The sequence below is a fragment of the Heterocephalus glaber genome, unplaced genomic scaffold, assembly GCF_053883595.1.
Source record: "Heterocephalus glaber isolate CG9 unplaced genomic scaffold, H.glaber_assembly_v1.0 deba00001606, whole genome shotgun sequence".
NCBI classification, from domain to species: domain Eukaryota; kingdom Metazoa; phylum Chordata; class Mammalia; order Rodentia; family Bathyergidae; genus Heterocephalus; species Heterocephalus glaber.
In genome coordinates, this window is record NW_028258377.1 from 30,149,303 (window position 1) to 31,201,121 (window position 1,051,819).

Genomic DNA, 1,051,819 nt, shown 5'->3' on the forward strand with positions numbered 1-1,051,819 from the left:
GTAACATATGTCATTATATGTCTGTTCTGATTATAGATATATAGTTTTGGTTTTAGTTTGTATTTCCCCAATAGCTAATGATGTTGAACACCTTTTTATGTGCTTATTGGCAATTTGCACATACTGTTTTATGGCTAAATGTCTATCCATATTCTCTGTCCAATTTTATTTGTCTTTTTATCCTTGAGTTGTAAAAGTTCTTTAAATGTTCTGAATAGGAGACAATTACAACAAATATGATTTGCAAATACAGTATTTTCTTCTGTTCTTTAATAATAATTGGTGTTGATACAAAAGTATTGAAATTTTGAAAATATTTTTATCACTACATGCTTGCAGTATAAGAGGTTTACATTCATCTTAGGGAGTAGGTAAGTACCATAATTTGATTCTTTTTATTTCACTTGATTGCTCTGGCTAATGTTTGTAGTACTACATTGAACAGGAGTGCTGATAGTGGACATCTTTGTCTTGTTCCTGATTTTAGAGGGAAAGCTTTCAGATTTTTTCCCTTTTAATATGATGTTATATGTCAGTTTGTCATGAATGGCTTTTTATCAGATTGAGGTAAAGTTCTTTTATGCCTATTTTCTTCAGGGATTTTATCATGAATGAGTGTTGGATTTGTCAAAACGTTTTCTGCAGCTATTGCTAGGATCATGTAGCTTTTGTCCTTGATACTATTTATGTGGTGTACTACATTTGTTGATTTGTATATATTTAACAATTCTTGCATCCCTGGAATGAAACCCACTTGGATATAATGTATGATCCTTTTGATGATTCGTTGAATTCTATTTGCCAGTATCTTACTGAGGATTTTTCCATCTGTGTTCATTAAGCAGATTGGCCTGTACTTTTCCTTTTTAGTTGGATCTTTGCTTTTGGGATCAGAGTGATGCTAGCTTCCAGAAATGAGTTTGGAAGCACTCCTTCCCTTTGAGTTTCATTAAAAAGTATGGGACGTATTGATCTTATAAAGATCTTGTAGGATTCAGCAGTGAACCCATCAGGTCTTAGTAGGTTTTTGTAAATTATTGCATCAGTTTCATTTCCTGTTATTGAATTGTTCAGAATTTTTATGTATTCTTGGCCTAGTTTTGGTAATTCATATAAGTCTAAGAATTTGTCCATTTCTTTGAGGTTTTTCAATTTTTTTAAGTATAATTTTTCATAGTAGTTATTATTTTCTGTATTTGAGTGGTGTTTGTTGTGATTTAACCTTTCTATTTCTAATTGGACTGATGTGTGAGTCTTTATTCTTTTGGTAAATTTGGCTAAGGGTTTATTTATTTTGTTTATTCTTTCAAAGAACCAGCTCTTTGATTTGTTGATTCTTTGTATTCTTTTAGTCTCAATTTCATTAATTTCTACTACGGTTTCTATGATTTTCCTCCTTAAAGTAGTTTTGGGTTTGGATTGTTGTTTTTCAAGTATTTTATGGTTCATCATTTGGTTATTTATTTGAGCTTGCTGTTGAGGAGTTGAAATCATTTATATTGAGAGTTATTGAAAGGTATTGATTTATTCTTATCATTGTATTATTTTTTTCTTAATGACTCCTTTTTATTTTTTTATTTTTTTTATTAAATTCTTTTATTGGTACATTGTAGGTATACAACACAATTACATTTCTCATTGGGAATTGTACCTTTACATAATGCATCTTGGTTCTTATTTTTTCCCCATTCCTGGCCCACCCTTCACCTCCCCTACCCTTCCCTAATTACAAAGACTTTATTTCCATTTTTTCCATTTCTCAGCATTTTTCCTTTCCCTTCTTTCCTTTCCCCTTCCCCTCACACTACCTCTACCCCTTTGGACCTTTTCTTCCTATTTTGCATTATTGGTTATTCATTCTAATCATTGGTACATTTTAGGTATACAATATAATGACATTCATCATTGGAAATTTGCACCATTACATAGTCTCTCTTGGTTCTCATTTTTCACCCTTGCCCAGCCCTCCCTTCAACCCCTCCATTCCTCCCTATTTACAAAGATTTTGTTCCTATTTTTTCCATTTTCTCATATTAATCCCATTCCCTTCTATCTTTTCCCCTAGCCCTCCCACTTCCTTCCCCTTTGCCCCTTTTCTTCTTATTTCACATTACCTATTATACATTTAGTCCTTATTTACACTTTCAGTTTCTCATACCAGAGAAACTATTCAGTATTTATACATGTGTGTCCTATTTATTTCACTTAAGAGTATCACTTCAATGTGCATCCACTTAGCTATAAATGTCTCTAATTTCTAATTTTTTATGGCTGAGTAGTACTCCATTTTATTAAAAAACCCCACATTTTCTTTATCCAGTCTCCAGTTGATGGGCATTTGGGCTGTTTCCAAGTTTTAGCTATTACAAACTGCACAGCTATGAACATGGGTGCACATATATCACTGTGGTATGATTCTTTTAATTCTTTGGGGAAGATCCCCAGCAGTGGAATAACAGGATCAAATGGGACTTCCAGTCCTAGTTCTTTGAGGTATCGCCATACTGATTTCCACAGTGGTTGCACCAGTCTACACTCCTACCAGCAGTGGAGCAGGGTTCCTCTTTCCCCACAGTCCCGCTAGCATTTGTTATTGGTTGATTTCATGATAGCAGTCATTTTTTCTGGAGTGAGGTGGAATCTCAGGTTGTTTTCATTTGTATCTCTCAAATGACCAGTGATGTTGAACATTTTTTCATGCATTTATTTGCTATTTCTACTTCTTTGTGTGAGAAATGTCTGTTCATTTCAGATGCCCATTTTTGGATTGGGTCTTTAAATTTGGGAGGTCTGATCTTTTTAAGTTCTTTATAGATTCGAGATAGTAGACCTTTGTCTGAGGAAAAGCAGGTGAAGATTTTTTCCCACATTGTGGGTTGTATCTTCACACTGCTGGTGGTTTCTCTTGCTGTGCAGAAGCCTTTTAATAAGAAGAGATCCCACTTGGTGATTGTTTGTGCTAGTTCACGAGCAACTGAGGTTCTGTTCATAAAATCTTTTCCTAAACCAATGTCTTCAAGAGTTCTATCTAACCTCTCTTCCAACTGGTTCAGAGTTTCTATTTTAATATTTAGATCTTTAATCCATTTTGATTTTAGTTTAGTGCATGGTGAGAGATATAGGTCTAGTTTTAATCTTTGGCAAGTTGAAGCCCAGTTTTTCCAGCACCATTTATTAAAGAGGCTATCTTTCCTCCAGTGAGGGTGTTTGGCTCCTTTATTGAAGATGAGATGGCTGAGTGTGTCTGTCGTTGTTTCTGCATCTTCTAATCTGTTCCACTGGTCCTCAGGTCTGTTTCTTTGCCAGTACCATGCTGTTTTTATCACAGTAGCTTTGTAGTATAGTTGCAGGTTGGGGATTGTGATACCCCCTGCCATGTCTCTGTTACCTAGAATTGCTTTTGCTATTCTGGGTCTCTTCTTGTTCCAAATGAATTTTTGGATTGTTTTCTCAAGGTCCATGAAGTATGCTGCTGGGATCTCAATTGGAATTGCATTAAATCTATATAGCAGTTTTGGAAGTATGGCCATTTTCACTATATTAATCCTTCCTACCCAGGAGCAGGGGATGTCTGTCCATTTTCTGATATCATCTTCAATCTCTCTTTTCAGAGTGCCATAGTTTTCAGAGAAGAGGTCTTTGATTTCTTTTGTTAGGATGATTCCTAGGTATTTCAGTTTTTTGGATGCTATTGTGAAAGGAATTATTTGCGCTATTTCTCTCTCAGTGAGTCTGTCATTCATGTAAAGGAAAGCTATTGATTTTTGTGTGTTGACCTTGTAACCAGCTACTTGACTGAATTTGGTTATTAAGTCTAGAAGACTTTTGGTGGAGTTCTTGGGGTCTTCTATATAGAGTATCATGTCATCTGCAAATAATGACAATTTGACTTCTTCATTTCCTATCTTTATTCCTTTTATTTCTTTCTCTTGTCTAATTGCCGTGGCTAACGTTTCCAGAACTATATTGAACAAAAGTGGTGATAGTGGACATCCTTGTCTTGTTCCTGATTTTAGTGTGAAGGATTTCAGTTTTTGACCATTTAGTATGATATTGGCTGTTGGTTTTTCATAGATGGCTTGTATCAGTTTGAATTAGAGACTGTCTATTCCAATTTTTTGTAGGGTTGCTATCATAAATGCATGTTGGATTTTGTCAAATACTTTTTCTGTGTCTATGGAGATAATCATATGGTTTTTGTCCTTGGCTCCATTGATATAGTGTATTACATTGATTGATGTGCATATATTGAACCATCCCTGCGTCCCTGGGACCACTTGATCAGGGTGTATGATCTTCTTGATGATCTTCTTCATTCTATTTGCCAGGATCTTATTAAGGATTTTTGCATCTATGTTCATTGGTGAGATTGGCCTATAGTTCCCTTTTTCAGTTGGGTCTTTCTCTGCTTTGGGGATCAAGGTGATGCTTGCTTCCAGGAATGAATTTGGGAGTATTGCTTCCCTTTCAATTTCATTGAAGAGTTTAAACAGTAGTGGCAGTAGTTCCTCTCTAAATGTCTTGTAGAATTCAGCAGTGAAGCCATCAGGGCCCAGGCTTTTCTTAGTTGATAAGTTTTTAATTATATTTTCAATTTCATTGATTGATATTGGGTTGTTCCGAATTTTTAGGTCTTCTTCGTTCAACTTTGGTAATTCATATGTATCTAGGAATCTGTCCATTTCTTCTGTGTTGTCCATCTTATTGGCGTATAGGTTCTGGAAGTAGGTATTGATGATCCTCTGGATTTCTGCTGGGTCTGTTGTAATTTCACCCTTTTCATTCCTAATTGCATGGATTTGGGCCTTTTCTTTCCTTTTTCTGACAAGGTTGGCTAAAGGTTTGTCAATTTTGTTGATTCTTTCAAAGAACCAACTCTTGGCTTCATTGATTTTTTTGTATCATTCTCTTAGTCTCCATTGCATTGATTTCTCCCCTGATCTTTATAATTTCCTCCCTTGTATGAGCTTTGGGGTTGTCCTGCTCTTCTTTTTCTAGAAGCTTGAGGTTCAGCATCAGGTTGTTTCATTGGGCTCCTTCTGTTTTCCTAATATGCATATTCACTGCTATGAATTTCCCTTGTAAGACTGCTTTCATTGTGTCCCACAGATTCTGATGTGTTGTATTGTCATTGTCATTTAATTGAAGGAACTGTCTGATTTCTTCTTTAATTTCCTCTGTGACCCATTGGTTATTCAGAAGTGTGTTGTTCAATTTCCACGTGTTTATGAAATTTTTCCAGTTTCTTTTGTTATGGATCTCCAATTTCATTGCACTATGGTCTGGTAATATACAGGGGATAACTTCAATTCCTTTGCACTTACTTAAATATGTTCTATGTGTGAGTATGTGGTCTATTTTGGAGAATGACCCATGTGCAGCTGAGAAGAATGTGTATTCTGATTTTGTGGGTGGAAGACTCTGTAAACATCTGTTAAGTTCATTTGTTCAAGAGTTCAATTGCATTCTAGTAGTTCATTACTTATTTTTTGTCTAGTTGATCTATCTGTGACAGTGGGGGGTTGAGGCCTCCCACTACAATTGTATTAGTGCATATATGACTTTTCATGTGCATTAGTATTTGTTTTATATAGTTGGGTGCACTAGTGTTTGGTGCATAGATATTTATGATTGTCATCTCTTTCTCTTGGATTCTTCCCTTTACAAGGATGTAGTGTCCTTCTTCATCTCTCTTAATCAGTGTTGGTTTGAAATTTACTTGATCTGCAAAGAGGATAGCTACTCCTGCTTTTTTTTGGGTTCCTGTCACATGGAGTATTGTTTTCCACCCTTTAACTTTCAGTCTATGAGTTTCCTTTTGAATTAAGTGTGTTTCTTGTATGCAGCATATTGTTGGATTTTGCTTCTTGACCCATTCTGCCAGTCTATTTCTTTTGATTGGTGAATTGAGACCATTAACGTTGATGGTTATAACTGAAACGTATTGACTTGTCATTGCCATGACTTTTTCTTTTTGTTGGGTTCTCCCCCTTTCCATTTAATTTCTTGTCATGCCAGATGGGTTCATTCTGCTTTGCTTCCTGGGGTTGTGATCCTCAATGTCTGTTCCTAGAATATTGTGTAAAATTCTTTGGAGTGCTGGTTTGGTATTCACGAAGTTCCTAAGGTACTCTTTATCATGAAAGTGTCTTTTTTCTCCATCAGCTTTGAAAGATAGTTTTGCAGGATACATCAATCTGGGTTGGAGGCTGTTTTCTTTTAGGGCTTGGAATATGTCACTCCAAGCTCTTCTTGCCTTGATGGTTTGTGTTGAGAAGTCTGCTGTGATTCTGATGGGTTTTCCTTTGTATGTGATTTGTTTCTTTTCTCTAACTGCTTGTAGAACTTTGTTCTTCTGTTGAGTTTCTGGAATCTTAACAATTATATGCCTATGTGTAGATTATTTTTGATCAAGGCTATTTGGAGTCCTATCTGCCTCACTTATCTTTATGTCAAGCTCTTTTCCCCTGCTTGGGAAGTTTTCTGCCATTATTTCTGTGAAGAGATTTTTTATGTCATCTGCACTCTCTCCTGTTTCTTCATTGACTCCAATCAGTCTTATGTTATTCTTCTTTGCATCATCTAGCAGCTGCTAGATTGATTTCTCATATTCCCTTATAGTTTTGAGGCAATTTTTCATTTCCTGGTCACTAATTGCAATCTTATCTTCTATATCTGAAATTCTGTTCTCACATTGGCTCATTCTGCTGTGTAGACTTTCAGTGGAGTTTTTCATGTCCTGGAAATCAATTTGCATCTGTTTTATGGATTCCATTTGTTTCCTATGTTGGGATTCCATCATGTTCCTCAGCTCTTCTCTAGATTTATTAATCATGTCTTTCACTAGGGGCACAATTTCTCCTGTTATCTGAGAAATTATTTCTGATTTCATTTTTTCCAGATCCCCTTTTGTTGCCAGTTCAATGGGTCTAGGTGGTTGAGTATCAGAGTGTTCCATCTCATTTCCCTTTGGGGTTGCTGTAGGTGATCTGGAAGTCTGGTTTTGAGACTTATATACGTGTTTTCTCATTTCGACTGGGGCGGGGGGCTGTTAGCGCCTGCAAGGATTACCTTCTGTGAGCTGGGAGAGGTGGGACAGGGGCTGGGAGCAGTGGTAGGGATGGTGGCCCAAAAGCCCTTTCCTGTGGGCTGGGAGCAGCCCGAGGGATGGTGGCCGGGAAGCCCCTTCCTCTGGACCAGGAGCAGTGGGATGGCGGCTCAGAAGCCCCTACCTTGGGCCGGGAGCGGTGGGAGGGATGGTGGCCTGGAAGTCCCTTCCTCTGGGCCAGGAGCAGCAGGACAGAAGGTGGCCCAAAAGCCCTTTCCTCTGGGCTGGGTGCAGCGGGGATGACTCCCTTTTAATTTAACTATTTCCTTTGCTTGATCTATTCATCCATCTGAATTTTGGCTTTGTTCTCTTTGTTGCCACTATCTAGGATATTCTTTTTTTCTTTTTTTTTTTTTGCTTAAATTCTTTTATTGGTACATTTTAGGTATATAATATTTATCATTTATCATTGGGTACTTTTACCTGTACATGATGTATCTTGGTTCTTATTTGTTCCCCATTCCTTGTCCTCCCTTCACCCCCTCCACCCTTCCCTATTTACAAAGACTTTGTTTCCTTTATTCCTTTTCTCATAATTTTTCCTTTCCCTTTCCTTTCCCCTTTCCCTCCTACTTCTCCTGCCCCTTTGGACCTTTTCTTCCTATTTCAAATTATCAATTATTCATTCTAATCATTTTAGTCCTTATTTACACTTTCAGTTTCTCACACCAGAGAAACTATTTGGTATTTACACATGTGTATCCTATTGATTTCACTTAAGAGTATGGCCTATATATGCATTCATTCAGCTATAAGTGTCTCTAGTTTCTCGTTCTTTATGGCTGAGTAGTACTCCATTTTATACATATAAAACAAACACATCTTCTTTATCCAGTTTTCAGCTGATGGGCACTTGGGCTGTTTCCAACCTTTAGCTATTACAAACTGTTCCGCTATAAACATGGATGCCCATATATCACTGCAGTATGATCCTTTTAATTCTTTTGGGAAGATACCCAGCAGGGGGATAGCTGGATCAAATGGACCTCTAGTCCTAGTTCTTTGAGGTATCTCCATACTGATTTCCATAGTGGTTGCACCAGTCTTCACTCCCACCAACAATGGAGAAGGGTTCCTTTCTCCCTACACCCCCGCCAGCATTTGTTATTGGTTGATTTCTTAATAGCAGCCATTCTTTCTGGGGTGAGGTGGAATCTCAGTGTTGTTTCCTCTGCATCTCTCAAATGACCCATGATGTTGAACATTTTTTCTTATGTTTGTTTGCTGCTTTTACTTTTTTGTCTGAGAAATGTCTGTTCATTTCAGATGCCCATTTTTGAATTGGGTCTTTAAATTTGGAGGGGAGGTTCTGATTTTTTTAAGTTCTTTATATATTCTAGATAGTGGTCTTTTTTCTGAGGTACAGCTGCTAACAATTTTTTCCCACATTGTAGGTTGTCTGTTAGCTCTGTTGGTGGTTTCTCTTGCAGTGCAGAAGGTTTTTAATAAGATGCGATCCCAGTTGTTGATTCTTTGAGCTAGTTTCCATGCTACTGAGGTTTTGTTCATAAAGTCTTTTCCTATGCCAATGTCTTCAAGAGTTTTACCTAACTTATCTTCCAGCAAGTTCAGTGTTTCTGTCTGTTTTAATATTTAGATCTTTGATCCACTTTGATCTTAGTTTAGTGCATGGTGATAATATGGGTCTAGTTTTTATGTTTGGCAAGTTGAAATCCAGTTTTTCCAACACCATTTATTAAAGAGTCTATCTTTCCTCCAGGGAGGGTGGTTGGGTCCTTTGTCAAAGATGAGGTGGCTGAGTTTGTCTGGAGTTCTTTCTGCATCTTCTAATCTATTGCACTGATCCTTGGGTCTGTTTCTTTGCCAGTACCATGCTGTTTTTATCACAGTAGCTTTGTAGTATAGTTTCAAGTTGGGGATTGTGATACCCTCAGCCATGTCTCTGTTGCCTAGAATTGCTTTTGCTATTCTAGGTCTCTTCTTGTTCCAAATGAATTTTTGGATTGCTTTCTCTAGTTCTGTGAAGTATATTGTTGGAATTTCAATTGGCATGGCATTAAATCTATATAGTAGTTTTGGAAGTATGGCCATTTTCACTATATTGGTTCTTCCTACCCAAGAACAAGGGATGTCTTTCCATTTTCTTATATCCTCTTTGATCTCTTTTTCTCAGTGCTATAGTTTTCAGTATAGAGTTCTTTTGCTTCCTTTGTTAGAGTGATTCCTAGATATTTCATTTTTTTGGTTGCTATTGTAAAAGGCATTGTCTCCCTAATTTCTCTCTCAGTGAGTCTGTTATTTGTGTACAAGAAAGCTATTGTTTTTTGAGAGCTGACTTTGTATCCAGCTACTCTACTGAATCTGTCAATTAAGTTATCTAGGATATTCTCAAGGTTTTTAGGTGTTTTTTGTTTTTGTTTTTGTTTTAGGATTGCTGGTTTGATGTGCATGTATCTCTTACAGAGTTCTAAATTGTGGAATGTCCTTATAGCTCCATCTATTTTGAAAGAAAGTTTTGCAGGATATATTAGTCTGTATTGAGAATTGTTTATTTTTAGGACTAGAAATACTTTACTTCAGGCTCTTTGGCCTTTAAATTTGTCTTGAGAATTCCACTGTAATTCTAATGGGTTTACTTTTAAAAATAATTTATTACTTTTCCCTGACAGCTTTTAAGATTCTGTCTTTTTGTTGGATATTGACCAAGATGTGTTTTGTATAGCTTCTTTTTTTCATCATAGTTGTTTGGTATTTTGTAAACCTCACTTACATTGAAGTTGAAGTCTTTTCCTCAGACTTGGAAAGTTTTCTATTATGATTTCTGTAAACAAACTTTTTATTCCATGTGAGCTGTGTCCTAATTTCTAATTCCAATTAGCCTTAGGTTGGTCTTAGCATCATCTAGTAGCTGTTGGATGAATTATTCTTGTTCATTTATCATTTTAAAGGCTTCTCTGAGTAACTTGTCATGATTTACCATTTTGTCTTAGATTTCAGAAACCCTATCTTCACATTGGTCATTTGTGTAACTTACGAATTTTGTATAGTTTATTTACAGTATTTCTTACACTTTTTCATGAAGTCTGTATCTTTGCTAAATTTGTCATTCATGGTTTGAACTGTTTTTTTGGTCAGCTCTTCCAGTGCTTTGTTTTTCTCATATCCACATTAGACAGTTTGTGTGATAATTTCATTATCTTTTGGGTCATGTCTTCTTTGAAATTGCCAGGTTTCTTTACCTCCTCTTTAATCATCTCATAAAGCTCTGCTACTTGATGTTTGCTTTCTTCTCCATGGGTGCCCCCTGGATCATCTGCCTTGGTAGAGTTATGAGACCTTGGGAGCCTTCATTGCCTTGTTTTTCCTTATATATATTTCGTGCTGTGGGTTCAAGTGAAGTAGAGTGAGGAGAGATTATAGTTCATATGAAGATATTTCTATTTAGAGTCTACCTTCCAGTGATCTGTTTGTGATTTTATTTGTACAGAGATACCAGTAGTTTTCACCCCTTCAGCTATTGAATTTAAATGGCTTGAACCTGGTCACCATATTTTCAGTGAATCTTCTTTGAGCCTCTCCAACATGATATTTCCTCTAGTCAGCCACGTTGGAATTTCCAAAAAGTTCTGAATTTTGAATTCATATTTGTCTATTTTATTTTCTTCGGTTGCTTGTGTTTTGGGTGTCATATCTTAGGAGCCTTGCTTAATCTAAGGTAAAAAGATTTATATCTATGTTTTTCTCTTAAAAGTTCTGTAGTTTTAGCTTTTAGATTTAGGTCTATCTGCTACAAATTAATTTTTTAATAGGAGGTGAAGTAGGGGTACACATTCCTTTTTATTTGAATCGATGTGGAAACTGTTCTTTTCCACCTTTATTTGTCTTTGTATCCATATAAAATCAATTGATTGCTAATGTGAGAATTTGTTTTTATACTCTAAATTCTATTCCTTTATTCTCTTGTCTCTCCTTTGAGGAGTATTACATAGTCTCAGTTACTGTTAATTTGCGTTTCAAAATAAAAGCAAATGATTTGCATCATGAATGCAAATTGTGAATCTAATTTTATTCTTTATTTCAAGACTGTTTGACTATCCTGGACTCCTTGCATTTCCACATGAATTTTCAGATCGGCTTTTCTCAACTTTTTCAAAATGGACAAAATTTTCACAGGGGCTGTGTTGAATTCAAACAAATTTAAAGAATAGTGGCATCTTAAAAATATTAACTTTTCAACTGGGCAAGAGAGGGAGGTTTCCCAAGTTCTAGCCCCGCCTGGGCAACTTAGTGACTTAGCAAGATCGTATCTCCAAATAAAAATTTAAAAAAGTGTTTTGGGGATGTATCTCTGTGTCTGAAGGTCCTGGCCCTAGCTGATACCATAATTTTTTTTTAACTTTTCCAAAATATGAACATGATATGTCTTTTCATTTATTTAGATCTGTAACTTTTTCCCACAGTGTTATGCCCTTTTTAATGTAGAAGTCTTTTACCTCTTAGGTAAAATGTTTGCTTAACTATTTTATTTTTGATGCTATTGTAAATGAAATTGTTTTCTTAATTTTAATTTTTAGACTTTTGAATTTTGATGCATAGAAATACAATTGAGTTTTGTGTAATAATCTTGTAGCATTGTAAACTTGTTGATAGCTATCCTCCTCATTTTTTCCCAAGAATACCTCATCTACAGTTTAAACAGGAACTCAATTATAGATAAGATTTGTGTCTGCCATTTTAGTATTGCTCCCTTCCTCTCTCTCTCTCTCTCTGCCTCTGTCACTATCTCCTCTACATTTTCCATTTCCTAATTACTATCTGATGTTAAGAATACATTTCTCATGGATCTTTTAAATTCTTGATTTCTTTCATTGTATTTTAAAGTTTTATTTTTAGTAGTTTCCCTGGGGATTATAATTAACATTCTAATTTATAAAAATCAACTTTTGTTTAATAGAAATTTTTGATAGTATGTAAAATGTTGTTCTAATGCTCAATTACTTCTCTCCATTGTGTTGTTATTATTACATAAATTTAATATTTATACCTGTGCACTCCCAAATATAAATTTTATTTTAATGTTATTTCTTTGTGAAGTCTTTTAAATCATACAGATATAAATAAAAATTAATTTATAATGTATTAATATTTATTGGTATAACTATCTTTACCAGTGACACTTATTTTGTTGTGTGGGTAAAAGTTACTAAGATGTTTTCATTTCAGTCTGAAGGAATATCTTTGTGCAGTAAGTCTGCTATTAATGCATTCTCCCAGATTTTATTTATGTTGTAATGTCATTTCTCCCTCAACTTTGAAACATGATTTTGCTGGATATGGAATTTTAAATTGACAATCTTTCTCTTTCATGATCTTTTAATATATGCCATTGTCTTCTGGCCTCCACAGTTTCTGGCAAAAAAATCCACTGTTAATCTTACTGAAACTTCTTTGCATAGAATGAGTTGTTTCTCTTTTTCTAATTTAAAATTCTGTCATTGTCTTGGTCTTTGTATAGTTTAACTGTAATGTATTTGGGGTCTTGATGAGAATCTGTTGATGCATGATCTGGAAAGGTATATTTTCTTTCTTATACTGTTGGAGCCTGTTGAGCTTCTTGTATATACAGATTGACATTTTTCATCCAAATTTGAACATTTTGGGGCTATAATTGCTTCAAACATTCTTTCTGACACTGTATAAGTCTGTATTTTTTTACTAATAAAACATTACCACAGACTTGGTAAATTATTGTCTTAGTCAGCTTTTCAGTCTCTGAGACACAATACCTGGCACCTGACACTTAAAGGAGAAGTTTATTTTGGCACATGATTACAGACTCCAAGATAGAAACAGGATGGCAGAAAGGCATAATGTAGGAAAAGGTGATCAAACCATAGTATCCAAGAAGGAGAGAGAAGTGAAGAGCCAAGGAGGAAGATATACTTTTTCAGATCACACCCTCTTTGACTTTCCCCTTCTGACCCAGCTCTACCTACTGAAGGCACATTCAACTATGAACTCATCAGTGGATTAACTCACCACTGAGGATAGCACCTCATGATCCAATCATCTTTCAAAAGCCCCACTTTTGAACATATGAGCCTTTGGGGGGTCTATTCTAGGTCTAAAATGTTATAGTTGTTTTTTAAAAAGATGTTTATTTTGGTTCATACTTCTATTCCAAGGTCAAGGTGCCATATCTGGTAATATTTATTTTAGTCAAATTCTGAGTTAATGCAGCAAATGAAAGGCTAAAGTTAAAGGGGTATATGATCTCTCTCTCTCTCTGTCTCTCTGTCTCTCTGTCTGTCTCTCTCTCTCTCCCTGTCTCACCTAGTCAAGCCTCCAGTATCCAATCATGGGGGCTCAAGCCTTACAATCTTACTGAAACCTAATCATCTTTCAAAATCTCCACCACTAAATATCATATTTAGATTAATTTTGGAGCTAGGGATTTAGCTCAGTGTTTCTTCCACCTGCGTCACAAGCACAAGGTCCCAAATTCAATCCCTGGTACTAAAAAAAAGAAAAGAAAAGATTAAATTTTCACTCACTTAGTAGCTAATAATAGGGATTAACCTCCAATAAGAATTTTTGAGAACACATACCATGTTCAAACCATGGTTGCTATTTTCTGTCTTTTCTTTCCTGTGGAATTCCAACTCACATTTTTTATTTGTTTGGTATATTTGATGATGTCCCATCATTTTCTGACAGTCTGCTTATTTTTTCTTATTACATTTCCTTTCTGCTCCTCAGACAAGATGATCTGAGTTGAACTGTATTAAAATTCACTAATTCTTTCTTTTATCTGCCCAAATCAAATGTTAAGCTTCCTATCCAATTTTTCATTTCAGGTATTATACTTTCCACTCTAGCATTCATATTGCATTATTTTCATTAACTTCTATCTCTGTACTGATGCTCTCTATTGGTGACACTGTTCTCATGCTTTATTTTAGTTATTTTGTGGCACCTTTCCTTCTTTAGGACATGTATAAAATATTTGAGTTAAAGTCTGCATAGTAAATCCAACACCTGAGTTTTTTCATGCAAAGTTTCTACTGACTCTCTTCTATCTACAAATGGGCCATGCTTTCTTGTTTGTTAACATGTCCCATAATTTTTGGCTGAGGATTTGACATTTCATTTCACTGTGGTGCTGGAGATCAAATTCAGGGCCTTGCACAAGCTAGGCAAGTTGCCTACCACTAAATTACACCCCCAGTCTTGAAAACTTGACATTCAAAATAATGCAATGAGCCAACTTTGAAAACTGAATTCTTGTTCCTACTCAGGGTTATTGTTATTGTTGTTAGTTTAATGACTTTTCTTAACTAATTTGATAAAGTCATCATTGTGGACCACTACTTATGTCACTGCTCAGATAGCTTAGTGTTGGGCTGATAATTGGATACATATTTTCTTAAACAGAATAAAGGCAATTCTACGTATGTGTTGGGCATGCCTTCAACAGCCAGACAGCAGCTGAAAGAGCTGCCTTAATTTTCATTTCCTGTTTTGTATAAATCCTCAAGGTCAGTCTAAGTCTAGAACTTAGATCTTACCATAAAATGTAAAGATATCCCATATTCATGGATCAAAAGAATCCATATCATTAAGATGATTATACTACTCAAACCAATCTGTAGATTCAATGCAATTCCCATCAAAATACCAGTGACTTTCTTCATGGAAATAGAAAAAGCAAACCTAAGATTCATTTGGAACTACTAAAGACCTAGAATTGTTAAAGCATTCCTGAGAAAAACCAAAGAATAATACTGTAGGCATCACATCACAATACTTGACTTCAAAACATACTACAAAGCTATAGTAACTAAATTAGCATGACATACTGTCATTTAAAAAAATAGATCAATGAAACAGAATATGAAACGCAGAAATTATTCCACATTCATACAACTGAGTGATTTTTTAATAAAATGATTCTGAGAATATTTAGTGGATAAAAGACGGTCTTCTCAACTAATAATGCTAAAAAAATTGAATATGTATATGCAAAAGAGTGAAACTGGATTTGTGCTTCTCATTGTATACAAAAATGAACTCAAAAAGAGTCAGACTTAAATATTAACTGTGCAATTATAAGAAAATATAGGGGAGACATTTTAAGACATTGGTGCTTAAGACACAGGCAACTAAAGTAATAGACAAATGGCATTATATCAAGCTAAAAAGTTTCTTCACAGCAATGGAAATAACAGAATTAAGAGACAACCTATAGAATTGGTGAAAATATTTGAAAAGCATTCAACAAATGATTTCTAGTCTGAATATAAGAAACTCAAAAAGCTGAACACCAACATAAACAGACATTAAAAACCAACAATCCAATTTAAAAACTGGCCAATGAACCAAAAAGTCACTTCTCAAGGGAAGGCATGCAAATGGCCAAAAATGCTCAATTTCAGTAATCATCAGAGAAATGCAAATCAAAATCACAAAGAAGTATCATTTTACTCCGCCAGTCTCAAAAAGTTGAAAAATAAATGCTGGTAAAGATGTGGACAAAAGGAAATTTTTATACAGAGTGGTTAAGAATGTAAAGTTATGAAGCCATTATGGAAAAACGTATGGAAATTCCTGAAAAAACTAAAACTAGAACTATCACATGATCCAGCAATTTTACTACTTGGTATAATTCCAAAGTAGGTGAAATTATTATAGCAAAAAGAGACTTGTATTCCTATGTTTATTGCAGCAACATTCACAGTCGCTAAAATATGAAATCAACCCAGATGCACTTAGGTGGATAAACAGAAAAAGAAAATGTGGTATATTTACACTATGGGATACTATTCAGCCATAAAAAGAATGAAAGCTTGTCATTTGCAGCTACACAGGTGGTCATTACACTATGTATAACAAGCCAAACACAGAAAAGTAACTCCCACATGTTTTCACTCACTTATGGAAACTGACAAGTCAAACTTATAGAGAAATGAAACACAGTAATGGTCACTAGAGACAGAGAAGCTCATGAAGGGGACAGAAAGAATTCAATAAGAGACAACAAAACAGAATGGATAAATTTTCTGGTTCTTCTTAGGCACAGCAGGGTAACTATTGCTTAAAACAATCTGACATGTATCATGATGATTAGAAAAGAAGAGAATGAAATTTCCAACAATTAATTGTGATTAATTGTTGAAGACATAGAAATACTTATCGCTTTGATTTGATTAGTGCACCTTGTATACATGCACTGAATTATCCCATTATCATGTACAAATATTATGCCTCAACAACAATAGAATAGCACCAAAAAGAATGTGGGTCCTTTGCTAATGTCTCAGGAACATATACAAAATCCTACTAATGCACACAGCCTTTAACCTTTTCGAAGCTTTTATGGACATCTCATTCTCCAGATTTTCTTTTCAAGCTTTGTGTTTCATCTATTGTTTGCCCCAACTGTTATTTGCCTCTTCAGGGGGTCATAAGGTTAAACGATTTCATCTAGTCAGACCTTGATGTTTGTCTACTTAGAAATTTGTCAAATTATGTACTTGATGCATTTTGACAAGAAAATTTGTCCCATAATTGTCATTTGTTTTGTACTTGATGTGCAATACTTGTCTGTGTTGATTACTTTGTGACTCACATTACGTTTTCCAGCTAGAAAAGTTTGTTTGGTACTCATTGTTATTCGTACTTGTTGCACCTCCTGGCACCAATTCACAACAAATCTGTTTTCAACAAATGTCCCTAGGTAAAGGACTCTTCACATGGTGAGTATTTGGTCATGTTAAACAAAGACAGCTTTCTAAATAAGGTCTTCTAAGGAATCTAAGTAAAGGTAATTCTCTGGGAATGTGGGTTGGAAGAGGCCCAAAAGGCCTAACCTGCTATGTCCTTCTTGGAGGAGCTTCCCTCAAGTGCAGGAAGGATGCCCCTTTTAGTGGCTGATTTTCATGAATAAAGTTGTTTTTTTTTTTTGCATACTTGACTGTCAAATCACTGGTGTGCATAGTATTTGTGTCATTTGCCTTCTTCCATCTCCAAGATTATCTGAAAACAATAGCCAGGATTACACCAACTTGAAGAATAATGTTCAGTCTCCAGAAGGATTGTTTTGTTACTTCTGTCAACAGAGTATGTGGAAATATGGAGCTCCATTTTTCAAGTGAGCAATGGAAATAGAACTAACAGGCAGTCTCAAATTTACTCATATGAAAACAATAACACATTCTGTGACTCGGAGGTCTGAAGGTTTATGTTGGCACCAGTTGGAATGCTAATGTGCAAAGAATCTGGTCTTTCCTCTCAACACTAACAGACACCAGTCATTTCCTGCTGATTGGTTTTAACCTAACAAGCATTTTCTTGAGCCCAAAAGAATATTTCATTTTACAGTATTTAGATTATGTTGATTACTCACTTATGAGCCATAAGTTGGCCAATGAAGAACAGATTGCTTCAACTTGTTATTTTAGAAAACCTCTCCACCCACTCATTGCCATTACCACCATCACCACCCAAGATTAATACTCATAAAGAGAACAAGATATCGTGTGAAAAAGGATCTAGAGTTTTCTTAAATACCTCATGTACTTTGAGCATCTGAGATCCCTTAGGGCACATGATGAAGACTACAAAGACTACAGACATCCTCTCCTGTGTAACTGGCCGTTCATTTTGGGGCTTTGAGTTCTCTAAAGCTTATTTATAAGTGAAAATCCCCTCTGTATGGCAGATCTTTGTTCTAATGCCACTGGTATCTTGGCCTTATGTGTTGTAGAATGTTATCTCATGGAGAAACTCTGAACTGTTCAACAACTAATGTTAAATTTTGTTTAGTTTTCATGATTTGGTATGTACAGATGAAACTGGCCCATCATTTACGGAAGATTATCGTAAATCATGTGAGCAGATCCCTACAGGTGAGCAGATTTCTACTGTATGTAACCTGGACCAAACTGTGGTGCGAAGAATGTTACAAAATGACATTGGTTCTTTGGTATATGAGAGACTGCTACTTTTCAAAGAGCTTTGAAAATAGCTATCTCTTTATTTCATAGTAGTATGTAAAAAGATATTAAAATAGATATTAGGAAATAGGAAAGCAAAAAATAAGCAACTTGTGGATTATTGTATCAGTGTAAAGTTATAACTGAGAAACATTTAAGTTTTCATTTTTATGTACTGTCAAACATGGAACTATGGTTGCTTACAAATATAGCTGTTTCCTTGTAGTTAACTTTCTTCAGTTTAACCTAGATTGCAGACTACCACTTAAGGGGCAGATCATGTAATGGGTAGCAGGCTAGGCTAGGTGAGATTCTTGAGTTTATCATGCCATGAGGAGCCATGAGGAGCAAAACATACAACTGATGTCTTCATATACTAGGACTGATTTTGGTAGTAAAAAGAGCTCTGTCAATGCAGACCAAGGTGCATGTTCCACTGGCGTAGAGAGTAAATGAGGAAGGTGGCAGGGAAGGAGTCAGGAGAAGCCTCTGGGAGGAGACCAGTGATCAGGCTCTTGTAGGAAAAGTAGAAGGTCCAGCATTGTAAGAAAAAAATAACAAGATTTTCAAAGGCATTAAGAAGCATAGTATATAGGGGTCACTGTGAACTCTGTGAACTATGCCACTCACTGTGATATGATATGTAATTAGGGAGAGAGGATAATGGGCCCACAGATGTTATTAGAATGGCTGGTCTACAGAGGGTTTGTGTTCCTTGAAAAATGAGTCTTTTCCAAGAAGCCATGAGGAAGTTATGTGAACAGGGTAGTGAAGTGATCAGGCTGTGCTTTAGGTGGAAGACTTTGGCTGCAGCCAGGGGGTTGGATTCAAGGTAGAAGTAGAAAAAGGAGTGGGGGTGTTGTATTTGTTCAGTGAAAGGTAGTAAAGGCGAGTGTTTTGGAAGAGGTGGTTACAGCAAAGAGAAAAGGACTGGATCAAACAAAATATCTAAGAAAGAACAATTAGCACTTAGTGGTTGACCAGATCTTATGATGAAGGAGAGGAAGAGAAAGAGTAGAAAAATGTGGAACCATGAACTAAAAGCGATTATATGAGAGAAGGAACGCTGATACAGCATGCAGAGGATGCTGCACTGAGTATGAGGTACAGAGGGAGACATTTGGTAAGTTTCTGAGAATGGACTAAGGATGAGAATGAAAACTAAGTGAGTGAGAAATCTCCTGGTGGAAATGTATAGAAAATTAGAATACTTGACATTTTTGAATTATAAACTTTTAGAATGATGTGACATGAAAGATAAACCTGCTTTGAAGGAAAAGTGCCCACAAATGCACACACATGTGCACACACACATACCTACAAATACATTTATTTATCATTTCAGGGGTCATAGAATTTGGCACAAATCTTTTATGAAAAGCAAGAGCAGCACCCTATGGCAGGAGGTAGGGGGTATTAGATAATTGTTTCTGGCTTATAAATCAAGCAAGCTTCATCTTCTGTAGATGGTCCTGGAGAATTCATGTGATCTTGAAATAGGTAGAAAAAAATAAAGCAAGCTTGGCAATCACCAGTATTTCCTCAGTTATGGGATTGACTGTAGTTCTAGAAAAATGAGAACCTCTAACTGGGAAAAACTGCCTCTCTCTTCCTCCATTAGTCTAATTTTCCTGCCTTCCCATCACACTGCTGCTAGATCAGCTCAGTGTACACAGATGTGCAGTGACAAATCCATCCTCCAAATATGGGGAATGATCAGATGCTTTCTAAATTCTTGCCTAATATGTGGTTGATATAGAATAATTTTTCCAAGGAACTTTCATACCCTATAGTTCTACTACTTCTATAACATGCCCATCAATTTCAGGTCTTGCACTTTATGGGGGGCAGGTGCTGAGTCAAAGAAAATATAATGTGTCTAAGATAACAGAGTAATTCTGGATTTACCTTTGATTAATGGTTGACCCACTTTCTACTTACAGGTCCATGTTACTTTAAATCCAAAGATCCTTTGAAAACATGTTCAAACAGCATTAAAGTGAAGTATATTTTATTATTTTTTATTAAAATTTTGGATAGATAACACATAGCCTTATCATTAGCATAACAATGTGTAGTTTCAATATAAAAACTAAGAGATCAAGTTTCTTGGAGCTTGTTTTTAATCTTCTTTGCTATTTTTGTTGGCTTCTATTTCTTTTGTTTTATGAAGATAAGCTGTTTTAAATGTATATTAACAGCCCTAAAAATACACCAGGATAAGGAAAGGACTAAATTTATCAAACATCTACTGTAAACTAAAAATACTCTATGTATAATTTCTTTAATATTTACAGGAATATTAGTTTTTGAGAAAAAAAAATCAGAGAGAAATGTCAATGTCATCAAAACAGCCCGAATAATTCAGCAGCGATGTCATTATTGACCACTTATCTTGTGCAGGCTTTGGGGTAACTGCTTTCTAATCATTGACATATTAACACTCACTGCCTCACCCTAGGATACAAGTTTTTACTACTGGCCATGGAGATAAGGGAAATAATTCCCAATGGTCTTGCCCAAAGTCACATGGCTTTCTGGTGGTAGCCTTGGAATCCAAAGACAGAGCTTAAAGGATTACTGGTGCATTTGTGCATTTGTGTGGGGTGGTCAAGGACACATGAGTATGTGTTCTCAGACCCATCCTAAATCCAAAGGGGGCAAAAGTTATAAATCATGGAAATCATCCATCATCTCTCTACCGCTCTTTGACTTTTAGCACACATTATTGACATGCTATAGACTTAAATGTGATCTTGAATTAGATGTTATCTTTTTTTGGCATCAGTTATAATTTGGAGAAAGTCACTCACATTCTGTCATTCCAGAGGCTCCCATACTAAGAGCCAGCATGTGGGAGATGGAAGAACAGAAATTGGAGGTATGTGAGAATTTGGAGAAAAAAACCTTCCAGACATGGAAGTACTGTCGCCTTAACAAGCTGAATAAAGCATATCATGTTCCTTTTTCGCTCTCAAACTGCCAATAGCTCCTGTTGCCCAAGGAAATGAGATCCAGGTCAGTATTTGACCCACTGTCTCTTCTGACATTCTTTAATTTCTGTTCAATGTCTCCCTCTACCTATGAATGGGTTGTTCTGTCACACAATATTTTTAGAAAGCCTCTGAAATGGACTTACTCTTTGAAGGCTTTTACCTATGCTGTTCCCTCTGCCCGACATGAAAACTTGTATAGCTCACCTGGAGGGAACTGACTGCTTTTTCTTGTGCTACAATAGCATTTGCCATGCCAGCTCTAGAGCAACTTCCCTTCTGTCTAATAGTTCTTTATGTGTCTTTCTGTTATTCTTGTCTGAATCTGTAAGTCTGGCACATTGCCTGGCATCCAAGAGGAGCTAAATAGATATTCATTAAAGGAATAAATAATACTGTGTTAACCAGACACTTGTAATAGGCTTTACACAGAATCCAGGCTAAAGTAGAATAATTCTAATATTAGTTTCTATGATCTTCAACTTAATTTCATGAGATAGACTGAAAATAATTAGATTTGTGTATATAAGCTTCACCTGTTTATAAAGTGCCTTCTCTGTGGTAAGTTTTGTTCAAGGGCTCTCACACCAGTGAAGATGATGGATTCACTCTAGACTTTGATTATTTATATTTTGGTTGAAGAAAATGTCAGACAAATCAACAAAACAGGATATTCTTAGATTAAGAGAGATATGTGAAAAAAGTGAAGTAGAGTAGAAAGACAAACCATGGTGCTAAGGACAGAATTGTTTCACTTGAAAATCTTCATGTTGAAATTTTAATATGGTAGTGTTTGGAAATAGGGCCATTGGGAAGTGATTAGATTGAGATGATGTCCTTAGGTTGGGTACTCTTGATAGGATTAGCAACCTTAAAAGAAGAGATACCAAGAGCATGTTCATTCTTAATCTCCAACCCTCTACACATATACATACAAAAGGTGACACAATGATTGGCATCTGCAAGAAAGGAAGAGGGCATTCACCAGAACCTGACTATGATATCAGATCTCCATTTTCTAAGTAGGTGATAATATACAATTTTATTGTGTAATTCACATAGCCTGTGGTATTTTGTTATTCCAGTCCATGATGATTAAATACATAACTTGGAGCTGCCATTTTGGACTAGATGGTTGAGCAGGGTGCTCTGAAAAGCTGATATTTAAGTGAAGATTTGAATGTTGAGAAAAAGACAAATGAAAATCTGGGAAAACAGAACAAATGTTTGAGTAATACGGGTGTGTAGGAATGCTGTCTCTTTGCAAGATTTTGACACAATAAAAAGTGGACATCAATTTCTCCTCAGTTCTTATGCCACAAGAATCGACTAGTAATGCCTCATGTTTAGGAACTCAGTGATCTTGACCATCACTTTCTTTGTCTTTGGAACCATTCGTGTGGCCCCATTCTTCTCTGAAAGCCATCTGGGTTTGAGATTTTCCTCATTTCCTTTCACATTAAAACTTGCCTTTCATGAGTCTCATTTCCTCCATACCTGATACCTACTGATATACTTAAAGGACATAAATTATTCCTCCCAGATAACAGCTGCATATCACAGGGATCTACTAGAGGCAATTTACTTCCAGTGAATGGCAGATATGATGGGAATTCAGGCACTATGAGGGCTACTGAGAGGGAACTTCAGAGTAAACAGGTCTATAGTACCCAAATTACACAGCATAGCAAATTACACTTTTCCTTTCAGAGTTGGCTTTTCCTATATACAGAGGTTATGGACTTCCTGGAATATATTCCAAACTGACACACACACAAAAAATAAATATTCTATTTTAATTCCAAACATGCTGAATAAAGGATCTAGGTTGTGATTCAGGGCAAATATTGACTGTAGTTGCAGGAAACACTAGCCCAGTACATTTATTTAAGCTCTAAGTTGAGTAATTCCTTGTTAAAGGTTTTTAGATTAGAATTTGAGTTTTAAATGTTGAATCACACAAAGGAATTGTTGAAACCTTTTTAAGCAGCTAAAAATCTAGTTCCCAATTCACAAGAAAATTTGGCCAAGGAAGATTTTAAATAGAGTGGTGTCACTAGTCAGAGTTGATGAAATGCAGGCATAGAGATGGTACTGATCAAAAAGAAAATTAGAATAAATGAATATTAAAATATTTAAATCTATAATAATGTGTTCAAAACAGAGTCCTGAAGAACATTATCACGGGAAGTGAGAAACCAGTGTTAAGTCACTTACAGTCTTTTCTGAGCAACCTTCCTCCCTCCATTTCAACTCAGGCTAATATTAGCTTTAAGTGTAATAGAGTAATTTTAACTGTACTGTACACAAATTACTCTAGTTCTTTCTCTGACAAGATTTAGTTATAATCCTTTTGGTAGACATTTAGCAATTGCTACAATGCTGGAAAAAGAAAAAGAATGAAGCATTTAGAAATAACATGTAGTCAGGAAGCCAGTAGATTATATTTATCCAGAGGGTGGAGATGAACATTCTCTTTTTAAGTTAGCTAGGTTGAGTGGCTATCATCCAATAAGTCCTAAAAAAAAATGAGAGAGACTGCCATTTCTGAAATGCACTAATCACTCCAGATCTAGTAGAGCATAATGTTCTGCAATATAGCACCATCTCATAGATCTTTGATTTGTACTAATTAATTACCTGAAGAATAAGCTTCTAGTACTAACCAAAGTGTGCACACACCACACATGCACACCCACAAACATATGCTTCTTTGAGTACTGAAGGTCAAATTAATTTCTGCAATACAGTATAGAGCAACCATATACTTTTAATGCTCAAAAAATGACCACTATCCAGGTTTTCTGTATAGAAAAATAGAGAGGTAGTAATTATCTGGAGGTTTCTGTGAAGATTAGATGAGGAAGTCCATATAAAGCACTCAATGCAGTGCTTGCTGCCTGTAGAGATTGGTAGATGATAGGTGTTATTATTACCATTAATACTGATAACCACAAGGTAAATAAAAGCTCCACATTTGAACAAGAATGCCAGATCTCAAAGCCCTTCATAAACATTTTTATATTTCAACCTTAAAATCACTTGGTGTGATAGGAAGACAAATACCCTCATTAGTGCTCATGGGGAGGTTAGACTCAGTAAGAATAAGCTTTTTGTTTAAGATCATATAGCTAGAAACACTACCTAGGCCTCCTATATCCTAGTGGCCCACATAACATATCTTTATTGCTCTTAATCTTAAAAACTGAGACCTGTTTCATTCATGCAATAAATATTTATTAATATTCCACATTATATTAGAGACATCTCTTTATACAGAGGGCACAGCGAAAAGCAAGACAGACAAAATTCTTGTGGGCAAAAGCTTCTTTATTTGTGGGATTTGGGGGCTAGAGGGTAGAGACATAGAATAATAATAAGAAGAAAGTTATTAGTATTGTGGACTTACCTGTATTCTCTCCCATATTCATAAGTTGAATACCTAAACACCAGCAACTTTATTTGGAGATAGCACTTTTAAAGAGGTGATTACGTTAATGGGTATATTAGGGTGGCCTTTAGGCCAGTCCAGTTGATATCCTTATAATAAAAGGAAGTTTGGATATAGGGAGAAACAGCAACTTTGCTAGTACAGAAAAAAACCCATGCGAGTACATAGTGAGAAGCTGACCATCAACAAGCCAAAGAGGGAACCCTTCAGGAGAAACCAAGTCAGTCGGCTGATACCTTGACCTTAGATGTCCAGCCTTCCAGAACTGAGAAAATAAATTTCTATCATTTAAGCCATCTGGTCTGTTTTGTTATGGAAATTCTAGAAAACTAGCACACCTGGTAAGAGAAGGTGATAACTGGGAAAATGCCAAGGCTGATCAGGTGTGTGGGGAACATGTGGACATATCCAATAGAGTGATCAGTATAGGTCCCATTGGAAAAAGAAAACTTGAGTCAAGTCTTGAAGGAATTAAGGGAAAAAGGAATTAAGGGAATATAGGGAATTAGTGATAAAGACATTTGGGGAAAGGGCTTTCAGTAGAAGGTACACTCCTCCAAAGTGGGAGTGTGCCAGGCTTGTTGAGGAACAACCACTGAGAAGAATGTGGCTGGAGGATAATGAGCAGGGGATGCAGCAGGGAAAGTCAAAGAGGAAGCAGGAGGGACTGGCTAGAAATCCTTGTAGGCCATTGTCAGAGCCACGATTTCTTCTGTGCATCAAATGGAGAAACATTTCTGGGTTCTGAACAAAATGACATGGCCCAACAGGTTTTAAGAGAGTTGTGTTGGCTTCTGTAATAAGAATAAAAGAATATTGCAAATAATTCAGGCAATAGATGCCAACATATTCAAACTAGGGTGCTTGGTATGTTGCTGGTCATAAACACATTCTGAATCTGTTGTGAAGGTGAAGCCAACAAGATTCCCTGGTTGACTGGACATGGAATATGAGAGAATGAGTAGGAGAATGACTCCAGGGTAGGTGGTGTGAGTGAATAAAAGGATGCATTGCCACCAGCTGACACAGAGAAAGGTACAAGTAGATTTAAAGAGGAAAAGAATTTATCAGAAATACAAATGGATATGTTAAATCAACAGTCTACTATTGGAGTTTGATATGGGAATAAAACACTATGTGCTGTGCTAGAAATATAAGAGTCAGTGTCATTAGGGATAAGATGAAAAGAAAAACTGTGGCTTAAAGGACTCCCACATGAAGAAATCAGGAAGAAGAGGAAGAGTCAGTAAAGGAGGTTTCAGAGGAACAATGTCATCTATTTTTTCCCAGGATAACCATAGAAGAGACTGTTTTTAGGAGAAAAAGTTTGATTGACTCTGTCAGATGTTTCAGGAAGTTAAATGCTACATTGACCTTTTTTAGCATGGAAATCACGGGTGACCTGAAAAGAGAAATTTCCTTGTGTTCTTACGGGAGATAGGCTGGCAGGAGTGGAAGAAAGAAATTAAAGACAATGAATAGAATTAACTTCTTCGAGGAGCTGTGCTGCAAAGGGGAGCACTGTGAAAGGAGGCAGACCTGGTAGGGGGAGTGAGAGTTGAGAGAAGATTCAACATGTTCTTGAAAAATCTATCAAGAGATAATGGGGAAAATATCTGGATTTTTATGTTTCCATCCAGTAGAGAAGGGGAAATGGATAAAAAAAAGAAAACAACTGAGGGCACACAATTAAGGAAGAGAATGGGGAGGGTATCTCAGGATCCATACTGACTTTCACTGAAAAAGAGCAGCACTTGTTCAGGCTCCCGTGCACCAGATTAGGTTGCACTGGGAGCTTCTGGTTGTTTCCATTTCTCGGTGAAGGATGGAACAGGCTAAGGACAGTGAGGAAATGTTGAGGGTTTGGAGTTAGAGAAGGTAGGATAGGGTAATGTATTTGTACCACAAATCAGATGGCTTAAACAGCCAAAATGTATTGTCTAACAGTTTCAGGAGCTAGAAGTTTGAATGCAGATGTTGGCAGAGTTGGTCCTTCAAGGGCAGTGAGGAAAGTTCTGTTCCACGCCTCTCCAGCTTCTAGTGGTTGGCTAGCAATTTTTGTCATTCCTTGGCTTGAAGAAGCATTTCCCCAATCTCTGCTTTCCTCCTTGCAATTCATTCTTCCTGTGTGTATCCAAATTTCTCCATTTTATAAAGACACCAATAGATTGGGACTCACTCTAGTGACCTTTGTTAATTATAACCATAATAACCCTTCCAAAAAAGGTCATATTCTGAGAGTTAGGACTTCAACATATTAATATGTTGGACACAATTCAAACTGTAACAAGTGATTAAGAAGAAAAGAATAGGCCAGAAGATGAATGTGCTTATTTGGCAGCAAAAGTAGCCACATGACACATTGTCATAATCTCAAAATAAGTCTATTCAGCCTGGAGAGACATTTTCTTCACCAACTTCGAGGTGAATGGTGGGAGTATACAGTAAAAAAGAAAAGGATTTTAATCAAACTTGTGGTTTAACCAAAGCAAAGGATTCAATCATGTGTATTAATTGCTGATTTAATTGAGGTCCATCAAGGAATTGAAGCTGAGAAGGGAAGGAAGAGAGGACTTGAAGTTGGAAGAGTTAGAAAAAGTTTTAGGAGCAATGGATTGGAATTGTGGTATGGTAGAAAGATGGTTGCATATGATACTTGAGGAAGAAAGCTGGAGAATTAGATTACAATAAGAAGAGTGAGGAATGGAACTGAGTGAAGTTGAAATAATATAGTGCTTAGTCATTGTCTATTACAATGTTTAACATGCTGAGGATTTAGCTCAGTGGTTTTGCTGCCTGCTGCGCAAGTGCAAGGACCCAAGTTCAATCCCCGGTACCAAAAAAGAAAAAGAGTCTACAATGTTTAACATATGACAAAAGTAAGAGTGGCAGAGCTTGGGTAGTAGACTGGAAAACACTGGAGAAACAGCCCACAGTATTGATAATTCACTGCTTTGGAAGGGCAATCTATGCACATATTGAAATTATAAAGTTTTCATTCATTCAAATATTTATGTTCCACCTATTATGTCCTCATTAGATGAGGGCTATATTGAGGACAAGGCTCATAAAACCAAGTAAGAGAGCCACTGTTAAACCCAGCTGTCCCAATCAGAGTCAGAATTTAGAAGATGACTTTAGACTGGCCTCTGCCTGTACTTAGGGAAATAGAAATCAGGAAAGGAAAAACAACTTAGAAGTTAACTTTGAAACTTCTTTCATACACAAATAAGCAACTAATCCAGAGCAAAATTAAAAAAAAAAAACAACTCATACTCTAAACATCTTTCATTGCCTGATTAAAAAATTATTATTATTATTTGGCCTCCTCAGTAACTTACATTCATTGTGTTGATATGTGTGTTTCCTGGGGATTCTACACACTCCAAAATGTGAAGAGTAAGCAAAAATAGTGCTTCTGCTTAAACCCTTCACAGTTTATAGCCACATTTACATAACATTAAATAAGTCAACAAAGGCATCATTAGCTCCCATTAAAATATGAGTGAAGAAATTTAAATGAACAAGACAGGCTAATTGGTAAGTAATGTTGTGTATCAAAAATTATGACTGTAAGATACCCCAGTTAATGAGAAGCCCACAATCATGTGTACTATATATTTAAAAATTAGATGAAGGTGAATAAAAGTTAACAGAAAAAATTTTCCCTTTCATGGATGCTATTTTATCTGTTTTGCAAGTGAAAAACTATTAAGGATTACATTAGTCATCCACCTTGACAAAAGGTCTCCTTTATAATTTATATAGTTTTTATATTCTCCTTTGATGGTAAACAGAGAAGCCACAGCCAGAGTCGAGGGCAAGGATGGAACTCTTGAATAATACTGGTAAGGAAGTCCTTCTTTCATCTCAGGCTTTGGTTGTGAGACAACCTCTCTCCTTTCCTTTCCTCTATGAAAGCCGAGGATCAACTCTTGCCAAGTGTGTTCTTCAAGTCAGCAATGTGGTCACTCACTGCATGGCAGTGATAGTGATTCCTAATGTCTTCTGCCTATCAGAGTCATTTGGGGTACAACTAAAAACTGTTGGGGTCCTCTTCTCATCAACCAAATCAGTATCTTGGGAGGGGCCCCAGGCATCTGCATTTTAGAAAATCTTTTCTGTTATTTTAAAGGGCAGCCGAAGTTGTAAGGACAGTCCTACCTCTCTAGTTAATAAAATAACAGCTGGCATTACTGGGTAACTACTGTGTGCTAGGCTGTCTAATAGGAACTTAGGGCGTCTGATTTTTAATTTTCTGTAATTGCAAACATTGCTATTTTCAGAGTCTATGTAGAAAAATAATACCACATTCAAAGGACTATCTGTTAATGGTGGTATTTCAGACAATGAGGTTAAAAAGTACAAAGTATTTGGTAGGAGATTGTCTTGGTTATTTTCTTGTTGCTGGGGCAAAATACCCATCATCCCCAAGTTAAAGGAGGAGAGGTTTATTTTAATTTTTTATTTTTTTTGACTAACAGTTTGTAAAGGTTTCAGTCTATAGTTGGCTGGTTCCAAGGCAGGGTGGAATGACATGCAGGAAACAAGAGAGGGAACAAGGAAAAGCAAGGGATTTCTACCCTTCAGGTCACACCCACAGTGGCCCAGCTCTTCCCACCAGGCTTCACCTCCCAACATCACACTCAGCTACAAAGCCTTCAGTGGACTGATCCAGTGATGAGTATCACACCCATGAGCCAGTTACCTCTCAAAAGCCCCACCTATGAAAACATGAGACTTTAGGGGGACATCTAGATATAAACCATAAGAGAGAAAATACAAAGGGACATCTCTCTGGTATCCTTCAGGTGATTCTGAAATGCCTGCAGGTTGAACTGGTTTCAAACCATGTTATTTCAGCACTTTATGGGTAGTGTGTCCAGCGCAGAAACTGCCTTGGCTTTGTTGTGCATTACAGGTTTCTCTCTCTCTCTCTCTCTCTCTCTCTCTCTCTCTCTCTCTCTCTCTCTCTCTCTCTCTCTCTCTCTCTCTCTCTCTCTCCCTCCCTCTCTCCATTCATGAAAGTGCTTGTGTGTGTTGAAAGAAGTTATGGTTTTGAAGCTTTTCTAGCTAGAAACACTAATAAATCTTTGAAAGATGACTTTATATATTTTTCCTTCTAGCAAAGTCTACAATAATTGATAAAAGAGCTGCAGCTTTCTAATAAAACTTTGAGAATGGCCAAAGAAAAGCTGCTTCCTAGGCTGTCTCCACTGCCCTTCTATCTCACCCAAAATCTGAGTTGCCCAGGTCCTCAGAGTCTCCATAATTGGGACTGTCTGTAAGGAAAACAAAAGTACTATATTAGGCAAATCAATGCCATGAAATGCTCATGGTAAAAAGAAATCTTCTTGGTGTATCTAAACTCTCAGAAGACAGGGATTAATTTAGTAAATTTTAAAGAGTTTCAGCAATGTGTCTGACCGGAAGTGGGAAGAAGGCTTCATTATGTTGTTGGAGCTCTCCTTCCTGTTCTAGGAAGATGCACTCCTGGGCTGAACACCAGTAGAGTCTTTCGTGTTTGCACTCTTAAGTCATGATGATTTCTGGGGCTCCAAGTTACAAATATTCTACCCCAAAATTTATCTGAATGTGACCTTTTCCTAAGGGTTTCCTTGCTTGGGATGGACTTCTTCCAGGGATACTACCTTTTTCTTCCTTTATTTAAACTGCTCCAGAAATTCTAAATCCTTATAGAGACTTTTGTTTATTCATTTGGTCAATCCACACAATACTGAGTGAAAATTCCTCCATTTTATATACCAAGCAAGGTACTGGGAATGTAGTAGTGAGCAAAAAAGTCGTTGTCTTTGTTCTGGTGCTCTTAGGTCCCCTGAGGAAAGGGAATATTGTATAGTAGAGTAGACTATCACTTTCTGGAAATTTTGAAAATGATTACAGTAAAACATCCAGGAAATATTGTGAGTATATAAGAGAAGGCTTCATCCAGTCTGTGAAGTATGATAGAGTTTAGGAAAAGGTCCTTGAATATGAATTGGGCATAGCTGGGTGAAAAGAAGTGAGAGCATCTACAGCAGTGGTAACAGCCAGTGCAAAGACCCCGACAGGGAAGACACTACAATTGCTGTGAATTGAGAATAAAGAAGGAGAGTATTGTGGCTGGAATAGAATGAGTCAGAATGAGAGTCAAAACTGACAGCTAGGAAGGGCCATGTGCAAGAAGTGTGTATTTTATTATAATTACCTTGGGAAATTTTTAAAGATATTCTTGCAAGCAAGCAGTTGACATACTCAAATATGCATTTTTAAAAAATTCACGCTGGCTCAGTGTAGAAGATTGGAAACAATTAATGGCAAAATCTCGAAGGACTACTTTGGAGACTGCTGCAGGTATCCATTAATACAAATGGTGACCTAAGGCATGCTGGTGCTGTGGAGATTAGGGGAAGTGTCTGAGATAGTAGCAGCCCACTCACCCTGGCAAGTTCTTGTTTACAGTGTCCACTTGTTGGTGGGATTCCCAACACACTGACTCACAACAAAGATCTTACTAATAAACAAACAAAAATTTAGCATGCCTAGGAATAGTATATGGCCTGAAAGACCAAGAGTAAAGATTATCTTACATTAGCCAGCTGTACTTTGGAATAACACACAGGCCTCTGTGAAGCATTTCATGGTTTATTAAACAAAATTCTGTTTGCAACTGACAAGTTAGAAAAATAAACATCCATGTTTTTTTTCACTTTATATTTCCTTGGTTTGTGCAGAGACTCACACACAGTCCAAGTCTTAGGGCTTCCCTTGGAGACCCGTTAGGCAGGCCCAAATCTCCACTTTTGAATGACCCGAGGAAATCAGGCACAGGTTACCATCAAGCCCTGTGACAATGGGAATCGGGAGACAATTTTTGTTTCCATCACCAGAGAAATTATTTAAGCCAGTTACCAGCCTTTTAATGTGTGTGCTGTTCTAGGTGCCAACCTCTGGGGCCCTTTGCCCTTCCCAAAGTGAGAGAATGGCATGAATGATCTGTGGGAAGAAGAGCTTTACAGTTTCTGAGAAATAATACTCTTCTACTGTTAACCTAGAATCTCAGTTGGGTTGTGTGTACGTGTGTGTGTGTGTGGGGGGGTTACATTTGTGTGTGTTAGAATGATTTATTTGCCTTAATTCTATTTGGGTCTCTGGTTTCAGAGAAGACAAAAACTTTAAGCATGCATTAAAATGATTTGGAGGACTTCTGTAAATATAAAGTGCTGTGCTCTAGCTCCAGAGTTTCCAAGTCAGGAAGAGAGTCGGGCCTGAGAGTTGTGCATTTCTAACCAGTTTCCAGTTGATGCTGAGGCTGCCATTCTGGGGACATCACTGGTTGAAGTGATGCAGACCCTGATGAATTATATTTAATGAATCAACAAATGCCTCCGTGCATGGCCTTGTCATTTCCTCCAGGCCTGTGACTATCCAATCCCGTTAGCATAGAGTTCTCTTGCAGCTTTCCTTGCCTCCAAAGCTAAACTCTTTTGGAGTCCATGGAATTACCTGTACTCTCTCCACCACAAGTTTACCTGTTTTGAGGCAGACATTCTCAGTCTTCTTGGTGTGGGACTTGGCACATTGTCAGGGTTAATTTAAGCAAAATCATCAAAGCTTAGTAAATGAGTGAATGGATAAATGAATGCTTCAGGATGAATTTCTGACCAGGACATCATAGTCGGATCTAGAATATTCACCTGGAGCTGAATTGTATTTCTTTTGACTCTATTACTTAATATAATAAGGGCCTCCTAATATGTGCTTTGCTTTATACTGGTAAAGCATTATCTCTTGCAGGGAAAGATTTTAAAATCCAATTATAGAAAAGAAAACAGTCAAATACTAAATTACCATATGAGAATAACCTTTATTGTTGATTGACATATCTAAAATCACTAAGCATTGTAGCTTTCTGGAAGAAAAGGTCATTGTGGCTTTGTGTGTATTAGGTAAGCCTTTGATCTGATGTATGTGTGGAATTATTGGAATCATTCAGTTATCCATTTACTCAACTTCTTATTAAACAACTACAATGGGCTAGCCATAGGTGAATCTAACATTTGTTAGAAAACTTGGAGTTTATTCGGTGTCATCTTTTTCCTGACACTAGAATCCCCTCAAAACTTCCTCACTGATGGCTTTCCAGCAACTGCTTGGACACTTAGTAATGGAAGTCTCATTAACTCATGTGAAAGCCAATCTGAATCACTGCTGTTGGAAATGAGCTATCTGTCCCTAAAGTTGCTATTTGCCCAATTTTGACTCCTTCAGCTAACTTCTATTCCCAATAGTCCTATTAGATAAGGGCAGTGGGTGTCTCACACTGAGGTAGAACATGGACACAGTTTCTGGACGACCCAGCTTTGATTCCCTGTTCTCAAATAGGAGACCTCAGGAAGTTGTTAAACTTTCCTGTCATCCTTTCCTTCTCTGTAAAATGGGGATAATATTAGGCTTCCAAAAATTTTGAGGAGAGTGAACAAATTTACTACATCCAACAAATTTAGAAGAAGGTGTGGCATATAATTAATGGTCAGTAATATTAATTGCTGTTTTTAATCTTATAACTATTCTTTATAAAATGTTATCTTCTCCTATAAGTATCCAACTAAACATCCTTATGTTGGACAGCCATGGTACTACTCAGCTTTGGCTGCTCTCATCCCCTGGACTTTTACAGCTTATTAGGACCCCTCTTACTACAGTGCTCAGAATATAGCCCAACAATAGGGGTTGTTTGTCTAGCACAGGATGGAGAAAGATGATCATGCCTAGTGTTCTGAATTTGGTGTGATGAAAGGTGTAGTATTAAAAAAATAAAAATATATATTTAGCACCTATTAGACAGGGATTATGCATGACTCTTTAAATATCATTTCTCACTCTATGGCAGTTAAGTGAGATAGGTGTAGAGGCTCACACAGGAACATCTCACTAAACGTATCATCCAAGATCCAAAGGGATCTGCCAGCTTCCAAGATGCGTCTCTTGTCATTCTCCATGCTGCTTCATTGTGACTAGGAAATTTCCAAGAAACCACAGGGCCCCTAACTTTAGCAGTAAGGGCCAAATTCAAAAATAGGTTGCAAGACCTGCCGCATTATGTGGGACAAGTATTTTGACAAAAGCTTTATTTATTCATTGCTGAAATATCCATTCTCAATCTAATTTTCTTCCCTATCTCTTGGGTTTGGCAAACATAATACTCTTGGGCAGAGAATAATAATGCCCAGAAACCACTAACTGTGTTGCATTTCAAACCCTAAAAAGATGAGAAAACATCGGGCCGGGGATTTAGCTCAGTAGTTTCGCCGCCTGCTGCGCAAGCGCAAGGACCTGAGTTCGATCCCCAGTACCAAAAAAAAAATGAGAAAACATCAAAAGAATGAAGCAATAGGGTGTTATCTCCTCATGCCAAACAGTTACTATGGATCCATATTATAAGTGTTCCTCTTATCACTGAATAGTTCATAATAATAATGATAACCACGGACTGGCACTGAATGTCATGAGCAGGGACTCGCAGTGGATGGGCAACAGCAGCAGCTGTCATGCAGCAAGCATTCCCTCCATGCAAGTCCTCTGCCAAAGACTGCGTGGTCATTCTCCCATACACCTTGTACTAACCCAGTGAGTCTTTTCCTGAATGAGGAAAAGGATCCAGGCTAGTTCCATGGCTCATCTCCTCTGGGGTTTAAGTTCCAGGGTGTTTGCTTCCTTTTGTAGTTACAGTCCTATTTGGAGCACTTTCTAAACATTACACATTTTGCTCCGATTAGATGTCTAGGGAGACCTTCCTTCCACACGTACATGCCACACTAGCACCATGATGAAGAGAGAGGTAAATTACTAGTAAACACAACTTCATATTCACAGAAGGAATTTACTGTAACAAAGCAGTATCATGCATATCAGGTGATGAAATTCATACAATGTCCCTGTGAGGTGTTGTTGTCATACATATTTTATAAGTGGGAACCTGAGGGTGAGAACAGTTAGAGGTTTGCCCCAGGTCCCTAAGCACCAAGCTGGATCTTTCTGACTTTGGCTCCCCAGTCTTGGTATCTTGCTTTCTTGGCCTTTAATTTAAAATAAAAATATAAGGAAAGCCAAAACATCCTAAAAGGAAATATAAATAAGCAATGGGAAAAAACATAAAACTACCCAAATCCCCCATTTCAAGACAACCTCAACCAACATTTTGGTATTGTCCCTTTCAAACTTTTCAATTTCAAAATATATGCATACATGCATGCATACTTTTTTAAAAGAAAGGAGTATTAATACATATTAATTCAGGGCCTGTTTTTATTTCCTTCACGGTCCAATTATGCATTTATTTCCATATTGGCCTTTACCATGCTCCATACATAATCATTCTTAGAAGCCCATTCTATCCCATAATTCCAGTCTCTAAAAGTTAAACAAGTGGGCCTTAGTCTTCCATTTTGCGCTCTATCTCCAAGGCCATTCAGAGAGTGTTGGGCTAAATAAAATAAAAACAAAAGAAAAAGAAAAAAACTTCTCAGTAGTCTTAGCCAGACTGGTAACAGTAAATCTCCACTTCCCTCCTCTCACTGCCCCAAATTCCACCTGAATGCAAGCAAGACAGCCTAAGTAATACAGCTCCAGTCTGGAATGGATTATGAATGCAGAGAAGCATCTTAAACTCAGGCCAACCCAGGAAACCACAAAGGGTCTCCTATTGCCTTCTTTGGGGTAGGGTTTTGTACTTAGTAAAACAAAGAAGAGGCTAACATTACCTGTATTCTGACCACTCTGATAAGGGCAAGGTCTGCAATCTTAATTAATCCCCCCAAGCCTTTGTAGTGGGCAGCGAGAAGATCCCTTCTGCTGACTCAGACTCTACTCAGGAGAGAAAATGCACCCAGCCATTGATGGAAGACCTTTCCCAAGCTCTCCTCTTACCAGGCATTGTCACAGTTTAACAAGATAACTTTGCGTGTACATCCAGGTCCCCCTTGCTGCCCTAGGAGAGCATATTTCATCAGAATACAAAACACTTACTGTACAGGTTTGTCATTCTCTGCCAGATCAGATGAAGTTTTCTCTTTAAAAAACAAAGAAAATAAGAAACTGAGAAAAATAGTGGTGGAGAAAGAAGAGATTTATGGGGTTAAGTATAGACGGGGAATGTTCTAAGAGAATTAGCTATGGATACTTGTCTGGTGCTGTGTGTGGACTTTCATTTTAGGCATCATATTCATTTATTTCTATCCTTCTTCATGTGGATGAGAGAGAATTTCCAAGCAAAACACCCTCTCTGATTTGAATCCATGGCAGCCATCAAAGATATACAGCAGGACTGCTGAAGGCAACCGAGGGCTGATAGAATCTTAATAGCTCTGGGAACTACTCCTGCCTCTTCTTGGAGCCCCATTAATAGTATAGTTGGGAACACCAAATAATGCTGATTTTCTTTCCTACAACTGCTATTTTGGCTCTATTGCCATCTTCAAACTCTATTTCCTGTGGCAATTATTATGCTTTCTTTATTTCCAATGTCAGCTTATTTTCAAAGAAAAAAACCCCTTCATATAACACAGCTAAAGGACCCAAAATAGAACAATTTGTTATATTAAGCAAATGCTTATTTACATAATTGTGACTCTCATTTCTATATTAGCACAGCAGCAAAACCAACAGGCTCAATTCAGAAAAGCAGGACATGGTATACAAGACCTTATGTCTCTCTGGGGAAGAGCTAGGAAGAAGTCAACAGTAAACAACCTTTCCCTCTGAAGCCAATGTCCAAATGAAAGTTGGGAATTTTCCCTGTATATCACGGCCCCTTACCTTATTGTTTCAGGGAAAATTTTGACATGTTTTGTTGATTACATTCTATTCTCGCATTATATTTAAGATAAATTTTGGGGGACTGAGGGTATAGATCAATGGTAGAGGACCTTCTTAGTATGCAGGAGGTGCTGGGGTCAATCTCTAGTCACCTCCCTGCCAAATGTTTTATAAAGTTAAAAATTAACTACAAAATAAGAACTTTTTGTATTCTTGGAAAATGGGTCTCCAAAACATCCTCAATTTATTCCAAGAGAGATCAACTACCTCTCTTAATAATTTCTAAAAAAAAGGAGGTAAATCCAAAGATTATATTATTGGTTAGAGGAACTCTTGCTCATGATATTTGTGAGCATTGTTGCTACACAGAATTGTGGAGGAGTTAAGCTTATGCTAGGTTCCTTGAAATGGGAATCATGGTAAAGTATCTCTAAAAATGATGTCTAAAGGTACGCATATCAACTTACGTGAACTTGAATAGCTTTCATATCTAAAATGTACAAAACATTTATTATAGATCAACTCAATGTATAGTCACTTATAATATTATGAGGAGTTCTATTTTTCTGTATAGCAAAAGTTTTCCAAAATCTCATGCTAGTGAACCTATGAACTATCACACTGTCTAAACTGAGAACCAATGTTTTCTCAATTCAAGAATCTCTTTTAAATCTAGCTTCATAGTCATTTAAAGGAAAATATCTAATACCTGAAGCAACTCTGGAATTTGGTCTTTTCAAGACTCAAGCACCCAGTAAGTAATTTGAAGAGCTTAGTTGCTTAAAACATGAGCTGCGCAGTCAGGTCTGGGAGAAAAAAATTCCAGCTCTGTTACTGAGAGCTGTGTGACTTGGGGCATGCAACCTGACCTGGAGGAGCATCACTTTCCTTACTTGTAAAAGAGAGATCAGAAACATGTCTGACACCCAGAGTTCCCTTGATTCTATAAAAAAGAGATAAAGTATATGAAATGCTAAGCAACATGCCCGGCACAGGGTGTCAACCAAAGCTGTTGGTTATCCCTCATTGACATGTGTGCTACTTTGCAAAAAGATTTACTTCTTAGCTCTATGTTTGGGAAGGAGGCATGGGAAATAAATTCAGAGACTGGGTTAATGAAGGGAGCCACTGGGTAAGGGGTGGAAGGAGTTGGCAATGGATACATAAATCCATTTTAATTGCCATTTGAAACTAGAATTTTGACCTCCCCAAAGTGGCAGCATGATCTTTTGTCACCAGAGCCTCCATTAGTCAAAAGTGGGACTTGAAAGTAGGGTAGTTTGTTTCAAATTATCCACTAGCACACTAAAGGGATCCTTTTCTCCTCTGGAATCTTCTGCTAAGCTTACAGAGTTTATGGTTCCCATAATGCATATGTACAGTATCTATTTCATTTAACTTGCTATTAACACTTCCAGTTTCACTTACTGCAACACAGCTGGAAGAAAAGAATTGAAATCCACCATCTATGGTAGAATTGGAGTGTAGGTATTAGCAGTTTTATTTGAAAACCCACCCTACTTTCCCTTATCTTGTGTCGTGCTATAAATTCCATTCAATACACAATTTTCAAACATAGCTTTATGCCATAAATGGTTACTATGCTTTTTTCAGCAAGCCTTTTCTTTTTTTTTTATTAAATTTATTGGTACATTTTAGGTATACAATACAGTTACATTCATCATTGGGATCTTGTACCTTTACATTATATATCTTGGTTCTTATTTTTTTTCCCATTGCCCTGCCCACCCTTCCCTATTTACAAAGACTTTGTTTCCATTTTTTCCTTTTCTCATGTTTTTTTCTTTTCCTTTCTTTCCTTTCTCCTACCCCTCCCACTTCCCCTGCTCCTTTAGAACTTTTTTTCCTATTTCAATTATCAAGTATACATTTTGATCCTTATTTACACTTTCAGTTTCTCACACCAGAGAAACTATTTGGTATTTACACATGTGTGTTCTATTTATTTCACTTAAGAGTATGGCCTCAATATGCATCCATTTAGCTATAAATGTCTCTAGTTTCTCCTTCTTTATGGTTGAGTAGTACTCCATTTTATAAAAAAAACCCCACATCTTCTTTATCCAGTCTCCAGTTGATGGGCAATTGGGCTGTTTCCAAGTTTTAGCTATTACAAACTGTGCTGTCAGAAAGACATTTCTTACACTGGTTTTGCTCCACCCTAGCATTACAAAGAGCATAAAGACTTTTGCAAAAAGATGCCAAATAAACAACCATTTTTAAATATCCCCCCATATATATAAATCAAAATTTAAGTGTTAAAAACTTTTAAACTTCAAGCAATGAAATAGTTCACAATTTCTTCTAGTTTTGGAGTTTATGGTACTAGAACTTTCTGTAACCAACAAATGAAGAAGAATCCATCTGAGCTAGTTCAAAAAAAAGGTGGAGATTTAGTTTGAGGCCTTATGGGAACTAGAAATAGAAAACTGCTCATCTGTGATGCATCTTTGCCTTCCATATTTCTTTTTCTTGGAACATATCACTGTATCTTCTTGCTGTGAAACTGATCAAAGTTCTCACTTCTCTAAGCATTTTGGCTGTCTGTGCTAATTCCTCAGCTTGCATCTGGCTGTAAAAGGCTTCTCCTTCCCTATTTCAGTGTGGCTTTTCAGTTAGAAAGCTGACACTGTCTGATTCCAGGGGTTGGGTCTCTTATTTCAGGTGTTTTAGAGAAAGAGAGAATTGGCTTAGTTACCCCCTAATCTTTGACCTACCTCCCATGTCTCATAAGTCCACCCCTTTTCCAATCAGCTGTAATGAGCAGGGGAGACACGGTCCTAAACTGATGACCCAGATCCAACTCTTACAATTGTGTCTGTCTTAATGAAGCCATCGAATCAAATTTCTCATTTCTTCTTTCCAGAAAAAGTACCCCCATGAGTTAGATCTCTGGTACCACAAAAAAGTACCACCAAACAGGCGATGCAACCTTTCAAAACTGAAACTATGTTTACAAAATTAAAACTAAAATTACATGATATGTCTTCAGAAGGCTTGTGTATCAAATGTATTTAAAAAGCTCCTCTTTCCCAATTTTTACTCATCTCAAAATTTTTTAAATGTCAATGTATATTGGTTTCTTTGGTCTGTTCTTTTGTCAAAGCATACCCATAGTGAAATCACTGCAACAGTAATACAGTATATTATTCTACATGACTGGAAATTTTTACTTGAATCTAATTTTATTTTATACGTGCAAAGATTTTTGGACAGGATAATGAATAAAAACTTATACAACAGTGTAAGCACTCTTACAGAATAAGAACTGCCAATACACACAATATCCTATTGTCTAGCATTAATTCTGAATATTGTTCCCAAAATAATATTTTCAGGACTCTCTCTCTGAGAAGTCAAAACCATTTTGTAGATCTTTCAATGTATAGCTAACTGCCTAGGGCTATATCGAGATCATTGTTTTTTAGGACAAAGCCTTTCATTCTATAACTTTCTCCTCCCCTGGCAAGGAAGGGGTAGGGGCTAAAATGGAGTGGAATGCAAAACCTATTTTGAAATGTATGAGAGTTGGATACTCCCAAAATTCCAACAAGATTACACACACAAAGAAATCTCATCTGGTAAATATTACATTTTGTTTTTGTCTTTGGTTTAGTTTTTACACAACTTGACAGTTTGTGGTACTGTGCCACATTTTGGAGCTAAGGTTTACAAACATCTGGCTCATGAGCAGCATTCCATTCCCCACAGCCCCCAGTGTCTCTGGGATAAAGTGTTTGCAACATACCAACTGAGGTGGAAAACAAGAATTTTCCTAGAGAACAATGGGGGCAAGCGAGGCATTATGCTTTATTGTGCTCCTCTGGAGACTGGGCCTTGAACAATTAACCCACTTGCTGATACCCGATGAACTTTAGGGGGTTGGAGAGTCTTAGACCCCTTCACTGAGTGGTCAGTTGGTTGGATCCTTTTAAGTTGTTGGCAAAATAAAAATTTTCTCAATAAAGCATCATAACAATGAAGTAATATAAATTCTTCAGTCATTTCAATGGAATATTTAAAAACCCATCTTGCTCTAGACTCTGTCTATCTAAGAATAAGTTTTCTTTCTTATACTTTCCATTGATGAACAGATAACAAGACCTTCATATTAATTAAAACATGTGCAATAATGCCTGGTACTTAGTAAAAGCTACTAAATTTTTGCTTGCATCATTATTATCTTCAGGTTGCTGAACAATGTAGTGTATGTAGAACAAAGTTATATTTGAATAGTCAGGATTTGATATTTAATTATGCTAATTGATATATCATATCTCTATCCTTTTTTTGGCTATCTTTCTTCCCCTATTTAAATGCTGTGTTAGGATATTAGTATATCATATAACTGTTTTTTAATAAAAATATCTACATTAAGAATTGCTAATTTGTATTGCTACCTTACATCTCTGCCTCCTAAGAAACAAAGCCATTCCAAAAGAGTTGCCATCTTTCCCTGGGGAAGATGTTTCACCATGTCTCCAGAGCTCTTGAAGATATTAATGTGGGATAGGGAATGGGGAAAAACCCATAGATTCTTAGGAGGATCTGTTTAGTCCCTGCAGCTATGTTCAAACTTTTATGTGTGTACAGAAATACATTTTCCTAAGGAGATGGCCTATAGTTCCCACCAGATCTTCAAAGGTAGTCATAAAATATAAAGGCTAATACCTATTTATATTACAGAGAGTAAAGATAGCCAGAGAAAGGAGGCATTCTTTGTAGAATTGTAAAGGAAGTACTCTCTCTTGTGTAAGTGTTCCATTTTCACAACTCTCTAGCAACTAAGTAATCTTTCTCTATTTCCCAAGAAAACTTAATCTCGGATCCCCAGTTTCCTCTGAAAAGGCACACAAAAGAAAACATCTATGAAGGGTTTCCTTTTGGAGGGTGAAATCTTCCACTAATTGAATAAAACTAGGGAACCCATTAGTTGGCTTATATGGTATCTTTGTACAAATAACCTGGCCTGGTATCACTAGTATGCAGCTAGGCACACATCTGGTGCAGAGTAAGATATCAGAAGCATGGCCCTGGAGTAGGGCAGAAAGGGGGAACAAATTCTCTCTCTGCTTCTGGAAGAAGAAAGGGGAGCCTTGGGTATATTACTTAATAGTCCAAAGTCTTCATTTTAAAAGATGGACATAGTTCTAGTGCTTTCCTCATAAGGCAATTATCAAAATTAAATAAGAAAATATAAACAAGGGCATGGTATGGTATCTGGTATACACTAGGAACTTAGTACGTTTTAGCTATAAGTGATTCATTGCATCCTCATAATACATCTATTTGATAGAGAGTAGCTATCCAATCTTGCAGACAAGGAGATTAATATTAGGAGGGGGAAAGAACATGACTGCAACCATTTGGCCTAAAGGTGACAGAGATGATCCCTTTGTGTTACAAAGGAAGTTTCTCTAGCATCTCTGATCTAAGGGGAGGGCAATTGGGATGGTATGCGGGAATAATAGTGATCCATTGATAATAATGGATAAAGGAAAACAACTAATATTAATCTCAGTGTTCATATGTTTAAGAAAAAGCTAAGTATAAAAAATCTTAATTGACTTAAAAATAATATCAAATTTATAATAATATAAATTAGACTTTGAAGTGGCTAAATTACTGATGCAATTTACAGAAGTGGAGGAAGATAGAACTACTATTTCCAGAATGAATTTAGAGTAGGAATACTATCAAGGGAAAAGGTTACATATATGAGTTTCAGATATAAGACATGGAATGTGTATATATATATATGTGTGTATACATATATATTTTAATTCCTTCTAGAGTTTTAATATAACTTGTAAACACATCCTTGCTACAACTGTTAGAGATCTGGTTATGGGACTTCCGGTAACTCAGAGAATTAGTTCCTTCCAGAGAATGTTAGTACTCTATATAAAACCCAAATACTACCCCTAAGGAGGAAACCATTGCTGATGATTCTGATGACCAGACGTTTATCAAAGGAATTTAGATCTTACTAGACACATTGGCAACACAAGGTAAAAACTATATGAAAAGAAAAGAAATAATATGCCTCATTTTAACTAAACATTCCCCTTGATAAATCCTTCAAATCTCCATAAAGTACCATCTGGCACTAGTTTCAATGCTATGAAATATTACCCATGGATGATAGTATTTCCAGCCCATCTTACCATTATTTTCTTACAAAACATCTTTTTCTTTCTTCTTCCAGTGTTATGTCATGCAGCTTTAAGTTCTGGTGCTGAAAAATCAAAGAAAGTAGAACAGCTCTTGATTTCCCCATATCACTTGCCTTTGCTGCTCAATATTCCCAAAGGAAGGTATTTATACTTAATAGAGGGGTAAGGTCCATATAGGGAAGCCTGGTTATACCAATGATAAGACTGGAGAAACAATGCCATAAATATTGAGAGGTTGCAAGCAGAGAGATGACTTTTCCACTGAGGGTCCCAAAGGGACATGTCCCATGGAACTCATCTATCCTGAGAAAAACCATGGCCATCACACTTAGTTGGAGTACTTTTATTTTCATTTTATGAGAGTAAACTTTCTCTTTTTTTCAATAATTCCCTCTCTTCTCCCTGAACATGAACATCTATTTTTGGTGTCTCCGTATCACTAGAAGATTCTATGAATCTATCAAGTTATTTCTGATATTTTAACATCAATTGGTGATTACTTATTCCCATTAAGAGATGTGATATTTAGAATCTAATACAGGGTTTACCAAAATAAGTCACTTTATCACCTTGGAGGAAGTCAGAGTTGATATTCCAAAGTAGGAGATACCATGTAACATAAAAAAGGTCTATACTGTCCCCATTTCTAATGGTACCATTGTGATCCAAGCTACCTTCATCTTTTGCTTTGATCATTAAAATGGCCACTTAAGCAGCTTCATCATATATATATATTTTTGGAACCTCTCTAATACATTTTTAAAGGTGCAACCAGAGTAGTTCTTTCAAGCACAAATCAAACCCAGACTCCCATCTGTTAAGTGAATTTCCATTATCAAATGGACAAAGACAAAAACTTTAACATGACTTGAAAGACCATTATAGCTTCTCTCTATTCTTTCCTAGTCTGGCATTGCCTCCACCTATGCAATCTCTGTATGTGTGCTTTTTCCTGTCTGAGATGTTTATCTCCACGGTTACCTAGCTAACACTTACAGAAGAACACAGATAAATGCACAAGTTCAGGCTGGCTCTTCTTTTATTATGCTCTCATACTCTTTTCCTGTATTGACTATTTATATAGTGCCTAGTGTTTGCCTTAGTTTGTAATTACTGTATACAACAATTAGCATAGTTATTTTGTGACCCTCTCTTACTAGGCTCTAACCAAGGGCTTTAAACAGTTTGCTTATTATTATTTCCTCAGGGCTTGTTCACCGTCAAATATACAGGAGTAATACTAACAACAGTCATTGTTTACCAGTTCTAAGCAAGTTAGATGTTACCTCTTCATTTTCACAATAATCTATGAGGGAAGTATTATTAACCTTTTACTAAAGGAGAAACTGAGACACAAAGAAGTTAATAAGCTGCCCCAAAGTTCCACAGCTAATAAGTGAGATATTTAGGTTTCGAAGCTAGGTAATTTGGTTTCAGAGTTTGTGCTCGGAGTCACTGCACCAATCTATGTTTTGAGTAGTAACAGGTGCCCTAGTCATAGTAAATAATAAGTATTTGTTAATTCAATAATGAATAATGAATAGACTGTTGCTAGAATGACTCACTAGGGGACTTATAATTTGTTCAGGATTGGAAAAAAGTCCGTGAAATGGCAACTTTAATGGTGAATAAGACCAGAATCATCTGGCAAACTTATGTGGCAGTGAATACCAAAGAAGCAGCTCCCATGAACTGTGCTTCTCACACTGGAAGCTGCCTTGTCTATCTTGCTGCTTGGAAATGCTAGCTGGCAACATTCCTGTTCCTGACTAAGCAAGAGCAAGTTTAAATATAGATGAGGGCTCTAAAAATGCTGCCGTTGAGGTTGTAACAGGTGACGGTATACATTTTTTTTGTAGCTAAGCACATTGAAAAGCCTTTGAAAGTTGAGCCTGAGCCATGACTACTCCTGAGTGTTTATCCCCAAGAGCTTTTAATGTGATGCTGGGGACCACTGTCATTTACTGAAGGATTTGTCTATTTGCTATGAATGTCAGGAGACTGATAACTTGTCTATTTACCATGAATGTCAAGAGACTGACATTCATAAAGATGAACAAATACCTTTTACCTACAGAGGCTGTGCCTTCAAGGAGGTCATTTGGGGCTGATGGCAAGTGAGTAACATAGGAGAAATTCTAGGGGGATTCTTTTGTCTCCGGAGAACGAGGAAAATGGCAAAACAGATTTTGCTGACCTCCTAAAAGGATTTAACATTTGGAGAGTTACTTGCTCAACATTTAGTCAACAATATGGACAGAGAACATTTACACAGACCGGAGCAAAGCATAGGTTGTCAGGAAGGATAAACAAGGAGAAGATGGAGGACCTGTCTTTCTATAGCTGATACTTTAGTTTGGAAGGTCAGGATCTCACTACCTGAGCAATACTTCCAAAGCAACTAACACATCAGAGCAAATGAAGAGTATTCAAACTGAATAAGGCAGTGTAAAAAGGAGAAGGATCAAATTTCACTGGGATCAGTTTTGATATCCACTGACCACTGTTTGTGCTATGTAAGAGACTGATGATAGAAACGCAGCATGATTTCTCTGTTTTTTAAGGAGCTTAAACATTTTATAATTGCAAGATTTACTAGTTAGATCAAGTTTCTGCCTTCAGCGATCTTGTATTTTAGAGAAAGTTAAGCACAGAAACAGATAAACAAGTAACATAAACAGGAACTTCGGATTGTGATAAGCTGATGCAGAGGATGAGAACAAGCCCTTGACTGTGAGGAAGCATGGTCTACTAAAGATGATCAGGAACGAGATTCTTCCCTGGGCAGTGGCCCAGTGGTGAGACAGGCAAGGCAAGGCGAGCCAGGCAAGGGTAAGAATCTCTAGGAGAACCACGTTTTTCAAGAGGAAAGTAGGTGCAAAGCCCCTAAGGTGAGAGTAAGCACAATGCATTCAATAAAAAGGAAAGCCACCAAACAAGTGGTTGGGAAGCATAGGAGAAGGAGTTGAGAACTGTGGATAGGTAATCGGAGGACAAACCAAATATAGTCATGTAGAACATTGTAAGAATTCTACATAGGACTCCATTAGAGAGTTGTACGAAAAGAAGATAATCTTTCAACTTCTTCATAGAATATGGGCTGTGGAGGGCATGGTAGAACTAAGGAGACCACCAAAGTGGCTATTTGCCTCTGTCTAGGGGAAAAGTGGTGGTGACATGACTGAAATGGAGGAAGTGGAGATGGTGAGAAGCAGTATAATCTTGGAATATATTTTAGGCATAGAGTTGATGTTTGCTGATGGAGTGGCTGTGTGCTCATAAAAAGAGAGGAATCAAGGATAATTCCCAAGTTTTTGACTTAGGCAACAGCATGAATTAAGTCCCACTTTCTAAGACTGGGAATATAGGAAAGGCACAGACTGGGTATGCGAGAAATTGATTTCTGTCTAATTCAACTTCTACATGGAATGCATATTTTCCATAAACTTTAATATATTTTTCATAAACTTTAATTTTTAAGGATATCAAATGCTTTAGTAGGAAATATGGCTGGAATAAACATGTGGTTCTGGTTCTAATAAGTAAATGGAAATAATGACTTCTTATGTCCTTGAATGGCACCATGGTACTTTCCAAGGATTTTTAATAAAATTTTATCAGGTGTGTTTTTTATATTGATACTGCTTTAATTGTCGAGGAAGATGAGAAGTTGGTGATTTGAATAATACATGGAGAAGGCCAAAAGCAATTTCTTTTTTACTTTATATAGTGATTTTCAATGTGTGATCCCCTAACGAAGAGCAATAGAATCACCCAAAACATAGAAATGAAGATGATCAGGCCCCATACAAGGAATACTGAATCAGGAACTCTGGGGTGGGACCTGGAAGTTGGTGTTTTAACAAGTCCTGCAGGTAATTTTGATGCACATTATAGTTTGAGAATCACTGATCTATAATATCAACATGTTTGTTCACTAAGGAAAGAATGAGTATAGGACCTTAAAACAGATTAATAAAATGCAAGACCCATGATTTCCAAAAACTCTGAAGGAAATATAGCTATTACAATTAAAATAGAAATCAAGAGGCCAGGGGAATAAGAAATGTTGCAAGATTTTCCTTCTAAAGCCAAGGGTGCAATTTCTCCAAATGCAAGATTGAAGCAAATCGAAAGTCAAATTGTAAAATATGAAATATAATTAAGGGAAGTTGGCTTCTACAAATAGTGTAACTAAATCTATTCAAAACAAAGCTCTGATAATTGGCAGCTGGCACTGAAGTCAACAGAAGATGCCTGGTGAGAGCTTCCCACCAACCAATGTCCTGGTTAAAAATTATATATAATATGCTCCTATATAAACTTGTTATTGAGAAGCGTGAGAATATCAGCTTGGGCATAGTTCTTGCATCTTCCCCCAAGAAAGCTGGGCAGCACTGTAGAGCTGAGATGTTTTCCTAAGAGACTATTGGGATAGAGGGAGAAAACCCTTAGTCTTAACCCTTGCCTCACTTTTCCCACATAATAGCTGGCACCACAGGCTGAAGAAGGAGCCAGAAACTTGACACCACCCTGACCTTCTGGGTCCTGAAAGCACTTGCACTCAAATGGGGAGATCAGGTCAATATTCTTAAACCTCTCAAAGGCAAACCACTTGAAATCATTAAGGTACCATGGTAGTAAAGCACAAAATTAATTCTTGGTTAACATAGACAAAAAAGAGAGAATTTATTATGAGACTGTAGAAATATCAAAGGCAGAAACTGATTGGTTCTCAGGGTGTAATTAGCACTAGAAAGGTGAAAAGAACTCTCCATTTCTCTCTTACTGCCAACTTTATCTGTGAGCCTGTTCATTTTTCACTCCATCCATATCTCTGGAATAGATGGACACATTTGTCTACCACCTAGTTTCACTCTGTAAGTGACATCCACAATGTAGCCTCCTGCAGTCAAATAGTCTGGTTCTGTTCTTACTTGGCTCTAGTTACTGATTTGTTGGAAAGAACTCTGGCTGATCATGTTTGTGTCATGTCAGTTTTGGTCCACTCTGTTATGAGTGGTGAGGGTACAGTTACCAGTTTCAGAAATGGCAGCTAGATACCATGTCTCTGGAAGGGAAAGAGAGCAGACGGTTCACAGAATAATTCGGTAATAGATGGCTTTGTGATGGGCAATATACCTCAAGATGACTACTATAGAAAAAGTAAATCAGCAAAGATAAATCAGTTGGTTGCTTCTATCAAAGAACTCTCAAGAAAAGAGTGGTTAGTGGAACTAACCCGGAGAGGCTGAATGGAGGAGGAGTCAGTAACATCTTTTATTGCAATGGTTCCTAACATAACAGTGTATTGAGCTGAAGGGAGAAGCAAATAAACCTATCAAAAGTTGAAATCATTGAGCTAACTGAACTAATAAACAAGTAGCATCATACAAACTCTATATGGAAAATAATAAATCTTTGGAAACTACTGCAATGCAACCCAAGAATACACAAAAACATTATTTGTTTGAATATTATAGCCAGAACTACACAATTCATTCCAAGTAGCATTTTTTTACTTCAGTATTTAATATTCTTGAAGGATAAAACTCCTAACAAATATAACAGGAGAGCTGTTATCATAGAGACGTTCTTATTGAGGAAAAAAGGCTTTTATTCTGTCCTGATAAAACCAAGATTTTTGATAGATTGGTGGAATACAATGTAAACATATATCATAACCAGCCTGTCCCAAAAATGATATTACAAAACAGTACCTTGAAATTAGGTTATGAACTAATCCCCCCTTCAAGGTTAAGCCAAAATAAATCATTGGCCTGTGGACACATAAAAGTGGGGGCATGCTCCAACATAGCCTCCTTTGACTCTCTAACAAGCCCCAAGATTCCTAACTACAAATCTATCATGTTAAGGCTGATAAAAGAAAATCATCTGTATGGAATGATAAAATTAGACTATTATAATTCAATTTTACCTGAGTCTTGACTACCTTCTTAGTTTTTAATAATCTCAAACCAGAGCTGTAAAGCAATAGGATACAGCTCTGGTAAGTTTTGATGAAAGGGAAGCAAAGAGAAAATGTTCAAGACAGAGGTGAGGATCCCACTGGAGGGGCATCGCAATGGATGAAATCCATGGAGGACCCAGAAGCTAGAATTTAAAGACTTTGTGGACTTGAAAAGAACATAGAGTAGAGAATTAAATAGCTCAACTACTTTACAAAAGTGTAGGGCTCATTCTACTGTGCATTGGCTCATTAAAGAAATGTATTCCTCGATTACTAATTGAGCATGACTGTACATGTAACAAAAACTCAGCTTCATGCCTGATAGTACCACTTTTCCTTATTGAAAATAACCCAACTAGTCTAAGCCTGAACAATAAATCAAACAAGAGGCATATTTTTAGAATTTCATTGCTATTGAGGATGCTCTGAACTTGCAGTAACTCATCAGTTAAATGTGTAGTAGCCCTCAGGTACTGGTTTATTTTGGATCTTGGGCTTGGTTTTTGTTGAGGAAACTTGCCTTGAATCCTAGCTATTGAGATCAAATCTGCAGGGATAAAGAAGCCAACTTCCTTCTTTCTCTCTTTCTGATTGAAGTGAATTTTGTGAACATGGTGGTGGAGGGGGTGTGTGTGTGTGTGTGTGTGTGTGTGTGTGTGTGTAGGAGTGCAGATCATGAAGGCTCGAGAAACTTAACAGCAGCCTCCAATGTTCTTCTTGCTTGTTGGCCAGAACACTGTGACTCCGATTACCATGGTTGGGGAATTGAAATCCTGACATGAGCAATTAAATTCTGTATTTATATTCCTAGCAATTTCATCTTGTCATTTGTGGTTTTCTTCAAATTACAAAACAATTAAATGAAGAATTTGGCAAAAAAATTGAACCAGATGCAAGGTTCTTGTTCCCTCCCCTCCCCCACTCCCTTTTATAGCCGGAAAAAGAATGTAATTTAAGTCTTCCCAGCTCTTCATCTGTGGAACAGCTGAACAGGCATCTTGAAGGAGAAAGTGTCTCTTTCACTAAAGACTGTGATGTAGTGTTTTATCTGCGGCGTTGAAGAGGAAAGTCCTTGAAGTACAGAGTTCCCTAAGAGAAATAAAGCACACACATACTTCAGCCACAGCATTTACTACCCTAACACTGCAATTTAGTAAACAAAAGATGTAAAAAGTGTCATTCTGGTCTATCTTTTGATAGATACACATATGAGAGGTTCTTTTAAAATCTAATGGAGCAGAAAGCTAATTTTTTTAAAATTATATTTCATTGGTACAATTTAGGTATATAATACAACGACATTCATCATTGGAAATTTGCACCTTTACATAGTCTCTCTTGGTTCTTATTTTCCCCCTTCCCCTGCCCTCCTTTCAACCCCTCCATCCTTCCCTATTTACAAAGACTTTGTTTCTATTTTTTCATTTTCTCATATTAATTCCATTCCCTTCTTTGCCTTCCCTCACCCCTCCCACTTCCCCTTCCTCTTTGCCCCTTCCTATTTCACACTATTATACCATTTAGTCCTTATTTACACTTTCAGTTTCTCACACTAGAGAAACTATTCGGTATTTACACATGTGTGTCCTGTTTATTTCACTTAAGAGTATCAACTCAATGTGCATTCATTTAGCTATAAATGTCTCTAATTTCTCATTTTTTATGGCTGAGTAGTACTCCATTTTATTAAAAAACCACATTTTCTTTATCCATTCTCCAGTTGGTGGGCATTTGGGCTGCTTCCAAGTTTTAGCTATTACAAATTGTGCTGCTAAGAACATGAGTGCACATATATCACTGTGGTATGATTCTTTTAATTCTTTGGGGAAGATACCCAGCAGGGAAATAGCTGGGTCAAATGGGTCTTCCAGTCCTAGTTCTTTGAGGTATCTCCATACTGATTTCCACAGTGATTGCACTATTCTACACTCCCACCAGCAGTGGAGCAGCGTTCCTCTTTCCCCACAGCCCTACCAGCATTTGTTATTGGTTGATTTCATGATAGCAGCCATTCTTTCTGGAGTGAGGTGGAATCTCAGCGTTGTTTTCACTTGCATCTCTCGAATGACCAGTGATGTTAAATACTGTTTCATATGTTTATTTGCTATTTCTACTTCTTTGTGTGAGAAATGTCTGTTCATTTCAGATGCCCATTTTTGGATTGGGTCTTTAAATTTGGGAGGTCTAATTTTTTTAAGTTCTTTATGGATTTGAGATAGTAGACCTTTGTCTGAGGAACATCAGGTAAAGATTTTTTCCCCACATTGTGGGTTGTATCTTCACACTGTTGGTGGTTTGCTTGCTGTGCAGAAGCTTTTTAATAAGAAGAGATCCCACTTGTTGATTGTTTGTGCTAGTTCATGGGCAACCAAGGTATTGTTTATAAAATCTTTTCCTGCACCAATGTCTTCAAGAGTTCTACCGAACCTCTTTTCCAGGTGATTCAGCATTTCTATTTTAATATTTAGATCTTTAATCCATTTTGATTTTAGTTTAGTGCATGGTGAGAGATATAGGTGTAGTTTTAATCTTTGGCAAGTTGAAGCCCAATTTTTCCAGCACCATTTATTAAAGAGGCTATCTTTCCTCCAGTGAGGGTGTTTGGCTCCTTTATCGAAGATGAGATATCTGAGTGTGTTTGGAGTTGTTTCTGCATCTTCTAATCTGTTCCACTGGTCCTCAGGTCTGTTTCTTTGCCAGTACCATGCTATTTTTATCACAGTAGCTTTGTAGTACAGTTTCAAGTTGAGGATTGTGATACCCCCTGCCATGTCTCTGTTACCTAGCTAGGAATCTGTCCGTTTCTTCTGTGTTTTCTATCTTATTGGCATATAGGTTCTGGATGTAGGTATTGATGATCCTCTGGATTTCTATTGGGTCTGTTGTAATTTCACCCTTTTCATTCCTAATTGCATGGATTTGGGCCTTTTCTTTCCTTTTTCTGATAAGGTTGGCTAAGGGTTTGTCAATTTTGTTGATTCTTTCGAAGAACCATCTCTTGGCTTCATTAATTTTTTGTATCATTCTCTTATTCTCTATTGCATTGATTTCTCCTCTGATCTTCATAATTTCCTTCCTTGTATGAGCTTTGGGTTTCTCCTGCTCTTCTTTTCCTAGAAGTTTAAGGTTCAGCATCAGGTTAATTGGGCTCATTCTGTTTTCCTAATATGCATATTCACTGCTATGAATTTCCCTCATAAGATGCTTTCATTGTGTCCCATAGATTCCAATATGTTGTATTGTCATTGTCATTTAATTGTAGGAACTGTCTGATTTCTTCTTTAATTTCCTCTGTGACCCATTGGTTATTCAGAAGTGTGCTGTTCAATTCCCATGTGTTATGATGTTTTTGCGGGTTTTTTTGCTATGGATCTCCAATTTCATTGCACTATGGTCTGATAATATACAGGGGATAACTTCAATTCCTTTGCACTTACTTAAACATGTTCTATGAGCGAGTATGTGGTCTATTTTGGAGAACAACCCATGTGCAGCTGTATTCTGTGTACTCTGATTTTGTGGTGTGGAAGACTCTGTAAACATCTGTTAAGTTCATTTGTTCAAAAGTTCAATTGAGTTCTAGTATTTCATTACTTATTTTTTGTCAAGTTGATCTATCTATTTGTGACACTGGGGTATTGAGGTCCCCCACTATTGTATTAGTGCATATATGACTTTTCAAGTCTGTTAGTATTTCTTTTATATAGTTGGGCGCACTAGTGTTTGGTGCATAGATATTTCATTGTCATCTCTTCCTGTTAGATTATTTCCTTTACAATGATGTAGTGTCCTTCTTTGTCTCTCTTAATCAGTGTTGGTTTGAAATCCACTTGGTCTACAAAGAGGATAGTGACTCCTGCTTTTTTTTGGGTTCCTGTCACATGGAGTATTGTTTTCCACCCTTTAACTTTCAATCTATGAGTTTCTTTTTGAATTAAGTGTGTTTCTTGTATGCAGCATATTGTTGGATTTTGCTTCTTGGCCCGTTCTGCCATTCTATTTCTTTTGATTGCTGAATTGAGACCATTAACATTAATGGTTATAACTCATATGTATTGACTTATCATTGTCATGACTTTTTCTTTCTGTTGGAGTCTCCCCCTTTGCATTTAATTTCTTGTTGTTCCCACCGGATTCATTCTGCTGTGCTTTCTGGGGTTGTGATCCTCACTGTCTGTTCCTAGGATATTGTCTAAAATTTTTTTGGTGTGGTAGTTTGTTATTCATGAAGTTCCTAAGGTGCTCTTTGTCATGAAAGTATCTTATTTCTCCATCCATTTTGAAAGATAGTTTTGCAGGGTACATCAATCTGGGTTGGAGGCTGTTTTCCTTTAGGGCTTGGAATATGTCACTCCAAGCTCTTCTTGCCTTGAGGGTTTGCGTTGAGAAGTCTGCTGTAATTCTGATGGGTTGAAAGCTAATTCTTAAACATAAATTAATCTGTAATATCTGAACTGGTCTAATACATACCAAATCATATTATCCTTTTTTTTTTTTTGTACCAGGAATCGAACTTGGGACCTTGTGCTTACAAGGCAGGCGCCGGAACCACTGAGCTAAATCCCCAGCTCCCAAATCATATTATCCTATCCATTTTGTTGAAAGCTCAGGATTTTAATTTTCATCTACAGCCGAGAAATGGATAAAATCTAGTTCATTTTATATATCTCTCATTCTCTGACCATTTCATCAAAATTTGGAGAACTTATTTTCCTTAGATTTAGATTTGTCACCTATAGATTTAGATTTTATTTATTTATTTAGATTTTATTTATTTAGGTTATTTATTTTTATTTATTTATTTATTTTTATTTATTTATTTAGATTTATTTATTTATTTAGATTTGTCACCTATAAGCTCATTATACCTTCGTAAATTCTTTTATTTTGTAATTCTAGCAAGATACCTGATAAACAGTCCCAGAACATTTCTACAGAACTTTGCAGGGCAAACCTCATGCCATTTGGGAGTAGAATATCTTCAATTAGGTACTTGGGGCAATTTTAAAGAATATATATATATATATATATTTACAGAAAGTTTGGCTGTGAGCATCTAAAAGTGAAACCCAAAACTCACATTATGTTTTATTCTGAAAGAGGTGACAGAGCCTCTGCATGGTGCTTTCCTATGCTAAATCATACAGAGAAAGAACTTTTCCATTTTTCCCGACCTGTAACTTAATATCAGGAAAAAGGCTATTAGGTGAAGTAAATGCAGTTTGCTTGAATAGCTTCATTTTTGTCACCTTCCACACCACAGCCACCACCACCACTTTGCTCCAAATGCACACACTGATTTAAGACAAAGAAAAGTAACTTTCTAAATCTTGCATCTCTTTTGCTTCTCCTTCTATACAATAATGTGTGGTAAAGAAAGCATAGTATTAGGTACATCAGTACTAAATACTGACTGTGAAACTTAATCTGTTAATGGGATGGGATCTAGTTATTTTCTCTGTACGAAAAGCTCTCATCTTTAAGAAGGTGGAGAAATACAGTCACTTCAGTTATGGGGCTATTGTGAGATGATATATAAGCCTGAATGGGGCAGATCTCAGCAGAAGGTAAGCACTGACTGAGTGCTGTTTGTCTTTGTTCATATTTGCATTCACACTAGTGAAAGTCCCACCACTTCTGATGACTTCTTTATATTTACTCTCTCTTCTCTTTTGTGTTCAGCACCTACATAGTCCCTAGAGTTTTAATTACTGTTTTTGTATTTATGTTTTATTTGCTTTCCCTAGATTGAATGAGCCTTATTTTTTAAAAACTATATTTTTTTCTAAAAAACATAATATATGCTCCAAATTAAAAATTTAGCAAATTCAGAAAAGAAAATAAAAATTATCTGTAGTCTTACACCTAGATGATTACATTTTGATGTATATCTTTTCATGTTTTAATTGTTTGTTTGTTTGTTTGTTATATATGACTACTTTACCTTAATAGCCATGACGGTTATGGCCAAAACACATACAGGTTTGGGACTAGAAATAGTCTAGGGTAAAATATTTACAGTAAGAAGACAACAGATAAGATTATCACTACAATTACCATGATGCTGTGAATCTGTGGCACAATATAGGTACCGCTTAAAAAGGGGGAAAATGGGATTCAAAGACAAGCATCACCATTGCCCCGTGTCTGACATTGTTGGAGTTGCAGGAACATGTGCTCTTATAGAAGGAGAGCTCTTTCCCTGGAATGTGAGGAAAACAACTCAAGTTCTGTAACTGTCATCCCTTACAACCAAGTCAGCATTTGCAATGGTCAAACTTGATGTGTTTTTCTTGGCATGGCCAAACAAAACTTTTGTCATCCACAGGGCAGACATCCACCAAATTAGAAACATGGACAGGCAATTTTTCTGATGTTTTGGTTTCAACAGTACTGATCTGTAATTATTTCTCCAAACAAAAAGAAAGTGTTTGACAGAGGCATTTAAAGACCTAAAACAACTTTCTTATAGGAAACACATGCTTTATCTCCAAATTAAAACACACCATTATGCTAATATGAGGACACTCGCAGTGGAATTTGCTAGTAGTTTGGGGGGTGAGGTGGGGGTGGTGATCAGAAGGTAAGAGACAACTGACTTTTGTTAGCTGTCCTGAACAGATGCCAAGGGAGCCAACTGCAGCAAATGTGTCCTTGAAATGACCCTGTTATACACACAGAGGAAGCATCTTTGTGCTTTTCACTGGACTGTGCAAAGTCAAGTTTTTGAAAACACAATGAAAATGAATTTCTGGTTTCTATTAGTGCCTTCTCACCTAGTCCCTGAACTGGATAGTACAACTCTAAATAGTCTGAAGGTAAATAGGTTTGTGTACAGATCTAGGAGCGCTTCTGTCTTCTGTAACTTTAGTGTACCTCCTGCTGTAAGAACATTGATGCAATTATCCATGTGAGCTGTCTCTCAGAAGCAAAAATTTGTCTTCTCTTTCATTTTCTCTCCATTTTCAAAATCCATCACAAACTCACCATTAAAATAATTAAAAATTCACTCTAATGGGCATTGCATGGGAGATGCTTATATTTGGAAATGAAATGTTTATAAAGCACCGTGGTTGTCAGGAGGATATATTTTTCTTCTTGTTTTACCTTTATTTTTTATTAGTACATAATTGTCATACATATTTTACATTCAACATGGGGAATTTGTACCAGTACATAATATATCTTAATTCTTCTTTTTCAGGAGAACACTTTTACAATGGGATATTTTTAAGACTTGGTAGCCACAAAGCTTGAAAAAATAAACCAATGAGTTCCACAATGTCTCAGGACACCTCTAAATGGCTGCACACTTAAGGAAGGGGTGACTTTGTTTATGTGGCAGCAGTGAGTAGTTGGTGACACAAACAGGGAAGTAGAGGGAGGAATGTTTTGCCCAAGTCACATTCTTGCTTACTTTTAAATAACAGTTAAGATGGACACTGTCAATATGTTTTCTGCCTATCATTAACTTGTACCATTTTCTATCTACCTCTAAATCTTACTTGACTCCATTCCAAGACCTTTTGCTCCAGGGCTTACTGTCTCATCCTGGATAACATCCCCAAGATTACCAGGGATCCAGAACTGGTTTGTTTTTTGAATATGTGTTTGGTTTTCTTCTTGTTTATTAAAGGGAACAATCCCTGCCCCCAGTAGCTTTTCCTTTGTTAGTTCACAGAAAAAATTCAGGTTTCACTTCTACAAGCATCATTTTCACATGATTCAGACAAACATAAAGCACGTTGTAGCCCTGTTTTAGATTGTAAATCCCATTAGGAAGAGACCTTAGTTTAACTTTTTTTTTTCTGGTGCTGGGGATCAAACTCAGGACCTTGCGCTTGCCAGGCAGGCACGGCACCACTGAGCTAAATCCCCAGCCCTTTTGAACTTCTTATCAAGTATCACTGCCTCAGTGAATTAATTAGAAATCAGAAAATTAGAAAAATTAATCATTTCCTCTTCTGATGTTTCTCATATATTCTGTTTTTCTACTTTCATTTAATTTTACCCTGCTCAAAATGGTAGGTCAGTAAACCTTATCTATTTATGATTTTATTTGCATACGTTTATAATAATTTTACTTAAGTTGAAGTGCTGACCATAAATAACCCAACCCAAAACAAAACAAAGTCCTAACATCCCATGTTAAAGCCTGTGTCCCGCATTTCTGTATTTTCATTCTGAAAGCACAGGACCAGGAGTTTTTCTGTCACCAACTTTTTGTGATCACTGAGCTATGTCATGATGATTTGCATACATGGCCAATTCCCTCCCTTATGGTACTTCCTCAGGGCAAAGACTGTGGCCCAAAATATTTAGTGCATGATTATTGAAGATCAGGACTCCAAATGGACCACTAAGTTTGAATTTTAAAAATAAAGGAATCCAACAACATCAATTTACTGGCTAACATGTGATCTGAGAATTAATGGAGAGGTTATGGTCCTGATCAACAGCAGACAGAAGCAGACTTCTAGAACAGTGTTTCTCAACCAGGAATGATCTTATACCTCAGGAGGCCTGTGGGGTTTTGGGATTTCACAACTGAGGGAGCACTAAGTAGCATCAGCTGAAAAAAAGCACAGATACTATTATACATCTTACACTACATAGAATAACCCTCATAAAAGAATTCCCCAGGAAGGGACTTCTGGGCTGCCATCTGTCCTGCCGATATGGCCCAGAGGAAGGGGCTTCTGGGCTGCTGTCCCACCACTACCAGCTCAGAGGAGGTGAGCCACGTGGGTGCCAACAGCATCCCCCTCACACCAGGTTGAAATGAGAAGACACATAAATAAGTCTCAAAACCAGACTTCCAGTTCACTACAGAAACCTCAAAGGGAAATGAGATGGAACACTCTGATACTCGACCACCTGGACTCCCTGAACTGGCAACAAAAGAGGATTTGGAAAAAACGAAATCAGAAATAATTTATCAGATAACAGCAGAGATTGTGTTCATAGTGCAAGACATGATAAATAAATCTAGAGAGGAGCTGAGGAACATGATGGAATTCCAACATAGGAAACAAATGGAATCCATAAAATAGATGCAAATAGATTTCCAGGAGATCAAACACTCCACTGAAAGTCGACACAGCAGAATGAGCCAATGTGAGGACAGAATTTCAGATATAGAAGATAAGATTGCAATTAGTGACCAAGAAAATAAAAATTGCTTCAAAATTGTAAGGGATCATGAGAAATCAATCCAGCAGCTGCTAGATGATGCAAAGAATAACGTAAGACTAACTGGAGTCAAAGAAGAAATAAGAGAGAGTGCAGATGACATAAAAAAAAACTCTTCACAGACATGATGGCAGAAAACTTTCCAAGCAGGGGAAAAGAACTTGACATACAGATAAGTGAGACATATGGGAATCCAAATAGACTTGATCAAAAATAATCTACACATAGGCATATAATTGTTAAGATTCCAGAAACTTAACAGAAGAACAAAGTTCTACAAGCAGTTAGAGAAAAGAAACAAATCACACACAAAGGAAAGCCCATCAGAATCACAGCAGACTTCTCAACGCAAACCCTCAAGGCAAGAAGAGCTTGGAGTGACATATTCCAAGCCCTAAAGGAAAACAGCCTCCAACCCAGATTGATGTACCCTGCAAAACTATCTTTCAAAATGGATGGAGAAATAAGATACTTTCATGACAAAGAGCACCTTAGGAATTTCATGAATAACAAACTACCACACCAAAAAAATTTAGACAATATCCTAAGAACAGACAATGAGGATCACAACCCCAGGAAGCACAACAGAATGAATCTGGTGGGAACAACAAGAAATTAAATGCAAAGGGGGAGAATCCAACAGAAGGAAAAAGTCATGACAATGATAAGTCAATACATATGAGTTATAACCATTAATGTTAATGGTCTCAATTCAGCAATCAAAAGAAATAGAATGGCAGAACGGGCCAAGAAGCAAAATCCAACAATATGCTGCATACAAGAAACACACTTAATTCAAAAAGAAACTCATAGATTGAAAGTTAAAGCGTGGAAAACAACACTCCATGTGATGGAGACCCAAAAAAAAAGCAGGAGTCGCTATCCTCTTTGTAGACCAAGTGGATTTCAGACCAACACTGATTAAGAGAGACAAAGAAGGACATTACATCCTTGTAAAGGAAACAATCCAAAAGGAAGACATGACAATCATAAATATCTATGCACCAAACACTAGTGCACCCAACTATATAAAAGAAATACTAACAGACATGCAAAGTCATATATGCATTAATACAATAGTAATGGGGGACCTCAATACCCCACTGTCACAAACAGATAGATCAACTTGACAAAAAATAAGTAATGAAATACTACAACTCAATCAAACTCTTGAACAAATGAACTTAACAGATGTTTACAGAGTGTTCCACCACACAAAATCAGAATATACATTCTTCTCAGCTGCACATGGGTCGTTCTCCAAAATAGACCATATACTTGCTCATAGAACATGTTTAAGTAAGTGCAAAGGAATTGAAGTTATCCCCTGTATATTATCAGACCATAGTGTGATGAAATTGGAGATCCATAGCAAAAGAAACCACAAAAGCATCATAAACACATGGAAATTGAACAACACACTTCTGAATAACCAATGGGTCACAGAGGAAATTAAAGAAGAAATCAGACAGTTCCTTCAATTAAATGACAATGAATGTACTACATATTGGAATTTTGGGGACACAATGAAAGCATCTTATGAGGGAAATTCATAGCAGTGAATACTCATATTAGGGAAACAGAATGAGCCCAATTAAACTTGATGCTGAACCTCAAGTTTGTAGGAAAAGAAGAGCAGGAGAAACCCAAAGCTCATACAAGGGAAGAAATTATAAAGATCAGAGCAGAAATCAATGCAATGGAGACTAAGAGAAAAATACAAAAAATTAATGAAGCCAAGAGTTGGTTCTGCGAAACAATCAATAAAATTGACAAACCCTTAGCCAACCTTATCAGAAAAAGGAAAGAAAAGGCCCAAATCCATACAATTAGGAATGAAAAGGGTGAAATTACAACAGACTCAGCAGAAATACAGAGGATCATCAATACCTACATCCAGAACCTATATGCCAATAAGATAAAAAACACAGAAGAAATGGACAGATTCCTAGATACATATGAATTACCAAAGTTGAACGAAGAAGACCTAAAAATTCTAAACAACCCAATATCAATCAATGAAATTGAAAATGTAATTAAAAACTTTCCAACTAAGAAAAGCCCAGGTCCTGATGGCTTCACTGCTGAATTCTACAAGACATTTAGGGAGGAGCTACTGCCACTACTGTTTATACTCTTCAATGAAATTGAAAGGGAAGCAATACTCCCAAATTCATTCTTGGAAGCAAGCATCTCCTTGATCCCCAAAGCAGAGAATGACACAACTGAAAAAGAGAACTATAGGCCAATCTCACTAATGAACATAGATGCAAAAGTCCTTAATAAGATCCTGGCAAATAGAACGCAGAAGATCATCAAGAAGATCATATACCTTGATCAAGTGGGATTCATCCCAGGGATGGAGGGATGGTTAAGCATACACAAATCAATCAGTGTAATATATCATATCAATAGAGTCAAAGACAAAAACCATATAATTATCTCCATAGATGCAGAAAAAGCATTTGACAAAATCCAACATGCATTTATGATAAAAACTCTACAAAAAATTAGAATAGACAGTCTCTACCTCAATCTGATAAAAGCCATCTATGCAAAACCAACAACCAATATCATACTAAATGGTCAAAAACTGAAATCCTTTACACTAAAATCAGGAACAAAACAGAGATGTCCACTATCACTACTCTTGTTCAATATAGTTTTGGAAACATTAGCCATGGCAATTAGACAAGAGAAAGAAATAAAAGGAATTAAGATAGGAAATGAAGAAGTCAAATTGTCATTATTTGCAGATGATATGATACTCTATATAGAAGACCTCAAGAATGCCACCAAAAGTCTTCTAGACTTAATAAACAAATTTAGTAGAGTTGCTGGATACAAGGTCAATGCACAAAAATCAATAGCTTTCCTCTACACGAATGACAGTCTCACTGAGAGAGAAATAGGGCAAATAATTCCTTTCACAATTGCATCCAAAAAAAAGAAATACCTAGGAATCAACCAAACAATTGAAATCAAAGAAATTTTCCCTGAAAACTATAGCACTCTGAAAAGAGAGATTGAAGATGATATCAGAAAATGGAAAGACATCCCTTGCTCCTGGGTAGGAAGGATCAACATAGTGAAAATGGCCATACTTCCAAAACTGCTATATAGATTCAATGCAATCCCAATTGAAATCCCAGCAGCATACTTCACACACCTTGAGAAAACAATCCAAAAATTCATTTGGAACAAGAAGAGACCTAGAATAGCAAAAGCAATTGTCGGTAACAGAGACATGGTAGGGGGTATCACAATCCCCAACCTGCAACTATACTACAAAGCTACTGTGATAGAAACAACATGGTACTGGCAAAGAAACAGACCTGAGGACCAGTGGAACAGATTAGAAGATGCAGAAACAACTTCAAACACACTCAGCCATCTCATCTTCGATAAAGGAGCCAAACACTCTCACTGGAGGAAAGATAGCCTCTTTAATAAATGGTGCTGGAAAAATTGGGTTTCAACTTGCCAAAGATTAAAACTAGACCTATATCTCTCACCATGCACTAAACTAAAATCTAAATGGATTAAGGATCTAAATATTAAATTAGAAACTCTGAATCACCTGGAAAAGAGGTTCGGTAGAACTCTTGAAGACATTGGTGTAGGAAAAGATTTTATGAACAAAATCTCAGTTGCCTATGAACTAGCACAAACAATCAACAAGTGGTATCTCTTCTTATTAAAAAGCTTTGGCACAGCAAGAGAAACCACCAGCAGTATGAAGAGACAATCCACAATGTGGGAAAAAATTTTTATCTGCTGTTCCTCAGACAAAGGTCTACTATCTCAAATCTATAAGAAACTTAAAAAAATCAGACCTACCAAATGTAAAGACCCAATCCAAAAATGGGCATCTGAAATGAACAGACATTTCTCACACAAAGAAGTAGAAATAGCAAATAAACATATGAAAAAGTGTTTAACATTACTGGTCATTCAAGAGATCCAAGTGAAAACAATGCTGAGATTCCACCTCACTCCAGAAAGAATGGCTGCTATCATGAAATCAACCAATAGCAAATGCTGCCGGGGCTGTGGAGAAAGAGGAACCCTGCTCCACTGCTGGTGGGAGTGTAGAATAGTGCAATCACTGTGGAAATCAGTATGGAGATATCTCAAAGAACTAGGACTGGAAGACCCATTTGACCCAGCTATTTCCCTGCTGGGTATCTTCCCCAAAGAATTAAAAGAATCATACCACAGTGATATATGCGCAACCCATGTTCATAGCAGCAAAATTTGTAATTACTAAAACTTGGAAGCAGCCCAAATGCCCATCAACTGGAGACTGGATAAAGAAAATGTGGTTTTTTAAAATAAAATGGAGTACTACTCAGCCATAAAAAATGAGAAATTAGAGACATTTATAGCTAAATGGATGCACATTGAGGTGATACTCTTAAGTGAAATAAATAGGACACACATGAATAAATACCGAATAGTTTCTCTGGTGTGAGAAACTGAAAGTGTAAATAAGGACTAAATGTACAATAGGTAATGCGAAATAGGAAGAAAAGGGGCAAAGGGGAAGGAAGTGGGAGGGCTAGGGGAAAGGATAGAAGGGAATGGGATTAATATGAGAAAATGGAAAAAATAGGAACAAAATCTTTGTAAATAAGGAGGAATGGAGGGGTTGAAGGGAGGGCTGGGCAAGGGTGAAAAATAAGAACCAAGAGAGACTATGTAATGGTGCAAATTTCCAATTATAAATGTCATTATATTGTATACCTAAAATGTACCAATGGTTAAAATGAGTAATTGATAATGCAAAATAGGAAGAAAAGGTCTAAAGGTGTAGAGGAAGTGGGAAGAGTAGTGGAAAGGAAAGAAAGGAAAGGAAAAATAATGAGAAAAGGAAAAAAAGGAAACAAAGTCTTTATAAATAGGGAAGGGTGGAGGAGGTGAAGGGTGGGTCAGGAATGGGGAAAAAATAAGAACCAAGATACATCATGTAAAGGTACAAGTTCCCAATGAGAAATGTAAATATTTTGTATATCTTAAATGTACCAACAAAAGAATTTAATGAAAAAATAAATAAAAAAGAGTTCCCTGAGCCAAAATGCCAGAGTACCAAGGCTGAGAAACCCTTCTCTAGAGTATTAAGTGGATTAGGTGGGGGTTGGGGGTAGAGATAGAGCTAAAAGAAAATAATAATACAATAAGGTGTCTCTGGGTTTCATAAAGAACCACAAAAGCCCCTAAATAGCCAATGAAATTCTGAACATAGACAACAAAATTAGAGGCACCACAATAACTGACTTCAAAATATACAACAAAGCTCTAGTCACCAAAACAAGTATAAAACAGACACATAGACGAATGGAACAGAATGAAAAACCCCAAAGCAAATACACATATAAATGGAAAAATGACTTTCAACAAATGCACCAAGAACATACGTTGGATAAAGAACAATCTCTTTGATAATGATGCTGGGAAAAATAGATTTCCATATGTATAAGAATAATACTTGATTCTTACTTCTCAGCACAAATAAGTCATGAAAGTATGAAAATACTAGAAGAAAAAAAAGACTTAAGAATTTGGTATGGGCAAAGATTTTTTTGGATAAGACCTTAAAAACACAGGGGGGAAAAGCAAAAATAAACAATAGGATTAAGTCAAACCAAAAATCTTCTGCAAACTGTTCATCTCACAAGATATTAATATTCAGGGTACATAAGGAACACAAAAGCAAAAACAAACAACTCACAGATAATGTACTTTAAAAATTTGGCAAGTGATCTAAATAGATATTTCTCAAAAGAAGACATACGAATGGCCAATAAGTACATGAAAAATACTCAACATTACTAATCAACAAGTAAACACAAATTAATATTAAGATGGAATATCATCCCATCCTAGTTGAAATGACTATTATCAAGAAGATGAAACATAATGCTGGAGAGGTTTCGGAGAAAAGAGAACTCTTAGATATTATACTCCACTCTTGGGAGGATAAATCAGTGCAGCCATTATTGAAAACAGTGTAGAGGTCCTTCAGAAAACCAAAAATAGAACATATGATCCAGCAATTCCATCACTGGGTATATATCCATAGGAAAAGAAATTAGTATGTTGAAGATATATCTTTATTCCCATATTTATTGCAGCAGTATTCACACCAGCCAAGATATAGAAGCAACCTAAATGTCCAATAAGAGACACACGAACAAAGAAAATGTGGCATGAATATATATTAGAATATTACCTGGCCATAAAAGATTGAAATCTAGTCATTTTCACCAACATCATTGAGCCTTTAGTACATTGTGTTAAGTGAGATAAGCCAAGCACAGAAAGACAAATACTATGTTTTGTCCCTCACATGTGGAAAATATGAGTTCCTTCCACAAGTTGTTCTCATAGATATAGAGAGTGGAATAATGATTCCAGAGACAGGGAAGTACAGGAATCTGGGGAGAAGTTGATTACTGGATACAGAATACAGTCAAGAGGAATAAATTCTAGCATTCTGTAGCACAGAAGGGTGACTCTAGTTAATAATTTATTGTATATTTCTTTTTAAAATTTATATATATATTTATTGGTACATTTTTGGTATAAAATACATTTACATTTATCATTGGGTGTTTGTACCAGAACATGATGTATCTTAGTTTTTATTTTTTCTCCCATTACCTGCTCACCCTTTACCCCCTCCACCCTTCTCTATTTACACACAATTTGATTCCATTTTTTTTCTTTCTCATAATTTTTTCTTTCCCTTCTTCCCTTTCCCCTTCCCCTGCCACCATCTCCTAACCCTTGGACGTTTTCCTATTTCAAATTATCAATTATTCATTTTAATCATTTTCATCCTTATTTACACTTTCAATTTCTCACACTAGAGAAACTATTCGGTATTGGCACATGTGTGTCCTATTTATTTCACTTAAGAGTATGGCCTTAATATGCATCCATTTAGCTATAAATGTCTCTAGTTTCTCGTTCTTTATGGCTGAGTAGTACTCCATTTTATAGAAAAACCATACCTTCTTTATCCAGTTTCCAGTCGATGGGCACTTGGGCTGTTTCCTAGCTTTAGCTATTACAAACTGTGCTGCTATAAACATAGGTGCACATATATCATTGTGGTATGATTCTTTTAATTCTTTGGGGAAGATTCCCAGTAGGGGAATAGCTGGGTCAAATGGGACCTGTAGTCCCAGTTCTTTGAGGTATCTCCATACTGATTTCCACAGTGGTTGCACCAATCTATATTTCCACCAATAATGGAGAAGGGTTCCTTTCTCTCCACACCACTGCCAGCATTTGTTATTGGTTGATTTCTTGATAGAAGCCAATCTTTGTGGGGTGAGGTGGAATCTCAGTGTTGTTTTCATCTGCATCCCTCGAATGACCAGTGATGTTGAACATTTTTTCATGTATTTAATTGCTGTTTTTACTTCTTTGTCTGAGAAATGTCTGTTCATTTCAGATGCCCATTTTTGAACTGGGTCTTTGAATTTGAGAGGTCTGATTTTTTTTAGTTCTTTGTATATTCTCAACAGTAGACCTTTGTCTGGGGTGCAGCTGCTAAATATTTCTTCCCACATTGTGGGTTGTCTCTTCATACTGCTGGTAGTTTCTCTTGCAGTGCAGAAGCTTTTTAATAGGATGAGATCCCAGTTGTTGATTCTTTGTGCTAGTTCCTGTGCTATTGAGGTTTTGTTCATACAGTCTTTTCCTATGCCAATGTCATCAAGAGTTCTACCTAACTTATCTTCCAGCAAGTTTAGTGTTTCTGGCTTAATATTTAGACCTTTAATCCACTTTGATCTTTGTTTAGTGCGTGGTGATAGGTATGGGTCTAGTTTTAATCTTTGGCAGGTTGAAATCCAATTTTTCCAACACCATTTATTAAATAGGCTATCTTTCCTCCAGTGAGGGTGCTTGGCACTTTTGTCAAAGATGAGGTGGCTGAGTATGTCTGGAGTTGTTTCTGCATCTTCTAATCTGTTCCACTGATCTTCAGGTCTGTTTCTTTGCCAGTACCATGCTGTTTTTATCACAGTAGCTTTGTAGTATAGTTTCAAGTTGGGGATTGTGATACCCCCAGCCATGTCTCTGTTACCTAGAATTGCTTAGAATTACTTTTGCTATTCTAGGTTTCTTCTGCTTCCAAATGAATTTTTGGATTATTTTCTCTAGTTCTGTGAAGTATATTGTTGGCATTTCAATTGGCATTGCATTGAATCTATATGGTAGTTTTGGAAGTATGACCATTTTCACTATATTGGTCCTTCCTACCCAGGAACAAGGGATATCTTTCCATTTTCTTATATCCTCTTCAATCTCCTTTTTCAGAGAGCTGTAGTTTTTGGTGTAGAGGTCTTTTGCTTCCATTGTTAGTTTGATTCCTTGATATTTCATTTTTTTAGATGCTATTGCAAAAGGAATTATTTCTCAAATTTCTCTCTCAATGGGTCTGCTATTTGCATATAAGAAGACTATTGTTTTTTGAGTGATGACCTTGTATCCAGCTACTCTACTGAATCTGTCAATTAGGTCTAGCAGACTTTTGACTGAGTTTTTTGGATCTTCTATATAAAGTATCATATCATCAGCAAATAATGACAGTTTAACTTCTTCCTTTCCTATCTTTATTCCTTTTATTTCTTTCTCTTTTCTAATTTCTATGGCTAATTTTTCCAGAACAATAGTGAATAGGAGTGGTGATAGTGGGCATCCTTGTCTTGTTCCTGATTTTAGCGTGAGAGTTTTCAGTTTTTGACCATTTAGTATGATGTTGGCTGTTGGTTTTTCATAGATAGCCTTAATCAGTTTGAGATAAAGCCCTTCTATTCCAATTTTCTGTAGCGTTTTTTCATGAATGGGTGTTGGATTTTGTCAAATGCTTTTTCTGCATCTATTGAGATGATCATGTGGTTTTTGTCTTTGACTCTGTTAATATAGTGTATTACATTTATTGATTTATGGATGTTGACCCATCCTTGCATCCCTGGGATAAATCCAACTTGGTCAGGATGTATGATCTTCTTGATGACCCTCTGTATTCTGTTTGCCAGTACCTTGTTGAGGATTTTTGTATCTATGTTCATTAGGGATATTGGTCTGTAGTCCTCTTTTTGGGTTGGGTCTTTCCCTGGTTTGGGGATCAAAGTAACACTTGCTTCCAGGAATGAATTTGGAAGCCTTGTTTCCCTTTCAATTTCCTTGATGAGTTTAAAGAGTAATGGCAATAGTTCTTCTTTAAATGGCTTGTAGAATTCAGTAGTGAAGCCATCAGGACCTGGGCTTTTCTTTGTTGGTAAGTTTTTTATTTCATTTTCAATTTCACTCATTGTTATTGGGGTGTTTAGAATTTCTATATCTTCTTCATTTAATTTTGGCAATTCATATGTATCTAGGAATCTGTCCATTTCTTCTGTGTTTTCCATTTTATTAGAGTACAGGTTCTCAAAGTAGGTATTGATGATTCTCTGAATTTCTGCTGGATTTGTTGTGGCTTCACCTTTTTCATTCTTAATTGCATGGATTTGAGCCTTTTCTTTCCTTTTTTTGATAAGGTTGCCTAAAGGTTTATTGATTTTATTTATTCTTTCAAAAGACCAACTCTTTGATTCATTGATTTTTTTTATCATTCTCTTAGTCTCCATTGCATTGATTTCTTCTCGGATCTTTATAATTTCCTTTCTTGTATGAGCGTGGGGTTTGTTATGCTCTTCTTTTTCTAGGAGCTTGAGGTTCTCCATTAGGTTATTTAACTGCGTTCTCTTTGTTGTCCTAATATGGGCATTCACTGCTATGAATTTCCCACATAGAACTGCTTTCATTGTGTCCCACAGATTCCTGTATATTGTACTGGCATTATCATTTACTTGTAGAAACTGTCTAATTTCTTCTTTAATTTCCTCTGTCTCCCATTGGTTGTTCAGGAGGGTGTTGTTCAATTTCCATGTTTTTGTGGGAGTTTTGTGGTTTCTTATGTTATTGATCTCCAATTGTATTGCACTATGGTCTGGTAATATACAGGGGATAATTTTGATTCTTTTACATTTTCTTAGATATGTCCTATGAGCTAGCATGTGATCTATTTTGGAGAATGACCCATGTGCAGCTGAAAAGAATGTGTATTCTGATTTTGTGGGGTGGAACACTCTGTAAACATCTATTAAGTACATTTGTTCAATAGCTTGGTTCAGTTCTAGAATTTCCCTGTTAACTTTTTGTCTAGATGATCTGTCTATTTGTTATAGAGGTGTGTTGAGGTCCCCCACTACAATTGCATTAGTGCTTATTTGGTTTTTCATGTCCATTAATGTTTGTTTTGTATAGTTGGGGGCATTTGTATTTGGTGCATATATATTTAGGATTGTCATCTCTTCCTCTTGGATTGTTCCTTTCACAAGGATGTAGTGACCATCTTTGTCTCTCTTAATTAGTTTTGGTTTGAAATCTACTTTGTCTGCAAATAAGATTGCTACGCCTACTTTCTTCTGGTTTCCTGTGGCATGGAGAGCTGTTTTCCATCCTTTTACTTTCAGTCTATGGATTTCCTTTTGAGTTAGGTGTGTTTCTTGTATACAGCATATTGCTGGATTTTGCTTCTTAATCCATTCTGTCAGTCTATTTCTTTTGATTGGTGAATTGAGACCATTAACATTGATAGTTATAAATGAGAGATACTGACTAATCCTTGTCATGATGTTTTACTCTTGTTAGCTCTTTTATTTCTTACTTTCCCCCCTTTCGCTTTAGTGTCTTACTTTGCATGGTGCCTTCTCTCTGCTGGGCCTTATGGAGTTGTGACCTTCCTTGTCTTTTTCTAGAATATTGCTTAAAATTGTTTGGAGTGCTGGTTTGGTGCTCATGAAGTTTCTCAGGTGTTCTTTGTCATGAAAGTATCTAATTTCCCCATCGATTTTGAAAGATAATTTTGCCAGATACAACAGTCTAGGTTGGAAGTTATTTTCTTTTAGGGCTTGAAATACTTCACTCCAGGCTCTCCTTGATTTTAGGGTTTGTGTTGAGAAGTCTGCCATGATTCTGATGGGCTTTCCTTTGCAGGTGATTTGTTTCTTTTCTCTCACTGCCTATAGAATTTTGTTCTTCTGTTGGGTTTCTGGGATCTTGACTATTATATGTCTAGGTGTAGATTTTTTTTGGTCATGGCTGGCTGGAGTTCTATATGCCTCACTTGTCTGTACATCCAATTCTCCACCTCTGTCTGAGAAGTTTTCTACTATTACTTCTGTGAACAGGTTTTTTTTATGTCAATTGTACTTTCTCCTGTTTTTTCATGGACTCCTATGAATCTTATGTTATTCTTCTTTGCATCATCTAGCAGCTGTTGGATTGATTTCTCATAGTCCCTTATTATCTTTAAGAAATCTCTGTTTTCATGGTCCTTAACTGCAATCCTGTCTTCTATATCTGATATTTTGTCTTCAGATTCTGTTAGTCTGCTCTGCATGCTCTCAATGGAGTTTTTAATCTCTTGAATATCTGTTTAAATCTGTTTTATGGATTCCATTTCTTTCTTATGTTGGGCCTCATGGCTTCCAGGAAGCATGTTTTTGATCTCATCTATTTTCTTATCTTTTTCTGCTCTAGACCTTCTAATCATGTCTTTCATTCTGCTCCCCATGTCTGTATTTATCTGGGAGATTATTTCTGCTTTGAATTCTTCTATAGCCTCATGCATCTGCTTTGTTACTTCCTGTGCTACCAGTTCAGGGTGTCCAAGTGGTGGCTTGTCAGACTTTTCCACCTCATTTCCCCCAGAATTTCCTTTTTGTGGCATGGAAGCCTGTGTTTGTGCCTTCCTTAAGTGTCTTCTCATTTTTGCTTTTGGTACTGTCCTTGGTTTAATTCCTGGGTTGATATTTCAAAATTGCTTAATGTAGGTATCTTTATTGCTTGTGTTTAGTACCCTTGTGGAATGATTGCTTTTCAGAGTTGTCTTCTAGATATAGCTTGTGTTTGGCTATTTTATTTTCCTTATACCAGGTAGGAAAATGACTCTGAGGCTATTTTATTTTCCTTATACCAGGAAGGAAAACTAATTGGATCAATCACAGCATATTAGCCCAAAAGACATAGTCAGCAATACCATAGCATCAAGCACAGCTTAGAAAATGACAATTTGTGGTAGTTATTAATCTATCAATTTTAACTATGTGAATTAAATTAAAACTGAGGACCAACCTAACATAAGTTTATAATGAATAAGCTCTTCAATATAGCATCTTTCCCCTTCAGGGTGGGGAGTTAAAAGGAGTTGGGGAGGGAGGGACAGGTAGAAAGAACAGGTAAGATTAGCAGTGAGGCCCGAAGACAGAAAGATCACACAAACTCTAAGAAGTTGTTAAAGGCAAGACAAAATGGCAGAATGAAAGAGAAAAGATGTGAATAGAATCACCTAACAGCAACAGGGAGGCTAGATACCAAATTTACTTACCTTTAAACCTAATGATAATCAAGAGAAGGAAAAAGAGAAGAAAAACACAATAAGGGAGAAATCCGAATTCAGTGCAGAAAGGAACAAATGGGGAGATGAGCAATGTGGGACAGCAAGAGAATGAGTGAGAGAGAGGGAAAAAAAGATAAAAGAAAGAAAAGTAAAACTTTGAAGAGTAGAGAGAAAGTAAAAATTAAGAATTGAAAATAGGAGAAAAAAATTTTTTTTCTTTTTTGCAAATAGCACTAGAAATTATGGGCCTCCTTCAGGGTATGTCTCTGCTGTCACAGTAGGCAACGTAGGAATCCATGTGCATATAAGAGTCAATGAGTCTCAGCAAGCCAGCAGCAGACCAAGTACAGTGGTGTGATGTGCCTTTATTGTAGAGATTCTCTTTACTTTTCTGCTGAGCTTCAGTTTTCATTGAGGAGCCTGAGAAGCCCTCTTTCTGTTACTAACTTCTGCTCTATCTTGCGGTGCTCAGGACAAGGGTCTTTATCATCTCCTGTGTCTCTGTAGTGTGGGACCAGGTAGTAGAAAAGCCAGAAGGCCATGGGCGCACGGGGGCGGGGCGTCGAGCAATGGGCCTTGAAAGGCACCCACGCGGCTAAGCAGACCTCACCATGGCGTGGGCGGGCCCCTATTGTATATTTCAAAATCACTACAACAGAGCACATTGAATGGTCCTAGCACAAAGAAATGATAATATTTTAGGTGACGGATATGCTAATTACCCTAATTTGATCATTATACATTGTATACATGAATTGAAACATCACACAGAAATATCCACAAATATGTAAAATTATTATGTGTCGCTAAAAATATAAATTAAAAATGATGGATCGTAAATGGACCAAAAGAGAGCAGTCCAAATGTGCAAATATTTCATGGCATGCTTTAGTCTAAGTACTCAAACCCAGAGGATGAGTTGGCTCCTACATCATACCTCAATCCTCTAGAATATGGCTCTTCATTTTTGTCTTGAGAACTCAGTTTCCTCATAAATAAGAAGGGAAGGATGACAGCATAAATCTTGTGGCAGTAGTTTATATCTTAAAAATGTATTCAGTAAGGAACAATTGCACATTTTTTTCAATATTGGTGACTAAACTGGAGCCTGCATCTAGTTCACGGCGATAAACATAGTAAGTGTGATCTCTATCGCCACAGAGTTATAGCTTAGAAGAAGAGGAGCTTCACCTGCATGTACAGCCTATAATGCTATATTCAACAAATATTTACTAAGCACCTACAACTGAATAGTACTGTTATGCAATGGATATATAAACCATTTTGTTGTTAACACTGATTAATTAAAACAATTTTCAGTCTTTTAAAACCTTGCACTGAGTGAGTCTGATATCCAAGTAACTAAGCGGAATGGACCCAAAAAGATCTATTAGGGCTGCATCTATTCTTGTAATGGTCTTGCACTTTTACTTGAATAAAAGTCTAAGTGAGAGACATCATGCTGGACATCTAAGGTACTCACTTGTGTTGTTGAACTCCCCATCACTGGGATCCATCCATAAACCAAGCTAACTTTAGGCCAGTGGTGGTGAACCTATGGTACATGTGCTGCAGAGGGCTGTTTGTATCAATGAAAGCTCTAAAAGATTCGCCATCATTGCTCTAGGCTATCAAACCCTTGGGTTGGTTCTTGTAATAGTTTGTTTTCTGTTATTATGACAAATAGCTGATGCTGAAACAAAAGAGGTTTATTTAGCTCACAGTTTTAGAGGGTGAAGTCCCAAACTGGGCTGCTGTGTTAGTTTATCATCTAGTGAGGTCCCTACTGGGTACATTATCTGATGGACAGCATCATGAAGGAAATACATGTGTGAGAGAGATCATATGATGAGAAGAAAGCCAGGGGTGGGGGCCAATCTCGTTCTGCTATAACAATCCATTCTCTTGGGATCTGACAGGTCTCCTGAAACTATGTTACTTCCTTCCAAGCACTTCCAAAGACCTCTCATTAGGCCTTCTCTATTAAAGATCCCACCACCTCTCAAATTGCAACACAGGAAACCAAGCTTCCAGCCCACAAACCTTTCAGGGACACATTCAACCCATATGCCAACCATAGCAGTGCTGATGAAACCAATAGCAAGCCTCTGTAACACAGGATCTGATAAACATACATGTTACAAAGTCATGATATTCCTTTGAATATTCAGTGTTGAATATATCAGTTCCATGAATCCAATTTGCTCAGTCAATATTACTGACATCCTCAGCCATTTAGCTCTGGCAGAAGGGTGTCTCTCCCTGATCACTGAGACATAATAGAGATTCATTTCCCCTCTGAAAGAAAGCTTTACCAAGAGAAAAGGGAAAGAGAATAATTTTTGTCACCTCTGAGGTACAACCATTGTATTTCTCTAAAAAAAGCAATCATTTTTAGACATTACAATGGCATGCACAGGGCACTGGATAGCGTTTGTTTTAATCATTGTGCTTTGTCAATTCCACACCAGATTGAATTCATTCTTCTCTAGAAATTCTCACCAAATTGCATTTGATTTTTCCTATGAAATGACATTTGGCTGCACAAATATGCTTGACCCTATAGAAGGACAGAGTGAAAAGCAACAGTATTTTGGTGACACAAACCCAGATCAGATGAGAAATATCAGAAGTTTTCAAATGCCCTGTGCTCTCCCCAAGAAAAATTCAAAAGGTCTAATTCTTTCCCACTTGGGGTCTGTCCATTCCCAGATCAGATCTGAGGGAAAAAATGCAAGACTTTATTTTAAATTATATTTGGCTTTAAAAACCCACTGTGTTTTTAATTCTGAAAATGAACAAAAGTGTGACTATCTGAAAAGAAAGAAAAAGGCCCTTTCTAAATCCTGCTATAATCTGTAGTTGTTTTATTATTACTATGAACACCTACCTATTATACCATTAGACATGATGTATGATTCAGATAGCCTACTTTACTGCAAGGGAATTTGTAGTGTAAAAGAAGCAAATATTGATGTAGATCTAACTGAAGTTCAAAATGTTTCAGATACTGTATAAGATGTTTAGTGATATAAAACTATTCTATTAATGGTAGATATAGTTTTTAATGTTAGAAGATCCATAACTTTTATTGATAACATATATTTTAAGACAAAATATAAAATTAAAACTCAATAGTCATTTAATCGATTTAATCAATGGCTACTAAGTAAAAAATGAATTTCTAGTTTTTACAGTAAGTTCTAACGCTTTCTAACGTTTTATTTTTCCCACCCACAAAACATGATCACTTTCCAGAAACAACATTTCCAAGTAAGGGAGGCAACACTTTGATGAAACAAACCTGAAAAATTAAAAGTGTGAAAACTGTAGAATTAAACTGATCATTCTTTTTGTAGCATTATGAAAAATATTATAGGATTATGAAAATGATATGACAATTCCTGCTTAAGTCATGAGATTACTTAGGTTTTGTTTTGTTTTTCTTTCACTGAAGGCAAGATTCCAGGGGAAAAAAAGTAAGATTATAGACTAAGACCATTCATTTATACTTACTTTAAAAATGAACATGAAAATAATTAAATTAAGTATTTTGTTTCACCTACATTGAGTTCATTGTATTATCACACCATCTAACAGACATTAAGAACTTTCTTTTGAGTAAGGCCTTCTAGTACAAGACTAGTAAAGAATTGACCTCTAAGGAAGGAATCTGATGTTTCATCCTTGTACATTGCTTTTCTTTCAACACTAATATTGGAATAACATGTAGAGATGTTTCTCACCGTAATTTAATAAGGGCACATTTTTAATTGTGTAAAAAGCATCAGAGTAGTAACTGAAAATAGAATATCCCTAAGATGCAAGGGGCTATATCACATCAAATGACAGTTGCTTATTTGTGACATCAATTTATTTTTCACTTTGCAATTACATAAAAATAGCAATAACATGGCAAGTGAGATGATGCAATTGATCTCCATGCTGAATTATTCATTTGATTTCAGTTGTTGACTTTACAACAGACATTTCCCAATGTACAGTGCATAAATCATGATGAGTCTTTTTGCCAAAACCACTCAAAGAACCTATAGTATGCTTTTTACATCCATTTATGCATAAAGCCTGGAATTCCTAGTATCCCTTTAGTAAGGTACAAAGTGATAGCATATATCACATGCTCAAGGGTGGAGCTCCAGCAAATGGACTGCAGGAATTGATATTCTCTTCTGGGGAAGGTCAGTGGAAAAGATGATTGACCGAGATTACTGGGTGGGGCTGGATGGAAGTGGGAAGACCAGAGGTGAGATGGACAACAGTTGGGTGAGATGGCTCTGCAGCTGGGTCCAGATGAACTGCTGCACGCATTTTTCTTTCTGGAGGCCTGAGGCCTGCTGTGTGCCACACTGGTGAACAAGGTCTGGAATGAAGTTTCACAGACCAAGGAATTGTGGAGGAGTCTGTGTCTGAGTCATTGGTCCTTCTGCAAAGCCTCCTGGATGGTCCTGGGCACACAAACATGTAAACAGTACTATCTCTGCCAATCTGAGCTGTAGTTCCGAGTGGCATTTGGGCAACCCATGAAGGACTTCATCTGCAAAGCAATTGCTGGACATAGAGATACAAGGAGGGGACTGTAGTAGCTACGCCCACTCTGTTCATGCACTCCCTGGGATACATAGAGCAGCTGGCCTACATTTCAACCAACGAGTACTGGTTCAATGGAAGGGATAAGTCTGTGACTTGTACTGTGTCCTCAGACTGTACTGTGCATGCCTGGGATTTGCATGAGGGCACAGAGATCTGGTCCAGACCTTGGCAGCCTGTTCCTCTGAAAAATTTGGTGACTTATCCTCAGCTGCAACTTTTTGTCACCATAGACAACCAAGGATTGATCAAAATGTGGAAAGCAGAGACTGGATGGGAATTGGCCTCCTTTTGCTTACCAACCTCCACTTCTGCAGTGGAGCCCTGTTACCGTCCAGAGGACCCCTTCCTGCTGTGGATTTACCCACATGGAAAGTGACAGCACAAACATTGTTGGAGTGGAAGCCAGAAGCAATGGAACAAGCATTCTGAGGTCATATTGCTTCAAAATTCAGCATGTCTAAAGATTATCCCAGTTGGAGCAACAGCATTTGATTGAGCTGATCCACCAGCATGAGACTGAGGCAGCCCTGGAGTTCGCCCAGACACAGCTGGGACAGCAGGGAGAGGAAAGCAGAGTGCCTCACAGAGATGGAGCACACACTGGCCCTGCTGGCCCTTGACAGCCCCGAGGAGCCACCCTTTGGAGACCTTCTCCACATGATGCAGAGGCAAAAGGTGTGGAGTGAAGTTAACCAAGCTCTTTTTCAGGTCCAGAAACAAGTCCACATCAGACTCTTCCTGTGAGTCAGTGGAACAGCAAGTGTGCCTGCACCTGAGCCCGGAGCCTCCAGGCACGTGCTATCAATTCCACCTGACCTCCCTGCAGACATGGATCCAAGCCCCTGCCTGTCCTGGAGCACCTGCCAAAGCACTGTCAGTCATCTTCACATCAACAACTCTCAACATGCTCTGAGGCAGAAGAGTGACTCATCCAAGATGTCCAAGTCCTGATCCCCAGAATCTGTGAATATGTTGCCTTACATGGGAAAGGAAGATTAAGGTTACAGATAGAATCAGTGTTGCTGATCGGCTGACTTTAAAATAGGATTATATTGAATTATCCTGGTGGGCACACTGTATAATCACAAAAATTTAAAACCAGCCTGGGAAAAATAGCAAGACACACACACACACAAAATTAGAAGAGAAGAAGATGTGAAAAAACAGAGGGAAAAGTGATGTGATTATTTTGAAGATAGAAGTGGCCATGAGTGGGCAGGAAAAGTAAAGATGGAGATTCACCCCTAAAGTCTCCAAAAAAAGGAACATGGTTTGACTGACTCATGGATTTTATCCCAGAAGGGCTCTGTAAGGTGTCTGATCAGCAGAGCTGTAAGATGGAGCATTTCCTGGCTTCTCTGAGGGGAAACCTTATGTCTTCCCTTTTTTGAGCTTCCTAGCAGCATGTTATTGGGGGTTTTTTCCTCTTTTTTATGTGTAGCACTTTGGATTGAACCCAGGACCTTCTCACTGAGCTACATTCTCATGTCTTTTTATTTTTTTATTTTGAGACAGAGTCTCACTAAGTTCATATATTGCCCTGGCTGGACTCCAATTTGTGATTCTCCTGCCTCACCTTCTAGAGTGCTAGAATAATGGTATATGTCTGCATGCCTGTTTTTGGCAGTGCATTGTAACTGTCATGAGAGTAAAGTTACTGTGTTATTGACCCCTATGCCTAGTATGCTGTCTCACCAAAGCCAGCCTCCAGAAAACACTTGAGAATTTACTGCACTCATGCTATAAGCAGTTGTCCTGCTGTATGGTCTTCTCATTGTGGGTCAGAGTTCTAGTTAATGAAAACCTGTGAAAGAAAGGATTTTGGAGGTCTACACATAGAACCTGTAATTCTTTTCTTCAGAGGCAAAGGAATTAGAAAAGATGAAACACATTGTGAGCATCTCCCCTGGCATAGAAACCCATCTGGTGTTGATATAGATCACCAAGTAATCCAAATAAGGGAAATATTATAACTCTCAACCTGCTAGGCTCAACTTCATGTTCTCTAAAATTGAAGAATGAGTTCTAGGAACAATGGAGTTTGAGAGTAGGAAAAACTTATTGAGAGAAAGATAGCTTTTGTTTAACAGATAGCAGGGGGGCTGGAAAGTGAGTTGCCCACCCACTCCACTTCTCAAAGCTCCTTTATGGGGGCAAAGCCACAAGGTGAGGTGGGTACAAAGTGGGACAAAACTATAAGATCCAATGTAATATCATAAGGTAGGAATGAGGTGGGACAAACCATGAGCAGCCAATAAGATTACGAGCACAGTCACCCAGGTGACATTGATTAGCTGAGGATCCAGGGGGAAGCTAGTTACCTAGCAAGAGTACATGGATATTCTGGAAGGAATGGACTACCTAGGGATGTCTTGGTCCCCAATTAAGGTGACTGATGTCTGTTTAGAATATCAATCCCTGCTATTCATCTCTAGGGGAAGTATGTGGGTGTAGTAGTTTCTTTTTAATGTTAAACTTTAGTGAATGTGCCTCAGTTGTTTTCTGTGCTGAGGACCCAGCCCTGCCCAACTATCTTATGATATTTTCTAATTTAGTTGTCTGCAGTAGTGTGATGCTGACGATGTCTGGGTGTCTTGAGGTTCTCAGGGGCAAAACTCATGAGAATCCCATCTATGCTGCCAGTTTGCTTAGTGGTTCCACCTCCCCTGGGAAGGACCTGTCAAAGAGTAGCTGCTGGGGCTTCTAAAAAGGGTGTGTGAAGTGTCTGTGTGAGGTCTCTGTGCCCTGTTTCTGGGGACAACCCCAAGTGAGGTCTCCGTGGGGACTACAGAGTTTCCAGGTGTGCTCTGTGGAGTCTCCTGGGAGCTTCTGTGTGAGGTCTCCATGGGAGGACTCTGTGGGGTGGGAGAGCTCTGTATGGGCTCTGACCTGTGTGGGAGATCTCTCTGTCAGGTCTCTGAAGGAAGCCAGTTGTGAAAGCTCTGTACTGAGTTTCTGTGGGGTGGCACAGAGCCCTGTGAGAAGTCCGTGTGCAGGCTGTGTGGAAGGTGTGGGGTCGGAGGGCAATGGGAAGACTGTCCTGTGAGGTCTCTGACAGAGGTTCCTGCTTTTGAGCTCTATGGAGCAATGTGACATCTCTGCTCGAGCCCTGTGGGAGTCTCTACTAAGGGCTGAGTTAGGGCTCTGTGGAAAGTGCAAGCATGGTGTCTGTGGGAGGGCTCTGCAACATGTCTGTGGGAGGTCTGTGCAGTCTGGAGGTTCTCTGTGAGGTTTCTGCAATGACTGAGAACAACCTGAAGAATCTCTGGGGTCTCTGGGGAGTGGGGAGTCTCTGTGTGCTGACTGACTGGGAGGTCTCTGTGCTCGACAAGAGGACTCTTTGGGGGAGGGTCTCTGTCCTGTTCCCCTTGTCTAGATAATCTTTGCTTACTGTAGGACGCTCTGCCCTAGGATTGAGGCCCCTGGGGCTGTGCCTGTGGCTGCCCAGTGTGCCACACACCACAGGAAGCGCTCTCTGGAGAAGTGGCTGCTCCTCTCCTTGCCTCTTGAGCCCCTCTACTTTTCCACAAGGACCAGGTCCCACAGGAAGGGAAACATGTGCTAGAAGCTGAGAGTTCTCCTCCTGGACCGGCCCTGCCCCCAGGGATTTGGACAGGTCACTTCCAGCCTCCTTGTGGCACAAACCCTGTGTGACTGCCTCTTCCCCTGTGGGCTCTGGGCTAAGCAAGGGCTGGGAGCCAGGCAAGATTTGCTGTGTGACCCCAGGGCAGGCTCTGGACCCTTCTGAGTCCCTCCTCTCCTCTAGGGACAGCCTTGGGGCTGCATACATATGTACAGGTCACCAGACTTTGGGTCACATCTCAGGTTCCCTTGTCCTATCTTCTCCACATTGTCAGTTCATCCTTTCTGCAAGAGGTGAGCATATATACAAGGTACCCAATGTATTGATAAGAAATCAATCTTTGATTGATTACGTGCTCTGCTCCCTCTCATATGTGGCCCCATGTGGGAGCTGAAAGTGGCTTCTCTGGGTCTGGGATCTGGAGCAGGTAGGGCCCTGTGGTGTGGCCAGGGTGAGCCACTTGGCCCCTAATGTCACCTCCTGTCTGCTGGTAGATGGCAGCAGGACATTGGGAGCACCCCATTCCCTGCACCATTCACAGTGTCCTTGTGCCACTCTGCTTCCTGCCTGGCTCCAGCCTTTTCAATTCTCCTCCCATGTCCCCATCCCCAGTGGCTGACCATCACTTACCATGCAGGCACAGCCATGCTCCCTCCACCCAGAACCACTAACTGGAGTCACAAGATGGACCAGGATAAATGAGCCATAAGCAGGACCATTTCTTCACCCATCAGCAGGGCTCCCCTGACCACCACCAGCTACGACCACCCCCCAAGCTGGATTTTCTGTCCTCACTGCTGCCCTAGTGTGAGGAGGGCCAAGGCCCTGGGATGGGAGCTCTGAACTTTCCATCAACACTGAACCCAGAAGGGCCCTCTCCGTCCAGGCCTTTGCCAGGGAGAGGAGGGGCTTCCCAGGGGTGGACATCATCTGTCCCCCACCGGGAGATCAAGGGCAAGATTTCTCCCACTTCTGAACTCAGGGCCCAGCATCCTCACATGCAGACTGCCACCCATTTTGGGACCAGTGGATCTGCATGGCTCTGACCCTTGTGGAAACTGTGGGGGAATTTTCAGCCTAAAGTGTCCCTGTGCCTCTGGTCCTACCACTGCCTTAATGTAGGGGAGCAATGGAAAGATGGGTTGGACCCGATCCCAGGGGTGGGGGGTCATCATTGATTTTCCATGGCTTGTTTTTAGGGATTTTGTTTGTGTAATGGTGGAAGTGGCGATCAGTGCAGGAACTAAGGGTGAAGGTTGGCTTGCACCCCTCTGTCACCTCCACCACACTGCTCCCTTCTAGACCCCAGAGCCCACACCAAGCACAGAGCACACAGAAGCCATTTCTCTTAGGAGGAAACATAAGTGTTTTGGGGTACAGTAAATATCTTGGATGCATAATGAGAAAAATCATTTTCCTTTACATCACTAATATTTTTCTTGGACATGTGTTTTCCTACTAAGAAAGACTGGAGAGAAATTTCTCTGTTGTCCAGTGAAGACACCTCCCTAAAAAGGACCATGCCTTGGGCAATAACGTTGTTGGCCTGGTGCCCTGGACACTGTTGGGCCACACTGGGAGGGCCTGACTGGGGACACAGCCTTGATGGGGAAGGAGGGGTGGGGATGCCTCTGGCCCTGCTGCTCACTGTTGAGCTGTCCAGTTTTCAAGGACTCTTGGGCACGGGTGTGCCTCTCCCTGGTAGGACAGCTGTGGCACTTGTGGGTGGCTGCATGTCCTGGCTTTCTCCTGTGCTCTGAGGAGCAGGGAACCTGGGAGATTGGGGCGTGACCTTCTTCTTCTTTGTGCTGATTGAACTTGAAGGCACAAAGTTCGTGCTTAAGCATTATTGTGGCTTCTACCATCTGCCCAAGTGCTGTCATGAGCCGCTGAGTCTCATCCGTGTTGTGGTCCACACGAGGTCTGTTTTTGGCTGGTCTCTGACTCTGGGCCTTGGCAGGTGCAGGCTTGCCTTTTTTCTGGGTGTCTTCCTGCCCTTTGATTTCTTTCTTAGGTAAAACCCACTGTAGACATTTCTTCATGCTTCTTTGGAAGTAGCCTTCTGAGGGGACTGGTTTCTTTTGTGGGAGCTGAAGGTGTTTACTCTCTAAGGTGTCTTCTATTCCCCCATCCTGGATGGGCTCAGAGGTCTCCAAGTCTCCCAACCTGTCTTCATGTTTTTCTGAGCTGGGGCTCCTACCAACCTCATGCTTGTCAGCAGGGACAGATGTCTTGCTTTGGCTCTTCGGTGAGTGCTGAAGTTTCTGGATCTGGGGCTTCTGCTGCCCCAGGCTGCTCCCTCTGTCTGCCATTAGATCACCAAACAGTTGTGGAGCTGGCATGTCCCCTAGAGGCATGCTGTGATGGTGCCACTGGGACTCTGGAGATGCCAAACGGTGTGAAGCACAGAGAGTGTCAGTGGGACAGTCTGGAAGGTGGACACCTGTGACACAGACTTGACAATGGCTCACTGACTTGGTTTCCTCTCCGTGCTGAAACTTGCTCCCAGTGTATGCCCAAAGGCCTGGCTCTCCTGCATCTTGGGTGACACACGTTCCAGGAACCATGGGGACTTCTGGGCTGCCTCTGCCAACCCTTTGGGTGGTCCTGCTCTCACGGGTTCTGCCCATGAGGCTGGATGTGAGTTGCTGTGAAGGCCCCGCACTGTCCTGTCTAGTGAGGGGGCCCTCTGAGGACCACCGGCCATCACCAAGAGGGATCCCTGCCAGGGCCCTCTTGGTCTCCTTACATGAAATAGAGGAGACAAGGAGACTGCCCAGTGTGTGGACAGACTGCCTGACTGTCGCCTCCTCTCCCGGACATCCCTGAGGTGGTTTTCCCAGGAACTTGGCCTCATCCTCCACTGTCAAGTCAGCCCAGGACACATTGCCAGAGGAGGAGGGACGGGCACACTGTGGAAAGGGTGAGGGCGCAGCCTTTGTAGACTTAAAGGCATTTACGGCCTTGAGGAGCTTGAGGGGGAGGCCCCACCTGTGCCTCACCCTACGCCTTGTACTCTGCATCTCCAGGTCCTGCTGAGTGTGTGGATTGGAGAAAAACTTCTGGATAGTGCTCACAAGGGTTCCCTGACTCCTGGAGGATGCTGGAGTTCTGGTTCCCATGTGGGTGTGAGACGTGGCAACGACACCATTGACAACGAGCCAGGACCGGCGCACTCTCAGAGGGATCAGCCCCTCATGGATCTGCGCCACCTTCACATCCAAATGTGCTTTCAGCACGGCTTCTAGACGTGTCTTATCTCTGCTTCCAAATGAGTCATTTCTTGTGTCACTGTCTATGGGCCACATCAGGTTTCTCTCTGACTCCTCAGAGGTCGCCCCCAGAACCTTCCCTGGGGAGCTTCCTAGGGCCCTGGAGAGATCTTTGGGGCCCTTGCCTAGAATATGCCCTGAAATCTTGCGTGAGTCTCTCCTTAGCTGTAACCTCACCTTCTTCACATCCTCGCTGGGTTTGCCTGTAGACACAGACGAATGTGAGAGCCCGGGTTTGTCCTTTACCTGAGGTGAATGAGCTAAGTCACACTGAGGCTGTGTGAGTTCTGGAGACTCCTGGATCCTGCAGGGCAGGTCTCGCTGGTGTCGAACGTGCCACTTTTGAATGTGTTGCTCTTTTTTTCCCCAGAGCTCAGAGCTGATTGGAAAACTCTCACAAAGGATGGCAGCAGCACCCTTGCTTTGGCAAAGGTTGGGAGAGGAGGGACAGTAACCCTCCTGAGGGCTTCGGACTGCTGAGGGAATAGCCCGTCCATGTTCTAGGTGTTTCTTCGACAAGGGGCTTCCTGAGTGTTGAGTTTCAGTTGCAATGAGTGACTGTGGGTTATGGGATGTAGAACAGGATACTCCACAGCCCCTACTGAAGGGCAGGGAGGGTGCTAACAGGATCGGGGGAGAGGATTGTGGGTGGGTCTGAGTCTGGGCCTGACCCAGAGCTGGGGGCTGGGGTTGGGGTGGGGATCGGGGCTCCAGACAGGATGGATCCTGGGCCTGGGAATGCAGCGGGAACATTTGATCTGGCACATGAACTGGGCAAACATGTGAGGTTCTGTTGAATAAGAAGGTGGGAAGGTGTGGAATGGGAGGGTTCTGAGAGATCCCGGCAGCAGCTGTTATGGATTCACTGTGCAGAGAGGGCAGACCCCAGAAAAGCTGGATCCATTTCTGCCCAAAGTGGGCCCCTAGGATCTTGGGACATGAGGGTTGCTGAGGACTGAGCTGCTGTTCTGGCTTCTCGTTTGTGTCCCAGCAGGGAGGTGGGGTTGTGGCACGATCGGGGGGACATGGTGGGGGAAGGGAAAGTGGCTGGGGTGCAAGTCTTCCCAGGGGAATCAGGGGCTCTGGGGACTGAGAAGCAGTGAGGGGTGTGGGTGAACGCACAAAATCGGAGGAGGTTGTTGATGGGCCTGGGGATGGAGAGGAGGGCAGAGGAGGAAGGTGTGGAGTGAGAGGAGAGGGGGCCGCCTCTACCAGGGACAGGGCAGCAGGGTCTGCTTTCTCCCCATCGGGCTGTGGGGCTGTGACAGGTGCTCTGGTACCTGCATCAGCAGGGTAGTGTTGGTATGCAGGATGTTGAGAGCATCCTTGGCCAGGGAGCAGCCTCTGCAAGCTGTAATAGGAGTTGTAACTGTAGCTGGGGGCTGGGGTGAGCTCAGTTGGGCCCTGGCCCTTCCACTGCCCCATACCCCAAGTCTATAGTTTTTCCTGCTATTCCTCGCCCCAGGGTCTTAACATCCCCCACTCCCACTCCCGGGATCTCCCCCTCCCAGCTTAGAGCAATGCTACTTGGTGACATCACAGGCCTTAGAAGGAAGAAATGGGAAAGTTCTTTACCTTTTCAGAAGGGGAATTATCTTCTTATTCAATTTCTGGTAAATCTGGTAGTCTGAAAAAGGTGGGCAGTGGGAAACTGGATTATAAAGGATGAAGGGTAAGGAAGGGATTGGGATTTTACAGGATGCTGAAGGGAATGTCCCCTGAGAGGACACCATTGGAGGTCTGACTCCAGAGCCCAAGCATCAGTGTCCAATGTCCTCTGGCCCTGACGGACAGTGGTTGCATGGTACACAGATGGGCAGCGCTTTGTCAGTACAAAGTGCTTCCACATCCTTCAACATCCATGGTTTCCACAACTGTGCTGTGCTGGATGTATGGGGTCATCTCACAAAGGAATCAGCCTCTGCCAATTGTAACAGCTGGGCCTCAGTTGGATCTGGGTGTTCCACTTCCAAACCCAGGCTGTACTGCTCCTCTGCTGCCTGCACTGCCCCTACTGCACAAAACCCTTCCTTGTCCCAGCACAGCTTCATTCTGAGCAGGGAGCCTGAGAAGGATCCCCCTGCTGATTGCAGTTCCAGGAGCCCCTCTCTGGAGCTGGCATCCTTGGAGCCCTGGCACTGGTCCCTGAGGGATAAGCAAGGTCATGTTAGTTCCAGGACTACAGGACTGAAAGGTGTAGCCTTACGTAGGAGAGCAGCTGTCCTCTTCCTTCTGCTTTTCTTCCCCTTCATTTGCACTGGATGCTAAGAAAGAAGGAAAATAGTGAGAGACCCAGGCCCAACTCTCCTGTCTCTCAGACAGGCTGCAGACATTCAGTATTCATGAATATTATGCTACTCCACAGTGAATTAATGAGACTGTGTTTTTTCTTTCCTTTTACTTACTTTTTAAATTACAGTACTTTTTTCTGTCCTTGTAGAAACACACAGGAACTTTCTAACATGAGATTCCCCCATAAGGGGATCCCCTGCTCAAAAGATGAACCCATTTCTACAGCTGCATCTCAGCTGCTAGAGACCAGAGGCAGCTGCAGTGTGGGATTGAGTTGGACTCTCAGGCCCTCAGCATAGCCCTTGGTTCAGCCCAGCACAGAGGAAATCCTGGGCCTAGAAGTGTCGGCCAAATGTGTCAGAACAGAACAGTTTGGTGCTATAGCCAAGTGCCACAGCTCTGAGGCACACCTACCAAAATTTGAAGACTCAAGAATCCAATGGTCACTCAAACAGGTGGAGAAAAACTTTTATTACACCAGCAGGCTCAGAGGAGATCATTCTCGAAGTATGAGCGCTTGACTAGAAACAGGAGCCTCCTTATATAGGGGTCTACTAGGTAGGAGAGCATGTTCACTGAAGCAGGTGGGGCAGAGTTACAGAACATTCATGAGAGGGGTGGGGCTAATGGAACATTCCTGAGGGGTGGGGCTAATGGAACATTCCTGAGGTCACAAAGTTCAAACAGTTACAGAGCATTTTCTTACATTGGGCAGGAGCAACTGTTACATTTTTGGAACAAAAAATTTGGGGTGGGGGGGAAACATGGAGGTAAGGCAAGGGCCTGTCTTATTATATAGTTATTGCTCTATCACCATGAGATGGGTACAATGAACCAGTGCTCAGGGCCTGGCCCTCGCAAAAGTCTCCACCTTTCAGGAATCCAGTTCTTGTTCCACCCAATAATCATATTCTCTTTTACTCTGGCACCTCTAGCAAACCACATAGAGGTCCTCGCAAGGCACCAGACCAATGTCCTGGTGCCCACTTCCCCTGCCCTGCCCTGTCTGTCCCACAGGAAGGATATTGTGTTCTTTTCTGAGTTTTCCCTCTCAGCAGTCTGTCTACTTCACTCAGAAAAGTGGAAATTGTGGTAAAAGGAGAATCATTCTCTGCTGGATCTGGGCTCAGAGTTTCTTACCTTTCTGATGTTTCTGTTTTTTGTCCATGGGTGTAAGGTTGGTTCACCCTGGAGCCAGGGCAGTAACCAAAGGAAAAGCCCCAGTCCACACACAATGGTGAAGATCATATCCATTGCATAGGCAGCGGAGCTGGGCCACAGCCATATGGCACTAAGGCTTTTCAGAGGAATGAGAAGATTCTCCATTATCTGAATCACAGTGCTGCTCTCAGGCAAATGAGCACTGAGAGTTCTCTCTGGGGGTAGGGAGGAGGGCCCAGGCCTGCATCACAGAGCTGTGTTCTCCTCATCACAAAGGGCTCCTGGGTGGGGGAGGGGCAAGGAGAAGAGGCTCAGCCACAGCCCCGCCCCTCCCCAGGCTCCAGGACAGTGGGTGCTACACCCTCCTGGGCCTTCTGGACCCCTCCTTCTGCCTCCACCTGCCCAACCTGTCAGAGACAGATCATAGCTTATTTTCTATTTGTTCCTCCTGGAACACAGGTATTACCTGGGTTTTTTATCCAATTCAGATCCTGGCTGGTGCTAAAACTTCAATGATACTTTTATAAGTGGATGACATAATTCTTAAGCTGCGCAAAGTGGTCTTAAGGATCACTATATGCATGCACACACAGATACATATAATCCCTATATCCTTTCACAAACCAATCTAGTATTTTTCACAAAACAATATAGTATTTTCAGTTCCATTGTTTTCTCATTAGTATCAGGAAAAGACCAAACAAAACTACAATGAGATACTATTTCACCCTAGTTAAAATACCTATGATTATTTTTTTTAAAAATGCTAGCAAGGATGTGGAGAATGGGAAACTCATACAGCATTGATGGGAATGTGAATAGTACAGCCATTGTGGAGAGCAACATGGAGGTTCCTTATAAAACTAAAAATAGGTCTACCATGTGATCCAGGTATCCCACTTCTGGGAATATATCCAAAGGAGATGCAGTCAGCACGCCAAAGGGACATTTGTGTGCCTGTGTTTATCCAGCACTACCCACAATATCTAAGATGTTAAATCAACCTAGGTGCTCATCAACTGATGAATGGAAAAAGTGAGGAATACATACACTATTCAGGTATAAAGCAGAATGAGACCCTGTTGTTTGCAGCAAGGATGGAGCTGGGGTTATTTTGTTATGTGAAATATGGCAGATGTAGAAAGACAAGTACTAATTGTTCTCTTGTATGGAAGCTTAAGAAAAGTGAACTTGAATGTGATTGTTGGAGGTTGAGAAGGGGTAGGAAGCATCTGCAAACTTCATGTGTGTTAAGGGGTTAATATCCAAAATACATTAATAACTTCCACAGTTCCAAAAGATCCAAATAGACACTTGTCTAAAAAGATATGGCATGGTCAATAAGTACATAGAAAAATGCTCAATATCATCAGTCATCAGGGAGATGCATATCAAAAGCACAATGAGTTATCATCTCATACCTGTTAGGGTGGCTGTTATTAAAAAGCCAAAGATAACAAATGTTGGCAAAGTTGTTGAGAAAAGAGAAACTTAGTACATCGTTGATGTGAATGTAAATTGGTGTGCCAATTGGGGAAAGTGATATGGAGGCTTCCCAAAAGTTCAAATTGAGGGCCAGGGATTTAGCTCAGTGGTTCTGCCACCTGTCTCACAAGTGCAAGGTCCTGAGTTCGATCCCCAGTACCAAAAAAAAAATTAAAATTGAACTGTCATGAGGTCCAGCAATCCAATTTCTGAGTATATATCCTAACAGTTAAGATCAATATTTTGAAGAGATATTTGCATTTCTGTAGACAAGATATATAACCTAAATGTCTGTGGGCAGATGAATGGTTAAATGAAATGTAATAGATAATGGATTTTCATTCATCCCTATAAAAGAAAAAAACACTTTCATTTAGGAAAATGTGGATGAACCTAGAGGATATTATGCTAAGTAAAATAGGCCAGACTCAGAATTACTGCACAATCTAATAGAATAGAATGGTACTACCAGGGACCGGTAGTTTGTCAAAGAGTACAAACTTTCAGTTATGAGTAATTCTTGAGATCGAATTTAGAGCATGGTGACTGAGGTCAATAATGTATTCAAAATTCTAAATTTACTCAGAGTCGTTCTCAAGTGCTCTCACCAGATACTCAAAAGGTAACTAGGTGACGTGATGAATATGTTAGCTTGATTATGATAATTATTTCACAATGTATACTTAAAATATCACTCTGCACATCTTAAATATATATAATTTTTATTTGTTGATGACCATCATAAAGTCTGCAAAAAGTCTTTCATGTTGTCTTGAGTCAATTTCTTTTTTTGTGAAAATAAATTTAGTGCATACTGAAAAAAAAAAAAAGAAAAGATGATTGATCACACAAATGCAACATTTTGTTTTCCAGATTTACCACGTACTTACATTCAGAATACCAAAATGTCAGAGAGGTAAAAAATGATCCTGATGTAGAGTGGAACAGCTGGAATATAAATCCTAACCTGAACATGATTGCTGGAACAGTCTCCACTATGAACCAGAATGGACTTGCTGCCTTCTTGCAAATGCATGAATGTAAAGGGTACATGGTCATGGAGGAATTCTGTCATTTTCCAGGATAAGTCAAGCCTTGCTATATGACCTCAGGGCACCTGTATCTCCTCCAGAGCATGTTCTACCATGATATTTAATTTGAGTATTAATACTAGCTTTTTGGTCATTGTTTTCCCTGCACTAAGCATCTCTGTACCTCTACTTCCTAATCCCCTTGCTTAATTATAGGTTTATAGAAGGAAGTAGATAAAATATGTTTATGTAATATGAAAAAACAATTCTCATCATTCGGCTACAACTCTGTTGGACAGCAGAATGCTCTTCATAGATGATAAGGTATTTGTTAACCTTTAAACCAATGTGCTTAGGAAATGTCAAATGAAGAACCATCATCTCATCCTCTGTCTTTTTCTAATCTTTTCACACCTTGCTGGTTTGATAAAAATGCTAAATTAACTTACACAAATTTTTCCCAGGGAAGAAGCTACCATTTCCCAAGGAATCCTACTGATAGGAATACTACTTAAAGAAAAGGAATATGAATTATGCTGTGCAGATACAGCGGACCGTCAAGTTATGACCAGCCTGACATATGAACAATTTGGATTATGACTGGAATTTTAGTTTTAACTTACAAACAAAGTCTTGATTTATAACCCATGTGCCAGCTGCTTGTGCTTCCAGATTGTCTCAGATACAGATTTAACCTTTAAAGAGCTCTGGAAGGAACATTACAACATCCTTTCCTGCATGGGGTTCACTGAGAAATCCTGGGCCAATGTCTCTCTAAGGACACTGAGATCTGCCTGTATACAGGAGAGAGACTTTGAAGGCTATGTAGAGGAGCCTGAGCCTTCAATTGACCAACTTGAGTTACAACCAGCCCTTGGGAAGGAACTGAGTTCATAAGTCAAGGTTCCACTGTATAATATTTTAAGAAAAAAATTTTAAAAGAAAATAATGCCGTATTTTCAGTCTGAGCTCCCTTATTCACCCAAGTACTAAGTACAGTTGCTTGGGGGTGGTAGCATAATAGGTGATTTTTAATTTTTTTTCATTATTTTCCAAATGAACTTAAAAATAAGAATTTCTTAATTTTTGGAAGCAGAGAAAAAAAATGTTTAAAGATGTATTTCCAGACAAAAGAACTATACTATTGCAAAGTTGGCAATAATTAGGCAAGGAATTTGCTAAATAATGATTTAACCATTATCTATTCAAATAAATATTTGTGAATTTCTGCTAAGTGCACAGAGCAACATGATCAGTTACAAAGTCACTATAGAAAGCTCAGGTGTCTATAAATTTCTATCATTTGTTTTGATAATGAATCTTAATATCATTCATCTGCTGCCTTCCTTATAATCACACTAAGGATGTGGCACATAATAGGCAGTTAATAAATGTTTATTGGGATGCTGTACCAGTGAGTAAGTGTCTCTAACAGAAAAGCAGAGTTCAGAGAGGTTAAATTACTCAAAAATGTGTTATAACTTTTAGTATATCATCAGATATTGTCCAGTCCCTTTCTCTGTGTGTCCAAATCTTCCCAGGCCCTAATTCATGGAAACTCTTGATTTTCTATGGAGAACCGGGCAGACATATGAATCAGACCTTCTTTGTTGGATGCAACAAATGTATTCCCCAGCCTGTGCCGCCTTGACTCATGGGCAAACACTGGGCTTCACACACAGGGCAGACCAAAGGAGAAGGCTGCCAAGGGCTTTGCTGGTGCCAAGGCCTGGGACTTGGCATGCTGAGGCATCTGTTTTGGTTGTGAATTCAGGGTGAGTGATTCCTGCTGAAAATATTGTGAATAATTCTAGCAATGACACTGCATGCTGTTGCCATGGTCTTTCTACTCCTTGGGTCTTGTTTCTAGCCACAGATGATTAGCAATAAACACTAATCAGTAAGCTGGTCAGAAACATAATGCCAACACCAGGTCTGCCAAAAGCACACTAATCAGATACTGGGCACTGATTTTAATTAGGCCAGGACTTTTGTGTTTAAAGTTGGTATAGGGGAAAGTGGTGGAGGATTACAACAAAGGAAGCAACAACAACCAACTGATCCTTTGGCACCATGTACATCATCAATCTTTCTTATTCCCCATGCTTATAAAGTCTTAGAAAGTGTGTGCTATACTATTTTTTGCCATATATATGTGTGTGTGCGCATGTGCACGTGTGTGTGTGTGTGCATGTGTATGTGATAAAGGCTGGATCTCCTAGGAAGCTCAAATTGTGGTCTTGCTTCCTCCTGTTTGGTGGTCTGAACACACACCTAATGGAGAACTCTCAGACACATTCCCCATCTTCCCCAAGCATCAGGAGGGGAATCCATCCTTTTGAATTACTATCACTGGTGGGAAGGATGATAGTGTTTACACCTAGCTCCATCTCAGGTCATTTTATAAGAGGATCATTAAAATGAGAAGCTTTAGCTTTTTGCCTTTTAATCCTATTGTATTCAGGTTAGAATATTACTTCCATTTAATCTTTTATGTCATAATATTTAACAACAAAACCCACTGCATATTAACTTGATCTACATTTTGGCCATATTTTATCAGGAGAGGCATATAACTTCAACATTCCAGTTTATAATTCTTCTGCTGGAGAAAGGGCAATATCATAATCAACATCCTCATCCTCATCTTCAATATTGAGTTCTTACTACATTCCAGGTACTGGACTAAATAATTTGTACATACTATTTAATTTTTATAAAAGTTCTGTTAGGTAGATAGTATCATTACTTACATTTTGCAGATGAGGAAATGCTAACAAAGGTTAAATAATTTGTTCCAAGTCACACAGCATATGAAAGGTTGAATTAGATGCCATTTCAATTTTGATCCAGAGTTTATATTCTTAAATCTAAGATTGAATTAGAAGCTTAATATATTATAGCATTTTAAAGAAAAAGTGTCCTTAAATTTCACCTGTTCCTAAGGATCTTAACATAAGTGGCATATTAAACTCACAGGAGAAACTTTTAAAAAGCAAGTTTCCTAGTTTTAATTAACTCAGTATCTTAGGAACAAGTTATGTTTCTCATTGAAGCTGGGATTAAGGATTTGGCCCCCAAATTTCATCAAATACAGTATCACTTGGATTGCCTTTGATAAATACTATAGTTTTATTGAGATGTAATTCATATACCACACAGTACATCCATTTAAAAGATACAATTTGGTGGTATCTAATGTAATCTCAGAATTGTGCACTCATCAAACACAATAAATTAAAAATTTCCAATCCTCGAAAAAAGGAATGCCATCTCTGCATTTCCAGTCATTTTCAGTCTTTACATTATCAGTCATTCTGTATTTATCCCATATTCCATAGGTCTAGGCAACTACGAATGCCCTTTTGATCTCTACAGATTGCCTGTACTTGATATTTAATGCAAATATAATCACATAATATGTGTCCATTGTGATCGACTGGTTTCATTTAATGTTTCCATTGTTTCTCTGTCTTATGGTATGTACTTTGTGTCTTTTATAGCTGAATGATATTTTTTATAAAAATTATAATAGCTTTAATGATTTATAAATTCAGCATCTTTTGACAAAAAATGTACAATTTGTTAAGTTTTGACATAGCTTGACAATGTTGATGACTGAATAATCTTCTATTACATGGATATACCACATTTTATTTATCTTGCATTACTTTTTATTCCTTTTTTATTTGGATCTTCTTTTATTGGTATATATTTGTGATACATAATAATTACATTTGTCTTGGGGAATTGGTACATATGCATATTACATTTTAGTGATATTCACTTTCCTTTACCTCCCTACCATCTCCTCTTCCTCCTTCCCCAGATCCCCTTCCTAGCTTCACAAAGTCTACCTCCCTGTTTTTTTCATCTTTTATTTTGGTCTGTAAATTATTCATATTTTGGGTTGTAAGAGAACACATGTGATATTTAAACTGATGTTTTTCATTTAGCATAATGGTTTCAAGATCTATTCATTTTCCTATGAATAACACAAATTTATCCTTCTTTGTTGCTGGCTCCTACTCCATTAACACATTTTCTTTTTCCATCCATCAGTTGATTGGCATAGAGGCCACTTCCATAATTCAGATATTATGAGTTGTATTGCTATAAACATGGGTAAGCATGTTTCATTGTAATATGATGTCCTTAACTCTTAGGAAGATATCCAAAAGAAGTATAGCTGGGTCAGAGGGAATTTCTGTTTTTAGTTTTTTGAGGAATCACCACACTGATTTCTGTAGTGTTTTTAATATTTTACATTCCCACCAAGAATGTAGAAAGTTTCCCTACAACCTCATAATTATTTGCTATTTTTCAAGTTCTTGATAATACTCATTCTTACTGGAATAAGATGGAATCTCAGTGTTGTTTTGACTTGCATTTCTCTAATGGTTAAAGATGATTAACATTTTTTCATGGACTCATTGGCCATTTGCACTTCTTTTGAGAAATGTCTATTCATTTCAATTCCCCATTTTAAAAAATTGAGTCTTTTATTTTGAAGAAAATCTACTTTTTAAAAGTTCTTTATATATTCTAGATATTAGTCCTCTGAGGAATACCAATAAAATTGTTTCCCCAGCCTATAGTTGTCTCTTCACTTTGTTGGTTGTTTCCTTTGCTGTGCAGAAGCTTTTTAGTTTGATATAATCCCATTTGTTGATTTTGGGGATTATTTATTGTGTAATTGGGATTCTGTACAGAAAGTCCTAGCTTATCCTGTGACTTCAAGGGTCTTAATAATTTTATCTTCCAGCAGATTCAATGTTTCTCTTTGTAGGTCTTTGATCCATTCTGATTTGATTTTACTACAGGGTGAAACATATGTATCAAGATTAATTCTGCATATGGATAATCAGTTATCCCCATACTATTCCTTAAAGAGGCTATCTTTTCTGCAGCATATATTTCTGGCCCCTTTGTCAAAAATCAGACAGTGGAAGGTATTGGGGTCATTTTTGCATCCTTAATTCTATAATTCTATTACATTCATGAATATGTCTATTTTTGTGCTAGAACCATGTTGTCTTTATCACCATGACTTTGTAGTACAACTGATTTGAAATCTGAACTGGAAAAGTTTCCTGTTTTGCTCTTTCTGCTCAGAATTGCTTTAGGTATTCTGGGTCTCTTCTGGTTCCATATAAATTTTAGGATTGTTTTTTCCAGTTCTATGAAGAATACTGTTGATATTTTGATTGGAGTTATATTAAATCTCTACATTTTGGGAAAGATGGCTATTATGACAATAACGATTCTACCTATCCAAGAATAGGGTGTATCTTTTCATTTTCTAAGGTTATTTTCAATCTTTGAGTGCTATGGTTTTTGTTATAGAAGTTATAGAAGTCTTTCACTTCCTTGGCTAGGTCAATTTCTATCCATACGAATTATTTTGAACCTATTATGAACGGGATTGTTTTCCTGATTTGTTTCTTAGTGAATTCATTGTTGGAAACAGTATTGATTTTTGTTTATTGATTTTGTATCCTGCCACTTTGTTGAATTTGTGTATTAGTTTTAAGAGTATTTTGGTAAATATTTTTGGGTCTTATGTGTAAAGTATCATGGCATCTTTAAATAAAGGTAGTCTGATTTCTTTCTTTCCTATATCCTCTATGTATCCCTTTTATTTCTTTCTCTTACCTGATTGTTCTGGCTAAACTAATGAGTACGATACAGAACAGGAGTGCTTACAGCGGACAGCCTTTGTCTTGTTCCTTATTTTAGATTAAACACTTTCAGTTTTTACCCAGGTAGTATGCTCCTGGCAGTGGATTTGTCAAAAATTGCTTTTATTATTTTGAGTATAAAAGTATCCTTTCATACTTATTTTCATTAGGTTTTTTTTTTTTTAGAATCATGAATGTATGTTGGATTTGCCAAAGGCTTTTTCTGCAGCTATTGAGATGATGTGATATTTTATATCCTTGTTTCTGTTGATGTAATGTATTACATATATTGATTTATGTATTTTGAACCATTGTAACATCCATAGGATGAAGCTGGCTTGATCGTGATGTACAGTCTTTTTAATGATTTGTTGCATTCTGTTTGCTAGTATCTTCTTAAAGATTTTTGCATTTATGTTCATAAACGAAATTGGGCTATAGCTTTTTTTATTTCTATACTATTTTTTTGAATCCTTATCTTTGTCTAGTTTGGGTATCAGCATATCAGTTTCTTCAAGGAATGAGTTTAATAAGGGTTCTTCTTTTTCCATTTCATGAAAAAGGTTTTTTTTCTTAAATTCTTTTATTGATACATTTTAGGTATACAATACATTTACATTTATCATTGGGAACTTGTACCTGTACATGAAGTATCTTGGTTCTTATTTTTTCCCCATTGCCTGTCCTCCCTTCACCCCCTCCACCCTTCCCTATTTACAAAGACTTTGTTTCCATTTTTTCCTCTTCTCATAATTTTTCTTTTCCCTTCTTTCCTTTCCCCTTCCCCTCCCACTTCCCCTACCCATTTGGACCTTTTCTTCCTATTTCAATTATCAATTATTCATTTTAATCATTTTAATCCTTATTTACACTTTCAGTTTCTCACACCAGAGAAACTATTTGGTTATTTACACGTGTGTCCTGTAGATTTCACTTAAGAGTATGGCCTTAATATGCATCCATTTAGCTATAAATGTCTCTAGTTTTTCATCCTTTATACCTGAGTAGAACTCCGTTTTATTAAAAAAAAAACCCTACATCTTCTTTATCCAGTTAATGGGCACTTGGGCTGTTTCCAAGCTTTAGCTATTATGAACTGTGCCAGTATAAATATGGGTGCACATATATCGCTGTGGTATAATTCTTTTGGAAAGATACGCAGCAGGGGACTAGCTGGTTCAAATGGGACCTCTAGCCCTAGTTCTTTGAGGTATCTCCATACTGATTTCCACAGTGGTTGCACCAGTCTGCACTCCCACCAACAATGGAGAAGGGCTCCTTTCTCCCCACACCCCGGCCAGCATTTGTTACAGGTTGATTTCTTGTTAGCAACCATTCTTTCTCAGGTGAGGTGGAATATCAGTGTTGTTTTTATCTGCATCTCTCCAATGGCCATTGAGGTTGAACATTTTTTCATGTTTATTTGCTGCTTTTACTTCTTTGTCTGGGAAATGTTGGTTCATTTCAGATGTTCATTTTTGAATTGGGTCTTTAAATTTGAGGGGTCTGATTTTTTTCAGTTCTTTATATATTCTAGATAGCAGTCCTTTGTCTGAGGTACAGCTGCTAAAATATTTTCCCACATTGTAGGTTGTCTCTTAGCTCTGTTGGTGATTTCTCTTGTAGTGCAGAAGCTTTTTAATAAGATGAGATCCCACTTGTTGATTCTTTGTGCTAGTTCCTGTGCTACTGAGGTTTTGTTCATAAAGTCTTTTCCTAGGCCAATGTCTTCAAGAGTTCTACCTAACTTATCTTCCAGCAAATTTTGTGTTTCTGTTTTAATATTTAGATCTTTAATCCACTTCGATCTTAGTTTTGTGCATGGTGATAGATATGGGTTTAGTTTTAATCTTTGGCAGGTTGAAATCCAATTTTTCCAACACCATTTATTAAATAGGCTATCTTTCCTCCAGTGAGGGTGGTTGGCTCCTTTGTCAAAGATGTGGTGGGTGAGTGTGTCTGGAGTTGTTTCTGCATCTTCTAATCTATTCCACTCGTCCTCAGGTCTGTTTCTTTGCCAGTACCATGCTGTTTTTATCACAGTAGCTTTGTAGTATAGTTTCAAGTTGGGGATTGTGATACCCCCAGCCATGTCTCTGTTGCTTAGAATTGCTTTAGCTATTCTAGGTCTCTTATGGTTCCAAATGAATTTTTGGATTGTTTTCTCTAGTTCTGTGAAGTATATTGTTGGAATTTCAATCGGCATTGTATTAAATCTATATAGCAGTTTTGGAAGTATGGCCATTTTCACTATATTGTCTCTTCCTACCCAGGAACAAGGGATGTCTTTCCATTTTCTTATATCCTCTTCGATCTCTTTTTTCAGGGTGCTGTAGCTTTCAGTGTAGAGGTCTTTTGCTTCCTTTGTTAGATTGATTCCTAGATATTTCATTTTTTGGGATGCTATTGAAAAGGAATTATTTCCCTAATTTCTCTCACAGTGAGTTTGTTATTTGTGTACAAGAAGGCTATTGTTTTTTGAGTGTTGCCCTTGTATCCAGCTACTCTACTGAACTTGTCAATTAAGTCTAGAAGTCTTTTGGCAGAGTGTTTTGGGTCTTTATGTAGAGTATCATATCATCAGCAAATAATGACTGTTTAACTTCTTCCTTTCCTATCTTTATTCCTTTTATTTCTTTCTCTTTTCTAATTGCTGTGGCTAATGTTTCCAGAACTATATTGAACCTGAGTGGTGATAGTGGGCATACTTGTCTTGTTCCTGAATCACTGCCCTCTGATTGACTTGTGTCTTTTCTAGTGCTCTAATCCCTGGAGACTCTCTCCAGTGAATATCGCACCCATGGGAATCCATGTCTAGTGGGAAGAGAGTGAACACAGGTAGACACTTGGTGGTGGCTGTTCAGATGGACAGTGAAAGCAGCAACCTGGCTACTGCTGCTGTATTCAGCTTCCTCCTCCTCAGAGGGTTAGATACTTTTCCAAGATAGTGTGTTCACTAGACCGGAGCTTTAAGGAATGTCTGGATTGAGAGGCAACCCTGCTTTTATCTCTATCTACTGAAACTCATCTAGCCAACTTCTCCTTCAAGTTGCCTTCCTGTGTCTGGTTTTGTTTTGTTTTTGTTCATCTGTGTTTCTAAGTACCTGTTGGTCCTAGTGAGCATCTTCCAAGAGTCTCATGAGTGATGCTAGATCTAATCTACCATGATGGAGGAAAAAATTGCACTATTTTTTGAAAATATGAATTCTTTGGACCTACTTTATAAGAATCTTTAGGATTGGAAACAGATATTCCAGTTATGACTCAAGTTCAGGATTACTAAATTTACATTCACCCACTTAACACATATTTGCCTGTACTTAAATATTTTGCTTGAATTATCTCACCTGAAAAAATTACTTGTGTTTGTTGACTATTCCATCTGTAGCCAGTACTGTCTGCCTTGAGTCTACTTTTTTATTTTTTAGTTCTTTATTTTTTGCTAAGAAAATAAAGATCATTCTTCTGGTGGTCTTGGTTTCCCTTATGGAATCATATACATAGTATCAGTATTCTCTATCAGATCTTTAAGACAATTCTGAGTATGATTTAAAGTCTTTTATTCTCCATAATGAGATGATTTTCAGTTTTTAAAAAATTTGCCTCTTTGCATTCAAGTTGAGCTATAGGGCTTCTAAAACATGGTAGTATAAACTAATTATAGTCTTCTGAATCTTATCCATTTTGAGTATGACCCTTATAGAATGAGTACCACCAAGTATACAAGATCTCCAAATAAGAGACTGATCAGTAAAGTGCTAGTGTTGCATCACATGTCAATAAACAGAGGTCAGCAATAAAATCAACTCAAATCCTTAAAGATTCACAGAGGGCATAACAGAAAGAAAAGTATATTTGTGTTTAAAACATGTTGGAATATTCTTTCCTCATTCATGACATCTCATATCCTGCACTCTAATAACCTTCATCTCCCCAAGACTCTTGCCTACTGTCAACTCCCAATCAAGTACTTAGCTGTGTGGGGAAGGGAAGAGCCTCACTGTTCACTCACTAATCTTTCTATTCACCTGTTTTTCCTGTTCTACTTTGACTGAAACTCATTCCTTTCCATACCTGACCTTCATTCCTAGTACTTCTATTTTTCCACTCTTCTTCACTGCATTGTTGAAACATCAAAAAAGCTTTAACTGGTAAACTTGCTGTTCTCCTTAGAGAGCAGAGTGTGGAGACTTTGAGGATGCAAAAACAGAATGCTTTTCCATGAGTAAAGGGTATAGAGGGTTGTAAACAAATACTGCTTTGCTCCTGTCACACCAATATGAGAAGTTTGATGTAAGTTCAAATACATTAGGACATATCAATCTCAGAATCTTTGAAGTTCCAGGTTGTCCAGTTTTTAGATTGCACTCAGTGTCTAGTGCATCTAATGATATTCAAGGACTTTGCTCTTTTCCAGATTCTAAAATGGTTTCATTTCCATCTGAGATGGTTTTATTTCAAGTTCATTTGAAAATGATTTTTCTTTAGGGTAATGGTCATACCGTACAAGGCCCATCCTAATGGTAGAAACTTCTAATGGCAGAGTAGTGTGCCTCTAAGACAAATACTTAAAAGAAATCCCTGAATACATATTGAAGAAAAGCTAAATCCCTCTAGGAACTATGCAGTATAAAAGCATTTGAATTTTGCCTGAAAAACGTATTTGTTGCAATAAAGAGGGAAAAACATGCTTCATTGTCTGTGGGGGGCCTTGCCCCCCCGCTAGAACTCTTGAGTGCCTTTTACGGACATATCCGGGCCTGCTGCAAATCTACCCGGCAACAAGGAAGTAGCCCCAGTACCCTCCTCTTGCTCCTCCCCTCTAGCCCTATGGTATATATGTTGTAGCAGCTTCCGCAATAAACGAGACTTGATCAGAAACCTGTCTTGTCTCCATCTCTCGTGTCCCCTGTCCTTTCTCATTCTCACCCCCCCTCTAGGGTCTCCGTTGACTTACCCGCGGGCCGGGACAATTGTCTTACACAAATCCTAAGCCTGCCAGAGCTCTGTGAATCATGTTTTTTAACTAGTTGATCATTAATCTACGAGTTGCTACCTGAAATTTTTCAGGGCTTCTCAAAGTAAGTGTTTGTAGTACCTTATAAAGCCCTTGGCATCCTGAATATCCTCTGTGTGTAAGGTACACAGTTTAGATGGTGACTGTTATATAGTTGACTATTAGCCTTTGAATCTTCAAGTCATTAATAATGCATGCTAAATTGGAGCTACTCTTATCCTTATTTTTGACAAATAAGCAGATAACTAATGTGACTTCTTACTGAGAAGGCAAAGTTGATTCAGACAAGCTCCAAATGGCTGCTTCAATTTTAAGGCAAACAGACTTCTATGATTGTATGAGTTAATGCAAAACACACTTGAGTATACTCAATAATACTGCCACAGGACTTGTGGAGGGGCCACTGCAGAAGAAAGATTTTCAACAGTAAAATAGGGTGTAAAAAACCAGGTTGTACACCAAAACTTCTTTTGGTAAACACAAAGTTAAACTCTTTACCTGCATTATCTCATTAATCCTTAAAACAAATTTATTAGGAGAATAAATCAGTATATTTCTTAATCCTGATTTAATCACTTATTTACTGAAGTTGAGCATATTAACTTTCCTGTGCCTCTTTTTCCTCACCTGTAAAATGGACATAGTAATAACATCTACTTGAAAGCTCCTTGTTCATTCTTAATGTATCAGTTCCTGGGTACCTCTAGTGAGAGCAGATAACACATAACAAGTGCTCAGTTATTACTTCAGTCTGGATTTGGGAAGGAAGCAGTCAGCGAAGAGAGTTCAGGAATGACATGACCAAAAGCAAGAAAAAAGAGCATTGTGCGTGTGAGAGAGAAGTATCTGAGAAAGTAATCCTAGGGAATGATGAGAGGTGGGATTTAATGGGATAACATAGGAACAGAGTAAAATGGGCTTAGCAGATTTGGTAGCACAATAAGAAAGTGAATGAATAGTTTTTAAAACTCTTAGGTTTTTAAATCAGAAAGCAAGATTATAGGACTTTGAATAAGAGACTAGGGCGAAGGCTTTCCAGCCAGTGATCACTAGGAATTAAGCTGCTGTTAAACAAGGTGGATTTGTTACTGTGGCAGAGAGGGAGAATGGGAGAATGTACACAGGGGGAACCACAAGGTGTCTCAGTGGGAAGGTATTAGAAAGGACTTCTTAAAGGGTCTGGACTTTGGTTAGTTGAATTTAGGGTTGAACCAGTTTACGCTGGATTAGGTAATGTCAGACAGTGGGCACCATTCTGTAATTGACTTTTGCAATAAATCTTATCTAGAAGGAGGGAAGATTTGAAGCTAAAGCTGTAAAAGGTGAAAAGGCAGCTTTTACTCATATTGGCTAAGAGAGTAGGATGGTTGGTATTTCTGTCGTTTGCACAGGGACCTATTTTTGTCCTTAGATAATCATATGAAGTGACCTTTTGTTGTTATTGTTGTTGTTTTGGTCTCACTTCATCATGGTCACAGAGTAGCTTTATCTGGTGATGTTTGGTGAGATTATGTCCAACAGGAGACACTATGTCCTTGCTTTGAGTTTCAGGTCAGCTCCTAACAACACCGAGGCCTCTTTATATGTGTCAGACCAATTCTCAGATGTCAGAGACTGCTTTCTCCTCTCTTAGTGGGGATGAGAAAAATACTTTAGGAAAATTCACTGGTGTATAATAAAAACTGAGAAGCAGAGAATCTTAAAGGCAAAAGACACTAGTTAAGTCATTGTGGCGGAGGTGGGCTGCATTATCCATGCATCATTGCATAAAAGCTCAAAATTACTCCATAAGGTAGATTCTATTATCATTCCTACTTTTTGTTCCCTTAAATTCTTTTATCGGTACATTTCAGGTAAACAATACATTTACATTTATCATTAGGTGCTTGTACCTGTACATGATGAATCTTGGTCCCCCCCCCATTACCTGTGTGCCCTTCACCCCCTCCACCCTTCCCTATTTACATAGACTTTGTTTCCACTTTTTCTTTTCTTATAATTTTTCCTTTCCCTCCTTTCCTTTCCCCTTCCCCTCCCACTATCATTCCTATTTTATAGGTGGCAATGCAGGGCTTAGAGAGGCCAGCTGAATAGCTGTAGTTCACAGCTAATAAGTGGAGCAGTGATTCAACTCCACGTCTGTCAGACTGTATCTAACCAAGAATATTAGGGAGATTCTGGAGCCAGAGGCCCATGGAAAAAAACAAACAAGCAAACAAACAAAAAACAACAAAAAGTATCAACTCTGTGTGTTGTTAAGGGTTGCTTGGTGAATTTTCCCAAGAATATGTGAGTTTTATCCCCAGAGATCCTTATTTGGAGGGTCTGTCTAGGAACTGAGCATCAGTATGTGTTAAACACCTCAGGTTCTTCTAATGTGCAACAGATTTGGGGATTAGTATAGTAGGAGAAATGATCTAATCTCTGTCTGGAGTTAACAATGGCAATAAGTAACCTGTTTCCCAATGTGGAATCGAGAATTGTGCTATTTTCCCATTTGATGGATTCTCTCATAAAAAGGAATTTTAAGAAAGACAAACATGCAGCCCGTTTTCCTTTAGAAGGCAAGCCAGCATTCAATATCCTCGATCTCCCTGAGCACCATGGTAGGCAAAAATAGCTAGGAAGACAAACACAGACTTCCTTAATTTTGTTGTTAAATGGTGAAACAAATGAGCCGCCTCTAAGAGCTTGATTTCTTGTGAAGGAATGTGTTCAAACACAGTGCGTCTTTTCTCTTTCTCCTAGTCCTTGTGTCAAAACACAAAAGGTATTAGGCAGTTTACCTAATCCTTGCATCCAAGTAACTAGGGATAAAAATGCACTTGGGGATCTGAATTTCATCCGTAAGTGGTTTATGAGGGTAAGAGGACCTCAACAAGCAGTAGAAAAACTTATGGGAAACCAAACATAATTATAACAAAATAAAATGAAGGTGGAAATGCCTTCATTAAAATTCTTAATTCTTAAAGTCACTCTCTCAAAATAGATATTTCTCAACTTGAATGATAATCAGTTTGATGGGCACTACAAAATTACAATACAAAAACACACAAGTTTGAAGTTGTGAAGCAATAAAAGGCAATGAGTATGAGTGAGGCTTGGAAAGTTAGGTTAACCTTTAAATAGTAGGTGTGTCTTACTCATATGCAAAGACAGGAACTGAGCACAGCATGGGGCTGCCATTGTGATGAGGGAGGCTAAGGCTGGACAGAAGGAACTGAAAAGAATCACATCCTCATTCAGTGGATACATGCATGTCTCTTTTCTCAGAAAAAAAAAAAACAACTTTCCATAGATATAGCCTTTTGGTAAACCTAAGTGTTGGCCCTAAAACTGTGATCAACTAGCTAAAGAGACAATGATCTAACATAGGACAGGTATTAGTGATATAGGATGATATAAGTAACTCCAAATGATATAATGAAAATATTGTAACTCCTAACCTGTTAGATGTCTGATATGCTGAGTTCATGTTCTCTAAAATCGAAGAATGAATTCTAGGAACATCGGAGGTTAAGAGTAGGAAATATTTATTGAGGGAAATCTTCTGTCTAAGAGAGACAGAAGGAAACACCCAGAAAGTGGGTTGCTCTTGAGCCCACTTCTCAAAGGAGTTTTATAGGGCAAAATCACTAAGGAGATACAAAATCATGAGGTAGGTGGGCATAAAGTGGGACAAAACTATGGTCAACTAATAAGATTACAAGTATAGTCACTTAGGTAATATTGATGCGGTGGGGAAGCAAGTCATGTAGCAAGTGTGCATGCAGATATCAAGGATCTTTCCTGGAAGGGATGGGTTAAGGTCTTGATCTCCCACCCAAGTGATTGATGCTTGTTTAGGACATTAATCATTATTGTTTATCCCTGAGAAAGTAAGTGGAGTCATTTCATCTTTGTCTTGAAGCCTGGCCTTCAACAAATTCGCCTCCTTCCACAGTTGTAATGTGTTCTTATCTTATGCACTGACTTCTTTGAGGAACTATCCCCATCTGACTGCCTATAATATTTCTACCTAACTTAGTGGTCTATAATATTACAATGTGTTAGACACTACCACTTGCAGCACTTGAGATGTTTTTGAAGAATTCATGGGTGAATTTTAAATTTCTGAATAGTTTCCTATTTATCTGAATGTACTGTAAAAAAAATTTACACTTAGAAACACTCCTGACAAATACTGTTACTTAAAATGAGAGTATTTAAATAAAGGTGGAAATTACATAATAAAAAATGTCAAGAAAGGCGACTGAAGTTTGGAGAACCCTAACATAGGAGTTAGAATAGGTGGTTTAAGCTACTATTTCTTGTCTGATTTGCTGAGTTCTTTTGGGAAGGTCACTTATCCTGCCTGAGCTTCATTTACCCTACATGAGGCATAAGGTAGCCTGCTGAACTCTTGGAAACCAGGCAAGATTTACAACCAGACCTTGACCAGCAAGCTGGAAAGATAACTTCCACAGGAACAGATATCTGAGAATAAGTTGTTGTTCTTTATAAAGCACTGAAGATAAATAATGTTCTGTGAAAGTACATTCACATAAATTAATTGGGCGCTTTGTGATTGCTCATCATTAAAAGTCTAAAAGAGTTTAAGACTGATTCATTAATATGGGGTAGAGTGGGAAGATACATATCCCTTAAACACTTCACATTATGTCCCTCTTTTATTTATCATGTACAGTCTCTATAATGGGAGTTCCTGTTGCAGATAAATGTATATAAATATGGGGGAGATCATTCTCTAAAGCAAGACATTTTGGGCCAGTAGAGCAGCAAAACATATTGGCTATGAAAACCAAGATTTGGGTTTGGATTTCTGTTTCTCATTTGATAATTATAATATGGTAGGGAAATGAAATAATAATAGGAAGACTCAGTTGTTCTATTTGTAAAATGTAGTTGGTAATAGCTACCTCATGACACATTCCTTTTCTAAATTGTGAGCAGATACTGTATTTGGTTTTGCTCATCATGGTAGGACCTCTGAAGGAATGAATGAGAGGCTGTATGGTTAAAACTAGGTAATTTCTGATGCACAGATCTTGATACACGTTTATGGTGGCAGGTGTTAATGCTTATTGTGGATTTCTGTTTTGGTAACTCCTAACCCCGTGGCAGCTAGAGCAAAGCATGTGTGCTAAGTCTAAGTCACCACTGTGCCCTATGTCCACCTGTGGTCATAATGATTGTCTCAGAGATGGACCCTTGACCCCATCAGAGCAATGAGACTTCGGCTAGAAGTTCTGAAAAGAGATCATTGTTTTTCCTTTCTAAGAAATTATTCAGAGAGAATGTGGGGATCTGGGTGTACAGCAGCAATTCTTTGAGCTTGTGGAGTCTAATAAAGAAAACAGTGCTCAGAGACAGGCCACTGGGAAATAGAGGGAGCAGAATACTAGTCACATCATTTGAGTCTTGGATCAAGCAGTAGGCAAATTTATATCTAATTAGTCTGTTATTTACATAAGCCTTATCAGAAGCTTGTTGTTTCATTTGATTTATTGCATATGGCAAAGAGTTAAGTCAGTTGCAAGAGAAAAAGTCCCAATACAATAATAGTATTGCTGCCATCATCATTAATGAAATACAAAAATTGGGATCAAATGTCTGAAGTTCAACAATTTAATGATTTTAGTTTTTCTTGAGCAAAATTTAAGGGAGATTTCAAATTTCTTCCACTGAAGACAGAATATAATCCTTCTTGGGTGGTTAATATTGGCTCTTTCCTGACAATTTGAAAGTTAAGGGCTGATTAATCTACGTGTTTAGAAAAGGAAGCACTTATAGTATGCTTTTCTTTCAAATCTCATGCAATATCCTGCCTTTCTGACAGTAATAGTTCAGCTACTTTTTTCTCTGGCCATGATTGCAACACATCACTGTAATTTTCTCCATCTCAATTTATCTGAGTGGGACCGCCTCCTTAAATCACAGACAAATTAATCTTGAAAGTAACATCTGGATCCACAATTAAATTCATTTGCACAACAGATACTGACCATTACCAGTCATACACACATGGTATGATTTGAGTTAGTCAACTGTTACCTTGGGCATGAAGTCTGAGGCATCAAGAAAATAGACAACACTAAATTTTCCCTCTTTTCACTAGAGAGGCATGGGTACAGATAATTCTCTGTGATCTAGGAACTTGGGAACTATTTTCATGATCTCCATCTAGATCTCCAGAAAGGCTGGTAGAAAGTTGCCTTGAAACTCATTTGCAATAATTATATAATACAGCCAATGATTATGGAACTGTAAAATCACTCACCAAGTATTTAATGAGTTTTTTTTAAAAAGAATTCACAATGTTCTAGGCACATAAAAATGGAGAAGAAAGAACAATGAGCAAGATGTGATTCCTGCCTTCAAGGACCTTGTAGTAGAAGAGAGTAATGCTCAGTGTTGGAAAGTCCAACTGAACCACACAACAGTTCCTGACAAAAATTTAAAGAGCGACTCTACAACAATTAAACTTGTGGGTTCTGAAATCATCAGGTATGATTTTGAGACCTGGCTCTGCCACTTGCTTGGGCAATACATTTAAAGGTTCTTCAACATGAATTTTGCTCTGTGTTAGCAGTAACTATCAAATGCACATGGTTACTCTAGGTAAATTAAATTAGCTCACACACAGAAAGCACTTAGTCTCATGCTTGGTACAACCTGAACATTCTATGAATTTTAGGTTTTATGATTTTTAAGGACATTCCGCATTATAAGTAGTTGAGAGCCTTAGGCAGTAGGATTAAAAAGGGCAAAATAATATGTACTTGAAGTAAATAGACTGTACCAAATTCAGGGTACTTCAAAACAAACTCCAGGAAAGATTTGTCAATTCCAAAATATTGGTATCTATTAGAAAAGCATAATGCTCTAGCTAAGTTCTATCAGACACATCTTGAATAATATACTCATAAGCAAAATACATAGAAGGATTAAAGACAGTTTTTATCCACTAAAGAAACATTTCTAGTGACTTCCTTGGTGTTTCAGGTATCATGCACAGAGAAAACAGGAAATAAAACTATCAATAGTAGGCCTGAGGTTGTCAGAATTATGCTGTATTCATCAGAGTTTTTAAAAACTAGTAGTAAAAATAATAGAATTATTAGGCAGTCACTATATACTAAGCCCATTTCTTAGCTTCTGGTATATGTTGATAAATAATTACAGTATTTCTGGAGTTTGTTTTGAAGCACCCTACATTACTTTTGATGCCATATGCAAATGTGTGCTATGACCCATATTTGGGAGCCACTGGTCCAAATCAGACTAAAGGGAACAGGGGTGAGTTAAACTCTGTCTTTTGCAAATCTCATCACCTTCACTCAGCTTCCTCCTTTGGAACTATACTCCATTCTGCTGTCATTCTTCATAATCAGTAGTAAAATAGAATGGATATATCAAGTCTTCTTTGAGGATGTGGCCACAAAGAGTAAGCAGGAAACACAATTCAAAGAGGTAGAATAGTTTTCCTAGCAAAAATCTCAAAATGTGATAAGGAATCCCTTCCAGAATACTGAACGATTTTAAACTTAGGGGACACCCTATGGACCTCTTGTGATCATGGCCCTCATCCTAAATTCTCTCCAGGGAAACCTATCATTGGTACTATCCTTGTTCTTTTGAAACAAGACATGTTTGGAAGGGATTTAAACCATGTGTACCTCAGCTACCCCAGTATTTATTTTATGGCCACACTTCAGTGAGACACAAATGAGCAACCCAGTGCAAGAAGCCCTTACCTCATTTCTTAATGCTCTCTTTTGTGCCCTACTTTACATTATTCTAAGGCTCTTGTTTTGTTTTAATTTTAGCACTTTTTTAAACCATGTTTGTAGTACATAATGATTACAATTATTGTGGGGAGTTTGTACATATATTAATACATCTTCCCTTCCTTCCATCTTTCTTTTTTTTCATCCCCTATCCTTCCCTTCCCTCCCTGTTCCTTCCAACTATTGGTCGCCTTTCCATTTGAGAAACTAAAATATAGATAAATATAGATATATTTATCTAGTATGTATATATTAGATAAAGAGGAAGTAGAGAGATTTTCTTGGGTGGGAGAAGAAGAGATGGTGGTAGGGGGGAGAGAAGGGAGAGAAAGCAAATGGAAAAAAATGATGAAAATGGAGCTTTTGCAAATGGGAAGAGTTTTTTATTTCTAAGAGTTTAATATTTATCTATTTAAATGAGAAGACTGTGTAACTCACCAGAGATCATGCTTTTATAATTTTAATCACAAAGCATCATGACAATTGAAAGCCATACATGTTTCATTTTCCTAAAACTGTGATCTCCTGCTACCCAAAAATTAAAAAATAATTTATTTAATACAATATTAGAGGAAGCTGTGACACATAGATTTGTCCTAGGGGTTACCCTTCTCTAGGCTTCAGTAGTTAGGAGCGTCTCAGTGACCAATCTGTCCTACATAAACACTGACAACCTGAAAGATAAAGAGAACTAAACTTCAAAGAAACAAAATAATTTTCCATGTTGTCCTTAAATCTTTGATAGGAATCCTATGAAAACTAGATAATATTCATTTAATGAGCATTTGCCTATTTAACTGTTCACAGAATGATGCCAGGCATAGGGAGAATTCCAAAAAATGGAGCATATAATTCATTTCCTGAAAGTATGTGTACTTTAATTGGAAAAAAGAGACAGACAGTGCTCATTAGGCAGGTAAGTTTCAAAGCAAGCTGCTTATAGTTAAGCAACAATTAGGTAATAGAGATAAATCAGAGGAGGAAGATAGTCATTTGGGCTTGAGTGAAGAGGACAGTGCCTGTCTAAAAGGTAAAACATGTTGGGTTTGGAAAAAAACAAAGGCAAGAGAAGGACTCTCCTCTAGAGAACTGTCACCAAAAAAGCTCTGAGTCAGGAATGAACTTTTACAAACAGTGCTAGATTATCAAGTAATTTTTTAATGCACTCATTACTGTCATTAGAACTATGCAAAATATCTGGAAGACTTAGGTGGGGGAAGCAGAAAAGGGCCATTTTGCTCATTTTATAGACACAGCTAAGATGCTACATGAGTCTTGTGGAGTCCCATGCTAAATTAAGCACACTGGTACTAGCTTGAAAAGTATAGAAGGGGACAGACCTCTTCCTTCTTCTTTGAAAGTCCTTGGACACACCATGGATGGACAGGGTCCCTTAGACATCTCTGGACTGCTTACAGGTCTCCACCTGCCATCCTATCTAATCATGGAACTTTTGTTTGTTCATGGAGGTGCAAGCTGGACCTGTGGGTCATCTCCTAGGAGGATCTGCTTCAGGGCAATGGCTGAGGTCATAATTCCAACTTCATAATCACCAGTACTGTGATCTTGGACCTGCTCTTTAGCATTGCTGAGCCCCAATTTCCACATTTGTTCCAGAAAGGCACAAAGTTATAAGATTTGCATGATTTCTCCTGGCTTTAAGACTCATACTCTCTAAAATAATCATGCTAGGGCCAGAGCAGCATCAGATGCTATATGGAAAGAGAAGATGACTCCAGAGCCTGAAAGGATTTGGGAAGGTTTGTTAATAAAGGAGGTGAAGCTGAAGGCCTGGAGGGTCCAGACAAAAGCCCATGGGGGAGGGAAGGCAGTGCATCACAGAGATACAGTACTGTGAGGAAGGCTTCCTGTGAGATCAGTGTAAGCAGATAAAGAGAGGTATGAGCAGAAGAGAGACAATCAAAACTTTCAAAAGAGAGAGTTTCATCTTGACCATGAAGTGTTTCTATTCAATGAAATGATTATTATTTTCCTTTTAATTGAGCTCAGTGGCCAAGGGTAATTCTGCCCCTGAGGAGACATTTGACAATGTCTGGAGATGTTTTTCATTTTCATAACCAGTTAAGATGGTGGGAATTGGATGGCAGGCGGGATTGCTATTGAGGTTTGGAGTTGCTACAATTCACAAGGTCTCCTCCCACAAAAGATTTAATGGCCCGAAGTGTTATTAGTGCCTAGACTGAACAACCCTAAATTAGCAGCTGGGCCCCTATGCTATTTTCAGATTAATTTAGAAGCAGCAGATATATGTTGCTATGCCATGTACAGTTCTAAGCACTTTGAGTGCCACAACAACTTGTTTTTTCTTTTTAAAATAGATTTTATATTTTCTAGAACAATTTTAACTTCATAGCAAAATTGAGTGAAGGTACAGAGATTTCCCGTATACCTCCAGTCCCCACATACTTACAGGATCTCCTACTATCTGTGCTTACTTTTATTAGCTTCTTTTTATCTGTAAGAAATGGAGGCTTACAGATACTCATATACTCAGCTAGGAAGGTATGGTCCTCCAGTTTAGATCCTGAGTCCGAAGAATTGAAAAGTCAAAGCTCTTGGGAATTACCCAGTTCTTTCCCCAGACCTGCTACCTCCCCTGTTGAGTTAATGTGTCAGCTCTGTTGTGAGAACACAGGGCCTGAATGAGCTGGGGTCATGTCTGCTCCTAAGGATACATGGCTCTTTAATTCAGAACCCCTCACTGACTTCGACTTCAGACTGTCTCTAGTATGTTATAGGATGAACTGAGAAGAAGCTAAAGTGTTGGAATTAAATGCAAGTCTACATGAAATTGTCCTTCTCTAAGCATTTAAATGCTCTTGTAGCTTTTCTTCTTTCCAGAGGAGTCCTAGGTATCAGCTGATAGGAGAGGTGAACCATGAAAAATGCTGAGTTTCAGTCAAAGTAATTCCATTAGGGGCAGAAATGACTTGTGAAACATGAGGAAGGGAAATTATTTGCAGCATACCAACAGCTGGGCCCAAATGACATCACTCTCCAAAATCAAAGGAAATGAGCTAATCAGATATGCATAAAGGCCCTTTTTGTTTGCTTGCTTAGAAAGTTATGGTTTGCTTTCAAGCTAGAGGTGAAAAAAATTTATCTGTTTGAAAATATTTTGGCCCTGATTTTTTGCTTCTTTGAATTGTTTTCAGTTACTGCAGCAGATGTGAAGATGAAATGCTTAAAATGGTCTCAGTTCACTGAATATTAGAAACAATTATTGCATGTTTTATTTTCACTGTACATGTGAACGTTCCCAGCCCCACACATTCATGCTCAAAGTGACAACAGCAGCAGAACAAAGTTATCCACTGGTTTTTAAACATTGCATCCCTTCACATTTTGACCTTTCTTTTCTGTTTCATAGCAAGTGCATCCACCTCTACGATTGAGAAGATGAATATTCAATTAAGAGTTGATGATTATGGGTGAAACAGAATTAAATAGTATTAATTTTAAAAAGCTAAAGTTGAGGAGTTCAATGTTACCCACTTGTTCAGTGCAAAGCAAGAATATCCAACTATTTCCAGAGAATAGAGGCAAGAGATGGTTCCAAATGGGCCTCAGGTTTGGGAACACTGGGACAGGCAGGAAAAGAATTCCAGGGCCAGAAGTTTTTAGAGTCTAGTGAGCTCCATCATTTACTTCTCCTGGCATCTTATTACTGCTGAACTGGGCAAACAAGTCAGGATTTTGGTGTTTCATTCAGTCGATCCAGCTCAGTCCTCACTGAAGAATTAACTGGAGACTCTTCAAGAGGAGAAGTGTCAGCACTAAGCCCCAGAAGAGATGAGATGCAGTAAGAAGCAGCAATGTTTCAAGTTATACAGTAGATAAGGCCTGGGAGGAAGGCTCAGGAAGCAGTGTCCCATTACTTGTGAAGTATGCTGTTCCACTGAAGTCATCTAAAAACCAGATGCCAAATACCAGTCCAAATACCAGAACTCCATTTGCAACCATGTGATTATTATTATTGTAGTAAGAACATCAAACATGTGATCTCCCCTTTGCATACAATTTTAAGTGCACAATACAGTATTGTTAACTATAGAGACAATGCTGTACAGATTTCTCAAATGTACTCATCTTGTGTTACTGAAACTTCATGCCCAGTGAACAGCAACTCCTCATTTTCGTCTCTTCCAGGCCCTGTACACACCATTCTACTCTCTGATACCTCATGTAAGTGGAGCCATACAGTATTTATCCTTCTGTGACTAGCTGCTGTGGTTTAAATGTTTCCTCCAAAATTCATGTTGAAATTTAATTTCCATCATGGTGGTATTAAAAGGAAAGGCCTGTTGAGAAGAGATTAAATTATGGTGTTCTCATGAGCAGATCAGTGCCTTATAAAAGGGCTGGAGGGAACCAACTTAGGCCCGTTTGGCCCTGGTGTCTTCTGTCATGTGATGGCACAGAATTTTAAGTTTCCATCTTGGCAGCCCTTGCCAGAATCCAAACCTACTAGCACCTTCTCTTGGACTTCCCAGCCTACAGACTGTAAGCAATAAATTTCTATTGTTTATAAATCACCTAATTCTGAGTACCATGTTGCAGAAGCATAAGTGGACTAAGTGGCTTATTTCACTTTTTAGCATAATTATTTTAAACAATTAATTAATTATTTTATTAGTACATCTTTGTAGTACATGATGTTTACATTCATTGTGGGGCCATCTTTAATGGTGCCCGTGTAGACACCCTAAAGTTCTAGAGCCCAGGAGGCAGATATGCTCTGGTCTACCTCAAAGGCTCAGGGCTGGGAATGGGGTGAGGCCCAGATGGGTGGGGCTTCCCTGAACTCCCTTATCTGAGCCTCTGAGTAAGTCACTCCTAGGGAAAGGGAGATATTATGTCACACTTATCAGAAAACAACTACACAGACCCTTCTATCCTCTCCATTAGGAATGTTTCCTATGGAAAAAGGAAAACAAATTTCTTTATAAAACAATTTTTTTGAAATGTCCTATAGGTGTTTTTTGCTCCATAATTCAATAACAAAATGTAAACAACCTGACTAAAAATTGGCCAACGGACTTGCATAGATATTTGTCCAGGCATATGAATGGTGAATTAGTACATGAAAAGATGTGCAACATCTCCAAATACAAACTATGAGGACACGTCACCTCTTCTATTGGATGGTTCCTATTAAAAAACTCACATAATAACAAGTGTTGGTAAGGAAGTGGAAAACTGGAATCATTGTGCCCTGTTGGTCAGATTGCAAAACAGCATAGCTACTGTGGAAAAGGATGATAGGTCCTAAAAAGTAAAAAGTAAAACTACCATATGATCCGGCAGCTCCAGGTATGAAGGTCTGGATACAGATAGATAGATAGATAGATAGATAGATAGATAGATAGATAGATATAGATAGATATAGATAGATACAGATACAGATATAGATACAGCAATATATCCCCCAAATAACTGAAAACAAGTTCTGGAGGGGTTGGTTATACATGCAGTTCATAGCAATAGCATTATTTATAACAGCTAGAATGTGGAAGCAACTTGTTTTAGTTACTTTTCTCATGCTGAGTTAAAATACCCAAGACCCAGAGTTAAAGGAGGAAAGGTTTATTTCTGCTCACAGTTCATAGAGGTTTCAGTCTATAGTCAGCTGGCTCCAAGCCAGGATGGCATGGCAGAGGGGCATTGTAGAGGAGAAACAGTTCATGGCAGACAGAAGGCAGTGAAGCTACAGCAGCAAACAACCCTGCATTTATATTTCATCCATGTTATCTGCCCTTTGGGTGGTGCCCCAACACCCAGGGTGGGGCACCCTTAATCCTAGCATCACACACCCTAGATCCAACCACCTCTGAAAAATCCCACCTATGACCATATGAGGCTTTGGAGGAACATCTAAATATAAGCCATAACATTCCACACCTAGCCCCCCAAAGATGCATGCACAACCCTTTATGCAAAAGGCATTTAGCCCATCTCTAAGAGTTGCTAAAGTCCTCATAAAAACAGACCCAAGTATCAGTGGAACAGATTAGAAGATGCAGAAACAACTCCAAACACACTCAGCCACTTTATCTTTGACAAAGATAAACACCTTCACTGGAAGAAAGACAGCCTCTTTAATAAATGGTGCTGGAAAAACTGGCTTTCCATATGCCAAAGATTAAAACTAGATCCATATATCTCAGCATGCACTAAACTAAAATCAAAATGGATTAAAGTGTTAAAACAGAAACACTAAATCTTCTAGAAGATAGAATAGGTAGTACTCTTGAAGATATAGGTGTAGACACAATCTTTATGAACAAAACTCCAATCATGCGGGAAATATCACAAAGAATTGACAACTGGAATTTCATCTTATTAAAAAGCTTTTGCACAGAAAAGAAATCATCAACAGAGTAAAGAAACAACCCATAGAGTGGGAAAATTTTTTCCAGCTATTCCTCAGGCAAAAGATTAATATCTAGAATACATAAAGAGCTCTAAACAATCAGACCCCCAAATTTAAAGTCCCAATCCAAAAATGGACATCTGCAAAAAATAGACACTTCTCAGATGAAGAAGTAGAAATGGCAAATAAATATATGAAACAATGTTCAATATCACTGGTCATTTGAGAAATGCAACTTAAAGCAACACTAAGATACCATCTTACTTCAGGAATGTTGGCTATTATTAAGAAATTAACCATTAACAAATGCTGGTGGAGCTGTGAGGGTAAAGGGACACTTCTCCACTGTTTGTGAGTGTGTAGACTGGTACAGCCACTGTGGAAATCACTGTGGAGATTCCTCAAAAATCTGAAACTAGAGGTTCCATTTGAGCCAACTATTCCCATTCTTGGTATCTTCCCAAAAGAATATAAAGCATCATATCACAGTGGTATATGCACACCTGTGTTACTAGCAGCACAGTCTGTAATAGCTAAATCTTGGAAACAGCCCAAATGGCCATCAACTGATGAGTGGATAAAGTTTTTTTTTATACAATGGGTTACTACTCTGCCATAAAAAGCATAAATTTGAGATATTTCTAGGTAAATGAATGTACTTGAGACCATACACTTAACTGAAATAAATTGGACACAAATGTTTAAATGTTGCTTTGTTTTTCTGCTGTGAGAAACTGAAAGAGTAAATAAGGACAAAAATGTATAATAGATATTGGGAAATAGGAAGAAAATGTTTAAATGGGAAAGGGAACTGGGGGGTGGGGAAGGAAGGGAAAAGAAAAAAAGAGAAGAGAAGGAAAAATGCAAACACAGCTTTTGTAAACAAGCGGGGGAAGGAGGTTGAAGGGAGGGAAGGGGACTGGGGAAAAAAGAAGAATCAAGATATATTACGTACAGGTACAAATTCCCTATGATAAAAGTGATCATCATGTATATCTAAAATATACCAATAAAATTACTTTTAAGAAAGAGAGTTGCCAAAGTCCTAACAGTTTCAGCATTGATGAACAATCCCAATCTAAAGTCTCTTCTGAGATTTAATTCAAACTCTTAGCTGCAAGCCCCTGTACAAATGAAAATAAAGTTAAACCCTTCCAACAGACAATGGCATAAGACATTTCCATTCCAAAAGGTACAAATGGAAGATAGAAAGAAAGGGGAACAAAGCAAAGCCAAAATCCACCAAAATCTAGTAGTTCCATGTCTAGCATCTAGTGTAATCTGTGGCAAGTTGTGAACTCCAAAGGCCTAGGATGCCTCAGCCCCTATGGCACATCTGCTGGCTGTAGATTCCATGGGTTTTTTCTTTGACCAGTTTTGCTCACTCCTTGTGATTTTCCTGAGATGACCCATGGTCTTGGCTTCTCTCACCTTCTGGGGTCTCCACTGCACCTTCAGTTTCACACTCATAGCTTTGCACGCTTCCCTGTCAGGGGCACACTGCCTGGCATCCCAGGCCTTCTTTTGAAAGCTGGGTGGAAGCCTTCCCACAACTCTTGCATTCTGCATGTACCTAAAACCAGCACTATGTAGCACCAGTCTGCTGCCAGCTGGAGCAGTGGCCAGGATTCCTTCTCTCTTGGCTATAGGGGTCAATTGCCTGGATTGCTGAGCACTAGGAACCAAATACTGAAGAAAAATTTCCCTGGGCCACCGCCATTCTGGAACATGGTGCTCTGGGGCTTTCTTCCCAAAGCAATGTCTTTCACCTTTGCAATGTCAAGGCCAGAGTCCTGCTGGTTCTTGTGATGTCCTCAGGCCATCTTCTCTATTGTCCTGTTCCTTCTCAGCAACCATGTTTTCCTCTATTTCATCTTTGGAGTCCACAACTTTACTGGAGCTTACTTTCTGGACAAACTCACGATGTCTTAAATCATTTTTCTGGGTTCTTTGCTCTGGATTCTCAACATAAATCTAAAAGCTCTCCATAGTAGCCAAACCACTGCCTCAACATTAGACTTCCTTGAAATTTCTTTTGCAAGATTAATTAGTTTACTGCCTTTAGTCTCAGTTCAGGCAAATCCTCTGGACATGAGCAAAATGCAGACAAATTTTCTACCAAAGTGTAACATACATGATCTGGAATCCGACAGCTAATGCAGTCTTTCTTCCTAGCAGAAACCTCTTGGGCCTGTCTTTACCAGCAGCATTTCTATCAGCATTCTGATCTTCTGATCTCTGACCAGAATCTTCCATCAAGTATAGCTTAAAGCATTCCAGGGCTGATTTTTAGCCACCATCTCCAAACCTTTACAAATTCTTCCCACAAGCCAGTTCCAAAGGCTTCTGAACCACATGGTCAGATACAATCAAAGCAATGACCTCACTTCTCTGGTACCAAAATCTGTCTTAGTTACTTTTCACATTGCCACGACAAAATACCTGACACCCAAAGTTAAAGGAGGAAAGGTTTATTTCAGCCCATAGTTCATAAAAGTTTCAGTCCATAGTCAGCTGGCTCCAAGCCAGGGTGATATGGCAGATGGGCATTGCAGAGGAGAAACAATTCATGGCTGGCAGAAGGCAGCAAAGCAGTGAAGCAGCAGTGGCAACTAAACCGCCCTTATGTTTCATTCAGGCTATCGGTTCTTTGGGTGGTGCCACCCATACCCAGGATAGGACACCTTTAATCCCAGCTTCAAACTTAATCCCAGCATCATACACTTAATCCAAGGATCACACACCCTATATCCATCCACCTCTGAAAAACCCTACCTATGACCACATGAGGGTTTGGGGGAACATCTAGATACAAGACATAAAACAACTCAAATATCTATTGATGAAGATTTAATACACTAATATTTATACAATGGAATAATATAGTCTTTAAAAAGAAGGAAATTCTGATGTTACAACATAGATCAACCTTGAGGATTTTATGCTAAGTGAAATAAGCTAGTTAAAAATGGCAAATATTGCATTTTTCTACTTACATAAGGTATGTAAAATAGACAAATTCATAGGGACAGAAAGTAAAATAGTGATCATTAGGAACCAAGGAAAAGGAGAATAGGGAGCTATTGTTTCAGTTTAGTTAGATAAAGTGTTCTGGAGATAGATGATTGTGCATTTACTTAGTATTACTGAACTATACACTTAAAGTAGCATATACATTTTATATGTGTCTTGGAAAAACCAAAATAAAAAGTCTTTATTATGGGGTATTGCTTTGGAGGTAGCAACTACCTATGTGATTAAAAAAACTGATAGTAAAAACATTGTTGCAAACTATTGAGTGTTGATGATGTTTTAAAAGCTATATACACATCTCCTTTGACCTTCACCCCAACCCCATAGGATATGCTTAATGTTCCTTTATCTCAGATGAGGAAACTGAGATTGAGAAAGGGCAAATATCTTTTCCATCATCACTGTGTTAGTTAGCTTTGTTACTACTGTAAATAAATACTTGAGATAACTTTATTTTTATAGAGAAAGGGTTTATTTTAGCTCACAGTTTCAGGAGATCTGAGACTGACTATAAGTGCCTGACTCCTCATTCCCCTATGCTTCCCAGAGTGGGGCATGGTTTGGCCAAGGGCTGTGAGACCCCCACCCCCTGCAATGGGCTTGGGTAACTTGTTTCAGTGTCCTCACTGGTTATTTAGCAGCCCCTCTCCTCCTTATGCTTTGATGGAGGTACAGCTTTGTTATCAGTTCTAACACCTGTCCCCACCTCTCACCACTCCAGAAGCTGCTACTGCTTCTTTAAAGAAGGAGGAGCACCCTAATGTGGCTAAGACTGGAGGGAGGAGATCCAGCCCATTGTTAATGTCCCCAACCTCTCCAAACCCCAGTAAACTTCAATAAACACAGCTAGCCCTCCTGAGGATTACCAGGTTTCAGCTCCAGCATTTTTCATGGAAACACGACACTGTCAATCAAATATCTTGTGTCCCCAACATTTTCTCTTACCTACGCCATGACAGCTGTGGCTGTCCTGGATGCCCTGCACCCACCTGAACTACTCACAGGCTTGCATCTGCTATATAAGCAACAGCCCCGGCCTATTTCTCAGATAAGTCTCAGAAGATTCCTTCTGGTGTACTGATCCTCATATTCTGTCACACAAGTCCTATTAAAATAAGGTTTTGTACCCATGGTCCTGTAAATCTGCTTGTGCTTTATTGCTTGGGTGTATGACTCAGAAGGTCCTATAAATCTGCTCAGAAATTTTATCCTGAGGCGTATGGACACAGTGGTCACTTTAAAAGAATGAGCAATGAACGTTGTGGGCTGGTAGCCCTGAAGAACTCCAGACCAACAGCCAACTAAGATCAATGACAAAGACCAGCAAACAGCATTGTCAGTCAATAGCACGCAGCGGTAACCAGTGCTGATTGGTGGCATCAGGGCTGTAGCAGTGCAGACCTTTGCCAATTCATGATTTCTATCTGAACCAAGCCAAAGAACCCTCAAATGATTGGTAACAATGCCAGTCCCTGATGGGCTGGCCTCTTTTATTTGGGACAATGGCAAGGCAGCACATAATGGCAGGTGCATGTGGTAGAGCCAAAACTGCTCCCTTCATGGTGGGAAGTAAAAGAAAGGAAGAAGAGTGGATCACAGTTCCACAACCCCTTTTGAAAGGATGCCCTCAATGTCTTAAGATCTCTCAAATTCAGAAAACAAAAAAATATTGTTCAGGAAACCAGAAAAAATATAGTTCAGAAAACAAAAAATAACCTAAAAGTCACATGTAATCTACTTGCACTTCTCAAAGCAAAGGGCTGCTTGTACCCAACCCCACAGCCTAGTCATGAGGGTGGGACTGGCTCTAGGACACCTGGTAGAAATCTCTGTTGTGCCACTTATCACGGGGTGACTTTGAACAAGTTACTTAATATGAGTAAAATAAGGATAATTACAGCATAGAAATACCTCATGTTGCAAAGATTAAGATGAAGAGAAGTACAAGAAGGGTGCTTTTAAAAGTGCCTGGGATATGACCAATTGTAAATAAATTTCAACTCAAAAAATGTTAACATCTCATTGTCTCTCATACTTTGAAAGAAGCCCAACATTTCTCTTAACTCTAACCCAAAGTTCTCCCTCTGGTTATTTGAGTCTTCCTTGCTTGTTGCTTCTATATCTTCAAAAAACATAAGAAGCCAGGAGTGGTGGCATATGCCTGTAAACTTTGCAGCTTGGGAGGCGAGCCAAGAGTATTACAAATTCAAGGCCAGCAATACCCTGTTTCAAATTAAAAAATAAAGAGGGGGTGGAGATGGCGCTCAGTGAGAAGGCCCTGGGTTCAACCCCCTGTCTACACACACACACACACACACACACACACACACACACACACAGTCACAAGAAAAGCACAAGGTGCCAGGAAGAAACTAAGTAACTGAGTGACTAGAATTGAGTAACTAGAACTCTGAGAGTGAGAAGATGTCTAGGAAAATCACTTTTTTCATACACATAAGGCATTTTTATCAAGCCACAAGTTCAAAATAGTGATTAAGAAAAGGAGTTTTGGAGTCAAAACCCTGTGGGTTTGCATCTTTGCTTTGCTGGGGCCATAGCAAGTTCCAAAAGTGACAGAATCTCAGTTTCCTTTTCTGTAATTTGCAGATAGTGATACTGTTCTTATTGGTTATAGTGAGGCTTTCTCCCCAACTGGGAGAAACTGATATTATGTTTCTCTAGTTCTACAAAACTAAGAAGCAAAATGGGAGGAGGACATCATGGTAGAGACTCACAAGCCCTGTCTCAGGCTACTAGGAAAGCTGCTTTGAGTTTTGTTCCTTATAATACTGCAGCCTCTATGACTACAATCTGTTACCTATTGCTTGGCCAGAATTAAAACATTCTGTCTCATTGCAGTGGGACTACCCTTCTTAGTTGTGCCTATGAAGTACAGAAAAAAAAAGCCTAGTTCACCATGTTGTCGCTCTGTGAACATAAGAAAATCCATTCTGAGGGCTCTGTTAGCAGAGGACAGGGAATGAGGTTGGGCTTAGAAGTTTAGTGGAAGGAGGAGGTGTGGGTCCCCAGGCTCCCAGCAGCAGGCCGTCTTCCAGGTCTAATTACTACACATTCCTGTGATCTATCGTCATCAAGCCATGATGCAAACGCCTTGGTACTATGGGTGGAGGGTAGTTGGAGTATCTATGAAAGACACACAAAACATATGCTGACCCCTTCAAACCTATGATCATATTCTAAGTGGAGCCAAACTAAATGAAATCAAGGTCTCTGTCCAGCATTCAAGAGCCAGTGAAAATAGGAACTCAGTGTTTCTCTAAATACACAGAGTATATTACCTTAGTCATAAAATTGGGGACTTTCAAATCTAATTTGTTCAGCCCTAGTGCTGTTGAAGGCTGGGCAGGGTTCCAAAGGAAATCACCTCCACGCAAACAGAGATTAGCAGCTCTCCACTGGAGACATATGGGAATGATTCCCTATAATCTCCAGTAATTGTGGCTGCATTACATTCAAATCCTGTTTTCAATTTTCTTAAACTTCTAGGCTGATTGTGTTATTAAATCATGCTGGCTGATGTGTTTAATAAGGACCTATTAAATGTTTATAAAATTAGGGAAATAAATATGGGCTTTTAGTTAGATTGCCCAATGGATCTGGTAACCTATTGTTAAAATTACAGCTCTGCTGCTAAAACTGCTTCTCCTGACTACATACATAGGCTGGTACTTACTCTTAAACATTATCCCAACATTCATGCAGAGCCGTTTATTCTAACACTCCATTTGCTAAAGAATCTGTCCCCACCCCTAGCCAATAAAGAAAGAAATACATTCAAAAACTAACTAGCTATAAGATGTAGTGCTTTGGCTGACAAGAAATGTCACCTCTGTTTCCAAGGAAATAGTGATAACTCCAATTTCTAAAGAAGACCCAGAGAGACCAGTTTTGTTGTTATTGTTGAAGGTTTCATCTGGCTTAATTTCAAACTGGAAATTGCACTAAGTTCTCCAAGGCCTTCAGTAGGAAGGTATGATCTGCCTGCAGAGATGGAACAAAAACTTGGCTAGGATTTATATAGGATGGAGAGATAATGAATACAATCCATTCTTCAACAGAAGAGCTTACTTAGGATTTGCTTATCTACTGAATTTTAGTGATCATGGGTGGTTTGGGAAGTATAAAACTTTTCTGTCATGGCTAAGGTGAGTTCAGTAGACTTTGCCTTACTCGTTTTGAAAGCAAACCTAGAAATACCCGTGGAAAGGATTCAGACATGGATGGTTAGTGCCATCTCAAAACGGAAGAGTCATGGTGCCCATGAGCATTCTTCAGCCACTTGTTCTGGGAAAGCTGTTTCCTCCTCCAATGAGCCTTCTTTGCCTTACTTCTGAAATGGAGATATTGCCCGTGATGATAACCAGGGGTTATGAAGATTAAAGAAGATGATAAAGTATGTCAACTACGGGGTTTGGCACAGGGTAAGAGTTCCAAAGTGGTTGCTGAAAAATTGAGAAGTGAAGAAGGAGAGGCCACAGTCTAAAGCAGTCATCTTTTCTAAAGTGCTAAAAACAATGATGAACTAAGGAAATAATAAATATTAATGCAATATTAACTGGCGGAGAATGCTCCTCAATGTGGAGTTGAACAAAGTACCACATGATTCTCATCCAAAGCAATTTGCTAACACAGACACAAAACCATAACTTCAGTCCTCCCTGCCAAAACATGCTCAGCCACCTGGCCTTAAACCACAGTTTCCTACACCACGACCACAGCTCTAGTAATTCTGTTATCTTTAGGGCAAATGAAAACCCCACTTTCTTGGACGAATTAACCTTTGAGTTTCCCCTAAGGAAGGGGAGGACAATTAAACAATATTTCTGGCACTTAAAAAAAAGGCCAACAAACCACATCATTATCTTGGAATAAACACACCCCCTTAAAATATTTCTAACAAGTGTATACTGGTCCCAACCCTCCCACTCACCTACTGCCCCCACCTCAGATGCAGAATATTGTAAAGCAGGGGGAGTAGCTGGCCTGGTTCACATTAGGGACTCTGAAAAGTTGGAGGAGAATTGCATATAAGGTTAATATTTGGCAGAACCTTGTAAATGACCTGACTGTTATTTTATATTGGCTACAGCCTTCAAATCATTGCCACTGGCCAGAAATGCCCCATGTCTGGCCAGGTAGTTACACCCAGCAGTGCCACAAACTTGCTCCACATAGGACGTACTTTCCTTGGGTGTTTGTGTGTGTGTGTGTTTTCTGTGTGTGTATGCACAGGCCCCTGCTCATGCCCAGCTAAAATACAGCAGAAACCCAGCACAGCAATTATTTTTAAGGATTTTTTTTTGGTCTGCCCTCAGGGGACTTTCTCCCAGTTTAATTGTCTGAGGGGATTGTTTCCTTGTGGGATTTTATTTCAAAACATTCCTGTTAAAATTTCTCTCTGAGGAGGAAAGAAAAAGAGCATGTATTTTTAAAAAATCTCCTTAAACACACAAACCCAAAAATCACATAAAAATTCACCAAACTGTGTATCCTGAAATTAATAGAGGTGTTTCGTGATGCATAGATTTTTAAATTATTTGTCTAAAGATATGTCTAGAATTGATTATATTAAAGGTGTATAAATCTTGGGCTCCCTTCCCCCACTCCTGGGCCTTGGAAATGAATTCAAGCAAACCAACTGAATTTTAAGTTAAGACAAACAGGGTGAGAGATCATTTGTCTCCAGTTATACATGAAATGGCTTATAATAGCGGATGCTGAGTTCATGAAGTATATGTTCGACCCCCTTTGATATAAATTCCATCATCAGCTCACAAAGAAATTGTATTTATGCATAAGACAGTGCTCTCTAACATGAACTCCTATAAATTATGAAAACAGAAAATCCAAATTTATAAGATGCCATTTCTGGATTTATTTTTAATGCTCTCTCCCACACATTACCAAACAAATACCACATTAGCAGAGCATGAAAGGCTTTTTACTGGCATAAGCTACGGCCATGAAACTCACAGCACAGGCTAGGCTGGCGTTTAAGTGCAGATGAAGAAGAAAAGAGAAAGTGTGAGTGGAGCCAGGGCTGGGGGGTGCCTGGGAGGTCCACAGCCCTGTTGTTTTCCTTCCTGTAGATTAGCTGGTCAATTTCCTTGGAAAGGAAGCACATTTCTTGACCCATTAATTATATTAAACACAGGTAATTATTTGTATTTACTAAGTAATATAAATGTGTGTTTTCCCTTCCAAACTCGACACAGGATAAGATTTAATTCTCTCTCTCTCTCTCTCTCTCTCTCTCTCTCTCTCTCTCTGTCTCTCTCTGTCTCTCACTAAGTCATTCAGTAATTCAGGTGTTTTTCCATTCATTCACTCAACAATATTTATAGACTACTTAAAATATGTCAACTCTTCAACTAAGGAACTGAGGACACAGAATCTAATAAGGTGGGTAATAGAGGGTGAGGTGAGAGATACAGTAGTTAGGATGTTTTGTCTGCCCACATTATATATGAAGAAGTTAATAATAATAACATTTATAATACAGTGGACCCTCAAGTTATGACTGGATTGACATATGAACAACTTGAGTCATGACTGGAATTTTAGTTTTAACTTACAAACAAAGTCTTGAGTTCTAACCTGTGTGCTGGTCGCTTGTGCTTCCAGATGGTCTCAGATACAGATTTAACCCTTAAAGAGTCCTGGAAGGAACATTACAGCATCCTTCCTGCGTGGGGTTCACCAAGAAATCCTGGGCCAATGTCTCTCTAAGGACACTGAGATCTGTGTACAGGAGAGAGACTTTGAAGGCTGTGTAGAGAAGCCTGATCCTAATTGACCAATTTGACTTACAACCAGCCCTTGGGAACTGAGTTCGTAAGTCAAGGGTCCACTGTATTGGCTAACATTTATCAGCTGCTTATTGGATGCTAAGCACTATTCTGGATTTTCACATGTTAAACATTTTCTCACTTCCCTATGAGGGTACATAATATTTATTTATTTTAACCATGAGAAAACTGAAATTACCGACAAATTCTGATAGCTAGTAAGTAGTAAACAATTGATCATATGTCTTCAGGGCCAGTATATGTGATCACTCTGTTGAAAGGAGTAAGTTTCCCTAATTAATCAATCATCAGTTCCCCAGCTCTGCCCTTCACTGACGGTGTGACCTTGGGCAAGTTAACCATGAGTGCTTTCATTTTCACATCCATAAAGTGGGTGAGATAATACCGGTAGTTCCTGCTTCGAATCCCAGTGGTGAAGATGTAAGCAAAAGTTACTCATGTGCAGTACCTGGAGCAGAGTTTGGCATGGGATGTGCTCAGGGTATGCTCTTATTAATTATTATTATCATTACTGCCTAAGTCTTTCTCTCCTCTTTCTTTCTCTCTCCATTCAACAGATACATTAAGATATCAGAGTATAATTCTCTTACAGAACCTTGTTTGTGGAAGGACCAATTTAAACACAATTTTCAACTAGCAGAGATACCAAGAAGGACCTTAGATTATGAAAGTTGGCCACTAATGCTCCAAGTCAAACCAACAGAACATTCAATAAAAGCTAATCTTCAGCACTTGCTGTTTTAAGTTTGGAGAGTGAGGGAGGAGGCAGATGCTGTGGAAATCTCTAAGGCTTCACTCTACACCAAGTCCACACATGTGGCTCTGCTCCACACACTATCACATTCCCACTTATTTGTCTCTTCAAGAAAGACATGAGGCAGTGCCTCTGATATATTCAGACTTTTTGGGGGTGTTCATATTTTTTATAAACTCAAAGACAAAGAGGGCAGAAAGAAATACCAAGATGTATAAAAACATTCAAAGGGCAACAACTTAGTGATAGCTCATTCTGCCCCAAAATGCGTACAGCAACCTCACTTAAACCCACACCTTTTAGATTTCTGATCTCTTGTCTCAGGTTATGCTCTTGGTGGCGGGAAAGTAGCAGGGGAAAAAATTAACAAAAGGATATATGGGAGCAGGGATGCAGCCCATGAGCTCTTTTTATTTTATAGCTCCATCTTTGGCAACAAAACCAGGAATAAAACCAGTTACTGCCCAGGCCCAGGGCCTCACTGACAAAGAACTCTTTCAAGCAAGTTTCTGGTATTTTCTGATTCTGTGGAAAGAGGCTGTACCAGTCCACTCAGGCTGCTATAGGAAAGCATCATAATCTAGATGGCTTAAGCAACAAGCATTTACTTACAGTTCTAGAGACAGTTGGGAAGTGCAAGATCAAGAAGGTGGCACATTCAGTTCCTGGTAAAGAACTGGCTTGAAATGCCCGTGCCCCCCCCCCCTCCGCCCAGGTCCTTATGTGTGTAGGGGGGTATCCTGCTCTCTCTCTCTGTTCTAGTAAGGATACCAGTCCCATTATAGAGAGCTCCCTGCATGGCCTCATCCAAATCTAATCATTTCCCCAAAGCCCCATCTCCAAATAAGATCACACTGGGGGACAGAACTTCAACATGAAATAGAAATGGACTCGGCTTCCCTTCAAATCTCATAAAGGACTCCAAAACAACAAGAAAAGCTGTCAGTTGTTTCCAGCCAAAAGTAACCCTAACAGTACAATATATCTTTCCAGTTAGACCATGATTCCCTGGGAATAATTTTACCTGTCGCCTCTCAGGGAGATTTATAATGCCTGGAGACATTGTTTGGTTGTCAGAATTGGGAGCCTCTTGAGGGTAGAGGCCGAGGATGCTCCAAAACATCCAACAGTGAAATCTAGTGGTGGCGGAACCCACAACAAAAAATTAAATGACCCAATATGCACTAGCCAAGGCAAATAGATCCTGAGTTAGGCTGGAAACTCCACGTGAGTAGGTTTTATTCAGCTTTATGTCCTGACAACCACCAAAAGAAGGGCTCAGTGTGTTGAAGAGAAAAACAAACAAACAAACAAACAAATGGCAAATTAGTAGCTGTCCTAGATTCCCACTACTTTAACAGCAAAGACACCAATAGATTGTTATTTCTTCTTGCTTTTGACTTTGTCCTGGCCATCATGGCTTCTAATACTTGCTTATGCATGAATCAGAAACTTAATGCATCCTTATCAAATCAAGAAATTCAGGGTAAAATCCTGACTCTACATAATACCACAGAGCCCTAAATGATCTGGCCTCTCCTTAACTCTTTAGCCTTCTCTGTTACTACTTTTCCCCTCCTCTTTCTTGATTTATTTTTTTTTTCTTGCTTTATTTTAACTATGCTTCTATTCCCTCTGCCGGAATGCTCTTGCCCACTCTGCTTTTCAGATAGCCAAAGAGATACTCTCTTCCTGCAGGTCTTTGCTGCAATGACATCTTTTCAATTATACTTACCCTAACCATCCTATATATAAATGTACACCTGCCACCCTGTCCTTGTCATTCCTGAGCTTCACATTGCTCTTTATCCCTGGTAGCACTGAACATTTTCCAGCATGCTACAGAATTTATTAACGCATTGTAGTTATTGTTTACAATCCGTCTTTCCCTACTAGAGTAGTGTTTGTTTATTTTGTTCATGATGTGTATCAAAGCCTAGAATGGTGTCTGACACACAGTAGGTGGTCAGTAACATTTGTTAAATAAATAAAGAACTGAATCAACTCCAACTCCAAAACATTGGAAATACTGAAAAAAGGCAAATAGTTTCCCCAAAACACATTTTTGGATGTGGTGCTGGGGATTAAGCCCCACACCTTTGTACTGATCTATATCCCTAGCCCCTTTTTTTATTTTTCATTTTGAGACAAGGTATCACTAAGTTTCTAAGTTTCCCATATTGGGCCCAAACTTGCAATCCTCCTGCCTCAGCTTCTCAGAGTGCTGGGATGACAGGCATGTGCCTCCATGCCTAGCTCCCAAAAAAGACTTTCTAAAATTTACAAAATGACAAAATCATAGCGGTGCAACAGGCACAGAGGACATCTGGGTGCTTGTCAATGTTTGGAGTTGATGCTGGAAGCAAAGCACTTAACTTGCCAAATGCATCCTCTGGAAGCTTCTTGTGTACCAGACAGGGACTCGGGAACTCCAAAAATAGCCTCTATTTCTCACAATTTGGTGAAGAAATTATTAGTAACCAAATTTTACAAACAAGGTAACTGGGACTCTGAGATTAAATGGCTTTTTGTGGGGCAACAGAGCTGGAACATAACAGAGTAGGAGAGTGAAATAACTTTTCCTGGTTCCAAGGATCATGACCCTGAGCCCTGCTTGGAGAGGCTTTGAGCCTGGCCTAGTGGGACAGTTTTCAGTTTTCATCAGTATCCTGCACCCAGTAGTCTCAAGGAGATGGAGAATTTGTAGATTAACAGGAAAGAAGGAAGCAAAATGACATCACCACACAGAAGACCTCTCTAAACCACCACTTAGTTTTCTGACTGCTTAATCATTATATAATAATGTATGGCATATATGTAACAGTTTTATATTTACCACCTGATTACACCTTGCTACAGTCCAGTGCATTACCTTTTCCAGATTTGTCTCTCTTTTATGGGTGAGGAAACAGAAGCATGAAATCAATGTAGTGACCTGTGTCCATGTGGCTAGAAGTGGAATTCAGTGTTCTTTCTGTTACTGTACCCTGTTGCTCAATATAAAGCAGAAGAGCCACTCATAAATAAATAACATATGTGAGATGTTTATATGTATATATATATGCATACATGTTTGTATGTTTTGCATGTATGAACATAAGTATGTACATGTGTCCATGCTCCAAATGCTAGCTAGTCTCAAAAGTATCACTCTGCTGACTGCCCCAGCCATTGACTTCTCTGCATGTTCCAGGCACATCTGGAATTCAGGAACAGACAGGAGCAATCTGAGAAACGCCCTGAACAAGATGTGAGTCAGGACATCTGATCTCTAGACTTGATCTTTCCATTTTCCTCACTTAGCATGAGAGGAAACTTCATGTGATCTCTAAAGCAGAATGGCTGATCTTAATGGGAGGCACAGGGCCTTTTCACAAGCTCTTCTCTCCCTACACCAGTGTGTTATTTCCTTTGGCTAGTTTGTTCTTCACTTCTTTGCTTGAACTTTCCTTCCTCGGAAGCACTCTCCTTGCACAGAGCCCTGTACTTTCTATGGATTGCATTTAGCACAGGAATTTAAAAGTTTTTTAATTTGCATATTGTTTGCTTAAAGTCTGTGACTCCTGCTAAGTGATCACTTTCACTGAAGGAGAAATTCCTGTTTTCTCCTCACTGTCATGGGCTCAAGGCTAAGCTCTGAGGCATCCATGGTGTGCTTCCATTCTGCCTGAAATGAATGAAAGCAGAACAGAACTGGACTGAACCTCAGTTTCTACTTACAAGAATTTGTGTGCCAAGTGGCCCTGCCTAAAGGTCAGTATATCAGCTGCTGCTCTCTCACCATAGTAACATTTCAGTGCTTGATGTAGACTAGAAAAATACATATGTAAGCTTTTTGTGAATATGTTACTTAAAAAGCAAACCACTAGGAGCTCTTCAATCCACCACAGTCTTACTTTTCTCCTATACTTCTGCTGTATAAGATGTGGCCAAAAGCTCCTGAAATGATTTTTAAAAATCAAGAATGCTTATCCAGATGAGTTCAGTGTGATTGTACTTTGTAATGTTTCTTGGGAGTGTCTGTTTGCAAAGCCTCTTTAGCTAACCACATAGGAAACTTCATCTTGTGACCTTATGATTTCACCCTGTTTTAAACCAAAGTGTTCTACCCAGCTTGGCCTCTTCCTTTTTTCATCATACTTAATGCCACATGATTCATTTTGAAAGTTAAATCTGCACTGAAAGCATGAAGATTGGCTGTAATCAGTGCTACTCAAGATATCCTTGGGACTTGAATGTCATGGTAAGGGTAGTCTAAACATGACCACTTTGAACATGGTAGTGTTTATAGTCTAGTCATAATTCAAAATTTTTTAAAGTTAGATAATTAGGAACAGTTTTTATATAACTGTTCTTTTAGTATTTGATGTGAACCTCTTGATCTTACTCATGGTAAATGCATCAGTAAATAATGCCATTTATTGATATATTCTTTTAGCCCACAGGGCTGTACTGTCAGAAGGGTAGAGATCCTGTCTTTCTTAATGACTGTTGTGTCCCCCAAAACAAACACAGTTGCCTAGAGGTGACACAATATGGTAGCAACACATACTAGTTTTCCCAAGACAGTTTCCATATTCTCTGGGTTGTCTTCATGTAATTTTTGATAGCATCTCCTTTTACTCTTGAAAATGTCCTAATTTTGGTGATAAATTATATAACAACAAATGTTTTCACTGCATCATGGGTGACATCATGGATGAATGACTACATAAATAAGACACACATATATCACCATCTGTGTGATAAGCTGATAAACTGACTTTAAAAACAAGACAAAAAAGTCCTGATTTTTAGCATTTGCTGATTTCTGCAAAGTAACAACTCCTACTGTGGCCAGTCATAAGCTGTCAAGGTCACATCAAAGAATGAGGGACTAGAAGAGTTGCATGGCTGGCACAAGCTGGCTGTACCATATCACTGTCCCAGGAGACTGGTTATACATGCGTGAAACACTAAATTGAAAATGGTCATGTGGTTTGTTCTGGGTTTGATTAACTAATAAGACATAAGCGCAGCTGGTATGACATAGATACCAACATCAAAGGGAAACTGGTCTAATCACTGCAAACATGGATGGGAAATGGGCAATAGAGCTAACTGAAGCATCACTGCCTTGGTCCTACAGGAATCAAAGCCACCATCTTAATCTAACCCATCCTGAGCACTCACTGATGTCAAACTTACAAATCTGGTCAAAGGTAGGGAAAGCAAGATAGCACTGTGACTCCCAGGTCCTCACAGCAATCTTTTGGTGTTTCCTGGAATTCCAAGCAGGGGTAGACTAGTTATGCCTTGTGTGTGGTATGTTCTCACAAAGCTGTGAGTACATCACAAAGCAGCACAGATCCATGCTGGGAACTCCTGTTGGCCTGCCCTACTGGAGAACATCCCACAGTTTCTCTGTAACCTTGAGGGGAAGTGAACTGTAGAAGAGTTAGACAACATAAGCTAAAAGTATTCTCAAACTTTGTTTGACTTAGGTAGGAAAAAAAAACTTTTTAAAGATAAAATAAAACATTCTTCCAGGCCATCAAGATCATGATTCTTAGAAGATGTGGGCAAATTTTCAGTTCCATCAAGTAACAGATAGTTTATCTTTGGACAAACACATTACCAGTAGTTAAAGAAAAATAAGGACAAATCAAAACTTTTCCTTGGCATCTGGAAGGGTGTTTGGAAGGAGCTGCTGCTTGGATGCTGGGATGCATCCCATTTTCTCTGCAGAGAACAACGACCCAGCAGGAAACATTTCTGAAGCTTGTCAAGCTCCTTAGATAGTAGATTCCTGAAGTCTGAGGCTTCACACAATGGTTAGGACATACGTAGTAGGAGGAAGAAGCTGGAAAAGGCCTAATAGATAATCAGATTGTCTGTCACCTACATTGTGTGATTTAAAGGCATCAAGAATTCCATCACAGATCAGGCCTGATTTCATAGGTGTGCAATCTGTTCAGCTGCCCAGGGCCCACTAGTCGGTTTAATTCCCTGCAGTTACCATTTTGAAATTCTTAGCAACTTTTCAACAAGGAGCTCAGAATTTATTTTGTGCATCAAGCCTTACAAATTAGTTGTGCCTTTCTAAAGAAATATTAAAGGAGTTGGGGTTACAATTTTTTCAAACTTTGTGTGTATGCTGGAGATCCAAAATGTATCATGAGATACTAAGAGGTAAAGAAGTACACATTATGCTAATTAGAAAGGATTATAAGTTCCTTTGTCAGCAAAGATACATTTATCTAGACAACTAAGCCATCATAACTAATCAAAAGGCATAGTTGAGAGGAGGTAACTGTGGGGCATGGGAAAAGTGGGGCAGTACCTGAAAGATGTCTAGAATAGTGAGTAGTTTGTGAAGGAAAGCTCAAAATAGAAAATAGAGAGGCAAAGACCAGTTTCCCAAATTGGCAAATGTTATTACCACATTCCTGCTCATGATTCCTGCATTTGTCTCCTTCCATTTCTCCTTTCTTTCTCACCTCCCTCCCTTTACTCCTTCATATAATCATTCAATAAACCTTTATGGGAGACAATGAAAAGTGTAATAAGAGAAATAGTGATTAAGTACTCTGAGCATTCAGAAGAGGGTGACATCCCTCCTAGCTGATGTGAAGATACATTTGGAAGAGTGGGCATTGTATCTGGTCCCTGAGAGATGGGAGTCACTTGGATACAAGGTGATAGAAAGGTTTTCTAAGGAGAGAAGACAGTGGGAACAAAGGCATGAAATGAGAAAGCCTGGGGGTGATTATAAAGAACAGTGCCTAGTTTTGTTCGTCTGGAGCACAGGGTTCATGACGAAGAGCAGTGGGAGGTAGAGCTTTCATTTCTCCCTCTATTGATTCTTTTCCTAAATATTTCAGATGAACAGAAGCCACAGTTTAGAGAAGGGGCACTTAGCTAAGTAACTGGTCCTTGGAGATTGGTCTTATCTCTCCCTTATGCTGTGACATATCATAATTCCCCATTTGGAGACTGTGTCAGTCTGGCTAGGCTCAGTCATATTGTGCTAATAAACAACCTCCAAATTTCAGTGGCTTAAAATGTTAACAAAGGTTTATTTATTGTTCATGCTATCTGCCCACAGCAGATCAGCTAGGGACTCTGCTTTGCTCTATGCTGTCTGCGGTTAGGGTCTTAGGCTAAAAATGTCTGCCACTTAGATCTTTGCTGGTTGCCTTGGGAGGTGGAAAGAAAAAGAGCAAATCATTCACTGTCTCTTAAAGGCTGTTGTCCAAAGGGAGGCCAGATTACCTCTATTCACATTTCATTGCCAATTCAAATCTTTTGATCATACCCAAGAACTGGGAAGATGAGATGTAATCTTACCACACACCTAGCAGAAGAAATGCTGGAAATATTTGATGAATGATACTAATGAACATCATAGAGAATTTCAAGGTGATTTCTTTTAAGATACCTGTATTGATTCATTTTTCCCTTGCTATAATGAAATATCTGAGGATGGACAATTTGTAAGGCCAAAAAGGCTTACTTAGGTCATATTTCTTGAGGATCAAGAGCAAAGTGCCAGTTTCTGCTCAGCTCTGGTGAGGGTTTAATGGCAGAAGACATCACAAAGGCAGGGAGTACAATATGCGTAACAGGAAGTCAGAGAGTTGGAAGGGGACAGCTTTGCTCTATTTGCAACAACCTGCTCTCACAGGAGCTAACTCTCTTTGTGAGGCTGGCATTAATCCCTTCTGAGGGCCATGTTCTTGATGACCTAACTGAGACTTGCTAGCCCCACTTCTTAGAGGTTCCACCACCTCTTAATACTCCCACAGCGGGGACACATGGACCCTGTGAGTATGTATGGAAACAATATCCAAACGGTAGCAATACCAACTCAACTTTTTTAGTCTGTGAGTAATATGATTTGATAAGTAGTATTTTGTAGTTTCATATTTTAGTGCTTTGCCAATTTAAATTGACAATCAAATTTATTTATATACTGTATTTGAATGGAAATTTAAAAATCAGTTTACTTGGAAAACTTACTACCATCTAAAAATATTCAGAGTATTTGGGTAAAATAGGCATTCTCACCCTTCAGCCCGCCTTTATTTTTCACCACTTTGCCGTGATGTCTAGCATCTGAAGCATATGACCAAGTATCACTTGTATAGTACCCTCCAATTTCCTTTAGTTTAGGGATGCATTATCGCTTTTTCCTCCTTTGCTTAGAACAGGCATCACTAATCAATTATGGTTTCTTTTACACCAATCCCAATTTGAATCTTTCTCAACAGTGTCCCAGCTAGCTGCTACCCATTGATTAGAGCTTTAAATAAGATATAACCAATTTGTAACAGAAAAAAATCTAAAACCCACACTACTTCCTAAGAAATCAATAACATAAATAGGAAAGACTTTTCTTTCACTTATACACTGATTTGTTGATTCCATCTTTTAATCAACAAGTATTTACTGAGTGCCTACCACATATCAAGTTCTGTTGTTGGCCTCGATGAGCATGAGAAGCATAGGCCCTTCCTCAGTGGAACCAACAGTCTGGTATTGGTAAGCATGTCATGTCAGTGAGTGTGTATGCAAGCTTGGGAGCAAGGGACAGAAAGAAGTACACCATGTTACAAGATAAGCTAGAGAAAATGAAAGTCGGAAAAAAATAGATTTGGAAGGTCCAGAGAAGAAGCCGAGAGCCTCAGCACTCCATAGGGGAAAGCCAGAGAGAAAAAAAGAAAAGCCTCCAGCTTCAGTAACAAAAATCTGCCTTTATCACCCCAAAGATCAAAATCATTTGATTATCACTAAATATTTGCTAAGGCTTGATAAGTAATCCTTTCTAGAGGTAACTGTTTTTACAGATTCATTCATGCATCCATTCATTTATTCATTAGCTTATTCCCTAATTCAGTTAATTATTTACCAAGCACTTACTATGCATCAGATAATGGAGCCTAAATACAAGTAATAAAAAATCATACTTTCAAAGAATTATGCAGGAGATTAGGGTCTGAGCAGGGACAGTGTAGTTTGAGAGGAAAATAATTAAAAGACAGAGCAGTAATCGAGGCAACAGTGCCACAAAGGAAGGGGTGATCATCTTTGGCTGCATAGGGAAAGCTGTGCAAAGAGTGGAAGAAAGTGAGTAGAATTTTCTGTACGGAAGAGAAAGCCAAGGGCCAGTCAAACAGAACGGGGTCCCACAAAGCAGAGAACAACATAGGGGAATGATCTGGGGACCTTAACAGTAATTAAAAAGCTTTGAAATGTTAAGGCAAGAAGATGAGATTGGGAAGATTTGTAAAGACTAAAGCCATGAAAATAAATGATGTATCCATGGTTAGGATGAAGTTTTAGGGACGATCTGGAGGAGTGAGAGAAACCATTAGGAGCATGAGGTTCTGTTCACACCACTGAAATTACAGCACCTGGAAGCTACCCACTTTGACTCCAATTGAGTGCACCATACTAACTGTGCACTGGCCTTTCTTGTTCTGCTCATGGGTCCAGGCTTCCTCCCCACTGTACAGTCCTTTGTACGAAATATAGCAGAACATGACCTTTCCAAGAGAACAAGTATGTACTTCCAGAAAAAAGACTACCTTGAAGGGTATTCTCTCAATTGGTGGTATGAAAAGTTTTACCTTTCAATCTGAGCCAATAGACCTCCACAGCATCAGAACACCTGTGTCTTCAAGACTGTTGATGGTTAGAAGCCCACAGTTGTAAGATGTAGAACTTCACCTCTTTATCACTGTGATGATCATGTTGGGCTTGACCTTGAGCAGCGTTAGCTTTGTCTTCTGAAGACTCATCATGCAATGGATGCCAAAGGCTTATTCTTTATTCATATGCTACTGGGTGTTTCTAAGAACAGAGATCCCCTTGAACAAACTCAGGCAGCAAAGGGAGTTTGTTGTAGGAATGCTGTTTATAGCAGATTCATACTCAATCTGCCCCTCTCTTTGAAGATTGGTTTTTTTGTTTGCGAGTTCATGCACATGGTGAAGCCATGTTACACGCTCACTACACCATTCTGTATTCCTTGGCATGCAGAAAGGTGACATTTCCCTTCCTTTCCTTAAGTTTTCTTTGATCTATCTAATTTAATTTTGGACAACGAGATGCAAATGGAAGTGACACAAGGCCTGGTCCTTAAAATCACGCCTCATGAGCCACTCTGCCTCTTGCCATGAAAACTTGGTTCCTGTATTCATTCCTATAAGCATGAGTGAGAAACACACTTTTACAGTGTATTTTACAGTGCTCAGCCCCTGAGAGTTGGCGCGTTTCTATTGTGGTACACAGTGCTAATTTCTCTAATGCTACTTTTTCCTTTATTCAAGAAACCAGCCCCGCTGAGACCTTAATTTCAGTTCTACTCTTCTAAAAGACTGATTTTGGTCGATCTTCCATTAACTGAAGCCAGAAAAAAGGTCACATTGTAAAACTATGGTTTCCTTCTCAGGAAGTATGTAGACTGAGAGGGTTAGGGAGCCCGTTCTTGGAAAACAGAAGATTCATTGTACATAGGGTGGGCCTGACAAACAACTGGATAGATATCTCTGCTTAGAATCTTTCCAATATGTTTATGACAGGTTTAGCCAAGAAATCTATGCTGAGCATCTTTTGAAGGCCCTAAACTTCACTCTGCCAACACTGGTCTCTGCAGCTTTTCCGTTAGCCCTGAGGAATCAGTGAAGTTCAAAAAGACCACTCCTTACAGAGGCCCTTTTAAGCACTCCAGGACCTCTGTTGTGATTCCCAAGGAAGCTTCCAGCTCAGAAGGGCCAAACTGGGAATCAAATCACAGAGCTGCAAATCATTTTCCATCAGCATCTGAACAGCTGTGAGATGTTAATGAATTTGACTCAGCACCACCCAGGAGCTGGATTTTGTGGACAAAAAGTAAAAAGCTTCCAAGTCTGTGTCACAGCTGGTCACTCCCTCTGTTCCTCATACAGAAGGTTTTTCTGGGGGAGGATGAAGACTTGCCACCATGCTGTCCTTATCCACTTAATCCATGCGGATTTTCCCAATCCCCATGCATCTCTTCAATGTTGCTCTTTAAAGGAACACTTTGGAACATGGAACCTTGCTTTAAGGAAGCCAATGAAACCTTCTTTAGGAGAACAAGGACAAGGGGGAGTCTGATGGGAACCCACGGGAGATGGATGGTTGACAAAATCCTTGCTATTTCTACAATTAAAATAGCACATCCAGACTCCATCACCATGGCCAACCTTCTTGGGCTTCCTGGGCCACTGCGAGAATCTCTTGACTTATCTCCCAATTTTTATCCTTGCTAGCATTCTCAGCTTAAATTATCTATTTAAAATTCAAGTACAAGTCTCCATTGACTAATCCTTTTCCAAAACTGAGAATAAAGCCAGTACTTTATTGTGGTCATGAGGGTGCTGACCCTTGCTTACTTTCCATCTGCATCTTATTCCAGTGTCTTTCACCTGCCACCCTAGCCTCACTGGTTTCCCTTCAGCTGCCCACAATCACGAAAGGCTTTTCCTCTGTCAGCCTGCAGCACGTGTTGTGTTTCATCTTGAAGCCAGGTCCTCTTTCCTCACTCTTTTCCACGTGCTTTACTATGACCTCATCAGAGAGCTTTTCCCCGACTACTCTATTTAAAAAGAAGCTGCTTCCTTATACTCCATTGTCCTTTATCTCATTTACCCTGTATGTGCTCAAGAATTCATGTCACTTTTTTTTTTTTACCACTTGAACCTCATGCTAGATTATAGATGCCATAAAGACAAGAAAGGGCAAGAGCAAGACTGTTTCCTTTGCTGATGAATTGTCTAGTGCCCAGCATAGTTCTTGGAGCTCAAAAATATTTGTTGATTGAATTAAGTTTGACCTTAGCATTGAGACCTCGGGCAAGTGGCTTCCTTTCTGAGTCTCCATTTTCTTGTTTGTTGGGGGTAAGATTGGCATGTCCCACTTAGACTTGGTAGAAGAATGAAACCATAAAGGAGAGAATTCTCAGCTGGTGCCTGGCATGTAGCAAGTGCTTGGAATTATTACCTATTTTATTAGCCATTGTATTAATGGTGTTATTATTATTATTTTGCTCCATTTAGGCATGACCCCATATCCTTACTGCAGAAGAGTACACAAGCCTTTCTTATGGTGTATGTCTGTGCGTTTGTTCAGTTTTAAAATTTTTTTTAAATCATAGTGGTACATAACCCCAGCCTTCTGTTCTATTCATTTTATACAGACAGCATTTTACCACAAAGAGCGGCTGCTGTTTCTCTAACGGCAGTCACACACTTAATGCTTCAATTTCCACATTTTATTTTATATGTAATTTAAAGCCCATGGTGCCTTAATTGTAAAATAGGCCTTATTAAAATAATAGCTTGAAAACCAGTGGGGCTCCCTGTGCCGAGCAATGAGGGTTTTTAGCTTAACGGCTGTTTACTAGGATTTAAAAAGAGACACAACCCAAATAAAGCTGTAAAGACATTTCCAGCGTGAGTGATGAGCCAAGGACCAGCTGATAATTAAGCTCCCCCAGCCCCACACAATTTTTTTTTCTTTTGGTGCTGTCTGGAGCATTCCTTAGAAATCCAAAGCATACTCTTTACTGCTTTTATGATTGATGAGGCGGTGAGGATACTTCAGTACGAGTAAGCAACGCAGTGCTTTGATTAATGATGCTGGTGGGACTCCCAGAAGACCAAAGAGAATAACACTGCTATCAGGAAAGCAGCCGAAGCTGCTGAGAGGGATGGCAGCTCCCAGCATCTTGTGACTGTGGAGCCATCGGCGGGTCGGGCCTTTAATTCAGCCCTAACCCAACCTCTCCTCCTGAAAGGCCAGAAGCCAGTGATGGAGGGACTGAATGGCATTATTTTCCATTGAATTTATAAAACCAGCACTGGCCACACTTAGATTCCCTGGAAATCTCAAAGAATGAAATGCATACGATCAGGAGTCTCAGACACTAGCGTAGTAATGATGGGTTTTTCCAATGTGATTTTTTTCTTAGGCAGTAACAGTCAGATAAAGAGATTTTATAGGATAAGAAAAATAATGGCTTCTGTACATGGAGCACTGACCTTACATAGACTTACATTAAATCTTCATAATAACCATAGTAGATGTTAATATTCTTCTTACTTTTTGGCTAAGGAAACCCAGACTCAGAAAGACTCTGCACACTGAGCCTCAAAGCCCGGACTCAAGCTCACAGGGGCCCAAATGCCTAAGCCAGTGCTCTCGGCCCCCTAGCAATCCTAAGCTTCCAAAAAGTGCCACAGGACTTATGGGAAGATGTCCAACCAGGTTTCAGACACCTGGCTTTGAAAATGTCTTGCCTGTGTTGTGGAACCTTGGGTGAGGTGTTTACTCCTGCATCTCAGTTTCCTTAAATATGAAAAACAATGTGCCCTGCCTTCTTCACAAAGCTTTTGTGAGGATCAAAAATATTCACGTTTAAAAACATTCTTCACAAAATAAAAAGCCCAGTGGACTGACTATTCATTCTAGCAAAACTATCAACTCAATTCATATAGAAAAACATTTCTAAGGCAAACCAGTGCTGGAGTAGCCAAGCAAATTAAGATTCCTGGTTGCAGAGAAACCCAATAGCATTTCTAGCTTGATTGTGTGGCTTGGGGTAAGCCACATAACCTCTCTGAACCTTACTCTTCTGCCCTGCAAAATCAGCTAATATGTGTCTCTCCACACTGCTATGAGAATTCCATGACAGTCCCACCACAGTGCAGCTTTAAGCACTGCATGGCACCTGTGCCCCGAGTGTCAGCTCCCCAGATCATGCCTTTCATTTCTGTCCCTTCCCAATACAGCCCACTCCTCATTACCCACTTGGGCAGAACTGTGTCTGCCTTTCCCATCCTCTTTCTGGACCTTTGTGGCATTATAGACTGAAAAAGGAAATATGAGTCAAAGAGTGCCCTGAGGCTCGAACACTGTGGCTTTGAAAGTCAATACGCCTGTCACCTATCCATAGCAGGACTCAGTCTCTCCAGGGAGCGCCCATGGCGTGTGGCTGAGCTTTGCAAGCCTTGCACAGAAGAGCTTGGTGGGCAGCAAGTGCTGCCCAGAGGAAGGGCTGTATAACTGTCAGGCCCGGCACTTGCAATGTGCCCGGTGAATGGGGGATTTGAGCACAAGGCGACCTGGACTGACTGCCCTGCGCTTCTAGCCCATACAGTGGCTGGAAACAGCAGCCCTGGCCTTTTACAAAGTGTTTTCACATCCTGGGGTGAGGGTGATGGGAAATACCAGGTACACACACCTTGGACCAACCCTTCAGAATGTAAAACTAGGCAAGCCTGGGTCGGAATTATGGCTTTGCAATTGCTGAATTCAATAAACTTGCCCAAGATCTTTAATTTTTCAACTCTCTATTAAGAAGCAGCTTAGTATAAGTGGCTCAGAAGGCAGCTTTGGTGTCAAAATCCTATGTTCAGATTCAGGCTGTGATGCGTTCTAGCCCTGTATTCTCAGATAGCTTACTCGTTACTGTACCTGAAACATGAGAGTGAGGATGAAATAAAATTAAAAATACATGTAATGTCTATGTAGCAAACACCAAACATGTTAGCCATTGTACTTGATAGGATAGACCAAGCTATGCTCCAGTGAAAATAAACCTTGCCATTCAGTGAATTAGCACAATAAATATTTGTTTCTCACTCATGAAAGAGGAAAGATTTCTCCTCCATCAGACAACTATGGGATTCGGGATCTTTCTGTCTTCTGATATTACCGTATCAACCCACCTGTGGCATTCAAGTTGACCAAGAAAGAGGAAAAGAAGGGTGAAGAAGGGACCATGCTTTTCTTTGCCTCGGCACAAGGAGTATCACGGCACTCTTGCTCACAGCCCATCAGTCTGAGGTAATGCGGGGGGGGGGGGGGGGTGCGGGAGCTGTTGCTACTGAAAACTAGGCAAATTGCCTAGATCGTACATGTTATAAAAGCGTGACGATATGTATGGAGTGCTTAGCATTATGCCAGACATGGTGGCTGATACCTATGATGGTATCAGTGCTTGGGCTCAGTGCCTGCCTCACCTGATTCAGCGTAAGTCTGACTTGGATGAAGTCACTGGTTTTCCAGACAATGGACTGTAATAGGTCCCATGTTCTCTTGTTCCCTTAAAGATAGCCATGTTTGTCTCTCACCATTATCAAGGTTTTCCTACCTTTCTATGCACCTTTTCCCTCTTCTAGAACCAACAGGTGACCTCACCCCACACCCGCTTATTAATGCTCCTTACTCCAGAGCTCCACCAGATAAGAGTTGGAAGGTTACATGATAATTTATGATGGTGGAGTACTCTCACAATATCTAAAGTACACAGCTTTGACTAAGTGCCACTCTATTCCAAAACACATACCAGGGATTGATGTTAACAGTAACTGTGCAGGTCAATCAGTCTTAGCTTGATTTTGGATATTAAACAAAAACTCAGAGAGGTGAAGGGACTGCCTGGAATGAGTCAGGTGCAGAACCAACTCAGATGATTCCCATGGAGGGATTTTCCTACTCTCCTCTCAAGGCCTGTACAGTTGACTTTTGTTCTCTGTAAGTCATGACACATTGTGAGCCTCTCCTAAGCCTTGTTTGTCTCTTTTCCTCAAATACTTAAACCAGACATTAATTCAAGCTAACTCCTTATAGAAGATAATGGCCCAACATATTACTCCTGCATGGGACTTTCAGAGGCTGAAGATGTACTGTCCTATCCAAGAGTCTGCTAACCACTCACAGCACATCCCAAACATCCAAGCAGCCACTGTAGATGCCATTTTGAGCCAAATATTTTCAGAACTGTATTCAAATCACACCATGTAAGTCACAGATTTCCATCCCAACAAAAAGGCTGATCTTTCTGGCTTCGGTGGGAGTCTCCAAAAAGTAAAGAATCAAATTGAGTTCCTTGAACTCAGGAATATTATACTTTAAATGGGGGGTCCAGGAATAATACACACATAAAAAGGCATCAAATGGATTGCCCCAAACAAATAATATTTTTTTGTTCTGTGTAGCTCACGTTCACTGAATACAGATTTCAATGTCAACTATTATAGAAGTACAGGTTTATCATACCTAACCAAAAATTCAAAATCCAGAATTCCCAAATCTTAAACTTTTTGAGCACTTACATGATACTCCAAGTTGAAAATTCCACACCTGACCTTAGATGATGGATTGCAGTAAAAGTACTGTATAAAATCACCTTCGGCCTACATGTGTAAGTTGTATATGAAACATGTTAGTTTTTGTGTGCTTAGACTTGTGTTGCATTTTCAAGGTATCTTATTATGGATTCATAAAACTCAGAAATCTGAAACACTTCTCCTGGTAAACATTTTGGATAAGAAATGGGGCTGGGGATTTAGCTCAGTGTCACCACACCTGCCTCACAAGCAGAAGGTCCTGAGTTCAATCCCTGGTACCAAAATAAAATAAAATAAAATAAATACTCTATCTGTGTTATCTTTCATCCTTACAACCACCAGGTGATATCAGGATCATTAGGACTTCAGAGGAGGAGGGTGAGGCTCTGGGAAGTCACAGTGATTAGTACAAACCCTGCAAATGACAGAGTCAAAATCTGAACTAACTCCAAAATTCATCACATCTCACACTGCCATGCAACAATAGGATGCCAGAGAAGGGGTTGGCCATGAAAATACCCAAGAGGAATATCTCACGGAGTTTCCCTGTGTCTCCATACATGGATATGTCGCCTCAGAGGCTAATGGAGAGACAGGATATGGGTGAAGACAGCCAGGCAGGGTTCTAGGGTCCCAGCTTGCCTATACTAGATAATTCACTTTTGTGCTTTCTACACTGGATTTTATCATAAATAATTTATTTAAAAACTGTATTCCATTGCTAACCAAGACAGAAAGAGAGTTTAAAAAAGAAAAAGAAAGGAAAAGAGAAGCCAAAATTCTGTTTTAGTATAATGGTTTCATTGTAGGATGATATTAAGGCCCAGGGGGTGAACTTAATTGTCCTGTGATCATGCAAAGAGTTATAGGTGGCGGATTGTGGTCTACAGTAAGCCTTGGGAACATATTTTGCAATAGGCAAGATAGTAAATATTTTGGACTTTGTGAGCCATGCATGCTCTGTCACAAATACTCAACTCTGCTATCACGACGGGAAAGCAGGAGCAGAAAATATTTAAACAAATGAGCATGGCTGTGTTCCAATATACTTTATTTACGAAACAGGCCGTACAGAAAAAAAGCTTCTTTAAAGACAGATGATTTCCTAGTCCTGTTACTTTCTTAAGTTGAAGAACAATGGAAAATCAAAGTTGGAAAGGACAAGAGGATTTTTATAAAACAAAGTGTGGGTAAACAAGACATTATAGATGTTAGCATGATAAGGGCAGAGTTTTAGTATGGGAGATGAAGAAGAATCATAGAAAAGTGATTTTCAGAGAGGACCCTGCCCTGATAATGACATTAATGTGCTTCACCTGAGGAGTGTGACTAACTTGACTCTGCACCTGTGGTCTAAAAATAAATTAATGTATTTTGCAAATAATTAGAGATGAGAGTTGCACAAAGTTATGAATGTACTAATTGCTACTGGTTTTTATACTTTCAATTGGTTAAGTTTATATGTGAGTTTCCTTTTAATAAATTTTTTAAATGTAACAATAATTCAGTTCAATTGAAAAACATGAAAATAAATGGTTCTTTTTAAATGTTGGTGATCTTTCAACTTGCTTCTTGCTTTGGATCCCAGAACTGCTGAAGTTTCCCTTAGTTGGTGAGCAAATCATCTGCACTGCCAGGTGGCAGTGTAGTATGATTATTTTTTCTGCTTCGATATTACACAGGTCTGTACTTGATTCCTGGCTTCTTTGGACCTGAGTTTCCCCACCAATAAAATGCAGGTCATCATATATATGATTTAGGATTGATGTATCTACTCAAGGAGATTCGTATATAACTTGTCTTAATCTGCTTAAACTGCTCTAACAAAATGCAATAATCTGGGAGGTTTAAAGAATGGATATTTACTTCTCACAGGTCTGAAGTTTGAGAAGTCCCAGATCAACAGGGTGACAGATTGGGTTCCTGATGGGGGCCTACTTTCTACTTTCCAGTTGGCTATCTTCTTGCTGTACACTAACATGGCTTTTCCTTGGTGTGTGTATGTGAGGAAAGCGAGATAAAGACCCCTGTCTTTCTCTTCCAATAAGAACATGGACCTCATCATGCAGGTTCCACTTTCATGACCTAATATAAATCAAACTGCCTCCTGAAGACCCTACCTTCAAATACCATCACACTGGGGGCCCTGGCTTCAACACATGCATTTTAAGAGGACACAAACATTTCATCCCATAACAAACATTTAATGTCTAGGATATGTTCATAAATATAACCTTTAATATCTTCATTTGTGAAAAGACTATGGCTTTTATTCCTTTACCTATTTATTCATTCATTTTCATCAGCTGCTACTATGTTCTAGGCAGCACAACTATATTTCTTTTCAATTGCTTTGTAACAAATCACCTTAAATATTTAGTAATTTAAAACAACAAATATTTACTATTTCACAAATCCTATAGGTCAGGGATTCAAAGAATTAGCTGGGTGGTTTTGGTTTAGGATTCCTGATAAGATTAATATTAAAACGTGGACTAGGACTGCAGTCAGCTGAAGGTCTGACTGGTGGACCTGCTTCCAAGGTGCTTCATTCACATGGTTGTTGGCAAGAGAGCTCAGCTCCTTGCCTAGTGGACAGCATCCTCATGAGGCCACTACTGGCCTCCATCCAGAGCAAGTGCTGGGAGAGAGAGTGCAGACCCATTCCCAAAGTTAAATACTGTCACTTCCACCGTATTCTCTTTGTTAAAAATACATTCCCATGTCAAAGGAATGCTATTAAATAAGAGTATGAAGTGGAATCATCAGAGCCAGTTTTGAAGATTAGTTACCATTGCACCTCAGCATGAGTTCTGGGGACACAGTAATGACTACAGGGCCACCTATCTCAGAGTCTAGCAGGAGACAGACATCAAATCATTATGTTCATAAAAATATAACAACTGTTCAGGATAAGACAATAAAGGAAAAAAACATAGGTTGTGAGAGGCACGTAACTGAGGGACTTGAAAGAATACAAAAGACAAGAAAACATTTTTAACAAAGTCATAATTTAGTTAAGACTTGAGGGATGAGTGTTGGTTAATATTAGGTCAAAAATATGTGATTGTCTCAAAATATTAAAAGATAGAGTTTCCATATCAACTCATAATTCTAAGACTAGGTATATATCCAAATGAAAACATATATCAACACAAAAACTTGTACGTGAATGTCCATAGCAGCACTGTTCATAATAGCCACAAAGTGGAAGCAATTCAGAAGTCTGCCAATTTATGAATGAATACATAAAATGTGCTATATTCATGTAATGGAATATTACCCAGTGATCAAGAAGAACAAAATAGCGATAACATGGTCAAATAGGGGTGAGCCCCAAAAATATTATAAGTAAAAGAAGTCAGACACTTAAGATGAATATTGTATAATCCCATCTGTATGAAATGCTCAGGACAGGAATCAGAAAAGAAAGAGAACTCCGTTAGTGATTGCCTAGGCCTGGGGTGGACAGAAGTTGGGGGAGACAAGAAGTGACTGCTAATGGGTGAAGGGTTTCTTTTTGAGGTGATAAAATTGTTCTGAAGTAGGTGTTGGTGATGTTTGCACAACTCTGTGAGTATCTACAGACCATTAAATTGTATGCTCCAAATGGGTGAATTGTGTGGCATGTGAATTATTTCTCAATAAAGAGGATGAAGGAAGGTGATAGTTGGAAAAGCACTGCAGCACAGGGAAGAACTTGAAGTGGAAGAGTAAAAGGAGTGTGGAAGAAATGGAAAGAAGGTCAGCGTGCCTGAGGCACAGAAATGGAGCCACCAGGCAGCCTGAGATGAAGCAGGGACCAGACCCTATGGCCTCAGCGCCCCAGTGCTGGCCTTTATCGTTAGGGCTCTAGGAAATCACTGAAGCCTTTTAAGCTGGGATTTGCTGATCATATTTGACTTTTAAGATCGAATGTAAGTGCCCGATTTATTACAACTAATATTTATATTATGAGTTGATTAACAGAGTACTGGAAACCTTATTGTTTAAAAATCACTTTCCCTCTGAGTAGTACAGGCCATGGAGTTTGGGGATAGTGCTAGAACCCTGTGTTGCTGGGAGTGGCAAGCTTAGTTTCATGTGCCTTTCCTCTACCATCTCCACTCTTGAATGGCTGCATATTGCTCCATGGGGGACAAGATGGGCATGGCCACCCTCATGTGCTGACCTCAAGTTTCCACTGTGCAGAGTCCTTGAGACTCTGGGCTTCACTGAACTCTTTATCCTTCTCCAGATGGCAAAGTGAAGGAAATATCTGGTAAAATGTTAACTCCACCTCATTTAATGCAACTTACATAGGTGTGGTATAGTTGAGGCCTCTATAGGAAAAGCTGATTTCAAGTTCTGGCACAATGATTAGCTGATTCACAAAAGACGTATGTCTCTGTTTCTTCCCTGCACATCTGTCCTGTCTGCTTTTAATTTGGAAGCACCAGTTTTAATTTAGCGGCAGGACTGTAAACTCTGTTTCTGTGAACACAGAATGACATACTGTGGAACAGAGGCCGCTGGCCAAGATCTGACTCTTGAGTAATTGATGGCTAGTGACTAGCTGTGAAATGCTCTGATGTGAGCATTTTCCAAGGCAAATACCATGTTGTATCAACTGGTTTGCAAGCAATTCTTGCCGGGTTACTGGCCATCTAAATACAGGCCCTGTCTTGAACCACAGGCCCTAGAGTCCAAAGGAAGCCTTTGGTTCATTCACTCTGTTCTCTCACTTCATCTGCAGGCTGTGGTTCAAATGGATTTCTTCATCTTTGGAAGTTGACCATATCAGGAAGGAGACTTCAGGGTTAGAGGTTGTTTTGTTCTGGTGAAAAGGACACTCTTTTCATCACATTTAAAAAGCAATTTTTAAGAATCTCACTCATACCCAATTTTTTGTGTGTGAGAGGGAGGAAGAACAGGCCTGGAATTACATCATCCCTGTGGTTTAAGAAATCTTTTTCACAATATGTAGACTGTTTTTGGGTCTGGGATTTTGGGAGAAAGGGGAAAGGGAGAAGGACTGAGATATAAGACAGAAAAATAAGGGAGAAAGAATAAATAAACAAAAGGAATGAAGTGGACAAAACCTTCACATTTGAACCTTCTACGTACAGAGAGAGGAGGTACCCATGATACTTTTCAAATTGATAAATTATATTTAAATCCATCTGTTTTGGATCACCTTTGAATTCCTATCCCTGATCACTGATACATAGCACAAAGGTTTGAATACCTAATTTGAAATACTTCAATGAGGAAATGAGTAATTCTTGAGTACTTACTATGTTTCCAGCACTGCTGTGGGTCACAGGGGCTGGGAAATATAACTCATGGAATTTATGGGGAGCCTGGTACAGAGCACTAGCAGGGGGCACAGGTCTTGCAACTACCTAATTCTGGATCTGGGTTTCAGTCCTGGCGCTGCCCCTTACTAGTTGCTTGACCTCAGGGAAAATTATTTAATCTGCCTGATTTTCAGTTTCCTTAAATTGAACTGTAGACAAAACCAGAGCCCATCTCATGTGGCTGGTGGAGGATTGAGGTGAAGGGTAAAACGTGTTTACTTTTAGAAAAGTGCCTGAAACATACAAAATGTGTGGTATTGGTGGCTATTGAATTGTTTGGAAGTGGCACATGGCTACCTTATGCAACAATTCTTGCCATGAATCTTGCCCCAGATGTCCTTGAACTACCACCTTCATTATACATAGAATTGGTTGCCAGTTCCTTCCTCAAGCCATCATGAGGCCAACATGACCCACTCCTGTTGGTTTTACTTAAGTGTGAAGAGACTCATTGTCCTGAAACTAATGTGGGTTTTGTGAAAAATCGTCTCTCCATGGAGGACAGGGGCACTCAACTCCAGCGCAAACAAGCAAACATCCCAGATGGTTTGCATAGTATTTTAGTTTTTGCCAAACATGTTTTCTCCTAATTTAAAAATCCCTGCATATTTTAAGTGAAATATAAACCACATGTTCCTGGTCAAACAAATACTGGGGACGGAAGTAAGGAAAGCAGAGGGGAGAATCCTAACACTGGCTTGTAGAGAGATAGCAACAAGTGAGGGGTGTGGACTACATGTTTCCTCGGACCAGGAGGAGAGGACTTGAACTCTCCTGACTCCCCACTTCCACCCCATAAGCACTCAACCACCCCACGTTTACGGGGGCCCGCTCCACACTGTACTAAGCACTGTGCCAGGCACCAGGCCTTTATGATGATTCCTGTACTGAACAAATTAGGCTAGGGGTCAACTAAGGCCATGGTAAGGCTCAGATAGTAGTAAATGTTTTGGGATGAGTGGTCTCTACTGCAATTAGTCAACAATACGCCTGCATGAAAGCAACCATTGATTATAAGAAACAAAGACAACGACACCAAACTTGGCCCATGGACCACAGTTTGTTGATCTCTAGATTAGAACATAGCAAAAAAGGGTCGGGGATTTAGCTCAGTGGCACTGCTCCTGTCTCACAAGCACAAGGTCCTGAGTTCAATCCCCAGTACCAAAACACATAGCAAGAAAGCTAACAGCACCTCAGGTAAACACTCAGAGAGTAGATAACCAGTGATAGCAATGAAGAGGATGGCCCTGACTAAGCATATACAGTATAGGATTTCAGTGGCAAGAGGCAGAGAGGGTTTGTAGCAATACTTTCAGGAAGAAGTTAGTTCAAATCTCCGTCACATCATTTATTAGCTGTGTGACATAAGACAAGTTACTGAATCTCTTCCAGCTTCAGCTTGTTCATCTCTCAAAGGGGTACAATATAACATTATAATAATATTATTAATGAACATTAGTAACTGGCATCATTTCATTTCAGGATTATATGAGATACTGCATAATAGTTTCATGGAATTTCTGGCATCCAATATACAGCTCATGTTCAGAGTGAATAAAAGTATAGATTTGGGTCCTGCATTTGAAGCCTGCTCTTCTGCTCAATAGTCTAAATGAAGAGACAGCAAATTCTTTCCATAAAAGACTGATGGCAAATATTTTAGGCTTGGTAAGCCACGTGTAGTATCTGACACATTTTTTAAAATGTACGGCCATTTAAAAATGAAAAAAAAGTCATTGTATCATTTTTAGTTTATAAGCAGTACAGAACCATAGTTTGCTGACCTCTGCTGTGTTCAATTGAAATAGAATGCAAGGAACATGTTCAGGCACATTCATAATTAAAAATTGTCTAGCAGAATTTTAAGAAATTAGAAAAACGAAAAATAAATTACAAGTAAAGTTAATTCTAATAGCTTATTTTGTGCAATGTGACATATTGAAAATATTAACATGTCAGTAATTAATATTAAAATGTGTTCATAGACTATTTTGCTTTATTTTTATCTTTTTATACTAAGCTTTTGCATTCCTGTGTGAATTTGACACAGTGCTGCTCAGATACTCAAAGCCATGTGTGGCTGGGGGGCTCCCATGTTGGATAGGGCAGCTCTAGAACTCAGTAATTCTCTCTAAAATGAGCATAACCATAGAACTCACCTGTTAGAATCTTTGGGATGATTTAATGAGATAATACAAATAAGGAGCTGGCACACTATCCTGGCCCAGAGAGCTTGTTAAGTACCAGCAGCATTACTAGTTAGAATAATCATGAATTGTGATAATGATTATTAAGAGGGTGGGAAAGAAAGACAGTCTGTATCTCTTTCTTACTTCTGGATAGGAATTCTCAGTCCTGATGTCAGAGACCTTTCTCAAGACCCCATCTATATCACTTCTCCTAGGGTCCCCAAAAGATTCTGGTTGCTCCTCAGAAATCAGAGCTTTCCTGCAATCCAGGATGTGGGTAAAAGAGGCTTTGTAATGAAATGTGGAGTTTAAGGAATGGAGCACAGCCCACACCCTATCTAGATCGCTATGAGGTCAGCACAGACTAGTCTTCTGAGCACTAGGGTAGCGCTCCAGGAGACTCTCTCGAGCTCACGTATGGAGGATGAGTATGTGTGTGTCTCCCTTCTAGCTGGTGGCATTTCTTATTCAATTACTCTTCTTTTCTCTTCTCTTCTCTTCTTTTAGTTTCTTTTCTTTCTTCTTCTTTTTTCCCCTGTGAGTATTTTCTGCCACTTTGAAGAAGGTTTTTATGGGGAGGTCTCTGAGAAAGTTGGGGTTTCTTCTATTACAGTAAGAGAGCTGGGTTGCTCCCTGAACCCAGAAAAGCTGAACTTGGCTTAACATCCTCATCTGACCTCATCTCTTAGTCAAATCCAGGGCAACCCAGTTTGTGCTTCTCCTGTTCGGATGTAGGACTGCCTCTTACCTAGGTTTCTAGGAAAAGGCAAATCAGATGGATGGGCAGAATGTTTTTAGACTGAAAATGGAAAAAAATTATTTGTGCTTGAAGTGGTCCCATACAACTCCCTTAAAGAGTTGGTTTGCAAACTTAGTAACTCTACTTGAGGGCATGAATGACATCATTCACTCAGCAAACCTGGTTTTCTGCAAAATATCCCTCCCAGCACTTTAAAAAACAAGGTCGTTGGAATCTGTATCAGCTGTGTGACTTTGGACTAATTACTTAACCTCACTGAGCCTCAGTTTCCTCATTTTAAAATGAGGATAACCACATACTGTATGGGTAAGGGTAAATCAGCTCCTCTTGCTTATGGAAAAATTTTAATTAGCTCAGAACCTGGCATATAATAAACACAAACAAATGGTAATTATTACACTCTTTGCTTGACTGAGATAGCTGACTAGTGTGACCAAAGTCCTTTCTTGCAGTGCTTTGTCTCAGGCTCCATCTTGTACCTAGCATGTTTTGGAACATGATTACACCTAAGGTCCAAGATACTGTCCCTGTGTGGATACAGGTTCACTGGGCCAAAGTGCTTGGCCATCTAGGTTGAGTGGAGACCCATAACAGTGTTTAGTTGTGAAGAATCAGAATAAAACAAATGCATCCTCCTTGGCACATGACTTTATTAATAGAACTGCAGAGCTCTCAAGTAAACTAGTAGGTCTCTGAGAGTCATATTGGCATGTTGGGGTACCTGCCTGCTGAGAAATGGCATGGCACTTGTGCATCTGTCATGGTACTAACTCTAGAACATGAGAGCATTTCCAAGCCTTTGTGAGATTCTTGGTTACTATTATTTGAAATTGAACTGCTTGGGGAAAGGAATTAAACCATACATTTGGTCTAATCTTGATGCAAAGAATTGCATATGATTTCTCTGAGTATAAATCTGATCTTATCCATCCTGGGAGAGATTATTCTCTTGCTCTCCAAAAAGAGCAGTGTAGTGGTACAATTATAGTTCCTTTCATTACTATTATAATTTTGGAAGTAAAAACTATTAAACTGATATATTATCTTCCATGAAAGTAAGACTTTTACAAAGGAAACCTATGCATTTTCAAATCTATAGGAAGTCAAACTTGAATTGACAAGCATTTTAATAGAATCTGAGAAATGCAGAACTCTTCTTACTCCTATCTACCTCTAAAATGTCCTCCATATATTCCAAAGATCAGCAAATTTACTTTGCAAAAGTAATTCTTTTAGGCTTGCAGGCTACAGGTTCCCTGACTGTCTGACTTTGTAACTATGGTGCCAAAGCAATCTTAGATGATATGTAAACTAATGAACATGGTTTCATTAAAATAAAACTTTATCTACAAAAATCATCCATACAGATTTGGACAGTGGGGCTATAATTGGTTTAGACTAAGAAACAAAGAGGCAAAATAATAAAATCTTTATAATCTCTAAACAATGTTTTCTATCATCGTTATATAAGTTAAACCTCTACTAATGATGCTGGGAGACTATTGAGCCAGGAGTTAAAAGAGTGAGGTAGTATTTCATTTTTTCGGCTTACAAATATGAATAGTTTCAGTCTCTAAGAATGAAAGAAATAGAGAAGGCATATAATTAAACTGAATAAAAGGAGAAAATGGTGTTTATTTATTCAATTAACTCACTCACTTTATGTCTGGCATTTCAGACATAAAAAATATAGTTTCAGTCACGAGTGACCCAATTATACAAGAAGTTGTTGTTTTTCTTTTGTTTCATTTGTTTAAAGATGTCCCTAATACTTCTAAAAATCAGAACATGACAAAAAATTCCTTGTCTTCGTTAGGTGAAAAACATAATAGCAGCTCTGATGCTGGCTTTTCATACAGAGAGCCCTGAAGTATACATGGGAATAATTAAAACCAAAAAATTAAAAATAATAAAAAACTGGTTATATTAGTGTTGTAACTGGGCATTGACTCCATATGACATAATTGGCGCTTGCCTCCAAGATTCATCTGATTCCAGCATTCTAAAGCCCTTTCATAACAGCAATGAACATCTGCTCAAGAGAGGAGCCCTACACCCAGGCAAGAATAGTACAGAAGGGCGTTTTCCTTAAGGCACCATAATATGTTATTAAAGTGTCACACACCTACATTTGTGGCAGTAATTATATAAGCATAGGCTAGATAACTGCAAGAACAAAGATATGCCAACTTTAAAAAAGCAACCCCAAGAGGAACATGAAATCTGGTTAACTTTTCCAGGGTTGGAATTGAGCATATTTGAAAGGAATGAAGATGATTCTAGTAATGTTTTTATTATTATTTCTTCCCCTTATTCTTCAAGACTTCCCTGTTTCAAGCAAGGGTTATTTATTAACAAGTGTAAATAGTTATTTGGGGATTTTATTCACCAAAACATTGTATGGAAAAAAATAGGCTTCCAAGCTGCTTGAATGTCATCATGTGCTTTCTTCACTTAGGCTAAATGGAGCTCATCCATAAATTTCAAAAACAGTATTTTAAAAACCCACCAACAAATTTTCTGTAACTCTTGTTCTGACAGAACTGTTTGATGAGATTTGTCTACTGCCTTTCCGAGAGAGAGAGAGAGAGAGAGAGAGAGAGAGAGAGAGGCAGAGACAGAGATAGAATAGAAAACTGGTGAGAAAAACTAAACTCACAGGGGATTTGCTTGCCCACAATTTCTTCAAAATTGTAAGTTTTCATGGATTCATGTGGTCTCTTGAGGATAAAGCAAGATGTATTTCATCACAGTGTTGAAGACAACTCTGAATGAAGTTGATATACTACTAATGTGTTTCTTTTGGAGGTTAATGGAACAAGCTGGACCCTTGGGGAGGGGTCTCTCTCTTTAGCCCAGTCAATTTTTTAACATTAAAAATCGTAGAAGATTTAAGTGAGATTCCAGAGCCTAGATTCTCTCCGGGAATGGATTTATCAGTTTATCAGTGGAAGTTAAAATGGCAGCTGAAATTTCCAATTTTCTCCCTTTATTTGTGGTGTTTAGGATGGTGAGGGGTAACCCACAGCAACATAAAAAAGTGTCAGCTATTTCAAAGACGAACATGTCATGTCTTAGCTAAGACCTGCATATTTTATAGGATAGTTCATGTATTCCCACACTTTAATCATACACATATCATGTTCACAGTTTTTGTCAAATTTGTGTATCACTTGGCTCTTGTTTACTGGTTATTTTTCTTTCAAGTAACTTTTTGTCCACATAGATACATTTGTACAGATGTACAATAGATGTGAAATATAAACTTTATATTACTGCTATTGGAAAAGCATTTCACTTGTCTGCCATGAAGGAGTTTCTCACAAAATGACTTGAGCAGGAAACACCAAGCTGTGCTCTAAAATCTAGTTCAATACATTTACGTGGTCCGTACTCTATCACAGGCTTGCTCTCCTTTTAAGGCAAGGGAGACTGGTGAGTGTGAAGGAGGTGCTGAGGGTCAGCTAGCCAAAGAAAGACTTGCTCCTTGGAGGAATGAGAAAGAGAGACTGCGAACTAAAGAAGGAATAACTTTCTTAATAAGGAGTTCAACACAGATGAATGTCCACTTTGGAGAGTGAACCTCTGGAAACTGCAGGGTGTCTATGATCATTGCAGCAATTTAGGAGGCCAGTCTGCTAGCAGTTTCATGCTTTTTTAATAGCTTCTTAGATTTCAAAAAGTGCTTCTACATACAATGTTCCTTTTGGTCTTTATGAAAACTTTGCAATGTAGAGGAGATGATGGGACCATGATTTTTACTTTTATTCTGCTCGAACTGGAAGCAAAAAAATAAGGTTATTTTCAGCTCGTGTAGCAAGTTTATGAGAAAGCTCTTTCTAGAATTTATTTTTTCCTCTATTTTAAGATATACATTGAAGCTTATTATTTTACATATTTTCCTTTTTAAAAAGAAATTCCTTCCCCTTCAAATAAGAAAAATATTTAAAAATTAAGTTCACTTCTTTATGATTCAACAGTTTTCTGTGTTCATCAATGTGGAGAGTATACTTACCCACCAAATGCTTCCCATTTCAGTCTTTACACAGAAATGGGAATAGAAATGAGTAGCTACAATGAAATCGGGGACAGCAGCCTTTAAGCCCTCTGACTCCTTGAGCCCAAAGGTTTTTAAATGCAACATTTATAAAAGGTAGTATTTTTAATCTAGGCAGCTATTGTCCCTTCTGAGAAGGGTTGAAAGGTATGGGTCTTTGGTACACAGCATATATTGCAAGACAATCATCTGGTTGCAGAGCAGGATTTCATGAAAGTCCCTGAAGTCGCTAAGCTTTGATTCACATTATGTCCCTAGTGCAACTAGGATTTAACCCTTTGGAAGCTGACTAGTTTTATTTACCAGAAAAACAAATTGATCACCAACCAATTTGGTTATGTTGTATTACTGAAATATTTCTGCCGAACAAAATAACCATTCCTAGTTATGATGACGGCAGAATTGGAGTGCTTACAGAGCAGGGGAGATGAACCATTAACTTGATCAGCTGTATAAACAAAGTTTCTGACCAGTGGAAAATGTTAGCCAATATCCAAGGCAAGGGAAGGACTTTAGATGAAAAATCAGAGAAGTGGCTAATGGAATACAGCATGTCGCCAGACCCAGAAGAGAAAACAGGCGGAAAGCTCCTTCCCTTGGGTGTTTAAGGATCAGGAGAGGAGTTTGAGTTTGATGTGGCATCCAGATGAAACACAATGGAAGCTACACATCAGAGTAAGGCGTATTCCTATTTGCATGGACTGTTTCTAAAATTGTGTTGATTTGGAGCCTGAGTCATTAAGTTAGAGAGACCTGTGATTCATGCTGGAGCCATATCAGATTTAATAGAGAAAGTACAGGGTGTAATAAATATGTAAAAAACAACTTTCTGAATTCTGTTATTTTAGAGATACAGTATTAAGAAATGGTGAAGGCTTAAATAGTTCTAAAAATGATATTCACATTGTATACACCAATCTAATTTAGTTGAGAAATTCTACACCATGACTCTATGAAAGGCTATGCACAATACTGAACTGAGCCCTATTATAACCAAAAATCAGGCCTATTAAACTACAATTTAGCTTATATGTGGGAAAATATATACATATACGAATTACTTATGGATATAACTGCAAGTTTTTAGCTCTGACTCCTTCATATCACACAATATGGTCACATGGTAGTCATTTAATGAATGATACGGTGGATTGTGTGTTGACTGAAAAAATTTTCCTCAGCCCTCTTACTTATAGCATCAAACTGTGAGAGAGACTATATGTAAGTACTGGCCTTGTAGCAACTGTGAAGATGGTCCTGACAGGGAAGTTAATACAGTAAGTCACTTCAAATGTAGCATGTGCATTAGCCTGGGGACTACATGGCACTGTATTATTTAAATTGAAAATTGTGCATTCTATTCTGCAAGTAAATTATAATTTAAAGAATATCTATTATTTCTTCAGAGTAGTCAATATGGAGAAACATTTCTTAACTAAAAAATTAAATTAAAATATTTCTGACCATCAATAGTGTGTTCCACATTATGGCGGCAATTCTTCCAAATATCTCTCTACCTTATCTCCTTACAAGCATTTTCACTGATACAGTAAGTGTAGCTTTTTTGGTCTCCTCTCTACTCTTGTTCTTTATTATACAATTTAAATTAGCTGATTCTTTAATTTTGCTAAGTAGATTCTCACAACAAAAAAAGATTCCAGAAGCTAACAGCGAGAGATGATGTTTCCCATTCAGAAAAAAAAAAAAAAAAAAACAAGTAGGGAAGAGGCAAAATTATGTGTTCTCATGCACAAATGATTTTTGCCCTTGTAATACAAATAAATATGCCTAATTGCATCCTGGGGATTTCTTGGATCCAAAACAACATCTATAGCCACACATGCTGAAACTTCAGGAAGTCATAGTTCCAGCAAGGCATGACAAGCATACATATGCATATCATTGTCACTGAGTCGCAACTTCCTGTTTAATACAGGAAGTTGTAGAGCTAGGCAGACCAGCAAAAAAGCCTAGAGGAAATCCATAGTAATAAGGGCTGCCTCTGTACCACAAAACCCTTTCTTGAGCCCACCAAAAAGTTTGCATCTCTGAGAGTTCAGGCTAAGTAGGAATCCTTTTAGCAGATGCTTTCTCATTCCAAGTTAATCTTATCTTGCAGGTGAACTTTCAGCACATTCACTCTGGCTAATTCCCTAGCACTAACAAAAACCCCAAAGTACAAAAATTAGTAGCATTATTGCTGTAGAAGACTTAAACATCATTACTCTTCATTTTAAAGTTTTAGGTGAAAATAGCTGCTGCTATACCATCCTAGAGACTGATGAAACAAAGCAAACTACAACATTAGTTTGGCTTCCCCTGACTCTCATTTTCCTTTGACAATAAATCTGGGTCCAACCAAAGCCTGCTGTGACTGACTTAGTATTAAACTCTGGCTGGAAGAAGATGATGCCAATATATCTAGAATCAGTTTCTTTAAGAACAGGGGTGATTTTGTTCCCCAGGGATTATTTGGCAATATCTGGAGACATTTTTGGTTCTCACTCCTGGGAGGGAATGCTACTGGCATCTAGTGGGTGGAAAACAAGAATGCTTGCCCATTTATCTGACAATGCAGAGGACAGACTCCTGTGACAAAAATATTATTCAGTACAAAATGTCAATAATGACAGTGTGTTGAGAAATCGTGCTTTAAATTATCAATAACTAGGGCTAGGGATTTAGCTCAGTAGTTTTGCCACCTGCTGCACAAGCACAAGGACCAGAGTTCGATCCCTGGTACCAAAAAAAAAAAAAAAAAAAACAAATAAATAAATAAAATATAAATAACTTTATATATATATATTCTTTGAGCTTTGAATATAGCTATGAATGCTTTATGGGCAGAAATACCTTTCATTCTCAGTTAATATAGAGGGGTCACTTCTAATAAGAACATTCCTAAGTTTACAAATTAATCAGTCAATCACAATTTTTCTCATCTACTATTTGTGTCTGAAATTTCTACTAGTAATCTCTTCCTTCAAATAGGAAACTCTTCACAAAATTCCAATCGGTCATTCATTTATTTACATACATAATGTATTTACTAATTACTTACTATGTGTTGTCAGTGCTACTTTCACAGGTTATTTGCCTGTTCCCAGCTTGCCCCTTTTCCCAGAGTACTCATTGACCATTATTAAGTCAGCAAGTCTGCAGTGAAGCAACTTGAAGCATTCTCTGTAGAGTTGTCCCTATGAGAAGCAGCTTGATTGCAAATATATACCTGTAACATGGTCAATCTATTCTTCTAATTAGTATTGTCAGTTGACCTGGGCAGAAGAATCTTGCCCTGGGCAGTGAACCTCAGAAAGTGGCCCCAAGACCTTTTCTACAGGACTATAGCAAAGTGTATCATTGTAGCCTGTGGCATGTCTCGTTTCAGAACACACTGTGGGTTACAAGGAGCCTGAAATTTTTTATCCAAATTACTGTCCTTACCTCCAGAGCCTGAATAGACTGTTGCCCAAGTGTGTTCTCTGGTGGGTGACATGTGCACAGAACTATGTGTCACAAGGCCTAAGCAAGAGCGGTTGTTGGAGCACTGAGCTGAGTTATGGCTGTGTCTAGGTATCCCTGCAAAGCCTCATGAGGTCACAGATGGGACTTTTTCAAAGGTGGCTGAATCTAGAGTGCGTGATGCTGGGATTAAGGGTGTGGGATTACTAAATCAGTCACTGATAGATTTGGCATAGTTCTGGGTATAATTAAGGCTGCTCCACCCTGGGTGGATAAAATACCAGGGACAGAAAGAGGGCTAGCTAGGGACAGAAAGTAGTCATTGGTCACTTGCTTGGTTTTGCTGTCTTCTGCCTGCCACGAACTGTTTCTCCTCTCCAATATCCCTCTGCCATGTCACTCTACTTTGGAGAGTGAACTACAGACTGAAACCGCTATGAACTGTGAGCAGAAATAAACCTTTGCTTCTTTAACTTTGAGTGTTGGGTATTTTGTCTTGCCAACAAGAGAAAAGCAACTAAGACATGCTGAAACTAGAGTATGAATGGTATGCCTGAGGGCTCTCACAAGCAGATGAGCTGGCTGCTGAAGAGAAGGGAAGATGACTGGGACCAGTGCTGCAAGTCAACACTCCCACTTTTCCAAGATCTGATGCAGATTCCATGGGGTCCAAGAATTCCACATTCGAAAGCAGCCTTATAGAACACGATGAAGGTTATCACCGGAAGTGAAAGTACTTGATTCAGTGGTAATGTGGAGTTTTGACTTCAGTATTTGGATATATGATATTTGCATCTCTTATTTTTAAGCTTTCCTCAAGTCAAGGGCAGACTTGGGGAGAGTGTCACTGTTTCTTTTTCTCTGTGCAGAGATTTGGAGAATACCTCAGGATTCAGGGCACACTTTTTCCAAGTGGAATCACACCAATGCTCCAGGAACTTTAGTTTGAGCTGCTCTCCAACGGTACTGCTGGACTTTGGGGGTCCGCATCTTATGTGGGCCCCTTGTTAAATCAGCCCACCTTAAACTTGCCTGCATATTTGTGTGATGGAGCAACAGAAGAAAAAATAGAAAGTTATGTTTTCATAATTAGTTTTCTGAGTCAGGGATAACAGAAAGAATAATTAGAGAACAGGGAAAATAGAGACTGGGAAAGGAGAGAAGTTCAGAGAAAAAATGCTACTTTGGGGAAAGAGGTGGCCTGAGTAATGTGACAGAATTGGTCGCCTAATGAAAGGGAGGAGAAAATCAGAGAGAGGGTCTTGGAAGAGGGTTGGGTGCTAAGATAAATAGTAAGGGAAAAGAGGGAAGAAGGTAAGGAAGAAGGGAGGGAAGAAGGGAGGGGAGAGAGGAAGTGGGGAAGGAAAGAAGAAATAAGGTAGGAAGGAAAGATCAATCAATATCCACCCCCCACCCATTTTGCTCATTGTTTCAGAGGGCTGCAAAAGTAATTGGACCAGTGAACTTTTTGTTCCATTCAATAGCAATTTTGAACTTGGGTAAGTTTCTTAAAGTTGCATCAGAGAAACAGAATACTCCCCCTTTGCCCAAATCCATCTTGAGGTTTTGAAAACAGGAAAGAGCATAGAAGAATGCTTTGCTTGTACTCTATATGGCAAAGGCCTTTAAGTTGTCTTTCAGTTCTCCCTTCTCTGGAGGAAGTGCTGACTTGGTTTCAAGGAGAGGGTCCTGAGCAGTGATTCCCACCCACAGACTGTGCTCTCCCTCACTCAGATGGGGGTCTTGATTCAAGCAACAGGGGAAGAGAGGAAGGAGAGAGGGCCTGCATTTCAAATGAACAAGGACCGATTTTCAAAATACTCAGGGACCTTTTCCCTAGCAACAAGCTCAGCCCAGAAGGCTGGTGGTCCCTGACTATTGGAACAGTCTCTAATTACAGACACTTAGGGGACTTACTCACACTTAGCCCCCAGCTCCCACTGAAGTGAGTGAGAGCCAGCTCCACAGTCTGCCAAACACACTGGCTAGATGGGGCTGCCTGTGTGATTAATCGCCTTTGTTTCCTCATGAAGGGAGGGGACCTGCTGATAATCACAGCAGTAGGGGGGAGGTCAGGACTCAAAGTGGAGGTTTCTGCACCTCCCTCCAGTCCAGGGTGCCTCAAAAAAGGCTTCTGTGCTTAAGCTCAAACAAAGGTATGTTTCCAAGAAAAAAATTATACAGCTCAGAAAGTTAGTCATTAATGTAATGGTCTGAATCTACAATGAGAAAAAGATTGAAGCTGACATGATTTTTGTCTTTGATATTATAGCTTATGAAGTTGAGAAGTAATTACGTATGTTAATATTACACTCGTTCGATATTCAGTGAATTTTTTTATGACTCTTTCTTAATTAATCTTTCCTTCTTCTCCTCTCTGTTCACAGCACAGGGAAATACTCATGTAATGGATCAGGGTAATTTGAAAAGAACAGAGTTAGGAATCAGGGAAACATGGATTTGGATTCAGACTGATGCTTGACTTTAGGTATTTAGTAAGTAAACAATAAAAATGGTCACAAGGAGCATGAGGCTATTGATCTGTGGTAGACCAGTTGGCTAGTATACAAAAAAGACCTTGGGTTTAACCTTTAGCACTATAAAAATAATAGTGATAATAACCAATGCCTATTAAAAATGTAGTAGGCACTATGTGAAGATTTCATCCACATTATCATATTGAATCCTCATCAAAGCTCTGTGACATGCAAAGTATTGTTACATCCATTTTAGAGCCAAGGAAACTGAGGTTCTCAGTGTAGATCCTGAGTTCCTTGGCCTTGGGCTGCTTCGACATAGCAGACTGGCCCCCAAGGCCACTGTTGCCTTTTACCTTCGTGCTTTGAAGCCTGCAGTAATAATGGAGGACATGGTGCATAGGGGGAGGTGGGAATAACAATTTTACTGCCCACAAATCATACCACTTTCTCTATCACCCACCTTACCTGTTGTCAGTGTAGGGCCCTGGTTCTTTACCTGTAACCCCCAAAGACTAAGTAACCAAAAGAATCAGAAAAGCAATAACAAAACTTTCTGCTCTCCCTACCTCAACAGAATCCAGTAATCCTAGAGTGCTGGAGAGAATTACAAAAGCAAAGAAGCCACAGCAGAGCCACTGCCCTTCAGCTTAAAATACAAAAGCTCTAGTGAGATGTCCAGTGCCAATCACAAAAGCTGGCACCACTGTCCTCATCTGTGAATTCCCCAGCAAACCTGTGCTCTGAGATGCAGACTGCTGGATCACTGCATTCCTGGAGGATCTCTGAGTGGCTGCCCTGGCTATTTGATAATAATAATAGAGTTATGAAGATTGAAATAAGATTATATGCATGTATTTATACAATTCTCAGTGCATGGTCCACAGAATATTAATATTAACGTTACGGCCATTGTTGTTACAGAGTTTTCAAATCTTTAAATTTTTTATTAGTACACGTTTGCAATGCATAATGATTACACTCCTCATGGGGAGTTAGTTCATGTACATAATGCATCTTAATTCTTTCTTTTATGCCCTAAAGACTGAATAAATAGAGAAGAGGAAGAAGAACTTTCGGCGAGACAGACTTAAAGCATTTGTTGTAGGATAACTATGGTAATGATGGATTTATTTATTTAATTATTTTATCTTTTCATCCCTAGCAATTATTTATTGAATATCTATTATGCTCCAGACACTGTGTTAAGCCCTGAGCTGGGTGTTAACACAACAAAGAGTTCTGTACTACAGAGCTTACAACATCATAGTAGACAGGTATTAAATAAATTCAACAGGCAAATTAATCTATAATTATAAATTGTGGCTGATCTGCATTATGAGGGAAAATAACTTGATTTCATGAGAAAAAATTAACCAGAGAGCAAACTATAATTGGTAGGTGCTTAAACAGTTTAAAGATGAGACCCTGACCAGGTGGCTTATGAGCTAAAACCCAGAAGGCAATCAGGAGTCAGCAAGGAAATGAATTAGGGAGAGAGAGGCTGATTTCTTTATATCACCTTTTAGTGTTTAATTGCAAACTGCAAAAAGCACTGTGCAAAGGGAGTTCCCATCAGATGTCCACACAACCCATTGCCAGTTCTCACTGAGTGGGCTCGGCACTGGAGAATGTTGGTCTGTATTTGGTACTGGCTTTTTTTCCATTAAGTTCATTGGTACATTTTAGGTATATAGTATAATCATATTTGACCTTGGGAATTTATACCTATACATGATATATCTTGGTTCTTGTTTTTTCCCCATTCCCTTTCCCTCCCTTCCACCCCTCCACCCCTCCACCCCTCCCTATTTACAAAAATTTTGTTTCTGTTTTTTCCTTCTTTTCTCATATTTTCCCCCCTTCTTTCCTTCCCCCCAACTTCCCTTTCCCCATTGGTTCTTTCCTTCCTATTTTACATTATCTATTAGACATTTTTGGTTCTCATTTATACTTTCAGTTTCTCACACCAGAGAAAATATTCCTTATTTATACATTAAAAAATCAGACACCCCCAAATTTTAAAAAACAATCCAAAAATGGGCATCTGAAGTGAACAGACATTTCTCAGAAGAAGTAGAAACAGCAAACAAACATATTTGTTTTTTGGTTTTATTTGGCACCGGGGAGCGAACTCGGGTCCTTGCGCTTGTGCAGCAGGCAGTGAAACCACTGAGCTAAATCCCTGGCCCGAACAAATATATTAAAAAATGTTCAACATCATTGGTCATTTCAGAAATACAAATGAAAACAATGCTGAGATTCCACCTCACTCCAGAAAGAATGGCTGATATCAAGAGATCAACCAATAACAAATGCTGGCAGCACTGTTGGGAGAAAGGAACCCTTTTCCACTGTTGGTGGGAGTACAGACTGGTGCAACCACTGTAGAAATCAGTGTGGAGATACCTCAGAGAACTAGGATTACAGGTCCCATTTAACTCAGCTATTCCCCTGCTAGATAACTTCCCAAAAGAATTAAAAGCATCATAACACAATGATATATGTGGACCCATGTTTATAGGGGTAGAGTTTGTAATAACTAAATCTTGGAAACACCCCAAATGCCCATCAACTGATGACTGCATAAAGAAGATGTGGTTTTTCTATAAAATGGAGTACTACTCAGCCATACAGAATGATAAACTAGAGACATTTATAGCTAAATGGATGGACCTTGAGGCCATAATACTTAAGTGAAATAAATAAATTGATACTGACATTTAATTGCCAGTGATGACCAGAAAGGCCCCTTACCTCTTTTCAATGGCTAATGAGTGATAAGCAGCCATTTATGTAAATAAAGAAGCCAAAAAGTTAAAGAAGTGTTTTTGATAGATTCTCAAATTTGTCTATAATCATCATTTTCCTAATTGTTTGAAATTCTGAATTTTCTTTATAAATAATTTGAAGCCTCTCTCTCTCTCTCTCTCTCTCTCTCTCTCTCTCTCGGAAAACACTTCAAAGGATTATAAAACTTCAAAATCCTTACAGTCAGAGAGGAAATGGTGAGAGGCTAAGTGACACAATGTCATGTGAACAGACAAGAAAGTTGTGATGGAGGGCAGAGTGGTGCGGCAAGGCTGTCTTTCTCTGACAGAAGTGGGTGTAGGGGAGCTCAATTGGGGGACCCAGAGATTGTGAGAAATGTCAAGGTCCCAAACAGCAACGAGCCTCAATCTTTACATTTGCTGTACTGAAGCTCATCTTCCCCCCTCCTCCTCCTCCTCTGCCTCTTCTTCCTCCTCTTTCTTCTTCCCGTTTTCATTGTGCAAGTAATACCCAAATTCATTTGTGTTTTAAAAACAATCCCGGAATACTTAGTATAAAATGTTAAACCATGTCTCATCCTACTCCATGTTCATCATTCCTGCTTGTCACCTGAGAGAACCATAGTTCTGTGCATTTATATTTCTACATATAAAGCTGGGTCATTGTATCAACAGACTGCACATTTGAAGATTCAACCAACTATGGAGGGAAACTATTTTTAGAAACTGCGTCAGTGTTGAACATACGTCTTCCCTGTATTATTCTTCCCTCAATACCGCAAAATAACTAATTATGTACCATTGACATATCTTAGGTATTCTACATACTCTAAAGATGATTTAAAGTGCACCGGAGGATGTGCATAGGTTATATGCAAATATTATGGCATTTTATACAAGGATTTAAGCATCTGAGCAATGTTCGTATCAGAGGTGGGTCCTGGGAACAACCCCCATGTGTACCAAAATACATACACATGCATGCTACAGATAGAAACTTAACCTTTCCAGTCAGCATGTCTTGGAGAGTTTACCTCCAAGAACATAGAAATGTATCACATGAATAGACATCTAGACCATAGTGATGAGTGGCATCCTAAGATGAGGCTGGGCAGACAAAAGCAGAGCCAGCAGGTGAAGGCAGGGCTTTGCCAGTACAAGACAAGAATTCCCGTAGTTCACCTTGTTTGCATCTTTATTAGTCCAAGTAATATTAGAAAAGCAAAAGCTCCATTTTATTCAGCTAGCTTAGATAAAAATGCTAAAATCTTTGCATATATCATTCTTTAAATATTTACAATAATAAACTATCATTATTCCCATTTTATAGATCTGAAACTGAGACTCACTTCAACAATTTAGGAATTTCCTGGAGGTCACGAAGCTAGAAAATGATGGAGTCATTCGTTGTACTCAGGTTAGAGCCCTTCACCAACATCCTCCTTCTCTAGGAGCATATGCAGGTCACAGAAGCTATTGAAAAAGCTATGACTCTTCATTTTGATCCCCAAAGACTATTTCATACCCATCCAAAGCCACCACCTAACTGTTTTATTCCCTTGCCAAGTGTCCCACAGTCCTATGAATCCTGTAAACAGTCTCCACACAGCCATCCCTATGGCCCTCTATCCTCGTAACTCCACCGGGAGATGCCCAGGTGGCTAGCAAGCACCGGGCGGGCTGCTTCCGGGCTGAGAAAGGGGAGTGGAGAGGAGGTGGTGGCGGTCAGCGTGTGCTGAGGAGGTAACAAGCTTGCCAAATGAGGTTACTGGAAACTGCCCTCATTAGAATACGGTAATTGGTTCCCGCAGGGCACTGGAAGGGAGTGCACAGAGGAGACAGAGGAGCTGCTGAAGGGGAGTGCACTGCATAGATTTTGTTCTCTCCTTTTTTAGCATTTTTCCTCCAGGAAAGAGCCTTAACCAGCCTGGGCTCACAATAGAGCTGGCAAAGGCAGCCTTGGTGTAGGGCAGAGCTGGAGTCTTCTATGATCTGCTTCAACCTTTCATCCCTCCACTCTGTTTCTGTCTCAAAACTCTTTTCTCTCCTTGCCATCAAGAGCCTGGGGTCCTGTGCCAAAGTCATACAACTCTACTGGAGGAATAACAAGCAGCAAAGCAATGACACATCACCCCCAGAGGAGAGATGACCATATGCCATCTGCACATAAAGCTGGACATGGCCCTCAAAGCACTGACTCTATGCTATGGTGGTCAGATTCATAAAGGTAAAGGAAGAAGGGGAGCCAACTCCCTCTCTCTCTGCGTTGAATTGTTTTGCTGAACAGCCATATCATTCACAGTCAACAAAAATATGACCTCCTGATACCACATTCAGTACTTCTTGTATCCCCTACCTTGCCTTTCTGAAAAACTTCTTGGAATGATTATGAATGTTATGTTCTTCCTTTCCTAGGGACTAGTAATATTCTGCATGTTGCTCTGTTGGTTTTATCAATAGTAAATTTACTGAGCCACACACTTTAGTACACATTGTGCATTTTGTACCTCAGTTTTAGGAAGAAAAAAAAATCCACTTGTCCATTGTCAAAAACAGTTGGCTGTCAACATTTTATCTATAGGTCAATATTTTCCTTGAGGTTCTCTTTGTTGATAATAACCTGGTCTTCCTAACAAAATCTTGTACTTTATTCAGGGCTGGGGCAATCCTTTATAACAGAAAGAATAGGAGTCAAGTGTGGTGATGCTTGCCTGTAATTCCAGCTACTCCGGAGGCTGAGGCAGAAGCAAGGACAGCCTGAGCAACTTAGTAAGACTGTCTCAAAAAAAGGAAGTGGGTGAAGGATGCAGCTTACTGATAGCTGTACTTGCTTATCATATGCAAAGACCCAGGTTTGACCCCCAGTGAGGGAAGGGGAGGAAGAGAGAGAAAGAGGCGGGGGGGGGGGGGGTTGCAATTAAGACAACAAAGGGAAACTGAAGATTTCAGGCACCCTGAAGACTCCAGGTCCTTCTCCCTGAGATCTTCTAAAGCAGTTTATCAGAAATGTTTATATAGAAATACTGCCTCATTGTATTGGCTTCCCCTCTACACCTAGAACTCAATAGTTTTCAACTGAAAACAGATCAGGCAAGTGAGAGGGACTTGCTGAAGCTCACATTCTGTTGCTTTTTGGCAAATCTGTCTCAAGTCCTTACATGTATGCTATCATTTCATTTCAGCCTAGTTTGGGCTGAAACTTCTGTTCATGCACACAGAATGGGCTACTGCAGGTGGACTATGAAATCCTGCAATGCTGAACCATGGCTTCATATTGTTTTCATTCCTCTTATGAGTACATAGGTCAGTGTCTTTTATTGAATAGGCTTCCATACTATTGAAATAAATGTTTGGAGGGAGAAAAAGGGACTCTCAAAGACAGGTGGTAGTGATAATGGGGAATGATATGTCATTAGTTGGATTAAATAGATTCCTTCTGTGTTGCCCCATCCAAGTTGTGAATATTTGCTCAGCAGTACATTGTGCCAAATATCTTTTAAAAACTGGTTTGACTGAAAATTAACCCCAGGCCACATGGAAAGTAAGAGGTAGTCTGGTTTGGCTCAGACAGGTAGTCATTTCCTTAGTCGGACTTCTCTTCTGCTTGACATGAGGAATGATAAAAGAGAAATAATGGGGAAAGAAGGAAGGGAAAAGAAAGGAGATGAGGAATAAAGGAAGGGCCTTACAAAAACAAAAAAGTAGGAGATTAATGGAAAAAGAATACTTAATAAAGGCCTCTTGGGCTCTCACTCTGTCTTTTTTTTTTTCAGGCTGCTGTATTAAATTAAAGTCATACGTAGGTTTCAAAGGAAATCACATTTCTGCAGTCTGGTGAGCCCACCTGACAATGCACGCTAACAGAATTGTAAATGTAAAGGGTGATGCTTGTCAGTGCCTGACAGTTCTAAATGGCCTTTTAGTTCAGTACGCAGAGCTGTCATAAAAAAACATAAAAATGCATATGCAGACAGCTGAAACTGCTATGCACATCATTATCTGCAAATGGTATAAGTATCCTGAACAAAAGGCCTTCCAGTTTAAGGACATGCATAAGACATTTCTCTGCCTCCAGCTTTAAAACAAAGTGCTGTCAAGAAAACAAGATTCCCAGTGCCAGAACTGAGGTTTTTCTGTCAATCAGTGAGGTGCTACATTTGTACATATTTTTCTGACCCTGCATATGAGAAGAGCATTCTTAACAGATGTGTATTTAACTTCTGGCAGCTGCATCTGTTTCTTCTACATTTCCCTTCTTATTTCTTTATCACTGTTCTAACAGACCACTGCAGAAAGGCGTACGACTGTGTATTTATTCATTTCACCCTGTCTTTACTTTTTCCCTCTGCTTTCCTCTGTTTCCTTTTCCTTTTAAAGCACTTTTGTTTTCTTTCTTTTTTTTCTTTGTAATTAAGGAAGGCCAAAGGAGGCCAGGTTTGGGCGTATGGTGATCAAATTGGTGGAGGTGTTTGTCATTCCTTCTCTGAGCAGGGATATTGTTTGCCCTCTAAGATTGAAAGTTCCTTGAGGGCAAAGGCAATTTTTATAATATAATAGTTCTGAAACCTAGTTGCACATCAGAATCACATAAAGAACTTGTAAAATTCTCATTTCCTAGAATTCTCAAGAACGAGACCTGAATTAGAGTCTCTTGGGTTGGGCCAGGATATTTGCACCTTTAAACCAACATTCTACTGGTTATAATTTTTTTCATTCATTCAAGCATGCAACAGAAAACATTTCTCAGACATTTTCTTTGTGGCAGTCATTGTTCTAAGGATAGGGCATGCAGATATGAAGCAAAAAGCTAAATTTCCCAACTTAAAATAGATCATATTCTATTGCATGAGACAAACCAATAAACATATACAAATGCATAAATGTTATTGTTACAGAAAATGACAAATATGTGGGAAATAATCTGAGTAATGGAGTAAAGAATAATAATACTCAGAGTAGCAAGTTCATGGGTGGCAGTCAGGAAAGAGCTCACTGAGGGGATGTTTAATACAAGCTGCAAATGATGATATACAAGTTATGAGATGATCCAAGAAGATCATTGTCTCCTTTTATTCTTTGAACAGAATATAAAGTACTATCATAAAGTAATGAATGAAGGAAGAGATGCTTAGAGAATTAGTGACCTGCCACAAGTTAAAGATAATTATTTTTTACAAGCTGTTATGGCTTCTATCTAGATGTCCCCTCAAAGCCTCATATGGTCATAGGTGGGGCTTTTCAGAGGTGGCTGGATCTAGGGTGTGTGATCCTGGGATTAAGGATGTGATGCTGGGAATAAGGGTGTCCCACCCTGGGTGTGAGTGCTAAGCACCTGAAGGACAGGTAGTCTGGATGGAATATAAGGGACAGAAAGAAGGCTTGCTGAGGCTGTTACCTCCGTTGCTGCTGCTTTGCTGCCTTCTGCTTGCCATGGACTGTTTCTCTTCTGCAGTGCCCCTCTGCTGTCCCTTGGAGCTAACTGACTATGGACTGAAATCTCTACAAACTATGATTCAAAATAAACCTTTTCTCCTTCCACATTGAGTGTTTTGCATTTTGTCTCAGCAATGAGAAAAGTAAACAAGACAGTAGCCAAACACTCACTTATATCTTGTACTCGGCAAAATCCAAGAGAGTCAATTCCAAATTTCACTTTTGTTACCATACCAATCCAAAGCCTGCCAAAAAAGTACAATCTTTCTTCTGTTATCTAAGATACAAACGATATCTGTCCAATGATTAATCTATTCATCAATCTAATATATATGAATGACATAATACAAGTCTTGTGTAGAAAACTCTGTACCAATTTCCCTAATCTACCTCAATTTGAACTATATTACTTCTGAAGTTTAAGAATTTAGACCAAAAAAATTGATTTGCATTCAGGTTGCATATGTGGAAAATCCTAAATAATACTCTAAGCTTCTTAGGCCCCAGGCCATCTTTTACAATTTCATAGTATTTGGCCCACTAATACATTCTTCTATCCCTTTCACAAGTTTTTGACTCTTGGCTTGAAGCTCTGAAACCTCCAGATAAATTGCAAAGAGACATAATGACCTTTAATTATTATTTTCTCCCAATAACCAGTGATCATACTACAATGGGAGATTAACTGGAGCACAGGCCTTAAAAAACAATATAACCAATCAGCTGCATATATAAGCCCTAGAGTCAGAGAGATTAGTATCCTTTATACTAGCTGTGACAATAGATAAACCATGAAGCCTTGGTTCATTCAAGTTAAAAATGGCAATAACATGAGAGAGGTACTGTAAAGTTTTAAATGAGATGAAGCATGTATGATGCTTAGTACAGTGTCTGACATATAATACATACTTAGTAGATGCTATCTATTGTTTTTATCATAACTATTACTTTTTATTGCACTGTTAGGGTAGGAGACCACCATGTGACAAAGTGGATCAGTCACTAGACTCTGTTTCCCTTACCTTGAAATACATAAAAAGTACAGTCCCCTCTCACATCCAGTATGCCCAGTTACCCTTTGGGACTCATCATTTTTATACTATACTTTCCTACTGTATTTTCTTCTAATAGAAATCACATCTTCTAGCTATTATATAAAAAAATAATGCTTTCCTGTTCCATCTCTTGGGGCTTCATTCTTGCTAAGAGCAATTGCTTTTTTTTGAATGTACAATTTTGTTGCTATGGAAAATATATTGTGATTAATGAGACCTCATGACCAAGGTTACTTGAGACAGGGTTGGACTGGTTAGCATCATGTCCTTACTTTTTATAGGGCCGAAGTTGGCTAGAGCAAGAACTGCATTATCAACCATATTAGGAACTCTTGGAGGGGATGTAATTTTAAAAGGGACTCTTTTGTTGAGGGAATTGTAGAAATTTACAAATGAGGTGACCTCAGAGTTCTGATGAGATAGAATATACAGTATGGATAATTGTAAAAAGAGGAAAAAAAACTAACAATATAAATAGAGATTTATGAAGTTTACCATACAAGTAGCATGGCTTTGTATACAAAATTTACATAATTGGAGCACCCCACTCCCATCAATGCTGACACGTGCCTGGGCCCCACACTGACCCAGGAGGACCCAGGGACCATGTGTCTCACTCTCAGACCCTGGGTTCTCCACAACACAAGGCAACAGAGGTGACAACCAACAGACTGACCTGATTGAGAAAGAGGACAACACCCAGGAGGAGAATTTCACTTCAGAAATAATACCCTACCACAGAGACCAGGTGAGAGATAGCCATAGGAGTTAGGCTTGGAGAGGGGGACAGTAAATAGGGATCTCCTGGGATCACCTGGGAAGCTTGGGCTCAGGCCAGAAAAATCTTGGGGCCTATATTTTGTTATGGGAGGCCCGGTTAAGTGGGAGTAATAGAGGAAGCAATCCTGAAGAAGAAGGCATTTGACATAGTGGTATATTCGGGTTCTGGCACTGCTGCCTACACCAGAGGAAACTACTATAGGTCAGTGTAAGAGTGCCCTAATTGTATTCACATAAATCATAGTCCTCTTTGTTTTGGTTAATGTCTACTCATGAGTGGTTCCTAGGGTTTGTCAATATGCAGTTGAAATTTGATGTCATCGTTGTTGCTGAATTCACCATTATAGCCGAGATAACAGAGTAATGGATGGCAATGGGTTTTATCTTTATGCCAATGCTTGAAGGAACTGGTGCTTATAAACAATACTGTGGCTCACTTCCAAATAATGGGGACCTGGGACTAAGAATTTGCAAACCCTAGCATACACAACACAAAAAAGAAAAGAACAGAAACACGCAAAGGCAAGACAAGAAACTGCCTCTCAAAACTCCCAACTCCCCCAAATCTGGTTCAGGGTCCATTGAGGGGAAAAAAACAATAAACTACAAATAGGTCTGAAAGGGTAACAGTGGAGATAAAATGCTTCAATTCAGTATATGTGCTGAATTCAGTATATGTGTAGAATTCAGTATATGTGCTGCCAAAGTGAGCATGGTACTTGGAAAATTTAAAGTCCATAGATCTTGTCAGATAATGATCCTAATGAAACAAATGATCAGGGAGTTTAGAAAAGTCACTAATAAACAGCTAGTGGGGCTAAAGAAAGAGGTGTAAAACATGACTGCCCAGGACAGAAAAGAATGAGGTCCATAAGAAATGTCCAAATAGAAATCCATGAGATCAAAAACATGATTAAAATTATGGGTGACAGAAGTAAGCAATGTGAACACAGAGTGTCAGACCTGGAGGACAGGGCTGAAGTCAATGATCAATTAATGAAACTTTAAAAATAATAAGAGATTGTGAAAAATGAATCCAATAGCTCCTAGATGACTCAGAGTAATCTGAGTAATTGGAATTAGCAAAAATAAGAAGACTTCACAAAGGGAATAAAAAACTTATTTATACAAGTTGTAGCAGAACACTTTCCAGACAATGGAAAACAAATTTAACATACAGACAAATGAAGCATATAGAACCCAAATAGCCACAATAAAAAAAAACACTCCATACCACATGATAATTAAAAGACCAGATACAACACAAGAACAGAATTTTAAAGGCTATTAGAAATAATCAATGAGTCACCTATGGATGAAAACTGACCAGAATTACAATAGATTTCTCAACACAAACCTTAAAGATAAGGAGAGTGTGGAATGACAGAAAACAACTTTCAACCTCAGATTATCTTTCAAAATTGATGGAGAAATAAGATACTTCCGTGGTAAAGAAAACCTAAAGAAATTCATGACTATCAAACCAATACTCAAAAAAATTCTCAAGGATATCCTAGAAGGAGACAATGAAGTTGTCTTAGTTTTCTTGTTGTTGAGTTAAAATACCAGACACCCAAAGGATGGAAAGGTTTATTTCAGTTTGCATTTTGTAGAATTTTCAGTCCATAGTCAGTTGCCTCCAAAACAGGATGGCATGGCACAGGGGCATCACAGAGGAGAAACATCTAGGGAAGGCAGCAGCAAAGCAGCAAGCAACAGAAGCAGCAGACTTGCCTTCTCTCTCTCTGTTTATAGTCCATTCAGACTGTAAGCCTATTAATTGGTGTCACCCATACCCAAATTGGGGCTTCATTAAACATTCCCTTAATCCCAGCATCACACTTTAATCCACATTCATGCACTCTGATTCAGCCACCTTGAAACTTCCATCTATGACTGGATGAGGCTTTCGGGGGACATCTAGATACAAGCCATAAGAGAAGCTAGCAGTGCTAAAACGTCCAATAAAATGAACACATCAAGTAGGGATAGCAATTAAGTAGAAGGGAAAGAAACCAAAACAGCAACAGAAAATTAATACAATGACATGAATAAGTCATTACCTATCAATTATAACTATCAATGTAAATGAGCTCAATGCACCAATCAAAAGACACAAATGAGCAGAATTCAAGAATGGTATGCTGTATGCAAGAAACAGAGTTAGCACAAAAAGAAATTCATACATTAAAAATTAAAGGATGGAAAACAATATTCCATGCAATGGGAACCCAAAAACAAGGAGTGGCTATCCCATTTTCAGACAAAGTGATTTCAAGGCAAAGCTGATCAAAAGAGGCAAAGAAGGCCATTACATATTGGTTATCAGAATTATCCAACAGGAAGAGATAACAATTATAAACAGGTATGCACCAAACTATGGTGCATCCAACTTTGTAATACAACTCTAGTGGACATAAAAGATCAGGTAAACATCAATACAATTAGAGTGGGGGATCTCAACACTCTGACATCAAAAATAGATCAACTAAACAAAATATCACCAAAGAGATATCAGAGTTGAACTAAAGCTTTAAACAAATGGACTCAATAGACATATGCAGTTTTCTTCCTAACAATAGAATACAGATTCTTTTTGGCCACATGTAGTATTTTCTCCAAAATAGACCACATAGCAGCTAAGAAAGCATGCCTAAGTGAACGCAAAAGAATGGAAATTTCACCATGCATATTATCAGGTCACAGTGCAATGAAACTAGAAATCAATAGCAAAAGAAACCACAGAAACTACTCAAACACATGTAAATTAAATAACACACTCTTGAATAATCAATGGGTCATAGAGGAAATTAAGGAAGAAATAAGACAGTCCTTAGAGTTAAATGATAATGCCAGTACAACATATCAGAACATATGAGACACAATGAAGGCAGTCCTACAATGAAATATATAGCAGTTAATGCCTACATCAGAAAAATAGAATGAGCTCAAATGAATAACCTAATGATGGATCTGAAGGTCTTAAAAAACAAGAACAATCTAAACCCAGAGTTTGTACAAGGAAGGAAATTATAAAGACCAGAGCAAAAATTAATGAAATGGAGACGAAATAAACAATAAAAAGAATCAATGAATTGAAGACCTGGGTTTTTGAAAAAATAAACAAAATAGACAATCTCAGCCAATCTTACCAAAAAAAGGAAAGAAAAGACACAAATCAATGCAATTAGAAATGAAAAAAGTAAAATCATGATGGAAACTTCCCAAATCCAGAAAATTATTAGCAACACCTATGTACCAAACACTTGGAGAAAGAAGAAATGGAGAGATTTCTAGATACATATGAATTATTAAAACTGAACCAAGAAGACTTAAAAATCTTGAACAATCCAATAATAGGAAATGAAATTGAAGTAATAATTGAAAAAAATAAAAACTACCAGCTAAGAAAACTCTAGGTCCTGATGGATTCACAGCTGAATTCTATAAGAACTTCAGGGAAGATCTAACACCAGTACTCCTCAAACATTTTAATGAATCATTCTTGGAAGCTAACACTACCCTGTTCCCAAAACCAGACGAGAATCCGACAAAAAAGAGAGCTATAAGCCAATTTCTCTAATGAACATAGGTTCAAAATCCTTAACAAGATACTGGCAAACATAATTTGATAAATTATCGAAAAGATTATACACCATGACGAGGTAAGCTTCATCCCAAGGATGCAAGGATGATTTAATACATGCAAATTAATAAATGTAATTCATCATACAAACAGAAGTAAAAACAAAAGTCACATGTCCATCTCAATAGATGCAGAAAAATCTTCTGATAGAATCCAACATCCATTCATGATAAAAACCCTGAAAAAATATGTACAGAAGACCTTTATCTCAACATGATAAAAGCCATTTATCACAAACCTATTGCTAACATCATTACTAAATGGGGGGAAAATGAAATGCTTCCCTCTAAAATTAGGAACAAAGCAAGAATGTCCATTATTGCCACTTTTGTTCAACACAGTTCTCAAAGCAGCCAGAGAAATCAGGCAAGAGATGGAAATAAAAGGGATATGTATAGCAAAGGATGAAGTAAAAATATCATTATCTGCATATGACATGCTCCTTTACTTACAAGATCCCCAAAAACTTCACCAAAAGATTCCTAGAATTGGTAACCAAATTCATCAGTGTGGCAGGATACAAAATAAACACACAAAAATCAATAGCATTCCTATACTCTAATTATGAACTCACTGAAAAAGAAATTAGAAAAACAATACTATTCACAGTAGCATCAAAAAAAATTGAACACCTAGACATTAACCTAACTAAGGAAGTGAAAGTTCCCTACAATGAATATTACATCACTGTGTAAAAGGAAATCAAGGAAGACATCAGAAAATGGAAAGCTATCCTCTATTCCTAAATATGTAGAACCAAAATAATCAAAATGTACTTCTAAAACTGATATACAGATTTAATGTAATTCCAATGAAAATACCAACAACATTTCTCACAGAGATGGAGAAAACAATCCTAAAATTTTTATGGAATCAGAATAGGCCCAGAATAACAAAAGTAATTCTGGATCACAAAAGCAAAGCAGGTGGCAGCACAATCTTTGACTTGAAGTTATACTATAAAGCTACAATGAATGAAACAGCATAGTACTGGCACAAAAACAGGCATGTGGATCAATGGAAAAGAATAGAAGGAGGCAAAACCAACCCCAGGTACGTTTAGCTATTTAATTTTTGACAAGGGAGCCAGAAGCCTACACTAGAGAAAAGATAGCTGAGAAAACTGAACATCCACACACAGAAGTCTGAGTCTAGATTTATATATTTCACAAAATACTAAACTAAAATATAAATGTATCAAAGATCTAAGTATTAAAATGGAAACAATCTGCTGGAAGATAAAATAAGTACAACTCTTGAAGGCACAGGTGTAGGCAAGGACTTTCCCAATGGCACAAGAAATAAACCAAGAATCAACAAATGGCACCATATCAAATTTAAAAACCACTATACAAGAAAAGAAATAACCTCCAGAGTGAACAGACAATCTACAGAATGGAAAAAAATTTTTCCCAGCCATTCTTTAGATAACTAACATCAAGAATATTAAAGAACTCAAAAAAATTCGATGGCTCCAATAAAAGACTCAATCAAAAAGAAGCAATTGAATTGAATAGACACTTCTCAGAGGAAGTGCAAATGGCCAATAAATACATGAAAAAATGTTCATCATCGCTGGTCATCAAAGATATGCACAGTAAAACTACACTGAGATACTATCTTACCTCAGAAAATATGGCTATCATCAAAAAAGTCTAATAATAACAAATGCTGGTGAGGATAGGGGGAAAAACGTTTTTACATTTTACATTGTTAGTGGGAACATAAACTAGTACAACTACTGTGGAAATCGGTGTGGAGATTCCTCAAAAAACTAAAAGCAGAAATTCCATTTGACCCAGCTATTACTCTTCTAGGTATCTTAGCCCCAAAATTAAAATCATTATATAACAGGCATACATGAATACTCATGTTTATCTCCCATACAGCTTTCCTCTTTTCCCAGTCACACAACTGGCTTTAATCTGTAATGCCTGCTGAAATATCTGCTGTAAGCCATAGGACAGTTGTGTAGTACCTGTCCTTGCTGGCTTCATGCAGAGGAAAGCATGAGAAGCCTCATACCTTCCACCTTCCCTTAGACCTCTACTTTTTAATTTTAAAAATTAATTTTATTATTAAAATTCTTACATTTACTTTCTGATAAATCAACTTTTTATAATAGCATATCACTAATCTCCTCAGGTTTTTCTTTATCTGAAAATTTTAAAAGTATACGTTCATGTTTATACATGATAAAACTCAGTGAAACTAAGCTAAAGGTAGAACCAAGTGAGTGCCCTGCCAGGAAAGACCTTCCTGTGAGTTACCCAAGATAATTTCCACCTGAATAGTGTTGGAGTGTCTGAAGTGATTATGCATGCTGTGCTTCACAATTGGTGTAGGCATAGTGACTCCCCCAAAGCAAGACGAACTTTAATTTCATGATCATTGAATCATTCAAAGGCATTAATTATTCAACAAGTTTAAAATCTATCAGAATTAGTATTTGCACCCCCCAGTTTTCTAGAAGGACATTCTGGCAAAATATTTCCTAGAATTCAGATCAACTTTATGCCCTCAATATCTCTCAACATAAATGTTTTGCTTAAAGGAAATAGATCGGTGTTGTCTACTTCATTCTTAGTGAACCCATGTTCGCTCTTAGAAATCGCCACATTCTTTGCTCAGGCTCAAAAGATTCTTTAGTCAATTAGTCTATCTTGCAATTTTGGGCAAGTATAGTTAAAATTAAATTCCTCTCTATAGTTCCCAGAATTTGTTGTTATAAAATCATAAAACTGTTTATTTGCCTCCAGAATTCTGGCATGGATTGCCTTCCTGAAACAATCTCAAAAATTACAAACAGCTTTACTTAGCAACATAATATGGGATCCATAGTCACACTCACACACACGTGTTGTTACTCACCCCGCTTCTCCTTTTCCTAGAAGCGTGGAGAGAAATAAATTTCTCTCCTAACACAGAAATCTTCGGCTCTTCTGTCGTTTTCCTTTCCACTCATTAATCTGACATGGTTCCCTTCCTTTTCCTCTGCTTGTCCCAAATGTGAGCCTGAAGACAGGTCTTCCTATTTACCAACTCTTTGCTTCCAGATGCACTCCACTATATGGCCAGCCCTATCTGCTTTTGAAACAGAGTATGAAATCCAGAGGTAAGGATTTCTGTGCAGAGGCCTGAGTTCTGGCCTTGCCTTTGGTATTAAATGTTCTGCTTTCACCCTGGGGTGTTTACTGAACAATTTCTGTTACCGCTCACTTAAAAATTAGAGCGTCTTCAGTCAAGGATGGTAACAGAGGCCTGTAATCCTACCACTCATAGAGGCTAAGGCAGGAGAATTGCAAGTTCAAGGCCAGCCTAGGAAATTTAGTGAGCACCAAAGGGCAGGGGAGGGGGGTGTGTACTGAGGATGAAGCTCAGTGCAAATGCCATTGGCCCAATCCTCTGTACTGAAATAAAATAATAAAGTAAGAGTCCTTTCCATTTTCTCCATTGATTTCTCAGGAAGGCTGAGAAAAACCAACAGAAAAAAATGTGGGGTTTTTTTATTGGAAATTTGCACCTTTACATAATCTCTTCTGATTCTTCTTTTTCCCCCATTCCCCTGCCTTCCCTTCAAACCCTCCATCCCTCCCTATTTACAAAGACTTTGTTTCCATTTTCATATTTTCTCATATTAATTCCATTCCCTTCTTTCCTTTCCCCTACCCCTCCTGCTTCCCCTTCCCCTTTGCACCTTTTCTTCCTATTTCAGATTATCTATTATAATTTATAGTCTTCATTTACACTTTCAGTTTCTCACATTAGAGAAACTATTTGGTATTTTCATATGTGTGTCCTATTTATTTCACTTAAGAGTATCGCCTCAATTAGCATCCATTTATCAATAAATGCGTCTAATTTCTCATTTTTGATGGTTGAGTAGTACTCCATTTTATTAAAAAACCACATTATCTTTATCCATTCTCCAGTTGATGGGCAATTGAGCTGCTTCCAAGTTTGGGTTATTACAAACTGCTATGAACATGGGTGCACATATATCACTGTGGTATGATTCTTTTAATTCTCTGGGGAAGATACCCAGCAGGGGAATAGCTGGGTCAAATGGGACTTCTAGTCCTAGTTTTTTGAGGTCTCTCCATACTGATTTCCACAATGGTTGCACCAGTCAACACTCCCACCAGGGGCAGAGCAGGGTTCCTCTTTCCCCACAGCCCCACGAGCATTTGTTATTGGTTGATTTCATGATAGCAGCCATTCTTTCTGGGGTGAGGTGGAATTTCAGCATTGTTTTCATTTGTATCTCTATAATGACCAGTGATGTTGAACATTTTTTCATCTGTTTCTTTGCTGTTTCTACTTCTTTGTCTGAGAAATGTCAATTCATTTCAGATGCCCATTTTTGGATTGGTTCTTTAAATTTGAGAGGTCTGATTTTTTTAAGTTCTTTATAGATTCAAGATAGTAGACCTTTGTCTGAGGAAAAGCAGGTGAAAATTTTTTCCCACATTGTGGGCTGTCTCTTCACACTGTTGATAGTTTCTTTTGCTGTGCAGAAGCTTTTTAATAGGAAGAGATCCCACTTGTTGATTGTTTGTGCTACTTCATGAGCAACTGAGGTTTTGTTCATAAAATCTTTTCCTACACCAATGCCTTTAAGAGTTCTACCTAACCTCTGTTCCAACTGGATCAGCATTTCTATTTTAATATTTAGATCTTTAATCCATTTCAATTTTAGTTTAGTGCATGGTGAGAGATATAGATCTAGTTTTAATCTTTGGCAAGTTGAAAGCCAATTTTTCCAGCACCATTTATTAAAGAGGCTATCTTTCCTCCAGTGAGGGTGTCTGGCTCCTTTGTCAAAGATGAGGTGGCTGGGTGTGTCTGGAGTTGTTTCTGCATCTTCTAATCTGTTCCACTGGTCCTCAGGTCTGTTTCTTTGTCAGTGCCATGTGGTTTTAATCACAGTAGCTTTGTAGTATAGTTTCAAGTTGGGGATTGTTATACCCCCTGCCATGTCTCTGTTGCCTAGAATTTCTTTCACTATTCTGGGTCTCTTCTTGTTCAAAATGAGTTTTTGGATTGTTTTCTCAAGGTCTGTGAAGTACGCTGCTGGAATTTCAATTGGGATTGCACTGAATCTATATAGAGCTTTTGGAAGTATGGCCATTTTCACTATGTTGATTCTTCCTAGCAAGGAGCAAGGGATGACTTTCCATTTTCTGATATCATCTTCAATCTCTCTTTTCAGAGTGCTATAGTTTTCAGAGAAGAGGTCTTTTATGTTTTCTGTTAGGTTGATTCCTAGGTATTTCAGATTTTGGATGCTATTGTGAAAGGAATTGTTTGCCCTATTTCTCTCTCATTGAATCTGTTGTTCATGTAGAGGAAAGCTATTGAGTTTTGTGTGTTGACCTTGTATCCAGCTACTCTACTGAATTTGGTTATTAAGTCTAGAAGACGTTTGGTGGAGTTCTTGGGGTCTTCTATATAGAGTATCATGTCATCTGCAAATAATGACAATTTGACTTCTTCATTTCCTATCTTTATTCTTTTATTTCTTTCTCTTCTCTAATTGCTGTGGTTAATGTTTCCAAAACTATATTGAACAGGAGTGGTGAGAGTGGACATCCTTGTCTTGTTCCTGATTTTAGTGTGAAGGATTTCAGTTTTTGACCATTTAGTATGATATTGGCTGTTGGTTTTGCATAGATGGCTTTTATCACATTGAGGTAGAGACAGCCTATTCCAATTTTTTGTCGGGTTTTTATTATAAATGTGTGTTGGATTTCTTTGAATGCTTTTTCTGCATATATCAAGATGATCATATGATTTTTGTCCTTGGCTCCATTGATATAGTGTATTCCATTGATTGATTTGTGTATGTTGAACCATCTTTGCATTCCTGGGATGAATCCCACTTGGTCAGGGAGTATGATCTTCTTGATGATCTTCTGCATTCTATTTGCCAGGATCTTATTAAGGATTTTTGCATCTATGTTCATTAGTGAGATTGGCCTATAGTTCTCTTTTTCAGTTGGGTGTTTCTCTGCTTTGGCGATCAAGGTGGTGCTTTCTTCCAGGAATGAATTAGGAAATATTCCTTCCCTTTCAATTTCATTGAAGAGTTTAAACAGTAGTGGCAGTAGTTTCTCTTTAAATGTCTTATAGAATTCAGCAGTGAAGCCATCAGGACCCGAAAGCAAGTTAGCAAGTTTTTAATTATATTTTCAATTTCATTGATTGATATTGGGTCATTTAGAATTTTTAGGTCTTCGTTCAACTTTGGTAACTCATACTTATAAGGAATCTGTCCATTCTTCTGTGTTTTCCATCTGATTAGTGTACACATTCTCAAAGCAGGTATTGACGATGCTCTGGATTTCTGCTGGGTCTGTTGTAATTTCATTTGTTTCATTCCTAATTTCATGGATTTTTGCCTTTTCTTTCCTTTTTCTGATAAGGTTGGCTAAGGGTTTATCAATTTTTTTATTCCTTTGACAAACCAACTGTTGGCTTCATTGATTTTTTTCTATCGTTCTCTTAGTCTCCATTGATTTCTGCCCTGATCTTTATAATTTCCTCCCTTGTATGAGCTTTGGGTTTGTCCTACTCTTCTTTTACTAGAAGCTTGAGGTTCAGCACCAGGTTGTTTAATTGGGCTCGCTCTGTTTTCCTAATATGAGTATTCACTGCTATGAAATTCCCTCATAAGACTGCTTTCAATATATCCCATAGATTGTGATATGTTGTGTTGTCATTGTCACTTAATTGCAGGAACCGTCTGATTTCTTCTTTAATTTTCTCTGTGACCCATTGTTATTCAGAAGTGCGTTGTTCAATTTCCATGTGTTTATGAAATTCTTGCGGATTCTTTTGGTATTGATCTCTAATTTCATTGCACTATGGTCTGATAATATACAGGGGATAACTTCAATTCCTTTGAACTTATTTAAACATGTTTTATGAGCAAGTATGTGGTCCATTTTGGAGAATGACCTGTGTGCAATTGAAAAGCATGTGTACTTTGATTTTGTGGGGTGGAAAACTCTGTAAACATCTGTTACTTCATTTGTTCAAGAGTTCGTTTGATTGCTAATTTATTAATCATGTCTTGCACTATGGGCACAATTTCTGCTGTTATCTGAGAAATTATTTCTGATTTCATTTTTTCCAGATCCTCTTTTGTTGCCAGTTCAGGGAGTCCAGGTGGTTGAGTATCAGATTGTTCCTTCTTGTTTCCCTTTGGGGTTTCTTTGGGTGATCTAGAATTCTGGTTTTGAGACTTGTTACATGTCTTCTCATTTCAAGGGGTGAATGCAGTGCTGTTGGTGCCCTAGGGGCTCACCTCCTCGGCACTCCATGGGGCTCTGCTTTTCTGGGCTGGGGGCAGTGGTATGGTGTCCCAAAAGACTCCTGTGGGGGTTTTTTTATATGTAAGTTTGAAAAATTGAACCTCAGTGTTCAATAGCTCTTCCTCACATGTAGTCCTGTGTATTCTCAGCATTGAATACTGAATAAATGGGAAAATAATCCAAAGTTATAAGAAAATGGCTCACAATGTGTTCTCTTTCTAGGCAACACATAGTGATCTTTGACCATCATAGAAGTTATATTCCTGAAAATTGTGAGGATTGATAAATCCATGTTTATCAACATCAAGGTGTTCTATTAAGGAGGAGATTGGAGGTAAGTGGCATTCCAAACATATATAGATATATATTAAAATGTTTAAATATATAGTTTCAAAACACCATTATACTTTTAAAAGTTTCCAGAAAGCATCTACTTCTAGACCACATTAATATGTTTAAAATATCAACTTCCAATATCATCGTTCATAAATGTTTCAGAAATTTTGTTTGTTTGTTTCTTGAGACAGGGTCTCACTATGTAGTTGGGGTTGACCTTGAACTCACTATGCAGCCCAGGGTGGCCTCAAACTCATGGTGATCCTCCCACTTCAGTCTTCCTAGTCCTGTGATTGTAGGCGTGTGCCACTATGCCTGGCTAGGAAATATTTTTTCCACTTCTAAAGTAAATTCTTCTTTTAATTTTCTATTGTACAACATTTAGACTTTCTCAAATCAAGGTTACAGGTTGTAAGCCTGTCTGCTGAATTTGGCCCAAAATATAGTTTTTCTTACACACTATTTAAAAATATTTAAATTTGAATATCTTTGGTCAAGGCACTTTGTTTTCTAATTGCTGCAATCCATAACATTCTCATTCATCTAGCTCTGCTTACTTATGGTTATCAACATAAGAGAGCACAGCTCTTAGCATCAGAAACCCTAGATCCAGTTCCACAACGACATAAGTTAGAAATAAATGTTGTCCCAGCTTTCATGTATGGTGGCACTATGATCTTCATCTTATTCCTTCTTTCCAGACCCCAGTTTTTCTGTATAATAATGGGATTCTTCTCATAATATTACAGGATTTATGAGAAGGTCATGTAAAATAATGTATATGAATTCAATTTATAATTGTAAAGTGTATCTCATATTATAAAACAGCAAGTCCGGGCTGGTCCAACACATCCCTCTCATTATATACACTTATGCAGATACCCTGCATTGCTACTACCATCTGCCACCCGAACTTTGTGAGTTGAAGAAAGGTAGAAAACAAAGGATCATTCACCTTAGTACCTAGTGTCTGATATGGATTCTGTTTATATAGGACTGTCTACAATTTTTCATGCTAAAAATTATTCTGCACAGTTGCTTAATGGGATTTTTTATCTTCCCTTTAATCATATCTAGGACTTCTCACCATTCCCCCATTAAGGTTCCCATTTGTCTCTTTGATCATTCTCCTGGTACTTATTTGTATGCAGAGCTGTATATCACATATACTCTGTTTCTGAGCTAGTTGATAGCAATTGAGGCCAAATGTACCAAGTAGTCAAATAAAAACTGGAAAGCTCATGTTATTTCAATTACATAAAACACACATACATGTATATTCCAAGGGCATAAAATAGATATAACAAATAGGCATATAACAACAACATAATGGCATATTCATGGCTATGTTGGAGGCACCTTCAGTAGAACAATGGAATTGTGCTTTTTTGGTCAGAGCAGTGTCTGCAAAGTTCCCCTTCTCTGAGTGATTCTAATGGGTAACTAGTAAGGAGAACACCAGAGTAGAAACAATTATCTCATATATAACTGAGTACTTGCAGTATAGTGCAATGAAAATTCTTTTTAATATAGGCAGTCTGTTCTGGAATGACAAGTGTTAATAATATACTCTTTTAAAACTCCACCGCTAGGAATCAGTTTTAAAGAAATACAATCCTAATGTACAAAGACGGGTTTAAGGTGACACCACAAGTAATAGTGCCCAATTGGGAAGAACCCAAATACTCAGCAAAGAGGAGCAGTTAAAAGTAAAAAAAAAAAAAGCACAGCCAGTATAATGAAACATTACCTAGCTCTAAAAATAATAAGTGAAGTCATGGAATTCACTCTGACATAAAAATAAAAGAAGACAAGACACATTTATTTTTAAATGAAAAAACAAGCTATAGGCTAATATGTATGAGAGACACATTTTTGTAACAAACTTTCAACCTATAATACAAACTGTAGATTCCCAAAAAGTGGTTCTTAAATACATAGTAAAAATTCTAAACCCACAAACATAAAGCTCTTTACTGATTACTTTTAGGAATAAGATGAGAGAGGAGAAAGGGCATTTCTATTTTTCATTTTTATATTAGTCTTTAATATTTAAGGGCTTATAGACAGAATATATTGTTTGTAATTTTTTGAAAGAGAGGTAAAATGTTTGCCAGTCACACTCTCTCCTCTCACACACGTGCCTTCTATCCCAAATGTTAATCTGGCTGTTATAAAAAAGAAAATGATGGAAGCCTTACTGGCTGAATTTCTTTGCAGATCAAAACCATTCTGCATCTTTTCCATTCAGCATTCCACTAAAATGCACCACAGCCAAGTCCAGTGTGTGGGAAAGTGTGTCTTCATATGTGTGTGGAGCCAGTTGTAGTTACAAAAGCCCCTCCCTTTGGTAACAGTTTAACACCCACACATACCCTCAGGAAGGTCAAAAGGGAACAGCAAGAGTGAAAAGGAAAAAAATCCAACAACATGGTCTTAAAAATGTGAACAGCATTCCCACTTCCAAAATTCTTTTCCCTCACACGAAAAACGACATCATGCATGATCCCCTGAGTTCCTGATGGATTTAATAAAGTGAGTGGTCATACTACCCATAGAAAAAGTGGGAAACTGACAGCATAATTTTTAGCAAAAATGAGGCCCTGTGCTGGGAATAACACTGTATTTTCCAGCATAAATGTAAAAGTCATCATGATTAAGTCTGTGGCTTTTTCATTATTTATACAAAGGCCTTGTGTCCATCTTGAAATCTTAGAATCCTAAGAGAAGAACAATCATGGAATTTCCACCTTTGTGGAAAACCAGCACATCCTCAGACAATTAAAAAAAATTCCATTCACAAAAGAGAAAGTAGGTAATTTCCTATTTGAAGTTTCAACTTGAATGTTCAGTAAACTTGAGTAGTAAAGTAAAAAAAAACAACACCTAACAATCAATATGCTTTAAGTGTTTAGAGTGAAAGAAACAAGCTTTCATGACAATATTTAGGAGATATTTCTGAATGTGTGATGGCATAATGCTTTTTGTTCGCTGGTTTTGATCAGTCTTTCTCTGAAGGAAAGAATGAATCAGTAAAATATGATCTAGTCTTATAAAATATACAGTGTAGTTTTGGAATTCTTAATAACTGAGATTGTAATAGGACCTTTACTATCAAACCTATGCAATCTCAGGCATGGTTCTAAAACTTTCTGTGTCATCATATTATGACTTGCTAAAACATGAAAAAAAAATCTTGCATCTCTGCTAAGTCTGTGATGAGGATAAACGAAAGGGGATACAATAAAATATTTTAAAAGTTAAGGGACCACATATGATAAGGAAATAATTCACAACAGGGCAGGCCTTTGTTGCCAAGCCCCAGCCCCCATGTTTTTGCCATAGGATACTCTTAAGCAATGTAACTTTTTGTGCTACACGATGTTTCTACCTAAGGTTTCAAGAGTGTTCGGTTAACTCTGCCCATCTGCTTCAATGAGCATGCTCTCCCAGAAGATGGGCCCACTCCATTACCCTGAAGATCTCTATATAAGACTGCTTGCATTGCTGTTCAGAGCTCAGACTTCAGAGTACAAACTCCTGTGAGTCTACCAGCATAATAAAGAATCCCTCCACCTCTCCAAGTGCTGCTCAACTTCTCTGCCACCAGAGACCTTCAGATAGCCATAACACTTTGGCTGTAGTGCTGAGCTGAGCTGTACCACTTTGCTGTAACATGTATACAGATAGGATAGTGTAGAAAGAAATGATACCAAATAAAATTGAATTAGCTTGTGTAACTTCCACCAGCTTGTATCTTTATCTGTGAAAGGGTATTATTAATTAATAATAATTAACCAATAATTAATGAAATAAATACTGTGTCCCCCCCCATCCCAGCAGTCACTGTATGAGCTACTGGGAAAGATGGTTGTTCCACTCATCCTACTTACAGGAATATTGTGGCCTTCAATGAAAGAAGACCCAATAAATAAATAAGCAAAATAAAGGCAAGATGCTAGGAAACAAGAGGGTAGACTTTTTGGAGATGAGAAAGAGAGTTGTGGGAGGGGAAAGGGACTGAAGGAATTGAAAATGGTCAAGATATATTATATGCATGTACTAATACCCCAAAGTGAACATAACTATTATGGGAAACATTTTTTAATGGAGACCCCTGTAATGGATCCTAATCTCCTGCTCAGTGCTATGATCATGGTGACAAGAAAGACATAGAGACAGAATTAAAGAGACAGATACAGGGAGCCAGGATGACCAGTGCATAAGCAGTCAGAGGTCTGAACAAGCAAAGGCCCTGAACACCCAGACCCATTGATATTTATTAGTGACATCATAGTTAGATTGAGGTAAAGGGGCTATGTGGAGGGACTGTATGTAATTGCTATGGATATGCTGTTAATGCCAGCAAGGCTTGTGCAGGAAGAGACAAAGTATTCTTGAATTAGGAACAGAACAGACAAAATATAGGTTGTGGTTAATAATTAACCTTGCCTTTTTATTAAAGAAGGTTTTAACTTTGGGAATGGAATTTGGGTGTGAGTCACTCTGACTTTGGCATGTAGGCTTCAGCCAGACTCATTTCTGTAAACAAGCCAATTACTGGGTTAACTCTTTATAGCCTGCACTGCTTACAGCCTGCACTGGGCATAATCAGTGGGGTTGTCTTGCACAATTTTTATTTCATAAAATAAAATAAAGGAAGATGCATCAAATACTCTGGAAGTGTTACACATGGGAATGTTATGAACATTTTTTCAATAATAAATAGTAAATTCAATTATTAGCTACTTTATTAAAAGCAACAAACCAAATTCTACCCTATGGAAGATTAATGTCTAATATGGCTGCTGAATATAGTAGTAGTTATGATTGTTATTTTTAAATAAATGACATAAATATAACAGGAGAGTTGACAACCCAGCCTTCCAAGCCACTCTAGAGAACTTTTGGTTTAGGAAGGGTTCTCCTAGGAGCCTGGACTGGGTGGTCTAATGCTACTGCAGAGGTGCGTACCAACCCACCAGCACCTAGTACATGCAACAATGTTTACTGAGCACTTATTTTGTGCCAGATGCTGTAATATGCTCTGTCATGTAATATATTCTCCAAGAAAACACATATGTGTGGTTTTTGTTCACATGGAATTTAAACCATCATACATTAACTAGCTTTCTGAGTGGCGGGAGAGACAGAAGTAACTTGATTTGTAACATTTGGCAATTTTGATAACAGATTTGAAAAACTCCTTAACTCTTGATATTTATAAACTGATATGAGCCAGCCATGGCATGCTATGGGAAATCAAAGTATGTTAACTAAATTCCTATTTGGCCTACAAAATGCCAACATTTGTTAGATTCTGTTGAATAGTCACAAAATGTTTTTGAGTGTGTTACTGGGATTTGAACACAGGGCCTCTTTACCACTGAATTATATCCCCAGTCCTTAAATTTTTTTTTTAATTTAAAAACAGGGTCTTCTTAAACTGCCTCCGTGGAACTCAAATCTATAATCTTCCTGTCTCAACCTCCCTCAGTGCTGAGATTACAGGTGTGAATCTCTGCATCCAGTTCACAAAGTTGATTTTAGACTTAAACCTTTGTCTGAAAGCCCTTCTGGGTTTTCCAAAAGCCCACATGGCAATATCCCTGATGAATCCAGACTGGCTCCTTATCCTGCAATCAAGTGCCCAACTGGAGTAAAGAGTTCTCTAGGATGCTGAAATACTATCTTATGAAAGAAAGTCTTAGGGCTCAGGTATAAAACAAAACAAAAATATTCACATGACTCAAGCTCATGGCCTGATTTCTAAATAAACAAAAATAAAAGAAAGAAAAGAACAAAGCAAAGAAAAACACCACATGGTTAAGAAATAACTAATGTCAGAGCAGGAAAGGAAAAAAACAAACCACGTCAAAAGAGAGAACTCTGTCCATTAAATTCTTCATGTTGTAAACAGTTCTCACTGTGTAAAACACAGGCTATTTCAAAGGAACAAACTCCATATGAATTTCAAAGGGCCCAAAGGTCCTTACACAAGTAAAAAGTTATTTGCTCTTACACAAAACATTCCAAACAAAAGAACATGCTTCATTCAACTTTGCTTAACACAAAGTGCAACTGACAAGTATTTGTGAAGAATCTACATACTCAAGATAGTACCCTGGAGAGGTGTAATATACATTCCCCACCTTCTGAAAGCTTGCAGTCTGGTTTCACTGATCTTATATACTTCCTGAAGGGCAGCTTAAGTGAGCATAATTAGGCATGCCCAGACTAGTGGTTTTCAAGTAACATGGTAGGGGAAGCCTAGTGAATTCCAACCCCTCCAGGATGTTATCTAAGCCATCCACTATCGGTTCTATCTATATTCCCTCTGAATCCCTTTACTATATTGTTCACCACAGTCACATTTAATATCTCTCAGTTCTCCATGAAAGGATGTTGTTTCTTCTCTATAGCTTCATCAACCCTGTTCTTTCTTTCTGGAACAAGCCCAGTTACACACCATTCTTCCTGCTCCCATCACCTGCATATGGCTACATTGGACTTATACATTAGATCTCAATCTAAATATTGTTTCTTTGTGTGTGGGGGGTGTTGTATCACATCTCATGATCATTTTCTTTTCATTCACTTGCCTGTTTTTAGTCTTATTCTGTAAGTCTTGTGAGAGCTCATTTATAACATACAGAGTGATAATTTACATTGCATTTCTTTTTTCTTAAATTCTTTTATTGGTACATTTTAGGTATACAACACAATTACATTTCTCATTGGGAACTTGTACCTTTACATGATGCATCTTGGTTCTTATTTTTTCCCCATTCCTAGCCCTCCCTTCACCCCCTCCACCCTTCCCTATTTACAAAGACTTTATTTCCATTTCTCAGCATTTTTCCTTTCCCTTCTTTTCTTTCCCCTGCCCCTCCAACTACCCCAACTACTTTGGATATTTTCTTCCTATTTTGCATTATCAATTATTCATTCTAATCATTGGTACATTTTAGGTATACAATATAATGACATTCATCATTGGAAATTTGCACCTTTACATAGTCTCCCTTGCCCAGCCCTCCCTTCAACCCCTCGATTCCTCCCTATTTACAAAGATTTTGTTCCTATTTTTTCCATTTTCTCATATTAATCCCATTCCCTTCTATTTTTTCCCCTAGCCCTCCCACTTCCTTCCCCTTTGCCCCTTTTCTTCTTATTTTGCATTACCTATTATACATTTAGTCCTTATTTACACTTTCAGTTTCTCACACCAGAGAAACTATTCAGTATTTATACGTGTGTCCTATTTATTTCACTTAAGAGTATCACCTCAATGTGCATCCACTTAGCTATAAATGTCTCTAATTTTTCATTTTTTTATGGCTGAGTAGTACTCCATTTTATTAAAAAAAACACATTTTCTTTATCCAGTCTCCAGTTGATGGGCATTTGGGCTGTTTCCAAGTTTTAGCTATTACAAACTGTTCTGCTATGAACATGGGAGCACATATATCACTGTGGTATGATTCTTTTAATTCTTTGGGGAAGATCCCCTGCAGTGGAATAGCGGGGTCAAATGGGACTTCCGGTCCTAGTTCTTTGAGGTATCTCCATACTGATTTCCACAGTGGTTGTACCAGTTGACACTCCCACCAGCAGTGGAGCAGGGTTTCTCTTTCCCCACAGCCCCACCAGCATTTGTTAGTGGTTGATTTCATGATAGCAGCCATTCTTTCTGGTGTGAGGTGTAATCTCAGTGTGGCTTTCATTTGCATCTCTCGAATGATCAGTGATGTTGAACATTTTTTCACATATTTATTTGCTATTTCTACTTCCTTGTCTGAGAAATGTCTGTTCATTTCAGATGCCCATTTTGGATTGGGTCTTTAAATTTGGGAGGTCTGATCTTTTTAAGTTCTTTATGGATTCTAGATAGTAGACCTTTGTCTGAGGAAGAGCAGGTGAAGATTTTTTCCCACATTGTGGGTTGTATCTTCACATTGCTGGTGGTTTCGCTTGCTGTGCAGAAGCTTTTACGGGCAACTGAGGTTTTGTTCATAAAATCTCTTCCTACACCGATGTCCTCAAGAGTTCTACCTAACCTCTGTTAAGACTGGTTCAGCATTTCTATTTTAATATTTAGATGTTTAATCCATTTAGATTTTAGTTTAGTGCATGGTGAGAGATATAGTTCTCGTTTTAATCTTTGGCAAGTTGAAACCCAATTTTTCCAGCACCATTTATTAAAGAGGCTATCTTTCCTCCAGTGAGGGTGTTTGACTCCTTTATTGAAGATGAGATGGCTGAATGTGTCTGGAGTTGTTTCTGCATCTTCTAATCTGTTCCACTGGTCCTCAGGTCTGTTTCTTTGCCAGTACCATGCTGTTTTTATCACAGTAGCTTTGTAGTAGAGTTGCAGTTGGGGATTGTGATACCCTCTGCCATGTCTCTGTTACCTAGAATTGCTTTTACTATTCTGGGTCTCTTCTTGTTCCAAGTGAACTTTTGGATTGTTTTCTCAAGGTCCATGAAGTATGCTGCTGGGATCTCAGTTGGAATTGCATTGAATCTATATAGCAGTTTTGGAAGTATGGCCATTTTCACCATATTAATCCTTCCTACCCAGGAGCAGGGGATGTCTGGCCATTTTCTGATAACATCTTCAATCTCTCTTTTCAGAGTGCCATAGTTTTCAGAGAAGAGGTCTTTGATTTCTTTTATTAGGTTGATTCCTAAGTATTTCAGTTTTTTGGATGCTATTGTGAAAGGAATTGTTTGCCCTATTTCTCTCTCAGTGAGTCTGTCATTCATGTAAAGGAAAGCTATTGATTTTTGTGTGTTGACCTTGTAACCAGCTACTTGACTGAATTTGGTTATTAAGTCTAGAAGACGTTTGGTGGAGTTCTTGAGGTCTTCTATATAGAGTATCATGTCATCTGCAAATAATGACAGTTTGACTTCTTCATTTCCTATCTTTATTCCTTTTATTTCTTTCTCTTGTCTAATTGCCATGGCAAATGTTTCCAAAACTATATTGAACAAGAGTGGTGATAGTGGACATCCTTGTCTTGTTCCTGATTTTAGTGTGAAGGATTTCAGTTTTTGACCATTTAGTATGATATTGCCTGTTGGTTTTTCATAGATGGCTTCTATCAGTTTGAGGTAGAGACCATCTATTCCAATTTTTTGTAGGGTTTTTATCATAAATGCATGTTGGATTTTGTCAAATCCTTTTTCTGCATCTATGGAGATAATCATATGGTTTTTGTCCTTGGCTCCATTGATATAGTGTATTTCATTGATTGATTTGCGTATATTGAACCATCCCTGCATCCCTGGGATGAATCCCACTTGATCAGGGTGTATGATCTTCTTGATGATCTTCTGCATTCTATTTGCCAGGATCTTATTAAGGATTTTTGCATCTATGTTCATTAGTGAGATTGGCCTATAGTTCTCCTTTTCAGTTGGGTCTTTCTCTGCTTTGGGGATCAAGGTGATGCTTGCTTCCAGGAATGAATTTGGGAGTATTGCTTCCCTTTCAATTTCATTGAAGAGTTTAAACAGTAGTGGCAGTAGTTCCTCTCTAAATGTCTTGTAGAATTCAGCAGTGAAGCCATCAGGGCCCGGGCTTTTCTTAGTTGTTAAGTTTTTAATTACATTTTCAATTTCATTGGTTGATATTAGGTTGTTTAGAATTTTTAGGTCTTCTTCATTCAACTTTAGTAATTCATATGTATCTAGGAATCTGTCCATTTCTTCTGTGTTTTCCATCTTACTGGCATATAGGTTTTGGAAGTAGGTATTAATTATCCTGTGGATTTCTGCTGGGTCTGTTGTAATTTCACCCTTTTCATTCCTAATTGCATGGATTTGGGCCTTTTCTTTCCTTTTCCTGATAAGGTTGGCTAAGGGTTTGTCAATTTTGTTGATTCTTTTGAAGAATCAACTCTTGGCTTCATTGATTTTTTTGTATCATTCTCTTAGTCTCCATTGCATTGATTTCTCCTCTGATCGTTATAATTTCCTCCCTTGTATGAGCTTTGGGGTTGTCCTGCTTTTCTTTTTCTAAAAGCTTGAGGTTCAGCATCAGGTTGTTTAATTGGGCTCATTCTGTTTTCCTAATATGCGTATTCACTGCTATGAATTTCCCTCATAAGACTGCTTTCATTGTGTCCCATAGATTCCAGTATGTTGTATTGTCATTTTCATTTAATTGAAGGAACTATCTGATTCCTTCTTTAATTTCCTCTGTGACCCATTGGTTATTCAGAAGTGTGTTGTTCAATTTCCATGTGTTTATGAAATGTTTTGCTATGGATCTCCAATTTCATCGCACTCTGGTCTGATAATATACAGGGGATAACTTCAATTCCTTTGCACTTACTTAGACATGTTCTATGTGTGAGTATGTGGTCTATTTTGGAGAATGACCCATGTGCAGCTGAGAAGAATGTGTATTCTGATTTTGTGGGGTGGAAGACTCTGTAAACATCTGTTAAGTTCATTTGTTCAAGAGTTCAATTGAGTTCTAGTATTTCATTACTTATTTTTTATCTAGTTGATCTATCTATTTGTGACATGGGGTGTTGAGGTCCCCCACTACAATTGTATTAGTGCATATATGACTTTTCATGTGCATTAGTATTTGTTTTATATAGTTGGGTGCACTAGTGTTTGGTGCATAGATATTTATGATTGTCATCTCTTCCTCTTGGATTGTTCCCTTTACAAGGATGTAGTGTCCTTCTTTGTCTCTCTTAATCAGTGTTGGTTTGAAATCTACTTGATCTGCAAAGAGGATAGCTACTCCTGCTTTTTTGTGTGTGTTCCTGTCACATGGAGTATTGTTTTCCACCCTTTAACTTTCAGTCTATGAGTTTCTTTTTGAATTAAGTGTGTTTCTTGTATGCAGCATATTGTTGGAGTTTGCTTCTTGACCCATTCTGCCAGTCTATTTCTTTTGATTGGTGAATTGAGACCATTAACGTTGATGGTTATAACTGAAACATATTGAGTTATCATTGTCATGACTTTTTCTTTTTGTCGGACTCTCCCCCTTTACATTTAATTTCTTGTTGTGCCAGATGGGTTCATTCTGCTTTGCTTCCTGGGGTTGTGATCCTCAATGTCTGTTCCTAGGATATTGTGTAAAATTCTTTGGAGTGTTGGTTTGGTATTCATGAAGTTCCTAAGGTGCTGTTTGACAGGAAAGTATCTTATTTCTCCATCAATTTTGAAAGATAGTTTTGCAGGGTTACATCAATCTGGGTTGGAGGCTGTTTTCTTTTAGAGCTTGGAATATGTCACTCCAAGCTCTTCTTGTCTTGACGGTTTGTGTTGAGAAATCTGCTGTGATTCTGATGGGCTTTCCTTTGCATGTGATTTGTTTCTTTTCTCTAACTGCTTGTAGAACTTTGTTCTTCTGTTGAGTTTCTGGAATCTTAACAATTATATGCCTATGTGTAGATTTTTTTTTTGATCAAGGCTATTTGGAATTCTATATGTCTCACTTATCTGTATGTCAAGTTTTTTTCCCTTGCTTGGGAAGCTCTCTTCCATTACTTCTGCAAAGAGTTTTTTTATGTCATCTGAACTCTCTCCTGTTTCTTCATTGACTCAGATCAGTCTTATGTTATTCTTCTTTGCATCACCTAGCAGCTGCTGGATTGATTTCTCATGGTCCCTTACAATTTTGAAACAATTTTTCTTTTCCTGGTCATTAATTGCAATCTTATTTTCTATATCTGAAATTCTGTCCTTACATTGGCTCATTCTGCTGTGTAGACTTTCAGTGGAGTTTTTCATGTCCTGGAAATCTATTTGCATCTGTTTTATGGATTCCATTTGTTTCCTATGTTGGGATTCCATCATGTTCCTCAGCTCTTCTCTAGATTTATTAATCATGTCTTGCACTAGGGGCACAATTTCTCCTGTTATCTGAGAAATTATTTCTGATTTCATTTTTTCCAGATGCCCTTTTGTTGCCAGTTCAGTGGGTCCAGGTGGTTGAGTATCAGAGTGTTCCATCTCATTTCCCTTTGGGGTTGCTGTAGGTGATCTGGAAGTATGGTTTGGAGATTTATTTACGTGTTTTCTCATTTTGACTTGGGGGCGGGGGGGGAGGTGGTGCTGTTGACATCTGTGTGGCTCACCTCCTCTGAGCTGGGAGAGGTGGGCCAAGGGCCAGGAGCAGTGGTAGGGATGGTGCCCCAAAAGCTCCTTCCTCTGGACTGGGAGCGGCGGCACATTTGGCAGCCCAGAAGCCTCTTCCTCTGGACCAGGAGCAGTGGGATGGTGGCTCAGAAGCCCCTACCTGTGGGCAGGAATACTTTAAATGCCAAGAACTTGATTAGCTCCAGTACAGTGGTCTGGTGGTCCGGTGTCCTCTGCGTCTTTGTAATGTGGAACCAGGTGGCTGTACAGAGAAGAGGCCAAAGGAGCAGGGGGTGGGGGGCAATGGATTGCTGCCAGGGCGCGGGCTGATTCAGTGTTTTCAGCGTGACTCTACATTGCATTATTTAACACTAATGACAATCTAATGAGGCAGTCCTTTCATTATTATCATTTTGCAGAAAAGTACATTGTGGGTCAAAGAGTTAAATAATTAGTCTGTGACATTTCTAAGGTATTGATCAAGATATTTTGTTGCAGAAAACAGAATCTGTTCCAGCTGGCTAAAGCTGGAAATATTAATTAAGAGATATTATATGGGGACTGTGGATTTAGCTCAGTGGTTCTGCCTGCAAGATCCCGATTTCGATCTCCAGTACCAAAAAAATAAAAAACAAAAACAAAACAAAACAAAACAAAACAAAAAGAGAGATATTATGTGGTTTACAGAAGCTCCCAGATGACCAGACGACTGGATTGGGGTACTATATAGCCAATGTACAGAGGAGAAAGGCCCATGAATTGGCCAATTGTCCATGAGTCAGGACCCCTGATACTAGAAATGATTCTACACCTGTCTCAGGAGGTTAGAAATCTCCTTCACAATGAAGATCTTCCCTTTCTGCCCATAGCCATCACCTCAAAATGCTCACCACTGTCTCCAGTCTTGCATAGACACTCCAACTGCAAAGGACTCCACACAATACAATTTTTAGCTCTCAGCCTCTGTAACAGAAATGCCCCACTAGCTGAGCACTGGCACAGGCTCTGAGTGCACTGTCTTATGGTAACAGCTGTTTGCTTGACCCAGACTGTGGACAAACCAGGATTTAATCCTCAATTTCAAAGACCAAGATAATAATAACAGGTTCTGGAGTCAGTTTGTAAGGATTCAAATCCCAACTTACTTGCGGTATGACTTTGGTTAATTTACCTAAACCAAGTATCTCAATTGCCTGATCTGTGAAATGGAGATATCCCTGTCTATCTGATAGGGTTATTGAGATAATCAAATGAGATAATCTTACTTGAAGTGTGTGGCCACAATCAGTGCCAAACAGGCTATTAGTTGTTGATTTTATAATTGTTGCCACAGTATACTTATCTCTATTATTGTTACTTTATGCTGCTGCCTCTCTGAAGAACAATATCCTAAAAAGACAAATTGCATGTAAAATAAAAATGCTAGAGGTGCTCATCTGCACTGCACATCCATGGGGCCATGAGCTCCCTGCTCTTGGTGGAGTGGAGAGTTCCTGTTAGAGTTGTGGGCGATGAGACTACAGATGGATGCAGAGCTGCCTTACACTGAAAGCTTTGAATTCCCTGGGAGACGGGCTCAATTGGGCCCTGGCAGAGACCTGCCTTGGGGGTGGCAGTCACAGAACTATTCCCAGCTGCTGTGCTTCACATCCTCACCCTAACACAAAAGGACAGGATGAGTGACACCTCAAACAACTTTGGAGAGTCTAACAACAATTTTCAACTTCAAACAGGCCACACATAAAAGTTGAAGACTTTTGCTACAAACTCAACCACTGGGAAATCACTGCCTGGCTGACATTAATTCCCCAGTCACTGTGAAGCCGTTATTGAAAATGCAACTTTTTTATTCCAAGTCCTTTAACATTTCAATCTAGGGCATGGGCAACGCGGAGCAAATCCAGGTCAGGTCCTCCTTTAATCCCCAAACTGAGTATCAGTGTTAACTCCACAAGGAATTAAGGCCCAGAGGTGAGGCAGGGGGAGAGAAAGATTGAGAGGAAATTACTTAGAGCCTATTAGAATTTTCTTTACAGAAAATCTAATACAGAAAAATATAATTTGAATCACTATTACTATTGTTGGTACTACTTTTTTTTTCTTTTTAATTTTTAACCCTACGTTACATGCATTTGGCATTCTGGCATCTATAAAGCTGACCCTTATGTGTTATCTTTTGATATCATTTGCTCTGTGTTGACTGGACAAGTTAAATCTCAGGGTGATGAAGTTAAGAATAATGGGAACCTTTGAGATCATTTTAAATTTCTTATAGGATGAGCGCTCTCAGGAGGTGTTGATCACAGCATCACTGCAGGGCAATGCCAAAATTTGGAACAGCCTCCAGGTCACAAGACATGTGGACTGAAAAATGGGAAAGACTCACTGAATTTCAGTTATTGCACTGGTACATGACATTGGGGTCTAGGGTCAAGGCAAAACCTTGATTTTAGAAAAGCTTTTGGAGTAGTGGGAAAATAATCGGCTACTTAGGTAATTATAAGGCAATGAAGAACAGATGAGATACAGTTAAATACAAATTAAGATAGAAATATTCCTGCTCAAGGTTTCAGACTGACTCATTTTCAAGGGGACACACTGAAGAACATTTTTAGTGTTTTGAGATAAATAGGATGCAGACCTCTTAGTTTTAAAACTTTATATAAAGTAGAAAAATACAAAGGAAAAAGTTGATTTATGCTGATTCAACTACTCAGAGATAAAAACAATGTTCAAATCCAAAGCAATTCTTCCAGATATCTCTCTACAGCCACTGGCCTTGCAGAGCTCTAAGTATGGATACAACCATAGATACAGACACTCACATTGGCAAGCACATGGTGATTTGTAAACCTGTTTATTTCATAATATAAAATGGACAAATTTCCATATCTAGAAAACTAGGATTATGACATCATTTTAAAAACTGAAGACTATTTTACTCTATGGATGTATGTTTTTATCCCAGTACCAGGGATCCAACCCAGAGCCTCACTCATACTAAACAAGTGCTCTATCATTGAGCTACATCTCTACCCGCTAGCCATTTTACTCTTTAGATGGTCATACAGGTGGCTTGCAGTTCTTTGTCATGATAAACAGTATAAACAATGATCCATCCTTCTGTGTACATCTTGTATAATTAAGTGAATGTTCCTTTAGGATATTTCTCTGGATAACTCATACAGATGATCTGATGCAATTTGCCCAACTGCCTGAGGGATAACTTTTCAAACCAGAGGCTCCAGATATCTGGTTGTGGGGGAATCCTTCCTGCTTTAAACTCACTGTTATTCTCCAGAACTGAGGGGGGGCCATAAGGGAGGAAACATGTCTGAAAATATTTTTTATATACATTATCTTGTGTCAATTACATATCCTTCTTGAGAAGTTGGGGTCATCCTGTCTTCTAGTTACGTGAGGACTGGGAAGCTCAGAAACCAGGCACCTTTCTCAAGGAAAGGGAGCAGTTCAAGCCTTTATATTTGAATATTCACGGATTTACATTCCTTTGTCCTACACCTATTAACAACCTTTCAGATCCAGCACTGAGGATGGGTATAGTGCCAGCTCACCCTCTACAAATGTCAGCACCTACTTGGGGCACCCAGATTGGCCTTTCTTTCCCTCACTGGGTTAGTTTATGTGAGTTTAGGTCCAAGATCTTAAAATAGGAAACATCAGCCAGAAGCTGTGAGGGGAAGCCAGCCAAGGTGTGTGTTTGCTAGAAATAAAACTGGTGGGCCCTTTGGAGCCAGGAGGAATGGACTCAGGGACATTTCCTCACCATCTGTTTCAGCCTCCAATGTGTCTTGATGAATGGTTTTCCCTTATAACCCATTAGTCACCTCATCTCTCTCCCAGCTCTGGTCCTTGAAATATGGTTCTCTTGTTTGAATAGTAATGACTAAGTGTGTTGGAACCTACTTAAAGACATTCTAAAAGCATTAAATCGGGAACATGCAATTCAGCAATGTACCTATTGCCAAACTATAGCAAAAGTTGAAGTGGTTAAAACAATTTAATGTATGAAACATGCATTCAGGAAGGTAGAGAGAAAAAGTAAGCTTTTCCAGCACAACATCAGCCCGGTGGTTGATATTTCAGAAGAAGTGGTTGGAGGCCACTGCCAAAAGAAAGTGAAATAATTGATGAAGACCCAAAGGAAAATGCCCTTGATCTTGAAGTTATTACTTCATTTCATGAAAAACCTTAGAAGTAAATGACAGACTATAAAGTCAGAAAGTCAATTGTTCCCCTACTCCTTGTATATAATTTCAGCATGTACTGTACATATAAACATGTCAGAGTGTCCTCTAGAAAGAAACAACGATAGCTCGGGATCTGGGTCATGTTTTCAAATAGCCTTATTATTCCTGTTATGAAGCAGACACTCAGGTATTTGGCTTGAAACTTCTATCCACACTCAAGTGACTAGGTGATTTATAACTTGCTGTTCATGTTCTCATAGCTGTTTGGACCATTTTAGAGCCTCAAGTTAGGCTTGATGTTTATCAGGACAAACAAAGACACACACACACACACATACACACACACACACACACACACACACACACACACCTCTCTCAGAAAATTCATGTTATAGGCCAACAACTAACTCAGAGTGCCTTTTCCTGGAACCAAATTCTAGACTGTCAGCCCATCTTTCCTTCCTTCCTTCTCTCCTTCTACCCACCCCTCTTCCCTCCTTTCCTGCTTCCCTCCCTCCTTCTGTTTCTCCCTTCCCTTTGCTCTTCTCTCACTGCTTTTAATCTTTTCTTTATTCCTTTGCTATTTTTCTTCTTTTCCCTCTCTCCCTTTTCCCTCTCCCACACCCTCCTGTTTTTTTAATGTCCACAAACAGGGAAATAGTTAATTCCATCCTCTTTTGTTTGGAAATAGTGTTAAAAAGCTCAGGAGAAAAATGCTCTTTGTGCAATGACTGATCCTGCTTCTTGTTAAGCCAAAAACAGCTCCTTAACAACTGCAATTGGGGAACATGAAGAATTAGGAAAATGAAATTCAAATCTATGTTTTTCCAAAAAGAAAAAAATCCATTTGGTCATTAATAAATAAACAAATATGTTTAAGCTACTCTGATAATAGACTTTGTACTCATAATGGGGTTACAGTGGTGGACAGGAAACAGATATACAAGACAGAGCCAATTCCTTCCAGAACTTAGAGTCTGGTCAATCAATACCTTGAGTAACAGTGGTATGAACATTCTCTGTTACCATACCAGACATTAATTTCTCTATGTGTGCTAGCACAGGGCCAAGAATTAACATCAGCTTTAGATCAGAAGGGAATCCCTGACTGACCTAAACTGATTAATATCATCTCATCCCTGTTGATACAGTTAGGAGGTCAGGAATGGGCACAGGAAATGCATTGGGCCAATCAGAGAGAAGATTCTTGCTTAATGATTGAGGAAGAAGAACAAACTCCTCTCTCTTTCCTCTCACTACTTTCTTCTCCTTCGCTGCAGGATGTGAGTGAAAAATCAACGAGCCATCTTGTGGCTGGAAGGGAACCAGACTTACGTGGAAAATGAAAACATAGTGGAGAACAGAAGAAAATTAGATATTTAGTAACATTAATAAGCTACTAGGCCAAATCCCATATGAAGCTTCTTTACTTTCAGTTATTCCCTTTATCTGTTTATCAGTTTAGGTGGATTTTCTACCAGAGATGGAAGAATACTAATACATACATATAATGCCATATTGTTTATTCATCACCTTTGAGAAAAAGAATATTCTACTCACATAAATGTTCCACTTAACTAAAATTTGACTCCTTATGCATAAAGTCTACTTGATTTAAACTATTTTTAATATGAATTGTTCTAAACAACATACCTCAGTTCCTTAGTAATTCTACAAAACAAAAAAAAAATATGAAAAACACCCCATAATCCTAAATTTTTCTTCCTTGTTCTCGTAGCACTCTGACACTTTCAGGAACTAATGATGCGAGTTGAACTTATGTTTACAGGCTAAATATTTCTCAATGCTATCTTTCTTTAAAAGTTGCTTTTTGTAGTTTTTCAGATACATTCCTAACTTGTAGCATTTGCTTTGTGTAAAGATCACTATGCCAATATTTAGTAGCTGCTCCTTCCCATGAATTACTACTTTTAAATCTGGTACACTCTGAGAAACCATACAACCAAACTAGTTTGAGTTGTTTTTAAATAAGAGTGAGTAGACACCAAGTAAATGCTTGGAGGGGGCGGGGCAGTCTCCTGTCAATCACCACTTCCTAACCCTGATGTTGGAACTTTAGGCTCCCATGTAGAACACTTAGAACTTTCCACAGGGAGAAGGAGACAACAGAGCTATAGAGTCTCATACTTATAAATCTTAACTCAATTAATACATTTCTATTTTATCTGTTTTATATGATTATTAAAGTTATGAAAAAGATTTAATTTGCAAAAAGATTTAATTCTTCAAGAACAAAAATTGTTATCTTATTATTTTGTTATGAAATTCTGTTTTATTTTTTCATAAAATAAAAAAGAAAACTTTTGCTCTATACCAATTTATATGACAGAATATCATTCTACTTGTTCTTTCCAGGTAAGACCTTTTCTACTCAGATAAACTCTTGGATGTGGAAAGTGACCCATACACTTCCAGCAAGGGCAAGGAATATGAGGACTGCAGTTGGCCTTGTGGATGTCGATGGCTTAATTTAGTGGTATGCATGTTGCTTATTCAAATTTTACCTCAAAAAAATTCATCTTTGCAAGATCAGCAGTCTAACATGTTCTATTAAATCTAATTTTATCAGCTCTAAGATACACCATTATTTTATGTAGAAATAAGAAAGAAAAACAAAATATACTGTCAATTCAACTGTACAGTATATGCATACATAAACTGCTTAACAATGAGAATACATTCTGAGAAATGTGTCATTAGGTGATTATGTGAACATCACAGTGTACTTACATAAAACTATGTGACATACCCTTCCACCCTCCTAAGCTATAGGTTATATTCCACTGCATATGTGATTGTCATTGACCGAAATGTTCTCACATGGCACATAATAGGGTATACAACCTCTGTGTACCAATTTTACACAAAAAAATTTTAGGCAGTCTTTGGCCCAATTCCCACTGCAAGTCTTGGTTTCTGCCCAATAATTTCTCTGACACTCAGTGTGGGATACCTGTTGCCTTAGTATTCACACGCCTGCAATCTAAAGATGTGGGGATATTATGCTGCAGGGGCAACTCACAATCAACTGTGGACAATTCCCTCAGGACAGATGATTTTGAGTCATATTTGTAAAGCTCTTCACCAAAGTCCCTGGGAGAAATACTAGATACCTACAGCCCAGGGAATTCATAACATTATCTTCTATTGACTTTCCTTCTTTCCATGTTCACTTACCTACTCTTGGATTTGTAAATCCATCCCTCATTACGTTGTCTACATGCAAAACTTTGTCTCAAGGCAATCACTATGAACTGTGAGACATATCCCAACCTCAAAGATATTCAGGTATGAAAATTTTTTAATCTTTGTATCATAAAAGGTGACAATTTATGAGAATAAAAAGGCAGATTTGTTAAGTAAACAAGCTGGCATCAAAGGAATGCACTGTCTTAGTCCATTTCTGCTGCTATAGAGAAACCTGAGAGGCTGAATAATTTATAAAGAATGGAAATTTCTCATACTTCTGGGGGCTGGAAGTCTAGGACTGAGGCACTGGAATGTTGGTGTCTGATGAGGATCCAGACTGCTTCCAAGATGGTACCTGTTGCTGCATCCTCACATGGCAAAAACTCAATGGGAAACAGGTCTAACTAGTGCCCTCCAGCCCTTTTATGGGCATCAATCCTACCCATGAGGACTCCATCATCTATATACCTTTTATTCATTTCTTACTCTTAGGATGGGGATTTAGCTCAGTGTTTCTGGCTCCTGCCTCGCAAGCACCAGGTCCCGAGTTCGACCCCCAGTACCAAAAAAAAGTCATTTCTTACTCTTTCCATTGGGGATTATTTTCCTTCAGCTGAATAGCTTCCTGTATTTCTTAGAATGTTTATTTGTTTGCAATGAATTTTCTTATATCTTGTCTGTCTAAAAAGTTCTCTATGTTATATTCGTTACTGAACAATATTTTTTCCAAGTATAGAATTATAGATCAGCATTGTTTTCTTTGAGAACTTTAATGATTGTAATTCTGTTGTCTTCTGGCCACACACAAATTTCTAGTGAAAAGTTAGTTGTTATCTAATTACTTCCACTTTGAAGGTTATGTGTCTTTTTCTTCTTACTATTTTAATAATTTTTCTTCTTTGTTTTCTCACAGCTTGAGCAACATTTACCTATATAGTTTGCTTTGTTTTTAATCTTGTTTCAGGCATATGGAGCTTCAGGAATCTGCGGATTATGGTTTTCATCAATTTTGAAAAATCCTTGACTTAACGTTATATATTCAAATATCTGTTTTTGCCTCCTTGCTTTCCTTTCTTGAGAAAAAAATATATATATCCTATTCTATATGGCTCTTAGGCTTTGTTTTATTCTTTCCATTTTTTCTCTTTGTGCTTCAATTTGGATATTGTCCATTTGACCAGTCTTTGAGTTTATTAATAATGCTTTTTGTTATTTGTAATATCCCATTGGAAAGTTACATTTGAAGTTCTGGATATCCATTTGGTTCTTTTAGGTACTTTTTATATATACTTTTTATAATTCATGTCTGAAATTCTGAAATTCCTCAACTTTTTACCTATATTGTTTATTTCCCTTTCAACATATTAACCGTAGTTATTTTTAACTCTTCATAATCTGCAGACCTGTTTTATTGGATTTTTTTTTTTCTTGACTGTTGCTAACAGTCCCCTACTCCTTCAGTGTCTGGTAATTTTATTCTATTCTTTGTGATGAAGAACCATAGAGTCTTCATATGCTATATTCTAACAATAGGGGCTCCCTTTTCTTCTGTTAGATACAGTGAGGAGTTATTCACCATAATCCTATCATGGATTCCTTGGGGTAGGGTTGGGTTGAAGTTTTAGTAAGATTTATTTCATCTTTGGTTCCTTCAATATGGCCCCTGTCAGCTTTTGACTGGAAGCCTTGAGGTATCAATTTCCTCAACACTGAAGGGGTATCCTTCCCAGATTTTAAATTTAGTTCCTTAGCTGTACACCTTATACAAATTAACTATATGGCTACTGTCTCAAATAAGAGATTGACTGTGTGATTTTTCTAACCTTCCTCTGTTGAGATTACTCCTTGTCCCTCTCATGTGCTCCCTTCACAAGCCCCTAAGGTGACAAATTCACTGTGGTTTGTTTGGAACATCTTGATTTTAAAACAACTCCCACAGTTTGAGAACTCAAGTCCCAGATAAACTAATACCACTGTTCACACTATAAGCACTGCAAGAGAATGAGTGTTTTCACTTTCTCATGCAACTAGGGTGTCTAGTCTCTCATACCCTCCCAGAACTCAGCAAGCTTCCCTGTGTTCAGGTTCTTTTATTTTTCAGCTCATAATGTCATATTTCTTTCTATTTACTACATGTACTAAATGTTTCTTTTTTTGTGCAACTTTATTAAGATATAATCCATATACCATACAGTTCAGCCATTTAAACCATGCATTTTCTTGTGATTTAGTATATTCACAGATTTTATAGTTTAGATATAGATGTCCCCCCCAATTCTCATGTGCACAGTGGTGGGGCTTTTGGAAGGCAATAGGATCATGGGGGTGTTGTAGCTGAATGATATTAGGAGAGAGAGCCTGGTCAGAAGCTGGAGGGAGGGTGTCACTAAAGGCATGTCCTGGAAGGGTATGTCTCCTTCTTTGGCCTCTTCTTTTTCTCTCTGCTTTCTCCATGTCATAATATGAGCAGCTTTCTTCTGCCCAGGCCTTTCTATCATTTTGTATTTGCACTGGTGTCGGCCAATCATAAACTGAAATTTCTATACCTGTGAGCCAAAATAAATTGTTCCTCTTTAAGTTGTGGGTGTATGTTGGGTATTTTGTCCCAGTGTTGAGAAAAGTAAGTAAGACAGATATTGCTACCAGAAAAGTAGGGTCACTGCCGTAACTATACCTGACCATATGGTTAAAAAGCCTTCAGAACTGGTTTTCAGGAGGAGTTTGGAAAGGTTTGGAGATGCTGGCTATAGAAGCTCTAGAATGCCTTAAGCCAAGCTGAATGAGATTTTGGTCAGAGTTCAGAACACTAGAATGCTTATAGAAATTAAGATGTTAAAGACCAGATTCAGGAGATTTCAGTTCATAAGAAGGACTCAAAATCATATGTATTACACTCCGGTAGAAAAATCTGTCTACATTTTGCTCAAATTCCGAGAGTTTGCAGACGACTGAGTTTAAGGGTGAGGGACTAGTTAATCTGTCTGAGAAAAGTTCTAGGCATCCCAACATTCAGGCTGTGGCATGCTGTTTTGGTGAGATTTATGCTAAGAAACAAGGGCAAAAAAACCATTTAAAAGGTTTTCAGTTTGTTCAGAAAGGAAGCACCTGCAAAATTGGAGCAAAAGGATCATGATTGCTTTAAAGATTAACATTAAAAAGAGGTCAAGGGCCAGGGATTTAGCTCAGTGGCACTGCACCTGCTTCATAAATGCAAGGTCCTGAGTGTGATCCCTGATATGGGGTGGGGGGAAGAGGTTAAGTACTTTGCATCACAACAATAGGAAAGATGCCTTGAGAACATCTCAGGAATTGGCAAGATCCTATACTTTCCAGGTTCAGGTGCAAAAAGTGAAAACCTTTGTTTTTTTTTTTAAAAAAAAAAAACCCAGGCACCATGCTCAAGAAGACCCTCCTAGTGAACTGGCTAGGATTCTGTTAACAGGGTTCAGTCATCCAGACAATCCAAGGCCTCTGCAGCCATGAACCAAGAGGCCCTGGCTGCCACTAGAGCTGGCAGCACACCTTGGTATATCCACATCATGCTGACTTTATGGGAATACAAACTACAAGAGTTGTGGGGCCAGGAAGGCTTTCATCCAGATTTCAACAGGCCTGGGAAGACCGGAAGTTTGCACTGTGAGGGCAATGCATTAAGCTGTGAAAGTTAAGCTAAAAGTGCAGCGGAGACCAACGGAAGTTGAAAATCCCAGAAAGATGGAATTTCTGCTGAGGAAAGCCAGCCCAAAAGAGAGGGCATGAGGGCTGCAACCAACAGTGACATAGAGGTGGGGCCACCCAAACCCCTTGGAGTTCATATCTCACCACAACTTTCCCTGGGTCCTTCACATGGAATTACAGGATTTAATGTTTGCCCTGCTGTTTTTTTATCTTGTCTTGGTCCAATTTCTTTCTATCCTCCTGTTACTGTCTTTTGGAATGGGAATGTTTACCTTATGACATTGTATGTTGGCAGTACTTAGGTTTCTTTTTGATATTTAGAGGGGCTCATAGCTAAGAATTTTCCTTGAGTCCCCAAAGAGACTTTGGACTTGGACTTTTCAGCAGGGGTGGGACTGTTAAGACTTTGGTGACTCTTAGAGATGAACGAAATACATTTTGCATAGAGATGCACATAAGTCTTTGGGGGAGCAGGAGTGCACTGTTGTGGTTTAGATCTAGAATGTCCCCCCAAATTCTCATGCTCCCAGAGGCAGGACATTTAGAATGTGATTGGATCATGTAGGCACTATAACTGAATGTGACTTTAAGAGGGGGGCCTGCTCAGAAGAGGTGAGTCACTGAAGGTGTGACTTGGAAGTATATTCCTCCTTCCCTGCCTTCCCCTCTTTACAATACTTTCTGCTTCCTAGGGCCACGAATTTAGCTCAGTGGTTTCGCCGCCTGCTGTGCAAGTGCGAGGACCTGAGTTCAATCCCCAGTACCAAAGCAAAAAATACTTTCTGCTTCCTTCCTGCCATGATGTGAGCAATTTTTCTCTATTCGGGCCCTTCCCCTGGTGCACTGGAGCTGGCTGACAATGGACTGAAACTTCTGTAACCATGAGCCAAAATAAACCTGTTTCTCTTTAAGTTGTGGATGTCAGGTATTTTGTCCCAATGACAAGGAAAGTGACTAAGACAACAGGTATTTGTTTATTTATTTATTTATTTATTTATTTATTTATTTATTTTTGTGGTACTGGGGATTGAACTTGGGACCTTGCGCTTGCGAGGCAGGTGGTGGAACCACTGAGCTAAATCCCTCGCCCATTTTTTGGTGTGTGTTTATTTATTTATTTATTTAAGACAACAGGTAAATGCAACTATCACCAACGTGTTTTAAAATGTTGTATCACCTCAAAAAGAAACTGTACCTTTTAGCTACCACACCGTCTACCCTCACTTCTAGCTTTAAACAATCACTAATCTATCTTCTGTATCTATAGATTTCCCTATATTGTTCATTTCATATGACCATGTGTAGTCTTTTGTGACTGCTTCTTTCATTTAGTATATTCTAAAAATTTATTTATTTTTAATTGACACATAATAATTGTATGTTTATGAGACACTGTGTGATACTTCAAGCATGTATACAATAACTGTCATAGATACTCCTCAATCACTTGTTTTCTGTCAGGAACATTCAAAAAGTACTACTGCTGGCTCTTTTGAAATATTCAATTAATAGTTATCAACCATTAATTGCTGTGCTATAGAACATTAGAAGTTATTCTTCCTATTTGACTACACCCTTGTACACATTTACTGTCCTCTCTTCATCTCCCATCTGCCCAATTCACAGAACTACAATTCTCGCTTTTATAAAATGAATATTTTTAGCTTCCACATACAAGTGATATTAAGTGAGAACATGTGGTGTTTTCTTTCTGTGCCTGACTTATTTCATTTAACAAAATATCCTCTAATTCCATGCATATTGATGCAAATGTGAAGATTTCATTATTTTTATGGCTGAATAATATTCCACTGCACATATGTGCCACACTTTCTTTATCTGTTCATCTACAGATACAAATCTACAGATTGATCCCTTGTCTTTACCAATGTGAATAGTGCTGTAATTGACATGGGTGCAGATATCTCTTCAACATATAGATTTCCTTTCCCTTGGCTATATTTACCTGTATGGTGGTTCTATTTCTAGTTTTTAGCATTGCACCAGACCATCACTGTCAGAACTTCTACTGCTGTTTCCTTCAAAACATGTGCCAGTTTACTTTAAGTGCAATCCTTTAGGCAACCACAATCTGCAAATACCTCTAGTTAAGAAAACTACCAGAGTTCATTAGAGTTCTTATAATTGGATCTTCTTTCTCTCCCTGTAATTTGTTTATTTAGTTCCTTTTTTATTTTTCTAAGGTTGATTTTTTTGTAATTTATCCTTTTTGACAGGTTGAAGCAATGGGAGCTTTTGGCTTTGCCATGTCTATTTAAAGCCAGTCTTGAAGTGGGAACCCATACCTAGTATCTCTTGATATATAAACCCATAAGGTAAGGGCTATATTTATTTCCACTCTGCAAAGGAATCAGGGAGGTTGAGTTTTACAGGGTCAGGTCCTTTGTAAGAGACTATCTAGAACCTAAACAAAGACTCTCAATCCCCAAAGCTTTTATTCTCTAAAGTACAATAATATCCTTTTAACAACTAGGATTCTTTTATGAGAATCAAAAAGCATAATTGATTGATTTACCCAAATTCCCTGGGAAAGACTGAGACAAAGCCAGGATTAAACCTCAGAGCTCTTAGTCCAGAGCTCCTTTTAGAGCCACAAAAAGGGACATCTAACATAAAAAAATGGATAATACTATAGATGCAAGCATTATGCAAAGGGAAAATATGTGTAATAAATTTCATATATCATTAATTGCTATTTTGCATGTGGAGAGCTTTACTAATTCATGCTGTGCACATATGGCCATGTTTTATCTAAAGGCTGATACCATATAAACATAACTTCAATAAAAATTCTGTTTAAAATGTATATTCTTTTAAAAAATCAATCAATAAAATATAGTCATCAAATATGCTAGCTACAAAATGCCTTTTTTTCAAGTGGGCTTGTTTTTCCTCATAAAACATCACAAAGTAGTTGGATTCTTCAAAAGTGAAGTTGCCAGAAAGCTGATTAGTTGGGAGAAGGAGGGAAGAATCTCTCAAGGGGCCTTTTTAGGGGGACTATTCCTTTGAATTAGGATGATCTGATTTTTGCCATGTGAATCTTTTTCATCTTCTGATAAAGGAACAATTGCCACAGCGGTTGAGGAAATGGCATTGTTGGGGGGAAGCAAGGTAATGCCAGAATGATAGAATTCAAGTAAGAATAAAATATATTCCCCTGACTTCAGATATCTCCCTATTGGCTTGCTCTGCTCCCTACAGTGCCTACCATTAAGGTTTCTCCTTTGCACTAAGGCATGTTGATTGGTAAATATCTGTTACCGTGGAAATATTTCCTAGGATGGATGGTGTGGATGGGCATGTGAACAGGATTTCACTCTACAGCACAGGTTAAGCTGGGGAGTCTGAGTGAGGAGACCCTGATGAACCAAGGAACTGCATGGCCAGCCAGTATAATTCTGGGACGCTGAAGAGCAAGGATGCCTTACTCTCCCTCACCTCTTCCCAGTATCTGTGGCCCATGGTGTGATCCTTAATGAAAACTGAATTTTAGGCTGATTCTCTTTATAATGTGCAGCATTCCACAGCCCACAGACCCAGGAATTGCAGAAGTATTTTGTGGTAGTTGTTTAGACTGGAAATAGTCATGCACATTATGAACTAGGGGCCCAGAGATGACTAAGGCCATCTCTTAGAGATACAGACTCACACATAGCCATATACAATGGTATCTCAATTCACAAACTTAATTCTTTCCATAATTCTGGTCGCAAACTGAATTGGTCAAGAACCAAATCAAATTTCCCCTTAGAGTCAACATGAAACCTAACTGTTGAATTTGATTCAGTTCTCATCCAATTCGGTTTGCAACCAGAATTATGGAAAGAATTAAGTTCATGAACTGAGAGACCACTGTATTCATTTTAGAATTAACTATGTGATAGACATTATTTTAGAAGCTAAGATTGTATTGATGAAAATGACAGGCATCGGCAGTTTTTGGAAGTTCTTGTACCCAGAAATGATAGAGAATACATTATGATTAAGAAAATAAAAATATGCCTAAACAAGCAAACCAAATACTACACAATGTATGATGCATGCAGTCTGTACCACAGATTTTCTCTGAATCCTATGATATCCTCAGAGCACATCTAAAACCTCACCAAAAATATTAACAGTATTTTGTATCCCTACAGCAACTAGCATCTGTCCAGATGAATGTGCTATTGTCCATTTCTGAAAGTCAGCCCCAGATGCCTCAGCAGCTGTATTGAAGCTACGGAGACCTGCCTCCCTGTATCCAGGGGTATGCCATTCCATCTCTATCTCAATCTGGTGCCAGGGCAGTTCTCCTCACTGAGTGGAAAAGGGGGAAAGAAAGGAGAGAAATAATATAGGAGGGGCAAGGTGCTAGGATAAGAGAGAAAAAAGGTGATGAAAGCAATTGAGGTAGAAAAGAGTGTAGCACTTGATGAATTGCTAGATATTAAGAAGCTTCTGTGACCTTGGAGAAATTTCACCAAAATTCTGATCTTCAGAGACACGCAATACACCAACTTCCTTTTGCAAGACATCTGCAAAGGTCAAGACTCTCCCCAAGCTCCCTCTTCCTGCCGGCTGCCCCTAGCCTTACTGCTCATAAGGAACTAACCAGCAGCTATCAAAGAGCAGCCTCAATATGTCCTCCTGTATCACTGGGACTGCTGGGAGGTGGTGAACTTCATTTTCTTGTCTTTCTGTGGCTTCTGAGTGCAGGTCTCCATTTGTGTAGAGCCAATGAATGGTAAATATCAAGTCCTTGACTTTCTTAGACCTATGGGACTGCTGTAGAAAAAAATGAAAGAGCTCTCAATAGTTTTATGGTCTTTTCTTAAGTTGACCTCTCCTCTCTGTTTGGAGTTCTATTGCATAGCGTACAGAGAAGTAATAAAACATGGCAGAGTACAGCACAAGGTTAAAATGTCATCCATGCACTTGGGGTGTATTATGAAATGGTGCATGAGACTCAGAATGAGCCTGAAACTTCAAATCTAAGACCCTTGCCCTTCTTCTGCTGCTTAAATTATTGCCCTAGCATTTTGTAAGTGGGCTCTATCTTCCTTAGTAATACAGTGTGGCAGTATATATTATAGGATCCATCATCAGATTGTTTCAGTTGAAGCCCAATTTCACAATTTACTAAGGGTGTGATCCTGGGGAAATTGTTTCATCTTAGGAAGCCTCAGTTTCCTCATCTGGAAAATGAGAGTCAATAATAGTATCTATCTCATAGAGTTGCTTTAAGAATTAAGTGAACATTTATTTAAATCTCCTAGCACAGCGCCTAGTAAATCATAACCACTAAGGTAAGCTTAACACACACACACACACACACACACACACACACACACACCCCTATATACTTAAGAATATGTATGAATATATATCTATATATTTTAAAATTCAAGTTAATCTGCTGCTCAGCATAAAACAGTCTTACTATGTTGCATCCCATGAACCTGCCTCATTCTGTGCACCAAGCAAATCATGTCTCTCAGGAGACACTGGCATCAGTAGCATCAGTGAGAAGGCCAAAGATAGCGAACTGAAATAGCAAGCAAAAGTCTGTGAAATTTTCTTCCACATCTGCCTAACTCTTTGTGAGCCTTTTGCTACCTGGAATTCCACTTCTTTTATCTGAGTTATATAATTTGCCTCTGCCTTGGACATTTATTTATCTTTCAGAATGTGTCATGGTGTCTCAGTGGCAAAACATCCTTTCCTGCTGACTCACCATATGCTGCACCTCCACACCTGGGACTAATCACACACTCCTGCGACCAATCCTTCAAGAACGCACTCAGGTTTTGCATTTGCAGAGATTCTGGACAGAATGAACCCCACTAGGCTCTGGGTTTCACCCACTCTGCTCCCCTGCAAGTGCCCCCCAATCCTTAACCTGGTATTCTTCCCACAGTATCCCCAGCAACCTCCCCATATGTACATCTGTCATCAACTTCTTTGGTCTCACAATTGTTCTGTCTTTTCTCAGTAAACTGTGTACTATTATGAAATTAACATTCCCTAAACCCACAAGCATGCATGTCCATGTGAATGCCCACAAATCCATACACACAAAGAAATTTCCTTTACATTGGAGAGGAAACAACTACCTACAGCACACATATAACCAAGGGAAAGAGTCACAGATTACAAACATTTTTGTTTTCATCCCTTACTGTGGGATCAACACATAGATGAAGCCACATGATAAGTATTTTTAATCTTTCTTTTGATCATGGGCCCCTTTTAAGAATGTTGTAAAAGTTATGAGCCTTCATCTTCTGGAAATGCCCATATGCATAAAATCTTGCATATAATTTCAGGGAAGATGGTGAGCTGAAGTCTCATATAACTTTTTTTAAAAAATTCTTTTATTGGTACATTTTAGGTATACAATTCATTTACATTTATCATTGGGTGCTTGTACCTGTACAGGATGAATCTTAGTTCTTATTTTTTCCCCATTACCTGTGCGCCCTTCACCCCCTCCACCCTTCCCTATTTGCATAGATTTCGTTTCCATTTTTTTTCTTCTCTCATAATTTTTCCTTTCCCTTCGTCCCTTTCCCCTTCGCCTCCCACCACCCCTACCCCTTTGGGTCTTTTCCTATTTCAAATTATCAATTATTCATTTTAATCATTTTAACCCTTATTTACACTTTCAGTTTCTCACACTAGAGAAACTATTTGGTATTTACACATGTGTCCTATTTATTTCACTTAAGAGTACGGCCTCAATATGCATCCATTTAGCTATAAATATTTCTAGTTTGTCATTCTTTATGGCTGAGTAGTACTCCATTTTATTAAAAAAAACCCACATCTTCTTTATCCAGTCTCCAGTTGATGGGCACTTGGGCTGCTTCCAAACTTTAGCTATTACAAACTGTGCCACTATAAACATGGGTGCACATATATTGCTGTGGTGTGATTCTTCTAATTCTTTGGGAAAGATACCCAGCAGAGGAATAGCTGGGTCAAATGGGACCTGTAGTCCTAGTTCTTTGAGGTATCTCCATACTGATTTCCACCGTGGTTGCACCAGTCTGCACCCCCACCAACAATGGAGAAGGGTTCCTTTCTCTCCACACCCCCGCCAGCATTTCTTATTGGTTGATTTCTTGATAGCAGCCATTCTTTCTAGGGTGAGGTGGAATCTCAGTGTATTTTCATCTGCATCTCTCAAATGACCAGTGATGTTGAACATTTTTTCACATATTTATTTGCTGCTTTTACTTGTTTGTCTGAGAAATGTCTGTTCATTTCGGATGCCCATTTTTGAATTGGGTCTTTAAATTTGGGGGGGTCTGATATTTTTCAATTCTTTATATATTCTTGATAGTAGACCTTTGTCTGAGGTACAGCTGCTAAAATTTTTTTCCCACATTGTAGGTTGTCTCTTAGCTCTGTTGGTGATTTCCCTTGCAGCGAAGAAGCTTTTTAATAAGAAGAGATCCCAGTTGTTGATTCTTTGTGCTAGCTCCTGTGCTACTGAGGATTTGTTCGTAAAGTCTTTTCCTATGCCAATGTCTTCAAGAGTTTTACCTAACTTATCTTCCAGCGAGTTTAGTTTAGACTCATAAATTAAGAATCTCAATTATGAAGAGTAAGGTGTAGTAAGTAAATAATAAATAAATAGTACTATGTATTGAATGGCTACTCTATGCCCAGAATGTCTCATAAAATGCCTGTGATTTTCTCCATAGCCTTGCCTAGTTAGATATTACTATTTCCAAGTTGCAAATGAAGAAAATGGGGCTTAAAGAAATTAAACAATTTATCTCAAAGCCATTCAACTGGTAAATAGAGCTTGGATTTGGTCTAATTTATGAATCCTTCCAACTCATCCATTCTGCCCCTCTGGTCTTTCCACACAGACTCCAAGTCAGCCTATCAACTCTCTAATTTCACTTTATGCTGAGCAGCATCACAGTGAGGTCCCAGATAATTTACAAGTTGATTCAAATTGCAATCCTTGGACTAATGCCAGAATGATGATTACAATTAACTGCAGATAATTCTATATTGGCTGTATTGTAAGGTCTGAGAATATCACTCAGATTCAGAATTGTATGTTGTCTCTGGAACATTCTAGACCACGATTCCCATGCAAAGAACCCTTCACAGAATTTATGAAGAAACATCCCTATGTCCTGTTTTGGGGTTTTTCTAGATTTGCCTCAATAAAGCTGGAAGGCCTTGATGCAGTGTTTAATTTTCAATGCCTATTGTCTTTCATGAAAAAGAGCAAGCACAAATGTAGCCCGGCACACCTGTGAAGCTGTCACCATTCTGACATATAATGACCATACGATTTGCCTTCCAACTTGAACTATTTCTACTTGAGGAAGGAAATTTATACAGTGGAAAAATATGTTGCCCTTTGCTTTGTTTCCTTTCCTTTCAGGGGAGAGTTATTCAAGTGTATCTTGAATACAATAAGAAATAACACACGCTATTATCAGGATGTTCTCGGAAACATTATTTTGAGCTTTTATTCTCATAGCTGAATTCCACTATAATTCTCACATGGCAGGAGTAAACTATTAATAGGTTTTCAAGTTTTTTTTTCCAGTAGACCCCAGAGAAGTCTCTTTTGCCATATGAGTGAAGGGCAGATCAGATCTTGACATGATACATCGATTTAGTTTCCAAAACAGTAACTTTACTAAATAAATCATTTCAGCGCTGGGCTGTTATTTATACATGCAAATCTGTTTTTCATTTGTTGGACCCTGACAGGAGGAAAGCTAATAATCTCATCAAGAGCTGAATATTTTCCATTTTGGAAACAACACATAGTTCACAATCACATGACCTGAACTCTGCCATGGGTGGGTGAATTGAACACCTCCCTAATACATCTTGCAGACACACAACACTGAGATAGGAGAACTCTGGGGAATTTGCAAGTATGAGTCTCAGCTCAGGCCAGTGAGTCCCTGGCCTTCCTCCTAGCAACATGTTATCTGTTTCCAATGGTTGTAGATTAAGAAAAAGAAAGTTGAGAAAAGTAAGGAAAAAATGAATAGTATGAAATATTGGGCAATTAACTAGTAGTTTTAGCTTCAAATAAATGAAAGATCCTGAATTCATAAATTGAGTTATTCATAATAAGAAACTTGATTATATCTGGAAGAGATTTTAATTTTATCAGCAGGAATAGATATACTCCAGGAGGACACAGTCAGCTCCAATATCCCTTAAAAGAATATGAAGTCCATCAGTAATTCTTTGGTTTATGCACTCTCCTCTTTTTTATGTTTCTCTTTAAATGTGCAAGTAATATGGATACTTCTATGCACCTTCGTGGCAGAATGAGTCCTCTGAACTCTTCACTTCCTCTAACCTACCTTACCTCACTTTTGGTAGGAAGGAGGTCTTCTAACATAATAATGTATCCATTGTCTTATGAGAATAAAAGGAAAAGTTCATGAGTATATAGGTGTCCAGAGTTACCCTGATGCCTTGAGGATTACCAGAAACAGTCTAGTTGACTCAAAGAAGAGAGTTACTGACCTGAAAGAAGACTTTCTATGACAAGGGCAACTGTGGGATGTGCCAGAGAACCTAGAAGAAGGAAATTAAAGGGAAACACCCAAGGGTCCATGAGAAGCAACTAAGGGAAGTAAATGGAAGAGATATCTTTGTACTTTGTTCTGGGTTCCCAACACATTCATCACAAGCTGTAGGAAATACTGTATCATAAGTATTGGTGGACCCTTCCTACATCCCTTCCAGCTTTAAAGGGTATGATAACAGCACTAACTATTGTACTATGGGGCTTTTCTTCCCAGACAGCTCTGACCTCACTCACTAAAGAGCAAAAAAGAGCAAAGAAGTAGACAGAGATCTCTGGGTGAGACAGGAATAAAGCAGGTATTCTTTCTCTCAATCAAACTTTTGCCCAGGGCTGGCCTCATTTGGAAATGTGAGCAAAGATTCTCCTTCTGCAGAAAGGAGAATGTTTTCCTCCCAGACAAGTCCTTGGCAAGCTGATTTCAGGTTTTTGGGGCAATTGTCCACCTTTAGAAGATCTATGAGACACCAGACTGTGTAACTGTAGCCCCCACATCTTCACCGAGCTCTAGATTTGCAAGGAAAAGCTATGTGGGCTAGCACAAAGAGCTTTTAGTTTTTATAGGCAGCTGAAGAAGGCAGGGAGATTTTTGTGTAAAGACCAAAGAGGGAGGATCTTGGGGACCCTCTTAGGTAGTGAGATTTGAGACTTCAGAGCAGCGTCCTCTCATCTTCCTTCCTCTTGTGTGGTTTTTATCTGCTTGATTTTATATTGCTACTTCCAGTTTAATTTGTTCCATTTCTAAAAGGATTATGCTTTTAGTACCACCCTTGTGATGATTAATGTTCACTAATTGTTTTACCTTTGAATCAGTAGCTGTCTAGGCAAAAATCTCCCTTTTGTAGGAGGTATCGCCAATGCATAGGAATCCCAGCGGGACCACTGCTCTGCTTCAGGTAGACGTAAGGAAAGAGATTAAAGCAAGAGCCGAAAGTAGCTTCCTTTTTGATTGTGCCCCAATGGAAATCATGTTGTCCCACACATTGTATTAACCATTCTAGTGGCTTAAAAAATAAAACCAGCTCAAGCAGTTAAAGAGGCCCTAATGAGAACCTTTATGGCTATGGGGCCTGCTTTTGTCATATTATAGGAGGCAGGGCTATCATTTGTCACTAATGTTCATCTCTGTTACCTGGTTCAGCCAAGAGACTGGTAGCCTAATGAGCAATGTAAATCAAATGTACTTCTGTTCCCTGATTCTCAAGTGGGTATGGAACTAGAGGCATGAGAAAAAGAAGAGTGGAGGAATGATGAGCATGGTTAGATGGTGTTGTCTGGATGTACCCTTGCCAGGATTAAACCCTGAGATCTCTCTTCTGAGCTTTTGTTCAAGCTTCATGTCCCAGAAACTGAAAAACCATGAATAGCCTTCTGAATTTTTAGAAGGCATATTTAAGTTCACTTTAAATATCTCTAAGTTCCACTCCATGAGCCTTTCCTCAAATTGCCCCCAATGTTCACATGAATTGCTGCCATTAAAAGAAAGGACAAGGGAAGGGAGAAAAGGAGAGAGGATGGTAGAAAGATAAAGATGAGCAATTGTGCAATCTGATAAAGTTCTCTTTTAACAGCGTAATTACACTTTCAGCTGTCACTCAGAAAGGTTGAGTGACATATTCTAGCCAGTGACTTTAGAAGCTGGCAGAATGTCAGGAAAACCCTGGGAACTTTGTGAAAATGCTCATTTTTGGGCTCCAAACTTATTCCATATTCTTTTACCTGGTCCTGTCCTACCCAATTTAGGCCTAAGACCAACCATGGAGAATGGGTGGAGGGGGTGGGACCTCTTCATGTATTAAGGTATTTATTTATTTGCAGTACTAAAGATTGAACCCAGATACTTATTTATTTGCAGTATCAAGCCCCAGCCCCAGCCTTTTTTACTTGGAATCAGGAACTCACTAAGTTGTTAAATTGTCCAGGTGGAATTCAAACTTGGATCCTCTTGCCTCAGCTTCCCAGAGTGCTATAACTGCATGCATGTACCACTAACCCCAGCTAGAACATATTTAAATACATTTAACTCAACAAGTAAACTCTAAGAACTACTGCCAAGAATCTGTGCTGGGCTTATTAGCAGACAGAAACGAAGTAGAAATGAAGTTTACAAGGTCTTCCTGCATACCTCTTTTCACAACCAAGAGAAAAATAATTCTACAAATTTCCCATGGAAAGTCTTAAGCATGAAGAAGCAAATAATATCTGAGGTAGATACATAATTCTCTGAATTTAGATATTTTAGTTATAAAAATGTCACTTACAATACAAAACTAGGTTTGCTAGACAAGTTAGGGGCCCATGAAATTAATAGAGCAAAAAAAAACCCCATAAAAAACATATTTTCACAGTAGATAGAGGCCAAGACTATGAAAACCAGTATGTCCTCGTTGTTGTGGGATTTCTGCTTTAAAACTCAAAGCTAGAACTGAAAGTCTTACTTTCTGGGATGCCCTTCAGTCAGAGTATACCAGAGCCATTGCCTACCCTACAGAAGCACGAAGATCAAAAGCAGTGAGGTATTCATTTGTATTAACACAACAAGCCAATTTACACCAGTTGACCTTTTGCATAGAGGGGCAGGCTATTGTTCCTGCCGCTGCTGATCACATCTGAGTCAAACTCACTGTACAGTGTGTCAAAAGTCCTAGACCAGAGTTCTGATGCTGGTATTTCTTACTGCATGATCTTAGCCACCAACCCCAGACTTAAATTTTGTTTTCTGACATAATATGGGCACAATCTTGTTATAAACATTGACACTTACATTTTTTACTACATATGGAAACACTATAAATTTTTAAAACTCCACACAAATTATTAAATGTACACAGAACAGAAAAGCTAGAACAACAGTGGGAAGTCTCCCACTGGGACAGACTATTGAGACAGAAAGATCAGGGTCATAAGCCTAGCTCTTAAACAAACAGGTGTACTTAAGAACATTTCTGGAGCTGACATCCTCCTTAGTTTACAGATGCTCATTTTTGTCAGATGGTTCTGGATCCAGTTTGAAGAGACAAACCTAACGGCTAAGCCAATCATGGCATTATATTATCTTTTTCTAGCGACTGGTATAGGTTTGAGTCATGTGACTCACAGCCAATGAAACGTAAGAGTTGTCAGCTGCTTTATCTTGCTAAAAAGAAAGTATCCCAAAAAGTAAGTTCTTTTGGCCTTCTTTCCTCTTTCCTTGCCTTCCTTCCTGCTTCGGACACTGTTATATGCAGATAAAATGATACTGGTGCTCTCCCATCTTAAAGAGAGGACAGGAAAAGAGATGAAGGCTGAAGATTAGAAAAATGGAGAGATGGAAGAAGACTGAGTCCTTGATAGCATGATTAAGTAATTAGAACTGCCTATCTCATGGATTTACTGCTAGGTAAAGCATAATTTTTCAGTGTCAACCAGAATGATGCCATTCCATGGACTGTTTATTAGTAGTCCACAGTAAGGAGGGAAATTGATAGTGTTTACAAACTTTTATAATAGCCCAAAGGAGTAATTTTATGTCTACAATATCCAATATTACAAAACTGGGGGATATACATCTTTTTCATTTCGTTTTCTATTAATTCATTTTAATATATCTTACAAAAGTACCAATACATGCTATATTGGAAGTTAGAGAAAAAATTAAGTGATTATTTGTCACAGATACTTTGAGAAGCAGTGCTTAAAGTCAGGGTTTGGCAAATTACAACCTGAGGGCCAACTTGATTTTACAAATAAGGTTTTATTGGACCATAGCCATATTTTTGTTTACATATTATCAAGGGATGTGTTCATGCTACAGTGGCAGACTTAGGAGACTCTTATTGAGAGAGATTATATTCCCTTTTCTACCACAGTCTAAAATTTGTACCTTCTGGTCTTTACAGAAAATGTTTGTTGACTTTTGCTTTAACCATTTTCAATCACATATTCTCCCACTTACAGTTTAAGTTCTTCTAAGTTATATATAGTTAATTCATATCTATAGATCTCAGTGTCCTGTTGTATAAAATGGGATAAGTGTTACTGGCTTGTGGAAAGTGTTGAAGGAAATAATATATATATAAAGGGTTGGGGAAGTGTGTTTCTATGCTACACATACAACATGTGGAAGTTCTCTCTGTGCCTTTTTTGCTACCACCCTTTAAACAGCTACTACATCAGAGGCCAAGAGTATCTATTTACAAACCATGGATGCAGTAGCTCTTCACTATGGCATTACTGCTCTCTGTTGTCAGTTGGGAAAACTTCATCCACATCTAGATAGTTTGGCCTAGTATTTGAGAACAACACATGGATAATAATAAAAACTAGATTCTAAGGATAAATTACAAACTTTTAAAAATATTCCCTGGTTAAAGGTTCTGAGGACTTAACATAAAACAAACAAAGAAACAAACAAACAAAAAACCCCGGCTAAGCATAAAGAAATATGGGTGGAGAGCTCCATTTTTCCTTTTTAATATTTAATGGAGGATGACTCCTTGCATTTTCCTATGCTGTATTTTAAGGCTGTACATTCTTGAACTCTTACCAGTAACAGGAAACTAATGTGATTTTTTTTTTTTTAATTTTAAGAAAGCTAACAATGACTTCAGAAGTGTGTGTTTGTTATCAGATTTAGGGCACTTGTCACATTTTGGCCTGAAGGCAAGCCAAAAGAGGGTTTGAAAAAATATCCAAAAAACATCTTCATCTCTCTTTCTCTCTTTTAATTAAAATGTAGTTCATCTTACAGATTCCAGAGCATTTTGGATTTGTGGTTATAAGCATGAGGTCATTTTTCCTGCCTATATGACCACAGTGAATTTTTAAATCTTTAGTGTTTGGTAACAACAGACAAATAACTGGAAACCTGAGCACTGAGCTCAAGTTCTTTCCAGCGTTTTCCCATTATTCCTCAGCATGGGGTAATAATGAGTCCACCTCCATGGGCCAGAGCTAGGACCCCTGAACCCCCTGCCTGTGAGGCTAATGTGTGAGCCCCTCTCCAAGGGCATCAGCTAATCAGACAGTGCAGAGCTGGAGACCAAATACTGTGTCTCCTGCTCTGAGTCTATGTACTGGTTCTGTTAACTTTGCCAGTGATACAAGCAAGGAAGTTACTTAACCTCTCCGAATTTCATCTTCTTATGTGTAAAAAGAGCAACTCACAGGGTGGTTCTGAAACTCAAATAAGGTAATAAATGGAAACTGTATAGCACAGTCTTCAGGATATAGAAAACTGGAGGGAATAGTTTCAATTCTCTTTTTGTGCTTCCACCTATTCATCTTAAAGTTCAGCCTAAGAAATTTAGGGTGAGCTACTACCAAGCTCCAGAAGTGGTTCTTGGTTTGGCTAACCAATCATTGTCATCCAATCCCAGCCACTGGTTAAAACAATTCAAACTTCTGTATAAAATAGCCAATCAATGTGTGTTAGGAGAAAGCACATGACACACATTAGTCCAGTAAGACTGGGTCAAAAAGAATTCTTGTTTTCTCCATTGCCAGATGTAAGCAAAGAAGCATATTATTTCAGCTATTGCTGGAAGTCATCTTGGGACCATAAGGGAAGTCAATCCAGAGAGAAAGCTGATCAAATAAGAACAGAGAAATAGAGCTGGATCCCTAAATGCATCCCTCCTGGAACCCCTCCTTTCTTTGGATTTCCAGTTAGAAGAGATAATAGGATTTCTTATCATTTGTACTGCTTTCGGTTAGCTTTTGGTTACATGCAGTAAAATCATCCTAATTGATAAGAATTCAGGCAATGTTGGCTATTATTTCTCAGTCTATACCCAGAAATCTTGCTACTTGTACTTTGGGTCTCAAGAAACACTGGAAAGAGATTAGGGAACAATATAATTTGATCACTTCTATTTACTGAGCAATTAAGTTAAGCTTGACATTTTACATGCATGTGTTATCTCTGAACTTGCTATCTTTGCTAACTCATTTTGTTATTATTAGTAAACTGAGGCGCAGAGACATCATATGATTTTCCTTAGGTTAAACAGCTAACTTGTAACAGAGCCATTCAAACCCAGGTCTGGATCCATAGTTCTCCAACAGTGCATTTTCTAATGCCCCCCTCTTCCAGGATCATTCAGGCAAAATTATCCTCTTCCTCAAAACTGTCCCATGGTGTACCATTACAGGGAGGAAAAAGCAGCAGAAATTCCCTCTCCATCACTGGGTAAGCATGGAGTACCTCATTAGTACTGGGTTACACAAAGGAGTGCTTGGTTTAAAACAAAATAAAGCCAACCAAAACATAAATTTTTAGACATTCATAAATTGTATACCATGCCAGATAAATTAGGATAGGAGCTGCATTCAAATTCTCCAAAAACTATCTATCTTAAAAAAAAACCCAAAACTACAAACTATTCTAATTACGATATTGTCAGTGTGCAGACAAGAGTTGCGGGGAGAGAACATGCGTGGTAAAGTTTGAGAAACCATGACCCAGTGAAGAGTAATCAAAAGCTGGACGATGTCCTGACTGGTGTCCTGATCAAAAGGCACATCCGCATATCCCTGCCAGAAACTGGGCCTGATCTCTAACTGCATGCTTGCACTCACTTCTTCCTTTAGACCAGCAGTTCTCCAACTTTAGCATGAACCAGAATCACCTGTAGTACAGACTGCCGGACCCACTCTGAGTTTCTGGGATGGGGCATGGGGTGGGGCCAGAGAGCAAGCTCTCTAACAAGTCTCCAGGTAGTACTGATGCTACACGTCCAGGGACTGGACCCATTGTGTTGTGTTTATACAAACGAACCCTGGCCCACCTCTCTTCTATGTAGACCATCTTAACTCCACCTCCTTCCTTGCTGCCAAATGCCTACACTCCATGACGGAATCTTTCTCTTCATTACCCTAGTGCCTTGGTCTCTGAATAACAGCCTAATAAACCATTTCAACTGAGGTCCAGGACATCCTTGGCTTTTGTGAACCCTTTTTAGAGTAGGCATTGTGTCCCTGATTCCCTGTTTCTGTGGCCAACAGCTTAATTCTGCTGATGCCAATGACAGTTTGGCAATTATACTTAAAACGACAACATGGCATAATGATTGTAAGAGTTCCTGTCTATTGAACAGTGGTTATGAGTCTCCTTTGGCTTTTGTCAGGCACCAGTTGACCCATATGAAGGAGAACCTACTACCCCATTTACCTCAGACACTGTCTTCAACCCTCTATCTGTCTGGCCCTTTAGGGGATCCTCCTTCAGGTTCTTTAGCTGCTCAGTTTAAGTCTCAACATTCACCTGGAGAAAGTTCTGGTCTGGATAAAATGTCTCTGACTTTTTTTTTCCTTAAGAGTGTTTGTCTATAAGAAAAATTACTTTATTTACCAAATATCTAGTTCATTTCCAAAAAGTGAGGTACACATTCACTGCCATGGAAGGATTGCCATTTCTTTACTCAGTGAATTAAGACTATATGCTTTTGGCTTACATTTATTTATTTATTTATTTATTTATTTATTTATTTATAGAGGATAAGGGCAGAATATGGGCACTGGACTTTTATTTTTGTTTATTGAGTTTTTTTGGTACTGGGGATCAAACTCAGGACCTTGAGCTTTTGAGGCAGGCACAGTGCCACTAAGTTAAATCCCTGGCCCTTGGCTTATATTTATTATCTAGGAAATAATTTTACTTCCCAGAAGGGGGGCCATGTGCTGCCCATGGTTTGTGGATGCTTTGACATGGGGCACTGACACGATGGTATTTATACTATATCACATAGTGAGAGAGTAGCTTCCCTTTTAAAATTTTCTTTAAAATCAGTCAGAAGAGTGGAGGAAAATCACTTGGTTTGGCACTTGTTCATTTTCCCAATTCCACTTTTTGCTAACTTCTCTTTTTCATTTGATAGAGAGGAGGCTACAGGCTCAGGACTCCAGCTGACCCATGATGATTATCAAGCATATAGTGACAGTTTTATTTAAACCATTGTATTTATTTCTATGGTTACCTTGAATTTATGACAGGTAATCCTGACTCTCCATTAAGAGTAGTGATTCATAGTTCTCTTCATAAGTAAATGTGTTTGAGAAAAAAACAGAGTTTTGCTTAAAGAGTATGGTATCAGTGAGAATATAGGTGTTTGGCAAATGTGGCAAAGTTTGTTATTATCATGAATGACGGAAATTTGGGAATTATTGACAAATGAAATCCTTTGTACCAAACAACTATAAGTAGGACAAACTCTAAATTGTGTTTCCTTTTTAGTTTTGCCAGTAGTGAAAGTAAATTTCAAGTGATGATTATACATCCAATAAACACTTTTTGAAAGCTTAATCATCCAAACTGACTTTTGAGTTTCTGTCTGTTACATAGCATCACTGAGAATAATTTCTAGGTTAATGTCCACTACTTGCATCATTCCATGGACTCTGCCTACCTCTTTGGCATCTCCAGCCACACTGGCCTTTCTCTAGTTGCTCAAATATATCCCATCCCTCCTCCCTCTGGCCTTGGCACATGCTGGTCCCTCTCCCAGGAGTGCCATTCTCTCCTTTCACCTCTTCCTTTTTCGCTTTGCCAAATCAACCATTGGCTTAATGTCAACTTTTTTTTGAGATAACCCTTTTTTGACCTCCAAACCAGTTCAACACTCTTCGTAAGGCACTCCATTCTTTACTCTGAAGCACTATTTACACAGTAATTATATAACCACTTATGTATTGATGTGTCTAATGTCTGTCATCCCTGCTGGATTGTATGATTATGAGAACAGGGAACTTTCCTCGTGTTGGTTCTCACTAAGTATTTTTGGAAATGACTGAGTTGTAACTCATGATGGAGTACTGTGTAGGTGCCAGGGACCTGGAGACACTTAGGTAGCTAAATGAAGAGAACAGGCCATTTTAACACTTGCGGATTTAAATCAGTTACCTTGGACACTAGCTGTAACAATTAGCCAAAATTATGTGTGAATCAAATTATGTGGGTCCAACCATGCAAATCTGGATGTCCAAGTTTATTCCTTATAAATACAAGAGTCTGAGGACATTGGTTAAAGCCAGATGTTCTTTGGGCTAGAGCTCACTGTCCTAATGTTGAAGATTCTCATAACTAGAACGTCATGTAATTGAGGTGCTGAGGCATAAGATCCAACGTAGATAATATTTTGAAATAATGTTGTTCAATTATTTAATCCCTATTAGGGTATTGAATAGAATGCTCCCTTACATACACAATTATAAAAACATTATGCCTGGTTCTCAAGTTCTGGAATATCTGATTACAATAGCTTTTTTCCACATTTGTATTCTCTTCATTTTATTTAATTTCTTTTAACATTTTGAGCAGATTTATTGTATATGACAGTGAGAAACTTGAGCCTATGTAAGAAATGCCTTGCTATTTCCTGCTCCTCACCCACCATCTTCCTAATATCACTCTGGCCTGACTTCTAAACATGTTACTTAGTCTACTGCTTATTCTCTGCGTGGAGTGTGCACTGTTAGAAAGTCTCTGTACTAGAGCAAATAGCAGTGAACCCCATCTTTCCATCTCTGAATTGACATGAGCTTTGGCTGATATAAATTTGTTATCCCATCCTAAGTAAATCAATAACATGTGAACTCTACAGAATTCTCTCCATTTCCCAGATGGACATCCCATCAAGGGATAGTAAGAGGATAGTCATTCAGTATTTAGCTTCAAGAGTGTATGCATCTGTGTGTGGGTGTGTACCGGAATGAGTCTAGTCCAGCTTGTATGTGTGAATGTGTAAGTGTGTGTGTGTGCTTGTGCGTGTGTGTGTGTGTGTGTGTGTACATTTCCTGCTCCATTTTGTCATGCAACTGATACTTTCAAATTTTGGCTAAAGCTATGTTGGATAAAGAAACTTGATAATTGAGTGGGATTTTCTGAGTTGTCTTCCACTCTTCATTCCCACACTGGACTGGTTGTCCAAGGCGAGATGTGGAGCTGCAGGAATGCCAGTGTGAAAGACTTAGAGGTGGGAACAAACTTGTAAAAATCTAGGTAAGGTGGAAAGTCCAGTGTTAGTGCACAGCAAGCACATCCTAACGGCTCCAGAGTGCCAGATGTTCCTCCCTTATCCCACATTCACTGGGCACATGCTTGAGAATTCTGTCCAAAAACAAAAGTATCACTATTAAAGCTCACCATTTTTTTAAACCCTTCGTATATGATAGTGTGGCTAATGCTTTGTGTGCAATATTTAATTAAATCCTACCAATAACCATGTGAGGTAGACATTATTGTTCTTTCCATTTTATATATTTGGAAATTGAGACCCAAAAAGAAGAATTAATTATGATTTGGAAATTGAAACTGAAATTCTTTGACTCAAAACTCTCGGGATTTAACCACTGTGTCAAAATAAACACTTAGCTGTACTCTATTCTCATTTACAATAATGATTTTTTACAATGACTCTGAGGTTGGTCTGCCCCTCTACAAGCGGGTACAAAGTGATTTCTTTAGGAACTTTTAAATGTGCACAGCTGTTTTGAGAAAATATTTTGGTAGAGGAACTTCTATTTCATCTCATTTAGCGAACAAACAATGGAGTCATCAATGCAGTCATCATGGGAAAGTTTGCATGAAAAGATAAGAGCATCTAGAGTTGCTTCTTTATAAGGGAGAGGGGATATTAAGAAGAGTGTGGACAGGCAGCATTCTGCTGGAGGCTAATTGGCAGTCCTTCTGAAAGGAAGCCAGAAGGTTCATTTTGCTTCCAGCCAAGGATATTGATTTTATACTAATGGAGATTTGAACTGGACCTTGAATAGTTTACAAAGTTCCTGATTGGGATGCCATAGACTTGGCCTTCAAGCCAGTTTGGGATGCAGTCTGGGTTTGTGTAGCAAGCCCCTATTCCTCTACCCTATCACTATGGTGTCTCTTTACATCTTTTCTCTCTGTTTCTTCTTCTGCACATGGCAATCTTGTCCTGTAATAAAGAAGTGCATTTACAGCTTAAATTACCAAAGTGGCCCATTAGGTTTATCAAGATAGAAAGAGAAAAAGAAAAAAAAAATAGATTACAGTTTGTCCCAGCTGTCCAAAGAACAGCTCTTCTGCAATTGTAAGGGTACAGATCCACACTGTTGTTTTTTTTCTCTCTCTCTCCTCTTAAAAATTAACTACATGTAGGAATACCCTTCATGATGTGGTTTCAGAAAAAAAAAGAAAAAGATGCTTGGCAGGACAAAAGATCAAAGCATTCCAGAGCATTGAGATTTCACATAGCTGCATTTTGGGTGCTATATTTCAAGGCTCCCACCATATATGCTTCTTTCTCACAGTGAAGGAAATGGGAGAGATCAATAATCTCAGGGGAAAGTTTTTCAGAGATGAATTCACACCAAACAAGAGTGGGGTTGGGGAAAGGAAAAAGGAGGCTGAAATCCACTGACAATGGCTAATTGTTGTGACTAATTCAGCTTTGGGAAGGTAGAACTCCACGGAGTGTGAGCTGCAGCATAGTTCCTGTTTTAATTAGTGGCACCACGGGGAGAAGATGAGCTTATAATTGAGTAGTTTGCTGATCGGTCAACTTCAACCTGCAATCAGACATGCTGAGAAGTGGACATTAATGGGGAGCTTTGACTAGCAGGAAGTCTGGCCCATTAGCAGAGCTGGTTCCAAATCAGGTTGTCATCTTCTCTCCCCATTCTTTCAGAAAGAAGATGCCAAACACAGTGTTTTCTAGAACCTCTCCCTCACTGGTTCTCCATCTACCTATGTCTATGTTCCAACTTTCCTTAGCAAATCTCTGCTCATGCATGATAACCAAAGGTCAATGATTAGCACATTCACGATTCAACTTTCCTTCCAAGTTATGTAGATGCATATTTGTTGTTGGATTCTCTTTGTCACATCATTACCATAACCATCACAACATCCGACCTTTTCCTTCTATACATGCACCTTAATGTTTGTTTTGAGAAAATCTCTCTCTCCCACCCTGTGGAATCTTGATGAAACTAAGTTACATGTTACACTCTCTTTTCTCTCCTCTCATGCCCCCCTTGCCTTGCAAAGAGACAACTGGGTTCACGACCCAAAGCAGGCCATTAGGTTTCTGCTCCCTAAAACTTGAATCTTGTTAAAAATGCCGGAAAATAAATACAGTTGAAGCCAAATACTCTAGTAGCAAACTATGATCAAACTGTTGGGTTTTGCCTTGCTATATAAGCTTCTAAGTTGTTGGGCTTCTATCTGTTCCCTGTCCTGGTTCTCCAGGCTTTCCCCAAACACACAAGGCAGCCTTCCATGTGCCTATGTCACCGTTTTCTTTGCTTAAATCAGGCAGAGTGAGTTTCTGTTGCCTGTAATGTAATAACCTAAATGACAGGGTATCTGAAACAAAGCATCCCAATGTACAGCTGGATGTCTCCTCACCACCCTCCTTTTCCTGCTCCCAGTAGGAAAATGTGCAGAAGAAAAGCAAATCATACTTGTGCTATATGAGAAGATAAATAAAGAGATGAGAAGCAATAAGGCATTTTTACTAATGAGTCTAGGCTGAGGGCCTGGGGTGAGTGTCTTCATCCCAGATGTTCTCATGGGATCTGCTTCGAAGCTGAGTTCCCATGGGATTCTCATTGCACTTTGGACCATGAGAGTGATTTGCTGGCTCCTCTTCCCGCTCAGTTTTCTGCCAGGGCCCCCTACTCTCATTCATGCCTTCCGCAATTTGAGGTGGACTGCTGATACATGCTTGAATGTCACACAGCATCTAGGGCAGGAGGCAGACATGCCACTACCCTCCGTCTCCCAGCTATATTTTGGGCATGGTTTGTATTAGCTAGCCTGAAGGAAGGCAAGTCTTGGCATGCCCTGGGATGGGTGTGTTGGACATGTGTGTATACTCTGTTGCCAAGCTACGCCAGGAACAACACATTCTCACTGCTCCACTCCCCTGCCCAGCACACGTTTGGTGACCTTGCCAGGGGAGAACCACTTGGCCTTGTAGAGACCCTAGCATTTTTACAATCTTGTTTCACCCATATGCATAGGATCTGCATTGGTCCTCAATGCTAGTCTAGGCTCAGGAAGTTAAGGCTGCCAAAGAAGCCAAAATTCCTGCCCTATGGATTCCAAACCACGTGCTCAGAAGTCTAAAGAATGAACTGAAGCATTTCTCAGCCTGACCAGAATTTATACTTTTCACTGGTTATAAAGACAAAAGTGAGAGAGATGTATATAAAAGTGAGCACATTCACCATCACAAGATGGGGGCCAGAGAAAGGAAAGACACAAAATAAGGTCAGCTTCAACTGGACTGACTTGGACAATGTATTTTCATAACCATATCAATTCAGAGCTTTTACAGTTTTGATTTTCTTTCAGCCCAATCCACTAAGGAGTTGCTCACAAGTTCTGTGGATTTTCTGCACAATTACAGATTATTGCCATGGCAACAACAGACCCATGTGACAACTTTGCTACCTCAGAGACCAGGAACAGCCACTTACAGGCAACACACATCATCTTGTAAATGGGACTCTGTGCTGTTGGCCGTACATTGTTTTAAGGCTAATCACTGCTTTTCACAGATGCAGTTTTTCCCCTACCCACTCTATTTTCAAGATCTTTTAAAACAATTTGGATTTGCTCTAAAGCAGTTCCATATTTGCCTGCATTATTTGGTCATAAAAAGCATTATTTTGGGGGTTGGAGGAACGAAAAAGAGGGGTAAAACTGGATAGGAGGAGGCAGATGGGAAGCAATAGCAGAGGAGAAACAATTTTGCTAGCAGATGGTTTCCTTGCCATGATGTTACTAGAACTGAAGCCCATGATAGTACTGAAATTCTGGATTTGCCACACACAAGGCCACCCTGGGAATGAGTAAAATTTGCTTTCTTTCTGAATGAACTCAACTCTTTATGTCCGCATTTCAGGCACAGTGAGAATTGGGGCCACTGATAATTAAGTTAGAGATATGATTGAGAAGGAGGTCCAGGTAATATTTTCTCTCTGGCAAAACAATCAATTTATTTTACAGAAACTTGTGCACATAGCCAAACCCCAAGCTCTTTGCTGCCAAACATTTTCCCCTTAATTTTTTAACCTCTGGGCATTTCAAGGAAAATTGAATCCACATGTTTTCAGATTCATTTGCAAATGCAGTTTGCTTGCAGCTATTTGATGACCAGTATGCCCTTGGAGTATTTTTATGAGCTTAAACTTATTTTCCCTCAAGCCTCTTGCTTCTGAACCAGAAACTGGCATTTGGAATTTGTAGCAGAATTCAGAAAAGATCATTTATAGTTTTCACTGGTTCTCTTGTCTCTTTTTGAACACCCTGGTAAAGTTAAGAAAAGGTTTTCACCAAGTGCAAGAATAATTGAGGGTAACCTAACTGTTTTTACAACTGAAAAGCAGATCTGATATGGACAGGATCCAATTCCTGGATCACATGACATCCCCATCTTTCTTTATTACTGATGACATTTGTATAGAAGCAGATGCTTTCTTTCCCAGGACACATCTCCACCTGTGACATAATTCTATGATTGGAATAATTCTTCAGAGGCAAGGTTGGAAGTTTAGATTTAGCCCTCCCCAAACAAAACTGCACCAAACACTGTTAATTATTAAGTGAATCATAGCTACAAAGAGAAATAGGCATCTCTTACTGCGGACCCAAGGAATTTGAACTCTGTTATTATCCCTTTCTAACTCAGCCATTTGATCTGAAACTAATTCTGACTTGTAGAAAATGTAGAGTGGTAGTGATAGGGCATATGTATTTGTGGGTAGGGGGATGTTTTCTAGGTATTATATTTAAAATATACTTTTTTAAAAGGAAGAGGAAGAAGAACAATTGGGAAAAGTTTTCTGAGCATGAAAAATGTCTCTAAACCAGGGATTTTTTCTGAGTTTAGCTCTCAAGTTTCCTTTGAGGATGTTCTGATGAATTCCACCTACATTCCAGGACCCTTGTTAAAGAGAAATTAATCTGAAGAGTTCTCTGAATAAATATTTGTGAAAAAATAACATTCTTCCAGGAAGCTCATTTAATATAGTATCTATTTTTTCTTCCTTCTTTATTTCTCTTTACCAGACATGATCCCAGAGAAAGCTGCATTAAATTCACATGCCCTATTTTTAACTTCATCTGGACTTCCTTTTTTTTTCTTTAAGCATGAGAATCAAGTAAATAATGACCCTTTGTATTGTGTCCAGTTAAAGGTCACAAGCTTAGGGAATTTACTTAAGTTCCCAGGAGAAGTTAAACCATAAAAGATTCATGTGCATAGCCTTCATACAGCGCCATTTTAGCCGTCGATTCTGCTAAGTATTTTCATTCCCATTTTACAGACAAAAACAACTGATATATGGATGCAACAACTTTTCTGCTTTCATAGAGACTTTCTGTACATTCATAGCCTTTCTTCATGCTTATCTCACCCAAATCAAAGGGCCTAGTGAATAACAACTGCTGACATTGTTTTGGTCAGTCATAGCATAGAGGCATAGAGAGTCATAGCCAAAAGTTTGATTTATCAGTTTTTAAACCATTGTATTTTTTTCTCTTGAATATGTTCCTTGGAATTTATGAGAGAGAAAACAAAAAGAGAGAGAAAATTAACTTGTTGGTAGCTTACTATCAGTTACAGGAAGAATCTCAACTCCACTGTATTGAGAGGTGAGGTGGATCCCAATCTAAATGAGTGAAGAGAGCCTACAAGAAAGTCCTGGCCTAGAGGTCACTGGTGCTTTCTTCTGTGGACAGTGGCTGCTCAACTCGAGTTGACTTCCACCATATTGGAGGACAGACCCTTTATTTTAAAAATGAGAAGTCCTAAATGTATAACTTTAAATGAAAGCTCTTTATTTTAAAATATTGAAATGCCTTCAAAACTATACAATTGTAGTGTGAACTAAATATGCCAACTATATGGGATGGGTATACCTCCTCTGAGTGCCAAACAAGCTCAATGGAAGAGGCCAGATGAGAGATATGGTCAGCATTGTATATCTCTTAGCCATTCTTTAAAACTCCAGAAACTCAGGACTTAACTCCTCAGTGCCTGGCTGTGATGTAAAGTTTTAAATCAGAGGAAACTGCAGTTGTGCTGAAGACATAGGATGAAAATAATCAGAGAAGGAGAAAGATGCTCTGAAGAAGGTGCAGGGACAAGAAGTCAACCGTGACCCCCATCCTAAATTGGGTGATTCATTCCTATATTCATTGACTGTTAATTACTGGGTACACTCCATGTTCTTGCACCATGCTGGACAATAGATATGTAGTGAAAACAAGTCAGTCATTGCTGGTATCTTCATGAAACAATGTCTGTGGGGGGCAGAGACATTAATCAAATAATCATACAGATAAATGTTAACTGTCCAAAGCAATGTGATGAACACAGAACACACTTACAGGGCTGGTGTGCCTGAAATAAATGAAAGAAGCAGGCCAAGGAGTGCACAAAGAAAGCAGTGTTAAGGAGTTTTGACTTATCCAGTATCCAGGCAAGTGCAAGTGAATGACTTCCAGCTGGTAAGTACAAGATTAGGTCTACACATTGAAAAAGATCAGCCAGTTGCAGAACTGAGAATAGTTTGAGGCAGGCAAAAGCAGAGTCCAGAAGACAAATTAGGAAGCAATTGCATTGGTCTAGGAGAGACAATGGAACTTGGAATTGGAGTGATGATTGGAGCTAGAGAAAGAAGGAAATGAATTTGAGAGTAAGAACATATCCACAAGAAGATTTGGGGGTGCAGAAGATGGTTCGTTTTATATATCAACGTGAACAGGCTACATGTACCAGTTAATCTTCATTATCAATGTGACTGGATTAAGAGAATTCTAGAGAGGTGATTGACTCATGGGGGCACTATGCTCATCCGTGTATTTGTCCATTGGTGTCCATAGCTGGATGTGCAGTTAGGAGGTCAGGCCTGGTTGGAAGTGCATCATCTTTGAGGGACAGTCTCTCTCTGTCACTCTTTCTCTGTGCTCTGCTTTCCAGTCACTGTGAAGAGAGAAGATTTGCTCCATCGCACCTTCCTGCCATGATGTTTCTGCCTCAGAGATGGCTGATCTTGGGCTGAAAGCTCTGAAATTGTGAGCAAAATAAATCCTGGCTCCTTTAAGTTGTGTACATTGGGTATTTGGTCCCAGCAACAAAAAGTGGACATATACACTATAGTACCAACTTACATAGGCAAGTACTAATATAAGTGTTGCCATGGGGATGTTTCAAAGACATAGTTGACATGTACAGTCGGTTGCCTTTAAGTAAAAGACAGTACCCTTGATGGTGATGGGACTCCTACTATCAGTTGGAGGCCTTAAGAGAAAAATCTGAGATTTCCCAGAGAACAGAATAAGCTATGTCAAAGTGCAGCACCTACTCCCAACTAAATTTTCAGCCCACCCTGCACTGTCATCCAAGTCAGCCCCTGCAATTATATGAGCCTGCTCCTGGTTCTGTTTCTCTGAGGTGCTCTGCCAGATACAGTGCATATTAGACACTTACCATGCCATTTTAAAGGCATTTTTATTCCTTTCAGAGAAACCTAAGGTCCAAATGGTATCAAATTCACCTGCACAAAGAAATGTGACATACTCACACACACATTTGTAATATGAATAATGGTGGCACAAGAAAGTATTTCCATAGAAGAAGTTCAGGTGTATGATTATTACAGAGCAGGGAAAATCCAATCCTTTTAAGCAAAAGTTGGGAAGACTGAAAATATTAGAAAATGCAAAGAAGTTTTTCTTTGATAAATAGGTGCCTTTATTCTGGGTCCTAAAAGGGAGTGAGGGGCAGATGTTGGTAAAAATCAATGTATTTTCATGGTACATTGGAAATATACTATGAAAAGCTGGGGATTGGCTGATTTTCCCAGGTTCCTGAGAGGAGGAATTCATGGAGCCGGATGAGGTTAAGGTCTTGGGTGAGAAATTGCCTGCCCAGAAAATCCAGAGGAAGAGCAGTAAATGAGTGGCCTCCAGTTTCCATTACTGAGAGCCCTTTAACCCCTGGAGCAAAACAAAAAAAGTAAATAAAGTCCCAGAATAGAACTGACTTTAATTTTTTTTAAAAAAAAGCTTTCTTTTTTTTCTTCTGCCTTCCTTTCCCTCCTTCCTCTATCCTTCTGTAGTTCTGATCCAGGCCTCCCCAGGAGAGAGGTCAGTTTGCTGTTTGCATGAGCTGGCAGATCAGGAAAGATGGAGTTGTGGTGTGGAATCTCAATTCTTCAGTGTCCCAGCTAAGCATCTCTTTCAACCTTGTCACCTAGTGACTCTCTTAATCATTATATCCCATTAATACAGCAGGTCCTAAGGGATGAAGGAGAGGACAAATAAAGGCAGGGACTAGTTCAGTACTACAGCTTTCAGAGAATTTCAAAGGGCAGAGGAGAAGGAGCTGGTACATATGGTTTGGCTTGTGTTTTTTAGGATTTTTTTTCCTCCTTTTATATCAACAAACAAACCAGATACCAGAGGTTGAAGGCGTCACCCAAAATCTGAATAATCTTGGAATCTACCAGATGAGAGGGAAAGCATCCTTAATCCCTTCCAGTACATCAGGTAAGTCATTTAAATTCAAACTTCCCTCTTTGAAGAAAAAAAGAAAGGATAATAATTCTCATACATTAAAGCCACAAGAGGCAATAGACTTATAACACCAGAAGGGACGTCAGCTGAATTATCCAAACTTCTACCTGATAGAGGAATCCTTTCTCCCTCAACTCTGACCACTGGTCCACCTTTTAACACAGTTATTGGTAGAGAATGGAGGAAAATGACTTAATCTAGGACCTATCCATTCTATTATTATACAACCCTTTTCTCTACTACTTTCTTTTCTCTACAGTCAAGCTCTGCACCAAGCTCTACTGAGCAGGGAAGAAGCACTCTCAGTGATATTTAGATCTAACATGGTTTATTGCAGAAGCTGTCAGTTTACTGGACAGTGCTCTCAAAAGCACTGCCTTATAGCACAATTCACTAAGAAGAAAATCCATCAAGTTAACGATATAGAAAGATATATGTACATATATATGCTATATAAACACACACATCAAATATTTCAGGAGCAAAGTGAAAACATAAAATCAGCTGGCAGAACTGGCCCAACTTAAACAGGGCATTAAGTGGTATTAACAGACTAGTTCTAGAAGTGATGAGAAATTCCCAGATGAATCAAAGATTGATATCAAAGACTTAGACATATCAAGGCCAGCATATCCAGAGAGGATTGGAGCTGCCTGGAACGGAAGCTCCATTTCTTTCCTGTACATTTGAGTGAATACTTTAAATCTCCAAAGATTGAACTATAAAGAGAAATTAGTTTATTAATAATTCACAGACTTCAAGAAAAAAATGTCAAAAGCATATGCTCGGAACAAAGCTGATTTTATTTTTCCTGTTTAGAATAATGTGTAGAAAAGTTAAAGTGCCAGGCTCAAAATTGAATTCAGTCTTTTTTCCCCCTTGTCTTCATGTTTTTAAAGAAATGTTTCTAATAAAATATATGTGAGCATTTAGTCTGATTTCCCTCTGCATACTTCAAGTTTTTCAAATCCTGGGAGGATTGTGGAGTGTCAAAAGCAGAATACTTTATTCAATACTTTAATAGTTTGAGATATTTTCATGGTGAAGTTATTAGCCAAGCATATTTAATTGGAGTTTGTGAATTTAAGGCAACTTACTCAAGAATGGGGGTGAAAGAAAAACTGAATAAAAATCTGCATTCTAAATGATTCTACCAAACCAGCTACATGATTATGTTCTCTTATGGCAAGAGGAGTGCATTTGCCTAGGGTCTACTAGACTGAGATGTCCCAGAGGCAAGAACTCTGCCTCATTTCTCTTTGTATTAGGGCTCAGTCTTGAGCCAGCTGCCAAATGGTCTCAATTTCTCCAGTGTGAATGAGAACAGAATGGCTGGCAGGAGGAACACAGGTAGGAACCAGAGGAAGCATATCCTAATTTTTCCTGAATATGTAGGTGCTTGTGCAGAGTGGTCCCCACTTTCCTTACAAGAAGAGCCATACATTACTGAGGTCTGCATGCTCACTACAACTCATATCCTCACGCTTCCTTTCCAAGATTGTTCCTGAAATTATCCTCTCTCTTCTGCAAAATTTCCCCATCTAGTAGATCATTTCCATCAGATCTGATAACATCTTTCACTTTAATGAAAGCCACCACCCCAAGATTCTTACATCTATAACCAATTTTCTTAGATCCTGTTAAAATTTTAAAATTTAAATTTTAAATTTTAGAAATTCAAGATTAAAACCTTATGATGGAAGGCAGGATAAGTATGTAGGAGGCAGTAAATAAATCTTGAATTGTTGTGCTTATAGCTTATGACTATTATCCAGTATAATGCTATAATACGTTTTCTAAGTGATATAATTGAGCGAATACAGAATGCATCTTGAATGCTAGCCCAGTTGCTCCAAATGTACAGCAAATTAGAAGAGCAGGCTGAGGCTTTGTACTTTAGGGCCATTGCAAGGCAGCTGCCAGTTCTCAGCATGGAAACATGCCTTAAGATCATCAGATTAGTTGTTTCTCTTTTGTAATAACAATTCCCGACAACCAAATTTTAACTCCTTATCTTTTTGCTTTCAGTTATGGATAGCCAGTAAAATATATCTCACATGGAAAATGTGATTGAGCCAGTCATCAAATACTTAACACAACAAATATTTATTGTATACCTACAGGTGAAAATCACTATTCTAGATGTAGAGGGTACAACAGTGAATGTGACAAAAATCACCCCTAACGGAGTTTACAATTCTAGTGGATTTTGGTTGCTGAAACTGAGACTAGAGGAAAAGTTTCTGTGATCTATTAGTGATGTCTGTCACAGAAGCAGCAATGTTAGCTAGAGATTTGCCATTCTGGCTTTATATTTTGTTTATAATATCTGTCTAGTTTTCTAGCCATTGGTTTCATGAGTCAAATGGGTTAAATCCCACTACAGGCTCAGCCATACTCCAGACTGTAAGTCCAAACTTCCACAAATTAAAGGAGACTTGAGGACACCAAGGTCAGTAGCTTTTCAAGTCAGCACTGCTTATGTGCTGCTAAAGTCAGCTTGACATTTTTTTTGGTCCCCTTGGCTGTTTTCCTATTTAGTTCTTTGTTATTAGGTCATAGACTCCTATCTCAAAGTTTTCGATTTTTTCTCCTCAGTTCTCTCTTGATTCCTCTGTTTTTCCACTTATTCACTGATCCACGGACAAGAAATACTTCTCCAGCAGTTGCTACATGCCAGGCACCCTTCTAGGCACCAAAGGGCAGGACTAAACAGAACAGATATACAAGATGAAGATTAGCAAAATTTATGGCTCCATTGTGGAGCCGCTGCCACGGAGTCCAGACCTCACAACCACACACCCCAATGCCAGCCCAACATGTGCTCCCAGTTCCCTTTGGTTCTAAGTCCAAGATGGACAGTCTCAAGAATCAGCTGATTGTGAATCTCCTTAAGGAAGGACAAGTCCCCCAGAATTAGATTATAGTTGTTGGGGTTAATGCTGTTGGAATGGCCTGTGCCATCACTATCTTAATAAAGGACTTGGCAGATGAACTTGCTCTTGTTAATGTCGTGGAAGACAAATTGTTCTGTTTTCGGTTTTGGTTTTTGGGATTTTTTTGTGTTTTCTTGGTACCAGGGATCGAACTCGGGTCCTTGTGTTTTCGAGGCAGGTGGCAGAACCACTGAGCTAAATCCCTGGCCCTGGATGGGTTTTTTGTTTTGTTTTTTGTTTTTTGTTTTTTTTGAGACAGAGTCTTGCTAGGTAGCTCATGCTGTCATTGAACTCATTATGTAGCCGAGGCTGGCCTCAAACTTGTGGCAATCCTCCTGCCTCAGCCTCCCAAGTGCTGAGATTACAGGTGTGTGCCACCACACCTGGAACAGAAGACAAATTGAAGGGAGAGATGATGGATGGATCTCCAAAATGGCAACTTTTTCCTTAGAACAACAAAAATTGTCTCTGGCAAAGATTATAATGTAACCAAACTCCAAGCTGGTTATCACAGCTGGAACACATCAGCAAGAAGGAGAAAGCCATCTTAATTTGGTCCAGTGTAATGTGAACATCTTTAAGTTCATCATTCCTAATGTTGTAAAGTACAGTCCAAACCGCATATTGCTTGTTGTTTCCAATCCAGTTGATCTCTTGACCTATGTACTTGGAAGGTAAGTGGCTTTCCCCAAAAAATGTGTTATTAGAAGTGGTTGCAATCTGGATTCAGCCTGGTTCTATTACCTGATGAGGGAAAGGCTGGGAGTTCACCCACTAAGCTGCCATGGATGAATCCTCAGGAAGCATGGAGATTCTAGTGTGCCTGTGTGGAGTGGAGTGAATGTTGCTGGTGTCTCCCTGAAGAATCTGTACCCTGAGTTAGGAACTGATGGGGATAAGAAACATTGGAAAGAGGTTTACAGACAGGTGGTCGACAGTGCTTATGAAGTAATCAAGCTAAAAGGCTACACATCCTGGGCCACTGGGCTGTCTATGGCAGATTTGGCAGAAAGTATAATGAGTCTTAGGAAGGTGCATCCAATTTCTACCATGAGCAAGGGCCTCTAAGGATAAAGGATGATGTCTTTCTTACTGTTTCTTGTGTCTTGGGACGAAATGGGATCTCAGATGTTGTGAAGTTGACTCTGACTCCTAAGAAAAAGACCTGTTTGAAGAAGAGTGCAGAAACCCTGTGGGAAATCCAAAAGGAGCTGCAATTTTAAAGTCTAGTGTCACCCCATTTCACTTCTGAGCTACAAGAGGATTTAATTGGAGGTTGTGTATGTTGTCCTTTTTATCTGATCTGTGGTTGAAGCAGTCATAGTAAGATGGCCCAGGAAAAACATCAGTTTCTCAAAGTTAGAAATAGAAGTGGTTCACAAAACTCCACAGTTCTATCCTGATGTCAAATGGTAACTAACTTGTGTAATCCTAAACAAGTATAAAGTGGCCCCACCATCTCTGAGATACCAAGGCCAATGTCGCATTGGCTCCAGTTGCTTTTCAAACCAGATGTATGTTACTGTGTAATATAACTTCATCAACCAAGCCTAGTCTGACTGTTTTCCAGCTGGTCACAGCCTGAATTCCAATGTATAAACCCAATATTGCATGTCTTGTGAATAACTTTTTAAAGGACTTTATTTTGTGATATATACATATATATATATATATATATATATATAGTACATTGCCATATAATGTAAAACGGAAAGATATACCTGTGAACAATGCAACCAAGTAAGTATCATACCACCTACAACTCCAAATAAACCTTGAATACTGAAAAAAAACCCTTGTGACTCCAAATGATTTATGTGACTGGGTTAATATGCAATTTAGGTAGCATGACTTAAGGAATACCATCACAGGAAGTGATATTGAAGATGAAACCTGAAGGGTAGAAAGGAGCTAGACATAGGGAGATAAGGAATCTGATATAGTAAATCCAAATGTCCTGAGGAAGAAATCAGTATGGGCTGTTCCAAAATCATTATGGTTAGAGTTCAATAAATGAGGGAAGACCGTAGTGGAGATGAGGTGGAAATTTAGGCAAGAGTCAGATCTGGGAGGTTTCTAGCCAAAGGATGATAATTCCCTACCTGCATTGGCTTTGTGATCATTTCTTACTGCTAGAATTTCTAAGTGCCACGATTAGCTGTCTCCTGAAGTTGCCATCCTGTGGCACCTAGAATCAGTCCTGACCAATAGTGAGCCCTCACAATCTTCCCCTCCACACTCTTCTGAGCCTTCCCTGTGCCTCACTTGTATCAGGTTTCCAGATTCCAATATAGGAACCCATCAGCTGGAAGGAAAAAGCAAGCCTAAGGAGGATCTGATTCTGACAGCCACCTGAAGTACTCTGTGACAGGGCAGCCAGTTATAATGGGTACCAAAGCAGAGGCCCGCAGGGGCAGTGCTAAAGCAAGGCGCTAGTTACTCTTTCTGAGTTATTTCAAAGATTTTTGAGTCCCAGGGCATTGACAATCAAAATTTCTCAGCTGAGGATTCTTAACAGAACAGTTTATTCAATATGTTAAAGGCTCAGTGCTAGAACCCACGATTCCAAATTATCTTTACCATCTGTAATTTGGTATTCTCTCCTATTGCTAGAATAAATCCTTCAGTTCTTGATGACTTTCCTGTTTATTAGTCTCAAAAACTTGTTTCCTCCTTCACAGCCCAAGTGGTTTTGTGAATCTACCTACTCCACCTCTTTAATCCCTTATCAAATCTGAACTCTTGATAGCCCATTATAGTGATTTTTAATTGGCTTTGCTATTATCTGGTCCTGTGTGTTAAATATTGCTACAGAAGTAAAGATGGGAAAACCTAAGCTATGAATTCCATTCTTGTCCTCTTTGGTGATATTTAACTGAATCAAGATTTTAAGAGTATAGTTCCAATATTGACACTACATTGTAAGACCAAAGAGATGAATACCAAGAGAGAAATAAAAGAATTTCCAAGTAATGGCAAAGATTTTGAAACAGAACTACTTCTGTTTCTCTAAAACCAAGGATGTGCTAGAACCATACACAGCAAGCTAGTTAACAGATACTCTCCTTTCTGTCTAATATATGGTAACATAAGGTATAATCACCAACACTGGCTTCAATGTGGAAGGCTAAAAGATCTGCCATAGCATTAGACTAGACTAAATCATTTTTAAAATGTTGAAAATAGCCTTGAGCTGTTTGTATTGGTATTCTCCAGGTGAGAGCACTGGAAAGAGAAGTCCCAATGGTCTCTAGGGCTCCAAAGTTGCCATTTTCCCTAAGGAGACAATATAAGTGTGTTAACATAGAAATAAGAAAGCTGTAAATCCCACTCCATGAGCAGCTTTCGAATATTGGAGCAGCTTTTGAAACAATGGAATTATAGAATTCCAACATGAAAATTGATTTTTTTTTTAATTGTGTAAAACTAAAAAAGGAAAAAGAAAAAAGAAGGTATGAGATAAGCATGTAAAACAGGGATCTATTTAGATGATGAAAATATTATGAAGCCCTCCTCAGCCACTAAAAGGTCAAGTATTTATGAATTGTTATATATTAAAAATTGATAACAGCATGACCTCATTAAAGAGCTAATATTAGAAGAAAAGGATAGGTCAGTGTCAAAAACAAAGCCCAGTTGCCAGTGCAAGTTACCTGGCTTAGTCAACTTTTGTCAACCTCAAGAAAATAAAAGCATAGGCAGGATACAGCCTGTCATTCCCAATTAACACAACCTCTGGTTTGTCCGTGTTTGGTGTCAAAAAATTATGACACATCTGCAAAGAGACAGCCATTAGACACCAGCCTCCCATTCACACCTGTCTCATACACTGCCCTACTCAGTCACTTACTAATGTCACCATCCCAGTTTTGTTCACATTTTTCACATCCATTTCTTTTTTTGTAATGACAGGATGGCCATCTTTGGAAACAAACCAGGGAGATGACTACCTCCTTTCCCCAACAAACTGGCATGATATTAACCACAGCAAAAGAAAACACACCCAAAAGGGTTGCACTTGCTGGTGATCTAAAAACAAGGACAAGGACCAACGCCTGAAAGATCTTCACAGACCAGTTATTTTCCATATGTACCTGCATTGACTCCCATCATTTCTACCTACCGAAGGCCCACATCAGCCTGCATGTGATTGCTAGTAGAGGGACATGCACAGTAGATGGCAGATGCCCCTAGTACAAGTCGTTCATTTATCTCCCCTGAAAAGATCCTTAGGCAGAAATAGTCCTGGAGCTGCCTGCATAGAAACACATGAAGCACCAAAATGAAGCCTGTCTTCTAACTAGCTCCTCTTTCTATTTTTTTATCTCTTTAGCATCCAGAGCTTGGATCAATTTCCAAAGTTCAGTGCAATTTTCTGAGTTTATAGGCATTCCACAATTCCAAAGAAATAGAATATAAAACTCTGGTAGAGTGAACCAAACTAATAAAATTGAAAATGCAAAATACCACCTCCTCCAACACCCCATACAGTGATTCTAGCAATTGGGGGATTTCCAGGGTCAGTGTTATGAGTTCCCTTGCTGCTTCAGACCTATGCTCAGAAATGTGAGAGAGGGAGACCTGCCTTGGTTCATTCTGTTGAATCTGCACTATGCCTGGATCTGTCGGGTCCTAAAGAAAGACACAGATCAGGAGACTTGGGAACTTCCTGATGTGAGTCAAGTTGGCAGCCCCTGCACTTGGCTACCACTGATTGAAACTTCAGTTTCTGACCCTCAGGAGGCCAAACCAGAGAGGGAAATGTGCACAGGAGAGTAAATGCTAAGACCTCTGAGTAAACACAACACTTCCTTTCATCATGCCAGTTCCTATCTTCTAGCAAAGTCAACTTTTTAGAACAAATACCCTCCCTGCAGTTCAGAACTGAAAAGAAATTAAAAAATTAACATCATCCCACATGCCCAATAATAGGAGAATCACTTAAAAGAATGTGGCCTCTATAAGATGGACTACATGCAGCCTTATAAATCAGGATTTTGAATAATTTTTAATTATATGGAGAAACTCTCAAAGTGCTAAGCTAGAAAGTATATATATATTTATAATATAGTCACAAAAATTGTCAAAGTGTTATGTCTGTATGGCCTGCATGATTTCAGTTTGTTATTTAATACTTCTTAAATGAGATGGGCTTATTATTATTAATTTGTGTGTGTGTGTGGCATGGGAACTCTATGCATTCATCCTCCTGTGCTGTCTGAGACAGAATTTAAGCTGCTTAAACAGATTTTTTGTTGGATGGGCCAGGGATTTAGCTCAGTGGCTCAGCTGCCTACCTCACAAGCTCGAGGTCCTGAGTTCGATCCCTGGTACCAAATAAAAGACAGAGATTCTTTGTTGGAAGCTCATTGAGCCACAACAGAATTATCCTCCTATGGAGAGAGAAGCCAGGGGACTAGGAAGCCCAATAGGTGGTGCAGAACAGTTTCTGCACCTGAAAGAAATGTGGGTGATGATGGTTATTTCTGGCTAGACCACCATACATCTTTAAATATGATCCTGCTTCTTGGAAGGGAATAAATATCACAACTTTGTTAGAATTATATCTGTATTCTAAAATCTCCACAACAAATAAGTTTTAGACTTATATGAAGTAGAACAAATAGGTCAAGGCCTAAGTAAAAGCTGGCTCCTCACACCTTTTTGGAGGGAGACTACTGGAGATAGGTAAGTTAATTAGATATCTTGTAGGCAGTTAGACAGGGCCCCCCTCAGGGAGCCAGCCCTGGAGAAGCCAACACAGGGAGGAGCCAACATGGAGAACAAAAGGACATTGACTGGTTAGCATTATAAAGAAGAAAGGAGGTACTACCTCCTCTGGAGATAGATTGCAGTGATTGATATTCTAAATGGGAAATTCCTTGTATGTAACTTGTTTTCCCATTTGATCCTCATTTAATCAATATTACCTGGGTGACTGTACTTGTAATCTTATTGGTTGGTCAAGGTTTTTCCCCACTTCATGCCCACCTTGTGATTTTCTACCAGGTCTTATAGTTTTGTCCCACTTTATACCTGCCTCACCTCATGGCTTTGTTGTATAAAATACCTTTGAAAAGTGGGGGGGGTGGGCAACCCACTTTCCGGTCCCCCTTCTGTCTCTCTTAGACAGAAGCTATCTTTCTCTCAATAAATTTGTCCTACTTTTTAACCTCCATTGTTCCTAGACTTCATTCTTCAATTTTAGAGAACATGAACTCAAGTTTCGGGTATCTAGCAGGTTTGGGAGTTGCATCTATTCCCCCTATATCAAGACTAATGAACTATGGCTGCTCTCTCTGGCTGTACAAATTACAATGTGTTTTCATCCTTGAACCATAAGGCAAAAGTGATAGTTTTTTTAATTGTCTAATTAATTCAACAAATATTTATTGATTATCTCTGTGCTAGGCACAATGGAGTATATCTGAGACACCAGAGTCATACTTAGCAAATCAGCCACAGCCCCTTCCCTTAACAGAGGTCAAAGTGGAAGCAAGAGGTCAGAAGATGGTCTCTAAGGTCACCAACCCTTGATAATGCAAAGGCCTTCCAATCCTGTGAATGTTTCCTGAAAAGTAAGAGTCAAGGTCACGGTACAAAGTCCATTTGTAATTAAACAACATGATGAATCAATTTTAGTCTGGAGCCACTGGGAGTTTTAAAAATATCAAAAGTTCAAGACAGTTCCCTTAAAAAATGATAAAGTTCTTGTTATTCATTATAATGCAATGGCCGAAAGTGAAAGGTTTGTGAGGTGAATTAGAGGTGGAGAAAGAATTCCACCCTTCTAGGCTATGTAATTTGGAGGCTATTAAAATCCTTTCTTTTAATGCATTTGTTACTGAGAAGCTATTGCCCAGAGTTCCTCAGTAACAGCTCAGCATATGCAGAAAATCAATCCCAAACAAAGTTCAAAGAAATCCTTTCAAAGCTCTGCGTGGGGTGACAAATGGTTGCTAATGAGCGATGGAGGCCTTCTCCTTGCTTGACTGACAGGGGAAAGGGTAGCTGACTGGGGAAGGACCACCTGCTCACTCCTGGCCCAATTAAGACCTCCAACTGTTTGCAGTATCATGAGATTCACATTAATTGATTCCCATTCTTAATCTGCCCCAGAAAAATCCAATGTGAGATGGAAACTCTGAGAAATGATCATAAAATAAGCTGACATGGATTGTTTCAACATTTCCATAGCCTTAAACTGTCAATAACTCCTTCCCTTTTTTCTTCAACCATGGTGCTCCTTAGCTGCCTTTGTACTCACCCCACTACCATCTTAGAAAGAGGCATGCCAGAGTTTGCTCCCCCTCAGACCAGAGCTCTCTATCCTAACTGATGTAGGTCAGCTAGTATACTTGATCAGCACTTGTGGCTCCTCCAGATAAACCAAAATTCTTTCCCCAGACACGGCATCATAGCTATGAAATTATGAACTTCTCATTCTTCCACTGCATTTGAGCTGTCCTTCTTAATTTCTATAGAAACCCTTCTTCCTAACTTGTGCTTATAATATACCACATCTCACATAAAATTTGTTTTAATATTTTATATCATATTTAAAGGTAAAACTGGCTTTGCATTTTCATATTTGCATCCTTTATAATGGACTTTTTTGATTGATTGAAATGACTGCATATGTTCACTCAAAGATATGCACAAGAATATTCATGGTAGTTTCATTTGTGACAGCCCTGCATTATAAAACCCAAATGTCCATTAAAAACAAAATGGTTAAATAATTTGTGGCATATTCACATAATGGAATATTATACAGCAAGAGATAAAAATCATAGCTACATCTCAAGGACATAGTGTTGAATGGAAGCTTCTGAGGGAAATGATCTGAGGAAAGCTTAAGGCACTGGAAGTCTATATCTTTTTTTTTAATCTTCTATATTTTGATCTGAATATGGTTATTGGAGAGAAAACATATGAGCTTCATCTGAAATTTGTGCTCCTTAATGAACGTAACTATCAAACAAATTTTGCTGTTTTAGTTTACCTTACTGAGGCCTGAGTAGGGATATGGGGACTCACTAAAATAAACAGTCCCACTTGAGGATCATGATCATGCTTTGACTAGAAAATGTTGTGAAGCCCAACTAATTTTAGTACAATAGTAGCAGCGATGACAACAGCAACAACAGCCTATGAGCTTGAACAGTCTATAGTTTAAAAGAGATGTAGGATACAGGAGTAAATGATTGTTCCTTTTTATTCCATTTTACATGCATCTGAAGACAATCCCATTAAGACAAAAGGACATGATAAATTGAATAGTATTATGTAAAAATATCTACATCTAATTCCTAGAACCTGTGAGTGTTACTTTACTGTATACAGCAAGGGGGACATTAAAGATCTGATTAAATTAAGGATCTTGAGAGAGGGATATGAAGGTTCCTTACAGAATAGAGGCAGAAGAAGATTTGACTACAATTGAGAAGACAATGACTTGGCCACAGAGTCTGAAATTGAAAAGATGTGCTCAGTTTTTGAGGAATTCTCCATAGTCTCAAGGAGTGAAAGAGGTAATGAATAAACTTTCCTCTACAGCCTCCAGAAAGAGCTAGCCTTGTCCAAACCTTGATTGTAGCCTCTTGAGACTCCCTTTAGACTTCTATCCACAATTGTGAGACAATAATTTTGTGTTGGTTTAATACTAAGCGTGGTCATTAGCTATAGGGAGCGAATATAGAGCTCAAGTTCACCCACTTGGCCAAATCCTCCAAGTTCAAATTCAACTTTCATGCACCATTTTCACCATGCCAGGCAAACTCACCAAGCCAGCCAAAATCCCAAAGCCCAGAGTTGTAACAACAGGGTGTGAGATGAGTGTGGTGGGCAGGCCCAATAGATTCCACTGAAGTCAAAGTTACCGCTTGGCCTAACCAAGATTTTCCTGGTAAGAGTTGGTAAAGTACACTTACTGCTGAAACCTAGCTTTCAGGCAAAGAAAGAAGTTGCCGAGAGAGATGCCAAAATACTCTGAGTGAGTGTCACTGCTAGATGTGTCTGTCGAGAAACCTCCTGGGGAGGAAACCCACATATTTTTTAGTGAATTATGTGTATGACATACAATTCAAGCCCGAAAGTACTTTTCCAGCTGTGGCTTCAGTTATCTGGTTTGACCACCTATGCAGATCCAATTTCCCAGTGGATTGTCAGATCTCCCAGCCACTTTGTGGTGAGCCAAATACTTCCATCACTTAGTCAGTACTTACTGATTGTTAGTTGGCCAGGTGAAAGGGAAGTAGAGATGAATTTGAAAACTGAGATCCGGCCATCAGGAGCTATTTACAGTTTGCCCAGAAGTTTCTAGATTGTGTTTGAAGGAGTTAAAAAAAATGACACACTAGCTACTTGGGAGCCACTAGCCCTCTAAAATAGACCAATAAAACATTGGATAATAATAAAAAGACAGTATATTAAGGGTAGTAACCTTATAATACATGCTGCTCATTAGTTATTGCTGTAATTAAGTGTTCAGTAGTATATGAGGAACAGGAAAAGAAGGAAAGGGGGAAATTTGTAGGCATGCCACTATCAGCACTACTGTTTCATGGTTTCTTATTTTCATACCTTTTCCCTACCAACCTCTAATTCTGTAAGACTAAGGATTATGCTTTATAGCCCCAACAACCCAACAACCAGAAAATATCAGCACTTAGAAAAAATATTTTTGGATTAATGAACAATTCCCATGACACTGTGAGATAATTCTAAATGTGAGCAGCCATTCACTCTGCTTGACCTTCTCCTAGCCCCCAAGTCCAAGATGGCCCCTCATTTTTACCAAGTACTACATCACCTCTGGGACCAGAGAATAAATGAATGTGAAGCTATTTGCTTTTTAAATCAGCAAGGTAGTGTGTCCTGTGGCCAAAACAAGGGGTGTTAAATAAAAACAAAAAATGAGGGCAAGTTTCCCACAGAAATGCAACACCCCTTGGCTAGTTTCAACTTTCAGTATAAATATTTATGGGGGGAGAAGGTTAGATATATCTCTATCTATCTATCTATCTATCATCATCTATCTACACACACACATAAATGCTAGCAGAAGGTGTGACAAAATCTGCTTCTTGCTAGTTCTAGAATGGAGAAGAGAAGCCCCAGATTGCTAGAGCTCCCTGTGTCATTTAAAAGAATTAATCATTTCACACCAGACGGAGACCAACAGTGAAGTTCTCTGAGGGAAGTTTGGAAACCCGAGGAAAACAAGGTTTTCCAGCTGCCACTGTGCCTTTGAGTTCCTCAGAGGAGCTCTCGGCTCTGTAGATCTGTTAGCATCTCCTCGTGTGTGATTTTTCAGGCTCTTCTCTGTGAACTGGAGACTGACTGGAAGGTGCGACTTTCTCATCAGTTTCTCCTCTCAGGAGATATTGGAAATATGTCCTCCCTCTAAGCTGCCTGAACATTTCTGTAATCTGAAGATTAACTGTCTCGCTACTGCTCTGTGGACAAGTACAACATCCCTCTTCCTGCTCTTGATTTTCTGTTGTTCACCAGTGTAGCAGTGGAGGTGCCCCAGGCCAGCATCTGCCTTCTCTGGCTTCCAGAACTATTTCCCTGGCCAGCACTCATCTAGAGCCAAGGAGCCAAGGCCAGCCCCTTAAGCAACCCAGGTACTATAAAGAGATGTTTGGCCCTCAGGTAGTGTGGGGATCATTCCTGCAGGTTGCATTTTCCATCATTAAAACTTCATGTGAATATTGGCCAAGATAGAAAACAAAGCCACAACTGCTTCTCTTATCCAAGGACTAGAATATTCACCTGCATTTGCCTGGAAGAAGAGCCAGGATTGCCCTGAGCAAGGACTGAGAAGCACAACACTTTCTTCCAAATCACCATACTGGCTACAAACACTTACCCTCACCCCTGTGACTTCCAAATACTGCAGAGTGAAAGTTAATCCTGAGCATCAACTTCGGCTGATCCCTCTTCCTCAAACCTGGTTCTGCTGATACCCATAGGTTCAGTTCCTCACCTCTTAAGGCTTCTACTTAAATTTCACTTTCTCCAAGCCTCTTTCTGATGATTCAATCTTTTTTTAAAAATTCTTTTGTTGGTACATTTTAGGTATACAATACGTTTACATTTATCACTGGGTGCTTGAACCATTACCCTCTCGGTCTCTGGCCTTCTTTTCCTTCACAGAATTTAGAGCCACCTGGCACATTGTATATTTGTTGTCAGTTTTCTCCCTTTAGAGTGTAACCTCTTAGAGTGCAGGCATTGCTACTTAAGTGCCTTTGGGTCACTTCTGTGTGTACCTCAGCACTTAAAATGGCCCTCAGCAGGTAGTTGATGCTAAATACATTTTGTTGATGGAATAAATGAACATGTGGCTCTTATGTTTAGCCAGTTTTTCATCACTGTGATAAAACACCCAAGAAAAATCAACTTAAAGGAGAAAAAGGTTATTATGGCTTATAGTTTCAAAAGATTCAGTACATGATCACTTGGCCTCATTGCTTTGGGTTTATGGTAGTGCTGTACATCATGGCAGGCACAGGTAGCAGAAGAGGTCTGTTCATATCATGGTGGCTCAGAACAAAAAAGAGAAAGAGGAAGGGGCCAGGATCTAAGTATCCCCTTCAAGGGAACATCCCCAGTGACCTAACTTCCTTCCACTAGGCCCCATCTATTAAAGAATCCATCACCTTCCAATAGTGCCTCAAGCCTTTAGCACATGGGCTTTTAGGGAACATTTAAAATCCAAACCCTCTTATGTTGAGAGCTAGATTGTTCTATGTACACCAATAGGACATCTATCAAAAAGATGGAGATGGGCCTGAAACACACTTAGCTTTTTAATAACCCACTTCAAACCTAGAACCCATGAACTGAATTCCTTTTAGCCTTTCATACAATCACTCTTTGGAAACATTTATTGCTTGCTAAGGCAGGTACTAAGCTAGAGGTGGAGAAAGAACAGGACATCCATGGTCCGTGCTGATACCTGGCTAGGGCACACTGACATTGACCCTGGTACAGCAATGGTGTCCAGCCTCTTGAGGGATATGTTCAGGGAACAAAATTCCCTGGGCCCCAATCTCCTCTACAGCCCATCCTCTTTAAGAAGTCATGACATTACTCTCTCCTTGAAGAACCAACAAACAATTCTCTTTTAATACCATGTGGTACTTAATTCATATAAAATCACAATGGTTTATGATAACCCTTAAGAAGTGTCTTATAGTCAAGAATTTCAGAATTAATAGCAGACCAATTACAGGAAAGGAAGATGGAAATAATTTTTTTTTTCATTACCAGTTTGCAATAAACATGTACTAGTCTCTCCCTATCCCTCTCTCTCTCCTTTCTCTCAATTTTGTTCTCTGTGTGTGCCCACATTTACAAATATATAGAGACTGACTGAACTCTTATAATAATCCTCTTGCAATTTATGCTAAAAGTCCTATTCTAAAAGTAGAGGAAGTAAGGCTCAGAGAAATTTGTAATTTTCTCAAAGCAGCACAGCTGCTAAGTGGTTGCCTTGAGATTCGAAGCCAGATGTCAATGGCTCCCAAGCTCAGATCATTCTAGGTTCTTCCAGTCCTGTTTCATACAATTGTATTTATGCTGTCAGTGAGTTAAGCTCTTTACAGCATCTCCCAGACCTAGTTTTAACATTTCTGTACACAGCAAAGATTGCTTATCGTCTGTATGTTCTGATAATGTGCTGTGCTTCTGTAGCATAGGGAAAGCAAGCCCTGTCCTAAAAAGAATCCAGTTAAATGAGGCAGAGGAGAGGTTCATCAAGCAGTGTTGACACGGGGATGCTTGAAACTCCTGGGCATGGCAAGAAAGTAGGGCTGAATCCTGGACTACCCAGCACTTTGCAGGGATTTCCCTTGATGGCTGGGGTGGAGAATGAAGAACAACAATTTACCCTTTCTTTTGTAGACTCCATCACTGGCTTTCTGAGTGACCTGGGCAAATCATTTAATGTCACACACATCCCTTTCTTTATCGGTAAGATGAGGTGGAAATAATACTCAGCAGCCCCACATAGGGACAAAGATTCATATAAAAGTCAAGCTCCTAAAATGAAGCGACACAGGCATGAACACAGGATTTTTTATTACTACAGGCAGAAGTTCATGGAGGGAAATGAAAAAGGGGAGGGCCTTTAAATTCTCTGTGACAGGATTCAGCTGCCCTCAGCCATCACTGCCAGGCAAAATCTTGTACTTTTTGCACTTTCCCCAAAAAAGTGAATAATCAGAGGATTCTACCTGCAAAGCCTCCTTCATCCTATCTTTGCATTGACCCTCTAAAGAGTTCACTATCAGAAATAAAAACTAGGAATGATAATAGCAGTGAAAAGAATAATAAACTCTACATTTGTGAAACACCATGCAGTTTAGAAATGCTTTCATATATGTTGGTAATTTGAACATTACAATAATCTTTAGTAATAGATTACCTCCCCCATGTCACAGATGGGAAACTGAGACTCAGAGAGATAAGAACTGGACCCAATGGCAGAGATGGGACTCAAAGCTAGTTATTCTGACTCCTCATTCTACGATCTTTCTATACACTGGACCAGTTAATAACATAAGCCATATTACTTGTTAAACATAGTAGCTCCCAAACAGTCCCAATTGTAAAATAGTTACCTTGAGAACAAACCTTTCCTATGCAATGCTATTTCTTAGTTGATTTTATTGCCAAAGACTACACGATTTCTTTTACTTTCATAAAAGTCCAAGATGTATACGCCAGAACATTCACTTGAGTTTCCCTCCTTGTCATTTGGGCTTGGAATTAAGAATCATATTCTAGGTAATTTTTTTCCAGCAATGAAGTTAACAGATTCCTCTGTCAGAGGTTCAGCTCTCTTTTCATTACTTTTGGATGGAAGAGAAACATTTGAACAAGGGTGGAGGAAGGGGCTGGCCAAGTTTAGGGATGAAATTCAGAAACCTTGGAACAGCCATGCACAGATATCTGCAAGCAGGCAATGCATTCAAAATCACATTTAGGATCTGTATGGATTATCTGAGAAATTAGTCTCTATACCCATTTATGGCATTGGTTGTCTGCTGGGTCTCTTTAAATCAGGTTATCCTACACCACCAGACAATAGGTATCTGCAGCTATAACAATTTCTGTATTCATGTAGCATGCTTAGTTTTATTCATTTGGGTATTTAGAGGATTTTCAGGAGGTTATCATGAGAATTAACTCTACAATTCTAATCTTAAAAAGTATCACTCTGGGCTTATGATTCCTTTCAGAACACCCATGTGTACTGACTTTCCATAAGCCATCATCCTGCTGCTCAGAGAAAGATGCCAATTATTTGTGCAACAACAAATGATAGACAATGATGACTAGAAACCCAGAAAAAAAATCCCATCTTGACCAGTGAGTCATCAAAGAAGAATCCAATAATTGCCAGTCCCATAGGAAGTAGACTTACTGGGTCTCATCCTTTGGATTTTTCTTCCACTGAGCTACACATGTTAACTTTCATTTACCTGTACCAGGGCCAGCTTCACATATGGGTTACCTGAGCATGTTGCACTGAGCTCCTCTCCTAGAAAGACCTATGCTTCATTTAATGCTCTGCTTTTGCTGCCTTGAAATTCTTTTAAAAAATTGTGCAAAAATGTTTAATATTTACATTTGTACTGAGCCTTGGAAATTATGAAGCCATTCCTGATCCCAAGAAGATATGCACCTTTAGAGCTTCGATTCTTGTCTTTTCCCCTTGCAGATAGTTCCTGGGATGGTGCTTCGTACTGTTCTTAATAAATATTTGTTGAATGAATGAATTAATGAATAAAGAACAAGATACTAGGTTAACGAGAATCTCCCATTCCCAAGTCAAGCTATGGAACTGAGTTGCTCTCATTTATCATTTCTATTCCTTGAGTGCTGATTCCAAATTCCAAAGTTAGGAGTCTAAGTAATTGTTTAAGAAAGGAGCGCTGGCAAGCAAGAGAGAGAGATGCTTTGCAAAGAGAGGTATAGCCACACCCATTGCCCAAGGACATGGAGAAGAGAGGCATCCTGTTTTGGGCAAGAGGGCAAACTCAAGTCCCGCCTCTCAATCCACAAGGGGGAATTTTCCTTAATGAAAGCCAGGGTACAGGGAGAGATTTCTGATTTGCACTCTACTACTCCATGTCCCCTGAGTCTCCTAGGAGGAAAGCAGCCCAGCTGTGGGGCCACACACACCCTAGGCCTTTCGTTGGGTTTCCTCAGCTGCTAACCTAGTCTTGGAGCTCCAACCTCGCTAGAGCCAAGAATGTGGAAGACTCAGTTCTGAAATGGTCAGGCTTTGTCCACGAAAGAAGAGAAATGACTAGTTCCTGAGAATGTTAGTTCCACCAGGAGATCCTTTGCGGCAATTGAAGTAAATGTGATATGGGTGTTACGTATGAATATTGTTCACAGATAATACAAGACTGAACACAAGAGTCCAATAGCGGGTTTAATATGGGTAGTTGTTTTTCATAGATTTTATCAATAACCTTCAGCCTTTGCAGGTTTAATTGCCATGTCAATAGGTTGTCATCAATTTTCTGCTTAGGGGCATCATGGTAACAAGCACATCTTTTTCCATAAAGCTGTGTACAATTAATCCTACAGAACGGGGGATTCTGAGAAACAACCCATTTGGGCAATAGGCTCTGCTCTCTAGCCTGTATTTATCAGCCTCATTATTTATTAAAATGATAAGTTGTGGGCAGAAAATCAAGTTATCTGAGGTCCTTGGGGGGGGGGGAATGGACAACATGGGTCATAAAGGAGTCAAATAAGAAAAGTAAAGCCAGTAAGTAGTAGTTCTGGGGGAAAAGCACATGGAGAAAAAGCACAAAATGAGAAAGAGAAAAAAACCTGCACAATGTCCAACTTTCAGTCACTGCCAAAGTTTGCAAAGTATCATTTCATTTAGAAATGCTATGATTTAATGGCAAAGGAGGACATTTTGTTGGAACGCCTAGCATAACAAACACTTTTCTCTCCACTTAACAGTGCTCTCCTGGCTTCATCTCCTGGAGAAAATAATAATTTGGATGTTTTGAATTATAGCAGTAATACTAAAGGCACTCTGGGCCCACCCAAATTCCCAGAGTTGAATGTAGTGTTCAGGCTGAGGAAGAATGCAGCAGTATTACAACAAGCAACTGTTGGTTTTAGGACATGGCTCAGGGTTGCTGCAATCAGACTGAGTAGAGCTTTCTCTTAGGCTGCACCCCTTGCCATACACTCTTTGCCAGGGCAAGGCCAAGTCAGGGCTCTCTCAGCTGAGAAGAGTCCCAGGGCTTTGGACCATGAACAAGTTCCAGAGGGAAGAACGTGAGTCTGAGCATCTGGAGTCTTGGATCTGCTCCTAGCTCTGCCACTAATGAGCCCAGTGACCCTGAGTAAATTTCCTATCCTCTGTGGGCCTCCCTCCTTCATCAGTACAATCTCTGACATTTAGAACAGCAGAGACCCTTAGAGATCATCTGGGTCTGTATTTCCCAAAACACATTCATTCATATTCTGCCTGCATGAGTTGTACCTTTTCACATATGACTTTTATTATCCATGACTTTCATAAAACTAATTTCCAAAAGAAACCCATATCATTCTAATATATACAAAATGATTCTTAATTGTAAAAATAAGTTAATAAAAGGCAAATCATATTAACTCTAGTTAGATATATGTTGCCTGCCTCAGAAGATAAGAGCAGCAAAAAACAGTATAATGATAGGAGATTATTTACAGAGCCCTTAGTATGTCTCAGACGCCATTCTGAATGCTTTATATATAATATTTCAGTTAGTTGTCATAACTATGAACCAGGCCCTGCTGTCTTCCCCACTTTGGAGATGAGACAGATGAGGAATAGAGAGAGAAACTTGAATGTTCCCTCTCGTTGTTTAAAAGTCTATTTGTGTGCACACAGCACGAATCTATGGCTTTTCCTTGACATAATCAGAAGGATTAAAAGAGAATTTCAAAAGGAATAATATTGTACTTACAGGATCTAGTTCCATTTGGTGCCATGAGTTTCTACCACCCACCTAAAATCACCTTTTGTGCCTTAGATAATGGGTATTCCAGAGTTATGGTAGAAAATGATCTAGCCATAGAGTACAGTAATTTGAAGGTGAAAATCACACTGTTGGCCTCTGTGGTATTCAGCCCACTAATGACTTCCTCTGCTAGTTTTGTTCTTTTTTCTCTTGTCTCCCTGAATAATTCCTACCAGCACTTGAAGCATCGCCTCCTCATGTACAATCTAAGACCTTCTCCCCCACCCAAGGGCCATAAACCATTACTGCCTAGGTGGCCCCCATTCCTACAAACAGTTCCATTAAAAAGTCACATATATACCTCTAACTTTGGAAACAATTGGTTCTCAGGCACAGAGTAAAGCCTGTCCTAAGTAAGCCTATAAATATGTGAAAATGCTAAACCTAATATAAAATAAATGACTTAAAATAATTTTGCAAGCTTTTATCACTTACAAATGAAAAACTGTTTTTATCACAGTAGCTTTGTAATATAGTTTCAAGTTGAGGGTTGTAATACCCCCTGCCATGTCTCTGTTGGCTAGAATAGCTTTTGCTGTTCTAGGTCTCTTCTGGTTCCAAATGAATTTTTGGATTGTTTTCTCAAGTTCTGTGAAATATGCCTTTGGAATTTCAACTGGGATTGCACCGAATCTAAAAGGAGGATCAAAATGTATAATAGATAATGTGAAATAGGAAAAAAAGGTCCAAAGGGGAAGGGAAAGGGGAAAGGAAATAAGGGAAAGGAAAAAATATGAGAAAAGGAAAAAAAGAAGCAAAGTTTTTGTAAATAGGAGGGGTGCAGGGGTTGGAGGAAGGGCAGGGGAATGGGGAAAAAAATAAGAACCAAGATACATCATGTAAAGGTACAAATTCCCAATGATGAATGTCATAATATTGTATACTTAAAATGTACCAATAAACATAACGAAATTTTTTAAAAAATGAAAAACAACACAAATGCTATTTTCTGAAAGGCCTTTAACAGAAATATTTCAGAGTAGATGGAACTGGATGAGACTTCTTGGAATAATAATCCAATTAGCTTGGCCTTCTTTTCTAGGTAAAATTCCCCTGAAGTATAGGCACTGTTTATCATTGTTGTTGTTGCCATGACCTGCAAGGTATTCACACTATGGTTGTCAGTCTCAAAAACTTCCTAAGTTTCAACATACATTAACACTTCTCAAGGTACTGGAAAGTGTCAGAGACAAATAGCTCCTGGATGACATAGGCCCACCCTTGGTCTTCTTCTGCTAATATTTCTGATTCCATTTCCTCCTCTTCTTCCTCCTCCTCCTCCTCAATATTCTCTTGCTTTCTCATCTTAAAAGGAGACTGAATTGTTTTAGATCCTGACCATGTCTTTTGCAGCATTGGACAAACCCAAAACACAAGTTTTTATTGCTCCAGAGGGGTTGATATTTAAGTTAAAAAGAATCATGAAGGCAGAATTCACAACTCAAGTAATTTTTCAGTATAGGATCATCTCCAGTTTGTGTATATATCTGTCTTCCTAACTTGATTAGGTATTCTTTAAAAGAAAGGATTGTGTCATACTATTTTGATATCCCCAATTTTTGGAACACGATAGACAAACAGATTAACTGAATTATTAACTATACATATACACACACATCCACACACATCCACATCCACACACACACACACACACACACACACACACACACACAGGTTGCTGTTAAGCCTGCTGTCCCACATCTTTTACTTTAAAAAATCAATTTTGTGAAACTAAAAGCAAAACTACAAATTTATCCTGATGCAATTTTCTGCTTACAGGTTTTTAAACTGCTCAGGACCCTCCTCGAAGAAGTATTTAATCGGTAAATGAGCAAACACAAATGTATTGCTGAGTAAAAATATTCAAGTTTTCATCAATATCATTATAGTCAACTCTCTCATGCTACCTAAAAAATAATATAGTGGAGATGTAAGTGAAATTGAAGATACAGTACTGTTATAAGTCACAAATAAACAGCCCAGTGGAGATTGGAAAAAAAAATTTCTGCTTAGAGTTCGCCTTATCATTCTACCATGTCAAGATAAGTCTTGATTGTGTCATTTGACCTAATAACCACGAACCTTGTACCATCTTTAGATGTGATAATGATCTTTTTCCTTTTCACTGAGGTCACTGACAAAATCCCGAACAAGTTCAAGGCCAAGGATATGGTGCTGTGGTACTATTAACATTCTTTGGGAAGCAGTCTAACATTCATTTTATGGATGAGGAAAGTAAGATTCAGAAGGCCAAATGATTTTCCCATCGTCATATATAAGAAGTTGACTGTTTCCCAAAGAGTGTGCCTTGGAACAATGATCCCTTGAGATATTTTTCCATAACAAAGGGTTTTCATGGCCAAATAACTTTGGAACACCATGCATACTCTGCTTCCTTTTTTTTTTTGATTTGTAATGTTCAACAACACACAAATGATTTTGTGAAGGCCTACAGTCAAGAATCCATTAAATCTGTCTAGACCAGTAATTTCCAAAAATATTTTCCATGAGATCTTATTTTCATTTTAAACATTCCATAGAATATCTCCTGCAGTCAGTTAAGCATAGACACCAGTAGCACAAAACTGATACCTCTCATCTGTCATGAGAGTCAGATTCAGATGAGATCTTCAGATTCAGGGAGTTTTGTGACTTCCATATAAAAAACTAAGATGGAAAGGCACTTTGGAAAGTAAAAGATAATAAATTGGCATGCAGAAAGATGAGAAAGGCAGAAATAAAAAAGCAGGACTTCATACCACCCAAAGCAAGAGGAAAGAAGCTCCCAGAGCTGAGTGTTCCTAGTAAAACCCTCCCCCTGCCTCCCACCTTCACTCTTCAGCCTCCACTATCCTTTGCCTGGCACCATGAGGACCAGCCTCACTATCCTTTAGTGTATGTAAATAGCCTTTTAGGATGTCAGTCATCCCAAGAAACCAGGGACTCCCAAGACGCTCGGTCGCCCTGATTTAAGGGGTTGAAATTCCCTCATGTAGCACACCACAACCATACTTTATTTTTCCTACACCATTTACCACCATCTGACATAATATATATTATGTTTGTTTTGCTTATTGTCCATTTCCCTCTACTAGAGAATAAGCTGTATGCTGGCAAGGATATTTATTCTCAATGCTCTAATCTCAGTACTTAGAATAGCATATGGCTCCTAGTTGGTACTCAATAAACATGAAAGTATTATTCGGATCATACTAGGAGGCCTAAATGAATTATAGCCTCTCCAAGGGCAAGTATCACATCTTGGGCTTACTTTGACTTATTTATGATGTGATACCATCTGCTGAGTGGGTCTTTATTACACTAAAAATGAATAGTATTACTCAGATATCAATATACAGAGGGAGACTATAAGTCTCAGAAACCACATTCTCCCTCTTCTGGTGACCTCATCCACCAGGCCTTGCAAGGACATGATTCATAAATCTCCAATCCCAACCCTGACCCTCATTCATACCACAGGCTACTTTTCTTGCTTTATTGGCTATTTCTACAGTGCTAGGCAGCTCAAACTCAGTAGGTCCACGTTCAGAAACATTATCCCCTCCCTGCCAAAATTAGTAAGACAGTTCCCAAACTCTATTTATATTGGTGGTGAATAAATGACATTTCTTTCTGACACCTTCTTTAGTCTCTATATCTGAAATGCCTCTGCAAGCTCCTCCTTCTCTCTCATTTCCACCTTAGTGTCAGGTTTCCATTATGTTTTACGGGACTATTAATATAGTCTTCTAATTTTTCTGTTCCTCTATTTTCAATATCTCTAATTTCTAATGCAGTGTTTTTCAAACTGCACTATGCCACATCATTTAGCATGTAATGTCCAGGATTTTTAAAAAATAAAATAGAATAGGACAGAATAGGTAAAAGTCAGACTGAATTAAAAGTAATATAATAATTATTTCTAACAGGTTTGTTAAAGTTATATGTATATTCCCTGAACCACAGAAATATATTTCTCACAATAGTTTGAAAGTAACTACTTTAGTATGTTCCAGAGTACAGATTTATATGTCACTGAAAACTTTCAGCAACTCCCTATTGCCCTCTGAAGTCCAAACAAATAAGCACAACATCCAATAGTTTTAAAACTCGGGCTCTACCCTACTTTTCCAGTTTATTTTCTTTTTTTATTTTTCTTATACTTTTACCCAACAGTCTTTATCTTGGAGTACTCCTTATTTCTCAAACACACTGAGACTCCTATCACTGTAACTTTTCATATGCTGTCCTTCTTTTAGGGTAGTGATTGTCAACCATGGGGTGTGATGTTGCTCCCTGCAGACAATTGGTAATGCTTGGAGATATTTTTACTCTCACAGCTAAGGTGGGAGATGCCACCATCATCTAGTGGTAGAGGCCAGGGACAGTGCCAACCATCCCACAATACAGAGAACAGGCCCCCGTGACAAAAATTTATCGACCCCAAATATTAATAGTGCTGAGTTGACAAATCCTGCCACAGAGCAGTGGTTCTCAAGTTTTGACATTCATCTAAATCACATGAAGGATTTATAAAGCCTAGAGTGCTGGATGCACCCTCAGAGTTTCTGGTTCTGTGGTTCTGGGATAGGGGCCTGAGAATTTGCATTTCTAAGTTCCTTCATGATGCCGCAGCTGTTGGTCAGAGTATCCAGAACTATTGTCTAGACTAAAGTTACATGTGCTTAATATTTATCAGGGCTCAGTGTTACCCATCTAAGGCTTATGAAGCCCTGGTCAAGTGTCACCTCCCCGACAGAGCCTTTGCTGATACCAGCTCAGCATTCCTCAACTCCTCCTGCAGTTGGTCTCAGTCTCCCCACCTTTTTCTTCATTGTCCTAGCTCTCACGTGGGCTCTTTGGCCCTCATATTTGAGCCAACCCCACAGAATAAACTGACTGAAACTTGCAGCAGCATTTGTCCCTTCCTGCCGTAAGGGGTGACCTCCCTGACTAATCAGTTCCACCCACAGCTCCCATCTCTCCAACCAGTTCCCTGCAAAATCCTCTTTCTGTCCATTCCTCTTCCACTTGGGGGATTACAAAGATGTCAAATTTCAGAGTCTGAGAGAATGTGTAAGTCTGTTTCAGGGACCTATGTGGGAAACTGAGTAATCAAAGGGCAAACTCTGTGAAGTGACAAAAAGCAAGGATGAAAAGGGCAGGCATCACCTATAATGGAAGGAAGCGCATTGCAACCTGATTACTTCCTTCAGCACTATCTCCCACCTTCATGGTGGGCAGCAAAAGTTAAATAAATAAATACAAAGAAACATGAAGAACAAAAAAGAGATATATTTCAATACTTATCTTAACATATCTTAGACTCCTGTACATGCTTGGAACAATTGTGTTCTGAACGTGACCCTTTAATCTATTTCCTATGTGTTACAGCTATGCTATTTTCATTCAGATCCCCTATGTATGAATTTAAAACAGTGAAATTTAATCATATCATCAAAAACATGATTCTTAAAATTCTCTTCTCTCCCCAAGAAGTATCCTCACCACCAGGAAAACACTGGTCACACTTTAAATTAAGTGTCATGAGCAAGGATTTAATTTAGACTTAATAAGACAGTTATTGTATGTTAAATACCATATGGTTATTAAAACATATTTATTGAGGTTTAACAAGTATGTCAAGACAATCCTCCATAAACAGCAGGAACTGTTAACAGGATGCAGTTATGGATTCTTACATCAGGCGATGTATCTTGTACATAAGATATACTTTATACTAGACCATTAAAAAAAATAATGAAGACTCTCAAAAGGCCTCCATCTGGAAGGGCAAAAGGGACAGTGAATTTGTGTACTGTACACTCACCCCTGGAGACCTAGGATCAGTTTCTGTTTGAGATGGGCATGAAAAATGAGCTTGGGGGTCTTCCGCTCATCCTCATTTGTGCTCTGTGCAAAGCCAACTGTATGGTCTGGCATGATTGATAAGGGCCATTTAGAGGAGCTTGCTGGGTGGGAGAAAGAAGAGTTCAGGAGGAGTCACTTGAAATAATCTAGAGGGAAGGTGCTCCCTGGGTCTCGGGCCAAGGTCCTTACCAATACTCATTTTGCCTGAAAACTTTAAAATGTGTTTCCATGTATATTATACATGCATAATACCACACAGATAGTGATTAAGACAGGAAGTAAGCACCCACCCTAAAGTAGTGTTTGAAAACATCTCTCCTTTCCATCATGTACCAAGTGTGGTGCTCTGGATACTTTCTCAGCTGGTTAAGAGAAAACCGGGGTGGAACATGCCATCGACTTGCAGCCCAGATCTCCTGCAGCTGCAATGGTAGGGCTCTGGCCTGTGTTTGTGGTCCTGTGTGGACACTATGGCAATGCCCAGACATGCGGGCACCTGGGCAGCAGGATGACTTCACCAGAGTGTGAGGCCAGAGGACCTCAGATGGGCTATGAGTAAGAAGACCAGCGAAAATGAATATCCTGGGCAGTTAGAGACATGCCAAAGGAAATTATTCATAAGTGTTTGAGAAGCAACAAGGTCTGAGGTTTGAGGGATCAACTGCTGTTCTCTAGGTTCTTTTCAATGTACCAGCCCTTTCCAAAGACACTTGAGGTTGTGTTCAAGAAAAGTTCCACATGTCCTCAACTACTTTCCTTGCAATAGGTGTCCGGATACTTCAGTGCAGTGATGTAGGAGTGTAGTGACCAATGAGATCTTTAGGTGGTGATGTGGAAAAGATATTTGCATGGAATATGGAGCATCTTTAGAGTAGCCTGTGAAATTCCTTCTACTTTTCTCTGAGATATTTCATGTGTGCATTGTCTGTGTGTGTGTGTGTGTGTGTGTGTGTGAGAGAGAGAGAGAGAGAGAGAAGAGAGAGAGAGACAGAGACAGAGACAGACAGAGACAGAGAGACAGAGAAGTGGAGAAGAGAGTAGAGGACATATAATCATCGCATCAGCACAATGAACAGGCTCAACTGCATGAGGATAATTATGCTTTACAGTTTTGCTAAACACAAGAAAGTATTTTCTCAGGCCATTTAATTGAAACAACATCATGGGTTATACCTTCATTGTAATAAAACTCCACTGTGTGTCCAAGTGCCAGGGGATTTATTAACCTGCTCTGAGCTCTGAGAATCAGCAGGCAGGGTCAGACTCGGCTAGTGATGATGACATCATCGGTTTTGGCAGCTCTTTTCAACTGGTGTTGAGTGAGGTAATGTCCCCAAAATTAAAACTGACAGCAAGATTAATGATGATAGATTCACTGACTTTTTTCATGATTTAAATGGTGTTCTGTTTCTTCCATTCTAGATGGCTGAGAAAGCCTCATGCCATTAGCTTGGCATATCAGCAAAGCCAGATAACATAGTCCCTTCTTCCCACTGCCTGGGGACAGGCTGGGTTAGGGGTGATTTAGAGTTGTGCAAAGGGAGACACACCCTCTTTTTATCAGACTGGCAAATGAGAATTCATTATTTTGGTGTAAGAAAGACTATGTGCTCAATAGGTGGTTGCCTTGCACGGAGGATACTTCATACAATCTTGCCTTATTGAATCAGAACCTACAACCCTTTGAATTAGAACAGGCCAGTGATGCCCTTTATACTTTTTATAATGAAAAAACTTGCCAAAAATATTAGGAGCATAAAGAAAATTCTGAGGCAGAAGATTAGATGTTGTTCAAGCTGCATGAAAAAGATTCATTTTACCAACCATATTAGAGACTCTGGTATTCTACAAACGCTATTTTCTTAATTTACTAATTATTTTACTCCCATTCTATTTCAAACTTCTTAAGAGTAGGGATTAACTGTTTTCCTTATTGTAATTCCAACAATTATCACAGCAGCATTTGGTAATCACTCAAAAATATGTGTTGAATAAGTGTCCCTCAATATAGATCCCTGAAGGACTTCTCATAGAAATTTAGTCTCCTAACTGGATTTACAGGGCATATTTTCAAATAATGAAAACACTTTTCTTTGAAAAACTGGTCCAATTTGTTATATTCAGTCATCTATGTAGATCTGTCTAACTACTCTGAAATAACAGTTTCCTGTGGCAAAAAAAGAGAAAGAAAATACCAAGAAAAAACCCACAATGACATATGAGGTTGTAAGAAATAACCTCGGTACAAATGGTAGAATTGGAGTAATCTCATTATAACTGTGATTTTTTTCCCCCTAGAACTGAGATCTGAGCCAAGCATGGTGGCACATCTTGTTATCCCCACCTTATGGGAGGCTGAGGCAGGAAGATCAGAAGTTCCAGCCCCAGGCTGGGCAACTTACTGAGTTATCAAAACCCTGTCTCAAAATTAAACACACACATTCACACATACACACACACACACACACACACACACACTTTAAAAAGGACTGGGTTTGTAGCTCAGTGTGAAGGCACTGAGTTCAATCTCTAGGATCAACCCAACCCCTTCCCCCCCAAATACAAGATGTCTCCATAGGTTCAATGCTTACCTTGTAACTTTACTTTTGGCAGACTCTATCCAGAGTGGGTGACAGTTGGGGAGGAAATGTCTTTCTGTTCTGAAAGAGGAGATTACAAGCCACTTGGCAGTGGGTACGGATATAGGAATCCTCTGGAGAGTCCTTTTGGTAAGTGCTGCTTCTAAGTAGAAAATTTACTAAGCGACAAAGCTGGAGCTAGTCCTTGCCTCACTTATCACTAGCTGAGACACACTGGCTGTTCTCCCCACTGGTAAGGTGAAGCCATGGCCGCACACAGCACCAAGTCCCTTTGTAGGCCAGACATTTTTGTTTTTCTATTTATTTGTGCATTTTTATTTGTCTGTGTTTGTAGTACATAATGTTTACACTCCTTGTGTGGACTTGGCACACCTGTACATAGCACATTTTCTTTTTTCATTTCCCTTCCTTCCTCTCCCTCCTTCTGCCCGCCATTTCTTGATTCCATTCCCATTTGAGAAAGATTTATCTTCTTGTTTCCTGTTATCTATCTTTTACTCTGTTCTTTATTTTTAATTTGGAATTCTCATATTAGAGAGGCCATGCATTAGTTAAGCTTGTGTGTCTGATTTATTTCACTTAACCTTATGGTCTCAAGGTGCATCCATTTTCCTACAAATGAATCAAGCATATCTTTCTTTATTGAAGTGTAGTACTCCACTGTGGGTAAAGTTGAACTGTTTTTAGGAGGGGCCATGCTCAGCCAGATCAAGCACACCATCCTAACTCCATATTCCAGGTGTTAAAAATTTGATTTGATGCTTTTCCCTCAAAGTTTATGGTACTGCTTAGGATAAAAGTATAGAACCTTTTCCCTTCATACTTTTGAGACCTTGGATTCCAAATTTTACTCCTAAACAAGTTGCAGCATTTCGCTAAGATCCTCTTGACTCCTTACCCATACTTCTTTCACTATATTTCTCCACATTTGCCATATCTCTCCTTCCCCCTGCTCACCACTGTCTTCGCACAGAACACCCAATCATGGATGGACAGTTTGGAAGGAGGGTTAAGTATGGTTGATAGGAAGAACCTGGGATGAGAGCCTACTGATGTTCTTTTCTCTTCCTCCTGTGATTCTTTTTGAAAAAAATAATTGTGATGACTCTGGTTGAGCTCTTTGGGAAGGTTTATCCAGCTCATGTTCCCCTTACTAGGCAATGCTCATTATGTTCTTATGGTAAGTCTGGCACCATCCTAAATGACTCCCATCCCTCTGGCTGTGGCTGCTCAGAACACAGTGGACACCTGCCCCTGTGGGAAGTTGAGCAAACTTCATGCCTGTATGGCTGCCTTCTGTCCTACAATACCTCTCATGAATCATGGCCTTAGCACTCCTCACTACTTACCTTTATGTGGACATGATAAAGAGAGCCTAACATAGACAGCTTAGCATTGTGAGACTGGAGAAGGGATCATATGTAAATTAGGAGTTATTGAGTTGAGATCATTGCTCAGGCACTCTGAGTTCAGAGGCTGAAAATGTCTCAGATCACCTGGACACCTGGCTATGCTTTCTCCATTCAGCCCTAAGATGAAGATGCTGCCTTGCTGATGTGGTGCTCCCCATCGACCAAACCTAATCCTCCTTCCAAACTGTTCATCCACAATCAGATGTTCTGTGTGAAGAGAGGAGTGAGCAGGGGAGAGTAGAAATACAGCCAATGTGGAGAAATATAATGAAAGAAGTGTTAAGTGAAGAGTTAACAGGGTCTTGGAGAAATGTTGGATGCACCTTGCAACCATAATGTTAAGTGAAATAAATCAGACACACGAGCTGTCTTTCTGTCCTTGTGAATAATCTCTACACCAGAGAAGCTGAATTCAGCTGTGCATTAGAATAATCCCAGGGAACACTTCTAAAACACCAAAGTCTGAGCTGCTACTCCGAATGTTCTGATACAATTAGTCTAGGGGAGAGGGAGAAGGCATTGGTGTATTTTTTAAAAAGCTTCTCAAATAGCTTAAATATACAGCCATAATCTAGTCATTTCATTTTCTTGAAGCACTAGAATATTAGTTTGAAATCTTCTGTAAAGGTGATAAAATCCTGACTTTTAAAGGGCAGTGAAAAGAAGCTAGAAAGAGAGACAGAACTGAGCATCCTTCTCTCTTTCAGCAGATTCTTTGATTTCTCGAAAACATCCATGACAGCCCTGGATCATGGACTGGGACAAAGTGAATTTGCACCCTGATAGGTGATCTCTGCTTATGCTCTGTGTTCCTTCTACCTAGTTCTACATTCCTGGTCAAAGGGTGGACTCTTTCTACCAATCTCAAAACTATCAACAATCCATTAATTACTTGCACAGAAATTCTAAAAAGTGATTGCTATTGCATGTCTAAAGATAAAGCAGACAGAATGCCACTGACCAGATGCATGAACAAGGAGAAAGTGGCTGGAAACATGTGCATGGCTCCTAAAACCACAATTTTTGTTGCAACATTATGAAGCTAAGATCCTGCCCTAGTGTAGGATAATTTAGTCTGTATCCAGCCAATCTAAAGTGACTAGCTAACCACATTTTCCTAGGACTTTATTACTAAATCCCTTCATCCCAGGAAACCCATCAGTTCTAGGGAAATTGAGAGTTGGTCCTATTACCTCTCTCTTCAGCCTGGGCCTGAAAGACTGACCACAGATGTTTCTGAAAGGTAGGCATGCTTTATTGGTAGACATGTCAGGGGTCTCCATGGATTTATATTTTCTACTTTCAGGCTCTTTTTGATATTAAATAGGACTCCTGTTCTTAGGTTTTGTGAGACTCCTTTTACTCTTTTGTATCTTGCAGTTGCAAGGACAGAAAACCCAACCCAAGTTTTCTTAAGCAAGGAAAACTGAATTTATCATATTACACTAGTGAAAAATTGAGTATTTCTAGCTTCAAGCACTGATTGATCCAGGGCTCAAGCATTGTAACTGTTTCTCATTCTCCACTGCCCAATTTTAACTCTTTAGAGAGCTTCCTCACAGTTTTCTAGCAGGATCACACCTTGTGTTCATGAGACAGCTGCCAGAAACTACTAGCACTATTCAGTGCTAGGTTTATTCTGAGTGGCAAAAGTGAGCCCTTTCTCCAAGACTGCCAGTAAAGCTTTAATGCTTCTCAATGGCTCAAGGTGACCATCCTGAGCCAATACTCCAGGCCTAGGAGAATGTTATGCAAGCTGATAGACATGAGTCACATGACCAGGCTGGCACCAGAGAAAAAGCCAGCTCTACCGAAGCCTAGGATTGAAATGGGAAGAGGTGATTTCCCAGAGAATAATGATATGCGGTCACCATATACAAGTTTGACAGAAGTTAGGAATCAAAAATAGGAGATGCGCCTTACTCTCATTTAAGTACTTCTTGTTGTCACCCTAAACTAGCTGACCTTGTCACTTAAACTGCAAAAGATGTTACTTGAACAGCTAATGATTACAGTAGGATGGCCCATAGTCACAACATTCTGGAACATTCTTTCCTCTTCATAGTTCCACATGATCCTATTACCAGAGTAGACTCCAGGTTCACACCCATATTGGATTTTGTCCAAACAGAAGACAAAGTTCCATTCAACTGCAATAACTTTGTGTGTTTATTTGGAGTTCACAAATGGTAAAAATGACAAAGCTATGAAAAGATCATTTTTTTCCCCAAAATCCCTTATTACACAAAAAGAAAAGCCTCATGTTTGTCCAAAATATTGATCAGCTTTCCCTTGGGCCTATCAAAACCTGGAAATCTGAGGTTTTCTGAGAATTACTTAATTTGTAACAGTCATCACAGTGTAAAGCACTACCAAGGTGGAAAAATGAATCTCTCCGATATCACAAACCTCAAAGGTTGTGTTGGTTTTGTTTAGCAAATTTGTCTCCAAAATACATTTGTTCACTTTGAGCAACATCATTCTCTACCGTTATTAATAATATTCATCCTCAATAGCCCAACTCAAATGCCCTTTTGCAGGGTCGGGGATTTGGCTCAGTGGTTCCGCCACCTGTCTCAAATGCCCTTTTGCTTGCAAGTCCTCTTTAGGTTCTATTTCACAATCAATTCACCTTGCTACTTTTAAGTAGCAAGCTTTTAAGCTTTTAAAGCCTTAAGCTTTTAAGCCCTCAATCGTTTCTCATTCCATTGAGCATACAAATTGGAATCTTTGTTTCTTTAATAAATGTGAAATTTTGCCACTGTTTATGCTTCAGTTCTTTGTTCTGGACAGAAAGAACCTAGAAATCACCTCTAGAAGAATAGTCCAGCACCCCAAAGCCCAGTAACTCTACCTGGTTTTGGATATGTCTACATTCAGTTCCCTTTCAACAAAAGACTCCCTAAACGAACCAGTGAGTCTTTTTGTTACCCCACAGCACTGAACATAGTGTAAGGCATCTGGCAGGTGTTGAATGTCCACTTAAGGACCCACTGAGGTGAGCAGAGATAAACTTGGAAAATAAAAAAAAATGTAAAGAAATCCTTGGAAAGGAGAACTTCATGATAGTGCTACCATGTTGGTGAGCCCCTGAGCACTAATGGAGGAGTCTTTGTTTCTATGAGGTCCTAATGATTCGCCAGATTATTTATCCTATGGCATCAAAAGGCAAGTGGCTTTACCTGCCATGAGTCTCTCTTGCTGTTTTTCTTTTGATTTTTATTAGTGCCTGTCTGTAATACATAATGAGTGCATTCGTTGTAGGTAGTTGGTACACGCACATGACACATTTTAATAATTTTAAGTCCCCCTTATCCATCTCTTGGTCCCCTTCCCATTTGCAAAAGATCGATCTAAGTTTCCTATTACCTGTCTTTTATTTGCTCTTTAATTTATTTATTCTTTGGGTTTCTCATATAAGAAAACCCAAGAGATATCTAAGCTTGTGTGTCTGATTTATTTCACTTAAGATTATGGTCTCAAGTTGCATCCATTTTCCTACAAACGACTCAGTTTATCCTTCTTTATAGCAGAGTAGTGCTCCATTGTGCATAAATACTATATTTTCTTTATCCATTCATCTACTGATGGACAAATACGCCATTTTCAAGATATAGCTATTATGAATTGTGCTGCTACAAACATAGGCCTTCTTAATTTTCGAGTTTCTTTAGCATATTCCAGTCAAGGATATTTTGCACATGTTATTGTCTTTGGTTAGGGTGATCTTTCCTTGGTTTTTCACAATTGTTAAGTTTCAGCTAAAATATCATTTCTCTAGAGATCCTTCCTGGTCACTAAATTAGGGCTAATCACCTGCCTACCCTAGTATTATTACTGTCTAATCTAAAGGCAAATTCTTATTTTCACAGGCCTTTTCTGAAAGCATGATTACATTTATTTATTAACCTTCTATTGTTTCTTTCCAATTTTAGTGTATGTGCCACTGAAGTGAGCACTTATTGTTTCTTTTCCTACAAAAATGTAATTTTGAAGAGGTTATGGATTTTATTTCAACCACTCCTCTGCTTGGCATTTACCACAGTGTTTCACACTGGAGAAGTTCAATAAATTTTAATTAAATGAATAAACAAATGAATGCATTGCTCTTTCCTCTGGGCATTTATGAATGGCTGAATGGTAATCTGCCTTGTATGACGATAGGTCCCTATGTTATTGTATCTCATAATAGATTGTAAGATTTTTGAGGAAAAGATCCTGGATGCATGAGATAGTTCTTGCAAAGCAACAGGTCCAGTGAAGATCCTTAGCCACTGGTTGCTTTCACAGGTTGAACGTGGCACGCTTCAGAGCTTGGAAGTCTTGGTTTTCATAAGGCTCCACCACTTCCCACCTCTGCAACCTTAGCCAAATTTCCTCAACTTCTCTGGGCTTGATTCTCCGTGTTGTAGATTGTTAATAATGGTACCTAATTTGCAAGGTAGTTATAAGAGTGACATAAATGCAGGTAAATAGTTTAGTACAACCTCCAGAAAGTAAAAATTGTTCACTATGGTAGCTCTTACTTTATACTGAGAAAGACAAAAGTAAGCCCAGTCATCCAGAAGCTAGTCTAGTGTTATAAGCTAGGACTTAATGTGCTGTTGAACACAGACAATTTCACAGAGTACCAACAACAGGCAAAACTACTCTATGATCACAATGGATAGAAACAAAATAAGGCCACGCTATAATAATGTTTAAACACAGAAAAAAATTTCAATGTTGTCCAAAATGCAAGAAAAAAAGATTCCACTTCCTTTCTCCTAGTTAATGCCAGTGACTATTGTTTCTTAATCAATTAAAGCTTTAGTAGTATTCCAGTGTTGCCAACTTTTATATAAGGCATATTTAGAGGCTCAGCCTCTGTGTAGTCTCTTCCTCTAAATAAGATTTGTTGGATGCACAATCCTCAGAGTAGCCCTACTTCCTAATGCATTCAATCCACAGAGAAACCCTTCTTATTTAAGCCCTTCCCCAAATCACCTGACATAAACCAATGTACCGCAATAAATTTTCTGAGATGCTCTGTGGTTCCTTATGTTGTGTGTTCTCTCTCATCATAATATGCCCAACTTGTTCAACTCTAGGTGTTTCTTGGTGGTCTTTGGCTGAAGAGTATTGATAGTAGTAATATTAGTAATATCTGCCATTTAGTGAGTGTTTACCAAATGTTATGGCCTCTTATTAGCAATTAAGGTGTATTAACTTAATTATTCATCCAACTTTAGAATGTCAGCACAATTATTAACACTGTAATATTTAAGGAAACTAATCTATAGAGAGGTTTTAAAAGTTGCTGATGTCAGACAGCCAATGAATGGTGGAGTTGATGTATAAATAAGCAAAGCAGTCTTATCCTTACATATCATCACTTCTTATGATGCCTTCCTGGTTACCTATCACCATCCCTAGAACAAAATGAGAACTTCAAAACTTTAAAGATTATGAATCCACACAATGTAACAGAACTCAGATGTAAGAAAGTTCCTTTAGCTCATTAATTGTCAATTTACTGAACAGCATTATAGAGGTTACAAAGAAATATAAATCATAGTCTCTGATCTCTAGGTATGTATAAGCTAATTGAAGAAACAAGACTTATTCACAAAAATCTTAAGTAACAATGCAAGTTGCAATATGAGAGACATATTAAGTCAGAAGAATGTATGATTCATTGTCAAATGAGGTGTACAGATGGCTCTTGGAGAGAACTCACCACGAGTTTGCAAGTTTAGTCCACCTACTCTAACCCAGTTCAAAACTACAGACAGGAAACCAACCAGGCAAGCTGCCTTATTATGATGAGAGAGAAGGAAAAAAGAAAAGAAAAAGAAAAAGCCTTTAATGAAAAGAAATTTATTGAAATTACATTTTCAGGGACTAGAGGTTGTAGGTCAGTGGTAGGGTGCTTGCCAGGCACATTTGAGGTTCTGGGTTCAGTTCCTACTACCAGAAAAAAAATCATATACGCAGTATGTGGCTAATGACTTTTAAATTTTACTTTAGGTAACTGACTGTTGAGGAATTATAATCTAAACTCTGAAATGTAGCCTTTGGGGTATATTCAAGGACTCCACATGAGGAATCCTCTGGGACAATACAATCTAAGTTTCACTTATATTGGAGAGAAACTTGGCCCTGGCCTGACCTCCTTGGCCTCTCCACTATGGGTCACATTCAGGTTAAGGTCGTTGCACTCTGGTGTCATAGAAAAACATTTAATGACAATGCCAGAAACAATATCACAGGATTCTCAGCTATAAAATGAATGGGGCTCTTTTTGCAAGGGGATAAACCAAGCTCTTTAGTCTTATAAAGATGTGTAGGCTCTTCTGGTACTTTTAAACTGGGGGAGATAAAGTACTTCTGCTGAGTAATTTAGTAACTGTATCTGAGCAAAGGTTTTGATATCACCTTGGGCAATCACACTGGTCAAGTTATGGAAACTCTATCTGCCAGTGGTTTTAATAACAGTCTCCAATTCAGGAGATGATTACAGGGTTCATCAGCTCAGTGCTTCAAAGTGATGAGTGTTGCTCTCTACCCAACACAGAGAGTCCATTCTCAGAACATGTTAGTATTCAATATTATTATTACTTTCATCGGTACTGTCCTAGAGACTTGGAGGAAAACAAAAGAGCATGAAACATGGTTTACGTCAACATTTCCAAAGACTTAGAATTGGAGATATACCTATTCTGATTTGAGCAAGTCATTCAATTCTATCATTTAGTAGTCTTTCTACTATACACAGGCTCATGAGGCTCAAATACATTCATTTGATTCCCAACTCCACCACTGCAACACATAACCTGTCTCTGACTCGATTTACTCATATAAGCAGTGGAAACAATGATAGATCCTACATATTAGGATTGTTGTTAGGAATACAAAAGAGATATTATATTCAAGACCCTGATAAGTAACAGACACACTGTTGGTTCTTAGTGGGCATTACAGTTTATCATCATCATTGTCTTCACCACTATCCTCATCATTAGGGACAGTCCAGACTCCTTTCATTTTGGCATATTCATTGTCAGTCATCTCTAACTGGCCTAAGAGGTTGAACTCTCTTTTATCTTAGAAGATGTGCTCCGCTGCCAAGGACAGAACTATCAACCCCATGTTTTAACTAATATCAGCCATTATTATCTTATGACAAATGGCTGGCTCACATTTGTGAGTCTGTGGGCTAAAGTGAAGAATGTAGTATTTGGGGGAAGAAGAGGAAGAAGGAGGAAAAGTATGGGAGCTGAGGGAAGAAAGGAAGCAGGGAAGGGAGAAAAGAGGAAAAGAAAGAAGGAAAAAGAAGTCAAACTATTAGTGCCCATTAGGATTGAAATCACACTTTCATCCCAGCTGAATGATTTGGAGTAAATTACTTAACCTTGCTTTTCACATCCAGAGGCAAGCCTAGGGACTCTTTCCTAGGGATCATGTAAAAATTAAAAGAGAGAATGCATTGATGTGTTCAGTGCACATATTATATCCTCAGTAAATTATAACTGTATCATCCTAGATGTTCACTGCTCTATTTGCAAAGTTAAGTGATCAAAGACCAGAGCAAGATACCAAGACAACAGCTAAGTTATCTCACATTACTTTTCTTTCCTTTTTCTAAAACTTGAATCTTGAGTTTAGACTGCAGGAGGACAGCATAGCTATGTTCAGTTTCAGGTTAGAGTCTGAGGACCATACCAGGGCTTTGGGCAAGGTTATGAGACTTGTCTTCTAGTGATGACATCATTTGGTTCCACTTTTGGGTCTCCATTTTCACATCTGAGATATGGACGTTAGGGGTAAAGACTAATCATATGTAAAGAGTCCTCCAGCTACAATCCTCTAGCACTCTGATCTTTTAAATGAAAAGTGGATCATGTGGATTAGAATTACAAAACTTCTTGTAAAAAATGCATATTCCTGGATTCCCTCCTGGGCTTACAGGAATCAGAATTCTGGTACTGATGAAGGCCAAAAGTCTATATTTTAGTGGCTTCCTCAGAGATCTGTTACCCTGAACAGCAGGAGAAACATACTTTGAGGCAGTGATGGGAACAGTAGAAGGGAAGTGGTAAATGACAGGGAAGCCCAGGCATGCTCGGGTAGGTCACTGCAAATTGAACAACATGTAGAGCATGTTGGGCACTTAACCCATTTAGATTACTGAAGATGCCAAGAAGAAATATTTATAGGTGCTTTTTAACATAGTCTATAAAATGGGAGCCTGATTCAAACATAAATTATCTACCACATCATTCTTTAACCTCCAAATCTTTCTCTGATGGCTTGAAAGGCTGCTTATTAAACCAAAGTGAGTGTTTACTACATATATACTGGTTAGTTTATAAACATCTATGGAAGTAGAAGAAGCTACTGAAAGTGGTAGATTTGCTAATAAAAACAAAACTTTTTCTTTTACTTTGGGGAAAATGGCCTAAATATTGTGGGTTATGATTTGTCCCCCATTGTCTTTGCTCTGCCTTCTTCTGGATTAGCTCCACTCTCTGGGTAAATCTTCCCCTATGGGATCAAGATGGCTGTCTGAAGCCCCAAGGACACATCTTGTCCTGCCAGCAACCTCACTAGGAAGACCAGGTCCCTCTTTCCAGGCTATTCCAGGATTTGGGTTAAGATCTCATTGGAGGAACTCGAGTCACACAACTGCCAAAGAGCCAATCATTGCAGCCTGAAGATCGTTGTCATATGTTGGCGGGCAGTTTATATCACATGCATACCCCTAAGTCTGGGAAGCATAGCTTTCTACCCTCAAAGAGACAGACTGAGAATGGATTAGCACTGGCTTCCCCACACACCATCAGGGTGCCTTTGCTAAAAAGGGGACATATGTTGGTGAGGCTTAACAACACAAGTCCACTGCAAAATCTGACAGTGGCAACTATCTTTTATAGGCTGAATATACATCGTTCCTCAAGTTGTATGGCGAATTATGCCTCACTCGGTATATTTTCTTATTTGTCTTCTCTGTGAATGTTTTCTTTTTGTTGTACATATGATTGTATAAACTCTTGTCATGCATGGGAACTAGTGGTCTTGGGAATTTAGATGACAAATAGTGGTGGAAAAAATGAGCACAGTTTTGATCATTGTTTAATTTACTAAAAGAACAGATCCACCTAAGATTCTTTATGCCTAATGCCAGCAGTGACAAAGTAGTTGGATGTATTGCAAATGTGCTGCTGAGACCTTCTACAGCTGTTGCAGAAGTGGGACTAAAATGGCCCAAGGAATGTAATCACCAGGAAAACATTTGTTATGGCTCTTTAGAATCCCTCTAAGAAAAATCTGTGGATTTGCTCACCTCTGAATTCTCATCATCCAACGTAATGGTTAACACATAATGGCTACTCAATAAATATTTCTTGAATGAGTGCATGAATGAATCATTTCACTTTCAGAAGTGGGTTTTAGTCAAAAACAGATTCTCTAAATTACTTAATTTGTAGAGCTACTTAATGGAACAGTATTGTCATTTTAAAATATACATACATAGAAATTTGTGTTTATTTTTATTCCTCATCATGTTTTACAAAGGAATAGGCCCACTTTTTATATTTAACAAAACAAAATGGCCAGGAAATGGTACAATATTTTTATTCACAAAATGAATTTATAGGATCACCAGATGCTAAAGTGTCTGGTATGATTCAACACTGCCTGCAGTGTAGGCGGACAAAGGCAATGAAAAACAAAACTAAGAGGTAAGGATGCTTTGACTTCAATTAGCTCTTCATTCTGTAAGGAACTGATTTGAAATGTGTCAAAGAAAAGACTCAGCCAGACATACACAAACAGTCTGAATTAAGAGAATTTCAGAAGATTACATCAGTGTTCAGGAATATGGAGAACTGTACCTTATTCCACTAAAATTAGGAAATAAGCAACTAATCTCAATAAAATATCAAATATCATCACTAACCAGAGTGTTGCTAATTACTTTAAAGTTTGAAAGGCAAGGTCATGAAATACCCAAACTCTTCTGAAAATTTATTATATGCTTTTGCTTTACAAAGGAAGCCCATGCCACAGTCCATTAAGCTGTGAAGCCAAACTGAGAATGACAAATGTCTCCATTATTATTTATTACTACATAATAAACCACAGCAAAGTTGAGCCACATAAACCAAAAGCTATCTTATTTTGTTCACAAATAGTGTGTGCTGGAAATTCAGACCAGACACATTGAGGATGCCTTATTACTTCTACTTCATAATGTCTGGGGCTTCAGCTGGCTGAGATTCTTCAAATGACTGGCAATGATTAGAACAAATAGGTGCTAGAGTCACCTAGAAGCTTCCTTGTTCACACGTTGCAGCCTGAAGGTTGACCTCAGCTAGGACTAAACCAGAGACTTTATACATGGTCTTTCTATGTGCCTTAGGCTTCCTTTCAGGATGGTGGCTTCAAAGTAGTCAGACTTACATAGAAGATTGGGTATTCTAAGAGAAAGTGTTCTCCTGAACACAGTGAAGGGTTCATGACTTTTCATGACTCAGAGATCATATTGCATGAATTCTGCTGTAATTCCTGATCAAGTCATATGCCCACCAAGATCCAAAATTCTATATACCATTAAATTTTTTTTATTCTTAAGTTCTTTTATTGGTACATTTTAGGTATACAGTACGTTTACATTTATCATTGGGTGTTTGTACCTGTACATGATGTATCTTGATTCTTATTTTTTCCCCATTACCTGTGCGCCCTTCACACCCTCCACGCTTCTCTATTTATATAGACATCATTTCCATTTTTTTCTTTTCTCATAATTTTTCCTTTTCCTTCTTTCCTTTCCCCTTCCCCTCCCTTCACCTCTACCTCTTTGGACCTTTTTTCCTATTTCAAATTATTAATTATTCATTTTAATCATTTTAACCCTTATTTACACTTTCAGTTTCTCACACTAGAGAAACTATTTGGTATTTACACATGTGTGTCCTATTTATTTCACTTAAGAGTATGACCTCGATATAGCTATAAATGACTCTAGTTTCTCATTCTTTAGGGCTGAGTAGTTCTCCATTTTATTTAAAAACCACATCTTCTTTATCCAGTTTCCAGTTAACATTAAATTTTGATAGGAGGAGTGTTAAAGAATTTACAGCTACATTCTAAAAATTCTGCAACACAGAATTAAGAAATGGACAGTTTTTCAAAACCACTGTATTTACTTTGCTTCATGTATGATTACAAATGCCATTTTTATTTTAGGCATCATGCCAAGTGTGGACAAAGCAAAAAAGAAGTAAGGAAAGTTAGCTGTTCTACCTTCATGAAACTTATAGTTAAGGATAGAGAGGTACTAGAGGGATTACTTCTAATCACTTTCTTTCACATCTAAGACCTATGAATACCTTTTTTCTGCCTAGCTGAGACCCAGGATATTGAGGATTAACAGTTACTATATGGCAGGAACTTTCATGGGTTATGCTATATAATACAAACACACAAGCGTACATGCACACGCATGCACGCACGCACACACACACATTCTTAGAGGTCTATATTATTTCCTGTCCACTTTTCATAATTCCACCTGAAGCTCTGAAGTTAAGTGCTTTGTCCAAGTTTACACAGCCCCAAATGAGCAGACCTGAAAAGCAACCCCAGTTCTTTTGATTTCAGGATTTGAATTTCCCTATAAGCATCCCACTATCGTTATTATGTCAGATCTGGATGGCTAATGAACTTGGTCTTCATCAGATAACATCTTTAAGATCATCATAAAATAGTCCATGTAATTTAACTCCAGATCTTTAAGGGAGATATGTTTTACCATAGATACAGGATAAACATGGTAGATACTGGAAGTCTCCAGCAACTGCATTATACATTTCCCTCATCCTTATTCACATCGGGAATATTTCCAATCTCATGTAATAGGAACGTCACCTCAGGTGGACTTTAAAAATAGTCAGACGCTGAGAGAAAGCAGAGACTTCAGCAAGATAAGATTCGGGGTTTTAGTAGGGAGCCTAGCTATTTTTATCTCTCTGCTTTACTATCTTTGTTGTTAATTTAATCTTTAGGTTAGGAACAAATGGCATTCTTGGGGATAAAATCAAACAGTAATATCCAAAGACAAGATAGGCCATTTTTTAAACATTTCTTTCACATGAAAGGAATGTTTTTGCAGTCTTCCCTCATTATTGTTGGCTAGGGTGTGGTCATGGGCCCCTCCTGAACCAAACATAGGCAAGAGGGATGGGATTATTAGTAAGCTCATCAGGCCCACCTCTGGATCTGGGGATTAAGTTAACTTTTTTTTTCAAGATATAATGCTTCATGAGGGAAAGGTTGAACCCTGAAAAAAATTAGCTTTCTTCAAGAGACAGGAAGGTGGACTGGGTGGTGAGTGGACAGCAACAGTGTCTTCCACACCCTTCTCTGATCCTACAGTGACTCTAACCATGACCAAGCAGCACTATTCTCTATCTGCTTCATGTAATGGTAACTTTTTTCTTTTCCATTTTGCCCCTGGCAAACTCTGAAGGATGTAGGTTACTAAGATGGTAAAGCTCAAATCATGAAGTAAATTGTTAATCAATGGGATGGAAAGCTAATTTTGGAAAGGATAAATAACATTTGTAGAGGAGGGTAGATGAAGCAATGCAAATATTTGTCAAACTATATGCCTTAGAATATTGTGAAAGAGTGCGTTTGTGTTTGGAGGGAGAGAAGATGGGGTAGAGAGGAGAGAGAGAAAGAGAGAGAGAGAGAGAGAGAGAGAGATTTTTTTAAAAAGTTTGAAAATGCTGCATATTCTTTCCCTGTCTTGTACAGTCACAGTGTGAGTTAGCATATTAAAAGCCCCAAGAAGTCCTGCAGTAGAGCAATCTGTTGTTTAACCCAATGTCCCCAAACTTGGAATACTTTTGAGCATATCTATTAAGATCCTGCAGAGCACATATGCTATCATATTTTCAGATACACTGATAATATTTTGACTTGTGACATAAAAATTTAATATTCTTATACAAGAATATTCATTTAAGGGCACTGGGGTTGTTAGAGCTTTAAAATATTACCAACAAGTTGTTTATTTTTGGAGTTCAATTTAATTCAAATAATCTCTGTCCAAAATATAACTATGATGTGCATAAAAACACAAACAAACCCACATGCATTTATCTATCTATTGATCCATTGCCTATCTACCTACCAATCAAGAACTTGGACTGAAGCTAATATAACTAATGGAGTTAGTGCGAAGATGGTAATGACTTTCATTTGTAGTATGCTGGGTTGTAGACATCTCTAGAACATTGAAGTGGAAGGTTTGATCTAGAATTTAGGAGATCAAGCTTCAGCTCAAGGTGTGAGCAGGACTGAGGAAGTTGAGGGTATGTGAAGAGGCTAAGGAGGCAGAACTGTACATTCTGTATCTAATGAGGGTTTAGAGGGAAGATGAGAAGGGCTGGGAAAGAAAGAGAGGAGAGCTATTTATCCAGGTATAATACATTGAACAGTGCATGTGAAAAGACAATTACAGAGGAGCTAATGTATCTGAAAGTGACCAAAAAGTACAGAGATTCGAGACATGTTTTGAGAGTAATGGAGCACCACATTCTTTGGTGGCAGCTGGGGGCAGTGGTGAGTTGTGATACTGCAGAAAACACTATTTCTTTGTCATTAATAACGAGCACAAAGTGCTCACTAGTGCCTACGGGACCCTCACTGACCCTCCTTTGTCTCCTTCCTCATCCAGTTCCTCTGTTCCCATTTCCAACAGCTCCAATTTCACAGGGAAACAAACTTTATCCTGACCCCTAGCATTGGAAGACAACCCAAGATAAACCAATAGGCCTAGCCACCATGGTTAGTTTAGGTGTGAGCAAGTAACCCAAACTGGTCTAATAATGACTCTTTGGATTTTTCTGAGAACATTGGCATAAAAATATCCTCTCAATCTTGTAGCATGTAATGAAGGAAACAGGTAAAGCAGAAGCTGTTTGTACCAATTGTCTGAATATGACAGAATCCAGCCTTAGGATTAAGATGTCACATTGAAGGTAAACCAGAATGACAGAAAGAAGCAGAGTAGTGATCTTATATAAGCTGCTGGATCAGCCCTTACCTGATCCAAGTCCTTATTCTGGACTTCTCACACGATGAACCAATTATCATTAAGGGTAAGTGGGTAAAAAGATCTTACTGTTTAGGGTACAGTGAGTAAAAAATTAGCAATTTCAAGCAAAAGTTAATTGAAATATGATATATAAAATGTCCACTTTCTAATGGTGTAAACTGCACAAAAGTTAACTATACAAGCATGGGAGAGATTCTGAGCTAGAGGTTCTAGACATGCAGAATCCGGGGGTGGTTGATTAGATACTGTCTTGTTGTTCTTAGATGATTGTATGCCAAGTACTTTCCTTGAAAAAATCTCATGGCTCAGTAGAATTCTTAGAAAACTATTTCAATGACCACAACTTGGTTACCAATTGCTGTTGTCAGTCTAGATAATACATTCAAAACACTGTTACAGTCAAAAAGAACAAATCCTTAAAAATAGTGATTTGGTGGCGACTCAGCAGCCATAACTCATTGTTGACATAGGTTATGCTTCCTTAGAGTAATATTTCACATGACGCTGATATTTAATCACTGGCATTCATACATCTATTGTTTTAGCTATATTAATTTCTTATTTTACAGAAACTCATTGCTCATGAAAGTAGAAAAATTTAATATCAAACCTGGCATCATTATACATCATTTATTTTCTTTGCATAGTAAATGATATATTCAGAGAGAACTCTAGGATAAAAGAAGAGTGCATCCACCATTCCTTTTTGGAAAAAGAGGACAACACAAGCACCAGCTCTATCTTTCAAAATGTCTAATAGAGTACGTTGTTGTTTTTACTTACTCTATTTACTGCACTAGGGGTCACCAAATCTCCCATGATCAGTCTTTATAAATAAAGTTTTATTAGAACAGAGCAGTGCCTGTTTATTTACATACGTCCATGCTTGCTTTCATCCTGAAACAGGAGATTTGAGTAGTTAAAAGAGAGAGTAATACTATTTCTTCACAGAAAAAACTTGCGGTTGCCTGCTACTAGACTGTGAATGCCTTGAAGATAGAACTATATAATTTTCGCTTTTGTGTAATAATTTCTGTTGTATATTGGATGCTTGTCACGTGTCAATCACTGTGCCTTTGTGCTTATTGTTTTCAGTCCTAAACAACTCCAGGAAGTTATATGTTCATAGTTTGATTCCATGAAGCTTGGAGAGGTAAAAGTATTTCATTTAGTATACACAGCAAATAAGTCCCAGACCTGGGAATCAAACTCACATGTACCTACCTATCTGACACAAAGCCTTTGCTCTGAACCACTACAATCCTATACTTTCCATCTATACAGTTCATAAAATGTCCTTAATATTTTATGTTACGTTGAAATGAAATCAATATTATCTTTAAAATATCTTTTAACTTTGTTGGAAGCTTTATAGATTATTTACCAGGCAGGGTACACTTTCCTAACTGAATTGACATAATTGGCTTGTGGGAAAATTGATGCAAGCAAAATGGTTTTTTTCCAAATATGAAGGAAGTGTTTCACTTGCCCTTTCTACATGGACTCTGTTCAGCTTTGGTCTCCCATAGGAAGCATTAACAAATCAAGGAAATTGACCAGAAAAACAAAGCAAGGAGAACTGTTATTACTTAGGTGATACACCTGATTTAAAGCAACTTAGTGTCCTAAGTTCAATACCCAGTACCAGGGACCAGAGAGGAGGAGAAAAACCCACCATTATTTCAAATGAGATAACTTCGGATTTTCATGTTGCCCTCATGCAGAAGCGACCCAAAGCAACTGAAAGGCTCTTCTGCTCCAGGTTCGACACAAGGGAAGGAGCCTGTTAGCATCTGTGACTGGTTAACAACCACAGTGCTTCTCACCTGTGATTCCTCAGCATTGGGACCACGGGGCCACAGGAACTGCTATACTGTGGGTTGATACTGCACCTCTCTCTTCCTACTTTTCTCATTCTGGGCTTTCTTAGCTGTGCTCTTATAGATAAAACTCTTACCTCCACCACAGGCCAATTGCAAAAGTGGGAGATTGACCCAGTGATGATGGAGGATACTCCCTTTTCCAAATCATATATACAAGAAGGTAGGTATTGCTATGGTGAGCACAAAACAAGAAAGTTTTCAGCACGAGAGACTGCTTTGATTATGGTTTGCTTATTATTATAAAATATCATTCTTTAAAAAAGAACAAATCTCTAGGCCAAAAGCTTCAAACAAACTAATGAAAATTCTTAGTGGAAATCACCATTCCATGTGTGCTACAGTATCATTTCCAGAGAAAACTTTGTTGTGCCAGGAGCTAGGGTTGTTTTCGATTATTAAGTGTGCCTATCAGTGGGGCCTTGAAAAGTTGGGGTTCTCCGTGAAGAACATTCTGGGAAGCAGAAAGGACAGACAGCAGAAGGGACAGTTTCAGAAGTATATCTCTGGGTCTCCTTGTGTCACTGCCAGTCTCTGCCCCAGCTGGATTTTTTTATCTTGTTTTTTTTTTCTCACCCACAGGCAGAAGTTAGTAACAATGGCTATAAAAGTTTCAGTTCCCCAAACCAAGCTTATTTTAGGGTTTCATCTTAGAAACAGTCCTATTCAGCGGTCATTTTTTTCTTCTGGACAATTTCATATAAGTCTATCTGAGCATTTTTCATTCATTGTGGGAAACAAAATATTTTTTCTACTAAGGCAAAAACTCCAAACTGTTGTTTAAGTTATCATATAATTAAAATTCCTTTTTTTCTTTAAATCTTCTCCAATAAGTTCAGCCAGCCTTGATTGTGTCTCTTTCCAGATGACTTACAGCCTTTACTCCTTATACCTTCATCTCTCCAGGTGCTATTCTTGGATAACTTGAATCAGAAACACTTGAAGGGAGAGTGTTACAAATGTGGATCTCTGGATTATACCTTAGTCATTCTGAATCAAAGTATTTGAGGTAAGACTCAGGCATTTTAATACTCTCCCATGACTATTCTACTCACTGAAGCTTGAGCATAGTGGTGGTACTGCATCTCTTACACAATGAGTGGCTCTTAGAATTTTCCTTTACATGTTTTACAACAGGATGTTGCCATCAGATGCATAGGTTGTGCCCTACACTAAAAGCACCCGGTCAAAGGGGAGGGAGGGGAAAATCAAGGAGCTTATCCTGGTGCAAGTTATGCCCATCGCAGGAAAAGATAGGCATTCTCTAACTTGTACCAATGTTCTCTGGTTATTCACTTACTGCCTATAAGGATACAAGTGCCTGGAAGGGGCATCTTTTCCTAATTTACACAAAAGCATTGTGTGGGCCGGCAGTGCCTGACTTGTAGGTCTGATTTATAAGGCCCATGGGGACAGGCATTGTGGTGGTAAGCTCTTCCCCTGCCTCTCATGGTGCCTCCCACACTGTAACACTCAATATTTATAGAATCAAGTTGAAAATACTAATAATGTATTAATGTTAGAGAGAGAAAGTTTTTTATCTCTCAAGTAACAATAGCCCCCTTCATTTTGCTCCTCTCCTGAATTTAGCAAAATCAGCAATATTTTCCATTGCAGACCACAAATTAAATATTCAGTCTGTGTGGGGGACAAAATGAAACTCTTCTCTTCCTTCCTAGTGGAAATAAAACTCTTTGGCAGTAATTCTTGGATTGTTTGCTTTGGAAATTGCATTCATGTGATTTTCAAGATGTTTCCCGGGCTTTGTTGAAATTTGATCCATTTAACAAGAAACACATAACTCAATTCATGTTAAAATTCTCAGAGTTACTTAAGAATAATTATGAGATGTCCATGTGTGCTAGAAAAACAGTCCAGGCTTCCTTAAGAATGGAAAGATTATTTGTCTCTCTGTGGTAATGTTTCTCCCAATTAACCATGCCCAATAAGAAAGTATGCTTGAAGTGACCCCGAGTTTTTCCTTGGAAAGCAGTGGACAGGCTTCATCGATTTCACCCCAAAACCACTCTCAGAGGTGATTTATCATGTATGAATCAATAATCACCACGAACTTCTACAGAAATGACAAAATAATATCTTGCACACCTAAAGAAAGTAAGACGGGCTGAATTCTGAGAGGTAATGGTTGGATTTCGTCTCAAACACAGGTTTCTTGAGCTCCCTTTCTTGGCTCACCTTTATTTCACTTGCACCTTTCTCTCTTTTTTTTTCACTAAACCCTCTAAGCTACAGCTAAGTCAAACAAAGCCCCATAAATCTCTCTTGCACTCATACAACTCCCGTAACACGGAAATGGAATCTCCCAAGTGTTCGTAGATATACAGACAGCAAAAACATAGTACACGAGGAGAGTGGTGAGCATACTTCAGTCCATGAGCTGTGTCTCTGCTGAGGCCTAGCATGGATGGGAATAGCTCTTTTGTAAGCATTAAAAGAGAAAGATCTCTGTTTGTTGCCATCTTAGTTGAACCTTTTCTGGTTGGTTTCAAGTAACTGACACCCATTAGGCATTTACTGTAAAGATATAGGACTGTATCACAGAACAGTATTTCCTCATCACTTTTCATCTTTGCTTCTCCCATTTCCTGCAACAGCTTCCCCTGTTTCCTATTTTGTAGAGTGAACAGAGCCATTTTTTGGCTTAAAATTCCTTCTGCTTAAGAGATCAACTCTGACTTGCTTTTCTTTATCCCAATTCCAAATTCTTGAGGAAGGGGGCTGATTACATCAACTTGGATCTGGTAACTTTCTAGGCAAACTGTCTGGGGCTAGAGACAGAGTCAAGCTGAACTAACACTGAGTTCAAGGAGTTGTCCTTGTGCCCTTCTGCATTGTGCAGAAGAAAGTCTTCAAGAAGGCAAGCTGGGCCGAAATCTAAAAGCAAACCTCTGGAATCCTTTCACCTATGACCTTACAAACAAAATAGAGCTCTAGTATTGTTTCTTCTGACCACTGTCCATACTCTTGACTTATAATTAATAATTCTTCAGCCCTGCTTGAATTCTTCCTAACAGTGGTGAATCATAAGGTAATACAGTCAAACAATTTTAGGTTATAACAAAAATTCTTTCTTAGGTTATAACAAAAATTTTTGCAGCAATGCCCACCAACAGATACTAGTGCCAATGTACCTTCACTTCAGTATAATAGGCAGGTGGATTGGTAGGTAAATAGATATAGATATATAATATATAAGTTAAAGATCTGGAATAGAGGTTATCAAAAGAAAAGACATTAGAAGAGAAAACATAAGAATTCTAGTGATAGCCTGCAATTTTCAAATAACTCTCCACCAGATCTGCAACCTCCATGCAAACTTCTATTTCTTCAATTATAAAATTAAAAAGTCATAAAGATTAAATAAGACAAAATACATAGAGCATTCATCTGAGTGCCTATCATAGAGGTGAAATTCAATTATTTTATTTCAGCATCATTTACTTATAGAAATACAAAGAAATCACATATTTTCTAGGCCTTAAGTTATTCTGTAACTGATATTTCTCAGTTTGCCCAGATAACTTTTCCTGAAAGGTTTTTATTCACACCAATGAGTAAGGGAATGATGGTGCCAGATTGTTCTTTATGGATAGACTGGAACTTGTTTCTGGCCAACAGGCTGCCAAAACATTCATCCTTCACAGACCCCCTTCCCAAAGGATAGGCGCCTCTATTTGTTATTCATGCCTAAAGTGGAAGGCTTCTAACAAAAAGTGAATGGAGGGAATGGGAGTGAATGGAGAACATTCTATTTATGTAGTATATCTACCTGATGAATAGATCCAATTATTATCTGTATTTTGTTATAACTTTAGAAGAAAAATGAGAAAAAAAAACCCCAAAATTGTAATCTGAGCAGTGGATTATGAGTAAATTTTGTTTGCCTCTTTATGCTCTATTATAGCTTCTAAGATCAGGCAAAATTAACAAACTCTTTCATTATTTTAAATAACCCTTACACATGTGTTCAACTGATTTTTGACAAGGGTGCCAAGTCCATCAAATAGCCTTTTCATGGGCTGGGGATTTAGCTCGTGGTTTCACCACCTGCTGCACAAGTGTAAGGACCCGAGTTCGATCCCCGGTAGGTAAACTTGACATCTACATATAAGAGGCCTTATACCATTTACAAAAATTAATTCAAGATAAATCAAAGACCTAAATATAAAGAGTTTAAAATAAAAACTAGGGCTGGGGATTTAGCTCAGTGGTTTCGCCGCCTGCCTTGCAAGCGCAAGGACCTGAGTTCGATCCCCAATACCAAAAAACAAAAAAAATTAAAACTATTTAAAAATTAGAAATGAATATAGAAGAAAATCTTTCCTATGTTGTATTTGACAATGATTTCTTGGATATAAAACCACAATCACAGAAAACAAAACAAAATTAAGTAAATTGGACTTTATAAAAATTTAAAATGTTTGTGCATCAAAGTACACTACTAAAATATTGAATAAAATCCATAGAATGGGAGGAAATATTTACGAGTCATATATTTGAAAGGAGGTTAATAATTTAGAATATATAAAAACTGCTGTAACCCCACAATAACAACAAAATTAGCAACCCAATTCAAAAATGGGGAAAATGTAGTATATACATGCAAATAATTATATAATTATTCAGCCATAAAAGCCAAAATATTCTGATACATGATATACCATAGATGAACCTTGAAAATACTATGCTAAGTAAAGAAAACCAGACACAAAGGATAAATATTATATTATTCCATTTACATGAGCCCCTGGGATCATCAAATTCATAGACATATAAAGCATAACAGAGGTTACTAGGTGCTGGGTGGGGGGAATTATTGTTCGCTGAGTACAGAGTTTATGTTTGGGATGATAAGAAAGTTCTAGAAATAGCTAACTATATGAACAAAAAGGAGGCTATACTTTCTGTAAACAAGGTCAAAAGCGTGGCAGTATGGCTCCCCCGTTTGAGGAGTCCAGTGAGGCTGCTTCATGGCTTGTGCTAGCAAGGGAGACTATGGTGTAAGCCTGATTTGATAGGACCTGGAATGCTAGTCAAAGAGGAAGGGATTGAAAATATGCAAGCCCAGTTTTACATGTCACACTTTTATTTAAAATCCCCTAATTGCATTAGATTACTTTTGGAATAAAATCTATGTGGTCTAGTTGTGACTGGATTTAAGAGATATTCTGGAAACCTGTTTTTGCATTGGCTTGAAATGATTTCTGGTTCTTGCTATTGAAAGGCCCTTAACTATGCTATGAAAAGCCTTGGTCCATCTAAAGTCTGGGTCATTCCAAAGCCCACGCTCTTTCTTCTGCTACTCAAAGAAGGTCACAGTGTACATCTTGGATGTCCTGCCCTAAACACCGCATATATTCTTACCTTTCCCATGGCTGGCCTATGATTTCTCTAACTTACCAGCCTTCCCGTGCCACTAGGGACTAAGAAAAACAGTCGTGACTCAGTCATAATACTTGACAACCAAATTATAATGATATTGCCAAATGTGCAAAAAGAGGCCCTGTTTTTCCGCTGCATGTGATGATGTTACCGGTGATAAAAGTTTGCTTTTTCATTTTTCCACAGGGCTGAATGTGAGCCAGGGGCTGACAAACCTTCCTCTTATACAGACTCACAGGTGAATTTCCACACCAGGTAGCCCTGGGAATTTTGTGCTAGACTTAAGGCTCACTTGTGGGGCTGTTTCATATAAACGTGAATATGAGGTTTCCAGACTTATGATTGAGCACCTACTGGGAACAAAGCCTATGGTGTATACATAAATAAATATCAAGTTTATTGTGCTGAAGATATATACAAAAGATGTGGGAGAGATATACATTCCATTGATTCAGAGGAGAAAAAGATCATCACTACACAAAATCCACAAAAAGCTGCATGGAATTCCTAGAGAGGAGTATTCTGTTCCAGGTAGAGAAATCACCATTGATATGAGCCTTGAAATTTGAGTTCAGATTAAACAAAGAGAAATACTGTAGGCTGAAGAAGGAACATACACAATGACATGAGAGGAAAAAAACCCCAAAACTCTAGGAGTTGGGTGCTATCTGAAATAGCAAGGATTAGGTTATCTGGAGCTGCAGGGCCTAATGTAATAGCTAGTAGACACTGAGGTGATTTAAACTTTATATTAATTAAAATTAAACAAAATTTAAAATGTATCTCTTCAATTATACCAGCCATACCTGTGGCTCATACAGCTTAGCAGGTGGCTATTGGCCAGTGTGTTTAGCAGCATAGACATAGAACACGTCTATCATCATAGAAGGTTTTGTGACAACAGTTGTCTAGAGGTACAAGAAGCTATTAAAAGGTGAGGTTATTTCCTTACATGGATATTTGGTAGCAAGGATCAACAATAAATAACTTTAAATTTTAGGAATGCGTTCTCATATACTGTGTTAGGCATTGGATATTGCTCTAGATCTAAGCCAGATCGGCTGGTTATATATGTGATTTCTGTACCCTAACAGTCAAGATGGCTTAGATTACACTACAATAACAAATACTTCTTATCTCAGTGGATTAATACAACAAAAGGTTATTTCTTATACTCAATATATGTCCAATTTAGATAGTCATTAGGAGATCCAGGCTAGTGAAGACATCATCTCCCTCAACTGCAGAGAGAAATGAAAAAAAAGAAGGTTGGTATCAAGCACCAACAATTAAATGTCTCCATGTGGAAGTGAGCATACTTCACTTTGCTCACTTTTTGTTGCACAAATGCATCAGACAGCCACAGCCAAAGAGTGAGAAAGTGTAATTTGACTGTCCTAGTCACTTTCTCGTCACTGAGACATAAGGCTTGACACCCACAACTTAAAGGAAGAGAGATTTATTTTGCCTCACCTTTCAGTTCATACTTGATTGGCTCCACGGCAGGAAGGCATGGTGAAAAGGTCTGGTAGAGGAGAGCTGTGTGTGCCATCCAGAAAGCAGAGCACAAAGGAGGAGCTGGGAAGGGAAATATAACTTTCTGGGTCACCTCCACAGTGACCGCCTCTTCTGACCAGGCCCCACTTCCTAACAGCAAGTCAGCTATAACGCCCCTATTATCCATCCAATCACTTTCCAAAGGCTACTGCTGTGACTGCATCAGGCTTTATAGGGACATCTACAGATAAGCCATAATGCTTACCATGTGACCGGGAATAGAGGAGTCCAAATACTTATGAATAACCCTAGCATGGCACATACGTTAATAAATCAATTACCTACCAAGGAAAGAGCTCCAAACACAAAAATTGACCACAGGCAGTTAAGAAAATTGTTGGAGCCACAGAGATTGATAGAAACCTGACCAAGGACAAATATTAAGCCATATCCAGGGACTCTCCTGAAGGCCACTGCTTTCTTTGATGTCCCTAAAATTTTACTTGCAAAAAAAGTAGAAGGAGAAACCCCAGCTCTGACCATGGGGCTTTCTTCCCAGAATTGTGCCTTGAGAAGCTGCCCATAACAGTGGTGGGACCAAATTTTCTAAAGGCATTAGTCCAATAAAGAAGAATGTGATGAGATTTGTCTTAAAGCTCTGTTCTCTGAATAATCGATAATGTAAAATAGGAAGAAAAGGTCCAAAGGGGTAGGGATAGTGGGAGGGGCAGGGGAAAGGAAAGAAGGGAAAGGAAAAATGATGAGAAATGGAAAAAATGGAAATAAAGTCTTTGTAAATAGGGAAGGGTGGAGGGCGTGAAGGGAGGACAGGAAATGGGGAAAAAATAAGAACCAAGATGCATTATGTAAAGCTACAATTCCCAATGAGAAATGTAATTGTGTTGTATACCTACAATGTACCAATAAAAGAATTTAATACAAAAAAAAAAGCTGTGTTCTCTTAGCAAGTTTGTTGTTTGTACTTAGAATTCATATTCATTAGAATGGCTTAGTATGAAGGGACTGAATTTCCTAGGGAAAGAAAATAACTCCAAGCTCCCTTTTTATAGTCAACAATCTATAACAATTGAAGGGCCTCAAATAAAAGTGTGTTGCTTTACCCTTTCAGAATAAATGATGAAAACTAGTAGCTAATGAGAGTAACCAACCCTTATTTTTGCCTGGGACTGAGTGATTTCCCAGGATATAAGACTTTGGATACTAAAATGGGGACATTGTCAAGCAAGATGAGATGATTGTCTGCCCATGGGCATGTAGCTCTCAAACACATTTTGTCACTTAGTGATTTTACTGTTTTAAAATTTAAGTTAAGACCATTTTAAAATTAGGCTTCCTACAAGCATCCAGATATGTGCTTCTTTTAAGAATTCAGGAGCTCTGGCCACTCTAGGACCCCTCTTGCGGGGAACTAATTAACCAGGACCAATTCATGGCAGCTTCCCCCTGAACGTAGTACACATGCTTATCCATGTCTCCACAGCCCCTACTTGTATGTTTTCTCATTTATGTTAACTGCCCTGAGCTCAATGTCTGAGATTGCACCAGAAAAATGCTTGAGTGGCCTTTATAACCCAATATTTAGGCTGTACTCCAAACCGACTGTATTAAAAATCTTGGGGATGAGACACTGACATTCATACTTTTGATGTGGTAAAATACACCATACACAAAATTCACCATTTTAACTATTTTGAGGGTACAATTGTGTGAATTGAATACTTTCATATTGTTGTGCAACCATAACTACCACTCACGTCCAGATTCTTTTCATCATTACAAATATAATCTTTGTACTCATTAATCAGTAACTTATTTTTTTCCTCCTCCAGCCTCTAGTAACCATGGCTATATATTCTTTCTCTATGAGTTTCCTTATTCTAGGTAGCTCATCTAAGTGAAATCACACAATATTTGTTCTTTTCTGTCTACCTTCTTTCACTTAATATAATGTTTGCAAGGTTCATCAATATTGCAGCATATATGAGAACTGCCTTCCTTTTTAAGGCTGAATGGTATTTCCTTGTATCAATACACCACATTTTGTTTATCCGTTCAACCCTCTGTGGGCACTGGAGTTGTTGCTACAATTTAAGCATTGCTATGAACATTGTCGTACAAGTGTCTGTTTGAATCCCTGCTTTCAATTCCTTTGGATGTATACCCAGGGGTAGAATTGCTGGATTATATTGTAATTCTTTGTTCAATAGGATTCATATTTTTTAAAGCCCTGCAGGTAATTCCACTGTGCAGACAAGACTGTGAACTTCTGTGTTAGTGCCTGTAACCTCCGAAAAATTTGTACTTTCTCATTACAGGGGCGGGGGATGAGGAACAAGTGTCATGCTTAATTAGTTCAGCCACAAACCAGAGTTTAAAAACAATTTTGAGAGTACACAGAAAATCTATCTCCCTTCTTTTTCAAGCCCATGAATACAATTCTCTGCAGACAATTATTGGCAATTCTATCAGCCTCCAAGAAGTGCTACCTTTAGAGAATACTTCAAATTTCATTATGTACACTGCTTTAAAATATTAACTCAATCTGTGGAATTTTATAAAAATGTAGTGGATTGGAAAATGACACAAAAATAATATCCACTGATTTTCTTTTATAATATGCAACTTAAGTGACACATTTTGGAGTAGTAGAGTTATTAAAATGCAGCCTTGTGCTGGTATGAATGTCACTTATATTTAAAAGGAAAATAATTTTACATGATTTGCTGTCTTATTTTTTGTCCTGGCAATACAGGAAGATCTGTGGATTCAGTGACTTCATCAAATGGTCTTATTCCTTCTACTCTATTACTTTAAAGGAAGACTGGATGCTTTTAGAATCCTTCTTCCCAGGGGAATTCAGGAAATGTCAAAATGGTCACATCAACCACTTGGGCTTGCTTGGGAATGAACACTTAATTTGGTCATGGGAATGGAAGAAGGATGTTTCCTTGAAGTCCTTTCACCCTCCTCCTGGTCCTTCTCTTCTGAAAACATTCCACTGTGCTGTATCATTGTCCAAACAGGAACATACACAACTGCACTCAATTATCAGGGCTATCATTCAGGACTTTTTGTGTTCCCAGTGATAGGAAACCATACTTACGTGACTTACACATTGAAGGGAGTTGGAGTTCATGTAATCAAAAGGAGGCAGGGTGAGCTTCAGATGAGTTTTGACCCAGAAATTCAGTTCCCCCCTGTCTCTCTGTTTTATAATCTGCAGTGTTTTCTTCCTCCTCAGCTGGCTGGATGCTCTCTTTATGCTACCAAAAAACTTGCTCTGATTTTTTACCTCCCATCTTTACATCACACTGCCCAGAAGAGCCACAAGGGTCTTCCATAGCAAGCTCATAATGTCTAATCCTTTTAAGTAGGAGAGGGATCAATTCCACCCAAATCACATGGCTGAGAGTGGGAAGAGGGTGTGTTCCCATAGGACACTTTCTTTTATCAGGCAAAGGCAGGAATCAATTCTAAAGAGCAAACAGCACATGTCTACCATGCAGGTGTGTTTTGTCCGATGTACAGAGCAGCATGACTCTTAGCCTCCCTTGTTCTGAGCAGCACTGTCCAACTGAACATTCTGCAATGAAGAGAATGTTCTGTATCTGCACTGTTTAATACAGCAGCTCTAACCACATGTGACTCCAGCACTTGACACGTAGATAATGGGACCAAAGCACAGGACTTTTATTTAGGAAAAGTAAATTTAAAACCACATGTGGCTAAGGCACTGCCATTTTGTGCAACGCACGTCTAGAAACTTACAGTTATGCCTTGTTATCTGCAAGGATTGATTCCAGGGTCTCCCACAGATATGAAAGTCTAAAGATGCTCAAGTCCTTTCTATAAAATGGCATATTATTTGCATGTAACCTGCACACATCCTCCCTTATACTTTAAATCACCACTATATTGTTTATGATACATAAATACAATATAAATGCTGTGTGAATAGCTGTTGTATTGTTTAGGGACTAGTGACAAGAAAAGAGTCAGTACATGTGCAGTACACATGTAATTTCCCTTTCCTAGTATTTCCAAACTGTGGTTGGTTAAATCCATGGATGTGGGAACTGTGGATACATAGGACCAACTGTTTTTCCATTAAAGCAGGTGAAGATCATATCTGTAGACTTTTTGAGGGGGGATTGGGACACAATATTATTTGGGTTACATAATGGAGTTTGTTATCAACATTCCATAATTTTGTTTCTACTTAGGAGGCCATTATGTCTTATCTTTGTCATTGTGTCTATTTCAATTAATTATTTAGGCTTAAGTGAAATATATATATATATCTCACATTGAGTTACCATGTATACCCATCCTTAAAGATACTTTAACTCTAGTTTTGTAATCCATCATCTCACTTGCTCTACCAATCTTTGTTGGTCTCTATCATATAAAAGATCTATCCTAAAAAGTGGCTGTTTTTTTAATCTGGAGATTATGAATGGCTAGTAAGAGCCTGTGAGTGTCTGTTGATTTTTCACATTGCTTCTATTGTGTTTTTCCCAATAGAAAAGGTCCATTAAATTTTCAAAAGTTAAAAGCAATAATCAATAATTTGTATCTCTGCACACATTATTAAACCATGGCAGAAACCTATGGCCTGCTATTAAAAATGGTCCTCTAGATTAATACCACTGTTGACCCCAGGCTCTGCTTCTGGTTTCTTCAACCACAGAAATGATGAGCTCATTGTATGGTACGGCTCACTGTGAGGCACTGAAAATTTATTCACATTGGTATCTTTCCTTAAATTCTGACTTCCCCAAATCTGCTGTTTTCACTCTCTAGAGCCCTCAGGTAGTTATTTTTGTATTTTGCCCAGAATTTATAGTTGTGATGCATGAGAGAATGAATAATTTGTACTCTACTATGTACTGTATTTAACCAGACCTGTATTAACAAGCAGTTAGAATTTTACAAATTTTTATTTTGCTAGTGCAAACATTTCTGAAATGAACCACGTTATTAGTGCCTCTATGAGCACATAAGCAAGTAAATACTGAGAAATGTGGGTGTTAATTATAGAGTACACACATTAACACTGTAAAGCACGTGGCCAAAAGCTTGGAGACAATGCTATCATAAATTACATCATCATCAATAAACCATTTAGTATAAATTAATACACTTCATAAATGTGCAAAACTTATCAAATATCCCAAATGTTTTCAGACAGGAGGTTGGCCCTGTAGATGCTACCAAAATGCTTTCCAAAATGTCTGTGGGCTGGATGCTATCCCTGCTATAAGTAGCTGAGGGAACTTTGAATTCTCTTTTTCTGGAAGATTTGAGGAAGGCAATTTTTTCTACTTATAGTGAATTAAAGATGGCCATCAAAGGCCACAGGGCCAAAGAAACTGAAGCAGTGGAGCCATACAAGGTACCTGGTTATCCTGGCTGCTCTCACTTGAATCTTAAATAGGATTAGGACAATGAGGTCTGTATCTTCTTGAGCTTTGGCTTATCTCACACTGTGAGGCCATCACGGGAGCCACTGTATTTGCACAACCCTGGAGCAAGAAAGTTCGTGAAAATGAACACTGCAAGGACAGGATGATGAAAAAGAACCTCATCTCCACTGTCCATACCCTAATATATGCTATCCTTACTCTCAGCAAATAGCAGACTTCCCAAAGAACAAATTTGTTTCTTAATTTCCATTTTGATTTGAAAATCACAGGATGCTATGATCTTACTTTATGATTCCCTTTTCCCCATGCAGTTGGAATGGGTAATCTGACATTTATTAGCTGGTAAAGGTAAAGTTTTCCTTTATGGCATCAAATATTCTTTCACATGGTGGTGTTTTACCTTACAAATGGCAAACAGATCATGATGTGACCTGTGTGGAAATGTTCAAGTGTGGTTTGAAAATTCTCAAAAATTCCCCTTATCGCATGGTGGGCTGAAATCCTACTGTAGTGTCGGACACACTGATGGATCACTGGCTATATTATTGAGAGAAAGTCACTTGAATATGAAAAAGACCTAGTGTTTCTGCTTTATATTTAGCAAGTTTTTTAATGAATTCTAAGAACTTAACAAAGATGCCTTTACTATCAGGCTTTTTCATATTTTTTTAATCAGGTGTTTATTCAGGAAATACTTATATGTGCCAAGCAATAATCTATACCTGAGGGGAATACAAATATGAAGTACCCTTACACCAGCTTAGAACATGGTCCCAGTTAGTCTCTTGCCTGGGACAAGCTCTGATGTCAGCCTTTTTTTGCAGTTCAAATCTACAGTATTGATATTTTAAAAGAAATATACTTCCTACCATTATGGAATTTACAGTCTAATAAAGAATGTAAATGTTAAGCAACACATTACAAATGTGTGAATGTACAGTGAAGAGAAAGTTGTTACCCTGTTTTTAACCTTAAAATTTGTTGAATTCTTATCTCTCCCTCCCCACAAAAACCCAACATTTAATAGGGATGAGCATCTACGTTTTCTTCACCCACCTTTATTCTGTTCATTCTCCTTACCTTTCCATGTGACATGTATTTACAGTGTGCTCCTATGTGGCCAGCTCTGTGTTAAAATGGAAAATGTCATTGTATCTACATATTATGGCTGCTGGTGGGTGCCATATGGCCTATGGGCAGGCTTCCCCACAAGGAGATCACACCTCTTCCTTTTTTTAGTGCCTTTCTTAGCATGCACAGAAACATAAATCAAAAGGTTGTTCATGGCAAACAATTCACTGGAGCTTGGGGATGAAGGCTGGCTAAAAGGCTAAAGTTCATTGAAGCTCTTTGTAGGTGGCTTAAGACTAGAATTCACCATAAACTGCCTGGAGTGGCTTTCACTCTATCCTGCTTTCCAAGAACCACAGAGATGAAGTAAATGAGCCACAGGAATAGGGACTTCTTCCAGGCTGAAATATTACCTTTCTTCTCTCAGTGTAAGAGTTGGTCTGAAAAGGCAGCATTCACTATTGAGGGGATAACTCAGAAGAGGTCTTGTGGTTATGATGGTTTTATGATTATTTTGAATCTTTGTAAAGACTCCTGTGTTTGGAGAACTGATTCCACACTGGAGAGATCACACAAACATGCCTTAACATTAGTCTGTGGCTTTGTTTGACAGAATTGAAAGAGCCCTGTGTCCATTCCAATCTCCAGTCGGACCCAAAATCTGTCATTCACAAGACTGTGGATTTTTTCAGAATTAGACTTTTAGTCTTTCCTAATTTTCAAAAATCACATATGCAAAACAGTCTGAGGGAAGTCTATGCTGTGTGATGAAAGTAAAACATTTAAATCAGGGTCCTGCCTTCTAAAAGCCAATCAGTGAGAAGGTGGTATTTGTTAGTTAAAATACTCATTTTCAGCTAAAAAAAAATCCCTTTCCTTCTATCATCAACAATTGATTAGGACATGGTGCTTGCACACAAATATTTTGGAAAGTCTACAGTATGAATTGAAAATGACGTTTATGTATCTTCCAAAAGCCTATAGTGAAATAGTGAGATTTGTTATTAATATATAAATAGAAGTTGTAACTGTAGCTCAGTGATAGAAAGCTTGTCTAGCAGGTGTGAGGTGCTGGATTTGATCTCCAGGACCACAAAAATAAGTTAAGATAAAATAAATGAGCAGGCTGGAAAAAATTCCAAGGGTTACAAAAGGTATTCATTCAACAACTATTTACACAGACTAAGCCTATATAGAGCTTTTATTGTAGTGAGGTGGACAAATATTAAACAAGTAAATGTATAATTTCAGATAACAGAAATGTCTGTAACAAAAAAGCAGTATAGAAAAGATAGAATTACATAAGAAGAGTGACTTTTTTTTTCATACCAGGGATTGAACTCAGGATCTTGTACTTGCGAGGCAGGTGCAGCACCACTGAACAAAATCCCCGGCTCAGAAGACTGATATTTATACAGAGTATAGTCAGAAAACCCCTCTCTAAAAAAGTAATGTGACATCAGGCCATGTGAAAATGTGTACCAGAAGGATCATAATGGACCCCGTGGATGGTGAGAAAGACTTTGACTTTTATTCTATTATCCTAAGTGAGATGGAAGCAAATATTTGGAGGAGACTGAGCCAAGAACTGGCATGATGTAAGGAATGTTCCAGTAAGACCACTGTGTCTCCTGTGCTGAGAACAGACTGCAAGAGACAGGGCTAAAGCAGGAGGCCAGTTAGGAGGCCAATGTAATAATCCAATGAAAATTGGTGACAGCTTGAGCTGAGCAAGCAACGGTGATGATAAAAAGTGTCTGAATGATAGTCTTTGAAGGTGGAATTGACAGGATTTGTTGATAGGTTAGAAGTGACATGTGTGATGGAGTAAAGGATAACACCAAGGTTTCTACTTTAAGCAACTCTTACAATTGGAAGTTGAAACAAAGAAAGACTATGGGCAGAGCTGGTTTGGGTGAGGTGGAGATGAAAGGAAGGATAGGAGATATTGGGAGCTCAGCTTTGGCATAGTGTGTTGACATAATGATTGGGCTTCCAGATGGAAATAATGAGTATGCAATTAAAGAAGCAGTTCCAGAGGTCAAGGCATAGGTACTAAACTAAGATGCAAATGTTATGGTATTTAAAGCCTGGAGAGAGGATGAAGTAACCTAGAGTGGGAACAAATATAAGGATGAACTTTATACTGGCCCTAAAAATGTACAGGTCAGAGAATCAGAAGAAATCTGCAAAAGCGAATAAGATGGAACAATGAGAAAAAGAGGAAGAAAACCAGGCAAGTGTGGGTTCCAGAAATTCAAGACAAAAAAAAAAAATTGTCACAAGAAGGAAAGATTAATCAACTTTATCAAAAGCTAATGTTGGGCAAATCAAATAAGGCTGAAAATAAAGTAAAGCTAATAAAAATAAAACAAAGATGGAGCTAAAATGCTAATAGAGGAGATTAAATAAAATATCTTTAAAACATTCTCCAAAACTGATAACTACAAAATATGTCAGGAAAAAAGAAAAAATACACCAAAGAAGACATGAGATAAATAATGACATATGGTGGTATATTTAAACCCAACTATATTTGAAATTATATGAACTATAAATTACTAAATATTCTAATTAAAAGGCAGAGGTTGCTAGACTTGATAAAAATAATAAACTTCCTGTATTTGTTTTCTCCAAGAAACAAAATTAAATATAAAGACATAGGTTAAAAGCAAAAGGATGAAATAGATGTACCATAAAACTATTCTTAAGAAAGACTATAGACTGTATTAATATCAGACAAAAGAGACTTCAGGACAGAATACTCCCAGGGAAAAGGAGAGCTATTTCATAATAATAGAAAGGTTAACTTGTTAAGTTGATTTTATAACCACAATGTAAAACCTTATGTTCTCCTTAAAATAGTTAAAATTTTAAAGATTGACAACATTGAATATTTTTAATGATGTAAAAAACTGGAAACTTAAATTGCTGATGAGAGTGTAAAATGATATAACCACTTCAGAAATCAATCTGTTGGTTTCTTATGAAGTTATATTTACATCTACTTATGACCCAAGATTTATTCAGAGGTATATAAGCAAAAGAAATGAAAGCATGCCATTCTAAAAGATATATAAAATAATATTTATATAGAATCTTTGCTCATGAAATTCTACGTAGGTAAATAAAAAATATAAAGTTGAATGCTAGTTCAAAATTTAAAGCAATTTAAAGGAATGAACCCTTGCTGCAGAAGAGTAAGTTCTGAAAATACTTTTCTGAGCAAAGAATTCACACACTAAAGAAGATATATAGTTTAGCATCATTTATATGAATGTTATAATTAAATATTTTAAGATAATAATAATACCCCATGACATTTTTTACTTAAATATAAAAATATTTACATTTCTATTGATAAAAATATGTATCTCTGTAGAATTATAAGCAGCATTTTACATTAAAAGAATCTGAGTCAGCACTAATAATAACAAAGAGTATCCTTATATCATTTAAATTTCACAGTCACTTTTATGAAGTGTCTTGTTTCACTTGCTCCATTTCACACATAAAGCAAATGAAGATGAGAAAGTGATGTGACTTGTCCAAGATTGTATCACTGTTAATCAGCAGAGCTGGAACTTGACGCCATATCCATACTACTCCACAGTTTGTACCTTTAAACATTGCCTATGATTTTCTCTCCCGGAGAGCAACGGGCACACTAAGGAGCCCCTGAGGACTCTCAGTACTTCGGGACCCTCTCCAGGCACTTGCTCCTGTCCTCTGTACTTGCTTTCTCCTAAGGTTTCCAGATTCTGTCTTACCACTTTATACCTCTTTCCCCGTTTCGGACCCATCCCTTCAGAGTCAGGCTACATTTAGTTTATCTGCTTGGCTTTTGCAGCTGGTTTATGCCTAGATGGTGTCTTTCAGTACCAACGTGGCTGTATATTCTGAAGTCCTCAGTCCAATCATACTGAAAAATATCTCAGCTCTCAGAAATCTCACCTAAGTCTAGAATCCCAGACTGAGCTTTTCCAGGAAAGGACCTGAGATTAATTTTTTCCAATATGGCAACTGGAATGTAGTCTTGCCCAATGTGAAGATAAGAGAACAAGTCTTCTTGCCGAATTCATTTCGTAAGAGTGGACATAGGCTTCCTTTCCACTGAAAATTTTTTTTCCCCCATTCCTTGCCCTTCCTTCACCCCCTCCACCCTTCCCTATTTATAAAGACGTTATTTCCATTTTTTCCATTTCTCATCATTTTTCCTTTCCCTTCTTTCCTTTCCCCTGCCCCTCCAACTACCCCTACCCCTTTGGACCTTTTCTTACTATTTTGCATTATCTATTATTCATTCTAATCATTGCTAAATTTTAGGTATACAATATAATGACATTCATTGTTGGAAATTTGCACCTTTACATAAACTCTCTTGGTTCTTATTTTTCACCCTTGCCCAGCCTTCACTTCAAGCCCTCCATTCCTCCCTATTTACAAAGATTTTGTTCCTATTTTTCCATTTTCTCATATTAATTCCATATCCTTCTTTCCTTTCCCCTACCCCTCCCACTTCCTTACCCTTTGCCCCTTTTCTTCCTATTTCATATTACCTATTATACTTTTTAGTCCTTATTTACACTTTCATTTTCTCACACCAGAGAAACTATTCAGTATTTATACATGTGTGTCCTATTTATTTCACTTAAGAGTATCGCTTCAATGTGCATCAACTTAGCTATAATTGTCCCTAATTTCTCATTTTTTGTGGCTGAGTAGTACTCCATTTTATTAAAAACCCACATTTTCTTTATCCAGTCTCCAGTTGATGGGCATTTGGGCTGTTTCCAAGTTTTAGCTATCACAAACTGTGATGCTATGAACATAGGCACACATATATCACTGTGGTATGATTCTTTTAATTCTTTGGGGAAGATCCCCAGCAGAGAAATAGTGTGGTCAAATGGGACTTCCAGTCCTAGTTCTTTGAGGTATCTCCATACTGATTTCCACAGTGGTTGCACCAGTCTACACTTCCACCAGCAGTGGAGCAGGCTTCCTCTTTCCCCAGCCCTCTCAGCATTTGTTATTGGTTGATTTCATGATAGCGGCCATTCTTTCTGGTGTGAGGTGGAATCTCAGTGTTGTTTTCATTTTCATCTCTTGAATGACCAATGATGTTGAACGTTTTTTCATGTACTTATTTGGTATTTCTACTTCCTTGTCTGAGAAATATCTGTTCATTTCAGATGCCCATTTTCGGATTGGGTCTTTAAATTTGGGAGGTCTGATCTTTTGAAGTTCTTTATAGATTCGAGATAGTAGACTTTTGTCTGAGGAACAGCAGGTGAAGATTTTTTCCCACATTATGTATTGTCTCTTCACACTGCTGGTGGTTTCTCTTACTGTGCAGAAGCTTTTTAATAAGAAGAGAGCCCACGTGTTAACAGTTTGTGCTAGTTAATGGGCAACTGAGGTTTTCTTCATAAAATCTTTTCCTACACCAATGTCTTCAAGAGTTCTACCTAACCTCTGTTCCACCTGGTTCAGCATTTCTATTTTAATATTCAGATCTTTAATCCATTTTGATTTTAGTTTAGTGCATGGTGAGAGATATAGGTCTAGTTTTAATCTTTGGTAAGTTGAAACACAATTTTTCCAGCACCATTTATTAAAGAGGCTATCTTTCCTCCAGTGAGGGTGTTTGGCTCCTTTATTGAAGATAAGATGGCTGAGTGTGTCTGGAGTTGTTTCTGCATCTTCTAATCTGTTCCACTGGTCCTCAGGTCTGTTTCTTTGTCAGTGCCATGTGGTTTTTATCACAGTAGCTTTGTAGTATAGTTGCAGGTTGGGGATTGTGATACCCCCTGCCATGTCTCTGTTACCTAAAATTGCTTTTACTATTCTGGGTCTCTTCTTGTTCCAAATGAATTTTTGGATTGTTTTCTCAAGGTCCATGAAGCATGCTGCTGGGATCTCAATTGGAATTGCATTAAATCTATATAGCAGTTTTGGAAGTATGGCCATTTTCACTATATTAATCCTTCCTACCCAGGAGCAGGGGATGTCTGGCCATTTTATGATATCATCTTCAATCTCTCTTTTCAGAATGCTATAGTTTTCAGAGAAGAGGTCTTTGATTTCTTTCATTAGGTTGATTCCTACATATTTCAGTTTTTTGGATGCTATTGTGAAAGGAATTATTTGCCCTATTTCTCTCTCAGTGAGTCTGTCATTTGTGTAGAGGAAAGCTATTGATTTTTGTGTGTTGACCTTGTAACCAGCTACTTGACTGAATTTGGTTATTAAGTCTAGAAGACTTTTGGTGGAGTTCTTGGGGTCTTCTATATAGAGTATCATGTCATCTGCAAATAATGACAATTTGACTTCTTCATTTCCTATCTTTATTCCTTTTGTTTTTGTCTCTTGTCTAATTGCTGTGGTTAATGTTTCCAAAACTATGTTGAAGAAGAGTGGTGATAGTGGACATCCTTATCTTGTTCCTGATTTTAGGGTGAAGGATTTCAGTTTTTGACCATTTAGTATGATGTTGGCTGTTGGTTTTTCATAGATGGCTTTTTATCAGTTTGAGGTAGAGACCATCTGTTCCAATTTTTTGTAGGGTTTTTATCATAAATGCATGTTGGATTTTGTCAAATCCTTTTTCTGCATCTATGGAAATAATTATATGGGTTTTTTACTTGGCTCTATTGATATAGTGTATTACATTGATTGATTTGCATATGTTGAACCATCCTTGCATTCCTGGGATGAATCACACTTGATCAGTGTGTATGATCTTCTTGATGATCTTCTGCATTCTATTTGCCAGGATCTTATTAAGGATTTTTGCATCTATGTTCATTAGTGAGATTAGCCTATAGTTCTTTTCGGTTGGGTCTTTCTCTGCTTTGGAGATCAAGGTGATGCTTGCTTCCAGGAATGAATTTGGGAGTATTGCTTCCCTTTCAATTTCATTGAAGAGTTTAAACAGTAGTGGCAGTAGTGCCTCTCTAAATATCGTATAGAATTCACCAGCAAAGCCATCAGGGCCCGGGCTTTTCTTAGTTGATAAGTTTTTAATTACATTTTCAATTTCATTGGTTGATAATGGGTTGTTTGGAATTTTTAGGTCTTCTTCATTCAACTTTGGTAATTCATACGTATCTAGAATCTGTCCATTTCTTCTGTGTTTTCCATCTTTGGTGAATAAGTTCTGGAAGTAGGTATTGATGATCCTCTGTATTTCTGCTGGGTCTGTTGTAATTTCACCCTTTTCATTCCTAATTGCATGGATTTGGGCCTTTTCTTTCCTTTTCCTGACAAGGTTGTCTAAGGGCTTGTCAATTTTGTTGATTCTTTTGAAGAACCAACTCCTGGCTTCATTGATTTTTTGAATCATTCTCTTAGTCTCCATTGCATTGATTTCTGCTCTGATCTTCATAATTTCCTCCCTTATATGAGCTTTGGGTTTGTCCTGCTCTTCTTTTTCTAGAAGCTTGAAGTTCAGCATTAGGTTGTTTAATTGGACTCATTCTGTTTTCCTAATACGTGCATTCACTGCTATGAATTTTCCTCATAAGACTGCTTTCATTGTGTCTCATAGATTCTGATATGTTGTATTGTCATTGTCATTTAATTGTAGGAATTGTCTGATTTCTTCTTTAATTTCCTCTATGACCCATTGGTTTTTCAGAAGTGTGTTGTTCAATTTCCATGTGTTTATGAAAATTTTCCAGTTTCTTTTGCTATGGATCTCCAATTTCATCGCACTATGGTCTGATAATATACAGGGGATAGCTTCAATTCCTTTGCACTTACTTAAACATGTTCTATGTGTGAGTATGTGGTCTATTTTGGAGAATGACCCATGTGCAGCTGAGAAGAATGTGTATTCTGATTTTGTGGGGTGGAAGACTCTGTAAACATCTCTTAAGTTCATTTGTTCAAGAGTTTGATTGAGTTCTAGTAGTTCATTACTTATTTTTTTGTCTAGTTGATCTATCTATTTGTGACAGTGGGGTGTTGAGGTCCCCCATACGACTGTATTAGTGCATATATGACTTTTCATGTCTGTTAGTATTTGTTTTATATAGTTGGGTGCACTAGTGTTTGTTGCATAGATATTTATGATTGTCATCTCTTCCTCTTGGATTCTTCCCTTTACAAGGATGTAGTGTCCTTCTTCATCTCTCTTAATCAGTGTTGGTTTGAAATCTACTTGATCTGCAAAGAGGATAGCTACTCCTGCTTTTTTTTGGTCCCTGTCACATGGAGTATTATTTTCCACCCTTTAACTTTCAGTCTACAAGTTTCTTTTTGAATTAAGTGTGTTTCTTGTATGCAGCATATTGTTGGATTTTGCTTCTTGACCCATTCTGCCAGTCTGTTTCTTTTTATTGGTGAATTGAGATCATTAACATTGATGGTTATAACTGAAACATATTGACTTATCATTGCCATGACTTTTTCTTTTTGTTGGGTTCTCCCCCTTTCCATTTAATTTCTTGTCATGCCAGATGGGTTCATTCTGCTTTGCTTCCTGGGGTTGTGATCCTCAATGTCTGTTCCTAGGATATTGTGTAAAATTCTTTGGAGTGCTGGTTTGGTATTCACGAAGTTCCTAAGGTGCTCTTTGTCATGAAAGTATCTTATTTCTCCATCAATTTTGAAAGATAGTTTTGCAGGGTGCATCAATCTGGGTTGGAGGCTGTTTTCTTTTAGGGCTTGGAATATGTCACTCCAAGCTCTTCTTGCCTTGATGGTTTGTGTTGAGAAGTCTGCTGTGATTCTGATGGGCTTTCCTTTGTATGTGATTTGTTTCTTTTCCCTAACTGCTTGTAGAACTTTGTTCTTCTGTTGAGTTTCTGGAATCTTAACAATTATATGCCTATGTGTAGACTTTTTTTTGATCAAGGCTATTTGGAGTCCTATATGCCTCACTTATCTGTATGCCAAGCTCTTTTCCCCTCCTTGGGAAGCTTTCTTCCATTACTTCTGCGAAGAGTTTTTTTTATGTCATCTGAATTCTCTCCTGTTTCTTCATTGACTCAGATCAGTCTTATGTTATTCTTCTTTGCATCATCTAGCAGCTGCTGGATTGATTTCTTGCATTCCCTTATAATTTTGAAACAATTTTTCTTTTCCTGGTCATTAATTGCAATCTTATGTTCTACATCTGAAATTCTGTCCTCATATTGGCTCATTCTGCTGTGTAGACTTTCAACGGAGTTTTTCATGTCCTGGAAATCTATTTGCATATGTTTTATGGATTCCATTTGTTTCCTATGTTTGGATTCCATCATGTTCCTCAGCTCCTCTCTAGATGTATTAATCATGTCTTGCACTAGGAGCACAATTTCTCCTGTTATCTGAGAAATTATTTCTGATTTCATTTTTTCCAGATGCCCTTTTGTTGCCAGTTCAGTGGGTCCAGGTGGTTGAGTATCAGAGTGTTCCATCTCATTTCCATTTGGGGTTGCTGTAGGTGATCTGGAAGTCTGGTTTGAAGACTTATTTACGTGTTTTCTCATTTCGACTGGGTGGCAGGGGGGTGTGCTGTTGGCGTCCGCGAGGCTCACCTCCTCTGAGCTGGGAGAGGTAGGCCCGGGGCTGGGAGTAGCGGTAGGGATGGTACCCCAAAAGCCCCTTCCTCTGGGCTGGGAGCAGTGGGATGTTTGGTGGCCCGGAAGCCCCTTCTCGTGGACCAGGAGCAGTGGGACAGTGGCTCAGAAGCCCCTACCTCTGGGCCAGTATCAACGGGATGGATGGCAGCCCAAAAGCCCTTTCCTCTGGGCTGGGAGCAGTGGGAGGGATGGTGGCTGGGCAGCCCCTTCATCTGGACCAGGAGCAGTGGGACAGCAGCTCAGAAGCCCCTACCTCTGGGCAGGAATTCTTTAAATGTTGAGAACTTGATTAACTCCAGTACAGTGGTCTGGTGGTCCAGTGTCCTCTGCATCTTTGTAGTATGGAACCAGGTGGCTGTACAGAGAAGAGGCCAAAGGAGCAGGGGGCGGGGGGAGGGGGGCATCCAGTGCATTGCTGCCGGGGCGCGGGCTGATTTGGTGTTTTCAGCGCGATTCTCCACTGAAAATTTTTATATTTTTAAGCCATAAAATGGGAATAATTTTACTATCCACCAATACAAAATTCAAATATGTTGGATCATAGGGAACATAATCCTATCTATTATAATTTTAAAAGTAAAAGTCTCACTTGAAGATTCTGACAAGTCACCACTTCATGTTTTCCAAAACTTAAAACTAACCGTAATAGCTAGGGCTAGATCTGGCAAGAACATATGAGAAATAAGTAATAGGTTAAAACATAAAACAAACAACCTATCAGCAGGCTATGCCTTTTAACCTAGGAAATACTCCAGTGCCACAGAGGACACAGGTCAGTACATTGATCTTTTACTTTATTAAATTATTAGTATTAAAAAATAACTCTGAACAGGCAATGAAACACATCACAGTAGTTTCTACAAATAAAATTTAATTTGCTATCTTAAGAGCTGCTGGATTTTATCTCCAAAGATTGAAGCATGGTATTTTCAGGGAGAATTTTTTTTTTTTTTTTACTTTTTATCTAGTTTAGAGAAAATATGGCCAACATTAGTTCCAAATATTTTATTTCAAACATAAAGCACAGACACAATACTAATAAACAACAGGCTCTTATGCTAACATTGGTGCATGTTTTTGTTATTGCATTATATTCTATGAGAATTATTGTGCATAATTAAATAGAGAAAAAAAAACTTGAACTTGGAATTATAAAACCATCACCACAAACCAACAATTCCTCTTGATGTGTATTAAGTCATTAAATTTATTACTTTCAAAAAAGAGAAGGGGAAAATCTTTTCTTTGTAAATTATTAAAAATGCATGAGGGCTGGAAGCTCAGCAAATAGCCCATACGTCTGCTTGGTGAACTACTGCTGAAGAAGGCGCTCCAGTTCAGGACAGAAAATGAGGTTTGCTTGAAACCAGAATGGCCTGTTATCAAATGACTACCTCGTAGGACACTGGGGAGAAAGCACTTATAAATTCTAAGAGTTGGTCTCAATGTCCTGGAGAAAAGACTGCTTGCTCAGGGGAGGCTGTAGTATAAAGGAGCCTTACGTTGGAGCAGTCCTAAGGATGAGCTGCTGTGGTAGCAGTGAGAGGAAAAGGGTCCAGAAACACACACCACACAAAGATCAATGACACAGCTTCTGGACAGGGCTCAAGCAGTAGGCACCACACTTATAGCAGAAACAATGGTCTTTCAACCAGTTATGTAGGCATTCAAAGTTACATGGGTCTATTCATTCTACAGAATTCCCATTGCATGCCACACCATCCAGTCTGTGTCAGTTTGCTTTGAAAAGGTTTTTCTTAATTTGTTATAAATGTGAGGTAGTAATGAACTAGGGAGAAGTAGAGAGACAGAGAACAATGGTGGTGTGGGTAGTACAGGTGTCAACACCGATGTCCCTTTATATACCAAGAAGATACTCATTTAAATTGGCTTAGGTAAAAGCATGTTTTTACTGAAAGTCCAGACCATTAGAATATGGGGCTCTGTGTTTATTTAGACCACATAGACACTTATAAAGGTGCAGCAGGGAGTCCTCCCTCCGACCCCCCGCCTCAGGTAGAGTCACCCAGGAGCCTTTCAAGTGAATAGAGAACAATTCTGTTTATTTGTCTCTTGTCTCTGGTGCTCATTGTACATGAACTTTGTTTTTCTTAACCCATGCTTGCTCTTTCTATTTTACCAACTGCTATGCTGCTCCTTTCTAATGTTGGTTGTTTGTGGTGTTAGCTTGCCATGAGCCAACCCTGGCCCCAACTTTATGTGGCCTCCCATCTTTATTCTTTAACAACTCAATAATGGCCAGAGGAATGGGTGAACTCCCCTATCACCAGAGACCAGAATGGGAATGGATTCTCTGTGAAAGGGATGAGAATATATAAGCCAAACTGACAAGAACATTCCCTGTCATGTAAGCTATATGATTAGCCCTGAGATGGTCAGGAATTGAGCCTGAAGAAAATATGTTTTCATGGGTGTATATATATATTACTTAAATAACAGCTGTAGTTCTTCAATTTTAAAATGAACATATTTTTCACATTTTATAAGTTTTCCAATTGAGATGTAGATTGCAATCAACCTGTACATTTAATGCAGTGTTTTTCCCCCATCACATAATAGCTGCTATTAAATTGATGATGCATCTTAAATTCAAGTTTCTCTAAGATTGAGGAAACACAGAAAGCATGATTCTACCAGCTCATAGTTTTGTCAAAAGCTAAAAATTAAATCCTTCTATATAAAATTACTATTAAGCACCATCTTCCTAATTGTTCTGTTTTTCTCACACTTTCATTTGGAAGATGACAATTTCATCATTTTAACAGGTAATTCCCCAATCTCTTCATGTTATCCTGTCCTCTAATATCATGCCTAAATCATCTCTCCCTGGATTAACTCATTATTCCAATTAAAATCCTTGATATATGTCAGAGACATGCCCTTATTTGTGACAGAGACATAAAAAATGTGTTGCTTTAATTTTTTCTATAAATCAGTTTCTCTATTCCATTCTCTTAATTATATGCTCTTTTTCTTTGGAATCACTCCAATGTCTAGGATTATTTTTAACCCAGAAATATTTCCAAAATTTCATAACCTTGCCTTTCTTTTGTGATATTTCTTTACACAGAGTATCCAGTGAGTCCTTTACCATGGCTAGAAGATTCAATAAATGACTAAACTTCTAGATTTATCTAGCATGTTGACTTACGGGAGCATTTGCCTCCCAGAAAAGATTATTTTGAATTATTTTAACATAATAACTAATCTTTCACCTTATTTTTCAATGAAATATTCTCTTACTGTTTTCTAATGCTAGAATGATTTATTTAGCCCAGTAATTAGCAACAGATGTCATGAATTGGCATCAGGAAGTGGGATGGTGTGATCGGAACATCACCTCCTACCTTATATAGAGTTAATGCAGGTTGTGATACCAATAACACTCTGCATCTTTAGGGAAAAAAATCATGTCTCTTGGCTGACCAAACATTTAGGAAGACAGTGGGATCAGTTGTTTGCTGAGATTCCATTAGCTCTATAATTCTACAATATCATTTCTTAATGGTCTGTTTAATATTTTTGTGAATTCTAATACTCAAAATCAAACTAAGTCCTAGACCCAACAGCTATAATACCTCACCAAGCCTGCATTTATTTTCCACATTCTGAATCTCTCAGGAGCTGACCATCCAGGCTCTTGCAAAGTCCTATTTCCATCAAATGCACATCCACAGACAGCCTTGCACATGTGTACTAACTGTGCTTTGGAAGTGATGATTTATGGAATCCAGACCTATAGGTATTCGTTTCTGTAGTCTCTATTTTTTTCCTGATGAATGCCTTAAAAAAAAAATCAATGTTGTTCTCATTCTTTGCCCTGATAAGAAAATGACATGTTGCTTTTCTCTCTGATAAACTGAAGAAGGAACTATTTATTTGAAATGATTTATGCTTCTTTGCAATAATCTGGTTATAAAAACCAGTCAATATACCACAAATGTACCTTGATAGACTATGATCTCCCATTCATGATTTCTTTGTGTTTTTTGTTTGGAATGTCCTTAAGCTCTGTTACCTTGTTAGATATCAGTCATTCCTGGACTGAATAATCTTCATTACCTGATCTTTCCTGTTTTGAAGTTCAGAACCCCCATGTATCCTGCTTCTGAGTTCATTTCAGATCACAATTCTGCTTGCTGACTGCAGAAATAACAGCTAAAAATCCAATAGGCCTCATACCAGCTCCTCTAATCTCATAGGCAGCATACTATCCTGACCTGCTGATTCCTACAGTGTGTGTTATACTCAAATTACTCAAGAATTCCCTTGTCAGCTTTTTGTCAATACTTATTTTTGCAAGGTCTTCATTAATTTTTAATTGACTAAATTTATTTTCTTCATTTCTCTCCTTAAGGACAGGTTTAGCAGTAACTTCAATTGTGCAGCTTTTCTAATGGGTTTCTTCCTCTAGGCTTGCCCTCATTTTTAAATAGGCCTTTATTTCACCCGTAACTTATATCTGTCTGTCTGTCTATCATAGCTAGCTAGGGATTATCCATCTATCTACAATATTTGGGTCTAAAGGGACTTTAAAAAGTCACCAGTAACTTCATTGTATAGCTTTATACTCGTGTGTGAATAACGTTCCCCTTAGTACCATTTCTACCTCCTAATCATCCATGTAGAATACATATGGAACCACATGGCCAGGCTAGTAGGAACCCAGACTCCTCATTTCTTGGAGACCTCTTTCTCTTGATTCAGGCTTTGAAGATAAGGTCATCCTTGATCATTCTTGTGTAGTAGAGCCAGTACTCTGATGTGCCTTCCTGAGACTAGAAAACTCTTCTACTGCTACAAAAAAAGGTTGGTTAATCCAGAATGAACTCTAGGGGCTCTGGATCTTACGTTGCTTACCAGTGCAAACTCCAGCTGAAGATTCAATAGGTCTTCAATGTTACATTCAGTTTGTATGAGTGTGTTTGGGTGGTATGGGGAGTGTGTGTTAATTCACTGAGAAAACTGCTTCCCAAGGTTCAGTGTTGGACCCAGAGATATGAATCAGAGCGGGTTCTCTATATCTTGGGCCTAGAACCACTCCCTTTGCCATTATACCAAGGGGTTAAGGTTCTAGATCTATGTCTTTTGCAGTTATATAAATAACCCTCAGTTATTTACTGCAGGAGTCTCAAGACTGCTTCTTCACCAAGTGAGTTGGTCAAAGTCATCTAATCTTTGCCAACAGATTTAGAAAGCTATAATTGTAGAAAAAGCAGGAGTGCACAGTTATGCCTGTCTTGGAAAGTTCCCAGGTTCCTGCACAAGGATACTTCTCCCTCCTTTGCATTTGCTTAGCCAGTTTCTCTGTGCAGATACCCCAGGGCACAGTCTAAATGTTCTCCACAGACATTAGAGCATTTTGCTCAGGGCTTCTTTCAGTGTTTTCCTCAGAGACTTTGTCTACACCTGCTTGACTATTTCAACCATTTGCTTAGCCAGCCAACTTGGCCTGATGACCAAGGTGGAAGTTTGGATGTTTTTCATTGACTAAACCGCTTTTACTGTTTTTACTGGCTTGATCAGTCAAGCAGATTAAAAGAAGTTACTGTGCTTTTTAAAAATGAAACCATTTTTGGTACTTTGATCAGTGGTTTGATGAAATCTAACTGATTCTTACAGTAGTTGAGTTTAATACAAGTTGAGCCTTAAATTTTCTTTCATCTACAACTACCTCCACTATGCATGAATAACCTGTAAGACCAGTCAATTCAGTATCAATTTTCAGTTTGTCAATTTTCCCATCTGCTACTTGGACATAAAAATCCAATGATCCCAGCTTACTGCTTAAAATTGAGGTCATGGGATTGAAATGGTCCTTATTCTGGCTTTGTTCCACTATAGATACTTTGTTCTCAGGAATGAAATCAGAATTTCACTTTCTTTGTGCCTCAATTTCATCTGTGAAATGGGAACGTTAATAGAACTTAGTTCATAGGGCTGTGCTGAGACACAGACTAGACAATGCATAAAATATCATAGCCAATAATACATAGCAATAACAGCTAACATTTCTCAAAGATTTTCTATGAATCAAGCATTGTACTATCTCTTAAATTATCACTTTAATGGTATCATTGTAATTATTATTATTATTATAAGTTATTTAAAGTCCACAGATATTTGGTTATTGCTTTCTTTGGAATAAATACATTTATAAAGATTATCAAAATGATATACTACAATCAACTAATTTATATTCTAAATGAAAGAATAAAACAAAAAGACAAATGAGAAAGTCAAATGGTAAATTTGTAACAGATCTATGAAGTGTCACATGGGCATAAATGAAGGGAGATTATTTCCCTCGGGAAGGGAGTTATTGGGAGGTTTTTTCTCCCTGATCTCCTTCTCAGTGGGGATTGAACCCAGGACTTGTACATGCTAGGCAAACACCCTACCACTCCAGCTCCAGGAGATCTTCTTGGAGGAAGTAATTTTAATGATTTTTCTTAAGGAATAAAAATAATAAATAAGGCAATATTTTAAAAAATGAAAAGATACTATCAATATTAACAGCAGCCTATACTTTCAGAGTGTGTCCACATCCTAGATTCTATGCTAAGCAGGTGACTTACCGCATTCAATCCTTCTGAACACTCTGTAAATAGGTATTATAATCATCCTTCATTTTATTTTCAAGGCTGAATGAAGTTCAATAACTTGCCCAAGAATGCATATGTTAGAAGGCTGAGCCAGAGTTAAATTCAGAGCCTGTGATTCTAATCATTACAGACGCATTATTTTCAGGTGTTTGGAAAGGGAACAATGAGGAAGTAGTTTGCAGACAAACAGCAGAGGAAATTGAAATGGTGTTCAAGGAGCATTGGGTAGTCTTATTTGATGGCAGGCAGAGGTGAGTGTAGGCATGGGAGATAAGGAAGAGGCTACCAGCTGAAGTCCCATATCAGAAGAGTTGGCCCTTCAGATCCATGCAATTAGGAATGAAACAGGTGAAGTCACAACAGATCCAACAGAAATCCAGAGGATCATCAATACCTCCTTCAAGAACATGTACTCTAATAAAATGGAAAACACAGAAGAAATGGACAGATTTCTAGATACATATGAATTACCAAAGTTGAACAAAGAAGACATGAAAATCCTAAACACCCAAATTACAATCAGTGAAATTGAAAATGTAATTAAAATTTACCAACAAAGAAAAGCCCAGGTCCTGATGGCTTCACTGCTGAATTCTACAAGACATTTATAGAAGAACTATTGCTACTACTCTTTAAACTTTTCAATAAAATTGAAAGGAAAGCAATGCTCCCAAATTCATTCCTGGAAGCAAGTGTTACTTTGATTCCAAAACCAGAGAAAGACCCAACCCAGAAAGAGAACTACAGGCCAATCTTGCTAATGAACATAGATGCAAAAATCCTCAACAAGATACTGGCAAACAATATACAGAGGGTCATCAGGAAGATCATACAACTTGACCAAGTCCGATTTACCCAGGGATGCAAGGCTGGTTCAACATACATAAATCAATAAATGTAATACACTATATTAACAGACTAAAGGACAAAAACCATATGGTCATCTCAATAGATACAGAAAAAGCATCCCATAATATTCAACACCCATTCATGATAAAAACCCAGCAGAAAATTGGAATAGAGGGTCTTTATCTCAACTTGATAAAGGCTATCTATGAAAAACCAACAGCCAACATTGTACCAAGTAGCCAAATAGTGATTCCATCCCTAACTCTGGACAGATCCCAAGGAGCACCTGTATGGCCCAGACCAGCAGGGCTGCAAGCGGTCCCAGTCACAGCACCACCCTGACCCCAGAGACTCAGGTACACTCGCACAAGCCAAAGGCCCACCCTGAAAGGGCTGCAGTGGCACATGGGCTTCAGCCAGAGGCTTGCTGTACCATTGGCCACAGCCAGGGACCCATCTGAAGAAGAGCTGTACAGGCACAGAAGCAATATCCAGAGGCCTGCCCAGATACCATTGATAAGTGCAAGGAGACCCTAGCTAAAGTTTGTTCAGACAAGAGAAACTGGGGAGCACAGGCCACAACCAAAGGCCCTCCCAGACAATAGCTACATAGAGGCCCCAGCGAGAGGCACACCTAGATACCATCCCAAGTGTGCTCAGGCCCCAGCCAGAAGCCCACTCAGATCACAGGTCAGCTCAGGGACCTAGAAGGCCACCACTCTGAACCCAGGAATTGGTGTACTGGTGAGCAGCAGAGTAAAGGCTGCTCGGTGGCTAGCTAAGAATTCAAGACCACTGAGTGAGCAAAAATTCGCCTCAACAAAGACATAGCAGGCTGTATCTGTTGAAATGGGAAGACATATAAATAAATCCCAAAACCAGACTTCCAGATCACCTAAGTGAACCCCAAAGGGCAACAAGATGGAACAGTTTGACAGTGAACAACCTGGACTCCCTGAACTGGCAATGAAAGGGGACCTGGAGAAAATGAAATCAGAAATAATTTCTCAGATAATGGCAGAGATTGTGCCCATAGTACAAGACATGATTAATAAATCTAGAGTGGACACATATGAAAAAATAGAGGAGCTGAGGAATACAATGGAATCCCAACATAGGAAACAAATGGAACCCATAAAACAGATGCAAACAGATTTCCAGGGGATTAAAAACTCCATTGAAAGTTTATACAGCAAAATGAGCCAATGGGAGGATAGAATTTCAGATATAGAAGATAGGATTGAATCAGTGACCAGGAAAAGAAAAACTTCTTAAAAATAGTAAGGGACCACTAGAAATCAATCCAGCAGCTGCTACACGATGCAAAAAAGAATAACGTCAGAGTGATTGGAATCAAGGAAGAAACAGGAGAGAGTACAGATGACATAAAAAAAAACTGTTCACAGAATTAATGGCAGAAAAGTTCCCAAATAGGGGAAAAGAACTTGACATAGAGATAAGTGAGGCATATACGACACCAATTAGCTTTGATCAAAAAAAAATCTACACATAGGCATGTAATAGTTAAGATTCCAGAAACACAACAGAAGAACAAAATTCTACAAGCAGTTAGAGAAAAGAGACAAATCACATACAAAGGAAACCCTATCAGAATCACAGCAGACTTCTCAACAGAAACCCACAAGGCAAGAAGAGCATGGAGTGACATATTTCAAGCCCTAAAGGAAAGCAACCTCCAACCCAGATTTATGTGCCCTGCAAAACTATCTTTCAAAATTGATGAAGAAATAAGATACTGTCATGACAAAAAGTACCTTAGCAACTTCACAAACATGAAACCAGCACTCCAAAAAATTTTAAACAATATCCTAGGAACAGACAATGAGGATCAAAACCCCATGAAGCCCTGCAGAATGAATCCATCAGGCATGAAAAGAAATTAAATGCAAAGAGGGAGAAGCCAACAAAAAGAAAAAGTCTTGAAAAAGATAAGTCAATAAATATCAATGTTAACCATCAATGTTAATGGTCTCAACTCACCAATCAAAAGAAATAGACTGGCAGAATGGATCAAGAAACAAGATCCAACAATATGCTGCATACAAGAAATACACTTAATTCAAACAGAAATTCATAGACTGAAAGTTAAAGAGTGGAAAACATATGTTTGTTTGCTATTTCTACTTCTTTGTCTGGGAAATGTCTGTTCATTTCAGATGCCCATTTTTGGACTGGGTCTTTAAATTTGGGAGGTATGATTTTTTTTAAGTTCTTTGTAGATTCAAGATAGTAGGCCTTTGTCTGAGGGACAGCAGATAAAGATTTTTTTCTCACATTATGGGTTGTCTCTTCACACTGTTGGTGGTTTCTCTTGCTGTGAAGAAGCTTTTTAATAAGAAGAGATCTCACTTATTCATTGTTTGTGCTAGTTCATGGGAAACGGAGGTTTTGTTCATAAAATCTTTTCCTACAGCAATGTCTTCAAGAGTCCCACCTAACCTGTGCTCCAGCTGATACAGCATTTCTATTTTGTTTTATTTTATTTATTTATTTATTTATTTATCTATTTATTTTTTGGTACCAGGGATTGAACTTGGGTCCTTGCACTTGAGTAGCAGGTGGCGAAACCAGCAAGCGAAATCCCCGGCCCTCAGTGTTTCTATTTTAATATTTAGATCCTTAATCCATTTCGATTTTAGTTTAGTGCATGGTGAGAGATATAGGTCTAGTTTTAATCTTTGGCAAGTTGAAAGCCAATTTTTCCAGCACCATTTATTAAAGAGGCTATCTTTCCTCCAGTGAGGGTGTTTGGCTCCTTTATAAAAGGTGAGGTGGCTGAGTGTGTCTGGAGTTGTTTTGGCATCTCCTAATCTGTTCCACTGGTCTTCAGGTCTGTTTCTTTGCCACCACCATGCTGTTTTTATCACAGTAGCTTTGTAGTAGAGTTTCAAGTTGGGGATTTTGATACCCTCTGCCATGTCTCTGTCACCTAGAATTGCCTTTGCTATTCTGGGTCTCTTCTTGTTCCAAATGAATTTTTGGATTGTTTTCTCAAGGTCCGTGAAGTATGCTGCTGGGCTTTCAATTGGGATTGCATTGAGTTTATATAGCACATTTGGAAGTATGGTAATTTTCACTATATTGATCCTTCCTACTAAGGATAAGGGGATATCTTTCCATTTTCTGATATCATCTTCAATCTTTCTTTTCAAAGTTCTACAGACAAAGAAGTAGAAATAGCAAATGAACATATGAAAAAATGCTCAACATTACTGGTCATTCGAGAGATGCAAATGAAAAAAACGCTGAGATTCCACCTCACTCCAGAAAGAATGGCTCCAATCATGAAATCAACCAATAACAAATGCTGGTGGGGCTGTGGGGAAAGAGGAATACTGCTCCACTGCTGCTAGGAATGTAGACTGGTACAATCACTGTGGAAATCAGTATGGGGATACCCCAAAGAACTAGGACTGGAAGTCCCATTTGACCCAGCTATTCCCCTGCTGGGTACCTTCCCCAAAGACTTAAAAGAATCATACCACAATGATATATGTGTACCCTTGTTCATAGCAGCACAATTTGTAATAGCTAAAACTTGGAAGCAGCCCAAATGCCCATCAACTGGAGCCTGGATAAAGGAAATGTGTTTTTTTTATAAGATGGAGTACTACTCAGCCATAAAACATGAGAAATTAGAGACATTTATAGCTAAATGGATGTACATTGAGGCAATACTCTTAAGTGAAATAAACAGGACACACATGTGTAAATACTGAATAGTTTCTCTAGTGTGAGAAAATGAAAGTGCAAATAAGGACTAAAAGGTATAATAGATAATGTGAAATAGGAAGAAAAGGGGCAAAGGGGAAGGGGAAGTGAGAGGGGTAGGGGAAAGGAAAGAAGGGTATGGAATTAATATGAGAAAATGAAAAAATGGAAACAAAGTCTTTGCAAATAGGGATGGGTGGAGGGGTTGAAGGGAGGGCGGGGGAAGGGGGAAAAATAAAAACCAAGACAGATTATGTACAGGTGCAAATTTCCAATGATGAATGTCATTATATTGTATACCTAAAATGCACCAATAAAATAATATTTTTTAAAAAGTGGAAAATGATACTCCATCCGACAGGAACCTCCCAAAAAGCAGGAGTAGGTATCCACTTTGCAGTTAAAGTGGATTTCAAACCAACACTGATTAAAAATGACAAAGAAGGACACTACATCCTTGTAAAGGGAACAATCCAAGAGGAAGAGATGACAATCATTAATATACATGCACCAAACACTAGTGCGCCCAACTATATAAAACAAATACTAATGGACATGAAAAATCATATGAGCACTAATACAATAATAGTGGGGGACCTTAATACCCCACTCTCACAAATAGATAGATCAACTAGACAACAAAATAAAGAAAGAAATAATAGAACTCTATGTTTAAGGAGTGTGCCAACCCACAAAATCAGAACACACATTCTTTTCACCTGCACATGGGTCATTCTCCAAACTATTAGCTATGTGCTACTATGCACTATATACTATAAAGTACAAAAGAATTGAAGTAATCCCCTGTACATTGTCAGACCACAGTGTGATGAAATTGGAGATTAATAGTGAAAGAAACTTCAAGAATTTCATAAACACATGGAAACTGCACAACACACTTCTGAATAACCAATGGGTCACAGAGGAAATTAAAGAAGAAATCAGACAATTCCTACAACTAAATGACAATTTCAACGTATCATATCGGAATCTCTGGGACACAATGAAAGCAGTCTCATGAGGGAAATTCATAGCAACAAATACATTAGGAAAGCAGAGAGAGCTCAATTACACAACCTGATGCTAAACCTCAAGCTTCTAGAAAGAGAAGAGCAGTACAAACCTGAAGCTCATCAAAGGAAGGAAATTATACAGATCAGGGCAGAAATCAATGCAATGGAGGCTAAGAGAACAATACAAAAAATCAATGAAGCCAAGAGTTGGTTATTTGAAAGAATAAACAAAATTGACAAACTCTTAGCCAACCTTATCAAAAAAAGGAAAGAAAAGGCCCAAATCCATGCAAGTAGGAATGAAAAGGGTGAAATTACAATGGACCCAGCAGAAATCAAGTGGATCATCAATACTCACTTTGAAACCTATACACCAATAAGATGAAAAGTACAGAAGAAATGGACAGATCCCTAGATGCCTGTGAATTACTAAAGTTGAACAAAGATGACCTAAAAATTCTAAACAAACCAGTATCAATCAATGAAAATGAAAATGTAATTAAGAACTTATCAACTAGAAAAGCCCAGGTCCTGGTGGCTTCACTGCTGAATTCTACAAGACATTTAGAGAGGAACTACTGCCACTACTGTTTAAACTCTTCAATGAAATAGAAAGGGAAGCAATATTTCCTAATTCATTCTTGGAAGCAAGCATCACCTTGATGCCCAAAGCAGAGAAAGACCCAACTGAAAAAGAGAACTACAGGCCAGTCTCACTAATGAACATAGATGCAAAACTCTTTAATAAGAGCCAGGCAAATAGAATGTAGAAGATCATCAAGAAGATCATATACCCTTGCCAAGTGGGATTTATACCAGGGATGCAGGGATGGTTCAATATACGCAAATCAATAAATGTGATACACTATATTAATAGAGCCAAGAATAAAAACCATATGATCATTTCAATGGATGTAGAAAAAACATTTGATAAAATCCAACATGCATTTATGATAAAAACCCTACAAAAAATGGAATAGATGGACTCGACCTCAATCTGATAAAAGTCATCTATGAAAAACCAACAGCCAATATCATACTAAATGGTGAAAAACTGAAATCCTTCACACTAAAATCAGGAACACGACAAGGATGTCCACTATCACCACTCCTCTTCAATATAGTTTTGGAAACATTAACACAGCAATTATACAAGAGAAAGAAATAAAAGGAATAAAGATAGGAAATGAACAATTCAAAATGTCCTTATTTGCAGATGATGGGATACTCTATATAGAAAAACCTAAGAACTCCACCAAAAGCCTTCTAGATTTAATGACCAAATTCAGTACAGTAGCTGGATACAATGTCAACACACAAAAATCAACAGCTTTTCTGTGCACAAAAAACGACCCACTCAGAGAGAAATGGGGCAATCAATTCCTTTCACAATAGCATCCAAAAATTTGAAATACCTACGAATCAACCTAACAAAAGAAATCAAAGACCTCTACTCTGAAAACTACAGCCCTCTGAAAAAAGAGATTGAAGAGGCTATCAGAAAATGGAAAGACATCCCTTGCTCCTGAGTAGGAAGAGTCAATATAATGAAAATGACCATACTTCCAAAACTGCTATATAGATTCAATGCAATCCCAATTGAAATCCCAGCAGCATACTTCACATACCTTGAGAAAACAATTCAAAAATTTATTTAGCACAAGAAGAGGCCTAGAATAGCAAAAGTAATAGTAGCCAATAAAGACAAGGTAGGGGGTATCACAATCCCCAATTTGAAGCTATACTGCAAAGCTACTGTAATAAAAACAGCATGGTAGTGCCAAAGAAACAGGCCTGAGAACCAGCAGAACAGATTAGAAGATGCAGAAACAACTCCAGACACACTTACCCACCACATGCTTGACAAAGGAGCCAACCACCCTCACTGGAGGAAAGATGGCCTCTTTAATAAATGGTGCTGGAAAAATTGGGTTTCAACTTGCCAAACACTAAAACTAGACCTATATCTCTTACCATGCACTAAACTAACATCAAAATGGATTAAAGATCCAAATATTAAAACAGAAATACTAAACTGGATGGAAGAGAGGTTAGGAAGAAGTCTTGAAGACATTGGTGTAGGAAATGATTTTATGAACAAAACCTCATTTGCCTGTGAACTAACACAAACAATCAACAAGTGCAATCTTTTCTAACTAAAAACTTTTGCACAGCAAGAGAAACCACCAACAGTGTGAAGAGACAACCCACAATGTGGGAAAAAATTTTCACCAGGTGTCCCTCAGACAAAGGTCTACTATCTAAAATTTATAAAGAACTTAAAACAATGAGACCTCCCAAATTTAAAGACCCAATCTGAAAATGGGCATCTGAAATGAACAGACATTTCTCAGATAAAGAAGTAGAAATAGCAAATAAATATATGAAAAAATGTATCATCACTGGTCCTTCGAGAGATGCAAATGAAAACAACACTGAGATTCCACCTCACCCCATAAAGAATGGCTGCTATCATGAAATCAACCAATAACAAATGCTGGCAGGGCTGTAGGGAAAGAGGAACCCTGCTCCACTGCTGTTGGGAGTGTAGACTGGTGCAGCCACTGTGGAAATCAGTACGCAGATACCTCAAAGAACTAGGACTGGAAGTCACATTTGACCCAGCTATTTCCCTGCTGGGTATCTTCCCCAGGGAATTAAAAAAAATCATACTACAGTGATATATGTGCATCCATGTTCATAGCAGCACAATTCGTGATAGCTAAAACTTGGAAACAATCCAATGGCCCATCAACTGGAGACTGGATCAAGAAAATGTGGTTATGGGCCAGGGATTTAGCTCAGTGGTTTCACCACCTGCCTCGAAAGTGCAAGGTCCTGAGTTTGATCTCCACTACCAAAAAAAACAAACAAAAAATAAAACAAAAGAAAATGTGTTTTTTTAATAAAATGGAGTACTACTCAGCCATAAAATATGAGAAATTAGAGAAATTTATAGCTAAATGGATGCACATTGAGGTGATACTCTTAAGTGAAATAAATATTACACACGTGTGTAAATACCAAATAGTTTCTCTACTGTGAGAAATTGAAAGTATAAATAAGGACTAAACGGTATAATAGATAATGTGAAATATGAAGAAAAGCTGCAAAGGGGAAGAGGAAATTGGAATGTCAGGGGATAAGAAAGAAGGGAATGGAATTAATATAAGAAAAAGAAAACTGGAAACAAAGTCCTGGTAGTTAGGGAGAGGAGGAGGGGTTGAAGGGAGGGCAGGGGAATGGGGAAAAAATAAGAACCAAGATGAATTATGTAAAGGTGCAAATTTCTAATGATGAATGTTATTATATTGTATACTTTACATATACCAATATAACAAATAAATAAATAAATAAATAAATAAATATTCAAAACTGAAAACCTTCCTGCTAAAATCATGAACAAGACAAGGATGTCCACTATCACCACTCCTGTTCAATACAGTTTTGGAAACAGCCACAGCAATTAGAAAAAAGAAAGAGATAAAAGGAATAAAGATAGGAAAGGAAGAAGTTAAACTGTCATTATTTGCTGATGATATGATACTGTACATTGAAGACCCAAAAAACTCTGCCAAAAGACTTCTAGAATTAATTGACAGATACAGTAGAGTAGCTGGATACAAGGTAAACACTCAAAAATCAGTAGCCTTCTTGTATACAAATAACAGACTCACTGAGAAAGAAATTAGGGAAACAATCTCTGTCACAACAGCATCCAAAAAAAATGAAATATCTAGGAATCAATCTAACAAAGGAAGGAGACCCCTACACTGAGAACTACAGCCTCTGAAAAAAGAGATAGAAGAGGATATAAGAAAATGGAGAGACAGCCCATGTTCCTGTGTAGGAAGAACTAAGATAGTTAAAATGGCCACAGTTCCAAAACTGCTATACAGATTCAATGCAATCCTGATTGAAAGCCCAACAGTATATTTCACAGAACTAGAGAAAACAATCCAAACATTCATTTGGTACCAGAAGAGACCTAGAATAGCAAACGGAATTGTAGTCAACAGTGACATGCAGGGGGTATCACAATCCCCAACTTGAAACTATACTACAAAGCCACTGTGATAAAAACAGCATGGTACTGGCAAAGAAACAGACCTGAGGATCAGTGGAATACACCAGAAGATACAGAAACAACTCCAGACATACTCAGCTACCTCATATTTGACAAAGGAGCCAACCATCCTCACTGGAGGAAAGATATCCTCTTTAATAAATGGTGTTGGAAAAACTGGATTTCAACTTGCCAAACATTAAAACTAGACCCCTATCTTTCACCATGCACTAAACTAAAATCCAAGTGGATTAAAGATCTAAATATTAAAAGAGAAACACTAAACTTGCTGGAAGATAGATAGGTAGAACACTTGAAAACACTGGCATAGGAAAAAACTTTATGAACAAAATCTCAGTAGCAAGGGAACTAGTACAAAGAATCAACAACTGGGATTTAATCTTATTAAAAAGCTTCTGCACTGCAAGAGAAATCACCAACAGAGCTAAGAGATAACCTACAATGTGGGAAAAAATTTTTACCAGCTGTTCCTCAGACAAAGGTCTACTATCTAGAATATATAAAGAACTCAAAAAAATCAGACACCCCAAATATAAAGACCCAATTCAAAAATGGGCATCTGAAATGAACAGACATTTCTCAGACAAAGAAGTAAAAGCAGCAAATAAATATATGAAAAAATGTTCAATATCACTGGTCTTTGAGAGATGCTGATGAAAAGAATGCTGAGATTCCACCTCACCCCAGTAAGATTGGCTGCTATCAAGAAATCAATCAATAAGAAATGCTGCCGGGGTTATGGAGAGAAAGGGACCCTTCTTCATTGTTGGTGGGAGTGTAGACTGGTGCAACCACTGTGGAAATCAATATGGAGATACCTCAAAGAACTAGGATTTGAAGTCCCATTTGACTCAGCTATTTCTCTCCTGGGTATCTTCACAAAAGAATTAAAAGAATCATACCACAGTGATATTTGCTCACCTATGTTTATAGCAGCAGTGTGTAATAGGTAAAACTTGGAAACAACCCAATTTCCCATCAACTGGAGACTGGATAAAGAAGATGTGGGTTTTTTATAAAATGGAGTAGTACTCAGCCATAAAGAATGAGAAACTAGAGATATTTATAGCTAAGTGGATCCACACTGAGGCCGTACTCTTACCTGAAATAAATAGGACTCACATGTGTAAATACTGAATAGTTTCTCTCATATGAGAAACTAAAATTGTAAATAATGATCAGAATGTAAAATTGATATTGTAAAATAGGAAGAAAAGGTCTAAAGGAGTAGGGGAAGTAGGAGAGGTAGGGCAAAGAAAAGAAGGGAAAAGAAAAAATACGAGAAAAGGAAAAAATGGAAACAAAGTCTTTGCAAATAGGGAAGGGTGGAGGGGTTGAAGGGATGGCAGGGGAATGGGGAAAAAATAAGAACAAAGATACATCATGTAAAGGTACAAAATCCCAATGGTAAATGTAACTGTATAGTATACCTAAAATGTACCAATAAAGTTAATGGAAGAAAAACAAAAGAAGAGTTGGCCTTTGGGAACTCTGCAAGAGGAGTAAGTCACATGGTCAGAGAGGTACTTGAGGAAGAACAAATTTGGAAATGGATATTGTGGCCAGACTTGGTGACTGGTTGGATTCAAAGAGATTAAGTGAGGAAAAAGTTAAACATGATTCTCAAAATTTCATTAGAAGACAATGTAGGGGAAAATATATTGATGATTTTTTTAACACTAAAATTCTGTGAGTATTTTATTTATCACTGAAGAAAGAAAACACAGCAGCAAGTTCTGTGTTCGCTGAAATACAGCCAAATAGTTAATCTTTAACCTAACTACTACTCTCCAAAATTTAAGTGCCAATCAGATGTGAATTTTTTTATCTGGAGATCAAACCTCAGGACCGTTACCTCGAGCTACATTACTTCCCCACCACCACCCTGCCACCACCTTATTTTGAAACAGGATCTTCTTAAGTCACTTTCTCGTTTTTTCACAGTGAGCTTGAACTTGCTCTCCTCCTGCCTCAGCCTCCTACAGTGCTGGGATTACAAACGTGCACCACCACACCCAGCTGAGATTTGGATTTTATTCATGCTCTTCTCATGTATAGGCTTATTATAATTTTTTCTGGCTAAAGATTATTAAAATGCCACAGACAGTGTCTCTCATGGAACCAGGAAAGGGGAGAAGCCTTCTGTTGTCCTTTTAGAAACCATATGTCCATGTTGCATGCGCAATACACACTACGGTGAATGAATTATACATCACTTTTGCACCTCTACCAAGAAAAGGGACAGAAGTGAAACAGAAATGCACAAGGGTAGGAGGCAGTTTGAAACCCAATCTTATTACTCCACGTTACATCATATGGGGCCAAGTAACAAATTCCTGTGCAGTAAACTATCTAATTCTCTTAATCATTCCATGAGACAAGCATGGTTAAGCCCAGTTTTTAGATTCAATAAACTGCAATTCCTAATGATTAGTGAGTTTGCTTTCAAATTTATCACACTCACAAGAGTGAGTGTTATCCCTGTGAAGTTTCAGAAAATGCTTTGTGGTAACAGCAGTCTCTATTCAAAGTATCCTAAATGATTATGTACACTTCTTCAAGTGACCTTCTAGTTCTTCTTAACCTTATAAATACTGAAGTTTGCAGAGCAATTTCCCCAAACATCTTAGGTTTTGCTGAAAGTGGCTCTTGCATAATTCCAACCCCTGGCCAAATTCTCTTAATGATGTTATTTCACACTATATGCATTGAATTTGACCTGAGTCAGCCATTTTTCTCACTTTTGATTTTTTTCTCCTCCTGCCTGCTTCTTTTCCAGTCAATATTCATTTTAAATGCAAGAAGTCAGCCTCCTTCTTAGCTGACAAGGTTTATTCCCACACCTTTCAAGTGCATAACTGACAAGTGTCCACTTAGGCATGAGACTGACTCTAAAGGAGTCCTCTGAAATGTTCAAGGGAGAAAGTGCAGGAGAAACCAGGAATTCACTGAGCAGAGGATATGCTGATAATTAGAGGCAAAGTGATCCCCAAATACTGTTCTGAAAAGCCTCATATTGAGGAAAGGTAAAATCGCAGCCTCCAAGCATTCGCATCCAGGCCTCGAATGTCCCCTTTACTGCTTGTTTCTCTGATGAGAGGACTCTGCCCACCTGGAGCAGCATGAGCCCCATTTCCTCATTAACTCTTGATCCCACTTTCATACTGCTCATTTTCCCTTCTAGTGCATTCAGTAACTTTCTCTTTCTGGGCAAAGTGCCTTCTCGGTGGTATTTTAATCTTGGCTTCACATTGGAATCCCCTGGGAAACTTTAAAAATGTCAGTACCTTGACCTCACTCACAACTAGTTAAATTAGTGTCCATGGAGGTCCCCAGCTTACTCTAATGTCCAGCTATGCTCAGATGTATTGTCTAGGAGTTCAGAGCTCTAGACACAAGTATGCCTGAAGAGGAAAAGTCTGGCTGTGGCTCTCATTGGCGTTCTTTTTTATTATTATTAATTTTATTAGTATATTTTAGGTATGCAATATAATGACATTCATCATTGGAAATTTGCACCTTTACGTAATCCATCTTGGCATATTTATGAGCAAAATGACATTATTCAAATTACAGAAAAAAACAGGTTCAGTCAGGAGTTGAACTGAAAGGTTCTCCAAAAAGCAGAAAGGAAGTAACCATTCTAATTTTGAAAAAAAAAGCCAACCAATGATATGCAGTAATATCTCATATGGTAGCTTTGCTTCCCCATCCCCTCTCACACTAGACTGTGAATTCTCTGAGAGAAGCTGTCATCTGGCTCATCCTTGCATTCCTTCAGCGCTATCTGGTAATGTCTGGCACCGAGTGGATGTTCTGTAAATGGCTTCAAATGCAAGTGAATCTGTAATCCCTGAAACATTTGTAGGAGGTGTGTGGCCATAGGTCCCTGTGTCCCAACTGCTATCTCAGCTTCAAATGTTCTTCACAGGGTCCTTCCCCAGAGCATCTTGCCAAGCTTGACCCAGTTTCTTTCACCAACTCCAACTCCCAGTTCACAAATACATGCCAAAATCTCCATAGAGGTCCGAAGCCTAGTTCAAGCTTTGGTTTGTTTGGGGTTTTTTTTATAAATATATTTTCTTATTTTAGAATAATTGTAGATTTATAGAAATGTTGCAAAGAGACTTAAAGAGTTCCAGCATACTCCTCTCCCAGATTCCCTGGAGTTAATTCATCACAAGAAAGGAATAAATACTGATTTATTACTATTAACTAAACTCCACAACTCCTTTACTATTAACTAAACTGAGATTTCACAAGTTTCCTGTTTTGAACTTTTTTCTGTTTTAGGATCTCATTCACCAACATTTTACACTACATTCAGTGCTCACATCTCCTAGTCTCCTCTGGCCTGTGATAGTTTGATAGAGTTTCAGATCATCCTTATAGTTAATGACTAACAGATCTAAGAAGTGCTAGTGGCAAGTACTTTGTGTAATATCCCTCGATTTGAGTTTGTCTGGCATTTTCCTCCTGGCTAGACTGGGTTTTGAAGTTATGAGAGGAACACCAAAGAAGTGACACATCCTTCCCCCAGGACTGTGCCACTCTTGTCCTATCTTTAGGTTTTGCTTTCAAGAACTATGCTATAATGATAGCTCTGGAGTCAAGTGGCTCAGCCTCACACCCTGGCTCCACCACCCATTCACTGCAGTGTGATCACAGGAAAGACCTTTATCCTTACCAAGTCTCATTTGTTCTATTTGTAAGCTGGAGTTACAACCCATTTGCATTATATGTATTTATCATAACACCTGGCACATGGAAGGCATTAAAGAAAGAACAAATTTTACTATTTATTACAGTTAATTATTATCTTGAGCAATGTTGTTCCATGTTTCTATCCATTGTTATGGCCTATGTTTAGATGTCCCACCAAAGTCTTATGTGATCATAAGTGGGGCTTTGTCAGAGGTGGCTGAATCTAGAGTGTGTGATTGATTCATGGTGCAATACTAGAATTAAGGGTGCTAGGATCAAGGGTGGGTGATTACTAAATAATCCACTGATTGGTTTGGCACTGCCCTAATCCTGGTAGCCTAGATACAATATAAGGGACAGAAAGAGTCTTGTCTTGTCCCTTTGCTTGTTTTGCTACCTTCTTCCCACCATGAACTGTTTCTCCTCTGTGATGCTTGTCTGCCATGCCACCATGCCCTGGAGCCAGCTGACTATGGACTGAAACCTCTACAAACTGTGAGCCAAATAAACCTTTCCTCCCTTAACTTTGGGCATCAGGTATTTTGTCTCAGCAACAAGAAAAGTAAGATATCCACTGAGTATAAATGTTTAACTAGATGATATTTAAGTTGCCTTAAAGTTATAATGCTTTTGGATTCTGGGTGAAACGATTCAGATATTTTACAAATTTAAAAAATGGATTCATCAGTGTTTACTATTTTACAATTATCCATGGCTTGTGTCTAGATGTCCCCTCAAAGCCTTATGAGGTCATGAGGTGGGTGGATCTAGAGTGTGTGATGAGAGGATTAAGTGTGTGATACTGGGATCAAGAGTGTGTGATTACTAACTTAGTCCACTGATTGGTTTGACATAGTTCTAGGAGTGGATAATGGGAAGGCCCTCCTTGGGTATGAGTTCTACCCACACTAAATACAACTAGTCTGGATAGAATATAAGGGTCAGGAAGAAGGCTGCTGTGGTTGCTTGTTGCTTGCTGCTTCCTCAGTATTTCACTGCTTCACTGCTTTCTGCCTGTCCTGCTTTCCCATGGACTGTTTCTCTTCTGCAATGACCCTCTGCCATGCCACCCTGCCTGGGTAGACCCAGCCAACAATGAACTGAAACCTCTTCAAACTGTGAGCTACAATAAACCTTTCCTCCTTTAACTTCAGGTGTTGGATATTTTGTCTGAACAATGAGAAAAGTAACTAAGACACATTCTAATTCTCCCAATTACCCTTTGCAGCTGAAGGTTGGCTTAGCAATTCTGCCAATACTAGTTTAGTTGAATGCCTCTATATATCAGAAAGAGCTGCAAGGTATAGAAAAATAGTGAACATAGAATTAGGGATGTGCAATCAATTAGGAGATGAAGTCCATGTTATTAGTTAAGTTAGTCTGTAGAGTATTTCAGTACTAGAGATGAACGACTCTTTTGAATGGAGTCCACTGGAGCCACCATGGTAGAGGGAAGGCTGGTTTAGGGTATGACCTGGGATGGTGAGCAGAGCAAAACAGACTCGAGTGTGAAAAACAGTCAATTGAGGAGCACTTGGCAATCCCAGTTTATCAAGCATGAATTGGCTGGCATGCCTCCAGTATCTTCCTAAGAGTGGTTGGCAGTTCAACTGCAGGTTTAACCTCAAGCTCCTCATATGCAAAAGAAGGATAATTCCTAGTTCCCTGAATTACTGGGAGGCTTTAATGGGACCATATGTTTGCAAAAGCTATGTTAACATGAAAAATGCTACCCCAATGCATTATTTGTGAATATCTAAGATGGGAAACAGTGAATGGAAAAGGGGTTATTATGCCAGCAAATATATTCTTCCTATTTGCAAAGGTCAATGATGTGGCCCAAGCAAGAGCTTGGCAGAAGTGAGTATTGCTCTCCACAATGCTTAGGAACTGAGGAGTTTAGGAGCCCTCGTGAATCTTGAAGTTACTCAGATAAGCTTTGGAACACCCCAATCAAACAACAGATGTACAGAAGTCTAAATTCAGTGAGGTGAGGAATTAATGGCGAACTTGCTTCTCTCAGATAAGGGCCTCTGTTAATTAACATTTTAAATTTTAATGTGTCAATAATTTAAGAGCCAGATTTGCTTAGGTTGTATTTTTTGCCCCTCCTATGAAGAATAATATTGCAAGTAAAGTCACTGAGCAAGACTGTAAAGCTTATTAGAAAGGTGAGAGGAGGTAGTAGATTGTCTCACAATATCCATTCTTTTGATGCAAGCGCTGGTTCCTGATTTTTATTTTAATACTAGTCTTATGAGATTCAGAGTGATGAATCTGATCCAAAAATCTAACATATATGGCTTGAAATTGGGACAATCTCAGAAAATAGAGGTGGAATATAAATAAGAGGTTTTGCAATTATTGCCCAGGGTAGTGCATTTAGCTTGTGCCTAAAATGAACCAATATAGTCACTTAGAAAGAAAACACCAATTAGCTCTTTGTTTCTCTAGAGCAGGGGTTCACTAACTACAGCCCATAAGCCAAATTCAGCCTTCTTCTTGTCTTTGTAAATAAAAGTTTTATTGGAACAGAACCTTGCCCATTTGTGTACATGTTGTTTTCGGCTGCTTTCACATGAAAAGTTGAGTTAATATGACAGAGACTGCATGACCCACAAAATTTAGAATATTTACTGTCTGAACTGACACTTTACAGAAAAAAAGATTTCAAGACTACAAGACTTCAAGTAATTTTAGGGGGTTCATAGACATACTTTGATTTTATTACTTATATGTTTATTTTAATATGTATTAGAAAAGATAGAAGCAACAATCTGTAGTTTTGTATGCTTTTTCTTGTTGTTGAGGACAAGCTAATACAGATATATAAGAAAAACCTTAAACAACTTAAGGAAAAATACTAAATAAATAATAGCAAAAATTGTGATAGTGATAGGCAAAATTCTGTTAATGTGAGAAACACAGACACACTGAGCATGAAACAGTTTGATTGTCATATCGGATTGACCACCTCTGTTCCAAGAAAACTTGACCTAAGAGAGGTTTTTTTTTTAAAACAAATATACTTTTAACTTATTCTAATTAAGTCTTACAATAGTTTGGAGCAAAAATAAACAGGTAACAACAATGGCTTTCCAGCCATAGAAATGAAGAAGAAACATAGGTGAATGCCTCTTCACAGTCACAGAGCCAAACCAAACCTGTTTTGGTGGGAAGGGAAAACAGAATAGAACTTTTCAGGTAAAACCTTAATTCTAGTCTTTTCTCATCAGAAATGTTCTTGGGCAACTGTAATGCATCTTAAAGACTGGTTTCAGTGTACCCTTCTGCTTTGGCATGATGATGTACACAAGAACTCAAACTGATCTGGTTCTCTACCTCTGGCTAAGTACATAGTATTAAAAGGAGGGGACAAAAGTGAAAAAGAACCAAACATGATATGTATATGTACCACTTCCCCAGGATGAATGTATTTATTATGCATCACAGATATACACTAATAAAAAGGGAAAAAGATGAAAATTTAAAATTTAAAAATGAAAACCTTATAAATCCTCTGTGGAGTCTCACCCTTAGTTTACATCAGATCAGCTTTTCTCTAATGATATACCTTAGAGAATCTGTACATTTGATTTTAAAAATTTTTCAGTGACCAAATAGCATTGAGAAAGAAACATGGATTTAAATGGGATTGAAATTTCTCACATTTCTGTAGAACTCTGCAATATCTACACAGATTTGAACTCTGCCCAAACCTACCTGCCCTCAGAACTCTTTACTAGTGCAGCATTTTGGGGAATGCCACTTTTAAGGGTTTCCTAGAGGAAGGCAGACATAGATGGCATCAGTATAATTTGAGGTCATTTCATTTTGACTTTTTGAAATTCTTTCCTTTTGGAGTCTACCACTCTAATAAAAAACAAGTCTCATGACAGCACATGGCATAACATCAAAAATAAGCAGGTTTAGAATAAGAGAACACCTAGGAACTTTGAAGACTAATCTGGGCTCTAACTGGCAGGAGGTTATTTAAGAAAAGATACCAAAATGTTTAAAAATATGCATTATCTTTAGTAAGCAACTGTTCTTTTAAAAATTTATCCTTCGGAAATTATCAGAGATATGTGCATAAGGGAATTCTCTGTAGAATGTTTTCTGGCACTGAAAAATTGGAAACAATTTAGATTTTCAATAATTGATGACTTCTGGGAGGCTTTAAATATATTGGAGTATTAAGCTGGCAATAAAATCATACAACTAAAGAGTACTTATTGACATAGAAACATGTGTGTAAAAATATTAAATGACATGCTATTATAAAACTACATGTGAATAAGCATGCAGAATATTAAAAAGACTCGCAGGTAATCTAAAAAATTGGATTATTTTTAGTAGTGGAATTATGGGAGGAATATTCTTTCTTTGTGCTTCTCTGTGTGCCAATTCTCCTGCATTGAGCCTGTATTATATAATGAGAAAAAAGTTGGACTCCATTACATTGGAAAATCATACAGAAAACAGAGAGAGTTCTTGTTATGTCACTTTCTCCAAAAGGACTAACATGGAACACTGTGCAAATGCACTAGGTTAGGTACTGCTAGTACTGGGTAGAACTGTTCTCCCCAGTGCTAGTGTGCCAAAGGATGATACAAGAACCCTGGGGGCTTCATGACTAAAAATCATTCGTCCTAATTTGTTCTGTTCAGAATCATGTCACCATGGGGAATGATGGTGCCAGCATCTCAAGAAACAACCTGAGCTTTATAATCTAGGTAGACATTTTCCCTGTAGCACGTCAAAGCCCTGAGTCAGCTTGTCCCACATACCTGCTCCACCTATATATATAGCTCAGACCTCCATGGTCCTGTCACTTCCTCCTTCCTCCTCCTGTTCTTATTCATTCCCACCTGACAGTGTCAGAAGTAAAATGCATTTGAGTCAGGGTAGCTGGGGCAGCAGTATCCTTTGGCTGGAGAGTGATCCTGGCAGCACTAGGTGTGGCATCACAGTGGCTTCTACATCATATAGTTAGCTCTGTGTTCACCTTGTTGACCGAACTAAACCAGCCAGCCCAGATCTCTGTCCACTGCATGTTTAAAAATTCTCCCAACGTCATACATTATTTAAAAAAGAAAATCGGTGTTCCTGCTAGATGTCCCTGGCCTGAGGTTATCTGCCATGAACTTACTGTGTGACCTTAGATTAGAAAAAATTTTCCTGTTCCATACTTCAATTCTCTTGTCTATTTAATGAGATATCTTGCCTCACTTAACAAATATTTGCTGGGTTCCTCCTCTCATAAAGGTGCACAACAGAGATGTAATCCTTGCCTAATGGAGTTTATAATTTAGTGGCATGGACAGATAATGATTTTTTAAAAGCAAATTTGGAGCAATGTGGAAGGATTTCACAAAAGAGAAGGCATAGAGATTTTACTAGAACCAAAGGACACACTTAGGAGTCAAGGAACATGTTGTAGAGCAAGAATCATCTAAAAAGACATACTGAAATTTAGATTGAGTGTCCTTTGTTCAAAAAGGTTTGGGACCAGAGTATTTCAAGTCCTGGATTTGTTCAGAATTTGGAATATGTGCATAGACATTATGAGATGTCTCAGGGAGGAGAATCAAGTCTAAACATGAAATTCACTTATGTTTCACAGACACCATGTGCACAGAGTGAGAAGGTCTGTGTATAGATCTATATTTCATACATGTTTTTAACACACTTGCCTTTTGCTTGTGAGCCATCACATTAGGTCAAGGTGAGGAATTTCCCCTTTTTGGTGTTATGCCACTGCAGTGTTCAAGAAGCTTAAGACATTGAAGTATTTTGGATTTCAGAATTTTGAATTGGGATTGCTCAACCTGTGTGAGCAAGAGGTAGTGAAAGAGGGATGGTGAAATGAAACAACTGTGTATCACAAGCTCAGCAACAAAAGGGTATAATTCAACAGATTAAAGGAAATTCAAATGGCCAAAATACACATCACAAGAGGGAGTGGAATAAGACGAAGGTAGGCTACGTTAGAGCATTTAGATGAGCAATATCCCACAGGCACATAAAATGAGCCACTGATGTCAGCTAAAATCTTCTAGTGGTCACATCTAAAAAAGTAAAAGGAAATAGCTACATTTAATTTAATAATATATTTTAGTAAATTCAATGTATCTAAAATATTAATAAGATTTTTAAAAAATTTTCCCTGATGTTGAAATTTCAAAGATTATAACACATCTCAATTCAGACTCATCACATCTCAAATGCTCCACAGCCACACATAGGCACTGCTACAGCAGTGATAGGCACAGGGTTAGGCTTTACCCTGAGATAATACAAAGCTACCAAAGGGTTATAATGAGTGTTGGAGCATAGTGATTACTTACACTGCTTTTGAGTAGATAATTGTAATGGATTTGATGGGGAAATGTGAGGTGCAGGGAAGCCAGGAAGGAGGGAGGATGCTACTATAAAAGTCTAGGAAAGATGTTAGCAGAATGGCAGGAAGAAGAAATAGATCTTGATGGAGTCAAGAGGTATTTAGGAGATTTAACCACCTTGACATGCACATGTGCCCATGGATCACTCAGACCTAAGAGCTGCTTCACAAGGCATTATGATGTATTTATTTTTTCCCCTCTGACCTCTTCAGGATGAAAGTCATAGCCCTGACTAAGAAGTCACAAAGGCAACATCAGTGTCCTAGGAGCTCTGTAGGAAACAGTTTGGGTGACTGGTTTGTGGTGCTGTTTTGACCCTTTATCATCTATATAGAGTGAGAAAGAAGAGTCATCCAGACAGCCTGAGAATGATTTTTGCTTTTTTTCCCCCTCCATCAGCTGACACATTGAATCTATGGAGAGAGGAGAGGAGGGAGAAGTAGGTGGAGGAAAGAGCTTCTTAGGGGTGATTAGAGCCAAAGAGGGACTGAAAGAGACATCGCTGGGCCCCATATTTCTTTTGCCACCAATGACTTCCAAATCAAATGAACTCAATCTGCAGATCAAAATGAGATTTCTCTTATTGACTTCCCTGAAAGCTTAGCTGGCTCTCTGCAAATCGAGTCATGTGCATCCTCATCAACCATCACCGACTGCAGGGACGTCGGAACTGGGCCGCGGCTGGCAAATCTGTCAATGATGCATGAGGCCAGGGAAAATCTAGCTCTTATTGGCCTGGCAGTGCTGACCTGGTTTGTCCATAAGTGAAGAGCAAACGCAATTTGCAAAACACATCGAACTGATAAGGAGTTACAACGAAGGGTGCTGGAGTGGCTTTCCTAAGAGCAGGCACTCTCAAACAGGAGACAAAGCAGATCTCAAGCTCAATACTGAACAGTGTTTCTTAAAGTGTATTCCATACACTGTCTTTAACATAATCACCCAAGGACTTCCTTAAAAATATCTATATTTGGGCCTAACTCTAGGCCCATTAGTGTCCAGAGGCAGGTCCTAGAGAATACTCACCTTAAACAAGCCCTTGAGTGATTCTTGCAAAGCCTTAAAGATGGGAAAAAAGAGTTTCCACCAGTGTGTTGGAAAATCCATTGAACTTGCCGTCTGTCTACTTAGCTCCTCACACCGACTGTCCTAATTGGCTGGATGACTTTGTGGTGAAGGGCAAAGAATATGGGGTTGGCAGGCCTTCCTCCCCCACATCAGAGTTATGTAATGATGGCTAAGAGCTAAGCCTCATTTTCACACTAGAAAAATGCAGAGGTGATCTCAGGTGACCTTGAAAATTATACTAGTTCTGACATCTTTTTCTTGCAACACTCAGTTTCTCCATCTGAAGAATGGAAAAGTCATGTTCTGTATTTGCTGTGGTGTTTTGGGGATCCAGTAAAATAACATAAATATATTTTGAAAAAAATTTAAAAGGTTGGCACAAGTCATGACAGAATCAACTCTACTTGAGCTATGGTTTGTCCTAATGTTTCTGTACTGATAAAGTCTCTTCTAAAAAGCATTTTTATAAAGCACAATATAAAGTATAAAGGGTTTTTGGTTTTTTGTTTCTTATGGGTCACCAGGTATGAAATGGCCCAAATAAAATTTTGCTGGTCCTTCATTTAATATTAACTCCACCATCAGAGAGGACAATAGAGTCATCCTGTGACACTCTTAGGTTTTAGATCTAGACACAGAATACTTATATTCATTGATGGTCATACTTTAACTTGACTTTCAAGTCTACAGACAACTTGGCCATTATCTACTTTTACATACCAAAACACTAGCAAAATTTGATTATTTGATGGCATGCCTTGTGTTTCATTGTCTCACAATTTTGTGCTTTTTATTGCCATGTCCTTGTTCTGAAATATCACCTATTTTAGTCTATATTTTCCTACCAGACTTCTAGCTTAAAAAATATTGTGGATATGTGCAAATATTTCACATCTAGGGTATAGAGTTCGATCTATGTAGAAAAGTAAAACAAGTATGCAAACAAACAAACACAGAGCATGACCTCAATGTCCAACATGAGGTTGATTAAATAGGGTTGTACAACAGACTACTATTCATCAATTCATATATTGAAAAGGAATATTTAATGACATAGAAAGATGGTCATGAGACAATAAGTGAAAAAGAAAAGTGAGTACCATCTAAAAGTCATTTATAAATGCAATACAGAACATAGATAAGGACACCCCAGGCAACCCCTAGATTCTTGAGCACAAATAACTGTTTAAGATTGTATACTGCTGAGGTTTTATAGTTTTGTATTATAAAACATTATTGTGATGTCAGATACCAGAGGGATAAATAAGTACTTTCTTCTAGGTAGACTAGCTAGCAAATGGCAGATCTAAGATTGGAACAAGGTATGTCTAACTTCAGAACTCCTCCTGCCTGGGCAAGAATTGAAAAAGATCAAATCCCTTGGCCATATCTGAAATTTCTTAGAATCGCCAGTCTCCTTGACAGATATGCTGTGTTTCATCCTGGGTCTCAATTAAGTAATCCAGGTCTATGAACCCTGGTCTCTTTATCTTTAAAACAGGCCTAATAAATAAGGCTTCTTAACAAGACTTCTGTTAGAATCAAACGAATTGCCTGATGTGAAGGCATTTCAAAAACACCTATGCAGATGCCAACTTGGTTAATCACCAGGGACCTCACATCTTGGACCTGTGACAACAGCTCAGCAACCCTGGGTTCTGGGTCTCAAAGGGGCTTTCTAGGAGTCCTCCACAATTCTCCCCTCACCCACTGATGAGGGTGCATGAATGTAGCTGTGGAGGAGAGGGCAGAGGGTGGTTCTGTACAGCATTCCCACTCCCAACAGCAGGAGAGCTTTAGCTGAGTTCTGCATAAGAGTTTTTTCAAAAGCCAATAGCTAGTGCTACTATCACACTCAGAGAGGCTCTTGTTGGTGATTTAATACTGGAAGATCCACCTTGCCACAAGACAGTGACAGAACTGTATTTTTTTCTGTAGGGGTAGGTGAGTGGTAGTATTGCCAAATTTAAAAGCAGGGAGAAGAGGCTAGTGGGAAGGGCATTAATCACAGACCCAAATGCAGTGTCTGGACTACAGGCAGAATTAAAATGACAAGGACCCTAGGGGAGAAGGTTGAGGGATGACTCATGGGGCAGGGCATTATTAAGGAAGCACAAAAAAAGAAGGTCAGGCTACCCCATGTCTGCACCTACTCTTCTCATTTTAAAAAGTAAATTCCTCCTCTCTGCAGCTCCCAAATCCTCTCTGGCAAAGCCTTTACAGAGACAATTTAGTTTCCCTAGTGGTTCCAGACATGACCTCACATACAAAAGATCAGGATTCTGAAGCACCATCCACAGACCTTAGAGTTTCTAGTTAACTCTTGCTTTTATCTCTCACACATCTAAATACTTTTATAAAATGGGCTAAATGTTTAATCCAGAAACTGCCCAGCACTGTGCATGTACCAGTATGCCAGCATTCCTTTGTTCATCAATTACTGTTTGTACTTGTCAATTGTGTGCCAGGCTTGTGCTAGGCTCAGGGGATACCAGGATAAATGAACATGACACCTGCCCCAAAATAGAGCCCACCCCATCACAGAGACATAATTGAACCAGAGGGCTTATTCTGAATTTGAGAATCAGAAGCTGCTTCCTGGAAGAAATAGCATTTGAGCTGAGGCAAAATAAGGAGGCTGCGAAGTCTGTGGAGGCACAGAAGTGAGAAGTAGCATGGTGTATTGGGAAAGGAGGGGGCTTGGAAGAGAGGCAGGTAGGGTGAGATCACGGCCAGCAAGCCATGTGAAGAGTCTGCTGCTGATGTGGAATCACTAAGGGTTTAAGCAGAGTAAGATGATAGTTTAGTCTTCTCCACCTTCATGAATGGCTGCTGCACAGACTCAAAACCTACAGGCCACACTTAACTCTTGTCACTTACGTTTCCTTGTATATCCAGCCCATTAGAAAAGCTTATAAATCTTTTTAACGTACAGCCACATGTCTTCATCTCTACTGTCTCTATGCTCCTCATGTCCCAGTCACCCCTAACCTGGGACTGTCTCCCAACAGCTTTCTTTGCCACTCTTGCATACCATCTGTTTTCCCCGCTGCAGTCAAAGCTATCCTTTCTAATCATAAATCAGCTCTTCTCTGACTCAAACATACCAAGAGCTTCCTGATGGATGAAATTCCAACTTCCCTGCCTGCTCCACAGGCCCTTTGTTATAGTTTATGTCTAGATGTCCCCCAAGCCTCATAAGATCATAGGTGAGGCTTTGCGGTGCTTGGGTCCTGGGGGTATATATGCTGGCTTGCTGTGGGAGGTGGGGTCTGGTTAGAGGAGACAATCCAGCCTCTGCCAGGCCCTCTTACCCCAATTCCTTGCACTCCTCCTTGCTTACCCAGCCAACCTGGATGCTCCATCAGCCAGGGGTACTCAGGGCCATCTCCCTACCTTTGTCCTTGATCTTTTCTCTTCTTAGTGCTCTTCTGTCTCACATCTTCCCATGATCCTCTCCTATTTTATTCAGATTTATGCTCAAATGTCTTCCCTTGAAATGTCAGAGGCTTGACCCAAGCATACTGAAAGTATTCTTCTAACTGACCCCACACCCACTGTCCTTTTATCCTGCTTTATTTTTTCTGTAGACCTTAATTTTTGACCTTGTGAATTCTTTCTTTAAATTTTTAAAAATTATTTTATTTTTTCTTCTCAATTTTTGTTAGCACATGTTTATAGTACATAATGGTCATGTGCCACGTGTGGAGTTGGTACATGTACATAACACATTTTAATTCTTTTCTCATCCTTTCTCTCTCCCTTCCCTCCTCCTTCCAACTCTTGGACCCCTTCTCACTTGTAAAAGATCTATCTCCTTACTTCCTATTACCTGTTATTTTGTTTTTCATGTATTTATTACACTCTGATTCTCTTTCCCTCTAGAATGCTGAGAGGAGACAAACACATCTATCTAGTTTACCACCTTCTGTTGTGTGGATATGGTCTGAATGTGTCCCCCAAGAATTTATGTATTGGAGACTTTGTTCTTAGTATGGTGATATTAGAAGAGATTGGGATTCTTCAAGAGGTGGGGACTAATGGAAAATCCTTAAGTCACCAGGGTTGTTGCCCTCAGAAAGAATTAGTACAGTTTTCGCAGGACCCTGAGTTAGATCTCTTGGGAGCATGAGCCTGACCTCTAAGCTGCCCTCTCCCTCTCCCATCGTAATGCTATCCACCATTAGGCCCTCACCAGAGGCCAAACCAATGGGCCACTTAGTCTTAATCACAGACTTATTGTGAGCTAAATAAACCTTTTCTCTTTATAAAATAAGCCTGTTACAGATATTTTATTACAATAATGAAAAATGAACTAATACAGCACTACATCTCATCTTCTAGATCATGGTCTAGCCTCAGAGGAAGTGCTAAAATATTTATTTAGATGGAGGATATAGGAAGTGAGTATATTTGTAGCTAGATGATGAGTCCTCTTTTGGAATTGTTGAGGGAATCTCCAAACCAATGTGCATAGCTAGATTCATTTTTGTAAATGTCTTTTGTACCCATATTTCCCCTCATATAAACCTGGAGCCTAAGACCACTCTTTAAATTCCATCAGTAAAAACAAGAGTAAGGAGACTCCCTTAAAATATAGTTGTAAGGATTCAATAAAAGAATGTAAGTGAGAATATTGCCTACGCTTGATACAGATGTAGACTCCAGGAAACAGATCATCATATGATGTTCCATTTCAATGGACACATACATACTATTTTATATTCTGGTATTTAATACTTATTTAAATTTAATGTTTTAATTTTTCTGCTAGATCTCATAAACAGATCAACTCTTATTGTTTTTTACACTTTCCCATCGCCCCACTTCACTGCTTGGCACAATCTCTAATTTTTTTTTTGGCTTAAATTATGGGACATACTAGGTATACAATACATTCACATTTATCATTGGGTGCTTGTACCTGTACATGATGTATCTTGGTTCTTATTTTTTCCCCATTACCTGCGCGCCCTTCATCCCCTCCACCCTTCCCTATTTACACAAACTTTGTTTCCATTTTTTTTCTTTTCTCATAATTTTTCCTTTGTTTCTTTCCTTTCCCCTTTCCCTCCCACTTCCCCTACCCCTTTGGACCTTTTCTTCCTATTTCAAATTATCAATTATTCTCTTTAAATGTTTTAATCCTTATTTACACTTTCAGTTTCTCACACTAGAGATACTATATGGTATTTATACGTGTGTCCTATTTATTTCACTTAAGAGTATGGCCTCAATATGCATCCATTTAGCTATAAATGTCTCTAGTTTCTCATTCTTTATGGTTCAGTAGTACTCCATTTTATAAAAAAAAACACATCATCTTTATCCAGTTTCCAGTTGATGGGCACTTGAGCTGTTTCCAAGCTTTAGCTATTACAAACTGTGCCGCTATAAACATGGGTGCACATATATCGCTGTGGTATGATTCTTTTAATTCTTTGGGAAAGATACCCAGCAGGGGAATAGCTGGGTCAAATGGGACCTCCAGCCTTAGTTCTTAGAAGTGTCTCCATACTGATTTCCATAGTGGTTGCACCAGTCTGCACTGCCACCAACAATGGAGAAGGATTCCTCCCCCACTCATGACAGCATTTGTTATTGGTTGATTTCTTGATAGCAGCCATTCTTTCTGGGGTGAAGTGTTGTTTTCATCTGCATCTCTCAAATGACCAGTGATGCTGAGCCTTTTTTTCATATGCTTACTTGCTGCTTTTACTTCTTTGTCTGAGAAATGTCTGTTCATTTCAGATGCTCATTTTTGAATTGAGTCTTTAAGTTTGGGGGGGGGTCTGATTTTTTTCAGTTCTTTATATATTCTAGATAGTAGTCCTTTGTCTGAGGTACAGCTGCTAAATATTTTTTTCAAACTGTAGGTTGTCTCTTAGCTCTGTTGGTGGTTTCTCTTGCAGTGCAGAAGCTACGTGATGTGATCCCAGTTGTTGATTCTTTGTGCTAGTTCCTGTGCTACTGAGATTTTGTTCATAAAGTCTTTTCCTATGCCAATGTCTTCAAGAGTTCTACCTAACTTATCTTCCAGCAAGTTTAGTGTTTCTGTCTTAATATTTACATCTTTAATCCACTTCAATCTTAATTTAGTGCATGGGGATAGGTATGGGTCTAGTTTTAATCTTTGGCAAGTTGAACTCCAGTTTTTGCAACACCATTTATTAAAAAGGCTATCTTTCCTCCAATGAGGGTGGTTGGCTCTTTTGTCAAAGATGAGGTGGCTTAGTATGTCTAAAGTGGCTTTTGCATCTTCTAATCTATTCCACTGGTCCTCAGGTCTGTTTCTTTGCCAGTACCATGCTGTTTTTATCACAGTAGCTTTGTAGTATAGTTTCAAGTTGGGGATGGTGATATCCCCAGCCATGACTTTGTTGCCTAGAATTGCTTTTGTTATTCTAGGTCTCTTCTGGCTCCAAAAAATTTTTTGGATTGTTTTCTCTAGTTCTGTGAAGTGTATTCTTGGAATTTCAATTGGCATTTCATTAAATCTATATAGGAGTTTTGGAAGTGTGGTCATTTTCAATATATTGGTTCTTCCTATCCAGGAACAAGGGATGTCTTCCCATTTTCCTATATCCTCCTCGATCTCCTTTTTCAGAGAGCTGTAGTTTTCAGTGTGAAGGTCTTTTGCCTCCTTTGTTAGATTGATTTCTAGATATTTCATTTTTGTGGATGCTATTGTAAAAGGAATTGTTTCCCTAATGCCTCACTCAGTGAGTCTGTTATTTGTGTATAAGAAGGCTATTGTTTTTTGAGTGTTGTCTTTGTATCCAGCTACTCTACTGAATCTGTCAATTAAGTCTAGAACTCTTTTGGTGGAGTTTTTTTTGGCTTCTATGTAAAATATCATATCATCAGCAAATAATGACAGTTTTACTTCTTCCTTTCCTGTCTTTATTTCTTTTATTACTTTCTCTTTTCTAATTGCTGTGACTAATGTTTCCAGAACCATATGGAACAGGAGTGATGATAGTGGGCATCCTTGTCTTGTTCCTGATTTTAGCATGAAAGTTTTCAGTTTTTGACCATTTAGTATGATGCTGGTTATTGGTTTTTCATAGATAGCCTTAATCAGGTTGTGATGAAGACCTTCTATTCCAATTTTCTGTAGGGTTTTTATCATGAGTGGTGTTGGATTTTTGTCAAATGCCTTTTCTGCATCTATTGAGATGATCATATGGTTTTTGTCCTTGGCTCTGTTCATATAATGTATTACATTTATTGATGTACGTATGTTGACCCATCCTTGCATCCCTGGGATTAATCCGACTTGGTCAAGGTATATGATCTTCTTGATGACCCTCTGTATTCTGTTTGCCAGGATCTTGTTGAGGATTTTTGTATCTATATTCATTAAGGAGATTGGCCTGTAGTTCTCTTTTTGGGTTGGGTCTTTCCCTGGTTTTGGAATCAAAGTAACACTTGCTTCCAGGAATGAAATTGGAAGCCTTGCTTCCCTTTCAATTTCCTTGATGAGTTTAAAGAGTAATGGCGATCTTCTTTAAATGGCTTGTAGAATTCAGCAATGAAGCCATCAGGACCTGGGCTTTCCTTTGTTGGTAAATTTTTTATTACATTTTCAATTTCACTCATTGTAATTGGGGTATTTAAAATTTCTATATCTTCATTTAATTTTGACAATTCGCATGTTTCTAGGAATCTGTCTATTTCTTCTGTGTTTTCCATTTTATTAGAGTACAGATTCTCAAAGTAGGTATTGATGATCCCCTGGATTTCTGCTGGGTCTGTTGGGACTTCACCTTTTTTGTTCTTAATTGCATGGATTTGAGCATTTTCTTTCCTTTTTTGATAAGGTTGGCTAAAGGTTTATCAATTTTATTTATTCTTTCAAAAAACCAACTTTTATTCATTGATTTTTTTTTGTATCATTCTTTTAGTCTCCATTGCATTGCTTTCTGCTCTGATCTTAATAATTTTCTCTCTTGTACAAGCTTTGGGTTTGTTATGCTCTTCTTTTTCTAGGAGCTTGAGGTTCTGCATTAGGTTATTCATTTGAGTTCTGTCTGTTTTCCTAATATGGGCATTCACTGCTATGAATTTCCCACGTAGAACTGCTTTCATTGTGTCCCATAGATTCCTGTATGATGTACAGGCATAATCATTTACTTGTAGAAACTGTCTAATTTCTTCTTTAATATCCTCTGTGACCCACTGGTTGCTCAGGAGGGTGTTATTCAATTTCCATGTGTTTGTGGGAGTTTTGCAGTTTTATTATGTTATTGATCTCCAATTTTATTGCACTATGGTCTGATAATATACAGGGGGTAACTTCAATTCTTTTATATTTACTTAGACATGTTGTATGAGTTAGCATATGTTCTATTTTGGAAAATTACCCATGTGTAGCTGAAAAGAATGTGTATTCTGATGTTATGGGGTGGAACACTCTCTAAATATCTATTCAGTCCATTTGTTTAATAGCTTGGTTCAGTTCTAGAATTTCATTGTTGATTTTTTGACTAGATGATCGTGTATTTGTGATAGTGGGGTATTAAGGTCCCCCACTACAATTGTATTAGTACTTATTTGGTTTTTCTTGTCCATTAATATTTGTTTTGTATAGTTGGGGGCATTCATATTTGGTGGATATATATTTAGGATTGTCATCTCATCCTCTTAGATTGTTCCCTTCACAAGGATGTAGTGACCATCTTTGTCTCTCTTAATTACTTTTGGTTTGAAATCTACTTTGTCTCCAAATAAAATTCATACCCCTGCTTTTTTCTGGGTTCCTGTGGCATGCAGAACTGTTTTGCAACCTTTTACTTTCAATATATGAATTTCTTTTTGAGTTAGGTGTGTTTCTTGCATACAGCATATTGCTGAATTTTGCTTCTTAATCCATTCTGCCAGTCTATTTCTTTTGATTGGTGAATTGGGCTATTAACATTGATAGTTATAATTGATAGATATTGACTCATCCTTGTCATGATGTTTTACTGTTGTTGACTCTTTTATTTCTTAATTTTTTCCCCTTTCCCTTTAGTTTCTTGCCTTGCCTGGTGGGTTCACTCTGTTGGGCCTCATGGAGTTGTGACCTTCATTGTCTTTTTCTAGGATCTTGTTTAGAATTGTTTGGAGTGCTGGTTTGGTGTTCATGAAATTTCTCAGGTGTTCTTTGTCATGGAAGTATCTAATTTCCCCATCGATTTTAAAAGATAATTTTGCAGGGTACAACAGTCTAGTTTGGAATTTATTTTCTTTTAGGGCTTGAAATGCTTCACTCCAGGCTCTCCTTGACTTGAGGGTTTGTGTTGAGAAGTTTGCCATGATTCTGATGGGCTTTGCTTTGTAGGTGATTTGTTTCTTTTCTCTAATTGCTTGTAGGATTTTGTTCTTCTTTTGGGTTTTTGGTATCTTGACTATTATATGCCTAGGAGTAGCTTTTTTTTTATTGTGGCTAGTTGGAGTTCTATATGCTTCACTTATCTGTATGTCCAATTCTCTACCTCTGTCTGGGAAGGTTTTTACTATTACTTTTGAGAACAGTTTTTTTATGTCAATTGTACTTTATTCCACTTTTTTCATGGACTCCTATCAGTCTTATGTTATTCTTTTTTGCATCATCTAGCAGCTGCTGGATTGATTTCTCGTGGTCCCTTACTATTTTTAAGAAATTCTGTTTTCATGGTCATTAACCATAATCCTGTCTTCTATATCTGATATTGTATCTTCATATTCCCTCAATCTGCTGTGAATACTTTCAATGGTGTTTTTAATCTCCTGGATTTCTATTTGAATTTGTTTCATGGATTTCATTTCTTTTTTATGTTGTGCTATCACAGTTTCCATTTTTTTCTTTTGCTGGGCATTCATGGCTTCCAGCATGGTTCTGAGCTCATCTATTTTTTTTTTTTTATCTGTTTCTGTTCTAGAGCCTCTAATCATGTCTTTCACTCTGCTCACCATCTCTGTAGTTATCTGAGAAATTATTTCTGTTTTCAATATTTCTAGAGCCTCATTCATCTGTTTTGTTACTTCCTGTGCCATCAGTTCAGGGTGTCCAGGTGGTTGATTATCAGACTTTTCCACGTTATTTTCCCCAGAATTTGCCTTTGGTGGGGTGCAAGTCTGAGTTTGTGCCTTGCTTATATGTCTTCTCATTTTTGTTTTTGGTACTGTCCTTGGTTTAATTCCTGGGTTGATACTTTGAAGTTGCTTATTGTAAGTATCTTTGTTGATGTATTTAGAACCCTTATGGAATGATTGTTTCTCCAAGGTGTCTTCCAGATATAGCTGGTCTTTAGGTTTTGAGTCTCTTATGGCTCTCAGGCTATCTCATTTTCATCATACCAGGAAGGACAACCGATTAGATCAATCACAACATCTTAGCCCAAGTGATACAATCAGCAACACCATAGCAACAAGTACATCTTAGAAAATAACAATTTGTGGTAATTATTAATCTACCACCTTTAACTGCGTGAATTAAATCAAAATCAATGACTAACCCAATATATGTTTATAGTGAATAAATTCTTTAATATGGCAATGTTACCCTTCAGGATGAGGAGTTAGAAGGAGTTGGGGAGGGAGGGATAGGTAGGTGGAAGGATAGGGGAAGGTTAGCAGTGAGGCCAGAGGACACAGGCAAGAGAAGGAAAGAGAAGAAAAGAAAAATGAAGAAAAAAGACAAATTAGGGCCAGACCAGGAATACAAAGGGAGGTGAAGAACAATGTGGGACAGCAAGGGAGAGAGGGGGAGAGAGAGAGAGAGAGAGAAAAGAGGAAAAAAAGAAAAATAAAAATTTTAAAAGAGTAGAAAAAGAAGAAAAAAATTAAACATAAGAGCAAAAATAATAGTGGTTATTTTAAAAATAACAAAAGATAAAAATGAAGGGCCTCCTACAGGGTATGTCTCTGCTGTCACAATAGACAACATGGGCAGCAGTGTGCAGATATAAGTCAATGAGTCTCAGCAAGCCAGTCACAGACCAGTGAGATTCAGGCATATTTCTGGCTGCAAGTCCCAAGTTGAGCTCCATGTCCTACTGCAGGGTTGAACTCTGCAAGTTTCCATTGCAGGTTCCAGCTGCCTTTCCCCTGAAGATAGTCCAGGTTTCGATGGGAGGTGATGATCCCTCCAATTTACCAAGTACGGTGGTATGGTGTGCCTTTATTGCACAGTTTCTCTTCACTTTTCCAGTGGGCTTCAGTTTTCATCAGGAGCCTGAGAGAGGCCCTCTCTCTGTTGTTCACTTCTGCAGCTCAGAACAATGGCCTTTATGACCCTCTGTGCCTTTGTAGTGTGGAACCAGGTAGCTGCACAGCCAAGAGGCCAGAGGCGGGAGGTGGGGGTCAGGAGGGTTGGGGCTGATGTTGTTGCAGGTGCCTGCATGGCTACACTGGTGGCGGGTGGGCATGCCCGGGGGTCCTCACCGTCTCCTGGTCACAGGTGGGTGGGGCGAGCCTGACAGGGTGGGCTCCAGTCAGCCCGGGACCCTCAATTTCTAATGTTTATTTGACTAAAAACAAACAACTTCTCCAGAATTTAGTACATGCAGGGATTCTTTGCTTTGTTTGAGCCATGTGCCAAAGGAAGGCACTGATTCTCTGACTGTCTAACCTTCAAGATCCAATTAATCCTCCCCATTTTCCAGTTCTTCTCTTCCAAGTCCTCCTTCTCCTGATGATGGAAGTTACTGAATCCTTTGTCAGAGTCGCAGCTTCCTAGACTATGTGCTTTCTATGACTAGCCCTCCTTCTTCACATTGACACTCTCCTAGATTCAGTTACAGACACTTTCTTCCAATGAATAGTACACACACACACACACACACACACACACATAAGCATTTTCTTATTGTTATATTTTTGACATTGGAGAAAATTACTTATATACTCTGTGTGAATGTTGATTTTTTGTTGTTGCTGTTAAAATAAAAGAGCTAGTAAATCTGACTTATAGACAGAACACATTCTTTTTCACAGCCGCCTAGTCCTCAATGGTAAGCTACTCCTGAGTTTACTAAATAGGTCTCCTACAAATCAATATTTTGGTTATTTCTTAGTTCCTGCTATTTGAAAGTCACTGTATACACATGGGTATAAATACAGGTTGACTTAGAAGAACAACAAATGTAAGTATTCTGAAAATTTTAGTTTGTATTTCTTAAAGACTTCACTAATTTATTTTGGAAACAATGGAATACTAGTGTCTATTTCTTCAGTATTATCAGTTTTTGTTTTAATCTCCGTAAATCTACACAATAAAAACTGAAATCCTGTTTCTGAAAATTTGAATTTTTTAATTGTAAAACTGAAAATTTTTGTATATTTAAACTTTCTATTTATATTTCTTTGAACTAGTTATTAATATTCTTGGCTCAGTTTTCTTTGAGTTTTGGATTTTTTAAAATATATTTATTGGTACATTTTAGGTATACAATATGTTTACATTTATGATTGGGTGCTTGTACCTGTACATGATGTATCTTGGTTCTTATTTTTCCCCATTACCTGTGCGCCCTTCACCCCCTCCACCCTTCCCTATTTACATAGATTTTGTTTCCATTTTTTTTCTCTTGTTTTTTGATTTGCAGTCACTTTGAGGAATTAAGGAAATTAGCCCTTTATCTGTTATATATGTCACAAATATTTTTGCCTAATTTAATATTGATTTAGTTATAGTATTTTCCCCATATAATTTTACATTTCTATATAGTTAAATCTGTCAACCTTTTTAAAAATAGCTTTTGAGTTTTGTTTCTTCTTTAGAAAGATCTTTTATACCACATAATCACAAAAGTATTCCATTATATTTTCTTTTAGTGATTTGTACAGTTTCTTATTTTCTTTGCACATTTAATTCATTAATCTATGTGGCACTTCGCATTCTTTTTCCATTGCTTCATGAGTTACTACAAACTTAGCAACCTAAAACAAGACTCATTTATTATTTCATAGTTTTTGTGGATTGGGACCCTGGGTATAGCTTAACTGTGCCCTCTGCTAGGGTTTTACAGGCTTCAATCAAGCTGTCCTCCAAAACTATGTACTTATCTGAAGCTCAACTGAGGGAAAATCTACATCCAAACTCCCTCAGGTATTTGCCTGAATTTATTTGCTAGTGCCTTAGGATTTATGGGATCTTATTTCTTCAAAGACAACAAAGAAAAGAGAGAGGAGGAGATGGAGAAGGAAGGAAAGAGAGAGAAAGGGAAAACAGGAGGGGGGAAAAGGAGGGAGGGATACAGGGAAGGAAGGAGAGAGAAAGCTAGGACTGGAGCAAGAGGAGAGGGAAGGAAGAGAGAGAAAGAATGACTCTAGAAATACAGTTTTAGGTTTTCCACTTTTAGAAATCACATACATGTGATCATATACAGCCTATGGCCTTTGCCATATTTCAATAAATAGAATCATGCCTTCGATCTTGCCCACACTTAAAGGATTCCACAAAGCTGGGACCACCAGGAGGTAGGAATCATAAGAACCTCTTTATAATCCATCATCCACAAACAACCTGGTGAAAAGAGTGAGGTCAGGATATGACATTTTAAAATAATTTGCTAAATATCCCAATATCACTTATTAAATTATCTAACTTTCCCCAACTAATTAGAAATTCTTTTCTGTTGTTTTTTGCTCTTTTCCTCAGATAGAGACTAACATATCCCAAACTAGGTAACTCTTCCTTCTTACCCATCTGAAGTATATTATCTATAATACTGGAAATGCTGTTTATCAATCCTATAGTCAGCTTATTGTAATATATAAGAGATATATGCACAAATAAATATGTACCCTTATTTATATCTAGCTATAAACAAAGGTTGAGGCAAACAAAGTAAAGGAAATTAATTCGCTATCTCATTCCTTCTTCAAAGATGCACATATTCTCAGCACAGCCCAGACAACCTCAAGCAAAGCCAAGCATCTGTTAGGAAATACTAAATCAATCAGTTTAGTCAAGAGCTGAGGCTAGTTAGGTCCACAAGAAAGCCAAACTCAGGACCAGATGGGGAAGTGGATAAATGACAGACTAGGAACACTTTCAGGGAGATGAGCACCTCTGGAGAACATGATGAAGACAAGAAGGGATGGGGGGCTGGTAGGTGGGATGCACTGCCACTCTAGTCCCATGCACTAGAACTGCCAAGGTAACCACTTGTGCTTTCATGAATAGGATCCTGTTGAGTTTGGTTACAAAAATGAATTAATACTTTCAGTGCCTACTTTATGTTTTCTATGGAGTCTAACCATCCATGGAAGCCAGTGTTGTTATCTCTCAGAAGCCGATGGTGGGAAGAGAATGAAGCACATAGGAAGCCCTGATATCTCTGAAAAGGTGTCTACTCTACTGTTGTGACAACCCATGCCCACCTTGGCACAACCTTTCTGGAAAAGGCTGTTTTGGTCTCATTCCATTAGTGTTTTTCTAAGTTCATTTTATATTAAGTTGTACATTTTAAAATACAATGGTAGCATGAAATGCACAATTTTCTGTACTTTGGGGTTTTTTTTTCACTAAATTATATATCTTAGCAAAGTTTCCATATTAGTGCTATAGAATTGCCCCATAAATTTAATGGCTACATTGTACTGTTTGGGTATACTTTATGTAACAAGTACCTATTAAAGGACATGAGTTCATTTCCCATCTTTTTCTATTAAAATAATATTTTGATAAGTGACTCCACATTTCAAAGTACCATTTTATTTATAATCCTTCAGAAGACCAATAAGAGGATATTTCTAACAAAATCTGTGTTGTTTATATCATGGATATCCATCAAAAATCAGTGCTATCTTCTGTATCAAGTATCAAACTGAAGTCCAAACAAGAGGTTCTTCGATAGCCATTAGCTGAAAACAGATGCACTGCATAAGGTCCACACTATTATGTTTTCACAATGGAATGAACTGTCAGCCTTAAAATTGTTGACATTTTCATGAGAGTCAAAGAAGTTCTATGAAAGTTAGCATGTAAAGTGTGCGTCTTGAATAACTAAATATGTAGTAATCCTCATCTCACATTCTTGCCCAGTAATAGTCTGCTGGTGCTACATAAGAGGTGTTCAGTAGGACTTGCCTAACATGTGTAAGGCCTTGTGTTCAGTTCCCAGCACTACAAAGAACAAAAAGCAAAGCTATTAAACTGTGATGCAGATGGTTTCTTCAGTCTCCTACACTTTTAAGATGGGGGCCTGAAGTTGTGTCAATTGTTATTTATTACAGATTCTCTATTTTCTCCTCTACAGAAGAATTAAAGAATAAAAAAACTTTTTTGTGTTAAATGTCTTTTACCTGTGAAAAAAATATAGGTTTATTCTCATCACCACTCCCTATTCATCTTCACTCATTTATGAGTAGGCTGCCCTCTCAAACAATTTGAACTTGCAATTCCATGTCTGAAAAAACCAAACCCAAGAAAAACATGACTTTAGGGATGATTCCAAAGCTGGCTATTATCTCCCTTTTCTATTTAAAATCTCCCATTTGTCAAACTTTTGACACTTGACTTATAAAAGATTATCCCTTAATACCATTTTTTTTTTAAGTCCAAGAAACAAAACAAAACAAACAAACAAAAACAGCACTGGAATCTCTCCAACAGACTTTGCAGCCAAAGTGGCCAATCCATTGATTCTGGGAGAACAGCTGGCACAACGAATCAATGTTGGACATTTGCATTTTTCCTCTTTTCTTATGGTCTCCCCTGGTGCTGGGAGATTGGTTTTCTGTGTCGGAGGAGAGCTTGGAGAGCAGCTGCTGTCTCTTGGTTTAGTAAAGAAGTGAGCGTGGCATAGAATTCATCTGCCGAATATCCCAACAGGTTAACCAGTTCTGGAGAGAGGAAGTCACAGCTCTTGCTTTTGAAGGTTCTTTGTATTGTGTATAAAAGATTCTGTGTCTCTTGGAATAAGAAGTTTCTCTTCCAATTTACTCTATACTCTAGGAAGCAAGATGATACTGCTTAGGTATGATAATCTCCTACTGATGGGATACTGACAAGGAAAAAAAATTGAATACAAGCATGAGCTTGAAAAAAAATAAACACACATGCTCCTGAAAACAGTCAGCAATGTTATGTACACTGTAAGTTTAGGGCTTCCTATTAGCTAGGTATCATACTCTGTGCTGCATATACCTGCATTATCTCATTTAATTCTCTCCATGTTGAAAAATACTTCCTTGTTAACCTTGATTTATAGATGTAGAAACTGAAGATCAAAAAAGCACAGTGAGTTTTACAAAGACTCTATGCTTGTGAAAGACGAAGCTGGGATTCGTCTACCTCTTTCTTCCTTCCTTATGCCCTTAGCTAAATCCTTGGAAAACTTCCTTCATAGAACAAGCACTTTATGAAGAGGTTTGTGTTGGATTTTCAATGAGTACTCTCTTGGGAATCTGTAAATGCTGCTGCTGATAATTATTCAGGGATAAACCTTTTGATCCTATTATTTATGTCATTTCTTTCCTTCCACATCTTCTCAAGAAGCAGACTGCTTTTGATTCCCTTTTCTTTAAACAAATGTCAATTGAATTACCTACCCCCATAACCTTATTTCTATACTGAATGATTTTTTGTTTGTGTTTATTTTATTGGCTACTTCTCTTCCTAGCAACCCTAAGCTCTCCTTGATATCCAGAAAAGTTATATCACTATTTAGTAGCTCTTGCTGTTGACAACCTGGCACCCTCCTGCAAATCCGCGGCCATACTTACCCACACCCACCACACTTGCAAATCAGAGAGTCACACCTAAATCCAATCACCTGTCCTATAGGCCAGGGGCTTCAGACTTGATACCCCACCTGTGTCCAAAAAGATCTTCACTAATATTATTTGTTTTAATTTTAGAAAGTAAAATTCATTCTTTGTGGGGTGCAATTCTTATGAACGTATAATGCTTTTTAACTACTATCACCATCAAATGCAGAACACCTCCAAAATACTTCCTCAAGCTGTCCCTTTCTTGTCACCAGCCCCCAATTTCTAATTCTTAATCACTGATTATTTTAATCAATCACTGACCATTTTCTGTTCCCTATACATTTAACCTAATCTATAATATCATATAAAATGTAATCATATAGTGTGAATCTCTGAGGGTCTGGGTACTCAGCATATATATTTGAAATTCAACCATATTTTTTAGCATGTCAGTCCTCCATTCTATTCATTTCCATTGTATAGATGTTTCACAGATTGGTAATCCATTTATCACCTGAGGGACATTCAGGTTATTTCTAGTCTATGGTGATGATAAATAAGGCTGCTATAAGCCTTAACACACAGGGTTTGTGCGAAGGTAAATTTTTATTTCACCCACATACATACCTAGGAATATGGCAAATTTATGGATCATATGTCAAATTCATGTTTTATTTTACTAGAAATCGTCAAACTATTTTCCAAAGTGACTGTAACATTTTTTTTCAGCAGCAATATATGAGAGTTCAAGTTGTTTCACATCCTTCTTAGCACTTGATATTGTCAGGTTTCCTTTTGGTTTTATTTGTGTGTTTTTAAAGCTATTCCAATAGGTGTATGAAATAATAACAGTATTTGCATTTATAGCATGATGAAATAATAGCAATATTCATCATGATTTTAATGCAATTCTCTACTGACTAATGTTGGGTGTCTTTTCATATGTTTATTTTCTATCCATATATCTTTTCTGGTGAAATATGCTTTAAATCATTTGCTCATTAAAAAATTGGGTTATGTTTTTTGGGATATCTTTACAATTTAGAGATTAATACATTTTAAGTGGATCATTCTTCAAAATTTAAATATCCTAGAAAAGCAACACTTCATGCTTTTGTAGATCACAGGCATCTCAGTATAAAATTAGTTTTATTCATTCACTCAAAAGACAGAAACACCTATTATTTCCAATTCTTTGTACAAGGAACTGTGAACACCATGAAAAACAAATAGTATTCAAAGAGACTTTGCTGGGTACTCCGGTCAGAAAAACAAGAGCTGGCTTGACACAAGAGCCACACAAATGGCTACAAGAAAGATGAGCTAAGAAAAATGCCTTGTAAGATAGTGTAAACAAAGTGTTAGAGACTCCGGGGAGGGAGGGATGATACATGCTTAGGTATTTGGTTTTTACCGATGGATAGTATTTTGAAAAACTGAGATATAGAACTGGAAAAAATATTCCAGGTAAAGATACAGTATAAGAAAAGATGAGGGACCCACAGCTAAATCCATACTTGGTTGTGAAAGATTGAATGCTTCTCCTCAAGATGAAGGCAGGGATGTCTGCTCTCACTGCTTTACTTATTGTCTTGGAGGTTTGGACCATAGAAATTAGGTACCATCTTTATTTGCATATGACATAGTCTTACTGAATATAGAAAAAATCCTAAGGAGTCCACTAAAACTAGTAGAGCTAATAAATGAGTTCAGCAAGGTTGCACAATATAAGGTCAATACACAAAAATCAGTTGCATTTTTATACACTGGAATGAATATTCAAAAAATAAATTTTTAAAAATTCCACTTACATAGCATCGAAAAGAATAAAATACTTATGAATAAATTCAATCAAGGAAGGGCGAAATAAGCACACTGTTTTGAAAGAAATTAAAGAATACTGAAATAAATAGAAGATAATCTATGTTTATGGATTGCAAGTTTTAATATTAAGATGGCAATACTTCCTGAATCAATTTACTGGTTCAAAGCAAGCCTTATCAAAATCCTATCTGGGTTCTGAAGGAATTAGCAAGCTGATCTTAAATTTTACATGGAAATGGAAGGGACCCAAAGCAGTCCAAAAATTCTTATAAAGAACTTTGCAAATGGGAAGAGGACCAAGAGTCGGAAGGAGGAGAGAGAGAGGAGAAGGGTAAGAGATAAAAAATAAAAAGAGAGAAAAAAGAGTTAAGATGAAGTATGTACATGTACCAACGCCTTATGATAATTGGAATCATTATGTACTGCAAACATGTATTAATAAAGAAAAGTCAGAGGACTCAAACTTACAAATTTGAAAACAAATTACAGAACTACAGCAATAAAGACAGTGTGGTACCTGCATGTAGATAAGCATATAGATCAATGGAATACAATTAAGCTCTCACAAATACACCTTTAAATCTTGGTCAACTGATTATTGACAAGAGTGTCAAGACAATTCAACAAAAAAGTACATTATTCTGTGGTCAAATGGTGCTAAAACAGCTAGTTGTACCCCCATATGCAAAACAAAAAACAAAAACAAAACAAAAACCTGAGTTGGACCTCTACCTCGCTCTACCTGTAAAAATTAACTAAAAAGCACACTATAAGTTGTAAATGTAAGAGATAAAACTATAAAGTTTTAAAAGGAAAAGATAGGTGCAAATCTTCATGACCTCGGAGTAGCCAGTTTTCTTAAATAAAGCACAAACAAAAAAATGAAAAGAAAAACAGATGAGTTAGATTTTATCAAAATTAAAATTTTTTGTGTTCCAAATAACACCATCAAGGATAATTTTTGTAAATTGTATATTTGATATGGGCATTGTATGTAGACTTTATAAAGAATGTTTATATCTTTCACTAAAAAGACACCTGAATGCTTAAATGGGTGAAGTCTTTAAATATACATTTCTCCCAAGAAGATATGCAAATACCCAATAAGCATATGAAATGATGCTCATATTATTATTAGGAAGATGAGAATCAAAATCACAATGAGAAACTACTTCATACTCACCAGGATGGCTAAGACAACAAAGATGGATAACAAGTGCTGAAGAGGATGGAATCCTTGGAATAACTGGAATCTTCATACACAGTTGCAGAATTGTAAAATGGTATAGCTACTATGGAAAACAGTCAGGAAGATCCTCACAATGTAAAAAGCTTGGAAATTAGGGCAATAAAATTGTACTTTGAGCTGGGAAAAGTGGCACAAATCTACAATCCCCCCACTTGGGAGGATGAGGCTGGAAGATCATTGTGAGTTTGAAGCCAGCCTGGACTATGTAACAAGACTTGTCTCAAAAAATACAACAAAAATTACCCTTTGATGTGGCCACTTTAAAAAACTTTGTGAACACTTTGGACATTTCTTAAAATGTAAAACAGCAATTTACCATATGACTCAGCAATTTCATGTTTAGGTATTTACCAAAGAGAAATGAACTAAAAATAATGGTAACAATAATAACGAAAATGGAGACAAGAGCTTCAGAGATGGAGGGAGGGAGGTGAAGTGAGGAGGGAAGAAGAATCCAGACGTGTTAGGTACATGTAACTACTTGCTAAGATGAATGTAAACTTCATGCACAGCAAACAAATATTAATAAAAAATAATTAAATTTTCCCAAAATATTGTGGAAAGCACAGGGGAGGCTGTTAAATGAATTCTGATATATAGAATAAATAAAATTTAAATTTCTCATAACTGATTCTACTTACATTTACCTTAAAGCATTTTAAAAAATATTTTAAAATAAATTTTGCAGTCATTTATTTTCTGGTCAAATTTTAACAATACACATAATGAAACAAAAATGGCTTCTAAAATAAAGGAAAATAGATTTTCAAACAAACAGACATGACCACACAAAAATTTGCAAATTAATGTTCAAAGCAGCATCAGTCATAACCACCAAAAAAGTAGAAATAACTTAAACATTTATCAACAGATGATAGTAAAATATAGCTTATCCATATAATAGAATATTATTCAGCAATAAAAAGAATGCATAATGATGTACAACACCATTATGTGATAGAAGCAAGACACAAAAAACTACATATTACAGGATTTAATGTATATGAACAGGGCTGGAGATAGAAATTAACCATAAATACATACGATGCATCTTACTGGTGTGTGCAAAGTATTATGACAATGGATATGTAACTCAGTGAACTTCCTACAAGTCACTGAACTGTGTACTTCAAGTGAGTAAAAAATTAATCTGTAAAGTGAATATGATTTATCCCCATCAAAACTCACGTTGAAGTTTGGTCCCTATAATGGTATTGAGAGGTAATGGGGACTTGGAAAGGTTGAAGTACTGGAGGCTCCTCTCTCATGAAGGGACAAATATACCACAGCTCTTACAAAGTGAATTCATTACATAAAAATAGCTTGTTACAAAGCAAATGTGGGTTCCTCAGCTCACTTTCTTGCTTTCTCTCTTGCTAGTGGCTTTTCCACACACGTCTGGTTAGCATGCCCCTTTTCTGCCATGCATGGAGCAGCACGTGGCCTGTACAAGAAGCTGAGTAGATGCCAGCGCCAGGCCCTAGGACCTCCAGAACTTCAGGCCTAAATAAATCTCTTTGTTTTGTAATTCTCCTAGCTACACATATTTTGTTAAAGCAACAGAAAGTGGACTAAGACACAAGTGGATTTCAATACTGTTGTAAAAACTATCCTTTGAGAGCTGAACTTTTAATTCAATAGTTAGCAGACCTTGGCAGAAAGCAAGCCACCTTTACAAGCAGAATGATTCCCATATTCAACTGTAGCCTGAATGAATGTAGTACGAAACCTCCACAAAGAATGTATCACTGGATGTGGGGTAGTCAGTCACTGGACTGTACATAAAAAGGAGATACGGCTGTGGCTTACCCTGGAGTATCAGTTTTTATTACTCCTAAAAGGAGAGAGGTAGAGAGGAGAAGGCAAGTGTTAAAAAGATAACTTAGCTAAGAGGTATGTGAATGAGTCCCCTGCACTGATCCCAGGCACCCAATCTAAGGAAGACCTTCTTGGTCTGCTTCCCATGTGGCATTGCTGCAGAGGGAGGGTGTGCTAATATAGGCCATTGCAAGTCCTTGGAGACTACAGCCCTGATCTTCCTAAAACAACAACTTGCCCATTTTGGGTACCACAGCTGTCTCTGAAGCAAGTTAATGATAATTCATCCCTGTAAAAACTAGGCTTCTGAGCCTAGGGTTCAGGGAGTTGAAGTGAAGAAAGTGCCAAGCTCCCCAGAACAGTTATCCTCCCTAAAGACAGGTCAGAGTAGTTTGGAATCTTCCCAGTTGGTACCTTTTCTCCTGATTTCTGTTCCTATACTGACAGTAAAGCATTCAAGACAGAAAGTCTGACGTCAGGACCACCTTATTCAAAGTCTGTTCTACTGCTTACTGATTGTGTGACTTTGAGTAAATTACTTAACTTCTTTCAACTGCAATTCTGTCATCTACAAAACATATACAAAAACCATACCTACTTCTCATGGTTGTTAAAATGACCAAACGAGATCATATATAAAACACTTAGAACAGAGTGTGTCACATGCTAAACACTAACACTAGCTATTATTCTTTGATTAGTAATGTCTTTATATTTTTCTCATTTTTAAAATTGATTTTCTTAATCAGCTGTGGTGGGGCACACCTGCAATCCTAGTACTTGGGAGGCCAAGGCATGAAGATCACTCTGAGTTGGAGACCAGCCTGGGCTACATAGTGAGTTCAAGGCCAGCCTGAACTTCACAGCAAGACTCTGTCTCAAAAAAGTCAAAAAATATATAAATAAATTAAATAAAACTGATTTCCTTAGGAAGAATAAATATTGCTTTAGTTCATAGCCAGAAAACAATATCACTTCAAAAATTTGAAGTAAATATGATCTCAGTTCAAACAGGAAAGAGAAAAGAGTAAAGAAAAGAAATAGAAGAAGGAAGAAAAAAGGATCCCTAAAATTGTTAGTGAAGGACATTTTAGAAGGTCAGCATGTTGAAATTCAGGCCTTTTTGTCTAATACAAGCCACATAGTGATTACATCCAAAGAAGTTCTATCAAGATTTTTCTTATGAAGATATTTTGTCACTGTGTAAGCCACGCTTCATCTTTGCAGGCACATGGGTGGAGCCACCCTGCACATTCCAGGGACAGTCCATGGAAGGAGGGGAGAAAGAATAAGCCCATGGCAAAAGTGAGAAGTAATTAAGAGTGAAATGTAGCATGGGCCCCTTCTCCACATCTCTGTCCATTCCCTGGCTCAGAACCGAAGTCTGCTTTCAGACAAAGCTCACACACAATTTTAACCACAGCTAGGGTTTCCTTTTCCAGGCCCAAAGCTCCCAATCACCCCTAAGCCCTGAGTTGGGAATTTCCAAACTTTTTCCCAAGATTTAATTAACATTATGCAAAATATGATTGGCTGACATGGCAGCAATAAAAGCCATACTCCTGATTAGTACTGAGACATCAGTGTCCGTGTTGCTTCTCAATTACACATTCTGGTGCAGCCACCTTTATCCTGCTGGGACCCAGTAAGGACTAGTCATATGGAAGGAGGAGCCAGAAGAATGAGGGAAGGCACTAACATTTGTGCTTATGCTAAAATAATCAGCTTGGAGGAATTTACATTCGTAAACTCGCTCCCCAGAGAAGGGTTTTAGAGACCTTAGATGGAAAGATTTAAATTTGGTTGAATGAGGTATTTTCATTTTGTTGATGGCCTGGAAGGGAACTATCAGCTTGATGAAACAAAGTTTCCCCCAGGTTCTAAGATACACTCTTCAAACTGCCTCCTCTCCCCAGTGTTCTCTTTTCTTTCCCCTAGCTACAGCCATCTTCAATTTCATGTTAATTTAGAAGAGAGTCAAAGGGAACAAAAAGCAATCTTTGGTTCTTCCACTCAAGTGAAAACTCTAAAGGGACCATGCGTCCCATTGAGGTACATGCTTTAGGGCCTGGAGACAGAGTAAAATGTTCTCAGGAACACTCAGAGGTTAGGTCATGCAGATAGAGCAATGTGATTAAATCTTGATGGATTTTTGTTTTAAGAGCTAAAAAAGCAAAAAAGGTCTTGTTTGCCTGGTTACAAAGAGCGCCGTTGGCAATCCCTGCTTAATCAGGATCTTGATGAGCATATTTTTCCTCCCAGGATTAAGACACCAAGGAAGAGTCTATTTAAAGCAGCCTCTGGCCCACTCCTGATGGTTGCTACATCCCTGTCACTTTGTAAGGCACTGCCCTGGGAAACAGCTGTTTCATCATTCCACCAATTTTATGATAACTGTTTGTGACTTCAATTTGAAGATTAATTTGAAAATTAAACCCAAGCCTAATCCAACCCCAGAAGAAAACAGGCAAAATTGATAATTGTTATATTTTTTCTATGTCTTTCTGGGTAAGTATCATCCCCTTATTAATATATTAATCATCATTTCTGTTTTTGTTTTGTTTTTTTGGTACCGGAGATCGAACTCGGGACCTTGCGTTTGCAAGGCAGGCACCGGAACCACTGAGCTAAATCCGCAGCTAATCATCATTTCTACTTTAAGGATAGAACTACAAAGACCTAAAAATTGAGGCTGCCCAATATTACTCCCAAAATGGGTTACAGGTCTCTTACAGATACACAGTGTTTCAGAACAAGGAGGCAATATGAGCTGAAGTGAGAACTTGCTCATTGAATGCTTGGGCTGGGCCTTGAGACTCCATGCATTGAGGCTGGCAGGGTTAAGAGATGGAGTATTCATTATTAATATTTATTTTCATCACCATGTTTCAAAAAGTTGGAAAGAAAGTGATTGCTCAGGACTGCAAATCACAGAGTTAAACAGATAGAAATTAAATGGTAGAGTTCATGATGGCATGATTTCAGACTCAGATATGCTTCAGTTATTTTAAAAAAAGGTAAGAGAAAAGATATGCTAATCTGATATAAAGGATTGAAACTCATACTGAGAACAAAATCAAAATTTGTAATTTTATTCTCAGACATCGTCACCTACTTGCAGAAAAATCTCAATCATCTCACTTAACCTCTCTGGTCCAGTATTTAATTTGTTTAAGGCTGCTCAGTCAGAATTGCTCTATTGTCATGGTTAGTATGGACTAAGAGCCAAATGGCATTAGCCAAGAAGAAAGCTCCACACAACCTGTAAACGGTCTCAGGTATGGGGTGGAATTTGTGCCTGTCACTTAGAAAATAATGCCTAAGGAAAATGGATTTTTAATATGTCCAGGCACCAGGCTATAGACTTTGTAAACAATCTCCATTTAGCCTTCACAAATACCCTCTAATGTAAATACTGGCAAAACTCTACTTTAAAGGATGAGGAAACAAAGGTGTGGCCATTAATCCTGATTTGTCAACTTTATTGGATTAAGAAATGCCTAGTAGGTTAGTAAGGCAAGCCCTGAGTGTTTCTGGGTGGGTCACAGAGGCGTTCCTTTCTGTTACTCTTCCCTGATCTGCTTCCAGAACACCACCATTCAAGCAACTTTGCTCTGCCAGGCCCTTCCACCATGATGTTCCTGTCTTGGAGTCAGCTGAATATGGGCTGAATTCTCCCAAACTCGGAGCTATATCAAACCTTTCCTCCTTCAAGACGTGAGTGTTGGGTTTTGTGTCCAGCAATGGGAAATATAACTAAAACATGAGGCTCTGAGATGCTGAGATACTTGCCTGAGAGTCACACAACCAGTAGGTAACAAAGCCAGGATTTAAAGCAAAATTTGTCTGATTACAGAGCTCAAACTCTTACCCTTTAGGCAATTTATATGACAAATGCACTCCAAGGTAATGTGGATTGTCTCCAACATAGCTGTATTGAACATGATATGAAAAACACCAAGTTAGAACACATGAATGCAAAGAAAAAGAATTTCTATCCCTAAACAAACCCATCAGTGTAGTTTCAGGACCCCTCTCAGATGAGAGCTTACAGGCAAGAGAGCAGATGGAGAGGTGTGGAGGAGGCAAGACAGGGGGAAGTCACAGCCCAGCAACAGCAAATGCTCCACAAATCAGTGCATGGCTCCCTCTGTTTGAGTTCATTCCAAAAGAATCCATTAAAAGCACCATCTTAATGAATATTTTATACAGTTATGACATAGCGAGTCCTATTTAGAGGGTCTCTTTCTAAAGGCCAAGACAATGAACTACTAAAATAGCCAACTAATCATCAAAGCCAATAGAGATCTGGTCATGGGAAACAACAGTTTTACACAAAGAAAAAAAATGAAAGCTATATAATCCCTTTTTGATGGTTTATGTTTTTTTTATAATGCTTTGTACATTTTTAAATACTGCCAGCCATCAGCAAAAGGCACCTGTTTGAATAATTAATTTGTTTTCCTTGGACCCTTCATGACTTCTGAGAAAAGTCAGTGAACACATTTATTTGCTTATTTCTTAAGTCAGGTTCTAACATGAACTCTTAGTGACTATGCATTCTCTCTCACACACACACACACACACACACACACAACTTAACTTACTTCCTGTAGAAACAGAAAGTGGAGACAAGAAGAGCACCCTAAAGGACAAGTGCAGTGGACAGCCTATGTACTATTCCACTTTTCCAAGTCTTCCCCCTCTCTAAGGAAAACATCCAGTGGGTCAGGGACTTTTGGAGAAGAAAGAGGGCAGAACCTCCAATACAGAGTAAACCTGTGGCCTGAGCATAAATGCTTCCCAGTAGATGTGTTCTCTGTGCTCTGCTAGTCTTGACTTGCCTAGTATTTTAAAGAAATTTCAATTCTTTGTTAACATTCTAGAATCTGGAGATTTCACCAGCTCCTCTTGGCTTCTGACTTCTCTTGAACTATGAGAAGATCTGACATGATGGGACCTGCATTCCTGCAGCTCAAAGAGCCAGGCCTCCCATTCCCAGCCTCCTTAGGGTCCCCAACAGAATGACAGCACCCCTTGCCATCATCATTACCTTTATGTGGCTGTTTTCCTTAGAGTTTAAAGAAAAGTAAGGTGTTTTTCATGCTCATATTTCTATCTGAAGTAGGAAAATGAATGGCAGACTGGATTAGTCATGTATTCAAAGGAAAATGATAGAAAATCTTAAGCTTAATTATGTATGGGAATGAAAACAAGGCACTTGTGTTCCATATTTAAACAAAACCCAAGGTGGTTTAACTTAAGATTCTAGCCTGGCACTGTGGTCATTTGAGACTGACATGCTGATCTAAAATCACTAAAGATGTCTGGAGATTGTTCTTTAGACTCCATTTCCATTCCCATAGTTCCAGATGACTTTCCTAGAATGTGACACAGAGGCAGGCATTAAGTGACAAAAAATAGATTGCATAATAAACAAAAAATATATTATACACTATCCCCCCATTTGAACAGATTTCTGAGTACCACTACCACATACTATTTACTCCTTTCCTTATGACTTAATAATCATTTTTATGGCAAAGTCTACTTAAGGATCAATCAAACTAGAAAGGACCTGGTAATGGAATCACATAAAGACTTCAATGACTGGTTTCATTGCATATTCACTTGAAGATTAGCCAAACTTAGATTTCAATTCCAGCTTTGCTATTTTCTATCTTACAGTATGTTTCCAGTAGCAAATTCAGAGATATGTGTGATATGTGTGAGATATTTTAATGGGGATGTGGTCCTCCAACAAGACACACAAAAAAATGAACCAAGAAGGAGGAAAAGCCAATACAAGGCAACATTACCTGCTACAGCCTAGTCATTACTTCATGCAGGACTTTCTGAGAGCCTTCTGGAATGTGCATCAGACCTGGTAACCCGGAACAAAAACCTTTATCCATCAGCTCCCATCCCCATTGGCAGACCATTGCTCCATAGTGAACTGATGTCCCCATGCAACCAGAGGAAGCCAGAGCAAAGCAAAGCACTCAAGGTGATGTACTATGACTGTATCAGACAAGGCCGAGATGTGAGATGGTATACAGAGGATACCCTTCCTCTACAGGGACCTTGTTCAAATTACTTCATTATTTCAAATCTTAGCTCCCCATCTGTAATATGGGATAACAGTAGTGATTCCCTTTTAGGGATGAAGGGATGATATAATGAAATAACCTGTGTAAACCCCAAAGCATAATGCACAGCACATATTATATGCTAATGAATGGCATCTTCTCATATTAGCTTTTACTTCCAGGACTGTGCACCCTGGGAGACAATTATCTGAGAGCTCTATGAAAATAATCAATGAAACTGAGCACAGATAATTATAACCTCAGCATTTGCCTAGGAAGAGATTGCAAACTAGCTGCTGCTAGGCCAATTCTCTTCATAAATGCATGTTCTTTTGACCCCTATGCTATGTATACCTATTTATATGTTGTTCAAACAACCCTAATCCAAAAATCTAAAATTCAAAATGTTCTAAAATTGGAAAATTTGTATTACTGCTCAAACTTTTTGAATCTTGAAATGTTTTGTACTTTGGATTTTCAGTCTAGGAATGACCAGTTGGTAAATTCTACACAAATATTCCAAAATGAAAAAAAATAAACCCTCCGCTATCTGAAATATTTCTGGTCCCAGACAATTCATTTAAAGAATACTTCACCCTGAATATATAACATATAAAACAGAAATTAGGTTCAACAACTAAAATTCAGAAAATTTCATTTAAAAATTCAGATTTCTAGTTTACTCTCTGCCCAATGGACTGCCACTCTCACTTCTGGCTGAGTAGTAGTGACCCTTTCCCATGGGAAATTTCTTCTCCAATTTGACCATTCCAAGTCTACTTCACTCATTCACAACCTGTCTGCCTTCCTGGACATTTGCATTTGAAATTCCTCACTGATACTTAACCAAGTAAGTCCCCAGAAATCCAGCCAGGACTTAGGAGGAGAAAATGCTAGGAAATGACAAGGCTTTGTTTTTCAGGGACAAGGTCGAAATGTACAAGGCCACAGAACTCAGTGTCTCCGTGATGGAGAGCTAAGTGGATCCTGCTGAGGTGACAGTGTGTGGTGCCAGCAAGGCTGGCCATTATCACCTTGAGACTGAGGTCACCCTAGCTGCTCCCAGCACCTGCAACTCTGTTTATTTCATTTTGGTTCACGCTCGAGATTTATTTTTATGAATAGTGAACATTTTTTGTAGCATTCCCTCATTTAACCTTCATTATCAAAGTCTCTGACCAAAACCCATATAAACACCATTATTGCCCATGTAACATTTTTCAACATAAACTATTTAAGGTATTTTTTTCCATTTTTATTTATTTCTCTTCTGTTACATTTCATTTGAAATGTGCATGGGGAGAATGTGTCTTGTTTTTATTTTGTCTCATACAGACCATAAGCTCTAATGGTGGGACTGCCTATTTTGGAGGTTAATAAGCAATAGGGTCATTCATCATATGGAGCAAACAATCAAGATATGCTGGCCTCTTAAAAAATACTGTAAAGGAGTTCAGTGTGACTGAGGAAATTGAAAGGAAAACAATACAGCGTCTTTATTTCTTCTAAAAGCCAAGAAAAGAAAACACATGAGATCTCTAGAATAGGAATCCAGGAAAAACAAAAGCATGATGATGATGATGTTGTATTATCACTCCTCAAATTACACATGAATGAACACATTCTCTATGGACTATAATGGTATGATATGAATCCCTGAATTCTTTATACCTGAACAAAGTTGGTAATTTAACAAAAGTTTTACACTACACTTCTTAGAAGTTCAACTCAACCAACTTAAGTCAATTAATATTTTGGCTCGCATAGTTGGAAAGTTCAAGATATTCAGGCACATCTGTGAGCAAGAACTAAAATGTCCACACTGATCTGAATGTGTTCTCCAAAATGCATATGAAGAACCTTAATCGTCATTGTGCTGGTCTTCAGAAGTGATTAAGTCATGAGATCCACTTATAAAATGGCTTAAGGGAAAGCTTTGTTCTCTTCTGCTCTTCAACCATGTGAGGACATACTGTGAGAATATGTCATCAATTTAACAGGTCCTCACTAGATACCAAATTGCTATTGCTAGGTCTTGGAATGCCTAGCCTCAGAACTGCGAGAACTAAATTTCAGTTATTCATGTACTACCCAGTATCTGATATTTTGTTATAACAGCAACATTGGTCTACAACTGTGTCTTTAGATTCATTCTCTCCCCCCCACCCCATCTCTCTCTCTCTCTCTCTCTCTCTCTCTCTCTCTCTCTCTCTCTCTCTCTCTCTCTCTCTCTCCACTCAACCTTCCTCTCTGTTCAATTTTACTTTAAAGGCTCTTTTCCTTTGGAAGTCAAATATTCACCAAGAAGTTCTAGTTTTACATTCCTAAAAACTCAATAATTGCAATAATGATAGGAAGGAAAAAGAGAAGGAACGAAGGAAGGAAGAAGGAAGGAGAAGAAAAAACACAAACCTCTCTTTTCCACGAGATCTATAAAAATGCTCATATAAATCTCAGTGGCCCAGTTTGGACACCTGAACAAATGCCGATGGTCAGAGGTAAGGAATATATTAACTGGAAAGCCAAGTTTAACTTGCCCTATCCACAGTGGCTGAGACTAGGGAAAGTGGGAGGCATGCTGGGTAGGCATAAACAGTGAAAGACCTCACAGAGGGGGCATGTGATGCTGCTGCATAAGGCAAACATCAGGAGTCAGGACCCCTTGATTCTTCCTTCTAGCTCTGGAGGAACTAGTTAGAAAAGCCTTCAAATTCAATTTAATTATTTGCCACAAATATGTACTGTACCTTGCTACATGTTAGGACTGTGTTAAGACCCAAAAAAGTAGAGTTACAAAGCCATCTCAATAAATCTACCAATGGGCAGAGGGAACAGCTATCAAAGCTTTAGGAAACCTTATGTTGGAAAAATAGTACGAAAGCACAATGTATAAGAGAATCTTTAGACTACCCCGGAAACAGGGCCTGAGATTAGGAGTTGCTATTTGGGGGCACTAACTACAAAACCTGGGTAACATAATGGAGAAGTGAGATAGAGAAAGGAAGAATGCCTTCCTAGGGGTACTATCAAGCAAGTTTCACTGATGCACCAAGTGGAATGTAATCTGCTGGTAACTCAGAGTAAGATGTATACCTCAAAATTCTTTTAACTGAAAAGGTGAGGGTTCATGGTGAGGAAACTGTGATATTTAAGTATAAATTTTTGTCAATCATTGGCTAAGGGCTGCTAGAGACTAGAACTATAATTCCCCAGAAATTTCTGGTCTACCATATGTGTGGACAGAGTGGTTTTCCAAGGCAAGGAAAGCCCTCAGGCAAAGATGTTCATCAAAACAGTCTAACTTTGCTTCTGAAGTATCTGCTTACCCTTTTAACTCTATTATCTTGGCCTCTGTGCCTGCAAGATAGAATCACATACAGTGGGCTCTGGTTTCATTGAGAAGGTGACTGAAGCTGCAGGGTGGTTATGAGCTCCTAAGTGCTTCTCCCTCTGCATGCCCAGTGACAGGAGCCAAGACTTGGATACAGCAAACAACCTTTGTAGGAGAGCCCAATTTGTTTCATATCCAATGGTTTAGTCCTACAACATCAAAGCTGTCTCCGAATCCAGGAAGCCTGTTATTAGCATTTTTTTACTTTCAGAAGTACTTTTGTGGCTATTATGCAGGCAGGACTCCCAAAACATTTTCACAACAGGCTAGTGGCTTTTTATGGCCACAGTGTCAGAGCAGAATTCTACATTCCAACAAAACTGTTCCCCGAGAATCTGCCTGTAAAATGCAAACCCCCTGTGAATCTGCTCTGGCCCGTGTACCAGAGCATGTGAATTCCCAGGAATAGGTTTATCTTCTCATTTGTTAAGATATATTCTGGTAAAATCAGCCTGAATCTCAGTAGACTACAGCTGGCTTGCTGAGACTAATTGACTTAGACCTGCACGCTGCTGCCCACATTGCCTACCAGGACAACAGAGACATATCCTGAGGGAGACATTTTTTTGTTTGTTTGTTTTGTTTTATATATATATTTTTTTTCTCTCCTTTCTTTTTTTTCTCTCTCTCTCTATCCCTTCTGGCTCTGTATTTCTCTCCCTCTTTGGTCCTCTTCCTGTCCCATTCTGAATTTTTTCTCTCTCTCTGTCCTCTCAACTGTCATTTTTATAGGAAAGTGAATACAATTTCTAGCTTCCCTATTGTTGTCAGTTTGTTCTGTACTTGTCTCTGGTCTTTCGCTCTGTCTTCTCCTCCTGTCATTAACAGATCCCCACAATTTGAGTGATCTTCCCATGTCCTCTAGCCTCACCTCTAACCTTTCCCTCTCCCTCTATCTCTCGACCCCTCCCTCCCCAACCCCTGCTAAATCCTTATCCTGAAGGGTAAAATTGCCATATTGTAGGGTTTACTTACTACAAACATATTTTAGGCTGGCCCTAGATTTTGATCTAGCTGGCACAGTTAAAGGTGACAGATTAACTGCTACTACAAATTGTCATTTTCTAAGCTGTGTTTGATGCTGATTGTGTCAATTGGGCTAAGGTGTTGAGATTGATCTAAGCAGTTGTCCTCCCTGGTATACTGAAAATGAAGTTGCCTAAGAGTCACTAGAGACTCAAAGCCTAAAAAGTCCAGCTATACCTGGAAGATATCTCTGAGAAGCAGCCACTCCATAGGGGCTCTACATAACCAATAATAAAGAAACTCAAAATAAGAAATATTGGAGTATCAACCCAGGAATTAAAGCAAAAAACAGCATCAACAACAGAATTAAAAATGAGAAGACAAACAGATCCCAGTGCAGAGGAGGTTTCCAGGTCAATGAGCCACAACTCCCAGTGCAGAACAGGCTTCCAGGTAGGTGTGCCACAGCTCCCAGACTAGAGGAGGCTCCCAGATCAACAAGCCACAGCACCCAGTGCAGAGGAGGCTTCCGAGTAGGTGTGCCACAACTCCCAGCACAGAGGAGGTGAGCTGCATGGGCGTCACCAGCACCCCCCCAACCCTAGTCAAAATGAGAAGACACATAAACAAGCCTCAGAACCAGACTTCCAGATAACCTACAACAACCCCAAAGGGAAATTAGATGGAACACTTTGATACTCAACCAGCTGGACTCCCTGAACTGGCAACAAAAGAGGATCTGAAAAAAATGAAATCAGAAATAATTTCTCACATAACAACAGGGATTGTGCCCATAGTGCAAGACATGATTAATAAATCTAGAGAGGACACAGATTAAAAAAATAGAGGAGCTGAGGAACATGATGGAATCCCAACATAGGAAACAAATGCAATCCATAAAACAGATGCAAACAGATTTCTAGGAGATGAAAAACTACATTGAAAGTCTATGCAGCACACTGAGCCGATGTGAAGATAGAATTTCAGATATAGAAGATAAGATTGCAATTAGTGACCAGGAAAAGAAAAATTTCTTTAAAATTGTAAGGGACCACAAGACATCAATCCAGCAGATGCTAAATGATGGAAAGAAGAATAACATAAAACTTATTGGAGTCAATGAAAGGTCTTCTAGGAAGCATAGAAGAGAGGAAATTATAAAGATCAGAGTAGAAAGCAATTCAATGGAGACTAAGAGAATGATAGAAAAAAGTCAATGAGTCAAACAGTTGGTTTTTTGAAAGAATAAATAAAATTGATAAAACCTTAGCCAACCTTATCAAAAAAAAGGAAAGGCTCAAATCCATGCAATGAAGATTGAAAAAGGTAAAATCACAACAGATCCAGCAGAAATCCAGGGGATCATCAATACATACTTTGAGAACATGTACTCTAATAAAATGGAAAACACAGAAGAAATGGACAGATTCCTAGATACATACGAATTGCCAAAGTTACATGAAGAAAATATGAAAATTCTAAACAATCAAATTACAATCAGTGTAATTGAAAACATAATTAAAAATTTACCAACAAAGAAAAACCCAGGTCCTGATGGCTTCATTGCTGAATTCTACAAGCCATTTAAAGAAGAACTATCGCCATTACTCTTTAAACTCATCAAGGAAATTGAAAGGGAAGCAAGGCTTCCAATTTCATTCCTGGAAGCAAGTGTTACTTTGATTCCAAAACCAGGGAAAGACCCAACCCAAAAAGAGAACTGTAGGCCAATCTCCCTAATGAATATAGATACAAAAATCCTCAACAAGATACTGGAAAACAGTATACAGAATAGGATTTATCCCAGGGATGCAAGGATGGTTCAACATCCATAAATCAATAAATGCAATACACTATATTAACAGAGTAAAGGACAAAAACCATATGATCATCTCAATAGATGCAGAAAAGGCATTCAACAAAATCCAACACCCATTCATGATAGAAACCCTACAGAAAATTGGAATAGAAGGTCTTTATCTCAACCTGATTAAGGCTATCTATGAAAAACCAACAGCCAACATCATACTAAATGGTCAAAAACTGAAAACCTTCACACTTAAATCAGGAACAAGACAAGGATGTCCATTATCACCACTCCTATTCAATATACTTCTGGAAACATTAGCCACAGCAAATAGACAAGATAAAGAAATACAAGGGGTAAAGATAGGAGAGGAAGAAGTTAAACTGTCATTATTTGCTGACGATATGATACTTTACATAGAAGACCCAAAAAACTCCACCAAAAGACTTCTAGACTTAATTGACAGTTTCAGTAGAGTAGCTGGATACAAGGTAAACACTCAGAAAACAATAGCCTTCTTGTACACAAATAACAGACTCACTGAGAGGGAAATTAGGGAAATAGTTCCTTTCACAATAGCATCCAAAACATGAAATATCTAGAAATCAATCTAACAAAGGAAACAAAAGAACTCTACACTGAAAACTACAGCACTCTGAAAAAGGAGATCGAAGAGGATATAAGAAAATGGAAAGTCATGCCTTGCTCCTGTGTAGGAAGAACCAATATAGTGAAAATGGCCACACTTCCAAAACTGCTATATAGATTTACTGCAATGCTGATTGAAAGCCACAGAACTAGAGAAAACAATCCAAAAATTCCTTTGGAACCAGAAGAGACCTAGAATAGCAAAAGCAGTTCTAAGCAACAGTGACATGGCAGATGTATTACAATTCCCAACTTGAAACTATACTACACAGCTACTATGATAAAAAGGGCATGGTACTGGCAAAGGAATGGACCTGAGGATCAGTGGAATAGATTAGAAGATTCAGCAACCACTCTAGACATACTCAGCCACCTCATCTTTGACAAAAGAGCCAATCATCCTCATTGGAGGAAAGATAGCCTATTTAATAAGTGGTGTTGGAAAAACTGGATTTCAACCTGCCAAAGATTAAAACTAGACCCATATCTATTACCATGCACTAAACTAAGATTGAAGTGGATTAAAGATATAAATATTAAGACAGAAACACTAAACTTGCTGGAAGATAAGTTAGGTAGAACTCTTGAAAACACTGGCATAGGAAAACACTTCATGAACAAAACCTCAGTAGCAGGGGAACTAGCACAAGGAATCAACAACTGGGATCTCATCTTATTAAAAAGCTTCTGCACTGCAAGAGAAACCACCAACAGAGCTAAGAGATAACCTACAATGTGGGAAAAAAAATTTTAGCAGTTGCTCCTCAGACAAAGGTCTACTATCTAGAATACATAAAGAACTGAAAAAAATCAGACCCCACAAATTTAAAGACCCAATTCAAAAATGGGCATCTGAAATGAACAGACATTTCTCAAACAAAGAAGTAAAAGTAGCAAATAAACATACGAAAAAATGTTCAATATCACGGATCATTGGAGAGACGCAGATGAAAACAACACTGAGATTCCACCTCACCCCAGAAAGAATGGCTGCTATCAAGAAGTCAACCAATAACAAATGCTGGTGGGGTTTTGGGGAGAAAGGAACCCTTCTCCATTGTTGGGGGTGCAGACTGGTGCAACCACTGTGGAAATCAGTATGGAGATACCTCAAAGAACTAAAACTAGAACTCCCATTTGACCCAGCTATTCCCCTGCTGGGTATCTTCCCGAAAGAATTAAAAGAATCACACCACAGTGATATATGTGCACCCATGTTTATAGCAGCACAGTTTGTATTAGCTAAAGCTTGGAAACAGCCCAAGTGCCCATCAACTGGAAACTGGATAAAGAAGATGTGGGGGTTTTTTTTATAAAATGGAGTACTACTCAGCTGTAAAGAACAAGGAACTAGAGACATTTATAGCTAAATGGATGCCTATTGAGGACACAGTCTTAAGTGAAATAAATAGGACACACATGTGTAAATACCGAATAGTTTCTCTGGTGTCAGAAACTGAAAGTGTAAATAAGGATTAAAATGAGTAAGTAATAATGTGAAACAGGAAGAAAAGTTCCAAAGGGGTAGGGGAAATGGGAGGGGTAGGGGAAAGGAAAGAAGGGAAAGGAAAAAATATGAGAAAAGGAAAAAATGGAAACAAAGTCTTTGTAAATAGGGAAGGGTGGAGGGAGTAAAGGGAGGACAGGAAATGGGGAAAAAATAAGAACCAAGATACATCATGTAAAGGTACAAGTACCCAATTTTAAACGTAAATGTATTGTATACCTAAAATGTACAAATAAAAGAATCTAAGAGGAAAAAAAAGGATATATTCTGGTAAATTAGATCCCCTTTTCATTTTTCCTTCCTTTTATTTTTCCATTCCATGGAGCACCACTATTGTTACTCTTAAATGAAGCTCAAAAATTGCATTTGATTGCAAAGAATGGAACATTTAAAGTGGGATGGAAAATACTGGCAATCATATAATCGAATAAAGAACCAGGACAATGGAAAAGAAACTTCCCAAAGTACTGAAGTGAATGTCCATCTCCAAATGCCTCTGTGCTGAACTCACTGGCAATAATCAGCATTTCTTCCCTGGTCAAGCAAAGGACCAAACCGGTTGGAACTGAAATCCACAATATGCATGCAATACTGGATGGCTAACCAATGGTGCGCCTCTGGGCTTAGTACAGAAAGATATTTAGTTCAGAAGATTTTGAGAGTGATTTGAGCCTTGTGGAGCACTATCAGTTTCACAGAAAATGGAGAAAGGACACCCTTTTCATGGACAAACATGAGCATAAAACAAACACCCAGCTTTTATGAGCTTCTCTTAAGTCTTAGCACTTACCCCTGGCAAGAGAACATTTCCTGTAGAACAAGTTATTAGGGTGGCTTAGTGGCTGAGAGAAACCAGAGTGGAAGTATTTTCTTGAATTAAGAGTTTAATATTGGTTGATAATAATGAAAGCTAACTTTTATTGAGATGTTATGTATTAGTCAACATGCTTCCAAATGTTTTATATTCATTTATCCTTTAAAAAGTCCCTTAGAGGAAATGATATTAGTATTTCTATTTCACAGATTAGAAAACAATTATACCTTCTACTTTTGCTATATTGCACAAAAAATGGTAAAAACAGCTGTAATACTTCAAATAGATTGCTACCTTGATTAATAAGAATGCAGTTAAAATTGGTTAATTTAAACAGTTTGTGTTAGTCTTCCAACACTATAACAAATATATGGCATAATCAACTTATAAAGAGAAAAGGTTTATTTTGGTTCAGAGGTTTTGAGGGTTCAATTCCCAATTGGTTCTCTTTGCGTGAGAAAGCACATCATTGGAGAGAACATGTTGCAGAATAAAACCACTCACCTTATGACCAGGAAACCAAAGAGACAGAGAAGATGAGACCAAAAAAAAAAAAAAAAAAGAAGAAGAAGAAGATGAGACCAGAGTCCCACAGCCCCCTTTGACATCTTCCAGGAACCTGAAATTTTCCCAGTAGACCCCTCTTTGGGTTTTCATCACCTCCCAGTAGTACCAAACTGAGGACTATCCCTTTAACCTTTTGGACTAACCATTACTAGACACTCAAAATTTAAAATACTGATAAAAATGAGAGAAAGAAGAAATTACACTCAGATATACCAAACAGTGTTAGGGCATGAGACAGCACTTTGGGAACAATAACAAGTAGTGAGCTTCCTTAAGCAATTTAGATAAATTTTAATTATTAAAATATTTGGATTTACATTACTCATGAAATGAACCAATAATACCTTTTTAAATCTTATCATATAAGGTTTGAAATGTAACAATGTTGTTAATGACCATTTTCATGTTTTATCATGTTTAATTTTACAATAACCTTATGACATAGGAGTTATAATTATTCTCCATTCACGGGTGAAGTAGATAGTGTTTGTAGATATTAAAATCTAGTTAGGGGCAGAACTTGTTTCAGTCCAGGGCAGTGTCTTTTTGAAATCCAGTTTCTTAAATACTATGCTATTCCATCTATAAATTCTTGCTGTGTCCAGAAAATAATTTTATTTGCCCTTATACTGTGGATCAGGATGCAGTTCCATAAAGAAGAATTTCCTTTCTCAGAATCTACTGCTCCTCTGGGTGAGACTAATATTCGGTGATGTTTAGAGAGGGCAAAGGGCACCTGCTCTGTGCTTTCCTCATCTCTATGCTCTCCTGATGGATTAGCTCCATATGCTTCTCTTGGTTGGACATAATCCAAAATTCTCTCCTTCATGTCTGCTTCTAGAATGTTAAGCAGCCCAAATTACCAAGCAAAATTCTCTGGAAAAATCAATAGGCGGATTCTCATGGCATCACAGGGTTTTGCTAAAAACAAAGAGAAAGTTCTATCATATTCCATGACCACTTCAGAGATGCTTTCTACATAGTGTAAAAAATAGACAGTAAAACCAATGGACAGAAATTACAGGGAGATGTACTTAAGTTCCATCTGGACAAAACTTACTAATAACTGTTCACTCAGGAAGATGTGAGAGGCGCTGTCAAAGGAAGTATCAAAGGACGAATAAGTACTTAGCAGAAATATAAAGGGTTCTCAAATCTCATGAGTTGGTCAGTTCAGTTTTTCAACTTTGTTTTTTTGTTTTTGGGGGGGTTTTTTTGGTACCAGGGATCAAACTCGGGTTCTTGCACTTGCACATCAGGTGGTGAAACCACTGAGCTAAATCCCCGGCCCTAGTTTTTCAACTTTGAATCCTAATACATTGTGATGCTCATGATCACTCATATGGCACATCACTAGTAGTTTCTTACTACTAATATAGAACAATATTTGTGATTGGTCTTTAAAAAATATATAAAGTGGATCTATCTTGGTTTCTTGATTACAAGCAACAAAAATATTGCATGGATATGGAATAGCTCAGAGAATTGAAAGACAATAATTGCACTTATCCACAGATCATATTATCTTTGTAGTGAGCAAACTTGACTGATCTACATCAATAGGAAAGTTGTATCCTTGCCTCCATTATACCTCCTTCGTGCTGTGGTAGAATGTGGTGTCTTAGATTTCCTTCACACCTCAGATTCTATGAGTCTGTGGCTCTACAGAACAGCAGAACAGTAACACACAGCAGAACTATCCCAGCTTCAGATTTATATTAGGTTGTGTGACAGCACAATTAACTGGATATATTGTTAAGCTTAATTGCTTATTGGCTGCTTAACTGCAGTCAAAGCAATTCCTAAGTAAAATGAGCAAGACTGGAAACATCACAATATCTAATTTCAAAGCATACAATAAACCTATAGTAACAAAAAAAGCATGGTTCTGGCTCAAAAAATGACATGTGGACCAGTGGGGTAGAATAGAAGACACAGAAACAAACCCACATGACTACAGACTTCCTGAGTAGGACTCCGAAAGCCCAGGAAATAATAGCAAGAATCAACAAATGAGACTTCATCATATTAAAAAGTTTCTGTACAGCAAGAGAAACAACAGAATAAATAGACAACCTACTGAAAGGAAAAAAATCTTTGCCAGCTGTTCTTCCAACAGGAGATATCTAGAACAAATAAAAACTCAAAAAACTTAAGACAAACAGATCAAATATCCCAACCAATAAATGGGGAATGCAGTGAACATATACTTGTCAAACAAAGAAGTATAAATGGTCAATAAACACGTGAAAAAATATTCAACATTTTTAGCCACTAGGGAAATGCAAAGCAAAAACTACATTGATACTACATCTCATCTCAGTCAGAATGGCTAATTGTCAAGAATACAAAAAACAAATAATGCTGGCAAGGATGTGAGGGTGTGGGAGGCAACAGTTTTACACTGCTGGTGGAAATTTATATCAGTACTGCCCCTATGGTGATCAGTATGGAGGTTTCTTTAACATTTGAAACTAGAGCTACCATTTAATCCAGCTATACCACTCCTTGGTATATAATCATATACCTAAAGAAAGAAAGTCAGCACTCTATAGGAATACCTGCATATCCGTGTTCATTGCCACACAATTCACCTAGCAAATCGGTGTCCATCAAAAAATGAATTTATAAATAAAATGCAACATATACACACAATGGAGTATTATTTAGCCATAGAAAACAAAATTTTGTCGTTTGCAGGAAAGTAGATGTAGCTGGAAATCGTCCTGTTACATGAAATAAGCTAGACTCCGAAAGCCAAATATGTTCTTCCTAATATGAGGACTCTAAAAATGATGACATGAAAGTACAAAGGAGACTTATTATAAGACAAGATAGGCAAGAGGAAGTTAACAATGGGGAGTAGAGAATGTACAAGAGGCTAAAAGGGGGTGTTATGGCTTGTGTCTAGATATCCCCCAAAGCCTCATGTAGTCATAGATGAGGCTTTTTCAAAGGCGACTGGATCTAGAATGTGTGACCTGGCATTAATCCATGGTGCAATGCTACAATCAGGGGCACTAGGATTGCCACTCACCCTAAGTAACCTGGATAAGATATATAAGGTGTAAAAAGAGTTGTGCTCAGCCCTTGTTGCTTTACTACCTTCTGCCCACCATGGACTGTTTCTCCTCTGTGATGTCTGTCTGCTGTGCCACCCTGCCTTGAAGCCAGCCAATTATGGACTGAAACTTCTACAAACTATGAGCTAAATAAATCTTTCCTCCTTTAATTTGTGAGTGTTGGGTATTTTGTCTCAGCAAGACAAAGAAACTAAGAAAAGTAACTAAGATGCAGGGGATGGAGATGATCAACATATGTTATATTTTTACTAATTTATAAGGTATCATTGAAATAATTGACAAAAACTTCTCGGGATATTAATACTTTTAAATGTCAAAGTTTAAATGTGAACTATTTTTCATCCATTAAAAATACTTTCACCAACCCTTTAAAAAATCAAATATTTTGAAGAAAAATGGCCATGTCTTTGCTCAACATGCAATTTTGTGTGATTTAGATTATTCTGTATTTATTCAGGAAATATTAACTTAGCACAAAGTGTGTGTCAGGGGCTCAATTAACTTGAAGGAAAATCCAAATCTTATTCTTGCTTACTCAAGTCCTGAAAATCCCTTGCTGTCTAGACCTAGTGAAGGCCACCTCTGTATCATGAAAGTTACGTGGGCAGGGGCCTTACCTTCTAGTTTGTCTGTGTCAATCACAATTTATACACGTAGTCTTGGTATAATTATTTTAAAAGGGTCTCTTTCATCCTGAAAAATAGCTAGATGAACTTCTATCTTCTATCCTCAGATTTGGAGAGATAGGAATGCTGCTTCCATTCTTATAAAAAAAAAAAGGATCCATATTAATTTTAAATTCATAAATTTTCTCAAAGCCACTGGGGAGTGAAAGGAGCAAAGTCTGTGACAAATCTAAGGATACCAGCTCACAAAAGAGGAAGTATATGTGAATACAGCCCATACTCATAAGTTCCTGGAACACAGGTCATGTGGATGACCGAGGATTAGTCAGGACCATAGAGACCACATCTGTTCAGCCATCACTAAGCTAGAAAGCTTCATATGACAGATACAGAGGAACAAGAATGCTTTAAAATGCTTTCTGAGGCATATCACAAAGGGAAGACCGAAAATTAAGAATTGAGTAGAAATTTCATTGTTTCTGCCCTATAACCACAGGCATATCTACAAGAACTTGAAGCCTGTGATGTGCTAAGGGTAACAATAGTTACAAAAACAACAAAACCCAACCCAAACCCTAATTTAATTCAGACTTCCATAATTAGAGCCTAGCTCAAGGAAAGCCACGCCCATTGCAAGTGTAAGATCAACTTAGTCTAGTCTCTATTGCGTTACACAAGAAGTCCCAATTTCTATGAAGCATAAAAAAGGCAAAAAAAAAAAAACCCTTCAGAAGTAATACAGTAATTATCAAAACCAGATTCAGATAAGGGAGAGATGTTGGGAATATCTGACAATTAATTTAAAATAACAGTGATTAATATGCAAGAAGATCTAAAGGAAAAGGTCATAGATAATTTCAGTAGAGACATGAAATCATATAAAAGAATCAACTGATAATCCTACAAATAAAAACCACAGTTCCAACAATGATTGATGCTATCAGAAAACTCCTAACTAGACTTGACACATCTAATAAAAGAATCAGAGAATCAAAAGACAGGTCAGTACAATTATACAAATTGAAGCACAAAGAGAAAAAAGTGTGAGTGAGATGAAACATAAAGAGTCAAACATCTAAGGGTTATGAGACAACATGAATAATACACATAATTGGAATCCTGGAAGGAGAAGAGAAAAGAATGCGACAAAAATAATCTTAATAAATAATGGTTAAAAAAAATTTTTTTAAGAAAACTCATCTAGGCACTTAATATTTAAATTGATACAAACAAAAGACAAAGAGAAAATCTTGAAGACAGGAAATATAATGAGACATTACATACAATTAACAAAGATAAAAATTACAGCATATGTCTTGTTTTAAATACGACTGGAAAGGAGAAAATAAAGCGATATCTTTAATGGACAGGTAGAAAAAGAAATCTGTTGTCCCAAAATGTTATGACTATAGGAAATATTGTTCAAGAATGATGGAAAATAAGAACTTTCTCAGGCAAACAAAAAAATGAGACATTTTACTAGGTAACAGAGACATGGCAGGGGGTATCACAATCCCAACCTGCAACTACACTACAAAGCTACTGTGATAAAAACAGCATGGTACTGGCAAAGAAACAGACCTGAGGACCAGTGGAACACATTAGAAGAGGCAAAAACAATGCCAGACACACTCAGCCATCTCATCTTTGATAAAGGACCCAAACACCCTCACTGGAGGAAAGATAGCCTCTTTAATAAATGGTGCTGGAAAAATTGGCTTTCAACTTGTCAAAGATTAAAACTAAACCTGTATCTCTCACCATGCACTAAACTAAAATCAAAATGCTTTAAAGATCTAAATATTAAAATAGAAACTCTGAACCAGTTGAAACAGAGGTTAGGTAGAACTCTTGAAGGCATCGGTGTAGGAAAAGATTTTATGAACAAAGCCTCAGTTGCCCATGAACTAGCATAAACAATCAACAAGTGGGATCTCTTCTTATTAAAAGGGTTCTGCACAGCAAGAGAAACCACCAGCAGTGCGAAGAGACAACCCACAATGTGGGAAAAAATCTTCACCTGCTTTTCTTCAGACAAAGGTCTACTATCTCGAATCTATAAAGAACTTCAAAAGATCAGACCTCCCAAATTTAAAGACCCAATCCAAAAATGGGCATCTGAAATGAACAGACATTTCTCACACAAAGAAGTAGAAATAGCAAATAAATACATGAAAAAATGTTCAACATCACTGGTCATTCGACAGATGCAAATGAAAACAACACTGAGATTCCACTTCACTCCAGAAAGAATGGCTGCTATCATGAAATCAACCAATAACAAATGCTGGCAGGGCTGTGAGGAAAGAGGAACCCTGCTCCACTGCTGGAGGGAGTGTAGACTGGTGCAAGCACTGTGGAAATCAGTATGGAGATACCTCAAAGAACTAGGACTGGAAGTCCCATTTGACCCTGCTATTCCACCGCTGGGGATCTTCCCCAAAGAATTAAAAGAATCATACCACAGTGATATATGAGTGCCCATGTTCATAGCAGCACAGTTCGTGATAGCTAAAACTTGGAAACAGCCCAAATGTCCATCAACTGGAGACTGGATAAAGAAAATGTGGTTTTTTTATAAAATGGAGTACTACTCAGCCACAAAAAATGAGAAATTAGACACATTTATAGCTAAGTGGATGCACATTGAGGCGATACTCTTAAGTGAAATAAATAGGACACACATGTATAAATACCAAATAGTTTCTCTGGTATGAGAAACTGAAAGTGTAAATAAGGACTAAAATGTATAATAGGTAACGTGAAATAGGAAGAAAAGGGGCAAAGGGAAAGGAAGTGGGAGGGCTAGGGGAAAGGATAGAAGGGAATGGGATTAATATGAGAAAATGGAAAAAATAGGAACAAAATCTTTGTAAATAGGGAGGAATGGAGGGGTTGAAGGGAGGGCTGGGCAAGGGTGAAAAATAAGAACCAAGAGAGATTATGTAAAGGTGCAAATTTCCAATGATGAATGTCATTATATTGTATACCTAAAATGTACCAATGATCAGAATGAAAAATCGATAATGCAAAATAGGAAGAAAAGGTCCAAAGGGGTAGGGGTAGTGGGAGGGGAAGGGGAAAGGAAAGAAAGGAAAGGAAAACTTCTGAGAAATGGAAAAAATGGAAAGAAAGTCTTTGTAAATAGGGAAGGGTGGAGGGGGTGAAGGGAGGGCTGGGAATGGGGAAAAAATAAGAACCAAGATGCAATATGTAAAGGTTCAATTCCCAGTGAGAAATGTAATTGTGTTGTATACCTAAAATGTGCCAATAAAAGAATTTAACAAAAAAAAAAAAGGGACTTTTTTTGGAACATACTCGTTTCTCTAAAATGTTAAAAGATTTGCTTTAGACAGAAAAAGTATTAGACTGAAACTTGAGCCTACACAAAGAAATTATGAATGCTTAAAATGGAACAACGAAAGATAAAATTGAATTCTTTTTTCTTATGTTTAATTACTCTACAAGTTAACTGACTAAAGGCAAAATAATAGAAACACATTGTACATTTATAGACTATGTAAAAGTAAAATGTATCACAACAATAGTGTGGAATATGAAAAGGAGAAATGTTGATAAAATACTGTTATAAAGTCATTTTACTATGAATGATATACATGACATACAGATACATGACGTACAAACAAAATATAATATTACTTGGAACTATGACTTTATTGTTGTTTGAGATGGGATCTCGCTATGTTGCCCAGGCTGGTCTGGAACTCTTATCTCCCTACCTCAGCTTCCTGGGTAGCTAGGACTACAGGAACTCAGGACAGTGCTCAACTTAAAACTAAGACTCTCAGGTAACAATGTATCGTTTAAACCCTGTAGGGCATCCACTAAAATTATATTAACAAAGAGTGTTACAAATGTCAATAAAGGGAGAAAACTTAAAAGATTACAGTATGCTGAGTTATCACAGGAAAGCAGGAGGAGAACAAAGAACTAAAGGAATGAATAGAAAAATCTTCCAAGATGATAAATTTTAACACCTCCATAAGAAATCATATTAAATGTGCATAATCTCAACACACCAACTCCAGATCCTTAAATTTAAAATAGATCAATTTCTTGAATGACATTAATTACTAACATTCAACCTGAAAGTACTATATCTATTTTTTAAAAATAGCTTTTAGTTTAGAAACTTCCAAACGAAAATACTATTGTCTCAGATGATTACACTCATGATTTTTACCAAAGGATTAAGGAAGAAATAATATAAATGTTTCTTGATTGGAAAAATGGAATGCTATGATGTCAATTCTCCTCAATATGGTCTATAGATTCAAAGAAATCTAATCAAAATTCAATTAGAGATACAGATGTAGACATATAGATATATAATCCATATATACATGATACTTACTCTAAATTCATGTAAGAAAGCAGATGTGTTACAATAGCTAAAACATTTTTTCAAAAGAGAACTAAAGTTTGAGGTATCACACTACCCATTTTCAAGACATAAACTACTGTATTCTGGGCATGGTGATATGCACCTGTAATTGAAGCACTCTGGGAGGCTGAGGCAGGAGGATCAAAAGTTCTATCCCAGCCTGGGTAACATAGTGAGCCTCTGTCTCAAAAAAAACTTTTTTTTAAAGGACTCTGCATGTAGCTCAGCGCAAAGGCCCTAGGTTCAATCTCCAGTACAAAAAAAAAAAAAAAAAAGCTACTATAATCAAGACTATGTACTATTGGCAAAATGACACATCAGGACATAAGGTTACTTTAATCAGCAGTTTGTAATTTCGACATAATGGGACACAATAGAGAGCCCAGAAATAAACCCACACATATTGTCAACTACTTTTTGACAAAAGTGCAAAGCCAATTAAATGAAGGGCAGTCTCTATGACATCCTGATGCAATAAAGTGAACTGTAACCTACACCTCAGTTCTTAATTGAAAATAGAACATGTTTCTAAATTTAGAATTTAAAACTGTAGAACTTATATAAAATAGAATAAAATACTATGCCTTTGGGCTAGGCAATAAGGTTTTAGATACAGACATAAAAGCATGATGCAAAACAGAAAAGTATGTTGGACTTAATCAAAATTAAAAACGCTGGATACCTGAGAGAAACTGTTAGAGAATAGAAAGACTCAGTTCACCAAAAAGGGTAAACAGATGGCAAATAAGTATATTTAAAGATGCCTCAAATTATTAATCAGAAAATGCAAATTAAAACCACAATGACTATTAGATATCACTATTCCTGTTAGAATGTTTTTAAATAAAGTGGTAATACAAAGTTCAGGCAAAGAAGTAGAGTAACTGGAACTGTCTGTCTCACATGTCTGAAGGGAATATAAAATACCAAAGCCATTCTGGAACAGTTTGGTGGTTACTTATAAAGTTAAATGTGAAACTACCATAGTTTATGGAAATTAGAATCAAAACAAACAAAAAAAACAAAACGAGGACAAGATACATAAGATAGAGTGAGTCTGTGGCAAATAAATTCAACTGAATTACAAGTGAATCATATAACCAAGCTGAAAGGAATGGAGACAAATATAACTGACTTAAGTAACTGTAGAAAACAGTGTTCTGAGTGTGTACTGTTAGGCTAAAGACAGGAAAAACTGTACAAAAATACAAATGCTATACTCTGGAAAGTTGTTGAACACAAAATTACAGGTTAGGAATTCTGAAACTGTTGAATACAAAGGAAACCTATTGTACCCATAATGGGAGTTGAATTTCTCACGATCTGAGAAAGTAATTAAAAATAAAGGAGGAGGACTAGAACAAATCTTATGATGCTGAATTGAAGTCAGAGGCAACATTATGAATGAATAAATGGATAAATGACAGAAACAATAGAGACAGATCAAGGGATGTAAATGACAGAGAAATAAATACTGTATAGATGTGTATGTGCTATGAATTAGTACATATCCATGTATTTTCTGCCCTATCTATTGAGGACCTAAAATGCAGTGATACTTCCATAGCAAAAATGACACCATGTCATGTCCAGACTGTTTACTCAATCGCAGTCTCCAATAAGAGGAACCAGGATCTTGGAGAAATGGGCTGATTACCCAGCTGGAACAAGGGAAAATACACAATAAGCTTACAGTGGTACACAATAAACATTCTGGTACCAAAACATAGGTGCTCAAAAAAGTTTTCTTTTTAATGAAGGCATATTAATAGGACCCAGGAGTCAACATGAAAGGATTGCCAATGGCCAAAATTGAAACAATCCAGTAATAAGGTAAATAACCATAGTATTATATTATGATCCAAAAAAGTAAATAAGCCACTATGAAATATACACATAAATGCAATAAACAAATAAAGGAAAGAGAAATAACAACTCTCCCTTACAGAAGAATTCCAATTAATAAATGGAAAAGGAACTAAAGAAAGAGAAAAATCATCCTTAGAGGACGATTATAATAGTTGTTACATGCAACATTTACCAGTGGATCATTAAATTGTTGAATGAAACTTCAGTAGAAACAAGATATCTGCATAATCTCAAAGTATTTTCCTAAAGATATTGAGCAATTTCAAATGGAAAAAACATAGTAAGTGCACAGTCGAGAGTCCAGGCAGACAGCCAGGTGATCAATGTTAGCCAAGTGATCAAGGTTAATCTCACCAGTAACCTATACTGAAGCCATGTACCACCTAGGGCACACTGCCTATGTTCTTAGCCTTCTCAACAATGCATAATCTCAACATAATCAAGAAAAAATGTGAGAAAAAAATCACACTCTAGGGCATTCTACCAAATAACTGGCAAATATGCTTCGAATATGTCAAGGTTATAAAAGACAGAGAAACTATCAAAATGCAATATGGAAACCTGGAACAGAAAAGAAACATTATTGGAAAGACTAGTGAAATTCAAGTAAGTTCTACAGCTTAGGAGTAGTTACATAAATTAGGAGTTGGTTACATAAGCTGTTAGCGTAAGTGGCTACTACATGAAAGCTACACAATATATTTTTGCAGCTCTTCTCTAAGTCTAAAATTATTTCAATATAAAAATGATTAAAATTACTTACATGGCCATCCTATTTATGTTAAGAAAGAACACCTTTGTTTCCTGAAACTAATGCACCATTCTCCTACACCATAAGATGTAAAAAAAAAGAAAAGTTGACCCCTTTTACCAATTATTCCCCATTAATTTTTGCTCGCTCAGATTGTCAGAATTTTATCGTTATTCATAAATCCATTGCTTCTATCCCAATAACTGGAAAAAAAACAGAAATAAAGAATTCATTCAGATGATGAGCAAAATACAGAATATTCTGTTGGCTATAAGAATTCCAACCTGGGCCAGGGATTTAGCTCGGTGGTTCCGCTGCCTACCTTGAAAGCATGAGGTCCGGAGTTAGGCCCCAGGTACCAAAAAAAAGAATTCCAACCTAAACAGGGTTCTATGGTCTGTGTGTGTGTGTGTGTGTGTGTGTGTGTGTGTGTGTGTGTGTGTCACCTTGGGCTGTGAACTACTTACTCTCTAATTAAATACAATACCATTTGCTCTCTAGGATTTGGGGCCCTCGGGATGCCTATGTCTGATTCACTGGTGTACCTGGACCTTGTTCAAATTTCCATTCATTGTAACCATTTCCTTGTGGCAATGGAGGAGGATTTGAGGGAACATTGGAGAAAAACTTTGCCTGTTTTCTTTAGTAGGTTTCAGGGAGAGAGAACTCAAGGCCTTTGAGCTTCATGAGACCAGGTTGTTTGAGAGCTGTTGGAGCAAATATCCTGTTGTGTTCCTGAAGAATTTTAAACTATAAATTGTTTTCCTTGAATAATATCTCAGAGCCAACATTTCATCAATGAAATGTGAAGAAAAGAAGGTGTATTGGGAGGAGAAAGGGAGAGATATTTCTATCACAGGCTGCTTTCTAGAATGGAACTGGACATGAGACCTAGGAATATATGCCACTGAGACTGTTTCCTTGTCTGCTAAGGGGAAGAGAGATCTGCCCTTCTCTGTGCTCTTAGACTTGATCTGAGGATGAAAAACTTTTAAAAATTGCATGAAAAAATGTAGACCAGTGTTTCCATTGAAATATTAGGGCTTTCTCTTTCCCATCTCTTCTTTGCCCTGGGAGGAAAAACCCTTTTTGGAAGTGTCTGCCTCCTCCCTCTAGACAGTACTCGCCTTACAGCCCTTACCCGTCTTGCTGGGCAGTCTGGCTGGCACTTGGCCACTTGGCTGCCCTGGCGCTACCCCGGTCTTCTACCTCCTTCTTGGAACTGTTCCTGTATTCACCCACTCCTGACTCCTGCACAGCTGACTAATTCCTACTTGTCCACAGTGTCTCAGTTTAGATGCTTTTCTTCCACAAAGCCTTCCCAAACTCTGTAGTCCTCTTTAATACCCAGAATTAAGTTCAGTTAGTCTGCTTAACTACATTTATTTCCTACTAGGTTGGAAATTATTCAGAAGAATCTGCCTTTTTCTCTGTTACATATATCCCTGGTTCCTAATAGAGTCCACTGCACAGTAGGCTTTCAAAAATTATTTGTTGAATGAGCAAGTAAATTAGCAACAGAAAAATAAATGCATGCTTTCAATACAAGTTCCCTGATCTAGTTCTTACTTGGGAAGATCAATGTAGAAAGTAGTTCCAAGACTAGACTGATGTAATAATTAGTGAATCTACACAGAAAACTGTTTAGAGAAGTTAGTCATTTTATTTTCTTCTTTCATTTTTTATTAATATATGTTTGTAGTACATAGTAAATGCATTCGTCATAGTAATCAGGACATATACATATTGAATCTTAACCCTTCTTACTTCCTCTTCTCCTCTCCTTCCTGTTTCAGCCATTTTCAGAACTCTTCTCATCTCCACAAAGTCTATCTCCCTGTCTCTTCTCATCTATTTTTATTTTTCTCCTAAATTATTTATACTTTAGGTTTCTCATATAAGAGAAACCATGTGATATTTAATCTTCTGTGTCTGATGTATTTCACTTAGCATTATGGTCTCAAGGTACATCTATTTTCCTAAAAATTACCAAAATTTACCCTTTTATGGTGGAGTGGTATTTTATTGTGTATATATCACATTTTAAAATTTACCCATTTATCTGCTGACAGGTATTGAGGATGATCCAGAGCCTAGATATTGTGAATCGCATTGCTGTAAACATGAGTGTGCACGCATCACTGTAGTGTGCTGTCTTTAACTCTCAGCCATGTACCCAGGAGAGGTGTGGCTAGGTTAAATGGAGTTTCTATTTTTAGTTTTTGAAGACTTCGCATACTGATTTCCATAGTGGTTGTAGTAGTTTACAATCCCCCAACAATGTAGAAGGGTCCCTTCCCCCACCCCCAACCTCACTTTCATTTGTTGTTTTCTTTAATTCATGATATTGCCCATTCTTTCGGGAGTATGATGGAATCTCAGCATTGTTTTGATCTACATTTCTTTAAGGAACAAAGATGCCTCGCACTTTTTCATGTAAGCACTGACTGAGCTAGTCATTTTTTTTTTCTTTTGGTACCGGAGATCGAACCCAGGTCCTTGCGCTTGCGTAGCAGGCAGCGAAAGCACTGAGCTAAATCCCTGGCCCTGAGCTAGTCATTTTAAACAAAGAAGGCCCTGAGGTTTAAATTCTTTGTTTTTTGGGGTTTTTTTAGTGGCTATGAATTTCTTTTTTATTTTTTCAAATTAATTTTATTGGTACATTTTAGGTATACAATATAATGGCATTGATCATTGGAAATTTGTCCCTTTACATAATATATCTTGGTTCTTATTTTTTCCCCATTCCCCTGCCCTCCCTTAAACCCCTCCACCCTTCCCTATTTACAAAGACTTTGTTTCCATTTTTTCATTTTCTCTGAGCTAAATATCATTGTTATTGAAATTAGTACTTTGGCACTATGAAGTAGGCTGTCCATATACACAACTTCTTTATCCACAGATTCACCCAACTGCAAATCAAAACTATTTTTGAGAAAAAAATTATGTCTATATTGAACCTATTTAGGCTTTTTTCTTGTCAATATTCCTTAAAATAGTATAATAACTATTTATAGTACTAACATTGTATTTGGTGTTCTAAATAAATTAGAGGTGACTTAAAATGTATGGGATGATATGAGAAGGTTACACACTATTACAGTACTAGGCCATTTTATATAAGAGACTTGGATATCAGCAGAGTGGGTACTGGTAGGTGTCTTGGAAACAATCCCCCACAGAAGATAATGAGGAACATCTGTAATGTCATAGCAACTTACTTCAGCAGTTTGCTGTTTTTTACATATTAATATTTTGAATCTTCCTTAAAATCTTATGATGCAGACATTGGTTGGTTTTTTGTTTGCTGGTTTGGTTTGATTTTGGTTTATATTTGTTTTTGGGGTGCTGGAGATCAAACCCAGGGCCTCACTACATCCCTAGCCCTTTTTAACTTTTTGTATTGAGACAGGGTCTCACTAATTTGACGAAGCCAGCCTCAAATTTGAGATCTTCCTGCTTCAGCCTCCTCAATAGCTGAGATTATAGATGTGCACCACAACCAGGTTAGATAATGTTTTTTATCCCCTTTAAAGATAAAAAATAAAATTAAAATTAAAAAACAGGAAGGTTTGGTGAGTTGCCCAGTCACACAACTGGTAGAAAATGGAGTCACAATTCTAACCTAAGGTTTCCAGACTGAGTTGTTACAAACCAATTTTTCCTGTCACTTCTGCCTCCCCTTACAAACAATCAAGCACCAAAGTGTGTTAGCTTTCCGGAGTGTGACAAAGCTAGTTTAAATACAGTCCTGGGTGAATTCTCACGTTGGGGATCACTGTTTTCCTCCATCATCCTTCACTCATGAATAAAGCAACTGTATCAAGTAGTTTTATTTCTTTTTTTTTTTTTTTTTTTGTACCGGGGATCGAACTCGAGTCCTTGAGCTTGTATCAAGTAGTTTTAATCACAGCTAATCTCCTCACAAAGCCAGGAAAGTATTCCTCCCACGGATCCCTATCTGAACTGCTGAGTTTATGTTTTAACATAATTATGGAGCTCCCACTCCCCCACAAATCTGTTTTCTTCTTCATTTGCTTCCAATAAAGAGACATTATTTGTTTGGGAGTTTTCCAGTGTAACATGAAGCCATCTTTTAAAAACTAGTCCCTGCATCTGGAAAATTGAATGATGCTTTGGTGTTTGTTGAGCAGGAGAGTCAATCTGTGGAAACAGCGTTATTTTATTATCTTTAATGCTTTTAAACCATATTAAGCAGATTTAATTAGCAAAGAAGTCTTTTCTTACCATCCTCACCCCTCCTTTTTAAATGGATGCCAGTTTCTACTTTTAAGCTGTTTGTCTTCAGAATATGCCACTGAACATGATTTGACCTCTTAACGGAATTAACCACATGGTCCATCTGTACCTTCATGCCCTTCTCTAGCAAAAGAGGTGTTGCCTTTAACATAATGAAAAGGCTTTTTCTGACCAAACTACTTGTTAAAAATTAAATACACACATCCCAGCACTCCAAACCCATCATATAAATAAAAAGACATGCTTTCCCAGTCCACAAACTACAATTGCCTAAGAAAGAGATGTCTGGTAGTCCCTGATCCATGAAGCAGAGACATTTTTGATCACTCTAGATTTGCTTTCTGCTCTTTGCATCAATAAATACTAATAACTAGGAATACTCCAGCACCAGCATCTGATAGCTTCAGTAATCATCTGACTCACAGCCCAAGATACTGCTCTGTTTCTTCACACTCCAGGTTAGATTTTGAACCTTGAGAAAGCTACACACAGTGAGTATCGGTTATTCACATATGTTTTCCTTCCCTGAAAAAGGGGAACAAAAATGAACTGCAAAGATAAGCCTTCTTTATTTTAAAAAAGTGAATCTATTCCTGCATTGAAAAATGCACATTGCAAGAGCCCAAATCAGACATTATAACACATCACAGTAGTTACAGGGTTATTAATGATTGACTGAGGGACAAAGAAAAGAATTTCCTGTGAATGTACTCATCAACTGAATTTTTAAATCAAAGTTGAATCTGTTTCCAGAATGTGCCTTTTTTCAGAAACACAATAAATAATAAAAAGTATAACAGTAATAAGAGTTTATGGAACTGAAAGAAAACTCTTTTCCAATTCTAATAAGCATATTCTGAAGTATAAAAGAAAATCTGAAACAGGGAACAAAAATATGAATCTCACAAATAATCCAGTTATTTCATGTCTTTTACAACTTGCTGGAGAACATGGTCTCCATCACTCGGTTAAATTATACAATGTGTCTGCTGTAGGATATTAACACAGAATGCCCTCTCTTACATGGTGATGAACATGATTCCATGGGTAAAGGAAAGTGCTTTGGTCTTACTTTTCATCATTTTCTTCTGTGATAATCCATGCAACATTATTGAGTAACTAGCAGGAGGAACTAACAGCCTTAGATGTGCATGGAAGGACCTCTCAGACAATGGAAAGCAATTAAACCTTCCCCTTATTCCTAGGCTAACTGAAGATATATTTGTTACCTGTAGCAAAAGGAACAAACAATTAAATCTATATATAAGTTCAGTGGAAGCTTATCTTTTTCTTATGCCCTTTAATGCCTAATCATCTTTAGCATTATATCTTCAGAGTTTGCTCCTAAATAGGAGCCGTGAGGGATTCAGAGAGGTATATGAAACTGTCCTAGAATTTGAGAACTGTAGTTTCACAAAGGGAAAAAGACAGATACATAAAACCATGAGAAACCCAAGATTGCAAGTTTGTTATAGTTACAAGGCCAAATATCCACAAAGTTGTGGTTAAGGGCCTTCTTTCTAAGGTTGAACTTAAAAAGTAATATAAATCAGTATAGTTTGTGTGATTAACAAAACAGAATCTGAGTAAGGCTACTGAATAATTGGGTATGAAATGAACTGAAGAGTAAAGAGAGTGACAGCAGAATTCAATAAAGACATAGTTGCAGTTACTCCAGTAGACGCTGGAAGGCCATAAATCTTTGATGGGCATTCAAATCATCTGGGGATATTTTGTAACATGCACAATCCCACATTATCCATTGATTAGAACTCTGACGATAGTGAGAGTAGCAAGATTATGTGTCTGCTTTTGTTGTTGTTACTGGTAAACACTTCTTGCGTGAAATCTTCCTTGGTTAAGTACCACTACATATGGTGTCTCCTCTACTACATAGGAGTTTTCTCTACATCTATTCTGTCTCTTATTAACTGTCTGACCTCTTACAAGTCTATCATATTCAAGATATCCACAAATAAGTGATCTGTTGTGTTTTTTTCTTCCATTATATATATAAGCAAATGTTACTGATTCACTACTATAAATACTGGGAAATTAATTCAAGCCTACCAAGACCTAGCTTTCTTAAATAGTGCTACCAAATTCCAAGTAGAAATGTATTTTTATTAACTTGTTTCATAAATTATAATTTATTGATAAATTTCCATGTGTCAAGCATCTTGTTATACTGTCATATATATCATCAATCCTTACCACCACTGATGAAGAAAACACTATTTCCCCACTATCAAGATGAAGAAATGGAAGCTTATAGGGATTCAGTCATTTCCCCAAGATAATACATAGGTAATAAATTATTGAAGCCCTTGATAGTAAACTTTAACCATCAGTTTTATAATAAAAAAATGGTAAATAATTCTAGTATAAAAAAGGCTGCATAAATCATCACTTCCTTTCCCTTTTCCTCCTGAAAATCATTTTTTAAAAGTCTAAGAGATTGAAAAAACTCACCACAAGTTATACTTCTAGTGGAACAAAGAGAAAGACATAACTGCACAGCCAAAACAATAGTTGTAAAAATAGAGCACTTGCCTAACCTGTACGAGGCCCAGTGTTTGACCCCCTATGGCTAAAAAGGAAAGAAGAAAAGAAAAGAGAGGAGAAATAAAGAAGAAAAACTAAAAAGAAAAGAAGTTGAGATCAGAAAAAATGTTACAGGATGTGAAGAGAAAATGCGTGGAGAATAGTGAGAAGGTTCACCAGTGGAAAATCAAAGAAAATGCCACCAAAATAGTTCTCTGATCGTGACTGTTTCACTCAAAGTGTAAACACTGTATTTCCTGTTTGCGAGAATGCATGTGAGACCAAGGTCTGAGTTAGTTTGGGAGAAAGTGGGCCTACACAGAGCAGTCATACAAATAAAACATCTCTGCAGCAATAATCTGTCTTTGTGACAGGGTCCCTGTCATGTCTCCACACTGACCACCTGCAAATATATGGTCAAAGAAAATCCAAATAACTTAATGCATAACAATTAAGAAAGAAATAAACATGGCATAAAACAAAAATGTTATGGGGAAAATATAGAGATGAGCAGCAAAAATCACCAATACATAAAGAATACTCATGAGAAAAATGTTATTACGGAGCAGCTAAAAACTATGACCGGATATCATCTCATGAATTTAAAAATGAGTGAGACAAGAATGCTCATGAAGGAATGCTACAAAGCAGAGATGCAAGACCTCTCCTGGGAGATTATAGAAACTTAAAAATGAGCTAGGGGAGGGGCGGGGGATTTAGTTCGGTGGTTCTGGCGCCTGCCTCGCTAGCGCAAGGTCCCAAGTTCAATCCCCATACCAAAAAACCCCCCCAAAAAACAAACAAAAAAACACAACAAAACAAAAAAAAATGAGCTAGGGGAGCTCAGTAAAAAAGATAAAGAAAAATAAGAAAAATCAAAACCACCTAATATTAAAAGAAAAAAATGAAAAAAGTACTGCAAAGTTTTCAGTAAGAGAAATTGAGTAGAAATAAAAAAGTTAAAAAGGATTAATGCAGAAAGATAGGCATAAAAAAAGAAAATGTAGGCATTGCATAATTGAAGCCTATAGGAGAGAAAATAAAAATGATGAATCAGAACACATATTGGAAAATATTAGAAAATATATGTCTCTAGCTAATGGGGCTTTGTATTTCTGTTGTTCCTTCTACATTCATTAATAGAACGCTATTGTAAGGAAAAGTTGTCCTTTTACCCTTTTTACTTTTTTATTCAATCATTTATTCATATTCTGGCCCAATGGATGCTCTATTTTTTTTTCTTCGAGTTATAGTGAGTTCAATTATTATTAATTTTCTTGGCCACACTGTTTCAGTTTTGTACACTGGGATATTCTTTAACTCTCTCCAGTGTTTTTTCTTTACAAGCATGTCTTAAAAATATTTTCAAAACATACTTTGTTAATTTAAAAACTACAATATTTATCTTGCATTTTCTCTGCCACATCCCTAGAATCTACTATTTCTAAAAGTTCCTGCTGTTAGAGAATGATACATAGAAGCTTCAACCTGAGGGATAGGTATACTTGCTGCTTCTAGAATGTACAGCCACTTTCAGTGGATGTAGCTAGAAAATATATGTATATACTACTTGTACATAGATACAGCTTTGTTTATTCCTGTATCTGTGTAGATTTAATACTATGACTTCATATTGATATTTATAATTCTAATCTAAAATATCATTCATTGTAGCCTCCCTCTTTTCCTTATTTATAACTTATTTCTCTGAAAGTGAGAAATATGCTTTCATTTTCTATAATACACTTATTAGCCAGTTCAACTTATATGAGATATTAACATATCCCAAAGAGAGTAAAATTTAATAGATAGGGTACAATATTTGTGTACAGTTATTTTTAGTCTTTGGCCTTTTAGTATAGTCAAAATGCTGTTTTCACAGTTAGCTTTTTCTTCACCATTTTTTTAATTTCCAGAACTCATTATTTTTTTTTTAACTTTTATTACTACAGGTTTTCAGTTCATAATGATTACATTCACTGTAGGTAAGTGGTACATGTACATAACAAATTTAAATTCTTTCTTCCCTTCCCTCCACACCCCTTTTATTTTTCTAGTATCAGATTCATTCATTTACCTTATAAGACCATATAAAGTTAATTATCATATTATGTAAATTAAAAACCAATTTAATAGGCCGACAAACACATAAAACATGGAAGATAATTTTACTAAATCAAGGTACACTTTTAGGTACATTGTTGGGCTAAGTTTTTTTCTCTCTTTTTTTCCTTTATCTGCCAGATATATAGTTTTATACATATATAGTTTTTTATATAGGAGAAATCATACAATATTTAAGCTTGTGTATCTGAGTTATAATCAATAGTTTAACTGTATGAACATATAAGCATAATCATTAAAAGACATGATGGGGAAAGGGAGCTTATGTGTATTAGCACAACACAGATAAAAACAACTTAAAGGTAACATTAAATGTAAGTACCTGATATCAAATTTAAAGAAAAATTTAGAACAGAACTGAAGGACACAAAATAATGTTTGAATACATTGAAATTTACCATATCATTGCATAAAAATATTCAACATCATAAAGATAATTATTCTTCCTAAATTAGTTGATAGATGCAATGTTATCCTAATAAAACTTACTCTTTTTGTCTATGGGGATGGTTAGAAATAGACATTCTCATTCTAAACTTCCCATGAAAAAAATTAACAAAAATGATAGCCATGAAAATCTTAAGGGGAGAATCATTCAAGAACAGTAGAAGAAGTCTATCTTTATCATACTAAAATATACATACTTCTTATTTAAAACATTATAATACTGCACGTAGAATAGAAAGAAGACCAACAAAACTATATAACAAGCCCATAGAAAAGGCTCAAATACATGTAAAAATTAGTAACTGATAAAAGACGAATCTCAAGTAAATAGGAAAAAATCTAGACTGTTTAATGGTTGGATTATAAATAATTCTGAAATAGCAGTCTTTAGGAAACAAATCATATTTCAAACCATATAGTAAAAAAAGTCCCAAATAGATTTGGACTTGGATTTATGGTGTTTTGAAAAATCAAAAACTCATTTAATTCTTTTCAAGAAGAACATAGGAAATTCATCTATAAATTTAGAATAACAGAAAGGTGTTCTCTTTGTTGCTTAAGTTTAGAATTTATAAATGTAAAATTTTTCAGATAACACTTTTTTTCTAAAATTTTTCTGCATGGGGAAAAAATGAAAACTTTGAAAAGTTAACATGAAAATAAAAATCACAATTCATATCACAGACATAGATTTATTTCAATATATGAAGAATTCCTCAAAATGGATATGATAAAGATCAATATCTACATTACTCAATTTTGCATTATTATAATAAAATACCTCAGGCAATTAACTTAAATGAGAAAAACTTAATTTAATTCATGGTTCTGCGGGTTGCAGTCTAAGATCTATTAGTTCCATTTGCTTTAGGCCTCTGGTAAGGGTGGCAAATCATGGCAAGAGGATGTAGCAGAGCAAGCCACTTGTATTATGAGCCAGGAAACAGAAAAAAGCAAGAAAACAGTAGCATCCCAAGGTCCTCTTCAAGGGCACATCCCAATGACCTAAAGACCTCCCACTAGGGCCCACATCCTAACAGTTCTATCATCCTCCCACAGTGCTACTCTAAGGATCAAGTCTTTAACACATGATCCTTGGAGTACACTATCCATATTCACCCCATAGCCATACCTCAATACAGAAATGGAAAAAATGATAGAACAAGTTTCCTTAAAATGAAATAAAAATGGCTTAAAGCACATAAAAAGATGTTAAATCTATAACAGATAAACAAGGTGATCCTCCCTATGACCTCTGCCTCCCAATGTTTATAATCTCTATATATTCCTCTCATTTTGAATATGGGTGGGATTTGTGGCTTGCTTCTAAAACAATGTGGCAAAAGTGATAAGACATCATTTCCTTAATTACACTGTATTACGTGAGACTCCATCTTACTAGCAGACTCTTTGCAAAGACTTTTCTGGTTCTGAAGAAGCAAGCGGGTCTGACAGAGAAACCATGTAGTTAGGAACTAAGGACCGGCTCAAAAGTCATCATTAGGACTGGGGTGTAGTTTAGTGTTAGAGGAGGTGTTTAGCATGTTTGAGCTCCAGGTTCCATCTCCAAAAATGTAGTCATGGGCCAACAGCCAACAGCCAACAAGAAGCCAGAGCCTTCAGTACTTTAACTGCAAATAATGTAAGTCTGCTAACAGCCTGAGTGAGTTTGAAAATGGTACTCTTTCCTACCCAATGAGAATGCAGTCCTCAATGACACATTTACTGCAGCTTTAAACAGAACACAGCTAAGTTATGGCTCCACTCCTGAACCATAGAAACAGCCAGACAATAAATATCTATTGTTTTAAATTTCAAAGTTGGTGGTAATTTTTATGTAGCAATAGAAAATGGAATACATATCTGAATTACAATGAGAGAACTACAAATTAAAAGTAAAATAAGATATATCTTGCTTAATAGAATCACAAAAAGCGAAAAGCATTATTAAATCAAACTTCTGCTAAATCTTCCCAGAAATAAACCTCATACACTGCTGATAGGAGAAGCAATTAGTACAATCCCATATGGATAGTAGTTTTGTAATGTCTATAAAAGTTACAACTACTCTTTGTCCCAACGTTTGCAGTGTTTGGAATTTATCCTAACAGCATACTGGCTTGCAAATAACAGCATCATATTTACACAGTTATTTATCGAAGGTTGTTTATAGTAACAAAAATTGGAATCATCCTAACAGGACACCAATAAGAAACTGATTAAGTAGATTATGATCCACTCATACAATGGAACACAATGCAGCTATAAAAATAATAAAAAGAAGACATCTGGTTTCCAAAGCAAGAAAAAGCTGAACTGAAAAAAATCAACAACTCTTCTTAGATGTATTAGAGAACTGAGGTCCTAAATCACCATCCCCAAACCTGGGGAAAGAGGTGAACACAAAGAATTAGAGCTTACCAGGACCAGAAGCTACAGCTGGAGCCTAGGAGAACACTGAAAGGGCATGTGACCACTGCTAGAGACTGATCTTGGATTTGCTTGAGAGAAGAAATTCTGGAGCCTAGTCACAGGGGAACACCACATAGTAACCAGCTTTCCCTCCAAAAGTCCAGCAGGTAAGATTCTCAAGGTGAAGATGGACTAGGGGCAAATCCTTGATCTTTGAGAAAGAAGAGAGGGGAGAACTAGCCACTTTATACTCATGCCGGGGATTTAGCTCAGTGGTTTTTCTGCCTGCCTCACAAGCACAAGGTCCTGAGTTCGATCCCTGGTACAAAAAAAAAAAAAAAAGAAAAGAAAGAAAGAAATACATTCAGAACACTGCATTCTCATTACAAAGCCTGTCCTCATTGGAAACTTTCTTTTAATAGAACCTAACCACCACTGGAGAAGGGAATCACCTAACTTTTAGCCCTCTCTGTTTCACATAAGGCTATAAAAGATAGAACTATTCTTGGTCCCAATAATTGGAGTTCTTAGAATTTGTCTTACCAATGTACTGGCTCACCTAAGAAAGAAAATGAAAGCTGAGAAGCACTTGTAAACATCATAGACCAGGAGCATATGCTCACTGAAAGACCAAGACCCAACCATAAGCATATAGACTGGCCACAAGCACATCAACAGGGTTCTTTTATAATAATGAAGAATTCTACTAGAAAGAACTGCAAAGCCAAGACTCTATTTATGAAGGAGTCTCTTGGGAAACCAAAGACAAAAACACAGATAGTAAAGGAAATTTTAGCTATAATGAATGGTAAAGTCAGTCTAACTCCTAGACCAGTAAACATAAAATGTCACACTAAAAATCAATTTACTTCAATTCAGTTGATCTGATAATATCATATCTTACTTTCAGCAAAATATTAAAAGTCATGCCAAAAGGTAAAATAATATAGTTTGAAGAATCAAATCAAGAAACAGAACCAGATGCAGATACAGCAGATATGTGGTTCAAACTGGGAATTTAAAATTCTTCTGATTAACATGCTAAAGATTCCAGTAGAAAAGAAGACAACACATAAGAACAGATGAGAGAATATGAAGTGGAAATGTTAAGGATCAAAAGGAAATGCTAGAAATCAAAATCACCCTTACAGAATGAAAAATGCCTTTGATAGATTCACTGTTAGACTGAACATGGCTGAAGAATTAGAACACTTGAAGATACATCAATAGAAATTTCCCATACTGAAAAACTAAGAGATAAAAAATTTAAAAAGCAGACTACCAAAGAATTGTACAATAAGAAAAGGTATTACACATATGTGTAATGGGACTATAAGAAAAAGAAAAAGGAACAAAAGAAATAGTAAGAAGTAATAAAGCAGTAAGAAGTATTAACAAGTAAAAGAGGGGATAATTTTCTAAAAGTAGTAACAGACATCAAGGCACCAATCTAGGATCTCAGAGAAACACTAACAAGAAAAACATCAGAAAAAAAGACATTCATATCACATCCAAACTGAATAAAATTAAACACAAAGAGAAAATCTCGGAAGAAACCATAGGAGGAGGCAAACACTGAAACAGCAGAGGAGCGGGATCAGAATTTCATTGAACTTCTCTTTAGAAAACATACAATCAAGAAGCAGGTGGAATAAAATATTTATATGTTGAAAGAAGAGCACCAAATTAAAATTCTGTGCCCACAAAAATTATCCTTTATAGTGAAAAAGAAAAAAAGACTTTCCCAGACACACAAAAACTGAGGGAATTTGTCAATAGTAGACCTATTACACAAAAACTGTTAAAAGAAGTTAATCAATTAGAAAAAGTACTATGATACCAGGATGTACATAAAAGGAGTAAAGGAATAGAAAATTTTAAAAGCTGGTAAAATAAAATTTCATTTTTTATTCTTATTTCATCTAAGAGATAACAGTATGTTCAAAATCATAATAGTGACAATATATTGGATAATTATAGCTTATGGATAAGTGAATAGTTATAAGGAATGAGAGAGAAGAATTAAAAATACTCTAAAATAATCCCACTACTCATGAAACAAATGTATTTTACATAGGTACATACATACAAATATATATGCAATACATATAGATAGAATGTATCCATAGTATAGTATCCATGTATAAGTAAACTTAAGTTAATTATATATGTATGTTGAAAACTCTGTGGAAAACACTAAAAGAAATTTTAAAATAGGTATAATTAGTATACTAAGAGGAAGAAAAAATTCAATCACTAATTGCTCAAGTAAAGCCAGTGATGCCAGAAAGTAAATGGAGGGCAGAAAAGAAACAAACAACAAAAGAAATGACTATAGAATTACAAATATGGTGAATACCAATATAATCATATTGATAGTCACTTTAAATGTGAATGGCCTAAATACACTAATTAAAAGACAAAGACTATCAGAGTGGATTAAAAAAGACAATTATATGCTATCAATAAGAAATTTACTTTAAACTTTGAGGCACAGAAAGAATGAAAGGATGAAGAAAAGCATTCCATATTAATTCTAATCATAAGAAAGCAAGAGTCATTATACATTGGTTCAGTTTATAATTTTTCAACTTTATAAGAGACTGTGAAAGCATACCCATACCGTCATTCTTTTTTTTTTACTTTCAGTATAGTATTTACTCAATTACATGAGCTATTAAATACTTTATTATAAAATAGGTTTTGTATTAGAAGAGTTTGTCTAACTGTAGGCTAATATAAGTGTTCCAAGAACACTTAAACTGCTAAGGTAAGATAATGGACAGGTTAATTATATTATATGCATACTTTATTCAAAATGTTTTCAGCGTATACCCTTATTATAAGTCAAGAAGCATGCATATGAATTTTAAATAAGAGATACTTAAGAAAAAGAAAAATTATCAGATAAAAAAGATAAAAAGATTATGTAAGGATAAAGGGGTCAGTTCTCTAAGAAGACACAATAATTTTTAATGTGTTTGTGACTAACAACAGAATAGCAAACTGTATGAAGCAAAAATTGATAGAACAGCAAGAAAAAATAGATGAATCCACTCTCATGGTTAGAGGCTCCAGTGCCCTTCTCAGTAATTGACAGATCCAGCAGGCAGAAAATCTGTAAGGGTAAAGTTGAACTGAAAGCACCATCGATCAACTTGATCTAATTGACATTTATAGAACACTTCATCTCACAACAACAGAATAGACATTCTTCTAAAATTCACATGGAACATTCACCAAAATAGACTACATTATGGGTCATAAAACACATCTCAATAAATTTAAAAGAATAAAAATCATGCAAAGTATGTTCCTGAAGCACAATGGAATGAAGCTAGAAATCTAACAGAAAAATCTAAAAATATTTAAAGATTAAACAACACTCTTCTAAACACATAGGTCTAAGAAATACCTAGAGTAATTTTTAAATATACAAAACTAAATTAAAATATAATTGATCAAAATTTGAGCAATAAGGCAAAAGCAATACTTACAGTGAAATTTCTAAAGAATGCATGTATTATAAAAGATCTAAAAATCAGTGATCTAAGCTTTAACATTAGGAAACTATAAAAAGAAAAACAAATTAAATCCAAAGCAAGCAGAACGCAAAAATTAAATTTAAAGCAGAAATCAATGAAATGTCAAACAGAAAAACAACAAAATTAAAAAGTACCAAAGCTGGTTCTTTAAAAAGATGAATAAAGTTGGTAAATTTCTAGCTTGGTAAACCAAAAGAAAACAATAATTGCTAATATCAGGAATGAACCATCAGCAAATCTTATCTGACAACATATAAAGGAATAATTCACTGTGACCAAATGAGATTTATTCCAGGTATGCAAAGCTATTACATCCTTAGAAATATTAATGTAATTCATCAAAGCAACAGGCTAAAGAAGAAAAATCATATTAATGGATACAGAAAAAAATTTAACCAGACCCAGTACCCATTCATAAAAATCTCAGTAAGCTAGAAATAAAGAGGACCTTCCCCAGTTTAATAAAGAACATTTACAATTATCTATAGTTTTTATCATATATATAATGATCATCTAGATACTTTCCTCCTAAGAACGGGAACAAGGCAAGGATAGCTCCTCTTATCACTTGTCTCAGTCTACATGGGCAGCTCTACAAAATACCTTAGATGGATAATTTATGAACAACAGATATTTCTTGCTCACAGTTTTGGTGGCTGGAAAGTCCAAGCTCAAGGCACCAGCAGAATCAGTGTCTGGAGAACTTGCTTTCTGCTTCATAGATGGTACCTTGTTGTTGTGTCCTCACAAGGCAGGAGAAGCAGCAAGCCCTTTTGCACCTCTTTTATATGAGCTCTAATACCTTTTTCTTATGAGTTCAGAGGTAGCCTGGGCTACATAACAAGTACTGTCTCAAAAAAACAAAAAACAGAGGAAGGCAAAGGAGAGGGAGAGGGAGGAGAAGGGGGCCAGAGGAGGGGGTAGGGATAGATGAGAACAGAAGGAGGAAGAAGAAGAGGAAGAAGAAGAAAGAAATTTAAAGCATAATGTAATTTACTTTAGCACTCCCAAAATGAAAAACTTAGGTATAAAAATATATATACAATGTCGATAGAAGGAAAACATTAAAACTCTGATAAAAAATTAAAAATCAAAATATCTAAATAAATGAAAAATAATCAACATTTATATACAGAAAGACTCAATTTTTAAGATGTCAATTCTCAATTTAATCTAGATTCTACACAATCTCAATAAAATCCTAGCAAATTATCTTATGAATATCAACAAAGTGATTCTAAAGTCTATATAGAAATACAAAAGACCTAGAATAGCCAATATAACACTGAAGAAAAACAAAGTTAGAGGAATACCACTATATAAATTCAAGACTTAATAGAAAGCTACAATAATTTAAATAGTATTGATGAAAAAATGTATCAATAGAGAGCCATGAAATAGAACCACACAAATATAGCCAACTGATCTTTGACAAAGTAGAGGTAATTCAATGACAAAAAATATATATATTCTTTTCAACAGCTAAAATGACTGGACATGCAATGCACGTACGAAAAAAAAAAAAAAAAACCTAAATATAGAGCTTTCACATCACACAAATTAATGCAAAATGGATCTTGGACCTGAATTTAAAATGTAAAACTATAAAACACCTAGAAGATAGGAGAAAATTTATGGTTAACCTTGGGTTTGGTGATGAGTTTTAGATATAACCCCAAAATTACAAGCCATGAAAGAAAAGCTTTGGTAAGTTAGACTTCATTAATTTTGTTTGTTTTTGTACCAGGGGTGGAACTCAGGACCTCACGCTTGCCAGGCAGGAGCTGTGCTGCTGAGCTAAGTCCCTGGCCTGACATTTCATTAAATTTAAAACTTCTGCTCTACAAAGATAGGTACAAAAATTAAAAGCGAGTCATAAATTGAAAGAAAGTATAGGCAAAACATATCTGATAAGGGACTTTATCCTAATCGTATAGAGAACTTTTAAAATTCAACAATAAGAAACAAATTTAAAAATGATGCAAACATCTTAATAGACATTTTTCCAAGAATTTATACTGAGACAAATAAGCATATAAAAAGGTACTCAACATCATATGTCAGTAGAGAATTGCAAACTTAAAAAAATCAATGAGATATCACCATATACCCATGAGAATGGCTAAAATCCAAATCACTTAAAACACCAAGTGCTCAGGCTGGGGATTTAGCTCAGTGGTTTCACCGCCTGCTGCGCAAGCACAAGGACCCAAGTTTGATCCCCGGTACCAAAAAAAAAAACACCAAGTGCTGGTAAGAATGTGAAATGACAATTCCCATTGCTGGTCAGAGTACAAAATGGTGCAGCCACTTAACAATTTGGCAATTTTTTACACAATAAATCAGTCTTACATATGATTAAGCATTTTTAATTTGAATTGAAATATGAATTGAAAGTATCCATCCTACAAGTTGATGTTTACAGCTATTTTGTTCATAATTGCCAAAACTTAGAAGCAATCAAGATGTCTTTCAATATGCAAGTGGGCACTATGGTACAACTGAATAATGGAATATTGTTCAGTGATACAAAGGAAAAAAAAGATAAGTCACAAAACGACATGGAGAAACTCTCTCTCTCTCTCTCTCTCTCTCTCTCTCTATATATATATATATATATATATATATATATATGAAAGAACAATAAATGAAAGAAGCCAATCTGAAAAGATTATATACTGCATGATTCCAACTACTATATAACTTCTTTCTGGGAAAGGCAAAACTATGTGAAAGGATGAATAGTTGTAAGAGATTTGGAGGAAAGTGAATAGGTGGAACACAGGATTCGTAGGGTTACAAACCTATTGCATAAGATGGACATATGGAATGATGCTCATCCTTTTGTGGATGCTTTTTTGTAATCATAAAAGTGCAAAACACAGAGGGAACCTTAATATAAACTATGATTTCAAAAAATAAGAATTTATCAATACTGGCTCATCAGTTGTAACAAATGTATCACAGCAATCCAAGATGTTAAAAACAGGGAAAACTGGCAAGGAGATAGCTCAGGGTATATTAAAACTCTGGTTCTCTGTACTTCCTACTCAATTTTTCTGTTACCTAAAAACTTCCAAAAATAAAAGCCTATTAATTGTTTAAAAATAATGAAAAACTTGCACATAATTATATGAAAAGAACTATCAGATACATGGATAAAAGAAAGTATCAGGGGCTGGGGATTTAACTCAGTGGTGCTGCCACCTGCCTTGCAAGCACAAGGTTCTGAGTTCATTCCCGGAACCAGAAAAAAAAAAAAAAAGAAAGAAAGAAAGAGAGAAAGAAAGAAAAAGAAAGCATCAAGTGCACCACAGTATAGAAAATATGTTGCTTTAAACATAAAGATAGGAAAAATTAGAGTGCATTCTTATTTGCTTCTTTATACATAAAAAAGCTTTATTAGTTTTAAGAAACTAAAACAGTGGTCACCTGTGGAGTTAGTGGCTGAAAGAAAGTAAGAGAAAATATGTGGATCTATGGCATTTGATTACAGCACCATTTTTATACATTAAAATAAATAAACCACTTGGAAGGTTTGAGTGAGCTCTAGGGAAAGTTGAACTTCAATGTCTTAAAACTAATATTTTCATTTAATACTCTGAATAATTCTGGAATTTATACACATTCTTTCATGTGTGCACACTGTGTTCAAAGACACTACAAAGCTTGTTCACTGCAGCATTATTTGTAATATAAAAATTTTTTTGGAAAGATCCTAAATAAGAATCAACCAGAGAAGTGGCTAAAAGGATTGTAATATAGATAGACTAGAAATGGCAATGTATCAGTTAAAAAAGAATAAAGCAGACTTCAATAGACTGATGTTGAAAATATCCATAATTTATGTTAAGGAAAAATTAAAGTAGCAGAAAAATGTGGATAGAAAACTTTTAACTACAATATGATTTTGTTTGTAAATGTAATAAAAAAGATTTGGAAGGATATACAACAAACTAGGAAGAGGGCCTACCTCAGGGGAAGTATGTGAATTTTAAGACTAAGAGGGGAGATGTTTATTTTATTCTTTCTACTTCCTATTGTTTGACTTTTTTCCCTTGCAACCATGATGTATTGCTTTTTATACATGAATAAAAACATAAAAATGTTTTAAAACCCAACAGAGTGTTCTTGTCCAGGAGCCGTGGCCATCTCTGGGACTGTTTGCCATTACTTCTGTTCATTTCTTTCAGACTAGGAAAGGCTAAAGGAACCTCAGTGTTCTCTGTAGCATTGTTAACCCGGGCACTGAATCTAACTTGCCATACCCTGTAATTGGATCCTTCCACTAAAGCTGCCTCAATAAAATGTCCCAAGTGCAACAGCCAAGTGTTTAGGAGGCACAGAGGGACCTAGTGGCAGATTTGAGGGTAGAGGTAGGGGTCTGGGCCTGGGCCTTGGGTCTAAAATGCTGTAGGAGGCATGCATTAAGTCCCAGCAAGCTTAACTAGCAACAGAGGGCCATGTCTGCATTTTTCATGCAGGCTTAGAGAGACTAGTCTGCTAGGCTCAGGATCCCTGGTGAGCAGTTTTCTGTAGCTTCAGTTACAGCACAATTTCGAAAGTATTAATGCAATGAGACTTTTGTATAACTACATTTGGTAAGGGGAAAAATTAACTCTGTGGTTTCTCCAGGAGGTACTCACAACTGCTAATAATGAACATAATCTCAAAAGGAAGTGATTGTGGATAATTATCCCCTAATCCCACCTCATGTGATACTTAAAAAGACAGGCAGAGAGAGGCCTACAACTTCCTGTCTGCTTGGTCTGGAACCCTGATGTAAGTTCCATTCAGGTGTTCCTCCTTTTACTGTTTTGTCTCTCAGGGGCCATCATGAATTACCTCATAATCTAGGGAATAAGACCTCCATTTTTTGTTTTCAAGTTTCAAAACTCAAGAGCTGAATCCAAATATGGTCTTTTAAGTCATACCAGCTTGGAGTCACAGAGTGTTGGTGCCTAACATCTAATTGTCTCAGCTCTCCTGGTTTCCACAGGAAAAATGAAAGTTTTTGAGTATGAAATTACAAATTTGTTGGTCAGAGTTAAGACCTGGCCTCCAGAAATCTAGAATAGATTTCTGGAGACATATGTTGGTTGATTCATACCTTAATTCATTCGTTTATACAATAAATACTCATTGAGCACCTACTATGTATAAGAGGAAGATACCACTGTTACTAAAAATGATGTCTCCGGAAACAAACTGCCTAGGTTTTCATACTTGCCCCATGCTTATTAGCTACATAATCTTCATGGAGTCACATAATCTCTCTGTATCTCGGTTTCCCCAGATTTAACTGAGAATAAATGTGGAATCTATCTCTAAGACTGTTGTGAAGACAAAAGAAATGAATACAAGTGTACATAAATGGCTTAGTAGAAAGTATGTAGTATAATGACAGCCACTACTATTCTTTTTTTTAATCATTATGCACCAAGCACTATGCTGTGGGCTTGGAATATGATGATGAACAAGAGACTTACTTTCCTAAAGTTTATAGACTAACTAGAGAGAGCTGGGATTTAACCTAATCAGAATCAGACAAGGCTGATGTGGGGAAATGATGGACTTCTGAAATGCAAAGAAAGCATTATCTAGGCAAAATGGAAAAGTATCTTTTGAGTGAAGAAAAAAAAAGAATATACAAATTTCTGGTGGTGCTGGTGTGCGGTATGTACTTGATTTTTTGAGCTGCAAAAATGTATGTGTGTTTGGAGAATAAATATCAAAGGTAGGGTAAGATGAGACTGAGTCCTGTGAAGTGTAGTACTTTAAAGGGTTCACTGCTATCCAGTGAACAATAGGAAGCCACTGAGTTTTAAGTACAGGAATGCTATACTCAGATACTCATTTTGGAAAGACTTCTCTGGCTGCTAAATGAAGAGTAGATGGAAAGAATGCTCCTTCTCAAATATCCAATGTCTCTCCTTCATGACATTCATGTCATTATAAATAAACGAAAGCAAGCACTGGGGAAAGAAATTGGTGATGGTTTTCACAGAAAGACATGGAAAGAGACTGGGTGTTGGGGGAGTGTTGGGAAGGACGCGAATTTAGCCAGCTTGCCAACTTAGAGAATTGCACACTTTGTCCTTCTTTAAATGGTTACAATATCCAATAACTATAGGATTGATTTGTTGAAAGCAATGAAAACTGGTTTGGGACACTTAACAGCAAAAAGGAAATTTGTGTGAAAATGTGGAATCATCCCAGAATCAAAGGAAGGCTGCAAAGCCAGACTTAAAATGAACAGGGCCTAGGCAACTCAAAATCAACTTGGTAGGAGAAACTGACACCTCCTCCTCACTCAAAAAATTTTGCAATGAATGCTAAGCAGCCAAAACACAGTTGATGCCCACTGGAGTACTTGCTCCTGAACCCATACTTCTGTCCCCATACCTAGTCATCTCCACCACCACCTCTCCCAACTGTCCCCAACACATTCCCCTCAGATATGACAGTCCTCACTACCCTCCAGATTTCATGCCACCTTAAATGACGCCGTGTAAGGTACCAAGATATTCTGCCCTCCAGCCATGGGCTCCCACTTTGTCTCTACATCTCCATTCTGTTTGCTACTTGTTGGTAATAAACACTCTTCTATGTTTGCATTTTTAATGATAGTAACCGAATTGCTGTCTACTAGCAGGGAAATGTGGTGGGGTAAGAGAAAGACCCATGGACCTGCATAGAGAACTGGACTTTGACTCCCATTCACTGGTTATGGGATCATATTACAGGACAATTTAAACATACTAAACGTCAAAACACTTTTGAAGAATCTCAGCTCCTCAGCATCTCAGAATCTCCTGTAACTTGTTTCTTAAAAGACAGATGACTTCCCCAGACCTAGTGAGTCAGAATATCCAGGGATTCACCGTTATACGTCAAAGAAGTTTCAAACGTGGTTTGCATGAGTATCCAGAGTTGAAAAACACTCTGAATCTGAATTTTAGGATGCACACTGCTGCTCAGCAGCACTGACAGCACTGAGGTCTGACTACAATGTTCTGTCCTTTCTCCCACCCTCTACTCCTAGGCATTTCCAAACCACCCTCTACTGGGACTGCACAAGGAAGCTTCAAAACCCTTGTATCCCTCTCATTCCTTTCTGCAACAGACCATGACCTAAAGCCCTACAGGGTCTGGTTCTGCTGTGATCAGACCTCACTCTTCTCACTCTCCCTTCTCGAGCCTTCTCTGCACTCTGGTTCAAGGGTCTTTTTGGTTCTCCTACACACAATTCCCCTTACCGAGGAGCCTCTTACTTGCTGACCCTCCTGTCCATGTTGTGCTCTCAACTGCCCTTTGGATGTTTTGCTTTTCCTTCCCATTCAGCCACAAAGAAGACTTCTGTCTAAACCATCCACTCTCAATTATCCCGCCCAGTCTGTCATCCTCAGTCCACTGTAGCATCTGATTTATTTTCTTTAATTCATCCATCCCTTTCTGAGATTATTCAGTTACTTATTTTCTTCTTTTTGAACTTCCTTTGCTAGAAGTTAAGCTCTATAACAGAAGGATATTTCACGTACAGAGGACTTCTCTATTCCCAGCCCCAAAAGATTACCTGGTAAGTAGTAGATGCTTAGTAAATTAATCAACAAATGAACAAATAAATCTACATTTCATTTTCTAAGCCAAAAGAGACTTACATTTTTCCATCCCCAATACTTTAGCCACACTATGAAATAATCAGAATTTCAACTTTAATTCACGTTTCAATTGCTGAATTGCAGTTCCCAAAATTCACACCCAAGTAGGGTCAGGTGACCAGAGACTCAAAAAAGTATCACAAATTTCTTAATAAATTTTCTTCTGGGGCTTAGCCAATGAACTTGATATTTACTGTTTGGCAAACTCTTTCTGTTTTACTTTGTTGGTAGGTGTAAGTTGAGTTTTGCAGCCAAAAACACCTCTTTCTGGCTGGCTTCCCTGTTTTTTCTCCTTTTACTAGCATGCCCTGGAGTAGTATAACCAAGCTGAGGTGAGTTATGTGTGGGGAAATGGGCTTTAATGAGTAGAAAATCCATGGAATTCATTTGATGTTAGCACATTAACACTCCCCTTGCCAAGTCTTCCAAATATCAACTTTTTCCCACAAAAATAAAAATAGGAGGGGATACCTCTTTCAAGACCACAATGTTAGAATTGCATAAACAATTCTTTTTTTTTTAAATGAAATGTTCACAAAGCCAGCCAACCATCTTCAATAACCCTCAGATCTAAATGTCAAGCCCCACTGGAACAAGACATGGGTTGAAAGCTTGGGCCACCTGTCAGGTAGACTTGGTGCTATGGCTTACTAGCTGTGGACCTGGGTTGTCTCAGGGTCCTCATCTGTAAACTGAGAGAAATAATATCACCTGTATTGTATCAGTAACCATTATCAGGATGAAATGTGATTGATGCCTAGTGCCCAGAATAGCAGTGGCACAGAGTAATCATTCTTTGCATGTTATCTGAAGATTAAGCGAAAGACATTGACATTCTCCCCTTTCAGTTTCTGTGTTTCCCACAATGCCTTCCGTGCTATGCTCCCCTTTAAGAACACCAATTGAGGAGATTGATCTGGACAGAAAGAGAGATGTGGGTCTAGTTGTGATGGGGCTCTAGCTTTGAGCTTAGATTCTGAAAAATATTTAAATCCCATCATCAGCTTAAGGGTATACGATTATCTTCATTTGATGAGTGAGAGGCTGTGTCCTACAGGACATTAAGGCATTTCTGCTACAGAAATGACCATTATTTTTCAGGAGACTGTTTCCTACAAGGATTTCTGCCATGTCCTGGACATAGTACACTAAGTCATGGACCCTGCCCCACAGATCTCACAGAATTATTTCAAGTCTCAGTCCTGCCACTCATTAGCAAAAATGCAAGCAAATCACAAAAACTGCTGATTCTCAGTTTCTTCCTTTATAAAATATAGAAAGTGGTATTTGGCATCAACAGGGTCGGTGCTGAATAGAACTAAAAAAAAAAAAATAGAACATCTCCAGTGGTCAGCAGTTAGCTCTGGCTAATGTAAACAGAAAGGGATTGCTATGGTTTAAATCTACAATGGCCCCAAATCCTCAAGTGTTTGGAAAGCTTTTGGATTATGGGGGTAGTACAGCTGACCTGCTGTGAGGTGGAGTCTGGTCAGAAAGGTGGGTCCCTGGGGGCATGGGCTGGAAGGGTATGTCTGCCTCCACATCTCCTCCCCTCACTCTCTGGTTCCCCACTGCCATCACATGAGCAGCTTCTCCTCTGCTATGCTCCTTCTCCAAGGCTGTCATGCCTTGGAGCCAGCCAACCACGCACTATAACTGAGCCAAAATGAACACCTCCTTTAAGTTGTGTGTGTCGAGTACTGTATCTTAGTGACAGAAAACATGACAAAGACAGGCATTTTTAGGAAGGTTATTAATGACTTAAAATATCAAAAGATGGAAAAGAAGCACAAATGGAGGGACTCCCAGCTACAAGCTAAAGAACACCCATGTGAGAACAGAGCCACTGCTTGATATCAACAGCATCACCAAAAATCTAGCCACTAACATAAGATGCTACCACCATGAAAATACCTTCCACATTTATGTCCTGGCTCACGACACAAAGGCCCAGGAGAAAACATTCAGTTGTCTGAGTCTAGATCATGAGCCCACTCACTAGCTGCCAGGGATTGGAGAGAGGAAAACTTGGACCCTATCAGCTTCCAGAGGGAGCCCTTTCTCTATCTGCCCCCTAGGATTGGTATGTGGGTTCTGAGCATCCCCCCCACCAATTTCCAGATACCCAGAGAAGGCTATGTACACAGTTGAGTTATATTTTCCTGAATATGGTGACAGGACTGAGTTCAATTGTCTATGAGTGAGGTCAATTAGGACCACAGACTGAAGGAGCACATTGAGTGTACTTTCAAAGAACAAAGGATGAATGATCCATACAGGAAAGAGATTTACTGTAGAGCCCACAGGCATTTCCTAGAAAATTCCAATAGTTTTATGCTGTTAGTATAAGGCACTCATGGAAGGCATTCATAGTGTAAGTTCTACAGTGAAAACAGCTTATTGCTTTATTCACTGATACCAGCCTGTCACCTCATTACAGCTGATCAGCACTGAATGGCCAATGGCATATTGGCAGGGAGCTGATTCCTCCAGGATCAACCCTGACTGGAAAATCTTCCTACTCAGCATCAGGTGTTTTCTAAAGGCTCCAGAAAATTCTCCAGCCAAGGATTTCTTCCCCTATATTCTCCTCTGCCTCAGGAGATGGAGGGGTGGGAAGTGAGTTATATGTCAGAAACAAGGGAGAGAAGTATTTTACACTCTGCTGGGAACTGTCTCAAAGGCTGCCTTCATGCAGTAAATATATTTGTTATGCAGTACCGGAAAATTTTGGAGGAAAGAGCCACAGACAGAGAAACAATAGCTATCTTTAGAGCCTGAAGTCTTGCTCGGAGTCGATCACCACCCTGGCATCATGCCAGAAGCATGCGTTCTCCTCACCATCTCAATCCTCCAACTTAGCCCTGCATCCCTTTATAATAAGCAGCCTAGAGTGCTGTCATTTAATACACATACACAGGGCTCCCCAGAGCTCGGAAACTCTCTTGCAACTGTCTCGTTGATAGGCATCTAAGAAACAAATGAGGAGAAAGGATGTCTAAAGGCTCCATTAACATTGTTAGGTTAGAAACGTTGACAATAAGTCAATTCTTTTTGACATGACTGTCCTGGTAATGAAGGGACATTTCTACATGACTCCTCCTAATGTAGGATAAGATGTGGATGGTCTTGGATTTTTTTTGACACATGTCCAGTATATCAAAGGGGTGGGAACTAGTATAAGAAAATAGGTTGTTTCAGTGACACATTAATAGGAGCCCTGGTTGAGAGATTAATGATAATGCTACCTTGTGCTTGAGTGTTCTGGCAGCTCACCTGGGAATGTGAGCTGGAACTTCTACAAGCAGGGGTGAGAAAACCCAGGGGCCTCCATGTCACATCCAGATGAAGCTCCTTCATTTGCCCCTAATCCTAGAAAACCACAAGGAGGAGAGGAATTGCTCACGTTCTGGAATGTCACTTTTCATCTGCCTCTGGCTGGGTTATGGGTGGGGGTAATTAGGTGGGCCCAGCTCTGACCTGTCAAAAAGAATGGATCTGCTGGGATTGGCAGCAAGGCCCCTTTAGCAGGCAGGAATTAAGCTGTACGTGAGAACAGACTAGCAGGTCTGGTTAGGTGGCTGAGACAGGGAAAGCTGACTCACTTTAACTGGAAAAGAATGGAACAAAGAACAGAACCCAGTAGCTGAAAGACCATCTTTTTCCACATCTAATTATCATGCCCCAGACACTAAGCCATCCATAAGAAGCTCAAAATTCTCAGGAGAGTCACATTTGGTGAATAAAAACAAAGTAAAACAAAATCTGGCCTCTATCCTCCCAACTCTCCTTTCCATGCCATATTTCTTTTCTTTTACTTAGCATTTATATAATCTTCTAATATACAAAGTAATTTACTATTACATTATCTTAGGTTTAGCTAAGCCTTAGGACATGGATCTTTTTTGTGTGTCTTCCAAATACTTAGAACAATGCTGCTATATAGTAGGCATTCAATACTTTTGGAACAAATGATGGATTAAAGAAAATTGCAAAAAGTCAAATATTTCTCTTTTAAAAAGCTATAAAATATAATTATCCATTCATTTTTCTGGCAGATTAACCATGCTGTATGAATGAGAGACTTTATTATTAGTCATCAAAAAGATACAAAGAAAATAGGAAGTACTTTGTTAAAGGTAATCATTCTAGAAAAAAACCACTAAAAATGGAAGACTGATAAGTTTCCCCTCTGAAAGTTTGCTTATTCATCTTCATGCATCAATTCCCTTCTTGATAATAATACAAACAGTTGTGACAGGAATAGAATAATAATTACCAATGTTTATCCGGTCCTAACAATGTCCCAGGTCCTGTGTGAAACTAAATGCATTATCTCAGTAAATTCTCACAGCAACACATTAGATCAGCTATCACAGTTATGATTTTTATTTTACAAAAGAGGAAACTAAGCATGAGGAGATTGAGTAATTACCTGAAGATCAAAGTTTGTATAGGGAAATCTTACACAATAAGGCCAGATTTTCATGATTCTAAGTTGTCATTTTAGTCTCTATGTCATACTACCTCTTCTTCATTTACTCCTTGCCTTTTAATTGATCTTTATCCTCTAATCCTGCTTTTGGGTATGATTTGAGCATGTGTCCAAAGGTTTATGTGCTGCAAACTTGGTCTCCAAATGTAAGATAAGAGTTGGCGGACCTTTAGAAGGTAGGACCTAATGGAAGTTGATTAGGTAATGAAGCTCCACCTTTGGAAGGGATTAATATAGCTCTCACAGGACTAGGTTGGATTTCATGAGAGTGCAGTATCATAAAAGAGCAAATTTAGCATCTTCCTGGTCTCTTGCTTCCTCTTTCACCATGTGACTTTTCTTCTGCATTCTGCCATTTTCTTTTCTGAGTCTCTGCCATGCTGTGATGCAGCCAAGAGAGCTCTCATCAGATCCCAAACAGATGCACCTACCTGATCTTGGCCTTTCAGCCAGCTTCCAAAATTGTGTGCTAAGCAAATGTCCTTTTTTTTACTCAGTGTCACTTATTCTGTTACAGCAGTACAGAGTGGACTAAGGCAGGGCCAAATTTGATATAGGAAAAATTCAAGAAAGAGAAGAAATATCTTTTGTCTTAAAAATAAGAAAGCAAAGGCAGAAACATAGACACATTCTAGAGGACCAGTCTCCCTTCATTCCTAAACATACAATGCTAATGATGCAACTAGAATTTTGTGAACTAAACAATGCTCATTTGACTCTCTTTCTTTAATCCATCTAATCTCCAAGAGTTAAGAAAGTGCTTTTATAGAGCAGCCCATTCACCAATGAACTGTGTTCTGATGTATCTTCCTCCTCATGCTGGCTCCTGATTTAGCCAATTACAGCCCCAACCCAAGCATCCCCAGGCAGATGGTGCAGGATGGTTATGTTACAAGTTTTGCAGTCAAACTGTGGAGAGGCTGCCAAAATGTCCTCCTATGAGCCCTAGGATTTACTTGAAGATGTCGCAGGTGCCCCCGAGGGAGAAGTTGTGAGAAGGAGGGTTGTACTTCACCCAGAACAGCTCTGCTTTTGACTTTTCACACCTTGAATTTCTGAACCAGATTTGTTTCAAAGGGCTCATCAGTAACAGATGAGAAAAGTGTGAAATCACAAGATAAAACATACAGTTTACTAGAAAGAGACTTTGGCTGGCAGTTGAGGAAACTGGGTTCTGGTTTCCCTTTGTCATTATCTCAAGCAAATCACTTAACCCTTCTGGAACTGGGTTTTCTAATGTGCACAATGAGAGCACTTTGTGTTAATATAGGTTAGTTACTTGTGACAAATGTACCACAGTAATGCTTATAATATGAGAAACAAAGTGTGGTATATATGGGAAAATTTGCTCATTTTCTGTTGATCTAAAACTATGAATCATGTTTAAAGTTTTTTAAAGAGTTTTTTAAAATGGGACTGACAAAATCTATTCCAGCTAAAAATGCACTTGTTGTCCTCCTATAGACCAGAAGGGAAAAGGGTTAGAATAGCAGTCACTGGAGGCTACAAAGGATAGCAGAAAGTGGGGAGAAAGGAAGGCTAGACCATGGGTACCAAAGCAGGAGGGTGACTATGATTTACAACAATCTATTACATTTGTTTCCTTTTTTCTTTTTCTTTTTTTTTTTGGTACCTGGAATCAAACTCAGGACCTTGCAGTTGCGAGTCAAGCACAGCAACACTGAGCCAAATCCCCAGCCCAAATCCCATTACATATTTCATAAAGATCTAGAATAGAGGGTTTCAGAGGCACCAAATATTAAAAAGTGATAAAGAGATGGAACTGCCACTTACTCTTACTTCCTTATTACACAGGAATTGAATTATCACACTGTATTCCATAAATATGTACAAACATATGTCAATTTAAAAATTTTACAGAAACAAATGTACTTGATACTACCTATTCTTTAAAGAAAGTTACCTTGGTAGCTCTTTCTTGAGTTCCTTTGATCAAAATTCCAGTTTGCCATTTATTTATTTTCAACTATATACTTAAAAATTTAGAGGAAAATTCTAATTCCTGAAACTGTTTCTGATATTGGCTTATCTTTTAAAATTAAATTCATCTGAATCTTGGCATCAACCAACTTTGGGAGTATTTTTCTTTTGTAGGGCCTTAGGTTTCTTCCGTGTCCCTTAATTTTCAGGTCCTGTATGTACTTACCATATTGGTCTGCAACATGGACCTTAACTACAAACACACACACACACACACACACACACACACGCTATAACACCTTAAAGTTATGCTCTTATGTACTCTAAGTAGATTAAGCAAACAGTTCAAGACTTGGCTACATTAAAAAGAGAAGTAAGACAGTTATCAAAAATAAAAGTTTTTTATATTTCAGCCTCTAGGTTTCACCATCAATTCCTTTGTGATTTCCAAACTTCCAATCAGTGTATGACTATGTTTTGCTGGTCCCTAATATTCCACTGAAGTTGTTGTCATCATAAAACTACTGATGTCCACAATTTTAATGCACACCGACCGGGGCTTTGAGGGAAGGTGATGAGAGGTGGAGTGTGTTGGCTGCAGAACTTTACTTCCCTAAATAAATAAACATGCAAGTGTTTGCTTCATGGCAGAACATCCTGCTCCCCTCCCTGACCCCAAATTCCTTAAGGATAGTTAACGACAAATGTACCAGCTTCCCAAATCCCCCAAACAATTGATTTTGTGGGGTGTAAGCCAATCTACACAGTGTTTGGAACCAAACTGCACAGCTATCACTGACTAAAGGGGCCCTAATGAAATTGTAGGTACTTGACCTGCTTACTTGAAAGGCCTTTAGGAAAAAGAAAATCCATTAATCAGTTTGTTTCTTGAGGCAACTTAGCAACAGGGATCCCTGCAGTGGATTGGGTGCTTTTGCTAATGAGCAAGTTGGATTGAATCGTAAGTTGCATCAACTTAATTTAATTTTTAGGCTATTGATTTTCATTAGGAAGATTCAATGAAACCTTCCCACCTTCCTACAGACATCCTTTTCCCTTTGGGGACACACTGTGTTTCACAATCATCCCAGTGGAATATCTCCAGAAACCCATTTCAACATGTTAAAATCTGTGGCACCCAAAACTTATCATTGTTAGAAAATCAAGATGGAATGATTTCTAAGCCATATACTTTAAAATCAACTTCCAACTTCTTAAAAAAATTTGTATCCATTACAACACTCTCATTATATCTTCTGTATACACCTTCTAGCCAAGGATATTTTAGTGGAGCTTTGATTCATTTATTTGCTCATCCACTTCTCCAGTAAATATTTTTTTATAAGTTTATTGGTACATTTTAGGTATACAATACAGTTACATTCATCATTGGGATCTTGTACCTTTACATGATGTATCTTGGTTCTTATTTTTTCCCCATTCCCCTGCCCTCCCTTCACTCCCTCCACCCTTCCCTATTTCTCCAGTAAATATTTACTGAGTATCTACTATAGCCAAGTACCATATGAGATGTTGAGAATATTTTGGTTTATAAAAGAGTTATATTTTTTGCCTTTATGGATCTTACACTCTTGGAGGGGGACAAATAATTAACAAGCAAATAAATATATGATGACCTAGAGTGGCAAATGCTACAGTAGGAACTGAGAACAAAACAGAGAATCATAGGAATGAATCAACTACTGCATGAAAGAGAATAACAAAAGCTAATATTTATTGAGCACTGTTATAAATATTTCACATGTTTTTTTCACCCTCTTCACAGTCCAATAGGAGATATATAAATATATATACATATGTATATATACATATATATAATTTATATATATATACATATATGGATATATACATATATATACATATATATGTATGGATATATAAATATATATACATATATATGTATAGATATATGAATATGCAAGACACAGATTAACAAGGGGGACCAGAAATCACACATATGCCACCACATATGCAGAAATCAGAGGAGGTGGCCTGATTGTGTGTGTGTGTGTGTGTGTGTGTGTATATATATATATATATATACACACACACATATATAAAGAATCTACCTATAAGATGAGGAAACTGATTATGAAAGAGGTTAAGGAATTTGCCCAGGGTCACACAGATAGCAATTTAACAGATTCAAATGCTGATCCCAGCAGGCCCAGTCTAGGGTCCATACTCAACCGTGTACCACACTGCTTTCCCTGGAGAGATAGTATTTATGCTGCTGCTGAAAAGCTTACACTGAGGCACCCATATAAGAAGCAGGAGCAGAGCATTCAGTGAAATTGAAACAGTAGACATTAACGATCCAGAGGCAAGAACTGTGCTAGCTCTCAAGGAGGCAGGTTAAGCTAAGCCATGAGAGTTAAGAGGCGAAATTTATCTCATATATCTGATATATATATCATATATATCTGATATATATATCATATATATATATATATATATATATATCATATATATATATATATATATATATATATATATAACAAAAACATTGTAAGTGTTTTTTTCAACTACACATATCAGTCCCAAACCAGGGAGTCTGAAATCCCCTCCCTTGGAAAATCATAGTCTCATTAAACCACTGATAACATAACTGGATTCTGAATTTTATCAGTCCGACATACAGAGCGTCTCTCTCACTCTGCAACAAGACACTCTTAACCATTTCATTTGGACTTAGAATCTTGCTTAATTATCTGTCCTTGAACTTTTTTTTTGGTGCCAGGGATCGAACTCTAGTCCTTGCAGTTGACGGGCAGGTGGCAGAACCACTAAATCCCCTCCTTGAACTTAAGGACAAGACACCATTATATGCACCTTTGTTGCCTTATTCTGCAGTATCAAACATAGTACAGAGAGGGGGAATAAATGACCACTGCAAAAATGAAGGATAGTGCCTTGTGTGTAGTGTGCAGTTGGTAAATGTTTGAGAAATAAAGGGTGCAGCCTAAAGAGAGCTTGTCATACCTGAGTGGCGTTTGAGGGTGGGGATCAGGGCAGAGAGTCACCCGTAGGAGTGGTGTTGTGAAATAAGTGGAAGATAGACATCCCCACATGGAACTGTGGGCTGGAACCAGAGGGGTAACTGGTTCTCAGTTTACCTTGGCCCACAACTGTGTTGATGAACCTATTCAACTGCTGGGAGTTCCAGTGGGAGATGGCTTCCCAAGTGCAATATTTAAGAGCTGGGTGAAGGACACTGGCCTCTGTTTATTCCACTCCGTATGCCAGGCTCCAAGCCTTCTCTGCTGATTCCCATTTGTCTTTCTCCCATGGAGTAGTTCAGATTTACAGTGCCATCTGTTGAGGAGCTCAGGCCCAGGCGTCACAGTTCAGCCTGCGGCCCTTCTGCCACCCAAGGCAGGGAGGGGGCCCAGAGCAGCTGGTGCCAGGCTTCCAGCTTCCTCACCCACACCAGGCTAAGCAAGCTCCAAAGAGTGATGGACTAGGATCCCGACCAGGCCACCTCCTCTGATTTCTGCATCTGGAGCGGTGGCATACATGTGATTTCTGGTCCTCCTTGTTAATCTGTGTCTTGCATATTCTCATTCATGTTGAAAACAATCTCCTGGCTTGGAAATGGGCTCCCTGGGCTTTTGCTCTTTTACATTGTACATTAACTCCTCTCCATTCTGGCATTTCAGAAACTGCCTTTGCCAGAGCTCTAGGAGGGTGGCTGCTGAGCTCTGTAACTCTGACTAAGGAATATGCTGCCACAAAAATCACTACAGTATCATTCAGACAACAAAGGGCACAAGGCTTCAAACACTGAGAAGATATTTTGGAGAATGTAGGCCCTATCCATTCAACCCTCTGCACTCAGGAAAGCCTCTTTATTTTGAAAGCAAAGCTATCTGCCTATCTGGAATTAGCACATAAAAATGTACCCTTGCTCCTCTTGCACAGCAGGCAGCACCAAAATCAACAGGCCATGTGCGTGGCCCAGAATGTGCAATCCAGCCATGCTCATGGTCCCTGGCTGGTGCAGGAACCAGCAAAAGTGCAAGATTGATAGGCAGGAACCTGCTCTGTCATTCAACCTGCATCACCTCCTGCCTGTGCAGCACATTTATCTTCTCAGAACATTTTTCTTGCGCCCATGCTTCTTCTAATTGGATCTCATAAAACCCTGGGAAATGTGCAGAGTGGGTCTTACAGCTCCCATTCTCATTTGGCTGACACAATTCTGGGAGGACACATGATTTGCCCAAGGTCATGCTTTTTTTGTTAGCACACCATCCAACTCAGAATCCAGTGTTCTTCCTTCAGTGTCAGACTTTCACTCCACATTTCCATTTTTTTTCATCATAAAATATCCGTGCTTATGCCAGCTCTAACCAATACAATACATAACAAAATACTTAACTTAGCAATTTGCTTTTGGGAGACCCAGATCCTTAATGAAATAGTACAATTTTATTAATTCACACTTAACCAGTGTGAAGTCAAACTAGCTCTCACTGGCTCAGTTTGCCTTAAACTATGAAAAAAAGCATGCTGCAAACAGTTTGCTAAACAACAATAAAAGTAGAAGCAGCTAACTGAGTGTTAGCCCCATGCCAACTCTTCAGCTTTCCATGTTCTTAAACCTCACAATGACTCAATGGCAAATAATATTTTTTTGCCATTTATAGAGAAGACAACTGGGGCTCAGAAAGATCAAGTAGCTTACACAAGATCACACAGTAGTTGGCAGAAGCAAGATTTGAACTCTTAACTGCAGAAACCATGCTCCTCACTGCTTTCATTACATATTAAATAAGAATGTAAGGAGGACAAAAGGCAATTGAGGGAGCATTTATTTAAACACAAAAGGAAAGATAGAATGTCAAGAACTCTTAAGTCACAGTCTTCAGTATATGATGCACTAAATATAAAAGCTTCTCTATTGTTTTAACAAGCCTCAAAGAATTCTATCTGATATCTCTTAGGTCAGAATATTATCAAAGAAATTTTATCCTAGAACAAGTGAGAGAGACTATATTTTTTCCCAATCAGACTACTGCTACTGAGCTACTGTAGTATGTGTTCTCTACTTGGACTTCCAGTCTTGGTCACTCTGCCTGTCACATGTGTGTGCTATGTTCTAAAGCAGCCATTTAATAATGCATGGACCCAATGTTCACAGGTGACCTCAGCCCTCTATCCTTCCAAATGTTCAAGATTATAACTTTATCAGTGTAAGCAAAATATCACAGGTGAAAATAGCCATAAGATATGAGCCAATGGACCAGAAAAGGCAATGCAAGTATGGCAATACGAATTGTTCACTCCCAGGAAAACAAATAAAATTTTAAGATGTAACAAACTCAGCAGTTTCTTTTACTAGCAGCAGAGAACCTCCCTCCTCCTTGGCTTGACAGAACTGACAGCCTTTCGGTCAGCACGGAGCACGGAGAGGCAGGCTGCTGCATCTGAGAACACTGAGACCACTGCCTGGGAAGAGATGAAAAGGGGAATCTACTTTGGCTCAGCACAAACCATCAAAGTTCCTAACAGTTCTCTTAAATATGCAAATGAACTAGTCATGAGGCTACTACTATGTTTAGCAGGTTCCCCAAACATAAACTTTCTATATTTTTTCTCAGATGTAAGTTAGTATTCTCTCCCTCCGCCCCCCCCCATTCCTTTATTGAATAATGAAGACATAGTTCAAGCCAACTGCTTTGCTAATGTTTGGAAAATACTACAGAAAACATTTTCAGTATCATATATAGATCTTTGCAAAAAGCTCAAGAACTTTTATCAGACTTGCATTTCTTTAAAGAAAAATAAAAGAATATGGCACCAAAAAACAAATATAGCTTATGTGAAAGTATCATCTGTTAACCTGTTCAGTTTGGTACACAAAATTTATTTGGGGAAAGAAATGATTCCAAGAATAGATGGGTTTCTGGGGTACCAGGATGATTCCAGGGTAGAGAAGAAAAGCCATCCTTCTAATGTAGGAAATTTTGCTAATCAATATGTAGGTACCTGAATTCCAAACACAGCACAGAATTTGTGGTCTCACCCATCAGGCCCAAGTTGCCAGTTATAAAGAAAAAGGGGAATTGGAGATATTGATCATTAAGCAAGGTGACTAGAAATCCAATTTTGATGATTTAAGCATAAACATATCAGCAAGCTGTATATTAAATTTCCTTCGACATATGCCTACATTTAGAATAGTAGAAAAGGAAAATTAATGAAAAGAATCTGGCTTACATTTACTCCTCCCAAATGCTTTAATAAAAAGTACCTTACAACACTTAAAAAGCAAAATACATAATCAAAACTTTACTGACCCCAAAGATCTTGTTCTTGAAAATATTTAAAAACTGCATAAGGAAGCTTAAGAAAGAAAGGGAGGGACAGAGAGGGGAAGGGACAGCTGGTGTGAGCTCCAGTGAAATTTTACCTTGGATCATGAGAGCAAGGAATCTGGACTCAGTATATGGTTTTTCTCTGTCATTACCACAGATGTGTATTCAAGCTAGGAGCTAGCATATTGTTCCCATTGAGATTAACAAAATTTGTTTCCAGGAACACTTTAAAACTAGCCCCAAGTTTCAGTCTCTATTGTCTAGGTCATGAAGAAAACAATCAATTCCAAAGTTTGATGGCTGTTCATGGTGTCATTTGCTGCTTCACATCTGTTTAACTCGGAAGTGACGTTGTCAACTGAGTAGGTTTTCAGCAAGCGCCCCACAAAATTACTTCAATGTTATGTGTAGGTCATTGTATACATTTTATGAGTTCATGTAGAGCTAAAATAAATAGACAATATCAAGCTTTGCATTTCCAATCTGATACTGTTTTCAAAAATAGAAGGACAAGAAATGGAGGGTGGGGTATAAAAGGGAAGAATGGCTAAACAGCATGTCTTTAAATATGATGTATATACATATATTTATATGTATATATATTTGGCACACATATGGCAAAAAGGATTATTTTTAAACTGTAAAAGTTTTGGACAGATTCCCTTTACAGATCATTATAACATAAAGCATTATTGGTTTTTCTTTAAAACACTGAGACTGGCTCATTTTTATTCTTTCCTATACAAGAGGCTGGCTGTTATGTTCCAGAAGTCTGCAGTTTCACAGCTTCCTTGGCTGGCCAGGGCAGATGCTATAATTTGGTGTTGCTCTCTGATAGACAAAGGTAGAACTCTTTCAGCCTTTCACCAGCAAATGGGAGGCATGATAATGTTCATCTTTACTCACAGTATTATCATTATGTCCAACAGTGAACTGATTCCTACTCTGTTCCAGAGCTAAGCCTGGTGTAGTGGGAATTCCAGGTCAAAGGTAAAACAAATGTTTCTGGAGTCTCAAGAGGGAGGGGGAGTTTAATCTCAGTCCTCCTGATTTAAGGTCCTGGGGTAAATGCCACTATAACAAGGCTCCGAACTAACAATAGGATGACATAAGCTCTTCCATTTCTAACCCAGTTACCACCACAACCCAAAGCATCCTGAAGCTCATGATGTATAAATTTAATTTCTCTTTTATGGCCAGAGCAGTGTTTTCCATGATTTATAAATCATTTGGTGGGTGATTTCTTTGAAATCTTTGCCGCATTTATGCTCTTGACCTCTTGACCTTCTGATACATTTATTTATGCCAGAGATCTCTGCAGTGGTGCAGTTCAATGTCATTTGCTGAGACTGGGTGTCTGAAAAGGCAAGGAAACAAAGACAAACGTGAAAGGAGGTTTGTGATGCAAAAATGTCTGTTTGAAAAAAAACGATAAATGAAGGAAAATGTGAACCCTTAAAACATATTATTCCTGTACCATTGATTTATTGCAGGAACCTTCTATTTATTGAATACTTTATGGGTATCTTATTATATGGCAGTTGATAGGGCAATGAGAGAACACTGATCCTCACTGCAAAAATATTTTCTGTAAATGTCATGACATGCCTTGTCTATAATATGATTTTTTCCAGATGGTTATTTTTCAAGTATCAGAAATGGAAAAACATGCCTTAAGACATGTATATATAAAAATACTGTGTCTCTCCTTTGTCTCTTTTATTTTAATGTATTAATACTCTACTGTTTACTGTGAAGCAATGTGCTAAAGAAATCTGGTCAGAATGATGTCTGATTAATTGGGCAGGGCACTTCCCACACAGCTCTTTGTTGATAACCCAGCTGTCCAAGAACCATTTCATTACAAGAGATGCAGAGGCAGGCGTCAGTCACAAAACCACTGGGAAGCTGGGTCTTCTCTAACAGATTGGCACAATTTGTATCACTGGTGCTCAAAACCTATAGGACTTGCATAGCCCAGAGCTGAGGACAGGCTCTGCCTCTCGGGACAGCCTGCATTTCTCCATGCCATTCACTCATTACTGAAATGTGAAGAAAATGGCATCTCTCACCAGCCCCTAATCTATTTACCTGATGCAGAATCAGAATCAGTTACTCTGAATATATATATATATAATATAACCATATATAATATATATATGCTCTCACACAACTAGATATTCCATTACAGATGCATTCTAAAGGTAAAATTTAATATTCTGCTACCTGTTACAGCTAAAGCTAACAATTAGCATTCAGCAATCCATTTTTGATATTTTAGAAGTCTGAATGTGTTAGCTTTACAGGCTTTTCTCTTTACAGAGAAAGTACATCATTTGCACATTTAAATTATGTAATTTCAACTTCAGTAGTCTCTCATTATTCCCAGGGCATGAATTCCAAGGCCCCCAGTGGATGCCTGAGACCACAGATAGTACCTAACCTTACATATACTATGTTTTTTCCTACATCAGGATACATATGATAAATTTAGTTTATAATTAGGCACAGGAGTATATTAACAACTAATAATAGAACAGAACAATTATAATACTGTACTATAAAAAATTTCAGCATCACTATTGTTGCACTTTGGGCCACTATTAAGTAAAACAAGGGTTACTTGAACACAAGTGCTGTACTGCGATGCCATGACAGCAGATCTGACAACAGATGGGTCAGTTTACTACTGTAATGGGCAGGTAGTATATACAGCATGGATACACTGATCAAAGGGAAGACTTGAGTCCCAGAAAGGATGCAGTGGGATAGTATGAACCTTCATCACACAAATCAGAATGACAACAATTTAAAATTTATGAGTTGTTTCTGGAATTGTCTATTTAATATTTTTGTCCCTGGTTAACCACAGGTAACTAAAACCACTGAAAGCAAAATTGAGGATAAAGGAGAACTGCTATATCATGTATGAGTATGGTGGGGGAAAGAGAAGAAGAAGAAAAATAATTTAAATTGTGTGTGTGTGATTTTGCCTTTATTCCTACTCAAACATACCCATAATAATTGTGAATCAGGCAACATGAATCAGTAGTTTCTTTCCCGGGTTTTGTTCCCTTGTGCCTCTCATGTGTGAAACTCATAGGAAGAAGATAAAGCTGAGTCAAGGATAAAGCTGCATCACATTTTCCCCATATATGTTGATACTAGGCATAAAAAGTGCTCTAAAATAGGAGTAATTGAAGCTTGATTCACAGCTAGGACTTCTGTCTCCATAAGCAGACAGAAATACAGAATTATCCTTTAGTACCAGCTGGGGATTCATTCCGGGTTCCCTCACAGATATGAAAACTCAGGGATGCTCAAGTCCCTTACATACAATGGCTTAGTATTTGCGTGTAGCCAACACACATCCTCATCATACTCATGATCTCTAGATTTCTTATACTAATATAATATAAATGCTATGTTAATAGTGGCTACATTTGATTATTATTTAGAGAATAATAAGAAAAACGTCCAGACACATTTAGAACAGACAAGTTTTTTTTCTTTTTAAAAATATTTTTGATCTCTAATTGATTGACTCCACAGATAAAAACCTGGAGAGGGGGCTGGGGATTTAGCTCAGTGGTTCTGCTGCCTGCCTCACAAGCTCAAAGACCCGAGTTCGATTCTTGGTACCAAAAAAAGAAAACTTGGAGACACAGAGGACAGACTGTACAAAGCACAAATCAGAGTGGAAAGATCCAAAGGCAAACAGAGATATCAAACAAGAATCAAGTTCCAATGATCAGAAACATAAAGTTAGCCAGAAATGGTGATAAGACGTTACACTGGTTATTTCACAGTAGTGTCTCATTTTTTCTTCATATATTTCTCCATTTTACAACTTGTCTACAATAAGCATGGATTAGTTTTATGATGAGAAGAAACAAACTGTTAAGATACTAACCATGAAAATGAAAGCAGTTCAGAGGAAAGAGAAGGAAGAAGGGAGACCTGGCTAACACAGACTGAGCCTGGAGAGTGCCAAGGCTGAGAAATCACTGGAACAGCCTTTGAGACACTTGAATTCATTTTTTCCCCTACTTTTTGATATGCTCCCAGCTCAGAGTATTGGGTCCAGAGTCAGAGAGGGGCAAGCTGAAATCCAGAGTCTGCCATTTTTAGTTTGTTACCATGAACAAGTCATTCAACCTCTCAGAAAAGTGATATGGTGGAAAATAACCAACTCTAGAGGGAGGAAACATGATTATAGCATTTGCCAGTTCCCACAGGTGCAAATGTGCCCTCTGTGGCCAATTGCAAGATACTAATCTGTTATCTACCAGATGCCTAATAATGCACCAGTTGGTTCACTCAAGCTGAGGCAAAACAGCCCAAACAACACCATCGCTTAGCCTTAGTTACAATACCTAAGCACCTATTCTTAGGTATATTGTGAGAAGTGAAAAGGTTAAAGCATGCACAATGCTCAGTAGACCCAAGCTCAGCATGAGCATTGAAAAGTGAGGACATCACAGATAAAGGCATTTGCCTGTGTACACATAAACGACCACTTGTAAAACACACAAGAAATTGGTAACACAATTGTGTCTAAAGAAGAGAACCAGAAAGCTGGAAGCATATGGGAAGAAAAATTTGCTGTTTACCTTTGGTATCTTTTAATTTAGAGCCATGAATATGTATTATGTATTCTAAAAATAAATAAGGTTAAGATTATTTTACAAGTCATACTAAGAATTCAGTAATTTTAGCTCTCAAAACTAGTTGCATTCACTAACCAACTGCTCCCCTGCTGAGAGACCTAGCAGAGCTACACAAAGGGACTCAGCATATAAAACACACGGAACTCCCACCTGGGACATGCAGCAAAATTCCATAAGTAGGTTTATGTGAAAGAGATCATTATACTTGGCATACCTCCAGTTTTTAGGCTGGACTTTATAGTTAACCATGGTACTGTCAAGTGTCAACCCTCTGTTGTACAGGGACAGTATTTGCAGACTAGAGAGTAACAATCATAGCACTACCATTCATTCTTTTTTTTTTCTTAAATTCTTTTATTGGTACATTTCAGGTATACAACACAATTACATTTCTTATTGGGAATTGTACCTTTACATGATGCATCTTGGTTCTTATTTTTTCCCTATTTCTACTCCTCCCTTCACCCCCTCCACCCTTCCCTATTTACAAAGACTTTATTTCCATTTTTTCCATTTCTCGAGATTTTTCCTTTTCCTTCTTTCCTTTCCCCTGCCCCTCCCACTACCTCTACCCCTTTGGAACTTTTCTTCCTATTTTTGATGTATTGCAAAAAAACAGCATGATGGCTACAGAAATTAAATAATTTTTTAAATTGTCTATGATTTCCTTTTTCATTTATCATCCCTTTTCATTTCGTTTACAAATGTTTTTGCCTGCAATGGCAGCTTAAGGGCAGGATCTCAGCACAGTCCTCTTTCCAAGGTCTCCTTACCTTCTCATACCTAGAAGGAAGAGTTGGGAGGGGAAAATGGTACCTTCATGAGCTTTTAGGGCAGTCTCCCTGTAGTTGCAGGGGCCCAGGTCTCCCTTATTTGCAGGTGGCTCTATCCAACCTGTCTCCAAGGGAGAGTAAAATGCCAACTTCTCTTCAGACTTGAGTGCTCAAAGTAGAAGAGATTTCCCCTCAATTCTTCAAGATAGTATTTGGACCAGGCTCCAACTTCTAACAAGATTTTATTTGTAGCCCAGGAAGAATAGAAGGAGATAACAACACAGAGAAAAACTGTCCTCTAGACTTAGAATGAGACCAGATGCTTCCTCTAGGGCCCCTAAGGAGACAAACCCCACCTGGCCTCAACTGAAAGAGTAGCTAAATCTATCGCCCTTCCCTATAGTCCAGATACCAAAGTCATGCCTCCAAGGGGAAAAAGAAGATGTCTGCCTTTAGTCCAGTCCGCAATCTCTATCTCCAGCAAGGACCTACTCCTTGCTAGGATGATCAATATCAACAATCTCTATTCCTCCTAATGCAGACCCCCATCCACACCCACAATCCAGAATTTGTCTGCTTCTCAAAGTTTGTATCACCAGTTCCCATACACAACTCCCACAGTTCAGCCCAGGCTGCCAAGAAGGCGATCCTCCCAGCATGAAATGAAGCCCCTGTCTGCTTAACCTTCTTGCAGTTGCTTCTTGGGAGGCAATAGCTCACATAATCATCCCAGGCTATCCCAGACATGGGTAACTATTGTTGGGACACAGAGCAGTCTCAGCATACACTGATTAAAAAACAGCATTTTGCTTCATACATAGACAAAAATGTACATGACCAAACCGAGCTCTTTGGATTCTGAAACAAAGGTTTCTGTCCCTATGATTTTACAAGCCATCCAGATAACAGCTAGGATCTTGCTTTACATTTGGATAACAAAAAGAGGATTCCATGATTTTCCCAGAACAAAGGAGAAATCTGACCAAAAAAGTCAGAGAGCTGACCCTTTGTGAGGCCAAGCCTCTCCAGATTTTGAAGGACAGGCTGTGGTTGTTTTTTGGTTTTTGGTTTTTGGTTTTTTTTAGTTTCTACTTGTATATAGTTCAACATCTTCAGATGTTACTTAGGTCATTCTATTAAGTGCAAATTAATTGTTATATGACTGTGATAATTTCATAGATGAAATAGTGTACTTGGCCTTTCTTTGTATGATCCACAGATATTCTGGTGTTTTATCATGTTGTTTAAAATAGAATGGTGATATGTTGTAATAACAGTACTATCAAATCAGAAGAAACCACATTCTCTGCTGCAACAGTAGAACTCAGTGCAACTGTAGGTAAAAATCTGTAAAAATATCATTTATGTTCAGAGCTTTTCTCCCCTGAAAGGCTTCACTTTAAATAGGAATCTTTATCCCTAGCATTCTGGCATTCTAGCATTCTAGCATTCTAGAATTCTAGTGCCTAGAATAGGGTAGGTAATACCTCAATGAATTTTTCTTGCATAAATGAGCAACTGAATAAAGAAGTGAATGAAAACTGTTTTTTCTACAACAACCATGTCCCTCTGTGACCTGCCTTCATCATAGCATCTCCTACCTGGTAACTTTCTAGCCCCCTTCCACCATCACTGTATCCTTAAAATGGGCTGATTATTTACATCTCTCTGAAATTCATAAATTGAAGCCCCAACTCCCAATATGATGATATTAGGAGGTAGGGTCTTTGGAAATAGGTCATCATGGTGGAGCTCTCTCATGAGTGAAATTCAGGCCCTTTGCAAAAGAGACCTTAGAGAGCTCTCTTGCCCTGTTTCTGTCTTGTGAGAATACAATGAGAACTTGGTATGCTGCGACCCAAAAGATCACCAGAAATCAACCATGTGGGCATTCTAATCCCAAACTTCCAGCTTCCATCCTATAAGAAGTAAAATTTTGCCCCAGTCTATGGTACTTTTTAAGCAAGTCAACCTAAGGTAATCTGCATGCTGGGTCCTGTGCAATATTAAGTAATTTTTTGAAATATAAACAAAATGTAGCCCCTCTTCTTAGCAAACACAACAGATCTTTAAGAATGTCACTATACAGGCCAGTGCCTTTTGAAGAACCATGAAAACATGGCTACCAATATACTATAGTCAAGTTTATTATAGGTCTGTGTTTTGTATATTCTGTTCTCCCTGTTCCTGTTATATTTGGGTCTTTTGATATTACTCTGGCTTCTCAAGAGAAATGCTCTCCCGGAATCAAATACAGGCATAAAAGACTTCACCAGAAACCCAAGAAGGGTGTGTCATAAAAATATAGTCATTAGCAACATAGACTTTAGAGTCTAAAGCACCTTGGATCTATTCCTAGAGAATAAATTACAACTCTCCTAATTGGTAAAATAGGACTAGATAAGATACTATGTACAAAGTGTTTAACTCAGTACATGTTTGAAGATGATGATGATGATGATGTTGATGATGATGATGATAATGATTATATAGACCAAGCAGAAAATAAAGGGCAAGTTTGAAGTACTACAGTCAAACAGGGCAGAAGGTGTTTGGAAAACAGACACAGCTTTTATTATAGCTTGAACCACAGAATTTACATCCAGGATTGCAAATATGCCATAATCATGACACTATTCTTCCTTTTCCATGCCTCTGAAAGATACCTCTAATCAAGCCCAGATTGAATTCAATCATTTCAAAATTAAAGCTATCAATTTGACCAGTATTGTCTCAAGAAAAGAAATCTATTGGCCATCCCATATTTAGTTAGTTCTCTCCTTTACTTACACTCACATTAGCAAAGGGAAGAACACTATTTAATCAGACTGTTGTGTAAATATTTTTTTAAATACACATTAGGCTAAACTATTCAGCTATAAAGCTTCATTTACCTCAGGTTATAAAGTCCCTAAGAACCAATACTGAGAGATAACAAATTCATGTTTATATCCTCAATGCAGAGCATTAATCCCTCACACTGAGGAAGTCCTCAGTGAATAGCTGTTGAATTTCACAGTTTCAAATCCTGAAGTTGAAATGTACAAATTCACCACTATTTCAGCTTAATCTCCTGTTTTCTTTTTTTCTCATTGCTTTACTTGATATACTCCTTGAACTGACATTAACAAACTTCCCAAATGAAGACAAAGTTTCAAGAATCCTGATATTTTATTAGAATACTCACTATCCCAATATGGGGAACAAATGAGATCATATGTCAACTCATTCTTCGAAAGCAACAGCAAATAGCTCAGAAAAAGAAATATTTAAGAGGTTTTTTTCTTTTTATTGATATAACTCTTTTGAGGTCACAACTCAAGGTCTTTTTCTTCAGGTTATAAAAGGAGCCATTTAGCTGAGCTTGTGTTTTGTTTTTCAATTTTATGCCAAATAAATACATGAACTTAAGACAAGGCAGCAAGGGACAAGATGACAAACATGGTTTCCAGACCTCTTTTTAAGAACTTCCATCTTACCCCTGGACTTGGACATACCAAGGCACACGTTGGTACATCACAGCTGTGTTTATATAAGAAGAGAGAACTGGAGAGTTACGCATTCAGCCAGTGAAACCGATCCAATCTGGCTAATTGGGTCTCCCAACTTATCTTTCCTCACTAATATTTATTTTGGGGGAGGCTGAACACTCCTGGAAATTACTATAATTACATTATCCTTGTAAACAGAGCCTAGGTGACCTTTTTTAAACATGCCTTAAGACAAATCAGTTTTATTTCATACCAACAGCAGGGATTATGAGAGAATATTGATTAATCAGATCTGGAGTGGGCATTCTGAATTTTGTGAACATAATTCAAACCAATGGTTCAGAGAAGTGGCTCCAGGGTGAGTGAGACAGTGTGAATCCTGTGGGATTGTGGACAGTTGAATTGGCCTCTCGGCTATTGGTTCTTCCTATGCACAATAGGGATGCTATAGCCCTACCTTGTAGGGCTGTTGTAAAACTTAAATGAGATGATGCATCTGTCATACAGTATCTAAAACAGTATGTAAAAACAAGAGAAAGAAATTTTTATTGTTGTTCTTTTCTTCTCACTTCTGTTTCTTTTCTTGGGTAGGAAGGAAGGGCAAAGTTAAATTAGTTTCAGTTCTGACAATAATAGGAAAGTTCTATTCTTCTTCCTCAAATACTTGTACATTCCTAAGAGGTAGACATTTGAGCAGAATTCAGATCTTGGGACTGCATAGTCTCTTACCTGAAGTCTTGGATGGTCTCTTCTTGTAACAAAAGAAAAAAATTTAAATGCCTAAACATTTCCAGATGATGCTTCAGTGTATCTGCAGCCTCCTGCCATTACTTTTAAGTGAACCGCGTAACATGCATTCTGAATATAAAATTGGGAAGAACTAGGCTGTCTTTGATGAATGTGATCCTGTGCTTTAGCAACCCCATATAACAGGCCAACAAATTATATTCTCTCTCCCCCTCTGTACCTTGCACAGCCCCAGGAGAATTGCATTGTCGTCAGCTGAAAATCCCTAGAGTTGCTAGCTAGAAAGCAAGGGGAATGGCAGAGCAAGGAATAGCAAGAATATTGATTGGAGGGCCACCTCTCTAATTAAGGAAACCCTGGGTTTGTGATTCTGAGGAGTTTACAACACCAATTTCCCAAATCGGCCCGACACACTTGCTTCTCTGTGTGATGTCCCCTGAGGTTCTACCCAAGGCTTTGTATTCAGTGGAAGATAAACAAGCACTGCAGCTGTACCTAGTCAGTTTCTACTCTGACTTCTAAGGATGAAAGATACATCCTGACACACCATGTTGAAACTGCTGTTCTCAAGACCTAGATGGGACAGACCTAAGTAAAGGTACTATTAAGCTCTTCCTAGGATGCAGCCTTACTTTGCCTGTAGCTCTCTCCATAGGAAGACTACCATTGCCCGTTGTCCTGAAAGAAAACTGAGATATTTACAACTAAGACCTGGCACAAGCCATATGGCATAGGGGTAAGAGCACAGTCTCTGAAGTCAAGGAGGGGCATGCTGCAGTGCCAGCTGATCTACTTACCAGCAAGTTTTTTAACTCTTTGCTACTCTAAGTCCTCACAGCTAAATAAGGACGACAAAGGTATCTGCTTAAAATTTGGGTTCCTAAGAACTAAGTTATACAAATTATGTAAAATGCTTTTTACTGGTACTTATTAAGTGGAAAATGATCAAAATCTATTACCTGATGATTGACTGACTCATCCTCAAGTATACTCTGGAAGAGGATAAAAATTATCCACTGAGCTCAATCATGAGCTTAGGCTAAATTAGAGAATTACATCCTGAAAAATTTTAGAAATTAGGTGTGTTTGGCCTGTAGTTAGAGAATTTATAGATAAGGAGTCTTAACATACCCTAAACTTGTCCTCAGACTCTAAGCACCCGCCCAGGCAGAGCTCTGGCATGTGTATACTCAAGGAATAATGGCAGGCAGAATTCAAGAAAACACTACGAGCAGAGGCCAAACATCTGTGCAGAAGACACCGGTGGACTGGACTACAAGGAAACCCACTTTTGCTTGGTTAGACAACTGATCTATTACATCTGCCAGATCCAGAATGGATAGATTCAGACAGCCAAGAGAGCAGGGCCCAGGGGAAGTATTTTTTTTATTTATGTATTTATGTATTTATGTATTTATGTATTTATGTATTTATTTATTTATTTATTTATTTGCAATGCCTGGCATTAAGTTGGCTTTGGCTGTGATCAATGCAGTGGCCTCAGACCTGTCACATGGGAGAAGAAAGAGCAGAGAGAACACTGCTTGCTCCTGAGGCAAAGATACTGGTCATTCTTCTAATTGTGCTACATGAAAGGGAGAACCACAAAGAGATAAAACAGGAGAGAGAGAGAGAGAGAGAGAGAGAGAGAGAGAGAGAGAGAGAGAGAGGGAGGGAATTATTTAAGAATAGTCAGACCAGTGAAGAGAATTACTCAGAAATCTCAACAGAGGATCTCCCACTGGTACATAATTTTCAAATGTGTAGAGAGATTCTACTATATATTAGCAACTTTCCCTGATCATCATGCTTAATCCTGAAATGAATCCAAAACATGGGCATAAATGTATTCAATAGAATCAAGGGGACTTAGTGAGGAATCCCCGGGAACAGAAGCTGAAAACTCAGTGTGACTCTACTTTTCATGATACACATTTGACTATTCCCATCTCAATATCTTCAAGCCAAAGCCATTTCTACAATTCCTCTAGAAAAAGAACTATGATTTCTGGGTGTCTATGCTATTTTATCAGGTTGCATACAATAGGTCAGGGTTCCTCAATTTTAACACTATGGATATTCTGTGCTAAAGATAACCCTTTCCTGTGTAGGCCTGTCCAGTCCAATGTAGAAAGCTAAGCAGCCTCCCTGGTCCCCACCCACCATATGCCAGGAGGATCCCTCCTCGCCCAGTTGTGACCACCATAAACATCTCTAGGCACTGTCAAATGCCTCCTCAAGAGTGAAATCACCACCAGTTAGAATCACTGCACTGATTATGTTGCTATCACAATCCCAAAATCATAGCCAATGGCCTTTATTTCTTGATCTTACTGCATGTCCATTGTAGGCAGGCTGAGGACTCAACTCCAGTACTAGATTAAAGAGCAGCAACCACCTGAATTAATGTTGTGGCATTAATGGCAGAAGGAGAGCCCTGTCAACTTTGCACAGACTGCTAAAGCTTCTTCCCAGAAAGGACACAAGCTCTTTCCACTCACAGTTCATCATCCACCGCAAATCACACTCCCATACATAGCCCCAAGGGCTGGGGAAATAGCAGCACCATTTCCATGTTGGTCTAGGAACAGAAATACAGTATTTGGTGAAGAGCACTAGACAGCAACCATAGTTAGTATTTGAAAAATGCTCAAATGTTCTTCTAAATGCCTTTTTTATATTTACTATTCCTCTGCTTCTATTTCTTAATGTTTATTCTATTACTATTTTTCCATCTTAAGTGAAATGCTATATTCACATATTTTTAGCCTTTCTTGCTGGCTATCACTTTCTCTCTAGTAATGCTTTTCTCATGTCCCACAGATTTTGGTATATAGTATTTTGTTATTGTTTGCGTTCAAGAATTTTCTAATTTCCACTTAATTTACTTTATCACACATTTGTTGTTTAGAATTATGTTTTTCCCCCTCTATATAAAGTGTTTTTCGAAGGAGAGTTCATTTTGTTATCTCTTTCCACACTAAGAATATGGAGTCTGTAGATGGCAGTAACCATGTGATCCTGATACTTTTTTATGCTCAGTCTTTTAAATATTTGCTACTTACTTTATGGCCTAATAGTCAGTTTTTGTAAATACTATGTATATCCCTTCAAAGAATGAATATCCTTCCTTATTAGATGATAGTGCTATATGTGATACTTAGATAAAACGCTGTTGTTTTACTCAAATATTTTCTATTTTTTATGATACTTTTGTCTATGAAATCTCTCAGTTTTTGAAAGAGGTTGTTAAAATTCCCTCTGTAATGTTTGTCATTTTCTCTTTGTGATTCTATCAGTTTTCCTTGGTATATGTTGAAGCTATATTATTAGTTTCACAAAAAAAATTATCTTTCCTTGAGGAGTTGAAATATTTTAATCTAAACAGTAACTCTTTAAACTCTGATATTAAGATGTCTATACAAGATTCCTTTTGGTTACTTGGTTTATCTTTCTTATCCTTTTATTTTTCAGCTTTTCTATGTTCTTATATTTCAGGTTGAGCTCATTTAAACATTAGCTAGATTTTGCTTTGTTTTTAGAGTAATTTTTCTTTAATCAGACCATAAAATATTTGTTTAACTAGAATATTTAAAACATTTCATATACAAATTCTTACAGTTCTATTTGGATTAATTTCTACTTTATCTTACTTTATGCTATTTGTCACACACACACACACACACACACACATATATATGATTTACTTTTTCTCCTTTTTTGTCTTATGAACTGCTTTTATTCCTTCATTCTATTTTTTCTGAGGCAATTTTTCTCCTTTCTGAAGATCATTCTTTAGAAGTTATTTTGTTAAGAATTGTCGATAGCTTATGAATGTTTTCAGTTGTTCTTGTCAGCAAGTTTCTTTATTTTAACTATCCCTGAAAGACAGTTGTATTGGATATATAATTCAAGGTGGACAGGGCGTTCCTTTCAGTCACTGAAGATATATTCTAGCCTTCATGTTACTATTGGAAGCCAATCTTCATCATTCAATTGTCTTCTATTTATAGACAATTTGGGGGTCTTTTTGTTTGCTTTAAGATTTCTTTGTTTCACTATTATAAAATTTTGCTATTTTATGGTTGGTCACAGATTCATTTTTATGTATTGTATTCATCATGATTTCTTGATCTGAGAATTCATGTCTTTAATTGATACTAGAGAAATATCATGCATGGCCATAAGAAAATGTTGCCTATGATATATACATAAAGCCTGCTACTTTACACAATGGGGTTCTAGGACTGATTTTTATAACATGACTTTATGCTCTCAGAACAATTCTTACTCAGGAAGGACTGACATAAAAAACACTATATGGGCCGCATTTCATAATATTCAAAGCAGTTTGGACTTGCTGCTCCTGGTGAAAATAACTCCAAAGCAAATTCCAAATCCTTTTCTGAGATCAAATTTAGGGAAAAATTTGTGTGTGTGTGTGTGTGTGTGTGTGTGTGTGTGTGTGTGTGTGTCTGGAGATCAAACCCGGAGCCTCCTGCATGCTAAGCACAGTCTATCACTCTCTACTACTGAGCAACACATTCCCTGCCCCCCAAGTTGTATCTTACTATGTTACATTTATGGGCCAAAACGAGCTGGGCCAACACATTTTCCTTTTGTCCTATCACTGAAAAGCTTGGAGCTGATGTTCATGCCCAAATGAAACAGCTTTCCTCACTCTATGTTTTCCATTTTCTCTTAAAAAAAAAAAACCTTGATACATATATCACTTCTATTTTATCCATATTTTCTATTATAATCTGCCTCAAGTCTTTGAGAAATGTGTGATACATTAATAGTCATATCATCAAATATCCCTGGGCTTCAGTTTCATCATTTATCAAAAAAAGGTTTGGACTAGATAATTGTCTAACAATATTATACAAGGGAGGATTAAACTTCTAGCAGACACAGCTAAACCCTCAGGGTAAGGCCATTACCATTACTAACACATGATACCTCTTGTGTTAGTTTTCCATTGCTGTAGCAAAATGCCTGAGAATAACAACTTAAAGGAGGAAAGATTTATTAGAAATCAATTTCAGAAGGTTTACTCCAGGCTCAGCTGGCTCCATGGCTTTTAGTCTGTGGCAGGGCAAACACATCACAGTAGGAGGGTGTGGCAGAGGAAAGCTGCTCACCTCCTGGCACAGAGAAAGCAGAGAGGGAGTACATGTGCCAGTTGGCTTCCTCTTTCTTCTGCTCTGCTCCATCCGGGTGCCCACCTTTCCAATGGTGCCGGCCACAATGAGGGTTGAATCCCTCCATCAGTTTTCTGTCCCACATGCCAATCATATCTGTAAACACCTTCACAGACATATCCAGAAGTGTGCTTTAGCAACTCTCTAGGCATCTCTAATCCAATCAGATTGACAGTCAAAATTAACCATCGCACCTTGCAACCAGAGATAATCAAACTATAAAGGACATCTCCCCAGTGAAGACACAGCCACCTTCAGAAAAAGACTCACTTGACAGAAAAAGAGACAATGGCCCAAGTAAATCGTTGAAACCAGAAAAATATGAAGAATTTCTCATTTCATAAAAGATCTTGGCACATGCCTATCCCATGTCCACAACAGAAATGACTCATTAGTCACAGCACTCTTTGCTGCTGATCACAGACTCAGTCTCGGAACCTAGCCAGTCTTCTAGAATGTCATAGCCAATCATGTAAAGTTGACATGTAATAATAGCTAATATTCACTGGCACATTCAATGAACAAAGTATCATTCTACTATTCATTTATGTAATTCTCTGAACAACTCTTGCGGTAGCATTTTTTTTCACCCACTTTTCCAATTAGTAAACTGAGTCACAGAAAAATTAAGTAAGCTCACCCAAAACCAGTGTTCATAGGTGCTAGTACATGAATTTTCCTAAAATTTGCATTCCTTTCCTTGATAGTTGATGCTGACTGAAGTTAATGCAGGTGTTGTTGGATTTCAATTTGATCTGAAACAGCTGCTACAGAGCCTCTGAGGTTGTGGTCTTCTCTGCTATTGAAAACACAATTGCGACCATGCTATGAATTTGCCTTATTTTATGTCAGGATTCTCCAAAATATGTTGTGTGTTCTTCAGGAGAATTGCAAGACATTTTGCTTTAGTGCAGGAAGAAAGTATTTTCATTTGTAGCTCTATTTATTTTATCTAGAAAACTAAGCTATGATAATGAGTAAAATAAAGGAACCTAAGAAGATAATTTATAAATAAATATACCCAGTCCAATGGGTTGTGTTCAAAGTTTTCACTTTTTTGTAGGGGAAGCATGATCAAAAATGCTTGAAAAATGCTAGTGCATACTCAAAGTAGACAAAGGAGCCTATAATCTCCAAATAAAGACTTCACAAATTGAGGCTTCACAATTTGAAGCGGAAAAACCACTTCTGCTATTGACCCAGAATGTTGTGGCAAGAAGAATGGTGTTGCATGACTATTCCACCATTTATTTTCTTTTTGTCACCTGAGTCTGAACTGAGCCTCAGTTTTTTTGGACCTGTTCAGTACAGAAAACAATAGCGCTGTTTACTAGTGAGGCCAAAATTCAACTTCTCTGTATCTCAGATTTGTAAAGTGAACATATTAATATGAACATATTAATAATCTCTTAAGCTTATTTGTAAGAATAACTAAAATAACTCAACCTCCAGCACTCTGCAATTCTCATCAAAAAATGGAATCTTGTCTTTCCTCTTTGGATTTGAACTGGCCTTGTGATTTATTTAACTAGTACAATGTGGCCACAGTGAAACAGAGACTTAGCAATTCTAAAGTCAGGCCTTAATAGACAATGCCATTTCTGCTCTCAAACTCTTGGAACACTCCCATTACCATGTGAAGAAGACCAAGCTAGGCAACTTGAGGATATGAGACCACATGATGAGAGAAGCCCATCTGATAGCCAATATGAACCCTAAATATGTGAATAAGGCACCAGCTAATGTGTTAGAAAAAGAATGAGCCCAGTTAAGACTAGCAAAAGAAACAGTCAGCTGGTTCTAATCCAAATTGCTGAACCACAGAATCACTAATAAAAATTATTTGTTCACTTATTCATTTATTTTTGTTTTGAGATATGGTCTTGCTATGTAGTCCATGACCTTGAACTCATTATGTAGCCCAGGTTGGCCATAAACACATGGTAATCCTCCTGTCTTAGTTTCCTGAGTGTCAGGATTACATGCATGTGCTAGCATGTCCAGCTTAAAATCATTATCTAAAAACACTGTCTTGTGGAATACCTGTTATGCAGCAATAGCCAACTAGTACAGTTATTAATCACCACTGTTATTTTATTTGATACTCTTCTCAATTCCATGAGATAAGCACGGTGGATAATATCCCCCATTTACTAGAAAACAGATGTACTACTCCCTGTCACAGTGGACCCCCAAATGAGATATGTGGAAAAGATTCATTTGGATGTAGAAACATTGCACTTTATGGTTATCCTTATTTTTGTTTTAAAAAATTCAGAACTTTGCTAATATTATTACACAGAAAATTATATATAATTTATAAATAATTGTTTACACATTAGGGATACATGATGAAAAAGTGTTTTCCAGATAGTGATGTGACACCAAAAAGTTTATAAACAATTGTTCTAGGCAAATTGATATAAGAAAATATATAAGAATATGGGTCTATAAGCACTACTAGCTTATGCTAACAAATAGAAGATTTAGTCCATCTATCTGACCTGGACTATGAGAACTACAATGCCAAAGAATAAAAAGAATTCCAAAAAATGACAAAATACACATATTTACTACAGAAAATGAAAAAAATTCAAAACATAACTGTCTTCCTTTGAAGAATTAGACATAATAGTTTAAAATTCAAATTATATAGTTTTTAAAGTATGAATAAAATATCTCAGTATGGAAGGAATGCATTTTTTAAAAGTAGAATAAAGTAATTTAAATTATACCCTAGCGGACATTACATACTTAGGTTTATATATGATTGCATCTGGAAAACATCATTCTTCTAAATAGAAAAATTATGCAATATATGTTGTATTGTGAATTATTTTGCTTCTTTCATCAGCACGAAGATCCCGATGCAACTCTTCTACTATATATATTATGTAGAATAAAAAGTATCATGGGTCCCCAAATTCCATATACTGTACTACAACAGGAATGCAACTGAGGTACTTTTTTGAGGGGGATTCACTGGGAATGTGAAATTCTACCATGTACTCAAATCAAGTCAAGAAGAGAAAGACATTAGAATCCAGTTCTGGGATCAGCTAGCTATGTGTTTTCACATGGTTATATCTTTGAAGGATTATGTCACTTAATACATATGAAAAATACTCAAACCATGTCACAAATTGTGAGGGCAGGAATGGAGATAAGGTTGCCACCTCTGGAGCTAAGGGAGCCCTAGCTGGGCCCATTCCTTTGCTTTCACACATACACTGGCAGCTCCAGAAAGGGGCTGTTGTCGGCCTGGGTGCCACAGGACTGACCGCTATTCAAGCCAGTCTTCCCAGAAACCGTGGCTTTCCAGGTGTGAAACAGCTTCAGAAGAATGAAACCACCTCTACGTGAGCATTCGTGTCATCAGTCTAAAAGTCTCCTAAGTCTTTGTTCTTTACATATATTAGGCTGTCTTCAGCAGTCATTCTAGGACAGATGCAATTTTCTTGCTGAGCTAATCCGATTCTTAGGAGGAACATCGAAGACTCCCTGGAGTCTTGTCCCTTTTCCCAGGTTCAGCCTGAGGGACCTTCCCATTTTTGAACTGATATCTTGTGAGCTCAGAGCCCAAACATGATGTGACCTTGGCTTGAGCACCCTCTGCTCACACACACACAACACACTCATATGGCTTTGCCAAATGCCACTATTTAAGGGACAGCATAGAAAAACTTCCGCTACAGTATTGGCAGCATATCCCATCAGTTCATACACACCAAGAAGGGTGGGCAAAACACACCACCTTGCACAGCTTAACTCAGCTTGGACCTCCTTTGGCACAGTGGTCTCAAATGGGGGTGATTTTTCTCCCCAGATGATACTCAGCAATGTCTAAAGTCATGTGTGACTGTTATAAATGGGGACAGAAGGGTGTGCTACTGTCTTCAACTGGTAATAGCCAGTTGGGCTGCTGAACACCATACAATGCACAAGACAACCCCCCATAACAAAGAATTATCTGCCTCAAAATGTCAATATTGCCACAGCTAAGAAACTGTGCTTTAATAGCTATAAAACTCTTGCAGCCTCTTTTCTCATTGTTAATAAAATGGGGGTAACAATAGTATTAACCTTACAGAATTGTTGCCAGCTCTGAATAAGAGGATCTATGTTAAGCCCTCAATATGGTGCCTTTTTCACATAAACTCATTTGTTCAGCTATACGTGGAGCACAAAATACACTGGGTGTAAGAGTATGTGGTACACATCTTCTTTTATGTAATGAAGATGAGAGTCTAGAGTAAGACAGACATTACTCAAATAGTCACAGAATTAGTAAATTAGCTGTCATTATGGTTTATTATTATTATTATTAAGAAAATTTCCTCCTTTAGGTGACTTCCCAATGCTACTGCTCCTAAATTTTTGCTGCAATTTTTCTCATATAATTCAAGAAGGACTAATCCCACAGGTGCATGAGTTCCAAATCCTTTATGCCCAAACTGGGATGGAAGAGCATGAAAGCTCTTTGCTGATCTGTCAGCAGTATGACTCCTGCAAGAAACTGCCTGAAAGTTCTAATTGCCTGCTCCAAAGTCCACAGTGTATAGAGAAGGGAGAATGTGATCCACCAGCAGCCCTGCCACCGTGCTGTGTTGCTATAGCAAGGATGCCCTTTATTGATCAGACCTGCCTAGAATCATGAAACTCCTCAGCCTGCTGCTGAGCTCCCCAAGGGGCAGTTGGCAGGCAGCAGTGTCTCTCTGGACTAATGCTGATCCCCAGCTCTTGTCCTCTCTTCTGCCCTAAACATGTGAATGCTGTCTGAAAAAATTTTTTAAAAAAACAAAAAACGGACCTATTGCTTCTCTGTAGTGTCTTGTCATTCACACACTAATTTGAAGTCACAGATCAAAACTAGGGAGAAACATCAGGGGAAAAAGATTGAAGACCCCTCCTTCCCTAAAGCAATGCTGCGGTCCTACATCAACAGCCAGCAGACCCCAACATTTTCCCTAGAGAATCTCTCTCCTGCCCCTTAATTTCACCACTTTCCAGAATCTCTCCATCTTACCAACATTTTATTATAGGAAGTCTGACACTGAATCCTAGAGGAAGTGTAATTGTATCTGCTACAGATTAGAAAGCCAGTGCTGTAAGAGGTTAACCGACTTACTCAAAGGACGGGTTAGTAACTGTGCAACTCAGAAACATACCCAGTTTCTTGCTTTCTACCTTTTAATAACCTCAGAGAAAGGGCAGCCAGAAGATGTCTCCATCTGGACTTTCCTTTGTTTTTATTTTTTCTAAAAATAAGGAATTAACATTTTTCTTGCTTCCTTGAGAACTCCACATGTCACTGAATAGTTAGATTTATCTACTGAACACTCTCTTAACCCCTAGCCTACCTCTACTCGACTGTGTCGAGGTTCTAGGAAAACTGGGGTTACTTGTTGTGAGATAGTTTAGACAGGTTAGTCACAGCACTAAATAAAAATCATATAGCAGCAAGATTAGAATAATGAGTTTTACTCCAGGGATTTAGCTCAGTGGTTCCGATGCCTGCCTCGCAAGAGCAAGGTCCCGAGCTCAATCCCCGGTACCAAAAAAATAATAATAATAATTATGAGTTTTACTTAATGCAAGATTATTTAAGCCATGGGGGGGAGAGCAAAAAAAGAATTCCCTTGCCCTGTATCCCAGACATCACTAATCAATCTCAGCCCCTTTTCTTTCAAGTCCTAAGTAAGCCCGGAGCTCCTCCTTAAAATATGCTTCAAACAGACATTACCTATTGACAGAGTCAACATAGTATGGGGGTATTTGGGAAGGTCTTTTTAAGCAAGGTAGATTTTTGGATAAGATAAAATGAAAACAGACACAGAAAGAGTCAGAGGAACAGTGTTCTAGTTGGAGGGAAGAGCACATTAAAAAGTGGCAAGTATGAAAAGATACTGACATACTTAAGGGACTGGATGAAGACAATTGTCACAGCACCGCTATGAGCAAGGAGAGGAATGGTAGATGAAGGTGGAGGATTGTTTTTAATTATTCTATGACCTCCTCACTGCTAACTCTTTGGTGTGAATTAACTTATTACATTGTTATGCAGATAATAATACAAAAAAGACCAAAAGTATAAGAAATTTTTCCAAAGCCCATAGGCTTTTAAAAAAATTTATCAGTGTATATTGGTTATATGAGCACACATGCATAGAACATACTTTGATCATTTCCACCTCTCTATTACCCGCCTTTCCCTCATTTCTTTCCTCTTCTCTAATACCCTCCCTTCTAATTTCAGAATCTCTCTCCCTCTCTCATCCCATGTACAAGAGAAAACATGTATTATATGTCTTACTGAGTCTGGCTTATTTTGCTTTAAATGATGATATTCGGTTCCATCCATTTTCCTGAAAATGAAATAACTTTGCTCTTCTTATGACAGAATGATAATCAAATATATAAATATGAATATTAACTATCATATATAATATTTTTATATATCATGTTCTCTCACCCCAGTCAGAATGGTCAACATCAAGAATACAAAAAAATAAATACTGGTGAGGGTGCTTGGGAAAAGGATACCAAGAGGATGAACTGAAACCTGTCTTGTTCTCACTGCCCCTGACCTTAATGGTGTGGATTTCCTGCAGAAGAAGAGTCCTTCATCCGGGAACTAAAAACACATGTGACCCAAAGTTGTGAAACTAAGCAGACTTGCCTGGCTGCTACCCCAAGCCAGGGAGGTGACTTCAGACAAGTGACAATGGTGTGAACTACAAAATCCTTCACATCAACCCCAAAACCTCACATGAGAAATCTCTCTGTCACCTACTTCACCTGGAGCAGAACACTTCAGGAAGGAGATTCTGTGTGTTTTTTTCATTAGTACATGTTTGTGATACATAATGAGCATATTCATCATGGACAGTTGGTACATATTCATACTGCAACTTTATTCTTTTTTCTTCCTTTCTCCTCTCCTCCCTCTCTTTTTCTCTATACCTAGATCCCCTTCCCATCTGCAAAGGGTAGTCCCCCTGTTTACTATCATCTATCTTTTATTTTGCTCTTTAAATTATTTATACTTTGGGTTTCCCAGATACAATATTTACCTTTCTGTGTCTGATTATTTCACTTAGCATTATGGTCTCAAGGAGGAAGGGGATTCTGGGAACTCCTGGACCAATACAAACAAAGAGAATCATGAACTGGTGTCTGAGGGGGTTTGTAGAGGTCAAGTGAGATTCAGGTGGCCTTGAGCCCCTATGCAAGTGGAGAGAGCTGGAGCAGAGAGAGAAGTAATAGTGAGATTCTGTGACCTGTGAGAAACAAAGAGATGCCCCTCAGTTCATAGAATTCTCTGAGCACCCTGACTGGTACTTAACTTCCTATATAAACTCATGATAGCCAACTGCAATAAAACCTCCACTTCTGTCCTTTCTGTTCCAGTTTCTGAGTTTTGCAGTCCATCTCTGCCTGAGCAGACAGCTGAGGTTGAAGATAACCTGCACCTGCTTCTCAGTTCTCTTTAGTTACTCATAGCACAAGTTAGAGATGCTTTCATTCATCCTCCCAAAGCTGGGCAGCAAAGTCACAGAAACTTGGAATGAATGGTAAAGACAGTGAGAGCAGTGTGAGTTGAGACAGTGTGCCCCTCCCATGCTGAGCCCTGGGCCCATCAAGTCAGCGAAGGCCTTGAAGGTAGCAGGACAATCTCAACTCACTACTCCTCTTAAAATTTGCCCTTGAGAGATGGCACTCTTCCCAGAGCTATCAATCTTCCAGTATTCATGATCCTGAAAATCAATTTAACAGAACATTTTAAAGTAACTTTTTCAAAACTTCATGCCAAGATGAAAAAGAGAAAAGAAAGAGGAAAGTGCTGATTGCTCTTTAGAGTTTCAGATGCTTTTCAGTCCAGATATTCGAAGTACTTGATGAACTCTTATTTCATACAACCTTGCTTGCCCCCTCCATGGGAACAGATCAGTATTGTTGAATTCATTTTACAATATGGAGGAACCCGGGTCCTTCTCAAGAAAGAAGAGAATGTCATCAATTCCGGTTCTCTACTGTGAAAGGAATTAAGGATCTGGCTCATTGAAATCACAGACCTTCTAAGTGCCACAGCTTGAGGGAGCTTGTCAGACACACTTCATTTGCGGATGCTCTATCTAAGGTATTGAATCACAAGCCACCGTATGCCTTCTCTACAGTCTGAACACAAACAGGTGCCTGAGAACTCCCAGCTCCAGAAGTCTATAAAGAAAAGGTGCATCTAGCTCAACTTTATTTTCTAAAAATATTAGGAGAGAAATTACAGTGAGTGACTTGGGTGGGTGTCCACATCTGGACAAACTGCTGTGGTGGAGAGATGGATACATGATCAGCGAAACCTGGGTCACAGGATCACTCCCATGGCCAGTGGAAGCAAAGGATGTTATGGGAAGATGATTAGCAGAGTCATAATGCACAGAATTGCTGTGGACTCAGCAGCCACTCCACAATGAGTCTTCAAGAAACCTGTTATGTCAGTAGCCAAATACATGTTATTCTAACATAAAGCAAATTGCACCTAAATCTCTGTGCACCAATTCTTCATTCAGTAAGATAATTTTTTAAAAGTGGAAAACCTAGGTTGAATGCTACTCACATTTTTGAAGCTTTGTTACCTATTTTTCAGAAAGGAGGTAAAAATTCTCTTGACTGACCATATTTCTAGAAAAAGAATACAAATTTACATTTGCACTTGAATGTGGATGCATTACTCTTATTTTTATTTGCTCATTCAAAAAGTGAACATGCAATAAAATGACTCATAGGGTCAGATGAAACAGTGATGAGAAGTAAATGACCCAGAAGAATTACCACCTAGACATCAGGATCCGAACAGCTGAGAAATTTTTGGGTCTGATGCAATAGGAATGAATTCATGTGAAATGACAGATTATGCTGGCCCTATCCAGGAGCATGACCTTGCAGAATCCAGCAGCACTGGGACTCGAAGGGCCCCTCATTGTCAGGCAGCTGAGCATTTAAGAGTAGCTGGCCATGCAGTGCTTGCTTTTCCAGGCTCTGCTGACAAGAAAGCAGGATAAACTTTTAGCTGTATATAGATGGGATTTCATTTCTCAAGGATCATGGCCCCTGGAAGCCAGGGCAGGATACCTGTCAGTGGCAGACTCTGCCCCCTAATTACCCCTGATGCACTGTGAGCTGATTGCCATTGCTGAAAATAATCCCAAAGATTAAAGCAGGCATCATAAATAAAGAGGGGCTCTGCAACAGCACATTATGACAAGGTCTCAATCGCTTTTGTCTTTTACTAGAGTAGAGCTTGTGCATTTGTGTTACTAATGAATCTTTTTCACATGTGCAAGTGATGTTTCCATTTGACAATGACATGAACATAAAGTGGAGGTTAATTTACTCCATTGCAAGGGGTTCATTATTTAACCTGACGTTGAGGACAAAACAATGTAGCTTAATAGATGACAAATAGAAATTAGTTGTGATGAATTTTGCCATTTAATTCCAGCTCACTGAATGTTTGCCATAAACATGGCAAGAAAGCCAGAGTTACCTTCTCAGTGGGTGGGATTTGCTCACTTTGCTCTTTGTAGGGCATCATCCAGGAATCAGGAAACCTCCACTCAGAAGTTCCATTGAAAATAAGTACTTTCCAGTTACATAAAAGACAAGACTAATTGATGCACAGCCATTGGGTTAAATTGTATTGGATACTTTTTCTTTACACTGTATAAACAGTTGACTTATAAGGCTGAACAGTAGAAATTATATTGAATTTTGATAGTTATTAGCATTGGTTTCAATAGGGTATAATTCTAGAATCAACTGGAATTTGTGTTTGAATCCAAGTCAACCAATTATTATCAGAGTGTTATGGTTTAGATCTGCGGCACATGTGTTACTGTGTTTTTCTTTTAGGACAAAAGAGTTTAATGTATGAGCTGTTTTTTCTAAACTAAAACCTCTGTATTCAGGTTTAATTGCAGTGTTGGCACTCTGTGATTAAGTGGGTTGAGGGCTGCAGTTTGGGCACTAGTCCCTAAAAGATTTGCCATCACTGGTATAGATGAATGTTCCCCAAAGGTCCAAGAATTAAAGGCTTGGCCATCAGAGTGGTGCTATTAGTAAACCTGTTGACTTTAACAAGTGGGGTCCAGCAAAAGGTACTTAGGACTGGGTATATTCCAATGACCTAAAGGTGTTTGGAGAACCAAGCCCCCTCAGTCACTTCTTTTGCATCCTGGCTCATGATGTAAGCAGTTTGCTCTGCCGCACACTCCTGCCATGATGTGCCAACCTTACTAGAGGCCCAAAAATGAGTCTGCCTAATCTTCAACTCCAGAACCGTGAGCCAAAAATAAACCTTTTCTCATTATATGTCAGTTGGTTCAGTTATTTCATTGTAGTGATGGATAGCTGACTAATATACTCAGTGTGCTTGAGTTATTCATCATCTAGCCTAGATTCTTCCCCTTCGAAATGAGGATGATACAGTACTACTGTTATCTGATACTGTAGGTCAAATGAGGATTCTGAGAAAGTAGATATTCATAGAATTTGAAATTTTTGGATTCAGTAGCCTCAAATAATAGAAGTTCAGACATTGATTCTGATATTTTTCTCCTCTATAAAAATATACTCTCAGTAAGAAAATCAGGGAATATCATTTAGACCTCCATAGAATCAGTGTGCTCCTCCTCTCAAAAGTATTTGCATTTACATATAGCTTTTAAGTGTAGAGAGGGAGGAAAAACCTTTCTCCCCAGTTATTGTAATTTTAGGTCCAACTGAGTGTATAATGAAGAAATAATGGAGGAGATCATTTTAGGAAAAAGAAAAGTCTGTGCCAAGGTTCTACCTTAGTAGGGAATATGGGAAATGCAAAACAGTCTCAAAGAAGAAAAATACAGGTCATGGTAGGGGAAATAGGCTGGGCTAAAATTTTTCAGGCTTTTGAAAGCCATAGGGAAGAGTTTTGTTCTCATCCAATGAAAGAGGACTGGAAGCCATTAAAATGTCTTAACCAGGGTAGGGATATGCTTAGATTTCATTCAAATACATAGCCCTGTAAGTGGTATGGATAATAGATTTAGAGAAGCAAGCAAAAATAGCAACCAGATTGGGCTGGTGGTTAATGCAGTGGCCCAGACCAAGATGTCAGTGATAGAGAGAACTGAAAATATTTGATAAAAATACAGGAGGAGGGCTGAGGATGCAGCTCAGTGGTAGAGCACTTGCCTAGCACATGCAAGGCCATAGGTTCTATCCCCAAAACTACAAACACAACATAACACAACAGGAAAAACAAAACAAAAAATGTAGACAGTAAAGCCAACAGCTTAGCAATGGAATTAATATTGTGATAAAGACAAAGGAGGTATCAAAATGACTTGTGTGGATCATCAGTACCCAAGTTTAGAAAGGAAAAGATAAGGCTCTGGGAAAGTAAATTAAATTTGCCTAAATTAACATAACAACTGTTAGTGACAGTGCTCATAATGTATATGTGGTATGTTTATGGGTATGGGCGGGGGGTCTGCTTATACATTGTGTTCACACACACACATCTACTTCATGCTACTTAAAATAAAAATTTGAGCACTGTAATATTTCCAGAAATTAGAAACTCCATGCTTACCTCCTCCCTCTATGAATGCATCCATGTGACATATCACTCGTACTAGTGCACATGCCACTTTCTCTATACTTTCTTTTATCTATCCAGTGTATGGCCACCTCATTTTTATTGTTTTTCTGAGTTCCATTCAATTTATTAGTTTATGGCCTCTATAAGTGTTTGTAATAATTTTGAAGGGCTCTTTTTGTAATTAAAATTTGCCTAAAGAAGGCCTGAAGTGATCAGTACTTCAGACTTTTTTACTGCTCTCCAGCCCCCTCCCCCACCACATATACATACTCATATATGTTTTGCTATTTTAAAGAAAGAGATTTAACAGCCATAAGGCACTTTTAAAAATAACATTCACATCTGGGCTGACCACCTGTATGCCAAAATTTAGCTTGATGTTAATTAAAACAGGCATGTTATAAACCTCAGGAAATGGCAGCTGACCCTTAACTATGAATGTAATGCTATAATAATATGTAGTTAAAATAAGACATTTTGGGGCTGTTGCCCAAACCACTCATGCATTAAAATTCTCACCACTGTATATTCCCTTGCATAAAAATGAGTAAATCAACTGCAGAAGTGGTCCAACCAAAAAATAAGAAGGAATACAGCTCAAGGTATAAGAGCTCTTCATTCATTCAACAGATGGCTTTAAATGCCTATCCTGGACAGGACTGATGTTGTGCCTTGTGAGACAGATTCTGCATGGAGCTTGGAAGACTGATTATTCATCCTGACAGATAGGATAATAAGAACAGGCTGATTTTTATGGAACACTTTGCTATGTGTCTAATTCTATGCTAAGCAGTCAGTCTACATGATTACATTTAATCTTCCTAATAACCTACAAGTTAGGTACTATTATTACCCCCATTTTACAGATGAGGAAATGAAGGCTTATAAGATTTAGTTACACTCCCTGGGTGGTACAGGGCAGAGCATCTGGGCCCAGGTGTTTTATGAAAGCTCTACACAACTTCACTTGTGCATTCACGCCATGCTTTCCAGATCCAACCACAAGTGACTTTCCTGTATTTTCCACTACCTCCCTTCCTGACCCTTTGTCACTTCCCTCTCATATGACCCCAGAGATTCCCCTTCTTTTTTTTTCACTTTCTGACCAGCTTCTTCATTTGAAACTACTTCTCTTAATTGCCTTTAACACCCTGACATTTGACAGTTCAGCCTTTGTTCTGTTTTTCATTTGATCCAGCTCCTTGCCACTCCCTGTGAATTCTGGAATTGTCCTCTTTCTTCTTGCACCTCAAATTTTTGTTTCATTAAATGAGATATTGGAAACTGGATTTCAGAACATGGAGAATGCAATAATATGAGTAACATGTATATAGTCACTGGGTGTTAGAGTACACATACATAAAATTTTTATGTATATATATTTATATTTACATATAAATACAATTTTTTATTGTATAAACTGCACTACTGAGAGTGCCCCACTGTTGTAGCTATTAACAGCATTTAAAACTGTAAGGTTAAGTTCACAACTGAAATTTCTTTTTTTTTTTTTTTTGACACCGGGGATCGAACTCAGGTCCTTGCGCTTGTGCAGCAGGCAGCGAAACCACTGAGCTAAATCCCCGGCCCTCACAACTGAAATTTCAACACTCACTTCAAAATGTATATTTGAAAAAAGAATCCTCTGAAATGTAACTCTGTTGCAGATTCTAAAATCCATATTTGCTGTGCATGATTGGCAAGAGTCAGAGAATTCCCTGGATATGTAATATACAAGAGGCAACCACACTCTGTCTTATAGAATCTAAAAGGCTTTATGCACAATGGTCAGGACACTGGTTATGGCTCTGAAAAAAAGGCCAAGAATTTGTTCCTACTTTTTTTTCTTTGGTACCAGGGATCGAACTCAGGACCTTGCACTTAGGAGGCAGTTGCGGTGCCACTGAGTTAAATCCCCCACCTTGTTCCCACTTTAACATTTATTATGTGACCTTGAACAAGTCCTTTAACTACTCTGTGTCTTAGTTAATTATCTTTAAAATAGGGACAATTGTAGGACCCTGCCTGTAGAACTATCATGGAATCAGTGACATACTTTAAATGCCTAACCTACTAAGTACTCAATAAGCAAAATCCATTTTCAACAGTAATTCTTTAGTAGTACTTTAGTTTTAAAATAGTTGTAGGATGTGTTACTATACTAGCACAAACACTAGTGATTGTTACAGGAATACATCTAAGTTCTATGCTAAGAACATTGAAGCTATGCCTTCCCTCTTCAGTAAAACTTCAATCATCCTTGAAAATATCATGCTGCTTCATCTCTCCTGTGCCTTTTTTACTTATTTTTCTCTTTTCCTGGAAATGTTAGTCCTCTATAAATTGTACATTAAAACTCCTATAAATCGAAATCCCTGTCTGAATCTCAGATCAAACATTGACACTTCTGTGAAGTGAACCATGTCTCCCAAGAGAGCCTGCAGTGTTCCTTCTCCCACTTTCGTAGGGTGTCTCCCTAACAAAATAACCTGGTAGAGAACAAAGACTACATCCTATTTTCTTTTGGATAGTATTGTCTCCTCCATATTGTGTAGGCAGCTAATGTATTGTAAAAGTCTATGTAGAAAACTCTGGCATCAAAAACAAAAAATCCCACTTTAAAATTACTTAAACATTAGAGAAATGCAAATTAAAACAATAGTGATATTTCTTCTTACCCTAGAAATGATGGCCATCATCAAGATATCAAATAATAACAAATGGCACAGAGGCTTTAGAGATAAAGGAACTCTTCTCCATTGCTGGTGGGAATGTAAACTAGTACAACCACTATAAAATCAGTATGCAGAGTCCTCAAAAAGCTAAAACTAGAAATTCCATTTGACCCAGCTTTGCCCTTCTGGGTGTCTTCCTGAAAGTGTTAAAGACATCACGAGATCCATGCACACCCATGTTATAGCAGCACCACTTATACTCACTAATTCTTGGATGCAACCTATATGTCCATCAACAGATGAATATATAAAGAAAATGTGATATTTACACACAATGGAGTACTACACTGCCATAAAGAGAGATAAATTTGACTCATTTGTGGGAAAATGGATGCACCTTGAGAGCATAATGATAAATGAAATAAATCAAACATACAACCTTAAATATTGCCTGGTTTCTCTTATATAAGAAACCCAAATTATAAATAAAGAGAAAAGTAAAAGACAGATAATAAGAAGTAGGGAAATAGATCTTTCTCAAATGAGAAAGGGATCAAGAAACAGAAGGAGGGGAGGGAAAGAGGATTAAAAAGGAATTAATGTGTATTATGTACAAGTACCAACTCCACACAAGAAATCTGAGCATTGTGTACTACAAACACATCTTAACTAAAAGGTAAATAAATAATTTTTTAAAGATGAATTGAGTAAAAATAGAATAAAATGTCTTTAACATTAAGGAAGTGTATGCCCACATATTGCATGAAATATAAAGGTAGGATGGGATTTAGGGATCATTCAATGATTGATCATCCTCAGGAAGAGTCCAGCTCTGTCACCTCCCAGTGTGGTCATACTCAGTGAGATGCTCTCATCTCCAGGCAGGCACCTTCCCAATCACAACATGACTGTTACATCACCAGCCCCCTCGTCCAGGTACAACAACACAAGAAGAAAGGAGATATCTTTTTCCTATGTCTCCTTTTGAGCAGCTAGAAATCAATACCAGAAGCCTCCATCAGATTTCTGAAACTCCATTTCCCAGGATTAGGGTTTTATGTTCACTCCCAAACGAGTCATTCACAAGGGAAATGAGATTACCACAATTACCTTATCCTAGAGATCAGCAAACATTATCTGGAAAGAGCAGAATAGCAAATATTTTAGGGTAGGCAGACCAAACAGTCTCCATGCAACTACTCAACGTGCGCTCTCCTAGCACAAAAGCACTCCTATACAATGTGTGAATGAACGATGCAGGTGGATTTCAATAAATCCATTTATGACCCTAAAAATTGAATTTTATATAATATTCACATGTCTTCAAATGTTCTTTTAATGCTTTTCAATCATTTAAAAAAATGTGAAAATCATTCTTAGTTTGAAGGCCATGTAAAAACAGGTGTGAAGCTAGAATTGGCCCAAAGGCTGTAGCATAATGACCCTTGGCTTATTATTGGGTCAAATATGTGTTGAGGAGCCACTCACCCCAATTTCCAAAGTGTGCAACAAATATTTGAAAATTAAGGGAACAAGTGACTCCAGAGCACAGAGTTCTTATTCTTGAGTTCATAGGATATCTACATTTACGATTTCCTGAAAGATATGTTTAAAATAGCTGCCTTGCCTAATGATGATGGATTCAGAAGAACTAAAGAAACAAAAATTGTTGTTTGTAACATCCTAAATATTAAAGTGTGAAAATGGGAGATACATAACATTTTGTGTTAGGATGTGTGGGAAATACAGATTTGAAAAATCCCTTATGAATCTAAAATCATAAAGGATTTGCTTTGATGATAAGAAGGTGAAAGAAATTACTTCAGTGGTATTTTCTATGTTAACATCTTCTGACTTCAAAAATTTCCAAACATAATTATGCATGTTTCTTGGAGTAGACAAAGAGATAATTACAGACTAACAATTTGCACTCAGTGTAAATTAATCAAATGTAAATTAAATAAACTGTAAATAGAAGATATTCTTTAGCTGATACTGCAAGCAAATCACCTCCATTATAGGCTCATTTTTGCAAAATTACATCTAATCATAGTATTTTAAGATAGTATTTGGCAAAACATCTCTAAATCTGTCAACAAAATCAGTGATTACTCCTTTGTGGCTGAATACCTTTGGCAACAAACACCAATCTGTCTGAAAAGATTTACTGAGGTTCTGCCTGTAGGCAGGGGTAAAATCTCAGTGACCTCCGAAAGCTTCTTTCACCTTTGTGCTCAGAGTCAATAAAAGTTCATTTTAGAGTAATCTTATTGCAATCTTTTTAAAAATCTATAAATCTAAATGTAATGAAGTCTATCTTAAGTATCCCCAAAATAGATATTTTTCTAGGTAATTAAATAGCTTATTTTGCTTGATCAACATTTTACTCTTACTCGTAAATTTCTGCTCTCCATAAGGCACATAAGTCCCTACTAACTTCAGCATTCTTTATGCTCTGACAGACTGATCTTTTCAGTTCAGGCACATGGTGCTTCCAGAACTTGGCCTACGCATTTCTTCTGCCTGGACCCACTCATTCCCTCTCTGGACCGCATTTGCTCCATGATGTGGCTCATGCCTACTCTTCCTTCAGGCTTTGTTTCAAGTTGGGGCATCAGGAACCCTTCTGTCTCTCCTCTGATCCCATCATGGGTTAGGTGGCCTTTCTTTGGTCATAACACTCTTTTCTTAATGATATACTCCAAGCACTTTTCTATGTACTTTTATTCCCTCAAGGGTTGGAGATGGGACATGGGTCTTATTCATTATTTACAAGCAAAAGAGGTGAGTTTCTACAGGGATTTATATGCTTTGCTTAAAGTTTGGACTTTGTCATGACGGATACAAAAAGAAGTCATGGGCACATCTGTCATATTCATGTCTGCCTCATCAAAAATGCCTTTCTGATCTAAAGACCAGCTGTATCTGGAAGACACCTCTGAGAAGCAATCATTCCATAAGTGTTCTAATTACAAGCAACAAAGATACCTACAATAAGCAATTTCAAACTATCAACCCAGGAGTTAAACCAAGGAGAGTACCAAAAACAAAAATGAGAAGACATTTAAGCAAGGCACAAACTCAGACTTCCACCCCACCAAGGGTAAATCCTGGGGGAAATGAGATGGAAAAGTCCCATAACCAACCACCTGGATACCCTGAACTGATAGTACAGGAAGTAACAAAACAGATGAATGAGGCTCTAGAAAAATTCAAAGCAGAAATAATCTCCCAGATATCCACAGAGATGGTGAGCAGAGTGAAAGACATGATTAGAAGATCTAGAACAGAAACAGATAAAAAAAAAAAAAATGAGCTCAGAAACATGCTGGAAGCCATGAATACCCAGCATAAGAAAGAAATGGAAACTATGATCGCCCAATATAAGAAAGAAATGGAATCCATGAAACAGATGCAAACAGATATTCAGGTGATCAAAAACTCCACTGAAAGTATCCACAGCAGATTAAGGGAATCTGAAGATAGAATATCAGATATAGAAGACAGGATCACGGTTAGAGACCATGAAAATAGAGATTTCTTAAAAATAGTAAGGGACCACAAGAAATCAATCCAACAACTGCTAGAAGATGCAAAGAATAACAACATAAGACTGATAGGAGTCCGTGAAAAAAACAGGAGAAAGCACAATTGACATTAAAAAACTGTTCACAGAAGTAATAGTGGAAAACTTCCCAGACAGAGGTAGAGAATTGGACATATAGATAAGTGAGGGTTATAGAACTCCAACTAGCCATGATCAAAGAAAATCTATATCTAGACATATAATAGTCAAGTTCCCAGAAACCCAACAGAAAAACAAAATCCTACAAGCAGTTAGAGAAAAGAAACAAATCACCTACAAAGGAAAGCCCATCAGAATCACAGCAGACTTCTCAACACAAACCCTCAAATCAAGGAAAGCCTGGAGTGAAGTATTTCAAGCCCTAAAAGAAAATAACTTCCAACCTAGACTGTTGTATCCTGCAAAATTATCTCTCAAAATCGATGGGGAAATTAGATACTTCCACGACAAAGAACACTGGAGAAATTTCATAAACACCAAACCAGCACTACAAGCCATTCTAAACAATATCCTAGAAAAAAGCAATGAAGATCACAACTCCATGAGGCCCAACAGAGGGAAGCCATCAGGCAAGGTAAGACACTAAAGGGAAAGGGGGAAAAAATAAGAAATAAAAGAGCCAACAGAAGTAAAACATCATGACAAGGATAAATCAATGTCTATCAATTATAACCATCAATGTTAATGGCCTCAATTCACCAATCAAAAGAAATAGACTGGGAGAATGGATTAAAAAGGAAAATGCAACAATATGCTGTATACAAGAAACATACCTAACTCAAAAAGAAACTCATAGACTGAAAGTAAAAGGATGGAAAACAGCTCTCCATGCCACAGGAACCCAGAAGAAAGCAGGGGTAGCAATCTTATTTGCAGACAAAGTAGATTTCAAACCAAAGCTAATTAAGAGAGACAAAGATGGTCACTACATCCTTGTGAAGGGAACAATCTAAGAGGAAGAGATGACAATCCTAAATATATAAGCACCAAATACAAATGCCCCCAACTATACAAAACAAATATTAATAGACATGAAAAACCAAATAAACACTAACACAATTGTACTGGGGGACCTCAATACCCCACTAACACAAACAGACAGATCATCTAGACAAAAAGTTAACAGGGAAATTCTAGAACTGAATCAAGCTATTGAACAAATGGACTTAATAGATATTTACAGAGTGTTCCACCCCACAAAATTGGAATACACATTCTTTTCAGTTGCACATGGGTCATTCTCTAGAATAGACCACATGCTAGCTCATAGGACATATCTAAGTAAATGTAAAAGAACTGAAGTTACCCCCTGTATATTATCAGACCATAGTGCAATAAAATTGGAGATCAATAACATAAGAAACCACAAAACACAAACAAACACATGAAAACTGAATAACACCCTCTTGAACAACCAATGGGTCACAGAAGTAATTAAAGAAGAAATTAAACAGTTTCGACAAGTAAATGAAAATGCCAGTACAACATACAGGAATCTATGGGACACAATGAAAGCAATTCTACATGGGAAATTCATAGCAGTGAATGCCTATATTAGGAAAACAGAGAAAACTCAGATAAATAACCTAATGCAGAACCTCAAGCTCCTAGAAAAAGAAGAGCATAACGAATCCACACCTCGTACAAGAGAGGAAATTATAAATATCAGGGCAGAAATCAATGCAATGGAGACTAAGAGAACAATACAAAAAAATCAATGAATCAAAGAGTTGGTTTTTTGAAAGAATAAATAAAATCGATAAACCTGTAGCCAACCTTATCAAAAAAAGGAAAGGAAAGGCACAAATACATGCAATTAAGAATGAAAAAGGTGAAGGCACAACAGATCCAACAAAAATCCAGAGGATCAATACCTACTTTGAGAATCTGTACTCTAACAAAATGGAAAACACAGAAGAAATGGGCAGATTCCTAGATACACATGAATTGCCAAAGTTAAATGAAGAAGATATAGAAATTCTAAACATCTGAATTACAATGAGTGAAATTGAAAATGTAATAAAATATTTACCAACAAAGAAAAGCCCAGGTCCTGATGGCTTCATTGCTGAATTTTACAAGACATTTAAAGAAGAACTAATGCCATTACTCTTTAAACTCATCAAGGAAATTGAAAGGGATGCAATACTTCCAAATTCATTCCTGGAAGCAAGTGTTACTTTGATTCCAAAACCAGGGAAAGACCCAACCCAAAAAGAGAACTAAAGGCCAATCTCCCTAATGAACATAGATGCAAAAATTCTCAACAAGATACTGGAAGACAGAATACAGAGGGTCATCAAGAAGATCATACACCCTGACCAAGTCGGATTTATCCCAGGGATGCAAGGATGGTTCAACATTCATAAATCAATAAATGTAATACACCATATTAACAGAGTCAAGGACAAAAACCATATGATCACAGTAGCTTTGTAGTATAGTTTCAAGTTGGGGACTGTGATACCCCCAGCCATGTCTCTGTTGCTTAGAATTGCTTTAGCTATTCTAGGTCTCTTATGGTTCCAAATGAATTTTTGGATTGTTTTCTCTAGTTCTATGAAGTATATTGTTGGAATTTCCATTGGCAGATGCAGAAAAAGCATTCAACAAAATCCAGCACCCATTCATGATAAAAACCCTACAGAAAATTGGAATAGAAGGTCTTTATCTCAATCTGATTAAGACTATCTATGAAAAAACAACAGCCAACATCATGCTAAATGGTCAAAAACTGAAAACCTTCACACTTAAATCAGGAACAAGACAAGGATGTCCACTATCACCACTCCTGTTCAATATAGTTCTGGAAACATTAGCCATAGCAATTAGAAAAGAGAAAGAAATAAAAGGAATAAAGATAGGAAAAGAAGAAGTTAAACTGTCATTATTTGCTGATGATATGATACTTTACATAGAAGACCCAAAAAACTCTGCCAAAAGACTTCTAGACTTCATTGACAGATTCAGTAGAGTAGCTGGATACAAGGTCAACACTCAAAAAACAATAGTCTTCTTGTATACAAATAACAGACTCACTGAGAGAGAAATTAGGGAAACAATTCCTTTTACAACAGCATCCAAAAAAATGAAATATCTAGGAATCAATCTAACAAAGGAAGCAAAAGACCTCTACACTGAAAACTACAGCACTCTGAAAAATGAGATTGAAGAGGATACAAGAAAATGGAAAGACATCCCTTGTTCCTGGGTAGGAAGAACCAATATAGGGCCAAGGATTTAGCTCAGTGGTTCCGCCTCCTGCCTCACAAGCACAAGGACCTGAGTTCGATCCCCGGTATCCAAAAAAAAAAAGAAAAACAACAATATAGTGAAAATGGCCATACTTCCAAAACTACTGTATAGATTCAATGCAATCCCAATGGAAATTCCAACAATATACTTCACAGAACTAGAGAAAACAATCCAAAAATTCATTTGGAACAAGAAGAGACCTAGAATAGCTAAAGCAATTCTAAGCAACAGAGACATGGCTGGGGGTATCACAATCCCCAACTTGAAACTATACTACAAATCTACTGTGATAAAATCAGCATGGTACTGGCAAAGAAACAGACCTGAGGATCAGTGGAATAGATTAGGAGATGCAGAAACAACTCCAGACATGATCAGCCACCTCATCTTTGACAAAGGAGCCAATCACTATCATTGGAGGAAAGATAACCTATTTAATAAATGGTGTTGGAAAAACTGGATTTCAACCTGCCAACGATTGAAACTAGACCCATACCTATCACCATGCACTAAACTAAGATTGAAGTGGATTAAAGATATAAATATTAAGACAGAAACACTAAACTTGCTGGAAGATAAGTTAGGTAGAACTCTTGAAGACATTGGCATAGGAAAAGACTTCATGAACAAAACCTCAGTAGGATGGGAACTAGCAGAAAGAATCAACAACTGGGATCTCATCATATTAAAAAGCTTCCGCATTGCAAAAGAAACCACCAACAGAGCTAACAGACAACCTACAATATGGGAAAAAAATTTTAGCAGCTGTACCTCAGACAAAGGACTACTATCTAGAATATATAAAGAATTGAAAAAATCAGACCCCTCAAATTCAAAGACCCAATTCAAAAATGGGCATCTGAAATGAACAGACATTTCTCAGACAAGGAAGTAAAAGCAGTAAACAAATATATGAAAAAATGTTCGACATCACTCGTCATTTGAGAGATGCAGATGAAAACAACACTGAGATTCCACCTCACCCCACAAAGAATGGCTGCTATCAAGAAATCAACAAATAACAAATGCTGGCAGGGTTGTGGGGAGAAAGGAACCCTTCTCCATTGCTGGTGGGAGTGCAGACTGGTGCAACCACAGTGGAAGTCAGTGTGGAGAAACCTCAAAAACTAGGACTAGAGGTCCCATTTGACCCAGCTATTCCCCTGCTGGGTATCTTCCCAAAAGAATTAAAAGAATCATATCACAGTGATATATGTGCACCCATGTTCATAGCGGCACAGTTTGTAACAGCTAAAGCTTGGAAGCAGCCCAAGTGCCCATCAACTGGAGATTGCATAAAGAAAATGTGTTTTTTTTTTATAAAATGGAGTACTACTCAGCCTTAAAGAATGAAAAACTAGAGTCATTTATAGCTAAATGGATGCATATCGAGGCCATACTCTTAAGTGAAATAAATAGGACACACATGTGTAAATACCGAATAGTTTCACTAGTGTGAGAAATTGATAGTGTAAACAAGGGTTAAAATGATTAAAATGAATAATTGATAATTTGAAATAGGAAAAAAGGACCAAAGACGAAGGAGTAAAGGGAAGGGAAGGGGAAAGGAAAAGAGGGAAAGGAAAAACTATGAGAAAAGAAAAAAAAATGGAAATGAAATCTATTTAAATAGGGAAGGGCAGAGGGGGTGAAGGGCGCACAGGTAATGGGGGAAAAAAACAAGAACCAAGATATATCATGTACAGGTACAAACACGCAATGATAAATGTAAACGAATTGTATACCTAAAATGTACCGATAAAAAACTAAAAAATTAAAATTAAAATTAAAAAAATGCCTTTCTGGAAGCATCATCAGATAATAACCCTCCAGAGGACAAGGGGATAGACAGATGGTTAAAGGTCCACACTAGCTGCCTGTGATCTCTTAGGAAATGATTACTATAAGACAAGTGAGAGGGGATAAAATCCTGACCTACAGTTGTGAAAACTTGAGATGGAGAATCATAGTGTCTTCAGAGAGACAGAAATTTATACAATGGGTAAGTAAGTGTATAACAAACTGAAAGATCTTGAAAGACAGAAATAAAGGTACAATTTCATTTCTAGCTTGGATAACTAAGTAAATAATAGCTCCAGCCACTTGAAAAGGGATATAGAAACAGAACAAATTGAATCTCAGGGAAAGTAATAAATAATTCTATTACAGAGGCTGCAAAGCATTAAGGAGGATATGGCTACCCTCTTTTCCCAAAAAGAAGACCTATCCAGAAAATAATCAGCCTTGAAAACCAGAGATCAAAAATGCCAGCCCCAATCAGGCTATCCTTGTCTTCCTTGCCATCACTATTCTATTGCTTGGTGGCTACTCCCCATAAGGTAGGTAAGGAAAGGATAAGCTAATTGGGGCTAAAACTTTTGATCTGTAGTTTTCAAAGCCTATTATTTTCCAGCTCAGTATTATTCTTGGGGAATCACAGTATTATGTATCTGTATTTCTATGGATCAGGTACAAAGTGTAGACTACAGGTAGAAATTTGAGAGAAATTGGGTTGTGGACACTATTAAGTCAGAAGTGTTCCCAGATCACTCACACAAAATTACAATAAAAACACAGAGGAGGCTTTGCCCAGAAGCTTGAGCAATACCAACTTCAAGGGCAAGTTACAAAAGGAACTTATACAGAAATCTGAAAACTAGCCACAGGTAAAAGTAAAATCTAGAAAGAGTATATTAAAAAGAAAGATAAGGGCCGGGGATTTAGCTCAGTGGTTCTGCCACCTGCATCGCAAATGCAAGGTCCCGAGTTCGATCCCCAGTACCAAAAAGAAAAAAAAAAAAGGATAAAATTACAGAAGACAGACACATCAGTTATGTTTACATAATATTATGGTTTTTATCTAGATGTACTCCTAAAACTTCTCGCATCCACATGATGAGGCTTTGGGGAGGTGACTGGCTTGTGGGGGCATGATATTTATGAGTGGATTAGTCCACTGATGAGTTTATAGCTAAATGTGATGTTGGGAGGGGGGAAGGGGGCCTGGCTGGAGATGGGGCCTGGTTGGAGGAGGTGGATCACTGGAGATGTGGCCTGGAGGGGGTGTATCTCCCTCCCTCCCCCATGATCTCACTCTCTGTTTCCTGCTGCCATTTCATGAATTCTTTCTCCCCTGCCATACCCCTCTACCATGCTATCCTGCCTTGGAGCCAGCCAAATATGGACTGAAACCTCTACAAACAGTGAGTCACAATAAGCCTTTCCTTCTTACAGTTGTGGGTGTTGGGTATGATGTCCTAGCAATGAGAATGTAACTAAGAAAGATTTTTGCGGTGATGCAACCTGACCATTTGGTTCAGAAGCTTTTGGAACTGGCTTTCCAGAGGAGTTTAGAAAGGTTTGGAGACGCTGGATGAAGAAGTAGCCCTAGAATGCTCTAAGCCAAGCTTGATGGGAGATTCTGGCTAGAACTCAGAAGACCAGAATGTTGATAAAAGTGCAGCCAGTAAAGACCAAGCTCAGGCGGTTTCAGTTGGGAACAAGGACAGCATTGGCAGTTGGCTATTGTGTTATACTCTAGCAGAAAATTTGTCTACATTTTGCTCTGGTCCTTAGACATTGCAGAACACTGAGATTAAGAGCTCCAGGCTAAATATTCTTGTTGAGGAAATTTCAAGGCAGCCAAAGCCAGACTGTGATTTGGGTACTGTTCGGGGCTTTTAGCCAATCTGCCTTGACAATCAAGATCAAAAAGCACAACTAAATGACTTCCAAAGTTTTGAGTTTTAGCAGAAAGGAAGCTCCTGTAAAGCTGAGGCCTGCAAAGATGGAACAGAGGAGAGCTTGGTGGCTGAAAAGATCAGCATTAAAAATAAGCCAATACTTTACAGCAGGACAACAGGAAAAATACTTTGAGGGAATGTGAGGAACCAGCAAGGCTCCACCTTTCGCAGGCTCAAAATTGCAAAGGTGAAAGACTTTGCTTTGAGAAGACAGCCCCAATGAGGTAGGAGATTAAGGCATGCCAAACCAGCAGGGTAATTAGGTATTACCTGTCAATTATGGAGACCTGTCCATCATGAGGACACATAAGCAGGGCAGCTTCAGAGGCCCTTTAGGACCCAGCCAGGATCTGACGTCAGAAGACGAACAGAAAAGCAAGAATGGCCACTGTCTTCTTGCTCTGGTAGAGGCCCACTCCGTGTGCAGGGTATATTTTCCTTTCTCAGTTTCTTTCCTTCAGAGCCCTGCTTTTTCTTCTTTTACCTTTGATAAATGTTAAACATTTACATTCATTGGTTGTACTGTCCAATTCTTTGAACAGGACAGCAAGAGCCGAGAAAGAACCACTGGGCAACCCACCATCCAGTTATACTGGGCACCATGCTTCAGAATGGTGCCACCCTAGGGAATTGGAATTGATTCCCTAGGATTCAGTTTAATCAGACATCTGGACACTCAGAGGCCTCTGCAACAACCAGCAGCAAGATGAAGAAGGGCTCAGCTACTGCTCCAGCTAGCTGCAGACCTTAGCCTCATCCACATGGTGCTAGTTTTATGCACATGCAGAATGAAAGAGTTGTAGGGTCAGGGTGGCTTTCACCTAGATTTCAGAAGAAGTCCTGGGAGGCTAGGCAGTGTGCCCCTGAGAGGGCAGTATGTGAAGCTGTGAATGTGAAGCCAAAAATGCAGAAGAGACCCCCAGGATGTTGAAAAAGCCAGGAACTGGATCAGCTGAGGAAAGCAGCAAGGAGTGAACAAAGCCAGTCCAACAGAGAAAAATGAGGGATGCAAGTGCTGGTAGCTTAGTAGGGGCAGGACCGCCTAAATCCTTGGCGCTTTCACATCTCACTACAGATTTCCCTGAGTGCTAGACATGCAACTATGGGATTTAATATTTGCCCAGCTGGATTTAGGTCTTGCTTTGATCCCATTCCTTTCTATCCTCCTATTTCTTTCTTCCTCTTGGAATGGGAATGTTTACCCTATGTCTTTGTATGTTGGCAGTGTTTATCTTTCATTTTTATAGGGGCTCACAGCTAAGAGAATGCCTTAAATCTCAGAGGAGACTATGGACTGAAACTTCTACAGACTGAGCCAAAATAAACTCTAAACCTCTTTAGAGTTGTGGGTGTTGGGTATTGTGTTTCGGTGACAAGAAAAGAAGACACATAACAAACACAAATTCTCAGTAGCACACCACAGTAAGTATTTACCAACTTGCTCACAAATCTACAGGTCAGTTACAAGGGCCCTGCTCAGACTGCAGGTCTATAAATCAACAGAGGCTGCTCTGCCCCTCATGTCTCTCATTTTGGGGGGACCAGCAAGTTCCTGGAGGCACATTTTTCTCCCAGTGATAGCAGGATCTCAAGAGAAGCATGTGGAAACTTGCCATGCCTTTTAAGTTCTCTCAGATTGGCACTCTACAACTTCTGCCCATATTCCTTTGACCAGTGTAAGTCACAAGGTTAGGCCTCATCTCAATAGTGTGGAAGTGGTCAGCAACGATAAGAGCTGTGACAGTGGCTGATGCAATCAAATAGGAGGTCTGACAATTGTCCACAGGCAAAGGACAACATTGCTCACTCAAATCAAAATATTGTTTTGTATGACTTAAAATATATCTAAATCCAGTGACCTGATTGGTCCATCTTTTTCAAAAACTATAGCATACCGAGGTCACCCATTAGATGTCAGACCCTTGTTTAAAAAAATTTTTTTCCCAGAAAAAAATAATCATGTGGCTTGTGAGAGCTGTGGAAGTATCAAGGTCAGGCTTTTTTAGCATTAAAGGAAAGACTCACTCAAATAAGCCCATGAGAAGGGAAATTTATTGTAAGACTATCTGCTGAGTAGGAGTTCAAAGCTATCAAGAATGGAATTATATCCAGGGACAAATACTTTTTACACATTTCACAGGTTTCTTTCTCATATTACTTTAGCTTCTCTCTGCACTTGTACATTATTTTCCATACCAATCAACTGATGTTTCTGTTTACATATAGTTTCTGCTTGATCTGAAATTTTTTTTAGATACAGGATCTTGCTATATAGTTCAGGCTGGCCTTGAACTCAGTAGGAGCCCAAACTGGTCTTGAACTCACAACAATCCTCCTGCCTCAGTCTCCCAAGTGCTGAGATTATAGACATATATCACCATCCCCAGCTTTGATCCTTAATTCTGTTTGTATATCACTCTAGCTGTCCAAGACTCTAACTGGGCCATTTTTCTGCCCCTGCTCCTAGCTGCCTAGATTTCTCCAGGTTTCCCAATTCAGAGTCTTAAAGAGGAGGTTTGGATTTGTCTAGCTCATTTCTCACAGTACACTGTGTCATGGGAAAGCTTGGTAACTGGTCACCCTTTGAGTCAGAAGGTCATCCTTAATCTAAGTAGTTGTGACACGCTGAGGGGTGTGCAAGGGATAAGGAAGCTTCCCTTAGGAAGTACTATGGGTGAGGAGGTACCTATTAAAGGGAGGTTTCCAGAGCAATGTATCAGGGTTCAAGTAAGAATAAGTGGAAAGGGTTCCCCAGGCAGAAAGTTCATCCCGAAGGAAGAAGCAGTAGAGATGCTAGAACTAAACTCCAGTATCATTGATCATCTGTAGATTTAAAGACTATAGCACATTATATAATGAAATGCTCCTTATAAATCTCTCACTTCAACTTCATTGAAAGAAACTTATTCTGGGATCCTTGAGATGAGAGCTAAAGAAATAAATTGATCACAAGCACAAGGACCCGAGTTCGATCCCTGGTACCAAAAATAAATAAATGAATAAATAGAATACAAAATTGTGACACTGAGAAATTAAAAAAAACAAAACTAAAACTATACTATTTGAAGCCTTCATTCAAAGAATGAACCCTAGCCAAAAGAAGATCTTTCTTCCATCCACCTTGAAAGAATGACCCAATCAGGAGGAAGGGTGGAGGCCCATGACCATTGAGACAGCAAGACTGCCAGGATGGCTGTACTTCTTTGAACATCATCAGGGGGCAGGAGCATGCATTTGGAATAGTAAGCCAAGAGTTGCTGGCTACATCACAGCATTCCTAAAGGGTTTGCTTGGTAGCCTCCAAATTCCATTTTACAAGATATGAGTTCCCTCCAAGTACAGGGAGTGGAGACCTGCGTTGTCTGACATTGTGGTTATCGCTACTCTTTCCATAGAATTTGTAGTGCCTTTTACTCTTGATCCACCATTGACCAGATTTGCTTCTCTCTTCTCTAGGAAGTTATCCAATAAGCACTGAGAGCTTATATTTCAAACCTGGGTTGTGCCTTATGCCTATCAAAGATGATTACTCAAAGGATTTTATACCATGCAACTTCTCTGTCCTTAGATCTGGGTCATATCTGAAAGAGATGATATCTGAGAATACAGAACATACTAGATGCAATTAGAGAACAGAGAGCAATAGCGTATGGCCAAGTACCACGTAAAAGATTAGAAGCAACAGTTCAAAAAAGGCAAGGGTAAATTAGTTAGACTCACTGTGATGGAGTCAGGAATACAGAAAGAATTAAAAAGTGAGATATCCCATGGTGTGTCTTACATGAGTAACTAAAAACAAACATAATTTGAAGAGAAAGATACAAAATACATAATAGAAAACAAAGAGAAAGTTCTTTTTCCAGAGTTAATGGGGTCAAGAGATGGATGGAGAGAGAAAGAGTGGAGAATTAGATGAAAAAAGATGAAGATGTGTTGTATCTATGTACAACTTTCCATGATGACTGTGATTATTATGTACTGTGAACATTTACTAATACAAATAAATAATAAAAAAGAAAGATCAATTCTCAAAAAAGTGAGATATCCCAAGGAATGCAGCTATTATGGCTATTAAAAGTTCTGCATAGCACTTCCCTCTTTTGTTACCATCAAAAATAATGCTGAATAATAAGAGTATAAAGAATGATTTGCTTTAATTTTTAAACAAATATATGACACACCTGTTACTTTTAAAAGGGGGAAAGAAGGTGTTAGCAAATCAAACCATGAGGTGTCACAAATCGGAGAAGGTTGGAACTCACCACATTCAAGTCCCCTTTGGGTTTAAAGAGATTTATGCCTCTTAAGGGTGTCCAGACATTAGCAACTCAAACCCCCACACTGTATCCTGGCTTCATTTAAAGGACCCACAGGTCAGACCAAAACACAATGAGGCTTTATATGCCAATTTTTCTTGACTCTCTGTAGGTCAGGGAAAGTTAAGCTCATGTAATAAGGGGATAAAGACAGAGGCTGGCAGTGGGGGATGTAAGTGTGAGGAAAGTTCCAGAATTTAAAGGCTCAGTAGGACACCAGAGGAAACGTCTATAAAGTCATATCTTTATGAAACATGTGTTTCCCTCAGGAGAGTGAATGTATTTGCCATTATACCTAGAAACTCTCTCTGTGACTTGGCACTCTCATCTATCTGGGAGGCAAGGACAATTAAGATTCATTGTGATGACTGTGAGGCCACGACTAGCCATCACTAATCAGGAGCCTTTACCAGACAGTATTCTCCTGACAATACCCCAGCTACCTGTGATGGCCAAATAGTGTCTAAGAGATACAGTATTTTACCACAAAATTTTTGCTGTTCATAAGTTTTCTCAGTCTTTATTATGTATCGATCCATTCATCCTTTATTTTGTTTTTTCCTATCTGCCTGGTTTCCTGCCTTCCTTCTTTCAGTTCTTTCTTCCTATCTTCAAAGAAATGTATACTGATCATCTGCTATATCCCAGCCATTGTTCTGAAGTTTAGGAAATCAACAGTGCACAAAACAGACAATATCCCTCTGTGAGGGTAGCTTCGACTCTAGAGTGAGGAAAAAATAATAAATAAAACAAAAACATAAAGAATTAAAATTTCAGGTTATGCCTGAAGCTACAGAGCAAAGCAAAAGTAGTAGAAGAAAGTGATTCTACTTTAGAGGAGGTGGTGAGGAGAGCCCATCTTACAGGGAGAGCTGACATTTGTGCTAACTACTCTGAGTTTCTTGTCCTTACCATTTGTGACACTTGGGGCAGAGTTAGTTTTTGTTATGGGAGATTATTCTGTGCATTGTAGGATATTTTGCAGCCTCTGCCCACGAGATTCCTATAACTGTTCTAACGCCAAGGCATGACAACCAAAAATATCTCCAGATGTTGCCAAATGTCCCTTGGGGGACAAAACTAGCCCTATTGAAGATCCACAGGACTACATGAAAATCTGGGGAAAGGCCTGCTAGAAAGAGGGGCCATCTTGGACAAACCCCATACTGGGTGTCTGAGTCAGCTTTCCTGTCTGAGACAAAATGGCTGATGCCTGTAACTTAAATGAGGAGAGTTTGTTTTGGCTCACAGTTTCCATCCATGGTCAGCTGACTCCAAGGCAGAAACAGGATGGCAGAAGAGCATGGTGGAGAAAAAGGTGTTCAACCCGTGGCAGCCAGATAGGAGAGAAAGAAGGAAGGATCCAGGGAAGGAGATACAGTACACCCTTTGAGGTCACACCCCTAGTGACTGGCTTCTAGCCAAGCCCCACTTCCTAATAGCAAGTCAACTATGAACTCCACAGTGGACTAACCCATTGATGAATACAGTGTCCGCATGATCCAGTCACCTTCCAAACACATAAGGCAGTTAGGGGACCTTTTTGATCTGAACTGTAACACTGGAAATGAGCTTAATGTGGTGGAGGAGAAGGAAGAAGGCCAATGCAGATGGAGTGAGCATAACATAGAGTTCAGCAGAATGAGGTTGCGGGGAGCACTAGATCAGGCAGGATCTGACAGACCTGGCAGAGTCTAGATTTATGTTATGAAACCCATTCATGATATGGAAACTCCTCGTCCCAAACCACAAAGAATAAATGAACTAACCCAAATCAAAGAATTCTGTGCATTTCAGCAATTAGCTAATGTTCCAAAGTTTGAAGATTAGCCATACTTTCAACACTAGAGAAGAACTGTCTAGGAGATATACTAATATAATATATATTTCATTGTCTCCTCAGTACTTTACTGTGTTGCATTAAGTCTCATTTATAAAAATGCTCAACATCATTTTTAAAAAGGTTTGTAATGAACAACATTAGTACTAAGTGAAGAAGCACTTAATTTATCATTTTTTGTTGCTTTGGACAGGACTAGTATTGCCAACAATAAATAAATCATATGTCATAATTGATTGCAGGTTACATGTTATTTTTTCAGAGCTTTAGAAATTTAGGCTTCAAACTGCCAGTATAGGACCATAATCAGCAAAATTTATTCTGAAGCAGGAAGGTATTCTTCCTTTTCTTTTATCCCAAAAGAGAGATGCAATTAACGATGATAACCATCTTGAACATTGAAACAGACATCTTAATATGGTAAATAGGTAGACTTCCTCAGCTAGTGCGTATCTGGAGGAAGTAGGGCTGAAAGCTACAAGACTGATTCCTCAACACCTTCCAAATTTCAATTACACAAAAGCTCCCTTCAAAATTACTCAAGCATGATTAATTGAGCTGCAAGGTAAGAAACTGACTATATGTCAGAAATAATAATAAAATAGAGTTTAGGTAAATTTATAAATGGTGTGTTAGATACAGACTTCAGTTCAGGTAGGAAGAAAGGAAAGAGGGAGAGAAGGAAGGAGGGAGGGATGGAGGCAAATGAAAAGATGGAAGGAAGCAAGGAAGGGAGGGAGAGAGGGAGGAAAGGACAAAGAGATTTTGACCAGTACTGACAAAGTGAATAGGAGTACAGAACATATAAATTCTCCTTTCAGCTGAAATAATCATAGAAGGTACAGGATCTAATAAAAAGAGCTTGGGGCCAGGAAATTAAGTTTCTAACTTACATGTCACTAAATAACTCTTTGATTTTGGCAAATCTCTATGCTCTGCTTTAGTTTTCTTACCTGCTGAATGGGTGTAATAGTAACAAGTACACTTTAACTCACAGAGAGGTAAAATACAAATGTGCAAAATGTTGCATGTAAAACAAAACCTTATAAACCTGTTGAGAATTATGGTCTGCAAATTGCCACAGAATCTGTGACTTTATCTTACTAAGTTTTTTTAGTTGAAACGAAGAAATTTAAATATTATGTTCCATTTCAAGTGATCTACATAATTTACAAATTCAAATGGTCTATGAAGGACTCTCAATTCTTTTCCCTTGTATGGAACCTGAGATACAAGAGTAAGACACAATAAGAAGGTGCCTTCCTTTTAGCCTACTGCCAACAGTCAATTCTGCTGATTCACATGAACATTATTACGCCTTACTTCCCTCCAAGGATGATTATATTCAGTGAAAATAGATAACTTCGTAGAACCTACTATGTGCAGGTCTATGCTAGGTCTTAGGAAAGGAAGAAAAATAAGACCAGGTTCTTCCATTGAATAAACAAAAGTTGTAGGAAAAAATAAACCATTCCTTCATTCAAGGTATATATTAACATAATATAATTCTCATATGTTTATTTTCTGTCTTTTACCACTAGAATGTGAGCTCCACAAGGATAAAAACTCTACATATCCTCATCACAACAGTATCCCTAGTACATGGAGTAATACCTGGCACAGAATAGATATTCAATAAAGAGTGGTTGAATAAAGGGGAAAAAATTCCGCTTAAAGAGCTATGGTTGACAAAGAGAAGAGGGAGTTCCTAACATTTTTTAATTAATTATATTGTTACATTTAAGGTATACAATATAAGGACATTCATCATTGGATATTTGCACCTTTACATAATCCATCTTGGATCTTATTTTTTCCCCATTCCCCTGCCCTCCCTTCAACCCTTCCATCCCTCCCTATCTACAAAGACTTTGTTTCCATTTTTTATTTTTCTCATATTAATTCCATTCTCTTCTTTCTTTTCCCCTATCCTTCCCAATTCCCCTTCCCCTTTGCAGATTTTCTTCCTATTTCACATTATCTATTATACCTTCTAGTCTTTATTTACACTTTCATTTTCCCACACAAGAGAAACTATTTGGTATTTACACGTGTCCTATTTATTTCACTTAAGAGTATCACCTCAATGTGCAACCATTTAGCTACAAATGTCTCTAATTTCTCATTTTTTATGACTCAGTAGTACTGCAATTTTTTTAAAACCACATTTTCTTTATCCAGTCTTCAGTTGATGGGCATTTGGGTGCACATATATCACTGTAGTATGATTCTTTTAATTCTTTGGGGAAGATACCCAGCAGGGGAATAGCTGGGTCATATGGCACTTCCAGTCCTAGTTCTTTGAGGTATCTCCATACTGATTTCCACAGTGGTTGCACCAGTCAACGCTCCCACCAGCAGTGGAGTAGGATTCCTCTTTTCCCACAGCCCTGCCAGCATTTGTTAATTGGTTGATTTTATGATAGCAGCCACTCTTTCTTGGGTGAGGTGGAATCTCAGCATTGTTTTTATTTACATCTCTCTAAGGACCACTGATGTTGAACATTTTTTCATATGTTTATTTGCTATTTCTACTTCTTTGTCTTAGTAATGTCTGTTCATTTCAGATGCCCATTTTGGATTGGGTCTTTAAATTTGGGAGGTCTGATTTTTTTTAAGTTCTTTATAGATTCAAGGTAGTATACCTTTGTCTGAGGGACACCTGGTGAAAATTTTTTCCCACATTTGGGTTGTCTCTTCACACAATTGGTGGTCTCTCTTGCTGGGCAGAAGCTTTTTAGTAAGAAGAGATCCCACTAGTTGATTGTGCTAGTTCATGGGCATCTGAGGTTCTGTTCATAAAATCTTTTCCTACACCAATGTCTTCAAGAGTTCCTCCTAAACTCTCTTCCAGCCAGATTAGTATTTCTGTTTTAATATTTAGTTCTTTAATCCATTTCGATTTTACTTTACTGCATGGTGAGAGATATAGGTCTAGTTTTAATCTTTGGCAAGTTGAAACCCAATTTTTCCAGCACCATTTATTAAAGGCACTATCTTTCCACCAGTGAGGGTGGTTGGCTCCTTTGTCAAAGATGAGGTGGCTGAGTGTGTCTGGCGTTGTTTCTGCATCTTATAATCTGCTCCACTGTCCTCAGGTCTGTTTCTTTGCCAGTACCATGCTGTTTTTATCACAGAAGCTTTGTAGTATAGTGTCAAGTTGGGGATTATTATATCCCCTACCTTGTCTTTATTGGCTAGTATTGCTTTTGCTCTTCTAGGTCTCTTCTTGTTCCAAATGAATTTTTGGATTGCTTTTTCCAGATCTGTGAAGTATGCTGCTGGGATTTCAATTGGGATTCCACTGAATCTATGTAGCAGTTTTGGAAGTATTGCCATTTTCACTATGTTGATCCTTCCTACCCAGGAGCAAGGGAGGTCTTTCCATTTTCTGATATCCTATTCAATCTCTTTTTTCAGAGTGCTATAGTTTTCAGAGTAGAAGTCTTTGATTTCTTTTGTTAGGTTGATTCCTAGGTATTTCAATTTGGGGGATGCTATTCTGAAAGGAATTGATTTTCCCATTTCTCTCTCAGTGAGTCTGTTTTTTGTGTACAGAAAAGCTACTGATTTTTGTGTGTTGACCTTGTATCCAGTTACTTTCCTGAATTTGGTTAAGTCTAGAAGACTTTTGGAGGAGTTCTTAGGGTTTTCTATATAGAGTATCATGTCATCTGCAAAATAATGACAATTTGACTTCTTCATTTCCTATCTTTATTCCTTTTATTTCTTTCTCTTGTCTAATTGCCTTGGCTAATGTTGGCAAAACTATATTGAACACAAGTGGTGATAGTGGACATCCTAGTCCTGTTCTTGATTTTAGTGTGAAGGATTTCAGTTTTTGACCATTTAGTATGATATTGGCTGTTGGTTTTTCATAGATGGCTTTTATCAGATTGAGGTAGAGTCCATCTATTCCAATTTTTATAGGGTTTTTAATCATAAATGCATGTTGGATTTTGTCTAATGCTTTTTCTGCATCAATTGAAATGATCAGAAGAAGTCTTAAAATTAGGTAATAAATGTCTTCCAACACAGTTTTTTTTTTTCCAGGTCCTTTCTACTCCTGCATAACTTTCAAATTTCAATATCCAATTCTTCATTTATAGCAAATATACATAGACCTGAATTTTTACATATACCTTGTATTTTCTAATCCTGCTAAATTCAGATACAAGTTCTAGGGGCTTCTAGAGATTTCTTAGTATTTTCTCTGTAGATGATCATTTCATCTACATAGAAAGATTTTACTTCTACCTTGCCAGTCCTATGCTAATTGTTTCTTTTTATTGCCAGACTATTTTGGTTTGGGCCTACGTTTCAAAGTTTAATAGACAGTTGAAGAGTAGGCATATCTGCCCTTGTTCCCCACCTTAGGGAGAAAGCATTGTATCTTTTCCATACATATAAGGCATTTTTGCTTGAAGTATGGAGTACATGTCTTATCTGTTGAGAAGGTTCTGTTCTACTTTTAGTCTCCTGATAGCTTTTACCATGAAGAGCTGTAGAATTTAGTCCAATACTTTTTCTGCAACTAATGACAGGATCATATGGCTTTTTCCTTTCCTCTGTTAAAATGACGACATATGGGAGTGGATCTTCCAATGCTGAACCAACACTGCCATCCCTACAATAAAACCACTTTCTACATCCTGCCAGATCTGACTTGTAATAGTTTGTTATGTTAAACAAATTTTTAATCTATGTTCATACTTTTCTATTATCTTTATCCAGTTTTAGGATTAGCACAATGTTGAGTTCCTAAAATGAGGGGACAGGTGTTCCTTCTTTCTTCTGCTTTAAATGTTTGATATAATTTATCACTTAAAATGTATATGAGCCTGTTGATGTCATATAGGTAGGTTTTCAAGCTAGGAATATACTTTCTTTAATAGGTGCTATTCAAATTTTATATTTCCTCCAGAGTCAGTTTCATTAATTTGTCTTCCAAGGTACTTGTTGAAGTTGTCAAATTTATTTTTAAAAAAAAGATTTTTGTAATATGCTTTCTATATCCTTTTAAATTCTGTAAAATCTCTGGTAATGTCCTCTAAAGTTTGATATTATAATTTAAAAAATGTATAATTGATATTGTGTAATAGGAAGAAAAGTTCTAAAGGAGTAGGGGAAGTGGGAGGGGTAGGGGAAAGGAAAGGGAAAAGAAAAAATATGAGAAAAGAAAAAATTGGACACAAAGTCTTTGCAAATAGGGAAGGGTGGAGGGGATGAAGGGAGGGCAGGGGAAGGGGAAAAATATAAGAACCAAGATAATCATGTAAAGGTACAAGAACCCAATGATGAATGTAACTGTATTTTATAGTTAAATGTACCAGTAAATTTATTTTCTTTAAAAAAAGAAATGATCATATGGTTTTTGTCCTTGGTTCTATTAATATAGTGTATTACATTCATTGATTTGCATATGTTGAACCATCTCTGCATCCCTAGGATAAATCCCACTTGGTCAGAGTGTAAGATCTTCTTGATGATCTTGTGCATTCTATTTGCCAGTATCTTATTAAGGATTTTTGCATCTATGTTCATTAGTGACACTGGCCTATAGTTCTCTTTTTCGGTTGGGTCTTTCTCTGCTTTGGGGATCAAGGTGGTGTTTGCTTCCAGGAATTAATTCCAGAGTATTGCTTTCCTTTCAATTTCATTGAAGAGTTTAAACAGTAGTGGTGGTAGTTCCTCTTTAAATGTCTTGTAGAATTCAGCAGGGAAGCCATCAAGACGCGGGCTTGTTTTAGTTGGTAAGTTTTAATTAATTTTCAATTCCATTGATTAATATTGGATCATTTACAAGTTTTAGGTCATCTTTGTTCAACTTTAGTGATTCACATGTATCTAGGAATCTGTCCATTTCTTCTGTATTTTCCATCTTATTGGCATATAGGTTCTCCAAGTAAGTATTGATGATCCTCTGGATTTCTGCTGAGTCCATTATAATTTCACCCACTTCATTCCTAATTGCATGGATTTGGGCCTTTTCTTTCCTTTTTCTGATGAGGTTGGCTAAGGGTTTGTCAATTTTGTTTATTCTTTCAAAGAACCAACTCTTGGCTTCATTGATTTTTTTGTATCATTCTCTTAGTTTCCATTACATTGATTTCTGCCCTGATCTTTTTCATTTCCTCCCTTCTATGGGCTTTTGGTTTGTTCTGCTCTTCTTTTTTCTAGAAGCTTGAGGTTCAGCATCAGGTTTTGTAATTGAGCTCGCTCTGTTTTCCTAATGTGAGTATTCACTGCTATGAATGTCCCTCGTAAGACTGCTTTCATTGTATTCCATAGATTCCAATAGATTTTATTTTCATTGTCATTTAATTGCGGGAACTTTCTGATTTCTTCTTTAGTTTCCTCTGCGACCATTGGTTATTCAGAAGTGTGTTGTGCAGTTTCCACGTGTTTATGAAATTCTTTCAGATTCTTTTGCTATTGATCTCCAATTTCATTGCACTATGATCTGACAATATACAGTGGATCACTTCAATTCCTTTGCACTTAATTAAACATGTTCTATGAGCTAGTATGTGGTCTATTTTAGAGAACAACCCATGTGCAGCTGAAAAGAATGTGTATTCTGATTTTATGGGGTAGAACACTCTGTAAACATCTGTTCAGTTCATTTGTTCCAGAGTTTGATTGAGTTCTAGTATTTTGTTGTTTATTTTTTTGTCTAGGTGATCTATCGATTTGTGAGAGTGGGATATTGAGGTCCCCCACTACTATTGTGTTAGTGCTTATATGACTTTTCCGTTAGTATTGGTTTTATATAGTTAGGCACACTAGTGCTTGGTGCGTAGACATTAATGATTGTCAGCTCTCCCTCTTGAATTGTTCCCTTTGTAAGGATGTAGTGTCCTCCTTTGTCTCTCTTAATCAGTGTTGGTTTGAAATCCACTTGATCTGCAAAGAGGATAGCTATTCCTGCTTTTTTTCGGGTTCCTGTCACATGGAGTATTGTTTTCCACCTTTTAACTTTCAGTCTATGAGTTTCTTTTTGAATTAAGTGTGTTTCTTGTATGCAGCATATTGTTGGATTTAGCTTCTTGACCAATTCTGTTAGTCTATTTCTTTTAATTGGTGAATTGAGGCCGTTAAAATTGATGGTTATAATTGATATGTACTGACTTATCCTTGTCATGACTTTTTATTTTTGTTGGGTTCTCCCCCTTTACATTTAATTTCTTGTCATGACAGATGGGTTCATTCTGCTTTGCTTCCTGGGGTTGTGATCCTCAATGTCTGTTCCTAGGATATTGTGTAAAATTCTTTGGAGTGCTGGTTTGGTATTCACGAAGTTCCTAAGGTGCTCTTTATCATGAAAGTATCTCATTTCTCCATCCATTTTGAAAGATAGTTTTGCATGGTACATCAATCTGGGTTGGAGGCTGTTTTCCTTTAGGGCTTGAAATATATCACTCCATGCTCTTCTTGCCTTGTGGGTTTCTGTTGAGAAGTCTTCTGTGATTCTGCAGGGCTTTCTTTTGTATGTGATTTGTTTCTTTTCTCTAACTGCTTGTAGAATTTTGTTCTTCTGTTGGGTTTCTGGAATCTTAACTATTATGTGTAGATTTAACTACTATGTATAGATTTTTTTTTTATCATGGCTAGTTGGAATCCTATATGCCTCACTTATCTCTATGTCAAGTTCTTTTCCCCTATTTGGGAAGTTTTCTGTCATTACTTCTGTGAACAGTTGTTTTTTATGTCATCTGTACTCTCTCCTGTTTCTTCCTTGACTCCAATCACTCTGATGTTATTCTTCTTTGCATCATCTAGCAGCTGCTGGATTGATTTCTAGTGGTCTCTTACTATTTTTAAGAAGTTTTTCTTTTCCTGGTCACTGATTCAATTCTGTCTTCTGTATCTGAAATTCTATCCTCCCACTGGTTAATTCTTCTGTATAAACTTTCAGTGGAGTTTTAATCGCCTGGAAATCTGTTTGCATCTGTTTTATGGATTCCATTTGTTTCCTATGTTGGGATTCCATCATATTCCTCAGTTCCTCTATTTTTTTTATCTGTGTCCTCTCTAGATTTATTAATCATGTCTTGTACTATGGGCACAATCTCTGCTGTTATCTAAGAAATTATTTCTGATTTCATTTTTTCCAGGTCCCCTTTCATTGCCAGTTCAGGGAGTCCAGGTGGTTGAGTATGAGATTGTTCCATCTTGTTGCCCTCTGGTGTTCCCTTAGATGATCTGCAAGTCTGGTTTTGGGACTTTTTTACATGTCTTCTCATTTCGACAGATACAGCCTTTTATGTCTTTGTTGAGGAAACTTTTTGCTCACCCAGTGTTCCTGAATTCTCAGCAAGCCACCAAGCAGCTTTTACTCTGCTGCTCACCAGTACACCAATTCCTGGGTTCAGAGTGGTGGCCTTCTAGATCCCTGAGCTGACCTATTATCTGGGTGGGCTTCTGGCTGGGGCCTGAGCACACTTGGGGTGGTATCTAGCCATGCCTCTCACTGGGGCCCCTATGTAGCTATTGTCTGGGAGCCCCTTTGGTTGTGGCCTGTGCACCCCAGTTTCTGTTGTCTACACAGGCTTTGGCTAGGGTCTCCTCACACTTAGCAATGGTATCGGGTGAGCCTCTGGGTATTGCTTATGTGCCTGTACAGCTCTTCTTCAGGTGGGTCCCTGGCTGTGGCTGATGGTATGGCAAGCCTCTGGCTGAAGCCCGTGTGCTAGTGCAGGCCCTTTTGGGTGGGCCTCTAGGGTCGGGTCGGAGCCATGGCTGGTACTGCCCGCAGCCGTGCTGGTCTGGGCCATACAGGTGCTCCCCGGGATTTGCCCACACTTAGGGATGGAATGGCTGGCCTCCGGCGGAGCCCACGTGCCCATGCAGCTCTTCTGTGGGCAGACTTCTAGCCGGGGCGGGGGCGGTGCCTGAGTCCCTGGTGTTGGGGCGTACTCCCAGCTGGGATCTGCCTGCAGCAGTGCCGATCTGGGCCACACAGCTGCTCCCAGGTATCTGCAGGCACTCACCAATGGAATGGCGGGCCTCCAGAGGGAGCCCCCGTGTGCCCATGCAGCTCCTCTCTCAGTTCCTAACATTTATTGAACACAGGACTATGCCAGTCATTTTTACACATTTTGTAACCATTTTACAAAATGAGATAGTTAAAAATCTTGCATACAACCCCAAAACGTGTAAGTAGGGGGCAGAATCTGAGCCTGTTGATTCATTCACACACATTATTTATTCATCACTTACTTCATCCCTGGCACTATGTGAGGCACTAGGGGGATGACAGAAAATAAAACAGACAAAAATCTCTTAGGAGAGGAAAGAAAAAGCAATAGACACATGTCTTTCTGACACCAAAATCCAAAACCCTTCCCCATGTTGCTATCTTCTGAGTCATAACTTGGAGGAGAAAAAAAAAAACCCAAAATAAAATAGGGAGACATACACACATACACACCTAAACCAAGCTGGGTATCCCAAGTAAAAGAATAAAGTCAGATAAATGAGTTTTCCCAGAATACTGAAATGTTTTCTTAGGCAGTATAAACTGAAAATGTTTGCATTTGGCTTGAATGCCTGTGAGCCTAGAGGCAGGCAGCTCAGGGACCACAGACAGCACAGAAACAACTCCTGTCAGGGCACAAACATGAAAACCAGCCCTTTACCAGAAGGCCTGAGATTTAGATAAATTAAGAGGCTTGGGTCCCTGGCTCCTGGAGATGGCTAGACAGGGCAAAAGCATATGCCTCCCTGCCTGGCAACAGCTCACCCTGGCCAGGAATAAACATATCAACATGGGCCAAGGAAAGCTGGCAGAGATAGCAGCCTTGGGCAGAAAGAAGCCACTGCCAGCCAGCAGCAGCATGAGGCTTCCCTATAGACAGCTCATGCTAAAACAAAGAGGGACACAGTGAAGAACTGTGGATGTCCAGCCTCCAGGCTGGTACCTAAACTGGAGAGCAGTGCTGGTTAATGGCAGGCAGGATCTGCTCCAAAACCTTAGGCCCAGTGTCTGGGATGCAATCTGAGTAATTTCCTGATGACTCTTCTCTGCATAATGGATTTGAGTTATAAAGGAATTTATGCCCTCAGGACCAAATTACCCAGATAACTGAAGATAGAATGAGGGTGGGAAGGTGGGGGGGGAGACCTCAATTACATGGATTTCTCCTGCACCCTGAATGAATTCAATCTTCCAATTCCTCACAGAGTTTCATCTTTGACATGACTTTATACTCACAACCACCCCAGTCAAAAGACTCAAATTCAGTTTCTCAAATACAATGAAACAGCTTTAAGCCCACTTTAATGTGGAACCCAGACCCACCCACATTCTACCAGCCCTGTCACCAACAAGTGACTTTTGGGTTGAGGCTCATAATCAAAAATAAATCTACAAAACTGCATTAAGATTTAGAGGTGCTTAATAGTAAAACAGTATATAAAAGCCGGAAGGCAGCCAGTAAGTCTGTAGTTAACTCTAACACATCCCTGGTCACAGCTAAAAACTGGATGCTAATCCTAAGGATGGATAGTAGAATTTCTTGTTGCATGCCTACTTTGCTCTTGCTCCTTTGTCACAGGAACACTGCTCTGTATGAGTACATTAAAATTTTTTCAGTTAATTTTGTTACCTCTGTGCTGATTTTACACCCAAAGACTAAGGAAATCGTGTTCCCAAAAACTGTTTTTAGGCCTCCCTTTGGGATTAGTGACAATAAGACAAGTCCAAAATCTTGCTTGTGAGAAGTAAAACTGGACATAAATTCCACTTACCAGAGTTTATTTAGCAAAGAATGAATCATGAATTGGGCAGCACTCAGAGTCAGAAGAGGTTGACAGAACTCAGCTCTACAAAGTGGGCTGTGAGTATTTATACATAGAAAACAGAAGTAAAGTACACTGAAATAGCTTGATTGATTACAGTTAAGCTTTTCCCACATTTGAACATGCTCTGATCAGCTGGCAACTTGTGATTGGCTAAGACCCAGCTATCTGTTATAAAAACATACCCCTAAGTTAGGTTTCAGTTTGTTAATGTACTAAGTTAGGTTGCAGTCATTATGCAGGAATTCAAAGTATGAACATAGCCTTGGGCCAAAAGCCTTCTGCTTATTTAACCTAACATTCTGTATTCCATACTCAGTGGAAGAAATTCATGAAATGTCAGGGTCTAAAAAAGTCACATAAAACACCCCTAACCCACTTGCTCCTTCCCATCTTGGGTCCATTTACTGCTCTAGAAGGTAAGAAAAAGGACACCAAAAAAAGTTATTTTAGGAAAGTTGCTTATAAATTAGCCCAGATTTATTGGGAGATTAAAGAATCTTCATTATAGAATCGTTATTTACCTGGGCACATTTTATTGTGTTTATGAGCCCCGTTTTGTCAATATTTGCAGAACTAAATGGACAAATGCATAAAAGTCAAAGACTCTGAAATACGACTGGAGCTTGAAGCCTAGCTTCGGGACTATTACTGATGGCTGCATGCATTAATAAAGCTGGTAAATGATGCATAGAATTTGCAAGGCACCTAACCCTGGCCAGGTCTAGTGAAGTCCACCAGGAAACACCAAAGGGCTGTGAGGTGGGGTTGGGTGGAGGGAAGTGAGGAGTCTGTAAACAGGTGTTAAGCCACTTATTCAAACACTCCCACAAATAGCCTGATTTTCCCAGCATTCCCTTGCTCTCTATGAGTCACTGTGGGAATAGCAGTGAGGTTGGAGTTGAGTTATAACCATTCAGTGAAGCATTTCCCTCCAGACTGTACAAAGGAAAGGGGCTATGTTGGTAAATTTATTGACTATTTCATTAGATCAATATGGAATATGATTTAAAAGGCTTTGCCCAGGCTCTTTAAATCTATTTAATCAAACCAATTAATAAAAAAAAGTAAGAAGTTGAAGCATATCCTGTAAGGTACATCATAAATATATCCCCTTACTTGGGCTTTTGATCTCACCCAGGTAATTAACAGCTTTAGTTAAGTTTAGTGATTTCTTCGTGCTTGGCTATGGTCATAAAAACCCCCAGGCTATGAGTAGCTCTTGGATTTATTATGTTTTTCTTACTGCAAGAGCGTCTCTCACACTCCACTTTCTCCCCCCTTGAGAAAGTTTATGTAGCTATTGCTTTTGCAGCTGTCATGAAAACTACACTGGCTGGTAAGCTTTGTACTTCTTGTGAGTCTGGATACACATGGCTCTTGCTGTCCAATTCAGTAGCTTCTTCACCCTACATCAAAAGATTCCACACTATCTCCTCTCTCAGAGTGGGGAGATGAAAATATACAGAAGGCCTGAATTCCAAAACCCTGCTCTCTCACTGCCTATCTTTTCTTGACTACTTTTCTTTATGAACTAAATGGCCTCTCCCTATCATTTTTTCTACTACAAAATTGGGTGAGGCCTTCTTTCTCTAACTACTGAGGGTGAACCATGGTCTCTCACCCCTCAGTAACCACAAGCCCATCTCTCCACCTTCAAGTCCTTCTATCATTTCCCCAGATATAAAGCTGTAAGATTCTAGGCAAGCCAACATTATCACCTGGAGGTGGGAGGAAAAGTTGGCACCTTTCCAATGCCAGACTCAGTGTCATGAAACTCTAGCTGTGAGACCCAGCTTGTATCTTTGTTTTGCTTAACAGGCGGAAGAAGCTAAGGTTCAAAAGGGATGCAAATAATTTCCCCTCAGCTCTCTTCTATCTTTGACAAGGAGCTTGGTAAACATCATCACCCAGGTAACTGTACTCCAGGGTCCCTCCACAGGTAGAAGCAGGGTCTAAGAAAACAACTGCAGTTAACAATAAAATTCAAATTGTGCATTGACAGTCGACCTTTTTTAATGAGCCACGAAGATTTTTGCAAAAAATTGGACAGCTGGGACTCTCTTCTGGACCAGTTTTTCACAGGTTATCCATTTTTATTCCCATGCACAGGAAAACAAGGAAGGCTCACTCACAAATGTTCTCTTGAAAAGCTAAAATCTGACCCATTGCTTGCCCACTCTATGAACAATAGCAGCCTATTTAACTTTAGCTTCCTCTACTTACATAATTTGCCCCAATTCAATAAGTATTACTAAATATCTATCATCCCAAAGGTTAAGAGATTTACAAATGCAAAACAGAGTGCAAGGATTTTATAATCTGTGTGAGAGATAAAGCAAGCTGATGTGAAATGTTCATGCTTACAATCTCCTTAGTCAGACCTACAAATACCTATTCACTCAAACTCTTGACCATCATTCCTTCAAAATGTATTGAGCATCTACTCAACATTAACACTAAGTTACAAATAGTGTGCATGTGATAAAAGATAAGCAAGCAACTGAAAGTGTAAATAAGGACTAAAAGGTGTAATAGATAATGTGAAATAGGAAGGAAAGGGGCAAAGGGGAAGGGGAAGTGGGAGGGGGAGGGGAAAGGAAAGAAGGGAATGGAATTAATATGAGAAAATTAAAAAATGGAAACAAAGTCTTTGTAAATAGGAAAGGATGGAGGGGTTGAAGGGAGGGCAGGAGAGGGGGGAAAAATAAGAACCAAGAGAGATTATGCACAGGTACAAATTTCCAATGATGAATGTCATTATATTGTATAACTGAAATGTACCAATAAAATAATAGTTTAAAAAACAAAAGATAAGCAAGCAAGGTTTGGTGGCACACACTATAATCCCAACAGTCTGGGAGGCTGAGACAGGGGGATTGCCAAGTTCAAGCCTAGTGCAGGCAACATAACAAAACTCTGGAGATGTAGCTCAGTCCAAAGTACCTGGGTTAAATCTCCAGTGCAGCTAAACACATACAAACACACACACACACACACAAACACACACAAGATAAGCAACCAATTACTTAATGAGTTTACCATAAAGGAGATGTAAAATACAAATAACTTCATAGTTCTTCATACCATGAATAAAGCCCAAAAGAGTGTAACTAAAATCTTCATATTACTTTAATACAATCAAAACTGCCAATTACTGAAATACCAGTAATTCTTTTAAAACAAGTAAAGGGCCCTTTTATTATACATCTCATTTGGAGACTATATTTAACAAAATAATATTAAAATTTGGAATTCAAATTATGGTTAAGGTGGTACGTAGTAGAAGGTTTACTGGATAACTAAGGATAATGTATAATTTCTATGTTGATAAGTTGAGTTTCTAAGACATTGGAGAGGATTAGAAAACTGACCTGTTCAACCACTGTGATCATGGTATATCATTGCCTTTGCAAACAAAATTCTTTGAAAAAGAAATCTTCCTTCCTAAACTAGCCTATGGAGAAACACACTGTTCCAAAATTATAATAAACAGTAGGTCCATTCCTATTGAAATCATCGCCAATAATTAGCTACAGAAATAATAATAGCAGCCATTAGTTCATCTAATATTTTTGAGCCCTTGGAAGATGTTGAATGCCATGCTAAATGCAAGAGTGTACAGTATTTCCTCAGTGATGGTCACAATAACTCTAGAAGGTAGGTTTGATTAGTTTTATTTTCAGGTGAGCATATCAAGCCAAAGGTCCCACAGCTAGTGAAGACTGTCTGCATTCAGAGCTCATGCTTTTAAATGAATCTTAAATCAATGCAGTTGTGTCACATGTATGTAGTTCAGGGTTAAAATAAGTAAGTAGGTTGGCAAAAGTCCCAAATATATCCACAAGCACACAGGGAACAAATGCGATTTTTCCCTACCAATTTCCTTTTAGCCTCAAGATTTCTAGCGGGACTGATTTTGCTCTGTGTCTCCCTTCCTTTTGCCCAACCTCCAATCAAAGACGCTGAAGTAGTAAAATCCACTTAAAACATGGAAAATGTTCCTTCCTCTTGCTGCAGGTGCTTGTCTATGTGAGGCAACTCTCGGTTGCCTGGTGAAAAGGGAGCTCAGAGAATAGTGTAAAATTCCCATCCCTAAAATTAAATTATTAATTTTTTATCAATTAATTGGATGAGGATTAGTGGGAAGGAGAGGCTCTCAGCTCAGCAGAGCTCTACTGGGTGCCAGTCAAAACAAGGAATCTACTGGGGTGAGATGGTGAGAGAAGGGAGGAGAAACCACAGTGGTAATAACTTTGTGAATCCCCCAGTTTCAGCAAACCCCTTCCCAGGAGAAGAGAAGCAGACTCATGCAGTTTCTCCGAGGGGAGTGCTTAACAGCCTCTGCCCTCCAGGTCTTGCAGAGAGAGACTGTTACTCCCCAGGACTTGCTTAATTCTCTCATATACTGAGGAAGAGTGAACCCCAGGCAAAGAAGTTTCCAGCCTCCCTTGGAACAGAGAGAAGGTCTTCTTACTCAAAAAATTGTTGCGTGAAAAGGAAAGTAACTTGTATTTTGGGAATGTGTAAGTATATCACATTTGTTATAAAAATATTAAATTATTTGGAATATAAGTTTTTTCCCAACTTCTTGGCAAGGAAAACAATGATACAATAAGATGCCTTTTAACATTTCTTTATATCTTCCAGAAAAGTCAGTAGGAATTCAAAGCACTTTATATGTATATAAAACTCCTGGATTTTCCTAATATAGTAATGCCTCAGTTTAGGAATGCTTCTATTTGCAAATAATCATTTGGTTCACAAACAGAAGTGTGGCAAAATTTTGCTTCCATTTGTGGATTCCACGCAGGGTAATGAATAATATCACACTAACACAAATGTGGCTATCTTCCCCAGAATCGTGGAATGAATTAAGATCATGAACCAAAGTACCACTGCAAATTTGATAGAGTAAGGTTTGACAAATAAGGAAACTGAATCACAACATATGTGTGTACATGAGAGAACATGAGAAACAGAGAGAGAGAGAGAGAGAGAGAGAGAGAGAGAGACACCATGGATATTTCCATGAAATTGGAATCTTGAGATCTTGAGAAGACCAGAGTGAAATTCAGCGTGTGCTAAAAATGACTGGGAGGCCCACTTATCCTACTAGATAAAAAATGTTCCCTGAGGATAGAGGTAATGCCTGTCTTTCTCACCAGTGCATTTTCAGTGCCTGACGTGGGGCTTGCAATATGACAAGGCACTCAATAAATAGCTCTGGATTTAATGGCCAAACCAATGAGCAGAGCACAAAACAAGTCTTCCCCAACTTCTGAAAATCACAACTAGCTTCCCACATTTGTGTTGCTGAGTGAGGACTGTCCCCAAGCTCCAAAATAAAGCAAATAAATCCATTGCTAATAAATTATGCACAGCCCTTATCCCACACTAAGGAGGAGCTGTCTACATGAAGTCTCCTCCAAGCAACATCAGACACCTGAACTTAAAAGACTAAAAATGAGAGGGACTGGTCAAGAGGTACATGGAGCAGGGATGCTCTCATTCCGTGCTTTATTTTGCCTTTTCTGAAAATGTCTTCCCAACTTCTATGAGCAAATTCCATTCATCTCCCCTAGCTCTTCCCCTCCTCCTCACCCATAATATTACCTCACCCTCTGCTTCTTTTTCAGAAATCTGTCTTGGGTACTAATTCATATACACACATGCCGTGTATGTAAAGGAGCATTACCAAGTGGGTGGTTCTTGAAAATCAGCCATTCATCATGCATATTGATCACTAGGCTAGTATGGTATGAATCAGAGAGCAGCAATCATTAAATCAAAGATTTATACTAGTAAAAGAGCACCAAAGCAATTCATCAATTCCATACTACCCTTGGTGATTAATTAGGTTCTAACCTGACAGCTTGGAAGCTAGTTCACAATTAAGGCTATTACAGTTAGAGGTAGGTTGTTTTTTAAAATTTTCCTTACTTTCAGAAAGAAAATAAATAAATAAAAGAGGAGACCACTGGTCTGTCATTTTGCACCTTTCCATTATAGCACTTACCACAGCCTGTAAATGTGAGGTTTCTGATGAGATTACATATTTGTATTTTCTCCCTCTGTTACTTCATATGGTTAGGGAAGCCTTATTGCCTCCAGCACCACCTCTAGCACACAGTAACTGCTGAAATGACATAGGATGAGCAAATGAGTTTATTAGCAGATGTTTCTAATGCTAGAAACTCTGATACAGCTTCACCCAATAATGGAGCTTCCAATGCTTTCCTCTAGATCCTGTCCTTTAAAAAGCAAAGCTGAATATTTCTAGACTAGAAAACCACTCTGGAAAATTATCTGGTTGTAAATACTAAAGCTAAAAACATGCAATTCTTGTAAATCAGCAATTCAATCCTGGGCTCACCAAAATATAAACAAATGTTCACCAAACACATCTTTGGGGATGTTTATAGAAGCACTGTAATTAATAGCCCAACCTGAAAGCAACACAGTTGTTACTTAACAAAAGAATAAATAGTGTGGTGTGTTTCCATTGTATGAAACTACACATCAATGAATATGAACAAACTATAGTTTCACGAAACAACACGGATAAAGCTCACAAACACGTTGACAGAATTCAACCAGATACAAAGCAGTTCAACAATATGTGATTCTATTTATGTGATGTTCAAACATGGGCAAAATTACAGCATCAGAATTTGGGATGATGATTACCTTTAAAGGGTCAATGAGCGAACAGGACATTAAGGAGCTTCTGGGGCACCAATCAAGTCCTATTTTTCTGGGTGCTGGTTACTCCAGTGTATTCTCTGTGAATGTTCACCATGCTATTTTCTGTTGTCTGATTTTGTGAAAAACAATTTATAGTTGTGTGATTAGTTTTATTTTCTGTACATGTGCTAATTCAAAACAATTATTTTTAAAGAGTTAAACTGCTTTGATTTTCTTTTTGTGATGGAAGCCCAGTTAATATCTTCATGTATACTGCCAGGACAAAATCCAAATTTCAGAAAGTATCTCTTTGTAGGAATTCCAAAGAATGTCACATTTCAAGAGATTAGACTCTACATCCTTTAGGGTCCCTTTAAATCTTAACATCCTATGGTTCTATCTATCATAAGCAACCTTTTGAAAATTGATGGAGAATCCCTGACTTTAAATTATACTACAAAGCTACAGTGATAAAGCAGCATGGTACTGGCAAAAAAAAAAAAAAAAAAACAGAACTAAGGATCAATGGACCAGACTCTAGAGGATGCAGAAACAACTCCAGACATACTCAACCACCTTGTCTTTGACAAAGTAGCCAAACACCTTCACTGGAAGAAAGATAGCCTCTTTAATAAATGGTGTTTAAAAAACTGCCTTTCCACATGTGAAGATTGAAACTAGACCCGTATCTTTCACCACACACTAACCTAAAATTGAAATGGACCAAAGATCTAAATATTCAAACAGAAACACTAAATATGCTGGAAGAGAGAATAGGTAGGTTGCTTGAGGACATAAGAGTAGGCAAAGGCTTCATGAACAAATCCCAGACCACATGGGAAATACTACCAGTAATCAACAACTGGGACCTCATCTTATTAAAGATTCTTTTGCACAGCAAGAGAAACCACCAACAGAGTGAAGAGACAACCCACAGAATGGGAAAAAATTTTTACCAGCTATTCAGATAAAGAACTATTATCTAGAATATATAAAGAACTCAAAAAATCAGACCCCCCCCCAAATTTAAAGACCCAGTGCAAAAATGGGCATCTGAAATAAAAAGACATTTCTCAGATAAAGAATTAGAAATGTTAAATAAATATATGAAAAAATGTTCAACATCACTGGTCATTCGAGAGATGCAAATGAAAACAATGCTGAGATTCCATCTCACTCCAGAAAGAATGGCTGCTATCATGAAATGAACCAATAAAAAATGATGGAGGGGCTATGAGGAAAAAGGAACCCTTTTTCACTGCTAGTGGGAGTGTAGACTGGTGCAACCACTGTAGAAATCAGTGTGAAGACTTCTCAAAAAACTAAAACTAGAGGTTCCATTTGACCCAGCTATACCTCTTCTTGTTATCTTCTGAAAAGAATTAAAAGCATTATACCACAGTGATATATTCATACCCATGTTTATAACAGCACAGTTTGTAATAGCTAAATCTTGGAAACAGCCCAAATGCCCTACAACTGACAAGTGGATAAAGAAGATGTGTTTTTTATATAGACAATGGAGTACTACTCTGCCATAAAGAAGAATGAGCTTCAGATATGTATAGCTAAGTGGATGGACTTTGAGACCATCCTCTTAAGTGAAATAAATTGGACACACATGTTTAAATACCAAATTGTTTCTCTGGTATGAGAAACTGAATGCAAAAATAAGGACTGAGATGGTATAATGGATGTTGGGAAATGGGAAGAAAGTGTTCAAATGGGGAGGAGAGAGGGAGAAAGGAAAGAAGGGACAAGAAAAAAGTGGAAACAAAGCTTTTGTACATAGGTAGGGGAGGGATCTTGAGGGCAGGAATGGGATAAAATAAAATAAAATTTATTTTTAAAAATTGATGGAGAACTCAATGGCCAGAAAGAAGTCTTGGCATTGTGGGACTAACCTCAGCCATTCTCAAAAGAGTGAAAGGAAGCAAGTAGAGATTTTCTGACTTACACTCCTGAGTCTGAATCACCTTATAGAAACTGCCTCTACAACTCACAGCAAATTCTTCAAATTTAGAGAATTTAGAAGAAATGTGTACAGGTTTTAAAAATACTGTTACATTAAAAAATTCAGCAATTTCTGATAATCCCAAAATTATTCCAGAAAATCAGGATCTGCATTTCTTGAAGTTTTCTTATGTATCACACACCATGCTGATCTATTTTTATATATTCTCTCATTTAATCTTTACAGAATTCAATCTGATAGGTATGGAGTCCTCAGTGATAAAAAGAGTGAGCCATTCAATATCTAAGCCTTAGATTCAAATCTGCACAAGTAGGAATGAAATGCATGCACATACAGCAGAAGTTAGGTAAATATGCACTGGAATATGACTATGAGGGCTCAAATCCCAGCTTAGCAACTTAACTAGCTATATCATTTTAATAAAATATTTAACTTTTTCAGGCTTTTCATCTATACAACATGATTACTAGTAGCATCTATCCCACAGGATTATTACAAGGAGTACACAATAATTTATATAAGGCAATTAGAACACATAACATATGCTAGTCCTCAATCAATGGTAGATATTTATTAATATTTTATACAGTGGACCCTCGAGTTACAACCATCCTGATAAATGAACAACCTGGGTTATGACCAGAATTTTAGTTTTAACTTACAAACAAAGTCTTGAGTTACAACCCTAATACCAGCCACTTGTACTCCCAGATGGTCTCAGATACAGATTTAATCCTTAAAGAGAGTTCTGGAAGGAACATTACAACATCCTTTCCTGTGTGAAGTTAATTGAGAAATCCTGAGCCAATGTTTCTCTAAGGACACTGAGATCTGCCTGTGCACAGAAGAGAGGCTTTGAAGGCTGTGTAGAGGAGCCTAAGCCTTCAGTTGACCAACTTGAGTTATAAGCAGCCCTCAGAAACAAATTGAACTCATAAGTCAAGGGTTCACTGTATTTGATACACTTACTCTTAGTAAAAGATATATAATTAGCAGGTGCTACCTATTCAATTAGTGTAATTTCAGGAAATCAGAATTGCACTATTAGGGCTCTCTTCATTGAGGATAAATTAGGAATATTTTATTCTTGATTCCTAATAATATATAAATAATTGTTAACTGTATCAGCTTCCAAAATCTTCAAGCTAGTATGATGTTTATCTTATTCATTGTTGTATTCCTGAAGCCAGATATAGCCTGATACATAGTAGCCTCTCAACAAATATTTGGTGAATGTATACCTAAATATTTCCTCCTTTTACACTCCACACTTCACATCTATCCCAGAAAGGCCTAATTATTTACAGAAATATTTTCTATCAACACAAATCTACAGACATGCACTAATTCTCTAAAAGGAATCAATTTGTATGACACATAAAATAAAAGGTGAAGTCTTCTCACAATTTACCACGTGTTCCATAATGTAAACTATGACTCAATATAGCAAAAGCTGGCTGATGCTCAACTTTTTATAACGACACCATTTCAAAGCCAGATACAGTGAGAGACTTTCATCCTTAAAACTTAAATCTCGGATTCATTTATTGGCTGACGGAGTGTTCATTAAGTACCTTGTATCTATATTTAATGACTTCAATCACTACAAAAACTTCAGGTAGATTTAATAATAAAGAAACTTCTATAGTACATAACAGAAGCCCACAAATAGTTGTTCAGCTTTGTTATTTGGTTTGCTTTACAGTTCACTGTTCATCAGCGATCTTTCCAGTCCTCTGCCATCTTTAGGGCTGGCTTCATTCAAACTGGCAATCCATTGACTATAACTATTGAAGGCTTTGATTGTCTATCCAAAAAGTCATACTATGCTCCTTCTTTCTTTCTAACAGAAGTCTAGTTTTGTTCTTGTATCAGAGATCACTGTAGTTCATCCATTCCTCCCAATTGGCTTAATGATCTAAGCGAATTATGGTAATTTCATTGGTCTGCTTACAATTGGCTGAAAATGCACATCTACCCAAACCATGGCAATGTAAAAGGAAGTCAGCTTGCCTTTCCAGGAATGTTTATCCCTACTCATATCAAAGGACTGCAACTCTGGAACTTGCACTTTTTTCTGCTCCTAAGTAGACATGCGTGAGGTGGTGAATCCCGGGGCTGCCACCAACACATAGGGTAGTCAGATGAAAGGAAAATTGTGCCCCTAGAATTAACGAACCTTGGAAGAGTCCTATCTCAGAACTTTCTGTTATAATAAAGTATAAAATAAACCCTTCTGATTTTAATTGGGTCTTTGAGAAATTTACAGCTTAAAGCACTAAAATACATAGTTTTATCAATATAAACACAACTAGTTCCAGAAGAAAAAGAAAGATGATCTCTTTCTGGGATATTCCTTCAAAATAAAAGAAAATTTGTCCCAAAAGTCCTAACCTTTCTCCCTCCCTCCATTAGTTCCCTTCAACTTTAACTGGCCACTATGAGGTCACATGGACACTGTTAAACCAATCATAAGCTAGTGTAATTACATTATCTTGAACCCAGTCAGATCCACTCCTGGAATCTGGAATTAAGGTCACCTGTTCCTCAGGTTACAGGCTGAAGTGGGGCAGAGGGGGCTTTGTTAGGAATTCTGGGTTGGACAACATTAGATATTTACTTGCTGTATCCTGCTTATTGCCACATGTATAATGTGTGCTGGACTTGGGGCGCCCCAGTGATAAGGAATCTTTAGTACAGCTCTACCTCAATAATCAAATCAAAGTCTGAATCCTTCTACCAGGCCCCATTTCTGGACTCTTAATATCTTTTACATCTAAGCCAGCTCTCAGATCTCTAACAACTCTACTTGGACTCAGGTCCAAATAATGGATTTTACTAACACGGGTTTTATCTCAAGTAAGGTCAAAACAGGTTTGGCTCTATCTCCCACTAACTTTGCAGAGCTGTGGAGAGAATTTTGAAGCACGCTGATATATCCCGGAGTACTAACTTGCTTCCAGGCATGTTTCTACCACCCTCATTTCCCATCAAATTTTTCTCAATCTAAGTTGTCAGACTTGCTGGAGCCTAGAAAACCATTCCCCAAACTGAAAAGAACTTTTGCTCCTTTGGAGGCAGTATAGTATAGTGGTGAAAAGGGGTTCAATTCTCTTTTCTTCTCTCCCGCTAACCTGGTGGTTCTTGGGCAAGTTGCTCAATCTTTCAATGCCTTTGTTTCCTCAACCATAAAATGTAAATGATGATTATAGTTCTTGATAGGATGTAGACAGGATTAAATGAGATTGTGCATTAAAGGCGCTAAACATAGTACCAGGAAAGTAAAATGTTAGCTCAAGGAATATCAACTATTTTGAATGTTTCTTTTTTCTCCTTCTCACCCCCCTTACTGTATCATCTCAGAGCTATATCATCACAATTAGCAGAGATAATTGTCTAGCCATTCTGGTTGGGTGTTGCCAGTCAATCAAATAGCTTGAATTCTTTTTCTCATTGATTAGACAGACTCACTATCTGGTATAGTAGTTAACTTGGGCAATTAAGTGGAAAAGAACATATAATATTTATATGGTAATTTTCTCTACCCTGCGCTTTCTCAGAGGCTGCAAGGCTGAACCTCTATGGACCAGGCCTCTGGAGCCTAGGTGGCTTCATTTTCCTCAGGCCGTGTTGCTGGCTGTGAGCCAGCTCCATTCCACAGCCTCAGAGAGACTAAGCTCCAAGAATGCCTTGGGGACTCAACTTCATTGACTCGCAAAATCAAAATATACAAATCCCCCTTTTAAACCATGATATATAACTGGGAGAATATTGCCTCTCCACTGCATTAAGGCCCGCCCTATTACCTTATGGAATTACCCACAGTGGCAGAAATCCATTCACCTGATCCACTGACACCCTGGGGGCAGCTCAGATAGCATAAAGCCAATTGATAGATGTATATTTGATATATATTTTATGCCTGGAATTTATGTCTTCTGCATGTTTCATTTGCCATTCTGACTCACTTTATGCCACAGGAGAACTAGGGAAATTCAAAAGGGACAGAAAAAGAAGCAGCAGAGAAGGAACAGGGTGGAAATCAAAATAGCAATTTTTCTTTCAGATCTAAGAGCTTGCACCTGAGCATCCCGATCAGCTTTAAAGCACAAAGGAAGTATCCCTCCTCTCTTCCTCCCAGAAAGGAATTATGAGAAGGAAAGAGCTAAACTAGAACAAGAAAATCCTTTCCCTGTACCCTAGAAGCATGTCCCCACTACAAAGTGTGTATGTGTGTGTGTATGTGTGTGTGTGCCAAAGGCATGAACAATAATAAAGCTAAAGGTATGCAATTTTATTCCATATAGTTAGCAATACCCTGCCATATATTTTACCTCTCATTATGCTCCAAACACACTGGAAAAAGGTCCAGGCTGATATTCAGCCCAACCGACTATGTTCAAGAAAAGAGAGTGACCTGCCTGAGAGCCTGGCTTGTGGCAAAGCTGGGACTCAGACTCAGCCTCACACCTCCTCCTTACCTTGATGACATGAGTACAAACACATAAGAATTTTAGAAGGCTTCTTCATTATCACATACACAAAGACTGATTCTCGTGAATAGTCCTTGAAGTTCTATTCATGTCTTATTTTTCCAAACTCTTAATTTTTTAAAAAAATTACACAAATTATAACAACAACTTGCACTCACACATCAATATCCAGGAGGGATTGATTCCAAGACATCTGCTAGAGATACCAAAACCTGTGGGGTGCTAAAATCCCTTACATAAAATGGTATAGTATTTGCACATAACCAATATACTTTAAATCACCTTTCAATTACCTAAAACACATAGTACCATGTAAATAATAGGGGTTGAGGATACAGCTCAGTGGTAGAGGGCTTGCCTAACACATGAGAGACCCTAGGTTCACAAGAGCTATTTAAATAGTTGTTATACTGTTTTGTTTAGAAAATAACAAGAAAAAAGTATTTTTAATCTGAAGTTGATTGACTCTGCAGATATAGAATCCACAGGTAAGAAGAGCAGACTGTACACACATGCATGAAGGTGTGATAAAAAAAAATGGTGATTTTAAATTTTTTAAATTTATTACTGTAAAAGACACATTGCCATTAATCCCCCTCAAAATTTTCTCCCTCTTTCTCTCTCTCTCTCCCTCCCTCCCTCCCTCCCTCTCCAAACACATTTATCCTATCATTCTTGCCACTTTCTGAACCAGTTCTGGAAGTTCTTTTCTTTAATTTCATGGCTGCCTTGGTGTCCTGAGTCAATTCAAAACAGGTACCTTTAATGGTCATTTTGACTTTGGGAAAGAGCCAGAAGTTGCACAGTGCCAGATCCAGTGAATACAATAGATGAGGACATACTGCAATGTTTTTATTTTTATTTTATTTATTTATTTATTTATTTTTGGTACCAGGGATCAAACTCGGGTCCTTGCGCTTGCGCAGCAGGCGGCGAAACCACTGAGCTAAATCCCTGGCCCACTGTAATGTTTTTATGAGCCTGCACGTCTTTGGATGACACTTGGCAGCAGAATTCACCACATTTTTTATCATACCTCATAAAGACACTCATGACAGAAGACTTCTAGAACTGATGCAGAAAGTGGCAAGAACTATGGGATGTGTGCATTCAAAGCAAGGAGTAATCTGAGGGAATGAATGACAATGTGTCTTTACTGTAATAATTTTTAAAAATTTAAACGTTCATCATATTTTTTTGATCAGCCCTGAGTGTGTGACAGACACCCACACCCTCACCCACACATACACATACACACAAATTTGGTCCTCTAGGCAACCCCTTAAAGATAGTAATATTTTTGTTAATTCTAAAGAAAATGAAACTGAATATGGGAAGATTAAGTAATTTCCAAGCCATTCAAGACATCAAGGCAGTCTGATTCCAGGAACTCAGCCTTTAGACAACTCCACCACACTGCATTTCTGTCAAGTTATCAGTGGAAAAATGGAAGATTACATCTAAAAGAACAATTGTCAATACTAGGTTTCCTATTGACTCAATACCTGGCATATTAAGAGACCCAGGGAGTGACAAAATCAACTGATTTCATTCCCTTGATTAATTCCCTCTGCTCCATTGGCTAAATTGCTCCACTATTCTTTGCTACCCAGTATGGTAATCATTTATTTCAATTTCATTTATCAATTTCAAAAATCATTTATTTCAATTTATCAAGTAATTACTGAGCATGTATTATGCACAAAGCTCTATGCAACACCCTGGTAGTGAACAAGAAAAACTTAATCCTTGTCCTCACAGAGACTTTAGGATAAACCAGATATTCAATGAGTCATAAAGTAAATAAAAGCAATTATGCCAGCCTTTTCATAGACTTTTCATTGGGAAACATTGAGTAAGTCATGTAGTTTGGCCCATCTAATGCAGAAATCTACAGTTTCTCCTAAACATAGTTATGCAGCCTCAGTTAGAATCCTCAAAGCCAGAAGCCTTCCTCTTCCAACAGAAGCACATTACAGTTTAATCATAAGCTTTTCCATATATTGATTCTATATTGTCTACACTAAGACAGATGCCATTGTTCCAAATCTGCATGCTACAGTCCAAAGACACCAGGATCTATCTTTCTTCAACACTACATTCCTTCAACATAACTGAGGATAACTATAAAGTAGCCTTCATGTTGTCTTTGAGGCCAAATATCAACTATTCCTTCAAACATTGTTGTTAGGCTATGGTTTCCCAGTCCACTGCTTACTAAGTAGTGTATGCTGGATGCTACTGAATTTGCCAAAGACTAACGTAAAAAACTAGAAAGAATATTTTAACATGACCTGACCAACAGGGAAAAGTGGAACTGTGATCTACCTTAAACAAGATGCTGCACTCCTATTAATTACTTCATTCATTGTTTTACTTTTAATATTTATCACAAAAAATTGACCTATGATATACCCAGATATTTGCCTTCATTTTTTTTAAAGAAAGAGTCATCAACCCGGGTCTCCCCCAAACTTCTATTTGGATAGCTGCTGTTTCTTAATCCTCTGTAAAATATAATCTTGGTGAAACTCAGATGACTGGAGATCTTTGTGTTTGTTGAATAGCCCTGTCTTAGCTCCAGAGATATTATTTTCATAAGAAATCTCCTCACACTAAGCATTTGCTGAACTGAATAGTCTTTGCTGAAGACCTTGGAGTTATGGAGAAGGCTCCCACTGTATAATATTTCACATAAAAAAATCCCTTCACCAAACCTCTTTACTCTCCTCATTACCAGATCCAGGGCCTCTGTCTCCACTGTAATATATCTCAGTCTCTCAAACTTTGGTCCATCTTCCCCTTGTATACTATATGTGATGGGCTACCCGTCAAGGTCCCTGACACAGTAATGGGCAATATGAGACATGATCCCTGACTTTAGAGTACTTAGCATCCAATAGAAAAGACAAACAGCAGTCAAACAAACATGATGTAAATACTAAGGATAAGAAAGCATTGTGAAGAAAAGATAATTCCGTGTAACTGGTGGATTTATGTACTAAGGGATTTAGGTAGAGTTCTCTTAGGATGTGGTCAATGAATTGAGACCTAAAAAAGAAGGGAATTTAACAAAAATATTCATTGTCCTTTCATTTATAGTAGTAAAAAAATAGGGAAAAAGTGTTCTTTAATATCTATTTAAAGGAGCTGGGCATGGTGGCACACACCTGTAATCCCAGCACTTGGGAGGCTGAGGCAGGAGGATCACCATGAGTTTGAGGCCAGCCAGGGCTACATAGTGAGTTCAAGGTCAGCCTGAATTACATATCAAGACCCTATTTCAAAAAACAACAACAAAAAAATCTATTTAAAGGAAACATTTGGGGCATTAATTTGTAGCATAATCACTTGATAAGCTATTAGAAATCCATTAAGAATAAATTTCATACCAAAATATTACAAAGACAAAAAAGTACAGACCAACTTAATTTTTTGAATATTAATCTAAAAAACCCTAAACAAAATGTTAACAATGAAAATCTAGCAGTATATTATGCAAATTGATTCATTCCAAGAAATTAAAAAATATTTCAATCTTAGAAAATCCATTAATGAAATTCATCATATTAGTAGGTCAAAAGAGGAATATATTATTACCAAAAAAATTGTCAAAAAAGTATCTGATAAATATAAAACCATCTCTAATTTTAAAAAATAATAACTTACTTTTTGAAAAAGGGTATGCCCAATCTCCCAAATTAAGGATCATGTTAACATAAAACATTAGAAACAGCTCCATTAAAGTCAATAAGATGTTATGATTTTACATTTGTTATTTGATATTGTTCTAAAAGTACTACCCAGAAATGAAAAAAATCAACAAAACAATAGATACTACTACTGAAAAAAGTAAGTTCACTTTTATCATTGTTTGCATATGATATAATTATACACTTAGGAAACAAAATAATAAGGACATCATAGAAACAATAAAACTATTCAATACTGTGACCAGAGGCACAAGAAATACACAAAAATCAGTTCCATTCTTGTAAAATAACAATAACTACTTAGTGAATATAGAAGGGGGAAATTCCAATTTACAATGGCAAAAAAGGAGGAGAATGAAGAACAGAGACAAAGAAATTGCCATTAGTACTGCCATCTACAACTCAGAGTAAACGTAACAAAAGTTAATAGGACATATACATATACATAAATAAAATTATTGAGAGGTGTGAACAACGTAGAAACATAACTTGTTCTTGGGTAAGGAAATTCAGTATTATAGAGATATACATTTGCCCCAATAGATCTATCAAATCAATGCAATCCCAATATAATTTGACAAATGATTATGAAGGTCATTTTTAGGGAGACTATTAAATAATTAAAAATAGGGGGAGAAAGTAACAAAGAGTGGTTTGCCTTATCATATATACAACATATTAAATGTGCTATAAAGCTAAAGCAACCTAAAATATTGACTCTGGATAAAATAGATGGACAAAATGGATAAAATGATACAGATGAGATATAATATGAATAGACTCAAATATGTACAAAAATTTATTATGTGATTTTAAAAAACATTAGAATGATATTTTTAAAACAATTATCAGAATTCATGGTATTCAATAAAACAGAGAGGATGAAAGAATAAAAAGATACAACCAAATCAAAAGTAAGAAAAAGAATAATAAAATAAAACCAAAACAAAGGGCAATAAAGGACATAAATTACAAAACATAATGCTTTATAAAAGAGAAAAACAGAAGTAATAAATAAGTCAAAGAACTAGCCTTTTAAGAAATCAACAAAATAGACCAACCACTAGCTTATCTAATCTAGAAAAAAATGGGAGAAAAAAACACAAATGCATACAATAAGAAATAGGGAAGGGCAAAAAACAATTGAAACTGAAAATTGAAGGCATCATTATAAACACTGCACATAATCCTGTACAATAAATATGAAAACCTAAATAAATGGATAGTTCTAAGAACATTCATTTTATCATCCCAGTTATTGAGCAATTAAACAAATTTCTTAGAAGAAATAGAGAAAATTATCAAATACCTACCTCTAAACAATCAAGCAAGGAAAACAAAAAACCCACAAAGTCAAACCTATTTCATGCAGAAGTTCCAAGCCTTCAAAAAAGAAATAGTTTCAAAGCTATGTAAGTTGTTCCAATGAATAAAAAGAGGAATTTTTCCCACTTACGACATCAAAAAAAAAAACTACACACCAATCTCACTTATAAATAAGGATGAAATAACAAATATTATTAACAAGAAGACTCAAATAGCCAGAAATGCAAAAAGAGTTCAACATTGGGAAATATATCTTATGTTTTGCTAGGCTAAACAATACATTTTTAAAATATGTTTTGCCAGGCTAAAAACTAAAAACAAACCAAGAAAGCAATCCTGTAAACCATATACCCTGAAAACACATTTGACAAATTTAAATTTTTGTGAAATCTGAAACAATTTGAATTTAATCAAATTAAACACTGGGAACTAATGGAAATCTGGGCATTCCTTTCCTGCTCCTCCTGAGGGCAAAGCATATTCCCTCAAGAAAACACAAAAGTATCCTTGGCAGTGGTTCACGGTGACAGCCCAGGTGAACTAAGGAGAACTGGACAGGAACAGGTAAAATATAACCCCACAAATTACTTGCAAACTGCAAAGGAAAAGAAAAATACACCTATATGATAGAGAAATTTTGTTAAGTATTTTTATATGCATCACCTAATTTAATCTTCCTTACTATTACCCAGGAAATAGGTAGGACCATCTATATTTCACTGACAAAATGATGAGGATCAGAGATATTTAGCAGCTTATTCAGAGAATATAATGGTAAGTTAGGGGCTGAATTTATAACCAAAACTGTCTAATCTAGTTGTAGTTCAAGCTTACTTCCCTCACTTTATCCTTCCAAACTCCTTACCCAGAATTCTCACTTGTCAAACCCAAAATAAGCCAAGGGGCAGGCAGCTGACGGAGGTAACCCACATTGGTCAGCCACCTGAGGCACACAGCAGGGTGACTGGTAAGGACCACTCTGGAATAAGTACTGGAAAATAACTGGTATACTCAAGTTCTTAACTGTAAAACAGGGATAGTGAAGGCTCCTGGCACTTGAATTGTTCAAGGATTGGATAACATGCTACATGTAAACATTTCAGCACTCTCTTGGCACTGCTCAAAGTCTCAATAAATATTAGTCATGTGAAAGACTGCCACTCTTTTGCATTAGTTGAATACCCTGAATCAAATGGACTTCATTTTTTATTTGAAACTGAGGTTTTGTACTTAAACTTGAAGAACAAAAAGCAGCAGGGAAATGACACAGCTGGCTCCATCCATCAATATCCACTGGAAACTGGTTAAATATCACAAACAAATGAACATCTGGGCAGAGGAAGATGGTAATAAAATGAGCAGCACCAATTTCCCCTCAAAACAACATTTTAAATCCATTTTTTAAAAATAGTGCCAATGTGGAACATTCCCATGAAGGGAACATCTTTTTGAGTTGTGGTCTACTTCTAGGAATATACTCTTTGAGCCATCCTGTATATGGTAAAATTCACACTTAATAATTTTGGTAATAAATGGCCACCTAAATATGTCAGGAATAAGTTAGCATCTGTGACCCCTAGAGCTGAAAATGTAGATGAATGTAATTAACCTACTTCCAAAATTGAAAAAAAATATCTGCTCTATCCTCCCCTGACTTAGGAACATATGGCATCGGATTACACGGTCGGCACCTGGCTGACTGCTGGGTCCATGTGTCACATTCTAACACAAACAGGCAGAGGCACAAAGCCTGCCCAGAAGACTTGACAGCCAAATCCAAAATGGGCAGCTTGAGACACAGGCTCAGCCAAAATCTGCTGTCACTGCCTAGTGAAGGAAACAGAGCCCTCAGCTTGACCCTGCAGATCCCAGGCTCCCCGCTGGCCCCATGACCTCCTCCAAATCATGTGGAGAAGGACTATGAGGTTGGTTTCTCCACTGACGCATATCATCAGCACTCCTGGCTCTACTTGTTTGGGAGAAATTGAATTGGCCTTAACTAAATTTTTGAGCTGGCTCCTTTAAAGTATTTGGAAGCAAGTGTATTCTTCCCATCCCAATTAAATGTGTGCTTGTCATTGTCACCACCTACTCTCCCAAATCCTGGCATGCTAATATTGAGTAAAGGACATTCACCTTCAACCCAGTGTGAAGAAAGCAAGCACAGCATCAGTAACCTCCTAGCTTCACCATTCTGTTTTTCTTGCCCATCTTATGATAGACTCAACTTCTCCCTCTATAAACCAACCCCACGCAGCATGAGGCTGAATGTTCACCCTCACACCACTTCCTGAAATTTTCCACCGCAATTCTGTGTGTCCCTAAATTATCTTTCTCATTCTTTCTCATAACAAGGTAGAAGACATTTGTGACCAGGAGGAAAGGTCACCAGTGAAATGTAAAAATGGGTCTTTTTCAAGTATCTAGAAAGATATTTAAGACTAAAAGAGAAAAGGCCAGCTACATCCAACAGCAAGAAATGTACTTTTCCGACGCCATAGAGCCAGAGTAAGACGTGCTATAGAGACTGTTCTGGTCTTCCCACACCCCTGCCTTGGGGATTGTAGTAGATGCCTGCCGCTTCTAACTTCCTAGAGTTTATTTCCTGATTCTTCTGTTAATAATATCCCCATGTGCTCACAGCAACACTCCTCCTCTACTCAAAATTGCTGCAGTGGTTCTACTGCCCTAATCACCACTGGTCACATGAGTAGTCATTTGACCAAAGTTGGTAAGACACTTTCTAATTGTGCTGGCATAAATGAATTATTCTCAAGAAGTGAGGCTACAGATGTACCTCAATATTGGAGCACTTGCCTAGCCCTGGGCTCCATTCCTAGAATAGAGAGGGGTGGAGGAGGTGAAAAGGTATGTAGCACAAACCAGGTCAGTGGAAATCTCCATTGAAATTTTTATAAAACTGGAGTCCAGCAAGGAAAGCACTCTCTTTCCTCTAGAGTCACCAAGCTGGGAATGCATAGACTATATCTGTTGTGCCATTTCTCACACAACATAGAGGAAGCTACTACACAGGCCTGTGTTAAAAAGTCAAGAGACTGGAAAGGATATGGAAGTGAAGAGAGAGGAAAATGATTTGGAGAAGAGATAAAGAAAGAAAGAAACGTGAAAGACAGGTTGTAGAGAAAGAGGGGAAGAAAGGAATGGAAAAAGATGTAGAGAAAAAGGAAAAGAGAGAAAGAAGCAATGAGAGGGAAAAGGAGAGAGACAAGATGGAAAGAAAGGCATGCAGTGAAAAATGGGGCAGAGGAAAGGTACAGACTGATGAGGAAAGAGATGGAAAGATGGGAAAAGGGACACAAAGGATGAGAGAGGTGAAAGTGACACAGAAATAAGATATAGAGGGAGGTAAAAATAGGAGAGAGAGAAATGGGAAGGAAAGGAAGGAAAAAGGAAAACCAGTGTCTCTTGCAGTCCTAGTTCCTGGCCACCATTGAGTCCTTCTGCATCTTTGTGTGTTCTGGTTTATAATCACATTTGAGTTAGGTCATATCACTTGCAACCGTAAGAATGACAACCACTCTACTGTCTTTGAACTAATCTGATCCTATCACAAGCTTGGCTCTCCCTGGCTTTGTTCTAGAACCCAAAGATGAACTGGACATTTTCTTCATCACCTCAAAATATATGCATTCTTATAAGCTACCCAACTGACAGCCATAGTTCTAGTAAGTGGAAAAAATATTTGTTCTCCTGCCAACAGAGAAGAGACTATGTAAAGATCTTTATTTCTTTCTTTCTACTTCCTAATCAGAACCTGACTATCAGAAACTAATCCTCCACTAAACATTTTTTTTAAAACTAGCTGGAGGTTAAAAGCAGCATTTTAGGGGAAAATGATGCTGTACATCATACCAAAATTTAATATGACTTTATGTAAAATAGTACTGTGTCTGGGAATGCAAAGATTCTTCTAAAGTAAGTTAATAACAATCCAAGATCATTCTCCTTTTAAAGAAAATGAAAATGTATGTCAAAAAAAAACATCTAAAGTAGCTGAATCTTGTACCCATTGATGGAACTGATTTACATAGATAGCATTTAACATTCCATCATCATTATCCTATCAGTCTCCTGTCTAATGTGCAAGCTAAAGACATTCAATGTGCTTAGAGGTTAAAAACATACACACACACACCCTCTACACCCACCAGCCAAAATGGTGTAAATGACAAAAAAAAAAAAAAAAAGGAAGAAAGAAAAAAATCATTTTAGGCAGACAGATGAATATCAACTGGGAAGAGAAAAAGACTGTCTCACCCCTCCCTTCTGTACTAATATAGTAACCTTAAAGGTTGAATAAAAGAAAACTAAATATTTAAGAGTAGAATGTGGTTATCAGATGGGGAGAAGGAAAAAAAAGAGACAGCCTTATAGTAATAGTTGAGTCTTCCTCTGTCAGAGTAAGCAGCTGGGAGCACACCTGCCTTGACTTAAATGGAAGGCTAATTCAAATAAAACATAGTTCGTCCTTAGGAATCAGATGTGGGAACATTTTCAGATATTTTTTCCTTTAAATTCCTGAGTGAATTTAATTCAGATGAGAGGAACAAAAGGGGCACCCTAGGGAGATGACGGGTAGCAGAGAGGGTCCTCCTTATCTTGAGAGCGCCTTCTTGACTGTGAACTTGGCTGTGGCCTTTAAAGTCTTGTGGTCTCTCTAGTCCTCTTCCAGCATGCAAGCAAGCCAGAGGGGTCAGAGGCAGAGTGAAGCCTGCAAGACCACTGACTTCTCCCTCACCCTACCAGGTGGTTCAGAGCTATCCAAGACAATTAGGGAAGAGTCATAGCCATCTAAGGTGTGAGGACTGGAGGAGTGTGGGGGAAGACAGTGGCTGAGAGGTATGTAGAACCAAAGGGAGGAGGAAAAAAAAAAAAAGGGAGCATGAGAATAACGAGCTGGGAAGTGGGAGAGAAGAGGAAAGAAGGCAATGATGGGAGAAACAATGGGAAAGAGAAGAAGGAAAGCTTACTCAAGCAAAATGAAATTTTTCTTAGCCTTTTTGAATCTACTTCCTTACCCTGAATACCTAAGCTGAGGCCCAGACTTTCAACAGCTACTCATATGTTGGTTCTGCAAACCCTTTCCCAGGGCACTTATCACTAAGGTACCATTCTGCTCAGTCTTACAAGCCCAAGCACACATCAGAATCCTTCCTAATAGAGCATTCTCACAGGGCTGCCATTAAAGGGAACCCTGCCCTTAGTACACAGTAACCATTTCTAGTGCGTTTTCTCAGCTTTCCTCAGTGCCAGACTATGTATCACCTAGGAACTCTCTACTCAACACCAGGCCTTGCTCAGGTCTGGGATTTTTCCTGGCAACATTGCATTTTATTTACTAGAAAAGTAGGCAAAAGTTAATTAAAGTGCAATGCTAAGAGACATATGCAGAAACTCCCCCAAAATTTTAAAGGAAAAAAAGCTAACAACCTTGAGCCATGTCTCTCTTTGTCCTACTCCACAATGTGACAAGACTAAACCAGACAAACCAGGTTCCCTCAGCCGGCAGTCTAGTCTACTAGAGAACAAAGATAAAATAAAGTGACAGCTTTTGAATATTAATAGGGCATATCAGCAAGGGTGAACAGGAAACAGTCTAAGTCATCCACAAGTTCTAAAATCAGCTCCTAAAAGCCCGAATTTGTCTCATCATTCCCCACTTAAGAATTCCACTAAGAAAATGAATCTTTATTCCAAAAATAAACTTCTGAGATGCCTAAAGATAAAAGCAGAGGAAGAAGTACTGAAGCACCACAGGATCATCCCTCACTCATCTTCTCCCCCAAGGGCCCATCATGATGCCAAGCATATCATAGATGCTCAATAAATGTTTGTGGCATGAATAATGTGAAAAGAAAAGGGGTTTTAAAGTCAGCTTCAGAACAGTACTGGCCTTTGAAAACAGATTGGCCCCAATCAGGATCATAGACATTGAAAATAGAATTTGAGGTAACTAAAATCTACTCCCAACATTACCTATATCATCTCTGGAGAGTTTTCATTTCTAAACAAAAAGTAGAAACAAAGTTTTCTGTAACACTATACTTTCATATCTTTTATTCACTCACTCACTCACATACTCACTCGTTCATTCTGTAAATGCCACTGTGTACCTACTATGCATCAGCCACTACAGAAATCTCCAAGGTTTTAGTGGTAAAGAAAGACCAGCGATCGCTTCTCAGTCTTTTGGCTAAGATCAAGTGAAGAAAGATCAGCAAGAGCCCAGCCTGTATGGAATTCACTTTTTCTCTGTTTCTCCTCTGCACTCTAAACCTGAACCTGAACCAAGCCATTACAGGCTAGGAATGATTCAATGGTCTGAAATGCCTCTCCTCCATGCATTTCACCCACCCTCAATTCATCTTGCTCAACCACTCTGCATTAATCTTCCTGAAATATTATTCTTACCATGTTTTTCTCCTGCACAAAGCCCTCCTGCAGGTTCTAGCATCTACAATTCAATTTGGGTACATTCATCAACCAGGTATTCTGTATTAGGCATAGTGCTAGGTTTAATTTTCCTTAACATAGCAATAAGGGATGCATTAGTTATTGCTGTATAGGAAGTTACCCCAAAATTTGGCAACTTAAAATAATAAGAGAGTGTTATCTTCCAGCTTCTTAAGTCAGAAATCCAGAAGCTTAGCAATTAAAATAAAGATGCAGTGAAACTGTCAGTCAGGGCTGCAGTCGGTAATCTCTAGGCTTGACTGAAATGGCTCTCTCCCACTGAGGTGGGAGACCTCAGTTCCCCACTTCAGTAGGGCTTCTTGACAGTTCTCATAACATGGCAGCTGGCTTTCCCCAGAATGAGAGACCCAAGAGAGAAAAAGATAGAGGAGGGATCCCCAAGGTCTTTAGATTAGTGACTTCCTAGTTTTGGAAGCAATACACTATATCTCTTCTGCTATAATCTATTAGAAGCAAATCCAGCTTATACTCAAGAAAAAGGAAACTATAATAGTCAGCTTTTGGTTATTGTAATGAAATGTATGAGAATAGCATTTAAAAGAAGAAAGATTTATTCTGGCTCATAATTCCAAGGGTCACAGTCCATGGTTGGCTGGTGCTATTGCTTTTATGTATGTGGCAAAGCAGAAACTTCATGACAGAAGGCCACAGAGGAGAAAAGCTGCTCATCTCATGGCAGCCAGGAAGCAGAAAGAGCAAAAGAGCCAGAGAGGAAAGGGCCAGGGACGAGATATAGTCCCTAAGATCATCCCTCCATGACCCATTTCATTCACCTCCCGTTTCCATCACCTCCTGATAATGCCATCAAATTATAATCTCATCAGTGGATTAGCCCACGGATGAAGTTAAATCCCTCATGATCCAATTACTTCCCAAAGCCCTTCAGCACGGGAGCCTTCCGCACAATGAGCCCTTTGGGGGAACCTACGGGATCCTGACCAGAACAGGAACCAATATCCACCTCTTCATACTCAGAGGTGATCTCTAGTCTCATGAATAGACTGCGCCTATAGGACTATGGTTTGAACGTGTCTGCTCTAAAACTCAGGGTTAAAACGTAACAGCCAAGGTGATGGCATTAAGGTAATGGCATTAAGATGGAGAGATGATTTAGGAGATGATTAGGCCACAAGGGCTCCTCTCTCACGAATGGGATTAAGGCCCTTATGTAAAAGCCTCCAGGCAGTTTTTGTTCACTTGTCCTTCCACATTCCGTATGAGGACACAGCATTGCTCCCCTCCTGGTGCATATGGTGATAAAGCCCCATCTTGAATACAGAAAGCAGCCCCTACCAGAAAACTGAAACTGCCAGCGCTTTGATGCTGGTCTTCCCAGATTCCAGAACTGTGAAAAAATAAATCACTGTTCTTTACAAATAACCAAGTCTATGGTATTTTGTAATAGCAGCAAAAATAGACTAAGACATATTGTCAGTAGCAAGTCATTGCTCATATGTTGCACCATTTTGCTTACTTCTCCACCTCTAAATCCCATATACCCAGACAGGTAGTGGACCATAGTGTTTAAGTTTATGGACACTGAGCTTCTTTGGCTCAAATACCACCTCTATTTTTGGCAAGTTGGTTAACTTCTCTCCACCTTGATTTCTTTACTTATGATAAACACAGTGCCTACTTGATTAGAGATGTAGTTAATTGTGAGTGTCAACCTGATTGGATTGAGAAATGCCTAGGAAATCAGTAGAGCACAACTCTAGGTATGTTGTGATAGTGTTTCCAGAGACAATTGGCAGGTGGGACAGTGAACTAAACTGGAGGTCCCTCACTGAGTGGGGTTCTGATGAAACAAAAGCAGAGGAAGGAAGAAATCCATTAGCATGGGCTCTGGCTCTTTCCCTCTGGGTCTGCTTCTCATCTGCCATGAGGTGAGCAGCTTTGCTCCAGTACACCCTGCTGCTATGATGTTCTACCTCACCTCAGGCCCACATTAATGAAACCAGCTGATCATGGATTGAAACTTCTGAAACTCTGAGCCAAAATAAGCCTTTAAGTTGCTCTTCTCAGGTATGTTGTCACAGAGACAAAAAAAATAACACAGTAAGATTGTTATAATAAATAAATCAATGTTTATAAGTTTCTAAGAATAATGCTTACTAGGTAATAAGTGCTATTATACTTTTTATTAAATAATATAGCTATTATTCTTCTGCATCCAGCTGAAGTTCAAAGCTATAGTACAGAGTGACTCCTTCACTAAACTCCTAATGCTGGAATCATGGCCCATTTTCACATTGTAGCAAATTGTCCTTTAATTATTTCACTTGCAGATGTATTCTCTCCTATCTCATTGTCTTCTGACAATCCTCTAATTCTGTACTTCTCTAGAGTGCTTCCTCTATAGAAAATATTTCCTTTCTATAGGAAGAATTTTATATCAAAGAAAGAAAAAGAAAGAAAGAAAGAAAGAAAGAAAGAAAGAAAGAAAGAAAGAAAGAAAGAAAAGAAAGAAAGAAAAAGAAAGAAAACTCATTCACATTAACCCCCAGAGAAAATATTCATTCTGTCTCCCTAAATCCAAGAAATCATACTCTTGTTACTTCTCTGTGACCCACTGGTATCATAAAGCCAGCCTAAGTTAGACTTTCCCATAAGGTCAGCCTTATGTGGAACTTTGAAAATACCCAAAATAGAGGAGGTAAAGATCCCCTTAAAATTGGAGGGGGAGAGGGCTGGTATGAGCCTCAAAGGGAAGGCCTAGGCATTGCTATATCCCAGGTAAATCAAACTTCAGTCCTAAAGGATTTTTAAATCTTGAAGAGTCTAGTGTTTAAAATTCATCACCAACAAATAGTTCTTCATTCCAGTCTTAGACATGATGGATCTTTTAGGATATCCCAGTTACACTTTTCCCTAAAGGGATGGTATTTTTTTCTCCAAGAATTCAGACCTCAGCTTCCAACCAGAGCCAAATCTATGCTGAATGATTTTCATATTTGGAACTTGCTCAAACTCCCAGGTAAAAAATACAGGCAATGGGAATGAGGAGATATAGAAAGCTTCTGGAAAAAAATTTCTTCCCTATCACAGAAAGAAGGTTCTGGTGGTCCTACTTTGGTCACTTAGAAACGTCATTCATTTATTTCTTTTACAATTAGTCTTTTTTTGAGCATGTGCTAGGCACACAGGGTGACAGATACCAAGAAGTCAAATCTGAATATCTGGGCTTTAAGTATATTACCTGGAATAAGTCACCCTCTCAGGGCTCAATTTCTTTGTCTATAAAATGAGGGGGTTAGATAGAATCTCTAGAGTTCTTTTCATTTTGAGAAAAATTGCTATTTTTCTGATGATAATGCCTGCTCTGCTTTGCCAGGCAGGGCTGCTATGAAGATGAAGTTAGAAAATGTGCATGAAAGTGCTTTGAAAACTATAAAGCACTGTTCAAAATGTGAGGCATTATTCTCATTGTTGTTGCCTTAGCCCCAAAACTCCCTAGAGAAAACTTTTCAAAGGCCTTCCTGATAACATCCCACTGGGATCCTAAATAAGAAAAGCTCTTCAAGTCTCAATGAATCTCTCCTGCTACTGAGGAGGTCCACAGCATTGTTTTTATGCATTAGCAGCTTTGCAACAAATGCTTTCCAGGAATTGCAACTGCCCCCAAGATAAAAATTGTTATTTGACCTAATTATGAGGTCTACTCTAGGTCTACAAGGAAAAAAAGGATCATGATCCATTAGTGATGTCTGCTATGTTCTCGGGAGGTACAAGAGATCACAAGCTGATTGATATTCCTGGGCCCTTTTTGTAGCTTCAGTGTATGAGTTATCAATTATATGCCAGGCATTTTACTAAGGGTTTCATAAGTGTTACCGCATTTACGAAGCAGGCACTGTTTGTTCCATTTTACAAATGAGGAAATTGAGACTCAGGAAGGCTAATTTGCTCAAAATCAAGTATGTGGCAGAGTTAGAATTAGAAACAAAATACTGGGATCTCAAGACAGCATACACATCCAGGTAAACCAAAGACCTTCCTCGTGTTTTCCCTGAATAATACAGGAAATTAACACCAACTCAAGGACAGAAGGTTATTGGCAATCTCTGGCTTAAAACAGGATTTGAATCACTAAAGAAGCAGTCTGAAAACTTTTTTGATTTCACACTGTTGAATTTTTTTTAAAGTATGTTACTCAAAACGAGACATAATTATCTATATTTATTTTTAATTGCATATGCATATGCCACAACACTAATATATTAGATACATATTAAAACATATCAAAAATTGAACAATTTAAAATAAAAATATATATAAATACAAATTCTAGTATTTCTCCCCCAAATTCTCATAGGGTTATTGCACCCAATTTTTGGGACACACTAAGCAAGCATGGTGTGCTTTGTTTATTTTCTTTTTCTTTTTCTTTTCTTTTTTTTTTTTTTTCTCTTTTCTCTCTGGACTCAGCTTCAGGAATTTCTCTGGGCAAAATATCCAAGAGTAGATAAACTTTCTCTTCCCACCAACCCCTACCTATCTCCAAGCTTACCTACCCTACTCTCACTTGATCTTCCCACCTCTGTGTTCCATGTCCTTTGTCCCCAAGCATCCAGGCATTCTTACATTTTAAAGGTTTTCCATATGTACTACTCCAAATTTCTCATTTGAATTCCTGTTCAAGGCTGCCACCTCCTGCTGTGGCCAATACTCACACATTTATACATTCACTCATTCATACTACCAGTGAACACTAAAGCGCTTGTTATAAGCAGGCACTGTAGGAGGTTGGAGAACCCAAAGAGGAGCCAGTCTCAGGAATAATGACTAGGAGAGGAAATAGTACACATATATAAGTCAATATGATATTAAGTTGAAAGGGATACATTCAGTAGGAGAAACATAAGAGAGATGATTTCCAGTTGGAGGTATCAGAAGAATATGTATGAACAGAGGACATAAGCAGGACTGAGCAATGGAAAGAATTGCACCTCCAGTTCAGGGAAAATGGGGAGCTGGACAGAGAGGTAGAGGAACTTTCTAAGTAGAAAAAAAGATGGGAAACAAGAATAATGTAACAGGTAAAGAGTTAGTATTCTGTTACAAGGACTATGTATGCCAGGCAGAGAAGACAACACTCACAATAAAAGTGAAAGAATAAAAGGTCAGAGTGGCTAGAGCAGGCAGTATAGGTAGTGTAAAACTTAGTGAGGTTGAAGCGACGGGCATGGTGCAAACTCACAAAACTCACAGGGTAGGTTAAGTCTTTGAGGGGAAAGCACACAGAGCAGCCCTAAACAGGCTTGGCTTCTAAAAGCAAGGTGGCTCCTGCTATACACTGGTACGGTGTGGATTGGAAGAAGGCAGGCTCATACACACTGGCAAGGTAAAAGATCTCTTCTCTAGAGAAAATGAAGAACATTCCTAGCCTATTTCTTGGTACTTTCAAACTCCCTGTGACTCTCTTGCACTCAGCCTACCAACAGGACTAATAACAAAATATGGACTCAAGAAAAAGACATGAGATCTTCCAGCCCAACTCCTGCATATTTCCAGGACACCCCTTCTCTTTACAACTGGGTGACCTTGGAAAGTTTTCTAACCTCTTTGCCCTGTGCAGCCTGGGATGGGCATCCTTCTGGCAGGGAAGATTCTTCTCTTGGTTAATCAGAAGGTCAGGAATCAGATTTCCAAGAGTGCTCAGGCCTGAGCTGACACACTGCCTCTTTAAACACATTATGAAGATTATCAGCAATGTATCAAGGTGTCTTTGCAGTATGGTATAAACTTCGGCTGCACTACTTATTGCCATAAACCACACTTCCAGGTTTTTATTTATATGCGCATTAGTTCAATATGATTGGATCTGTAGGCAGCAGAAGGGAGTGGGGTAATTTATATATATATCAATAAAGGTCTCCAGCCAGCCACTAGGTGCTCTAAGGGGAACAGTAGTTCCATTTAAAACATTAGAAACTGGAGAAATTGAAAATAACTCTCTATTTAGAGTCCAAGGATTAAGGCATTTTTGCAAGGAAGGTCTCAGCCAAGCCAGGCTATGCTAAAAAGGCTGTTAAAATGTCATTCAGCTGATGGTTAAGCCACAGAATTTACCTTAACCCCTTCATTTCAATTGGATTTTTGTCTGTGAAGCATTGACCCTACCAGGAAGACACAAGGTATGTGGAATAAGTAGCAGAGTTCATGAGCATATATCACTTTTAGCCTCTTTATGTCTTTTTCTACTTTTACTCATACCATTGCCTCCCTTCTTCTGCACCCAGTGCATAAGGCTTTTGTGAGACTGTTGGCCAAGTTTCCCTATGCTCCCTGGCCAAGTAGTCCTCCCTGTCCAAGCTGAGCCAGTCAGATATTCTCCCCCAAGATTTTGACTATTGATAAAGTGCCACATGGACTACAAATGGTGGAATCCAAATTATCCTAATACTGATACCCCAAAGAGACTGTTTGTTCCTGCCTTCCACTCCAATGGAGCAGCCCTAACTCCTGGTTCTTGTGCCTTTTCTCTTGTTTTTATGAACCATGTTAGCCTTCCCATGATTTCTGCTTAGGTTAGCCAGAGTTTCTGTTGCTTGCAACTCTGGAGCCTGTTAAGCAGGATACTGGGAGCAGAAGCCCTGCCTGTTACACTTGACCCTATCGCTCACTAGCTGTGTGACAACGCACAAGTAACTTCTCTACTCTAGGTGTGAGTTTCACTTGTAAAATGAAAACATTGGAAGATGTCACTGGCTCTCAAATTTTAGGAAGTTTCAAAACCTCCTGGGGATCTTCGTGAAAATCTGGACACTGACTCTGTTACTTCAGGGTGGAACCCAGGTATCTGTCTTGTATCCTACTAGGCCTTAAGAGCACATTTTCAAATGATGCACCCCAGGTTATTTCATTCTACAGAGGACCACAGGGAAGACCTCTGGGTGAGGGAAACAGAAGACACTCTTGTTTTAGCTGAACTAATTTCCTCTTTACATTTTGTATATTAGGCTGTATGTTAAATTTCCTCAGCAAAGTGGACTCTACTACTGAGGTGGAAAATGCTAAAAATCAGTAGACTAGGATCATCAGATAATCTCCACGGAACCTTGCTGTTCTGATTCCATGTGGCACTTCCTGCCTGGCCTCCAAAGAGAAACACATGTCAACATCCCTGGGGAACTGACTACTGCATTGATTTTATTTGAAAAGATTACAAATGTGAGCCAAATCAGAAAAAGTAGACCCATTCTCACCTGTAAATAGAAGCAAGGCAACAAATAAAATGAATTTCAAGTACATTTTTTGAGCTTCAGCTTTCAGTAGGGACAAAACAAAGACTCTGATCCTCAAATCTTCCTCAGAAATCCACTACCAGGAGTGTTTATTATCCCCGCTTACAATGATGCAGCAGCCCAGGTCCTGAATGATTTGCCTGGTGAGATGCAATTAGGTGACCTCTTAGCCACATCATGAGGCTCCTCCCACAGCGCTTCTTCTGGCCACAGCATTTGGAGCACCATAAACTAGAGCCAGAAGAGATCCATAAACAATCTAGTTCTTATTCTTTCACTTTAGAGTCCCTATGTGGCTTCATTTATTTTCAAAAGAGCATGTGACATGTTCATTGGCACCTTCCCTGCTATAAAATATCTGTTGACATTTGTGGTTTGAGACTGAGTTGGATTAGACGCTGTTGCACCCTGTTCACTTACTTCACATAGCATGCAGAGGAACATTCTCTGCTGATTCCCCCGCTCAAATGCTCTACTTTCTTTGCAGAGTGATCTATGTGTGTCCAATGCTGAATGGGAAGATTAAAAAACAGCTATCCTTCCTTTTATCAGCAGGGTGACCTTAGTCAAGCCATGTCACTTCTGTCTCAGTTTCCTGGCCTATGTGAGGTTGTTGTACAGATAATGACAAAGAAGAGGTCAACACTGGCCAATATTTTCCTACCACTTACAATGAGGTAGACACTGAGCTATGCATCTTTTCTAGGATTGTCTCAATTAGTCTTCATAAGAAGCCTACAAAATTTGGTCTAGCACTACCTCTGTTTTACAGAAGAAAAACCTGAGGCATTGTAAGGTAAAGTAACATCCTCAAATTACATGGTGAATGAGTAATGGAGTAGGTTTTGGCCTTAGAAAGTCTGACCCCACAGCTTGTTTTCAATGAGAATACTATTCTCTTTTGTTCTTCACCCCTAGCTGAGTGAGTTTAGAGGAGTCTCAGGTAGAAGACTCAGATGTGAAGAGGATGCAATGTGAATGGTTATTTAGGATAAAATAATGCAAAGAAAAAGCACGGTATAGTAGAAAGAATATCAATCTAATTTTGCCCTCACTAGCAGTGGAACTTTGTGCCATGTGTTCTCTTTGAGATTCAGTTGTCTCAGCAGCGAAATGGGGGAAATTATTCCTACTTTCAGAGGGTAAAAACAGAGATGTGGGCACAGAACTACAGCAGACATTCCTGTACATATATCTTTGTGTAGTTATTCTTCAAGATCTTAGGATAAATTCATGGATATGGAATTTCAGGGTCAAAGATGGGCATATTTAAAACTTGCTATCTACTTTCAAATTGTTATTCTCATGGAAGATAATTCTGCCTCAGATTCCATTACCTAGTGTGAGAGTAGAGAAATTCATTATAACTAGTATATGGAACCATATAAAGTTGTCATATATGTATCTCAAAAGTGGTTGAATATCTACAAATTTAGGAACTTAATCTAGTAATGTATCCCTACTATAAGCTTAGCATTGCCTTTCCATTTTGAACACTGTGCTAGTCATTCAGTAAAAGGTGAAACACATATGCATATTGTAGACCTTTGAAAGTAGGATAGAAAGAAGAAACAGATGGAGAATGTTCTCTCTACACCTCTGAAAATGATCTATTAGTTGAAGAAATTCTACTGTCAAATCTAGAAAAGGAAAAAGTGTTATAAATAAGGTAAAACATTCATTTGAGTCACTTGATGGCAGAGAGTGAGTGCTCCTTTACCATTTCTTTGTCAAAGAATCGATCTGATAAAACAGAATAAAGAAAATGGTGCTCACTGTCACAAGTCCTTGAGACCCTTTCCCTCAAAAACTGTGTCTGGATGACTGTCACAGCTGAAAGAGCTGAGGGCCCACTAGCAATTCCTGGACTGTGTTCCACGGAGCATGTGCGCCATGGATGCTCAGAGAAAAGAGGCTGCAAGGCCTCCTACTCTGGGAAGACAGGACACCCCGGATTCTCCTCTTGTCAAGTCTCAGTGTGCTAAAACATTCAAGGCTCTGGGAAGTTCCCCATAAAGAAACGTGCCCCTTATTTCGAGCTCTGCTTTTCATCTAGTTGTGTAGGCACAAATCCCTTTCATCAAAGTTTTGGAGATATTTCAGAAATATTTCTTACCACCCAGTAAAACACACTTTCAAAATGTCCAAATCTCTCATTTTATTAGAGAAGAACATGAATTATCAAGGTTATATAAATCAATGAGAAAGCCAGGATTAGAAATATTGTCTCAAGCCATCGAAGGTATTGGACACCTTCTGTCCAAAATCTATTCAAGACACTGGCAAATATTGTAAACAAGCCATCATCCTTGACCTCAATGAGGTCATGACCAAGAACAAATAAAAGATAAATTAACAGGCAACTTTGAATACAATTTGAAACCATCTAGAACATGTGGCTATTGAGCACCATGGCTTCTGAAACTTGGGGACTGTAAATTCAATTTAATTTTAATTCATTTAAATTTAAATATTAAAACAGTATAAAATACTTTTATATTACATCCAGCATTATTTTGGTGCATGTTTCACTTTAACTATCAAAAATTTAGCATCTAAACTTTTCAAAGGCTTTGTTTGATAGAATTAAAATCTCATAAATGTTTTTGTATCACATACTGAAATAATATATTAATATCAGATATATATCATATAAAATAATTATTAAAATATATAAAATAATTATTAAAATAATTTTGTCTGTCTCTTATTTAATTTTTATAACATGACTACACAAATGTAAAATTACATATGCAGTTTATTATGTTCCTTTTATACAGAACTGATCTAAAAGATTGAGAGTGTCAAGAGATCTAAGATCTGGGAAAGTCTCCACACAAGAAAGATTTTTATGGTGAAACTCAAAAGAAAGAAAGCACAAGCCACAAGGCAAGAAGGAAGAATGCTTCTGAGGGAGGCAACAGCTGAGGAAAGTCCCTGAGGTGGAGCAGGCAGGTTTCCTGATTCCAGGACTACCACGATCATTGCCGGTGCACCCTTCTCTGCTGCAGGCCCTCAACTGTTCCTCTGCCAGATCACTGCCTCTTAAACCACATAGACTCTTCGTGTAAAGTGAAATCTCTCTGAAATTGTACATAGACACTAGATGCTTGGAAAGATCATTTTGTTCACATTTCCTATAGATTAAAGTTAAATATAGGCACCATTGTTTCATAGATTCCTGATTTATTCAAAATGTGTGGCAATTTTATATTCCTCAAAGGAAATTTCTTTATAGCAAATAACTCCACTGAAGTGCACATCACATGACTCCCAGTAAGCATCATTGTGATTAGCTCCTGAGAGCTGGCAGCTGGCTAGAGCAGGGGTAGGAGGAGGCTCAGCTGGAAAGGATGGTAGAGAAGGGTGTGCCAGCAGGGCGTCCAACAGGGCTGTAAGAGCCCAGACTCTGATGGCTCCACCACTGGCCAGCTGTGCGACACCTTTCTGTACCTCACTGTCTTCGTCTATAAGTGAGAAAAGGAGTAGCATCCACTGCAGGGTTGCTTAGTCTCACACTATGGTCATTTAGGCCAGATGATTCTCTGTTGTAAGGGCCTGCCTATGTTCTGCAGGATGTTTAGAAGATCCCTAGCTCTACCCATGAGATTCCAGGAGCAGATTTCCACCCTAGTGTGACAACCAAAAACATCTTCTTCCATTACCAAGTTATCATTTGAGAACCGTTGCTCTACTGAACATGTTGTTGTGAGGATTCAATGGAATTCTGCCTTAGAAATGGCAATGCTAACTGTGGCAAGCACTTAATAAAGATTCGCTACATAAATACGTGAAATGGAAGGAGGAACAGCTCCTGCAGAGTTGACAATGGCGCTTAGCAATCCTGCCATTTTGTGGATTTAGTTAGCCACTGCGCTGCCCCAAGAACTTCCATCTATTCCTTTTCTTTCTCCCACCAAAAAGAGCCAGGCCCTGGGTCTCTTGGGTAATTTGGGGAGAAAGGCCCTGCAAATGGGACATGACTGCCTCTATGGATTTAATGGTGCTTTTTAAGTGTGGATAATTATAGGGCCTCTTCTAAGCAAGTGCACTAGTTGGGGGAGGCTGCAGGCTCTGGGGCACCGTGGGCCTGCGTAGCTCCATGGAGCTGATGGTAATGTTATTAAATGTGCTCTCTCCTTTTATTAGGCATCTTAATAACCTCTAAGTTGCACCCAGGAGAGTTGGTGCAGAAAAGGAATTCTGGCCAACCTAATTTGTATTTGAAAATACCCCATAGGCCAATGGAACAAGATTCAGATGAATTTCACAGGCAGCTGAGGGCTACATAAGGCAAGTGTTTCCAAATCGTACTCCATTATTGAATGCAAAATGCCTGCCTCTCTGCCTTCTCCATTCCCATTATTTGCTCTTTTTCCTGCCAATGCCCCTGCACCCCTAAACATGCACATTCAACACATACTCCAGCCACTGGCTAATAAAGAGAATATAGTGTGAGTGACTCCCAATCTGCAAAGAAATAATGATAGCTCAAGATTATCAATTAGTTGGTACCCTGGGCCAAATCCTAGTGTGTTACTCATAACCCCAAAAGTAAGGCCTATCGTTATCCCCATTTTATAGTTGAGAAACTACAGTTCACATTGCTGCCAGCTGGAACCACAGGTGGCACGTGCATGACTGTCCCATTGGGTGGCTTTACCACCTAGTGGGACTGTACCATGCCACCCACTGGGACAGTCATGCATGTACCATCCATGGTTCAGAGCCACCCAGCTGTGAGACATACAAATCACAGCCCCATCATGAATGTGTTAAAAAAATTAGCATCTTGTCAAGATGAAATACATAATTAGGTAATTCCAAATCATGGACATAAACCCAATTTTATCTGATATTCATCACCAGGCCTCACATTTGTCATCAATTGGGTGGTGACAAGGAGTAAGTCCATAAGTCTATGTATTTGTTCACTATGTGTGGTGACTGTAGGTTTCAGATCTATATGAAATGCTGGAAAAAGATAATTCCCCATCCTCGGATATCTCATCATGAAAATAAGGTACAATGGAAAGGACATTTTAAAGGAATCAGGAAAGGGAAACTGCAAATCATATTCATCCAACAAACATTTCATGAAAACCAACTATACACTAAGTAGTGGTCTAGCTACTAGGATAGTGCTACAGCCATGAAAGAAAGGAGACCAAGAGAAGTAAAAAGTATTAAGAAGTGTTATGTATGTGTACCAACTCCCCATGATGAATGTAATCATTAGGTACTATAAAAATTTACTAATAAAAATAAATTTTTGAAAAAGTGTAATGTATTTATAAATAATTTCAGGTGTAGAATGTACAGAATCTGGCAGTCTTAACAAAAAGGGTAAGGGACTGAGAAAAACCAAAGATGATTCAGATTTGCCTAGCACTGGGATATTGTGAGGCTGAGTAATTTGTTAGCTGAGATGAAAAGGTAGGACTTGGGAAAGGAGCTGGTGAGTTTGTTTACATGTAAACTAAGTTAGAGATGTCCTAAGACATTGCATTAATTTCCTATAGCCGCTATAACAAATTACTGCAAACACGGCTTTAACCAACACAAATTCAATTTCTTTTAGTTCTGGAGGTCAGAAATCCAAATTGAGTCTTAAGGGGATGAAACCAAGGGGTTGGCAGGGCTGGCTTCTTCTGGAGACTCCATGGGAGAACCTATTCCTTGCCTCTTCCAGACTCTAGAGGCTGCCAGTATCTCTTGGCTTTGACAGCTCTGCTCCAGGCTCTGCTTCAGTCATCTCACAGTTCTCTTCTTTTGATCCCTCTTAGTTCTTCTCTGTTCCTGACTCTTGTATCTTTCTTCTGAGGATATTTGCAACTCCATTAGATCTACCCAGATAATCCACAGTTTTCCCATCTGCAAAGTACTTTTTGCACTATAAAATAACAGTCCCAGGTTTCAGGAATTAAGACATGGGCATATAGTTTTTGGGAAAACAATTATTCTTATTCAATAAGAAATTTTCTATAGCCAATGGGAAATGTAATTCTTGAATTTGGGGGAAATGAGATTATTAGTGAGTGAATGAGGAAATTCAACCATTCGGCTATTTATTAAGTACTCAATTGTGCCAAGAAGATAAAAACCAAAATAGCTGATTTAGAACTCCCATAGTTCATAGCTGATGTGCAACGCCCATAGTTCATAGCTGATGAGAGTTTAGGTAAAAGAAGATACAGAAAGTGAAAAGCAGAGGACCATATATGACGTTCTGAGAAAATCTATTCTGAAACCGATAGAAAAAGAAGAACCAATGTGAACTTATTTAGGTTAAGAGCCTATCAGGGAGCAGCACTTGTCAAAGTTTGTCATTCTGTGGATGACTATAAGGCATAGGGAATGTGTCTTCAAATTATGCTGTCTCAAGGACAAGCAGAGGGGAACCTTCAACTAAATTCTTCTTGGGCTATAGCAACAAATTTGTCTTGAACTATAGTAACTATGGTTCTAGCCTGTTGTTTTCCTCTCCTTTTCTAAGCCAAGTGCAGCCATTATTTCATATCCAATCAGTACACCATAGTGCTTGGCTGCTCCAGTAATGAAGGCAGCAAGAATTTAATCCATGGCAGCCTCAGGTGCAGAAAGATGATACTGAATATTTCATTCCTGGGATGATGGGAACTGGAAGCCCCTGGAGATGATCTGGCTGAATCTTTTAAGTGAGCCCTTCCAGGAATCCATTGGGTAACTGTGCTATTGGCAGTAATGACTGCCGCTTGGGCCTTAGCTTCCCAATGGGAGGAGAAGCTGCATTAATGTGAAACAGGGCTAAGAGACCAGCTCCAACTCTGGCTCTAGGAAATTAGATTTTTTAAATCCTGCTTTTAGAGGGTCCCTGCCACCTCTGTGGGTCCAAAAGATACTCATCGCTCATTCCTCCCCCACTCAGTTTTGTTTTGTTTTTTTTGTAAAGAGCCAAATGAAAGCAGAATAAAAAGATCTAACAAAGAGAAATCATTTAAGACACATTTTTCATCTTTGGGAAATTACCTGTTTTGGCTTACATTTTTAATTCCTCTCAATCTTTAATAGCTAGCACAAAAAGACAGTAAATGTTAGAATGGCTGGGAGAAAAACAGATGCATTATCTGGGTGGAAAATTGCATAGATTGTGTTGTAAGTAAATACCATTTATTAAGCACTAGGGTACTAAAATGAAAAAAAGGCTTTTTTCCTGAAAAAAAAACAAGTGTTTTGAAAAACTAGATTAGTTTTTTATTCACTTCTCTTCACCAGATTAAAAACAGATGATATGCAGCATAGACTTCAGAAAGCATAGCACAAGGTGGAAAAGTCAGTTTCAGTGTAACAGGGTGGTGAGATGACCTCAGATATGACCCCTTTGCTTCTAAGACCTGTATTCAGATCCGATTTATAACTCTGGCTCAGAGCTGCAGAGCAGGGTGTGAACTGGAAGTCAGAGATCTGGAAGCTGAACTTCTGCAGGGGCCCAGATATACCCACCTCTGCTCTCCCCACTGCCCTGCCCATCCTTCTAAAGAAGGCAGCACGGGGAAGCCCCATATCCAGCCCACAGACTCTTCTGTCACCCCTGAAGTCCTTTCTTGCTAACTGGACCATCGCTGCATCACATATGCTTTCTTGCTTCCTCTAAGACAGAGAAAGCACCTTCAGGGAGTTGGGTGCAACCTTTAGGAATACACATGCTTCTTTCCCCAGCTTCCAAACTATTTCTTGCTTCCTAGTTAACCTGAAGTTGGCTTATTTGATGACAGAGCAATTTTTCTGTCTTTGTATCATGTGTCCCCTATGTTTTTTATGGAGTGGTAAGTGAACAAAAGGAGGTGTGAGATGGCTTTAGGAGTTGGTGCATTGATACTTTCTAAAGAGAAAAAATTTCTAAATAGTAAGCATTACTTCCTACCAAAGAGAAAGCACTTTGTATTTAGTACCAATAATAATAATGTGTCTTAAAAATATATCTATGTAAAGAAATCTTCAAATTATCATGACTATAAAATGCAAATATTCTTTAATTTTTAAAAGTGAATTAACATAGAAAAATATTAAGTGAGAGTTCACATGGACTTTAGACATGACAAAAATGATGAAGATAATGTGCAAAGAGTAAAGTGTTAATAAACACTGCCTGAGGCCACATAGAACAAAAATTTTTATATTATCCAATAAATATTTGTCATTTCAGTGTATCTTAAATTCTTTTTTGCTTATTATTAACATTATTGTAGTTCTGCTTTTATTTAATCTTGAGAAAATCCCAATTCCTTCTGATATAAAAAGGAAAGAGAAGCTCCCTTAGCAATGATATTGTCTTGCTTTGGTGATCAAAGCAATAGGCTATGGAATAAGACCAGATTTCCGTTTAAGTCATGGCTCTACTATTTTCTAGCAAGATGTCTACAAAATGTAAAAAATTACCCTCTAAGTGACTCAGTGTTCCCATTTGCAAAATGGAATTATTATGAGGAGGAAATGAAATAACATATGCAAAGTTCTAGCTTGGTGCAGAAAAAGTCCAATATATGGAAGCTATTACTCTTAAAAATAGCATCAACAATAATAAAACTGACATTTATATGGAAATTTATGTCTTCTAAAGAATTTTTATCCAAGAATTAGAATTTATCCAACCCATCTACAGAGTGCCAACTGTTGTGCAAGACCCAAAGATTCAACTTCAAATGAGAATTGCATGACTGCAAGATCAGTAGTCTGTTCCAGAAACACTCTACAACTAGGTTGTCTATTTTCAAACCTCAGATTTACTTCTTATAGTGATATGGCTTTGGGCAACTGACTTGGATTTCCATACCTCAGTTTTCTCATCTGTAAAACAGGGATAATAACAACAACCACATCCTAGGGAAGTGATGATTAAATGAGTTGATAGATGTAGTGAATCATCATTATCAGAAAGGGGTCTGTACAAAGTATTTTTACTTTATTTTTACAAATATCATTGTAATTCCTATCCTCAGAAGACTATGAGAGTCTTCCACATTGCTCAAATGGACAGCTGCTTTCCAAACTGTATTTGTCACAAATTACCCAGCCACTAATTCGGAGAAGAGAGTGTAGCCATATAAGGATATTTGAGTTTTATCTGCTGAGAACATTTTGTCACTAAGCCCAATCAATTACTTTATATAGATTCAGATAAAGCCAGTTTTCTAATTAGATAGAGTAGAAGGTCATCTATGTCATATATTCTTCCAGTCACTAGGAAAATCTCCACCATTATCCACAGTACCCAGAGACAAACAGACATGCATACTCTACCATTGCATTAGATTTCTTTCACAAAAGTTGTATTATTGATGTAAATATCAAAGAAACTGATTCCTTCACACTTGAAGCTAAGACTGACTTTGATCATTCACTGACATGGCACCTTCTGGAAAAGTAAGACTGGTTTTTGAACACATCTAAGCTTTCTATGCAAACCCAAGAAAGCAAAAAGAATGTGATTATTTTCAATTTACCCATTTTTTCACTTATAGAAAATACAGCCAGGCATCTAGTTAGATTCAACATGCAGATAGTGACATTGTATGAACCCAGCCCCAGATAGTGTCAGAATACCTATTCTTTTGGCAAAGGAAGACAGCCAAGTCAAAACATTCTTGCCATAGATTGCAGCTGCTCCTCTTCATGAAAACACTTGCTTCAATCCAGGCTGTACCAGTGCAGCCCCAGACATAAAGGTGGTAAAGAACTCTTTTCAAAGCCCAAAATCTTGCCTCAGGACTATTTAGAAAACACTGATGGCTGGGGAGCCATCCAGGCACATAAGTCAATGAAATATTACCCCTAATTGAGTGAGCCATTTGAGAATGCAACCAAGAGTGTGTCCAAGGACTCAGCACTCACCTTTACAACTCCCCAAGCCCCACCCCCTGGGGTTAGTATCCATTTAAAGAGAGAAGGAAAAAAGACCACTTTCATCACTTATGTGTAAATGAATCAAAGTATGATAGGGATGAGAGAGCAATCAGCTTCCCCTGATGACTGATCTGTTAAAGGGAGTGAAGGATGATTCATTCCGGATGTGGTGTTTCTGAAACACACTGCTGGATTATCAATTCCAGATTCCCCAAATTCCTCAGACACAGAGTGGTACCCTGAAGTTTAGATGGGGTGAAATATTTGTTGGATTTTAAAACCTTGAAGCCTTTGGATGCATCAGATCTGGTCACCAAGGGTAAGCTGACTTGATCTGAGTCACTCTTCAATGTTCCATTAAGAAGTCTCCTAGACCAACTACTCAAAGCCATTTCTGAAAAGCCAGGTATCACCCCATAAAAAAAGCAAGTTGTAGGCAGTGGTAGCAAACTGCTCCATGTTCTTCAGCCCAGACAACACAGCTTTTTTTTTTTTTTTCAGTAATTGTCAATACTTAAATTTCATTGAGATTTTATATTGCTTGAAGATCATTTGCCGCCCCCCACACACACTTCCACTTAGTGTTTCCATGTTGAGAATCAGCTGCATCTAAGTAGCTACCACCTCTTCAAAAATTTCCCATGGTGTTCATCTGGCCTGCTTGATACATTTATATTAGCTGTGAACCTCTTTAGGCACTGATTTTGCAACTGCTGTCATAAAGTCACTACAGTGTCCACATAGGCAGGAACCCACTGACCACAAATCAGTATTATAACAGAATTTGAACAAAGTAAAGAGGGCCTCAAACTGGCTTGAAATAAAAATCCACCCAACAGATACTTCATACTGGGTAGTGACAAAATGGTTCATGTCAACCATGTCACTTATATCTGACTCAATAGCGAGGCACCTTGAGCTAACCATCAGTTTGCCTTGGGACCTGCCATATATCTTACCTTTGAAAAAAACAGAACCTAGAATGTCTTGTACACTGAGAGACAGTAACCTTTGTAATAAGTGCCTGTTTCTGAAGATAATATAAGACTGCCTCTTTCTAGAAATGTTAGATACAAAAGTTATCCCTTCTGCATATCTCAAAATTATACTTTTTTTTTCACTCTTACCACCCCGGGGTAAAGTCACTTCAAGAGGCTACATTGCACAGTGGTTATGAGCAGAAAGTCTAGAATCCAATTGCCTAGCACCTGATCTCAGGCAAGGCTCTTTACCTCACTGAGCCACTACATTCTCTTGTGCACACAAACACACACACACACACACACACACACACATAAAAAGAGTAAAAATACTACCATATAACAGGGTAACTGTAATAATAAAATGAAGCAGTGCATGCAAACACGACCTACAGTACTTGCTTATATATCACATACTCTATAAATATTAGGCTGAAAAATGAAATCTACAATATAAATCTCTTTACTTGCAAGTTGTTTAAACCTTTCAATCTAGCCATCTTGTTTCTCCCTTTGGCTACCCAAATATAACTTGGTTGTCTCCACATTCGGTACTTTTGTTCCCAGAAATCTTTCACTCCACCATTTTTATTTTTCTAAATGTTTTATGTTTTATTAGTATATGTTTGAAGTACCTAAAGATTACATTCATCTTGGGGATTAGGCACATGTACATAACACATCTTAATATTTTCTTCCCCTTCCTCCATCTCTTGGGCCCCTTGCCTTCTGCCAAAGATCTCTCTCCCTATTTCCTTTAGCCTATTTTTTGTTTTCCTCTTTATATATATTTGAGTTTCTCATATAAGAGAAATCACTGGTATTTAAGCTTGTGTGTCTGATTTATTTCTTGTAACATTATGGTCTCAAGGTACATCCAAAGCATTTAATTGACTGTAATCCATATATGAAAGCTAGTTCTAGACCCATTTCTCCTATGAGGTTTTTCCTGAACATGGTAAACACACTACAAATGCCTCACATTCTGTAAGCCAATCTGTGAATTGATAAATGTTTCAAAATACATAGACCACCTCAGTGCAAATGATGCTGTCTGCACTAGTACATCAACCTGAATGTGGCAAAGGGAAAAATGGAGCTCTGCTTTTTCTCCTACCACCACCAGCAAACCTGTGTAATGTGATGTGGGTACTTCACACTGCCTAAAGTTTTGATGGCACTCAAAATTCTCTGTCCTAAATTCTTTTTACTAACAGCTAACGTCTGCTTCTCAGTCATTCTAGCTACTAGTCCTGATATGATAAAATTGAAGGATATTAAAGTATTTTTTAAACTTTGATAGAGAATTTCTTAGTCCATTTTGTGTTGTATGATAAAATACCATATACTTGGTGTGGAAGTTAGTATGATGTTTTAACTTGAATGCCTTTAGGATCCACCCTGTGAATTGATGGAGTACACTTCTGGGTATGTCTGGTTGGAACATGGAGGCATGGCCTCAGAGTCTAAGTCTGGTTTCTTGACCCTTTGGCACTTTTTCCCTGCTCTGCTTCCCAACCACTATGAACTAAGAAGTTTGTCCTGCCAGGCCCTTTTGTCATGACGTCTTTACCTTGGAACTAGAAAATTACGAATGGAAGCCATAAGCAATTTAAACCTCTCTTCCTTTAAGTTATGGGTGCTTGATATTGTGTTTCAGTGATGAAAAAGCTAATATGCTCAGTAATGTACAAAGAAAAGAAACTTACTCCCACCATTACAGTTGCTAGAACCCCAATATCAAGGTGCTAGTACCTGCTGAGAGTCTATTACTCCAATGTAACACAGCTGAAGTCATAAGATAGGGAGAGAACACACAAGAGAGAAGGAAGGGGGATCCTTTTAATTAGGAGCCCACTCACAAGATATGTTCTCCATTACCAAAATAATGGCATTAATCCTTTCCTGAAAAGAGAGCCTTCATAATCTAGTAACATTTTAGTAGACCCCACCTCTCAGCACTATTGCATTCAGCATTAAGTTTCTAGGACATGAACTTTGGGGCACATATTAAAATCAGAGCAGAAAGCAAAGACTTTGGGAGTAGGGTGAAGAGAAAAGGAAAAACAAAAGCGAGAATAGAAGGAAAAAAATGGAAACAAAGGGGAAGAAGGGTTGAAGAGAGAGGAGGAGAATAGGAGGAAAAAAGAAGAATCAGTATACATCATGTACAGATAAATGTGATCATTATGTATATCAAAAGTGTACCAATAAAATTAAATTTTTTAAAGTAGAAACAACAACAACAAAAGAAGACATTTAGGAATGTAAAGAAAGGAGCAATAAGAATGACTCCTAGGTTTGGGGATTAAACATCTAAGTGAATAGTAGTGATCCTTGAGAAGGAAAAACTGAAGGAGTTGTAGAAATTTCATGGGAGTAAAAGACTTGACAAGAAAGTTTCAGTAGAGTGGTGGAGATGAAAGCACGATTTAAAAGAGAGGAGGTATGATCTAGTAAACTCTTCTTGGATGTTTTGTATAAAAAGGAACAGTTATATGTGTGGTAGATTATACACACAGCAAAATTAGAAGCAGAAATTCAGATGGAGGCTATTAAAATTACCTATAAAAATAGAACAAGTTAGTCTTGCAGATATAAGCGATTTATGCAATACCACTAAAACTCTCATAGTCATGTTGCCAATATTCTGGCAAATAAAAGAACTGGGTGCATAAATTTTGCTATTTTAGAAAGAGAGAATTAGTATTAGAAATAAAGAATAACTCATATTATCTAGTCAACTTCAATTGGCATTAACCTGCCTTTTTCCAGATAGAAAAATGGGACTAAAAATATGTGTTATATAGAGAGGAGGAGGCTTCCAGGCCCCCACAGCACCACTCCTAAGGCAGAGGAGGAAGCCTCAGGGATGCCATAACACTGCCTCCAGCACAGATGAGGTGAGCCGCATGGGCAACAGTAGCAGCACCCCTCCCCTGTCAAAATGCGAAGACATCCAGATCACCTAAAGCAACCCCAAATGGAAACGAAATGGAACTCTCTGATAATCAACCACCAGAACTCCCTGAACTGGCAACAGAGAGGATCAGGAAAAAATGAAATCAGAAATGATTTCTCAAATGCAGATGAAAACAACAGTGAGATTCCACCTCACCCCAGAAAGAATGGCTGCTATCAAGAAATCAACCAATAACAAATACTGGTGGGGATGTGGGGAGAAATGAACCCTTTTCCATTGTTGGTGGGAGTGCAGACTGGTGTAACCACTGTGAAAATCAATATGGAGATACCTCAAAGAACTAGGACTAGAGGTCCCATTTGACCTAGCTATTCCCCTGCTGGGTATCTTCCCCAGAGAATTAAAAGAATCATACTACAGTGATATACGTGCACCCATGTTTATAATGGCACAGTTCCTAATAGCTAAAGCTTGGAAACACCCCAAGTGCCCATCAACTGGAAACTGGATAAAGAAGATGTGGGTTTTTTTATAAAATGGAGTACTACTCAGTAATAAAGAATGAGAAACTAGAGACATTTATAGCTACATGGAGGCATATTCAGTCCATACTCTTAAATGAAATAAATGGGTCACACATGTGTAAATACAGAAGAGTTTCTCTAGTGTGAGAAACTGAAAGTGCAAATAAGGATTAAAACAATTAAAACAAATAATTGATAATTTGATACAGGAAGAAAAGGTCCAAAGGTGTAAGGGAGGTGGGAGGGGAAGGGGAAAGGAAAGAAGAGGAAGGAAAAATTATAAGAAAAGAAAAAAATGGAAACAAAGTCTATCTAAATAGGGAAGGGTGGAGGGGGTAAAGGGCACACAAGTAATGGGGAAAAAATAAGAACGAAGATACACCATGTACAGGTACAAGCACTCAATGATAAATGTATATGCATTGTATACTTAAAATGTAACAATAAAAGAATTAAAGCAAAAAAAGTAACTTCTCAGATAACTGCAGAGATAGTCCCCATACTGTAAGGCATGACTAATAAATCTAGAAAGGACACAGATAAAGCATAGAGGATCTGAGGAACATGATGGAATCCCAACATAGGAAACAAATGAAATCAATAAAACAGATGCAAACAGATTTCCAGCAGATTAAAAACTCCACTGAAAGTATATGCAGCAAAATGAGCCAATGGGAGGACAGAATTTCAGATACAGAAGATAAGATTGCAATTAGTGACCAAGAAAAGATAAATTGCTTCACAATTATAAGGGACAATGAGAAATCAATTCAGCAATGCTAGACAATGCAAAGAAGAATAACATAAGACTAAATGGAGTCAATGAAGAAAGAGGAGAGAGTGTAGATGACATAAAAAAAAAACTGTTCACAAAAGTAATGGCAGACAACTTCCAAAATAGGAGAAAAGAACTTGACATACAGATAAGGAAGGCATATAGGACTCCAACTAGCCTTGATCAAAAAAAAAAAAAAAATACACATAGGCATATAATTGTGAAGATTCCAAAAACCCAACAGAAGAACAAAATTCTGCAGTTAGAGAAAAGAAACAAATCACATACAAAGGAAGGCCCATCAGAATCACAGCAGACTTTTCAATCCAAACCCTCAAGGCAAGAAGAGCTTGCAGTGATGTATTGCAAGCACTAAAGGAAAACAGCCTCCAACCCAGATTGATGTACCTTGCAATACTATCTTTCAAAGTTAATGGAGAAATAAGATATTCTCATGACAAAGAGCACTTTCCAAACTTCATGAATAACAAACTAGGACACCAAGAAATTTTACACAATATCCTAGGAAAACACAACAAGAATTACCACCCCAGGAAGCCCAGCAGAATGAATCCATCATGACAAGAAATTAAACACAAAGGGAGAGAATCCAAGAAAAGAAAAAGTCATGAAACTGATGTCAATATGTATTAGTTATAACCATTAATGTTAATGGTCTCAATTCACCAATCAAAAGAAATAGGCTGGCAGAATGGGTCAAGAAGCAAGATTCAACAATATGCTGTATACAAGAAACACACTTAATTCAAAAAGAAACTCCTAGACTGAAAGTTAAAGGGTGTAAAACAATACTCCATGCAAAAGAAAACTGAAAAAAATCAGGAGTAGCTATCCTCTTTGTACATCAAGTGGATTTCAAACCAACACTGATTAAGATAGACAAAGAAGGACAGTACATCCTTATAAAGGGAACAATCCAACAGGAAAAGATGATAATCATTAATATATATGCACTACACACTAGTGCACCAAACTATATAAAACAAATACTAATAGACATGAAAAATCATATAAGCACTAAAACAATAGTAGTGGGAAACCTTAATACCCCACTCTCACAAATAGATAGATCAATTAGACAAAAAAATAAACAAAGAAATACTAGAATTCAAACTCTTGAACAAATAAACTTAACAGATGTTTACATAGTGTTTCACCCTATAAAATCAGAATACACATTCTTTTCAGCTGCACATGGGTTGTTCTCCAAAATAGACCACATACTCATTCATAGAACATGTTCAAGTAAGTGCAAAGGAATTGAAGTGATCCCCTGTATATTGTCAGACCACAGTGCGATGAAATTGGAGATCAATAGCAAAAGAAACTTCAAGAATTTCATAAACACATGGAAATTGAACAACACACTTCTGAATAACCAATGGGTCACAGGGGAAATGAAAGAAGAAATCAGACAGTTCCTACAATTAAATGACAATGACAATACAACATATCGGAATCTATGGGACACAATGAAAGCAGTCTTAGAAAGGAAATTCATAGCAGTGAATACTCATTTTAGGAAAAGAGAGCAAGCCCAATTACACAACCTGATGCTGAACCTCAAGCTTCTAGAAAAAGAAGAGCAGGACAAACCCAAAGCTCATACAAGGGAGGAAAATATAAAGATCAGGGCAGAATTCAATGCAATGGAGGCTAAAGAGAATGATACCAAAAAATCAATGAAGCCAAGAGTTGATTTTTCAAAAGAATCAACAAAATTGACAAAGCCTTAGCCAAACTTATCAGAAAAAGGAAAGAAAAGGCCCAAATCCATGCAATTAGGAATGAAAAGGGGGAAATTACAACAGACCCAGCAGAAATCCAGAGGATCATCAATACCTACTTCTAGAACCTATACGCCAATAAGATGGACAACACAGAAGAAATGGACAGATTTCTAGATACATATGAATTACCAAAGTTGAACGAAGAAGATCTACAAATTCTAAACAACCCAATATCAATAAATGAAATTGAAAACGTAATTAAAAACTTACCAACTAAGAAAAGCCTGGGTCCTGATGGCTTCACTGCTGAATTCTACAAGGCTTTTAGAGAGGAACTACTGCCACTACTGTTTAAACTCTTCAATGAAATTGAAAGGGAAGCAGTACTCTGGAATTAAGTCCTGGAAGCAAGCATCACCTTGATCCCCAAAGCAGAGAAAGACCCAACTGAAAAGAGAACTATAGGCCAATCTCACTAATGACCATGGATGCAAAAACCCTTAAGAAGATGCCGGCAAATAGAATGCAGAAGATCATCAAGAAGATCATACACCCTGACCAAGCAGAATTCATCCCAGGGATGTGGGAATAGTTCAACATATGAAAATCAATAACTGTAATACACTATGTCAATAGAGCCAAGAACAAAAACCATATGATCAACTCAATAGATGCAAAAAAGCATTTGACAAAATCCAACATGCATTTATGATAAAAAAAAAACCTTACAAAAAATTGAAATAGACGGTCTCTACCTCAATCTGAAAAAAGCCATCGATGAAAAACCAACAGCCAATATCATACTAAATGGTCAAAAACTGAAATCCTTCACACTAAATTCAGGAACAAGACATGGATGTCCACTATCACTGCTGCTGTTCAATATTGTTTTGGAAACATTAGCCACGGCAATTAGACAGAGAAAGACATAAAAGGAATAAAGATGGGAAATGAAGAAGTCAAATTGTCATTATTTGCAGATGACATGATACTCTATATAGAAGACCCCAAGAACTCCACCAAAAGTCTTCTGGACTTATTAACCAAATTTAGTAAAGTAGCTGGATACAAGGTCAACACACAAAAATCAATAGCTTTCCTCTACACCAATGACAGACTCACTGAGAGAGAAATAGGGCAAACAATTCCTTTCACAATAGCATCCAAAAAACTGAAATATCTAGGAATCAACCTAAAGAAAGAAATCAAAGACCTCTTCTCTGAAAACTATAGCACTCTGAAAAGAGAATGGAAGACAGTATTAGAAAATGGAAAGGCATGCCCTGCTCCTGGGTAAGAAGGATCAACATGGTGAAAATGGTCATATTTCCAAAACTGCTATACAGAGTCAATGCAATCCCAATTGAAATCCCAGCAGCATATTTCACAGACCTTGAGAAAACAATCCAAAAATTCATTTGGAATAAGAGACCCAGAATAGCAAAAGCAATTCTGGGTAACAGAGACATGGCAGGGGGTATCACAACTCCCAATTTGAAACTATACTACAAAGCTACTGTTATAAAAACATCATGGTACTGGAAAAGAAACAGACCTGTGGACCAGTGGAACAGATTAGAAGATGCAGAAACAACTCCAGATACACTCAGCCATCTCATCTTCAACAAAGGAGCCAAACACCCTCACTGAAGGAAAGATAGCCTCTTTAATAAATGGTGCTGCAAAAATTGGATTTCAAGTTTACAAAGATTAAAGCTAGACCTATATCTCTCACCATGCACTAAACTAAAATCAAAATGGATTAAAGATCTAAATATTAAAACAGAAACCCTGAACCGGCTGGAACAGAGGTTAAGTAGAACTCTTGAAGACATTGGTGTAGGAAAAGATTTTATGAACAAAACTTCAGATGCCCATGAACTAGCACAAACAATCAACAAGTGGGATCTCTTCTTGCTAAAGAGCTTCTACACTGCAAGAGAAACCACCAACAGTGTGAAGAGACAACCCACAATATGGGAAAAAATTTTCACCAGGTGTCCCTCAGACAAAGGTCTACTATCTAGAATCCATAAAGAACTTTAAAAAAATCAGACCTCCCAAATTTAAAGACTCAATTCAAAAATGAGCTTCTGAAATGAATAGACATTTCTCAGACAAGAAGTAGACAAAGCAAATAAATATATGAAAAAAATGTTCAACATCACTGGTCATTTGAGAGATGCAAATGAAAACAATGCTGAGATTCCACCTCACACCATAAAGAATGGCTGCTATCATGAAATCAACCAATAATAAATGCTGGCTGGGGTGTGGGAAAAGAGGAACACTGCTCTACTGCTGGTGGGAGTGTAGACTGGTGCAACCACTGTGGAAATCCGTATGAAGATACCTCAAAGAAGTAGGACTGGAAGTCCCATTTGACCCAGCTATTCCCCTGCTGGATATCTTCCTCAAAATATTAAAAGAATCATACCACAGTGATAAATGTGCACCCATGTTCATAGTAGCACAATTTGTAATAGCTAAAACTTGGAAGCAGCCCAAACACCCATCAACTGGAGACTAGATAAAGAAAATGTGGTTTTCTTATAAAATGGAGTACTACTCTGCCATAAAAAATGAGAAATTAGAGACATTTATAGCTAAATGGATACACATTGAGGCGATACTCAAGTGAAATAAATGGGACACACATGTGTAAATACCAAATAGTTTCTCTGGTGTGAGAAACTGAAAGTGTAAATAAGGACTAAAATGTATAATAGATAATGTGAAATAAGAAGAAAAGGGGCAAAGGGGAAAGAGAAGTGGGAGGGGTAGGGAAAAGGAAAGAAGCGAATGGAATTAATGTGAGAAATGAAAAACTGGAAACAAAGTCTTTGTAAATAGGGAGGAATGGAGGGGTTGAAGGGAGGGCAGGGGAATGGGGGGAAAGTAAGAACCAAGAGAGACTATGTAAAGGTGCAAATTTCAAATGATGAATGTCATATGGTATACCTACAATGTACCAATAAAATTAAATTTTTTTAAAAAAGAATTAAACAAAAAAAATGATGTTATACACACGTACCACCTCCCCACAATAAATGTAAACATTATGCACTGCAAATGGGTACTAGTAAAATTTAAAGTATTTTAAATGTTGAAATAAAATGTCCAAAGAGAAACCTTACCTGTGCAGAAAAACAAATTGAAATTAGAAATGAATTTGTTACTTTCTCCTCATACCACACTTATTCAACACATCAAAATCCAATTCCACCAGTGTTGAGGGAGTAATTTTTGTTTTGTGCAGATAGGGACTTCAAAGTAAACATTAGAAAAATGGACTTTAAACTACATTTCTGATTTATCTACACTACTTTCATCAAGTTACTTGCCTTGTCTAAACATCAGTTTCTTTTTTCACAAAATTAGAATAATAATAATACCAGTCCTTAAATTTTTTTCTAGGACTAACTAAGCTGATACACATAACATCAAGATGTCAGACATGCAGTTACAATCTTATAATAGTGACAGGTATGTTTATTTGTCTTTATCCCTGTTAGTTCAGGTATGAATACAGAGACTAAACTCAAATTCCTCAAAGATCTTAACAATTGAGAATAATTGGGAAAAGAAATTCCAAGCAGGGAAAAGATTATGACTAAAGCCAAGAAAGTGAGCATCACACATCAAATTTGAGGGAGAATGCAACATAGAGTCACGGAAAACATCTCTGGGACCCCCATGTCACAGAGAGAGGAAAGGAAATTCAAAGTCACACAGATAGGTGGTTTAATGTTTTGTTTAATTTTAATCTATTGCATTTGGAGATTCTCTGTGATTCACAAGCAGTCATGAGCATTTGATTTTCCAACCACACAAGGTAAACCAGGTGATTACTGTTATTACTATTCCCATTTTAGAGGTGAATAAAACAAGCCAGAGCCAGATTAATAAATTCACTCAAGGCTATAAAATCTAGTAAGTGCTAGGGCCAGGACTAACGTTCAGGTCTTCAGAATTTTCCACTTAGGTGTCTGATTACTTGGGGGAGCCTAAGTACAACTTCTGTGTAGCATTTGATGATTTTATGATGTGCTTTGGGATTTATAGATGTTACTTTGTTGGTACCTCTCCACCTCATAATCCACAACAGCAGTATCTGCCTTTTGTCTATGAGATGTAGAAAAGTACCCAGAGGTTGTTAAGTGGTGGGTGCATCCAATAAATACATAAATCATAAAAATACAAAAAGCATATGATGTCTGGTTTCCTTTCTGACAAATCTGTTTCCTTCCTGACAAGAGATGCTGCCCTGTGGTTCTTCATGTGGGGAAATAAATGTCGTAAGTTATCAGCCATTTAGTATTATGCCTTGTATGCACCTAGAGTCCTGTGGGGATTTAAATTTCAAACAGAGGCACATCATTTATGAGGGCTGGCCCAGCCCCATGCATAGGCAGTCAGTGGATCCTTTCAGGAGGTTATTTGAGAGCCCTCAAAATGTCTCTCCATCTCCGGAATACTTTTTCTCACCATCATAACACAGTCAATTTCTACCTTTATTCTGTTCTTTGGTTTTATGTTAAAAGACTTTTTTGTATATTCCAGAAATATAAGCTGGCCTACAATGTATTAGGCACTATTCTAGGTGTTGATGACACGGAAATGAGCAAAACAGACAAAAACGCTACCCTACGGAGCTTGCATTCTCTTGGGAAGTTGACTAGCAAATGGCAGGGCTGTGAGATAGGAAATAAACACATAATATAATATTAATGAAATTCTTTCATTCAACAAATAACCACTAAGTGCCTACTGTATGAAAATTCAGCACAGGTCCTCAAATAGTTTACCCAGGTGTCATTTACAATAACTTAGTGCTCGGTGCCTCTGTGGTGGAGCTCTTGCCTATGGTAGCAAGCACAGGGCTCCTTGTTCAATCCCCAACACTAGAAAAAATAGATAATTTATCAGATTAGCCTGTCAGATACATTATCACTCAAGGAACTTCAGATAATGTCAAACTCTGTCTAGTTTCTAGTTTCTCCTCCATTCTCTGAAACCATTTCTTTTGTCTCCATCTGTAAGACCGGTCCTCAGCATACATGGATAAGAAGGACATAAGCATTGCCAGTGTCCAACTCTGTGCTAATCCTCCCCCAAACGATGCTGATAACTAGGTTTCCTTCATTTTCTCAACAGACATTTTTGAGTGTCTTCTACTCACCCAATGTCACAGGTACAGAAATGCATAAGGTAACCCCTGCTGCAGGGTTCACAAACTCTAATATGAAAAGAAACAAGTGAAAAATAAATTGTAGCCTAGATACTGAAGCCATAATACTACTCAAAGTCTTCCCTTCTCTTCCTTCTAAAGAAGTGTATTGCTCAAACTCTCACTGACTTGGAATAACACTGGCCAACAAAACTTTCAGCAATGAAGTAAGTGTTCTATATTTGTGGTACCAAATATAGTAGCCATATACTTGCTACATATGGCTATTGAGCAGCTGAAATGGACTAGTGAAACTGAGAAACTGTGTTTGTTACTTTATATACTTAAATTTAAATTTAAATTTAAGCAACCACATGTAGCTAGTAGCTACCAGCTAAGTAGTGCAAGTCTACAGCGAGAGATGTTTATAGCACAGATGTCTCCTGGGTGCACAATTCCTGGGCAAGGGTTACAGAATCCAGGGAACAATGATAAGATAAGGTTCTATGCCCAACCCCAGAAGTTATTCTATATGTCATGAAAATGTGTACTGTGACAGGTTTTACAAAAGAGGAAAAAAATCAAATACATGACCTCACCTACAAACAAGCTCTAATAATTCACATCATCATTAAATAATGGCCAGAAATAAGAAACTGTCTTATGGAGATAACAAAAGCTAGGCCTATGAGGTCTCAGTAGCGCACAGCTCTGTAGACTGTGTGACATGAAAGAAAAGATAAAATAGACCTATAAGCACCCCCATTCTCTCCTTCTGTATGTTATCAAAATTTTTAAATGTTCTTAGCTTCATAGCTGTTTTTTAATATTGTGACCTGAGGACTTCATTTTCCAAGTGCTGACTTAGCCTTGTTTCTGGCCTAGGCAAGATGATCAATAAATGACTTGAGGAAAGGGACAGAGGGAGAAAAGATATTGGCAATTCATCATATTTTCTTAAAAATGGTTGATTGAATGAGAAGAGACTGAAACAGTGATTTGCACATAGTAGGTACTCCATCAGTACAAAATAAGTTGTTTCATTAATACACAATCAAATTCACTATATATGAAATTCGCTCTGACAGGATTTTAATTATGTTTATAAGTGTCGAGTGATTAAATGTCTATATACTGTCTACCAAGGACCAACAAATTTGAAAACAGGGCTTCCTCGAGTTGTGCTCCAGGCTATACCTATTGACCAAACTGTCTTCACTAAGAGCTGGCGTCTGTCATATCAAAAGAATATTAAAGACAGGCAGGTCTGCGGACACAGTCCCAAGGTCCCCAGGGCTCTGGATCAGATTCATCTCTTGAAGACATTGGTGTAGGAAAAGATTTTATGAACAAAACTTCAGTTGCCCATTAACTACCACAAATAATCAACAAGTGGGATGTCTTCTTATTAAAAAGCTTCTGCATAGCAAGAGAAACCACCAGCAGTGTGAAGAGACAACCCACAATGTGGGAAAAAATCTTCACCTGCTTTTCCTCAAAGGTCTACTATCTCGAATCTATAAAGAACTTCAAAAGATCAGACCTCCCAAATTTAAAGACCCAATCCAAAAATGGGCATCTGAAATGAACAGACATTTCTCACACAAAGAAGTAGAAATAGCAAATAAATACATGAAAAAATGTTCAACATCACTGGTCATTCGAGAAATGCAAATGAAAACAACACTGAGATTCCACTTCACTCCAGAAAGAATGGCTGCTATCAAGAAGTCAACCAATAACAAATGCTGGCAGAGCTGTGGGGAAAGAGGAACCCTGCTCCACTGCTGGTGGGAGTGTAGACTGGTGCAACCACTGTGGAAATTAATGTGGAGATTTCTCAAAGAACTAGGACTGGAAGTCCCATTTGACCCTGCTATTCCCCTGCTGGGGATCTTCCCCAAAGAATTAAAAGAATCATACCACAGTGATATATGTGCACCCATGTTCATAGCAGCACAGTTTATGATAGCTAAAACTTGGAAACAGCCCAAATGGCCATCAACTGGAGACTGGATAAAGAAAGTGTGGCTTTTTTATAAAATGGAGTACTACTCAGCCATAAAAAATGAGAAATTACAGACATTTATAGCTAAATGGATGCACATTGAGGCGATACTCTTAAGTGAAATAAATAGGACACACGTGTAAATACTGAATAGTTTCTCTGGTGTGAGAAACTGAAAGTGTAAATAAGGACTAAAAGGTATAATAGATAATGTGAAATAGGAAGAAATGGGGTAAAGGGGAAGGAAGTGGGAGGAGTAGGGGAAAGGAAAGAAGGGTATTGAATTAATATGAGAAAATGGAAAAATAGGAACAAAATCTTTGTAAATAGGGAGTAATGGAGGGGTTGAAGGGAGGACAGGGGAACGGGGAAAAAGTAAGAACCAAGAGAGATTATGTAAAGGTGCAAATTTCCAATGATGAATATCATTATATTGCATATATTGTATACCTAAAATGTACCAATGATTAGAATGAATAACTGATAAGGCAAGATTGGAAAGGTCCAAAGGGGCAGGGGTAGTGGGAGGGGCAGGGGAAAGGAAAGAAGGGAAAGGAAAAATGATGAGAAATGGAAAAAATGGAAATAAAGTCTTTGTAAATAGGGAAGGGTGGAGGGAGTGAAGGGAGGGCTAGGAATGGGGAAAAAATAAGAACCAAGATGCATCATGTAAAGGTACAAGTTCCCAATGAGAAATGCAATTGTGTTGTATACCTAAAATGTACCAATAAAAGAATTTTTTTTAAAAAAAATATTAAATTATGCTTAATGGTTTCTGTTCATTTTATAATAGGCTCAGAACATTTTTCTCTGAAGCATAGAATTTCAAAGAAATCATGACTGGATAACAATTATCATTTTAGTATCTTCTTTTGTTTATAAAAATGGTAACCATTATCCACTAGTTTGTAAATTAGCAGTGCATTAATTAGGGTAATTTAGCTACTATTCCTAAAAAACTAATATTTTAGTGGCTCTACAAAATACAAGAGTATTTTTCACATAACAATCAAAGGTGAACTGTCCTAGTTAGAGGGCATATTTTTCTCCACGCAGTGATTTAGGATCCAGGTAACTTCCATCCTATGTTCTACAGTGCTCTCTATGGCTTCAAAGACCTCTTTGTCTGGGCAATTGATAGAAGAAGAGAATGCAGAAAGTGCATACCAACTTCTTGGAAGCCCAGCTATAAAGGGTTTTCTGTTTTATATTCCATAGGAGAATTGGTCATGTGGCCACCCACTGATGCAAAGAGTTCTGGGATATGTAGTCCCCAGCTAGGCAACTGCCTCTCTGTGCTAGCTGCACACTATGGAAAGACAATAACAATTTTCTGGTGGGCAGCTATCCATCTTTGCCACAACCTGCATTAGCCCTCTGGTAGAATTCTGAAGTTGAGCTAAGAAAAACATCTAATGCATAGGCCCAGATAAAAGCTAGTGCTCTTTCAGAGAAAATAGGAATTAAATTAATCAAAATGTCACTAAACTCAGTTCTCCAAACAGGAAATCAAAGGATGAGTTTGTGGCAAATGTCTAAGACAGAATGCCCTTCACAAGTCTCCTTGCCTGTGGATGAGAAAATCCTGCCCTATTTGCAGTGCTCTTGCTTATCCATTTGCTAAGTGGTTCTCCAGTTGTCCCCCAAAATTTGTGAGTTTTCCAACTGACTCAGCTTCACCCTTTCTCCAACTCCCTCCACCAGCTATGATGTTTCAAACTGTGCCAGATGATTGGACAGCTGACGTTCAACTGGAGGGAAGAATTTTGGAGGTGTTAAACAGCTTTCTCCTTGGAACCTGAAATGTTAAGGTTGTGTGTGTTAGAACAGAAAGAAGAATTTGAATATTTTTGATTTATAGCTTTTATTTTTGTTTAGGCAGCTTCAGCTTCAACTTCAGGTTTCCACGATGGTGAGACAGCATGGAATGTATTGCTCTGTTGTCGCATCATGAATTACTGTTGTATTGATGACACTGGAACAGTGTTATGTGAATATCTTTTCATACATGTAAGGTATGCCCCATATTTCTTGTTGTTCATTAGAATGGCTTGAATCATGAAAGCAAATACATTTTTATATCAGATAATTCTTACCTTTGGAGGTCTACATTATGGAAAATGACCAATGATTCTACTGTTAAAACTATAGGTAACAATCTACCTCATAGGAATGTTGGGAACTATAAATGAGAAAGTAAATAAAAAGTACTTGTCAGTCTCTCTAACACATAACAAGTATTTACTAAATATTACTATAATCTTTAATTTTAGATGGATTAATGGAGTCCCAGAGAGCTGGTAAATAATTATTTCTGGGGCCAGGGATTTAACTCAGTGGTACCACACCTGTCTCACAAACTCAAGGTCCTGAGTTCAATCCCTGGTACCGAAAAAAAAAAAAAAAGAATTATTTCTGAGTATGTCTGTAAGAGTGTTTCTGGAAAAGATTGGCATTTGAATCAATGGACTGAATGAGGAATACTCACCTTCACATATTGTGGGTGAGCACCATCCAACTGGCTCAGGCCCCAGAGACAACAAAAAGGCAGCGGAAGAAAGGAAAATTCATTCCCTCTCTCCCCCCCTCTTCTTCCCTTCCTCTCCTTTTCCCTCTCCCTTCCATTCTTGGATATTAGAAACTCACATTCTTCAGCCTTTGGACTCAAGGACTTGCACCAAAAACCCCACCACCATCAGGTTCTAGGCCATCAGCCTCAGAGAGAGCTACACAATCAGCTTCCCTGGTTCTGAGGTCTTCAGACTCGAACTGAGCCACACCAGCAGATTCCCTGATTCTCCAGCTTACAGATAGCTGACCATGGGAATTCTCAGCCTCCAGAACCACATGAGCTAACTTTCCTAATATATCTTTTTTCTCTATCTATCCGTCCATGTGTCCATCCATCTTGTCCATCTACCTGCCCATCCATCGACATATCCTGTTGGTTCTCTCTGGAGAACTGTGACTAAGCCCACACTTCCACTATTATAACTGACCCTAGTGGACACCTAATACCCCTTGGGATCCTACCACTGCACAGTTTTCTTGGGAGGAGCATCTTTATACTAATCTCAATAGGCTGTCACCACCTCCACTCTGCAGAGATGAACCCATGATCGAGGCCTGATCAAATAACCACACAGGGAGAACCAGTTCAGTGATGGGCAAGTGACTTAAGCAGGATGTTCTTTAAAAAGCACTTGCAAGAGATTTGCTGGAACCAGTAGTAAAAGTTGTCTCAGATTTCTGCTACCCATCTTGACTGGTAGGATATAAGCTTACAGGAGCAAAAGACCATCATGTGATGAGAATGTACATGAAGATAAAGTCAACAGAAACAAAGAGCTAAGAGATGGAAGGAAATAAGACCTTACCATAGTATCTGAAAACTGAGCCTATAGAACTCCCTGCCCAAACTCCATATGCATCCTGTTTTTGCTAGAGCTTACTTGACAGGGATTCTGTCACTTGCCAGGGAAAGAGTTAAAATGAGAGAAATTAGGGAAGTGTGACAATTGCGAGACATCTTTTAACAGTGAGAAAATAAGGATAATTAAGAGACAAAATGTAAATTATTTTAACATTTACAGAAAACTTGCAAACGTTATCACCTGTACATACTAAGGTATTAACGAAAGCTGTTACAACAAATAAACACTAAATCTCAACTAAAGTTTATTTTTCATTCACAATGCAGTTCACAGAATGTAGGTGGCCCTCCTCTGTCTTGCTACTATACCATGTGGAAGATGTGGTCCCCACAGCAGGGAAGGAAAGGTCTGAAAAATCACCCATGAGAATTTAAGGCCCAGTCCTGAATGTAGTGTACATGGCTTATGCCCACATTCCACTGGGTAGACTCTGTCACATGGCCCAAACTGAAGTACAAGGGAATCTGGGAAATATAGTCTTCCTCCATGTCCACTAAGAGAAAACAGTCTGATAAATGCAACATTATCTCTGCCACATCTCCTTCTACTTTTTGTGAAAATCTCTCTATGAGACAGAGAGAAGGTCAAGTTTCTGAACCCAAGTTATACTACACTACTGGATTGTAGTAACCTGTATGGGCTATGGCCCCAGGAATTAATTACAAAAATGAGATGGGTGTTCTGGGTAGGCAACATCCTAGCATGAAACTAGAACAAGCTTACCAGTCCAAAGAAGTCAAATGGTGAAAAAATTCAAATACAACTTCAGAGGAGGGATCCAGAGAAAGCAGAGCTTTAAAAGAGATGAAGTAGAGTTTAGAAGACAGAGTCTGTAGGAATTCCTCAGATATAAAAATGAAGGCACTGACACTTATTGCAGGGTACCAAAAGACTCTCCATAGGCAGAAGGGCAGGATATTCATAATGTCCTTTTGATACAAGCAAGGCAGATATTATTAACCCTGCTTCACAAGTAAGGTTCAGAAGGTAAGGTGACTTGCCCAAGGCCACACAGCTAGTAAGAAGTAGAAATAAGATTAAACCTAAACCTCTGACATTGAATTCAAGGCGCATGAGTTGAACTATCAATTAAACCCTACCATTTCCACTCAATCTGCCCTCAGGAAATCCATGTGCCTGTTGATAAGCAAGAAGAGATAATACTAATCCTCCATAGTCAAGTTTTTCTACACAAGGAATACATTCACAGGCTTTTTCTAATAACTCTGTCCTCACTCTATTTGAAAGGGTGTTTGAGCTTTCAAGGACTAAGTCCTAAGTGTCACACTGAGTAGACTACTCTTATGTCCTTATAGCCATCATGTATCCCCTCCCTTAGTATTTGTCACAATATGTTTAATGGCTTGTTCACCTATCCATGTGCCCATTTGGCCATGAATTCAATGAGAGCAGAGACTGCATCTGTCTGGAACTTAGTGATATCCCTAAGACCTAGCACGGGGCCTGGCACATGGTAGGGGCTCAATAAATATTTACGATATTAACAAATAAATAGAGGGTCAAGTAACACTTCTCATGCCATGTTAGAATTTCCAGCTATTCAACTGCAAGTATTCTGCTCTTTCCCCAGAATTTTTATTCTCCCTGAAGGCAGCCACTCTAACTACTAGAATCTTCATCATGAGTAGCATACCCACTGCCAAGTGTCTGGCACAGGATCAGCACTCCATGTATGTATGTATGGTGTGCATAAATAGGAGAAGGAAACAATACCATTTCATAGCACTCACATACCTAAACTGTATAGTTGTTTTTAAAAATCAAGGATAGTCATATCATTTTCCTCTTTAAACTCTTAAAGCACTGATTGCTATTACTATCCAGCTAACACTCCTTAAACTTGCCTACAGACTCTTCCCTGTATTCCTGACTGAAATGGGGCTGAAAAGGGTAGCCTACTATTTGGGAATCATAAACCTTTGAGATTCTGATAAAAGCTATAGTCCTTCTCCCAAGAGAAAAAGTCTTATGTTATAAGCATGAATTTTTGCATGCAGTTTTACATGCTGAAGCATCTCTAGGCCTTTTGTGATCTCACAACACCAGAGTAGAGGTTTCCCAAGAGCCCACCTAATCCACCACAGAATGCAGAGAGAATTCAGCTCTGCCAAGGGCCTTTCCGAAGCTTCTCGAATGTAAGATGCCCACCCTCTCCTGAATGCCAGCTCTCTGTTAGGAATTCGGAATGGCTTTTCAGAGCAATCCCTCAGTCTCCCATGATACTTGTCTGACAACCTCCTAATCTTGGCAAGAGCTGCATTAAACCAACCTATCATCATTCGTCACCGCACACAGTGGCAGTTCTCAGAGAAACACACACACTTACTAAGAACCAGACTCTTCAACCCTGTAAACGAAATTACAATTTAGGGGCCTTGTTGTTCCACAACCAAGAGCTCAGGAGCCAACAGACAGGAGATGCAAAGAGGGACCAAGCCAAATTCAGGACTGAGGTGAGCTGCTCCTACCCAGGTGCCATAAGAGCCATCCAAAGGGGTGTTCCAACAGTCTCTGCATTCACAGCCCTGCCCTGCTGGGTTAAAACAAAGGAACAGAGCCTGGCAGAGTGAAAAGGTGTCAGGGATTCATTCCAGCAAATTCAGCTATCCCAGTTCTGGAGAAACTGTTTCATCTGTTACTTCTGTGACCTGTGAGATGCTACTCATTTTTAAAATAAAAAGTCAAACTACATCCAGCTAACACCCAAAATATTTGGAAAATGTAAAGAAAAACAGTAACAATAATAAAAAATAAATAGTAATTGGTCAAAGGCATGTGTGGTCAAATCCTTCTTTTGGATTAATCCTTTTACCAACTCCATAGCATATCAAATTATTATTGCAGATGTGAATTACTCTTTTTTGATCTTTTATCATGTGCTAAGCACTTTCAAGTGTTTATTGTGAGTTAACTGTGTTAAACTGATGGCAAAATCACCCTCTAGTCTTTGCCCTAGTCTTCCACCTTGGGAGAGGTGGCCTGCCCTGGCTCTGGTTTTGTCAGGGTTACTTGCATTGGCTAGTGGGATATTAGCAGATGTGAAACAACAGAGGCTTTAAAAAGCATTTGTCCATTTTCACTTGTATCCTAGTACCCTTCCCATTACTGTAAGATTATGCCCAGGCTAGCCTCTGGCAGGGTGAGAGATACGGAGAGCAAAACCAAATTGCCCCAGGCACTATTAACCTCTGACACTAAGACCCACAAGCTAGTCCAGGCAAGATGAGCAGACCTATCTAGCCAACGTCTTAGTGACCCGAGACAGGTGAGCAAAAACTCACATTTCATTGCTTATTATTGTACACTATTGAATGTCTGATGGTTGTTACACTACATTATGGACATAGATAACTGATACACCAATGATGCCCCAAACACTGTTCTAAAATATAAAGAGCAGAGAACAAATTAAGCGAGGCTTTTCCTCATACATTGTAGATTATATTACCTAATTTGAAATTTTTAACAACTCTATAAAGTAAGGGATAGTCCCATGTGCATACCAAGAAAGTGAGGTATTAAATGGTTAAATTTCTTGGAAAAGGCATTGCAGTCTGGAAGTGGAACTGGAATTCCCATCCTAAGCTATAGAATGTGATAAGTAAGTAACTTAACTCTGGTCAGCTATCATTTCTACATCTGTATGATCATCATGAAGATAATGATAATAGTGCAGATCACATGAATTATTGTAAGGATTAAATGAGATCATGCATCTAAGCACTTGCCATAGGCCTTTTGCACATGGAAAACTCAAGAAAGTTTTGCTGGAATGATACCAGTTCTTCTACCATTACTTCTACCATGGCTGCTGTGGATGGCTATCACAAACACTGTTGTTATGCCATCTGAATGCAGAGCCTGACTACTTAACAAATTCTTTGTCATTTTGTTGTTCTGGTCTAATTTCTTATCCTTTCTACCTGTTCAAGGTGTACATGGTACTAATTGATAAGTCTGGTAAATGTCATTGCTTCTTGGCATAGGGTAAAGAAGAAGGTTAGAAAATATTCAGACAACTTAATCCCTCTAAATCCAGAGGGCCTTAGATCATTCTGACAGATTCACTTCTAAGGGTTTATAATACCCTTGGACTAGAACCAGGCACATCTAAAGGAAGAACCTGCTACCAAATTGCTAGGTCCAATGTGAAACAAAACCACTGGGCCTCTTTTTCAATGATTATTAAGAATTTCTTTTAAAAAATTTCAAAATGCTTAACATCAGAACATTGAATCAAGCATGGAACTCTATTAAATGTAGTGTCTTCTTCATGAAACTGTTTCTGAAGACTAAAAGATATGAGCATTTCCAGTCCTTAAAGGAGTGTCTTACACAGAGTAAATACTCAATATTAGTAGTATAAGCAGTCACCATTATTATTAGATGTTTGTCGATATAATGAAGGAGATCCCAAAAAGGTGAGGCCAGTTAATCTCCTCAAAGTCATTGAATGACCAGTTTCTCAAACTGATTTCATAAACAGCTCTGAGAAGCAAAATCAGAGGCTTCTCCATCCCACAGCTAAAGACATAGATGCTCCATGAGTAAGTGTAGCTATCTAGAGGTCACATACCAGGAACTGCTAAAATCAGCCTGGAAGCTAGGTGCCCTAGCCCTCTCTCTAGTCCTTCCACCAGGTCCTCTCATCACCAGCTACATCTGGTCCTGACAGAATTGCTACATAGAAAACCTTGCTTATCTGGTATAGTCAGGACCTAACTACCAAGGCAGAATTAATCATTCACTTTGGTAGGAGGATTGCAAGGTTGAAGCCAACTTGGACAATTTAGCAAGATTCTAGGTCAAATTAAATTTAAAAGGGGGTAGGAGTGTAGCTCAATGATCCCCGGGTTCAATTCCCAGAGTAGGGAGAGAGGGGAGGGGAAGGGACCAAAGAGGAGAGGAGAGAGGAGAGGGGAGAAGGGAGAGAGAAAGAGAAAGGGAAGAGGGATAGAGGAGAAAGAGAAAGAGAAAGAGAAAGGAAAGCAATCCACTTTGCATAGAGATCCATATCAGAGGTTCCCTGAGGCACTTACTGCCCCATGACTCACATTATAACTCTGTCCCTCTGAACAAACCACAGACCGCAAGAAGGGAGAGACTGGGAGAGTAGTCCAGTGGAAGATGAGCACATAGGCCCTTGAGTCTCTATGAGGACTTAACCCTGATTATCTCAACCTGGGCATTATCTCAACTGATAGTTTGGGCTGGATAATTCCTTGTCATGGGAACATGTTTGATAAATTGTAGGATATTTACCAGTAACCTTAACTTCCACCCACTAGATGCCAGTTGCATCACCCCCTCCAGCTGTGACAACCAAAGATCCCTTCAGACTTTGCCAATAATCCCTTGGGAAGAGGGAGAAGCAAAACTGCTCCCAGTTGAGAACCAGTAACTTAACCTCTCTGGATGGCAATGCCTTCAGTGATAATCTGGAGATAATGATCAAAATCCCTGCTTCGTAGGGTTCTAAGTACTGAACAAGATCATCATGCACTAGATAGCACAGAAACTGACATACAGTTAAATGGGCCATAAATACTACATGCCTTTACTATTGTGGTGCCTGCCAAGGAATGGGGATCTTTTCAAGAGCTCCATAAGCTTCCCAAATTTGGAACTGGAAATTCAGTGCAATAAATACATCTTGAAGACCCACTTCTACACCTTAAAGGAGCGCCCTACAAAGAACTCACAGCTCAAACTAGGTTCGCAACATAAAGCTACCACTTACACATGTGTGACTTAGGGCAAGTTTGCTTTAGTCTGCTGAACCACTGTTAGCTCATCTCTAAACTGAAGATAGTAATAGATGGGGATGGAGGTGTAGCTCAGTGGTAGGGTGTTTCCTGGCATGTCCAAAGCCCTGAGTTTGCCCTTCAGCACTGCCAACACACACACACACACAAACATACAAACACATACACACACACACACACACACACACACACACACACACACACACACACACCAGAAACCCTAAGAGACTTAGTTCTCAATCTCTGGCTACCCTGTCTCCCAACACAAGTCTCCTGATTGCCTGTCTGATTCCTTTTCTTCTCGCCACACTCCTACTATACAGAGAATAAGACTATAGCACTCCCCAGTGAGAGATGCTGTTTTCTTCTTGTAATGTTAACATTTACAATCATCCAGAATGTGTGTAGTTGTCTGAGCCCTGGGGTCCTGTGGACTTGGGCTCCTGGCTACGGCAAAGTCATCTCACTTCTCTCATCCATCAGTGTTTTCACCTCTACAATAGGAATAACAATGGTGCCGCTTCATAGGATTCTTGTGAAGATAAAGTGAGATCATTCATATAAAACACCACAGAAAGCCCAGCACAGAGGAAGCACTCCATGCTCTGTCACCATGGCAATGCAGATATTGAGAAGGGAGAGAGAAAGACTGACCAGGAAGAGGAGGAGGAGGACACAGCTCTCTATGACCTGCTCCAGTAGCCTTTTGAGAGCTTACAAGGAGCACAGAACTCTGTTTACCTCCCTGCCTGACTGTGAAACATGACCTGCACACCCTCCAAAACCAAAGCCTCCTCCCTAGTCCAGCCTCTCCCAGGCCAATTGTTGCAACTTTACCCCAGGCTCTTGCCAAAAGACTGCAGTGGATTAAAATATGTATGTATATATTTATGCCGAAAAGAAAGAGGAAAAGTGTAACTTCTAGTCAGAGCCTAAATTTCCTGCCTCCAAAGCCCAGCTGGATAGCAAGAGTTCTAACAGAAAACAGCGACACAATTAGCTGGAGTTCTGTAGCTGTCTGCAGCAGACTGCTTACACCGATGTCTCAATAGGTGGTCTCCCAGTTCATCAGTTCATAAATAAGTAATTTGAAATGTGTTCCTGAGGGAAATTTTCCTCCTGCCTCTCCCCAACAGACTGTACTCATCACTTTTCCCATTCTCCAGGTAGCTGCCGTCCTCATTTATAATGGCCAGAGGAACTACACTGTTCTAATTCCTGCTTCATTACATTGTCTAATGCGAGTTTTCACCAGCCTCACAACTCCACATTTCTTTATATTGATAAGAAAAAACTTTGCATATATTATTTATTAGCACTTTGGAGGCAGCTTTGCTACAGGTTTACATAGAATATTTTTACATACAAAGCAAGACAGAGACGGTGAGTTCTGGACAGAGGTTTGGAAATGCTGTTGATCAGGTCTCAAGCGTCACATACACATGTGGACAGGTGCACGCATGCAGCACACAAACCACACACAACACACAGTTCATACACAGAGTGCAAAACCCTCACCACCTATTTTGCTTCTTTTTCCTTGGTTCCTTCCCTCACCATACATGTAGATGGGCATATGTGTTGGACACTTTTTGATGCATTGTTCCAACTGTATATTTTTCCACTCGAGAAAATGCACAACCAGATCAAAGGCACCTGGTCGCTTAAGGACAACCAGAGTCCCCCACTGGTGAAGCTAATGGAGTCACTAATTTGCCTGGCCAATAAAACCAATGATTTCTCTACTAAAAGCCTTTGAGTGAAGCCTCCAGGGCTTGCTCCAGGGTAATGGAAGGGGCTAGTTTCCTCTTAGCCAATAACCTAATTATTTTTTTAAAGCACTAACTGTACCTTTCATTATAATAATGCATATAATTGATTTTACTGATTATGCCTTTCATGGCATCTATTAGTCACTGTGAACTATATTTACCTCTTTTTGTTGTTTTTATAATTGTTTAGCTTTGGAGTCCCATAATAGGTAATTAATAAAATATGTTAATCTGAGAGTAATTTACCTAGTGAAATCTCTAGGAATGCTTTTTTCTACTGATAAAGGAATTCCTCAGAAGGCTTTTGTGGAAGGAAATGTTTTCCTGTGAAATCTTGGCACAATCTGAAACCTAAATTCAGGTTCATTGTTTATTTTCTTTTTCTCTAAATATTCAGAGAATTTCACCGAAAGAAATTAAAAGTGAGCATTACGGGTTTTCCAGTTATGGCTAACTGGAGGCAATAACCAATACTCTCACCTTCAAAGACAACCATCCAGTTAGGTCATTAATGACACTGAGCTACCAACTATTGGACTATTGTGTGAGGAAGGGGCTAAAGCAGATCAAGATTATTATAATGCAAGCAAAGCAAAACCAAGGGGATGAGATGATGGAAAGAAGGAAGAGAAATGGCACTAGAGGCAACTTTCAGCCAGGAGAGGCTGAAAAATCCAGGTGTGGTCTCCTCAGTACAAGTCACCTGTATCTCTGAGTGGTACAAGTACCTCAAGTGGAAGCCCCAGCTCATTCTCTGAGATGCTGGACAGACAGTCTAAGGAGATATGTACACAGTCTGGATTGGTATTTAAAGCTTAGAATGAGCAAAAAGATAGACCTAGCTCACAGGTCTGCCCCTGGAACTTGGTGGTCTTGGTCATGTCAACTTGTCTTTATAAGACACTGACTTCGATTGTTACGATGAGGGGTGAGCAACAGCACCTACCATTGGATCCTTGAGAGATCTGAGGGTGACACTCTGTTAATCAAGGAACACAGAGCTTGCTGCATACCAGTGTTTGTTAACCTCGCCACTATTGACATTTCGGGGTAGGTGATTTGGGAGAGTGGGTGGAGAGATGCTATGCATTATACTTGATTTAGTAGCATCCCTGTCTCTAGCTGCTAGGTGTCAACAGCAGTCTCACTTGTTGTCCCAGCTGTGACAACAAAAATTGTCTCTAAATATTAAGCAGTATCCTTTGAGGGGTAGGATAGAAGGGACAGGCACAATCACTGAGAATAACTGGCCTACAGTAAAGACTCGGTAAACATGAACTTAATACAGTATGACAATTATTACAATGAGCTTTTCTAAGAATCAACTGGCAACACAGATGAGAAAAGTCACTCGGAAAAAAGAAAAGGTAGGGTGCTCTCCAGTCAATTCTTCCATCTCTCTTCATCATCATCAGGAGTAATTCCAGACTTCAGTTTGAGTATGCCCCACTGACATGCAGGAACTTCCCTCCAGACAAGGCCAGAGTCTCACCACACTTGCCTGGTATTGAACTGACTCCATGTTATAGATCACACACAGAGAAAAGCAGGAACCATCTCACACCCAACCCAAACTTCTGGAGAGATAAACTATGTTAACCACAAAAGGGCCCCCATTCCAATCTCACACACACACACACACACACACACACACACACACACACACTTCTGACATGTAAGCAACGTAAAGCTAAGTAAGCTCCTTGTTGATTGGGGGAGAATAGAAGGTTATTTAGACCTTAACCCTAAAAGCAAAGTATGGAAGTCAAGAGAGCCTAAAGCAAATTAACCCATTCTTTGTCTCCTTTGGTCCATGATTTTCTCTGAAAATCCATGTCCCAGATGCTCTTCTAACCCAGACTTTTTCAAATTTAGACTGATATTCATATGGAGTAGTATTCCTTTTTTTCCCCAGTTCTGGGGACCCAACCTAGGACCTCATGGAAGGTACAGGCACTGTACCACTAAAGCCATACCTCAGAGCACTATCTTTAACTTGTTGAGAAAAAGTAACCTTTGTGGGTTTTGTTCAGGCCTTGTGAAGGGACCTTTTTATATCACCTCATGTGGCATACTAGAAGCTGCCAATACTAGTGATCTTTTGATTGCTTCACTCTGTAGAAAAAGAAAACAAACCTGCCTTTGTATACATATTCACATACACAAATCACAGGTACTTAACGCTATAGAAACCACATCACACAAAATTAACTGAAGACAATTGCTCAAATATATGTTGACAAAACTTATGCATTTGTTCAAAAAATAACTGTGTCATGACACTCAAATTCATGAACTCTATTTCCCATGTAAGAAGGAAAGCACTCCCTGAGACACCAGTAAAACAGGGCCACCAAAAATAAAATTTCTACTTCAAAGTCATAAGTATAGTCGTCATGAGAAAAATTAATTCTTTACCCTACTTCCTTAGGCTTATGTTACAATTTTGCATTGTTTTTATTTTTAATTAGCTACACTGAGAACCTAGAGAGGTCACTGTAATTTTTTGAGATAGTCAAGTCTTTAAAATCTTAACTGAACCTTACAGAACACCCTAACATTTACATTCAAGTTATGAAATGTGGAAACTCATGCCCATTAATACTCAGCATGACACTTGGGAGAGCGGAAAGGGCTTCATTCCAGAAGCTGGCAACCTGGTTTCTAGTCCTAACCTTCCACTTCTCCATTGATAACCTTGCTAGGAACTGCTCCTCAAATATTAAAAACTAGATGGTGGAACTGATACGGTTTCCAACATTATTCACCTTAGCTTTGGCACTCTATAAATGTCACCCCTTCTTCAAGGTTAGCAGCAGTTGGTGGCTGACAGAGACCAAACTGGAGGTAGCTCCACCCCTTTTCCACCAAGTTGCCCTCTCTCCTCCCCCAGTTCCTCATTGCTATGCATCTTCTCTCTCATCTGTGTGGCCCATCATAAGGCCCTCCCCATACCCCTACCCCTGGCCAGCACTGTAGGTAGTGCAGGAAAAGATAGCAATAGGGAAAGACAGACAGGCACATTGAGGGGTTACTTTGCCTAGGGACCCCTTTATCTGAAGTTGTCCTCAAAAGCAGAAATGAGTTGATTTGCATTTTCCCACCGAAGCATGCAAGGTGGCTGAGGACTGTTTCTCATTACCCAGCACTGGCTTCTCTGCCCTGAGGCCCTCTCTGGGGCTGGAGCAGCTCTGAAAACACCTGTAAGCTGCCCATTTAAATACATGCTTCAGACAAATCTTTTTGGGGTTTCTAAAGGGAAAGACTAATGCTTCCCCTCCCTAGCATACATTATCCTTCCTGTGAATGCTGAAGACAGAAATTAACTCTCTCCAGACTGGTTTATTTCTAGTCAGTAGTCAGTATATCCACAGCACCTGCACTGGTGTTAATGAGCTCATAGTTAACAGCTTTCTTGCTCATTCATTCATTTATTCAGTATTTACTGAGCACCTGCTCTGTGCAAAAAGCACTGTGTACGCTGGCTCTATGTAAGCTACAGAGGCCTTTCCTTCTTTCTTTTTCTCTTTTTTTTTTTTTTTTTTTTGTGGTACTAGGGATCGAAGCAAGAGGTGCTCTAATACTGAGCTCCATCTCCAGATCTTTTTATTTTGATCATGAGACAGGGTCTTACTAAGTTGTCCAGGCTGGCCTCGAACTCCCAATCCTCCTACCTCAGCCTCCCAAGTAGCTGAGATTGCAGGTGTACGCTGTCACACCTGGCCAGAGATAATTTTAACAAGGCTCCTCCTCTCAAACTGCTCACGGTATCTAGATGAACCCAGATGGACCTAGATGTAACCTAGGAATCTCACAGCATCACAGAAATTGGCACGGACAGTTTTATGGACTATTTGAATCTACAATTCTCCCCATGACCTCTGCAAACTCCCAAGCTTCCTCCTTTGCAGCTGCATTTGAGCCTGCTGCTCTGGTTGGGCACCACAACCTTAGGTAACTTTGCTGAAGAATGAGAACAAAGAAGAATCATATCACACACACAGTCTCCTGTCATCTCGTGGCTCTCTACTTCATGCTACACTGGCTCCCAGGTCTAGGCTGTCTGGGAGGAATCTCACCATCTCGTTGCGTACATTTCTCTGAGAACTGTAAGCCTGCTCCACTCACCTCATCCTTCTTCTCACATAGCAAGAAATTCCAGCAGATTGGTCTGCTTTCCTTGGGATCTTGGAAACTAGAGGAATAAACTTTTCTCCTATCATTACTCAACTATCTATAGCACAACTGGAAAAGGGACAGAAACCACAACAATATGCCTGTCCACAGGCAGGCAATTAATAAATACACTGAAAGAACATATTTGTTGAAGGAGGTTGGAAAAAAAAAAACTATGAGGGAGGGAAAGATGGTTCTCATGTTCTCATAAAGAGCTCAAAGAAAACAAATTTTCTCCAAAAGACTATAGTGGCATAGGGCAGGCTGTGTCTCCCATTACCCAGATCTTTTTCACCCTCACCTATATATGTTTGTTAGTCCATATTATATACAAAATACCACTAACTGCATAATGTAGAAAAATAGAAATCTTTTTCTGTACAGTTCTAGAGACTGGGAATACCAAGTCAAGGCACTGAGATCTGAGAAAGCCCTTCTATGCATGAGGGCAGAGCCCACCTGGCCTACCCACCTCAGAAAGAACCCACCACCACCCAACACTGTCACAGTCTGGATCACATTTCTAATGTGTGAACTTCAAAGGACACAGTCATGCCATTGCATCTTCTCTTCCTTCTTCCAGGCGCAGCAAGTGAGTGGGCTATAGGTACTCAGTGCTCTCTCCTGTATGGCAGACCACTGATGTGTTTCCTTTCCCCTACTGAGTGTTGGGATTTTTGTTTATTGTTTTCTCCTCACATGAATGACTGGTCAACATTTTAAAATGGAATTTATCTACCCCAGAAAGATCAAAGATTTTTCTGCCGATGCTGGTTTCACATGCCTGGCCAGCAGCAACAGTCTGGGGCTGTGCGGCTCTCAGTTCCAGTTTACAAGGCCCTCAGCTCCCTTCTGCCTCACACCCAGGCCTGAGAAACTCACCTCCTTTGTGGTTATGGCTTCCACAAACCTTTAAACTGTAACTCTTGCTCTACAGCTACCTTCCTGCTCCTGCTCAAGAAAATATCACTTAGCATGCTTAGCCTTAGGCAGTTCTGTATGTGATGGGAATCCAGAAGGCTCAAGAACTACAGAAATCCACCTCTTCTAAAAATTAATAATGATAGTAATAAATAGGCAAACCAAGATAAAAGCTTTCCCATTGCCTGGTACTTCCTGAAACTCCACTATATCTTGGGGAAGCACTGTGGTCCTCTAACATCTTGATTAAGAAGAGAATGGAGGAAAAAAATGGCCCCTGGCAGACATCTTTACCTACTTAACATTTTGAGGAACATTCTTGATGGTAAAGACCCCTAGATCCTCTACACGCAAACACACACACACACAATATAAAAAACAACATAACATGCACACTCTGCTCTCATTTTCTCTCTCAAAATCTGGCACACATTCGGCTTTATTAAAATCTAGTTCAAAAAACAAGATAAAAAATTTTTAAAGAAGAAAATTTTCATAAAATGAAAGCAAAACAAATACTTCTTTGAAAATGAAAAGATTATAGTTTGCTCTAGCAAGTCAGAAAGAGCATGAAGCAAAGCAAAAGACTTCAAGAATATGGGTTACAGCTTTTTGCTTCTGTGAATGTTTGGATGTTGAGAAGCAGAAGGTATGAACACAAGGCAGAAAGAAAGGAGAGAAACTGTCATTTTAGCAAGAACCACTTTGTCGTGCTATCAGAATCACAATGAGATAAATACCAAAATACTGCTTGGAACATTTTAACAAGTATTTTTTCTATCTCGTGCTCCTATTGTGAGTTCTGGGAAATGGAAAGAAAGTGTAGCAAAGCATATTTCATTTTAAATGGCATGTAGCTGGCCTCTATGTACATCCTGTTTTCTGGCATCATTTTAATTAGGAAAGGCGAGAAAGTCTCCAATGTCCCCCCTTCCCTGTGTCCTAAGTGAGGGTTTCATAGAGAACTGGCAACTAACACAATTTTGACAGAATGAACTTCTTTCTCTCATAAGCATTTTTCCAATCCCCAGATAATACCCCTCATTCCTCCCACATTAACTAACACACACAACTTTCTTCTTCCCACCCGTCTCCAGCCCACACTTCTCTCCAAAACGTATAACATAATTGTGAGGCTAATTATCAAATAATTCTTAAGCCTTTGGGAACAAGATAGGGGGTTCTAGAAATATTTTAAAAGTCCCCAGGCTGCAATAGAATCATGACTAACTGAAAAAAAATGCCAACTGAAAAATTTTGAAACTAAAGTCAGTTTTAATGTTTTTAAATATATATGTAATAATTTATCTTTCTAAACAAAAATAAAATGGACCAGTAGTTTAATAGGTCACAGAAATTCTCTGACATTCTAGGGCAAGTTCCATAAGAGTGAAATAATTTGAAGGTGATTCATTCTTTTCCTGATACTGGGAAATGCACCCTGGATCTGTTGCTGGGGAGAGGATCTTCCAAAGGCTGGGGAAGGAGGGTGGGGAAAGCTGCCTCTAATAAGTGGGAAGAAGAAAGCAAAGCTGGGCGATATAATTCTCCTCCTGGCCTGAACATGAGCTGATAAGGCCTAACAGATGCAGTCTTTATCATGGAGTAAGACAGGCTCACAGCAGTGTGCCTCACACATGAATGTCACATTTTATGAATTGCCGTACTGCCTCGCTACATGCTGCAGTGAACAGAGCTGTGTAGACCAAAAAGTTGAGAGGAAACGCAGCTCCCTGCTCCAGAGTTCCCTACACTTCAGGCATGGGCATTGGTTTTCTGCCTGCATCCTCTGAGAGGAAGAAACAGCAGCCGTGGATGCTGCACCTGTGTGTCTGGGCCAAGTCCTCAGCTGTGATGCGTGGCAACATTAAAAATAGCACTCTGGCTGGTCAGATTTCAACTGTCCTGGGACCCTGAGCAGTTACAGAGCAGAAGGGGCTGGCAAGAGGGGGAGGGAGAGAAATTCGGAGACAGCAAACATAATAATGCATGGCTTATCAGACAAAGAGCTGCAGGGCAGAAATAGGGCTCCTCTCTCCTTTAGGAGAAACCAAGGCCAGGATGCTGATTCTGTACCCAGCAGGCACTCTAACAGAAAACAGAAAAGCTCAGCCATGAACCAAGAGTCAGGAAAGCCAGGCAAGGTTCATTATGAGGCTTAGGCCATAGCTAAGTATCCCATGAGGACCAGCTCTCCTCCCAACATCATGGAGGGGTTGGTGTGCATGTTCTCCAGAGACTTCCTGTAAGATTGAAGAGCAAGTCTTACTGGTTCTTTTCTTCACACTCCATTGAGATCTCCTATCTCACTCATGGGACTCAGACATGAATGGAGAATTCTGAGTAAAAGGCAACTAGGGCTGGGGAAAGATCTTGGGGCTCTTCCTCTCCCCCATGTTATTAAGTGAGGACTGAGTAAGCTACAGTTGGGACTAATGACACCTCCTAATTGACACTCTTAGGATGTGATACCATGCCATCTACATTATATACTGTTACCTCTAAAGTGTTCCAGGATCCTGACAACCATGAAGAATGATGCACATTTTCCCAGGTGCCCCCCCTCCCCCCACTCTCATTTTTGTTTTGTGCTAAGAATCAAACCCATACCTTGTGCATGCTCACTATACACTCTACACTGATTTATACTCGCAGGCTCAATTTTTCTTTTGGTTCTAGGAAGGAGGAGAGGGAGAATATTCTTATTTTTAGGAAGCAAGCACAGATGGAAACCATGAAATCTAAATCAACTTTTAAGATAAAAGTGTAGTCTTCAAAGAAATTGCAGCCTTCCAAGGAGAATGTTTTGAGAATCATCTCTGCAACCTCCCTGGAAATGAATTTCCTCCCCTCTATTATTGGGGATTTTTTTGTGAAATGAAGTACTGCATGTTGTAGGTTAAATAATAGCCCCCCTCAAAGACAACCATGGCCTAATTCTCAGGATTTTTGAACCTTAACCTTACATGGTAAAAAAGAACTTTACAGGTTTGATTAAATTAGAGATTTTGAGAGGGAAAGGTTTTCATGTATCATCTAGGTGGACCCTTCAATCACAAGTATGCTCATTCATAAAGGGATCATGGGTGGAGACCTGACTACAGAGAAAAGGTGATATGCTGGTAAGGCAGAGATTGGAGTGAGGCCACTTGAAACTGGAAGAAAGGGCCACAAGCAAAGAAATACAGATGGAAACTAAAAGCTGAAAAGGGCAAGGAAACAAGTTTTTCCCCTGAACCTTAGAAGGAACACTGCTAATGCCCCAATTTCCACCAGCATAGGGAAACTCACTACTGTCTGGTTCAGATGGGGTTTGGATGTGTTCCCCCAAAGACTCATGTTCTAACAGCTTGGATCCCAGTGTGATGGTATTGATGCATGGTAGATCTTTAAGCAGTAGAGCCTAAAAGAGGCGAATAGACCATGGAAGTACCACAGTAAGAAGGACTCAATATAGTTGTCTCGAAGTTCTTGAAGCCAGGTTAGTTCCCAAAAGAGAGGATTATTGTAATGAGTCTGCTGAACTTGCTTTCTTCCTTCTGTACATGGCCACTTTCTTTTCTGCCTGTCTACCAAGTTGTAATGCAGCCAGAGGCTGGCTAGACTGGCTAGACTGCAAAATCATATGTCAGATAAACCTATTTTGTTTATGAAGTACCCAGCTTCAAGTATTTTGTTACAGCACTACGAAGTGGACTAAGACATTCATTTTGGACTTTTGACTATGAGAATTTTAAGAGAATAAATTTGTGCTGTTCTAAGCCACTGAATTTGTGTTAATTCATTATAGTAGCAATGGAAACATACACATATCAGAAATAAGAACCCAGATCATAGCAGGCACCAAAGACTTCACCTATTGAAAGAAGTCATTTTACTTTGAACTACCAAGAGCATAGGATGTTTGGAGATAATTACTTACCTCCTCACTATTAAAAATTATTTCACAAATGCTTCACTCAGACCATCTTCTGAATATTCACTCATATACTGCCTAGAAATCTGTCTTCATCCACACTACTTTAGGTTCTATGGCAAAACAAATAAATGAATTCTCCCCAAATTTATATGCTTGATGAAAGCATAGGTTTTCTGCTCGCACTAAGCTTTACTAATTAGAAAATGCAAAAAAAGGATTTCTAATCCCATAAAAGTAAGAGGTTATTGTCTCCAGATAACCTGAGATGCACCAAACTGTCTTTTCTAGTGTCCTCCTATGTTACTGTCAATGCACCCTGTTCACTGGAAATTATATAGCTCAGCTTCTCCAGTGCCTCTTAAAAAGATGAAAATAATACAAAAAATATTGTCAGTTATTATTCCAAACTATAAATTAGTTTGAAAACTGGAACACATTGGCCCAGAATTTTGATGAATTATCAAAAAGTCCACATAAGAACTTAAATTTTAAAAAATTATCAGGAGGATAGGCAAAGAGGATCCAATACACAACTAATAGGAGACCCTGAAGAAGAAAACATGGGCAAAGGGAAACACCAGAGGAATAGAAAAAGTACCAAAACCTACACTTCAAAAAAATTTTCCTAATAGGAAAAAAATGATTATATATATATATGTGTGTGTGTGTGTGTGTGTGTGTATGTGTATGTATGTGTGTGTATTACCATGTACCTGAGAATACTGATGACCCAGAATAACCAAAATCTAGACAATCTACATAAAATATATTTTTAAACAGAAAAAAATATTTGGAGAGTTAGGCTAAAGAAGAATATAATTTGTGAGGGAAATTAAATTAATCTTCAGGGTTTCTGACAGCAAGCTTTTATGCCAACAGAAATTAGAGTAATATATTTAAGATATTTAAAGAAAGAAAATGTGAACTAAGGATTTTATAGCCAGAAAATCATAAACTGTTAATAATGTGCAAAGACTCAGGGAATATGGTTCCCATGAGTCCTTCTCAATGCATCTACTAAAGAGTAAGTTTCAGATACATATTGCTGGTAAATTTTAGATATATAATTACTTGTAAAAAATAAACAGAGGGTTATAAGGAAGATACTCTCGTGTGCAATGGTTATATTATTTAAATGCAAATATAGCACAACTATAAAAAATGAGAATCATATGCAAAACAGTCTTATTTGCTTTCAATGATAATAATAATGCCTGTGACAATACTAGTATTATTACTCTGAGAATGTTGTATTTGTAGAGTAGAAAAAAGTAAATCCTAGTTCTGAGATAGTCTAATTCTCTCAACCTCTGTCTTCTGTCATCTCCTGTGGCTCTAAGAATTCTCAGGTGAAAGAAAGGAGATACTGAAGAAATATAGAAGGTGTTAAAGTAAGCGGATCTGAATATGAACTGGAAATACCAGTATAAACCCATAAGATGTTTGTATATTCCAGCTCTTTTCATTAAAAGTACTCAAAAGCAAAGGCCAACCCAATGGCAATGAGCATCAGACTTGGTTTTTGAATGACATTTCTTATTGAATTAACCTTGGATTTCTTGCGCAAATGGCTGATTACAGGCCTGAGACAAAAATTCTTCATGATGGATTTGGAATATGTTGACATAAAGTTAAGAGGAAACTCTCAAAAGATACTAGGCTCATGTCAAAAGGAGTTAGGAAGGTTCCTTAATGAGGTTTCCACTGATCAAAGACTTGAGTTTTGTAATAGATTGAAATCCATCAAGTATACATAAATCCAAGAGTCCATAACAGCAATAATACTTAATCACTTCATGAAGAAACAACAGCCCAACTTGTTTCTTGAGATTGGATAAATAAAAGAAAATAAATATTTATCCTACTTATTCTATATGACCTAAAGTACCAGGTAACAAAATAGTAGACCAAAGGAAGAATCTCTTTATAAAAATATCTCAGGCAATAAAAACAAATTATAGAATTAAAATGGTGCTGTTTTTCACCTCCCAGTAATACTGAGTAGCCACCCCAGCTAATGTCAGAAAAGAACACAAACCAGACATTATATGCCTCTTGATGAAAGACACAAGACATAGACCATTTGATAAGGGATGAAACTTGTGGCAGATCAAACCTCTTGATCCAGTTTGTAATCCTCAGGAAATATTGAAGACAGAGGAATGAATGTGTTGAACTGCACCATGAATGAGCAGCCAAAAGTCCAACTGTAGGAAACTTGACAAGTCAAAAAACTCAGACCTGTCAACAGGTAAACTGTGAGAAAAAAGAAAGAGGTTAAGGGGAAACACAGTTAAAAGAGACCTTAACAAATTTAAAAATACATATATGCATGAAACTAGAGAGTTTAGAGATATACTCTTGAGTAGTAAATTCACAGATAAATAAAAGGAAGTGATTACTATGAAAGGACAGGGGTTTCTTTTAGAGGGAAGGATTTTTAAGATAGGACATGTGCAGGAGTTACATGAGTAGCCAGTAATCCTATTTCTTGATTTGTGTGCTGTTAATAATATTTACTGTGTACTAATTCACCAAGCTAAGCATTTGCTTTGTTTGCTCTATATTGTTTAATTTTACAATAAAATATTTTAAAAGCCTTCACTGGAATAATTACTTAATGGTTCTCCATGTTTAGGTTAACTATTTGGTCTTCAGTAAGCAAAGTCTCCTTTTCCTTTCTGGAAAAACCAGGACATCATAAGTAAGGTCCAACCATGTCTACTGAATCAAGCATGTAGAAGAGACCACTAAACTCTCCTTGAATGAGCCCATGAATTAGTCACTGGATAATGCAAACTCTCCATATTTTAAGTCATTCTGCTTACCAGGTGCCTCTTCCTGGCTTGGAAAATCTTTAGGAGGGCTCTTTTACCTATAAGTGAAGCTTATGCACCTCACTTCACATTACTAACATTTATAAAAGCTCAGAACTTTCTAGTCTCTTTTCCATAATCTAGAATGAACCAACTTTCCCAGTTGGCTACTTTCTAAAACACTCCACTCCAGCCAAGCAGTTCTGCTTCTGGATTTCTGTTTGTTATCTGTTCTCATTTTCCCTGCCAATGATTTCTCTGGTGGGCTTTTCCCTTTCTTTCTACTCAGATCAACTTCATTCATCTTTTCAGGCCTGACTCTATTCCCATTTCTTCTCTAAAGTCAGGCTTTATTATTCTGCCTCATTGTGCTTTCTCTTTCTTTAAACTTCAACAATGCCTAACATCACTACTGGACACTTATATGTCTCACTGGTATTGTGAGAGAGCTTTTTAATCTTTGTTTTGGGTCTGCAAGTATATTATGTATTTCTTAAGTCTGGAGCTGTGACTGACACTTTTCTGAAATTAATAAAGAAAGCGTATTGTGACATTTGGTTCAAAAGAAGATGGATGGATGGATGGATGGATGGATGGATAAATGAGACAAATTACCATACATTTAAGGGAATTTGGTGGGTACTGGTAGACAAAAGACATGCATATATTCAATAAGGGCAGAATTATGAGCCTCCACTTTGACACTGGCAAAGTCACTGAAGAGAGTCTTTGGTCAACTATGGGCAGTTACAAATGTTGAGAATTTGGAGGTTGAGTTACTGAAGTGAGAAGAGAGGACTCTGAGCATGAGTCAAAGATTACATTCATTCACAGCTTTATCCATATTTGAACTGATCAACAGGTCATACAATTAAATTTTGAAACTTCAAGCAAAAATTTGAAGAATTCCATTCTATATACTTAAAACTTATACAAAATTAATTATTGAACATTTTGGCTGTACCACCACTCCCAGTGGTGAGGAGCAGAGTCACCCTCAGTGCAGAGGAGGTGAACCTTCTGAGCCACCATGCCACCACCCCCAGTGTGGAGGAGCAGAGCTGCCCCCAGCAAAGAGGAGGTGAACATTCCAGGCCACCATACCACCACCCCCTAGAGCCACCCCTAGCACAGAGGTGAACCTTCTGGGCCACCAGACCACTGCACCCAGTGCCAAAGAAGTGAGCACTCAGGCACCAGCAGCACATACCCCCCACCCCAGGTGAAATGAGACAACACTTAAACAAGTCTCAAAATCAGACTCCCAGATCACCTAAAGCAACCCCAAAGGGAAACGAGATGGAAAAATCTGATACTCAACCACCTGGACTCCCTGAACTGGCAAAAAAAAGAGGATATGGAAAAAATGAAATCAGAAATAATTTCTCAGATAACAGCAAAGATTGTGCCCACAGTGCAAGACATGACTAATAAGTCTAGAGAGGACATAGATAAAAATATAGAGGAGCTTTAAGACATGATGAAATCCCCACATACAAAATAAACGGAATCCATAAAACAGATGCAAACAGATTTCCAGGAGATTAAAAACTCCATTGAAAGTTTACGCAGCAGAATGAGCCAGTGTGAGGACAGAATTTCAGATATACAAGATAAGATTGCAATAAGTGACCAGGAAAAGAAAAATCTCTATAAAATAGTAACAGACCATGAGAAATCAGTCTAGCACCTGCTAGATGATGAAAGGAAGAATAACATAAGACTGATTGGAGTCAAAGAAGAAACAGGAGAGAGTGCAGATGACATAAAAAAAAAAAAAACTGTTCACAAAAGTAATGGCAGAAAACTTCCAAAATAGGAGAAAAGAACTTGACATAAAGATAAGGGAGGCATAAAGGACTCCAACTAGCCTTGATCAAAAAAAAAAAAAAAAAAAACACTACACATAGGCATATAATTGTGAAGATTCCAAAAACCCAACAGAAGAACAAAATTCTGCAGTTAGAGAAAAGAAACAAATCACATACAAAGGAAAGCCCAACAGAATCACAGCAGACTTTTCAATCCAAACCCTCAAGGCAAGAAGAGCTTGCAGTGATGTATTGCAAGCACTAAAGGAAAACAGCCTCCAACCCAGATTGATGTACCTTGCAAAACTGTCTTTCAAAGTTAATGGAGAAATAAGATATTCTCATGACAAAGAGCACTTTCCAAACTTCATGAATACCAAACCAGCACTCAAAAAATTTTAGACAATATCCTAGGAAAAGACAATGAAGATCACAACCCCAGGAAGCCCAGCAAAATGAATCCATCAGGCACAACAAGAAATTAAATACAAAGGGGGAGAATCTAACAGAAAGAAAAAGTTATGACGATGATTAGTAAATATATATCAATTATAATCATCAACGTTAATGGTCTCAATTCACCAGTCAAAAGAAATGGACTGGCAGAAAGGATCAAGAAGCAAGATCCAACAATATGCTGCATACAAGAAACACAACTCAAAAAGAAACTCATAGACTGAAATTTAAAGGGTGGAAAACAATACTCCATGCAACAGAAACCCGAAAAAAATCAGGAGTAGCTATCCTCTTTGCAGATCAAGTGGATTTCAAACCAACACTCATTAAGAGAGACAAAGGACACTACATCCTTATAAAAGGTACAATTCAAGAGGAAGAGCTGACAATCACTAATGTATATGCACCAAACACTAGTGCACCCAACTATATAAAACAAATACTAATGGACATGAAAAATCATATAAGCACTAACACAATAGCAGTAGGGGACCTCAATACCCCACTGTCAAAAACAGATCAACTAGACAAAAAATAAACAATGAAATGCTAGAACTCAATCAAGCTGTTGAACAAATGAACTGAACAGATGTTTACAGAGTCTTCCACCCCACAAAATCAGAATACACATTCTTTTCAGCTGCACATGGGTTGTTCTCCAAAATAGACCACATATTCACTCACAGAACAAGTTTAAGTAAGTGCAAAGGAATTGAAGTTATCCTCTGTATATTGTCAGACTATAGTGTGATGAAATTGGAGATCAATAGCAAAAGAAAATGAAAGGATTTCATAAACATGTGGAAACTGCACAACACACTTCTGAATAACCAATGGGTCATGGAGGAAACTAAAGAAATCAGACAGTTCCTACAATTAAATGACAATGAAAATACAACATATCAGAATCTATGGAATACAATGAAAGCAGTCTTAGAAAGGAAATTCATAGCAGTGAATACTCATTTTAGGAAAAGAGAGGGAGCCCAATTCCACAACCTGATGCTGACCCTCAAGCTTCTAGTAAAAGAAGAGCAGGAAAAACCCAAAGCTCATACAAGAGAGGAGATTATAAAGATCAGAGCAGAAATCAGTGCAATGGAGACAAAGAGAATGATACAAAAAAAATTCAATGAAGCCAAGAGTTGGTTCTTCGAAAGAATAAAAAAAATTGACAAAGCCTTAGCCAAACTTATCAGAAAAAGGAAAGAAAAGGCCCAAATCCATGCAATTAGGAATGAAAAGGATGAAATTACAATGGACCCAGCAGAAATCCAGAGGATCATCTATACCTGCTTCAAGAAACTATGCACCAATAAGATGGAATATACAGAAGAAATGGACAGATTTCTAGATACGTATGAATTACCAAAGTTGAATGAAGAAGACCTAAAAATGCTAAACAACCCAATGTCCATTAATTAAATTCAAAATGTAATTAAAAACTTACCAACTAAGAAAAGCCTGGGTCCTGATGTCTTCACTGCTGAATTCTACCAGACATTTAGAGAGGAACTGCTGCCACTACTGTTTAAACACTTCAATGAAATTGAAAGGGAAGCAATACTCCCAAATTAATTCCTGGAAGCAAGCATCACCTTGATCCCCAAAGTAGAGAAAGACTCAACTGAAAAAGAGAACTATAGGCCAATCTCACTAATGAACATAGATGCAAAAACCCTTAATAAGATACTGGCAAACAGAATGCAGAAGACCATCAAGAAGATTATACATCCTGACTAAGTAGGATTCATCCCGGGAATGCAGGGATAGTTCAACATATGAAAATCAATAAATGTAATATACTATATCAATAGAGCCAAAGGCAAAAACCATATGATGGATACAAGATCAACAGCTGGATACAAGGTCAACATACAAAAAACCATATGATCATCTCAATAGATGCAGAAAAAGCATTTGACAAAATCCAACACACATTCATGATAAAAACCCTACAAAAAATTGGAATAGATGGTCTCTACCTCAAACTGATAGAAGCCATCTATGAAAAACCAACAGCCAATATCATACTAAATGGTCAAAAACTGAAATCCTTCACACTAAAATCAGGAACAAGACAAGAATGTCCACTATCACCACTCTTGTTCAATATAGTTCTGGAAACATTAGCCACGGCAATTAGACAAGAGAAAGAAATAAAAGGAATAAAGATAGGAAATGAAGAAGTGAAACTTTCATTATTTTCAGATGACATGATACTCTGTAAAGAAGACCCCAAGAACTCCACCAAAAGTCTTCTAGACTTATTAAGCAAATTCAGTAAAGTAGCTGGTTACAAGTTCAACACAAAAAAAATCAATAGCTTTCCTCTACAGGAACAACAGAGTCACTGAGGGAGAAATAGGGCAAACAATTCCTTTCACAATAGCATCCAAAAAACTGAAATACCTAGGAATCAACCTAAAGAAAGAAATCAAAGACCTCTTCTCTGAAAACTATAGCACTCTGTAAAGAGAGCTTGAAGATGATATCAGAAAACGGAAAGACATCCCTTGCTCCTGGGTAGGAAGAATCAACATAGTGAAAATGGCCATACTTCCAAAACTGCTATATAGATTCAGTGCAATCCCAATTGAAATCCCAGTAGCATAGAACAGGGATATTAAGAAAACAATCCAAAAATTCATTTGGAACAAGAAGAGACCCAGAATAGCAAAAGCAATCCTAGGTAACAGAGACATGGCAGGGCATATCCAATCCCCAACTTGAAACTTTACTACAAAGCAACTGTGATAAAAACAGCATGGTACTGGAAAAGAAACAAGACCTGAGGACCAGTGGAACGGACCAGAAGATGCAGAAACAACTCCAGATACACTCAGCCACCTCATCTTTGACAAAGGAGCCAAACACCCTCACTGAAGAAAAGATAGCCTCTTTAATAAATGGTGCTGGAAAAACTGGGATTTAAGTTTACAAAGATTAAAACTAGACCTATATCTCTCACCATGCTCTAAACTAAAATCAAAATGGATTGAAGGTCTAAATATTAAAACAAACGCTGAACCGACTAGAATATAGGTTAGGTAGAACTCTTGAAGACATTAGCGTAGGATAAGATTTTATAAAAAAAAACCTCAGTTGCCTGTGAACTAGCACAATCAACAAGTGGAATCTCTTCTTACTAAAAAACTTCTCCACTGCAAGAGAAACCACCAACAGTGTGAAGAGACAACCCACAATGTGGGAAAAAATCTTCACCAAGTGTTCCTCAGACAAAAGTCTACTATCTAGAATCTATAATGAACTTTAAAAAATCAGACCTCCCAAATTTAAAGACCCAATCCCAAAATGGGCATCTGAAATGAACACATATTTCTCACACAAAGAAGTAGAAATAGCAAATAAATACATGAAAAAATGTTCAACATCACTGGTCATTCGACAGATGCAAATGAAAACAACGCTGAGATTCCACCTCACCCCAGAAAAAAATGGCTGCTATCATGAAATCAACCAATAACAAATGCTGGCAGCGCTGTGGGGAAAGAGGAACACTGCTCCACTGCTGGTGGAAGTGTAGACTAGTGCAACCACTGTGGAAATCAGTATGGAGATACCTCAAAGAACTAGGACCTGAAGTCCCATTTGACCCAGCTATTCCCCTGATGGGGATCTTCCCCAAAGAATTAAAAGAATCATACCATCGTGATATATGTGTACCCATGTTCCTAGCAGCACAGTTTGTAATAGCTAATATTTGGAAACAGCCCAAATACCCATGAACTGGAGACTGGATAAAGAAAATGTGGGGTTTTTTTTATAAAATGAAGTACTACTAAGCCACAAAAAATGAAAAATTAGAGACATTTATAGGTAAATGGATGCAAATTGAGCCAATGCTCTTAAGTGAAATAAATAGGACACACATGTGTAAATACCGAATAGTTTCTCTACTGTGAGAAACTGAAAGTGTAAATAAGGACTAAAAGGTATAACAGATAATGTGAAATAGGAAGAAGAGGGGCAAAGGGGAAGGGGAAGTGGGAGAGGTAGGGGAAAGGAAAGAAAGGAATGGAATTAAAATAAGAAAATGAAAAAATGGAAACAAAGTCTTTGTAAATAGGAAGGGATGGAGGGGCTGAAGGGAGGGCAGAGGAAGGGGGAAAAATAAGAACCAAGAGAGATTATATAAAGGTGCTAATTTCCAATGATGAATGTCATTATATTGCATACCTAAAATTTACCAATAAAATTAATTTTAAAAAAGAAAGTTTGATGCTAAATAGGACTAATAGGTGAGAGTTCAAAAATTGAAGTACTATGAAGAAATACCATGAAAAACCTGAGGCCCTATTCCTCAGTTATAAAGCTGACATTTGTATAAAGAATAAAGGCAGAGTCCCTCATATGTGCCAACTGGGCCAGAGAGCTCTGGGCTGAAAGAAATGCCCACCCTGATCCAAGCTCTATACAGCTAAGTGGCCACTGAGTGCCAGATGAGTGGCAATGTTCTAGCTCCCTCCCTCCAGGTAGCTAACCATAAGCCTGCCTCCTTTTGACTTCAGGAAGAAGACTGCAAGGACCAGACAGATTGGAAAGAATGAATGAAAGGGAGGCTGATAGTTGAGACATTGGCAAAATAAATAAACAAACAGTACTAGAGGTGGAAATAATGGTACCTTCAGAGCAACAAAGTTCATATCTCTCACGCTAAAGGATGTCCCCTCTACGAAAGCTGGGACTAAAAAGATAGGCTCTGACAAGGACTGGATGCTTCCTATGTCGTGGGAACTCTTTTAGCTGCTGCCATATGTGGCATTTTATTTAACCCCCTTTCTTAACTTGCAAGGAAATGGTTATCATTCCTGTTTTACTGATGATGAAAACCAAGATTCTGAGAGATTAAATGATTTAGCCAAGGCCACATACCCAGTCACCGTCAGAACTAGGATTCAAATCCATGTTTAGTTTTCTCCAAGGCCTTGCCCATTAGACCACTAGTAGAAACCAAATCATAGCATGTTTTAGCAAAACAGTCACATTATAATCATTCACAATCCACTGGTGAAGAAGCTGATTCCAGAAAAGATAAGCAAACTGCCCAAGGGCCCACAGTCAACTTGTGCCAAGGTCCAGGTCTTCTGGTTCCCAGGTAGGAGCCCTCCTCACTTATATCCATTGGGGATTTGCATGGAAGGCACACTGGATGGAAGCATTGCAGGAGAATTTAATGAAGAGGCTGCTTAATGCAAGGACATATTTAAGGAAACAACAAAGGATAGCGAAACATCCTTGTACCTGAAATGACACAGCCAGAGCTCTGATCCCAGAGAGAGGTGGTTGTAGTCACATGGAAACTCTGAATTTTGGTAGAGAAAGTCAGGCCAATCTACAGCCTAGCAAGGAAAGAGGGAAGAAACAAACACTCTGACCTCTTCTTCCTCCTCGTGCCCCCTACAGCGAGCTCTTTCATCACCTGAATCCCATAAGAAAGCAGAAGGTGAGGGATTCCCATATTGCAGTTTCTAGAGGCCCAGAGCAAGACAGATAAAGGACAGAATGCTGAGATAGGTAACAAAGTCTATGGGGTGGACTACTACATAGGGATGCTCTCAGAACCTCAGCCCTTGGTCTGCACTGGGAAATAAAGAGCTCCTCATGGCACAGAGCTGAATTTCTCACTGGGACAGGGGACCGGAAGTTCTACCCTAATCACTTCCAGATTAAAAACATCATTTGGAATTATTTTGCTTCGGAGCTAATGTCAGTGCTGAGTTTGAGGGAGGATTGTGGGGCCTTTGGGTGAGCTTTCATGGGCTTTTGAGATTTTAAAATAGTGGAGTGGGGAGCAAGCAGGCAGACAAGGGACTGCACATGTGCAGGAGCATATTTGCCATTTATCAAAGTAAATGCCACTTTTTAAATGACCCACAGCCCCCTGAGTTCTCTCAGACCCATCCCAGTCTTCTACAACTGACTGAAGTTTCAACCTCAACTTCCACCGAGTCCCCCTCCTCTTGCTGATTTGGTCATATTTCCTATTTAGTTTAAATCAACAGTCTGATTGTATCAACAATAATGCTTTAGGAGGTTTATTTCTTCAAACGGACTGTGCTCCTCTTTGCTATAAAGTTAATTTTATGTTCTTTGTTCACTTCCCTAATCTGCAAATTACATCCTCCTGTTCCCTGATTACTTACTATTGGAAAAACAGCCCTTTTTTTTATTCCAGTTTGAATATTCTCTGTCTTATCTCGATAACCCTAATCTGTCTCCCCTCGATGGCCTCTCAAGGAAGCAGTAAGTCACCAGCAGGGCGCCATCATCTTTGCCAGAGCAAACCAGCACGGCTGTCCCAGCCCCCGGCCTCTGGGGGCACCTGGCTTCCCCCAACTCCCGTTCGTGTTTCTCCAACAGAGTGTGGAAGAGGCTAAGTTGCAGCAGGGGAGGTTAGCAATTCTGGGATCCACTCCATGCTGTCAGAAAGTCCTACTGGGAAGACAGAGAACTTCCGACACTCAGAGAAACAGGACAAATGCCTGGGAGGTTGTGGGTGGGCTGATGCCCTGTGAGAGATGCCTGGACTCTATTGGGAAGCCCTGCTCCGCAGAGAGGAGCTGCAAGAGGAGCAAATCACTGGGAGGTGAGGGAGAAAATGGAATTAGTTCTTACAGGGTCAGGACTTCTAAACAGGATGGGAGAGAGATGGCCCAGCTGTCAGAAACGTCAAAGAAAATTAAAGGTGTTTCTAACTGTATAGAGGGAAGGGAGAGGGGGAAGAAAGGAAGAGAAAGGAAAAGCAGAGATTGATTCTTTTCATTTTTTAAAAATACATCAAAACAAATGTAGTTCTTTACAATGTGGGCAGTACGGTCCCAAGACCAGACTCCAAGTTCCAATAAGTGCAAAAGTAGCTTAGCGCAGCGTTGATGATGATATTGACCACTGATACTTGCTTACTGTTACTTACCAGACCAATGCACCCTTTACTGCTGTTCTGCATCTGCAGTGCTCATTTTCAGCTCGGGGCTTCTAGGTCCTCAATAACAATAACAGCTGTGTCTATTGTGTGTTGCATGCCAGACACAGCTTAAATGCCTGACATGTCTGACTGCGTTTAATCCTCAAAGTAGGCATTATTAGTATCTCCATTTTACAAATGGGAAAACTGAGACCTACAGATTGGTAACTTGGCTAAGATTGCAAGTAGCCAGGATTCAAAACAGGTCTGTTTATCTCTTATATCACACTCAGAAACTGTTTGTGAAATGAATATGTGACTTATTAATTGAGATATGATTCCCCCCAAACTGCACTCCAGCTTTAGTCTCACCAGTCTAATTTTCTGTGATGCTGCACTCTGTCTAGAACCTCTCCAGCCTGTCTTATTTTTAGGGCACAACTTTCTTATGAGTCCCTAGGCCAGGTCAGGGGCATTGAGTGTCACTCCCTATAAAAGGCCGGATAATAGACATTTTAGGCAGCTGGTCTGTGTTACATATTCTTCTTTGTTTCTGGTTTTTTGGCATTTTCAGTCCTTTAAAATGTAAAACACATTCTTAGCTTGAGAGAACCTTCTGACTCTAGTTTCTGGCCCCAAACCCTTGAAGTCATGCTTGAAATTTCCCTCTCCTACCATCTAACTATCTAAACACCAACGTCTTTGGGTGTCAGAGGTCTTCTCGTGAGACACCTGTTGCGTTTTTTAAAGTATCCCATACCCTTAGCCCAGCATCCAACTCTCTCATGCATACTCGAGTCACAGAAGTGGTCTCCCTTCCCACACCAAGCAGCCTACATTCATCTTCCTAAACGAAGCTTTGTACAGACAATATCCTTGCTAAAATATCTTCAAATTTAATCCCCTTATTCTGCTTTCAAGGAGTGATCCTCTGGAACACACACACACACACACACACACACACACACAGAGACAGTTTTCTAGTCTCTAATAATCTTGTGCTGAAAGACAGCTAACATTGGGTGGACATTAATTATAGCAGCCACTCTGCTAGACATGTGAATCATCTCATCCAAGCCTCACCAGAACACTGTGAGATAGGTCTGATTAAGATCTCAATTTTATAAATGACTTGCTGAGGCTCAGGGAGTAGAAGTGACATATGCTAGTTTACATAGCAGTGTGGTCAAACTCAGAACTAAAATGTGGCCATCTGACTCCAGGGACCTGGCCCTTAACCTCCACCCCACATCGCCCTTAAGTATTTATCTCCCCACCCCTACATGCGTTCCCAGAGCCTCCATCCCAGTCCCACCAAGAAACATCCCCAAAAGAACCACATCTCAATGCTTGCCCTGCAAGCAAAGCTGATGCTTCTGAACTTGGAGCACCATAAATACAGCAAAGATGACCCTGAATTTAGACAACAGACCCCATTGGGTGTCTCCACACCAGACTGCCAGCCAACAAGAAGGAAGCTCGGAGCAGCTGCCTTTCAAAGAAGCAGACTAGTGTGATCTACCAACTAGCACAGACCCTAGCACTCCACAATTTGCTTAAAAGCCACACTGTGTTTCCTGGACAGTGGCTGCAGGCCAAAACACACACATTCCAGTTTTTATGACCATAAGGTAAGCATTCTATTAATGGTTCTTTCCCTGTGCCTTCACTCTCCTTTGTGTTGTGCTTTGCTTGTTCTTTCTCCACACTTCTTGTCCTTTCTGAGTTGACCCCTCCCTTCCAGTACCTCCTACTTCAAAGCCTCCTTGCCCATCTCCTGCCTGACTCTTCTGCAACTTCCTCACCTAAGTGGCTGCCCCTCACCCCTTTTTCAGGTTTTCTCTAGTTACTAGTTACAAAGCTTCTTCACTTCTGTTTTTCTCTTTGCCTCACTGTACTTACTTCCTCTGGCTTTTCACTCAGTTTCTCAGCTTTTGCACACATTAGAAAGCTCCACTCCAGTTCCCACTTCCTATAGGCTTCTTTCCTCCTCCTCCTCCTCCTCCTCCTCTTCCTCACAGGCTTCTCCCCATTGCTTTTCCCTTCTTTTCTGGATGCTTGGTCCTCCTTGTCTCTTTCTTCCTTCTCTGCCCCCCTTCTCCCTCCATCTCAAGTCTTTGGCCCCATATAGCCTCTCTTCCTTCATCTCACCCTCTCCTTTCCCTTCTGGTGAGGCCCCTTCCCAGTTTACTCCTTCTCCCCTTGTCTTTGTTTTCCTTCCTTCCGGCTGCCTATACAGTGGGAGTAGCTGTACACTGCATCCCTAACTTCACATGCAGACCAGGGCCCAGCCTGTCAGTCTAACAGTACAACTGCACAGAAAGAGGATCTCAGCACCTATTCACAGCTTGCCCCTGAGTGGAGCTGAGCTAGAAGGCTGCAGAGTAAAGCTACCAGGAGTCCCATGCACCCAGCTCAGCAAGATGCAGAAAGGACTGACTCTGTCTCACTGATTTTGTGTAAGTCATGACCAGGTTAGGACATGTTATTTGTAAGTTAGAGCCTTAAGAGGGGCCTCCATGATCATCCCTGATCCCTGACCCCTCCACCGTGAGCGTGCACGCGCGCACACACACACAGTGAATAAGAATTCACTTTTGTTCAGAATAAAAAGCACTGTAATGTTTTAGATGTAGGGTACAAAACTCCCTCACTGCAAAATAAAAAGTATAAAGGTAACGAGAAGTTTCACCACAGAAGGAGATGCTGCTGCTGGGGAAAGGGCTGCCTTCTGTCCGCTCTATCTCCTGCCCATCAACGCTTTTCAACTTCAGTTGTTCTGTTCCTGTCACTGAGCCCCCATTCAACCGGAGCGGGCCTTTCCTTAGAGGACAGCGCCATCTAGCAGGTGAAAGGCCAAACCGTAGCTATGAGGCTGGAAGAAAACCCCAGCTCCAGGCTTCTGGGCTGTGGATTTCTCTTTTACTCTCAGCCAGGCAAACCCCAACTGGTCTGAAATAACTACTTAACCTTTTGGCTTTGCGGGAAATCTAAGCCAATTTCTAATATGGCTGCCTCTCCTGTACCTGATTTAGTTTTCATTTGTGACCTAAGCTCCTCGAAAAGGCAAGAAAGTTCTAGATGAGCCAAAGTTCCAGGCGGATGCTTGCTGGAGCATTCCAGGTGGCTTTTTCCAAAGCAAAACAAAAAAGAATTTCCTAAAATTGTCTGGAAAAAATGGCTTAGGCTCCACTGGAAGATATGTATCAACCTCTGCTCCTCATTTCTCTCTTTCTCCACTCCATAAAGACTATTTCTCATCATTGCTGATCTATCTCTAAACGCAGCTCATCCTGTAACAGGTGGCAAATATTTTTTCCTTTGCAAATCCTTTTCAGTGACTATTTAGACCTCTTTAGAAAAGGTGAAAAGAGTCTAAGATCAAGTCTACAAAGGGTCCAGAAGAATGCAGTGAACCATGCCAATGGGTGTGGATGTATAGAGTGGCAGCATGACTGTCACACATATGCTCTAGCCAGATATGCACAATGTAAATGCTCCCTTTTAGAAGCAAGGACAGATCTTGACATGACAAAAACATTCCAAGGCCACAGTTTGAAAGAGGACCTACACAGTGATCACATGGGTCTTCTCAAATCTTTCAGTTCACACATGAGGAAATCTAAGGTCCAAGGAGGTTATTTCTAGCCTGGGGTCACTCACCTTCTTTGTGACATTAAGATGAGAGCCTGACTTTATATCTCCTGATCTATGGTCCTTTCTGAGACCTCAATTTGAGATTGCCCCTTGTCACATTCAATAGAGACAGAACCTTTTATATTACCCAAGCAAGGTACTTGAAATCCCCCATTCCCGCAGACCATGTGAGAGGAGCCATGGACAGATAGCTAAGTTAAAAGTTAATGGCCTTGGCTGGAGTATGTGGTCAACTTGTATCACTAGGAACCATGAGGCTGGGTCTAGGCCTTTCCAGAGAGAACAATGTCATTAATTAGTGATGGCCACCATGGTGTGGGACGCAAAATTGGAGTGGAAGTATAAATATTTTATGTTTACTGGATTAGTCCCTTCAGATCCTAATACTTTGTAGTGTATCCATTGGGCAGAAGTTATGGATTTCTGGGCCGTGGATTTAGCTCAGTGGTTCCGTGCCTGCCTCGAAAGTGCAAGGTCCTAAGTTCAATCTCCAGTGCCAAAAAAAAAAAAAAAAAGAAAAAGAAGTTATGGATTTCTTTCTTAAACCAGAAACTGAGTTCTGAGTTTAAGGAATATGTCATAATAACCCTGATGGTCAAACAGTTATATGACCTACCTCATGACCTTTAAGTATAATCCTCTTCTTTACAGCTTTCTAACCCAAGAGTCTGGGCTCCCAGTTACACATGTATCCAGAGTTCCAGGCCCACTGAGTTTTCATGGGCATTTCTCTAGATATGAGGGTCCTCTCTGGATCCAGCTGCCAAGACTCAGACTCCAGGTCCTGGTTGACCCTGGCAATGTCCATTTATTTGACATAAGCAACAGCCATGCAGAATTTGCCGAAAGAGTATTTCTCAGGCATTGCAAGTGAGGGAACATGCAAAGTTCAGCTGACCCATGAGTTTTAGGAAAGGTCAACTACAAGAGAAAAGATGGTATTTTTCAAAGGCTCTCCAAACATGTCCCACCTTGCATGTGGCTGACACACGGGACAGGTATATTTGAGAAGTTGGTGATGTTTGCAATGGAACACAGGCAACGGAACAAAAGCAATGAGCCTTGTTCAAGTTCATCTGTCCCAGTCAGCCTGCTCACTCTTACTCTTTCCTGTTGGCTATCCAGCCTGGAACAGTTTCTGGGGAACATTGAGAGTAGGTATTTATCGCCTGGAAGAATAAGTTCCATGTGAATTAATATAAGAGAATAGGAGAGCTGGTTTAAAGCTCAGCTCTGGAGCTAACCAGATTGAGGTTCAAATTGTGGTCTCTCTCCTTTCCAGATGTGTGACTCTCAGGCAAGTCACTTAATGCCATGGTTTTTCCATCATAGCCGTGGGGAGAATAGTAGTACCTACCTCAAAGGGTTATTGTAGGATTGTGTCTACTGGTGCTAACATTAGTATTAATTCAAGAAATATTTAGGGCACACTTACTCTGAACTCAGGATAAAAGATACATATATTGCTCTTTACTTCACAAAATTCATGATCAGTAACAATTCAGTTAATATGGTATCAAGTGCCAAATGAAGTACATGACTAAAATGCAAGAATAAAAAGGATTAATTCAGCCTGGGCACCTGGGCAAGTTCCATTTACAGTGTCCTAACACTTCAGCAGGAGCTTGAAGGGATAAGATGTGACCACAAGTCTTCATCAAAGGGTCCGCATAAGCCCAAGGAGAACAAAGCCTCCTCTACTATGGAAACTTTGAGCAGGGAGTGTACCTGAAGAAGGTGAAGAAGTCCCTGGATTTGTTCTCAGGCAAAGTTCCTGCTTCCAGGAAGGAGGAGCCAACCGTCAGAAGATCCAATCTGACCCTGGCTTTAGGTGTCACCTTAGGCCAAATACCCTGTTTCTCTGTGCCTCCATTTCTTCAACTGTTAAATGAGACTGACTTCCTTGTGAAGAGGTCCTATGAAGCTTAAAATTTTAAATAATAAGTACATAAAAGCTTTGGAAAATCAAAAGAGTTCTTCAAACAAGTAGCACCTGTAACATATGTTTACTGAAGTCCCAGTTCTTGCAGACACTGTGTCATGGGCTTCCAAGCATTTTCTTATCACAGCAACCATTATTATTGCCATTTCTCTGATAAGGAAACCTATTCAGAAGAGAGCAAACTTGCTCAAATGAAAACAACTAGGAGATGAAAGAGCTTCTGTTGGTGTATAAGTGAAGGCAAGGGATAGTGCTCATCTTCCCGCCCCTACACCTGCTGGAGCTACTTTCTATTTATGATGAGATTCAGCTAGACTAATTTTCTCATCTTTCAGATGAGAAACCGAGGAGTCAAACAATGATGTTTCCTGAACTAGACATAAAGTGCAGGGTGCTTCCTGCTTCAGTCCAGCTTACCAACCCCAGAAAAAGCAGAGAACATCCCTCTTTTACTGGGGAGATTATAGCACAGTCCATGGCTCTTTGCCCAGTGGGTGCCAAAAATAGCTTAATATGCAAATATCAAGTTTTATTACATTGTACCCAGATCTCAGGACATCTCACTGGATGGCTCAAAGCTCCCAGAGAGAGCTCCCTTGTCCCATTCAATGAGCACTGGCAGAACAGGCCTAAGGGGAAGAGATCCCAGGGTCACCAGTACCTCCGAGGCATAGGTGGAAAGGTCTAGCTATAAGAAGCTGAGTGGGAGGCTCTCAGAGAAGGTCCAGGAGGGAGAATGGCTGGGATGTATTTGGAGGCTGGGGATAATGGAGGCCTCAGCTAAACAAGGTTAGCACAGGACATTCAAGAACTCACCTACTAAAAAATATGGGAACTCAGCTTCCAGTAAAAATGATTAGCCCAGATATGGGAAGTAATAATGATTAGCCCAGATATGGGAAGCTCTCAACCCAATTTCATCTGCTTTGAAGATAGGGAAGAATGGGGGCAGGGGGTGCTGTTTCATGAGGCAAGAGGATTGTAGGATGATGGTAGGTGCTGGCTGTTCACCTGGATTGGCCACAGCTCCCTCTACTCTGTCTAATCTGATTTTTCCTCCATCTGCTTTTTCTTTTCTTCTTCTCTTACTTCTACTTCTAGATAAAGTTTATTGAGACTACATATATGCTGTGCACAGGCTAAGTGCTATATATGCATCACCTTATTTAATCTGTATAATTATTCTATGAGATAGTTATAAAGATATTAGGAAGAAAGAAACTGAAATTCAGGGAACGTTAAACAAACTTACCAAGGCTGTAGGTCAGGCACACCACCCAATCCAAACTCTTACTGTAAAGTTTGTGGTCTCCTCACTGTACCACTGCCACACTCCAAGTCTCTCCTCAGTGGGTGTCCAGTGAGCACTGGCTCTCCTTTGGACTAAGGAAGCACACCTGAGGTTGGACTACTCCAAAGGGTGGCAGAAGAGTCTGAGTCTCCTCTAATAAGGCATGTGAAGATTTCAAGCATTAAGAGGAAAAATAAGGAGGCAGATCCTATCTGCATATGAGGCTACTCCAAGAGCAGTTGTATTACTGAATTTCTCTCTGGTGTTCTTCCTGGTCTTTATAATCCCCTGGCAAGATATGACAAACAAGCAGCTGGGAAAACTTGTGAGACAGATCCATAACTCACAGATATGGGATGGTTTCTTTCCCTCTAACCACCTCAAGGTCACTGTGCAGCTCCAAGTAACACTGTTCACATAGACTAGGATGTAAACATCTCTTTGTGGTACACAATAAGGAGACACTGGCTGGGTTCTCCCACCTGCCGAGGGTCAGGTCAAATATGTCCTTCTCCAAGAAGCTCTCACCAAATGCCCCAGCTGACAAGAATCACTATTACTCGTCTACCTCCCTTCTGCTCCATTCTGCTCTCCCTACAATACACTCCTGCCTGGTGGTTACTTTTTAATGTGAATGACTTCTGTTTCCCACAAGGCTATGTTTTTTGTTTGTTTGTTGTTTTTTTGGTACCAGGGATCGAACTCAGGACCTTGCACTGGCAAGGCAGGCGTGGCATCACTGAGCCACATCCCCGGCCCTCACAAGGCTATGTTTTTAACCTTTTTGTACAGATCCTGGGCCCCTTTGAAAGTTCAATCAAACTTATACTTTTCCCATGGGAAAAAATATTACTCAAACGCATACAATTTGGTATCCAGTTTCAGGAAATCCATGCCACAAAAGCTATTTGTTGAATAAAGAAACAACTCAATCTTGGAAGGTTCTTGAATGCAGTTTCCAAGAGGATGGGCTCTCGGCCAGCCCAGCATAGTACACACAAAGTCCTAGTTGATAATTTATTGTTTAGCACTCTCTGCTATGGACACCTCAACTAACTGAGCCATACAAGAAACTTCTCTCAACGCCACGGTCTACACTACAGAGGTAGCAGGGGCAGAAGGAAAAACTGACACAATGAATTTTTGGGCCATCTAGAGTCCTAAGAAAGTATTTTACTCATTCTTGCTCCACAAGGAAATAGATAAATTTCTTTGGTGATGTGATGATAATGTTTATAAAATAATAAACAATCTCATATAATTTGCAAATTAAACTGTCCTCCACATTTTCATACACATGAACTCTTCTAGTCCTCAAAAGAAATCCAGGGAAATAGATACTATCTTCATTTTATAGACTGGGAAATGGATCCTCCAAGAGGCCAAGCAACTTACCCAAGTCATACCACTTGTCTAAGGCTAGCAGCCTAAAAACAGTCTGTTTCCCTAGGGTTATTTTTGCTAACCTCAGGCTGCAATTGAAGCAATTACAGAATCATGTGTTAAATGTCTACTACATGCAGACATCAGCATGCACCAAGTTTAGCCTATCTGGGCCATGCTCCTGAGTCTGTCTGCATCAAACTAGAAAAGTTAATCAGCTCAGCCACTATCACCTGCCACAGGCTTCCAACTACCAAGAGCCAGGTTAAATATGGCCTGGGATTGCCACTAGGACTTTTGTAAGTCAAAAATGAGCAACATCATGGCTATAAATGACTCATCCCTCCTCCATCACCAAGTGCTGGCCACAGGACTTTCTCAACCACACCTTCCCTCTACCAAGAAAGGGCAAGGTATGTCCTCATCCCTAAGCTATGGGGCATGGCAAGAGACGAGAGCCGGGAATATGCACACCCTCATCCAAAAAGAAGAGTTCAAATGACTGGAGGAAAGAAAAAGTGAGGGTGAAAGAACTTCTTGGGGCAGTGGCCTCTATTCAAGGAAAAGAAGGTGGGAGGTACATAAAGGGATGTGCCGATACTGAAGACTTAGACTAAAGGTTTTCTATCTGTATCAAAAGTAAAGAAAGGTAAGAGATCCCACTGCAACAAGAAAATTTTAGGTTAAGTGTGAATAAGGATATCCTGACTGCACAAGTGAATGAGGCTGTGGAATGTCCAACCCTAGAGAGCTTCACTGTGGGAATTGCAAGTCACAGTATCAATTGCTTAAGGGCAAATAACCTTGCCAGGAGATACAGAAAAGACAAGCTAACCTCTACACAGGCTTCCTCTTCTTGATATGAAATCATGTTGCTACCTTGAATAATAGTAATGTGCGATGCCTGAATCCACTTTATAGCCTTCAAAGTATTTTTATGAGGATTGGATCACCTTTGACAATCCTGGAAAGTAGTCTAGGAAGAAATGATCATCTCCAGCCATTTTACGTTGTTTTATTTTTTGAGACAAGGTCTCACCATGTACTTCAGGCTGACTTGAACTCACTAATATCCCAAATTGGCCTCCAACTTGCAGCAATCCTCCTGCCTCAGCCTCTTGAGTGTTGAGATTACAAGCATGCACCACCATGCTCAGCCCATCTCCCTTTTAAAAACTAAAGAATGCCATTGTCCCCCAGCCATCAAGAGAGCAAGATAGACTTGAATTACAATCTTCATGCATCTTACCAGTTGGATCTCAACTCAAAAACTCAGTTCCCAGTTCTCAGAATCCCTGCACCAGACATTTGGATTTCTGAGAAAGCCCAGGGAAGTCCAAATACAGACACTCAGGCCACGGCAGCCAAAAGTGACAAACCACAGTGACACCCTTATCCAGCAGGAGTTGCCTGCAGATAAGGTGTAAGATAGTGCATACTGTAGCAACTTCCTGAGTTTGTGCTCAGATAGTCATTCCCCCTCAGTCTCTTTCAAAGACTCCAGTCATGAAAGGCTCCTCTCTTCCTGCCTTTTTGTCTTCTGCCTGTTTTTTCCCCCTGCTCCAAGCCTCCTCCCTTATCTCACTGTTCCCTCTCCTTTGGGCTTGCCAGGCTTCACCTCTCACCTCGCACTGTCAGAGCAAAAAAGCTATTCTGAATGATGATAGGTGCTGAGAAAAGTCCCTTGCCCCAAAAGATCTCCTACTCCTAAAGACAAAAATGCCCCAAAGAAGGACAGTCTCACATGTTCATATTGACTCAAATCTATAGCAACTTGGTGGGAAGTATTTTACCAGAATGTTTTCTTCTGCACTAGCAGTGTACCTAGTAATTTATCCAACCAATAACTGTTCCTGGCTTAGGGATAGATAGTCCCAGGCTTCATGGCACTCACAGGCAGATACACAGCTTCCCGAACTCTGCTGAAGGAATGCCAACGTGCAGATCCCTCAACCTCAGGTTAGCTGGGCCCTGGGGACCCTGATCCCTCAATGAGGCTTCCAATGGTCAATTTCTATGTGTGTGGCACCGTGACACCTTCCTTGCACACTGCCCTAACAACTTGCATCAGTCAAATCCAAGGTTCCTTAAGAAAGAGGAAGGGAAGGCATTGAAAAGGAAAACAGTCAAGGCAAAAAGAAATGTTGCCTCACAGCTGTCTGGGATTTACGTCCCCTGCCTTTCACTACCATTCTCCCAGCCACATCTGAGCACACATACCACAACCTGGGCAAAGAATTCCCATGACCATCTCTTAACCGTGGCTGAAGTGGGACCCCGAAATCACCTGAGCACTTACTTGCTTTGATGGTCAGCTACTTTATTCTTGTTCGAGTCCTCCTCAGATCTGAGATATGACGCAGTCCAAGGTTAGGCAGTAAGGTCAGATCAGATACCAGTGTGCTTGGGTTTGGATCCTGACTCAACTGACCATGACTCAGTATTTAACTTGCTTATTTCCCCTTATTTGTACAATGGGTATTTTAATAATACATACGTTGCTGCATCCTACTGAGTCTTAAATGTGATAGTACATTGCTTGGCACATAGTGAGTATTCAGTACAATTTATTAATATTAATAACTAGGTGTGAAGCTCTCAAATTGGATTTTCAGGATGGTCTTGTTTTTGTTGTTTTCCTATCAAACCATCCTTTTATCACAGAGAGGCAGGTAAGACATTCTGACTGCCCCACCCTCCTTCAATGTCAGCCTTTTGAATCAAATTATGGAAAGATCCTCTTTTCTGTTGCAATGTTGATTTCAGACTAGCCAGAAAGATTTGGTGCCCTGGTTTTAGTGACAGAATCTTATCTTGCTAGTGATTCTTGGAAAGAAAGATATGAAAGTCTTATTCTTCCATAGAAGAGCTTGAGTAGAATTGAGAATTGTGCAGTTCAGGGGAGGCTTGCTATATAATATCCAAAATCACTAGACATTTGAAAGCAGAAATGTCTTTCTCCTTTGAGTATTGCATCCTAACTGCCATCCAGCAATGATTTATATGTGCTCATCCTTATTACAGACTACACATAATAAAGGTATGATAGAAATCATATCTGCATAGATTCAGGCAGCTCTGGGAGAGAGGCTGCCAGTTTTGTTTGACAAGACACTCAATCAAGCAAAAAGGTTTAAAATATTCCAGGAGGATCTCACTGCCTGCTCAAGACTGTGTATTTTTATCCAGATAACAGAAATCCTAATTGCACACATTAGTAGTCATTTTTCCTAACTTCTTCTTGCAATGAGGGGCATTAGAGAAAAATTATAGAGACACTTTGTGGCGCAGGGTGATGAAGGAAGAGTCTGTCATTTGGTTGTCCCACAAACTCAGACACTGCCATTGGCCCAGGTGCTTCAAAGAAACACATACAGGACTGGCAGTTTCTGTATTTTTTTATTCACAGGGTGAAAGTTTTCCTTCGGGGCTTCCTCATTTTTTAAAATCCCCTTAAAGTCTTCTTCATACTTAGATGGCAGGAGAAACAAATGAGGCATTCACTTGTGTGCAAAATTCAAGAGACTGCCAAAATCTCAGCAATCAAGACCAAAAATATTTTAACGCAGGATTTTTAAAATAGAAATGAGTGTAAAAAATCCATGATGAATAGAACATCACAATTTTCAATCAAAATGAGAAACAATTCTATACTTGTGCATTCGGCCCTCCCTGTACCTACTTTAATTCTATTTATGGTTCAAAAAAGATTTTATTGAAAAAATGGCAATTGGCCTATGGATCATACTTTATTGATTTTATTTATGTATTTTAAATGTTGCATTAAAATATTTTTTATCTTACCAGGCGTGATGATGAATGCCTGTGATCTCAGTATTTTGACAGGGTAAGGCAGAAGGATGAAAAGTTTGAGACATACCTGGGCAATTTAGCTACTTAATGCCCAGTCTCAAAATGAAAAATATATAAAGGACAGGTTATGTAGCTCTATGAAAAGACCCTAGGTTCAACCCCCAGGACCACCAAAAAAATTAAATAAATACATAAATATGCTTTATCTTGTGCCATGCATTCTCAGTACCCTGTAATATTTTGCACAGGAGAAAAGAAACCAGTCTCAGCCCTGAAATGCTCCAAAACCCACTGGGAAACTAAAAAACACCAAATCTACTTTTCATATTCCCCCTCACCACCATGGCATAAAATGGCACCAAACATCATTAATCCACAAAAAAGGTGAGCAGAGGAAGGGAAGAACTAAAAACTATCATCCTAGCTCCTAAAGAGAATATGTCTTTCCAGCCATCACAAGGGCTGGCAGGTTGATAAAACGTTTAAGGGCATAATGTTCAAACAGACAAAAAAATTTAAAATTTAATAATAAAGTTAAATGTAACTGTTTTAAAACATAATTCTACTGAGAGACAAGTTTTATGTTGGACCAGCATTTGAAGTAACAGCAGTCATTATTAACGGGAACCTCTGAGAGAGAAGATTTAAATCACCAAAGTAATAAAAGCTGAACAAGGACTAGCACCTTGAAAGGCACTTGGAGAGAAGATTGCATACAAATGCAATTAAAATGATGCTTATAAAATACTAAGATGTTAATTGGGTTCAGTCCCAGAAGCCCCAGCAGTACAGTATGTCAGAAGTTAGCTGGTTTGAAGTTTAAAAAGAGTAGTTTAATTTGTACACCTTGTCCTAATTACAGAGCTTTCTGCAGCCCGTGTATCTGTATGGTTTATGGTAGCTTGGAGCTTTGTAAAACAAACACACACACCAGTTAATTGGGTTATTGCGATGGAAAATTGGGCTACAGAACAGCAACCTCTTTGCCGGGGTACCTTTACAGCTGGTAATGAACGCTCCAGCCACGTCAGGGGATGCTGATTTGTAAGGTGTGCCGTTTACAGCTTGGCAATTCTGCTGGTCTGAGAAATAGGAGGCAATGCCATGAAAACAAAGAAGCACACCAGATAATGTTTCCTCACTACCACACTCCCGCCCCAGCTGGCCTGTTTAGAACTTTGAGCCCTGACACCCCGCTCCCCAATCCCAGCCCTTTCAAACATCCCAGCAGGTCTGAGGCTACATTCTCACATGAAAGACCTGAGCCACAGGAAGGAGGAAAGGCAGGGCAGCTCCACTGGTAGCCCTGTTCTCAGCGCACCTGCAGGGAGACCTCATGAGGTGGTAGTTTTTCTCCTAATCAGCAAATAAATATGTAACATTATCAAAATAGGACCATTAAATTGGATTTAGAGAAGTGTGGCTGAATCATTTTCCAGGAGTCCTGTCGGAATGTGCTTCCCATGGTTGGCGTTTTGGCCATTTCATGTCTGGCACCAGCAAGCTTCCTTCACAGGGAAACCATAAAAGCTGTGACATATCCTGGGTTTACGGTATCTCTCAGTCACTCTCCCGATCCCCGCTAACTCCAGCTGCCAAATGTGAAGCCCAAATGAATAAGATGAGAGTGCTGGTACTTTTATTCCTACCCCAGCTAAATTAGTCATCTCTGGGAAGCTCGGAAATGAGCAGTAGGGTGTCAGGCAGTCTGTGGAAATAGCAAAGGCAAGATGCCCAGGCTGGATCCCAGCTTGTCCACCATACAAGAGGATGCCCTCAATGTCAGACCAGGGGTGAGAAAGAAATACCCTCTCCCAGCCACACTCCAGAGCAAGTCTTCACATGGATCCCTGGTGCAGGCTAGCCCAGGGTAGTGGCCCAAGACATCTAATTCCAGCTTGGGCTGGAAAGGTTCACTAAGAAGCTAATGTCTCAGAATTTCCCTCAGTCAAGAGGACTGGCAATTTAAAAGAGAATTTCAAGGTGTAGATCTCACTTTACAGAGATGGCAGAGAGAGGGGCTGGGGAGCCAAGTCCCTCAAGCAGTCTATTCACACAAGGGGTCTCTGAAACTCACTACACTTTTCAACATGCTGAGTGTTGTAAAGACCACTGGAATGTAGGCTTTCATCAGTGAGCTGACATTTGGGAGATGTAAACCCTCTACCTGCTTCTGAGATATGGGACTGGTCTGCAGAGGGAGTAGAGTAGGAAACAGTTGTCCAGGTAGTTTGGGCAGTGTTAGGCTAATTACCTGCATCAGTGATCTCCCTGAACCTGAACACTTGGAATTAAAAGTATTTACTTTGGGCTAATCACAATCTTAGAAGGAAATTTCCCCTGTCCCTCAGCCTGGATGTAAGAATGCCCATGCTTACTGCCATTTAGTGTCCAGGTACAGAGGCCTGGACTAAACTGGGGACAGCCCTGTATATAACCCTGGTCCTATCATATGAGCTATGTGATTCACAGCATGCTCCTTAATCTCTCACCTCAGCGATCTCTGTATCTGTAAACTGAAGACAATTATATCACCTCCCTAGGGAATTGTTATGAGGGTTAAAAGGAGATAAGGCAGGTAAAGTGCTTAGAACTCTACCTGGAACACAATAAGCACTAAATAAATGTTATCAACTATAACGACCATTGTTCATGCTATCCTCTCTTCACGCATGAGGAACTGAAACTCAGAGTTGAGTAATGTGCTTAAACACCTGTGCCTGGGCACATGGAAGAGCAAAATTCAAATTCAAATTCAGGGGCTCTGACCTCAAAGCCCAAGGTCTTAATCATTAAGGAGGGTGTGTTCTGACAGGACACATCCAAGGGTCTTTTCCAAGCTATAACCTGGAAGAGAAAAGGGATAAGAATACACTTGAAAGCATGAAACATGCCTGAGACAGTTGTCCCTGAGGAGAAAAGACCTCAGGAATCCAGACCTGGGAATCCAGGGTGACCATGGACAAACCATTAATGTCACAATAGCACCTCAATGGGTCCCAACCCTGGGAAACAGACTTAAAGACTGTGCCAAGGAGAAATTTGTGCAGTGCACAGCTGCTTTGGTTTCAGCTTAAAATTGACTTTGAGGTTGTATTAAGAAAGCATCAGCAACTCCAGCCTCGCTGGCTCCGACAACCCTGAGGCAGGCAGGTTATTATTATTATTTATTATTTGTTGATGGATATTCAAACCCATCAGTCAGATCTCCCCTCAGGCCAGGGAGCCAAGGAGAAATGGCACTAAAAATCTTGAGTTTGGTTCGAGAGCTGAGAGTTATTAAAGTACACTTTGCTATTGCTATCTGCTCTGTGGGGTGCTTGACCCTACATCTGACTTCTGGCTTCTTCTGTCCCTGCAGAACAGGAAACAGAGAGTCCAACAAATTGCAAAGAGGGACTCCAGGGATGGGTGAGGAGGAACTGGTGAGAAGCAGGAGGATACTGGGGCACTTTGAAATGGGGCTTTAATATCCTTGTTTGAACTCTCCCTCTCTTTTCCTTTCATTATTCAATAACCACTGGACTCGAGGAGACCAGATGATGAAGAAATGTCCAATTGGCACTGTCAATGACAATAAAAGAGAAAAGAATGACTTGCCACACATATCACCAGTGAATACTGACCATATGCTTCACCAGGGCTTTCAACATTTTTTTACCTTAACTCTTACTCACAGAAAGGTGTTATATAATATGCCCTACACATACACATAATTGATACAAAAAATTCAGTCAAACAGTACTCATTTTTGCCACATGGGATTCCCCTTGATATTTTCTATAATCTATTTTTTAATCTTGGTGGAGACCCATAAAATTAACTTTACTGCTCACTTTGGGCTTTGGGAATTAGAAAGCCCTGTGAATAAAGTCCAGGAACTAACTCAACAATAAACACTCAGCTGACTGGACTCTCAGCTCCTTAGTCTATCTTCAGAGAAATTATTGAAATCATTCAGGAATTCTCAGTGTCTGGAGGTGGCCATCTCCATGATGCTGGCGTAGGTCTACAATGGTCAACTGCATGTGTCAACTTGGCTTGACCATGGAGCCCAAGTGTCCCGTCAAACACTAGTTTAGTTGCTATGAAGGCATTTTGTAGATGTGATTGATATGTACAATCAGTTGACTTTAAGTAAAGGAGATCAACTCCCATAATATAAATGGGGTTCATTCAATAAATTGAAGGCCCTAAGAGCAAAGACAGTTTGCAGAAAAAGAAAAAATTATACTCCAAGACTATAATATAGAAATCCTGCCTGAAATTCCAGCCTGCTAGCCAGACTGAAAAACTTACCAGACTCCACAATTTCATGAGTCAATTCTTTTTTAAAAAAAATTTTTTTATATGTATGTTACAAATGAATGGGGACACACACACGGACACATATGCCCACAATATATTCCATTTCTCCAGAGAATCCTGACTGAAACAAAGTCAAAAGTCAAATTTACTGTTAAATAAGCTCAAAATAAAAAGAAAATATTTATCCTGGTCACATAGTGGAAAATAAAACAAAACGAAGGGAAGACTAGATGCAGAGGGTAAGATACTATGGTAATCTAAATGAGAAATTAGTTCCTATGCTTGGGCAGTGGGATTGGGAAAAGGAAGGTACATTCCATGAGAATTAATGGTTAATTTTTAAGAAGGTTGGAGGAGAGAAAGGAATGTAGAAGATACCCAGGGTTTTGGCTTGGCTTGATGAACAAAAATAGAACACAATGAAGAGCTTTGGGTGGAAAGATAAGAAATTAAAATATTATATAATATTAAATAATTATATAATATTAATTAATATATAATATTAACATATTATATTTGTGGTATTTGCAAAAAAACCTACAGGCACAGAACCCAATAAGTTGCTTTATATATGTGTCTAGATTTTACAATCAGAGTCAATCTAGCTAGGGAGAGATTTTGGAGTCATTCACATATACATAGTATTTGAAGCCATGTGTTCTTGGAAGACACCAGTTAAACATAGACTATCTTAACCAAAAGAAGAGGGAGGTAATATTTACTGCCTTGCTTATATAAAAAGTACAGGAATGTGCTGGCTTTAGACAGAGCTGGATAAGGATGTCCAGATGCTCAGATGTGACCTGTGGGAATCAGTCTCTCTCCGTCTCCTATCTCAGTGTTTCCCTCCCTTCGAGGTGGACAAATACACTAGATACTAGTATCTTTGGGCTAACATCCTACACATTTGGTAAACTCCTGGAAAAGGTACTTCCCATTAAAAACATGTTTGGGCTGTTCCCCAGCTCTTACATGGCTCACTTCTCATTTGGGTCTTGGCTCAAATGTCCATTTCTCAGGAAGACTTCCCTGATTACACTGTCTGAGATAATTCTCTGCCTCATTCATTCATGTCACCTTTATCCTACTTTATTTTTATAGCACTTATTATCTGAATTTATCTTATTATTAACTTATGCATTTAACTGCTTATTATTTATTTCTACATCTAGAATATAAAATTTGGGAGCACATAAAATCCATGAAAATACAAAATCCATGAGTATCTGAAATCCATGGTTCTGTTTATCTTGTGGATTTCTGATCTTTGGCATCTATTAGGTGCTCACCAAATAGTTATTGGATTAATAGGCTTCGACTGTAATAGGAGTATGTATAGCAATGAAGTGCTACAAATCATGGCTTTTTCACCTGCACCTGAACCTCACTGCTAAACATTTACCAATACACCAGAATCACATATACTAGTAGTGGTACAGGCTTTGTTAATTCCACCAAGAGAAATTAATTTACTTTAATTGAAAGAAGAGTGGAACCTGGCCAGGTAGGGTGGAACATGCTTATAATCCCAGCACTCTGTGAGGCTGAGGCAGGAGCATTACAAGTTTGAGATTAGCCTGAATAATTTACCTACTTAGAAAGACCCTGTCTCAAACTAAGAAAGAGCTAGAGATGTAGCTCAATGTAAAGGTTCTTGGTTCAGTCCCCAATACTGCCAGAAAGAAAGGAAGGGAAGGAAGGAGGGAGGGAGGGGAAGGAGGGAAGAAAAGAAAGAAGGAAAGTAAAGGAAAAGGGTGGAACTGATGACAAGAGAGTAAAACAACAAATGGCGACCATAATACAACTGAATAGGAAGAGCTCACAAACCAAGAAGATAAAAATCTTGTGGGACCCCACATTTAAAGGAAATGTAAATGAAGACGAATATGCAGAGTACTTACTGAGAAGGAAAAACCAGGAATATGAAAATCAAGTTACTGTGGTGCCATAGAAGTCAATAAAAAAATTAAATTTCAGGAAAAAAGATATGACTCATTATGTCATGCTGCAGGATCAATGAAACTCACGGTAGTAATTCAAAGCTAGAATTTGTATCTGATTAAAGAGACGGCAAGAGTACGAGATCTCCACTTCTCTACTGGGCAGAATTAGTGTATTAAAGGACACTACATACACAGCATTTATCCCTTTTTCTTTTGGGGTTACCTGTGCCTACAAGTGTGAAGTGGTCTCTATACTTTACATAGTTCAACAGATCCCAACCTCTCCTTGTGGATTGTCACCTTCAAAATTTCAACTTAAGAATGAAAGTAATAAGCACAATATTATAGAAAGACTTTGAGAAGCATCAAGTTTCCAGCTTAGACTTGAGACTATTAATTTGTGTTGGGGTCATTTGGTTTCTGCAGAACTACTCTACTGAGAAAGCATTGTCCTACACCAGTTGCAGGGTTGGGTTTGCTGATTAATTTCTGTTTGCATGCCTCATCTACCCATCTGGATTCCAAGTGTCTTATCAGGAACCATAAATAGCATTGACCTAGGAATTCAAGACCTAAGTGATCACGGACTTAACACTATGCTCTGTGATCTACACACGTTCCCAAACTTCTTCAAGCCTGTTTCCTTTGCTATAAAAGAAAAAAATGAAGGGTTGAGCGACACTTTTAAATCTGTCTCCCAGCTCTTAATCAGTCTCTGTATTTTAAGCTACTTCTGTATCCCCTAGAGTATATGCTATTATGTGGAGTGCTCCAGTAAATATCTGCTGAAGAACTGAAGGGAGGAGGAGCAGTATATTACCTTGCCACCATATTAGTACCAGAAAGAAAGGGGAGTGAGGAAAAAACACAAGGCAAGCTACAACCAAGAAAATTAACATCAGACCAGATGTTCTAACTACTGGATTCAGAACAAGGGCAGTCTGTCCTGATCCCAATTGTAAATATCACTGTAAATTCTAGAAACCCCTCATATACCAGTCTCCATTACCTCATGACCCCACTTCATGGACAGTGTTGTAACAAAGCCACAAAAGTTCCTTCCTTGCCTTCAGCATTTCACTGGCCACAATTCTCACTGGAATGGACCCATCACTGCAATAACTTTGTATTGCTAAAGTGAAGAAATCATTTATATCAATTAGGGCCCTTTGGGGGCAAGCACCAGAACCAAAAAAAAAGAGCTGGTTAACCAAGTACAAAAAAGACAAAAACAAGGGATGGCTGAAGGATATCAGTCATTTATGATGTTCTCTCAAGAGTATTCCTACTAGATGATTGTGCTTCCTTTTGCTCTATGTGTCTCTGCTTCAGATCCAAACACTGAGAGAACCTTGCCTGGCCTGTTCTGGGTCATTATATTTACCCCTGGTATCCCAGAGTGGTGACTTCCCAGAAGAATGTTGTGTATATGGTACATGCCTGTGTATATACACCTGTGGTACAAGTGTATGAAAATATGTGTGTATCGCATGTGTGCTATGTGTATGGATGCACCTACCTGTGATTTATATATGTGGGAGTCTATATTGTGAGATTGTATTTGAAGAGATATGGACACTGTGAGTTTATAAGTGCACATATTTGTGCCCATGTGCAAGGGAGCAACATTCTGGGAAGAAAAATTCTACAGTATCGGGTATTTTTTGGTAAAGTCACTGAGATGATTTTGAATTTTGGCAACCTTCCCTACCAGCTGTGTAACTAACTATATAACATCCTCCTCTTAAGCTTTAGTTATTGTTATTTATAAAACAGGAATAATCCAAATACCTACCTTTCAGGATTGTTCTGAGAATAAAAGAAGGCAATACATGCATGCAGCAAGCAGTAGGACTAGCACAATAACCTCAATAAATAGGGGCTAATATTCTTATTCTCCTATTATCTCTGAGATAGGCTGTATTGCTCAAAAATAGGTCAAAAGCAAGTGAAAAATGTTTCTTTCTGCCCCAAGAGCATCCACATCAGGAAAGTTACTCCTTTCCATGTACCCAGGAGACCATTCTCTCACCCTCAACTCGGGGACTTTACTAATGCACTCCTGTCTGCCTGGAATATCATCCTTCTGTGCAGTCCTACACCTAAACCCTCCTTCTCCTTCCAGGCTTGCCTTGAACCCTTCATTCCCATAAAGCCTTCACTGATCCTTGAAGGTCTCCCCAACCTCCTGCTCTTCTAAGTCACAAAACCCTTAGAGGAGAAATGGTGACTAAATCTAATGGATATGACTCCCTGGGGTGCTGTGGTGAGAAGAATCCTAAGACCATATCTAGAACAATAAGAAAGAGTGCCAGACAGAAGTAAAGATGCTGGGTATGGAGTACAGGAAGTCAGTGCTGCGAGCTACCTGATGCTGCTATTTTAGGCTCTGACTGTATGCTGTATGGTATTAGTCACTAAGTGCTTCAAGTGAGCTCTTCCCTTGAAACCAGGGGCCATGTCTCATGATTTTTATTTATGCCCATTCTAACTAGTGTGGTGTTAAGCATAAAACAGGAGATCAATCAAGGCTGGTGGAGGGATTGATTCATTCCTTGACTGGTAGCCAAAAAGCATGAGGTCATGTACTACAAACTCAAGAGCATCTATGGATGATGAGCAAATGCAGTCCCACAGTCTTCACAGCGGGGACATGGGAACAAGGGCAAGACCATGGTTTTTGGTGTGAGACAAAACTGTATTAGAATTCTGTCTACCTATTAGCAAGGTGTCTTAATGGCTATGCTATGTAACCACACCAAACATGGGACTAATAATATTCTTATTGAAGGGCTGCTGAGAGGGTTAAAGAATATCACACCTATGAAAGGCTTGGCACAGATCTTGACAGAGAAGAAATATTTCTTATGTCTGAGTTCATTTTAAGATGTTAGTAATGAATCTGAGAAGGACTCACATTATTGTTATTGACATCATCATGGAGAAATCTGGTTTCCCAAGGAAGACAGTCCACACTAAGTCTTTCTTGGATCATATCTTTGGATGCATTTGTGAGGAATCCCACTTGGCCTCCAACATGCCTGCCTCTTGGCACCCCATTTGCAGGTAATTTGGACCTCCTACTACTAGCAAAATAGGCTCTTTTCAAGAAGGAAAGGGAGGACCAGAGAATTCAGACCCACTTTCTACTGAATTGAGCCTATACAGTCTTTCTCAGGTAAGAACAGAGCATATTTACACACATGGGACATCAGCGAGGATCAACACAGACACTGGATTACCTTTGCTTGTGTAATCTTCAGGAGAAATTCAGAACACCAGAATCACTAACCACCCTGGATCACTTGAAATAGGGCTTCCTTGTAGAGCCAAAAGTCAATGTATAACAAACCATATATTCCAACTCTAGATGGAGTACTTATTTTTAAAAAAAATTGTTTAAAAGAAAGCTAACATTTACTAAATGTTTGCTATGTGCTAGGCACTATGGAAAGAACTTAATATACATCATCATATTTGATCCTCCTAATAACCCCAGATATAGCACAAATTATCCCTTCTTCTCAAATATGTAAAACTCAGTCATTATCTGAAACACCATTTTCAGTAGCAATTATAATTCACAGGCATATGACTGGCCCCTGTGCTGTACTTTTGCCCTGCCAACAATCAGTAGTTACCAGGAGTCCAGTGAGGAGAGGTGCCCAGAGGTAAAACTCCTATTCTTGTTCTAAAGCCCCCAGAGATTTCCTGCTAGAACGCCCATTACCCCTGGCAGGCATAGCTGGTATAAATCACCACCCGGCACTAGATGAGGATATAGTTATTATAACAATTGCTGCATTGCATGATGCTCATGCCATTTGGAAATGTAGGTCTAATTAGCTCTAAGCTGTAGAAGATTTGAGTATGGTAGTTTCATTTTGGCTTAATGCTTGGTGCCTGGTGTAAAATCTGAATTTATTACTCTTTTTTTAATCATTTCTGTATGGCTCAACCAGTCGTATCAAAACTACTGCATGTTATAGACTTTAAAAAGTGATTCCCTGTAGGCATTTTAAGGTATAGGATCTATTATGGGAAGATATATATTTGACAGCATTCTGTTTATTACTCAGTTCCGCTACATTGTTCATGAACCCAGTGAAAGATGTTCACAGTGGTAAGTAACACTCCTTTCCAGGAAGAAGAAATACAGGGCAACTTCCTTGTCAAGTACAAGAATCTGAGTGTGGTGCAATAACAGAACTAATGTGCTAGTGCTCACTTACTCTGTCAAGACCTGTGTGATGTACATGTACCAACTCCACACAATGAATGTTATCATTATGTGCTGCAAACATGTACTAATAAAATTTTTTAAAAGACCATTCAAAACAAAGGAGACTGCTTTTGTGTTATATAACCCCACAGATTTTGCCAAAATAATATTTTTATTAAAAGTAGTATGTTTTAGTGGATAACCTATGTTACAATTCTGAACATTTTAAGACAGAATTCAAGTATTCTGAGGACAGTTACTTGGAGATGGGGAGGGAGAGCCCCTGAGGACAGTTATTTGGAGATGGGAAGGGAGAGCATCCCTGTTAGTCTTTCAAGACTAACGTGTTTATTTGCTTCTTCTATTTGTGCCTGAACTACTTCATCTCCTTTACCTAGCTGTTGAAGGGAGTCCTGGTCAAAGAAGTTTCACACCAATGTATACAAAGTCAAGCACGTTCAGCCCCTAATTGGAGTTCTGGTCAGCTTCTCTGCTGGATCCTCAGACTGGCAGCTCTGCAGCCCTTGTTCCATTCCCAACCTGTCCATATGAAACCTGAGCCCAGGTCTGGTAGCCCCAGGGCTACGGTTTTCTGAGGGGAGGTTTCTGGTAAAAAAAAAAAAAAAAAAAAAAAGCAAAGTAACTGAGGCAGCTCATCGCACTCAGTTCCTGGAGGCATCTTCACACCACCTTCTTAGGGTCCAGGAGTGGGATCCTCTCTACTGCTTGTCATGGAAGTGTGAGCCCTATCCTTCAAAATAGTTGAGTACAGAGTTGGAGCAAGTGTTGTGGGGAATCTGATCCAGAGCCCTGACCTCAATGCCCTATAGCACCAACCAAACCAGATAACCCCTACTGCCAGAACTTTCGTTACATGCAATAGTTCTATTGTGTAAATCACTTTCTAACAGATATTCTGTTACTTGCAGCTGAAAGCATCCTGATTAAATCACTAGAATATTAAAATCTTCCATCCTCAGAGTATGCAAATAGATAAGAAAGAATAAAACCTTCAGACTTGGACTAAGGTGTACTCCCTTCCCCTAGTAGTAGTCCAGTTTCATTTATTTATTTGTCTCCCAAATGCACTGCAGCTTCCTGAGGATAGGAAGCATGCTTAATTATTCTTTGCTTGTACAGAATGTATAAAAGATTTTAGTCTTTTACCAACTCAAACATCCTGATTGAATCAAGGTCTTGCCATTTACTAGTTGTGTGACCTTGAAAAAGTGATTTAATTGCTCTCTCTTAAAAAAAAGTAAGGGAAATAGCACCTACTTTATGGAATTGCTGTGAAATGAACTCATAAGGGTAAATTGCTCAACACAGTGCCCTGGCATATCACAAGTTGTTTTGTTTTGTTTGTTTGGCTGTACTGGGGACTGAACCCAAGTTCATCGCACTGATCTATATCTCCAATTATTTTTTACTTTGAGACAGGATCTTGCTAAGTCACTAAGTTACCTAGGCTGGACTCAAACTTATGACCCTCCTGCCTCAGCCTCCAAGAATTCTGGGATTATAGGCATGTGCCACCACACACACCATCATAAGAATTTCTTCAAAGGCAATTATTCTGTATACTTACCACATACCTAGAATACATCCGACATTAACAAAAATTGGCTGAATTTGTGAGTAACTGAATGAATGAGTGAGTAAATGCATGAATAACAACTTTGCTTTAAATTGCTTTGGGAATTTCAGGGAAGCCTAAGGCTTGAGGCCCTGAAAATGATCTAATCTTGGGGTCTGATATAACTTCTAGAATCACAGGCTCTATAAGTTTTCAGCTTCTTTATATTAAGCCTAATGGCTCCTTCTCCATTTTGAAGACGCTGTAAGTAAGACCCCCACACACACTCAAGCAATGTGTTGTCTTCCCAGCAAACATTCTCTTCTCCATCCAGGTCCCAAGGACACAGAAGAGAGATGCAGCCTGCTTTCATGTGTGGTGTCAGCTTTCCAGAGTCAAAAGGCCCACTCTGACTTCTGACCCGGCCTCTACTCTTTGCAGACCCTTGCCCATGTCCTCACCTTGGAAACCATTGCAAATGGTTGGTTAATGGCGAGCAGGGCTCTCAGGGTGCACCAGGCATCAGAGTCAAAGCAAGGGGATAGGAGAGCAGAATGCTTCATCCCGAGGAGTAGTGTCAGAACCAGGACAGTATTTAGTCTTTCAACCTTTGGCATTCGACAAATATTTCTGAACATCAATCACTGGCGAAGTCCTCGTAGAGGGTGCTATGGAACATCACCCATAACCCTACTTAAGACTAGCATACTGACTCCCACAGTCGCTGGGAGCACTGGATACAAAGGTTTTAATTTGAGTTTCCTCTCTGAGGATCGCTCTTAGCAGAAGGAAGGTGTCCAAGGTGATGCCCCTCCTCTGGTAGCAGCCTACATCTAGTGACTGCTCTTTTTCTCGGGTATAAAGTTCTCCTCTGGTCTCAATTCAAGGTAACCCAAGGGCCATTCCCTGTCACAAAGCTGCAGATTTTGTTGCAATCACCACTCATTCACTATCTACTTCTGCCAAATCCTGTGTCAGCACTTCTTCACAGGATTTGCTCCTGCAGACAAGTCCAGTAAACCTCCGGCATATTAGCTGCAGGGTCTATTTCCAGGAAATCTGACTGTGACAGCATCATTTTAGGTGTTGTAGACACAGCAATGAATGAAACAGAATTCACATGGAACTTGCAATCTAGTAGTGAGAGGTAGGAGTGAGAAAAATAGAATTAAATAAAAATATAGTATGCTAGGTGGTGACAAATGCTACGAAGACAAATGCAACAAATTAAGAAGAACAGAAAGTGAAGGGGTGCTATTTTCAATAGTCTCATCCAGACAGGCCAGTTTGATAAAGGACAGTGAGCAGAGACCTGAACGGAGTGAGTGAAACTGCCAAAGCCTGAGGAAAGAATGCTTCAGGCAAAGGGAGGACAAAGAGCAAAGGCCATGAGGAAGAGCCATGAGTGATGAATTTGCAAAACAGTGAAGAGGCCAGAAAGGTTAGAGGAAGGGAAAGGAGAAGTAAGTTGTATTTAATCTGTTTTTAAATTATTATTCTGGCTGCTGTGTGAAAAACAGATTCAAACAAGAGGCAAAGGTGGCAGTATGAAGACCAGTTGGGAGGATAATGGTATAATCAGATGAAGGAACCAACATCACACAACCAAAGAACCTGAGCATCTTGTTATGAAAATTTGTGCTATGTAAGAAAACATACTCACCTAGGCACTTATCTTCACGCTACCTATAAACATACATAAATGCCCAGGTCCCCATTCAACTCTAATTTCAGAATACCAACGCTGGAGGGAGCTGTCTTCTCAGAAGTGAACTGTCCATCATGTCCATCTCTGGAAGTGATTTGCCCATGATGCAAATCTATGTTATGCAATAAAACATACCCACCAGTGTACTTATCCTCCCAACACACATAACTTAAATGTCCAGGTCCCCATCCAATCCTGTTTTTTCTGGAAGTAAATTGTCTACCATGAGAGGTACCTAACCAGAGACTCAAAGGTGTAATAGAGGTAAAGCTGGTAAGAGGTACTGTAGTTGTATTCCAGGTATATAAGATTATGGCAACAAGATTTGCTAATGGAGTAGATATGTGAAAGGAGAGAGGAGAAATAAAAGGAAGGAGGAAAGGAGGGAGGAAGAGAGGGGGAGGGAGAGGAAGGGGAGGGGAGGGAGGAAAGGGAGGAGGGAGGAAAAGAAGCAAGGAGGGAAAGGAGAGAGGGAGGGAGGGAGGCAGGAAAATAAAATGTCCAGGACTGTACTCCTGTTTATGATTCAAAGAAAATGTAGCTCCACATCCTCCATACTATATTTAACCATTTACCCTTTGCTAGGAAAAGCCTATGCCCAGAAGGGCATGTAGCCCTTGTTCATCAATTAAGAAATATTTTCCTGAAACTAGCTGCACAAGATTTTTGCCTTAAGCTTCCCTAATCTCTCTCATCTCCCTTCAGGACTGATGAGGAAAAAGTAAAAATAAGTAGCATATATCAAAAGTCAAAGGGACATCACGATCAACAGATTATCAGCCAACAGGTTCTGCAACATCCCATTCCAGACACCAGAGAGGTGCCCAGAAGTCTATAGTCATCAATCGTTTCTTAACCTAAATCCTTTTTTTTTTTTTTTGGAGGAACCAGGGATCAAACTCAGGACCTTGCACTTGTGAGGCAGGCGCAGTGCCACTGTGCTAAATCTCTGGCCCAACCTAAATCCTTTTTCTTTTCCCCTTGCCTAAAGACAAAAGGAGCTTAAGACCTGTGTTAAGATCATCTTTTAGAATGCTCATCCGCCAGCTTGGTCTGCAGGCTTACTTGCAGGCTTCCTCACCCCAATATGTCCTGGATTCACTTGGCCATTTTCCAGCAGTGATTAACAAAATGACTCCAACATTTGACTTCAACAACCAAGATAACTTACTATGAGAGAAGTAGGTTTGACAGGCAAAATTTTACTATTCAATTTTAAGCATGTTAAGTCTGAGACCCCTATTAACCACTTCGATGAAGTTTAGAAAAGGCAGCTGGCTGTCTGGAATTCAGAAGAGAGGGCCAAGCCGAAGATACCAATTGGTCAATATCAGGCAGGCACTGTACCACTGAGCTACATCCCTGGCCCTTCATTTCGGTCAATATCAGAACACCAACAGCTTTTAAAACAAGGGGATTGATGAAAGCATAAAGAGTGTGAACATAAACAAAGAAGTCAGGGCTTTAGAGCACTCTAGTATTTAGAAATCATGGTGATAAGGAACCACAAAAGGACACTTAGAAGAAACATACATGAAGTATGAGGAAATCACATGAATCTGGTGTTTGGAAGCCAAATGAATAAAGTATAATAAGAAAAAAGAAAGAAACCAACTGCTAATAAGTTAATCAAGATGCCTCCCAATAATCAGTGGTTGGACTGGACAATATGGAATAAAGTCATTGGCAACTTAGACAAGAGTTGTTTTTGTCATTGAGGGGATGAATGCCTCAATGGATCCATTCTTGAAAGACAGCAGAAGATCAGTTAAATGACAAGATTGCCTGGAGTTCTGTGCTAAGAAAGGTTGTGAAGTTAACGCAAGTTTAAAGAAGCTTATGCTTAATTAGTGATGTGTACCATGAGTGCAGATAGAGAAATAGTAGTATGTGTAACATATTTACCATTCTTGTTTTGAAATATATTATGGTTTATTTCAGATGCTTAATATACCTTTTTTTGTTATCAATGCATTTGATATTGTTCTAGTAAACCCATGATTTTTCAATATTCAGATATACTTAAGTGGGAACAGATTTTTTAAAATTAAATTCTGTAGGGGCTGGGGATTTAGCTCAGTGGTTCTGCCCCCTGCCTCGCAAGTGCAAGGACCCGAGTTTGATCCCCAGTACCAAAAAAAAAAAATTAAATTCTGTACTCTAGCTGGCCAGTTTTAAACCAGTTTCCAGGGTATCTTATAAAGTAACTTACGGGAAACTTCCGCATCCTAAAAGGACTCTGAATGTCTTAAAAAGATACCACCTCTCTCTTCAAGATAAATTATTGAGCAATGGGTAGAAAAATCAACATTTGGCTATGCATTGCATACTTCCTTTTCCTGTTTCCCTTTTCCCTAGAGCCAAGACTAGATATCTCAGATTTCAACATGCGTAGCTCTTTTGTTCTGTTATTCTGCTTTCACTGAAGGTCAGACGGCAATGCTTTATCAACTGGCCACAACATAGCATAAGAGAAATTAGTAGAACAGGAGTTACACCGATATATTAAAACCTAGATAATTCAGGGTCTAACTGATTCCCAATAGGACTACACTTGCTTCTAGTTTTGTTTTTTATCCTAGTTTCCAAAAGCAATTCTTTGGTACTCACACCCCTGGGAACACATTTCTTAGAAGAGCTTGCTATGGCTCCCTGAATTTCTTTTTCAATGTCTGCATTTTAACACATAACTTGTCAGAATTGGAGAGTGTCTTAAGATTAATCTTGCTCAAATGTCTACCCCAGGTGTAAATGAACCCTTGGTACACTCTCACAGACTGATGACTCTTGAATCCCTGGTTAAGCACCTTTGGTGATGGACAACTCACTTCTGGAGAAACCAGTTCTGTGTAGTTACCAGCATTCTGAAGAGAGGCTTGCACAGAGGGACCTGTACATTAAGGTATTTAGGATTTTATACACACAGGCAGGTGTATTCTCAAATAACTTACAAGTTTATATAACATGATACTAAGAGTCTGGTTATCTGGGACTGGTTTATTTTGATTCCTATAACCTCAAGACATGCTTAATTTAGCAATTAAATGCTCTCCAAATATGCCCAATCTAAAGAGATTTCCCATTAAAATAAACCCAGGGCTTTCTGATTTTTAAATCTTTTTTTTCCCCTGACTGAGAGAAGCATGTAATTGGAGCGTGGAGGGACAAGTGGAATAACGTCCTATTTCTCTAATTCTGGCACCAATAATCCCCTTTTTATTTTGGTGTTTTATAGCACGTTTAAGGTTTTTGTCTTACTTCAGCTTAAAGCTGAACAAAAGCTGAATCCAATTGCTATAGACACACAAGGCCCCAGCCGCAGGCCTCAAGCAAGGAAATAAACAAATGTAATTGCTCATTTTTCTTCCTCAATGGAATGTCATATGGACTCTATCCTTCACTTATACTTAAAAATGGATGGTCAGTTGTTTCACCCTAGTGTTTTCAATTCTCAGGTCTCTACCACCAAAGTGAAGGCATTTAATTTGGCCTTTGCCTACTGGACTATAGAAATCAGCATTTATTACTATTTTTCATTAATTTTTATTTTTTTTGTGACTCACCCAGTCAAGGAGAACAGGGCTTTGAAATTTTACAAATTCCCCCTAGATAACAGAAAAATTAGATTTATTATTATTAGTGAGTAATTTTGTAACTTTAGCCTAGGTACAACCAGGGTAAGCAAAGAAAGGGCAAGAATGTGAAACAAAAATGTTGCTGTTTATGGTATCAGAAAATGGACAGACATCCCCTGCTCCTGGGTAGGAAGAATTAATACAGTGAAAATGGCCTTACTTCCAAAACTGCTATATAGATTCAATGCAATTCCAATTGAGATCCCAGCAGCATACTTCACGGACCTTGAGAAGATAATCCAAAAATTCATTTGGAACAAGAAGAGACCCAGAATAACAAAAGCAATTCTAGGTAACAAAGACATGGCAGGGGGTATCACAATCCCCAACCTGCAACTGTACTACAAAGCTACTGTGATAAAAACAGCATGGTACTGGCAAAAAAACAGACCTGAGGACTAGTGGAACAGATTAGAAGAGGCAGAAACAATGTCAGACATACTCAGCCATCTCATCTTCGATAAAGGAGCCAAACACCCTCACTGGAGGAAAGATAGCCTCTTTAATAAATGATGCTGGAAAAATTGGGTTTCAACTTGACAAAGATTAAAACTAGACCTATATCTCTCACCATGCACTAAACTAAAATCGAAATGGATTAAAGATCTAAATATTAAAATAGAAACGTTGAACCAGTTGGGACAGAGGTTAGATAGAACTCTTGAAGACATCAGTGTAGGAAAAGATTTTATGAACAAAACCTCAGTTGCCTGTGAACTAGCACAAACAATCAACACGTGGGATGTCTTCTTATTAAAAAGCTTCTGCATAGCAAGAGAAACCACCAGCAGTGTGGAGAGACAACCCACAATGTGGGAAAAAATCTTCACCTGCTTTTCCTTAGACAAAGGTCTACTATCTCAAATCTATAAAGAACTTCAAAAGATCAGACCTCCCAAATTTAAAGACCCAATCCAAAAATGGGCATCTGAAATGAACAGACATTTCTCACACAAAGAAGTAGAAATAGCAAATAAATACATGAAAAAATGTTCAACATCACTGGTCATTCGAGAGATGCAAATGAAAACAACGCTGAGATTCCACTTCACTCCAGAAAGAATGGCTGCTATCATGAAATCAACCAATAACAAATGCTGGCAGGGCTGTGGGGAAAGAGGAACCCTGCTCCACTGCTGGTGGGAGTGTAGACTGATGCAACCACTGTGGAAATCAGTATGGAGATACCTCAAAGAACTAGGACTGGATTTGACCCCACTATTCCACTGCTGGGGATCCTCCCCAAAGAATTAAAAGAATCATACCACAGTGATATATGTGCACCCATGTTCATAGCAGCACAGTTTGTAATAGCTAAAACTTGGAAACAGCCCAAATGCCCATCAACTGGAGACTGGATAAAGAAAACGTGCTTTTTTTTTAATAAAATGGAGTACTACTCAGCCATAAAAAATGAGAAATTAGACACATTTATAGCTAAGTGGATGCACATTGAGGCGATACTCTTAAGTGAAATAAATAGGACACATATGTATAAATACTGAATAGTTTCTCTGGTATGAGAAACTGAAAGTGTAAATAAGGACTAAATGTATAATAGGTAATGTGAAATAGGAAGAAAAGGGGCAAAGGGGAAGGAAGTGGGAGGGCTAGGGGAAAGGAAAGAAGGGAATTGAATTAATATGAGAAAATGGAAAAGTAGGAACAAAATCTTTGTAAATAGGGAGGAATGGAAGGGTTGAAGGGAGGGCTGGGCAAGGGTGAAAAATAAGAACCAAGAGAGACTATGTAAAGGTGCAAATTTCCAGTGATGAATGTCATTATATTGTATACCTATAATGGACCAATGATTAGAATGAATAATCGATAATGTAAAATAGTAAGAAAAGGTCCAAAGGGGTAGGGGTAGTGGGAGGGGCAGGGGAAAGGAAAGAAGGGAAAGGAAAAATACTGAGCAATGGAAAAAATGGAAATAAAGTCTTTGTAAATAGGGAAGGGTGGAGGGCATGAAGGGAGGGCTAGGAATGGGGAAAAAATAAGAACCAAGATGCATCATGGAAAGGTACAAGTTCCCAATGAGAAATGTAATTGTGTTGTATACCTACCATGTACCAATAAAAGAATTTAAGAAAAAATTTAAAAATTTTAAAAAAGAAGCCTATAAGGGGCCAGGGATTTAGCTCAGTGGCACTATGCCTGACTTGCAAGTGCAAGGTCCTGAGTTCAGTTACTGATACAAAAAAAAAAGAAACTTATGAAATTTAGTAATATGAATATGTTTGTGACTTTCATATAGAGTAAAAATCAAAAGGGCATTGATTTATGAATAAAATACTTTTTTAAAAAGCATACATAAAGACATGTACTTACAGTAGTGTATTTATGTCAAGAGAATTACTAAAGAGAATAAGAGAGAAAAAAAATGTTGCCTTCTTTCACCTATAGAGAGATGGAATAAGAATGTGTTTTAGATCACCTGTGGATTCTAAATGTTTATTTATAGATTCAAAAATCAGAAAGGCATTCTTTTTCATTTGGAGGGGGGAAAGTTTGTGAAGTGATTTTTTTTTAAGATCACAGAGCCATTTGGTCATATTCATTATTACTTCTACTTAATGACTTGTTTGTTAGTTAGCAGCTCTTGTTGCCAACAAGAGGTACCTGGTTTCTAACAGTGGTACCTCATTGCTGGCTGTGGGAAGAGAATGAGGAATCAATTGCCCAGCTTGGGGCCATATAGGTGAGTGGACTCAACTTGAAAAGAATGTGCATTTCTTCATTTACCTCAAATCCATAAAATGCTCCCTTGGATTAAACCTTAAGAAGTAAGATACATCATGTTCAGGTACAAGCACCCAATGATAAATGTAAATGTATTGTATACCTAAAATGTACCAATAAATATAAATATAAATTTAAAAAAAGAAAAAGAACAGTTGAGTGTAGAGTTATCCCAAAACTGGACAGAACCAATTTGAAAGAACTAAGTTTATAAGGAAAGCATTCCCAGAGCTCACATTTTCTTTAAAAAGAACATAAAATACAATTTTGATGACAAAATGTCAATTTACTCATTTCTACTGAAAAACCTAGTTATTGAGCAAAAAGAAAATTACTGTATGACAAGGACATTCTTTTCCTAATGTCAAAGCACAGGGAAAGCCAGACATGGGGATAAGAAAGGGGCTTGATGCATATGGAATCAGGAGGGAAAAACTGGATAAGTAAGATATTTAGTAGCATCCATTTCAAAGTGACAAAATCTCGACAATGGGACCATAAATGTTCAAAGACTTTCAGCTAGAGCACCATATACTCTTGACCATACTAGCCCTAACCTGCCACTAGATCCAAAATTAGAGAGACACAAAACTAAAATCCAGCCTCTACCACTAGTCTGAGAAGTTCATAGAGACTTTTGCTGCTACCTTTCTGGGTGATTTGGAAGAAGGTAGATAGCCATGTTCACAAGAATAAATGCTGACCCATGTATCCAGAACATTAAAGACATCTAAAGTACAGACTAAAAGTGCAATTAAGAAAACCATTAATTTATGCCCAAGTCCTTGAATTTATAATGACATTTTAAAAATAATTGCCTTCAGAGGATAATAGAAATTAATTCATTAACTTGAAAATTTCAAGAAAAGGAAGAAAATCAAACATGTATCATGCATCTCCTAGATGAACCATACCACTGGGTAATCAAAGAGTAGATGAGGGCTGGGGATTTAGCTCACTGGTTCCACCACCTGCCTCGCAAGCACAAGGACCCAAGTTCGATCCCTGGTACCAAAAAAAAAAAAAAAAAAAAAAAAAAAAAAAGAGTAGATGAATGGAAACATTTCTTGAAAAGTCTTCCAGATAATAAATTAAAGGGAAATAATAGAATTAAATATCACTAAAATAATAGGACACACATGTGTAAATACTAAATAGTTCCTCTGATGCAAGAAACTGAAAGTGTAAACGAGGGTCAAAATATATAATAGATAATGTGAAATAGGAAGAAAAGGTCAAAAGGGAAAGGAAAGTGGAAGGGGTAGAGCAAAAGAAAGAAAGGAAAGGAATAAATATGAGAAAAGGAAAAAACGGAAACAAAGTCTTTGTAAATAGGGAGAGGTGGAGGGATTGGAGGGCAAGGGAATAGGGGAAAAAATAAGAACCAAGATATATCATGTAAAGGTACAAGTTCCCAATTATGAATGTCATCATATTGTATACCTAAAATATACCAATAAACTTAATGAATAAAAAAGAATTAAATATTACTATTTAGCAATGCCCAGTGACTTAATGGACCCAGGCATTGAGCATTGGCTGATGTTAACATTTAAAAAAAAGAAAAAGCAAAATCCAGACACTAAGTTCCCCCTAGTAAAAGAACTCAATGTCAGCTACCCAATGGATTGAACTTGAATCTAATAAGTCTCTAAATACAGCTCCAAAGTTGCCAAAAATATGGAGAACAGAGAATCTGTTGCACTACGCAGACAGTATGTGTTATAGTTTGTGTCTAGATGTCCCCCCAAAGCCTCATACAGTCTTAGATGGATCTTAAAAAAAAAGACTTACAGTCTTTTTCAGAATCTAGAGTGTGTGATGCTGGAAGTGTGATTACTAAATCAGTACACTGATTGGCTTGGCTCTGCCCCAACCTTGATAGCCTGGACACAATATAAGGGAAAAAAAGAGGCTTGCCTTCCCTCTTGTTGCTTTTGCTGTCTTGGCCTGAAATGAACTGCTGTTTCTCCTTTCCAGATGCCCCTCTGCAGTGTGTCACTCTGCCTTGGACCCAGCCAACTATGGAATGAAACCTCTATGAACTGTAAACTAAGTGAACTTTTCCTCCCTTAACTTGTGGGTGTTGGGTATTTTGTCTCCACAACAAGAGAAAAGTAACTAAGACAGTGTGCATTCAATGATACCCACATTAAAGGAAAACTCTAAAGGTCAAAAGAAAAACTATAAGAAAAAGGTGGAGGCTAGAAGAGAGTCAGGCACAGTGGTGAACACCTGTAATCTTAGCACTCTTGGGAGGCTAAAGCAGGAAGATCCCACGTTCAAGCCCAACCTGGGCAACTTAGCAATTTAGCAAGATCCCGTCTTGAAATAAAAACTTTTTAAAAATGGCTGGAGATGTGGATCACAGTGAAGGCCCTGGGTTAAATCCCCTGTTCTAAAAAGAAAAAGAAAAAAGAAGGTGGGGAGGGGAGCTATTTGAATAATCTGTATATCACAGAACACTTAAAGGGCATGTTCATTGTTTTAATGGACAAGCGTCAACCAATATGTACAGAAATATGTACATATTATACAGAAATATGTACAGAAATGTACATCTGGAGGCAAGGAAATGATTACTAAGAAAACTGGGATAATGATTATTTTGGGGGAAGGAATAGGGTGAGATTGGATGGGGCACAGAAGAGCCTTCTTGTGGTTTAATCTCTGTATCTCAATGGTGTTTATAAGGGTGTTAACTTATAATTCATTAAACTGTAGAGATATTCTGTGTACTTTCAAAATATGTTTAATTTAACAATCAAAATTCTGCAGAATGGGCAATCTACTCTTTCTCTTTTGTTTCAATGGATACAAGAAGCTACAGAGGACTTCTTGCATTCTTTGAGTGATTCTACCAATCATTCTAACACTACCAAATGTCAAGATATTTTGTAACAGCTCAGTGACAGCCTATGTCCATTTTAACCTCATGATTTGGTTCTGCCCTTGACATCTTTGGGGACCACTTTGTTCCAAACACAATGTTTCCAAAATACCTTCTAGGAATATAAACCCAACTCTGGAACCATAGTAGGGTGAAAGCTGAAATGATTCTCTTTAATAGTCATTCCTTCTGAAGATGAGAGTGTGGTAGCAGTGTGGCTCTTAGGAATAAGATGACTTCAGAACCCCAGCACACTATCAAGACTAAAAAAGGAAAAACAAAGATTAAAAAAGGATCTCATCACAGCTAGTCAAGAAATCCCACACCACTTAGGATTCCTCTTTTCAGTCATAAGCAAGAGGAAAAGCTACAAATAGTTCATAAAATCCTATGGGGGCACATAGTAGAGCAGAGGAGATTGTTGCTAAAGGGATCCCAATAGACAGGTAATGTAGGATGACTTCAACTGTATCAATTTTTACAGATCTCTGCCCAGCCTTCTTCCACTGCCGCTGCAGGCCTTGGCTACATATGTGTCTCCCTGGCCCAATAAAATAAGATTCCCAGCACTTTCCTCAGATGGGCCCATCTCACTGCCAGGCAGTCTGCAACCAGTGCCTGCACAGAAGAAAACTGGTGCCTGGAAAGGAGAAGAGAAGACATCAGCTTCAGTCCCACAAGGTCTTCCCACTTGGCTTTGTAACTCCTAACTCCACATCATTTCTATTATTTTTAATAATGAGGATGATAAATTATGTTTGAAGTTCATGGCCCAAGAGCCCTCAGGACTAGCTTATTTTAAATTGGCCAATAAAGTGCCTTGAGTCAAGGCAAATTGTGAGGGGATGCAGAGATTTGGGAGCATGGTGCATATGAGAAGAGGGAGCTATTGGGAAAATCTCCAAGCACATAGCACTTTATAAGTCTTGAAAGCACTTTTAAAGTCAATCTGATATGTAACTAAAAGCTAACGGAACGCCACACGTACAGCCCTCACCTAGACCACATTCACTCTGGGCATGTAAAATCCAAGATGCAAAGTTTTATGGGAGTCAGAACTCATAATGGGTCTGCCTGTCAGGAAACTGATGAAATAAGGTTTTTGATGACCTAAGCCAGTGGCACCCTAGAGCACAGACAATAACTCTGTATCACTCAAGCCCCTTTAAGGAAATCTGGACTCCACCCCATCAGAGGACAATGTCCACAGGCTCTATGATAATAATCTCATTATTAGAAGCCATCTTCCATGATATCTTTAGTTTATCAATGGGGAAACCAGAATCCAAAGAGGGAATATACTAGCTTAAAGTCACTGAAATAGATATAATATTAGTTCTATAATCTTCTTCCTTAATGCCAAAGCCCCAATTTTGTCTGGGTAATCACTTGCTATACAACCATGATTTCAGAAAAGGAACCCATGGCCATCTCCACAGAGAATGAATCATGACAGATCAAAGCCAATCATAGTGGATTCATTGCCCATAGCAATGACGAGTTTAGTCTGAGCATAATACAATTGCTGCCACATACACCTTCCAAACTCAAAATATCGTCAATTAATCACAATACTCTTCCACTAGACCTAGAAAACAGCCTCAGAATCTTTCTCAACATACCCTTGCCAGCAACCACTACCAATCAGTTGGAACTGGGGCTGGTATTTAAGCCCATTTGTCATCCTTGGTCTATAACAACATATGATCATTTCCTACCCAACGATTATTTTTCATAGGATCAACTTTATCCCACCAACCATGAATCTTTCTCAGAAAAAGCCATAGGCATTGAGACCTCACACAAGCTTGGTCCTCCCACACTGGGAAGTATGGGGAGGCTAACTGATCTCTTCCAGTTCTTCCCAATACCCGTACCCCAGCCACTGTAGCATCTTCTCCCAGCTCCAACAGTCTCATAACAGGGTTTCCCATAACAAGGTGAAAATATGAGCCCTTCATATGTTCACTCTCATGTAATGATAGTTACTTTCATTATTCTTACAACAAATACTTACTGCATGTCTTCTCTGCACCAGGTCATTCTCTATGCACTGATGATATAGCAACAAATAACAGACAAAAATCTCTGCCCTCATTGAGTTTGTATCTGAAGAGGAAGCCAAGCAACAAATAAGGTAAACAAGTAAAATACACAGTGGTGCTTAATGCTAAGGAGAACTAAAAAAAAAAAAAAAGTATGAAAGAGAAATCAGAGTATTGGTAGGTGGTAATGGATTAGAATTCACAAAAGGGAAGACTTATCTGGGAAAATGAAATCTGAAAAAGGTAAAGGTGAAGGTGATGAGAAGATGAAGGACATATCCTGAAGATATCTGTAGGAAGAGACTTCCAGAGAAAGACCCCAAGGTGGAAGGAAGCTAGGTAGGAACAGTGAAGAGGTCAGTTTCAATGGATAAACTGGGGAGTACAAAGAAGTTTAGAGAATGAAGAAAGGAGACAGGTATGGGACTATGCATTACAAATCACATCATAAAAGGTCTCCTTATGGGGCCAAAAGAAAGATCCCATGCATGATTTCTCCTTCACTGAGAGTCTATTCATCATAGAAACAAATAAGTACAATATTGCAGGTAGTTTACTGTTAATATAGCAAAGCTTGGGCTGGGGATTTAGCTCAGTGGTTTCGCTGCCTGCTGTGCAAGCGCAAGGACCCGAGTTTGATCCCCGGTACCAATAAATAAATAAATAAATATATATATATATATTATATATATATATTATATATATATATAGCTGGCGAGTTTATAAAGGAGATGTGCAAGGTGTCATGGAAGATTTAACAAGACAACTTGATGGCATCTGTGATTAGAGAAGGCATCTTGGAAGAGGGGGCATGTAAATTTGGCCCTGAAAGACAAGGAAGAAACTTCCCAGCAAGGAAAGGAAACAGAATGTGCCTGTGTTCATGGAAGGGCTGAGAAAATTATGACCTGGGAGCAGAGAGTGATGAGATACTAAGCTGGAGAAACTGACTAGAGCCGGAAACTTCAGAGCCTTAAAATGTCTATTAGAGGGTGTAGACTGAACCCTAAGCAAAAGAGGAAGCATTTGAAAGGTTAAAAGCAGAAAAGGGATCATTTTTGCCTTTGCTGTAAAAGTCTCACTCCACCATGTTACTGTTCATCCTAACCTCTTAAGTCCCTGAGTGAAAGTTGTCCTTGCCTTATCTCTAATTAACTGTCTTGAAAGCACACTTTTCATTTCAGGTCAGTGGAGCTGCTTTTCTCCCATTCATTCCTGGGAAATAAAGACTTACTACTCAGCTGTCCAGAAATAGGTAAGTCCCCAGAAACGGCTTCCTAAGGCAGAAAAGGACACATTTATGTAAGAATACTTGTGGGAAAATTAGGAAAAGAAAAATCTGGCTTCCTCTCTTTGCTTCAGGCTTTTTCCATACAGAAACTCCACAGATCAAAACCATTTCAAACTGGGATGAAACCATATGGTTTCCAGAATCACACATTGTTTTACAAGAGTCAATAGCTGAGACTGCCTTTCTCTCTTAGTGGAAATGAACCAGACTTTTTCCATTTGCTCTTGCTGATCACTACATAAAGGTTAATGCATTTGTTACCTGTGTAGACAGCATGCTCAGTGTCACAGGTGGTATGGGACATCAAAGAGGACATGTCTTCCTCTTGCCTGCAGTCATCTTGAGACCTCAGGTTTTTCTCAAAAAAGCGGTGTTTACAAATCTCCAGGCAGGAGGAATTTGTTGTTGTTTTGTTGTGCCCTTGGTATTCTAAAGTTTGTGGTATATTGCATACTCTAAATTAGGCCTCAAAAAAATTTCTGATTAAAAATTTATACTGCTCAGGACAACCTCTTTCTGGAGCATAACCCCTAACTAATTCATGATCACTTACCCTGCAGTTTTCTATTTATAATATTTTACAATTTCTGTGTATTTGTATTATAAATTATTAAATGACATCAAGGTTTTTATTTTGATGACAGAATTTTTGATGAATTTGACAGTGTAATTACTTCAGATCCTGCTCTGGATTCCTGAAAAAATATTTAATTTTATTTATCTCAATAAATAATTAAAGCCTGCAAGTGGTGGGCTCCCTTGCTGAGCCTTCTAGCTCTGTACTTCTGTTTGCTTCTTGCTAATTAAAATAGTACTGTTGATATGCATAGCGGCTTAGAGAAATAAATTACCAATGTGGTGGGAGGGGGCACATTGTGGAACAAAACTTTAGAAAACTAAAAGGAAAAAGAGAGGAAGGAGAGAGATGATGAAAACTTGGCTTTGATTTATTTCATTTTTTTTTTTTCTAGCAAACAGAAAGGGAAGAGCAAGCTCCTTATTTATTTAGTAAACAGCCTTCTCAAATTCCAAGAACTTCTTATCCACTAACTGCTTGACTCAAACAGCAGAAAAATATGCATGGTAACAGCCGTGAACCCCAGATAATGATTGTCATGTATGCTATTGAGTCCTATTGAGTTCATAGATCACATCTTTATGAGATGTTCATTTGGATCCTGTAAGGTTGGCACAAGGCCAACTTGATATACTTACTCAAGGATGAGAACGTTGAGGTTCAATTTGATGTATGGCCTAGTCTTACAATACATACAAGTATGAGGGCCCAGATTTCCTTAAACCTCATCCACTGGGATTAAAGAATCAAGGAATAATTTTTCCTCACCATCTAATCTTAAGCAATTAAAAAAAATTCAAGCATTTATATATTCTGCCAATAAAATTTACATATGCATACATATGTTAAAGTACATGTATACATAAATGCTAAAACCTGTGACACCAATGGAAATAAAGCTGAGCTGTAGATCAGCAAGAGCCCTAGAATCAAAGTCTAGTCAGGACAATGATGGGAAAGGTCACTACCTGCTTTTCATCTGTCTCTTTATCCAAAAATTGAAACAATGGCAACCCATCTCATCCAATTATAAACATTTAATGAGATGGTACGGAGGAGGACCTCAGTTAAGTCCTAGGTATTCCCATTGTTAGATAACATACAGTTAATTACTGTGCTGGGGACAACACCCACCCCTTAGCCATCGTTGTAACCTCAGGCCTCAGCATAACACTTGCATATTGCCAATGTTCATTTTGAGTTGTCTCAATAAACGAGTTGGATGGATGGCTGGTTGGCTTTTGACTATTCTGTGACCACACTGAACCCTCCTAAGTGGTCCTGAGGTCCTCGAGGGCAGGTCTGTACTTCAGTTGTTCCCCATTCAATCTAATGCTTGAATTTGAACACAGATAATTCTAACACCAAAAAAAAAGCCTGCTGATTTTTACCAAAATGGAATATTCAGTATCATTCACACAGAGCTGTGTAAGGTTTGGCAGAAGCTTTTCCCTGGCAGGGGCTGTAAAAATCCTGGAAATGCAGAGGCCACCTTAGTAAAAAACAGGGCATTGTTTGGGACCAGAACCCCTGGTGAGTGAGGTCTTTTCCAATCAAAGGCCCAGTCACTGCCCTATGTTCCAGGAGCCCCTGGGGTCCAGATCTCTTTGTGTGGTGGAGCCACTAGGGGCGGGGACGCCTACCTCCCAGGCTGTATCGATTAGCTGCTCCATCTGCCACTCTGCAAACAAGCAGCACAGCCCCTCATTGGAGGAAAATGTCTCCCATGGTAACAGATCCTCACAGCGGCTGTCTGACCACAGGACCCAGGGGAGGGAATAATCAGATCCTGAAAAGCAGTCAGCCCACACCAAGCTAAATGAAAAATAAATAAATGTCTATTCTAATCTCCCTACCTTCTCCTCCCTAACTCCAATGAGACAGTCTCAGAGCACCAGATATTATTTGCAAGTTGCACTGTCACAGAAGGGTGGTGGCCCCCTGGGCAGGTTGCTTGAAGGTACTAAATACAGTCTGTGGTAGGATAACTCAGAGACCTCCTCCATATGTTTCCGAAGCTATACAGAATGTACCTAAACACTGCTCCTACCACTCCAAGTTCCAGTTCTCTCTCTCTCTCTCTCTCTTTCTCTCCCTCCCTCCTTTCTCTTTCCCTCTTTCCTGTTCTCCTGCCTCTTCCAGATGTTGTTCAGGACACTCTTCCTCATCCTCTTCACCTGGATTACTCCTTTTCCAAGCTCCAGCATAAAGATTCTTTTCTTTGGAGAGTCTGACCTGAACACTCCCCCAAATTATGTCAGATAATATTTCCCTTTACACTCACCTTCCCTTCTCACACTTGGCAACCTGTTTTGTTAGACTAAACGTATCTAGAGGGCAGGAATCTTGCTGGTCAACCTTTTATTCTCAGCACCTAGCATGGTACCTGATACACAGCAGATGTTCAATAACTATTTATTATATATATTTATTATGCAGTAATTGAACAAACATTGCCAGGTACAAAGCAATCTTTACAGGGATTCTGGACACTATAAGATTCCAAAGATATCCATACTATGAATTTCTTCATCAGATTTCCGTTATTGAACTAGGCTAAATAAAAAGAATTTATCAGAAGGGCATTGGAGTAGCTTACAAAACAGAAGGAAAAACCTTGGGGACAGGGCATTTCCAGAGAATGCCAGGGTGGAGAACTACAGATCTCTCTCTTCTCCCATACTCTCTTCTTCCCCTTCCTCTCCTATCACTTATCCCTGCTTGTCACTGACAGCATCATTCTCTCAAATTTCAAAACCATCTCTGGCCTCACATTCTTACCACTTTATGATCAGAGGAAAAAAAATAGATTTCCCGGTACCATTTCCAGATATGAAATCTCAAGGAAGAATTTTATTGGCCTGACTGAGGTCACAAATCACTAAAAGGATAAAGTATTATGATAGGTTCAGCTTAGATATTCTGTTCACCCCAAGGTTGAGGCAAGGAGAGCAGCAGAGAGGACACAATCTATTATGGCCAGGAATAAGAAAGGAGTGGTAGGCCAACATAAACTACAGCCACATATGCATGGAATGGACTCCTGTTTTCAAGATCCTAAGAGATCAAAGTGGATCCAACAGAAATAAAGCAAGAGACCTGAGAGAAATTCAAAGTCTAGATCTTCGGATTCTTTATATTTTTTATATTACATGTCTATAGGAACTGGGGCTTGGAAATATAAATACTGGCCCTCTGTTGTTCACATGTTTGTTTCAGGAATGCATATGCCATCTACTAATTATACTAAAGTTCAGCAGAGACAGAAACAAAAAATCTTATCCAGTCCTCCTTCACACCTTATGTGCTGCATCCACTTCCTGAATAATTTACTTCAAGTCTCTTCCCAGCTGAGTCTGTCTCATAAGAGACTCATCTCTCTAGAATCATATTTTCCTCATGTCATATTTTTATTCAAAATGCACTAAATCTTCCCCATCCACTTAAACTTCTAGTCTGGATTTCAAGCTCATTCACAATAAGGTTTCATCCACATAAAAGCTAGTAACAGCATTTATTGTGCTCCAGGCTCTATCTAGGAATATTATATGCACCATCTCTATAAAATAGCTAGTTTTTTATCCTTTTCTAAGTACCTACCACATGCCCAACACTATACTAGCCCCCATTTTCCATGTACCACATTTTATTAGTGTATGTTTACAATATATAATAGTTGCATTTATTTCAGGGCATTGGTATATATATCATATCTTGATTATTTTCAATCTCTATACCCCCTGCCTACCTTCCCTGATCCTCCTTTTACTGATCCCCTTCTCAATCTCCAAAAAGTCTGTTTCCTACTATCTCTCCTTTACTTTGCTCTTTATTTGTATTTTGTATTTCACATATAAGAGAACCTATGCAATATAATTCTCTGTTTGACTTATTTCACTTAACATTATAGTGTCAAGATCCATCCATTTTCCTAAAAACAAAAATGATTTCATTCTTCTTTATGGATGAATAACATTCCATTGTGTATATACACCACATTTTCTTTATCCATTTGTCTTTTGATGGCCACCCAGGCTGTTTCCAGAGCTTAGCTATTATAAATGGTACTGCTCTAAACATGAGTGTGCATGTATCACTATACATGCACTTTAAAGACTTCTTTAACTCTTTCAGGAATATACCCAGGATAGGAATGGCTGGGTCAAATGAAATTTCTATTTTTGGTTTTCTGAGAAATTTCCACACTGATACCCATAGTAGTTGTACTAGTTTATACTCCTGCCAACAATTTGAAGGATTCCTTTTTTCCCCACAACCTCTTTTGTTTTCTTGATGGAATACTGAGGTAAGGTAGAATCTCAAGGTAATTTTGCTTTGCATTTTCCTAGTAGCTGAAGATGATGAACATTTTCTTCATGTCCTTATTGGCCATTTGTACTTCTACTTTGAAAAGTGTCTAGTCAGTTCAAACAAGTGCGTGACAAACTACTTAGCATAGGGAGAATGTTGGCTACTCTATGTACATCACAATAAGCAATTAAGGCTACAGAATAGTCATAATTGTGTTACTTCATTTTTGACAAATGCACAGGTTATTATCATTTGAATTACAATTAATCCACAGCCATGTTCATTTGTTGTGGTGGAGGCGAGCATCGCCCCAAGTGCAAAGATGGATATGAGAGATGCAAGAGGAATGGTGTGCTCTGGCAGAGCTCAGATGCTTGGCATAGGAAGAGCCTAATGTGACTGAATGTAGGACAAGGGCAGGGCCAGAGAGGCTCAAGAAGAGGCTGAGAACAGACTGCAAAAGGCCTGGCTGAGGAGTTGAAACCTGGTTCCTTAGAAACCAATTTTGACTTCTAGCAGGTAAGCAGCATATTGGGTCTGTCATTGAGGCAGTACACTTGGATATTATATTAGAATGCTCACTCACTCTCTCTCTCTCTCTCTCCTTTCTCTCTCTCTCCCTCCCTTCATTATAAACCCTATCTTGCTCTCTCAGCCTTTGTTTTTCAAGTTCAAGAGGAATAACTTTAAAATGACAGAGCAGCAGCCAATTCAATTACCATCCATAGTACTATAACCAATGCTGTCTTTCTGAAAGGCAGTTCATCAAGATGCCTTAGATGTCCTAAAATATGCATGTCCACACCCTAGAAATTCCACTTTTAGGAATCTATCCTGAGGAAATCATGAAAAATGTGCAAAATATTTACTTACAAGAAAGCTCATTTTCAGTATCATTTGTAGAAATGAAAAGATTTAAACCCTAAGTGTCCAATAATAATTAACTGATTAACTAAATTAAAATATAAGGGATTACTAAGCAGCCATTAAAGCCATGTTACTGACATGTTTAATAGTTTATTAAACAATGCACAGTGTGTGATACTTTTTTAAAGTACTTACACAGATACACTCATATATAAGCATTTGCACTTGTCGCTGTGTTACATGTGTTCTTTTGTTCCCTGTTATTTGTTTTTTGGTAAGTTATCCTATGGAATTAATGAAAGGTAGTAGTGAAATATGTAAAAATGTGTGTTTACATACATAGACCAACACATAAGCACAGAAAATAACTATGGAAGTATGTACACCAAGATACTAGTGCTTGTTCTAAGTGAAAGGATTATGGGAGATTCTTTTCTTCCTTTAGCTTTTTTCCCTCAAATTTTCAGATCTTTCTAATGGAAGTATTTATAATGAGAAAATTTCAATTAAAAATAATAAAAGTAAAGAAAAATCAGCCACAATAATTAATCCCAACAGAATTATATAAAATTCCTGATCATACTACTGATCATACCACAATTTTTTAATCATTAGAGAAAGGTAGGGTAAACTACACTCCAAGTGTTGTCAATTTTCTTGGATTTCAATATACTTTAAATGTGATACTTGCTGAATTTAGTATATACTGACTTGCCAATATTTGTTCAGTTGCATCCTAAGTGAAATGGGGCTATGAAGAAAATGTTACTGAATGCTTCCTTTCCTCAAAATACAGGTCGCCCATCCAAGATAAATGAAATATATGAAAGAGAAAGTGGGACTAATTCAAGGGCACTCGTGTAAAAGTGCCAAATCATAAGGGAGAGCTGCTGAGTGGTACAGAGCTTCAGAGAAGATAATTATGTGCTGACGGGTCAGGAAGCTCTTCACACACAAAACAGCACGAGTAGAGGCAGAGCAGGGAGGGACAGAGCAGATAGAGGAAGCTGCGGCCTCAAAGGCAGGGATGAGTTTCAGAGACAGTAAGAAGCCCACTTGGCTTAAGCACTGAGTTCTTGTTGAAGGCCTCAGATATTGAGGACAATTTAGGGAGCATTTTAAATACCGGAATCAGGAATTTGAACAATGATGTCCATGTTTAAAAAAAAAAAAAGTTTTGAGTCTAGACAAAGAGATGGGAGGGTTAAAATATCAACTAGGAGTAAGATGCTAACTCAAGCATTAATCATCTAGAAACTACCTGAAATAATAAATAGAAACAAGAAGAACTTCATAAGCTCATTGAAACAAGCCCTAAAATCTGCTTTAAAATGTTTTTGGAAAAAGGGTAATGGTAATTCTTTCAGCAGAAAGCAAGCTTCATGAATCCCAAGGAAGTGGCAGGCAATAAATGGGCTCAAGAAAGAGAAGCTCACGCTGATAAATGGTAGTTGAGAAATTTCGATGAAAATCTGAGTACAGAAAGCTTGTTTCGGTCCCCAATGTGGGAGTTCTATAATGAGTGAAATTCATTATCTTAAACTTTTGGCTATGATGTGTAATTGTTAACCTCTGCTGTTTTGGTTCAAGGCTCCCTTCACTAAAATATATTGTTTGCCGTCAAAGCTGATGTGGATTAGAAGTTGAGTATGTGCCCTCCCTTTTAGGTTATATTAATATACCAAAATCGATAACATGCCATAGCTTTCAGAAGTAGTAATAAAACACCCTAAAATATTCCCAGAATATGCCTATAAATTATTTGTTCAATGTACTTATGTTAAAAAGGTTGTCAGTTACAATGCTCTAGAAGACTCTAAAATTACAAGCCATCGTATTTGTATTTGATAAAGCTCTTGCTGTTTTGGGTCAGAGGGGGTTATGCTATAGGGGAAAAAATCATTATTTTTCCTAATAAATAAATTACTTGCCTATATTTCATGTATCACTCAGACCAGCCAGTATTGAGGGCTTAAATAATAAATAACAAATAGCTCCATTCATTTATTAATCATGATACATCACTTGTGTGTCAGTGCATATGTGTGTGTGCATGTGTATATATGAGTGCGTGTGTCTGTGTGTGTCTTGAAGATGAGTTCTCCTTTAGTCTCTTGGGGGTGACAGAATGAACAGGGGTCACCAGAAACAATACCAAAAGTCATTCTTCTAGGCTTATTAACATTTTAGTAAGTTAAGGAAATCATCTAGTGCTGAAAAGACCTTTCCACCTGACCAGCACTTTATTCTGAGGACTATACACGGGTAACATTCTTGAAAGACAGAAATATCTAATGGATTTAACCTGAGACTCACTAAAGGGGCCCCCATACAATTAACATTTTTTCCCTTTGGTGGTATTGGGGAACAAACCCAGGGCCTTCACACTGAGCTACCATCTCCAGTCCTTTTATTAATTTGTTTGAAACAAAGTCTTACTGAGTCGCTAAGTTACTCAGGCTGGGCGCAAACTTGCAATTCTCTGGGCTCAGCTTCCTGGAGTACTAGGATTACAGGAATGCACCTCTGTGGCTCCATACAATGAATTCTTCTCAGTGGAGCAACAAGGCAGGTAAGATTTCTAGAGGAAAAGAAGATAATGATATCTTTTGAAAGCCCTCTCCTTTTATTTAGCAAAAGAAGGAAGGAGATAAGCCATGTCTGTTTTAGAAAAGTTTCTAACACCATGAGTTCTGGTTAATTAAGTGATCGCACTACTGCATCAGCCCCTAGCATACTGCCACACAGCAGTCCTCACCATTACCTACAGAGTCTCCCCTATTTGAAGCAGAAAGGGACAGGATGACCCAGGATACCCATTCCTACAAAAAGTCACCTAAGAAATACATTATACCACACTCTGTTCCACAAGGAATACCTGGACCAAGGAAACAGGTGGACCTTTCCATGAGTTACTGCTGGCACTAGGCCAGAGCAAAAGCAGTTAACCTTTCAGTGAATCCTGAGACAGATGGATCCTCTCTGTTTGTCCTTCCCTTCTCCACATACCGAGGGCAAACATAGAGCTCGGAAGAAACTCTGAGGACACACACGTATATTTAAAAGGACATAAGTCTCAGGACTACTTTTTCATCATAAATTGCATAGTTCTTTCTACATTACTCAGCTCCAGGGTAAAGGATCTTTCACCTCTGAAAATACACATGAAAAATCTACCTGCTCCACTGACCTCGCTAATTGGATGTTGGAATGTTGAATGGAAGAATCAAGTTCTGCCCACTGTTCGGGGTCTGTTCCTGACTCCTTCGTGCCCTGGGTAAATTGTTTCTCATTCTTTGGTCTCTTCTTTATGTGACCCTCACCACCAAGCAGCAACACAGAGCAGGGCACAGCAGGCTTCCACACCATGAGCTTTGTTTAAAGAACAGGGTCAGCTCCTCGCTGTGAACAGATTTTTCTCTGTGGAAGCAGGTTCATGTTTATCTTTCAAGTTCTAGCAACAAACTCTGAATTGCCAACATGTGCTGCACAGCTGCTGCAGTGACTGATTTATGAACAAATCTGCATATAATTGTGTTGGGTTTTTTCCCCTGGTCAATTTTTTTTCTTTAAATAAAATGCCTTAGTCCAGGCTGAATAAAGCCCCAATTCTAAAGTCATATAATTTTATGGACAAGGGGTGGGACAGGATTGTGGGGAATTCTTTTGTAAGGCACCTGAGCTCATTAAAATCCTAAATTCCATAATTTTACACTAACATGTGCTACAACTGAACAGTCTAATTGCTTAGAGTCTTTATGAAAACCACAAATAGAGCAGGAAAACCAGGGAACAGGTGGGAAGGCCACATTCGGGTTTGGGGCCAAGACTTGTCAGTAGATGGTGACCAAAACAGAACTGGAAGACTTGGTGTTGTAAGAGCCTTGAGTTTCCATGAGGGTCTGAATACTGCCAAGAGTCAGTGGTAGGGCATGGTATGTGTCAAAATGAAGCAATTCCTAAAACTAGACATCGTAAGATGACCATATAGTTTTTTGGGTTTGGTTTTGTTTTAAGAAAGGATGGGTGACTAACAATCTTGTCTCTTGCTATGTATTAACAGATTCCTAGACACAAGTAAAGGTTGCACTTATACCCCCCCCAAAAAAAAAGTGGTTTGGATCCCAAGGAATCAAGTTTCTTCCTTACCTCTTCATGACAAGATCTGACATTATAAGAGTCACTATTATGTAAAGTCCTTAGCACCTATTCCACAGAGAGTGAAAACAAGTGATTCACAGATAGATTGGCCTTTCATCATTGTGGTTGACTGTCTTGGTTTCCTGACAAAGGAAGTTAGCCCTTTCAAAGGGGGTTCTGTAACTTGGTGATTGTGGCAAAGAGCCCAGAAATATGCAGTGAGGAAGATTACCAGCATATTTTCTTTCTTTACTACTAATTAATAGCAAAGACAAGGCCAATCAAGCCCTAGTTGTCAGAAATCATTCTCAAGACTGGACCACTAAGCTATCTGTCTTCTTGACTTAAAATGATCTTCTTTCCAAAGTTCCACAATTCATTCAGGACTCAAGAAGCCTTGCTCCTACAAACTGAGGGTGCCCGTGTTAGATCATAAGCCTAGATAACCATAAGCTAGAAGACCAAGTTAATAAGACTCAGAAATCTACTAAGTTGAAAGGAGCTGGAAGATATCAAAGTATCATCAGTTCAGTCAGTATTTCATGGATGAACACAATACCAGATACCCACAACTTAAAGGAGGAGAAGTTTAATTTGGCTCATGGTTTCAGGAGGTTCAGTATGTAGTCAGCAGGCTCCAAGGTAGAAACCTCATGACAGAAGGCAAGATGGAACAAAGATGCTTAGGACATGGCAACTAGGAAACAGAGAGTACTGGGTAAGGGGCCATTATAATACCTAAGACTGTGCCTTTATGACCCACCCAGCAATACCCAGGAACTTGCTTTGCTAATCTGTTGTTTCTTAATCCAATTAAGTTGACATATCAGAATTAATGGTCACAAAAATCCACAAAGGTTAGCAACGGAAGCCATGTTTTTCAGAACAAGGCATAAAATCTAATAATATCAGGTAAATGGTTTTCTTTCCATTAAGTTTATTGGTACATTTTAGGTATATAATACAGTTACATTCATCATTGGGATCTTGTACCTTCTACCTTTACATGATATACCTTGGTTCTTATTTTTTCCCCATTCCCCTGCCCTCCCTTCACCCCCTCCACCCTTCTCTATTTTCAAAGACTTTGTTTTCAAGTAAATGTTAATGTTGACAAAAGATGATGGATGGATGGATGGATAGATGGATGAGTGGTAGATGGAAGAGAAGTCAGTTATAACATTTGATGGGGTCTGAACTCAAGAATGAGAGTTCTATAGGTAGGAAAGTTAAAGGAGTAAACTTGGGTACCTCAAAGGTGATCATAATGAGAAAAGGCAGAGAATACTGCTAATGAGTACTATCCCCCAGCTAAAAGACAATGATAGCTTACCCAGAAATATAAATATGCCTTTATTCTCCAAGAAAGCTTTCCAGGGATAGTTTCCAGAACTGGCCAAACTTTTGGCCACTCGAGAGTATTTATAACAAGTACCAACTTCTTCAGAAATGGGCAAAAAGTTCTCCCTCTCTGAACCAGAGATGTCTGTTTAATCCTCTGCAAAGACCTGATATCTCTCATCAAGAATATGGTGTTGCTGGGGATTTAGCTCAGTGTTTTCCACCACCTGCCTCGCAAGCGCAAGGTCCCGAGTTCGATCCCTGGTACCAAAAAAAAAAAAAAGATTGTGGTGTCTTACATTAGAACTCATGGACAAAATGGAGGCCAGGAGGATGTCTATAGGAGAAAAGAGGTCTGTTATGAGGCCCAGCAATTAGAGAACAAATTTGATGCAGAGGAAAGAATGGTAGACAAGGAGTCTAGCTTTCAGCTTTGCTAATTCCAAAATTAAGCCCCAAATAACAAATGGGACCATTGTTTTTGTTCAGCTCCACTCACACGTTTTCTCTCACCACTATTCTCAGAATCTGTTTCCAGGTGCCTTTCTTCACTGAGTATCTAACATTCCTCACCATGGAGCAGCTCACAACTATGCAAATACTTGCCATGAAATATTTCACATGCATTGTGTCATCCAATCCTAATGACAACTTGTTGAGGTAGACGCCATAATTATTCTCATTTAGCAGATGAGGAAACTGAGGCTCAAAAAATACATCTGATTACAATTCGCCTTGTTGATGCTGGTATGTCACAGCTGGTCCTCTGTTGTCCTTACATGCACTTCTCCCTCATGGATCTTCTAGCTCCCAATAGCAGATGCTTTCTCTTTAGCCTGCCGGGTTTCTATTACCCAGCTGCTCTCTTGTGCTCTAAAAAATGGTAATGAGTATAAAAGTACTTCATAAACCCATAACAACCCAGACAAATGTGAAGTCTTATTTGTGTGTGGGAGGGGATGAATTTCTGCTTCTGTCTGGTTTCTCACTTTTACTTTACCTGTTTCCTAAGTTTCATCTGAAATTCAGATGCCGTAATTAAAGTAAAGCCTACCTTCCAGGCTAGCCTCGTACATTCACAATATGCCTTGGAGCTCTCGGTCCTAGTTCGTTTCAAATTTGGAAATGACCTGAGGCCACTTCTGTGCTAGATTCAGAGTGACTGTGTGCCTTGCTTATAAAAATCTTTATGAAACATCCTCTCTCCCAGGACCCTATGGCTCTTCTTTTGCCCCTGTGTCCTTCCTAATGATTTCCATTGCCCTTCAAATTGCTCTCATACCTACTCCTTCAAAATATGAAATAGCCTTTCCTGTCATATCCCTACCTCATCAATAAAAACTTCTACTTAAATAGAAAGCAGGAAAATAGCCACCTATTTGAGCATTTATCGTATTATTGGTACTAGGCTAAGATCTTACATTGTATTGTCTCATTTAATCCTCACAATTTATCTCTGTGAGATATACAGAAATGTAATCTCCATTTGGTGGATGGTAGAAACAAGGTCAAGAATATACCCAAGATGGCATGAGCTTAAAGGCCAAGCTAAAATTTAAATCAGATCTTATGTGTTTCCAAAACATTATACTCTTAGCTAGTGTGTTATACTCCATAATACAAGGAATCATTATTCCTGACTTTATTCTCTGAAATCAATGAAGGCTTTCTAACTTCCAGATTTACCAGGCATCTCCTGTAATTCCCACCAGACTCTGGACTCCCAAGTCAAGCATATTCCTAGTTGGAAACTACATAAGAACAGTCTGTGCCTACTTTTGTGCCACTTGTTGACTTAATTTAATGTCCTACAAAGGAACAGGTAAAATCCCCTGCACATCCCCATGTGGTGACTGTCAAGAGATTACAGAATGGAAGGACTCCTACACATCTTAGAGATGGTGTTGTGGACAAGTGAGTTCGGAAAATAGAGACGCACCACACTCTGTGCCAGATTCGAGCCCATTTATTATAGCCGGCGGCCGAGGGGGACTAGCACCCTCGGCAATGGGAAGCAGTTTGATTTCTCCTTTTAAATCATGCTTTCAGCTGAGAAGGGCTCAGGGGAGAGCAAGCAGAATCTTACAGAAGCAGAACCATGCCAGGTTAGTGGGGGGTACAAGGAAGTTTCACACACACACTAGGCGAGCTACAGAACATTCTGCAACTGTAGCAAGTTTACTGCCAAGCAGGATGTGGGGGTTTTGGGTGCTTTGTTCATGTGCAAGCACTTTGTTCAAGCACAAGTACAAAATGACATTGAAGCACAAGATGGTGTCGGGTTGGCTATCACAATGGGAGTGCACCAAGTTGCTCTGCATAAAAAAAATCATGCTGTTTTGGTTTTGTTTGGTTTGGTCTGTTTTATTTTTCAGTTAACAGAGTTCATCTGCTTCCTGGATAAACTCAGTATTTGGACCCCAATGTCTCCCTTTCAAGACTTTTGTGTCCCTTTCACTACTTCTGACCTCCAGTAGATTCCATTAGAAAAGTAGTTTAACAAAATCCACTCGTGTTATAGAGGTGATGCATGGCATTTGCATTTCAGAGTTTGCATCAATTCTACTAACACTTGAGCAGGTGCTTTCCAGTCTGCCTAGATGAAAATCCCTGCTCCATCTCTGTTTTTAACCTTGCTAAGCCTCAGTTTCCTTAGCTGTCACAAGTATCCAATGAATGAATGTGAGTAAATTATCTAGCCAAGTGCCAGGCTAGGCCTATTGTTTTCAGGCTTTAGCATACATCCAAATCACCTGAAGGGCTTGTTAAACCACAAATGGCTGGGCCCTGTTGCTAGACTTTCTGGTTCAGTAGGGTTGGCACGGGGCCTGAGGTTAACAAATCCCCAAGTGGGCCCGATGCTCCTGGTTCTGAGGCTACACACTGAGACCACTGGACTAGGAAACTCACATAATTTATCATCCAAATTAAGCATACATGAGACTGACAGTGACCACTGGTAAGAATTACCATTCCTGTAAACCAGAAGCCCCAAGGGCAAGTTGGGACAGGTGACTACTTCCCTATGATCTTCCTGTCTCGTGTGGCTGCAGTCCCCCATCTGCCTGGCCAGAAGCAAGAGTATGGACTTAAGTGAAATAAACAGGACACACATGTGTAAATACTGAATAGTTTCTCTAGTGTGAGAAACTGAAAGTATAAATAAGGTCTAAAAGGTATAATAGGTAATGTGAAATAGGAAGAAAAGGGGCAAAGGGGAAGGGGAAGTGGGAGGGGGAGGGGAAAGGAAAGAAGGGAATGGAATTAATATAAGAAAATGAAAAAATGGAAACAAAGTCTTTGTAAATAGGGAGGGCAGGGGAAGGAGGAAAAAAAAGAACCAAGAGAGATTATGTAAATGTGCAAATTTCCAATGATGAATGTCATTATATTGTATACCTAAAATGTACCAATAAAATAAAAATTTTTTTAAAAAGAAGCAAAAGTATGGAAATTACATAACGAACAAAGACGGGCTTCCACAGGTAGATGAGAAGAATACTCAGATTCTAAACCAAAATAAAACACAAAATTTAAAGTAAGCCAAGGATTATGCAAAAGTGATAATGGATGGAAGATCTGCACTTCCATCATGGCTAAAGAGAAACAATACAGGAAATTAAAAGGTAGAAAAGAAAGAATAGAGATGAAAAGCATCTTTTCTTGACCCTAAATGGCCCTGGAGCTCAGGATGGAGCTTCTGTGAAGGGACCACACCACTGGGTCAGCATATTTGTGTCCCTGCTCCTAAATATCCCTAGAAGCAGGAAGGGAAAGTCTCAGCCAAGGTCATGATCCTGGTGTTATTAAATATATCTTTCCCTCTTTTGGGGAAAGGAACTCAAAAAAGCAATACAGAGGTAGAAAGAGGAATGGATGGAGGGGTGTGGGTGAGCGAAGAATGCATAAAAGTCTGCTGTTTTCCATAGAGAAAGAAAAATTTGATGCTATATTCCAGACATCATTGCCTTGAATGTGGGTCAGGATAATCATGTTTAGTAAAACAAACAAGGGGAAGAAACAAATGCAGAGCTCAGAAACACATCCTTTCACGGAGTCCAAGCCTATCTCCTAGCCAGTTGTTGGTGGCAGAAATCTTAGAATTTCACCATTTAAGGGACCATGAAACATCTGAGTGAGACACAACTAGTTTCCTGGTTCTCTTTATTACAATTCCTTCTAATTTAAAATTTATAATGAGTGCAAACAATAATCAGTTTGTAAATACTGTTTTTAAGTTCACTAGAGCCTTGCCGAGATATTCCTTCTAGGTAACAAGTATGTGGCTCATTACTCTCTCATTAGCAAGATAGAAATAAAGATGCAAAAAAAAAAAAAAGAAAGAAAGAAAGAAAAGGGGGAAAAAAATCCAGCCCTCTCCAAAGATATTGTTGGAGTCTAATTGCCTGCAAGGAATTCTTAATAATGTTTACTAATGCCTTTTCAGCCTTGCCAACTTTATAATGCTCATTCCAGATTCCAGGTGTGACGTCTGCGGTCCCTGCTGTGATCCTAGCTAGTGAGTTTAGGCACACCGAATAGGAACTTTGGAAAGTTTTTAGCCCCATCTTATGTCCCCAGAATGCAATCACATCCTCTGGGCTTTAAAAACCAAATCTGAAGTTTGGATACTCGTATTTAAAATTAAATCTCTGATCAGACAAGCCCTGCCATTTATTTACTTAGATAAGACACAGCACCACCATCTCAACGTGGCTCACAGAGGGCAAAGCTAAAGTGACCACTTTACCAGATATTGCAAGAGGCTAAAGGTACTTTCCCTTACCTCCCAGCAGCCCTGGTTGGGGCACATTACCCTGTCTGAAACACCGATGCTTTGTTTTTAATCCTCCCTGGTGTTCTTGATTTCTAAAAACAAATAAAAATATTTTACAGGGGTACAAAGTCCTTACCAAATATTAGCTTCTTCAATCTCACCATTGTTAAAACAAAAGTTGGCAAGAGAGCTCAATAAAATACTATAGTAGTTTTGGGTGGAGTGAGTGATAATAGGCAAGTTAGTGTTGTTTTCTTTCTAAACAAATTATTTAGATACAATTATTTAGGAAAAAACTCATCTGCAAGAAGGCCGTTGCATGTTAGGAAACAAACACAGGGAAATTTGTATATTTGCTGCAGATTATAGACCATATCTTTTGGAGGTTTGTCTTCTATATTCCTCCCAGACAAGCCCAGCTCTAACTAAATTACCTTTCTGCCCCTTCCTCCATCCTCTGAAGCAGCTGAAATGGACCCCTGGCCTATGGAGCCAGGGCTTAGTTGTGATTCTCTCATTTTGGCAGTGCATTTTGAGGAGAAGCAAATTAGAAATGAGTTTACTCTGTTTCCTTATGTTGGAAATCCCTTTCCCTTATAGTTTTAGAATGAGGAGAACGAAAGGGAGCCCTAACTCCATCAAACTCCTTTGCAATTCTAATGTTGAAAAGAGAACTTTTAGAATTCATTTGTTTGCAGGAGTCTGCTGTTGATTACATAGGGAAACCAAGCAGAGAACTGCAAACAAATTCCCCTCAACAAGACCCATAAAACAGATTGAAAACATAAAAGAACCCATTGTTTCTAAACCAGCAAGACAAAATCAGGCCTTGTGCCAGACCTGGAGTCCACTGCCTGAACAAGCCAAGACTCTGACAAGCAAGCAAAAATCCTTTTAGCCTAGGACAGTAGAAGAGACTTGAGCTGAGGTTCCAGGGTTCTGCAATCTACCATCAACTAGCTGTGTGAGCTTAGGCAAGATGTTTAACCTCTCTGAGCTTCAGCTTGGGTATCTATAAAACAAAATGGTTGAACTGAAGATAAGTAAGTTATGATGCTTGAATTTGAGCCCTAGTCCCACTACTTTCTGGCTGTGTAACCTTAGGCAAGTTACTTATGCGGGATATACCTCAATTTCCTGAAATGGGAACTAGGGGTAACTATACTTACTTCTAAGGACTTTGGGGGGAATTTTTTTTAAAGTACAGCTGTTAATGGCCCACAATGCATAGAAAATGATACTTCATAGACATTAGATTGCTGTTAAATAAATGCAATTCATGGAAACCTACAAGCACAGGAAGCAGCTATCTGAGCTGACTTTCCGCAAAAGACACCTGATTTTTTGATGACTCGGCCTCATCACTGATTCAGTCCTCCAGTGACTCAGAATCCTGACCCCAGCCTCCAAGAAGTCACATTTTTACCTATTCCTCTTATAAAACACACCTACAGATATCAAAGATTAAATCTCGGGTACTCAAACAATACTTCGCAAACACCAACTCCTACCCCAGGTTAGTTGCCCTCAAAAGGCTTCTGCACACTCCTCTCATAAGGAAATGTTCCTCAAGTACTGCGCTGGCTTTTGCAATCCATTAGATTCACAACCAACTTATTTGACTTTTTAGCCAATCTCCTTTGTAGGGGGAGGGACAGTATAATGTCAGCATCTATCTTGGCTCTAGACATGAACAAATAAGGAGATATTAACCAATCACAGCTACTATTTATTGAGCAACTATTATACGTACTAGGCACTATACTCAGCATTTTACATGTCATTCCAGTTAAATAAATCCTCACAATAATCCTAAAAGATAAAAGATAAATAGCATCATCACTTGCCTATTGTTCAGACTTGGAGTCATTCTTAAATCTCTCTATTACATTCCACACAAATCCATACACCAATCTTTTTGGCTCCTCCTTCAAAAAACAGATCCTGACTTCTCAGCAATTCAACTCTAACCTGGTCCTTCAACCTGCCTGGACCCTGTAATAACCGATTAACTAGTCTCTCACACTAGTCTCATCAATTCTCCACCAGCAGCCAGAGAATCATTTTAAGAATATACATCAAGTCATCTATTTCTTGCCCAAACCCTCCAACAAATGTCTAGCATACACAGAATAAAACCCAATTTTGACCGTAGCCTACAGGTAAGGTGCTAGTAACACTTGCAGGGAACAGGGCAAGAGTGCAAATTAAGCTCCACACACTCTATTTTAAAACTTTTTGTTGTTTGAATGTATTATTATTGCTTAAATTTTAAATTAATATTTTTAAAACTAGTTTAAAAATATTTTCTGTATCTACTTGATAAAAATCTAGTGGCAAAGTATAAAAATGTGTCAATCCACAGCTTTTTAATGATAAAAAAAGTAAAAGTATAACTTTAAATGCATGAAGGTGGGCAAAATATGAATGATCATTTAATATAATAATCATTATTATACATGTTTGGGTATTCTGTTGATGTGCCAGCAATATTTGAATGAAGGATAAAATAAATATGTAAATATTCACAAGTTATTATCCATTATACTTGCCTTAAATTTAGCAAAGTTAACAATTATGTTATTATAAACAAGATTTCACATGGTTTATGTTACAGTGGTAGTAATGATCTAAAACATTACAAGGTAATTTTATTCAAGGTATACAATATTTGAATGAATTTTCATCAAAAGTTTTAATGCAACTGTACAAAATCAAAACATTTAAAATTACTTCATTCTTACAAAGAAAAATTTTTCTAAAATATTCAAACTAGCTATATGAATTATATTAGTGAATGCCAATAAAGCTTAAATTTACTTACTTTAAATTTTTTTAATTAAAACTTTTAAAATAATTTTATAAAACTGAAACTATTCATAATCCTGGTTTGAAAGATCATTGCAAATGAAAAGGATTCAGTACCATATTTCACACTTTTTACCATTAGACAAATAGAATATAAAAATACATATACAAATTTAAGAGTAATATGAATATTTTACTATTCTAAAATGTTCCTCAGTCACCATATGTGAATGAATTCATAAGAACTTTCAGAATCATATTTTGGTATATGAAGAAAAGCAAGAAAATGAATTGTTGACACTTATGCTAGTCATTTTTCTATCATTGTGATGAGATTCCTGAGGAAACATTTATTTTGGCTTATAGTTTCAGAAGGTTCATTCCACGGCCAATGTGCTCCATTGCTTCATGGTGTCAGAAAGATCACTGCAGAAGAGTGAGGTAGAGGAAATTTACTTACCTAATGTCAGCCAGGAAGCAAAGAGGTAGGGAGAGAACCCAAAGAAAGGGGCCTGTGAGAAGATATAATTCTCAAGGTCACTACCTCCTTCCTATTCCCATTCCCTTCAACTAAGCTTCAGATTTTAAGTTTCCAATAGCTCACAATAATGCCATCGAATTATGATCTCTTCAATAGATTAACCCATTGATAAATTTAGAGCCCTCACATTCCAATCACCTTCCAAAAGCCCCACCTCTGAACATATGAGTCACCTACGGGACATTTGAGATCTAAACCATAGCAACACTACTATAAAATAATATCTCATTATGCCAAAATTTTTTGATATATGAGGTAGGAAAGGAAGAATTTATGCAACTAATTTGTCTTTCCATTTTCCTTCATCCACTCAAATACTTCCAGTACTCAGGGTCAATAACCTGTTTCCAAGGTCAGCAGCACCACAAACCCCAATAAAACTTTTACAGCATTTGCTTTAGGGTAAGAGAATGGAAAAGTGTTCCTTGAGGTCTGAGCAGAGTTGTCACAAGAATGGAGTTTAGGGGTATGGGTTGCTGTGTTAACACAGAGCACTGAGTTACAAGTACTGTAATGGAAGCCCCGGAGTTTGTTTTTAGGAAGTTATGCTTTCTGTGATTAGGACTTTGTGAGACTCTTGCCTTGGTCTAGAGTCAATACGGCCACCGTATCCTATATGATCTGGCTTCTGGGGGGCCTCTCCATCCCATCTCCATCACCCCCTCCCTCTCTCGTGCCAGTCAGTGAGATTTGCTTTCTTGCAGTTTCTCATTCACAATAACCATGTTGGTCACCACAGTGGACTTGCTGTCTCCTCTGTCTGGAATGTGTTCCTGCAGATTTCAGTGTGAGTCACACCCTCAAGACTGTAACTGATTGCTCAGGTCCACTTCCTCACTATTCCCAACATGGGGGGTGCATATTTGATGAAAAGAAAAAAGCTTTAGTCAAAGCTATCTCCAAAGAGAAGAGGTTTCATTTGCCACAAACCACGTGTCACTGTTTCAGGTGTGCAAAGGAACAGAGAGGAGAGGGAATGCAATGAGACAACAGCCACCTCTAAGCTCCTTTCCTCCATCTCAGCCCTTTTCCACACTCTCTCCCTTTCCTATGTTAACAAAGCTGGACTCAACCTCCTCCTGGAGCCAACATCTGCATATTCTGTGTCCACTTATCTGGGACGAGGAAAGGAAGGGGTAGCAGTTATGCCTAGGCCTGAGGAACTTGGGAGAAGACACTTGTCTCTCAAGAAAAAAATTCTAACTTTCAAGGTTCCATTTCGCACTTCCAGCTCCAGCACCACGTATCTCTGCTCACCATATCCAGGAGGCCTCCCCTGACCACATTATCTAGAACGGTGCTTGTATTACTTGATATGCCCTTACCCCATCTGTATTTTCTTCTTTACACCACTTATTTACATCACATTAAATATAGTATTTATTTCTTTATTATCTGCTTTTCTATTTGACTATCCCACTTTTCCACAAAATGCAGCACCATATACTCCTTGGTAAACACTTATGGTACCACACGCATATAGGTTTGGTCTCCTTTCCTTTTCTTCCACTGCACAGTTCTTCTCTTGCTTTGGGGCAGGACTGGGTTGGGGGATTCCATAGATAGGGTTCTCTAACTACTCTAGGGAAGAACTGTGGTTCCTTAGAGACTTAAGAACAGTCCACAAGTGAGGGAGAGAAGACAGAGGTGACTGACAGTATCTTAGACTCATGGGAAGAGTGTAAATGACAATGGCTATGACTTCTAGAAACCAGTTGGCTTTTGCATGAAATCCCTGCTTACAGAAGTTATCACTGTCGGGTCTAATTAAATGATTTCTTGCACCCTCTCCTCCCTGTCCCACACCCCTTGCAGTTGAGTTCAGCTTCCTGGTGGACTGCATTCCCTTTTCTTTTCACACTTAGTGGAGCATTGATCATATGGGAAGCACTGGTTTTAGTACTTGTGGCATTCTGTCTCATTTAAGCTCTAATGATCTCCAAGGCAGCTTCCATTGTTGTCCACAGTTTACAGAGGAGGAAGATGAGATTCAGAGAGATAACTTTTTTCAAGACTAGCAAGTGGTAAGAACCAGATTTCAAGTACAGTTGTTTGTCTCTCTGAGGCCCTTGCACTTAGTCTCTGTGCCTTCTGCCTCTTCAAATCTATTTAGACTTTTCAGTTCAACCAATGTCCACTGGGCACCTTCACATGCAATTCTGCGGTACGTTCTCAGGGGGACACAAGTAGTTTAAGACAGAGTCCATGTCTTTAAATGGATTTGCTCTAAAAAAGAGGCACAATTTTTAAATACCAAACCAAACTATGGAATCTGAGTTCATCACAACATAAAAGGAATGAACATAGTGCTCTAGAAATGTGGAAAAAGAAAAGGTAACTGGAATTGACCCTACAGAATATTGCAATACAGTACGATACAGCTCTCTGTGTGCAGAGATACACATGGAGATGATATTTCCATTCACATGTATATTTACCCTACAGTATGTATTGGTATCTTACCATGCACATAGAAATATGATAGGTGCTTGGAAGACTAAAAGCAGTGCTTTGCAGGAGAATATTACATGCTCAGGTCAGAGTCAGATTCAGGCTCTACAAGGAATTGGAAGCTGCCTTCCAGGCTCCAAAACTCCCATTAGAAAAAAAAAGTGTTAAGCATTCTTTCTTTACTGCCCAGTAGAACGTTTTGTAATCAGGAACCACTAAGAGGGCCCGGGAGAGACTCCATTTAGTACCAGGTCAGATTTCAGCAGAGGCTCTTACCTGTAACTCTACTGTGAGGCAATCTTGGCTTCGGCCCATGAGCCCTGATTACCTGGGCAAAATGATTTAACCTCTCTGAGCTTCATTTCCTTCAATTATAGAAAACAGAGAATAACTCTTACACTATATATTGGCAAGTGAGGATTAAATGAGATAAGATCTTTTTAAATGCTGGCATGTATTTGGAGCCCCAAAACTGTCCTAACTTTTCTTTCTCCATTTCGTTTAGAAAATGGTTTCTTGCTTGCTAAGCTAGATAGTACAAAGAATTATGGTCTGATTTTTTCCTTTGAGTATAAACTCTGGCCAAGTGTAGTGGTTCATGCTTGTAATCCTTGCTACTCAGGAGGATCACTTGATCCCAAGAGTTCAAAACAGGCCTGGATAGAATAGTGAGAACATGACCTCAAAAACAAAACCTGTAACTTTATGAGTTTCTCCACTCCTGCTGGGTGATTTCTAATATTTAGTTTCCTTGGCATGGTCTCTCTCTCTCTCTCTCTCTCTCTCACTCACACACACACACACACACACACACACACAGATGTGTCCAAACATAGCATCCAGCCCACCCCACTGACATCCATCTTTTCCCTAGTTTCAAAGTTCCAGCTTCCCTACTTGAGGTAAGAACCCACACTGAGTACATTACACCCATTTAAGCTCACATGGCAAAATCATTAAAACAGGGCAATCCCCTACTTTCTTCTGTAATGATCAGGCACCTCATTGGGATAAATGACTTGGCTGTCAAGTTTATAGTTTATCCATCTGGGAACTGGATTATTGCTTCATAAAACTGAGCTGCATAGTACTATCATTCTTTAAATATGTTCCACAGAGGGAAAAAAATGCTGTCTTTTTTGCTACTGCTCTCCAGCACGATCCTCAGCTCTCTGGGTTCCTGGGTCCTTCAGAAAGCCAATTTCTCCCACATATTTTCTGGCATCAAATACTTTTGGGGGTGGAAAATTCATTTCATTTGGCATAATCTCCTTTGCTGAGCACCTCTTCTCAAAAGGATAGGTTAATCTCCATTTAACATGCTACCTCAAATCCCCCAGGAAATTGTTCCCCTCTTTATGGCAACCTTTGTCTTCCCAAATCATTATTTGTTTCATGTTCTTTTATATACACTCCAGATATTCAATCCAGGAACTGAATTTCCTTATAGGTGACATAATTATTTAAAATGGCATCTATGAAAATTGTTCTTCTCTATCTGTTACAAATGCTGGCACTTCTTCCCTGAAATATACATTCTTTTGTGTCACTGTATTTTTGTCTATAACAATGCAATTGCCCAGAGAAGGTTTCCAGGTTAAAATAGAGTGAGTGGGAGTACAAAAGAAACAGCAATTGCCTTCAGTTAATTTTGCATTGGCTGGTGGTATATAGAGCTTCAATATTCTCTTCACTTTTGCATAAGTTTGAAGTTTTTAAAAAACTGTTATCCTGGGAGGGGACCCAACATCAGTTTACATTTTATTTTTGTTTTTTTGTGTGTTTTGGGGTTTTTTTGGTACCAGGGACCTTGCACTTGTGAGGCAGGTGGTAGAACCACTGAGCTAAATCCCCGGCCCTCAGTTTACATTTTAGTATTAACTAATTTACCAGGTTTAATGAGGAAGTAAAGATTTTTTTTAAAAAAATGTATGTTTAGCTCTCCAAGGTTCCCCTGATTCATTGAAAATAGGAAAAAAATGGCCTCATGAACTGAAAAATATTGGAATAAAAGGACATCAAGAAGAGTTCACCGAGGTCCCAAGTTGTGTGGAAGACACCGAATCACCCCGCTGCCGACAGGCAGGTCTGCCCACGCCCTACCGAGGTCCCCAGTCACTCAGAACATGCCGAATCACCCCGCTGCAGAAAGGCAGGTCTGCGCACTCCCTGCCGAGGTCCCGAGTCGCAGGGAACAGGCTGAATCAGCCCGCTGCAGACAGGCAGGTCTGTGCATGCCCTACCAAAGTCCCAAGTCGTGCGGAACACGCCGAATCACCCCACTGCAGACAGGCAGCCACCTGGTTGCACACTACAAAGACGCAGAGGACACCAGACCACCAGGCCACGGTACTGAGTCCCGCTGCTCCCCGCCCAGAGGAAGGGGTTTCCGGGTCACCATCCCACCCGCTGCTCCCAGCCCAGAGGATAGGACTTTTGGGCCACCTTCTGTCCCGCTGCTCCTGGCCCAGAGGAAGGGGCTTGCAGGCCACCATCCCTCCCAACACTCCTGGCACAGAGGTAGGGGCTTCTGAGCCGCCATCCCACTACTCCTGGTCCAGAGGAAGGGGCCTCCCAGCCACCATCCCTCCTGCTGCTCCCAGCCCACAGGAAAGGGCTTTTGGGCCAACATCCCTACCACTGCTCCTCGCGCCTGTCCCACCTCTCCCAGCTCAGAGGAGGTAATCTGTGCAGGCGCTAACAGCCTCCTGCCCCAGTCGATATGAGAAAACACATAAATAAGTTTCAAAACCAGACTTCCAGATCACCTACAGCAACCCCAAAGGGAAATGAGATGGAACACTCTGATACTCAACCACCTGGACCCACTGAACTGGCAACAAAAGGGGATCTGGAAAAAATGAAACCAGAAATAATTTCTCAGGTAACAGGAGAAATTGTGCCCCTAGTGCAAGACATGATTAATAAATCTAGAGAGGAGCTCAGGAACATGATGGAATCACAACATAGGAAACAAATGGAATCCATAAAACAGATGTAAAAAGATTTCCAGGACATGAAAAACTCCACTGAACATCTACACAGCAGAATGAGCCAATGTGAGGACAGAATTTCAGATATAGAAGATAAGAATGCAATTAGTGACCAGGAAAAGAAAAATGGCTTCAAAATTATAAGGGAACATGAGAAATCAAGCCAGCAGCTGCTAGATGATGCAAAGAAGAATAACAAAAGAGCGTTTGGACTCAATGAAGAAACAGGAGAGAGTGGAGATGACATAAAAAAAAAACCTATTCCCAGAAATAATGGCAGAAAACTTCCCCAGCAGGGGAAAAGAGCTTGACATACAGATAAGTGAGGCATATAGGACTCCAAATAGCCTTGATCAAAAAAAAAATCTACACATAGGCATATAATTGTTAAGATTCCAGAAAAACAACAGAACAAAATTCTACAAGCAGTCAGAGAAAAGAAACAAATCACATACAAAGGAAAGGCCATCAGAATCACAGCAGACTTCTCAACACAAACCATCAAGGCAAGAAGAGCTTGGAGTGACATATTCCAAGCCCTAAAAGAAAACAGCCTCCAACCCAGATTGATGTACCCTGCAAAACTATCTTTCAAAGTTAATGGAGAAATAAGATACATTCATGACAAAAAGCACCTTAGGAACTTTGTGAATACCAAACCAGCACTCCAAAGAATTTTACACAATATCCTAGGAACAGACATTGAGGATCACAACCCCAGGAAGCAAAGCAGAATGAACCCATCTGGCATGACAAGAAATTAAATGTAAAAGGGGAGAACCCAACAAAAAGAAAAAGTCATGGCAATGACAAGTCAATGCATTTCAGTTATAAACATCAACATTAATGGTCTCAATTCACCAATCAAAAGAAATAGACTGGCAGAATGGGTCAAGAAGCAAAATCCAACAATATGCTGCATACAAGAAACACACTTAATTCAAAAGGAAACTCATAGACTGAAAGTTAAAGGGTGGAAAACAATACTCCATGCGACAGAAACCCGAAAAAAAGCAAGAGTAGCTATCCTCTTTGCAGATCAAGTAGATTTCAAACCAACACTGATTAAGAGAGACGAACAAGGACACTATATCCTTGTAAAGGGAAGAATCCAAGAGGAAGAGATGACAATCATAAATATCTATGCAACAAACACTAGTGCACACAACTATATAAAACAAATACTAACAGACATGAAAAGTCATATATGCACTAATACAGTTGCAGTGGGGGACCTCAACACACCACTGTCACAAATAGATAGATCAACTAGACTAAAAATGAGTAATGAAATACTAGAACTCAATCAAACTCTTGAACAAATGAACTTAACAGATGTTTACAGAGTCTTCCACCCCACAAAATCAGAATACACATTCTCAGCTGCACATGGGTCATTCTCCAAAATAGACCACATACTCACACATAGAACATGTTTAAGTAAGTGCGAAGGAATTGAAGTTATCCCCTGTATATTATCAGACCAGAGTGCGATGAAATTGGAGATCCATAGCAAAAGAAACTCAAAACATTTCATAAACACATGGAAATTGAACAACACACTTCTGAATAACCAATGGGTCACAGAGGAAATTAAAGAAGGAATCAGACAGTTCCTTCAATTAAATGACAATGACAATACAACATATCGGAATCTATGGGAAACAAGGAAAGCAGTCTTACGAGGGAAATTCATAGCAGTGAATAATCATATTAGGAAAACAGTATGAGCCCAATTAAACAACCTGATGCTGAACCTCAAGCTTCTAGAAAAAGAAGAGCAGAACAATCCCAAAGCTCATAAAAGGGAGGAAATTATAAAGATCAGGGCAGAAATCAATGCAATGGAGACTAAGAGAATGATACAAAAAAGTCAATGAAGCCAAGAGTTGGTTCTTCAAAAGAATCAACAAAATTGACAAACCCTTAGCCAACCTTATCAGAAAAAGGAAAGAAAAGGCCCAAATCCATGCAATTAGGAATGAAAAGGGTGAAATTACAACAGACCCAGCAGAAATACAGAGGATCATCAACACCTACTTCCAGAACCTATATGCCAATAAGATGGACAACACAGAAGAAATGGACAGATTCCTAGATACATATGAATTACCAAAATTGAATGGAGAAGACCTAAAAATTCTGAACAATCCAATATCAATCAATGAAATTGAAAATGTAATTAAAAACTTATCACCTAAGAAAAGCCCAGGCCCTGATGGCTTCACTGCTGAATTCTACAAGACGTTTAGAGAGGAACTACTGCCACTACTCTTTAAACTCTTCAATGAAATTGAAAGGGAAGCAATACTCCCAAATTCATTCCTGGAAGCAAGCATCACCTTGATCCCCAAAGCAGAGAAAGACCCAACCGAAAAAGAGAACTATAGGCCAATCTCACTAATGAACATAGATGCAAAAATCCTTAATAAGATAATGGCAAACAGAATGCAGGAGATCATCAAGAAGATCATACACCCTGATCAAGTGGGATTCATCCCAGGGATGCAGGGATGGTTCAATATATGCAAATCAATCAATGTAATACACTATATCAATACAGCCAAGGACAAAAACCATATGATTATCTCCATAGATGCAGAAAAGGCATTTGACAAAATCCAACATGCATTTATGATAAAAACCCTACAAAAAATTGGAATAGATGGTCTCTACCTCAAACTTATAGAAGCCATCTATGAAAAACCAACAGCCAATATCATACCAAATGGTCACAAACTGAAATCCTTCACACTAAAATCAGGAACAAGACAAGGATGTCCAATATCACCACTCTTGTTCAATATAGTTCTGGAAACATTAGCGACCGCAATTAGACAAGAGAAAGAAATAAAAGGAATAAAGATAGGTAATGAACAAGTCAAATTGTCATTATTTGCAGATGACATGATACTCTATATAGAAGACCCCAAGAACTCCACCAAACGTCTTCTAGACTTAATAACCAAATTCAGTCAAGTAGCTGGCTACAAGGTCAACACACAAAAATCAATAGCTTTCCTCTACACCAATGATAGACTCACTGAGAGAGAAATAGGGCAAATAATTCCTTTCACAATAGCATCCAAAAGACTGAAATACCTAGGAATCATCCTAATGAAAGAAATCAAAGACCTCTTCTTTGAAAACTATTGCACTCTGCAAAGAGAGATTGAAGATGATATCAGAAAATGGCCAGACATCCCCTGCTCCTGGGTAGGAAGGATTAATATAGTGAAAATGGCCGTACTTCCAAAACTGCTATATAGATTCAATGCAATTCCAATTGAGATCCCAGCAGCATACTTCACGGACCTTGAGAAGATAATCCAAAAATTCATTTGGAACAAGAAGAGACCCAGAATAGCAAAAGCAATTCTAGGTAACAGAGACATGGCAGGGGGTATCACAATCCCCAACCTGCAACTCTACTACAAAGCTACTGTGATAAAAACAGCATGGTACTGGCAAAAAAACAGACCTGAGGACCAGTGGAACAGATTAGAAGAGGCAGAAACAATGTCAGACATACTCAGCCATCTCATCTTCAATAAAGGAGCCAAACACCCTCACTGGAGGAAAGATAGCCTCTTTAATAAATGATGCTGGAAAAATTGGGTTTCAATTTGACAAAGATTAAAACTAGACCTATATCTCTCACCATGCTCTAAACTAAAATCAAAATGGATTAAAGATCTAAATATTAAAATAGAAACTCTGAACCAGTTGGAACAGAGGTTAGGTAGAACCCTTGAAGACATCGGTGTAGGAAAAGATTTTATGAACAAAACCTCAGTTGCCTGTGAACTAGCACAAACAATCAACATAGTGGGATCTCTTCTTATTAAAAGGCTTCTGCACAGCAAGAGAAACCACCAGCAGTGTGAAGAGACAACCCACAGTGGAGGAAAAAATCTTCACCTGCTCTTCCTCAGACAAAGGTCTACTATCTTGAATCTATAAAGAACTTCAAAAGATCAGACCTCCCAAATTTAAAGACCCAATCCAAAAATGGGCATCTGAAATGAACAGACATTTCTCACACAAAGAAGTAGAAATAGCAAATAAATACATGAAAAAATGTTCAATATCACTGGTCATTTGAGAGATGCAAATGAAAACAATGCTGAGATTCCACCTCACTCCAGAAAGAATGGCTGCTATCATGAAATCAACCAATAACAAATGCTGGCCGGGCTCTGGGGAAAGAGGAACCCTGCTCCACTGCTGGTGGGAGCGTCAACTGGTGCAACCACTGTGGAAGTCAGTATGGAGATACCTCAAAGAACTAGGACTGGAAGTCCCATTTGACCCTGCTATTCCACTGCTGGGGATCTTCCCCAAAGAATTAAAAGAATCATACCACAGTGATATATGTGGGCCCATGTTCATAGCAGCACTGTTTGTAATAGCTAAAACTTGGAAACGGCCCAAATGCGTATCAACTGGAGACTGGATAAAGAAAAATGTGGGTTTTTTAATAAAATGGAGTACTACTCAGCCATCAAAAATGAGAAATTAGAGACAGTTATAGCTAAGTGGATGCACATTGAGGCGATACTCTTAAATGAAATAAATAGGGCACACGTGTATAAATACCAAATAGTTTCTCTGGTGTGAGAAACTGAAAGTGTAAATAAGGACTAAATGTATAATAGGTAATGTGAAATAGGAAGAAAAGGGGCAAAGGGGAAGGAAGTGGGAAGGCTAGGGGAAAGGATAGAAAGGAATGGGATTAATATGAGAAAATGGAAAAATAGGAACAAAATCTTTGTAAATAGGGAGGAATGGAGGGGTTGAAGGGAGGGCTGGGCAAGGGTGAAAAATAAGAACCAGAGAGATTATGTAAAGGTGCAAATTTCCAATGATGAATGTCATTATATTGTATACCTAAAATGTACCAATTATTAGAATGAATAACTGATAATGTAAAATAGGAAGAAAAGGTCCAAAGGGGTAGGGATAGTGGGAGGGGCAGGGGAAAGGAAAGAAGGGAAAGGAAAAATGCTGAGAAATGGAAAAAATGGAAATAAAGTCTTTGTAAATAGGGAAGGGTGGAGGGGGTGAAGGGAGGGCTAGGAATGGGGAAAAAATAAGAACCAAGATGCATTATGTAAAGGTACAATTCCCAATGAGAAATGTAATTGTGTTGTATACCTACAATATACCAATAAAAGAATTTAATATATAAAAAAAGAAGAGTTCAAATGTATATCTGAAAAATTTGATGAATGTTAAAATTATTTTTAATTATTACAGTAAAAGACACATTATCATTAATTCCCCTCAAAATATACCCTCTCTCTTGAAATATACTTATCCCATCATTCTTGCCACTTTCTGAAGCAGTTCTAGAAGTCCTATTTTGTGAGCGTCTTTAGTTGCACTATCATGGCTTCCTCAATGCCCTGAATCAATTCAAAACATTTAACTTTCATGGCCATTTTAACTTTGAGAAAGAGCCAGAAGTCAGATAGTGTCCAATGTGCTAAATAAGGTAGATGAGGGCACATTGTAATGTTTTAATAAGCCTGCCTTTCCACTGGATGGCACTCAGCAGCATTCACTGTATTTTTCATCACATCTTATAAAGACACTCACAAAAGAGGATTTCCAGAACTGCTTCAGAATCTGCCAACAATGATAGGAATAATAGATTCAACTGAGTTGGTTTATTTTAAGGGGGATTGATGACAATGTGTCTTTTACTGTAATAATTTCTTTTAATAAAACATCCGATGTATAGTTGGATCACCCCTTACAGCTAGGCACTTCAAGCTGTTTGAAAGAGGGGTAAGGTTTAAATGGACCTAGTTTCAGTTCTTGCATTGAGTGAATACCATATATATATATGACACAATGCTTTAGGGGAGGAAAATATTGCCATAAGGTTTAGAATATTCCAGAAGTGGTAAATAACAAACATGGAGAATGTGCACAAACTGTTTCCTACCATGGCTTTAGTAATTTTTCTAAAACACAAATAAGACCTTCCCTTGACCTTATTAAAATTTCTCCTCATATCACTTCATGATAAGAATCCTGAAGAAATAGGTAGAGGCTGACTTTGCCTCAAATTCATAAAAGCTTAACATATGGCCAATATCATATTAAATGTGAAAAAACTGAAAGCATTCTCTCTAAAATTAGGACCAAGACAAGGATGTCCATCCTAACCACTCCTGTTCAATACAGTATTTGAAACTTTATCCAGAGCAATCAGATAAGAGAAAGAAAGAAATGGATATGAATAAGAAAAGAAGAAATCAAATTAATCACAGATTATAGGATCCTTTAAATAAAAAGACCAAAAAAGTCCACTAGAAGACTCTTATAGATGATACAAGAATTCAACAAAATGACAGGCTAAAAAGTGAACACACAGAAATCAATTATATTCTTGTATACCACTAATGAACCCACTGAGAAAGAAGTTTGGAAAACAATTCCATTCATAAAGCTTAAAAATAACTAAATACCTAGGAATAAAATCCAACTGAAAAGGCAAAAGTCCTTTATAACAAACACTACAAAACTTTTTTAGAAAGACAAAAAATGGAAAAACATCCCATTCCTGGATAGACAGAATTAATAAAACCAAAATGGCCACATCATCAAAAGCAATCTGCAGACTTACTGCAATTTCTATTAAAAGACCAACAATATTCTTCACAGAACTAGAAAAATATCCTAAAATTTATATGGAGCCAGAAGAGACCTAGAACAGCCACGACAATCTCAAGCAAAAAAGAGCAAAGCAGGAAGCATCACAATTTCAGATTTCAAATAATACTACAAAGCTATAGTGACAAAAACAGCAAGATACTGGCACAAACATAGATGGCTAGATCAATGGGATAGAACAGAGACACAGAAACAACCCCATGCATCTTCAGCCATCTGATTTTTGACATGGGGGCCAAAAACATGTTTGAGAAAAGTAATCTTTTTAATGAACGGTATTGGGAAAATTGGTTACCCACATGCAGAAGATTGAAACTGGATCCATAGCACTCACACTGTACTAAAATCAGTCAAAATGGAGCAAAGACCTGGGTATAAAAACAGAAACTTTGAACTGTTGGGAGAAAACATAGGAGAAACAATGAAATTCGTTAAGTCCCAGCAAAGAACTTCCTGAACAGAACCCCAATAGCACAGGAAATAATATCAGAGTCAACGAATGGGATTACATCAAATTAAAGATCTTCAGCACAGCAAAAGGAAAATCAACATAGCAAGGAGACCATCTATAGAATGGAAAAATTGCCAGCTATTCTTCTAATAAAGGAATAATATCTAGAAGAAAATTAATCCTAGAAAAACAAATGGCCCAATCAAAAATTGGCAAATGAACTGACTAGACACTTTTCAAAAGAAGTACAAATGACCAATAAGCACACGAAAAACACTTCATCATCTTCAGCAATTTACGAAATGCAAATCAAAACTAGCCTGAGATTCCATCTTAGTCAGAATGGCTATCATCAAGAACACAAAAAGTAAGAAATGTTGGCAAGGATGTAGGGGGAGAGGAATCTTTCTACATTGTTGGTGACAAGGTAAATTAGTACAACTACTATAGAAATCAGCATGGAGATGCCTTTAAAACCTAAAGATAGAAATTCCATTTGACCCAGTTATACCTCTTTTGTATACATTTCCCGAAGAGTTAAAGACATCATGAAATAGTGATACATGTACACCCATGTTTATACCAGCACAATTCACAATAGCTAAGCTCTGGAAACAGCCTCAATGAACATCCACAGATGAACAGATAAAGAAAATATGGTATATATACACAATGGAATATTATTCATGCATAAAGAAGAATGAAATCATTGTCATTTACAGGAAAATGGATTAATCTTGAGACTTGAGAAAGTGGATTGATCTTGTTAAGTGAAACAAGCCAGACACTGAACGTTAAATACTGCATGATTTCTCTTATACAAGAAAACTAAAATATAAATAAATAAAAGAGTAAAATAAATGAGAGATGACAGAAAACAAAAAAGCACATTTTTTGGAGATGGAAAAGGGGATTAGGGTAAAGAGAGGGTAAAGTGATCAAAAATGCTCAAGATATGTCACATATATGTACCAATTCTCCAATATGAGCACAACTATTATGTATTGTAAGCATATTAATTAATTAATTAATTAATTAATTCCCTCCTTGTCTACTCACTGTATTCAGGATAAAGTCCTGAATCTCTGGAACTATCTCCATGGCCCTGTGTGTCTGACATCTGCCTCTTTCTAGCTTTATCTTGCTCTCCTTTCTTCTCATTCTATTCTCGCTACTTGCATATGCCAAAAAGAATACACTAACATTTCAATCGAGGGTATCTTTAGATTACTAGTGTATGGGTAATTTGTGTATTTCTTTATGCTGCTTGTCTTTCAATTTAAAAAAGGAACCAATATTATATATTCAGTATATAATTTTTAAGGGGCTTTGAAAAGTGTGTGAGGGAAAGAATTTTCAGAAGGCAGTTTTGTCTATAATGACAGATTTGTGAGGACAAGTAGGATAAGGGCTAGCTGAGAACAGCCCCATGGAGCTATACCAAATAAATGGTCTAATAATGACCAAATCCAAGGAAGTCTTAAAGACAGACTTAAAATTTGGGGTCAAGCGACATAAGACTAAAGGAAAGGTAACATTTAACATCTATTCTTCTAAAGATCATGTGGAAAGAAAGAGAAACAGAAGTAGTTTAAGGAGACAGAGTCAAAGTACTTTCGTTGTTTTTATTTAGTTTTGTTTGAATTGGTTTTATTTTCTAGCTTGAAGATATTTAAATATGCTTGCAAATTCAACACAGCACTCACAAAGCACATTCCTTTCTGTGTATATCATATATAGCTTTGCATTTTTATTATTATTTTGGAGACAATTTCTACCATGTCTTTGTTACTTTTCTCATTGCTAAGAGAAAATAATTGACACCCAAAGTTAAAGGAGGAAAAGTTTATTTGGCTCACAGTTTTTAGAGGTTTCAGTTCATAGTTGACTGGCTCCAAGGCAGGGTGGTATGGCAGAGGGGCATTGCAGAGAAGAAAGAGTTCATGGCAGGTAGAAGGCAGCAAAGCAGCAAGCTACAAGTGATGACAACCACAGCCCACTTTCTGTCTCTTATATTTTATTCCTAAGGGTAGGTAGCACTCACAACCCTAATCCTGGCATTGCACTATGAGTCAATCCTAGCATCACGTCCTTGATCCCAGCATCACACATTCTAGACCCAGCCATCTCTGAAAAGCCCCACCTATGATTACATAAGGCTTTGGAAGGACATCTAGATACAAGGCATAACATACAGGTTACAAAATATTTGAAATGAACTTAGGCTATTTTCCACATATAAAAGTAACTGTCCATAAATAAAAATCTCATCAGGATTAAGGTGGTTAGAAAAATTTGATTGCCATTGAATGAGGTCTCACCTTCTTCCAGCCTGCTTCATTACTTGTTTTTACACTCCACCTAATGTCTTTCAGCTTTCAGATCTCTGTGTGGATATTAATCTACAAAAGTGGTTCTCAATGACCCTTGGAGTCTTTTCTGTTAAGTTCACAAGGTTTCACTGAGTTAGCGGCTGATAAGTACATTTTTCCAAACAGTATTTCTCAGTGGTCTTGAGAGTTGGAAGGAGTTATTTAGTGACATCATAAAAACACTAAAGAAATCAATGCTTGGTATTTTAAAGCTACATGGTTTCAGAAGAGTTAAACAGAACCAATCCTACAATAAGATGGGGAAACTGGAGCCACAGGAGGTAAAAGACTAAACCAACATGCCCCACAGATTTTTGTGGGAGCCAAGGCTAAGAACACAAAGATTCAGATACCCAGCCCCATGCTCTTCCCATGGGCTATCATCTTTCTGAGGTACTTCTGGCCAAGACAAGCATCTCTTTCCTAACCCGTTAGAATTTCCAAACTGCCTGGGGAAATGGGCTTGGTGGAGAGTTGTTTGTTTGTTCATGTATTAGTATTATTTTTAAAGAAAAAATTTTAAAACAAAAAAAAAGCTGCCTTGATAATGATAAACAAGGCTCTAGGCAGACTATATTTCTGAGCATCACCAGAACCAGAAATATCCCTTACTGTCACCTGCCTTGAGCTCATCTGTTAGAATACAAGTGAGTCCTATCTGATCAAGGGAGCAAAAACAGGAAATTGGTTATATTTCCCATTCAGCAGTCTGCAGGCCAGAATAACTGTTTCTCTGCTTGGTTTTCTGGGGATCTGAGTTTCCTCATAACATAATTTCCTGTGTCGGTACAAGCAGCAGGCTGGCAAAGAGTAGCCATGTCTACTGGTCCAAGTGGAGTAAGATGGAGGTCCTCACCTCAGGTGATAGAAAGCCTGCCTGAAAAGGCCCTCTACTTCCTTTCCCCAGCTCCCTACAGCTGTTCTTGTGATGTACCCTTAGCTCCTCTATACCTTGGGCCTGCTTTCTAGGAGAAGGTTTTAATGCCTTTAATGACATTCTACCTTCTTTGAGTTACATCCTGTGGTCAAAGACAGCCATAAAATGGTACAACTGGCTCCCAAGGAGCATCTCTAAGCTCTAGGAGAACAGGGGATTTGCAAGTCCTCAGAGGGCTATGAACCTGATTTGGAGGGTAGGGAATAGGCCTTTGTTTTTGCATTTTTAAAAAAAAATGGTTTTGTTATGACATGACCCAGATTACTGAGTCACCTCAGAGAGACAGTTTACAAACAATGTGAACACATTTGAAGGTGTGAGCAAATGCATGTTAATAATTGTTACTGTGGCTCCTGATGAAACAGAGCCAGCAACTCAAAAAGAATATGGTCATACATTTCTAGGTAAATGGATGCACCTTGAGACCATACTCTTAAGTGAAATAAATCAGACACACATATGTAAATATTGCATTGTCTTTCTGGTGTGAGAAACTGAAAGGGTAAATAAGGACCAAAATGTATAATAATAATGTGAAATAGGAAGAAAGGGTTCAAAAGGAAAGGGAAACAGGGAAAGGGGAGAGGGAGAAAAGCAGGAAGGGAAAAGAAAAAAACGAGAAAGAGAAAAAAATGAAAACAAAGCTTTTGTAAATAAGGAGGGGTGTAGAAGGTATGGGAGGGGATTCGGAGAAAAAGAGGAATCAAGATATACCATGTACAGGTACAAATTCCCTTTGATTAATGTGATCTTCATGTGTATTTAAATTGTACCAATAAAATTAATTTTTAAAAAAAGACTATGGTCTTGAATTCATAAGCAGGACTCCAAAATCAGTTATCCTTGTCCGCTACTAACTTTGTCCCTTCTCTTCCATGACTTTAGCCAACTCTGAAACCCACTTTCCACTGAATGGAGATTGTGGTTTGTTTCATTTTTTGTTTTGTTTTGTTTTTTGGTACCAGGGATTGAACATGGGACCTTGCACTTGCGAGGCAGGCAGCAGAACCACTGAGCTAAATCCCTGGCCCCAGAGATTGTGGTTTGGATAAAATAATCTGAACATCATACATCTCAAATGCCAGTCCAAAGCAGTGCATAACAATAGACCTAAGTGGCATCAAGACTCCTAAACATAGGGGACCTGCAACCAGGTAGCTTATTGGGACAAATAATTTCAGTCATTCTCACCCTAATTCTTTACTGTGAATACAGGACAGAGCCAGGGAAATTCTGAGTACAGATAAAGTTTTGGATGAAGTGAAGCAAGACTGAATTAACTCATACAATTGAAAACAGGCACCTTAAAACTTTATAAGACATTGATTATAAAATAAATTCAAAGATCAAATGAGTAGAGAATACCTTATGTCTCAATTTATCAAATTTAACACACTTTTATTATTTTCCATAAATCAGTTTGTTTCTGAATTCCATCTAATGCATAGGGCAACATGGACTAGAAGCAGGACAGCAGAATATATAAGAACACAGGTTTCTAGGCTGAGGCAGGAGGATCACCTCAAGTTCGAGGTCGGCCTGGGTTACATAGTCAGTTCAAGGCCAGCCTGAACTGCGTAACAAGACCCTGTCTCAAAAAAAAAAAAAAAAAAAGAAAAAAGAAAAAGGAAAAAGGAAAAGAAAAGGAGCACAGGTTTCTAAATTAGAAAGACAAGTGTTGTTGATAAACTTTGACCTTCATCAACTCCATTAACTTTATCTAAGCCTTAGTTTCTTGTCTATGGGGGAAAAATATGTTTTTGATACTTATTTAACAAGATACTTATATAATTAGATGATTCAAAGTCACATAAAAACTTAGAACAATACTTTCTCAGTGTTAGCTATCTTTATATAACTAAACATGATTTTACTTCTAAAACTTTTAAGACCTTGATTAAAAATAAATTGGACCAGGGATTTAGCCCAGTGGTGCCTGCCTTGCAAGTGTAAGGTCCTGAGTTCGATCCCCAGTACCAAAAAATAAATAAATAAATTCACTAATCGATGACTCTTTGCCCACATGATCCAAGTTTTACTTTGGAATCTGATCACAACAGACAGAGATCAAGATGTAAAACATAAATTACAATGCTTTTCTCTGTTAAGTACATCGTGTCTATCACATTCTAAATTTATTCATCAATGTTCTTGTGCTATTATCTGTTTGTTCTTTCTTTGTAAGAGAGAATCTGTTTGATCTATGTCTTGTACTCTGAATAACTATTTTGAAGATGTTGATACACAGTGTATTAACTATTGCTATTCTCTTATTTGGTCATGAACTAGAATAAAATAAAAATGTAAAATGTAATGTCACATCTTTTAAAACAAATCAACAAGGAAAGAGAAGAACAAGAGAACTAGCACATTGGCTTGGCTCTGCCACTAGCTGGTGACTTGACCTTGTTATCCACACTGCATGAGATTGTCTGTTCTGTAAACTAAGTCCTTTAGGATGTATGTGAAGATCCCTTTTATCACTAGAATTCCAATAATAATCACTATCGATGATTCAGTAAAACCATAAACATAAGGTAGACAAGGCTCTACCTTAAGGCAGCAATTCTCTTCCACTCTTGATTATGCAGAAGACAATCCTCAAGATGATAAATAAGCATCCAGACAAACAAGGAATGAGTAACAGTGGGGACAACAAACTGCAAAGCATGATATTCATTCCCCAGGATGACAGGGTCCTGCTCTCAGTTCATGAAGGGAGCAGCCATCTCTATGTTCATTCCCTCCATCCCCTGAGATAGGAGCATCCACGTACCTACAGAGAGGTAACTCATACACTTCAGGCACGTGAACTTTTGACAGCAAGGAAAACCCTGTCTCAAATTCAGCTCACCAGGCAAACTTCATCAGCATGTGAAAGTAACCCTTCAGCTTGTCCTAACAGCCTTGTTCTTGGCAATAAAATTTGTACCAAAGTATCTTCAAATAAAGTGCAACCTTGATGTTGCCCTGATGTAATCCTCATCCATACACCAATAGTAATCACTATTAGTTAATTACAACACCACACATACATAGCAGGCCTCAAAATTTTTCCAAATGCCAATCATTTCAGTGTTAATATGATTTCAAGTTGGAAATAAAATAATATATAAATACATAAGTAAATATATCATGAGATCAGCTGTGCTTTTTAAATCATGCTAAAATGCTAAGGTCTTAGAGCTAAAACACTAAATCTGTAGGTGGTAGGATTATGGATCACTATTAATTTCATTTTGGTTATTTTCAAAATTTTCTACAATGGGTCTGTGTGACTATCACAGTCAGAAAAAATAATTTTAAGTGAGTTTAACAACAACAAAAGTCTCAGCTCAATTGTTTTTTTTACATGGTTTAAGGAAGATCACTGAACTTGCCTCCTCACTGAGAGGCTAATTTGAATGAATTGAACATTTCAATTTCTGTTTTGTTCTTGTGTAACTATCATGTCTTTGACAATTTAAATCAAAGTGTGATACAGCCAGAAAAATAGGAATGTCAGAGGCACAAATTTTAATCCTAATCCTGTCCCCTAACTAGTTTTGTGATTGGGAGCAAATCACAGCTCCTCTGTGCCTCTGAGGATGGGATTGGATCAGATTACCTTGATCTCACTTCCCTTGGTTTCTAATTGATGACACTGGCCAGATATTTAGCACCTTTGAGCCTCAGTTGCCAGCTCAAAAGTTGGAGATAATAAGTGTCCCTGGCTCCTGGGACTTCAGAGAAGATGAAATGAGATAGATTACTCAGGCCTTTTGCCTCACCTGTGGCACTCTGAGAGTGCTCAGGGAACACTCCCTGGCATCACTGTTAACTTCTTACGCCAAAACAAAGGGAAATCTAATATGTTCTCAAGGGGTCCTTCCAAGAGGAGACCAAGTCTCCGCCCTGCTATGTTTTCCCAGAGGCCAAGCCAGTCTTCCCCACAAAGTCCCAGGATCTGTACAGTGCCCAGGTTCTGCCTGCCCTTGACATATATTTAGTTCTCACCAACCCTCCCAAACAAGCTCAGAAACCTCCATGTCACCCTGGGGTCAAGAAGGTGTTTGGGAAAGCAAGTGGTACTTGCTGACATCCCCAGAACATCTAGATGACCTCTTCTACCTTTCAAAGAAATGGTTTGTGTATCTGACCCCAGACAGAGCACTATTGACTTTTCTTTGTTACAGACAATCTTGAATCCCTTGAGTTTGTTTGATGAATTGTTTAGGGTAGATAAAATAGCCCTGCCTCCACACTCCTCAGTGCTGCCACCAAGAACTGATTAACAAAAATGTGCTCTGCACATCAGAAAATGAGCCTTACAAAAACAATTCTTGAGACAGAAACACTTCTTTTTTCCTCTTACTGATAATTTCCCACGCTTCGTGGACAGCCCTCACAGCCCTGATCTTGGGGTCACATTCTCTCTTTTGAAATCATGAAGATGATTCAGAATTAAAGACAGTGTGCAGAGCTAGAGCAGAAGGAAGGTGAACCCAGGAAACCCACAGAGGGTGCAGAAGGTTGACTCCTAGCCTCTGCCACTCATGGCCTGCCACAAAGAGAAGGGAAAAGAGTTGTTTGGGGTTACAGTAATATAGCACTCAGAGAAAGCTCAACAGTTACAAAAGCTATAGAGTCTTGTGGTCAGATACATGGACTTTGATCAGCCAGACCTCAGTCCTCATTCTGCCACTGCTGTTTGCTCGGGGTGAGTAACCTTTCCGAGCCCCAGTGCACAGGAGGAGGACCAGTGACATCCTACGGGTAGTTGTAGGGTCTGATGGAGGTGGTAGAAGTAAAGCACTTAGTGGGTAAAAATGGTGACTTTAGTAATAGTATACGCAAATTGTAATAATCCTTTATTCAGTCCCAGGTTTTAGAGGACATTTAGAAGCAAGGCATCCTTCTCCAAAGCAAAACATCTGTTCCTTAAAGAACTCTCAACTACTTCTAGGAGAAACTCTATTTGAAGGACACTGGAGAACCCATGTGACCTTCACACATGGTCTTCACTCTAATTGTAGTTGATACTCCATTAAATAATAAAGGCTGGTGATTATTGAGCAGTTACTAAGAATCAGACACCATCCTGAGTGTTTTTCATGATTCCACTTATTTAATCCTTAGAGAAACCCCTATAATAATAATAATACTTATAATTATTTATTATTATAACATTTATAATATTATAATATTTATTATTATTATTATTATTATGGTCCTCACTTTATATGAGACAAAAACATAACACTTAGAAACTTTCCTAAGGTCACACATATAGTAAATAGTAAAGCCAGAATGTATCTATGTACATATGTGACCCATTTCATGCATCTCTTTGGTTCAGATCACTGCATAATCTGAAGTTTTTCTATGGAAAGCTGCTGGGATTGTCTTTTATCACACCACATTAGCCATTTGTCCATGACCAGGTTCACATCTTGTATTTGTCCCATGCCTAAAGTTAGGAACCTTTTGACAGTGGCTGGAAATCACACTGAAGAGTATCTCCAGCCAAGACCTGCAAAGCCCCTACTTTATGACATCATTCATTGGCTCACCTTGAGGCTCCTCAGGGATTATTCACTCAATGTTCTCCTTTTACAAATGAGGAAACAAGGTGAAGTAACTACAACAAAGACACATCCAGCTCACCTGGCCAGCCAGGTCTAGAAGAACTCAGCTTTCTAAACGTTTTGCTACCATTTCTTGCTTGATACCTCATAATCTTCCTTGAAAGGGAAGCATAGCTTTCACCATGGTTTGGAATAACAGTTGTTAATACACTTCTACTCTTGTTATGTTCCTGTATATGTGACTATAAGGAGCCTTCACCACACACTGTCACCACAGAAATGAGGGGGACCACATACCACCATCACATACCTGTCCTGAGTCTAAGGCCCTTCTCTCTTCTTCCCATTTATCATGCAGCCCACCCTTGTACTCTCCCTACTCTGTTGGGACCATGCTTAGCCATCCTACTAATACATAAGACCATTGTGGATGTCTCTTATATGCAAAGACTTTTGATGTTTATTATGAGATGCGGAAGTCATGAAGATGAGTACCCATTCATTTATTTAATAATTCAACAAATATTTCTTGAGTCAGTACTATGCAATAGGACCCAGGCTGCATGCTACAGTATAAGGAACAATCAGATATGATCTCTGATCAGAAGACATACCCAGAAGGAGGTACAGATTTTAAAACAGGCAAACACAGCACTAAATAAAATAATCATGAAAATGCAATGGAAGAGCCCAAGCAGGCATGATGGAGAGGATAATAGGGCAGGCACACCCAGAACCAAGTGCTCAGAACAAGACCTTTCTGAGGAGGTGACCCCTGAGTTGATCCATGAGGGAACCTTGGGGTTGCTTAGAAGCAGGACAAAGGCTATACCATTATGTGCTGGTTTTCAGTCTTTTAATTTTGTTCAACATTTTTAAACTATGAAAATAAGATATACTCATAGTAGAACATTTAGAAACTCTAAAGAAAGATAAAAGAAGAAAAATTAAATTGCCTACAAACTCACCCTTATTTCCATTATTCCTAACTAGTAGATTTACTTTAAGCTATAGATAGATGATAGCTAGAACATTATAAAAAGGAGTCTTTTATCATTGAAAAGAAAGTATAAGGACATGATAAAAAAAATTAAAGATAAAAATTTTCATAAAAATTGAGTCATTCTTTTGCCCTAGCCACTACCACCTCCAGCTTTATTCCCCAGAGTAACACTTTTTGTGTGCAGTCTTCCAAAAAGTATATATATATATAATAAAATAGTATCATTCGATAGGCCCTATTCTGCTTCTTGCTTTATCACTTAACAATATATTCTAAAGAAGCAGTATAGATTATCTTTATTCAAAGCACATATAGATAATCTTTATTCTTTTTTAATGACTATTAATGCCTAATTTCCATAGCTGAGAACACATTATATAATAATCATGTATCTTGCTTTTCCACTTAATCCTGTATCATTAAAAATTCTAACTTCATTAAAAATTATTTGTGAAAAAAAACATTTTACTGACAGCAAAATATTCTATTATATGAGTAAAGCATAATTTACATAAACACTAATTATGAGTATTTGGGATATTTCAAAGAATCTTATTAATGGCTTCAATGAACATTATGCATAAAGCCTCTGCTGTTTCTCTACTTATAGAATCTTAAATTCATTTCTATAAGAATTTATTGAAACCCCTTACAAACTGGCATTGTTTGCTCATCTGCTATGACACCAGAGACAGATATGATATGAATATCAACATTTTTTAAATAAGAACATGCACTATGGTATGTTGTCTGGATAACTCCACCACCAAGTGGCCTGACTCAGTTCTGCTCTAGGCAGCAGCAAATCCTTGTTTCCATTCTTTTTGATATCTGACTTATTTCTTCTATAACTTGTTTTTTCTCACCAATGGTGTGGCAAGATAAAGAGGGTATGATTCAGAAAAGGGGGTATAGGAGGGCACTTTGCCAGCTTAGATTCTAAGCCTGGGTCTCCTTCTACATTAGAAAAAGATGTCCTCCATGTGTCACAGAGGGTCTTGTTAAGGTAGGAAGTTAAGCCCAAGCTTGTAATAAGATGTCCTTGGCCTGGCCCTGTGTACATATATCTTTTAGAAACCTTGCTGGAATTGGAAAGGAGTATAACGGAGGCCAAAGAGAATGCTGATGCTTATCTAATACTCCCACTAGATAGCTCTCTATCCACTTGTATATAATTATTGGCTCAGTTTACATGAACTCAGGTGTCCAGAGGGGGCCACCATTTCCTAGACAACTTATTAAATCTCTGTATGAGTCCACTTCCTTACCTTTAAAATGGTGATAATAATAGAACAACTTCATAATATTACTGTGAGAATTTCATGAGTTCATTTCACATAAGTAATTTAGAACTATGCCTGGGACATCATAAGCCCTCAATAAATGTTTACTATTATAATTTGTAATACCTGAAAAACAAAGTTGAACACTTAAGTTTTTTAAACTTTTTGGCACTTAAATTCCAACAGCATAATTGAGGAATCCCAGAAAGACTCAAAACACTTCACAAAAGCAACTTTAAATATCCAATGTCTCCACACACACTATTTGATCATGGGACCATGTGGTGTAGTTAGAATAATGTAGTGAGACAAGATATGTTGAAAGATTAAGACCAAGGACTTGCCTAAACCATAAGATCTACCCTTTGTCTATCACATAGACTCATAATGAAGGATATATTATTTGCTTCTAATCTTATTTTTAACTCTGCTAGGTTGGAGTCGGTGTATAAATTTCTCTGAAAGGCATTCCGGGCAGCAGGAATCATATTAGTCAAGCATGAAAGCATGGAAGTACACTGTGTCATCCGACAATGACAAATGGCTAACTAGAGATAATACTTGAATCTTTCACACAGTTGAAGATAGAAGATAGCAGAAAATGATCCCAGAAAGACTGGATTTGAGTCAGAATATATAGCATCTCTAAGACCACCAAGAAGTGGTTGTACTTACACAACAAACATATGAAAAGGAGTGACTTTATATATTTCTATTTCAAATATCATTACATTAGGCCAAGCAGAGAATGTAACAAATGGCATAAAAATAAGATTGTTATTAAGAATCCAGATGAGAGGCTGGAAATTTAGCTCAGTGGTTTTGCCGCCTGCTGTGCAAGCACAAGGACCCGAGTTTGATCCCCGGTACCAAAAGAAAAGAATCCAGATGAGAGATGATAAGAATCCAATATACAATGATAGAAAAGTCAAGAGAAAGAAAGAAAATCATCAAGAGACATTTTAGAGATAGATGTAGTAGTTCTTAGTAACTATTTAATTACATAGGTGAAAGAAAAAGGAAAATTAAGATTGTTCCAAAGCATCATGTCAGAAGAAAGACAAGAGATGAGAGCACAGCACAGGCAAGGTGAGCGGTTAGAGGACATTCCTTGCAGAAGAGACTAATGAGAAGAGCACGTTCTAGAGGTCCTGAGCCACAGATGATTCCATGCATATGTAAGTCACTGGTCCCCATGTGATTCAGGGAACACCGAAGTGGAAACCAGAGATGGAAGATGTACCACAGTCTTTAACCATTGAACTATTTTGCCAAGTGTCTGTTTGCCAATAAGAGTCTCCATGCTTTCCAAAGTAGTGACATTCTCCCAGTCCCTCTACATTACCTCTGTCTACCTCCTACCAAGAACAGGTGCACCTCCAAGGCACCCAATGCTTATGACCACATGATGTTATAATTATACTCATCCTGCTATTTTCCCCTAGACCATGAGCTTCTTCTTGGCAAGGAGTCTTATATATTTCCATAATATCAACTCCTAGCACCATGTCCAGAACACAGTCAAGATGCAATCAGAATCCCATGGTGCAGGATCCTTTATTGGCTAATATTCAATGATAATCACAAGCAGTTGCATTAGACCTCACAGATAGTTGCAGTGTTAATGTTCCTTGACCTGTTGAAATTGATAGGAGGAGATGTATAGTCTCACAAATTTTAATCAAGATGTTGTTTGTTACATTCTAAATGCACTACAGACGCATCTGCCTTTTCTCATATTTCTATCACAACCATTTTGTTATCCCTGTTTCTGGAGTTCCACAATTAAAATTTTTAACACTCTATACCTTCCCAAGACCAAAATAATAATAATAATGAAACTGAAGACAATACTTAAAATAAAAAAATGATGATGAGCAATATATTTTTGTATTTTTATCATTTTTATTTAAAAACCTGTTAGAGATCTGAAATAGATTGTTGAGAGTATACCAGGATTTCTAAGATTTAATTTGGGTTTTTCAAGCAGTGAAAGCAAATGAGCCATTCACCTCAGTGTAATTTCTCAACTGGTATTATCATCCTTGGTGCACTGATGAAAGAAAGAAAGAAAAGAAAAGAAAGAAAGAAAGAAAGAAAGAAAGAAAGAAAGAAAGAAAGAAAGAAAGAAAGAAAGAAAGAAAGAGAGAGAGAGAAAGAGAAAGAGAGAGAGAGAAAGAAAGAAAGAAAGAAAGAAAGAAAGAAAGAAAGAAAGAAAGAAAGAAAAGAATCATACCACAGCGATATATGCGCTCCCATGTTTATACTGGCACAGTTTGTAATAGCTAAAGCTTGGAAACAGCCCAAGTGCCCATCAACTGGAGACTGGATAAAGAAGATGTGTACTGGATAAAGAATATGGAGTACTACTCAGCCATAAAGAATGAGAAACTAGAGACTTTATAGCTAAATGGATGCACATTGAAGCCATACTCTTAAGTGAAATAAATAGGACACACGTTTAAATACTGAATAGTTTCTCTAGTGTGAGAAACTAAAAGTGTAAATAAAGATTAAAATGAATAATTGATAATGTGAAATAGGAAGAAAAGGTCCAAAGGGGTAGGGGAAGTGGGAGGGGTAGGGGGAAAGAAAGAAGGGAAAGGAATAAATATGAGAAAAGGAAAAAATGGAAACAAAGTCTTTGTAAATAGGGAGAGGTGGAGGAGTTGAAGGGAGGGCAGGGGAATGGAGAAAAAAATAAGAACCAAGATACACCACGTAAAGGTACAAGTTCCCAATGATGAATGTAAATGTATTGTATACCTAAAATGTACCAATAAAAGAATTTAAGACAAAAAAAAGAGAAAGACCCAGAGACAGACTAGAAAGCACACAGTTCAAAGTCACATGCCAAATATGAAGAGGATGCAAAACAAAATATAGTTCTGAATCCTAAGCACTGGGTCAGTGGCTCCCAATCTCTAGTGGGTGGCAAGGTCACCTGGCACTTATATTTTTAACACAGACTCTTGGCCCCGGCCCAGCCATGGTGAATTAGACTCTCTAGTGGTGGTTCCTGGAGACTACTACAGTTTTTCAAACATCCAGGTGATCCTTATGAACACCACAGTTTGAGTGCCAGCAGATCCAGTGGTTTAGGGGCCAGAAGCCACACTGTGAGAAACACTCCATTAGACTGCGCAAAAGATTCTGCTCTATTTGGCTTAACCAACATGCCCAAATCTAAAGGAAAGCAGCATGTAAACATCATGGAAGGCCCCTCCCAGTAAGTGCTTCAGCTCTCCACCACTTCCCACCTTACCCAGCCAGACCTGGCAACCTGGAACCAGCTTAGCACACACCTGTCCACATTTCCCTGACACTATCATGTGGGCCTGAAAATTGTCCCTTCTGTCCTGCTTCTGAAAGACTGTCATGGGACCACTCCTCATTCCCAATTCTTCTTGCAAGTTTTTTTTTTTTGTTCTCTGTACAATTAATTAGCTAATAATTTTTGCTTTTGATCCATCCCTCATTAAAAAGCTGAATCCCCGAGTCGGAGCTGTCGGAACAAAGGTGGGAGAATTTATGTCTTAATTTTGGTTCATTATGGCAAGAAGCCTCTTGCTCCCATCAGTCTCTCTCCTCAGTCCCCTCCCCTCCTGCTCTGACGGCTCTGTGACCCTAAATGCCTCTCGCTTGCAGCCACCATGGAGACACTGTCTCTGCCCTTTATCTTCCTCTGCCTCATTAAGAGAAATGAACCTGAGTCTGAGAAAGATGACACCAGGGAAATAAAAATGTAATCCCTTGGTGCCACCTATAATGAATTGTTATGAAAACCATGAAAATATCTGTCTGCAGATATTGTTCTTTGATTTGAAGTCAGTGTTGTAAGCGGTAATTTTTGTCATTAAAGCTGTTAATCTGCTCAGCGCTCCTCATAAGTTTTTATGAAGAAAAACAGCCCGGCTGCCTCCCTGCTCATTGCAGGGTACTTTGGAGGCCAACACACATGCAGAGCACCGTGGAGTAATTAGCTTTAATTATGGTTGATACTGCTGTCTGTTGCAGTGGAGGGACTTCACGCTGCTAGGGCTGGGGCTGGGTCCTGCTCTGTCTTTGAGATACCAGAGGGGAGGAGCCTACAGCTCTGAGTCTGGGCTCCTGACCTGCAGTCAACCTCCAGCACCATGCAAATGCCAGTGCCACACCTCAGTTGGGACAGTTGTACTCTGGCCACCAAACTCACCCAAGCATGGACATATGCACTCATGCACACATACACACTCCTCACAACATATACACATGTTCAAACAGCTTCTTCTCTCCTCAGGCCCCAATCACCACAATCAAGCTCAGCCATTACAAATGCATATCATCTATACCCCAAATACATGTCTAATCACAACCCATGTACACCAAGTCATGACAAGGCATGCCATGCCCTCCCTAATAAGGGTTCTATCCTACTAAACTCCATCTCAGTCTGCTTCGCAGGGAACACAACTTATAACAGAACTAAATTCATCACCATGAAAATTATACACAAAGTTGGAGTATCAGAGAGTAAGTGCTAAGAGGTCTCTTCAGAAGGAGAAAAAAAATCAGAAGCAAGAGAAGGCCATCTGAAGGAGGTGAGATTTTCACTGCTTATGGAATCATGGTGAGCATGAGCTAGCTGAGGAATGACAGTCTTTTAGAGAGGAATTCAGGCAAAGGTAAAGGGGCAAGAAATCCAAAGTTTTCAGGTGAAATTTAAGAGTCATCTTAAGGAAATAAGTGCGATGTAATGATGAAATCAGACTGTGGATAGAGCTTGAATTTGAAAAAAACAAGGTTGTACTTCATCTGTTAGATCAATTGATTTTAACATTCAGCACTACACAACTTAGAGGTGTTGTTAAAGGTGTACCCTAAAGTACATCTAGTATAGTTAAAATTATAGTCCTGAGGGATATGATATATTGATGAATATTAAAAAACAGAGAGAGAAAAGGAGCAGATAATGGTCATATTCAAAAGGACAGCAACCACTACTATAGAAAAGGCCATATTAGAGCTCTCCCTCTGTGATAGTCAGGCCAGCTATCCATTCTGTGTTTGTAAGGCACGTGGATATGAATAACTCACATTCCAAGTAAGTGTCTCCACAGAGTTTAATGTATGGTTGTGGAGACAGATATTGAACCAATAAATGAAAAACAATGCAGAAATCATTTTATTTTTAGTTTTGAAACAGCTGTGAATACAGTATGCAAAATAAATGAGCAGAAGATACATTGGGGTGGAACAAGAGTCAAAGAAACCTTCCCCAAAAAAGTAAAATATTCAATGTCGAGACCACTTTAGTGCACAGTACTTGGGGAGAGGAGGTCCTCAGAGTGCAGAGGTGAACAAGGCCTACCATCTCTTGAAACACAGAGGGAGAAAACACACAAAACTGTAGCCTGCTTCACAACGTTTCCCTGGGACAGCACCTACATGGAAAAGTAGAGATAGCTAAAGCCATTAGTTTTGTCACGATGACAGGGGCTTATAGGTGGATGGCATGTATGTGCCCACACAGTTTACATCTTCCTGGGAAGTGATGGCTTGAATTGGATTCCTGGAATCAGGTCAACCAAGTTTCATGCTCTGCTTGAGTCCTGGGGTGATGGTGGGGTAAGGGGTCCCCAGGGCACAACAACATCAGAAGCAGGAGCTGGAATCCTGCTGCCACTTCTAGAGTCTGGCCACCCTTAATCTTGAGCATCATGTTCCCTTATTAACAGGGATTTTGCATAAAGAAATACTTGTCTCCAGAAAATTGAATTTAGAGACATTTGAAATTCTTACTTTGTTCTAGTCCAACAGTACTTTAAAATATATAGCTTTAGTATTGCTTTGAACTAATTTTCTCGGATGATTTAAAGAGAGAGAAAAGGGCTTTTCTTTGATTTATCACTCAATTAAAAAATAGCATTCGGGTTTGGCTTGAGAGCTCAAAAATTAGTATCCATTTTTTCAGTGGTTTATTTAATCAGTCCAGTTGACATTTCTGTACTATCCCTAACCCAGAAGAATCTACACAAGACATTGTAGTTACTTAAGACTAATCCATACTTCCCAACTCCCTTTCAGCCCTGGTTTTATGAGCCCAGGGAGAATAGGAAAGTGGCCTTAAATATATGAGAACAATAATTTCTGCTAAAGGAGATAAAAAGAATCAAACTAGGAACAATTATTTTGCTAGGAATCAAAGAAAACTTTCTAATTTTTCTACTTATAATATACTGTAAGCAGCAAATATCCATGATAGTGAAACTCTAAAAATACTCCTATTAAAATCAAGAAGCAGAACCAGCAGGGAAGCCACTACCCCTGCTAACATCAAGATTTGTTCTGGAGGTCCTGCCCACTGCAGCAGGTCAAGAAAAAGAAATGTCAAGTAAAACTGGAAAGAAATAAATACAATTATTGTTAATCATAGTCATAATTAGTTTACATGGACATCTACTGAAAACCTATTTGACCTAGTAAAGTAGTTCAATGTGAACTAAGATATATATATATCAAAATTAATATCTTTCACTTATGCCAGCAAGTCATTTAGAAATATCATATTGAAGAAACAACCTGTTTATGATAGAAAAGTATGAATTCTTAAGAATAACTTAACAAAAATAGTTAAGGCTTATCTGTCTTTAAATCTTTAATACCCAAGTATGAAGGAAAAGCATCAGGCAATCTGAACCTTGAACCTCTGCTGTTAGAAAGAGCTTGTGGGTCCAAATTCCTTTTTGTCATTAATTTTTATTTCTGGTGAATTCTCTACTATAAATATGATTTTGATTCATTTACAATCCTTCCTTTCCCTTTATCATGGAGAACAATATTATGCAGTTTCAACTCTTTTCCGTCTGGAAACCAAAGGATATAGTTTTGAGACTGCTGTAGCTCTGACCATAAACAGTCACTTAGCTATTATTCAACATCACTTGGACTCATTTGGGAAGGCTGGAGATAGATGCCATACATGCATATAAGCACATTAATTATTTGTTAAATCCTTATAAAGTTGTCACATACTAATTGCAACAATAAAACTACTTAAATTTACATAGCACCTTCACAATCAATGCCTCACTTGATCCACACATGAATTCTATAAAGCTAATAAAAGTGTGATTTTGCAATACTGAGGTATGAACTGTATACTATCCTCCATGGTGTACACAGTGTATTAAATCTTTTGCCAATAACTCATTCAGTAATGTCTGATGACATCATTCTGACGAGATATTATTATCATGATATTTATTTTATTGTCAAGAAAATTGAGGTTTGGGTAGATTAAAACATAATTATTAAGCCAGTAAGTGCCAAAGCTGTGATGAACTCGGCTGAGTCTGATACTGGAGGCTTCACTTCTAACCCCTGGCTTCCTCTCTTGGTGAGAGCATTGTTATCGCTATTACTACAATCATGATTATCCCCATCCTTGCAGGTAAGGAAACTGAGGTGCAGGAAGGTAAATGGGCTTGCTTAAGGGAACACAGATATAAAAAGGAGGAACTTGGGCTTGAACCGAGATGTTTCCAATTCTAAATCTGAGGTTCTCTCCACTTCCCCACATTAATTATTCACACTGTAGAAAGGGAAGTGATATGTAAACAATGCCAATGAACAGACAGTACAAAACTCATTCTCATTCTGCTGTGGAGAACTCTTTATATATTTTCAAAACCCCAGTTTTATCTTCATCATTATTTTTAAACTGCTACTGAAATGAGTTTGCATTGCCTTATTATGCCTTCACCCCATCCCCAAGATGAGAACAAAGAAAGGGAGCCCAAAACCAAATTGACATGCATCACAAAGACAGCAGGACATTAAAAAATCTACCATAGCTAAGCACACACACGTAAACCAGGAATTGACTGTATGTAAGTACTTTGATAGACTTAGAGAAAAAAGGGTTCTATAAATTCAAATTGCTCTCCTACCTAGGGATCTAATTCACCTTCACAGGCTCCAGGGATGCAAGCACAGTGTTATTTTCCAGATATATTCATTCAACTAGCATTTGTTAACCAGAGTTTGCCAATTAGCCATTTAGACAAGAGATGGCAGTTGCTCTCTCCTCTTTCCCATGTATGCACACCCTTCTAGACAGGAAAGAGACCTTTGTCAAGGTCTCCTTTCAATATCTCTGCCCATACCCTTCCATTCCCAATCCCTACATACTAGAAAAGGTAGCACATCTCTTGGCAATGGAAACTACTATTGTGTGTATTTTATAGACATAAAAACTGAGCCAGGAAAGATGAAATTCAATGTAAAACACCTTATACGTGGTAATGCCAGGACTAGAATCCAAGCAGCTGGATACCAGCACCTACATTTTTATCTACTATGCTATATATCTTCACTTGATCTTAGCTAAAAGGCCAAGAAGTGATTATTATGCTATATTTCTTGATGTGCTATGCTTCTCAATTTAGTTAACATAAGAACAGAAAGGAATTTTTAAGTCTGCAGTTTAGAGACTTTTCTAAAGAATGGAATTCTTAAGCTAGAAAAATAATTTCAGAATAATCAGGACAGTTGTACAAGGCCACCCAATGAAGCAGGAAGCATATGGCACTCTGTACATGGATTCCCTACCTTGCTATCCTGATCTCCTCTCAGGGGATACAGGGATCTGAAGACCTCAAACTCCTAAGACCATGGTCTGGAAGAGGAAAAATAGGCCCAAGCCCACTATCTATTGTCCACTTGAACATTTCATCCCCTCCGCAAGTTAGAGTGATCACAAGGGGACATACATATCTCACAGAGTGCCATTATGAACAATTCTCCCTAGTGGGGAAAGACTAGCAATAAAAAATAAAGATAATAGATGAATTAACATATAATGTATAAGAAGGTACTAAGTACTCAGGAAAATAAAGGGAACAAGGGAGTGCCACATCTGGGGTGGAGGAAAAGAAGTTTTCATTTTAGGCATGTGGACAGTGTTCTTCACTGAGAAGGTTTAGCAAAGATCTAAGGAAGAAAAGAAGATAATTGTGCAGATATCTGAGAACAGGCATTTGAGGCAGAGAAAATGGCAGTTTGTAAAGATCCTAATGCTGGGTAGACACCAAGAGACTCATCAGGAGGTTATTGCCATAACCCAAACCAGAGACCACAGCGGCTGGAGTGTAGCAATGAAAGCATTATGAGGTGGTTGAATATGCATCTTTTTTGAAGGCCAAGTCCACACTATTTCCTAACACTGATTGTGGGATATGAGAGAAAGAGCATGCCTCCAAGGTTTGGGCTTGAGCACATAGAAGGATGGAGATGTTATAAACTGAAAAGGGAAAGGCTGTGAGTGAGGCAGAGTCAAGGTGCTGGAGCAAGGAGGATGCAAAATTCAGTTTTGGATGAAGCAGGGTTGGACAATGAAGGACCTTATAAACTTAAAAACTGCAAGGGACATACATTTTATCATTGGAGCAATACAGAGCTATAGTTTTAGTTCAGGAAGATTTTATGAAATATATTCACAAGAATACATAAAACAGACTTCAGTTGGAGCAGGAAACCTAAAGGTAGAGCAACTAGTTAGGAAGCTGTGAAGATGTCCAGATGACAGAAAAATATGACAACATACATAATGGCAATAATGGAAAGAAGTTGGCAAATGTAAATTTTTTGAAGCAATGGACTCCAAAGGACTTGACAATCAATTGAAATTTTATAATGGAAGGGGATTGGGAATAAGACATTATCTGTTTCCTGATTTAAGCGACTAGGAGGATAGACACACTACTAACTGAGCTAAAGATCTTCAGAGGAAGACAACACTTGGGATGGGAAATAGTTGGTTTCCAGATCTCTTGGATTAGAGGCATCTATGGGGTAGCCACATCCAGGATGTCTATTGGCTTACAGATTATAGAGAGCAGGACCTGAAGAAGGCTAATCCTAGAGATGGGAGTCACACCAGACAGTTACTGCTGTAGCACTAGTGGAGTCTAGGGAGTTCCCTGATGTGCATAGTGCTGCCTGATCCTACAGTCAATTGTCTAAAGTACTTTGCTTCCACAGGACTCCTCTCTTTGGCTTCAGTTTTCACCCTAATGTCAATGGAATGTGGTTTTTATCTGCGTTTATTTTACAATGGAGTCTGTGCAAAAGCATGAAAGTAGCTAGTCCTGCAGAAAAATAATGCCACAACTTTGTCACAGCAACTCAGAAGTCTTTTGCATTTTTAGTCTTACAAGTATGTTTCTGCTAAGGTTTTACATAACTGAATGTTGCTATAAAATCCATTCTAGTTCTTAACTACAAACAACATTTTTCATCATGGGCTACTGTAGATGACACAAGTCATGGTTTGTCTTTATGTACAGCATTAGCAAAAAGCTAATTACTTAAAGCAATCCTTCCTAAAATGTATTGATACACCTCTCTGTACACTCAAGATGCTTTTTTATATGACATAGGAGATAATTTTAGATGACACACAAATATGTCACTGAATAGCATTGCATCTCCATGTAAGAAAGGTTATTTCGTTTTCCACTGTCTTTCAATCTTTCTGACTAGGCCCTTGCAAGGAGATTTACTTTGATTCTGCTCTATCCCTAATGACCTCTTACTCCTATTTATACTCCCTTATAACAGAGATAAAGTAGGCAATACATTCAAAGCTTTCCAAAAAAATATAATTTCTAATTAGAACTCAATAACATTGCTTTATTTTTATTGCATTTATTTTTAACTTAATTCTATTTGTGACAAATCACTTCCATTTATAGCATGGATACTATGTCCTTCTAAAATAAATTAAATGCAGGTGTTCCCAGACTCACAATTTCTCAGCTTTACAATGGAGTGAAAGCAACATACGTTCCATAGAAACTATATGCCAATTTTTGAATTTTGATCTTTTCCCAGACTCCAATAAGCGATATAATACTCTCTACAATACTAGACAGCAGCAGCCAATCACAGCTCCCAGCCAGCCACATGATCACAAAAGGCAATACCCATACTCTACAGTATACTAGGTCACTAAACCATGTGTTTGGTACGTTAAATGTACTAAGTGCATTTTTGACATATGATATTTTCAATTTACAATGAGTTTATTGGGACATAACCCCATTGTAAGTCAAGGAAGATCTGTATTTTAAATTCAGTTTCAAAGATAATACGTAAAAGATAGTTCTCAGATGTGTCCAAAAATATGAAGATGACAGTGTTAATGGAAAAATTCCACCAGAAAAATAAAATTATAACCCAAGGTTCTTGAATGTGTCTAAAAACATGTGGATTATAGTGTTAATGGATAATTTCCATCAAAATTATTAAATTATGACTCACACTTATCAAATAACACATGGAAGATTTTATTTATTATTTAATGTATTACTTAAATGAAGGAACCAGGCAGATAAAACAATAGTTCAAAGTAGAAGTTGAAGATGTACAATGTATATGGAGTTAAAAACATTGAAATGAATGCAGAAATGGAAACAAAACTCACTTTCCACAAAGGAGAAGGACTGATCCTTCTCTAGACAAAATTCACTGGCCTATCTAGAGACAAAAATTGTTTTGTCTTCCTGTACATTAGCTATAACTTACAGAATAATAAAATATGCTCAAGGGCAGTAGAAGTCTAGAACCAAACAGCTTGGAAGGGTACACTCTAAACAATCCATAGTTTTCCAATGAAGCACTGGTCCAAAGCAATTCATAGCCCAAATTCTAGGGAAGGCACATTGAATAGATGAAAATGCACAGTCCGTAGAGATCTGTAGATTTAGTTTGATCCTGCAACTCTATGAGATAGCACAAATAAGTTCTCCCTTTTGGACCTCAGAAAGGCCTAAAATATACTTTCCAAGTGTCCTATAAATTATGAAATTCTCTGATTCACAATATTTAACCCACTAGGAATTTAGTTTCCTAAGAGTAGCATTTCAAAAGGCTACTTATTGCTTATAGAGGTCTCCACCTGGTCTGCCTATTCTTTTCCCAGAGAAGAAGCTGTGATGCTGCTTCCATTTACTCAGGTAAGAGTGCAGTCAGTAGGCCAGTAATTAGTGATGACCACTCACACACTGGTGGCTTTGTTAGAAAGCGTCTTCATTTGTGTTTACATTGTAATTAGGACCTTGATGAAATCCAACAAATATACTTCATTTATCATCATCATATTACTATCATTAATAGCCAGAATAGAAGTCCCAGCTTTCGCTGGCTGCCACATCACATCATTAACTTCTCTCTCCCTGAACTAGCATCAGGTCCCACTCCTCCTTAAAAGTCCCTGTGCCATGGGAGATATTAACATACTTATTTTAAAAAAATAATTTGATATGAGAATTTCAGAGATGCACAGTTCAATTTTTATACCCCCTTCTGAGTTTTTTTTTTGAGCCACCGTTTTAAGGAACGTGGATTAATATAATTTACACTAAGTCCAATTCATTCCTTTCTCCAGTGAGAGGGGATAAGGGAATTGGGATGAAAGTTATCAGGACTATATTCCATGACCTTACAGCAGGATAAACCCCAGAGAGGCACAAATACTGCTTGTTTCTCCTCCAACACTATTGAACTCTCTTGGGGACTTCCTATGAGAACTGGGGTCAGAAGCTAGAAGATAGAGGTTGCTGTTGGACAGTTTTGAAACTGCCACTTACTGCAAAGCAAGTTCACTTCTTTGCACTTCAGGTTTCTGATTCATTAAAATAATGATGATAATAACAGAATCCTAGAGTATTTGTGAGGCTTAAAATTAAGCCAGTAAAACACAGCATGATGAGTAAGACTTAACGATGACCATTGCTGTGGTTGCAGTTGCCATGTTCTTGCCTAACTATATTTGCAATTGGAAAATGGAAGTGAACACAGAAATAAACATTCATCCATTCATTCAACAGGCATTTCTCCTTTCCCCATTTTCATTATAAAATTATGATTCATACAAGTTTACTAATATTTGCACTCTGTATTGGAAAGTACATGCACAAAAGTAATAGGAATAATTTCTAAGGGATAGAATTAGAAGGTGAATTTTATACTACCCTTGCAAGACTATGAGTTTGTTTGGTGTTACTAATGATAAATATGTGTCATTGTCATAAACTGAGACCAAGAAATGGAGCAGAGGGGAAGAGTGGGGAGGGAAGGGGACAAAATAAAGAATTGAGATGTGTTATATACATGTACCAACTCCCCACAAGAAATGTAATCATTATGTACCATAAACAAAAAAAGCTATTATAACCTGTAAAAAATCTGAAATGCAAAAAATGTGACTACATGAAATAGATGCATAATATTGCAGATTATTCCAAATCTCTTGAGGTTTGTAGAGATACAACAAATGCTAATATCAGTTCATAGTATAACACTAAAGAGATCCTTCACCTACCTGTCTATTTGACTAAATGTATACCAAGAAGGTCACGTGACCAAAGAAGTATTCCCCACAGGCCTTATACTGGTGTCTGAACACAATCTTAACTACAAAAGTTCAAGAAGCCTCAAGAGATTTAACACACTAGCCAAAAATGTTTACCAGCAATATTTATTGAGTATATACTATATTTCAGGTGAAGGATATCAAGACAGTTCTCTTTAAACTCAGGATCCAGTATGTAGGAGAGAAAGGCCAGAGAGGTAACAATAAATGTAGAAATAAATTAATTAGAGTTCCAATGAGTTGATGATGAGTGTTATGAAGAAAACAAAGTAATGGAATAGAATGTTGTGAGTACAGGAGGAGACAACATGACATACGATGCTCTAGGAGTCTTGCTATAGACCTGTCAAGAGAGAATACACAGTCCATTGAAAGATGTAGGGGAAAAGCATGTAATTTATGGAAATCTTTATTGAATCTTCATATCACATTGTTTCTCAAATGAAGGCAGTTTAAAAAGATAAGAAGAAAAAAAAGCCTGGAAAAGAAGATATATACTTCCAGACCAGGTAGAGGAGACAAACACAGGCAGTCAAACAGGAAGAGACTTTGAGAAAGATAGGGGATAGATGTAAGAGGACAGATGTGAAACCAGGTTATACCTTGGAACATTTAGAATCCTCCCACCTGTGAGTGATACATATGTAACCCAATCTGGCTGTTGCAGTTCAGAGTGGTCTGTTCTCCAAGGGTCACATCTTGGATGTTTGGTCAGGGTACTCTGCCAGGTCGTTCAAGAGGCCCAGCCCTTAGGTCATTGTGGGCACATCCTTTTAGGAATTAAGCAAGTTGTCATGAGACCCCTGAATTAGTTTTCACAAAAGGGTTGTTAGAACAAACCTGGATGCTGGCCACTCTCTCTGGATTCCCATGTGGAGATTTGATCTTCATGCACTCCACACCATGGTGATGCCATCTGCCATGAGCTCTACCAAAGCTAACCTGATATAGGTTCCATTTCTTAAGCCTTCAGAACTGTAACCTCAATAAACTTCTTTTCTTTATAAAGTTTCCAGCCTCAGGTATTTTGTTATGGTAACAAAAACCAAACTAATATGCTGGCTTAAACAATAAGGGACTTTATTGAAGGACGCAAGTGGAAATTCAGAAATAATGTGGTATTTGAGTACGGTATCATCAGGGGTCCAGCTGTTTTCCTTTGAACCTCAGCTGAATCCTCCTCAGTAAAGATGGAGATCAACAGAGACACAGATTAAAGGAAGATATAGAAATAGACACAGATATAGATAGAGATATACATATAAATATCAGCCAGAATTTCCAGGTCTACTATCTCCCTTGATCCAAAAAGTCTTTCTGGCTTTCATTACTTGGCTTTAGCTCTTTGATACAGCTTCTGATATCATCAGATTGCTGCTTTAAATTTCATAATAGGAGGGGAAGGGTAGATGAGCAAAGGAAGCAAAGGCTGGAACTAGAGATGGAGATTTTCTGGAAATTTTATAAAACTGTAGGAAAGAAAAACCCACAATGTACAAGAGATTTAGATAGTTAGGTAATGAGTATTTTAAAGAAGAACTTTCATGGCATTAGTATCACTTTCTTAACGTTTGGGAAACAGTCTCTTCTATAAATGTTGAGAAAACTCAGTATGTACAAACACACGGGCACATGTAGGCACACACACCAACATAATATGTGCAAATACAGGCATGTATGCACATACACACACACAAGATTTGTACATTAATCCTACATCAAACACAGAGAGTTAAACACGAGTATTTAAAAGTCCTAGAAAAACATGGGTAAAATCACCTTGACATTAGCCTCAGCAATTTTTTTTTGATATGACATCAAAATAAAGATAAGAAATGTAAAAATAAATAGGACAGCTTCAAACTAAAAAAAGTTCTATACCACAAGAAAACATTTACAAAATGAAAAATCAATATATACAATGATAAAAACATTTGCAAAATGATATACATATTTAGTAATAGACAAAGGACCTAAATAGACATTTTTCCAAAGAAGACATAGGAATGGCTAACAGATACATGAAAAACTTCTCATCCTCAGTAACTATCAGGAAAATGCAAATCAAAACCACAATGAGCTATCACCTCACATCTGCTAGGGTGGCTATTACTAAAAATATTATAACAAACATTGATAAGGATATGAAGGAAGGGGAACCCTAGCAAACTCTTTGTGAGTATGTAAACTAGGACAACCATTATGGAAAAAAATATGGTGATTCCTAAGAGAATTAACAACAAATGTATCATATGACCAAACAATTCTACCTCTTGGCTACATAAACAACAAAAAAGTAAATCAATCTCAAAGAGATATCTAGACTCCCATATTTGATGCAGCATTATTCATAACAGCCAACCTCAAAACAGTCTAAATGTCTATCAACAGATGAAATGATACAGAAAATAAATAGGATACATACATGCAATGGAATGTTATTCAGCTATATAAAAGAAAGAAATCCTGCCAATTACAATAACAAGGATGAACCTGAAGAACATGTTAAGTGAAATAAGCCATGCGGACAAAAGTAAATATGTATGATCTCACTTCCATGTGAATCTAAAACAATCAAACTCACAGAAACAAAGAGCTAATTATTGGTTTCCAGGGACTTGGGGGAAGAAAGGAAGGGATGGTGAAATGGCACAAAACTTCAGCTATGTAAGATAAATAAGTTCTTGAAATTTGCTATACATAATAGTATCTATATATAAAAATGTATGCTTAAAATTGGTAAGGGAGTTAGATTTTGTGTTAAGTATTCTTATCACAAAACAAAAAAGGGAAAAGGGAGCAAGAAAAAATGCTGGAAGATAATGGATGTTTATACCTTGATGGTGGTGATGGTTTCATAGCTACATACCTACTCCAAACTCATCAAGTTGAATACATTAAATATGTACAATTTTTCAAAAATAAAATGCGGTTGTTTTTAAAGATTCTAGAGCAATTTAAATAAAAACTTGAGTTGTTTTGAATTGACATTTTTATTTTTAACTAGGTTTTTTGACTGAAACACATTTTTGAGACAATTCCATGGGCTCTGACTTCAGTAGGGTGACACAATCACCACCAAAAGATGCACATGAGCTCACACAGACACACACACACACACACACACACGTGCAGCATAAACTCAACAGCCCTGTTTCTCACACCCCTTGGGGATAAGGTTGTCATGATGTGTCCCAGTTTTGACCTTGTCCAGGCCTGTCAGAAAAAAAGGAACTGGAATTTTGGCAAGCTGCTTTTTAAAGGTTGTTGACCTCTGGTTTATAGTACAGTTCAAACCATGACCTCTGTACTATAAATCATTATTAAAAGCAGCCTGGATGTAGTAGAAAGGTCTTGAATTTATGAGCAGGAAATATGGGCTGAAGCTACTACTCTGTAACTCACCAGCCGAGTGATCTTTAGCATGTTCCTTAACATCTCCTTAATATCTGTAGAAAGGGCATAATAGTCATACTTTACAAGATCAGTTCAAAATTGTGAACGCTTTGCTCATATGAGCTTATACACGTAGAACATTCCCTATTCACTTGTACATCCTTAAGACATAGCCTATTGATGTCAGATACATAGTCCTGATTCTGCAACTCCTTACCCTAGGAAAATAAAACTAATTCACAATAGTAACTTGTTCTACTAAACCTGGAACATAGAGGCATTAAAGAAGAAAATATTTGCTGAGGAAATAGTGAATGAACCTAGTACTCTAAACAGTTACTACCAACTGATCAAAGCTGTTTCTTGAGATGAAGCATAATTTTCATCCTTGTTACTAGCCTCTATTACAGCCTCACCACAGCATATACAATTGATTGCTTGCCTGTGTCCATGAATCCACCACCTATCTTTATAAATAAAATTTTATTGGAAAACATTCATACTTGTGTATTTACTTTGTCTGAGGTGGCTTTCATATTCTCATAGCAGAATACAGCAGTTAAAATAGATACCACATATCTCCCAAAACCAAAAATAATCTTTGAGCCTTTATTTTTAAAGCTTGCCAACCCTTCTCTAGATCATGAGTTCCTTGAAGATAAAAGCTGTGTGCTTTATCTTTTGGCTCCTAGCATTTAGTAAACAGGTATTTGTTAAAAGTTAACTAAATAAAACATGGTGGGAACACCAAGAACAACACTAGTTGGAAGCGAAATGAGTTCAGTGGAATAAGCAATGCCTTTCTTATCAGGACTCTCAAGTGATGGCAAACAAGACCTTTACTTTCAAAAGGGCAACAGGGCAAGGAGCAGAGGCCCAAAGAGCTGCTAAGTAGTAGGCTAAAGCACTTGGGGATAAGCAGTTAAGGTGGCAGCAGAATGCAAACCAAGAAGAGACAAGAAGCACATGGAGAAAACATGAGGGAGCAAGTCCAAGGTCAATCCTGGACTTCAACCTACTTTGCTAAAAACCAGCAATGCCAGTGAACTTCTTTTGTTAAGAATCTCAAAGTGGCACCTGTGGACAACATACAACAAAATCACTTGAGGAGTTTGTTGACACAAAAATTCCCAGGAATCATTCCAGACTTAAGTCATCATAATTCTAGAGCCAGAATGCAGGAACCTGCACGGTTAACAGTCTCCCAGGTGTGCTTATTCTTGTTCATTTTTAGAACAACTGACCTAGGGAATGTGTTCCTTTCCCCAGTGAGAATTTCTAATAAATGTTTATTTTAGATGGCTCTCTGTCACACATATTTTCCATTTAAAGTCTTAAGAGCAATGCATTCTTCCTGGGCATCTGATTATTATCTGAGAGATGCTTTTAAACTATGTCTGCACAATGCCAAACGCCTGATCAACACAATCAAAAATACCAGCGGAAGCTCGTTACAATGAACTGGCCAGTCATCAAGTGACTGATGACCTGAGAGCCTCATATAGGCACAGGCCCAGAGAGAGACTAGGATGGTGGGGAGACTATGAGAAAGAATGACTCCATCTTATTGGAAAGCATCTTTTCCCCAAAAATAACCAAGATAAATGATTTGTGACTGTGACATAGGACAAAGAATTTCAGTATAACAGAGTTGACTATGGAAAAAATGCAACCAGTATAGTAAATCACTCCATGGGGAAAAACAAAAAGGAAACAGTTTAGAATGCGTGCCTCTGGAGATAAAAATCACCTCCAAGATATTCTGGTGGAAACAATTTTTTTTCTTAGAAATATTGGGCAATAATTTATAGTAGAAAAAAAATTATACACCAAATGGCCTTCCCACATGATAGCAAAGTATACATTTAACATGGGCTCATTACACCTTATTTACTATCAATTCTAACTAGGTTTTCATTTGCTGCTAAGGTTTAGCACAAAGAGTGTTAACTCTAAAGCCAGCCCATTCTTCTCAAGGCTATAAAAGTCCATAAAAAGAATTAGGAAATGGAAATAGACTCCTCTCCCACCCGTGCCCCTGGGGCTCATTTCATGATTTATCAATGGCAGGCATTCACTACTTGTGTATCTAGGATACCCAAGCTACCTGTCAATTATTCCCACTCAGATTCTTGAATCAGAATTCAGAAACAGCATACATTCTAAAGAATTTTTAAAGAACTGTAAAATGGTATCCGGAAAACTGAATAGTCACTTGGGAAAATAAAGATGTTTTATTCCAAAGTCACTCCCTGAACCAAAAAGTATTTCAGATGAATCGAAGATTAAAGTACAAAATGTAAAACCATAAATGTTCTATAAGAAAATATGGAGAGAAGTATTATAATCTTACAGTGGAGGAAACATTTCTGTGTGTCATACAGAACTTAGATGCCAAACGAAGTATAGATAAATTTCAGTACACAAAATTCTGAATGAAAGAAAATACCAGGAACAGAGTCTGAGTTAAATTTTAAAACTTGTAGGCAAACTATGTTGCAATATATATTCTACACTAAGATATTTTCAATGTAGAAAGAGTTCTTAGAAATCAGTAAGAAAAATCCAGCTACCAAAAGAAAAATAGACAAGGACAGGGTTACTTAACAATTAGCTAAAATGACTTATAGATTTATCATATGCCCTTGATTTTCTTATATAAGAGAAGCAAATATGAAAAACTACACAGAAATATCACCTTCAACTGATCAGACTGACAGAGATTTTTTGAAATTTCATCTTGTATTTAAAGTGGGGAAGCAAATACTTTTATACTTTATTGATAGGAATGTAGGTTGACTTCTGAGAAAGCAATATGGCAATAGCTACAAAACTAAAAGTGAACCTATCCTTTAACCCATAATTAGTCTAGTGATTTATGCTGAAATTTTATCTATGTATGTGTACAATAATCAGCATTTTTATTGTATCATTGAGTTCTGGTGGTGTTGTTTTGTTGTTGTTTAGATGGTATCTTATTAAATCCCCTAGGTTTTGCCAAAGATTAAAATTAGACCCTTGCTGGGGATTTAGCTCAGTGGTTTCACCGCCTGCTGCACAAGTGCAAGGATCCGAGTTCGATTCCTGGTATGAAAAAAAAAAAAAACTAGACCCATATAGACCCATATCTATCACTATGCACTAAACTAAGATCAAAGTGGATTAAAGATCTAAATATTAAAACAGAAACACTAAACTTGCTGGAAGATAAGTTAAGTAGAACTCTTGAAGACACTGGCATAGGAAAAGACTTTATGAACAAAACCTCAGTAGGACGGGAACTACCACAAAGAATCAACAACTGGGATCTCATCTTATTAGAAAAAACTTCTGCACTGCAAGAGAAACCACCAATAGAGCTAAGAGACAACCTACAAGGTGGGAAAAAAATTTTAGCAGCTGTTCCTCAGACAAAGGACTACTATCTAGAATATATAAAGAACTGAAAAAAACCAGACCCACCCCCAAATTCAAAGACCCAATTCAAAAACAGGAATCTGAAACGAACAGATATTTCTCAGACAAAGAAGTAAAAGCAGCAAATAAACATGAAAAAATGTTCAACATCACTGGTCATTTGAGAGATGCAGATGAAAACAACACTGAGATTCCACCTCACCCCAGAAAGAATGGCTGCTATTAAGAAATCAACCAATAAAAAATGCTGGCAGGGGTGTGGGGAGAAAGGAACCCTTCTTCATTGTTGGTGGGAGTGCAGACTGGTGCAACCACTGTGGAAATCAGTATGGAGATACCTCAAAGAACTAGGACTGGAGGTCCCATTTGACCCAGCTATTCCCCTGCTGGGTGTCTTCCCCAAAGAATTAAAAGAACCATACCACAGCGATATATGTGCACCCATGTTTATAGTGACACAGTTTGTAATAGTGAAAGCTTGGAAATAGCCCAAATGCCCCATCAACTGGAGACTGGATAAAAAAGATGTGGGTTTTTTATAAAATGGAGTACTACTCAGCCATAAAGAACGAGAAACTAGAGACTTTTATAGCTAAATGGATGCATATTGAGGCCATACTCTTAAGTGAAATAAATGGGACACACATGTGTAAATACCAAATAGTTTCTCTGGTGTGAGAAACTGAAAGTGTAAATAAGGATTAAAATGAATAACTGATCATTTGAAATAGGAAGAAAAGGTCCAAAGGGAAGTGGGAGGGGAAAGGGAAAGAAAAGAAGGGAAAGGAAAAATTAAAAGAAAAGGAATAAATGGAAACAAAGTCTTTGTAAGTAGGGAAGGGTGGAGAGGGTGAAGGGAGCACAGGGAATGGGGAAAAAATAAGAACAAAGATGCACCATGTACAGGTACAAGCACCCAATGATAATTGTAAACATATTGTATACCTAAAATGTACCAATATAAGAATTTAAGCAAAAAAAAATAAAAATAAATAAATTCCCTAGGTTTAAATTCCCTAGGCTGGCCTTGAATTCCCAATCTACAGCCTCACAAGTAGCTAGAATTACAGGCATAAGCCACCATCTGCAGCTGTATTACTCTTCATAATAGCAAAAGGTGATACAACCCAAATTTCCAACAACAGAGACATAATAAAAGAAAATATGATAAATACTTATGGTAGAATATACCATGAAGTTACTAATATTAAAGAGATAACTGTGTAACTAGCTAGATAAAAATTCAAATGTATACATACATTAAACCAAAAAATGGTACAGAATGTCATACCGTATTCATATATGATGGCATATGCACAGAATAGTTCTGGCAGAAAAAGAGGGAAACAGGTAATAGTAGTTGCCTCTAGGGAGAAGAAAGGGACAGTAGGGGAATGAAGGTGGGATTCTGAATTCTTTTGAATTCTGAACCATGGGCAAGTACCGTCTATTCAACAATTTTTTCAAGAGAGCTATAAGAAAATTAGAGAAATATTCCAACTTTTTCATCATATTCTAAACGGATCCTGAAGACTGGTTTATACAATCAGGAAAGAAAAAAATTAAGAAATTAATTAGTGTTCTGATTCATTTTTCTCTCTTTTCCATTTCCACATATTCAGGCCATTAATAATTCCTTGCCTTAGGGAATTTTACAGGATAGAAAGCAGAAGCTGCTTGTCAAATGGTTCTTTCCATCTTTGTAAAGCTCCAATACTTTGAAGAGATTATAGCAGTAAGACCAAAGTGAAAGAGAGATGCAGTTTTGAAAATAAAAAAGAGTAGGAAGGGAAGAAGAAAGTTCCTCTAATCAGAAAGAGGTGGTATTTTGGGCAGCACCAATGGAAAAGTTTCAAGGTATAGCTATTTGGCAGGCTAGGGAAGTTTCCACCAAGAACACAGGGACTTCTAAAGGGTCCTAAACCCCAAAAGCCAGCAGCTGAAAGAGCTATGAAGTAGTGATATTCACCTATGTGGACCAATGGGGCCACTTCTATTCAATATGAAGAAAAAGCCTAGAATCATGGCAAATCCTTAGGTGGAGATAGCAGGAAAGGCAGTGAGAGCTAAAGGAACTGAGATAATGTCTCAGGCCAGGTTTTTCTATAGCCATTAGGATGCAAGGCTTACAGTTGGATTCTTCAGTTAATTCTGTAAATAGATACTCCTTCCCATTATTCATCAGGGTGCATTGTGCCTCAGCCCATGTATGGCAGGCAGTGAACATATGAGTTCCACTGCCCAGTGTCTTTTGGGGAGGCACCACGTGGAAACATGTAGAATTTCTCTCCTTTGTACCACATGTTGTTCCTCCTTCTTCCTCATGTATTATACTCTATCTTTGCCTTTCTCTTAACCGTTTTTCTTCTCCTGCTGCCCAAGATGCATGGATACCAAAAGCAGGAGGAATCACTCAAAGATAAAGATGCTCTCTAGAGCTTAGAGAATCCATGCTCAGAATCTAATTTTCTCAAAATGGCTACTTCGCCACTTCGCTACTTCTTGCCTGATTCCTCCATGAGGCTAGGGAAGATGTTAATGCCGAGGCAGATGATGATGGTAACCCTCTGAGGCAGCACAGTAGCCTTCTAAACAGGGATAGTGATCTTTCAGCAAAGTGTAAAGTTGGCTTATGGAACTGCCAGTAAGGACAGTCACAGTACCTTGCAACAGAAGCTAAGGTCATGCTTGTATAGGAGTCATCACATGAACATAGGGTGAGGGCTCATCAGGGGCAGTTTGACTCTTACTTGTTTGAAAAGACGTACTGAAGAAATGGGAAAGGTGAGTGAGGACCCTGAAAGTGCTTAATCCTGCAGTGCTTAATTTAAAGGGCAAGGAAATGCCCAAAATGTTTCCTTAGAGGATCTAAAACAGCACTCTAAAATCACACTGATAAACTTTCCTTCACTTGAGGTAGTGTTCCTCTCACTGAGGCCCCTCTTTGTCTTGAGGACTCCATATTTCTTCAGAGCCTGAGAGTTTCAATGACATTTTTAATTGTGTTTTCATTTCAATGGTAATTATAAAGGAAAAAATATCTAGCTGCTCTAAGATCAGATCTTATCCTTAGCAGTGACAACCTGCAAAGTTTAAGTAAGAGGAAACTCTCTTCTCTGAAACTGAGAGAATTTTTTTCCTTTCAAAAGTATCCCTACATTATACAAATTCAAGAAGCCTTGGTTTTCATCATCGTCCTTTCAGTACAATGAATAGTCCCCTCATTTCCTATCAGGTCTTAACCGCACAAATGACTTTGAAAGGCAGGTTGTAAAATACCAACCTTACAATGAAGGATACCATCACGAACCTGAGCTGCACCCACCAGAACATCCCCTGGCCTCACTTCTAAAAGGTTCCAGTCGCCAATGGAGTCAACTGGCAGTGTGGCCACCAGCCTTGGAGTCCTTCTTTTCTCTTTCTAAACCCCATCCAGTCTTCAGGCCCTACCTTCTTCTCCCTGAACTCATTCAACATATTACATCAGCTGTGCCATATACTTTATTACTTGTCCAAAAACTAAATTGCTCACTGTTGATCAACTTATATTCCTCTTGTTTATCAAGAAGACTTGTCTATCAAGATCCTTGTGAGTAAGCCCTGGAAAACCATGATCCCATACTAAGAATCCCTATTTTCATCTGCTACAAGGTACTATAGTGCATGTTCTCTCATTTTACTCAAACATCTATCCTATTAGACAAATTGGAACCAGACTTCTATCCTAAAAAAAGAAAACCATGTCCCAGAAAAATCTGACGCCTAGACTTGAGCCCACTGAGCGAACTCACCAGCATATTACTACAGAAATCCTCCCTTATCCCAGATTTCACTTTCTATGCCTTCAGTTACCTGCATTCAACCACAGTCAGAAAATATTAAATGGAAATTTCCACAAATAATTTAGAGATTTTAAATTGTGTACCTACATTCTGAGTAGCATGATGAAATCTCACACTGTAATTCTGTCTTACCTGAAATGTGAATTAGCCTTTTGTCTAGCATATTCATGCCATATATGCTGTTCACCCTTTAGTCACTTATTAGCTATGTTAGTCATCAGATAGACTGCTGTGGTATCACAGTCCTTGTATTCAAGCAATCCTTATTTTACTTTAAAACAGCTCCAAAGCACAAGAGTAGTGATGCTGGCAATTTGGATTTGCCATTGAGGAACTGTAAAGTGTTTCCTTTAAGAAACAGGTAAAAATACAAGAAGATTTTTAAATTTTTATTAGTGTGTTTGTAGTACATAATGATTATATTCATCATGGAGAGTTGGCACATGTACATAACACAACTCAATTCTTTTTTCTTCCCTTTCCTCCACTCCCTTCCTCCTCCATTTGTCATCCTCCCTTTTTTGCAAAAGATCTATCTCTTTGTTTCCTATTATCTGTCTTTTTAAGAAAGACTACATTCACATAACTTTTATTAAGTATATTGTTATAATTGTTCTATTTTATCATTGGTTATTGTTGTAAATCTCTTACTGTCTCTAGTTTCTAAATTAAATTTTATGATAGATATATATGTATGGTAAAAATAGTGTATATAGGGTTCAGGGCTCTCCATAATTTCAAACACCCATTGAGAGTCTTGGAATTTCTTCTTCTGCCAGAAAAGAGCCCTACTGTAAATGCTATAATCTGCTAAACTCCATACTGAACTGAGTGTCCTTTTGATGTTACTTGATTTTTCTTAAAACTATTCTTGACCCAGGGATTTAGCTCAGTGGTGCCGCGCTCACCTCCCAAGCTGTCCTGAGTTTAATCCCCAGTACCAAAAAAGCAAAACAAAACAAAAAAAACTATTCTTCAAAGAAATGGCATACATGCTGGTCTAGCAACCTTCCTACTTTGCCTTCCTATTATTCATACAGATTATAATTTTAGTTATTCTATGGTTATGTACCTGATCAAAAGTAGGGACTTAATAAATATTTGCTAATGAATGAATTCTACCTCATTCACTAGATTTCAAGTTCCATGAGAGTAATGGCACACCTGTTTTGCTCATTAACATATCCCAGCTTCTAAAAAGTACCTAACATACTTCCTAAATAGTCTTAGGAAATATTTGATAAACAAATGATCCAGTTAGTCAATGCCTATATGCCCTCCTATATAAAGCACCTGCAATTCCCACAAACAGATTTCTCTTTTAAAAATCTACTTTCTGTCAGCCCCCAAACCAGGGCAGTGAACCCAACGCAGAATAAAATTACTTCCAAGAAAATGAACTATTCCCCAGTTGCAAATTGGCTCTGGATGCTGCTGTTTCTCTCCCTTTTATACCCTTTTCAGGCAGCTATTTCAGGTGATGGCATTATCATCGATGGAATTCAATAAAGCAGCCGGCTCCCCCCGCCCCCCGCCCCCCGACGTTTATTTTCTATAATCTGTCTTACAGCGGGAGACCATTATCCAGTCAAACAATGTTCAATTTCATCGGCATTACTGCTTCAAGAAAACACGCAGAGGGTTCACACAAACGGGTGTGTAGTAAATTTAGTCTTTTAATAGGTTCATTCTTTATTAGGTATTTATTTCGGGAGGCGAAGTCCTAATTAGATTAAGCGGAGAAGCAAAAAAGCTATGGATACCCACAGAGAGATTCCAGAATTAGATGGATTTGGTTTAGGTCTCCACTTTCCTTTTATTTTATTTTCTTCAGTTGGCTGGAGAAATCCACACAACAATCTCTTTCTCCTCAGATAAGAGTCTGAAATGAAACCTTGCCAAGCATTCCTGTGAGGAAGCAACATTTGTCTTTCTCCTACGAAAAGTTATTGTGGAGGTAGAATCTAGGAAAAAGCAGCTCCCAGAGCCAATGGTGAACCCAATTTACTGTGGCAGATGAATATAACAAAGGTGGTGGGTCTAGATGTTTGGCCTCAAGGCACAATTCAATTTTCAGCTGTTTCAAAGCTATTATGTCAAAGGCTGTTTGCATAAACATAATGTTGCCCTGAAATCTTGGGTAGGCAAAAGTGGCAACGTCTGCCCTCTACTGCCCTCAGTGGAAATAGCGGCCGGCCTTCTCTCAACCCAGATTTCCTGCTACAAAAAAAGTGGACAGTACCCCAAATAATGGGCCAGCTCTACAACTTTCTAAAACTCTTTTTCTCAAGCTTTAAAACCGGAAGGGATTATTCAATTTTGTTTCAAGGGAGAAAACGCAATAGACTAAGGATGTGATGACTTGATTGATGATGTGGGAACCTATGAGAAAGCTATTTCCCTTCCTAGTCTTTGAAAGAAAACTCTTCACTCTCCATCCACCCACACATATATATTTATATCATCACATGGATATTTAATATGTTTTCTAACACAGAAGAAATAGACAATGACTCACAGGAAACAAATCAATACATTTCAGAATGGGCTAAAAATGCCACCATAAAAAAATTGTTTAATGTTTATGATGGCAAGAGTTGGAGGGGATATCTTCTCAGTTTCATGGAGGAGGTCAGCTATTTCTTCATTCTTCTCTCTTTCTTTGTTCTTTAATAAAAATAGTGCTAAGCCCTATGCTAAGCAGTATGCACTACACCCAGTTGGGTTTTGTAAACCAATATTCCTATATCCAGAATTGTTCAGTAAATGTTTTAAATTCTAAAATATCCAAGATTTGTTTATGACTGAATACAAGATAGCCCCTCTTGATACTCAGGTACCCAATAAAGCCACTTCATCAAGACTAGGTCATATAAATATACACATAAAGAGTTCACAGAATAATGGAGTTATAGTTTGGTGGCATTTACAGTTCAGTAAGAGACTACCATTCATCAGACAACATAATCAAGTTATTAATTACAAAATAAAGAAGATAAAAACGGTGTTAATGGGGCATGTTTAATGGGATACCTAAACTTTGAAAATCCTATTATGGCAAAATATTTGCCTATAAATTTTTTTAATTTACTTGTGATCACTTTCTTCATTCCAGGCACTATCTGAATTCTTCATATGGTGTTCTCATTGAATTCTTGCTACCTACACCCCATGAGGTACACATATTATCACCCCTGTTTTATGGAGGTTCAAAGAAGCAAAACAATTTGTAAAAGGTCATACAGCTAGTAAGTCGCTCCTATCTGTTGAAGTCCAAAGTCAACATCTTATAATGCTTCCTATTTTTCTAATTATATAAGCCAATTCTTCAAGATAATTCATCTGTGAATTTAAGCTGAGCATCAGTAATGTTCACATTAGGCAAAGCTACCTTTATCATCTAAAATGCCCCCACAAAGTCTCCTGTGTTTGGAAGGTGACTGAGTCACAGGATTACTACACCTCTCATAAAATGAGATGAGTTCATAGCTGAATGTGCTGTTTGGAGGTGGAACCTGGTCAAAAGAGGCAGGTCACTGAGGTCATGACCTGGAATGGTTTATTCTTGTCCCTGGCTTATCCCTTGGGCTCTCTGCTTCCTGGCTGCCATGACAAGGGCAGCTTTTCTCTACCAGGCCATTTTTTCTTTCACCATGCCATTTCTGCCTGAGAGCTGACGAAGCAAGGACCGAACCCACTGAAAGTGCTTGGGTTCAAAACCCAAAGCTACCAGTTACCAACTGTGTGTCACTGGGGTAAGTTTCTTCATTTGCCATTCTTTGGTCTCCTTGCCTATAAAACAGGCAATGAAGGTAATATTATCTACCTTGTGGGGTTGTTTGAGAGGACTACACAAGGTAACCCAGCATATCTGAGGAACTTAGAACAGCATAGAGAACAGAGTAAGCACTCTGTAAATGCCTCTTTATTTTGGATTCACAATAAAAGCACAGATGATGGTCTACCTCAAGGGATTCTTCACAAGATTAAATGAGGTAATACGGGTAACATGCTTACAACAGTGCCTGAAATGTATAAATGATCTCTCTAACTGTTAAATAAAATCCCCTCTGACTGCCCATGCCTAAACAAAACTGGCTTGGTAATCACCATCATTATTGCAGTCACAGCTTTGAGATGCACCGTGCAGTTCCCCATCCAGATGGTTGAGGCCAGAGGCTTTATCAGAGGCTCTGGTCTAAGTGAATGGTCTAATGTTGCACATTCACCTGCATTCAGTAGCAAAGCCTTGCTGTTGGGTCTCTGCAGAACCACACTATGTGGGAAAAAATAAATACATTACAGAAGGAAAGGCATTCTTTGGTTTCTTCTCACATTCCCAGAGCCTTGCCTTACCCACCCACACAGAAACAGGAATTCAAGACTTGAATGAACTTATATCTTCTCAGTTAGTATATTAAAGGATAGGAAGACAGAACAGAATCATAATTAGGGACATGGAATTTGGAGTCAGGAGGAAAATCCTGGCTTACATATGACCCTACTAAGTGGCTTAAACTTTCTGAGCCTGCTTTTTCATTTTTAAAATGAAGATTTTTAAAGTGGTATTTTTCTTGTACATATGTTAGAAGAATAAAGTATGATAACAGGAAAAGTGCTTATGATTAAAAACATAAGGACTGGGGATGTAGAGGATGGAGTGCTCACCTAGCACGTACAAGACCCCGGCTAGCTCTCTGACACCATAAAAAGATAATATAAAAATAATCATATTTATGAATTGTTGACAATGTCAAAGTCCTTCCATATCATATGTATGCTTCACAACAATCTAGCACAAATATTTGATCAGTCCCATTTTACAGACAATGTTTGGAATAATTGTTATTTGCTGCTATCTTTGAGACTACAAATCGAGTCTGAATAGGGCTGTAGTTTTCATTTCGTGTCATCAATTCCTTAATGATCCCAATAACTAAATATTTCTTATGTGCTTTATTTGTGAAGTGAGAGCCTGTGAGTAAAACCAAGCAGGATAAGATGCAATCCTTGCCTTCACAGAGCATTTAGTTCTATTATTTTGACAAGACACAGGCACCTGATTAGTTATTGCTCTCATCTTCCAAAACTTCTACATACAGCTGGAGTCCTCAACACAGAACGTTCAACTTTCCCTGTCGGACTTGATTTCCAAAAGTCCTATTCCATTATATGAAGTTAAGCATTTTTGCCATCAGTACATTAGATAGGAATTCTGAAGAGGATCCAATATATGTCAGATATGATGGTGAAACCATATCCTCACCACTCATGTACTTGGCACAGATGTCTGTTATTTTCCCACCTGTCTCTATATTCTTTTCCAAGTAATAGCATACCACATTTTATCTGGACCCCCCAACTCTCAGTCCATTAGGTTTGTGAAGAGTTGATTCCACTTCAAGCTGTGGTGCTAGGGTGTAGAAGTGAGCACTGATGTTAACTCAGATTCGGCTAACCAAAACACTGTATTCTCCAAGCTAAGAAACTGGTAGGAAAATGAGCTTCTAACCTAATCAGGATCGTTATGTTTGTGTCTAAATGTCTCCCCAAAGCCTCATGTGGTCACAGGTGGGTTTTCAGAGTTTTCAGAGGTGGCTAGATCTAGAGGGTATGATGCTGGAATCAAGGGTGTGTGATTAGTAAATTAGTCCACTAAGTGGTTTGGCATAGTTCTGGCTAGAATTAAGAGAGCCCCACGTACGAGTAATAAAAATATAAGGGACAGAAAGAAGACTAGTTTGGTCACTTGTTGCATGCAGCTTGGTGCCTTCTGCCTTCTGTCTTCTGCCTTCTGTCTTCTGCCTGCCATGAACTTTTTCTCCTCTGTGATTCCCCTCTGCTACGCCACCCTGACTTGGAGCTAGATCACTATGAACTGAAGCCTTGACAAACTGTAAGCTAAATAAACGTTTCCTCCTTTAACTTTGGGTGTCAGATATTTTGAATTAGCAACAACAAAAAAAAAATAACTAAAACAAGGATCATAAAGGCTTTGGGGGAGATGATGGAAGAGAAAGTTCATGTTTTTCTCATCTGATAGCAGTAAGAAGTGTTTGAGTCTAGAGCTTTTAGAATTATCACAAGGACCCTTCCAATATAAATAAGAAGAGGTCAAATGAAATGGAAAGCAACCAAGTTCTCTTTCCAGCTGTTGAGCCCTTGGACCACATCATTCCTGAGACATAACATAGGAGAGAAAAAAATTTCTTTCTTCCATAGAAATCCCTTCTGTACGTACTAGGAGTCCTGATAGCACAGGGTTGAAAGCTAGAAGAAACTTCTATAATAGATGCACAAAGAAAAATTCTCTCAAAATTAAGAAGAGACCAAGGAGGCTGATTGGTAGCATTTCAGAGAGATGGCAAGACTTCGGCAAGGAATGGTTGTACAGTTTTCTGTTTTGACAATGATTTCCCTACTCGCTTTGCACTGAGCTGCATCTCCAGCCACTTTATATCTTTTTTTTTTTTCTTTTTGGTCCTTGCGCTTGCACAGCAGGCAGCGAAACCACTGAGCTAAGCTAAATCCCCAGCCTGTATCTTTTATTTTGATTCAGGATCTCACCAAGATGCTGAGTTGCCCAGGCTGGGCTCAAACATGTGATATTCCTGCCTCTGCCTCCCAGAGTGCCAGGGTTACCAGGCATGCATGGCCACATTTGGCTGACAATGATTTTGTTTGTTTCAGTTGTGGAACAAAAACAACAGAGCAGAAATCACATCATATGGACTGGGTTAATGGGTATCTCAGTGACCAAGGTGCACTCAGGCAGTCTGCCCTGGGCTTATCCTGAATTCCCTGCAGACTCCCTTAGCCCTTCTGACAATGGGGGAAGAGATGGTCTCAAGCACTAAAGAGACTGAATTTCTAGCTGTAGTTACAGGAGGTCTTAGGTTGTTTTAGAGAGAAAAAGAGCATAATTTTTCTTTTAAGTACATGAGATTAAAAGCTACTACAATTTCAAAATATTTCAATAAGTCACAAGCTTGCCCCTGAAAAAAATTCTACCGTAAGTTTTGCTGTTTCCCCTCATACTTCTGGGTGGGTTTTCTCAGATGACCACTCCTTGCATTGTTCCTATGGTTGCCACAGGCTTGGCTTAAAAAGACCTGGGCTATTTAGTGTCTTTTTAGCATCAGAAAATTTGGAAGTTTCTGTCTGTTGCTTTGACCTAGACACTGCAATTCCAAGATGGAGCAGCCATTCCTACTTTCCTCACATATTGGATGAAGCCCAATTGATTGCTTCTTAGCTGACAATACAAGTTCAGTTCAGGCAAGTCTGCAGATATTCCTTGGGATCTCTCTAGGACAAAGAATACAAATTTAGAATTCTTTTGGTGCTCAAAAGGCAATGTTTTCACATGGTTATCAAATGTACTAGCTTTAACATCAGACGAACCAAGTCCAAATCCTGGCTCTGCTCTTATCAGCTTTCTTTTTTTATTATTATTAACCTTAGGAAGTCTCGATTTCCATAAAATAACAGTTCCTACTTCATAGTTTTATTGAGAAGATCCAATGAGGTGATACATAGAAAGTGTCTAGTTTAATACTTGTTAATAGCAAGAATTCAACTAGGGGTTAGCTGTTCAAATAGTAATTCTTATTATTAATGGAAAACAGTCCAGGATCCCTGGGAATTCAGAACCTGAATAATGAAACCAACATCTGCCCAAGGATTTCATCTGTAGAACATACATCAAATAAAACATAGTACACAGTGCCAGCACGTGGTCATTCCAGACTCTGCTCAACCCAATATAAATATAGATTTGCCCTTCAGTGCTCATATGGGAGAACCAGAGCTTCCTTGTGTTCGAGGAAAATGGAAGTGGATATACATCAGGTATATAAGAAAGGAATTTTGTAACACCAGTTATTAGCTGTCACAGAGAATAAGAAGAAGCTAAGCACAAAGAAAAAATTACCCAAATCAGGCCAGTCAATGGAGGCAAATGGTTGGGCCAGAGCCATTGTACAAAAACATAAAGACTAAGGTGGTTTTTTTCCAGCATTTTGTTACTCACTTTTTTGACATTTTACAACATACCCTCCCAACTAGGCATCTAACAATCCATGCTGTCCTTTTGAGGCCCAAGTCCTCAAAGTTAACTACTTTCTCTCTCACATAACTTCATGCACTCCAATCCTTTAAAAGTAATACACCTAGGGCTGGGGATTTAGCTCAGTGGTGCCACTGCCTGACTTGCAAGCGAAAAGTCCTGAGTTCAATCTCTGGTACCACAAAAAAAAAAGTAATACTCCTGCCCCCACTCTAAATCCGCAAGATGTTCCCTTTATTCAAAGCTCTGCTTTCTTTTCACTAATCTGAAAATGTAATTCCTTCTAAAGTACTGTGAGTCTAAGGAAGTCCCCTCTCCTCCACTTCAACCAAATCTGCATTTTTACCAGCTTTTAATATTCCCAAGAATGAGACTCACAAGTGACTACTGTTTGATGTGAAGTGGGCAGACCTATAACTGTGGTTCAGTTATAATCGTAAGGTGTTCAATAAGTATGACAAGACATGACTTCACTGAGAGAAGCAGTCCCACACCAAACCAGCATGCATCACAGCTAGGTCACTCCCCTTGGCTAGGTCAAGCCACAGGCTTACAGAGGCTGCAAAGAAGGCAAGCGGGGGCTAATAACTGATGGCCTGTGGACAGAATCCATGGCCAAGAGAACATGCCACTTAGAAAGTCACCTCCATTTTATCTGCTCAGAATGTGTACACATCTATAAAAACTTGTAGGAGAATTTCTTTTATTAACATATAAGCTCCTTGAATGCATTTATTTCTTAATAATGTCATATGGGACTTCTTTGGCCTTTGAAATCAAAGTAGGATTGCCTCAAAGTTCCAATTCTTGTGATAGGGGAGAAGCCCTTCATCTCCCCAAGATTCCTGTAATTTCTCAGAATTTATTCAATATCTCCACCTCTTTTCAGGCTCCCAAGTCCAGGGGACCATCTCTGCTGCCCACTGAATCCAGATCTGAAGTTCGGCCCCTCCTCAGATTGCCCCAAAGAATCCACTCAGAAAACTAAAAGTGAAGAATGAGAATTTCATTGAGGATTTCAGAGAGAAGACAGCACATGCTCTCCAGGAAGCTGCATTAGAAGCCACACTAAATGACCTCTACTTACTCACATAATGGATAAATCCACGCTATAGATACCCAAACACTGATTATCACCAACCTTGCTTGTGGCAGTTGTACTGCTATCATGGTTATGTAATTTAACTCATTATAAACAGACAAAATATAAACATAAAATCCAGCTGTCACTTCTATCAAAATTCAGTTGAATTCTTTGTACATACTTGATAAAGGTACACTTTTAGAGAAATTACTGTCAGATTTGATCTCAAAAGAAGATCACTATAAAAGATAAGGGGTTAACAGTAAACTTCTGGAAGGATTCTATACTGAGATTGCTTCTCAAGTTTCTTTTATATCAGTGCTGCAATTTTAAAAATAACATAAAAACTAGAATTCACACATAATGATGCATCATGAAATGCCAAGTATAAGAAAGATTAAGTATTCCAATCACAGACACTTAGCTAGAAAAAGACCTTGACCAGACATCAAATGATGAGTAAATGAACACATACTTCATGTGTCTTAGGTTAAAATAAACTGTATAAATGTGTTTTTTATGATGTTCTGATTTAACCTTTTTTTTTTCATTAACTGTGTAACTGCTCCTGTCACATCAGATTACACAATTGACAGGCCCGAATGATTTTTCAGAGCCTATATTCTTAACCAGGAATTTGTGGATAGGCTTCAAAGAGCAAAGCACTGAATTCATGTATGCAAAACACTGCATCCATGGGGCATGTGACTGTTTAGGAGAAAGTTCCTATCACTATCATTTATGAGAAAAGGAAAAACATGGAAACAAAGTCTTTGTAAATAGGGAAGGGTGGAGGGGGTGAAGGGAGGGCAGGGGAATGGGAAAAAAATAAGAACCAAGATACATCATGTAAAGGTACAAGATCCCAATGATGAATATAACTATATTGTATACCTAAAATGTACCAATAAACTAAATGGAAAAAAAAGTGATCTCCTAAAAAGCTACTAGACTGCTGCCTTAACAGGGTGACCGATTTTGCCCATTTGCTTGTGACTGTCCCAGTTTTGGATTGAAAGTCCTGTGTCCTGGGAGATCCTTCAGACCTGGGATAATTAGAACAATTAGTTACCCTACCATATGGTTGCCAGATAAAATGCAAAATGAAAGGTAAATCTGAATTTCAAGTAATCAATAAATAAATTTTAGTGCATGTATATCCTAAGCAATATTTATTGTTTATCTGAAATTTACATTTAACTGGGCATCTTGTATTTTTACTTGCAAAATCAGGCAACCCTATCCTAATACAATAATTAATAAAAATAGTATGAATAATAGTACCAATAGTATGGTAGCAGTAATAACAGTAACCAACGATTATTGAATGTTTCCTTCATGCCAATATAATTTCTTTTTTGATCCTAACCATGTTTCAGGAGATTAAGATTATCACTTCTTTTTATGAAAGCAGTGACTATGGATTAAAGGAGTGAAATAGAAATATCATGCAGTTAGTTAGTCAGTCAATGACAGTAGAAAATTCAAATCCACCAAAATGTGTTCCACAAAAAAGAAAACAGGAAAAGCTGTATATTAAGATGTCAAAAGTTTGCCACCGGACTCTCTCCCTCTTTCTGCCCTTGAACTCAATACTCTTCCCCAACCTCTTTCTGAGCACCTCTAAAGAGGCTCTGTATAAAGGCCCACAGACACAAAACATTAGTACCAGAGCTTGGCAAGCATCCTGTTTTCCAAACTCTGTTCTAACTCCCCGATTTTTCTCACAGCCATTATCAGGGAGACTTTCCCTGATGCCTTTCAGCCCACAAGAGTTGACAGCGGCCTCAAACTCCAGCTGAAATTCGTTTGCCTCCGGCAGCCGCTTCCTGTTTTCCAAAATCTATTAACATTTTGCTCAAATATTTTGTTAGTTGGAACAGGACTTGCATGGAGATGACCAACTGTCTCAAGGTGCCCAGAACTGAAGGTTATTTGAGGCTGCAAGACTTAGAATGATAAAAATGGAAAAGTCCCTAGAAAACCAAGACAGATGATCATCCTACCTGTCTGGCAGATTTGTCACACACTTTCACTAATATTATTTCATATCATCCTTTACACAACCCTAGGATAAAGCCTACTCTACAGAAAAAGACAGTCAGCTACAGGGATACTCAGCAATTGTCAAAGTGTGCGTAGTTGTAGCCACAGAGCTAATCCTGCAGCTGTGTGTCACTCCAAAGCAGGGCTGGGAAATGCTATAATGTTCTGGCCCCTGGAAGTGTGACTGCCTGAATCTGGACCTAGTCATTGATCCTGGTTGGTTGGTTTGTTTGCAACCTCTCCTAGCATCCCAATCTCAATTCTTTTATCTGTTAAAAATGAGGATAATATTGAAACCTACCCTTCCACTTTGTGAAGACTGAGACAATGCATGTAAAGTACTCAACATATGACCTGGTGCTTAGTGAGTGTTCATTAATGGAAGCTAGCATTACTCTACCCTGTTGCCAAAAGAATTTGTGGAAATGAATCTTTTCTAACCTCAAATGTTGGAAATACCCCCAAAACTTCCTTTTTTTCCTCTTATAACTGATTATCTGCCTTCAAGGGATTTCCCTAAGTTTTTCTAAAGCTATATTTTCAGCCTTTATTATCTCTTGTGAGTTTCATATTTTGATTACTAGGGCTTCCTCTAACTCAATCAACATTTTGCCATATCTTTCACCATAAAAGACTATAGACAAGTCAGGGTTTACTTCTTAAAGAACAGGTCTTCCTCGACTTCACTCACTAAGTTGGTGAGAATAGGGCACCGTATCTGCTCTATTCACCTGAGTCTCCTCTGGTGCCCAATTAATGCAGCTGCTCAGTAAATATATGTTGAATGTATTAAATAATCAATAATAAATTCTACCATTACAAACCATTCTTGTTACTCTATATCTAAACTAAACCACTCCATTTCCTCATTTTCTCCATGAAAATCTGACTATATTCTGTAAGTGTTGAATGGCAGTAATTTTTTTTGTACCAGGGATCAAACTTAAGACCTCACACTTGCAAAGCAGGCACGATGCCACTGAGCTAAATTCCCAACCCGACTGGCAGTAATTTTTAATGCTGATCTTATAGTTCTAATTTTTAAAAGTTTACAATCAGACAATGCTATTCATCAATCCAGTCATACAAAGAAAATTTTCCAGTATATGTAAGAATCAAGGAATCAGTAAAGGTGGGATAGAAAGAATACTAAGCCAGAAATCAGAAGAACTGGAGATCAGTTTTGCCATTAACCAGGGTTGCCATTAATTAGCTGGGGTGAAAAAAGAAAGAACAAACAGTAGTATACCTCTTGCTATGGGCCAACTCTGAAAGCCCTTTCTACTGATTGTTCTAAATTTTAATTACCTCGGCAGGAAGTTATTTCTATCTCAATTTTTAAAACTGAAGAAACCAATGTTCAAGAACTTTGACCCAACTAATACTTAACTAGGAAAATCAAGATTTGAACCCAGGTCTATTGACTGAAAACCACAGATTCTTCTCCCTTTTCTCACACCGTCATGTTGCCTCCTTAAAATATGAGAGTATAATAAAAAATTGTTTTATATATTCAGCCTCTGATTTATGGCCCCCACAGGCTTCCCTTGAATCAAATCATGGCATCAATTTAAGTCCTAGTTTTCCTCAGATGAAATGAGGAGGTTAAACTAGATGGTGCCTTTTTACATTTTAAATCCTGTGACTTGTGTGAACATGGTGAGGATCACTGGAGAAGAGACTGTTCGTGGGAGCCCTAAAGAAGACTGCCTGTGTACTCAAGCATCCACCTTTCGAGAATTATCAATCTGCAACATTAATATGCTAATTTCAAGGGAAGAAACATGGAACTAATTCCATTTATCACTCAAGTAAAGGCATCCAGGTAGCACCAAGATACTAGAGAATCAAAGCCAACATGACTGCATGACTTTGCGAGTGTCATGGCAGAGCAACAGTGGAAAGTATTCTTCCATTACCACTCTTTAACAGGTTGTTCATTCCAAACAGCCTAACAGAATGAAAACTCTCCTCCCCATTTTCTCCTGGTGTTGGCATTGTCCAGTGGATAAACCATGTTGGCAGCCTCCTCCAGCCTTCCAGGAGGCCATCAAAAAGTAATAACCCTAAGGCCTTGGGGCTGGGTAAATCTGTTGCTCTCAGAATCCCCACCTAACTTAGAATTTTTGGCAGACTTGAACAAATGGGGATAAAAGAATTTTCCAGTTAACTTTTTCAGAATCTTGACTAATTGAACCAGCTGGTTGAAGACAAAACCCGTATCATTTGGGGGCATGATGATTTTAAATAAGCTGTCAGCATGTGCAGGATAAAAAGGATTGGTGGCATTTTGGTGACGGCTACAGGGGATTTAAGCACATCTGCAAAAATGAACCTTAAAATGGAACTTTTTAAATGTAAAATCATCCTTTTTCCTTCTGTGTACCCTGCTTAGACAGGCTTTAAAACCAAATACATGCTTGTGTTTTTTTCACACCACCTACCCACATAAAGGTATTGCTAGATTCCTCTTTTTACCTGATTCCTTTACTAAGGAATAACATATTAACATATAACATACTATATATATAATATAACATATTATAAAATAGTTAATTGCCTAGAGGGTTTACCGAATTTTTCCAAGTCCTCTTATCTTGTACTTCATGCCACCTACCCACCAAAAAGCTGCATTAGACTTTGGCCTTGCCACAATGGCTGCTATTCCCATTGTATTCTTTCTTCACATTAAAGGTGTATCTACCACTCTAAAATATGAAAACATGGTGTTAGGTGGGATTCCTCATGACCAGACCCGAGGGGAAAGATTTGTGGGAAAGTGATTTGTTTTTTAAAAAATGCCTGCAGGAGACAGTAGTAAGGAACATGCAGGAAGGGGGAGAAGAGAAACACACTTGATTTCTGGCAAATTCTCATGAAGAGTAACTTCAGCCAATCCTACAGGATACCCTGGAGTGCCGGTTGAAAACTATGCTTTCAAACTCCTGAACAAGTCAGTTAATTGTTCACTAAAAATACGCTCTAGAGGGTAAAACCCAGGCATCCATCTCTCTGGGAGTTTGAGGTAAGCTACTCCAGTAGCCGAGTGTGTCCTTCAAAGACAGTGACAGGCAGAAGTTCATGGAAGCAAAGCAATCAGGAAAAGGAGCATGAAATGGACCCAAGGGGATCTGGCCAGAGCCTGACAGTGTCTGCTACCGACAGAAAACTTTTTCTAACCATCAATGGGCTACGCAAAATAACCAGGTTAAGCTTACAAGAGAACAGGATCCAGGAGGAAGAGTGCATATGGCAGGAAATTTGAATGCCAAGGAGTGTTTAATGTCTGTGTCTCCTACTAGCCACAGGTCTCCTTGAGAGCAAGAACATGGACTTTTTAAATAAAAATTCATCTCTGGGGAAACAGGCAGACAGAATATGACACCAGTGCTACAAGGACTTTTACCAGGAAGAGTGATCCATTTATTTATTCACTCATTGAATTTCTCTTGCATACTCATGCGTGATATTGGAAATACCCTAATAAATCAGTCAGTCAAAGTACCTACTCTTTTTTAACAAAACAATCTTTTTATTATTATCTCTCATATTTCTGGGAGCTACCTGGGCTCAGCAAAACAGTTCTTTCTCTGGGTCTTTCATTCAGTGACAGTTAGATGGTGATTGCAGCCAGGGCCTCCTCAAAGGCTTCCTAACTCAGCAGCTGGTGGTTCACTGTAGCTGAGATCTAAGCTGGGATACTGGCTGGAATGCCTTGACCTGTGGTCTGGATCTCCTCCCAGCATGGTAGCTGGGCTCTGTCAACAAGTACCCCAAGAGGATCAGGTAGAAGCTGGCTCACATTGTATGATCTACCCTCAGAACTCTCATAGATCACTTCTGCTATATTTACTGAACTGTCCAGCTTCAAGGGGATGAACATAAACCCATCTCACGATGCCATGAAGCTCGTCACAGTGTAAGAAGAGCATGTGGATGGGAGACAGTGTCATGGAGGTACTGGAAAATACCTCTTATCACAGTTCGCCAGCATGTCTAAGAGAACTATCTTAAATGCCACAGAAGATTTCTGTTTTGTTTTTAATGTTTTGGAATGGCTAATATATTTACAGGATATGAAAGTTAAGAAAAAATAAATATAAATATGTACAATGAAAATATTCACTCCATCCCATCTTTGACTGCTACCTTCTCATAACAATCATTGTTTTTTGTAAATTCTCTGAGACTTTATATATACTTTCATACTTAACTCTTTTTACACAAAACTGTATCCTGTAAGGTGCCTAATCTTAAGGTGCTACCTTTCTAGTAGAGGAAACAAAGTGTAATCAGTAAACCAACACAGAAAACATAGGACAATGATAAATGCTAGGACAGCAATAAAAAGGAAGAAAAATAAAGATGGAATGAGGTGGGGACTACTCTAGGAAGAATAAGCAAAAAAAGCCTTTCCTGTAGGACATTATCAGAGCACAAATTTGAATGAAGTAGAGAATATACTCATGCAAAAATCTGTTTTCTTTTTTTAAAACATCACTGCAGCTATTATATACAGGTTGAGCCATTTATTAGCCATGTATTGAAACAGACTAGTTAGAAAGCTTTTCCCAAAGACTCCATGAGATGGTCATGCCTTAGACTTGAGTGGCAGCAATGGAAAGAGTGAGGCACTGGAGATGGAGAAAAATGATTTCACCAGTGTATAACCCTAGGAGCAAGTTATGAGATCCCAAAACTATTTAGAGTATGCTTGTCCTCTTAGCCTATTCATTCCAGAAAATAATCAGGTTAATCACCACCAAGAGTCCATATCCAAATGCATCAACCCCATAAAGGACCTTGAACTCATTTTGCTCCAGTGCTATGTCCTTTCCAAAGCCCTTGTTCAAATTCCTCTACCATGGGGGTCAGTGAATTTTTCTTATAAAGCCCAGATAGGAAATGTGTTTGGCTTTTCAGCCATAGGGTCTCTGTTGCAAACACTCAACTTGTCCTGGTCAAAGGCAGCCATAGGCCATATGTAAATGAGTGGGTGGTGGCTGTGTGCTTATTAAATCTTTTTATGGTCAATGGAACTTTAACTTCATATAGTTTTCTTATGACACAGAATATCATTCTTTGGGGCTTTTTCAGCCATTTAAAATATAAAAACAGTACCAGATTCATAGGACATACAAACACAGGCAGTGGGCTAGATTTCACCCACTGGCCTGGTATGCAGATCCTGCTGTAAGAGATTACAGGCTAACAGCCCCCTCCGCATTTGGTTTCTTATGTAGCATCATTCCTGTGGGTGCAATATATGTCATACTGCATATCTTACATATAAACATAAGCCAGATTTTTATATTCCCTCCATGGAGTTTTTCCCTGGGGACTCAAGGGTCTAACAGCAGCAGTGAGTACATTTTGCCAACAATCTCCACTTTCCATAATGGAATTTAATTATTTGGCCTGAAAAGCATTTAAGCCTCACTATACAGAAATAGTCAAATAAATAAATAATAAAGGGGCACATTGTGATAGCACCTGCCTCAAAGATCTTAAAGGCACTGTCATGCCTTCTTTAATATTTTATGGGGTAGAAATGTGACTGTTACCAGGTCATAAAAATATACTGCTTTTTATACCAGGTCAAAATCTAGGGCCAACAGTACTGTTTTGTGGCAGGATGCAGAGATCCAGCCAGGAGAGGGGATAGAGTTACCTTTTTTGAAATCTGAAGGGAGCTATTTAAAGATGATGGATCAGATAAATGCATATTGGATATTTTTATTGGTTTTTCCTCCTTTCCTTCTACATCTCAAAACAGAAGGTTTCAGAGTGTGCTGGCAGCTGAGCAACATTCATTATTTACCACTGAAAAGCCAAGAAGCTCAGCTGCTGACCCTCTAATATTGCTTAGGCATATTCAAGGAAGAGCCAAGAGACAGGCAGGTGTTTCCTAGAGCCCGTACATGGTTTATACTGCAAACACTCAAACTCTTCAGGTTGGAAGTGATGCTAACAGTGATCTATCCTGACACCCTATGTCTTGAAAGACTTCTATGGTTGTCACTGACTGAGAACCATCCATCCCATCAAATTCATCCCCTCCCTTGCCAGCTTCTTTCATCACTAGAGAGCTGATTGTTTCATCTCCAGAAAATCAGGAATAACAGGAATCATGATAATATCCATTTTTCAGATGAATAAACTGCATTCAGACAACTTACACAAAAGTAACAGAGGTAGAGTTTGAACCCCAGTGGGGTTTTTTGACTCCTCACCTTTCATAATGCGCTAATGGAACAAAGTCCTCCTTAACCTGTGAGCTGCCCTAGTTCCCATCTAAGGATAATGATGGTTTCCAAGACTTAGATGATGGAGGGAGGGAAGGAGGGAAGAGAAGAGAGGGAGAGAGAGGGAGAGAGGCAGTTCCCCAGTTAGAGTCATATTAGGTACAGAGCTAATAACTGACATACATGCAAACAAATTGCAGAGAAAGGTTTTTGGCACTACTCTATATAAAACAGAGATTAATTAATACTAGACTACAATAGAATTCCTACAGAATTACACTTGATCCAGACCCCAGAATAACAAAGGAATTCAACATGATTAATGCTTTGAATAGCAAGGAATGTCAGAATGATTTACCTCTTATTACTAAAAAGGGCTGCCAGATTGCTTAAAAAGCTCCGCCTGCCCCAGGATATGGCTATTGGCAGTGCAATCAGCTGAGTTTACTCATTTGACAGGGCATGATTCTTTGCCAAAACAGCTTTGTTTTACATCTCCCCTTTCCCATCTCTTCCTTCTTTGTCATCAGGGAAGAGAGAGCTAGTTGTCTCTCTCCCAGTTTCATTTCCAGCCAATAAAATGATGTTGGAAAGGAGGAATTCTGAAATCCCCCAACCTGGGTAAGTGGAGCTGTTTAGATGAACCAGTTCCAGGCAAGAGACAACACCAGCAAAACCAGCTCTCACAGGAGTACCAGCCATTCCTCCAGCTTTGAAGAGGTTCCTTAATTTTATCTTGTTTTCCCTGTTTTGAAAAAAAAATCTCTCCTGGTGAGTCATTTGTAGCTATAGGTGTTTAAAGCATTTATATGAGGAGAAAGACAGATTGATGCCTTGAGCACAGCTGGCCTAAGGAGAGGTCAGGAGGATGACAAGAATACTAAAGCATATGATGGCAGAGTTGGCGCCAACATGCATTTAAGCAGAGACGAAGAGTCCAGGATTCCTGGACATCATAAAGAATCTATTACCATTGTGGTCACTCTCAGCAAGACTGATTTCATTACCATCTGTCTTCATCCACCACTAGTAGGTGAATAAATATTAAATATGGAACTTTTCTTGGACTCAAGTCACCGAGGCAGAGCGGAAAGCAGTTATGTATCCACGTGATCCAAACACACCTTGTAGGCAGGAGGAGAGCAGGTGAGGCAAGGGGGTCAGGTGAGGGGAAACAGCCAAGTGAGATAAGATCGTTAGCTCTACTGAGTTGAAAATAAGAGTTCAGTTCTCGGTTAAGCAATAATTCTCTTTTCAAGGTGGGTGATATTTAAGCAATCATCTCTTGAAAATTGGTCATTACCACCAGCTAATAACTGATTTGTTAGTTAATAGCCCAAGGTGAAGCCAAAGGCAGCAAATGCTCTAGCATACCATTCTTAGATGGCAGGGCTAACAGGTTTCAAGGGCATTATTGCTATTATGAACTATGTTCACTGATTTATAATAACACTAATATGTTTTACTAAAAAAAAAAAAAAACCGGGTGTGATGTCCTGGAAAAGAATTCATCATTGTCTGGTGTTTTGAAGTCGAATAGCTTCTATGCTATATCCAAGATAGACACCCTCTGGTCTGGTTCTGGGTGTCACTGAAGTCTAGGCTAGCACTGGATGGCTACAGTGTGTGGGATTAGAGAATCTAAGGAAACATCACTCAGAAAGGACCCAGGCTCTAGCTTTACTACAAAGATGCCACCATGTCCTGATTATGTACTTTTTTAAACCTTCCATTATAACATCTAGAAGCATAAACAGTAGGATTCTATCAAGGGCACCACTGAAGAACGATACTTGTATAGTGGAAGATTGGGGTGTGTTTTCTGCATTAGAACTTCTGGTTCTTTTTTACCATTTTCTACAAAGCTTAAGTTAAAACAAGAATCCTGTAACTGCCCACCAGGAAATCCTAAGGCTCAGGTTAGGAGTGAACACCCATGGATAAAACAAGTCACTCCCAAACAACAGGTCTGCAGGGCATGGCAGGGTCTAAGGGACAGAAGTTGCAGTGGTATAAGACTTAGGGGTCCCACTGGGGGCTGAATGATTACCACTTCTATTCCTAAAGTCAAAGTTTCCCTCAGAAGCTTGCAATCATATCCTCTTTACTTCTTGTGAAAGCCACCCTTCTGCTTCCTTGATGACACAACTCTAATTTCATGCTTCAGAGGAAAAGGCCCCTGCTCCCTTCCCAGGGTAAATCTCAAGGAATCTAAGCCAATCATGGCCTTTCAAATTCTCTTCCAGTGATTGGTTTCATGACGAACATGTGGTCCAGTTTGAACCACTAAGATTAAGGGGAGATTTGTAGAAGGATTTCTGTGAAAGATTTTTATATTCTTAAAATCAAAAGTGGAAGAAAAAAGAAACCCATTTTTCAGCTCTCATGGCTGGTGAGGAGTGATGCTTCAAACTGCTATAGCTGCCGGGGATTTAGTTCAGTGGTTCCGCTGCCTGCCCCACCAGCGCAAGGACCCAAGTTTGATCCCCAGTACCAAAAAAAACAAAAACAAAAACAAAAAAAAACTACTATTGCTTTATAGCAATTACAAAGATGTCAGTCTGAGGACAAAAGCAAATATTCTGAGGAAGCCAAAGCCAAAATATGGCAATAACTTAGGCACTTCACTGGGTTGACCCTTCAAATGAAACAAATCTACAACTACACTGTCTCCAAACTTCTTATCATTTAATGCAACAAAAATGTCCAGATTGTTTACTCCATCTTCCATTGGGTTTCTTTGTACATACAGCTGACAATATCTTGCCTGATACTCTCATTTGTCCTGCCTTGAGAAACATGAAATAAGAAAAAGCCCACAGAGAAGGAGGTAAGGACAAGGTCATGACAGAAGCTATTGTTTAGGAATTAAGAAATCCAGTTAAGTGTGGTCCATACAACAGCATGGCTTGTTAGTCCCTAAAGATGAGGTAGAGTCTTTCCCCTAGAAAATGCAAGATGAATATGTATAACCAAAACATAAACATTTACCTGTACCAAAGCCCTCCAAGAAATCAGACTAGAGCTGAAGAAAATCAGCTGGCACACCCAGAGAAAATCAAGTCAGCAAGCATGTGTTACAAAACCTCAACTCTCAGCCTCAGTGAATTTGCCTTTTGGAGGAATCTTTTACTAGGAAAATGGCATTTAATAATGGTGGTTGCTTAGGTCTCTCATGTTGAAAGGGAGAGAGGGGATTCATAACTAATTGGTTCACTAAGTATTTTCTATCATGTTATCAGTACTATGTCAGAACAATGTTATAGTTGAAGATGTCTCCGCCTTCAAAGAGCTCACAATCTGTAGATAGATAATAAAAGGTGATTGAGGGCTCTTTCAAAAATAGAAGCTTCAATAATTAGGTTAGTGAACAAATAGATACATATTACCACAGAACTCAAAAACACAAAATGTATCTGTGACTCACTAACAACCAACATGTGTGTATGAAATCAGCAACTGTACATTAAGGACCAGATTGTCACTTTTCTTGTTTTACCTTCTTCTTTATCTTTATGTAAGGCTGAGATATTCTGAACCTTAATTTTGAACCACTACAGGGGAAAATTGGGAGAGCCACAGAAGAGGATAGTGTAGAGGAATATTTGGTGGTGTGGACAAATATTTTGCTACAACAGATATTATTTTGAAAAATCTTTTAAAATAGGCAATTCTTTTTCTAATTCACCATTTTTTGAGTGAGCTGAAATTAGCTAATTAATATCAACATCAGTTAGTTCTAGGCTTTGACCAAAACAGAAATTTAAATATCCCTGAATTCCTTCCAAGATACTTAAAGGAATAGAATCCAGCTGCTTAATGGCATACTCAAAAAAGACTTCATAAATTGAAGGGAAAATACACCTTATTTAGCCTATCCATAAAGAAAAAAAGAACTCTTTCTTGCTAGGAAGCTTCTGGAAAAGTCAGTTTTTACCCTACTTTGAAGTAAAGCCCAAAAGTTCTTTCACGAAAAGCTGAGATTTTTTTTATAAGCCAGACTTCAGAACAGGGGCAAAGCTTGCCTTCCTACCTTCTTCCCCATCAGCCAATTTCCTAAGCCCACTTCCTCTGCTAATCCCCTTCCTAGGTGCTCAGGGGTTCCTGAATTGTAGTCTCCCAAATAGATCTTTCTTACCCAGATAGCTGTCACTCGTTCTGAATATTTGCAACTCCCCTCGCCCACTACGTCCTGATTCTGAGACAAGCATCATCATATGCTCATCTCAGAGTCTGAAAAGCTAGATGTTACTAGTGGTTAGCCTGGTACCACCTCTTCCAGGTAACATACATGAATTTTTATAGGAACATCCTGAGATATTTTTCTAGTACTCTGGTTAAGAATTCTAATGATGAGGATGTTTAAGTGACAGAAAATTTATAAAAAATGTTGGAGACATATTCCTAAAAGTACACCTGGCAAAGCATTTGGTTCACTTGTTTGTAATGCAGGGCTAATCATCTCCTGAGTTCATCCAAATAGATTTTGTGGGTTTATGTGACATGCTTCTCCTGAAAAAGAACTCCTATGTCAGAAGTCTTCCTCCAGAAGAGTCCTGTGCTCACCTGTGGTTTACTACCCGCCTCTAATTGTGTTCCTTGTAGAATGCACTATTAAATCAAGTCTAGCCATCCCTTTCCATTTAGGAAAGAAGAGCATCTGCTTAATGATAGTTGCTGTCCTCTGTATATTCAACAGGCAAGCTAACCACACTAACAACACCAAAATCTCAGAGGCTTAACACAGCAAAAATTTGTTTCATGTAAAGTTTAAGCAGTTTTCTGGCAACTAAGAAGCACATGTGTCTTTTATCTGGGGCTTTGCTATCTGCAGTCCATAGCTTCCAAAATTCCCTGGGCTTCAACTCAGTCCAAAGAAGGTAGAACGGGGAGTCAGAAGAGGTCTGTCCCACAGGCCAAGTGTAGAGGTGGTAGGTTGCAACCCACAGGCGAGTGACCAGAAATCAGTGCATGCCCACATCCTATGGGCAGGGAATACTAAGAAACTCAGCTTGACTTTGTGCTTGGCAAGAAAGGAAGTAATACAGTCAGCTCTCCCTCTCCTCAGTTTCTACATCCAAAGATTCAACCACTCTCAGATTACAAATATGGAGAAAACAAAAATGTGTCTGTACTGAACATGTATAGACTTTTTATTATTCCCTAGCCAACACAGTAAAACAACTATTTACATAGTATTTATATTGTGTGATGTATTATAAGTAATCCAGGGATGATTTAAAGTATAAAGGAGGACGTGTGTAGGTTGCATGAAAATACTACACCATCTTACATAAGGAATCTGAGCATCCAAAGATTTTGGTATTGTAAGTAGATCTGGAACAAATTTCCTGTGGATACTGAGGAAGGAGTTTATACTGAGCAGTCTCTGCCACCTTGTAGAGAGCTGATGACTATGAACTCACCCCAAATAGGCCCATTACAGATCCCCTGCTACAGCAGACCACATCTGACCCAGATTGGGTCTTTTCTAACAGCTTTCTTTGTGGGTTTTAGTTGGCGAGGCTAAAACCATAACCCTTGGGTACATAAAACCTGAAGACCTGGATACTCTCTGTTATGATACAGTCATCCAGAAAAAATTATCTTCAGTTGGAGAAAAATTATATACTTTCCAGGACCTTTTAGCTTTCTAGAAAAACTGAATTTTCTCTCTAGGATTTTCTGCCCTCTCACTCCCCCCTCAAAATAAAACATAGATACCTAAGTTGTGAGATCAGTGTACAAGTATGAAATATACAGGTCTCTGGAAAGTGCCCCCTGCCTTCCCTGTTTAAGCCCAAATAATATTCTCTAATATTTACCTACAACATTTATTTTTGGTGGGCCACTTCACAATAAACTACAATCAATGGAGGACCAATCCAAGGAATCACAAAGACTCTTTGATCCAGGGATCACTTTATCAAGGTGCTCACCACTGATTGTCCAAGACCACCTTCCTCATCCTCACAAAACCTTTACTGCTTTATTGCTTTCAATGAGACACCAATGAAGTGATGTCTGGTTTGTATTCATTCAATGGGATAATTATTAATTCTGTATCTTATTATTAATTTATGCAAGAAACTAAAGTATGGATGTTACGGTATGAATAATAGAGGACCAGGTTTTGAGTCACACTTTGAGAATCTCTGATATAATTGATTCCCACTCTCAACTAATGCCCATCTGGGGAGAACTATATACCCAGTTCACATTCTTCATCAACTCGCTCAAAATGACATTTTTAACACTGAAGATAAAGACAAATTTAGATTAGTGAAAATATTACAAGCAAAAACTTTGGAGGGGGGAACTTTAAGATCAAGAAGTCTTTTTGTCTCATAAATTGTTCTTGTAATCTCTACATTTATTGAGCATTTAATACTTTCCATGAACTATTCTAGATGGTATTACATATTTTATTCCATTTACTTCTCAAAGTCATCCAACAAGACAGAAACAATTCCTGCTTCCATTCTACAGATGAGATAGATGATGAATTATTTAAGGTTGCATTAATAATATGTCATATTTGTATTTTTATGAGGTAAGATATAAAAATATTTTACTTCCATTATTTCATTTGATCCTTATCACCACAGAAGAAGTAGGTGAATATGTCATATTCTTCCATTTTATAGAAGAGATAACTGATACTAAGAGAAGTTTGGCTATTTGAGCAACATCCCTCAAGAAATTTTGGGCCAGAACTGTATTCCATATGTCTTAACTTATAACCTCACTGCTCTACTGTATCAACCTGCTCTTCTCAGAAAAGTGCCCACAGTTCATTACTGTTTTGAGAAGAGCCATTTAAGAGTGGACCAAACCAAAAGAATTAAAGTGTGTCTTTACACTTCTTAGTAGTGCCTAACCCAAAGTCAAATAAAGACCACGTTACAAAATTTCTTTTACTTTGTGTTCATCACAAGATGACCACCATTCTGAATCCATGGTGACTGCTAAAACTCAAAGGATATTTCTAATGGTAATGGCCTTTCCATTAGAATACTAATATTGTACGATAAAACTTATCATCTATGAATTTAGCATATTGTATTGAGATTTTATTCTATGGAGTTATGTTTAGTGTATATAATTTGACCCAGTGCTCAGCCAGAGCTACATAATAAAGAACCATGTTTAAGACAGTTCCCCTACATTTCTGTAGATAATATCATTTAAAATCTAGTACTGAATTTTAAAATCCCAGAAATGAAAAGGGAAATAGTTGGTTAAATATTTGTTATTTATACATAGTGCACATACGTAAATCATAATAAAGGTCATTATAGACATTTCTACCCACCATTTTTAATGAAAACTAGCCTCTAAATCTGTATTACTATTTCAAGAAAAACAGAACTATTTTTACAACTGTTACCAAATGAACTACATGTTTCTATTCCTTTATCATGAAGGATAAACAGAAATGGAGAGAAGTCACATTTTGCAGTATTACTGATCATAAGAACATCTTGTGTTACTGCCTTTGCAATGCAGACCTCCAGTGATATACCTCAGGTTTGTGAGAATCTATACATATGAACTTATAAGAGAGGTGAAGCATAAAAAGGTTGATGGTCAGGAAAAGCCAGCAAGAAAAAAAGCACCTATTCATTGCTATTTATCACACTAGGAACAAAGGATAAAGTATTAGAACAAACAATCATTCCCTGATCTTATCTTCTGCAGAAATACCTGCTCATTTTCCCTCTCAGTCTAAGAACCAAGGCCAGGTCCCTGGACATAAAAATCTACCTACTTGGGCAAAGTATCCTAGGTAATTAAAAGTCAGTATGCTAAGCTTTTATGTAGGGTTACAACTATTATATTCACATTTGCCAAGACCTTGAGAATGTCTTAAACTGCCTAATAGAAATATAACTGCACTACTGCTTTCAATCATGCTCAGTAGCACAAGGAATCATCCCCTAGCAGGTCCATAAATAGAGTTCTTGACCTACCTAGTCTCTCTGACTCACTGACAGCTATGAGCTTAAGTGTATTTTGACCACGATCTAGAGATGCAAGTTCCAGTAAACATCAACTTCTTGACAAGAAAGAACAAATCCCAAGTCTACAGAATAAAGACTGCCTAGGAGACAGCCCCAGGGAAATACTACACAGTGCCTAAAACCTTTGTCTGCAAAATTCAGCTGAAAGCAAAACAAAACAAAAACCAGGAGTTTCTGCTACCTGTTAAAAGGAATACTTACCCACCGGGGATTTAGCTCAGTGGCACCATGCCTGCCTTGAAAGCACAAGGTCCTGAGTTCGATCTCCTGTACCAAAAGAAAAAGGGAGTATTTATCAATCAAAAATCATGGCCAGAGAAGATTGGCAACACATCTGAAAGATTACAGAAAGTACTTCCTTGAATGCAATTTAAATTAAAGTGCTTGATATACAGTTAGTTGGTGATTTAGTTGAGGGGAAAGTCCCTGAGTTTGGACTCCAGGGCTGACTTTGCACAAACTCATTAACAGCCTCAAGCAACTAACTGAAATGCTCTGGGTCTTCGTTGTCTCAAAGTTAAAACAATGGTGAGATAGTAGAATCATCTACAATCATCATTTGTTAAATTTTAAAAATATAATCATTATACTTGTTGGCCAAACCTAAAAATTTTACCCAATGATTTCTTCAAAATTTTCAGATAGATAATATTGAATTCTGCAAGGTTTTACCACAAGGGGAAAGCATATGCTATTGGATACAAGTACAAAAAATAATCCATAAAGAAAAGATTCTATAGTAAAAAGAAATTTGGAAAATAATATGTGCCATAACTTCATTTTTGGATGTTCAGAATTTACATTAGCATATTAAAGGCTCTAAGAAGTCCTAAAGTTAAGAGGTGATCCTTTGTTTAGCCCCATCCCTGAGTCCTGCTGACTTCCAAGTGCCTGTATCTGCGCCTCTTTGTCTGACATCTAATGCTAGTTGGTACTTGCTTATTGTAGCTCCCTGGTGTATGCACCCCATTTCTCTCTCTCTCTCTCTCTCTCTCTCTCTCTCTCTCTCTCTGTCTCTGTTTAAGTGGCTGTTTTGCTTGGTTTTAAAACAGGCCTGAAGGGCCAGCAATTTAGCTCAGTGGTTCCACCACCTGCCTCACAAGTGCAAGGTCCTGAGTTCAATCCCCAGTACCAAAAAGAAATTAAAATTAAAATTAAAAAAACAGGCCTGAAATATGAGGATTGGGGTATAAATATTCCGGTTTCCTTACTACTTAGTTCAGTAACCGTGTGACATGTATTTTACATTAATCCTCCACAGTTTCCCTATAGAATTAAGGTCTAGTCACTCACATTCTTTGCTGGTTTGACAAGATTCTCTTTATGGAATGTCTTCCCTTCCTTGTCTTACTTCCCTATTTCCCACCTCCTAAATAAACTACTTGTACACACATCCTACTGTAGAGTCTACTTCTGAGACAACTCAAACTAATATGGCTAATGTTTCCCACACATGTTTGATGACAGGTCATTATTCTCATAGCTATTTTTCAATTAGTCAAAATATTTCTGGTGTCCAATACAAACAGGCAAAAACAGAAAAAAATAATTTATTTAAACTAGGGGTAGGATTGTTTTTAGGCCTGACAGGACTCGGGATCTTGGACAATGTCATGATGAATCACTGTGTCTCCATTTCTGGGCTCTTCTTTCTTTGTGTTGGCTTCATTCAAACAGGCTCTCGTCACAAGACAGAAAGATGGCCATTAGTACTAAATTTACATCCTCTTTTTTCATCAATCTCAATGAAAAAGGCGCTTCTTCCTCCCTCTTCTTCCCTCCTTCCTTCCTTCTACCTCCAAATTTTTTCCAAAAAAGGCCCAGGAAGATTCACATTGGACAGTCTTTGGTCACAGGGTCATGCCTGCATTGGTCTCCCTGAGACTAGTGAAATGGAATGGACTGGTTGAACAGACCTGGGCCATGTCCCCACCTATAGAGCCTATGGACTCAGTCATACTCAACCTTCATGGACCAACCATGGAATAGCCAGAAAAGAAGGACAAGCTTCACAAATCAGCCTTGGAAGGTATAATTGGTTTTCAAATTATAAGACAATATAACACTGTCTTTTCAATTTTGTCCTGTTTCTTTTCTCTGCTCCTAAGCTCTTTCTCCTGAAGGACTCTCACTGAAGAATCTTATTTACATTATTTGAAAAGCTATTATACCATTCACTTTTTCCACTTTCCTTTGGTCATTCACTGCTTTAAGAAGGATCCTATGGTGTTTCTATTTTAGAGGCCCTTAACAGTTACAACTATTGATGTTTGTCACATGATTTCAGAGTTTCTTGGTCTACCATTAGAGAAGTCTACCAATGTCATGCAGCTTTTCAAATACACAATACTGTCCGTTGAATTTCCAGCCATGGTCTTTGCTAAGCTTATGTGTATGCAAGACTAGAAAGGGATATGGATCAATTAAGTGCTGTTATTCATAAATTAAGTGGCCGCACTCCTCCTGCCCAAATGCATTCCATGTGAGCAGAGTCTCATGTTCCTGAGTCTCTACTATCTTCCAGGTATCCTAAAAAAGCTTCAGACCTACATAGCCCAGAAAGGGAAAACTTAGTTATGAAAACTTTTAAAAGTTCACCAATAGAGGCCACTAAATCAATGGTGGTACATCAGTTCCATTCTGCTACTAAAAAGCATTCTTCCAAAGAATGTTAATCATGTAGGAAAATGCCAATAATAAAATTTTTTAAATAATGAAAAAAGATACACAATTAACTGTAATATTCTATCTCTGGACAAGATAGGATTATACATGGTTTTGTTGGGGTTTTTGTATTTTTTTTTATTTTCTCAAGTTTACTATATCTAGATCTGTTGCTTTATAATCAGGAAAAAAACAACAAATACTAAATATTTTTAGAGGTTGAAGTGCTGAGACCAACTAGTTCATTACTACAAAAATAAGAGCCCTGGACTCTCTTCCTCTCTATTCAATATGTATTATTACTTCCGTGTTATACATACTTATGTTGCCCCACACATTGCAACCTCTCAGACCATCAATGATACATCTTGACTTCTTTACTGTCCACAAAATGCTTAGTACTGTGCTTTGAACAAAATAGATGTTCAAGAAAAATACGGTGAATTGATTTATGACAACACAGTGGTAACAAAATTGGTATGATTAGACTGAGACCATGAGGGACATTGAGAACTGGGTGTTCAGTTACTCTGGAAGCTTGAAACTTCAGGAGAAGACCAAGTGTTAGGGCTTGCATCGAGATATCCCCTCAAAGCCTCATACGCTCATAGATGGAGCTTTTCGGAGGTGGCTGGATCTAGAGTGTGTGATACTGGGATTCAGGGTGTGTGATAACTAAATGGTTTATTATAGTTCTGGGTGTGGATAATGGAAGCCCAGTCTGGATGTGAGTGGCACCAATCAACAGGCTTATAGCTTGGACTGAATATAAAAAGAATCTGCTGCTTCCCTGTCTCCTACCTGCTCTGCTATAGGCTCTTTCTCCTCTTCGATGCCCCTCTGCCATGCCACTCTGCCTTGGAGCCAGCTGACCATGAACTGAAACCTATACAAGCTGTGAGCTGAAATAAACCTTTGCTCCTTTAACTTTGGGTGTTGGGTATTTTGTCTCAGCAACAAGAAAAAAGTAAGTGAGACACTAAAGAGACAGGGGTCACCGAGCTAATAGCCCTGATAGCCAAGATGGCAATAAAATCTGAGACTCGCTATTCTGACTTTATTCCAAACAGGGTGGTCTAAGAAGCAAATGGGCTTTGTGGTTACCCAGAGTCACCCCCTGCATACCCCAGCTCCAGATGGTTTGACTAAAAATAATTTGAACAGAGAAACAGCACAATTCATGCCAGCAATAAAGGATTTGTTAGAGCAACCCAGGCCCACAATAGAATGCCTTTTTAAATGTCTTTTTATTGTTTTTGCCTAATTTCAAAAACAATGCATTTCACAGAGAAACATCTTAGATGACTAATAAGCATATCAAACTTACCGTGTCCAAAACAGCTTCTGGCCTTGCCTCCCAAACTTCGTCTCTTTATAGACTTCCCCATCTTAATTAACACAATTCCATTCTTCTAGCTGCTCAGGCCTAAAAATTGGATTAATCCCCAACTAATCTCTTTACCTCATATCCCATATCATATATAGATATAATATTTATATATATACACACACACACATATATACATATCCAAGTCTTGTAGATTCTAACTCCAAATTATAGCAGTATTCCAATTGCCATGTACAACTTTAACTAATAGTACCTTGATCTAAGTCACTATCACTTCTCATCAGTCATCTCTTGCTTCCACCATTGTCCCTGCTATGGATTATTCCCAATGGCACAATCACAGTGGTGCATATAAAGTGTCGTATTATGTCCTATTTCTGCTCAGAACCTCCTACTGGACTTCCATCCCAGAATAAAATCTAAGTCTTCATAATGGTCTTTGAGGCTCCACAGGATCTGATTCTCTAATTACCTCTCTGACTTGCTCTCTCCTACTCTTCATGCCTGACTCCACAACTGCCACTCTGCTCCTTGTAAACCACACCCCCTATACACACACACACACACACACACAAACACACATGCACACACCAGGGGTGCTCCTCTGGTAGGCCTTTTGTACTTGCTATTCCATCTGCTGGCTTACTTTTTCCCCAGATATCTAAGATATCTATCTGGCTCATGCCCAAATTTCGTACAGATTTTTACTTAAAAGTTACCTTGACAGTGACTTCTCCTTAAGATTTTATTTTAAATTGGAACCCCAATCTAGCATACTCTAGCCTCCTTCCCTGCTGTATTTTTCTCAGCAGTAATTGTGGCTTTCTAACCTATGATATATCTAACCTAATCATTTCAGTTGGCTTTCCTACACCTGCTGGTATACACCTTCAATTTGTCTTGCTTCTACATTGCTATATACCCAACTGAAAGGATAAGGCTAACATTTAACAGGAATTTAATAAAATATTGTTGAATTGATTTACAAAATAAAAGTAAAAAAAATTATTCAATTCTACCCACCCAGAGCAAACACTAATATACCTTGATGTACATTTACGTCCAAAATATTTTGTCCAATATTTTTCTTATACATTATAGTTATTTGAGAAAGAAACGTTTCTATCATATATATGTTGAAACAAATACATTTATTTCATCACTCCTTGAGCCATGAGATAGATCAATGTTTCAACTAAATTCAATTGTTATAATTTTCCACTTCGAAAAACACCAAAGAATAAGAGTAATGGCCTGATAAAATGAATTTGAAATATAACAGTAAATAAGAGAGGAAAATTGCCAAGTCAAATTTTTTTAAATTTTATTTTATTGGTACATTTTAGGCATACAATAAAATGGCATTCATCATTGGAAATTTGCACCTTCACATAATCTCTCTTGGTTCTTATTTTTTCCCCATTCCCCTGCCCTCCCTTTAACCCCTCCATCCCTCCTTATTTACAAAGACTTTGTTTCCATGTTTTCATTTTCTCATATTAATTCCATTCCCTTCTTTCCTTTCCCCTACCCCTCCCACTTCCTTCCCCTTTGCCCCTTTTCTTCCTATTTCACATTATCCATTATAACTTCTAGTCCTTATTTACACTTTCAGTTTCTCACACTAGAGAAACTATTCCATATTTATGCATGTATGTCCTATTTATTTCACTTAAGAGCATCGTCTCATTGTGCATTCATTTACCCATAAATGTCTCTAATTTCTCATTTTTTATGGCTGAGTAGTACTCCATTTTATAAAAAAACCACATTTTCTTTATCCAGTCTCCAGTTGATGGGCATTTGGGCTGTTTCCAAGTTTTAGCTATTACAAACTGTGCTGTTATGAACATGGGGGCACAGGTATCACTGTGGCATGATTCTTTTAATTCTTTGGGGAAGATACCCAGCAGGGGAATAGGTAGGTCAAATAGGACTTCCAGTCCTAGTTCTTTGAGGTATCTCCATACTGATTTCCACAGTGGTTGCACCAGTCTACACTCCCACCAACAGTGGAGCAGTGTGCCTCTTTCCCCACAGCCTTGCCAGCATTTGTTATTGGTTGATTTCATGATAGCAGCCATTCTTTCCGGAGTGAGTTGCAATCTCAGCATTGTTTTCATTTGCATCTCTTGAATGACCAATGATGCTGAACATTTTTCAATATGTTTCTTTGCTATTTCTACTTCTTTGTGTGAGAAATGCCTGTTCATTTCAGATGCCCATTTTTGGATTGGGTCTTTAAATTTGGGAGGTCTAAATTTAAAGACCCAATCGAAAAATGGGCATCTGAAATGAACAGACATTTCTCACACAAAGAAGTAGAAATAGCAAATAAATACATGAAAAAATGTGCAACATCACTGGTCATTCAACAGATGCAAATGAAAACAACACTGAGATTCCACTTCACTCCAGAAAGAATGGCTGCTATCATGAAATCAACCAATAACAAATGCTGGCCGGGCTCTGGGGAAAGAGGAACCCTGCTCCACTGCTGGTGGGAGTGTAGACTGGTGCAACCACTGTGGAAATCAGTATGGAGATACCTCAAAGAACTAGGTCTGGAAGTCCCATTTGACCCTGCTATTCCACTGCTGGGGATCTTCCCCAAAGAATTAAAAGAATCATACCACAGTGATATATGTGCACCCATGTTCATAGCAGCACAGTTTGTAATAGCTAAAACTTGGAAACAGCCCAAATGCCCATCAACTGGAGACTGGATAAAGAAAATGTGGTTTTTTTATAAAATGGAGTACTACTCAGCCATAAAAAATGAGAAATTAGAGACATTTATAGCTAAGTGGATGCACATTGTGGCAATACTCTTAAGTGAAATAAATAGGACACACATGCATAAATATGGAATAGTTTCTCTAGTGTGAGAAACTGAAAGTGTAAATAAGGACTAGAAGTTATAATGGATAATGTGAAATAGGAAGAAAAGGGGCAAAGGGGAAGGAAGTGGGAGGGCTAGGGGAAAGGATAGAAGGGAATGGGATTAATATGAGAAAATGGAAAAACAGGAACAAAATCTTTGTAAATAGGGAGGGCTGGAGGGGTTGAAGGGAGGGCTGGGCAAGGGTGAAAAATAAGAACCAAGAGAGACTATGTAAAGGTGCAAATTTCCAATGATGAATGTCATTATATTGTATACCTAAAATGTACCAATGATTAGAATGAATAATCGATGATGTAAAATAGGAAGAAAAGGTCCAAAGGGGTAGGGGTAGTGGGAGGGGCAGGGGAAAGGAAAGAAGGGAAAAGAAAAATGCTGAGAAATGGAAAAAATGGAAATAAAGTCTTTGTAAATAGGGAAGGGTGGAGGGTGTGAAGGGAGGGCTAGGAATGGGGAAAAAATAAGAACCAAGATGCGTTATGTAAAAGTACAATTCCCAATGAGAAATGTAATTGTGTTGTATACCTACAATGTACCAATAAAAGAATTTAATACAATAAATAAATAAATAAATAAATAAATAAATAAATAAATTTGGGAGGTCTGATTTTTTAAAGTTCTTTATCAATTCAAGATAGTAGACCTTTGTCTGAGGAACACCTGGGGAAATTTTTTATCACATTGTGGGTTGTCTCTTCACTCTGTTGGTGTTTTCTCTTGCTGTGCAGAAGCTTTTTAGTAAGAAGAGATCCCACTTGTTGATTGTTTGTGCTAGTTCATGGGCAACTGAGGTTTTGTTCATAAAATCTTTTCCTACACCAATGCCTTCAAGAGTTCTACCTAACCTCTGGTCCAGCCAGTTCAGCCTTTCTGTTTTAATATTTAGATCTGTGATCCATTTCGATTTTAGTTTGGTGCATGGTGAGAGATACAGGTCTAGTTTTAATCTTTGGCAAGTTGAAACCCAATTTTTCCAGCACCATTTATTAAAGAGACTATCTTTCCTCCAGTGAGGATGGTTGGCACCTTTGTCAAAGATGAGGTGGCTGAATGTGTCTGGACTTGTTTCTACATCTTCTAATCTGTTCCACTGGTCTTCAGGTCTATTTCTTTGCTTCTACCATACTGTTTTTATCACAGTAGCTTAGTAGTATAATTTCAAGTTGGGGGTTGTAATACCCCCTTGCCATGTCTCTGTTACCTAGAATTGCTTTTGCTATTCTGGGTCTCTTCTTGTTCCAAATGAATTTTTGGATTGTTTTCTCAAGGTCCATGAAGTATGCTTCTGGGATTTCAGTTGGGATTGCATTGAATCTATATAGCAGTTTTGGAAGTATAGCCATTTTCAATATGTTGATCCTTCCTACCCAGGAGCAAGAGATGTCTTTCCATTTTCTGATATCATCTTCAATTAATCTTTTCAGAGTGCTATAGTTTTCAGAGTAGAGGTCTTTGATTTCTTTTTGTTAGGTTGATTCCTAGGTATTTCAGTTTTTGGATGCTATTGTGAAAGGAATTTTGGCCCTATTTCTCTCTCAGTGACTCTGTTGTTCGTGTAGACAAAAGCTATTAGTTTTTGTGTATTGACCTTGTATCTAGCTACTTGACTGAATTTGGTTATTAAGTCTAGAAGACTTTTGGTGGAGTTCTTGGGGTCTTCTATATAGAGTATCATGTCATCAGCAAATAATGACAATTTGACTTCTTCATTTCCTATCTTTATTCCTTTTATTTCTTTCTCTTGGCTAATTGCTATAGCTAATGTTTCCAAAACTCTATTGAACAGGAGTGGTGAAGTGGACATCCTTGTCTTGTTCCTGATTTTAGTGTGAAGAATTTCAGTTTTTGACCATTTAGTATGATACTGGCTGTTGGTTTTTCATAGATGGCTTTTATCAAATTGAGGTAGAGACCATCTATTCCGATTTTTTGTAGGGTTTTTATCATAAATGCATGTTGGATTTTGTCAAATGCTTTTTCTACATCTATTGAGATGGTCATATGGTTTTTGTCCTTGGCTCTATTGATATAGTGTATTACATTGATTGATTTGCGTATGTTGAACCATCCCTGCATCCCTGGGATGAATCCCACTTGGTCAGGGTGTGTGATCTTCTTGATGATCTTCTGCATTCTGTTTGCCAGTATATTATTGAGGATTTTTGCATCTATGTTCATTAGTGAGATTGGCCTATAGTTCTCTTTTTCAGTTGGGTCTTTCTCTGCTTTGGGGATCAAGGTGATGCTTGCTTCCAGGAATGAATTCCAGAGTATTGCTTCCCTTTCAATTTTGTTGAAGTGTTTAAACAGTAGTGGCAGTAGTTCTTCTCTAAATGCCTTGTAGAATTCAGTGATGAAGACATCAGGACCTGGGCTTTTCTTAGTTGGTAAGTTTTAATTACATTTTCAATTTCATTGATTGATATTGGGTTGTTTAGAATTTTTAGGTCTTCTTCATTCAATTTTGGTAATTCATATGTATCTAGAAACCTGTCCATTTCTTCTGTGTTTTCCAACTTATTGGCATATAAGTTCTCAAAGTAGGTATTGATGATCCTCTGGATTTCTGCTGGGTCAATTGTAATTTCATCCTTTTCATTCCTAATTGCATGGATTTGAGCCTTTTCTTTCCTTTTTCTGATAAAGTTGGCTAAGGCTTTGTCAATTTTGTTGATTCTTTCGAAGAACCAACTCTTGGCTTCATTGATTTTTTGTATCATTCTCTTAGTCTCCATTGCATTGATTTCTCCTCTGATCTTTATAATTTCCTCCCTTGCATGAGCTTTGGGGTTGTCCTGTTCTTCTTTTTCTAGACGCTTGAGGTTCAGTATCAGGTTGTTTAATTGGGCTCATTCTGTTTTCCTAATATGTGTATTTACTGCTATGAATTTCCCTTGTAAGACTGCTTTCCTTGTTTCCCATAGATTCCGATATGTTGTATTGTCATTGTCATTTAATTGAAGGAACTGTCTGATTCCTTCTTTAATTTCCTCTGTGACCCATTGGTTACTCAGAAGTGTGTTGCTCAATTTTCATGTGTTTACGAAATCCTTACACTTTCTTTTGCTGTTAATCTCCAAATTCATTGCACTATGGTCTGACAATATACAGAGGATAACTCCAATTCCTTTGCACTTATTTAAACATGTTCTATGAGTGAGTATGTGGTCTATTTTCGATAATGACCTGTGTGCAGCTGAAAAGAATGTGTATTCTGATTTTGTGGGGTGGAACACTCTGTAAACATCTGTTAAGTTCATTTGTTCAAGAGTTTGACTGAGCTCTAGTATTTCATTGTTTCTGTTTTATCTAGTTGATCTATCTATATGTGAGAGTTGGGTATTGAGGTCCCCACTACTCTTGTATTAGTGCTTATATGATTTTTCAAGTGCATTAGTGTTTGTTTTACATAGTTGGGTGCACTAGTGTTTGATGCAAATATATTAATAATTGTCATCTCTTTCTCTTGGATTGTTCCCTTTACAAGGATGTAGTGTCCTTCTTTGTCTCTCTTAATCAGTGTGAGTTTGAAATCCACTTGATCTGCAAAGAGGATAGCAACTCCTGCTTTTTGGGGGGTTCCTGTCACATGGAGTATTGTTTTCCACCCTTTAACTTTCAGTCTGTGCGTTTCTTTTTGAGTTAAGTGTGTTTCTTATATGGAGCATATTGTTGGATCTTGCTTCTTGACCCATTCTGCCCATCTATTTCTTTTGATTGGTGAATTGAGACCATTAACATTGATGGTTATAATTGATACGTATTGACTTATCTTTGTCATGACTTTTTCTTTCTGTTGGATTCTCCCCCTTTGCATTTAATTTCTTGTTGTTCTCGACAGATACATTCTGCTCAGCTTCCTGGGATTGTGATCCTTGTTAGCTTCTCCTAGGATATTGTCTCAAATTTTTTGGAGTGTTGGTTTGGTATTCATGAAGTTCCAAAGGTGCTCTTTGTCATGAAAGTATCTTATTTCTCCATCCATTTTGAAAGATAGTTTTGCAGAGTACATCAATCTGGGTTGGAGGCTGTTTTCCTTTAGGGCTTGAAATACATCACTTCAAGCTCTTCTTGCCTTGAGGGTTTGTGTTGAGAAGTTTGCTGTGATTCTGATGGGCTTTCCTTTGTATGTGATTTGTTTCTTTTCTCTAGCTGCTTGTAGTATTTTGTTCTTCTGTTGGGATTCTGGAATCTTAATAATTACATGCCTATGTGTAGATTTTTTTTGATCAGAGCTAGTTGGAGTCCTATATGCCTCACTTATCTGTATGTCAAGTTCTTTTCCCCTGCTTGGGAAGTTTTCTGACATCACTTCTGTGAAGAGTTTTTTATGTCATCTGCACTCTCTGTTTCTTCATTGACTCTGATCAGTCTTATGTTATTCTTCTTTGCATTGTCTAGCACTGCTGGATTGATTTCTCATGGTCCCCTACAATTTTAAAGCAATTTTTCTTTTCCTGGTCACTAATTGCAATCTTATCTTCTATATCTGAAATTCTATCCTCACATTGGCTCATTCTGCTGTGTAAACTTTCAATGAAGTTTTTAATCTCCTGGAAATCTGTTCCCATCTGTTTTATGGATTCTATTTGTTTCCTATGTTGGGATTCCATCATGTTCCTCAGCTCCTTTCTATATTTATTAATCATGTCTTGCACTATAGGCACAATCTCTGCTGTTATCTGAGAAATTATTTCTGATTTCATTTTTTCGAGATCCTGTTTTGTTGCTAGTTCAGGGTGTCCAGGTGGTTGAGTATCAAGAGTGTTCTATCTCCTTTCCCTTTGGGTTTGCTGTAGGTGATCTGGAAATCTGGTTTTGAGACTTATTTCTGTGTCTTCTCATTTCAACAAAGTGGGGGGGGGGGGTTAGGCATGCACCCATGAGGCTCACGCCCTCTGTGCGGAGAGCAGTGCTACAGTGACCCAGAAGCCTTCTCCTTTGCGCTGGGAGCAGTGGCATGTTGACCCAGAAGCCTTGCCAAGTTAAATTTTAAATGGTAAAAATTCATAAAGATAAATAAAGAATGCAAAGCAGTTGCAAATATGAACCAAAATTATTATGGTCTTAGAATTAGTGTTGAGAAATATTCAGCTTACTCTTTTTTCTTTTACCAAATAGTTATATTTTTTATTAAACTTTTTTCAGTCAAATAACCTGAAGTTTTGTTGGCAAAAATCAATAGAGAGCCAAAATCTCTCAGAAGCATCCTGATTCAGCCAAATGCAGGTGGTTAGATTCATAAGAAGATCATCATAAATGTTTTTGGAAGACTTTAGGACCTCAGATGTGAAAAATAATTACCCTCCCTTTGAATTTCAGCAGCCATCACATGAAGACAGAAACACACCTCACCTCCCCACTCCTCAAGGATTGGCAAGAAAGGACAAGTCAGACCTCTCTGAGATTTCCAAAGAATGATGTTGGCACCACTCAGTGAAATTGTCCAGGGTCAAATGCCAATGGGCTTGATTTTAAAAATCAATGAGCGGGGCAGGATATTTAGCTCAGTGGTTCCAGCACCTGCTGTGCAAGCGCAAGGTCCCGAGTTCGATCCCCAGTACCGAAAAAGCTTCTTGAAACTTTTCACTCCTAGAAGACAACTGTGAGATACTCTTGGTCTTCAAATGATAATGGAATAATGATGCTTAGAGTCAGAGAAAGAGGGATAAGGGATGACTCCTGAACAGTATGAGAAAGGAGTGAGGTAAATGTTCCGAAATTGATTGCAGTGATGATTGCTGAGCTCTGTAAATATACTAAAATCTGCTGACTTGTATACTGGAAATGGGTAAATTGTATGGCATGTGAAGTATCACGCTGTTACACTAATGAAGTCACAAAAACTCTCCATTTTCAATAAACAACATATCCTGAAGCATAAAGGCTGTGCCTTATATCTCTTTGTAATTTTATATAGCAGACAATAAATAACTGCTCTTGATAATAAAAGTGAAACAGAACCAGATTCTTCATACTCAGGTAAATCCTCAGCTAAAGGCAGATGAATACAAGACAAAAGCTTAATCCAGGATACAAATAAGTGGGCAATATTCTCTCTAAAAGTCTCCCATTTCAAGAATCTTCCCCCACTTTCCTCACACTTAATGCCTCTCCCATTACTAACACAGTGATCTTGTGGTTATACAACTTTATTCAGTCAAAATGAGAAACTAATTTGAGAAGCTATGGTATTTTCCTGATTCTAAAATATAATCCCTTTTACAACGAATCAGCAGTTCCAAGATAGCATCCCAAAAATAATAATGAAACATCACATTGAGCAAATACATTGTACTCTAACTGAATATTTCGTGTGTTAAAATGTTGAGGAGGAAATATATTTTAAGATCAAATAAATATTATAATGCACACAAAGATGGTAATTGAATTAAAGTATGATTTCTCCATATTTGAATAAAATAAAATGCTTTTTAAAATCAATGGAGTGATGAGTCTTTAACGATGGAAATACGGGCTTGAGACAAGACAAAAAGAGTCGTTTTTGTGATTAGGATGAAGGGGCAGCTTCCCAGAGCTTATCAAATGCCCAAAGACATGCCCTATGCATTCACTTTTCTAGGATGAACTTCCACCCACAGTTTGCAAGAGTAACAGGAGGAAGTGGAAAGAGGCATGTGCACAGAAGTCTGCATGTTTTCAAAGGCCTGGGACGTAGGAGTGAGAATAGGAACTTTGTTGCTGTTGCTAACAGGCAACAGAATTTTCAACAAAGGACTGGTAATTGGACCACCCAAGTTCTGAAGAACTTTGAAGTCTAGTTTCTCTGCAAATAAATTGCCCACGAGAAAAGTAACTTACAAGAGAAAGAGAATCAAATCCTCCCTATAAATGAATTCTTTATAGTACTGAACAGCCAAGGAGGATTTAGATTAGAGGAAATCCTAGCATCTCTGATTCTAGATTAACCATAGGGGGTATTTAGACCGTCTAATCCCTTTTGATTTCTGTCCACCTCTTAGGAAATTAGAACCTGGAACCTCACACCACCTCAGCAGAAGAGATTAAACAAGGGACAGCAAATATCTTTCTTGTGCTCCTCCTACCAACAGCTTAATCTCTTGAATTCTTTGATCATCTCAGCTAATTACATCCTATTGGATGTGAGCCTGACCAAATATCAATATGTACTTGGTGGGTTACACAGGACAACTCCAAAAACATCCATATAGCCAAATAATAAATGATTCCTCATGACAAAAGAAGTGCAAAGTTCCAAGAAAATGATGGTAAGGTGAGATTTTTGATAGTGAATTCCATGAAGGCAGAAACTGCTATACAGTAGTTCCCTTTATCCATAGTTTCACTTTCCGAGGATTCAGTTACCCTGAGTCAACCACAGTCTGAAAATGGTAAATGGAAAATTCCAGAATAAACAATTCATAAATTTTAAATTGTGTGCCATTCTGAATAGTACAATGAAATCTGTGTCATCCTATTCTGTCCAGGATGTAAAGTATACCTTTGACTGGTATCCACACTGCATATGCTACCCACTTGTATAATACAGTATCTTAAGACTATATTCACACAACTTTTATTATAGTATATTATTATAATTGTTTTACTGTACCATTGGTTATTGTTGTTAATCTCTTACTGCACCTAAATTATAGATTAAATTTTATTATAGGTAGGTATTTAAAGGAAAAAAATATATAATTGCATATATAAGGTTCAGTACCATTCATGGTTTCAGGCATATCTTGGGTTCCTGGAACATATCCCTTATAGCAACAATGCCAAACCTTTTAGAACTTTCAATGACACAAACAGCCCGCTGCAGCACATATGCCATAGGTTTGCCACCACTGTCCTATAGATAAGGAAACACTACTATATTCACTTGAACAGAAATGCAAAGCAATTTTGCATAGATTTTCTGAGGGAAAAACTTGAATTATCTTTATCATATATGAATTAATAGTAACTCTAAAGTGAAATCATAAAAGTTAATATTTTGCTGTGTAACTATAGCATATAATAAACTGGAATTCAATAGGAAGGCATATATTCTGCCTTTACAATAATGTTTCTTAACTTTGATAAAAATTGTAAATCAAAAAGCTAAAACATTTAAATTGGTATGGATGAATACAGGCACATTAGCAGCATTATGGTAAATCCTCATATTCATGTGATTGATGCTGACAGTTGACAAAACAATTTTAAGCCATTTAATCATAATTACAAATTAGACATATAAACACAGTTTTTCATTTACTCATATGTTCTCACTCACTGATAATGGATCAGTTAATTTAAATTGGTTATTTTCTTTTTTGTAGAAACTAAATTCATAATGCAATGTCCAGTTTAGATTTCCTTACACAGTACAGTAATGAGATTTTAAAGACACTTCTGAAAAAATCTGAGTGCATGCAGAATCTTTGGTTTTACAAACATTGTTATATTAACCTTTTGCAGTTACTTCTCATACTCCTAATTTGCCACTTGGAATTGATCACCTTAATAATTAATAAGCCTTTATAAAGTATTCAACTTTCTCCTTACATGTACACTAACTTTACACACAGTTACATAAACATAGAGTTCACTGGATTTTTTACTAGCAAACAGATAATTTCTCTGCCTTCCATGAAACATGAGACAGTGTACTGTACTAGAAAAAGAATGTTTAGTTCAAGTGTCTTCTCCACTTCTTTTTTCATGTTGTGACCTTGAACAACTCAGTTCAGCTTTCTGGAACTCATGTCCTCCCACAATAAAATGAGGGTACATTCCAAGACCTAGAACTTTTAATTTATAATGCTAAGAGCTTTGCATACCTATCACTCCCAGCAGACAAATGCTCTGTCCTAAGAAAGAAAAATGCTCCTCATGTATCCACAATTTCACTCCTGTATACTGTACACAGATGCTTGCGGCTATCTATCAAACTTCTGGATATTACTTGTTTCCTTCCCCAAAAACCCCTGAAAACCCATAATTTAGATGACATTCAAGTTCTAACCAGCTCTAACTTTCTCCCATTCTTTCTTCCATACTGCCATCTGTGCAAAAGGCACTTTAAAAATATGAGTTGTTGATGGTGTCCATTGTGACCACTGGAAAACTGAACACTCAACTATCACGAGCTGCTAGAATTAAGCCTGTCTCTACATAGAAAATCCCTCACAACTCTGCACATGTTCATAATTTAAAACATTCAGCCTAATTAGCAAAGAAATGTAAAAAAAAAAAATAAATCTTAGCTACTTAACTTCAGCATTGCCTTCAAATTGTATTCCTATTTGAAGATTTTACCATTGGATTTTTTTCAAACGTATTTGACATTTTATATCCCTGTTAAGGCAAAAAGAGTAAAAGAAGGAAAATGAAAAATGGGAAGTGCCAAACAAGCAGCTACGTAGGAGGATAAAGAAGAAACAGCTTGATGAAGATCACCGGAAGATTGCTGCCTTTACCGAGTTCAGATCTGTAATAAATATCCCTGTATAAATCTACAAAGAGTTGTGAGATGTTTAGTTTTTAAATGTGAGCAAATGCACATACATACAGCAATCTGATATGCTTTAGCTTCATAACCTGAAAAGCATAAAAATGTTCTATTATTGCTATTCACAACAATTTAACAGCTTGGATAGATTATATTCCCTAGAGGTAGAAGCCAGCTATGATACAAGGCTCAAGTTCCTGAAGTTCAGATACTTTTAGTACATTAAAAATATTTCCCATAGGAAGAATTAATTTCCACTAAGCAAAAACAAGAATTCCTTCAATTAATCCAATGTTTTAGGCAGAAACAGTAGAAATTCTTAGTCTCATAGGTGACTTTTACAGAGAGTCTTAAACCAGCACTTTCCCAAGAGGCTATAACCAGGTCTGTTAGAAGTATACAAGCATGAAAATATGTAGGACATTTACATATTTATTACACAAAGTTTACATATACTGAAAAAGGTCCATACAATTGATTCCCACATGCTTTTTAAGTTCACATTTTATTGCTACTACCTTTGAGTTAGCTGATTTGAAAGTTCATTCCACTACATTCCTTCTCATTCAATTAATATTACCATCTTAGGTCCCCTGAGAGGAGACACAGGACTTAATTCATAGAACCACAGGTAGGATTATGAGATGTGGGAATGGAAAAGGTTGTGTTCACTTCTATAATATGCAGAATTTGAGAAATAATGGCAAAGTCATCTGAAATTTTTTACAGCTCTTCAGAACTGGCAAATCACAGGTTGGAAAATATTGCCCTAAAGGGGGGAAATGCATACAAATTCCCTTAAGAGATAGTTTAGGGTATGCATTTGAGAGTTAAGTAATAGTGTGTTCTTGCCCCCATTCTGTTTCTCACTCGCTGAAATTTGGTAAGTTATTGAACTTTTCAGAGGCTTTATTTTCTCATCTGTAAAATGAGAAACACTATTTCACAGTATTGTTCAAACTAAAAGAGACCCCTGTAAAGTGTTTACTGTAATGTCTGGACTTAATTCATTATTATTTCAGAATATTAACTCTGTCCTTTGCTGCATGACTTTGAGGTTTCACAGCATCAAAAGGGTTCCACAGGTAATTTCTCCTGAGTAAACTTCATAGTCAAACCTTTCATATTCTGTATCAGCATAATAAAGAGGTTAGTCATAAGGTAGAATTCATATAAAAAAACCTTTTTTTAACTAAGGCTATTAATCCAGTTGCCAAATTACCAGCAGCCACCCCCTGCCATGATCCTTCAACTAATGTCACCATGCCCTCTGTACCACTTCAGAGTTCCAAAATACTTTGCATAGTCATTACACTTTTCCATACCCACTTTAAAAAAAAAAAAAAAAAAAGAACCGCATTGATCAAGGCTGTTTCAGGAACAAGAGTACAGCTAGACATTTATTTTCTCTCAGCTCTTCCACATATAAAGAAGGGAGGGGCAAATATAAAAAATTTAGCAGCTAGAAGAGAGAATGTTAAGCCCATCCCTTGGCTGCTTTTAATTTGAGGCATTTCAGTATGGTTATTTCTCAGAGTCATTGAGGGCTAATGGTGCAATCTGATTTTGCCTAGATGAATTTCCCATGACAAACGATATTGGCTCATCATTTGTGGTCATGATGGAGTGCCAGTATTTTTCTTCCTCCAAAGCTTGGGTAGAACAGCATGGAGCTCTTATGTTCCTTGGGACATTTGTTTCCAATTTTGCAAACACTGACAATGTGGTTATTTTTGTAGTCTGTTAGGAAAGTGCATGGCATTTGGTTTTTCTTGTTGGAGTTAATTATAAATCATTAGGCTTCCAATGCCCACAACAAAGTCCTTGGACCTTGAAGCTCAATCACTGGTGATTTCAAAAGTCCTACCCACAGCCCCCATCTCTTGCTAAATCTCTCCAGTTCTCATTATGGAGCAGGCAGGAGGAGGGGGTGTTATTTTAAAATGTTTTTATTGGCTTCTAAATGGGAAGCTTTGGTTCCAAGGTCTTCTTTTTTCCCAGGGCAAGATAAACTTTGGGGGGTTATAAATCATGGGACTTTTGTATCACTTGCCAGGATCCATGCTTAAAAGTAATTGCAATCGCCTCTCTGAGGACTTAAGAAGCAAAGGAAGCTGCCCAGGCATCATGAAAAGGACCCTTTCAGTAGCACTAGGCCTATACCCAAGTTTGTTGTTTTAGGACAATAATTCATGTCTGTTTTCACCCCCTCTCCACCATCCCCTTTTTATAGAAACAGCATTGTGACCTGACCAGTAATTTCACAGACAGTCATTGGCAAAACTGGGAAGCCCAAGATGGAGAAGCCTAAAGTGAGAAATGCTTCTCCATATCTAAATAGATCCCTCCTCCTGCCCACACTCAGGCACTCATATCCATGTACTGCTCCAAACCTTGGGGTATAGGGGTATAATGACCCACCCCATGTCATTCTCTAGAACAACACTCAGACCCAAGTTTTTGCCACTAAAAATATTCCTGACCTGAGTTAATTTCCCATAGAGCTCTGTTTCCTGCTACAAAGCATATAGTTAACCAGAGTAGTGGATTTAAAAAATGTGGTATCTATATATAATGGAATACAATTCAGCTATAAAGAAAGATAAATTTTAGACACTTATAGAAAAATGAATATACCTTGAAATCATAACAGTAAGTGAAATAAATCAAACACACAAGTGTAAATACCATACAGTTTCCTCATTTGAGTTATCCAAAGTACAAATAAACAACAAAATAAAAGACTGATAAAAGGAAACAGAGATAAATCTTTTGCAAATGGGAAGGTGACCAAGAGACTGAGGATCAGGAGAGGACGGAAAGGAAGGAGACATAAAAAGATTTAACGTGTAATATACATGTACCAACTACCCATAGTGAATGTAATCATCATTATATGTCACAACAATGAACTATTAAAAATTAACAATAACAACAAAATGAGGAAAGGAGATCTAGAGACAGAGGGAAGGAGGTAGGTGGAGAGGGGAAAAGAAGTAAAAAGAATCAAAATATGTTAAGTACACTCTCTAAGATGAATGTAACCATCACATACTGCAAACACATACTAATAAAATTAAATAATTAAAAATAATTAGAGAAAGAACTGCATTCATGTACCAATAGGTGCTAACACAATAATTAAGTGAGTGGGGAACTTGTTTTGCTTTGTTTTTACTCCTAAACCCTCCTTTCATTCAAGCTCCTCTTTGGCTGAATCAGATTGGGTGGCTGAGACTCTCTCTTATTCCCCTCTCCATCCCCAGTTCTTAGAAGAGCACCTGGCACACAGTAGGCACACAAAAGTGTCTCACTTCTTCTTCCTTCACTTGCCCCAATATATCCTAACAGGGACCTAGGAGCAAAGCTTGCATACTGCAGCTAATGAAAGTATTCATTTTTCACCCAGTATTTTTGATTCCAGGCACAGCTGATCCCCCAGTGGTTTGATATTCTTCTTTGCTCATCACATAGGTCATCCAGAGAATAATTTAGACATGTCTTTGTTTTCTAATGAAGATTATTTTTTCCCACTTTCTAAATATAGAGTTCCAAGTTTTAACATTACTAGAAGACAATTCGGCTTATGAAAAGAAAATCAAATATACTGTCTACTTCACTTTTATTTCCCATGCAATTTTGTTTTTGGTGTGCTGATTGAACCCAGGGTCTTTGCACTGAGCTACATCTCCACCCCTTTTCTATTTTGAGACAGAGTCTCGTTAAGTTACTATGTTTCCCAGGATGCCTCTGCCTCCCCAAGTGCTAGGAAGACAAGTGCATGCCACCAGGCATAGCTGCCAAAATATATTTTTAAAAGTCAGTATCTCATTCTAGCACTGAAAGAAGGTGGTGGGAAGTAGAGGTGAATTGGTGAATTAGAGGATAGCTGACATTAGGCAAACATTTGAATCCTGGCTCATGGCCACTTCTGTAAATGACATTGATCTCTAGTTTCAGAGCTTCCTTGGGGAGGTCTTCCCCAACATGCTCTCTGGACTTTCTCTTTGGTAGTACTCATGATACTTACATCTTCAGTGTTCACCTCCCCCATAGACTTTACATTCTCTGAGTGCAGAAACACATCTGTCTTACTTCTATGTTTCCAGCACTGAGCAGAGATTAGACATAGAAGATTTTCAACAAATACCTGTAGGAGTCTCATTGCGGCATGTATTTCACGCAGCTTGCTTATGGCTCTTATTGTGTTCAGTGTGGATGGACTGAGTTAGGACTCCTTGTTTTTCTTTTTTTTTTACTTGAGCAACTGAGATTCTTCTGTGAATGGCAAGTGACACCCTTCTTCAAAGCAGCTCAAGTTGGTGAAAACCCAAGTTAAAGAGTCACATCAAGTTTCATCAAAGGAAACTTGCTAACACTTTCTCCATCTAACCCCAGGACCCTTGGTAAAGCACAGGGCTTAGGACTATAAAGGATCTAATCAGGTTTCCTCTTTTCTTGAAAAGGCAAAATTTAGCTTCCTTACAGAGTGAGCTGTATGATGTTATCATTGCCTGTTCTGGGAAAGACAGGCATACTCCATTTAATGAGAGCATTTTTTCTGGATTTTATTTTCTTAGAGCCCGTCATAGCAGCAGGGAACAGCACAGGGAGGAGACTGTCAGATCAGCTGCTCTCAGGTATGGTGGAAGGAGAAGGGATTGCAGAAATGACGAGGGACATGGTCACTCCTAAGTGGACATATGCAATTTCAAGACAAATACAGTAATAGTAACTCATATCAGCTCACATAAAGGGTTGGAGTAGCTATTATAAGGACAACAAAAGGCTTCATGGTAAAGTGGGAAAATCTGAACAACCAAAACTTAGAAAAAAATAAGAAACCAGGCACCTCTGCGGTTGGGATTCTTCTCACTGTACCTCCCTTTCGTTCTCTATATTCTTCTCTGTCAACAAGCTCATTCATGATTTTTGTTTGAATACCGTTATCATGTGTTCCTCTGTTCATATATGAATATTTTAATTCTAACTCCTACCATTAACTGGCAATGAGCTCTTCGTTTCTCAAATCCTGATGACCAAAAGAGAGGTCTGACATGCCCTGCTCATACAAATTGAAACAAACTCCAATAATAAATCGTAGGCTATTGACAAACCAATAAATGCTTACTTTGAGATAAATACAGAGTCTGGACCAACAACATAGTGGAAATGAAAATGAGAAGGGAAAATTCTAAGACAGGAACATAGACATGCCCACTCAGGTGAGGGTGACAGCAAAATTTCCTAAGAATTATAGATGGTTAAAAAAAAAAGCTGAAAATATCAACTTCCCCAAATCTCTCCTAATAAGAGATGGTATTCGGTAGCTAAGAATGCAGAAATTTAAATTTCTAAAGACACTTAATAATAATGCTTCCAACTTGCTAGCATGTCCAACTCTTTGCCTAGGGCTTTTGCTAATCATACATGCCCAATTGTGATAGTTTACTGTTGTGTCAGCTTGAGTAAGAAATGCCCAACTAATTGGATTACTATAGTTCTGGGTGTGGCTAAATAGATTCACTGAAGACAGAAGACCCACCCAGCGTATGAGTGGTACCAACCAATAGCCTTGTAGCCTAAATGGAATAAAAAGGAGGAATGAGGAAGGAAAGTTCCCTTCTGTTTCTTTGGAGGAGCTCTAATCTTCACCTTCACCTTGGACATCATTTCCTGGCTTCCATCACAAACTCTTCAGCCTCTTGATATGGACCTGCATGGGACAGTATGGTGAGCTCCAGGCCTTTGATCTTTGACTAGCTCCTTTGGATCTCCAGCATACAGATGTCCCATTTGCACTTTTCCACACCTGACTCAGCCACTGAAAGCCTACCTTGTAAATCCTTATATATTTATATATCTTATATTAAATCTGTTTCTCTAGTGAACACTGACTGATACACCAACCCACATGCAAGGCAAGTCAAGGTGCTTGGGATCCAAGGCATCCAAAGCAATCTTCAATCAAGGACAAGTCAGACTTTTTCAAAACCCCAAAGGCTTTACTCCTTAGGTGGGACAACTCTGAAGCATGTTCCACACTTTCTCCCAGATGTCCAAGTACAATTAGCCACAGTTTTCCACAAAGATTAGTTGCACAAGAATACACCTATACTCTATTTCTATCTTCCCTTGTACTGTTTACAAACCTATTTCAGAGTGTGCTTCCTGAAAACTTAACCCAAAAAAGCATTTTCTAATTCTTTGTCCAGCTCTGTCTTCCATATCTTGTTGTTCTCCCTCTGTGTCATGGTTTCCTTGCTCCTATTCTATGAAACACTTATAGACAGCAATGCAATGACAAAAACCTATAAATTTATCATTTCCTATTCTACACTGTGATTGTTCTATGGGTATCATTGGACAAGAAATTGATTAGCTCCTAAATCTTCTAAACTTGGGGAAACGTTTTTTTCTCAGTAATAAAAACAATAAATTAATCCACCTTATGAAATAAACCAAGTGACCTGGTGTCTGAAATATGTCACAGAAAAATGTAGTAAATAATCAAAAAGCAAAAAAAATGACATGAAAGTAGAAAAAAACTATTATTAGACAAGATTAAGGAATAAGAGGGAAGGGAAGGGTAACAGTGGAATAGATATGATCAAAATATATGCGATGAAACTCAATATTTTAGACACTAATAATAAAAGAAAAAACAATCAAAAAGATAATTTAAAAATAGCAACTCTTCACAGGGAAAGGTATACCATGTCCATGATTAACAACCCATTGTCAACACCATAAAAATGTCACTTCTACCAAGCCAATATATAAATGTAATGAGACTCAAATAAAAAATCAGCAGCAACATTTTTAAAATAGTTTCACATGGAAAAGTAAATAAGTAAAAGTGGCAAGACAATTTTTATTTAGGAACAAGTAATGCAGGAAAATGAGCCTTGACAGTTATGAAAATATAATATAAAGCTACATTAATTAAAGCAACATAATACTGGCCCATAAATAGATATATAAATGGGATAGTGAAATAAAAGACCTAAAATTATTTAGGAATTTAATATATGATAAAGAAGTATTATTTTTTAAAATGGCATTCACACAATTGGTAGCCATTTGGGGAAAAAAATCAAATCCATTCCTCTAATCATAAAACAAAATAAATTACAGATGGCACAAATATTTAGAAGTAGAAAATGAAAGCCACAAAAGTTTTTTTAAAAAATGGAAGAATTTTTTTGTACAATCTTGGGATAAGAAAGCTTTCTAAGCATGATGTGTAAATCAGAAGACATGGAAGAAAAGACTTTTAAATTTGACCACACAAAAGTAAGAGAGTCCTACACAGCAAAGATCTTCAGAAGCAAAGTCAAAATACATGGGGAAATGGGTGTGTTGACTATGCCTGAAATTCCAGCACTTGGGAGGCTGAGGAAGGAGAAAAGCAAATTCAAGGCCAGTCTGAAACTACATAGAAAGACCCTGTGTCAAAACAAAAAAGCAGGGAGGGAAGAATGAGATAGATCTGTGCAACTGATATCACAAATGGATCAGTTCTCTAACACAGAAAAAGCTCCTAAAGATTGTTAGGCAATATCAACAAGTGATATTTGTCAATAAATGTGCAAAACATACAAGCCACAGAAAAGGAAGTACAAATCTTCTTAAATATTAGTTTTATTCATAATAAATATTCAATCTTACTAATGTGAGTGTAATTAAAACTAACTGAAATACCATTTTTCATCCATCAAATTGGTCACATGTGAAAGTTTGATATCATTCTGTGTTGGTGAGGATGCTGGGGAATGGGCAATCTCACTCATTGCTAGTGCAAATACAAAGGGTAATATCTACTAAAATTGTCCATGCACATATCCCTTAATCCAAAAATTCCACTTCTGAAAGCAAGACAGAATGCTTTCTAATACAGGGATAATGCCCCCCTACAGTCCTATGTATTCAGAGGTGGGCTTTTAAAAGGTGATTAGATCATGGGGCACTACACTAGTCAGTGGATTAATCCATTAGAGAGTCCAGTAGCTGAACGTGCTGTTAGGAATAGGGCCTGGTGGGAGGTGGGTCACTGGGGACATAATCTGGATGGCATGTTCTTGTCCCTGGCTCCTCCTTTCTCTGCTGTCTGGGTGCCATAGTTGAGCAATTTTCCTCTGCCCTGTGCTCTTATTGTACCATTTCTGCCTTGAGGCCAAAAGGGTGTGAACTGAATCCCCTGAAACCATGAGCCAAATTAAAACACTCATTAGATGCCGAATCAGCCCACTGCAGACAGGCAGGTCTGTGCACACCCTACCGAGGTCCTGAGCCACGCAGAAGACGCAGAATCACCACGCTGCAGACTGACAGGTCTGCCCACGACCTACCAAGGTCCCCCGAGTGGCACGGAACATGCTGAATCAGCCCGCTCCAGACAGGCAGGTCTGTGCACGCCCTACCGAGGTCCCGAGTCACCCAGAAGATGCCAAATCACCCCGCTGCAGACAGGCAGCCACCTGGTTCCACACTACAAAGACACAGAGGTCACCAGACCACAAGACCAAGGTACTGAGTCCCGCTGCACCCAGCCCAGAGGTAGGGGCTTCTGAGCCACCATCCCACTGCTCCTCGTCCAGAGGAAGGGGCTTCCCGGTCACTATCCCTCCCGCTGCTCCCAGCCCACAGGAAAGGGCTTTTGGGCCAACATCCCTACCACTGCTCCCGGCCCCTGTCCCACCTCTCCCAGCTCAGAGGAGGTAATCCGTGCAGGTGCTAATAGCCCCCGCCCCAGTCCATATGAGAAAACACGTAAGTAAGTCTCAAAACCAGACTTCCAGATCACCTACAGCAACCCCAAAGGGAAATGAGATGGAACACTCTGATACTCAACCACCTGGACCCACTGAAATGGCAACAAAAGGGGATCTGGAAAAAATGAAATCAGAAATAATTTCTCAGATAACAGGAGAAATTGTGCCCCTAGTACAAGACATGATTAATAAATCTAGAGAGGAGCTCAGGAACATGATGGAATCCCAAGATAAGAAACAAATGGAATCCATAAAATAGATGCAAACAGATTTCCAGGACATGAAAAACTTCATAGAAAGATTACATAGCAGAATGAGCCAATGTGAGGACAGAATTTCAGATATAGAAGTTAAGAATGCAATTAGTGACCAGGAAAAGAAAAATTGCTTCAAAATTATAAGGGAACATGAGAAATCAAGCCAGCAGCTGCTAGATGATGCAAAGAAGAATAACATAAGACTGATTGGAGTCAATGAAGAAACAGGAGAGAGTGGAGATGACATAAAAAATCTCTTCACAGAAATAATGGCAGAAAACTTCCCATGCAGGGGAAAAGAGCTTGACATACAGATAAGTGAGGCATATAGGACTCCAAATAGCCTTGATCAAAAAAAATCTACACATAGGCATATAATTGTTAAGATTCCAGAAACACAACAGAAGAACAAAGTTCTACAAGCAGTCAGAGAAAAGAAACAAGTCGCATACAAAAGAAAGCCCATCAGAATCACAGCAGACTTCTCAACACAAACCCTCAAGGCAAGAAGAGCTTGGAGTGACATATTCCAAGCCCTAAAAGAAAACAGCCTCCAACCCAGATTGATGTACCCTGCAAAACTATCTTTCAAAGTTAATGGAGAAATAAGATACATTCATGACAAAGAGCACCTTAGGAACTTCGTGAATACCAAACCAGCAGTCCAAAGAAGTTTACACAATATCCTAGGAACAGACATTGAGGATCACAACCCCAGGAAGCAAAGCAGAATGAACCCATCTGGCATGACAAGAAATTAAATGGAAAGGGGGAGAACCCAACAAAAAGAAAAAGTCATGGCAATGACAAGTCAATATGTTTCAGTTATAAACATCAATGTTAATGGTCTCAATTCACCAATCAAAAGAAATAGACTGGCAGAAGGGGTCAAGAAGCAAAATCCAACAATATGCTGCATACAAGAAACACATTTAATTCAAAAGGAAACTCATAGGCTGAAAGTTAAAGGGTGGAAAACAATACTCCATGCAACAGGAACCCGAAAAAAAGCAGGAGTAGCTATCCTCTTTGCAGATCAAGTAGATTTCAAACCAACACTGATTAAGAGAGATGAAGAAGGACACTATATCCTTGTAAAGGGAAGAATCCAAGAGGAAGAGATGACAATCATAAATATCTATGCACCAAACACTAATGCGCCCAACTATATAAAACAAATACTAACAGACATGAAAAGTTATATATGCACTAATACAATTGTAGTGGGGGACCTCAACACCCCATTGTCACAAATAGATCGATCAACTAGACAAAAAGTAAGTAATGAAATACTAGAACTCAATCGAACTCTTGAACAAATGAACTTAACAGATGTTTACAGAGTCTTCCACCCCACAAAATCAGAATACACATTCTTCTCACCTGCACATGGGTCATTCTCCAAAATAGACCACATACACACATGTAGAACAAGTTTAAGTAAGTCCAAAGGAATTGAAGTTATCCCCTGTATATTATCAGACCAGAGTGCGATGAAATTGGAGATCCATAGCAAAAGAAACTCAAAACATTTCATAAACACGTGGAAATTGAACAACACACTGCTGAAGGGGTCACAGAGGAAATTAAAGAAGAAATCAGACAGTTCCTTCAATTAAACGACAATGACAATACAACATATCAGAATCTATGGGACACAATGAAAGCAGTCTTACAAGGGAAATTCATAGCAATAAATACACATATTAGGAAAACAGAATGAGCCCAATTAAACAACCTGATACTGAACCTCAAGCGTCTAGAAAAAGAAGAACAGGACAACCCCAAAGCTCATACAAGGGAGGAAATTATAAAGATCAGAGGAGAAATCAATGCAATGGAGACTAAGAGAACGATACAAAAAATCAATGAAGCCAAGAGTTGGCTCTTCGAAAGAATCAACAAAATTGACAAACCTTTAGCCAACCTTGTCAGAAAAAGGAAAGAAAGGCCCAAATCCATGCAATTAGGAAAGAAAAGGGTGAAATGACAACAGACCCAGCAGAAATACAGAGGATCATCAATACCTACTTCCAGAACCTATACGCCAATAAGATGGACAACACAGAAGAAACGGACAGATTCCTAGATACATATGAATTACCAAAGTTGAACGAAGAAGACCTAAAAACTCTGAACAACCCAATATCAACCAATGAAATTGAAAAGGTAATTGAAAACTTATCAACTAAGAAAAGCCTGGGCCCTGATGGCTTCACTGCTGAATTCTACAAGACATTTAGAGAGGAACTGCTGCCACTACTCTTTAAACTCTTCAGTGAAATTGAAAGGGAAGCAATACTCCCAAATTCATTCCTAGAAGCAAGCATCACCTTGATCCCCAAAGCAGAGAAAGACTCAACTGAAAAAGAGAACTATAGGCCAATCTCACTAATGAACATAGATGCAAAAATCCTTAATAAGATAATGGCAAACAGAATGCAGAAGATCATCAAGAAGATCATACACCCTGACCAAGTGGGATTCATCCCAGGGATGCAGGGATGGTTCAACATACGCAAATCAATCAATGTAATACACTATATCAATAGAGCCAAGAACAAAAACCATATGATTATCTCCACAGATGCAGAAAAAGTATTTGACAAAATCCAACATGCATTTATGATAAAAACCCTACAAAAAATTAGAATAGATTGTCTCTACCTCAAACTGATAGAAGCCATCTATGAAAAACCAACAGCCAATATCCTACTAAATGGTCAAAAACTGAAATCCTTCACACTAAAATCAGGAACAAGACAAGGATGTCCACTATCACCACTCTTGTTCAAAATAGTTCTGGAAACATTAGCCATGGCAATTAGACAAGAGAAAGAAATAAAAGGAATAAAGATAGGTAATGAAGAAGTCAAATTGTCATTATTTGCAGATGACATGATACTCTACATAAAAGACAACAAGAACTCCACCAAAAGTCTTCTAGACTTAATAACCAAATTCAGTCAAGTAGCTGGTTACAAGATCAACACACAAAAATCAATAGCTTTCCTCTACACGAATGACAGACTCCCTGAGAGAGAAATAGGGCAAATAATTCCTTTCACAATAGCATCCGAAAACTGAAATACCTAGGAATCAACCTAACAAAAGAAATCAAAGACCTCTCCTTTGAAAACTATAGCACTCTGAAAAGAGAGATTGAAGATGATATCAGAAAATGGACAGACATCCCCTGCTCCTGGGTAGGAAGGATTAATATAGTGAAAATGGCCATACTTCCAAAACTGCTATATAGATTCAATGCAATTCCAATTGAGATCCCAGCAGCATACTTCATAGACCTTGAGAAAAAAATCCAAAAATTCATTTGGAACAAGAAGAGACCCAGAATAACAAAAGCAATTCTAGGTAACAGAGACATGGCAGGGGGTATCACAATCCCCAACCTGCAACTCTACTACAAAGCTACTGTGATAAAAACAGCATGGTACTGGCAAAGAAACAGACCTGAGGACCAGTGGAACAGATTAGAAGAGGCAGAAACAATGCCAGACATACTCAGCCATCTCATCTTCGATAAAGGAGCCAAACACCCTCACTGGAGGAAAGATAGCCTCTTTAATAAATGGTGCTGGAAAAATTGGGTTTCAACTTGACAAAGATTAAAACTAGACCTGTATCTCTCACCGTGCACTAAACTAAAATCAAAATGGATTAAAGATCTAAATATTAAAATAGAAACTCTGAACCAGTTGGAACAGAGGTTAGGTAGAACCCTTGAAGACACCAGTGTAGGAAAAGATTTTATGAACAAAACCTCAGTTCCCCATGAACTAGCACAAACAATCAACAAGTGGGATCTCTTCTTATTAAAAGGCTTCTGCACAGCAAGAGAAACCACCAGCAGTGTGAAGAGACAACCCATAACGTGGGAAAAAATCTTCACCTGCTCTTCCTTAGACAAAGGTCTACTATCTCGAATCTATAAAGAACTTCAAAAGATCAGACCTCCCAAATTTAAAGACCCAATACAAAAATGGGCATCTGAAATGAACAGACACTTCTCACACAAAGAAGTAGAAATAGCAAATAAATACATGAAAAAATGTGCAACATCACTGGTCATTCGACAGATGCAAATGAAAACAACACTGAGATTCCACTTCACTCCAGAAAGAATGGCTGAGCTCATGAAATCAACCAATAACAAATGCTGGCCTGGCTCTGGGGAAAGAGGAACCCTGCTCCACTGCTGGTGGGAGTGTAGACTGGTGCAACCACTGTGGAAATCAGTATGGAGATACCTCAAAGAACTAGGACTGAAAGTCCCATTTGATCCTGCTATTTCACTGCTGGGGATCTTCCCCAAAGAATTAAAAGAATCATACCACAGTGATATATGTGCACCCATGTTCATAGCAGCACAGTTTGTAATAGCTAAAACTTGGAAACAGCCCAAATGCCCATCAACTAGAGACTGGATAAAGAAAATGTGGTTTTTTTTATAAAATGGAGTACTACTCAGCCATAAAAAATGAGAAATTAGAGACAGTTATAGCTAAGTGGATGCACATTGAGGCGATACTCTTAAGTGAAATAAATAGGACACAGATGAATAAATATCGAATAGTTTCTCTGGTCTGAGAAACTGAAAGTGTAAATAAGGACTAAATATATAATGGGTCATGTGAAATAGGAAGAAAAGGGGCAAAGGGGAAGGAAGTGGGAGGGCTAGGGGAAAGGATAGAAGGGAATGGGATTAATATGAGAAAATGGAAAAATAGGAGCAAAATCTTTGTAAACAGGGAGGAATGGAGGGGTTGAAGGAGGACTGAGCAAGGGTGAAAAATAAGAACCAAGAGAGACTATGTAAAGGTGCAAATTCCCAATGATGAATGTCATTATATTGTATACCTAAAATGTACCAATGATTAGAATGAATAATCGATAATGCAACATAGGAAGAAAAGGTCCAAAGGGGTAGGGGTAGTGGGAGGGGCAGGGGAAAGGAAAGAAGGGAAAGGAAAAATGCTGAGAAATGGAAAAAATGGAAATAAAGTCTTTGTAAATAGGGAAGGGTGGAGGGGGTGAAGGGAGGGCTAGGAATGGGGAAAAAATAAAAACCAAGATGCATTATGTAAAGGTACAATTCCCAATGAGAAATGTAATTGTGTTGTATACCTACAATGTATCAATAAAAGAATTTAATTTTAAAAAAAGTACTAGGTTTACAAACAAATTGAAAAACATTATTAAAGAATTACTGACAAAATTATAAAAGGGAGCTTGGCTCTCTGTAGAATAATCAATTTTGGTATATAAGAAAAAAGATCTACCTTAAAACATAAAAAAATAATTAGCTAGCTATAGATTATTCGATGAGGGAGTATGATTTTAAATTTGAAATGAATATGCTTTCTTAAAAACTAATTTATATTGATTAACAAGATGTACTACATAATACAGAAATATTAACTTCCTCTTTCTCTTTTCCACATGAACTTCTCCCTACAGAGAAATCCATGTTTTATTCTTATCCATTCCCTCTACCACGTCTGTTGCAACAAAACAAGTTTCTTGTAAAAATAAAATGTTTTTTTCTCACTTCTGAAAAAAAAATAAATAAAAATAAAAAATAAAACACTCATCCTTTACATTGTGGGCACTGAGTATTTTGACCTAGTGATGGGAAACTGAGTAATACAAGGAGTCAGATACCATTTTCTATAAAAGGCTAAATAGTTGATATTTTATGTTTTGTGAGCCAAAGTCTCTATCTCAGTACTCAATTCTGTCACTGTTATGTGAAATCAGCCATAAATGATAAATATATTAATGAGATGACTATGTTTTCAGTAAAATTTTATTTACAAAGACATGTTGTGAGTTTGGAACAGTGTCATGGGCCTGTCATCCCAGCAGTCTAGGAGGTGAGGCAGGAAGATCACAAGTCCAAGGCCAGCCTAGGCAACTTAGACACTTAGAAACACCATCTCTCAAAATGAAATATAAAATACAATACTTTCAGACCCCAATTCCATTAACCAACAAAAACAGGTGATGGATAGGATTGGCCTCTAGCCAACTCCTGCTCTAAGCAGCAGGAACTGAAAGGCAAGGCATATACTTCACAATGACAGTGACCACTGGCTATCCCCAAATTCCATTTATTCTCCATAGTAAAATATCTACAACTAGAACTTGAATGTATCTACAGGTAGAACTTGAATGCAGCCACCTTTGCAGTTTGGTGGTCATGTCACTAAGCTCTTCATGATGTGTGACCAGAAACTATGTCTCCAACCACTGGTTCATTTGCAGAAGAAGGGCGGGGGCTGGGGGGAGATGGAGAAGGTATCTCCATTGCTGGACTTCTCCATGGATGCTGACAATAACTAGAATGACATTAAACCCATGCACTGTACTTAAAATGACAGAGCTGAAATCAACCAGGACTGACCACAATGACCAAGTCCTGCACGTGATAAAAGTTGTTTTAAACCTGACAAGGGGGAGGGAAACTTTTGTTTCACAACCTCCTTCTGAGAAGTTAGTATTCCTGATAAAATCCTTACATAATTTTCTGTGAACTTTACTGGGATTAAGGTTTGCTCTAAGAAACCAATTACCCATATGCCCAATTACCCACACTCAGTTGCCAACTTTCAATCAAGAGCCTAGTGACCTTTAACCGGACTTTCCCTTTTGTGTATCTCACAATGATTACTTAACCATACTCTGACTACCCTCTAAAATGTCCCTGACAAAAGTGAATTTGGGACATAGGCTTCTCAAGTCCATTTCCCTTATATGCATGCTTATAATAAATCTTTGATATACGCTCATAGCCAAATTGTCTGAAAATCTTTCCCTAACCCTTGAGACTTCACTTGACTCTAACATAAGAGAAATAAATTTATTTTTCTTTGAGTCATTACATTTTGGTCTCTTTTGTCACAGCTTCCTATAATATATTGATACTTTGCTTAAATTTTCTAAATGGTCACTATGTGCCAGAGCCTACAGTAATTTTAGTCACCAAAGTCATTTCTTTTTCATAGTGAAGATCTGCAGCTAGGTTTGACTGTCTAACCAGGAACATCACCTCTAAAACAATACTAGGTGTGGCAGCAATGATAATAATATCAGCTAATGCTTACTGAGTACTTGCAATGTCCCAAGCACGAAGCAAAACTCTTTAAATACTATTCTTATTTTTTTAATTTGGTACCGGGGACCAAACTCGGGTCCTGGAGCTTGCCCAGCAGGTGGCGAAACCACTGAGCTAAATTCATGGCCCTTTAAATACTATTCTTTACAACCTTATGAGAGTTCCTTTTAAAATTCAAGTTTAATAACTAGCATTAATATCTGATAGCTTTAATACATTTAGAAAATAAAATGAAATCTACTGCTTTCCTAAGAAAAATTCTTAATATTAAAGCTCAGCCCAATTTTATTGATTAGGGACATACAGGGAAAATGAAGCTACTGTAAAAGGAACATGAATCCCCAAAGACATATCAGTATCAATGGGTTGGAACTGGTGGTAAGAGTTTCTAATTGCTTTGCAAGGAGGGACATTATTTTTTAAAGCTGAGGAGTACCACACTCCTTTGCTGGTTAGAGCTATCTCACTGATTTTTCAGAAGGCAAAGCTTTGAATGTACCTTTCAAGATTTTTTAAATCTAATCTCTCTTCTCTTTAGCAAAAAAAAAAATCCCACTTTGCTCCCAAAGACTTGGTTCTGTTTTAAACCAACCTCATAATATTATAGGTACAGGAGGGAGAATTAGATTTTGATTTAAGGAATAGGCTAAACCTAGAATATTTTTATAGCCTTTTCTCTAAGGGGATTTTAAGGTCTGATATATTTGTGTCTGACTTCAGTAGGGCTGGATGGGCATTTTTGTTATTGTTATTGTTTTTGCTTTTGTGTTTCATAGAAGTTTAGTGGGATTGTTTCTGTCTGATGGTATTTCCAAGGAGGAGGTATTTCTACAGAGGAGGGCTTTCAAATTGTAGGTCTGCATCACTGTACAATAAATGATTAACTGGGAGTCTGTTAGAGGCAGGAGTTGTGGAGACCAAAGCCTCTGAGTTCCTTGCTACATGATTCAAGTGTATAGCTACTCTATGCTGATCAATAGCAGATTCCAGTTTTGTAGAGTCCTGAAAAATCATCTGAGGGTATCTAAGCCTCAGTGTCCTCATCTGCTAAATGGAACCAATACTAGTACCCATCCAGTAAGATAGCTGAGAGAGTAATTGTCGAGTGTTTACAAGCACATACTCCAAAGGCATGCAGACTGAATTTTAATCCTTATACCACCCTTTACTACCACCCTTTGAGTAGTGATTTCCTTTGTTTTGCCTCATATTTCTTCACCTCCATAATGGAGGTGAAATATTATAGTGGGGTCACTATAAGGACTGGATTTTTATACGATGCCTAGCATGATATAATTGACATTACTACAACCTTTACCACCACCACTAGTACTTCTCTTTAACCAGAGATGTTTCCAGCCGTGTCACCCTATAGGCAGGAGTTGGCAATGATCCACAAAACCTCTAAAATAGCCTTCCCTGGAAGTGTGATCTCTAGAAAAGGGAAACAAGCATTCTAGGTCTTTGAGTTCAGGGAGCTAGGACCAGGCTTGAGCCTTCTCATACTGTAGACCTTGAAGGTGGTTGTGCACATGGACACAGGGAGATGCTCAAATCTGCAGCAATGATGGCCAGAGCTCTGAGTACCAGTATCCCAGCCTAGCACTGAGGGAGTGGAATGTTCTTGGAGAAACACTAACCCTCAAGAGAGGTGAAAATAGCTCCTCTCTGGGAAGCACTCCCAGATGAATGAGCCTATTGGGACTATGCAGAATTCAGCTTCACCAGCGACACCCTCTGGTAGCAAGACAGAAATAGTGCGACAGTAGAGGGATTTATACCCGTCTCCCCTGGTGTCAAAAAATACTGGCTCCCCTGCCCTGACCTTTGGAACTGAGAAAGTATCTTGGAATTCATAGCTATTTTCAGGTCCTGAAAGTCTGAAGAGAAATGTGCTTGGAATCAGTGTATGTGAGGAACATGTTAATCAAATATTGGAAATCCTTCTACCTGTATATCTATGTACTTCACAAAGAAGAACTCAGCAATTACTATCTACCAGATACTATTAGAAACATCAGGAATACACAGAGGACGAGATAATGATTACATTTGTGCCTTGTGGTGTGGAGCAGTTCATATGAACAAGCTATATGATATGATATGTCATAACCTAAGAATTAGATCAATCTATCAAATGTGCTTTTTTAGTTCTCACTCATCCACCCATCTCCTGCAGTGCACCCAGCCCTCACCCTGGTGTAACAACATCCACATACAATGTTGGTTACACACTGCCAAATGCTGGCCTCATTGATCTCAACAAAGGCCGAAATTCTCCACAAGGAGTCACTCTTTTGGGCTCAGACTGTGCAAATGCAAGAGTTCCTATTTACATGCAAACAGCCCTGCAACTGTGACATATCACATCATTGTCATTCATTAACACCTTTCAAGTGTAACAGCAATACAGACAGCTAAGAAATGCTAAAGAGACTGAAAATCTAAGATACTGCTTCTAGGAAGATTAGCTGATGGGGTTCAGCAGAGGTATGAGAAAGGGGCTGCCAAGCTGTTGAAGAAAGGCAAGGTAAACACAGAAAACATTTTCCACTATTTCAAGGTCTCTGAAAAAGTCTACTGAAAGAGAGACCTGAAGTAATAGGATGATCAGTAACAAAATGAATGACACCGGTATTAGCCTATGCAATTAACTGTTCATGTTCATTGTCTTGTACATCTGGAATCCTTAAGAATGGTTCGCAGCCTGTTTTAGAAGTAGGCAGGATATATAACAACATGGAGAAAATCTTTACATATCCAGAGAACCCATTCACGCTCAATAAGGTTTTAATTGTTGAATAACTAAATGAGAATCTTTGAAGAAAAGACCTCAGAGAAGTGCTTGATGATTGTTTGGGGCTAATTTTAAGGCTTGGTTAAGCTGGATGGGATAAATATGCTACAGGCACAGGCTGAAGAGCCTGGACATAAAGGAGTCCAAGATTATTTGGAGTAAGAGAGGGGTGGCTGGCAGAGGACAGAACAGGGATGAGAGTTTCATTAGTTTTCTCTTCTATGGTCTATGTCCCAAACAATATTCTCTATTTTATTAGGAAATCTTCAGTAAAAACTCCATTTTGGTTCACATATTCTGGAGTTGGGAGTTCCCCCAAGGACCTTAGCAGATGGTGTGAGCATCAATCATCCACAGAAGACCTGCCATATCTGGGTTCAAATTACAAACATTTAAAGAGATTTGTACAAGGCCTGTTCACACAGTCCACTGATTAATGCAGGTTTGTTGGCTTGGGGTGGGAATTTTTAACAGTGGTGAAAAGGTTTGGTTCAAAACCTGGTGTTTCCATAATAACAAGTCAATGTTTTATATTCAAATGTCATGTTTCTGCTTTCTGAAAATGAAGATGCTTAATACTTGAAGCTAGGAGAGCATATTAGGTTTAATTTCTTCATTTTCTGGAGAGAAATTACTCTGGCCCAACAAAGCTGGAGAACTCAACCACGGTGACCTGTGCCAATAATGACAAGAACCACAGAACCTAGCTCTCTAACTGCACAAACACCAGGGCCTGGGAGACACATGTGAGTATAGAACTTTACATAGTTGATTTTGATAAAGATATTCCATTTTCTTCTCCATAAGAAGACTTTGAGATATGATCGAATGGCACTATTGCTCACATTTTAAAATTCCAGGTCATCAAGCCAAGTTTCCAACCCAACAGTAGAAAGAATAGCAGAGCATTCTCAAAGGATCTGTAGAAGACACTTTTCCATCAAGGTGTATCACTGAGATAGCCACAGAAGTGATGTGCTCAAGATAAGTAGAATATGATTTCTTAGAAAATAATCCAACTCATAAAAGTCACAATCTACCAAATTCAATGAATATTAGCATCCTTGTTATAATTTCCACACTATTTGACATACTAAAGAGCTCTACTCTTAGTCCAAGATGGATTGCCAGCAATTGCCACTCATTTATGTTTAGGGGATAATGGGCAAAGACATACTGTTTTGTGGCTTTTCCTTTCCACAAACATGCTTAAGCCTTGGTTAGTCAATTACCCCCATGACTCTTATATCCATTTACAGTAATTTCTATTAAGAAAAGTTCCACCTCTTCACTAATGGGAGCTTCAATGATCAACTCAAGGTCCCTTGCTACTATGTTTAGCTACAATCCCTGCCGGACCTCCAGGACCTCTTGGCAGTACAGAAAAATGGATCATAATGGTTCTCATTAATGCTCCCACACCCGCCTCTCTTGCAGACAGAAATCAACATGGGTGACAGCCAGCAAATCAACCCTGGGAACAATGGCTATACTTGTCATTGTCTGGCGTAACACATGTGCCACACACAATGGGATTTTGTTCAACAGCAACCCTGCATTAATTATATTTTTCACTGTTAATACTATTTCACTGATTTAAATACCTCCTTCCATGCTGCTGGCCCAGAGTAAAACCAGACATGCCCACTGCTAATTGCATTACAGTGAAAGATTCCATTAAACAATGAATTATATGCACCACTTTTTTTTTTCCAGTGGCACAATCTCAGCTCATGACAGCCAGAGGACCAACAGGGAAGAAGGGAGAACCAAAACATAATTCATATATAAAACAGGAGAGAAAAGACAATAGAGAATTATGCCAAAGTTTAATGCAATTGATATGGCTAGTGGTTGGACCTCTCCCCATCAAGCCTGACTTCCAGAAAACTGAGAAAGGAAAAAATAAGCACCTCAGGACAGTTCACTTGTTTACTTTGGCAGTACTGGGAATCAAACCCAGAACCCTCAATGGAAATATATTCCCAGCCCTTCCCTTTATACTTTTTATGATAAGACATGGTCTTACTAAGTCAGTAAATTGTCCAGGTTGGGCTCAAATTTGCAATCCTCCTGCCTCAGCTTCCAGAGTAATCCTCAGAGTGCTGAGATTACAGGCATCCATCACCACACAATATCAAAACAGATATTAAACAGAGCCTGCTCCTTGCTACTCAAAGTATGACCCACAGAACTGTAGCAATGGGAGCTTGTTATAAATACAGACTCTTGCACCTCACTCAGACCTACTGAATCAGAATCAGTGTTTTAACAAACATGCAAGTAATATGAAGGTACATCAAAATTGGAGAAGCATTGCTCCAGCTCATTGGAGTATGAAAAAACAGAATCCTCCTAATAACAAAAGACTAGCAGGAATACAATTTGGCTAAAAATGTTGAGCTTAGCAGAGTACATTAAGAAAAAAAGTAATGGTTATCTATTTTAAATGTGCTACAGGGCTTCTTGCCCATGAATTTTAAAACAGAGGTAATTGGTGTCATATAAGTTGCTAGGTAACATAAAGATTTGTGTTTCATTAGTGATAGTTTTCCTTTTACATGTTTTATGTTCTATTGTTTTTAAAAATAAACATTATTGAGGCAAAATTAATATTCAAGGCACATATTTTGAAGTTACATTTCAATAATTTTTTGTACTGGTAATTGACCCAGGGCCTTCAGACTGAGCTACAACCCCAGCTTTTTTTCTTTTTCTTTTTTTTTGAGACAGGGTCTTGCTAAGTTGTTAAATTGCCCAAACTAGGTTCAAACTTCCTGTCCTTCTGTCTCAGTCTCCCAGAGTGTTGGGACTAAGGTCCACACCACCATGCCCGACACATCTCAAGTTTTGACAGAAGTACCTCAGTGTATCCATCACCATAATCAAGATATAAAACATTTCCATCATCTATTTCTCAAAAGAAGATATACAAATAACTAGTAATAATATGAGAAAGTGCTCAATATCACTAACATCAGCAAAATGCAAATCAAAACCACCATGAGACACCATCTTATCTCAGTTAGAATGTCCACTGAAGCATTTTTTATATTTTATATCCATCAATAGATGAATAGATAAAGAAAATATGAGCTATCTACATAAATACACATGCACATGAACACCACTCAGTCATAAAGAAACAAATTCTGCCATTTACAAAAACATGGATGAACTTGGAGGACACTACACTAAGTGAAATAAGCTGCACACAGAAAGATAAATGCTTTATGCTCACATGCAATCTGAAAAAGTCAAACTCATAAAAGCAGAGACTAAAATAGTGCTTAGCAGGGCTGGGAATGCAGGAAATGGGAGAGATTGGTGAAAAAGTACCAATTTTAAATTATAAGATGAACAAGTTCTGGGAATCTAATGTAAAGCATGGGTGGTGTTGCACATATTCATCTGACAATGAAAAAACTGTTATACAATGCATATGTACATCAAATCACCACATTGTGCACCCTGAATGTATAAAATATGTTAATTAAATTTTTAAAAATAAAAAATAAACACATGTACCTAAAGATGGTCATAAAAAACAAATATTCTGCCTTTTTGAACATTTCAAAAAGACAATTCTTATGTCTAAAATAAATTAAAATTCAAGCTGTGGAAGGTGGCATACACTTGTAATACCAGTGCTCTTGGAGAGCAAGGCAGGAGGATGCAAGTTTGAGTCAGTCTGGGCAAATTAGCAATTCAGTAAGACCCAATCTCAAAATAAAAAATAAAATGAACTAGGGATCTAGCTCAATATAAAGGTCCTGGCTCAATGCTTAGTACCCAAAAAATAAGGATATAAATAAATAAAATAAAATCTGTAGCTCTAATTTTATTTTGTAGATTTGGGTTATAATTGACTCTAATTGAATAAAAGTACACTTTGGGGCCTTCCTACAATAACTTAGCAGCTTTAATATGTTCTCTTTATTAAACAAAACCTATATTTTAAGGGAAAAGTTTTCCAACTGGCTTTTGAAAGGATCCCCAGAGAGCACTGTGGATGGTGCCTGACGTGAAGAAAACCCAAGGCTCCCACGGCACCAAGTGGAATACTCATCTGCATATCCACTGAGTCCCCTTCCAGAAGCTGCCTGAGGCCTAAAGCTGTGATTGGATGCAAGATGTGGGACAGCAGGGCAAACCACAACCTCCATGTCAGCAAACCTCCATGTCTCCTTCTGAAGCCTGATGTGGGTGCTAGCAAACAACAAATGTGCAGTATGCTGAATGAGATCAATGTTGGCTATCACCCAATGAAGCACTTGTTAAATATGCCCTTTTCTGATTGTTTAATAATTAAAGGAAACTATGTACCCATGGGTGGCAAACAGAACTTGAAAGAACATTCAACACTCAGCAACCGAATTTTTTTGTACAAAGCCTACAGGGTCAGTCAGTAATGGTTGTGAAAACAGGAAAAAAATGTTGTACTTAAGGGAATTTATGACTTGTGAACTCAAAGGATAAGAAGAATTTTCACATACTTAAGAATGAAGAAACTAGCAAGCACTTCTAGACACATAAAAGTTTTGGAAACAGACATGAGTAGCTTGGAGTAGTTGAGCAGTTTTTCAAATTTTTTTGACTTAAGCCCACAATAAGAAATATATCTTACAACATAACCTGGTTCACAGATGTATTATTTCATAAAATAATACCCTTACTATTTGATATTTTCTATCCATTCCATTGCATTACTTTTACTAGGTTTGTGACCAGGTAAAGTGATTTCAGGCTTTGCTGATGGTTTAATGGATACTCAGTAGGTATCCAAATCAGGGGGCAAAAACCTTCATGACAGGAAAAATGAAATCTGGTCATTTGAAAGAAAATAGATGGATCAAGAAACCATGACGTTGAGTGAACTAAGCTAGACTTGAAAAGACAAACATCACATGTTTTCCCTGGTACATGGAACCTAAAAAAGATGACAAGAAAGTAGAAAGGAAATAGTACTAGACAGAAGGAAGGGAATAAGAGGAAGAAAAGGCAGTGTGAGGGGAGGTGATGAGGAATGGATACGAGCAGTATACACGTTGAAAAAATAAGACATTACTCCATAAAAAGCGAACATCAAAAAACTTCATAAGGAAAACACTGGCCCATAATTGTCACAATTCAAACTTTAGAGGCACAGAAACTTGGGTTGTAATCAGCTTTGTCACTTACTGGTATAAAATTTAGGGAAGGTGTTTTCACTTTTATAAGCCTCCATTTCCCCATCAATAAAATGGGGATTATAAACAGTATCTATCAAACCCGAGACCCTTAACTGGTAGCTACCATCACTAACATCAAGAGAATGATAACAAGACAGACAAGGTAGACATGTCTGCAATCTGAGCTACTATATAAGGAGGCTGAGGCAGGAAGAGCACAAGTTCAAAATCTACCTGGCAACTTAGTGAGACCATTGTCTCAAAATAAAAAATAAAAGATCTGGGGATACAGCTCAGTGGTAGAGTGTTTGCCTAGCATTCACAAGCCCTGTGGTCAATCCCCAGCACCAAAAGAAGATGATAATGACAATAATGATATACTCATCCTGAAAATGTACCAGAAATGAGAACATAACCCAGGGCGAGCAGGCCCTCAAAAGAAAAGAAACATGTATGGACAGCATTCCATTTATAAATTGCATCACCAAATAAAAATTTTCTAGTAAATAGTGATTACATATTCCACTCTTAAATTTCATAGTTTATAAAATAACAACAAGACAAGCTATGTACATGGAAATTCATAGCAGTGCTATTCACAGTAGCCGAGAACCGGAAATAGCACAAATGACTATCAATAGATAAATGCAGTGCCGTACCACCACCCCAGAGGGCCCAGGAGTTGAGCTGCATGGGTGCCAGCACCCACCCCACCCCCCAGCTAAGCCAAGCCATTACCTGGATCTACACTGCAGAGTTGCAGGGGTCATAAAGGACATTGTTCTGAGCTTGAGAAGATAGAGTAGAAGTGAACAACAGAAAGAGGGCCTCTCTGAGGCCCCTTGATGAAAATTAAAGCCCACCAGAAAAGTGAAGAAAATCTCTGCAATAAAGGCACACCAGACCACCTTAGTTGGGGGAGCAGCAATGTGGATCAGAGCGACACAGCTGCAAGCAGATCTCAGCCAGGGCTCCACCCCGACCCCAGAGGTTGGGGCACACTGGCCCAAGCCAAGGGTCTGCCTGGAAAAGAGCTGCACAGGCACACAAGCAACAGCCAGAGGTTCACCCCATTACCATCACTAAGTGTGCAAGACCCTAGCCAGAAGCTTGCTCACACCACAGGAACTGGGGTACATAGTCCCCAGCCAAAGACCATCCCAGACAACAGCTACATAGGGGCCCTAGACAGCGGCATACCTAGATATCATCCCAGGTGTGCACAGGCCCCAGCCAGAAGCCCACCCAGACAACAGGTCAGCTCAGGGATCCAGAAGGCCACCTTTCTGAACCCAGGAATTAGTGTATTGGTGAGCAGCAGAGAAAAGTCATCTTTGTGGTTTACTGAGAATTGAAGACGCTGGGTGAGCAAAAACTTGCCTCAACAAAGGCACAGCAGGCTGCATCTGTTGAAATGAGGAGACATGTAAACAAGCCTCAAAACCAGACTTCCAGATCACCTAAGGCAACCCCAAAGGGAATACTCAACTACCTGGACTCCCTGAACCAGCAGCAAAAGAGGATCTGGAAAAAAAGAAATCAGAAATAATTTCTCAGATAACAGGAGAGATTGTGCCCATAGTGTAAGATGTGATTAATAAATCTAGAGTGGACACAGATAAAAAAAAATAGAGGAGCTGAGGAACATGATAGAATCCCAACATAGGAAACAAACAGAATCCATAAAACAGATGCAAACAGATTTCCAGGAGATTAAAAACTCCATTGAAAGTTTACACAGCAGAATGAGCCAATGTGAGGACAGAATCTCAGATATAGAAGATAAGATTGCAATAAGTGACCATGAAAAGAAAAATTTCTTTAAAATAGTAAGGGACCATGAGAAATCAATTCAGCAGCTGCTAGACGATGCAAAGAAGAATAACATAAGAATGATAGGCGTCAATGAAGAAACAGGAGAAAGTGCAGACAACATAAAAAAAACTGTTCACAGAAGTGATGGCAGAAAACTTTCCAAGCAGGGGAAAAGAACTTGACATAAAGATAAGGGAGGCATATAGGACTCCAACTAGCCATGATCAAAAAAAAAAAATCTATACATAGGGATATAATAGTTAAAATTCCAGAAACCCAACAGAAGAACAAAATTCTACAAGCAGTTAGAGAAAAGAAACAAATCACACACAAAGGAAAGCTCATCAGAATCACAGCAGACTTCTCAACAAAACCTCAAGAAAAGAAGAGTTTGGAGGGACATATTCTAAGCCATAAAGGAAAACAGGCTTCAACCCAGATTGATGTACGCTGCAAAACTATCTTTCAAAATTGATGGAGAGATAAGATGCTTTCACGACAAAGAGCACCTTTGGAACTTCACGAATACCAAACCAGCACTCCAAAAAATTTTAGACAATATCCTAGGAAAAGGCAACAAGGATCACAGCCTCAGGAAGCCCAGCAGAATGAATCCATTGGGCATGACAAGAAATTAAATGCAAAGAGGTAGAATCCAACAAAAAGAAAAAGTCATAACAAGGATAAGTCAATATGTATCAGTTATAACTACCAATGTTAATGGTCTCAATTCACCAATCAAAAGAAAACAATACTCCATGTGACTGGAACCTGTACAAAAGCAGAAGTAGCTATCCTCTTTGCAGATCAAGTGGATTTCAAAATCTGAAACACTTCTGGTCTCAAGAATTTCAGATAAGGGACAGCCAACCTGTATGTACAAATCTATTGAGAACATATGTTTTCATTTCTCTCAAGTAAAAACTTAAGAACAGAACTGTTGGTTCTTAACAGTAATACAAGAAATTTCTATATTGTTTTCCAAAATGGTTTTATCATTTTAAATTCACATTAGCAGTATTAGAAAGTTCTAACTGGTCCATACCCAAGCTGATATTTGTTCTTTTAAAACCTTTAACTTAATCTTCTTAATGAGTATATAATATGATCTTGTTATTGTACTGATTAGCATTTTGCTGATTCTAGCGTTGCACACCTTTCCTTGTGCTGTACTATTTATCACCTTCTTGTATCTACTTTTTAATTGGGTTATCGATTAATAAGCTGTAAGAGTTCTTTATATATTCTGGTCATAGGTTATAAGTATTATAAATATGTTCTGGTTAAGGACTAGTTTCCATTTTCTTAACGATGTCTTTTAAAGTTCTACATTTTGATAGAATCTCATTTATCAATTTTTTTCTTTTATACATCATGTTTTTGTATCCTAGGAAATTCTTGCCTACCTTAAATTCATGAACATTTTCCCTTATAATCTCTTCTTAGAGTTTTATATTTTTAGTCTTTCCTTTTTTTCTCTCTCTTAAATTCTTTAATTGGTATATTTTAGGTATATAACACAATTACATTTCTCCTTGGGAAGTTGTGGCTTTCCATGATGCATCTTCATTCTTATTTTTTCCCCATTCCTAGCCCTCCCTTCACACCCTCCACCCTTCCCTACTTACAAAGACTTTATTTCCATTTTTTCCATTTCTCATCATTTTTCCTTTCCCTTCTTTCCTTTCCCCTGCCCCTCCCACTACCCCTACCCCTTTGGACCTTTTCTTCCTATTTTGCATTATCCATTATTCATTCTAATCATTGGTACATTTTAGGTATACAATATAATGACATTCATCATTGGAAATTTGCACCTCTACATAATCTCTCTTGGTTCTTATTTTTCACCCTTGCCCAGCCCTCCTTTCAACCCCTCCATTCCTCCCTATTTACAAAGATTTTGTTCTTATTTTCCATTTTCTCATATTAATTCCATACCCTTCTTTCCTTTCCCCTACCCCTCCCACTTCCTTCCCCTTTGCCCCTTTTCTTCCTATTTCACATTACCTATTATACATTTTAGTCCTTATTTACACTTTCAGTTTCTCATACCAGAGAAACTATTCAGTATTTCTACATGTGTGTCCTATTTATTTCACATAAGAGTATTGCCACAATGTGCATCCACTTAGCTATAAATGTCTCTAATTTCTCATTTTTTATGGCTGAGTAGTACTCCATTTTATTAAAAAACTACATTTTTCTTTATCCAGTCTCCAGTTGATGGGCATTTGGGCTGTTTCCAAGTTTTAGCTATTACAAACTGTGCTGCTATGAGCATGGGTGCACACATATCACTGTGGTATGATTCTTTTAATTCTTTGGGGAAGATCCCCAGCAGTGGAATAGCAGGGTCAAATGGGACTTCCAGTCCTAGTTCTTTAAGGTATCTCCATACTGATTTCCACAGTGGTTGCACCAGTCTACACTCCCACCAGCAGTGGAGCAAGGTTCCTCTTTCCCCAGAGCCCGGCCAGCATTTGTTATTGGTTGATTTCATGAGCGCAGCCATTCTTTCTGGAGTGAAGTGGAATCTCAGTGTTGTTTTCATTTGCATCTCTCGAATGACCAGTGATGTTGAACATTTTTTCATGTATTTATTTGCTATTTCTACTTCTTTGTGTGAGAAATGTCTGTTCATTTCAGATGCCCATTTTTGGATTGGGTCTTTAAATTTGGGAGGTCTGATCTTTTGAAGTTCTTTATAGATTCGAGATAGTAGACCTTTGTCTGAGGAAAAGCAGGTGAAGATTTTTTCCCACATTGTGGGTTGTCTCTTCACACTGCTGGTGGTTTCTCTTGCTGTGCAGAAGCTTTTTAATAAGAAGACACCCCACGTGTTGATTGTTTGTGCTAGTTAACAGGCAACTGAGTTTTTCTTCATAAAATCTTTTCCTACACTGATGTCTTCAAGAGTGCTACCTAACCTCTGTTCCAACTGGTTCAGAGTTTCTATTTTAATATTCAGATCTTTAATCCATTTTGACTTTAGTTTAGTGTATGGTGAGACATATAGGTCTAGTTTTAATCTTTGTCAAGTTGAAACCCAATTTTTCCAGCACCATTTATTAAAGAGGCTATCTTTCCTCCAGTGAGGGTGTTTGGCTCCTTTATCGAAGATGAGATGGCTGAGTATGTCTGGCATTGTTTCTGCCTCTTCTAATCTGTTCCACTGGTCCTCAGGTCTGTTTCTTTGCCAGTACCATGCTGTTTTTATCACAGTAGCTTTGTAGTATAGTTGCAGGTTGGGGATTGTGATACCCCCTGCCATGTCTCTGTTACCTAGAATTGCTTTTGTTATTCTGGGTCTCTTCCTGTTCCAAATGAATTTTTGGATTGTTTTCTCAAGGTCCATGAAGTATGCTGCTGGGATCTCAATTGGAACTACATTAAATCTATATAGTAGTTTTGGAAGTATGGCCATTTTCACTATATTAATCCTTCCTACCCAGGAGCAGGGGATGTCTGTCCATTTTCTGATATCATCTTCAATCTCTCTTTTCAGAGTGCTATAGTTTTCAAAGAAGAGGTCTTTGATTTCTTTTGTTAGGTTGATTCCTAGGTATTTCAGTTTTCGGATGCTATTGTGAAAGGAATTATTTGCCCTATTTCTCTCTCAGGGAGTCTGTCATTCGTGTAGAGGAAAGCTATTGATTTTTGTGTGTTGATCTTGTAACCAGCTACTTGACTGAATTTGGTTATTAAGTCTAGAAGACTTTTGGTGGAGTTCTTGGGGTCTTTTATATAGAGTATCATGTCATCTGCAAATAATGACAACTTAACTTCTTCATTTCCTATCTTTATTCCTTTTATTTATTTCTCTTGTCTAATTGCTGTGGCTATTGTTTCCAAAACTCTATTGAACAGGAGTGGTGATAGTGGGCATCCTTGTCTTTTTCCTGATTTGAGTGTGAAGGATTTCAGTTTTTGACCATTTAGTAGGATATTGGCTGTTGGTTTTTCATAGATGGCTTCTATCAGTTTGAGGTATAGACCATCTATTTCAATTTTTTGTAGGGTTTTTATCATAAATGCATGTTGGATTTAGTGAAATGCTTTTTCTGCATCTATGGAGATAATCATATGGTTTTTGTCCTTGGCTCTTTTGATATAGTGTATTACATTGATTGATTTGCATATGTTGAACTATCCCTGCATCCCTGGGATGAATCCCACTTGATCAGGGTGTATGATCTTCCTGATGATCTCCTGCATTCTATTTGCCAGGATCTTATTAAGGATTTTTGCATCTATGTTCATTAGTGAGACTGGCCTATAATTCTCCTTTTTGGTTGGGTCTTTCTCTACTTTGGGGATCAAGGTGATGCTTGCTTCCAGGAATGAATTTGGGAGTATTGCTTCCCTTTCAATTTCATTGAAGAGTTTAAAGAGTAGTGGCAGTAGTTCCTCTCTAAACGTCTTGTAGAATTCAGCAGTGAAGCCATCAGGGCCTGGGCTTTTCTCAGTTGTTAAGTTTTTAATTACATTTTCAATTTCATTGGTTGATATTGGGTTATTTAGAATTTGTAGGTCTTCTTCATTCAAATTTGGTAATTCATATGTATCTAGGAATCTGTCCGTTTCTTCTGTGTTGTTCATCTTATTGGCATATAAGTTCTGGAAGTAGGTATTGATGATCCTCTGTATTTCTGCTGGGTCTGTTGTAATTTCAACCTTTTCATTCCTAATTGCATGGATTTGGGCCTTTTCTTTCCTTTTTCTGACAAGGTTGGCTAAGGATTTGTCAATTTTGTTGATTCTTTCAAAGAACCAACTCTTGGCTTCATTGATTTTTTGTATCGTTCTCTTAGTCTCCATTGCATTGATTTCTTCTCTGATCTTTATAATTTCCTCCCTTGTATGAGCTTTGGGGTTGTCCTGTTCTTCTTTTTCTAGAAGCTTGAGGTTCAGCATCAGGTTGTTTCATTGGGCTTGTTCTGTTTTCCTAATATGATTATTCACGGCTATGAATTTCCCTTGTAAGACTGCTTTCATTGTGTCCCATAGATTCCGAAATGTTGTATTGTCATTGTCATTTAATTGAAGGAACTGTCTGATTTGTTCTTTAATTTCCTCTGTAATCCATTGGTTATTCAGAAGTGTGTTGTTCAATTTCCACGTTTTTATGAAATGTTTTGAGTTTCTTTTGCTATGGATCTCCAATTTCATCACACTACGGTCTGATAATATACAGGGGATAACTTCATTTCCTTTGCACTTACTTAAACATGTTCTATGTGTGAGTATGTGGTCTATTTTGGAGAATGACCCATGTGTAGCTGAGTAGAATGTGTATTCTGATTTTGTGGGGTGGAAGACTCTGTAAACATCTATTAAGTTCATTTGTTCAAGAGTTCAATTGAGTTCTACTATTTCATTACTTATTTTTTGTCTAGTTGATCTATCTATTGGTGAGAGTGGAGTGTTGAGGTCCCCCACTACAATTATATTAGTGCATATATGACTTTTCATGTCCGTTAGTATTTGTTTTATATAGTTGGGCGCACTAGTGTTTGGTGCATAGATATTTATGATTGTCATCTCTTCCTCTTGGATTCTTCCCTTTACAAGGATATAGTGTCCTTCTTCATCTCTCTTAATCAGTGTTGGTTTGAAATCTATTTGATCTGCAAAGAGGATAGCTACTCCTGCTTTCTTTCGGATTCCCATCGCATGGAGTATTGTTTTCCACCCTTTAACTTTCAGTCTATGAGTTTCATTTTGAATTGTGTTTCTTGTATGCAGCATATTGTTGGATTTTGCTTCTTGACCCCTTCTGCCAGTCTATTTCTTTTGATTGGTGAATTGAGACCATTAATGTTGATGTTTATAACTGAAACGTATTGACTTATCATTGCCATGACTTTTTCTTTTTGTTGGGTTCTCCCCCTTTCCATTTAATTTCTTGTCATGCCAGATGGGTTCATTCTGCTTTGCTTCCTGGGGTTGTGATCCTCAATGTCTGTTCCTAGGATATTGTGTAAAATTTTTTTGGAGTGCTGGTTTGGTATTCGTGAAGTTCCTAAGGTGCTCTTTGTCATGAACATATCTTATTTCTCCATCGATTTTGAAAGATAGTTTTGCAGGGTACATCAATCTGGGTTGGAGGCTGTTTTCTTTTAGGGCTTAAAATAGTCACTCCAAGCTCTTCTTGCCTTGATGGTTTGTGTTGAGAAGTTTGCTGTGATTCTGATGGGCTTTCCTTTGTATGTGATTTGTTTCTTTTCTCTAACTGCTTGTAGAACTTTGTTCTTCTGTTGAGATTCTGGAATCTTAACAATTATATGCCTATGTGTAGATTTTTTTTGATCAAGGCCATTTGGAGTCCTATATGCCTCACTTATCTGTATGTCATGTTCTTTTCCCCTGCTTGGGAAGTTTTCTGCCATTACTTCTGTGAAGAGTTTTTTATGTCATCTCCACTCTCTCCTGTTTCTTCATTGACTCCAATCAGTCTTATGTTATTCTTCTTTGCATCATCTAGCAGCTGCAGGATTGATTTCTCATGTTCCCTTATAATTTTGAAGCAATTTTTCTTTTCCTGGTCACTAATTGCAATCTTATCTTCTATATCTGAGATTCTGTCCTCACATTGGCTCATTCTGCTGTGTAGACTTTCAATGGAGTTTTTAATCTCCTGGAAATATATTTGCATCTGTTTTATGGATTCCATTTGTTTCCTATGTTGGGATTCCATCATGTTTCTCAGCTCTTCTCTAGATTTATTAATCATGTCTTGCACTAGGGGCACAATTTCTCCTGTTATCTTAGAAATTATTTCTGATTTCATTTTTTCCAGATCCCCTTTTGTTGCCAGTTCAGTGGGTCCAGGTGGTTGAGTATCAGAGTGTTCCATCTCATTTCTCTCTAGGGTTGCTGTAGGTGATCTGGAAGTCTGGTTTTGAGACTTATTTATGTGTTTTCTCATTTCAACTGGGGGGGTCGGGGGGTGCTGTTGGTGCCCGTTTGGCTCACTTCCTCTGAGCTGGGAGAGGTGGGACAGGGGCCAGGAGCGGCAGTAGGGATGGTGGCCCAGAAGCCCCTGCCTCTGGACCAGGAGCAGTGGGACGATGGCTCAGAAGCCCCTACCTCTGGGCCAGGAGCGGTGGGATGGATGGCAGCCTGGAAGCCCCTTTCTAGTTTTAGTCTTTCACGTTTAGGTTCATATATCCTTTCAAGTTATTTTTATATATGGAAATAAAGAGTTGAAGTTAATTTTTTACATGTGGATACCAGGTGTTCTAGTACCATTTGTTGAAAACATTATCTTTTCCTCTGCTCTTGAGTTGAGTTTATGTTCTATAAAATGTTAATGTTAAATAATCTTTCAAAAATCAGTGGACCATATATATGTGGTTCTATTTCTAGATTCTGTTTTATTCCATTGATCTATATGTCTTTCCTTCCGCCAACATTGCCTTGATTACTGTAGCTTTAGAAGAAGTCTTAAAATTAGGTAATAAATGTCTTCCAACACAGTTATTTTTTTTCTTTGTACTTTTCCAGGTCCTTTCTACTCCTACATAACTTTTAAATTTCAATATCCAATTCTTCATTTATAGCAAGGATACATAGATCTGAATTTTTGTATATACCTTGTGTTTTCTAATCCTGCTAAATTCAAATACAAGTTCTAGGGGGTCCTGGAGATTTTTGGTATTTTCTCTGTAGATGATCATTTCATCTACATATAAAGATTTTACTTCTACCTTGCCAATCCTATGACATTACTTTATTTTTATTGCCAGACTATTTTGGTTGGGGCCTATGTTTCAAAGTTTAATGGACAGATGAAGAGTAGGCATATCTGCCCTTGTTCCCCACCTTAGGGAGAAAGCATTGTGTCTTTTCCATTCATATAAGGTGTTTTTGCTGGAAGAATGCAGTACATGGCTTTTATCTGTTGAGAAGGTTCTGTTCTACTTCTAGTCTCCTGATAGCTTTTCCCATGAACAGCTGTAGAATTTAGTTCAATACTCTTTCTGCAACTGCTGTTAGGATCATATGGATTTCTCCTTTCCTTTGTTAAAATGATGACTTATGGGGGTGAATCTTCAAATGCTGAACCAACACTGCTATCTCTATAATAAAACCACTTACTACATACTGCCAGATCTGACTAATTGTTTTGTTAAACAAATTTTTATTTATGTTCATACTTTTTTCTTCTATTATCTTTATCCAGTTTTAGTATTAGCACAATGTTGATTTCCTAAAATGAGGGGAGACATGTTCCTTCTTTTTTCTGCTTTAAATGTTTGATATAATTTATCACTTAAAATGTATATTAACCTGTTGTTGTTATATAGGTAGGTTTTCAAGCTAGGAATATACTTTCTTTAATAGGTGCTATTCAAATTTTACATTTCTTCCAGAGTCAGTTTCATTAATTTGTCTTCCAAGTTACTTTATAGAAGTTGTCAAATTTATTTCAAAAAATATTTTTTAATATGCTTTCTATATCCTTTTAAATTCTGTAAAATCTGTGGTAATGTCTCTAAATCTTGATATTGTAATTTTTAAAAATGTATAATTGATATTGTGTAATAGGAAGAAAAAGTCTAAAGGAGTAGGGGAAGTGGGAGGGTTAGGGGAAAGGAAAGAAGGGAAAAGAAAAAATATGAGAAAAGGAAAACAGTGGAAACAAAGTCTTTGTAAATAGGGAAGGGTGGAGGGGGTGAAGGGAGGGCAGGGGAATGGGGAAAAAATAAGAACCAAAATACGTCATGTAAAGGTACAAGATCCCAATGATGAATGTAACTGTATTTTATGCCTAAAATGTACCAATAAATTTAATGGGGAAAAAATAGATAAATGCATAAACAAGTATAAAGCGGAATTTTACATATCCATTAAAAAGAATGAAATACTGCCACATGCCACAACATGAATGAACCTCCAAAATATTCTGTTGAGCAAAAGTAGCCAGACACAGAAGGTCACATGTTATATCATCCTATTTATGATATTTGCAAAATAGATAAATCTATAGTGACATAACACAGATTGATGCCTATTCTTAAAAGATTGGTATATTCCAAAGGCATTAAACCTGTTTTAATATCATTATCATTAAAGAATCATAGATTTTCCTCAAGAAACAGAAAGGCAGTAGTCCAACAGTCCATTTGGCAAAAGAAAAATCTCTAGCATGAGCCACATGAATTGATGGGAGAGGGAAGGTGTAGCCTAGCACATAGGACAAAGTTAAAGCAATAAAGCACAAACCTAAAGGAATAAAATCAAGAACAATCTCTTAATACAGAGAATTTTTAAAGACAAAATTACTTATTTTGTGTGAAAAAAATATCCATAACAGGAAAATTGCTCTCATAGGAGCAAAGCCTATTTCAATAAACTTCAGGGAAAACAGGAGAGCGAGATTGAGAGAAAAATAAAATAAAATTTAATAGGAGCAATGTGACAGCCTACATTATGGTTTTTAAAAAGGTATTGAATATGGTAAATATGGTTTAGAAGCTATACATTAAAAAGAGAAATAAAATGTGGGGTTTAATTAAATTACTGCCACGTAGCTACTTCAACAACAGTGACAACAAAGTTAGATTTCACTTTTGGAAGCACAGTGTCAATGCCCAAGGAAAGAGAGGTCATTTCCGTGTGATTGTATGGAATGCCATATTTTAGAAAGACATTAATCCACTGCGATAGACTCAAAGAACACAATAAAGTTAGCAAGGGCTAAGCAAAATATTCCAAGAAAAACTCCCCAGGAAAAAGAAAGTACAGAGAAACATAACCCAAAGAAGAGGAGGAAATGGGTTTCAATGACTGCATAAGAAGAAAATTGTGTAGCATCAAAATAATCTACAAAACTCCTATAAATCACCTGAAGAACATGAGCACACAACTTTGTATATAAAACCCTTACACACACTGAAGTTTGAAAACCTCAGAGAGAATAAACAAAAGCAGAGGGTCTGTGAACCAAATGGGCTTCCAATCTTCAGGATAATTATCAACGCCCTGGAAGTGAATAGAAGGTTGTGTTTATTTCCTTGAGCTGCTGTAACAAAGAACTGAAAACAGAGTGGCTGAAAACAATTCCAATTTATTCTTTCACAGTTGCAGATGCTAAGAGTCTGAAATCAAGCTTATCAGCCAGCCCCCCCCACTCACCCCCTCCCCTTTGCTCTCCTCCCCTTCCCTCCCCTCCCCACCCCTCTCCTCCACTCTCCTCTGAGACTTTTGACAGAATCTTTTCTTGCCTTTTCCTAACTTCTGGTCATCAATTCCTGATGCTCTGTTTCTGCCATCACATGGGGCTCTCCCTTTGTATCTCTGTCTTCATGTGACATTTACCTTTTCTTAAAAAGACACTGACATAGGGTTCCCTCTAAAAACTTCCTCTTGATTATACCTGCAAAGAGCCCACTTCTAAATACAGCCACATTCACAGATACTGGGAGGGAGAGGGATGGACTTAAACATATCTGCTGGGGGCACACAATTCAATCCATAACAGAGGAGCACATAGACTAAATTTCAAAGTAAATTTGTATACAGCAAAGTTTCCTCCACTGGCTTACAACAGTAAGTCTCTATAACATAAAAAAATGCTAATGAGTTTATTAATACAATTCACTTTGCTAGATCTCTTTCTAAATTTTCTCTGTTCCAACCCAATACACATTATATGAAACTCTGAAAACTTTTGGAAGAGAACTTGGCCAGCTGTCTTGTTTTTCTAGCTTGACCATTTTCTATGGTAACCACACTGACCAGCTTCACACTTGTGCCCTACAGCATCTTTCTAGGGAAGTTGGGTTCTAAAGCTGCAGGTTCTACCTGCAGGTGAGAGAGCACCATCTTGGCCTCATTATTAAACGATACAGACCTCAGCCACCTTGTATATAAAGTGGAGAAAATAACAGCACCCCTCTCACAAGGACCGTGTGCATAAATGAGGTAACACCAGCAAGGACCACATGGAGAACAAACGCTAGCCTCTCAGAAAGGCTTAACAGATGGCAACTGTTTTCATCATTATTAATGAATATTGCAAGCTTTCTTATGTGAAAAGAACTGTATAATTAAATCCTATAGTGAATTTTATAGTAGCTTTTGTTTTGTTTGTTTTTTTAAGACGGAGTCTCACTATGTACTCCATAGTGGTCTTGAATTCACAATCCTCCTGCCTCAGCCCCCCAAGTGCTGGGATGACAGGCAATCACCACCAGTCCCAGGATGAATTTATAGTGACTTTAACTGACATTTTTTCTGGACCAGATAGTAAACCCAGGATCTTGTGCATACTAGGCAAGCACTCCACCACTGAGCTCCTTCTCCAGTCCTTTTTATAGTTTGAGATAGGGTCTCACCAAGTTGCTTAGGTTGGCCTCAAATTTGCAATCCTCCTGCCTCACAGAGTGCTGGTATTACAGATGTGCCCACCACACCTGGGTTATTTACTTAAAAATATCTGGTGTCTACCTGTAATCCCAGCACTCTAGGAGGCTGAAGCAGGAGGATCGAAAATTTGAGGCCATACTGGGCAATTTATTAACTTAGCAAAATTATATCTCAAAATAAAAAATTAAAAGGGGTAGAGGGCTAGGGATATAGTTCAGTATGAAGGCCTTGGGCTCAATCCCCAGTACTGAAAAAGAGAAAAATATGACTCAGTGATATATCAGGAAAAATGAAGTTTGGTGTTACTGGAACACCGGGGTCATGTCCCAAAGTGATGAAGGATGAAACTGTGGACAGAGAAGGTAGGGTGCAAGGAAATTTATTTAAAAGATAGAAAGGCAAGGAAGTAAAGCTCCCACTACCCAGGAGGGAGTTGTGAGTAGGATATATACAAGGGCTCTTTGTGTAGATATTTTAAGAGATTTTTGAAGGCAGCTCTGGTCATTATGTAAGCAATATAGTCTCTACCATCTAAGAGACTACATATTTTTTTAGGGTCCAATTTATGCAGTGCTCACACAGTGTCCATGCAGGGCCCATACACCCTTGACCCAATGGCCCACCTCATCATGCTCTGGGGAGGTCTCAGAAAGCCAAAGGACACCTGGCAGATATTTTTGTAAGAGTCTTGGAGTGTCGTGACTCAGCAGACTCCATTTTGGGCTTCCTGGCTCCATTTTGGGGCTGCTGTTCTTACAGCCTAGTAGAATTCTAACTCCTGTCTTACTAATTCCTGTTATACAAGGACCTAAGGGCTAGATTTTTGAGGACTCATAAAGATGTGCATTCGGGAATATTGGTGGCAGCATTGTTTTAAAAAGGTTAAGACTGAGAAAGAATTAGAGCATACAAAATTAGAGAACTGCAATAAAAAACAATCAGCCAGCCAGGTTTGAAGCTCCACTCAGCCTTTAGCAAGTTACTTCATAACCCTCAGCCACTTATTCTCTTTATACATAGGTTGGCTGAGATCACTAAAGCAGACAAAGCATTTAACATAGCACCTGAAGATGGCGGCTGCCAAGGGACCTGTAAGCGACAATGATCTGTGGCAGACCTGGCTTCCCAATCACGTCGTGTTTTTGCGGCTCCGGGAGGGACTGAAACACCAGCATGCTGCAGAAGCTGAGAAACCAGTTTCTTCATCATTGGCCTCGTCGCCTCCCCTGCCGCCGCAGTTGCTGATGAGAAACCTAGTCTTCGGCCTCCCGGTGAGCTCTTCCCGTGGGACGGAGAAGGCAGCTGCTTTTTAGTGGTTCGCCTTCGGGCCTCAGCAGTGGCGGCGAGGAGCCCTCCCTCTCCCGGTATCAGAGATTGCTTTGCATAAACCCACGCCTTTTTGAAATTTATCAAGTTTTGTTAAGTCCGACACAACATCATGTAGCACTTGTAGGAACTAAAGGACTTATGGTATTAGAATTACCTAAAAGGTGGGGGAAGAATTCTGAATTTGAAGGTGGAAAAGTAACAGTGAATTGTAGTGCCACTCCAGTCGCTGAGAGATTTTTCACCAGTTCTACGTCTCTGACTCTGAAGCATGCTGCATGGTATCCAAGTGAAATGCTGGGTTAACATAATGCTGTTAATATCAGAAAATGTAATAAGAATTTCTTCTCTACGTGAATGCAGACACCCACTAAGGTGATTTTACTTTCAGAAGCAGAAGAGGAAAGTCTAATACTCAATAAAGGAAGGGCATATACTGCATCTCTGGGAGAGATAGCAGTTGCATTTGACCCTGGGCCATTGGCAGCAATTCCAAAGAACATATTTGGACAGAAAGGCAAAGATGAAGTAGTGGCATACCCACTGTACATCTTATATGAGAATGGGGAAACTTTCCTTACATATGTTAGTCTGTTACAAAGCCCTGGGAATATTGGAAAGCCGTTGGGTGTGTTGCCCATGCATCCTGCGGCAGAAGATAACTATGGTTATGATGCTTGTGCTATACTCTGCTTACCCTGTGTCCCCAACATCTTAGTGATCGCCACCGAATCAGGAATGCTGTACCACTGTGTTGTGCTAGAGGGGGAAGAAGAAGATGATCACACACCAGAAAAGTCCTGGGATTCCAGGCCTGAACTCATTCCTTCTCTGTATGTGTTTGAATGTGTTGAGTTGGAGCTTGCCCTGAAACTGGCCTCTGGAGAGGATGATCCCTTTGATTGTGACTTTTCTTGTCCAATCAAACTTCATAGAGATCTCAAGTGTCCTTCAAGGTATCACTGTACTCATGAAGCTGGTGTACATAGTGTTGGGCTAACTTGGATTCATAAACTTCACAAATTTCTTGGATCAGATGAAGAAGATAAAGATAGTTTACAAGAACTTCCTGCAGAACAGAAATGCTTTGTTGAGCACATCCTTTGTACGAAGCCACTGCCATGCAGACAGCCAGCTCCGATTCAAGGATTCTGGATAGTTCCTGATATTCTTGGGCCCACGATGATCTGCATTACCAGTGCCTATGAATGCCTTATAAGGCCTTTACTAAGTACAGTCCATCCAGCATCTCCTCCTTTGCTTTGCACCCAAGATGATGATGAAGTTGCAGAGTCTCCTCTTCGTATTCTGGCTGAAACCCCCAATTCCTTTGAAAAGCATATTAGGAGCATTTTGCAATGTAGTGCTGCCAATCCAGCATTTCTGAAGTCATCTGAAAAGGATTTGGCCCCTCCTCCTGAAGAGTGTCTCCAGCTCATCAGCAGAGCCACCCAGGTGTTCAGAGAACAGTACATTCTTAAGCAGGACCTGGCAAAGGAGGAGATTCAGCAGAGGGTCAAATTATTATGTGACCCAAAATAGAAACAACTAGATGATCTCAATTATTGTCGAGAAGAGAGAAAAAGTCTATGGGAAATGGCTGAGCGCTTAGCTGACAAATATGAGGAAGCCAAGGAAAAACAAGAAGATATCATGAACAGGATGAAAAAAGTACTTCACAGTTTTCACTCTCAGCTCCCAGTTCTCTCTGATAGTGAGAGAGACATGAAGAAAGAATTACAGCTGATCCCTGATCAACTTCGACATTTGGGCAATGCTATCAAACAGGTTACTATGAAAAAAGACTATCAGCAGCAAAAGATGGAAAAGGTTCTGAGTCCTCAAAAACCCACCATTACTCTGAGTGCCTACCAGAGAAAGTGCATCCAGTCTGTCCTCAAGGAGGAAGGTGAACACATAAGGGAAATGGTGAAGCAAATCAATGATATATGAAATCATGTAAACTTCTGATACCACCAGGAACAGACTCACCTGAAGCTGAAACAACTAAAGGTTTAAACCCATAGTGTAAAATAAACAGGTAGCACTGTCTAATTTATAAAGAGGCATTCTGGATGAACAAAAAAAAAAAAATAGCACCTGACATATAACAAGACTTCCATGGTAGTAGAGAAGATACTGGTAATGGTAACACTCCCCAAAATAATGCTGTAGATCTACCTTTTTTTGCTTCATAAATAAAACAAATGTGCATTATTAAACATTTACAAGCAGATTATATAGTGGAAAACCAGATAATACTTTAACTGAATGATGACAATTAGCATCACCAATGGACATTATGTACCTCTAGATGTGATAAACTGAGGCAGACATATCACTCAAGTAATATTCTGACCAGGAAAACATAACCTAAACATACTCAAAAGAAAAACATCAGATAAACCCAAATTGAGAGAAATTCTATAAAATAAATGAGTTTTATTCTTCTAAAATGTTAATAACATCAAATGTAAAAAGTAATCCCGGATTAAAGGAGACCAGACACATGACAACTACATGTTATACATGATCCTGGATTAGATTCTGGACTACAGGCAAAAAAAAAAAAAATGTGGAAAAGTGTATAAAGGACATTATTGGAACAATTGAAAAAAGTGGGCTATGGACTGTTGCACTAGATAATCTTGATTGTCAACTTGACTGGCCTGACGAGTATGTGTGTCTGTGAGTGTTTCCAGAGATAACTGGATCACAGTGTCCTAACTTCATCAGCAAATTAACCCACTGATGAGATCAGAATTTGATGGCATTATTTGGAGGTGATGGAAACTTAGGAGGTGGGGCCTATTAAAGGAAACATGACCTTAGGACCTATATCTGGTCCCTGGCTTCTTCCTCTCTGCCTCTCCTCTGTCACTTTGCTTCCTGGATGCTATGAGCTTTCCTCTGCCATGTCCTTCCACCATGCTGTTTCTGCCTTGGAGCCAGCCAACCATGGACTGAACCCTCTGAAACTATGACCAAAACTACAGCTTTCCTCCTTTAAGTTGTGTATGTCAGGTATTCTGTCTAAATAACAAAAACCTGTCAAATACAATTGTATATATAAATATTACATCAATTCACTTTCCTGAATTTAATACATTTACTGAACTATATAGTAAAACATTCTTATTCTCAGGAAATGGGCATTGAAGAAAAAATAAATAAGGGACCTGAGCCATGTAACCTCCTGAAAGATGTATAAAAAATTAATATTTTTATATATGCGTATACATTTAAATACAACCACACCTACAGACTGAACAAGTGAAGGAGTATAAAGCAAATATAGCTGGATATTAAAAATTAATGGATTTGGATAAAGTATATTTCAATGTTCTTTATACAAGAAATTTTCCTGTAAGTTTAAAAAAAAAACAGGGGTGGAGGTTTTGCCAGGGATTGAACCATGGCCTTCCCACTGAGCTACATCCCCAGCTTTTCTTTTTTTTTTTTTCTTTTTCTCCATTAAGCTTATTGATACATTATAGGTATACAATACAGTTACATCCATCATTGGGATCTTGTACCTTTACATGATGTATCTTGGATCTTATATTTTGAGACAGGATCTCACTAAATTGTTCAGGTTTGGCTCAAATTTAAGATTCTTCTGCCACAAATTAACAGAGTTCTGAGGTTAAAGGAGTGAGCCACCATCCCCAGTTTCAGAATAATTATTTGTTTTAAATCTATAGAGAATGGAAATCTATATAGTAGCAATGAGATGAAATAAGGTTGGCCCTGAGTTGATTATCGTTGAATTTGTGTGATGGGTCCATGAGGTTCATTGTACTGTCCTATATACATTTTTAAAGTGAATCATAAAGTATAATACATAAAATGATTGTTTTGTAAGATGTATGTGTGCTCATATATGTGTTTGAGGCATGTATATACATGTGTCTGTATATATACATATATCATGTGTGTGAATATAGTGTGTAGGTGTGAGAGAAAGTGTGCACATACACATAGGAAAGGATATTTAGCCAAAGGATTTGAAAGACCTCTTTCCCAGCAAGGCCATGTAAGGTCATGGTGAAGAGCACAAGCTTCAACATCAGATTACTTGATTTCAAACTCAAGCTCTTCCACCTATCAGGTAGAGCTTTGATTTCATTTTTAAGAAACTTATTCACATCCTTTGTGTTTAAACTTCCTCATCTGTAAAATCTGAATAACAATGGAAACTATTTCTTAGAGTTATGAGAAAAGTTTAAATGTGGTTACACAGATTACAGTAGTGCCATCACTATTTTAGGTGGTGATAGAATGGGCAATTGTTACTGTCTCTTTTACATCTTTCCTTACAGTCTGAACTTTTTTCAGCAATGATTTTTTTCCCTTAGTTTTACCAAAAAAAGAAAGAAAAACTAAGGAAAGGAAGGAGGGACAGATGAAAGAGAAAGTCTATGTTCTCTCTCTGCCTCCACTGGATCACTATTTGAAGAGCCTTGAGAGGATTTTTTGTGCTAAGAAATAAACGTTTCTCTGGTAATGTTAATGGTTTTCTCTGATGTATTTGTCCTACAATTGAAGAACTGGAAGTTCCTTTTCTTTTTCTTTCTTCTTTTATTTTTGTGGTACTGAAGATCGAACCCCAGGGCCTCACACATGCTAGGCAACTGTGAGCCACATGTCAGCTGTTGGAAGTTTTGTAAAGGCTGGGTAAATATAAGTGTCCATCCAGATAATAGTAATCACTTTTTCTTTTCATAAATTTTAATTTTGATTATTTTTAAGCATATAAAGATTAAAAGAAAAGTACAATGAACACCTCTATAGCCACCACTTAATTTCAACAATGGTTAAACATTTTTCCATACTGACTTCTCTTCCCTCTCCTTCTCCCCTCTTTGCTCAGAGATTCACTATTTTTTCTCAACCAAGTTGTAGCCATCACTTCACTGGGCCCCTGATCCCTCAACATAACTCAAAGAATAAGCACAGAAAATTAAATTAGAAAATGGAAATTACATTCTCATATTAGTAAACATTACCATGTAACTATTTATTCATTCCACAAATGTTTACTGAGGACTTAACTACCAGCCAGACAGTGAGCTAGAGTCATGAGTCAAACAAATATCATTCCTGCCTTCATGCAATGAGACTGATACTTAAAAATGGTCACACAGGTCATTGTATAATTACAAATACAGTTACTGGCATAAAGCAAAGTGTCACCATATATCTACTTCAAACTTAATTTTAGTTCTCTAATAATGGTGGCCAGCATTGATTATCATCTTAATTAGATTTACAGTTGCAAGCAACGAAAATCCAATGTAACTACCTTCAGAGAAAAAGAGAAATGAATTAGAAGTATTAGCTCAACCAGAAACCAAAAACTTAAATGACAGCTCCCTTTGCATTTCCAGACCCCAACATCCACCTCAATATTGACTTAACTCTCAGGCCAAAGAAACAGAGAATGGCAATCCAGGTACACAGGACCTTGTAATTCTAGATCCCAAAGAAAAAGCTAAGTTCTGTCTCCCAATGACCATGTTCCAATGCTAACTTGCCCGAGCTAGGTCATGTCCTCTCTCTGAACCACTGTTTGAGAACACAAGGCTGGAGCTCCTTTTGGTCAGGCTGACTCCTGGTGCACCCACTGTGTTTGGGTAGAGGCAGGGTTCCTTTTATCTACTCCAAAGAATGGGACATGTATCAGCGTAAAACATGCCTGACAGTCAAAAGCTACCTGGCACCCATGGCAGTGTCTAAAATTCTATCCCTCCATGTGTCCTAGAAATCTAAAGAGGACCTGAGGAACTGGAAGCCCTCATAATACACTGTTTACTCCCAGTAAAATGAGAGAGAAGGCAAAGGCTTCCAGAGTCTCACTTGGTCCATGTCTTAACAGGCCAAATCCACCAGAGGTCAGGGCAGAACACAAAGCAGCAATCTAGCAGCTGGCTCTTCAACTCCAGAAGTTCTGAGCAGCCCCTGGAAACAAAGGCGCTACAGCCACCAGAAACAAACTTCAGGCTGCTACGGGGTACTATGTTTGCTTCAGAATTGGCTTTCAAAGAGGACAGGTCTAGACTTTGGAGCAGGGGCAGGCAGAATGTGGAAACTGATTTTTAGAACAGCATATTCTGCAGCTGCACCAGTTCTGTGGAATGAACACACAGCTACAGGGCCCCAGAATCTTCAAAGTGATAGATAAAATGCCCCAACATAGTGCAGAATCCATCAACAAAGCTGGTCTCATGTCTGCCTTCACCTGCCTTTCTACACTGACCTTCCACCACCCTTTGCCTGCTCACTCATACCCACATTGATTGCCTTTCCATTCCTCAAACATGCTGAGTTTAGTCCCACCTCAGTAACTTTGTACCTGTAGTACTATCTGTCTACAAAGTCCTTTTCCTACATCCTTGCATATTGGGCCCCTTCCTGCAAAGAAAATCTCAGCTTAAATGTTAGCACCCCTTCTAAAGTAGGGAGCACCCAACTGCACTAACACATCACCCTGTTTGTTTCCTTCATATCATGTATCATCCTTTCAATTTATCTGTTGACTTAACTTGTTATTGTATTTGCCCCACTCCATAACAGCACAACAAACTCAGGTGCTTTGTTGTATGGTTTTTCCAGTACTTACAATTGTGCCTCTTCAGAGCATTTAATAAGGTCTCAGGAAATGTTTGTTGAGCGAACAAATGAAGGAACCCTACTTTTCTGGGAACAAAATGAGATAGTTGATTACATGATATTAATAATGGCTGTTCTAGTTTAGATCTAGGATATCCCCCTAAAGTCTCATGTATTCAGAGGTGGGACTTTTGGAAGGTGATTGGATCATGGGAGTGCTATTTTCATCAATGGATTAACCCACTGATAAGTTTATAACTCAGTGTGCTGAAAGGAGGTAGGGAGTGGTAGGAAGAAGCAGGGCACAGGGAGTGTGACCTGGAAGGATATATTTCCCTCCCCAGTTCTTCCCTTCTCTCTCTACTTTTTGGTCACCATGAGGTGAGCACCTTTACTCTACCAGACCCTTTCCACCATGCCATTTCTGCCTTGGAGCCAGCCGACTGTAGATTGAAAACATGACCTGAAATAAACCTCTCTTCTCTTAAATTGTGGGTGTTGGGTATTTTGTCCTAGCAACAGGGAAAGTAACTAAGAAAATGGTAGCATGTCTTGAATGCATATGCATGCGAGCCTGTAGATGTCATGGTATATAGTATACCTACAGTGTAGTTATTCAGCCCTAACAAGACCTCAAATAGTCAAATTAATGTTTCTGATGCTTAAGTACCTCCCTTAACAATGTATTACTTTGGCTTAAGTTAGAACCTTTCAAAGTAACTTGTTACTGGGGAAACATTTGTCCAAATGAAATTTGCCCTGAAATCCATACATGAAAAACAACAGAAAATTATCATGTATTAGGCTATACAAAAAGCTTCTTATAACTTTCAAGAACAGGAATCATAAAGACCTTCATCACTGACTACAGAGTAGTTGAGTTGGAAGTTTATTACTTCCATCCAATGGACAGGCAGGCTCATAAAAACATTATGCTGTGTTCTCATCTACTTTACCAGATCTGGCACCCAGAAAGTTCTGGCTCTTCCCCCAACTCAAAATTACTGTGAAAGGTAATGTTTTTAATTGATTCAGGACATCAAGGCAGCCATGACAGCACAACTAAAGATACTCAAAAAGAGGACTTCCAGAACTGCTTCAGAAAGTGAAAAGAACAATGGGATCAATATATTCAAAGCAAGGGGGAGTGCCCTGAGGGGGATTGATGGCAATGTATCTTTTACAGTAATAAATTTTTAAAAATTAAAACATTCTCATATTTTTCAATCATACTATGTAGATATGTAGACAGAGATTTATTACAAGTAACTGGCTCACATGATTATGAAGGCTGAGGAGTCCCATGATCTGCCATCTTTGAGGTGAAAACCTAGGAAAGCCAGTGGTGTCATTTCAGTCCAACCTTGAAGGTCTGAGAGCCAGTAAACCAATGGTATAGAGTTCCAAGGCCCAGAAACAGGATGGGAAGGGTTGGTGGTGAAAATTCTCATCTACGTCTAAAGGCTTGAGAACAAGGAGCTATAATGTCTCAGAGCAAGAGAAAATGGATGTCCTACTTTGAATACAAATATAGAATTTGTCTTTCCTTTGCTCTTTAGTTCTATTTGAGTTCTCAACAGGTTGGAGGTTCATGCCTATCCAAATTAGGAAGTGTAATCTTTACTCAATGTCATGGTTTAAATGGGGTGTCCCCTCCAAAATTCATCTTGCCCATGTTATATTATTAGGAGGTGTGGCTTGAAATATAATTAAGCCATGCTCTCTTGTGAAAGGAATTAAGGGCCTTATAAAACAGGCTTTGTGCTATTTTTAAACTTTTTTAAAGCTATTTTGCCATGCAAGGATGCTCCATTCTGCCTCTCAAGATGATGTAGCCTCATCAGGAAATCCAGCCTGACAAAGCCTTGATCTTGGATTTCCTGGCCTTAAGAAAAAAATATCTGTTCTCTATAAATTAGTCTCAGGAATTCTGTTGTAGCAATACACATACACTAAGAAAATCAATTTACTGATTCAAATACTAGTCTTTTTCAGAAACACTCACACAAATACAGTGGTACCTCGGTCCACAAACTCAATGTTCTCCACAATTCTGGTTGCAAACGGAACTGGACAGGAACTGAATCAAATTTTCTCATAAGGTCAACATTGAACCCAACCAATTGAAATTGATTTGGTTCTTGTCCAACTCGGTTTTTGACCAGAATCGTGGAAAAAATCAAGTTTGTGAACCCTGAGGTACCACTGTCTATCCAGAAACAATATGTTAACAGCTACTTACACATTCCATGGCCCAATCAAGTTGATAGCTAAAATTAACCATTACACTATTCATCATGATAACAGAACTAGGAAATAAATGAACTGGATAACATCACAAAAAAAACAGATTATCAGGTATCTTATGACTCCTGATGAAAGAATGTACCCCCAAGTATGAAGCAGTCCCATCAAAAATGACATCTAAATCTGACCAGATTTCAAGATCCAGTTGTCAATTTACAGGAAACCCAGAAGAACTTGTTAATCTACATGACACAAATACAATCATCAAAGTACAAACAGTAGGACACTAGCAACCTAAATTCTTCAAAAATAAATTACAAGGAAGAGCAGAAAGAGATATCAAAAAATGATTAAGAGACATACAAGCCATCACAAAACATGGACTTTATTAGGTTCCTGATTCAAGCATATAATCTGAAAAGTAAAAAATTTAAAGATGGAGCTAGGCATGGTGGTATACAAATATAATTCCAGAATTCTGGGAGGTAGAGGCAGAAGGATCCCAAGTTTGAGCACAGGCTGGGCAACCTAATGACTTAGCAAGTTTAAAAAGGCTAGGGATAAAAGGGCAAAGACACTGGGTTCAATCCCTAGTACTAAAATAAATAAATATTAAAAGTATATGAGACAATTAAAATTTTTAACACTGAAATGATATTGAAGGATTTTCATTTTAGAATGGTATTTTAGTTCTTTTTGTCCATATAGAGTCCTTTTACCTTGTAGATACAAACTGAAATATGAATAAAATAAAAAAGGAAGTTAATAGAGAAAAAATTCCCACATACTTGAATATTTAAAAACATAATCTTTCAAAGAAGAAATCAAGAAGACACTAAAACATCTCACAGGTTTTAATTTCTGGTAAGGTTAATATCAATAGTTATAATCCATATAAACAAAAACCTGCTGCTATTTGGAATTCTCAGTATCACCAGGCATCTCCAGGAAGCGCTTCTTCTTGCTAAGACCTCCTGAGGAGCATTGTTGCAGAATTTTGAGCACCCGTACAAGTCCCTGGTTGGACTTGGGTTTTTGGTCTTTCCCACGGAGGAAGCTGATTTTTCAGTGATCGGAATTGTGGTCAAAGTCAGATTGTTTTCTCTCTTGGATATGGACCTTCTGTCAAGTTTGTTTATTAATCTTTCTCTTTGTCTTTACTCTTTCTCTCATTTTTCCATTTTTTCCCATTTTTAATTTTATTTTCATTTTTCTTAATTTCCTCTTTTCCTTGTCTTTTATTTTTCATGTGTTTTGGTTATTTTCTCTCTTTTTGTTTACCAGTTTTTTATTTTCTTTTTTTCCTTTTCATTATTTCATTCTTTATTAAGCTTCTTGGTATTTATTTTTGATTATTGTAGTCTGGTATTGTGTGTTGATTTCATTGTAAAGATGTGTTTGTACAGTGGTTTTGGGAATTGACTTTTTCTAAAGCAATCTAAGCCAAGCTTCTCACCAGCTCCTCCCATCTTTAAGCTAACTTTGGGACACCTTCGAGACTGCTCCTTAGCACAGACCATGCACAATACTGGGCCTTAAGCCCAGGGCCTTGTGAGTGCTAAGTAAGTGTTTTACCGCAGAGCTACAGCCTCAGCTATCTCTCTCCTTATAAGGACACCAATTCTAGTGGGTTAGGGCCCTACCCTTATGACCTCATTTAACCTCATCTTTAAAACACCTCTCCAAATATAGTCACATTGGATATTAGGGCCTCAACATATGAAGGGGAAAGAAGGAAACAATTCAGTTCATAATGATTGTTACTGTAAGAATACTGAGAGGAGCAAGGCAGAGACTGAGGAGAATCAAGAAATAGGACAGAAGGCCACCAGCATAGCCAGCATGCCTGCCAGCCCCCTGTGCAGCCTGAAGGGGAAAAGGAATACCCTTATCCCCTCCAGAAACAGCAAATTCTTGAAGTTTACTTGGAAGCATATTTGTTCAGGTTTTCCAGAAGGAACTTGAAAGCAAAGAAGGAACATTCAATCCTAAAGAGGCCAAGCTACACTTGCTATGCTTTCATATGAGTATGAAGAGCTCAATCTTCATGGAATCTAATGAGATGAGGCAGGAGTTTGCCAAGGCACTCAACACAAACAGCTGCACTATGAGCTGAATGAGAAATGCCATTGCTGTGCATGTACGGTGCACTGAGTCAGGACCTTGTGAAGTGCGGAGTGGAAGTGAACGAACACCCCCAGGAATCTCTCAAAGGGATTCAACATAAATGCATGCCTGGTACCTCTATGGCCTTCACCAGCATTGCCTCCAAAATAAGATAACCAAGAAGGATGACATATCATCTGCTGTGAATATACCTGGTACCCAGATCTTGGTTTCCATATACCATTCTCCACTGAAAGAAATCAAGACTGAAGAAATGGCTGACCACAGGGCTATGTAAGGACATAAAAGATCAACCTATAATATTTTTTGCTTCAGAAACTAGGGAAGAGCTCAAAGAATTTTGAAAATATAACCACTTAACAGTTCAATTATTTAAATACAAAATAACAAAAAATTGCATATTTTTGTTAATTTTGTAAGGTAATATAACAAGAAATATAAAAATGACAAATTTTTTCAAAATTATCATTTATTTAATATAAGAATCAACTAGTTGGGGCCGGGGATTTAGCTCAGTGGTTTCGCTGCCTGCTGTGCAAGCCCAAGGACCTGAGTTCGATCTCTGGTACCAAAAAAAAAAAAAGAACCAACTAGTTGAAATGACACCTGCCTGAGCAATGCTAAGTATACTTAGTACATAAAAAACCATGCTGCCAAAGTAATGCTTGGAGAAAACTGGTAAGTGATTGAAAAACAGAAGTAACTATAAATAATCTACAGCAAACATTACTAGAATCATTCATTTCAAAATCAGGAATGGGGAGCCAGGCATAGTGCCACACACCTGTAATCCAAACACACAGGAAGCTGATACAGGAAGATGATCATGAGTTCGAGCACAGCCTGGAAAAAAAAATGAAATTAGGAATAAGAACACATTCCACCAATACCACTTCTATTCACAATGTGAAAAAACATAAGAGTTCTATTAATTGGGAGAAAAAATAATTGTATAGTTAATTGTATGATATAATTATGTAAGAAAACTCAAAAGACAATCCAAGTGTTAGAATTAATATAAGACTTTGGCAAGAAGGCTGGTTATAGGATTGATATTCTAAGTTGTATTTCTATATACAGGCAACAATTAGAAAATGTAACTTTTTTTAAAGTTCATTTACAATGGTTCAAAAATCACTTTTTTCCAAGATAAGAAAACATCTAAAGATGTATCAGAACTATCCAAGTATAAAACTTCATTTAAAGTGATAGTCTGACTCCCATTTGCCTCCAGCTATCCAAGTTCCTTCAGTGGCTGTTCCCAGTCACCTGAGTCCAAAAACAATGCCCCTACATCTTGTTGCCACCCAGTCAACCCTTCTAGGACACTGTGCACCTGCCCCACCTGCCATGGGAGGTCACAGTGCACCCACAGTAGAACATTAGCAGCCTGTGGGCACGTACTCAGCCATTCTTGCTTCATTGATCCCTTGCTCATAAAAAGATCAACTTAATAAGCTTGACTCAGACTTTTCTTCAACATTATTCCAGGGAGTCTCACTCAAAACCCCAAATTCAGGCTGGTGGTGTCCTTTACTGGGTAACCACCATTTACCTAACATGTAGATATTAAAAGACCAAAAGAGAGAATATACCATGTTCATGGATAGAAAGACAATATTATAGAAATACAATCTCTCTAAATTTATCTACAGATTCAATTCAATTCAACAAAATTTTACAGGGAACTTAATAAAATAATTCTAAACTATACATAGAAGAAAAATGGAATAAGAGCTCTGATCCTCCAAAGAAAAGGAAAACAGAGAACTTGCTCCACAAACCATCAGGAGATATTATGAAGTTATAGTGCAAGATCAGGTAATTAATGAGCAGAAAAGATGAAAAAGCTCATAAACCCACACATTTTGTAACATTTACAAATGGCTATATTACTTTGTTTCATGCTATTAGAATCCTTAAAATTGGATAATTTATAAAGAACAGGTTTGTATTTACAGTTCTGTAGGCTGGGAAGTCCAAGGTTGAGTGGCCCATATCTGGTGAGGGTCCTCCTGCTACAGCATCCCATGGCAGAAGGCAGAAGGGCACATGCCCTTGCACAGGCCAGAACACATTTGAACGGAAGTGGGGAGGAAGCTAGTCATTCTCTTATCAGAAACCCACTGCCACAATAACTGATAAATTCATGTTATAAGGACATCAATCGATTCAGAAGGGCAGAACCCTCATAACCTAATCATCTCTGAGGTCCCAACTTTCAACACTGCTGCACTGGGGATTAAATTTCAAACACATGAACTTTGGGAGATACATTCAAACCATAGGAAAGACAGGGTGTCAGGCCACATCAGTGGAGAAAGAAATAATTGTTCGATACACTGAACACTAAAAAAATGCAATCATTTTAAAAAAATAAGAAACTGAATTCCTTCCTCACACTATATTCAAAAATCAATCCCAGATACAGCAAGAATATAAAAGTTAAGACAAACTTTTTAAATAGAAAATGTGATTATTTTCCTTTGGAGTAGGAATAATTTCTTTAAAAAGACACAAAAAGCATAACTATAAAAAAGATTTATCATTTTGGCCACTTAAAATTAAGAATTTGTTATTCATCAAAAGACATATTAAAGAACATGAAATGACAGACTTAGAGAAACCAAGAATTAACATCAAGAAGCACTATACAACAATTAGGAAAACACAATTCACTATAGGGGTGGACAGGCACACTTTGTTAAAAGTTCCCAGTGGTAAAGATGTAAATGTTTGACATCCATATGACCTCTGCCATATCCACTCAGCTATTGCTCAAAAGCAGCCATGGAAAGTAACAAATTACTGTGTTTCAACAAATTTTGTTTAAAAAAGGAGAGCACCAGTCCAATAGCTTTGGCTTGTCAACCCGCAACAGACTAAGGATTTCAACTGAAAATTTTTTTAGAGTTTCAATCAATTAGTTTTGTTGTATAATAAAACACTCTAAAACTTAGTGGCTTGAGGAGCAAACATATTATTTCTCAAGCTCTGTGGATCTGGTGGACAGTTCTGATTTAGGCCAGCTTGACAAATCTCTGGGAATAGAAAATTCAGGGTGACTTCATTCACATTTCCTGGGGTCTAGAGGAATAATTGGCCTAGGGTCTCATTTAGCCATCTTACCTTTGCCACATATATGGTTTTTTATCTTGTAGTAGTCTGGTCTGGGATCCTTCATATGGTAGCAAAAGGGATCCTAGCATCAAGAAAGGGAATGCCCAGATGGGTGCACCACAGCTTGCAGGCAATAGAAGGCTTCCAGGTAGGCGTACTTCAGCTCCCAGCATAGAGGAAGCTTCCGGGTAGGCGGGCCACAGCTCTGAGCCCAGAAGAGACCTCAAGATTGGCGCATCACAGCTCCCAGGCAGCAGAAGGCTTCTGGGTAGGTGTACCATGGCTCCGAGCCCAGAGAAGGTGAGCCTCGAGGGCGCCAGGAACACAGACCCACCCTACATCACCACCACCACCACCCCACACGTCAAAATGAGAAGACAGGTAAACAAGCCACAGAACCAGACTTCCAAATCACCTACAGCAACCCCAAAGGAAAATGAGATGGAACACTCTGATACTCAACCACCTGGACTCCCTGAACTAGCAACAAAAGAGGATCTGGTAAAAATGAAATCAGAAATAATTTCTCACATAAAAGCAAAGATTATGCCCATAGTGCAAGACATGATTAATAAATCTAGAGAGGATACAGATAAAAAAAAATAGAAGAGCTGAGAAACATGATGGAATCCCAACATAGGAAACAAATGGAATTCATAAAACAGATGCAAACAGATTTCCATGAGATTATTTTTATTATTATTTTATTATTATTATTCCATTTCAATTTCCATTGAAAGTCTATGCAGCAGAATGAGCCAATGTGAAGACAGAATTCCAGATATAGAACATAAGACTGCAATTCGTGACCAGGAAAAGAAAAAATTCTTTAAAATTTTAAGGGACCATGAGAAATCAATCCAGCAGCTGCTAGATGATGCAAAGAAAAATAACATAAGACTGACTGGAGTCAATGAAGAAACAGGAGAGAGTGCAGATGACATTAAAAAAAAACTGTTTACAGAAGTGATGGCAGAAAACGTCCCAAAAAGGGGAAAAGAATTTGACATACAGATAAGCAAGGCATACAGGACTCCAGCTAGCCTTGATCAAAAAAATCTACACATAGGCATATAATTGTTAAGATTCCAGAAACCCAACAGAAGAACAAAATTCTACAGGTAGTTAGAGAAAAGAAACAAATCACATACAAAGGAAAACCCATCAGAATCTCAGCAGACTTCTCAGTGCAAACCCTCAAGGCAAGAAAAAGCTTGGAGTGATGTGGTTCAAACCCCAAAGGAAAACAACCTCCAACCCAGATTGATGTACCCTGCAAAACTATCTTTCAAAATGGATGGTGAAATAAGATACTTTCATGACAAAGAGCACCTTAGGAACTTCATGAATACCAAACCAGCACTCCAAAATCTTTTAGAGAAAATCCTAGGAAAAGACAATGAGGATCACAATCCCAGGAAGCCCAGCAGAATGAATCCACTGGGCACGACAAGAAATTAAAAGCAAAGGGGGAGGATCCAACAAATAGAAAAAGTCATAGCAATGATAACTCAATACATGTCAGTTATAACCATCAATGTTAATGGTCTCAATTCACCAATCAAAAAAAATAGATGGGCAGAATGGGTCAAGAAGCAAGATCCAACAATAGGCTCCATATAAGAAACATACTTAACTCAAAAAGAAACTCATAGACTGAAAGTTAAAGACTGAACAAATGAACTTAACAGATGTTTACAGAGTGTTCCACCCCACAAAATTAGAATACACATTCTTTTCAGCTGCACACGGGTCATTCTCCAAAATAGACCACATACTCACTCATAGAACATGTTTAGGTAAGTGCAAAGGAATTGAAGTTATCCCCTGTATATTATCAGACCATAGTGCAATGAAATTGGAGATCCATAGCAAAAGAAACTCAAAACATAGGGCCGGGGATTTAGCTCAGTGGTTTCGCTGCCTGCCGGGCAAGTGCAAGGACCTGAGTTCGATCCCTGGTACCAAAAAAAAAAAAAGAAACTCAAAACATTTCATAAACACGTGGAAATTGAACAACACACTGCTGAATGGGTCACAGAGGAAATTAAAGAAGAAATAAGACAGTTCCTTCAATTAAATGACAATGACAATACAACATATCAGAATCTATGGGACACCATGAAAGCAGTCTTATGAGGGAAATTCATAGCAGTGAATATGCATATTAGGAAAATAGAGTGAGCCCAATTAAATAACCCGATGCTGAACCTCAAGCTTCTAGAAAAAGAAGAGCAGGACAACCCCAAAGCTCATACAAGGGAGGAAATTATAAAGATCAGGGCAGAAATCAATGCAATGGAGACTAAGAGAATGATACAAAAAATCAATGAAGCCAAGAGTTGGCTCTTCGAAAGAATCAACAAAATTGACAAACCTATAGCCAACCTTGTCAGAAACAGGAAAGAAAGGCCCAAATTCATGCAATTAGGAATGAAAAGGGTGAAATTACAACAGACCCAGCAGAAATACAGAGGATCATCAATACCGACTTCCAGAACCTATATGCCAACAAGATGGACAACACAGAAGAAATGGACAGATTCCTAGACACGTATAAATTACCAAATTTGAATGAAGAAGACCTACAAATTCTAAACAAACCAATATCAATCAATGAAATTGAAAATGTAATTAAAAACTTACCAACCAAGAAAAGCCCAGGTCCTGATGGCCTCACTGCTGAATTCTATAAGACATTTAGAGAGGAACTACTGCCACTACTGTTCAAACTCTTCAATGAAATTGAAAGGGAAGCAATACTCCCAAAATTATTCCTGGAAACAAACAACACCTTGATCCCCAAAGCAGAGAAAGACCCAATTGAAAAAGAGATCAATAGGCCAATCTCACTCATGAACACAGATGCAAAAATCCTTAATAAGATACTGGCAAACAGAATGCAGAAGATCATCAAGAAGATCATACACCCTGACCAAGTGGGATTCATCCCAGGGATGCAGGGATGGTTCAACATACGCAAATCAATCAATGTAATACACTATATCAATAGAGCCAAGGACAAAAACCATATGACCATCTCAATAGATGTAGAAAAAGCATTTGACAAAATCCAACATGCATTTATGATAAAAACTCTACAAAAAATCAGAATAGACGGTCTCTACCTCAATCTGATAAAAGTCATCTATGAAAAACCAACAGCCAATATCATACTAAATGGTCAAAAACTGAAATCCTTCACACTAAAATCAGGAACAAGACAAGGATGTCCACTATCACCACTCCTGTTCAATAGAGTTTTGGAAACATAGGCCACAGCAATTAGACAAGAGAAAGAAATAAAAGGAATAAAGATAGGAAATGAAGTCAAATTGTCATTATTTGCAAATGACATGATACTCTATATAGAAGACCCCAAGAACTCCACCAAAAGTCTTCTAGACTTAATAACCAAATTCAGTCAAGTAGTTGGATAAAAGGTCAACACACAAAAAATCAATAGCTTTCCTCTACACGAACAACAGAGTCACTGAGAGAGAAATAGGGCAAACAATTCCTTTCACAATAGCATCTAAAAAACTGAAATACCTAGGAATCAACCTAACAAAAGAAATCAAAGGCCTCTTCTCTGAAAACTATAGCACTTTGAAAAAAGCTATTGAAGGGGATATCAGAAAATGGAAAGACATCCCTTGCTCCTGGGTAGGAAGGATCAACATAGTGAAAATGGCTATACTTCCAAAACTGCTATATAGATTCAATGCAATCCCAATTGAAATCCCAGCAACATAATTGCTAGACTTTGAGAAAACAATCCAAAAATTCATTTGGAACAAGAAGAGACCCAGAATAGCAAAAGCAATTCTCAGTAACAGAGACATGGCAGCGGGTATTACAACCCCAAACTTGAAACTATACTACAAAGCTACTGTGATAAAAACAGCATGGTACTGGCAAAGAAACAGACCTGAAGACCAGTGGAACAGATTAGAAGATGCAGAAACAATGCCAGACACACTCAGCCACCTCATCTTTGACAAAGGAGCCAAACACCCTCACTGGAGGAAAGATAGCCTCTTTAATAAATGGTGCTGGAGAAATTGGGTTTCAACTTGCCAAAGACTAAAACTAGACCTATATCTCTCACCATGTACTAATCTAAAATCAAAATGGATTAACGATCTAAATATAAAAACAGAAACACTGAACCAGCTGGAACAGAGGTTAGGTAGAACTCTTTAAGACACTGGGGTAGAAAAAGACTTTATGAACAAAACCTCAGTTGCCTATGAACTAGCACAAACAATCAACAAGTGGGATCTCTTTTTACTAAAAACTTCTGCACTACAAGAGAAACCACCAGGAGTGTGAAGAGACAACCCACAATGTTGGAAAAAATTTTCACCAGCAGTCCTTTAGACAAAGGTCTACTATCTCAAATCTATAAAGAACTTAAAAAAGTCAGACCTCCCAAATTTAAAGACCCAATCCAAAATTGGGCATCTGAAATGAACAGACATTTCTCACACAAAGAAGTAGACAAAGCAAATAAACATATGAAAAAATGTTCAACATCACTGGTCATTCGAGAGGTGCAAATGAAAACAACCTGAGATTCCACCTCACTCTAGAAAGAATGACTGCTATCATGAAATCAACCAACAACAAATGCTGGTGGGGCTGTGGGGAAACAGGAACACTGCTCCACTGCTGGTGGAAGTGTAGATTGGTGCAACCACTGTGGAAATCATTATGGAGATACCTCAAAGAACTAGGACCTGAAGTCCCATTTGACCCATGGAATTAAAAGAATCCTACCACAGTGATATATGTGCACCCATGTTCATAGCAGCACAGTTTGTAATAGCTAAAACTTGGAATTAGCCCAAATGCCCATCAACTGGAGACTGGATCAAGAAAATGTGGGTTTTTTTAATAAAATGGAGTACTACTCAGCCATCAAAAATGAGAAATTAGAGACATTTATAGCTAAATGAATGCACATTGAGGTGATACTCTTAAGTGAAATTAACAGGACACACGTGTAAATACTGATTAGTCTCTCTAGTGTGAGAAATTGAAAGTGTAAATCAGGACTAAAAGGTATAATAGATAATGTAAAATAGGAAGAAAAGGGCCAAAGGGGAATGGGGAGCGGGAGGGGTAGGGGAAAGGAAAGAAGGGAATGGAATTAATATGAGCAAATAGAAAAAAAGGAAACTAAGTCTTTGTAAATAGGGAGGGATGGAGGGGTTGAAGGGAGGGTAGGGGAAGGGGGAAAAATAAGAACCAAGAGAGTTATGTAAAGGTGCATATTTCCAATGATGAATGTCATTATATTGTACACCTAAAATGTACCAATAAAAGGATATACAAGAAAAATAAATAAATCAATGAAAATATTTATTGTTATCCATGGAAAATTGGAAGTCACTTTGAATAACTTACTTAAATTTATTCATTCAATAAATATCTGTAAATAACCTAAAAAAAATATTATGCCAGGGATTTAGCTCAGTGGTTCTGCCACCTGCTTCTCAAGCGCAAGGTCCCAAGTTCAATCCCTGGTACCAAAATTTAAAAAAAATTGCTGCTTTCATCATTTTTAATGTTTCTTTGACTAAGGTCATAGGATCAAGCCTAGATTCAGGAGGGGCAGAAATAGATTCCATCTCTTCATGGGAGGAGAAGTAGAGTCATGTGTCAGAAAGGAATATAATCCACGATGGGAGAGATTTGTAGCTATTTTACAATCGACTTAATTGCAAACATTTAATCGATAATGATGTGAATTCATATTCTAGGAAATAACTGAGCAGCAGTAGATATATACTTAAAACGACTCACTTCCCACATTAGCCTCTGTGATTTGACTCCTAAAGGAAAGCTTTTCCACCAATAACAAGTTAATATTATAGCCTACAATTTTATGTTTCACATAGCCCTCTTGTTTAAATCTCTTGTCCAAATGAGTCAAATGAAAGATTTCTATAACCATATGATTTGTAACAATGACTCCCATGAAAACAAGCAATCACTGTCCCCACTCCACACAGAGAGATTTTTCCAGAATTGGGGTGGGACTGGGAAGGAGAATATAATTTGAAACCACTTCCTCCAATAAACCACGCAACTTTGTAGTCAGAAAATGAAAATACTGTATACATATAACTATCTTCTATAATACAAGTCACTGAAAGCAGCAATTTATGAAATGAGGACGTGATTCTTGAAAACTGAGAAACACCAATGAGAGAATGGAGGAATTGCAGTTTCTAGGAATATCATATGAAGCTCAGGAGAAGCCATTTCTCTCCAAAAGAGACCTTGTGGCCACAATCAGGAGTGAGCACCCTCAGGATGGCCACAGGAATATTCTTCGCCTGGTGGATCCACTCCCTGGGTGGTTGGTACTTGGCAACCTGACAACTGTTTTACATTCAAAAAGTCAAGTCTGAGTGATTCTGTCCAGAGGCTGTAGTGCAGGGAGCCTTGCCACTCACGCCCGGATGCCCAGGCCTAGCATCTGTCCCCTGCCCTTGGCATTCTGACAGCTGTGGAGGTGGACCCAAGTTACCAACTTGGGCTGTCAGTATGAGCACAGCAGCCCTTTTGCTGAAGGTCAAAGTCTAATTTTGCTCCTGGGAGCTTTTCCTCTTCCTCTCTTTCTTTTACCATGTCCATCTTAATAATTGCCTGGGGGTTTTTTTTCCTGCTACTTTACCATCTTTAAAACATTTTCAAAGCTTTCTCATTTGAACCTCTCAGGAGGAGGATGTTAGAACAATTACAAGTTTCCCTTTTGTAAGAAGAAACAGGCTCAGAGAGATCATGCAATTGAGTGTTGAGAGAAAAGTATATAATACAGTGGTTAAGAATAGGTCTGGGGTATAGCTCAGTGGTAGTGCACATGCTTAGCATGTATGAACCTTGGGTGCAATTTTCAGCAACCCCCAAACAAAAGCTTCTTGCCCACAAATAACTATGTAAACTTGAGTAAACTACATTATCACTCTGACTCAATTTCTTTATATATAAAATACAAATAATAATTTTCCTATCTCATAAGTTTTGGGCAAGTACAAAGTATAAAAATATAAATAAAATGGCATATAATAATAGCCCAATAAATCATCAATGTTGTTTTACTATTTGCACTGTTTTTGTTTTTATCACATAGCTAGTTAACAGCAAATCAAGGCCCCAGAATCACATCCACAGACCTGAAAACTGGACCACTTATCTCTGTCTCTTAATCCATAGATTTCCATCTTCTTAAAAGAAAATCTTTGTTTCACGGTTTGCTAAAACCTCACAAAAGAACTTCAAGGCCCTGAATTATTTTAGTTACTAATAAAAACAAGGTTTTACCCCAAACTGTGTTTGCCTTCAGAATACCATTAGCTTTCCCTCAACAGCTGAGTACTCTAATTCAAGTAACTTCTGTTAAAATAAAAATTATAGGAGGCCATTGCTGAGAATTAGGCTCTTGTGCTGGGTCTCATCACAAAAGGCTAAACATCAAAATGTGATCATTCACACTAAAGTTCCACATTACCAAGCTGAAACTAAGCTTTTATCTGACCTTCTGAGAACTCAGCATTAGAGAGAGCATCCAAATTTTCCCAGCAAGTCTATTTCAATCACCATGGTAATATAGTCTCTGTGCTTCACCATTAGGGAACAAAGGTAACAGGAAGTAACCTGAGGTTAACCACAGTTATTTTTCTCTTGTTCTGTCTCCCTGTCCCCACCTCACAAGGAAAATAACTTTGAAACACCAATACACCTTTTGGGTATTTGTTTCTGCATCCTTCAGTCCTTTTCTGTATATATGCTTGCTAAAACTTAGAACCTCTGTTTGATTCTTTAGGACAGGTACTCTATTCTATAGAGTGAAGTGTTGACTGATTCTAGAATCAAAAATAAAACCTATTAAGATCTTTACATTCTTACTGTTTTATCCTTTGGCAGTCAGCATTGCAAATTAATCAGCTTAACTGATAATTAAAGTTACTGCTTATAGGTAGAACTCCTGTACTCGGGAGGTTTGTGCCTAGTGGCAGTGGTTGTGTTGCTTTCTGATAAAGGCAGGTAGTTGGTGGCCATGGCCTTGAGCTGGCATGAACCACACTCCCAGTGAGGGGGGAGAGCTGGGCCAAAACATGGTCAATACAATGGTAGCAGGTGGACCGACCATTGCTGCTGCAGGATTTATAGGTCGTTATGTTTTAAAATCCATGAAGCATATGGAGCCTCAAGTAACACAAATTTTTCAGAGCCTTCCAAAATCTGCCTTCACTGGTGGCTATTATAGAGGTGGGTTTGAACCCAAAATGACAAAATGGGAACCAGCATTAATATTAGGTGTAAGGCCTACTGCCAATAAAGGAAAAATAAGAGATGCTCATCGATGAATTATGCTCTTAAATCATTGAGACAAAGGAGGATCACCTTATATAGCAGCCAAACTCAAGGAAGCCAAAGATTTACTACAAGGTCAAGCTAAAAAATGAAGTGAATGTATGATGAATTTTAAGTCAATACTAGCTTATGTATATGAGTACTAACTTTTTATAATAAAACACCTCTGAGCTACAGTTTTTTAAAAATGATTTAGTACAGCTCTTCAAAGCCTTGGTTTAATTTTCTTGTTTGAGTATTTTAAAATCAGACTACATGTTATTATTTGGATTAATATTTAATAATAGATATACACCATTTAAATGGAAACATTGTTCATTTCTACTCACTTAGCAAGTAATCTGTATCTGTGTGCTCATCAAGGCAAAGTCCTTGTTCTGGAGGAGCCCCCTCATCTAGTGAGAGACAAATCTGTAACTAAAATATGTGATAAATATGATGGAATTAGCATAAAATGTTTAGTTTAGAATGTTATCTTTGGGAAGAAAAGTTGCTCAACTACAACTGGCCCAGCTCCTTGGAACTTTGTAACTAAAAATCAGTTTACCCACTTAAGAAATTACCTAGGTAAGTCACTGACCATTCTGATTTGCTAAATTAAAAGCTATTTTAAAAGTTACTGCTTAAGGCCATGAGTTTCAAATCTTTCCCTCACTAAACTTTCATTAAAATTTCTCAAAATTCACTGGCTTAATAGTTTTGGTTCTTCTTCTTTCATTCCTGGGTAATCAACCCACGGATCTGTTAGTGAGCAGGGAAAGGTTACAAAATTAGCAACAGGGAGAAGATGAAAAACTAAGAGTTGCTGTGACCCAGCAATCAAGATGCTAATCCCTGAATAAGACACAATTGACTCTGCCGGCCAGAAAGAGAATCAGAAAATGTGGGGTTACAGGATGCAAAAACGAAAGCTGACAAGAAGAAAAGAGTTAAATTTCAAATATAATTGTTAATATATAAGAAAACAATCAAATGAAAAGGATAAAGGAACAATCAGAACCCCCAGAAAATACATTCAACTATGACTGGGAAAGACAAAGAGACCACGAAGAGGAAAACACATAGAAATCTACCTTCACTGCACTGTGCATAACCAAAGAATAGTATTAATGAATCTCCCATTACCATTAAATTAAACACAAACTGCTTTTGTTTCTAATTAACATAGGCTTGGGCCAAATGTAATGGTGCGATTGTTTCTTAATGCTTTTCATATGCCCTAGAAATATTATAACCAGAATGAAAGATTATTAATTGTTTTCAATAGCTTCCTCTAAAGTATAAACCAAACCTTATGGAAGGTATATGTGAAAGTCATTTGAATTCCAAATACATTTACAAGGATCAGCTCTATTGCAGTATATAGCAAATGAATCGATAATGAGAAAATATTACAGACCAATTGTTTCCAAATTATGCTGTTAGATTAACTCCATTTCTCTTTGAAAATGTGTCTTGTTATTTTTAGCATGGCATGAGAAACCCTTGACTTTTCAGATATTAAATTACATTGCCAGTTGTTATAGTTGCTCTCCTTCATGCTTTTTACACATCAGCCTAGCCACACCAGACTTAAACTCTCCTTCCTAGTAAACTGATAGCATCCTTCAAAGCTCAGATTGAATATCACCTGCTCTGATAAATTTTTGACAGCTTCCATGTGGAATAAACCCTCCTGTGCTCCCACCACCGTGACCAGCTATCTAGTTTTTCATCTGTGGCTTTCAGCAAGAATCTTTCTCTTCTGATGTCTGAACTCACCAGCTTAAGAGTATGGCCACACTGCCTCTACATGGGAATTGTACACTGAAGTAACAGAAACCTATAGGAGCAACTTTAACTCAAAGAGCAACTTAAATTCCAACTTAAATTCAAAACCTATGGAAGTCAACTTAAATTCAAATTCACAGTCATTACTGCATGTACTTCCTGGAGATTCTGATTGTCCCTCTCTGTTTTTCTTTTTTTTTTTTTTAATTGATTATTTTATATATAGTCATGATTATATTTGAAATTTAATTATTTTCTTTTTGTCAGCTTTTGTTTGTTTTTGCAACTTACAACTACACATCCTCTCATTCTCTTTCTGGAGAGAGCATATTATTATAAGCCTACATAAGAATCTCATGGAATCTAAGCCAGGCCTCCGAGAAAGACCAATATAAGAAAGGGAAAGTTACTTGGAGTCCAAAGGTCATGCTCCCTTATCCCATCACCAATTCTTCCTAACATCGGCTTTACTTTTCACTCATTGAAGACTGGCTTTTTCTTTACCCACTTATAGAGCAAATGGACAGGACAGTGATGGAAGGACAGCTGCACCACAGTTTTTATGCTTGGAGTGTAGGAGTCCAGCCATACAACAAGAATCCTTTATTGTCTTCACTTATATCCCAATTCCAAATTTCAGGGAAGGAATCATAGTGCACAGTTTAATTCAGGTGTCTGTAGTTGGTCAATTTGATAAGTTCAGGTGTCCAAGTATATGTGATTCAAACACAATCAGTGGGACACCAGGAAGGTGATGAAAAAGGAGAAACAAGGGATGAGTAGATGGCACAAAAAGTAACTGCCTCCTACACAGGCATTTAGTTGAATAAAAGACAGAGAAAGAAAGAAGGGGAAAAATAGAAAGGGAAGGTGAGAAGGGATGGACATTCAGATACACTTTGGAGAGCTTCACCATGGCAATCAGAGCTAAACCAGAAAATAAGGAACTCAGTGTCTTACTGGGGATGCTCATGACATGCAGTAGCAGTGGCATCATTGGATGCACCTAACTGTATGTCTGTCCTCCTGTAGGTAGCCACTGATGCGGGCTTTCCTATTTGAGAATATATATGCTAATCAACAGCAGGGATTTTCAGCCTAGGAAGAATCAAAAGCAGACAAAGACGTCACTAAAAAGCCCCAAAACAAAAATCTATACCTGTCAGTGGCCTTTGGGCATCAAGCCCCACTGGTAGGTAAAACAGAAACCCGTATCTACTCTCACTCATATACAAATGTGTGTTCATGGAAGACAATTCATGGCCCTTTGGACAGCAGACTGTCAATAAGATTAAAGACTTGGTATGGTCTAGGTTTCCCAAAGTACAGTTCACATCAGAATCCCAACCAAGAAATCTGCATATTTAACAAAGCTCCTGAGAGCCTCTCATGCATAGCAGCACTGTGTACTAGTGTAATAGGCAATCTCTAAAATGACCTCCACTGACCCCAAGCCACACCTTTTTGTAGCTCCCTCATACATAATTCTAGGTTTGGTCTGTATGACCAACAGCATATTGCAGAAATGACAATAAGTTATAGGTTATAAAAATATTGTGGCTTCTGTCTTAAGGAGCCTCTCTTTCTCTGTTTCTCTTTTCTTAGCTCACTTCCACCGTTAGGAGGCACGTGCTGAACAACCCTATGGAAAAAACCATGTGGCCAGCAAGTAAAGCCTGCTAACAGCCACATGAGTGATCTTAGGAGCAGATCCCACCACTCCTTCAGAAATTGCAGCAGTAGTTCACAGCTTAACTGCAACATCCTAAGAGGCTTTTGGAATCAGAAGCACTGCCCTAACCATTCCCAGATTCCTGAGCCTGAGAAAACTTTGGAGACAATAAATATTCATGGTTTCAAGTTACTATGTTTTGGGGTAATTCATTACATACAAATATGTAAGTAATATAGGTAACCAGTTAAAAGATGGCCCCTTCCTGTCTTTGCATACTGCTGTCCACATCAACAGATAGAATGTATTTCTCCTTCTTCTAAGTCTAGGCTGGCTCTTTGATTGGTTTGAGCACTAGAATGCAGCAGAAGGGACATTCTGGAACTTCTGAGCCCAGGTCTCAAGAGAACTGGCAGTTTAGACTCCCTTTTGGAACCTAGACAATGGTATAAGCAACTACTGCCACATGGAGAAAATACATGGAAGAGGGATGAAGTCCCCACCAATGGCTAGCTAGTAGTAACTTCTGCCATGTGAGTGAGCCCTCGTGGATGTCTCCTCCAGGTGAGCCCCCAGGTGGCTGCAGTCCACTGCTAATACCACGTGAAGCAAAATTGTCCAGTTAACCCAAAGAATGGCATAAAATAATAAATGTTTGTTATTTAAGTCACTAAATTTGGGGGCAGTTCTTAGGTAGCAATAGAAACCAAATCCTACTATCTTAAGCTAGTGAATTTATTCTCTGACTGGATTTTTGTGGTACCAGGGACTGGAAGTCAGGACTTTCTCACTCATCAACATGCCTGGCACCCTCTCCCTTTATATTTTTAGTCAGAGTCTCACTAAGTTGCTAAATTGTCCAGGCTGGGCTGGAACTTGTGATCCTCCGGCCTCAGCCTCCCAGAGTGCTGGCTTTGCAAGTGTGCACCACCCCACCTAGCTAATGACTGGATTCTGAGTATCTACAAGTGCAGTGTAGATTCCTGTCCAAGGAACCTTTCCATGCAAAGAACTCACAGCATGTAAGATAGTCTTGTAACTTGCCTTTCCTTTGCATCCACTGTGATGCTGGTTATTATTAGAGACCGAGGCCTTTTGACATTGGCTCCCGCAATTTTATTCTTGCTTCCAATAATAACAAAAATGACCAACATTTACTAAGCTCTACTAAGCATTACGCACTGTCACATAAACAACAGTGTAAGTGGAGCATGTCGGCACATATCTATAATCCCAGCACTCAGAGGCCAAGGCAAGAGAATCATAAATTTGCGGCTAGCCTGAGTTATATAGCTAGTCCTAGGCCACTCTGTTCTACAGAGCAAGACCTGTCTCAGAAAACATAAAAAGAAAAAGAACAACATTTTACCACGTTAATTTAAGTTAAAGTTATTATAGCAACTCCAAGAACTAGGGTCCTGAAGAGATCAAGAGCTTGACCAAGCTCACACAGAGCTGATAGGAAGGGAGCCAGGAGAGCTGGTCTTACTCAATCCAAGTTCACATTCATGCCCTTAACCATTACTTCACACCAGCCATCAGGCAGATGCCATTATTACTTCCATCTTAGAGTCAAAGAACCTGAGGCTTAAGGACCATGAGTGCCTAACACAAAGCTCACAAGCTCAAAGAAAGAGAAGGAAAACTTTCTCGAATACCTATATCATAAACAATCCTATTATGCATCCTCAGTTTTGGAGAATATGCAAATTACAGCAGGGCCTCTCAACTCATGTTATCTGGACAAAAGAGTCAGAGAATCACACAGTTGTGGTTATCAGCTCAGCAGCTCCTTAGTCCTCTTTGCCTTTTCTTAAAGATCATCAGAAATTAGAAACCTCTCTTGATTTCTTTGCAAATAGCTGGCCCATTTTCAGGAACTGGAAGAAACCCATCATATTTAGATGTTTGAAGGAGGGGGGAAGTCAGAAAATTCACAGCTCTAAGAGAAGTATTTCTTCTCTATCTGTTCCACTCCTCAAACCAATTAATAGAAAACCTATTTGCTCTCTCCTCATTTTAACTGTGAACATCTCTTCCATTAAGAAAATATACTCTTCATATTCATGCCATTCAATAAGAAAATAAAAAAGCACATTTTCCAATACACTGTTATATTTGATTTTCACAAGTATACCATTTACTGCTAAAAGAAACGTGTGAAAAGGCATGATGACTTATTGAGAATTTAGTGTAGTGGGATAATCTACTGATCTATTTTTCTGTGTCTATTTTTTCTTGTATATCAGGGAGGAAAGAATGATATTTGTCCTCTCCCTGATGGACTTTGTTCCAGGACCAGAAAAGAAAGCCACCAAACTGGGTAGGGGGGAGTACTAGGATTACTGTACATCCCCAAATTATTCTTGGTTATTCTGCAGGAATTGTCCTGGCAGTCAGACCTTTTGGGCTATAGAGCCATAAATACTTAGCTGGCTGCCCAGAGAAATTTGGGCAAAACATTCTAGGGAAAACTACTTTGCAACCAGCTAGGTTGTTCCAAGGTAGTGCTTTGGTCCTGTAATATGGGGCACAGATTCCTCGGGGCTGGGGTCAGGGACCTGGAGGAAAGCAGGTGTCTCTTCATCCTGAGGAGATATTCCAGTACAGAAGCTGAGTCCCAGTGCTACAGCCTCAGAAGCCTTAGCAGCCATCCCACAATAAGTCCTGGCACCAAGATGACCATCTTGCTTTGAGTGCCAGAAACTTTTACCATTTTCCTGAACTGTGGGATCTCAAATCAAACCGGGGAAGGAAAGAGAGCTTCACTTCCATGACCATGTGTACATACAAATGACTGACATTGTTGGCCTTATCAACCTTGGTAAGTGAGGACTTGAGAGGGGTATTTTTTCCAGTACTGGGGATTAAACCCAGGGGGCCACTGAACTACATCTTCAGCCCTTTTTCATACTGTTTTGTTTTGTTTAAAGATAGGGTCTCCCTGTGTAGTTCAGGCTGGTCTTAAAATCAACTATGTAGCCCAGGCTGGCCTTCAACTCATGGTGATACTCCTGCTTCAGCTCAGGAGTGCTAGGATTACAGTCTTTTTCTTCTTTTTTTAAAATTTTGAGACAGGGTCTCACTAAGTTGCTCAGGCTAGGCTCAAACTTGTGATCCTCCTGCCTCAGACTCCCAAATTGCTGGAATTACAGGTGTGTACCACCATATATTCTAATATTTTTAGAATAATGTGAAACATACTATAAAAACATGGCATCAAATAAATCTTACCTTTTTTAAAATATATTTTCCACCATTACACAGAAAAAAATGTCCTAAGTTACTTAACCATCAGTTTTATATATAATAACCTTTATTCCTTTGTAGAAGGAAAACTGTCCCTCTACCTTCTGAGGATTCTATAATTGAGTCTATGAAATAAACTAAGAGTAGACAGATTAACAGAAGAAAAGTTACATAAATTTATTATTCGCACTACATGAAAAAAAAGTGAATACCCAAAAAGCCAGTGAAATCTAGAAGCTGACTCTAATTAAAGGAGAGGGGAAAGGGAAATGTAGGCAGTTTAGGGGAATGTTATAGTTTAGATCATAAACTATTAGAAGGTGCTATTGGAAGGTGGCACAACATTTAGGATGTGGGGTTTAGTGGAAGAAAGTTAGGTCATTGAGGACATGCCCCTGAAGGCGGTGTTGGGACCCTGGTCTCTCCCTCTCCCCCTTCACTTTCCTCTCCTCTCCCTCTTCTCCCTGGCTCCCCACCAAGATGTAGTGCCTCACCACAGGCCCAAAGAAACAATGCCAAGCAACCATGGACTGAAACTTTCACACCTGTGGACCAAAATAAATCTTTTCCTTTTAGTTGTTTTACCTCAGGGACTGTTTCACTGTGACAGAAAGCTAGCACAAGGAGAATTAATTATTTCTGGGAAAGATGAATGACTTCTCAGAAGAGAAGGTGATAGATATAGCCCCTGACAAGTCTGTCTGATACTGACCTCTGGTCTACAGAGCACTGACCTCAATCTCCTGCCCACTGTCTCCCCATGAGAGGAGTTAATCTTCCCTGCTAGATGCGATTCCCGGGAAAGTGACTGATGACAACTGAGTTCTTTGGATACATAAGGGGAGGTCAGAGAAAGCCCTGTCCTGTATTTACTGTTCCCCAAGTGCCCTAAGCTTGAAGTCAAAGTACATAGCATGTTTGGACGTGGAATTTTCTGAACTCCTTCACCCTTTCCCTCCTCTTGTTTCATTCACATTTTTCCTTCTTCATACATTGCACTTCAGGCAGATAATCTTGTTTCTTCAACAACCTTGCTTATTTTAACTTCTCTGGTTTTCTACACAGTTATTTCTGTCACACAGCATTTTCCCTCCCTCAGGTCCACACATATTGCCTATGGCTGTTTTTGAGCTACAATGGCGTGTTTGAGTCTTTGCAACACGAACTTGCAATGCTTCACCTGTTTCCTGCCTGAGCTTTTTCAGTCCACCAGTCCTAGCCTTACAAGAATAGACAGACAGCCAGACAGACAGACAGATATAGAGACATAGAGATACAGATACAGATATTATACTATATATTATAAACCCTTACTTTATCTACCTTTGGATGATGGTTTAATATAAGGGAATGCAAAGTGTTCCAGGAGTACTATTAGATTTTTAGAAGTCCTATTTACATGGTTTTTACCTGCCATCTTAGTTGAGGCTTCATATTGCAAATAACAAACAACTATTCACAAGCAAAAAAAAAAATTATAAAACAATGTGACACTCTATCAGTTAGAATTAAATCAGATAACAGAAACACTATCAGTAAAATGGAATAAGAAGTTTATTAGATTTATTATAGAAATTATACTTAATATGACTGTGGGCAGAGTTAAGCAAGTAAAGGTCTTAAAGGGGCAACTGAAAGATCCAGAGAAAGTCACTACAAAGCCTCCTGAAGCCTGCGGTGGGGAAAGAAACCAGAACAGAGTGGGGAAGCAATGGGTGTGCAGAAAATACTGTGTCTGGTAATGTCTACATTGCTACTGTCAGCTACACCTGCTCCCCTTAGAAAAATTCCTACTTAGAGCCACTCAAAGATGAGAAACCCCGAAAATGACCTGGGAAAAAAGCTCTTTGAACATAGTTTTAATTCCTACAACATTTTTTATTTGGTTTGTGAGCTATTGGAATTATAATTTTTAACTGCCTTCTAAAAATGGAGAATTAACATGCTGGTGTCTGGTCTCAACTGAACAAGCTAAATATTTCAGTTGCTCTTGGGTCAACAGGCTTATAGTCCGTCTCTCCCTTTGTCTCATGCACACACACATGCACACACACACACAAGACACAAATTTCTTGCCACATCAAATTCTTAACTTGATTCAACAGATTATGCTTAGTACCTAAGATTAATGCTACTCTATTACAGATGTGTTTTCCTAGCAATAAATTTTTAGTTCTTTATGATTCCACTTTTAAAAAAAAAAGATGAGAAACCCCTCATCTTTTCCCTTTACATAAGAAGTGACAGTGATGCTCTGGTTTTACTTATTTACAGGAGTTCTTGTCTCGTCAGAATAAGGGTTCAAGTCTGAACTTTATTGATTTTGGCCAAAAGCTCTTTCAAAACTTCCAGAACAATGACTAGGTGAATGATGGTTTTAAAACATGTCTGTGGGTTTGCTAATATTTTTCCTACAAAATATGGAGTCTCCTTGATTATGAACTGGCTTCAGTGACTTCAGACACATAGAACAAATACATGTTGTCAAGTCTTAACATGAGTTATAAGGTACTCTGTTACATAAGCCATAGTAACTGAAGCAGGATGCCAATAAAGGCCAGAGTTCTAGCTCAGAACAGTTAGATGGAGCTGCCAAAAATAAAACTGCATATATACAAATACTGTCGTGCCCCATTCATGAACTTAACTCATTCCACGATTCTGGATAAGATGGCCACGTTCATTTCATGTTCGCGAGGGAAAGATGGTCACAGTCGTATTTGTCACCTGATATAAAGTGTTTTTAGTAAACAAAAATAAAGTTTTGTCAAGCGCTTCTGTTCTGGAACCAAACTGTCCTCAAACAAAAGCATTCATGAGCAGAGGTACCACTGATAGCACTGTGGAGTTCTATTCCTGTGTGTCATTCATTTAGCCATCCAACAAATATTTATGAAGCGCCTCTTTTGTGTGCTGAGGATTCAGTGGCAAAGACAAGACAAAAATGATCTCTGCCTTGATGAAGCTCACAGGCTGCTTACTGTGGGTTAAAGAGACATTGAAGGAGTAATTTATGAGTGTTACAAAAGGAGAAGCCCCAGGACTCTTTGAACCCTTGTCAGATAAGAAGTCACATGTCTGTTCTGGAAATTTCTTAAAGACACATTCCCCTTAATTACGAAGTGTCATTTGGTTTCTTGCGATGTTCCAGATACACAGAGCAAAAGAAAAGATATCAATTTACAATTTCAGCAAATGCCAGTGTGCTCAGTTATACCAGTATATGGTGGCTGCTTTCATCTGTGACAGGCAGCTGTCCTTTCTCTGCATCAAACACACATAGGCAAGATGCTAATTGTATGCTTTCTCTTGCACCTACTTTGAAATTATTTATAATGATAAATTATAAGGCCATGTTGTCTGAGAAATGCTGCTGTGCAGAGTAGCCTTAGTTTGGTTGCAAATCGAAATTACTCACAAGATCTATATTAGATCCATAAAGCTTTCTCTTCAGGCTGCTAATGAAGTTTGCTAACCATTCTCCTGCATAACGGAGAATTATGAAAAGTGATTCAGTCTAATTATCAAAGGGTCAGGTTTTTTCCACTGTTCTCAAAATGTAGCCATTGAAGCGGCTTGAAAACTCATTGCCTGGAATTTAAATTACCTATTGCCAAGGTTGAATGACTGCTCCAAGAGGGAACGAAAGTGCTTAAAATCTCCGGACTGTTTGATTACAGGTATCTGTCCACCATTTGCTTAGTCAAGTACAACTGTGCAATTATAACAAATGGTAGCAAATAAAAGGCTGACTGAGGTAAATTTGGCCTCCAGGCTTGGAGGAAAAAACAATAAACAAGTAAGACACAGCCCCCCATATGATACACTCCTGGAGGTCACAGTCCGGAGGGGTAAAGGAAAGGAACTGGGCACCAGCAAAAACAGTGAATGAGAACTGTGTGGCAGGGAACTGCCAGAGTGGGTATCAAGGAAAACTAACTCAGATTGAGCTTTAAGCTAAAGGTTGAGTACACAGCAAAGATGAGGAGTCATAGCAGGAAAGTTTGACTTAGAAGAGGGCTATATGTAGTAAGCATACTTGTGCAAGCACCATTAATTATAACTTTAAACAGAACAAAGACATTCTTTAGAGAGGTATGATTATTTTATTTCTGGGTATGAAAATCCCACCAATCTGATGAGGCCTTTGTTTGTTCAGCCTCTGGTGCCCTGGCCTTGGCCACTGTGTCCTTCACTGAAATCTTCCCAACTTCCTCTGTGGCTTGGCCCTTCCCTGGCTGCCTGTCCTGTCTGTGCACCTCCCTTTGCGAGAATGCTTCCCACATCCCACTCCCTCCTGGGCCAGTGTTCCCCTGAAAAATCCTCTCAGAGTCCTGCTCATTCACAACATCATGTTTTATAGAAACTGTTTAGATTACAGTTGGGTGCCTCTTGTTGGGTTAGGAAAATGACACCCAAACCTTAGAAAATGGGACCTAAGGCCAACCACACCAGCACAGAGGACTCATGGTTCACTCTCTCCAGGTCTCTTGTTATCTCCTTGCTTCAATATTAACCTATGCAAGATTGGTATTCACATGGTGCCAAAACACTGTATAGGCTAATAGATGAAACACAGCCAGATTGGAGGGGCTATCCACAGACCCTACAACCAGAATGTGGAGTGAATTTTCTACTCACTTATCAGTTCATTTGGGCAAAAAGCTGTAGACACAGCTTCAAACAGACTATTCTCAGAGTGAATGAGTTAGCTTTTATCCCAAAGCAACAACTAGGAACCAATTGTAGCCATTCTCTTCAATAGGGCTTGGTTTTGGTACTAATCTGTTAATTAAGAGTCCAATTGTGAGGAAGGTTAGCAGCCCCAGATAAACTACACCCATGAGGTTTACCAGTCTTCTGTCAGTACCTCTGGGCTGCCTTAACTGCTTCTGTAGGATTGTTTCACACTGAGAGTGCCTTCACTTTCAGTAGCCTAGCTTTCTCAGCTTCCAGTGTGGAAAACCAGGAACAACACAGACAACCTAAGTCACCCTACTAAGTCTGTTCCCACATTACCTTACTCAGTCTTCACAACCACCTTGTAAGAGAGGCATTATTAAGAGAGGCATAATTATTACAAAATTTTGCTCAAATCAGTGGAATGGAAGCTAGAACCCAAATCTCTCTTACTCAAAGTCTACTACATTTCTACTACATCACACACTAACCCATAGCCAAGCAATCAGCCTTCAGATCTAGCCAGTATTTGCCTTCATTATTATGCTGTTCTACCTATATCCTCCTTGCCTTTTAGTAGCCATTTTATGCTCTATGGGAGTCTAGGTTCCCTCTCCTACATACCTGTTAAAAAAGAAAACATTTGGTAAAACCAACTTTCATGCCATCTACGGCTAGAATTTGTGGTGTGTTAACTCTGTCCCTGGCCCTTTGTTAAGTATCTCACACACATTATAACATATGAAATCTTTTTCTCAGATAATTGACAATGCTTAGGTCTGAGACGATAATAGCAAAATCCAAGCCTGAATTCATGAGACTTGAGTTCCAGGCCTTTCTACTCTGCCACATTGCCTTTGGGGTCACAACTTAACAACTCCATCTTTGCTACCATAATGAATGCAAGTAAGTGGAGTACAATACTGACTTTGTCACATAAACAAAGCAGGCCAGGAAGGAAGTAAAGATGGCAAAGAAAAAAGAAAGACAAGGTACCCTGAGCCAAGGGAAGAGAGGTCTTTTCTACAAACAAAGCTCTCTTATATTTTGCATTCAAAGAATTTCTTTATAGCAGCAAAAACTTCATGAAATAAATTTGTGTTGGAAAGCATAAGAATGCATCAACATTTCTTCTGTTTTCTATGCCTAGGGTTGAAGGAGACTGAGAGAAATTGTTCCTTCCAGGGTGAAGTAACCTGTTCCTAAGAGATCCACAAGGAAGGATGGATCCAAAGTCTGTATTCACAGCACCCAAAGGTCCTCTTGCTCTTCGACACCATTAAACATGTTAGAAAACTTAGAAGATTCTTAAGATACTGATCACAATGGGTTTGCTACTTTTTTTTCTTTTAATAAGTCTAGAATAAAAATCCTTCAGTGACGACAGCCTTTCCCTGGATTGTTTCATGTTCTTATCTCCTGTCTCATGATCTCCAGGCAGAGGGTGTGGACTCTTGAGTAGCACTCTGCAAAGTCTGGAGCAGTATAGTGTGCAAGGACAGAAGAGGTTTTTGTGGAGATTCAGGTTGGGGCAGTAGAATATTCAAGCTGAGTCATGATTTCTTGTTTTTTGATTATTTTTTTCCTTATCCAGTAAAATCATCCACGAGATAGCTGGCATCGTTCTGCTGACCAAAAACCTGATGGCTTGAAAGGAGAGAGTCTAAACTCTTAATTTTTAGCTTTGGGAAAAGAATCTTTTTTCTCTAAAATTAAGCTGAAAAGCAAATAACATCACCCAACTAGTGGTACTCAACCTTGAAAGAAATTAACTAGGATAAATTGGTGTGGCAGAGATATTATAGTCTTTGTCTCTTTTTTTGTCTCATTCTTTATTGCTTTCTCTTTTTTATATTAATTTTATTGGTACATTTAAGGTATACAATATAATGACATTCATCACTGGAAATTTGCACCTTTACATAATCTCTCTTGGTTCTTATTTTTTCCCCATTCCCCTGCCCTCCCTTCAACTCCTCCATCCCTCCCTATTTACAAAGACTTTGTTTCCATTTTTTCCTTTTCTCATATTAATTCCATTCCCTTCTTTCCTTTCCCCTACCCCTCCCACTTCCCCTTCCCCTTTGCCCCTTTTCTTCCTATTTCACATTACCTATTATACCTTTTAGTCCTTATTTACACTTTATAGTCCCTTTTGAAAGTGACAGAAAATCACACAGATGGTCAACAGTCAGTGTTTGGCCTGTGACCCAGGACAGCAAAGGAAACTTCTCATGGATGAAGTTAGTATGCAGTAAACCCCGCCATGGACAGTACATCCATTGCAGGGCAGTGGGTGCCTGAGCTTAAGAAGGATCTCATTTTACTCCAGACAAATGCACCAGGAAGCTACAGGAAAAGCTAACTGGATCAACCACATACTCTTTATGCCTACTGCTGTCCTTGTCAAGTGTTTTTTTGTTTTGTTTTGTTTTTGTTTTTCAGTGCCAGGACTAGAACCTTCGATTGACCCAAGGACCTTCACAGTGAGCTATATCCCTAAGACCTTTTTTAAATTTTTTTGAGCAGGGTCTCACTAAGTTGCTAAGGCTAAGCTCAGACCTGTGAACCTCCTTCTGCAGCCTCCCAGAGTGCTGTGATTGCAGGGGTGCACCACCATGCTCAGCTACCTTATTAAATTTAAAGAGTTGAAAAATTAAATCTTTCACAGATAAGGATCCTAGAAAGCCTGTTTATGTTCTCTTGCTGATTACAGCATTTAAAAACTCCCAAGCCAAGTGGTCCTAATGGGATGTACAAAGAGAATTCTACTTCCTGGGAGTAACACTGAGCTAGAGTTAAATCAAATGAAGTCTTGTGGTGTGACTCGAAAATTAAAAACCTGGATTTCCACATAGTAATTCTCTTGGATTAGTTTAAGCATTCATAACCTACATTTCTAAATTTATGTCTGGTCCCTTTTTATTCCCCCTCTATGGTAAGTCCCTCTCCCCCAGCTTTGTCATTTGCCTCCCACATTCCAAGGCAAAAGACTGTCCTCATACCTATATGGATTGGATCGGAATGTCTGTAAACATTATCTGACTTAAAATACAAACACACAAAGTCAAGAATATAAAGGGATTTTCTTAATAGATGTACAAACTCAGGCTCAGAGAGCTTAAAGCTCTTGTCCAAGGTCAAAGAATAAGAGGATCTTGAATCCAGGATCACTTGACTGACTGAAACTTACATTCTCCTCACCCAAACCTAATGATGATTGGGTGGCTGATTAGGAGCTGTAGCTGCTCAGTATCATGAGATACTCAGTATCATACCACACAGTACTAACCTGATGAAAGATCGAAATTCAAAATACTGTTCCTACTGAATTCACATGGCTTTGTTCTTCATACCGCTGAAACATCACTACATCAAAACTTCACTAAGTCAGAAACAATCTGTACTGCTTCTTCCTATACATATATCCCTATGGTAACATTTAATTTACAAATCAGGCACAACAAGAGATAACAACACTAACATAATAAAGTAGAATGATTATAACAATATACTACAATAAAACTTTGCACATTGGGATCATTATTAAATAAAGTAAGAGTTACTTGTCACAAGTACTTTGACATCTCCATAATTACTCTGCTAACCAAGACAGCTGCAAAGTGATTGAGAGTCAAGTAGCCAGTACAGCATGAATATGCTAGGCAATGCCACAATCCATGTCCAGCATGAAACAGAAGGAGGAATGGCGTGAGATTTCATCATGATACTCAGAAGAACATGTAGTCTTGCAAGTTTTCTGTATGTTTAAAAACTGTTGCTGGTTATAGTGGTGCACACCACAATCCCTGAACTATGGAAGCATGGGGAGAAAGGGAGAAAGATTCCAAGTTCTAGCCCAGCCTTGGCAACTTAGTGACTTAGTGAAGAAAGAGAAAGAAAGAAAGAAAGAAAGAAAGAAAGAAAGAAAGAAAGAAAGAAAGAAAGAAAGAAAGAAAGAAAGAAAGAAAAGAAAGAGAGAAAGGGGGGGAGGAAGGAAGGAAGGAAGGGAAGGAAGAAAGAAAGAGAGAAAAGAGGGAGGGAAGAGAGAGAGAAATAGAGAGGAAAAGAAAAGAAAAGAAAAGAAAAAGAATGGGGCCAGGAATTTAGCTCAGTGTTTCTACTGCCTGCCTCAAAAGTGCGAAGACTCAAGTTGAATCCCCAGTACCAAAAAAAAAAAAGAAAGAAAGAGAAAAACTTTTTAAAAGGTTGGAGGATTTAGGTTAGTGTGAAGGCCCTGAATTCAATCCCTGATCCCCCCCCCCCAAAATTGTCATAATAAAATGTTAGGGGGAAAATTTATTTTTAAAAAAGTAGAGGGCCAGGGATGTAGCTCAGCGGCGCAGCACCTGCCTGGTAAGTGCAAGACCCTGAGTTCAGTTCCCAGTCCTAAAAAAATAAAAATAAAAAGTAGAAAATGTGGAAAACACAAAGAAAATAAGATTCTCCCAAAGCACAATAAAAATTATCAGTAAATAAAAACAACATTTTTGTAACTGCTTTAGTACTTTCTATATTTATGAATGTGGGTGTTTTATAAAATTACATCAATCCTATTTACATTTTCCTACTATGAAGAAGAATTTTATCAAAGGCACTTTCCTAATTCATTAAATATTCTTCAAAAATGTGTTATAACTGACTTATATATCTTGGCTATTTTAGGTTTTTACTGTTATAAATAACACTTTGATGAACATGCACAAATAAATATGCACTTTGCCCAGGGCCTTATAGCCACCATAATGGCTTTACCAAAAGCCTTTACCAAAAGGCTTTACCTTCCAAGGCAGAACAGCACTGTACTTTAAAGGCAAAGGCATGAGATTTTACTAAATCTCTCAGTTCTACTTCCTCCATGCTCTCATCATTTAACATAATAGTATGTGGGATGTGCCTGACACATCGCTAGTTCCCACTATACAGTAGCTAATATTGTTTCAATGGTCACCGGTGCTTGTGCATCGTGGCAGCTAGCTAAGGATCTCTCTGGCAAAGGCAATATTCAAGGAGACACAGCAAGAACCACAAACATAATGAGAACATCTAATTTGACTTAATGTCACCACATCTTGCACATTTTCAGTTATGTAAGACATACTTAATAAAAGTAAGCTGAATAACTAAGTGAATGAATGAATTATAAATGAGAGAGTAGCTACCTGGCTTTAATTCATCTAGGCATGAGACCAACTTCATCTCCCTTGTAAGCTCTCCCTGCTCCAGTTCCTGTGGAAACCGTGGAACATATCTGTCCTTTGTTAGCTGAAATTGTGTCATACACCTCAATTAAGGGGCCAGAGCTCAAAGTCAGGTTCTAATGCTACCTGCAGTGTATCTTTAGATCAAAACACTGGTAACAACATTCCCATTATTCTATTAGACTGTTGCAATGGGGGGGGGGGGCAGAGTGTGTCATTATCCCTCCCCTTATTCACATAAGGACCTGAGGTCTAAGGAAGCGAAATGATTTGTTCAGACCAGGAAATGACCTCCACAGCTGCTCTGGCTCGAAAGGTCTAAGTCTGCAATGTCTTTTTCTGCCTATTTTCAGGTTGCAAACAGGTTCCCCCACCACCATCCTCATTATGCTACTGTCTTCTGCGTTTGTTCCCTTTCCTGCTCCCTTCCCCTGGGTGGGCTCTGCTGGGCTAAAAATTTTTGGCAGCAGAGGGGGCTGCTGAGTCTAATCCAGCTTCCACCAAATAAGGACACCCACTGCCTGCTCAGCTGCAGCTTGAGGTGATGATTCCAGCCCCAATTCTGCAAGGTCTCTTAGGTGCAAGCAGTACAGAATACTCTAGGGATCTGCAATACAAAATAAATCCAGGAGGAATATGTTGCTCAGCCAGTATCAGCTGGTCACCCCAGGAAAGTGCTCATTGACATGTAAAAAAAGTTCTATTTCAAGGGTTCTCAAACCTGGCTGCACATCAGAAACCTCTGGGCTGCTTATTAAAAATACACAATCTTTAACTCCCCGTCCCAGATTTATGAAACCAGCATCTCCAAGGTAAAACCTGGAAATCTATCATTTTATAATTTAAGACCCCAGGAGTTTCTAAAGCACAGACATATTTAGGAACAACTAAACTAGATTAACTGGAAGGTTCTTGTTTTCATTCTAAGACAGATAAGCCAAAAGCTTCCATAAAACACTACTGTTTTTTTTTTTCTTGACTTATTGGTAACTGATTGCCTTGAGATCTCTCTCAACAGTAGTGTACGGCAAAATTATAAATGAGCCCCATATAGGAGCCACTTGTGGAATTTTACATTTTCTTTTACCTTAAAAACTATAAAAAGTTAAAAGAAACAAGTAAAATTAATCTTAATAACATGCTATTTAACCAGGCTACCCAAAATATTATTTCAACTTGCAATCAATATAAAAGTTATTAGTGAAATGTAGTGAATTATTATCTTATACGCCAGTTCTTCACAATCTAGTGTGTATTTTATCTATACAACATACCTGAATTCAGACAAGCCCCATTCAAAGGCTTGGTAGCCACATGTGACCAGTAGTTACCACATTAGACAATACCAGTAGCCACACCAATGGGGTCCAATCATTAGTTAGCAGCGCCCTGATGAGCAGGGGATTGGAGCAGAAGTACATGTGCCACATAACTGTCAACACTGGACAGAGGATGCTAAGTTACCTAACTTTAGTATTTTAGAAATCAGGCAAAAATATAAGATTCAGAGTTAATTAGCCTGTAACTTATTCATGGTGAGAAGGCAGGAAATCTATACTAGTAGTGTTTAGGAACACCACAAATAATAGACCCAAGTACTAGCATTTCAGAGTTGTATCCATGCTGTGTTGTATTTATACTAGGAAAATAATTTTTTAGACTTACGATCAATATAATAGGCCTACTGAAAGGTTACTGATTGATTTATAAGGCATCGCAAGTGTGACTGAATTTCCACTCTGAGATAGCCATTCGATACACTGCAGAAATGGGGCAACCTTGATCACTAAAATAATGTAATCAAGCAATAATAATAGATCATATTTAAAAATGTATGATTTTTAAAAAGCACTTTAGTATGCATTTTCATATGCATAAAATAGGATGCATGCTCCTATTTTAGACTAAAGAACTAAGGTTCAGAGGGTATATGTCTGCTTAAGTCTCATAGCTAGTCAGTGAACAACAGCTTAGTTTCTCCACACAAAGCTCTGGTCCATATGGGAATTCAACCTTGGCCTCATTATCAGCAAGCTTTCGCCAGCTACTTACCTGATGCAGCTATAAATATCGTTAATTCGCTTTTCAAAGGCCTTTCCTCTTCTAATAGATTAAGTTCCAGTTAGCTCCCATCCACCCTCTACTGCGTCTGCCTTCTCTAATCATCTCTCTCCCTGGAAGGTGTAAATGCCTTTGCCTCAGGCAAGGATGCCTTTTCCAGAGCACCATGTGGAGCTGCAGGCCAGCTTTTAACGTAGGAGCCACACTTTTCCACTGTTTGAGAGTGAAGATGATTTGCAAAGTCATTTAAGGCATAGAAGGGTTTTGAGCAAAAATGTGAAGTGACACAATAAGATAGTGTGTAAGGCAGGTGAACAGGTAAACTGGAAAGGAAGAGGACCTAAAATTAGAAGAATAACAACAACAACAACGAAATGGTCAATATCAGCCCTTCTTGTCACTCAAAGCCTTACATGTCCAATTTAGCTAAAGCAGCCATCCCATCAACCTCTATCAAATCATTGTCCTTTCATTTCTGCATTGCATCTGTCACTTACACCACATTGAATATACAATCCATAAAAGCACAAATCCTATGTTGTTCACTGTTCTAACCACAGGTTTTAGAATGATCTCTGAGATCAAAGAAAACACTCCATAAAAACTCGAGTAAATGAATGAACATTTTCCTCTGTGTCAGGTACTGAGTCAAGTATTTATCATTGCTTACAGGCAATTTCAATGAATTTTCACACTGATTCGAGAAATTAAATTTTATCACCTGCATTTTACAGGTTCCCATGAACTGTGAGGTGCTAAGTTTGTAATCTGCACATTGTAAAGTCACTAATAAATTTCTTATCCCCCAATTCAAAACTCTGCTCTCAATGAAACTTTCCCTTGGTGCATCAGTTGAGGACTGGACCCTGGGTTTCTCCTAGAAAATATCTCTTTGATTCCACTCATTTGATCATTCACCAGAAGTCTGTTTAACACCAACTGTATGCTAGTCACTCTCCTAAGGATTGCGGGTTGCAGCCAAGCAAGGACTGGGAAAGGTCTCAATGTAGTCCTGGAGATTTTCTCCCCACTATTTCTTTTCAATCTCCTCCACTGATTCATTCACATTTTACCTCAGTCCCTCAAATGTGATACCCCTGAGGTATCACATCTGTAGGCCTCCCTCTCTATACATTTCTACCTTAAGATTTCATCTAATGTTCCCTCTTGCACAGGTACCTATATGCACATGCCTTCTTAATATATATTTATCATGCTAACCTTTCTCCTAAACTACATCTCCTAAACTGCATCTCTCTTCCACCGAGACATGCTACCACCAACTTATTTCAATTCAACAACTCTAAAATGAAATACAGCATGTTCGAATTTAAAAGTTTTCTCTAGAATTTGAGTTGCAAAACCAAATGAAAGCCAGGATGGTGGTGCACATCCATAATCCCAGCTACTCAAGAAGTTGAGGCAGGAAGATTGCAAGTTCTCAAGGCCAGCTGGGGCAATTTAGCAAGACCCTTTCCAAATTTTCAAAAAGGCTGAATCGGTAACTCAGTGGCAGAGCATCCCTGGGTTCAATCCCCAGTGTTGAGGAAAGAATCGAGGGAGAATCCTTCGCCTAGTGGATTCAAGGGAAAAGAATGCAGAGATTAACAGCACAAGTCCAGAGACTGGCAAAGCATTAAAAGGACCCTTCTAAGTTTACTCAACACCCTGATCCCCTCTGCTACAGGAGAGGCAAACTTAGTCCCTTGAGGGTCACCATTAATCAGAAAAACAGTAACTACATGCTCACTCTCTTTTAAAAATGAATACTGTGTATAATTAATTATTCCTACCTTGGTGACGAAGGAGATAATAGGCAATAATAGTATTATCTCACGTCCATCCCACATCAATTTTTAGATATGTTCTACCAATCACAGTCAATAAACATCGTTTTCTTTTTATACTATACAAAAATATGAATTTAATTTTGACCAAATTTTATCTGAATCAAGCTAAGAAGCAACTGCTTACAATGCTATATTGCTAAGGTCAAAGTCATGGTTCAGTCCCTGTGGGCCAGTTAACTTGGCCTTGGGCAATTTCTCATTTCTTCCTTTGTCAAAGTCATACATTCACTTGTAAATGTGCACTCTTCAGTTTGTGGGAAACCAAATCAAAATGAAATATACTCTCAATATTAAGATATCAATTCTTTCTCAAATTCATCTATAGATTAAATATAATCCCTACAAAAATCCAGAGTTCTTCATAGAAATTGACAAAGCTGATTTTAAAATTAGTACAGAGCTGCAGAGGATGCACAAATAATTTTGAAAAAGTAGAATAAATTAAGGGAACTCACACTACCTGACAGTAGTTACTATAAAATTATCATAAACAAAAAAATATGACGGTGAAAAGACATAGTTACAGATCAACAGAATAAAATAAAAAATCCAAAAACACATCCACAAATACATGTTCAACTCATTTGCAGTGAATATGTCAGTTGATTCAACGGGGAAAAGATAATCTTTTCAACAAATGGTATTGCAAAATAAACCTCACATTCAAACACATACCAAAAAGCCCTCAAAATTAACCAAAAAGCTAAATGTAAGAACACAAACTATAAAACTTCTAGAAAAAAATACAGGTGACTTAAAGATATGCAAATATTTCTTAGGTCACACACATAAATTCAGTAAATTGGACTTCACTGAAATTGTACTTTACAAAAAGATACTATTAGGAAAATGAAAACCAAGCCCAAGACTGGGAGAAAATGTCATCAAAAGAGATACTCAGCAAAGAATTATAACAGAATATATAAAGACATTTATTCCCTGTAATAAAAATACAAACCCTACCCAGGCATGACAGCATACACCTGTCATCCTAGTACTCTAGGAGGCTGAGGGAGGAGGATTCTAAATTGAAGCCTAGCCTTGGCAACTTAATGTCTTAGCAAGACCTGTCTCAAAATTTAAAAATGACTGGGGATGTAGCTGAATGTGAAGGCCCCAAGTTCAGTCCCCTGTACTGCAAAAACAAAGAAAAAAAGAAAACAACCCAATTATAAAATAAGCAAAATATATGAACAGACATTATACCAAAAAAGCTATATAGATTGCAAATAAGTACATAAAAATATGTTCATAATTAGTAACTAAGAAAGTGCAACTTAAACTACAATGAGATATCATACATGACCCTTAGAATGGCTAGATTTAAAAGGCTGGCTATAGCACATATTGAAGGTGTGCAGCAAGGGAAACTTTAATGTACTGCTGGTGGATATGCACAATGGGAGAACAACTTTGAAAAGTTTGGCAGTTTCTTAAAATGTCAAATATATACCAGCTAAATAATTCAGCCATTTCTCTCCTAGGTGCATACCCAATGGGGAAAAAAAGCATATATTCATACAAAGACTTACATGCAATTATTCACAATAGCTTCATTTGTAATAGTCAAAAACTGAAAGCAGCACATTTGTCCATCAATAATGAATGGACAAACTGGAAACCCATACAGTGGATTTCATTACTCAGTAATGAAAAGAAACAAGGAACCTCTAAATAATGACACTGAGTGAAAGAAACCAAAGACTATATATTACATGATTCCACTTACATAAAATTTTTTGCTTTGTTTGTACACTATTGTCCTTCTCGCATTGATTTTGAAAGCTCATCTTTTTAAGTATGTTTTAGGTTAATATTTGCAAATATTTTCACATAACTTGTAATTTTCTTTTTAAACTGGCCTATAGTGTTTTTTGTTTTGTTTTTGTTGTATCACCTTATTTTATAATTAAAAACTTCACTGTGTACTATTGGTTGTGGTAAGAATTTGGCAGCAATGTGAATCTCTAAGTGTATAAATTCCCTACCTCTAGAAAAACTACAGATGTGTACTTAATAAAGCAGATCAGAAGCAAAACCAAGCTACTGAAAGCACAGAATTACAGTAACCCTCCTGCTCTAAATAACCTAGCTATCATCTTGGAAAAATCTAATTTTGAAAAACCAAAATTCTTTAAGAACATTTAATCGATGTTGATAATGAGACTCATAATTCCAACTGAAATTCTTAGAACCTAGTTGACCAAAGGATATTAAAAATGAAACACTCGCCATCACCATGCCCCTTTCTTCACCCATGGTCAACACTCCTACTTGATCACACATTCTTCCAAAAGCCAGATGTGATCTAAGTTTTCTCTGTGTATCATTCCAGGGAGCTGCTACCATTCAGGAGTGGCGTGTAAAATAAAACCCATTTGCCACCTTGGCTCTACTCAGAACTCCGAATGTAAAGGAACACAAGCCATGTTGAAGAGGTGACTTCATGCAGCAAGTCTGTTACAAAGCCACAGCTCAAAACAAGCCTCTTGCCTTCCAATCTAATGCTTTCTCAGCACCTCTTTGCCCTATCACCTCCAAAGGCAGCCCTCATAGAACATGTGCTGAATATCCTTTAACCAGGGAGTAACAGTACAAATGTGTAATGATATTTATGTCAATAATGTCCTAATAGGTTTAAAGCTGGATTAAGAAGGAACCTAAAACAGGTGAGGTGGCCCATGCCTATAACCACAGCTCCTTTCAGAGGGTTGAGGGAGGAAGATGGTAAGTCCAAGGCCAGCCTGGGTAGTTAAAAAGATCATGTCTCAAATTTTTAAAAAAGAAAAAATTAAGGGCTGGGACTGTAAGTCAGTGGTAGAGCTTCCCTGAGTTCAATCCTGAGTACTACAGGAGGCAGGAAAGCTAGTTGGGCAACCAATGGGAGCAAAATCCAGAGACTCTGAGACAATGACAAATCCAAGAGTGGAGACCATGTCTCAGGAAGAGCTCCATATGAAGCTGAAAGAAATACTGAATAAAGTGTCTGCGGGGACAATGAGGAATAAGGGTCTTCTCAAGTAGCATACAGTCTCGGGCCGGGGATTTAGCTCAGTGGTTCCACTGCCTGCCTCGCAAGCGCAAGGACCCAAGTTCGATCGCTGGTATCAAAAAAAAAAAAAAAAAAAGTAGCATACAGTCTTTAAGGCAGTCTAGTGTTTGTGTGTGTGTGTGTGTGTGTGTGTGTGTGTGTGTGTGTAAAATGAATTGTTGGGAATAAGGGAGAAGCAGCAGGCTGACAAAAAGCTAGCTTCCTTTTTTTGTCCTTCTTCCATTCATGCTCTACTTTTCCTACAAACTAATATGACCAAATATTCAAGGATGATCCATTCAAAGGATCACTGTATTATTAGTTGGCTTTGAGCACCGAATTAGAGATCATCCCAAGAACTCAACAAGGCTCCTCCCAGCACTGCCTCCCATGTTTCCATCTCACCCACTCCGCAAAGGCTTCCTAAGACTCCCACTCAACCCATGGACACCTGCTTCTCCTCTTGTTCATCATTAGGCCCTGGTTATGTGCCACCACCTGTTATCAGCAAGTATCTCTCTACAGGAAAGTACAACCTGCTGCTTCTTCATGGGCACGAACTGTGCATTTTCCTTATTCGTATGCCAGGTGGCACCAGGCTGACATAATCATTGCTCAGAAAATGTCTGCTGATTAAATGGTGAAAGGAAGAACTCAAAGAAACTTCTGAGTCTGACTTTCAAAGGGCCTATGAAGATCTCGGAAGAACACAGAGTTTCTTTTCCTCAAAGGCCTATCTGATTGGGTGGTGTACCATTTATGGAAGGTTCTACTTGGAGTGGAGAGGAGTCATTTTGAATTGCCTTACCTGTTTTAGTTTTGTGACTGATTCCAGTTCATATGTATATTAGCTATGGATTTCTAATTCCTCTCCTGCCTAAAACCAGTAGTGCTGTGTGGTGAGGAACTTGCAAATAAATGTGTTTTATCTTCTATCATAAAGGCTGGAATTAGGGAGATGGAAAAGAAAGAAGTGGGGCAAGAATTAGAGAAGGATCGGGTGGTTGGTAGTGTGAGTTCAATGATACATGCTAATCTTTAAAGGAAGTGTTTCTAAACTAGGCAGAAAATTACCCTTCTTTCCCAGTAGGTTGCCAGACTATACATAGAGTACACCCAGTTAAATTCACACATCCCCAAAATTATTCACTGTTTCTCTGAAATTCAAATTTAACCAAGCATCCTGTATTTTTATTTGCTAAATCCGGCAACTCCTACCCTAGGAGAAAGTGACAATATCTAAAGATATTTTTGCTTATTGGGACTTAGCAGGTGCTACTGGTATCTGACAGGCAGAGAGCTGGGATGTTGTTAAACCTTCTGCACTACAGTCAGTCTTCACAGTGAAGAATAATCTGCCCAAAATGTTAACAGTGACACTGTCAAGAAGTCTGATTTAGAAGGATACTTTTATTGGCTTGGGTTGTAGCCCAGTGGTAGAGCATTTGCCTAGAATATGAAAGGCCCTGAGTTTGATGGGAGAAGGAGAGGGGTAGGCAGAGGGGGAGGGGGACAGGAAGACAAACATGTATATATACATGTATGTGTATATATACATGTATGTGTATATATGTACATATGTGTGTATATATATTGGCACATATATTCAATTACCACTCTGAAAACATATTTACAAAGGCTTTTTTCTTATAAATCTGTAAAGTAATATAAATTACAGTTTTATAGTGGCAATTTCTACAGCCCTGGGAAGATACAACAGAATTTAGACCATATTTGAGAAAGGGTGATCAGAAATATTAAGTAATTTTTCAGGATCCCACAGAAGCCACAGATAGGATTAAAAACCACAACTGCTAAACACACCATTTATCCAATAAAGCCCACCTGTCTGCAATTTTGCTGGGCTCTCACTATGCTCAGAATGGGGCAATTGCAAAGGGTTTTAGTTTTCAAGAGGAGATCAAAAGTTTTCACAACTGATTAGCATCCAGAAAGCAACAGACTCCTTTAACCTCGAGATGCAAATAACCAAAGATTGTCAAGGGATCTGAAGGGCTGGAGGATTTGATGGAAGATCAAATTCCCGACATTTCCAGGGCAATTAGTTTCACATGCAAAGTCACAGGAAGAGGCTGCCCATTCTCCACAAGCTCTAAAGCTGTGATAAGACTCTGAGCTTTACAAACTTGGACTAATTGGACTGTACCCACCCAGAAGAGTTCATTATTGTTATCCCCATCTCTTAGAATAGAAAAGGGGGATAGAAATTTTTCTACTCTACCACTGGGCACTTGTCTCTTCAATATTTCCCACTTCAGATCACTATACATAAACTCCAGGTACAGAAGGTTGGGATTGTGCTGCTAATTATTCATACTAGTGGGAAGGAAAGGTCTGGAATTAAGCCAAATCTCTGTGCAGGGACCTCTTAAAATTCCACTTGAAGGCAAGCCCTGGACTCAAAAAGGTTTAAAATGGTTCAGCACTTATCTGACAGTTAGGGAAACCAAGGAGGAAGTTGCTGTCAATTCCAGCCAGGACTTTGGAGCATGAGCTAAATTGATTTTGAAAGATCTGATTGCTAAACTGCTTCTCTCCCACTGGCAGGTGGGGCTAGGACCACTACTTTCTCTGGATGTGCCATTGCAGTCAAGTTCCAGCCACATGGCCCAGTTCATTTGGTGACTCAAATGTAGCCTGTCGTCACAGTGGATTTTTCCACTGCTAAACACACAGTTACACCTGTCTTTTGTTATCATCCTGGCTCTCGGAAGGGCAGCACCTCAGCTTTTCCAGGGCCAGTCACTGACTGAGAAATCTTGCATTGGGAAGCCCTATCTGACTGGTATGGTTTATGACAACCCCAGACTATCAAGGGCGTTCACCTTGATGTTCCCTGTCCTCCTGCACTGATGAGGCTTTATCTTATAGGAGATGTCATCTTACTTTCTCTAATCAGCCAAAGAACACTGGTTGCAAAAACCTACCTTAAGTTATGTGGCCAAATATGCTGGTGGAATCCATGTTTACAAGACCGACTTCCTACAAAACAGCTCATTGGCGCAGCATCTTCACCATTTTGGCCTTCCATGAACATTTCATGAAGAAGGTGGGACTGATGACAGGTAGTCCGGGCCCTTCAAAGATTTCTGCATGACCTCCCTTACCTCTCTGGAGTGTATGGAATAATAAGGTATGGTGTTTAGGAAAAAGGATCTACCAGTTGTCACTTTGATTTGTACCCTTCCACAAAGTTTTGGGGTTTTGGTGGAGAAGGGTGGTACTGGGGATTGAACTGATGACCTTTGCACTGAGCTATAACCCCACCCTTTTTTATTTTGTATAGTTAAATTCTGAGACAAGATCTTGCTAAAACACTAAGTTGCCTGGGCTGGGCTCAAACTGCAATTCTCCTGCCTCAGCCTCCGAAAGTGCTGGGATTACAGGTATACACAAAATTATTTTTTAACTGCAGTATCTGAGACTAGAAATGAGTTAAGGATACTTAGACCTTGTGGAGTTGTAGGGAACAACAAATAAAGCACTGGTACACAATAAAATCTCAAAAAATACAACATTGCATAGTGGTGGTAGTGATGATGTAGGTTTTCCTTGTAAAAGTCACCTAGATATTCAAGCCTTCATGCCTATTTTATGATGCCCACAAAAATAAATACAAACACACAAAAAAAAACAAATTTGAAGGTTGCTCATTCTCGTGTTTGGACTCTTTTGCCTTCTAAGATTTGTCTATCCCCACACAGCCCCAGTGCCCTTCTTCTGTCCTGTTTTTATCAGAGACCTACACCACCCTCTTGACCTTTACTGAGATGGCCCTCCCACATGTGCTCTGGATCACAATATTAAAATCCTGCCTCCAATTACATCAGATCTCCTACTATTTCCATTGCTCTGCTCTCCTCTGCATCTGATCATCACAACACACACATCAGACCAGCTCTGGAGAGATCACACTACTACCCTCAAAGGAGTGCCAGGAGGCCACGCACATCCCAGGACTTCCCTCTGGGGTCTGCTGCAGTCTTTCTTTTGCCCCTACTGGTCTATGCACCCAGTGTGAAATCTCCAGGTTAGCAACACTGTCCCTTCGCGAGCTACTATACAGATCCTCACTTATTACATGGACAATGAAGGAAAACCACTTCCCTTACTAGGGAAGCAGTAAGCCCATAGTTTATCAAGATTCATCAGATTACTGCATTGAAAAGAGATCCAGGTGAGAGAACTAGGCCATAGAATGGGGAACTTTTGATCGGACCACAGGGACGAAACATGTTCTGCATCAAAAGCAACCAGCCCTGGGAACCACAATTATTGCGGGGATGAATGAGGCTCAACAGCCAGAAAATAAGAAGGTAAGACCCCCAAGGCTGTAAGGCAGAGTTACAGAAAGGTCAGTTTCTCCCACTTCCCTTTCTTATAGTTGGGAACCTGCCTACCTGAACCAGAGACAGCAGTTGTCTGACTGGATATGCATATTCATGGCCCCAGGCTGCTGCAGACAGAGACGCGTCAATATTTTAAATCTACATTCTCTCTTTCTGTCAGGAGCTTTCAAGAAGTTTGAAGGGAGAAATTATAAACTTCTTCGGCTTAAAAAGTCATAAATGTTTTCGTATGCAAAGACTGAAAGGGGTAAGAAGGGTTCCCTGTGGGGCTTTTATCATGCTCTTGTGATAGGTCACCTTGAGAAGGAAAAGGGCTCACAGAAAAAGCAATATAATGCACACCACCACCACACAGGCTTCCAAAGTTACTCAGTTTATAAAGTCATTACTTTTGGTTGGCTGAAGCACTTGAAATAGCAAATATAATTTTTATTGATTTCCATAGATGGCACTGGCATTTGGCATACACCTCCCCAGTGCTTCCACACCTAAATACAAAAAGAAGAAAATAAAGAGGGAAGATATTGTAAGATCCCTCTAAAATCTCAGAGGCTTAAGAGAAAAGGTTTATTCCTCATTGCTCTTAAGTCCAATGTGGGATGCAGTCACACAGGCAACTGGATCCTTCCAGTGGATTCTACCCATGGAGCAGTAAATAAGGGAAGGAGAAAGCAGTAGCATCAAAAGACTGTCCTGCACCGAACCAGCAGTGACTCACACCACTCCAGCTCACATCACATATGTGGGAACTGGTCTGTGGCCCAAACTCAATGCAAAGGAGCTAAACAAACATGGTTCTACCATGTGCCCAAGCAGAAAAAAAAAAAAAATGGATCTGTGAGCACCTGGTCTCTACCACAGCAAGCACCATTAACTTTGGCATCTGGTCAGTTTCACATTGGGTATTTCTCAACATTGGCAAAATGTACAGTGCACACATGGCTAGGTGATGCAGGCCTGACAAAGAAGGACATGGAATGCTGAGGTATTGAGAACACAGAGGAGCATGATCAGAGTTGGGTCAAGGAGAGTTTTTGTCAGTAGTGACAACTAACTTAGTCACAGGAGAATTAGACAAAACTTGATGGAGAAAGAACCATGCATCTATGATGAGTCTTAAAATATCAATAGACTTTAGCCAAGCAAAGGATGAAGCTGGAAGAGCATCTCAGGACTTGGGTGCAGTGGTGCTTGCCTGTAATCCCAACTATTTGGGAGGCTGAGGCAGGAGGATCACAAGGATGTGATCCAGGGCAATTTAGTGAGACCTTATCTCAAAAAAAAAAAATTTAAAAGGCTGAGGGTATAGCTCAATTGTACAGCATGAAGTCCTGGTTTTGATAACTAGCACCACAAAAAATAAAAATAAAAAGGCATCTCAAGCAAAGGAACCAATTTGTGTAAAAGCCAAAAGATGTAAATGAGGACAACATGTACAGAAAACAGAAATAAATTTTAGCTTTAGTAGAGCTCATAGTATAAAGAGATGGAATTTACAGTGTGTCAATTAGCTACTGCTGTGTAACAAACTGTCCCCACAATCAGGACCATGAGTTAAGGTGTCAGCTGGGTAGTTCTCCTCTCCACTAGGCTCATTTACATACTGGCTGTCATCAGAGTGTTGGACAGGCAGCTCTGTCGTGCATGTCTGGGCCTCAGCTAGCTATACACTGGTCTAGGACAACCTTGGCTGTGACATCTGGCCTCTGTTCCAAATTTGCTCCCATATTCTGGCAAGCTAGCCTGATCCTGTCCACATGGCAGTGGCAGGGTTCCAAAAATAAGCATAAGTACTCCAGGTTTCCTGAGGTCTAGGCTCAGAATTGACACAGTGCCACTTCCAGTGAATTTAATGAGCCAAAGCAAGTCACAAAGCCAGGCCAGGGTCAAAAGGTAGGGAGATAGGCTCAACCCCTTGACATATTATTTTTGCACAGATTATGAATGCAAATGAGAAAACCTCTTTCTCAGTCTCTCATCAATCTGCCACAAACACAGAGCAATAGCAAGAATGAAACTTGGACAGATCAGTAGGTTCAAATCTTGAAAAGCTTTGTCCAAATCAGAGTCTAGAGAGCCATGGAACCAACAGGATCAATATGGACTCTACAAAGCTGTTGCTTTAACCTGAATGATAGTTGAAGAAGATCTGAACAGCAGCAGAAGAGAAGGAGTGCAATGATTAGATTTAAGAGGTAACCAGGGCTGGGGATTTAGCTCAGTGGCACTGCAGCTGCCTTGAAAGCCCAAGGTCCTGAGTTTGATCCTCATACCAAAATAAATTAATTAATTAATTAAAAACAAATAAATAAAAACAAAAGAAATCTGGATAAAGCATAAATTTAAAAAAAAAAAAAAAAGAGGTAACCAGGCAGATACTATCCACTATGGAGTAAAGGAAGAGAATCACCTCAGAGTCTATCACTGGTGAGTGGCCAAGCTAGATTAAAGCAGTCTTCTACAACCCAACCTGATATTGCCACTGCTCACCTGGATACATTATTTTAAATTCAGGGATTTATTTTCCATCCATATTTCCTTGGCTGCTTTCTGAGCCCATCACCAGGAAACAGTAACACCATGGCCATTATAAGAAGTAAAACTCATCAAGATATAAAACCTAGTTTATCACACTAACAGTCAAAAATGGAATGCTTTTAAAAGATAAGGAGGGCCGGGGATTTAGCTCAGTGGTTCTGCCGCCTGCCTCACAAGCATAAGGTCCCGAGTTCATCCCTGGTACTAAAAAAAAAAAAAAAAAAAAGATAAGGAAATAACGATAGACACTAGTAGCTAGCACACCTACCTACTGTGGCCTGGAGAATCATTAACCATTGTTAGATAAATAAATCATAGCCGTTGCTGGCCCAGAGCTTGCTTCTCAGTGTGGTTTATGTGAGAAGCACTTCAGATCCAAATCAACACGAGCCATTTGGAGCACCCACCCTGTTGACTTTCAGTGTGAGATGCATTTACTTATTTATTTTATTTCGGTACTGGGGATTGAACCCCAGGCCTTCACACTGAACTACATCCCTAGCCCTTGTTTGTTTATTTATTTATTTATTTTTATTTTGATACAGGGTCTCACTATATTGCTCAGGCTGGGCTAGAACTTGTGATCATCTTGCCTCAATCTCCCAGTCCTGGGATTACAGGCATGCAACACCACACTTGGCTTGAGGCTCATATTTGAAACCTGTTTGTTCTCTCTACCCAGAACATGTCAACCCTTTGTCACAAATTCCAGCGTCAGTTCAATTTCAACTGCTCTTGTGAATGACTGTAACTCTGAAGAAGAGCTCCTCAATCATATGTATGCAAAATAAATATTATCTATATTCTGATTTTTGCAATCACACCCTCCAAATCTGATTAAAACTACCTAATTGATTTTGCATGACATAGTGATCAATAGAAACTACTTCTACTTATAGTGGAATTTTGAAACCTCTACCTTGACCATAAATTGCACTGCAATGCAAAGTGACACAAAACATTCATTTACCATTACTGATTTTGAGCTAGATACAAGCCACCTGCCATTATTCCCTTTTATTCAGGTCTACTATGGTAGTTGATCTGCAAAGATGGCTTCTACCTAGCCCTCACATGTACACAGACAGAATCCATTTCCCCACCTCTTAAGTTTGGTTTGAACTCATAACTTGCTCAAGGCAATAGAATAGGACTTAGGTGACAACAGGCAATTCAATAGCCCTTGCCATTTCTGCCTGGCGTGACTCTCCTGGAATCTTGTGAATTAATGACAAGCTGTCAGATACCAGTGACAGCCTGTGTAAACTGTCCTGTGGAAGACAGTGTATGTGTACTTAGTCTCTAGCATGCAGTAGGTGTTACAGTAGATGTAGTTTCTTGCCTCACTTTCTATGGCCAACAGTTTCTATCTGGGGAAGGCTGGAATTAAAATTTTTTGTGCATTTTTTTAAGAGTAAAAGAATAGTTCTTTCCATTTCCTTGCTCAGAAACCTGAGGTAATGATGGCCAGTTCAAGTGTGTCAAATATGATTACCTTCTGAAGGACAGCAGCAGGGTTCTTCAAAAACCCTTTCCTCTTACTGGGAGAAAGGGTTCACTTTGTAATGCATTCACAAGCAGCAAGAACAGAGAGTACTTTGAGTTCTGAATACTAAGTATAGTTCAAAAATCCAACTCATTGGAAAGGAGAAAGGAAAATCACAGGTTTTACAACAAAGTCACTTTTCAGGTTCTCAGAATCACTTGAAAAGACCTATTTTATTGTTTGCCTGCCAAACTTGAGTTTCCATCCTACAAGGCTAACTACATCGGTCTCCATGGGTCATCAGGGCTGCTGCAGCAGGAAAAACCAGTCACACTAGTGGAGGGCAACACAGCAGGTGGCAACTGGTTCCCTCCTTGGAGCTCTTTGAGGTTTCATAAGGAGAAAAGGGTGTGGTAGGTGGATGGGGGTGGTGGTGAGGGTGGCACAACATTCTCTTCCCAAGACTGTATGTGTGACGGAAGTAGCAGAGCTGGTAACAGTCCAAAATCTGGATAGAGATTAACAGAAAAAGAGTGTGCCTGCTAAAGTATGGCCACCACTAGGAAATAGAATCATCCAAGGTCAGCACTCACCTGTGACTTTGAGGCATGCCTTCCGCTCTTGGAGACTGTGCCAGTATATGGGGTACTTTCAAGACTGAAAGAAAAGAAGGAAGGACATGAAAAGTTCAACACCACCCACAAGCAGATGTTTCTGCTAAGGCGGTAGGGTGGGGAAGGTTCTCCTGTATCAATTTGCTTCAACCTGTGAGTTGGAGTTTGCAAACACTCACAAAATAACCAGTGAATTGAAGCCTTTACTTTAATAAGGAGAAATTGTGACTCATTACTCCATGTTTGAACAAGGCCGTGTTTTCAGTTTTCTAAATCTACCTCTAGTCCTATACACTGGAGGACAGTGAGAAGCTTAGTAGCTGCCATTTTTGTGGTTGCTGCTCTCAAAACATAGTGCTGATGCCGTCCTGCAAAATGGGAAGTGGGGGCTTTGTTCGGCAGCCCCTCACCATCACTATTATCACCACTGTCCTTTGTACTATACACCATAGTTGAGAGCCCCTCCCTCCATTTGTTGGTGCTGGCTGCTCTACATTCTTCTTCTGATCTGCTCTCCTAAGTCTTCTATGGTAGACAATGGTCTACCATATTTGAAGTGCTTTGTACAAGAAGCAGACTATATTGGGGGCAATCTACACAGAAGTCTATAATTCCTGTCCCTTCTCAGTCTTCAGAAACTTTGATGTAGCCTTTCTCCCTCACATGGAAAATGAAAAGAGTTGTCATAGCACCCACACAGCATGAGAGCCCAAAATTTAAGACTGCCTACTCTTAGATATGAATGGAAAACTTCTCTGTTCATTCTTTGGCTCTGATTCTACCACAATGAATAAAGCAAAGCATAAGCTAAGAATAAACCATGGCTGTTCCTTCCTCCTCTCACTTTTGGTAAATATCAGTAAGCAATTATTGCTAGGCACAGAAATGTAAAGTTGCTCACATAACTTGCTAATGCTTTCTTTGTTCAAGGCAATGTAGACATTAAACTCCATGGAATTGTTATTGTATGTTTACTTTTCTTTTTTCTTTTTTTTTTTTTTGTTTAAATTCTTTTATTGGTACATTTTAGGTATACAATACATTTACATTTATCATTGGGTGCTTGTATCTGTACATGATGAATCTTAGTTCTTATTTTTTCCCCCATTACTTGTGCGCCCTTCACCCCCTCCACCCTTCCCTATTTACATAGACTTTGTTTCCATTTTTTTCTTTTCTCATAATTTTTCCTTTCCCTTCTTTCCTTTCCCCTTCTCCTCCCACCACCCCTACCCCTTTGGACTTTTTCTTTCTATTTCAAATTATCAATTATTCATTTTAATCATTTTAATCCTTATTTACACTTTCAGTTTCTTACACTAGAGAAACTATTAGGTATTTACACGTGTGTCCTATTTATTTCACTTAAGAGTATGGCTTCAATATGTATCCATTTATCTATAAATGCCTCTAGTTTCTTGTTCTTTATGGCTGAGTAGTACTCCATTTTATTAAAAAAAAACCCATATCTTCTTTATCCAGTTTCCAGTTGATGGGCACTTGGACTGTTATCAAGCTTTAGCTATTACGAACTGCGCCGCTATAAACATGAGTGCACATATATCACTGTGGTATGATCACCATGCACTAAACTAAGATCAAAGTGGATGAAAGATCTAAATATTAAAACAGAAACACTAAACTTGCTGAAAGATAAGTTAGGTAGAACTCTTGAAGACATTGGCATAGGAAAAGACTTTATGAACAAAACCTCAGTAGCACAGGAACTAGGACAAAGAATCAACAACTAGGATCTCATCTTATTAAAAAGCATTTTGGGCCAGAGATTTAGCTCAGTGGTTCTTCCACCTGCCTCGCAAATGAAAGGACCAGAGTTCAATCCCTGGTACTAAAAAAAAAGGCTTTTGAGGGTCAGGGATTTAGCTCAGTGGTTCCTGCACCTGCCTTGCAAGCCCAAGGTCCTGAGTTTGATCCCCGGTACCAAAAAATAAAAAATAAAAATAAAAAGCTTCTGCACTGCAAGAGAAACCACCAACAGAGCTATGAGACAACCTACAATGTGGGAAAAAAAAGTTCAGCAGCTGTACCTCAGATAAAGGACTACTATCTAGAATATATAAAGAACTGAAAAATATCAGACCCCCCAAATTCAAAGACCCAATTCAAAAATAGACATTTGAAATGAACAGACATTTCCCAGACAAAGAAGTAAAAGCAGCAATTAAACATGTTTACTTTTCAACATAATTATAATATGCAGTAATGTTATTATTTATGGTGATCCCTTCTATTAATTAACATTAGCAGCATTATCATATATTATCATTTATTGGGAGCTTATTTTTTGTGGTAAGTGTAGGAGTATTCTGCAATCATTGTCTTTCCCACATTTTAGCATAGTACTGTATTTTGTGCCTGGGGGGGGAGTTATTTTCTTTTGTTCATTTGAGACAAGGTCTCAGAATATAATCCCTATGAACTTACCATGTAGCTGAGACTGACTTCAAACTCATGATCCCCCTCCATCCCCCTCTGAGTGTTTGGATTATAGATTTGTGCCACCATGCCCAGCTGTATTTTCTGTTTATTTATCTGCCCTAATAGACTTTGAGCTCCTTCAAAAATGAAAAAAGATACATATGTATATATGTGTGTGAGTATATATGTGTGTGTACACATGTATTTTAATATCTAGTCTTTAAGTATTCCTTATTACTCAATAAATATTTGCTGACTTGTTCTACTGATTATATAAAAAGAGTTTCCAATGCTTATCTAACAGTATTACCTACAGCATCAGAACAATAGGTAAAAACTGATTGTCATTTAATTCAATCACTATCTATCACAAAGTCACTGAAAGAGGAAGAGACCTTAAAGAATATTTAGTTCTCTAAGAATTTAGTTCAGGGTGCTATACAAATAAAAGAAACAGGGTGGGGAATAAATAAGGAACTGAGTTCAGGTCTGTCTACTCAGGCCAACCTTTTCATCTCTCTATGGTTCGGTTGGTTCATCTGCCCAGTAAGGTTAGCGACATCCAGACAAATGACTGGTGTGAAGCTAGACTGAGACAATGTTTATGGAAATACTTTGCATACTGAAAACATCATATAATAAAATGTTCTTTATTTTGTTTTTGCTTTGCATAGAGCCTGAGACGTAGTAAATGTATAATAGCTGTCCTGTTGTTAATAACGTGGGTAATACAGAAAATTCGAATGACATATAGTATTTACTATGTTCCAAGCATTATTCTGAGCAGTTTTTCTATCTTAACTTATTATTCAAAACAATTCATGAGCCAGATCCCATTTTTATCATCCCTATCTTAGAGAGTGGGAATTGAGGCAGAGGTTTTATCACTTGAAACAGGGAACAGAGAACCAGGATTTGTATTCATGCAATCTAGCTGGAGTCTGTGAGATTAATCATTACACTATACTATAAATCACCCATAATTTAGAAATAACTAATATATTTGTTAAGAATTTAATATGTTCCTTCAGATTGATAAATTTATATGTATATAAAGTGGGGCATGGTGGCACACGCCTATAATCCTAGCTCTCTGGCAGACCACAGCAGGAGAATCCCAAGTTCCAGGCCACTACTTGGTGTAATTTAACAACTCAATGTGAACTTGTCTCAAAATAAAAAATGGCTGGGAATGTAGCTCAGTGTGAAAGTCTTGGATTCAATTCCCAGTATGGCAAATAAAATAAATAAAGTGTATGTTGGTAAATATATTTATTTATTTATTTAAAATTTTACTTACATCTAAATAGCTTATTTACTTATTTATGGCAGTACTGGGATTGAATTCAGGGCCTTTTCCCTGAGCTATATCTCCAGCCCTTTTAGTTTTATTTTTTATTTTGAGACAAAGTCTCATTAAATTGCTAAGTTGCTCAGGCTGTGTGGGAACTGCAATCCTCCTGCCTCAGCCTTTCAGAGTTTTGAAATCACAGGAGTGTACCAACCATACCTGGTTTGCTTTTTGCTTTGTAAAAAATTTTAAAACAGATGTTTATTTATAATTTTTTAAAAGAGCATTGGGTTATATGCTGCCATAACCTATTTTAGTTAACAATAAATAATAAGTAAATGCAAATATTATTACAATTCTAAAATAATTGTAATTGATATACTGATATCTACTCAATTCTCTTTTGTTGTGCTTTCACATTATACACAATGTTTTGTATGGTAAATTACACTGTGATGAACATCTCTGAATTTAAAATGTGATGATAATATTCCTCACTTTTTTCTTTTTTGGTACAGGTATCAAACTCAGAACCTTCCACTTGTGAGCCAGGCAACGGAACCACTGAGCCAAATCCCCGGCCCCTCACTTTTAAATCTCTGTATCACTTTTTAACATAGGCCCACATAAGCTATGAAAAATAACTCTCTCTCAACAATAGATGCAGTCCACAAACTTTCTCACTTCAATACTTTATGATAGTGAAACCAAATTGTACCTGCTGCCTACCAGCAACACTACCTGATAATTACACAAGTCATTTTAAAAGACTTTATGTGTAATTTTATTTGTTTTCTATTTAAAAGCCACTGCCACTATATCATCAGTGATTCAGAGATGTAGTAATGGAAGAACTAAGCAGCAATCATAAGTTGAAACTTCAATACTAGGGATTGAATCCATGCCTTTAGACTAAGATAAATCTCCACTCCCTTTGTTTGTTTGTTTTTGTTTTAAATTTGAGATAGTCTTGCTAAATTGCCCAGGCAGGGCTCTAACTTGCAATCTTCCTGCCTCAGTGTCTGGGATCACAGGTACCACCACACCCTGCTAAGCTGAAACATTTTTGGAAATACACAAAAGCTCTCCTCAAATGCAAATTCATTCCAGGGACTAGACAAGGTCTAAAACATAGCAAATGCTTGCTCAGTGAATAATAAGGCTCAGGATACAGCTGAACATGTGAAGGAAACCGGAGAAAGGAAGGGAAAAAAGTCTTCTTCCCTGACTTTGCTCAAAAGACTACTCATAGCATTGTGGTAAATAACTTCAGTGTGATTCTCATACCAACTATAGAGCGAAATAAGAATAGCAAAACAATCAGTTTACATTCTATCACCTTCCTGGTATGATCTTCTAGGGCCTTGGCATATTTACATAAGGCTTGGAGGTCTCCCAAATACATCTCCCAGGGAACTTGAGGGAAACCAAAATAATCAACCAAACTGGAAGGACTCGTGATGTCTGCTATAAAGTAAAAGTAACAGGACCTCTGTGTCCATACTTACTATAGTGGGAAGGGGTGGTGGTACTCTACCAATCCAGCTGTAACCACAGGGTCAGCACAGGGAAAACGTTTCAGAGAGGAGATGTGTTTCAAGCAATTCTCTCTTTCTCTGTGAGGTGTCCACAGGGACTCTGGAAAAATGTTAACACCCAACAGTTTTCAAGTCAAAGGTGCGGTATGGAAGTGTGGCTTTGTATTCTGAGTAGATGCTAAACATGAAATTGGGGGAAGAAAATAATAATTGTTAAAATAGATGTACTCTGTCCTAAGTGACCAGGCCAATTCTGTGTCAGAATCTAAGGAGCCTGTTTCTTATAATTGCTTCATTCACTTTCTTGCCAAAGGAAGATTTCATATTGAAGAGAGATGGATTCTTCTAGCATGACTGATTTTTGGAGCACACAATTAAACCTAAAGGTATGCCAACTATTGACTCAAATGTTTCAGAATCCTAAAATGTTGAATCTGGGAGGACTTTTGCAGTCAACAAATCTCATTTCAGTATTTCTCCAGGTGAAGAATTAAGGCCTAAAATGTTGGAAGTAACTTTTCCAAAATGGTAAAACAGGTTTGTGGCAAGATCCAGAATGTGAGCCACAGCCTTATGTTTGTTTGTTCAGTTGGTTGATTGGGTTGGGTGGGGTTGGGTTTGGTTTTATGAGCCAGGGTCTCACTATATAGTTCAGGCTGACCTTGAACACCCTATACACCTGCCTGTTCAGTACTGAAATTATAGGCATCTGCCTCCACAACAAGCTCACAATCTTGATTGCCACTTCTACACCTCTACTCAAGGCACTCCTCTACTCTGCCTTGTCCCAGTAAATAGCACTGCAACTCACACACAGTCCCATGTCTGTGGCTCATCTGTAATGGCCTCCCTTAGACCTGCAGTCGCCAACCTTTCTGGCATGAGGGGATGGACTCAGTACAATTCAAGTGTGTTACATTTCTTGTGCACTTTATTATTATTACATTGAAATATATAATGGAATAATTATACAGTTCACCATCATGCAGAATCAGTGGGAGCTTTGAACTTGTTTTCCTACAACTAGATGATTTTTTCTGAGAGTGATGAGAAACAGTGACACTTGGTTTTGTTGCTTATGTCCAGTCTATTCCGTGATCTCATTTTGGTTGCTGTCACTGCAGAAAACCTTGCTTCACAAAAATAGGATGTTGCAAATAAAATCAGGCTTTTCAGTGCTTTCGGGACAATCTCAGGACATTCCACCTTGACTTAAATCCAAAACTTATGGAGATCTGAAGACCTCTCAAATATACTTTTAAGGTCACTGTCAGTGTTATAAGACCTCAAACACTTGATCTTATTGTAGTGTGGATAAAGTTGAATCACTTGGCTTATTCTCAAATGAGTGGCAGGTCCATTCCTTCCTAGTTCAGGTGTCTTTTGTGGTTGGGAAGTAATGTCAAACTCTTTTGAAAGCCAAGATTGGTGATCATGTGCCAAGTGGGAGAAAGAAGGCCCTGGCTCAGTCTCATTCAAATTCTCTGCTAATATTTGAAACATGTCAAAAATCTCAATGTTCATTTGTTGCCTCCATAATTTCAGTTTGGCTTTGGACGCAGCCACTTTATCTACCAACTTGAACAGAGCTGTCATTCTCCCCTGAAGTAACAGATTGAGTTTGTTGAAGAGGTTGAATATGTCACGATTAAACAAATTTTGCAACCCATTCTGTATCAGAATGTGATACCAGTGAAACATGCTGTCAGTGATGACTGTTTTTCTTAAAGAAATCTCTGGCATGGCTTTCAAAAATCATAAACTCTGGCCAATGATCTACCTTTAGAAAGCCACCTTACTTCTCTTTATTAAAAAAAAATGTGTGTCCTCTGTGTCCATCTCCTTACAGAGCTATGTAAACAGACATAAGGTTAAGGCATACTTCAATGTACTTGATAATTTTAGTCGCATCCTATAAAATGTTGTTAAATTCAGGAGATGTTTTTCAGTTAGTCAGTAATTCTCTATGTATGACACAGTGTATAAACTCATATTCAGAAGCAACTTTTCTGACCCAATTAATGAATCCAGAAAGCTATCCAGTCATGGGAGCCACTCTAATCATGGATATATTGATACAAAATGACCATTTCATGGTTGTTTGAATGATATTTAATCATTCAAAGATTTAAATAGTTCTGGCCAGGTGTGGTGGCACATGCCTGTAATCCCAGCACTTGGGAGGATGAAGCAGGTGGATTCCCACAAGTTCGAGGCCAACCTGGGCTACATAATGAGTTCAAGGCCAGCCTGAAGTACATAGCAAGACCCTGTCTCAAAAAAAAGTACTTTAGATTTAAATAGTTCTACATTTGTGATATCAGAGGACAACAAAAGTGCACATAACGTGTGAATCCTCCTGAAAAATATACCACACAGAAACAAGCACTGTTGCCTTTTGGTCAACATAAATGTACTCATCAACCTGGATTGCTGACACATTAATCCTTTCTAACAAATGTACCTCAATATCCTCTACTATTTCATCAATTCATCTAGTTATGGTGCTAGGCAAAGGAGGAAGCATGCAACATTTTCAATCTCAGCCTTTCCTAAAACCTCACAACAAATACCCTTAGTAGCAGGCAGAATCAACTCCTCACCTTAGTAAAGGGCTTCTTAGCTTTAGTGATGCAGGTAACCACTACGAATAATGTTCTTAGTCCAGACACATTTGATGAAGCGGTGGGAATCAGTAATTGTTTCTGTTCTTCATGTCCACCTTTTTCCTTTTGAAAAATTCCAAAGGCTGTGTTTTAATGCAGGGATGCTTGGTTTCCATGTGGTGTGGCAGTTTTTTCTTTTCTTTTGGTTAGCAAAGGTATGCATTTATTGAAGGTGAAAAAGAAGTACTCTCTGCAGAGTGAGAGCAGGCCAGTGAACAGACACACAGCAGTCATGAGGGTAACGGAAAGGGGTCTTTTGCTTCTCCCTCATGCAAATAAGACACTGGGACAGTTGTCCTATCAATTACATGGCCTAGCACCAAATGTAAACTGCCCTATCAAAACATTTGCTTAGGTTCTTAGAAAATGTAAATGAAGAATTGAAAATAGCACTTTTCTGATTGATTCTCTGTACAATACTCAGGAACTGCAGAGTCATCCTAGATCCTGTGTTCTGCACATGTCCTGGATCTCCATGACTTTGACACCTCCCACCTAGGTGTTCGACTGGTTTCCCCCCAACTCTAATCTTCTACCTAATTTCACCCTGAGAGAAATAATCCCCATAATTCTTTTTGGGATGCTGAGGGTGTGATGGTCTCTCACTTCTCATAGCTGCTTTCTGCTGAAAGGGGCTGTAGGTCCCATCTATTGAGTATTATGTACTCTCTGGATACCTTGGGATGTTGGGGCTTACTGGCTGGTAAGAACCTGCGCCCATATGTCAGGAATTATGGAGCTGCCTGTTCAGTGGGAGAAAGGTCCATGAATTTCTCAGGAAGATCATTGCCTATAGTCTGGATCATCATCTGAAGGTGGATCTTTTCAACCCTTGACTAGATAAATTTTACTATTAGGTTAAGGAAGTAGAGGTCAAATATGAGAAGAAGCAGAGTCACCACAAGTAGTCCCAAGAGATGAGGAACCCAGTGATTTTAGGAAGCTAAGATTAAAGAGGATCAAGGCATCTTGAACAGGTGAGAATATTTTCTGGTATGCCTTAGAAAGTGGACTATGTGGGAACTAGCACAAAGAATCAACAACTGGGATCTCACCTAACTAAAAAGCTTCTGCACTTCAAGAGAAACCACCAACAGAGGTAAGGACAACGTACAATGTGGGAAAAATTTTTTACCAGTTGTTCCTCAGACAAAGGACTACTATCTAGAATATATAAAGAACTCAAAAAAATCAGACCCCCCCCCCCAAATATAAAGACCCAGTCCAAAAGTGTGCATCTGAAATGAACAGACATTTCTCAGACAAAGAAGTAAAAGCAGCAAATAAACATATGGAAAAATGTTCAACATCACTGGTTAATTGAGAGATGCAGATGAAAACAACACTGAGATTCCACCTCACCCCAGAAAGAATGGCTGCTATCATGAAATCAACCAATAACAAATGCTGGCGGGGTTGTGGGGAGAAAGGAACACTGCTCCACCACTGGTGGGAGTTTAAACTGGTACAACCACTGTGGAAATCAGTATGGAGATACCTCAAAGAACTAGGACTGGAAGTCCTATTTGACCTACCTATTCCCCTGCTGCGTATCTTCCCCAAAGATTTAAAAGAATCATACCACAGTGATATTATATGTGCACCCATGTTCATAGCAGCATAGCTTGTAATAGCTACAACTTGGAAACAGCCCAATTGCCCATCAACTGGAGACTGGATAAAGAAAATGTGGATTTTTTTATAAAATGGAGTACTACTCAGCCATAAAAACAAGAAATTAAGAGACATTTATAGCTAAATGGATGCACATTGAGGCGATACTCTTAAGTGAAATAAATAGGACATACATGTGTAAATACCGAATAGTTTCTCAAGTGTGAGAAACTGAAAGTGTAAATAAGGACTAGAAGGTATAATAGATAATATGAAATAGGAAGAAAAGGGGCAAAGGGGAAGGGAAAGTGGGAGGGGTAGGGGAAAGGAAAGAAGGGAATGGAATTAATATGAGAAAAGGAAAAAATGGAAACAAAGTCTTTGTAAATAGGGAAGGATGGAAGGGTTGAAGGGAGGGCAGGGGAATGGGGAAAAAATAAGAACCAAGAGAGATTATGTAAAGGTGCAAATTTCCAATGATGAATGTCATTATATTGTATACATAAAATATACCAATAAAATTAATTTTTTAAAAAACTAAATACAAGGTATAACTTTTCATGGTTAAAGGGAGAAGCACCTAATAGGTGAAACCTTTTGCAGTGGAAGTTCTTTTGGAGGCCTTCAGATCCTAATGTTGTTTCATTCATTCATTCATTCATTCATTCGTTTTTGGTATTACTGGGGATTGGACACAGTGGTGATGTACCACTGAGCTATACCACCAGCCCTTTTTATGTTTATTCTAAGACAGGTCTGCTAAATTGCCCAGGCTGGCCCCATACCTGGAGTCCTCCTACCTCAACCTCTGGAGTAGCTGGGGTTTTTTTTTTTTTTTTCAGTTCTGGAGTTCAGAGGATTAAACCTAGGGCTTTTACCTTTAGCTGTATTCCTAAACCTTTTTTCTTTTATTATTTTGAGAAAGGGTCTCACTGAGTTGCTACATTACCCAGGCTGGGCTCAATCTTGTCAGCCTCCTAGCTCAGACTGCCAGAACGTTGAGGTTACAGGAATGCACCTCATAGTCTCACAGGACAGCACTGCTTTCCTCTCTAGCCCTCTGGGAAATTCCAAAGACTGTTCTTGCCCCAGGGCCATTCCTCTTCCTGTAGCAGGTAAAACATATTCCCTATAGGAGAAAAATCTCAAAGTTAGAGTTACAACATTTGGAAAAACTAGTAGAGGTGTTGGTACACAAAGTGGCCTCTTTGCTGTCTCTGTGACATGGTAAATGACAGTGAAGGATCTTTACTCCCGCCTGTCAATAACAGTTGGGTTATATGTGTGTCTTCCAAAGATTAATATCAACTGTCAGAGACAACTGGGTCTAAACCAACCAATAAGAATGAAGAGAAAGTACTGGAAATGTTTCATAGTTGCATATGTATCTCCTTTAACTCTTCAGTGATAGTGGTCTAGATTACTATGGTTAGTTTATTTGACTCACTCTTTTCTTCCTCTCCAACTGGATTCCCTCAGGCAAATCATCTTTCTCCTTATAACTGTGTGGAAGGGTAGGTAGGTGGGATGGATAAAGGCTTAGGTCTTCCAGCTCTCACATAATGTTTAGAAAGTCAGCTAGTTTTTGTGTGACTTTTTTTTCTTTTAAAAATCAACTAGTTTTGTTTTGTTTCTAAACATACATCCTCTACATTTTAAGTGACCAGTAAAAGACTGTGGGTGATATTCTTTGCTCACATTCTAACCTGGAACCAGAAGTATTCATTGAGAGCGCCCTAAAGGCCTGGTTGTTATTAAACAATGTATAATTACTTTCTTTGAGTCAGATACTGGGCCCTGGCTCTAACCCAGAGAAGTGGCAAAAAATCTCATGTTAATGTTTTATTGTGGTAAACATTGCTTGTGGTTGGTTGGCCTCAAGCAGGGATAAATTAGGCACTAAAAACAATTCAAAGATTGTGTGTGTGTGTGTGTGTGTGTGTGTGTGTGTGTGTGAGAGAGAGGGAGAGAGAGAGAGAGAGACTGGGGATTAAACCCAAGGCCTTTTATTTTTCAATGAAAGCAAATAATTCTCCATGAGTAGTTCACAATACCCAGAATAACAAGTTTTGCAAAGTACTTTTACACATCCTACATTGTTTCAGTCTCATAAAACCCAGAAAAGTCATTAGACTTGGCATTATTACCTACATTCAACAGACCAGGAAATTGAGATGGAGAGTGTTTAAGTGATTGGCAAAGTCAATGAGCTAATTAACCAAAGAGCAAAGCTCATTTTCCGACATCCTAGTATAACTTCTGACAAAGCACTCAAGTTTGATTTCTTTATGTTTGTAGAGCATTTTATAATTATTCCTCCTAATGCACAGTTCTATAGGCATCTTTTAAACTCATTTAATCCCATCCCCACCCTATGTATAAGTATTCTTATGATTCCATTTTATAGATGAAAGTTTGCAAAGTTATAAACCCACACTTCTTGATATAATAATACTTGGAGTACCCTTTTTAGTACTTTAATGTGTTTCAGTGCTTTGTTAATCAAGAATACAAATTTGAGTGGTGGGAATGTAGCTCATTGGTAGAGTGTTTGCTTAGCCTGTACAAGGGCCTAGTCAGTGATGGAAAACCATTGAGAGCTTTCAATGATACAAACTGCCCGTTGCCCACTGGAGCCTGTGTGCCGTAGGTTTGCTACCACTGGATTCAATCCCAAGTATTGAAAAAATAAAACACACACACACAAATTTGAGATCCTGAAGTAATCTCTAAAACAACCTCTGAGAAGAGAGGGCAATTTTTTTTTTATTTAAACCAAGAGCCAGCAATAATTCTAGTCATTATTACTGATGTTATAGATAACTTCTAAAAATGAAAAAAATTTTTCAGTACTGAGGATTTAACCCAGGGCCTTTGCCCTGAGCTATATCTCCAACCTCCACCCCCTTTCTAAATTTTTGAGACAGGTTCTCGCTAAATTGCCCACACTAGATTTAAACTTGCAATCCTCCTGCCTCAGCTTCCCTTAGTGCTGGGATTATAGGTGTGTGCCACTACCCCTGGTTTAAAAGTAATACATTGATATTGACAAGGTACCAAAAGAATTCATTGGAGAAAGAATTGTCTATTTAACAAATGGCCCTAGGACACCCAGACGGCCAAGAATGCAAAAGAATGAAGTTGGGTTCCTACTTCACACCATATACATAAATTAATTTAATATGAACCAACCTGAAGCTTGGTGTGGTAGCATGCATTTATAATCCCAGCACTATGGGAAGCTGAGGCAGGAGGATTCCAAGTTTGAGTCTAGTCTGAGTAAATTCACAATGTAGTAAGAGCCTGTTTCAAAATTTAAAATAAAGGGGGTGGGTCAGGATGTAGCTTAGTGTGAAGGCCCTGGATTTATTCCCAGTACCCACCCCCCAAAAGGAGGAGGAACCATCTTGAATTTAAGACTTGAAACTACAAAACTCTTAGAAGAAAATTTAGTGTTAAATCTTCAGGCAATAGATTTTACATATGACACCAAAAGCACAAATAACCAAAGGAAAAAAATAGATGAACTGGATTTAATCAAAAGGAAAAAATTAAGCTAGAAGTGGTCGTGCATGTTTGTAATCCCAGCACTCTAGGAGTCTGACGTAGGAGGATCACAAGTCTGTGCCAAGCCTGGGTAACTTATCGAGACCTGTCTCAAAACAAAAGGCAAAAATGGCTGAGGGTGAAGCTAAGTGTAAAGGCCCTGGGTTCAATCCCCAATACCACACAAAAAAGTCCAGAATAGGTAAACCTATAGAGAAAGAAAGCACATTAGTGATTGCCAGGGTTTGAGGGGAAAGAGGGAAAGGAAATGAATGTCAATGGATATGAGGGGTTTTTTGAGGGGAGGCAGATAATGTTCTGGATTTAGATATCAAATGGTTGCATACTTTGTGAAGATAGTTAAAAAGAATCACTGAATCCATACTTTAAAAGACTGACTCTTGAGCCAGGCATGGTGGTGCATGCCTATAATCCCAGAACTCAGGAGACGAAAGTAAGAAGGCTGTGAGTTCAAGCCCATCCTGGAATATATAGTGAGACCCAGACCAGCCTGGGCTACTGGACTGCAGAGCAACAGCTTGTCTCAAAAAAAAGTTGTAAGCTAAATTAAACCTTTGCTCCTGTAAGATATGGGTGTTGGGTATTGTGTCCCAGCCATAGGAAACCTTACTAGTATATTTAAGATACTCTTAATCAATCTGTTTATATTACTTTGTGGCCCAAATGTAGAGTCAGAGTCAAGCTGGACTCTCTCACTAACCTCCACCTTGCCATCTGTCAGGTGTTTCCTTGGTACAAAAAGCTTTCAGATAATTACTCAATTCAACACATTCTACTGAGCACCTATGAAGTTCCAGACACTTGGTAGAAAGCCAGCTGTGTGTATGGCCACACTCTTGCCTTAAACTTATGTTCTAATATGAGAAACAGATTATTTAAAAAACACAGTAACTCTCCAGTTGAGGCCCATTTCCAATCCATTATGTGGGCTTTTCAGACCCACTCCATGACCTGGAGCCATGATGTTGTCTTCTAGAAATGAACCACTCAGACTCCCTTGCACTGGCAGGAGTTCAGATAGTAGAAGCCAAAAGGTCAATTATCTTAATCCCTAGTTCCACAGCTCCCAATCTTAGGCTACCACAGTTGTAATATTTTTTACCTTAGTTTTTCCTCCTGTAGAATTTTATATAAATGAAGCCATAGTTTTTTTTGTATCCAACTTCATTTGCTCACTATTGTATTTGTGAACTCCATCCAGATTGTTGCATATTAGTGATGTGTTCCTTTCTATAGCTATCATATTCCATTCAGATGATGTACCACAATTTGTTCAGCGTATTCTATTGATGGACATTTGGCTTGTTTCTAATCTTTGGCTATTGTGAATAAAGCTGCTAAGAATGATCTTGCATGCTATTTTGCTATGGCATTTCACTTCTCTTGGCTAAATACCTAGGATTCATGTCTGGGTCAAAGGGTAGATACATATAGACATATGAACATATTTTACATTGTAATTTTAAAAAGAAAAAAAAATATTTATGGTACTGGAGATTTAACCCAGGACCATCCCACTGAGCTACATCCTCAGCCCATTTTATTATTTATTTTGAGACAGGATCTGGTAGGTCACTAAGTTGTCCAGGCTGGGCACAAAATTGTGGTCCTCCTGCCTCAGCCTTCTAGAGTGCTGGCATTACCAGCTATACAAAATTTTTAAAGAAAAAAAATGAAGTGAATAAATCTGTACTAATAATACTAATACTTGTTATCTTTTTTCTTATTACCTCCTCCCCTAGTTGGTATTTGGATCTGTCAGATCTTAACTTCTCAGGTCAAATAAGTAACCCACCACTTTCCAGGATGAATCATCAAAGATGAAGAAATTCCAGTATCAACCTGCCCAAGAGAAACTAGGTTTCGTGTTACCACTAGAAGCCAAGAGACTCAAGTGATAATTCAAAAAACTGCTAGCACACAGGAAAAGCAGCTTCAATAGGCAGATATATCTGCAAACAAAACAAAACTCATGACACCAGTCCTCTATAATAACAGGGTGTCACCAGAATAGATATTTAGCTTTAAAAAGAAGAAGAAATGAGTAGCTTCTGAAACTAGGCAAATCAACACATCAAGAGTAGCAGAAATAACTTCACCTCCAGGAGGGTTTGTAAACAAATTGTGAACCAAAACTTGGTAACTTCCAAATCCAAACTGAAACTCAGGTGCTACCAAAAAAAATCCAATTAATACCATGAATATCTCTTCTAAGGAAGGAGAAAGTGAAATATAAATATAATATAAATGAATGTGAAAGAAAATGTACATAAAAGAGAAAATGTACGGCCATGGTGTCAATGAAAGATTTTAGTGGTACCTGCTGGGCCAATGTCCCATCGCTGTCCCTTGTCCTGAGAACTGGCCTTGAGTCCTAACCCACAGGAAGGTCACAATATCACTCTTTCCTCCTGGCTACAGCTGTTTGGACCAGGTTTGGACACCTGCTTGATCAAGTTTGGACTCTAAATGCCATGGAAACCACTGAAAATTTTTGTGCATGTGGTAACATGGTCAAATTTATGATTCAAAAAGTTTTGAAGGGGGCCAGGGATTTAGTTCAGTGGTGCCATGCGTGCCTTGTAAGCACAAGGTCATGAGTTCAATCCCCAGTACTGGAAAAAAAAGTTTTAAAGGGACAAAGTAAAGATTTTTGTCATAGTTCAGATATTTACAGAGATTATTATGACTGATACTGGCAGTGGAGCATGAGAAAAGCCAGAGACTCCACTATCCAATATCTAGCAGAAGAAGAAGAGCAAATGTTTTCCAAGGAGCCTGAGATACTGGAAGAACCAGAAGACTGTGGGGTCAAGAAAGCTGAAAGGAGGTATTACTACTCAGCTATCAAAGAACCAGGATGTCTTCAGCTGATGTAATATTGCCATTCAGTGTCACAGCATCATGGGACTATTGAGGCCTCAGACAATCCTAATAATAATTTAATTCTGAAATGATTTTTTCCTCAAAATTATGTAGAATGGCTCCCGACAAGAAAAAGCCAATAAATATATGAAAAAATGTTCAACATCACTGGTCATTTGAGAGATGCAAGTTAAAACAATGCTGACAGAGAGAAGCTAAGCTGGTCCCAGCACCTGGAAGGAAGCTCCCCTGCCACCATCTCACGCTCCTAGGGCAGAGAAGGTGAGCCGGTCCCAGCACCCGGAAGGAAGCTCCCCTGCTGCCATCCCACACTCTTAGGGCAGAGAAGGTGAGCCGCGCAGGTGCCAGAAGCACCCCCTCCCCAGTGGAAATGAGAAGACACATAAACAAGCCTCAAAAACAGACTTCCAGATCACCTACAGCAACCCCAAAGGAAAACAAGATGGAAAAATCTGATATTCAACCACCTGGACTCTCTGAACTAGCAACAAAAGAGGATCTGGGAAAAATGAAATCAGAAATAATTACTCAGATAACAGCAAAGATTTTGCTCATGGTGAAAGACATGATTAATAAATCTAGAGAGGACACAGATTAAAAAAATAGAGGATCTGAGGAACAAGATGGAATCCCAACATAGGAAACAAATGGAATCCATAAAACAGATGCAAACAGATTTCCAGGAGATTAAAAACTCCATCGAAAGTCTGCACAGCAGAATGAACCAATGTGAGGATAAAATTTCACATATAGAAGATAAGATTGCAATTAGTGACCAGGAAAAGAAAAATTGCTTTAAAATTGTTAGGGAACATGAGAAATCAATCCAGTAGCTGCTAGACGATGCAAAGAAGAATAACATAAGACTGACTGGAGTCAATGAAGAAAGAGGAGAGAGTGCAGATGACATAAAAAACTCTTCACAGAAGTGAGGGCAGAAAACTTCCCAAGGAGGGGAAAAGAACTTCACATACAGATAAGTGAGGCATATAGGACTCCAACTAGAGTGATCAAAAAAAATCTACACATAGGCATATAATAGTTAGGATTCCAGAAACCCAACAGAAGAACAAATTTCTACAAGCAGTGAGAGAAAAGAAACAAATCACATACAGAGGAAAGCCCATCAGAATCACAGCAGACTTCTCAATGCAAACCCTCAAGGCAAGAAGAGCTTGGAGTGATGGATTTCAAGCCCTAAAGGAAAACAGCCTCCAACCCAGACTGATGTACCCTGCAAAACTATCTTTCAAAATTGATGGAGAAATAAGATACTTTCATGACAAAGAGCACCTCGGGAACTTCAGGAGTACCAAACGGGCACTCCAAAACATTTTAGACAATACCCTAAGAAAAGACAATGAGGATCATAACCGCAGAAAACCCAGCAGAATGAATCCACTGGGGTGACAAATTAAATGCAAAGAGGGAGAATCCAACAAAAAGAAAAAGTCATGACAAGGCTTTTAAAACTTTTAACTTCATCTCCCTAATGAGTGTATAATTCAATCTTCTTATTGTACTGATAAGTATTTTTCTGATTCTAGAGTTGCACACCTTTCCTTGTGCTATACTGGCTATTTATCATCTTCTTATGTCTACTTTTTAATTGGGATATCTATTAATGAGTTCTAAGAATTCTTTATATATTCTGGTCATAGGTTATATGCATTGTAAATATGGTCTGTTTAAGGACTACTTTTCATTTTAATGATGTCATTTAAAGTTCTAACTTTTGATGGAATCTCATTTATCAATTTTTTTCTTTTATACATCATGTTTTTTGTATTCTAGGTAGTTCTTTTTTTTTTTTTTTTTTTTTTTTGGTACCAGGGATCGCACTCGGGTCCTTGCACTTGCTCAACAGGCAGCGAAACCACTGAGCTAAATCCCCAGCCCAAATTCATAAACATTTTCCGTTATAATTTCTTCTTAAAGTTTTATACTTTTAGGCTTTCATATTTAGGTTCATAGATCCCTTCAAGTTATTTTCATGTATGGGAATAAAGGGTTGAGGTTAATTTTTTATATATATGGATACCAGGTGTTCTAGTGCCATTTGCTGAAAACACTATCTCTTCCTCGGCTCCTGAATTGAGTTTATATTCTATAAAATGCTAATGTTAAATAATCTTTCAAAACTCAGTGGGCCATATATGTGTGGTTCTATTTCTAGATTCTCTGTTTTATTCCAATGATCTATATGTCTTTCCTTACACCAACACTGCCTTGATTGTTGTAGCTTTAGAAGAAGTCTTAAAATTAGGTACTAAACATCTTCCAACACTGTTTTTTGTCTTTTTTTGTTTTTAACTTTTCTAGGTCCTTTGTACTCCTACATAACTTTTCAATTTCAATGTCCAATTCTTCATTTATAGAAAGTATACACAGATCTGGATTTTTATATATATCTTGTGTTCTCTAATCCTGCTAAATTCAAGTACAAGTTCTAGGGGCTCCTAGAGATTTCTTAGTATTTTCTCTGTAGATGATCATTTCATCTACATATAAAGATTTTACTTCTACCTTGCCAATCCTATCCTAATTGTGTCATTTTATTGCCAGACTATTTTGGTGGGGCCTAGGTTTCAAAGTTTAATGGACAGATAAAGAGTAAGCATATCTGCCCTTGTTCCCCACCTTAAGGAGAAAGCATTGTGTCTTCTCCATTCATATAAGGCATTCTCACTGGAAGTATGGAGTACATGTCTTTAATCTGTTGAGAAGGTTCTGTTCTACTTCTAGTCTCCTGATAGCTTTTACCATGAACAGCTGTAGAATTTAGTCCAATACTTTTTCTCCAACTAGTGACAGGATCCTATGGCTTTTTCCTTTCCTCTGTTAGAATGATGACTTTTGGGGGTGGATCTTCCAATGCTGAACCAACACTGCCATCCCTATATCAAAACCACTTTCTACATCCTGCCAGATCTGACTTCTAATTGTTTTGTTAAACAAATTCCTATGTTCATACTTTTTTCTTCTATTTTCTTTATCCAGTTTTAGTATTAGCACAATGTTGAGTTCCTAAAATGAGGGGAGAAGTGTTCCTTCTTTTTTCTTCTTTAATTGTTTGATATAATTTATCAGTTAAAATGTATATGAGCCTGCTGTTGTCATACAGGTAGGTTGTTTTCAAGCTAGGAATATACTTTCTTTAATAGGTGCTATTCAAATTTTATATTTCCTCCAGACTTAGTTTCATTAATTTGTCTTCCAAAGTACTTCTTAGAAGTTGTCAAATTTATTTCAAAAAAAGACTTTTGTAATATGTTTCTATATCCTTTTAAATTCTGTAAAACCTGTGGTAATGTCTCCTAGATCTTGATATTGCAATTTAAAAACTGTATAATTGATATTGTGTACTAGGAAGAAAAGGTCTAAAGGAGCAGGGGAAGTGGGAGGGGTAGGGGAAAGGAAAAAAGGGAAAAGAAAAAATATGAGAAAAGGAAAAAAATGGAAACAAAGTCTTTGCAAACAGGGAAGGGTGGAGGGGGTAAAGGGAGGGCAGGGGAATGGGGACAAATATAAGAATCAAGATACTCATGTAATGGTACAAGATCCCAATGATGAATGTAACTGTATTTTATACCTAAAATGTACCAATAAACTCAATGGGGGAAAAAAGAACACAAAAGAAAGCTGAGAGGAGTTTTGAAAAGGAGAAAGGGGTCGACTATGGCTTAAGAAGTAATGAAAAACCAGTTAGAGACTAAGACAGCCTTTTGTTAAAGGAAGCAGAGAAATAGGGCAGAAGCTGGGGAATATGAAGTCCCTATAACATACTTGCAGCTTCTTGTTCCACTTGAGATAACAATCTGAAAAGGCCATGTCCAGCTGGAGGTATAGCACAGAGGCAAGGATGCTTTGCTATCAAGCTGAGGTTGGTTCCCAGTACTACAAACATTCATTCATTCATTCATTCATCCATTCATTAATTAAAAGGACATGATCCTGACCTGACATGCAAATCTTTCCATGTTATGACCCCTTGTATCAGTCAGGGTCCATAGAGGTCAGAAGGGCATGGAGGAGAACAGGGAAAGATAGAGAATGGGTTGTACAAGCAAGGAACCAGGACAACCTTGCTCACCTCCTAGGTTCATCTCTGCCTATTCTCAACTCCTTCCAGCCTCACAGGACTTCCTCTCAGTCCCAGAACATATTAAGCAGCATGCTACCTCAGGCCTGGCTCAGGCTGATCTCATCTAACACACTCTTTCCTTCTCTCTTCACCTCATCAACTCAAAATTACCCTTCCACCCTCACCTTAAGGCCTTTCTGGTCCTTGCCCCTACTTAATCCGGATGAAATACCACTGTTATATTCTCTCATGATGCCCTGTTCTTTTCTCCAATGCCATTCATGATAGTTTAATACTAGAGTCGCCCTGGCATTACTTAATGTCTTTCTTCTCCATAAGAATAGGAATTAGGTCTGTTTTTCACAATGTAATTTTTGGCAATGAGGTGCGTCCCATACAAATATTTATTGAAAGACTTCATGAATCCGCTCTAACACCCACCCTCGCATCAGCCATGATCTTTGGACACAGTTTAGCAAAAAAGAACTTATCTTTAATAAGGCCTTCTTACATGCCAGGTTATCCATGTGGTAGGAATGTAATGCTTGTCATCTCAGTCACTCCTCACAATAACCCAATGACATAAGGACTCTTACCAGTCCCATTTTTCCCACATGGGAGCTGAGACTCAAGAGGCCAAGTTATACAGCCTAGGACACAGCACCACAGTGGAGGCAGGGCGTGAACCAAGGTCCACAGACACCACAGCTGGTGCTCTGAGCCCTTCCTGCACACAGCACGACTTCCTCACATATTTCCGTTGCGTTGTGTGTTTATACACATGTATTCCTTATTAGGCTATGTGGAAACAAACCAGAAACCCAGAGTTAGTATAAAGATTATTTTAAACTGAAGAGATTCAACAGATGCAGAAAGGCACCTTACTGAGCCTTCCTTATCTGATTCAAGACAGAAACTTCTGAGAAATGAAGCCTTCTATAAACTCCCTCTTCGGAATGGCCTCTATTCCCAGAACAGAGACTAAGAGTAAATCTAATATAAGGCCCCTCTCTGGAGGAGTTTCATGCTCTGAAGACAACAGGGAGACTATTCACAATTGAAGAGAAAAACCTTTTCACTAACTTTCTTATCTCCATTTGTTCTTTTAAAAACTTCACCTGTCTTTCCTTAAAAATAAAATCTACAGTGTTTGTTTTCTCACAGGAACCTTTTCTCCTTGCTCTTCTTCCCAAACTAACAAGTATATAAACCCCAACCAAATTCTAACTACCAAATACTTCCTCTTATATGCATACTGTACATATAAACTCTTCCTTACCAATCAACTATTTGTCAGTTTAATTCACAGGCCCCCAGTACAGACATAAGAGAGTACATTTTTCTTCCCCAACTACTCTAAGTTCCTTTGGGTGGCAGTAAATTTTAGTTTTAGTTTTAATCCCACTGCACATTGTAGGTGCACAGTAAGTGTTAAATGTTGACTCTTTCCCAGCAGGAGAGCACACCTAGTGCTGACTGTCATCCTTCACACCAGTTTTAGCCACACACCTTCTGTTTACTAAAGAGAAGTGGTCTATCCATCAAACTCTGAGCTCCCCTGCATGAGCTCTTCATCTAGAGCTCAATTCTTTTGAGGAACTGATAGAGTTGAGGGACTGGGGCAACCTCACTGTGAACTCTGGATACATGAGGCTTCCTTACTTATTTAGGACAACTCTGCCTCAGAAACCGGCATACCCTTTCTGAGATGCACCCCGGGATATGATTTGACTGTGACAATGGGTTCCTGCAGTCACACACTAATTGCTTCACTAACAGCACCTTGGCTTCCCTGAACAGAGCTTTCAGAGGACTAATACTAGGAGCATCACATTTACTTTGGGCTCTCCTGTTTCAGGAGACAGAAGGAGAGAAACCACTCTGAGAGGTAGGGGAATGTTTTCCAGAAAACTTCTGCCTCCGTTTCTCCTCCTGTCAGTGCCTGCCTGTTCTCACAGAAAGCCTGCAAATGTGTTCCTCTTTAGAACACCTACAAGGATGTTGGAGTTGGCCTACATTGAGACAGAGAAGTGCCTCTTTCCTTTTTCCTGTGAGGGCCAGAGGGGGATGTGGTTAGGCCACTGGCTGTCACAGCCCTCCTACTCACTTCTTTTTGATCTTCTCCACTCCCAGAACAGACTGGGACAACTTTTCTCTTGCCTCTGTGTCCTCCCACTGCCCATGGAGTTACTACATGGCTGCTCTCAGGGTCACTTCAACAGGAGATGCAGCTCAGCTGTGAGCTGTGCTGCCCCTTCCCTACTCCTGCCACTCCACACATTGCTGTGGCTTCTTTGAATAAGTGGGGTGAGGGGGGCACCGTAATGTGGTTAAGATCAGAGAAGGGGGGATCTAGGCCCATTATTAACACATCCCTAACCTCCCCAACCCCCAATAACGAACACAGCTAGTTTTCCCAAAGATGCCCTGGTTTTGGCCTTGACATTTTTCATAGAAATGTGACAACTCAGCTTGCATTGCCCCTCCCTTGCCTTGAATCATAGCCATGGCAGTTGCAGGTGTCCTGGAGCCGGCACCCACTTGAACCAATCACAAGCCTGCATCTGGACCAATCACGGGCTTGCAGCTGCTATATAAGCAGCACTCCCCTCCCATTTCTCAGGTTAACCTAAGAGGGCTTTCTTCAGTGTACTGATCCCCCCTGTGCTGCCACACATGTCCTGTTTAAAAAAAAAAAAAAAGACTGGCCCTAGTGGTCCTGTAAATCTCTTTGTGATTTATTTCTTGAATAGTGTGGACTCTGAAGATCCTATAAATCTACTCAGGTTTCTTATTGTGAGTAGCAGGGACACAGGAGTTGCTTTAAAATAAAGCACAATAAACACTAGGGGCCACTGGCCCCGAAAAGCTCCGGAGCCCAGCAGTCAACAAAGATTAGCAGAACTGACCATCACCTAGCAGAGTCTCCTGGTGGCATCTGGCACAAGCAGACATTGAAGGGAAGGCAGCAGCAGAGACCAGCACCCACCAGACTTAACAGTGCCCAGCACAAGCCAGGGTCTAACAGTGGCAGCTGATAGTGGCAGCAACCAAAAGCCAGCAGTGTCAACCAACAGCATCCAGCATTCACTGGAGTTGATTGGTGGCATCGGGGATCCTAGCAAAGCTGCACTTTATTATTCCTATCTGAATCGAGCAGAACCCTCAACTGGTAGGCAACAACCTGAGGCCTGCTAACACCCCTAAAGGGGACTGAATTTTGGCAAAGATCAATCCAACAGCTAGGGCCTGCCTTGTGGTTTACCTGTGCCCAAGGCGGGCAACTCCATAGCAGCCACATACCTCTTAACTCTCTCATTCTTTATTGCTTCTTTTTCTTTTCTGTTATTCCCCAGAACATTCTTTTGTCTTTTGCTCTTCCCAACCCAGCCTCTTTTGTTGAACTCAGAAAGCTTAGGCTAGTGCATTACCTAGCCCAGAGCATACAAAACTCTTGCAAAAAAAAAAACAAAACAAAAAAAACCACTTCAGGGGGTTTAATTTTGTTTGCTTTTTTTTTTCGTAAAGTATCCATCTCTACATTCCAACTTAGACTTACAGTTGTTAACAACTGTTGCTTTTGTCTGCCAAGGAAGGCTTTCTTCAATACTATATTTCCTCAGATAGCTCTTCACTCTCCCCCTTGGTGTGGTTCCACGAGGGCTATCAGTCCCATAATAGCGGCTTCCCTTGAGGTAACTGGCCCTGAGATAGAGACGTGCTCCAGACTGAGCCAATCAGAGTGATCCCCTGTGATAACAGCCTTCATGGACGAAAGACAAAAGCATTTCTTCTTTCATAGATATCTAATTGAAAACAAATGGTATCTATTCCCCCAGTCAGGTGGTAGCCCTATTTCCTCCCAACCAGGAGAAGCCTGCCTGCAAAAACGGTGAGAATCAGAGAAAAAGTTGACATTTGCTAAGTTCTCAATGCAAACTTTTCAGTTTCCTGTGTTAATAAATTCCCTTGCTCCACTTTTAAATTTTTATTTTATTTTATTATTTAATTTTATTTTGGGGGTTCCAAAAGAGGTGTGTGTATGTTTGGTGTAGTTTGGTTTTTCATTTTTGGATTTTGAGTCAGGGTCTTGCTATCTAGTCCAAGCTGGGCTTGAACTTGCTATGTAGCTCCAGCTGGCCTCAAACTCAATATCCTTCTGTCTCAGCCCCTGGAGTCTTGGGACAACAAGTGTGAACCACTAAGCCTGGCTTCATCTAGTTTTAATGATGTGTTTCTCACTTATAACCAGAGTGTAGAGAATAAACTGAATCAGAAATTCAAGAAGTTGTACAAGAGAATCTGATGTTTTTAAACATGGCCATGAATTTCTGATGAATGCCTAAGTTTAGGATACTTTAATGGACCAAACCCTGTTTATAAGAAAAACGCTTAGGGCTGGGGGTTTACCTCAGTGGTTCCACCACCTGCCTCACAAGTGCAAGGACCCAAGTTCAATCCGTGGTACCCAAAAAAAGAAAAATGCTTAAATCCATGTAAAGGACTTGACAATGAGGTAGAATTTAGTTAGCATTTGCTAAATGCAGGACTCAATGTGAAGAGAGTTATCTGGCTTAATCCTTAGCACATGATTTGAGTTCATTATGTTTACCTACTAAATACCTATTTACTCATTTTCTGTGTATGTTTTAATCCACAATTGTATGTCTACCACCTAGCACAGTGCCTGGAACATAGGAAACTAAATATTTGAATATTGAATGAAATTCACCAATTCAGATAGCTACTCTTACTAGCAGCAAGGTTCCTAACATTGGCAGTGTTAGTTTTGTGCTAGATGCTAGTCTAAGTTCTTTTAAAATATTGTTGCAAGTAACTGAAAAAGCCTTCAAGATAGGTTTCTATCGTCCTCTACTGTGAGGAGAAAACTGAGAAGCAGAGAGGTCAAACAAATTCCCCCAGGTCACGTGGCTAGAAAGTAGTAAAATAAGTAGCAAGCTTGGTGTGGGGCTCACACCTGTAATCCCAGTAATCTGGGAGGCTGAGGCAGGAGAATCACAAGTTTGAGTACAGCTTGGACAACTCAGTGACTTAGTGAGACTGTGTCTCAAAATAAAAAATAAAAAGGGCTGGGGATTAGCTCAGTGTGAGGGATCTGGATTCAATTCCCAGTACAGCAAATCAATCAACTGTAGCAACCTAGATCTAAAGTCTCAGTTCACAGCCATTACACTACACTGATTCAACTTGAGTTGTCCAGATTCTTTCTTTTTTTTTTTGGTACCGGGGATCGAACTCGGGTCCTTGTACTTGCACAGCAGGCGGCGAAACCACTGAGCTAAATCCCCGGCCCTACACTACACTGATTTAATTAATTCATTCATAACAACCAGCATTCTGTATAGCAAATGCAGAACTTGAGCATAGATTTGTCTGATTTCTGAGTCTATACCATCTAACTACTACTTTTCCTATCCTTGTTAATTGTCTACCAAGCAGTTCATGAGAGTCAACATAAATGGTGTTCTTGGGATTGTACAGCATATAATCTGCACGACTCTGTGACAATCCTCAATTATGATTAGAAACCAAGTACTGTATCCTCACTTCTAAAGAAGAGTAGTAGTCTGGTGCAATTAAAAAAAAACAAACCTCACGTCCCAGCTACCCAAACCAAGGGGCACATGTTTGCCTCTGGGTCATTGGGTACTGCAAGAAGCAGAAGCCAAGACGGAATTTCAAATATAGAGATACTGTTGAGGAGAAAGCCTATGAAGAAAAAAGGAAGAGGGAGCAAGAGTAGCTGGTAAGTCTCAACACACAGGGAAGTTCTGTGAAGGGAAAGAAGGAAGGAAGATTGGGTAGGAAGAGTGCCTGGTTGCAATGAAGCTCTGAGGAAATCAGGACAGCAGCAATTGCTGACAAGAGGAGTTCAGCACTGGGCACACACAGCCCAGTTTCAGCAGATCTTGAGCATGGTCTTGGCATAAATGATCCCAGAGGAGAGGCTGTCAGAAGGTGCCAGCCAACCATGCTCCTCACAACTCATTCTCCATAGAAGTCTTCCTATGGCTGCCTTACCTATGTGCCAGGAATTAAATTTCCCCAAAGGAAATACAGGGAGCCACACACATCAGATAAGCAGTGTGTACTGTCTGTAACTGTTCCTTACACATAATTAATGCAGCTGAGCTGTTTTTTTTCAAAATGTGTTAATTTGAGCTTACTAAAATTGTCATCTCATTTAGCAAAAAACAGTTTTTCCTAAAGAGGGGTAGGTGTGGCGCTTTCTCATTTATTTTTCTACCATGGACATACTTAAAATGCCACAGATAAATTACCATGGAGACTGTTCTCAAACTTGCAAAATAAAAGGTAAAACTGGAACACTTTGTTGACATGAAAATAGGCAGCCCCTGGAGATCACTTTTTAACAAACTCTTCTGACCTGGTTGTTCTGAGCCCCTGAGGGCCTCTCTGGAATGGAAGGTGAACAGGCAGGTTTTTAGTACGACATTCTACGTGGCTCCAGCAGACGTTAATCCTGAAATAAGTGTAGTTGCACTCAAACTTGGTGTTGGAATGAGAAAATTAAACAATGACATTGTACCTTCTGGCTCTCTCTGTGGTGTGGTTGGCTGTGCACTGCTGTAAACACACAAACAAGCCCAGGGTCGGGAGGCTGTTTACTTTTGTGCTAAGCCTTTCTGCAGGTGTACTCTGGACTTGCTCGTTTGAAAGTTAACGTGCAGAGCTCTTATTTATGCAAACTAGTTCCCCTTACCGCCTCTACCCACATTCCATCCTTTGAACCTTGGGCTGGACAATCCTTTCAACAGGAAACACAAACTTCATTTTGAAAGCCCCATTTCTCTACCTATCTCTAATTATCTTTACCTACTCTCCACACCCACTACTCCCACTGACTGTGATTCCCAAGGACTCCTAATTGATAAATCTGTGAGCTAGCTTTGTTCTGATTTCTGCTTTTTCTGGCAATCCTTTCAGCTTGGCTCTCTCAGAGCTTCTCTCCCAAAACCCTTTCCAAAGCTGCTTCCAACAGTTAAGTGAACACAATTTGAAGAGGTGGCTTGACTTGAAGCACCAGGGGTTGGAGGTTCTGGGATCATTGTTACCTAGTTTCATGACCAGCAACCATTAATTCATGTTTTTGTAAAAGTCTTCGTATGTATGTTCCCTTCACCAATAAATCTTTTCTTATAGATCTTTTTGTTTTATGGCCAGTTCCTTTTTATCACTCCACTTTCAAATTAATACAATGACCCCAAAGAGGGCCTAAATATTCCCTAACATTATTTTCCGCAACATCATTATCTATAGCATTGTTTTCTTCAAGCCCCTATTATCTGCAATTAAATGTTTTCTTGATTACTGTTTCTTCCAAGGACCTTTAGGCTGTAAGAGAGCTGGGCCCCCAGTTTTTTCATTTTCGGTTCACAGAAGATAGTCAGTTTCAGAAGACTTTTGTGGTGGTACATGCTTGTAATCCTAGCAGTCTGGGAGGCTGAGGCAGCAGGATTACACGTTTGAGTCCAGTACGGGCAAATTGGCAATTTAGAGACTGCATCTCCTTATAAAAAAGAAAAAGGAGGACTAAAGAAGTAGCTTAATGTGAAGGCCCTGGATTCGATCCCCATATGGGGAGGGGGGCTGTAGAATGAGAAGTGTAAAATTTAAGCAGGTGGCCTACACGAAATTTAAGATTACTTGAACCTTTTTCATTAGCATAGACAGAATTGAATAATGAAAAACGAAGGGATGACAATCATTGCAACAAAACCCTGAAAGAAGTGCGTATTCTTATGCTTTAAGAATTAAACCTGCACGTATTAATTTTTTAAAATAAAATTTTAAAAACTAAAAACAAAGAATATAAACCTGCCGAGTTCGTGAATCACATAAAATATACATGTATGCGTATGTGTGTACATATACTGTGTGCTTTTTCCCATAGAGTTTGAACTGAGTTTCAAAGCTTATAATAAAGTTGTTAATACTGGCACCGGGTAGCAGTCTAAATATAAAAACCACTGTACCACAGAATTCGAGTGGGAAAGGATTTAGCATACAACTTCTTCAACACACAGGAGTGGAAACTAAGGCTCAAAGATGTCAATTCTTTTGGGCATTTGTACACAAACACAGCAAGGTATCTGTTAATGAGGAATTAACTGTACAAATGCCCTCCACACTTTTGTATAATCATTAATAACATAACACATTTTAAAGGAATGAATGTGGCTAGGTCTTACACCAGTAGTTCTAAATTTGAGCGTCACCACAATCACCTGGAGGATTTGTTATAGCGACCTGGCGAAGTTTCTGGTTCCTTAGGTCTGAGGTAATGGCGAAAGGCCCGCGCGACCCCTGAGTTCAGGCGCGTCACACGCGAAGAAAATTACAAGTCCCGGCGTGCTCCGCGCGCAGCGGGAAAAGGTGGGCACTTCCGGTTCACGCAGTGCCTCTGCCGCCGCGTCTCGACGTGTCACCGGCGGCGCCGTGGCTGTAGCAAGGGAAGGAGCTGACTGGGGGAGTTCCGGGCGGCGGGTGACGGCAGCGACCCCGGCCTGGACCTGCCCCAGTGCGGAAGTGTTCTGGGGTCCGTGAGAAGCAGGAGAGGGAGGCGGCAGCCCGGCCTGCGTGGGGCAAGATGTTGAACATGTGGAAGGTGCGGGAGCTGGTGGACAAAGCGTGAGTATCGGGGGCGGTTGTGGCCGAGCCCCAAGCCTGGGGGTAGGGGGAGGCAGAGGGGAAAGGGAGCCTGCCTTGCGTGCAGGGTCGTCCGCGTCACGCCCCCCCCCGGCACGGCCAGTCACATCATGGCGGCGGCGACTCCTTCCCTGTCCTGGGCCTTCGTCCCACTGGCGAGGCTGGGGAGGGACCGTTCCTCCCTTCCAAACATCCTCTTAGCCCCATTCTGCCCCACCCAGGACTTCCTCTTCTTGCCCCTGCCCCAAACCCTGGACGCGGACGCTGTGGTCCGAGGAGAGGGCAGGTTGTCTGAACTTGGGTCACTGCCCTAGCAAGAGGACTGCCTTGGCTCCCAGTTCTGAGCTCTGCCTCCTGGGCAGTAGGGGAGGTGTGGGGGCGAGGGATGCAGAGCACGGGTCCTCTGTGCTCCTCAGGATGCAGTAGAGAGAGAGACTTTGGTCGTGATGGGGGTGGACAGCTATGTCTTTTACTTGAACCTAAGTGTTGTAGTGGATGGTAGGTCTAACAAGTAGCCATTGCGGTCAGGACGAAAGTTACTCAAATGGAGACAGACCGACCGTTGCGTTTTTAACACTAGTGAAGGTGGATCACCATATACAGTAACTTATTGTGATTTTTTTTTCTTTCAACTTTTGCACCACATTTTGTTTTTGGAGGGCCACTTGTTCTGTTTATTTTAATTAAGACGTCATTAAGAAATTTCCCCTAAAGAGGAAAAAACCCTAGGTTTATATCCTGTTGACCTGCTTTTAACTTACTCAACAAGTAAAAGGACTGATGCATAGTTAACTCCTTTAAGGCTGAAATAACTTTAGTGTCTTATTACAGCAGGAAAATAGTAACATTTAAATTCAGTATATCAATAAGATCTTCTAAGTCAGCAGGAAATAAAGTTTAAAAATTTAACCAGTTAGTCCTCTTCCTTTTGGGTTTTAGTGATTATGCAATAAGTGCAATGAGAAAAACAGTTCATTTGGGTCACCTTCCTCACCTAAAAGCAGGAAATGTTGATGGCAAACTTTTCTTGACAACCAGAAAACGAAATAATTCACAGTGGCTTGGGTAACATATCAGCTAGAACTAGATTTTATTATTATTTTTTTTTTTGTTTCACGTGCAGTACTAGGAATTGAACTTGGAGCCTTTACAATAAGCTGCAATCCCCATCCCTTTTTACAGTTTTTTATTGTTGAAACGGTCTCACTAAGTTGCTCAGGCTGGGCTTAAACTTGTGTTCCTCCTGCCTCAGCCACCCAGAGTGCTGGGATTAGAGGTGTGTGCCACCATGCTCGACCTAGAGTTTGACTGTACTGTCAGATTTTCTGTGTTACCAAGAAGGCAGTAGAGTGCCCAAGGAGCCTGCGGGTTTCAGAACCCGCAGAGCAGGATTCAAGCTTTGCAACCTGGAAAGTTATTTAATCTCTTAGTATCCCAGTTTTCTCTGATGCAATATGAAAATAGCTATACCTACCTTAGAAGGGTGTGAAGAGTAAGGGCCAAGGGCTTAGACTGCATATAAAACCCTTAATGCGACATATTTAGATCAGTATACTTCTGAACTATAGCTATGTTCAGCTTTTAAAGTGAGATAAATCTAGGCATGGTGGTGCATACTTTTAATCCTAGCACTCTGGATGGCTGAGGCAGGAGGATCACAAGTTCTTAAGAAAATACTGTCTCAAAAAGAAAAGTAAAAATTAGACTGAAGGTGTAACTCAGTGTGAAGTCCCTGGGTTCCATCCCGGGAACCACAGAGGGAGAGAGAGACAGACAGACAGACACACATGCACACACACAGACCGGTTGACTCCAAGTTTGCAAAGTAATAAAAAAAATATGGGCTGGAACTGTAGTTCAAGGTGAAGGCCATGTGTTCTGTCCCCAGTACTTGGGGGGAGAGGGGACTGACTCCGAGTTTGAAAAGTGATTTATGCCCTCAGGTAATTATTTTGAGCTGTTTCACAATTCGTATATCTATTGTTTTTGCTTACCAAAAGATAAAATGATTCTTTTCCAGATTCAAGCTCATAGCTTGTTTAATATATTGTATAAGGAATACAATGTAATTTACAGTTTTAAAAGTCAAAATGTCTCTATAAAATTACTTTATTACATCTGAGTCAGGATAAAGGAAAAAGAAACATTGAGTAACACCTTGTCTTAGAGGACTAAATTTGTGGTACTTAAAAACTTGAGGAGTATTTTTCAGAAGACAGAAATCTAAGCTGTATTCCTTTTTATTGTGTTTCTGTCATATTTATCTCATCACTGTGTCAATTTTCAAGCAGGTTAAATTTGCCATGCAAATAGGATGAGGTTATTTAATTTTTATCTTTCACTGGCAGGAAGAAAAGAAATTTTCCCCCAGAAATGTAAGTGTATTACAGACCCACGTACTGTAGCACTGTGTGCACCTGAAATGCCATAACGGAAGTGAAGTAGCTCCACAGAATGACGGCTTAGATTATCAGAGAGATAAAATAATGAGGAAACTGACAAATAGGCAGTGAAGTGACTAATGATTGCTGTGATAGCTGTATGAATAGAATGATGTGATGGCCACTAATTAGGAAGTTTGGAGATATGAGTTCAAATTCTCTACAGTAGAATAAAACTTGTTTCTGCTTTAATGGTTATTGAATAAATGAGTTTCCATCAAAGAAAAATCATTTAAACTAGTATTTCACAATACCAGATAAATTTTGTCAAGTCAGTATTCTCCAGAGACAGTATAGGCTGCAATGGGAAATTTATTTTCTTTTTTTTTTTTAATTAATTGAGTTTATTGGTAGATTTTAGGTATACATAATGATCACATTTATCATGGGGAATTTGTACCTGTACATAATATACCTTGACTTTTATTTCTCCATTCCCCTGCCCTCCTTTCAACTTCTCTTCCCCTCCTTATTTACAGAAGCTTTGTTTCCATTTTTTCATTCTTTTCTCATTTTATTTCTTTTCCCTTCTTTCCTTTCCCCTTCCCTAGTTCCCCTTCCCATTTGAACATGTTCTTCCTATTTCACAATATCTGTTACACATTTTAGTCCTTATTTACACTTCCAGTGTCTCACACCAGAGAAACAATATGATATTTACACATGTGTCCAATTTATTTCACTTAAGAGTATGGTCTCAAGGTGCATCCATTTAGCTAGAAATGTCTCAAGTTCATCCTTCTTTATGACAGAGTAGTACTCCATTATATAAAAAAGCCGCATCTTTATTCATTGGTTGATGGGCATTTGGGCTGTTTCCAAGACTTAGCTATTACAAACTGCTACTATGAACATGGGTGTGTATATATCACTGTGGCGTGGTGCTTTTAATTGTTTCAGGGAGATGTCAAGAAGAGGAATAGCCAGGTTGAATGGAACCTCTGGTTTTACTTTTTTGAGGAATCTCCACACTGATTTCCACAGTGGTTGAACCAGTCTACACTTCCACCAATAGTGGAGAAGGGTTCCTTTTTCCCCATAGCCCTTCCAGCATTTGTTGATTTCTTGATAATAGCTAGTCTTTCTGGACTGAGATGGAATCTCGGCGCTGTTTTAATTTGCGTCTCTTGAATGACCAGTGATATTGAAAAGGAAATTAAAAAAAAAAACCGTAATTAGGGCTGGAGGTATACCTCAGTGTAGAGGGCTTTCCTGACATTGCAAGGCCCTGAGTTCTATCCCAGGACACTGGAAAAACAAAAGATAATCAATAAATGTCATATTTACATGTCTTAGCAATAAATAAATACAGCTGTGACTCAGGAAAACTAGGATTTTAGTGTATATACCTACTCAGTGTGACTCACTTCCAAAAGAAAAATGTACCTTTTAAATATGTTCTCATGGATCACTCTTAAATTCGTTGTGGGTAGCAGTTCTTACACATAATGATACACTTCGAACATTGGCTTTTGAGATCTTACAGACTCTTTGGAAGGTAAGGGGATATTTTCCACAGTTGTTGCACTTCCTGGTAGTATTAAATGGATCTATTTTGCAGAACGTTATGGAACTGAGGGAAAGCAGATAAACTCATAGGATAGCCAGAGTGCTGGGTGCCAGTTTCCTCCCTCTCATAGTCAAGTTGCATAAAAGGCAGCTGTGGCAGGAAAGGATAAATGGCACCACTGCCACCAACTAGGACCAGCTTGACCATTGTCATCTCATGACCTGGGTTACTTTATTTGAAACTGTAGTAAAATTGGATATGTTTATATTTGTCACCACACATATGGTATAAATTGAAAGCTACTGTAGTCCTTTTTTTTTTTTTTTGCAAATATGCAGAGTGTGGCAGTGACCTACTAGTTGTAGATTAAGGACTACTACTTACTGGGAAAGACCAGCTAACCCTTCTTTTTGGTTATAGGGATTAGTATTAATGGTAAGTATATTTCATCAGTGACCTTTTTTATGATGGTGATTCTAACAGTTCTGGCTAAAGTCCTAAGCAACTGCTATAAAAACTGTTTTAAGTTGTTCTGTGAATCATAGCTTGCAGTTTCCTCCATTAGTTATTCTGCTTGTTTTTGATTCCCAGATGTTCAGATAATATAATATACCTGTAGAAACTAGTGTTTTAGTGTAACTGACCCTAGAGGGAAAAACTTGATTTTCTTTTTCTTTTTTTTTTAAGGCAGTACTGGGATTGATTTCCAGCCCTTTTAAATTTTTTTATTTTGAGACATGGTCTCGCTAATTGTTCAGGCTAGGCTTGAATTTGGGATCCTTCTGCCTCAGCCTCTCAGAGTCCTGGGATTACAGGCATGCTCCATGTCAAGCAAGAAAGTTGGTTTAGAGAGAATACTTTAATTATTTTGACAGATAATAATATATTTTTTATTTCTTGGATTAGTAGTATATTTTCTGAACTTGAAAACTGCAATACCTATCTTCAGGAATACTTGCCACTACAAATATGTGGCAACATAAACATATTGGTGGTTTTGCCTTTTTTTTTTAAAGTCCTCCCCACTTATTTTTCCTATCTTACCAGTAAATCTCTGTTCCGTTTTCTTCTTGGAGCCTGAAAGCAAAGACAGTGAGATTGTCAGCTTTCTAGCCTTCTCAGATCAGCTTTTCTCTGAACCAGTTGTAGGTAATGGTTATTGCCAGAACAGTGAATTAACCATTCTTTTCTTCTGGAAATGGACACAAGTAGATATTAAAAATTTCACTCCAAATAAAGATGAGTTTAGTTTATCTTCTACCAGCATTTCTTGGGAGTGACTTTCTGTGGCTTAAAATAGTATATTTAGTACTACTGTCAAGGTGCCTTTTCAAAACACTCAACTGCCTCTCGTGTTTTCCTAGTGTTAGTTTACAGGTACTTTTTTGTCTGCTTGTTGATAAGTCCATTGAAAGTACTTGGCCTTTTTTTTTTAAGTACCATTTATTACTACTCCTGGTTTTTACAGTATGGCTCCAGAGTTCAATCATCTTATGTACTCTTGTATATTACCTTTTAAAATTTTAATCTTACACAAGTAGTATAGTTTTATCTTTCATATTTAGATCTGTTATTTAGCTGGAATTTACTTTATTGTTGCGAAGTTACCTGGGCTGGTCTCAGACTTTTGATCCTCCTGACTCAGCTTCCCAGAGTGCTGGGATTATAGCTGTACACCACCACCCCTGGCTTTTTTTTTTTTAAGTGCTGAGACTCAAACCCAGGACCTCCTTAGACAAGCACTCTACAGTACTGGGGATTTTTAAATTTTTTTGCAGTACTGGGGATTGAACCTAGTAGCACTCTTCCACTGAACTACATTCTTGAGCCTTTTTTATTTTTTATGTGTTGTTTTGAGACAAGGTCTTACTGAGTTACTGCCCAAGAAACTTTTCTTCTTCCTGCCTCAGCTTTCCAAGTAGCTGGGATTATAAGCAGGTGCCATTACACCTGGCAATAACTATTCATTCTTTTATGTTTTTTTAAGATGTCAATTTCTATGAACTTTCCTTGTTTAGTTTAATTATATATAATTCTCTATTTTTATAATATGCTAGCTAAATACACTTCCCCATCATACTTAGTTAGGTACCTCTAGGTGTTGTCTCATGGATCTGGGAAGCTATTAGGGGGTCAGAGATAAGAAATGGATTGAAATCTTAGGTGCACTACCAAGAAAAAGTGGTCTTGGACATTAAAATGTTATCTCTGAATTTTTTGTCTATAAGAAGTGATGATAGTTATTTTATAGATTCATGAGAATTAAATATGAAACCCTTATTATAATACTTAACATGTAATAAACTCTTGGAACACCAGTTGTTACTGTTATATGCAAAATAATCTAGAATATCTAGAAAAATCTAAGGAATACAGTGCTTGAGAAAATAAAGATGTTATTGTTAGATAATTTTAAAATATGTAAGAACTATCTCTTAATCCATGAAGTCATGTTCAGTGAGTACTCACTCCTAGAACTCTTCAAATGAATAGAACAGTTTAAGAAAGCAGATAAGAAATGGCTTAGATACCTCTTTTGTATATGCCTTTTTTTAACAAATCATAAATGCTTTTACTTTAATATTGTAAAGAATGTTGCAGCAATACTCTCTCAAAGGATGTGTTGAAGAATACAGTGTTTAGAAAGACATACTGCAGTTTCCATCTGCCAATTACAATATTTCATTTAGCTTGTTTTGTATTTCCTTAAGATTTTAAAGATACTGTGAATGTAAAGTATTTCTTCTAAAACATGAAAAGACTTTTTATGAGACCAAATTGGAATTGACAATTTGTCCTTAAAAAACTGGGCAGTATTAAGAAAAATAACCTTTGTTCAGTGTTGGAAGTACAGTAGTGAGCATACCTGTCTTCAAAGAAAAAGAATCCTCTAAAATATGTGATACCAAATTCATGGTCTTTGACAATAAATAGTATTCCTAGTTCTATGTACAAGGAAACCAGGTTGCAGAAAGGGCCTTCTAGTTATTCAGCCTTCTTGCCCAAATTGGCAAGAAAATCTTTCAGCTTACCAGGCAGGGCCCTGTTGCCTAAATAAATACAAATAAAGTCATAAATTTATGACTTTTGGGTAGATTAAGCCAATGAATTATAAATTAAGTGACTTTCTTAATGTGCAACAATAGACACGCATGCTTTGTACTTAGTGTAGTTAGCCTATTTTAGAATGTCATCTTTTGATCTGAATTTTGTTTAGTTCCTTAACTTTAGGAGAGTAGTATCTCTATAATTCTGACATAAGTAAATTTTAAATTTTTTATTTTTATTATATATTTGATGCATAATTACATTTATCTTGGGGAATTGGTATATTTGCATTTGTATCTTGATCATTCTTAGTATAAATCATAAGTTTTTGTAACTTTCATACAGACTCAGTATTATGTAGGAAATGTGTATACATGCCTTTGTAATATTTCACTTAAGAATTCTCGTCCTGATAACCTTATATTTTTGTAGTAAAAAATGCATTAAAAATTTGTTTTCTTGATGTTTGTTTTCACGCATTTTTAGTAAATCATTAAAGAACAATACAAATAGGCATACTTGACTTTTTTGTATTAATTATCCTCATCCTTATATTCACTCTTTCGTTTCTAAATGTCACTTAAAAGTCACTTAAAATTGTATAGATAAAGCTGGCGGGGGTTACTGGAGATCCAGTCCAGGGGTACTCTGCCGCTAAGCTGCATTCCCAGCCCTTTATATTTTTTACTCTGACACAGGATCTCACTTAGTTGCCCAAGTGGATTTGAACTTGTGATCCTTTTGCCTTTGCCTCCCTCAGTGCTGGGATTACAAGCGTGTGTCACCATGCCTAGCTTTTTTTTGTTGTTTCTATTTGTGGTACTGGAGAGAGAACCCAGGGCCTTGTGTATGCTAGGCAGCACTCTTATAACTAAACTACATCCCCAACCATTTTAAAATTTTACAGGGTTTCAGTAAGTTGCACAGGCTCCTGTCTCAGCCTCCTGAGTAGCTGGATTATAGGTGTGCACCACCATGCCTGGCTACTACTGTATTTATTACTACTGGGACAGGGTATAGTAGGTGATCAGTAATTATTTTTGAATGAATTTATAAAGTTTGGTAAGTTGATATTTGTTAGGTTGGATATCTTTTAAGTCTAGATATTTCTAATAATAAAAGCCAGTAGTTGCCATGTGTCACGTACAGTGATAATACCCTTGATTTTCTGATGAGGAAATTTGGTACAGAAAAATTGTGGAACTTGCTGTAGGTAACACATTTAGAAAATATTGTCTAGATTTAAATAAAGATGATCTACTTTGAGAACATATATTTAACAGCCTTTGCTAATCTTCTACAACATATTATTTACACAAAAAATTGAGACATGGTGGCACACACCTGTAATCCCAGCACTTTCACTCTGGGAAGTTGAAGGAGGAGGATTGCAAGTTTGAGCCCAGCCTAGGTAATTTAATAATTTAGCAAGACCCTATCTCAAAATAAAAAAGGACTGGAGTTGTAGCTTAGCATAGAGCCCCAGTTCAATCCCCCAGTACCCCTTCGTACACAGTCATATTTCATTATCATACATTAAATTACTAATGTGTATCTTATGCAACTTGAAAATTACACGGAAAATTTATAGTATTTAAAATTGAGAGCAAAAGTGAGAGAGCACCCCCCCCATGCTTCTACCAAAGAAGAGACTTTCACTGAACTCTTGCAGTACTTTAAATAATAATCTATAAGTTAGATGATCCTCAGTGAAAGGAAAGCAAACAGGTATTTCTGTAGGAGAAAAAGGAAATCTTAACTATTGTTATGAAGGCTATATTAGCTTTCTTATTGCTGAAACACAATTCCTAGTACCCACAATTTAAAGGAAGAGAGGTTTAATTTATTCATAGTTTAAAGGGATTCAGTCCATTGTCAACTGGCTACCAGGCAGAAATATAGCAAAAAGGTGTAGAAGAGCAAAACTGCTTAGTTCATAGGGGCTGGGAGGCAGAACATGAAGAACAGTAGCAGAGATGAAGGGGTGATGAATCGTAGACCACCAAGGCAGTACCTCCATGACCCATTCAGACCCACCTAGAAGTGTGCTCCACCAATTCCCAGGGTAGATCCCAAAACCTGGGAAGTTGAAATTCTACCCTAACCACAACAAAGGCATTCTTATTAAACCTAAAAAATATGTGACATTCGTGAACTGTATTACCTACTTCAGGATTACTGGTCTTCTGTGACCAGCCGAGTTTCATAATCCCATGATCTTTATATTTTGGTGATGATATGCCTGTAGAATTTGTTATATTACTCTAATATATATAATGTTTTCTGGTTTTTCTGATGCTCAAAATGGATTATTTAGGAATAATATTTTTGCTTCCTTATGTACTGTATTTTTAGAACAGGTAATAAATACTTGTCTTAGCTACTTTTTTCATTGCTGAGACAAAGTACCCAATACCCACAGTTAAAGAAGAAAAGGTTGGGCCGGGGATTTAGCCCAGTGGTTCCGTCGCCTGCCTTGCAAGTGCAAGGACCCGAGTTTGATCCCCTGTACCAAAAAAAAAAAAAAAAGAAGAAAAGGTTTATTTGGGTCACAGTAAATTTTTAGTTCACAGTTGGCTGGCTTCAAGGCTGGGTGTCATGGCAGAGGGGCATCGCAGAGAAGCAGTTCATGGCAGGCAGAAGGCAGCAGGCAGCAAACGATGAACAGCAAGCATGGATCCTCTTTCTGTCCATTATATCCTATCCAGGGTACCCACCCTTAGGGCAAGTAGCACTCACACCCAGGGAGGGGTAGCCTTAATCCTAGAGTTGCACCATGAGTCAGTCCCAGCAACACATCCTTGATCCCAGCAGTACACATCCGAGATCCAGCCATCTCCAAAGAGCCCCACATATGAGTGCGTGAGGCTTTGGGGAGACATCTAGATACAAGCCATAACAATACTTAAATGTTATATAGTAACTTAGAATACATTATTGATATCCTTACTAATCTTGATCATTCATGTAAAGGTCCTTTAATGAGTGCTTATTGAATACCTACCAAAGCCTTGTAGAGTACTATAAAATATCAGACAGATTTTAGAGTTCCAGTGAGCAGTTTATGGTTCTATAAAGTAAATGCACATGAAAGGCACGGAAAAAATAAGAATGATTCAGTATAGTATCTTATCTGAATTCAGATATTGTAAATACTGTAGAAATTCAGAGAATGAAAAAAATAAGGCTGAGCAAAATCATCACAAAAGAGAATATCCTGGTATTTATTTATTCTTTTTGGGTTTTTTAAGACAGAGTCTCATTATGTAGTTCAGTCTCACTGCTTAGCCCAGGCTGGCCTCAAATTCACAGCAGTCCTCCTGCCTCAGCCTTCCAAGTGCTGGGATTATAGGAATGCACCACTATACCCAGCTGATCCTGATGTTTAAAATATATATATTTGCTGAGAGGAGGATGAAGCCGAATAAAGTATTAAACAGATAAAAGTCTGAAACATAGGTCAGATGACATAGGCTCACTCATAAGAACCCACTCCCACCTTCAATCATAGGTTGACATCAGTGAATATGTCTGTTAAGGAAGAAAAGTCTTTATCCTAAAGTAGATGTTTCTTTGCTTCTTTTTTTTTTGTATCAGGAATCAAACTCAGGGTCTTGTGCTTGCCAGGTAGGCACTGTGCTACTGAGCTACATCCCTGGCCCTTTTTTTTTTTTCAGTAACTTGAGAAAATACAAGGTTTCAAAATTTTTAGTAGAAAGGTTCTGAAACAATTTCCTTCATACCTTCATATTAGCAAAGTTGATTCTAGTTTGGGGGATTTGGTAGTGTATCTGAAATTAATCACTGGTGAAAACTAAATTTGAGCACAATGTTAAATTCAAGTTGATAAAGGTGGTATCACAATCTTAGAACTATTGAGGTACAGGATTTCTCATATCATTTTGTTAGGATATTTTTAGAATTATACACATTCAATTAGTGTGTGATATCTTGCAGTACTTCTGAAACTAATCAGGCAGAAATGAAAATCATGTATGATACAGTAAAACTGTACAATATCAAGAGTTTGTGAGCATGGTGGCACATGCCTGTGATCCCAGGACTTGGGAGGCTGAGCCAGGAGGATTGTCATGAGTTTGAGGCCAGCCTGGAATACATAGTAAGTTCAAGTCCAGCCTGAACTCCATAGTGAGATCCTGTTTCAAAAACAAAAAAGCAAAACAACAGCTACAAAAAAGAGTTTGTATCTACAAACATAATTTTCAAGATGTCTCATTTTATCATTCTCTAAGATTGTGTGACTTTTTTTTTTTAAGTTTTACTGATTTCATTACTTTGTTTTAGATTTTTCTTGTGAAGGGGTAAGATGCACGTTTTTTAAAGCTACCTAACTAGAAGACTACATAAGTAAAAAGATAACTGGTTAAGTGTGCCATAGTTGAACAAATTTCTTTGGATTTTGAGTTTTTTAATTTCAGTTATTTATATTTGCAATACTGGGCATTGAATCCTGGGCCTTTCCACAGAGCTACATCCTCAGCCTTTTATTTCCTTTTTTGTTTTGAGACAGGGTCTCACTGAGTTGCCAAGCTGCCCAGGCTGGGTTCATACTTGTGATCCTCCGGCCTCCATAGTTTTTTTTTTGTTTTTTTTTTCCTCTAAATGAGGGTTATGGGGCTATTGGATGGACACATGAGTCAAGATACTTCATCTACTTGTGCTCTTTGAAATGGGGACAGAGTTTCCCCTTCAGAGCTGTTAAAGGAATTAAATGAACTTGTGAAGACTACCATTCTACGCTGAATACATTTTTGTTCTGTTGGTTTTTTTAGCTTTGTCATTTCAAGACAGCTTCAAAACTTGTAACCCAAAAGTTAAATGTTTTAGAGGAACAAAGATTATTTTTCAAAATTTGCTGTATGTTTTTGTAAAATGTTAGGTCCCTTTAACAGTAAAATTTTTATTATTAAAATTATTGTAGTGGCCGGGAATTTAGCTCAGTGGTGCCACTGCCTGCCTCACAAGTGCAAGGTCCCAAGTTCAATCCCTGGTACCAAAAAAAAAATTATTGTAGTGGCTGCTTTATCGTGCCTGTTAGAACTAGAATTGAGGTCTATAGTGCAAATAAAATTCTCATACTGTAGCCTTTTTAAATTTAATTAAGTTTGGGTTTTTTGATACAGAATTTTGCTGTGTGGGCCAGGCCAGTCTTGAACCTGCTAAGTAGCCCAGGCTGGCCTCAAACTTGAATTCTTTCTTCCTCAGCCTGGGATTACAGGCGAGTGCTACCAAACCCTGCTCTGCTCATTTTGAATACCTTAGATATTTGATATGGCTGTGTAACCAGTTTAACATATGATATTTCTTTTCAGGAAAAAGATCACACTGTCCTCCTTGTGTGTGCGCGTGCATGTGTTGCTGTGAATTGAACACAAGGCCCTCAGTGTATTTGAATGTACATTGAAATGGATGAAATTAGATGTAGCAAGAACTACACCTTCCCCCTTTTAAAATTATTTTGAGACAGGGTCTTGCCAGTTGCCTGGATTGGTCAGATTTGCGATCTTCCTGCCTCAGCTGCCCAAAGTGCTTGTTTAGGCCACCACACTTGGCTGTTCTGTTTTAAAATGAAATCAGTGTATAGTACTAAAAAGTGAATGACCTGACAAGTGTTCTTACTGAGTTAAGAGTCACATTACACAAAATTAACCACTTTACAATATTCAATTCAGTGACATTTAGTATATCCGCATTGTTTTGCAAGAAAGAAGATTTTTTTAACTTTTTTTTTGAAATTTGAGTTGTAAGAATAGTAAAGAGGATCCTTTCCCTTTATCCATATTGAACAATGTTTACATATTTGCTTCTCATTCTTATCCCTTTATGTGTACATATACACTCTGATTCATTTGACAATACAAAGCCAGGCATGGTAGTACTTTATACTTCCATAATCCCAGCTACTGAGCAGCTGAGGCAGGAAGACCACAATTTCAAGGCCAGCCTGAGCAATTCAGCAAGATCCTGTCTAAAAAAAATTAAAAAACGGCTGGAGTTATAGCTCAGTGGTGGGATGTTTGTTTATCGTGCTTAAGCTCTGGGTTCAGTCCCCATTACCACCACCAAAAAAAGAAAAAGAAAGTAAGTTAGATACATCATGCGTCATTTGCTTCAATACTTGGTCTTCATTTCTTAAGAAAAGCATTGTTGTTTAACAGAAAAGAATATAAGGCCACAGTAAGTGAAGTTCAAATTCGGAAAATTTAACATTGAGTCAAACTTTCATCTTTCTGTAGTCCATATTCCATTTTTGTTTATGGGCCCATTACAGTACAGGAGTCCATCCAGGACCATGAATTATATTTGATTGTCATGACTCTTTAATCTCCTTCGATGAAGAGTTCCTTAACCTTTCTTTGTCTTTCATGGAAAACACAGTTTAGAAATTTTCAAGCCATTTATTTTATGGAATAATCTTCAATTTAGGTTTAGCTAATGTTTCCTGAGGTTATACATTTCTAACTGGAATACTATATTAAATGCTGTTGTGTGCTTTTCAGGAGGAAGACAATGTCTGTATGATCTTCATTGGTAATGTTAATTTTGATCCATAAATTTAGCCTTTGTGTCTTTTTAGTTACAATCCTATTATACTGTATTTTTAGTGTTTGAGCCCTAAATGAGCCATTTCACCAAGAACTTCTGCTTTTGGTTCCTTTTAGTGGTGGGGCAGAGTTGTAAAATAGACATTATAAACTGGGTGTGTTGGTGACTGCACACATCTATAATCCCAACACCCTGGGAGGCTGAAGTACAAGGATTGCAAGTTTGAGCTCAGCCTGAGCAAATAACTTAGCAAGACCCTATCTCAAAATAAAAAAGGGATTGGGACTATAGCTCAGTACAAAGACCCTGGGTTAAGGGCTAGGAATTCAGCTCAGTGGTGCCGCCACCTGCCTCGCAAGTGCAGGGTCCTAAGTTCCATCCCCAGTACCAAAAACAAAATCCTTGGGTACAATCCCTAGCGCACCCCCCCCCATAAAAATTCGATTATGTAGTTGATCATATATAGAAAGATTTTACAACATTAAATTATTGGTAGGACTTTTTAGTATGCAGGATCACCTAATAATTCAGAGTTGACATATGAGACAAACATCTTTTTGGAAATGTGGTGTTTTTCTTTTGGATAATTAAAGTTGAGATTTTTGTTTTGTTTTGTTTTGTTTGAGACAGTGTCTTCCTATGCAGTTCAGGCTAGCCTTGAACTCTGTGTAACCCAGATTGGCCTGGACCTTGAGAAGATCCTCCTGACTTGGCCTCCCAAGGGCTGGGATTACTAACGTGCCACTACACCTGGTTTTGTTTTGTTTTTTAATCATATTTTTAAATCTTAAGAAATAGCATTATAAAGAAGGGAACATACCTGTTTTTCTCACCTTCAGCAATGTAATTTGCTTTCCTCAAGTCAATTAAGCACGAGCAGACAAAATCAAAACATATTTATTCTGATTATATCAATAAAATGCTCTCATAGAATGTATTCTTCCTTATGGTATTTCCTATGAAAAGCTTATGCCTGTAATTCACATACTTCTGTTGTATTGCGAACTCATTTGACTTTTGAATTGTTTATATGAGCAGTTGATTACTGAGTAATTTAAGAGTCTCAATTATGGCAGCACTGTTCTAATTAGAATGCTGGTTGTTGACACTTTATTTAGCAAATAGAAGTGTAAAATACCTATGTTTGAAATTTGTAGAAATAGTGTGGCGGATTAATTAATATCTAGTTAACCTTAGAATGTATCTTTCTCACTCCTCCTTCCTCCTCTTCGTCCTATTCCTCCTCTTCTTTTTCTTCCTCCTCCTCTTCCTCTTCTCTCTTTACCTCTCTTTCTCTTTTTCAGTGGTACTGAGGATTGAACCCAGGGCCTTCTCACTAAGGTACATCCCCAGCCTTTTTTCTTTTTTTTTTTTGAGGCAGTCTCATTAAGTTGCCCAGGCTGGGTTTGAACTTGCAGTCTTCCTGCCTCAGCCTCCCAGAGTGCTGGGCATGTGCTGCCACACCCAGTTTAGGACATGTATTAAGTGTGGATTTAATGTCTGCTCTAACTTCCAATCAAATGTATAATTTATTTTGAATATGAAATTTTTCTGACTTAAATTGGGGGAAAAACTGCCCATAAGTAAGTTGAGAACAGCATTTTTTCTGGCAATTAAAAAACATGTATACAAAGAAGCTGAAAAACTATATAATTTTAAATAATTACGTACTTTATTTGAACAGTAAGAGTAGAGTTGTTTGAGAAATGTGCTGGAGATACAATACTACTTTTTGATTTTTGGTCTTTTGCTGTGTAGTTAAAGCTGCTCTTGAACTCAGTATGTAGCCCAACCTAGCCTCAAACTCCCAGCAATCCTCCTGCCTCAGCCTCCCAAGTATTGAGAGTACAGATGTGTGTCACCAAACCCAGCTGGATTTGAATTTAATATATGTAATACCACTAGCCATTTTGAGACTTAGGAAGAGTAATGTGAAAATAGTATACATAATTGACATTTATTTTAGACTGATTACATTTCTCAAGTATGAGTTTTTAGAATATAGGATGATAATCATCATTTAGTTGATAAATTAAAGTTTTGTGTATTTGTATTGCTGAGAATTGAACCCAGAGTCTCACACATGCAAAACGGGTCCTCTACCACTGAACCACATCCCCAGCTCTTAAAGTATATGCTTATTACTTACATAAGAAGACTAAAGATGACAGACTGAAGTAGACAATGATGAATAGAGCTATTTAAATAGAGTGGCCAGAGGAGGATGTGTCATCTACATCAAGACTGAAAAGTAAAGTGCAAAGAGCAGAGGAAGGTATTCCAAAGAAAGGATATTACAGAATGAGCAAAGATCCTCTACAGAGAAAGAGTCAGTAAGAAAGAACAGTGATTTAGTAGAGCATGGAAGGGATTTGTAAGCATGGAGTTTGAGTTTGTAATAATTTGTCATAAGGAGCTCAAGAGGAATTTTGATAAACAAGGAGTGAAATGATCCCACTTAATGTACCTTCATCTTTTTGTTGAGTTGGATAAAGTATCAGAGGGCAGACTGAGAATAGAAGGGCTAGTGATTGAAATCATGATTTTAGAATAATTAGGAAGATGATTGCCTGAGGTCAAATCCTGAAGTCCCAAGTACATTACAATGGTTGTGTGACCTTGAGTGAGATACAGAACCTTCTGAGGGTAATGTTAGTACTTGCCTTTTAGAGTTATTTGGAGAATTCAATTGTAAATGGCTTAGGATAGTGCCTGACGCCTTAGCATTATATATTTTAAAAACCAAGTGAACCCATAGTGGTGGCACACGCCTGTAATCCCAGCACTTGGAAACTAAAGCTAGAGGAGTACAAGTTTAAGCCCAGCCTAGGCAATTTAGCAAGACCATGTCTCAAAATAAAAATAAAAAGGACTGGAGATTTAGCTCAGTGTGAAGGCTCTGAGTTCAGTCACGAGTACCATAAAAATAAAACAAAATAAACAACTGATCTGACTATATTATGGAATAGAATGTGAAGCTTGGAATAAAAATGTGTTTACTTGCCCCTGCTATTTATTTCCCTTGTTTTGGAGGGAATATGCAAGAATTACTAATATACAAACAATCTTCACTTTGCATAGTTCTTCTATGCTAACAGATTGTATGAAGCAAGGACACAGTTCCAAAATGTGTGAGTTCCGTTTAATTAACAAGATTCCATCCAAAATGAGAGTTGTTTTCATAACAATTACTGCACCTGTTGAAGTGAAATCCAGGGGTTGAGGGTGTAGCTCATGGTAGAACATTTACCTAATGTGTGCAAGGCCCTAAATTCAGTCTTCAGGACTGAAGAAAAAAAAAAAAAAAAAAAAAGAAAGTGAAACATATGAAACATATGATGGCTACCAACTATATTGAAACAGAGCACAAGTAGGAGGTTTAATGTCTTTAAAATAGTTTTTCAACTTTAGATTCATATTAAATTCTTCGAATGTTCTACATGACATAAAAGTCTTGTGTCAAATAATCTTAACTATGCTAGGAGTCACTGAGGTAATTTCAGAGGATAGAGCAAATTAAATATTTTCAGTGATGCCCCCACATGACCTGAGATTGAAACATTTTTCTGTGATACTCTTTAAAAAGTTTTTGTTGCCTTGAGAATGTTGTTTGTTATGTCATTTTCTTTATGTGTTTGTTAGATGGTGTTTATCTTAATTCCTTTTTGGTCTTAGCTTCTTTCCATCCCTTTTATCAACTTCTTTGTTTCTACGGTAGCATAGATTTCATTTATATATTCACTTATAAAGTCAGTTTTTAGATACCCATTATTTTATTTATTGATTGGTTGATTGTCACACTGGGGATTAAACATGGGGCCTTTAGACTGAGCTACATCCCTGGCCCTTTTTATTTATTTTTTTTTGAGATAGTGTTGCTAAGTTGCTCAGGCTGGGCTTGAACTTGTGATCCTCCTACCTCAACCTCTCAGAATGCTGGGATTATGGGCATGCACCACCATACCCAGTTTATTTTATTTTCAGTCCTGGTAATTGAACTGTAACCATTTGTGTAGGGCATTCATTGTTAGGTATTGAGAGGGAAACAAAACTACATAAGATACAGTACAGTCAGTTTTTGTTTTTAGAGGTAGTTATGTTTTTTAGTCACCATTAATACTGAGTTAACAAAGACTGAATTTTGCTTCTGGGGAAAATACAGTTAGATTTCTAGATGGCTCTGGTCATAACATTTTCTTCAGCTCATCAGTATGTAACCATTTTAATGTTTAAAGACTGTTTATGTATGTATCAGTGTGACACACATATACCCATGTTTATAGCAGCACAATTTATAATAGCTAAATCTTGGAAGTAGCCTATATGTCCGTCAACAGATAAATGGATAAAGAAAATGTGGTATTTATACATAGTGGAGTACTAGTCTGCCATAAAGAAGGATAAATTTGAGTTGTTTGTAAGAAAAATGGATACACCTTGAAGCCATAATAAGTGGAATAAATCAAACACACATACTTAAATATTGCATGGTTTCTTTATATGAGAAATCTAAAATATAAAGAGCAAAATACTGTAAGAGATAGATAATAGGAAATAGGGACATAGATCTTTTGCAAATGGAAAACAGGATGGAGGGAAAGGGGATTAAAAAAAAGAATTGAGATGTGTTATCTACATGTTCTGTACCAACTCCCCATGAGGAATATGATCATTATGTACTGCAAACATGTTTTAATAAAAGTTGAAAAAGATACCTTATGTATGTGTACATGCATGTATGTGTATTTTGCCCAAGTGCTGAAACTTTGCAGAAGACAGATTAAGAGTGGTGTACCAATTAATCTGTTGGAGAAAATTTCAGAGAGCCCAATGTTCAGGCTATGGCATGGGTACTGCTGGCTACTTTTAGTCAGATTTATAGTGAGACTTGAGGACAAAAGGCAGAGCAGAAAATATTGAAGAATTTTATCTCAGAAGGAACCATGTGTAAAATTGAGGCCAAAGGAGATGTGGCTGCATAGAGATTAGTACCATTAAAGAGAAACCAAATGTTTTGTACAGGGATAAGAAGAAAGGCACCTTGAGGGAATCTCAGGAAATCAGCAGGACCTCAACCTTTGCAGGGTCTAAAGTGCAAAAATGTAAACCTTTCCTTTGAGAAGAGAGTTCTGGACTCCTGTTCAAGAAGAGCCTCCCAGGTTATTGGTTCCCCAGTGCCAGCCATTCAAGCGCTCAGTAGCCACTGTAGCCATGGTCCAAGGAGTCTGACTGCTGCTCCCACTGGCAGCAGACCTTTGTGTTGTCCGTGTATGATGCAGATTCTACTGGCCTGGCTTCCACCTGGATTTCAAGGGAAGGCCTGGGAGGCCAGGTTAAGAACCTCTGAGAGAGTAATGCGTGAATCTGTGAGAATAAAGCTGAAAGTATAGTGGGGACCCCAGGAAGTTGGAGATGCTGAGAACTAGTAACATGTGGTAGAGGAATGCTACAGTCTGAGAATGGAGCCCTGGCCTAGAGAGACTGTGCTGCATTTGACAAGGCTGTAGGGATGGAGCTGCCCAAGTCCTTCTGAACTCCCGTTTTATCATCATATGCCCTTGCTTTGGTCCGTTTCTTTCCTATCTCACTGTTCCTTCCTTTGGGAGTGGAAATGTTTACCTTATGCCATTGTGCCTTTGGATTATATAACTTGGTTTTTATTTTTACAGAGGTTCACAGCCAAAAATTTGACTTGGGTCTCAGAAGAAAGAGACTTGGACTTTTGAAAAATGCTGCAAACCATCAAGACTTTAGGGATGGAATTATGTTTCTGACTGTGCACAGTATAGGTGTATTATTTTAGACAGAATTATGAACTTGCTATTGTCTTTATTTGGAGTTTATAGTTTAAGGGGGTGTGTTTGGATGTTGAGATTAGGGCAGTGCCAACTGAATTGGCTTTAGGAGCCACCCGGGGATTGGTGGAGAACACTTTTGGGTGTGTCTGGTGGGTCATGGAGGCATGGTTTTAGGGTCTGGGTCTCATCCTCACCCTGTCCTCTCTAGCACTATTACCATCTGCTTCCTGGCTGCCATGAATTCATCTTTGATCCCCATGTCTTTTCATCATGATGTTTCTCCTTTAGAGCTAGCCTACTGTGGACTGGCAGGAAATTATAAATAGAAGCAGAGACTATTACAAGGCTGTTGACAACAAACCACATGAAAAATGGTGGGAGTCCTGTACCAAGGTAGTGTTAATGTGCGTGAGAAGATGTGGACAGCCACGTTTGAGAGGTACATAGGAAATAGAATTGAAAAGACCTGAAAGTACCTTGAATCTTTTGGGGAGGAAAGAGAGAAATAATTAGCAGTGATACTTAAGTCATAACTCTGGATAATACTGTCTGCTGATATGGGATGAAAAACGTTTTTGAGGGAAAGTGATGATGAGTTTGTGGTGGACTAACCTGGCCCAAACTAAATATTAGAAAGATGAGGATGGTAATGTTTTGGAGGTTGAATGTAATGAACATACTGTATACTAGAAGTAGATTGTTTAAAATGGTGTTTGTCACACTCAGCCAACTTACCTTTGAAAAAGGAGCCAAACACCTTTGCTGGAAGAAAGCCTGTTTAATAAATGGTGCTGAAAAAACTAGCTTTCCACATGTCAGTGATTAAAACTAGACCCATATCTCTCACCATGCACTAAAGTAAAATCAAAATGGATCAAAGACCTAAATATTAAAACAAAAACCCTAATCTATTGGAAGATAGAACAAATAGACCTCAGCTGGGCATGATGGCACTTGCCTGTAATCCCATCACTGAAGAGCCTGAGGCAGGAGGATTGCGGCAAGTTCAAAGCCAGTCTGGACTACGTAGTTCAAATCCAGCCTGAACTGCATAATAAGACACTTTCTCAGGGAACCAATACTCCCAAATTCATTCCTGGAAGCAAGCATCACCTTGATCCCCAAAGCAGAGAAAGACCCAACTGAAAAAGAGAACTATAGGCCAATCTCACTAATGAACATAGATGCAAAAATCCTTAATAAGATAATGGCAAACAGAATGCAGAAGATCATCAAGAAGATCATACACTCTGATCAAGTGGGATTCATCCCAGGGATGCAGGGATGGTTCAACATACGCAAATCAATCAGTGTAATACACTATATCAATAGACCCAAGGACAAAAACCATATGACCATCTCAATAGATGCAGAAAAAGCATTTGACAAAATCCAACATGCATTTATGATAAAAACCCTACAAAAAATTGAAATAGATGGTCTCTACTTCAAACTGATAGAAGCCATCTATGAAAAACCAACAGCCAATATCATACTAAATGATCAAAAACTGAAATGCTTCACACTAAAATCAGGAACAAGACAAGGATGTCCACTATCACCACTCTTGTTCAATATAGTTCTGGAAACATTAGCCGCGGCAATTAGACAAGAGAAAGAAATAAAAGGAATAAAGATAGGAAATGAAGAAGTCAAATTGTCATTATTTGCAGATGACATGATACTCTATATAGAAGACCCCAAGAACTCCACCAAAAATCTTCTAGACTTAATCACCAAATTCAGTCAAGTAGCTGGTTACAAGGTCAACACACAAAAATCAATAGCTTTCCTCTACACCAAGGACAGACTCACTGAGAGAGAAATAGGGCAAATAATTCCTTTCACAATAGCATCCAAAAAACTGAGATACCTAGGAATCATCCTAAAGAAAGAAATCAAAGAATTCTCTGAAAACTATGGCACTCTGAAAAGAGAGATTGAAGATGATATCAGAAAATGGACAGACGTCCCCTGCTCCTGGGTAGGAAGGATTAATATAGTGAAAATGGCCATACTTCCAAAACTGCTATAGAGATTTAATGCAATTCCAGTTGAGATCCCAGCAGCATACTTCATGGACCTTGAGAAAACAATCCAAAAATTCATTTGGAACAAGAAGAGACCCAGAATAGCAAAAGCAATTCTAGGTAACAGAGACCTGGCAGGGGGTATCACCATCCCCAACCTGCAACTATACTACAAAGCTACTGTGATAAAAACAGCATGGTACTGGCAAAGAAACAGACTTGAGGACCAGTGGAACAGATTAGAAGATGCAGAAACAATGCCAGACACACTCAGCCATCTCATCTTCGATAAAGGAGCCAAACACCCTCACTGGAGGAAAGATAGCCTCTTTAATAAATGGTGCTGGAAAAACTGGGCTTCAACTTGCCAAAGATTAAAACTAGACCTATATCTCTCACCATGCACTAAACTAAAATCAAAATGGATTAAAGATCTAAATATTAAAATAGAAACTCTGAACCAGTTGGAACAGGTTAGGTAGAACCCTTGAAGACATCAGTGTAGGAAAAGATTTTATGAACAAAACCTCAGTTGCCCGTGAACTAGCACAAACAATCAACAAATGGGATCTCTTCTTATTAAAAGGCTTCTGCATAGCAAGAGAAACCACCAGCAGTGTGAAGAGACAACCCACAATGTGGGAAAAAATCTTCACCTGCTTTTCCTCAGACAAAGGTCTACTATCTCGAATCTATAAAGAACCTAAAAAGATCAGACCTCCCAAATTTAAAGACCCAATCCAAAAATGGGCATCTGAAATGAACAGACATTTCTCACACAAAGAAGTAGAAATAGCAAATAAATACATGAAAAAATGTTCAGCATCACTGGTCATTCGACAGATGCAAATGAAAACAACACTGAGATTCCACTTCACTCCAGAAAGAATGGCTGCTATCATGAAATCAACCAATAACAAATGCTGGCCGGGCTCTGGGGAAAGAGGAACCCTGCTCCACTGCTGGTGGGAGTGTAGACTGGTGCAACCACTGTGGAAATCAGTATGGAACTACCTCAAAGAACTAGGACTGGAAGTCCCATTTGACCCTGCTATTCCACTGCTGGGGATCTTCCCCAAAGAATTAAAAGAATCATACCACAGTGATATATGTGTGCCCATGTTCATAGCAACACAGTTTGTAATAGCTAAAACTTGAGAACAGCCCAAATGTCCATCAACTGGAGACTGGATAAAGAAAATGTGGTTTTTTAATAAAATGGAGTACTACTCAGCCATCAAAAATGAGAAATTAGAGACATTTATAGCTAAGTGGATGCACATTGAGGTGATACTCCTAAGTGAAATAAATAGGACACAGATGAATAAATACCGAATAGTTTCTCTAGTGTGAGAAACTGAAAGTGTAAATAAGGACTAAAATGTATAATAGGTAATGTGAAATAGGAAGAAAAGGGGCAAAGGGAAAGGAAGTGGGAGGGGCAGGGGAAAGGAAAGAAGGGAATGGAATTAATATGAGAAAATGGAAAAATAGGAACAAAATCTTTGTAAATAGGGAGGAATGGAGGGTTGAAGGGAGGGCTGAGCAAGGGTGAAAAATAAGAACCAAGAGAGATTATGGAAAGGTGCAAATTTCCGATGATGATTGTCATTATATTTTATACCTAGAATGTATCAGTGGTTAGAATGTGTAATCGAAAACGCAAAATAAGTAAAGGTCCAAAGGTTAGTGGTAGTGGGAGGGGCAGGGGAAAGGAAAGAAGGGAAAGGAAAAATGCTGAGAAATGGAAAAAATGGAAATACAGTCTTTGTATATAGGGAAGGGTGGAGGGCGTGAAGGGAAGGCTAGGAATGGGGAAAAAAAAAAAAGAGCCAAGATGCATCATGTAAAGGTACAAGTTCCCAAAGAAAAATGTAAATGTGTTGTATACCTAAAATGTACCAATAAAAGTATTTAAGAAAAAATAAAAAAGAGATCCTTTCTCAAAAATACAAACAAAAACAAAAAAAGACCAGGTAGAACTCTTGAAGATATGGATGTAGGCAGAGACTTCATGGACAAAATCCTAATTAAATACAAGTAATACAAAGTATTACTAAAGTATTACTTAGTATTACTAAAGTAATACAAAGAATCAGCAAATAGGATCTCATCTTATTAAAGAGCTTTTGCATAGCAAAAGAAACCACCAGCAGAGTGAAGAGACAACCCACAGTGGGAAAAAATTTCTGCCAGCTGTTCCTCAGACAAAAGGCTAACAATCTAGAATATATAAAAAAAACTCGAGAGAAGGGCAGAGAAGGTGAGCCGGTCCTAGCACCTGGAAGGAAGCTTCCCCACCGCCATCCCATGCTCCTAGGGCAGAGAAGGGCAGAGAACGTGAGCCAATCCCAGCACCGAGAAAGAAGCTCCCCCGCCTCCATCCCACGATCCTAAGGCAGAGAAGCTCAGCCAGTCCCAGCACCCAGAAGGAAGCTCCCTGCCACCATCCCACGCTCCTAGAGCAGAAAAGCTGAGCCAGTCCCAGCACTGAAAAGGAAGCTCCCCTGCCACCATCTCATGCTCCTAGGGCAGAGAAGGTGAGCCGGTCCCAGCACCCGGAAGGAAGCTCCCCTGCTGCCATGCCACACTCCTAGGGTGGAGAAGGGCAGAGAAGGTGAGCCGAGCAGGTGCCAGAAGCACCACCCCCCCACCATGCAAATGAGAAGACATGTAAACAAGCCTCAAAAACAGACTTCCGGATCACCTACAGCAACCTCAAAGGGAAATGAGATGGAACAATCTGATACTCAACCACCTAGACTCTCTGAACTGGCAACGAAAGAGGATCTGGGAAAAGTGAAATCAGAAATAATTACTCAGAAAACAGCAAAGATTGTGCTCATGGTGCAAGACATGATTAATAAATCTAGAGAGGACGCAGATAAAAAAATAGAGGATCTGAGGAACATGATGGAATTCGAACATAGGAAACAAATGGAATCCATAAAACAGACACAAACAGATTTCCAGGAGATTAAAAACTCCATTGAAAGTCTGCACAGCAGAATGAACCAATGTGAGGATAGAATTTCACATATAGAAAATAAGATTGCAATTAGTGACCAGGAAAAGAAAAATTGCTTTAAAATTGTAAGGGAACCTGAGAAATCAATCCAGCAGCTGCTAGACGATGCAAAGAAGAATAACATAAGACTGATTGGAGTCAATGAAGAAAGAGGAGAGAGTGCAGATCACATAAAAAAACTCTTCACAGAAGTGATGTCAAAAAACTTGCCAAGGAGGGGAAAAGAACTTGACATACAGATAAGTGAGGCATATAGGACTCCAGCTAGCCTTAATCAAAAAAAATCTACACATAGGCATATAATAGTTAGGATTCCAGAAACCCAACAGAAGAACAAAATTCTACAAGCAGTGAGAGAAAAGAAACAAATCACATACAGAGGAAAGCCCATCAGAATCACAGCAGACTTCTCAATGCAAACCCTCAAGGCAAGAAGAGCTTGGAGTGATGTACTTCAAATCCTAAAGGAAAACAGCCTCCAACCCAGATTGATGTACCCTGCAAAACTATCTTTCAAAACTATTGGAGAAATAAGATACTTTCATGATAAAGAGCACCTCAGGAACTTCAGGAATACCAAACCGGCACTCCAAAACATTTTAAACAATACCCTAGGAAAAGACAATGAAGATCACAACCCCAGGAAACCCAGCAGAATGAATCCATTGGGCGTGACAAATTAAATGCAAAGGGGGAGAAACCAACAAAAAGAAAAAGTCATGACAAGGCTTTTAAAACTTTTAACTTCATCTCCCTAATGAGTGTATAATTCAATCCTGTTATTGTACTGATTAGTATTTTTCTGATTCTAGAGTTGCACACCATTCCTTGTGCTATACTGGCTATTTATCATCTATGTCTACTTTTTAATTGGGTTGTCTATTAATGAGCTGTAAGAGTTCTTTATATATTCTGGTCATAGGTTATATGCATTGTAAATATGGTCTGTTTAAGGACTACTTTTCATTTTAATGATGTCATTTAAAGTTCTAAATTTTGATGGAATCTCATCAGTTTTTTTCTTTTATACATCATGTTTCCTGTATCCTAGGTAATTCTTGCCTACCCTGAATTCATAAACATTTTCCCGTATAATTTCTTCTTAAAGTTTTATACTTTTAGGCTTTCATATTTAGGTTCATAGATCCCTTCAAGTTATTTTCATGTATGGGAATAAAGGGTTGAGGTTAATTTTTTATATATATGGATACCAGGTATTCTAGTGCCGTTTGCTGAAAACACTCTTTCTTCCTCAGCTCTTGAATTGAGTTTATATTCTATAAAATGCTAATGTTAAATAATCTTTCAAAACTCAGTGGACCATATATGTATGGTTCTATTTCTAGATTCTCTGTTTTATTCCAATGATCTATATGTCTTTCCTTACACCAACACTGCCTTGATTACTGTAGCTTTAGAAGTCTTAAAATTAGGTACTAAACGTTTTCCAACACTGTTTTTTTTTTTAACTTTTCTAGATCCTTTGTACTCCTACATAACTTTTCAATTTCAATATCCAATTCTTCATTTATAGCAAGTATACACAGGCCTGAATTTTTATATATATCTTGTGTTCTCTAATCCTGCTAAATTCAAGTACAAGTTCTAGGGGCTCCTAGAGATTTCTTAGTATTTTCTCTGTAGATGATCATTTCATCTACATATAAAGATTTTACTTCTACCTTGCCAATCCTATCCTAATTGTGTCATTTTATTGCCAGACTATTTTGGTGGGGCCTAGGTTTCAAAGTTTAATGGACAGATAAAGAGTAAGCATATCTGCCCTTGTTCCCCACCTTAAGGAGAAAGCATTGTGTCTTCTCCATTCATATAAGGCGTTCTCACTGGAAGTATGGAGTGCATGTCTTTAATCTGTTGAGAAGGTTCTGTTCTACTTCTAGTCTCCTGATAGCTTTTACCATGAAGAGATGTAGAATTTAGTCCAATACTTTTTCTCCAACTAGTGACAGGATCCTATGGCTTTTTCCTTTCCTCTGTTAGAATGATGACTTTTGGGGGTGGATCTTCCAATGCTGAACCAACACTGCCATCCCTATAACAAAACCATTTTCTACATCATGCCAGATCTGACTTCCAATAGTTTGTTTTGTTAAACAAATTTCTATCTATGTTCATATTTTTTTCTTCTATTTTCTTTATCCAGTTTTAGTATTAGCACAATGTTGAGTTCCTAAAATGAGGGGAGAAGTGTTCCTTCTTTTTTCTGCTTTAATTGTTTGATATAATTTATCAGTTAAAATGTATATGAGCCTGCTTTTGTCATACAGGTAGGTTGTTTTCAAGCTAGGAATATACTTTCTTTAATAGGTACTATTCAAATTTTATATTTCCTCCATAGTTAGTTTCATTAATTTGTCTCCCAAGGTACTTCTTAGAAGTTGTCAAATTTATTTCAAAAAAGATTTCTGTAATATGCTTTCTATATCCTTTTAAATTCTGTAAAATCTGTGGTAATGCCTCCTAGATCTTAATATTGTAATTTTAAAAATATATAATTGATATTGTGTACTAGGAAGAAAAGGTCCAAAGGAGCAGGGGAAGTGGGAGGAGTAGGGGAAAGGAAAAAAGGGAAAAGAAAAAATATGAGAAAACGAAAAAACTGGAAACAAAGTCTTTGCAAATAGGGAAGAGTGAAGGGGGGTGAAGGGAGGGCAAGGGAAGGGGAAAAAATAAGAACCAAGATACTCATGGTACAAGATCCCAATGATGAATGTAACTGTATTTCATACCTAAAATGTACCAATAAACTTAATGGGAAAAAAAATATAATTAAAACAAAATTATACCTGTAAAGAAAAACTCAAAAAAAATTAGACCCCCTCCAAATTTAAAGACCAAATCCAAAAATGGGCATCTCAGATGAAGAAGTGTAAACGGCAAATAAATATACCTAAAAATGTTTAAGATCATCTTGGTCATTCAAGAGATGCAAATTAAAACAACACTTGAGATTTCATCTTAGTTCAAAAAGAATGGCTGTCATTAAGAAATCAACCAATAACAAATGCTGGAGAGGCTGTGGGGGAAAAGTAACCCTTCTCCACTGTTAGTGGGAGTGTAGACTGGTGCAACCACTGTGGAAATCAGTGTGGAGATTCCTCAAAAAACTAGAACTGGAGGTTCCATTTGACCCAGCTCTCCCACTTCTTGGTATCTTCTCAAAAGAATTAAAAGCATCGTACCACAGTGGCATATGCATACTCATGTTTATAGCAGCAGAATTTACAATAGCTAAATCTTGGAATCAGTGCAAAGGCCCATCAACTAATGAACGGATAAAGATGTTGTATTTTTATACAACAGAGTACTTCTTTGGTATACAGAACGATAAACTTGAAGCATTTGTAGGTAAAGGCCATACTCTTAAGTGAAATAAATCAGACACACATGTTTAAATATTGGATTGTTTTATCTGGTGTGAAAAACCAAAAGTGTAAGGAACAAAATATATAACATTGAGAAATGAGAAGAAAATATTCAAATGGGAAGGGGAACAGGGAAGGAGAGAGGAGAGAAAAGAAAAAATAAGAATGGAATAAAAAATGGAAACAAAGCTTTTGTAAATAAGAAGCAGAAGAGGAGTTGAAGGGAGGAGGGGATTGGGAAAAAAAAAGACATATGTACAGGTACGAATTCCCTATGTTGAATGTGATCGCTATGTACATCTAAAACGTGCCAATTAAAAAAAGCAAAAATAAATATGATGTTTCTAGTCATGTAGGATAGAGGTAAGTGCCTGTATGTTTAATTCAAAATTAACAGGTTTTGAGAAATAATGGAAAGTAGACACTGAGGAAAAAAGCCTCCAAAGATGACTCCCAACATCCCAACTACTGCATGGAGCCTTTTCAGCTTTATGATAAATGCTTTGAGATCATTTTTCAGAATGAAAAGTAGTGAAGTTACTGTCTTGTTGCTACTTCTTTTTTTTGTTACTGGGGTTTGAACTCAGGACCTTGCACTTGCGAAGCTGGCGCCGGAACCACTAAGCTAAATCCCCAGCCCTGCTACTTCTTAATATGTAGAAATTAACATTTTGTTTAAAAAGCAATTGTAATTTGTAAGAATAATCATTTTCACTCTTGTAACTTGATAAAGCTAATTATGAGTTAACGTGTGTTATGTACATGTCCCAACTCTCCATGATAAATGTAGTCATTATGTACTGCAGACATGTACTAATAAAAATTAAGATTAAAAAAAGACAATATGGTGCCATGCATATGGGAAATAGGGAACTTGTATACACTGTTGTTGGGAAAGTTGGTTAGTGCAGCATTATGGAACAGTGTGGAGAGTCCTTAAAAAAACTAAAAATAGCAGTGCCATATTCTACAGTAATCCCACTCCTGAATATATATCCAAAGGAAATGAAATCAGTATGTCAGATAACTGCACTCCTTTGTTTAATGCAGCATTATTCACAGTAGCCAAGATAAAGAAACCTAAGTGTCCTTCAGTGGATGAGTGGATAAAGAAAATATGGTACATATACACCATGGGAAGTTATCCTGCTATTAAAAAAAAAATGAAATTCTGTCATTTGCAGCAATGTAGGTGAAACTGGAGGACTTGTTAAGTGAAATACGCCAGACACAAATAGACAAAAAAGACATGATCTCACTCATGTAAAAAATCTGAAGAAACTGCCCCCATAGAAGTAGAGTAGTATTTGTCAAAAGATGGGGAGGAAACGGAGTGGGGAGGGACAAAGATTGGGCAGTGGTTAAAAGTTAGGAGAAATAAATTCTTGAGTACTATTGCACAGTAGAATATCTATAGTTAACAGTGTTGTATTAACTATTTCAAAATAGCTAAGAGATTTTGAATGTCTTACCACAAAGAAATGATAAAAGTAATTTTATTATACAGTATATACTTGGATCAAAGCATAACATTATACATCAAGATATACAATTATTATGTATCAACCACAAAATAAAAATGAGACAAATACATAAAACAAGCGAAGTGGGAATCTGAGATCAACAGTAAAGAACAATCAAGAGTATTTTTTAAAGTCTAAAAATAGATGATGGGCTGGGGATTTAGCTCAGTGGTTCTGCCACCTGCCTCGCAAGTGCAAGGACCCGAGTTTGATCCCCGGTACCAAAAAAATTAAAGAAATAAATAAAAGTAGATGAGATTTAAAGCAGCTTTACAGGCCAAAAGCTAGCTGAAAGAGTTTAAAAATGTAAAAAGAATAAAGGAAAAGCTGTCCATTAGGTAGAAAATAAGAAAAAAATGATACTAAAAACAAGAACGAGATGAAAAATATAGTTAGCAATAATACACAAAGACTAAAGAAATGCTACAGTAAAACAGTTGCATCTGTTTAAACAGCCTTGCCCAAACCTCCCTACAGACTCCTCAAATGGCACTTATGTCACTCTCTGATAGTATTATTCACAAAACACAATTTATGACTATTGTTTAGAGGAAAATAAAAACAAAAACCTTGAAAGTTGCTCAGAAACATGATTTTTTCAAAAAGGGCAGCGGAAAATAAAAATATGGGATTGTAACTGGCTTTCCTAGGAATGGTTTTCAGTTGAGGCACCAGTGTTCTCCACTAAGCCAAGGTGCAGAAAGCAGCTTGATACCCTTAGCTTCTTCAGACAGATAGAACCCATACTGCTATCCCCAGCAGAGTTAGGTCAGCCCGGCCATGGGACACCTCTCTAGCAAATGGAGAGAAGTTTTACTATAGGCAATTTTAATGCTCAAGGTTTTTTTCTTTGTATAATTTTAAAAAGTTTAAACAAATGTGCTCTCCTCACCTCATTCTAGTTATTACCACCCTTCTAGTTTTTATCCACATGCATATGTTTTTATATAGTTGTCACAAGTGTTCATACAGTTTTGCTTCCTGAGAGCTTTTACAAGGAATTTTCTGGTGTTGTCTTCCTCTGCCTATTCTATTGCTACATTGTTTCAAGTACCATTACTGCCTTATTTTGGAAGCTGCTTTTCATGCAATTCTCTTAACCATGCAAGTTATTTTCCCCTTTTGTATCCGTAAAACACCCCTTTTCCGATCTTTTTTGCTGTATCTCTCTGGAGTATAATGGTAACTTCTCATTATGAGACTAGTCTTAAGTTGAGACAGCTTTTCTCTCAGCTTGCCAGGTTATAATAGCTACAACACCTGTGCTAGGAAGATAGAAGGGCTTCCACATAAACCATTACAGTGACTGTCCAGACATTTCCTAGTACAGTATAATGGTTTGCATTCTCGGAGAGGAAGCAGTATAGAAACTGGATGTTATGGCTCTTCTGAAACCCTTTGTTCAGCCAGATACATCCTGGAGTGAGTGAGTGAGTGATTTATATCGACTATACTGGGGCCTGAAACCAGGGCCTTTACACTGAGCTACTTGCCTGCCCCTTTTAATTTTAATTTTTAATTAATTTTTTATTTTTTTGGTACTGGGGATTGAACTCAGGTCCTTGCGCTTGCGAGGCAGGTGGCGGAACCACTGAGCTAAATCCCCAGCCCTAATTTTTTATTTTGATATAGGTTCTTAATAAATTGCCCAACCTAGGCCCAAATTTGTGATTCTCCTGTCTTAACCCTCTAAAGCAATGAGATTGTAGGTGTGGGCTACCACACCTGACTCCCTCTGCTACTTTTGCTATTCCTAAATTTTAAGTTTCATGCTAGGTAATTTTCCTTTTTATTTTAATAATTTAGAGACTTAATTTTGGAGGCATAATTTGGTATAGAATCTGTGACTCCAGTAGTTGATTCGAATGAGTTCAGTGAATCCAAAAAATAAAAAAGTTAGACTTTTTGCTTATTTTATTAGATGCCAGATTACCATCTGAAATTGATTACCAAGGGAAAAATGCTACTTAAAAACCTAATTTACAGTTGATGCTTCTGCATATTGTTAAGGACAATGGATTTCAAAGTACCAGCTCTGCTTAACAGTGACTTAGCAGTTGTGTGGTGGGCCTATCTGAATACATTTTTGTCCTCTGTCTGTAGTGATACTCAGTTTCAGTTCTTTGGCCAGTTTTAAAATAGTAGAGTTAACTTGTTTTGCCTTGCAAGAGCATTCTCTTCTTGAAATTATAATTTCGGTGTCTGCCTGGGTTGGGTAGTTGACTATTTAGCATGATTATTAAGTTCTGCAGCATTGAGAGGTAGGTGAGTAATATGTATTATGACAATCTACTCGTGAGGGGCTATATTTAAGTTAAAGACATTCAACCTAAAGATAATAAATGATAAATTAGAAAACTGTATATGCTGAATGTTTTGCCCATATCTTTTCATTTGATCCTCATAATAACAGTATTTAGGGATATTTTGATTTGTCCACAGATCAAATAAGAGTTAGTATAGGCTAGAAACAAAGATTCAGGGTCTAATCTTACTAAATTATTGATTAGTTAATATACATACATAGTCCCTTCTTCACAAAATAACCATAAAAAGTGAAGTAGCTTATGAAAAATACATAAATGTACAATATTTTCCTTTACCATAAGCTTGAGTTTTAGAACAGTTCCTGGAGTCAAGGCCCATTTTAATGTCTGAAAATGGGCTGCTCTCAAATGGGTTGTTTTATTTGGTTTTGCTAACCACTGAAGTTGTAAGGAAAGAGAAATCATTTTATAGTTTCTTTCTCCCACAGGTTATAATTGAGTTGTGGACATCAGGATTTTTTTTTCTTTTTTTTTTTGCTTATCTCATGCATGTAGTTTTCATTGCACATCTGTTACATAAATTACTAGACTATTTCTGTGAAAACTTGGCCTGCTCAGCAGCATTTAAGATGTTGGTACCTTTTGGAATGAAGGCTTTAAGGAAAAGAAATTCCACTACTGCTTTGGTTTAAATATTGTTTTGTTTTGGATCAATTCCTATTTTTTTTAAGTATTAAAATAATTATATAGTTTCTGGTGTTTCCCAAAAGACTATACTGGACTGTAAACATTTAATTACCTTTTATATAAAATGAATATTTTAGTTTTTGCTTCTGATAAATTTTAAATCTTTTTGGTAATCAAATTATGTATCCTTTCTACTCTGATATATTGTTTACTATTGGAAACTGAACTTAGGGTTGACTTCTTTTAATACTTTTTAATTTATTAATGTAATAATTTCTGACCATGAATTTTACATATACCATAAAATAATGATATTCTATGAAATCTTTGGGAAAAATTCTTAAGATTTATTGTGGTTGTTATATTTTTAGGATGACTGTACTAAGTGATGAACATACTAGTTATGAATCTCAGAAATTTCAGCTGTGAGTTTAGTTAGTTTTGTCCCATTCAAACTGATATTGAATGTACCTAAAATTTTCCTGGAACATTAGATAAACTCTTCTATAAGCAAGGAAACTAGTATTTTTTTAATGCACAATGTTGAAATTGTAGGATTTTTAATACTGAGTTTTTTGGGGGCTGGAGGATACTAGGGATTGAACCCAGAACCTTCATAATATGTTACATTCCAGCCCATTTTTTATTTTTTGAGTCAGGGTCTCAATAAGCTGCCTAGGCAGGACTCAAGCTTGTGGCGTCCTGCCTCAGCCTCAGAGAGTCCTAGGATTACAGGTGTGTGCCACCATGCCTGGCTTGGAATACTGATGTTTATTTTTTCTTAGTACATGTTTGCGGTACATAATGATTACATTCATCGTGGGGAGTTGGTATGTGTACATAACACATCTTAATTCTTTTTATGCCCTCCTTTCCCTCCTCTCTATTGCTTGGTCCTCTTCCCCGTTGTAAAAGATATCTCTGTTTCTTGTATCTGTTTTTTGGAATGCTGATTTTTTAATCTTGAAATTTTAGATGAAAACTATTTGTAATACTTGTTATCTGTAATATGTGTTTTTAGTGATGAGAAGAGAAAGTACAATATGGTATAATGTCCACTACTGATAACAGTTCTCAGATTATTTCTTTTGCTTTACATTTCCCTGTTGTGTGAGAGTTCTTTATAAAATGCAGTAGATTCTTGCTAGATTTTTCTGTTGAAAGTTTTAAATTTTTAAAAGATATGAAATAGTAGTAACAAAAAATAATGTATATTTGTATTATGACCCAAATCTGATGTGTATGTATGGGAACAAGTTCCTTAGACAAGCTAGTCACTGGTATCCACTTCACAGCACATTTTTGTTTTCTAGCTGTGAGGCTGTGGTAACAACTTATTTTTCTGTTTAAAAAAGAAGACTCAACATCAACCAGTATTGCTTATAGTGCACATGGAAGAGACTAAGTAAATAACAAGTCACAGGCAGAAAAAGGAACATGTCAAATTTAGCCATAATTTTGATTTGATGACATAATCAAATCTATATAGAATCACTGAATTTAAAAAAAGTGTTCTACCATTCAAGTTTCTTACCTGAGAAGTAAAACTTGGGTGACTAAATACTGACTGTATTGGTTACCCTGCAGTGAGGAAGTACATACAGGATACTTCCACTAAATTGTCAAGAGTTTGTGTAAACATTTCCATTTTCATAATTTTGAAGAAACACTTATCTCTTCAGAATGTTAGGATAGTAGTAATCTCAGCACCTGGGAGTCTGAGGCAGTAGGAACTTGAGTTGGAGGCCCTCCTGGTCTATGGCATGTCCAGACCAGCCTAGACTATACAGGGAGACCTGTTTCAAACAATACAAAACAAAGAATGTTAGGGGATTGTTCTATATAGTTTTTTTTTTCCTACTTGCATTGTTCAGTGTTTTACTTAGTCATCTTTCTGCCTTTGCTTTCCCCTTAAACCTGAAAACTACTTTATAGAAAACAGTTTTATAGATTTTTCCCCCTCTTTGGCCATAGTGGGTTTTGAACCCTGAGTCTTTTGTATTAAGCTACATCCCCAGCTCCCCTTTTAAATTTTTATTTTGAGACAGGGTTTCGGTCAGTTTTATTGAATGTATCTTTCCGTTTTATTTATAAATCATACAAAGACAGCTTAAAAATTTGGGTAAAGATTACAAGAATGCTAAACTATATCAATTAGAAATGTTCAGTAATATTCTCTGGTTCAGTTCCCTGGCCCTATGGTAATACTGTGTTGAAATATCACTAAAATTGAAGGCTAGCATCAATCCCAGTAAAACAGTTCGGTACTAGAATTAATGGGAGAACAGCTCTTGATTCTAAAAAAGGAATAGTCTCTAATTTTCTTACAACTTAAAATAATGATTTTCAACAATAGTTGTAGTCAGGGTGTTTTTCTATAGTCTTACATCATGTGGGGAGGGAAAAATCGAAAGTGTATTCCTGAACATTAACACATTTTTTTTGTAATTTTAATATCAGCAGGCAGCTTGAGTTTGGATTTAGGCAGGTTTTTTGTTCTGTACCATGTTTTAAAATAGTTCAGGTATCCAGTTATAGTTACTAACTTGTGTATCCAAAGTATTCTGAAAGAAGACTTGAAAAGAACTGTGGGGCTTCCCGCCTCCTTCAGAGTGTGGCAAGAACATGCTCTTTTATTTATTTGCTTTTTTTTGTACTGGTACAAGCTAAAGGATGAGGTATAATACTTCAGTGCAAATCCTTGATAATTATTTTTAAAAGAAAGTTTCATGTTTCAGCATTTTTAGTGTTCCCTCTTGAAAAGTAGAGGAAATCACAAAGTATATAATCTATCATAGTCCTCTGTCTAAATAATTGAAGTCATAAATAATATGTACGTAAGCATCCCATATATGTTTGCGTGTGTATATATATGTATATATATGTGTGTCTATATAATCATCAGATTGAAATAAAGTAGGTTCTTTTTTAAGTAGCCGTGTTATTTTCTGAAATCGTATTGCTGTGGAAGTGTTGTGCCCAGATCGCGAAGTCCCCAAAGACCACCAAGGAGCCGTTTCCGATGTAAACACACGAGGGTCATTTATTCAACCTCGAGCAGGGCCACTCAACCGTCACCGACACAGCAGATCAGGATTGAGAGCCCCGAATTCCAAATCAGCAGGGTTTTTATTGTGGCTACCACAAGGTTTGGGGATGTTCCATTTAGCAGTTACATGATTGGTTGATATTTAGCAAGCATGGGGGGTTGAGGGGTGGCTACATGTAGAGTTTATGGGAAAAAGGAACAATCAGCACATTGACAGAATGTTCTATAGATAATGGGCCCGGGAGCATCTGTTTTCTGGGCAGACAGAGGATTGAGTTAGGAGCTGTGTCTCTTTTTTTATCTGTTGTCCCACAGCAAGGACATTTTATCATTAGTTTATGGGCACAAAGGAGACTAGGGCAATAGTTGACTTTAGTGAAGTGGAATTTATGTCAAGGCCACTTTACTGTCTTATATTTAAGATGGAGTCAAACTTTAAAATGGAGTTAGTTAGGTCTCACATTCCCCCCTTCTCATGAAGCTATAGAGGACCAATCATGGGCCTCTAGGGGCCAATTTTATTAGGTCTTTAGAAACTGGTTGGTACTGGGACCTAAGTACCATCAGCTGTACTGTACTAATGTGTTTTTTGATGAAAGATATCAGCCTGTTAAGTATGTAAGGTCCAAACGTTAACAGGAGTAACAAAATGAGTAACGGTCTCAGCAGGGTAGAGATCAGAGTGGTCAACCATGGGGAGGAATTGAACCAAGATTTGAACCAACCTTGATTTTGTTCTCATTCTCGTTTTTGCTTAGCGAGACCTTTTCTGACTTTGGCCATAGATTCTTTGACCACTCCCGAGTGGTCTACATAAAAGCAGCATTTTTTACCTAAGGCAGCACAGAGCTCCCCTTGTTGTAGGAAGATTAAATCTAGGCCTCTTTGGTTCTGGAGAACTATTTCTGCCAGGGAGTTTAGTGACTCTTGTAGGTGGGAGATGGAGCTTTTTAGTCTCTCGATGTCTATATGGCTGTTTTCAAATCATTGTAGTGTTTGTTTTGTAACACTAACGATGAGACTCCTGTTTCTGTCTCAGCTAATCTTAAACCTAGGAGAACTGTTAAACTGACAGCTGTTATAGGTTCTCGTTTGACTCTATTTGGGGTTTCAGTCAGATGACTAAGAATATCTTTTTTTGAATGATATAATGGTCTAGGAATCAATTGTACTAGTGCACAAAAGTCTCTAGCCTGGTTGAGTACCTTTTCATATGTACAAGGGGTGAGTCTAGTGGAGCAAGTCCACTATCCATCAGAAGGGGGTACAAGGTATCTTTTTGGACTAGACTGATAGGTTTGGTTGTAAAGGTGTTGGTGAGTGGCCGGAACACTGTCAACACAAATTTCATGTCTAGTCACAGATTGTAGGGTTAGTCTGGCTGTCTCCTTTTGTTGTCATCTACACCGGGTTGGGCTATCTGACTCAGTGAAGTTGTCTAGGTGAGCTATTTTTTTATAGTAAGGGGGCTTGATATCATAACATAACCAGCAGGACTGAGTGAGATCAGGTCTAGAGGCGTTTAGGGCTTTGAAGGTGTGAACTATTAGCCCCCATAGGGGGTCCTGGCTAGTTTTTTTGGTGGCAGCCTGAGTGGGGAGCTGAGGGGATGAAGTCTTTTAGAACAGCGTGTGGATCTGTGGGGCGGGCGTGAGTGTAATGTATCCACGAGGCGATCGACTTTGAGAGCGGTGGGCGTGGTTAAAACAATAACATAGGGTCTCTTCTAGCGAGGCTCAAGGTTTTTTTGTCGATATCTTTGGACAAAAACCCAGTCCCCTGGTCGATAGTGATGGGGCTCAGGTGGTGGTCCGGGCTCGTGCAGGGCTTTTAATTTAGGCCAGACGTCTTTATGAACAAGCTGGAGGCTCTTTAAGGAAAATAACAGTTTTTGATCATTAAATTCAGCAAGTACCGCAGATTGAAGGTTAGGGATGATGGGAGGAGGTATCCCGAACATGATCTCAAAAGGGGTTAGTCTCATTTTATAGGGCGAATTGCATACCCTATAGAGAGCATAGGGTAGGAGAGTCACCCAGCCACCGCCAGTCTCTAAGGTTAATTTAGTCAAGGTCTCTTTTAGGGTTTTATTTATTTTTTTTACCTGTCCTGAACTCTGGGGTCTGTATGTACAATGTAATTTTCAATTTGTCCCCAGTATCTGTGTTAAACTTTGACTCACCTTGGAAATGAAGGTGGGTCTATTGTCTGACCCTAACATTACTGGGAAACCATACCTTTGTAAGATGTCTTTCAGCAGCTTTTTGGCCACAACCTGTGTCATCTCATGTTTGGTGGGGAAGGCCTCTGTCTATCTTGAAAAAGTATCTGTAAACACTAGCAGATATTTATAGCCATACCTTTTAGGCTTTACCTCGGTAAAGTCTACTTTTCAATATGTTTCAGGTTGGGTTTTTCTTTAGCCTATTGTCTGGGTTGGCTTTGTTGTGGGTAGCATTTGTCAATTGACAGGCTTTACAGGTGGTAACAATACGTTTAATTTTGGAGTTGGCATCTCGAATCTTTATCTCTGCATGTCTCAGGAGGTCCTGCATCTTTCGGGTGCCCATGCGGGTGGCTCGGTGTATTTTGGAGAGAACTTGTTTTCCCAGTGTTTTAGGCAGGATGATTTTACAATCAGAGGATTTTTGCCATCCATTGAGGCATTGGGGCATGAGTAATTGTTTTATCTATTTTAAGTCTGCCTCAGTGTACTGAGGTTTTTTTGGTAAAGCAGTGCCCCCTGGATCAGGCAGCTGAATGGTCAGTGTCAGATCAGCCTTTAAGGCTGTTTTTCAAGCTGTCTGGTCGGCTAAATTATTTTCTCGGGCAATCGGAGTATCAGTTTTTTGGTGTCCGGGACAGTGGATAATAGCCAATTTTTTGGTAGCCATAGGGCCGCCAGTAGGGCAACAATTTTTTCTTTGTTTTTAATAGTCTTTTTTTTAGCTGTCAACAGTCTTCTTTTTCTGTAGATGGCCCCATGTACGTGAGCGGTGGCAAAAGCATACCTGTTGTCTGTGTATATGTTTAGCTTTTGGCCCTTTCCCAGAGTCAGTGCCTTGGTCAATGTTATGAGCTCTGTTCGCTGTGTTGATGTTCTAGTGGGCAAGGGTTTAGTCCAAACAACCTCAGTCTCAGTGACCACAGTTGTCCCAGCATACCTTCGGCCATCTTGAACAAAACTGCTCCCATCGGTGTATCAGGTATCTTTAGCATCTGGCCATGGTTGATCGTTCAGATCTTCTCGGGTCTCGTGTACTTGAGCCAAGATGTCAGCACAGTCATGTAGTGGGGCCTCTAGGTCTGGGTCAGGCAATAAAGTAGCCAGGTTTAGGGCGGCCGGGGTCTGGAAGACAACTCGGGTTGGGTTTAAGAGCAGGCCCTGATAGTGGGTTAGGCGGGCATTGTTGAGCCATCTTTCTGGAGGCTGTTTTAGAACCCCTTTAATGACATGGGGGGTGGTCACATGTAGTTTCTGGCCCAAGGTCAACTTATCAGCGTCTTTGACCATCAAGGCTACGGCAGCGATCATCTTCAAGCATGGGGGCCATCAAGCTGCAACAGGATCAAGTTTTTTGGACAGGTATGTTACTGGTCGGCGTCACGGGCCCAGATACTGGACCAGGACGCCCTTGGCGACTCTTTTGTTTTTATCAATGTAAAGGTAGAAGGGCTTAGTGACATCAGGCAGGCCTAAGGCTGACGCTGACAACAAAGCAGCCTTAACTTGATCAAAGGACTTTTGTAGTTTTTCTGTCCATCGAAAGGCCTGATTGTTTTTAGTTATCTCATAAAGGGGCCTTGCAAGTTCTGCGAACCCCAGTATCTATAAGCGGCAGAAGCCAGCCAATCCTAGGAATTTTTTAAACTTTTTGAGGAGAGTCTGGTGTAGGTATCTTAAGAATTGTCTCTTTTTTAGCATCGGATAGCCATCTTTGTCCCTTTTTAAGTATGTTTCCCAGGTAGCTTATCTCAGGTTTGTAGATTTGGGCCTTTTTGGCAGACGCCCGGTATCTCAGTTTTTTTTATAACCGTTAAGAGTTTCTTGGTTCTATCTAGGCAGTCTTCTTGTGTCTCAGCTGTTATAAGGAGATCATCTACTACGTATTGTAACAGAGTCAACTGGGGGCTTTGGAGGCGGTTTTTTGGGTTTTTAGGGCATTTTCTGGCCCAGTAGCCTTTTTTTTTTTTTGCAATAAGCACACTGTTTTTTTTTTTTCAATCGGGGGCGATCCCTACGTTTTCCCTTACCTTGTCTTTTTGTCGCAATATTTTTTAGTCGACATTCATGTTCTTTTGGCTCTCCCGTCAAGAAGGATCCGAGCTAGGTTCTTAGTCAGCCTTTGTCTGTCTTTTTTCTGTAGTCTCTCTCTTGTTTCTGTCACCATGTCCTGAATACTCTTTTTCTCTATTTTCTGTAACTTTTTTTTAATATCTGGCTCCACCTGGTGGACGAAATGTATTACTACAGCTGTCTTTGTCTCAATTGTTTTTGGATCTATAGGAGTATACCTACAGAAGGCTTTTTGAATTTTTTTTAGGAAGGCTGCAGGGCTTTCGTTTGGTCCCTGTTGTACATCCCCTACCTTGACCAAATTGGTGCGCTTACAAGTAGCCACCTTGAGATCTCCCAACAGAGTCTGGCGGTAGACCCAGAGTCTCTCCTTATCTTTTGCTGTGTTGAAGTCCCAGTTGGGCCAGGGCAATGGAAAGGAAAGGTTAATAGTATCAAAGTTGGTTATTGTCGCCAGGAACCAATTTCCTGGCCTCGTTTTGAATTGTTTTATGTTTTTCTATCATGAACAGGATCTGGAGGAGTTGTTGACAGTCATTTTGAGTGGGCTGGTGGGTGAACAAAACAGTTTTTAACAGTTGGATTAGATCTCTGGGATTGTCGGAAAACTTGGCGTGTTGTGTGTGCCAATTATAAAGGTCACTAGTGGCAAAGGGCCAATACTGGAGAGGCTGAGTGTCATGTTCATCAGGGGGTCCAGTCACCCTCAACGGGAGGACAGTGGAATTCGCCGGCCCCGCCACCAGCGAGGTTGCGCAGCGGTTGCGGGTGTTTTGGGAGGGGCCATCTCTTCTAGCAATGCCCGCCCGGGCATGCACTTTTTCCTCGGCTACCGTTGGGGTTTTTTTTTTTTTTTTTTACCCCCGCCGCAGCCGCCGGGGCTATTCCCTCCATCCCTGCCGGCCGCCCTGCCGCCGGGGTTATTTCCTCCGCCCCCGCCAAGGCCTCCAGGGAGTGGAGGAGCGGGTGCGGGCGGTAGGGAGGGGGAAAAAGGAGATCTTTTTCACTTTCTCCTTGGAGAACTGGGTAAAGCGGCGCCGTGGGTTTGGTCTCGGTTTTTTCTCTCCGGCAGTCTTTTCTGGTGGTTTTCTCGTGCACCGCTAGGACTGCCTCAGGCAGCTGCTTCTGTGGAGGCAAAAAGGGCTTGATCCAAGAGGGAGGGTTCTGCACCAGGTCTTCCCAGGTAACGGTGTATGGTTCCTGGTCAGGGTGTCCCGTTCGAGGACGAAAAACAATATTTTTAACTCTTTTGACTGTTTCTAGGTCAAATGTACCCTCTGGTGGCCAGTTTACTTTAAAAGTTGGCCATTCTGATCTGCAAAGGGTGATAAACTTTCTCTTTTTAACTTTTAAACTCAAATTATGCGCTCGCTTTTTAACTTCCCCGGAACGACCTGTTAACAAGGGAAGGGGGGTGGTCACAGTCTGTCCCATCGTCTCAGTCCAAGTCACATAATAAACAGACACAACAGAAAAGCAAAAAGCGTGGGATGACAGCCTCACGCCGTGCCGCGGGAGCGACCCGCATCGTCCCCCTAGGAGTCCCACAGACTCGTACTCACGGGGCACTCCGTCCCCTCCAGAAGGATCCCGGAACGTCTTCCAGGATCCTGGGTCGGCGGCCCTCGCAGTGCATCCGCCTAGACCGTTTGCCGACCTTCCCAGAAAATGGGCCCCAGACTTTACAGACACAGAAACACTCACCAGCCGGGGTCAACCCTCCGGTACGGGGATCCTGAGGGTCTTGGGGATCCTGGACGAGCCCCCAAATGTTGTGCCCAGATCACGAAGTCCCCAAAGACCACCAAGGAGCCATTTCCGATGTAAACACACGAGGGTCATTTATTCAACCTCGAGCAGGGCCACTCAACCGTCACCGACACAGCAGATCAGGATTGAGAGCCCCGAATTCCAAATCAGCAGGGTTTTTATTGTGGCTACCACAAGGTTTGGGGATGTTCCATTTAGCAGTTACATGATTGGTTGATATTTAGCAAGCATGGGGGGTTGAGGGGTGGCTACATGTAGAGTTTATGGGAAAAAAGAACAATCAGCACATTGACAGAATGTTCTATAGATAATGGGCCCGGGAGCATCTGTTTTCTGGGCAGAGGATTGAGTTAGGAGCTGTGTCTCTTTTTTTATCTGTTGTCCCACAACAAGGACATTTTATCATTAGTTTATGGACACAAAGGAGACTAGGGGAATAGTTGACTTTAGTGAAGTGGAATTTATGTCAAGGCCACTTTACTGTCTTATATTTAAGATAAAGTCAAACTTTAAAATGGAGTTAGGTCTCACAGAAGAAGGTCTGAGGAAACCTCACATTTTACATGTCTCTGATTTCAGTTCTCCCTATGCAAACTAGATTTGCTAAGGTGTTTTTGTTTTTGTTTTTGTTTTTTGATTTTTGAGACAGGGTTCTTTGTAGTTCAAGCTGGCCTCAAGCTCAAGGCAATCCTCCTACTTCAGCCTCCCTAGTGCTGTGATTACAAGGGTGTGCCACCATTTGCTAAGTTTTTGTGTTTGTTTTGTTTTTTGAGGAGAGAGTTCCATGGAACTTTCCTGAAAGTCAGCATTTTTATATGCTGCTGTGCTTAAAGAGTACGAGAACATTGATTTTTCCCCCTTTTAGTTGGATGGCTTCTGTTATTTACTAAACACTAAAGAAAATGTAATTTTAATGAGTGCATATGTCTGCGAGCACACATGCATGTGTGCACGTGTGCATGCCCAGCCCTGTTGTTTTGAGACAAGGTCTTTGCTAAATTACTCAGGCTGAAAATAAATAAATAAATAAATAACTCAGGCTGGGCTTGAATTTGTAATCCTCTTGCCTCAGCCTCCCAGACTGCTGGGATTACAGGTGTGTGCTACCATTCCCAGCTTTTATGTCATTTTATTTATTAATTAGTAGACTTTTTCCATTTAGGTTAGGAATTCTCTGATTTTGGGGGCATTGTTGCACAATAGAAAATGGATTTTGTAATGACTTAACAAAGTTTTAACATTTACTGCCATTTACTAGTTGTGGGATTCTAAGTTTATATAAATTCATCACTAAGGAGTTGCTATTGAATATGTATTTTCCTTTTTCTTTTTCCCCTAGAACAGGAGCAACCTTATAGGGTGAGCTGCCAGGGTTAGAGTTGTTACATTTGTCTCTTCTGTTCTTCTTACTGAATCGTGTTCTTTCTTCTGTGCAGACATTTTTCCACTGCTTTGTATTTTATTTTCAGACCAAGAAAAGACTTTTTAACAATGGATGATAATATGCAACTAAGTAGACTAATCAGTTTTTCCACATCCCCCTGTCATTTCTACAGAGCCTTAGATTTTCTGCTAAGAATGAAAGTTGTGTATTTGTCAAATTTAGGAGTAGTAGACTTGTTTGTTGACACTAAATATGTGTCTGTTCATGTGACTGTAATGAGATGCAACATAGAGTAGCTTTAAAATATGAATATTGAACCTGTGAAATGTTCAGCTTGCAAATAAGGTAATGTGATGAAGGCCATCCCCTGATAAAAAATGGATTACAGGACCCATTATCAGGCTTTAAGACTTGTGCCTCATAGTATTGCCTTAATGTTTTGACTAGAAACATTAAAAAAAAACAACGAATTTTCCTGGATTAAATGACTTGTTACCTGAGGAAACCTTCAGTATTTGTTTTGTAAAGCTTTTTTAATAAAATATCTTTTTAAAAATCTTTGTGGCATTGAGGTTGAGGTGGTTTCTACATATGGGGTTTTTTTTGGTGGGTTTTTTTTTTTTTTTTTGGTATCAGGGATCGAACTCAGGGACCTTGCGCTTGCAAGGCAGGCGGCGGAAACACTGAGCTAAATTTCCAGCCCTAGATATGGGTTTTGATGTAAGGAATCATTCTGTAATTATAGAAGTTTTTAAAAATCATGTTAATTTGAAAATTGGGGTGCTTAAATTGTCCCCTGTAGTTTTATACACATAGCACTTGGTATGCATATTTTAGATATGTATATATCTTTTAGTTACTACTTTCCTGCACTTCTTAACGTGGCAAAACAACATATCGGAAGTACAAATATGTCTCCCATGGTGTTGCTTAACTGTAAATTAGTTACAGTGTAACTGTGATATAGTACCTGTATTTCATTTTTTATTTTAACGCAGGGCCCCTCTATGTAGTCCAGGTGGCCTCTAACTGCCGTCTTCCTGCCTCTAGGATCAAGAGGTGTGCTGGCTGGGGTTATAGGTGTACCACCATACCCAGCTCTTGATTTGTATTGTTAATGGTGTTTAATAGTTTTCCCTTTGATACTATGTAATGGTCATGGGGAAATTTTTAGAAAGTATGGGAAAAGAAGAAAATATTATTTGAAACTGTGCCTTGGAACTAAGTTTATGTTTGTCGCTGTCTCCCGTTTTTATCTTGGTTTCTAAGTATGTATACATGCATGTGATAAAACATATATAAAGGTCTCAAAATATTTCCTGATTTCAGGGTGTTATAATAAGCTTAAAACATAAAGAAGAAACTGTATGAAAAATATAGATCCACTTGACTCTAAGTTTAAAAAATACATTAAAGAGACAAACTAGGAAACAGTTTTTACTACATCATTGTTTTAATTTCCTCATTCCTTTGTGAGCAGTTAGAAAATGCAATAATAATGTCTGCTCAAGTTTTTTCTCAATCATTTTACTGATTTCTTAATGCAGATGAGAAGCATTTACTGTAAGTAAAAACCCCATGTTAACTTTTACTTTCAACTAGTTCTGCCTTAAAAACCTAGGTCCAAACTTAGCTGATAAAATAACCTGATATTTTATTGACATCAAATGTCACATAAGAAGAAAATGGGCCATAAAGAGGAGGTCCACAGCGAACACTGACAGCCGCAAACTGAATAATCCACCCTTGGCTCCGAAAGCCTTAGAAGCCCATGCACAGAGTTTGAGGGTCCTTTAGCAGTTAGCATTAAAGGTCCACTGAGCAAGCGGTGTTGGTTGTGCAGAGCTCAGTCCTCTCCCTGGGGGAGTCTTAGTTCTGTGGTACCTGCTGCTGGGTGTCTTGAGGAGTAGATGTGGAAGTGGGTGAAAGCACTACAGATGCAGAGAACAGTTCTACACATGTAAACAATGATGGTTGTGTTTATGAAATTTACCTTGTAGCTTCATGTGTTCATCGCTCTGGTTATTCCCTCCTCTGCCTTTTTCAGCTTAGTGTTAAAGTCCTTCAAGTGTTAGTATTGTTAAGCAGTTATATTGAACTGCTCAGCAGTGGTTACGGTACTGTTAACGTTTAAACAGTGTGATCTTAATTATTACTCATCTTTATCAGGTCATAGACATTTACCTGCTCTTCTGGTTACTGATTTTGAAGACTACTGTGTTATTTTAAGCAAGGAGAAACTTAATATTCTGAGTGACCTAGAACACGTGTGAGGAGGGCTCATTCTCTGCTTTCTAGTGACCATTAGATTGTTTTCAGAATTGTACATAGCATTTAATGCTAGTAAAGAAATATCAAATACAAGAGTAAATTCATTTTTGTTCTTTTACTTTCCCCCCTTATTATGTTTTCATGTTTGAGGAAATTAAATGCATAAGCTTGGCAAAAACTTAGAGGTAGAAAGTAGTTATTGATGATCAGCAGAAGCATTGTTAAAAATCATTAGAAATGTTTTTAGATTGAGTTCTCTTTTGATATCACTGCCAAGCTGGTTTAAAGTAATACACAGAAAAAAATGTTTTGTTGTTATCAGAGTATTTTTGGTTGCCTTCTTATGATGAAAGGAAACCTTATATCCAAAGATGTTTGGCTTTTAACAAAAGGTCACAATAGTGGTCAAAGTAGTGGTTTTCCTTTAACTGAGTGTTAAGAGATAACTTTTTAAAATTTCAAGTCAGGAATTTCAATTTAGAAGTATAAGTCCAGAAGTCCCTTGTATGACTGTATTGGTGGTCTAAGTGGTATGGAACTTACTGGTGTTTTTTTGTAATTTTTGTTAGCTGAATAGTTTCTATACCTTTGTTTGTTTGGATTTTGTGTGCCTGTTTAAAAACTGATTAGACAGCCCCCTCTAGTGTCTGAAACAGTCATTACTAAGACACTGTCAATCAGGGCATTTTAAGAATTAAACTGGTTTTTTTCACATTTGGAAATATTTTTCTTTTCTGAGGAGACGGAATTACTTTCCTCTTTTAAAAATTTTGCTGGAGTTATGAGTGTAGCATGGATTGAGGACAGTAGAAAGTATGGGAAAGAAAGGATCAAAATGCCATTTCCACATTTTTAGAAATTATTTTCTCCCTTTTTAAAAAAATGACCTGGATGGAATAAGGCTAAACTATACAGTTTTGTTTTCTTTTTGTTTTAGTTTACAGCTGTATCTGAATTATGTGAAATTTTTAAATACCCTGTTTTGGAGTTATTTATGCTATCAGATCTCATCTTTCAAGAATTCTTCTAGTATTTAAAAGCAGCAATCTCACTGGAAAATAGCATTAAAGTAGAGCTTGATTTTCTTCATGGAAGTTGTCTGTTATTTCTTGTTATTATAGTTCCCTATCCTTTTGTGGATAAACTTTATAACTTACATTGTATGTTCTAATGGCTCCCATTGTTTTTCAACCAAAGAAATAAGGAGATTCTTAAAGTGCTGGCTCTCTGCCACCTCTTCCCTCTAAACACACACCACTCAAACACACAGGCCTTGGGCAAAGAATCTTGTGAAGGGTTACAGAAACAGGACCTTTCTCATTTGACCCATTGGCCTTTGTAGCTTGAACAAGGAGAGTAGTGTTCCAAAAACTGCAGCATTTATGAAGACTCTGGTAAAAAATATTTCATGTACATGGACTGGCGATTAAACTCCTTTCATCTTGTTCTCTAACATATTAAACAATGAAGAGAGATTTCAAGTGCATTCTTGGTAATGAAATGCTTGGGTGAATTATAATCCTAATTGCTATTGTTCATTTTCACAGCTGCATTTTGACACTTTTAACTGCCTAAGCCATGCATTCTTCAGCCACCAGGATAAACAAAAGCATTCTGAAATCTATCATTTTATGGCATATTAAATTCCAAATAGGTTATTGGGTGCCTAGGATTTATTTTGGGTCCATTGTTGATAAAATTAGAGGGAAATTACTTGTCTACATTTATACGTAAAATTGTTGTCAATAGAATCATTACTGGCTTTGTTAATAGTCTTAAACTTTAAAGAGGCAGTAAAGATTATGGATTTATTTTAGTTCCAGGGAAATAATTATTTTATCAAACTAGTGATATTTTAGGAAGGAACTTCCTCCAAGCTTTGAAAGAAAATACTAGGATTTCACTTTTCTTCCTTACAACAGTAGTCTAAGTATAAATCTTGAAGCCAGATTTCCTTAGTGACTTAACAAGTCACTTGTATACATAATTGTTCTTTTAAACTTGACCCAACCCTGTTTATTAGTCTCTTCCCTAAAATTTAAAGAAATTGAAGGGAATACAATAAATTGTGAAATTTATATTTAGGAGATTTGAGTGCTAGTTTCAACCAAGCCGTCATTGTTTAAAAACAGAACTTTTTCATGACTGAAAAACCAGATAGCAAAAAAGGAGGTATATAAAAGTAATAGCTATGGAGGTTTTGTTCACTGTTTCTAAGATTTAATTTGAAGTAGCAGATTTGAGTTAACCATATTCACAGGCATCTGTTATAGCAATTGTGCAATAATTGAAGCTTTAGACATCACATGAATACTACTCTACTCTCGTGTTTTCACAATATTTCTTTATTCCTTCTCAGAATATCTTTGAATTCTTAAATTCATATAAGCATAACAGATTACACTTTTAACAGCCAGCTATTTTGCCACCTCATGTCTTAAGATATTCTTTTCAAAACTAATTCTTTCTTATTAAATATTTAATTTTTTTAGTTATCGTAGATGGTGGTTTTATTCATTAATAATAGATAACTATTGCACAATTTCTATTTGTTAGACACTGTTAAGTACATTAAGATATGTTGTCTTTTGAGTATTATTTTTATTTATTACCATTTTATATTTGAGGACATTGAAGTAATTTTGACAAAAGTCACAAGTCAGATTTTTCTGACTCCTAAAGCCCATGTTCTTGACTGTTACTGAAGTCTTAAGTGAAAGTTAAATATCACACAATCTCCTGATGAAATGCTATGTTGCCAACAAATACGGGGGGCGGGGGGGTTAGTTACAGTGACTATGCAAAGACTTAGTGTATAAGACACAGTGAGTGAAAAAAGAAGTTTGGTGCATGCCTGTAGTCCTAGCATTTTGGAAGACTGAAGCAGTAGGATCACAAGTTTGAGCCCAGTTTGAGCAATTTATTGAGATCCTGTCTCAAAATAAAAAGTAAGCTAGAGGTGAAGCTCTGTGTGAAGGCTGTGGGTTCAATCCCTAGCACTGAAAGAAAAAAAGAATACAGGATTGTAAGTAAATGTTCATGGTATTCTAAACATTTGTAGAGTACTTTCTTTGGTTTATCATTCCTTTAAAAAAATGTTATATAATGTTCAGCTGTTGTATAATTTTGCTTAATCTACAGAATTTCTGTAAGCAGGAAAAAAGCCTGCCTGTAAACCAAATCTGGTCCAGAAACTGACAACTTAGTTTCACAATAGACTCTATCATGTTCAGTTTCCTTTTCAGTTTGACCCAAAGCCTTTTTTTCCCTGGACTTAAGCCAGCACTAATACAATCTCTCATCTGTATTCTTAAAAGCTAATGAAGTAGTAAAATCTTCTTTAAAATAACTTAAATGTGTTATATAGTGTCCTTGGGGTACCTTGTGCACAAAAGATGTTTTCTTTTCCACCCTGTAGAGGTAGCTCATTAGGACACCCAGTAGTGTCATTATTAAGTTTTCATGTGTTTCTCAGTTTTGATGCTAATCTTTGTGCGTATGTGCATGCATTTTTTTTTTTCTCTGCAGCACCAATGTGGTTATGAATTATTCAGAGATTGAGTCTAAGGTTCGAGAAGCAACGAATGATGATCCTTGGGGACCTTCTGGGCAACTCATGGGAGAGATTGCCAAGTAAGTGATAATTTGACTCAGCAGTGCAGAAAGAAAGTATCTTGAAACAGAAATACAAAGTTTGTTTTTAGTTTTAAGCCGTTTAGCTGCCAAATATAAATTTTGTATAATCATTCACATAGTAATACAGAAAGTTTAATGTGAAGTTCATTCCCTTAAAAATTAGCTCAAAAATAAAACAATTTTTCTTTTTCAGTGAAGTTTACACACTTAATGTAGCTTACTGTTTAAAGTTTGGAGAATGCACCTAATGAACATCGGAGCCACTATATACAGGAAAATAGAGCTTGCAAAGTATGATATTAAAAGGCTTACATTAATAGGTATAGGGTCTAGGTATTTATAAAAATAGGAAAAACATTTTTGAGGATGTGTGTCTTGTAAAATTTTTTGGATTAAGCTTATTCTTTTCTAAACACTTTAGGGAAACGATTACTTAAAATAAGCCTGCCATCTACTGTCAAAATTAACACACTGCTGAGTCTTAAGGTAAATTACCCTTTTTTCAGGGCTACATTTATGTATGAACAATTTCCAGAACTTATGAACATGCTGTGGTCCCGAATGTTAAAAGACAACAAAAAGAATTGGAGAAGAGTCTATAAGGTATGAATATAAGCCTGTTTTGTAATATTGAAAACAAGTGCTTGAAATTTAAGATACCTATATAATTATTTTGAAGGATATTAAATCGTTAAATAGATACTCCAAAAGACATATAAGAAATAGATTTATTATTTGTATTATGTTTTCTGGTCATCATAAACAACTGTTCTCAATATAAAATGTTTGAAATCATAGTAAACCAACCCCCCATCCCCCAGTACCAGGGATTGAACCTAGGGATCTTCACACTGAGCTGCATCCCCAACCATTTTTTATTTTGAGACAGGGTCTCACTAAGTTACCTAGGCTAAGCTTGGACCTGCAGCCCTCTGGCTTCAGCCTTCCTCAGCCACCACGCCCAGCTTCATAGTTCTTTTAAATGTTGAATATTTTTATTTGTTAATTTTTTCCTGCTAAAAATATTTGTGTATATCAAAAGTAATGAATGTCTTATTCAGATGCATGTTTAGTATATCAACAGTTAGAATGAAAAGCAGGCTAACATGGTTTGTATTCTACATAAAAATTTGCCTTTTTTTGGAAACAAGGTCTTGCTATGTAGTTCAAGGTGGCCTTGAAATCACTGTGGAGCCCAGGCTGTCCTTCAATTCGCAGGGATCCTCCTGGCTCAGCCTTCCAAGTGCTCAGCTTATAGGCATGCACCACCACAGCAGCTAAATGTGCCTGATTTATTATAACAGTTTTAAGCACCAAAAATATAATTAGGGATTCTGAAACATACAGACTTCTAACATTTTTTATTTGTCAACATGTACTTTTTATCAGATTCTTTTAGTTCTGACATATAGGTAAATAGATAGCAAAATTCTAAAACAAAATAATCATCTGTTCCTTCCCCACCGTATTTTCTTGGTACTCAAAGTGTATTTTCGAGAAAGACAGATAACATTCATATTTGAAACTTGAACATTCTGGCTTTCAGGAGTGAAGATCTGCGCTTTAGTATAGTGCTCTTTATTTTGTTTGTTTCTGAAAACATTTGCTGTCATTCCCTCTCCTTGTATACTAGGTATGATGAAAGAGTGAAATTTCTGTAAATTTTGCTTTTAAAAATGAGACTTGTGGGGTTTTTTTGCTGTCATTTTTAATGCTTTGTTAAACTACTTTTTAAAAACCTGATAAATTTCTAGTAGGATGAAATTTTGTGCCCCTCAATTTCATCAATATGACTAGATTTTCATTTAAGTCTGGTTTGTTTGAAGCAAGGTTAAGTTTAAAGTATAGAATTCAGTGTGATTTTTAATGTATTCACAAAGTGCCCAAGGGTCACTATTATCTAATTCCAGAACAATTTCATCACCGCATAAAAACTCACATTCACTAGCACTTATTCTTAGTTCACATTTTAGCAAAATTATCTAAAACAGTTACATTTTTTCTTGTATATATTAGCAGCAACTTAAAACAAAAGCCTTATCAACCTTAAAATTAAATTTTATCTGGGAATAATTATATACCATGGAGTTATATAATTACCAAATAATTCTTCTGAAGTTTCTAATGATTCAGTTTCATAATGCCCAGATAAAAAGTAAAAATGGAGCCAGCTTTGTAAAACTGTACAATTCATTTATATTGTAAACTCAGGTAGTGTTGAAAATCCAGATTACTTGTGAAATAGGAAGAAAGGGGGCAAAGGGGAAGGAAGTGGGAGGGCTAGAGGAAAGGATAGAAGGGAATGGGATTAATATGAGAAAATGGAAAAAGAGGAACAAAATCTTTGTAAATAGGGAGGACTGGAGGGGTTGAAGGGAGGGCTAGGCAAGGATGAAAAATAAGAACCAAGAGAGACTATGTAAAGGTGCAAATTTCCAATGATGAATGTCATTATATTGTATACCTAAAATGTACCAATGATTAGAATGAATAATCGAAAATGTAAAATAGGAAGAAAAGGTCCAAAGGGGTAGGGGTAGTGGGAGGGGCAGGGGAAAGGAAAGAAGGGAAAGGACAAATGATGAGAAATGGAAAAAATGGAAATAAAGTCTTTGTAAATAGGGAAGGGTGAACGGCGTGAAGGGAGGGCTAGGAATGGGGAAAAAATAAGAACCAAGATGCATTATGTAAAGCTACAATTCCCAATGAGAAATGTAATTGTGTTGTATACCTACAATGTACCAATAAAAGAATTTAATAAAAAAATAAAAATAAAAAAATAAAAAATAAATTATTTTCATCTTCAAAAAAAAAAAAAGAAAATCTAGATTACTGATTTTTAAAAAAAAAAATCTTTGATACATAGTGTCCATTAGATAACTTATTTTTATTATGTTGCTATTAGAGGACCTTCAAATTGACAATATAAGTTCAAGATTATGTAAAGTCTAAGTAAAGAAATCCTCCCCATGGTCACCATGAAGATTGTTTATTTGCTATTGTTGGAATTTTTTTTAACCACATACCAAAGCTTTACCAGAATTCATTTCACTAAATGATTTGGTGCTTTGTATTTTTACAGTCATTGCTGCTCCTAGCTTACCTCATAAGAAATGGATCAGAGCGTGTTGTTACAAGTGCCAGAGAACACATTTATGATTTGCGATCCTTGGAAAATTACCACTTTGTAGGTGAGCAATAGAAAAACCTTATAAGCAAATTAAAACAGTAGTTGGAGTTGTCAGTCACCTGAACCAGCTTAGAAGCTTCTCTGCTCTAATTAGAATGTGACTGTTGCGGGTTGTGTGACGAGTGCAAAATCCAAGACGTGGGGCCCTAGAGTATTAATTAGTGAAGACAAGAACTTGCAGAAAAGACTGGCTAATAACAACAGAACCAATACAACATGAGTGTTCGGGTTTATATTAAAATATGCACTGGATACTGGTCCCCTGTGGTGTCCATAAAGGAATAGCTTTAATCATATGGGAAGAAAAGGTTAGAGCTCCAAAACACACACATCTGTTTGAAGCTGGGTTTTTCCCCCTCCCACCAAACAGTATTTACTGTGCAAAGGCAGCAAGGCCAGAGTGTGTTTTGAATGTGAAAGAGGCTAGAGAATGAAGCACATTTCATTTTATAGTGTCCCCTAGTTGAAACGACTTAAAAATTTTAGTTTTTATGCTTTACATAGTTCTGGTAATTAGCGTTCCCAAATTTGTATCGGGGAAACCAAAACATTTAGGGTGCTTTTCAGTCATTAAAATGTTAAAGTGGTTCTTGTTTTGATTTGTTGTGTTAAAATGCGAATAGAGAACATTTATGGATTTATCCATTTTGCATGGTCCTCATCAAGTAATCTTTTTCACTAGATTTTTAATTGACCTTTCATGGTACTATTATTGGTGGTCCTTAAGCCAGAATGGCATTTCAGAACTTGGAATTTGCCAAAGAGGAAACAACAAAGTTAAAAACCATAATCTAACTCTGGGGTGGTTTTTGTTTTTGTTTTTCCCTCCAAATATTGAAGTTGGTTTCTTATTTTATAGGGTTAGTTCTTTGTTTTGTCTTAAAGAGTTTGGTACATATTTAGTGAATTCTTAAGGTTCTCTTTCTCTCTTACCATTCTCAAGATGAACACGGCAAGGATCAAGGTATAAATATTCGCCAGAAGGTGAAGGAATTGGTTGAATTTGCCCAGGATGACGACAGGCTTCGTGAAGAGCGAAAAAAAGCAAAGAAGAACAAAGACAAGTATGTTGGGGTTTCCTCAGACAGTGTTGGAGGATTCAGATACAGTGAGTATCAAAGATAGGCTGGCACCTAAGCATTAGTTTAGCTTCTTAGTTGTAGTTTAAGAATCATGGAAATACCAAAGACCAAAGTGCTTTTTTTTTTTTTTAAAGAATATATAGCACACTAAAACATATGTCATACTCATGGATCATGGGAATCTTCCTATTTTTATTGTGGATTGAAGAATGTGATTTTTAACCATTACTGGATAATTAGATGTTGGAAACTTTGAATTAACAAAGAGAATAAAACATGTATATCCTTATCTTTTAGAGTTATCATTCTTTAAAAATGAAGAAGAAGGAAATTTTTCTTACATTTCAAAGGAACATGAAAATACAAAGTTTGATCAACAGATCTATCTTTCTAATTCAGAACTAGTTTAGCTCGTGTTTTTGGCCAGAAACATAAACTTCCTGTAAGAAAGTCCAGCCTTAGCTTCCCTTCCCTTAAGCAGTGTATAATTTGATACAGAAAAAGATGATTGATGGTTTTCTCAGTTTTTCACTTGGGCTTATTTGCTTTGTTTGTTGTTCCTAACGCATTTACAGGCAACCAACTAGAACATTCACCTCTAACGCTTACTTTTAATGTAATAATATGCAGAAGAATAATAGGTGCTTGAAAAACATACACAAAAGTAACTTTTTCACAGCATGCTCCTTTGGACTTTTCTTCTTTGACCCCTGACATTCCCCTGGTCATTTTCTTTGTATACAAACAGGGTAGTGCTGTGTGCCTTAGCAGATGCTCACTGTGGCTCTGTAGCTCCCTCTTCCCATATCTTAGCTGTTTAATATTTGGCTTACATTGAGATCTTGGAACCCCTTCAGTGGATCTGTGTGAAATCTGCTATTATATTTTATAATTACTTAAAAGATCTCATTCCTTTGCTCCTTTGCTTTCCTGCCCTCAAAGAAAAAAATACTGCATTGCATTAGTTTTTGTTTCTAATAGCAGAAAACTTCCCTTTTTTAAGCTGAAGTACCATGTAAAATTCATGAATTGGACAAGAATATTTCTCTTAAAGAATTTAAGTATATTTTGAAGTTGTTTCTGTAAGAATAAGAAATTGAATTAGACAAGACTGTTTCATGAATTGGACAAAAACATGTCTCTTAAATGAAGCATTTAAATATGTTTTGATGTTTCTGTGGGAGAATAAGATATTGGATTATTTGTCCAAGTGGTTATTTTATTCCTTAACTTTTTCAATGTAGCTATGGCAATTAATGTGTTTTTAAGTAGAAATTGCTACTTGCAATTCATTTCCTCATTCTTCTATCCTTTTTTTTTTAAACCAACACAATATGTTATTATGTCAGATAAATTTAGAAAATTGAAGTTTTGAGACTCAGTCACAGCCAAGTAATTATAGGATCTGTATTGGAGGTAAAGTTAAACAACCTGTGTATTTACAACACATAATTTGCTTAATTATTATAAGTGTTTTTCAGACTGAACTACTCAACTTTAGCTATTTTGTGCCTTTTCATTCTGATATAAGGTCTTACCACTGTCTGCTCTCTTTAGCACTAATATAGTAAGGTGTCTACCACACTAAACAGTTTGGTTTTCATGCGTTTTCACTCTTCTGCATTGGCAGTGAAATGTGCATACAGATCATTGTACTATCACTGCCCCCTCCACTCCCAGCACTGGGGATTAAACTCAGGGCCCTTACACTGAGCTACATCCTTAGCTTTTTTTTTTCTTCTGAGACAGGGTCTCACTAAGTTGCCCAGGCTAGACTTCAACTTGAGCTCTTCCTTACCTCAGCTTCCCAGAGTGCCAGTATTATAAACATGCACTACTACACCCAGCTGCAACCTCTTATTTTTAAAAAACTATCCTGGTTTAAACTTTTTTATGTTACCATGTTTTCTTAAGTTAGAGGTCACTTCCAGATTTAGTACTTGTATTGTTTGGTTTGGGTTTAGGTTGGGTTTGCTTTGTTTTGTCTTGTTTTATTTGGTGGTGCTGGGGATTAAACTTAGGGCCTCACACATACAAGGCAAGCACTCTACCACTGAACTGCATCCTCAGCTTTAGTACATATTTTAGAATTCTCAAGCTTTTACAGAGGAGTTTAGTTGCGAAATTGTAGTAGGCACTTCAGTAAAATGGATTTGTGCAATCTTCAAAGAGCATGTATGCCATCCAAACTTGTTGAAGGTTCATAACAAAGGCTGTTAGCCACCTTTTGGTATTTTGTTGTTTCTCACTGCCCTTTTCCTTTTCTTCCCCACCTGCCTTAGTTTTCAACATTTTCTTTTTTAAAAAAATCATGTGATTTCTCTGTATCCTTCTCTTAGTTTTTAAGTTGAATTTGAACATGAAAATGGAAGGGTTTGTAATCTTAACCTTTCTATTGAATTCCTAAGGCCAAGGACTAAAACAAATCTTGACTTTTTGGGTTTTTATTCACTGCCATGATCTTTTATCTTCATTCCCAAATTCATGCAGAGGCTTTCTACCCCATTCCCAGCATATATTTCCAATTGACCTTTGAATATTCATCATTATTTTGAACTACTTGAAAGGAATTTATAATTGTAGTATGTGCAGTTTTTGGTAGTTAGAATATCTTTTCTTTTGTTTTTAATCTTTTCTTTTTATAGCAATTTAAAAAAACTTTTCCCCTGCTCTTGAAATTCATTGAATTATTTTTCTAATTTGATACTAATGAATGACAGTTGCCACATCCTTGCAGCATATTGTATCATGTAGCATTCAGGGAGGAGTTCCTTTAATGAGTTTATTTACTGTTTTTAGTCTTGTTTTTCTTTATTTGCGATGATATCTTTCTGTGCGGTCTAGGATGGTCCTGGAACTCTTGGTCTCAAGCCATCTTTCTGCCTCAGCCTCCCCTCCCCAATAGCTGAGAGTACTGACATGTGCCAACTCTGCTTTCTATTTTTTAGGACACTGTGGTTGTCCAGTACTTCTCAACTTTGATAAACCATTAAGAGACAAATGAAATCTAATGCATTAAATGACTTTTGAAAAACAAAAATATTAGCATTAACTCTTTTGCTATTAGAGCTTGTGTTGATTTTTGTATTTTCTATTACTCCTTTCAGTATCCTTTAGGAACTGTTGAATGCTTCACATTAAGGTTGTGAAAGTTTTCATAAAAGCTTTTGAATCTGCATTCCTGCCGCTAAATGACTGACATTACATGCTGTGCCTTGCTGTAATTGTGTTGATTCAGCATATAGGAGCTTTCTGTTTTCTTTTGAAAATGATTTTATTATGAGGGAAAGGTTCAGAAATAAAGACTGTACATATCATTTGAATTTAATGTCCTTAGAGTTGCTTCTTTTTTTTAATGTGTTATATAGGTGAAAGATATGATCCTGAACCCAAATCAAAATGGGATGAGGAGTGGGATAAAAACAAGAGTGCTTTTCCATTCAGTGATAAATTAGGTGAACTGAGTGATAAAATTGGAAGCACAATTGATGACACCATCAGCAAGTTCCGGAGGAAAGATAGAGAAGACTCTCCAGAAAGATGCAGGTATTAACATTGTCCCCAGGGCTTCTTGAAAAAGGTGCTACATTTTTGCTGCTCGGTTTTTATTTGAGGTATTAGCATTTCTGAAGATCAGCTTTTTAAAAAAAATTAGCCTTTTTTAGTGGAGTCTTAAGTTCACAGAAAAACTATTCATAAAGTGCAGAGGTTGCCATATACCTACCTCCCCTCTCACAGTTTCTCCTGTTAATAACATCTTGCATTAGTATGGTATATTTCTTAATCTAGAAAACCCATATGGATATATGTATTGTGTTAAACCATTTGATGAGTTTTCACAGATGCATGGCATTTACACTATAGAGTTATATAGAATAGTTTCACTGCCGTGAATATGCCTTGAACAAAAATAGGGAGTAGCTTATGATTTTTACTAGTCTTCCTTTTATAGAGGCTATACTGATTTTCCTTATATTGCTCCAGTTTTAGTACACGTGCTACCGGAGCAAGCAGTGTAGAGGTATATTTAAGAGATATATTTAAGCAGTGTAGAGGTATATTTACTGCTGCTAGTAACGATACTCAGTCTATGTTGTGTGTGTCTGTTTATTTCTACAGTTGATCACGTTTAATTTCAGATGTCTTAGTCTTCCCTTGGAATTTTTCTCCCAGTAAAAACTCTTATATGTTATTTTAAATTTGGACATCAGATGATCCAGGGATTTAAAGATACTGTTGAATAAAACAAAGGATTTGAAATTTAACTCTTCATTTGTGTGTGTGCGTGTGTGTGCACGTATGCCTGCATGTGTGCATTTTACTGGGGCTTGAGCCCTGATCTACATTTCCAGCCCTCTTTTCTTTTTGAGAAGGGATCTCATGAAGTCACTAAGTTGCCCTGCCCGGGTTGGGCATGAACTTGTTGTGATCCTCCTGCCTTAGCCTCACAGAATGCTGGAATCACAGGTGTGCACGATCATGCTGGGCTTCCTTTGATGTTTCATTATGGCTCTTTGCCAGTGTATACCAGAAAAACAATCCAAATGGCCTTTGGACCGAAATTTTTTCTGGTATACACCTGTATTTTCATAAACTTCTTTTTCTGATGTTAGGCATTAGGCGTTTTACATAGAATAATACATGGAACTTTGCACCATTCACTTTTTTTCTTACCACTATAATTGTAAGCTAGTTTTTCTGATAATTTAAAGGACATTGTGTATAGCACTTACTTTGCAAAGCATGTTTTGCAAGGCTGTATTATTTCTGCCTCACAAAACAGTATTTCTAATAAGTGAAGTAGAGTAAGGACTTTAGCCTTTGTTAGATACTCATTCAAACTATGTGGACCTGCCGAAAGTAACATAGTAATTGAAGAAACTACACCTTCAAATGTGTTCATATAATTAAATATTGTCTCTTTTCCTAAACCAAAAATATCTTGATAGTTCCATTTTAGAGGCCATTAAATGAAATACAAACAAAAATATAATTAATTTTGTAACAAATTCTTAAATGTTTGTTTAGTGTCTTTTCAATATGTTTTCATATTTATTAAACCCTTTTTTAAGACTATTTCTAGAATATGATCTTTAAAGGCCAGCATTTAATACTTTGATACTTTGACTGTATCTGTTGTGTAGCTGTTTCTACCTCCTTTAATAATGACAGTATGCATATAATAATTATAAATACTAAACTTTGGGAAGCAGTGCTTACCTCAGGTGTTCTGTGCTTTTTGCCCTCATTAATGTTCTTGAGGCCTGCATAGATGATCTTGACTTGTTTTAGAAAGCACAGTGGCCATATATTCTATTGGTATTTCCTGAAGAAGTATGAGAATTGGTTAACCTAGCTGGGTTACAGATAGAACTATGGATGTTCTTTTTTTTTTGGTACTGGGCATCGCACTTGGGTCCTTGTGCTTGCGAGGCAGGCCACAGTGGAACCACTGAGCTAAATCCCCAGGCCTATATGGTTACTCTTTTCTTTTGCCCTTCTACTTTCATTTTTTTCTTTTCTTCCATGTCTTCCTGCTCTTTATTTTTTCTGTCTCCCCTGCCCTTGCCTATCTTGCCTTTAAGACAGGGTGTATAAGAGTTCTGAATCATTTATATAGAATATTCTGGTTAAAAAGAGTAAAAATAGAGCAAATATGATTTATCACAGTAACAATAAAGACATGCAAGTGATTTTTCTTCATGTTGGAGTGTTTGTGAGAGAACAGATTTTTAAAGTTGCACATGACCTCTGATAAGTTACCAGAATTTCATCCTTGTTCACTATTAAAATCAGGAATTCTCGACTATTTATAACATTAGAAGATTCCATTTCATTGTGTGCTAGTCAGTTATGTCATAAACTGTATAAAGAAATCTTGTGCTGAAATAAAATTAGACATCAAAAAGGTAAGTAATGCCAACTTTACTTACTAGGTTAATGGTGGTAATCTTCAGGTCATTTGTTGTTGAGAAATTAGGAAGGGATCTTGGCCACTTGCCAGAACTTGTAGGTTCCTTAAAATGCTTGTGTAGAAAAATACATTTAGGGGCCAGAGATTTAGCTCAGTGGCATTGTGCCTGCCTCGCAAGCACAAGGTCCTGAGTTCGATCCTTGGTACCAAAAAATAAAAATTAAAAATACATTTAACCCCTTTGTTCTGTGCAGGAAGCCATTCTTTTTAATCCTTGATTTATACAAGTTCTAAATTGGTTTATTTTTAAGTAGAAATTGCTTTATATTAATCTCAGTTAAATTGCATCAGTAATAGTCATAGTTTAAAGGAGACTTTTAAGCATTTTATTCCAGAATATTTATAAATTAAACCACCTACTCAAAAAATTAAGTAATGGTAGGTAATGGAACGTATTTAAGGTTCTCTGTATCTTTCTCTTTTTTCTCTTTGTGCTACTTGCATCCAGAAAAAAACCCAGTGCCTTATTACTAGAGAACAGTTCACACTAACAGTTTCATTCCCAACATATGAAAATCCCAGGGTTTTTTTTTCCTCCCCCCCCCCATTAACTTTATTGGTACATTTTAGGTATAAAATACAGTTACATTCATCATTGGGATCTTGTACCATAACATGAGTCTCATGATTCTTATTTTTTCCCCTTCCCCTGCCCTCCCTTCACCCCCTCCACCATTCCCTATTTGCAAAGACCTTGTTTCCATTTTTTTCCTCTTCTCATATTGTTTCCTTTCCCTTTTTTCCCTTCCCCTAACCCTCCCAATTCCCCTTCTCTTTTAGACCTTTTCTTCCTGTTACACAATATCAGTTATACACTTTTTAAATTACAATATTAAGATCTAGGAGACATTACCACAGATTTTACAGAATTTAAAAGGATATAGAAAGCATATTACAAAAATCTTTTTTGAAATAAATTTGACAACTTCTAAGAAGTACCCTGGAAGACAAATTAATGAAACTAACTGCGGAGGAAATACCAAATTTGAATAGCACCTATTAAAGAAAGTATTTTGCTAGCTTGAAAACCTACCTGTATGACAACAGCAGGCTCATAAACATTTTAACTGATAAATTATATCAAACAAAGCAGAAAAAAGAAGGAACACTTCTCCCCTCATTTTAGGAACTCAACATTGTGCTAATACTAAAACTGGATAAGGATAATAGAAGAAAAAAGTATGAACATAGATAGAAGTTTGTTTAACAAAACAAACTATTAGAAGTCAGATCTGGCAGGATGTAGAAAGTGGTTTTGTTATAGGGATGGCAGTGTTGGTTCAGCATTGGAAGATCCACCCCCAAAAGTCATCATTTTAACAGAGGAAAGGAAAAAGCCATATGATCCTGTCACTAGTTGGAGAAAAAGTATTGGACTAAATTCTACAGCTGTTCATGGTAAAAGCTATCAAGAGACTAGAAGTAAAACAGAACCTTCTCAACAGATTAAAGACATGTACCCCATACTTCCAGCGAGAATGCCTTATATGAATGGAGAAGACACAATGCTTTCTCCTTAAGGTGGGGAACAAGGGCAGATATGCTTACTCTTTATCTGTCCATTAAACTTTGAAACCTAGGCCCCACCAAAATAGTCTGGCAATAAAATTTCACAACTAGGATAGGATTGGCAGGGAGAAGCAAAATCTTTGTATGTAGATGAAATGATCATCTACAGAGAAAATACTTAGAAATCTCTAGGAGCTCCTAGAACTTGTATTTGAATTTAGCAGGATTAGAAAACACAAGGTATATATAAAAATTCAGGTCTGTGTATACTTGCTATAAATGAAGAATTGGATATTGAAGTTGAAAAGTTATGTAGGAGTACAAAGGACCTAGAAAAGTTTAAAGCAAAAAGTGTTGGAAGACGTTTAGTATCTAATTTTAAGACTTCTTCTAAAGCTACAGTAATCAAGGCAGTGTTAGTGTAAGGAAAGACATATAGATCATTGGAATAAAACAGAGAATCTAGAAATAGAACCACACATATATGGTCCACTGAGTTTTGAAAGATTATTTAACATTAGCATTTTATAGAATATAAACTCAATTCAAGAGCTGAGGAAGAAAGAGTGTTTTCAGCAAATGGCACTAGAACACCTGGTATCCAAATATAAAAAGTTAACCTCAACCCTTTATTTCCATACATGAAAATAACTTGAAGGGATCTATGAACCTAAATAAGAAAGCCTAAAAGTATAAAACTTTAAGAAGAAATTATAAGGGAAAATATTGATGAATTCAGGGTAGGCAAGAACTACCTAGGATACAAAAGACATGATGTAGAAAAGAAAAAAATTGATAAATGATTCCATCAAAATTTAGAACTTTAAATGACATCATTAAAATGAAAAGTAGTCCTTAAACAGACCATATTTCCAATGCATATAACCTATGACCAGAATATATAAAGAATTCTTACAGCTCATTAATAGACAACCCAATTAAAATGTACACATAAGAAGATGATAAATAGCCAGTATAGCACAAGGAATGGTGTGCAACTCTAGAATCAGAAAAATACTAATCAGTACAATAATAAGATTGAATTATGCACTCATTAGGGAGATGAAGTCAAAAGTTTTAAAAGTCTTGTCATGACTTTTTCTTTTTGTTGGATTCTCCCCCTTTGCGTTTAATTTGTCACGCCCAATGGATTCATTCTGCTGGGTTTCCTGGGGTTGTGATCCTCATTGTCTTTTCCTAGGGTATTGTCTAAAATGTTTTGGAGTGCCGGTTTGGTATTCATGAAGTTCCTGAGGTGCTCTTTATCATGAAAGTATCTGATTTCTCCATCAATTTTGAAAGATAGTTTTGCAGGGTACATCAGTCTGGGTTGGAGGCTATTTTCCTTTAGGGCTTGAAATCCATTACTCCAAGCTCTTCTTGCCTTGAGGGTTTGCATTGAGAATTCTGCTGTGATTCTGATGGACTTTTCTCTGTATGTGATTTGTTTCTTTTCTCTCACTGCTTGTAGAATTTTGTTCTGTTGGGTTTTTGGAATCCTAACTATTATATGCCTATGTGTAGATTTTTTTTTGATCAAGGCTAGCTGGAGTCCTATATGCCTCACTTATCTGTGTGTGAAGTTCTTTTCCCCTTTTTGAGAATTTTTCTGCCATCACTTCTGTGAAGAGTTTTTTTATGTGATCTGCACTCTCTCCTCTTTCTTCATTGACTCCAATCAGTCTTATGTTATTCTTCTTTGCATTGTCTAGCAGCTGCTGGATTGATTTCTCAGGTTCCCTTACAATTTTAAAGCAATTTTTCTTTTCCTGGTCACTAATTGCAATCTTATCTTCTATATGTGAAATTCTATCCTCACATTGGTTCATTCTGCTGTGCAGACTTTCGATGGAGTTTTTAATCTCTTGGAAATCTGTTTGTGTCTGTTTTATGGATTCCATTTGTTTCCTATGTTGGGATTCCATCTTGTTCCTCTAATCCTCTATTTTTTATCTGTGTCCTCTCTAGATTTATTAATCATGTCTTGCACCATGAGCAAAATCTTTGCTGTTATCTGAGTAATTATTTCTGATTTCATTTTTCCCAGATCCTCTTTTGTTGCCAGTTCAGAGAGTCCAGGTGGTTGAGTATCAGAGTGTTCCATCTCGTTTCCCTTTGGGGTTGCTGTAGGTGATCTGGAAGTCTGTTTTTGAGGCTTGTTTATGTGTCTTCTCATTTCCGTGGGGGGCGGGGTACACTTCTGGCGCCCACGTGGCTCACCTTCTCTGCCCTAGGAACTTGGGATGGCAGCAGGGGAGCTTCCTTCCAGGTTCTGGGACCGGCTTAGCCCTAGGAGCTTGGAATGGCAGCGGGGGGAGCTTCCTTCCGGGTGCTGGGACCGGCTGAGCTTCTCTGCCATAGGAGCCTGGGATGGAGGCGGGGAGCTTCCTTCAGGGAGCTGGGACTGGCTCACCTTTTCTGCCTTAGGAGCCTGGGATGGCAGTGGGGGAGCTTCCTTCCAGGTGCTGGGACCAGCTGAGCTTCTATGCCCTAGGAGCCTGGGATGGAGGCAGGGAGCTTCCTTCCAGGTGCTGGGACCGGCTCGCCTTCTCTCTTCTCTCTCTTTTTTTTTTTTGTTGCCGGGGATTGAACTCAGGAACTTGAGCTTTCAAGGCAGGCACCAGAACCACTGAGCTAAATCTCTGGCCCTATCTCTTTCTTTAACTATTCAAAAAAGAAGAGAGGTTTTTTTTTTGGTACCAGGGATCGAACTCAGGTCCTTGTGCTTGTGAGGCAGGTGGCAGCACTACTGAGCTAAATCCCCGGCCCAAGAAGACAAATTTTTTTGGATTGTGACTGAAAGGAAATTATTTCAGCAACATTTTCAATATAGTTAACTTTTTAAGAAATAGTTTACATAGTACTGTAAAGTTTTGATCTTCTGATACAATAATAAAGCACAGTTGTGAAGTGCATTACCTCAATTTTCTGCATTTGTAGATGAGTGTTTAATCATTTGAATTCAAATAGGATAATATTTTTAAAGTATCCCTTGAAATTGTAATAGTTTATCATATATGCATTAGTGTATGAGAGTTGGTGATGTTATTGTGTTATAAATGTGGAACTAGCCATTTGTACAAAAATTCATCTCCAAAAAATGGTTATCAAATCCAGATGTTTGAAATACCAGTCTTAACTGTTGATTCTGTGTATGTATTTAATCAATTTTATTTATTTGTTTGTTTGTTTATTTATTGGTACTGGAGATCAAACTCAGGTCCTTGTGCTTGTGAGGCAGGTGGCAGAACCACTGAGCTAAATCCCCAGCCCACTATTTAATCTTTTAACTATGCTTTCCATCTGTAATAAACAAAACTGAGTTATTTTAGTTTTTAGTTATGCACATTTATGTAAATACTGTTTTGTAGTAGTGTTTTAGACTTACCTAGGGAATTCTTTGCCCCGCCCCCACATTCACATCATTATTCAGGATGCTAGATAAACTGCCGGTCCCTGTAAAGTAGTCAAAGTATGGATTCTTGGAGTTACAGAATTTGAAATTCTTTAACTCAGATCACTGAGGACTACATTTTAAAATAATCTCAAGTCTTATTATTTTGCTTCATTTTAATATCTTTTAGTGACAGTGATGAGGAAAAGAAAGCAAGAAGAGGCAGATCTCCCAAAGGTGAATTCAAAGATGAAGAAGAAACTGTGACAACAAAGCATATCCATATCACACAGGCCACAGAGACCACCACAACTAGACACAAGCGCACCGCAAATCCTTCCAAAACCATTGATCTTGGAGCCGCAGCACATTACACAGGAGAGAAAGCAAGTCCAGATCAGAATGCTTCAACCCACACACCTCAGTCTTCAGTTAAGGTGAGAATGGCAGGAGTTTACACATTATATATGGTTTATTTTTATAAACTACTTTTAGAATTCCTGCATTAGTTGGCTTGAGCATTTGTAAGCAATCATATTAATTATGGATCATCTGGCATATATTACTTAGTCCGTAGTAGTAAGAAATCTCTTTGGGGGAAGAAGCCTGTCCAGTTGCTCAGCAATTGTCTATTTACCTTCTATGAAAGTAGAAATGATACTTTTGGTTCACTGGGAAAGTTTGTGAATCAGAGTGATGCATCTGTTTCCATCTAGATATCGCACAGCTTTATTCACTCAGGAAAACATGATGGAATATTTGGAAGTTTTAAAAAATGACAGCAGAGTTAGATATAGTGGTGCACACCTATAATCCCAGCTCTCAGGAGGCTGAGGCAGGAGATCACTATGAGTTTGAGGCCAGCCTGGACTACATAGTGAGTTCAAGGCCAACATGAGCTACATAGTAAAGGACTGCCTCAAAGTAAAAAAAAAAAAAAAGACAAAAGAAATTGATGCTTAGGAAAAATGATCTCATTTAACACTGAGATGGCACCTGTAAAGGGAGGTTTTTTTGCCTTGTGGTCATTACTGATCAGAGCTAGAAGGCACTGCCTCTTTTACCTTCTTTATTTTTTATTCACTACAGAAATGAAATCCACCTACTAGATAGCTGACAAGTTAGTCTTTCAAACAGAAATCTGCCAAAGGGGGAGTTTGCTCTGGAAGGTTAAATTGCTGTTTCTGTCATTATTTCACCCACTACATTTACCCAACAAATAACTTTACAACAGAAATAGTTAAAAGCTGAGGGATGCCAGGGATTTAGCTCAGTGGTTTCACTGCCTGCTGCGCAAGCGCAAGGACCTGAGTTCAATCCCTGGTACAAAAAAAAAAAAGCTGAGGGAAACAATTTTCTGATGTATCTAGCAAATTGTATGTGACTAAACATAAAAGTTAGGCCTGCTTGGTGGCCAAGTCTTTGCCAAGTCTCTTCTGGACTGGTGTATAATTTTCACACATTGTGATTATTTTTTTTCAAGTTTTGCTGAAAACCTCAAAAGTATCCAATCCAACTTGAATTGTAGTTAAATAGAGGAAATGGTTCTCTTATTTATTTGTGGTCTTAGGCTTCCCCTCCTGTTGTAGACAGTCTTATCTTACTGATTGCCGTGTAGGATCTGATAGTCAAAATAATTAAAAGCCAAACACATGGTGCCAGTCATAGAGAATTCATATTCATATATGGTTATGTGAGGAAAATCATCGAAACTGTAATTTTTTTTTACAATAAATTGAGTATTATCTCAAAGTATTTTAAATATCATATCTGGGAATTCCACTCTTTCCCTATTTCCTAGTAATTCAATTCTAATTCAGTGTGTATGTATTGAACATAGGAGGCATAGATGTCAGGTTCTTTAGCACTGTGATGAAGCTAAAAATAGAAGTCCAGGCTTCATTGTTTAGTTTGGGAACTCAATATAAAACAGATGTCAGGTTATATCCAGCAACAAGCAATTATGTTAACTGTGCGATATATAAATAATGTTTTGTACAGTTCATAGAATTTTAGTCCTAAGTAGGAATTTGGCTTCCAATCCAGTGGGTGTCAGTCTTCGTAAGGGGAGCTTTGTATGATTTTAAATGGCAGAGTCCCACCCTAGACAGTTACAACTCATTTTGTTCAGGTTTTTTAGTGATTCTGGTAATGTAGCACTAAGAATTAAGTGGAGTCTGGGAGATATATTTTCCAGATTGAAATGCAATAAGAAAAGGAATGAGTTAGAAAAAAAGTATGAATGTTAGGGACTTGTACAGTGTTGGGAATAGAATTACTTAATGCTTATGCCTCTCCATAATGAGCAAAGCTCTATGCTGCCTGCCTCACAAACACAAGGACCCGAGTTTGGTCCCTGGTACCAAAGGGAAAAAAAACAAAAACAAAGAGTAAAGCTCCATTTTGTTTTTCAGAAATCTAGATCTGTCCTTGCTTAGATAACTTTACAGGTATATGGGTCTAAATTAGGAATTATAGGTGGGTAGAATTGATTTTTGAAACAAATTAGTAGAAATTTATTTTATGAGCACATAATTATGTATTTTTTTAGACTTCAGTGCCTAGCAGCAAGTCATCTGGTGACCTTGTTGATCTGTTTGATGCCACCAGCCAGTCACCAGCAGGTGAGCTTCTACATTGGTTTTTTCTTTTTAGTCTCCTTGGTTTTAATCATTTAAGAAAATACCACGAAAAAAATTTTTTAAATGTCATGAAAAGATGAAATGAAATACATATATTTGTTATAATTAATGTGAAACTAGTGAGCCTGGAGCAGTGTGGGAGGAGAATTGTTCAGTTGCCTAAAACAAGGGGGGACCTGGTGTTTAATATTTGATAATTTAGCAATCTTTCAGTCCTCTTATTTTCTTTAGCTGCTACATCCTTTACCATTCTTTGGAAAATACCATGTTGATGTTTTTGTTTACCTGTTTATATATGCATTTATTTCTTAAAGTTTTCCCCTAAAAGACTTAACACCTGGTTGTACATCTCTGACCCTCAGACATAGCAAAACCTCTTTGTGGTAACATATTATTAAATACTGATAATAGTATCCTGAAATCACTATAACATAACTTACATTTTAATGATTGCTTGTACCGTAGTGCTTCCTCCATAATTAATAATGAATAGTATTTCAAGGTATAATAAACTTTTTGAAATTTTCCATGATTAAAGATTTTGGAGGCTTGATAGTTTTCATTTTTAATCTTTTAAAATTAATTTGGAGAAATGAAATTTACATTAAGACTGCTACCTTTGATTTCTTTCTCTGAAAAATTTACTGCCCTGTTCACTTTACTGATTTTCTCTAAATCTCTCTTCCAACCACTAGTATTGGGGGTTGAGCTCAGGGCCTTTGCAGTGAACAACATCCCCAACCCATTTTTCAGAGTCTTGATAAGTTGCCCAGGCTGGACTCAAACTTGTGGTACTCCTGCTTCCCACAAAGCTGGGACTACAGGCCTGCGCCACCAGGCCCAACTCCCAAAATCTTATTTCTTGCTGTCCACATGGATGTGCCTAGAGTTTGTTTCCCTTTCAGTTCATTTATCCAACAAATATTTTTTCAAGTAGATGCCAAGGTGCTTGTAAGATTTAAGAAATACGACTTCTGTTTAAAGGCAGTTTTTCTAAGCCTATTTAAATTTCACTTTACATTCAAATGTAGACCAGAAAAATTGGGGAATAAGTCATTTCCCTGTTATTTTCTCCTTGCCTGCTTGTTGGAGTAAACTTACAGGACTCCTGATCTGACCTGGTTTCCAAGATCTTACAGTTCTTCCCCCCTTTTTCTCTAACTGTAACTGTTCCTAACATTTTTCTTCAATCTTTATTGGGTTGTAATGCCCAAGGTTACAAACAGCTACATTAGTTGTTTAACAATTTATATGCTGTCTTTTTGAATGCTTAAGATTTGACCTGTAGTACTAACTAGTAGTTAGCATGTGGTCATATAATACAGACATAGTGTCACACAATACCAATTATTTTGGACTTTCGGTCATGAAGTATTAATGACCCTCTTTCATGCGTCTGTGGAAAGTTTTAATGGAGCAGTCACTGAAGAATTAACTAAGAAAGTCGGATGAGCAGATGTAATTTTTTTCCTTCATGATACCAAGATTGCTTGGAACAGAGAGAATTATTAAATACCAGCATGCTTCCTTTTGCTTGGCAAGAAACCTTTTGAGTGGTTTTTCTTCTCTAATGCAAATAGATTGACTAATTAAATAGAAATAGCAGTTAAAATTAATTCAGTAACTGAGAACAAAGTTTGACTGAAATCTGAAAGATTTCTTACCTTAAACTTTTATCAGTATTGTCTAAGGACAACTGAATGTGGATTGACCTCTTTTTTTAAGCTGTCTTCCATTTCAAACAGTGTATTTAACCAGTTACTACAGATCTCCCTCCAGTCAGTATATAAATTTACCCATCTCTTTAAATACTTTAATAATATATTTTAAATTGAATTCTGTAGTGAAAAGAAATTGGACATTAAATCTTTACCACCTACACATGAGAAGGTGTAAGAATCTACCATATTAACATTGCTGCTTGCTGTGTCATTTGGGTGTCATTTACCAGATGTGCCCATATTTATAACAGTACCATCATGCAAGTAATATGGGCACAAACTGTAAAACTAAGCAGATACAGCATCTGTACTGCTTATCAGATAAATAACTCCTTTGAGAAAATTTGTAATTATTTTTTAAATGTGTTAGTATATTCTTACTGTTACCATCTTCAAAAGTAGAATATCAGTGTAGATTATCTTAACAAGTTTAAAATTACACAGGTAAAACTTTATACATCAGGATTTACTTGAGATTATCTTGATAAATGTCTTAATATGGTGATTTTTTTTCAAACTGTACTTAAATGATGTTCTGGTGGTTTTTATATATAGCACATTTCTAGGCATTTTAAGAAATGCATAATTTTAAATATTTAGAAAGGAATCCAATTAGAAATAGAATGCCAAAAGCCATTCCTTTTTTAAAAAGTATAAATCCAGTTCTCTTCTTTGTCCCTTTATCATTTAACAGTTTAGATTTTGATTAACATACTATTATGTATTTCTAGCACAATAAATGAAATTGAAGAGGAAGTATAGTCAGTACAACTAAAATATTTTGGAATTCTAAGTTTAAAAAAATTTTTAGAGGACTGAACTCTTGATTTGCATTACATTTGAACCTATTGCTTTGTACTCAGTAATCACTTTTGCATGACTTGTAAACCAGCTTATTACGTTCTTAGTAGACCAACTTGTATTAGTATTTGGATGCAGATTGTCTTCTAGTTTTGACCCAAGATTACTGAAAAGTAAGTTTTTTAGTATATTCTTCTCACCAGTTACTAAAAGTATTGGATGCTTAATTTAAAAAGCAAAATTCAGCCTTAATTTAGGTACATAAAGCTAACCATTAATAACTTTGAAAATTATTTTTAAAATATTTCTGTGTATTCATTCTTATATTTAAGAATTTATTGCATGTGAAATCTTTCAGGCTTCTAGAAAAGGGATTTTTTTTTTTTTTTTGTAAACTGCTTTTTACCCAAAATCTTCCTGACCATTTCCTTACAATTGTATACTCTTACTGAATTTTTCATTGCTTTATAATCTTACATTATATACTTGTACTGTAATTTAACCAGTCTCTTATTTTCTGGTTACTAAGGTATTTTCTCCCCAATTTTTTCTCTATTATAAGTTAACTAGAACACTAACACCTTTCAAAATCTTTTAACTTGTAAGGAGAAAAACTTCTTTTAGATTATGAGTAATTTTTAATCATTATTTATGATTTTTTTGTATTTTATCATTTCCTTTTGTATATATTAGAATTCTTCATGGATAGGTTTGCTTAATGTAATCCAGATAAAATTCTTTGTTAAAGATTTCCATTTGTAGTATAAGCCCTATCAGGTCATAGCCGTATTTTTCTTGTTCATGGTATTGCTTTGGAAAATACATGTTCCCAGCTGGTGATTGTAAATAACCTCCTTGCTGCCCTGAAAAGGCAGATGGAAATGGTTCATTTATAATGACAGCTCTCGTGTGGGAATCGTGAAAGATAGCTCTTGTTGTGAAAATTAGCAGTCTTCCACATGCAGCAATTTTTGGTAGATTCTTTTATTTGTATTTCCTTAGATAGACATTATCTTGGGGAAATGCTTAAGCCAGAAAATTTTTGTTGAGCTTTAAGCATTGGTATGTATATCATGTACATCGGTATGGATTGTCCCTCCTAGGAGAAACTTTTTCTGAATGAAATAGAGATTTTTAATTTTGCAAACAATAAGTCAAACCTGCATTAAGTAAAGGTGGCTTCTAGTTGTAAAATAGCTATGTGCATGTCTCTATATTCCCAATATTCTTAGTTATGTTGAAATCTAATTCTTAGTAGTATGTGATAAGAGGAATAATATTGCTGTTGGTAAGTTGTGAAAAACCTATAATTTAGTGTGGGTGGCAGAAGGTAGAGCAGTAGAATAATCAAAGTATGTGTGTTTATCTGAAATATTAAATTCAGGAAAAGTAAAAATTTGTCCATTTTTAAGTTGTGATCTGTGGTAGTTAGTGCTTTTATCTGCAACAAGAATTTTCTTTGTAGTTTAGAGTAATCAAGATTAGAAAATTCCTACTTGTCATAATTACTTACGGATATGTATTCACTGCCTGGATGAAGCAAATTAAAATAATCTCATCTCCAATTTTCAAATCCCTTGATGTTATAATAATTGACTAACTATCATTCTGTTACCCAGCAGTATACTTTGATCAATATTTTTAATGTGAAAAGGACTCTACCAAATATTAGGCAGCAACTCTTTGCAACACTCATTTTCTTGCTAGTTTTATTAATATATATTCTCATTTATAGAGTTTAAACCTCTAGCTCACTGGTCTTTTGTGCTCATCACATTTTATCATGATATGTGTACCCTTTAAGAAAGAGAAAAGTAAGCCACTTTGCTATTACCATTTGGATGAATTAAAAAGACACAATGTTGATGAGAATAGAGAATCTGTGGTTGGTTTGGGCTCGCTGATAAGTGAAGATACATACATGAGCATGTGGCATTGTAATACTGAAGGAATAAGGAATTAGTTATGCCTGCTGATAACTGACTACAGTAAATATGCCTTAAAAAGAAATACGAAGTATACATGTATCAGAGTCTGATTTGTTTCTTTTATGACTGCTGGCCATTTATTAAGAAGGAGAGATGGTTCTAGTTTAATTAACCCAGTTGAGTGTAGCAGATGGGGCAGAATGTCTTGCAGCGATAAGACAATTCAGAAATGGCACCAGATGTTGGAAGTTCTCCCTGGTGATGTTTGAGTGCAGCCCAGATGTTCCAGTCCCACCTGGCTAGTTTCTAAGCACTGTAGGCTAAGCAGTTGTGATGTAACCTCTATAATGTTCACATAACACTGAAAGCACCATAATTGAACTACTTCTCCAGGCTTCTAAGGTTATGACTCTTAAGAGATGATATCTTTAAGGACAGTCAAAAATAAAGACAGCTACTTAAGGTTTTAGATCTTTCACTGTTTCATTGATAATTTAAAAAAATCAAATGTTAAAATTTGAAATAACACCATTTTCTTAAAAAAATTGAAATATTATTTAAATTCTAGATAAAAGTGCATATCCTTATCCATGGAGTGTTTAAAATAAGAACTTGCATGAGAATGAGATGTTATGCACACAGATTGATTTGCAGGCATAAGGTTTTTTCTTGAAATTTTTATTTTAAATAATTTTAAGCATATAGAAAATTTGTTTCATTTTCTTTCTCTCTACTTCTTGTTTTTTCTTTATAGTATTCTATTTGTTCTACATTGTTTGAAACAAAGTTCCAGATGCTATAATTTGCCCCTAAAATATTTCAACTTATATTTCCTTACAAGAACATTCTCCTTTGTAATCATAATATAATTATATTGAGAAGTTTAACATTAAAACTGTTACTCTCTTAGTATATCATACCACATTCATATTTCTCGATTTAGTTTTGTCCATATTTCACTTTTTTTTAAGCCCAAGGTCCAGTCAAGGATTGTGCATTTCATTTACTTGTGTGAATATCTTACTCCATAGCAATGTTTTACACATGCTTACGCATCCATGGAAGATTCTCATGAGGACCATAATTGACTAGTAAACTGTATGTCCATGTTGTACTTTTGAAACATGAGGGATAACTCTAACCATATATGTAGTATCATTTACCCTACTGCTCCTAAGACTGAGGAATGTGAAATAATCTGTGATATCGTACAGGAAACTAAATGAAAACCTAGGTCAAATAGCTTCTATAAGGGGTCTGGGGCCACTACTATATATATTTTTCATGTGTTGCTAAAAAAATCTTCCTGAGATTTCTTACACTTGTTCTCCAGTTCTAACAGCTTAACTTTTCCTTCTCTTCACTTCTAGGAGGATCAGCTGATTTATTTGGGGGATTTGCTGACTTTGGCTCAGCTGCTGCATCAGGCAGTTTCCCTTCCCAAGGTATGAGGTGATTTGATTGGCCAGACTTAGAGAGGTGGTGAAAAGGTTATGAAATACATAACTCCCTCTCCCTTAAATTAGCTTCTTTTCATCATTTTTGTCCTTGTAGTTATGATTCATAATTCCTAAACAGTTTATTCACAGAATGTTTTGGAGGACTAGTGTCCTAAATGTGCCAAACGAACTCAGATGGCTCTAAAGAAAATTGTCTGTATTCGTATATGACTCTGATTTAGCTGTGCAGGGAGAAGTGTGAATAAGTATAAGTAACATCATTTTGACAACAAAAATGCTATGATTTATATTTAGTTTATACGATTTTACAGGAATGAAACTTACCGATTTTCTAAAACTAGGAATAATACTACTTGTCACAATTCTTTAAAAAGATACAGCAATACTTATAGAAATATATCAAATAGAGACTAAGTTCATTATTAAATATCTTTTTTTCCTGTAGCTTGTGAAGAGATTATGATGTATGTTTTATAAAATCTGGACCGTCCAGAGTTAGAGAACATTTACAAATTTAGCTGTAGAAATCATACCTATGAAGGAAGGCAAGGAGAAAAAATGTAATGTAACTGAATTAGTCTTAGTATACATTACAAGTACAATAATCTATTCCTATTGTATTAAACTAGATTAAAATTTATATTTAGTATTGTCTGCTTTAGGTTCAATAGGATTATGAATAAAAATGTATACCTTTTAACATGGTTTGGGATTATTTCTGCAGCCTACTTTTATAAGTATTTCCTAGAAATAAGAATTGTTGAGTGATTAACTGTTTCATTTTGGAAGTGTGATTACACCTTCTATGGGTTGATACCTTACTTTAGGGAAACCAAAGTGGAAGATAAACATTGTCTTAATTTTACAGACTCCCTGTGTAATTCTCAAAGTTTTTATGTATATAAAGTTGCCTAGTATGCAGATATTTGAGTATGTTAATATTGCCTAAGTGATGCATCTCTTCATCTGTATGCATGTGATTAATATAACCTGATCACCATTGCACAGGGGGCTGAAACTGTTACAAAAATGATTAATCATTTCTGAACAATATATGCCCCATTAGAAATCTCTTCCTCCCATGATTAATCACTTCAGATGCTGAATTTTCAGACAGGGCAGTACATTTTGCCCGTTTCCCTTCATAGTCTGCTGTATAGATCAAGCAAATAAAAAATCAGCATAATGTTTACATTTACCCAGCAGCCTTACTTAAATGAATTCAAATTGTTTAATGTATAGAACTAATTTTAAAACTCTTAATATAGTCTCTTTTGCAAAGAAGATCAAAGACGTGTTTTTGTTAAAACCCCAAGGTAATGAATATTACTACACTTCTTGTATTAAATTGTTGGTAGAACTTGTGGCTTCTAAGTACACTGTTTTCTCTTTTAAGGATGTTTACATTTTAATATGGTAATAGAAGAATATAATTTTAAAGACTTCATGTTATTGTTCTCTCCTGATATTTAGCATAATGAGACACAATACTGCAGTGGTTGGTTACCTTTTAGGCTAGACTAAATGTATTCCCAAGTTGTAAATGAACAGGGAGTGCAAAGAGATGGTGTTAATTAACTTAGAAATACATACCATTCGCTTTCACATGACAGTTTTTAATGTAGTTTTCTTCACCTTTTTTCTATTGCTTTTTCAACTTTCATTTATTCATATTTATCTCTTTGTCTCTTTCTTAAGGAAAGGCTTATTTACTTCAATTCATATATATCTTACTTAAAAATTTCTTCTATCGCTTGCCTTTTATACTCATTGTATTCCAAGTAGTTAATATTGTGTATTTAGACTTAATAGAATTGACTTATTTTTTTATGTGCCACGCCCAAAGAGAAGAGAGTCCAATGCCTTGGCTCTCACCTGGACTTTCCCATTTAATCCAAAGTAACAATACCCAATCTTAAATGACACTTAGTATATACTAAATTATTTAATCTTCACCATGTGAATTTTAAAAGTGAGGCCCAGGAAGGTTAAGTAATTCACTAAGGGTCACACAGCTAGTAAGGCATAAAATCTGTGCTCTTAACCAGTCTATAAATTCATGTGTTACCAATTTTTACAGTGAATATATTCAAACTCAAACTTGTAATTATAATTCAAATGTAGTGATGGGGTTTTGTGTGTTTCTGATTTTTTTGTGATTTTGTTTTATTTTTAATGTTAGCACGAATTTCCTTTCCCTCTTTTTATTTAAATAAATTGAACATTCTCGGTTGAAGCAAGCAATGTACCAAAGGCTGTGTGGATTCTGCCTGTGGCCCTTCTGCTGTCATTGGGAACATAGACAATAAGTGAGAGCTTCCTAAGAGAATTTTACTAATCCATCCCTTAATTTTACTAGGTTGTTCCTCCATGCTTTCCTGTTTTGTTTCTAATGAATTTGGGATCTAAAAAATTACATGAGTATAAATTATAGTGAGATTTCTGTCTGAACCTTTCCGAACAATGAGTGAAATCAGTAAGTTGAATTCTCTAATTTTGTTGAGTATCTCCTTGCCTGATGATCCTGAAGCTCCCCAAAAATGTGTAACTAGTTTAGAATTTTCTCCTTGCTTTTTTGAATCACAGGTTATATCATGTTTGTTTAGCCAGAAGCATATTTAATATGCAGACTTGGTTAAATGGAAATGGTATGATATTTATGGTAGCTTCTGTGTGTCACCTACAGACCTGTCAAGAGATACGGGAATTTAATTTTTGGGTTTTGCCACCTTGTTAACACTAGTATAATATTTATGAGAAAGAATAATGTCCAGATGGAGATGGTACCTGCAGATGTTAATCTGGATGGACTCTGATCAGCTCTAATTACTTTCACTTCATAGGTTGTTACATTCTGTGCATTTCAGAAAGTTACTTACCTTTTTCTGTCTTAACAGCAACAAGTGGGAATGGAGACTTTGGTGACTGGAGTGCCTTCAACCAAGCCCCATCCGGCCCTGTTGCTTCCAGTGGTGAGCTCTTCGGCAGTGCCTCCCAGCCAGCAGTAGAACTTGTCAGTGGTTCACAGCCAGCTTTAGGGCCACCTCCAACTGCCTCAAATTCTTCAGACCTGTTTGATCTTATGGGCTCATCCCAAGCAACTATGACATCTTCCCAGAGTATGAATTTCTCTTTGATGAGCACTAATACTGTAGGACTTGGTTTGCCCTTATCAAGATCACAGGTAAGTTGTTTGCTTCCCTCAGAAATTGTGATTTATAATCTTTGAGATACTCTACTTTAAATAATAGATCAGTGTGAGAAAAATAAGCAAGCCCTTGGTGTGTGTATGTATGTATCTATGTGTGTGTGTGTGTATTCACTTGTTGCTTAAGGATCAGTGTAGTCTGAAAAATGTGCTATTAATGATTTTTGTCCTTGTGCTAACATGATAATATGCTTATACAAACTTAAGATGGCTACAGTGGCACTAGGCAATAAAATGTTACGTAGTCTTTTGTTGACCATCATTAGGTGGCACATGACTTTGTGTGTCAGTTTTGCGCATTGCATTTACCTTACACTCTTTCCTCTAGTAAAATCATTTGGGTTCTGGGGGACAAGGCCCTCTTACTCATCTTGTAGCCCCTGTAAAGACAAGTGTAGCACCTTGCACAGAGAAGGGACATGCTGAAAATACATTGAATTAGGACAGATTGCTATTTAATAGTGTTTTTGTTTTGTTTTGTTTTGTTTTTGGTACCGGGGATTGAACTCAAGACCTTGCGCTTGCAAGGCAGGCGGCAGAACCACTGAGCTAAACCCCCGGCCCTTTAATAGTGTTTTTAACGAAAAGAAATAGATACAGTTGTACCTCGGTTTACAAATTTAATTTGTTTTACGATTTTGGGGAGATGGCCATGGTCCTGTTTGTCATCCAATGTGGAGTTTGTAAATAGAAGCACAATTTTGTCAAATGTTTTTGTCTGGGAACTGAATTGTTTGCAGGCAGAAGTTTGCAATAAGGTTATTGCTGTGTATTGTTTCATCCATGGCAAGTATTAACTCAGTAAAATTTCTAGTCATGTCCTTAAGAAGTATCATTCGTGGCAGGCACAGTGGTGGACACCTGTAATCCCAGCATTTAGGGAGACTGAGACAGGAAGATCAAAAGTTTGAGTCCCACGTGAGCAACTTAGACCCCTACCTTCAAAGAAAAAAAAATCAGTCACTAGTTGTAAATAATCATCACTAATAGTATAGAAAAAATCATTGCCTCAAGTGGTGAATTTTTTTCCTATTTTAGGTCTGATCAATATTACATACACTTCTTATAGGATGTTCTTTCAACTTTTATTTTCTTATGGGAAACAACTAAAATAGCTTTGTAATTTACTTTTATAGAGTTAAATCCAAATTACCTAGTACTGGCTTAGTTAGAATTTGAACAAAATCAGGGTTGAAAAATAGGTATCTGAATTGTACCAGAAAATTGGCTATTTTGACTCTTGCATTGAGAATATTTATGATGCTAGTTACTCATTTTAATGTGTAGATTTTCTTGGATGTTAGGATGAAGGAGGGGAGAAGAAAAAGCAGAAAGATGACTTTGTGTAACAGATATTAGACCTAAATTTGACTTAATTATACCTGTGTTATATTTTTTTCCGTTAGTACATTTTAAATTTTTCTTCCTGCACTATGCCTTTCTCTTGTACTTTCCATAAGTTATCCTTAGAACCCATCAAGCACTTCTGCTTCTTCTGAAGTTCTGCTTTCTCCTAAATTGGCCATATCTGAAGTTCCATTAGTGTAGCTCATTTTAGGCAAAAGGGTGCACAAAGCAGAGAGATGTCAATCAGGATATGTGAAATAGAATTTGTTGTTTGATAGTTGTGCCTCATGTATGAAAAGCCATATCTTGAATTCTCTTATAAGAATAAATTTCCAAGCCGGATGTAGCGGCACACACCTGTAATCCCAGCGGTTTGGGTAGTTGAGGCAAAGAGGATCACAAATTTGAGCCTAGCCTGGGCAACTTGAGGACTTAGCAAGACACTGTCTCAGGCTAAAAAGAGGCTGGGGATGTAGTTCAGTGTGAACTACAGGCTCTGGGTTCAATCCCCAGCAACAGATTTCTACTTGTATATTTCCTTAAAACAATACTAATCACTTGTTGGTAGTTACCCTCCGCATTTGCTACGGAGGGTGTTTTCCTAGGCTTTGAGTTACCAAAGAATAATTATTACTCTAGATATGTCTTTGGTTTTTTCAGCTCCAAACCTGGACTGGGACTTCAGAGGGACCTGAAGTTGGTGACTCAGGGTATCGAAAACAATAGCATACACCATTTAGGGTTCTTTTGTTTCAGAAGTTTATTGTGATTAAGTTTTCCTGTGATAATCTTTATAGAACAGATGCTTAATTTTTAGAGCATTTCTTTATTTTTCAGCCTTTGCAAAATGTTAGCACAGTGCTGCAGAAGCCTAATCCTCTCTATAATCAGAATACAGATATGGTCCAGAAATCAGTCAGCAAAACCCTGCCTTCTACTTGGTCTGACCCCAGCGTAAACATCAGCCTAGACAACTTGCTACCTGGTATGCAGCCTGCCAAACCCCAGCAGCCATCGCTCAATACAATGATTCAACAACAGAGTAAGTCGCCTCAGCACACTCACTTTTGTGTACTTGTAATCTTTTGCCAGGGTGCCAGGACTACTTCAAGCACTGAAATAAAAATACCTAACAGAAGCTATGGTGAAGTGTAGTTTACTGAGTATTTACTTCAGATCTTTTTGGGTGATGCTTGCTTGATATCTCTCATCTCTCCTAGCACACTGCATGACTATATTCTGGTCTTGGTGTGATAACATTCATTGTATTAGGGTGGCCTGGTCACTAAAATAAAAATATATGCCATATAATCATTTTTGTAAGTAATGATAGAGAAAGAAAAATCATTTAAATTCTACAGTCTAGGTATTCACTATATTTTTTCCACCTTTTTAAAGGATATTTGTAATGTGTGGGATCATTCTGTCTATATTTCTGTTTCTTTTCTCATTCAACATAATTTTTTTGTTGAATATTATTAGGAAAAAGTGATTTTTATATTTATCCAAGTTCTTTTGGTTATTTAAATTGTTTTCAGCTTTTTGTTACTGTAAATTGTTCTGTGATTTTGTATAAATCTTTGTATTTCTGAGTTTTCCTTAATATACTGTTCTAGTAACAGTGAGTCAAAGGATAAGGATTTTCATAGATACAAGCTCTTAATAATATGTTAGATAAGATTCAACAGTAAATTTTGTAGCAATATTTTGGGGTCATGTATTTTACATCTCTGAAACCAGGGTCAACCCACCAAATATTTCTGAAGAACAACCAGTATAGCTGGACATGGTGGTACACACCTATAATCCCAGTATTCAGGAGCCTAAGGCAGGAGTATCGTGAGTTCAAGACCAACCTGAGCTACAAAGCAAGTCTCAGGCCACCCTAGACTACAGAACAAGACTGTTTCTCAAAAAAAAAAAAAAAAAGTAGTGCAAATTAATTGACTTCTCTTATAAAATCTCTGTAAAAGAGTTTATTAGGACTAGAAGTATTGATACCAGGAAAATTATACTATTTTTCTGTTCTTTGAATGTTAAGAATTTAGTTTGGTAAAGTTGTTTTGTCTCTTTTGTTCTGGTAGATATGCAACAGCCTCTGAATGTGATGACTCAAAGTTTTGGAGCTGTGAACCTCAGTTCTCCATCAAATATGCTTCCTGTTCGGCCACAAACTAACACTTTGCTGGGGGGACCCATGCCTATGAGTATGCCCAATGTGATGACTGGCACCATGGGAATGACCCCTCTGGGCAATGCTCCAATGATGAACCAGGGCATGATGGGCATGAACATGAACATAGGGGTGTCAACTGCTGGGATGGGCTTGACAGGCACAATGAGAATGGGCATGCCCAACATGGCCATGACTTCTGGAACTGTGCAGCCTAAGCAAGATGCCTTTGCAAATTTCGCCAACTTCAGCAAATAGGAGATTGTAAAAAACAGATTGAATGAAGAATTTTTAGCTGGGCAGATAGGTGATATTGGGATGGAAAACGCTGATCAGCTCCCCTTTTATCAGTTAATTAAAATAAACCTACATAAAGAACCAAAAAGGTTGTTTTATAAAAATGAAGTATCTAGTATTTCAGACCAAGCAAGAGCACTTCAGGTGAGGCAATCAGAATAATTTTTCTCAGTGAGGATAGATCACAAATAGGGCAATGAGACCACTGAAAGCCTTTATGAATTGAAGAGTTCATTTAACATCATTGGTGGGAAGATGAGAATAGGGCTGAATAAATGTGTTTGAATCTCTAATTTTATACTTTTCTTTTCCTGAGGAACTTGATTTTTCTGTCCCTGAATCACCTTGTCATAACTGGGTCTGTTCCTTTTACTACCCTCTTGAGTCCATAGATGAAATCATTAAAGTTGGATGATCAGTTTTATATAAAAATATATATTTTTGTCCAAAAAAGGCATACATATGTGATTATGGCTAAATCAAAGGTAACTGGAATGTACATACTTTTGCTAATGTTCCAGGAAAACTGCTGTTATACCATCCAAATTTTTATTATAACAAAACCTCTTTAAAGCAATTGGTGATCACTGTGGGACTTTTCCCATGTCTTCTGCTATAATGATCTTGTGCAGAACTAGGAAAACTATGTGTTTTTTCAGGACTGCTGTATGGTTTCCTTTAAAAAGAAGAAGAAAAAATTTCCATTATATTTTGTTTTTAGTAGTCATTTACAATTTGCAGTGATTCACTTGGCAAGGCTTCCTTCCGTGTTTATCCCTGTAGCCATCACTTAAGTTAGGAATAGTCAAAAGAGAAAAATATTTATTTTTATCTTTTTCAATGTCTTTTCAAAAAACTGAAAAGGTAAAAATCCATGAAAATCTTAAGTTAAATGTTAGAACTCAACAATGTTCACTTTTAGATTTTATACAGTGTTTGTTTTGTTTTGGTTTTGAGTGTATATAATATGGCATTAGCAATACAGTTCCACTAGAAAGGAATTAAATATATATTATTAAAGGAGACCTGTAGCAGTCAGAGATTTTACTGATTTAATGACAAATAAAGGAAATTAATTAAAATGTTTCTGTTTTCCTGCTGTAATTCTACATTAAGCTCACATGAAAATCATGGTTTTAGAGTTTGGAATGCAAAATTAATTGTTTCAACCTCGAGCTGGGAATATTTTTTAAAATAAATACTATAATATAGGTATCAAATTATTACCTCCCCACTTTATGTTGCAAATTTTTTTATTAAATTGATAAAACTTTGTTTCCATTGTACTCATAATGTTCTGTTATACATAACATTAAAATGTTCATTAAAATCAATGTTGAACTGCTTTTTTTTTTCATTCTGTTAGACATTTGAGACCATTTGGGGAAAAATAATTATAATTTGGGCAAAGTAATTTTTATAAATAATTCAAAATTATTTAATGACTTCTCTATTCTTTCCGATCAGGCTCTACTGTTAGGAATTAAAAATGAAGCAGCAAAGATATCCTGACCTGCTCCATTCTTGCTAATGTTCCATCTACAACATTTCTAATTAGGCAGAAATTCATGTACTTCAGCTAAGTGGTAATGAAAAGTGATTCATTTGCTGAATAAGAGATGAGAGAGAGTGTAATTAGCTGACTGCGGTTTTTAATCTTTCAACAATTCAATGTGTTTAAATTAGTTTCAAAGAATAGGAGCCTTCAAATGTTGTTACTTCAGAGTAATCAAGCCAACCTCTGGTGGCGGCATGGTAGATAGAATATTTTCAGTTTTATTTAAAAACCTGTAATTTATAGTTTTTTCTTTAAATTGAGAAATGTATGTTCACCTTATATGTGTGTGTGTGTATATATATATATATATATATATATGATTCTTGAAAGTATTTTATATCTGAACATTTGTGTTTAAATTTTTTCTAATAAGATTTCTGTCTAAAGCATTTTCCAGACCCTGCCTGTGAATCTCTGAGGATACACAGGATCTCCCCTCTTCTTTTTTATTGAACCTCAGCATAGTTTACTATCTTAACAGTGTTTTTGTTTAGAGTCCTCAAAAGAGAAAAGCCTAAAAGTTGCCTCATCAAAGACCTGATTTAATTATTAGTCTTTGTTTTGTTTGGTTTGGGTTTTTTTGTTTTTGTTTTTTTGGTGGTACTGGGGATCAAACTCAGGACCTTATGCTTATGAGTCAGGCACAGCACCACTGAGCTAAATCTGAGGCCCAAAGGATTAGTCTTTGAAGGTATGACTGAAAGCTACTTTGAAGAAAGACAGGAAGACTCCAAAATCATTTGGAGCTGGCAAGAAATAGTGTTCCTTTACCATTGGACTCCTTTCTGCCTGTCTACCCTTTCCCTTTTCAACCAGAGTATTTCTCTTTGTTTCTATTTTATATTGTGACTAAGGGAAGAGAGTTACTGTTCTTCACGGTTTACCTATGGTAGATCCACATATTCCTTTTTTATTTCCATTTCTAGATTTGTTTTTACTTCTCTGAAAGCTTTAAAAATCACTAATAAGTCAGGCCCAATGGTTACTTGTACTTAAAGAGAAGGGTTAGTACTTTTCCCTCAAATATTTATGAAATGGTAGTTTTCTTAGGTGAATTTGCCTTTTAGAACTTTACATTTGTCTTGGTAAGATCCGTCATCACAGTGTAGTTTTCTAGCTAAGACATTTGGAAATAAAATCTGTACTAGGCACAGAGCACACCTTATGGTCAGTGGATTTCTGAAATAAACTACCTTAATATCTCAGTTCTCGTGGACTGCACCACCACACTGGGGTGAGAACATGTACTTGAAAGCAGATGAAATCCTGTTTCAACCACTTACTATCTGTGTGAGCTTGATCAGTTTACCTGGCCTTCCTGGGCAGTGGTACCTTTTTCCTAAAATGAACTTAAAAGTCCCGAGGTGTTGGACAATGAAATGATGAGTGAAAGCCAGCAGCACTGACATATGTGCTGTAAATGTTTCTCTGCCTCCCATTTTTTATTTATGTAAATGTGCTCACATATCAACAGCTTTATTTGTGCCAGTCATTGTGCTTAACACTCCACTTGAATTAATTTAATCTGTGCCAAAAATCAAAAGTTCATATTCCTGCGTTATTGCTAAAAGCAGAGTATGTTACCAAAGCCCAAGAGACTGTTCTGTGTTGATTTCTAATGGAGGATTTTCCTGGCTACAAGATTTTTAACTGCTTTGTTGTTTTTTTTTAAACTGGCAAGGAAATTGTTAATGAATTGTTTTTGGCTCACATCTACTCATACATTAGTGCAGATGTGGGAGAGAGAACTATTAAAGTGAGCTCTTGGTATATGATTTGCCACACAAATGACTCACTAGAATGTTCTTAATTTTTATAAGCTGTAGAGATCTTAATTTATTGTTGATTGAATTCTTGCAATTTTGTTGATCAAGATCTTAACTGTTCTTCTAAAACCCAGATAAGCAATCACATATAAAGACAAAATCCATGAAAATGGGGCTTTTGTTTACTTTTTACTCAACATGACCTTAATTTTTGTGTCTTCCTTAATAATAATGGCAGCCTTGCTTGTCCCTTGTTCCCTCACAGACTTAAGTAGCTCCTGTTCCCCTTTACACTAGTCACCCTAGTTGGTGGGGAATGAACGTTTGCCCAATTGAGATGCTTAGTTTTCCAGACATTTGGGAATAAGTCCTGATAGGCAAAAATGGGTTTCATTTATTATCTGAATAACTATGTTCTGAACTGTGAAACTCTTCTTAACCATCCCTTTTAGAGTTGTGTTATTTTATTGCTCCGAGCACACTTTTCTCTATTTTATGAGATAAGAGTGCTTAGGGTTGGTATACGGAGCCATTTGGTCTCAAGACTCTGTTTACAGCCTTAAAAACTGAGACTCCTCAAAGAGCTTTTGTTTATGTGGATTATATCAATATTTACTGTATTTAAAATGAAAAAAATGAAAATTGAGATGCTTTAAAGGTATTAATTGGTTAATAAACCATTACATGTTAACATAAATTGTAATTTTATAATTTTTCCAAAATAAAAGTTTGTAAGAAGAGTGGCACTGTTTTATATTTTTACAAATCTCTTTAGTACCTGGCTTAATGGAAACAGCTGGGTCCTCTGTTTCTGCTTTCAGTCTGCCGTGGTGACTTGTTTTGGTAGAAGTGTGTATGAAAACAGTGAGGTCTCCAGGATAAGTGGGCAGAAATGGTGCGACCTTACAGCTCCTTGGGAGATCTCAGGGCCCCTTGGTAGCCCACAGTCTGCACTTGCTGAGCCGTGCTATGAAGAATTATAAGATGATTTCTTAGTATAGTGGATAATAGATCCATTTGCTTGATTTATTCTTATAAAGTGATCTGCTTGGAGTACAAAGAACCTAGTTTTGCCTTTCAGTGGTCATCAGTAAACACCCATTACTCTCTGGATACTGAATTTAAAAAACTGTAACACTGTAACATTTTCTCAGTTTTGAGATTATTCAGTTACACAGTACATATCTACTAGTTTTTATAATTATGAATGTAAGTTTTTAACCTGTTTGTGTTTTTGAGAGAAGTGTAGACTAGGTGTTAAATGCCTGCTGAGTTGTAAATTTTAAATCTATCCATTGAGAAGAGAGTGAAATTAAGACCTCTGACCTGTTTACAAGAGGGCCTTGCAACTTTGTGTACTTCATGGTCTCTACACCTCACAGAAGAGTGCTACTATAGAAGTAGTGCGTCCAGTCCCCACCATGGAAGGAACAATCCCGTAAAGTGGCAGTACCAACCCCTGGCTGGGCTTCTTACCTACATACTCCCTTCTTGAGACCTGTGAAACACTGCCTTGTGATAGAGGAGAGTCAAAAAGAAGCTTTGAAAGATTGTTATGGAAGATCCACCAAACAAAAAACTTGATTTTCAGTGACTGATCAGAATCCAAGGTCAGCCATTAGTAAATACACTTGGAAGGTTTTTATCATGGAAAGAGAAAGAGGATTTCAGGCAGAATTCCTCATTTCAGAACTTTGGAAAGTAGTAGGTAACAGAATTCTTTCTTAATGATTGAAGCATTGAATATGTGATCTTTGTGCCTGATAATTTATTTTCTTAGGCTCTAGTATTTAGATTTTTTTCATGATATTTTCATGGGTTTAGTCATCAAGAATTAATACCAAAAGAGTCACAGTAGTTGTAATGATGTAGAAAGCCCAAATCTTCCCAACTAGGAAATGAGATTGCAGTGCTGTAATGGACCATCAAACCAGTGGACCACCATCTAAATTGTCTTTGATGTGTTTATCCATACTCCTATGCATACTTCCTACACTACCTCAAGTTGTGTGCTATGGTAATTTCTGCAGAAACCTCTAAGACCACCAAGTGAAAGTGTGGACAGGTCTGAAGAGTTACAAATGGCAGGGTCAAGCTGCTGCTGGAAAAGAATAGGAATTTAGTGTCACTGCAATGGCCTCTTTGAGAAAGGAGGTTTCTCACAGAGAATAAGGAGGCAGCAGTGTCAAGCCAGAGGAAGTTGTTTAGCCCTGGACAACTGCATACGTGAAAGCCGAGAAAGAACTGCCAGAGGCTTAGTAGGTGTGAGTGGCTCCCTGTAAAAGCAATACAGTAGGAGAGATAGGCAAGGACATGCTAATAATTGGCATTCAGGGTGCAAAATAGTTACTTCACTCTCCTCAAGTTCCTCGGAGAGAACTATCACCAAAAATGGAATGTTCTGAGGGCATTGCTTACTTTCTTTGGTGTGGTTATCACAGGGCTCATTTACTTGGACTTTAAGAAATTTGAGTGTAGCCAGGCATGGTGGTGCATACCTATAATCCCACCTACTTCAAAGGCTGAAGCCGGAGGATCACAAGTTTGAGACCAACCTAGGTAATTTAGAGAAGTAAGAATGAGCATGCAGCACAGTTTGAAGGCCCAAGGTTCAATCCACAGTACCACAAAAACAAGTGGGAAATTGTATGGCAGTATTCTGATACTGTCAAGGTTCAAATCCACTCATAGTTTGTTTATATGTGAAAGGTATGCATTATTTATATATAAGGGCCACTTACGAGAGCAAGTAGAGTATTATATAACTTGCATTTGTTTATTACAGTTTACAAAGTGAATTTGCAGTCTTTCCTCCCTGATTTGTACAGTAGTCCTAAGCTAAGAAGGTAGGACAGTTACTGTCCCCTTGTTACAGATGAGACAGGTTGTAAAAGATCAAGGTAGCTAGAGAAACCACCCCTAGGACAGGTCTTTGGAACTCAAATCCAGTTTCATTCCATTGTCCCTCATTGCCCCTGTATTAATATTTCAGACTTCTGAATTTAGAGATTGTAACTGCCGGACAGATACATTGTCAGCTCTTTTCTTGCCTGTCTCTGAGCTCTGGCCAGTTTGCCCCCAAACCCCATGTAGTGTGCCACACACAGTAGACAGCTAGTTAAAATGTTTTTAACTAAGCTCTGAAATGTTTATGTAATCTGTCCACGTTTTCTAAAGGTCAACAGCAGGAGATGAGTTGCAGAGCAAATAAAAACTTATTCCTTGTGAAGGGTAAACATTTTGTTTGCTTTGTACAATGGTGATCTAATTTAGCATAAGGCACTAACCAAATCTCAAAAGCGGATTTGGCACTGGATTCCTTCATTATGAAATGAATCCATTTCAAAAAGAGCACATACAAGCCAGACCAGTGGTACAGAGCAGCACCAAGGGAGGCTGAGGCAGGAGGATCACAAGTTTAAATCCACACCAGGGTAACTTAGGCCCTGTTTCAGAAAATAAGTCCTGGGGATACAGCTCAGTAGTAGAGCACCCCTGGGTTTGATGTCCAGTACCACCACCACCAAAAAAAAAAAAAAAAAAAAAAAAAACCACACACGCAAAATTGGGATGCCCTTGCAACAAAACTAGAAATGGAATTTCTAGATTTATGTGAATTTGTATCTTTAAGGCCTCAAAGAGCATTTAAAAATAAATAGTGATTTGAAATAATACTTGATTACCAATAAATGAAGTTCTTTATGGGAGGGAGGTGGCTACTTTATTTCTTGGAAAATATAAAGTTTGAGGCATAGTTTATACAAGAAACCATTTTTCAAAGCCCTGTTTTATGGGAAAGTAATAAGCTTGTGCAAAAGAAACTTTAAAGTACTTAAGTTTGAATTAATTTATTAGGTTTATCAGTGTTGTCCTATAGAGCTAATTCCTATAATAAATCAAGAAAGGATATTGTAACTGCTAAATTTGTCGGTTAAATTTTTTTCACATCCCTTAATTCCTCCAATGTGAAGTTTGTCTCTGCACAATATAGCATCTATCTCTCGATATAATAAAGGTTGGATCTTAAATAGTCTCTTCACCAAATTTCTTAGATGTCCCAAGTGTTCTCAGATTTGAATGATAAAAAGGGTGCCATAAGGTACCACTTTAGTAATTAACTGGTTCTTTAATAAGGAGGCCTCAATTACTTTGTTTCATGATAAGGAAAAAAAATATGTTTAAGACAGAGTTACATTCGACATCTGGGAACCTCCTAACAGCTGGCTACCTAATGAATATGCATCTGCTTAAGAGGCTATAGACCATTAATAAACCAATAGATATAAAGCAGAAACAATCTTTGTCAGCTTCAAATGAGATTGGATGTAATGTGCTGTGAAGTGTCACTGTCACATTGAATTGAGTTTGGGAGGTTAACAGTCAACTGCTAGCTACTCGTGTCCTTGTGTCTCCACATTTGCACTAACCCTTTCCAAACTGGTGGCCATGTCTCCCAGGTTCAACTTTTTCCTGAGGGCCTGAGTTGAGCCTTACAGCCTTCGTGTTTCAAAAACATCTTCTATTTTGTCCTAACTGAATCACATGCTCACCAAGACTTTAAAACAAAGGACTCATCTCTAGATGACAAAGGCAGGAAAAGTCAGGATGAGGTGCAAGGTGGACTCCCAGGGAATTAGAAAATCCTTAAAATGAAATTTCTGTGTGCTACAAGCAAAGTGGGGACATTTGCTGAGTCCTTCTGAGGGAACCCCTTGCTTTCCATGCAGGCAACAACTTTCTAAAAGGAACCCCAAAGTAAGTAGTGCCTCCCTTTAGCATTGGAGCGATTATAGTCCTACTTCCCCAGTTTCTTGGATGAGCTGTTTTAAGAGACATTCATAGAAGCTCTGTTCGAGACCATATCCTCTGTGAGGGGAGATCAGACCTAGAGGAGCCTGCACTCTTACCACCAAACCTATACCCACCACTCTGTTCTCGTTAGAGTGCTCAGACACATTGGGAGAATATTAAGGGTAAAGGAAGAAGACTGGAAGTTTAAGTTTTGAGAATTCTCTCAACTACTTTCTGTATTTTTAATAGACTTGTTTTAAATTATGGTAAAATACACACTATTTAAATCACATAACGTGAATGTATGTGATAAATGTGGTAAAATAGTATAAAATTTACCATTTTAACAATTTCTAAGTGGCATTAATACCTCCACACTCTTGTGCTTTGTCACTGCTGTCCACCTCCTCGGGTTTCCATCTTTCCCAACTCTGTACTCATGGAGTCCACCTCCTCTCAGCTGCTGGTCACCGCCATTCCAGTTCCGGATTTCTATGTACCTCGTGTCAGTGGGATCACATAGCATTGGCCCTTTGTGACTGGCCTATGTTACTTAGCACAACATCCTCAAGGTTCATCGCTACTTGTACCATGTTTTAGAATTTTGTTCTGTTTTAAAGTAGAGTCACATTCCATCTTTTGTAAAAACCATGTTCTGTTTACCATTTATCTCTCCATGAACATTTGGATTGTTTCCACCTTTGGCCTATTGTGAATGATGCTGCTATGAACAGGGGTGTACAAATGTCTGTTAGTCCCTTTTTTCAATTCTTTTAAGTATGTAACAAGAAGTGGAATTTCTAGATCACATGGTGATTCTATGTTTTGTTTTATTTTTTAGGTGAAAAAATACGTTGCGAAACTGGTCTCAGACATGTGGACTGATTGATCTTCATGCCATAGTCTTCCAAGGAGCTAATATGCTTACTTTTTGAAGAGCTATCGTTTGTCTCCTTTGGGGTATGTGTTCTCCTTACCTTGACATAAGGCCCTTGATCAGATTCCATTTTCTCCTTGGCCAGCACCTCCCCCTCCCCTTCTTTGTTCTTGTTTGATTTGTTTTTGCAGTACTGAGAACTGAACCCAGGGCCTTTGCCCTGAGCTACAACACCCCTCCTCCACTTTTTAAGATTTTGAAACAGCATTTTGTTAAGTCTCTTAAGTTGCCCAGGCTGGGCTTGAATTTACAGTCCTCTTGAATCAGCCTCCCAGAGTACAGGGATTTCAGGAATGAACCACCACTTCTGGCCTCTTTGGCCTTTTCAAGGGAAAAGTCCCAGTAAGACCTTAGACTTCATTTTTTTTTCTCATTTCTTGGCTTGAAAATTCATACCAGGTCCATAATTAAAAATAATGGAGGGAGTGGGATGTAGCTCAGTGGTAACGTAGTTCTGTACCTAGGTTCCTTCCCCTGCACTAATAATAATAATAATAATAATAAAAAGAATTAAGATCCACAAAAGGACAGCAATTTCCAACAAATATGGTCTCCTATCACAAGCTGATATCACGGTAGCCTTTGAAAGAAGCCATGCTATTAAACACAGTACACATGGGAAAGCATATGAGCTCCCAGTTGCATGGGTTATTGGTGACCCCTTTGTGAAATAAAAGATCTCACTACACAGAGATCATTACCCTATCTGTAAGAATGTAAGATCCATTGCCCCACAATCACTACTATCTGCTCTAGTATGTTCATGTTACCAATGAAGGTCTAAGCATCAAAACCTTAAAATGGCTTAGTGACAGAGGGAAATGGTTTTGTAGGGGAGGACTGCGTCATTCATGTATATATGATGATATTCCATAAAATAATTCAGTGGGAAATCCTAGATTTAGGTGTGCAATAGTATTTCTCTATCCCTCAACAGGTGGAAAGTAGGAATATCAATGTCCCACTTAGGCAGATAGTAGAGTTTGTGTCATTTTCAGTATCAGTGTTATGAAAAACTTTTTTTTGTTGTTTTGTTTTGGTACCAGGGATCGAACTCAGGACCTTGCACTTGCAAGGCAGGCGGTAGAACCACTGAGCTACATCCCTGGCCCTGTGATGTAAAACTTAATGTTCTATTTTTTAGATAAAATTTAATTTCTATACAGATATGATGCTTCTCGAATGTACACCTGCATATCTTGGGCACTAGCAGATTCGTGACTTAAACTCAGGTGATATAAATAATATTCATCTATTCCTTGTAAGAAGACAACTTTCCTTTATTATTTAATTCTTTTTTGTTTCCCTTGCCCTCACCATGTTCCAGAACTCTTAAGAGGCAGACAGTAAGTAGGTTCAGTCAGTTTCAGTTGGGAGTGCAACTTAAGACCAGGTTGTTTTCCTCTGTCAAACTCATATAGTATCTTTCCCCTTCCTCTGTCACTGCTCACTTTTGAGCACAGAATTCTCTCTCATAAATGCTGGCAAACAGTGTCCTCAGTAGTTTTTCTAGCCTCTCCTTTACTCTGAATGTCTTGTTCATCTCTCCCCAGCTCAAAAACCACCAGCGCGTCCCATTCCCAACTGAGCCAAGCCCAGGTATTCAAGGCCGTTCTAAGCACAGGTTACTCTCGCAGACATCTATCCTCCGGCTCCTCTCACGTGCATCCACCAAACTGCCTCTCACTCCTTGCATGCCTGTGTTTCCTTTCTGACACTTCTCCAGGCCAATCCTGGCCCTGACCACGGAGGCCTCCCTTGGTCTCAGGGGCTGTGAGTGAGACACTCATTCTTGTTTAGGAAAATTCAGGGACCCCTGGGGAACTGGAGCTCTCTTTTTCCCTCTCTCCTCCCTTGGAGAATTACATTAATAATAACCATAGAGTAGGCACTGAGGTGTTCACTCTTGATGTAAAACAGTGCTGGCAATGTTACAGTCCTGATCACCTTAATCTTTAGTGTCAGCTTTGTGCAGGTGTGACACTTAAGAAATTTAGTATGTTGCCCCACTGGATTCTCATAATAGCCTGTGAGCTGGTGTTTCAGTGAGGTTATAACTTTTGTGGTTTTTACTTATAAAACTGGACTGTAAAAGCAAGAAAATGACAGATAGAATTTCCCTGGAAAATCCCTTAAGTTGCATGTTGTGTGTTGTGTTCATAACCCTACAGAACAACATATGTGTATAAACATACACAGTTATTTACAGTATATAATGAAGTGAGCCTAAATGGAGGATCATTTATGGCACTGAGACTTTAAATACTGGGGCACACACAAGGGTCCTATTATAGAAAGTAGTGTCACCAGGTGTGGTGGTGCATGCCTGTAATGTCAGCAACTTAGGAGCTAAGGCAGGAGGATCGCTGTGAATTTGAGGCCAGGCTGGGCTACAAAGGGAGACCTTGTCTCAAAAAACAAAACAACCAAAAAAGAGAAAAACAAAACAAAGAAACCAACCAACCAATAAAAAAGAAACAAACAAGAAGCATTGGCAACTGAGCCCAGCCAAGGAGAGCAGATTTGAGTCTCTCACTGCTTCCTCCAGGTCAAATGTGCAGGAGGAAACAACACATGAATCCACAGAGTGGTTTCATCCACAGAGAAGGAGAATATTGGGGCTCAGTAGTGTTGAAGAAAAAAGCAGCACAGGGGCCCTGGTAGCCTCTGCAGTTGCACCAGGTTGGTCTAATTCCAAAGCCCACACTGTTAGCCCATGTGCAGAAGGCATGGTCCTCTCTCGCCGTACTGGAACTGCACCTACCACGCACTGCCTTGCATTGCAGGTTACCTGTCTTTCCCTCAAGATGCAGTTGCATGTGTGGTGCCACAGGCCTGTGAGTCTGTGTCTGTATCTGGCCACCACAGTACTCAGTACTTATCTACTGGGTGAAGGTGACTTCCTTCCGTCTGGGATTGTACTGATCTGTATTCATCATACAGCATGCTTTTATCTGTTTGGGGTGGAGGAGGCCTCTCTTCTGCTCACTTAATAGTACGTATGTTAACTCAGGTTTCCAGAGAGAGAAACTGAGGTCCTATAACTTGGTTGACAGTGACCTAAAACCACAAACTTGAACTTAGTGTTTCCTGAGAATATAAAAGTAAATTTTCAAATATTTAGCACTGCTAACACCAAATAAGATCATTTTTTCTAAACAAAAATCTCCAGTACGGGAAGAGACTCATGGGTATTTGACAGCGCTGAGAGTTCTGGGTCTTCACGGGCAAGGCGGGTGGTTGAGGCTCTGCATCATATGCCTGTAGCACTTCGATTGTGGCCAAATGAGGCTGGAGCTGGCAAGCCTGATGGGACCCTGTCAACTTTACAGCTTCCAAGTGGAGGAGGAAAGCATGTGACAGAGCTGAGAGGTAACCCGTTGCTTGATCACAGGCATTGACAGCCAGTCAACCCTACCAAAGGAAGATCTACCAAATGCAGTGTTTCTCAGTAGCTAAATGCAATATCTCCCAATCTGTGGTGTTTTTGTTTGGTTGGTTGATTTGTTTTATAGTTCTTGGTGGTACACAGATGACTTTATTTTTTTCTTTCTTTTGGAGATGACTATTTTTTTTTACTTTTTATTTTTTGTACTGTGGATTGAACTTGGAACCACTAAGCTAAATCCCCAGCCCTGGAGATGACTACTTTTAAATGTAAACTTTTTGATTGCTTTCTATTTACAGCAAGTGAGGCTGGTATTTAGTTTGTGGTAGTGATAGAAAAGACCCTTTAAAATGTATTTATTTGCATAACTGAGAAAATTTAAAGAAAATTGTTTCTAAACTAACAGTAGTATAGTACTCTGGTGCAGCAAAACTTGTGATGATCATAGGAGAAGAGCAGAACCTTGGAAATGCTGGAGGCTGAAGTGACGGCATATCTCTTGGAAAGCTCTGACTAGGGTTCCCAGGGGGAAGCTCCAGGGAATGTCAAAGACCAGACTTTGGCTTGTTTACTTGTTTATTGCATTGTCCATCCAGGTTCCTATGGAAGAAGTGCTCCAAATGATCCTAAGATACTCCTAGCAGTAGACCTGTTTGCCTACCAGCTGGGGCGTATTTCTGCAGGAGCCCATGTTTCTATCAGCCTCTGCCTCAGTTGGGCAGAGCAGTGATCTTCCAGGTGAGTTCACACAAGCCCTGGGAGAATACCATGAGGCACAAGAAAATCCAGTGTTATTGATATTTATCTAACATAGGTGATTGATGATTAATATATAGTCTGACAATAATATAAGTATTTTATATGCAGACACATTTGGCAGAGGTACACTACAACTATTTTATGGATAGAATGCTCAATCCAAGACAGGCAGTCACTGCCAGGAGTGAGAAAGGAGTTGCTAAAACCCAGGACATGCACTGTAGGTGTGTTTGTGGGCAGCCCACTCCAGCACACTTGTTCCCTCTCACCTATCTATGCCTGAAGTCAGGCAAGGGACACTGAGGGGTCCATTCTTGAAAGACACTATGTGCAACCAGAGGGTTACCCTGTCATCTGAAGACTCACGGGTTAGATTTTTGGTTATAGTCATCTGGAGATCTCAAAACCCAATCATTTTGATCCAGTTCCAAATTTAAAGAGGAGGGAAGATCAAGACCACAAATGGAGTGCGTTGCCAAATTTTCTTAGTAATCATTTATAACTCAGAACTTATTTTTCTATAAAATGCTCTACAGTTTTCTTAGACAAGACCTATTTAATACTCAGTGTGGCAGACATAGATATTTGTAATGACAGCTTACATATTCTAATGCTGTTGAAATAGCCAGTGATTAAATAAAACAAAAATTGAATAAGAATAAATTTATTTTGAACTATGTGGTACACGGAGAAAAGCATGACAGTGAGAAATGAGACTTGTGAAGACTTTGGAAGGGCCGTCTAGTCTCCTTAGAGTACGTAAAAAATATGCAGACCCAAATTTTCCTTAACTGCGAAACTTACAGTTCTTCTCGTCCTTCACACTAGAATAGCGCTAGTATACTCTTTTCACTTAGATTCATAATTAGGACCCATTTGGGGTTGGTGGAGAAAGAACAACTATTCACCTGAATCTGAGGGAATTTCATTCACCAAGATAGTTATTCATTAATATAGGACTCTGGTTATATTTCATCTTTTCTTATCCTGTTTGGAAAAAAAATAATGTCCTTAACACCTCTGAAGGATAATTCAGCTATTGCTGGGACCTAGGTAAATATTGGTCCCCATAGGTATAAAAAAAAAGTCCCAGTAGCCCAGATAAGGGGCCCGGGAAGGGAAGGGTACACTGTTGGAATGCAATTTATTTCATTCACAGTTAAGAGATTAAGGGGACCCTTTCTGATATTTTCCCGTAGGTACCCAGGATAGTTTTTTTTGTATTGAAATAGCACCCACATCAGATTTATTGTTTGGGCTAAGCTGGCCTTCCCAAAGAACGTAGCATCCAGGGGACGATGTGGGAATTTATGAATATTTCAAAGTCCCATCAACACGTCATGAAGGTGCTAAAACAGATTGGAAATACATAAAACATAGCTGTAACCACTTGCAGAGCACGACTGGCAAGAAAGAAGAAAAAGATGAAAATAGCTCTCTCTGCAGTTTTTCACTTCCCAGGGCCACACACTAACAAAATCTTCACAGGTTAAGATGGTCTGATTGTAAACAGGTGTCCACACTTGGCCACATGATCATCCCACCCACCATGTCCCTTCCATCTCTTCCTGACGCTCTCACCCCACCTGGCCTCCCCATTCACCTCTACTCACTTAGAAAAAATAGGCCGAAAACAACTCCTTTAAGTTGTTGGAGACCCTCCAATCCATGTGCAAATGTCACTCCTCAGAGAGATGCCCTTACTGATTTAATCACAAAGAGCTGTCCCAGTCACCCTCCGTTACAGTCTTCTCCTCCTTCTTTTTCTTCCCCGCAGCACTTTGTATTGTCTGGAGTTCACGTTTGCGTTGTGTTTCCTGGTGGACTGTCCATCACCCCCAGTGGAATGTAAGCCCCATGAGACCAAGGGCTGTTCACCCCCCGTGTCCCCAATGCCTAGAACAGGGCCAGGTCTTAGTGCTTAGTAGATCAGTGTTGACCCCAAAATACAGAAGAAAAAGGGCAAAAACTGGGCACAGATTACAGAATGTATCCTGGAAAGAACCCTAGAGGGAATTACTCAGTGCATGCTGAGATGTGTAAGGATATTCAAGGAGGTAAAACAGGCTACTGACATAGTATTTGGTAGAGGAAACACTTAAGGAAGGATGGCTAGTGTATTTCTATTGTTGTATGTTTGTTATCCAGAAAAATGACCTGGCCTCTAGTATTTGACAATGTTCCTTCCCAGCCCAGGAAGGGATTTGGTTCCTCTGGCCTCCACCCTAATCCCAGAAATAAAACTCTACTCCCAGCCTGATAGCTGCCCTCTTCCCTCCCTCGACCTGCAGTCCCAGCATCTGTGTGCATTAGCAGTGTGGGGTTAGCATTACAGTCTACAGGCTCCTTTGAGAATATTGGGGGGAAGTCTACATGATTGGCCTCCGCTTCCTTTGTTCACACTGTTTGCTTTGAAGGCCTTCACACAGCGCTGAGAAATCAATAAGCAGGGCTGCTGCTGACCCCGATGTGCCTGCACCTGGAGTCCTCTGGGAGGCCTGGCTCTCTCCAGCGCACTGAGAAGTAGTGAAGAGCCTGCTCCGTCTGCAAAACAAGGCGCTTGTAAGTAATCAAGGAACACTGAGTGCAGCGCACTGCGGATTCTCCAACCAGATTGTCATTAGATGAGATGAAAGTACACATTACAGGTTTGTGTAATGAATAAGCCTCAAGTTAGGTTTGCCGCAGTAGGGTTATCAGTCATCGCATGAATTAATTATTTAGAAAAGCACTTTTTACAGTGTGGTTTCATTTAAGTTTTGCTCCTTGATGTATGTATATAAAAATGACTAATCCATCGGACACTGCCATTGTACTTGTGCATCTATCACTATCGGGCCCTTTTTCATAATTGGTTTATTAATTATAGTATCTTAATGACCTGTTTAAAATAAATAAACCATTTGCACCATTTCAAAGGTATTTTGTGAGGCTCAGCTGATATTAAAATAGCACCAGCCTTATGTGCTTTTTCAGCAAGTGACCTAATTAGTTAATAAAGTAATTGAATATTAAAAAGGATGTTGCGAGTGATTAAAATTTAAGAGCCTTCAGAATGTTATTAAAGCTATAAATCATACATCACTGTTTTAATTTGCATAGCTACAGAATTACTAATGGCCCCACATGCACACGGGGCTTGGCAATTAGTCCTTTAACAAAATGTTGGTGATGTTGAGGTACCATATTCTTTCAACCTCTTTTGATAACTACATAGCAACTTGCTTTTGCCAAATTAAATATCGAACTGTTGAAATTGTAGCTTGCTTCCTCTGACAGGTATAGACATCCATCCCTGTAACGAACATTTAGGAAAACCTAACTGCATCCAAGCACTGTGCTTGGGCTAGGTATACAGAAGCACACAAAAGACAGCATCCTGATGGAAGTTACGGTCCCCAGCTGGGCAGAGACACCAGCCGTGTAGTTCCCATGTTGTGTACAATCACAAATGGGTGATAGCAATGGGAAGGAAAAGTACAAGATGCTGTAAGAGTGCTTTGCTGGCAAAATGTGACCTCCTTGCTAGAATAGGAACCAAACACTTAATCCCAGGAGAGAGGATTGAGACCCTGCCCAGCAGGCTGTGGCAGTCTTGTTCGAGCAGGAAACGTTTGATGAATCTGCCAGTAGCATTTGATAAGAATGGGCTGAAATTCTTAGTTGTTTATCCAGCATCCACCACACCTTCCTAGCTAGGGAACTTTGATTCTGTTTGGATACAGTGCTAGCACTGTGTTCGGGGGATGTAGGCCCAGGCTAGTGATAATTCATGAAATATGTAAGTTGGTTACTATTATCCCATACTCATTTGCCTGTGATTGGTTTAAAGTAGATGTGTTCTGTGGAACTCTAAGGGGCTTTCTGGAAGAATTTTCCCCCCTGGTAAAAAGAGATGCACAAGAGAAAAGTCCCTCTCCTCCACACCTTTGGATGCCATCATGAGCAGAGGTGATGCTTGGAGCTATAGCAGCCATATTGAGATCAAGAGGAGGAATGTAAAATAAACAAATACAACTCCACACACTGTATGCTCATACTTCCTAAACCTGAGCCCTGATATCATCTGGTACAGATGGTATCAGTTGGTACAATGCTGTACCAACTATGAAAACTGAGGGTGTCTTAATGTATAAAGTAAAATTTTGCTTTGTTATTTAAGCCTACAGCATTTTAATTGAACCAGATGGGTTAAAAAAAAATGAAGACAATGGAAGCTAAAAGGACAAATTAAGAGGCTAAATAATTATCCAGGGGAACAGTGTTAAACCCTAAATTGCAGTGGTATGGGTCAAGAAGAATAAAAAGGGCAAGAACAGAGCTAAAGCACCATGGATGTAGAATCAACAGAACCTCCCCTCACCTGCCCTTTGTGGTACTGGATTCAAACATCAGGGGCTCTCTACCACTGAGCCACATTCTTAGCCTTTTAAAATTTTCATTTTGAGACAGGGTCTCACTAAGTTATCCAGGCAGGACTTGAACTTACAATCCTTCTGCCTTGTTTTCCCTCAGTGCTGGGATTACAGGTATGAGCCACCATACCCGGCTAGCAGAAAGTTTTAGTTATGCAAGGTGCTGGGTAACAGCAACTGTCACTCATGGAGTATTTCCTATGTGCCAGGCCCAGTTCTGACTGCTTTTCATGTGGTTTCTCACGTAATCATTTCAACGCTTCTATGAAGTAGTATTAGTCATCACCATGACTGAACCCTAACCATCTCTCCCACAAGAAAGCATAGCAGTTTCCCAGACTTCCTGAGACAATTGCTGGCTAGGCTATTGCTCCAAACAATCTTTGGCTTCATATCTGACATAAAAAACGATAATAATATTTGGGCGGGGGATTTAGCTCACTGGCACCGTGCCTGCCTTGCAAGTGCAAGGTCCTGAGTTCGATCCTTGGTAACAAAAAAAAGTGATAATGGGGCCAGGGATTTAGCTCAGTGGTTTCACTGCCTGCTGCACAAGTGCAATTCCTGGTACCAAAAAAAAAAAAAAAAGGTGATAATATTTAAACTACGCATTGAGATAAGTTGGATGGAATTTGGGATATCGAAATGAGACTTTGCACAAGCTTGTGTTACTCTTCATATTGTATAAGAAAATAAGATTCAAAATTAGGAAAGAAATTAAATGCTGAATTTGTATAAAATTCCCAAAAACTAATCTCTTCAATTTTTAATGAGAAATTTGCTTTTGTGGACATAGCTTTTTAGTATCAGATTTTATGCTTGAAGCAGCAATTCCTGATCAGACATTTTCAGTCCCATCAAGACCTTTTTTTTACAACATTGGAAATTGAACCCAGGGCCTCACACATGCTAGACAAGAGCTACATCTTCATTCCTTTCACATTTTATTTTGAGATAGGGTCTCACTAAGGCACACAGGCTGGCCTTGAGCTTGTAATCCTCCTGCCTCAGCCTCCAGAGTAGCTCTGTACTACCATGCCTGGTCTCATGAAGACTTTTTAATAATGGCCTCTTCAAGTTATTGACAGGTTAGTACCAACAATAAACTTAGCTCATACAAGTAAATGATTAAGAAAAGCAAAACATTTTTTTGAAATCATTAGAAATTTTATAACATTCAAATTATATTTAGGGAAACGAATGGTTTTTCCTTTGCTTTCACTGACAATTGCAATGTTGAAATTCCTTACAAGTGTATGAGTGAGGGCCGGGGATGTAGCTCAGTGGTGCCATGCCTGCCTGGCAAGTTCAAGATCCTGAGTTCGATCCCCCATATTGGGAAAAGAACAAAACAAAACAAACAAGTGTATGAGTGATTTCAAATCAAATGGAACTTAATGTATCCTAGAATGATGCCAGTGCTTTCGTGTGTAGACCACTCAGATCTAACAGAGTAGTCACTAAGCACAGCCGGTGTGGACACTGCTGAGGGGTACATCAGTCACAACAGTGGAGCTAATTCACTGTACATAAAACTCAGCGCTGTGTCTGCCAAGAGCTACGACCACCCACCCTTCTTGGTACTGCACACCCTGCCCCTGGCTCCACTCTGGTCTGCTCCTGTGCTTCTTGTGGGGTTGACTTCGTGGACATGGAACCCGTGCAGTTGCACATGGCCTCACCCTTAAAGGGCCTGTGCTTAGTTTTTTGTTTTGTTTTTGTTTTGTTTTGTTTTGTTTTGTTTTTTGAGGTGGGGTCTCACTGTGTAGCCCAGGCAGGCCTCAAACTCGGGGCAATCCTCCTAACTCTGCCTCTCGAGTGCTGGGAATACAGTTCTGTGCTGTCTCGCCCGGGTTTCCTGTGCTTTGTTTAATTCTCTGTTGACACCATCTTGACATTGTTGATCCTTTCTGAGCAAAGAGCCCCACATCTTCACTATTTACTAGGCCCCATGGCTTCGGTAGCCCCTGGTAGCATTTGGGGCCCCTGGAACATGAACTCCTGCAGTAGTTCCCTTATGCCCTTGCTTACTGTGGCACTGAGGCAGGAGGATCACAAATTCAGGGCTAGCCTGGGCAATTTAGGACTGGGAATGTAGCGCAGTGGTGGAATACTTGCCTAGCATATGTGAGGCCCTGGGTTCAGTCCTCAGTACTACAAAATAAATAGAAATAAAATAGCACACATGTATGTGTGGCCTTACCTACTTCATTTAAATATAAGTAAAAATAGTTCTAAGCAAAAAACAGTTCCAAGCCAGTGAGGACAGATGACTCCCAGCACAGGGGAAGGCAGCTTCTGCCAAAATACTTTTCACAGACCCACAGACATCCCTGGGCTCAGGGACAGGGAGGAGGTGGGGTGGGGGTGCTCGGCAGGGGTATAATTGGGCCTGGCAATAGCAGAGCAGAGACTGCAGCACCGGACCCAGAGTACCAAGCTCACCCATCGCTGTCTCCCCTCAGAGCCTCCGAACACAATGTGCATGAGTCTTAGGACAAAGCCAAGCCAATAGAATCTGAATAGATTTTTTTTTACAGTAAAGATTATTTTTATGCTATTTAAATAAAGCCTTGTACATCATTCCCTAATTATACAGTTGAACTGTCCTAGCAAGTATTATGCAACGAGAACTTTACAGATGTTCATCTTGTGTGGACTGCTTCTGTGTGGGTGTGTATGTGTGTGTGTGTGTACACCTGTGCATGTGTGTAAACTGGTTCTTCCAGTTAAAGTAGTCATCAAGTGCACAAACAATGAAAGAAAAGTGATAACTGCTTTCTCACTTTTTAATATCTTGATTTTCCCATCTAAGTAAGTGTTCTGGCTCTTATAAAACAGCTTGGCCCTCTTAGTAGCTTTCCAAAGACAATGAGAAAGCTAGAGCCCAGTAATGTTGAAATCACAGGGGTGGCTGCAATGAGAATCCACGCAAAAGAGACACACAAAGGTAAGAAGCTCTCACCTTCTGATCCTTCCACGTGCCACATGGCTTTGTTTCTCCACATTGCCAAAGTTGTGTTTTGTCCTGATGGAATATTAGAGCCTGACTGCATTTAAGTCCTTGCTGCCAACTGGGCTTATCTCTGCCCAGCCTGGGGGTGGGCAGACCTCGCATTCCCAAAGACTGCATGTATACATTTGCCGCACCTTCCGAGTGAGGCTATGCACACACTCATGGATACCCAGAGGACTGAAAGCTGTCCACCCTCCAACTTGGGTTTTTAAAATAAGCCAGAACAGGGGCCGGGGATTTAGCTCAGTGGTTCCAGCGCCTGCCTCACAAGTGCAAGGTCCCGAGTTCGATCTCCGGTACCAAAAGAAAATAAAAATAAAAAAAATAAAATAAGCCAGAACTTGTACCACCCTGCTTTGACATTCTTCTTTTTTTAATGCATTGGAAATCTGAAATAATGGAAGTAGCTAGGCTTCCTCTCAACCTCGAGGAGGTCGCTGTGTGTATGTGTGTTTTTATGTGCACATGACCTCTAATGCACATTTTCATAACTGGACTGCATGTAACATGCTCAGTTAATTAAGAGATACATTTTAATTACCAATACCACTATTGGTTCTACCTTGATCTCCATAAGGAACTGGCTGACCAAGGAGTTCAGTCTAAACTGGTTTATAACTGGAGAGGAACGTAGATGTGCAGCTAACACACCCACTTTGTGTTTTTGTGCTTTTTGTAAATCATATGAAGGTGATGAGATTGTATAAGAAGTGCCATGTTAATGTTTTTTCCAGTGGAGAGTGTCAACAAAATCCCGTGACTGTTGAGTAAAAGGTGAATTAAATCCTGGCTTTGTTCAGAGCTAAGATTTTATAGCTATCCTTTATGACTATCAGAAGGGCTCTTAGTATTGAAATTTCTGCTTGAAAAATAATTTCACTGCTTCATGTGTGAAAATTTCTAGTCACTAATCCTGACTTTTCCTACTAAAGCAACTCCTTTATATTGTTTTTGGTGATGTGATCATTTTATTACTGAACAGTGTGTGTGTATTATACAACAAACACATGTAGGTTTTACGTGTGCAGCACACACAGTCCCTCACTCACTGTGGCACAGGAGCTATTTGTAGATGGCAGGAAGACAAACATTTTAATTTCATTAGTTATATATTTTAATGTATACTTTTAATTCATGGTTATTTTCCCAATTTTCTTTGGAAGTGAGTCAATTTATAGAAAAAAATATTCAACAAATAAAAATGCAGTGGCCGGCTTGTGAGAAGAAAAAATTTTGTAAGGATAGTCTGTAAATGACCCCAGATTTGGAAACAATGAGCCAGGAAATCATATGAAAGAAGATTTAGGATTTGGGTTGGTTTCTGATAGTGACAAGAGCTGCAGTTACAAACCAACTTAGGCTGCTGCCTGGTGCCGCAGGAGCGTGCTTCCCATGTGACACTAATTGGCCCACACAAGAGTGAAACTGACCCATCCCTCATTAGCCACATGCTCAGACCAGCTGAGCTAGCTCGCTCTGGGTCACTGGGGTCCCTTGTAGGAAATTACCATTCCAGTGCCCCGTGGTCCTCTTGTAACCCCAACTAATGAATGTCCCATGGAGCCTCCTGTTGTTCCTGGGGGAGCACAGCACTCTCCCGGAAGTGAAGTTGATTTTTCTGGAGTTTTAACCCAGGGAGAACCAATTGATGAAGCTAATCACAACTTGGGAAGCTAAGAAACAGTCTTTCAAACAGTTATGTACTGGAAAAGAGGAGAACAACATCTATTCAGTTCATTTTTGTTGTTGTTGTTGTTGTTGTTGTTGTTGAACCTGGTCTCAAGACTCAGAGCAGAAGCACAGGGAAGTTAAGAAAACTGCTGATCCTTATACATCAGGCATAAAGACCCAAGCATGTGCTGCATGGGCCCAGCGCATTGCATCAACAACCCTGAGGCAGGTGGCCATCCCTATTTTAGAGATCAGGAAACAAAGCTTGGAAGTAATCAGTGAAAGCCAAGGATCTCCCAGGATCGCCACATTCTGGAAATTAGGCGAAGGGGAGTTTGATAAGATGGGGAGGTAGCATGTCTAACCTTTCTGCCTGTGCCCCCTTTTACGTCTCAGGAGAAAGACTACAGGGCTTCAAATAATCTTACTTTTCTGTAACTTTAGCACACCCATAGTTTAGCCTAGAGAAGACTTTCATTAGAAAAATTCATAGTGAAGGGCAAGAGAAATCATCCTTCCCGAGGGTTGGGGATTCTGTAAAGAAGGGGATGGTGGACCTTCTTGTTCTATCCTGAAAAGCTAGGAATGACCCCTGTTTATTCCATCTTCTTTTAAACAATCAATATTCCTTCCAGGGCCAGATAAATTCAGGGGTAAAATAGCACCCAGTGTTCACTTGACAGTTACCCTTCCCAGAGATCCTGGGGTGTGACTTCTCAAGCCACAGAGCTGTATGTGTCCACTCCTGGCCAAAGAACAGGGTGAATCATAAGGTACTAGCGCACCAGGCAAAGCACCAGGCCCTACTTGAACTCAGCCCTCTGGTTGATTAGGCTGATTTTGCATTACCCTCAAAATGTGCTGGTTAATGCCCAAGAACTATAGTATTTTAAAGATGCAACAGGCTAACAATAAGCTAAAGAACCAGCGAGATCTAGATAGAACCCCAAAGTTACCATTTATAGTAGAGAGATATTTGCAAGTTACTGGTCTTCCCTTAGTTTCAGTTCTTTCATATTGGTGATGAAGATAGGATCTTCTTCTCATGGTGTGTCATGGTTTATATCTAGATGTTCCCCCAAGGCCTCATGTGCTCATAGGTGAGACTTTTGGAAGATGATCATGGGGGTAATATAGCTGACTTGTTGGGAGGTGGGCTGTGGTCAGAAGAGGTGGGTCTCTGGGAGTGTGGCCTGCACAGGTTTCTCTCTCTTCCTAACTCCTCCCTTCACTCTCTGCTTCCATGCATAGCATGAGCAGCTTTCCTCCAATCAGGCCCTTCTACCATGCCTTCCTGCCTTGGAGCCAGCTGACCATGGACTGAACCCTATCAACACCATCAGCCAAAATAAACCTCTCCTCCCTTAAGTTGTGTCCCAGTGATATAGTAACTAAGAGGTGGTGGCTGCTTCTGAACAGAGAAATGCATATAATATGCTCAGCACAAAGTTGATATACTTGAAAATGACAATTTCTTATTGCACTATTTTCTGGCCCTTTAGAAAGTTGATTGAGTGAAATATGTTACCAAGGAACAAAAAGGCATAAGACAAAGCTCTTTGTCACTGACAGTTTGGATTTTGAAAATCGACTAAAGGCCCAGTGAAAAAGGCTTGTTCTGCAGGCTGGCACTACTGGGCGGTGGTGTGACATTTAAGAAGCAGGGCCCAGTGAGAGGTCTTTGGGCTATGGGAGTGTAACCTCAAAGGCATCCTAGTAGGACTCTAGCCATTCTCCTTTCTCTTTTGCTTCCTGGCCATGAGGTGAGTGGTTTTCTCCGCCACATGCTCCTGCCATGATGTGCTGCTTTGCCACAGGCCTAAATCAATGGGGCCAATTGATCATGTACTACAACTTCCAACACTGTGAGCCAAATAAACCCTTTCTAAGTTGACTATCTCAGGCATTTCATTATGATGGAAAGCTAACACAATTATAACTTTTAGTTAATTCCCTCGAAGACCAGTTACTTATTATCTCACATATTGCATTCCTCTTCACCATAGGCCACTGGAAAATTATGAGGTACGGAGGGTAAGGTCTCCTTAAGGCCTTGTCGTGCTGTACTAGGAGACAGACTAACACACTAACACTGTCCCTCCCTCTACCCATTGTTCCCAACAGAAAACAACCATTTTTCTATTTAGTACAAATTTTCTTGGATTCAAGAGCCTATTTGCTTAGTCTTGAAGTGGAGGCTCAGCTGTGTCCACAGAATCATGAGTGCTGCAACCTTTCTCAAAAATGGGCTTTCATAAGGGCCGGGGATTTAGCTCAGTGGTTCCACCACCTGCCTTGAAAGTGCAAGGACCCGAGTTCAATCCCCGGTACCAAAAAACAAAACAAAACAAACAAACAAACAAAAAATGGGCTTTCATGAATCATCACTGGAGAGAGTAAATTCTTTCAGAGATACAGGTGCTGAAAAACAAGGGCTTCAAGACAGTTTTTCTGAAGGTAATCTCTTGGTGGCAGATGGGAAGAGGGCCAGTGACAGTATCCTGACAAGAAAGCAGGAGCCCTCTGATATGAGAACAGGCGATTCTCTGAAACAGTGGACACTGGGAAACCTTTCTCTTACCACTCTTTTCCAAGTACTGTGCATTCATTACCTAAAAGTCATCAGTCCTGCCCTTCAAATTAGATAAATTCAACATTGGTTAAAAAATGTTCATTTTTTCCAGTTGGGTAATAAAGCTTGTTTCCCCTTGAACACTTCAGTCCAGACTTGTAGCATTTAAGGGTGTAAATCATAGCAGAGACTGGACACCAGGAGACTTGGGTCCTCCTGGGACTTCCCGTTACGCAGTTTTCTTTAACCCACTGCCACCTAGTGGTGAATGAGCAGATTTAAAATGCTTCATTAAATCTAAGGAAAGACCATGGGTAGCAAGGAATGTTTTGTTACTTGCCAGTCCTATCCAGGAAGCACTCCCTTGTCAGTATTTAACTATCATTGTATATTTCAAATTCCAAGCTATCTGACTCTTGTGCATTTATTTTGATCAGTGATGACTTTCTCTTTTAACCAAAACTCTGACATAAAAGACAAGCAAGGACCAGACCAAGAGCCTTGGATATGGGCTCAGTCCAAGTTAATACAGTAGTACCTTTTAAAGGGGGCGAACTGTGCCTTGACAGTTAACTTGACGTTTGCCCTCTTAAGAACTGATGTGAGTTTTATTTGCTTTCTTTACCAGGTAAAGGTGACCTAATTTTGGAAGCACACAGGAGGTCAAGAAAATCAATGTGGCAAATTTGTGGGCAGCTCAGCTTCCTTACATGCACAGAGGAAAGCTGGTGGCAAATTCACATATTTCTGGAAGCAGCTGATGACCAATTAGGGAAATCTGGCAAAACACTCAGGGGGAGCAAAATGGATGGTGATTTTGGCAGACTGTGAAGAGAATGGATTAATGCCACTAAGCGATTATGTAGCATAAATTCACAGGGCAATTACTATTGGGTGGTGCTTCAGAAGAGAGAATTTAAAAAATGGGCCAAACTCCTTTTCTAAGTATAAACTTAGGGGGAAAAATCCTCCTCAAGGATGGTGATCTAGATGTATGTGCTTTGGTTCAGGAAGGCACAAGATCACAATAATGAGCCTGCAAGAGGCTTCCCATATTTTAACTTTCTAGATGGTTATCTCCTCTTGGTAATGGACTCCTCCCAGCTGTCCCCTAAATCAGCAGTGACAAAGCAGTCAGTATAGTAATACAGTCATATTTATTACAGTTCAGACTTTCATATAACACATACCTGATGCAGAACATTGCAAACTAAAGTAACTAGTGGCAATTCTCCCTCAAACAGGAAAGGTTTTGGTTAACCTCACAATTAGGAGTATATACAAAAATGAGATTATAGTCATGGTTTTTCTTCTAGCAGCTGGTATATGAGTACTGAAACTATAAACACAGAGTCACCCAGCTTTAGGCTTGTCTAAAAAAATTAGTAAGTCAGTGTTGCCAAGTAGAAGGCTGATGTCTTTAGGTGTCACGGAGTAAGCAGATCACTTTCAAAGACCTGGCTTACTATCTGCTTTACTGTCAGGACAACAGAGAAAGAAGTGAACAGCTAGCTGCCCTAGAACCTGGCTGAACATAATTCAGCCAGATAACCGTACTTTAAATATCATCTCTGAAAATATCTTCAGACTTTTTTTTTCACAGTTCTAAAAACATAACATCAGACATTTGCTGCAAAAAACCAAAAATCAAAAGCAATTGCAATGTACTGGGAATAGCTTATATGGCTTTCCTAAGGGACAGTTCCCATCTTTTCAGTGAATGTTTTTAAAGGAGCACTAACTCTGGTAGCTTATCAAACTATTTTTTTTCTAAATAATAGACCAACTGAAGGTCTCAGGTGTTATGCTTCTTGCCCTAGATCTTCGAGCCAGCCAATCCCATTTCTTGATTGCTTTCACTTTTATTAGCAGAGGGCAAGGGAATGTACAAGAGTTTGAAAAATACTCAAAACAGTAAGGATAAAGGAGGGCCAATCCTTGAGAGCCCAGAAAATCATGTCAGGGACCGCAAAGGCCTATCTTAAACCCATCGAATGAATTTTCCAGACAGCACTGACAGACTGCCTACCTTTGAACACTGGCCCACATTAAGACGACTCCACTGTACAAGCACTAAGAAAAACCTTCTGGGAAAAGAAAGACACAGACTGGTGAACGTAAGCTACTGAAATGGGGCTGACTGCATTCTGTATGTGGTAGGTACAGAAAAAGAAAAGTTAAAACAACTGCAAGACTATTATATTTATACCATGATTCTCTTCTCCTCCATGAACCTTGACCTTCCCCCAGCAATCACTTCATTCATTAAAAATACATACAAAAAAAATGGAAAGCTTTGGGGGCAGCACCAGTGACAGCCAGCTGTCTTTGAATAACTTATAATTTTTTCCTAAAAAATTCAGAGAAAATTTATAGAAGCAATTTACAGAACCAATTCTATTTCATGGTTTTGGCCATGTTGGCTGCTACGGAAATAGTACATTTAAAAATACAAATATCCATTTTGTATCAAGTTAGGTTTCTATTTTTTCAGTTTTCATTTTTATTAGTACATGTTTACAGTACATGATTACATTCCTCCTGGGGAGTTGGTACATGTGCATAATGTATCTTAATTCTTCTTACTTCCCCTTCCCCCAGCTCCTCCCTGCATGTCTTGGTCCCCTTGCAACGCAGGGGCAGAAGTAAGTGGTACATTCAGACTTCTGTGAGCTCGTGGGAAATTAAGGGCAGCTCATAGTCCAGACCTGACAATCTCTGAACATACTCCTGTACTCTTTTCCAAGGACATACGGAACTGCTCCTGATCCACCAACAACTCACAGTGAGGATATCTATGCACCTAGATTTTAGTGTTCATGTTTTCTAGGCTTTCTGATTTGACACACACCATGCAGACAGAGCGAGGTGCCAAACGGCAGCTCAGACGCTGCTAACTCTGGCTAACCATTTCATAATCAGCCTGGTTCTGGTCATAAGATGATCCCAGACAGGAAGCATGAACGCTTCCCAGATACTAAATCAAACAACCTAAGTACATGTTCTACTAATGGTAGAGCAGAAGAATCACTTCTATGTACAAAGAATGGCACTTGAAATTGTTCTGCGTATGAAACTTTATGTTCCATTTCTTAATCACATTATTGTCTAACAAAGCTGGGTACACCAGAGAAGGCCACCAAATGCACAGGTCTGTCCTATCAATTGTCATGCAAACATAAGTCATTTGTCCAGAGATTTCTTTGAAAAACCAAGTTCAATGTTCCAAAATAGGTATTCTTTTTTTTTTTTTGTACCGGGGATTGAACTCGGGTCCTTGCACTTGCGCAGCAGGCGGCAAAACCACTGAGCTAAATCCCCAGCCCAAAACAGATACTATTCTTAACAAGTGATCCAGGGATCCCAAGCCCGATCCCTGGAGAACACCAGAGACCAGTTCTGTTGCTTTTCAGTGTGTGCAACCCTTCAGGTGATGTGGAGGTGGGGGTCAAGGGTTCTGATTCTCTACCATTATTTTCCCTTCTCCTGGGAAGATGTCAATTATTTCATAGCAATTTTCTTTCTATCTATCTATCTATCTATCTATCTATCTATCTATCTATCTACCTATCTATCACTGTGCTGGAGATTGAACTCAGGGCCTCACACATGCTAAGCATGTGCCCTACCAGGGAGCTACATCCTCAGTCACCCTAGCAATTTATCATAATGACCTACATGGTTACAATTTTTGAGCAGCAATACATTATTTGGGACCATTTTTTCTTTATTTTTGAAAAACTTTTCCAATAATAAAGAAAAGACAGCAATTTTAAAAAATGGACTGCTCTAAAAATAATTACCATGCTTTGTACAAAATAGTACACTTACTAAATAATATTCATTTTAGGAGCATTGCCTAAACCACTCAATAAATAGGGGGCATTACAGTACCTAAAAGCACACAGTTCAAATTTTTTTTCATGTCATGTTGGGGAGAAAAGAGTAATTTAATCCTTCTGTGAATATATGAAAGTTACACATAAACATAAAAACTTGTATGTGTTTAAAATCAATCAGGCTAGATTTAATAAGGCAATGGAATGAAATGGAAATTATATTTTTTATTCAAAATTTTTACATTATTGGGAAAACAGAGTATCTATTACAGCTTCTGAGGGACAGGAAGGCAGACATGAGGCTGGCAGGGGAGACTGGCAAAGAGATGCAGGCAGCATTGCCTGAAGATGGAATAAGATGACTATTAATCTGGGAATTGAGATTGTTGGACACACTAGTGAGGACAGAATTTAGACTGGCAGATTCCAAAGATAACTGTGGTCTTGAGTTTGTAACCTGGAATCTCTATAAAAACTTTAGTACATCTAATCTGGCTCTAAAGCATACTTTCAAATGCATTTAAAAATAAAAACAAATTAACAGTAAATAAATAAAGGCTTCTACAAATTCCCCTTTGGGGATGTGCCATTTTTAGATACTCATGTTCCTTTGGTATTATATAAATCTTTCTGACAATTATCAGAAAAACCTCGGGACTGAGATGAGGGGAGAGCAGCAAAAGAAACCAAAGTATCATTCTCCTCTTAATGAGATGTTCTGAGAACTTCCACTGTCCTTCTGGGTGGAGGAATGGAATATGGAAACTAGTTCCTCAAGTTTTCACTGCCTTCTGATGATAGTTACTAGACCACAATATGACACCTAGGAACACTTCATTCTTATATAGCACCTGCCCTGTTCATAAGATGTAGAATTCTTACAGAGCTGTGAAACAGAGTGAGTAAAAATTACTCATGGCACTTAAACATGTTTAGAGGCCGTAAAATGCCTTCCTAAAATTCTTTGTCACAATGTCCTGGTGAGGTAGGTGTCTCATAGGGGAAAGTGAGGCACGGAGGGGATAAATCTGCTCACGTTTCATTGTCTAATGACCCAGCAGTCTAGCTAGAAGAAGCAGGTATTCTGGTTCCCTAAACCTTATGCACACTGTGCCTCAGAAGTCTCAAACTAAACAATGAATACAACAGGAAATTTCTCTTTTCATACATTTTAACTAGTTAGCTGTTTCTTCTCACTTTGAATATGTTACTCAAGATAAAACAAATATAAACAAAACAAAAAGTCAGTATTGCGTAACAGTCTATGTCAAGATGCAGCCTATTCTGCACTGGCGATTTACAAAGCATATAATAGTATGATTCAAGTAGAAGCAGCCCTGGGTCCCATGGTGCTCCTGTTACTCCAGCCCGGCTGTGAGGAAAGTGTCCCTGTGAACAGGGACTCAAGGAATAAAACTACCACCACATGGCAAGCCATTCTGAAAGTCTACACGAAGCCGGCCCCACGTGGAAAGGGGACTCTCAGCCGTGTGTCTAGGTGTATTACTGAGTTCTTGCCAAATTCTTTGAAGCTGGACATGAAGGACAGTCTCCTAGCATGAAGCTCACAGGACAGTTCACATTACACACAGAGGCAATACCACAGGGGACATGCACTAGCACCATGCCACAGGAGTTAGCACAAAGGACGGGAGGCACCAACAAGCAAGTTAGTCTCATCTGGCACGCCATCTGCAGAGGCTACCTCTGGTGAGGGGAAGACTGAAGAGGGCCTGAACTCCCTTCCATAGCAAGGAGAGGGATCAAGACAGTGCTCAGCACTGGCTACTTTGAATATACCACCTACCTAAATTTCACCCCTATGTAAGTTGGTAATTTTCCTAGGCCTTATAGATATTCAAAGATAATAAATTTCATTTCTTGGTCAAGAGAGAATGGCGTTGAGCAAAACTCGAAGGTCAGTTATAAGATGTGGGTGCAGGGCTCAGGGCCATTTATACTGCTACTCTTAGAATCAAATTCTTGAGTACTTGGGGCACTAGCTTTTCAAAATAAGATAATTCTTTTGAGAGAGTTTTTTCTATAGTCACTGAAGAGTGAATTCCACTCATACTGTGATCCCCAAGTCAAGTGCAAAATCTTATATATTTGGCTAGCATGACTGAAGTAGACCACGACACCCAATCAGATGCATGGCTTCTACCTTGACATGAGCTCAAATGCCCACCCTGCCGAGGCCTGTCCTCCCCTTGAGCTCATCTTCCAGAAGGTCGAGCCTGCTCTGTCCTCTGCATGTGCAGGTCCAGAGGGAATCATTCCAACTCAGAGTTTCACTGGGATACTAGGGTACAGCACAGTAGTAACTCATGCACTTTATTTCTAAACACCAAAGCTCAAATGAGGCTGAGCTGGTTACTGTGCAAGATGAACCAGCAACACATTCTCACCTCGAATGAAAATCTGATTTATGTGTCGAGTGAATACCTGCTGGTAATCCACCTTGGGCTTTCGCTTTTTCTTACGGGGCTGGCCCTGGGAAAGGGTGGTGGCCCTGGAAAAGGTACCTCCCACACTGGACCCTTCTGTCCTTGTAGTCCTCCCTGACAGCTCGGACCTGGACTCCTCCCTAGCAGAGGCCTGCAGGGAAGAAGGAACGGAATGGGAACGCCTGTGAGAGCTTCGGTCAGTGTCTCCTCTTCCCCACACGGAAGCCACCTTCCAAGTTGATGTCTGCGAGTATCTGGACAGAGTGGAGTCTTCAACTGCAGACTTCGAATCTGCTTCCTTTTTGGAGGAATCCTGTAGTTTCAGCCGATCAAACAGCTACAAGGAAATTAATAAAAATATTAGCCTTCTCCTCAGCCTTCAACATCCCTCTTTCTATAGATAAAGCCAGATTTCTTTTTCTGCTCTTAGGACTCCCTGCATTTCAATTTTTAACAAGTTAGTAATAACTTTTCTATTTCTAGCCATAACTCAGATCAGTAAGCATGTCAGGAGAAAAGGCACCTTACTTATTTCTGTGATATAAAGCTGAAAGACTTGCAAATCTTACAGGAGGTAACTTGTTTATATATGCAGAAGTCCAGAGGCACTGGAGAGCAGCTGGCAGCACGACAGGGGAGACTAATGAAGATTCCGGTCCAGGCATACGTGGTTTGTGGGTAGTGGTTTCTCTCTAGATCACCCTGGTCACGGGGCTCAGTGATTCCTGAGCTGCAGAGGAGGTCGGGGGAACTACCTACCCTTGTGAGAGTCAACGAAGAATCCCGCTCGTATGCTTTGCCTAGAACAGGTTTTCTGTAGGTCTCATCCACATCAGTAAGTGCCTAGAGGAACAGCCCAGAGGGGAAAAAGGAAACAATTAAAAACAGTATTTTTAAAGCTTTTGGGGAAAAAGGCAGAATAACATCCAAATGTAGCAAAACTCAACAGGTAACCGAACACTTGGATAGAAGAAAATGGCAATACCTGTCACCTTCTGCACAGGATTTCCAAACTGCTATCACAATACAATTTTCTTCTATGCATGATAAAGGTCTTTACCACTGCATGGTAGAGGGTCTTACGTTTCAGTGTACATAAATATCCAGGAAGCTTATTAAAATACAAATCTGAGGCTACTCGCTTAGAAGTTCTGGCTCAGTAAATCTGAATGAAGCCCAAGAACCTGTTTAAACCAGAAACCCCAGCGCATCACAATACAGGATAGCTTTAGACCACACTTTGAGAAATACTACTGCTTCTTTACCCTCCTTAGTTTCTATGTCTTATGACTACAATAACAAAGATTAACCAGGGTTACAGGTAGAATTACTGGTGAGTTCTCATCACTGAGCTCAACCTCCCAGGACAACTGTTAAGGTCAAATGAGATTACAGAACATAAATTACTCTGAAAAAGGTAAATCACCCTACAAATAAAAGCTGATAATCTGTCAACAAGTATATTCTCTTAAATCCTTTCCCCTCAGAGGTAAAATTAAAATAATAAAGTATTTTGTCCTACAGCGGTAACTGACGCTCAGAGCCATTACCAAAGTTAACAAGTAGTGAGGCTGGGATTCAAATCTCCACCCAAGATTTGAAGGTAGAATTCAAATTCTGTAATGGTTGAAAACATGGTCTCTGGAGTCAAAAAGACCCAGGATAAAGTCTGGTACTTCCACTTAATAATCCTGTGACCTGGGACCAATCTTTCAGTTTCTCTGGACTCAATCTCTTCATTTATGAGATGGAATAGTAATAGGACCTATAATTCATTAATTAGGATAACAGATAAAGCCCTTAGTACAGGATGGGCACGTAGCAAGCAGTTCAAAACTACTGTATTATCCAGGAGAATGAACAGATGGGGATACAGCAAGGGGAAAAGGAAAGTTGGAGATGGGAAAAAACCCACTAGAAATCCTGATAGTTCTGTTAACTATCTAATCTTATAGTTGCACTATCATATACTGCTTCCCTCCTACTAATGTCTAGCGAGACAGTAAGCATTTGTAATGCTGGGAGTGTGTAGCACACTGTTTTGTAAGGGAATGTCCTGCAAAGTGTTTCACTTATTAATGTCTGTTTCACCTCTATCTTCCCAAATACTGTCCCTACCACCAGGTCCAGCCAAAGTGGGAAGCCAATAAATATTTTTAAATGAGTAAAAGAATGGTTAGCAGGAAATGATTTAAAATAACTAAATTAGATAATTATTCTTTTTTTGGTACCGGGGATCGAAATCAGGTCCCTGCGCTTGTGCAGCAGGCGGCAAAACCACTGAGCTAAATCCCCAGCCCGATAATTATTCTTTTTAGGCTGGGTCTCTCAACTTTGGTACTAATGGCATTCTGAACTGGATAATTCTTTGCTGGGGGCTGTCTTGTATATTGCAGGACTGAGCAGCATCCCTGCCCTCTACTTATTAGATGCCAACAGTATCTTGTCCAACAGGTATGACAATAAAAAAAAAAAAAAAATCCCCAGACATTGCCAAATGTCTCTGGGAGGGAGGGAAGAGCAAAATTACCCTGGTTTAGTACCACCGCCTTAAGAAAAAGGAAGCAATAAAAATAATTTTTGTTGTTATTGTCTAAGAGTATACAAAGATTTTAGTTCTGAGAAGTTATTTTGTAGTTTTGCTTAATAAGGCTACTCAGGTCTTTTAGACATATAAAATATTTAATCTCTAGTATAGATTCTCTATCCCCCTTAAAACAGGTTAATTACCATATTCCAGAACTTGTCAAATGCTACGAGGAAGCCTGTACAGACGCCCCGAAGTCCCTTGAAAGTGCGGATATGCACATTCACCTTCACCCCCTCCCGGATACAACGGTGGAGTTCACCCAGAGGGCTGCCTTCGTGCACTGCAACAAGGGAAGAACAGTCAGGACAGCAATGACATCTGCCTCCACTCCCAGAATCAAAAGCCGTGAGCATCCGACATGGCCGGAAGAACAAGGCAACAAGCACAGAAACAGGCTCTTTCAAAACCAGAAGACCTAGTGAGAAACGGGGCTTGTACAGCCAACACACACAGAAATGCCAGATTCCACCAGAATGTGGGTAAATTATATGCATGAGTATCATGTAAACATATCCTTTATTCTGTAATGTCACTGATTCTAAGATGTACCATAATTTAAAAACTTTTGTGAACAAAAAAATACATTAACTGTACATATCACCAGCTAGATTCTTCTCACTTCTACACCTTAAGACAATTCCTTTTTAGCATAATTCTTAAGAAACGGATATCTAGCTTGGGCTTTCCAAAGAACCAAAAATTTTGTTCCTGTTTTTTTGAAGGAAATGAACTGTGTAGCTTATCTGCCTTTAACATATGCCATGCTCTCAACAAGAACGGCTTTTTCACCCCACAATCTGAGCTACTCCATGTGCAAGTTCTCTGGGGCCACTGGTGTTTCACTTGATCTTAACCAAAAGGCCAAGAAGCGATACTGGTGTTTCAATGTACACGATCTTTACACTATGAAGAAAAGGACTGGTTGTAATCCAAGCCTTGATCCAAGGTGCAAAGGATACCTGCTGATCAGCATCTGGCTCTTAGGAGATTGACAGTAAGAATCACATGAAAAGAGCAATATGACAATTCATGGGAAGAAAAATGGGATTACAATTTTCAGTTTTTATTACAAAGAACGTTTTTCCTCAGAATTTCAGAGACGGATTTTTCTTACTTCATGTTAATTTAGCTCTCACAATGTACTGGCTTTAGTATACAAAACCTCCCAAAAGAATACTCCCCACCCCAACCTACACACATAACCCTGGTACACTGTATCTGTTTTTTTTCTCCCAAGTTTGCAAGGTAAAATTCTTTGGAGAGTATTTATTAATAGTAAACAAAACAAAACAAAACACACCTCTCTCTTGTTTCTAGTGCCTTAATAGAGAAGAGTCTTGCATTTCAGTTTGGATAACTAAGTCAGTTCTTCTTAACCACTTTATCCCTCATTCATGAGTTGACATAAAGCTGATGACCATGATTAATGAAAGAAAATACTCTTGGAAGAAAATTAATTAACAGATGAGAAGTAAGAGTTTTTGTCAGACTGAAAATTTGGCAGTAATGTACAGTTGGAGCCAAACAGCAGCCTTGGAAAGGAAGAGAATCTTGGTCTGACTAGTGAATTTTTACATTACTTTCAGGAAAAATCTTTATGATTCAATTTCTTGGAAGCTGATCACATTGCTGGATTACCCTTTGCCCACAAGCACACGAATCTCCCTGCCTTCAAACATATGTGCTTTTATAAGGAATGGAAAGACTATTCTTTTTCTAACTTGAAAAAAATAGGGCCATTTAATGTACTTCTTCCCCTATGCTTCTAAAACAGAGAGAAAGGGCAAGCATTATCTTAACAGTCCCTTATTATAATTAAATAAATGGCAAACTCAGATATTTCAACTTTTTAATTTTCTCTTCCAAAGATTTAACATGGTGTTAATTCCAGGGACCATTTCTCTCCTTGTGGGATCAAAAATACAACAGTAGTACCACCTGTAAGAGCAAACAGTAGAGGCAGAAATGAATGAGCTCCTCAATCTAAATCAGAATGCATTCTCTTTCTAACCGTTCCTGAAACAGACTCCAAAAGAAATGTGCCAGGGTTCTAAAATTTAATTTGACATAAAAACATCTCCCTTATCTTTGAAGTTATTCTCATAAGTCCCCACCTGTACTGCCACTATTCTTGGGCTATATCCTCCCAAATTCAGGTCATTTTTAGCCTACTTTCTTCTCCCTGTGTGTTCAGATAATAGATTCTCAAAAATTATGACCTTCTCTGTCCTTCTCTTTCCACAGCACAGCGCAGTCTGGAACCTTATTGATGACTGATTTACTCTAAGTTTCCTATCTTCCCTCACTCAGATCTACAACATTATCGTCATGATTACCACCATCATTATGACCCATTAGCAGCCTCATGTATGAGCCAGACCCACCCACTGGTAAGTCTAACTTTACATATATTATTTTAAGCTAATACATAAGTGCTCCTATCTCACCCCAATTTATAGATAAGGAAATTGAGGTTCAGAAAGATTGAAGTAACTTGCTCAAAGTCATTTATTAGCAAACAACTGAGCCAATTCTCAATATGGGAAGGTGATATCCATTCTGACTTGGAGCCTGTAATTATGAAAATCTGAAAGTAATAACCCCGAATAATGGTGACATTTAACATTCATTGCAAGTTTCCCTTTTACTGTTGTAAATGCTGTAAACGTGTTAACCAGTTTAATCCTTGCAATGACTGATAAATTCTATTATTGTTTTCATTCTACAAATCAGGAAACTATGGCCCAAAAGCATTTAAGTAACTTACCTAATGTAAAATACCTAGAAGTTGGAGGAGCAAGTGTTTAAATCTAGAGATTGTGTACACTTGTGGAAATACAAATTACACCGAGTAGTCTGATTTTTAAAAAATCATACTCAACCATGCTCATCCTTAACTTCAAAACCTAAAGCTTACTTCTCATAGAAACTTTCTTTAATAATCCTTGCCCATACTTCTTTCATTTTCTTGCTTTCTGAAGGTCATCAACTCTTTCTGATGTCAACTTGTCTGTATTATGCATAGCAACTGTTTCTAGTGCCATGATTAAAATTTTCAGCAACTAGTGCACATTCCCCGAGATGTTGATTCTAGGCAAATATTTAATCATAGGAAGTTAACACACTTCACACTCCAAACACTGTCATACCATTACAGCAAAGTGCTTCATGGTAAAGCAAAAACCACCTGCCACACAGACATATTTTTTTTCCCTTGACAATATTGGTAGCAAAGCGATAACTGATAGCATGGAAATAAATGTTAGAATCTGAGACTTGGAGTGAATTTCAACAACTGAATAGTGGCAAAACACATACTTAACCCCTCCAGACTCCCTCATTTTAGAAACACTCACACTTTCTTTCCTGGAGGTCAGGAATGGTGGGGTAAATTCTAGCTTAGGCTGGGATGTGCTGGCAAGGTAAAACATCCAACAAAGGCACCTATAACACCACACAGCTTTTCAGGATGTTTTTCCTAACAAATTTCTAGGAATGAAGGAAATAGAATCTTGCTAGCAAACCCCTCTATTCAAGTAGCAATTGCTCAGTAATGTCACAATTTAATTATCAGGACACAGATGCTTTGAATGGCTAAGTAGGTCATTGTGTTCACAGGGCAGATGTCAGAACTGCTTGCCAGATGACAAAAGATACAACCCTGGGCTGTTTTTATTCCATTTAAACAAGACCTAACTCACACATTAGAGCTCTGCTGTTTACAGCTTCACTCTAAGGATCTATTAGGAAGCTCCAAGAAATTCTCCCAGTTTACACTGGCAGAACTTAAAATAACCTGGCGCATATGGTAACCTGAGCCCACAGACACTGTCCTGCACCGGGCCACGCAGAGTGGCTGTGAAACAGTGCCTGTGTTTTAGTGGCCTTTATGCATGCTGCATTCCAGCACTTGTATTTAGTAACGTGAATATATGTGTATCAAGACCCTGTAGCCTTCTGTCCTGGTCATCCAACCCAAAAGGAGCTGTCACTTCCAGAGTACGGGTTGTGAGATTTTGGCCCCTGGTCCTATCTGAACACATCTCCCTACAGTGCACGTGATCCTCAAATCCCACTAACCACTGTCCTTCCCCTAGTCCTGACTATGCTCTCCCCCACAACTTCTGCACAACCCTCCCTCCCTTTACCTCTGTCTGTGGTCCCCAAGACCTCTCACCACCTCTGCGTACCCATGATGTCCCTCAAACTCTCCGACACCCCTGCCACTCCTACAGACCCTCTCTGCAGGCTCATCACCTCTGGAGACACCTGCATGAACCCCGATCTCCTCCGCAGACCGTCCCATGGCTCCTTACAGCCATACCACTCTTCCCGTACTGCTCTGGCAGACCCTCGATACTCCCCGCGCCCCCATTACTCTGGCAGACCCTGCTCACTCGCGGTTGTTCACTTCTCTGCAATAATGCAGCCTGCAGCAAGCTCACCGCGGCAAACACCCCGCCGGCCCCGCCCCGTCCCGTCTCGTCCCCGCCGGCCCTCGGACTCACGGGGCATTCGCGTGAGCACGTTGCGCGGCGCCTTCCGGCTGCGACCCGGTCCCCGCCGGGACGCCCCGGCCGTGCCATCCTCTTCCTGCTTGACCACCATGAGGCGACGCAGGCGCTGGATGCGCTCGGGGTCCGGGGCGGGGGCGTCCGCCCGGCGGCGGGTCCGGCCCGAGGTTCCGGCGGCGGCGGCGGCGGCAGCGGGGGCCCCGGCAGCGCCCCGCGCCCGCCCGCGCCCGCCGCCCCGGCTGCCGGTCCTGAGGAAGCTCTCATACTCCGCCAGGTTGTTGAAGCAGGGGGCATTGGGGTAGGGGATGGGAGGCAGGCGGGGCGCGTACAGGGCCAGCAGCGGGTCGAAGCTGTCTGAGCTGACATCCAGCCGCGGGCTGGGCGGGCTTGCGGGGCTCCCGGCGCGAGCCGACCTCGCCCCCCGCTCCCGCTCCTCCATGTTTGAAAGGCCCGCAAGCTGAGGCCGATGGGAGGAAGGAGCGGGGGCCCCCAGAGGGCGGCACTGCGCAGCCGCGGCGCGGGTAGCACTGCGCCGGCGCGGCCTCCGGGGGGCGGCATCAGCCCGCGCTTAGCCGCGCTGCCAGAGGGCGTGACGCGTGGCTGCGACCCGCTAACAGCTTGACGCCAGACTTAGGGTAAATCTGCTTTAATGCAGTGTTTCCCCGTCCGTACTGTTATCACTTGGCGTGTTTGTTAATACCCCAGACTCCCCGGGGTGGATCCGGGATTGGTAGGTTAACATCCTTGGGCCTTTCCTTGCTCACTGGTACTGCAACCTACTCCTAGCTTGAACTGGAGGGAAGGGGAAGGGCAGAATGCCTCGACTTGCTTTCAACTTGAGAACTGGGGCAGGGGATGGGCTTAGCCTTCTTGGGCCCAAGTTATTTAGCCTCTCTGGGCTTTTCTGCAGCATCCTTATTTCCTTTACCTATGAATAAAGAAATTTGCACTGATGATAGACCTTAGTGTCAATGAAAAATTTTACTGCTACTTTCTGCGCACTGCTAAAAACTGGAGGCGCTGAGGATTCACAAGATCTGACCCGTGCGTTTTTACTTTGTAGCTTCAGTTCAGCAAAACATTTGGTTTTTGATGTTAAATGAGTCTCCTCTAGATAGTGTTACTTCCGTATCCAACAGGGCCAAGATGTTTGCAAACACAAACCGCAAAAATCACTTTTCTAATTGCCAGCGCTCTCACAACTATCAACTAGTTTGAACTCTACTGGGTGCTTTTTTGTGTATTTGTTTCCTGGAGACTTGGAAAAAGAACACTCAGAGAATACTGTACAGTACCTTAGAGAGCAAGATAAAAATTAATGTACAACAGTGAATTACACACTGGAATGAATACTTATCTCCACAAAGATAAAATAACTAGCAAGCCACAGCTTCTAGTTAATGTTATTACTAGTTTCCTTATGACACTGGTACTAAACCCAATTTATTATTGTTTAAAACCCCCTGCCTGAACAGAACTCAAAGCTATAAAACTGCCAGGAATTCAGATGAGTACTTATCTTCCCATCTTATAACAAATCAAAGGATGGGCTTTATAGTATCCCATGAGACCCAGAGAAAGCACACATTTCCTCTGGGTGAATTTGTCCTGGAACTTTGTAGTTTAATGTCTACTTGGCAATACATATTTGATATAAAATGCTATCAGTTTACCTTTAAGTGAAATTTGCCAACCAAGAGCTACATTATTTTACTGCTCATCTGGCCTGTCAGTGTACTGAGGGCCTGGTTTGTTGAAGGAGTTATCTATCAACCATATGTATCAGCAGCCCAAAGCCTCTGGGGTAAAACGTCAGACTGCTGAGCCCCAAATATTCAAGGAGCCTCAAATGGGCATTTAAAATACAGATTCCAAGTAATTTTTTTTCCAATCTGTAGGTGTGTGAACCTCTCGTAATGAGGGTTTATACATCCTGGCTTACCCAAAGACAGACACAAAAGTTAAGACTTACATACTGTATTTTTTGTATTATGAAATAAATGAGTAAGTAGCCCCAGGCAGTTGAAGTCCTTATTTTTTTCTCAAAGAGGTTTTAGCAATTACCAAACACAAGCTGTATCTCCTCTTCCTGTGGAGTGGGGGAAAACAGGAAGGAAAAAAATGGCATCGACAGATGGGGTGTCAATTAGTGACGGATGAGGCCAGCCGTTGCTCTTTGAAAAATACATTTTCTTCTTGGCTACAAATTCTGCAATCCAAGACCAGGCACTGGGACGTGGGCTGTCTCTTAAGTGATTCTTAATAGAACCAAATAATCTTTTTCCTCTAAAATACAAAACAAGGACAGGAGGAAATGGGAGTTATGGCACCACAAGCCCATGACCTCCTGCTTCAGAGTCCAACAGCTTGGTAACATGAGATTAACACTGCTGTTCTCTGCTGTTCCTCTCACACGTGGAGCTACTGACTCCCCTGACATTGCTACCTGGAACCCCAAGAGGCATGCTGAGCCCTCTGCTCTTGAGTTCAAGTTTCACTGTTCTGATTATATACAGGCTACTTGAGAATCTCTTTCATGAAGTCCAACAAGAAGACAGCTTTTAAAAGTGTCAAGAGGACAGAGTAAATGTTTTTTCACCCTCATGCATGCATTCTCACACAGTTTCTTTCTCTCATACAGATATACACCTCTGCCTGGAAAAAGGCCTTGGAAACTCTGGCCCTGGCGAGATCACATCATCATGCTGAAAATTCCGTAAAATCAGTGCATGGGATGTGTGCACAAGGATATCCAAACCACTACTTATTTGTTCAGCCAAAGTCGGGAACTTGGAGACTGACACAAAGCCCCGCGTCTCCCCTGGGATTTGTGAGTTCAGAGGCCTCATATAAGTGTGAACCCATATTTATCTTTCGGTCTTCCAGAGAGGAAGGCAAGTACATGGGTGGCAGATGTGAGGTTTTTCAAAATCACTGGGTTCTCTAGTTAGGAGCAGGTGGGAGAGAGTAAAGTTTGGGCTCCTCTTCTATCATAGATGAAAAGAGCTGACAGGTTTTTGTAAGTCTTATGTCACAATCTAAAAATTATTCATCCTGCAAGGCATGAAACAGTTCTTGCTTTATAAAAATAGTACCACGATTAAAAAAAAACCCAAAGCAGTCATTTTCTAGCATTACAAAAAGGGGGTTCTGCTGAAGCAGAACAAAAGGCATCACCCTATTCCTTCCTTCCTTCCCTGTTCCCTCCCATCTTGAGTCATGTCGCCCGGCACAGTGTCCTGGGTGGCATGAAAGCTAGGATCACCTAAGAGAAGAGACCCGGGAGGCCTTGCATGGTCAAGCACGCCAGAATTAAAGAGTGAAGGCTCAGCTGTCCTCATCGAGGATCTCTGGATGTTCTTTCCAGAAAGCATCTCCAATGATATCGCAGTGTAGAGGCACTGGCTTTGTCCTGGTCCGGGTCACTGTCATCTTTTTTCCTTCCATTTCTGCTGGCAGCTTAACTTCTTTTGTTGTGACTTCATCCACCTACAGGTAAAGAGTGGTGACAGTGTTAACTTGACAGTGAGTTTGGGAGAGAAGGAGAGGACGTGGAGGAAGCTCACTTTTATACACTTCTGCCTGCCAGATTTTCAACAGGCACCAGCCTCTTTATGATCACAAACACGTTAAAAAAGGTTATGTTACTATAATTTGAAAAGGGATCTTGGAGTCAGGCATGGTGGCACACACCTGTAATCCCAGCACCCTGGGAGGCTGAGACAGGAGGACTGAAAGTTCCAGGCTAGTCCAAGCAACTCTGTGACTTAGCAAGGCCCTATCTCAAAAAAGAAAAAGACAAAAGTGACCTTGGCAACAAAGAACGGATTTTATGTTCCTCATTAGTGATGACTGTAGAATTAAAGGTATTTCTTTTCTCCCACTTGCATTAACAAGTGTCCAAGTCTGTCCCAAAGAACAAATATGTTTTGAAAATACTGTATTAATGACAGCTGAGGTCGCCAGTGGAATGACTAGCTCTCCACATACCCTTTAGTACTTGCAAACATGCATTTCAGAAAAAACCATTTAACAGAGAAGGAAATGAATTTAGAAAAATAATTAAACCAAAAGCTGATGAGAAAATTATGGTAGAATTAAGGATTTAAGCAAATGCAAAGACTCATCACAGAATATTAAGGTAACTGTGAATGGAGACTCTGGAAAGTGACAGAGCCCTCACATATAACATCTCTTAGCGCTTCATTGTAGTTGCTTCGTTATAGTTGTCATGGATGGATGAAACATTTAATGATATTCTCCAGTGTGGGAGAAAGTATTTTTAAATGTTCTATGAATGCAAAAATCCCTGCATCTTTACTGTACCCGTTTAAAAGAACGGCATACTTGATATGAGGAGAGCTTATGACACACAGATAAGTGCTCATTTTAAATTCTGTACTCTTTACATCTACGTAATGGGAAATTCTAGACTACAAATGACAAAGTCAGCATCCAAACTAACCCTTTTGAAAGGATCTAGCTCATGTCAGTGACTAGAGCCTTATTAGCAGGCAAGACAATGCCTGGAATGGATACAGGTTCTCTCTCTGCCTGACCCCCATTTTCCTTTGAACACAACAGCATTACCTTCTGCCATATCAACACAGTCCCTTTCCTGTACATCAGCGGCTCGTTGTTGTAGTTGACATTGAATTGAGAAAACAAAATCTCATTCTTATCCGCTGCAAGAGTTCCCTGGAAAAATAGCAATCGATATAAAAAGGTTCGTATACCATCTTAATGCTGTCTCTCTATACTATCTAAACATTGAGGAACAAGTCAAGATGTGGAAGAATGCTACCTAACATCTTACACTAATGAATTTTCATTTTAAGTACAATTCGAGTCTCATTTAGATAACCACATTGACAAAATTTTCTGTAGCAAATGGTGGCTTTGTAAGTAAAGGCTGTGAGGAGGCTGAAGGAACAAATAGTAATTAATATCTAGTATGCACATAAACTTTATGTTCATTTTTCTCATTTTATCACTATACCATCTTTATTTTAAAGATGAGAAGACTGAAGCTTAGGAAGATTACACAAAATACCCAAGGTTGAAGGCTGTCTTTATTCTTCTACTAAGAATCAAACTGGATATATCTACTAGTATTCCAATTGTTGCTGTGTATGTCTTCATCCTTAGTTCCACTAATCACAGCAATCACTGACTAAATATAATTTCCCAGGTATTGGACTAGGAGCTATTACATGTTACCTCACTTCATTCATTCATCCCACAAACTGCATGTGATCTGGTAAGAAACACCAGTATTTAATGCACTTACGGTGTGCCTCCTACTTTTGTGTTTTATGTGCATCGTGCCTTTAAATTCTCACCATAGCCCTATGAGGTAGGAACTATTATTTTCTACATTTGACTTATAAAGACCAAGGCAGAGAGTGAGAAAATGAAACAGAAGCATGATTCTATATTGTGGCCTGACCCCAGAAAGAGCAGGGACTCTTATTATACACAGGGGTTCGAAACCTAAGAAACAGGACAGAGAACTGATGAAGTGACAAGGAAGAGCACAGGCCCTGAAGGACGCTCAGGACACAGTCAGAGCCAAGTGTCAGCGGGTGAGAATGCAGAGCCGGTGTCCGTGAGTCCATTTTCCAGCTGAGGACACTGAGGCTTGGGGAGAAATAGTCATTCACTCAGGCTTACAGAGCAAGCAAGCAGCAGATATAATTTTTATATCTTTTCAAGCTATAAAGGGAACATTAAAAAAATGTTAATGGGAGACACTACCGCAAACTGTCCCCAGCTAAATAATAAAATCTTCATACCTTTAATCTCTCTTGGGCTTGTTCGGGTGTTAATCCAGATTGTTGTACAAGTGTCCAGTAAACTGTATTATAAAGATTATTGATGTGACCTGTGAGAACAACACAGTAAAGTTTACATACACAGAATCTTTGTTCAATAGTCATCCTTTAAGGAGTCCTGCCTCTCCTCTCTGAAGATCTCACAGACACTTACTGATTTACTCAATGTCCTACACAAGAACAAAGAGGCAGGAGTAGGCAGCAAAAAACTTAGGCCTAATAACAGCTTTATTTGGTCATTTCATTTACGTTTTACACAAATCTGTTAACTTAGGTGCTAATTTTAGAAATACTTGCAAAGTTATTTGACTAACATTATTCCAATCTCTTTTCCAGTCATTCTGGCAAAATTAAAATATACCACATGAGTAAAAGTTACACAAACATCATCACATGGGCCAGGGATTTAGCTCAGTGGTGCCACTGCCTGCTTCGCAAGCTCAAGGTCCTGAGTTTGATCCCCGGTACAAAAAAAAAAAAAAATCATCACAGAAATCTAAAGGAGGGACCACAACACAAATACCTACTGAGGCTATCAGGAATATAAATGCATAAAGCAGTGCATGACCCCAGGGGAACCACAGACTGTGGGAGACTGCCTCATGTGTGCATGTATGTATAAAGGCCACTGCACAGGCTGTGCCTGATACTAAGAACGCAGACTCAGTATTGACACCTCTTTGATGTTAAAAATACTGCATTTCACACAAAATACACATTAGCAAACCTGTATCTGACACCTTTAATTCACAGAATTTGTGGTTTAAATCTGTTTATTTGGTGCCACTTACAATCTGCTTGCCGCCAGCTGAGGTAGTCCTTTAAGGTCTGGTTGCTAGGATACAACACAACTCTTCCATCAAAGCCTGGAGGATACAGAAGGGGCTGATCCTCAAAATAATCCCGCCAATAGAACACGTAGCTAGAGGCGAACTGGGAGGCCACGTGAGTCATGAACTTACTTGCAAATACAAAGTACATTGGGTGGAACAAGAAAAGAGAAAAATGTATATTAATTCAACACCAATATAGGGTCTGTGGGTACCACAGAGAGGTTACACAAACTTCCCAAAATGCCAAGAGATAAAATACATTTGGCTAAGAAAAACTATTTTAATATCTTGTTTATGCATTTTAACCTGCTATTCTGGTTATTTGCTAATACAGAATTTTTCTCTTTAGGATGTGATGTAAATTTTTGGCTTAAGAATTTTTTTTTTTGGGTACCAGGGAAAGAACTAGGGACCTTGCGCTTGCTAGGCAGACATCAGAACCACTCAGCTAAATCCCTGACCCTTTTGTTTTTTTTATTGCTCTTAGTCTTGGAAGAAGAGAAACCACTCCTTTAAAAAAACACACTAATACATGCTTTGTGTCCTAATAAGAATTTTAATACTGCCAAATTAAACATCAGATTTATACACTTCATACTGAGATTTTCTGTCAGTAAAAGTTTAATATTGCAACGAATGTAGAGACTGACAGTGGCTAAAGCCAACCTAAGAGTCATTAATATTACTTTTTTATGGTCTCTTTCTATTCTAAATGCTTGATGCCAGGTCAGTCTAGAAGCTAAGCTGATGGGGCATGGAAGGTAAAGAATGAGTGAAAGAAAGTATACACAGTGCTCAAGTATCAGATCAAGGAATATAGTCTAAACAGGAAATATACATTCACCCTGCAGCTGCAAATACTGCAGACATCGTTCGTAATATATAAGCCAATATGAACAGAAAAGCAGATGCTGGCAGGAAATATTCTGAAGGAAGGAAGCAGGCCATAGGACTACCTGGCTCTTCTTTTAAACCAGTTGCTCTTCCGCTTGAACACAAAGCTGTATTCATCGCTCTGTCCATATGCAATCACAATATCTTCCAGTTCTTCCATTACAGTCTGAGCACATTTGGTCATCAGGTGGAGAGCACGGATATCATTGGGTTTTGCAAAGCTGTGCTTCTCAGCAAACCTTCATAGAACAAGAAGAGGGAAAAGGGTGTGGATGGAAAAGTCATTAACCACACAGACCACTGAGGTGATTCTAAGAGGAAAACACTGTAACAATGCTACTACTACTAACTATAACCCAATCCATTTCCTTAAGAAATGTAGTTTCTTACTCTGACTCTAAGAAAGGGACATGTTTGCTACCCCTCAATTTCTTTTTCTATGAACTGGGGAGACAGTATTTACCTCATTGGGTTGTTCTGAAGACGAAGGGAAGATTAAAAAAAAAAGATAATTATGCCTGGTTCCTATTAAGTGCTCAATAAATGTTATCATGGTTATTAGTAGTAGCCCTTAAAAATTAAATTCTCATTTTTGTTTTTCCTCTTTTTAGAATCTATTCTGTTACTGGCAGTGAAACAAGGGCATACTATATATTGCTGCCCACTGCAGGGCCTACACAGACCTTTAAACAGCACTCAAAGATACCCAGCAGGATAGCAAGGCTGTCCTGGGTTTAAGTACTGAATGCGGGAGCGATTCTTCCAGCCCTCCTCATCCTCCTTTGGCCCCAGGTCCTTGCAGTCTGGTCCCCAATCATTTAAATGGGGCCCTTCAGGTAAGCTCCTTACTAGGGGCGCACACTGCTCCTTTTAACTACCCTGACCATCTGGCATGCAAGCCCAGACAGCAGCCGGCAGCGGGACGCTCAATGCAAAACGCTCATTGGCTGCCGCATTACTCTGGTAACCACGCGGTGGAGGGGACGGGGGCTGAGAGCAAAGGTGTCGGATCCCGGAAGCGCCAACACATCACGTGGTGCCCTGCTGAGCTAGCTCACCGATGGAAATTCCTGCCATCCAGCCTCACTACTGCCCAGCAGTGAGGTAGGCAGGTGTCGTCAGCCTCGAAGTTCCGCACGTACTCAAACTTGCTTTTTGCCATGAGCACTCCCAATCTCAGGCATCGTCTCAGAGTGACGGAAGTAGCGGCCAAGCAATACCGAATCTTAAGGGAGCAGGGAGCCCACATGCACCGACGGAAGGCAGAGGCCTAGGTAGCCCCGCCCCGGAAGTTCCTGCTGCTCTGCGTGGCCACTCTAGCCAGAATGGAGGTCGTCAGCTCTCTGGCTTTTCCTTATCGTTCTTAGTGTTCTTCAAAACAGAGGGACCTACCCTTCATACTGTCCAGGTAGCTCTCCTTTCTTTCCCCATTCTTCAAAGAGTCACTCTCACGGCCTTTAAACCTTCTTTTCTGACCAAGTTTGAAAGTAATAGCTGTGAATTTTTTGCTCTTTCTAAATAGGATTAACTCACTGTAGAAATATGGATATACCGAATTAACATTAGCTTTTTTTCTGGCTCCTTCTCTTTGTGTATATAAATTCAAACGGAACACATAAAACCAGAATCTGTCGCTTGTACAATTTTTATATTTTTTCCAACGAGCTGGATTATTTTCCAATGCCACTGATTAGTACAAAATGCAATTTGTAAAAGAAAAAATGGACCCCTAATATTCCAACATATGTACTAAATTCCACCATTAAAGAGGCAAAGATGTTTGATTTGTTGTTAGTATAAAGTGGTAACAATACAATCCACGTATTTGTGTGACTGAGAATTTAATACCTATTTACATTTTTTATCCTCAGGAAAAATATATAGTAAACAATATGGAAGATTTGTGGTGAACAGTTACCAACTTCAAACTTCACATATTTTATGTCATTTCTCGTATATCCAGAGAGTCATAAATCCACCAGTATGCCATCTTTCCTTTCTTCCTGAAGTCAATAACTTATTATTACTCACCATTTACTTTTTCATCCTCTTGTCTCCAAGCTAACCAAGAGACAATCAAATCCTATCTCCTCTAGGAACACTACGTTCATCAGGTGATTATTTATTTATTTTTCTTCTTCTTCTTCTTTTTTTTTTTTGAGACAGGCTGTTGCTACGTTGCCCAGGCTGGTCTTGGCCTCAAGTGATCCCCCTGCCTCAGCCTCCTGAGTAGCTGGAACTACAGGCATGAGCCATTGTGATGGGCCATCAGGTCAATTTTAAATTTTACCTATCAGCATGAATTCATAATTTTAAAAAATGAATTTCCCACGTATGTCTATTGGGCAGAGAAGAAATGATGCCCTTAATGTAATAAGCATCCAGTCCTTAATTTCTAAATACCATTCCTCATTAAGTAACTCCTTGGAGAAATAGCTAGCTTCAAGTTCTGTTGAAAAAAATTTAAGGTGAGCTGGGGACATCATGTTGTACCAGAAAGAAAATAAATGCAGAGAGTAATGAGGGCCTGTAAAAAGATGAGCCAACTTGAAGAAGCTCCCACTGGCCACATTTGAGATAATTTGAGGATCAATAAGAATAACTAGCCAGGCATGGTGGCAAAGGCCTGTAATCTTAACACTGTGGGAGGTTAAGGAAGAAAGATTGAAAATTCAAGCCCAGCTTGGGCAATCTAGTGACCCAGTGAGACTATATCTCAAAAAATAATTTTTAAAAAAGGGCTGGTGATGTAGCTAACCCCTAAGGCCATAGGTTCAATCCTCAATACCACAAAAACAAAGCAACACACACAAAACTACATTGAGTAAATAAATAAATAACCACCCCTCCATAACAACACTCAGAGAAAGCAAAACTTCATCTGCTGCAGTTGGAGATGATTATCACACTAACCTCTTACTCTGAAAGTTGATTATAGGGAAAGGATTAGGGATTTGCCTTACCTTTTTATGTGGAATATATATAGTTCAACCCCAGTTGACGAGAGAAAGTTTTTACAAAACAGTGCTGGATATTTTAATAACAAAATGGCAGATTTAGAAAGGAAGCCTTTGTTAAACATCTGTGGGATAATTGATTCAAACAAGTATCACTAATGGATATTGTGGCCATTACTTATAAGATTTATAGAAAACAGTGTATTCCTCAAATGTTGTGATATTGTCCCACTGATTATTTGATGATTACAAAGAGAAAAACATACAATTAAAAGGGACAGCCTGACTGTGCTCACCTTACACTAGTCTTCAAAGTTAGTGCCACTAACAGTGATATAACATGCATCTACAGGAGCTCCCAGTGTGGCACAACATGACAAACACAACACTGCAAGCTAAAACTGACCCAGCCATTAACCCATGATGCACAATCTTCCCTACACATTAAAACCAACTGAAGCTACTTTTAAAATTCCCAATTCCCAGGCTGCATGCAGGCCAATTAAATTAGAACCTTTGCAGGTGTATTTTAGAGCTCCCAAGGTGATGTAAATGTTCAACCAAGACCAAGAAGTACTGGCTTAAAGAGGAAATGTTTAAAATGCATCAGGAGAAGAGAATCAGACAAATTCAGAGTATGGTACATCATATAAGATTATTGGCTTGGCTTCCCCCAAAAATATATTTCATTAAAGATAAAGGAGGATAAGGAAGGAAGGGAGAAAAGAAGTCAAAGGTAGGTAGGGGACTGTTTTAGAATTTTAGAATAAAAGTGATTTTAAAGACATATAAACCAAATGAATTGCACAAGTCTTGACCAAATACTTGTCTAAAAGGTACAAAAAATAGCTTTAAATTCACTGAAGAAATCTGCAATTATAAATCCTAAATTTTAGTGATCTACAGTACATTTTTTAAAAGTTTATTTCTTCCTTAAATCATTGGTTTTACTGCAGGTAGCCATTTTGAACCCTGTATCTTCTTGTTCCCAAATGCAGGAAGAGATGTGAAAAGCTTCTGCACTGAAGCCAGGCATGGAGGCACATGCTTGTAGTCCCAGCACTCTGGGAGGCTGAGGCAGGAGGATGGTAAGTTTGAGCCCAGCCTGGGCAACTTAGCAACTTAGCGAGACCTTGTCTCCTAAAGAAAAGAAAGGCTTCTGCACTGGGTGGTGTGCATCTCCCAACCACATTTGTGTATGTTAGAGCAGCCAAGTGTAAAAATTATAGGGCAGGGGACATTATTGTCTTACAGGAAAGGAGAAGGAAATAAGTTTGTGGAATAAAACAACCCATTACAAGTGTCTATTAGTTGATATTAGGGAATTATTTACAGGCATGATAACAGTAATGTGGTCATTTAGGATCATGAAGTATTTAGAGATGATTGCTTAAAGAACAGATTGATAGAAAAAGCAAAACTGGCAACATGTAAGGAATTATTGAATCTAACGGTAGTTATGGGGTAGTCATTGTACTGTTTTTCAGCTTTTCTACATGTTGTGGCTCACACTGTGTCCCCTTCCCTCCAAAATATGTTGGTGCCCTGACACACCTGCCTGTGCATGTAAGTTTATTGGGAAGTAGAGTATTTGCAGATGTAACCAGTTAAAATGGTATCATCAGAATTCATTCTTAATCCAATATGACTGGTTTCTTGTTGGGAGCAATGCTACATAATTCTAGGAAAAAATCATTTGAGTAGGCCTAGTTCTCCTGCCTACAGGCCAGCTATTGACATTCCAGACATAATTCCATTTTGGCCTTGGGTCACAAGTGAGATCTCAATGATTCCGTGATGCAGAGTTTGTGCTCATAGTCACTGCTCAGTACTACTTCTCCTTTTCATTCTGTTTTTTGGGGGTTTTTTTTGGGTATCGGGGATCGAACTCAGGTCCTTGCTCTGGCTCATTCTGTTTTTATTTGACAGCTCTACAGTAGGTTTTGTCTGTGCTAATTATTCAGTGCCTAACTGGAGAATGGGACCCTTAGAGGTACAAGGATCATCCTATCCTTGAATTCCTAAACATATTTTATTTATATAGAGTCATTACACATGTTGTCATACCCATTGCTAGGGTTTGAATGTGGTTTGGTTATATTCACCAAAAGCTCATTTGTAGGAAACCTGGTCCCCAGTGTGATGGTATCGGGCTGCTAGAACCTTCAAGGGATGGGGCCCAGTGGAGAAGGTAATTAGATAATGAGAGCTTCACCATGAATGAACACTGGTCTGGAGGAATGCATTAGCTACTGAGAATGGTCTGTCATAAACGATTCTGGTACTGCCACCGAATTCTTCTTCCACATGTATCACTTGCCACTTTTCCACACTTGTCAGCCATTGTGATGGTGTCTGCTGTGAAGCCCTCATCAGAGCCAAGCAGATGCTAGCACGATGCTCCTGAACCTCTGAACTGTGAGCTAAGCAAACCTCCATTTTTTTTTTCCAGTACCAGGGATAGAACTTAGAACCTTACACTTGCAAGGCAGGCGCAGCACCCCTGAGCTAAATCCCTGGCATCCTCTTTTCTTTATAAAGCATTCCTACCTGTTTTTGCTATAGCAACAGAAAACAGGTTAAGACATCCATTTAACCTTTTTTATTAATGTTTTATGTCATTTCTCTTCTCTTTAATCTTTGAATTGAAAATAGACAAATATATAAATGTATACATAAGAAATTTACATGTAAACACAAAAAAGATGGTATAACCACCGACCAACCAAGACAAAATACAGCCAGCCCCAGGATCCTATCTCACTTACTACCCCTCCCTCTTTTCTGAAGGTGAAGGCCTTCTTAACATCGGAAATTAAATTACACTCATTTGTGAACTGTTTTGTATTCCATTTTTTTATTAGTACGTGTGCAGTACATAATGATTACATTTGTTGTGAGGAGTTGGAACATAAACATAACACGTCGTAATTCTTTTTTATCTGCTTCCCTTCCCTCCCTTTCAACTTTCTCCATCTCTTGGTACTCTTCCCTTTTGCAGAGTTTCTATTTACCTGTTTCCTATTATCTATCTTTTATTTTACTCTTAATTTATACTTTGGGTTTCTCAGAGAAACCATGCAATATTTAAGCTTTGTGTCTGATTTATTTCACTCAACATTATGGTTTCAAGGTGCATCCATTTTCCTACAAATCATTCAAATTTATCCTTTTTACGGCAGAATAATACTCCATTGTTTATAAATACTACATTTTCTTTATCCATTCATCCAATACTCAGCTATTATGAGTTATGGTACTAAAAACATGGTGATGCATGTGTCACTGTAGTATGATGTCTTTAATTCTTTTTGGAAGATACCAAATATGGAATAAGATCGGCCAAATGGAATTTTTTCTTTTTTTTTTTTTGTACTGGGAATCAAACTCAAGACCTTCTGCTTACCAGACAGGCGTGGCACCACTGAGCTAAATCCCTGGCCAAATGGAATTTCTATGTTTAGCTTTTTGAGGAATCTCCATACTAATTTCCATAGTGGTTAAACTAGTTTACATTCCAACCAACAGTGTGGAAGGATTCCTTTTTCCCTGCAGCCTCACCAGTATTTGTTATTATACAATACAATTTATATTTCTCATTGGGTACTTGTACCTGTACATGATGTATCTTGGTTCTTATTTTTTCCCCATTCCCTGTCCTCTCTTCACCCCCTCCACCCTTCCCTATTTACAAAGACATTGTTTCCATTTTTTCCTTTTCTCATAATTTTTCCTTTCCCTTCTTTCCTTCCCCCTTTCCATCCCACTTTCCCTACCCCTGTGGACCTTTTCTTTCTATTTCAAATTATCAATTATTCGTTTTCATCATTTTAATCCTTATTTACACTTTCAGTTTCTCAAACCAGAGAAACTATTTGTTATTTACACGTGTGTCCTATTGATTTCACTTAAGAGTATGGCCTCAATATGCATCCATTTAGCTATAAATGTCTCTAGTTTCTCATTCTTTATGGCTGAGTAGTACTCCATTTTATAAAAAAACAAAACACATCTCCTTTTTCCAGTTTCCAGTTGATGGGCACTTGGGCTGTTTCCAAGCTTTAGCTATTACAAACTGTGCCACTATAAACATGGGTGCACATATATCACTGTGGTATGATTCTTTTAATTCTTTGGAGAAGATACCCAGCAAGGGAATGGCTCGGTCAAATGGAACCTCTAGTCCTAGTTATTTGAGATATCTCCATACTGATTTCCACAGTGGTTGCACCAGTCTGCACCCCCACCAACAATAGAGAAGGGTTCCTTTCTCCCCACACACCCCCCCAGCATTTGTTATTGGTTGATATCTTGATAGCAGCCATTCTTTCTGAGGTGAGGTGGAATCTCAGTGTTGTTTTCATCTGCATCTATGACCAGTGATGTTAAACCTTTTATCATATGTTTATTTGCTGATTTTACTTCTTTGAGAAATGTCTGTTCATTTCAGATGCCCATTTTTGAATTGGGTCTTTAAATTTGGGGGTCTGATTTTTTAAAGTTCTTTATATATTCTAGATAGTAGTGCTTTGTCTGAGGTACAGTTGCTAACAATTTTTTCCCAAATTGTAGGTTGTCTCTTAGCTCTGTTGGTGATTTCTCTTCCAGTGCAGAAGCTTTTTAATAAGATGAGATCCCAGTTGTTGATTCTTTGTGCTAGTTCCCATGCTACTGAGGTTTTGTTTAAAAGTATTTTCCTATGCCAATGTCTTCAAGAGTTCTACCTAACTTATCTTCCAGCAAGTTTAGTGTTTCTGTTTTAATATTTCGATCTATAATCCATTTTGATCTTAGTTTAGGGCATGGTGATGGATATGGGTCTAGTTTTAATCTTTGGTAGGTTGAAATCCAGTTTTTCCACCACCATTTATTAAATAGGCTATCTGACCTCCAGTGAGGGTGGTTGGCTCTTTTGTCAAAGATGAGGTGGCTGAGTATGTCTAGAGTTGTTTGTTCATCTTCTAATCTATTCCACTGATCCTTGGGTCTGTTTCTTTGCCAGTACCATACTGTTTTTATCACAGTAGCTTTGTAGTACAGTTTCAAGCTGGGGCTTGGGATACCCCCCTGCCATGTCTCTGTTACTTAGAATTGTTTTTGCTATTCTAGGTCTCTTCTGGTTCCAAATGAATTTTTGGATTGTTTTCTCTAGTTCTGTGAAATATATTGTTGGAATTTCAATCAACATTGCATTAAGTCTATATAACAGTTTTAGAAGTATGGCCATTTTCACTATATTGGTTCTTCCTACCCAGGAACAAGGGATGTCTTTCCATTTTCTTATATCCTCTTTGATCTCTTTTTTCAGAGTGCTGTAATTTTCTGTGTAGAGGTCTTTTACTTCCTTTGTTAGACTGATTCCTAGATATTTCATTTTTTGGATGTTATTGTAAAAGGAATTGTTTCCCTAATTTCTCTCTCAGTGAGTCTGTTATTTGTGTACAAGAAGGTTATTGTTTTTTGAGGGTTGATCTTGTATCCAGCTACTCTACTGAATCTGTCACTTAAGTCTAGAAATGTTTTGGAGGAATTTTTGGGTCTTCTATGTAAAGTATCATATCATCAGCAAATAATGACAGTTTAACTTCTTCCTTTCCTATCTTTATTCCTTTTACTTTTTTCTCTTTTTCTCTTTTCTAATAGCTGTGGCTAATGTTTCCAGAACTATATTGAACAGGAGTGGTGATAGTGGGCATCCTTGTCTTGTTCCTGATTTTAGCATGAAAGTTTTCAGTTTTTGACCATTTAATATGATGTTGGCCGTTGGTTTTTTATAGATAGCCTTAATCAGGTTGAGATAAAGACTTTCTATTCCAATTTTCTGTAGGGTTTTTTTTATCATGAATGGGTGTTGGATTTTGTTGAATGCTTTTTCTGCATCTATTGAGATGATCATATGATTTTTGTCCTTGGCTATGTTAATATAGTGTATTACATTTATTGATTTACATATGTTGAACCATCCTTACATCCCTGGGATAAATCCAACTTGGTCAGGGTGTATGGTCTTCTTGATGACCTTCTATATTCTGTTTGCCAGTATCTTGTTGAGGATTTTTGCATCTATGTTCATTAGGGAGATTGGCCTGTAGTTCTCTTTTTTGGTTGGTTCTTTCCCTGGTTTTGGAATCAAAATAACACTTGCTTCCAGGAATGAATTTGGAAGTATTACTTCCCTTTCAATTTCACTAATGAGTTTAAAGCATAATGGTGATCGTTCTTCTTTAAATGTCTTGTAGAATTCAGCAGTGAAGCCATCAGGACCTGGGCTTTTCTTTGTTGGAAAATGTTTAATTACGTTTTCAATTTCACTCATTGTAATTGGGGTGTTTAGAATTTCTATATGTTCTTCATTTAACTTTGGCAATTCATATGTATCTAGGAATCTCTCCATTTCTTCTGTGTATTCCATTTTATTAGAGTATAGGTTCTTGAAGTAGGTATTGATGATCCTCTGATTTCTGCTGGATCTCTTGTGACTTCACCTTTTTCATTTTTAGTTTGAGCCTTTTCTTTCCTTTTTAAAATAAGGTTGGCTAAAGTTTTATCAATTTTATTTATTCTTTCAAAAAACCAACTATATGATTCATTGATTTTTTGTATCGGTCTCTTAGTCTCCATTGCATTGATTTCTGCTCTGATCGTTATAATTTCCTCTCTTGTAAGAGCTTTGGGTTTGTCATGCTCTTCTTTTTTTTTTTTTTCATGATGTTCTTTTTCTAGGAGCTTGAGGTTCAGCATTAGGTTGTTTATTTGAGCTCTCTCTGTTTTCCTAATATAGGCATTCACTGCTATGAATTTCCCTTGTAGAACTGCTTTCATTGTGTCCCATAGATCCCTGTGTGTTGTACTGGCATTATCATTTACTTGTAGAAACTGTCTAATTTCTTCTTTAATTTCCTTCATGACCCATTGGTTGTTCAGGAGGGTGTTGTTCAATTTCCATGTGTTTGTGGGAGTTTTGCAGTTTCTTATATTATTGATCTCCAATTTTATTGCACTATGGTCTGATGATATACAGGGGGTAACTTCAGTTCTTTTACATTTACTTAAACATGTCCTATGAGCTAGCATGTGGTCTATTTTGGAGAATGACCCATGTGGGCCTGAAAAGAATGTATATTCTGATTTTGTAGGGTGGAACACTCTGTAAACATCTGTTAAGTCCATTTGTTCAATAGCTTGGTTAAGTTCTAGAATTTCATTGTTGATTTTTTGTCTAGATGATCTGTCTATTTGTGATCGTGGGGTATTGAGGTCCCCTACTACAATTGTATTAGTGCTTATTTGGTTTTTCATGTCCATTAGTATTTGTTTTATATAGTTGGGGGCATTCATATTTGGTGCATATAAATTTAGGATTGTCATCTCTTCCTCTTGGATTGTTCCCTTCACAAGGATGTAGTGACCATCTTTGTCTGTCTTAGTTTTGGTTTGAAATCTACTTTGTCTGCAAATAAGATTGCTACCCCTGCTTTTTTCCAGGTTCCTGTCACGTGGAGAATTGTTTTCCATCCTTTTACTTTCAGTCTATGAATTTCTTTTTGAGTTAGGTGTGTTTCTTGTATACAGCATATTGTTGGATTTTGCTTCTTAATCCATTCTGCCAGTCTATTTCTTTTTTTTTTTTTTTGGTACCAGAGATCGAACTCGAGTCCTTGTGCTTGTGCAGCAGGCGGCAGAACCACTGAGCTAAATCTCTGGCCCTGAGTCTATTTCTTTTGATTGGTGAATTGAAGCCATTAACATTGATGGTTATAATTGATAGATATTGACTCATCCTTGTCATGATGTTTTACTGTTGTTGGCTCTTTTATTTTTTATTTTTCCCCCTTTCCCTTTAGTTCCTTGCCTTGCTTGGTGACTTCCCTCTGTTGGGCCTCATGGAGTTGTGACCTTCATTGTCTTTTTCTAGGATATTGTTTAGAATTGTTTGGAGTGCTGGTTTGGTATTCATGAAATTTCTCAGGTGTTCTTTATCGTGGAAGTATCTAATTTCCCCTCAATTTTGAAAGATAATTTTGCAGGATACAACAGTCTAAGTTGGAAGTTATTTTCTTTTAGGGCTTGAAATACTTCACTCCAGGCTCTCCCTGACTTGAGGGTTTGTGTTGAGAAGTCTGCTGTGATTCTGATGGGCTTTCCTTTGTAGGTGATTTGTTTCTTTTCTCTAACTGCTTGTAGGATTTTGTTCTTCTGTTGGGTTTCTGGGATCTTGACTATTATATGTCTAGGTGTAGATTTTTTTTTATTGCGGCTAGTTGGAGTTCTATATGCCTCACTTATCTGTATGTCCAATTCTCTACCTCTGTCTGGGAAGTTTTCTTCTAGTCTGTGAACAGGTTTTTTTTTTTTTATGTCAATTGTACTTTCTCTTGCTTTTTCATGGACTCCTATCAGTCTTATGTTATTCTTCTTTGCATCGTCTAGCATCTGCTGGATTGATTTCTTGTGGTCCCTTACTATTTTTAAGACATCTCTGTTTTCATGGTCACTAACTGCAATCCTGTCTTCTATATCTGATATTCTATCTTCACATTCCCTTAATCTGCTGTGAATACTTTCAATGGCATTTTTAATCTCCTCAGTATCTGTTTAAATCTGTTTTATGTTTTCCATTTCTTTCTTATTCTGGGCATTCATGGCTTCCAGCGTGGTTCTGAGCTCACCTATTGTTTTTAAATCTGTTTCTGTTCTAGAGCCTCTAATCATGTCTTTCACTCTGCTCACCATCTCTGTAGTTATCTGGTAAATTATTTCTGCTTTGAATTTTTCTAGAGCTTCATTCATCTGTTTTGTGCCTTGCTGAAATATCTTCTCATTTTTGTTTTTGGTATTGTCCTTGATTTAATTCCTGGGTTGGTACTTCAATATTGCTTACTGTAAGTATCTTTGTTGCTTGTATTCAGAACCGTTATGGAATGATTGCTTCTCAGAGGTCTCCTCCAGATATAGCTGGTTTTTAGGTTTTGAGTCTCTAATGACTCTCAGACTATCTTATTTTCAGTATACCAGGAAGGACAACTGATTAGATCAATCAGAACTCCTTAGCCCAAGTGATACAATCAGCAACACCATAGCATCAAGCACAACTTAGAAAATGACAATTTGTCATAGTTATTAATCTATCACCTTTAACTGTGTGAATTAAACAAAAATTGAAGACCAGCCCAACATATGTTTATAGTGAATAAACTCTTCAATATAGCAACTTTACCCTTCGGGATGGGGAGTTAGAAGGAGTTGGGGAGTGAGGGATAGATAGGTACAAGGATAGGGAAAGGTTAGGAGTGAGGCCAAAGGACACAGGAAGATCATGCAAACTCTAAGAAACTGTTGAACACAAGAGGAAAAGACAGAATGAAAGAACAAAGACGAGAACAGAACAACCTAACAACAACAGGGAGACTAGAAACTGAATTTACTTTCCATAAAAACTAATGACAAATGAGAGAAGGAAAAAGAGAAGAAATGAAAAATAAAGAAGAAATCCGAATTAGGGCCAGAACAGGGACAAAAAGGGAAATAAAGAACAAGGTGGGATAGTGAGAGAATGAGTGAAAGAAAAGAGAAAAGAAAGAAAAAAAGAAGAGAAAAATAAAATTTTGAAAAGAATAGAAAAAGAAATTAAAAATTAAAAATAAGATAAAAAAAATTGAAAATAGCAAATAAAAAATAAAAATGAAGGGCCCCCTTCAGGCTGTGTCTCTGCTGTCACAATAGACAATGTGGGCAGCAGTGTGCAGATATAAGTCAATGAGTCTCAGCAATCCAGTAGCAGACCCATGAGATTCAGGCAGATTTCTGCCTGCAAGTCCCAAGTTGAGCTCCCTGTCCTCTTGCTGGGTTTAACTCTGCAAGGTTCTATTGCAGATTCCAGCTGCCCTTCCCCTGAAGATAGTCCAGGTTCCAGTGGGCGGTGATGATCCCTCCTACTTACCAAGTACGGTGGTCTGGTGTGCCTTTATTGCAGAGATTCTCTTCACTTTTCCAGTGGGCTTCAGTTTTCATCGGGGAGCCTGAGAGAGGCCCTCTTTCTGTTGTTCACTTGTGCTCTATCTTCTGGAGCTCAGGACAGTGGGCTTTATGACCCCCTGTGTCTCTGTAGTGCGGAACCAGGTAGCTGCACAACCAGGAGGCCGGAGGTGGGGGACTTGCCCATTTGTTGATTCTTGAAGTTATTTTTTGTGTAGTTGGGATTTTTGTTCAGAAAGTCCTTGCCTATTCCTATGTCTTGAGTTGTACCTATTTTCTCTTTCAGCAGGTTAAATGTTTCTGTTTTAATAAATCTTTGATTCATTTTGATTTTAGTTTAGTACATGGTGAAAATATAAGTCTAAATTCAATTTTCTGCATGTATATAGCCAATTTTTCCAGCACCTTTTATTAAAGAGGTATGTTTCCTTCTGTATATTGTTTTGGCCCCTTTGTCAAGATGGTTGAATGTCCCCAGGATTGTTTCTGGATCCTCTGTTCTTTTTCATTAATCCACATGTCTGTTTTTTGTGCCACTGCCATGCTATTTCTTTAAAAAAAAATTTTTTAATACCATACTATTTTTATCACTTTAGCCTTTTCTTATATAGGTTGAAATCTAGGATTGTGGTGTGTCCTGCTTTGTTCTTATTGTGCAGGATTGCTTTTGCTTTCCTGGGTCTCTTCTGATTTCATGTGAATTTTGGGAGTGTTTTCTTTAGCTGTGAGAAATATTATTGGTATTTTGATCGGAATTACATTAAATCTGTATATCAGTTTCAGAAGTATGGCCCTTTTGGCAACATTGGTTCTGCCTATCCAGGAATAGGGAATAGCTTTCTATTTTCAGTTGTCCTCTCTGTTCTCCTTTTTCAGAGTACTATGGTTTTCATTGTAGAGGGTCTTTCACTTTCTTGGTTAAGTTCATGCCTAAAATTTGATTTTTCTGGATGCTACTGTGAATGGTATTGTTTTCCTAATTTCTTTCATGCTGAGTTCATTATTGGTAAACAGGAATGATACTGGCTTTTGTCTGATTTTTTTGAAGCAAAACATTTATTGGTACATTTTAGATATACATAATGAAAAGATTCATCACAGAGAATTATTACCTGTACATGATAAATCTTCTTTTTTGCCAATCACCTCCCCTCTCTTTGATCCCTCTTTCCTCTTTGTCTTCTAATTTACAAAAGCTTTGTTTCCATTTTTCCTTCTATTCTCTTTTTTTTTCTTGTCCATTTTTTCCTTCCTTCCTTTGGCCCCCTCGTTCCCCTTCTCATTTGAACATTTTCTTCCCATTTACCAAAAACTATTATACATTTTAGTCCTTACTTCCACTTTTGGTTTCTCATGCCAGAGAAACAATGCAGTATTTAAACATGTGTGTCTTATTTATTTCACTTAAGAGTATGGTCTGAAGGTGCATCCATTTATCAAAAATGTCTCAAGCTCATCCTTCCTTATGATTATTACTCCATTGTATAAAAAACCCCACCACATCTTCTTTATTAATTCATTGGTTGATGGGCATTTGGGCTGTTTCCAAGATTTAGCTATTAGAACCTGTGCCACTATAAACATGAGTGTGCACATATTGCTGTAATATGATGCATTTAATTCTTTTGGGAAGATACCAAGAATGGGAATAGCTGGGTCAAATGGAACCTCTAGTTTTAGTTTTCTGAGGAATCTCCACACTGATTTCCACAGTGGTTACACCAGTCTACACTCCCACCAACAGTAGAGAAGGGTTCCTTTTTCCCTACAGCCCACTAGCATTTATTGGTGGATTTCTTGATAATGCCATTCTTTCTGAAGTGAGATGGATTCTCAACATTGTTTTAATTTATAACTCTCAAATGACCAGTGATGTTGAACATTTTTTCATGTATTTATTTAATGTTTCTACATGTTCATCTGAGAAGTGTCTATTCATTTCAGATGCCCATTTTTGCATTGGGTCTGTAAATTTGGGGGTCTGATTTTTTTTTTGGATTCATTATATATTCTAGATAGTAGTCCTTTGTCTGAGGAACAGTTAGCCAAAATTTTTTCCCAACATTGTGGGTTGTCTATTCACTCACTCTGTTGGTGGTTTTTCTTGCGGTACAAAAGCTTTTTAATAAGACAAGATCCCAGTTGTTGATTCTTTGTGATTATTCCTGTGCAATTGGGCTTTTATTCATAATGTCTTTGCCTATACCAATGTCTTCAAGTGTTCTATCTATTCTATCTTCCAGCAGATTTAGTGGTTTTTTAATTTATTTTTTTTCGGCACCGGGGATCGAACTTGGGTCCTTGTGCTTGCGAGGCAGGCGGTGGAACCACTGAGCTAAATCCCCGGCCCTAGTGTTTCTGTTTTAATATTTAGATCTTTGATCCATTTGTATTTTAGTTTAGGGCAAGGTGAAAGATGTGGGTCTAGTTTTAATCTTCCACAAGTGGAAACCCAGTTTTTCTAGCACCATTTATTAAAGAGGCTGCCTGTCTTCCAGTAAGGTGTTTGGCCCCTTTGTCAAAGATAAAGTGGCTGAATATGTTTGGAGTTGTTTCTGCATCTTCTAATCGATTCTATTGGTCTTTGGATCTGTTTTGGGGTTTTTTGGGTTTGTTTTTGCCAATACCATGCTGTTTTTATCATGGTAGCTTTGAAGTATAATTTCAAGTCAGGGATTGTGATGCTCCCTGCCTTGCCTTTGTTTCCAGAATTCTCTTTGCTATTCTAGGTCTCTTCTGGTTCCAAATGAACTTTAGGATTGTTTTCTCTAATTCTGTGAGATATATAGTTGGAGTTTTGATTGAGATTGCATTAAATGTGCATAACAATTTTGGAAGTATGGCCATTTTCACTATATTGGTTCTATCTACCCATGAACAAGGGATAACATTCCATTTTCTGATATATGTTGTTTGATTTCCTTTTTCAGAGTATTGTACTTTTTAATATAACAATCTTTTACTTCCTTTCTTAGATGGATTTCTAGTATTTCATTTTTTTGGATGCTATTATGAAAGGTGTTGTTTCCCTAATTTATCTCTCAATGAGTTTGTTATTCACGTACAGGAAGGCTATTGATTTTTGAATATTGACTTTGTATTCAGCTATGCTGCTGAATTTGGTTATTAAATCTAGGAGTCTTTTGGTGGAGTTTTTGGGGTCTTCTATGTAGAGTATCATGTCATCTATGAATAATGATAATTTAACTTCTTCCTTGCCTGTCCCTATTGCTTTTATTTCTTTGTCTAGTCTAATTTCCCTGGCTAGTATTTCCAGAACTACATTGAATAAGAGTGATGACAGTGGACATCCTTGTCTTGTTCCTTATTTTAGAGTGAAAACTTTCAGTTTTTGTCCATTTAGTGTGATGTTGGCCATTGGTTTGTCATAGTTGGCTTTTATCAGATTGAGATGAGGACTATCCCAGTTTTCTGTAGGATTTTTAAAAATTATGAATGGGTGTTGGACTTTGTCAAATGCTTTTTCTGCATCCATTGAGATGAGTTTTTGTCCTTGGCTCTGTTAATATAGTGTATTACATTTATTGATTTGAGTATGTTGAACCCACCCTGCATTCCTGGAATGAATCCTACTTGGTTGTGGTGTTTAATGTTTTTGATGAATTCTGTTTGCCAGTATCTTTTTGAGGATTTTTGCATGTATGTTCAACAGGGAGATTGGTCTGTGATTCTCTCTTTTGGTTGGATCCTTTTCTGGTTTTGGAATCAGGGTAATCTTTGCTTCCAGGAATGAATTTGGGAGTATTGTTTCCCTTTCAATTTCATTAAAAATTTGAGAAGTAGTAGCATTAGGTCTTATCTAAATTTCTTGTAGAAATCAGCCCTGAATCCATCAGGGCCTGAGCTTGTCTTTGTTGTTAGGTTTTTAAATACATCTTCAATTTCATTCGCTGATATTGGTTTATTTAAAAGCTTTAATTTTCTTGATTCAGGTTTGGCAATTCATATGTATCTAGGAATCTGTCTCTTTCTTCTGTGTTTTCCATCTTACTAGAATACAGCTTCTCAAAGTAAGGTTGAGCAGGACCTGTTGTGATTTCACCCTTTTCATTCCTAATTGCATGGATTTGAGTCTTTTCTCTCCATCTTTCTTTCTTTCTCTCTCTTTCTTTCTTTCCTTCTTTCATAAGGTTGGCTGAGGATTTGTCAATTTTATTTAATCTTTCAAAGAAACAAAACTTTTCGATTCATTCTTTGTATTGTTTTCTTAGTCTCCATTGCATTATTTTCTGCTCTGATCTTTATCATTCCCTCCTTTGTACAAGCTTCAGGCTTCACTTACTCTTATTTTTCTAGAAGCTTGAAGTTCAACATAAGATTGTTTATTTGCGCAGGCTCTGTTTTCCTGATATGAGTATTCACTACTATAAATTTCCCTCATTGTGTCCCATAAACTCCAGTATGTTGCATTGGCCTTCTCATTTAATTGTAGAAATTGTCTAATTTCTTCTTTAATTTCATCTGTGACTCATTGCTTGTTTGGGAGGGTGTTATTTAATTTCCATGTTTTTATGAAGTTCTTTTGGTTTGTTTTGCCATTGATTTCCAATTTCATTGCTCTGTGGTCTGATAGTATGTATGGGATGATTTCAATTCCTTTGCATTTACTTAAGCATATTCTATAAGCTAGGATGTGGTCTATTTTGGAGAATGTCCGTGTGTAGCTGAGAAGAATGTGTATTCCGATATTGTGGGGTGGAACACTCTATAGACATCTACTAAATCCATTTGTTCAAAAGTTTGGGCCGGGGATTTAGCTCAGTGGTTCTGCCGCCTGCCTCACAAGCACAAGGTTCTGAGTTCGATCCCCAGTACCAAAAACATAAATAAATAAATAAAAACAAAAAGTTTGGTTCAGTTCTGATATTTCTTTGTTGATTTTTCATCTAGTTGATCTGTCTTGCACTTACTCTGCAGAACATTTTTTTTCCTACCTTTAATAAATGTAAAACCCCACTACCTCTTGCATGTTTCTTGTCCAATGCTTTGTCGAGGACAAGAAGAACCTGGAAAGAATCTCTAGGAGAACCCCATAGCATCAACACTGGTAATAGGATAACACCAGAAACTCTGAAATATACTTGTCCTGTAGTTTTTCTGTAGCTCAGTCTTAGGGCTTCTTATTAAGCCCTCTCAAACATGGCAGACACTACACTGAATTTGTTCTCCAACTCCAGCCTGCCATGTGGCAGGACTTCATTTCAGAGTAAAGCACCACTCTCTTTTTCCACTTTACAGTCACTGTGGGCTTTTCTTGGGACCAGCTCCATCCGTTGTTTCTCCCTGGGGCTGTCAACCTCTCTGGGATTACCTGGTGTCCAGTGAGCTAAGTCCCCCTGCCCCAAGGTTCTGGGTCAGCTTTCTAACCTGCTTCACTCTTTTTTCTGCATTGTGCTCCATTTCTCCAGCTTCTCTATGTTTTCTAATTTTCCTAAGAGCTCCCTCCCAAATCTCAGAGATCTACTCCTTTTTTAATTATTAATTGAGTGGGGTTTTTTTTAGGTGTTTTGATTCCTGGTGCTGAAGACGTTATATTTTGCTACCAGTTCCCACTCTGGGTTTTTAGTCCTCATTTGTGAACTTTATAGAAAGTCAGTCTTATTTATATTTTGACATCTGATCTCTTTAAATTAACTTTGTTTTTGAGATTCAACTGAGTTGCAATGTGTAACTGTAGTCCATTAGTCTTTGTTCCTGTGTATTATTCCATTGTTTGGCTGCACCACAGTTTATCCACTCCATGAATAGACATTTGGGTAATTTCCTTTTTGGGTTGATTACAGACAATATAGCTATGATACTCTTGATCACGTGTAGTATACATGTGCCTGAATTTATGCTGGATGGGATTTATTTTTCATGGGGAATCTGTCAGCTCCATTTTAATAGATAACATCATACCTTTCCCAAAATTATTTTTATCAATTTACATTCCCAACAACAGTGTAGGAGTGTTCCTGTTGCTCTACATTGTCACCAACAATTGGTATTGTTAGTCCTTTTAAAAATTGTGCTGCATCATCCTGGCTTAAATAATGTTGAGCAATTTTCCATATTCTTATTGGCCATGTGACTATCTTTTATGGTGAAGAACTTGTTCAAATCTCTTACCCATTTTTTCCCTTACTTTTTCTGCTTGCATACATTTGTTAAAACTCTGTCATTACTGTAATTGGAAAATGAGTATCACATATTGTTTTGATTTATGTCCAGAATGTCTCCCAAATTCCTCATGTGTTCAGAGAAGGTGCTTTTGGAAGGTGATTGGATCATCGGGGCACTGTAGCTCTCACTGTTAGGAGGTGGGGCCTTGTTAGAGGCAAGCCAGTGGGGGCAGGAGCTGGAAGGGAATATCTCCCTCCCTGCCTCCACCTTTATCTCTTTACTTCCTGGCTGCCATAACATGAGCTACTTTTCCTTTGCTTAGGCCCTTCCACCATGCTGCTCCTCAATGTCAAGTGAGAAGTCAGTGACAGAACTAGGTCTGGCTCAGAGTAACCCCCCCTTCTGTGACTTATGAAAATGTTAGAGAGAAGGAGGAGATCAAAAGCCAAAAGAGAGTTCTCCTGAGTCCTCTCCTAGATTTAGCAGTTAATATCCGGGCCCATTTGTTAAACATCTGCTCAATGCCAAGCACTGTACTAGTCTACATAGACTATCCTGTTCGTTCCGCACACTGCACCTTTTGAGGTTGGTTCTTCCACGCTGGTATAAGGTTTCTATCTCTGATGTCCGGAATATGGTTTCTATCTTTGATGTCTAGCGCTCCAGCCATTGCATCTATAGTCCAGGTAGAAAGAAGAAAAAGGAAGAGAGCAAAAGGTCATACCTATCAATTGAATCATTTCTCTTTGTGGAGTTCTTACTAAAGCTGCACAAATTCTGCTTATATGTTGTTGATCTTTTTTAACTGCAAGGCTGGTGGGGGAATAGTTCTGTTAGCTGTATGACACATGAGGAATTTGGGAGTTGTTCTAGATATAAACCAAAACGGCATGTGATACTCATTTTCCAATAACAGTAATGACACAGTTGTTTTTTTAAAAAAAAGTATGTATGCAGAAAAAGTAAGGAAAACATGGCTAAGAGACTTGAACAAGTACTTCACCATAAAAGATAGCCACATGGCCAATAAGAATATAGAAAGTTGTTCAACATTATTATCACCATGAAAGTGCATACCACAAAAGATTTGCTACACTCAAGCCAAATAGAATATTTCTATTTGGCTACATCCAACAATTTAGAGGGTTTTTTTTAAGGAAAAAAGTAAGAGAAGGATATCAGATGGGCAATGGCTTACAAAAGGTCATCACCCTAACTTAAAGGGTCTAATGGATCATCACCCTAAATGTCTTGGTGTCTTTCCCCTTTACCCTATTTACAGCCAATCTACAAAAGCACAAGAGAGAGAGAAGGGAAGAAACCAGAGATGGGTTTGGAGTCCCTGGTAAAATGTTACCCCCTTCCCTCTTTATATTTTCTTCTACCATTTCCTCCCTGGCTCTGTTTCCCAGTGCAAAGACAAGTAGTGTAGGGGTGGGGAGAGGCTTCTAGGGCAGCCCAGGAGGAGGACTTCTTCCTCACTTCCCAAGTAGAGTGGGGGAATCTGGAGACCTGCAGAGTTTTCCTGGTGTGGCTGCTGTAGAAGGGCACTGGAAGAGTCCCCAGTACATCCTGATGGTTGTGAATGTAGAGACCAGTGACTACATGACACTTGGGGGTCTCTAGTGCATCCTGCACAGGTGGATGAGAAGGAACAGTATTTTGGTGTGCCTGAAGAGAGGATAGGACTGGCAAATTGCAGTCCCTCTCAGCCTGGCACAGATAGGGGCTGGGAAAGGTAATCACACATGCCATAAGAAGAACCTCAGGAGTTAAGAGGGGGAGGCAGGAACTAGGAAGTCCTATGAGGTTATTGGGCAAGTAAAGTCAGCCCTCTGACAGAGTATGGAAAAGGGAATGCTGGTAGGTCCAAAGGGAGCTAAGGCTGCTCTTCTCCAAGGGAGCCTGAATAAAAATGAGGAATCACGGTAGTGATAAAATAACCCCATGGACAACTATGTACTTTGCCAAAGCAGGAAGAGAGAGCATTTCCTAGCCTCAAGTCCAAGCCTACATATACTGTTTCCCCTATAACCCAGCCCAGCCCTGAGTAATTAACCCTTGAAGAGAGCAGACAGTACAGAGGACCTCAGAACTAGACCCTGCCTCCCCCTCCGTTCCTTGCTGTCAGATGGGGGGCAAAGTGAAAGAGGAGATGGGAGCATCTACCCCAAGCCCTGCAGTAGTAGACCTAGTCTGTGCTAGGCAAGGTGATAGCAAAGAAGAGAAGAAATGAGGCTTAAATAGCATTGAAATCACAGATTTCAGTTGCAGAAACTGAGCTTCAAGTTATCAAAGTGATTGAAAGACAGTGGTACCTTGGTTTGCAAACTTAATTTGTTTTACCATTTTGGGGAGATGGCCTTGATCATGTTTGTCACCCAATGCCAAGTTTGCAAATGGAAGCAAAATTCTGCCAAACGTTTTTGTTTATGAGCTGAACTGTTTGCAAACACAAGCATTTGTGAACTGCAATATTACTGTATTATGGAATCTGCCCAAAATCAGCCAGGGTGATTTGACAGAGTGCCTTTGGATATACTAGTAGGAAATACAGTAGTATATATTGTTTCATATTTAAACTTAGTAAGTTAAAATGAATCAATTAACTGGTTATAATAAAAGATAACTGCTATTTATTGAGCTCTTGCATATTGCTATGTGATACTGCATAAGCTTTTTCTAGGTCATCTCTTTATCCTCAGAATGGCCCATTTTACACATGAGAAAATAAACAGAGGCTTACAGGGATTAAACATCTACATTTCTGGGCTGTGGGTGTAGCTCAATGGTGGAGTGCTTGCCTAGCATGAGTGGGCCCTGCATTCAACCCCCAGCAACACAGAAACAAAACAAAACAAACTACATTTCTAGCCGCACACTGTTTCATTAATAATTTGCATAAACCATGTCCCTGGTGCTGTGTTAAGTGTTCAAGTCATATTATCTGGATTCCCTGCTGAAAGGCATTACACTCTGGTTTTAGAGATGAATCCAATTTAGATCCTACCTACCCTAGGTGCTGACAAATGGGGAAATATACTGCAAAGGAAAAAGAGAACCCACAGAGAAAGCATGATGAGAATCCCCAGGAATGCTACTGAAGGGGAAAACTAAGTCCTAAGTTTCTTTGCAGCTCACAACACTGTTTCGTAAAATTCTGCTCACAGAGAATATCCACAGTATAACTTCTATGGAAAACATAAGAATTCCTCAAAAAATAAAAAGTACTATTACTATATGATCCAGCAATTCCACTTGTGGTTATATACACAAAAGAATTGAAAGCAGGGTCTCTAAGAGATATTTGTACATTGTGTTCATGGCAGCATTACTCACAGTAGCTAGAACAAGGAAGCAGCCCAACTGTCCATTGATGAATGGATAAAACAAACATGGGGTGATCAAAGATACAGTAACTATTTAAATTTTTTAAAACTTTTTATAGTGATAATTATAGTAATAAACTTATTATGGTAAAGACATATTGCTAAGAATGATGGGATAAGTATGTTGAAGTGAGGTAGAGTAGTTTGAGAAGGACTAATGGCAATGTGTCTTTTACTATAATTTCTTTTTTTTTTTGGTACCGGGATCAAACTCGGGACCTTGCACTTGCAAGGCAGGCACCAGAACTACTAAGCTAAATCCCTGGCCCATGTAATTTCTGTCAATTAAAAACATTACAGTCATTTTTCATCTACCTTATTGACTGGAACTGGCACTGTGTGACTTAGGGCTATTTCCCCAAATCAAAATGACCATGAAAGGTAAATGTTTTGAATTGATTCAGAACATCGGGCAGCAATGACAGCATAACTAAAGACACTCATGAAAGAGGATTTCCAGAAGCATTCCAGAAAGTGGCAAGAACTATGGAACAAGTGTGTTCGAAGCAAGGGAGAGTATTTTGAGGGGGAATTAATGACAATGTGTCTTTTACTATAATAATTTTTTTAAAAGCCCAAGCCCAACTATTCACTATATTTTATGATCATTCCATATAATACAATGGCATATCATTCAGCCTTAAAAAAGGAAGGAAATTCTGACAAATGCTACAACATGGATGAGCCTGGGGACATTATGTCATATGAAATAATCTAGTCACAAAAAAATACAGTATGACGGCACTCATATGAGATGCCTGAAAAAGTCAAATTCAAAGAGACAGAAAATAGGATGGTGTTTGCCAGAGTAGAGGGGAATGGAGGGTTGTTTTATGGATACAGAGTTTTAAAAGATGGAAAGAGTTCTGGAGATTGATCCACAATGATGTGAATGTATTTAACAATACTGAATTGTGGAGTTAAAAATGGTTAAGGTGGTATTTTTTGTTAAATATATATAATATATATATAATATATATTTCCACTATGAAAAATAAGAGATTCTGAACACAACAGATGTTTATGACCTAACTAAACAGTGACCCCTATTTTTATTAGTTTTATTACTTGGAAGATCACTTGCTTACAGCAGGCTAATGGAAAGGAAACTAATTGCCTTTGCTACGGAAGTCATATTTCACTTTGTCTTCCCTGATGCTGACTCATTTCATTTGCACTAAGAGCTGCCTTATGTAAATGAAATTCAGGATGGAACGGGGTAAGAAAAAGGAATAATTTGTCTGTAAAATCTCCTTCCCCTTTGGAAGCACTCTAATCCAATTTCTGGCTGTGAATCACGCATAAGCTTCCAGGAGTGACTGCCTACTTCTGTCGTGGTTGGAGGCAGATAAAAGCATTAGAACATACCAGGGTACACAAGGATATGACATTTAAACCATTATTGTAGAATACATTAATGATTGCAGGGCTTTGGGATAGCTGTATTTTTCTACATTTTTGAGATATTGCTCACATAGCTGAGAATGAGATTTTATTTCTAAATAGTTGTTAATTATATGTCCTTAAATGGACATGTTTAGTCAACTACTCATTGTTTTTCTCCTTAGCAGAGGTTCCAGAAGGATGTGGTACTGGAGGGCTTAAAGGAAGATGTTAGGAGAACGGAAAGGGGAAATTAGATGCACGTTTTTCCTAGTCCACTTGACCTTGTTTCATATGGTTCTATGAATTTACTCATTCACTGAACACATATTTTTAAATATCTTACTATGCATGCACAACAGGATGCAAGGATACACAAGAAAGCCATGCTGCCTGCCTAATGGGGTTAATGGTCGGTCGGGACAGATATTAAGTGAAGATTTTCCAAAGTAATTGTTGGATTACAACTGTATTAAGTGTTGTGAAGCAGGCTGTAGTGCCTGTTCTGTTTGGAAGCCTGGGATGGTCCATGAAGTTTTTCTTGAGGAAGCATTATTTAAATTGATACCTGAAAAAGTCAAAAGAAAGCTTGCATCGTAAGTTCCTGGAATCTTTGAATTTTAATGTTGAATGAACATTTTGCCAAAACATTTTTGTTGTAGTATATAAGATTTTGAAAAAATACACAGAACAGTAAGAGTTTCCATATCCTACACCAACTAATTAAATACATCTGTTGAACACCTTCAATGTGTGAGGGCTCTGGGGTGCGTACTGCCTGGGAGGATATAACTTTTCCAGCATAAGAAGTTGACAGTTTCCAAGCCACATTCTCATACATCACTTTATTTTATCCCCTCAAGAGTCTGTAGCTTAGGCAAGATGTCTTTAGTTTAAAAGAAAACCCCATGAGGGCTGGTAAGCTGATTTGCCCAGTGTTGCATGTTCTCCAGAACTAGGACTAGAACTCAGTCCTGTACACTCCAAGTCTAGGGTCCTCTCCACTCTACTTCCTTGCCCATTCATGCCTTTAAGGAACGAAGTAGATAGTTATTGTTTTTGCCTACCCAGCATCCAGTCTTCTAACTTTTCCTTTCCTCACCTGAACCACAGGCCTTAGGTGCTGATTCAGGTAGGGATAACTTCGTCTCACCTTTGCTCTAGGATAAGTGCATGGTCAAGACCATTGTGGTGTCAGTGTGCATTAGAAAAAGGTCTCCTCCCCAGGCCAATGCAGAACTGCACCAGGACAGAGGCTTTGGTAAGTGCAGCTCACTCTGGATATCAACCCCTATGTGTTTGTGCAAGGTACATACAGATTTCTGGTGGTCTTTCCAATGTCTGGAACCTGGCTAGCTCAGAGATATTTATCTGACCCAAGCCAGGCCAGTGAGATAGTCTGGCATTTTTTTAGAGAGGCTCTCTTCTCATTACAGTTGCTGCATGGGTGTTCATGTTGCCTTCAATAGGGAAGAGCCTCCTCAAGACTTGGCCTACAGAGAGATGCAAAAACAAAGTCTAATGACATTGAGAACCATGGCTAGATCCAGAGCTCTCCCTCACCCAGGTTTGTGGAGGTCAGGGGCTTTGCTTAATATTTTTCAAAGCCTTTTGAGGAGGTAGGTGTCTGTAAACTACCAGTGACCTATTAAGGTGACTTTGAACTTAGAAGTAGATTACTTCATATCTTACCTTCTCAATCTGGGTATTTTAGTATGCTTTTGGAACAGTAAGAAAAATCTCTCCCATCATCCTGTGTATTAGGTTGGAGTTGGATCAAAAGTAATCCATTATAGATGGATTGATATCATTTTGTATAATGCTAACAATTTTGATAACACTTTGTATAAACTCAGGAATGTCAGTGATATATACAAAGTGGATCTAGAGACATGTGAAGAGGTGAAGAGAACTGGAAAGCAGGCAGTAGGAGGAAAGTCATTGGAGACAAAATCAGACTTGTGGATATAAAGTACAAGCTCAGGATGGCCTTGACCTATCTACTGGTGTTTTAGGAAAGTTAACTTGGCTAAGGTGTGATGGGTAAAAGAATGAAGGAAACCTGGAGGTGTCCAGGCCAACTGAGAATCTACTTAGATATTTCACATATGCAGTGAGGGTTAAAAGGAAAAGATGAATTTAAAAACAAACCAATTTGTTGTTCATAAAATGTTTTGAGGTCTTAAATCACAAAGACTTTAATCTTTTTTTAGAAAAAGAAAGACATTTTGAAATAATATAAAGATTATTACAGACGCCGAGTTGTGTTTAATGAAGTATAAATTCTACCACATAACTGGGAGTTATTTATAGGGCTGCATATTGAGCATCCCATAATAATTTGGCCTTGAAAGGGTCATAACTAGGTAGCAGATCAATACAGGCATATATATTTGAGTTTATTTTTTTTCCTAGTGACGGGGCTGGTTAGTTGAATAAATGAATTTGAAATCTTCATGCCCATCTAAGAATGGAATGTGAAATGTGGATTTGGCTTATACTATTACTTATTCCCATGCAATGGGAATTAAAGATAGAAGGAAATCCAATAAAGAATTTGTAATTTTCTTAGGAAGAATTATTTCCTAATCTGAGTCCAATAAGATCTTTTAATTATTTTAGCAAAATGGAAAATGTACAATAAACACTACTACACTTACTCAGTTTTTATTACCTTTTCTAGCTAGTTGAGAAAACTGCTTTCTTGATATAAAAAATTTCCTCTCTAGATATTTCTGACACAGTTTTCCTGTGATTCAGAGAAACTGCTGAGGAAACATTAAATTGGGAAGAGAATTCAGAGGATTTCAGAGGCCAAACTACATCATATCTCTGACCCTGCATGCATTCACACCATTTAAGGAAATTTTTTTTTCCCTGTGTATTTTGTTTTTGAAGATCACCACTTGATAACATGTCCTTATGTAAAATATCAGCAACTTTTACTCCTTGGATTTGACTCATCTTAAATACAATCTGAATGTTTCTATCCTTTTAAAGTTACTACATTTATAAAGTATGATTCTGTAATTAGAATTTTAGGATGAATGACTGTAATGTAAATCAGAAGCTAAGCAGAATAAATGTATCTACTTAAACATAACCAAAACATTTTTACTCTGTAATCATAGTTAGGCTTTGTTTTACACGTCTGAAGATGAACAGCATCTTTTCTATTTCTACATTGAGTTTTGGTCAGATTTATCCTCATTTTTCCAGTCAATCAGGCTTGAACATTTGGAATTGTTGTCTGTGCTCTTTCCTTGTTCAATAATGGTGGCCAACAGATAGAGTGTTTATTAGGTGCTAAATTCTGTGTTCAGCCATTTACATAGAATATTTATCATTTAGTGCCATTTTCAGTATTTACTGTTATCATCCTTATTTTATAGCTGAGAAAACAGTCTTACAAAGATTTAGTGACTTACCCAAGATCACATAGTGAGTGGTAAAGCCAGGATAAGAAGCCAGGAATGTAATGGAAAATCTTATTAATCCACTTTTCTATACTGCTTCCCCAAAACATCATCATGTTGATCTATGTATTCATTTTATTGGTAATTTCTTTATTCATTCCACAAACATTTCTTATGCAGCCAGTGGAAGTCAGAGACCACAGAAGGTGCTAGGAATTAAGACAAGGTTCCTGCCCTAACAGTTTAGGGAGCCAAACATCAACAACAATGAAAAAAATCAAAGCATGATACAAATATTTTAAAGATGTCATTTTTATTCCTTTTTCTATACATTCTTTAGGCTGCAAATAATTGGTAGCATCACTAACAATAGCTTAAGGAATATGGAAATTTGCTTATATCACATAGATAAGTTTGATGTGTAGTGGCTCAATGATATTGTGATGATTGGCACATTTTTGATTCTTCTGCTGCATAAGCAAAAGCACAGTGGAGCTGTCACTCCTCAGATTCACAAAATGGTTGCCATGGTTCTAGACATCTTGTCCTCCTACTTTAGCATCTAAAGCAGAAAGGAAGGTGGTTAAGAGAAAGGAGCTTTTTTAAAAAAAATATCTGCTCTCTTTTACTAGAGATTTTTTTTTCTCCAGAATCACCCAACAGACTGCTTCTTATGCACATCTATACTAGCCCTTAATAAAGGATAACAGAACTTGGAACACTACCTTCTAAATAAAAGCAGGGTTCTGTGAGCAAGGATTAAAGAGGAATGACTAGGGAGTAGGCCATATCTACCAACAGTGTTTGCCTTACCTCTCTTCCAGTATGAGTGCCAAAATAGAGGTATATAGAAAGTGCAGTGACTACTTTAGATACAGAAGGGTTTCATTTTGCCTGTGAGAACTGGACCTGTGTCTTTAGATAATGAGATATTTAAGCTGCAGCTTTGATAGTATTTTCCACATCTGCCTCATTCTCCTTTTCTCTAATCCATGCCTCTAGCTAATGCAGAGCCATCTCATGCCTATGGTAGCTTCCTTGCTATGGACAACAGCGACCATGTGTGGTACAAGTTCAAGAAAATGTAAATGCAAGAAACCTTCTGCCATCTGTTCAAATGCTTCTTAATCAAAATAGACAACAAAGGACACATTAGGCACACTGTCGGGGTCCCAAATATTTACTCCTTTTCCAAATGCTATGCTCCCTTTTCATTCTTTTCCTTTTATTAACTGTCTTACTCTCATTTTAGGTAATACCAAAATTGAAAAGCTAGAACATTTTAAATTTTTCTGATAGCAATGAAATAGAAATTGGAGGGTACCATGTTTCAGAGACCAAAGAGTTTCACTTTTTTTTTTATTCAGTATGACAGCCATGAGTTATCCTTTGGTGTACAAAAAGTTACTCTCAAACTTAGTGGCTTAAAACAAACATAAGCTTTTATTGTTGCACACATTTTCAGGAATTCCGGAATAGCATCCCTATGTTTTTGGCTCAGGGTCTCTCATAAAGTCGTAATTAAGACGTTAGCAGTGACTTTAGTAGCTTGAAGGGTTGGCTTGGGCTAGAAGCTCTGCTTCCGATATAATTTACTTTCATGGCTGTTGCCAGTGGCTGCCATTTTCTCATGTGATCTCTTCACAGGGTGACTTTATGCATCCTAGAGGCAGGTTAAAGTAGGCGAGAAAATATGGCTTATTGGATGACGTTCAGATAACTAGATTATTATCTAAAATGAATTTGGCTCTCTATTTTTTAATGTTTGTATAAAGGAGAACCCCATATAGACTAAACAGCTAAATAAAAAAGGTAAAAATATAGAACTAATAGAAGAAATTATAGGAGAAAGTCTGAGAACTTGATGTGGGCAAAGATTTGTTAGTCAAAATTCTAAATACAAAATATAAGGTGAAAAAATGGATTTGACTACATTAAGAATTTCTGATCAGCAGAGGGTATCAGACAAATTAACAGGTAGGTCCGATTTTTATGGCCTTGTTTAAACCTCAATACTTCTTTCACAGTTCCATCTCCAAATACAAGCACCCAAAGGGTTAAGGCTCAGGAGTTTGTAACAGTCATGAAAAAGAACCAATCCTAATGCTTGCATGTTTCTGTGAAGACAGCTGAAAAACGAGAATGTATACCAAACTAACAAATTTATTCTCTCACAGTTTTGGAGACTAGTTATTTGAAATCAAAGTGTGGTAGACTGGTACCTTCTGATGGCTCTGAGGAAAAAATCTGTCTAATGCATTTTCCCTAATTTCTAGTGACTCCCAGCAATTCTTGGCATTCTTCAGCTTATAAATATATAACTCTAACCTCTGCTTTCATTTTTACGTTGTCTTCTCCTCTATATCATCTTTTTTCTTTTTCCAGTACTGAACATTGAACCAGGGCCTTTACACTGAACTACATACCCATACATTGAGCCCTTAATTTTTTTTTAAATTTTGAGACAGTATCTAAGTTTCTAGGTTGCTCAGTCTGCTGTTGAACATGCAGGCCTTCTGTCTCAGCCTCCCAGAGTGCTGAGACTTGAAGAACAGTGACAAGGATTCCAGTACATATACAGGGGAGTTCCAGAAGGAGAAGGAAAAAAGTATGAGTGAAAAATATATTTGAAGAAATCATGGCTGAAACTTTCTAAATTTGATTTTTAAAAAACCCAAGCAAACAAAAGAACATTTTATGTATCCAAGAACCTCAACAAATTCTAAGGATAAGCATCATGAGAATCACACATAGATACATCAAAATTAAACTGTTGAAAGCCAAAAACAGAGAAAATTCTGAAGACTTGAGAGAAAAATGGCTCATCATGTATGTGAGAAATATAATTATGATTCCTAGCTGACTTCTCAGAAACAAATAATCTATTAAGGTGCTAAAAAAAGAACACATCACCATGAATTCTATATCCAGTGAAACTAGCCTTTTACAGACAAAAGCCTTTTACAGACATATTTGCAAATGAACAAAAACTGAGAGAATTTGTTGCTAGCAGACTTCTATTCCAAGAAATACTAATGAAAGTGACACTGGATAATAATTTGGATATGCAAGAAAGAACATGGAGAATAATAAATATTTGGCTAAATTAAAAGATCATGGATTTTTCTCTCTTTTCTTAATTTCTCCAAACCAAGATTGTTCAAAGTAGTATTTTTCTATTATTTGTTTTATTACTTTTATAGGTATAATATACAATGTATAACAATAAAAGCATAAAGGAAGGAGGTGAAAATGGAGTTTTACTGGTAGAATATACCTATACTGTATTTGACAAGAATTAGGTCAGAAGTAACCTGAAGAAGACGATGATAGGTGAAGGATACATGTACATGCATATATGTGCATATACAACAAAAGCCCAAAAAGCAACTGAAGAGTTTAAATGGTGCACTAAAAAAAACTGTGTGTATTAGTCAGGTTTCGCATTGCTGAGGCAAAAATACACAACACCTACAACTGAAAGAAGGAGTTTAATTTGGCTCCCAGTTTCAAGGAATTCAGACCATTGTCAACTCTTCCAAGGCAGTAACTTCATGGTGGAAGGGCATGATGGAAGAAAGCTGCTCAGTTCACGGTGGCTGGGAAGCAGACCAAGGAAACAGTGCCAGAGAGTAAGGGGCGAGGGACCATACATATGTAATATCCAAAGTCATGCAGTATTATTTACCTAGTCACATCCAGGAGCATGCTTTACTAATCTACTAGATGCTTCTTCATCCAATCACGTTTACAAATCAGGATTAAGGGTCACAATGTACATTTAAAAAGTGAGACATAAATCCAAATATATCAATATCTACATTCAAATTTACTGGACTAAAAGGTCAAATCAATGGGCAAAAATCATCAGATGGGAACAGAAGTATATTTTGTGTATAGAAGAAACAATTTATATTTGAAGTACAATATATTGAAAGTAATAGGATGGGAAAAGAAAAATACAAGAAGCAAACAGGTAACCATAAGAGATCTGGAAGGCTATATTAAAATATCAATAAATATCTACAAGAAATATCACTAGTGACTAAGAGGAACATTTTATAATGCTAAAAGAGTTAATTTATAACAAAGATACACCAATTATAGATATACTTGCACAAAACCAGAGGGCCACAAAATACCTGAAGCACAACTGACAGTATGGAAAGGAGCTGCACTATTCAGGAATTATAATCGTACATTTCAATATTTTTTCTCACTAATCAATAAATGACTGGACAGTAAATCACAAAGGATATAGAACACTTGAGCAATAGTACCAATCAACTGGAACATTCCACCCAACAATAGTAAGAATATACATTCTTTTGAAGTACAAATGAGCATTTTTCAGAATCAGCCATATGTAAGGTCATATTATATTTACATGGTGTGCTTGAAATATACAATGTTTAAACTTTAAAAACTTTTTACAGTAAAAGACACATTATCATTAATCCTCTTCAAAATACTCCCAACTCCCCCACCCCACGCCTCTTCCAACACACTTACTGCTTTCATGAGTGGCTTTACAAGTCATGATCCAAAATACAGTGAATGCTGATGCTGGGTGAAATCCAGTGGAAAGGCAGCCTTGTAAAAACATTCTGGTGTGTTCTCATCCTTTGTATTCACTGGATCTGGCACCATGAGACTTCTGGCTCCTCCCAAAAGTCAAAATGATCATGAAAGGTAAATATTTTGAACTTTGAGGGAGCCATACAGCACAACAAAAAAACACTCATGAAAGAGGACTTTCAGGACTGCTTCAGAAAGGGACAAGAACTATGGGATGGATGTGTGTTTGAAGTAAGGGGAATATTTTGAGAGGGATTTGAAAATTTAAACTGCCACGGTATCTGATGATCACACCTCATAACACAAGTAATGGAATGTAGGTTTAACAATACATAGACAGAAATTAATGGTCTTAAATAATGAAAAGAAAGATTTAGAATCAATATCTAAGAAGAAATAATAAATAAGTTTGAACCTTAAGAAACTAGAAAAAGATGAGGTAAAGAAAACAGAGTCATGGGAATAATAAAAGGCCACAGCAGAAACCAATACAAAGAAAACAATAAAAAATAAAACTGAAAAAGTCAACAGAACCTAGATTTCTTTCTTTCTTTCTTTCTTTTTTTTTTTTTTTGGTACCGGGGATCGAACTCGGGTCCTTGCTCTGAGCAGCAGGCGGCGAAACCACTGAGCTAAATCCCCGGCAGAACCTAGATTTTTTGATCTTTGAAAAGATATAAAAAACTGATAAAATTTTAGCAAGATAATTATGGAAAAAGGAGAGAGAATAGTAAAGTTACCAGAAATAGGAATGAAAGAGAATACTAACAATTTTACAATGTACATGAGATGGCCAAATTCTTACACAGAAGTGATAAAAGCTGATTCAAGAAGAAATACAAAATTTGAATAGATCTACATAAAGTAAAAGCATTAAATTATTTAATTAAAATCCCCAAACTAAAAAAAAAAAAGAAAGATAAAAACAAAAACTTAGGCCTACATGGCTTTACCAGTAAATTCTATCAACATTTAAGGAATTAATAATATCAATCCAAAATAGGCCTTTTCAAATGGAAAATAAAAGGGAACACTTTCCATTTCATTTTACCCTGATGCCAAGATTTAGATAACGATATCACAAGAAAACTGTAGATCAATACTTTTCATGAATATAAATGCTAAAATTCTTAAGAGGAAGTTGGATTTAGTAATGTATAAAATGAATTGTACATTATGACTAAGAGGGTTTTTTTCTTTTTATAAGAATGCAGGTTAGCTTAACATCTGAATATCAATTAATGTGATACATTTATTAATAGAATAAAGCAGGGGCCTGAAAATAATACTCCTAGGCCAAGTCTGGAATACTTTTTTGCTTTTATAAATAAAGTTTTATTGGAACATAGTCAAACCTATTCATTTATATACTATTATTGCTTTCATGCTACAAATGCCAAATTGAATGCAACAGAGATCGTATGGCTCACAAAGTAAAAATGTATTTATTATATAGCTATTCCTGAAAAATTTTGATCCCTATAAAGGAGAAATCCATAAGATTATCTCAATAGAAGTAGAAAATTCATTTGATAAAATCAAACAAAGCTATCAATAAACCAAGAATAGATGGAAATTTCCTTAATTTGATGAAAGGCAGCTATAAACCTACAACTAACAAGAAGTTAAAGGTGAATGACTGAATTGTTTCTCACAAAGATTGGGGTCAAGGCAAGGACGTCCACTTTCATGACTTCTACTCAACATTAGACTGGAGGTTTCAGCAGTGCAGTAAGAGAAGAAAATAAGAATACAAAAATCAGCAAGCAACCAAGTAGAAATGAAATTAGGAAAACAATTATATTTGGAGTAGCACCAAAAGAATAAATTACTCAGGAATAAATTTAATGAAAATAATGTAGAACTGTACACTGAAAATTACCAAACACTGCCAACAATCTAAAAATCTAAATAAATGGAGACATGTCCCACCTTTGCAAATTAGAAATTTAATATGATTAAAATGTCAATTTTCTCGAAATTGATCCATAGATTCAATGCATTTCCTACCTAAATAACAGGAGATTCTTGAAATTGGTAAGATAATCCTAGGGTTTATATTTTAAATTAGAAGGACCAAAATAACCAATGTAGTTTCGAAAAGGACAAAGTTCAAGGACTTATATAACCCAATTTAAAAATTAACCATAAAGCTATAGCAATCAAGACTTTGGTACTGGCATAAGAATAAACATATAGAATGAAGGGACAGCATAGAGAGTTCAGAAATAAACCCCTCAATACACGGTTGACTTTCAACAATTCAAATTGGAAAAAAAAATTTTGGATATAAACTAAAGTCTTGCCCCAAATCAACACTAACTTGACTTCGTCTTTTTTTGTCCAACCTTGCACACACCTATCTCTTTTATTTATACCTTAGTTCGGTGGTTCTCAATGCTGCAGGGACTGATCCTATCAGAGCATTTGCTAGGTTCAAACTATTTTCATAATAAATGAGGCAATATATGTACTTCTGACTCAGTAATTCATGAGTACACCACGAAGTTTTACAGAGCCTACAGGACACGTGAGTCACAGATTGAATGCAGAAGCAGATATGAGAATCCAGCTGGTTTTTTTCAAACCAAACATTAGCTTCATAATGCAGCTCTTCTAATTATGCCAATTTTATCATTTTAGTACTGAGGATATAACTCTGGAGGAGGGGTGTTGTACCATTTAGCTACATGCCTGGCCCTTCTTTATTTTATTTTTTAATTTTTGAGACAGGATCTTGTAAGCTGCCCAGGGTTACCCTTAAATTTGTGATCCTCCCACCTCAGCCTCCTGAGTAGCATGAGATTACAGTCTTATGTCACCAAACCCCACAAACACAATATTTTCTCCCTTTAAAATGTGTTAACACATAATGGGTTTATTATTATATACATATATATATATATATTTTTTTTTTTTGGTGAAAATGGCGAAGTCATTTTTATTTCAGTACTTGACAAATATATTTTTTATTATATTTTAAATGAGTTGCTGGGTAAATCTTTTTAAAATTTCAGTTATTTATGATACATTAAGTATTGATAGATAAAACACAAACACTAAAGCTCTTTGGGATCTTCAATGGTTTTTATGGGTGTAAAGGGTTCCTGAGATTAAAAACTTTGTGAACAACTGTCCTTGTCTACCTGCTAAGCCTGACTTTCTATTCACCACACTTGACAACAGAGGATTAGAAGGATGATTGGATTTGGTTTTCACTCCATTTCAAGATAACTCTATAGCTCTTAGAATGTCATTTAGAAATATAACAAATGTTAATACAGGATCTGTCTTTTTCTTGGTGATATATGGCAGAAATAAATACAATTGTAGTAAAATGAAATGCATGAACTTGGAGAAGACTTGTAATAGTGCCCAGTATAAGACAAAGCCTGTAGTATAGGAAGTGACAAGTACTATTTTATTTGACTATGACATTCTTTTTCATTCAGCAAGTATTAACTGAATGTTTACTGTGTGCTAAGCTTCATGGTTGGCACTGGGAATTCAATGATGAACAAAATACAAGAAGTTCTGCCCTAGGTTAGTTTACAGTCAAGTAGAATACTCATATATAGAAATATGGAATTAAAACTGTGGTAATCGCTTCTCTTCATCACTTCTCTGATGCTGGGACAAAATACCCAGCACTCACAACTTAAGGAACAAAAGGTTTATATTGGCTCAGAGGTTTTAGATGATTCAGTTTATAGTCGGCTGGCTGCAAGACAGAAATGGCATGGTGGGAGAGTCTGGTGAAAGGAAAGCTGTGGACATCATCGTGGCCTAAAAGGAGAGAGAGAAGGGACCAGCCAGGGAGGGAGATACACCCTTCCTAGTCCCATCCCCAACCACTGCCTCTTCTAACCAGACCCCACCTTCTCGGCACATTCAGTTCTGAACTTTTCCGTGAATTACACCCGAGAAGTACAGTACCCCCATGATCCAATCACCTTCACCTCTGAACTCATGAGCCTTTGGGGATACATTCTAGATCTAAACCATAATAGCAATTTAAACAGTGATGGAGGGATGAGTACATAAGGGATATTCATCATGATTTGCAGAAATAGAGAAGGTTTCTCTCAAGTTCCGGGTACTGCAGTTTCAAAAATGAGCAGGGATTGAGGAGACACAAATAGGAGTCTGAACATGTGGTAAGCAGGAATCATATGGGAGCCAATGTGGCTAAAGTACACAGGGAAAATTCATAGTGTGATGAATACTAAAGAGCCCAAGCCAGGGGATTCACAAGTCTTGCCAAGGATTTTAGATCTTTATCACATGGTTAGTGGAGAGTCATGGATACAGGAAATGGTGTGCCAAGACTAGGATTTTATTTCTAAAAGATTACTGGTAGTAGGAGTGTTAGTGTAACAAGGACAAAAAGCAAGGAGACAGGACGGTGATGGCAGGTTCCAGGTGAAAGATGATGAAAGCTTGGACATAGAAATGGCGGTGAAGCCCCAAAGAAATGGATGAATTTGGGATACATTTTGCAAGTAGGGCCTATAAGACCTGGTGATTAAAGATTAACTGGCACAGTAATTCACTGACCAGGTCAAATACCCTTCCTAGATCAACTAATGAAGTTATTGAAAAGTTGGAAAATCTCCCCCACTCTTTGACAATGATCCAAAACGCCCGGGTGAGGATCAGAGCCATTCGTGTATGCTGGACTCACTCTTGTGTACAGGCCTCCTCGCAAAGCACACGCACAAGGCCGTTTCCCGGCCCCCACAAGAAACGTGTGACATTATCCCTAGAGGTCAGTGGTGCAGAACAGCACTGGTTCCTGGGCAACGCCATTGTTGGCTCTCCGGATGGCGGAAGGGTAACTAAGGACAACTGCTGGGAGAGAACTCCGGAAGAACGGGACACTCGGGGAAAATGGGGAACACGTGCTGTTCCCCCGGCTATCGCTGGTGATTCGAGGCTTCAGCTCTAGGCGAGAGAGGAGGCCGGGAAGAGCCGAAAAACGCGCCCATGATTGGCTGGCCAGAGGCACTGAGACCCTCATGATTGGGCCGGCTGAGTCGCAGGGCGCATTTTTGAACCGCGTAGGGTTCTGGGTAACAGAGGCCTCGGAAGGGTCTTAACCGAAAAGGGGAAGGGGGAGGGGGTCGCGAACAAACGGCTGAGCTCACAATCCCGGCCACTACCAGGCTGAAACGTCCCCCTCCCCCTATGGAGACAGCCAGGCCTGAGCCACCGCCTCAGCCACCGCCTCAGCCGCGCCAACTGCCGCGGGCGACGCCTCTGCGCCCTTTGCGCCCCGCTCCACCCTTGCTGCTGGTAGAGGGGATAACCTTTCGGGCAGGGGCCTCCGATCCCTTGCCATCGCTGCCTGCCCCGTTCGCGGCCGCCCTGGCCTCGTCCTGTGGGGAGGCTCCGGCGTCGGGCATACAGCCCAGGACGCGGCGGCTGCTTCAGGTGAAGCCGGAGCAAGTGTTGCTGCTGCCCCAGGGGCCACTACTGTCTCAGGTCCAGGACGAGGGCCCCGCCGCCCCTCCCGCGCAGGCTCAGGCGCGGCTGCTGCAGCTGAGACCCGAGCTGCTGCTGTTGCCACCGCCCATGTCGGAAGGCGCCCACTACAGGCCCAAGCTGCTCCCAGTGCAGCCCCAGGAGCCACAGGTCAAGGCCCAGAAGGCAGAGCTGGGCCCCGGCTTGGACCCGTCGGTGGGACCTCGGAGGGCCGTCGAGGCTGGTCCTCGAACCTCCAGGGCAGCCAAGGTGGACAGCTCCGGGCCGGCCCTCTATAGCCACAGAGGGGATGAGAAGAAGGGCAAGCTGGGGGCAGAGGAGGTCATGAGGGATGCGGCGACGGGCCCCGAGGGCAAAAGTGTGGCCGCTGTCGGGGACAGAGCCATCAAAGCCGAGGATCCTGAAGGACTCCGTGAGGACTGCAGGCAGAGGACGGAGCCTGCGTCCAATGGCCCGGTCCATGGCAACAGCGCCTTTGGGCTGCAACAGCAAGACCTCAGGATCCCTTTGACCCTCCACTCCGTGCCCCCGGGGACCAGGATCCAGTTTCAGGGACCTCCATCTTCAGATCTGATACGGTTGGCCAAGGTCCCCCTGACACCAGTGCCTATTAAAATGCAATCCTTACTGGAACCATCTGTAAAAATTGAAACCAAAGATGTCCCACTCACCGTGCTTCCGTCAGACGCAGGTATGCAGGGGAATCTGGTTTTCAAAACTTCATCTTTGTTGCCCCATAGCAGACATGTCAACAATTCAGAAGCCTAAAGCAGAAAAATAAAATCAAAGAACTGATTCTTAGTCTGCACAGGTATCCCTTCTGATTGACTTGTACATATTTCAATAAAATGGACTAACACATTCAAGATTTTCACAAGGACAAGTAAGCAATGAGATTTCGATAACTAATGTTTATACACAAATATTCTTGCTAGGCAACACAAAGCCCTCAATTTGTATGTTACAACAATCAACATTGAAATATTCAATACTTTTATGTGTATAAAAAATACAAGGAAAAATGGTGTTTAATAAAAAAGGTTATTAAACAAGGAAGTTTATACCGAGTATAGAGATTATGTTTTTAGAAAATGAACTAACTTTTTCTAGGAGAAAAATCCGTAGTTAAATGTAACATTTTCTATTCTAAAATCTTAAGGACTTAGAAATATTGATTGAAAATGAAGATATTGTAGAATAAGCTAGAATTGTTTTAAAATGACTACAGTTATAACTGTAACAACTACAAGTAAACATGTCTTTCCAATATTTCCAATATATAGTTAGCGAATTTTTTAAGATTTAGTTCAGACAGAAGACTGTCAATAAATGTCTTTGAGAGTTACATTAATATTCAGTTCATAGTTTCATTCACTTCTATGCTTTTTTCTTCACTGATTCTTCTTACCCCTTTAGGTTTTTCCTTCAGCAGTTTTTAGGTGTCTTCATTTTCTAATGGAAATAATGGGATAGCTTTCTTTACACTAAGTATTTTACCTTTTATATATTTAAAGTTTTTTAATAAATCAAGTAACTCTAAGAGAAACTATAAGAAGTTTGTAGATAGTATTTTATATACTACATAGAGATGTAAATTTAGCCAACTTTATTGTAATTTCACCTGGCTCTTTGAATCTCAGTTACTTTTATTATTTTTCTCTATCTCCCAAGACATGGGATTGCTCCTGAGGGCTGACTGACAGGCACTTCACAATACTGAAATATAGCTAATATAGTATTATAATAAATATTTTTGCTTTAAATGACACTTCAAGATCGTGTAAATAAGTCTCTTTAAATATGTAGGTAACACCTAACTTAGTGCTAGGATTATAGTCATGAATAAGTCATAGTTCCTACCCCCTAATGCTAGACTATTTTTAGTGGGAAAATGTTTGCCATTTGTTAGACATATTAATGGAGCTCAGTGAAATAATAAGCTAACCATTTACTATGTCTTCAAAATGATTCCACAGTATCTTCAACAATATTTTCTTTGAGGAAAAGAGTCTTTATAGACTATATATTAGAATGCTGAGTTCAGAGATTATAAGGAATTCTGGGATATTGAAAGTTCTTCGTTATAATGAAGTGTGTTTTCTTTAGATACTTAAATAGTAAGTATAGATGAAGGTGCACTTCACTTTAACATTGTGTGTGTCCCATGAAGTCTCTTAATTTTTGTCTTTTAGGAATACCAGATACTCCCTTCAGTAAGGACAGAAATGGTCATGTGAAGCGACCCATGAATGCATTTATGGTTTGGGCGAGGATCCACCGGCCAGCACTAGCCAAAGCTAACCCGGCCGCCAACAATGCAGAAATCAGTGTCCAGCTTGGGTTAGAGTGGAACAAACTTAGTGAAGAGCAAAAAAAACCTTATTATGATGAAGCACAAAAGATTAAAGAAAAGCACAGAGAGGAATTTCCTGGTAATCAATGAAATGAACAAAGGCTCTTTTATATCTCTTTTAAATTTATTAATAAAGATTGTTAGGATGAGACTGAAAAATAAAAATATGTAATTTTTCCCCTAATCTGCTATGTTCAAGAAAGAGAATAATGGCTAATACTACGGTAATGCTTGAGACCAGGCCTAAGTTTCCTTAAAACCAAGGAGGGGGATATTTGATTTTATACTTACAAATGCAAACCAGAGACATACAGTTTTATTTTATTTTTTATTAAATATATAGATACTATAGATGTAAATTTAAGGAAGGTAAATATCTAGAATTCTAGGGTATAATTTTGCAAATATACTAGAAATATTAAAATCAGGGCAACAGAAAAAAATGTGCAGCAACACTTATGAGAATCCAGGGATTAACACTATGTTCCATTTTAATATCATGATTATCAGAACATAGATTTTTCCCACTATAATATGTAGCTTGAAATGACTGATTCCTGTCCATCAGTAAAGTAATTGAGATTAAGCATAGGAAAATGGATAGTGTATAGCGAACATAACTATGCAAGGTGGGAAGAGAATTTCTGAAATATGAGCAGAGAGGTTTTAGGAAGAAGATCAGAGGTTGCAACTGCAGGGAACCAAAGATTCTTTCTGGCTACAACTGCCAAAACTTCCTTCTTCCAACTTTGGAAGGAAATTGAGTTATTTGATATGATTTTGAAGATAGCCAAATCTGCAAGAGTGACTCTTCCTGAACTAGGCATAAAAATAAGTGACTGGTTATTACTATTACATTGTAAGATATAGACAATTGTATCTTATAGAAAGGAAGCAGGAGGTGATGAATAATGTCTTAGTAGGGTATTGTTTTATAAGTGGAGGAAAAGCATTTGGATTCAACCTAAATGGCTTTGATGTAGATTGTACTCCATATTGAGTGTGTGTCACTGGATTAAGACATTTGACCTTTTAATTATGGGTTACAAAATTGGCCACCAGTTAGTTGCTGTATAGGTATATATCTTACCAGTGGAAGAGTCATTCACATAAGTAGTATCAGAGAGCCGGAAAATCTTTTTTTTTTTTTTTTTGAGCCAGGATCTCTCTATGAAGTTCAAGTTGCCCTTGAACTCACCTTGTAGCCTAGGCTGGCTTTGAACTCTTGGCAATCCTTTTGCCTCAGCCTCCTGAGTGCTGGGATTACAGGTGTTCACCATCATACCTGGTGTAAAAAATCTACTTTAGACAACAACCTACTTTTTAAAAACTTTGAAGTGTTTTGTATTTTAATGCCAAGTTGAGGCTATACATTTATATTAAAAATAGTCTATCTTCTTCTATAGGTTGGGTTTATCAGCCTCGTGCAGGGAAGCGAAAACGCTTCCCGCTAAATGTTTCCAGTGTATTTTCTGGTACCACACAGAATATTATCTCTACAAATTCTACAAAAATTTATCCTTATCATTCACCTACCTACTCTGTGGTAATTCCCAGCCTACAGAACACCGTCACTCATCCAGTTGGTGAGTTGGTTGTATTATAGATTACTTTTTTTAAATAGTGGTGTGAAAAATTTTACCTCTTAAATTGAAATTTAATTTCGTTAGACTTAGAATTTGAGCATCAATATTAAGTGGGAAAATCAAGAAGAGCAAAAGTGAGAACATTAAATAGAAGAAGGGAAATTTTCAGTCAACATCAAAGCACTTATTTTGTCAGAGTAGCAAATCCAGACCTTTTAAGCAAGTCAGGATGAGTCCCTAGATTAGTCAGATAATGCTGGAAATGACTGAGGTAATTCAATAGGAAATAGGAGTGACTTTTTACTCTCAGAATAAAAGAATGGCTTGCTAATGGGGTATGAAGCATCCATCCTATCCTGGAATTTAGTAAATACTGATCATTTTGTCACTGTTATAAAGAAACAATGGAAGTAATCCATTTTCTGCCAAATACTGTTTTGTTCATGCTATTCTCTCTAAATTTCTTCATTATCACTTCTTTACAACATTCCTGTCTTGATTGTAGGAACCCCAAATTAAGTAGCTTGTATCTTAATAGCCTACTGTAGTACTATCATTGGTTTGTTCTTTCAGAAACTATTTTAATCACCTCTTAGGGAGAGCTTTATTCATTTATTACTTGCTATCACTTGTCTTAAAACTACTTAAGATAAATCTTCTTAAAACAGCTCTTTGTAATGTCTATCTCCTCAGAGCCTCCTGAAAATAAAGCCTCTACAAACAGATTTAGATACCTTGAAAATTGAATTATTAGAATCATGCATTTTAAATTTTAAAAAATGTATGATTTTAGCAATCAGAATCAAAGCCACATTCAAGATGTCTAGTCTTAAAAGAAAGAGGGAGAAAGTTAATACTGTAGCCTTGTTTCCCAATGCAGTCAGGGGCTCTTACCCATCACTATTTGGTAGTATTGCCTTTAATCCTGTATTTCAAAGTAGGGTTACTTATGTCTTTACTTACCTTGTTTTTATGCTGATATTTATGACTTTTATTGTCATAATACTCATTCTTTTTATCCCTTTTTCTTGACTTCACTTACATCTGCCTCTCACATGTTTTCTCAGGAATAGATTTATCCATGTTCTTATTAGAGATCTTATACTATTATTAATTTTACACCTTCTGAGAGAAGATATAGGGTGAGTAGAAACTGCAAATCTTTCTTCTGATGTTGATAGGCTTCTTACATCCAGGTTATTGTATTTAAGGAATTATAGGAAGCATTTTAGAACCATACACAGTAGTAACCAAGGATAATATAATGATTATTATTATTTGATGATACTCTTTATTTGTATTAAGAACTAGAGTCAGAAAAAGTTCCTTTCTTGGATCTCAAATGATAAGCAATTATTTTCCCAGATATATGTCTTAATAAGTGATGAGATTTATATGGCATCGTGCTGTTCAGTCTTATGGCTTTGAAATACGTTATTTTAGTTTGCTCTCATCAGCTTGGCGTTATATCACCTAGAAGAGTTAATACCACTTGCAAATTTGGAAATTTCACTACATATTTCATATTCTAAGTCATTTATAAAACCGTTAAATAACAGAATAATTTAGAGAATCACAATTTTAATCTCATCATCTGCAGATGTTAATTTTAGACCTTTTGTTTCTCTCAACTTTAATTCTAAATATAAAGTCATTCTAAAGTCATAGTAATTTTGTTTGTCAAGCATGTTTGTTTTACTTAATTAAAAGAAAAATGCAAGGTATTAAGGTATTGTTTTTCTTTTACAGCGACAATGTATTCTTTTTTCTACCAAGCTTTGTACATTAAAAGGATACTGTATAAACCTGACCAGCTTTTCAGCTATAGAAATAAACTCACCAAGCTAGAGTGCTGAAGTCACCACTTTGACTAGGTAGAAGTTACGTTGACTTTCCAAACATTCTCTGGCAGACCCTATTTTTACTTACTTTAATATTTTCTTAGTTTACCTTTGAATTTCTCTACAGTTCTTAGGTGGAGGCCACCTAAAATCTATTTTTAAATTCATTTTGTCAGTTTGGATTAAAACATCCTGTGAACTTGCCACTATACTGTAATTAATCTGATATTCTGAAATTACTTGCTCTGAAAATTAGAGTTTAGGAAATCCTAAACTCTTTTGTAGTAAGAAGGATTTTATTGAGTTTTAGTTGTGTTTTCAGTTGCCTTTTATATTATAATGACTAAATAATTCCACTGATTTTTTTTTCTTTCTGAAACACAAGATTAAAGTATCTAAAAGTCAATTAGTGCAACTTTGAGGTCTCTCAGACCTGGCGCCTTCAACATTTGGCTTGTTTTCCACATTTGGACAAGAATATAATGGGTTCTCTTTGATTTGTCCAGTTAGTTACAGCACCTTTTCAATTTGGAGGCACACTTTTTTTCTTCTGAGCTTTTACCCTCACGTTATATGTATTTTACGTTTACAACAGCCTTCATTTTTCTATGTTCTTTTTATTCTATTATGCTTATCAGTCTCTTTCCCCTACCCAATATTTGCATTCCAAAAATTGAATAACTCCAGGGTAGAGGTTTTTTTTTGGTATTTTCTAATTAGTCAGGAATTTAAATGTAGAAATGTTGTAATTATTACCATATAATATTTCATATACTAAATTTATGGATTTTTCTAGTAATTTTTCTCCATCATTTGACTTTCATTGAAGCTTTTAATTCATTTTATTATGGGTCTACTAACCCCATTTGCTCTAATAAGGAGTCATTTGTGTTGCACCAAATCTTCCCAGAACATTTTTATCTTATTAAGATATTTAGTCCATTTGAAAACTGAAAGTGTAATTTGGTATTATCTCTGTTTCAGTGAATTTTTGTATCTCAGATGTTTTCTGAGTAAGTTCTAGTGCTACATTTGCATCCCTGTCTGCCTGCCCTCTCCCCTGCCTGATATTTATTAAATACCTCTGCTAGAGAACTTTTTATTTATCAATAAATACTTTAATTCATTTATTTATTCATCTAAAAATAGGTTAGAGACCTGTTCTATGGCAGTCAGAATTTTGTACCTGGGAAACAGTAGTGAACAAAGAAAAAAAGGGTCTCTCATTTATAGTCTAGTTGAGAAAGAAAGACAAGAAAGGTATATAGACAAGAAATTACAATGATTTCCATTTGGTTGTCCTATAAAGGAAATATAGTGGTTTGATATAATGATGCTATGAGGTAAGATGGTTAATGAAGAGCTCTGTTTGAACAGTTCACTAGATTTCCTGAAAAGAAGAACATGCAATGATCTAATTAATGCTTGACCTATGCTATTTGCTTTTATTCCAGGTGAAGCCCCACCTGCCATCCAGCTGCCCCCACCTACAGTCCAGAGCCCAAACCCCATCACACTTTTCCAGCCCAGTGTCTCCAGTAATGCCCAGGTGGCCATCCAGGCTCCAAGTCTGCCACTGTGCCCGGCAATTCCACCTCAGTGCTTTCCTGGGCCTTCCCAAGCCAACACAAATCTGCAGCCTTCTGGACCCAGTCACTCTGTGAAGAGACCCACTCCTGTCCCTCTCGAGAGCAGCAACAGTATTTCAACCAGCGCAAGTACTGTCAATGCCAGATTTGCAGCCCCAACCATTCAACCTCCCAAGGAGTACTCCGGTGTTTCCACATGTCCCAGAAGTGCTCCCATCCCCCAGGCTTCTCCCATTCCACATTCACATGTCTACCACCCACCTCCCCTTGGCCATCCAGCCACACTGTTTGGGATGCCACCACGATTCTCTTTCCATCACCCTTACTTCCTACCTGGACCTCACTACTTCCCATCAAGGTAAATGAATATTTTTTTCTTTTCACCTAAAAATATAGCTAATGGGTTTTTTTTAACTTATGAAAGCATCTCTTTTTACTCAAAAGGAGGAGAAGAATTTATCAGTTCTGTTTGGATTCGAATTTAGAGGCTAAATAGGAGCCAGGCAGTTAACAAAAATGGATGAGGGGAGTGAGGTAACGACTGTGGAAGCCAGAGAGAGTGCATGCACCACCTAATGGGGCAGCTACTACTCAGCAATTGGCAGCTTTCACCACGTTAGAGTATAGGCTCCCATGTTGTCAGACATGATTTTTACAGGAAACAACTAAAAGGGACCTTAAGATCATCTAGTCAAATCCCTTTATTGAATAGAACTGTGCTTCTTAAAATTTAACATGTATATAAATTATGTGGCAACTTGTGAAAATGAAGATCCCTAATTTTTTTTTTTGCTGTAGAATTCTTTTTGTGGTTCTCTTTGTTTTTTAAATTTATATATTAATTGGTACATTTTAAGTATACAATACATTTATATTTATCATTGGGTGCTTGTACCTGAACATGATGTATCTTAGTTCTTATTTTTTTCCCCGTTACCTGTGCACCTTTCACCCCCACCACCCTTCTCTATTTACATAGACTTTGTTTCCTTTTTTTTTTTCTTTCACATAATTTTTCCTTTCCTTTCTTCTCTTTCCCCTTCCCCTCCCGCCACCCCTCCACCTTTGGACCTTTTCCTATTTCAAATTATCAGTTATTCGTTTTAATCATTTTCATCCTTATTTACACTTTCAGTTTCTCACACTAGAGAAACTATTCGGAATTTACACATGTGTGTTCTATTTATTTCACTCAGTATGCATCCATTTAGCTATAAATGACTCTAGTTTCTTGTTCTTTATGGCTGAGTAGTACTCCATTTTATAAAAACCCCACATCTTTATCCAGTTTCCAATTGATGGGCACTTGGGCTGTTTCCAAGCTTTAGCTATTACAAACTGTGCCACGATAAACATAGGTGCACATATATCGCTGTGGTATGATTCTTTTAATTCTTTGGGGAAGATACCCAGTAGGGGAATAACTGGGTCAAATGGGACCTCTAGTCCTAGTTCTTTGAGGTATCTCCATACTGATTTCCACAGTGGTTGCACCAGTCTACACTCCCACCAACAGTGGAGAAGGTTTCCTTTCTCTCCACACCCCCGCCAGCATTTGTTTTTGGTTGATTTCTTGATAGCAGCCATTCTTTGTGGGGTAGGTGGAATCTCAGTGTTGTTTTCATCTGCATCTCTTGAATGACCAGTGATGTTGAACATTTTTTCATATATTTATTTGCTGTTTTTACTTCTTTGAGAAATGTCTGTTCATTTCGGATGCCCATTTTTAAATTGGGTCTTTGAATTTTGGGGGTCTGATTTTCTTCAATTCTTTATATATTCTAGATAGACCTTTGTCTGAGGTACAGCTGCTAAAAATTTCTTCCCAGGTCCGGAGATTTAGCTCAGTGGTTCCGCTGCCTGCCTCACAAGCGCAAGGACTCGAGTTTGATCCCTGGTACCCAAAAAAAAACAAGAACCAATTTTGGGCGGGGATTTAGCTCAGTGGTTTCACCGCCTGCTGCGCAAGCTCAAGGACCAGAGTTCGATCCCCGGTACCAAAAAATTTCTTCCCATATTGTAGATTGTCTCTTAGCTCTGTTGGTTTCTCTTGCAGTGCAGAAGCTTTTTAGTAAGATGAGATCCCAGTTGTTGATTCTTTGTGTTAGCTCCCGTGCTACTGAAGTTTTGTTCATAAAGTCTTTTCCTATGCCAATGTCATTGAGAGTTCTACCTAACTTAGAAGATCCCTAATTTATTAGGTCTGGTGTATAGAAGTTTCTTATCCTGGGATATAATCACCTGGTATTCTGCATTTCTAATAAGTTCCCAAGTAATGTTGATTCTGGTATTTTGGGAACCACATTTGGACTAATAAGGTATAGAGGCAAGCTTTCTGAGAGAGGCTAAATGATTAGTTCAAAATAACACTTCTGTTTAGTGTCCTTTTTACCAAACTAGAAAATTTCACATGTAAATTAACCAATAAAAAGAATTGATTTTTCAGAGGAAAGTATCTAGAGAAAAAAAAATTTATGTTACCTCTGGAAGTGATAGAATTTAACTCCCTTGCAAATATTCTGAGTGGTAATGAACTCTTTTTCAGTTATTGTTAAATGTGTAGACAGATGGTTTCCATTGAGATTGGGGTGTTAAATGTTTAACACAAATCAATCTTCTTGTTACTTAGAAAGTAAGAGAAAAAAAAGAAAGTAAGACTAGTCCCCAGTTGGGTATGTATACTGCTCCTCAAAGGAAACAGCTTTTGAGGATAAGACCATTACTGTGTTGCTTCAATTCCTAGTGGGATTTGTTGCTTTAAAATACTTAGCTCAGGAACAGAAGAAAGTGAAAGAGAGGATTTAGAACGGGAGAAAGAATACTTCGTTATTGGAAGTTTGTTTTATTTTTATTTATTTATTTATTTTTTGTATACTCTTTTCATCCTTAGCAGTCTTCAGGAGTGTTTTAGTTCAAGAGGTCAAACTGAAGGGACTCCTAAAGCCAGGGATTGATGTTCTCATCCCCCCTGCTATCTGCCAAGATACAGATTTTAAAGAAATTTCAGAGAATTTTATAAAATATTTCTTAGAAGAAGTGTATCACAATTAAATGAATTAGTAGATTTGGTGATAGTTGGTTTTAGTTAGAACTTTGATATCAATAAGTAGATTGCAGAAATCTTGTTAGATAATTCATTTTATAATATAGAGAAAGGCTTGGGCAGTTTTATAGAAAAAGAGAAAAAGAATCAGTGGGAAAGGGCATGTCCCACCACTTCACTCTAGCTGTTGTTTTTCATAGTTTGTAGACCTATATTTTTTCTTTTTAGTATTTTGAGAGCTAAGAATTTTTACATGTAATTCTCTCAACAATCCTGTGATGTGGGTATGATATTCACTTACTTTTTCAGATAAATTGATCAGATGTTTAATAGCTTTATCAAGGTTACATAATGATAAAGTTAGTAGTCAAATTTAAGTTTGTCTATGAATTTGCCATTCCATATTTATTTTTTCTACTTTAGTAAGACTTCTCAATATAATGACTCCTCTTGATTGGCAGCTGTTCATTGCTAGCAGATAATCATATAGAAAATATTTTCAGTGGTTTTGAATGGAACCTCATGTAGTCAGGTCAATATTTGAGCACACATTATTTCTTTTAATATTAAATAGATTAAATAGTAAGAAATCTATATTCCTTTATGACAAGGTTCATTAGATTTGAGTATTAGTGTACAACTTACTTGACACTTTTTTTTTTTATGACTCCCATTGTGATTTTATTTATTTATTTATTTATTTTCCCCATTAACTTTATTAGTACATTTTAGGTATGCAATACAGTTACATTCATTATTGGGATCTTGTACCATTACATGAGTCTCTTGGTTCTTATTTTTTTTCCCCTTCCCCTGCCCTCCCTTCACCCCCTCCACCCTTCCGTATTTGCAAAGACCTTGTTTCCATTTTTTTCCTCTTCTCATATTTTTTCCTTTCCCTTTTTTCCCTTCCCCTACCCCTCCCAATTCCCCTGCTCTTTTAGACCTTTTCTTCCTGTTACACAATATCAGTTATACATTTTTTAAATTACAATATTAAGATCTAGGAGACATTACCACAGATTTTACAGAATTTAAAAGGATATAGAAAGCATATTACAAAAATCTTTTTTGAAATAAACTTGACAACTTCTAAAAAGTAACTGAGAAGACAAATTAATGAAACTAACTCTGGAGGAAATACAAAATTTGAATAGCACCTATTAAAGAAAGTATATTCCTAGCTTGAAAAGCTACCTATGTGACAACAGCAGGCGCATAAACATTTTAACTGATAAAGTATATCAAACAAAGCAGAAAAAAGAAGGAACACTTCTCCCCTCATTTTAGGAACTCAACATTGTGCTAATCCTAAAATTGGATAAAGATAATAGACGAAAAAAGTATGAACATAGATAGAAATTTGTTTAACAAAACAAACTATTAGAAGTCAGATCTGGCAGTATGTAGAAAGTGGTTTTGTTTATAGGGATGGCAGTGTTGGTTCAGCATTGGAAGATCCACCCCCAAAAGTCATCATTTTAACAGAGGAAAGGAAAAAGCCATATGATCCTGTCACTAGTTGGAGAAAAAGTATTGGACCAAATTCTACAGTTGTTCATGGTAATAGCTATCAGGAGACTAGAAGTAGAACAGAACCTTCTCAACAAATTAAAGACATGTACTCCACACTTCTAGTGAGAACGCCTTGTATGAATGGAGAAGATACAATGCTTTCTCCTTAAGGTGGGGAACAAGGGCAGATATGCTTACTCTTTATCTGTCCATTAAACTTTGAAATCTAGTCCACACCAAAATAGTCTGGTAATAAAATGACACAATTAGGATAGGATTGGCAAGGCAGAAGCAAAATCTTTATATGTAGATGAAATGATCATCTACAGAGAAAATACTAAGAAATCTCTAGGAGCCCCTAGAACTTGTACTTGAATTTAGCAGGATTAGAAAACACAAGGTATATATAAAAATCCAGGTCTGTGTATACTTGCTATAAATGAAGAATTGGATATTGAAATTGAAAAGTTATGTAGGAGTACAAAGGACCCAGAAAAGCCAAAAACAAAAACAAAAACAGTGTTGGAAGACGTTTAGCACCCAATTTTAAGACTTCTTCTAAAGCTACAGTAATCAAGGCAGTGTTAGTGTAAGGAAAGACGTATAGATCATTGGAATAAAACAGAGAATCTAGAAATAGAACCACACATATATGGTCCACTGAGGTTTGAAAGATTATTTAACATTAGCATTTTATAGAATATAAACTCGATTCAAGAGCCGAGGAAGAGATAGTGTTTTCAGCAAATGGCACTAGAACACCTGGTGTCCGTATATAAAAAATTAACCTCAACCCTTTTATTCCATACATGAAGATAACTTGAAGGGATCTATGAACCTAAATAAGAAAGCCTAAAAGTATAAAACTTTAAGAAGAAATTATAAGGGAAAATATTTATGAATTCAGGGTAGGCAAGAACTACCTAGGATACAAAAGACATGATGTATAAAAGAAAAAAATTGATAAATGAGATTCCATCAAAATTTAGAACTTTAAATGACATCATTAAAATGAAAAGTAGTCCTTAAACAGACCATATTTATAATACCTATAACCTAAGACCAGAATATATAAAGAACTCTCACAGCTCATTAATAGACAACCCAATTAAAAAGTAGACACAAGAAGATGATAAATAGCCAGTACAGCACAAGGAAAGGTGTGCAACACTAGAATCAGAAAAATACTAATCAGTACAATAACAAGATTATATTATACACTCATTAGGGAGATGAAGTTAAAAGTTTTAAAAGAACAAATGTCAGCTTGAATTGTCTAATACTGCTAATGTGAAAGTAAAATGATAAAACCATTTTGGAAAACAATATAGAAATTACTGTTAAGAACCAACAGTTCTGTTCTTAAGTTTTTACTTAAGAGGAAAGAAAACACATGTTCACAATAGATTTGTACATACAAGTTGAGTATTGCTTATCTGAAATTCTTGGGACCAGAGCATTTCAGATTTTTTTTTTTGGTACCAGGAATCGAACTTGGGTCCTTGTGCTTGCACAGCAGGCGGTGAAACCACTGAGCTAAATACCCGGCCCCGCATTTCAGATTTTGATTTGAAATCCACTTGATCTGCAAAGAGGATAGCTACTGCTGCTTTTTTTTGGATTCCTGTCACATGGAGTATTGTTTTCCACCCTTAACCTTTCAGTCTGTGAGTTTCTTTTTTAATTAAATGTGTTTCTTGTATGCAGCATATTGTTGGATCTTGCTTCTTGACCCATTCTGGCAGTCTGTTTCTTTTGATTGGTGAATCGAGAATATTAACATTGATGGTTATAACTGATACGTATTGACTTGTCATTGACATGACTTTTTCTTTTTGTTGGATTTTCCCCCTTTGCATTTAATTTCTTGTCACGCATGACAAATTCATTCTGTTGGGCTTCCTGGGGTTGTGATCCTCGTTGTCTTTTCCTAGGATATTGTCTAAAATTTTTTGGAGTGATGGTTTGGTATTCATGAAGTTCCTAAGGTGCTCTTTGTCATGAAAGTATCTTATTTCTCCATCAGTTTTGAAAGATAGTTTTGCAGGGTACATCAATTTGGGTTGGAGGCTGTTTTCCTTTAGGGCTTGAAATACGTCACTCCAAGCTCTTCTTGCCTTGATGGTTTCTGTTGAGAAGTCTACTGTGATTCTGATGGGCTTTCCTTTGTATGTGATTTGTTTCTTTTCTCTAATTGCTTGTAGAATTTTGTTCTTCTGTTGGGTTTCTGGAATCTTAACTATTATATGCCTATGTGTAGATTGTTTTTGATCACTTTCGTTGGAGTCCTATATGCCTCACTTATCTGTATGTAAAATTCTTTTCCCCTGCTTGGGAAGTTTTCTGACATCACGTCTGTGAACAGTTTTTTAATGTCATCTGCACTCTCTCCTGTTTCTTCATTGACTCCAATCAGTCTTATGTTATTCTTCTTTGCATCATCTAGCAGCTGCTGGATTGATATCTCATGTTCCCTTACAATTTTAAAGCAATTTTTCTTTTCCTAGTCACTAATTGCAATCTTATCTTCTATATCTGAAATTCTGTCCTCACATTGGCTCATTCTGCTGTGTAGACTTTCAGTGGAGTTTTTAATCTCCTGGAAATCTGTTTGTATCTGTTTTATAAATTCCATTTGTTTCCTGTGTTGGGATTCCATCATGTTCCTCAGCTCCTCTATTTTTTTTATCTGTATCCTCTCTAGATTTATTAATCATGTCTTGCACTATGGGCACAATCTCTGCTGTTATGTGAGAAATTATTTCTGATTTCATTTTTCCCAGATCCTCTTTTGTTGCCATTTCAGGGAGTCTAGGTTGTTGAGTATCATTGTTCCATCTCGTTTCCCTTTGGGGTTGCTTTAGGTGATCTGGAAGTCTGGTTTTGAGACTTAAGTGTCTTCTCATTTCAATGGGGGGGTGCTGTTGGTGCCCACACAGCTCACCTCCTCAGAGCTGGGGTGGGGGTGTGGTATGGTGGCCCTGAAGCCTCCTCCTGGGCACTGGGAGTGGCTCACCTCCTCTGCGCTGTGGGGTGGGGTGGTGGTACAGCAGCCTGAAAGCTTCCTCCTGGGTGATGGGAGCAGCTGACTTCCTCTGCCACTTTGTTCTTTTCTATCTGCCCATTTCTCCCTCTAGGAATGGGGAATGTTTAACCTGTGCCATTGTATGTCGGAAGTGTTTAACTTCTTTTTGCTATTTACAGGTGCTCACATGTAACTATTTGCATCTCAGGTGCTCTTACAGGTGCTCACATCTAACCATTTGAGACTCAGAAGAGAGTTTTGATTTGTTTTTTTTCAGCCATGCTGAAACCATTAAGACTCTGGCAACTCTAAGAAATGGACTAAATGTATTTTGCATAAAAAAATGCATGTGAGTCTTTGGAGCAGGGGTTGATTGTTACACTTTGAATCAAGAATGTCTCCTGAAGTCCTCATGCACTCATAAATGGGGCTTTTGGAAGGTGATAATAACCATGCGGGTGATATAGCTGATTTTCTGTTAGGAGATGGGGTCTGTTTGGAAGAGGTGGGTCACTGGGAGCATGTTGTAGAGTGGTATACCTCCCTTTCCTGGCCTATATGGCACCAGCAGCTTTTACTCCACTACGCCTCTCTACCATACAACTTCTGCCTTGGAGCCATGGACTGTAGCTATGAGCCAAAATAAATCTCTTTTCCTTTAAAGAGTGGGTGTTGGGTATTGTGTCCCAATGATGAGAAAGTGGTTAAGACATTTGGCATAATAATACATGTTTACTTACATGCATAAACTTTTGCCTGGACTTTGAGGCAGAGGGAAACTTATGGTGCTCAAATAAATGTGGTCTTCAAATATCTTCTCCTGTAACTACCTAGAAATGTTGAATTTAAATATGAACAATTTAATATCTAGCTGAAGCCACCTAAAACGAAACTAAGTCCCTATGAGCCAAAGTGATTAACAAGCAGGTAACCATTTATAGTGGTTCTGAAGATGGGTTTTTTTTTTTCTGAAGATGGTTTTAAGATTCAGAAATAGTCTCAGTGATTATAAACTGGTTTTAATGTTTATGTAAGCAGAAGAGATGAAATTTTGAGTCTGCTCAAAATGCGGACTAAAACTACAACTTTTCCATAAGCCAGAACCCTGGAAGGATGTTTCAGTCTTGATTTAAAAAAATGGAAAAGTTGGGGCAGGGATTTAGTTCAGTGCTGCTGCCTGCCTGGCAAGTGCAAGGTCCTGAGTTCGATCTCTGGCACCAAAAAAAAAAAAAAAAGTTGTATCACTGACTCAGATAAAGTACAAAGAGAAACTTGTTTTTACCTATGACTCTATGTGATTTCCATTAGAAATCAAAACCCTAAGGTGTATTGCACACTGGTTTACAATCACTTTTTTAATTTTTAAAAATGTTAGTACATAATGATTACATTCATCACTGGGATTCGGTATATATACATAATACATCTTAATTCTTCTTACTTCCACTTCTTGCCCTCTCCTTCCCCAGTCCCTCCATCTCTTGGCCCCCTTCCCATAAATAACCCCACCTATTTTTGTCACTTGGGTTTAATACTTTATTGAAAGTTTAATTTAGGACAGTTAGACATGAGAAAGAAATAAAAGGTTATTCAGATTGTAAAGGAAGAAGTAAAATTCTGTTTACAGATGATGTAATGTTACATAGAAAATTCTAAGGAATAAAAAAGGCTACTATAGATACTAAAAATTCAGAAATTTTATAAGATGTAAGAGCAATATTCAAAAATCAATCGCATTTCTGTGCAATAGCAATGAAAAACAGAAAATGAAATTGAGGAAGCAACTCCATTTACTATAGTATCAAAACTAAAAGATACTAAAAAAAACCCCTAAAAGTACCAAAAACTAAAGAAGTATAAAACTTATACTCTGTAGTTAAAAAAACTCTGTTGGTGTAGAATGCCATTGAGAGTGGCAGAATAGGGACCTGTATGGATCTGTTTCTAATACAACAGCAAACTAGTAAAAATTATTAGACTGTACTTCCTTTGAACTCTGGAATTGAATCAAAACTTAGGAAAGTGTAGGAAGTGCTTAATGAAGTATAAAACTTGTAGATGTTGGTAAGAGAGAATTCCAGGATTTTTGTTTACCCACGCTATTCCCCATTTTCCAGCTCAGTAACTGCCAAGGGAACATTGGCCCATGTTCCTCATATAGGTTGCTGCTGGTAGAGGAAGAAACACAGACCACTTCTCTGAGAACAGTGCTTGTGTGTTTTGACAAACATCTGTTTGCTTCTTGAGGAGAGGCTCTGGGGCTTGTCTTTGTTTCACTACCCTTGGAATTCTGTCAGGGCTGGAAGTATCTCCCAGGGGTGATTATGGAAAATATTTAAAGGCATACAGTATCTGTAGCTGCCTGGAGTAAGGGACAACAGATAGAGCAAACAGAAAGACTAAAACGTTTATAAGAGACCAAGGAAAAAGATACATGGGGGAATACTTTGTAAAACACCCAGGAATATTAGGGAATCCAAACAGCTGTAGACATGTAAGTAGCTTAAGCATGGTCAGAATTATCCAAAAAAACCCCTGACATTTCACCTCTGATTAATCTTTATATAGGCTTTGTTTAAGCAGGAAGTGAATAATAAGGCAGAATTGAAGATGGCCTAGCTAAACACTGAAAGACTGCTGCAACTCAGACCCAGTCTGCAAAGATCAGGAGATTATGTTTTGTTTTGTTTTTTGTCTGTAGGTAATTCAGGAAATCTCAAATGACCACTAAACTAAAAGAATAGAGATTTTAATGATTGTGTGTGTGACAAAAATACATTTTTTACAAAAATAATTTTTAAAACTCACTAAACAACTACAACTGTGAAACAAACAACAAAAATCTTGTGTAGGAGAAAAGTTTTGATTTCTGGAGGCCTCACATTATAATATTCAAAATATCCAACTTTCAAAACCTAAAAAGTATGTGAAGAAACAAGAAAGTATAGCATTTACAGGGGAAAAAATTAACAGTATCTGCCCCCAAAGAAGCCCTGACATTGGATCTCCTAGACAAACTTTAATTCAGCTGTTTTAAGAAAACCATGGATATCTCTTCTGGGGATGGTATCTCGAGGTCTTCACAATGGTCTAGTGCTTAAACTACTGTCATAGGTGTTCTTATAATATAGCTTCTAACAAAACTAGTCTGTCCTGAACGTCAGGAAACAGAATTGTTTACCTCTGTACCAAGAAGATTGAGACAGCACCCAAATCTGCACGTAGTGTTTTTCCAAGCAGACTTTGAGAGGTTCATGCCATGGGACCTAAAGTTCTTATGAGATTGTCTAAAATGAAGGAGCATGTTGGCAGGGCCTATGGTGGCTCCATGTATGCCAAATGTGCCCACGACAGGATCAAGAGTGCTTTCCTTATTGAGGGGCAGAAAATCATTGTGAAAGTGTTGAAGACACAAGCACAGAGTCAGAAAGCTAAATAAAAGATGAATCTCTTCCAAGTAATAAAAGATGGAAGGGCTTAAAAAAAAAACCCATGGTTAATGAGCTAACGGAAAACAGGAGAACAATGTCTCACCAAACAGACTATGAATAAGGAGGTGGAAATAAAAAGGAACCAAATATAAATCAAAGAGCTGAACATTACAACTGAAATGAAAAATTGATTAGGGCCAGGGGTATAGCTCAACAGTGGAATATTTGCCTAGCATATGTGAGGTCCTGTGTTTGATCTTCAGCACTGATAAAAAATTGATTAGAAGAGATCAACAGCAGATTTGAGCAGGTAGAAAAAAGAATCAGTAAACTTGAGCATAGGTCAATTGAAGGATCCAAAAGCAAGAAATGAAGAAATGAAGAGACCTTTGGGATACTATTTAGTGTGTGTAAACGTAAACAATTATAGGAGTTCCAGAAGAGGAAGGAAAGTATATGAAGAAATGATGGCCAAAACTTTTCAAATTTGAAGAAAGATATGGATCAACAATCCAGGAAGTTCAATGAACATAAAGACAGGCACACTAAGATATGTTATCAAACTGGAAGGCACCAAAGGTTGAGAATCTTGAAAGCAGTGGGACATATGTGATTCACTGTGTTCAGAGGATTCTCAATAAGGTTAACAGCCAACTTCTTAGAAATCATGGAATCCAGAAGGCAACAAGATAATATAGTACTGAAAATCAACCAACCTTAAGTGTGTGCTGGTGCAACAGAAAATCTGAGTCTAGGTAATTTACAAAGGACTTCCTTCATGATGTGTGATCACATGTAAGGCAGGAAGGCCAGGAGAACCAACTCTCTCCATCAAGCACCTTTGAAAGAGCACCTTAATCCTATTAACCAGAGAGGAGCCAACATGGCCTAATTAGGCCTGGAAGGCCTCACTTCTTAATATTGTTATATTTACAACACCTGAATTTTGGAGGGGACATGTTCAAACCATAGCAACTAAGAATTCTATAATAACAAAACTATCCTTTAAAAATGCAGGAGAAATTAAGATATTCCCAAATAAGAGCTGGGAAATTTGTCACTAATAGACCTGCCTTACAATAAATCCTTTTTAAAAATGGGTCTCACTATATTGCCCAGGCTGTCACTGTACTCATGATCCTCCTGCCTCAGCCTTCTCAGGTGGGAATATAGGTATGCACCAACCACCATGCCCAGCTCCTACAATAAATTCTAAAAGGAGTACTTTTAGTTAACATTAAAGAGCAGTAGACAGTAAATAAAGGTCATATAAAGAAATAAGAGTGGTAAAGAGTACTACAAAGGTAGATATAAAAGCTAGTATTACTATATATTTGATTAGTAACATTTTTATCTAAATGCTTTAAAAGGCAAATGCATATAACAATTTTTATAAATTTATGTTAATACACGAGATGTGTAAAGATAATTTATAAAAATGAATATAAAGGGGGTAGAATTGTGTATGAGCAGAAATTTTGTGTGCTGCTAAAGGTGTTAGTATCAATTCAACCTAGATTGTTACACATTTAATATGTCAATGTCATTTCCATGACATCCATTAAAAACATAACTTAAAATATATGAAAAGGAAATGAAGGAATCAAAATGGTATACTAGAAAAACCCATTAAACAGGAAATAAAGCAATAATGGAGGAAGTGGGAACAAAGAGGACATAAGACATATAGAAAGCAGATAACAAACTGGTAGAGCCTTTCCTTATTGACAATCCCTATAAATGCAAATGCATAAAATTCTCCATTAAAAAGGCAGAAATTGGTAGAATGGACAGAAAAGCATTCAAGCACATTCTTTTTTTTTTTTTTTTTTGTGGTACCGGGGATCAAATTCAGGACCTTGCACTTGCACGGCAGGCGCCCGAACCACTGAGCTAAATCCCCGGCCCCAGAAAAGCATTCAAACTATATCTTGTCTACAGGAGACTTAATTACAAATATACAACTAAATTTAAAGTGAAAGAATTGGAAAAGATAGCTCATGGAAATTGTAACTGTTTATAGTTTGGATCTTGAATGCTCCTCAAAGGCCCATGTGTTGAAGGCTTAGAATGTAGCCTGTGGTGCTATTGGGAGGTGGTGGAACCTTCAGGAGGTGGGCCCTAATGCAAGGAAGGTAGATTATTGGGGGTGGCAAGTCCTTGCAGGAATATTTGAACCCTCAACCTTTCCTGTCTCTCTCTCTGCTTCTTGGTTGCCATGGCATGGACATCTTTCATGTGCTCCTGGCATAATTTATTATGCCATTACATACTCAAAGCAATAGGGCCAAGCAATCAGAGGTTTGGCTGAAATCTCTGAAATTTCCTTTTTATGAGTTGATTTATCTCAGGTATTTGTTACAGTACTGGAAAGCTGACTAACACAGTTAACTAAAAGAGAGCTAGGGAAGCTATAATAGTATCAGGAAAAATAGACTTTAAGTAAAAAATTATTACAAGAGAACACTACATATTAGTAAAAGTGTCACTACATTAACAAGATATAACAATTATTATCATATGGGTATGCAACAACAGTGTCACAAAATACATGAAGCAAAAATTGACAGAATTGCAGGGAGAAATAAGCAGTTATGCAATAATAGAGAACACACTTAACAACAGTGTCCACATTCTTCTCAGCTGCACATGGAACAGTCTAGGATAGATAGATAGTGTTTTAGATCACAAGAGTCAATAAATTTAAAAAAAGATTGAAATCATATAAGGTATCTTCTCCAACTACAATGAAATAAAATATAGACTTCAGTAACAGAAGTAAAATTGAAAATTTTCACAAATATGTAGAAATTAACACATTTTAAAACATCTAATGGATTAAAGAAGATATCACGAAGGAAACATAAAAATAATGTGAGATGAAGGGAAATGAAACCCAACTTACCAAAACTTACCAGATTTTGTATTTAATAAAGTGCTTAGATTTAAATCAATAGCATTTAAAAAGAAACCTCAAATTAACTTAATTTACCTCTTAAGAAACTAGAAAAAGAACAAAGATAAAGTAGAAGAAAGCTAGAAAGACTAAGAAAAAATGAGAGGTGGAAATTATTGAAAGCGAAGATATTACTGCCATCCTTACAGAAATACAAATGATTATTAGTGAATATTACATACAAGTATACACTAACAAATTAGATAACTTCAGTGAAATGAAAAACTTTCTAGAAGTGCACGAATTGCCAAATCTGACTCAAAAAGGAATAGAAAACTCTGAACAGACCTGTAATATTTTGAATCAGTAATCTAAAATTCTGATCCAGATAGCATTATTGTTGAAACCTACCAAACATTGAAGAAGTATTAACATTAGTCCTTCTCAAATCCTACGAAAAAAGAAAAGGAAAGACTTCCAAAGCCAGCATTACCCGTTTACCATCACCAGACAGAGATAGCCCAAGAAAATAAAATTATTAAAGTTTATTAGTATAGATACAAAATATACTCAACAAATACTAGCAAACAATCCAGTAGCATATTAAAGGGAGTGTGAGCCAAGACCAAGTGGAATTCATTCCAGAAATATGTGGTTCAATATCTGAAAATTCATTAGTAGTACAACTTACATAATCATTTCAATATAGGCAGAAAAAGCATGTGACAAAAATCTTAACACCCTTTGCTGGTGAAAAATTACTGATTTCAAAACTTACTCATCAAACTAGAAATAGGAGGGAACTTCCTCAACATGGTAGAGGAATTTGTTAAAAACCTATAGTGAACTTCATACTCAATAATGAAGGATGGAAAGCTTTCCCCCTAAAATCAAAATAAGACAATAATGCCCATTTTCAACACCGTACTGGAAGTTCAAGCCAGATAAATTATGCAAGCAAGAAAAACTAAAAGGATTCTGAAATGAAAAGAAAGAAGTAAAACTATCTTTATTTTCCCTTGGCATAGTCTTATATGTAGAATATCTTAAAAGATTCCACAAAAGTGTTAGAGTTATTAAACAAATTCAGTAATTTCAGGGTATAATGTCAGTACACAAAAATCAGTTAAATTTTCATATACTAGCAATGAATAATGCAAAGTGGCAATGAAGAAAACAATTCCATTTGCAATAGAACCAAAAAGAATCAAACAAATAAATTTAATCAAGGAGATGCAAGAGTTGTAAATTGAAAACTACTGAAAGAAATTAAAGGTCTATATAAATGGAAAGACATTTGTGTTTGTGGATTGGAGATGTAATATTGCTTAGATGGCAATACTTCTCAGAGCAATTTACAGAGTCATTGCAATCCCTTTCAACATCCCAATTGCCTTTTTTCCTCAGATATAGAAAAGCTGATCTTAAAATTTGTATGGAATTATGACTTACCTTAAATAGCTAAAACAATCTTGAAAAGGAGAACAAAGTTTTGAAGGACTCACAAGTCCTGATCTCAAAACTTACTGTAAAATCAATAGTATCAAAACAGTATGGGATCAAGAAAATGCCAAGCCACAGACCAAGAGAAAATATTTGCATAAGACACATAATAAAAAACTAATCCAAAATATACAAAGAACTCTTAAAACTCAACAAGAAGAAAACAAACCACCTCTATTAAAAATAAGCAAAAGATTTGAACAAGTACCTCACCAAAAGAAGGTATTCATATGACAAATGAGCGATGCTCAACATCCTATGTCATTAGGGAACTGCAAATTAAAACAGTGAGATACCACTACACACTTACTAGCATCGCCAAAACCCAAACACTGGCAACACCAAATGCTAGCAAGAATATGGAGCAATAGGACCTGTCATTTATTGCTGATGGGAATGTAAAATGGTCCATCCACTTTGGAAAATAAGTTGGCAGTTTCTTACAAGACTAGACATGATCCAGTAATCATATTGCTTGATAACCCAAAAGAATTGAATGTTATCCCTACAAATAAACCACTGTAGTAGGGATGTTTATAGGGGTTTCATATGCATAGTTTCTGAAACTTGGAAGCAATCAAGATGACCTTCAGTAGGTTAATGAGTAAACAGTGTACCCATTCTGATCCAGTATGATCTCCTCTTGCTTTAATTACATCTGCCTGTTTCCAAACAAGGTCACATTCTGAGATTCTGGGTAGGTCTGAATTGGGGAAGGGGACTATTCAAGCCACTGCATGGGCAGAACCACTGTCTGGAGGCTGTAAAAGAGAAAGTTCACTTCCCTTTTCCAGGTTCTAGATATGACCTACATGTCTTGGCTCATAGTCCTGACCTCAAGTCATTCTGACCACTGTTTCTATTCATCTCTTCTGATTCTAGCACCTCTGTTTTTCTTCTTATAAAATTGCTTGTCAGCTGAGCATGGTGGTACGGGTCTGTAATCCCAGCACTTGAGAGGCTAAGGCAGAGGATCATTGCAAGTTCAAGGCCAGCCTGGGTACATAGTGAGTTCCAAATTGAGTGATACCCTGTCTCAAAACATCAACAAAAGATACTTGTGATTACATTGAGCCCACCTGAATAATCTTGGTATATTTTTGAATCTCAAAAACCTTAATTTAGTCACATCTTCAAGGTTCCTTTGCTCCTGCCATAAGGTACTGTACTACTGCATACCCAAAGCAGCAGGGCCAGTCAGAGGATGGGCTGAAGGGGTTGGTTCACAAGTTCCAGGGACTAATATGTGGATGTCTTTGGAGGGGCTGTTATTCAACCTAGAACAGCACCCTTGTTTCATGCTAAGTCCTCTGCCATGCATTTCTATTTAAAGGCATGTTTTTTAACGGTATTGAAAACGTAGTCTTTAGAGGGATTGTAATATGCATTTTGTGATTTTCATATTTGGAGATATATTTACTACTTGTCCATGGATTTATTTAGCACATATTCAGTGGACTGTGTACAGCAACTCACCAAAAACCTGTTGACTCCCTGCCCTGAACTGTTTACCAACCCAGTGACTTTACTTTCATGGAAGATGCAGTTTATTTTGAACAAAATAAAATAACACAATAAACTCTTAAGCCGTAGGTCAGAGCACTCCAGGTTAGTGAAAGGGGAAGAAGCAAGTACAGATCCATTCATTATCATTTTGTAATTGTATTTCTCCAGCTGCTGAGCGTTCTCAAAGGAGATCAGACTTTCTGACAGGCCTGATGCAGCCTCTGCTAGGGTTAAAGACACCCCATGCTTGCTACCCGCCATATCGGAGTGATTATCTCTAGGGCAATGAGTATGAAGGGTGGGCTTTAAAAGAGAATGTCGGGGGTGGGGGTGGGGACCAGAGATTTAGCTCAGTGGTTCCGCCACCTGTCTCACAAGCGCAAGGTCCCAAGTTTGATCCCTGGTACCAAAAAAAAAAAAAGAGAGAATGTTGGAACAGAGGGGAAGAAATTCTTGTCCCCTTCACCAGAGAGGAGAAACTTGCTTTTAATTTTTCATGAATAGCTTTTTGTTTTAGTTACCATTTTGTTATAGAAAATTTTATTTGCAAAACAGAAGGAATGGTGCAACATAATGAATCTCCAGGTACCCATCACTCTGCTTCAACAATTTACATTTTTACTATTATTGTTTCTTCTACTTCTCCCTACCTTTGGGGGGGTATTGTTTACCATGTTTCACTATCACTTATTTTGCCTGTAAAATGATTGATCTTGAAACTTGATTAAATTCAGGATCTTTTCACAATGATATGTCATAGGTGATCCATAGTTTATAGTGCATCATAACAAGAGATACACAAAATTGGTTTTTCTTTTTATGTTAGTAATGTTAAGAATGATCTATGAATTCAGGTGTTATCAGTCTAAGTTTCCCCATCAACCTTTCACATAAACCAGTGCATCTCAATTCTTGGCTGCACAGCAACAGCAGAGGAGCCTAAAAAACACTCAGGTACAGACCCTGTCCTAGGTTGAGTGGACCAGGATCTGGGTTAGGGCCTAAGCAAGTATTCTCTTTCATATTGATTGAAACATAATATTTATACACCTGTATGAGATACATTATTGTAATTCAATACATGAATAATCAAATCAAGTAAAAGGTATTTTTATCTTTTTAAACATTAATTATTTTTATGTGTTGGGAATTTCTACTGTTCATTTTGAAATGTATCAAAAGTTGTTTTAACCACTAGCTATCCTACTGTGCTAGAGAAACAAACAGAACTCACTCCTCCTGTGTTTTAGTGCCCCTTATTGAACTTCATTCTACTCTCCCTACCCTCTGCCTGTCTCTGGTGACCACTACTTCATTCCAAGATTAACTTTTTAGTTTCTCCAAATGAGTGAGAACATTTGGTATTTGTCTTTCTGTATCTGCGTTATTTTGCTTAACATAATAACTTCTAGTTTTGTTCATGTCACTTCAAGTGAAAGGATTTCATTCTTTTTAATGGTGGAATAGTATTCCATCCTGTATGTGGACCTCATTTTCTGTATGTGCTCATCCCCTGTTGGCCTCAAGCTTGATTACATATTTTACCTACTGTGATTAATGTTGCAATAAACTTGGGAGGGCATGTAACTTTTTGGTATAATGATATCATTTCATTTGGATAGATAACTAGAAATAGAGTTGTTGGATTGTGTATTTTTAGTTTTTTTGAGGAATCTCCATACTATTTTCCATAATGACTGCACCAGTTTACCTTCCTACCAACAGTGTATAAGAGTTCTTCTTTCTGGCTACTCACCAGCATTTGTTATTTTTCTGTTGTATCAATGATAGCCATTTTGGCTGGGCTAAGATGATATCTCATTGTGGTTTGAATGTAGTTCCTGTGGGATAGGAACATAGGAGATCCTGGCTTCTATGATAACAGTAACTACAGACTCAAGGCTATGGAATGTGATTGGGTCCTTCTCTAGATCCCGTAGGGTCATTGTGGGTGATACTGGTGCTTTTAGCAATTGTAGCCACTTTCCTGGAGCCATAGTACCCATATGAGACTTCCTCCAGGTCCCCAGGGGTAAGTACAAGTGTTATCAGGGCTTTTGATACCAGCAGCAATGGTCTAATCTCTCTAGGTTGTAGAAGAGACTTTCCTTGATGCCTTTGGGTCATATACAGGTAACATTTGGGATTGTGGCACTGGTATCCATGCTCCTAGAGTTGTAGCACATGGAAGAGACATTCCCCAGGTTTCACAGGTTCCACTGTGGGTGATGCTGGGTTTTTGTGACTTCAATATTTGTCCCTGAAGCTGTAGGATGTGGATGAGAATGTTTCTATATCATATGGGGCAAACTCTGGTGGGGCTGAGGCCTGGGACATTGGTAGACAGGGTCCTGGAGCTCCAGGTTGGGGATGAAACCTTCCCCTGGTCTCCAGGAACAAACTTGGGTAATGCCAGACCTTTTTGCACCAGCAGCTGCAGTCTCAAGGCTGTGGGCTAGGAAGGAGACCTTTTCTAGTTATTTTGTGGGGCAAATTGGAGTGGAATTTAAGCCCATAGCTGTGGCAGCCACTAGTCTTGAAGCTGCAGAATGCTGAGGGGCTATCTTCTATTCTGTGAGGTGTGGACTAGCCAAAGGCTTCTTGTGTGGTCAGGGGGCTGGCTGCTGGCCCCTAAAGCAGGACGATGTCTAGCAGTAGCTACGGTAGCAGCTTGTACGTCTGGGTTTTGAAGAGGCCCAGTGTGAGTTTCTTCTTTGGAGCAGAGCACTCAGACCAGCCAGCTCCTGAAATGGATTTAGAGCCTGTAAGGACTTGGAATTCTCCTGCAGTTAGGACATCCAGTCTGCTGCTTTTCCCAGCAGTGTGGAATTACCTTCCCTTCCCACCGAGAGAGCCAGGATTGAAGTTGAAATGTACTTTGCTCTTTTCTCTAGGTTCTTTTCTGAATTTCCACACTGTCTGGGTATCACTTCTTTGGTTTTTTCCAGAGTGCTCCCTCAATCACTCTTCTTGAAATACAGTTTTTCATTTTTTCCCTGGTTCTTCTTTGTGGCAGAGTCACATTCAGGGCACCTCTATTCAGCCAGCTTTCATAGTGTTCTTTAAAACGTCCCCAAGGTGATTCTAATAAGTAGCGAAGATTAAGAAATACCATCTAATGATAACAGTAGCTGTGGTGATTGTTGCAGAGAACATGGAATTGCAAAATGGTGATTTTTCTGCTGCAATATTTCTTCATTCATTATCTGGAATTCTTTTATGAAGAAAACCTTTTCCTCATTCACTATATGTTGTTACTCTAAAATAGACGAAGGGCAGGATAAACACATGATTCTTTCCCCCATATCAATGAGTCATGTTTTGTTTTTAGAAGATTATTTTCTAAACAAGTGGATTTTTATATATTTGATATGTTTCAGTACATTTCCATCTTTAGTCAACTATTTTGTTTTCTTCTCTTCTCTTTTCTCTTCTCTCTTGTCCTTTTCCTTCTTGATGCTCAGTTATCCAGTGGTGGCAAGTTCGCATCTGTATACTCAATATTTGATACGTTTTTGTTCACTGGCACATTATGTTTCAGGCTGCTTTTCTGTGTTATCTATCCCAGATCTGGAATAAACCAATTCACTCAGAAACTCCAGTTCATTTTGGTAAAGATGATATTTAAAAATTATAATTCCGGCAACAGAGATGTTTATTGCCACTAAATTAACAAAGCATTAAAGCCTTGCCTATGAAAATTATTAGAAAACAATTTTTACTAAGAAAGATGTATGAGCTTGTATTTATATTTCCAAATAAAATATTTAAAAGTTTTAAATTGATTTTTATAGGATAGTATTTTCCTGAAGCTAAAATTCTTAGTTTCTAATAATTATAATTACTTATTTATTTTATTAAACATAATTTTCCCTGATGTATCTCTATAGATATATCATTCTATCAAGAATTTAGTAGTAAAACAACAAAAGTAATGGTTTCAAAGCATGAGTACCACTAACAATACAACTATTGATTGTGGTTTAAGATTTATGATTATTTTTCTCTTTAGGATATATGTTACCAGGAAGATACAATAAAAATACTGGATTTAAATTATCTTGAGATGTATTTGTCTGTGTAGTTGAGTCAGCTAAATTCGATATAAACTTGGGTTCATTTGTTTTTGCTTGTTTTCATTTTTAGGTATTGGTCTCTTTTAAAAATTAAATTTACTTTAAAATTATATGACCTGTTTGTATGTTTTCAAAGTCAAAGCCATGATTCAAGGTATATTAAAAAAGTCCAGCTTCTATATCTCTATTTCTTCTCTCCTTCCTCCCCACTCCACAGAGGCAACCATTTATATTAGATTTTGTCCTATTTTGCTGTCTTTCTTTTTGAAGACAAAAATGTACATATGTGTATTTATGAACGCATTATTAAGTATAAGTTCCTGTGAGACCTACCAATCATATATTAAAATAGTTTTTGTAGTTTCCGAATTATTTACATACATCCTCCCGTTCTTCATGTCAGACCTTTGAAATTGGCAGAAAAGCCTATTGTTATTCCTGTTTTCTGTAAGAATCCAGGAATCCAATAAATGAAGATTTGCCTAAGGTTACCAGGTTTGTATATGGAAAAGCTAGAACTAGTGCCCAAGTAAATGTGGCATGGTATTCGGTAGAACAAGTTTTGGAGTCAGAATGCCCAGTCTCTCTTACCACTTACTAATTACTTGACTTTAAGCAATTTGCTTAACCTCTTTAATGCTCAGTTTTTTCATCTGGGAAGTGGAGATATTTATAGTATCTATCTCATATGGTTGTTATGAGGAATAATTGAGATAATAAAAAGTCCTTAGCCAGTGCCTAGGAAACATAGTAAATGCTTATTACATGTTGGCTAATATTATCCCACCTGATGCTTTTCTTACTACATTGTGATGCTTTTATAGGTATTCATTTTAATGTGTAGCATTCTAGGGTTATCTTTGTCTTAGTTGATACTTTTGTTTTCTGAACATGATACATACATACTTGTCTTTACCACACCAATACAGTCTTTGTGTTACTGTCATTACAAACTTTAGCACATTTGTAGTACATGCCAACATTTTAGGTCTTTTTTAAATTCTCCAACAAGTCTTGCACAGTATCTTGCCTACATTGAATCTTGAGGATTTACTGGGTTAATTATTTCTATCTGAAGTGAAGCCAATAGGCAGGAGGTAGATTTGGATGAAGAGACCTGAAGGTGGGAATCTGCATGAGCAAAATCATATAGCTAGAAGTACAGTATAGTTAGGGTACACATATGAAATGTAAAATGGCTAGGCATGGTGGCATGCCTGTAATCTCAGCACTCAGGAAGGCTGAGGCAGGAGGATCACAAATTCAAGCTCAGCCTGGGTAATTTAGCAATTTAGAGTCTATTACAAAGTAAAAAATTCATACAAGGCCTGGGCATAGAGCTCAGTGTGAAGGCTTTGGGTTTAATTCCCAGTATCCCTCCTAAAAGTGCCTGCATTAGGATGTGATAATAGGAATGAAAATAATTTAGGAGTTTGGTATCATATTTATGATTTTAACATAAGCAAGGTACTCAGTACTTGAAGATTTGGGAGTGTGACATAGTTTTGAAGAATGAAAGTAAGGAAAAATAAGGAAACAAAATTGAGTTTTTTAAAAAAATGTAGGAACATGTCATGAATTTGGCTAATGAATGTGGTCATTATATTTATGTTCTCTGTCACTAGATGGAGTCCATGAGCCCAGGGAAGTATTGGTTGGACTTTTCTATACCTCTTCCTATAGTGCTGTTTTGTGCCTTTAAAAGACAGAAAAATGCTTTTTTAAAAATTGAAAAATGGTTTTGAATGGCAGAATTATTGGATTTGCATTTTTAAAAATCAGTGTATAAAACTTCAAAATAGTATTTTCTTCATAGTCCTAATTTCTAAAAAATTTTTTCCAAACAACCTTTAACATCACAGTTTAATACTAGTTCCAAATCCTTATGGTTTAGTAAGAATATTTTTAATTAGCAAGTTTATTTTATTAGTGAATGTCAGTTTAAAAATTGTTACCCTCTGCTGCAGTGCTTTTGTGTTCAGATGCTCTTGATTTCAACCTGCTTATACCATGAGCTTCCTTTCAAATACCACTAAAACAATTGTTATATTGTTACTGTGTCATCTCTTAGCACAGCACAATATATACGTGCATTTCTAAAACTGAAATTGTATGAGTTATTACAAGAGAAAGGCCAAGATAAGCAACTTTTCTTATCAAGTTTGGTAAATGGTAAGATGCCACATGCTAATAATAGAAAATAAATGCTGGTGATAATTCCAGCCATAGGCTTCCTTTGCTCTTTATTTGGGATTGGACTGGGCAGTGGGAAGAGAGCAGGTGAGTATGTGAAGGCGTTACAGAAAGAATTTTGGGTACTTTCCAGGACCCAAGAGAATGCAGTAACTTGCCCAGTTAGTCTGTATGCAAGGCATTATGAGGGCAAGATCTGATCTAATTCTTTGTTGTGTCTTTTTGCCACAGCACGTGCCCTTATAGTCGGCCTCCCTTTGGCTATGGAAACTTTCCAAGTTCAATGCCAGAATTCCTGGGTTACTATGAAGACAGATATAAAAAACATGAGTCTGTATTCTTAGCTTTAAATCAAGACTATCCTTTTAGAGACTACCCAGATGAGCGCACACACAGTGAAGATTCCCAGAGTTGTGAGAGCATAGATGGGACCTCTTACTGTAACAGTCACAGCCACAGTGGGGAAGAATACTCAAATGCCATCCCTCAGCTGGACATTGGAGCCTTGGAAAACGTCATCACCGCCTCAACATCAACTCCCTCTGGCATCCAGCAAGTCAATGTCACTGACAGTGATGAGGAGAAAGAAGAAAAAGTGCTCAGGAATTTATAATTTTAAGACATACATGCACAGAAAATAAACATTTCTTAAAATATATTCTGGGTCAGTTGGTGTGAGAAAAAAAACCCTAGACTGCTTTGCTGAGAGTTTTCAGACATGATTTGAGGAGTCAAAACCAAATGCAATTCATGTCTTCATAAAGTTTTGATTAGTGGAACTGGAGTCTTGACCTGATATTTCATCTTAGGAATATTTAAAATATGAAGTACTTTATTTTTTTATGGCCGAAATTTATGCCAACATGTATCGTTATTTTATTTTGGAACATGCAAAATACAAAAGCCTCACAATTGTGAGGAGAAATGGAGTATAATACACCAGGCGTGACAAGTGTGATTTGCATTTTATCTCAGGATACATTCATTTACTTATCTTTTTTAAATACTTTTTTTTGGTGTTTATATAATACTTATGGATATTGTCCGTGTTTTTGTAACATTTTGAAAATATTTTGATAACTTTTAGAAGTGAACTGGAACTCAGTTACTAAATTTAATTCACAGTAATAATCAATTTTAAGTTGCAAATGTGTTTTAATGGCATCTGAGTAATTCAGTTATATTTAGTCATTACTCCTTTGAGACAATTTTATCATCATATTTGAATATCTTTTGCCATTTGGTATGCATTGTTACATTTTTGTTATAATTAAATAAAGAGATAAAATTGTTTTTGCTGAATGTTTTCTGTTTGGAGGATAGAAAAAAGTACAGTGAGTATTTTTCATTTAAAATGATTTTTCATGCCACATACAGACATTTATTTTTATCTGCTACCTCCAGAATTATAGAGAACCCTCTTATTAGCTTGCATAGGACTTGACATTTTATCAACAAAGAAGTGTACATATTCTGATGCTATTTGGATACTGTATTACATGTGTATACATGGGATTTAAGCACTCCAAAAGGGAGGTACCTTTCCAGATTTGACTCAGGCTGCTGTCTTGAAAACCATGGAGTTTACTTAAACTATGTGGAATTTATTTAATGCAAAATGTACGAAAAAAACCCTACTTGTGATATAACCTCTTGGCAAGCATGAACTTAGGGAAGACCTTCTTAGAATAGGATCAGGACCACCAGAGTTGGGATCATGGTGAAAGACAGATATAGAAAGGCACAAAGTGAGTTGATGATGGGCAATTGTTGCAAATCCGTACACTTTTCCCTTAGTTATCTGTATAATTTATGCAAAGTGAGGTATTATTACTTAAATCTCCTTGGAAATTGTGTACGGAAACCTATTCTAAGCTTCAAACTTCTTCCTTCAATAAACTTGCATTTGTTTCTTAAACAAAGGCTGTTAATGTAGTACGTTTCATGAACTCTGTATTGTATGTAACATTTTCACTCTGAATACAATTTTTATTTTCATATTTTATATTCTTCATTACTCAGCACAGTGTCATTTTTGTGTGGTTAAAGAGAAAAACTTGAGTTTTTTTGATTGATAGCAAACATGTTACTTTACATCTGAACTAAATCAACATTTGGTTGTCTACACATTTCAGGTCTGTACAAGTAGTGGTGAACCTATGGCATGCCTACTGCAGCAGGCTATTTGTATCACTGAAAGCTCTAGAAGGTTCGCCACCACTGGTCTATACCATGAAGGAGAAATATGTAAAGCAATTTGATCTATTTTACCCCACCTCACTCTAATAAGAGTACCTTTGTGACTCACTAGCTTTCTTCAAGGACCTCATTCTTTTTTTTTTATTATTAAATTCTTTTATTGGTACATTGTAGGTATACAACACAATTACATTTCTCATTGGGAATTGTACCTTTACATAATGCATCTTGGTTCTTATTTTTTCCCCATTCCTAGCCCTCCACGCCCTCCACCCTTCCCTATTTACAAAGACTTTATTTCCATTTTTTCCATTTCTCATCATTTTTCCTTTCCCTTCTTTCCTTTCCCCTGCCCCTCCCACTACCCCTACCCCTTTGGACCTTTTCTTCCTATTTTACATTTTCGATTATTCATTCTAATCATTGGTACATTTTAGGTATACAATATAATGACATTCGTCATTGGAAATTTGCACCTTTACATAGTCTCTCTTGGTTCTTATTTTTCACCCTTGCCCAGCCCTCCCTTCAACCCCTCCATTCCTCCCTATTTACAAAGATTTTGTTCCTCTTTTTCCATTTTCTCATATTAATCCCATTCCCTTCTACCCTTTCCCCTAGCCTTCCCACTTCCTTCCCCTTTGCCCCTTTTCTTCCTATATGTAATGTGAAATAGGAAGAAAAGGGGCAAAAAGGACCTCATTCTTACAAATTGGTTGGGAGAGAATCACTTTGCAAAGCAGTGGCATAATATAGAGCATAGTTCAGTATTTCCTAACTACTTGTTTTCAGGATAGCCTGGCACCTTTGATTGCTTCCCCAGTTTTTTCCCTTAATGGGGACTGGACTACTCTTTTGGTCTTCTTCATCCTCTTCTTTAGTGCTGAGATTAGAAGTCCATTTAGATTGTTTATAGATCCATGGCTTAAATTGGCTGAGAAATATGCTTACTGCTTATTTTGAAAATGCCTGGTTTCAGATTAGTTTGCTTAACTACAAATGGTCATATCTGCTCATTTATAGTTCTTTAAACCACTAACTAGAGATCTACGTATCAGACAAAGCTCTGCCTCATCAGCAACAATTCATCTGCCTCTCTAATCAAAGGTGTAAGACAAAATACTTTCTAATAAGATTCATTGTCTTGTTTGTTCTTACCATTGGAATTTATGATATTTGTTATAAAATAGTCTTTCTCAAAGTGTGTTGAAATGTCTATGTTTAGGATCTCATTCAAACTGTTTTGTGCTTTGGATATAACTGTCTTGGGCATTTGCAAATAATTAGTTTCAAATAGAAAGAAAATAAATTTAGTCCCAACTTCCAAAGAGTTCTTATTAAATTTAAAAAGACAAGAACAGTGTTTCTACAAGGGTGTTAGAACCAGACCTTCTAGATATTCTGACAAAATTTGGTCAATTTTGGGAAACAGATACTATGGTTCCACCTTGAAGAATGTCAGTGTCCATCATTATTATTCTGTCTCACATGTAGAGTAAAGAAACACTTTGAACTCTGTTTATCTCAGTGTTTCACAAACTTAGCGTGAGATAGCTCCCCTGTCTCTCTGTCTCTGTCTCTGTCTCTCTGTCTCTTCTCTCTTTCTCTCGATGTGTACTAACATCTCGCAACACACTTTGGAAAATGCTGATACAATTGTAGCTGGGAGCTTTGGTTTTAAAATCATTGCCTTCACATATGGTTTTCTGTATTTGTTACCTTAAATCCTTTATTTTGAAAGAAAGTGGCTGAATACACTTTTTTGAATTAAGTAACAATGTTAAACTGGCTTTTTAAATGAAAGTTGATATTAAGAATTCAAGTGGGCAAATATACTAAATATACAGTATGTTTCACTTGGTCAACCAGTTGTCAGGATTATTTCTGAGACAAAAGTCTGAATGCTTTTGAAAGTCATAGTTTGGAACTGCCTTTGAAGTGAATGTCTATGAATTGTATTCTATGAGATATTTGCAATACTCTATGAGTTGCTTGCAGTATTTTCAGTACTATAAATTGCTGGCAATATCAGTATAATTTTGATGTGGGGAGAGTAATTCTCAAATTATTTGTCCTGCCTTTTGAACAGATCATGCTAGAATACACCATTTTAAGCTTTTTTAATCATCTTAATGACTTTTTAGTATTTAAGAGAAATTACAAGTGCATCACAAAGAAAGTACTTACCTGAAGAGTACTTATGTAAGTACTCTACCGCTAAGTATCTCATTGAAGTACTTATCTAAGAAGGAATTACCTTTCATCTAATCTTACTTGGTGAAAAATTTCACATCCTTTTGAAATTTTCATCTTTTATGTTTTGCATTCTGACTACCTGATCTTGCCTTTACATTTGTCCTTTGTGATGATTTAACTAACATACACAAATCTTAGTAAAGTTTTCAGTAAGTAATGAATGCCTCTTGAAAGAGGAAGAAATGGAGATGGCTGCATGCTATATCCTTTTATCTGGCTCCTCTGAAAGCCCTTTAGGGAAATGTCTTCTTTCTAAAAATAATGACCCGCATCTTGAATGTATTCTTTTTCAAAATAAGATGTTTAGAAAACTAAATTTTTGCCTGTGTTCCCTGGAACACTGGACAACCTTTCCTGGAGAATGTCATGTCTTTTAAGCAGTATATAATTGTGTAGGTTATAGGCCAGTGGTGGCAAACCTATGGTGCACATGCCACTGTTTGTATCAGTGAAAGCTCTAAAAGGTTCACCATCACTGTTATATGCAATAGAAAGGTGTAAAGTGACTAACCTTTCTGCCCCCAGCTTTATTTATTTGAAATCTATTTTTTGATATAGATGTGTATTGCTCTAAACTACCCTCCTGTACTACTTCTGCTGGATCCCCTAAGTTTTGGTATGTTGCATTTCCACTTTCCTTTGGTTCAAGAGATTTTTAAATTTCTCTTTTGATTTCTTTGATGACTCATTGTTTATTTCAAAGTGTGTTGTTCAGTCTCCATGTATTTGTATAAGTTTTAAATTTTTAATTAAAATTCTAGGTTTACACCATTATCAGATATGATACTGAGTATGATTCTGATTGTTTGAGACTGTTGAGACTTATTTTGTGGCCTTAATATATGGTCTATTTAGAAAAGATTCCATGTACTTTTGCATGCAGTGTTTTGTAAATGTTAAGTCCTTTTGATCTATACCATAGTTTAATTTTGATGTTTCTTTGTGGAGTGAACTTTTTATCTCAATGATCTGTCTGTTGATAATAGTGGGGAGCTGAAGTCCCCTACATTATTGTATTGAAGCCTAAATCTCTCCCTTCAGTATAATAACGTTGGTCTAATAGTATTTTATAAAATTGAATGGTCTGACATTAGGCACGTATAAATTTACAATCATATCTTCTCATTGAAGTGATCACTTGATCATGATGTAGTGACCTTCTTTGTCTCTTTCTTTGTCTGAAAATCTATTTCTGTCAGATATAAGTATAGCTAATTTTGTTTGGTTTAGATTTCCATTTGCTTACAATATCATTTTCCATACTTTCACTTTCAGTCTTTGTGAATTTACTGGTGAGGTGTGTTTCTTTTAGACAGCATATTGTTGGGTTTTGTTTTTCTATCCATTCAGGCAATCTGACTCTTTTAATTGAAGAATTTAGTCCATTTATGTTCAAGGTTATTATTGATAGGTAATGTCTTACTCCTGTTATTTTGTTAACTTCTTTCTAATCATTTTGAATACTCTTTGTTCTTTTATGTTTGTGATCTGATGGTTTACCATATTGATAATATTTGATTCTTTTCTATTTCTTTTGTATATCCACAGTTCAAGAGGGATTTTTACATTCACATGCTTCTTTTATGGTAGTTGTCTTTCACTTCTGAATGTGGGACTTCCTTTTGTAAAGCTAGCCTGGTGGGCATGAATTCCCTCAGTTTTTACCATGAAATGTCTTTATTTCTCCTGCATTTCTTTTTTTTTTTTGTATATCCTTTTTTTTTGGTACATTTTAGGTGTACAACATAATGACATTCATCATTGGAGATATGCACCTTTACATACTTTCTTGGTTCTTATTTTTCCCCCTTCCTCCACCCTCCCTATGTACAAAGACTTTGTTTCCATTTTTTCATTTTCTCATATTAATTCCATTCCCCTCTTTCCTTTCCCCTACCCCTCCCACTTCTCCCTCCCCTTTGGCCCTTTTCTTCCTATTTCACATTATCTATTATACCTTTTAGTCCTTATTTACACTTTCCGTTTCTCACACTAGAGAAACTATTTGGTATTTACACATATGTGTCCTATTTATTTCACTTAAAAGAGTATGGCCTCAATGTGCATTCAATTAGCAATAAATGTCTCTAATTTCTCATTTTTGATGGGTGAATAATACTCCATTTTATTTTTTTAAAACCCACATTTTCTTGATCCAGTCTCCAGTTGATGGACATTTGGGCTGTTTTCAAGTTTTAGCTAATACAAACTGTGCTGCTATGAACATGGGTGCACATATATCACTGTGGTATGATTCTTTTAATTATTTGGGGAAGATACCCAGCAGGGGAATAGCTGGATCAAATGCAACCTGTAATCCTAGTTCTTTGAGGTATCTCCATACTGATTTCCACAGTGGTTGCACTAATCTACACTTCCACCAGCAGTGGAGCAGTGTTCCTGTTTCCCCACAGCCCTGCCAGCATTTGTTGTTGGTTGATTTCATGATAGCAGCCATTCTTTCTGGGGTGAGGTGGAATCTCAGCATTGTTTTAATTTGCATCTCTCGAATGACCAGTGATGTTGAACATTTTTTGATATGTCTATTTGCTTTGTCTACTTCTTTGTGTGAGAAATGTCTGTTCATTTCAGATGCCCATTTTTGGATTGGGTCTTTAAATTTGGGAGGTCTGATTTTTTAAAGTTCTTTATAGATTCAAGATAGTAGACCTTTGTCTGAGGGACTGCTGGTGAAGATTTTTTCCCACATTGTGGGTTGTCTCTTCACACTGCTGGTGGTTTCTCTTGCAGTGCAGAAGCTTTTTAGTAAAAAGAGATCCCACTTGTTGATTGTTTGTGCTAGTTCACGGGCAACTGAGGTTTTGTTCATAAAGTCTTCTCCTACCCCAATGTCTTGAAGAGTTCTACCTAACCTCTGTTCCAGCTGGTTTAGTGTTTCTGTTTTATATTTAGATCTTTAATCCATTTTGATTTTAGTTTAGTGCATGGTGAGAGATATAGGTCTAGTTTTAATCTTTGGCAAGTTGAAACCCAGTTTCTCCAGCACCATTTATTAAAGAGACTATCTTTCCTCCAGTGAGGGTGTTCGGCTCCTTTGTCAAAGATGAGATGGCTGAGTGTGTCTGGCCTTGTTTCTGCATCTTCTAATCTGTTCCACTGGTCTTCAGGTCCGTTTCTTTGCCAGTACCATGCTGTTTATCACAGTAGCTTTGTAGTATAGTTTCAAGTTTGGGGTTGTTATACCCCCTGCCATGTCTCTGTTACCTAGAATTACTTTTGCTATTCTAGGTCTCTTTTTGTTCCAAATGAATTTTTGGATTGTTTTCTCAAGGTCTATGAAGTATGCTGCTGGGATTTCAATTGGGATTGCATTGAATTTATATAGCAGTATTGGAAGTATAGCCATTTTCACTATGTTGATCCTTCTTACCCAGGAGCAAGGGATGTCTTTCCGTTTTCTGATATCCCCTTCAATATCTTTTTTCAAAGTGCTATAATTTTCAGAGAAGAGGTTTTGATTTCTTTTGTTAGGTTGATTCCTAGGTATTTCAGTTTTTTAGATACTATTGTGAAAGGAATTGTTTGCCCTATTTCTCTCTCAGTGAGTCTGTTATTCGTGTAGAGGAAAGCTATTAATTTTTGTGTGTTGATCTTGTTATCCAGCTACTTTACTGAATTTGGTTATTAAGTCTAGAAGACTTTTGGTGGAGTTCTTGGGGCCTTCTATATACAGCATCATGTCATCTGCAAATAATGACAATTTGACTTCTTCATTTCCTATCTTTCTTCCTTTTATTTCTTTCTCTTGTCTAATTGCTGTGGCTAATGTTTCTTAAAGTATATTGAACAGGAGTAGTGATAGTGGACATCCTTGTCTTGTTTCTGATTTTAGTGTGAAGGATTTCAGTTTTTGGTCAAAAACTGAATTTTGGTATGATCTTGGCTGTTGGTCTTTCATAGATGGCTTTTATCAGATTGAGGTAGAGACCGTCTATTCCAATTTTTTGTGGGCTTTTTATCATAAATGCATGTTGGATTTTGTCAAATGCTTTTTCTGCATCTATTGAGATTATCATATGGTTTTAGTCCCTGGCTCTATTGATATAGTGTATTACATTGATTGATTTGCGTATGTTGAACCATCCCTGCATCCCTGGGATGAATCCCACTTGGTCAGGGTGTGTGATCTTCTTGATGATCTGCATTCTGTTTGCCAGTATTTTATTGAGGATTTTTGCATCTATGTTCATTAGTGAGATTGGCCTATAGTTCTCTTTTTCATTGAGTCTTTCTCTGCTTTGGGGATCAAGGTGATGTTTGCTTCCAGGAATGATTTTGGGAGTATTGCTTCCCTTTCAATTTCGCTGAAGAGTTTAAACAGTAGTGGCAGCAGTTCCTCTCTAAATGTCTTATAGAATTCAGCAGTGAAGCCATCAGGACCTGGGCTTTTCTTGGTTGGTAAGTTTTTAATTACATTTTCAATTTCATTGATTGATATTGGGTTGTTTAGAATTTGTAGGTCTTCTTCATTCAACTTTGGTAATTCGTATGTGTCTAAGAATCTGTCCATTTCTTCTGTGTTTTCCACCTTGTTGGCATATAGGTTCTGGAAGTAGGTTTTGATGACTCTCTGGATTTCTGCTGGGTCTGTTGTCATTTCACCCTTTTCATTCCTAATTGCATGGATTTGGGCCTTTTCTTTCCTTTTCCTGATAAGGTTGGCTAAGGGTTTGTCAATTTTGTTTATTCTTTTGAAGAACCAACTCTTGGCTTCATTGATTTTTTGTATTGTTTTCTAAGTCTCCATTGCATTGATTTCTGCCCTGATCTTTATAATTTCCTCCCTTGTATGAGCTTTGGGTTTGTCCTGTTCTTCTTTTTCTAGAAGCTTGAGGTTCAGCATCAGGTTGTTTAATTGGGCACACTCTGTTTTCCTAATATGCATATTCACTGCTATGAAGTTCCCTTGTAAGACTGCTTTCATTGTGTCCCATAGATTCCGATATGTTGTATTGTCATTGTCATTTAATTGAAGGGACTGTCTGATTTCTTCTTTAATTTCCTCTGTGACCCATTCATTATTCAGAAGTGTGTTGTTCACTTTCCATGTGTTTATGAAGTTTTTGCAGTTTCTTTTGCTGTTGATCTCCAATGTCATCACACTGTGGTCTGATAATATACAGGGGATAACTTCAATTCCTTTGTACTTACCTAAGTACATTCTATGAGCTAGTATGTGGTCTATTTTGGAGAATGACCCGGGTGCAGCTGAAAAGAATGTGTATTCTGATTTTGTGTGGTGGAACACTCTGTAAACATCTGTTAGGTGAATATGTTTAGTAGTTTGAGTTCTAGTATTTCGTTGCTTGTTTTTTGTCTAGTTGATCTATCTATTTGTGACAATTGGGTATTGAGGTCTCCCACTACTATTGTATTAGTGGTTTTTCATGTCCATTAGTATTTGTTTTATATAGTTGGGTGCACTAGTGTTGGTACATGGATATTTATGATTGTCATCTCTTCCTCTTGGATTGTTCCCTTTACAAGGATATGGTGTCCTTCTTTGTCTCTCTTAATCAGTGTGGGTTTGAAATCCACTTGGTCTGCAAAGAGGATAGCTACTCCTGCTTTTTTGGGGGTTCCCATCACATGGAGTATTGTTTTTCACCCTTTAACTTTCAGTCTATGAGTTTCTTTTTGAATTAAGTGTGTTTCTTGTATGCAACATATTGTTTGATCTTGCTTCTTGACCCATTCTGCCAGTCTATTTCTTTTGATTGGTGAGTTCAGACCATTAACATTGATGATTATAACTGACATGTATTGAGTTATCATTGTCATGACTTTTTCTTTTTATTGGATCCTCCCCCTTTGCTTTTAATTTCTTGTCATGCCTGGTGGATTCATTCTGCTGGGCTTCCTGGGGTTGTGATCCTCGTTGTGTTTTCCTAGGATATTGTCTAAAATTTTTTGGAGTGCTGGTTTGGTATTCATGAAGTTCCTAAGGTGCATTTTGTCATGAAAGTATCTTATTTCTCCATCAATTTTGAAAGATAGTTTTTCAGGGTACATCAATCTGGGTTGGAGGTTGTTTTCCTTTAGGGCTTGAAACACATCATTCCAAGCTCTTCTTGCCTTGAGGGTTTGTACTGAGAATTCTGCTGTGATTCTGATGGGCTTTCCTTTGCATGTGATTTGTTTCTTTTCTCTAACTGTAGAATTTTGTTCTTCTGTTGGGTTTCTGGAATCTTAACAATTATAGGCCAATGTGTAGATTTTTTTTGATCAAGACTATTTGGAGTCCTATATGCCTCACTTATCTGTATGTCAAATTCTTTCCCCCTGATTGGGAAGTTTTCTGCCATTACTTCTGTAAACAGTTTATTTATGTCAGCTGCACTCTCTCCTGTTTCTTCATTGACTCCAATCAGTCTTATGTTATTTTTCTTTGCATTATCTAGCAGCTGCTGGATTGATTTCTCATGTTCCCTTACAATTTTAAAGCAATTTTTCTTTTCCTGGTTACTAATTGCAATCTTATCTTCTATATCTGAAATTCTGTCTTCACATTGGCTCATTCTGCTGCATAGACTTTCAATGGAGTTTTTAATCTCCTGGAAATCTGTTTGCATCTATTTTATGGATTCCATTTGTTTCCTATGTTGTGATTCCATTATGTTCCTCAGCTCCTCTATTTTTTTTATCTGTATCCTCTCTAGATTTATTAATCATGTCTTGCACTATGGGCACGATCTTTGCTGTTATGTGAGAAATTATTTCTGATTTCATTTTTTCCAGATCCTCTTTTGTTGCCAGTTCAGAGAGTCCAGGTGGTTGAGTATCACAGTGTTCCATCTCATTTCCCTTTGGGGTTGCTGTAGGTGATCTGGAAGTCTTGTTCTGTGGCTTGTTTACCTGTCTTCTCATTTTGATGCGTGGGGTGGGTGGGATGTAGGATGGGTCTGTGTTCCTGGCACCTGCACAGCTCACCTTCTCTGGGCTTGGAGCTGTGGCACGCCTACCTGGAAGCTTCCTCTATGCTGGGGGCTGCAGCACACCTATCCAGAAGCCTTCTGCTGCCTGTGAGCCGTGGTGCACCGATCTGGAGGTCTTCTCTAGGCTCTCCTGCATTTCTGTAGGAATGCCTTATAGTTATTTTGTTTCAAGATTTGGGAGGCATCATTCCATATCCTCCTGCCCTGTAAGGTTTTTGCTGAGAAATCTGCTATTAGTCTAATTGACATACCCTTAAATGTGATTGGTGCTATTCTCTTCCAGATTTTAGAATTTTTTTGTTTGTCTTATATTTTTGACAGTTTGACCATGTTGAGAATCTTTTCTAATCAATTCTATTTGAAGTTCTGTAAGCCCTTCTGTACATGGAGTCCATATCTTTCCCAAGACTAGGAAAGTTTTCTGCTATTATATCATTGAATAGATTCTATGCCTTATCTTTTTTCTACTTACCTTTAGGTATTACAAAAATATGATTGTTTGTTCACTTAATGGTCTTCCAAAGGTCTTGAGTACTTTTTCATTCTTTCTATTTTTTTCTTTGTCTGATTGGGATATTCAAAATGACCTATTTTCAAGTTCAGATTTTTTTTCTTCTGCTGATTTAGTCTGTTGAGGCATTCAACTGTATATTTTTTTAACTATTGAGCTCTTAATTGCCAATATTTCTATTGGATTCTCTTTTTTAAAAATCTTTGTCTCTTTGCTGAATTTCATTCATATTCTAAATTATAATCTTAATTTAACTTTTCATATGTACTCTCTTGAATCTCTTTTAACTTTTAAAATTGTCATTCTTTTAAATTCTTTATCAGGAATTTTATTCATATCAGTTTCTCTGGGATGTGTCACCAAAGAGTTTTAATTTTAAAAAAATTTCTTGTATTCCTGTTTTGAGATATGCACATTTTGTAGATCAGATATCTTTACCACTTTTATGGATGGACTTCTTAGTAAGTGACTTTCTTCTAAAGATTTGTCTTGAAGTGTTGGTTTGTATGCTGGCTTTAATTTCTAGCTGAGCATCATACTGCAGTCTCCCCATAGTTTTTTTGGCTGTGACTAATGATTCTGTGTACAGTGCATACTGTGCTGGAGTCCCTTGATCTTCTGATTCTCAAGGAGAATGTCCTATGTTCCCTTTATGCCTCAATACTCATCCCCTTTCATTGCAGAGCAACCCATGGGCTTAGTCACAGTCACTCTGTTGGGTCAAGTTGGGCTCACAAAGTAGTTTATCCTGCAAACCAATGCAGTGGAATTTCTGTGGAGCTGGGAGTATACAAGGGTTTCTTACTCCAAGAGGAGCCAAAATTCAGAGAGTAGTTCACTTCTCAAGATTATTCTTGGCTGTAACACCCTGGGTGTTTGCTAGGAGATGTAAGATCCTTTTACAAAATCTGTTATGTAGATTTCAGGTTACTTATTTAAGTAGGTTATAAGCTTGTAGGGATCATGAAACTTTCCAGTAGCTAGGATTTCCAGTATTTGCTCTGATAGAGTTTGCTGGGACTTTCTTTTTCATCCTTACCTCTGCAAAGGAGAGACTCCCCCATCTCCATGTGTGGAGATAGAGTGTCAGATGCTGGGGTATTTTGCTGCTCTTACTGTGCTTTTATCCCTGGTCTTTGAATCTTATGAGATTCCAATCCCTCTGATTTTCAGTGTTCTCCCATGTCACTCGCCTCAAAATGCAAATATATATTTGTTATCTTGGTTCTTTGTGGAGAAAGAGATGAGTGCTTGGCACCTCTGTTTAGCTATCTTGGACTTCCCTGTGGATTTTTTTTTTTAAACGTGTATCTCTAAAAGATCAGTACTCTTATAAAGTTTAACTTGTAATTATTCATTAATATTATCAAATATCCAATGTCAATGTTTCACAGTTGTTTGAATTGGTATTCAAACAAGGTCTACACACTGCCCTTTTTTTCTTATCTATTATGTCTTTTCTGTGTATGCTGTCTTTTTTTTTTCCTTTGAATTTTTATTGTTGAAGAAGAAACAGGATTTGCATCCCCTTGGTAGCATTTAATATGGCCCTCTATCTCCTAATTTTGCTATAAATTGGGTGATTAGATCTAAAGTTTTGAACAGAACACTTTCTAGGTAATAGATTGTATGTCCACTAGGAATTTCTACTGTAAGATACAACTTTTAATGTTCTATTTACTTGTATAATATCTCTCAACAGTCACTTGTTACAGACCAGGCATCCCTAATCCAAAAATCTGAAGTCCAGAATGCTTTAAAATTTGGAATTTTTTGAGCACTAACATGAGAACACAAGTGAGAATTTTCATGTCTGATCTTATGTGGCAGGTGACAGTCAAAATGTAGGTACGCCAAAACTATCATATAAAATTACTCCAGGCTGTGTATATAATTTGTATCTGAAACATGAATGAATTTTGTATTTAGACATAGGTCACAAGCCCAAGGTATCTCATGTATGGAAATATTCCAAAATCTGTAAAAATCCTCCTACCTGAAACATGAAATATTTCTGGTCCCAAGCAATTTTTTTAACATTAAGTTTATTGGTACATTTTAGGTATACAATACGATGACATTCATCTTTGGGAATTTGTACCTTTACATGATATATCTTGGTTCTTATTTTTTTCCCCATTCCTCTGCCCTCCCTGCAACCCCTTCATCCCTCCCTATTTACAAAGACTTTGTTTCCATTTTTCCTTTTCTCATATTTTTCCTTTCCCTTCTTTCCTTTCCCCTACCCTTCCGGTTCCCCTTCTCCTTTAGAATTTTTCTTTCTATTTCACATTATCTATTATTTTGATCCTTATTTACACTTTCAGTTTCTCACACCAGAGAAACCATTTGTTATTTACACATGTGTGTCCTATTTATTTCATTTAAGAGTATGGCTTCAATGTGCATCCATTTAGCTATAAGTGTCTCTTCTTTCTCATTCTTTATGGGTGAGTAGTACTACACTTTATTTAAAAAAAAAAACACCACATCTTCTTCATCCACTCTCCAGTTGATGGGCAATTGGGCTATTTCCAAGTTTTAGCTATTACAAACTGTGCCACTATAAACATGGATGTGCATATATCACTGTGGTATAATTCTTTTAATTCTTTTGGGAAGACACCCAGCAGAGGAATATCTGGGTCAAATTGGTCCCAAGAATTTTTAATAGGAGTTACTCAACCTGTATTGTATTATACATTGTTTCTGATATTTATTGTAATTACCAACACTAAGATGACAGTGTCTTTGTAGCCAAAACAAATATTCTTTAGAATAAATTCCCTTTAGTCAATCCAGAACCAGAGCTCATGAGTATGATCTTTTAACAGATTCTCAGGAGTTAAACTTGCTAAAGAGCCTCTTGTTTACTCTGAGCTAAGCTTATCAAAGAGATGTAGAGTGTGGGGCAATATCTTACTTTAATGACCTTGCTCTTGCTTAGATTTTCTATTGCCTAAGCCACAAAGTGGTTCAAAGGCTGCAAACAGGATCAGGGACTCATGATGGCAGATGCAGCTCCAAGCCTCTCTATTTCATGGGGAGATTGCCCACCGTATTACAGTCTCATCACCCAGTGGAGTCAAGGGACTGCCGGGCCTTAAGGGCACATTTAGGTTCATTTCCATGGATCCTTTATTAGGTATTTTATAAGCCTGGAATCTGAGATCATAACTTCTTATGACATCACAGGGCTTCACTTAGCTGCTCCCACACACTCTCTTGTTGTAAGAAGTCAGGCTGGCCTGACACTCCACCACAAGTTTTTGTCATGAACTAAGACTTCTGAACCATTTGGTATCTCAAAAGCTCAGCTCTTCACCAGAAGCACTAGAAAGGGGAAGGGAGAAAATCCCACCTAGCTCTATCTGAAGAGTGTTGAGCACTTTCAGTGATACTAGCCAGAGATGGGCAGTGGTATATCAGGTCAACTTCTGACTCCCCTTGCTCTGAGAATATAAAACAGAGCACTGATAAATCCAGAACCCATCTCACTTACCAAGCATCTTACTGAGTGGGAAACAGGGCCAAGCACATGACTCTAAGGAGCTTGGTAGAGACAACTAGGACACAGGTGTAGTATTCTTGATGCCTCCGTCTTGGAAAGTACCATACTTTGCAACAAATCGATGAAAGTTGGAGTAGACCCTGAAGTTAAGATGCTGAATATAAACAAAAGTGATGATAGAGGCTACCAATTCAGGACACTGAATCTGCTTCTCTGAGAGGAATCCTAGAGTTAGCCTTTGTAATAGTCCAGCCTAAACCTGGATAGAGAAAACCCCTAGTATCCACCCACTCTATCAGGAACAAGTCTGGGCAAGCTAAACAATGTCCATCCAATGCCAAGACATTTTGATGATTTATTTCTGGTCACCAGCCAAATGTAAATTGATAACTTCAACCCTCATCAGTCTTTATTCATGTGTGAGGTCAATGCCCCTTCTTTTAAAAGCACAAAGGGCCATTTTGAAGGGGAAAGTCCCACCAAATCCTGCTGAAACAGTGCCCACATTTGGATCATCTTTCTGAACAGTATCTTGGTTTGGAAGGCACAGTTGTTACTCAGATCCCTGAATACAGCCTGCTGCTCTCTACGGAAGGTATGGTAGATTAGTGTGGTTAACATGAAATGGAGTAAAGCCCTCCAGACTGTCTGTTCCTCCAAAGAGACAAGTCCCTGAGTGCCACATGTTGAGTTTTGCCAAAGAATTCATGTTTGTGTGTTCGTGGGCAGAGCTGGGTGTTGCTTAAGCTTTACATATGATTTCAGGAATGACATCAGCCCTCTGTGGGCCTTAGTTTCATTGAGATTGAGTCAAGACAGGAGTGGGCTCCATTTCATGCTAGGAAACATGCACTTAGCCCTTCTGCTGTCTGGGAAATTAATAATTAGAAGTAATCTTTTTTTGAATGAACACCCATAAGTGTGGCGTTTAGAAAATTCTATGAAACATGATACATGGACCAAGCACAAAGCCAAGATCAGGTTTATGCCTCTAACAGCTGTGGCTTTCAAACTATTTCAGGTTGAAGAAGTTGAAACAACAGCTGCAGATTTATTTCTTGCTCATGTGATAGGAGGTGACGCGTGCAAATACAAATAAAACACAATGTCATGGGCCTTTTTTGGTAGTAAATCTCAAGTTGTGTCTTGGGTTCTACAATATAAGTGGGAAAATTAGTGATCCAGTTTAACCTAACCAAAATTATGTTAGTGGTAACATATGTTAGTGGTGACCTAACCAAAAAATGTTAGTGGTACCTCAGTTCATGAATGCTTTTGTTTGCAAACAATTTTGTCCTCAAACAGAAGTGTTTGGCAAAATTTTGTCTTTGTTTGCAAACTCTGCATTGGGTGACAAACATGACTGGGGCCATCTTTCTCACAGAAACACAAACGTGTCCATCTTTTCCAAAATCGTAGAACAAATTAAGAACATGAACTGAGGTACTACTGTAGCTAGGTACCTCAATTCCTATCACTTTGCAAATTAGGATTAAATACTTTTGCTGAAAGATGCCCCAGACTTACAAAGCTGTATGGGATCTTTCAGTTGTCTAGTCTACACAGAGGAACTTCATGGCTTGCCTGTGTCATTTCTCATTCTTAGGTCCATGACAGACATTACCAGTCAGTCACCGAGCTCCTGCATTCCATCAAACATCCCTTATCACAGACATGGTTCAGGGAGTCCCTAAAATGACATGGAGTTGTACTCAAGGTAAAAGTCATTTCCTACCCCTAACTTAGCTCATGCCTTTTACGATGGAAAACCAAGAGATTTGAATGGGAAGAACTTTGCCAGTGTCATATAGTGAATCAGTGTATTTGTAGGAATTTAAAGGTCCCAGAGCTCTGCCAAGTAAAAATCAAGTTTTTGCTCACTTACCATTGTACTGTATTTGTTTTGTTTGTTTTTTAGGTTGATTAAACTATTTTTCCTAATTTGGGGTTTTTTGTTGTGTAAAAGCAATAGTTCTTTATAGAAATAGAAATATTCCCCCTGAAAGATCCCAAAGATCCAGCCACATATAAAACCTCTGATAAGCCAAAGTCTATAGACCTTTTTCTATATGTGTGTGTATAAATATCTCTACATCTGTATTTTCACATGGGAACAATTCAAGCTTGCTTCCTTAGAGTTTCTGGTTATAATCAATCCTTCATAAAAACAATGCCTCAAGTCATACCCTCAAAATGAACTCATATGGTATGTATTGTTTTTTGACCAGCTTTGTATAAATGTTCATCAGTTGTTATATCTAAATATATAATTAGATTGTTACACATTTAGACCATTACCACACTTATACTACTCCAAATAACAATATCCAAGCTAACAATTTGATAACAAGCTTAATTATTCTCTTAAGAAAATGTCTAGAGGGTATCTGGGTCACAAGGCAAAAATATTTAAGAAGCTTTGCAGGCTTAAGGATCTAGCTCAAAGATAGAGCACATGCTTACTGTGTGTGAGGCCATGAGTTCAATCCCCAGCACTAGAAAAAAATTATCTTAAAAACGGTTTTTGACAAGTCACTCCTCAAACAAAGCTCAAAGTAGGGGTCTAGCTGAAAAATGAAAGTGCGTATTTTTAGCAGCTTCTTCAACACGGGGTATCATTTCTCTTAATCTCCTCCTTGTATGTTTTCTGTAGCAAAGAGAGTGTAAGATTCTCAAACACAAAACTGCATTTTTGTTGCCGTGATGGAAGACATGATTGAACACATAATAATAACAACAATGATGAATTAATATTTTCTAAAAATTTATTAAGTGGCAGACACCAGGCTTCAGCTCGTAGGGTTCACAACAACCCATTTGTAAATGAAGCTCAGAGGGGTTGAGCAATACATGGTGAGAGCTCAGGTAAGTCTGACAAGAGCCTCCACACTAACACTTTTGCTGTGCTAACTCCATATAGTCAGTGTAAACAAATCTCTGTGCATTGGTTTGTACATTGATTATTTTTCCCTGGGAGAACAGCCGTGAACAAAATGCAATCTGAGTTCTCCCAGTCAGTCCTGATTTAATAGTCCCAAAGGATCCTAGCAATGTTAAGTTGGGTTCGAGGGTATGACCTGAAGTAGTATTTTTGAGGATTTCTTATGACTGGGAACTCTAAGAAGGAAGCTTGAATTATTCTGTATAAAAATACAGCCATCTAAGATTATCAGTGGCATTTCCTTTTTATAGTGTTTGGCACTATTAATAGCCCCAAACTTCTCAACCCAACTTTTCAGCTTTTTAAAAGAACAGTGCAGTACTTATAAGACTGTCTGAAAGCTTATGACTGGCAGGATTTATTCCATCCAGTATTGTCTTCAGCTTGCAAGGAGGAGTGCGTAAAGGGGTTCCAGAGACAGAGGCCTCCTAGTTTCTGCTGGGAGCCTGGATTCCTAAGGAAATAAGGCAGGGAGTGTGGGGCAGGAGAAGGGTGGCCTGAAGGGTTTTTGATTTTTTTGTTTTGTTTTGTTTTGTTTTGTTTTTATGGAACTCAGAACCAAGTAAGATGATCTGTCCCAGGTTCCACACTTCTCTCTCCACATTATTGGCATGCACCAGCCAGTACCTGCCAACATTTCTGTTTCTAACAGTGAATCAGAGATGGCATTGCCAACCTCTAAGAGCATGAGAGGTCTTGGCAATGCTGGGAGTGATTTTATAAACTTGTTTCCTGTAGGTGCCCTGTCCTTTCTGACTTCCATATTTCTTCCACACCATGTCTATCACTACAGGCCTTCTTTCTGCCATGGTGCTTGTGGAACACTTCAAGGATTTTTTTAAAAATTATTTTTTTGATGTATAATTTACATGTCTACTATGGTCCCATTTTAAATGTACAAACAACTTGATAAATTTTGACTGTGTATCACAGTAAAGATTAAAACTTTTTTTATTATCTCAGAAAAGTCCTTCCTGTCCCTTCCAGCTAGTTCTTTCCAGCCGACTTCAGTCTCAGGCAACTGCTGATCTACTTTCTGATGCTACAGCTTACCTTTGCCTTTTTTGGAAGTTCTTATAATTTGAATCATGCAGTATGTAGTGTTTTGTTTCTGGCTTTCTTCACTCATAAAGCATACAGGAAGGAGTCATCAATGCTGCAAATGTTAATTGTTGAATAATACACTGTGTTGTGGACGTGCCATAGTCTGTCTAGCCATCTGAATTACTGCCAGTTTACGATTACTGTGAATATAGCTGCTATGTGCATTCACACACAAATCTTTTAGGGGAGCACAGGTATTCATTTGTCTTGAGTAAAGGTCTCGGAGTTGAATTGCTGGGTCTTAGGGAAAGTGATAATAAACTGCCAAACTGCTCTCCAAAGTGGAATGTTATTCTTGTAAGTGGTATAAAGTGGTTTCCACAGTGGTTTAAATTTGCATTTTCATGATGGCTAGAACATCTTTTCACATACTTGCTGGCCATACTTATACCACCTTTTTTGAGAGGTCAGTTCAAATTTTTGACCTATTTTTTTTAATTGAGTTACTTTGTTTTCATTGAATTAAAGAATTCTTTATATGTTCTTAGTATAAGTCTTTTATCTGATATTTGCATTGCAGATATTTTCTTTGACTCTAGCATGTGTTTTCTCAGTAGTATCTTTCAAAGCACAGAAATTTTTTTTTTTTTTTTGGTACCAGGGATCGAACCCAGGACCTTGAGCTTGTGAGGCAGGTGCGGTGCCACTGGGCTAAATCCCCGGCCCCAGAAATTATTTTTATTTTGATGAAGTCTGATATCAATTTTTCTCTTATACTTTATCCTTTTATATCTTGCTCATGAAATCTTTGCCTGTCTCAAGATTGGAACATTTTCATCTATGATTTCTTTTAGAAGTTTTGTTGTTTTAGCTTGTACTTTGTCTCTATTATTTATTTCAAGTTAACTTTGAGTGTGATGTGAGACAAAAATCAAGATCCCTTTTTTATGTGAATATCCAGTTATTTCAGTAATACTTATTGGAAGGTCATGCTTTTCCCATTGACTTATCTTGACATTTCTGTTAAATACCAGCTCACCACAGTGTGTGTTTAGTTTTGGTTCTACTACTCACTAGCTTCATGACCTTTGACAGGGACTTAGCATCTCTGAGGCTCCATTTCTTTTTCTGAAAAATGGGAAAATAGCACCTAATTCCAGGATTTTTTTCCTTCAAATAATAAATATATGTCAAAGTGTTTCCACTGCGCTTGGCATAGTTGGTCCTCTCTAACTGTGGACTCTTACAAGTGTGGTCTGAATTCTAACATCAATTATATTTACAAGGCTAGTTTCCTTTCACAAGATACTTTGAAGTACATTAATTGGTATGGTCTCATATTCTTCCATCTCAGGCTATGAACACCCAGAGAGAGAAAATTGCCAAGTAGTTGTCCTTACTGTTAAACTGTATTCAACAGAGGTAGATGGACCTGTACTTTCCTGGGAGGCACGTTTTGTGCCTCTTTGCATTCTCTCCCAGGACCAGACAGTGCTGGGCCATACACTCTAAGGACCAAAGGAAGTGTGGTTTCATTTAGTGGGATAAAAATTTATCTCAGTTCATCTTAATATTAGTCGTATGTCTAGTCTTTTCTGTCTTTTCTCCTGTAGAGATCCCACTGGTCCTGACTGTGCTTCAGTCATCAGCTGGTCCTGATGCCCTCTGCTTGCTTGCTTCTATCCTCCTTGTGTTTCCAACACCATGACACACAGGCTATGCCTAAAGTCACATTCACTGGTACCTGATGAATCAAAACTCTTGGTTACAAAGAGCATAAACTCATTCAAACAAAAAGCAGTGCTTATTGAAAAGCTACAGGGGGAATCTCACAAATGAAAAATGAAGTACAGCTCAGGATGGTAGGACAGCTTGCTTAGAACTAGAACCCCCCAGGGAGAACTTCATAGATTAATAACCCTTGATGTGAAGTCTGGCTACATTTGGAAAGGTGAATATAGCATGAGAGGCCTTTTCTAATGGATGGAACAGCTTGTTTTAGGGTAAGAAAATGGGAATGTGCAAATCATTCTCAAATACTGCATGACACTGGTTGAGAATCCCAATCATCTTCCCAACTGGATTGTGACTATAAACCTGATCTTATATTTATTCATATTGCATTAGAATAAAATGATAAGAATTGTCAATACAATCATCACCATCATCACCATGAATACTACTCATAGAACATTTTGATGTACCAAGTGCAAGAACTAAATTCTTTCCTAATCCTCAGAGAATCTTTGAAATTTTACTGCTGAGGAATTTGAAACCCCAGGGATGTGTTTTCTGGAATTTGACCAAAGTGATTATTCAAAAGGCACAGTGAAGGTGGGTATGGTGGTGCTTGTAATATCAGCACTCAGGAGGCTGAGGCAGGAGGATTGCCGTGAGTTCAAGGCCCACCTGAACTGCACAGGGAGACCCTGTCTCAAAAGAAAAAAGGCACAGATGAGAGACTGGAATCCAACTCAGAGTCTGCCTGATCAGTATCAATAGCAAAGCCTTTCCTATGCATTCTCTACTACTGAAGTTCTCTAAGTAAAAAGCAAACCACGGAACCCCCTAAAAAAGCAGCAGTGTGCCTAACGCTTAGCAATATTAACTTAGGAATGGCTCCCTCCCAGTGTCAGTAAACCTGGAAGGCTTAAGGATTAAGATGCTATTTGAAGAAGAGCTTGTCTGAAGAAATAATGATTTTTCTGTCTTTTCAAAGGACCAGAACCTCTGTAATGGACAAAATCATCATTAAATATGGTTATTTCTGGATGGCACCAACAGTTTAATAGTTACAGCTGATTGTGAGGAAATTTCCAGTTCCAGTGATATGCGGCTTTTTCATTCAACAGAGTTAAAATCTTGTTCTAAAGAGGACCTAGAGTTCCACATTAAGAAACAACGGAATGGGCCAGAGTATTGATACTGATCAATAAGCTTCAAGAGGTGGGAAGGAATTAATGGGCTTAGAGGTCCTTGGAGACTCTCCCTAAATCAAGTGCACAGGTATCTGCAGCAGCAGTTTTTTATTCTCTGTGTGCCTGTGCCTTTCACTATTTCTTGTTTTAAACCCATGGTTCCATCTAGAGAAAAAGACTGCCTTATATATTGTACATTTGTTGCACTCTCTTTGACATGCCATTTTTGGGGTCATCAAATAAAACTCTCTGCTTTCTATTCTCTAAATTGTGGTTTCTATATGGCATTGAAATTACATACAGTCTGTAAAGGAGGATGTGGAGTTGTGGAGGAGGCCTCGGCCCCCAGGAAGCAGCATGAATGACTCAAATGATGTGCCTGGGGCACTATCCACTGTCAGCATTAAATCCCAGTTCTATCCCTCCTCTGCTCTCTGTGTCACCTCCCACTACCTGCTCTGGCAATGCATAATGTGTCTAATAAATGTGGGTCAGAATTAGATACTAGCAGAAATTACTTGCATCTGTATACCTCTGAAGTTTATAAGAATTTTGAATCATTTATTGATACCTGCATCCATCCATCCATCCAGTAAATATGCCCTTAATAGCATTATTGTGGGCCCAGAATGGGACTAACATTGTTCCAGACATCAAAGCCATGATGATAATCAGCTCATACAGTCATGGTCACTGCCATGATGGAGTTGGTATTCTAGGGTAGTGGTTTGGATTTCTTAAAGATAATTCACTAAAATTCAGATCAATGTAATATAAAATGTATTTCTCATTGAAGATCACAATCAAAAACATTTGAAACACACTGGTTTAGCAGAGGTTATTATCAAAGATTCTCACAGTTCCTGGAGAGTCCTGAAGACTAGTGTAGGATAAAGCAAATATTATTATTATTATTGCTGGTTAGGTATTATAGTTTGCTGGGGAAGTGTGAGTAATCACACATGCTCATTCTCTTCTTCATTCCTTTTGGAACCCCCCATTGCCCCATATGGTCAACAACACTGGTTGCTTAACACCTTTATCTGACATAGAAGCCACTTCCTGATGTGGTCTTGGTCTGTATCTCTGGCTCCATTGCTTCTATCACTTCCTCTCTCCTCCTCATGTGCCCTCCTGATCCCATCTGCCTGACCTCCTCACCTTTCAATGCTCAAGCTGTGTTGCACTTCCTCTGTGAGCAAAACCAATTCTTGCTTGGCCTCCTACTGTCGCCATTCTAATTTCCCTTTTTCTTCCAGGCATATTGCCCTTCCTTTGGGAAAATCCTTTGCCTTTCCAGCCCCTCACCACGTGATAGTGACAGCAAGCAGGGCTCACAGGGAGGACTTATGGCCATAGTAGTTGTACTAGTTTACATTCCCACCAACCATAGAGTGGATTCACCAGCATTGATCACTGATTGCTTTTGGTGTTCCAGATGATAGCCTTTCAGACCGGGACCAGATAAAAATCTCAGAGTTAATTTACATTTTCCTAATGGCTAAAGATAGTGAACATTATTCTTGTACTTCCTTTTGAGAAATGTCTATTCAGTTCATTTGCCCATTTTTTTAATTGGGCCATTTGATTTAGGGGAATATGCTCTCTTTGAAGGAAATTTATTGAAAAGCTTTCTCTAGAAAAAACTCAAAAATACACACAAAAAATTGTTAGACACATACTCCTACCCAAAGTATTTTAGCTGTCTTTATACAATGCAGATATAATACTCACATTTTATATAATTAGAATATGGTTGAAATTATTTTATAACTCACTTTTTACTTAATCTACAATGAAAAATTTCCCATGTTATTAGATATTTTCTACATGATTTTTATTGGTCATCTATCATTCTGTCATATGAATAAGATGTATTGTGATCTAGTTGTGAAAATTCTACTGGAAATTTATTTATTTATTTTTATTAATTTTATTGGTACATTTTAGGTTTACAATATAATGACACTCATCGTTGGAAATTTGTACCTTTACATAATACATCTTGGTTCTTATTTTTTCCCCATTCCCCTGCCCTCCCTGCAACCACTCCACCCCTTCCTATTTACAAAGACTTTGTTTCCATTTTTTCCTTTTTTCATATTAATTCCATTTCCTTCTTTCCTTTCCCCAACCCCTTCCAGTCCCCCCCCCTTTAGACCTTTTCTTCCTATTTTACATTATCTATTATATATTTTGATCCTTATTTACACTTTCAGTTTCTCACACAAGAGGAACTATTTGACAACTGTATTTACATATGCCTGTCCTATTTATTTCACTTAAGAAGATTGCCTCAATATGCATCCATTTAGCTATAAATGTCTCTAATTTTTCATATTTTATGGCTGAGTAGTACTCCATTTTATTTTTTTAAAACCCCACATTTTCTTTATCCAGTCTCCAGTTGATGGGCAATTGGGCTGTTTCCAAGTTTTAGCTATTACAAACTGTGCCACTATGAACATGAATGCACATATATCATTGTGGTATGATTCATTTAATTCTTTGGGGAAGATCCCCAGCAGGGGAATAGCTGGATTAAATGCAACCTGTAATCCTAGTTCTTTGAGGTATCTCCATACTGATTTCCACAGTGGTTGCACCAGTCTACACTCCCACCAGCAGTGGAGCAGGGTTCCTCTTTCCCCACAGCCCCGCCAGCATTTGTTATTGGTTGATTTCATGATAGCAGCCATTCTTTCTGGGGTGAGGTGGAATCTCAGCATTGTTTTCATTTGCATCGCCTGAATAACCAGTGATGCTGAACATTTTTTCATGTTTATTTGCTAATTCTACTTCATCTGAGAAATGTCTGTTCATTTCAGATGCCCATTTTTGGATTAGGTATTTAAATATGGGAGGTCTGATTTTTAAAAATTCTTTATATATTCTAGATAGTAGACCTTTGGCTGAGGAACAGCTAGTAAAACTTTTTCCCACATTGTGGGTTGTCTCTTCACGCTGTTGGTGGTTTCTCTTGCTGTGCAGAAGCTTTTTAGTAAGAAGAGATCCCACTTGTTGATTCTTTGTGCTAATTCATGTGCAACTGAGGTTTTGTTCATGAAATCTTTTCCTATGCCAATGTCTTCAAGAGTTCTGCCTAACCTTTCTTCCAGCTGGTTTAGTGTTTCTGTTTTAATATTTAGATCTTTAATCCATTTCAATTTTAGTTTAGTGCATGGTGAGAGATATCGGACTAGTTTTAATCTTTGGCAAGTTGAAACCCAATTTTTCCAGCACCATTTATTAAAGAGGCCATCTTTCCTCCATCTACTGGAAATTTAGATGGTTCCCAGTATTCACTATTATAAAAATGGTGTGACACTGTAAGAATTGGTCTTGTCACTAAATGATGCTGAGATTTTTATATTACAAGTGCATTAGTATTGTATTCAATTGCTATTTAAAAATATTACCACAACCTTTTTCCTTAACACAATCTTACATTTTCTATAGACAGAAGTCAGGAATACTTAACTAAGTGCTCTGCTTCAGGGTCTCACAAAGTTGTAGTACATGTAGGCAAGGGCTGCAGTCTCATCTGAGGCTCAACTAGGGAAGGATCAGCTTTCTAACTCATGCGGTTATTGGCACAATTCAGTTCTTCACATGATGCCACATGCAGGGCCTCAGGTTTTTGCTGGCTGTGGGTCACAGACTGCTCTTGCCATGTGGCACATCTCCATGGAGTGACCCACAACATGGCAGCAGGTCTTCAAAACCATCAAGGAAGAATCTTCTGCAAACTTGGCTGTTATCTATCGTATGTAACATAACCAAGTGCTCACAGTCTCATACATCCTGTCACCTGTGGTGTATTCTGTTGGTTAGGAGAAGCCAGATGTCCCACCTGTACTCAAGAGGAGGGGGATCAGAAAAACATAAACACCAGGATGGGAAACATGGAGTCTGTCTGCCTCGGCCAGGTTCCCAAACTCTCTCCATACATGTCACCATTCATGGCAACCTTGGGTCAAAATAAGTACCTAACGGTTCTGTTTATTGAATAGTTAGTTAAAAAGCCTTAATTAATATTTATATAAATTACTCAAAAATATGTATGTAAATCAAAAGAAAAAATAGTATTTTATTTTATTTTTAGGCAGCAATATTTACTAATCAATTTGTGCTCCTTTTGGATACTCAGGGCTCAGAATTAGGCTGAACCTCTTAATTCTCATTTCCTGATTTTATATGGTATTTACTTTTTAATCACAACAACCTAAAAAAAATCCACATTGTAAAAATATGATGTCATTGGAGGGAATGTAGTATGATTCAGTGTTGAAACTGTGAACTATTTCAAATTAATGGTTTAGTGGTATCCAACAGATGTCACAGAATTTCCCTAAAAAGGTAAAATATCCCCTGCCATCCTTGTAAGCACATTGTGACACTCAAGGGTGACCCGGTGAGTCTGGGAACCATGAGTAGACAGGAAAAATGATCTTAATCTATATACCTCACACTATAAACAAAAAAAAATTTCAGACAGATTGCAGATGTAAATGTACAATGAAAGCAGTAAAACTTTTTTGAGGAAAATAGAATACTTCTGCTCTTGGGGTAGGAAATCATTTCATGAATGAAACTCAAAACATCCTGGCCATAAAATAATGATTAATTCTATTATATTAAAAAATTTAATCATGAGAGTAAAAATGTACCTCATGAAGTGGAGGAAGATATTTGCATACATATCTGACCAAAACCTTGTAGTTAGGATGTCTTGCAAACCAAGAAGAAAAAGACAGACTTCTCAGTACAAAAATGGGAAATAGACTGGAACAGACTTCAGAAATAAATGACCAATGCACATAAGAAAAATTTTCCAACTTCATTAATCATCTGGGAAGTGAAAATTGAAACCATAATTCGATACCAACACACACCCACTAGATGGCTAAATTTTTTTTAAAATGGAAAATACCAGTGTTAATAGACTTGTGAAGAAACTGGAACTCTCTTACAAAGTGGGTGGGATATAAATCAGTACAGTTATTCTGGTAAATTGTTTAGAAATATCTTCTAAAGCTGAATATATATATATATATATATATATATATATATATATATATATATATATATATCTGCGTGTCTCAGCAATGTCACTCCTAGATTTATACCCTCCAAAATGTAGTTGTACATTAAGCAGAAGAATGTTCACAGTAGCACTGTTTATAATCATTTCAATCTGGAAACTACCCAAACAACTGTAAATAGTGAAACATAAAGAAATTTGTGGTACATTTTAATAATGGAATACCAAACAAAATAAACAATCTAGAACTTCATAAACAGTATAGGGGAATCTCACAAACACAAAATTAAACAAAAGAAGGAAGGACTTTCCCACACCTCTCTCCCAAATGCCTAGTTACATGTTGTGTGATTCCATGGATATAAAGTAAAAAGAGGAAAAATTAATCTAAAGCAAATTAATCTAGAAAGCAAATAGTTACTGTTGATTGGAAGGGGGGGTTGTGACTAGGAGAGGGAAGGAGGGCTTCTGGAGTGCACACAGTGTTCTTTCTGCTACTTTGTACTAATAATTTGGGTGGATTCGGGTTGTGAAAATGGTTGAATTGTAGAGTGTGATATATACACACTTCCATATTTCAAGTCAAAGTTGAAAAAACAAATAATGCTGTAATGAACATTCTGATAGCTGTATCTTGGCAGAGTCTTTTACTTTTGACTAAATTCCCAGAAGCAGAATTGCTGAATCAAATGGTTGAACATTTTTATAGTTTTCAATATATTTTGCCATCTTATTAGGGCCTACTTTTATTTATCTTTGTTTCTTTGTGCCTAGCACTGTCACTGTCCAGTAGGTGTTTGTTGAATAGATGGATAAATGAATGAATGAAAACCTTCTTTCAGTGCCTTGAGTGAATCAAGTACTTTCAAGCCTAAGAGCAGTTGCTGTTTTCTTTGCTAAAAACTCTTCTTGCTCTTCATGCTATTACTGGCCACACTGGTCTATATGCTTGGTTGGGTTCCTTTGCTTGCCACTGACCAAATAAAAGGAGGCCATATATTTTGGTAAAAAAGGAAAATGGACTTATTAAAAACTGGTTCTGAGGAACTGATGCCTCTAATAATCATCTCCTAGACTATAGGTGGGCAAGGGTTTTTTATAGTAAGGAACAGAGCAGAAGGGGAGGACGGTGGGATAATGCAAATCTCCATGCTTGCTTTATCACTTTCAGCCATCATCAGCTCACTGTCCCCTTTTGGTGGAAAAGAAACTGGGCTCCAGGCCTCTTGGTGTCAGCATCTCCATATTATGTCACTTCATCTGAGCTGAAGAGATTGGGGGAGGGGGCGTTGGTTATGTGCTTAGCAGGAGGAAGTTTGGAGAAGTTGCTTATCTCTAAAAGAAAAAAATCTATACCACTGACCTGCTTATAAGAAACTCACAGAGAGCCTTCCCCACCATGCTTTCTAGGGTAGTCCTCTTTTTTCTTTTTAGCCTCTCTTGTTTACAAACCTCAACGTATAATTATGCATTTGACTCATTTATATATTTGTTTGCTTGCTTTTTATCATCTTTCATATTGGACTATACATGCTATGAAGATAGTAATGACATGTGTCTTGTCCACTCTTTTAATCCCAGCACCTAGCATAGTGACTAGGATAAAGGGGGCCTTTATATTAGTGATGCATGTTCAACCACAAGTGACACATTCATAACTCTGGCTAGCATGAGCATAAAAGAAAAGTCTTACATAGTTGAGAAGTTTAAGGGGAAGGAGGACTTCATGTCTGACTGGACACACAGGTTCAGATAATATTATTGAAACCCATTCTCCCTGTTTCTCTGTCCTACTGCTGTTTGACTTTAATTTCAGAAAGATGCTCTTGACATGGTGGTAAGAAGAGCACTTCTAGCCTCAACTTACATTGCTTACCATATTACAGGAAGAGGAAATAACTCTTTGATAGGGCTGCCAAGAATCTTGGGGAGGATGTGCATTGGTCCAGCATAGGGTCACATAGCCATCACTGAGTCAAGCAGAGTGGGGCTAAGGATGCAGTTCTACACTCCGCCCTTCTTTCCTTAACTATCTCTGACCAGATGGGTGGGAGAGGAAGCTCTACTCCACTCAAACCACAAGAGCAGATGTGAAGAGGTAAAAAACACCTAGTGCTGACTCATTTGCCTAATTCTTGTCCCAACTGACTTTCACCCAATCAGCTGTAGGGACTCACATCTCTCACTTGGTGGGTGCAGACACCAACTTAAAATCAGGCAACTGAGACCTACAAGCAACTGAGCTATTTTTTAGCTAAGTGGGGTCAACTGAAATCTAGTGCTTCTTTGAACCTCAGTGCCATTTTTAATTGGGCAGTGGCTGGGTTTTCCCCATATGCTTTTGTACTTTGCAGATTATTTGGGGCTTAGGTAGAAGCTTGCCCTTGGTAACAAACAGTGGTGGAATTTATACATAATGTTTTCTTTCTTCCCAGTCCTTATCCTTAAACATGTCTGTTTATATGGTTTTTTAAAATTTAGAGATCATCACCCCATTCTTCTCATTTTATCTACTTCCTTCTAAACAGCAGATCAGCCAGAGTTGACTGAGTTAAGTCACAAACAGGAATTTTCACATTGGTATGCAGAGGTAGTACAGACACATAAACTCACTGGCAGCCACAATATCCACTGCCTTGCAGACTCATCACTTTAGACTTTTAATTTGGCTTTGTTTTCAGTTTGTCCATGACCTTGAGGAAGTCAGTTTCCTCTTCCTGGACCCTGATATCTCTAGCTATAAAATTAAATAATTGTCTTGTCTGAAGAAAAGACAGTGTCTGTAGTCTTTCTTAGATCTCTGCTCCTTAAATTACTTTTTCTCCCCACAATTCTGATGATGAGATCACCTTCAAATATGGATTCCAAACTTTCAGCAGGCATGTGATTTGTGGGACCTAATACAAAATAAAAATACAGGACCCCTTGTCCAAAAAATTTAAGAATGTCAAGATGGAAATAGCAGAGCATCAAGCAAAATGTGATGGTCTTCTTAGGCTAGGATCCTGTGCAGTTTCCAGGAAGCCACCTTGGGAGGCCAAACTCATCATATGGGATGCAGGGACAGGAATAACCAGCTATGCTCTTGCTCCAAATTCTGCATAATGTCTCCATCATCTTTTGTAGGGATAGCAAAACCAAACACCTACAAAATAAATGGGTGATGGGGCGAAAGGTAATGGTGTCTGTAATGAAAGAAAGAACAAAATGTTCCACCTAAAGGGAGCAGCTAATATTGAGCTCCGGCCAACTGTTACTATGGCACAAGTCAGGCTTACTACTGAGGGATCCAGTTTTTCAAGAAAAGAGTTTAAATTAATCTGATTTTTGAATATTGGTAACTGTTAAGAAAAATTATCTAAAACTTGAAAATGAATCAAAAGGATGGCCAGAGACCCTTTCAATGGCTTCTCAGAGCAGCAGTTCTGAAATTGTGCTCCCTGATCAATAGTATCAGTATTACCTCAGAATGAACCATCAGCGTCTCCCCCATTTGCAGATCCAAAAATCCCAGGCAATTCTGGGTGATTCTGATTTAAGCTTAAGTATGAGAATTACTGCCCTTAATCATGGTCTTTACTGTTTGCACTATTGTCCGACTCCAGGGGAATGTGGCATGGCTTGATCTGTGTCTACTATTTATTATTACAGTCTCAGCATTTTATAACTTTCTAATGTTGGATGTTAACTAGTAGAAAACCAATAAAATGCCACTAATTCTTTTTTGTTTAATAGAGCTACAAACAATGTCTGTCTGGTAGAAAAGATAACCATAACGAATGTGGTTTTATTGCCCCCAGGTCATTAACCAGTTTTTGATCCAATACACTCTTAGAGTTCCTTTTTTCCAACTTTTCCTATCCTCTTTTGAACCATGTTGGAAATCTTGCTGGTTCTCTGATTAATTAAATAAAATGTGATAAATAGGGACCAAGAGAAGGAGGGAGGGGGCAGGAGGGAAGTGAAAAGAATTAAGATGTGTTATGTACCTGTACCAAATTCCCACAATGAATGTAATTATGCACTTCAAACTTGTACTAATAAAATTTGTAAAAATTTTAAAAAATATTATGTATTTCTAGAATACATGTTTAACATTTTGAAAAAAATTTCAACTCAACTATAATCCAAATTATTTTTAAAATACTGTGTGGGTAAATTTTGAACCACAGATCACTAACTCATGACCCCTGACCTACAGAATTCTACTTGCCTTACTAATCACATAGAAAAGGTCCTTGATCCTCTGTTTCTGTTCTTCTTAGCTTTGCCTCCCTCTCCCCATCCATTACTTCCCTCTGGTTTTATGGGAATATTTGCCTTTGCCCAAGCCCTGAGAACTTCCCACCTATGTACATACCCTTTGTTCTTTATAAACTTTTCTCCTTCAAGACTTAGTGGACATTCTCCTCCTTCATGGAGCCTATGGCAATCCTGATTTATGCCCAATCTTTACCAGATTTTGGGGTGCTAGAATCTCCGTTTGCAGGTGGCTTCTGGGTTCTTTCTGTCCCTAGCAAAGAATTGGTCAAGACAAGTGCAAACAGTAACAAAGTTTTATTAAAGGTAGGAAGAGACACAGGCTCTGCAGATGAGTTTTGGGCCAAGTAAAAGTAGGAAAAGGAGTACAGTGTGAGGGTGGGCAACCATGGAAAAAAGAACACAGTGGGAAAAACTCAATGTGGACTGTCATTTTTGTATCACTCACTCCTCATGCTTACATCAGGTCTAGGCCATACTATCAAAAACCTACAGGGCTAGAGATTTAGCTCAGTGGTTCCACCATCTGCCTCACAAGTGCAAGGTCCAGAGTCCCTAGTACCAAAAAAAAAAAAAAACCTACTCTAGTTCTCACAAGAAGTCTATGTGAAGGGCTTTGGGAACTGTTCTATGTGCAAATCCTGGCATTTTGTAATCAACAGGCTACACCTACTTCCCCAGCCATCTTTACCACTCCTTAATCTCCAGTCTCATTTCCTCCGGAGAGACACCTATCCCCATAATTCTTTATGGGGTACTGAGGAAGTGGAAGTCTCCATCTTCTATATCTTTTTCTGCCTGGAAGGGGCTGTGGACCCTACCTACTGGGGAGTATCTTCTCTCCAACTACTTTGGAATGTTGTGGCTCCCTCCCTGGCTGGGTTGAAGAAAGAAAATCTGTCAGAAGATAATGAGAAAAGAGTTAGTGACTATTGAGTTGTCTGTTTGATGAGAGAAAGAAAACAACTTTACTATTATGTTGGGGGTGTAGAACCCAAATATGAGAAGCAGATAAGATTTCCACTCTTCTTGTGGAGG

The 1,051,819-nt window shown here is 38.3% G+C and overlaps 6 protein-coding genes, 1 long non-coding RNA gene, 1 other non-coding gene and 4 pseudogenes across 19 annotated transcripts; 8 read left to right on the forward strand and 4 right to left on the reverse strand.

Moving 5' to 3' along the window:
- Positions 1-33,849: 33,849 nt before the first annotated feature.
- LOC101699615 (spermatogenesis-associated protein 31A6-like) lies at positions 33,850-825,741 on the reverse strand. 6 transcript variants are annotated; one of them, XR_015444821.1, is made up of 9 exons: positions 825,614-825,741; positions 797,238-797,301; positions 754,013-754,071; positions 687,398-687,463; positions 83,817-83,874; positions 83,186-83,237; positions 42,513-42,583; positions 35,536-35,578; positions 33,850-34,993 (listed from the first exon to the last, which is right to left on the reverse strand). XR_015444821.1 is itself a non-coding variant. In XM_004836778.4 (4 exons), exons 1-4 carry the CDS (start codon positions 85,226-85,228, stop codon positions 79,847-79,849), a joined length of 3,411 nt encoding a protein of 1,136 aa, XP_004836835.3. In that variant the 5' UTR covers positions 85,229-85,428; the 3' UTR covers positions 74,991-79,846. The 6 variants fall into 6 exon arrangements, 1 of the variants encoding a protein (XP_004836835.3); XR_015444823.1 differs by lacking the exons at positions 33,850-34,993; positions 35,536-35,578 and adding an exon at positions 391,607-391,808 and having other exon boundaries at positions 42,565-42,583; XR_015444822.1 differs by lacking the exons at positions 33,850-34,993; positions 35,536-35,578; positions 42,513-42,583 and adding an exon at positions 49,522-49,581.
- LOC101699258 (F-box/WD repeat-containing protein 12-like) lies at positions 74,434-75,131 on the forward strand. The gene is given in 2 exon segments (XM_087194475.1): positions 74,434-74,657; positions 74,726-75,131. Coding segments are annotated over 2 exon segments (630 nt in total).
- On the forward strand, positions 233,546-234,670 carry LOC101703648 (L-lactate dehydrogenase A chain pseudogene; annotated as a pseudogene).
- On the forward strand, positions 741,971-744,293 carry LOC101704257 (nuclear pore complex protein Nup88 pseudogene; annotated as a pseudogene).
- Positions 764,478-764,828, forward strand: LOC101704604 (mitochondrial import inner membrane translocase subunit TIM14 pseudogene; annotated as a pseudogene).
- LOC110344921 (uncharacterized) lies at positions 768,590-777,489 on the forward strand. The gene is made up of 2 exons (XR_002387879.2): positions 768,590-768,742; positions 777,258-777,489. It is a non-coding gene; the product is annotated as an uncharacterized LOC110344921 (long non-coding RNA).
- Positions 825,579-906,786, forward strand: Clint1 (clathrin interactor 1). 2 transcript variants are annotated; one of them, XM_004836478.4, is made up of 12 exons: positions 825,579-826,016; positions 874,619-874,723; positions 875,233-875,329; positions 877,809-877,917; positions 878,860-879,024; positions 882,367-882,544; positions 890,066-890,312; positions 892,427-892,499; positions 898,338-898,412; positions 901,325-901,611; positions 903,820-904,024; positions 905,067-906,786. In XM_004836478.4, the coding sequence occupies exons 1-12, from the start codon at positions 825,976-825,978 to the stop codon at positions 905,411-905,413; spliced, it is 1,929 nt and encodes a 642-aa protein (XP_004836535.1). In that variant the 5' UTR covers positions 825,579-825,975; the 3' UTR covers positions 905,414-906,786. The 2 variants fall into 2 exon arrangements, with proteins under 2 accessions (XP_004836535.1, XP_004836536.1); XM_004836479.4 differs by having other exon boundaries at positions 825,598-826,016; positions 903,874-904,024.
- Positions 882,905-883,012, reverse strand: LOC147822982 (U6 spliceosomal RNA). Its single transcript, XR_015444918.1, has one exon. It is a non-coding gene; the product is annotated as a U6 spliceosomal RNA (small nuclear RNA).
- A 27,583-nt stretch (positions 906,787-934,369) lies between the features above and the next one.
- Lsm11 (LSM11, U7 small nuclear RNA associated) lies at positions 934,370-944,231 on the reverse strand. The gene is made up of 4 exons (XM_087194906.1): positions 943,710-944,231; positions 939,342-939,481; positions 937,371-937,454; positions 934,370-936,948 (listed from the first exon to the last, which is right to left on the reverse strand). The coding sequence occupies exons 1-4, from the start codon at positions 944,152-944,154 to the stop codon at positions 936,538-936,540; spliced, it is 1,080 nt and encodes a 359-aa protein (XP_087051032.1). The 5' UTR covers positions 944,155-944,231; the 3' UTR covers positions 934,370-936,537.
- Positions 944,232-945,676: 1,445 nt separating this feature from the next.
- Thg1l (tRNA-histidine guanylyltransferase 1 like) lies at positions 945,677-952,560 on the reverse strand. 3 transcript variants are annotated; one of them, XM_004836481.4, is made up of 6 exons: positions 952,335-952,560; positions 951,339-951,515; positions 950,341-950,510; positions 949,511-949,599; positions 948,306-948,413; positions 945,677-947,204 (listed from the first exon to the last, which is right to left on the reverse strand). In XM_004836481.4, the coding sequence occupies exons 1-6, from the start codon at positions 952,523-952,525 to the stop codon at positions 947,043-947,045; spliced, it is 897 nt and encodes a 298-aa protein (XP_004836538.1). In that variant the 5' UTR covers positions 952,526-952,560; the 3' UTR covers positions 945,677-947,042. The 3 variants fall into 3 exon arrangements, with proteins under 3 accessions (XP_004836538.1, XP_021096185.1, XP_087051033.1); XM_021240526.2 differs by lacking the exon at positions 952,335-952,560 and adding an exon at positions 951,960-952,199; XM_087194907.1 differs by lacking the exon at positions 952,335-952,560 and adding an exon at positions 951,740-951,760.
- Positions 952,561-988,104: 35,544 nt separating this feature from the next.
- On the forward strand, positions 988,105-1,041,698 carry Sox30 (SRY-box transcription factor 30). Of its 4 annotated transcripts, XM_021240576.2 has the most exons (6): positions 988,105-989,275; positions 990,777-991,016; positions 992,344-992,523; positions 995,819-996,311; positions 1,036,181-1,036,291; positions 1,041,279-1,041,698. In XM_021240576.2, the coding sequence occupies exons 1-5, from the start codon at positions 988,288-988,290 to the stop codon at positions 1,036,266-1,036,268; spliced, it is 1,989 nt and encodes a 662-aa protein (XP_021096235.1). In that variant the 5' UTR covers positions 988,105-988,287; the 3' UTR covers positions 1,036,269-1,036,291; positions 1,041,279-1,041,698. The 4 variants fall into 4 exon arrangements, with proteins under 4 accessions (XP_021096235.1, XP_021096239.1, XP_004836539.1 ...); XM_021240580.2 differs by lacking the exon at positions 1,036,181-1,036,291 and having other exon boundaries at positions 1,041,279-1,041,696; XM_004836482.3 differs by lacking the exons at positions 1,036,181-1,036,291; positions 1,041,279-1,041,698 and adding an exon at positions 1,019,373-1,019,799.
- On the forward strand, positions 1,006,622-1,008,265 carry LOC101706298 (large ribosomal subunit protein eL34 pseudogene; annotated as a pseudogene).
- Positions 1,041,699-1,051,819: the final 10,121 nt, after the last annotated feature.

Coding starts and splice junctions, on each gene's coding strand:
- LOC101699615 (XM_004836778.4), bottom strand. CDS start 85,228: ATGGAGAATCTTCTCATTCCTCTGAAAAGCCTTAGTGCCATATGGCTG. Junction 83,238..83,816: donor GAGGACAGCTGCTCTCCTAC/GTAAGGCTACAC, acceptor CACCTTTTTCAG/ACTACCAGATTTACCAGAAA. Junction 82,962..83,185: donor ATAATTCCCCTTCTGAAAAG/GTAAAGAACTTT, acceptor CTCCTATTACAG/CTTGCAGAGGCTGCTCCCTG.
- Clint1 (XM_004836478.4), top strand. CDS start 825,976: ATGTTGAACATGTGGAAGGTGCGGGAGCTGGTGGACAAAGC. Junction 826,017..874,618: donor CGGGAGCTGGTGGACAAAGC/GTGAGTATCGGG, acceptor TTTTCTCTGCAG/CACCAATGTGGTTATGAATT. Junction 879,025..882,366: donor TGTTGGAGGATTCAGATACA/GTGAGTATCAAA, acceptor TGTGTTATATAG/GTGAAAGATATGATCCTGAA.
- Lsm11 (XM_087194906.1), bottom strand. CDS start 944,154: ATGGAGGAGCGGGAGCGGGGGGCGAGGTCGGCTCGCGCCGGGAGCCCC. Junction 939,482..943,709: donor CGTGCTCACGCGAATGCCCC/GTGAGTCCGAGG, acceptor CCCTTGTTGCAG/TGCACGAAGGCAGCCCTCTG. Junction 937,455..939,341: donor TTGACAAGTTCTGGAATATG/GTAATTAACCTG, acceptor CTGTTCCTCTAG/GCACTTACTGATGTGGATGA.
- Thg1l (XM_004836481.4), bottom strand. CDS start 952,525: ATGTGGGCTCCCTGCTCCCTTAAGATTCGGTATTGCTTGGCCGCTACT. Junction 949,600..950,340: donor CAGCTGGCGGCAAGCAGATT/GTAAGTGGCACC, acceptor TTGTTCTCACAG/GTCACATCAATAATCTTTAT. Junction 947,205..948,305: donor CTGTGTTGATATGGCAGAAG/GTAATGCTGTTG, acceptor CTTTACCTGTAG/GTGGATGAAGTCACAACAAA.
- Sox30 (XM_004836482.3), top strand. CDS start 988,288: ATGGAGACAGCCAGGCCTGAGCCACCGCCTCAGCCACCGCCTCAGCCG. Junction 991,017..992,343: donor GCACAGAGAGGAATTTCCTG/GTAATCAATGAA, acceptor CTTCTTCTATAG/GTTGGGTTTATCAGCCTCGT. Junction 996,312..1,019,372: donor CCTCACTACTTCCCATCAAG/GTAAATGAATAT, acceptor TTTTTGCCACAG/CACGTGCCCTTATAGTCGGC.